The 1153433-nt window shown below is 40.1% G+C and overlaps 8 protein-coding genes, 1 long non-coding RNA gene, 4 other non-coding genes and 11 pseudogenes across 17 annotated transcripts; 17 read left to right on the top strand and 7 right to left on the bottom strand.

Annotated features, from left to right (window-relative positions):
• Window positions 1–108076: 108076 nt before the first annotated feature.
• On the bottom strand, window positions 108077–108937 carry LOC142448924 (serine/threonine-protein phosphatase 2A 55 kDa regulatory subunit B alpha isoform pseudogene; annotated as a pseudogene).
• Window positions 108938–207289: 98352 nt separating this feature from the next.
• LOC142448923 (cyclin-dependent kinases regulatory subunit 1 pseudogene) lies at window positions 207290–207514 on the top strand (annotated as a pseudogene).
• Window positions 207515–241983: 34469 nt separating this feature from the next.
• Window positions 241984–242746, bottom strand: LOC142448922 (folate receptor alpha-like; annotated as a pseudogene).
• A 21881-nt stretch (window positions 242747–264627) lies between these two features.
• LOC142449387 (U1 spliceosomal RNA) lies at window positions 264628–264787 on the top strand. The gene has a single exon (XR_012784578.1). It is a non-coding gene; the product is annotated as a U1 spliceosomal RNA (small nuclear RNA).
• A 174162-nt stretch (window positions 264788–438949) lies between these two features.
• LOC142448921 (DNA-directed RNA polymerases I and III subunit RPAC2 pseudogene) lies at window positions 438950–439408 on the top strand (annotated as a pseudogene).
• Window positions 439409–448332: 8924 nt separating this feature from the next.
• LOC142448920 (nucleosome assembly protein 1-like 1 pseudogene) lies at window positions 448333–449537 on the bottom strand (annotated as a pseudogene).
• A 19329-nt stretch (window positions 449538–468866) lies between these two features.
• LOC142448919 (mitochondrial import inner membrane translocase subunit Tim9 pseudogene) lies at window positions 468867–469543 on the top strand (annotated as a pseudogene).
• A 4648-nt stretch (window positions 469544–474191) lies between these two features.
• LOC142449236 (putative ATP-dependent RNA helicase DDX60) lies at window positions 474192–481767 on the top strand (annotated as a pseudogene).
• Window positions 481768–515352: 33585 nt separating this feature from the next.
• BICD2 (BICD cargo adaptor 2) lies at window positions 515353–599626 on the top strand. 3 transcript variants are annotated; one of them, XM_075549872.1, is made up of 8 exons: window positions 515354–515760; window positions 569535–569747; window positions 587341–587493; window positions 589483–589947; window positions 591353–592378; window positions 592952–593103; window positions 595347–595557; window positions 597475–599626. In XM_075549872.1, the coding sequence occupies exons 1-8, from the start codon at window positions 515521–515523 to the stop codon at window positions 597478–597480; spliced, it is 2466 nt and encodes an 821-aa protein (XP_075405987.1). In that variant the 5' UTR covers window positions 515354–515520; the 3' UTR covers window positions 597481–599626. The 3 variants fall into 3 exon arrangements, with proteins under 3 accessions (XP_075405988.1, XP_075405987.1, XP_075405986.1); XM_075549873.1 differs by lacking the exon at window positions 569535–569747 and having other exon boundaries at window positions 515353–515760; XM_075549871.1 differs by lacking the exon at window positions 597475–599626 and having other exon boundaries at window positions 595347–597458.
• On the top strand, window positions 529527–535378 carry LOC142448513 (L-lactate dehydrogenase A chain pseudogene; annotated as a pseudogene).
• On the top strand, window positions 567971–568134 carry LOC142449485 (U1 spliceosomal RNA). The gene has a single exon (XR_012784645.1). It is a non-coding gene; the product is annotated as a U1 spliceosomal RNA (small nuclear RNA).
• Window positions 599627–603935: 4309 nt separating the features above from the next.
• Window positions 603936–683282, bottom strand: LOC142448229 (uncharacterized). 2 transcript variants are annotated; one of them, XR_012784512.1, is made up of 5 exons: window positions 683203–683282; window positions 682918–683012; window positions 670675–670822; window positions 629750–629827; window positions 603936–606647 (listed from the first exon to the last, which is right to left on the bottom strand). It is a non-coding gene; the product is annotated as an uncharacterized LOC142448229 (long non-coding RNA). The 2 variants fall into 2 exon arrangements; XR_012784511.1 differs by lacking the exons at window positions 603936–606647; window positions 629750–629827 and adding exons at window positions 652197–654602; window positions 658854–658938.
• On the top strand, window positions 670667–670830 carry LOC142449747 (U1 spliceosomal RNA). Its single transcript, XR_012784859.1, has one exon. It is a non-coding gene; the product is annotated as a U1 spliceosomal RNA (small nuclear RNA).
• Window positions 683283–683450: 168 nt separating the features above from the next.
• Window positions 683451–764123, top strand: IPPK (inositol-pentakisphosphate 2-kinase). The gene is made up of 13 exons (XM_075549868.1): window positions 683451–683677; window positions 706917–706964; window positions 711520–711615; window positions 725943–726009; window positions 727901–728022; window positions 730632–730721; window positions 738762–738820; window positions 739342–739414; window positions 742643–742922; window positions 744747–744897; window positions 745861–745963; window positions 755642–755721; window positions 760360–764123. Exons 1-13 carry the CDS (start codon window positions 683597–683599, stop codon window positions 760586–760588), a joined length of 1479 nt encoding a protein of 492 aa, XP_075405983.1. The 5' UTR covers window positions 683451–683596; the 3' UTR covers window positions 760589–764123.
• Window positions 699510–701195, bottom strand: LOC142448512 (pyruvate dehydrogenase [acetyl-transferring]-phosphatase 1, mitochondrial-like; annotated as a pseudogene).
• CENPP (centromere protein P) lies at window positions 763995–1102482 on the bottom strand. The gene is made up of 8 exons (XM_075549870.1): window positions 1102079–1102482; window positions 1092356–1092537; window positions 1075541–1075629; window positions 1061282–1061370; window positions 1049635–1049731; window positions 793248–793327; window positions 792785–792876; window positions 763995–764302 (listed from the first exon to the last, which is right to left on the bottom strand). The coding sequence occupies exons 1-8, from the start codon at window positions 1102180–1102182 to the stop codon at window positions 764172–764174; spliced, it is 864 nt and encodes a 287-aa protein (XP_075405985.1). The 5' UTR covers window positions 1102183–1102482; the 3' UTR covers window positions 763995–764171.
• Window positions 879913–922809, top strand: ECM2 (extracellular matrix protein 2). Its single transcript, XM_075550497.1, is given in 10 exon segments — window positions 879913–880205; window positions 884354–884525; window positions 886054–886070; window positions 886610–887100; window positions 889727–889842; window positions 891943–892078; window positions 901914–902071; window positions 911212–911351; window positions 914299–914625; window positions 922641–922809. Coding segments are annotated over 10 exon segments (2019 nt in total).
• LOC142448918 (large ribosomal subunit protein eL21 pseudogene) lies at window positions 942709–943231 on the top strand (annotated as a pseudogene).
• ASPN (asporin) lies at window positions 958324–983753 on the top strand. 2 transcript variants are annotated; one of them, XM_075550723.1, is made up of 7 exons: window positions 958324–958588; window positions 967139–967251; window positions 971797–972010; window positions 973987–974097; window positions 979093–979186; window positions 979906–980044; window positions 983138–983753. In XM_075550723.1, exons 1-7 carry the CDS (start codon window positions 958330–958332, stop codon window positions 983333–983335), a joined length of 1128 nt encoding a protein of 375 aa, XP_075406838.1. In that variant the 5' UTR covers window positions 958324–958329; the 3' UTR covers window positions 983336–983753. The 2 variants fall into 2 exon arrangements, with proteins under 2 accessions (XP_075406838.1, XP_075406839.1); XM_075550724.1 differs by lacking the exons at window positions 979093–979186; window positions 979906–980044 and having other exon boundaries at window positions 983138–983157.
• Window positions 997542–999577, top strand: OMD (osteomodulin). The gene is made up of 2 exons (XM_075550722.1): window positions 997542–998481; window positions 999184–999577. The coding sequence occupies exons 1-2, from the start codon at window positions 997542–997544 to the stop codon at window positions 999516–999518; spliced, it is 1275 nt and encodes a 424-aa protein (XP_075406837.1). The 3' UTR covers window positions 999519–999577.
• On the top strand, window positions 1002427–1003475 carry LOC142448510 (E3 ubiquitin-protein ligase KCMF1 pseudogene; annotated as a pseudogene).
• Window positions 1013840–1031584, top strand: OGN (osteoglycin). The gene is made up of 7 exons (XM_075549866.1): window positions 1013840–1013966; window positions 1014995–1015235; window positions 1019023–1019110; window positions 1022635–1022793; window positions 1024041–1024243; window positions 1028976–1029071; window positions 1030028–1031584. Exons 2-7 carry the CDS (start codon window positions 1015062–1015064, stop codon window positions 1030196–1030198), a joined length of 891 nt encoding a protein of 296 aa, XP_075405981.1. The 5' UTR covers window positions 1013840–1013966; window positions 1014995–1015061; the 3' UTR covers window positions 1030199–1031584.
• A 42-nt stretch (window positions 1102483–1102524) lies between the features above and the next one.
• Window positions 1102525–1139518, top strand: NOL8 (nucleolar protein 8). The gene is made up of 18 exons (XM_075549867.1): window positions 1102525–1102784; window positions 1104429–1104589; window positions 1106081–1106143; window positions 1107515–1107593; window positions 1110032–1110167; window positions 1115145–1115215; window positions 1117577–1117764; window positions 1118378–1119261; window positions 1121026–1121139; window positions 1121548–1121670; window positions 1121910–1122000; window positions 1125070–1125208; window positions 1128733–1128810; window positions 1133805–1134076; window positions 1136263–1136389; window positions 1137248–1137318; window positions 1138669–1138748; window positions 1139239–1139518. Exons 2-18 carry the CDS (start codon window positions 1104469–1104471, stop codon window positions 1139287–1139289), a joined length of 2688 nt encoding a protein of 895 aa, XP_075405982.1. The 5' UTR covers window positions 1102525–1102784; window positions 1104429–1104468; the 3' UTR covers window positions 1139290–1139518.
• Window positions 1139353–1139464, bottom strand: LOC142449523 (U6 spliceosomal RNA). The gene has a single exon (XR_012784676.1). It is a non-coding gene; the product is annotated as a U6 spliceosomal RNA (small nuclear RNA).
• Window positions 1139519–1153433: the final 13915 nt, after the last annotated feature.

Below are 1153433 nucleotides of genomic sequence, written 5' to 3'. Positions count from 1 at the left end.
TTGCTGCAAAGTATATGTTGAGAGGAGACTGGGGCCTGCAGGGTGTTCACTGTGAGGATCTGCCTAGAAAAGCAGCTACTGTAAGAGCTGGAACTTTCATCGGTGGTCAGGGTTGACCCTGTAAATAAGATAGTACACAGAGGAGCTGTGAGATATAAGCAGCAAAAGAGAGGTTGAAAGAGCCTTGAGTGCCCGTAGCAGGAATCTGCACTCATTCTCGCATGCTCACATTCTGGGGACTGCAAAGTCTTCGCTTCTGATTTCAAGCACGTCAACCCTCCCCCTCAGAAGGCCCTCCTCCTCTAAGTTCAGGTGCTCATGTCCCATGCATTCAAAACATTCTTCTAACTCCAGTTTCTTCAAGGACTACTCCAAAGTCATTGCAGCCTGAAATTTCTTTGAATTTCTAGAACGCTTAGAACTAGTACCACTAGCATGGTACTGGTCAAAGTAGTTAGCATGTATGTATGTGCAACTTGGAAACACATTTCAGATTTAATGTGTATGCTGCAAGCCCATAGGGAGGGCATGGAAAGAGAAATTGGAGATGACTGTCACAGAGGGTTAAGTGCACGCTCAGTGGCTTGAAGCCACCAGTCCTGAGAGTGATAGGTGAGGCTCTCTGCTCCTGCTCAGATTTACAGTCTCAGAAACCCCAAGAGCAGTTTCATTCTGTCCTATGGTGTTGCTATGAGTCAAAATCAACTCAATGGCAGTGAGTAGTGATCAAGTGGACAAGATGTAGACTAAGGCCTGTCTGCCCCAAGCCAAGGTATTTTCAATTGCCTCACATGCATGTGAAAGTTGGACATTGAATCAAGAAGACCGAAGAAGAATCAATGCATTTGACTTGTTGGAGACGAATATTGAAAGTCCTAAAGAACAAACCAATCTGTCTTGAAAGCAGCGCAGCCAGTGTTCCTTGAGGACAAAATGGCAAGACTTTGTCTTACATGTGTTAGACGTGTTATCAGGAGAAATGAGTCCCTGGAGAAGAACATCATGCTTTATAAAGTCAAGGGGCATGGAAAACAGAGGAAGGCCCTTAAGGAAATGGACCAGACTTTGGCTTTAACAATGGGCGGAAGTATAGGAACAATTGAGAGGATGACACAGGACCGGGCAAAGAATCCTTCTGTTTTGCATAAGGTCACTATGGGTTGGAACCAACTTGATAGCACCTAACGACAACAGCAACAAAGAAAGGACAATGATGTTGAACACTGTAATACTCTACATGTCTGTAGAGGGAATCTTGAAGAAAGAACACTCACTGTATGCCAGTGGTCTGAGCTTTTAGGTTTTTAATGCCGTGGAGTTCCCACGACAGGGCCTTTACCTTATGCAAAGCTGGGGGTACAATGCTACAGGGGGCCCTGTAGTGATAATATTAAGAAGAAAGCTACCCATGCTCCTGTTAGGAACCCAATAGGTCAGCCTATAGGAGACCAGTGTCTATGAAACTGTTCTTATCAGATAGTCCCTTGGAAGCACTGCCAACCAGAAACACTTGGACAAAGCAACTGCCAGGGATGTTATTAAAAGCTATGGTGATATTCTTTATTTGGAGTTTCCTTTGCTAACAACAACCAGATTTTCCCTAGAAAGCCTGCCAGGGAAGCATTTATCCATCAGAGACTCAGCCTCTCACCATATGATATATGTTCAAAGCAGAGACTCTGGACTGGCAGACTTGGGTTTGATAAGTTGTTCTGCCCTTCGCTGTTGTGTGACCTTGAGGAATCCTCCAAACCACTCTAGTTTCCTGTTTTACTAATCCTGTTGTTATTGGTGGTGCTGCAGAGTCCATTCCTGCTCAGAACAGTGACCCCATGTACAGCAAAATGAAATGAGACTTGGTCCTGAAGCCGTCCTCAGAATTGTCCTGATGTTTGAGCCCATCAGTGCAGCCACCGTGTCCACCCTTCTTGTTGCAGACCTTCTTTTTCACTACCCGCTCCCAAGTACGATCTCCTTCTCTAGGGACTGGTGTCTCCTCATCCTATGTGCAAAGATGGGAGATGACTCTTACCATCCTTTCCTCTAAGGAGCATCCTAGCTGTTGTTGTTTTTAGGTACTTCATGATACGTTCAGAATTATTCATTAGTACCACAATTCAGACTCATTAATGCTTGGGTCTTCCTTATTCAGTGCCCAGCTTTCACAGGCATATGAGGCAATTGAAAATATTATGGATCGGGTTAAGTGTACCTTGGTGCTCACTGTAACATCTTTGCTTTTCAACACTTTCAGGAGGTCATGTGCAGCAGAAATACCCAATAAATGCATCATTTGATCTCTTGACTACAGCTTTCAGGAGCACTGACTGAGAATCCAAGCAAGACACCATCCTTAACAAATTCAAACTTTTACCCATTTTCATGATATTATGAAGATTTTGGTCTTCTTTATATTGAGTCATAATCCATATTGAAGGCTGAAATCTTTGAATTTCATCCAGCAATTCCTTCAAGTCCTTTTCCTTTTCAGCAAGCAAGTTTGTGTCATCTGCATATCATGCAGGTGATAAACCTTCCTGCAATCATGATGCCAAATCTAGCTTCTATAATTATTTGCTCAGCATGCAAATTGGTTAAGCATGGTAACAGAATATAATCCTACACTTTTCCTGATTTTAAACCATGTAGTATTTCTTCTGTTGGCAAAACTGCCCCTTAATCCATGAGCACATGAGCACAATGTAGTGCTCTGGGATTCCCATTCTTCTCAAGTTTTGCCATCGTTTGTTATGATCCACAGAGTCAGATGCCTTGGCATAATCAATAAAACACCATAAGTTAATATCTTTACAGTATTGCTCTTTGAGCCAAGATCCAGCTGACAGCAGCAATGATATCCTTTGTTCTAGATTCTCTTCTGCATTCAGCCTGAAATTCTGGCAGAGTGATAACATGCCAACAGAGAGAAAACTACATACAATTGTTTTCCCCTAAATCAGTGGGAGAGTGGTTTGAGAACTCCTTAGAGACAACATGGTATGCTAAAGATGTTCTACACATCCATTCTGACCCAATGACTATTCCAAGCACAAACTCAGGGCTTCAGCTTTTTAATGGGAAAAACATTCTATGTATTATTGATGAGAACAGTTAAACAGATAAATAATAAAGTTTCCTGCCACTTCAAAGAAAAGTGAAGAAAATGTTAGTAAATAGAAAATCAATTCATCAGATATCCTTGAATTTGCATCAGATATCTTTGAATTTGCATCTGTTAGAGTCAGAACAGCTCTCCAAAGATCATTTCACTTTATCCCCTGGCTTTATGTCGACAAGGTATTTTTATTGCCATATGAGAGGTCCAAAAGATTAAGGAGCAGGCCTACTAACACACAGCATGAAGAAGGAACAGGAAATTAGATGTCAGTTTCCAGTATCCTGGTAGCCTCTTCCCACTGTGCCAAGCTACTTCTCTGATGAAATGTACCCCTTTTTTTGAGCATTGGTGGTCTTCCTTATATTCATTCTACATGTTGTGAGCACAACCCGTAGATAGTATACTAATTATATGAATACAAAATGTGCACATATTCAACACGTTAAGACTTCACAATTCAACAAGAAAAATACAACATAAACAATGAGCTATATAGTAACTACATAACGAAATGAACAAAGTCGCAAGGGACCATGGAAGAAGGAGCAATAAATTTTGCCTGGAAGGCAAAGAGGTGGTTTCACAGAGACGCAAAGCCTCAATGGACGAGTAAGAGGCATCTCAGGCAGAGGCAGCCCTGAGAGTAAAGGCATGGATGTGTCTGTCATGTTTGAGTACAGCAAACATAAAGCACGAAGGATATTTTCCATTAAAAAACAGAAAGTCTTTGTTGTTTTACACAAATCTAAGACAAGAAAGCATCTTCCCAGTTGTGCACATGTAAGGCATCTTTCCATTCCACAGTGATGTTTGTCTTGAACGGCATCACTGTGTTCTCCTTGCTGCCCCCGTGCAGGACAGCCCTTGCTCTTGTTCTCTATGTGAGCTCCCACTGTCCTTCCTGATGGGTTTCTAGCATGGCCACTTCTCCTACCCCTCGGGAGTGCTCAGTATCCTGTTCCTTGTGCTCCTGTAACGATTTAAAATAATGCTTTTTAGAGAGCATTTAATTATTTGCTTACACACATGCTTGTCTCCACGTCTGTGAAGATCAGGAGGCCTTTAGATACTTCTACTGTACGGAATTATATGGTAGACTATTATATTGTTTGATAGCTTCATAAGTTGGATAAGCATTAATGAGTGAATGAATGAATAACCTTTTATGTGGAAAATAACCCACAAAGGGTGGTGAAGAGATAATGTACACATTGCGATTCCTAAAGGGAAATAGACATGTGGATAACTCATAAGTGGAAGCATACCATAATAGAATTCAGAATTGCAACCCCCAGGGAACCATTTACACTCAAATGAAGTCCTAACAATGACCCAAAGATTTTCACACACAACTGCTTGGCTATTCATTCAAAACTCCACCTAGACAGACTGACCTCAAATCCTCTCCCTGTTATATTCTTAGAGTTCAAAGGGGTACTCTGAAAAAGATCTTTAGACATGATTTAGTCACATTAGCCAGGAGCACAAGGGAAAGAAAATGACTGTCTGGCCTTTCCTTCATTACTGGGTTTGCAATCCATTATAAAGGTGTTCAACTCATCACTAAGTGTGAAAATGAGAGGAAATGAATCATCTGACAAAAATGCAATGAGACAGCAAACTAAAATTAATGCTTCTCCGATCTTCAGCATCTCATCCTTATTTTTTCAGTTTGTTATTCTCTTGGATTATCACAGTGAAGCAAAACTATCCCTAAAAATAGAGATTTTTTACTAAACTTTATTATGCATAAAGGTGGCTGAAATTAATGATTCTTCTTTGACCTCATGAGCTACTTCAAACTACTCAATCTGAGTGTTACATAAATATCTCATCAGCGATACCTGATGTTAGCAGATGTGTTATGATAATGACTGCCGCTCAAACTTCAATACAGATAAATACCGAGGCCACCCAACCCTAATGTCACTGTTTTTCTTTGCAATATAACAGCAGAAACTGTAGTGATTGGAGTATTTATTAATAATTCCAAGTTCTCAGTCATTTCTGGAATGCCTTTGAGTTAATGAGAAAGAAGCTATCATCCTCCAGGTGTAGCGATAGATGATAGATAGATGAATGATAGATAGATTACAGATCGATAGATATATGATAGAATCCATACATTCTAGAGAGGTAGCACTAGGGTCAGCCTTAACACTGAAAAAAGCAAGTCAGGTTAAAAAAGGGAAAGGTGTTTAAAAAGCTCAATGCTGCTTCAAAATCACACACACAACATATGCAACAGTGCCATAAATTCCACATAAATCCAACGTTCAACAAACTTCATTGAGCAAATAACTTTGTAGCCAACACTGAGCTCAAACCCTGGCTGAAGATGCTTACTTTTTCATAAGGAAGAAACAAGCTATATGCTGAAATTATGGATGTAGATAAATTTTGTTAAATCTATGTATTTTATATTATCTTTGAGAGTAAAATGGCATTACCAAGGAGCTCTTAAAGAGGTGATGTATGTCGGGTTTGAGATATCACTGTTAGCCTTTGTCCAGAAAAAAACAAAAATTCATAATAAATCTGACACACCCTTACAGCTATATCAGCTCCTATAGTCCTGGTCCCTACAAGACATTGAGACATTGCTTTGCCACCGTTTTCCCAGCATGCCTTGTAGCCAAGTTTGAAACCCAAGTTACAAAGGCCAAACAAAATCCTAAAATTCATTATTGTAATTCAATCCTAAAATTTGTAGCTCAAAAAAAATTTGTAGCTCACAATGTAAAAGCTAGTCTTAGCAATGAGAACATAAAGAAGAGATTATTAATTATTGTTCAAATTACATTTTAATAATGTTTCAACACATTGAGTTTCTGAGAAGCTTGGCTGTATAAACTCTGTCACTCAGGTGGGATAAAGTTACAAAAGCAGATAAGATATGAGGAAAAATATTGAAGAGCAAAATGAAATGTGTAATATACAAATATGAAGTGTGTAAATATTATACAAATGGGTAAACAGCACATTTGATTAAGGTGGCTTGATTGACATGTAAACATTGTCTTTCACTGTAAGTCAACATAGTCCACGTCTTTAGACCTATTATGTACAAATGTATGGGTACATGCGCAAATGTTCCCAGGAGGAGACATACTGGAAAACAACTGTGCTGTCCTCTACTCCGGAAAGAGTAGCAAGCATGCAAATGGCAGGCTGATGTACTACTATTTAAGGTCCATCCTGGACTTGTATGAGCCATTCATTTTACAGATGAGGAAATGGAGGCCCAATGCATTAAAGGTTTCATCACAGCATAGAATGAGAGCTGAGTCAAAATCCAAGCATCTTGTACTCTGGAAAAGTAGATGGAAGTCCTCCAAACCTACAAGACCTGTTGCTGTTGTCAGGTGCCATCGAGTTGACTCTGACCCGTGGTGACCCCGTGCACAGTAGAAGGAAACATTGCCTGGTCTGGCACCATCCTCACAAGTGTTGCTATGCCTGAGCCCACTGAGGAAGCCACTGGGTCAATCCATCTTCTTGAGGGCTTTCCTCTTTTTCCATATCTTCAACTTCACTAAACATGATATCCTTCCCCAGGGATCAGTCTCTCCTGGAAAGATGTCTGAAGTATGTAAGAAAAGTCTTGCCATCCTTCTTTGTAATTGACACTGTGTCCTTATTTCTCCCAACACAGATTGGTTTGTTCTTTTAGCAGTCCATGTGTGTTAGTCTGGGCTGACTAGAGAAACAAATTCATAGACATTTATTTATGTATAAGAAAGAACTTTATATACAAGAATGATTAAGTATTGAGCAAACATCCCAGCCCAGTCCAGATCAAGCCCATAAGTCCGATCTATGTCCAATACCAATCTATAAAGCCCTCTTCAGACTCACGAAACATATGCAATGACACCAACTGCAGGAAGATCACAGGCCAGTGGGTGGGAAGTCTTGTGGATCCAGTGGCATTGCAAGCATCTCAGTGCTGGCAGGGATCACCACCTGGCTCTTCAGCTCCTGGTCTCTAGCGTAGCTCCATGTGTCTTCATGACAGGGATGCCTCACAGGGACTGAGTCTGTCTCTTGCCTCCAGGGAGCGATTTACCTCCGTAGTGACTCCAAATGAAGTCATCAAGCTGCGACCTGATTAACAGGCTAAACTCCAATCATTCACTCTTAAATACTCCAACCCTTTACTCTTAATTCTCAAATTGACAACAGATTATGTAACTACCACACCATGATACTTTCAATATTCTTCTCCTGTATCACAATTTAAATGCATTGATTCTTCTTGATAGGGAAATTCCAGAAGTTCAGGTCAGATTCAGAAGATGATGTGGGGCAAGCAATATCATTGCTGATGTCATACAGATCTTGGGTCAAGGCAGGGAATATCAGAAAGGTGTTAACTTGTGTGTCATTAACTATGAAAAGGCAATCGATTGTGTGGACCAAGAACTGTACTCAAGGAATTCTAGTCCAAACTCAGAAAGTAAAATTGATATTCATTCTCAATGCAGCTTTCAGGTAGTTCTTTACTGACACCAGTGTGTTTTATGAACTTTGTGAGAGGTAGGGATGAAGCTTTTTCAGTTCACAATCAATCTTTTTAATGATTTGTTTATAGGAAAATAGATATTTTCATCCTAGAGTTATTTCTATAGTGACTTATTGACTTTCTGTAGGAAGCATGCTATTGACATGGCCTCCTGTTTTCATGGTGGAGAGTAAATTACTTTCTGCGTTTTTCAGTCTATCTGCAACCAAAGGCATGTAAAACCCAAATCGCAAAATTACCAGAACAAGATAAATAAATGATTCATGTGAGTTGGTTCTGCATGAGTAAGTGATTAATCCTCTCTTTCAAACTTGTTAGGCGAGGATGCAGAATTAATGTCATTCTATGCAAATAGAAGCCCACATTTCTGAATTCTGACCCAATTATTGGTTATTTGAGAGGCAAAATATATGTGGCACATCTTGCTGGTTTGTTCCTCCACCACCACACCCACACCAATCTGATCATACTGGTACTGGCAATCCAGAAGCAAACCTCTCTTTATAAACACTAACTGCAGATGCACACAGATGAAATCTCAATCCCCTACAGGTTCTTTCATATTTAACATATTATAGATGTATGATATTAGTGTGCAAAATGGGCCTTACCATAGCTTACTTACCAAGTGGTCCTGGACTTGGTTAAAACCACAGCCTCATGGCAACCTTAGTGGCCTGAACAGATCACAGTCTAAGAAGCAAGTCCTCTGGGACACAAGTGTCTCTACATAATGAGAGATAAGTGGGCCAATATACATCCACAGTACACCCAAGAAACCAAGCTAACATCAGCCACATGAAATTCCCTGAACTTGTGGGCAGAAAAGCGCAGTTGCATCTCTCAAGAGGACGTCCAGCGAGGCGAGGCTCTGTGCTAGAGGCTGCAGGTCTAAGATCTTTCTAGGATCGTTCAGCTGTATTGGGGACTCTAATCATGAACTCAGACCAATCAAGTAATTTCATATAAGACTCAAAATAGGAACTCTATCCATATGACCATCAGCAGAAGAATGGATAAACAAAATGTGGTATATACCCAGTGTGGAAAATAATTTAGCCAAAAAAATGGAACACTGTTCTGATAGAAGCTAAGCCAAGCCATGGACCAGCCTTGAAAATATGCTCAGCAAATAAGCCCACACCAAAAGGAAGAAATTATACGTCCTTATTTCTAAGTACATGGAATATCTAGGACAGGCAAATACCATAAAACCAAAAGTGTGTTAGTGATCAGCAGGCACTGTAAATAGACAGCAATGAAGAGTTATTGCTAAAGAGCATTGAGTTTCTATTTGGAGTGATGAAAAGGTTTTAAAAATGGAGAGTGGTGGTAACAAACACATAATTAGCTTTGAGTGTACACTTACAAATGGTTAAAATAGCAAGTGCTTTGTTATATACACTTACCACAATAAAATTCAAACTTGAGAAGAGACCCTGGAGCATTAGTAAGATTTGAATAGGCATAAATGGGAAATTGTGGTAATTAACATTTAATGAGGATTGACTATGTGCTCTAAATACCAAACCCTTTATACAAACAATCTCATTTCATCTTTGCTGCTATCCACTGGATACATTTTCTGAGATCCTTCTCCTGAATGAGAAAATGGAGGTTAAGCAACTTGCCCAGAGTCATAGAATTAGGAGCAATGATTCTAGAGCTCCTGAGTTTGGTAATTACGCCATCCCCATTCCTGGCACAAAGACCCAAGTCACATAGCAAGAGGGTGGCGAAGGTACAGACAGGAAGATCGTGAAAGGGCTGGGAAACCAGCATGTAAGTAAGTTCACGCTGCCAGTCCTGGTAGGATAAGACATGAGAACTGAACCTCACTGGAGAAGGTGCCAATGAATTCAGGTGACACTGACCTGAGAGGCAGGGGAGGCAGTGACCACCAGAACACTAAATGCTCTTCATCCGACCCTAGATTAGCAAAGAGACTACATTCTCAAACGTTATCAGCACAGAGCCAAGCTCTGGTCATGCTGTTGAGAGAGAGAGAGAGAGAGAGAGAGAGAGAGAGAGAGAGAGAGAGAGAGAGAGAGAGAAAGGAAATAAAAATTTTGTCATCTCTCTCAAACAACAAATTTGTATTTTCTATCTCCCAGGCCCCAACTGGAGATAAAATGATCAAAGGGAGGCTAAAAGGCAAATGTAAGTAGAAAAAAGAAAAAAAATAGAGCTTGGAGAAGGGAGAGGAGGGAGAAGAGGACTCAGGGAAAGACTGAAGGAGGTTGATGAGTTTATGAACACATAAAAATGACCCTATTTACCACTTTGAAAGGTTAAGTGATTTCATCAAATATTGGAGATCTAGGAAGAACCGTGCATGTCTCACCACAGAAAGTTCACCTTCCTGGACAGGGTCCTGAGATGTGCAGCATTGCTTATATATGAAAACCACGTGGGACAGAGAACAGCCACTCCAATATCCTTACTGGAAACTCAAGGTCAAGAATACAAGTTTTAGGATGAGCCAGGCTTTTATTTCAAGCCCTACTCTTCCACCCATTTAATGTGTGATCACAGAGAAGTTATTATCCACTTTGACATAAATATAAATAAGTTCTCTGCTTTCCAAGAACTTCAGTAAATCTGACCCAGGTAGGTAACAAGGTCAACAAGAGGAGCCAATGTTTAATCCCTCAACTTCCTGCCCAGGACCAGGTTCACATGTAACAAAAACTCTAAAAAACTCATTGCTATGGAGTCAATTCTGACTAATAATCTCCCGATACAACAGAGCACAAGTGCCCCTGGGGGATTCTGAGGCTGTACATCTTTATAGGATCAGAAAGTCTCATATTTCTCCCTAGGAACAGCAGGTAGTTTTGAACTGATGATCTGTGGTTAGCAGTCCAGATCTACAACTAAGATGGTGAGATGTAACTCTTCAATAAGAGATAGACTCTTCTCATCCCCACAAATGCTGTGTGGTTTGATAGTTTGTAAAAGAGGTCGGAAAATTGGAACAATAGTTTCAATACATGGCAATATTCATTGCTCACTTACTTAGAGTTGTACACTATGTTTAGGACTTTATATTTAATATTTCATTCAAGCCCTCAATAATCCTGTGGATTATTTTCTCAGTTTTACAGATAAAAAGAAATGGAGCTTCAGAAAGTTTCCACTGGAATTGGCACCTGACTTTGAGGCGCTGGCATAAAAGGACGTTGTCTTGTGAGCAACTGTGCTGCTGCTGCCGTCTCAGAGCACTGGCCGAGCCTGAACTCAGGACTCTCTACTGTCCCACGAACATGATTCCACTCCAAGTTATCATCTCCATTTCCTATGGAGCAGAGTTTGGTGACGCCAGTTCAATACATACTTAGTGCATCCAAACACAAAGTGATATGATGATTACAGGGAAAAAGAAACACCCATTCTTGTCTCAAGGAGTATGTAGTTTAGCATGAAGGTGACAAGTGATGAGCTCATGGTGACTTAAGGTATCTTATGTGGAGATATGTTTGCACAGCACAGATGTACAATAAAGTAAAGAAGGAAGGAGAGAGAGAGAGAGGGACGAAGAGGTCTTGGTGCATTTACTGTGTGATGTCACTATGATGTTATATAAAACCTTTCCATGGTAACCCTGTTCTAAATCCACCAGGGATGTTCATCACTCTCGGAATGGAATCCCATGGCCTTGCATGATGGGTCTCCTACCTCCCTCTTTGTCTGTGTCCCACTACTCTGCCCCTTCACCAAGCCACGACCATACCTACCTCAGGGGTTGATGTCCCCTCTATCCAGAATGCTGTCCCCTTCTCCTCATTCTAACCTCGGCTCAATGGGGCTTCCACAGGAAGGTGTTCCCTGACTCCACTAATAACCTGTCTCCCACATTACTCTCTATCCTTCAGTCTGTTTTATTTTTCTTCTCAGAATTTATCATACCTAGCCTTGCATATTTACTTGTTTATTTTGCATCATTCCCTAGACAGGGGTTTTCAACCTATGGGTCACAACCCCTTTGGGGGTCTAATGACCCTTTCTCAGGGGTCACTTAAGTCCATCAGTGTGGTATGAGTATTGGGGGGAGCCAGCCCCCCACCACAAATCATGAGTTCAGTAAGCACAATTGTATGGTTGAGATATATAAATATTATATTAAAGTCATTGAGAGCATGAGCTATAGAAGAGACATTACAAAAATGCAGGCAGACACATTTCATGGTAGCATTGCTCACCTCAGACCTGCTTGGTGGTCCACGTGGAGAGAGGGGGAAGGGAAGGAGGGCAAGGGGAAAGGGAAACGGGAGGAGAGGGAGCTGAGGAGAGAGCAGGGAGAGACCAGTGAGAGGGAGAGAGATCTCTATTGCTAACACAGGCCTATATACCTGTTGGGGGAGTGCAAGCCCACTAATTACACGTAGACAGGCATCACAGGAAGGGGATGCACTATAGGTAATACAGCAATGAGAAGGGGTGGCCTAGGGACATACACACAATAGGAAGAGGAGGAATGGGGGGTATACATGTGACAAGAGGGGCGGATTCTAGATTTGGAATGGCATCTTAATTTTGACCTGTTCTCTGGATCTCCATAGGAACCATTATCAGTAGGGTGTAAACCCCACCTACAGGAACCAAATAGATGACTGCAGGTGTCCATTGTCCTTAACAGCAGGGAGTGGGGCCTACTGCAGTCTGGCAACTGATTGCCCTCAGGGAGGATGCCTGTGAGCATCTGACCTTCCCCCACAAGTCCCCCTTTTGTTTTATGTATAAAATGCAAAAGCCACATGGATGAAATGGTTATTTTCTATACATTAAAAGCTGTTAAGGCAAAACTTCATCATACAATTAATATAGCCAAAAAATCAGGCTTACAGCAAACATTTTGAATTCAGGCATGAGGGATAAAGTCTCCCTATGCCCATCTGCTATTGGTGGAATGTATGAGAGAGATTGGATACCTCGGTGGAAGAATTAGGGCCAAATAGGAATGTCTGCTCCTATAGTCAAAGCTTCTGGCCACACAGCAACCAGCTATGTGCTTATAAGAGACAACCTCAGATCAGCACCATGTAGGAGGGTAAAGTGAGGAACAATGTCATGAGAATGTGATTAGGACTTACCCACAACTCACAAGGGTAGGGGTCCCCCTCCACCACTAGAAACCTAGCCTCCCAGGCTCCTTTACGAGAGAATGAAGGATTCATCCTTAAACATCCTCTTCCCTCTTCCCGTTCTCTGCTCCTCACGGTATTTGCCTTATGCATGAACGTCAAAAGTGCCAGGGAGGCCGTATGACTCTCCTCCATATACCTTAACTTTCTATAAGCAACACGTGATCGCCAGGACAAAAATTGTGATAATGAGCAGCACTGACTGTTAGGCTGGAATCCAGGCTATGAGAAATACTTTGAACCCAAGCACGAGGGTCCAATCCTTCCATGCCATTCACCAATTGCTTAATTATATCAGAGCCAAGAGATGCCTCAAGTCTGTCTTTGAATGTATGGAAAATATCCTTATTAACTTCTGATCAACATCTAATGAAATATTTCCCTTAAACCCTTGCAAATGTTTCTTAGTCAAATCGCAACCATGCAATGTTACATTATATAGGTAATGAGTTACACAGAATATCAGTTACATTCCAATCACATATAGCATTAATTACAAGTCTAAAATCTTGATCTTTCAGCAAAAACAACGGTTTGTAGTAATAGCCCATTCATTATTGTATAAAATGTTCAGCTTTGATAGAATTCCAGAGGGTCCCTTAGACAGCGTCAGCTATGGAAGAAATATTTCAGCAGTCAGCAATCACCACTCTCAGGAACCTGAGAGGTCTTCTTGACGTTTTGAATAACTTCAGTAACAGGACAGGGGGGTCAGGTCACACATCAGCTCCCCTGCTTTATTCTGGACCTTGCTGGCTAAAGAGAAATCCACCTATTTCCTTTGCCTGTGAAAATACAAACAAATAGCCCCTCTCTTCGGGGTGTCAGTAACCTGAAAAAGGAATCATGATTAAGCTTTTGCGGTTGCTTCGTGTCCTTTTTGTCAATCTTTCTCCAAACATGGTTGTGTCCTTTTAAAGGGAATCCATCCGCTTTATTCTGCAGAAACATAAATGTATCGGCCTTTCTCCAGGTGAATGGACCTGGATCCCAAACACGATTTCCATCATCTTGGGATTTCCTAGGCTCAAATTTCTCTGTAGAAGTGAAAACGTGTTTATCTGCCCTAATTTTGTTACAAGCTTTTAGTAAGAAGGAAATTCTTTTTTGGGTTAAAATGACTAAATCAACTTTGTCACATAAGGTTCCTTTTCTCCCCTTCTGTTTTAACAATGCAGCCTTTAAAGCATTGCTGGCTATCTCAGTTACCTTGCTTGGTCTTGAACCAGCAAAACTATTAGTTAACCTTCATTGTTATGTTAATACTAGCTCCCAGCCCTCAGAGAATTAAGAGAGCTAACTAATTGGGAGAACTTATCTTACTTTGAAAGAATGAAAAAATTCTTGATAAATTTGGTCAGCTGTTTTTTAAGTAACTTACCAAGCAGACATTTTTTTCTCCAAGCTTACCAATAAGGTTATAGACTCAATTAAGCCATTTTGCCTTTCAGGCTTCTTAAACTGTATGATTTTACAATCTTGCCATTGTCTCTCTTGGTCAACTTCACTCATTCTTACCAAGCTGGACTTAGGGGAATTTAATGGGAGGGTTTTAGGCCCTGCTGAATGCCCTAAAGAAATGACCCTACATCCAAAGTTTAAAAACCTTTTTCCTTCAATTTTTAATTCCATGTGGGGGCGCTGTTGTATCCCCACAACAGCATTCCAAAAGACTCCTTTATTTAAAGAGTGGTCAAACTTTTCAAGTACTCTTTCCAGCCAGGCATAACTTTTAACTCTAGAAATGCAAGGAAGCAAAAATTGGCTTAAGCAATCTTCCTTCTTTATAAACCATGGTATATCAGAACTCATCACTGCCTTAATTTCTTCATGACCCTGATCAATAATTCCAGCAACACCATGAGGATTTAGGTTGGACTTTCCTAATAGCCATCCTATACTTCTTTTAGCTAGTGCACCCCAATTACTGCTCTTAATAATTTCTCATTTAATCATAGCTTTTGGCTTTTCCTCACAACTCTAGTATCAATCTTTAATTCCTTGAGTACTTAGATTAAATCTTTTTGATAAAACTGTATTACTCTTTCAATAAAAGGTTCCTGCCTTTTAGAAATAAACTGCTGTGAGAGCTTCTGAGCCATCTCTTGGTTAATTGTAAGACAAGAAAGAAAAATGAATTACTCTAAGGTAGGCTATACCTCGTAAGGCAGGCCTAAGTTTTGTTTCTCTGACAAAGTCACCCTCTTCCCCGAAATGATGCTGACCACACCTGGAACAGTCCCGAGTGACCGCACCTGGAGAGTCTCGAGTGACCGCACTTGAAAAGTCCTAAGTTACCGCACCTGGAAAGTTCTGAGAATGGACCCAGTCAACCAAAGACCTACATGACCAATTGTCTCCAGATGAAGTCATTGAACAAAGGGAGGGGGCGGGGGATGGTTTACCTAGCTTATGTAACCTGTAAAGAGTAAAAAAGCTTGCCTTGTGCCCCAGGCCGGGGGCCTTGTTTTTGGTGGCCACTGTGTTGGTACCTTGGGACTTGGGCCCTTGCTCAAGCTAGTCAATAAACTCCTTTGTTGTTTGCAGCCTCGGTGACTCTGCCTCTCTGTTCCTGGGACCAATGGATAGCCGGCAGTAACATAGTCAATCTAACTGCAGAGGGACCAGAGGCTAGGGTTTTGCAAATTTGGCTAGGTCTGAGCTCCTGCTGTGAAATTGGAGATACCTGCGATTTCTGCCATTTAAGGATTCTCTCGCTGGCTTAGGCAGAGGCCTTGCCTTCTGAGCTCTGTTAGGTGGGATTTGGATCAAGCTCCTTCCTCTATTTTCCCGCCAGGAAGCCTTTGCTAATGGCAACCCTTCACTGTTGAAATTTCAGCGACATTGACTCACCCAATGAGTTCCTTTCCTACAGCGGGGGCAGAGTTAAGGGCCTTTTAAACCCGAACTCAGTAGCCCTGGCCCATGCTCTCTCTACACTGTCTTTGAAGATGATCTGTCTTTTGGCAACTAAAGCACTTTCATCTAGGTCTGATATAATTTGCCAATGCAGCTGCCATGAGGTTGGCTTTGTATTCCTCTGTCTCTACATTCCTACATATCCTGAGATAATGTGTAATAGTGTGCCCTTTTCCCTGTAGGGACGCAAGGCATATTTACAGTGTTTATTAGAGAAATCATAAGATAGCTTATGCATTAGGTCTCTTACTGCCTGGACATTCTTTACACACGTGGAAACAGCATCTTCCAGTTGGGACACAAAGTCAGCATACGGCTCATCATTCTGTTGTCTTATAGCCGTGTAACTTGGCTTTCACTTTTCTGATGGAATTATCTTTTCCCAGGCACTTAAGCAAACCTCACGTATCTGTCCTAGTGTCTGTTCAATAAACTGTAGTTGAGACTCAACTGTGATATAATTCTCATGAAAGATAAGAGATATTGCAATAATGGAGTCAGACAGATTTCATGGTAGCATGGTCACCTCAGCCCCACTTGATGGTCCACGTGGAGAGAGGGAGAAGGGAAGGAGGGCAAGGGAACAAGGGAGCCAGGATGGCAGAGGAGAGGAGGAGCCAAGAGAGTGAGGGTGCAAGAAAGGAGAGCCTTTCTCTTGCTAACCCAGGACTATATGCCTTTGGGGGTGTGCCAGCCCACTAATTACAAGTAAAGACATACATCACAGGAAGAGGTTGCACAATATGTTATATAGCAGTGAGAAGGGGTGGTCTAGGGATGTACACACAATAGGAAGAGGAGAGATTGGGGGTATGCATGTGACAAGATAGGCGGATCCTAGATTTAGGATTCTAGATCCATAGAAACCATTATCAATAGGGTGTAAACCCCACCTACAGGAACCAAATAGATGACTGCAGGCCTGTCCATTTTTCCCAGCAACAGGGAGCAGGCCCACCCCTTGGTTTGGTGACTGTCTGTCTTCAGGTAGGATGTCTGTAAGCACCTGACCTCCCCCACATGTTGCTACCCTAATAATTCAGATTTAAAATTCTACATTCCAAGACAGAGACTCTCTCTCCTAGAATCTGGGGTCCCATTCTGCCAGAAGATTGTACCCAAAATCTGATGGATCAAGAGAAAGCCAAAAAAACTCCCATGTTAGAGTAATAAACCATTTGAAGTTAAAAGAGCAGCACTTACCCAAGGACAAAGTTCAGAGGGATAAGAAAAGAGGAGCAGACATGGAAGCGGGAAGGAAGCGGGAAAAGTGATGATACATTCAAGAGACTGCACTGGAGGAGTGGTTCTGTACATATTCACCCACCTCACAATAAAAAGCTTAGGGTTTCTTGTTTTGTTTTGTATTTAATGGGGATGAAGCTGAAAATATGCTTCTTTGTGCCTACATGCATTTCCTCCCAGGACTACTATGTATGCAGATCCATGGACCTGGCTTCCACAACACCTCTGTCAATTAACACATAGTGGTGGAGATAAAACCTCGTGGTAGCCATGTGGTTATCAAAAGGAGAAAAAGCTCTATTTCTGGAGATTTGGGGGCTCTGTGGTGAAGGTCTCAGGTCTGTCTACACAGACGGCATCTTGGGATGTCCTTAAAGCTGAATGGTGCTTCAGACATTCCTTTGGGGGCTCCCAAGAGCAGGAAGACTACAGACTGAACTTGCCTACAGGAGAATTTCTGATAGTAGCAGCAACACCTCCGGGGGCTTTCCTGAGTTTAATGGGATCCTTACAAAAGAGTCCATGAGCTTTAGGTCTCGAACCACCATAAACCCTCAGAGGTAGGCAGGTTCTACATATAGATGGTCAGTTCTTCCCAGGTATTAAAATGATCTGGGCTATCCTTTGCTCAGCTTCTTGTGCGTGCACACACACACACACACACACACACACACACACACACACACTTCCTGCAGTGGATTCCATCAAAATATTAGTTTTGCTGTCACAAGCCCATTATCAGGAAAAGCTAGAGCAATGCCTGGTGTAGTCCACAAACACAAATTTTGACTCTATTCCTTACTTGGAATAGACTCCACTACACTTACTTGTAAGAAGCCCTGTTGATGCAGTGGTTGAAGGTTTTGACTGTTAACTAAAAGATTAGCAGTTCAGACTCATCCATTGCTCAGATATGGCAGTCTATTCTCATAAAGATTTACGAACCTAGGGAATTTATGGGACAGGTCTACAATGAGTCAGAATTGACTCAATGGCAGTAAATTTGGTGTGAGTTTGTATCTTCTCCAATTGTCTGAAGCCCTGTGCTCCATTCAGGCTTAGTCGGAGTTGCTACCAAAGGTGGCTAACTATGCAGTTCTCTGTGCTTCTTTCTAATCCAGACAAGACTGAAACAAGCACAGCTGCACTCGAAACGAATTCTGCTTTGTTCCAAACCCCACATGCTTTCCCTTGAAGAAGGCCTAGACTTTCCGCGTATCTGTTAGGAAAGTAGAGAGTTTTCAAAATGGTACTGCAAGTCCATGAGTGGTCATTTCAGCTCTCCTAGTTTCACAGTGCTCAATTCTAGAGACTCGTGTACCCACTGTCACCATGAAGTACATCCTCATGAACTGTGCCCACTCTGCAAAACTTCATGTGATGTCCTCAACAATATCCTATCATAGACGGAGTTGAACAGGTCAGGTCAATGATAATCCAGTCAATAACTGTTACACACAGATTTGTGCTATAAATTTAGTCATATTGCCCCTCCCCTCAAATTACAGTGTGCAAAAGAACTATGATGTTAGGGAGACACAATTGGGTTTGCCGTAGTACTTTAAAAGAGATAACTTTAGTCATGAATTATGGACCACAATGTGCAAATGGTTAACATGCTTAGCTACTAATCATGAAATTGGAGAGGAGTTCACCATAATGAACCTTGGAAGAAAGGACTGGCACTCTGCTCTAAGCAAAATCAGCCTCTGAAAGCCCAAGGGAGTATAGTTCTACTCAGACACACATAAGGTCATCATGGATTAGAATCAACTGAATAACACTTGGGAAACAGTGTTGTTATTAGGTGCCTTTAAGTCATTCCCCACCCATAGCAACCCTATGTATAATAAGCCAAAGCAGGTCCCACTCCTGTGCCATCCTCACAATCACTGATATGTTTGAACCCATTGTTCCTGCCACAATCACTGTCTCAGTCGATCTCTTTTTTGCTAACCAACTACTTTACCAAAAATAAAGTTATTTCCCAGGTACTGATCCCTCCTGATAACTGGCATATGGGCCATGATCTATACGTGGTTGTACCCCCAATGGAATTTTTTTCAAAGCTATGTATTTATTTTTATTTATTTATTTTTACAAAATAACTTTACCGCCTTCAAAGTACTCTCCTGTACACTCAATACATTGGTCAAATCTGCGATTCCACTCTTAGAAACATTTTTCAAAGTCATCCATTTAGATGGCTGATAGCACCTCCCTGATATTTTTTCTTCACTCTTGTACATTGTCAAATCACTGTCCTTTCATGTACCTCTGCATTCTCAGAAATCGCCTTGAGTGAGGTCAGGTGAGTTGGGTGCATGGGGCAAGAGAGGCATGTTGTTTTTGCCAAAAAACTGGCCTGCTGAGATGGCTGCATAAGCAAGTGCATTGTTGTGAAGGCAAAACCAGTCCCCCGTCTACCATATATCAGGCCTTTTCTTCTTTTTTTTTTTTTTTGTCACGCACTGTCATACTATCTTTTCAGAACCTCTAAATAGAAAGTTTGATTAACAGTCTGACCTGGTGGAACAAACTCCAAATGCTCTATGAGTAGACATTTTCATGCATTCAGGAAGTTGAAGGATGTCCAGAACAAGGTTTTTCATCAATCAGCATTTCACTTCTTTTGAAATGAGAAAATTACTTGTACACTTGAGTTCTATCCATAGTGCTGTCCTTGTAAGCTGTGTTCAATATCACAACAATTGCTGTGCCATTTTTCCTAAACAGGAAACAAGAATTCACACCACACGCTGTTCTCTTAAATCGCCCATCACAAGAAACAAGGTTTGGGCAAGAACCTTCCCACGTGATGCCACTGGTGCACTAACTCAGAGAGAGTTGCTCAATGTTTGCCTAATTGGAAAAGTGCATACTACAAAATGTGTGGAAGCACAACCTATAAAACTAGAGAGTTCATTTGTGATATCAGGAAGCACACTAAAATGTGATCTGGGAAAATAATTTTAGTGTCTTAGGAAGACTTATGATCCCATTTTCTTCTATTAATATGCAAGAATCGGTTCTTGCGATGAGAAATTATGAACAAGGTGAGCAGAAGCAGGAGTTGGTGATTCCAGGTATACTCAGACATACGTTTACCCAGGATGTACCATCATTTTGCTAATAGCAGGATTCAGATAGCCTAATAATTAAAAACATTGCCAAAGTGAATAGGCTTCCGCCACTAGCACTCCTGGAACAGGATTTGTTCAACTGAAGACTGGCTTAATCTACCCACTTTTAATAAATGCTTGTTAAACAGTAAATAATGTCTTGGTGTTAGGAAATATAAAGTCTTAATCATATCAGTATTATTCTCAAAGAGTTCAAATTTTAGTAGAAGAAATAAAATAGAAACTCCAATAAAGTGCAGAAAATTATTAGTATCACTAAAAGAGAACAGTTATACGGACACAGAAGTTCAATGGAGTCCAGGAAGAGGCAGATTGTAGACGGGATGACATTTGAGCTGCAGTTTGAAAGACGAACATTGCAAGCAGGCAGAAAACAGCATAAGCAAGTCAGAGAAGAGAGGTGTAAGATTAAATGAAGCAGAGGTGTGTTTAGGGTGCCGGAAATATGGCTAGACAGGTCATTTGTGTCTCAGGGTTGGAGGGTTTTATACACTAGGCTAGAAGTTACAGATTTTATTCTGAAGATCATTCAGAGACACTCCGAGATGCTGAGCCGACACAAGTGTTGCTGGAGCTATTTCAGAAACAAGAAGCTGCCCTACCAGAGGGCTCTTTCTCATAGATCATCCGTGTTTATTAATTTGAATAAGAAATAGGAAGTCACTGCTACTGACGGTAACCGCCCCGACTGAGATTTGACTCAGATTTGAGGACATTGCTAAATGTCTTCTGCAACAGTGGCTCCATTTACAGAGAGTAAAGTTGAAGCAACTCCAGAGAATACAAAACCCAAGCCTTGAGGGACTCTTATTTTCCTGGGGTCCCGTGGATGAAAAAGAAGTTCAGCGAGAGCATCGATTTACTTTCTCATAAACAATATTATTTTCTCCATCCTTATCTCATCCTTTGACACAGAAGTGAGTGAAGTAATCCCACTCAATACCTGATGATCTCCTTTAAAATAAAACACTGAAAGGAAAATAGCTATTACAGACTGGAAGGGATAGCTGAAACGATAGAAGTCTTTGATCTAATTAGATTGACAGTGAACTTTCCCCAAGTGAAGCAACTGTTTACAGAGAAACTAGAAGAAAAAAAAAACTTGTAGGATTCACTGAACTGGAATTCGTGCACTAAGCTGCTTCTATGAAATTCTCATATAAATCTCTAAAGATTTACCAAAAAGGGATTTGTATGTTCCTTGGCCTTATATTTTAACTCATCATCAATCTGAAATCTACAGCCTTTACTCCTACAATTAGAAGCCCCAAGAGGATAACTGCATTTATCTGCATGTACAATTTTGAGTCTCAGATTCTCTGCTCCACTTCAAGTGTGTATCATGAGGAAACAATAAATATACATAGATGCATGCAGAAAATATTCATTGTGTCTTTGTCTACAGTGGAAAGGAACTGACACAACACAAATATTTAACAGGAGAGGACTGTTTAAGTGACGAATAGTGACACAATAAACTGATATAAGGAGGGGCCACAGGTGGCCTATGTGTCCATGCAATATTACTAAGCAAAGGAAATAAAGCATAAGTAGTACATACAATATCATCTATTTTTCAAAGCTATACCAATATGCAGAAAAGAGGGTGAACGGCCTAAAGCATCATGAACCAGGCTACCCATGACAGTTTCCAATAGGAGTGGGGATTATGGTCAATCTTCCAGTGCTTACTCTGTTTATTTTTGAATTGTTGTCATTTGTTTAAATGAGCAAGTATTGCTTGGTCATCAGAAAAACAATGTCATTTCCATCAGAGAAGGAAGATAGAAAAAGAGACACTCATGCTTCATAGTTTTTGAACTTTGAATGTTAATTATATCAGGGACAATTTCAAGATCTTCCTAAATGTGATGAAATTAACCATCAAGTCAAAACAAACTCAAGGAAATAACAATGTTGGATACAACAATTCTCTTGGAATAACAGAAAGAGTCCAAGTGTGCTGAGATGAGTCCCAGTTCTCTACCTACAAAAGTCATTTCCCTTCTCTAAGCTTCAGATTTGTTCATATATAAAATGAGCTGATTTCCAAAGCCCTTTCCAAGTACTAAAATTTCATTATTCAAAATGAAAACAAACATCCCCCAAATTCAATCTTCCCTTTATTAGTAAGGCCTGTAAAGTGCTAGAGTAGGAAAACAGATGGGACTGATCCCTGTGAGCTTTTGGAGCAACTGGGTTACACAGTGGAACAGGTTTTCCACCACAGAACCCAAAGCAAAAGCACTTTCTAATTTCCTAAGCAAAGACTGTAAGGGAAAAGAAAATGCTTCTTCTTCTTTTTAAAAAGTATAGAGTCTCAGTCAGAAGTTCTACCAACAGTTGTACAACTGTATATTTAAATCTTTAAATCCCCCCAAACACATGTGCACACATGTTTATTAGAGAGGAAAATGAAGCCAGAAGTGAAGGGCCTGCACAAATCTAACAGCTAATGAGTAGAAGAATCAGTCTGAATATTTAATAATATCCAGACACAGAATGACATTCTGTAGACCTTGCAGACTTACTAAATATATATTGATACAAGTTCCAAATAATGTATCAAATACCCCTGTTCTCAACCTGCAAGATCTCTTTATGATGCCTCTCACAGCTTGGTCCATTTCTTTGAAATGATATCCCAGTAAAACGAGAAGTTTCTCTAAAAATATGATTCCTATCTTCCTTTTCTGCCCTCATGCAGGTGGCTTTGTGCCTGTTCTCTACTTGGAGGCCGTAACTACACTCAGTATGGATTAAGTTCCTTCAGTCAGCTGGAAGGAGCAAAATAAATAAGAACTTTAAGGCAGAAAATAAATAAATAAGGGTTAGCTTAGAACTATAGAGCCCAGGATGAGGCCGCTGTGGCTTACCGAGCCAGCACAAAATTGGAAACTAGAACACCTGAGTTCAAGCACTACCTCTGCTATTTCATTGCAGTAGGATCTCAGTCAAGCTACTTAAGATTTCTAGGCCTTGGTTTGCAAATATATAACAGAGAAACTACTCACTTATTTATTTAATAAGTATTTTGGTGCCTACCAGATGACACGCATATGCCTATTATAGGCTGTCTAATGTTGAATTGAAATCAACACTAGTGACCCTTTGCGCTCATAATATTTACTACCTAGAGGGAGGGCGAAGGAATCCTTGGTGGTGTAGTGGTTATGAATAGAGTAGCTTGACCAGGTCAGCAGGTCAAAACGACATGGAAGAATGATGAGGCTTCCTCCTCCCGTGGAGTTACAGCCTCAGAAACCCACATGGGAGTTCTACCCTGTACTGTAGGGTTTCTAGGAGTCAGAATCAAGTGGGTGGCAGTGAGATGTGTTTTTGTTTATTTGTTTTGCAGAGGAAGAGAGGTAATCATTAAATAAATAATCAAACCTAAATGAATGAAGATTCTAAGACACATAACTTGTTTTTTTGAGAGCATGCAATAAGAGCACCTGACCTAGTTCTGAACAGCTGATGCTTACCTGGAGTTTAATCCAGCCATTAACTAGATGAAAGGAGGAAGGCTCAAAGATAGGAGAATACTAGGAAGGTGGATCATATTCTTAGACCCTGAAGTATCAGGAATCATAGGAGGTTTTAAGAACTGAAAGAAGGCTAGTGTAACTGGCCATTCCATGGTTTTAAACATGGGGTAAATCTTATAGTATAGTTGGGAGATAATATAAAGTAGAGCATAGAACATTGCTTTGACCAATTAAAGCATGAGATAAAATAGGGTACTAATAACGTTCCTACCAAGACAAAGCTATAATCAAAATACTACCTGGCATTGTTCAAAGCCACTAAATTACTGTTACCAGAGGCAGGAACAGAATATTATAGCACCACAGTGACTTTTTTCAAGTTGAGAATCTTTCTGCAGAAAGAGTAAAAATTACAGTAATCAAACTTTTTTTTGAGACCCACCTTTAGGGGAATCAGATGAAAGAATCTGTTAGAAATCCCCATTGCAGAACCAGCTATGGATGCTGCCCAAGTTTGACAAGGCACCGGTGAAATGCCAAGTAGCAGACACTTAGAGTTCAATTAAAGTTGCTGATTAGAACAATTCAAAATGCAGACATCTAACTGCCTGAACTCCTGGGTCTACCTCCAACCATACAAATTATAGGCAGGATTTGTTCCAACTAAAATTTCTCCAACAAAGCAGATATTTTATTTTTAATTTCCATTAATTTAACAGAAATGTATCTACCAATTTAGTGAGACATTTTTTTCTTCCTTAAAAAAATCCTGCAGGAGAATTTACTCAAAAATGAGGGTAATAGAATGTCAGTTCTGATAAGGATACTAATTAAATGAAAATTGTTGATATTTTTGCAAGTTTAAGCTAGTAGAGCAAACCCAAACTCAAAGGAAGGGAGAAGGTCAATGTGATATTCGACACACCAGATGTGAGTGACAAGTTTCTCAACAAGCTCAGACCTGTGGACTTTCATGTTTACATATATGTAATCTAAAATAGAATCAACTGAAACTTAATTGTTAAAAAGCAAACTTTTTCCTCCTTCCTTCATCCTTCCTCCATCATGAACCCTTGATAATTTATAAATTTTTTTTTTCTTACACTGACTGATGTATCCATGTCTCCCTTCACCCACTTTTCTGTTGTTCATCTCTCTGGAGGGGGTTATAGATAGATCATTATCATCAATTTCCCCCCTTAAGCCCCCAACCTTCCCATTACCCCCTGGTATCACTACTCTAAAATATTTGTCCTGAGGAGTTTGTCTATCCTGGATTGCCTGTGTTGTGAGCTCTTATCTGTACCAGTGTACATGCTCTGGTCTAGCCTGATTTGTAAGGTATCATGGGGGTCATGATAGTTGTAGGGAGGAAGCATTAAAGAACTAAAGGAAAGTTGTATGTTTCGTCGGTGCTATACTGCACCTTGACTGGTTTGTCTCTTTCTTGTGAGGGGATGTCCAATTGTCTACTGATGGACTTTGGGTCTCCACTCTGCACTCCCCCTCATTCACATTGATATGATTTTTTGTTCTGGGTCTTTGATGTCTGATACCTGATCCCATCAACAGCTCGTGATCACACAGTTTGGTGTGCTTCTTTCAAGTGGGCTTTGTTGCTTCTCAGCTAGATGGCCACTTGTTTGTCTTCAAACCTTTAAGACCCCAGATGGATGCTATATCTTTTGATAGTGGGAACCATCAGCTTTGTTCACCACATTGCTTATGTACGCATTTTGTCTTCAGCAATTGTGTTGGAAAGGGGAGCATCACAGAATGTGGAGTATTAGAAGGAAGAGTTCTTGCATTGAGGCAGTACTTGAGTAGAGACCCAATGTCTGCCTGATACTTTAATACTTTACATATGAATATATGTATATCGATCTATTTCCCTATCATTATATGTAAATATATTCACATATGTACATGCCTGTATTTAGACCTCTGTAAGCACCCCTTGCCTTCTAGGTCTTTCCTCTATTTTCTTTCACTTTCCTCTTGTCCCACTATCATGTTTGGCCTTCATTCAGGTTCCAGTAATTCCTCTCAGCCACATTTCCCTTGAGCCTCATCAGGCATTCTGTACCCTCCTCGCCATCAATTTTAGATCACTTATCTCTCCCTTGTCCCTGGGTTTGATGACACCCCTCTTCCTTTCTCCCTGGGTTCACCTCCCCCTTTGGTGTCTCCCCGTGAACTGTCCGTCCAGCTGTTTTCTCCTCCAGATGGTTTATCCCACCCATCTTATCTAGATAGACATTCAGAGACAATAATAAGCACAAAACCAAAGGCTCAAGTAGAAAGTGTTTTGAAAATGATGATGGCAACACATGTACAAATGTGCTTGACACAATGGATGGATGTATGGATTGTGATAAGAGCTGTACAAGACCCCAATAAAATGATTAAAAACAAACAAACAAAAAAGTAAGCAGGGAAAAAAGTTTATTATTGATTTCAATCGCAGGCTAATGTATGATGATTATTGTTATAAGCCACTTAAATACAGTGTTTCATGGATTATATGAATATGACCAAAATTGTTTTATAAAATATTTATACATTAAATTATCTTGTTGCATGCAATAAAAAACAAACAACCATTCAGAGAAAATACATGTTATTTTATGACAGAACTTTCAATGCCATGATCAGTCATATCCATAATACTCTACTGGCCACATGGGCCCCCTCTGTGCAACGTGTAAGGTGAGTCCTCCGGAACGTCAGTGTTATAAGGCCACTGCTGTTGTTAGGTGCCATGGAATCTGTTCCAACCCACAGTGACCCTTACTTACAACAAAAGGAAACCCTGCTTGATTCTGTTGCATCCTAACAATTGTTCTTGTGTTTGAGTCCATTGTCACAGCACTGTGTCCATCAATCTTGCTCAGGGTCTTCCTCTTTGTCACTAACTCTCTACTTTGTCAACCATGATATCCTTTTCCAAGGACTGGTCTCTCCTGATAACATGGCCAAAGGATGTTAGATGAAGTTTCACCATCATTGCTTCCTAGGAGCCTCTTGACTGTACACGTTTCAAGACACACTGGTTTATTTGTCTGGCAGTTCACAACACTTTCAGTATTCTTCACTAGCACCATAATCCACATGCCCTGTTTCTACTAAGATTGTCTACTAATTATGTTAATTCTTTCCTTTATTCAAAAATATTTATTGAGCACTGTCATGTGCCATTCAGAACAACCAGCTCGGAACAGTGTACCTCACAGTCAAAAAGAACTCTAGCAATAGTCATAGATTTCAAAACTGACTAAGACTGTGAAATTCATCTTGCTGGTTAGGAATCTCTCTTCTTCATCTCAGAGGCATCTAGACATCACTTTGCCAATGGGTAGCGCAGAATTTTGTCTAATTGGAGAGCTATCCATTCATGACAAAATACCTCTATGTGCTTGACAACTAATTGAAAGCTTGGCAGTTCAAACTCACTTTGGAGCACCACCCAGAAGACAGGTCTGGCCATCTGTTTCTAACAGACTACAGCCTCAAAAAATCGCACAGAGCTGTTCTACTCTGCTTGAAGAGTCAATTCTGAGTTGCCAGCAACTGATTTGGTTCAGTACTAGCAAGTCAACAAATATTTAAAGAGTATCAGTTGGTGTCAGATAGAGTACTAACTCTGGGGAAACATACATTGTCCTCATAGGAGAAAGAGTAAACAAGCAAACAAATAAATAAACTCAGTATACAGTTTCCTATAAGTGATGTGAAGACAATAAACAGAAGACTGTGATAGAAAATTGTAAAAAAGATAAGGGAATGAGGCTACTGGGACTCACTGAGGTAAGGTTAAGCTGAAACCCAGTGAAGCCAGTCATCTGTACAGCTTAAAAACATTCCAAATCCACAATGTGGCGAACACAAAGGCAATTTTGTATCACCACTTGCATCACCGGTCCTGATGGGATCATCCGCCCTGGATTCCCTGTGTTTCTGGTTCCTATCTGTCCAAGTGAACATCCTCTGGTCTAGCCAGATTTGTAAACTAGAATTGGGTTCATGATAGTCGGGGTGGGAGGAGGAAGCATTTAGGAACTAGAGGAAAGTTGTATTTTTCATCATTGCTACATCACATCTTAATTGGCTCATCTTCTCCCCTAGAGCCCTCTGCAAAAGGATGTCCAGTGGCCGTCAAAAGGGCTTTGGGTCTCCACTCTGCACTGCCTGCCCCCGCTTCATTCACCATGGTAAGATTTTTTTTTGTTCTGATGATGCCTTATACCTGATCCCTTCGACACCTCGTGATTGCACAGGCTGGTGTGCTTCTTCCATGTGGGCTTTGTTGCTTCTGAGCTAGATGGCCGCTTCTTTACCTTCAAGCCTTTAAGACCCCAGATGCTATACCTTTGGATAGCCGGACACCATCAGCTTTCTTCACCACATTTGCTTCTACACCCATCTGTCTTCAGTCATCGTATCATGGTGGTGAGCACACAATGATATGATTTTTGTTCTTTGATGCCTGATAACTGATCCCTCGGCACCTCGTGATCACACAGATGAACAATCTGGAGGAGAAAACAATAGGACTGACAGTTCTGGGGGGACATGGGAGTGGGGGAGGTGGGGGGATGGAAGTGGTGTTAACAAACCCAGGAACAAGGAAACAACAAGTGATCCAAATCAGTGGTTAGGAGGGTGTAGGAGGCTTGATAGGCCGTGACCAACGGTAACGTAACCAAGGGGAATTACTGAAACCCAAATGAAGACTGAGCATGATAGTGGGACAAGAGGAAAGTCAAAAGAATTAGAGGAAAGAGCTAGGAGGCAAAGGACACTGTGAACTGTTAAAGGGAAAAGGGCAATTTTCAAAAATTAAACTATCTCTTCACTTTCCTTAGACTAACTTTTCCAAGACCATCAGAGGTCCGTGTCCTCGGTGATTATTTCTCTAATTAATTCAACCACACAGTCTATCCCCAATATATGACATTATATGTGGCCTCTGGTATAAAGCCAGTTGCAAGCAGCATTTGTGGTACTTGATTTCCTCCTGCCATAATCCCCTGTCCCAATAAGAGAGACAAGAATTGAGTATAAGGGGTATAGGAGCAGGTAACAGAGAAGTGGGCAAAACAATATAGGGTGCTGGTACAATTTATCCTAAACCCACTGGAATCTTAGTACCTCATTCTATATTAAAACTCTAAGCTGATCCTTGCCATATGGGTTGGAAATTGTCCTGCAGGGGCATTAACTCCTTCACACTTCCTGGCTTCCCTGCAAGTGAGCTAAGAGAGCTCCAAAGCTTCCAAAGAAGCCCTAAAGCAGAAAAGCAGAGAGATGGAGGCGCTTGAGGAGGGACACTGCCTTCTTTTGCTGAGATCAGTGCTGGATTCAGAGAAAGTACTTTGCTAAAGATAACATTGAAGGTGTAAAATCAATCATTTCTCCTGGTGCTGTAGAGAGATTCGTTGATTAACTGACTGACTGAGAATTGGCCGGCAATTATTCACTGGGCATCAACTGAGACCATTAACTGACCTGAACCATACAAGGCAATAGAGAAGTTAAAAACAAGGCTCCTAGAGATACAAGAAAATGACATATATCTAAAGTCACATATTCTCCAGAGTAACCAATAGCTTGTATTGAAGGCCTCACCTCTTACCCAAATCACTGCCTAGCCAGGCTAGAATGAGGATTCTCCAAATCAGTTTATACCAGCACCATAAGGGTGTCTCTCAGAATGAGCATGACCTTCACAGGTATGCACCCTACTCATGTACAAAAATACTTCTAGGTTACATTTGCAGAACTTATCATAGATCACTGAGTACTCAAAAGTTCACGGAATCACGTGATCCTCACAGCAACCCTTTGTACTGTGAGTGATCCTATATTTCACAAAGCAAAAAATTGAGAGCGGGAAAGTTTAAGCATTCTGTTTAGTTCTACCCTAGGCTGCAAAAGATCTCAAACTGAGATCTGAGTCACGTGGTTCCATTTCCAGGGCATTTTCCATTCCTGTGTGCAGTCTCTCAGGAAGACATCCCTTCCCATATGGAAAACAGTGACAACAGGAAACAATTTGTCCTCAGAGTTCAAGAGGGATTGTATGTGCACAAATCAGAATCTTCCAGTCAAGACCTGGTGACTGTGACTCTCTCACACAAAGCAGTCAGGGTGTGAAATACTTTATGAACATGGAACCTACTTCATGAACAGACCAATTAGTTTCACTGCCTGGAAACTAATTGGAGGGAAGCGGAGTTGCTAAGAACTTTGCACTAACACTAATACAGAGGTACAATGTTAACAATAAAATTGTAACTGCTGAAAACTAGTTTCTGTGGAGAAAAGACAGCCCTACTCCCTTGGAGACAAAAACAGCATTAAATAATTCCAGGAGAGACTATATCACTTCTTTTTTTTGGACAATATCATTTCTATATACGTGGTCTTAAAACAGTGAATAGAAAGAATGATTTCACCCTTAGAGATAACTTTTGGCTGTTTGATAGTAGAACAAAGGAACCACATGTACAATTCTAAAGTACTTAAAGTTCTATTAAAGAGATGGTAAGATTCTCGAATAACATATCGACAAAACAAAACAAGTTAAGATTTATTTCCAAGGGCTGGTGCCATGAAATATCACAATGTGGGTGTCTCTAAGTAATAGACAGTTATTGACTCACAGTTCTGGAGGCTAATGATCTCACGCATTGACATTGACAGGGACATGCTCTCTCTCTCCACTTCAGGGAAAAATACTCAACTCCTCTGGATTCTGGAATCCCAACATTCCTTGGTTTGGTGATGCATCTCCATATGGCGGTCACTCCCTTATTTGTCTTTCTATACCTGTTGTCTTTATTCATAAGGATATTACTCAGATTAGGAATGCCCTACTTCTGGTATGATCCTATGCTAACTTAATTAATAACATCTTCAAAGACCCTATTTATAGGTACCAAAGGGTTATGACTTCAACTGGAAGAGGGACATACTATGTAACCCATAGCAGCAGGCCTGACCAGAGACCAGATGAACATAGAGCCTGCTGCATCCATACTTGCACGTGCATTGTCTTGTACTACAACAGGATACCAGGAGGATTTGTGATTTTAAGCAGAAATGGACTAGCAAAACGTCCTCTCCCTTTGTTACTTTCCCTGGGCACTAGTTGGTGAAGCAAGGATGCCCAGCTCTCCCAACTAGGGTGGCTGACCAGCCAGGCTGCAGGGACAGAGCTCTGAATGACCAATATGCTTGGATCTAGGCCTAAGCCAAGGGAGCACCAGTCTGATCCCCTCACAACCTACCTTCTTAGTGGCAGGGTTAGCACAGTATGGGGGTGACTCTACAGATCAGCCTGAAGCGGATGTAAATAGTGAATAGACTCATTCTCCACACAGGCTAGGGGAGCTCCAGCACACTCAACAAAGCTAGTCCCTCTATTCCTGAGTTACAGCTCTGCACCATCCCCTATCTTGAGGCATGGAAATTCTTGTGTGTGTGTGTTTTCAAAAATCATAGTATTCTTTAATTAAGGAGTTTGTTTATTTATTTATTAGTCTTTTAAAATAGTATTGTTAATTGGCACCTAATACATATATGATCTCATAGTTCAATGATGTCAAGCAGAATTGTACAATTGCTACTTCAATTAGTTTCCAAAATGTGGCCTTTTTAATTTTGTTTTTCTCCCCTCCACCTAAGCACAACCTAACCCCCCCCCAAAAAAAAATCAAACTCACTACCATCGAGTCAATTCCAATTCATAGCAACCCTATAGGGCAGGATAGAACTGCCTCTATAGGTTTCTGAGAATGAAACTTTTTATGAGAGTAGGAAGCTTCACCTTTCCCTTTGGAGCCCTGGGTGGTTTCAAACGGCTGACTTTGTGGTTAGCTGGCAAACATGTAGCCCACTACAGCAAGAAGGCTTCTCTTAAGAGTAGCATAATAAGATCCATTTAGAATACTGAATCATTACATCCTCGGGAGGGTGGACAATAACCTGCAGATAATGCCAATTTCTCAAAGAAATTCTTAAGAAAGCACTCTATTCTTCATCCACATGGTACCAAATCTTTCATATTATCTAATAAATTAAACCTTTATTTACAAAGTAAACAATGAAATTGGAGGTGAATTGGCGCTCTGAGTCCCCTATTATAATAGTGGGAAGAGACTATAAAATTTATAAATTTACTTCTGCAGAAGGAGGAAGTGCCAATAGTCACTGTCATGGAGTTGCTTCTAACTCATACTCAAAATTTCAAAGTCACTACTGACTCCATCCCAACTCATAGCAGGCAGGGTAAAACTGTCCCTGTGAGTTTCCTTTCTTTTTCTTTTTAACAGTGTTATTGGCACTTTATCCCTATATCATACAATTTAATAGTACAAGCTTATCAAAAGGAATTGTACAAACATTACCATAATCAATTTAGAACATTTCTTCTTCGTTTTACTCATTATTATTCCTGTAATTTTCCCCAAATAATAGTTTTATTGGCATACCTTACTCCTTCCAATATCTCCCTTCCCTTCCCATACTGTTCTGTTGTTCAATCCTATTGGGTAGGGCTGTGCAATCATTAATGATATCAACTCCCCTCTAGCGTCTTCCCCCACTCACTTCTGGTACCCGCAGGGAACCTTTACTCCTGTCAGTGTCTCTGAGGGTTATCTATTTTGTCTGCCATGTACCAAGTGATCTGCAATGTACAAATGAACATATGCAAATCTAACATCAATGAGGCATATCACGTACAGACCATACTTGTAAGGGGAGGAAATCTTAAGAACTAGAGGACAGTTATGTGGTTCATCAGTGCCACACCACACCCAGGATTTATCCCCCATTCCGTGAGGCCGTTCTAGGAGGGATCGTCCAATTGTCTTGCTAGTGGACTTTGGATCTCCACCACATCCACTCCTCTTCATATCAATTTGAATGTGTGTATTTCATTTTCTGATATCTCTTCCCATCAATACGTCCTGAGCACACCGCTTGGTATGCTTCTTCCATATGGTTTATGTTGCTTCCTTGAGAGATGGCCGCTTGTTTACCTCCAAGCCTTTAAGATCCCACACAAAAGAGCTTTTGATAGTCGGCCACCATCAGCTTTCTTCTCCACATTTTCTGATGCACCTATTTTGTCTTCAGCGATTGTGTCTGGGAGGTGGGTATCATACAGTGCCACATTATTAGAACAAACCATTCTTGTACAGAGATAAGCTTTAAGTAGAGGTCCAAAGTCCATCTGCTTCCTTGTTGCATATATATATATATATATATATATATATATATATATATATATATATATATATATATATATACACACACACATACACACAGATATCTATGTATATCTATCTCTAGATATACATAGATATAGGTATAGACAAAGACAGAGACAGACACAGAGATAGAGATAGATTGGGTTTTATATTTTTGATTTTTCCTTCTACCCCACTATTATGTCCTCCTGTTGTTTACCTCTCAATAATTCCTCTCAGATATAATTTGGTTGATCAAACTTGTGCAGAATAGCTTCACCCACCTCATGGCGAGAACTTTCATGATTCCCCTGTACCAGTCATTATTGCCTCCCCACTCACCTCTCCTCCTCATCCCTCTTCTTGTTTTTCTATTTTTTAGCTCCTTTAGTCAGCAGATACCACAAACTTGCCTGGTCCATTGCGTTAGCATAGCAATACAATTAGAACTAGCAACAGTGGTTGTACAAACATGGCAGATGGTTTGGGCATGAGACGAAAAGCCTTAGGGCCCAGGAGCCCACATGTCCAGCTACTCACCGGTTGTCTGATAACTCCAGGCCCCGGTTAGCACCCCAAGTTGCTCAGATAAGCACCTGCCTTCATACCATGCTGTTGCTTCATTCCACCTTTCCAGACCACCTAGGGAGGTGGCAGGTATAAACCAAAATCCCCCACCTTCGCTTGGTCAAGAGCAAACTTTATGACCGATTTATGAGAAGTCCATTTACTTAAGGAAATTAACCTAATTCATAAGAATACAGGAGACTCAGCCATACCAGATAACAAAATCATTCCCCTCGCCTTAATTTCAATCCTACCGTGACATCCTAAAAGATGGGAAGATTGTAAAACAACATGATACCTGACACTGTCCCAACTGCTCAAAGACTTCTACTCCAAGCAGTCTTGATATTCCACCAGGACAAGTCTAGACCCCAGCCGTTTTATTGTTGATGTTGTTCTATCATTCCAATACCATCCCCCTATTTAAAACAAAGTTGTGAACCATTCTTATAATCCATCCTTATTCAGGTCTTCCCCATCTATTAGTATATGTAAAGACAGAAAAGAAATTTATTATTTTACAGTTTTGCTTTAAAATTTTTCAATCCCTCAACACATCACCCACATCAGAGACAAGGCTTCTGGACATAGGTTATACACCAAATCAAAAGCTTATAGTCCACAAAAATCTTATAGTCCACAGATCTTGTGCTTCATGCTCTAAGTTTTTTCAATTTTTTATCTTCAATACTTAAAGACAAAGAACCTACGTCTTATAGGAATTTCAGAAGAGACAGAAACCAAAAACAAGACTACAAAAATTTTTTCTTAAAAACTCAATGAAATACTATGGCCAAAAAATCAACAGCAGTAACACAGAAACCTGTTACCAGCATACAAGAGATTTCCTCATAAAATAACAAACACAGAGCAATATCCAAAGCAATGAAGTAATACAGTGATAACAAAGAAACTAAACATAACACGCACACATGCACAAATATAAAGCCACAGGACAGTATCAAAACATAAATATCAATAAGCTAACTGAATGTTCAGGGACTAAATGCAACAGTAAAGAGACAGTAGGTGACAGAATGGATAAGAAAATAAAATTCACCATCAATGCACTGCATTAAAAATGTGACAAGCACAAACACAAACTGACTAAAAATCAGAGACTGGACAAAAGCATACAGCATATAGCAAGCACAGAGTAACCAAAACAAAGTAATGAAGCTATATGAATCTCTCAGAAAATAGACTTCAGTGCAAACAACATAAAAAGAGACAACAATTAACCCAGTATAATGGTCAAGGGAACAATTGCCACAGAAGACATAACTATAATAAACATATATGCACCCAATCATCACACAAATCCTTTCAGAATTAAAAAAGTATCTAGACATCTCAACAATAATAAAATGAGACTTCAATATGCCACATGCAAGGAAAGACAGAACATGAAGTATAAAACTCATTAAAGACTCAAAAAAGCTCTACAACACAATAAAAAATTGACCTCATAGATATGTATGGAATGATCCAGCCAACAAAAATACAAAATACACATTTCTCCAACACACATGGAACATTCTCAAGAATAGATCACATACTAAGCCACAAAGCATGCCTAAGCAAATTCCAAAAAAAGTTGCAATCCTAAAACCTGTCTTCTCAGACCTCACATTAGAAATCAACAATAAAACAAATAGAACCATAAATACAAACACATACAGCCTGAACAATATAATACTAAAAAGAATTGTATGGTAAAGCATTTAAATGAGGAAATAATAAGTTCCTTGAGACAAATGAGAACAAGAACACTCTATATTATCAAAAACTTTGGGACACAGCAAAAGCAGCAATCAGAGGTCAATTTATAGCCATTAACCACACACAAAAAAAGTGTAAAAATCCAAAATGAACATCCTAATACAATACCTTCAAACACTGGAACCAGGACAACACAAACACTCCAATAAAAGAGGGAAAGAAATCTTAAGGATCAAAGCTCAGATAAACAATATGGAAGACAAGAATCCAATGTGAAAAATTCAACAGAACAAAAAGCTGGATCTTTGGAAGAATGAGCAAAAGGGCCACTGGCAAACTTAACAAAGGGATAAAGGAAAGATGCAAATATGCAGAATGAGAGAAGAAAAGGGTAACACATATTCAAGTGAAATTAAAAGAATAATAAAACACTACTATGAAAAACTACGTAAGCAAATTCAACAATCTAGAAGAAATTAACAGATTCCTAGAAATATATCACTCACTCAAATTAATGTAGACAGATATAACAAATTCAAAATACCAATAGCAAAAGAAGAAATAGAGCAAGCCATTAAGAAACTACCAACCAAGAAAAGCCTAAGACCATAGGGCTTCACAGGGGAATTCTAGCAAGTATTAAGTAAAAATCATACCCCATAAAATCATACTACATAAGCTATTCCAGAACATAGAAAGAGACAACAAATTCCCAAACTCATTCTCTGAACACTGGTACTCAAACCAGGAAAATACCCCCAAAAGATAGAAAATTATAGACCTATAGCCCCCATGATTATAAACATTAAAATCATCAACAAAATTCTGGCCAAGAATCCAACATCATATAAAAACAAAAGTTCACCACAACCAAGTGGGATCATTCCAGGGATGCAAGGATAGTTCAGTATTTGAAAAACAATCAACTTACTCTAACACATAGACAAGGCAAAGAATTAAAAACACATGATCACATCAATGGATGTTTTAAAGGCACTTGGCAATATCCAACACCCATTTTTGATCAAGACATTCAACAAAAAATAATAGAAGGGACATTCCTGCACAAATAAAAGCCATATATGATAAACCAACAACCAAAAGCAGGTTCAATGGGGAAAAGCCAGAAACACTTCCACTGTAAACAGGAAGCACACAAGGATGTTCCCTATGACCACTCTTATTCAACATAATGCTGAAAGTCTTAGACAGCAGATAACAAAAAGAAATCAAGGAAAACAAAGAGGAAAAGAAATGGAACTTGCTATATATATAGAAAAATCCAAAAGTCTCCACAAAAAGCCAACTGAAAGCAATTGAGGGATTTTACAATGTAGTAGGACACAAAAATGGATCAGAACAGAAACCCCAGCCATAAATGTATCAGCCTACAGACAACTAATCTATGACAAAGGGCCTACATATATCCAATGGGTCAAAGACAGCCTCTTCAACAAAAACTAAACAAAATCACAAAAAAATGCAAGCTACAAACAGTAGAGCAAAATCCATATAACAAAGAAGTGCATCAATGTCAATCACCCCCTGCGATATATATTGATTGTACTATTATCATCATCAATTTTCCCAAAGACCCTACATTCCAAACACTTACAGTATGAGAAGTCCCTGTGAGTACAGTTTCACCTTGAGCCAGTAACCACAAGTTTTTGTCCTACACAGTTCCATCTCTCATTCAGCTGGGCTCTGTTGACCCTAAGTATGGGGGTTAATGCCAGTGCAGGTCTTCCTGGGTCAACTCCCGCAAGTACAGATCTCTGTTCAATGCATCCCAACCTTTTGAGTCACTGTAGGGTAGGTACTGAAGCACTACATGTGGTGGCACTTAGATCTCCTTCCACCAGACACCCACCAAGCAAGGGGTTCCCCTCAAGGTCCAACAACTGCCACTCCCACAATTCTGTGGCAGCCACTCTGCTTTCTCTCCCATTCAAGTACCCCAGCCCTCAGTCAATGGTTGAAGGCCGCTTCGAGGTAGTGTTCAATTAATTGAGAGGAACCTCTATGCTAAGTCCTTCTGGTGTAGCCCTGTGTTGTGCCCTGCTACCTCCCAGGTTGACTTCCATGTCTATGCTGGTGCTTAGTCCATGGTGTGGCTCACCGAGGTTTGTGTAGAAAGGAGTTCATACTGTTTACAGGTACCTAAAATCTGTGCCCAACACCCCCCCCCAGGTTGCCTATACTCATTGTTTAGCATCCCTTCCCAAAATGTGGTTAGATCTTCCCAATCACCCACCATACTCACCAACAGAAGTAGCAATATCTTCTCTACAAAAGGTCCCCTCTCATGGTCTTGGTATGAATTTCCCAAAAGCTTCTCCTTCCATTCCTGTAGGGGCATAATGTTTTCCCCCAGCCTTGTGTTGATGTTGGATAGCATCAAGAGATGGTCATTTCCCAATTCCCCCATCTTGAAGGAGTGACCCCAAATAATATGGGGTCTCCTCCTTCATGTTGGTTCTTGTAATGTGCACAAAGGGCAATGATGTGTGGTCCATGGCCAATAGACAGCCTTCTCTCCTTTTGTTCAGGAATTGGGTCCTAAGATTTGTTAAGTTGGTGTTTCTTCTTATAATAGTGCATTCATAAAATACTTGTCTTTTTGTGATTAACTTACTTCACTCAGCAAAGTGGTTTGCAAGTCCTTCCATGTTGTCTAGTGTTTCGTGCTTCGTCCTTGTTTTTAGGAATGCATAGCATTCCATTGTGTGTATGTATGTACCATAGCTTTTTTATCCATTCTTCTACTCTTGGGCATCTGGGCTTCTTCAGTTTCTTGCTATTGTGAATTGTGCTTCTATGAACATGGGGGAGCACACATCTACTTGTGTTCTGTCTCTTATTACTTTAGGGTACAAGCCTAATAGTGGTATTGCTGGATCATATGGGATTTCAATTTCCTGTTGCTTTAAGTATCACTGTATAATTTCCCACAGTGATTTATGTATTTACAAATCTACCAGCAGTGTATATGAATTCTAATCTCTCCACTTCCTCTCTAGCATCTGTTGTTTTCTGTTTGTGTGTTTATTGTTATTATTTTTAATTTGGGCTAGCATTGTAGGTGTAACATGATAGCTCATTGTGGCTTTAATTTGCATCTCCCTGATGGCTAGTGATCATGAGTTTTTTTTTCCTATGTTGGTATCACCTCCTCCTTTTATTCCCTTGCTCCCCCTTCCCACCTTATAAACCATTGATAGATTATAAATTATCTTTATTTTCATGTCTTACATAGTCTGCTGTCTTCCTTCACCCCATTTTCTTTCATTCTTCCCCCCTGAGGAGGGTGGGGTATATGTCGATCATTGCAATCAGTTACCCCTTTCTTCCCCCACCTTACCCACCTACCCTCCTGGTATCACTACTCTCATTATTAGTCCGAGGGGGTTGTCTGTCCTGTATTCCCTGTGTTGCAAGCTCTTATCTGTACCAGTGTACATGCTCTGGTCTAGCTGGAGTTTTAAGGTAGAATTGGGGTTATGATAGTAGAGGGGAGGAAGCATTAAAGTACTAATGGAAAGTTGTACATTTCATCAGTTTCTATACTGCACCCTGGCTGGCTTGTCTCTTCCTGTGACCCTTCTGTAAGGGTCTGCAGATGTATATAATGTAGACACTTGTCTACAGATGGCCTTTGGGTCTCCGCTCTGTCCTCCCACCCATTCACATCAATATGATGTTTTTGTTCTGGGTCTATGATGCCTGATACCTGATGCCATCGATACTTCATGGTTACACAGGATGGTGTGCTTCTTCCATGTGGGTTTAGTTATTTCTCAGTTATATGGCCACTTTTGTATCTTCAAGCCTTTAAGACCCAGACACCATATCTTTTGATGGCTGAGCACCATCTGCTTTCTTCATCACATTTGCTTTTGTAACCTGTGTTAGTCTGGGTAAAGTAGGGAAATGAATCCATAGAAACCCATATGTACAAGAGACAGTGTTATATAAAAGATAAGAAAGCCTTTAGTACATTAAGTACATTAAGAAAGACTCCCAACCCAGTGTTGTCCAAGCCCATAAGTCCAACATTAGCCCATATGTCTGATACCAATCTACAAAGTCCTTCTCAATCTCACAAAACACAAGCAATGCCACTGACTGCAGGAGGAAAGCTGAATCAGTGAGCTTGTAAACATCTCAGTGCTGTCAGGGGTCTGCACACAGCTGCTCCAGCACCCAGGGCTGCATCAGAGTAGGTCCATGCAGCGTCTCCTCAGGGATGTCTTGCAGGAAGTAAGCCTTGTCAGCTGAAGGAGGTAACTGTCTAAGGTAGCTGTACCCTGGTCCAACCATGAGAAAGCACGAAACCAAAGAACTAGCAAGGCGAGGCTCACCGAGCCATTTATCTCTCTACCCTTCAGTTAATCCCACATGTGTTTATCAGTCAGGTTGGCACAATGAACCTTAACTATCCCACACCCATTTTGTCTTCAGTGATCAAGTCAGGGTAGGTAACATTAAATATTGCTGGGTTATTAGAACAAAGTGTTCTTGCATTGAGGGAGGACTTGAGTAGAGGCCCAATGTCCGTCTGCTGCCTTAACACTTAACGTATAAGTGTATGCACAAAGATCTATGTCTGTATCGTTATATGTAAATGTATTTACTTATGTACATGCCTGTATTTAGACCTCTGTAAATGCTCTTTACCTTTGAGTTCCTCTATTTCCTTTTACTTGCCTCATGCCCCACTATCATGTTCAGTCTTCAATTGAGTTTCCGTAACTCCTCTCAGCTACATTGTCCTTGCCATCAATTTTAGATCACTTATTGTTCCCTTCTTGCCATCAATTTTAGATCACTTATTGTTCCCTTGTCCCTGGGTTTGTTGAAATCCCCTTTTCTTTCTCCTGCCCGCCCCCTCTCCAGTATCCCCAGCAGAACCGTCAATCCATTGTTTTCTGCTTCGGATAGTTTATCCCGCCTACCTTATCTAGATAGACATGCAGAGACAGTATTAAGCACAAAAACAGGACAAAGCAAAACTAAACAACAAAAGAAAACAAACATTAAAACAACAAAAAACCAACGACAGAAAAAAAAGAAAAGCCTATAAATAGTTCTATGTCTGTTTATTGACCTATAGTAGTGTTTTCCAGTTGACCCCAATGGGGTGCCACACCCCAGACCCAAAGTCTAATTTTGGTATTCCCCAGGGGCTTCAATGCTTTGCTCCCCCTGCCCTGTGTGGTGTGGTCAGATCAGGCACAGTTCTCACACTGTCTCCAATGTTGTCAACCATAGCACTATGGGTCACAGAGGGATGTCATATCTCATGCTGTGGCCATGCCTGTGGTCCTCTCTGTGTATTGGTTGCTCTGACCATAAATATTGTCAGTGGCGCTTGATTGGCCAGAATGTGTTTCTACACTGCACCCTGGCTGGCTTGTCTCTTCCTGTGACCCTTCTGTATTTTTAAGCTTACCTCATGTTGTTCTTGTACTTTTTGTTTGGCTTACTTCACTTAGCATAATTACCTCCAATTCTTCCCATGCAGTGATGTGCTTCATGCATTCATCATTGCATTTGAGGGATGCATAGTACTCCATTGTATGTATGTACTACAGTTTTCCAATCCATTCATCGGTTGATGGAAATTTAGTTTGTTTCTAGCTCTTTCCAATTGTGAATTACACCGCAATGACCATTGGAGCACACATGTCTGGCCATAGTTTGTTTCTTGCATCTTCTGGGTATATGCCCAGTAGGGGGATTGCTGGGTCATATGGTATCTCGATTTCCATCTGTTTTAGATATCACCAAATCGATTTCCATGATGGCTGTACATAACTGCAAGTCAACCAGCAGAGGACGAGAGTTCCTATTTCACCACAGCCCGTCCAACACATGTTACTTTCTGATTTTTTGAACTGGGCTATCTTTGAGGGTGTTAGGTGGTATCTCACAGTTGTTTACATTTGCATTTCTCTTATTGCTAATGGTCACAAAGCCTTTTTTTATAGGAATATTGGCCATTCGGATTTCTGTCCTGTGAAACTTCTGTTCAGGTCCTTTGCCCACCACCTCAGTGGGCAATTACATATTTTCTTTTTGTAAGCTAATAGAGTACTATAGATTTTAGTGATTAGGCCTTGGATGTGTCATTATGAAAGATGTTTTCCTAGTCCATGTGCTCTCTTATTACTCTTTAGGTGTATTCTTTTGATGTACACAGGTGGTTTATCTTCAGTATATCCCACTTGTCAATTTGTGCCTCATCTGTATTTGTGTCCTTCCCTATTTCTGATAGCCTATGTATTCCCTGTCCCAAAGTTTGATAATAATACATGCATTCTCAGGTTTTCTCTAATTCCCTCATTTCTGCCACTAATATTTTGGGGTTTTCCATATATAAAATCATATTATCTGCTCTAGTTGCTGTAAGTTTTCTGTTAACATATCAATCTGAGTTTTTTCTTGTCTGGGAAGACTCTGACTTCTCTATCTTGTTAAATAATTTGTCTGGATAGAGTATTCTTGGGTTTGTGTTAATTTTCTTCAATTTTTGGAATATATTACTCCACTATCTCCTCTTCTACATAGTGCCCACTGATAGGTATGAGTGTATTCTTATTTGGACACTCTTAAAAGTTCCGGCCCCCCCAGCTGCTTTTATGATTTTTCCTTTTCCTCAAAGTTGGATAGTTTAACTACTTTATGCCTTGGTGACTTATTTGGATTCATTCTAACTGGTGTTCTTTTGACCTCCTGAATGATTACCTTGTTCTCATTCATTAAGCTGGAGAAGTTTTCCAAGAATTCCCTCACTATTTTTGCTGTTGACGTCTTTGCTGTGTCTTGTTCAGTAGTCCAATTATTCTAATGTTGTACCTCTTCGTAGCATCAGACATGGCTCTCAGGTTTTCTTCAGCTTCTATGATTATCATATTGGACTGGCTTTACCACTTGTAAAGTCTGCATGGTTATCCTCTAGATCACTGGTGCCATTCTCTTCCTCCTGAAGTCTGTGGTGAAGTCTGTGAAATTGCTACTGGCTTTTCTTATCTTACATAACCCTTAGGTCTTGCATTTCCTTTTGGTGTGTGGTCTTTATCTTCTGTATCATTTCATCCTTTTTCTGTATTACTTCCCTCAGATCCTGTATGACTTCAAGCAGCATTCTGAAGATTTGCTTCTTCTATGCCCGTCGTTAGATTCAAGACTTCTTCCATCATTGCCTTTTTTTGTCTCCTGTGTTTTCGTTGAGGTTGTTGGGCTAGTGGCTGTTTGCATGTCATTTTAGAGGAACCTGGTGCCATTTTCCAGAGAATCAAACATCACTGGGCTCTCTTTCTTGGAAACTCATAGAAATGCTTCTTCAAACTGCCTGCATCTAACTCTGCTGGGTGTGGTGGTGAGGAGGCAGGCTACTGTTTTATCCTCCTGTGATTTCACTCTGTCCCAAGGAACCCCATATTCTGCTATTTAAAAGGCATGTTGGATGTCCCTCTCAGAGGATGCTGTTTGGATGGTTGAGGGTGTGAAATTGGCACTGTGCTGGATGATCTCACAGGAAGCCATGGTGGTGTGGCCCAAGGCAGCTTGGAGCACCTCAGAAGAGGTGCAGTGGTGCCTGCTGCAATGGGAGTATTGGGTGGGTGTGTCTGCTCTGTGTAGAGCACCGAAGATGGCGTGCAGAATTGCTCTAGTTTGCAAGATCACCAAGGAGTTGGGGCGGTGGTTCTCTCAGCAGCATGGAGCTCTGTGGAGAGCTTGGAGGGCGGTGGTGGAGGTGGGTGGGAGTTCCCCCAGCTTGGTGCAGGACTGGGGAAATTGCCCTAGGTGAAGGGGAGTGTCCTACAGGATGTCAGTGGTGTGTGAAAGGGGGAAAAAAAGAGGGCAGGGAAATGAGGCCACCCCAACTGGAGGGAAAGAGGAAAGAGAGATAGAACAAAGTAAAGAAATTGATGAACCGCGACTGCCTGATTGTGTGCTGGAGAGGTTTAAACCCTGCCCCAAGGGGCAGCAGCTGTGGGTGTGTGGAAGTAAATCCCTTGGGCCAGCTAGAGTAGCCCTGCACCATCCTAGACTTTGGTGGGGTAAAGCTAAGCCCCAGCTGGCCTCCGCAGTGGTAAGCCAAAAGTCCACATCTCTTGAAATTCTAGTGTATCTGAGTCTATTTATCTTTATGATGTTCCTCCTGTGACTTGGAAGAGTAGAGTTTCCCTGTCAGTGGCTCTCATTTACAGATTTCTGAAGTCCCTCTGGGATATGTTACTCAGTTGCCATCTTGCTGGAACTCCCTCAGCTTGTTTTTTAAGTTGTTTATTCCTAAATATGTCATCTTTTGTTGGTCATTATATGTGTATTATTGTCTTAATATCTTTTTGTAGCTCTCTTCATTGGCATACAGGATTCAAATGATTTCTTGCTATTAAATTTGTATCCTGGTACTTTGCTAAATTCCTTGATTATTTCTTTCGGGTTTTTAATGGAGAATTTTGGGTTTTCTATTTAGAGGATCAAATTTGCAAATAGGCAGAGTTTCATTTCCTCTACCTATTTCGATTCGCTTGGTTTCTTTTCATCGTCTGATAGCTCTAGCTAAAATGTCAAGCACAAAGTTGAATAAGAGTGGTGCTAGGGGCATCCTTGCCTGCTTCCTGTTTCAGTGGGAATGTTTCAAACTTTTCCCCATTAAGCATGATGTTGGCCATTGGTTTATTGTATATGGCTTTTATTATATTGAGGAATTTACCTTATTTTTCTATTTGTTCAGTGATTTCAATAGAAATGGGTGTTGAGTATTGTCAAATTCTTTTTCTGCTACTATTAATATGATCATATGATTCTTATTTTGTACCTTGTTTATGTGTTGGATTAAATTGACTGTTTTTTGAATGTTGAACCACCATTGCATACCTGGAATGGACTCTATTTGGTCATGGTGATTTTTTTTGATATGATGCTGTATTCTATTGGCCAGGAATTTGTTGAGGATTTTGGTGTCTATGTTCATGAGGGATATTGGTCTATAAATTTTCAATTTTCTTGGGCCATTGACTGGTTTGTGAATCAGTGTTAGGCTGGCTGTATAGAATGAATTTGGAAGTTTGTTAACTTTTTCTATGTTCTGGAAGAGTTTGTGTAGTATTGGCGTCAGATCTTTGAATATTTGGTGGAATTCTCTTGTGACTCCATCTGGTCCTGGGTTCTTTTGGGGTGGCAGTTTTTTTCATGACCTATTCTTTTGTTATGGGTCTGTCATATTTCTATTAATTTGAATATGTGATTTGTTTCTAGGTATCTGTCCATTTTTTCTAGCTTGCTGAATTTGCTTGAGTGTCATTTTTCATATTAGTGTGTTATTATTCTTTTTATTTTGCTAAACTCTGTTATAATTTCACTGTTCTCATTAATTTCACGGTTTTCATTTCTTATGGATATTTTCAACTTTTCTTTTTTTTTTCTTTGTTAGGTTTTTCAGTGGTCTATTTTGCTGATTTTACCAAAAAACTAGCTTTTTGTCTTGTTGATTTTCCCTTTTTTTGCTATTGTTGTTTTGTTTTCCATATCATTTATTTATGCTCTGATCCTTATCATTTCTTTCCTTCCTTTGTTGGAGATATTGTGGTTGTGTTCTTTGCCCAGTTCTTGTATGCGTTGTGTTACAATTTCGAGTTTAGCTTTCTCCTCTTTTTGTATGTGTGTGTTGATAGCTATAAATTATTCTCTGATTACTGCTTTCTCTGTGTCCGAAAGGTTTGGATATATTGTCTTATCATTATCATTAATTTTAAGAGTATTTTTAAAATTTCCTCCTTTGTTTAATTCCCAGTCAATTTTTAGTGTTATGTGTGTGTGTGTTTGTCTATTTTATTATTAATTTCTTATTTTATGGCTTTGTGGCATGAGAAGATTGATTGTAGGATCTCAATATTTTTTAAATTTCTTGAGCCATGATTTGTGGCCTCGTATTTAGCCTATTCATGAGAATGTTTCATGTGTGTTGGAGAAGAATGCATATTGTTGTTTTGTTGGCTGAAACATTCTGTATATGTCCATGAGATCAATTTTATTGTGTTATTGAGCTTTTTTCTTGACATTCTGTCTTTCCTGAATGTGTTGTCTACAGTGTCCTGTTATTATTGTAGATGTGACTATATCTTTTATCATTTCTGTGAGAATTAGATTGATGAATTTCAAAGGTGTTTTATTGAGGGATATATGCTTATTATAGTTGTAGATTCCTGAGCTATTGTACTCTTTAACCTTATGTAATGATCATTCCTATCTCTTATTATTTGTTTTACTTGAAGTCTATCTTCTCAGAGATTAATATTGCTACCCCTACTTTCTTTTGGTTACTGTTGTCTTGGTATGCTTTTGTGCAACTACTGATTTTTAATCTGCTCACATCTTTGCTTGAGAGGTGTGTTTCTTGTAGGAAGCATATTGATGGATTTTATTTTCTTATTCATTCTACTACTCTCTGTCTCTTTACTTGTGCAGTCAGTTCATTAACATTCGGTGGTGTTATTGATATGTATGTACTTGTTACAACTATTTTGTTTTATATGTGTGTTTGTATGTATATTTTGTTTAGTTTCTTTGTTCTTCCTGTGTTAATTCCTTGCTTTGGGTGTTGGTCTCTGTGTGTTGGGTTTTGTGAGGAATTGTAATGTATGTTAGTTTGGGGTTTGACTGTTGTTGCTGTTGGCTTTTTGGCCATAGTATTTCATTGAATATTTTTTTGTTGTGGTGGCCTTGTTTTTCTGAATTCTTAGTGTATCTTTGTCTTGGAATATTCTTATTGCTTCATCATTTTTGATTGATTACTTTGCTGGATACAACATTCTAGTAGGACAATTTTTTTACACTAGTACTCTTTATTAGTACTCTTTATTCATCATTCCATTGTCTTCCTGCCTGCATGTTTTTTTTTGCTGGAAAATCTGAGTTTATTTTAATTGCTTACACTTTGTATGTAATTGTTATTTTTTTCTATGGTTGCTCTTAGAATCCTTTCCTTGTTGGTGTTATAAATCTTGACTACAATATACCAGTGGATTTTCCTTTTGGGGTTATCTTGGCTTCCTGAATAACTGTATTTCCCTTGTTTAGACATTGAGGAAATTTCTCTTGCAGGAGCTCTTGGACTATTCTCTGGATGGTAGTTACATAATCTGGTATCAATTTGGGACTTGGTACGACGATGAATGAAGGGGTAGCATCTAGTCAGTCAATCAAATATTAGCCAATGAGGCCTATCCAGGGTCATGGCTTTCTCCTGAGAATTCTGGGAAATCTCCTTGGAGGCAGAAGAGACTCTCTCTGTTCACTCCCTGAGATAATGCTCTACTAACAAGAACTAACAAGACACATGGCACTACAGTGATAGACCCCATACCCTGGGAACTGGAGAAGCCAAGTGGAAACTCCTGCCAGCCCTAGATCCAAAGACTTTCTACCCACTGGCCTGTGATCATCTTGTATTCAGCATCATTGCACGTGTTTTGTGAGTCTGCAGAGAACTTCATAGATTGGCATTGACAGATGGGCTAATATCAGACTTATGGTCTTGGACTGAACTGGGTTGGGATGCTTTCCTATTGTACAATTACCCTTTATATGAAACTCTTTCTTATACACATATGAGTTTCTATGGATTTGTTTCTCTAGTCTACCTGGACTAACACACTCTGTGTGGATTTATTTGCTTCTTCCTCTTCTGGTATAAGACACAGGCTATTCCTCTTAATTGCGTCTTACAATGTTCTCATGTTCTCAGTCGCCTTTGCATTTAAAAAAAATCTGTTCTTCTTTTAAGTTGGAGTCTATAAATTTGTCTTCTAGGTCACTAATTCATGTTTGCATCTCTTTAATTCTGTTTCTCTTTTCCTTCATAGTGTTGTTTAATTAATTCTGCTATTGTAGAGTTTGATTTTTCTGTTTCTGTTTGGCGTTTTCCTTCCACACCATGTAGTGAGGTTACTGGCTTTTCTATTGTTCCACTTTTTCTCTCAGACTCTTCCTTCAGCTGTTGCATGAATGCCATCATAATTCTTTTAAATTATTTTTCTGATAAATCCACAGCCTGTTCAATTTTAGGCATTATATTGAAGTCTGATTGATATTCAGTTATTTGTTTCACTCTCTCTCCCTGCATATGTGTGTGTGCATGTGGGTGTGCGCGTGTGTTCACGTGTGTATGCTCCCATATGATCTATTGTTTCCTTAGACATTTGAGCATTGCTATTAGATGTGTTAGATAGTTGGTATTATGTGGGTATAATTAACTCTGTTAGGCAGTGTTGTAGAGAAATTATCAATAATTTGTATTAAGTGTCTGATGGAGTGAGTGTTGGATTAGGTATTAGGAGAGTGCTCAGAGAGTGGGAGAGTAAAGTTTGAGGAGGGGAGTGAAAGGAGCAGGAGGTAAGATAAAAACATGGGAGAGATTGAGTCGTGTAATTTGGTATGTTAAAGGAAGAGATCATATACCCCCAAAATGCCTGCTTGCAGTGCTGAAGGAATGGGTATATTTGATAGCAGAAGGAGTTTTTTATTGCAGAGTTATCGTCAGCTTTTGATTTTATGAGGGTGGGAAGGACAGCACAGGATAGTATTTAATGTATGTTTGTTTGGGCTCTAAATTTAACCAAGGACTTGGTCTCTGTGATGTCTGCTAACCACTGGTTGGACCATGAGTTGAGGGACTAGAAAGTATACAAGTTAATTTGGAAGACAAATGGTAAAGTAAAATCTATCTATCTATCTTATCCCCTGTTTTATGTGTACCCACAATGGTTAAGTCCTGCTTGAAGAAGACTTTTAGGAATACTGAGAAGCTTTGTAAAAGGGTGGGTGCAGTGGGTGGATAGGGTAGTGTTAAAACATGTTGCAACAATGCCAGTACAAAGAGCCACTGCATCCCACCCCTTGTCCTTTTTTGGGGGGTGGGTTGGGGGTGGGCTTTAGGTGCAGCAGGACTGTTTGGAGCGGAGGCCTCTTGTGCAGTTGGGAACAGAGTTTGGTGGTATGTTGTTTTACTAATTTGTGCTTTTGTAGGGTGTTGGGGTGGGGTCGAGATTCAGATTAGGGGAATGATTTGGGTGTCTGGTATGGCTGCGTGAGCTGTATTATTGTGAGTTGTGTTAATTATCTTGGGGGAATGTACCTCTGGTTAATCAGGTCTTAGTGGATGGGTTTTGCTCTTTTCAGATGGCAGGGGTGACCAAGTGGGGATGGGGAATGGGGTCTATTCCTGTCACCTACTTAGACAGCCTAGGAGTGCAGAGTACAATAATGACCTACTCTGTGATCAGTGTCTTATGTGAAAGGCTTGGTTTATTGAGGTGCTATATATTGGGGGTTTGAGCAGTCTCTTTGTTGGACCAGACCTGTCAAACCTATTTCGTGTAGAAGCTGCTGGTTGTAAACCCTGGTGGTTTTTCCTTGCTTTGTTATGTTAAAATTTTGTTTTTTGTTTTTTTTTTCAAAGCTTTGTGGTTTGTTTGTTTGTTTGTTTTTTTAACAATTTATTGGGGCTGATACAATTCTTTTCACAGTTCATACATATACATACATCAATTGTATAAAGCATATCTGTACAGTCTTTGCCCTAATCATTTTTTTCTCTTTTCTTCTTTTACATTTTATTAGGGACTCCAACAACTCTTACCACAATCCATACATATACATACATCAATTGTATAAAGCACACCCATACATTCCCTGACCCAATCATTCTCAAGGCATTTGCTCTCCACTTAAGCCCCTTGCATCAGGTCCTCTTTTTTTTCCCCCCCTCCCTCCCGTTTCCCCCCTCCCTCATATGCCCTTGGTAATTTATACCTCGTTAATTTTGTCATATCTTGCCCTATTCGGGGTCTCCCTTCCCCCCTTCTCTGCTGTCCCTCTCCCAGGGAAGAGGTCACATGTGGCTCCTTGTAATCAGTTCCCCCTTTCCAACCCACTCACCCTCCACTCTCCCAGCATCGTCCCTCACGCCCTTGGTCCTGGAGGTATCATCCACCCTGGATTCCCTGTATCTCCAACCCTCATATGTACCAGTGTACAGCCTCTGTCCTATCCAGCCCTGCAAGGTAGAATTCGGATCATGGTAGTTGGGGGGAGGAAGCATCCAGGATCTGGGGGAAAGCTGTGTTCTTCATCGATACTACCTCACACCCTAATTAACCCATCTCCTCTCCTAAGCTCCTCTATGAGGGGATCTCCATTGGCCGACACTTGGGCCTTGGGTCTCCACTCTGCACTTCCCCCTTCATTTAATATAATATATATATACACATACATATATACATATATACATATACACATACATACACACACTTATATCTTTTTTTTTTTTTTGCATGATGCCTTATATCTGGTCCCTTGGGCACCTCGTGATCGCACTGGCCGGTGTGCTTCTTCCATGTGGGCTTATTTGTTTCTGAGCGAGATGGCCGCTTGTTCACCTTCAAGCCTTTAAGACCCCAGACACTATCTCTTTTGATAGCCGGGCACCATCAGCTTTCTTCACCACATTTGCTTGTGCACCCATTTGTCTTCAGCGATCCTATCATGGAGGTGTGCAGTCAATGATATGATTTTTTGTTCTTTGATGCCTGGTAACTGATCCCTTTGGGACCACTCGATCACACAGGCTGGTGTGTTCTTCCATGTGGACTTTGTTGCTTCTGAGCTAGATGGCCGCTTGTTTATCTTCAAGCCTTTAAGACCCCAGTCACTATCTCTTTTGATAGCCGGGCACCATCAGCTTTCTTCACCACATTTACTTGTTCACCCACTTTGGCTCCAGCCGTTGTGTCGGGAGAGTGAGTATCATAGAGTTCCAATTTAATAAAAGAAGGTATTCATGCATAGAGGGGGTGTTTGAGTAGAGGCCCAAGGTCCTTCCGCCACCTTAATACTTGACCTATAAATATCGACACAAAGATCTATTTCCCCAACCTCCTATATATATTTGCATGTACATGTCTTTGTCTAGACCTCCATGAATGCCCTTTGACTTCTAGCTCTTTCCTCCATCTCCCTTGACCTTCCTCCTGCCCTACTACCATGCTTCATCGCCACCTGGGCTAGAGTATACCTCTTCTCTAAGCAACCTTACCCTTGATCATTTCCCACCAGGCCTGCCACTCCCCCTTCTCTACCCTTTGGGGTCCCATGTTTACCCAAGGGGAGGGTATGGTTTATATCTCCACAGGGAAAGTGGGACCAGACTTCAACCCAGTGTCGCAAGGTGTGAATGCAATATCCCGGCGTGGAGGACGGAACCGGTGGAGAGGTCTGGGAGGCTGGCCCCAGCACCATAAATTAAGTGGATTCCTGCCCCTCCCCCGAAAAGAACTAGTTCCAAAGGACGACATTGACCCTGCAGCTATGGGAGAAGGACATATTTGATCAGAGCACACGGGAGCAGATGAAGGGGCAGGAGGAGAGAGTGGAGCACAGCCTGGCCCACCAGGCCATGAGGATGATGTTCCTGAGTAGAGCAGCCAGTCCACAGAGAGAACAACATGGCTGGCCCTACTATGAGACATGATGCCCCTCAGTGACTAAGGGCGATACAGGGGACAGCACTGGAGACACAGTGTGGGAATTGCACCTGACCTGATCCCACCACACCGAGGCAAAGCACTGGGGGAGTGCAGCGGAACAGCAAGGGAATGGAGTGGCAAGGTCCCCAGGGAATGCTGAAAGTGGACTTTGGGGCCAGGGCGTGGTGCCCCAACAGACTGGACTGGAAAACGCTCCTAAGGGCCAGCAAAGATCCCTGAACTAACTACAAGCTTTTCTCTTGTGAACTGTTTTGTTCTGTTCTTTTTCAGTGGTTTGTTTTGGTTGTTTTGTTGTCTGGTTGTATACTGTTGCTTTGTGTTCCTCTGTCTAGTTTTCGTGTATGTTAGTGACTCCACAGGTCTGTCTGAATAGGACAGGCTGGATTAACTATCTGGATGAAAAACAACGGGACCGACAGTTCCGGGGGGACTTGGGGTGGGGGGTAGGGGGGGGTAAGGAAGTGGTGTTAAAATTTTGTTAATGGACCAGGTGTGTGCTGGCTAGAATCCAGGGGCTGGAGATGCAAAGAAGAGAATTCCCCAGAGTACATTTTTAAGGTTTTAGAAGGGCGTTTAGAGTGTCCTGGAATTGGGAGCTACACTGCCCTCTCCCCCTGAAAGTGGGTTTAGATCCTCCCCTGAAAGTGGGTTTAGATTCAGAGAGTGGGACTAGGGCTCACTGCGTCTGTGTTCTCTACTACGCCTGCTCTCTACTGCCCTGTCAACACTCTTGTGTAGCTCAGTAGGCTGTGTTCCGGGATATGCATTATGCTGTGGGGAGATGACCCAGGGTTTCTAATATGCAGATGGCCCTGCTCTTTGAATATGGTAAATTTGTGTCTACTTATCTTTAAGTACACCACACTGTGGTTGATTGCAGAACTGGGGTGAAGGGCAGGTAGTGTGGCCAACAACATTTCTCTGTTCCTGGCAGTGAAGGGAAGGGATAAAGCCCTAGAATGGGCAAAAAGACAGGGGAGGTCTGATATGGGTTCTCCGAGCTGACTTTCAGTTGCTCTCCCTGGATCAGGGGATTTTGACCCACTCTTGGTCAGCAGTCTGGGGAAATTACAGCATGCTGGTGGGCCAAGGATCTATGATGAAGGCTGGTGGCAGACGATATCTCTCTTGTCCTGGTGGGGGATGGGGAAACACATGAGCAGTCATAGTGAAATTAAAGCTCCACTCTGAGCTCTGGAATCACTCCCTAGGTGGAAATCATAAGTGGAGATCTGAATCACAATCCTTAGGATACTGGGAATATTTTTCTAGTATCGGTTTCCCCAAGATTGGCTTCCTTACCTCCTGATTTTCGGGTCTAACAATGGGTGCACAGAGCATGTGATTCTACATGGACACCATATTCCCAGTAGTCCAGTTAGTTCTTGTATAACATGGACCTGCTCATTACTCACCTCCACAAAATGCTCAATGAAGACAAGGGCGCTACAGCAAAGAGTGGTGAAGAAAGCAGATGGTGCCCACCTATTAATCAGAATATTGTCTGGCCTTGTATTCAAGCTTAAAGACTTGTATTCAAACAAGCAGCCATCTGAGTAAGGTGTCAACTAAGTCCACATGGAAGAAGCATACTACCCTGTATGGTCTAAAAACGACAGTAACAAAACCCAAATATGATGAATGGAAAAGTATCAGAACTAAATTTGTGAACCAAAATTGTAGAAGGTTATGGAGGGCAGTGGGAACCCCAAATCCATCTGCACATTATCTTTTCAGGTTCAGCCTCTGGCAGATCCCCTCACATGTGAGGGACTGGAACCGATTTATTATCAGACAGGCATTATTGCAAACTTGATTATGGTGGTAGAATCATGGTATAATATGATACTTGGTTAGTTGACTCCTTTATTGACCCAACCTGAAGTTGCTCTGTGCTCCTATGGCTTTTTAAATATTTTTGGTGGTCTGTTCTTTCTTGCTTTTAATTTTTATATTATTATAATTATTTTTGTTGTTCTTTCTGTTTTATTTTGGTTTTGTTTTTATTGTACCTGCTAGGTTTTCCAGTTTAAGAAGCTCAGAAAGAGTAGGTGCATAGAGATAAAAACTTTCGCAATGGTTTATGGAGAAGAGGGAGGTGGGTGAGGGAAATTAGGGGGCAATAAATAAATGTGAGGGGAGAGGGATCATTAAACCTGATTGTGATTATGTGTATACAACTCTTTTTAAAAGTGATTTAACTGTGGAAGTGTATGATATTTATGATATCTGAAAGTTATATCAAGGAAACTACTTTAAAAATCCACTAAAAATAAATCAAACTTGACCTATAGTTACCAAGGGTGAAGGAGGAACAGTTTTTCCTGTGGGGCATTGAGTTCATTTTTGTGCTGGTAGAACGATTCGGAGAGGGGTTTCAATAATTGCTTTAGAACATGAAGAGTAGAACCACAGCACTGAATTTTACATCTAGAAGTCGATGAATTGGAGAATGGTTTATTGTGCATATTTTTCCAAAATTGAAAAGAAATGACATGAATAACAGTGAGTAAAAGGAAATCTTCTAAAATTGATTGTGGTAAAAATTGTACAGTTCTTCTTGATATGATTGTGGATGAAGTGCCAATGAAACTTTGGGGAAAAAAACAAAAACAAAAATCAAGAGTAGAGCTACAATAAAAATATGTATACTATTTTACTGAGTTAGCTACATATTGCATGAACCCGTGTTAGAAAATATTTAAGGCATGAACCAAAGTTATACATGGGAAATAAATATCATATTCCCTGTTTAATAAAGTTGTCACTTAACAAGCAGTAGAGGCTGTATTTAATTTTTGAGAAATAAAAAACAATTAGAAACAACAACACAACAAAATCTACATGGTACAAATTTCAAAAGCCAGGTAAATAAAATCACACCAGCATTAGTCACCTTAGGATTATGAAGCATATAACCTGAAGACGAAGGGAGGGATGATTGTCAGAGCTTAAAGTCTGAGAATCTGGTTTGCAGAAGGCTGTGGACGACAGTGGGAGCCCAACATTCATTGGTGGAACTCTAGAGGAAATAAACCTCCGGTGAACTCCCTCTGTCCACAATGGAGGGCTAGGGGAAAGTGGCTACTAAGTGGAGTGTGTTGAACACTGGAATACAGAAGATCAAAGGCATAAGCCAGACTTGAACAGTGAAAACATATCAGCAAATTCCCCCTATGTGCATGCTGTTCCTGATCATGCTTCCATAGTTTTATGTATTATTGGGTTGTATTTTTTTTAAATCATTTTATTGGGACCTCATACAACTCATCACAATCCATACATACCTCAGTTGTGTCAAGCACATTTGTAAATTCGTTGCTCTCATCATTCTCAAAATATTTGCTCTACACTTATTAGCTCTTCTTTCCCCCCTCCCTCCCTGTTCCTCCATCTCTCATAAACCCTTGATAACTTATAAATGATTATTCATCATGTCTTACACTGTCCAATGTCTCCCTCCCGCAGGTAAGAGTTTATATGTAGATCCTTGTAATCGGTTCCCCCTTTGCACCCCACCCTCCCTCCACTCTCCCTGTACTGCACTCTCAGCATTGGTCCTGAAGGGATCATCTGTCCTGGATTCCCTGTGTTTCCGGTTCTTTTCTGTACCAGTGTACACCCTCTGGTCTCCCTGGATTGTTGTTTTGTTTGTTATTTTATTGTACATATTACGGAGGAGCTTAGAAGTGCTATGTCATTGGGGTCACCCTCTTGAAGCTGTAGTATATGTTTTTCTGTTTTCCTTTTTGAGTGTAGGAAACCAGGACCGATGAACCTGTAGAGTCGGCAAGTGGAATAAGGGTTTTGGTGGGAGGGGTGCACACAAGTGGGGGGATGGGGAAGGGGTGACAATGTCAAGAGGTCCAAATTGAAAAGGAATGCTTGAAAACTGATTGCTCTAGCAGATGTAAAATTCTGCTGGACATGATTGAACTATGGAATGATTTAATATATGTATTAATCCCCATCAATAAAAATAAAAACTATGATATCCTTTCTCTAATTTGCTTTCAGGAAACCCACTCACAAGGTACAAAAGTCTAGATATGAATGTGTTCAATTTTATCCAGTTAGATGATTTGAATGGTAGTATAAAAGCATACTTATTTTTGAATTGTGACTTCCTATCACCATATCCAAAGGTTTTATTATTAAGCAGTTCAGGAAATAAGATTTCTGCAGGATTCTTAAGTCCTCAATAAAGCCCTCATAGACTAGTGGATTACTTCTTAGACTGTTACCCTGAAGATCAGCAATTTGAACGTACTCACTGCTCCAAAGGATAAAGAGGAGGCTTTCTACTCCCAGAATTATTTGCAGTCTTGGAAACACACAATGGCAGTTTTACTTTGTGGTATAAAGTAAGAGTCAACTCAATGGCAGTGTTTTGAGAGTAGCCCTCAAATAACTAAGCTGAAGTGGTTGATCAACAGTGCTGTATAATGGAAACCCTGGTCCTGAAACACAGAGCCTGGGCTTGACTCTGCACCAAAATAGCTTTCTGGTACCCTAATGTGTTAGTCCTGGTAGGCTAGAGAAACAAAATTACAGGCACTCATATGGGTATAACAAAGAGCTTTATATACAAGAGCAATTGAATATTGAGAAAACATCCCAGTCCAGATCAAGTTCATAAGTCTGATATTAGCCCATATGTCTGATACAAATCTATAAAGTCCTCTTCAGACTCATAAAACACATGCAATGATACAGAATGCAGAAAGATGACAGGCCAGTGGGTGCAAAGTCTTGTGGATCCAGTGGTGTTGCAAGCATCTCAGGGCTGGCAGGGGTCTCTCCACATGGCTCCTCCATTCCCAGAGCTCCGGGTCTATCAGTGTGGTGCCATGTGTCTTGTCAGTAGAGCATCTCTCAGGGAGAGAACATAGAGAGAGTGTGCCCCTCCTGCCTCCAAGTAGGAAAAATAAGAGTTCCCAGATTATTCAGGGTAAGGCCAAGCCCACACAGAGGCCCCATTGGTTATATCTTGATTGGCAGGCCAAACTCCACCCCCCCTTCACTCTTAATCTTCCCAAATTGACACCAGAATATGTAACTACCACATATGAGCTCTGAGGACCCCTCTGTAAAGACAGAGTTTGAAGCATTCTGGACAAGTGACTTGAAGAACTAGTTCCTACTTGAACTTTTCTCAATTCCTGATTTTTTTTTTCTTTCCTGTTCCTCTTTGAGAGATAAGTTCATGAATCTGGCTGACCTTTGTTTTCACAGCTGGGCCAAGCAGTTTTGGAACAGGCTCCCCTCTTTAGTGGCTTTTGCACCTGTGGTTTTCTTGAGCTGGCTTGAGCTTTGTGTTTTCTCCTTGCCATGGCAATAGGATGGAAGTGAGCGCTGTTGCCTTTGGTGTTGTGTGGGCCTCACATCCCTAATGATTGAATCCCTAATGATTGAATCAAGGGATACTTAAGTGTGGGGGTAAAGTTGTTTGGTCCTTAGGCAAATGGGATAGGACCACCACCTTCCACAGTTCAAGGCCCTTGGGACATGCTAATGGCTCAACTGAGGGAGCCGATGATGCTGTGTTTGGCCTGTCACTTCTCCTGAGATAAGGTTGACACTTTCCCTCCTGTTCCCTGGCAAAGCTGCTGAAATGCAGCAGTCTGAAAAATATCATTACTCCCTGTTCTTTACTTTACCTTCCCTTCTTGCCTGTGAACAGCTTGGCTAATGTATTAATGTTTCTTTGTGTGCCCTAAAATAATTGTCAACTGTCCCTTTGTGTAGAAATCTGTTATTAGTTGCAGGCTACATGATAGGGAGTATATAGAACCTTCCTTGAATGAAGTTCCAGACCCTGGACTGTCTATGCTTCAGGATCCCCATGCTCTATAAGTTTGCTCATTGCAAGTCATGTCCCGCTCAAACAAACCCATTTAATTTGTCAGATGGGATCACTGATCTTACATGTAAGAGGCCTCTAACCAGCTGGGGCTTTCGCTTTCTCCTTGGCACAACACAGAGTTCTGGGAATGGCTTTAGCTGGGTCTAGACAAAGTTCAGCCTTCTCAAATGAAAGTTGACCTTTTATTAAACACTCACCCCAAGACAGGAAGAATAAAGTGATCTCATCAGAATTTGTCCATATTAATAGAGCACCAAAATTTGGACATGAGATCATAAAACAATGTTATAGAAATAACATTGATTGAACACTTCCTACAGGCTTGATAATGATTAAACAGTAGATAAATTTCTCATCTAATCTACCTAACAAGCCTCAACACAATAAATACCTTTCTTATGACCATGAAAGCTGATTTTTGTAGATATAAAGTAATTTTCTGATAGCCTGATATCTACTAAGCTACAGAAGGTGCCATTTGGAGATAACTAGGTCTGTTTGATTCTAGAGATCATACATGCATGTTTTTATTAATTAGGATGGTTTCAAGGGAAGTAATTTTATTTCTAAAATTCATGTTTAGCATGTTTTTCTTGATCATTTCTTTTCTGTTTGAGAGGCCCCCCAAAATCTCTTCATTGCTCAGCAGCAAAACCCACCATACCCAGCAAAGGGCTGTTGCGAATTAGTTTAAGTCTACTAAGAAGCAAGTTAGACACGCAAGAGATGTACTAGGGGAGGGAAGGAAATGGAAATAGGCAGGGAAAACTTTCAGTCCACAATGTAGATCTCATTCCCATGATCATGGAGCAGAAGGACGAGGATTAGACAAGATGGGTCTCAGGCTGTGAGGCAGTTTCAAGAAATCTTGCCTAAGTAGACAGGATCCTCCTAAACTACACTTCCCATTGGATAAGCCTTTGAGAATGAAGCTTCCTGAGTCCTTCTTTCTATTCGGTCTTTGTGCAGGAGCATCCCAAGACAATCTGGGTAAGAGGGGAACAGCCGGGGGTTGCCAGTCCCGATTGCTCTTCCAGCAGCATATCTCAGAGTGTGGCACATCTTCACAGCTATCATTGCTTGGCATGCCTTTCTATGTTATTCCTGGCTTAGTTTAAATGTTACTACTTATGAAACCTACTTAAATTGACTACCCCACCAGAGAAAATGTGTCTTATTTTATATTTGAGTCTGTACATATTTGATTGTCCTCACCCTCATCCAGACTATGAAAATCTCAAAGTCAAGTTGCTCTTATTCTTAATAAAAGAAGCCTGGTTGCATAGTGGATTCAATGTTGGCCTGATAAAAGTTAGAAGTTCAAACCTATCAGTCACTCCTCAGGATAAAGACGAGGTTGTCTGTTCCCATATCACTGTGAGCCGGACGTAACTTCTTGGCAATAAGAATGATTCAAACTTCATAGTAGACCCCTAATCTCTGATAAATTAATGAAAAAATATGTGAATTAATTATTTTCTTCAGAGTGGGTGATATTTAATGTTCTGTGAGGAAGGTTAATCGAGTAGTTCCTATGACATAAAACTACTGCATGGATGTGTTGGCTCCTAGAGGATAACCACATATCTAGCAGAATGCCTGGCACACAGTTGTCACTTGAACACAAGTTGAAAAATCAAACAAACAACCCAAAATGGAATAAAAGCCTCCAATCCCAGGCTGCCGCTTCATATAACCAGTCATTTCCCGTGGCAACTGTGATAGGATTCTGAAAAGTCTTACATTAGTATATTCTTTCCTTATGGCATCTAAATGTGTTTTAACTAGGAAAAACAACGGCCATATTCTCATGTTCTAATTTGTCAAATAACGCTAGTATCCCAAGAAAAGAGCAGGCTTTTAAAGATGTCTCAGAATGGGAAGGTTGCTACCGAAAGGAGTAACTTGGGTGAGATGGACCCGCCTGTCACCACTATGACACCAATGGAGAGACCTACTTGGTCATGGAGCTACCAAAGCCACAGGAATTCAAGGGATGTAGGAAGAAGAACAAGAAGCCACCCGAAGACCACGCCGCACAATTTCCCATTTGTTTCTACACTGGCGCGTAGGTGTGAAGGAGACATAGGCTCACAAAGTAAAGAAGATGGACAAGAGGTAGGAAGGTAGTGAAGAACTGCAACGATTGTGTTGAAATGAAAGTTCTTGCAGTTTTATATGAGGGCATTCTATTTTTAATGCTACACACCGCAAGAAGTAGATAAATAGCCTGTTGTAGCTAAGTTAAATTAGATGTCTTTTGTTTTTATGAATGTAAAATATCATTTAAACACATACTAGTTTCTAAATTTCCCAACTACCAAGGCTGGACATTATTCATCTATACATCACCATGACTCACACATATTAAAAATAGGTGTTTATCAAATATTTGCTGTTAAAAGCCCTTGTTTGCATCTACTCATTGAGAATTCTCAAAAATGAAACCCAAGGAGACAAAGGATAAAAAATATGTACAAAATAAGGGGGCAGCCTAGGAGATTTACCTGGAATTAGGAGTCAAGAATGAAACCTTCCTCCTAGCTCCTAGTAGGATGACAATTCTCTCTCCCTCTCTCTCCATGAAATTAAAAAGTATTGATAATGTAAAAAAGATTGAAATCCATCACCATTAATAGTGAAAATGTAAAATGATACAGCCATTGTGAAAAAAAACAACTTGGCAGTTCTTCATTAAAATAAATATATAATTACTAATGTTTTCTCTTAGATGTTATCAAGTGCACTTCAATTCACAGTGATCCTATGTGAAAGAGTAGAAATTCCATAGAATTTTCTTGGCTCTAATTTTTATGCAAGTAGACCACCAGCTCTTTCTCCTCCAGAACTGCTGAGTGGGCTCAGACCACAACACTTTCAGTTAGCAACTCAGCTGTTAAACACTGTGCCATGTAAATTCCTAGCCTCCTAAAACAACCTACAAAAGCAGATGGGTGCTGGCCCCTGCCTACTTCTAGAATATCTCTTCTTGTCATGATTTCTCTCTACTCACCAATCCGGCTATAGTGGTCTTTTTCAGGGAAAACTCAACAAAACAAAAACTAAGATCCTCAAAGAGATAGAGTGGCACAGAGGCTACAACCACGGGCTCAAATATAATAATGATGGAAAGATGGTGCAGGACCTGGTAGTTTCTCATTCTGCTGCGCTTGGCTCACTATGAGGAAGCAACAATTCCATGGCACCTAACAATAATAATAATCACAATCTCTTGTATGCCTTATCAAAAACAAAACTCTGCCATCAAATCTATGCTGACTCATAGAAACCCCACTGTGGGTTTCTCAGGCTGTAACAGCTCATGAGAGTAGAAAGTTCAGACTTTCTCCTGTGGAGTTGCAGGTAGTTTTGAACTGCAGACCATGTGGATCACAGCTCAACTCACAACCGCTACTCCACCAGGGCTCCTTTACATATTCTATTTCTCAGTTTACCACAGACTTCCCTCTGCTCTCCAAGTTCAGACTCCTGCTTACCCTTCAAGTCTCAAAGTGCATGTCACTCTCTCAAAGAAACCTAACTGAACTGCTTCATCTGAGTTAAAATTTTATTATATCTTATATGTCACTTCTTTTTATTAAATCTTTAAAAAATCATTTTATTAGGGGCTCATACTACTCTTATCACAATCCATACATACATAATTGTGTAAAGCACATTTGTACATTCATTGCCCTCATAATTCTCAAAACATTAGCTCTCCACTTAAGCCCCTGGCATCAGCTCCTCATTTCCCCCTCCCTTCATCTCCCCCTCCCTCATGAACTCTTGATACCTTATAAATTATTATTTTGTCATATCTTGCACTGTCTGACATCTCCCTTTAGCTTATAATATCTCTCTCCCATCTAATTTTACTCTGTGTAAAGCAGAAATAATGTGTGCTTTTTCTCACCGTATGGTCTCAGGCCTATTGCAGTTCCTGGCACATAGAGGCACTCCATATGTATTTACAGAGTGAATGAATAAGCAAGACAGCAGAAACTTCCAATCTCTGCAATGGGAATGGTCTGGTGTCAATAGAAGAACAATGGAGTATTGGAAAACAGTTGTTCCAATTGTTGTGCAGCCTCGGGCAAGTCACATTCCCTCTCTGGCTTCAGTGCTTTCTCTAGATGAATTGGAGTCCCTTTATAGTGCAAACAGTTAAGCACCCAGCTGCTAAGTGACACTCTCCCAGAGATGCAATCAAAAGACCCAGAACTCTACTTCCAACAGCCACGCCTTGAAAACCTTGCAGAGCACACATCCCCTCTGACACAAATAGGGTCACCAGGAGTCAGAGCTGACTGGGCAACAAGGGGTCTAAGCTTCCTTCCAGGCCTGATATTTGGTTTTCTCTTTTACATAGGGAAATCACTGGCAGAAAAAGGCCTACACCAAACTAAGCAGGTAACAGGCAATTCACAAATTTCCACATTTCAACCTCCAGGACTGTAAAACATTAGGACTTCACTATTGAGTTAGTCTGGGTAAACTAGGGAAACAAATCCACAGGAATTCATATGTATAAGAGAAGGGTTTTATATAAAGGGTGAGTATATATTAAGAAAGCACCCCAACCCAGTGCTGCCCAAGTCCATGAGTTCAACATTAACCCATATGTTCAATACCAATCTACAAAGTCCTCCTCCATCTCACAAAGCACACACAATGACACCGACTGCAGGAGGAAAGTTGGATCAGTGAATGTGTAAGCATCTCAGCGCTGGCAGGGGTCTCCACATAGCTGCTCTAGCACTCATGGGCTGCATCAGGGTAAGTCCATCTGGCTTTTCCTTAGGGATGTCTTACAGGAAGTGAGCCTTGACAGCTGTAGCAGGGTACAGGCTAAGGCAGCTGCACCCTGGTCTGACAATCAGAAAGCAAGAGACCCAGAACTCGCAAAGTAAGGCTCACAGAGCCAATTATCACTCCACCCTTCAATTAACCCCACATGTGTTTATAAGCCAGGTTGGCGCAATATACTTCAACAATCTCAATTCACCCCTTGACAACTTGTCACCTGTACACAATTCTTTAGCCTCACAATTACAGTGAAATGACACCTACACCTCAATCCTATAATCCTATGAATATATTCCCCCACCAATGAAAGTTTATAAGCCAACCACTTCATACCTTTATCCCTCCAATTTTTGGTATCCAATTCTATACTTCCCACACATATCAACCCAGTGTTCTGAGGAGACAATCATTTTTCAACGTGAAGAATCTTCATTCCATTTGGAACCTTTGAATTCTGCCTCCATAAGCAAAGTCAAATCAGGACAAGCCATCCATAAAGTCTGCAACAATATGCACCAGTTCACAGGCTCAAAAATGTCTTTACCTGGTTGGGTTCTGGTCAACTCAATGTGGCTGTTTTACTCAGCCTCCACATGGGTGCCCATTGGTCACCTTGTCTTTAGATCATGGGTTTTCACTAATAATCAATAAGCATAGCCCCTCATGCTATACCATTAACTTTAGACCAGTCAACCTGCTCTAGTCTTCTCCTTTTTTCCCTTACAAACCAAGTACACAGGTGTCAATAGAAAACTCAATCTATCATTTCTCCAACTTCCACTCAACAAGTCGATCCAGGTGGTCACTCACCAAGCATCTCAGCCTGCCCACAGACTCTCTTTAATGTTCAGTCCCGGAGAGGAGTTTTCTTCATGGTTCCAGAATTTTTCCAGCTTCTGACAAAGATTAGTGGTTCCTGAGTACTCCAAAGCACTGGGAGGGGCATATATTTTCAAATCTTTATTTGCAGGCATGCCCTAAACCCATCTAAAGATCAAATTTTAATGGCTGAAAGCAAGTGGGCTTACAAATGTCCTATTTTCATACTTCCCATATTTTCCCCAGGAAACAACCGAGTAAACAGTGTGGCTTTATCGGACCTCTGGCTAGACCAAGAAGAAAAACTACCATGAGGGAGAGGTCAAATAAGCATCTACTCTCCATCTTATGATTTGATTCTCCAGGATCCCAAGGTACCATAATGTGTTAGTCTGGGTGCTTTAGAGAATCAAATCCACAGAAACTCATATGTGTAAGAGATAGTTTTATATAAAGGGTAAGGAAACATCAAGCAAACAACCCAACACAGTGCTGCCCAAGCCCATGAGTCCAACATTAGCCCATATGTCCGACACTAATCTACAACGTCTTCCTCCATCCCACAAAACACACGCAATGACGTCGACTGCAGGAGGAAAGCCGAATCAGTGAATGTGTAAGCATCCCAGCGCTGGCAGGGGTCTCCACACAGCTGCTCCAGCACCCAAGGCTGCATCAGGGTAGGTCCTTGTGGCTTCTCTTTAGGGATGTCTTGCAGGAAGTGAGCCTTGCAAGTTGAAGCAGGGAACTGGCTAAGGCAGCTGCACTGTCGTCCAACCTTCAGAAAGCAAGAGCCCCGAGAACTACCAAGGTGAGGCTCACGGAGCTATTTATTGCTCCACCCTTCAATTAACCCCACACGTGTTTATCAGTCAGGTTAACACAATAAACTTTAACTATTTCATCTACATCTGGCAGTGAATATCTCCTTGGAAGGACATGTGAGACTAGGAAATTTCTGTATTTTTGCTCATCTGCTTATTTTCATACCCCTGATTCATTCAATACTTGCCATTCTTTTCGTAAGTGATTCAGATCACATCATAGTACCATGGACCATTAGTCATTCTGAAAACAATTCTGTTCTGGAGGTATATCAGTGTTTGCTCAGAAGCTCAATATTTAAAAAAATACCTACCATTGAATAAACAGATAAGCAATTGTACTCCAATAGGTATAAATTGTCACAGAGAACAAATTTCAGCATTTCCTCAACACTTCCATATCTTGGCTTTCTACAATAACCTTTGGAATCTCAGCTTTCAGTCAGGAACTTATATAAGCAGCAGAAGAGATAACAAACAATCCTATTTACCAGCAGTTCACCTAGGGGAATAGTTAAAGGAGGGAATGAATTTTATTAGTAAGCCTCAACCCTCAGATCTGATTATTTGACACCTGCCAGTTAACCAGAAGCTTGCTGGACATCCTGCCCTCATCTGCTGCGTCACCAGATCAAGGTGGACACATCTCTGAGCCCCTCGTCTCCAACTACCACTGACTTATTAGGCGGGGTCTGCAAACAGCCTGTGTGTCTAGTTTTGTTTTGTTTTGTTTTGTTTTTTTTAAGACTAGAGAGCACTCAGACAATTTCTTTCATTCTTTGAAATTTCACTAGGTCCCAAAACTTACTAGAGCTGGGCCATCATTTAGGGAGGTCACTGGTGTAGTGGAAGGAACATGAACAACTGCTAGTTACTTACCATATTATGTGCATTAGCAACAGTTTCCTGATAACCTTAGAAAGAGGTATGACGATCCCTATTTCAGAGCTGAGCAAATTGAAAATGAGAGTGTACCACAGTTCATCACAGGCCACACCACTTATTGCATTCTGGAGTCATAGCAGATATTGGACCCTTCCTATTGCCTTGTAACTTTGGTGTATCATTATTGGCTTCAAATAGAAGTCAAAATACTTGATTCCTAGAACCACCACTAATTGGCTAGTGAGCTTTGACAAACATTAATTAATTGCATCCTGAGTCTTAATTTGTTCAAATGAAAAACAGAATACTGCATGAGCAATATAAGTGGAACAGGGACTCAATAACCCATGGATGGCTTGGCAGACGGAGAAAGGCCACAGGTCAAACATGCAGGAATCCACTAGAAACTAGCATTGTCTCAGCAGACACATTGTCCAGCTTGAAACTCAGATCCATTTTTACTCAATTCTTGCTTCATTTACTCCATTTTAGCTGGATGATCTCAGAGAAGTAAGTTAACCTTCTCGCAAAAATGAGGATAATTGTACAGTCTCCCACTTACAATTCTATCATAAATCAGTCAGTATCTTTATGTCTGTTTTTCACTATTTTGCCATTTATTTCAGTATATTTATAAATCTGGCCATGGTTTGAAATGCCAGCAATAGAATTCAACATCTGAGAGTAAGTGTCTGAGAATGAGAACATCAGCAAATTACATGCTGTGATGTATCACTAACAATAATTAACATCTAACCAGCTCCACAGGGTTGTCTAGGTTATAATTTTATGGGATCAGTGGCCAGGTCATTTATTTTGTGGAGAGTTTGAATCACCAATTTTTTTGAACCACTGATCTTTTGGTGAGTAGTTGAGTACTTAACCATTGTACCACCTGGGTCCCTTAAATGTAGCACAAGAAAACACAAATACCCATTGCTGTTAGGTCTATTCCAATTCCTAGTGACCTTATAAGGCAGAGTAAAATTCTTCTGTAGGGCTTCTGATACTGCAAATCTTAATAAAAACAGCCTCATTTGTCTCCAGAGGAGCAGCAGACAACTCCAAAATTGTAAACATTGCAGTGGTTAGCTGTCCAGCCTTTAATTCACTGAGCTAGGAGGGCTCCTATGTGTAGCATGCACACATCTGTTGCCATGGTGTCCATTTCAACTCATAGCAACCCTGTAGGATAGAGTGGAACTCTTCATTTGGCTTTCTGAGGTTGAGGGATAACACAGTAAATGTTAAGTAATTAATAAAGATAACCACACAAGCTCTACTACATCTTTTCTAAGATACCGTACTGCCTCTAACAATGCTACAAGGCTGAAATTGGGATAAAACTGTGAAATAAACTATAAGAAAGTGTTTTGCCCTATGCTAGTAACACCCAATCAGAAATATATATCTTTGAGACAGACTTGAGTCACTTAAGAATCTAGTCTATAATAAAGGGAGAGTACAGCCAATCAATGTCACCGTGTTTACAGCAGAGGACCCTTATCTTGGTGGCACATCACTTCCCTGTTCTCAGTGAGGGAATGTGGTGGAGCAGTATCTGAATTCTGCACTATCTGCCCTCCACACCAGGGTGCCAGGGTGGAAATAGGCTAAAGGAATGGAAACCCAGGTGAAGGAGGACACGTAATAAGTCCCAGCACCAAAGAGTCGCTGAGCTGGGGGAGCAGGAGATGCTGAGACTTACTGAAATACCAGTATGTGTTTTCCAGTGCAAAAAGAGATTTTTTGTTTTGTTTTTACAGAAGGAAAAAGGAAAACATATATATGTATATTCTTGACGCACCCACAGTTGAGGTTGCATGTCTCGATAACAGGGGTAGGATCCCTACCTATTACACTGAGTGAGATTGGTTGTATTAACTGTGAGTTTCTATCAGGAGGCCATTGGAGCTGAACTCCTGCAAGGAGGGTGAGGGTGGATTGGGTGATAGCATGGAAATCTGGAGATCTGCTCTGTCCGCCACAAACTCTGGTCCCCATGCAGGAATCCCAGGGGTCAGAGTGGAATGGGGGATGGGGGAACCAGGTGAAATGGGAGTTCTAGTTTAGGGGTGATAAGAAAGGAGAATTTCCCTCACACTGTTATATTGTTCTCTGAGGGCTGAAAAGGAGGAGAAAAATCCAAACTATTCTTGTCATACAAAGAATTCCAGTCACACGTCTTAATTCTCAAAATTCAAGTCCCTGTCTGTTGGTCTCTGGCTTGGGCAGGGAGAGTTCTGGGCAGAAGATTCTATCTGGGTGCCATCTTCTAAGGGTCCCTGATTTGTTTCTTGCATTCTTTTAGTTTCAGATATGCTGAGAATATTCTTCCTTTGCTTCTCTGACTCCAGGTTTGTGCACATTTCATTATAATACTTTACTTTGTCTTCTCAAACTGCCCTTTAAATTTTTCTATTCTGCTCTTTAACTTCATCAGTTCATCTATTTGCCTTAGCTACTCTACAATCAAGAGCAAGTTGCAGAATCTCTTCTGACATCCACTTTGATCTTTTCTGTGCTTCTTGTATTTTTAATGACCTTTTGTTTTCTTCATTTATGATGTTCTTGATGTCCATCCAGAGCTCATCAGGTCACTACCCTTAGTGTTCAAGGTGTAACATATTTTCTTGTAATTCAGATGGGATACACTGAAGATCATATTTTGGCTCTTGTGAATTTGTTTAAATTTTCTTCAGTTTCAACCTGAATTTACATATGAGAAATTGATGGTTTGTCCCACAGTCAGCCCCTGGCCTGGTTTTAGCTGCTGAGATTGATCTTTTCTGTTGTCTCTTCCCCCAACTCTAGTCAGTTTTATTTCTGTGAATTCCATCTGGAGAAATCCATGTGTAGATTCACCATTTGAGTTGCTGGAAAAGGTATTTGCTATGAACAAGCTGTTGCTTTTGCAAAATTCTGCCACGTGACCTCCACCTTAAGACCATTTCCATCAATAAGACCATGTTTTCCAACTAATTTTCCTTTCTCCTTTTTCTATACTTATTGTTATGCCATTGTCTTTAGCTGCCATGAAGTCACTCTTGATCCATAATAACCTCACATGACAGTGTAGAATGTACCCTTTCTGTTTTGTAGGCTCTAATACTCACAGGAGTAGATCACCACACAGTTCTTTAGTGGATTTCTGAGTGGTTTTGAACCACTATCCTTTCAGTTATTGCCAGGACATTTAATCATTGCCCCACCAGGGTACAATTTTTGAAGACAGGCATACTTTGGTTTCATACCCTGATTTGCTACTACTTGGTTTGGTGAGAGGGAACAAGTATGTAAAATGTGGATAGTAAATAATAAATGCTCGTGTCATGTGAAATATGTTAGAGGCTATTTAGGCATAAGGGCAAAGAATTGAAAATCAAATGTCCTGTTGCCGTTCTTAGTTCTATCTATAATGTCCTGGCAAACTATTTCAAGAATTGAATGAAAGGAGTGACAATGTTAGGATGGAGAGTAAAGGACCAACTAAGAGATTATTTAAAAACCCAGTGGCTATGTTACTTTTGCTGTAGGGATTTCCTCATTGAAAATGAGCATGATACATCATGAAAATTCATGGTCATCTAGTTGAATCTAACTCATGAAAATCTGTATTTTTGAGATAGTACTGTGTTCTATTAAATGGCTGTTTGTTCCCCCAAAGTAGATCTCCAGGCTTTTCTTCTGAGGTGTTGTTGGATGCCCTCAAATTTACAACCTTTTATATAGCAGGTAAGTGTATTAAACCTTTACACCACCCAGGAATGCCGGACTATCCTGGCATTTCCTTATTCTGCCCCAATCATGTCATCATTCTTAGAATATTTATAGGGGAATAGTCTAATTTGAATATAACTTGAACTTACTTGTGTTCCCTTTTTGGATGATATTTCCATCTTGGAGGTTTTAATCTGTCTTTATTTAGGAACCCCATTGGAGCCTTCATACTCTGAAGAAAACCCCCCGCCCCCCGAGCTTTCAGAACAGCGTAACTCTCTCTGAACAGAGTGACCAGGAGCTTGTACCATGTTCTTTCTGGTGATTGATTTTAAGGGGCATTCCTTCCCTTTTTTGAGGTAGAGACAGAACCTACCAGAGTGGGTTATTACATTGACTTCTGCTCATAAATTGGGGCTCTTCTAGTCTCTCTAATTTAAGCATGTCCTGGTGGATCAGCAGCTCTGCCTGTCAGTGACTCAGACCCATGACCCCAACAAAGGTCTTCCTCTCCTAGCCAAGAGCCTGCTTCTCTTCCCCTCCTCCAAAAGTCACTAGGAGATGCTTGACTACACTTAACTTGACAATCTGGCCATTTGGCGGGGTAGTCTTCTTGCCAGGGCAAAGCCACAAGGTAATAAGTAATCTGACTGACACTTTGTGGAGGACACAAATGGAGTGCTTTATTTAAATTCTAACTCAAAATCTCTAGAGGTCACTCAAAATGAAATTTAATTCTCTCCAGGAGCTCTTTACAACTTATTTTTCTAGGCCTATTGCTACTAACTCATCCATTTTACAAAATAGAATGACTACTCTCTAATTTATTCTTCCTTGAATCTCCCAACTTTGCTCATTCACAGTTCAAATATGCATCTGACAGTATTTTTCTCAAGTATTGTGCAATACATTTCTCATGATGTTGATGAATATATAGAAAATGCATTTACTAAATATGCAGTGGATATTTTTGTTGTAATGGACAATCAAATTAAAATTACAAAACTGGGATCCACAAATTGTAATGACAATCTAAAGCCAATCTAAATAAAATGAAACTGAACAGGAATATAAATTCAAGATTGGGTATGAAATCCTATAGAAGTGCAGATAGTCTGAGCTTCAATTTTTCAGCTCAATGCATATGAAAATAACAACGTGTGAACTTGTTCTGTTAGATACGAAACTCAACATGATTCAAAGGTGTATGATGTTGCTATTGAGAAACAGATGATTCTATCTATGGACTGGTTACATGTTTGGCTACTAACCTCAAGGTCATTATTCAAAACCACCAGCCTGTCCATGGGAGCTTTCTATGTCCATCAAGAGTTACAGTTTCAAAAATCCACAAAGACAATTCTACCCTGTCCTATAGGCTCACTAAAAGTTAGAATCAACTAGACGGCAATGAGTTTGGATTTAAGTTTTAGAGTAGTAAAGAATTAAATTTAGAGAGGTTATCCATTTTGCTTTCAGTTTGTGAGGAAATGAAAGGTAAGAAGATTAGGGATCAAGGGGGATGTCTCCACCAAATGTCTACCCAAAAGTAAAATTAGCTGGCCATGCCACAATAAAGGGGTTTAAAAGAAATCAGGAACACATTAGATACTTATGGGTGCAATCCCAAGCTGGGCATGCTCAGACCAAGGTCACCTAGGCAGAGGTGAAGGTCAGCCTGGACACGCACAGTAAGCACTAGCAGCAATATGTCACAAATGTTACTAAACTCAGCCACTAAGATTGGCCAATACCCTCAACCACCCCCGCCCCCATACACACAACTTCAAGTGGGGAGAAGAGGGAATAAACAGCAAAGATTGAGGGCAGGCCTCTCTCTCTTTTAGGTCATGGGGCAGGGTCTCTCCTGTGGCCTCAGTGTACACGCACTCACCCTCCCAAGGCTCACACACTCTTCTTTTTTTTCCATTCCGGAACCCCTATATTTGGGCCTGTGGACTCCCAAGTTCTGACCATTTTTCACACTCCCATGAAGCCACCAGTTTTGTTCTCACACTCTCCCTGGCTCCAGCCACGCAGCCTTGCATGCTTTCCAGAGATAGCATGTACCATCGGAGACTGTATTACCCAAAACTCCTCTTTCCATCATAAAAGTTACTTAGATTGCAAAAGTGCTTTTGCTGCATGGATTCTTTCAGTGCTGAGAAGCAAGAACCGAGGAAAACCACCCCAGGAACCTAACAGGTGGATTCTATTTAATTTATGGGCTCGCATTGGCCGGTTATTTTCACATACCCCGAAGTGTTCAAACGGAGCTATATTTATGATTGTGAGCACATCAATTTAAACATTGCAAAAATAACATTAGACTAAGTGTCTCTGTCGTCTGAGGCTGTTGGCAGTGTCAAAGACACCACCCTACCTGTAACAGAACAGTTCCTTATCAGAACATATTGGCTGACTTTTGTATTAAATTCAAAACATAACACTGTTTTTGTATATGAAATAACCAATCCTCGAAGAGCTCGAGCTCTCAAATTGATCTGGCTAGTATGGAAGCTGACTAAGGAAAGGAAGTAGTCTAAAAGCAACAGATGATACAATCCCCCTAATGTGGCATGCAAATTAAGCATTTGCTTTTGTTTTATACACTTAAATCATTCACGGGCAAGTGATATATGCATCCAAGAAGGAAAAACCAACAAAACAAGGCAACAAAACACCAACGTGTTTTGTAAGGCCTGGATAGCCAGAGAAGGCAATTCTCCTTTGCTGCTATGCTGCTCATCTGAACAGCACACTGTCATTTTCTTTATTTTTAATTTTTGCAAAGAGAGAAGACGGAGCAGTCCTTTATGGGACTAGGTGGTCCCACAAGGAGGGCCTTTCCCACTCTCTCTTCCAAAAAGCATGTTCAGAAAAGAAAGATGTACGGAATCTTGAACCCTGATATGCCAAACAATAAGACACGTATGGTCTCAGATTCTTAATCTAGAACATTTAAACCTTTTGCTCTTTTACAACTCCCTAAAGTGCTCGCCTAGCATCAAACATGTAGTACGAGGAAATAGCAGGTAAGCGGAGTCACAATCTCTATTATCCCGTGACCTCTGGGAAGGCCCTTTACTTCTCTCAGCAGTTGCTGCTGTGACATGGGACTCTTAAAGCCTGTCTCCATAGCCCTACAGCTAGTGTTGAGAAGCAAATGAAGTGAGAGACATGAGGAATGGTTGGAACTGGTTGAAAGATGGACACCTAGATATTCCTGTTCGAGCCACTCTGGCTAGTGCCGGTACCTCTGCCTGTTCAACGTTCCCTCTGGTGCCAAAGTTCCTGCCGCCATAAACGGATTTGTCATGTCTGTAAACATAACCCTGCCTTCTGCATGTGTAACATGGATACTAGCTGTGCGCACTTCTTGCTGTGGTTCAAATCTTAGAGCGCACGTTCGCCTGTGTGTTAGTCTGGGTAGACTCGAGAGACAAATCCATAGGCACTCGTGTGTGTAAGAAGGAGCTTAATATACAAGAGCAGCTGAATATCGAGAAAACTTCCCAGCCCAGTCCAGATCAAGTACACAAGTCCAATATTAGCCCATATGTCTGATACTAATCTATAAAGTCCTCTTCAGACTCAGGAAACATATGCAATGACGCCAAATACAGGAAGATAGCAGTGGGTGGGAAGTATTGTGGACCAGGAGGCATTGTAAGCATCTCAGCACCGGCAGGGGTCTGCGCGTGGCTTCTCAGGCTCCAGAAGTCTGATTCCATCAGCCTATCTCTATGTGTCTTCTCCACAGGGATGTCTCACAGGGAGTGAGCATGTGTCTCACTTCCAGGGAGCTATTTATCTCTTTAGCATCCCCAAATGAGGTCATCAAGCTACTACCTGATTGACAGGCTAGACTCCACCCCTTTCCTCTGAATCTTCAAATTGACACCAGATTATGTAACTACCACAGTCTGGCTCTTTCAGTCTCTCAGAGTGCCGCTTGGTCATACCCATGTCAGAATATTGCTGTAACAATTAAGTACAATGTAAATATAAATTAATGTAATAAGGTAGACATGTTATATCAGTTAATTTTTCAAAAAAAGGTAGAAAATGAGCAAAAATTACTGTTTCCATTTATTGACAAATGAGAGACACATAAGAGGTTAAAAGGTTTGGTTGAAATCGGTCAGTAAATTAAAATCCAAGCCAAGAACGTTCTTCCTGCCCATCTCCAGGTTGGTTCTCCATGTATGCTGGTTATTTTCTGTTGACAGATTCCCCAGCCCCATTCTCTGTCCTCTCTGCATCATGTGCACTACTGTCTCCTCTGACCTCTAGGTGGGTCGGACCATAGAAAGATCAGAAGGTTTTAGGGGAGAGTAGTTAGGGTACTTTGTTCTTGCCTTCTCCCTTCCACAGAACTGTGAAGGAACCCAGGACGCTGCCAGCTTTCATCTAGACTCTAGATTCCAGAGCATACGTCCACATAGATGGGTCTCATGCGATCCCATTGAGTGACCATGCTCACTCCTTATTCTTTACACCTGGACATTACTATTCCTGTTGCTGCTAAAGTCCGGGTGAATCTTTCTGTGGAATCACAAAGTTTTGTGTCAATGTGGCTGGGACAGAATTCTCAGGAATTTGGCAGATAGTACTTACTAATCCTTCATGAGGTAGTCTCCTTTACTATGTGTCCTTTTCCTAATGTAGGTGGATGCTATGGAAAACGTGATTGCTTTTGGATTAGTCTGAATCCTGCATCTGACTTGTTGACCTCCAGGTTTTCAGACTTGAGCTAGCAGCCTGCTGTACTGCCAGTTGATCCTGGGAGTGGTCAAGTCTGGCATCTTGCTGCTGAGCTTAAGTTCATTCACCTTTCATTCACTGAAAGCCTTCCATTTAACCCTCTGATCTGGGGTTCATCAGCCCTTACACCTACTTGAGTCAGAAGTGTCCAGCCGGACATCTGACCCACAAATTTGGAACTTTCCTGCCTTTATGAGAGTGTGAGCCATTTTCTTGATAGAAACCTCTATCTATTTATACATGTATACACTTCACTGGCTTTGCTTCTCTCAAGAACTTAGCCTGGGTATGTCAATCCACAAGCACTCCAGTCAAAACAATAAAAACAGCTGGATTCTAAATAATTCTGACTCCTGGCAACTACATATATGTCAGAATAGAACTGTGCTCCACAGAGCTTCAGTAGCTGATTTGCAGGGGAAAATAACGAGGACTTTCTCCTAAGGTGTTTCTGGATGGACATGAACCACCAGCCTTGCAGTTAACGGTTTGCACGCCAAGGACTCCCAAAGCTATCTCCACATTTATAAATATTCCTCTCTTACTATTCTCTTCCAAACTGCCATTGAATGTGCCCTCTGACTTTTGCTGGATTTCAGGCTGACAACACCCTTTTCCAAACTACTGGGTCACACACCATCAAGAAAACATGTATCACTTTATCTCCAATTCCTTACTCATTGCCCACCTTGTTGCTTACTATCCCCACTCTCTCTCTTTACACTATCTTGTATTTGGCTTTCCCACAGTGCAGGATTTAGATTGTTGACCTGCCTGTTATATAATTTGGGTTAAGAAAAAGCACTAAGGCACTCTTTAAATGCCTCACAGGAAACACATGCTATTAAAACCAAATGCTTCTCTCAACTTAAAATCTGTAAATAACCTCCTCCAAAAAGAGAGAGCAGGAGTGAAAGGGTTTACTCTGTTAGATGGGGGTCGGGGAGGGGGGGGCCTGGAAACCTTATTAGTTTTGCCCAGAAGGTTGTAAAGACTGTACTAGCAGTATAATCAATTCAATCTTCTTTTAGATCAGATAACAGTTGTTACTGATAATTGGGCTGCTAATTATCTCCAAGGCTACAATAAATCAGTGGTCCAATACTCTATTCCACCATCAAAATTTATGGCACAAACAGGCACACTAGTCATTTTGTCCTCTCGGGTACCTACTCACTAAAGATCAGGAGTTTGGTGCTTAGACATAGCATATAAAACAGCAGTGTCTTCCTAGAATGGAATTCGAGGGAATAAATAAATACAAATTCCCATCTCATGTTAGGATACACAACCAACAGCAGCCAAGACCTGAAATTTAGTTCAGCGTTTCTGGGCTTGCTCCTCCTCTCTTTGCTGTTAACAAGAATGAATTGTTGATCTCCAATTGTCACTCAAACTGTGTGCCTAGGAAGCCAGCACCTGTCTCCTCATGGGCCTCCTCTTCCCTAAGGGTACTGACTGCCACGAAAGGGAGATGGCATTTGCTGTGACACTTTCCTAACCATGTTAGTCACAAAGTGCTGACAATAATTACCAACAAATCGGACTGCTTGCCCCAAACGATGACTTGTCCAAGCCTACCAAATAACTGGTATTTTTACTAAAATTCAAGAGTAAGAGACTTCATAAGTGTTTTTATGACATTTCAGTTACTGATCATAGGTACAAACTATCCATGACCAATTAAAGAAAGATGAAATTTCAGCTTCCTGTAATTAAATCAGGGCTGGAAATTAGCCTTCGGGATTTGTGTTTCTTGAAGTACTGAATAAAAATTAAGGAAGAAAACTTTATTGCCAACAACCTTGTTTTTTGTCAGTACTATTGCTTCTGTTACTCTGCATCTTTTTTTCTTTACTGAAAGGATTTGCAATACTTTCTTGTCTCTAGGGCTTTCCTTCCCACAGTTAATCACCTTTTCTTCCACACTTTCTCTCCAAGTGATTATTATTCCCCCACGCCTTTCAGCACACTTACACAGCTAGATCCTCACAGCGTTCAAATCATCGTCTTGTCCTTGCTTAGTCTCACCAGCCACTCCCCTGTATCCTCTTTAAAACGGTTCATACAAATAGGTTTGCATCATCTTTCTGACAGAGGGGCCAACAGCTAATCAGAAAACGTCTTTGTGATACAAATAAGCTTCCTCACTTTTATCAAACTTTAAAGTTCAAAGTTCTATGTATTTGACTCTCTCTGACAAGGAGGAAAGTAGCCGGCTCAGTTTAAACATTTGGAAGACAGTACTTGGATCCTAAGACTTTACCCTTCATCCTCCTGAGTCTGGAATTTCTGTTCTTGATCATCTGAACCAAGCCAGAAACTGTGGAAGTCTCCACCAGCTCCACCACCACCTCTGCGGGCAGAGAACGCGTTCAAAACACGTCATTCACCTTCTCATGTAAAGGCAGCCTATGCTTACATCCTTTTAAAGCACCATTAAATATTGCAGCTCAAGACTTCAATCATATGAGGTAAGCGCTTCGATTTAGAGGCAAAAGGGGCAAGCAAAGGAACCCCTTTCTTATATTTGTCATTACTATTTTCAATAAAAAGGCGATTTGATTACATCAGAGTGTGAAGCTGCCATTCGTCTAGCATCCTTTAGAACGCCGCCGCCTAGTGCATGGAATTGAGCCGCTCTTAGCCAGACGGGGTTTAAGGAGAAAGTCTCCCACGCCTGCAGTGACAGTGACAGACGAGTTCCCAGACGTCCTTACGCAGACTGTCAAACTTTCATGTTTACTCAGTTTAAACACTGAAGGGAGAGAGAGGGTGGCACACGATGCAAAGTCGGGTCTGTTTCTTAAGAAGGATGGATGTCCGGGCGGATCCAGACGCTCAGCTGTACAGGGCAGAGGCGCGTCTTCCCCTGCTGTCTTCACTGGGGGAGGGGATGGACATCGCTGGACCCTTGTCCTCAAGACTTGGGCACTGGGGGAGGGGCGGCTCTCTGATAGTAGCAGGCATTTGCACCCCCCAAAAAACTGCAGGCGATTTTGACTTCAATGATTCCAGTGGCGGGAGCTTAGGAGGGACTCGCTAGGAGAGGGCGGTTTGCGGGTCCCAATCTTAGCGCCCCCGCAAGGGCGGTGGAGGGGGTGGCCGACCCCCAGTCTGAGCCCGGGAGCCCCGTCTTCCCCAACTATAAAACCCCAACCTCCCCAGCTCTCCAGGCGGGCTCGCCCCACGGCTGGCGGAGACGCCCACTCCGCTGGGCCCTGGCGCGGCGGCACAGCCGCCGTGAGGCCGAGCCTGGGACTGTCGCTTGGCGGCGGCTCCGCGCTCCTCTCCGCGCAGCCCTGGCCGCCACCGCGCCAGACCCGAGCTAGGGGATTTTCTCCCGTTTCCTCCCGCTTTCCCGCGCTCGCTCCTTTCCAACAACTTAAAAGAAAAATCTAAATTAAGAACAAGGCTTTATCCATACAGTAAATATTTCATGATGCGACTCTTAACCAAAGAAAAAATAACTCATTCTCACACTCTGGGTTTCCTTGAAGTTAATGACTTCCATCACTGTTATGTTTTTTAACATTGCATTAGTGAGAACATCTGGAGTTATCAGCTAGTCTCTATACTTCCTGCTACATACACATGCAAGCCTAAAGACTGGGGGGAACCTACGTGTATGTTTCAGCATGCTGGAGGAAGACTGAATATCCAGCTTTAAAACCTACTACTTTACAACTCTCATATCTGAAAACTGGGGTAAGGGTAAGTTTTAACGTTATACACAAACCAGAACAAATAAAAACTCCATTGCTGGCTGGCGGATTCTGACTCAGAACTATATACGACATAGAGGACTGCTCCATAGGATTTCCAAGACTAATATATTTTTAAATTATTTTATTGGGGGCTTGTACAACCCTTATCACAATCCATAGTATCAAGCACATTTGTACACTTGTTACTATCATCATTCTCAAAATATTTTCTTTCTACTTGAGCCTTTGGTATCAGCTCCTCATTTCCCCCCTCCCTCCCCCCTCCCTCATGAACCCTTGATAATTTATAAATTATTTGTTTTTTCATGTCTTACACTGTCTGATGTCTCCCTTCACCCACTTTTCTGTTGTTCATCTGCGAGGGAGGGGGTTATATGTAGACTATTGTGATTGGTTCCCCATTTCTTCCCCACCTTCCTCCTGCCCTCCTGGTATCACTACTCTCATTATTGGTCCAGAAGGGTTTATCTGTCCTGGATTCCCTGAAGGGTTTATCTGTCCTATGTTTATGTCGCAGGGAGGAAACAAGCCAGTCAGGGTATAGTATAGCACCGATGAAACATACAACCTTCTTCTATCATGATCTCAATTCTACCTTGCAAATCTGGCTAGACTAGAGGATGTGCAACCATACAGGACTGTAATCTTTTTGGAAGCAGACAATCTCATCTTTCTCCAATGGAGTAGTTGGTGGGTTCAAATCATAACTACTTTGCTACCAGGGCTTCTAGACTAGCTTAAAGTACCCAGTTATTCAAACAAATGTTAATTTAGGTGTTTCTGTAAAGGTTTTGTTTTTATTTTCTGCATATGGTTAACATCAACAATCAAGTGATTTTAGATAAGATAGATTATCCAAGATCATCTGAGTAGGCATGATTCAATCGAGTGAAAGGCCTTATCTTCAAAAGCAAAGGCTTCTATAAACTTCCTCTTGTGGCCTTTGGTCTCAGCTAACAGTATCTAACCTAATTTTGTTAACAGTCTGCCCACAGGCATAACAATTGCCTGCCCAGTCCTCACAATTAGCTAAGCCAATTTCTTGTATTACTTCTCCTACTATAAATCTGGATATCATTGCTGATGTCAGATGGCTATTGGCTAAAAATAGAGAATACAAGAAAGATGTTTACTTGTGTTCTACTGGTTATGTCAAAACATTCAATTATGTGGATCAAAATACTTTGGAAAACCTTGAGAAGATTGGGAATTCCAGAACGCTTCATTGTGTTCCTGAGGAACTTGTCTATGGATCAAGAGGCAGTTGTGCAAACTTAACAAGGGAATACTGCATGGTTTAAAATCAGGAAAGGTGTGTGACAGGGTTGTATCCTCTTATTCAATCTGTATGCTTAGCAAAACATAAGAGAACCTGGCTTATATGTAAAAAGAAGTTGGCTTCAGGATTGGAGGAAGTGTTATTAGCAACCTGTGATATACAGATTGTATAACCTTTTTTTTAAACATTTTATTAGGGGCTCATACAAATCTTATCATAATCCATGCATATACATACATCAATTGTATAAAGCACATCCGTACATTCTTTGCCCTAATCACTCTCAAAGCATTTGCTCTCCACTTAAGCCCTCTGCATCAGGTCCTCTTTTTTTCCCCCCTCCCTCCCCGCTCCCCCCTCCCTCATGAGCCCTTGATAATCCAAAGATTGTTATTTTGTCATATCTTGCCCTATCCAGAGTCTCCCTTCCCCCCTTCTCTGCCGTCCATCTCCCAGGGAGGAGGTCAAATGTGGATCCTTGTAATCAGTTCCCCCTTTCCAACCCACTCACCCTCCACTCTCCCAGCCTCGCCCCTCACACCCCTGGTCCTGAAGGTATCGTCCACCCTGGATTCCCTGTGCCTCCAGCTCCCATATGCACCAGTGTACACTCTGTATAACCTTTCTTATTGAGAGTGAGGAGTACCTGAGAACTTGATGAAGTTCAAAGATTGCAGCCTTGCAGAATTGCAATTCATTGTAAAGAAGACCTAAACCCTCACAACTGGACCAATAGAAAACATCATGACAAATGAAAAAAAGGTTGAACTTGTCAAGGTCTTCATCTTGCTTGGATCCACAATCAATACTCAGAGAAGCAGTGTCAAAGAGATCAAAGGACACATTGCATTAAGTAAATCTGCTGCACAAGACTTCCAAGACAGTATTCAAAAGAGAGGATGTTACTTTGAGGACTAAGATGTGCCAGCCCCAAACCATGGTATTTTCAATTTCCTCATATGCATGTGAAAGTTGGCCATTGAATAACAAAGACTTAAGAAGAATCAATGTAGTTGAATTGTGGTTCTGGTGCAGAATGTGCAAAGTACCATGGACTGTCAGAAGAACAAGCAAATCTGCCTTAGACCTAGTATAGATGCAAAGATGATGAGACTTTGTCTTACATCATTTGCACATGTTGCCAGGAGAGACCAGTCCCTCAGGAAAGCCATGCTCTGTACAGTGGAGGGGCGGTGCAAAGGAGGAAGGCCCTTAAGAGGTGGACTGACACCAAGACTGCAACAAGAGCCTCTAACATAAGAATACTAGTGAGAATGGAGTTGGAGGACCAAGCAGTGTTTCATCACTTATGGGTTGGAACCAACTTGATGGTACTTCACAGTAACAACAACAACAACAACAACAGACATCTGGTTCTGTTTCTCTGGTTGAACCCTAATAAATGGGTATAAAATTCTTATCCTGAGGGAGTTTAATTAAAGAATAAAATAATGTTCTCCACAGAAAAACTATTGTAAAACAAAATAAATGTTAGGAAATATGTGTAATATTACTGTTTCATTTGACTAAGCCCAATCCAGCTAGTAACTCCATCCGTATAAACACCATTCTTATTCGAATGAGAAGCCCTAGTAGCATAGTAGTTACATGGTGGGCTGCTAACTGCAAGATAAGCTGTTTGAAACCACCAGCCACTCCATGGGGGAAAAGCGGGTTTTCTCCTCTTAAGTAAAGAGCTAGTCTTGGAAACTCACAGGGGTCGGTCTACTCTATCTCATAAGGTCACACCGAGTTGGCAACGACTTGATGGAAGTGAGTTCTTATTCTAAAAGTTCTAACCAAGCCAATATTTTCTACATATGATAAATTATCTTACATAACAATACAATGCCACCAGATTCTGCTCTCCAGGATTGAAGAATTAAAAAAAAAAAATCATAGCCACAAGCTTCCAGCTGTAATAGTCTTCATAAGAAATTGATAATAAACTTGAAACAAAGATCGAGGGATGGGAATCAGAGGTTACAGTCTAAAATATAGGTGGGAAAGAAGGCTTCAAATAAAAAGCTGGACACATGTGAGTTAAAGATTCCTTTGAGTCAATGCCAGTGAATCAAACGTTAACTGAGTAAACCCAGAACTAGCATAAGAAACCCTGGTGGCTCTTCTGGGGAAGCGCTGGGCTCCTAGTGGCGAGCTCAGCACATCAAACCCACCAGCGGCTCCGCAGAAGGAAGATGAGACTTTCTGCTCCAGTAAAGATCTCCAGTCTCTGAAACCCTACCTGGGGCCACTATGGGTCAGAATCAACTCTATAATGGTGCTTTGATTTATTTGTGTGTGGGGGAGGGGGGAGTGTTGCAGTATGGGGTAACCCGATAATCCAATTTCACTCTTAGGTAGGTACCCAAAAGAAATGAAAGCAGTGAATGTAATACATCCATGCATACCAATGTTCACTGCAGCACTACTCACAACAACAAAGTTGTCAACAACCTAAGTGCCTTCAACAGCTGAATGGTTTAACAAAATGCGGTGTAGAGTGAGTGGCTACAGACAAGTTCTCTCGGCCATATATACTCTTTTCTTTGTCTCCTTAGGTTGTCTTCAAATACACAGTCCAATGAAAACGTCTCATAGGCATCTGTTGGGTCAGTTCACTCAAGGCAACGATGAGCCCAGAAAGGTCAGGTGATCATTTTTTTGGTGTTTCAAAGGGGCAATCACAATATTTTCTCAAAGGACACAGGATAATCACAAGGGTTTACTATGAAGAAGTTTTAATAAAATTGAAAACTGCATCGGTAAGGAAAGGGTCAGGAAATTTGAATCAAGGAATTTGTTTGTCCTTAATGACAGTGTACCAGTTCATTCTTCGAGTATAGCAAGGGCTATCTTATCAGGATTTCTCTGGGGGAAAACCTAGCCTGATCTTTAGACTTCTTCTTCTTCCCCAGGATCAAAGAATTTTTAAAAGAGACATAATTTGAATTCCTTAAGGATGTCAAGACAGTTGCTTTGATGCGGTGCAAATAATACAAAAAAAATTGTTTAAAAGCACAGAATTCTTCAGGGATTGGTGAGAGAGTTTCAAATACCACGTTCAGAATTTTGTAGACCAAAATGGAGGATACGTTGAGAAGCAGTAGCTCCATATCTTGATATTTTTGTTCAATAAAAGTATCAATGATTGCTGAGATAGTTTAGTGTGCCAGCCTGGTCAAAACACAAGTGGGATTAATTGAAGGGTGGAGAGATAAATCACTCAGTGAGCCTCTCCTTTCTTGTCTCTCACTCTTTGATCATCAGACCAATGTGCGGCTGCCTTGCTTGTTCTGTGTCTCAATTTATAGGCTACGCTACCTTTGGGACACCTAGCCTGTGGATTGTGTCGCTGTAAGTTGAGGTCCCTTTAAGAACACAGGATTGGAATTTACATCTCTTGAGCTGGGGACTGACTGTTGGTGAGCTGGCTGACAGTTGGTGACCTGCCTTGCTGTTTGCTGCCTGTGCTGAGATGTAAAAATTATTGAAAAATATAATTAATATTACATGCAAGTAAATTTTTTCTGAAGACTTTCTAAAAATGATTGCAGCAGTACATTAACAGGGAGCTTCTTAAAAGAGGATGTGTGCGTTAGTCTGGGTTGATTGGATAAACAAATTCATAAACACGCATATGTGTTTAAGAAAGTGATTTATATACAAGAGCAATTGAACATTGAGAAAACATCCTAGCCCAGTCCAGATCAAGTCCATAGTCTGATATTAGCCCATATGTTCAATACCAATCTATAAAGTCCTCTTCAGATTCATGAAACACATGCAATGACACTGAATGCAGGAAGATCACAGGCCAGTGGGTAGGAAGTCTTGTGGATCCAGTGGCGTTGTGAGCATCTTAATGCTGGCAGGGGTCTCCACATGGCTTCTCCAGCTCCAGGCACTAGTGTAGTTCCATGAGCCTTGTCAGCTCCAACATGTCCCAGGGAGTGATCAGAAAGAGAGAGTATCTCCCACCTTCAAGGAGGAAATACAGGAGTTCCCAGAATCCTCAGGAGAAGGCCATGTCCACACAGAGGCCTTATTGGCTATGATCTGGATTGACAGGCTAGCCTCCACCCCTATACTCTTAATCCTCAAATTGACAAATGATTATTTAAATAGCACAAGGTGGAACAAAGACTACCATTGCTGATATCAAATAGATCTTGGTTGAAAGCATAGAAAACCATAAACATGCCTCCTTTTGTTTTATTGATAATGTGAGGCATGTTATTGGTAGATAATTTAAAATACTGGATAAAATTGTGAAGAACTGAAGTTTCAGGATAGTTTATTGTGGTCACGAGAAGCCTGCACATGGCCCGAGAGGCAGTTGTATGGCCAGAGCAAAGGCTGCTGAGTGCTTGAAAACCAGGGAAGCCGTGCGTGAGGCTTGCAGCCTTGCACCAAGCTTATTCAAGCCATGGGCTTGACATCTGAGAAGCTGGCCGGTATGAAGAAGATTCAAGAATCGGGTTTGGAGGAAGGCTTGTATACAAACTGCAATATGCAGATGTCACAATTTTACTTGGTGAAAGTGAGCAGAACTGGAAGCTCTTGCTGATGAAAATTACCCTCCCCATCATCCACCCTTAGCCCCTGGATTCCCTATAACCCCTTGTCTCAGTTATTCTCATTACACAACCTTTCCTCCTGTGCCTCACATCTGGAAGACCCAACCCAAAACAAAATGTGCTGAGGTGGTCAGGATAAAGACATAACAATATACAGACAAAGATGCAAATGATGCGTAAGAAGGGACAGATCCTCCACAATATTCAAAAAGCCAGGGAAGGAATTTCTGTCATGGAACCAGCAAGAGATACTTGCCCCCAGAAATGTTCATAGGGTGGTCATCTGGCCAAGTATCAAGGTCAATCCAGCATAGTCAAGATTACAGCGGTCTCTGTCTGTTAGTAAGGCTGTTTGAGACTTTGCCTGTGACTACAGCTTATCTGCCAGTGACTCAGCCTGACGAGACACTCTGCAGATGGGTTTTGGGCTCCCACCAGCCCCCATAGCCCTCCACAAATTGGATGTTCATAATTTTTGCTCTGCTACTTTTCTCCTCACCATATTTGAATTTTGTAATTGCCGTCTCTGGAACACACAAGCTGGTGTACTTCTTCCGGGTAGACTTAGTTGATACCTTGCTTAGAAGGCTGCTTATTTAATACAAGCCTTTAGAACCCCAGACAATATTCTAATTGATAGCCGGGCACGAGCTGGTTTCTTAACCATACTTTGCTGTAGCACTCTTATCTTAAGTGATCATGAAGGTGAACATGTCCAGGGCCATGATGCAAGAACTAAATGTTCGTAAGTTGGAGCTAGGATTCAGTGCAAGTCCAAAACCCATTTCTGGATCGATGCCATATATATAATTTACTATAACTTGGGGGCTGATACATGTCATATCATTCCATAAATCCATCATGTCAAACATAATTGAGCAATTTCTTCCATAATTATGTTTTCCAAAGCATATTTTTCCTTCCTGGGCTTCTTGACATCAATTCCCTCTTATCTCTCCACACTTTTCTAGCCCCCTCCCCCAAACCCATGTAGGCTCAACATCCCTGGGTTTTATTTACTAAAAAATAAGGCAACAAATAACACATGCTTTAAGAGGGTGATCCCAGTGGCAATGCACCTTTGAGGTACACACTAATATAAACGAGCATAAGCAGAGCACAGCAGAATGGACGTCGCAGGATTGCTAGGATAATGGGTATCGTAATACAGTGCACAGAGTATTGATATTGCTAGGATAATGGGTATCGTAATACAGTGCACAGAGTATTGATATTGCTAGGATAATGGGTATCGTAACACAGTGCACAGAGCATTGATATTGCTAGGATAATGGGTATCGTAACACAGTGCACAGAGCATTGATATTGCTAGGATAATGGGTATCGTAATACAGTGCACAAAGCATTGATATTGCTAGGATAATGGGTATCGTAATACAGTGCACAGAGCATTGATATTGCTAGGATAATGGGTATCGTAATACAGTGCACAGAGCATTGATATTGCTAGGATAATGGGTATCGTAATACAGTGCACAGAGCATTGATATTGCTAGGATAATGGGTATCGTAATACAGTGCACAGAGCATTGATATTGCTAGGATAATGGGTATCGTAATACAGTGCACAGAGCATTGATATTGCTAGGATAATGGGTATCATAATACAGTGCACAGATATTGCTAGGATAATGGGTATCGTAATACAGTGCACAGAGCATTGATATTCCAAGACCTTGTTTGTTCACCAACCAACAGGACACCGCTCTTGGTAAAGCTGTCTTTTACTTCAGACACCATGTTTTCCAGCTTAAGTCCTCAGGTTTCAAGTGTATCTGGGATAGAGTCCAGTTCACCCAGTGGAGTTCTCTGTTGGGGTCTAACCGATGCAGCCTCTGTAGCAAGATGTGCACCCTGAAGAGACATGACTCAGTGTCCCAGTGTTCTGCAGCTTCCCACCTGTACTTTGGATGTTTTATCAGGAGGGACCATTCTTCAGAAAAGGATATCCTACTTCTCCACACGATGGATTGACACAGTGGCTACTACCAGGGACTCAAGCATAACAATTGTGAGTATGGTGCAGGACCAGACAGTGCTTTTTACATAGAGTAACTATGAGCTGGAATGGACTAAATGGCACCTAACAACAATAGCGTTTGACGTACTCTCCATAGACAACGGCAGTACGTTTTCCCATAAAGGTAAATTAAGTCATGATTCACGCCATATCATTGAATCTTGAAAATATTACAGTCAGTGAAATAAATCTAACATAAACATAAATATTTCATTACTCCATCTTTATGAAATATGTAGAATAGGTAATTCTATCCAGAGAAAAGAAAGAGTGGCTAGGGAGGAAAGGCAAATGGTGAGGGCAGAGGTGATGTTAATCAAAATCAGTAGTATAGAAAAGTCTGCTCCTAATTCAAGGTCAGGTCTTAACTGAATGTGGAAAGTTCCGCTTCCCAGTGGTTGAATGAGGTAATGAGCTGTAAAGGGAGGGATCCCTGGCCCAAATAGTGAGCGAAATGACTTTGAGGCCCAGGAACTCTGAAAGTTAAGAATCAGGTCACCTGTGGCTTCTGGAAGATAATCACCAAATTATTTTCCTCCTCTTTCAGGTTGTATTCCCCGGGCTCCCTTGCAGATAGATATAGTGTGACTATAGTGTGACTGAGTCTTAGCCAGTGGGATGAGGATGGAAGCGATTTTCTCACTTTCAGACCCTTCCCATAAATACTTCCCATGCATGTCCCTTCTGGCTTGCTGGAGTGCCACCAACTCTGGTTTCCAAGGGAACCTTAAGAGCCAAATATTGAAGATCAAAAGGTCACAGGATGGGAAGAATCTGAATTTCAGAGTTACTGCTTGGAAGGCAGTCACCTGACTAGAAACACCTGCCTCATTTATGTTAGAAAAAGAATAGCTAGGGAGAACCCACTTCCTCTGACTGAGAAGGTGCAGCCCGAGTGTCCCACGCGGCTTGCAGATTGTGTATCACCAGCAGCGGCGTACAGGAAGGAGGAAGAAGTTCCTGATTTTGGTATTATTATTTCTGGGATGTCCTCATAAGAGATTGAAATTTGTGAACATCTTTAGAGCTGATCCAGATAAGACAAACATAGAGTATCCCAGTTGCTGGCAGTGTTCTAAGGACCGAAGAAAATGACCAAGGCCCAGGAATCACTGACATTCAACGATGTGGCTGTAAAGTTCACCTGGGAGGAATGGCAGCTCCTGAACCCTGCTCAGAAGACCCTGTATCAGGATGTGATGTTGGAGAACTATCGCAACCTGGTTTCCATGGCTAAGAAATAACATGGAGGAGAAGGTTTCATCCCAGAACCCATGGCGTGCCTGTTTGAAAATCTTAATGCATGGATGGTGACCCCTGTTTCAGGAAGGTACTTCCATCGGTCTGGCAAGCTGCCCTGGCTGGAGGCCTGGAATGCATCTGGGCCAAGAGGGAAGCATTTGTTCCAACACCTGGATCTCTCCTTTGGACTCAGCTCACAGCATTGTGCGTAGGTGAATGTTGAAATGGAAATAAACTGACATTTAAATTTAAAAAAGAAAAAGAATAGCTAGGATGTGTTGAGCCACTGAAATTTGGGGGGTTATGTGCTCTATCAGTCAGCTAAAAGACACAGAAATTGTTACTAAATAGCAATGATTTAAGCAAAAAAAAAAAAAAAATCCAAAGACTCAGCACGGGCTTAGGCAAGTGGTGAGAAAACTGGAAATGGAATCTGAGAAGATGGAATCCCAGGCAATGGAGTGAAAAAAGCCACACGGCACTGAAAGACACTTTAGAAATAATCTACAAGCATCATTAAGTCAAAACAATAATATGACTATTACTTTAATCCCTTCTTCAGTTTCGCTCTCCAACGTGTCAGATTCTCCTCGTTGCTGTCTACATCCCTTCTCCTTTCAACCTTTGAATTAGGAGTGGGACTCACCCACTTTGCATCAGTTGGGCAGAACCTAATTTTTTGTTGAGCTCAGAAAATCAGGTGTTAAACGGCACTTGTAATAAGAGTTCTCCCTCAGGAAGGCGGCTGGGCAGCTGCCCTAGGTGGAAATTACAAATTTACATGCCTTACTCTTTTTTTAACTTTCATCTGAGCAAGTATAGTCTAAGAGCCCATAGGAATGTTCATTCTCTCCATAAGTATTAAAATTTAGACACAAGTATGGTTGCAATATTTATTCATTTTACAAAGCTCATTCTGATTAAATACTACATTTTCATTGCTTTGTATTTATCACTTTTGTAAACAAACATGTAATAAAAGAGAGAAGTGCCCACTCAGTGTGGCACTCTGCCAATTGTTTCAGTTTTATGTTATGCCCCCAATTCCCAGGAGATATTATGAGTGAACGATGCAATTCCCGAATATGTTCAAAGAGCTAAAAATATTGTAAGAAAAATTGTGGAAATTCATTACAAGCAGAAAGGGATTTTTTTCAAAGGTGAACATAATATGTTCAGAGAAGTCACCTAGCTCTTTGTAATATATCAATTGTCTTACTGGGCTACCTCTAAAGAAATGGGATCCTACTCATAATAGTGAAAGATGGTTAAGGATAAACCACACAACATATAATGTTCAGATTAAAGTGAAGAATAGTGCAAGTGAGGATGCTAATCAAAAAGTAATATGGAAATATCTCAAATAAGTTTTTTTCAGGTATTATTTAATATTTTTCATCAGTATTTTAAAACTCTTTCTGTTAACGAAATTTAATTTTGTGTACCCTTTTGTTATTATTTATTAACTGATGAAATAATCAACTATATATATATACATACATACTTAAAACAGTCACTAAGGCAGTGAACCTGTTGTTAAATTATTTGAACCCCACCACCGCCTTTAATCATACAAATTATTCCACACATTGCCTCCCTTGTCCCTTTCCCACCCAAGACTCATTCTTTCTTTGGACTAGAGTAAGCCTCACCTCTCCATATCACTTTCAAAAGCACTTCGACCCATGGTAACCCTACCCTCCTCTAAATCTTTTTTTTTTTTTGCTTCTTTAATCATATACTGTCCTACATTAGCCACTGCTTTTCCTTTTAGGATGTGCTGGTGAGACCATAAAGTTTCATTGGGAAAGCTGAAATAAAATTTTATCCGACCTGGTATCTTAAAAGAACAGAGTGGGTTCTTATGTGTTGAAAAGTAATTGGATTTCACTTACTCGATTTTTTACAATAAAACAAATAGTAAACTGAAAGGCTGAGGAAGAACAGATGCTTCCATAAACACAGCAGGGTGTTAAATAGGTTTCTTCTTACATATCAACACAAAGGAAGCAACGATGTGACCGCCTGAAGGAAGCACTGTGATGAGAAAGGCCCCAAGGACATGTTTGCTGCAGGAACAATCCATTAGCAATGTCTGCATTGCTTGGGTACAGAGTGGCAACATGAATTCTGGTATTTGGTTAGAATGCTGAAGGCTATAGAGCCAATTTCCCACTTCATTGAACCACTTGAATATCTCTTTGGCCCCTCACACTTATATTATCTAATAGTAAACTCTTAATCATATGCACCATGTTTTCTCTTCTTTAAGCTACCTTCATCTCAGTAATGGAATCACCATATACCCAGTATTTACGGCAAGAAGTCAAGGATGAATCATCCATTTTTAAAATTAACTTTTGATTGTGAATTGCGTGAAGGGCAGATCCGTTTTCCACTCAACAATTGAAAGATATTTAATTTCTTGTCCTTGCGTTCAGTCTCCACAAAGTAGCATCACTTATCCCACTTCTTCCCTGTGTTTCTTCTTTTCGTTCCTTCTTCTTTGCTAACCCTCCTGAACTTTGTCCTTGAGTAAGTGCTGCCCCTTTGATCTCAGATGGTTGGTGAGTCTAAGGTGTGCTTCCTAAGTGTTAATGCTCACCATGAAAACCTGTCTATCGTTTGGCTGAAAATTGAGCCATTTTCAGGAAGTTTGTTTTCAGATTTGCAGTGTGACCAAAGCCTGAGGTTTGACCGTCTCTATCTGAACAGTAAGCCTGGTCTCTTTAGTGCTTTTTAGTTTTGTTCCACCATTTTTTATTCCATTGTATGCAGAACCTTCTAATATGATCCTTTTTAGAGCAGTTCGTAATGATAGTTGGACATCACCTAGTTCTTCTGGTCTTAGGGTCCTGGAAACTGATATGCAGAAGTTTCATTAGTCTGGTGGACTAATTGTTTCCCCGGTTCTTTTATTTTCTTCACACTGTTTCCCCTCCATACAGGGAGAAACCAACAATTTCACCTTAGGTGGGCACCAGTTTCCTATGCACCAAAATAAAGTGTAGTGCATTGTCTTTTCTAATTGTTATGACAACTGACCTTGGTCTTCCCAACATCATAGCCCTATAACCTCAGGTCAATAACTCTTAGCCTCAAAATGTGTGGTTATGTCTATGTAGTTTTTATACCTTGGCCCCCACTACACTCCACTACATTCATGGATATATTTCCAGCAAAGATATCCAGATATCACCTGTCAAACTTATACATACTTGCAGTTACATGCTCATTCTGCCTCCCAAAGGGATTCAGCCTGTGTCTATTCACACATTACCATTTTTCAGAATTATGTCTGTAACTATATACATATACATACATATATATATGTTGCCTTTGACTCTTGCACATCCCTCAGTGTCCTCCCCTGCATCCATCATTTTTGACTTATCTCTTATTATGCATTGCCTTCTCCTCCACCCAAATTAACATACGTTAACTTCTAGCCAGCCCCTATCCTCTCGCTTCTGAAAATCCTTAAAGAATGTTTCTTGTAGTGTAAAAAATCTTTCTTGACAGCTTACAAAGGGAGGATGGTAACTTTCTGATCACCGGGCACCAATGTGATTGTTAATGGTGTCCTAGGGCAAGATGATTATCAGACCTAGTTCCTGATTAAACCCTGCTAACAAATTTGAAATACTCAGGCTTTGTCAGACCAGCTGAAAATTCACCTGATCATTTTTCTTCAGATTCTTCTAGTTGGTACTCAATCCACTTTTCCATCCTTTCTTCTGAAGTTCAGAGTTCTAGGGTTAACTAGATATCTTTCCTTTGATCTCATGTGCACTTTTTTTTGTAGTGGATCTGGGTAGCATGTATCTGCTTACCACCATGGCAGAAATTCTCATGAATAATTTTTTACTATTCCTTTGACTCATTTTCTCCCACCACTCAATTCACTGCTCTTGTCAATTCTATATCGAAAAGATTTCTCCAGTTTGTCCATTTCCCTTTCTCTTCTCTCATCTATTGCCTTAATCAATTCCCGAACTTTCTCTCATCTAGATTATTAAAATACACTCCTAACTAGTCCCCTGGCTTCTGTTCCTATCCTCTTAAGTCCTATTCTGCACACAAGAGTAGAATTGTCATTTAATTAAATAGTCAAGGATGTTACTCTCCTGCTTTAAATTTTATAGTAAGTTTCCTTCCTTTCGTACTTGCCAACAAATATGAAGGCCTTAAAATCACCTGTTCTTATTGTTTCTGTTGTTGAAACAATTTGGCTCATAGTGAACTTGATGGCAGAGTAGACTGCCCTATCGAGTTTTCTGGACTATAATCTTTACAGGAGCGGGTCGCCAGTTCTTTTCCTATGGTTCTGTTGAGTAGGCTCAAACCACCAGCCTTTTACTTAGCAGCGAAGTACTAAGCCACTGCACCACCAAGGCTCCTTACACACTGCCTAAAACATTATGTATTTTTGCTTGCCCACTTCTCCTACCACATCTCATCTCAGAATCACCCTCTCTCATTGGACTTCTCACATGAGTAACTTCAAACCAATCGAGCTTATTGCTTTGAAAAATGAGGGAGGGGGTAGTGGGGAAGGAGGGGGAAAAAATCGAGGACCTGATGCAAAGGGCTTAAGTGGAGAGCAAATGCTTTGAAAATGATTAGGGCAAAGAATGTACAGATGTGCTTTATACAATTGATGTATGTATATGTATGGACTGTGATAAGAGTTGTATGAGCCCCTAATAAAATGGGGGGGAAAGGAAAAGAAAAATTTGAGCATTAATTCTTTCTGCTTGCCTCATATCTTCTCAAGGCAGGTGCCTATATATATTTCAAGTCTCAGTTTGAAATGTCAGTTTTTCAGAGAGACCTCCCCTGACTACCTATTATAAAACATGCTTTAGGTCCGACATCCCTTGGTGGCACAAGTAATTAAGAACTCAACTACTAGCAGAGGGTTGGCAGTTCTAACTCACCCACAGTTACTTTGAACGAAAAGACTGTCAATCTGCTTCATTATATTGAAAAACTCCATGGAGAAATTCTGTTCTACACATTTAGGGTTGCCATGGGTTGAGATCAACTCTACAGCAATGAACAACAGATTCACTATCTTTTTTGCCCCCATTGTATTCTATATACTTCTGGAATAATTTGTTGTATTGTGGGGGGGGGCAGGGAACATCTTCAAAAGGTTCTTTAAAACATGGAATTTTAAAATAATGGCATTTTTACACACAATTTTTGAAGCCCCCTCTTATTTTATCTATCTCTCTCGCTAAGTTGTTAACTTCATACGGAGTATTGCCTTTCACGTCTGTATCATATTGGTGTTTGTTAACTTAGTCCCTTTTAGTTCTTATTTTCTCCATTTAAAAGATAAGGATTTGGGATTATTTAGTCACTGGAGAACAGAGCTAACGCCATTTATATCTATTGTTGCAAGGAACATTTAGAACTCAAGGTTTCCCAGACATGGACATTTCTAAAAGCATTTTAAAAATGAAGTCAACCCCCTCAGCCAGTCCAGTAAGGAGGTCATGGACAGCCAAGAGGAAGGGAGTCTGGTGAGCTGAATTGCACCATTCCTTTGCTATGCCACTACACCCATACCCGGGAGATGCAGCTCATTGGGTATTAAATGTTTAGTGACTGTCACCACTAATTGGTGGGTATTAATACTCTAAGGAAAGAATGCATCTCACACTGGACTCAATGACATCAGGTCCTTGCAACCAGACAAAGCACTAAGTTTGTGAATCTAAGATATTGCACACACAAAAAGAGATAAAGATTACCTGTTCCCTCTTTTAAAGACAGCTATTAACTAATTTTTATTAAACATGCCCTTAGTTACCAGTAAAATATGTTTTGTATCATTTAATCTTTACCACCATTTTTCAGAATAAGTATAAATATCATTCTCCCTTTTGTCCATGGCAAGATTTCCATGCATCAAGAAGAAGCTCAAGGTAGCAGAGCTAAAGTGTAGGGGATCCTATATTTGAGTGAGAATTTCTTTGATACTGACACATGCAACCTTAACTACTTAGCAGGCTCTCTCTTCCTCATAAAGATGATGTCACCATAATGATGTCAATCACTTTTATTGAAGCCTTTTCCATTCTTCAAGTTCGAGCACATTTCCATTTCTTCCAGAATACTTTCTTTTATTCTTAGATAGATACTCCACCTCACCTTTCCCTGACCTTAGTTATTTTTCCAACTGTTTTCATCCGTTATATAGGAGCAAACATACAGGGGAGAGATGGTCAGTAATTAGCATCTATTGTTGTTAGGTACTGTTGAGTCATTTGCAATTCATAAGGATAATATGTACAACAGAACAAAACACCCGGTCCAGCACCATTCTCACAATTATTCCTACAGTGGAACCCAGTTGGAGCCATTGTCTCAATCCATCTAGTTGAAGTTCTTCCTCGTTTTTGCAGGTCCTCTATTTTACCAAGAATGAAGTCTTTCTTCAGGCACTGGTCTCTCCTGATAACATGTGAAAAATATGTGCGACCACATCTTGCTGTCCTTGCCTTTAAGGAGAATTTTGTTTGGACTTTTTCTAAGGCAGATTTGCTTGTTCTCACAGTCCATGGTACTTTCAATATTCTTTGACATTGGTGATGTCAATTCTGCTGTTTAAGAGTGGTGTAAGTCAAAAAGCACAGAAGTCTTTAGATGGGTTCAAGAGATAGAATCACCAATTTGCAAAGTGTTTAGATCTAGATGGAGGATATGTGGAGAAACAATAACTTCATATTTTGTTGTTCTTGCTTACTAAGGATTTTTTTTTCTTATTTATTTTTTAACCATTATATTACCCTATGTGATTGAAACTCTAAAATTATTATTTTTTTATGAGCAGCTCATACAACTCTTATCAGAGTCCATACATATATCAATTGTGTAAAGCACATCTATGCATTCATTGCCTTCATCATTCTCAAAACACTTGCTCTCCATTTAAGCCCCTGGCATCAGGTCCTCATTTTTCCCCTCCCTCCCCACTAACACCTCCCTCAGGAACCCTTGATGATTTATAAATTATTGTTTTGTGATATCTTGCCCTGTCCGACGTCTCCCTTCACCTACTTTTCTGTTGTCTGTCCCCCAGGGAGGAGGTCACATGCAGATCCTTGTAATCAGTTCCCCCTTTCCATTCAACCCTCCCTCTACCCTCCCAGTATCGCCACTCACACTGCTGGTCCTGAAAGGATCATCTGCCCTGGATTCCCTGTGTTTCCAGTTCCTATCTGTACCAATGTACATCCTCTGGTCTAGCCAGGCTTCCAAGGTAGAATTGGGATCATGATCGTGGGGCTGGGGGTGGGGGAGGGTAAGTATTTAGGAACTAGATGAAAGTAGTATTTTTCATTGTTGCTACATCGCACCCTGACTGGCTCATTTCCTCCCCAAGACCGTTCTGTAAGGGGGTGTCCAGTGCCCACTAATGGTCTTTGGATCTCCATTCCTCACTCCCCCCTCATTCACTATGGTAAGATTTTTGTTCTGATGATGCCTGATACCTGATCTCTTTGACACCTCGTGATCACAGTGGCTGGTGTACATCTTCCATGTGGGCTTTGTTGCTTCTGAGCTAGATGGTTGCTTGTTTGCCTTCAAGCCTTTAAGACCCCAGACGTTATATCTTTTGATAGCCAGGCACCATCAGCTTTCTTCGCCACATTTGCTTATGCACCCATTTGTCTTCAGCGATCGTATCATGGAGATAAGCACAGAATGATATGGTTTTTTTCCTTTGATGCCTGATAAATGATCTCTTCGGCACCTCATGATCACATAGGGTGGTATGCCTCTTCCATGTGGACTTTGTTGCTTCTGAGCTAGATGGCCGCTTGTTTACCTTGAAGCCTTTAAGACCTCAGATGCTATCTCTTTTGATAGCCGGGCACCATCAGCTTTCTTCACCACATTTGCATATTCACTCGCTTTGTCTTCAGCAGTCGTGTTGGGAAGGTGAGTATCATAGAATGCCAAATTAATAAAAGAAAATATTCTTGCATTGAGGGAGTACTTGAGTGGAGGCCCAATGTCCTTCTGCTACCTTAATACTAAACCTATAAATATATGCACATAGATCTATTTCCCAATCCTAATATATAAATATATTTACATATGTACATGCCTTTATCTAGGCCTCTATAAATGCCCTTTGCCTTCCAGCTCTTTCCTCTATTTCCTTTGACTTTCCTCCTATCATGCTCAGTCACCACTAAGGTTTCAGCAGATCCTCTTGGTTACATTACCCTTGATCATGCCTCCCACACCCTCCTCACCACTGATTAGGGTCACTTGTTGTTCCCACTACCTTTCCCCCCACCTCCTTCTCTTCCATGTCCCCCCAGAACTGTCAGTCCCATAGTTTTCTCCTCCAGATTGTTCATCCAGCCTATCTTATTTAGACAGACCTGTGGAGATAATAACATAAAAATAAGACAGAGCAAAACCAAGTAACAATATACAAAACAACAACAAACAAATGTCAAAAAACAAAACAAAGCACAACAAAAAAGAAAAGCTTGTAGTTAGTTCAAGGATTGTTTGTTGGATTTTAGGAATGTTTTCCAGTCCAGTCTGTTGGGGCACCACATCCTGGCCCCAAAGTTCACCTTCAGCATTCCCAGGGGACCTCACTGCTCCATTCCCTTGCTGTTCTGTTGCACCCCCTTAGTGTTTTGCCTCGGTGTGACGGCATCAGATCGGGTGTAAGTCCCACACTGTGTCTCTGGTGTTGTCCCTGTAGGTCTATGCGTCAGTAAGTGGTGTCATGTCTCCTAGTGGGGTCGGAAATGTGGGCCTCTAAGTCGACTGGCTGCTCTAATTGGGAACATTGTCCTCAAGCGTGATAGGCCAGGATGTACTCCACTCTCTCCTCCTCCCCCTTCATCTGCTCCCGTGTGATCTGATCAGATATGTCCCTCTCCTGGAGCTGCAGATTCAATGCCATCCTTTGAAATAAATTCTTCTGGGGGGAGGGGCAGATGTCCACTTAGTGGTTGGGATTGAGGGCAGCCCCCAGCCCTGTCCACTGGTTCCCTACCCCACCCCGGCATGTTGCATTCCCATCTTGGAGCACTGGCTTGAAGTCTGGTCCCTCTTTGCCTGTGGATATATAAACAATACCCTCCCCTAGGGTGGGTTGTTACCCTGTGCCCCCACTACCCATATTATTTTCCTTTACCCACCTCCTTTTTACTTGTCTACCATGCGTATCCCTGTATTTGGTCTGGTCCCTGCCATATTACCTGGTCCTCACCCCAGGAATGTTTGTATACAGTAGCTTTTACTCTATGCCCCTTTTGCATTTTTTTAAAGTGTACCTCGCCAGACTCATGTTGTACATGTCCTTTTGTGCTTGGATTACTTCACTTAGCATGATTTCCTCCAGTTCTTCCCATGCCGCTATGTGCTTCATACGTTCACCACTGCTTTTTAGCGATACGTAGTCCTCCATTGTATGTATATACCACAGCTTTTAAATCCAATCATCAGTTGATGGAAATTTGATTGTTTCCAACTCCTTGCAATTGTGAGCTGTGCCGCAATGAACACTGGAGCATAGATGTCTGGCCTTGGTTTGTTTCTTGCCTCTTTTGGGTGTATGCCCAGTAGGGGGATTTCTGGGTCATATGTTAACTCTATTTCCATCTGTTTTAGATATCACCAGATTGATTTCCATAGTGGCTGTACATTCTTACAGGTCCACCAGCAGTGGATGAGAGTTCTTGTCTCCCCACAGCCCCTCCAACACTTGCTGCTTTCTGATTTTTTGAATTGGGCTTCCTTTGAGGGTGTTAGGTGGTACCTCATTGTTGTTTTAATTTACATTTCTCTCATGGCTAAAGATTGGGAACATTTTCTCATATGTTTGTTGGCCATTCGGATTTCTGCCCCTGTGAAACTACTGTTCAGATCCTTTGCCCACCTTGTCAGAGGGAAATTAGTGGGTTTTTTTGTTCTTTTTGGAAGCTAGCAGAGTATTGTAGATTTGAGAAATAAGGCTTTTGTCTGATGTGTCATTGCTAAAGATGTTTTCCTAGTCCGTGGACTCTCTTATTACTCTCTTGGTGAATTCTTTCGATGTACACAGGTGTTTTATCTTCAGTATATCCCATTTGTCAATTTGTGCCTCCTCTGTGTTTGTGTACTTCCCTATTTCTGATAGCCTATGTATTCCCTGAGCCAAAGTTCTCAAGTTGGTCCCAGTTCCCTCATTGATGGCCCTAATAGTTTGGGGTTTAACTTCAAGGTCTGTGATCCACCTTGAGTTCATTCTTGTGCATGGAGTGAGATAAGGGTCTTGCTTCATTTTTCTGCATATAAATATCCATTTTTTTCCAGCACCGCTTGTTAAAGAGGACATCTGCATCCTATTGGATACTTTTGGAGCCCTTATCAAAGATCGGTTGTCTGTATGCTGATGATTTTATATCTGGGTTTTCAGTTCTTTTCCATTAGTCAGAGTATCTGTCATTGTACCTATACCATACATTTTGGACAACTGTGGCTGTATAGTATGTGCTAAAGTCAGGTAATTTAAGCTCTCTCACTGTGTCCTTCTTGAGGAGTTCTCTGCTAATTCTGGGTTTCTTCCATTTCCTTATGAAGTTGGTAATCAGTTTTTCCATTTCCTTGAAGAAAGATGAGGGTAATTGTATCAGGATTACATTAAAATTTATATAGTGCCTTTGGCAGAACTGACATCTTGACTACATTGAGTCTTCCAATCCATGAGCATGGGATATTCTTTCATTTGTTGAGGTCATTCTTGATTTCGTGTAATAGTGTTATGTAGTTTTCCCCATATAGATTTTTTGTTCTTTTAGTCAGGTATATCCCTAGATATTTCAATTTGTGCTTGGCTATTGTGAAGGGTATCACCTTTTTGATCTCCTCTTCTGTGGTCTTATCCGATGTGTATAACAGTCTGATGGACTTCTGTTTGTTGATCTTGTATCATGCCACTCTGCCAAACTTTTCTATTGCTTCCAGTATTTCCCTTGTGGAGCTTTCTGGGATTTTCTATATATAAAATCATATCATCTGCAAATAACGATAGTTTCACTCTTCCTTCCCCAAATGAATACCTTTGATGTCTTTTCTTTGCCTTATGCTGTTAGCTAAATCCTCCAGCATGACATTAAATAAGAGTGGGGACAAGGGACACTCTTCTGTGGTACCCTTTTTCAGTGGGATTGTGTTAGTCTTTTTTCCATTGACTACCATTTTGGCTGTTGGTTTTTCATATATAGCTTGTATTGTCTTGAGGAATTTTCCTTCCATTCTTATCTTCTCAAGTGTCTTAAACAGGAATTGGTGTTGAATGTTGTCGAATGCTTTTTCTGCATCTATCAATATTATCTGTGGTTCTTATAGTTTTTCATGTCAATGTGATGAATAATACTCATGGTCTTTCATATATTTAACCATCCCTGCATCTGTGGTATGAATCCCACTTAGTCATGGTGAATTCTTTGTTTTATATACTTTTGTATTCTGTTGGCTTGTATTTTGTTAAGGAATTTTGCATCGATATTCATTAGGGAAATTGGTCTGTGGTTCTCAATTCTTGTGGGATCCTTGCCCAGTTTGGGTATCAGAGTTAAACTACTTTCATAGAAGGAGTTTGGGAGCTTGCTGTCTTTTTCTATGTTCTGGAAGTGTTTGTGTAGGGTTGGTGTTAGTTCTTCCCTAAATGCTTGGTAGAATTCTCCAGTGAAGCCCTTTGGTTCAGGGGATATTTTGATGTTCCCTCTTTCATCCCTCATTCTTATTATTGAAAAATTTCCCCTCCTTTCTATGGCTAGGTTTGCCAGTGTTTTTTCAATTCTGTTTATTCTTTCAAAGAATCAACTTTTAGCAGCATTAATTTTTCCCATAGTTTTCTTATTCTCTCTCTCCTGAATCTCAGCCCTGATTTTTATAATTTCTTTTCTTTTGCTATTAGTAGGATTGTCCTGCTGACTCTGCTCTAGTTGTTGTAATTTTTTGTGCCAGCATATCAATCATGAGCCTCTCTTCCTTTCTCAGGTGTGCATATATTGCTATGCAACTTCCTCTAATAACTGCCTTTGCTGTATTCCCATAAATTTTGGTACGCTGTGTGCTCATTCTCATTGGTTTCTAGAAATTTTCTAATTTTGTTTTGATCTGTGCTGGTACGCACTCCTTTTGAAGTAGAGACTTATACATCCTCCAATTGTTTGCTTTTGGTTTCTTCATCTTCCTTTTGTTGATTTCCAGCCTTATGGGACAGTGGTCAGAGAGCAAGGTCTATGTGATAGCAATGTGCTTAAATTTTTGTAGATTCGCTTTGTGCCCCAGCATGTGGTCTATCTTCGAATATGTGCCATGTGAAATTGAGAAGAATGTGAATATTTTTGTATTTGGATGAAATATTCTGTAAATATCAGGTCAAACTGTCTAATTGTAGTGTTTAGATTTCTAGCCTCCTTTTGACTTTCTTTTCCTGTCATCTATCTTTCTCAGAGAGTGGTGTAATGAAGTCACCAACTATAATTGTTGAGGCTGTGATTTCTTTTTTCATCTTTTGGAATGTTTGGTTGACATATTCAGCGGGTCTCTCATTCGGGGAATATATGTTTACAATGCTTAGTGGTTCTTTGTCCACCATTCCATTGAGCATTGTATAGTGTCCCTCCTTATTTCTTTACATGGTATGCACTTTGAGGTCAATTTTATCTGAGATTAGGATTGCAACCCCTGCTTATTTTGAATTGTTGTTTGCTTGATATACCTTTCTCCAGCCTTTGATTCTCATCCATTTTTGTCTGTAGCCTTGAGGTGTGTCTCCTGTAGGCAGCAGATTGATGGTTTGTGTTTTCTAAGTCAGTCTGCTACTCTCAGTCTTTTAATGCCTGAGTTCAGGCCATTGATACTCAGACTATTATCTCCATCTACAGACTCAGTGATGTTATCTTATGCTTTTTGTGTTGGGTGTTTTCCTACTTTACTTTCTCATTAGTGTTTTGTGCACGTGTGTGTATCATTCTTGACTTCGTTCCATCCTTAAGCCAATGCTATCTTGGGATCTTTTTTTCCTCTTTATTGCCCTCTGGTTGAGGTTGTTCTATATTGGCTCTCTCTTATTTACGCTTGGTGAGTGTTGTTCTTCTGCCCATGATTGGGTCAGCAAGGATCTTTTGTAGGGCTGCATTTCTTTTAACATATTTTTTTAGTTTTTCCTTGTCTGGGAAGACTCTTACTTCTCCATCTACCTTGATCAATAATTTGACTGGGTAGAGTATTCTTGGGTTTGCATTGTTTTCCTTTAATTTTTTTGAATTATTACTCCACTCTCTCCTTTTCTGCTGATAGGTCTGAGCATATTCTTATTTGGGAATCTTTATATGCGATTTCTTATTTTTCCCTAGCTGCTCTCATGATTTTCTCCTTTTACTCTCAGTTGGATAATTTAACTATTATGTGCCATGGTGACTTCTTCTTGGGATTCAGTCTAGCTGGTGTACTTTCAGCCTCCTGAATAGTTGCCTGGTTTTCATTCATTAAGCTGAGGAAGTTTTCCTCAAAGAATTCTCTCACTATTGTTGCAGATGACTTCTTTGTTGTGTCTTTCTCCGGTAACTCAATAATTCTAATGTTGTTCCACTTCATAGTATCAGACATATCTCTTAAGTTTTCTTAAGCTTCTCTGATGATCTTATTAACATTTTGTCTGTGTTTGTTAAGGTCTGCTTGGCTGTTCTCCAAGTCACTGATGCAGTTCTCTGCTTCCTCCAATCTATTCTCCAGATCTATGTTTCTGCTACTGGTTTGTGTTATCTCTTACCTAAGCTCCTGTATTTCCCTTTGGTGTATGGCCTTTATCTCCTCTATCATTTCATCCTTTTCTGTATTGTTTCCCTCATATGCTGTTTGATTCCAAGCAGCATACTGAAAATTTCTTTCTGTGGCAGCTCAATGTCTGCTTCTTCTATGCATGTCATTATGTTTATGACATCTTCTGCCATTGCCTTTTGTTTCTCCTGTGTTTTTTTGTGTGTGTGTTGAAGTCATTGAGGCTGATGGCTTTTTCCATTGCATTGTTTTAGAGGAGAAAGGTGCTGTTTTTCAGGGAGTTGAAGAGCACTGGTTCTCTCTGGGAGACTTGTAGGAATGCTTCTCCGAACTGCCTATAGCTAATTTCACTAGGGAATTAAACTACCATTTTTTCCTCATGTGGCTTCTCTCTCAGAGGAGTGCCCCAGAAAGCTAGTGGGTTACCTGTTTTGGTGTTATGGAGGTTGGGCAGAGGTTCATGCAGCAGCTTGGAATGTTGACATGGATTGGCTGAGCTGCCTTAAAGCCCCAGGCACACATTCAGGAATTCCCTGGTAAGAAGTTGGGCAGAGTATCCCTGGTGAAGGCCAGCAGGGCTTTCGCCAGCCTTGGTCTATCTACACAGGGTGGAGCTCACCCAGCTCAGTGTAGTGCAGGTGTAAATGCCCTAGGCTAAGGGGAGTGGTCTGGAGGTCAGCAGTGGTGTGTGAGAGACCCAGAAAATGACAAAGAGGAGAAAATAAAATTAAAAAGTAAGCCCGCTGAGCCTGTGCAGGAATAGTGAAGAGAGGGAAACAAAAGCAACAATTTAGTTGAGTCCTGATCTCCCAGGCAGCAGCAGCAAGCTATGACTATGTTGAGAAAAAGCCCCCATGCAGCCCTCCAAGACCATGGGAAGACAGAGAAAAGAGATGGAAACAAAAGAAAAAAAATGTCCCTGAACCCTGATCCCTGCCCATGGAGCCGCAAGCGTCCAGTCCCCTGCCCAGAGGGAGGTGGCGGCAAACCATGATTGTGCAGAGACCAAACCCCCACCATGGGCTCCAAATAATCCCGGCTCCGGCAGAGACAGTGACGGGGCCAAGGTCAAGCCCCAGGGGGCCTCCACTGAGGTAAGGCAAAAGCCCCCAGCCCCTCAAAACCCCATGGGTTTGTGCCTCCTTATCTTTATGATGCTCCTCCTGCATTCCAGCAGCGTTCAATTTCCCTCTAAGCAACTCTCCTGGGCCTAATTCTGAAGAGTCCCTCTGGTATTTGTCACTCTGTCGCCATCTTCCCGGAAGTTGTCCCACTTAATAAGGATTTCTGTGATTTTCTAGCAATACCTTTTTATTTCACTTCATATTAAGCTCCTAAGGCTATCAGAGTGAAGATCAAACACTGGGTGGTTTATAAAGCAGAAATTTACTATTGCACAGTACTAGAAGATGGGAGTCAAAATCACTCTAGATCTCTGCCTACAGATTCCCATGACTGTCTTTCCTCTACACCTGTTCTCTTTAATAAGAACATATTGTAAATGTCAGGCCTACCACTGACAAAGCCGAAGTTTCATTTCACACACATAAAAGCCTGTGCAATATTCACTGATATCTGTTCTGGAAGTGAATACATATGCTCAATCAATGTTAGTTTCTGCTCATTCAGATTGAATCAGTATCCTCACCATCCCACTATGACCTCATGTTAACTAATAGTATCTTCAAAGATATTATTTTCAAACAAGATCACATTCACAGGTACCAGAAGTTTGGACTTCAACCTATCTTTCTAGGGACACAAAGCATCCATAACAGCTCCTCAGTCAGTATTGGATAAAATCACAAAGTAGGAAGATCATATAATTCCTGCACAGAAGTTTATAACCTAACAGATACTGGTGTGGAAAAACAGGGACAAATAATTTAAAAGTAAAAAATTAGCTGCACATCTGTTTCAAGATAGGTTAACCTATACTGCATTGAGAAACACCTGACAATCTAAAGAAAATGTCTGATCTTTACTTGCACTATATCATGACAGCTTGGCTGAGGGCACAATTCTACATCATCTAACTTTAGAACCCAAGTAAACAGAGCCTCACTGGTCGTCGTGGCAGAAGGAAAGTGAGAGAAAGATGGATCATGAACTACCTCATAAGAATTCTCCCTGAGAGTAACACCACATCGCTGTTCCTTGTACATCACTGAGTACAGCTATCTTCAAGAAGGGGAGAAATTCTTTCCTATATCATACCACAGGAAGGAAAACACTACATTTGGTAGGTGATACTAATGATTGCTAGAATAACAGTCTGCTGGTGGGAGTACCTTCAGAAAGTCTCTGTTTAGAACCAGATAGACTATCCAGAAATAATAATTGTGAGCATATTCTAAAACCACTCTCTCTTTACTAAGCTACTGAAATTTATAGAACTTTTTTTTCTGCTCTGGAGCAGCTACTCAAGTAAACAGTAAACATCTATAAAATTAGGGGGAAAATAATTTCAGGGAGGCGTTGAAAACTATAACAATCTCTGGAAAAGCATTCATCATAGGGCCTGGCACACACATTTAATCAGTAAATATTGGTCTTTTAGACAACACAACCCCCAGATCCAAATATTGTCTCTTAAATGTAGGAAAAAGTAATACCTCCAGATCCAAGTGATATAAAAGTATCCACTCATTCTCTGAGCTACACAATTTTTTGCAGATATTGTTGGCTATCTTCCTGTCAAAATAACTTGCTGCACACAATTACCCATACTTCCTTACAGCACTGATACTCAAATAACTTGAAAAAGACAAAATTGACCACATCCTATGGTAAAAGAAGATTGAGAAAAGAACAGGAGAAGAAAGGTATTAATTAGAAACTGCCTGTTCTGCCTATGCAGAGCAAAACCACCTCCAACCAACAGACGATACAACTCACCATGATTGCCCAATCATTCTGCTTTTCTCATATCTTCTCATACCTCATCTCCTTAGGGCATAGAATAAGAGCACTATGTTGCACACTCGCTAGCTTTTTCTTGGAACTGAAAGACTAAAACCAACAAGAAATGGGCATTTCCAGTGGACAGCATTACTGGCCATACTCACCCAATTGTGTGATTATTAAGAGGACTAAAGGACATATATTCCCAAATCGAGTATTATTATCTCAAACTCCTTCTTAGAGCACTACACAAGTGTTCTCATCATGTGGGAATAACACCTGTTAAAGTCACGATGCTTCTAAACAGAGGCACTAAGTCAATACCTGCTCTGCTTTGAACCGTGTCCTTCAGAATGATAAGCGAAAGTCCAAACTTCTGTATATGTGAATGTGACCTTGTTTGGAAATAAGATGTTATCGGTTATAAATACTCTACTAAAATAAGATGAATCCCGATTCTTTCAGAAACAGAAACAGAGACACAAAAGAAAGATGCCATCTGAAGAAGCATCTAACAGAACCAAGGAATGTTGGAAATGCCCAGAGATGCCTTAAGGTAGAAAAAGCAGTAGAAATTTTACTCTAACCTGACAGATGCCATGTGACCCTGGCAACGACTTGAATTTAAATTTCTCATTGAGAAACAATAATTTATTTTCCTTAAAGCCACTTACTTTGTGGTATTTTCTAATGGCAGCTCTAGGAAACTTATGGAAAATCTAAGAAAAAGAAGCTTCCACTTTGTTCTCCCTCCTACCTTCATTGAGTTGCAATCTGAAAGGTTAGTAGTTAAAAATCACCAGTCACTCCATGTGAGAAAGATGGGGATTTCTACTTCAGTAAATAGTTATAGTCTCTGAAACTCATGGGGAAGATCTACTTTGTTCTATCGGGTCACCACGTGTCGGCATTGACCCGATGACAGAGCATTTAGTTTGATATGGGCATTCAGTGATAAAGATCCCTGGTGATACAGGAATTATATGTTGGGCTGCTCCCACCAAGGCCTGTGACTCAAACCCTCCAGCCTTGCTGAGGGTTTAAGTATTTGCAGTCTCAGAAACCCTAAAGCTCTTTCCTCCAGAGTTGAAATACATTTGATGACAGTGGGTGAATTTTAACTTCATAGATACTCCTCAAGGAAAAGACAGATTCCAGACACTGGTTCATGTTTTCTAATAATGGAGGGGCCACAGGGAAAAAGACCATCAGTGCTCACAAGCTTCCTTTTGTTTTCGCTCCCTCATGCTTCTGAAATAATATAGTGGCCTTGATCTCTGCAGCATAAGTGATAAACTTGTCCAGAACAAGGTCAATATTTCACTTAGAATCACAAAAACATAAAACATGAGACTATCAACTACGTCATGTAACATTTTAATTTTCAAATAGAGTTTGGGATCTTCTAACTCAACCTAATGAATATACTTTTCAGGGGATATTGTCAATAGGTTGAGAGAACTCATATGAAATTTATGACTCAAATAGTTTAATCTCTTCATTCTATTCATAAGAAAACTGACTCCGAAAAATAAAATGGTCTGCACAGTGTCACATGGCTCGAAATGACAGATGTAAGGGTGATAGAATTGGGGTGGAGTGAGTAATCTGGTTTGATGAAGGTAACCTCACTGATCCCCTTTGCTGATGCAGTGGATTTGGCAGGCTAGATAGCTATAACCAGTTGATGCCTAGTTAATTCCAATGCATGTTGACCCCACGTGTGCTGTACAGGGCTTAGAGTAACTCACTTTCTAGAAGAGGCTCACCAGACCTCTCTTCTAATGCATCTTTGGGTACTCATACCTCTAACCTTCTGGTTAGCAGCCAAACACATTAACCATTTGTACCTCCCAAGCATGCTCAGTAGGTAAAAACTCCCCATATCTCCTTTGCAAGTGACATGTTTGATGAAAGCGGTGGAATGTCTAAAATAAGGACAAGTCCATACATTTGGGACTCAAAGGAAATGACCCTTCCTTCCTGGAACGGACTCAAGACTAGATGTGGGGGTAGCCCACTATGTGTTTCCCAGGGAAGTCACAAGTCATGCAGACTTCTAGTGGCACTCAGGACCAAACAACTTGCCAAGAAATCAACACATCCCCACTCAAATGAACTTTCCCTGTCTAGGTGCTGACTTGGGACTACTACTTAACAGCCTACGATTTTCATTATGTTTTCAGTCCAGATTTTACACACAAAATCTGCTTTTCATTATACCCCCGAGAATTGCAGAGAAATTAGTACTTGAAAAATAAAAAGACAAGGAATTAAAAGAGCTAAGAGATGGAATCAGGTATCAGGCATCTAAAACTCAGAATAAACAATACCCAAGATGAATGGGGCGAGGGGACATGGAGTGGAGACCTAATGTGCATCTGTAGATACTTGGAAATCCCCTCACAGAGGGGTCACAGGGAAAAGATAAGTCAGTCAGGGTGAAGAGCCAGTCAGCATAGCTCCGATGAAACACAGCTTTCCTCTAGTTCTTTAGTACTTCCTTCACCCACTATCAAGACCTCAATTCTACCTTACAAATAGGATTAGACCAGAGCATGCACATTGCAACAAATAAGAGCCGGCAACATGGGGAATCTGGGATAGATCAATCCCTCAGGGCCAACAAGGAGAGTAGAGATACCAGGATGATTAGGGGAGGGTGGGGGCGGGGAGAAAAGGGGAATCAATCACAAGGATCAACCTAGACATCCCCTTCCAGGGAGACAAATAACAGAAAAGTGGGTGAGGAGTGATGGAGGGCAATGTAAGATATGGAAAAAATAATCTACAACTTATCAAGGGTTCACCAGGGAGGGCATGTGGGGAAGGGAGGGGAAGAAATGGGAAGCTGATATCAGGTGGGAAGAGAATACTCTGAAAATGATGATGGCGGCATATGTGCAAATGTCCTTGACACATTGAAGGAATGTATGGATTGTGATAAGAGATGTAAGAGCCCCCAATAAAAGCATTAAAAAAAACCCAACAGAATCAAATGCTTCCTCCCCCCACTATCATGATCCCAATTGTACCTTACAAATCTGGCTAGACCAGAGGATGTGCACTGGTACAGATAGCAACTGGAAACACAGGGAATCCAGGACAGATGATTCCTCCAGGACCAGTGATGAGAGTGGCGATGCCTGGAGGATGGAGAGAATGTAGGGTAGAAAGGGGGAACTGATTACAGGAATCTACATATAGCCTCCTCCCTGAGTGAGGGACAGCAGAGAAGAGGGTGGGGGAAGATGTCAGACAGTGTAATATATGACAAAATAATAATAGTAATATATGAATGATGAAGGATTCATGAGGCAAGGGGCAGTTGGGAGGGAGGGGGAAAATGAGCAGCAGATATTAAGGGCACAAGTAGAAGGCAAATGTTTTGAGAATGATGATGGCAACAAATGTACATATGTTCTTGATACAATGGATGTATGTATGGATTGTGATAAGAATTATACGAGCCCCCAATAAAATGATTTTTAAAAAAGAATCAAATGGAAAGCACCTAACAAAAACAACAGTGACGACGTGTTTGCAAATCTACAGTGCACCCTGCACTGTTAGGTAATTAATGTGCATACATTTGTTTACTAGCTCAATAAGCCATATATGAAGGACATCAGTAAATCTTGGTAACTACGGTTTGTTTGTTTTTTAAGTTTTTCAAGAACTGAAGTATTTTCAGTCAGAGAGCATAGCCCTCTGTGTAAACATATCATTGCACCAGTTGCTGTATGTAGTTTACTTATGAAAGAACGTTACATGTTAAAAAAAAACAGGCTAAGAGAAATGTACAAGTTTATAGCATAATTTCAAGCATAGATTCTTCTCTCCCAATCTAAAGTCTACATTGCCCACCCCTATTCTTTTCAATTTGACCTTTGAGACCAGGGAAAGGGACAAAGGCATAGGAATTCAGAATTGGAAGCAAATTAATCTTATGAAGTAGTCTAAAAGAGTAAAAGACAAGCAATTCCTAAGATAGTACCTAAAACATCCAATACCTGCCATTGCCTCCATGTGGTCCGTGCCCATTAATAGATTCACCTTTCCAGTAAGTGATGTATAAAATATGGATAAACTTAAGAAAGAATATAACACTCCTAAAGTCATTCCAGTGAAAATAAAATCTCTACCAGAACCACTGACTCTGAAATAATTTTCAAGTCCCACAGTCTCCTTTTCTGTGGGTTAAAATCTGCCATCCTCCACAAAGATGTCTCAATCAAATCTATTTCCAAAACAATCAATAATAACAAACTCATAATAGAAGGTCTAAGAAATAATAAAGACTGACAAAACTAATTACACCAGAGAAAACTCAAGCATGACTTTTGCAGCAATACATTTTTGTAGCTGACATTCTGTAAGATAAATAATTTTTAAGTAAATGAATGCAGGCCAATGATGATAAAACAAAACTACATGAGCTTAATTCCAACATAGATTGCTAACGTGGTTTTCAAAGCAACTAGGCCTTCACTCAAAACAACCTAACCTCAATTTAAGCAATTCATCACATGAATGATAAAATCTTTTGAAATGTTATTGTTGGGCTCAGAAATCAACAAAGAAATGTAAGACTAGCAGAAACTGAGCAACTTGCTGACTGTAGCAAAAATGCCATGACAACGCACCCCCTTGTCAAATTCTATTTCTTTAATGGACTCTCTGCTGTCAATCTCCCATCCTTTGAAATCTATCCAGAAACTGTAGAAAACGGTTAAATAATTTATTCATGTGTATGTTTATTTTATTGCTTTTAAAGACATCTTTCCCTCTGCCCTCCATTTATCTGTCACAGCTTATTAGCATCAAGAGCATGCCTGTCTCCACTCCTATGCAGTATTTATGAGACACTCAGCGTCCCCAATGCAGATAACATACCAAGGATCTGTCACCTCTCTACAGAATCCCTATGAAAGAGTAGGAACAGATAAATAAACAAGAACAACAACAATAATAACATATTTTGAGCTTCTGCTTTGTGGTAGGCACTATGCTAAGGATTTATGTGCATAAGCTTATTTCAGCTGCACAACAAATGTGTGATACAGGTATTATGAAAAATGTGTGATACAGGTATTATGAAAAAATGTGTGATACAGGTATTATGAAAAAATGTGTGATACATGTATTATGAAAAAATGTGTGATACAGGTATTATGAAAAAATGTGTTATGATCCATTTGAATTTGTTCTTGTTTTTAATATATTTTCCTCTTTTTAATTGAGGTGTTTATCTGTTTTACTTTGTTATTCTTGTTAGTTGTTCCTTTAAAAAATTTTCTGTATATTAAATCCAGGATTGGTAAATCTCTAGAGACGGTAATTGGATTAATAGTTTCTTTGGGGAATGGCAGGGGAGGTTTTAGGTGAATGGGAACAAATAATAATGAGTACAAGAATGAAGAATATATTCATTTTTTTATTCTTTGTCACTTTTACTCAGTAGTTTCCGCCCCCCCTCCCCCACCCTTATTTTCAGTTCCAGTCATGGCAAGGTGTGATTACAACCAATTGCTATTTAAAACATTTGTTCACAACATATACCCCCTTTACCACTGACCCCAAACTGGCTCATTGTGTGTGTTTCATTCGTTCTTTTTTATGCACCACCACCGAGACTGTGTGGAGGGGGCAAGGTAAGAAAGATGAGAGGGAGGAGTCCAGTAGGCCAGGAGAGGAGCCACAGTAAGAATGAACTGTATTTAATTTAAAAAGTGGGGAGTGAGTGTACCCCACCAATGATACAGTGTGAGGATACACAATTAAATCCCATAGCATGACTGAAGGCTTTCCCTGTATTTGACGTCATCACAATGGAAAGCATAAAAAGTGGAGTAAATCAATGTTGTTACACTCCAATCTAGTCCTTTGGGCAAGATGGTTCAAGAAGTCATTTAAATTAAAAGTGCCCTATCTTAACCTACATGGCTAGCAGACGGAGAAGAACACAGTGAGAAATAAACAGAGCTTTCTCCACATAACTACAAAAATGTGTTGTCAAATGGCACATTGCTAAACACTGGAAAGGGATGCCACAGTGGGCCTCTCTCTTACAGCTCCGAATGCTCTTCAGCTAGGAATGTCAACCCTAATTCACTTTGTCTTGAAATACATACAGATTGCTTGTAGTGGCTACAGCAATGATATTTTCCTTGGGGTGCCAGACTGTATGAAGTATTTTCTTGCTGAAGTCTAGGCTGTCAACACTTATTTCATCTTTCTTTCACTTGCCGCTTGCACAGACTTTGCAGGGCTTCAGAATAGTGAGAGGTTTCCCTCTCCCGTGATGCTTCTCAGGTTATGTCTCACTTTGTGTTCCTGTCGGACATGCTGAAGAAGTTATTGTGAGATCCAGTGATGACAACACTGTCAGATCCATTCCAACACCATTCAAATTGGTCAAATATGCAGCCATTTTCATATAGCGAACAACGTTTACTTCTGAGGTATTCATGTACCTGATATGTTTCCAGAGGCCTGTTTTCCATATTTAAGTTGCAAAATTTGACTGACAAATAGTTGCTAGTCATCAAACACCTACTACTATGGATGAATTTTACATCAGAAATTGGAGTTGATTTCAGAAAAAAATGACCTGTTACTGGGATCTTCAGCTTCTTCAAACAATGTAGAATGTCAGTCACAGAGGGTGGATGCCCCCATGTCACATAACTGACTGGTTCCTGTACTACTGCTGTTTACAAATGTGCTACAGCTGTATAGACGGAACTCAGCTGCTGGTATCACCTTGGTGAGCTCTTCCATACTGGCAGGCTTAATGTCCACAATATTAAAACTCCTGTCTGTAATTTCCAGATGCCAAAGATTAATCCCCAAATCACCTGCAGATAAATGTTTCATAATCACTATGAATAGAGATAGAGTTGATGTGACATATACGAGCATTGGCAAATATTCTTCGTGGACTGGCCTCAACCACTGGATCCATGGGCCTACGGCCTGGTACATGTAGTGTAGTGACTGTAGCAGGGTCTCTATACCTTCCATCTTCTTTCAAGTGATACTCTTCTGATCTTTTGTCCCTTTCACTCATTTTCCATAATTTTATGGCTTTATCATTGATACACAATAAAAATGAAGCAGCAATTTTCTGGGAAACCACCTAATTTTGTTGATCTTTTCTTCTATTTCTAAACTTTTCAAGTAGTCAGACTCTTGGTTGATGGCTCTGGAAGTTGCTGTAAACATTATATGCTCTTCTGCTATGAGAATGGATTTTGTTCTCTGCTCTTATTGAAAGATGATGACTCTACCACCTTTATCTCCTGTCACTAATAATTCTCTAGGATGATTAAATTCTGCAGCAGAAATTATATCCGATTGTAATGTTGCCATGAGAGTCAGGGTCCATAGGGTAATTTCCAGAGATGTGTTCTGGAACCAGTCTCCCTTCTTTTTAACTTGTTCCTGGATAATCTGATATCATGTTTGGACAAAGTGGAAGGGAACCACACCCTCCTTCTGCTACATCATCATCTACGGCTCTTTTTACCTGAGAAAAACACCACTGAATATCATTCCCTCCTCCAGCTCCTGCCAGGTTACGCTGCAAATGGAGATTCTGCTGGGCTCCTCAGGATCTCTGCTCCTGAGCTTACCCCCCTCACCTGGGGATGTGGGGTGGGGTGGGGTAGAGAGTGGAGAATATGTGATATGTGAATTATATGCCAACAAAAATATTGGGGGAAAATCCCAGCTCATAGGTTTCCAAGATAATACACCTTTTTGTACCTCACCTCTTACTCCCAAGGGCAGCTGGTGGTTTTGATTCTTCTACCTTCAGTTATCAGCCCAATGCTTAGTCCACAGCACCACCAGAGCACCTTCAGAGTGTGGTATACCCACGGCCATTTTACACAGAAGAAGAGTGAAACTCCGAAAGGTTAGGCAGGTCACAAAGCTAAGGTCATTCACGTCGGGAACTTCAGTGTAAGGACTTACACTCCCCTGCTCACTGTGTGGTTTCATGGGAAGCACTTCTCATCTCCTCGTAGAGAAATAGAGACCACAAAGGAGTGACAATACCAATTCCGTGTGCAGTATATTGTTGATATTCCTCTGTCCAAGGGATTTACTGTACTCATCAACTAAAAGTTGGAGAGAGATGGGGAGAGAAAAAAATCTATGTCACTAGAATAAATGAAATGAAAAATATGGCCAGGAAGAAAAGCAGATTGTTAAGCAGTAAAGGCCAAGAGCAAAGTGATGTGAGTTAGCATGTAATGTTTATTGTATGATATCTACTTTTCCAAGTTATTTTATGCATCAGTGACAGCTCTTTTTATTTATACATGCTAGTTATATTCATTTTCTATGGTTGCTGTCATAAATTATCAAAACCTTAGTGGTTTAAAGCAACATAATTTTATTATTTTATTGGATGATGCCTTGTGAATGTATGTGTTACAGGGAAGCCTGTAGTTGTACCTGCTGATGCTACCTGTCTGGAGAAAAAATCTGGATAATTCTCCCTCCCCCTCCAAAAAAAAATTCTTATTTTACTGCTCCTTAATTCAGAAATCTGTAATAGGGCTCACGTGGGCTAAAATCAAAGTGTTGACAGGGATTTTTTTTCTTTCTAGCAGGTCTAAGGGAGCCTCCATTTCCTTGCTCTTCGCAGCATCCACACTACATCTACACTTGGGGGTTGGCCACTGCTCTGTCTTCAAACCTAGCAATGGCAGACCGTGACTTTTTACTCGCTGTCTCTCTGGTGCTGACTCCCACTACCTCTTCCATTTTGGGGACCACATTGACTATATTAGACCCCCTAATTAATCTATTGCCATCAAGTTAATTCCAACTCGTAGTGACCCTATAGGACTTTGTAGAACGGTCCTAGAGTGATTTCAGGGATGTAAATCTTTACAGAAGCCAGCTGCCTCAGCTTTCTCCACAGATGAGTTGGTAGGTTCAACCTACCATCCTTTAAATTAGCCGTGGAGCCCTGACCCATGACACTCAATGCAGAGTAATCTTTCTAGTTTATGTTCAACTAAATAACAACATCAGTTCTATCTGTCATCTCTGTCATATTGATCTACCTAACATATTCACAAGTTCTCCAGATTATGAGTCACTATTGACATTGTTTGATGGGAAGGAGGAAACATTATGCTGCCTAACACAATCTTCATCCTGACTCCAAAACTTTATACCTCTCCAATATATTTACCACATTCAAAGCATTAAAAAAAAATTCAAGTCATTACACCAAGTAACTCTCACTGTCTGAACTTTCTCTATTGGAAGTCTGCTATCAAAACTCAGAAGCCAAGTGATTATTTCATCAGTACATACACAAAATCTCAGAAGCAAAATAGATTCAGTTACTGAGAAATAAAGCAGAAGGCTAAAATCTTTTTAAATAATGTTTATTTATTAGTAGGGGAATTATGAAGACTTTTTGCTTATTTCTTTTCAGAGGTTCTGTTTTGCTAATAAATGAGCATGAATAGATTTTATAATCAGAAAAAATATTTAAAATAAATTGTGTTAAAATGAATGCTGTCTGTGTTTATTAATACTACTGTAACCAAATAGTACAAATCAAGTGGCTTTTGTGAAACAAAAAAAAGATTGTCTGACAGTACTAGAGGCTAACAGTCCAAATCAACATGACTGTTCTTGTCAGGTACCATGGTGTTGAGTCAGACTCACAGTGACTCTATGGACAACAGAAGAGAATAACCCGGCATCATCTTCATGGCTTTTGTTATGTTTGAGTCAATTATTGCAGCCACTGTGTTAATTCACCTTCTCAAGGATCTTCCTCTTTTTCATTGTCCCTCTACTTTCCCGAACAAGATTTCCTTTCCAGGGACAGGTCTCTCCTGATAACAAGGTCAAAGTATGTAACACAAAGTCTTTACATATTTGTGTTCAAGGAGCATCCTGGCTGTGCTTCTTTCAAGACAGATTTGTTTGTTCTTCTGGCCTTTTCAATATTTTCAATATTCTTCACCAGCACCATAATGCAAATGGATCGATCTTTCTTTGGTCTTCCTTATATAGTATCCTGTTTAGAGTGTTTAAAAACAAGGACTTATGTATGTGTATATATATATTATATTAAATGAAGGGGGAAGTGCAGAATGGAGACCCAAGGCCCAAGTGTCGGCCAATGGAGATCCCCTCATAGAGGGGCTTAGGAGAGGAGATGGGTTAATTAGGGTGTGAGGTAGTTTCGATGAAGAACACAGCTTTCCCCCAGATCCTGGATGCTTCCTCCCCCCAACTACCATGATCCGAATTCTACCTTGCAGGGCTGGATAGGACAGAGGCTGTACACTGGTACATAAGAGGGTTGGAGGTACGGGGAATCCAGGGTGGATGATACCTTCAGGACCAAGGGCGTGAGGGACGATGCTGGGAGAGTGGAGGGTGAGTGGGTTGGAGGGGGGGAACTGATTACAAGGACCCACATGTGACCTCTTCCCTGGGAGAGGGACAGCAGAGAAGGGGGGAAGGGAGACCACGAATAGGGCAAGATATGACAAAATAACGAGGTATAAATTACCAAGGGCATATGAGGGAGGGGGGAAAGGGGAGGGGGGGGGGAAAGAGGACCTGATGCAAGGGGCTTAAGTGGAGAGCAAATGCCTTGAGAATGATTGGGGCAGGGAATGTATGGATGTGCTTTATACAATTGATGTATGTATATGTATGGATTGTGGTAAGAGTTGTTGGAGTCCCTAATAAAATGTAAAAGAAGAAAAGAGAAAAAAATGATTAGGGCAAAGACTGTACAGATGTGCTTTATACAATTGATGTATGTATATGTATGAACTGTGAAAAGAATTGTATCAGCCCCAATAAATTGTTAAAAAAAATAAAAAATAAAAAAAAATAAAAACAAGGACTTTACTTTGAGGACTAACGTGTGCCTGAGCTAAGATATGGCATTTTCACTTGCCTCATGTGCACATGAAAGTTGAGTCAACATGGCAGAGGGCTATAATCTCTCCCAAGTGTCTAAAGAAAGATTCTTTTTTCTTATAGTCTAACTTCTGTAACTCTAGGCACGCCCTGTCTTGTACATGCAGTTTTTCATGATTGTTCTTCATCTGTCTCTTTATTTTTATTCACCTTTTATAAGGGCACCATGGCTTCATGTTAACTGAAAACAGTTCTAAGAACTTATTTCCAGACGTACCCCCAAAATAAACCCATTTCCATGGAGTCAGTTCTGACTCATAGCAACCCTGTAGGACAAGGTAGATAGAACTGTCCTTGTGGATTTCCAAAACTGTAACTCTTTACAGGAGTAGAAAGTATTATCTTTCTCCCATGGAGTGGCAGGTGGTTTTGAAATACTGACCTAGTAGTTGGAAACCCAATGCATAATGCAGGGCTCATTGGTTTATAGCTATAAGGGGTTAAGTTTTTAAACTTTCTTCAGAAATGAAACAATTTAATTAATATACAGTGCTGATAGAAGGAAGTGCAGAATTATGGAGCAACTAGCTTAATGATACCAGGTGGAAAGAGATGGAGAGAAAGTTAAAAGCAAGAATAGAGAAGGAGACTGAGTCTACCCAGCAGATGATTGAGTGGACAAAGAGTCTTCCAAGTGAAACTATACATAATAATTGAACTGAAGAGATAAATTCAAAGTTTGGAGGTGTTACTCATAAATAGTCTCACCTCACCATTTACTGCATCAAACATGAAGGACATTACCTCATGATGGGGAGTTTAAATTTGATGGAAATAACAGGGAGATATAAGAAATTCCAACTAGAAGTTGGAATTGACTCATTATCAATTTGTTTTGACTCTCTCACTGTGTGGAAACTACAGCTCTGTGACCTAATCAAGCCCGATTTAACAAAGTAGAAATTGTTTTATATATATATATATATATATATATATATATATATATATATATATAGAGAGAGAGAGAGAGAGAGAGAGAGAGAGAGAGAGAGAGAGAGAGAGAGAGAGAGATAGAGAGAGATAGATAGAATCACTTGGAAGGCTTTGTCTTTTAGCATAACATTTGTGTTTTATTCTAGTTTTATTAAAACTGGAATTGTTGAATCTGCCTAGTAAATAATATGTGCTCAAAATTGCATTTGTATTTCCAAGTTTTTTATTTTCTTTTTAAGAAGGATGAGGAACACATTACAAGTTCTTGCTCCTTTCTAAATTCCTAATCCTAATACAAATGAAAATTAATGGACCAAAAGAGACTGTTGGGATCGTGAAGATTATGGCCCTTAGTCACCCTTCAGGTATGGAAATGATTCACCTCCATGTTATAATAATCAGTCATTTAATATGAAAAGGGAGCATTTATGCACGGAAAAAATACAGAGGGTTAGGAAAGAAGGAATATAAATAGGAGACATGGGATGGAAGTCAAATAAATAATGATATGTTGAGGGAATTACAATGGATGAGCAAAAATATGTATGAATTGTTAAATGTAAAAATGATAATCTGCTCTGTAGACCTTCATTTAATTCACAATAAAAAGTTTTTAAAAAAGAAAATGGTAATGCTCCTCTTAGTACTGAGTAGGTTCCAATCCATAGCAATGTACCTCAGAATAAAACTCATCCTCACAGCTATTGATGTGTTTGAATCTATATAATATGTTGTTGCCATTGTGTCAGTTCATCATTTTTCAGAGCATTTGTATGCTTTATTAGGCATGATGTCCTTTTGGGGACTGATCTCCTCCAGTGAACATGAAATGAAATTTCACCATTTCTCATTTAAAAGCATCTTACCATACTTGTCTGAAACAAAACTTTTGTTCTTCTGGAAGTCCATGGTTCTGTCAATATTCTTCATCAACAATATAATTCAAATAATTCGATCCTTTTCCAATCTTTCGCTTTCCAACTTTCTTATGCACACAAGGCTGTTGAATATATCAGAAGCAACTTCACAGCAGTGAGTTAGAGTTTGAGGTTTTTCCAATTGCTTTCTTCATGTTTGATATTTTGATGTCATCCCACAACCTATGTAGTCTTCAGTTATAAGTGTTCAATTAGTCGAATCTTTTCTTGAGAATACCTCCAATTTTTGGATGGTCATATGACTTTCGTGAACATGTTTTAATTTTTCTTCAGCTTACAAGTGTGCAATTGATAGTCTGGTTGACAGTTTGGTGACCTTGAGGCATATTTTCTTGGTTTGATTCCTGTGTATTCCATCTATTAAGGTTCATATAGCCATGTTATATTGTTGACAAAGATATTTTCAATGAAGATTTTATGTTGTTGTTTGGTGTCATCAAGTCAGTTCTGACTCATATTGACACTAAACACAGCAGAATGAGACCCTGCCAAGTCCTGTGCCATGCTCACAATTGTTCCTGTGCTTGAGTCCATTGTTTTAGCGACGGTGTCAGTCCACCTCTCTTTCATTACCCCTCCACTTTACTGAGCATGATATCTTTCTCCCTTGACTGGTCTCTCCTGACATGTCCAAAGTATATGTAAGATCAAGTCTTGCCATTCTTACTTCCAAGGAAAATATTTTCCAAGACAAATTTGTTCTTTTTTGTAGTCCATGGTATTTTGATATTCTTAAATAAATAATAATTTACTCAATAAATAAGTAACTACTTATTTCTTGTCATAAAACAGCATTCAATAATATTTAGGGTTTTTTGGGGGGGGCTGAAGGAAATAGATCCATCAAAAACTAGACTTGTAAATATACGTTCAACAGAGCATAGAATACAGAAAAGCAAGTCCAAGTTCCATTTCCATGACTTATAGTTGTCCCAATTTGGGCCAGTTTAGACATCTCTCTGCTACATATCCATAAAAGAGAAATAAGAATAATGGCCATGTGCTTCACACATTGTAACCAAAATTGAATTATTAAATGAATGGGAAAATACTCTTCACTCTGTCTTCCTGTGAATGGGAGGGGCAACCAGTGGTCACTAAAGCAGCTATAAATTGGCCTATCCAGGTGAAGCAGGGAAGTAACAGGTAGGTGCAAGGTAGCCTGGCTTTTGCATAAATTCATGAGAATCTATGTTTTTTAAGGCAATGAATACTTAGCATCTCAATGGCTGTTCAAGTTACACATCAATAAATAGTGTGGTTTGAACTAGGCCTTTCATTCCAAATTCTGCACTTTTTCCCTCAGCCAATATCACATCATCAAAAGGTTCATGGAAAAATGAAATTAAAAAGTAATGGAATTTTTCCACAAAACTTTCAATTCCATCCATGCCCTCCCTGCCTCCCAGAAGTCCCTTTAAGTTTGTGAAACCAGAGAGTTTTGAAGCCTTTGAAAAGTGACAGGGCTGCAAGTGGAGTACAGAATGACCAATAATTTTAGAGTTTTCCCTGTACCAGCCAGCATTATAAACATTTTGTATATGGTAAGTTAACAAATTCTTTCAATCGCTAGGCGAGGTCATTGTCTCCATTGTTTTCATGAGAAAACTGAGGCATCAAGAAGTAAAATAATATCCATAATCACTATAAGAGTAGATAGACAAGCCAAGATATTAATTCTGCTGGATGGTACTGGATTCCGTATGCACACCCACTTAGCTACACTGTTCCCAAGCAGCTGTGCAGAGACACGCAACCAAAATGCCCTGCTGTCTCTTAACGCATTGTCCACAGCACCCAAGCCCATTATAGACAAAGCTTGCTTAAACATGCTTTAAATATTGCCTAACTTCAGAGAAGACCTTGGAATGCTGAAATATTCAGAAACTTGATAAGGAGTTGCTCCACAGGAGAAAGATGGGATGTTTTACTCCTGTACCTGAAGAACTACAGTTTTAGAGAACTACCCGGGGCAGTTTCACCCTGTCCTATAAGGTTGCTATGAATAAGAATCAATTCCAGGGTAATAAGTTTGCTTTTGGGTTGATTAGGTATGAGGATAATGAACTTGAGAGGACTTTCCAAACAAAGTAACCAACCAATTGTCATCAACTCAGTTACACTTTCTCATGATCCTAATATGTCAGAGTACAACCATGCCCATAGGATTTTCAGTGGCTGATTTTTTCTTTTTAATCATTTTATTAGGGGCTCATACAACTCTTATCACAATCCATATATGCATCAATTGTGTAAAGCACATTTGTACATTCATTGACCTCATCATTCTCAAAACATTTGCTCTCCACTTAAGTCCCTGACATCAGCTCCTCATTTTCCCCCTCCCTCCCTACTCACCCCTTCCTCATGAACTCTTGATAATTTTTATCTTGTCATATCTTATACCGTCTGAGGTCTCCCTTCACCTACTTTTCTGTTGTCGATCCCCAAGTGAGGAGGTTATATGTAGATCCTTGTAATAGGTTCCCCCTTTCCAACCCACCTTCCCTCCACCCTCTCGGTATTGCCACTCACACTACTGGTCCTGAAGGGAACATTTGCCCTGGATTCCCTGTTTCCAGTTCCTATCTGTACCAGTGTACATCCTCTGGTCTAGCCAGATTTGTAAGGTAGATTTGGGGTCATGATAGTCTGGGGGGGGGGGGCGGTGGGCAGGGGAAGCATTTAGGAAAGTTGTATGCTACATCGTTGCTACATTGTGCCCTGACTGGCTCGTCTCCTCCCTGAAATCCTTCTGTAAGGGGATGTCCAATTGCCTACAGATGGGCTTTGGGTCTCCACTCTGCACTCTCCCTCATTCACAATGATATGATTTTTTTGTTCTGATGATACCTGATCTCTTCGACTCCTTGTGATCACACAGGCTGGTGTGCTTCTGAACTAGATGGCTGCTTGTTTACCTTCAAGCCTTTAAGATCCCAGAGCCTGTATCATTTGATAGCTGGGCACCATCACCTTTCTTCACCACATTTGCTTATACACCCATTTGTCTTCAGCGATCATATCAAGGAGCACACAATGATATGATTTTTTTGTTCTTTGATCCCTTCAGCACCTTGTGATCACACAGGCTGGTGTGCTTCTTCCATGTGGGCTTTGTAACTTCTGAGCAAGATGGCCGCTTGTTTACCTTCAAGCCTTTAAGACCCCAGATGCTATCTCTTTTGATAGCTGGGCACCGTCAGGTTTCTTCACCACATTTGCTTATTCACCCACTTTGTCTTCAGCGATTGTGTTTGGAATGTGAGCCTCATAGAATGCCAGTTTAATAGAACAACACATTCTTGCATTGAGGGAGTACTTGAATGGAGGCCCAATATTCATCTGCTACCCTAAATGTAACTGATAGGAATTATTGAAACCCAGATGAAGATTGAGCATGATAGTGGGACAAGAGAAAAGTCAAAGGAAGTAAAGAGCTAGGAGGCAAAGGGCATTTATAGAGGTCTAAATAAAGGCATGTACATATATAAATATATTTATATATGAGGTTGGATAAATAGACCTACCTGCATATATTTATAGATTTAGTATTAAGGAAGTGGTGGATGATTTTTTTCAAAGTAAATTGTTGACCTTTTGAGGAATTTCTGGGTGGGCTTGTAACTTCAATCTTTCAGTTAATCACTAAATATGGTAACCATTTGTACCATTCAGAACTCCAAACCAAGTAGGGAAATGGTTTATTTTAAAGAGGAAGAAATATGTGGGAAGGAAGTCTACTGAAACAGAGCTGGGCGAAAAGGGAAATAGTGAATTTGATCTTCATATATGCGATAGTTCCTCAAGATGCTATGTTAATCTTACATCTCTAATTATACGAAAGGAAATATGGTTGTTAGAAATAAACTAGAATGAGAATGAGTCCTTGAAAGATATTCCACGAGGAGAAAAATAATTAATCTTGGACAAAAGGCAAGTAAAACAACAACAACCAATAATTCTAATGCCCCTTTACCAGGGAGATGGGTTAAGTTAATAGCTTTTATACTGAATCTAATTTTCAATTTGTGAATTGTCAATTTGGGAGACTTGTTGGAAGCTACTGAGTTGAGGTTACACTAACAATTACCCCCAAATAATGGATTACTGTGTTTGACAAACCTGTAAATAGAAAATACTTTTCTTTTCATTAGAGGGAGTGAGCTGTAGAGAAAAGAGGGTACTTGTGACAACATATTGGAAAAGCTGATCACTCCAAAAATATAGTGAGCTTTTATGGGACAGGTTGTGAGAGGCCTACAGAACAATCCTACAAATATACTTGTGTTAAATATTAAAGTTACTAAGCAGCACTATATCCTCCAAAGAACCATCTTGCTGAATGAACCATAAGGCTTCTTGTTGCTCTGACAGTCTTATTCAGTGTGAGGTTAATACCCATGCACTCAATACAACCTGGTCTGCTCTTCATTTCCAAAGAAACAGTATATCCTCTACTCTTGTCAATTTCAACTGTCCCTTCTATGTCAGTGAAGGAGCTCTGGTGTCACAGTAGTTAAAATGAGCTCAATTGTACAACAAAACATCTGCCAGTTGATCGATGGGAGAAAGATGTGACAGTCTGCTTCTATAAAAATTACAGTCTCGGAAACCTAACAGGGCAATTCTACCCTGCTTTAAGAGTCATTATGTGTCAGAATCAATGCAACAAACATTCATTTTTATTTTTTGTATCAGTAGGAGAAGGTAAAAAGAGATCTTGGCCATGATGCGGGAAAAAAATTTCCATCCAGTCATTACTGTCTTTTGTTAAATAATAATACTTTTAGTGTGTTTTAATAATGATTTATACTGTAGTTTGGTTCCCCATTCAATTTCTACACTATTTGTTCAGTGAGATTGGTTACGATTTTACATTTTGAAAAAAATTCTCATTTCCATTCTGGTTGTTCTGTTTCCATTAAAATAGTTTCCCGATTCCCTTGCTTTATTTTTGTTTGAAAGTAATTGTTGACCATTTGGTTTCAATAGATGATTTTTCAAAGGAGTACCATCCTTTTGAGTAATAGCCCTTATTTTAGGAGCCAATCTATTATTTAGCTAAAAGGTAACCATCAGGGGTTAGTTTTGGTTCAAGGTTTAAAAATTATGTCGGGCAATAGTCTCAGGGAATATATCAGTCTTAATCAGTCCAGCAAATTTGGAATAAATTTAATTAATTTCTCCCTTTCTATCATGATCATCTATTGTGGCCCTTATCACCCTGGTTGATAGTGGCAGCTAAGCATCATTTAACTTTGGTCTCAGCTTAGATGAACCCATGGTTAATGTAGACTATTAGTCTTATAGACTTATTTCTTCTTTTAGTCCTTGACTTCCTTCTTTATCACTTGATCAAGTATAGACCAGTAGTTGTATCTTAGAAGTATATTCTTTTAAGAATCCAGAAGTTATTTACCAAATTAAGATGTAGAACAAAAACTCGATGAACTGTATTATGCCAGCTGTCCAAGTTGTTCCAGAACACTATGGTCTCCAGCCTTCAAACCTCCCCACATCAATCCTGTGAGGTATTTGATTTTGTCTAAGAAATATCTATATGGATTCTGGGCTTCCACTTAATTCTAGCCTCAATCCAATAACAGTTAGTTCGTATGGCCCTGCTCAATACTTGCCTTCATGAAGAGCTCACTGAAAATAAGGGTGCTACAGCAAAGTGTGCTAAAGAAAGCAGATGGTGCCCAGCTATCAATTGGAAAGATGTCTGGGATTTTAAGGACTTGTATTCAAACAAGCAGCTTTCTAAGGTATTGACTAAGTTCACACTGAAGAAGCACACCAATTTGTGCGATCCAACGATGATGATATCAAAATTCAAATACGATTAAGTTAAGCATCAGACCTTAACTTGTAAATACCCAATTTGCAGAAGGCTACGGGTTCCAATAGGAACATGAAATCCATCTGCAGAATGTGTAGTCAAAATTAGCCTCTGGGAGTTCCCGTCTATCCACAGACAAGGGACTCAAACAGCTTTATTATCAGATTATTATAAAGTTGATTAGTGTCATTGGAACCATGATATAATATGATACTTAGGGGTTTTGTGTTTTTGTTTTAACCCCTATATTCATCCAACCTGAATTTTCTCTAGGCTCAAATATTTCTCTCTTGTTCCATGACAGTTTCTTGGTTGACCTTTTAATATTGATGGTGGTCTTTTCTTTCTTACTCTTTATCTTTACTTTTTATATTTTATTGTTTTATTACTATTTTATTGCTGTTTTGCTTTGTTTTTATTTTCTACTGTTTTAATTGGGTTTCCAAGTTTGTGAAGCACAGGAGTGAAAGCACTGATGCAATGGCGTATTGGGGACATTGGGATGGGGAGGGAGTGGGGTTTTGGGGGAGCAAAGAATGAATATAGGAGTTGGGGAGCAGCATTAGAACTGATTGTGATAATGTATACACAGCTCATTTAAAAAGGTAATTTAACTAGGGAAGTGTATGATGTGCGAATATTATATTTAAAAAACTACTTAAAAAAACACCAAAATACAAAAGAAACCAAACTTGACCAATGGGAATCACATATATATTTTTTGTTTGCTGTTGCTATTGCTGAAACAACATAAATATGCAATAGCAATTACCCAAAGGTTCTTTTTACTCATGTGCTTCATAGTGACACTGTGTACCTTGATCAAGTTATGCATACTACACCTCATTCATAGTTTCTCTGCCCTTTCCATCATTAAAACAATCAATTGTGTGATATCTACAGAGTGAATTCCCCCCTCTCTCCTCTTTATCCCTGACAATCAATAATAAGCATGATTTTGTATATCTCCCTTTTCACGTCAATTCATTTTTTCAAGAAGGATCCTTAGTGGTGATCTGAGTTAGTAATGGATTGTTAACACAAAGCTGACAGTTCAAACTCACCAATTCAAATCCCATCATAGAAATTTCCAGCTTTGAAAACCATAAATACGGTCACTTTGAGTAGGATTTGATTCAATGGCATAGGGCTTTTGTTTCCGTGATTTCTTGAAAGTGGGAACATGCTCGTATACTTTCTATTTTGTATTTGTTTTATTATGCTAAACATAATGATCTCTAGGTTTATCCATGTTGTAAGTTGCTTGGGGAACTCAGTTTTCTTTACTGCTAAGTAGTATTTCATTGTATATATGTACCACATTGCACTTATACATCATCTATTGATGGATACTTAGGCTGTTTCCATCTTTTTGATATTGTGAATTATGCTGCAATGAACAAGTGTGGAGTCATACATTTTCAATTTTAAAAAATTCATGCTATTTCGTGGGAAGAGCTGGAAGGAATTATGTTAAGCGAGGTAAGCCAGACTCAAAAGGACAGGTATAACATGAGTCCCCTGAGGTAAGTACAATCAGCATGTCAGGAATAGAAGAATAAACATCTATCTCGCAATAAATGGGTGGAAGCATAGATAGTTGGAGGGAGCGCAGGCCACAACTAGGGAGGCACATGAGAGGCCAGCATAAAGAAGGGGAAGTGGGGCAGGTGGAGGGAGAAGCGGGGTGGGGAGAACCCGAGTGGATGGCATGGGAGAACAGGGCACTAACCCACCCGGGGAAGATTATTGGTTGTGTCCCCACAGAACTGGAAAATGCATATGGACCTCACCATGACACGCCAAACTAGGAGGGCAATGTAAAGTGTGGAGGAATCCACAAAGAGACTGGACCATACGCCAGCCCCAACCAGAATTAGCCCGACCCCCATAATCGAAGGGAGTACTACAGAAAATGAAAATAGATAGTCTGGTGTGGGAAAGGAACTGACCTACCACACCACACCCAGAAGGAAGCTGAAGCAAAGGAAGGAGGAAGAACGGAGTGGAGCACACCTGGGCCCACCAAGCTCAGAGGACGATAACCCGGTTCGAAGGGCCCAATGTACAGAGAGGACCATACAGTCAGCCCCACGACGAGATGCAACATCCTGCACTGACCCATGGCCCTACACAGGACAGCACCTAAGACACAGTGGGGGATGTGAGACTGAGCTGACCCCACCACGCTGAGGCAAAACACTGGGGGCGTGCAATGGAGCAGTGGGAGAAGCAGAGCAAGGAGGTCCTGAGGGAGTATAAAGGATGGACTTTGGAGCCAGGACATGGCACTCCATCAGACTGGTCCAGAAAAGGTCTACAAACAGACCTTGAACTACTACAGGTTTGTTTTGTTTTTGCTGTCTTTTGTTTGTTTGTTTGTTTTTTTCTCTCCTTTTAAATTTTGTATGTCAGTGGCTTTTTTGTTTGTTAGCGTGTTGGTGTTGCTGCTGTCGACTCCATGTTCTTATGTGCCACTTTGGTGCTGTCAAAGCCATCCACATTTTTATGTACATATTACTATATCTGCAGGTATACCTAGATAAGACAGGCTGGACAAACAACGTGAGAAGAAAATAACGGGACCATTGGTCCCAGAGGGACATGAGGGTGTGAGAGGTAGGCGAAGGGAGGAGGTTTTGGCCAACCCAGGGACAAGGGAACAACAAGTGGTTCAAAACCAGTGGAGGGAGGGGATGGGAGGACTTGTAGGGAGTGACCAAGGACAAGGTAACTGAGAGGAATTACTGAAACCAGAATGAAGGCTGAACATGGTAGTGGGACAGGAGGAAAGTGTAAGGAAATAGAGGAAAGGAGTAGGAGGCAAAGGGCATACATAGAAGCCTAAATACAGACATGTCCATATGTAAATATATTTATGATTATGGGGAAATAGACCTATGAGCATGAATGTATAGGTTCAGTAGTAGAGTAGCAGATGGGCATTGGGCCTCCTCACGTGCACTCCCTTAATACAATAGCACCTTGCTCAGCTAAACGGTCATTCCATGATACCCACGTTCCCGACATGATCGCTGAAAACAGATGAGTGCATAAGCAAACATGGCGAAGAAAGCTGATGGTACCCGGCTATCAAAAAGATATAGCATCTGGGGTCTTAAAGGCAAACAAGTGGCCATCTAGCTCAGAAGCAACAAAGCCCACAGAGAAGAAGCACACAAGCCTAAATGAACATGAGGTGTTGAAGGGATCAGGTAGCAGACACCAAAAAACAAAAACCATCATGTGTGATCACCTTCCCACATAAACGCTGAAGACGAATGTGTGCATAAGTAAGTGTGGTGATAAAGGCTGATGGTGCCAGGCTATTGAGAGATTTAGCATCTGGGGACTTAAAGGCTTGAAAGTAAATAAGCAGCCATCTAGCCCAGAAGCAAAAAAGCCCACATGGAAGCAGCACACCAACATGTGTGATTATGAAGGGCCGAGGGGACCAGGTTTTGAGAAACAGAGGCAGGTGAAAAAAATCATATCATCATGAATGAGGGGAGTGCATGATGGGGACCCAATCCCCATCTGTAGACAACTGGACATCTTTGCAGAGGAGTAGCGGGGAGGAGATAAGTCACTCAGGATTCAGTGTAGCAATAATGAAACTCACAACCTTCCTCTAGTTCTTAAACACTTCCTCCCCCCACCCCCCACCAACTATCATGATCCCAATTCTACCTTGCAAACCTCGTTATACCAGAGGATGCACAGCGGTACAGTTGGGATCTGGAAACACGGGGAATCTAGGACAGATGAACCCCTTAGGACCAACGGTAAGAGTGGCAATAATGGGAGGGAAGGTGGGGTAGCAAGGGGGAACTGATCTCGGGGATCTACATATAGCATCCTCTCTGGGGGACGGGCAACAGGTAAGTGGGTGAAGGGAGACACCGGGCACTGTAAGATAAGATAAAATAATAATTTATAAATCATTAAGGGTTCACGAGGGAGTGGGGAGTGGGGATGGAGGGGGAAAAATGAGGACCTGATGCCAGGGGCTTAGGTGGAGAGCAAACGTTTTGAGAATGATGAGGGCAATGGATGTATAAATGTGCTTTACACAATAGATGCATGTGTGGATTTTGATAAGAGTTGTATGAGCCCATAATAAAACGATTTTTTAAAAAAAAGAACTTACTCTACTCACTGCATATATACTACAAGACATTCCAGACAAATGATTTCAAGACTGTTGGAATGATTACTGTATATACTTGTGTATAAGCTCATCCAAATATCACCAAGGCACCTAATTTTACCACAAACTGCATTAAAAATGTGCTGAGAGTGGAAGGTGAATTATGAGAATGACGAGTGCAACGAATGTATAAGGGTGCTTTGCTCAATTGATGTATGTACAGATTGTGATAAGAGCTTTATGAGCCCCAATAAAAAGATTTTTTAATGTGCTGAAAAAAACTTGGATTATACACATGTATATATGGTACTTCTGTTATCATTTTAATTTCCTTTGTTTTGCAGATAAGGAAAATGAAGTTCAGCAAAGGGTGTAGTTACTTGTCTGAAGAAGAATGCATTGAGCTGGCATGTATTCATCTTCAAGGGCATGACACTGAATCTCTCACAAACAGCACCCCAAGCCCAGAGAAGAATGCTACTTAGTAGCACAAGAAGTCAATTTTCCTGAACCTAGGACCAATGCTTTCCCCGGCCAGTTTTCTTTCCACCTCACTTGGTATAGACACATGGATGAGTAGCATTTTACTGTCTGATTCTATAGAGCTTGGCACAGTTGAAACATAATATCTATGGCATTGATTTAATTTGCAGCTCTTCACATTATACCTTTAAGGTCTTTCAGACATTGCAAATAAGTTGACAGGCAGTTATTTAGTTCTTACTGTGACAGTTTAGTGGCTCAAAGAAAAGGTTCTGGAGCTGGACTGTATGAATTCAAATTGTTCCTCTGCTAGCTTCTTAACTTCAGTTTTTTCAACTTTTAAATGGTTGATGATAACACTCTGTCACAAGGTTATGTGTAATTAATTAGATAATATATTTAGAGAACTTACCTATACTATAACACTATCAGTGTCATTGGTTATTCATTGATTTAACAAGTAGTAAAGACCTTTAACACAATTGTGAGTGTAATGATATATATATACAGATCACTCTCTCTCTCTCTCTCTCTCTCTGTAGCTATAGCTAAAAAGATAGATACACAGAGACAGTGATAGAGTGTGTGTGTTTGTTGCTACTATTCTTCTTCAGGGACTATAACTTCAAATTATTGTCAAATACATCTGCACAAAAATTGTATATTGATAGGGACATAAATACATAATGATAAAACAAATGTTAACATTTGGGGAAACTGAAGGATATATGGCAATTATTACATTATTATTTCAATTTTTAATTTCTGAAGTCATTTAAAACACTTTTTAAAAATAGATTTAATTTAATTATTTCTAAAATATTTACTCTAGCAACATCTAAGCAAGAACTTGCTGATGTGAAATGAACAAGATTAGTCTAAAAATACCTATTTTAGACATTTCACAATTTAGTAAACAGTTGGATTATTCATTTTAATGGTTTAATATCATTCTGTTAACTAAATGAATAAAAGATTCAAGAGATGGAGCAGAAGAGAGAAACTATATGGTATTGGGGGGTATTGTGGAGAAAATGGGTATGTTTTCACTAAAGGAAAGGAAATCTGGGAAAAGTGGGCCTCTAAGGCCTTAGAAACAGATCAGGTTCGACTATCTTATTTCAGATGATGAAATCTGTGAGTATGTCAACCCTTTTCCATGAAACAAATGTCCAGCATATGAATGACTAGATTGTTGCACTGTCTAGCTGCTAAGAAAAGAGTAGTAGATCTCTAATACAATTACTGTTATAGAAATATCTAGATAGATAAATAGATAGATGTATACATATAGACAGCTAGATTCATTGTTGTCCCAGAAATTCCAACTTATCAACCTTTAGGACAGAGTAGCACTGTCCCACATGGTTAGCAAGGCTGTGATTTTTATGAAAAAACACACTGCCTTTTGGCAAGACACACGTAACTAAAAATCACTAATCTGCAGCACATGTTCAGTAATGAAAGCCCGAATCCTAATTGGACAGAGTAATGTGCATTGTGAAGAGTACCATTTACCCTTTACAAGGATGCAGTCACAGAGTACAGTTTGTCACCAGGGCACTCAGCTATATCTCTCATGGCTATGAAACACAGGAGAAACAGAGAGAACTCAATATGTATGGTTATTTCATCTACTTCTACCAATCTTTTGTGATCACTCTCTTCAATTTGAAATCTTCCCTGAGGAGAGCACATTCCAGAACAATTTAACATCTTAAAGTATACGTTATTTCTCTTCTATATGTTTTTTAAACATTCTTTGAAAGTCAACCAAATATGTACTGCTCTGTTAGCACTGTACAAAGCTATATAAGACACCATCTCTACCCTTGGAAAGTTTTTGTAATCTAGAGGAGACAAGTATGATGTCATCTTCAGAGAATACTACACCCAACAAAAAATAAGCCAAACACGTTATGGTCAAGTCAATTATTTTTTAAAATAATTTTACTGGGGGCACATACAACTATTATCACAATCCATACATATATCCATTGTGTCGATTTGTGCATTTGTTGCATTTGTTGCCATTTGTGCATTTGTTGCCATTATCATTCTCAAAACATTTGCTTTCTACTTGAGCCCTTAATATCAGCTCCTCATTTTCCCCTCCCTCTCTCCTCCACCCTCTCTCATGAACCCTTGATAATTTATAAATTATTATCATTTTGACATATCTTACACTGTCCAATGTCTCCTTTCACACACTTTCCTGTTGTCCACCCCCTAGGGAGGAGGCTATATGTAGATCCTTGTAATCAGTTCCCCCTTTCCACCCCACCCTCCCTCCACCCTCCCAGTATTGCCACTCTCAGCACTGATCCTGAAGGGATCATCTGCCCTGGATTCCCTGTTTCCAGTTCCTTTCTGCACCAGTGTACATCCTCTGGTCTAGCCAGATTTGTAAGGTAGAATGGGGATTATGATAGTTCAGGGAGTGGGTGGGTGCGAGGAAGAATTTAGGAACTAGAGGAAAGTTGTATGTTTTATTGTTGCTACACTGCACCCTGACTGACTCATCTCCCTTCCTTGACCCTTCTGTAAGGGGATGTCCACTTGTCTACAGATGGGCCTTGGGTCCCCAATCTGTACTCCCCCTCATTCACAGTGATTTGATTTTTTTCTTTTGTTCTTTGATGCCTGATAACTGATCCCTTTGGCACCTTGTGGTCACACAGACTGGTGTGCTTCTACCATGTGGGCTTTGTTGCTTCTGAGCTAGATGGCCGCTTCAAGCTTTTAAGACCCAAGATACCACATCTTGTGATAGCCGGACACTATCAGCTTTCTTCACCACTTTTGCTTATGCACCCCTTTGTCTTCAGTGATCATATCGGGAAGGTGAACACACAATGGTATGATTTTTTGTTCTTTGATATCTGTTACTTGATCCCTTCAAGACCCTCTGGGAAAGACTTAGAACTATTCTCTAGTCTTTATGTAAGCAGATAACTTCATCATTCTTCCTCAGGGTGACTGGTGTGTTTGAAGTACTGATCTTGCAATTGGGAGCACGAAGTATAAATCACCACAAATACTAGGGCTCAGGGATTTCCCAAGTGCTGGAATGTTCACCAAAATGTTAATTTATTATCATACAATGAAGGAGTTATACTCTTGGAAACTCATAAGAGCAGTTCTACCCTGTCCTACAGAGTCGCTATGAATCAGAATTGACTTCATATTGGTGAGTTTGCTTTTTGATTTGTATTTTATTTAAATTTTTATGGTAATTATGAAATTTTTTATAAAGATAAAAAACGTATTTTGGAATGAGTAATGGCTTAATGAGACTTTCTCCTGTGTAGCTTCCTCTTTATTTAATCTGTTGAGTGTAGTGGTTTGAAGAGACCATTGCCTTTTATGCTACTTGGATTTTCTTGAACATTTTTGATAGAAAAATTTATACCCATGATCATGAAGAAGGTGACTTTCTTTTCTGGTATTCAAAGGAAATAAAATAAGCTCATGAGGGAGTGGGGAGCAGGGAGGGAGGGGAGAGAAAGGAGGAGCTGATACCAAGGGCTTAAGAGAATGATGAAGGCAATGAATGTACAAATGTGCTTGACACAATTGATGTATATATGGATTGCAATAAGAGTTGTATGAGCCCACAATAAAAATGGTTTAAAAAATGTTACTTCAGTGAAGGAATAAATATTGTCTCAGTGAGCTGCGAATTTTGCCTGGTGGATCATGCAAGGAAAGGGGTTCAGAACACTCTTTTGGCCAATTTTCTAAGGTCAAGTTGAGTTCATGGCATCAAACATAGAAGACTGTCCCTATCATAATATGAGCAATTAAAGGTATACATAGGATGAAACTGGTGCAGGTTTGAGGAAAGACACAAAGGAAGGAAATTGTAGAACCTTAGAGAAAATCTTCACCTAATAATAAGTTTGTGGCTACCTGGGCCCCTATCTTCTCCACAGCACCAAAGTATGTCCCTTGTCTTATCAGTATTCCACCTGTCATCATCCATCTCCCTTAGACCATAGTTGTGCATAAGGAGACTTGTGTTATATATTCTTAGAATTCAATAGGCATATGTGGTAGTCACCTAATCTGGTGTCAATTTAAGGATTAAGCATGTATGGGTGGAGGCTCTGCTGTCAATCTGGAGATTGCAGTCTTTGGTTCTCATCACCAGTAAATGCTTCAAGTATTCCTTGTTTTTAGACATCAAAATCGTGTGATATGCATATTGCAGGTTAAGTCTCTCTTCAATCCTGATGTGAATTATTATACATAAATTACAGCTTCTCAGATTATTTGCTTAGCATATCTTTCCTGATTTAAAACCATGCAATATCCTCTGGTTCTATTGGAATTACTGCTTCTTAATCTATGGACAATTGTTCTCTATGAGAACAATTAAATTTTCTGGAGTTCCAATTATTAACGATGTTATCCAGAGGTTTTTTTTTATGATTCACAGTTGAGTGGTCAATAAAATGCAAGCAAATGTCTTTCTGGCATTTTCTGTTTTCAACCATATTTGTATGCTATCCTTTGTCCAATGTCTTCTTCTGAATCTTAGTTTGGTAAACTGACCAAACTAAGGTAATAAACTTTATAAAAGAAGACTGCCACATCTTTTCCAATATTTTCAAACTGCTAATCTTCCAGTTCAGAACTGAACACTTAACCACAGTGCCACCAGAATGCCTTCTATTTATTATTATCTAAACGCACCCCCTTCTATTTGATTCCAACTCAGAGCATCCCTTTAAGATTTCCAAAGCTGTAACTTTTCTGGAAGCAGTTTGCTGCATCATTGTCCAGCAGAGAAGCTAGTGGGTTCAAATTGCTGATTTGAAATGAACTACTTTAAACATTATGCCACCAGGAAATAATAATATTACTCTAGTTGATTGTAAGGTCATAGATTTACTTCTGGGTATCGAATTCCACAAGGGGAATAAAAATAAAAACATGTCAACAAAAGAAGCACCATGATGTAAGCTAATTCTAAATGATGTAATATCTATCTCACCCTACAGTCCAACTTTAAGGAAAAAGTTTATGGATCCCGTGTTCTACAGAGCACACTTCAAGAAACATGGGCTTTCTGACCAATTGCAAGTGGTGTAATGGGAAGAAGATCAAATATTGGATGGAGAGGGAATATTGATAACTAGCAAGAAATTTAGAAATATGAGAGTGCAGGTGGTCCAAACCTACAAGTTATTCTGTGAGACAAAATGTCTGGTGATTTGCTTTTATACATATTACAACCATATGATTTGACTATTAAATTGTATTATATGTTAATTATAACTTAATAAAACTATTTTTTAATGAAACTACTTTTTAAAATTATAGCCAAGGAAACCCTATGGAACCATTTTACAGTGCTGTATAGGGATATGATGAGTTGGAATTGACTTTACGGCACAAAATAAGACAATTCTGTGTCACCTACAGTATAATTTGAAAATATTTTCACAGGACAAATATTTTTTAAATACAAGTTGCTTAACAATTTCTAAGTGGTTTGTGCACTAGGCTGCTGACAATATCAATCGTTCGAAGGCAACAACCACTGCACAGGTGGGAGGGGAGACCAACTGTTCCTGTGAAGATTTATTCTGTGAAACCCAAAGGGGACTTTCTCCTCTCTCCTATAGGGTCACTATGAGTCAGAAAAAAGTCGATGTCGATGGCTTGGTTTTGTGTTCAGAGAAGTCGTTATGAAATTAAAATACAGATCACTTAGTACAGGCTAAAACCTAAAGTCTAGGTTTTAAGCTCTAAAATGATTTTTTAAATTCCAACAAGATTCCCCATAAAGTACAAGAAAAAATATATCTTGCTTCTTTGTTGAAAAGGACTGCGGTGTAAGCCATCTCTATGAATGTACATGCCAGAAATCTTCACGACTGCAGAAAATCTAGTTTTATTTTGAAAGCTCCAAAGAATGAGATTGATGATAGAATTCCTAATGTTCTTTCTTTTTTAATAATCTACACCACAGAAGATCTAAGAGATAAGTCAGAAAACATCAAACGACTTGTTGAGAATTGTTCAAGGAGAAACGCTGGTTTTTTTGTTGTTGTTGTTGTTTTTGCTGGAGCAGCAGCGTGGAGACCCCTGCCAGCGCTGAGATGCTTACGCATTCACTGACTCGCCTTTCCTCCTGCAGTCGGCATCATAGTGTGTGTTTGTGAGATGGAGGAGGATTTTGTGGATTGGTGTTGGACATATGGGTTAATGGGTTACTGTTGTACTTGTGGGCTTGGGCAGCAGTGGGTTGGGATGTTTTTTTGATGTGCACTTAACCTTTATATAAAACTTTTTCTTATACATAAGTTTCTGTGGATTTGTTTCTCTAAAGTACTCCAAATAACATAGATGAGACACATTAAAAATTTTATGAAAGGTAAAAGGAGATATGACCAGCGGTGTGTCTGCTACAGTATGCTGTTACACCAACTACCATAAACAGATCAATATAAAATAAATTCATATTCCTGTCTAGAAGGGAAAACAGATCTCCCATAGCAGCACAGTGCATGAAATAAAAACGATGTTAGAGAATAATGAATATAAAACTGGGCCCCATTGGCCTCCAAGCCTATAAAAATCAAACGCATTTTAATATAACTTTAATATTTCTTATTTGGCTACAGAAGTACATGACTCTAGTAGTCATTGAACAAAGGATAGCAAAGAATTCTTTTGTCATTTTAGGATAGCAAAGAATTCTTTTGTCATTTTAAGGCCTTATTTGGGCAAGAAATTGCATTTTGTTATAACTGAATTTTCTCTTGTTGTTTTTTAAATGGAAACGAACTACCATCAATTAATACAAGTTCAAAGGACTTAATACAATGTCAATAATTTAAATGAATTGTGGATTTTATGAGCCACAGTGCAAAAAGAATTTAAGATTAAGCACTTTGGGATTTAATATAAAGGTATGTCCAATATTTAGAATAATTTTATGATCTTCTAAGTCTTTCGTTTGCATTATTCCATTTGAATTTTTCATTAAGCTTATCAGAAAGTCAAGGCAGGTGATACAATGCCCAAATCAGATAAAGAAGCTACGCATAACCAATCTAGTCATAATTCCTTCAGCGTCACCATTACAATCCAAGTACTCTGACTTCCTGCAGCTAAGAAGCAATAGAATATTATATATGCTTTCCACTATACAATTTGCCCCATCCTCCAATCTCATTAAGTTCTAAAATGAATGATGAAAACATAAATGTTACCATCACTCAAAAGGCACATGAAAAGTTTTTGTAGGTCTCTGATATGAAGGAAGCAAACACCAATTTATAAGTTGAATTTTGTATACCCATTGTACAGAGTAAATTGTCTCTGTAGAGTTAAAATCGGTAGCACCCAGTCCTCATTTAGCAACCACCTTGAAATTTAACATTTCACATTCAGAAACATAGTACCAAATCTACTATTTTCCACACTAATGATGCATGTATGGTAGCTATAAATACTCAGGTCCTAGGCAAGAGTAACACTGGTCAAGGTTAATTATATCAACTGGGCTAAAGATGATTTTTCCATGGTTTGGCAGCTATGCATATTCAATGATATGATTTGGCAGTTATGCACTGATATAATTTGGCAGTTATGTGATGATGTAGCCATCCTCCATTTTTGCATAATGTCAATTTTCATATAATGACTTGGTCTTTGGAACTAATCATATGGGTGAGTGAGGAGTGGCTGAAGTAAGGACTAGTCCTTTAGAATGAAAAGCATCTAAATCTCTTTAGATTGCCATGATAACCTGGTCCTCAGGGGAAAAAAATATGACTGAAATGAGGAGGAGGAATGAACGCAAGACCTCAAGAAAAGCCCCAGTGGCATCTTGGCTGAAGCACAGGTTCCAAAATAAAATATCTACAGACCTGGCAGGAAACATAAATGAGTGAAGTGAGTTGGATTGGGACAGAATGAATTGGGAGCATATTGTCTAAGAGAGCAGCATTATTTACTCTGGTCTTGTTGTCTTCATTATCTAGTGCTGGTCTAACAAAAACACAAGTCAATGACCTTACCAAACAGAATTTTATTTCCTAGCAGTTTGGAATCTGAAAGTCCAAATTCAGAAGGGGGGGGGGGGGGCTGTAGGAGAAAGCTTTCTTTCGTTGTCAGCTCTAGCGGAATGTCTTTTTGTCTTTTGAGTTTCTGTTCCTGGACAATCTCTCTTTGGCATCTCTCTTCCTCCATATGTGCTGTCTTACATGCTAATTGAATCTCTTTTATATCTCAAAAGGAATTGTTTTAAGAAAGACTCTACACCAACATTGTCTCATTAACCTAAAAAATAAAACTCACTCCCAAATAAGATTGTAGCCACTATAGAGGTTAGGATTTACAGCATAGATTTTGGAGGGCAGAATTCAATTTATAATACTCATGTTTCTTTGCATGAGTCTGGCATAATTGTTGGTAAATTTTCCTTTTTGAAAATTTCAAGAGAAAGTAAATTTCTATGAGAACTGTATTTATAAATGCTACCAATTAACTGGAAGCAATGATCATAATACATATCCAACTAATTATATCTTTCAATTAAATTAGGTCTGCGTGTGAGGTTCTGTCTGTGAATAAATAGTTTTCAACTTCTGGTTTAAGCACAGCAGGTCTTTTATTCCTTCTGGTTCATTACAGATTAGATTGAATTGCTCAAAAACATCCATCAAAGAACCATTAAAAGCTAACTAGAATTTTCATATGTTCAATGTCATGCGGCTGGGAAAAGAAGCTTGGATCAACCTACTCAAAATTTATTATTAATTTAAAATTTTGGTTTTTATCTTTAAAATCCCCACAAAATGTATCCTCTGTTTTGTAACTCATCAGTCTTGTTTCTTTTAATATTAAAACAATGGTTTTCATCTCAAAATTTCTGGCAAAATTGACCCTCAGAAAAATGTGCCACTTTTACCTTACAAATTCCAAACCTTGGCATACCTTGTTCCTGAAACATCACCTGCCACCTCCAGCTGTCCTTGCATCTCAAGCGTTAGCCCCAGCTATCCATCAGACTGAAAACAGCCAAGGGCCATTGCTGATGATGCATACACAGAAGGGAATGTGATTTCAAGATTTTTCGAAGTTTGCTCAGAATGCAGCCTGATGGTCTTCTTAGTCCAATCAACACCCCATATCCTGGCAGAAACAATGGCCATAATTTCTCAGACTTTCTCTGCTTTCTTGGCTTTCAAAACAATGCCTCTGTCAAAGAAGCTAGAAGGATAACATCTTCTGCTCGGGGTCCAGACTACAAAGCTCCCTCTCACCACGGTTGCTTTGCACCACTGTCAACAGTAGTGCTGAGGTGGACTATGGAATCTCTAGGTGAGCGAGCATCTGATGAAAACGGAAGTTCCCAGAGTACCTTTGCTCAACTGCAGACATAGCTCAGAGGAGCAGCAAACTCAGGAAACACAATACTGTGAAGCACGCTTGCTTCTGAGTTTGTTAACATCCCTAGTAAGGTAGATTAAAGAACTGTTTTCAGATCTATTCAAGGACATAGACACATAGAGGGGCACATTATATGAGGGACTTCAAAATGTTTGTGGAAACATGTATTATCTTACAATTCCATGAATTTTTGAAGGACCCTTATATATGAAAATGTAAAAAAGGACCATTTGTGTGTGCCATCTAACTTTTATTTTTTAATTTATTTAATTAATTTTTTCCCAATCATTTTATTGGGGGCTCATACAACTCTTATCACAATCTATATATACATCCATGTATCAAGCACATCTGTACATTTGTTGCCATCATCGTTCTCAAAACATTTACTTTCTACTTGAGCCCTTGGTATCAGCTCCTCATTTTTTAAAATTTATTTTATTAGGGGCTCATACAACTCTTATCAAAATCCACACATACATCAATTTTGTAAAGCACATTTGTTCATTCATTGCCCTCATCATTCTCAAAACTTTTGCTTTCCACTCAAGCCCATGGCATCAGGTCCTCATTTTTCTGCCTCCCTCCCACCTCCCCCTCCCTCAGGAACCCTTGAGAATTTATAAATTATTATTTTGTCATATCTTTCCCTGTCTGATGTCTCCTTTTATCCACTTTTCTGCTGCCCGTTCCCCAGGGAGGAGGTCACATGTAGATCCTTGTAATCGGTTCCCCCTTTCCAACCCACTCTCCATCTACCCTCCCAGGATCATCACTCACACCACTGGTCTTAAAGGGATCATCCACCCTGGATTCCCTGTTTCCAGTGCCTATCTGTATCAGTGTACATCCTCTGGTTTAGCCAGACTTGCAAGGTAGAATTTGGATCATGATAGTGGGGGTGGGGGGAGGTAGCATTTAGGAACTAGAGGAAAGTTGTATGTTTCATCATTGCTACATCGCACCCTGACTGGCTCATCCCTTCCCCGAGACCCTTCTGTAAGGGGATGTCCAGTGGCCCACAAATGGGCTTTGGGTCTCCACTTCACACTCCCCTGCTCATTCACTATGGTAAGATTTTTTGTTCTGATGATGCCTGCTACCTAATCCCTTAACACCTTGTGATCGCACAGGCTGGTGTGCTTCTTCCATGTGGGCTTTGTTGCTTCTGAGCTAGAAGGCTGCTTGTTTACCTTCAAGCCTTTAAGACCCCAGACACTGTATCTTTTGATAGCCGGGCACCATCAACATTCTTCGCCACATTTGCTTATGCACCCATTTGTCTTCAGCAGTTGTATAAGGGAGGTGAACACAAAATGATATTGCTTTTTTTGTTGTTGTTCTTTGATGACTGATAACTGATACCTTCAGCACCTCCTGGTCACACAGGCTGGTGTGCTTCTGCCATGTGGGCTTTATTGCTTCTGAGCCAGATGGCTGCTTGTTTACCTTCAAGCTTTTAAGACCCCAGACACAATCTCTTTAGATAGCCAGGCACCATCAGCTTTCTTCACCACATTTAGTTGTTCACCCACTTTGTCTTCAGCGGTTGTGTCGGGAAGATGAGCATCATAGAATGCAAATTTAATAGAAGAAAGTGTTCTTGCATTGAGGGAGTACTTGAGTGGAGGTCCATTGTCCCTCTGCTACGTTAATACTAACCTTATAAGTATACACACATAGATCTATTTCCCCATCCTCATATATAAATATATTCACATATGTACATGTCTTTATCTAGACCTCCATAAATGCCCTCTGCCTCCCAGCTCTTTCCTGTTTCCTTTGACTTCCCTCCTATCCCACTATCATGCTCAGTCCCCACCAGGGTTTCAGCAATACCTCTTCATTACATTACCCTTAATCATGCCCAAGCAGGCCTCTCACACCCTCCTCACCTCCGATTTGGATCACGTGTTGTTCCCTTGTCCCTTGGTTTATTAACACCACTACCTTGTCCCCACGGAACTATTGGTCCCATTGTTTTCTCCTGCAATTGTTCATCCAGCCTATCTTACGTAGACAGACCTGCGGAGATAATAACATGCACAAAAACAAGACAGAGCACAACCAAGCAACAATATACAACAAAATAACAACAAACCAATGACAAAAACAAGACAAAACCATACAAAACAAAACACAACAAGAAAGAAAAGCTTGTAGTTAGTTCCAGGATTGTTTGTTGGCCTTAAGGAGTGTTTTCCAGTCCAGTCTGTTTGGGCACCACGCCCTGGCCCCAAAGTACACCTTCAGCATTCCCTGGGGACCTCGCCGCTCCATTCCCTTGCTGTTCTGTTGCACCCCCATAATGTTTTGCCTCAGTGTGGTGGATCTAATCGGGTGCAATTCCCTCCTCGTGTCTCCAGTGTTGTCACTTGTAGAGCTATGGGTCAGTGAGGGACGTCATGTCTCATAGTGGGGCTGGCCATGTGGTCATCTCTGTCGACTGGCTGTTCTAATTAGGAACATCGACCTCCTGGCCTGGTGGGCCATGATGTGCTCTACTCTCTCCTCCTCCCCCTTCATCTGCTCCTGTGTGCCCCGATAAGATATGTCCCTCTTCCAGAGCTGTAGATTCAGGGCCGTCCTTTGATATAAATTCTTCTGAGGGGAGGGACAGATGTCCCCTTAGTAGTTGGGGTTGGGGCCGGCCCCCTAGACCTCTCCACTGTTTCCCTACTCCACGCCGGCATGTTGCAGTCACATGTTGGAGCATTGGGTTGAGGTCTGGTCCCTCTTTCCCTGTGGAGACACAAATAATATCCTCCCCTTGGGTGGGTTAGGGCCCTGTGCCCTGCTACCTCTTTTTTTATTATTATTTTTCCGTTCCCCACCTTTTTAGTTGGCTACCATGTGTATCCTAACTTTTATTTTTCTATCCCCAGTTTCATTTTAAATGGGACTCTAAAATGCAGTTCTCTTGTGTTCTTCTGTTTCCAGGTATCCGAATTGTCCTTTGCGCAGCAATGATAGTGACTCTCGAGGCAAAGGAAGATGTCCCCTTAGGAAGGGTTCTGGGCTCAGATGTTCACCATTTCCCTGTGATAAATATCCCATATTTGCATGCCCAGTGTTTTCTTCCTGGCCGTCGCATAGTCATGTTGGCTAAATGTTGGTGCAGACCTTCACTTTGAGACCTTCAAGATGTTTTCACAGCCTGCCACTGGCATTCAGTAGATAATTCAATATTCATGATTTCAAAAAAACAAACAAACAGTAAAGATTAAAACTGCCAGAGAACCATAAAGTTAACTTCCTTCTATTGACAGGCCTGAGAGGGAGCCTCAAAAGAATTTTTTACAATTGTAATTTGTCTTAAATAGGCCAAAATACTGCTTACATTGGAGACTCGTTGAGCAGATTTGTAGCAGTTACTTCACATCCCATATAGTACAGACCAAGAAAGTAAAACATTTTTAATCCACTGGTGTCTGTCAATCTAGCTTTGGCAGTCCTTCCCCAAATAAAATCAAAGCTCCCTTTGAAAACTTACTAGGTGCTATCGATAAAAATTAAAATTAAAACAAAATAAAACTCATTGCCATTGAGTCAGTTTTGACACATAGCAACCCTCTAGGGCAAGGTAGGTCTCTGTGACTGTAATTGTTTATAGGAGTAGAAAGCCTCATCTTTGTGCTGTAGAGCAGCTGCTGATTTTGAACTGCTGACCTTGAGGTTAACAACCCAACAAGTTACCAAGGGGGATCTTCCAGGGAATATTAAAATTCACTTGATAGAGTGACCAATTAATAGAGACTAATTTTGCTGTTAAATCAAATTGCAGTTATATGATAACAAATAAAGAAACTTCCTGACTGCTCCCTTTTCCTAACTCTCCCTCCAAAAGTATATTTCAAAAGATAGTCCTGAGAATATGTTTCTACCCAAACCTTGGTGAACCATGCCATGGACTAAGCACTATGGTGACTTTAGAGTCTGGCCCCTTAAGGATCACACATGAAAGACTCAACTTGGAAGCTCAATTTAACAAACTGAGCCCTACCACAGAACTATCTGTACCCCTAGATTTTGGACTGGCATACTCTAATATGAGATGAAGCAAAGGATGGTCACTCCAAGATTGTGGAAATGGCAGTCACTGGACTGCCCCTTAGTGGTGTCAAAAGCAAGGGGACCCAGAACCACCATTTGTTAGTGTCTTAATGCTGCCTCTGCATTAATATGCTAGGTTTTAATCTGATTGGCAAGGATCTGCACTTTTAAGAACTGAGACAGGAAATTTTTCCCTAGCACCAATCCCCATGCTCAATATAAACAGAGCTCAATCAATTAAGAACGCAATCTGTACAAAGCAACAACTCATGGGTTGCAGCTCACACTTAAACTATACTCACATAAACTCTTCATATCAACACTATTTTAAATTCTGTCATTGGATAAATAATTGATATTATCAATGCATTGTCTTATACTACAGGGGCGGTGATTTACAATATTTTTCTGTTGTTTCTTTGGTTTTCTGTCTTTTCTTTGTTTTTTGTTTTGTTGTTGCTTTTGGTTCTTGTTTTTGTTTTTGACATAGTATGACCACCAAAGTCAGTGGTTCTCAACCTTCCTAATGCTGCGACCCTTTAATACAGTTCCTCACCCCAACCATAAAATTATTTTCATTGCTACTTCATAACTGTAATTTTGCTATGGTTATGAATTGGGAAGCCCCTTTGAAATGGTCATTAGACCCCCAAAAGGGTCAGGACCCACAGATTGAGAACCGCTGACCAATGTGAACCAGAGTGGTTCATAACCCATAGACAAGCAGATGGATTCTGAGCTCCAACATTAGTTCTTATAAAATGGCCCTGCTTGATACTTGCCTTCATGAAGAGATAACTAAAGCTATGGGTACTACAGCCAATGTGGTGAAGAAAGAAAATGATGCCTAGCTATTCATTGGAAGGTCTTAGGCTTGTATTCAAACAAGTAACCATCTAGGTGAGGCCTCAACTAAGTCTACATGTCAACTGAGTGATCCAAAGATGATGATGAAAAGATCCAAATATAATGAGGGGAAAAGTAGCAGAGCTTAAAGTGTGAACATATAATGGTAGAAGGCTGGGGAGGACAGGGGGAACCCAAAATCTATCTGCAGAGTGTCTAGTCAGACTAGGCCTCTGGCAGATCCCCTCTGGCCGCAGGCCAGCAACCTGAACAGCAGCTTTACTATCAGACAGATGATTATAAACTTGATTACCGTGGATTCAAACATGGTATAATATGGTACTTGGTTTTTTGACCTCCTTTGTGACCAAATCTGAATTTGCTCTAGGCTCAAACATTTCTTTCTATACCAAGACAGAAATTTCTTCTTTAGCTTTTTAAATATTATTGGTGGTCTTCTCTTTCTTATTCTTTATTTTTATATTATTATTATTTTCTTCTTGATGTATCATTTTTTATTGTTTCTATTGAGTTTCCTGGTTTGTGAAGCACAGAAGAGTGGATGAATAGGGAAAACAACTGATGCAATGGTTTATTGGGATGTGTAGTGGGAGTTGGGGAAAAAAGGGTAAGGGGATTTGGGGAGCAGATAATGAATGCAGAGGGGGAGGGAGTATTAGAACTGATTATGTTGAATTATACGCAGCTATCTCTTTTGTCCTAGTAATTTTTAGGACAAACTTTATTTTACCTCTTGAGCTAAGCATAATGAATATGTAAATAATCAAGATTATGTTCCATTTATAATATATACTGATATGTATATAAAGCTTATAGCTAATGCTGATGTAAGATTTCCATTTTGAGCGATTGTCCCAAGTGATTTAGACATGTAATGCATTTGTTCCTCTAAAAAAAATATCTCTTGTTGCTACAATGTTTTTTGTTTTACAGGTGATAAAAACAACCACTCAAACACCAGAAGTTAAGTAATTGTTTCATGGTCCCACAGGTAAAAACTCCTAGCATTTGGCTTCAAGCCCTCGTAGAGTTGCTCCAGACTTTGCACTCTCAACTGGTGTGTGCAGAATCTCGCCCAGTGGGTGGGTCTTGGCCTGAGGGAGATGTTGTCCTTTATCCCATAACATTCACTGTGCATCTAGTTCAAACTACCTTCTGAATTCTGAAATCATTATTCTCTATCATGTTTCTTTGCTTTAAAAAATTAATTGGGATTATACATCTATCAAATTATTCCCCAGTTCTATCATGTCCAGCAGAATTGTACATTTACTATCACAATCAGTTTCCAAACATTCTTTATCTATATGGACACTTTGGCGTCATTGCCCTTTCACCCCCCCCCCCCACCATCTCTGTGCCTCCCTCCCCCTAAAACCCTTACTCCACTTGCTGACTCTATAGGTTCATCAGTTCTGGTTCTTATAAACCCAAAATGAAAACCAATTATCGCAACTTCAAGAGGATGACCCCCAATGACACAACACTCCTGACATACCTCCTAATATGTACAACCAAAATCAAAACAAAACAATACAATCCCAAAATGCGTAAGATGCTGGATACCAAATCGGGTCCAGCACGCATCATAGGTGGACACTACTGACACGTCCTAAGTGTTTAGGCAGGCTTTCTGCCTTTGACCTTCTATACTCAACTCACCGATGCACTCCATTTAGTGGTCTATTTCCTCTATCCCTCAATTGAGGATAGAGGAAGTTCACTAGAGGTTTATTTCCTGTGTAGTTCCACCAATGAGTCTCAGGCTCCCACTGTCAGCCATAGCCTTTTGCAGAGCCGCAGTCTTTAGGCTCTGATACTAATCCATCCTCCGACTTCAGATTATATGCTTAACAATCCTTCGGTGCCAGATGATGGTATGCTTCTTCCATGTGGATTTGGTTAACCTTTCTCTTAGATGGCTGCTTATTCGGAGACAAGCCTTTAAGACTTCACACACTATTTTATCTGATAGCTGGGCACCATCTAATGTCTTCATCTCATTTTGTCTATAGCATTTGTCTCCTTTGTGTTTCTTTCCTAAGTATCAAATATCGAGTATCGAGTGGGGCCATGATGTATGAACAAATTTTTCTTAAATTGGAGCTGGGATTTAGTGTGAGCCCCCACACCATTCCAGATCTATGTTTGTTGGTTTGTTTGGGGAACTGTTTATGTTTTGTTGTGGTTGTTGTTTTTAGCCGATTATGGAATCAATGGTATAATTCTGCTTGATGAGAATGAAGGATGCAATAGTTTAATTCCCAAGGAAGAATAAATTGAAAGACCAAAAAAGAAATCTGACTCTTTCTCCTTTAGTGATTTAACTACGAAAGAGTATGATATGTAAATATTTTATCAATAAAATGAGTTTAAAAAAGAAACTAAACTTGAACACTGCAATAGTTAGGTTTTTTTGTGACAACATAGCACCTGTAAAGTATATAGCTGGAGTTTAGCCTGTCAATTAGGTTGCAGCTGGACGACCTCCTTTGGAAGTGAGACCAAGATAAACGGCTCGCTGGAGACTGGGCCCCCTTTGCTATCTGCAAAGGGCTTAAGTGGAGAGCAAATGCTTTGAAAATTATTAGGGCAAAGAATGTACAGATGTGTTTTATACAATTGATGTATGTATATGTATGGATTGTGATAAGAGTTGTATGAGCCCCTAATAAAATGTTTTTTAAAAAAATATGAAAATAAAGATAATTTATAATTGATCAAGGGTTCAAGAGGAGGGGAGGGAGGGGGAAAAGAGGGACTGATTTCAAGGGCTCAAGTAGAAAGAAAATGTTTTGGAAATGTTGAAGGCAACATATGTACAAGAGTGTTTAATACAATTGAATGATGGTTTTGTTATAAGATTTGTAAGAGCCCCCAAAGAAAATGATTAATAAAATTAAAAAAATATATCTGAAAAAATATATCTGTTTTCCTTTCCCCACCTCCTCCACCATTTAGGAAGAAAAGGGTAGTGGGGTCATGGGGCATTAATCCACCCAAGAGGAGGGTATTGTTTATATCTCCACAGGGAAAGTGGGACCAGACTTCAACCCAGTGTCGCAAGGTGTGAATGCAATATCCCGGCGTGGAGGAGGGAACCGGTGGAGAGGTCTGGGAGGCTGGCCCCAGCACCATAAATTAAGTGGATTCCTGCCCCTCCCCCGAAAAGAATTTGTTCCAAAGGACGACATTGACTCTGCAGCTCTGGGAGATGGACATATTTGATCAGAGCACACGGGAGCAGATGAAGGGGCAGGAGGAGAGAGTGGAGCACAGCCTGGCCCACCAGGCCGTGAGGATGATGTTCCTGAGTAGAGCAGCCAGTCCACAGAGAGAACAACATGGCTGGCCCCACTACGAGACATGATGCCCCTCAGTAACTAAGGGCGATACAGGGGACAGCACCGGAGACACAGTGTGGGAATTGCACCTGACCTGATCCCACCACACCGAGGCAAAGCACTGGGGGAGTGCAGTGGAACAGCAAGGGAATGGAGTGGCAAGGTCCCCAGGGAATGCTGAAAGTGGACTTTGGGGCCAGGGCGTGGTGCCCCAACAGACTGGACTGGAAAACGCTCCTAAGGGCCAGCAAACGATCCCTGAACTAACTACAAGCTTTTCTCTTGTGAACTGTTTTGTTCTGTTCTTTGTCAGTGGTTTGTTTTTGTTGTTTTGTTGTCTGGTTGTATACTGTTGCTTTGTTTTCCTCTGTCTTGTTTTCGTGCATGTTAGTGTCTCCACAGGTCTGTCTGAACAGGACAGGCTGGATGAACTATCTGGAGGAAAAACAACGGGACCGACAGTTCCGGGGGGACTTGGGGTGGGGGGTAGGGGGGGTAAGGAAGAGGTGTTAACAAACCCAGGGACAAGGGAAAAACATGGGACCCCAAATGGTAGAGAAGGGGGAGTGGCAGGCCTGGTGGGAAATGATCAAGGGTAAGGTTGCTTAGAGAAGAGGTATACTCTAGCCCAGGTGGCGACGAAGCATGGTAGTAGGGCAGGAGGAAAGTCAAGGGAGATGGAGGAAAGAGCTAGGAGTCAAAGGGCATTCATGGAGTTCTAGACAAAGACATGTACATGCAAATATATATGGGAGGATGGGGAAATAGAGCTATGTGTCTATATTTATAGGTCAAGTATTAAAGTGGCGGAAGGACCTTGGGCCTCTACTCAAACACTCCCTCAATGCATGAATACCTTCTTTTATTAAATTGGAACTCTATGATGCTCACTCTACCGACACAACGGCTGGAGCCAAAGTGGGTGAACAAGTAAATGAGGTGAAGAAAGCTGATGGTGCCCGGCCATCAAAAGAGATAGTGACTGGGGGCTTAAAGGCTTGAAGATAAACAAGCGGCCATCTAGCTCAGAAGCAACAAAGTCCACATGGAAGAACACACCAGCCTGTGTGATCGAGTGGTCCCAAAGGGATCAGTTACCAGGCATCAAAGAACAAAAAATCATATCATTGACTGCACACCTCCATGATAGGATCGCTGAAGACAAATGGGTGCATAAGCAAATGTGGTGAAGAAAGCTGATGGTGCCCGGCTATCAAAAGAGATAGTGTCTTGGGTCTTAAAGGCTTGAAGGTGAACAAGCGGCCATCTAGCTCAGAAGCAAATAAGCCCACATGGAAGAAGCACACCGGCCAGTGCGATCACGAGTTGCCCAAGGGACCAGGTATAAGGCATCATGCAAAAAAAAAAAAAGATATAAGTGTGAGGCTGTATGTGTATATGTATATATGTACGTGTATATATGTGTATATATATATATCATATTAAATGAAGGGGGAAGTGCAGAGTGGAGACCCAAGGCCCAAGTGTCGACCAATGGAGATCCCCTCATAGAGGGGTTTAGGAGAGGAGATGGGTTAATTAGGGTCTGAGGTAGTATCGATGAAGAACACAGCTTTCCCCCAGATCCTGGATGCTTCCTCCCCCCAACTACCATGATCCGAATTCTACCTTGCAGGGCTGGATAGGACACAGGCTGTACACTGGTGCATATGAGGGTTGGAGGTACAGGGAATCCAGGGTGGATGATACCTTCAGGACCAAGGGTGTGAGGGACGATGCTGGGAGAGTGGAGGGTGAGTGGGTTGGAAAGGGGGAACTGATTACAAGGATACACAAGTGACCTCTTCCCTGGGAGAGGGACAGCAGAGAAGGGGGGGAAGGGAGACTCCGGATAGGGCAAGATATGACAAAATAACGATGTATAAATTACCAAGGGCATATGAGGGAGGGGGGAATGGGGAGGGAGGGGGGAAAAAAGAGGACCTGATGCAAGGGGCTTAAGTGGAGAGCAAATGCCTTGAGAATGATTGGGGCAGGGAATGTATGGATGTGCTTTATACAATTGATGTATGTATATGTATGGATTGTGGTAAGAGTTGTATGAGTCCCTAATAAAATATAAAAGAAGAAAAGAGAAAAAATGATTAGGGCAAAGACTGTACAGATGTGCTTTATACAATTGATGTATATATATGTATGAACTGTGAAAAGAATTGTATGAGCCCCAATAAATTGTTAAAATAAATAAATTAAAAAAAAAAGAATTGCAAAAAAAAAAGAGAGGGAATAGGTTGAGGAAAGGAAGTGGATTTCCAAGGGAATCATTCATCTTAAAGACTTAATCCAGGCATGAGCATTGGAGTGAGGAACCATGGCAACCATGTCCAAAAGGATGAGCAGACTTTGAGCAAACTAAAGCTCTGCCGCTCCGATTATTGTCTGATTCATGCTCAACTTGAAGATGGGGTCAGTCCTAAGAAAGCAAACCCAAGAGGTAGATCCTGGCGGCATCACACAGGACCTGCTTCCAGCTACACTGACAATAAATGTACTCCTGCATTCTTCAGGTGTGAGCCAAATATATATATATATATATATATCTGATATCTGACATCAGCAATTACATGCTTTGTTCACACTTTTCTCTGAATCCAACTTGAATTTCTGGTAGATCTCTGTCAATGTACTACTACAATCATTGTTAAATGATTTCAGCACAATTTAACCTGCATGATATATCAGTGCTATTGTTTTATAATTTAAACATTCTGTTGGGTCAACTTTCTTAGGAATAGGTACAGTTGGCTAAGTGGCTGCCTCCCACATTTCTTGGCATAGGTGAGTGCATGCCTCATCAGCTTGGTGAAAAGTTTCCATTAATATTCAATCAATCTGGGGCTTTTCTTTTCACCAATGCCTTCAGTGCAGCTCAGACTTCTTCCTTGATTATTATTATTTCTTGATAATATGCTACCTTTTAAAGTGATTGAATCTCAAACAGTTCTTTTTGATACAGGCCTCTGTGTATTCCTTCTGTCTTCTTTTGGACAGGTAGGGATCAATTCTGGAAATGCATGACTTTTTAAGACCTTTCACTTCTCACCAAAGTAGGATTTAAAACATTGTTTGTGAAATATACTATACCAATTGATCTTGGTATCCCATAAGACTATGGATTTGATCCCCAGGACCTAGGTTCCTAACTTCCGAGTATTTGGCTTTCCATAATACCTTTTCATTTCTTTGGTTCTTTTAGATGCCTTTAGACAATAGGGTTTCTAAAGTCCTTGCTGGATAATCTACTCTGTAAGATATTCAATTGGATTTATGAGTTCTGCAACGCCTTTCTTCAGCAAAGGGTTTCCTTGGCACATTGTTGGTCCTTTCTCCAGAGTAAGATTATAATATTCAAACATGTATATTAATATAATGCATGCAAGTCAGGTGCAGAGAGGTCAGAGAACAAGAGATATCAATGTCATCAGCACGATCTTGGCTGAAAACAGAGAATACCAGATGTTTACTTGTGTTTTATTTTACCACTTTATTAAATATAGATGGATGTGTAGATAGGTGAAGGTCCTCTTAAATTAATAAGTGCTGGTTGATTTTTGATTAATAATTTCTCATTGAATTTATCTCATTTCTCTCACAAGAGAAACCAGCCACATCTTCAATTTTTTTGTTTGAAAATGTCCTAAGTTTGCTATGCAAATTCATCACTTACAGGTTCTGCTTTCCATCCATGTGTAGAAATACAATCCAGCAAGTATTTCGGCTATTTTACAAACAAGTATTGCTTTTCATCTAATTTATAATATTCTGTAAGCCACTTACTTCTGAGACTTCATCAGAAGCACCTTTAACATCTATATTTCTAGCAACATTTTCTTTGTGGTGATATTATTAAGGAGGATAAAAGTCATCTCTATCATTCTTTTCACTTCCTTCTTTGCCCTCAGAAGAATTAACCTTTATCATTTATAGTAATATTCAAAATATTATGTTTAGTTTTAATCAACCAACTGTTGAAGGCAATATAAACTTTTTCCATCAAGAACCTCAATTCTAACAGTGTCTATCCATGAACAAATTCCAAAGCTGCTTCTAAGATTTTCGATATTTGTTACAGTAGCACCCTGCTTGCTGTTCTTGTCCTTGTATGACATCTATTGCTTCCAATATATAGTGACCCTATGAACAATAGAACGAAACGCTGAAAAGTCCCTGCACCATCTTCACAATTGTTCCTATGCATAAGACCATTGAGGTAGCCACTGTCCCATCTCCTTGAAGGTCTTCCTCTTTTTCACTACCCCTTGACTTTACTAAGCATGGTGCTCTTCTCCAGGGACTGGTATATCCTGACAATATGCCCAAAGTCTGTAAAACAAAGTCTTGTCATCTTTGTTTCTAAGGTGCTCGCTGGCCACACTTCTTCCAAGACAGATTGGTTTGTCCTTTTACAGTCTATGGTATTTTCAATATTCTTCCCCTGGAAAACAATTCAAATGCATCTATTCTTCTTTGGTTTTCCTTATTCCATGTCCAACTTTCACGTGTATGTGAGATATGTGATCCATTCATAAGCTCTGCATGAACAACTAAGTGTTCCAGAATTCCCATTATTCTCATCGCTATCCAGTTTGTTTTGATCCACACAGTTGAATGCCTTAGCATCATCAAGTAGAAAGCAAATGTTTTGAGAAAGCTGAAGGCAATAAATGAGCAAATGTACTTGACCCAATGGATGGATGTATGGATTGTGGTAAGAGTTGTACGAGCCCCCCATAAAATTATTTAAAAAAATAAAATACAAATAAAATATTTCTGATGTTTTCTACTTTAATCTGCGATCCATCTAACATAAGCAATGATATTCCTTGTTCCACAAAAGATCTGAATCTGGCCTAAATCTCTGGTAGCTATCTGTCAATGTACTCTTGCAACCTTTGTTGGATGGTCTTCAAAATTTTACTTGCATATGATATCAGTGATATTGTTCTCTATTTTTAGCATTTTGTTGGGTCATCTTTCTGGGAATGGGGAAAAATATTAATCTCTTCTAGTTACTTGCCCAAATAACAGTCTTCTAAATTTCCTGGCACAGATGAAGAAGTGCTTCCAGTGCTTCATCAGCTTCTTGAAACATATCTATTGGTATTCCGTCTATTCCTGGTGCTTTGTTTTTGGCTAATGTTTTCAATGTAACTAGAGCTTCTTCCTTCAGCAACATTGGTTCTTGCTCAGATTCTACCTCATGAAATGGTGGAATGTCGACTAGTTCTTTTAGGTACAGTGACTGTGTATTCTTTCCATCTTATTTGGATGTTTCCTGCATCATTCAATATACTGTCCATAGAATCATTCAATATTGCAACTTGAGGCTTGAATCTTTTCCTTAGTTCTTTCATTTTAAGTTATGCTGAACATGTTCTCCCTTTTTGCTTTTCCAACTCTAAGTCTTTGCACATTTCATTGTGAAATTTTACTGTCTTCTTGAGCTACCCTTTGAAATTCTCTTTTCATCTCTTTGACTTCATCATTGCTTCCATTTTTTATCATTTTATTTAGTCGTTTATTTTTTAAAAATATTTTGGGGGCTCTTACATCTCTTATCACAATTATTCTGTTTGTTTTAGCTACTGTACCATGAAAAGCAAACTTCAAAGTCTCTTCAGACACCCACTTTGATCTTTTATTTCTTGCATTTTTAATGACCTGGTTTTAACTACTGATATAGATCTTCTTCATTGTCTCTTTCTACAGATGTAGCCAATTTGATATCTATGTATTCTATCTGAACAAGACCATGTTTTTTTTAATCGGTATTCCCTCTATTCCTGTAAAATTGCGTTTTTTAATATAAAGGTATTTGCTATGAACGAGTTGTTGGTATTGTAAAATTATATCATGTGATTTCCAGCTTCATTTCTCTTACCAAGATCATATTTCCCAACTACTGTCCCTTCCACTTTATCTCCACCTTTTGAATTCCAAGTATCAGTAATTATCATTGCATCTTGATGGCATGTTTGATCACTTTCAGATTGAAGACATTGGTAGAATTCACCAATTTGTTCATCACTAGCTGTTAGTGCATACATTTGAATGTTTTTGTATTGACTAGGTTTCTTTGAAGACGGAGAGATATAATCTATCACAGACAGCATTGTACTTCAAGATGTCCTTTGATGATGAATGCAATGCCAATGCTCTTCATTGTGCCATTGCTAGCAAAGTAAAGTTTATGGTTTTTTGATTCAAAATGGCCAATTCCAATTTTTTTCAGCTCACTAAAGCCTAGGATCTTTATATATTCTACTTCATTTCTGACAACTTCCAATTTCCTAGATTCATACATGCCAAGTTCTGATTATTAATATATTTTTGCTGCTGTTTATTCTTACTTTGAATTGTGCCCCATCAGCAAATGAAGATCCCAAGGCTCCACTACCACAGGTGTCCCTCCACTCTCTTTGCCAAGGTCACTCTACCATGAGAAAGCAACTCCTCCTCAGACATACCTCCAGTGTCTTCTGACCTGAGGGGCTCATCTGCACCACTGGCTCTGACCAATCTCTGCTTCCATTCATTAGGCCTTTAGTACCTGGTGTTTTAAAGCTGTGTGTATGGTTTTCAGTGGCTGCTTTCACCAAAGTGGACAACAAATTCCTTTTTGTAGTCTGTTTTTAATCTGGTAACTCCACTGAAACCTGTTCACTTTGAGTGACTTTGCTGGCATTTGAAATACCATTGATATAGCTTCTAGCACCACAGCAACTTACAAGCCACCAGTACAACAAATTGACAGAGCAGTGTGGATACCCCACATGCTAGTACCAAAATTGATATTAGCTGGTAGGGCTATCACAAAGTGGACACCTGCAAACAACAGATTGTTTATTCTCACACAGTTCTTAATACATCAAGCATTAAGATGTGGGCAGGGCTAGGCACCATGCACCCTCCAAAGGCCCTAGGGGAGAATTCTTTCTTGCTAGTTTTTTTCCAAGTCTTGGAAGTTTAAACAGTTTTTTGGCTTTCTCGCACCATAATTCTGATCCCTACATTCATCTTCACATGACTTTCTTCTATATGCTTCATTCCTTCTCTCTATAAGGACATGTGTTACTGGATTTAGTCCATGATATTTCAATATACTTCACTAACACCATAATTAATATACACCAACTGGTCTCTGGTCTTTCTAATTAATTGTCCAACTTTCAAATGTACAGGAAGTCATGGAAAATCCCATGACTTGGATCAGGTTCACTTCAGTCCCCAGAATAGCATCTGTCTTCTTCAATACTTCAAATAAATATTTTGTAGCAGTTATGCCCAATGCAATGCCACATTTGATTTCTTGACTACTGTTTCCATGAGTGGTGATTGTATTCACTGCAGATCCAAGTAAAATTAAAATCTTATGACATCAATACTTTTTCCATTTATCATGATGTTGTCTATTGGTCCAGTTGTGACACATATATTTTATCCTAATTAAATGACATTTTAATAATAATATAATTATAAAATGCTATATTTAATAGAAAATAACTTGCTATTATTTTATAATTTGGCACCACCACCTATATGTCAGTTTATCATACTGTGGAGGCTTTTGTGTTCAACCATTTCAAAAGGTGGCATATAATCAAAAAAACAATAGTACTGAAGTAAGAAGCACAAGTTTCACATAATGAATTGGCAAAATATCAGATTCCAAGAATTGATCACATTACCAAGTGAGGGGCTTCAACAAACTAATACAGTGCTCAGAGCACCCACTTGTTTATGCCAAGAAAATTGAAATATAGCTACCTGACTAACCAACTTGAAGAGATCCATATTTGTGATCAATCCAAGAAAAATGACTCAACAGAATGCAAAAATTATCAAACAATATCATCTACACACTGGAGATCATTCAATAATGATTGCAGCGCTACAAACTTGATTCAGAAAAAATGTGGAATAAGATATCATTAAGAATATCACATGGATCTTGGTTAAAAGCAGGGAATATCACAAAGCTGTTTCCTGTATTTTATTTATTATAAAGGCATAATTAATTATGAGAAACATCGCAAAAAATAGGAATTCCAGAATCCTCATGCAGAACCAAGAGTCAGTCATAGAAACAGAACAAGTGGATATTTTGTGGTTTAAAATAAGAACAGGTGTATATATGTATATTCAATCTGCAAGGAATCTTGGTGGCACTGTCAGGTAGGTACTGTTCTGCTAAACACAGTCTGTGGTTCAAACCCACCAGGCATTCCTCAGGCGTAAGATGAGGCTTTTGTTCTCATAAAGATTTACAATGGCTCCAAAGTCCCGTATACAGGGCTGCTGTGAGTTGGAATTTACTCCATGGCAGCGGGTAGGCACTGGGTAATCATTCTATATGTTGAGCACATGATCTGAGAAACCACACTATATGAAGAAGAATATCACATCAGGATTGGAGGAAGACTCGTGAACAACCTGTGATATATAGAAAACACAATTTTGCTTTCTGAATGGGAAGGGGACTTTAAGCACTTATTGATGAAGATGAATGACTACATGCAGTTTAGTATGGATTATATCTCAACACAGAGAACACAAAATCTTCACAGACAAATAAGCAGAATGATAACAAGTGGAGAAATTGTTGAAGAATTTTGTTTTATTTGGATAAACAATCAACACTCATGGAAGAATTCAAATGATGTACATATTGAATGGGGCAAAAGACCTCTAAGAGCAAAGACTTAACTTTGAAGACTAAGATGTACTGATCCAAACCATGGTCTTTTCAACGTGCATGCCAAAAAGACGGGTTGATGCAAGGGCCCAAACAATAAGCTCAGGCATAAAAATGAGTTGAGGATGTACTGGACAGGCAATATTTCACTCTTTTGTATATATGGTTGATATGAAGAAAAACTGACTTGACATCACCTAATAATGAATATATAATATACTAAACAGAGATTATTATTCAGTGTTACATTTTTAGGCACATTCATTCTACATATATAGATTTCCTTTATCTTCACAATTGTACAACAATTGTGTACCATATTTTCTCTATCTGTTCCTTTTTTCTTTTCTTTTTGGTTGTGTTAATACATTTTAGCTGCAACAAACAATTATTCAGAGAATTCCTTTGTATAAGTCTCCTTGAGAAAATTACTCTAGAGTTCTTATGGCATTTCTGGGCCAACAGGAACAAAATTAATTTAGATATATTGGTTTTGAGGGGCTATTGGGTGACAAAATGTAACTGCACAATAACTGTTTCTTAAATATGACTGGAAAGCCCAGGTAAAAGAGAATACGAAGAGAAGACACACATGTTTTTGTTTGCAGTATGCCCCTGTTTTTACTACTAGGGGATGAAAATAGTGTTATAATTCCAGGCCTTGCACTCAGCACCTTACAAACTTGATCTCATTTAATCTTCATACCTCCCCTTTAAGAATAACTGACAGAAACTGGTTGTGACAGCTATGTTTGTTTCAATTTGGCACAACTAGGATTCTCCATTATTTGGCCTTTAGGTCTCATATTCCCCATGATGTTACCTAACACAATAAAATCAACTCAATAATGGAATTTATTGTAAGTAACCAATCAATTATAAGAAGATTAGGATGGACTGCAACTGCTCTATTGGGATCACAGGCTGATGATAGGAGTGTGGCCTACTTTGCATATAAGTAGACGCTGCAGGGACTTTCCTGGCTTCTCGCTGGATCTGACTTCTGTATCTGGTTCCTGGACCTCTGGTTTTGGACTTAAGGCAACAGCCCACATAGCCTGCCAACCCTGAGTGCATCAGTGATGTCCCGTTTGTCCTACTGACCATGCATTCATTGGACTCTGCTGCCACAAGACGACCCGTTGAACTTGAATTGATCTGCCTTTGCATCAAGCAGGTTAAGATCTCCCTAATTCATCTTCCTGCTTCCCTGGCTGGTCTGTCTTCCTACTGCCTGTATAATTAGCCATTACCATTGGGTGAGTCAGGAGAAGCCTCCAACTTAAGGAGACTTGATCTGTACTAAACTTACCCGCCCCTATAATCATACAAGCCATTTTCTAAATATAACTCAATTCCTGTTATATGTATATACATACCATGCATACACACACACACACACATACCTATACGTGTCATTTAGAATATTAGGAATAAAGAAGAAATGGAAACAGAAAACACAGGACAGAAGTGCAATAACCAATGGCAAATTAGTTGAAACAAAATGTGCATGAATTGGTAATATAAAATGAATTATCTGCTCTATAAACCTTCACTCAAATCACAATAAAAGTGGTATTTTTCCCCAAACCCTTTTATTGGTAGCTAATACTGATATCATATTGTTTTATGATTCAGTCACACCAAGCAGTGTTGTACAATTGCTACCATACTCCATTTCAGCGTATTCTCTTCTTCAACTTCTTGATATCAGACCCCTTTATCCCTCCTCCTTCATTGTATCCCAGGAACTCTTATTCTAGTTGATGTCTCTATAGGTTCATCAATTATGGGCTAAAATTTTTTTAAGAAAACTGAATTCCATTAACATTCTATATTAGGCAATCTTTCTTATCTTCCCTTCAGTTATAAATTTTTTATCAGAAGAAATGAGCAAATAGTAGCTTACAACTGTACTCAATATATAATCTTTGTAAATTGTTTTTCCAGAATAAACAAGCAGCAAGTAACTTTCAGGATGTGATAAAAACAGAAGTTGGATAACCTACCAACTAGTCAGCCCCAAGAGAAATCAGGAATTGACTCAACTTAGACAATTAAAATTAAATTTTAGACAATTAAACTTAGACAATTAAAATTTGCTCTCCCAATTTGTTGTAAACAAATCTATTCTTCAACTAACTGTAGATGTCAAACTTGCCTCACACACCCTCAGTAACTCCAGAAGATAAAATAACAGAATTAACCTTAGGTAGCCATAGACAATGGGTTGGACAGGGTTCTCTACAGAAACAAAACCAGAATGCTAATAATTATATATATGTATATATATGTACATATGTGTATATACATATATTATATGTATATATACAGATAGATATATAATATAATAAACAGTTAATAAAATTACAAAGCAGTACAAATGGCTCACTCAGTGCAACTCACTCCTGTGAGACAGTTGTGAGACACTGGCAGTCCTTCAAGTCTTGAGGGACACCAGGTCACCCTCTGTAGAGCAATTCAGGGTATCCAGGCACAGGTAGCAAACAGTAAGGCAGGTCACCAACAATCAGCCAGATGACAGGGTCCAAAAATCCCCAGCTCAAGATATGTAAATTCCAATGGTGTGGCGAAGCAGGTCTTGAAGGAACCTGAAATTACAGCGACACAGTCCAGGGGTTAGGTGTCCCACAGGTAGTGTAGCTTGCACAGAACAAGCAAGGCAGCCACACACTGGTCTGATGAACAAAAAGCAAGAGAAAAGAAAGGCACAGCTCACCGAGACATTTGTCTCTCCATCCTTCAATTAACCCCACATGTGTTTATTGGCCAGGTTGGCACAATAAACTACCTCACACCACATTTATTAGAATAATAACAATAAAACTACACTATTAGGTAATAAATAGATTATATATTCCAGAACTTGACAGTTTTAGGGAAAGGAAAAATATGGGAAAGATAAAAAATCGGACGTCTCTCCAACATATCTGAAAGGAAGGTCTAAATTATACAGATGCTCGGTGGGTTTCCTTTATTTCTGTTGTCTAGTTTAATGTTACTGTAAGAGCGATCAATAAATACCTCAATAGGAGGAAAAGGAACTCCAGGGAGAAGCAGTAGAAATTAGTGTCTCTCAAGAATTTAGTGTCACTAAGGTCTGAGTGGCTCCTTGCCCTCAGTCTATAAACATGGAATACTCTGTGAAGAAACTATGATTTGCATAGAATCTAACCCTGTCTTTTTTTCTAGTTCTTTTTACGTAATCATTTTATTGGGGCTCATACAATTCGTATCACAATCCATACATACATCAATTGTGTAAATCACATCTGTACATTCATTGCCCTCATCATTCTCAAAACATGTGCTCTCTACTGAAGCCCCTGGCATCAGGACCTCATTTTTTCCCCTCCCTCTCCACTCCCCCGTCCCTCATGAGCCCTTGGTAATTTATAAATTATCATTTTGTCATATATTTCCCTGTCGACATCTCCCTTCACCCACTTTTCTGTTGTCCATCCCCCAGAGAGGTCAATGTAGATCCTTGTAATCAGTTCCCTCTTTCCAACCCACTCTCCCTCTACCCTCCCAGTATCGCCACTCACACCGCTGGTCCTGAAGGGATCATCCGCCCTGGATTCCCTGTGTTTCCAGTTCCTATCTGTACCAGTGTACATCCTCTGGTCTAGCCAGGCTTCCAAGGTAGAATTTGGATCATGATGGGAGGGGGGAAACATTTAGGAACTAGAGGAAAGTTGCATTTTTCATCATTGCTACATTGCACCTTGACTGGCTCATCTCCTCCCCTAGACCCCTCTGCAAGGGGATCTCCAGTGACCCACAAATAGGCTTTGGGTCTGCACTCTACACTCCCCTCCTCATTCACTATGGTAAGATTTGGTTGTTGTTAGGTCATGCAAAGTGGTTCTGACTCATAGGAGGCCTGTGTGCAATAGAAAACAAACAAAACTGCCCAGTCCTGAACTATCCTTGCAATTATTGATTTGTTTCAGCCACGTGGAAATCTATATTGTTTAGGAATTTCCTTTTCTTTGTTTCTTTCTCTTTTTTCCGATGACCCAGTGATTCCCCCTAATAACATGTCCAATGTGAGACCAAACTTGCCATCCTTCTGGAAATTCAGGGTATATCCAATATTCCTTGCCAACCATAGTTCAAATGAATTAATTCTGTGGAAATCTTCCTCATTCATTTCCCAGCTTTCACATGTGTATGAAAATAATGAACATATCATGGATTAGGTCAGGCATACCATAGTCCTCAATGTAACGCCTTCCTTTTTTAATATTTTAAAGAGGTCCTTTGCAGCAGATTTGCCCAATGCAATATCCCATTTGATTTCCTATCTCTTCATTGATTATGGATCCAAGTAAAATTAAATCCTTGACAACATCAGTCTTTTCTTATCATAATGTTGTCAATTGGTCAAATTGTGAGGAATTTTGTTTTCTTATGTTGTGATATAATCTATCCTGAAGGTTGTACCCACAAATCCTTGAAGTCTCCTTCACTTTCAGCAAATGAGATTGTTTCATATGAATATTACAGGTTGTCAACAATTTTTTTCAAATACTAATACTGAGTTCTGGATATAGTTCACCTTCTTGAATTGTTTCACAGTATTAAGATTGAATAGATATCATGAAAGAATACAACACTGATGCACACCTTTCCATATTTTAACCATGCTGTATCTCATCCTGTTGAAATAACTGTCCTTTAATCAATGTATAATTAAGTGCCCTGGCATTCTCATTATTTCCAATGTTATCCATAATTTGCTCTGATCCACACAGTTGAATGCTTCTGTGTAGTCAATAAAACACAAGTAAATATATTTATAGTATTCTCTGCTTTGAGTCAAGATCAATCTGACATTAGCAGTGATATGCCCCTTTCCATGTTCTCTTCTATCCTGACTTGAATTTGTGGAAGTTCCTGTTGACATGTATTGCTTCAACCCTTTTAAAATTAACTTCACCAGAATTTTCCTTCCATATGATATTAATGATATTTTCAATAATTTCTGCATTATATTGTATCACCTTTCTTTTGAATATGCAGAACTGTAGATCTCTTACAATTGGTTGTCCAGGAAGCTCTCTTTCAAATTTCTTGGAATAGATAAGCGAGCACTTCCAGCATTGCTTCAATTTGCTGAGACATCTCAATTAAAAAAACACACAGATAGCATTAAAAGAAAATGCAAGCGATACACAGAGTCACTTACTAAAAATAATTGGCTGGCATTCCACCATTTCAGAAGATAATACATGATCAAGAACCAAAAGAAGAAATCCAAGCCACACTAAAGACTTTGGAGAAAAGAAACAATGCCTAGCTCAAAATAGGTGTTTAGTGTATATTTGTGAATAATGATCTTTCTATATTGTATATAACAGAGCCCTGATAACACAATGATTGAACACCAGTCTGCTAATGAAAATATCAGTGTGGTTTAACTCACCAGCTGCTTCACAGGAGAAGGTTGTGACAGTTTATTTATGTAAAGATTCAGTCTTAGAAACTGTGGGGGATTTCTGGTCTACCCTATAGGTTCACTGTGAGTCAGAATCCACTCGACATAAATGGTTTGATTTGGTATGATGTACACTTACATATTTTCTTATCCCCTCTTTCTCAGAATTGTCTGCAACTCAACAATTAGGCTTTCAGTCCTCTAGGGGAAGAAATCATTATCTATTAAAGTATAAATGTAAATAACCTATTTTTAGAAAGTTTATTTGTCCTAGAAGACTCTCTCTTTGAAATAATTCAGCAAGAGCTAACTACTAAGTACATGAACTGTCTGGAGCAATGTGTTCTTTTGATAACCAAAAGGAAAGGAGAGAAATATGGCAAGATGAGACAAGAGGCAAGATTAGACAAGAAAGTGATGGACTCTTACGGAAACACTCCAAGTGCTAAACAATAGATTGATAAACTGTGATACATAAAGGGCTAGAAAAGTGTTTTTCAAACCATCTGCTGCAGTCCGTAGGTAGGAGGATGCAATTTTAGGTAGTCAAAGCCAGTAGGATTCTGAAAAAGAAAGTATTTGACAGAATACAATACAATAGAAAACATTAGAGTGTAACAATCCTAGTGCGGATAAGAATTTGCTCAGGAAACCTTTGTTTCCATGTAAATATCCTGTACCAATGTGTGTGTATGTGTGCATGTACACATACGAAGCATGTTGTAAAACATGTTTCTTAATGTGGGGCAAAGACTAAATCAATTTGAAATGCTGTTTTCAACTTTTTGAAATTTGAAAGATTATTATTCTATTAAAATTGACTCATAAGATATCTCAGAGACTGTTTATAATAATGTTAAAGAAAAATAGGTCACAAAATGGTACAGCTACTATTAAGGCAATTCTATACAATATATTAGATAGATGTGATAGTTATACAATTTCATATCAACTTCATAAAGAAGGGGTCTAGCCTGTCAATCATATCACGGTCTGAGTGATCCCACCTTGTGAGTGTGGCCTTTTCATGAGGATTCTGGGAATTCTCTCTCTCTCTCTCTATGCTACACCTTCCTGGTGAGAAACCACATGGAACCATGCTAATGGCAGCTAGAGCCATGAAAAATGAGCCACTGCCATTGGATCCATAGGACTTTCCACCCCCCGGCCTGTGATCAACCTGCATTCGGCATCATTGTGTGTGCTGAGTGAGTCTAAAGAGGAAGTCATGGGCTAATCTTGAACTTATGGACTTGATCTGGACTGAGCTGGGAGATTTTATTGATGCATAATTACTTCTTGATGTAAAGTTTTCTCTTACATATGTGAGTGTCTCTGTATTTGTTTCTCTAGTCAATGTGGCCCAGCACAATGAGTACATGTAGCTAAATGACAGGGAAAGCATAAGCAAAAAAATAAAACAGCAGCTATTCTGGAGAAAGGTACATGATTATGAACCCTCATTTGAGACAACCGGATCTATCCTACAATTAACTGTAAGTCAAACATGTCTTATAAACTGTCAATAATTCTAAGAAAAAAAGTTAAAAATACATATCTCAGCAAGCCAAAACTAATCAAGAAAAGTAATTTACAAATAGAACTCAAATACCAGATACATCAGATGTATCCGATGGCAGGAACAAAATAATTCTAGTACAGCAAGAACATCTTGGTTTGTTTGTTTTCACACATGCAAATGCAGGGGAAACATCAACTAAACCATTCTACTACTATTCATTACACAGCAATGGTCAGTGTTTGTTTTGATCTATTAAGGACACCTTAGCATTAGCTAGCATACATGCTCTTTTTTCCAATAGTAGTGTTCACATTGGTCAAGAAAAGATAAAACTGCTTACTCACTGCCATCTAGTCAATTTTGACTCATAATGGCCCTGTAGAATAGGGTAGACCGTCCTGTGGATTTCTGAGAATAAAGCTTTATGGAAGTAGAAAGTCTCATCTCTCTGCCTCATATAAAATTGATGATGGATACTAAAGAAGGTGAAAATAACGAACCGACAAATATTGTATGATACCACTACTATTCGAAATCAAGGAAAAAGCTTTCTTGTAGAGAGAAATTTTCTTTGGTGGTCACCAGGGGTGGGAGGGTAAAAGATGGTAAATTACTAACTAGAGGGTAGCCACATATCAATTTGGGAGAAGGGGACAGGCAATGTACAATGAATGAAAGATCAGCACAAAATGATTAAAGCTAAGGAAGACCGTGGGAGGAGCACAAGAGTTAAAGAAAGGGGGATAAATCCCATTAGATATATGATACTGCCAAACAGTAATAGCAATAATCTATGAGTGATTTTGTGGATAGACAAACAAATCAGATAAATGTGAGAAATCAAATGGGAGTCTATGCCTGAATATATACAGGTTTGACAGAGGGTATGTCTACATGTGCATTTATCTGTGCTGTCTATGTATCAATGACTTTAGTAGAACATACAGGAAGCTTTGGTGAGGAGCAAGTGGGGTCTTAAAAGCTCCTACGTTGTACTACAGTACAACTATTGATCTCTCCCCATTGAAAGCACAGAAAAATGAAGAAAAAATAGAGAAAGAAAGAACCATAGAAGCAATTTGTCCAAATGTTTAATGGACCACAAAAACCTCAGCCTCCATAGCCCTGACTACCAGCTTCTCTGAAAGAGAACAAAAATTATTTATTAGGGTTGTTGCAGAACTATTTATGTAACAGTATTTACTCTTGTCTATTGACTATTGAAAGAACCTATTGGCACAGGGGTAATATATTTGATTGCTATGTAACCGCAAGTTTGGCAACTCCAACCCACCAGCCACTCTGCAGAAGAGAAGCTGAACTGCTCCCTTAAAGACTTATAGTCTTGGAAAACCTTAGGGACAGTTCCACTTTTCCCTGGAGAGTCACTATTAATCAGAATTTATGCTAGGCAAATTTTTATTATTTTATTATTGACTTCTGGGGAAATTGTATAAGGTAATTTATTGGGTGAGGACTAGAGATGCCCCACATTAAACTGATATGCTAATGCCTAAATTCAAGATCATACCCCTTACAACACTTGGTGTTTTCATCTAGGACAGACATTTTCAGTGAATGAAAGAAAATTTCTCATATTGCAGAAGAACATTCAGTCTTTTGGGTGACCAAGGGCCCATGCAGAGCTTTCCATGGCTGTACCGAGACTCATATTCTCATTCTAATACATCCCTGCGTTGTCTACAGAACAACATCTAGGACAAAAAAAGGAGAAAACGATACTCAATTTTCATAAAATGGAAGTATCATTCATTTCTAAATACAATTTCTCGAAATTAAGGAAAAGCTTTAGAAAAATCTAGGCTTTCTTGAAGGTGAAAATGTGAAAATATTCACATAATTTCAGAGTTTAATAGACTACCTTCATTGATCAAGAGACAGATAGGTACTTGTAAATTTAAATTATTGCTTTCATTTCTAGATTAAAAGTTCATGATATAATGGTATTTAGTAAAGCAGCTTCCAAATAAGGTTCTAGTCTGAAAAATTACAACTTTCAAGAATGTCGAAGCTGAAAGCATCACTGAACCTATTTATCTAGGTGAACTGGACACATAGAGAAAGAGAGAGTACAAAGCTCAGTTCACAACAAATACATCCAGTAATTCTTTACAATTCTTCCCCTTATTTTAAATATGCAGCCTTTTTATAGGGGAGAAATAATATAGTTCTAAGACTAACTAATCAGGTTATTAATTTCCTTTTTGCTTTTTGTTTGTTTGGTGTTTTGCTTTATTTGTTCCAGCTAACTACATTCTTTCTTTGTTTACATTGATTTTTGAATTACATAGTCTGATGTTTTAGTCTATCTACTGTCGCGCGCTCAGTCTTGCCAGCAAGAAGGACGCGCCACAACAGGATTCTTCCACAGGCGTTTAATGCGGGTTCGATTTGCAGATGCAGAAAAAGACCCCGAAGCCCCAAACTACTGCTGCTTATATGCGCTCTATGGGGACGTGCTGTGCATTGATTGGTGCGTTCGCCAGAACCCTTATTAGCATACTCCAGGGTGGAGTTATGACTACGTCATCTAAGCAGTGCACATGCTCTAAGTGGTTGTTTACCACTTAACTGGGCCACCGCCCTGACTGCCCGGCGCCATCTTGTAATGGCGGCGAGAGCTGCGGCTTCCCACAATCTACCTTGATGCTAGCATATTCTAGGCATGAAATTATATTTCTAAATATGTATTACTAAAGATAAACCTTGTTAACAAATGACAATTAGCTGTGGACAAACTTCCTATTTGAACTCAAAAAGGTTCTACTATGGAGCGCTAGCAAGAAACCAAGTCTGATCTTGAGTACAGGAAAACCAGCCATTAATTAGAACACATATAAAGTAAAAATAATGTTATTTTCTTTGCTCCACTCCTCCAGCCCATCTGCAGAGCTTTAACTGATTTGAAGTATCTACAAATTTATTTTTGTAGACATTTTTGTTATTTATTTTGTAGATATCTTGTCATTTGATCGGCACAATTTGTCAATGAGGTAGAACAATAGAAGGCTAACATCATCCCCAAATCACAGATAAGAATACTAAACTTATAGATAAGAATACTGAGAGTCAAAGAGATTAAATCACCTCTTTGACAAGGTCACACTGAAAATTACTGTGGAGTAGGGGCCAGGTCTCCTGGTTGATAATTCAATTTGTTTTCTACCACATCCCTTCCTTTTCCCAACTCCTTTTAAATGTCTTCAAGAAACTCACATAAGAACACTCATCATTTCACTGATTCATGTCTATGCTTGGAATAAGGAATATCCAAGCACTATTACATATTGTGGTTTTCCTGCCAATTTCCTGTTAAATCAAAAAAACTCACTGGTATCAAATCCATTCCACCTCAAAATAGCCAGTTGCACAGAGTAGAACTGCTCCTTTGAGTTTCTAGTACTTTAAATTCTTATGGGAGTGAGCCGCCTCATGTTTCTTAAAATACATACCCTGAAATTACCCATTACTTTGTGAAGGTATACAGAAGCCTTAGGTTTTGCCTTTCCCTACTCCACTCTGATCTATTAAATTTTGAGCTCAGTACTTTTCTGGAGGTGTTTAAGATTCTATACTCAACTCAAATTTCTCAAGGGTCAGTGAGTCAAATTCATTTACACATTATCCCTTTCTTCCCTTTTTATTCCCTCTTGTATATGAAAACCAATGAAGCAGTGACCCTTGCTTTTCACACAGAGCCTCCTTGGTCTGTAAGTTAATCATTTCTTATCTGGTATCTTCACTGTAGGGTATCATGTTGAAAATAAGTACTACACACTATTTCTCACTGAATAATACCAGTAATTTCTATCAGGTCAGTTCCATCCCTAGTGAGATTTGCAGTTATAAAATCACAAGTACAAATGCTCTACCCTTTAGAATTCAAATATGGTCATGGCCATGGGATTGCAAAAACAAAGCAAATCTATTTGGGATTTTACACAAACGAACATTTGTCAGGAGCCAGTGATTCCAAGAGAATGGAAGCATTAAAGTGTAATGTGGAAGATTAAAATAGCAAAGATTAAGCTAGCCATAACGTTCCCTTTCTTATCTTTTGAATATATATATATATATACATGTATATATGGTTACAAAATTAAAAAGGAAAAGGGGCAAAATATTACATAAGACTAAATGGCAAACAACTCTGGGGAAATTTTAAAATAATGATACAGTCTGAACTCATGCTGTTAGACCTCATAGAGGGAATGATGGCCCCTGATAACAAGAACATTCTCAAGAAATTAAAAGAGGTAAGCTGGAAGTTGTGACAACTTCTTTCTCATCACTTCTGCAACTCTTTTTCTTGGTTCCTTCCATTTTTTGGTTGGGTGGGGTGAATTAAGTCTAGTTACGTTATAAAAATACGAAGGCAGTGGTTACCCTACTAGTCTCTCCTATTAAATGAATAACATTCATTACTCTTTGAGTTTCAGTTTCCTTGTCAAGAAATGAATCATACCATCTGGAGTTCAGCAAAAGGGCTGCTGAAGTCTCTTGTAACAAGAGCACTGTGAATTAGGTGAGAGTTCACAGAACAACTTACCGATGTTCCCTTCTCTCGTACCAAAAGGAATTGATTTCCATGCATTTGAATGAAAAGGAAATGTACATTTCAAAAGAAAATTTGGACACAACTAATGATAGACCCATAGAAAAGTAGTCAAAGGAAAATCCAATTGTTAACGCATGGAGTAATAAAATGTCCTGTAGGAAAAGAAATGTAATCAGCACAATACATGGAATGACTATGAATGCACTTACATCATATCATAATGTAAACAATATATATCAGACTAACCAAAAATTGTTTGAGAAGCACATCGGATGGATGAGGAGAGAACAGATGCAATGGAAAGGCTAAAGGGTGTTTGCTGTTGTTGTTGTTTTAAGCTGTCTTTTAATCTGCTAATGTATGAAGTCAATAAATATCTAAAAAATTTAAAAGAAAGAAATAATGTCAATAATTATTAGTAAAGTGAGAATTCTCTAAGAAAACATGTGTGAAATGTTGAAGCATAGAGTGAGAACTCAATAAATTTAACATGCACAAGAATCTGTCTCTGATTTTCACTTTGATTCTCTGCTCTGTCTGAAAGAAATAGATCTATTAAGTCATCAAGTTCTTAGTTCTTAGTTGGACGGGCCTCTTGGTCCTAAAATGGAATTCAAGTTTGGATACAACAATAGCTATGCCTTTCCAATCTTTCCACTGTGTCACAACAGACAACATTACTACCTACAATGTGGGACTGGCTAGATTGTTCTCAAATGGAGCATGAATGTATATCATTATAGCAGGCTTCCTGGCTTGAACTAAACTGTGTGTATCTGTAATCTTCAACCATATTAGCACCAGTATGATTGCACTGATGGTGTGGGCCCCTGAGAACTCCTTTTGCATGGTGAAAAGTACCCTCCTTGCCTAATCATGCACAGATGTGTTCTTCATGCATCTTTATTGAACATCTTTATCTCTAGTTTTGTTCCTCCTTTCTCTGATCTATACGCATATATCATAATAGAAGAACAGCTATTAAAAAGGAGCTATCAGAAATCAAAAGGAGCCCTATATATTTAAATTGTGATAATATACATTACAAACACTCTCCAGGAATTTTGTGATTTAGTCAAGGGATGTTCCAAAATGTAGAATAAAAATGGAAAGAAATGTAAATTTAAAATGAAATATTTAGGAATAAATCCATGAAATCCAACATCTAGTGTGATTTTTAGAAAGTGACTTTCTTTGTTTTCCTAATTAATTTATTCATTGAATTTTCAAAAATGTGTACTTGTATTTCCTTGCTAAAATCAAATTAACTAAAGGATTATTAATATTTGTTGTATCCATTCTGTCCCTTCAAATGTACTCCTTCAGTACCCTACACTATCTAGACTCATATAAGTCATCATTCCCTTCCTAAGTGTCCATTCTAATGAGCTACTTTCAACACTCATCTTACTTAACAATTTTGTGGCATTTGATTACTTCCTCAATGTTCCCTTAATTACAAGGAAGCATTCTCTTTTAGTTCCCTTACACCTCGTTCAGCATTCGCTGCTGTTGAGTTTTCTTCCATATCACATGAAATTTCCATGTATTTTAGATTTCTGCGCTTAATTATCTTCTTACTATGAGTGCTTTTGCTAGCTGACCTTATTCCCAAATTTCAATTGATACGCTATAAGGCAACTTCACCTGATGTCCCAAAGATAGCATGTGAATTGAATTCATTTTTACATCTTCCTTTCACCCCCCAAATCCACATGTACTCAGTCTGCTACATTGTTCCCTCCAGGTTATTGATTTTACCAAGTTAGAGACCATTCAGCACTTTACAACCCTCCAGCAACCTCCAGTGTAATGTGCCTTAGTGCAGATCCACTATAAGGAATTTCACCACTCCAGGACCAGCCATGAGTGTTATACCATAATGCATTTTACATCCTTTATTTTTTCACTTCTTGACCATGGCCTATACTTTTATTATAAATATATGAGCAAAAGTAACGTTTTTTAAATGAGACTGAATGAGACCAAAATGCATGCCTGGAAACATCGCAAGACATGTGCAGTATATGCGTGGGTGACTATAAGGTCCAAACATTTAAATAAGTTCATAATTTATGCTTATTATATGTGTGTGCACATTGCTTAGGTGGCTGTGCTATCTGTGGAAAAAGTATGATGAGTTTCCAATATATTTAGCAGAAGTTGAGAGAAGTGGCCAGAGCATAACAGCTTAGGCAGATTCTCTATTGTTCCTTGCTTCCCCAAGGCTGTGTAGCTGCCTCTGACATGCTTATCTAGGTCAAGTACAGTCATACTTGAAAAAGGCACTGAAATTTTGATACACCACCAATTTTTATAGGTGGGTATATAATCACAATTCAAGAAGAATTTCTATTAATCCACTTCTATTTCAGGAAATATTAACAAGCAATAAGCTATCCTGATTTTTACACTAAACTCAACGGCAGCACGACCAAATCCTCACTTAGGAGAAAATACTGCATTGGTGCACAATATCCCTGAATAATGTCTTTACCTACAGATGCCTCATCACAGAGAGTCCACCTCCCCACACCGCTAATATAGGATAGTGGTCAGCTATATATTATAATTTATGTATTGATGTCTGTCTCTCACTCAGAGCAAACTTTCTGAAATCATAAGCCATACAACATGCACATCTGTGAGCAAAATGACCAGGCCAGCATTGGGGACCTCTTGGGTCCTCATTCAATTTTGTTAAGTGAGCAAACCTTTCAAACACAGGCTTTCTTTGGGGCAGAAAGAGGAGTCTGTCAGGCTTCATAGTCTCTGTAATTACAGGTTTCTATAATTTGGGGAAGGACATACACTTTATGGGGAAAAAAGTATTTCAAACAGTTAATCTTCAGCAGCTAAAATTACAGGATATTCATGATGGTCTTGCACAACTCTGACCTGGAATACCTTCTGTGTCTACCCTGTGGGGAAAATAATCATAATATGTCTTGGCTGTCTGGAGTCATAATTATATCTGTGGGGAATTTCAAGCCAATTGACAGGTCCCAAGAAAGAAAAAAAGAAACAAAGGGTTCCCCCCGCTTCTGTAGATTTCAGGTGTGGGGACATAAAGGAAGGATTTCCAGAAGACTATAAGGAGGATGTTTTGACAAGTAAGTTCGAACTGGAGCTGGCTGCATTTCTGAATCTACACACAATTTCTCCTCTCAGTAATGACTCCTACTGCAGTATCCAGAAGTTTATAATTTGATGTCCGACACACACAGATTATCATTTTGGTTCTACCATTTACTAACTGTATAATATTAAGTGTACTACCAGAAAGTCATGAACTTATCTTTCTTCTCTGGTTACATGTAGGGTTATTGTGAGGATATGTCCTGATAAATACTTAGATTTGTGTAGGTAATAATTTACTGAGAGCAAATATCAAAATATAATTAATTTAAGTAGAAGGAGAACTTGCTGTAGGTATGGAAAAAACACTGGGCCAGACTTTAGGCTATGTCTCAGCAAAAACATTGTAACCCTGGGCTAGTCATATCATCATTCAGAGATATAGACTCTTTAACTACAACTTCCGAGCAGTGGACTTGACCATTAAGATGTACTCTATTCAACAGTAACTCTCTGGATTCCATCCATCTGGGTTTTGTTTCCAGGCCTATAACTTCATTAAAGATGTCAGTTTTAACAATACAAAAACTGATGACAGAATGATTAAAATACCCCTTCAAGATCAAGTAGTTAAGAGATAGGGAATAGCATATCTTACTGCTTAGTAAACACTAGATTGCAGCAATACATTGACAAGGAACTACCAGAAGTTCAGACTGGATACAGAAGAGGATGCGGAGCAATGGATACCTTTGCTGATGTCAGACGGACCTTGGTTCAATACACAGAATACAAGAAAGATGTTTACTTGTGTTTCCTTGACTATGCAAAACGTTTTCAACTGTGTGGATCATAATAAATGGTGTATAACCTTGAGAAGAATGAGAATTCCAAAACACTTCATTGTGCTCACTCAGAACTTGTACATGGATCAGGAGGCAGTTGTGGGAACAGAACAAGGGAATACTGCATGGTTTAAAATCAGGAAAGGTGTGCCAGGGCTGTATCCTCTCACCATACTTGTTCAATCTATCTATAGAGCAAATCATCAGAGAAGCTGGATGACACGAAGAAGAGTGCAGCACCAGGCTTGGAGGAAGGCTTATTAAACCATGCCGTACACAAATGACACAATAATCTTTCTTACCTAAACTGAGGAGAGGGCCCTGCTGGTGCAGGGGTAATGTGTTGGTCTGCTGACTGCAAGGTCGGCAGTTCACATCCACCAGCCACTCTGCAGGGGAGAAATGAGGCTTTTCACTCCTGTAAAGATGTATAGCCTCTGAAACCCACAGGAGTAGTTCTATCTATCCTGTTAATTCTGGGCCAGAATTAACTCGATGGCAGTGATGTTAAAAATCATTTTTAAATGACATTTTTTAAAATCTGAGGAGGAAGACTTGAAGCACTTGCAGATGAAGATCAAGCATCACAGCCTTCAGTTTGGATCATAATTCAATGTAAAGAAGACCAAAATCCCCACAAGTGGGCCAATACGTAGCATCATGATAAATGGAGAAAAAAGCTTGATGTTGTCAAAGATTTTGTCTTCTTTGGATCAACAATCAATGCTAATGGAAGCAGCAGTCAAGAGATCAAAAGATGTTCTGCATTAGGTACATCTGCTCTTTAAAGAGCAAGGATGCTACTTTGAGAACTAAGGTTCACCTGAACCAAGCTATAGTATTTTCAATTGCCTCGTATGCATTCTTGGACATTGAATGAAAGGTGGACATTGAATAAGAAGGACCGTAAAAAAATAGATGCATTTGAATTGTGGTGCTAGAAAAGAATGTTGAAATTACCATGGACTGCTAAAAGGACAAACCTATCTGTATTGGAAGAGTGCTCCTTAGAGACAAGGATGGCAAGATTTTGAACATATTGTCAAGAGAGACCAGTCCCTGGAGAAGGACATCATGCTTGGTAAAACAAGGCTCCAGGAACTGAGGAATTGCAAATTAATATGTCCAACAAATCAATAACGTATGGGAAGCACTTACTCATGTGTGCCAGAAAATTTAGAAGACAATTTCTTGGTCAACTAACTAGAAGAGATCCATATTTGTACCCATTCCAAAGAGAGGTGACTCAATAGAATGCTCATGTTTTAGAACAATATCATTGATAAAATATACAACAAGTAAAATTGCATTAGAGATCATCCAACAATGGTTGCAGCAGTACATTGACAGGATGCTGCCAGAAATTGAGGCTGGATTCAGAAGAGGATGTGGAACAAGGGATATCATTGATGGATCTTGGCTCAAAGCAGAAAATGCTAGCAAGATGCTTATTTATGTTTTATTGACTATGCCAAAGCATTTGACTATATGAATCATAACAAACTATGGATAGCCTTGAAAAGGAATAGTAATTTCAGAACATTTCATTGTGCTCACTTGAAATTTGTACATGGATCAGGAGGTAGTTGTGGGAACAGGATACTACATGGTTTAAAATCATGAAAGGCGTGGGTCAGGGTTGTATCCTCCCACCACACATAAATCTCCTCTGTCGTGGTTAGTAATTATTAAATCCATGCTGCTCCTTCTCTTCTGGTCTCTGGTGCTCTGGGAGCAGCAGGCATCGGTGCAGACATGGCCAAGTCCAAGAACCACACGACACACAAAAAATTCCCAAAATGGTACAGAAATGGCATAAAGAAACCCCAGTCATGATGATATAAATCTCCTAAAGGAGTGGACCCAAGTTCCTGTGGAACATGCACTTTGCCAAGAGGCACAAGAAGGGCCTGAAGAAAATGCAGGCCAATGCTAAGGCCATGGATGCTCATGCTGAGGCTATCAAGGTTCTTGTGAAGCCCACGGAAGGTAAGGCTAAGATCCCAATGAGGGTCAATTGCAATCTCAGTCATCTAGCTCACACTACCCACCACAAAATTGGCAATCAGGCTCAGGCACGTATGGCCAAGGGTCTGAGGCTCTGCTGGCCCAAGGTCAAAGTTAAGGCTAAAAGTAAGGCTGACTCCAGATCAAGCTCCTAAAAGTGCCCAGGGCTCAGGTCAAGCTCCCAAAGGTATCCAGGCTCCCACAAAGAGGAGTTCTCCATCTGAGGATCAGAGGGATGTGTGTGGTCCGTGGGCTTCCGTCTCCTGTGCTATTTGTACAATTCAACCTAAGGCCGGCACTGCTATCAGTCTATGTGTCTGGGAACAACAACAACAACCCCATTCCAGTTCTCCGTGCCACCTCCCTTCCTAAGCGTGCACAGTCCATCCCTATAGGAACATTTTCTCCAGTGTCACCCGCAGTCCTGCTGACCATTGCTTAGATCTATCTGCTTTCGATCAAAACACTCAGAAACAAACAAACAAAACCCGGGGGAAATAGAAGGCCCACACTTGGCCAGTGGTGATCGCAGGTGAAGGGGAAAGGGTTGTTACATAGAGGGCATTGAGTTTAGGTCAAAGGTGGTGGGATAATTTGGAAAAGGATATCAATAATGGTTGTACAACAGGAAAAGTATGATCATGACACTGAATTACACAAGAAGAAGTTGTGATATTGGAGAATGTTCTGTTGTGCATATTTATGCAACAATTTGAAAAAATAATTACATGAATAATAATGACTATGAAGTAGAAGAGAATATTCTAGAATTGAGTATGATGACAATTATACAACTCTTCTTAATGTGATTAAATTATTGAATTGCATGTGGCATGTAAAGTGCTAACAAAACTGTTTAAAACATTCAGAACCATAGATGCTTTCTACCATTTTTCATGTCTCTTGTCTACGACTCCTCAAAAAGTAACTCAATGAAAATAGTACCCCTCAGCTGTTCTGTAGCTTCAGCTCTTCTGTGCATTCAGACTGATCTCTAACATTTTCCTTTCTAGTTAATTGGAGTTTAAATTCTGGACACTACGTTTGCAGAAGGCTGTGAATAACAGTGAAAGTCCCAACTCCCCTTCGGAGTCTACACATGAATTAATCCCCCACTGAGTTCCTCCTGACCATCAACCAGCAACAGGAACAAGCTTGCTTTCAGGAATGGTATGTTAGAAAGTGGATTAGTACCACTTTCTTATCTAGTCCAGTAAGGAAGGACTAGCCCTTAGGTATTTGCTGAGTATGTTCTTAAGGAACAAAGGTATGCCAGCCTTCATGGACCTTAATGGAACTTGCAAGTACTACAATTGAGTCACATGCTGACTGCTTTTGTTAGGAAAACATGAACTTTTTTTGCTATTTCTTTTTTTTTTAAGGATTAGGATGACCATTATTAACCATCTGTATTTTAAAATTTTGTAAAGGGCTATTAAATTTTAGGGATATTAGCTGACTAACACATGGTGCCAAGCTAGAAGAACTTAAAACTATGCACCATAACAGAAAATCTCTCAAGGCTTTACTATTAAGAACAGTGATTTTCCAAACACTTCAAAACATCTTTAATTGAGACACTCATAGCTATGAATCAACTCTTTTGTAAACTTTTCTGTCTAGCTTAATGTATGTAACCCAATCATGAATTACCATTCTTGATTTTTAGTCCCATCTGCCACTTCATTGTATTGATCTGTGCCAATCATGCTTTTGTGGCAGTGGTCCTCTGCTCTCTTATGTCCTATGTTAGCTACCAGTTCTCTGAAAATCCCTGGATACCATTATGACCTCAGGCTAATGGTCCTCTCATCTGGATGATGTGTCTTGGTCTTGTCTTTGTTCTGTTTGAGACTTAATAAATGTTCTCTATAAATTATATTTGATATTTGATGCTCTTTTGTTCCATATAACACTAGAAAGAACCAACACTTATAATTAATTCATTGTCTTTGAGGGAAGTGAAAAATAACAATGGGTTTAGAAATATATCATTATCAAAAGTAGTGAGCATTTCCAAGAATTATAGATGACAAATGACTCAATTTAAGAAGTCACTTATTAACTACATTATATTAGTTTAGGGGAAAAAATATTCAATTGAAACATGCAGAATTTCTAAAAGGCTTTGTTGTTAATTGACCTTACATAGAGTCTGATTCATGACAACCCCATATGTATGGAATTGAACTATTCCATAGGTTTTCAAGGAAATATTCGTGAGCCATTAATTACGCAAATAGTACAAACTTATATTGATTCAACACTGTGGATACAAAAACTGCTGAATTTTTACTTATTTTAATAAGTAAAATAATACATATGGATATTTATTCTTATATTAAGCATTTGTTTACAAAATATACGTCTATGCCATTTTTCTTCTATCAGCAGAAAAGAATTAATTAACTCAAATGAGGAAAATGGCACCAGAAAAAATAGTATGAGAAGGACTAATTAATATTACTCATTGTTATAACCAGGTAGAAGGACTGTTATATAGTTAATTAGCCTAGCTACAATAGTGCAGTGATAATTACTTGTGAACACATATAAATTACTTTCATAATAATTAAATAGAAATTAAAGGAAAGGGGGAGAAAAGTCAAAAGGGGTTACTAATAATGTTGAACCAAGAATATTGTAAGTCAGTGTAGAAAGATTTTACAAGAGATTTTGCTGTTACTGGTCATTTAATCTAAGAAATAACTACATTTACGCAATGCACAACTCTATTTAGTATGCATATTCGATGACTAAAGTTAATAATACACATTACTAAGTGTTCTGTATGGTCTGGCACAGCAGGAGGTTCATGGGAGTGAGTTTGACACCATAGGGAGCACCAGCCACAATGACCCCACTGTAACTGACCTCTCATTTCTTGATCCAAGCTCAGACCACTTCACTAAAATCCCAAATGCTGTTTTCAATGCAGTGAAATGATTTCAATGTATGAAAATATCTTATATCTATGTCAGACACATCTGAAAGCCTTTCAAAGACGAAGTTTTCTTAAATATTCTGCATTTTTAGCATAATGTTAAGAGGGATTTAGAAAACTACTCCTTATCTGTTCAGAAATTTCATGCTATACCAAGCCAGAATGCCATCATTTATTTATTTCAATTTTCAAAGTAGACTTTAGCATTCTGTAAAGTATAGCAAAGCAGGGCACTTTTGAGATATCTGTTTCATGCTTTTTCCCTACTAGAATAAAGAGCAAACATTTATTCCTAATGAAGTTCATAAACTGTTTCTTATTTTTCTATCCCTATACACCTTGTGCTTGTGATCTCTATATTTATACTATTTTTTGACTTCCATGTGTATTAGTACTATTTAGTTTTATTTTCCTCTCAGAAAAAGCATAGGGTGTTTTCATATTATACTGATGCCCTTAGAAAAGAAAAGAAAAAAGATTTAAAAAGTTTAAAAAATAAATAATAAATATTGTTTCATTTCATTTAAGAGAGTAAAGATTTCCCAAAACAGATTATTGGTGATTTATAAATATTAAGGTCAACAAAATCATAGGAATAGGGGACAAATAAAAACCAAAAATGCCTAGAAAATAGAAAATATTTTTATTTAGTGGATTCTCCCCTCATAATCAAGTAAAGCCCAAACCAAACCCACTGCCATTGAGTCAATTCTGATTCATAGTGACTGTATAGGACAGAACTTCCCCTGTGAGTTTCTGAGACTGTATTTCTTACAAGCTTAAAAAGGGTCTCTTTCTCCCATGGAGTGACTGGTGGATTTTTATTGCTAACCTTGAGGTTAGCAATCCACTGCATAACCTGCTATGCCACCAAGAAAAGTAAAGACCTTCATTTGTTAACCTTTAAATGCATCCATCCCCATGTAAGACTTAGAAGTACACAATGAAGGGGTTGCTGATAGTAATAATCCCCCTTGAAGGGAACGAATAACAGAATTGTAGGTGGACAGATATATTGGATGGCGTAAGACATGGATAACAATAATAACAAAAATAACAATATTAATAATAAATAACATAACAATAAGGGCTTTTGAAGGGTAGGGTGGGCGAGGGAGGGGAGAAACGGGAGCAGATAGCAACGAGTTCAAGAAGAAATCAAATGTTTTGAAACTGATGGTGGCAACAATTGTATAATTATTCTTGCCCTAATTGAATTGTGAATTATTACAAATCTATAATAGTTCCCAATAAAATGATTAATAATAATAAAAGAAATACACAATGAAGTTAGTACTTAGAAACTTAAAATAGGTCAAATTAGTCACAGCATGTTTTCATTTTGGTTAACTCTATTTGCTGCCTTCCATTCTGCAAGGTAATATGTAGTCATGCCAAGGAAAAGTAGCAATAAAAATGCTGCTTAGAAGATCCCCCTTCATCTGAAAGTAACTCTCATTAAGCATGTGCATGCTGAAGTAAGGCATGTGTGTAAAGAGAAGTTCTGTTGGAATGGCCAAGAGAAAAAAGATGTTGAAATTCATAGAACCTAAATTTTAAGACTCGCCAGAAATGTAAAATGGGTCCAGACCCAACTACATCCAATGGGTGGCTTGACTAGTAATGAAAAGACAGAATATGTTTAAAATCAGACTCATTCATCAAAGATAGCTTAATTATCATCTCCTTCAGAAAGCAAACAATGACAATGGTAGCTGAAATGATCTCACAATTATTAGGGTACTTAATCCATAGACACTGATGGACTAAAAGGTTGGGCAAATGAACAACATTCCAGGCCCAATGATCCATAAGCAGTGATTCAGGACGGGTCTATTGGGAACTTCTGAAACCGAGCTTCTCTGGCACAAAAGGAAGATTTGTGAACATTCCCATTCACCCAAACGATTCAGTTGCTCTAGATGGAACCCTGGGACTCCATAAGGTTTTTGGTTTTTTGACACTCCCCTAAACACCAGGGAGTAAACAGTGGTGGAGCAAGGACTGTTGTTTTTCATTATTATTCTTGACTAGCATTTGATATTTTTAAGTGTGTGAATGTGTTAATTTGCTGTTAAAAAATAAAAGCTCTCTAGCAAAACTCTGTACAGATTAGTACGCCCTTTTGATGGATGTGGTGTTTCTCCTAGGTGAGGTACTCCTAGCTCCTCCTGAGACTTTTCCAAGGAGTGGAGTTTGTCTGTTTTTATTTCCTCTCGATGAGAAATATGGTTCTTGCACTGTTGCAGGATAAATGGGATTGTCACTTATATAGTTCAATTCACATAGTTGGTTCAATGTACTTTTTACAGGTCTATCATATGCTCTACAGTTCCTCTGGGACTTTGGGGAATGCATGCCACTCTGATATCTGCTACATATTGCTGTCTAGTAATTATAATCCACAGTTCTTTGATAAATGAGTAATAAATCACAAGATATAGGAAGGCAAAGATGATGCATTGCATCCCTTTGTACACTCTACAGTATCTACTGAAACAAGTTGATTGTTTCTTTAAAAACTCACTGCCTTCAAGTCAATTCCAAGTTATACCATGTTTATAAAACAAAGCAGGATTTACAATTGACAGAAGGATTCACAGAAGCAGACGACCTTATTTTTCTCGTGTAGGGCAGCTGATGAGTTAGAACCACTGGTCTTTGAGCTAAAATCCTAATGCTTAACCCACTGTGTCATCAGGGCCACTTATTTGGTTAAAAATTATAAAATACAAGTCAATACAAATCTTTATTTTACATGTTTGAAAAGACAGTATTTCGGAAATTAGGGCATCTTGTTTGGACCAAAGGTTAAAACTATATAAATTATAAACTCTGTAGAACTTAATGAATGTTATAGCCTCACTTCATTGCCTCTGTGGTAGTTACATAATCTGGTGTCAACTTAGACTATTAAGAGTGAAGGGATGGAGGTTAGCCTGTCAATCAGGTCACAGCTTGATGACCTCATGTGGAGGCACTACAGAGATAAATAGCTCACTAGAGGTCAGACTCACACAGACTCTGCTTGTCTCCCTGCGAGACATTCCTCTTGACTAGCCACATGGAGCTATGCTAATGGCAGCCAGAGGCTTGGAGCTGGAGGAGCCATGTGGAGACCCACACCAGCGCTAATATGCTTCCACCACCACAAGATCCACAAGACTTTCCACTCATTGGCCTGTCATCTCCCAGCACTCAGTACCATTGCATGTGTTGCGTGAGTTTGAAGAGGAATTTACATACGGGTATCAGACTAATATCGGACTTATAAACTTCATCTGCACTGGGCTGGGATGTTTTCTTAATATAAAATTACTCTTTCATAGAAGTTCTTTCTTATATACATATTAGTCTCCCTGGATTTGTTTCTCTAGTCTACCCAGACTAACACAGCCTCATGCCCTCTATACATGTTGAGGGATTTTGCAAATTATTCCACTCCATCTCATAAAGAAATCATCATTGGACTCAACTCAACTCATCTGAGAGAACTAGTAGTACAAAGATAAATGATCCCAATACTTGTCAATATCAAGTCCCAAATAGACCTCTGAGAATTAACCAATAAACATGAAAGACAGTCAACTTGTGGGCTGCTCTGAAAAAGCTTTGGACTCTGTGGGGGTAAGTGTCTCTCTGCAAAGATGTTATTTATGTCCCAAGCCTAGATCAGCTCTTTATGCAAGGCTGATAGATGGGGAACATGTTTGCCTCAGGAGTTTATTGCAGGCAAATGATCCCTGGAAAATACTTCTGGGGAAAGTGCTGATGAAACCATATCTATATTTACACTGCCAGAAATTCATTAAAGCAGAAAATACCCACTAAATTTAGAGAGATGCTAAGTGCCAGATTCAAGAACAGACCAATGCAGAAAATTTCACTCAATCTTGCCCCCAGACTGTGCAAGAGGTAAGCCAGACCCCACAGCAGTAACTCTTCCTAGGTGACCCTGACTTCTACATCATCACTTTTATAGTTTAGATTTTATTCCCCTATGGAATATAATGAGACGTTCAGGTGGTTTGATTTCAAGCAAGAACAAAAACAACTGTATATGAACAGGGCATCACTCTGGATATTATAATGGATAAATATATAATAAAATATATCATAGGGTAATCTTTCAGTAGGCTACATTCCCCATTATTGTGTCATAAAATATGGCCAAAGGACCTTTGCATGACCTCTGTGTGATATTGAAAGAGGCTTTTCTCATATTTTGTTAGTTGTCATGGCTCTGTGTCATGGAGACCTTGAATATAACAAACCAAAATGTTGTTTCTTTCTTTGCATCCTCGTGATTATTGGTATTTACTTTCAATGTTCTCTGCTGGCACTATACTTCAAATGCATTTATTTTCCTTGAATATTCCTTTATTCAATGTTCACCTTTCACGTGCATATGAGGCCTTTGAAATTATCATGGCTTAGATCAGAAACATTGGAGACCTCAAAGTAACATCTTTGCTCTCCATACTTTTAAGTTTTGTGCTGCAGATTTACCCAATGCAATCAATCATTTGATCCTTTGATGACTGCCTCCACGATCGTTGATCGTAGATCCAAGCAAGATGAAAGATTTGACAATCTCAATATTTCCCCCACTTCCCATGGTGTTACCTATTGTGTATTCTGAATACAAAGTAATTGAAAAAGTGTGTTGTACTGTGATGTCTTCTGTGTTGCTATTATGTCACTAGGTCACTGGTATTTCAAATGACAGCAAGGTCCCCCGAAATGAGCAGGCTTCAACAGAGCTTACAGACCAAGAACAGACAATGAAGAAGGAATCAGTTCCCCACTTAAGAGGAAGGAGTTGCTGAAAACCTGAAACATTGTTATGAAATATTGTCAAATACTGAAGGCCTAATGAATGGAAGCAGAACACTGTCAGAGATAATGCCATCGGATGGGTGCCGTAGGCATTCAAAATGTGATTGAAAAGGAACTGCTTTCTCACAGGAGTTGTCCATGGTGACGTGAGTGGAGTAAAGTCTGGGAGAGTGGAGCTTTTGGGTTACTCATTTGCTGATAATACAAGACTCGGTGTAAGAAGAAATAGCTGCAAAACATGTGCAAAGTATGAATCTAGGAAAATTGGAAGTCTTCAAAAATGAAATGGCATGCATATAAATCTATGTCTTAGGCATTAGTGATCTGGCCATTTTGAATTAGCAAATCGTGTGGTTAACTATACAGGGAGTTACACAATCATTGCATAACATTAGATCTATCTGCTTTAAAGGAAATCCAATCAATACAAGTATTATTCAAATTTATGCATGAACCATGAAGAATTCTACCAATGTCTTCAATCAGAAATTGAGCAAACATGCATTCAGGATGGTGGTAGTTACATAATCTGTTGTCAATCTGAGACTTAAGAGCGAAGGGGTGGAGTTTAGCGTGTTAATCAGGCCACAGCTTGATGACCTCATTTGGAGGCACTAAGGAGATAAATAGCTAGTTGGAGGTCACACACACACACACACACACACACACACACACACTACTTGCAAGACATTCCTATTGAGAGGATACATGGAGCTATGCTAGAGCCCTGGAGCTGAAGGAGCCACTAAGATGCTTCCATTACCACTGGATCCACAAGACTTTCTACCAACTGACCTGTGATCTTCCTGCATTTGGCATCATTGCATGTGCTGTGCGAGTCTGAAGAGGTATTTATATATTATGTAGGAAATATGGGCTAATATCAGACTTATGGGTTTGATCTGGATTGGGGTGGAATGTTTTCTCAATATTCAATTGCTCTTTTATGTAATGCTCTTTCTTATGCACATATGAGTGTCTGTGAATTTGTTTCTCTAGTCGACCTAGACTAACACAAGGGTGCATTACAGTAATTATTGGCAATTGGAATTCAAAAATTGGAAATAAAGAGGAAGCAGCAGTACTTTGAAAATATAAACTTAGTGACAGAAATTAAGTTGGAGATTGAATGATAGAATTTTGCAAATAAATGACTTGTTCATACCAAATACTTTTTATTCAACAACAGAAAAGGATACTTTTCATAACTATATATGTGGGAAGAGACACTGAATAAACTCAATATTAGCAGCTAAACCCAGACCAAGGGCTGCATGTGGAACACACTATCAATTACTCATACGTAAGTTCAAGTTGAAGATGAGGAAAATTAAACCAATCCACAACAGCTAAAATACAACCTTAAAGCCATCTCACCATAGTAGAGCATCCGGAAAGCATCTCAAAACCAGATCTGACACATCTAACACTAATGAAAGAAGACCTAATGAGCTGTGGGAGGATATCAAGGACATCATTCATGAAGCAAAAGGTCATAAAAATAAGGAAAAGATCAAAACAGATGTCAGAAGAGATTCTGAAAATTGCTCTCAATCATAGAGTAGCTATAGGAAAAAAGGAAGAAATTATGAAGTCAAAGAGATGAAAAGAAACTTTCAAAGGCGGCTTGAGATGAAAAAGTAAAATGTCATGTTGAAACATGCAAAGACCTAGAATTATAAAACCAAAAGGAAAACATGCTCAGCACATCTTAAAATGAAAGAGCTAAAGAAGCACTTAAGCCTCAAGTTGCAATATTGAAAGAGTCTATGGAAAAATATTGAATGATTCAGGAAGCATCCAAAGAAGGTGGAAAGAGTCCACAGTCGCTGCACCACAAAGACCAAGTCAGCATTCGGCCAGGATTCAAGAAGCAACATATGCGCAAGAACAAATGCTGAAGGAAAAGTTTAAAGATTCACGGAAAGCTTTAGCCCAAAACAAGTTTTGCTAATTGACGGAATGCCAATTGAAATGTCTCAACAAACTGATGAAGCACTGGAAGCACTCACTGGTCAATGCTAGAAACTTTACAAGAGTTATTTGGGCAAGTTACTAGAAGAGTTTCATATTCGTAACAATTCAAAAGAAAGGTGACCCAACAAAAAATCCAAATTATAGAACAATCTAATTGATATCACATGTAAGTAAGATCTTGCTGAAAATCATCCAACAAAAGTTGCAGTAGTACATTGACAGGAAGCTGCTAGAAATTATAGCCAAAATCACAAAAAGACAGGAATATCACTGCTGGTGCCAGTTGAATCTTAGCCCAAAGCAGAGAAGACCAGAAAGATGTTTACTTGTGCTTTATTGACTTTGCCAAGCCATTCAACTGTGTCTATCATAACAAGCTATGGATAGCTTTGAGAAGAATGGCAATCTCAGAACTTTTCATTGTGTTCGTGTAGAATTTTTACATGGATCAAGAGGCAGTTGTGGAAACAGAACAAAGGAATATGGCATGGCTTAGAATCAAGAAAGGCATGCAACATGGTTGTATGCTCTAATCATACTTTTAAAATCTGTAAATCATGAGAGAAGCCAGATTATTTGAAGCAGAAGGTGACATCGGGATTGGAGGGAGGATTATTAGCAACTTGTGATATGCATGAAACAATCTTGCTGAAAGTAAGGAAGAGGACTTCAAGCACTTGTGATGACGACTGAAGATTGCAGCCTTCTGTATGGATCATGTCTCAATGTAAAGAAGACAAAATCCCTCCCAAATCGGCCAATAGGTAACATCATGAAAAATGGAGAAAAGATTGAGGTTGTCAAGAATTTCATCTACCTTGAATCCACAATCAATGCTCATAGAAGGAGCAGTCAAGTGCATGAAAGATGATAAATCTGTTTCACAAGGCTTTTTTAAAGTATTGAAAAGCAAGGATGTTACTTTGAGGACTAAGTGTGCCTGACCCATCCATGGTATTTTCAATTGATTCATGTTTTTGAAGGTTGGATATTCAAGAAGGAAGACTAAAGGAGATTTGATGCATTTGGATTGTGATGCTGGAGAAGAAAGCATCATGGACTACTGAAAGGATAAACTTATCTGTCTTGGAAGAAGTATGGCCAGAAGGCTCCATAGAGGCAAAAATATAGAGACTTGATTTCACATACACAGGACATGTTGTCAGGAGAGACCAGTCCCTAGAGAAGGACATCATGCCAAAAAAAGGTGGGGGGACATCATGCTTAGTATAGTAGCTGGAAAATAAAAAGGAGGAATGCCCTCAAGAAGATGGATTGGCAAAATGGCTGCAACCATAGGCTCAAGCATGGGAACAATTGAAAGGGTGATGCAGGACCAGGCAGTACTTCATTCTGTTGTTGACGCCATCCACTTGTGGTATTTCTCTTATTAAGTGCTAGTACTAAGAGACTAAGAGTTTACTATAATTATTTGCTGAATTAACACATAAATTCTTCTAAATTCTCTTGATCTGGGAGCCCATAGCCCTCATTACTTTGTGAGAAAGATGTGGCTAGTGGGCATTATTTCCTTATTCCTTGACAAACGGCCTTATTGTGACTCATAGCCAACCAGCCTGCTCTTGGAAGCGCAAATCTGTTTTCCCTCTACATTACCACCCTTCAGCTAAAGAATTACAATCCTGGCAAATGCACAACTAAATTATTTTGGGATTAAATTTTTCCCTGTGTACAACGCAGGTTGGACATGTGACAGATTTGAGATTCGTGGTGCAATTTCATTAGTCTTCTTTCTCTACCACCTTCATGAGTGCCTAAAGCCCTAGTATTATAATGAATAATTATATACATTATATATTTAAATCCCCAAACAGGAGTTCTGGGGATTCCAGGATGAATGATTTCTAGCTGTTTTATACACATGATAATGGAGTTAGAAGGTAAGCATGAGGAGAAAGGTATTTTAACATACTTTTTTAAGTTAGATCAATGTCATTCACCTCTTCTCCTTCCCTTTCAACTGCTTCATGTGCAGTTACCAAGAATCTTACTGGATCCAGTTCCCTAAGTTCATTTTAGGAACACTTACTATGATTAATTCCATCACAGGCTAGCAAGAGGGAAAAGGCACTGGTTTTTCTGTTGTATCAACTTGATCTCTTACTGAAATCCCATTTATTCCAGCGACAGGAACTTGATCCCATAGCCTCCTAAGCACTTCAGCATAGCTAAGAGAAAACTGAATCAGAAGTGCGGTCTGGCAAAGATTCCAAACAAAACTATGAGAAGGAAAAGAAAATGGCATGGAAGGTATGCACAGGTAAAAATGTACAGAAATAAATAAATACGGAAAGAATGAAAAGGGGAGCAAAAGGAAGCTTTCAAGAGCAGGAGGAGGTTACCCAATAAGCAAGAAAGCACGGACTTTCTTGTTCTTACTTACTAATCTGTAGTGAACGATTGCGTAATAATTACACCGCATTTTTTAATGTGGTGCAAAACATGTCAGACTGTTCCCTACAGATTGGTCAATATGGACAAGTAAGAAGTAAGTTACCCCTTAACTTGTTTATCATTTATGCCAGGAACTATGAATTTGAAAAGAGGCTTTGACAGTGTAGAAAGGTATTATGGGGTGGTGACAGTCACACTTCGAAGCAGAGTCGGATGTGGTGAATAGATATGTGAAAATGCTGACTACCAATTAGTAACATACAAATAAACCTGGGCTTACCTTCCTTATTGGGTAACCTGACACTGGTTATAACTAAGAAGCAGATAAAGGAAAGAAAGAGATAGAAAACCACAGTCTAATAAAATATGGTATTGTGGATTGAAATGTATCCCTAAAAAGATGGTGTCTGTCCTCAGTAACTTTGAATATGATCTTGTTTAGATATAGAGTCTTGGAAGATGTCATCAATTAACATGCAGTCATAATGGAGCTAGTGCATCCTGATCCAATATAACTGGTGTCCTTATAAAAAAGAAGAGCTCAGTCCTCAAAGATGGTGGACAAAGCAAACATGCTAATATAGACCTGGTACAATAAGGACATGAGAGATCAAGTAAAACATATGAATGATAATCCTGGAACCCTGAGATTCAAATGAAAGGATAGAGAAGCAGATTGAATATTGACAAGGAGAAGAAGCTGAACAAAAGCAGTGAGTAAGGAAACAGAGCAGATGAAGTGACTCTTACCTAACACGTATTAACTTTAGAAAGCAACATTCAACTGGGACTAAAATCAAACCAAACCTATGGAAATATAGTGACCTGATAATCAACTCCACTGACCCAGGACCATATACACCATTGGCTGGTGGCCAGAAAGCAACTCAGATGCATACAACCCACTCATACCTCCTGTAGTTCTACCCTAGGTCCAAGGACCACTACCTGCTCCTGTGCAGAGGGATCAACAAGAGAGGCGGCCAACTCAAGCCAACTGCACAAAGATTGAGAGAGAGCTGTGCCCCCAAGAGATAAGCGGTATATGCCTAAGAACACATCAATATACAATGGCAGAGGAGCACAAAATAGGAAATATTTCTGAAGAAGAAATATCATTAGAACTCCTTGATAAGGAATTCAAGAGAATGATATTTAGATGCCTACAACAGACTAAAGGAAATTTTGAGAAAGCTGAAGACTGATGAAAAACAGCAAAAACATTAGAATTCAGTAACACAAAAGCAAACTGACCAAATAAATTAAAAATTAGAGCAGCAAATAGAAATCAAAATATTAAAATAAAGGTATCAGAAAGTGACAACACACTGAAAGGGAAAGGGAATATAATTGAATCATTGGAAAGCAGAATTATCAAGATTAAAAGGAAATTTCTCCATATTAATCTGCTAGAGGAACAAGCATAAGGGAAGAAAAAGAAAATATCTCATATGGGACACCAACAAGAGAAATAACTTTCATGAGATCAAAATTCTAAACCAGGAAGAAATAGAGAAGGGGAAAAAGCCAAAATCACCAGACAATATTGGAAAAGTATTGGAAAAACATGCCTATATCATGAAAGATGAAAAGATATACATTCGAGACCTGAACAAACCTCAGTTAGAAGAGACACTGAGAGAAAATAACAGATATATTATTCTAAAACTTGCCAAACTTGCAAATAACTATTCATAAAAGCAGCTCAAGAAAAATGAAAAGATTATCTACAAAAGAGAGCCATTAAGACTAAAATCTGATTTCTCAGAATAAATCACGAAACCAAGAAGACAAAGAAATGACATTTTTAAATTTCTGAGGGAAAAAAAATCACCAAGCAAGCATTGTGTATTCAGGAAATAGTGTTCCCAAAATACCATGGCACAATTAAGACACTTATAACTTAACAGAGATATACAAATAATTTGTAAAAACTAGATCAACTTTACAAGAAATACTAAAGAGTATTCTCTGGACAGATAGCCAACAATAGAAAACATCCTGAGAGTCGCATACATAACAATACACCCAGAAGTTAACTCTACTATTGAAAGATCTAAAGCCATGCAAAACTGCAAGACTAAATATGGAACCAGATGTATCTATTTGCAAATAAAGTCCATTAAAAAGAGGATATAAATAGTGGTTACAGAATTTACAAATGGTGAAGAATAGTTGATTTAAAGAAGTAAATCAACATCTTAACCCAGAATTTCCAACAAGACCAGAAAAATTAGTCTACAACCCAAAGAATGAAAGAAATGATAAATTAGAGCAGGAATAAATGAAACAAAAAAAATAGAACACATCGGAAAGAATCAACAAGTCTAGAAGTCAATTCTTTAAAAAGATTAATAAAATCAACTAATGATAAACTTAGCAAAGGAAAAGGAGAAGATGCAAACAATATAAAAAGAAGTAAAATGGGAAATATCTCAACAGAACCAACTGAAATGAAAAAGATATTAACAGAATACTATCAAGAACCGTATTCCCAAGACATTTGAAAATCTAGAGAAAAAATTTTTAAATACTAGAAACACTACTTACCTAACAAGCACAGTCTGAAGTAGATTATTTGAACAGACCCAAAATAAAACAAAACTACATCAGGTCACTAAAAACCTCCCATCCAAACAACAGTCAGGGAACAAATGGTCCCACTGAAGAATTTTACCAAACATTCAGAGAAGAGCTGATCCCAATTCTACTCAAGCAATTTTAAAGTCTAGAAAAGGATACAATATTCCCAAATTCATGTTATGAAGCAAGCATATCCCTCATCTCAAAGCAGCCAAAGATACCACTAAAACAGAAAACTACCGACCAATAAGGGACCCTGGTTACCCATTGGGCTGCTAAGCATAAGATCAGCAGTTCAAAACCACCAACGTCTCTACCGGTAAAAACTGGGGCTTTCTACTCCAGTAAAGAGTTATAGTCTTAGAAACTCAGGGGGCAGTTCTGTTGGTATGAGTTGGTTTCAGTAGATGACAGTGAGTTTGGTTTTGGTTTAATAAACAAATGTCTCTCATGAACACTGTTGCAGGTATCATAGAGTCATTTCCCTCCCATAGTGACCCTATGAACAACAGAACACCATCCTCACAATTGTTCTCATGCTTAAGCCCAGGACCCTCTTCTTTTTCACTGCCCCTCCACTTTACCAAGCATGATGTCCTTTGCCAGGGACGGATCTCTCCTGATAACATGCCCTAAGTATGTAAGAGGAAGTCTTGCCAGCCCTGCAGCTAAGGAGCACTCTGGGAGTACATCCTCTGAGACAAATTTGATTTTCCTATTGGCAGTCCAAAATTCTTTGCCACCACAGTTCAAAGACATCAAGTCCTTTTTCAGTCATCTTTAATCAGTGCCCAATACCTTCACAAGCATATGCGGCATTTGAAAATGTTATGGCTAGGGTCAGGTGAACCTGAAACCTCAAAGTAACATCATTTTTCAATATTTTAAAGATGGATTGTGCAGCAGATTTACCCAATGCAATACATCATTTGATCTCTTGACTGCTGCTTCTGTGAACATTCCTTGTGGATCCAAGCAAAAAGAAATCCTTAACAACTTCAACTTTTTCTGCATGTACCGTGATGTTACTTCTTTGTCTAGTTGTAAGGATTTTGGTCTTTATATTGAGTTGTAATCCTTACTGAAGTTGAAATTCTTGATCTACATCAGCAAATACTTCAAGTCCTCCTCACTTTCAGGAGACAAGATTGTTCCTTCTGTATTGCACAGACTATTAACAAGCTTTCCTCCAAAAGTAAAAGGAAATAGAGGAAAGAACTAGGAGGCAAAGGGCATTTATAGAGGTCTAAATAAAGGCATATACATATGTAAATATATTTATATATGAGGATGTGGAAATAGATATATGTGCATATATGTATAGGTTTAGTATTAAGGTAACAGATGGACATTGGGCCTCATCTCAATTACTCCCTCAATGTAAGAATACTTTGTTCTATTAAACTGGATTTCTATGATGCTCACCTTCCTGACAGAATTGCTGAAGACAAAGTGGGTGCATAAGCAAATGTGGTGAAGAAAGGTGATGGAGCCTGGCTATCAAAAGATATAACGTCTAGGGACTTGAAGGTAAACAAGTGGCCATCTAGCTCAGAAGTAACAGAGCCCAAATGGAAGAAGCATACCAGCCTGAGTGATCATGAGGCATTATCAAAGGGATCAGGTACCAGACATCAAAGAACGAAAAATCAAATCATTGAGAATGAGGGGGAGTGCAGATTGGGGACCTAAGACCCATCTTTAGGCAACTGGACATCCCCTTACAGAAGGGTCTCAGGGAGGAGAAGAGCCAATCAGGATGCAGTATAGCAACGATGAGACATACAACTTTCCTCCAGTTCCTAAATGCTACCTGCCCCCACCTCCACTATCATGACCCCACTTCTACCTTCCAAACCTGGCTAGACAAGAGGATGTACACCGGTACAGATAGGAACTGGAAACACCAGGAATCCAGGAGAGATGATCCCTTCAGGACCAGTGCTGAGAGTGGTGATACTGGGAGGGGGGAGGAAGGGTTGGGTGGAAAGGGGGAACCAATTACAAGGAACTACATATAACCTCCTTCCACGGGGATAGACAATGGAAAAGTGGGTGAAGGGAGACATGGGACAGTGTAAGATATGACAAAATAATAATAATTTATAAATTATCAAGGGTTCATGAGGGAGTGGAGAAAGGGGAGGGAGGGGAGAAATGAGGAGCTGATATCAAGGGCTCAATAGAAAGCAAATATTTTGAAAATGATGATGGCAACAAATGTACAAATGTGCTTGACACAATGCATGTACCATTTCCCTGAAAGTAAGGCATCCCTCAAAAGTAAGACCTACTTAAAGTTTTGTCTCTCGCTGAAATATAAGACAACCCCAGGGAAAAAAACTCCCCCAAAATAAGGCCCCCCACAGCTACCATAACTCTGGACTCTGGACCGTAGCAGTGGGCACCACCACGCAGCTCACTGTTGGCGGCAGCGCAGCTGGAGCAGACAGAAAGTGAAAGGTCACTTTTAATGAAACAATAAACAATAAATGTGCACCATATTCTTTGTGGAAAAATAAGATATTACCTGAAAATAAGAACCAGCGCATCTTTGGGAGCAAAAATTAATATCAGATACTGTCTTATTTTCGGGGAAACAGGATATGTATGGATTGTGACAGAGTTGTATGAACCCCCAATAAAATGATTAAATTTTTTTAACTAAATAAATAAATAAGCCTTCCATCTTACTGCTGCATTCTTCTTCATGTAATCCAGTTTTTCTGATGATTTGCTCAACATATAGATTGAATAATTATGGTAAGGAATACAACTCTGCTGCCTACTTTTCCCTATGACTACTTCTTGATCCACAGGAAAAGTTCTGAATAAACACAATGAAGTGTACTGGAACTCCCATTCTTCTCAAAGACACCCGTAGTTTGTTACAATCTACAAACTCCAAGTCTTAGCAAAGCCAATAAAACACAAACAAGCATCTTTCTGCTGAATTCTGCTTTGATCCAGGACTCATCTCACCTCAGCATTAATAGCAAAGTTGAGAACAAAAACAAATGTTGGCAAAGGTGTGGAGCGATTGGAGCTGTCAGGCACTACTTTCTGGACTACGAAGTCATGCAAACAATTTGGAAAATGATATGGTGCTTCCTTAAAAAAATATAAGGAGAAATACCCATATTCACAGCTTAGAATTATCAACCATTTTAGATAAAGGTGGCTGCATTTACTCACAAAGCGTGAAAGCTTGAGAGGGAAAGGAAAAATGGAAATTAAAAAACACAGAGGAAAATAGGATAGATGATATCATATTGTGGAAATTTATATCAATTACATGAAACAAAAATGTCTATAATTTTTTAATAAAAGTTTGATTCTCTCTGTAAACTTACACCATTTCAAAAAAAAATTTTTTTAGAAGAGATGCAAAGGGGAGTTGACCATGTGAAGATAGAACCAGAGACTGGAGAGATGTAGCTACAAGTCAATAATTGCCAAAGATTATTAGCCAGCTCCACAGTCCAGGAAAGATGTATGAGACCAATTTTTTCTCTGAGCCCACAGTAGAAATCAAGATGGTTTGACACTGATATAAAACTTCTAACCTCTAGAACTGTGAGACCATATTTTTCTTGTATTGTGTTTATCACCCACCTAATTTGAGGTGTTTTGATACAGCAGGGCTAAGAAACTAATATAGATAGAAAACAATGAAGACTCCCTTAGAGAGGGCAGGGTAAAAGTTGAAAGGAAGGGTCTGCATCATTTCTCAGCCTTCTCCACATCCTCATCCCTGTCAAAATAGTAAAAGGTGGAAGGGGAAAGTTGGTAATCATCAACAGCACCAACACTCTTGGGAGATCAGAAATCAAAACCAAAATCCAATGTCATCCAGTCAAATCTGACTCATAGTGACCCTTGAAGGGGGAGAACAACTTTCCATTAAACTTTACTTTATCCATTACCATAACAAGGCTTTAAATCATCGTGGAAGTCAACTACCATAACTTTCTCCTGCAGAGCAGCTGGTGGGTTCACATCTTTTAATTAGGAGTCAACCTGCTCAATACTCCCCCTCAGGAAGGGAACACAGTGTGGTCAGTAAATTAGACGGTGCCCAGCCATCAGATAAAATAGTGTCTGGGATCTTTAGAGGCTTGTCTCTAAACAAGCAGCTATCTAAGGGAGATGTCAACTAAGTTCACATAGAAGAAGCACGCCAACACTAGTGATCAGTGGACTGTAAATTATATAATATGAAGCCAAAGGAGGGAATAGTATCAGCGCATAAATTGTGAGATTCTAGTGTGAAGAAGACTGGATGCTAGTGTGTGTGGGAAAAGCTGCTTACTCCGTAGGCGAACTGGATGGGACCACTAGCTTCTAAGGTTCATGGCCCATGGAAAAATGCTGATGGCTCAGCAGTAGGAGCTTATGAAGCAATGGCTGGCCAGTGTCTCCACCTGAGATAAATTAATGCTTGCCTCCTGTTCCCTAACAAAGCTGCGGAAGACAGCAGTCAGCAAACTTATCAGTTACTTCGTGTTCCCAGCCTCATCTTCCGCAGTGAATGACTTGAAGTGCTTAATGCTCCTTTGTATACTCTTAAAGAATTGTAAAGTGTCCTGTGCACGCACACCTGTCGCGTGCTGCAGGCTGTGTGCAGGGAATGTAATTACGCTTTCTCCTAATAAAGCTCTAGACCCTGCAGTGTCTTTCTGCAGGCTCCCCACGCCCTAACTTTGTCTCTTTTGTATATAAATCTTCTCCTTGAAGACCATACCCTCGCGAACCTGTTTGATTTGTAAGATAAGATCTGGTCTTGGCGCCCGTGCATGGGGTGAGATGTCTCCTAAGTTTACATGGGAAAAATAATTGTCCAGAGGAAATGGAAACTAGAGGCAGGAAAACTTTTTTAAAAATCCATGCTGTCTTCAACCCCTAGGGAGGATCTGGGTGGGTTAGAAATCAGGAGCATTGTGGGGGCCTGTCTCGGCTTACGGGCAGTAACCAGACAGCAGCCAATGGCACTTCTTGTTCTCTCTTGATTAGAAAAAGCGGCATGGCAGTGTGGAGAAATGACTTTCTTTCGGTCCCTTCCAGGAGGGACCGTAGAGTGAAGAATCTTAGAAGACTGCTTTAGCTCCCAAGGTAGGGAAGAGTAGATTTAGTAAGTTGCTAAGATAAGGAAGAAGTTTCTCTGCCTGAGAGCTGTAACTAAGGAGTGTGTACACAGAAAATGCTGGTTAACAGGTGCTATGGTGTCTGAATACTGGTGGTAGAACAGTTCATTCTTTAAAGTTTTTGTTTTTACTTATATAAGCAGAAAGCATTTTTTTTCTCACAGGGAAACTGCATATTTTGTGTCTTGTGACCCTTAGTTTTTAAAAGCTTTAGTTAAGAAATCTTAAAGTAGAAGCAGAAAAGTGTGAAGTTAAATTTGTGCATAATTCAGTACAATAGACACTGCAGCATTATGAATTAAGTGACAGCACTTTTTAGGAAGATAAGGACAAAACTGTCTCTTAAAGGGGGGCACCCCTAGAGATTGTTTTTCTCTTCTGTCAAAAGCAGATAGACTTTGTTTTGGAAGTCATCCATATAGAAAAATTTAACCTTGAGTCTTACAAGCTAGACATGCCATGCAGTGGGAAAGCGATATTAGAGAGGCATTTTGTATAGAAATAGGTTTTACAGCCAAACTGGAAAAAAAAAGTGGTATCTAAAGTAGAACAACGAATTCTTGTTAAAGAAGTTTCCGAAACTTGTCTTCTGTGCCTTGCAACTGTTATTAACCATTTACCTGATGTGAATAATCCTCAAGGTATGAGGAAAGTTAGGCATAATAGTATTTCTTTTAAATTGCTGATAAATGTGAAGCAGGTAGTAATTGGTGGGGAATTCCATGTTTCTGTGTATCAATCGTAATAGAATCCTGTGCTGAAAGGGAATGCTTTATTTTGTCCAATGGGACGGCATTGAAGACTCGACTTTCACCCTCCAATTATCGATAGCATGAGCTGGGTGGAAAATAAGGGGGTTTGATATGTAGGCAGAAAGAGAAATTAAAACATGGAGTTTCCATGAATTTGCAGAGGGCTGTCCTGACAGTGGCTGTTACAATGAAGTCCAAGTACCAATTTGATTCACACATTTGTTTACTTGTTTGATGTTATTAAAATGGCATTAGTAAATATAGCCTCAGAGAAAATTTAGACTACGAACCTTATCAATATTTAGGGGGATTAGAGTTAAGAAAGGATGATTTGTGTATTTTAATGGTTTTGAAGTTCTTTATGAATATTAACTGTGTAAGTTCATATCTAGGCTTTACTACAACAGGATATCAAAATTTTTCACGACATTGCTGGGAGATAATTAACTTCTTAATTGTTTGTTTTTTCTTTTTCTAATTCTCTATTTCTGGTTTTTAAAAATCATTTTATTGGGGGCTCTTCCAGCTCTTATCACAATCCATACATACATCCATGTGTTAAGCACATTTGTACATTTTCAAAACATTTTCTTTCTACTGGAGCCCTTAGTATCACCTCATTTTATTTCCCTCCCTTCCCCACCCTCCCTCCCTCCCTCATGAACCCTAGATAATTTATAAAGTATTATTTTTTCCTGTCTTACACTGACTGCTGTCTCCCTTCACCCACTTTTCTGTTGTCAGTCCCCATGGAAAGGGGTTGTATGAATATCATGGCAATCGGTTCCCCTTTCTCCTGCCACTTTCCCTTTCCCCTCCTGGTATCGCTACCCTCATTATAAGTCCTGAGGGATTTATCCGTCCTGGGTTCCCTGTTTCCAACTCTTATCTGTGCCGAAAAGCATTTTTTCCCTCTCGTCATACATCTTTGAGACTTATTGAGGTGTGGTGGAAAAATATGGTGGAAATTAAATATCAGGACCTTTGCTCATTCACAGGAAGAGTTGTGCTTACCTTTCAACAGATAATGGAAAGAATGTATGGATTTTTTGCTTTTTGGTGTGTCTGTTCACAGGACAGTGTTCCTGCGGTCAGCAGTTTATGTCCAGAGGTTCCTGCAAGGACTGTCTCAGTCACAGACCTAATGATGTCTCACGCACATATGTTTTTGGTCATATTGACAGTGCTTGTTATTTCAAAGAAGTGCATATCACTTATTGAGCTTAAATTCTTTATCCACCATTACTACAAATTGCTGAATGGCAGTCTCCGAGGACCTGTGGTTTTCACCAATAACACTCAGTGGACTCCAGGGCCATGGGGAAAAGGAAGAATCTTTTTCCCAATGAGGATGTGTCGTGGATGTTACTTTGGATTGTCATTCTTAGCCATGGTGTATGGGATCTACAAAAGGTTGTCTGAAAGCTAAAAATGCAAGTGTAGATGCCTTGGCTATCTGTTAATTGGACCAATTGTATATTTTTCTCCTCAGAGGTAATGACTTTGGCTGAATTTGAAAATAATACTATACAACTTGGCAAGGGAGATATTGAACTTTGTGAAGTTTTCACTTATAGAACTATACAAAAGGAGTGGCATTCGTTATACTTTAAACAGCCACATGGGAAAATTATTATTAATAATTCTGTCACTATTGTTGATGGTGGTCCCTATGGTAACTTTCTGACAAACTGTTCTGAGAATGTAAATGTAACCTTTTGTGTTTGTATACACAATGCTATTTGGAATCATACAGGGTCTTCTTATTGGGGTCACATTAACAAATTGACCGCGTGTCGTGCGGGTGGCCTACACCTCCTCAAGCTCATCTTTTAGCGCCATCTATCGTACCTGCGCACCGGGACTTGTGGAAATTGCCGCGAGCTGCACAATCTCTGGCTTCTTACATAGGATAGCTTGGAAGTTAGTCACCCACCTTCCAGTTATATCTTTCCTCTTAATGAAACTTGTTATGCAACCTCTTCTGTAGGACTGCCTTGTAGGACTGCTATTGGAAATTGAATTATTCACTTGTCAATGAGAGCAGTAACTTGCAGAAATTGTAAATTGTGTACTTCTGTTAACGCTTCTATGTCGGTGATATTTAACAAAGAAAGTGGTATCATATTGAAGTCCCGTCTGGGATTGTGGCTACCAGTGCAGATGTCTGGACCTTGGGGAAAAGATCCCATCATGAATGTGTTAATTAAGGTATTGCGGGAACTGCTAAAAAAAAAGGTTTATTGAAATGTTCATTGTTGCTGTGATAGGGTTAATAGCCGTCAGCACTACTGCAGCCATAGCAGGAGCTTCACTGCAAGAATTCATAAAAACTGAGCATTTTGTGCAGATGGCAAAAGGATTCTCACGTAATGTGGACTACTCAAGCCAGAGCAGACAATGAAGTAAATGGAAAAGTTGCTGAGCAACCACAAACTCTGAGATGACCAGCAGACCAACTGATTGTTTTACAGACAAATGTCATTGAAATGTGATCGGAATGTTTCTGAATATTGTATTACACCATAGCCATACAATTAAAGCAAACATGATTGGAACTTGATTAGAGATCATTTGAATAATGTTAATAATAATGTAACATTGGACATTGAGTCAGTCTGAAAAAGAAATCTTTGAATCTTTTAGTTTAACTCTTATGAATAATCCTTTGAATCTATAAGTCTAACTCTTATAAATGATCTTGATTTCACAGATTACTGAGGAATTATCTGGTCTGCACCCACATGGCTTGTGGCAGAGGCTTGTGCAAAGCATAGATTCATTTGCAATTACATTAATAATTGTATTCTTTATTGCTTTCCCAGAAGTTCAAGGCCCCCAGAAGAGATTAAGTCATGTAGAGGCTAAAATAACAGTTTATATCAATTTAACTTTTTAAAGAAAAGAATATACTGGAGAGAAACTAATGTAATTTTAGTTTTCTGTTGACAACATCATGGTTAATGAATTGCATTTAATGTTACTTATTTGGATTATTGATTATATACACACTTTATCTGTACCTTATGTGTAAACTTTTATGAAGATAGTATTCTTATTTTGAACATGCATATCCCACAATTAAGCATATGGACTCTGTCTGGGTTCCTACTTTGTTCTAGCCTCAATACAAGAATGGTTTGTTCTGATAATATGGGCATACATTATACTCACCTTCTTGAATTGATCACTGAAGATAAGTAAGGATACATAAGCAAAAGTGAAGAAATGGATGGTGCCCAGCTATCAATCAGAATAGTGTCTCCACTATTCTTAAAGGCTTGTATTCAAATGAGCAGCCATTAGCAATGAATCTACTAAGTCCACATGGAAGAAGTAACCAAGCATGTGTGATCTGAATGTCAAAGGAAAAATGTATCAAAGTTAAAATTATAAACACCCAGTTGTGAAAGTCTGTAGAGTACAGTAGAAACCCAAAACTCACCTGCAAGATAATTAGTCAGGATGGCCAAATTAAATTGAAAATATTTCTTGTTTAACATTTTGAATTTGGTTGATGATTCTTTTTATGTTTTCTTATTATTTACATCTTTATTGAAATGTGTTTGAAGTGTTTTTGACTGTTGTATTGTGCAATCAAATAACTATAACCTCTATCAATTTGACTCTGTTGGGAAGTTATCGGGAAAAGATGTTTACTCCTTAGGAAAACAGGAAGGGGTCACCATTTCCATGGATCTGGCCCATGAGAAAATGCTTATGGCTCAGCCATGGGAGTTTCAGAAGCAATGGCTAGCCTGTCTCTTTCTCTGCCTGAAATAAATGGACTCTTGCCTCCTCTTTAGTGACTAAAGAGGCAGTAGGCAGCAGTCTGCAAATTTATCAGTTTCCTATCACCCCTTCCCATCTATGAATAACTTGGTTGAATTGTTGTTAACACTCCTTTGCATATTCTTAAAGAACTGTAAACTGTCCTTCCGTGTAAATCTGATATATGTTGCAGGCTGTGTGCAGGGATTGTATTTAAGCTTGCTCCTAATAAAGCTCTGGGCCCTGTAGTGTCTTACTTCAGAGACTCCCATGACCCAACTTTTGTCTCTTTTGTGTATGTTTTCTTCTTGCAAACCCTACCATCTTGAATCCACTCAATTTGTGATGTAAGAGCCAGTCTCTACATTATCTTACAACATAAATAAATAAATAAATCTGTGGGATTTACACAAGTAATAAGCCTCCAGTGAATAATCTCTGTCCATAAGAGAGGGATGTGAAGAAACCAGTTAGCAAAGAGAGTGCACTGGAGCGATGACTCTAAGAGATCAAAATGCTAAGCGTGACTTGAACAGTTAAAACCTTGTCAGTTGATTTCCCTTCGAATGCATGTTGGGTCTGATCAGGTTTTAATTTTCCTTGATTTGGGGGGGGGGGTTGTTGTTGTTTTCATATTGAAGTTTATCTCAGATGTATTTTATCATTGGGGATAATATTCTTGAATTTTTGTTATATAGTTTTCAGTATATGAAACCCAGGATTGATGAACCTATAGATACAGCAAGTAGAATAAGGGTTCATGGTGGGTACATTGGAGGAAGAGAGGCTAAAGGGAGCTGATATGAAGCAATTCAAGAAGGAAGAGAATGTTTTGACACTGATTGGGGGAGCAATTATAAAATACTGCTTGATGTGATTAAACTATGGGAAGATACATCTGTATTCGCACCCCAAAAATTATCTTGAAAAAAAGAAAATTAGCAACCAAAGACTTAACCAATTAGCCAGCAGGTCACCTTATCAGAAATAAAGACACACATAAAACACCAGTTATCACCTTCATTTTATAGATGATGAATCTGAGATTTAGGAAAGTGGAGAAGTGACGATTCTTGATTTAGCAAGCATATGCTTAGTAACAGAGCTAGGGTCATGAATACTTCACCAAATAATTTGCTGTCGACAGTATTTATGGTCTTTTCCAGTCATTTTGAAAATGACAAAAGCTATGTGCTATGTCTACATAAAAGTTGTTTTGTATAGTGACTGACTGACTTCTGTATGAATCAGACCCTTCTTCTTTACAGCCACAATCAAGGGTGTGGGTTAAAAGAACCGCCACCACTACTTCCTTTCCCTGTGTTCCTAATGACTGCAAGGAACAAAGACCAAAGCAGATGTGAAAACAGTCCTCCAATAAGCACCGTCTGCCCTTCCCTGATCTTAAGTTAGCCGACAACGTATTCAACCTTTAAATATGATGCCACCGTAGGCATCAGCTAATATAACACTTCCCACCACCTCCACCTCAAGATAAACCACTCTGCACTCTGCTAGAGATTGTACTTGCCTTCCTTCAGGGAAATTGAAGTCCGATGAAAGATAATGTTCCTTTGGCACATTAAAAGGAAAAAAAAGACTAATTTTTTTAACTAACTTAATCACAATATTTAATGTCTACATTTCCACACAGAGAGATAGAGCCTACCCGCTCCTCTGAACAAAAATAGACTTTAATCTAATATGACATCTTCCTATGTAGAATTCAATCTCACCCCAGCTAATCAGGGAGAGAAGTCTCCTGTTCAGACAAGAGATAAGATAAATATCTTCTCTTCAGCCATACTCATTTGTAGAATTGCTCACCCAGGAGATGGGGTTGATTATTTTTTGGTGGCAGTTTTGACAGAATTAAAAGTAATATTTCCTGGGTTGCTTTGATAAACATTCTGTGCTTCAGTTTAATGACTGGAAAAATAAACATTTGTAAACTCAGCCAAATTCCAGATGAGAAATATCTAGAAAACCCCTACCTCACAAGGAGTGATTCTATACACATGAATAAGTACATGTGTGTTTACATATACACAAAAAATATAAATAAAGAAGAAAGGCTGGCTGAAGCAAGAATGAATAAATTTGCTCCAAAAAGGATCAGATAATAAACTAGGTATTGTGGAACTACTTAACTCACACTAGTGCCAAACTCCCACAAACAATATAGAAGTTAACATATGTGGGTGTGTTCCTATAAAACTGTACAAGAACATTTAACTGACTAAATTTGGCTAGGCACAAAGCCGACAGTCTTACAATTTACTGAGTTTTGTGATAAATCATCTATATGTAAATGGCACTGAATTTAGAACTTGAAATTGCCAGTTTGGAACATCACAGGTGAAGAAGGGAAATTGATAGATCAGAATGTTGTAGGGTTTGGAGGGGAAATAAATGATGAAGAAGAAAGAAATAATGAGAAAGAGCAAAGAGAGAGATTGCCAAGGAAATTTTATAGTGAAAGGATTAGCGGGAATTTTTTGGAAGGGTGGATAGTATGTAAAAGTTTATATAAGAAAGTAGTTTTCAATCAATAATTCATACCTAGATCATTCCATGTCATTGATTGCAATCCCTGCAGTGTGTCAGCACTCTACCCATTTCTTCTCTGCGTTTCCATTTGTCTAGTTTCTCTGTCCCTTGTAACTTCTTATCTTTGATTTCAGGGAAAATGTTGCATTTTGATTTGCTTTAAGAAGCAAATTCTTCACAGAAGTTACTAATTCTTAGGCCTGTAATTTGACTGAAAGTGACCTACAGGAGTGTTTTCAGCCATAAGTTAGAAAGCTATTTCTGGGCTATAGTCTCAGGTTCCGGAAGTCTTCTTTTGTTGTTGTTTTTCCTCATTTCCCCCCGTTCTTCCAGGGTCTTATTATTGTGATCCCAGTCAGAGTGATTAATAGTCATAACTGGGAATTATCTGGTTCTTCTGGTCTCAAAGAATGTTGTGACTCATGTGGGGCATTAGTCTTTTGGACTAATTGCTCTCTTGAGTCTTCAATTTTCTTCACTGTCTTTTCTCTGAGCAAACAGTTGCTTCTTAAATGGGCACATGTAAGCTATTAAGACCTCTGGATGCCATTCACCAGGTTAGGATGTAGAATATTGTTTCTATAAACAATAAAACAATGTCATTTATAGTTTTGATTTGCATCTCTCTAATGGGGTTAGACATTGAGATGTTAATCACAGGTCAGTGTTTCAAACCCACTATCTGCTCTTCAGAAGAAAGATGAAGCTGTCCATTTCCGTACAGATTTACAGTCTTGGAAAATTATAAAGGGTCACTGTGAGACATGATCAATTCAATAGTAGTGAATTTGGGTTTGAGTAATAGCAAATAACTGCTAACCAATAGACTGGTAGTTCAAACTCACCATCCACTCTGTGGAAGAAAGACGAGGCTACTGCTCCCATAAAATTTACATCTTGGAATCACTCATGGATGACAGTGAGTTTGGGTAGGTAATGATTGTGAGCACTTTTTTCTGTGTTTATGAGCTGCCTGCATGTCTTCTTTGGTGAAGTGCCTGTTCATACGCTGTGGCTATTCTTAAATTGGATGGTAGTCTTTCTGTTGTTGAGGTGTTGAAGGTTTCCATAAATTTTAGAGATTAAATCCTTGTCACATTTGTTGTGGTTTATTCATTTTTCAAATCATTTTACTGGGGCCTCATACAACTCTTATCACAATCCATACATACATCCATTCTGTGTCAAGCACATTTGTACATTTGTTGCCCTCATCATTTTCAAAACATTTGCTTTCTACTTGAGCCCTTGGTATCAGCTCCTCATTTTCCCCTCTCCCTCCCCACTAACCTCTCTCTCATAAACCCTTGATAATTTATAAATTATTATTTTGTCATATCTTCCACTGTCCGAGGTCTCCCTTCACCCACTTTTTTGTTGTCCATCCCCCAGAGAGGGGGTTATATGTAAATCCTTGTAATCAGTTCCCCTCTTCTACCTGACCTTCCTTCCACTCTCCCAGTATCACCACTGGACCTGAAGGGATCATCTGACCTGAATTCCCTGTTTCAAGTTCCTATCTGTACCAATGTACATTCTCTGATCTAGCCGGATTTGTAAGGTAGCATTGGGGTCACCATTGCTACACTGCACCTGAACTGGCTGATCTCCTTCCTATAGCCTTTCTGTAAGGCAATGTCCTGTTGCTTAAAGATGGGCTTTGGGTTCCCAATCTGCACTCCCCCTCATTCACAATGACGTGGTTTTTTGTTCTTTGGTGCCTGATACCTGATCCCTTTGACACCTCGTAATCACACAGGCTGGTGTGCTTCTTCTATGTGGGCTTGGTTAGTTCTGAGCTAGATAGCCACTTGTTTACCTTCAAGCCTTTAAGCCCCCAGATGCTATGTCTTTTGATTGCCATGTTTATTCATTTTTTACAAAGATGCAAAGGCAAAATAAAACAGAATTACATTCTCAAAACAATGGTGCTGAAACCGTTAAGTATCCATTTGCTATCCATTAGCAAAAATCAAACTTAAACCCATGCCTCATACCATACACACAAAGGAGAATAACAAGTTTTTATTCATGATTTATAGGAAAGATAAACCCACAAATATGTTACGTCAAACACTGGTGCACAGAATACACCTAAATATAGTTAAAATACCAGTGCCATCTGGTCAATTCCAACTCATAATGACCCACAGAGTTTCCAAGGCTGTAATCTCTGCAGGACCAAACCACTAGGTCTTTTCTTCCATGGAACCACTCGTGTGTGTGCTCATAAAGTGCGTTAGCTACTGCAGTGCTAGCGTGTTTTAAAAAGGGAATTGTGAACAGAATTTGAACAGTGTGATCATGTGGTGCTCTGTGCCATTCACCCAACCTTATCATTAGCATCAGGTGAAGACTGCTGAGACTGTATCTCAGAAACTGTCGCCAGGCTGACCAAAACTCATAGTAATCTTGTGCATGTCAGAGTAGAACTATAATTTTTAGAAAATACAGAGAAAGGAATTGCTGAACAAAATTAATAAGTGGTATTTTTAAAGATGAAATTAAAACCTTGAATGAATGAACAAAGCAGTGATAAGTGTCTCATTCCTTAACTTCTCCACCATGCTGTCCCTAAGGTGAAACAAAAATAAAGATGTGAAAATAGAATATTAACTTCAAATTCGCACTTCAGCTAAAAGAATTATTCAAATTACCTTAAGGACTAAAAGGAGTTTATATTCAAGTATTGCTGAATGTACACCTTGCTCCATGTGACCCACTTTCCTGCTCACCATGTAGAATTTTGCAAATTATAAAGCTTTTGCAAGCATCAGCATCAAGAAGCATTCACAGATGCTCTGTAATCTATTCTGGGATTCTCTAATACACAGGGATATATCTTTATCACTCTTTCAACAAAATGTTCATCAGCACACAGTCATTGGTAAGAGGTGGGCTCACAAAGAGAATATAAAACTGAAAGTAATGAGTAAATTGACTTATGGTGTTGGTTGGTTCACAGTTAGGCTTGGGTTTTATAGACATTTCTACATATGGGTCAAACATAGCCAAGACTCATCTGAACAATAAAGGCAATATGCTTTATTAAATCTGATAACTATATCAAAAATAAACTGACATTGCTAGTTGCTTATAATCTTACTTTCATTGTGCCCCCATAAGCACACACACACAAATATACAAGGTGCGTAGCTTTAAATAACAGCAATTTGGCAAACTGAACCAAAGAAAGGAAGGGAAAATTTTTCAGTAGTCTGGCTGAGGATGAAACAGAGGACATGACAATGGACCCTAATGAAATTACAAAGCTAATTGCATAATGTTACAAAGATTTGTACTCCATTGAATTCAACAACATGGAAGAGATAGACAAATACTTAAGAACCTCAACATATTCATAATAGAAGAAATAGACACGGTTATCAAGGGACTATCAACAACAACAAAAATCCCCCAGGACAGACAGCTGCTCAGGAAAATTCTACCAAGCTTTCAGGAAGAACTGACACCAATCCTGCAAACTCTTATAGAACATGGAAAATGACGGCAAACTCATGAACACTTTCTGTGAAGTTAGTATAACACTAAGTTTATACTAACCTACATTGGGCAAGGATCCCAAAAGAATTGAGAACTACAGACAAATATCTCTAATGAATATCGATACAAAAGTTCTCAACAAAATATTGGCCAATAGAATACAAAAGTATGTAAAATGAATAATTCACCATGACCAAGTGGGATTCATTCCAGGGATGCAGGGATGGTTCGACAGCTGAAAGTCCATGAGCATTATTCACTAAATGAATATTAAAAAGGATAAGAACCACATGATATTGATAAATTCAGAAAAAGCATTCTACAACACCCAATACCCATTCCTATTTAAGACACTCAAAAAGATAAGAATGGAAGGAAAATTCCTCAATATGATACAAGTTATGTATGAAAACCCAACAGTCAACGTGGTAGTCAATGAGAAAAGACTAAAACAATCCCACTGAAAAGGGAGACCATACAAGGATGCCCCTTGTCCTCACTTTTATTTAACATTGTACTGGGGGTCCTCGCAAACAACATATGACAAAAGAAAGACATCAAAGTAATCGTCTGGGGGAAAGAAGAAGTGAAACTATAGTTATTCTCAGATGATAAGATTTTATATATGGAAAACCCTAAAAGCTCCTCAAGAGGAGTGCTGGAAGTGATACAGGAATATGGCAGAGTGACAGGTTACATGATCAACAAAGAGAAGTCTATTGTACTGCTATACAAATCAGATGAGACCATGGAAGAGGAGATCAAAGAGGTAGTCCCCCTTCACAATACCCAAGCGCAAATTGAAGTATCTAGGAATATACCAATTAAAAAAACCCAAAATATTGGAATGAGGAAACCTACAGAACACTACTACTGGAAATCAAGAGTCACCTCCACAAATGGAAGGACATCCCATGTTCATGGATCAGAAGACTTAATACAGTAAACATGCCAGTCCTGTTCAAGGCACTATACAAGTTTAATGCTATCCCATACAAATACTAACATCTTTCTTCAAAGAATTGGAAAAACTGACTACCAACTTCACATGGAGAAGGAAGAAGCCCAGAATTAGCACAAAAAAAATCTCCTCAAGAAGGAGAACATTGAAGGGCTTGCTTTGCCTTGCTTTAGAATCTATTATACAGTCACAGTGGTCAAAACAGTGTTGGACCAGGATAATGATAGACATTCAGACCAATGAAAAATAACTGAAAACCCAGAAATGAAATCATCAGCATACAGACAACTGATCTTTGATAAGGGCCCAAAAAATATAAAAGGGGAAGTGGATCCCCTCTTCAACAAGTGGTGCTGAAAAAAAAATGGATATCTACCTGCAGAAAAATGAAACACCCTTACGTCACTCCATGCACTAGAATAAACTCAAGGTGAATCACAGACCTGGGTGTAAAACTCTAAAGTCTTAGGACTATTAATGAGTGAATTGTGACAAACCTAAGAAATTTGGTGCAGGGAAAACATAGGCTACCAGAAATAGGGAAGGACACAAACACAGAGGAGGCACAAATTGGCAAGTGGGATATACTGAAGCTAAAATGTCTGTGTACATGGACAGAATTTGCCAAGAGAGTAATAAGAGAGCCCACAGGCTGGAAAGACATCTTCAGCAATGACACATCAGACAAATGCCAACATCAGAAAAAGGGCTTATTAATAAAATCTACAGTACTCTGCTAGCTTATAATAAGAAAAAACAAATAACCCATTGAGGAGGTGAGCAACGGACCTGAACAGAAGTTTCACAGGGACAGAAATCCGAATGGCCAATAAACATGTGAGAAAATGTTCCCAATCATTAGCCATAAGGGAAATACAAATTAAAACAACTATGAGATACCACTTAACACCCTCAAAGATAGTTCAATTCAAAAATTCAGAAAGTAGGCAGTATTAGAGAATTATGGTGATATAGGAACTAACTCTCATTCACTGCTGATGGACTTGCAGGAATGTGCAGCCTTTATGGAAATCAATTTGGTGATACCTAAAACAAATAGAAATAGAGTTACCATATGACCCAGCAATCCCCCTACTGGGCATATACCCAGAAGAGATAAGAAACAGACCACAGCCAGACATCTGTGCTCAAATGTTCATCGTGGCACAGTTCACAATCACGAGTAGGAAACGACCTAAACTGCCATCAATGGACAAAAGGATTACAAAACTCTGTACAGACATACAATGCAGTACCAAGCATCCCTAAAAAGCAGTGATGAAAACGTGAAGCACATCGTCACATGGGTAAAGTTGGAGGACATTATGCTAAGCGAAATAAGCCAAGCAGTAAAGGACAAGTACAAGAGGAGGCCACTGAGGTAAGCTTAAAAGCACAAGGGACATAGGGGGAGAGCCACCAAGTGCATGAATTCCTGGGGCGAGACCCAACCAGGCCCAACGCAGGGATGCACATGGCAGTCAACTGAAAAGGACAGGAAAAGGAACAACAAAAAAGGAAGTGGGTACTGGGGAAAGAGAACACCAATGCCCCCCATCCCACTCTGAGGCTGTTTGTGTCTCCACAGGAGAGGAGAGAGGGACAAGACCTCAACCTGGTGTGCCAACTTTGAGGACAACATACAGGCATGAAGCAGCAAACTAATAGAAAAGACTGCAGGGTCAGCTACATTGATCCCCTCCCCAAAAGACTGAACTACAGAGGACAGCACTGACGATACAGCCCAGGGCAAGCAGCAGGTCTGCCCAGATCGAAAGAGACAGGCAGACAGACAGACAGACAAATAGAGAACCGCACCTGGTCCATCAAGCTCCTAGGATGACACTCCTGTTTGGAACAGACAAGGCGTAGAGGGAATTTTGCCCTGTCTAAACCCCTGCACTCTAGGGCAAAACACAAAGAGAGAGAGGGTTATAGAGCAGTAAGGGGAGCAAAGCAATGAAGTGCCCAAGAAATCCAGAAAACAGATTTCAGACTCAGAGGGCAGGGCTTGGAATCTCATCGGATCAGAAAATATACATAAGGGTCAGCAGACAGACCTGGAACTATTTACAGGCCTTTCTTTTTTATTCCTTTTTTTTTCTCTTTTCTTTTTTTTCATGTCTATCTATATGTTATCATGTTAGGCAACATAAACCATCTTGAGGAGAAAACAACAGGACCAATAGTTCTGGGGGAAAGGGGAGAAGAGGAGGTGGGGGAAAGGGAGCAGATAGCCAACAAACCCAGGGACAGCGGAACAATAAGAGATCTAAATCTATAGCAAGGAAGCTGTAGAATGTCTGATGTGGTTTGATCAAGTGCGATGTAGCTTAGAGGAATTACCGAGAGCCAAATGAAGATGGAACATAATGGGACAGGAGGAAAGTAAAAGTAAATAGAGAAAAGAACTAGGAGGCAATATGTAATTATTTAATATTTAAATATATTATTATATAATGATAGGGATATAGGTCTATGTCCATATAGATAGCAGATGAACATTGGACCTCTACTCAAGTCTTCTTGCAATGCCACTTTGTTCGATGCCCTCCACTTTGTTCTAATGACCTAGCATTCTGTGATGCTCACCTTCTAGACACAATTGCTGAAGACAAGATGGGTGCATAAGCAAATGTGGTGAAGATGTGGTGAAGCTGATGGTGCCTGGATATTAGAAGATATAGCTTCTGGGATCTCAAAGGCTTGAAGATAAACAAGTGACCATCTAGCAGAGAAGCAACACAGCCCACATGAAAAAAGCACACAAGCCTGTGTGGTCACGAGGTGTTGACGGGATCAGATATCAGGAATCAGAAGACCCCAAACAAACACACATATTGATATGAATGAGGTGGATCGGAATGGAGACCCAAAGTCCATCTGTAGACAATTGGACATCCCCTCCAAGAAGGGTCACAAGGAAGGGACAAGCCAGTCAGGTTGCGGTACATCACCAATAAAACACACAACATTCCTCTAGTTATTTAGTGCTTCCCCCCACCCCCAATTCCACTATCATGACCCCAGTTCTACCTTACAAATCTATTTAGACCAGAGCATGTACACTGGCACAGATAAGCGTTCTCAACACACTGAATCCAGGAGAGAAAAACCCCAGGAATAATAATGGAAGTAGCGATACCATGAGGGTAGGAGGAAGAGGGGGGAGAAAGAGGGAAAAGGGTCAACGCATAACACATACACCCCACGAGGATGAACAACAGAAACGTGGGTGAAGGGAGACAGCTGACAGTGTAAGATCTGAAAATAAAAATAATTTACAATTTATCAAGGGCTCACGAGGGTGGGGGGAAGGGGTAGGGAAAGAAAAAAGAGGAGCTGATATCAAGGACTCGAGTAGAAAGAAAATGTTTTGAAAATGATCATGGCAACATGTACAAATATGCTTGATACAGTTGATGTATGGATTGTTATAAGAGCTGTAAGAGACCCCAATAAAATGATTTTTAACAAAAAAAAAATTTAAGTCAACAGAAATGTATTGTCTCCGAGTTCCTGAGTCTTGAGCTACAAATGAGGCTATCTGCCATGTTGAATTCTTCTGAGACTTCTGAGAGAAAAACTGTGATACCTCTCTTCTAGCTTCCAGTGGCTCCCAGCGGTCCCTGACATTCCTTGACTTGTACAGGCTGCCTCGCACGGTGTCCTCCCTATGTCAGTATCTGTTTCCATTCTCTCTTAAACCCTCACTTGAAAGGAGAGAGTACCTTTCTCCATCTTTAAAGGACTTATTTCCAAATAAGGCCACTTTCACAGGTATCACGGGCAACTCAACATACTTTGGGAGGAACACAATTCAATCCACAACACTCACCTATATATTGAAATACAATGTGGTCTATTTTCCAATGGCCTGAAGCCAGCTTCCAGAGACACAGTTCCTTGGAAAAGTGTGACTATGCAAGCTTAAGAGTCAGCATGTGTTTGTGTGAAGTACTCAGGGTACTGAGTGAACTTAGGGCTAGTAGGGTACAGTCATTGACTGTTAGCACATTCTGGCACAGAACTCTGAGGAGTCCCAACCCTGGCCCTCCAAGTCATTATAAAGTATGTTTGCTATATAATTCCACATCATATATAATTAGATATATAATTTACAAAGAGTGAGAACAAATTTTTTTTTTACATTTTATTAGGGGCTCATACAACTCTTATCACAATCCATACATATACATATACATACATCAATTGTACAAAGCACATCCGTACATTCTTTGCACTAATCATTTTCTTTCTTTCTTTCTTTTTTAATCTTTTTATTGGGGCTCATAAGGCTCTTATCACAATCTGTGCATACATCAAATGAGCAAAGCACCCTCTTATACATTCGTTGCACTCGTCACTCTCATAATTCACCTTCGACTTGGGTTCCCGGAATCAGCTCGGTTTCCCTTTTTTTTCCCCCATCCCCCTCCCTCCCCGATCCCACCTCTGGTCCCTTGATAGTTTATAAATAATTATTATATCTTATCTTACACTCCCCGGCATCTCCCCTCACCCGCCTCCCCCTTGACAATCTCCCAGAGAGGAGGTTACACATAGATCTCCGAGATCAGTTCTCCCTTTCTACATGCCCTTCCCTCCTGGTGTCGCCTCTCCCACCGCTGGTGTTGAAGGATTCATCTGTCCTAGATTCCCTGTGCCTCCAGATCCCCACTGCACCGCTGTACATCCTCTGGTACAACCAGACCCGCAAGGCAAGGTAGGATTGGGGTCATGATGATTGGGAGGGGAGGAAGCGTTCAGGAACTAGAGGAAGGTTTTGAGTTTCATTGTTGTTGCACTGAACCCTGTGTGGCCCATCTCCTCCTCACTACCCCTCTGGAAGGGGTGTTCCACACTCTACAGGTGGGCATTGGGTCCCCATCATGCACTCCCCCTCTTTCACGGTGATGTGATTCTCACCACCACCGCACCTTTGATGTTGGAGATCTGGTCTCCTCTGTCCTTCATGGTCACCTATGTTGGTGTGCTGCTTCCGTGTGGGCTCGGTTGCTTCTGGGTTAGATGGCCGCTTGTTTGCTTTCAAGCCTTTAAGTCCCCAGACGCTATATCTCTCAGTAGCCAGGCACCATCCGCCTTCTCCACCACACTTACTTATGCACACTTTCGTCTTCAGCAATTATGTGAGGAAGGTGATCACACAATGATTGTTTTTGTTCCTTTGTATCTGCTACATGGTCCATTCAACACCTTGTGTTCGCTTAGGCCGTGTGCTTCTTCTCTGTGGGCTTTGTTGCTTCTGAGCTAGATGGCCGCTTATTTGCCTTCAAGTCTTTAAGACCCCAGACGCTATATCTTTTTTTGATAGCCTATCAAAAAGAGTGAGAACAAATTTAAGAGTTTATTAGCTTGATTAGTAGTGTCCTACAAACTAGATATCGTAAATATTTAGACATATAGCCAGTGAGCCTCCACTTGTATGTATCCCTAGGCCCTGCAAATTTTAAAGGCTGATTCACATGCAAGAATCTAGCTCTTCAGAGTTCTATATTCTTCTGTTAATTTAATACACACTGTAAATAGTAATGTGGAGGTGGAGGTGAGCATGCATGAATAGTTGTGTGTACATTAATTCAGAGCCTCAAAATAGGTCACTATTTTTACTTTGAAAATAAAATATTATGCTTATTTGTACATGCTTAAAGGTCCCTTGGCTATTCTATCAGTGTTTATGGGACACTGTAACTCAGTTGTCTGTGTGCTGTAAATCTATCTAATTTCCACATAAGTTTCATTAATAAAATGTTGAAAAGTGAGAATGTAGTTTTTTCCTTCCTTTTGTCGTAGAACAAAAAGAACGTGTTAGATGTGGGGCTCCAGACATGCTTCCCAAGAAGCTAATATGAATGCAATAGGGTGTTCTGTTATGCAGAACCGTGTAGTGGCTCCACTGTTCACGTGCACGATCATACGCTCTTTCGTTGGCTCCTGGTCTCACTTTCACAGTCTTTTCATGCCTGAGACATCGGGTTTCGCTTTGAAGAGCCTTGACACTGCTGCTGGGCCCACACATCCCAGCCTGGCCTGTGAACCCACTAGCTACTCAAGGTTCCTCACTTCTTACATCTCACGAATATTCTGCCTCCCTTTCTTTCTAACACTTTTCCCCCACTTTTTCTATTTTCTCTTTCACTTTGTTTTCTCTGGTCTGTCGCCTATTTCCTATAAACTTTAGCTTTCCAGTATTAATAATATTATATGTTAAAATGTTAGTGGTTGGTAAGGCTTACTCACCCTATCAGGAACATTGATGTGTGCGGTGCCTTAATTAGAAGGTGTTCACTGTAATATGCCTCAATGTCACTGCGGGAGCTTGTTAAAATAAAGATGCTTGAGATTCTGGTTCTCTAAGCCACGAGTGAGGCCCATAAGTCTATGTGTTCTAAAAATCACCTGACGTGGTCTACAGGTGGCACTTTTAGAAACAGTAGCTTATTTCAAGAAATGGTTTTATATTGATAGCATAAATATCAGGCAGGTCAACAGGAAGACATTTTGGGGCATCAGCAATATTTGCAGAGAACTTAAGTTTATCATAAAATCCTATAACCGAGTCAGGCCAAAGAGGGTGGGAGCGCGTGCTGCTGGGAGTTGTTTGGAGGTTGGCGGCGAGGGACCGAAGTCCCTCAGAATGAGCATGTTGCACAAGCAAATTTACTATTCGGACAAATACGACGACGAGGAATTCGAGTACAGGCACGTCATGTTGCCCACGGATATAGCCAAGCTGGTCCCGAAAACCCATTTGATGTCTGAATCTGTATGGAGGAATCTTGGCGTCCAGCAGAGTCAGGGATGGGTCCATTATATGATCCATGAACCAGAACCTCACATCTTGCTGCCCAAGAAGCCAAAGAAATGAAGCTAGCCAGCCACTTTGCAGCCTCAAGCTGTTCCAGCCTTCCTTTCTTGCTAACATCTTTTAAGAATGTTGCCTTCTCTGCCATTTCTCACTCTGATATTTAAAGGGTGTTCCCTGCACTGTTTGAAGGTGCCGGTGCGCGCTGTGCCGCGTGTGCGGAGCCACACCGCCCTGCCAGCTGTGCTCTGTGGGCCCGGTCTCAGCTGCCCTTGGCCCCAGCAGAGCACCCCTGGCAGGCAGAGAAAGCACCTGAGAAGATCACAGGGCTCAGTTTACAGGCATTGTGTAAACTTGCCGCTGTTGGTGTTTGTGTTTCTATTTTTCATTTTCCCTGTTGAGTACCGTGTGTATGGCGACTGCTGATGTGTGTTTTGATGTATTGGAAACTTTCCATTTTATTTAAGAAATCGGTTCCGTGTTTAACAAAAAGCCCTTGATTAAAGCAGACATTTTTGTATATAAAAAAATCCTATAACCATTGAGTTAACTCCTATGTAGTATTTCTAAGACTATAAATTTTCCTTTAGTCATAAAACAATTAATTAAAATTAATTATAAATTGGTAACTCTAAGACTACAAATCTTCACCGAAGCAGCCAGCCTCATCTTTTTCTGGTGGAGGACTTGAGCTGCTGACCTTGAGGGAAACAGCCCAACTCCTAATGCACAGGGCCACCAGAACTCCTTTAGGTTACCCTGTCTACTGCCATCAAGCCCATCACAACTCATAGAGACTCTAAATAGAGTTTCTGAAGCTGTAAGGCTTTCTCCTGAGAAGCAATTTAATAGGTTTGAATTGCAGATCGCAGGTTGAATTTTAACATGAGGTTGTTACCAGTCCCTCGTGTTATCCATTATGCCATGGTTCTTAGGTTAGACCAAGATTCTAGTTATAATCATGGTCTAGGTTTGTAGCATACTTCTAAGTTAGGAAAACAATTCCTCATACTGAATCGGATACACTTCTCACAAGTCCACAGGTAGATAGTACGCCAGTTACCTCCACTTTACATATGAGAACTATGAGTTTCAGGAAGGATGCCCCAGCCGGGGACGAGTGCCCCAGCCCGGGTACAAGAATCTGGGTGCCTCAGCCCAGTTGACAAGGCTGCCAATGCTCCTGCCTCAGGTAGATCCAACTCGTAGGCTTATCTCGAGGGAAAGGGCTCAGGGAACAATGGACATTTGCTTCAGGGTTTCCTTCAGTCAAAAAGGGTTAAGAGAGTGAAATTGGCCTGGCATTCCATTGGCCTAAACTGCCTTATGAAAAGTTTCCATTCCAGGTACTAAAAGTAATTGTGCTTGCACATAAGAAACATATTAGAAACTGGAAGTTGGGTGTCAGAGGCAAGGACATAATAGTTACTATATCCCCATGGTATGAAATTAAAGATGCTTAGTAACATTGGTGCTGTTTTGAAATCAACACATCCAGACTAAAATACAGCAGTAATATAGCTAAAACAAAAGTAGGTTCATTAAAACCTAATCATGTCCTTCTCCTTTATGTATGAACGAACACTGGACGCTGTGAGTGATGTCTTTAATTATAGTACTGATGTGGCTGTTGCTGAGTAGTTTATTTAAATTGACAGTATCATTTTCTTATTACATAATTACTGCTACTGAATTTGCAATGTAAACAAATAGGAGACTAATGACTTTTTTACATAAGTAAAATTGATAGCACTCACCAGATAATAATCTTAATCTATTTTTGCATACTGCTGATTCAAACCTAATTAAACTTGATAGATCACTAATTAGAGGGAATATCATTTGCAGCTCCCTTTTGTGACAGAATCTGCACCTACTGAACTCATGGTATTAAAAACAAAGAAAGACTCATGGAAAAAAACTGTTTTCACACTGAAAAATGTTCAGTGTCAGGATTATTTCTCTGTACACTTTTAGCCTACCTATGTGGCGTTAGCTATCCAAGACCAACGGAATGGAGTTAAACTGGAATAAGAACCTCATTCATAAAAGCTGTGAAACTTACCCTCAAGGTAATGGACCACCTTATGAGCAGTGAATATCCTAACTAAAGAGGCATTTGAGATTAAAAATTAAGAAAGCAGGTTCTTACATACAGTTTGAGGCTGATCCAGATGATATTGACTATCACTTTAAAATTCTATCATATCATATTCAATGTTGAATTAGATCCTGTTCACTTTATAGACACTTATAAATACAATTTGCCATGGCTTTAAAATATGCTAGCATTTTTCCATGTCATTTTTTAAATAATTTTATTGGGGGCTCATATAACTCTTATCACAATCCATACATACATCCATTGTGTCAAGCACATTTGTATATGTGTTGCCCTCATCATTCTCAAAACATTTGCTTTCTACTTGAGCCATTGGTATCAGCTCCTCATTTTCCTCTCCCTCCCCACCCTCCTTTCATGAACCCTTGATAATTTATAAATTATTATTATTTTGTAATATCATACACTGTCAGACATTTCCCTTCACCCAGTTTTCTGCTTTCCATCTCCCAAGAAGGGGGTTAGATGTAGCTCCTTGTAATTGGTTCCTCTTTTCTACCACACCTTCCCTGCACCCTCCCAGTATTACCACTCTCAGTACTGGTCCTGAAGGGACCATCTCTCCTGGATTCCCTGTGTTTCCAGTTCCTATCCATGCCACTGTACATGCTCTGGTCTAGACAGATTTGCAAGGTAGAATTGGGATCATTATAGTGGGAGGGGAGGAAGCATTTAGGAACTAGAGGAAAGTTGTTTGTTTCATCGTTGCTACCCTGCCCCCTAACTGGCTCATCTCCTCCTGGAGAGCCTTCTATAAGGGGATGTCCAGTTGCCTACAGATGGGCTTTGGGTCCCCAATCTGCAATCCCCCTCATTCACAATGATATGATTTTTTGTTCTTTGATGCCTGGTACCTGATCCTTTTGACACCTCATGATCACACAGGCTGGTGTGCTTCTTCCATGTGGCTTTTGTTGCTTCTGAGCTAGATGTCCTTTTTATAACATGTTGCTGGCTGTCAAGAAGCAAAATATTTTTAAAAAGAGAAGTTGAAAATACTCAGTGAGAACAACAAATTTTGGAGAGTGTGTGCTGAGACTGAAACTCTTATCCACTGCTGATGGTCTATGTACAAGGCTATATGGCGATACCTAACACAGATGACAATTGAAATACCACATGATCCAGCAAAACCATTACTGGGAATATACCCAAAGGAAATCAGAAACAGATCACAAACAGATGTTTGCACCGCATGTTCATCACAGTGCTGTTCACTATAGCAAGAACCTGGAAACAACCTAAATTTCCATCCGTAGGTGATTGGATAAAGAAACTCTGTTACTTACACACAGTGGATTAGAACAGTACACATTCCTAAAAATAGTGATGAATCCAAGAAATACCTCAACACATGGAGGGAGCTGGAAGCCATTATGCTGAGTGAACTTAGTCAAGCACAAAAGGACAAGTTCTGTATGAGTCCCCTGCTGTTGAATTAAGCAGTAAAATGGGCACAAACCCAGGCTTGTAGAGCATCCAAGCTATTGGTTGGTTTGGGGGGAGACAGCCTAGCAGAGAACCTGACCAAAGAACCATGTACCACCTCCTCCAGGCCAGGTGTCATGGTACATTATGACACTGAACACTGGATCTTCAAAGTGCACAGCATGCTCCAGAGGCTACACCAATGAGATTCCATGTGGGAATTCCACTGGGTGAATTGGACGCTACCTCAGACTTTAGGACTTAATCCAGAAAATGCAAGGTGTCTGAGGAAGCAGAAGACAGCTGTACCAAATTTGGAGAGCTGTTGGTAGGTGGACAAATAAGGTCTTGCTACATCAGTGCCCTCTATGTCATGAGATTGTTCAATCTCATCAAACAGAATTATACCATTGCTTCCATGATAAGTTCCCAAGCATCCTATTACTTCCTGGGTACCTTGACATCATCTCCCTTTTATCACCCCCCTCTCCTGCCCCCCTCCGTGATCCCATTGTTCGACTTGATAACCCTATAGGTTCATCAATCCTGGATTTCATTTACTGAAAAACAGAACAACTTATTTCACAACTTCAAGAGGGTACTCTCCCATGCCATAGCACCTGTGAGGTCCACCTTGATAAGAACAAACAGAACCCAAATATATCAGAATGATCTTAAAAGTTAATGCTTGGAGCCAAGAACAACGATAATAACAAAGGGCACCACAGTTAATAACTACAATAATGATTAAAATAATTATAAATTAACAGATAGATTAAAATAAATGACAGTATCAAGTGAGACCACAACTTGATAAATATAAAAACAAAAATAACCTCATTGTCATCGAGTCAATTCTGACTTATGGTGAATTGACTGCTCCTGTGGGTTTCCCAGACCGTAACTCATTTACAGGAGTAGAAAGCCCCTTGTTTCTCACCAGGAGCTCCTGGTGGTTTCAAACTGCAAACCTTTGGAATTACAGCCAAACACATAATCACTATGCAACCACCAGAGGCCACACCTTTAAAGTAAGGGATTTGTAAGAAAAACAGATGAAAAAGGTATTCTTATATGCATAAAATAGATTAAATATATAAGTGATATTTATGCCTGAATGGCCAGGGTTATTGATTATGCTGCCTTGAACAAGCATTTCCCTGTTTTTACTTATCCAGGAGTGTTGTCCCCGGTAAAAGAGTTTATAGTAGGTGAGACTAAAACATGAATTATAAAATTCAATGAGGATAGAGTCGAATTAGAACCATCACAACTTTCCCGCCCTCCATACCCCTTCCTGGAATAATGGTCTTTCGTGAGATAGTCCAACCCATCTTGGTCTTAGATCTTTTGGCCTTTCTTTTCCCCTAGTGATACTTTTAAGATGACTAAATTCCAGGGGTGGATTACCAGTAATAACTGTAAGCAAACAACAACAAAAACAAGTTGATTTGACTCATAAAAACACTTTATAGGATGTCCTCTTATAAGATTAAATGGCCTCAACTCTCTGCTGAAGAACGGCTGGTGAGCTTGAACCACCGCCCCTGAGTTAGTAGCCCAGTCACTAGCTAGTCCAGTCCACAGAGACCCACGGGAGCCAGCGTCATTTAAACAGGATCTCCCTTTAGCTCTTAGGCTAGGTGAAAGGATGTGAAGAAACTGTGATGAGGAAGCTATGAAGAAACAATCAGAAAACTTAAAATGTGTGTACATTTTATTCTTACCACCTTAGTTTTTTATGGTTTCTGTTAGGTCTCCCAGCTGTGAAGCAAAGGAGGAGTGGATGCATAACGATAATAACTGATACAAGGGGATACAGAAAATACAGGGATGGAGGGAAAGGGGGTTTGGGGAGCAATAATGAAAGCAGGAGTGGGGAGGAAGCTCTGGAATGGACTGTGATTACACACCTCGTTTTAAAGGCCATTTTGCCAGGGGGCGAGGGGATGCTGTAGATTTGATTGTACAATTCTCCTTGATATGATTGAATGATTGAACTATTGAATTGTGCGATATGTAAATTATGTGCCAATTAAACAGAGAAAAGAAGCAGGGTAAGAGGGACTAGGGCTCTGGATTAAAGGCTCAGAGTATTTAAGCAATGAAATGAGAGATAACACTAACAATAAACCATCCAGGCTTCCATAAGCAAGCTCCATATGCCATTTCTAGTCCTGTACCCACTTTGGATCCGTGATAGCACCTTCAAACTTTTCTGCCGCCTCACCAGGCTCCCTCCTATTCTTTGATCTTAAATCACACTTCCTCCAAGCTGAGATTCTCTCAGGCTGCCTTTTCCTGCCTAACATAGAGTGACTGAACATTTTTATCTAAACATCTGCAAAATCAATTTTCCTCGCTACTCATTTGGAAGGCATTTTTAAATATAACTCCAATAGCTGATGTGCTTTTAAGCATTGGTATCTATAGAGTCAGTCTCTCTTTTAAAAAAAAATGTATCAAATGTGTGTTTATATGTGTTTCTTTTAATAAGAAACAAAAACATTCTAAATAGTTTTTAAATGAACTGAGACTTCTTATTGTGAGTCTTTGTAATGAACTGAACACAAGAATTAACACAGAAGAGTTGGGTGCTAATCATTTGACTAGGGAAAACTATATTGCATGGCTAATGGAAACCCCTGGGAAGCACAGGGGAAATAAGAACTACAGGCTAGCAACAGCAAAGCATCTGTAGGCAGCTCCAAGTGACCATGCAGACTTGCTTTACCGTAAATAATGCAGAAGCAAGAGTTAGTCTAACAGTTCTCAAACCTCTTAAGATGTTACTGTACGAAGCATCTCAGTCCTATTAAGGCTAGTAAGGAGTATTTGGGGCATTACTGAGAAAACCACTGTTAATAACACTCCATTGGCATATTCAATAGAAAAGCAAGCAACCATAACAATAACAATCTCCTATATAGAGAGAGAGAGACTGTGGGTTCAAGGGTAGAATTCTAACTTCCATGTGGGAGACCTGGGTTTGATATTCAACCAAGACATCTCACACCCAACTACCACTTAGCTGCCAGCTGAAGCAGGTGTGTTGTTCTGATGCCAAAAAGGTTTCGGTGGAACTTCCAGACCAAGACTGGCCTGGTGATCCACCTCCCAAAATCGATTCATTAATGACTATGAGTCACAATGGTCAGATCTGAAACCAATTGTGGGGATGAGATAGAACCAGTCAGAGTTTTCTTCCATTGTACATGGAGGGATTACCCTGTTAGGGTTTGACTCAATTGCAGTTGACAACAATATTTATAGAAGAGTTTAGCCATTGTTCTTGAATCTTCCCAATAACCATTAAAAATGTAAATTATAAGTGAGTTCAAAGAGGTTAAAAAACTTCCACAAGGGCGAGGGAGTAACACTTACCAGAGGGACTCCGCAGAATCCAGCCCAGGAGAGTTGCTCAGAGGGAAATTCAACGCCACTGGATCACAGGAGGCGCATCATAAAGATAAGTAGGCTCAGATCCATGGGGTATTGAGGGGCTGGGGGCTTTTGGCTTACCTCAGTGGAAGCCGGCTGGGGCTCAAACCAAGCCTAGCCACTGTGTCTGCCTAAGCCGGGACCATTTGGAGCCTGTAGCAGGGCTTGACCTCGGCCCAGCCACAGTTTTCCCCTGCCTGCCTCAGGGCAGGGACAGGGCCCTTGAGGCTCCACCGGCAGGGATTGGTGTTCAGCTGCATTGTTGCTTCTGTTTGCCTCTCTGCTCTATATTCCCACGCAGCCTTGGAGTGCTGCGCAGGGGCTTTTTCGGGGCACAGCCACAGCTTGCCGCGCCGCGTGGGCGGAGCAGGGACTGAACCCAAACCCCCACAGCTCCATAGGCAGGGATCAAGCTTCAGCTACACTGCGGTGCCGGTTAACATCTCTGCTCTCTGTACCCCCACTTCTCTGGGGGCTGCTCAGCAGCTTTCTTGTGACTCTTCTTGGGGCTCAGCTGCGGGTTGCCGCTGGGGCTTGGGGCAGGGAGTGGGCCCTTGCAGGTCCACAGGCAGGGAGTGGGACTCAGCTGCAGAGTTGCTTTTCCTTCCCTCGCTTCCCTGTACCCCGGCACAGTCCGGTCTCACTGTTTAATTTTGCTCCCCCTCTTGTTCCTGAACTGCTCTCTCACACTCCATTGCAGACTTACAGGACACTCCCATTGGCCTAGGGCATTTGCGCCTGGGCCACACCCAGCTAGGGGTGAGCTCCACCCTGCATAGATAGCCCAAAGCTAGGGAAAGGCCTGCTTGCTCTCCAGGGGATACTCCTCTGACTTCTCACCAGGGAGTTCCTGCCTGTGTACCTGGGGACATAAGGCAGCTCAGCCAACACTTATCAATATTCAAACCAATAGCAGGAACTTCAACCCAGCCCCTGCAACACTGGGGCAGGCAGCCGACCTGCCATCAGGGGCACTCCCCTGATAGGGAACCCACAGGAAGATAAAGTGGTCGGTTAATAACCTAGCAAAATCAGCTGTAGGCAGATCGAAGAAGAATTCCTATAAGTCTTCCAGAGAGAGACTAGAAAATGGCACCTGGTCCCTCAAAAACAACTCAACGCAAACAGCAATCACCCCCAACGACCTCAACGAAAAAACAGGAGAAACAAAAGACAAAGGCAGAAGATTTGCTGAACATAGCAACATACATAGAAGAAGCAGACATTGAGAAGCCATACAAAAAAGAAACTCTCAGAATGCTGCTTGGAGTCATGCAGGATATGAAGGAAACAATACAGAAAAGGGATGAAACGATAGAGGAGATAAAAGCCATACACCAAAGGGAAACACAGGAGCTTAGGGAGGAAATAACGAAAAACAATAGCAAAATCATGTTCCTTGAGAATCGACTGGAGGAATCAGAGAACCACATCAGTGTCTTGGAGGACAACCAAGCAGACTTTAATAAACGTGAACAAAAATCTAATAAGAGCATCAGAGAAGCCGAAGAAAACCTAAGAGCTATGCCTGATGCTATGAAGGGGAACAACATTAGAATTATTGGTCTACCGGAGGAAGACACAACAAAGAAGTCATCTGCAACAGTAGCGAGAGAATTCTTGGAGGAAAACTTCCCCAGCCTAATGAATGAAAACCAAGCAACCATCCAGGAGGCTGAAAGAACACCACCACGACGGGACCCCAAGAAAAAAACACAAAGGCACATAATAGTTAAACTATCCAACTTTGCGGAAAAGGAGAAAATCATGAGAGCAGCTAGGGCAAAAAAAGCAATCACATATAAAGGTCACCACATAAGGATATGTTCAGACCTATCAGCAGAAACTATGAAAAAAAGGAGAGAGTGGAGTAACATATTCAAAAAGTTGAAGGAAAACAACGCAAATCCAAGAATACTCTACCCAGTCAAATTATCAATCAAGATCGATGGAGAAGTAAAAGTCTTCCCAGACAAGGAAAAACTCAAAAAATACGTTACAACAAACCCAGCCTTACAAAAGATCCTCGCCGACTCAGTATGGGCAGAAGAACAACACTCACCAAGCACAAATAAGAGACCAACACATAGAACAACTTCACCCAGACCACAACAAAGAGAAAACAGGCCCCAAGATAGCAATGGCTTAAGGATGGAAAGAAGTCAAGAATGAAACACACACAAAACACATACTAATGATAAAAGAAAGTAGGAAAACTCCCAACACAAAAGGTATAAAATGGCATCACAGAGTCCGCACATTGAGATAATAACCCTGAATATCAATGGCCTGAACTCAGGCATTAAAAGACTGAGACTAGCAGAATGGCTTAGAAAACACAACCCATCAATTTGCTGCCTACAGGAGACACATCTCAAGGCTACAGACAAAAATAGGCTGAGAATCAAAGGCTGGAGAAGGACCTACCAAGCAAACAGCAATACAAAAAAAGCAGGGGTTGCAATCCTTATCTCGGATAAAATTGACCTCAAAGTGCAAACCATAAAAAGAGATAAGGAGGGACACTATATAATGCTCAAGGGAATCATAGACAATGAACCACTAAGCATTGTAAACATATATTCCCCAAATGAGAGACCAGCTCAATACGTCAACCAAACACTCCAAAAGATTAAGAAAGAAATCACAGGCTCGACAATTGTAGTGGGCGACTTCGACACACCACTCACTGAGAAAGATAGATCACAGGGAAAGAAACTCAACAAGGAGACTAGGGAGCTAATCTCCACAATTAGACAATTTGGCATAATAGATATTTACAGAGCTTTTCATCCAAATAAAAAGAATTTCACATTCTTTTCAAGTCCCCATGGCACATGTTCGAAGATAGACCACATGCTGGGGCATAAGGCAAATCTACATAAATTTAAGCACATTGAAATAATACAGACCTCTCTCTCTGACCACTGTGCCATAAGACTGGAAATCAACAAAAAGAAGACAAAGAAAATAAGAGCAAATAATTGGAGAATGAATAACTCTCTACTGCAAAAGGAGTGCATACTGGTGCAGATCAGAGATAAAATCAGGAAATTCCTAGAAACCAACGAAAATGAGCACACGACGTACCAAAACTTATGGGACACAGCAAAGGCAGTCATCAGAGGAAGGTTCATAGCAATACACGCACACCTAAGAAAGGAAGAGAGAATCATGATGGATACGCTGACACAAAATTTACAAAAACTAGAGCTGAGTCAGCAGGACAACCCTACTAATAGCAAGAGAAAAGAAATTATAAAAATCAGGGCTTAGATTCAGGAGAGGGAAAATAAAAAAACTATGGAAAAAATTAATATTGCTAAAAGTTGGTTCTTTGAAAGGATAAACAGGATCGATAGACCACTGGCAAACCTAACCAAAGAAAGGAGGGAACAAATCTCAATAGCAAGAATAAGGGATGAAAGAGGGGTCATTACAACAGACCCTAATGAAATCAAAAGGATAGTTACACAGTACTATGAAGGATTGTACTCCAATGAATTCAACAATTTGGAAGACATGGACAAATTCCTGGAAAAACAATCCCTCCCTAGACTACCCTCGGTGGACATCAAGAATCTCAACAGACCCATAGCAATAGAAGAAATAGAAAAGGTTATCAAGGGATTACCAACAAAAAAATCCCCTGGACCAGATGGATACACTGGAGAATTCTACCAAGCATTCAGGGAAGAACTAATACCAATCCTACACAAATTTTTCCAGAACATAGAAAAAGATTACAAACTCCCAAACTCCTTCTATGAAGCTAGTATAACTCTGATACCCAAACCGGGCAAGGATCCCACAAGAATTGAGAACTACAGACCAATATCCCTAATGAACATTGATGCAAAAATCCTTAACAAAATATTAGCCAACTGAATACAAAAGTATATAAAACAAATAATTCACCATGACCAAGTGGGATTCATACCAGGGATGCAGGGATGGTTCAACATACGAAAGACCATTAGTATTATTCATCACATTGACATGAAAAAGTATTAAGAATCACATGATTATATCAATAGACGCAGAAAAAGCACTCGACAACATCCAACACCAATTCCTGTTAAAGACACTAGCAAAGATAGGAATGGAAGGAAAGTTCCTCAAGACAATACAAGCCATATATGAAAAACCAACAGCCAAAGTCATAGTCAATGGAGAAATGACTAACACAATCCCACTGAAAAAGGGGACCAGACAAGGATGCCCCTTGTCTCCACTGCTATTTAATATCGTGCTGGAGGTTTTAGCTAACAGCATAAGGCAAAGAAGTGACATCAAAGGTATACGTCTGGGGAAGGAAGAGGTGAAACTATCATTATTTGCAGATGATAGGATTCTATATATGGAAAATCCCAAAAGTTCCACAAGGGGATTACTGGAAGCAATAGAGGAGTTTGGCAGAGTGGCAGGATACAAGATCAACAAACAGAAGTCCATCGGACTGTTATACACATCAGATAAGACCACAGAAGAAGAGATCAAAAAGGTGGTACCCTTCACAATAGCCAAACACAAACTGAAATATCTAGGGATACACCTGACTGAAAAAACAAAAGATCTATATAGGGAAAACTATACAACACTATTACAAGAAACCAAGAGCGACCTCAACAAATGGAAGAATATTCCATGCTCTTGGATTGGGAGACTTAATATAGTTAAGATGTCAGTTCTGCCAAAAGCACTATATATGTTTAATGCCATCCCGATGCAATTACCGTCATCTTTCTTCAAAGAAATGGAAAAACCTATTACCAACTTCATATGGAGAGGGAAGAAACCCAGAATTAGCAGAGAACTCCTCAAGAAGAAGGACACCGTGGGAGGGCTTGCTTTACCTGACTTTGGCACATACTATGCAGCCACAGTTCCCAAAACTGCATGGTATTGGTACAATGACAGATACTCAGACCAATGGAAGAGACCTGAAAACCCAGAAATAAAAGCATCAGCATACACACAGCTGATCTTTGATAAGGGCCCCAAATATATCAAATGGGAAGCCAATGCTCTCTTTAACAAGTGGTGCTGGAAAAAATGGATATCCACATGCAGAAAAATGAAGCAAGACCCTTATCTCACTCCATGCACAAGAATAAACTCAAGGTGGATCACAGGCCTTGAAGTTAAACCCCAAACTATTAGGGCCATCAATGAGGGAATTGGGACCAACTTGAGAACGTTGGTGCAGGGAATACACAGGCTATCAGAAATAGGGAAGGACACAAACACAGAGGAGGCACAAATCGACAAATGGGGTATAATGAAGATAAAACACTTGTGTACATATAAAGAATTCACCAAGAGAGTAATACGAGAGTCCACAGACTGGGAAAACATCTTTAGCAATGACACATCAGACAAAGGCCTTATTACTAAAATCTACAATACTCTGCTAGCTTCCAAAAAGAAAAAAACCAATAGCCCACTTGAAAGGTGGGCAAAGGACTTGAACAGAAGTTTCACAGGCACAGAAATCCGAATGGCCAACAAACATATGAGAAAATGTTCCCGATCTTTAGCCATAAGAGAAATGTAAATTAAAACAACAATGAGGTACCACCTGACACCCTCAAAGGTAGCCCAATTCAAAAAATCAGAAAGCAACAAGTGTTGGAGGGGCTGTGGGGAGACAGGAACTCTCATCCACTGCTGGTGGGCCTGTAAGTATGTACAGCCACTATGGAAATCAATCTGGCGATACCTAAAACAGATGGAAATAGAGTTACCATATGACCCAGCAATTCCCCTACTGGGCATATACCCAGAAGAGGCAAGGAACAAACCAAGACCAGACATCTGTGCTCCAATGTTCATTGCGGCACAGTTCACAATTGCAAGGAGTTGGAAGCAACCCAAATTTCCATCAACTGACGGCTGTATTAAAGAACTGTGGTATATACATACAATGGAGTACTACGTATCACTAAAAAGCAGTGATGAACGTATGAGGCACATAGCGGCATGGGAAGAACTGGAGGAAATCATGCTAAGCGAAGTAAGTCAGGCACAAAAGGAAAAGTACAACATGAGCCTGCTGAGGTAAGTATTAAAAAAAATTTTTAATTAAAAAAAAAATTTTTAATGCAAAAGTGGCATAGGGGAAAAAGCTACTGCATACAAACATTTCTGGGGTGAAGACTGTGTAGTATGGCAGAGACCAGATCAAAACCAGGGATGCACATGGTAGACAACAGTGGAGGAGGTCGGGAAAGGAAAATAAAAGGATGAATATAAGGAAGAAAAGGGAAGTGGGGGCATGGGGCACTAATCCACCCAAGGGGAGGGTATTGTTTACATCTCCACAGGGAAAGTGGGACCAGACTTCAACCCAGTGCCACAAGGTGTGAATGCAATATCCCGGCATGGAGTAGGGCCCAGCACCAAAAATTAAGTGGATTCCTGCCCCTCCCCCGAAAAGAATTTGTTTCAAAGGATGACATTGATTCTGCAGCTCCGGGAGATGGACATATCTGATCAGAGCACACGGGAGCAGAGGAAGGGGCAGGAGGAGACAGTGGAACACAGCCTGGCCCACGAGGCCGTGAGGATGATGTTCCTGAGTAGAGCAGCCAGTCCACAGAGAGAACAACATGGCTGGCCCTACTATGAGACATGATGCCCCTCAGTGACTAAGGGCAATACAGGGGACAGCACCGGAGACACAGTGTGGGAATTGCACCTGACCTGATCCCACCACACCGAGGCAAAGGACTGGGGGAGTGCAGTGGAACAGCAAGGGAATGGAGTGGCAAGGTCCCCAGGGAATGCTGAAAGTGGACTTTGGGGCCAGGGCGTGGTGCCCCAACAGACTGGACAGGAAAACGCTCCTAAGGGCCAGCAAACGATCCTTGAATGAACTACAAGCCTTTCTTTCGTGAAGTGTTTTGTTTTGTTCTTTGTCAGTGGTTTGTTTTTGTTGTTTTATTGTCTGGTTGTATACTGTTGCTTTGTTTTCCTCTGTCTTGTTTTCGTGCATGTTAGTGTCTCCACAGGTCTGTCTGAATAGGACAGGCTGGATGAACTATCTGGAGGAAAAACAATAGGGCAGACAGTTCCGGTGGGACAGACAGATCCGGGTGGGGGACGGGGGGTAGGGTAAGGAAGTGGTGTTAATAAACGCAGGGACAAGGGAACAACATGGGACCCAAAATTTTAGTGAGTGGGTGTGACAGGCCTGATGGGGAACGATCAAGGGTAAGGTTGCGTAGAGAAGAGGTATAGCTGTAGCCCAGGTGAGGACGGAGCATGGTGGTGGGGCATGAGGAAAGTCAAGGGAGAGGGAGGAAGGATCTGGGAGTCAAGGGGCATTTATGGAGGTCTAGACAAAGACATGTACATGCAAACATATACATGAGGATGGGGAAATAGATCTAATTGTCTACATTTCTAGGTTTAATATTAAGGTGGCGGAAGGACCTTGGGCCTCTACTCAAGCACTCCCTCAATGCATGAATACTTTCGTTTATTAAATTGGTACTCTATGATGCTCACTCTCCCGACACAACTGCTGAAGCCAAAGTGGGTGAACAAGTAAATGTGGTGAAGAAAGCTGATGGTGCCCGGCTATCAAAAGAGATAGTGACTGGGGTCTTCAAGGCTTGAAGATAAACAAGTGGCCATCTAGCTCAGAAGCAACAAAGCCCACATGGAAGAACACACCAGCCTGAGTGAGCGAGTGATCCCAAAGGGATCAGTTATCAGGCATCAAAGAACAAAAAATCATCATATCATTGGCTGCACACCTCCATGACAGGATCGCTGAAGACAAATGGGTGCATAAGCAAATGTGGCGAAGAAAGCGGATGGTGCCCGGCTATCGAAAGAGATAGTGTCTGGGGTCTTAAAGGCTTGAAGATAAACAAGCGGCCATCTAGCTCAGAAGCAAAAAAGCCCACATGGAAGAAGCACACCAGCCAGTGCGATCATGAGGTGCCAAAGGGACCAGGTATAAGGCATCATGCAAAAAAAAAAAAAGAATATGTTTGGGTATATATATATATATATATATATATATATATATATATACCACATTGAATGAAGGGGGAAGGGCAGAGTGGAGACCCAAGGCCCAAGTGTTGGCCACTGGAGATCCCCTCATAGAGGGGTTTAGGAGAGGAGATGGGTCAGTCAGGGTGCATGGTAGTACCGACGAAGAGCACAGCTTTCCCCCAGATCCTGGATGCTTCCTCCCCCCAACTACCATGATCCGAATTCTACCTTGCAGGGCTGGATAGGGCAGAGGTTGTACACTGGTACATATGAGGGCTGGAGGCACATGGAATCCAGGGTGGATGATACCTTTAGGACGAAGGGTGTGAGGGGCGATGCTGGGAGAGTGGAGGGTGAGTGGGTTGGAAAAGGGGAACTGATTATAGGGATCCACATGTGACCTCCTCCCTGGGAGAGGGACGGCAGAGAAGGGGGGAAGGGAGACTCCGGATAGAGCAAGATATGACAAAATAACGATGTATAAATTACAAAGGGCACATGAGGGAGGGGGGAGCGGGGAGGGAGGGGAAAATAAGAGGACCTGATGCAAAGGGCTTAAGTGGAGAGCAAATGCTTTGAGAATGATTGGGGCAGGGAATGTATGGATGTGCTTTATACAATTGATGTATGTATATGTATGGATTGTGATAAGAGTTGTATGAGTCCCTAATAAAATGTAAAAAAAGAAAAGGGGGAAAAAAAGAAAGAAAGAAAAGAAAATGATTAGGGCAAAGAATGTACAGATGTGCTTTATACAATTGATGTATGTATATGTATGGACTGTGATAAGAGTTGTATGAGCCCCTAATAAAACGTTTAAAAAAAAAAACTTCCACAAGATGATACTGATAGTAAATGAGATAGGCCAAATTTTATTCATTATTACTCAGTGAACTTTTGGTGATTTTTCACCCTGAACAGCTCTGTATGATAAACACTGGAGATACCAGAAAATACATCACAGTACCTGCCCTCAGGAAGTTCACAGCCTCCTGTAGGTGGTAAAGGGGCATTCATTCATTCCGTGTCAGTGTACTACGTGACTGCTCTGGTGAAGATGTGGGTCAGGCATTGAACTGATAACTGCAAGTCAGCAGTAATAACCCACCAGCCACTCTGGCAGAGAAAGATGAGGCTGTCTCCATAAGAGCTGTCCTTAGAAACCCTGCATGGGTTGCTACTATTCTGAATCCACTTGGTGGCAGAGGATTTAGGTTTTGGTTTTCAGATGTACATGGTACTATAAGGAGACTGGGAAATAAGCAATGCCCCAAACAAACAAGGGGATGTCATGGAGCATGCAGTCATGGAGCATGCAGTCTTATGAGGCCAGGCAATGAACAGATAAATAAACAAACAAATACAATCACTAATTATGAGTATTACATTTTAAAAGGAGCTCTCTGGTCAACTCAATAAATTTAAGAGGGGCGCTCTGGTGGCATAGTGGGTTACACCTTGGGCTGCTAACCGCAAAACCATCAGTTCAAAACCACCTCAGAAGAAAGATGAGACTTTCTACACTCCTAAAGAGTCATAGTCAAAACCCCAGAGGGGTAATTCTTCTCTACAGGGTCACTACGAGTCAGAGTCAACTCAGTGGCAATGAGTTGGGTTGGGTTTGGTCATTGTAGAGCTTGGAGTGGAGTGGGGGGTGAGGATATTCTATAATTTATCAAAACTCTTCTGAAGTTATGAAACTTTAAGAATGCTTGAGAAAATTCAAGCCACTAAAAGTTATTGGCAACAATTAGGTTGAATGAACAAACCAGAAAATGTCTTGAGCTGCATTTGTATAGCAAGCCAACTGGCTATACTTAGACTAAGGTTTATTTGGAGTGGTTTGGAGAGAAGCTAATGGAGAATATGGAAGTGGGATGAAAGCCAACCTTCTTCCTCTCCAACATACTCACACAAGCCACAGCATGGTAATGGTTGAGAAAGAAAGAAATATTATGTGGTTGGAGAACAAATAAATTTAGAAAGACTAGAGCCCAGTGGACCAAGAAGTCTGGTACAACACAATAAAAGCTACCTCATGAAGGTCCTTGACAGCTATGATACTGAAGCCAACAGAGGACATTCAGTCAGAAGTAATGTGATCTGTTTAACATTTTGAAAGGAGAACTGATCCCTGTAATGAAAATGAATTAAACGAAAGAATGGAAGCAGGTAGACCAGTGAGGAAGTCAGGGACAAATACCTCACTGGGAAGTACTTCGCCTCTGGAACCAAATTACTTGCTGTTACTTGGAGGTGCAAGATGAAGACAAGAGGGAAATCAAAGTGACTTCTCAGGATTTTGACTGAGCAGCTAAGTCACTGATAATGCTATTTCTCAGGATTTGGAGACAAAGAGAGATATAGGTTTATTGGCAACAAGGGTAAAATCAAGATTCTGCTAAGATGTGAGATGTCTATTAGACCTGTGGAAGAAGAATTACAATGTAATATAATAATAACGGCTAAGGAAATATGGACATATTCTAAATAAAGTCAAGCACACAGTTAAACCCAGGGCCATCAAGTCACTTCTAACTCATAGATCTAGAATCTCATAACACTATATGTAGTGTTCTCCTTCCCTACATATATATATTTATATAGACATAGAAATATATGAAATGAAATATATAATGTTCACATGCTATCTGCTATTAATACATTTAGGAGCCCTGGTGACAGAGTAGTTACAAGTTGGGTTATGATCCACAAGGTTAGCAGTTCAATACCACTAGCCTCTCCAAGGGAGAACGAGGGGTCTTTATTCTCCTATAAAGAATAATTGTCTCGATATGCCCCGGGAGTCCAGGAAGATGGCCGACAGGGACACCCGCATACTCTGAGAGCTCCTCCAAACAAAGCGGGATTGGCGACCAGGTAGCTGAATCGTAAGAGTCTGGTGAGTGAAATATCCCCCTGGGACAGCACCCCAGTCCCACCCCACGTATTTGTCCTGAGCAGGGGGCTAGGTGAAAGAGGACCGGACTCGTGGGACATCTCTGGTCACTAAGCTGCCGTGAGCTCACTGGCAACCGGCCTAGGCTCCATCCCCAAACCGGACCCCAGCCCAGAGCCGCTTGCCTGCCCTGCCTACACAGGCACAGCAGGTCACGCTCCCCTACACCAGCTGCCCACTCGAGGATCCCCACTGGGAGAGAAGCTTTCCTCTCCCGTGGTTCCCCTCTCCCCTCAGGGCAGCGATCTGCCCTCGGGCCCACGTCCCTCCCTCCATTCATCCAAGCTCAGGGGAGCGGACCCACGGGTTGTCTGGCGACCCCCACGGGGGACCATCCACCCGCACCGCTGCCGCGGACCTCTCCACCTGCCCTCCGTGCGCCAGCCTCCCACCCCTGCCCGCCCCCGCCCGTCCCTGGCAGCCTAGCGCCAGCTCCACTCTTGGCTGGGACCCTGCGCTGAGCACTTCCCGCCGACGGGAGCCATAGCCCAACCCGCGCCTGTCCCGGACCCTGAGCTTCCGCGGAGCGCCGCAGCCCGCGCTGCTGAGTCTGCCCGCCAAAGGCCCCTCCCTGCGCAAGGCACAAGAGTAGGTGCCCTCCGCAGGGTGCTGCGGGGACCCCGGCGGTCACGACTCTGAGCCTGAGCGGAGGAAGGGCGCCATTGCCCCCTGCAGTTTTGCGCCAAGCCTCCTTTGCCGGCGCCATTACGCCCTGCGGTTTCGCGCCAAGCCACTACGGTCCGCGGGGTTCTGAGCTCAGAGCAGGGCGGAGGGCGAATACCATTGTTCCCTGCAGTGTCGCGCCGCTGTCTGCGCAGCTGTCCGAGGGGCCTCCCCGCGCCCACTCACAGCCTGGGCAGATCAAACATTCCACCTGCAGTGGAGCCTGGGTCTCGGCTTTGCAGTCCCTGAGGAGCCGTAAGTGAGCTCCAGCCAGCTCTCACCACCTGGGGGCCCTGTGGGGTCCCCAGTGCCAGCCCTAAGCCTGCCGCAGCCCGCCCCAGCCACCCCAGGAGACGGCACAGTGGCCTGAGCCTCCACACAATAAGGTTACTCTGTCTCCCAGAAGCATAGGGCCTATGAAAGGATCAAGGAAAAATCAACAGACCACATCACTCCCAACAAAAAAATCAGAGAAACGAGGCACTTTAACAGACCTAACATCACTCATAGAAGAAACAGATATAGATCAGCCACAAAAGGAAATCTTCAGAACTCTGCTTGCAGTAATACAGGAGCTTAGAGAAGCAAACCAAAATAAGCATGCAATGATAGAGGGGATGAAATGCACAATAGAGGGGATGAAGTCCACAATAGAGGGGATGAATACTATCCACCAAAAGGAACTGCAGAAACTAACAGAGGAGGTAGCAGAGGCCACACAAAAGGTCACAGAAGCTATATCTAGGCTTGAGGAGGCTGAGAACCGTATCAGTGAACTCGAGGATGCTCAAACCAAACGAAGCAAGCGAGAAAAACAATCAGATAGGAAAATTAAAGAAACAGAAGACAGCCTGAGATCAATGACAGATGCTATGAAGAGGAATAATATTCGAATAATCGGTCTACCGAAACACAACATAACACACAAATCGACTGCCAAGATAGCAAAGGAATTTCTGGAAGAAAATTTCCCCAACCTAACAAAGGAGAATCCGACTCTCATACAGGAAGCAGAGAGGACGCCGGCTAAGCTAAACACCAAGAAGAACACGCCAAGACATATAATTATAAAATTATCCAACTTAGAGGAAAAAGAGAAAATTCTATGAGCATCAAGAGAAAGGAAGACAGTCACATACAAAGGAGCGCAGGTAAGAATATGCTCAGACTTATCAGCAGAAACCATGAAGAGGAGGAGAGAATGGAGCAACATCTTCCAAAAACTGAAAGATAAAAATGCCTCCCCCAGAATCCTATACCCTGCCAAGTTATCCATTAAGATAGAGGGTAAGATAAGGGTCTTCCAGGACAAGGAAGAACTCAAAAAATATACTGCAAGTCACCCGACCCTGCAGAACATACTGGCTGACTCACTATGGCCAGAAGATCAAGCTCCAACTAGAACCACCAGGAGACCACCATATAGCCCATCTCCATCTAGAAGCCAACATGCTAGCAACACGTACCAGGACAACACGGTCTCAGATGGAAAAGAGGACAGGATAGAAACCCTCCACTCAAACGCAGTACACTGATATGAAGGAAGATAGGCAAAGACCCAAAACACAAAACAGAATATGGCAACCATGAAGCCAGAGATTGTAATAATCACTCTGAATACAAATGGGCTCAACTCATATGTTAAAAGAAAGAGGCTGGAGGATTGGATTAGAAAACATAACCCATCAATCTGCTGCCTGCAAGAGACACACCTTAAACCAGCAGACAAGCATATGCTGAGAATAAAGGGCTGGCAGAAAGTTTACGAAGCAAATGGTAACTCCAAGAAGGCAGGAGTGGCTATCTTAATCTCCGACAAAATGGATCTCAAGATCCAAAACATAAAAAGAGACAAAGAGGGACATTACATAATGCTCAAAGGCTCAGTAAACCAGGAAGCACTTAGCATACTGAATATTTACGCACCTAATAATGGCGCGGCAAATTTCGTCAAACAAACTATTAAAAAAATGACAGAAGAAATCACGGAAACAACAATAATAGTGGGGGACTTCAACACTCCACTATCAGAGAAAGACAGGTCACAGGGAAAGAAGCTCAGCAAAGAGGCCAGAGAGCTAAACAATGTAATTAGGCAACAGGGCCTGATAGACATCTATAGAGCCTTTCATCCAAAAGCAAAAGGTTTCACATTCTTCTCCAATCCACACAGATCTTTCTCAAGAATAGATCACATGCTGGGGCACAAGGCCAGCCTGAGTAAATTCAAACACATAGATATTATCCAGACGTCTTTCTCAGACCACCATACCATAAAGCTGGAGATTAATAGGAGGGCACCCAGAAAAGCAAGGGCCACCAATTGGAGAATAAACAACGATCTCCTGCGACATGAATGGGTTAAGGTCCAGATCAGAGGGGATATCAGGAAGTTTCTAGAAACTAATGAGAACGAGCATACAACATATCAAAACTTATGGGACACTGCAAACGCAGTTATCAGAGGTAGCTTGATATCACTGAATGCATACATGAAAAAAGAAGAAAGGCGTATGACAGATATGTTAACACAAAACCTCCAACAACTAGAACAGAGTCAACAGAACTACCCCTCCAATAGCAAGAGAAAAGAAATAATAAAAATCAGGGCGGAGTTAAACCAGTGGGAAGACAAAAGAACAATGCAAAGGATTAACGCAACTAGAAGCTGGTTTTATGAACGAATTAATAAAATTGACACTCCCCTGGCAAAGCTTACCAAAGATAGAAAGGAGCAATCATCAATAGCCAGGATGAGGGATGAATCGGGGGCAATAACAACAGACCCCAATGAGATAAAAAGGATAATCACAAAGTACTATGAAGGTTTGTATTCTAATGAATTCAGAAACCTGGAAGACATGGATAAATATTTAGAAAAACAATCTATCCCTAGATTATCTGAGACAGAGATCAAGAACCTCAACAAACCCATAGCGAAGGAAGAAATAGAGAGTGTCATCAAAAACCTACCAAGGAAAAAGGCCCCAGGGCCAGATGGCTACACAGCAGAATTTTACCAAACATTCAGGGAAGAGCTGACACCGATCCTCCACAAAGTATTCCAGAACATAGAAAAGAACGGTAAGCTCCCAAACTCATTTTACGAAGCCAGCATTACTTTGATACCCAAACAGGGAAAAGACCCCACAGGTGTAGAGAATTATAGACCAATATCTCTAATGAACATAGATGCAAAAATCCTTAACAAAATATTGGCCAATAGAATACAAAGGAACATCAAACATATCATTCACCACGACCAAGTAGGATTCATCCCAGCGATGCAGGGATGGTTTAACATCCGAAAATCCATCAATATCATACACCACATCGAGAAGAAAAAGGATAAAAACCATATGATAATATCCATAGATGCAGAAAAAGCATTTGACAACATCCAGCACCCATTCCTAATCAAAACACTCATGAAGACAGGATTGGAAGGTAAGTTCCTCAAGCTCATACAAGCTATCTATGAAAGACCAACAGCCAACATCATAGTCAATGGAGAAAAGACAAGAACAATCCCACTGAAAAAGGGTACAAGACAAGGATGCCCCCTGTCCCCTCTTCTATTCAATATCGTTTTGGAGGTTCTGGCTAACAACATAAGACAGCGGAAGGACATCAAAGGGATCCAGTTGGGAGAGGAGGAGGTGAAACTATCATTATTTGCAGATGACATGATCCTATACATTGAAGACCCCCAAAACTCCACAGTTGGAATACTTACAGCAATAGAGGAATACGGAAGAGTAGCAGGATACAAGATCAATAAACAGAAGTCGGTAGGGTTTCTATACACATCGGACAGGGCCAGGGAAGAGGCGATTAAGAGGGAAGTACCCTTCACAGTAGCCAAGAACAAACTGAAATACCTAGGAATATATTTAACAAAAAAATACTAAAGACCTTTATAAGCATAATTATAAAACCCTATTACAGGAAACCAAAAGTGACCTTCACAAATGGATGACCCTCCCCTGCTCATGGTTAGGTAGGCTGAACATAGTAAAGATGACAGTTCTTCCTAAAGCACTCTACAAGTTCAATGCTATACCAATCCAATTACCATCAACCTTCTTCAAAGAATTGGAAAAACTGACCACCAACTTCATATGGAGAGGGAAGAAACCCAGAATTAGCAGAGAACTCCTCAAGAAGAAGGACATAATTGGAGGACTCGCCCTACCTGATTTTAATGCCTTCTACACAGCTACAGTGGTCAAAACAGCATGGTACTGGCACAATGATAGACACTCAGACCAGTGGAAAAGAATAGAAAGCCCAGGAGTAAAATCATTAGCATATAGACAACTGATCTTCGACAAGGGTCCCAAAAACGTCAAGTGGGAAGCAGATGCCCTCTTTAATAAGTGGTGCTGGAAACAATGGATATCCACATGTAGAAAGTTGAAACAAGACGTCTACCTCACCCCATGCACAAGAATACATTCAAGATGGATCACAGATCTAGAAGTCAAACCCCAAACCATCAGGACCATTAAGGAGGGAATCGGGACTAATCTCAGAGCACTGGCCCAGGGAGCACATAGGCTCACTGCAACAGGGAAGGGGACACACACAGGTGATCTGGAAATCGACAAATGGGATCTAATAAGAATAAAACACCTGTGCACCTCGAAAGACTTTGCCAAGAGGGTGACAAGGCAACCCACAGACTGGGAGAAGATTTTTAGTAATGACACGTCAGACAAAGGGCTCATTACTAAAATCTACAACACCATCATGACCTGCAAAAAGAGGAAAACAGTTAACCCCCTAAGGAAGTGGGCAAAAGAAATGAGAAGAACTTTCACTAGAGAGGAGATCAATATGGCCAATAAATATATGAGAAAGTGCTCGAAGTCCCTTGCCATAAGAGAAATGCAAATCAAAACAACCATGAGATACCACCTAACACCCCTGAGGCTAGCCCAGATCAGTAAATCAGAGAGCAACAAGTGTTGGAGGGGCTGTGGTGAAGTAGGAACCCTCCTCCACTGCTGGTGGTCGTGCAGATTTGTACAGACACTGTGGAAAGCAATCTGGCGATACCTAAAGAAAATGGAAATTGATCTACCTTACGACCCAGCCATCCCTTTACTGGGCATATACCCGGTTGAAGCAGCAAATAAAACACGACCAGTCATATGTGCTCCAATGTTTATTGCGGCACAATTCACAATAGCAAAGACTTGGAAACAGCCTAAGTTTCCATCGATAGACGAGTGGATTAGCAAACTTTGGCACATACACACAATGGAGTATTATGCAGCACTGAAAAGCACCGATGAGCACATGAAACACGTTATTTCATGGGAAGAGCTGGAAGGAATTATGTTAAGCGAGGTAAGCCAGACCCAAAGGGACAGATACAACATGAGTCCCCTGAGGTAAGTACAATCAGCATGACAGAAATAGAAGAATAAACATCCATACCACAATAAACGGGAGGAAGCATAGATAGTTGGAGGGAGGACAGGCCACACCTAGGGAGGTACATGAGAGCCCAGCATAAAGAAGTAGTGGGGTAGAGAGAGGGAGAACCGAGAGGGGGAGAATCTGAATGGATGGTATGGGGGGGGCAGGGTACTAACCCACCTGGGGGAGAGTATCGGTTGTGTCCCCACAGATCTGGAACATGCATACGGACCCCAACACGACACACCAAACAAGGAGAGCAATGCAAAGTACAGAGGTGTACACAAAGAGGCTGGATGACAAGCCGGCCCAAACCAGAATTAGGCCGACCCCCACACCCGAAGGGAATACCACAGAAAACAAAAATAGATCGTCTGGAGTGGGAAAGGAACTGACCCACCACTCCACATCCAGAAGGAAGCTGAAACAAAAGAAGGAGAAAGGACGTAGTGGAGTACACCTGGGTCCACCAAGCCCAAAGTCGATAGACCAGCTAGAAGGGCCCGTCATACAGAGAGGACCATTCAGCTGACCACACTACGAGATACGACATCCTGCACCAACACATGGCCTTACATGGGACAGCACCTGAGACACAATGGGGGATGGGCGACTGAGCTGACCCCGCCACACTGAGGCAAACACTGGGGGCGTGCAATGGAGCAGCGGAGGAAGCAGAGCAAAGGGAGCCCGAGGGAGTAGAAAGGATGGTCTACAGGCCAACAAAAGGACCTTGAACTACTAGCAATTTTTCTTTTAATATTTGCTATCTTTTTGCTTAGTCTTTTTTAATTTGTTTTGTTTTTTACCTTGTAAATTTGGTATGTTAGTGGCTTTTCTGCTTATCAGCGTGTCGATGTTGCTTCTGTCAAAGCCATGTTCTTATGGACCACTTGGGTACAGTCAAAGTCATATCCATTTGTATGCACATATTACTATGTCAGCAGGTCCACCTAGACAAGATAGGCTGGACAAATAATGAGAGAAGAAAACAACAGGACCAACGGTCCTGGAGGGACATGAGAGCGTGGGAGGTAGGGGAAGGGAGGAGGTGTCGCCCAACACAGAAACAAGGGAACAGTGAATGGTTCTAAACCAGAGGAGGGAGGGGAGGGGAGGACTGGAAGGGAGTGACCAAGAGCAAGGTAACTGAGAGGAACTACTGAATCCAGAATGAAGGCTAAACATGGTAATGGGTCGGGAGGAAAGTGAAAGGAAATAGAGGAAAGGAGTAGGAGGCAAAGTGCATACAGAGAAGCCTAAATACAGACATGTACATATGTAAATATTTATGTTTATGGGGGCAATAGATTTATATGCATATATTTATAGGTTCAGTAGTAGGGTGGCAGATGGACATTGGGCCTCCTCATGCATAATCCCCCAATACAATAGCACCTCGCCCTGCTAAGCAGCCATTGCAGGATACCCATCTTCCCGACATGATCACTGAAGACAGCCGTGTGTATAAGCAAATGTGGTGAAGAAAGCTGATGGTGCCCGGCTATCAAAAAAAGATATAGCGTCTGGGGTCTTAAAGGCTTGAAGGCAAATAAGCGGCCATCTAGCTCAGAAGCAACAAAGCCCACAGAGAAGAAGCACACGGCCTAAGCGAACACAAGGTGTTGAATGGACCATGTAGCAGATACAAAGGAACAAAAACAATCATTGTGTGATCACCTTCCTCACATAATGGCTGAAGACGAAAGTGTGCATAAGCAAGTGTGGTGAAGAAGGCGGATGGTGCCCGGCTACTGAGAGATATAGCATCTGGGGACTTAAAGGCTTGAAAGCAAACAAGCGGCCATCTAGCCCAGAAGCAACCGAGCCCACACGGAAGCAGCACACCAACATAGGTGACCATGAAGGACAGAGGAGACCAGGTCTCCAACATCAAAGGTGCGGTGGTGGTGAGAATCACATCACCGTGAAAGAGGGGGAGTGCATAATGGGGACCCAATGCCCACCTGTAGAGAGCGGAATACCCCTTCCAGAGGGGTAGTGAGGAGGAGATGGGCCACACAGGGTTCAGTGCAACAACAATGAAACTCAAAACCTTCCTCTAGTTCCTGAACGCTTCCTCCCCTCCCAATCATCATGACCCCAATCCTACCTTGCCTTGCGGGTCTGGTTGTACCAGAGGATATATAGTGGTGCAGTGGGGATCTGGAGGCACGGGGAATCTAGGAAAGACGAACCCTTCAACACCAGCGGTGGGAGAGGCGACACCAGGAGGGAAGGGCATGTAGAAAGGGAGAACTGATCTCGGAGATCTATGTGTAACCTCCTCTCTGGGAGATTGTCAAGGGGGAGGCGGGTGAGGGGAGACACCGGGGAGTGTAAAATAAGATATAATAATTATTTATAAACTATCAAGGGACCAGGGGTGGGATCGGGGAGGGAGGGGGATGGGGAAAAAAAAGGGAAACCGAGCTGATTCCAGGAACCCAAGTGGAAGGTGAATTATGAGAGTGACGAGTGCAACGAATGTATAAGGGTGCTTTGCTCATTTGATGTATGCACAGATTGTGATAAGAGCCTTATGAGCCCCAATAAAAAGATTAAAAAAAAGAAAGAAAATGATTAGGGCAAAGAATGTACGGATGTGCTTTATACGATTGATGTATGTTTATGTATATGTATGGATTGTGATAAGAGTTGTATGAGCCCCTAATAAAATGTAAAAAAATAAATAAATAAATTTTAAAAAAAAAGAATAATTGTCTCATAAATTTACAGAAATGGTTCTACCTTATCCTATAAGGTTATTAAAAATTGGCATTGACTCAGTACAGTTGGAGTTATTAATATATGTTATATATTATACACACACACACATAAACTAACAGAATTTATCCTCCTCATTTCTAAAAGGATTTGAGTCTACTTACAAAACTACATAACAGAAATTTACTTTATTAAGTAAATAAACAGCTATTGCACAAAGAACAGGTATATGAAAATATGATGATGAAAGCAATGCAGTTACAACTCATAGCCTGAGAATGAATTGAAATTTGCATAGATATTTAAAGGCAGCGAATTAAATGCAAAGGTATTGAGAGGCAGTGGAGATGAAGAGCACAGATTCGAACTAAACACGATTCAAATTCTGCCTCCGCTACTCACCATCCAGGTGACCATAAACCAATCACTTAACCTCATTGACATACTTACTTATGTCATAGAGATAGTAAATATGCCTACTTTGTGGAAATGTTGAAAAAAATTAAATGAGCTAACTCATATAACATGTTTCAAATAGGGCCTGACACCCAGTATGCTTGTCTAAGTATGTATGTATAGTAAAATAGTCAAATTGCCTCAATGCATGTCATGGAAGCATGTCCAAACTCAATTTAATGAAAGTAACTATCATTCAAGAGATGAAATATAGATATGAACCTCTCCAATAGTGTGGTCCAGCACTGACCAATACAATTTTCTCTAAGATCACAATATTCTCTGTGTTTTCAATGTCCAGTATGGCAGCGACTGCTCACAACTTGAAATGTACAAGTTACTAGTGTGTTTGAAGAACCGAATTTTATTAATGTTTTCATAATTTAAATTTAAATAACTAAATGAGGGTAATGCATTGGCCCTTTGATTTGGCACTTCAGAACACCAGGACCACATATAAGTGTACTGGCCACATGCCCTGTGGGTGCTCTTTCATGAGCATTACTCCTCAAAGCCAAATTTCTGACAAACGAGGCAGACAAGACTTCATATCCAATTAATTCTAAGGTACGAGTTCAAAACAGACAGAGGCCCTGACTAGTACAAACAATGTGTTCAGCTGCCAAGCAAAAGGTAAGAGGTTCAAGTCCACACAGAAATGCCTTATAAGAAAGATCAGGCACCTGCTTTTGAAAATTCAGCCACTGAAAACTCCATCGAGTACAGTTCTACTCTGATATACACAGGGTCACCATAAGTCAGAGTCAACTCCACACCTACCAGTGCAGGTTCTGTAGTTATGTTGTAGTGAGAGGAAGAATTATGTTCTCAAGTACATCAAAGCAAAGAGTAGAGTTAGTACTTTTTGTGTAATTCAAAAAGTCTACCCAATAAGAAATAACTATATGAAAACTCACCAACTTCCACATAGAGATGGATCAAGGTGATATTTCAGATGCTGTTAGGTCCCATGGAATCAGTTCTGAATCATAGAGACTCTATGTGAAACAGAATAAAGCAGTCCCTGGCCTTGTACTAGCCTCACAAGTAATTTTATGTTTGAGCCCATTGTTGCAGTCACTGTGTCAATTTATCTCCTAGAGAGTCTGCCTGTTTTTTTTCTGTTTTTTTTTAAAATAATTTTATTGGGGGCTCATACAACTCATCACAATCCATACATCCATCCATGTGTCAAGCACGTTTGTACATTTGTTTCCCTCATCATTCTTAAAATATTTGCTTTCTACTTGAGCCCTTGGTATCAGCACCTCATGTTTTAGCCTCCCTCCCCACTCCCTCCTCCCCCAAGAACTCTTGATAATTTATAAATTATTATTTTGTCATCTTACACTGTCCGATGTTACCCTTCACCCACTTCTCCACTGTCCATCTCCCAGGGAGGAGGTTATATGTAGATCCTTGTACTCTGTTCCCCCTTTCTCCCTCACTTTCCCTCCACCCTCCTGGTATCACCACTCTCAACACTGGTCCTACGGGTTTCATCTGTCCTGGATTCCCTGTATTTCTAGTTCCTATCTGTACCAGTGTACATCTTCCAGTCCAGCCAGATTTGTAAGGTGGAATTTGGATCATGATAGTTGGGGGAAGGAAGCATTCAAGAACTAGAAGAAAATTTTATGCTTCATTATTGCTACACTGCACCCTGACTGGCTCATCTCCTACCCGCAGCCCTTCTGCAAGGGGATACCTTGACCCACGCTGTACCAAGTATGTTATCCTTTTTCATGGACTGGTCCCTGATGACAACATATCCAAATTACACAAAGTCTAGCCATCCTCACTTCCACTGAGCATTCTGGCTGTACTTCCTCCAAAATGGATTTGTTTCTTCCTCTGGCAGGCCAAGGCACTTCTAATATTCTTCTCTAACAATATGATTCAAATTCATCAATTCTTCCATATTCCTTATTCACTGTCTGGCTTTAATAATTTCAGAATGCACTCATATTTTCCTTTAAAAAACATTATTTGCTCCAACTTGTAATAAGTAGAAACTCCAAGGTTTTGTGTACTTTACCAAATTGTGGTGGAAAATCAAAAAATACAAGCAATTTCTTGGCACAGTAAATATTCAATAAATTATACCTCTTGTTATCATGAGATTATTATCTTAATTAATATACCTGTTATAACTGGAACCTGAAACATATTTCTAAGGATATATTAATAATCTCAATGAAGGCCTCTATCATATCAAATTTTATATTTTATTTACTGAGAAACCTTTAAGATAAGCTATTGGTAAAATATAAGCTATCAGTAATAAATGAGCTGACTTTTATGGAGAGGATTTTTATATCTTTCCTGAATAATGCTTGAAGACCTCAGTCAAAATTGATGACTTAGATTTTGAAGTGACTAATTTAAAGTAATCTTATTAGGGTCACTGTGGGGCTAATCTAAATTTGAAAAGGTTAATTTGCACCATCCACATTTAGACAATTTTATATCGGTCTGTTATCGATAGCAGGGAAGCACGCCTTTGGATCACTCAAAAATAATATAAATACATTAAGATGCACATTGAAGAGGTAAATCTGAAACACAGTATTTTGTCTCACTTGAAATTATTTATTTCTCATTACCTGGTTGGGGCTGGGATGTTAGAAAACAAATTAAAAGTTTTATGTAAGAATGAATAGTCAGGAGTCAGATAAGTCTGGGGCATAACCAACTACAGGCAGTTTCCAGGTATAAAGGCCTCACTTACGAGCCACTCCTATTTGCCTTTTAATGGGATGTAACTTTGCCTCCATTTTGAGAGGACTCAATCAACCACTGTGAGATATTACTGTTATGTGTTATTGAGGGAAATATTACTGCTCTGTGTAAAGGCCACACATAATTCAAAGGTATCGAATCTTTTGTGATCTTCTAGATTGATTTTTTTCAGCTTTCACAGGCATATGTTGATGTTGTTTTTTGGTGTCATTGATGCACTTCTGACTCATAATGACCCTATGAACAATAGAACAAAATACCTCCAGGTCTTGTACGATCCTTACAATTATCTACTGTTGCATCAACTGGATCAATCTAGCTCAAGGAGGGGCTCCCTCTTTTTCATTGCCCCTCTACTGAACCAAGCTTGATGTCCTTCTTCAGAACATGGTCTCTCCTGATAGCATGTCCAAAACATATAAGCTATAGTATCACTATCCTTGCAGCCAAAGAGCAGTCTAGCCATTCTTCCTCTAAGACAGATTTATTTCTCCTCTGGGAAGTCCATGGTATGTTCCATATTCTTTTCTAACACCGCAATTCAAGTGCATCATTTTTTCTGCAGTCTTCTCTATTCAATATCCAACATTCACATGCATATGAAGAAACTGAAAATACCATGGCTTAAGTCAGACACAGCTTAATCCTCAAAGTAACATCCCTGCTTTCCAATACTCTAAAGAGGTCTTCTACACAGATTTTTGATCTCTTGACTGTTTTTCCCATAAGCATTGATTATAGATCCAAACTAGATGAAACCCTTGGCAACTTTAATCTTTTCTCCAGTTATCATGATTTTACCTGTCAGTTCAGTTGTGAGGATTTTTACTGAAGGCTATAATCCTTGATCTTTACAAGTAAATGTTTCAAGTCCTCCTTGCTGTCAGCAAGCAAAGTTGTGCCATCTACATGTCACAGGTAATTAATCCATTCAATTCTGATACCATATTCGTCTTCATTTATTCCAGCTTCTTTGATGATGTGCTCAGCATACAGAGTGAATAAATATAGTGAGAGGAGATAACCCTGATGCACACCTTTTCTAATTTTAAAACAACCATATTCCCTCATTTTCATAAAATTACCTCTTCATCTGTATCAACTGCCTCTTGATCCATACAAGTTCCACTGGGCACAGTGAAGTGTTCTGGAATTCCTCTTCTTTTAAGGCTAGTCATAGTTTGCCAGGGTCACACATTGAAATTAATGCCTTAGCACACAAAATATGATAAAGGAAGATCTATCTTCTCAAAGTAGAACTCACTTGGATGGACTAAAGTCTGCAATCGTAAAGCCTTGCAGGCGTTCAGTTACTGGTGGACTTGACTATAAATGGGAACAAACAGCTGCAAACATCAATTAGTCATCAGAACTTGAAATTTACAAGTATGAATTTAATAGAATTGGAAGTGATCAAAAATGAAATGGAACACATCAAGATTGATACTGTAGGTGTTCATTGAAATGCATTGGTATTGGCTATTTTGAATAAAAAATATCATATAGATTACTATGCTGGGACTCACACAATGAAACAGAACGTCATTACATTCATTGTCAAAAAGGTTATTTCAAGATCTACATTGAAATATGTCAGGGGAAACCAGCCCCTAACAAATATCACTGGTCTGTGGGTGCAATTGCATAGTTATAATATATAAAGTGTATGGTAAAGTCTTAGAGAATAAAAGAAATAGAAGAGATAATAAAATAAAGGAGCCAAACATATTTCATAGTAGCACGCTCACCTCAGCCCCTCTTGGTGGTCCATGTGGGATGGAAGGTGAGAGGAGGAGAGAGAGGGAGAGAGCAATTTATTTCTAACCAAAGATTATATATCTTTTGGGGCATGCAAGCCCCCTGACTACATGTAATGACCTACATCACAGGAAGGAGCTGTACCATAGGCAATAGAGCATGAAGAGGAGGGATTAGGGGTACACATATGACAAGATGGACGAATCCTAGATTCATGATGGCAGCCTAACTTTGATTGTCCTTGAGATGGTGGTTTTATTTATTCTGAGCCTTCCAGAGAAATCAACCCACTGTCCTTAACAGCAGGGAGTGAGCCCCACCTACAGTGGACTAGAAAGTAGTCTGATTGCTCTGGGTGGCCGATGCCTTCAGGGAGATAAGTTAACAATCATTTGCCATTAGTTGCAAGCAGTGTTCTAGATCTGACATATATATGGAGGAGACAAACTGGAGAAAGGCTTTTTTATATCCCACAGAAATGCAATACTGTGACAAGATATTATCTATCTGTATACAAGGAAATACAACCAATAAAACAATTATTTAAATTTATGCACCAACTACTAAAGCTAGTGATGTTGAACTGAAGAACTCAACCAACATCTTAAATCTGAAATTAATCAAATATGCACTCAAGATATATTGATAATTATTGGTGATTGAAATGCAAAAATTGAAAATAAAGAGGAAGGAACAGTAGTCGAAAAATATGGTCTTGGCAATAAAAATGAAACTGGAGATCTCATGACAGAATTTAGCAGATTAAATTACTTCTTCACCAAAATTTCTTTTTCCAACAACACAAATGGCAACTATACATGTGGACCTCTCAAGATGGATTGCACAGAAATAAAATTGACTACATCTGTGGGAAGAGACAATGGAGGTGGTCAATGCCAACAGCTAAAACAAGGCCAGGGTTTGGCTGTGGAACAATTGCTTTTATGTAAGTTCAGGTTGAAGCTGAAGATAATTAAACCAAAATCACTAAACTCACTCAAACTACAACCTTGATTACATTCCACCTGAATTTCAAGAAAAGATTTGACACATTGATCACTAATGAGTGAAGACAAGATGAGCTGTGAGATGACATCAAGATAATCATACATGAAGATAGAAAACTGTCATTAAAAAGGCAGGAACGATGGATGTCAAAGAGACTCTGAATTTTGCTCTGAATCATAAAATATCTAAAGTAAATGGAAGAAATGGTGAAGTCAAGAGATAAACAAAAATTTTCAAACTACAGCTCTAAAAGACAAAATGCAACATTTTAATGAAATGTGCATAACCCTAGAGTTAGAAAAGCAACCAAAAAGAAAGTGTGCAGCAGACTTGAAACTGCTCAAGAAAAAACTTAAATCTTGAGTTGAGACATTGAAAGTCTGTGGACAAAATATTAAATGACACAGAAAGCATTCAAAGAAGGTGTAAAAAAATACACAGTCACCATACCAAAAATAACTAATTGACATTCCACTATTTCACGAGATAGCATATGAGCAAGAACCAATAGCACTGAAAGAGGAAATTCAAGCTGCACTGAATGGATTAGCTGAAAACAAGGCTCACAAATTGATAGACTACCAATAGAAATGGTTCAACAAGCTGATAAAGAACTGAAAATACTAACTCATCTAGGCCAGGAAATTTGGAAGACACTACTTGGTCAACTGACTAGAAGAGATCCATATTTGTAATAATTCCAAAGAAAGGAGATCCAACAGAATACTCAAATTGTGGAACACTATCATTATACTACATGCAAGAAAAAGTTTTCTGAAGATCATCCAAAAATGATTGTACATTGACAGTACATTGGAAACTGCCAGAGGTTCAGGCTGGATTCACAAGACGATATGGCACAAGGAATATCATTGCTGATGTCAGCTAGTCCTTGACTGAAAGCAGAGAATACCAGAAAGATGTTTAATTTTGCTTATTGGCTTTGTAAAGGCATTCAACTTTGTGGATCATAACAAACTATGGATAGCCTTAAGAAGAATGGTAATTCCAGAATTCTTCATTGTGCTCATGCAAAACCTGTACATGGATCAAGAGACAGTTGTTCAAACAGAACAAAGGAATACTGCATAGTTTAAAATCACATAAGATGTGGTTTACAGAAGGTTATAGATGACAGTAGAAGCCTAAAATCCATTTGCAGGGTCAAAACATTAATTAAACCTCCAGCGAATTCCTGTTGATCATGATTGAGGGATGTTACTAGCCTTGCTATCAAACAGAGAGCATTGTAAAGTCAATTGTGGCAGATGTAAAACAGCACAATTGGGTTAAAATGTAATGTTATCATTTGATCTCTCTTTTGACCCATTATAAAGTTCTTTTTTTGAACCAAAAGGTGAACAGAAGATACATGTGGGTGAGACTCCTCTGACCACAGCCCAGAGATGTGACTCGCCTGGCACCAGTCATGATGCATTGGAAATTTAACACATCATTTGCTCTCCCTTTTGATCCATTTGAAATTTGTTTGGGGTTTAATATTTTCTGATTTCTTTTCAATTCAGGTTTTATCATTTTTACTTCGTTGTTGTTGTTAAATTTTGTTGATGGTTTTGCCGGTTTGTTTTTCTATATGTGAAATCCAGGATAAGTAAAACTATAGAACCAGGAAGTAGATTAATGGTTCTTTTCTTTTTTTTTTTTTGGGGGGGGGTGACTATTTATTTAACCTGGCTTTCAGAGGGCCCTGCTACAGAGCACAAACGGAGTTACTGAGAGCGGGGGCCAGGCCAGACCTGTGCTGTGTGGGTACCGGCAGGGAGCAGGCCATCAGCCCAACACCCAGAGCTGCAGGACTGGGCTGAGCAGGAGAGCACGGGTTGGGGCCCAGGGGGCTGCCGCCGCCCTCATGGCCTCAGCATAGAACTTGGCCACCTCCTCGTTGGGGTTGCCTGAGCTGGGTCGAACCACATCTACATGCAGCGGCCGCTCCCTCGTCGGTAGCTGCTAAACTCACAGGAGTGGCTCCAGATGTCCTCACACAGGGCCGCAGGCGTGGGGAAGTAGAAATCCATGCGACGGCAAGTAGTTCCTGCTGGGCACTGGTTATACCCCGAAGTCCAGTTCCAGCCCTTGTGCCAGTTGGTCTTGCAGGTATAAGACACGCGGCAGTCCTCCCACCACATCTGACAGTCCTCTTGAAACCGGGGCACATTCAGCACCAGCTCTGGTCCACCTGTTGGATCCAGGGCCCCAAGTTGGGGGAGCACTCATAGAAGCAGGTGTCCTGGATGAAGTGGCGCTTGCAGGTAGGCTGCATCTTCCCGCAGTGGTCCCAGTTGAATCTGTACAGGTAGGACACGTCCTTGTGGGCCTCCTGGCTGGTGTTGACCGAGCAGCAGGCGTTCTTCTTCCAGGGGCTGCACTGGTCATGCAGCTTGTCCTCAGGGCCTGGCTTTTCCTTGTGGTGCTTGGCGTCCATGCAGATGTTGAGGAGCTCTGTCCTGGCCGGGGTAGTCTGGTTCATGATATCCCATCCGCCAGCCACCAACAGCAAGAGGAACAGCAGCTGCATTGTCTCCTGTCCTGCCATGTTGGTCTCTCAGATTAATGGTTCTTTAAGGGTATGGCAGGATTGTTTAGGGGGAAATGAGGAATTAATAATGATGAATGCAAAAACAGAGAAAATGTTCTAAAATTGATCATGGTGATGCCTGTTCAACATTTTTACATAATTGAACAATTGAATGGTATGCTTTGTGAATTATATGCCAAAAAACTGTAAAAATAACTAAATAAAAGTAAATAAATAAAATCATGTGCTGTATGCATGAGGGTTGAATTCCCTCACCATATTTATTCAATATGTAAGCTGAGTAAATCATCAGAAAAGCTGCAATATATGAAGAAAAATGTAGGATCAAGATTGGAGGAAGACATTTAAACCACCTTTGATTTACTGATGACATAATCTTCCTTGCTGAAAGTACTTGCTGATGAAGATCAAGAATTGCAGACTTCAGTATGGATTGCAACTCAGTGTAAAACAAAAATCCTTGCGACTGGATCAATGGGTAACATCATCATAAATGGAGAAAAGATTAAAATTAATCAATGCTCATGTAAGCAAAGTCAAGCAGTCAAATGACACATTGCATTAAGTAAATCTACTTCAAAAAACTTCTTAAAATGTTGAAAATGTTACATTTTGGACTAAAGTATGTCTGACTCAAGCCATGGGATTTTCAATTGCCTCATATGCATATGAAAGTTGGACATTGAATAAGGGAGACCCAAGAAGAATCAATGCCTTTGAATTGTGGACTGCCAAAGAACAAATAAATCTGTCTTAGAAAAAGTCCAACCACAATGTTCTTTAGAAGTAAAGATGGCAAGACGTTGTCACCACCTACTTTGGAGATATTATTGGGGGAGATCAGCCCCTGGTGAAGGATAGCATGCTTGGTAAAGTAGAGGAACAGCAACCAAAAAAAAAAAAAAAAAAAGCAAGGCCCTCAACAAACTGGATTGACATGGTAGCTGCAGCAATGTGCTCAATCATAAGAACAATTGTGAGGATGGAGCATGACTGGACAGTATTTTTTTCTGTTGTACACAGAATCCCTATGGGTCAAAACTGACTTGACAGTACCGAGAACAACATATAATTGGATGCCTTTGTATAGTTAATAATACACCAAACCCCAAACAAAACTCATAATCATCTTGTCAATATTGACTCACAGTGACTCTATAGAACAAGAAAGAAATGCGCCTGTGAGTTTCCAAGACTCTGTTTAAGAAAATGGAAAGCCTGCCTTTCTTCTGAAGAGCAGCCGGTGGTTTCTATCTACTTTACAAATCACAGCCAAGCTTGGAACCACTATGTCACTCATTTCCTTTAACAAGACAGAGGCAAATGAAAACCTTTATGGTGCCCTTTACTATAATTCAATATCAGTTTTACTTCAGCAATAACATTCTCTCATCCCACTTCCTCCTCTGAATCCATTTAGAATTTATGGTAGCTCCCTGTTGATATACTAGAACAGTTTTTGAATTATCTTCAGCAAAATTGTACTTGCATATGCTATTATTGTAGAAGAAAAATGGGGCTTTCTAATCCTGTAAACAGAGTCACCATAGGTTCTATTTCATAGCAGTACACAAGTAACATATTAGGACAAAATGACAGATGAGAGATGAGAACCAGCCATACTCAGAACAAATTTTTAATCACAAACACCTTCATTTGATGCGTGTACAACTTTTAAATCACTGGAAAAACTTCACGTCTTTTCTTGCATTAAAACTTTCACTGCCATCAAATTGATTCTCACACAAGACAGAGGTTGGCAAACTCTTGATATGGAAGAGCCAATACTGTCCCTCACAAGAGCCATAAATATATTTTTACCAAAAAAATATGAAATCATCATTACCTGAATTATATCCTTTATGTGAAACTAGGGTAGCTTTATTTTCAGTTTCAGTTTTACTTCAGAGTCACACACAAACCTAGAGAGATACATATGGCTCATGGGCTGCAGTTTGCCAACCCCTCCTATAAGACAGAATAGAACCATCCTCATAAGATTTCCAAGGATTGAAATCTTTATGGGAACAGACTGCTATGTTTTTCTCCCATGGAGCATCTGGTAGATTTGAATGATCAACCTTTAGGTTAACAGAAGAGCACTTCAAACACTGTGCCATGAAGGCCCCTTCTTACACCAACCCACTGTTGTCACGTCAATTTCAACTTGTAGTGACCTTATAGGACAGAGCAGTATTGCCTTGTAGGATTTCTGAGGCTGAAAATCTTTACATAAGTAGGCTGCTTTGTCTTTTTCCCTTGGAACAGCTCATGGGCTTAAACAACCAACCTTCTGATAGTAAGTCAGTAATTATAATCCACTACACCTCCAGAGCATCTTTCTTACATTACAGTAATGTTAAACATGAACTGAATACACGTGTTTGGACTTACATACAAATTCTTAAAGACATACTTGGAAGAGATTTCATTTGTAAAGTGGGAATGACTATACCGTACATACAGCTAAAGAAAGACCAATCAACGAAATCAATTTCAAAGTTTTCAAAAGACTTATTGAAAACTTATGAAGTTGATAAACAATATTCTTAAAGTCTAGTTGCTATTTCTGCAAATTATTGTCTTGAGAAACTCACACTTGCAATTTATCTGAAGGAGATGGCCTATATTTAATTGTAGTTATAAGAGGTAGTAGATGTATTTTTAATAGATTCATCTAGGTATAATTCTAGTTATTGTTTACTGCTAATTAATAGAAGTAATAGGCAGGATATAAGCATAACATGGGAAGTCTCAAATCCAAGTCCAAGATCATCCAGTCAATTCTAACCCATAGTGACCCGATGGGACAGAGTACAACTGCGCTTTTGAGTTTATGAAGCTGTAATTCTTCATAGGAGCATAAAGCCTCATCTTTCTCTAATGGCATCAGAGTAGATTCTAAACTCCAAAAGTTGTGTTAAGAAGCCCAACTTGTAACTTACTATGCACAAAGACTCCTTATACCATGTAAGAAGTGCTAAATTTCCAAAGGCAAGTCATCTTCACCTGGTGCTGTATTTATCAGAATCTATTACTCATCCAGAGACTAACTTTTTCAAGTCTAAGAATATTATTGACCATAGTTTTGAAAGGTGAGAGTTTTTCTCAGCATCACTCTTGTCAGATCACTAACAAATAAACTAAGAATCCTATGGTCCTCTTCTCTGTTATCTTTAACTACAAAAAAAATTTTTAATTGGTATTTTAATTTTCTGTTGGTTGCTGTTGAGCCAGCTCTGACTTATGGCAGCCTCATGTGTGCCAAAACAAAATGCTGCCTGATCTTATTGCATTTATGATATTTAATAAGTTTGAGCCCAAACATGATGTCTTTTTACAGTGACTGCTATTTTTCCTGATAATGTGTCCAAAGTAAATAAGTCAAAGTGTCACCATTCACATGTCTGAGATTCAGATTGTTTAAAGTATGTTTATTATCAATTTAATTGCAATGATATTACAGGAAAATAATATAGTGGCACAGGATGGCTGAGATCTGAGTCATGGAACCTGTTACCTTATTAGCTACTACTGAGTGAACATGAGAAAGAGGTTGATCAACCAACCATCGGGGCCTGTCATAATTTGAAAATTACTTCCATCAGGAAAACTGTGGGCTAAGGATTCAGAAAAGAAGTATGGGCTGAGCAGCAAAGACATAATTTCATAGAGGAGATTACACCTTAAAGATGATAAGCTTTGGAGATGAGAACCATGAGAGACTGAGTAAATAGACTAGGGAATGGATTTGAACAAGACATATCCTTCTAGGGAAGAGAAAAGATGACCCTGCTCTCTGGAGAAGAATAGAAGAAAGACTATTTGGGCTCAGAAAATAGAGCAGTTGTCCTCCAATGAGCTCAGTGATTATTCTATTTATGATAATCTTTAGCAAGAAGGGAGACAACACTGGAGACACAGTGCAGAAGTTGTGCCCACTGTGACCCCGTCACACTGGGGTGAAACATGAAGGGTACACAACACAGCAGCACGGGAAACAATCTGATGAAATCCCCAGGGAACACCAAAAATAGACCTTGGAGACAGAGTGTGGCACCCCATCAGACTCTACGGGAAAAGACTCATAAAGACCAACAAACAGACTGAAATATTTATACGCTTTTCCACTTTTGTCAGGGGCTTTCTGTTTGTTGTTGTTATTTTGGTTTGGGTTTTTTTAGTTGTTGTTATTTTTTTTTACTTCCTTTGTTGTTTGGTTTTGCCTGGTTTTGTGCTTATTAAAGTCTATCTATATAAGATAGGCGAGATAAAAATTTGGAAATGAAAAGAACAGGACCATGTTTCGAGTGGGTACAGGAGAAGGGGAGGTGGAAGAAAGGAAGTGGGGACAGAGACGAACCAACCCAGGGATTAGTGGGGCTTAATCAAGAGCAACGTACCAGCAAGGAATTACTAAACCCAAATGAAGGCTCAAAATGATGGTGGGAGAAGAGGAAAGTAAAGGAAATAGAACAAAGAACCAGAAGGAAAAGGACATTTATAGAGGTCTAAATATAAGCATGTGCATATGTAAATACATTCATATATAATGAGAGGGCAATAGATCTATGTACTTATATCTATATGTTAAGAATTAAGGAATAGGGAGATCAGAAATAATGACTAGTTAAGACTCACCCATCAGGAGCTTCTGCTGCCAGACCAGAAAAATGGGAGGTAAGGTGAAGGAAACTGGGAGGTGGAGTCCTGATATTAGAATTAAGGTACTAGGGTCTCTTCTGAACCCCTTTTTTGGGGGATTTCCACTCACAAAGCAAATCAAGAATGCTCTAAATCGCTCTAGGTTTGGAGAGCTGGGCTCGAGGGCTGCTGCTTTAAAGCTCCTCCCGCCCTTGTGCTGGAAGTAGCAATTTCTCCAGGCGACGCCCTAAAGGGGACATAATCCCAGACATGAGGGGAACCCCATGCCAGAGCTCTCCACGCTCTTAGCTGCCTTGAGCTCATAGCTAAGGGGAGTAGGGATGGCAGATGGTCATAATTTGGAATAGAAGAAAAACCAAAACTTTACCTGAGGCAGATCATGGTGTGGGAGAAAATAGGTGGATAGTCAGAGTTCAGAGGGTGAATTCAGTTTCAATTGCCCAAGAAGGAAACAAACCCCTGACAAGCTGGATCTCCCACTCTCGGAGTCAGTGTGACAGCCCCCAAATCAGGGCTCCTCACAAGTATAATATAAAAGAGTGAAATATATATTATTGGTAAAAACTCAAACCCCAGTCTTGTTGCTTAGCTCCAAGGAGTACACAGAAGGGGTCCCTTAACATAAATCAGCAGAAGAAGCCAAAACTAAGGAATGCCAGAATTTAGCTGGGCCAGGCTTTTTGCATAACAAAGACTCTCTGAAGCAAGTCTAAGCTTCTAACAGAACATGGAGCTAGAACTCAGAGCCAGGGAGACAATTTAAATTGATTCTATTCTAGCTGGCAGGGAGGGGGGTGATAAAAAAATAATATCCTCTGATCTAGTAGGGTACCAGCAGTCTAGATAAGACACTAAGCCTAACTTTCCTCTCAGTGATTCTACACACAGCAACGGAGGTTCTGCCTGTCCTAGTGACCTATGTGGGGCTATGGGAACACTCCTCCCTCCACCCCTGCTATACTGCTACATACAGCACAAGGCAGGTATACCAGTGAACTCCAGCTCCAGTACCGCAGTGGGAACTGACACTTCACCACTGTTGTGATCTTGCTTTCAAGAGTAATGCCACCTTGCATCTGTGGAAGTCTACATCAAGTGGGCACACCACCCTGCTACTTTGAGGAAGAGTGAAGCTCCTCTAGTCCCACGGACAGGTGAGCAAGTCTGTTATATCCTTACTTACCACTCTATTTCTTCTTACTTTATTCGCTTGCCCTTCAATATTTCCCACTGCAGTTGGTCTCAACGAGCTCAGGTTTGTTTTGAATTGTTTTTATCTCTTTCTGCTTATTTTTCCGCCCTTTCCCATTTTTTGTATTTTTCCCTCTTTCTCTAATCCTATCCTTCTCTTTCCTATCATACACCACTACTGGCTTCCAGGCCACTACCCTCTGCCTAGGACAAATCAACCCAAATAGCAGGGGGAACTTCAGCCTATCCTCTTTGTGGTTCTGCACATCACAAGATGCAGCTCTTGACAGCCATCTACAGAGCTCTGCACTACTGAGGAAATCTCCGTCAGATCTTTAAGGTGATATCACCCACTAGGGAAATTCTGTCCAGTATAACTTGATCCCTGTATTGAAAGAGCACAGCAACCTGCCGTTGGGACAGGATTTAAACCCTTCTGGGACAATCAGGGATCAAATGTATATTTGCTCTTTATTTCCTCCTTCTCTCTTTCTTCCCTCTTTACCATCACAGCCAATCTTAGTGAGCACAGTTGAGTTTTTCCCTTTCTTTCACTTTCTTCTCTTTTTCATTCTTTCTTCTCTCTCTATTTGTTTTCTTCTCCTTTATCTCTGCTCTTATAATTCTCTCCTCTCCCACTCGTTCCTTCCATATGCCACTGCTAGTTTCCAGACCTCTCCCCTCTGCCTAGGGCAACTCTGCCCACCCAGTGGGGAGAACTACAGCCTTCTCCCTATGACAGTGCTGCACACAGCACAAGACAGTGCTACACATGGCACAGCATGGGGTTCAGCTATCTCTTTATCTATTTTTTTAATTTTCTCTCCTTTGCTTTCTTTTTGTCTTCTTTTTCTTTCTTTCTTTCTTTCTTTTTGTTCTTCTTTCACCTTTTCTTCTTTTCTCCTCTTCTATCTTTTCTCTCTTTCCTGCCACAGTCTCAGCAGATTCGGTTCTCCTATTTTGTTGTTTTCGTTTTACTGTTTTCACTTTTGTTTAGTCTGTGCATTTTGTTTGTGTGTCTGTGAGTGGGTGTTCATTTCCTTGAAATTGTTGCTCCAGTCTTTGTTTTCTCTTTCTGTGTTAATTCTCCTCTACATCTCTTTCCTTTCACAAGACATTAGCAGCTTCCAGGGCACTTCCCTCCACCTAGGGCAACTGTGGAGGCCCAACTGGGGGACCTTCAACGAACATTTATTGGCATTACCACAGCTGGGGAAATCATGTCGCTCCTCTTCCTTAAACCAAGCAGCAGGGGGGTATCCAATTAAAACAGTGGGGTGGAGAACTTGATGCAAAGGGCTCAAGTGGAGAGCAAATGCTTTGAAAATGGTTAGGGCAAAGAATGTACAGATGTGCTTTATACAATTGATGTATGTATATGTATGGATCGTGGTGAGAGTTGTATGAGTTCCTAATAAAACGTTTTTTAAAAACAGTGGGGTGAACTCCAGCATAAACCTTGAGGCCTTACAAATGGCTGGAGGACACTGCTGGCCAAAACTGTTGGGGCTCCACACTATATGGGAACATCCACCCAACCTAAAAGGTGATCTCTCTAACTACAGTAATTACCCCTTCCAGCTATAGTGCTCTACACCAAGGAGGGTACACCCACACACTCTCTTCAACACTCCACTTGCAGAGGGAAACACCACAGGCCACCCGAGGTGCTCCAAGGACCATGAGGCCTACTTAGAGATCAGCCAGTGAAGCAACACCCTCGTGGGACCACAACCCGACCAGCATCACATGAAAGGACTATCCAACTCACATTTCAAATAATGGAATACTGGTCAGCTAGGGTAAGAGTAAAGCCACAGGAAGATATAGAGATTTCCTGGCCCCTGAGTACAGCTACCATCCGGTAGTTTGTAGAAGCACTCATACATGTCCCTGAAGGGAGAGACCAGTGCTCTTCGACTCTGGAAGAGGGCCCCAGGCCCCTCTAAAGCCACACATAAGCAGCAAGTCCTAACTGTCTCAATGAAAAAGCAGGAGAAACAGAAGACAAAGCCAGAAGTCATGAACCTCGCGATGTACACTGAAGCAGATAGTGATCTGCCAGACAAAAAAAATTTCAGAATGCTGCTTAGATTCATATAGGATATGAGGGAAGCAATGCAGAGAAAAGATTAAATTATAGAGGAGATAAAGGCAATGCACCAAAGGGAAATACAAGACTTAAGGGATGAAAAATCCAGTGGCAAATTGACAGACTTTTCCAACAGACTTAAGGGGGCAGAGAATCACACGAGTGACCTAGATGATAACCAAGCAGACATCAGCAAATGGGAAAAGCAGTCAAATAAGATATCAGGAAGGCTGAAGAAAAATTGAGAGCCATGTCTGATGCTATGAAGAGGCACAATATTAAAATAATTGGACTACCAGAACAAGATACAACAAGGAAGTCAACAGCAAAAATAGCGAGGGAATTCTTAGAGGAAAACTTCCCCAGCTTAATAAATGGAAATCAGGCAACCATTCAGGAGTCTGAAAGAACACCAGCCAGAATGAAGGCCAAGAAGAACTCACCAAGACACATAACTGTCAAGTTATTCAACTATGAGACAAATAAGAAACCATCACTTAGAACAACTCCACCTATAGGGCGACAAAGATAAAACAGCCCCCAGGATAGCATTATCTATCCTGGAAGACAAATATGAACCACACACACCACACAAATGGAACCACCCAACACAAAGAGTACAATATTTCAGAGTCCACAGGTGGATGTAATAACACTGAATATCAATGGCCTGAACTCAAGCATTAAAAGGCAGAATCTAACAGACTGACTCAGAAAAAAAAACCATCGATCTGCTGCCTACAGGAGACACATTTGAAACTTACAGACAAAAACAAGGTGAGAATAAAAGACTGGAGAAAACTGTATCAAGAAAATGGCGATGCAAAAACGCAGGGGTAGTTATCTTAATATCTGACAAAATTGGCCTCAATATACAGACAATAACAAGAGACAAGGAGGGGAGCTATAGAATGCTCAAAGGAACAGCATACCAAGAATCAGTGAGCATAATAAATAGATAAACACTCAACAATAGATCCATGAAATTCGTAAATCAAACACTCCAAAAGATGAGAAAACAATTACAGTTGGTGACTTTATTACACCACTCTCTGAAAAAGACAGATAACTGGGAAAGAAATTCAACAGGGATGCTACAGATATAAACAGCAAAATTGGATGACTTGACTTAATATTTTCAGATCTTTCCACCAACATGAAAAAAATTAACATTCTTTTAAAATCCACATGACACATTTGAAAATAGACATGTGGGACACAAGTCCAACATGAGTAAACTCAAACACATAGAGATTATACAGACATCTCTTTCTAATCACTATACCATAAGGCTAGATATCAACAGGACAGTGTAGAAAACAAGGTCAAGCAATTGGAGGATTAATAATTCTCTATTGAAAAAGGAGTGGAATTTGATCCATATCAGAAATGAAATCAGGAACTTTCTAGAAACCAAAGAGAATGAAAAAATGACATGCCAAAACCTTTGGGATACAGCAAAGCCATTTGTCAGAGGAAGGCTGATAGCAATAAATGCACAGATGAAAAAAGAAGACAGACTCATGGAAAAGATGCTGGCACAAAATTACACCAATTATAGAAGAGTCAACAGAACAACCCTACTAATAGCAAGAGAATAGATATAATAAATATCAGAGCTGAGATACAGGAGAGGCAAAACAAGAAAACTATGGGAAAAAATTAATGCAGCTAAAAAAAGTTGATTCTTTGAAAGAATTAACAGAATTGATAGACTGTTGGCAAATCTAACCAAAGAAAGGAAGGAAGAAATGACAACTGCAAGGATGAGGAAAGAAACATGGGACATAACAACAGACCCTAATGAAAACAAAAGGATAATTACACAGAACTATGAAAGCCTATAGTCTAATGAATTCAACAACTTGGAAGACACAGACAAATATTTGGAAACACAACCCCTTCCTAGACTATCCCAGATGGATGTTAAGAACCTCAACAGACCCATAGAAATGGAAGAAATAAACAAGGCTATTAAGGGATGACCAACCAAAAAATCTCCTGGGTCAGATGGCTTCCCAGGAAAATTCTACCAAGTATTCAGGGAAGAACTGATACCAATCCTACACAAACTCTTCCAGAATATAGAAAAATATGGAAAACTCCCAAGCTCTTTCTATGAAGCTAATATAATTCTGATCTCTAAAGCAAGCAAAGATCCCACAAGTATTGAGAATTACAGACTGTTATCCCTAATAAATATCAATGTAAAAATCCTTAACAAAATACTGGCCAATGGAATATATAAACTTATTAAAAAATAATTCACCCTGGCCAAGGGGGAGTCATACCAGGGATGCAGGTATGGTTCAATATACGAAAGACCATCAGTATTATTCTCCACATTGGAAGGAAAAACGATAAGGACCACATGATAACATCGATAGATACGGAAAAACATTTGACAACATCCAACATGCATTCCTGTTTAAGACACTCAAGAAGATAAGATAGGATGGAAATTCCTAAGTATTATACAAGCTATATATGAAAAACCTACAGCCAAAGTGGGAGTTAATGGAGAAGACTAAAAGAATTCCACTGAAAAAAAATAAAATAAAAATGTAAAAAAAAGAATTCCACTGAAAAAGGGGGCAGACAAAGATGCCCTTTTTCCCCACTCGTATTTCACATAGTACTGGAGTTCCTAGCTAACAACATAAGACAAAGAAAACATATGAAAGGTATTCATCTGGGGAAGGAAGAGGCGAAATTACCATTATTAGCAGATATGATTCTGTACATCGAAGATCCCCTAAACTCCACAAGTGGATTGTTGAAAGCAATAGAGGAATATGGCAGAGTGAAAGGATACAAGATCAACAAACAGAAGTCTATCAGACTGTTCTACACATCAGACTAGTTCACAGAAGAGACGATTAAAAAGGTAGTACCCTTTACAATAGCCCAGCACAAATTGGAATATCTAGGGATATATCTAATAAAAATTAAAGATTTGTATAAGGAAAATTATAAAATACTACTACAAAAAAAACAAGAGCGACCTCAACAAATGGAAGAGCACCCAATGCTCATGTATTGGCAGACTCCATATAGTAAATATGTCAGTTCTGCCCGTAACTATATAAGTTCAATGCTATCTCGATAGGAATACCACCATTCTTCAAAGAATTGGGAAAAAAAACTTATTACCAACTCCATATGGAGAGGGAAGAAGCCTAGAATGAGCAGAGAACTCCTCAAGAAGAAGGACACAGTGGGAGGGCTTGCTTTACCTGGCTTTAGCACATATTATACTGGCACAGTGGTCAAAACAGTGTGGCACTGGTACAAGGACAGATATTCAGACCAATGCAAAAGAGCTGAAATAAAAACATCAGCATACAGGCAACTCATCTTTGATAAGGGCCCAAAAAATATCAAATGGGAAGTAGATGCCCTCTTCAATAAATGCGGCTGGAAAAAATGGGTATCTGCCAACAGAAAAAGAAGCAAGACTCTTACCTCACTCCTTGCGCAAGATGGATCACAGACTTTGAGATAAACTACTCCCCAAAATGGGACCATTAACCAGGATTTGGGAAAAACCTGACAACCATAAGCTATCAGAAATAGGGAAGGACACAAATACAGAGGAGTCACAAATAGACTAGCAGGACATACTGAACATAAGTCACCTGTGCATATCAAAAGAATTAACCAAGAGATTAATAAGAGAGCCCACCTACTGGGAAAGCATCTTTAGCAATCACACAGCAGACAAAGGGCTTATTACAAAAATCCACAATACTTTGCAAGCTTACAATAAGAGAAAAACTAACTGCCTGATCAGGAGGTGGGCAAAGGACCTGAACAGAAGTTACACAGAGTCTGAAATTCAAATGGCCAATAAACATATGGGAAAATGTTCCCGATAATTAGCCATAAGAGAAATGCAAATTAAAACAATTATGAGATAACACCTAACACTCTTAAAGATAGCCCAATTCAAAAAATCAGAAAGCAACAAGTCTTGGAGCATCCGTAGTGAGATAGGAACTCTCATCCGCTGCTGGTGGACCTGTACGTATGTACAGCCACTATGGAAATCATTTTGACGATTTCTAAAACAGATGGAAATTGAGCTACCATAGGAGAGACAAGAAACAAACCACAGCCAGATATCTGTGCTCCAATGTTCATTGCAGCACAGTTCACAATTGCAAGCAGTTAGAAACAAGTCAAATTCCCATCAACAGATGAATGGATTGAAAAACTGTGGTACATACATACAATGGAGTACTACACATGGCAAAAAATCAGTGAAGACATATGAAACATATCAACACATGGGAAGAACTGGAGAACATTATGCTAAGTGAAGTAAGCCACACACAAAAGGACAAGTATAACATGAGTTCGCTGAGGTAAATTTATTTTTTTTTAAAAGCAAAAGGGGCACAGGATAAAATCTACTGTATACAAACACTCCAAGGGTGAGGTCCAGGTAGTATGGCAGGGGCCAGACCAAATCCAAGGGTACATATGGTAGCCAACTGAAAAGGAGGGGTTGGGGGAGGAAAGGGAAAACAAGAGAGATGTGTGATGGGGTAATAGGGCACTGACCCACCCAAGGAGAGGATATTGTTTGTGTTTCCACAGGGGAAAAGGGACCAGATTTCAATCCGGTGTTCTGGGATGTGAATGCAGCATGATGGCACGGACAGGGGAGCCAGTGGAGGGGTCTTAGGGTTCCATCCCAATACCAGCTACATGGACAATGCCCCTCCCCACAGAAAAAAATATTTTGGAGAACAGGAATGAAGCTGTAGATAGGGGAGAAAGACATGTCTGATGAGAGCACATTGGAGCAAATGAAGGAGGAGGAAGGGAGAGTAAAGCACATTCTGGTCACCAAACCTGGAGGATGATATCCCCGCTCTGAACAGCCAATGCCCAGAGTGCCCATACTCCTGATCTCACAATGAGACATGACGTCCCTCGCTGAATGAAGTCACGACGTCCTTCACTGACTCTTAATCCCACAGGGGATAACACTGGCCTGGTCTGACCCCACAACATGAGAGTTAAAACACTAAAGGCTTGTGGCAGAGCAATGGGAGGAGCAGAGCAGGGAGCTCCCGAGGGAGTGCAAAGGATAGACTTTGGGCCCAGCACATGGCACCCCATCAGACCTGACTGGAGGACATGCCTAGAGGTTAAAAAAAAAACAGACCTTGATCTATTTACAGGTTTTTCTTTCTATTTAAAATTTTTTTCTTTTCGTTTTTTTTAAATTAATTTATTCTTCTCTAGGTCATTGGTTTTCTTTTGTGTTGTCATCATTGTGTTTTCTTTTGTCACTTTGTCTTGCTATGCCTTGTTTTTTGGTGCACATTATTATTTATGCAGATCTATCTAGATAAGATGGGCTGGATGAACAGTCTGGAAGAAAAAGCAAGGGGACCGATGGTTCCAGGGGAACATGGGAGAAGGGGACATGGGAGAAGGGGGAAAGGTGTTGAACAACTCAGGTAAAAGGGAACAATGAGTGATCCAAAATTAGTGGCAAGGAGGGTGTGAGAGGCCTGGTTAGGAATTCAGCAAGGGCAATGTAACCGAGATAAATTACTGAAACCAAAATGAAGGCTGAGCATGATAGTTGGACAAGAGGAGAGTAAAAGGAAATAGAGGAAAGAACTAGGAGGCAATGGGTATTTATAGGGGTCTAAATACAGCCATGTACATATGTAAATATATTCATGTAGGATCCTGAGGAATAGATCTATGTACATATATTTATAGTTTTAGTATTGAGGCAGCAGATGGACATTGGACTTCCACTCTAGTACTTACTCAATGCAAGAATACTTTGTTCTATTAAATTGGCATTGCATGATGCACACCTTCCCAAAACAATCGCTGAAGACAAATGTGTGCATAAGTCAATGTGGTGAAGTTAGCTGATGGTGTCTGGCTATCAAAAGATATAGTGTCTGGGGTCTTAAAGGCTTTCAGGTAAACAAGCAGCCATCTAGCTCAGAAGCAACAAAGCCCACATGGAAGAAGCACACCAGCCTTAATGACCATGAGGTGTCAAAGGGATCTTGTATCAAGTATCAAAGAACAAAACATCCTATCATTGTAAATGAGGGTGAGTGCAGAGTGGAGACCCAAAGGCTATCTGGCGGCAATTGGACACCCTCTCACAGAAGAGTCGTGGGGAGGAGATGAGCCAGTCAGGGTGAAGGTTATCCACGATATAACATAAAACTTTCCTCTAGTTCTTAAATGCTTCCTCCCCCCACTATCATGATCCCAATTCTACCTTACAAATCTACCTAGACCAGAGGATGTACATTGGTACATATAGGAACTGGAAACACAGGGAATCCAGGACAGATGATGCCTTCATGACCAGTGGTGAGAGTGTCAATAACTGAAGGGTGCAGGGAAGGTGGGAAAGAAAGGGGGAACCAGTTACAAGGATCTACATGTGACCTCCTCCCTGGGGAATGGACAACAGAAAAGTGGGTGACGGGGGACATCTTACAGTGAAAGATTTGACAAAATAATAATTTATGAATTATTAGGGGGTCGTGAGGGAGGGGGGGCAGGGGAGGAGGGAGGAAATGAGGAGCTGATATCAAGGACTCAAGTAGTAAAAAAATGTTTTGAGAATTATTATGGCAACAAATGTTCAAATGTGCTTGATACAATGGATGTATGTATAGATTGTGATAAGAATTGTACGAGCCCCCAATGAAATGATTTTTTAAAAGAGAGAATTAAGGTTGCAGATGGACATTGCCCTTAACTCAAGTACTCCCTCAACACAAGAACACTTTGTTCTAATAATTCAGCATTCTGTGGTGCTCACCTTCCCAATATGATTGCTGAAGACAAATTGGGTGCATAAGTAAATGTGGTGAAGAAAGCTGATGGTGCCCAGCTATCAAAAGATATAGCGTCTGGGTCTTAAAGGCTTGAAGATAAACAAACAGCCATCTAGCTGAGAAGCAACAAAGCCCACATGGAAGAAGCACACCAGCCTGTGTGATCATAAGGTGTCAATGGATTCAGGTAACAGGCATGTAAGACCCAGAACAAAATCATACCCTATGTGAATGGGTAGGGGGTGTGTGAAGTGGAGACCTAAAGCCCATCTGTAGACAATTTGACATCACCTCACAGAGGGTGACATGGACTATATGAGCCAGTCAGGATTTAGTATATCACCAATGAAGCATACAACTTTCCTCTAGTTCTTTAATGCTTCCCTCCCCCCACCCCCACTCTCATGACATCAATTCTATCTTATAAGCCAGATTAAACCAGAACATGCACACTTCTACAGATAAGAGCCCACAACACAGGGAATCCAGGATAGACAAGACCCCTAAGGACCAATAATGAAAATAAAGATACCCGGAGGATTAGGAAAGGTGGGGGGAGAAAGGGAGAATTGATCACAGGGATCAACATATAGCCCCCTCCCAGGGGGACAAACAACAGAAAAGTGAGTGAAGGGCAATGGCAGACAATGTAAGATATGAAAATAACAATCTATAGCTTATCAAGGATTAATTAGGGAGGGTGGTTAGGGGAGGGAGGGGGATAATGAGGAGCTGATATCAAGAGCTCAAGTGGAAAGAGAATGTTTTGGAAATGATGGCAGCATACGTGCAAATGTGCTTGACACATGCATGATATATGGATTGTGATAAGAGATGTAAGAGCCCCAATAAAAATATTTATTTAAAAAATCTTTAGCAAGTAAACCAGGGCAGTACTATAAAAGATACATTACTGTCTATTCAAACACATTAGTAAACATTCATACCAAAAAGTAGCCTTAACACATACAGATTACATTTCACAGAAAAACAAATTAAAACTGCCTTCTACAATAAAATAAAAAAAAGTCACTATTTCTGTTTTAACTCCCTCTGAGATCCACAGGGTATCCATTGATGAAACAAAAGCAGCATGTGGCCCTGCAAATATGTCTCTGATCTTACAATGGACAGAGTAATCATTAAACTAGAACATTGACTCTGAAATGCTTCTGAATACCCATGAGTTTACATTGTTGATTTCTTTCTATTTGGTTTAAAGTTTTGGGAGCGGGTGTTGGGAAGGCATTGATCAAGTGGAAAATGTATTCAATATCTGTTGGATAAGATTGAAGCGAAATCTCTATATTCTCTTCCAGTCATGTTCCCTCTGATTGTTCTATTATTACTTTTATTAACCAGCAGTGAAAATCAAAACAAAGAATAGAAATAAAACCAGTGAGTAGGATTCTTTCATGTCCCTGTTTTACCTCCCAAGAAGTAACAGGCAGTTAGATGCCAGAAAGCTCAAGGATCAAGGTCTTTGTCATCATGTCCAAGGCTCCCCACAAGCGGGGAATCTGCAGGTTTCATTCTGAAGGTGAAGTCTAACGTGAAGCTCTCCTCTACCAAGATCATTCCCAATAGACTCACTGAAAGCAGATTCTGTTTCTTATCTGACCCCAACTGTCAATTAGATATCCTTGCTTATTAATCAAAATGACTTTGTGAAAATTAAAATGCAGGTCATTAGGCAATCATGCTGGAGACAGAAGCAAATAAAAAAGTGCAAACTCACAAATGTAACTTCCTAAAGGTGGGTAGACTGACAATGGCCCAACAACAACAAAAACATTTTGATTAATATGCTTACCTGTGGTTCTGCTTATTTTCATGTGTGCTCAGTTGGAGTAATTAGAGGAAAATCTGAGGGGACCCTGTCTTAGAAGCATCACTCTCCATTGACAGCTCTCGCCATTGAGGAAGAGACTCGGGAAGAGCTTTACTGTGCATCTGCTCTGGGGACTCCTCCTTCCCCCAAACCACCAGGAAGTATCTTGTTCAAAAGGAGAGAGAAAATATCCTACTTAGCGAACAGATAAGAAATTGAAACACAGGGAATCCAGGACAGATAAACTCCAGGACCAATAATGAAAGTAGTAAAGCAGGAGAGGAAGGGGAAGATGGAGACAGTGGAACGATCACAATGATCGACATATAAACCCCTTGCAGGGGACAGACAACAGAAAAGGCAGTGAAGGGAGAAAGCAGTCAGTGTAAGACATGAAAAAAAAATAAGCTATCAAAGGTTCGTAAGGGAGGGAGGGTAGAAAAATTAGCTGATATGAAGGGCTCAAGGAGAAAGAAAATGTTTTGAAAATGATGATGGAACATATGTACAAATGTGCTTGACACAGATGGATGGATGGATGGATGGATGGATGGATGGATGGATGGATGGATGGATGGATGGATGGATAGATTGTGATAAGAACTGTAAGAGCACCCAATAAAATGATTTTTTTAAAGAGTAACTGAATTTTAATACCAATTGAATTCTCAAACTCAAATGATATGTAAAGTTAAAGTCAGGACATTGAGATTACCCTCAAGTGTGTCTGTTTTTGGAGAGAGATGAAGTTATCTACTTCCCTGAAGTTAGCCCAGTATCAGAGACCCTGAGAGGCAGTCCTACCCTTTCCTATAGGGTCACTTGGAGTCAGAATTGACTCAATGGAAGTAAATTTGAGTGAGTGAGTGAGTGAGTGAGTGAGTGAGTGAGTGAGTGAGTGAGTGAGTGAGTGTTTCAGGGATTTCATGGGAAAGTGCCCAGGGCATTACTTGGGTATCACCTGAGTCATATGCCTTGTTAGACATTGCTAAAAGTCCCATGGATCTATCTTCACCACCAATTTTTGTTTCTGTACCTATAACTAGACTTAAGTCCCAGTGATTCCTAAGAGGTGAAGAAAATGTCTGATCCAAGGGGAATTACTTTACACTCAAAAAACAAGCAGACAGACTGATTTTCCTAATAAAAACCTAGGAAATATATGTGATTACACTATTAAGGTTGTGGGATAACGGTGCAGGGAACATTAGATCAGTCTGAATTTATTAATATGAGTCCACTCACCAGAGATTCATCATTCAAAGTTCTATTTAACTTAAGAGGTCAGAAAAGGATCTAATATCTTATTTGGTTAGTTGATAAAATGTGAACCAAGACGTAATCTACATTCAAGAAAGTTAAAATACAGAAAGGCTTTGTTCTACTATAGAAGTAGGTATCCAAAAGCTTAGAGAAATTGTAACTTTAAAGTGAATTTATAATGTTACACTCACCCCCACCCAGATAGTTCCAAGAGGATTCAACTTTTGCCATATCTGTGAGGAATAAATTTGTGAAAGGAGCCAAGCATTTTTGAAGACCACTGTGATTGCCCTTCTACATAGTTCAGATATTACTATAAGAATGTCTTGAACGGAATTAAGATCCCTAACTATAATGGTGGTGATTAGGTCATGAGGTGGCAGGGGCCAAGCTGTTGCACTTAATCACCAAAGATAAAGCTAGTATAACTGCCCCCAATGGACAACAGTCAAAGCAGCAATCAGAATAATCTGATTCACATGTACTCATGGAGTCTATCAGAGTTAAATATATGAAAAGCCATCAACGTTTTACTGATCTATATAAGCAGAACTCTAAGTCAAGTAGTGACATTCTAAGTTGAATTGCCAATAATGAGTGATGGTCACTCAACTCATTCTGACTTGAACCAGTTTACAAACTCACAACCTCTTGAATGAAGGAGAGGCCAGTTACCCTCAAAGAAGGACCCCACTACACTGACAAACATTTACCAATGATGTTTCCCCATAGGGGTCTACAATATTTTATGAGAGGTGGAAAAAGAAATAGACCTTTAGGGAATTGTAGTGGTACCTCAGTTGTGTAACTAAATTTGTTCCAAAATTGTATTCAAACACTGAAATGTTTTAGAACTGAGCATATTTTCCCATAATAATTAATGGAAAACCAAATTATTGGTTCTAAGACCTCAAAATAACACTTATAAATTAATTTTTCTGGGACTTTAAATCAATATGGAAGTTTTTAGCCTTCTCACATATCACTATCTCAGATACACTATTGTCATTGAGTAGTTTCTGTTTTATTGAAATTCACAGTAATTTTGGTGGTCTTTTAATTTCTGATTAATGATTTCACACCTTTTGCTACATTACGTACTTTCATCAATTTTTTTTCAAAAAATGTTGATAATGTTGACTTAGACATGTTGCATTCAGCCGCCAAATTCACATTTCACAATGCTTTCCTTCTTTAACTGTATTGTGGTTATCAGTTTTCCTCTTAGCTTTACTGCTGGTGTTATAGTTACATAATCTGTTGTCAATTTAAGGCTTAGGAATTATGGGGTGGAGTTTCGCCTGTCAATCAGGTCGCAGCTTTATGACCTTATTTGGAGGCGCTCAGGAGATAAGTAGCTTTCTGGAGATGGGACACATGCTCATTCCCTGCAAGACAGTCCTGCAGACAAGACACATGGATCTGAGAGCCCTGTAAATATTATGAGAAGTAAAAGTTTTAATTATTTTGTTTGGTTGTTGTCTTTGGCTATTTCTGTTTGAGATGATAAAAATGAATGTCGTTAATGTATATTTTGAGCTCAGGAGAGCCTTGAATTTCTCAAAAAACATACGCTTTGACAGAAATGGTTGACAGAAAGCTTGGCTCTTGCTTGATGCTGTCAGTGGCCTAATCCCATACTTTGTACCAATGGAAGAGTTTAGATAAGGATTAAGGTAATCTATATAAGGATTGAACTTGACTGTTTTAAGAATTGAGATATCTGGGTTCTGCTTTGTTTCTACTGATTTCTTCTCATTATTATTTATATGATGATTGATAGAAATCATTACTGGAGAGTACAAAAATAGTTTATAAGCCCACTTTACTTCAGCCATTAATTTGAAATTTTAAATGAGTTTAGGACACACCTCCAAAGAAGGCTCTGAAAAGATAAGCCCCACCCAGTGTTTTAGAATACTCAGGATATTTCCATTCTGAAAGATTTGCCTAGGGAGCTATTGATAGATTAAAGAAAAAGGAACTTTGTGGCTTTTTAAATCTTGAACTAGTGGTTTTTGTCACAAGCTGGAAAAAATCTGAAGCCGTGAAGAAACTGCTCTAGGACTGAACTGTTAAAGGGAACCTGTGGACAAGCTGAAATGCTTGCTAGGTGACCACCTGGATCCACTTGTTGAGTAGAAGTGAGTGAACTGCAGCAATAAAGAGACAGGTTGAGTCTAGCCACTGACTCCCATGGATCTAGTTCATAGGGACTAGAGGAAGAGATGAGTGCAGGTTTCCTTGTCTGAAGTTCATGACCCAACACAAGGTTGCTAGGGTTGTTGAGAATTTGTAAGGAACCCATGGTCCAAAGGTGAGGTGACCAATGGACAGCCTGGTGAGGTTAAGTGAGACATCCCACACTGAGTTGAGCAGAACCTGAGTAGATGAACAGAAGATATTTGAGCCTGTGGATATGGCTGCTGACTTTGTGGATGGTCTGTCCTGATTTGATCTTGCTTATAGATACCGACTTCATAAGAATCCAACTGGAATGAAGATTTTTCACATCAAAGAATATGATTGTCTCCTCAGAGCACTGGGTTGACATAACTGGGCAGTATTGGATACAGAAATTGCATACCCAAAATGGGAAGGATAAAGGCATGAAGTGGTTGCCTTAGAAGCTTTCCTAGGTACTAGAATATATTCATAGGATTATAGGATTAAGGTGTAAGTGTGACTTAACTGCAATTGTTAGCATAGGATATTTTTGTTTTGTTCACTATAGAATGTTATGTTTAAATCAGGGTGTCATGTATTGAATTGTATGCATTTTAGTTTTATCTGTACCTGGTAGGTACAAATATGTTCTTATTATTGTTTGAAAATTACATATGGCTATAGAGTTATGTGAAACTGTCAAATTGACAAGTGGTGGTCTGTGGTAGTTACATAATCTGTTGTCAATTTGAGACTTAAGAGTGACGGGGTGGAGTTTAACCTGTCGATCAGGTCACAGCATTATGACCACATTTGGAGGCGCTGAGGAGATAAATAGCACATTGAAGGGAGGACACATGCTCACTGCCTGCAAGACATTTCTGTGGACAAGACATACGGAACTACCCTAGATCCCTGGAACTGAAGGAGTCATGTGCAGACCACTGCCAGCACTGAAATTCCTTTACTGCCACTGGATTCACATACTTTCCACCCACTGACCTGTGATCTTCCTGCATTTGGAGTCATTGCATATGTTTTATGAGTCTGAAGTGGAATTTATCGACTGGTATCAGATATATGGGCTAATATCAGACTTATGGACTTGATTTGTACTGGGCAAGTATGTTTTCTGAATATTCTACTGCTCTTGTATATAAAGCTATTTATTATACACTTTTGAGTGTCTATGAATTTGTTTCTCTAGGCTAGCCAGACTAACACAGCTGGTACCATCAATTCTTTTTGGAACTATGGTTACAATATTTTACTCAGATAAAGTACACACACATAATAAAATGCAAAATGATGAATATTTTAATGCATTAATATAAGCATCTGTGTTGTCTGAGAGCAGCCCTTGGACTGAAGTGTGTCCAAGGCTAAAATCGACATACGACCACTCTTGGCCAGTACAGGTTTTTCAAGTCAGATTTTCATTCTACTATCGAGAAGTTACAAGCACTGAGCAGATGTTTTCAGACTTTGTAATTCATGTAGTGGAAAGTTTGAGCATGAAGCCATTCAACAACCAAGTTATCACCGTACTAGACGCAGGCTCTGGAGTGACACTAATTCCCAGAGACCCAAAACACTACTATGCCCCACCAGACAGAGTAGGCATATATGGAAGTGAAGTTATGAACTATTAACTCAGTTCCAACTCACAGTGGTGTCTAGTGTGGGTCCTCAAAATTCTGCAGTAATTTCCCCAGTTCTAGAATGCATAAACTAGTAAAACTCCCACATTGAATCCCTGACATAAAGGTTATTATAGTACTAAAGACCAAGTGGAAGAAATTAGAACTATACTTACCAATGAAAAGAGTAAACTATATTTACCTGACAGGGGAGATATCATGGTCAGGAAGGTTAATATCCAAGCTGAGGCTTATCCATTGTACTCTGGATGTGCTGACCACTGCAATTTCCCAAACATGGTAAACTCAACTGCATAATTTGTGGTACTGGGGGACTCCATTCACATTCTTCCATTAAAAAATTAAGTTGAAAAATGAAAGAGTAAACCAAAAGCAAAACTTACTTTTCTGGAGGTGTGATAGATATTGGTACAACTAGTAGCTTTTCCAGATGTATCTCCTGATACCTGGTATGTAGCTTTTAATAGGGCAACTGCCTTTTTTGCAATACCTGGTTATAAATACTATCAAACGCAAGGCAAGTAATGCAACTTTACTGTCTTACCTCAAAGCTATCAACTCTCTAGATCTATGCCATAATTTAGTCCACAGGAGTCTTGTTACCTTTCTGTTACACAAAATGACACACAGGTCCATAACACCGATGATGCTTATTGGACCTAGTAAGAAATAAGTATCTATGACTCTAAACTTATTGGTAAAGTATCTATAAGGTAGAGGATGTAGAATTAAATAAACAGCAATGCAGGCCCCCTTCCACTGAGGTAAAATATCTAGAGGTTCAGTCATGCGTGGGACATGTTGAGATATTCCTACTTATGTGATGTAAATTATTGCATCTAGCCCCTCCCAAAACTAAAAAGGAGGCACAACACCTGAGAGGGGCATCTTTGGATTTTAGAAGTAACATATTCCTCATTTGAATATGCTACCCTGTCCTATTTATCAAGTGATTCAACTAACTAATGGCTTTGGGAGATAAAAGAAACACACAAAAGGGAAAAGCAAGACTTAAAGGATGAAATAACAAAATCCAATGCCAAGTTGACAGACTTTGTCAACAGACATAGGTGGCAGAGAATCACTCCAGTGACCTACAGAATGACCAAGAAGACCTCAACAAATGGGAAAAGAAGTCAATACAATCAGGGAAGCTGAAGAAAACCTGAGTGCCATGTCTGATACTATGAACAGGAACAATATTAGAATAATTGGACTACTGGAACAAGACACAACAAAGAAGTCAACACTGAAAATAGAGAGGGAATTCTTACAGGAAAACTTCCCCCACGTAACAAATGAAAATCAGGCAACTATTAAGGAGGCTGAAAGAACCCCAACCAGACTGAATTCCAAGAAGTCACCAAGTCACATAAAAGTTAAATTATCCAACTCTGAGGAAAAGAAGATCATAAAAGCTGCTAGGGAAAAGTAAATACTCAGGAATAAAGGTTCCTCAATAAGAGTATGTTCAAACCTATCAGCAGACATGATGAAGAGGAGGTACTGGACTAACCTATTCAAAAAAAGGAAGGAAATCAACACAAACCTGGCTAAATTATCCTATTAAAATAAATGGAGAATTAAGAGTCTCACAAGACAATGAAAACCTCAAAGAATACATAAGAAGAAACCCAGACCTACAAAAGATCCTTGCTGACCCAGTATAGGCAGAAGATCAAAACTCACGGAGTGCAAATAAGAGACTATCACATAGAACAACTCCACACAGAGGGTGACAAAGTGACAACATCCCCCAAGAACGATTGGCTCAATAGTGGAAAGAAGGCAAAAATGAACCACACAATCACAACATAAGCAGATAAGGTAGGTAGGTAGAAAAAATGCCCAACACAAAAGGTACAAGATGACATAACAGAATCCACAGATGGATTTAATCACACTGAATATCCATGGTCTAAAAACAGGCATTAAAAGGCAGACGCTGACAGACTGGCTCAGAAAACATAACCCATTGATGTCTTGCCTGTAGGACACACATCTCAAGCTTGCAGACAAAAAAAGGTCGAGAATTAAAAGGTGGAGAAAAATATACCATGCAAATAACAATGCAATAAAAGCAGGGGTAGCGATCTTAATGTCTGAAAAAATTGTTCTCAAGGTACAGGTAATAACAAAAGGATAAGAATCACATGACAATACCGATAGTTGTGGAAAAAGCATTCAACAACATCCAACATGCATTCCTGTTTAAGACACTCAAGAAGATAGAAATAGAAAGAAAATTTGTCAATATTATATAAGCTATATAATGAAATACAACAAGCAATGTGGTAATCAAAGGAGAAAAGACTAAAATAATTCCACTGAAAAAGGAGACCAGACAAGGATTCTCCTTGTGCTCACTCCTATTTAAAATCTTACTGCAGGTCCCAGTTAACAACATAAGACACAGAAAAGACATCAAAGGTATTCACCAGGAGAAGGAAGAGACGAAATTATCATTATTCACAGACGCTATAATTCTACATCAAAAATTATCTAAACTCCACAAGTGGAATGTTGGAAGCAGTAGGATATGAAATATGGAAGAGTGGCAGTATTCAAGATCAACAAACAGAAGTCTCCATAACAGACAATGTCACAGAAGAGACTATTAAAAAGGTAGTACCCTTTACCATACCCAAGCACAAATTGAAATATCTAGGGATATACCTGACTAAAATTACCAAAAGATTTGTGCAATGAAAATTATAAAAGAAACCAAGAGTGACATCAACAAATGGAAGAACATCCCATGCTCGTGGATTGTAAGACTCAATATAGTAAAGATATCAATTCTGTCCAAGGCACTATATAAGTTCAATGCTATCCTGATACAAATACCACCATCCTTCTTCAAAGAATTGGAAACTCTAATCACCAACTTCATATGGAGAGGGAAGAAGCCTAGACTTAGCAGAGAACTCCTCAAGTAGAATGACAAAGTGGGGGTGGGAGGCTTGCGCTACCTGACTTTAGAAAGTATTATAAGTCCACAGTAGTGAAAACAGTGTGGTACTAGTATAATGACAGATATTCAGACCAATGGAAAAGAGCTGAAGACCCAGATATAAAAACATCAGCATACAGGCAACTGAGCTTTGATAAGGGGCCAAAAAATATCAAATGGGAAGCAGATGCCCTCTTCAATAAATGGTTCTGGGAAAAAATGGATATATACCTTTAGAAAAATGAAGCAAACCCTTCATCACTGGATGCACAAGAATAAACTCAAGGTGGATCTCAGACATTGAGATAAAACCACAAACAATTAGTGTCATTAATGAGGGAATTGGGACAAACCTGAGAAACTTGGCACAGGAATACATAGGCTATCCGAAAAAGGGAAGGATACAAATACAGAGAAGACACAAATAAACAAGTGGGATATAATGAAGATAAGACACCTGTGTACATCGAAAGAATTCACCAAGAGAGTAATAAGAGAGCCCACGGAGTGGGTAAACATCTTTAGCAATGACACACCAAACAAAGATTTTATTACTAAAATCTACAATACTTTGCAAGCTTACAATAAGAGAAAAACTAACTGCCAACTCAGGAGGTGGGCAAAAGACCTGAACAGAAGTTTCACAGAGGCAGAAATCTGAATGGCCAGTAAACATATGGGAAAATGTTCCTGGTCATTAGTGATAAGAGAACTGCAAATTAAAACAACTATGAGAGACCACCTAACACCCTCAAAGACAAAAATCAGAAAGCAACAAATGTTAGAGGGGCTGTGGTAAGATAGAAACTCTCATCCACTGCTGCTAGACCTGTAGGTATGTACAGCCACTATGGAAATCGATTTGGCGATTTCTAAAACAGATGCAAATAGAGCTACCATATGACCCAGCAATCCCCCTACTGGGCATATACCCAGAAGAGACAAGAAACAAACCACAGCCAGACATCTGTGTTCCAATGTTCATCGAAGCCCAGTTCACAATCGCAAGGAATTGGAAACAACCCAAATTTCCATCGACAGACGAATGGATTAAAAAACTGTGGTACATATATACAATTGAGTACTATGCATCGCTAAAAAGCAGTGATGGATGCATGAAGCATATCACTGTATGGGAAGAACTGGAGGAAATAATGCTAAGTGAAGTAAGCCACACACAAAAGGACAAGTACAACATGAATCTGCCGAGGTAAGCTTATTTTAAAAAAAGAAAAGAAAAATTAAAATGGGGCATAGGGAAAAAGCTACTGTATACAAACACTCCAGGGGTGAGGGCCAGGTAGTATGGCAGGTGCCAGACCAAATCCAGGGGGACATATGGTTGCCAACCAAAAAGAAGGACAGACAGGAAAGGAAATAAACAAAGGATAAAAATGTGTAGTGGGGAACAGGGCACTAACCCACCTAAGGGGAGGTTATTGTTTATATCTCCACAGGGAAAGAGGGAACAGACTTAAATCCAGTGTTCTGGGATGTGAAGGGAGGGCTCCGAATGAAGAAGGGAGCCAATGGAGGTGTCTGAGAGCACAGCCCCAACCCCAGCTAGGTGGACAAATGCCCTTCCCCCCAGAAGAATTTACTTTAGAGGACAGCACTGAAGCTGCAGCTAGGGGGGAGGGACATGACTGATCAGAGCACACCGGAACAAATGAAGGGGGAGGAAGAGAGACTGGAGCACAACCTGGCCCACCAAGCCTGGAGGATGATATCCCTGCTCAGAACAGCCAATGCACAGAGTGGACCATATGGCTCATCCCACTATGAGACATGATTTCCCTCGCTGAACCATGGTCCTACCGGGGACAACACTTGAGACTCAGTGTCAGGATTGGCCAGCTCTGACACCACCACACCGAGGCAAAACACTAAATGTGTGCAGCAGAGCAGCTGTGGGAGCAGAGTAGGGAGGTTCTGAGGGAGTGCAAAGGATAGACTTTGGGGCCAGAGCATGGTACCCCATCAGACTTGACTGGAGTACATTCATAGAATTCAACAAACAGACCTTGAACTATTTACAGGGCTTTCTTTTTTTTCTTATTTATTTATTTGGTCATTGGTGTTCTTAGTTGTTGTCATCATTGTGTTCTCTTTTATCACTTTATCTTGCTATGCCTTGTTTTTGGTGCATATTATTATCTCTTTAGGTCTATCAAGATAAGATAGACTGGGTGAACTGTCTATAAGAGAAAACAATGGGACCAATGGATCCGGGGGGGACATGGGAGATGAGGATGCGGAGTAAGGAGGTGGTGTTGACCCACCCAGGGCCAAGGGAACAACAAGTGATCCAAAATTCGAGTCAAGGAGGGTGTGAGAGGCCTAGTAGGGATTCATCAAGGACAATTTAACTGAGAGAGATTACGGAAACCCAAATGAAGGCTGAGCATGATAGTGGGACAAGAAATAGAGGAAATAAGTAGGAGTCAAAAGGCATTTATAGAGGTTTAAATACAGGCATGTACATATGTAAATGTGTTTATATAGGATGATGGGGAAATAGATCCATGTGCATATATTTATAGGTTTAGTATTAAGGAAGAAGATGGACATTGGACCTCCACTCAAGTACTTCCTCAATGCAAGAAACCTTTGTTCTATTAGATTGGCATTCCATTATGCACACCTTCCTGACACAATCGCTGAAGACAAGCGTGTGCATAAGCAAATGTGGTGAAGAAAGCTAGTGGTGCTCGGCTATCAAAAGATATAGCGTCTGGCATTTTAAAGGCTTGAAGGTAAATAAGCGGCCATCTAGCTCAGAAGCAACAAAGCCCACATGGAAAAAGCACACCAGTCAGTGTGACCCTGAGATGTTGAAGGGATCAGGCATCAAAGAACAAAAAATCATATCATTGTAAATGAGGGGGAGTGCAGATTGGGGACCCAAAGTCCATCTGTAGGTAATGGGGACATCCCCTTACAGAAGGGTTGCAGGGTGGAGGTCAGCCATTCAGGGTGCAAGTAACAATGATGAAGCATATTACTTAACTCTAATTCTTAAATGCTTCCTCCCCCCACTATCATGGTCCCAATTTTACCTTACAAATCTGGCTAAACCAGAGGATGTACACTGGTACAGATAGGAACCAGAAACACAGGGAATCTAGGAGAGATGATCCCTTCAGGACCAGTGGTGAGAGTGGTGATACATGAGGGTGGAAGGAAGGTGGGATAAAAGGGGGAACCAATTAAAAGGATCTGCATAGAACCTCCTCCCTGGGGGATGGACAACAGAAAAGTGGGTGAAGGGAGGGAGAAGTCAGACAGTGTAAGACATGACAAAACAATAATAGTTTATAAATTATCAAGAGTTCATGAGGGAAGAGGGAGTGGGGAGGGGGAAATTAGGCGCTGATATCAAGGGCTTAAGTGGAGAGCAAATATTTTGAGAATGGTCAGGGCAACAAATGTACAAATGTGCTTGACACAATGGATGCACTTAAAGATTGTGATAAGAGTTGGATAAGCCCCCAATAAAACAAAATAGAGAACTACAGGCTGATATTTCTAATGAACATTGATGCAAAAGTCCTTAACAAAATCTTGACCACTAGATTATGAAATTCATCATAACTAAGTGGGATTCATATCAAGGATTCAGGGATGGTTCACCATTCCAAAGTCTGTTAACATTATCCATCAAATTGACAAGAAAAATTACAAGAACCACATGATAATATCAATAGATACAGGAAAATATTTGACAACATTCAACACCCATTCCTAATTAAGACATTCAAGAAGATAGGACTGGAAGAAAAGTATCTCAGTATAATAAAAGTTATATATGAAAAAACAACAGCCAATGTTACAAACAATGGGGAGAAGCCGAAAATAATCTCCCACTGAAAATTTTTATTCAAATCCTCCAGGAGTTCCTAGCGAATAATATAAGGTAATGGAAGGCTATAAAAGTCTGTGGAAAGTAGTGAAATTATCATTATTTTTAGGTGATATGATTTTATATATTGAGAACACTATAAGTTTCAAAATAGGTGAACTGGAAGTGATAGAGGAATATGGTAGGGTGGCAGGATACAAGATCAACAAGCAGGAATCAATTGGATTGCTATATACAACTGATGGGATTACAGTAAAAGAAATCAGGTAAGTAGTGCCCTTCGCAACACCCAAGCATAAATAAAAATATCTAGGGATATACCTAACCCAAAAAAAACCCACTCCATACCCAAGGAAAAATTCAAGGTGGATCACAAACCTTGAGGTTATACTCCAAACTATCAGGATCATAAATGAGAAAATTGGGACAAAGCTAAGAACCTTAGCACAGGGAATACATGGGTTATCAGAAACAAGGAAGACAAAATAGATGAGTGGGACATACTAAAGATAACACACTTGTGTACATCGAAAGACTTCATAAAGAGACTGATTAAGAGAGCCCACAGACTGGGGAAAAATATTCAGTGATAACATATCAGACAAAGGGTTTATTACTAAAATCTACAGAACCCTGCAACCTTACAAGAAAAAAAATATCAATATCCCACTAAGAGATAGGTAAAAGACCTGAACAGAAGATTCACAAAGGAGGAACCCTGAATAGCCAGTAATCATATAAGACAATGTTCTCAGTCATTAGTCATCTAGGAAATGCAAATGAAAACAACTGTGAACATATCATCTAATATCCACAAAGATAGCCCAATTCAAAATAAACAGAAAACAACAAATGTTGGAGGGGTTGTGGTGAGATTGGAACTCTCATTCACTGCTAGTGGTCTTTTAGATACCCACACCACTGTGGAAAGAAATTTTGTGATTCCTAAAATTGATGAAAATTGAATTACTGTATGACCCAGCAATTCAACTACTAGACTTGTATACTCAGGAGAAATAAGAACTAGAACATGGCCAAACATCTCCTCTCCAATGTTTGTCTCCGAGCAGTTCACAATCACAAAAAAATTGGAAACAGCCTAAATTTCCATCAATAAATAAATGGATTAATAAGCTCTGGTATATACACACATTGTATATACACACTATACATCCCTTAAAAATAGTGATGAAAATATGAAAAACCTTATGTCATGGAAAGAGTTGGAAGAGATTATGCTGAGTGAAGTTAGTCAAGCACAAAAGGTCAAATTCTACATGCGTCCACTGATCTAAGTTCAAATAGCAGAACGGGCATGAGGGAAAATGCATACAGCCCACAATTCCTGGGCTGATACTTGTCTGGCATGAGTTAGACAAAACCCTATCATTCAAATGTCATCAAAAACAGACACAGACAGCACCTGTGCTGAAAGGCATCGTTCTCTACCCTCTTATATACCTTTAAAGCCCACAGAGGGGTGAGGAAAGAAAAATGATGGCAATGGGGGTTCAGGGCACTAACCCACCCAAGAGGAAGGTATTGTTTATATCTCCATAGGCAAGGGATAGCAAGAATAGACCTCATTCCTGTGTGCCAATCCTTGAGGGTGATGTTCCTGTTCAGAGCAGCTCGTTTGCAGATGACTGTAGAGCTTGCCTCAGCACAGGATGTGACATCCTCTCCCTTGATGACAGCACTACAGAGACAGCTCTGAAGTTCTGGAATAGTGATCGGTCTGACCTGCCCACATGGAGGCAAACAAAGAGGGAGGGGAGTACAATAGACCAGTGATGGGAGTGAAGCCATGAATCCCGATTGTAGCCTTTTTTCTTGGGGCCCAGAACTTAACACCCCATATGAACAAGGAGGGCACACTGAAAGTTTATAGGCATAATGGGGAAGTGGGGGGGGGGGGGCTCTAGACCACTCTTTCTCTGACTGTAAGAATGGCAATGGGGACTTTTAGGATGCATGCCTTTCAGACACAAATGCTGAAGACCAAATGGGTGTATGTTTTGTTAGGTAAATGGAACCTGGGATATGGAACCCTGAAAGAAAAGAACTGTTGGATTATAATATGTCCTTTTCTCAATTTAAGAGAGAAATAGTCATCTGATTTGTGTCAGGATCCCTGATAGACTTGTGAATACTTGTAGGTTCTCTCTCTCTCTCTCTCTCTCTCTCTCTCTCTCTGTGTGTGTGTGTGTGTGTGTGTGTGTGTGTGTGTGTGTGTGTTTATCTATATACGATAGGCAGGATAGGCAATCCTATGGAGACAGCGACTGGACCAAAGGTTCCTGGGGGCATAAGAGGGAAGGAGGAGTGGGGAGGAGAGTGGTGAGCCAATAATGATAGATACAGAGGAATAGTAAGCATTCTGAAATTGATGGCAAGGAGGATGTAGCTTTTCTGGTCAAGGATGTAGATTTTCTGGTCTTGTTTGATCAGTAGAACTGTATCTGAGAGGTCTTATTGACAGGTGAATGATGGATAAATGTGTTTCCGGGGCAGTATGAAATAAAAAAGAAAAAGAGGAAAGAAGAAGAAAGAAAATAGATAGATGGATGTGTAAATATTTAAATATAGATATATTTGTTTATATGTAGATAAATGCAAATGCAACAAGGAAGCAGGTGGACTTTGGGCTTCTATATAAATCTTACCTTAGTACAAGAACTTTTTTTATATATAATAATATGGCATTGTATGATACTCAACTTCCTGACATGATCGCTGAAGACAAACTGGGTGCATAAGCAAATGTGATGAAGTAAGCTGATGGTGCCACTTATTAAAAGATATAGTGTCTGGGCTCTTAAAAACGTGTAAGGTCAAACAAGTGGCTATCAAGCAGGGAAGCAACAAAGCCCACATGAAAGAATCATACCAACTTGTGTGATTAGGAGGTGTCAACAGGAAAAGGTATCAGAAGTTCAAAGACAATCAACCAAATTGATGTGAAGGGGTGGGGATGTAGTAGAGGCCCAAAACCCACCTGAAAGATAATTGGACAGTCCCTCTCAGAAGGACCACATGGAAGGGATGATAAATACAGGGTGCGCTATAGTACTGATGAAACACAAAACTGTCTTTACTATGTCTTCCCCTTACTACTATGGTTTTTATTTGTTTTACCTAATTATTCATGTTAGATTTGTTTGTGTATGTTCATTTGTATACTTAAGATCCTTCAATACATTAAAGCCAAGATAGATAACCCATCAGAAATAGTAACAGGAGTAAGGAGTCTTTGAGGGAATGGGAATTGAGGGAGCAGGAGGGGAAGGGGGGTAGCATTGATAGCATTGATGACTGCATAACCCTACTCAAGGGGAGAAAACAAAATAATTGTATTAAATAGACACTTGGATGATGTAGGATGCAGCAAAAATAATTAAATGAAGGGTCCTGGGGAGAGATAGGGGATAAAGGGGGGCTGACATCAAGGAGTTCAAGAAGAAAGATGTTTTGAAACTGACTATAGTAGCAACTGTACAATACTACTTGATGTGATTGAACTATGGAATGTTATGATATTTGTAAGAGCTTCCAGTAAAATTATATATATATATAATTTATATGTTTATATATATGGTTGAAACATAAAAAATTTTAAATATGAGGAAGAAGAACATGCCTATGTACCACTATGTACTTGTGTATGCATATGGAGATAACCAGATTATGTTATTAATTAGAAAAATTATATAAGAAAATAAATACAAAATACAGTGTTTTGAATATTTTAGAAAGTTGGAAGAGGAGATATGAAGGCATTGATGTTACTAATCATATTTGTTAACAAGATAACAAGAAAAAGGATGGAGAACAGGGTGAGTAAAGCCAGGATGAGAACTTTCTAAACATACATACAGCTTGGGAATATTTTTATTTTTCAATTGTAAAATATCTTGTCTGTTTTAAAAAAACATGAAAATTTGAGGGTTATGCCAAAGTATACTTATTATATACTAAGTATAACTATATGTATGGTGATTTGTGGGAAAGCTGAGAAATTATTTACAAGAGAAAAGTTTAATCTGTTTTGAAAGATGCAAAAGATCTGATTTTGAGCATCTACGTTGAGATTTCCACAGGGAGCTAGGTAGTCACTTTGAAATCAAGCTTTGGTCAAAATGGTCACTTAAGTAAACTGTTACTCGTTTAATTCAAGTTGATAGTCACTTCTGGAAAGAGAAAGGTGACAAAAAGAATGAATGGATGGAGAGGAGCGTATAGTGTTTTGAATAGTTATATGTTACTTCTTTTAAAATAATGCAATATGATCAAATACATGAGCAATTATGGCAAAATATTAAGATCTGGCAAAGCTGGGTGGTAGAAAAAAAGCAAGTACATCTATGTCTTTATTGAAGACCTTAGAGGTCTTTGAAAAGAACAATAGATCTATTTCAGACAAAACATTTCATTGTTTTCCATACGGGCAAGCAATACAAGAAATAATAAATATATTTGAAACAAAAGCAAACCCACAGTATATTTAAAAGGTTAGGGCTCATCAAGAAGTCACAGTAAAACCACCTAATTTTGTCAAACTGTGAATGGCATCCTTGCTTGGATTCTGTGCTGCTAAGAGCGGGCTGAGACCAGGGTGTCAAATGTCAACCCCCTGTGCTGGCATACAGTTATAAACAAACCAGGGGCCTATTTATTGTTGCTGAAAATCCTGTAAACTGTGAGCATAGTTTCCAGGCTTAAAAGTAGACCCTTACTCTGAAGCCTGCAGAGACAATATGATGTCCTTTTTCATGCTTTCTTTTTAAGGAAATGCACAAGGTAATAATTTCACAAACTGTTTATTCTCCTCATCAGCCTTTGGAGTTTCAGCATGTGTGGGCTTTCCTAAGTTTTTCTAACTATTGAACTCAACCAAGTTCACACAGAAGAAGTCAGATGCAGCATGCAACTTTAAGCATATCTCCTAGCTATGCAAATCCATAAGGTAATAAAAAACATTCTTTTGGGGCCATATGATTATTTTACCCCCTTTCCTCCTGCAAACCATGGTAGCAGCATTAATATCAATTCACAAGTCACTTTGCCCTAAGTATAGCCATTTTGTTCTAAGCTGAAAACCCAACCCGCCCCCACCACAGACTGCTGCAAGCGATATGCCGCTGTGACAACAGCCTTCCTTTGCTAACGTCAGAGCCGCAATCCTGCCTTCACCGACGCCCACCTGGCCTTGCCTGGGTAAACACGTTGAGATAACCAGCAGCTGCTACAACTCCCCTTGAACTGTACAGTATAAAACCCTTTGTAGAATAGCATTTAGGGGTCAGACTGGATTAGGCAATAGCTGACACGCTAAATGCCAGCATAATAAAGAAACTTCATCCTCCTTGATAAATCTCACTGAACCCACGTTCCTTTTTGCCACTAGGCAAAGGTGAAAAGAACAGAGGGTGAAAGGAACAGACCGCTAAGAAGAATAAATATAGAGCATCTTGTATTGTTCAACTCCTGGAAGTTTTCAAAGAACTCCACAGATTTGTTTCTTCTCATTCAAACAGATTGGTTGGCAGTTTTCATTATTCCTGTTTTATAGAGGAGTGATGCTGAGGCTCCTTGAAGTTGAGCAATGAGTCCAAAGTTACAAAGCTCACAAGTGACTACAACTGACGCTCGCCTTTCTTGACCCTCCTTCAGAGTGTTTGAAACATTTCTGGATAGTTCAAGCCAACAAACTGTTGACAACGTTTTTCAAGTGCCTTTCCATATATTATAAGGAAATTCCCCCACAGTCATGATTGCCCCTTGTATCTAATAGAAACAGTTGTTTTGGAAACCAATCGTTCCCCAGATCTCTCTTCCCGGCCTTTCAGCCTGCTGTGCATCTAACTTTCCCACCATGAACAGTCACTCCTCTGGCTGACGAGCCAGTCTTGAACACAGCAGCCTTTTTCTCCACGATGACCCTGAGGTCCCTGCATCAGAAATACAGTTGGAACATGTTAAAAGTATAAATTCCTGGATGTGGTAGTCACCTAATCTGGTGGCAATTTAAGGATGAAGAGTGTAGGGGTGGAGTCTAAACTGTCGATCTGGAGATAGCCAATGAGATTTCTGTATTGGCATGGCCTTCTCCTGAGAATTCTGGGAAATCTGGTACTTTCTCCTGGGAGATGGAAGACACCTCTCTATCTCTCTGCTACTGCTGAGAGATATTGCAGAAGATAAGCCACGTGGATGCAACCAGACCTCTGAAGCTGGAGAAGCTCCAGAGAGACCCCTGCCAGCACTGAGATGCTTACAACGCCACTGAACCCAAAGACTTTCTACCCACTGGTTTGTGATTGCCTTGTATTTGGCTTCATTGTATGTGTTTCATGAGTCTGAAGAAGACTTTATAGATTGGTATGGGACATATGGGCTAATATCAGACTTAAGGCCTTGGACTAGACTGGGTTGGGATGTTTTCTCAATGTTCAATTCCTCTTGTATATAAAACTCTTTCTTATACACATATGTATGACCATGGATTTGTTTCACTAGTCTACCCAGACTAACACACTGGGTATCATCCTAGATCTATAGAATTAGATTCTCATGAAATTCACAGGAAATCTCATAGTTAACCTCTTGCTCTGTGTATTTGTTACTAACTTAAAAATGAAAAAAAAATGCTTTTAGCAATGAAACACTGCAGATGGTTTTCACCAGAGACTAGAATCATCAAAGGGTTGTTTTAAGGTCATTATCTTGGCAGCCATGTTTAGGATGGGTGGGCATGGAAAGAAACTAGGAAGAATGGCCAAGTTTGGTGCAGTAGCCCAGCTTGAGAAGCAGAATTGGAGAAATCGGTAAACCTTTCATAAAAACAGATGAAAACACAAGGCAACATTACAAATTTATTTTTAATTTTTGTTCTCTTCCAAAATGCCTATGCATCCTGTGCATACGGGTTGTTTTCCCCTTCCATTTCCCCTGGGATTTTCAGGCACCAAAGAGGCCGAGTTAACTGTATGAGCACATTCTGTCGGTGCCAAAGTTCAGCACCTTTTCCTGTGTGTACTTTGCTCCTCACACAGGAGCTTTAGTCATGGTTCATGCACAACAGCTTAATTAGTCTCCTGGGACTAAAATTGAGTTTCTCTACTAAATTCATTTAGATTAGAAGAAGAGAACTGCCAATACCGATGTCCAAAGCATTTCAAATTCATTTCTAAAGCTACAACTCTCCAGGCTTTTATTGTGTGTTGGAGAAGTCGTGTGACCATAGCTTTCCTAATCATTCAGTGTGACTCACAATTTTGTTCCCTAAGAATTGAAACCACAGAACACGTTACTTTTGAAGGTTCTCTTTTGCATTTGTTTTCTTTGTCCTTATCCTAGCCTCTTCCTCCCCCTCCTCTTCTTCGTTCCCTCTTCTTCCTCAATAGAAAACGTTTTCAAAAGGTGGTTAATTGTCATTCGGGGATGTTCTACATTTCTATCACACAGCAGATGGCCAACAATTACATCAGACTTGAAATCAATGCCTGAGATCCAGTTTTGCCACTCACCTGATATAAGACATTGAGAAATTCAATTCTCCTTTGTGGACTTCAATACTATTAAATTAGCTGGTATCCAAGGGCCCCACCAAATCAAAGCATCAACAATTCTAAGTTGACTTCTAGTAAAATGGAAGTCTAAAATCTCCAGATCCAAATTACAATTTAGCTCATTTGAGTTAAGAGTATTTTAAAAGTCTCCAAGATTGTGCCCTGGCGACTGATGCTATAGCAGTGGGGCTGTAAGAAAGTTGGTTTAGATACTGTCTGCCCTCGCATCTTTCTCACAACTACATTGGTTGTGTCTAGTGAAACAAGATGAGGGCGAGAAAATGTTAATGAAAGGCGCAGTCATTTTAGCATCTGGCCACATCGGTACCGTGCTACATGTCTTTTATTTAACACAGGGCCTCTCAGTGGATCATTTTCCATCACCTTCGACTTTACACCATCATATAGACATGTGCTGATGTCAAGGATACATAGGGCATTTCATTAGCAGTCCTAAGATGAAAAAGACATGTTCCTTGCCGGCCTAGAACGAGTTAAAAAGATGGAGTAAGTGATAGATGAAGCTGACATACTTGCCATGAGTCTCAGGAGTCAAAATACAGCAAAACTATTGCTCAGACAGTTAAACAGAATTAGTATATTATCCAGGAATTTCATGCCAATATATATTCATATGTCCAGTAGAATTGAAATAGGAATGCAAACAGTTACTTGTATACCCATGTTCATTGCAGCACTACTTACAATAGTCAAAAGTTACTAGTCTAAATGTCCATCAACAGATGAATGACTAATAAAATGTAGTACATACGTACAATGGAATATTAACCTCAGCCATAAAGAGAAATTCTGATGCATGTCTCAACATGAATGAATCTTGAAAACATTATTCTTCATGAAATAAGTCAGTCACAAAGGGACAAAATTACATAATTCCAGTTGTATGAAACAACTAGAATAAGTAAATATATAGAGAATAGAGTTTGTTAATCATTGCATAGTACCAAAAGAAGGCATTGGGGAATAAGGATTCACTGCTTAGTGGACACTGAGCTTTGCTTAAAGTGAAGGGAAATTTGAAGAACAGATACAGGTGATCATTGAACAACATGATGAACATAAATTAATGTCCCTGAAATTTATATGTAAAAGATGTTGAAATGGCAAATATTTTGCTACATATATATTTACAATTTTTAAAAATGTGTCCAGCGGTGTAACTTTTCATTGAATCAAACACAGAAAATGGTTTTGGTTTGGGTTGGGGATTTTTGCTTTGCCATATCAAAAATTTGTTTAAAAGAGTAAAAACGCTGATGCTAAACATGCTGTACAAGATAGCTTTAGCCAGGTGTGCGTAGTTCTAGAAGCCATTTTCAGAACTCCTGCAGCATGGACCTACAATCCTCTCATTCATTTATATAAGAAATACTTTCTAAGGGCTTACTGTGTGTGAGATACCGGGCAAAGAGATGTGAGGAATATTGGTAAATAGGAACAGGACTAGTCTCTACCTACATGATGTTTAAAATCTGTGGGCACAGAGCAAAACCCATTTCATTGTGTCTATTTTGATTCACCACAGCCATATTTAAGCTGTAAATTTATGTGGGAGCAGATAGCCTCGTCTTTCACCTACAGAAGAACAACAGCGGGTTTGACTCACCAACCTTTCAACTAGCAGTTCAATGCTTACCCCAAAAGCACTACCAGGACTCCCACAGAGAGTAGGTGAGATTTATTAATAAGGTAGCCACAAGAACAAAATGTAATATACTATTCATATATATATATTTTTAAAATCATTGTGTTTTATGTGTAAATTTATGCAACAAATTTGTTTCCAATTCAACAATTAATACATCATATGTTTTGCAGCATAGGTTGCTATCCCCAAGATGTGTCAGCACACTCTCCATTTCCATCCCTCCAGTTCCCCAACCCCTTCCTGAATTCTCTTCGTTGCTTTGGGGAAATTGTTGCCTGTTTGGTCACAAGTAGTTGATTGTTCTAGAGAGCACATTCCTCAAAGGTATTATCATTTATTTATATATCAATCTATTATTTTGCTGAAAAGTTACCTCCAAGAGTGGCTTCAGTTACATGCTCAAAGGGGATCTCAGAAAGCAACAAAGCACACATGGAAGAAGCACATCAGCCTGTGTGACCACAAGGTGTTGGGGACCCAAGACCCATCTGTCAGTAACTGGAAATCCCTTACAGAAGGATCACAGGGAGGAGATGAGCCAGTCAGGTTGCAGGGTAGCATCGATGAAACATACAACTTTCCTCTAGTTCCTAAATGCTTCCTCCCTGCACCCCTCGCCCCCAACTATCATGATCCCAATTCTACCTTACAAATCTAGCTAGACCAGAGGATATACTCTGGTACAGATAGGAACTTGAAACACAGAGAATCCAGAAAAGATGATCCCTTCAAGACTAGTGCTGAGAGAGGCAATACTGGGAAGATGGAGGAGGGAGGATGGGGTGGAAAGGGGAACTGATTACAAGGATTTACATATAACCTCCTCCCTGGAGGATGTACAACAAAAAAGTGAGTGAAAGGAGACGTCGGACAGTGTAAGATATGAAAAAAATAATAATTTATAAATTATCAAGGGTTCATGAGGGAGGGGGAGCAGGGAGGGAGGGGAAAATGAGGAACTGATACAAGGGCTCAAGTAGAAAGCAAATGTTTTGAAGAATGATGATGGCAATAAATGTATAAATGTGCTTGACACATAGATGGATGTATGGATTGTGTTAAGAATTGTACGAGCCCCCAATAAAAGGATTAAATTTTAAAAATAATTTAAAAAAAGAAAGCAGCCTTAGTAGCAATCACTATCAGACTGACAAGTCTAGCAATTTTTATGAATTTCTACTTTTTTCTACATTTTTCTCCCATTCTAACAAGGACCTTCTAACATATCCTGCATCAAAGTTTCATTGGTGGTATCTGGTCATCATCTAGTTCTTCCGGTCTTAGGCTAGAAAAGGCTGTTGGTTTGTTGGGATCTTGCATCTGATTAATCATCATATCACTTCCAGTTCTTGGAATTTGGTTGCCTTGACAACCTGAGCCAGTGCTATGTACGTGAATGTAAATATAGCACATGCATTTATTCTTTGGAATCCTTCATTCTCCTTTTCTCCAGATAGAAGAAACCAATAATTATATCTGAAATGACCAGTCTCACATTTTAAGACCACAGATGCTATTTATCAAACTAGGATATAGAACACTGTCTTTATGAACTGTTATATCAGTTGATCCCAATGTTCCTGAGACTGTGTCCTTAGCCTCCAAAGGTAGTATCTCACTCTAATGAAGGGTTTGGATAGGTCTAAGAAGTTTACCTAACTGTGTTCTCTGTGTGTCCCGTTATGGATGTGAATATATATCCACATGTATATAGATGGCATATATATGATGATATATTGCATGTATTATTACATCCAATGCATACAAATATTCATATAGAAATGTTCCACAGCTTAACCTACATGTACACATGCATATTCTCCCATATGCCCTTTCAGATCTATGTAGCTGGCATAGTTACCTATTTTTGCTTGCTATTCCTGTTACTGTATTAGTATATTCTAGCATTAATATGTATTGATATCTAGCATAATTAGCCTTCATTCTTTCATACCTCTCAATGTCTTATAACCTTGGCTACATTGTATTGGCTTCCCCCATATTGAGCATTGCTTTTTCCTTCACCAGAATTCACGCATATATGTTTGTTATCTAGGAAATGATTTTACTTCCCTCAACTTCTATTCCTGATAACTATGGAAGCATGTGTATAAATTTATTCTTGATGTTTTATTAAATTGTATCAATATTTGTCCTTTTGTAATTGAGCTATTTCACTCAGCAAAACATCCTCCTGATTCATCCATGTTGTTAAATGTTTGTCATTTTTCTTTGTCTGAATTCATTATTATTCTTTACTCATTTTATGTGAGCCATATTTTATTTGTCCATTCATCCATTTATGGACACTTAGGTGTTTCCATCTTTTCACTTTTGTGAAGAATGCTGCAATAAACATGGATGAGCATGTATCTATCCAGATCACTTCTCTTCTTTCTCTAGGATATAGATATATAGATGCATATAGTTAAGAATTTGTGTCAATTTGGCTGGGCCATTATTCTCAGTGGTTTGGCAGTAATATATTTATGTAATTTGGAAGTTTTCTAATGATGTGGTCAGTCATTCAGTGGTAAAAGGAGTTTCCGTATGGGCATGGTTTTAATCATTCATATATGTATGTGAAAGTGTACATATTCTGGACAAGCTCGTTTGCTATGTACCTTGCATCTGGTTTATCATCATATCACCTCAAGTTCTTGGAATTTGTTTGCCTCCACAGCCTGAGCCAGCAGCCTGCCATCTGACCTGCTAATTATTTGATTCATTAGCCCATTCTGCTACATGTCAGTCTCCAGTTTGACACCCGGACATAGGACTTCAGACTTAGATATGAACATGTGACCTGTCAACCTATGTCAGCCATTCAAAATCTAAATTCAAATCCAAATTATCTATCTACCTATCTATTAAAAACCGAATACCACTGAATCTATACTAGCTCATTGAGACCTTAGAGGACAGGATAGAACTGACTGTGAGTTTCTGACATTATGACTCTTTATGGGAGTAGAAAGACTCATCTTTCTCCTGTAGAGTGGCTTACGGTTTCAAACTGCCAATTTAAAAAAATCATTGTATTGGGGGCTCATACAACTCTTATCACAATCCATACAGACATCAATTGTATAACACACATTTGTGCATTCGTTACCCTCATCATTTTCAAAACATTTGCTCTCCACAGAAGCCCCTGGCATCAGCTCCTCATTTTTCTCCCTCCCTTCCATCTCTCGCCTCCTTCATGAACCCTTGATCATTTATAAATTATTATTTTGTAATATGTTATACTGTCCGTCTCTCTTCACCCACTTTTCTGTTGTCTGCCTCCAGGGAGGAGGTTATAGGTAGATCCTTATCATCAGTTCCCCCTCTCTACCCCACCCTCCCTCCCTCCACCCTCCGGGTATTGCCACTCTCACCATTGGTCCTGAAGTGATCATCCATCCTGGATTTCTTGTGTTTCCAATTCCTATCTGTACCACAAACTGCCAATTTTGTATTAACTGGCCAAAACAGGTCCTATCTACCTATCAATGGGACTTCAAAAATTCCAGGAGAAAATTCCATTATTTCCATTCAATTTTTTCCCACAAACTTTCCCCCCCAAGTTTTATTAGCACATAATCCACATCCTACAATCATGTCAAAAATTGTAAAATCAATACCAAAATCAATTTCAGAGCATTTTCTATCACACTCAGTTCTAGTGCTCCCTGTCCTTCCTGCCTTTACTGTTTACTCCACAAATCCCCTCACCCTCCTTCACCCTCCATCCTACAACCCCTGCAAATCCTTGCATCAGTTATTATATCTAGGCATCCGCTCCTTCTGTTCTCCATAAACTGGCAAACCCATCAGAAACAATAAAGAAGAAAACCAAAATGAAGTGGTAAGGATAAAACAATAGTAATATCAAGATAAAAAATACCACAATGAGCAGGAAAGAACAGACCTCCATCAATATTCAAAAAAGTCAGGAACAAGCAAGAGATCCTTGCACCTAGAACAAATTCAGGTTGGGTCTAGAGGGAGGTCAACTGACCAAGTATCCATTTTTACCCAGTATAATCATTGTTACAATGATCTGTGTTTGATAGTAAGGCTGTTCCAGACCTTTGCCTGTGACTAGACGGGATCTGCCAGCGGCTTCATATGACTAGATATTCTGAATTGGGTTTGGGGCTCCTATCATCCTCCACAGCCTACCACAAATTAGGTGCTCACAATTTAAGTTCTGATATTTTTACCTTCATCATATTTGAAATTTGTACTTGTCATCTTTGGATCACACAAGCTGGTGTGCTTTGTCCCTGTAGACTTAGTTGACTTCTCAATTTTTTTAAGCGTCCTCATATATATACATGTCACTGAATGTGCTTCTCTAGAAAATTTAACTAGGAGTGAGATTTCTAGATCACATAGCATTTCCATTTTTAGATTTTTTTGTAGGAGTATCATATTGTTTTTCATGGTGACTATACCATTTTATAGTTCCACCAGAAGTGTATTAGAAATAAAATCTCTCCACAATCTCACCAGTATTTATTGTTTTCTATATTTTTCAATCATTGCTATTTTTTCAGGGGTGTCAAAGTATCTCCTTGCAGTTTTGATTCTCACCTCTCTATACATATATAGTTAACATATGAGATGACTTCAAAAATTTCATGAAAAAAATGAATTATCTTTTAATTCCATGTTTTTCACTCTTTGAATCCCCATTATACATACAAACATACTTGGGGCATGGAGGGGATCTCAAAGCATATATATCAAAAAATGCTAAAAGAGCACATCTTTGCTGGGATTATAGATCATTTCCATGATTATTTTATATCACCCAAGTATGTGTTAAGTTTTTAATTATCCTTAAAAATCTCATCCTCCATGGGAAGTTTGACCTGATGATCATCTTTCTGACACTATACAATCTCCCTCTGAAGAAACAAGCAAGGAAAAAAATTAAAAATAAACTCCCTGCCATTGAGTGGATTCCAATTTTTAGGGACTGCGTAAGACAAATTAGAGCTGCCCCTTTGAAGTCCCAAGACATTAAATCTTTATAAAAGGAGATGGTTTCTTCTTTCTCCTGCAAAGCATCTGGTGAGTTCAAACTACTGACCTTGTGGTTAGCAGCTCAGTGACTCGGCTGTTAGATGCATCACCAGTTTATTACTCCACAAGGTAGTGTTCTTCATAGGTGTTATTTGTTTTTCTCATAAACTCTGTGAGGGAGATGCCAGGGATTTGATTTCTTTCAGCCACACTAGAATTTGCTCATGGGCAATAATTAGCAGTATCTTCCCTGATCTCCCTCAAATCCTGCCACAGCAGACCTTGGCTAGCGTCAGAATTGGATTGTGAGTTATGTAGGCAGCACACTGCCCCCCAGAAATTCTGTACCCTCTCCCAGCTTTCTCCCAGAATGTCTGTCATCATCTTCTGGTGCAGAGTGCATCTCGGTAGGGTAGGAGCTCATTTACAATCTGAGAGCTTTTTTCTGCCTCAGCCCATCACTGTTCACTGCGGAAAGGGGAGCCAGCAGATGGAACAGAACGAAAAGGGCTCATTATTATAGAACATAATTTATTACCCACAGGATTCCTGAGTTACAGCTGCTGGACAAGAAGTCTCAGGTCACAGAGAACTGAGCCTGGAAGCAAAGTGAAGCACAACCAGACATTACTAAAAAGAAACTCAGTGCATAGATAGTAAGTGATATGCTCTGGGCCCCTCATCAACTTAGTGGCACAGTTACTTTTCCCGCTGTAGCATCTGGAGAGAGAAAAATAAAAAACCTAGTGAACTGCACAGGACACTTTCCTAGTTGGCTCTCATTGAGTCTGTATTATTGAATCTTATACTAAACCACTGGAGAATACACGTGAATTGATCATTAATGTTCAAAAATAATAAAGATAAACCTAAAAAGTTGCAGTAAAAGAGTAATTTTTTATAAATATAAATTCTGACAAATAGAGCAGATTTTGCTATTGGCTGTTCTGTGGACACATTTCTGGGGGTGTTTATTTGGCTTCAGATCAACATCATGCAGCACTCTGCATCCCAGATGCAAGTCATGTGGTTAAGGGACCGAACTTTGGGAGACCATAGATTAAAATGTTAAGGCAAACTTTGCTTCTTTGCTGTGTGCTTTGGGAAAGTTCATTAATGAATAGAGTACGCAAAATGGAGTGAGCATGGACAACAAAATGCCCACCAAGAATAAAGATGTGAACAACAAAATGGCTGATAAGAAGGAAACCCAAAGTGGCCAGAATCCTAGATGATTTTGGCTTAACACTTGGGGTTGCACCTCCTCGCAAACCGAGTCCCAGTGACCACACCTATGGTCACACCCACAAAATTGTATAAAGTCCAGTTAAGAGGCCAGAGAGGTGGGGCTTCCTGACCTTTGCGGTGGAAAGGAGCTCTCACCCTCTCTCCCTTTCGCTGTAAGTTTGGCCCGTTTTTCTTGGCTTGCTATTGATATGCGTGAATGCCCACTGGAATAATTTGGTTAAAAGACTATTTGGCTCATAATGTGTGTTATACTCGTGAAAGAACCTGACCTAGTCACTGTGAGAAGCTTAGATACTGAAAGGTCGCTGCCTTGATGCATAAAATGACTGATTCCTAAGCCACATATTAGGGAACACAGCTTAGAAGTGGAAAGGCCACTGCCCTAGTGGATGAGTTGACTGATTTCCTAAACTCTGTTGTTGGAATTGTCTTAAAGTGATCAAGACAGATTGGCATATCATGCAGTCGAGTGTTCACACATGAGCTATTGTCAAAAGGTGGACAGGAGCTGCTGAGCCTACTAGGAAAACCTAGTGTGGCACCTTGGACTCACATGACACTGCATGCCGTTGCCAAAGGGAGAACTGCAACTGTGGAGTCTAAGAAAATATATTGCAGAATTTCTCACTCACGTGGGACTTGGTGTTACAGCACCTTTTTCTATTCCTCTGGGGGCTTTATAAGCCAGGTACTATAGTGTTATCATGTAGGTGACCGTCAGTCATCCCTCTTTGTTACAATTTCTCTGGGGGGGTTGTACCCAGGCACTTTATACACGTAATGACTTTAACACATGATATGATAGGAAAAGTTAGGAACTTACAATTGTGAGACTACAGTCCATTTAAAGAAGACGTGGAAAAATTCAAAGTCTGCGTGAGTACTGTGAAAAAGGTCAACACTCCAGCATAAAGGTGAAATAATTACAGAAATGTCAGAATTTTCTGGACAAGAATGTATAAATCTTAGGCAAGACTTAGAACAAGGTAATTTATCAGATGTAGACTGTCTAGTAAAAATACATATGAGGGCTGGAGGCACAGGGAATCCAGGGTGGATGATACCTTCAGGACCAAGGGTGTGAGGGGCGATGCTGGGAGAGTGGAGGGTGAGTGGGTTGGAAAGGGGGAACAGATTACAAGGATCAACATGTGACCTCCTCCCTGGGAGAGGGACGGCAGAGAAGGGGGGAAGGAAGACTCCGGATAGGGCAAGATATGACAAAATAACGATGTATAAATTACCAAGGGCACATGAGGGAGGGGGGAGCGGGGATGGAGGGGGGAAAAAAAGAGGACCTGGTGCAAAGGGCTTAAGTGGAGAGCAAATGCTTTGAGAATGATTGGGGCAGGGAATGTATGGATGTGCTTTATACAATTGATGTATGTATATGTATGGATTGTGATAAGAGTTGTATGAGTCCCTAATAAAATGTAAAAAAAGAAAAAATATGGGATAAAGGTGCCAATACTATTAATTTATCTGCAAAAGAAATGGTATAATTAGTTTAAATTATGTAAAATCCTGAAGTACAGGATACAATTAAAAACAAATAATACACTGGTATTATGTGAAGAAAATAATACACTGGTCACTAGTTTGTGGAATTGGATTATACAAGCCTGGATAATGGTAGAACCATTTATAGATGTTTCTTGATATGTGGATGAACTGAAGTGGTTCAATAAAAAGTGAGAATCTAAAGTTTTGTGCAAGTTGGCTATTTTAAAATTGTTATACCATGTTGTGTTACGCAGGGTTTCCTAGAGAAACAAAACCAGATAGATAGATAGATAGATAGATAGATAGATAGATAGATAGATAGATAGATAGATAGATAGATAAATTATGAGTGACACCTGCATATCATACAAAACCATCAGTAGACCAAGCATGGATTTTCTGTCCCTCAGTAAACTTATCGTAAGGAGCTCCCCAGGAGGCCCGTAGGTGCAGACGGGGAGAAGAAAGGTGCTGTGACCGGAGTGGAGACTGTGGACACACCACGTCTTCATGCAGCTTACTTGTACCTCCAGGTCCTGTTCTAGTCTAATCTTACATATACCACTTCCATTTAACAATGGAGTATTGCTGTGCACATCCAAATATATGATTCTGTGGGTCAGACAATATTCAGTTTGTGATAGACAGCTCAGGCCTCATGGTGACTTGATGGCTCATAGTGAAGTATTCGGTCTCCAGTAAGGCCCAGTAACAGGCCAAGAGCTGTTTTTCAAAAGGGGAAGAGTTATCTGCAGAGCATGGGAAGAACTTTGTTCTAAAATCCCAAGAGTCTATGCTGTGATTTCCAATAAGGGCCTGCCAAAGACTCCACAGTGACACTTCTAGCACCTGGGTCAGCTGGATCATATGGTCCCAGTGGCAAAGCAGCTTGCACAGCAGTTTAAACCAGTTACAGAACCTTTTCTTGTTCTGGATCCCACTCAAAATTGGCGGCCTTTCATGTCACTTGATAAATAGGTCAGCGTAGCATACCCAGATGAGGGATATGTTGCTTCCAAATTCCAAAGAAGCCCACTAAGTGGTGGTGGTGGGCGGGGGGCAGATGCAATAGCTTATCCTTCACTTTAGTAGGAAGGTCTCTACATGCCCCACACCACTGGACTCCTAGAAATTTTACTAAGGTAGAGGCTGCCTGAATCTTCGTTGAGTTGATTTCCAAACCTCCTGCATGCAGATGTTGTACCAAGGAATCTGGTGTCTTTGATACATCTTCCGTAGTGAATCCAATCAGCATACTGTCACCAATATAATGGATTAGTGTGACATTTTGTGCAAGAGACTGGCTAAATTATGGCACAGGGTAGAATAGTTGATGTTCCCCTGGGGGAGAGTTGTGAAACTGTATTGTTTGCCTTGCCAGCTGAAGGCAAACTGCTTCTGGTGGTCTTTTGAGACTGGTATTGAGAAGAATACATTGGCCAGATCAATAGCTAGAGATTTATTAATTTTCTCAAGCAGTGAAATCACATCTGGGACAGCAACTACAACTGGAGTTACCACCTGGTTAAGTTTACAATAATCCACTGTCATTCTCCAAGATCCATCTGATTTTTTTACAGGCCATCTAGGCGAGTTAGACAGGGATGTGATAGGAATTCCCACCCCTTCATCCTTCAAGTCTTTGATGGTGGCACTGATCTCTGCAATCCCTCTAGGAATGCGGTATTGCTTTTGGTTTCCTATTTTCCTCGGCAATGGCAGTTCCACTGGTGTCCATATGGCCTTTCCTACCATAATAACCCTTATTCCATATTTCAGGGATCTAATATGGGGTTCTGCCAGTTACTAACTGTGTCTATTCCAATGATACATTATGGAGCTGGGGAAATAATGACAGAATGGGCTTGGGGGCCCACTGGACCTACTGTGAGGTCTACCTGAGCTAAACTCCATTGATAACTTGACCTCCATAAGCCCCCACTGAGACTGGTGGGCCTTTGAAACACTTTGGGTCTCCTAGAACTAGTGTCAGTTCTGAGCCAGTGTCCAGTAATCCCCAAAAAGTTTGATTATCTCCTTTCCCCCAATGAACAGCCACTCTTGTGAAAGGCTGCAGGTCCCTTTGGGGAAGGCTAGAAGAAAGACTAACAGTATAGACCTTCTGCGATTTAGCAGGGTCCTTCTTCAAAGGGACCTGGCCTTCTCCTCACTCAGGTCTACGAACTGACTGAGGAGTCATGATTCTCTGTTCTGGTTATCTGAGTTGAGCTGCTGTTCACTTGATCTAGCATTCTTCTGCCTGTATAGATCACATAAATATTTAGTAGGTTTCCCAAGTGTTTCACTCCTAAGGACACTGTGACTAAGTAACCAATACCATAAGTCTACATGAGACAGGTTGCTCTGATTACCATGGAAAACTTGCTGTCCATTATGATAACCACTCCCATCCAGTCTCTGTTGATTCAGTGTTAAGACCTGCCCCCTACCACCATGGGGCCCAATCAGCCCCATTGTAAGCTAATTTCAGAGTTCACTTAGGCAGTTCCCACTGTTAATCCTGGTGTACATAAAATAGCAATCACAAGAGTCTTCAGAGATGCTGGGGCCCACTTCACAAACTTGTTCGTTATGGTGGTAGTGAAATGTGTGTCCTCGGGGCACTCCTTTATTGGGTCTATGGGATGATTCTGATAGATCCATTCCAACATACCAGTTTCCCTAAACTTTTGAGCCTAGCTCAGGTACCTCAAGTTGCTCTAGTGTAGGCCATCTGGCAGTCCATGTATCAGTGAAACAAAATAAACTATTAGATCCTCTCTTAGCCTCTCTTGTTGAGACATTGAAAGAAGAATCTTTTCTTGAGGGTCCCATATCAAGGAACTCAGTCTGGTCTAATGTTGCATCCCTTGCACCAGCATCCCACACCCTTAGTATCCATTCTCATGGATTTTCCCCAGGTTTCATCTTGTACGTATTAGAAAACTTGAGCAGATCTTTAGCAATATAGTGCACTTTTTCCTGAGTCATCACCTTTAGAAATTTCCGGAGACTTAATTCTAGTTCAAGGTCTAGAGGAATTGATAGGTGGTGGGAGTGTTTCCTGGGAGCTCTCAGCAATATCTTGTAAGACATCCCCCCCAGGCAATGCTCCAGATGCAGCTCCACGTGGCCTGTCAGCTTGAGCAGTGTGGTCAATCTGCTCAGGTGTGAGTTATTTTACTGATAGTGGATTAATCCCATCAGGTGAGAGGGGTGGAACTATTGACTTGGGGTGGCTCAATTGTTGATAGGGGCTCAATAACCTCATCTTCTGGATCATCAACTCATATGTTTCAGGGTCCCATTTCTTTCTGATTAATGTGCTTACTTTAATATCAGAGATTGTTCTACACCTACAAACCAGCTGATGCTGTAATTCAGCTACTCTACTTGCATGATGAGACTCTGGACCTGGTTCTCAGCAATGTCAGCTCTATTACTAGAGGAGAGAAGGCTCTCCTTTGTAGCACATGCAAACACTTTGGGGTCTATTATTCGGCACTTGAGACATGCTTCTGAGGTTCTGAGATTATCCCTTTCCTTAATCACATTTTCTGTTGTAAGGAGGACCAGCCAACCAAATTCCCACTTCTCATTATGACTAAATTGCCGGAAAATGTGAAAGACACAATCATCTAGAGCCTTTCCTTTCACTAGCACTTCATCTATTGGTGGTGATATTGTGAATATTAGCTTTTCTACTTCACACCATGAACTAACACCACCCTATCTAGTAATAGTGGCAGGTTTATCCATGCCTTTAGGGGTAGAGGCAGCATTCTTGGTGTTGTTAGGTCTCATCAGGCTGGAGAACCAATTTGAGCAGTCCATATTTATTATCTTGTTTCTCTAGAACAGCGTTTCTCAACCTGTGGGTCTCGACCCCTTTGGAGGTCGAATGACCCTTTCACAGGGGTAGCCTAAGACCACTGGAAAACACATATTTCTGTTGGCCTTAGGAACTGCGACACCGCTTCTCTATCCATCTCCAGGTGAGTCCACATGCAGATACGTCCACAAATGAGTACTCAGCATGAAAACTGTTACCCATGCTACACCATGCTTCAAGAGAAAATTTCAATTATTTGTAATTAGAAAGAAATATTTCACAATATATAATTATATATTGTTTTTGTGATTAATCACTATGCTTTCAATTATGTGCAACTTGTAACAATGAAAATACATCCTGCATATCAGATATTTACATTATGATTCATAACAGTAGAAAAAGTATAGTTATGAAGTAGCAACAAAAATAATTGTATGGTTGGGGATTACCACAACATGAGGAACTATATTAAAGATCACGGCATTAGGAAGGTTGAGAATCACTGCTCTAGAACAACTCTAGTACCAATTATGTTAGGCAGGGTTCTCTAGAGAAACAAAATCAGGACACTTATGATTATATATAAATATTAGAGAATGGGTTTTTACAGCAAGAAGGACTATAACAAGTAATTAGTTCACACGGCAGCACAGAGAGCTCAGTTCAATTTACTTTTGTGGAAGAGTTGATATACTGGAAGTCCTTCAACTCATGTGGGCTACCAGGTTCAACGTCAAGGAAGCAGCCAGAGAGTCTTCCTTAAGGCAAGGCAGAAAAAGTCTGCCCACAGGCAGCAGGCTGCAGGGTGGATGGGATATAGAACTCAAACAATGCAAGGCCAAGGAAACAGGATCTGCCAGCCTTGTGAACACAAGAATCATGGTGAAACAGGTCTCTAAGGAGCCTCAAACTCTAGCAACACAATCCACGATCCATGATCCATGGATTGGCTTGGCCCATGGGTGGTGTAGCACATAGGTTGAAGCAGAGAACGAACAAAATAAACTAATTAGGCACAATAAAACTAACTATAAGACATGTGGATTTACATAATACCTCCACTGCAGTCAGCATTGATGAAGAAATGAAAAGGCCTTTTATCTTAAAAGTTCCAGATAATATGAGAATGTTCCATGACTTAATGTGTTAGTCCTCATAGACTAGAGAAACAAATCTAGGGAGACACTCACATGTTTGTAATAGAGAATTGTATATCAAAGAGAAACTGTTTATTAAGAAAACATCCCAGCCCAGTCCAGATCAAGTCCTTAAGTTCAATATCAGCACATATGTCTGATACCAGTCTATAAATTCCTCTTCCAATTCACACAATACATGCCATGATGCCAAATACAGGAAGATTACAGGCCAGTGGGTAGAAAGTCTGGTGGATCCAATGGCACTAAAAACATATCAGCACTAGTGTGTGTCTCCACATGGGGCCTCCAGCTCCAGGGCTCTGGCTCCATCAGCCTAGTTCCATGTAGTTTGTCATCAGGAATATGAAACAGAGTGGCTAGCCTCCAGTAAGTAATTTATGTCTCTTATGCCTCCAAATGAGGTCATGAAGCTGCAATCTGATCGACAGGCTAGACTCCACCCTTTCTTCAAGTTGACAGCAGATTATGTAACTGCCACAGATCAACTTGACACTTTTACAAAACTCTTTAGCCACACAGAGTTTTAAAACAAAACAATAATAAAATAACATCTGTACCTAACAGAATAAAACTAAAATGCATACAATTCTTTTTTTAACAATTTATTAGGGGCTCATACAACTCTTATCACAGTTCATATATATACGTACATCAATTATATAAAGCACATCTGTACATTCTTTGCCCTAATCATTTTTTTCTCCTCTTTTCTTTTTTTACATTTTATTAGGGACTCATACAACTCTTATCACAATCCATACATACACATACGTACATACACATACATTCCCTGCCCCAATCATTCTCAAAGCATTTGCTCTCCACTTAAGCCCTTTGCATCGGGTCCTCTTTTTTTTTTCCCTACCTCCCCTCTCCCCCCTCCCTCATGTGCCCTTGGTTATTTATACATCGTTATTTTGTCATATCTTGCCCTATCCGGAGTCTCCCCTCCCCCCCTTCTCTGCTGTCCCTCTCCCAGGGAAGAGGTCACATGTGGATCCTTGTAATCAGTTCCCCCTTTCCAACCCACTCACCCTCCACTCTCCCAGCATCGCCCCTCACACCCCTGGTCCTGAAGGTATCGTCCACCCTGGATTCCCTGTGCCTCCAGCCCTCATATGTACCAGTGTACAGCCTCTGCCCTATCCAGTCCTGCAAGGTAGAATTCAGATCATGGTAGTTGGGGGGAGGAAGCATCCAGGATCTGAGGGAAAGCGTGTTCTTCATCGGTACTACCTCGCACCCTAATTAATAATTTTATTGGGGGCTTATACAGCTGTAATCACAATTCATATGTACATCCATTGTGTCCAGCACATTTTTACATTTGTTGCCATCAACGTTTTCAAAACATTTTCTTTCTACTTGAGCCCTTGGTATCAGCTCCTCATTTTTTCCCTCTCTATCCCACCCACCTCCCTCACGAACCCTTGACTATTTATAAATTATTATTATTTTGTAATGTCTTACCCTGACCAATATCTCCCTTTACCCATTTTTCTGTTGTCCCATCCCCTAAGAAGGGGGATATAGATCATTATGATTGGTTTCTCCTTTCTCCCGTCCCCCCACTTTTCTTTTGCCCTCCTGATATTGCTACTCTAATTATTAGTCCTGAGGGATTTATCTGTCCTGGATTCCCTCTCTTTCGAGATCTTATCAGTACCCATATACATATTCTGGTTTAGCTAGATTTGTCAGGTAGAATTGGGATCATAATTTGGAGGCGGGGGAGAAGCATTAAAAAACTAGAGGAAAGTTTTATCTACAGATGAGCTTGGGGTCTCCACTCTGCACTCCACCTCATTCACATCGATATGATTATTTGTCTTGGTTTTTGATGCCTGATACCTTCTCCTATCGATACCTCATGATCACACAGGCTGGTGTGCTTTTTCCACGTGGACGTTGTTGCTTCTCAGCTAGATGGCTGCTTTTTTATCTTAAATGCATAGAATTCTATGGGCTAAAGCCTCATTTAAACATAACATTCTATAAGTGAATAACACAATAATATTCCATGACTATAGGTGCAGTTAAGTAACACCTATACCTTAATGCTACGAATATATACCCCTGCCTATAAAAGTTTATAAGGCTATTGCTTCTCGGCCTTTTGGCTAAGATCAAGTTTGTAAGCCTGCCACTTCATGCCTTTAACCACCCCATTTGGGGTATCCAATTTCTATACTGCTCACTTACATCAACCCAGTGCTCTGAGGAGACAAACATGTTCTTTGATGTGAAGAACCTTTATTCAAGTTAGAACCTTAGGAAGTCTTTATCCACAAGCAATGTCAAATCAGGATAAGCCATCCACAACGTCAGCAGCAATATTCACCCATTCACAGGTTCAAATCTCTTCATCTGGCCGGATTCTGTTCAACTCACGGTGTGCTGTATCACTTAGCTTCACCAGAGTGCCCATTGGTCAACTCACCTTTAGACCATGGGCACTGTCACAAATTTTCAATAACACTAGCCCCCTTGTGCTTGGTCATGAAGTTCAAACCAGTCAACCCCATCTCATCTTCTCCTCTAGTTCCTGTGAACCAGATCCATGGGGTGTCAGTGGCCAGACTCAACCCGTCTCTTTATTGCTGTGTTTCTCTCACTTCCACTAAATAAGTGGATCCAGGTGTTCACCTAGAAAGCATTTCAGCCTGCTCACAGGTTCCCTTTAACGTTCAGTTCTAGAGAGGAGTCTCTTCAGGGTTCCCAATGTTTTGCCAGCTTCTGGAACAAACCACTAGTTCAAAATTCAAAAATCAAAAGAGTTCCTTTTTTTTTTTCACTTCAACCCATCAATAATCCCCTAGACATGCCTCTTCACCTTCAAATATCCTGAGCACTCAAGAGACTGTGTGGGGCTTATCTTTTCAGAACCTTCTTTGTAGATATGTCCTAAACCAATTTAAAGAATCAAATTAATGGCTGAAGGCAAGTGGGCTTACAAGCTCTCTATTTTTATACTCTCCAATAATCATTTCTATCAATCATTACATCAATAACAATAAGCAGAAGAAATCAGTATAAGCATAGTAGAATCTGAAACTAATCTCAATTCTTAAGAGTCAAGTTCAATCCTTATCTATCTTATCTTAATCCTTTCTTACTTATTCCACTGATACAAAATATTGCTTTAGGCATCAAGCTAGGGCCTTCAGTCCTCCATTTGACCTTCAGTCGGCCATTTTCATTAGGCAGCATGATCTCTGAGAAACTCCAAGGATGATTTCTTTTGCGTAAGCTCAAGATATACATTAACACCATTCATTTTCATCATTTCAAACAGAAATAAATAAAGTCAACAACCAAGGGAAAGAATCAAAACTTTAATTCCCCATGTTCTTTCCAGAAAATAACCCAGTAAACTGCATGGCCATATTTGACCTCTGGCCATGAGGCAGAGGTCAAACTATCATCCACTCTCCATTTTCATGATTTGTTTCTCTAGTACCCCACTCCCAAAGTACCATAATGTGTAAGTATGGGTTGACTAGAGAAACAAAACCAGAGACACTCATATGTGTGTAAGACAGAACTTTGTATCAAAGAGCAATTGTGATAGGTAGGTTTATTGTGCCAACCTGGCCAACAAACACGTGGATTAATAAGGTTGCAATTTAATAAACGGGTAAAGAGATAAATGACTTGGCAAGCCTTGCCTTTCTGTCTCTTGCTCTCTAAAGATCGGACCAGTGTCAGGTTGACTTAGCTAGTGCTCTGCCTCAACTTGCGAGCTACACTACCTGTGGGACACCCAACCCATAGAACATGTCACTATAGTTTGAGGTTCCTTCTAGACCTGGTTCTCCACACTGCTGGTGTTTACATCACTTGAGCTGGGGATTGTCAGACTCTGTCATCTGGCTGACTATTGATTACCTGCCCTGCTGTTTGCTGCTTATAGCTGGACTGCCTGTATTGCTCTACAGAAGACTCAGCTGTCTGCTTCCTTGACTTGCACCCAGCAGCCCTCAAAGGTTGAAGGACTGCCAGTATATTAACTGTCTCACGGAAGTGAGTTGAACTGAGCTCTCTGTGCTGCTCTGTGGACTAATTAGCTGGTTATTTACACACACACACACACACACACACACACCTACATAAGTGTCCTGGTTTTTGTTTCTGTATAGAACCATGTTGAACACAGTTGGTACCAAGAAGGTTCTAGAGAAACAAGATCATAAATATGGGCTTCTCAAATTGACTTTCCAGTTTAATAAGGCTTAACAACACTGATAATGCTATCTCTAACCCTAAAGGCATGGATAAGTCTGCCACTCTTACTAATCCATAGTGTGAAGTAGCAAAGCCAATATCCACAGTATCATCACCAATAGATGAAGTTCTGGTTACAGGAGAGGCTCTGGGTGACTGTGTGTTTGATATTTTCCAACAGTTTTGTCAGGATGACAAGTATAGAGAAGATGGTTGGCTGGTCCTCCTTACAATATAAAATGTGAAGCACATCTCAAGTGCTGAATAACAGACCTAAAAACTTCTGCATATGCTACAAAGGAGAGCCTTCTCTCCTCTAGTAACAGAGCTGACATTGCTGAAAACCAAATCCAGAGTCTCATCATATGAGTAGCTGAATTACAATGTCAGCTGAATTGCAAGTGTAGAACAGTGTCTGAAATTAAAGGAAGAGTGTTAATAGGAAAGAATGGGGACCCTGAAACATGGAATGGGAACATATGGGCTGATGATCCTGCAGGATATTGATCCCCTAGAAATGACTGAACCACCCCACTGCTAGTATCAATTGTGGTTTGCCGCAAGGTTATTGCAGTAGCGCTGTAATTGCACATACAACCCTAGAAGCCCAATTGCTACTATTACTTAACAAATCTAAACTCTTTCGCAATATAGATTGTGTATTATGTCTTACGGAAAAATGTTGACTCAGGACTTAAAACTGGTTATAGAACATCTAGTAACCAAGGGGTGGATAATAAACAGAAACAAGGCCATTCAAGCAACTACAATTGTAAAGTTATTAGACATTATATGGAACCCAGTGGGCTGACATGTCCCCAAAACAATTTTTAAACAAAATCAACATGATACTGATTCCAGAAATCAAGAAAAAAGAGGCACAAAGGCTTATAGGAATTTGGAAATTAAAAAGCACATATTCCATTTTTGTGATGGCTGTTGAAGTGACCAGAAAATCTTAAGACTTTAAACTGTGGGGGATACAAAAAATGCACTCACACTCCTTAAACAATATATACAAGAATATCATACATTGTTTACACAAAACCTGATGATACATTTAGTTTGAATATAGTGTGCCTTGATAATTATGATTGCTGGCCACTAAATGCCAAAATGCCAGCCAATACCTTATTTTTGGCCTTGTGGATTTTATACCCAAATTTTCCCATATTCTATGGCCAAGTATACATTTCCCAACCAGATGCTATGGATACTGTTCATAGCTCTTCAACACAATGAACCATTAAGTAGTGATAAACCAATAATCATGAGATCAAATGAACTGGTGCTGTAACTGGTTAGACTAAGTCAGGACCAACAGAAAGGTCTAAAACTGGACCCAAAGTAAGACTCATGGAGGTGCTACATTGAACAAGAGGATGCTATAAAAGGCATTCTGTGTCCCTTGATCAAGAACAGGCTTAGATTAAAGTAGAGCCCCTGAAAAAGGTAGGGATGCTCAAACCAATCCAGCCTGTTGTAGGGAAATGGGGTCTGAACTTTGCTCCTGATCTACCACATTGCAAGTTCATTGATGAATATGCTCACTCTTCCAATGGAAAGCTGGGGCAATTCAAGCTCCAGATCCTAACTCTGATAAAAACCAGGAAGTCCAAATTAGCACAGCACATGGAACTAATAGCTGCATGATTGGCCATGAGATAGTCCCTAAAACAAACACATACACACCAATAAATACATATATTTGTTGATTCATGGGTTGTGGAAAATGGCATAGCACTATGGTCTGGGAAATGGTTAGCCAATGATTACAGAATAAATGGCCCAAAATTATGGTCTTGGTAATTGTGGTAGTTGCATAATCTGGTGTAAATTTGGAACTTGAGAGGATTAAGAGTGAAGGAGTGTAGTCTAGTGTATCATTTGGATCATAATCAATGAGGCCTCTGTGAGCATGGCCTTCTCCTGAGAATTCCTATATTTTCCTCATTGGAAAGGGAGACACTCTTTCTCTTTGCTCACTCTCTGAGAGACAATCTACTGACAAGACACATGGTGCTATGCCCTGAGAGCTGGAAGCCACATGGTCCCACCCTGATGCAACCAGACTTCTGGGTCCAGAGAAGCCACATAGAGACCCCTGCCAGTTCTGGGATGCTTACAACACCACTGGATCCACAAGACTTCCAAACCACTGGCCTGTGATCCTCCTGCATTCGGCATCATTGCATGTATGTCATGAGTCTGAACAGGACTTCATATATTGGTATCAGATATATGGGCTAGTATTGGACTTATGGACTTGATCTGGACTGGGCTGGTACGTTTTCTCAATATTCAATTGCTCTTGCACATAAACCTCTTTCTTATATACATATGACTATCTATGAATTTGTTTCTCCAGTCTACCCAGACTAACACAGCAATATTTAGCAAAAGTATCTAAATCAATTAATATTTTACTACCCATGTATTGGCACATCAAAGGCTAAGCATACAAGAGGCTTACAACAACGACTTGGCATATAAGGTAGCTCAAGTAAGCATAACTACTAGAGTAAAGAAATACAAATATTCAAATGAGCAAAAGCCCACACCCATTAGAACAAAATCACATCATTATGATACTACCAATAAAGGAGGAGAGCATAGAAGCAATATATGATCCAAACAAAAGGGTGAAGTAAACACCTTAACTAAACCTCAACATTATTGAGATACATGCCAACCTTGGAAATCAAGGGCCACATGCAACAGGCATTGTTCAGGAAACACAACATAAAGGTCATTTGGCACCAGGTGAGGCAGGTATTTTCTAGCTGTAAACTTTGCAGCATAAAACCAAAAATTTTTAAACATAAAGACACAATAAAAATTCAGGATGCCACAATATTAATGAAACATTACAAATAGTTAATATAGGACCATAACATGAGTGCTGTACATGTACTATAATAGATAAATATACCACACTCTAGCTTTTGCAACTAAAAACCCCACAGGTACACACACCGCACTTGCATTAGATACCTGAGTCATAAGATTTGGTGCATCAATTATGATACAATCAGATCAAGGCTCACATTTTAAAAACTCAAAGGTTAGATGATGGACAATGACACATGATGTCCAATGGACATTGAATTTCACTTATAATCCCACAGCAGCCAGATTGGTAGAAAGTGTTAATGACATAATAAAGCTAGGATTGCAAATGAACCAAATAAAGGCACCCTCTATGAAGGAATTCCAACAAATGTTACTGGAAGTGTGTATAAAACTAAACAATAAACCTAGACCAAATCGTCCTTCACCAAAGGACGTGGATTTTGCCAAGCTCCAGGTCTCACAAATTATCTCAGTAAAAACAATACATATTGAGTAGTAAGTTCTGGTTTTTTTTAAAAATGGAAAACCAAGAAGGCCACACCACAGGAAATATTAGCACAAAAGGAAGGCATATTAGAATTACATAAAATAGGACAATTAGCATCTAGAGGGTAGTATACCCAGACTCTAAGGCTTGCACCAATGCATCATTTTCTCTTCTCCACTCCCTTGTAGGATATTAATGTACCTCAATCTATGCTTAATATAAAGAAGCCTATTTTTAACTATCTTGGACATCTCAACTTTTATTTGGCTTGGTGTACAGGCTCACTATAATAATTAGTTCTGCGTTTGCTGTTTTTCATGCTGTTTGACAGTCCGTGTTATGCTCCTCTTCCTCACGCTGCTAAGCTCACTCTTTATGAAGTGCCATACACAAATCTGTACATCACCAACCACAGCAACAACCTAACCCACTTGCTTAGAAGTGCTTCATTAGCCCTACTATCTGTCTCATAGATGCCATGATAGGCTGATGTAGGACATCTTCCCACCTCCATATGAAAAGACCCTGGAACTGGCAAGATCCTGGTTCAACTTCCAAGAAGTGCCTTCGCTATTATCTCTGTCCTGTGTAGTTACCTGCCAAAGGATGACACGCCATTCACCGAGGCACCTGGAGAAAACTACAGCCTCTGTGAGCTTCTTGTAGTGATCCACATCATACACTACCTGGTTACTTACAGTGTCTTCTTTTCATTTTGATTATTAAGTAGGCCACCTGCTTCATCACCTTGCTGCATATACTCTCCTTAAAAGGCCGGATAGGGCAAGATATGACAAAATAATAATCTATAAATTATCAAGGGCTCATGAGGGAGGGGGGGCAGGGAGGGAGGGGGGAAAAAGAGGACCTGATGCAAAGGGCTTAAGTGGAGAGCAAATGCTTTGAAAATGATTAGGGCAAAGAATGTACAGATGTGCTTTATACAATTGATGTATGTATATGTATGGATTGTGATAAGAGTTGTATGAGCCCCTAATAAAATGCTTTTTAAAAAGGCCAAATTTCTTACCAATTAATGCTACTGTGGTGGCTCCACAACATGCAGCTTCCATGGAACCTCTCACACATCATCTCAACTTACTACAAAGAGATTTAAGGCAAGCAGGGTACATTGTCACTGTATTCCCCCTTCCATGAAATCCAACACCAAGCCCAGATGAACTTGACCCACATGTGGTCCTGAAAGTGAGGAGGAAGAAATTGAAGCAAGATCTGACTCAAAAACACCAGAACTCCCCAAACTTAAGGACATTTCTTATCTATTCTCTGATCCAGAATGAGACAGTGACTAAGAAGAATTGTTTGATTACCTGGAACCCCCTACTCATCTCCTCCAGTTTAGATGAAGAAGATGCATTGAATGATATTTATCCTCATCCTAAATGCTGGCATCATGACAACAAACTTAACTGGTGTGGTCAGGACCAGGATGACTAAGGACTCCACCTCCCCTGCACCTACAACCACAAGAAATGGAACTATAATAGAAACTATTACTACTACAAAGCCAACCTTGTGATTAGGACCTAGAAATCACACATTTAGTTCCTGGAATTCCATACCAAGTAACCCACAACAAGGGCAATGGCACAAGATAAATAAATTGAGGCTAGCAGATGCAGAGATAGATCCCACAGCTGACAATTATTATTTGGAAAGATTCTGTTCTGGGAACTGTAACACAACCTGACCAATAAGTGTAATAATGAAACTTATAGTGATGAATTCATAGCTTACAACTTCTTGTCAAATAAACGACAGTGCATGGAAGACATACTATGATGGAAAATGGGAAGATGGCATAATTATAAACATACTGCCAACTATTCCAGTGAAAGATGTCATCACACTATGTCAGAATGCCAAATCCCCTATTCATGTCCAATTAACTTCTTCTTCCAAAGATTATCATATGAACAGTCCACATACTTAATTCATAAGTACCTTACCAGCTTCATAAAGAATACCACCAACAGAATATTTTTCACAACAAAACCCCAAACGTGTGTGGACTACTTACTATAGACCAAGTATAACTTGTTCCCCAAAAGTTATAAATGGTGGGGAAGAGATAATATACCAATATGTTTTGACAAAGAAGAGGAAGAAAAGAAAGAAGAGTAAGAAGAAAAGGAGGAAGAAGAGAAAAATAATCCTCCATAATGGCAGTAACTCCAACATTAACCCCAAATTTTAACTTCAAATTTTGCTCCATCATAATTCAATCCTTCTCCAGCAGTGGGGAGACTACCAGGAAGAACATGGCATCACTGAGCAAAAAGGTTCTGTAATCTATTATAAGAATAGACTAACAAAATTCCAAAATTTTATAACATATGGCAATTTTGCATTGGTCCTTAAAACTATTATACAAGCTAACAGCATAAGGCAAAGAAAATACATAAAAGGTATTTGCCTGGGGAAGGAAGAAGTGATACTCTCATTATTAACAGATGATATGATTTTATACATGGAAATTCTCAGAACTCCCCAAGGGGAGCACTGGAAACAAGGGAAGAACACGGCACAGTAGCAGGATACAAGATCACCAAACAGAAGTCTACCAGACTGTTATACACATCAGACAAGATCACAGAAGAGGCTATTTCAAAGGTAGTGCCCTTCACAATAGCCAAGCACAAATTGAAATATCTAGGGATATACTTCACTAAAAAACCCAAAAGATTTCTGCAAGAAAAACTACAGAACACTTTTACAAGAAGCCAAGAGTGACTTCAACAAATGGAAGACTATACCATGTCCGTGTAAAAGAAGACTCAATATAGTAAAGATTTCAGTTCTGCCCAAGGCACTATGTAAGTGTACTTGCTATTCTGATGCAAATACTATGATCTTTCTTTAAAGAATTGGAAAAACTGATTACCAACTTCATACAGAGAGGGAAGATGCCCAAATTTAGCACAGAACTCCTGAAGAAGAAGGACAGTGTGGGAGGGCTTGCTTTACCTGACTTTAGCACATATTATCCAGCCACAGTGGTCAAAACAGTGTGGTATTGCTTTAATGACCAAGACTCAGTCCAATGGAAAATAACTGAAAACCAAGAAATAAAATCATCAGCATATAGATAACTGATCTTCAACAAGGGTCCAAAAAGTATCAAATGGGAAGCAGATGTCCTCTTCAACAAGTGGTGCTAGAAAAAATGGATACCTATGTGGAGAAAATTGAACCAAGCCTTACCTTACTCCATGCACCAGAATAAACTCAAGGTGGATCATAGACCTTAAGGTAAAACCCAAACTATTAGGACCATCAATGAGAGAATTGGGAGAAATCTTAGAACTTTGGCACATGGAATACTTTGGCTCTCAGAAATAGGGAAGGACATAAACACAGAGGAGACACAAATTGACAAGTGGGACATACTCAAGGTAAAACATCTGTGTCCATTGAAAGAATTGACCAAGAGAGTAATAAGAGAGACCACGGACTGGGAAAACATATTTTGCAATGACAAGGCAGACAAAGGCATTATCACCAAAATCTACAGTACTCTGCTAGCTTCCAAAAAGAAAAAAAACTAATTGCCCACTGAGGTGGTGGGCAAAAGTCATAAACAGAAGTTTTAGAGGGACATAAATCTGAATGGCAAATAAACATATGAGAAAATGTTCCCTATCATTAGCCATAAGAGAAATACAAATTAAAAAATTATGACATACCCCTAACACCTTCAAAGAAAGCCCAGTTCAAAAAATCAGAAAGTAATAAGTGTTGGAGGGGCTGTAGTGAGACAGGAACTCTCATGCACTGCTGGTGGCCCTGTAGGAATGTTCAGCCACTATAGAAATTGATTTGGCAATATCTAAAATAGATGGAAATCGAGCTACCATATGACCCAGAAGTTCCCCTACTGGGCATATACCCAGAAGAGGCAAGAAACAAACCATGGCCAGTCATCTGTGCTCCAATGTTTATTGCAGCACATTTCAACAACCAAAATTTCCATCAATGACCGATGGTTTAAAAAACTGGTATTTACATACAATGGAGTACTATGCATCCCTGAAAAGCAATGATGAATGTGTGAAGCACAATGCTGTATGGATAAAGCTGGAGGAACAGGTATAAAGGAACAACAAGTGATCTAAAATCCATAGTGAGAAGGGTGTAGGATTCCTGGTGGGGCTTGATCAAGGGCTATGTAACGAGGGATTACAGAAACCTGAATGAAGGCTGAATATGATAGTGGGACAAGAGGAAAATAAAAGGAAATAGAGGAAAAAACTTATAGAAGTTTAATACAGGCATTTGCATATGTAAATATATTTATATATAACAATAGGAAAATAGATTTATATATATATATATGTTAAGTATTAAAGCAGCAGACAGACATCGGGCCTCTACTCAAGTACTCTGTTAACACAGAACACTTTGTTCTAATAACTTGGCATTCCATGATGCTCAGCTTCCTGATGTGAATGCTAAAGTCAAAATGGGTGCATAAGCAAATGTGGTGTAGAAAACTGATGGGGCCCAGCCATCAAAAGATATAGCATCTGGGGTCTTAAAGGCTTGAAGATAAACAAGCAACCATCTCGCTGAGAAGCACCAAAGTCCACATGGAAGAAGCACACCAGCCCATGAGGTGTCGATGGGATCAGGTATCAGGTATCAAAAACCCAGAACAAATAATCATATCAATGTGAATGAGGGGGTGGATAGAGTGGAGACCCAAAAACTATCTGTGGACCATTGAACATCCTCTTACAGACAAGGAAGAGACGAGCCAGTCAGGGTACAGTATAGCACCAAAGAAACATACAACTATCCTCTAGTTCTTTAATGCTTCCTTCTCCACACGATCATGACCCCAATTCTACCTTACAAATCTGACTAGACTAGAGCATGTACATGGGTACAGATAAGCCCCTCAGGACCAATAATTAGAGTAGCAATATCAGGAGGGTAAGGGAAAGATTGGGGGAGAAAGAGGGCACCGATCACAATCTACTTATAATTGTCTCCCAGGCATGGACAACAGAAAAGTGGGTGAAGGGAGACATGGGCTAGTATAAGACATGAAAAAATAATAACAATTTATAAATAGTCATGAGTTCAAGAGGGAGGGGTGGGGGAGGGACAGGGAAAAGGGAGGAGCTGATATCAAGGGCTCAAGTAGAAAGAAAATGTTTTGAAAATGTTGATGGCAACAAATGTACACATGTGTTCGACACAATGGATGTACATATGAATTGTTATAATAGCTGTATGAGTCCCCACTAAAATGATTTTTTTAAGAATTGTATTCATTTTAGTTTTATCCTGTTAGGTACAGATGTGATTTTTTTATTGTTTTGTTTTAAAACTCTGTTTGGCTAAAGAGTTTTATAAAAGTGTCAAGTTGACAAGGGATGATCTGTGGCAGTTACATAATCTGCTGTCAACTTGAAGAAGGGGTGGAGTCTAACCTATCAATCTTTTTTTTAAAAAAAACAAGAAGAAAAGTACATCCTCTCAATATGTTAAGATGCACGTAAAGGACCTAATTTTGACACGATGCATATTTACAATGAAGACAGAATATATAATGCGAGCGACAAATCTACATACTGGTGGTCAACATTGGGGACAAATTCTCATTTGATATGTTGGCTCTTGGATATATCCTGTGTTAGTCTGGGTACTTTAGAGAAACAAATCCACAGAAACTCATGTATAAGAGAAAGTTTTCTATAAAAGGTAAGTGCACATCAAGAAAACATCCCAAGCCAGTGCTGCCCAACCCCACAAGTCCAACATTAACCCATTAACCTATATGTCCAACACCAATCCACAAAGTCCTCCTCCACCTCACTATGATGCCAACTACAGGAGGAAAGCCAAATCAGTGAATGTGCAAGCATCTCAGCACTGGCAGGGCTCTCCACATGGCTGTTCCAGCACCCAGGGCTGCATCAGAGTATGTCCATGTGACTTCAGGAAGTCAGCCTTGCCAGTTGAAGCTAAGGCAGTTTCACCCTGGTCCAACCATCACAAATCAAGAGACCCGAGAACTAGAAAGGTGAGGCTCACCAACCCATTTATCTCTCTACCCTTCAATTAACTCCACATGTGTTTATTGGTCGGGTTGGCACAATAAACTTTAACTATATCATACCCAGAATAATAACCCTTTTTCATTTTATGATAATGTGATAGATAAATGGAAAAGAGGATCCTGGACTTTCCAATATCTTGAACATCCCTTATGCAATGCCACTAAATTGTATAAAAATCACCTTGCATGTTTATCGCCCATGACATGGAAATCACACCCTTGTAGCTTCAAACTCCCCTGGATCATGTGTCATTAACACAGGCTGTTTCAATGAAACAGTGTGTCTCCCTACCAAACATTTCAAATAAGTTTCTATATTAGGACACACTAGACCTGCACCACTGATAAGCAAGGTACCAGTGTACATGGCCTCACATAACCAACCACTGCTGCTGCACCACCACCCAAAGAGTCTTAAGATTTCATTAACCTTTAATACGGCTGTTTGATGTTAGAACTATTGCACATAACTGTGAAATACTTACATTTTAGAGTCAACATTTCTACCATATACACCACCCATAGTTACTAACCCTTTAAGAAAACCTTTACTTGGCAAACCATTTTTATGGGATGTTTGGTGAGAGCTTTAAATACAAGAAGTAAAATCAGACTAACACAAGTTAAAACAGGGCTGTGTAAAATTGACAAATTAAGAATGCAAGTTCATGAATTTGCGGGAACTGTAACATGCAACCTGGATGAAACCTCAAAATAATAGAAAATTTACAAGCCCAAAATCACTATAATTGCACAAGGAATTAAGGACCAAGATGGAAAAAGTAAAGTTTTTGCAGAATGCATTTAATACATTTGAATTAAGTATTAAATCTAGAGAATCGCAGCAGCAATTAACCAGGTCATGGGAAGACTTAAAAATGCGTATTGTTTCATCATACCAAGTATATACCATCTGGAACTATGAGAACTTAAATTGATACCACTGCCCCAAATGGATGCAGTAAACTGGGTGATTGAATGATATTAATGTTGGCAACTTACCAATCTGAATGTCATAGGATACAAAGCCACACCTATACCGCAACAGTTTGGTAGCAAACACATTGTTCTCCACCAAGATATTGGGAAATTTGGCGATATCTCCATCCTGCAGTCACTATATAAATGGGATGACAAAAGCTAAATTTTTAAAAATTGATTTCAATTGGATTCTGTGCAGTGCTACACAATTCATATGAAAGTATCAAATTTTCGTATTATAATCATGCAAACAAAGCAAACTCTAAGAGAACCTTTGAAGGTTCACACAATTACAAAACATTACAGACATTACTGTAAGTGACAAAACCTATTTGTCATGGGTTCCTTCTGAAGTTGTTATATCAGAAGGTAACTTTGCCTTACTTCTACATTGTTGTCTGAAGTTACATGGTTTGATAAGCAAGCAGACCTGACAAAATCCCAATTTAATGCTTTGGCTTTATTGCAAAAAATTACATAAATTTACAAAAGATTTCACATACCTTAAACATACCTTACTATGTGAATAATGATGTCAACCTACATATCCATTATACAATATAGGGGACATGAGGCCACCAGATTGGTAAAGATGAGAGTTTCTATAGAAAACAGGTAATGTTGGCACCAGTTTGAAAAGGAGAGAGCAGGGCAAGAACTCAGTCTTACCCTTGTCAAGTCTGCTTAGCTGGGCAGCTGAGTTAAGAGCTGCGTACTTGGGAACTATTTTTAATGAGTTTATTGACAGGGTGCTTGGGGCATACTTGTCGGCAATTGTCTTTGGCTCCCTAGCAATTTCCCCCATTGCTTATTCCAATAACCAGCCATGCCACGTGCACCACTAGTCCCACCCTAGGCTCAGAGAAAGAAAGCCAGGGAAACAGAAATTCACATAAACATGGATCCCCCTGGGACAATCTATCTGAGTGCCCCATTTCCTGGAATGTTATTCAGAGTACTTCCCAACCAGTACACCAAGGGCATTAACAGGATGAAAATCTGCCATATACCACCAGAATAGCTATCCTGGCACACCCTTGCTGGAGGCCAGCTTGACCACCACTGCCCTAGACAAAAGATGAGCCCAGTAGTGGACTCACAGCAAGGAAGCCCATTAGGATTCTTCTGTGGCAATGATCAATGGACTTTAAGTATAAGAAGCAACACTTTGTACAATAGGATAGTCAAAACAAGAAGCCAAAGGTAAGAGAAAAGAAAGAAAATGAAGCTACCCTGGAATGAGAGGCAGGCAGAGGAAACCCTGGTACCACTGTGTCCTGGTTCTGGAATCCCTGGGGCCTGCAGTCCTCCCTTGACTTCCACAGTCTGACCCATTATCCCTCACTGCTCCTGGAGCCAGTCAATTTTTTCTTAAGCTTCCTCAAATGGGCTTGTCACATACAATCAAGCTTCCTGACTAAAGCTCCTGCTCTCCCTGGAGAAACCATAACTGTGCCCATGAAATGAAAAGGTATAAAAATCCTTACAGTAGCCTGGAGGAGCCACTGGCAGGGGAAGAAGGAAAAGCTCTGCATGTAGAGACTGACATTAGATGAGCTCACCCCACACCCACAATTCACCCTGGAAACAGCCCTGCTGTCAACACAAACATCGGCTGGGAACTGAGCTCAAAACTGTCAGAGCGACCTTGTTTTGCACTGACTTCCCTTCAGGACACAGGTGTTCAGCTAGTATCCAGTTAAAACACCCTTCTGTGCGGTGTGACCATAGCACCAGTTTGTGTCGAGTCTAAAAATGCCACTTGGGCAAGGAATGACTGTATTGCTTCCAGGACTGGTAGCTCGGGACCTGGCACACAGTGAACACCCAACAGACGCCATGTTGAAACAGAAACTCCATACCACAACACAGAGCTAGCCCACTTCCTGTATGCTCAGTGACAGGGGCTAGCTGATACACATGCAGGCCAACAGCACTGCCTAATAACCCCAACCCCGGGTGACCAGAGGCCACATGACCATGACTATGGGTTGACCAGATCCATATCTTGGTCACACTGATCATGAACAGTGGGTAGGGAAAGAACAGAAGAAATGTAAAATATATCAATTTATAAGCAGTAGTAGTAAGCATTCAATAAATTAGTTGTGCACCAGGCACCTTATTGGCAGTAAGAAAGTTAACACATGGACACAATGTCATTTTTTCCAACATTTTTATTGGCCTATAATTCATATATCATACAATTCGATAATTCAATCACATCAAGAAGAGTTATGCAATCCTCACATCAGATTTCAAACAATTTCTTCATTCTTGTACTCATTGTTATTAGCTCTACAATTACCCCCAACCTCTCCTTGCCTATTCTGGATTTCATATACAGAAAAATATTGTTCAAACAAACAAAGCTAACAAGGAAAACAAAATAAGGTTCATCTACGGCATGAAAGAAAGATAATATTCAAGTTCAAGCTCACATGGGAAGGACTCTGCAGAGACCAGCACAAAGGGACCACAGAGAGGGATAGCCAGCCTACCCTTCCAGCCTACAGAATTCTCAGCATAAACATAAGTAGACATAAATTTACACAAATCAAAGAAGAGCAGCATCTGTCGATAGACTCTTCTTTGTCAGCACCCCTTACACTAACCAGCCGAGTGTGGATTCCCAAAACTCTTATTTTTCCAGTCCACGTGGCTGACTGGCCAAGCTACAGGGACATCGCTCTATGGGACCAGGCTGGAGCTGATAAAGGCGCAAATTGGCTTGGCTTTCAGCCTAAGACAAGAGAGGTCTAGGCTGATACCTTGCAACCTTATCTCCTCAATAATGGGAGAGCACAACCTACTGAGCCCAGTGGGAATAACTCTACAGGGCAGCCTGGAGCTAGCTTAGTGTGTAGTCTAACTCCCCACACCAGATTGGGAAGCTCTAGCTCTACTCAGCAAAACAAATCCCCCTTCCCTGAGGTGCAGCTCTGCACAGCCCTTAAGACATTCAAGAAGACCAAAATGCATAGATATTCACAGGCTTTTTAAAATAAAAACTTCTTTGGTTAGCAGTTAACACACACCTGGTCTTGATGTATGTAATGATGTATTAGCATAACAATACAAGTAGAAGCTACAACAGTGGTTTTACAAAGCACAGGCAGGAAGTTTGGTTGTGAGACAAAGACTAAAGTCTTATGGCTGAGAAGCCAATCCAGCTCACATTCCTAGCTATTCACCAGTTGTCCCATGGCTTCAGCCCCTGATCAGCACCCCAAGCTGCTCAAATAAACAACCTGTCTTCAAAGTAGGTTACTGCTTCATTCCTCCCTGCTAAACCACCTGCATACATGATCACACTCCACTTGGTCTCGTTCATCATCTGAAAAGAGCAAACGCCATCCCTCTGATTCATCTAAATCATAAAGTGTATACAGGACTCAGCCATACCAGACACCAAAATAAGTCCCCTACCTTAATTTCAACCCTAATTGTAAGGTGTAAAGAAAAGACTCAATTCATTCATGAGGTCAGATGGGTGGCAAACAACAAAGTTAATTTCTTGACTGGATCCAGAAAGGCTGAGGCTCTATACCATGTGTCAGTCCTGAGCTCAGGCACTAGTGCCCTTGTGAACTATATTCAGAAATGAGAGAAGGGCTTGGTCCCTTTGGATTGGAAAATACAGGCAGGTGTCTTCTTGATATATCAGCGTCATGAGAGTTACACATATCAGTTACTATAATTTGTGGCTCACTAATTCCTTTTGGTCATCACGGTCCTTGGTTCCCTGGTTTCAGACAAAGGTTCATTCTTTCCTGTGTGTGAAGAACTTTTTACAGGGCAGCGTTGGAGGAGAACTTTATAGGAAGAACTCATGGAGGAAACCTGGAACAATTTTGGTTCTTAACAGTCTCTATTAAGTTTTACATTCCAGATTATTTTCTTTATGTATAGGATAAGGCAGTGGTTCTTAACCTCCCTAATGCCACAACCCTTTAACACAGTTCCTCATGTTGGGGTGACCCCCGAATCATAAAATTATTTTTATTGATATTTCATAACTAATTTTGCTACTGTTATGAATTGGGTGACCCCGGTGAAAGGGTCATTCAACCCCCAAAGGGGTCGTAACCCACAGGTTGAGAACTGCTGGGATGAGGGGTGATGTCTTAGGAAGAGACTTCAAGCTGGCTAGGGGTGATATGGTTCCCCTGGGATAGAACATTCCTATGAGTCTGCAAAGGAGTATATTGACCCAGAGCTTTGTTGGCTAAAATTTTGACTATGTCTTGGATTGCCTGTATGCACTTTTTAATTAGAACTGGTGTAAAGGTGATGAGTAAGAGCAGGAGTGGGATCAGGGATGGCTTGATGTGTTACCAGATTGTTTTGGACCAACTTGAAACAAATGACAGTCTTTTGCGTAAAGCTAGCTATTGTTAATAATCAAGGTGGCCAGGAGGTTAAGGTTTGGGGAGCAAAGTAGTGTTGGGAGAGCTGAGTTAAAAAATTAGTCTCTTAAAGTCAGGTGTACAGGGTGCAAATTGTTCAGGATGCTGACAGGATAAAAAGAGATGTTGACTTTGCCATATATGATAATGATAAATAAGAGTAAGAAAGTGTAGAACTGCAATTCTTCCATAGTAAATAGTTGAAAGGAGCATTACAGAGTAAACATTGGTAGCTCCATGGTGTGTGAGTTTCAGACTGTCCAGGGTTAGGAAGGCTGTGATGGCCATTGCCCTTGGGCAAGCTGACCATCCCTGTACAGTGAGGCAGGGGGGAGTAGGGTCTAGTTGCCTAGATAACTATTGACAACTCTCAGAAATGGCCCATGTATCTTCCCTAGGAATTTCACATCTTCCTCACCTTTCATCAGAATACAGCATGAAAGGTTTACAAAAATGTAGTAGCGTAAGGATTGGGGCCCACATGAGGGATAAATGAAGGGTTTGGAAAGGGACTTGGACAGAACATTCAGAATCAAGAGGTTCCTGAAATGGACATTTGACTGCCTGGCATAAAGGCTAAGCTAAGAGAGCAAAATTAGGTACCTATAGGTGAGAGAATCTAACAAGATCAAGAAAGGAAAGGAGAGCTTGATTGTTATTGGGGACCGGGAGATTTGCTCTGAGAGTTAGCCACTTCAAGGTGATGCTGTGCTTATTCTGGGTCAGGGAAATGCCTAGGTATGTGACAGTAGGGCTGACTAGGTAAGCTTTAGCTCTGTACACTCTATAGCCCTTTGAAGCCAAAAGGTTTAGCAATTGCACAGTGTGTTCAATGAACAGTTGTAGGGAAGGGCTACATAACAGCAAAACAAACATATTGTAATGAAACAGAAAAGTTGAGATTTAACTGTTGGCAATCTGAGACAAGCGCTTGTCTAAAAAGATGAGTGCTATCTCAGAACCCCTGGTGAAAGACAGACCAGGTTAACTGGAAGGAGCAATGATTATCTGGGTTGGTCCAAATGAAGGCAAATATGTCCTGGGAGTAAAGGTAGCGGGGAACAGTGAAGAAATCATATTTGAAGTCAAGAACTGAGAACTGGGTTGTCATAGAGTGTATAAAAGAAAGTAAAGTGTAAGTATTAAGGATAACAGGATGCAGAGGTTGGACAGTTTGGTTGATAAGATGCAAGTTCTGTCTGAACAAGGCAATGTTTTTTTGCAGGTATACATAATAGGACATAGTGGGCAGCAACAGAGTGTGTGTTAGTGTCCCAAACAATGGAATTTACAGCATAGAAAGGGAAATGTGAGTGAAAAGACATGCTTGAGTCCTCTGGATAATTACGGAGCATAAGGATGGAGGGGGTACGACCTTGGACAGCGGATTCAGCATGGGAGTCTGGAAGGATGAGGGCAGCAGAAGTGTGGAATTTAGAAAGGATGTCTCCACATAGCAGTGAGGTAGAAAAGGAGTGGACTACCAAAAAGGACTGAGTGAAAATATAATTACAAACTTGGCATTGTAATACACAGGGATGAGAAACAATCCCATCAATCCCACAATGGAGACCTGTGAGCATTGTAGAGTGTCTTTATATTCAGATAAGGTCAAATAAGTCACCCCTGTATCCAGGAGGAATAATAATGGCCTACCTGCTACCAAAGGTTACCAGAGGATCAGCAATGGTGACAATGGCCTGAGAGGTTGTTCTCAGGCACCTCCAGTGTTTTGTAGCTAGATCTAAGAACTCTGTGGGCTCTTCTTGAAGAGATAGAACCCTGCCATGGGAGGCTTGGTTACATTCTTATTTCCAATGTGGGTCTCTGCAAGATGAGCAGAACTTAGTTGGGGACTGAGTTCATTACTTTATTGTGCCAGTGTGGCTGATAAACACATGTGGGGTTAATTGAAGGGCAGAGAGATAAATGGCTCGGTGAACCTCGCCTTTCTAGTTCTCGGGTCTCTTGCTTTGTGATGGTCGCACCAGGGTGCAGCTGCCTTAACAGTTCCCTGCTTCAGCTTGCAAGGCTGACTTCCTGCAAGACATCCCCAAGGAGAAGCCACATGGACCTACCCCAAAGCAGCCCTGGGTGCTGGAGCACCCCTGTGGAGACCCCTGCTAGTGCTGAGATGCTTACACATTCACTGATTCGGCTTTCCTCCTGCAGTCGGCATCATTGTGTCTGTTTTGTGAGATGGAGGAGGACTTTGTAGACTGGTGTTGAACTTATGGGTTAATGGGTTAATGTTGGTGGACTTGTGGGTTTGGGCAGCACTGAATTGGGATGTTTTCTTGATATGCACTTAACTTTTATATAAAACTCTCTTATACATGAGTTTCTGTGGATTTGTTTCTCTAAAGTACCCAGACTAATACAGGACCCATGTGATTACATACCAGATGACCCTGTGCCTACTCTGTCCCCCCTGAAACAAGCTTCTGGTATGAGGGGGGTGAGTCTGGGGAACATGAGGAGTCACGATTTTGCTTTAGTATCTACAATGGAGCAGCTAACATTTGATATTTAGCCTCATCTCTCAGGGCTTTGGGGGCTTTCACCTCTTCCTCTCTGCTCTCAAAACTTTAAAGGCAACATTCAACAAGTCTATTTGTGGGATTCAAGGACCTGCATCTAGTTTTTGTAAATTTTTTCTCATGTCTGGGCCTGATTGCAAACTGAATGTCATGTTTTGGACTAGTTGGCCTTCTGGACTGACTGGATCTAGAACATTAAATCATTGTATAATCTGTTGTTTAAAACAGAAAGATGGAAGCATTTTCAGTGAATTCCTATGTTATTACTTTGAGCTTGCCATAATTTACGGCTTTGTGGGCAGCTTTTATAAGGCCTGACACAGGGCAAATAATCATATGATCTTGGTTTCTCTGATCATGCCCATCACTTTAATAGCTTCAATTGGGCCTTCTCTGGGGACTTCCAACTGTCCATTTGGATGTGCTGGTGTCTGCCTATGGATCTCATTAGCATGGGCCTCAGTATTTTGCAAACTAGGTTTTTCTCCTCGGTGGTTAAAGTAGAGTAAAAAATAACATATAGGTCATGCCAATTTAATTCATAAGACTGAATAATGTACTCAAATTCTTTGATGTATCAGGTACAGTTGCCTGAGAAAAGGCCTAACTTTTTATGTATGAAAAAAATAAACAGAAGTTTTTCCCCCAAAGTTATACATTTAATTTTTTTTACAAAACAACCTTATCACCGTCTAAGTACTCTCCATTACACTTAACGCATTTGTCAAATCTGTGATTCCATTCTTAGAAACATTTTCTAAACTCATCAGTTTGGATGGCGGACAGCACCTCTCTCATTTATTTCTTCACCTCTTCTACATCCTCAAATTGCTGTCCTTTCATGTCCCTCTTCACTCATGGAAATAAAAAGCAGTTGCACAGAGTTAGGAAAGGTACGTGGGGCAAGAGAGGCATGCTGCTTTTTGCCAAAAACTGTGATGCCTGCATCAGCAGGTGCATTATTGTGGTCGCAAAACTAGTTCCCTGTCTGGCACAAATCAGGCCTTTGTTGTTGCACACTGTTACACAATCTTTTCAGAACCTCTAGACAGCTTGATTAATGGCCTGCCATGGTGGAATGAACTCCAAATGCACTGTTCCCTCAATTAAAAAATTTAAAAAAGCATTGTCTTGACCTTTGATTTCCCTTACGAGCTTTTTTTTGATGAGGTAATGATGGTGTCATCCACTGGTTTGATTCATATTTGCTTTCTGGCTCATAAGAGTACCACCATGCCTCATCGCCAGCAATGACCTTGGAAAAAATATCTGGGTCACTTTGGAACTATTCTTTCAAAACACAGCATGTTTCTACTCTGCGCTCCTTTTCCTGGTCAGTCAACACGAGGTACAAATATTCTGTTAAAATTCACTGAACCAAGCTCCAATATAGAACAGATAACTTACCCATCTCTTCAATGGTCATCTAGAGTGAAGTGTGTCATCAATTGATATTTCACCTTTTGTGAAACAAGAAAATCACTTGTATACTTGAATTGTTCCTTAGCACTGTCTTTGTAAGCTGTGTTCCACATCTCAAGAGTTCCTGTGGCATTTTTCTTGCGCAGGAAACAAAATTTCACAACTGCACCCTGCTTGCTTAAATCAGGCATCAAAAAATGAAGCTTGAGTAAAGCTGCTTTTATGAGAAAATTCACTGTGATCAGAGAGAACCTTCCCAGGTGATGCCACTGGGTGCACTCATTCAGAGAGTATTGCTTGATGCTTGCCTGGCAGGAAAAATGTGTACTATGAAAGCTCCACTGAGTGAAGTTTTTCTGTGCTTTTTGTTGTTGTTGTTTTGGGGGGAGGCGCTACCTTTTTATATGTGAAAGGTCTCTCTGTAAGACAGAAAGGGGCATGGACTCAAATAGGGCAAGGTTGTTGGGAGGCAACTGAGGGGAGAATTTCAGGCAGGCTTTGATTGGGGGATTCCCATGGTGAGCAGGAGATGTCCCAAAATTGCCAGGCAAGGCAAAGAAGTGCCCCTGTTTGTCTTACCCTGTTCAGGAGGAGACACAATGACCCAAGCACACTGGAATCAGAAGTCTGTGGAAATGATTCTGCCAACCAAGTGTGGATTTTGAAAACTACCAGTGTAGATGGAGTCACCACTGAGTGATGGGATATTCCAACAGGAGATTTTGGCAGAGTTGGGACAAAGTCTATTCACAAAGAGAATCTTGTGGACAAAACTGAAAACTGTAAATCTAAAGGAGAAAGCATATAGAGAGATTCTTACCTAGTGGTCGTGGTGGTCTGTGTGCTGGGATAAAGACAGATCTGAGGGTCCAGTGTCCAGAACAAATTGAGTCTCAGAAGAAGAGGGAGAGTGGAGCCCCAAAAGGGACAATGCCCAAGTACCTCTCCTGGTTTGGGTACAAAACATAAAGTCCAGAAAAGAGATTCAATTCAGTCACAAGACCAGGTAGGTTACCAACAGCACACCTAGGTGTAGACAGGCTGAAGCAGAACAATGCACCAGCCTGTACTGAGGCTATACCATGGATCAGTCCTGAACTCAGGCACTAGTACTGTATAGAAATGCGGAATGCGCTTGGCCCCTCTGGGATGGAAAACACAGGCTGGAGTCTTCTTGATCAATCAGCATCATGGAAGCTCCAGATAGCCATTTTCAGGCATCATCATTGGAAGTTTGCTGATCCCTTCATGGTCGTCACTGTCCTTGTTTCATTGGTTTCTGACAAAGGCATATTCTATCCTTTGTGTGCAGAACTTTTTACAGGTCAGGTTCGGGAAGAACTTTATAGGGTGAGCTTGGGGGAAAGCATGGAGGAACTTTGGTTCTTTTTGTTTAAACAATTTATTAGGGACTCATACAACTCTTATCACAATCCATACATATGCGTACATCAATTTTATAAAGCACATCTGTACATTCTTTGCCCTCATCATTTTCAAAGCATTTGCTCTCCACTTAAGCCCTTTGCATCAAGTCCTCTTTTTCCCCTCCATCCCCGCTCCACTGTCCCTCATGAGCCCTTGATTATTTATAAATTATTATTTTGTCATATCTTGCCTTATCCTGGGTTTCACTTCACCCCCTTTTCTGTTGTCCGTCCCCTACAGAGGAGGTCACATGTAGATCCTTGTAATTAGGCCCCCTTCCAACCCACTCACCCTCTACCCACCCAGTATCACCCCTCACACTCCTGGTCCTGAAGGTATCATCTGCCCTGGATTCCCTATGCATCTAGCTCCTATCTAGACCAGTGTACAACCTCTGCTCTATCCAGATTTACAAGGTAGAATTCAGATCATGATAGTGCGGGGGTGGGAGGAAGCATTTAGGAACTGGAGGAAAGCTGTATTCTTCATCGGTGCTACATCGCACCCTGACTGACTCTTCTCCTCCTCTAGACCCCTCTGGGAGGGAATGTCCATTGGCCGACAAATGGGCTTTGGGTCTCCACTCTGCACTTCCCTCTTCATTCACCATGGTAAGATTTTTTTTTTTTGATGCCTTATACCTGATCCCTTCGACACCTCGTGATCGCACAGGCTGGTGTGTTTCTTCCATGTGGGCTTTGTTGCTTCTGAGCTAGATGGCCGCTTGTTCACCTTCAAGCCTTTAAGACCCCAGACACTATCTCTTTTGATATCCATGCACCATCAGCTTTCTTTGCCAAATTTGCTTATGCACCCGTTTGTCCTTGGCGATAATATCATGGAGGTGTGCACCCAATGATATGATTTTTTGTTCTTTGATGCCTGATAACTGATCCCTTCGGAACCACGTGATCACACAGGCTGGTGTGTTCTTCCATGTGGGCTTTGTTGCATCTGAGCTAGATGGCCGCTTGTTTATCTTCAAGCCTTTAAGACCCCAGACGCTGTCTCTTTTGATAGCCGGGCACCATCAGCTTTCTTCACCACATTTGCTTGCTGACCTGCTTTGGCTTCAGCGGTTGTGTTGGGAGGGTGAGCATCATAGAATGTCAATTTAATAGAAGAAAGTATTCATGCATTGAGGGAGTGCTTGAGTAGAGGCCCAAGGTCCTTCCGCCACCTTAATACTAAACCTATAAATATAGGCACATCGATCTATTTCCCCATATATATATTTACATGTACATGTCTTTGTCTAGACCTCAATAAATGCTCTTTGCCTCCTAGCTCTTTCCTCTATTTCCCTTGACCTTCCTCCTGTTCCACTAGCATGCTCCATCCCCACCTGGGTTACAGCTGTACCTCTTCATTACCTTACCCTTGATCATTCCCTACCAGGCCTGCCACTCCCCCCTCTCCACCAATTTGGATTCCATGTTGTTCCCTTGTCCCTGGGTTTGTTAACACCACTCCCTCACCCCCCAGTTCCCCCTATCCCAAGTCCCCCCAGAACTGTTGGTCCCGTTGTTTTTCCTCCAGATAGTTCATCCAGCCTATCTTATTTAGACAGACCTGTGGAGATAATAACATGCACAAAAACAAGACAGAACAAAACAAAGCAACGGTATACAACTAGACAACAAAAACAAACCACTGACAAAGAACAAAACAAAACACATCAAGAAAGAAGAGCTTGTAGTTAGTTCAAGGATTGTTTGTTGGCCCTTAGGAGTGTTTTCCAGTCCAATCTGTTGGGGCACCATGCCCTATCCCCCAAAGTCCACTTTCAGCATTCTGCTCCATTCCCTTGCTGTTCCAGTGCACTCCCCCAGTGCTTTGCCTCGGTGTGGTGGGATCAGGTCGGGCGCAATTCCCACACTGTGTCTCCAGTGCTGTCCCCTGCAGGGCTATGGGTCAGTGAGAGGTGTCATGTCTCATAGTGGTGTCAGCCATGTGATCCTTTCTGTGAACTGGCTGCTCTAATCAGGTACATCATCCTCACGACCTGGTGGACCAGGATTTGCTCCACTCGCTCCTCCTCCCCCTTCATCTGCTCCTGTGTGCTCCAGTTAGATATGTCCCTCTCCTGGAACTGCAGATGCAATGTCATCCTTTGAAACAAATTCTTATTGGGGGAGAGGAATATCCTTTGTTTTTAATCTAAGAAATAATACTACCCAATCCCTCCATTTTTTTCACTTACTTTTTCTTTCTTTCTCCTTCCTCCAACATTTCTTATTCTACTTTTTAAATTCCACCATTACATTTAATCTAACACTGTTCCTCAGATACTTAATCTAAAGTGTCTAAAACCCCTCTACTGCACCACTTGTCAGAGTTAACTATTACATAACCCCACCTCCTTAATTCTCCTAATAGCTACACCAAGATGTGATGTAAACAACAGATGATATTGGTTCTCATTCTCTCTGTCTCTCTGTCTCTGTCTCTCTCTCTCTCTCTCTTTCTCTCTCTCTCTCTTACACACACACACACACACACACACACACACTCAAAACAAAAAAAAAACAGGAAAAGAATTTAAAAGAATAATGACACCTCTCATACAACAGATGAAGGGAGAGTCCGAGAGGAAAGTGAAACAATAGAAAAGCCAATGTCCCCACTCCAAACAGAAACATGAGTGTCAAACACTACAATAGCAGAATTATACAAGACTATAAAAGAACAGAGAGGCAGAAGAAGAAATTAAAAATATAAAAAACCTCAATCAAACAAGGCAGAAAATATTAAAAATGGAAATTATAGGGTGTTAAATTTTAACCTACCTGCATCTGCAACAATCCACTTTCCAATACTTTCTACATGTTAGCACGGCTATTCATATCCCTGGTCCATGATCAGAGGGCATTCACCATGGACCAAAAATCCATGTACATTCCTCCCTCACTTTTTTTTTAAATTGGAACAGTTTTAAAATGTATCAAAAGGATATCAAATGACATTCCATTTTGACCTAATGACTCTGCCCTAATCAATGTTGCAGTGCTCTCTGTCTGATAGCCGGGCTATTCACATGCCTCAACTATGATCAGAGGGCGTTCACTGGAGGCTTAATCCATGTGTGGATCCTGCACATGGATTTTTGGGTTTTCACTGTTATCCATAACCTTCTGAAAACCTTCTGCATCACAATTTTAAGCTCGGACGCCATTCCCACCTTTGCACTGGGATTATAATTTTACAGTCATTGGTCACACATGCTGGCATTCTTCTTCCCAGTAGAATTAAGTGATGTAACTTGTCCCTCAGATAGATGTTTTCTTGAAAACAAGCGTATAAGACCCTAGATGTTATTCTTTCTGATAGCCAATACCATCTAATTTCTTAACCATACTTTTCTATAGCATCCATCTCTTCAACGATCTCTTTATGGGACTGAGCATCAATCAGGGCCATGTCATAAGAAATCATTGTTCTTGGATTGGTGCTAGAATTAAGTGCAAGCCCAAAATCCATTCTTAAATCTATGATTTATATATGTCTTTGGTTCACTTTATAGACATTGTTGTCGTTTTGTGGTATATATAGATCATTATTAATCATCCCCCTGGGGCACCCTAAGACACGTTGCCCTTGTTAATCATCACAGAACTTTTATAAAATAGGTATTACTTGTTATGGTTCTTTTGTACATTAGGAATTAGAGGCTGAAAGCATGGGTTATTGTCCAAGGCCACTCAGTAAGCAGTGGGGCCACAATTCTGAACCAGGAAACCAGCTCAAGAACTTTTAACCAATTTGCTCTGCTGACTCCTATTATCCCCAAACCTCCTTCCAAAACAGGGAACATTTTCTGACAGTAATTGCGATATGAGATAATTATGTAAGATCATACTTCTATCTCCTCCCCATCACCTACCCTCGTGGTTCTCAAACCTTACCATGAATCAGAATCAGCTGGAGGGCTTTTTAGAACTCAGATTGTTAGTCCCTAGAGACTCTGATTAAAGAGTCTGAATGGAGCCTGAGAATCTCATTTCTAGCAAATCCCCTGGGGATGCTAATGATCTCGGCACCATACTTTGAGAACCACATCTTTACCAATCATGAAAACATTTCCCTGAGAAGCGAACTAGAGCTTCTGAGGTGTAAGACTAGCCATATCTCTCCTCACTCACTCTGATTTCCTTGAACATTTAATTCATTTTTACATGTAATTACCCAGTTCCTCCTTTGTGTCAGCCAAGGACCCCAGGAATACAGCATTGAACACTACAGAAGAGAATTCTAACCTGGGGTAAAGTTCAATATATGATAACCAAATGAACATATAAAACACACAAAATTTCAAACCCTAACAAGTGCTATGAATAAAAACATTTAGAACATCACCAGGCAGGCTATATATAACAGATATCTGTTGTTGTTGTTTTATATATCTAGTCTCCATTCCTCCTTATTTTTCCTCTGAAATCACACATACATATAATCTCCACACTATCAGTGAAGTATGACTTCAAACACAGGCCTCAAGCCTCACATTTAACCAGGCCCAGAAAAGGAAAGAGTGAAGTCATCTCCTCTTTGCCCCGACATGTGGTGGAAATCAGGCCCATGGTAGGGATAAAACCAAAACCACGCTTCTGTTTTTCAAGTCAATTCTGACTCATAGGACCTTATAGGACAGAGTAGAACTGCCCTTGTGGGTTTTCCAGGCTGTAAGTCCTTATGGAAGCAGAATATCTCATCTTAGTTTTGAACTAAAGACCCTTTGGTTAATTACCAAATGCTTACTCCAGTCACCACCACAGCTCCTTACAAAAAACAAACACATGACTATCAAGTCAATTCTGACTCAGAGTGACCATATAGGAGAGGGTAGAACTGTCCCTGTGGATTTCCAAGACTATAACTATTTACTGTTTCTACAGGAGTAGAAAACCCCATCTTTTTTCTGAGGAGCATGTTGAAGGCCATTAAGACTCAGCCTTGAAATGGCTGAGAATTCTCATGACCTATGTGTCAGTGTTTGCTGATTTCTTCTGTGACTTAACATTTTGATTAGACTATCAAAAACAAGAAAGTATGCAAGGTCTTAGAAAAGCAGGTTGTTTAATTTTCTCAAGGATGTCTGGCTTGGCAGAAGATAGAGTTGCTATGTGTATCAAATTTGCTTGCTTAACAATGAGATAATTAACCCCGGGTTGTTTCTGCATGGATATAAGGAATATGTTTTTTTGTGTGTGTGTCATTTTGGAAATTTTTTTTCCTTTTATTATCGTGTTAACTGCAATGTCTTCAAACCATTCTGGCATGAATTACAGCACAAGTTCATTTGAACAGCCTTGAGATGAATCGAGTTCGTGGAGTTACCCCCCTCTGCAACATCTGAAGGATTGGCAGCCAATGACAGGTAAGAGGATTGAGTTCAGATGCATCAACCTAAGACAGGACACTGTTTTTAAGTAACAGTAGACCCAATGATGGGTAAGATCATCAGAACCTATCCCAACCTAAGACAGACGCAGTCCCGCTTTGCTCATTTTTAGTAAATAAAGAAGGGGGAGATGTAGGAAGCGGTTGGGGGTCCAGGTGTTTCCTGGTATGTGACTACTCAGTCCCCTGTGCCTCTGCTGACATTGCAGCTAAATACATTATGAGATAACTCAGTTCTTTATGACCTTCTTATGATTCTTTTGAACCTTGCGTGTCCTTGTGCTTATCTTAGAATGTAGTGTTTTTATAATTCAAGTGTTTAGACAGTGCGCCTAGTTAAGAAATGTTTGCATAGATCAGATGTTCACAATGTTTTATAGAGCAAGTGCTTTAACCTTTGTTTTGTAACCATTCCCTTGTATGAATAGTATGTAAACCAAGCTTTGAATATATTCGAGGCTTCAGTCCATCAGACTATTGTCCTCCCAATCCCATACTTTGTACTTGTCTCTTTTTTCCTTTCATCTGCACGCCTCATTTCAGATGCAGCTTGGTGTGAGATAGCTGGTCTATCTCCTGCAGGAGCAGCTGGTGGTTTTGAACTTGTGATACACCTGATAGATGGAAGGAATAGACCCAAGCCCGTCCTAGGAAACTTTGCTTGTGAGTTCCTACATCAGTCGTGCTCAAGACCAACCATCCAGGGTTCTGTTCCAGAAGCCAATGAATTCCTTCTCATTTTCATTATTTTACCTGAAATAATGTTTTTTAAAATATAGGAACCTAATTTATATATGAGAGTAGTACTTCACTAAAGAATAACTGAGTGGAGACCTAAAGAATGAATAGGAGTAGTGAACGAATAGGAGTAGTATCCAGGGTCAAGGCGGGTGATGGGGAGAAGGGAGGGTAGAAGGTAAAGGTTCCAGGCAGTGAAAACAGGATACACCTAGCCCTGAGGTGAAAACCAAAAGCCAGAGTGGCAGGTGGAACCAGTGAAGTTGAGGAAGTGAGTAGAAGTTAGACTCGGGTAGCTGTCTAGAGGATTTTTCAGCTCATTTACTTTTGCATATTATTCATAACTATAAATCTATACTTCATTGCATGATTTGAACTAAAATGCTTTTACTACATTAATTTTCCTAGATAGCTGCTCTAACTCAAAACACACTATTCCCACACCAAGCTAGTCTACCATATCGCCCTATTCCTTTCAATAGACACAGTCCCTGCTACCCAAATCCCCCTTGGGGCCAAGTCCCCTTCATCTACAACTGGAACAAAGCTTATCTCCTCCAGTAGCAGATGGCAGGGGACAGAATACTCTGGGTAACACTTCTGTTTCAATAACTCGCTTTATGGAAAGTGTCCCCCCCAGGGCCCGTTAGAACCAATGTCCAAGTCTAAATAATAGTGGTAACTGTGCACTCTCATTTTTCCTCACCTTTACACAGCTCTGCTTCACAGCCTGCCTAGATCAGCTGTAAAAAGAACTTAAAATGCTGGGAAATGTGGTTTCTGGGAAGTTCAAACACCTCCCTCCTATAAAGAAAAAACATTCAATATTCTTTCTTCCAGCTTCCTACGGTTTTAAACCCTAAAAGTCACATTATAAATTTATAGAACCCTGGAATAACAATTATTTTCTGTGAACAACTTCAGTTAAAAACAGAAGTACCAGTAGCTGTAGTAGTAGTTGGTAGCAGCAGCTTAGTCGTAGCTGCCTCATACCGTCCTAAGCGCACCATCCATCCATCAGTTTGCCATGCTGAGGTGCCTGGAGGGTTCCTATGATGCTGGAAGCTATGCTGCCACTATTTCAAAAAGAAAAATGGATGCCCATCAGGGATGGTGTTTCAGTGGCATTTACAAACTTAGACAGACTAGGAAGAAAGGTAAGGTACTTCCAGGAGTTCATCAATTAAAGCCCTGTTGATCGCAATAGAATCGTGTCTGATATACGGCTGGAAGATGAGTCCTCTAAGTTGGAAGGCAGTCAAAATGGACAGTGGCCACAAAAATGGGCTGGAGCACAGCGATGACCATGAAAATGGAACAGAGAACTGAGAAATGCTTTATTCTGTGTGCCTGGTCTTGGCAAAAGGGACTCCATTTTGAATCCGGTGCCTCCAGCTTGGCTCTCAGAATTCAGCTCTCATAGACCTCCTTTTTACTGACCTCCCTCTCTCACTGATCTCCCCTTCCCCTGCTCAACCTTCAAATTCCTGGAGCCGGCTCCACCCGGAGCCAGAATGTTTTCTGAAGATATGCACACTCCACTCTAGCCGTCCTTGGCATATAGATAAGGTCAAAGACCTTCTCCTTTCTGAAGCACCAGTGTGCACAGATTCTCCCCAGCTTGGACCCTTCCCAGCTGTGCCTGCCAGCAGGGGTATAAAAACCGCAGCCTAAATTTCCCAAAGCGTGGTTTCAATAGCTCAATTCCTGAGTTGCTGAATCCGCCCGCAAGCCTCCCAATAAAGCCTGTTTCTAAATTTTGCCGATTGGATCTTTGGTTCTGTTTTGCACCCCAAAATTCCTTACACTGTGGACCTGGGGTCAGCATGATAGTACCTTCCTTTATATTCCTCACTGGATAATAGGTTTTAATATCCATTGCTATGGCTACACAGCATTGGCAGATAAAAGTCATGACAAGTGGGATTATAAAGAAGGTAACAAGTTGTAATTCCAGTGATCAATGCTCAGGTTGAGTTATCAGGACATGTTACAAAGTTCTTTCATGTCTGCTAATAAATGCCCAAAGGGGCATACTGTGGGGAACGGGTGTGCAATTGCTAGAATCAGCAGAGTGAAAGTTAAAACAATCAGTATGAAAGCCGGGGTTTAAGGTAGCCCTAGGTTTCGGTTTCAGTTTCGGTTTCAGTTTCCTGGTCATTGATGCAACATATCACCTGATCCACCTAACCAATGGGACACATCACCTGATGACGCCTTAGCCAATAGAGTTCGAGTGACAGCCCACGGGTGACCAACAAATCAGGAAAGCACGTGCAAACCTACTTACCAATCACCGCTGGACAATGCTGGCGCCAGAAGTTTTCTCCAATGAGTTTAAAGAACAACAACCCTGGATTGCCCCCTTGCCCCTGGCCCTATAAAAGCCCGGGAAGAAAGCGCGCCAGGCTGATTCCCTTTTGGACGCTGGGTACCCCCTGCGCTGGGCAGCGGAGGAAGGAAGCCCTTGCTCAGGCTAGCAAGTAAACTCCTTTTGCTGTTTTTGCATCACAACTGGTCGTGATTATTCCATGTGTCCCAGGTAAGCTCGCCTTCCTTCCCCAAATCTAACAATACCACTCCACTGAAGTCTCAACCCGAAGTTACCCTGCTTTACTTGCTCCATGGTTTGGGAAGTCCATCAGGTTTCCCCATGCTCTGGCTCCTGTTTCAGCTGCCACTCCTCCAATAACATAGCTGTCTTCTGGATCCAGGATGTTCACTACACAAGGATCTCAGGTCCAGATGATATGCTCTACGCCTGGATCTGGGTAGTAATGAGATCCCTCCTGTTCCTTGATTTAGGATTTATTTTATATACCGCGGGATGGCCCTCCAGGGAATCCTATTCACAATTACTCACAGGTGAAACCAGTGCTGAGATTCAGCCAGTTTGTACTGGTTTGACAGAACCAATTCCTAATTCTTTGAGGAATTTGGTGAACCAGGTGTTAAAATGGTACTTGTGATCAGGGTTCTCTGTAAGGTGGGCAACTGGGCAACAGCCCAATGTGGAAATCACTAATTTATATTCTTTACCCTTTTTTTAACATTCTTCCGTGCAGAAGTCTGTTCTAAGCACCATGGTATTATTCATTCCATCCATAGGTATAAAAATTAGATGGAACTATGCTTGTATTATTCATTTAATAAAACTAATGATAGCTTTCAATGAAATGCTACAGTTTTATTGCCTTGAGCTTGTTACTTCAGTAAACAAACATAAAGAGAAAATTGACGAACAACAGCCAGAGTTGGCAACCAAACAGAGTTGTCATTCATTTCAGCTTTGTATTACTCCCCCAATTCCATGAGATATTAGCATGAATTGTGCAATTCCTGAAAGTGTTCAGAGAGCTAGATGCTTTCAAAACAATTGCTATAAGTTCAGTAGAAGCAGAACAGGGTTTTTCAAATATGAACATAATATGTTCTGAGAAGAGAAGTCACCTGTTTCTCATACATCAAGCACAGTGACTGCTGTCTAACTGATCTACTTCTAAAGGAGTGGGACGCTACCCAACTGCAGAAAAGATGGTTTAGGATAGATCAGTGGTGCTCAGATAAAAGTGAAGAATATTAAAAGTGACATATCTTAAAGTAACAGTTTTATTGTTTTTGTCAGGTATTTTTAATACTTTTATTAATATTTTAAAACTTTCTTATAAAAATCTTGTTTGTGTACTTCTGTTATTTTTTCATTTAAGTATTAACTATATGAAATAATAAACTACCTCTTAGTATATCATTTTTTAATACTTAAAATAGTGATCCATTGCAAAACCATTTGAATCCCACCACTGGGTGAATCCTATCAATATCTTCCCCCACCTTCTTACCAGACCCATGCAGTCTGGCTGGTCATTTGGTAGGAGTTAGAGACTTTGGCCAGACAAGCCACATGAAGTAATTCACTAACTCTGTAATCATGAGTTGGAAGTCTCTAGGCAAAAACTAACAACAATTTAGTCATCACAAGGTGTCAGGCACTGACTGGAGCCCTTTGATCCATTGTCTCACAAGCCTATGAGATGGGCTGTCTCAGTTACTTTTTGTTAATTTAAAAGAACTATCAGAAGTAGGTGGCTTTAAGGAACAGAAATTTATTTTCTCACAGTTTAGTAGGTTGTTGTTGCTTGTTACCATTGAATCAGCTCTGAATCATAAACAAACCCATGTTCAATATTACAAAACACTGACATGTGCCTCACAATCATTGCTATGTTTGAGCAAATTAGAAGGCTAGCAGTCTGAATTCAAGGCTCTGACTCTAGGGAAAGGAGTTGCCCTCCAAGTATATAGTCAGTGACCAGTGTTTGCAAACAGCACCTTAAATTTGGCATTATTAAGGGGGGCCATGGTGGGGAATAACTTTTACTTAGGAGAATGTTAGTGGTATGCAACGCCAGCCCATGAACATGAACGTTTTCTCCATGGGAGCTTTGGCCTCCCAGACTCCTTTAATTTTGAGTGTTTATTCGAATAATCTTCCCAGTACTGTTTCCCACAAACAAACAAGAAGTACATGCACCTAGATCAATTTCAGATTGGGTCCAGAGGAGGTCAAGTTACCATGTATAAATTCTGATCCAGAATAGTCAAGCTTACAATTATCCCTATCTGATAGCAAAACTGTTCCAGACTGTTGCCTGGGGCTAAAGAGGATCTGTCTGCAGCTTTTTTCTGACTACGTACTCTACAGTTGGGTTTTGGGCTCCCACTGTCCTCCATAGCCTTCTACAAATTGTGGGTTCACAATTTAGGCTCTGATGCTTATACTTTTGTTATTTTTGAATTTTGTTATTGTTGTCGTAGGATCACCCAACCTGGTGTGCTTCTTCCATGTAGACTTAGCAGACTCCTTGCTTAGTTGGCTGCTTGTTTGAATACAAACCTTTAAGACCCCAGGCATTATTCTGAGTGACCCATCTACACATATTGGCACAAATGTTGGCCAAATTTCCACAGAAGGCCTACGCATTGATTTACAGAGGGTATACTGCTTCAGAACACACCTGGTATCTGAGAATGAGACTTCCTAAGTCCAGATCATTTTTCTTTGTTTCATTATTGAAAACCTGGCTTATGAAAGGGTACCAGTATTTATTTTACTTAATCCCATAGGCATTTGTGGATGGACACTGCACATATGAAGTATCGCGATTCAAAAAGTAGGGCTTCTGCTGAGATCAAGGAGTATCACGTGGCCCAGTTAATGCTTCTTCCTACTTACTGAAGAGATGGAGGTAAGAGGAGAAAGCCCTTCTCTGTCATTGCAAAGCTCTGCTCTCACATGCATGGTTAGATGAAGGAGGAAAGAACAACTCTGAGACTCTGAGGTTATTTTTTTCCCCAGATTCTGGGGTTATTTTTTCCAGAAACCAAATTATTTGGACATCGTTGTTTTGAGTATAGGCATAGTATCCACTTAAAAATTCCTTTCATTTTGAATGCACAATGGTTTAAGACATCTAAGGTGGCAAGTTGGTATTAGAGAATATGCATGGTAGAGATTGTCTGAACTTGTCTTCGTTCTCTTGGAAAGTTTTAAAAACTGATAAAAACTCACTACCATCAAGTGGATGTTGACTTATAGTGACTCTCTAGGAGAGAGTGAGAATTGCCCCTGTGGGTTTCCAGGACAGTAAGTCTTTGTTTTTTTTAAAACAGTTTTATCGGAACTCATCCACATATCATACAATTCAATAATTCAATCATATTAAGAAGAGTTATATAATCTTGACCACTATCAATTTTAGAATATTTTCTTCTCCTGCATTCCTTGTTATTTTTTATTTCAAATTTGGCAAAAAATATGCACACCAAAACATTTTCCAATTCAACAATTTCTGCATGTATAATTCAGTGCTGATCATGATTATACACTTCATGTTATACAACTATATTGATAATCCTCTCCAAATTGTTCAACCACCACTAAAATAAACTCAGTGCCCCTAAGCATAAATTCTTCTTCCTTCAGCTGTGGTAACCATAGGGAAAGGTCTATTTGTTTCTTTCTTTAGTAGTTTTCTTGATCTAACATTCACATATCATAGTTAAATTCATTTTTTAAAGAGTTGTATATTCATAATTACAATAAGTTCTAATGCTCCTCCCCCCTCCCTAGTTTATTGTTTGCTTCCCAAATCCCCTCAACCTCCCCCATCCCATCCTCAATAAACCATTGCATTAGTTATTTACGCATCCACCCCTTTACGCATCCACCCCTTCCTGTCTTTACACATCCACCCCTTCCTGTGCTTCATAAACTGGAAAAACTAACAGAAACCATAAAAAAACAAAATTTAAATGAAACAAAGAATAAAACAACATTAATACAAAGATAAAAATGAAAAATAAAGAGTAAGAAATAAAAGACCACCAACAATATTTTTTAAAGCCAGAGAAGTAATTTCTCTCATGGAACAAGAAATATTTGAGCCTAGAGCAAATTCAGGTTGGGTCAAAAGAGAGGTCAACTGACACGGTATCATTTTATAGCATGGTTTGATTCATCATCATCAAGTCTACAACAATCTCTGTCTGATAATAAAGCTATTTGAGTCTCTCACCTGTGACTAGAGGGGATCTGCCAGAGGCTTAACTGACTCTCCAGATGGATTTTGGGTTCTCACTGTGCTCCATAGCCTTCTAAAAATTGGCTGTTTACAATTTAAATGGGACAGTAACTCTTTATGGGAGTAAAAAACCTAATTTTTCTCCTATGGGTTGAATTATGTCCCAAAATATGTGTTGTAAATCCTAACAGCTATGGTTATGGTTGAATCTCATTTAGGATTTTCCCATTTTATGTTGACAAGTTAGAATTGGTGTAGGTGTGCCTTCAATAAATCTCTTGAGACAGGAAGAGAGATTAAACAGACATAGGCTAAAAGAGATGCCAGGACCTATAGGAATTTCCAAAGAAGCTGAAGAGACAAAGCCTTCCTCTAGAACCAAAAAAGAAAGTCTTCCCCTGGACTCAATTCTCTGAATTCAGAATTCTAGCTTTCTAAACTGTGAGAAAATACATTTCTATTTAGTAAACAAGTTAAGTGAATCATAAAAGAAACCAACAAAAAACACACAACTCTGCTTATAACACACACCTTAGTTAGTTAGTTAGTTAGTTAGTTAGTTAGTTAGTTAGTTAGTTAGTTAGTTAGTTAGTAAGTAAGTAATAAGCAAGAAGCCCTGGTGGCTACAGGTTACTGTGGGGCTGCTAACCAAAAGATTAGCAGTTTGCAACGACAGCTGATACGTGGGAGAAAGGAAGCTATCTGCTCTCTTAGAGAGTTACAGTCTTGGAAACTCACAGGAGCAGTTCTCTCCTGCCTCATAGGGTTGCTATGAGTTAGAAATCCTTGATGCCAGTGAGTTGTGTTTCCTTTTGGTTTGGTTACAAGCAAGTACACATCATTCTGAGGACTCTTTCATGTCCTTTGGGCAAACTGCCTTTCCCCATTTGTGTAGTATTACTGGGGGTGGGGGGTAAATTTCCCATTACCTGTCTCCCTCAGAGGATATTTTCATAGGATAAATCTTCCTGCTCCATTACAAAGGGAGCTTAGGGGCTGATGTTTGACTTAGACCTGGCAATCAAATTCTCTCTCTCTGTCAGGACTTTCAGTTTTGAGCAGGCGAGTTTAGGGGAGTGGCTGAAGTTGTATCCTGGTCTGACTGTCTGCTTGATAAACTTTCTCCATTTCCCTTGTGTCAGGGTACCCATCCCCTAACACATCATCATGGGTCTGGTAGGTGCAATTGTATAGCGATAACAAAAATTATAGTAAAGTCATAGCATGAGAGATAGAAGAGAGATTGAACTAATGGAGTCAGACACATTTCATAGTAGCATGCTCACCTCAGGCCTACTTGGTGGTTCACGTGGAGAGAAAGAGAGAAATATTTATTGCTAACCAAGGCTTTTATATTCTCTGGGGCTGTGCAAGACCCCTAATTACAGGTGAAGGCATACATCACAGGAAAGGGTTGTGCTATAGGTAATACAGTAATGGGAGGGGGTGATCCAGCAATAGGAAGAGGAGGCATTGGGGGTATACATGTGACAAGATGGGCAGATCCTAGATTCAGGATGGCAGCCTAACTATGGATGTCACTGAGCTGGTTTGACCTGTTCTCTGGCTCACTATAGAAACCATTATCAGTAGGGTGTAAAAAACCCACCCTACAGGGACCAAACTGATGACAAAAGCCTTTAGGTAGAAGTAGCCCTTTGTCCTTAACAGCAGGGAGTGGCCCCTCTCTTGTGGTGGGACCAGACAGTTGTCTGGCAACTGACTGCCTTCAGGCAGGTAACTTGACAATCATTTACCATTAGCTGCAGTGTCCTAAATCTAACATATATTTGGGAGAGATGACTTGGGAGAAATCTTGCTGTTTCCCACACCCTTGGTGCCTGTGTGATACTAAAGCTGCCTCTCCAGGCTCCTGCTGGTTCTCACCTGTAAACATGTGTATTCTTTGCCACTTGACTAATTAAGAAATCAATATTACCCTATAGCTAATAAAATAGATAGTGAGTTCCGTTGAAAATGAGATAATTCTAAATGTAAATACATTTTTATGACCAATGCATAAATTCATGGTAGTTTTTATATCTGAGATTTTCATGTAGCATATGCATTTACTTCCCATTGCTAGGATTCTCCCTGGTCAGGGGAGCAGCATGTTGCTATTCACATACACCTCAGAAAAATACTGTGATTTCCCAGTATAAAGGGTTACAGATCATCAAGATACAGTGGCTACTTAAGAGAAGGTCACTATCCTTTCCGCTGAATTCTTAGTAGACACTCTCTTTCTTTGCATGGACAAGCTGGAGAGGGTATGACTGGAACCACCAGGAAGGCAAAAACACCTCTGTGACCTGCTCCTCTCCTCAAAACCAGCAGTTCAAGTTTCATTTCTCATTGATTAAAAGCTTACCTGGTTTGGGTAATAAAAAGAGGTAGCCTGCATTTGGAATGGGGTGTTATTTGATTCAGGCTTTCCCTAAGCAATGGAAGTCCCTCAGGGATCATTGCATTTGGAAGTCAAAAGAACTGGAGAAGTTATCTGCATCCACTTACTTCCTCAAGAAACATGAACTCTATAAAGGTTCTTGCAACCTGGCTAAGTTTACACACTTGCCTATGCCACACTGTTCTTCCTCAAGTTCGTGTAACAAACCCACTTCTCAAAGCTGGGTGATGCTCTGCTATTTACAGGTCAGCTCTGTAACTGGTCTCCAGGAAAGAGGTTTTATTTCCAGTCCTTCTGATATATGGAGAATTATTTGGGAATATGTGTTATCTAGTTTGATATGTTAGCTGATTTAATTTCTAAATGAGCAGCTCTTTTTGGTAGTATTTTTTTTCTTCTAGAAATCACTTGCTACATAGGGTTCCTCAGCCCTATAATTCACAATTTCTTTCCCTTGCACTACCAAAAAAACCAAACTCATTGTCATTGAGTTCATTATGATTTATAGTGATGCTATAGGACAGGTAAGAACTGCCCTTGGTGTTTCCAAAATAGTAACTCTTTATGGGAGTATAAAGCTTCATCTTTCTCCTGAGAAAGTAGTTAGTGGTTTAGAACTGCTGACCTTGTGGTTAACAGCCCAACACATAACCACCATGACACCAGGGTGCCTCTCCTTACACTACAGACTCTTTTGAAAGTTATGTTAACTTCATTTTTTTGGTTCTTGAAACAAGTTTGTAATGTTGAGGGGAGTTTACTATTCTTAAAAAAAAAACAAAGAGAAAAAAAGTCCTATAGTAAGCACTCATAAAATAAAGATTCTTTTGCTAATAGTATTTAATTTATTTACCTGTTTAGAAATTCTGATTTTTCTACACTGCATTTTCTTGGAGCAGATCATATACAATTATGTGGCCAATAATAACTAGAATTTATTAAAAGTGTACTCTGACAGGCATTATGCCAAATATTGCACATATATTTTTTCACATAACCTTTGCTATGAATACCTAGAAGTGGTACCTAGTCCAGGTTTCTATAATCAAGAAAGGACTCATAGAGAAGAAATATCTAAGCCAAAATGAGAATCAGTCATCAATTACAGAGGAGTATAGGAAGTGCTTTTGGCAGATGGAGTAATGTGTGTGATGATCCAGAAGCAAAAGGGAACATGACAGTCAAGGATGCAATTCTTGTAGTGAGAAATGAGGCTAATGGGGTGTTCAGACACATGTCATCCAGGGCATGCACGCACACACGCACACACAATATTACAATACTGAGGTCTATGCAGAAGAGCAGCATTGACCTAATTTTCATTGTAGAAAGATAGCTCTGGCTCCAGTGCAGTGAATGAATTTAAAAGGTATTACTGGATGCAGAGAAACCAGGTGAAAGCTGCTGTCATAATCTGATTTAGACAAGTTAGTGCCCTGGGCAAGAACAATAGCAGTGGAAAAGAACATTGGTGTGAATAAGAAAAGTTACAGCAAGGAAGAAATGTCACTAAGATTTGACAAGTGACTAGATGGAGCAGGGGCAGGTAAAGGAAAAGGAAGAAGTCATGACTGTCAACCAATTTTATCACTTACTAATTGTTTAAGGGTGGTAGTATTCATAGGAATGTGGAAAATTAAGTTCTAGAGGGAAAGTATAAGTACAGTGTTGAACTTGGCAAGTTGAAGGTACCTGTTAAAATAGTACTACTGAATTACTCTAGATATTCAGATTCAGGAGTCATGAGCACATTGAAGGTAAGTTAGGTCAGGGTTTGCTAAGAAAAAAGAAAATAGAGTCTAAAAGAGCAAATCTGAGGCAACCAATCGGTAAATGACTAAATAAGCTATTATACAACTTTATACAAAGCATGTAAATATTGACTAATTATACTTAGGAAAATGCATTATGATATTCTTTTGCATTAAGAGGTATAAAATTGAATGTTGCAATGTATCCTCACTTTGTAAGTACAGAGATCTTTCAGACCCTTTTTAAAGCATTCTTACAGTATTTGATGCCCTCGTGTTCCTTTTATTTCTAACAATTTGTCATTGTAATTTAGTTGGGTATATATTTTAGATCACCAACTTTGTATTCAAGAGTTTCAACTACCAATCAAACCCTCCAATAGTTCATCTTTCATCCACCCCTTGATTTCTCTTTGCCTTCTAATGACAAAGTTTCTTTGCCTGCAGTCTTCCATTTCCTCCAAGTTAACACCCATCAACAATCTAGCCCAGGGGTTCAAACTGTGGTTTTCCACCCATTATGTAGCTCTTCTGCTCATACATATGGATCTGAAGTAAAATTGAAAAAAATTAAAAGATATTATTTAGATAATGGTGATTTCATTTGTTCTAGTGTGTTTTGGGTTGCTTGGTTTTAAGGTTTAGAATTCAAAGCCATGGCTTTGTGGGACGTGCCAGTTAATTGCCTGATCCTGTGCTCAGCGCTTCTTTTCTGCCTCTTAGTTCATTGCATAGAGCCTTGGCTCTTAAAAGCTTTCAAGTAGCCATCCAAGATACAAACATGAAGGAAAGTCAGAAATAGGAGGCAATGTAATCTGGCTAACTGCTTTCCATGAACAACTTATTCCTTTGCCATGAGACCAGAAGAACTGGAACGATGCCTTGACACACTAATGAACCTTCTGACCATACAATAAGATTCCTTAGAGTAATCTGATCAAAAAGGAGGAAATATAGGTCAGGTTTTCTAATTTTCATGGAATTCATATTTTATGGATCCATGGAGACTGGATAAAATTCTGAGACTATTGCCCTAAGATAAGCCTTAAATCTTAAGATAAAAATATCTCTTGAAATCTTCTCAAAACAAAATAATGCTTTAGATTAGTAAAAAATGTATGCTTGAGCACGGCCAAAATCTACCCTAAATATTTCCAGATCTATCTATATGGGATAAATTGATCATAGTAACTCAAAAGATTATGTGGATACCTTAGTGGACAGTGAGTTCGTTGATGAAGGAAGAATAACAGACAAGATGGGTGTAAACAGTTACACAGCTAGAAGAACATAATCGATGTCACCATACTGTTCAATAGAAACTGTTGAATTGGATTGTGTCTTGCTGTGTCAATTTTCAACAACAACAAAAATAAAATCAATTGTAATTTTTTAATTACAAGTAAACTAATGGGGAAAGCGTACATCTATCAAAAATTGACAGGGAATGATAAAGGAAAGTAAAATTCCTCATCATGCTTCACAAAGCATCACTGTAAACTCTACAAAGGGGAGAGACCAAGAACTACATATACAAGCCGATTATAAATGGGATAAGGAAAGGGAAACCGTGCTTTTATTGAATCCTTTGGCATTATTTTATTTTCCTTCAAGTGGCTATTTTACTTCTACAAGAATGATGATTTTCTAATGAATACTATAAATCTGATTATTCAACTTCTAACAAATTGTCCTAAGAAAATATACATACTTAAAAAAAAGTCATTCAACACTGTGATAACATGGTATTGAAAGCAACTTAAATATAAAAAATTGCAAGAATAGTTCAAGTATATTCTTCCCATGCAATAGAATTTTACAAAATGCTTTTAAAATAATATTTTAAATGATTTTTTATTTTGCTGAGAGGAATTATGGCTATTATGTTCATTGGAATATGGACTATAGGTTCTTTTTTTCCTTTATACTCTTCTATAACATGTATAAACCTCTCTTTTTTTATTTTATTGGGGACTCATACAACTCTTAAAACAATCCATACAGGATTGTGATAAGAGTTGTATGAGTCCCCAATAAAATGTAAAAAAAGAAAAGAGGAGAAAAAAAAGAAAATTATTAGGACAAAGAATGTACAGATGTGCTTTATACAATTGATGTATGTATATGTATGGACTGTGATAAGAGTTGTATGAGCCCCTAATAAAATGTTTTAAAAAAATAAAAATAAACCCTTTAATCATAAAAAAACAATCCATACATACATCAATGTGTCAAGCACATTTGTACGTTCATTTTCTTCATCATCCTCAAAATATTTGCTCTCCACTTAAGCTCTTGGTATCAGCTCCTCTTTTTCCCCCTCCCTTCCCGCTCCCCTCTCCCTCATGAACCCTTGAAAGTTTATAAATTATTATTATTTAGTCATGTATTACACTGTCTGACATCTCCCTTCACCCACTTTTCAGTTGTCCATCCCCCAGAGAGGAGGTTATATGTAGATCCTTATAATCAGTTCCTCCAGTGTGCTCTGATCAGACATGTCCCTCTCCCCTAGCTGCAGCTTCAGTGCTGTCCTCTAAAGTAAATTCTTCTGCGGGGAGGGGCATTTGTCCACCAAGCTGGGATTGGGCTGCGCTCTCAGACACCTCCACTGGCTCCCCTCTCCATGCAGAGCCCTGCATTTGTATCCCAGAACACCAGATTTGAGTCTGGTCCCTCTTTCCCTGTTGAGATACAAACAATACCCTCCTCTTGGGTGGGTTAGTGCCCTGTCCCCCTGCTACACATTTCTGTCCTTTTGTTTTATTACCTTTCCTGTCCCTGCCCTCCTTTTTAGTTGGCTACCATATGTACCCATGGTTTGGTCTGGCCCTTGCCATACTACCTGGACCTCACCCCAGGAAATTGTACATACAGTAGCTTTTTCTCTATGTTCCTTTTGCCTTTTTCTTAACTCAGTGGACTCATGTTGTGCTTGTCCTTTTGTTCTTGGCTTTCTTCACTTAGCATACTTTCCTGCAGTTCTTCCCATGCAGCGATATGCTTCATGCGTTCATCACTGGTTTTTAGGGATGCATAGTACTCCGTTGTATGTATGTACCACAGTTTTTTAATCCATTCATCTGTTGATGGAAATTTGGGTTGTTTTTAACTGCTTGCAATTGTGAACTGTGACACAGTGAACATTGGAGCAGATGTCTGGCAGTGGTTTGTTTCTTGCCTCTTCTGGGTATATGCCCAGTAGGGGCATTGCTGGGTCGTATGGTAGCTCAACATCTATCTGTTTTAGAAATCGCCAAATCGATTTCCATAGTGGCTGTATATACGCACAGGTCCACCAGCAGTAGATGAGAGTATCTATCTCGCCACAGCCCTTCCAACACTTGTTGCTTTCTGACTTTTTGAATTGAAATATCTTTGAGGGTGTTAGGTGGTATCTCATAGTTGTTTTAACTTTCATTTCTCTTATGGCTAATGATCGGGAACATTTTCTCATATGTTTATCGGCCATTTAGATTTCTGGTTCTGTGAAACTTCTATTGAGGTCCTTTGCCCACCTCCTCAGTGGGTATTAGTTGTTCTCTAATTGTAAGCTTGCAAAGTATTATAGATTTTAGTAATAAGGCCTTTGTCTGATGTGTCATTGCTAAAGATGTGGGCTCTTGTATTACTCTCTTGGTGAATTATTTTGATGTACACAGGTGACTTATCTTCAGTATATCCCACTTATCTATCTGTTTGTGACTCCTCTGTATTTGTATCCATCCCTATTTCAGATAGCCTACGTATTCCCTGTGGCAAAGATCTCAGGTTTGTCACAATTCCCTCATTAATGGCCCTAATTGTTTGGGGGTTTACCTCAAGGTCTGTGATCCACCTTAAGTTTATTCTTGTGCATGATGTGAGTTATTGAAGAGGGCATCCTCTTCCCATTTGATATTTTTTGAGTCCTTATCAAAAATCAGTTGCCTGTATGCTGATGTTTTTATTTCTGGGTCTTCAGCTCTTTTCCGTTGGTCTGATTATCTGTTGTTATATCACTACGACATTGTTTTGACTACTGTGATAATATATAATACATGCTAAAGTCAGGTGGAGCAAGCCCTCCCACTTTTTTCTTATTCTTGAGGAGTTCTCTGCTAATTCTGTTCTCTATGCCCCTCCATATGAAGTTGGTAATCAATTTTTCCAATTCTCTGAAGAAGGATGATGGTATTCTTATCGGGATAACATTGAACTTATATAGTGCCTTGGGCAGAACTGATATCTTTATTGTATTGAGTCTTCCAATCCACAAGCATTGGATGTTTTTCCATTTGTTGAGGTCACTCTTGGTTTCCTGTAATAGTGTTTTATAATTTTCCTCATACAAATCTTTTGGTTTTTCAGTCAGGTATATCCCTAGATATTTCAATTTGTGCTTGGCTAGTGTAAAGGGTACTATCTTTCTGTCTCTTCTGTGATCTTGTCTGATGTGTTTCCCAGACCAATAGACTTCTGTTTATTGATCTTCTTTCCTGCCACTCTGCCATTTTCCTCTATTCCTTCCAACACACCACTCGTGGAGTTTAGGGGATTTTCAATGTATAGAATCATATCATCTGCAAATAATAATTTTGTCTCTTCCTTTCCCAGATGAATACCTTTAATGTCTTTTCTTTGTCTTACGTTGTTAGCTGAAACCTCCATTACGATGTTAACTAAGTGTAGGCACAAGGGGAATCCTTGTCTGGTCCCCTTTTTCAGTGGAATTGTTTTAGTCTTTTCTCCATTGACTACCACGTTGGCTGTTGTATTTTAATATATAGCTGTATGATATTGAGGAATTTTACTTCTTTTCATATCTTGTTAAGTGTCTTAAGCAGGAATGCGTGTTGGCTGTTGTCGAATGCTTTTTCCGCATCTACCGATATTGTCATGTGCTTCTTACCCTTTTTCCTCCCAATGTGGTGAATAATACTGATGGTCTTTCATATGTTTAACCATCCCTGCATCTCTGGTATGAATCCCACTTGGTCACAGTGAATTATTTTTTTGATATGCTTTTGTATTCTATTGGCCAGTATTTTGTTAAGGATTTTTGCATCAATGTTCATTAGGGATATTGGTTTTAGTTCTTAATTCTTGTGGGATCTTTGCCCGCTTTAGGTAGCAGAGTTACACTAGCTTCATAGAAAGACTTGGGAGTTTCTATCTTTTTCTATGTTCTGGAAGAGTTCTTCTCTGCACACGGTAGAATTCTCCTGGGAAGCCATCTGACCCAAGGGATTTTCTTGCTGGTAATCCCTTAATAACCTTGTCTATTTCTTCCATTGCTCTAGGTCTGTTGAGGTTCTTGACATCCACCTGGGATAGTCTATGGAGGCATTGTGTTTCCAAGTATTTGTCCATGGCTTCCAAGCTATTGAATTTGTTAGAGTATAGGCCTTTATAGTACAGTGTAATTATCCTTTTGATTTCATTAGGTCCGTTGTAATATCCCCTTGCAATTGACATTTGTTCATTCGGCTTTCCTCCTGCAGTCGGCATCATAATATGTGTTTTGTGAGATGGAGAAGAACTTTGTGAATTGGTGTCAGACATATGGGTTAATTTTGGAATTGTGGGCTTGGGCAGCACTGAATTGGGATATTTTCTTGATGTGCACTTAACCTTTATATTAACCTCTCTCTTGCACATGAGTTTCTGTGGATTTAGTTCTCTAAAGTACCCAGATTATCACATTATGGCACCAGGAGTGAGGTACAAACCCACGTGGACATATGACCATTAGGTTTCACAGCGGTCTGTCAATTCTGTTAATTCTTTCAAAGAACCAACTTTGAGCTGCATTAAATTTTTCCCGAGTTTTCTTGTTTCCCTCTCCTGTGTCTCAGCTCTGGTTTCTAGTATTCCTTTCCTTTTGCTATTGGTAGTATTGTTGTGTTGACTCTGCTCTAATTGGTGTAAACTTTGTGCCAGCATATCAACCATGATTCTCTCTTCTTTTTTCCCCTGTGCATTTATTTCTATCAGCCTTCCTCTGATAAATGCCTTTGCTGTATCCCAAAGGTTTTGGTACATCATGTTTTTGTTCTCATTGGTTTCTAGAAATGTCCTTACTTCATCTCTGATCTGAGCCAATACTCACTCCTTTTGCAATAGAGAATTATTCAGCCTCCAATTGTTTTCCCTTGTTTTCTTCACTGTCCTGTTGATTTCCAGCCTTACGGCAAAGTGATCAGAGAAAAATGTCTGTATAAGCTCTATGTGCTTTAATTTACTCAAGTTCAACTTGTATCCCAGCGTGTGGTCTCTCTTTCTATATGTGCCATTTGGGCTTGAAATGAATGTGATTTCTTGTTTTGCATTTGGGTGGAAAGCTCTGAAAATATATATCAGGTCAAGTCATCCAATTGTGCTATTTAGATCTATAGCCTCCTTGTTGAGCTTCTTTCCCAGTGATCTGTCTTTTTTAGAGAGTTCTTTATTAAAGTCACTAACTATAATTGTTGGGCCTGTGATTTCTTTTTTCATCTTTTGGAGTGTTTGATTTCCAAATTTCGTGGGGTTTTCATTGGGCACTTATATATTTATTGTGCTCACTTGTTCTTGGTATACTGTTTCCTTGAGCATTATATAGTGCTCTTGTTATGGCTTGTACCTTGAGATCAATTTTGTCAGCTATTAAGATCGCTACCCCACCTTTTTTGCATTGCCATGTGCTTGTTATATTTTTCTCCAGCCTTTAATTCTCAACCTGTTTTGTCTCCAAGCATGAAATGTGTCTCCTGTAGGCAACAGACTGATGGGTTATGTTTTCTGCGCCAGTCTGTTAGCCTCTGCCTTTTAATGCCTGAGTTCAGCCCTTTGAGATTCAGTGTTATTACATCCATCTGGGGACTCTGTGATGTCATCTTGTACATTTGTGCTGGGTATTTTCCTACCTACCTACCTTATTGCTTCTGTTGTGTGTGTGTGTGTGTTTCATTTTTACCTTCTTTCCACTTTTGAGCCAATGCTATCTTACGGGCTATTTTCTCTTTGTCACCCTATGGATGGTGTTGTTCAATGTAATGGTCTCTTATTTGCACTCAGTGAGTGTTGATCTTCTTCCCATACTGGATCAGAAAGGATCTTTGGTAGGGCTTGGTTTCTTTTTATACATTATTTGAGTTTTTCCTTGTCTTAGAAGACTTTTACTTCTCTATGTATCTTAATAATTTGGCCATGTATAGTATTCTTGGGATTGTGTTATTTTCCTTCAATTTTTGAAATAATTAACTCCATTCCCTCCTCTTCTTCATCATGTCCGGTGATAGATCTGAACATACTCTTATCAGGGTACCTTTATACATGACTATTTGCTTTTCCCTAGCTGCTGTTATGATCCTCTCCTTTTCCTCAGAGTTGGATAATTTGACTATTATGTGTCTTGGTGAGTTCTTCTTGGGATTCATTCTGGCTGGTGTTCTTTCAGCCTCCTGAATGGTTGCCTGATATTCATTTATTAAGCTAGGGAAGTTTTCCTCTAAGAATTCCCTTGCTATTTTCACTATTGACTTCTTTGTTGTATCTTGTTCTGGAATTCCATTTATTCTATTGTTGTTCCTCTACATAGCATCAGACATGGCTCTCAGGTTTTCTTCAGCTTCTCTGATTATCTTATTTGGCTGCTTTTCCCATTTGTTGAGGTCTGCTTGGTTATCTTCTAGGTCACTGGTGCGATTCTCTGTCTCCTCAAGTCTGTGAGCAGTCTGTCAATTTGCCACTGGATTTTGTTATTTCATCCCTTAAGTCTTGTATTTCTCTTCAGCGTGTTGCCATTATGTCCTCTAACTTATCATTCTTTTTTCTGTATTGCTTCCCTCATAGCCTGTATGACTCCAAGCAGCATTCTCAAAATTTCTTCCTGTGGCAGGTCAGTATCTGCTTCTATGCAAATCGTTAGGTTCATGACTTCTTCTGGCATTGTCTTACATTTCTCCTGCTCTTTCGTTGAGGCTGTTAAGGCTGGTTGCTGTTTACGTGTTGTTTTAGAGCATCCTGGAGCATCTTCCAGAGTCAAAGAGTGCTGGGCTCTCTCTTGGGGGACTCATACTAACTACCTTCTACTAACTACCTGCAGGTAGCTCTACTGAGGGGTTGGGCTAATGCTGTATCTTCCCGTGGTTTCACACTTAACTTAGCAGACCAGTATTCTGTTATTTGGAATATGAGTTGGATAGTCCTCTCGTGTGATACTGGTTGGGTTTTTTGTGACCATAAAGGTGTCGTTTCACTGGCTGATCTCTAAGTAAGTGATGGTGGTTTGTCTTGCGGTGCCTGGAGCACCTAGGGTGGCATGTGGTGCTTCCCTCTCCAACTGGAGTGCTATTGATGTAGAGCACCGTAGCTGGCAAGGGGAATTAAACTGGTCAGAGAGATCACCTTAGAGTTTGGGTGGATGTTCGACTTTGGTGGCAAAGGTAGAAGGATGAGAGAATAAAGAAAGACTAAATAGAGTGGTAAGTAAGGAGATAACTGAGATTTGATCACCTGACCATGGGGCTGGAGGAGTTCCAACTCTTCCTCAATGTAGCAGGGTGGTGTGCCTGCTTGATGAAGGGTTCCACAGATGCTGGGTGGGATTAATCTCAAAGGCAAGATCACAACAGTGCCCAGGCATCAGTTCCCACTGCAGTACTGATCACTGGAGTTCACTGGTATACCAGCTATGTGCTCTATATTCCACTACAGCATTAGGGGGGACAGGGTGTTCTCTCAGCCCCATGTAGGGCCCCAGGACAGGCAGGACCTCCACAGCTTGTGTAGAATCACTGAGAAGGAAGCTGGTCTTATTGTCCTATCTAGACTGCTGGTGTCCTACTAGATCAGAGGATTTTTGAAGTTTTTCCCTCCTGGCCAGCTAAAAGAGAGTTAAATTAAATGGTCTCCCTGACTTTTTGCTCTATCTCTATGCTCTGTTAGAAGCTTAGACTTGCTTCAGTGGGTCTTTGTTAGGCAGAAAGCCTCCAGGCCCTGTAGCTAATTCTGGAATTTCTTATATGGGTTCCTTCCTTTTTATGCTTATTTATGTTAAGTGACCCCTTCTATGTGCTTTCTTGAAGCTGAACAAAGAGCCTGGGATTCGCAGTTTTTACCAAGAATTTATATCTTCACTCTTTTTTATATTATGCTCATGAGGTGCTGTGATTTGGGGCTGTCACACTGACCCCCAGAGGGGGATATCCAGCTTATCAGGGGGTTTGTTTCCTTCTCAGCCCACTGGAATTGAATTCGCTCCCTGAACTATGACTATCCACCTGTTTTCTCCCACACCTGGATCTGCCTCAGGTACATTTCTGCTTTTTCTTCTACTCCAAAATATGGCTATCCAGTCCCCACGCCCCAGGCTCTGAGCTCGAGGCAGTTAACATCACAGAGCACTCTGGGTGGAATTCTCCTAGTGTCTGAGTAGTTTTTCAGCTATAGCCTGGAAACCAGCTCGCAGAACCTAGAGAAATTTAGTGTGTTCTTGGTTCACTTTGTGAGTGGAAATCACAAATAAAAGGGGTTCAGGACAGACCCTAGTACCCTAGTTATAATTTCAGGACTCTACCTCCCAGTTTCTTTTACTTTAACTCCCAATTTTCTGGTCTGGCAGCAGGAACTCTGAGTAGGTGAGGCTTAACTAAACACCATCTTTCCAACAATCTCATATAATCCTCTTATGATAAGAAAAAATAAAATATTTTTGGTAATGAATTAAGTATCAGGTGACACTTCATAAAAGCCTTTTCAAATTTTGAGAATGATGAGGGAAATGAATGTATAAGGGTGCTTTACTCAATTGATGTATTTATGAATTGTGATAAGAGTTGTATGAGCCCCAATAAAATGATTTATTAAAACAAAGTTGGAAAAAGAGTAGAGAGCAGATGTTTTGAAAATGATGAGGGCAAAGAATGTACAAATGTGCTTTACGCAATTGATATATGTATGGATTGCGATAAGAATTGTATGTGCCCCTAATAAAATGATTTTTCAAAAAAAGTCTTTTCAATAGAATTTCAGTGATAAATGACATATTTTTCAGGACACTGAAACAAAAAATAAACAATGTTTTTTTCCATCATTATCATGAAGTTGATTCAAACATACAAAACAGACATAAAACTCTGCAGTGAACAGTAATTAATAGTGGTTTGTTTACTATGGAGAGATTTTAGACAATTAGAAGGAAAATTTGAGAGTTGAGAACTTAATTGGGGGGATCAATAAAAGAATTAAAGTCAGGAGCCAGAAAAAGCTCTTCAAATATCTATATAATTTATCATCTCAACAGAGAGCAAAGGATCTTTGACTTCTAAAGTCCTGTGTTACAAACCATTACTCCATTCTGTTAACTTTATTTCTGTTATCTTCATCCTGAAGCAAGAAGCTACCAAATGAAAGTCTGCTGACCTTTGTAAATATTTTGCTACTTATTCAGAAGCAGCCTAGTTTTGGTGATAAAAGTCCTGGGTTGATTTCTCAAGCTCAAGGTTGAATTCACAGCTCAACTGCTTCCTTAGATGGTTTTCTCATTTGTTAATGGTATCAGCTCAATCTGTATTACAGAGTTGTCACAGCGATCAAATAGACCATATATATGAGAGCTAAGAAGTGCTTAACAAATAGAATGTATTTTAAAAATACATTCATCCTATTAACTGTTAATTAATTGGCTTCAAGCAGCAATTCAGGAAAATAAAAAAGATACACTTATAAGTGAGAGACAAGAAGATTGACTACTCTGACTGTCTACATAGACAACCATTTTTCCTCCTAGTTACTCCAAGCACAGCCCTCTAGAAACTGTGTCTTCAATGGTGGGTGACCTTCTTGGGTAGATGAAGGCATTCAGTGACTGAAGTAGCTATGCCTCCAAGTGGAAACTATACCATTAAATGCACCACTAGCTATTGTTAGATTGTATTGAGTTATCTGCTCATTTGTTTATCTGCTGAGAGCAGATTATGTGGAAGCACTAGAAATAGACAATAAGGGAAAGAAATAGACAAAAACCAAAATGAGGAAGCAAATATTAATCCCAGAACCATACAGATAAATGTTGAAAACTGAGTCAATGAAAAGGAAGATTCGGGTGCTAATAGGAATATTTTACTGGAGGGGATAACCTGGATGGAAGCATTCCTAGAAGTCTGAGACTAGGTCAAATGAGTGGAAAGAGAAGGGTACAAAAATCTAACAGAGGAATCTTCATGGGGAAACTTTCTTTGGCACAAAAGAGTGTTATTCAAGAAAATTAGAAGAGAATACTTTATCCAGGCAATGTAAAGAAGAATGAAGGGTAAGATGTGTATAAAAGGGTTAAGAACTTCTGTCTTTACCCTGTGAGCAATGAGAGTTGTTAAAGTATCTGAGCAGAGAAGTGATATGATCCCTTTTGCATTTTGCAAAAAAATCACTCTGGCTATGTTTTGGTAGGTGCCATTGAGTAAGTTCCAACACAACGATGCCTTATACAGAACAGAGCAAAACACTGCCCGGTTCTGCGCTATCCTCACAATTGTTCCTGCGCTTGAAATCATTGCTAAAGCCAAAGTGTCTATTCATATCCTTGAGGGCCTTCCTCTTTTTTGGTGTCCCTCTACTTTACCAAACATGATGTTATTCTCCAGAGACTATTCTCTCCTGATGACATGTCCAAAGTATTTGAGACAAAGTCCCTCTGTCCTTACCTCTAGGGAATACTCTGGCTGTATTTCTTCCAAGACAGATAGGTTTGTCCTTTTAACAGTTCATGGTACTTTTAATATTCATTTGATAATCTTATCTTCCCCAGCACTCTAATCATAATGTATCACAATGTCAGATCCCACCGAGTTCTACTTAAAATAATATTTATTAAATATTCCAATAGTTGAAATCCACTATCTATGCTCATGGAAGTAGCAGTCCAGAAATCAAAAGACATATTGCATTGGGCAAATCTCTTGCATTAGACCTCTTTAAAATGTTAAAGCAGAAAGACGTCACGTTGAAGACTAAGGAGCACCTACACCAAGCCATGGTATTTTCAATTGTTTCCTATGCATTCGAGAGCTGGATAGTGAATAAAGATGATAGAAAAACTGATGCATTTGAATTTGAATTGATGGCAAAAAAATGTAGAAAGTAGCATGCACTACCAGAAGAACAAACATCTGTTTGGAGGTCGTACAGTCATAATGCTTCTTATTAGTGAGGCTGAACAGACTTACTCTCATGTACTTTGGACATGTTTGTAGGAGGATTCAAAATCTTGAAAAGGATTGCATGCTTTGTAAAACAGAGGGTTAGAAAAACAGGTAAAAGGCCCTCAATTAGATGGCTTAACAGTGGCTGCAGGGATCAAACATAACAATCAGTAATTTTCATTCTTTTGTACAGAGTGTCATGAGGCATTAAAACCAACGTGACAGTACCAAACAACCACAGTGTGGTTAAAAAAACTTTCTACTAAAGTTTTAACTTCAAAGACTTTCTTCCTTTCCTTGACCCAATTTCTACAAGACAGAAGTACAGCAAGAGACTTGATGAATCCAAACCTAATCAATACTTCTTGGGAGGAATTAACAATATATAATTGGCTTGGGGGCTCATTTTTCTCATCATTTTCCAACATAGCATACCAGCAGGTTTTACCTAATGAAAAGGACATGATAAATTAAAAGTGGTAAGGGCTAGAGTTCACAAAAACTAGAAAATGCTAGCAAACACTGGATTTAAACACTGACATCAAGAGTGGAGTTCTTACCCACAGTCTGAAGATACACTGATGCCTTGATGACAGAAGTAACTGAATTCTAAAAATAGAAAAAGTACGGAAGTGTTGAAGTTAGTGAACAACTGATCTCATTGTACATATTCCTACTATAATGTCATAGTCACCCAAGTCCATTCAGAAATGTTTTCTAGAATGAAAGGGAAATTATGCAGTGACAGCCACGTCAATGGATTTCATTAAAGGTCTTAGCACTAGGATGCTGAGTGCACACAACCCATAGTCTATCTGTCATATGTGCGTTAAAGTCTTCATGGCCCTCTCCTCCAATTTGTAATTGAAACAATTTTTTTAATGTTTGTACTACATGTGACCTAAAGGTTTTCTTTTTCTTCTTTACTTTTTCTCTGGTCCAGGCATAAGTATTTAATAATGGAAAAACAAATTAAGATGTGGTAGGTACATAATCTCAGCATATGAGTAAAAATTATAATAAAAACATTTCTTCAAATGGTGGCACAACTACAATCTCTAAATCAAAGATGCTATAGTAGTACAAGTGAACTTTCCAGTAAAGTTAGGCACATGAATAATACACTGAAAATCTTAGGATCATAAACCTTGTAATAGCAGTACAATAAAGCAGCATAAGCCTATTCTTCAGTGGTAAATATTTTACTGATTTATTACCTGGTAGCAAGGAACACCTTCTTCTAAAGTTAGGATAAAATTCAGCTTAAATGTGTGAACTGATTGTCCCTTATAAATTATAATATTATAATATTTTGATTTTAAAACCATTACTGATCTGTCAACATATCTATTAATGAATGCCATACCAAAAGAATAAAAATCATTGATGTTGTTTACTGACATGCTTTGGAATTTATCAAAATTTGGGTGCACTTATGGAAAGATGTCATGTATGGGGAAACACCTGTATCATGAGAGGAAAAGTCAGTGAATGGATGTCTAGGGGGCTCAGCAAGGTAAAGTGAAGCAGGAAATCAAGATGAAAAGATCAGGAGATTGGCAGCAGCAAGGAACAAGTAAGCATCAAAGGGCCAGAGTCGGTGTGGGTAGTATAAGCATGTAGGTTCAAGGGACTAGGAGCCAAAACACGAGTTAGATCACAGGGAACACAGATACAGTGGCCCTGGCCCCGACGTCAGGAGGAACATGGACCAGAATACAGGCACAAAGCTGGTAGCAAGAGCCGAGGTCACATTTGAAAAGTGCGGAATACAGGGTTTCAGCAGGGCTTGTGAATGACAGGCAGAGGTTGAATGAACTGGCAGGAGAGTGTGATGAACCTGCCTTCAGGCTTGGTGGTATGCTCAGGGGTCAGTGCAGTGGACAAAGTTATATCCTGCTAGTCATTGAGAACCCAGATTTCTTGGGACCTCATCAGAAACAGAGTTCAACTTTCTAAGGAAATCTTGCATAGACACTCAAGAAAAGCCCAGGGAGTCCTATGGACAGCAGAGCACTCACTGGGAAATAGTCACTCTATGAGATGTTTCAGATAAAGGGATGAGAACATGCACCTGGGTTCAAGTCCTCCCTTGCTTCTTCCCAACAGTTTGAATTTAAGTGAGTCAGTCTCTGTGTGTCTTGCTAATAGTACTTGGAAAAGGTAAATGGGACCAATAATTGCCAGTCTTCAAAGCTATTAAGAAACTTAAATGAAAAAGACGTGAAAAAACATGGATCTTGGCAAAACAAGTGTTCAATTCTATATCCTTTTCCCATGTCTTCTTAAATTGACCTAAAAGATCAAAGTAACTAATTGGCTCTAGGAGTCATTTATACCCAAGCTCCTGTTGAAAATAAATGAGAGGCAAAAGAAGCAACTGCTATGCCAACGCCAAGTCCTGCTGTTTCTGAAATAAAAACCATCACTATGCTTTCACTTTGTAAAAATGGATTCAACTGCCGATAAGCGTAATGTATTGGTAACTTCAGGTGACTGATGGCATTGTTGGAAGTATAAGACTCAAAAAGACTTAGAGATGAGGGTTTTTTAAAAAAATGAAAATCAGAAAGTCCATTGTAGAAGTTACTTAGTGCTACCATAATAATGACCTCTTCCCTGGGAGAGGGACAGCAGAGAAGGGGGGAAGGGAGACCCCGGGTAGGGCAAGATATGACAAAATAACGAGGTATAAATTACCAAGGGCATATGAGGGAGGGGGGAAAGGAGAGGGAGGGGGGAAAAAAAAGAGGACCTGATGCAAGGAGCTTAAGTGGAGAGCAAATCCCTTGAGAATGATTGGGGCAGGGAATGTATGGATGTGCTTTATACAATTGATGTATGTATATGTATGGATTGTGGTAAGAGTTGTTTGAGTCCCTAATAAAATGTAAAAGAAGAAAAGAGAAAAAAAATGATTAGGGCAAAGACTGTACAGATGTGCTTTATACAATTGATGTATGTATATGTATGAACTGTGAAAAGAATTGTATCAGCCCCAATAAATTGTTAAAATAAAAAAAAAATGAAAATCAGAAAGTCCATTGTAGAAGTTACTTAGTGCTACCATAATAAATGTTATAAGTAGGTAGCTTTAAAGAACAACAGAAGAATTATATTCTCACAGTTCTGAAGGCTGAAAGTCCAGATTAAGGTGTCGGCCATGTTCATCTCTTCTATGGACCGCTCTCCTAATTTCTGTAGACGTCCACCAATCCGTGAGACTCCTTGGTATTCTTTGATGGCTGTCTTCTCTCTGTGTATGTCTGCCATTCTGCTCTGTTTTATACCTGAGAACTAATTGGGGTTAGGACCCAATTTATTTTGGTATCACTACTTATCTGTCAGCCTGTCATACTGTGTTAGGCCAGGTTGAATAGAAAAACAATTCCAGTGTCACTCATATATGTGTAAAAGAGAGCTTTATATTAAAAAGTAATTATACATCAAGCAAACATCCCACCTGAGTCCAACTCAAGTCAATAAGTCTAGTACTGCTCCGTAAGTCCTATATTAGTCCGTAAAGACTATTAGTCCATATGAGTCTATATTAAACTCATAAAGCCAAACACAAAGATGCAGAATGCAGGAAAATTACAGGCCAGTGGGTGAAAATCCTTGTCGATCCAATGGCAGTGTACTCATGTCTAGAGCTCTGGGTGCCATTAGGATGACTCGAAATGGCTCATCAAAAGAGGTGAAGTGTGTGTGGGGGGGGGATATCCCCAGGACCCTCCTTATGAGGAGGTCATACCCACAAGGAGGAACCATCAGTCTGTGACCTGATTGACAGACTGGACTCCACCCATACACTTCAAGTTTAGCCTGAAATTCTGTAACTACCACACATAGTGTGATGACTTATGTGTTGACATGATGCGCGCAGCTATGTCACTGATATTTCAAATGCCAGCATGGACACTCAAAGTGAAAAGGTTTCAGCAGAGCTTGCAGGCTGACAACAGGCAACAAAGAAGGATTCAGCTCCCACACATAACTTTGAAACACTATCAAGATACTGAAGGCCAAAAGAATGGATCAAAAGACATGTTACATTAGATAAATCTACTGCACAAGACCTCTTTGGAGTTTTGAAAAGCAAGAATGTTACTTTGAGATGTGCCTGACCAGGCCATGGTATTTCTCATTGCCTCATATGCATATGAAAGTTGGACATAGAATAAGGAAGACTAAAGAAGACCTGATGCATTTAAATTGAGGTCCTGGAAAATGTTGAAGTATGACCAGAGTGCTCCTTAGTGGCACGGATGACAGCTTCATTTTACATGCTTTGGAAATGTAAGAGGACAGTCCCTGGAGAAGGCAGGGAAATGGATTGACACCATGGTTGCAACAATGGGCTCAGGCAGAAGGACAATTGTGAGGATGGCTCAGGACTGTGCAGTGTTTCATTCTGTTATGCATACGGTCACTATGGGCTGGTAGCTACTGGATGGCACCTAACAAAAACAAATGCTTTGGTATGGCCTCATTAGCATAACACAAGGGTTCTAAACAGGATCACACTCACAAGTAACAGAGGCTAGAACTACAGAATATAGTTCATAAGGATAAAGAAACCAATTCATAATAACTTGTTTTTAGTAGTAAACCCATCCCTTTTCCCACAGCTGCTGGGTGGGATATATCACACCCTAAAATCACCTCTGAAGCCTCCATCACCTAAATTAGTTTTCTCCCTAAGCCTAGCCAGTCAACAAGCAATCATCAGAAGCATAAAACCATGAAAGGCATTAAAGCACTATAATCCCCATACTTATATTGTAATTATTAATTGATTCAGTCATCCATTCAACTTAACAAATGCAGAAACATAGAGTTTAAAGATGAATATCAGAAAGTGCAGTGTTCAAAAGAATCTAACTATTTAAAATTATTTTGAATAGTTTTTGGCATATAATTAACATAACATATAATTTAATCATTCAATCATATTAAGAAAAGTTGTGTAATCACCACCACAATCAATTTCAGAACATTATCTTCTTATACTCATTGTCATTAGCTCCCCATTTTTCTCCCAACTTCCCCTGCCATGTCTCTAGGTAATTATTAATCTAGTTATTATCCCTGTAGATTACCTATCCTGGGTTTCCTATACAGAAAATCATAAAAGACACAAACATAAGAGGTCAAAATTAAGCAGAGGAAACTCTTCAATAAAAAAATCAGAAATCATTCAACATTAAATGGAAACATCTTTAAAATGGGTCCAAAGAGAGATCAAATGATAAGGTGTTAAATTTTAACCAAACTACGTCTGCTATGAGAAGCCCTAGTGGCACAGTGGTTCCACGTTGAGCTAGGATGCACAAGGTTAGCAGTTTGAAGCCAACAGTTACTCCAAGGGAGGAAGACTGGGCTTTTACTCCTGTTAACAGAGTCTCAGCAACTTGCAAAGGCAGTTCTACCCTATCCTATAAGGTTGCTATGACTCGATGACAGTAAGTTTGACTTTACAAAGCTCGCTGTCTGACAGCAAAACAATTCACACCCATGGACTATGGTCAGAGGAAATCCACCAGAGGTTTCATCAGTATGGGACTCTGAAAATAGATTTTGGGCTTCCACTGTCATCCATAGCCTTTTTCAAACCAGGTGCTGAGAACTGAAGCTCTGTTAACTAACTAAATAGCAGTGTCTGTCTTTCTCATCCACAGTCTATTTCAATTCCTCATTACAAACAAGTATTAAATGATTCTAAGAATTAATACACTAAGATATTGATCTTATGCTCTTATTTTGAATTGCTTCATGTGTGGGATAAACATTGGACTACTAATCGTAAGATTGACCATTCAAGCCCACCAGCCTCAGGAGACTCCCATAAAGAGAGACAACTCTGATATTCTATGTAGAGTTAGGAGGAATCAGAATCAACTCCATAGCCATGGCTTTGGTTTTGGGATATGTAATAAAGTGAAAATACTGGGTATGACCCTTCTATCCATAGTCTTTATACTTCCCACCACATAACAGAGTTGGAACAGGCAAATAGTGTACATGAGCCTAACCTTGGGGGATTGATCAGTTTTTCCATTCCACTGCACATAAAGTAAGCCGTCTAAAAGCAGAAACAGAGGATTCCAGGAACAGCATAAGGATGAGCCATTGCTTATTGAGATTGCTGCATGGAGAAGCAGCAGCACAGAGACCACAAAGAAGGAGCTGTGGTGGCAGCAGAGACCATGAGAGAGAGAGGCAGGCTCCCCAGGCCATAGAACACGTAACGTTGGGTGCCTTCAGAGAAGGGTGCCCTTTGGGCATTTATCAGCAGTAATGGATCTTTGTAACACTTCCCCAAGTTGGGAAGAGAACAAGGACTATGTTGTTGAGAGAGATGAGCATGACTGAGAAGAAGTGCTGCAGACAAAAGTACTAAAGTCTTACAAGATTTTCTGATCCTTGTCTGTGGTGACCGGTTCATATATGGTCACTGAACTGGATTACTAAACCCAGCATAGAAGTAAAGTGCTTTGGTAGGAACAGTTAATGTCAGAATAGGGTGAACGTGCTTGGAGGATGGAGGTATGTCTGGCCTCTGCCTCTTAGAAGCCTGCCTCAGGTGAGTGTGGAGTCAGATTTTCTTCCTTCCTTGTGTAGTTGGAGTAGATGAGATATGCCCTGCACATCATTTCTTCAGGATGATAGGGTTATTCTGAGTTTAAATCAACTAGAATGTAAGAGGCTTGACTTGGGCATGTATAATTTGTTTTAAAGCATATCCATGAGTTTACTTCATGCTTTAACTATTTCCTTTTTGCTTGGTGAATGGATTGTATGCAAATAATAAGAGTATGAAATATGATAGTGCATGGTAAAGAGAACATATACTCTGCACTGCCCCACTTTAGAGATAGTGAAGCTGTGGGACTTAAGTCCAGGCCAACTATTCAGTGTGCAACTTCCATGGCATGAAAGATAGTCATTCTCAAAAATATGTGCTCACTTTTCACATTTGTACTCCTTGATAATATGTCCTTGCTATTCCACTGACTGGCAAAAGTCATTAATTCTCCTCTTCAGTGCTATGCTAAACTAAAATAAATAGGCCCCAAAACATCACCAAAGACTTCTCTATATGTGAAGTGGTAGGTTTAACTATTCACTCTATTTCATTTAGAAAATTATGGTACAATGTCTGATTACCATCTACTACAGTCAACAGGTAGAAACAGGGATAGGATACCCCAGCACAGCTGGAGAGTTGGGATACTAGCTGGGGCAGGTGGCTGGCTTAAATTTAGTGGAGATTAAGCAACGCATGAATTGGAACACGCAGCTGACCTTCAGACAAAAATTAGAGGAGAAATATTTAACAGGAAATCTGTCAAGAACTGAAGTAAAAAGTAGTGGCTCACTAAGTCTGCCAGAGCTTTGAGCAGAAGACTCAAGTCACCAAGACACGTTTCTATAGGATTCATTGATCTAGAAGCCAAGATGTTGATTAGGTGCAAAGACTACTTGGAATTAGAATGATTCAATACCAGTCTAAAATCTAAAACCTTGATGTCTCATAAGTTTGGAGAGTGCCTTTATTTCTCTGGCTCTTACACCCCTCATCTACCAAATGGGATGAAAAAGCAAATTTGCAAAGTTGTGGAATGAATAGCGTATTTCATCAGAAAATGGTTTGTAAAATGTAGGGTCTTATGTAAAGTCATCATGGTAGCATTGTGGCTTCTGATATTATCTGTGTAATGGAATAACATTTTGAATATTGTCTGACACAGTTTCTATTCTGTAGAACTCTAGTTGCCCCTGTGATCCACCAGCCACTTATGCTGCAACATCCATTGTTTCGGACAGAAGGCAGGACTACCATGAAAACAAAGAAGTAATTTCTTTTCCTCAATTTTCAAAACTGACTTTTTTTGTTTGTTTGTTATAAATCATTTTATTTGGGGCTCGTACAAAACCTATCACAATCCATACATACATCCATTGTGTCAAGCACATTTGTACATTTGTTGCCATCATCAATCTCAAAACATTTGCTTTCTACTCCAGCCCTTGGCATCAGTTCCTCATTTCCCCTCCCTCCCTGTTCCCCACTCCCTCATGAACCCTGGATAATTTATAAGTTATTACTATTTTGTCATATCTTACACTGTCCGACGTCTCCTTTGCACACACTTTTATGTTGTCCATCCTCCAGAGTGGAAGTTATATGTAGAACCTTGTAATCGGTTCCCCCTTTCTATCCCACCTTCGCTCAACCCTCCTGGTATTGCAATTCTCACCACTTGTCCTGAAGGGATCATCTGTCACGGATTCCCTGTTTCCAGTTCCAGTACCGTGTAGACTCTTGTCTAGCTGGATTTGTAAAGTAGAATTGGGATCATGATAGTTGGGGGAGAGAAAGCTTTTAAGAACTAGAGGAAAGTAGTATGTTTTATCATTGCTCCACTGCATCCTGACCGGCTCATTTCCTCCTCATAGCCCTTCTGTAAGGAGATGTCCAAAAATGGACTTTAGGTCCCACTCTGCACACCCCCTCATTCAAAATGATGTGATTTTTGTTCCTTGATGCTTGATACCTGATCCCTTCAACACCTCGTGATCACACAGGCTGGTGTGCGTCTTGTATGTGGGTTTTGTTGCTTCTCAGCTAGATGGCCACTTGTTTAGCTTCAAGCCTTTAAAATCCAGGTGCTTTATCCTTTGATAGCTAGGCACCATCTCCCCTACGTTTGCTTCTGCACCCATTTGTCTTCAGTGATTGTATCGGAAAGGTGAGCATCATTGAATGCCAGTTTATTATAACAACATGTTCTTGCATTGAGGGAGGACTTGAGTGGAGGACCAACGACCATCTGCTACCTTAGTACTAAGCCTATAAATATATGCACACAAATGTATTTCTTCATCATCATAAATAAATATATTTAAGTAATAAAAAATCACCATCATGATAGCAAAAATCCTCAACTACAAAAGCCATGCACTTAAAGAAAATAATTGTAATCCAGGAGCTTCCTTTTGTATAAAAAAAGTGTCCTCAAATTCCTTCTAAAAAAAATTAACAATCGGCTAATTTTAGGCCTCTGCCATGTCCTCCTCATACATCCTCCCATGCCTGAGTTTCTTCACTAAAATAGGAGAATAGGTACCAGAAACATGACTCCTTTGAAATACACTTTGAGGATCCAAGAGTAGATGGGGCTTTTTCCTGTTTCTATCTGGAATGCTGAGATTATGCTGTCTTTCAGAGAATATTCAACCAACATAGGGTAGAAGGAAGTAGAGAATGAATGCAGTTGTTATAGACAGAGGCCAAGATGATCTCGGCAGGAGAAGGGACTGTGAGAGTAAATGTTAGAGAGCTGAAAAGCGGTGCACAGAACTGAACATTCCCAACTGGCCCTGGAAGGCTACAGAGTGCTGAGGGGATTAACAGACTCAACTGGCTTACACAGCATCGAGAGGAACACAGAGACAGGGTAGAACTGCCCCAGTGAGTTTCTGTGACCATAACTTTTGTGGGAGTAGGTAGCCCCAACTTTCTCCCAAGGAGTGGCTAGTGGTTCCGTAACCACTGTGTCACCAAGGCTCCTCAGGAGCAGAGTGGATGAATCTAACCCTCTCACCTTGCTGTTAGCAGCCCAACACACATCCTCAAACACCATAAGGACTCCTTGTGGCTTCTAATGGAATTTATGTATTTCAAAAATGCAGCATTAGAGACTGTGAGGCATAAAACAATATGATCATTCCACACAGTAGGAAAACTTCAGATGTGGACTACTTACATGTTTCTCCCTGTTCAATAAAGGTATTGATTTTGTTAAATGGTTATGTGGTAGTTTGGGATTATGATTTGCTTTTTATTTTATTGGTATTTATCAATAAATCTATCACTTCGTCTTTAGAGTTATAACCATCCCTGAACAATCTAAGAGTGGAATTGCAAGTCTTAAACTGCAAACAAAGAGTAATTTTCCATCCAACTCTTTTTTCATCCGACCCTTTTTGCCTAGAGCTTTGTAGTAGCAGCTCCGAGTCCAGTAGCAAAAGGATGTTTTTGAAAGAAATAACTTCCTTTTTTTTCAATTGCACCACTTGCTCTTAAGAGAGTTGAAAATTCCTTTTAATAAAGAATGCTATAAGTGTACTCCCTAAAAGCAGTCACTTTTTTTCCTTGTTATTGAACAGAGGGAGGCAAATCTTACTATAAAACTCAACGAAGAGGGATGCTTGGGAGATGGAACAGAGCTGTGTTCAGTCAGATTTTTCCAAGTGTTATAATGTACGTATTGTTCTTAATCCAGGAAAAAGTCTGACAGAGATAAAGCACAGTAGCTTTTTTTTCTGACAGAGATAAAGCACAGTGCATTTTGCTCACTGATGAATGAATACAGCATATTTAATGACTCAGGAACTTGCGGCACGTCTTGGTCATCAGAATAAAGATCAATTTTTATGGTCGAGCTTAAGTCACAATAGAGAAAAAATTGAAACCCTGAAAACCCACTGCTGTCACTGGGTTTCTGACTCATAGTAACCCACTAGCACAGAACAGACTTGCTTCATAAGATTTCCAAGGCTATAATCCTGATGGAAGCATAATGCTTCATCTTTCTCTTGCAGTGTGTCTGGTGGGTCTGAACCACTGACCATTTAGTTTGTAGTCCAACAATCAACCCACTAAACCACCAGTACCATGCTTAAAAATGCAAATGCTTGCACAGGGCTGAAGTAGCTAAAATACAGATTTTTTAAAAATCACTATTATCCAGTCTATTCTGACTCATAGGACAGGGTAGAATTATCCCTGTGAGTTTCTGAGACTATAACTATGGGAATAGAAATCCTCACCTTTCTCCCTAGGAACAGCTGATGATTTAGAACTGCTGACCTTGTGGTCATAACCATTATGCCCTACCAGTAAATCGCCTCTGACTCATAGCAACTTTACAAGTATATACAAAGCATTACTCAGTCCCACATAACTGGTAAGTTTGGCTCCATCATTTTAGTTACTATCTGTCCATCCCATTGAGGGTCTACCTCACCCATGCTGGCCCTCAACCTCACCATACATGTTGCCCTCCTCCAGTGATTGATTTCTCCTGATGGTGTGTCTAAAGATAGGGAGTGGGAAAACATTCTTCTGAGACCCAGTATTCACTGGCTAATATTTGAAAGCAAATCACCAAGCCTCTCTTCCCCATTTGTGTTCATCTAAAAATGACCCTGCTGGTATGTGAACTGTTGGCGGCCTAGTTCCCAGCTTCACAGCAACACACATATCGCCACAGTAGGACAGAATGGTGGTCGATGATATTAATAAACAAGCACAAATGTGCATGTAGAAGACAACCATTAGGAACTACTCAGTTTAGACAATTGCTACTATGCAAAACAAGAAAGGCAAGAAATTATCTGTCCCTCCCTTGTATATTGGCCTAAAACTTTTCTTTTTTTCTTAAAAAAAGGAAAATATTAGAGACGTATAAGAGACTGGTAAGTTCTACCCAGAAGAAAGGTGACCATGGATGGGAGTAGGGAGAAGCCTTTTCACAATATACTCATTGAAGTTGGAATCATGTAAATGTATATTACCTATTAAAACAAATTGTTTTTAAACTACCAACTTAAACAATGACTTTTGGCCACAGGACAAAGCCTCAGCTCTTCTGCTCAGTTCACAGGCCTGCCTCACCCTCTTCCTCCGGGTTTCCTAAGAGATTTCAGCACCCTCAAGTTTCTGGTGAGTTTTTCATGTCCTGTGTTGTTCACCCATATCCAGACCTTGGTCCATATGCCTGGTGTGGCTGAAACCACTTTACTGTGTCTTGGCCTCACTAACCTTGTGCTACCAACATCAGTGAAAACTTTCTCCTAAGGTTTCTCAGCCTAAGCACTATTAACATTCTAGTGCAGATCCCTCTCTGTCATGGGGGAATTCTCAACATTGTAGAATGTTGACCAGCATCCTGGCTTCTACCCACTAAATGCAAGGAGCATTTTAAACAGCTTGAGCACTGAAAATGTCATTGGGCCTCCACTCAAGCATTTACTCAATGCAAGAACATGTTGTTCTATTAAATTGGCATTCCAAAATGCATACCTTCTCGACATGATTGCTGGAGAAAAATGTGCGCATAAGCAAATGTGGTGAAGAAAGCTGATGGTGCCCAGCTATCAAAAGATACAGTGTCTGTGGTCTTAAAGGCTTAAAGATAAACAAGTGGCCATCTAGCTGAGAAGCATCAGAGCCCATATGGAAGAAGGTGTAGAAAGGACCAGTTACCACACATCAAAGAACTAAAAATCATATCAATGGGTGCCCACCTTCCTGATACAATCAATGAAGACAAACATGTGCATAAGCAAATGTGAAGAAAGCTTATGGTGCCTGTCTATCAAAAGATATAGCATCTGGGGTCTTAAAGACTCAAAAATAAACAAGTGGCCATCTAGTTCAGGAGCAACAAAGCCCACATGGAAGAAACACACCAGTCTGTGTGACCACGAGCTGTCGAAGGGATCAGATATCAAGCATCAAGGAACAAAAAATCATATCACTGTAAATGTGGGTGAGTGCAGAGGGGAGACTCAAAGCCCATCAGTAGCCAACCAGACACCCCCTTACTGAAGGGTTGTGGGGAGGAGATGATCCAGTCAGGGTTCAGGGTAGCAAAGGTGAAATATATATCTTTCCTCTAGCTCTTAAATGTTCCTCCCCATACACACACTATCATGATCCCAATTCTACCTTACAAATCTGGCTAGAGCAAAGGATGTACATTGGTACAGATAGCAACTGAAAACACTTGGAATCCAGGACAGATGACTCCTTCAGGACCAGTGGTGAGAGTGGCAATGCCTGGACGGTGGAGGGAATGTGGGGTAGAAAGGGGAAATTGATTACAAGAATATACGTATAGCCTCCTCCCTGTGTGATGGACAGCAGAGAAGAGGGTGGAGTGGGGGAGATGTCGGACAGTGTAACATATGACAAAATAATAATAATTTATGAATTATGAAGGGTTCATGAGGTAGGGGGAGTGGGGAGGAAGGGGGGAAATGAGCAGCCGATATTAAGGGCTAAAGTAGAGCCAAATGTTTTGAGAATGATGATGGCAACAAATGTACATATGTGCTTGATACAATGGATGTATGTATGGATTGTGATAAGAATTGTACAAGCCCCCAATAAAATGATTTTTTTTAAAGGAAAATGTCTCCAGACCTTGCCAAATTCTCCTTTCATGTCCTCCCCACCTCCATGGGTCCACAGGGCTTTGTACCACCTGTCATACTCTCATCCTTGGTCCCAGACTGCCTGGGTTTGATTCCTCATACCAAATGCACAGGCCTGGGCAAGTGACTTAAACTTCCAGATAAGTATTGTCTAATCTATAAAATGACAGCCCTGTCCTCATAGGGAGGCTGTGACTATCCAAAGAGATAACACAAGTAGTGTACATAGTATGTGTCCAATAAATTGACTATCATGTTAGCTATAAATTGACTAAATAATTGTTGTTGTTGCTGTTAGGTGCCATCAAGTCTGTCCCAACTCATAGCAACCTTATGAACAACAGAACAAAACATTGTTGGGCCCTGTCCCATCCTCATAATTGTTCTTATGCTTGAGCCCATTGTTGCAGCCAAAGTATCAGCACAGCTCCTTAAGGGGATTCCTCTTTGGCACTGCCCCTATACTGTACCAAACGTGACGGCCTTCTCCAGGTACCAGTCTCTCCCACATCATGTCCAAAGTATGTGAGACAAAGGTTTACCATCCTGATCCTTGCCTCATAGGAGCACTCTGGCTGTACTTCTTCCAATTAGGCTAGTGTAATTATGACATTTTTAAATGGACTCTGGTGTCATTTGTGTGTTTTTGTTTCTCCATTTCAATTTGAGCCCTTGGGGAACTGGAATCTAAGAGTCATGATTGTGTCCACAGCAACTGGCTGAGGGCTTGGCATGGAAAAGGCACTCAAGACTATTGAGCGCTGGTCATCATTAACCCATGTAGACCCCCACTGGCTGGCCTCGCTCCAAGTCTGCTTTCCCAGGAGGGCGTCACCCAGCCCTGCTCCTCCATCTTGAATCAAGCCCCTCCCTCCAGGTCATAGTCATCAGATTTAGGGCTGCCACCTGTCTACAAGTCTACCGAGGCCCCACCCAAACACCAGGATCCAGCTTTTAAGGGAACCAAGGGAGTGAGAATCATGCAAGGCCCTTTATGGAATCTTCTGGTTAATTCTTTGAGTGATAAAGTCACTTCACAGTTGGGGGTATGCATTCTTAAAGTATATTTTCCCAGTCTACATGTGTGATAAAGTGTTCTATAACTACACAAATGTGTGGAGTTGATGCTGGTTTCCAAATTCTGCTATTGCAGTGTGGGTGTAGCAATGTATTCGTTAGGGAAATGGGCTAAAGGATAGCAAATGGGACATCTTGGTGCTAGTTTTACAATGTCCTATAATTATCACAAATGCAAAGATTTTTTACATATATTTTATACTGCAGGCCTGAATATTCCCTCTAAATAAATTTTAAACCTGAAAAAAGAAGTCAAAAACTGCATTTTTATGTCATCACCTAAAACAGAATTTTTAATTAAACAGAATTTTTTAAAACATATAGGACAATGGACATAACAGTGAGATAATTGCCTGATGGTTACCACTTTACACTCCCTGGTTATCTGACTTTGAGTTGAATTTGGGTCAGACATAGACAGTATTCCTGATTTCTCAGACAATGCTGAGTATACAATAAGCATCCACAAACAGAATGCTGTCTTGATAGAGACTTTGTAAGTCACTGACTGATAGACATAGTTCCCCTAAAATTTCCACAGAAACTACAAGTATGTAATTGTATGTGACAAAAGGGAGTTACGGATATGATTGAAGCAGAGAGATTACCTGAGATTTCCCGAGATCATCCTGATGGGTCCAGTCAAATAACATGAACACTTCAAAGTGAAAGAGGAAGGCAGGAGAGACACAGCATAAGACAGACTAGATCTGCCATTGCTGACTTTGTAAGTGAAGATGGGACCATGAGCCAAGGAATGCAGAGACCGCTAGATGCTGGAGAAGACCAAGGTAGCAAATTCTGACCTAGAACTTCTAGAAAAGAAGGTAGTACTAGTGACACCTAGCTTCTAGCCCATTGAAACTGACTTCAGACTTTTGACCTCTGGTTTTTAAGGTAATAAATTTGTATTTTGTAAATCATTAAATTTCTGACAAATTGTTACAACACTAATGACACACTAATAAATTGACCTTCATCTCTCATTTAACAGATTAGAGAACTAAGGTCCAAAGAGTGTCTATAGAAAACTAACAGGAAAATATGTCTCCTTATTTCAATCTGATAATATTTTCACTAGCTCATTCAACTATCAATTTACCTTCCTTTAATTTCCTCATAAAGACAGCATGAATAGATTTTATTAAAAGGAGAACTTTATGCTTAACTAGGATATATTGCAGGAATAATGCTTGGTTGGGAATTCAGAAGTAGAAAAGAGGACAAGTGAAAGGAAAAATAGATTTATTAAGTTTTAAAAGTCAAAGTTATTCTTTAAAAGTCAACTTATTCTTGACTGTTACTTAAATGTTTGCCTCTGACCTTCCTACCATCTAGCAGGTTGGGAATTTACAGAAATAAGAACAGTTTAGTCATGCGTTTCCTGCCCTGGTGTCTCTGGAATATTTGTCAAAATCTGCTATCCCATTGTTTCTGCATCTTTTTGGGTGGCTTTGGTGTCAACCATCTGCAGTCTAACTGGAGCTGGGATGTGCCCACTGAGATCATTATAATCACTGTTCAACAGCAACAACAATGCCAGACCAACAGCATGGATGACATCAGCCTGGGTGGAAAATCTGTCCACTTCCACATTTGCTTCCCTGCCTGGTGTACAGTAGAACAGTCTTGATACCACACAGAGACCTCTTCCCAGAGTCCTACAATTAGGACTGAGGACTCCGGGGCCTGTGTGGTAAGTCCCTTTATACTAACATAGAGACATTGCCAGGGGCAGGAGATGACTCTGCTTTGTGATCATCAAAGTTCACAGCAAGTATTTCATGCCTTGATGTTCATTTGAGACAAATTGCACCATGAAAAAATATCCTGGGAGGAGCAAGAGAAAGGAGAAATTCAGACCTGTGGTAAGATCTGTCCCTTACCTCCTCAAAGTGGCCAGAATTGACCTCATGGCCAATTCCTCTATGTACTCTGTGCTGGGAAAACAGTAGTAAACTAATGTGGCCGCTCCCCACTCAAGAAGTGACCTGCGAACAACTGAAAGTGCCATTTCCTTGATCCAAGTAGGGTAAGCACACTGTTCAGCACAACACAGGATCCGACGAAAAGAGCTCATCTTAGTATTTAAAAGCCATCCTAGCCCTCTTGGCTCATTGTAATCACCATCGGTAACTTGATGATTTCTCATACACTTTTAGCCTCTAGTAATGACTTTCTTCCTTTGAGTTGACATACCAACTTCAAGAATGTGCATTAGTTTTTCCCTTGTCCCTGTTTTTGTTAACACCACTTCCTTACCCCCCCTACCAAGGGAAAAACATGGGACCCCAAATGGTAGAGAGGGGGGAGTGGCAGGCCTGGTGGGAAATGATCAAGCGTAAGGTTGCTTAGAGAAGAGGTATACTCTAGCCCAGGTGGCGATGAAGCATGGTAGTAGGGCAGGAGGAAAGTCAAGGGAGATGGAGGAAAGAACTAGGTGTCAAAGGGCATTTATGGAGGTCTAGACAAAGACATGTACATGCAAATATATATAGGAGGATGGGGAAATAGATCTATATGTCTATATTTATAGGTTAAGTACTAAGGTGGCAGAAGAACCTTGGGCCTCTACTCAAACACTCCCTCAATGCATGAATACCTTCTTTTATTAAATTGGAACTCTATGATGCTCACTCTCCAGACACAATGGCTGGAGCCACAGTGGGTGAACAAGTAAATGTGGTGAAGAAAGCTGATGGTGCCCGGCTATCAAAAGAGATAGTGTCTGGGATCTTAAAGGCTTGAAGGTGAACAAGCAGCCATCTAGCTCAGAAGCAAAAAAGGCCACATGGAAGAAGCACACCGGCCAGTGCGATCACAAGGTGCCCAAGGGACCAGGTATAAGGCATCATGCAAAAAAAAAAAAAGATATAAGTGTGTGTATGTATGTGTATATGTGTGTATATATATATGTATATGTATATATATATACCATATTAAATGAAGGGGGAAGTGCAGAGTGGAGACCCAAGGCCCAAGTGTCAGCCAATGGAGATCTCCTCATAGAGGGGTTTAGGAGAGGAGATGGGTGAATTAGGGTGTGAGGTAGTACCGATGAAGAACACAGCTTTCCCCCGGATCCTGGATGCTTCCTCCCCCCAACTACCATGATCTGAATTCTACCTTGCAGGGCTGGATAGGACAGAGGCTGTACACTGGTACATATGAGGGCTGGAGGTACAGGGAATCCAGGGTGGATGATAACTTCAGGACCAAGGGTGTGAGGGACGATGCTGGGAGAGTGGAGGGTGTGTGGGTTGGAAAGGGGGAACTGATTACAAGGATCCACATGTGACCTCTTCCCTGGGAGAGGTTACAGCAGAGAAGGGGGGGGAAGGGAGACTCCGGATAGGGCAAGATATGACAAAATAACGATGTATAAATTACCAAGGGCACATGAGGGAGGGGGAAAGGGGAGGGAGGGGGAAAAAAAAGAGGACCTGATGCAAAGGGCTTAAGTGGAGAGCAAATGCTTTGAGAATGATTGGGGCAGGGAATGTATGGATGTGCTTTATACAATTGATGTATGTATATGTATGGATTGTGATAAGAGTTGTATGAGTCCCTAATAAAATGTAAAAAAATAAAAGAGAAAAAAATGATTAGGGCAAAGACTCTATAGATGTGCTTTATACAACTGATGTATGTATATGTATGAACTGTGGTAAGAATTGTATGAACCCCAATAAATTGTTTAAAAAAAAGAATGTGTATTAGTTGGTCGGTAACAGGTGTGTTCCCAAAGTACAGAGAGGGAGAGGGAGAGGGAGGGAGAGAAAGAGTGAGGAGAGAGAGAATACTGATAAGATAGAGCTAACAAAACAACCATAAGGTCAACTTCCAAACAAAGTCATCAAATCTCTCTCTCTCTCTCTCTCTCTCTCTCTCTCTCTCTCTCTCTCTCTCTCTCTCTCTCTCTCTCTCTCTCTCTCTCTCTCTCTCTCTCTCCTGGTTCTGTTTTCATTCCAGTTGGAGCTATTTTGATCCAAGTGTAGCAAGGTATCCCAGCAGATTTAGGCTTCTATCCTATTTCCTCAGCAAGCTCAGAGAAAAAATATGTCCCTTATCTTAATGTTCCAATGAAAATCAAAGAATCAAGTCTCTGACTCTGAACAGCCTATCTTGACCACTTTCCATTCCTAAACCAATCACTATAGCGAAGCCTAATTCCTCCTAGATGTAGCATTAGCAAAAGTTCCACTCATTGAAAAACAACTCTTCCTAATGAGCCGTCTCTTCATTAAAATGTATTTGTTCTGGAACCAAAAGCATGACTCCAAAATAAACCAAGGAAAAAAGTGTGGTTCTTATTGCTGTTGTCAGATGCCTCAGTGGTAGGCACATAAATATGAATAAATTATTCTAACTGATCTTCCTTCTAGGCATATAGATATTATCCTTTTATAGACAGCGTTGTACTTCAAGATAGGTATGAACTATTTTTTTTTTTTAGTAAAGTGACACCATTTTCTTAAATTTGGCATTCCCAGCATACGGAGCCATAGGATTCAAACCAAACTTGCTGCTATTGATGGAATTCCAGCTCATAGCAGTCTAGTGCATGACCCACTACTCCATCCGAGCTGCTAAACCAGTTTATGGCGCAACTTCCAGCATCACAGCAACACAAAAGCCACCACAATACAACCAACTAGTGAATTAATGGAGAACGAAAGGCAAGTGATGAGAAACAGAATCTATTTCCATGGGTTCTAAACTCAAAAGGATTCTTCTAGTACCATAAAGCTCCTTCGCTAGCAGACTCAAGACCCCCTTGATCCAGTCCCAATTTTCTCTCTACCATGTACTCCACACCCATCAACACTGGTCCATTTGCCATTCCAGCAACACAACAAGCAGTCTCATGACTCCTATCTTCTGCCCCCCCCCACCATTTATCAATGGTGAAATGATTCTCTGCCTAGTCTTTGTCTATAAAACCCTTATCATCTTTAAAAGTTCAATGCAAAGACCTCATTTTCCAGAAAGCATTTATTCCTGGATCCTCTTGTTAGGTTCAATGTGATTTTCAAAACATATTTATGAGTAATCTTGTCTGACTCATTTCATTTTGCCTTACTATACAGTTATATGCTCTTTGTGAGTATATATTCAAAGGTTATATGTTCACAACCTTCTCCTTACCCTGAAGATCTCAATTTAATTGATAATTTGATGACCTACATATTATCTTTTTCATGAATCAATAAAAGACCCAAAGATAAGAGCTATTCTTGAAAAATCTACAGACTGGACAATATATGGCAAGTATTTAACATTATTTACCTAAAAATTTTCCAGATAAATTTATCACTTTATTTCCTTGATGACAAAAATGAAAAAGAGAAATTACTATGAATCCTACCAAATTGAAAATATATTTGTATTGAAGAATGAAACCCAAGCTCTCTTCACTATAACTTGGCTCTAAAAAATCATATGAAATAGGAATGGAGTTAAAAAATAAAGCTTTCACCCAAAGACAGCCAAGATATAAGCCTGTGGTACTGAGTCAGCATCTTTCCAGAGACACTTACTGGGCAGTTAAGTGCAGCTATATGCCGTTTGTGCTCTGGTTGAGAGTCTGAAAATGGATAGGGAGTCTCTGGAAAGGAACAGTGGGACTTCTGATAAAACTGTAGCATTAGTATTTTGTTTCTACAGAGTGCAGAGGTTCTTTTTTGCCATTGTTATCACCATACAAATGAACATTGGAAATGGAATTTGAGGTGATGAAAATTCTGTGAGTCACTGGATGTTTGTTTAACCTGATGCATCAGGTAACTTACTTAAAAAGACAAATCAGTCGAGAAAAAGGCATCTACTCTATTACACCTAGTAAATCTGTAACTCAACTGCCTTTTGACTACCTTTAAAGTGATTTTCTTACAAAAGAAATAACATCCCATTTTGGCTTGCCATTAAGTTTGATTAGTGATGTTATAAGATGAATCCTTTTAAAAAGTACATCATAGGAAAGTCAGCTCATTGTAAGCGGTTAGGATATGTTAGGGAAGGAGAGCCTTGCTAATTGTCTAGGATTAGAAAAATGATACCAATTAGCTAACATCAGACATCATTACAGCAGAAATTTCTAGCAAGTCTGCCCCTCCTGTCAACTAGTACATGTCCTCCACATCTAGCTGGAGCAGGGAGAGCTGGAACTATGCTAATGTTTTTATTGCTTTTGAATTCCTGCTCAGGTTTTCACAGACTCTCAAGGATGAATTGAATCTTAAAGATAACCTAGACCAAACTCTAGCCTTGTACACACTTGTGGGCCACATCCTTACTCCTTTAAAGAAGCTGCTGGATAAACGTGTGACTGCTCACCATCAGTTCCAAGAAAGGCTGTCTGCCCCCATGAGCATTTATGGGCTCAGAATCCCTATTCAGGGGCCACTTTGAGTCAGAATCATCTTGGTCAACAGCAGGTGAATGTTTTGTTTGAAAGACTTGATGATTATTTGAAACTATATTTCAACTATAATTCATCAAAATTTGGAGTAACAATGTTTATAATTCCTCTTTTGTAAATAACATTTTATAGTTTATGAAATGTGCTTTCATGTGTTGTATTATTTAAATTATCACCATATCTCTGCCAATTTGCCTCAAGTTCACTTAACTCACCTAAATCCTCCAAATTATAGTAGCATTTCATGAAAATACAAAAATACTGTAAATGCTCTCAATTTATTTATAAGTAACAACAGATTTTTGTTTCTCTTAAAGACTGGAAACAGCTATAAACCATATTTCAGAAATCTTCAACAAGCACTTACCAACCTATCATGTATTATAAGTACGGCATTCCAGATGTCCAAGCCTTAAATATAGAAGTGTAATTGTAATCTAGAGTTAGTATGTGTCATAGTTAAAGGGTGCTTAACAGGCACATTAAATATAGAGTAATCATTATAAGAGCATCGTATTTAAAACTAGTTTGTGTATAGCAAAAGATAGGGCAGCAATAGTGGAGCTAGAGGGAGAATTAATAAAAGTAAAAGGGAGAAGGAAGGTTTTAGTCGTCCTGATGATTAAAAATTATTTTCCAAGGCTTATAAGTCATACCCAAGGGTAAATTCCTTATATGGGATAATGTTGATAGTCCTTAAAACACTAACAAAGATGTCCCCATTGGATCCTTCCCTCCTATGGGTTAATTCATCAGACTTCCTTAAAATATTCAGGAGTAAGGATATCGCATTGAGGATTATGGTGTACCTAATCCCAAACATGGTATTTTCTTTTTTTTTTTAATTTTAACAATTTATTGGGGCTCATACAATTCTTTTCACAGTTCATGCATATACATATATCAATTGTATAAAGCACATCTGTACAGTCTTTGCCCTAATCATTTTTTTCTCGTTTCTTCTTTTACATTTTATTAGGGACTCATACAACTCTTACCACAATCCATACATATACATACATCAATTATATAAAGCACATCCATACATTCCCTGCCCCAATCATTCTCAAGGCATTTGCTCTCCACTTAAGCCCCTTGCATCAGGTCCTCTTTTTTTTTCCCCTCCCTCCCCATTCCCCCCTCCCTCATATGCCCTTGGTAATTTATACATCGTTGTTTTGTCATATCTTGCCCTATCCGGAGTCTCCCTTCCCCCCTTCTCTGCTGTCCCTCTCCCAGGGAAGAGGTCACATGTGGATCCTTGTAATCAGTTCCCCCTTTCCAACCCACTCACCCTCCACTCTCCCAGCATCGTCCCTCACACCCTTGGTCCTGAAGGTATCATCCACCCTGGATTCCCTGTACCTCCAACCCTCATATGTACCAGTGTACAGCCTCTGTCCTATCCAGCCCTGCAAGGTAGAATTCGGATCATGGTAGTTTGGGGGAGGAAGCATCCAGGATCCGGGGGAAAGCTGTGTTCTTCATCGATACTACCTCACACCCTAATTAACCCATCTCCTCTCCTAAGCCCCTCTATGAGGGGATCTCCATTGGTCGACACTTGGGCCTTGGGTCTCCACTCTGCACTTCCCCCTTCATTTAATATGATATATATACATATATATACATAGATATATACATATACACATACATACACACACTTATATCTTTTTTTTTTGCATGATGCCTTATACCTGGTCCCTTGGGCACCTCGTGATCGCACTGGCCGGTGTGCTTCTTCCATGTGGGCTTATTTGCTTCTGAGCTAGATGGCCGCTTGTTCACCTTCAAGCCTTTAAGACCCCAGACACTATCTCTTTTGATATCCGGGCACCATCAGCTTTCTTCACCACATTTGCTTATGCACCCATTTGTCTTCAGCGATCCTATCATGGAGGTGTGCAGTCAATGATATGATTTTTTGTTCTTTGATGCCTGGTAACTGATCCCTTTGGGACCACTCGATCACACAGGCTGGTGTGTTCTTCCATGTGGACTTTGTTGCTTCTGAGCTAGATGGCCGCTTGTTCACCTTCAAGCCTTTAAGACCCCAGTCACTATCTCTTTTGATAGCCGGGCACCATCAGCTTTCTTCACCACATTTACTTGTTCACCCACTTTGGCTCCAGCCGTTGTGTCGGGAGAGTGGGCATCATAGAGTTCCAATTTAATAAAAGAAGGTATTCATGCATTGAGGGAGTGTTTGAGTAGAGGCCCAAGGTCCTTCCGCCACCTTAATACTTGACCTATAAATATAGACACATAGATCTATTTCCCCATCCTCCTATATATATTTGCATGTACATGTCTTTGTCTAGACCTCCATGAATGCCCTTTGACTCCTAGCTCTTTCCTCCATCTCCCTTGACTTTCCTCCTGCCCTACTACCATGCTTCATCGCCACCTGGGCTAGAGTATACCTCTTCTCTAAGCAACCTTACCCTTGATCATTTCCCACCAGGCCTGCCACTCCCCCTTCTCTACCATTTGGGGTCCCATGTTTTTCCCTCGTCCCTGGGTTTGTTAACACCACTTCCTTACTCCCCCTAACCCCCCCACCCCAAGTCCCCCCAGAACTGTCGGTCCCGTTGTTTTTCCTCCAGATAGTTCATCCAGCCTGTCCTATTCAGACAGACCTGTGGAGTCACTAACATGCACGAAAACTAGACAGAGGAAAACAAAGCAACAGTATACAACCAGACAACAAAACAACAAAAACAAACCACTGACAAAGAACAGAATAAAACAGTTCACAAGAGAAAAGCTTGTAGTTAGTTCAGGGATCGTTTGCTGGCCCTTAGGAGCGTTTTCCAGTCCAGTCTGTTGGGACACCACGTCCTGGCCCCAAAGTCCACTTTCAGCATTCCCTGGGGACCTTGCCACTCCATTCCCTTGCTGTTCCACTGCACTCCCCCAGTGATTTGCCTCGGTGTGGTGGGATCAGGTCAGGTGCAATTCCCACACTGTGTCTCCGGTGCTGTCCCTGTATCGCCCTTAGTCACTGAGGGGCATCACAGACATGGTATTTTCAATCACCTCATATGCATGTGAAAGTTAGACAATGAAATGCAGCAGATCAAAAAATAATGTGTTTGAAGTATGATTTGGGAGTATGATACGAAACTACCAGAGGTTGCCAGAAATAAAAGAACAAATCTCTCTTGAAAGAAGTATAGTCCAAATGCTCCTTAAAATTGATGATGGTAGGACTAGGTTTCTAGTGCTTAAATATGTTATCCCGGGAAAGTAGTCCCTGGATAGGGACATCATGCATGTTATATAGAGAGCCAGCAAAACAAAACAAAAACACAAAAAACCAAGGAAGACCCTGAGGGAGATGAATTGAAACAATAGCTGCCACAGTGGGCTCAAGAGAACAATCCTGAGGATGACATAAAACTAGATTGTGTTTCATTCTATTGTACATGGGATTGCTAAGAGTTGGAGCCAACTCGATGTCACCTAACCACAACAATAGGACTGCTGTTTCATACTGGTTTTGTATGGCACTCCCAATGTCTCCAGAACCTTGTTAGCATGTCATTTTATGTCTTACTGAATTTTCCTATGATTGATGGAGTGAGAAGGAATCTCATTTTGATTTATAGGGCTATAATGATTAATGATTGTAAGCATTTTTTCATGTGTTGTTTAGCCACATGATTGTCTTTTATGGTGATGTGGCTGTTCATGTCTTCTACCTAAATTTTAATTGAATAACTTATATTTTTCTTGGTTGGGTACTGAAGTTTTCTATAAATTTTATATATTAATCATTTGTCAGATATGTCATTGCCAAATATTTTCCTATAACATATCAGCTCCTTTTAATTTCAGAGAATTCTTTCAATGCACAAAACTTTAATTTTTAGGAGGTCTTAGGTATCTAGATTATCTTCTGCTGTTTGAGCACTACAAGTTATGTTTGATAATGTATTTATGCCACAAATTAAACTCCTAAGTTGGCCCTTATTTATTCTTTGATGGCCTTTATACGTTTATGTTTTTAATTTAGTTCTTTGATCTATCTTGCATTGGATTTTTTTAGATGGAGTGAGGTATAGATCTTGGTTCATTGTTCTGCAAATAGATATCCTATGTTGACAGCAAAATTTATTAGACTATTTCTGCCCTATTTAATAAAGTGCAGTCCTTTGTTGAAGATAAGCTGCCCAGAAATGAATGGATTTATTTCTAGATTCTCAATTCTGTTCTGTTGGTCTATCTTTCCATCACTGATAGAACTCCTACTTTGTCTTTCTTTTTCAGTAATGTTTTTCTTGTCCAGGGTTCATTTATTTTCAACATAAAGTTGATGATCTGTTAATTTAGAATTTTTTTCCTTTTCTTTAAAGAATGATGAAATCTGGGTTAGGATTTAAATATATTTTTGGGTAATATTGACATTTTCACAATGTTAAATTTTCTTGTCCATAAGCCTAGTATGAGTTTTCCATTTATATTATTCTGTGTTGGTTTCTTGCAGTAATGTGTGTAGTTTTCCTCATATACATCTCTTCTCTCTCTGATTAGATTTATTACTAAACATGTTATCTTATGGTAAGCATGGTGAATGATATTTTTTTCTGAGGTAGTTAATTTATTGTGCCAACCTGGCCAATAAACACATGTGGGGTTAATTGAAGGGCGGAGGGATAAATGACTCGGTGAGCCTTGCCTTTCTACTTTTCTGGTCTCTTACTTTCTGATGGTTGGACCAGGGTGCAACTGCCTTAGTCAGATCCCTACTTGAGATGACAAGGTTCACTTCCTGCAAGCAAGACATCCCTGAGGAAAAGCTGCATGGGCCTACTCTACTGCAGCCCTGGGTACTGGAGCAGCGGTGTGGAGACCCCTGCCAGCACTGAGATGCTTACACATTCACTGACTCGGCTTTCCTCTTGCAGTCAGCATCATTGCTTCTGTTTTGTGAGATGGAGGAGGACTTTGTGGATTTGGTGTTGGACATATGGGTTAATGTTGGACTTGCGGGCTTGGGCAGCACTGGGTTGCGATGTTTTTCTGATGTGCACTTAACCTTTATATAAAACTGTCTCCTATGTACATGAGTTTCTGTAGATTTGTTTCTTCAAAGTACAAAGACTAATACACTTTCCTTATTTTCTTTACAGAGTTTTCATTGTTGATATCAATCACATATTCCCAAATTTATTTGGCCTACCATCTGCTTTTCAGGAAAAATAATTACTCTGCAAAAATCAGCCACTGGATATCCAATGATGCACAGTTTTATGCAGGTACACTGGGTTTCCATAAATGCAGGTACACTGGGTTTCCATAAATGCACAGTTTTATGCAGGTACACTGGGTACACATAAATATGTACCATCTAGGCTAGTACTACTCAAAATGTGGTCTGTGGACCACTGTTGTTTATATAAAGTGTTACAGGCTCCTAAGCATATCTTTTATAATATGATAATAAATACATATAAGCATCCGTATCAATTTGATATTGCTATAATATCCAAGCATGAGATTAGTGAATGCCTTGATAAATAAGGTATAAAAATTCTGGAGTGTCATTGAATTCAAGGAGAGTCACATAGGGCACAAGCTGAATATATGCTAAGCATATTTTATCATGTTATATTTCAGAATATTTTGTCATCCATAATAAGTAAGTAAATAAGTGAATAAAAATTTTGAATTTTTACCATCTATTTACTTTAAAACCTATCATTTTGTAATCATTTTCAATTTAGGTCAAGCTTGATTTTTTATTTAAAGCTCAATATTATAAGCTAAATTAAGGAAATAATTATTTTATTTTTAATTCTAATTTACACATGCCAAGATAGCATTCATTGGAACTTTTTTGTTTAAAAATAGTCACACATTTTTTAATGCAACAACATTAGTAAATTGAACATTGACAATGACAGTTACTACAACTAAATGAAGACCAAAAGAGTTTGGACTAATTCTAATCAGAAATATGATACTTCATATGTGGACTTCACTTTTGATTATTATAGGTGAAATATTATAACATTATTTGTTATATGATGTAATATACTGACTAATCAAAACTTAAACAGATCATATGTAATTACATAAACTATAAGTTCAAAATAGAAGAATTCTTTAAAGAAAGGAAATTGAATAAAAAATCTAAAAGAAGCAATGCTCAATATCTCATATGTAAATATTAGTGCTTCTCATGCTTTTTAAATGTAGTATGTTGGGTTGCTAAAATGGAAAAATTATTTTAGAATGGTTGTACTATCACACATAATCCAGGATAAAGTGAAAGAATCTGCTTTTTCAGATACTAGATCATTCCAACACCCTTGAAGGGACAGTATCATCAACTTTGGGAAGCACTGCTAGTGATGAGTCTGCCTGATTTTTGTTGATTTTTTACCCTGCCACTTTGCTCAATCTGTTAGTTTTCTTTCTGAGTCTATAGGGATTTCTCTATATAAAATCATATCATCTGCAAATAGAGTACTTTTTCTTTTTTCATATCAATTTGGATGCCTTATTTTCCTTTATAGGCATATTGCTCTGGCTATGTCTTCCATACAATATTGAATAGGAGTGGCAATAGAGAGTGTCCTTGTCCGGTACTCATTCACAAGGGGACTGATTTCAGTCTCTCTCCAATGGCGGTTCTTTAGGGTGTTGGTTTTGTGTGCATTCCCTTAATTATGTTGCACAATTTTTCTACTATTCATTTTCACTGAGACTTATCAGAAATAAATTTTATCAAATGCATTTCTTGCATTGATTGACATAATAACATGGTCACTTTTTGTATAATGTATTATACTAATTGTTTTTCTAGTGTTGTACTACTGCATATTTGGTATGAATCCCATTTGATCAAAATATATTACCTTTGTTATGATGTTGTATTTTATTACCTACAATGTTATTGAGGATTTTTAAATCTATGTTCATGACGAATTAGCCTCTCATTTTCTTTTTAGTGATATCTTAGCCTGGCTGTGATAGCAGGATTATGCTTGCTTTAGAAAATGAATTTAGGAGTATTCAAACTTTTTCCATGTTTAGAATTGTTTTGATTGAATTGTGTCAGCTCTTCTGTGAATGTTTGGTAAAATGATCCAGTGAAGCCGTCTGTGTCAGGACTTTTTGTTGTTGTTGGGAGAAGTTTTTATGATCTGTTCCATTTCTTTTATTATGGATCTATTCAAAACTTCTAAGTCTTGGTTAGTTTAGGTAAATTACGTGTTTCAAGAGAGACAGAGAAATTCTTCCAGGCTTTAACTTTTTGGGAGTACAGTTTCTCATTATACTTGCGATTTCTGTTGGTTCTTTGGGACTGTCACCCATTGCATTTCTTATGCATGTTATTTGCATCCTTTCTTTCTTAACCTTTGTTAAATTTGGTGGTGGCTTATCCACTTTGCTTATTGCTTTTCTCTTTAATTTATCTGCTCTAGTCTTTATCATTTCCTTTCTACTGGAGACTAGGGGATGTTTCATTTTTGCTGCTCTTTCATACTTGGAATTGTTGAATTTTGTTCTTTCTTCTTTTGGGTGTTTCTTCTTTGTGTGTGTGTTTATTTTCATAAATTGTCTTCTGAGTACTAATTTTGCTTTGTCTAAAGGTTTAATTCATGTTATGTTTTCATTCTCATTTTTATTCTAGGGATTTCTTTATTTAGATTTTTATTTATTCTGTGACCCAGTAGTTTTTAATCAGAGTATTCAGTATCCATGTATTTGATTTCCCCCCTGATTTTCCAGTTATTTTCTTCCTGTTTATTTCTAATTGTATATTATTGTGATCCAAGAAGAGGCTTTATATAATTTTAATATTTATAAACTTATTGAAGGTTGTATGATCTGATCTTAATAATGATCCTTGAGCACGGGAAAAATGTATGTGCATTCCAAGAAAGTGGTGTGTTGAAGTGTCCTTGTCCTGCTATTTTATCATAAAATAATACTGCCTGTCCTCTTTATTTTTTAGGTGGGGGGGGGATTTTTTTATATATGTTTTCCCTGTGCTTTGATTTTTTTAAATAATTAAGTCATCTTATTGGGACCTTGTACAACTCATCACAATCCACACATACACCCATTGTGTTAAGCACTTTTGTACATTTGTTTCCCTCATCATTCTTAAAATATTTGCTTTCTACTTGAGCCCTTGGTATCAGCTCCTCATTTTCCCCCTCCTTCACTCCGCCCCCATGAACCCTTGATAATTTATAAATTATTATTATTTTGTCATATCTTACACCATCCAACATTGCCCTTCACCCACTTTTCTGCTGTCTATCCCCCAGGGAGGAGGTTATATGTAGATCTTTATAATCTGTTCTCCCTTTCTCCCTCACCTTCCTTCCACCCTCCCAATATTGCCACTCTCACCACTGGTCCTGAGGGGTTTATCTGTCCTGAATTCCCTGTATTTCCAGTTCCTATCTGTACCAGTGTACATCCTCAGATCCAGCCGAATTTGCCAGGTAGAATTGGGATCATGATAATGGGGGAGTGGAAGCATTCAAGAACTAGAGGAAAATTGTATGTTTCATCATTGCTACACTGCACCCTGACTGGCTCATCTCCTCCCTGAGATCCTTCTGCAAGGAGATATTCAATTGTCCACAGATGAACCCTGGGCCCCTACTTTGCACTCCCCCTCACTCACAATGCTATGATTTTTTTGGTCTTTGATGCCTGATACCTTATCTCATCGATGCCTCATGATCTCAAAAACTGTTGTTTCTTCCATGTGGGCTTTGTTGTTTCTCAGTTGGATGACCCCTTGTTTATCTTCCAGCCTTTATGACCCTAGAGTCTATATCTTTTGATAGCCGAGCACCATCAGCTTTATTCGTCACATTTGCTTGTGCACACATTGTCTTCAAGGATCATGCCAGGAAGGTGAGCATCTCACACTGCCAAATTGTTAGAACAAAATGTTCTGTGTTGAAGGAGTACTTGAGTAGGGGCCCACTGTCCATCTGTTTTCTTAATACTAAACCTATTAATATATGTACATAGATCTATTTCCCCCTTGTCGTATATAAATATACTTACATCTGTATAATCCCTTATTTTGATTTTTATAAATACCTTTTGCCTTCTAGTCCTTTCCTCTATTTCCTTGTACTTTCTTTTTGTCCCACTATCATGTTGAGCCTTCATTTGGGTTTCAGGAATTCCTTTTGGTTACATTGTCCTTGATCCAGCCCTGCCAGACCTCCTACACCTTCTTTGCCACTGATTTTGAATCACTTGTTGTTCTCTTGTCCCTGGGTTTGTTAACACCCACTTCCTTTCCCCCACCTGTTCCCCTGAACCTGTCATCCCATTGTTCTCTCTTCTGGTTTATTTATCCCGCCTATCCTTTCCAGGCAGACATGCAGCAACAACAATATACACCAATACAAGATCAAGTACAATGAAGCAACAATAGAAAATAAAGCAATAGCGACAGCAACAACAAAAAGGCAACAACAAAAATCCCTATAACTAGTTCAAGGTCTATTTGTTGTCCTCTATGAGTGCCTTCCAATTGAGTCTGATGGGGTGCCATACCCTGGCCCCACATCTATCCCTGGCATTCCCTGGGAACTTCATTGCTCTGCTACCCCCACTGCTGTGCTGCATGCCCCCAGTGGCTGGCATCAGCGTAGTGGGCTCAGGGAGGGCATAATTCCCACCGTGTGTCTCTAGTGTCCACTGTGGTGCTATGGGTCAGTGAGGAATGCTGTGTCCCATGGTGTGGCCGGCCCTGTGGTCATTTCTGTGCATTGGCTGCTCAGAGCTTGGTGGCCCAAGATGTGCTTCACTCTTTTTTTTTCCTTCCCCCCCTCATTGGCTCCTATGTGCTCTGATTAGACAAGTCCCTCTCCTTGAGCTGTAGCTTCAGTGCTGTCTTCTGAAGTGAATTATTCTGCTGCGGGGGCGGGGGGGAGGGGAGAGGTGCTCTCCATTTAGTTGGTAATGGAGTCGGTCCTTCAGGCCTCTCTTATCAGTTCCCTGCTTCATGTCAGTGTGTTGCATTCTTGTCTTGGAGCACTGGGTTGAAGTCTGGTCCCTCTTTTCCTGTGGAGACACAAGCAGCACCCTCCCCCTGTGTGGGCTAGTGCCAGATACCCATGTGTTTTCCCCCCTCCTTTTTAGTGGACTACCATATGTATCCCTGAGTTTGGTCTGGCCCCTACCATATTACCTGGACCTCAACCCAGGGACATATGTATACAGTAGCTTCTTCCCTGTGGCCCTTTTGGAATTTTTGAGCTTACCTCAGCGGACTCATGTAGTACTTGTCCTTTTGTGCTTGGCTTACTTCACTTAGCATAATGTCCTCCAGTTCTCCTCATGCAGCAATTTGTTTCATGCATTTAGCAATGAGTTTTAGGGTTGTATAATTCTCCATTGTATGTATGACCACAGTTTTTTAATCCTTTCTTCTGTTGATGGAAATTTGGGCTGTTTCCAACAGCTTGCAATTTTGAACTGTGCCTTGATGAACATTGGGGCACAGATGTCTGGCCCTCGTTTGTTTCTTGTCTTTTCTGGGTATATGCCCAGTAGGGGGATTCCTGGATCATATGGTAGCTCAATTTCCAACTGCTTTAGAAATCACCAAATCAATAACCATAATGGCTGTACATACCTACAGCTACACTAGCAGTGGACAAGAGTCCTATCTCTCCATCCCTTCCAACACTTGTTACTCTCTGATTTCTTGAATTGGGCTATCTTCGAAGGTGTTAGGTGGTATCTCACAGTTGATTTAATATGTATTTCTCTTATGGCTACAGATCTGGAACATTTTCTCCTATATCTATTGGTCATTTGGATTTCTGCCCTTAAGAAACTCCTGCTCAGGTCTTTTGCCCACCTCCTGAGTGGACAATTGATTTTTTTTTCTTGTTGTAAGTTAGCAGAGTATTATAGATTTTAGTAATAAGGCCTTTGTCTGATGTGTCATTGCTAAAGATGTTTTCCCATTCTGTGGTCTCTCTTATTACACTCTTGGTGAATTCTTTTGATGTACACAAGTGTTTTATCTTTAGTGTATCCCACTGGTCAATTTGTACATCCTCTGTGTTTGTGTCCTTCCCTCTTTCTGATCATCTACATATTCCCTGTGCCAAAATTCTCAGGTTTGTCCTATTTCCCTCATTGATGGCCCTAGTAGTTTGGAGTTTTACCTCAAGGTCTGTGATCCACCTTAAGTTTATTCTTGTGCATGGGGTGAGGTAAGGGTCTCACTTAATTTTTCTGCAGCAATTTATCCATTTTTTCCAGTACCACTTTTTGAAGAGGGCATCTGATTCCCAATTGATATTTTTTGGGCCCTTATCAAAGATCAGTTGTCTGTATGCTGATGATTTTATTTCTGGGTTTTCAATCCTTTTCCATTGGTCTGAAGATCTATCATTATACCAGTACCATGCTATTTTTGACCACTGTGGCAGTAAAATAGGTGCTAAAGTCGGATAAAGCGAGCCCTCCAACTTTGTCCTTCTTCTTGAGGAGTTCTCTGCTAATTCTCGGTTTCTTCCATCTCCATATGAGGTTGGTAATCTGTTTTACCAATTATTTGAAGAAGGATGCTGGAGTTTGGATTGGGATATCATTGAACTTATATAGTGCACTGGGTAGAACTGACATCTTTACAATATTGAGTCTACGGATCCATGAGTATGGCATGTCCTTCCATTTGTTGAGGTCACCCTTCATTTCTTTTCGTCATACAGATCTTATGGTTTTTTTAGTCAGGTATATCCCTAGATATTTCAATTTGGGTTTAACTAATGTGAAGGGTATCCCCTTTTTTGATCCTCTCTTTTGTGGCCTTGTCCAATGTGTACAGTAGCGTGATAGACTTCTGTTTGTTGATCTTGTAACCTGCCACTCTGCCATATTCCTCTATTGCTTCTGGTACTCCTCTCATGGAACTTTTAGGATTTTCCATGTATAATATCATATCACTTGTGGGTAGCGATAGTTTCACTTCTTCCTTCCTGAGATGAATACCTTTGATGTCGTTTCTTTGCCTCATATTGTAAACTGGAACCTCTAGTATGATGTTAAATGGGAGTGGGGATAAGGGACATCCGTGTCTAATCCCATTGTTCAGAAGAATTGATCTCATCTTTTCTCCATTAACTACCACATTGGCTGTTGGTTTTTCATATATAGCTTATATTATCTTGAGGAATTTTTCTCCCATTCCTGTCTTCTTGAGTGTCTTAAACATGAATTGGTGTTGGATGTTGTCGAATGCTTTTTCCACATTTATCGATATTATCATGTGGTTCTTACACTTTTTCATTTCAATGTGGTGATTAATGCTGATGGTCTTTCGCATGTTGAACCATCTCTGCATCCCTGGAATGAATCCCACTTGGTCATGGTGTATTATTTGTTTTATATACTTTTGTATTCTGTTGGATAGTATTTTGTTAAGATTTTGCATTGAAATTAATTAGGGAAATTGGTCTGTAGTTCTCAGTTCTTGTGGGATACTTGCCTGGTTTAGGTATTAGAGTTATACTAGCATTATAGAAAGAATTTTGGGGTTTGCCATATTTTCCTATGTTCTGGAAGAGTTTGTGTAAAATTGGTGTCAGTTCTTCCCTGAATGCTTGATAGAATTCCCCTGTCAACCCATCTGGTCCACGTTCATTTTTTTGGTTGGTAATCCCTTTATAACCATGTCTATTTCTTCTATTGATATGGGTCTGTTGAGGTTCTTGACGGCCATTGGGGATAGTCTAGGAAGGTATTGTTTTTCCAAGAATTTGACCACATCCTGCAAGTTTTGGAATTCTTTGGAGTACAATCCTTCATAGTAATGTGTAAATATCCTTTTTATTTCACTAGGGTCCATTGTAATATTCCCTCATTCATCCCTTATCCTTGCTATTGAAATGTGTTCCTTCCTTTCTTTAGTTAAATTCACGAAAGATTTGTCTATTTGATTTATCCTTTTAAAAAAAACAACTTTTAGCTTCATTGATTTTTTTTCCAGTTTTCTTATCTTCCGTCTCCTTAATCTCAGGTCTAATTTTTATTATTTCTTTTCTTATGCTACTAGTTGGATTGTCTTGGTGACACTGCTCTAGTTGCTGTGAATTTTGTGCCAGTGTATCAATCATAAGTCTCTTTTTTTAATGTGTGCATGTAATTCTATGAGACTTCCTCTGATGACAGCCTTTGCTGTGTCCCATAAGTTTTGCTATGTCATGTTCTCATTCTTGTTGGTTTCTAGAAATATCCTAATTTCATCTCTGATCTGAACCAGTACACGCTCCTTTTGCAATAGAGTTATTCATCCTCCAATTGTTTACCTTTAATATCTTTATTTTGTTGATATCCAATCTATGGCACGGTGGTCAGAAAGAGAGGTCTGTATGATATCAATGTGCTTAAATTTATGTAGATTCAACTTATGCCCTAGCATGTGGTCTATCTTCAAATATGTGTCATGTGGGCTTGAAAAGAATGTGAGATTTTTATATTTGGGTGGAGAGTTCTGTAGATATCTATCAGGTCAAACTATCTAATTGTAGCATTTAGAACTTTAGCCTCCTTGTTGAGTTTCTTTCACAGTGATCTATCTTTCTCAGAGTGTGGTATATTAAAGTCACGTACTATAACTGTGGAGGCTGTGATTTCTTTTTTCATCTTTTGGAGTATTTGATTGACATATTCAGCTGAATGCTTGTTCGACAAGTAAATGTTTAGAATGCCTAGTGATTCTTTGTGTACTGTTCCCTTGAGCATAATATAGTGTCACTCCTTATCTCCTATTGTTTTCACTTTTAGATCAATTTTATCCAAGATTAGGATTACGACCCCTGCTTTTTTTGAAGTGCTGTTTGCTTGGTATGTTTTTCACCAGCCTTTGATTCTCGGCCTATTTTTGTGTGTAATCTTGAGATGTGTATATTGTAGGCAGCTGATCAAGAGGTTGTGTTTCTTAAGCCAGTCTGTCAGTCTCTGTCTTTTCAGGCCTGAGTTCAATCCATTGATATTCAGGGTTATTACTGTTCTGTGTGGCGGTCTCTTGTATGTGCTTGGTGAGTGTTGTTCTTCTTCCCATACTGGGTCAGCGAAGATCTTTTGTAGTGCTGGGTTCCTTTTAACATATTCTTTGAGACTTTCCTTGTCCCGGAAGACTCTCACTTCCCCATCAATGTTTGATAGATAATTTGGCTGGATAGAGTATTCTTGGGTTTGTGTTATATTCCTGAAATTTTCAGAATATGCTGTTCCACTGTCTCCTCTTCTTCATAGTGTCTGCTGATAGGTCTAAGCATATCCTTATCTGCTTGCCTTTATATGTGGTTGCCAGTTTTTCCCTAGCTGCTCTCATAATTTTCTCTTTTTCCTCATAGCTGGATAGCTTAACAATTATATGTCTTGGTGATGTCTTCTTGGGATTCAGTCTAGTTGACGTTCTTTCAGCCTCCTGGATAGTTGCTTGGTTTTCATTCATTAAGCTAGCGAAGTTTTCATCCAAGCATTCCATCACTAATTTGGATGTTGGTTTCCTTGATGTGCATTCCTCCGGCAGGCCGATAATTCTGATGTTCCTTCTCATGGCGTCAGACATAGCTGTGAGGTTTTCTTCAGCTTCTCTGATGGACTTGTTAGACTTTTTAATCACGTTTATTAATTTCTGCTTACGAATCCTCTAGGTCACTGGTTCATCCATTCTCTGGATGAAGTCCAGAGTTTGTTATTCGTTTTTGTTATTTCACCCCTTAACTCCTGTATTTCCCTGTGGTGCATGGCCTTTATTTTCTCTATCATTTCATCCTTTTTCTGTAATGCTTTTGTCATGTCCTATATGACTCCAAGCAGCATTCTGAAGATTTCTTTCTGTGGGAGGTCAACCTCTGCCTTTTCTATGACTGCCATTATATCCAGCTGGTCTGCTGGCATTGGATATTGTTTCTCTTTTCTTGTTGAAACTCTGAAAGCAACTTGCTGTTTTTTGGTTAATTTATTGGAACTAGGTGCTGTTTTCCTGGGTGTCTCAGAGTCCTGGGCTCTTTCTTTGGGAGGTTGGTGTTGGTGTTTCAGTAGGCTGCCTTTAGCCAACTGCCTTGAGGAGTTGTGTTTCACCTTTGTCCTTCTGGGGTTTCCCGCTTGCGTTGGCCTATGCTTTGTGCTCCAGCCAACTTCAGGTCTCCTTAGGAGCTGTTTGCAGGTGTGCATGCTGCGGTCTGATAGAAAATGTTGACCCCAGTGCAGTGGCCCATATTTAGGGCATGGGTTGGGGATTGGGTGATCTGTTTCTGGCTAGGGACACTTCCCACAAGTAGGCGGGTAGAAGGGGGCCACCACTGATGTGCAGATCCACTGCTTGAAGCACAGAGGGTGGGGCCAATTGAGCAGAGAGAAGAAAGACTGCACTAGTCATGTCCCAAAAGCTTGGGTCCCTATGCCATGCTGCAGAAGCTTCTGCCAGACTTGTGTCTGCTGTCTGGCAGGCCTGAAGTGATATGGCAGGATGGGAACCTCTGCCTGAGTGTGGAGGGGGGGAGGTGGCTGCCTGGTGGATCTGTGAGTTGCACAGAGATGTGGCAGGAACTTCTGGGTTGAGATCTCTGAGTATGGGGGCAGGTCTGGTTGTTGGGTTTGTGTAGAGCTCAAAGGCAGAGCAGAAGCCTTTGCTGTGTGCCTGGCTGCCTTGTGGAACCTGGGCACGAGCCTCTTAGCGGGGAGGGGCTGTCTATCAGGACTATGAGGAGCACCCAGAAAGTACACGAACCTCTGGGGATGGAGGGCGCTGACCAGAAGGACTGCAGAGAGCGCTGAGTCAGGGCAGAAGCCTCTTCTGTCTGCCTGGTTGTGCTGTGGCACTGGGATGCACACCTCCCGGGAGGAGAGGGGGTGGGTCTGGCCAGCTGGTCCAAGAGGGGCTCTCAGATGAAGCATGATTCTCTCCTGGGGAGGGGGACGGGGGGTATGCCGGCACCCACATGGAACCCTCAGCACCTTGGGGCAGGGTTGGAGAGTACTGGTTGACAATTCTATGTGGGGCGCGACAGGCAGGATAAAGCCTCCACAGTACACCTGGCTGCCCTTTGGTGCCAGTCATGGCAAAGCAGCCATCCTGAGCACCGCAAAATAGACCACAGGTGTCCACAGGGAGTGCTGGCGATAGGCTGGAAGTCAGCTTCTGGTTCAAAGAAGTGCTCTTTTTTTGTCTTGGGAATTGACAGACTGACTTGATACCCCTACTCGGTCCCCAACTCTCCCCACTCACCAGTTTCCATGGAGCTATGGGCATGAGTTACCTATCTGCCCACCATCTTCCCCCAACTCACAGTACTTAATTTATTTTTATCTTTGTGTCTAAGGCGAATCTCTTGTTGGCAGTAGATTAATGAGTCCTGTTTCTTTTCCACTCTATCATTCATGACCAGTGTATTTGACTCATTTACATTCAGTGTAATAATTGATAGGTATAAATTTTGTACTGGCATTCTGCTGTGGTTTTCATTGTGGTCTTCAATTCTTGGTTCATATGTTTTTCTTTGTTGAGTTCATTTTGCTCTCAGATGTTCATTTCATTTTCTTCTTTGCTGTTGTTGATTTTGTGCCTACTGTGTCATCATTTTATTTTTCTAATTTTAATGGAAAGGTTTTTTAATTTTCTTTGAGATTACCCTGTGTGGTAGTTACATAATCTGGTGTCAGTCTGAGGACTCAGAGTGAAGGGGTGGAGTTTATGCTGTCAATAAGGTCACATCTTGATGGCCTCATTTGGAGGTGCTAAGGAGATAAATAGCTCAATAGAGGAGGGATACGTGCTCACTCCCTGTGACGCATCCTGAGAGAGATGACACATGGAGAGAGGCTGATGGAGCCAGACCTCTGGAGCTGGAAAAGTCTTGTGGAAACCCCTGCCAGTGCTCAGATGCTTACAATGGGATCTACAAGACTTCCCACCCACTGGCCTGTGATCTTCCTGCATTCAGCATCATTGCATGTGTTTCATGAGTCTGAAGAGGTCTTTATACATTGGGCCAATTTTGAACTAATGGACTTAATCTGGGCTGATCTGGGGTGTTTTCCTAATGTTCAATTACTCTTTATATGAAGCTCTTTAACATACCATGTAATCTATTTTCTTTCCCTAAAGTTAAATCACTTTATCTTTCTAATAATAGTAAAGTTTTCTGTTAAGCAAATCTTGGGAAATTCTCTCATTGTTTTATCTTTCGTTTGTTTTTGCCTCCTCCTATTCTGGAGTTCAGATCACACATAAATTTTCCACTTGATAAAGGAATATATTTCCCTCTGTTTTTCTGATTATTTTTCTCCTACAAATTGGTGTCAAGGTTTTTTACTCTTATTTGTGACTGGCTTGCAGTCCTCTCCATTCATGGGCTGCTCCGTGCAATCTCAAGGGTGACATACCTGTGTGGAGCAGTGCATTAATGGAAAGGACTGCAAACCTGACCCCAGTTCTAGTTCTGACATACTCCTCTCTAGAGTAAAGTACTAAAGATATCGTTTGGGGAGAGTGACTGGCCTGTCACTCTCTGAAGAAACCAAGGGGGGAAGAGCGAGAGAGAGTAGGACCTGATTCTGGTGCATCAAGCCCTGAGCATGATGTTCCTGTTCAAAGCACATATTTCAGAGATGATTGCACCTAGAGTCATGATGTCTCCTCCCTAGATCATAGAACTATAGAGGTCAGCACTGTAGACGCAGTGTGCATAGTGCGACTGGTCTGAGCTCCCCACAGGAAGGCAAACTAATAGGGGAGTAAAACAGATCAGCAATGGGAACAAAGCTATGAAGTCTCAAAGGAATCCCCAAAGTAGACTCCTGACTCTGGGGGTAGCATTTGGCACCTCGTCTGAATTGCTTGGGAGATGATCACAAAGGTCTTAAGGTAAACCTGGAACTATTTATGTGTTGTTCTTGTTTTAAATTTGATGATGATGTCTATTTACATAAGATATACAGGACAAACAATGTCAAGGAAACAACTGGATTGACAGTTCCTGGGTTGGGGAGGGGGAGATGAGGGACTGGGGTGGAGGCAGCAGTGAGCTAACACATCAGGAGCAATGAAATAGCAAGGGATCTACAACTGACATTACAGAGGGTGTAGTGTCCATGGTGATGCTTGATCAATTGAGATGCACCCGAAAGGCAAATGATAGAAGAACATGATAGTGGGGCAGGAGAAAGGGGAAAAAGAAATAGAGGAAGCAACTAGGAAGCAAAAATTATGTATATGTATAAATATAGATATGTATATATGTAAAGATATAAATATATAAAGATAAGTTTATTTATCTATGAATGTATATATAAGTAAATAGAGTAAGTAAGCAGACGGACTTTGGGACTCCACTTAAATCCTACCTCATTACAAGAGTAATTTGTTCTAATAAAGTGGCAATGTATAATACTCATCTTCCCAACACAATTGCTGGAGACAAAATGTGTGAATAAGAAAATGTAGTAAAGAAAGTTGATAGTGCCCAGCTATTAAAAGATATAGTATCTGGGGTCTGAAAGGCGTGAAGTTAAACAAGCAGCCATCTAGCTGGGAAGCAACAAAGCCCACATGGAAGAAGCACCTCTGCCTGTGTGATCATGAGGTGTTGATGGGACTAGATCATGAGGTGTTGATGGGACTAGATACTAGAAGTTCAAAAACCTGTAATCAAATGGAAGTGAAGGAACATAGGCAAGGTGGAGACCCAAAGCCCACCTATACAGTAATGCGACTGTCCCTCACAGAAGGGCCATAAGGAAAGGATGAAATAAATATGCAGGGTGCAGTAGAGCACTGATGAAACTCACAACTATCCTCTAGTTCTTTAAAATTTCATCACCAATCTTGCTAGACCTGTGTTTATACATGGGTACAACCAAAACCATTCAATGCATGAAATTCAAGATAGATAAGCCCCTCAGAAACAGTAAGAGGAGTAATGACTCTGAGGATATTGGAAGAGAGGAGGAGGGAGGGTTAAGGGGAAACTGACAGCAATGATGACTGTATAAACCAACTCAAAAAGAATGAACATCAAAATTTGGGGTGATTGGATAAATGAGATGGTGGAAATTATAGCAAAAATAATAATAGTAATATATAATCAGTGATCAGGGGTTGTAGGATGAGGGAGGGAGTGAATAAAGGAAAGCTGCTATCAAGGAGTTCAAGAAGAAAAGAAAATGTATTTAAAATGATAATAGCAGCAAGTGTACAATTATACTTGATCTAATGGAACTAAGGATTATAATAATATCTGTAAGAGCTCCCAATAAAATGTTTTTTAATAAAAAGATTATAGGTTGGCAGTTTCTTTTCTTTATTTTCTTCTTGCCTGCATAGTTTCTTTTGAGAATTCCAAACTTATCTTTATCAATTTTTCTTTATACACAACTGTTCTTTTTTTCTCCAGCTGCCCTCAGGAGTCTCTCCTTTTCCTTGAAATTAGATAGCTTGACTAAAATATATCATAGTATTTTACTTAGCGGTTCTGTCCTACCTGGGGTCCTCTCAAATTCTTGAAAAGTTATTTCCTCTTCCACTGTGATGTTGAGGACATTTTCTTCCATGATTTCTTATACTATTTTATCTGTAGATTTATGTTTGTTTCTCCAGAACCACACTAAGACATAAGTTGTTTCTCTTGGCAGTATCCCAAATAATTCTCAGGATTTGTTCAGACTCCTTTGCTATTTGTGTTTATTGTTTCTCTCAATTGGAGTCATAATTATCTTTGAGCTAACTGATTCCATTTTCTTTCTTCCATTCTATTCCTCAGGTCTCTTACTACATTGCCTAATTCTGTTTTCTATTTTTTATCTTCTGGAGTCCTTTTTGTTTGAGAATTTCAGTTTATCAATTTCTTCCATTTTTCTTGTGAGTATTCCCCAAATTTCTTGAAGGGACCTAAACACCATTCTTCTGAATTCTTTTTCTGAGAGTTCCAGGGCCTCTTTTTCAGAGAGCTTCATTGGGATTGGGTTGTTTTTGGTTGGTTGTATTTATATTCTTGATTTTTTTTTAATTTACTGTCACTGGTGGCCATTTCCTTGGTATCATGGTAGCTATTAATGGTGTGTCAGCTGGGCTAAGTAGGGGTAATTGGTTCTGTCTAATTAAGTAGAGGTAATCTAATAGGTGTCAAAAACAAAGTTGTGAAATGGTGAAAAGAAGAGAAAGATAGGTAAGTTGAGGGGGAAATAAGCTAAAAGTAATTATGGTAATAAGTTGTATGAATAGGACAGTACTTTATGTGTAAAAATAATGGGAAAATATATTTTAAGATGGCTAGTCAGAATTGAAATTTTCATGGATATATATATTTGAAGAGGAAAATAGTAGAAAGGGATCATGGGTTCAATATTAAAAGAGTGTAAACAAATATTCAAATGTGAATAAGGATTTATGTAGTGTGTGTATATACATTTATATGCAATATAAATACAGAAGAGGTGAGGAAAAGGAGAGAAGGGAAAGAAGGCAAATTAAGAAAAAGAAAAGAGACAGAAGGGGGGAAAAAAGCAAATGATAAGTTGGCAAGGAAGGACAAAAATGTTGGATGAGCAGGAAAGAGAACAACAACACAAACCTCAATGCAACTGAGTCACTTCTGGCTCATGGCAACCCTATAGGACAGGCTAGAAATGCCCCCTGTGCATTTTGAGACAATAACTGTTTATGGGAGTAGAATGCCCCTCTTTCTTCTGGGTGTGGCTAATCATCTGGATCTGTTGACCTCAAGGTTAGCAACTAATTGCATAATCACTATGCCACCATGGCTTTGAAGAAAAGAGGAGAGAGAAAAGACTGGGGTGTGGCTTTCATGTGGAAGCAAGAGTTCTGTTGCCATGGCAGTATGAATGTGAGTGGGACTGTAAACTCAGAGGAAAAAGAAGTAAAAATGCCTTTGTTTGGGTGGCTGTGCTCACCTCTTTTTTTTTTAACTTTATTTTAAACGTTTTATTAGGGGCTCATACAACTCTTATCACAATACATACATACATCAATTGTGTAAAGAACATCTGTACATTCTTTGCCCTCTTCATTTTCAAAGCATTTGCTCTCCACTTAAGTCATTTGCATCTGGTCCTTTTTTTTTTCCGCCCTCCCTGCTCCTCCCTTCCCTCATGAGCACTTGATAATTTATAAATTATTATTTTCTCATATCTTTCCCTGTCTGACATCTCCCTTAACTCCTTTTGCTGTTGTCCATCCCGCAGGGAGGAGGTCACATGTAGATCCTTGCAATCAGTTCCCTCTTTCCAACCCACTCTCTCTCTACCCTCCCAGTATCACCACTCACACCCCTGGTCCTGAAGGTATCATCTGCCCTGGATTCCCTGTGCCTCCAGCTCCTATCTGCACCAGTGTACATCCTCTGTTCTATCCAGACTTGCAAGGTAGAATTCGGATCATGATAGTGGGCTTTGGGGGGCTGTATGGATAGCAGACTGTGTGGGCAATTTGGTGCCGACATTCTCAGTAAGCAAGCTACACTTTCCCCCATTATTTCCCTACCTCCTAGTTTCCTGCTTTGTTACCCACCACCTTCCCCCACCAATGTACCTTTCCCTTCTCCACAAGGCACATGAGTACACATAATAACATCACCAAAGGAGGACAAATGCCCATTCACAAGGCAGTTTTAGTTTTTATTTTATTTTGTATTTTTCTTTTGTTATAATATTTTAAAATTAAATCTTCCACTTCCTGGTGAAACCCCAATCTCCTCATAATATTCATTTCAGCCAGGCAAAACAGGCCTGTAGAGGTGGGCACAGCCCAGAAGGACATTGGGCCTCTACTCAAGTACTCCCTCAATGCAAGAATACTTTCTTCTATTAAATTGGGATTCTATGATGCTCACCTTCCTGACACAAGCGCTGAAGCCAAAGCGGGTGAATAAGCAAATGTGGTGAAAAAAGCTAATGGTGCCTGACTATCAATAGATAATAGCATCTGGGGTCTTAAAGGCTTGAAGATAAACAAGCGGCCATCTAGCTCAGAAGCAACAAAGCCCACATGGAAGAACACATCAGCCTGTGTGATCATGTGGTTCTGAGGGATCAGTTATCAGGCATCAAAGAACAAAAATCATATCATTGGGTGCACACCTCCGTGATACGATCGCTGAGGACAAATGGGTGCATAAGCAAATGTGGCAATGAAAGCTGATGGTGCTCGGCTATCAAAAGAGATAGCGTCTGGGGTCTTAAAAGCTTGAAGTTAAACAAGCGGCCATCAAACTCAGAAGCAACAAATCCCACATGGAAGAAGCACAGCAGCCTGTGCGATCACAAGGTGTCGAAGGGATCAGGTATAAGGCATCATCAGAACAAAAAATCTCACCATAGTGAATGAAGGGGAAAGTACAGAGTGGAGACCCAAAGCCCATTTGTCAGCCACTGGAGATCCCCTTGCAGAGGGGTCTAGGGGAGGAGATGAGTCAGTCAGGGTGAGATGTAGCACCGATGAAGAATACAGCTTTCCTCTAGTTCCTAAATGCTTCCTCCCGCTCCAACCCCCTGCCCTCCCCCCCACTATCATGATCTGAATTCTACCTTGCAAGTCTGGATAGAGCAAAGGATGTACACTGGTGCAGATAGGAACTGGAGGCACAGGTGCAGAGAATTCAGATAATGCACCTGTCAGAAGATATGGATGGAGGTTAGCCTGTCAATTAGGTCACTGCTTGATGACCTTCTTTAGAGGTATAGCCAAGATAACTGTCTCACTGAAGCACCCCTTCTCCCACCTTCACTTTCCTGTTGACGAGCCACACCTGTGTAAGTCTTGTGGGATACCACCATTGGACCCACAAGACTTTGGACACCACCAGCCTGTTATCTTCCTGCATTCTGCAGCATTGCATGTGACTAAATGAGTCCAAAAGAGATTTATGGACTAGTATTGGACTGATAGACTTGATCTGGGCTGGGATGGGATGTTTGCTTTATATGCAATTACTTCTTGATATAAAGCTCTTTCTTACACATATATGTGTGTGTCACTAGATTTGTTTCTCTAGTTGAACCAGCATAACTCAGCTAGGTTGCTCAGGGCTGGGAACATCTACTATGGCAAGAAAGAAAGATCTTACAGAAAAGGCTCATGGTGCTAGTCAGTGGTAAAGAGGGATCTATCCTCAGGCATTGATCTTCTCCCATTTTAAGAAACTTTAGTCTACTTAGCTTTTAAGATTTCTAGATGCTAAGATGAGGATATTCCTCCTAGTAGAACCTTCCCTGTTCTTGAGAATATCTTCCCATGCTTGTTATCTAGTGGCCATGCTCCTCATCTCTCCATTTTGGTGTTATTGTATCTATTTACTGATTATGTATTGAATTTTCTACTTGCTATTTTATTTGAGTTTGGTTTTTGTTTGGGATTCTTGATACATGCTATAACATAGATGGAACTTACAGAATTATGCAAAAGTAAGTCAGTCACACAAGGACGAACATTGTATGACTTATATGAAAAGACAAATGTGTAGAGATAAAAATGTATTAATAAAAACAAAAAAAGAAAAAATGTATTAATAATTACAAGGGGTTGAAGGGGTGGAAGGGAGAAGGATATATGGTGATGGGAAATCTCATTGATTAAAGGTAGGGTTTTGTGTTAGTTAAGGTTCTTTAGAGAAACAAAACCAGGACACCTATGAATGTGTGTGTGTGTGTGTGTGTGTGTGTGTGTAGATCGATAGATGGTGATGATAATTAGATAGATTTATACGGCATAAATGAATATAACCACTAATTAGTAAACACAGCAGTACAAAGGCCTTGGTTCAAATCATTTCTGTGGAACAGCTAATATACTGGAAGTCCTTCAACTCACAAGGGTTCTGGGTCCAAGGTCAAGGAAGCAGACAGCTGAGTCTTCCCTGGAGCAATGCAGGCAGAGTCCACCAACAGGCAGCAAACAGCAGGTGCAACATCAGCAGTCAGCAGCAGATTGGGAGCTTGGCAAAGCAGGCCCAAGTGGGATATCGAACTCAAGCAATGCAAGACTACAGGATACACCAACATCAAGCTCAAGTAATATGCACACTAGCAGCGTGACAAAGTAGGTCTCGACAGAACCTCAATATCTAATGACACATTCCATGAGTTGGCTGTCCCACAGATAGTGCAGATCACAAGTTGAGACAGAGAACTAGCTAAAGCAGCTGGGCACTAGTCAGATCACCAGAAAGCAAGAGAAAGAGAGGGGTGGGCCTTCCCAAGCCATTTATCTCTTTGCCCTCCAATCAAACTTTGAGCTGATTAATCCCACATGTTCCTATTGGATAGGGTGGCACAATAAATCTACCCACCATAGGTTACAAAACAGTTATTATAATTGCTGTCAATAAATCATGCACCTGTAAAGAGTTGACTTGACAAAAATTGTGTAATACATATACTCATATTTACAATGACTAAAATAAAGAAGAATAAAGTTGCTGCTGAAGCTACTTGTGTAGAACTAAAGACCTCATGGAATTTGATTCCAAGAAGGTGATATGGAAGTGCTAATTTGATCACTAGTTGAGAAACCTCACTCACTGCCTCCTGATTCATAGTGACCTTATTGGACAGGGTACAATTTCTTTGTAGGTTTCTGAAACTACACAATTGTACACAATTAGAAAGCCCTCCTTCTCCCATGGAGAAGTTAGTGGTTTCAAACTACTGAGCTTGCAGTTATCAGGCCAACACATAACCACTACGTCACCAGAGTTTCTACTAGTTTAGAGTCAGTGGGGTATTCTCCACCTGTCTGCACAAGAGTGGCAACAAGGGTGATAGTATGGACATGAGTCTTTTTTCTAAAAAGCTGCAAGTGGAAAGAGTAGGTATTGTTCACTGTCTGGAGAGTGAATGGTACATGTAATAGGCTTGTCTAACTAAAGGGAACATGATATCTTACTTTCCAACAGTGGGGCAAGTTAAAAGAGGTATCAGTGGGAAATAAATTTTAAATGAAGAAGAATATGTGCTAAAAAATGAATTTAAAAAGAAGAGAGAAAAGGTGATATAACAACAGTTGTCTGCACTGTAAAGCAGCAGGAACACAATACATTATCTGCAGAGATATGCACTGCCAGTCATGGTGGTGGAAATCATGTGTTGCACAAAACCCATGAGCACACATACTTAACCACAGAAGCAGCAGGTATCTGATGCACAACAGGTATGATGTACAACAGAGACAGCATGCATGCTGAGTATGATCCAAATGAATGTGAAACCCCAACAACAGAGGCTTCAGGCACCCAGCACTCCCAAATCCCTGTTTACCATGATCGAGGGTAGGAAGGGTATCTAGGAACTGTACAGGATGGGGCAGTAGGGGGCATCAGTGGCCACTAGATTGGTGGGGCCAAGCGGTGACCTCATCCCTGATCCACCAAGAAGGTGTAGAGGGGAAGCAGGATAACACAATCTCTCGTTGCTGTTCAATAATATGGGCTGGTAACTTATCCAGTTCCTGCTCCAAACAAGTTCCAACTCATCCCCAGCTACCACCTCACAAGCCTTTGCATCTGTGTGGGACCCCAACCCAAACAGCTAAGAGTCACTACTAATGAATGGTTTTATTCCTATTTACTGGCTTCCTCCCTGTTCTATGGTAGTCTATGTTATTAAAGTTCTTGTCTGTTTCTCTGAACTTTCCTCTCGTAGAACTAAGCATGTATTTTTCTCACCTTAATCGCTTCACATTTGTCTGCACTGTCTCTGTCTTATTGGAGATTTCATAAAGCTAGTTCTCCTCACCCACTTATGTTGCTGTCCTGTGTCAGATCCCCACTTCATCTCTTCCTTTGATTGTTCTTATTGTTTGTTTTCCAACTCGTATTGAATCTAGTTCTTTGCCTTTTCATTTGATGCTCAGAGCTCCCAGATTATCATGTGTATCTAGTCCATGTACTTTCTTCAATCTTGGCTGCAGAGCACTGAGCACTATGTGCCACCAGGATGGCATGTTGTTTCCTTCCATGAGTTAGCTATTCTTAATCACATTCTTATATATAAGAATATAAATAAGGCACAGAAATTTTACATCATTTACTTGACTTTCAAAGGAAATAAATGAAGAAGTTGGGATATTATGGAGTTAGAGCTGGACCATTGCAATTCAATGGTTACTTACTTAATTGATTAATTAATTTAAAAATAAACAAATAGATTGGTAGATAGGTGGGTAGATAATGTCAGTGTTCAAGGAATTAGGTCTTGAATCATGATCAACTTATAGGTGAAAAATTGTCCCCAGACCTGATCTGAAATAAAACAGGCAGAATCTGATACAAAACAGATCTATCCTTCACCTGTCCTCTCCTTCCCTTTCTTTCCTCTATCGCTTCTTACTCCTCCCTCTCCCCCTCCTCTTCTCCCTTCCACCCACATACATACACCAAAAACTGACAACCAAACCTTCTGCCATGAAGTCAATTCCAACTATAGCAAACCTATTGAGTCAAACCTATTAGTGACCGTGTAGGACACAATTAAACTGTCTTTGTGGGTTTCTGAGATTATAACTCTTAACAGGAGTAGGAAGCCTCACTCACTTTTCTCTCAAAGAGAAACTGGGAGTTTCAAACTGCTAACCTTGTGGTTAGCAGCCCAATGCATAACCTCTACGCCCCCAGAACTCCCACCTAAATGCAAAGCACATTGATTTAGAGCACCCACTAAGTAGTACAATTATAATTATACTTCCTAATTCTCTAGGATTCTGCCATGGCAAGGGTACATATTTACAGAGACAAAGGGAGTTAGCTGAAAGAGAATATTATTGCATGTAAGAAGGTCATCCAAAAAATAGCTGGACTGAACTTTGCCTCACATTTGAACAAAGGACACCAACATATGGCAAATTCCTTTAAAATATCAATATTAAAAAGTTCATCAGAATGCAACCAGTATAGCCTAACATCAAGCAAAGAGGTTAGATCATTTAATACTATGTTATCAAACATGAAGAGAATGGTCATTTGATTTTCACTTTTTTAAGTACTCTCCTTGAGAATTTTAACTTCTTAAAGAATAGCTCTTTATGTAGCACAAGTTATGGAGACCACAAAATGAAACCAAATCATGAAAAACAAAAACCAGTCAGCGAGCTCAGACTACATGAATTGTGTGAATGATCAAAACAGAAAAGAAAAACAAATGCTTTAAAATCTAAATAGCTGCACAATTCAAAAGTGTTGATAGCAGTCCTATTAAAAGTCCTGCTTTGTCTTTTTTGTGTTCATAGTATTATCTCTGCAGGTCTGTCTAGATAAGATAGGCTGGATGAACAGTCTGGAAGAGAAAACAATGGGACCAATGGTTTGAGGTGGGGAGACTTGGGAAGAGGGGAGAGTGGGGGAAAGGAGGTGGTGTTGACCAACCCAGGGACAAAGGAACAACAAGTGGTCCAAAATTAGAGTCAAGGGGGATGTGAGAGGCCTGGTAGGGATTCAGCAATGTAACTGAGAGAGATTACTGAAACCCAAATTAAGGCTGAGCATGATAGTGAGACAAAAGGAAAGTAAAAGGAAATAGAGGAAATAACTAGGAGGCAAAGAGCATTTATAGAGGTCTAAATACAGGCATGTATATATGTTAATATATTTATATAGGATGATGGGTAAATAGATCTACATGCATATATTTATAGGTTGAGTATTAAGGCAACATATAGACATTAGACCTCCACTCAAGTACTTCCTCAATGCAAGAACACTTTGTTCTATTAAATGGGCATTCCATGATGTACACCTTGCTGACACGATCACGGAAGACAAATGTGTGCATAAGCAAATGTGAAGAAAGCTGATGGTGCTCACCTATCAAAAGATATAGCATCTGGGGTCTTAAAGGCTTGAAGGTAAACAAGCAGCCATCTAGCTCAGAAGCAACAAAGCCCACATGAAAGAAGCACACCAGGTGGTGTGACCATGAGATGTCAAAGGGATCAGGTATCAGGCATCAAAGAACAAAAATCATATCATTGTAAATGAGGAGGAATGCAGATTTGGGACCCAAAACCCATCTGTAGATAACAGGACACCCCTTACAGAAGGGTGGAGGGGAGGAGATGAGCCAGTCAGGGTGCAGCATAACAACAATGAAACATACAACTTTCCTCTAATTCTTAAATGCCTCCTTCCACCCACTATCATGATCTCAATTCTACCTTACAAATCCTGCTAGCCCAGAGGATGTACACTGATACAGATAGGAACTGGAAACACAGGGAATCCAGGACAGATGATCCATTCAGGACCAATAGTGAGAGTGGCAATATGGAGGGTGGAGGGAAGATGGGGTAGAAAGGGGGGAACCGATTATAAGAATCTACATATAACCTCTTACCTGGGGAAGGACAATAGAAAAGTGGGTGACGGGAGGGAGACGTCGGACAGTATAAGACATGACAAAATAATAATTTATAAATTATCAAAGATCCATGAGGGAGTGGGGAGGGAGAGGGGAAAATGAGCTGATACCAAGGGCTTAAGTGGAGAGCAAATATTTTGAGAATGATGAGGGTAACGAATATACAAATGTGTTTAACACAATGGATGGATGTATGGATTGTGATTAAAAAAAAATGTGTGAGCCCCCAATAAAATGATTTTTTTTAAATAACTGGAAATGCAGGGGGGGAAAAACAACAGTTCTGGAGGAAGTCGGACGAAACATGTGACAGCCTAACCAGACAATGCTAATACCCAACTCCCATCACGTTACATGACCATTTGTGAAGTGTTTTTCTTCATGAACTAAAATAATAACTCCTTGGAAAAACTCTTATATATAAAGTCTTATAATACAAGGAGAGCAAGGTTTGGTGAGAAAAAATATCAACCAAAATTTAGCTCTTTGGTGCTCTTGAACTATATCCCACCCCACCTCAACACACTACCACCATGCATTTCTACCTGTAAAGTGATATGATTGCAATAGATAAGCTCTGGAATCTAACATTCTCTGACATTATGAGTCATTCTTGACTCAATTTTTAAAATCCGTAGTATCCAAGTACTCCTATATCACAAATTTAAACATGAGTTTTAAAAAAATAAGTCAGTGTCTACTCAGAAGTGTCCCTAGAAAATATTTCCCAGAATCCGAATTTTCTTCAAGCACACTAAGTGAAGTGTATCCCTGCAGATCCTAATTATCCCTGGTTGATATAAGAAAAGCCAACACAAAAAGTTTTGTTTTTGTTTTGCCAAAGAACAAAGTGCTGGGACTTTCTGTGATAATTAAATTCTACTTTTTCTCACCAAATGGTTGGTAGTAAACCAAGCATTTCACTGCCCTCTCTTGGTAGATACTGACATGACAAGCTGATTTCATTATGTTGTTTTGTACCATTGAATGTCAATTTCAACTCATAGGAACCCTACACACACACACACACACACACACACACACACACACTGCTATTGAGTTGATCTGACTCATAGTGACCCTATGAAACAGAGTAAAACGATCCATAATTTTCTGGAATCTGTAACTTCATAGGAGCAGTTGGCCTAATCTACCTCCCATCGCTGATGGATTCCAACTGCTTGCCTTGCCTAGGAGCCCTGTTAACATAGTGCATGGTCAGCAGTTTGAAACCACCAGCAGCTCCACAGAAGCCTAGACTTTCTATTCCCATAAAGAGTTACAGTCTTGGGATTCCACAAGGGGTTACAGGGGTCGCCATGAGTCATCATTGACTTGATGTCAGTGAAGGAGTTGATCTTACACTTAGAAGCCCAACGTGCAAGCCAGTACATCACCAGGGCTTCTCATGGATCAAACAGATGGTCATCAAGTCAATTCTGACACTCATGATCCCCCTAGGACAAAATAAATTGCTTCATAGGGTTTCCTGGCTGTAATCTTTTTTTAAATCATTTTAATGGGGGCTCGTACAATTCTTATCACAATCCATACTTACTTCCATTGTATCAAGCACATATGTACATTTGTTGCCATCATCATTCTCAAAACATTTGCCTTCTACTTGAGCCCTTAATCTCAGCTGCTAATTTCCCCCCTCCCTCCCCACTCCCCCCACCTCATGAACCCTTCATAATTCATGAATTATTATTTTGTCATATGTTACACTGTTCAATGTCTCACCCCTCCCTCTTCTCTGCTGTCCATCTCGGCTGTAATCTTTATAGGAACAGATGGACAGGTGTTTTTCTTGCATGGAGGCATGGTTCCAAGGCAAGTATTTAATCACTGCACTACTATGGTACCTTGAATTTTATGTAAGTATAGGATTTGTCTCCAGACTTCAAGAAACATGCTATGATTCATCCCAGTAGGTGGATGTATTTAATAAATCAAGGGTTAAAGTAATTTGTAATGTTTAAAGGGTAGCATTTTTTGCAGGTTGGCTTAATTGAAGATCAGATTCAGAGAAAATAACAAATTTTCCTAGATTCATGCCTGCACATTCCAGGTTCCAATCATTAGTGGAATTTTACATCTGTTTCTTCTTACCTTCAGTCATGCCCCTAAGCAAAGGAAGATCCTGACGTCTCCACTCCTACAGGCTTTACTCCATTCATATCACCATGGTTGACTCTTTTCTCCATCACATTTGAGTGTCCTTCGACCCAAGGTACCCATCCTCCAGCACTATCTCTGACAATGTTCTGCTTTCACTCATTACACCTTCAGTATATGACAATGTTTCCAAGCTATGCATAAGGTGTTCAGTGGCAACTTTTTCCTAAGTGGGCAGCCATTGTCTGTTCTTAGTCTGGAAGCTCTGCTGAAATCTATTCACTTTGCGTAAACCTACTGGCATTTGAAATATCAGTGACAGCTTCCAGCATCATAGCAACACACATGCCACAACAGACAACCAACACAGAAAGTAACAGATATGTGGTGGGGTGGCAATTTATAGTGCCAAAAATGTAAGACTTCATGGAAATTTTTACAAATATTTTGTATCCTCTGCTTTCAGTCAAGATCCATCTGACATCAGCAGTGATATCCCTTGTTCCTCATTCTTTTCTGAATCTGGCCTGAACCTTTGCCAACCTCCCTGTAAATGTACTAGTGCAATCATTGTTGGATGATCTTCAGCAAAATTTTACTTTATGTGATATCAATGATATTGTTCTATAAATTTAGAGTTCTGTTTGGTCACTTTTCTTTGTACTAGAACAAATATGAATTTTTTCAGTCAGTTTACCAAGCAACAGGTTTCCAAGTTTCTGGGCATAGATGAATGAGTGCTTCCAATGCTTCATCAACGTGAGAAACATTTCGATTGGTGGTCCATCAATTCCTGAAGCCTTGTTTTCAGCTAACACTCTAATTACACCTTGAGTGTCTTCCTTCAGTACCATTACCTTTTGATCCTATGCTTAAAAGCCAAACAAAAATGTTGGAGTAATTTATCTTAAAGATTCTGGAGGCCATATTCCTAGGCTAATGTCCCACCTCCAACTGACAAAGCCTTGGGAATTTACTGAATTCTGAGTCTCATTTTTCATATTTATTAATTGAGAGTAATAATACTGTCAATATCTTATTGGATTGTAGTGAGGATTAATGGGATAAAACATGTAAATTCCTTGCCAAAGATCCTGGTAAACAAAGCAACTCAATTTATGCTAGCTGTCATGACTATGGAACTCCCAGGTAGGGCACCTAATTAGTGGTTAGAGGTTTGAGTCCCCCTAGAGAAACTTCAGAAGGAAGGCCTTATTATCTACAAGGGGGCTTCCAAAAGTTCATTTAAAAAACTCCATTATCTTTTCATTCTTGTTGTGAAGTTAAATTTCTTAATATGAATGACTCTTCTATGCATACCTTTTGTAGGTGGGTGAGTACAAATAAGGTGTATAGGACTGTAGCTCAGGAACTGCTCAGTGTTGCCACTCCACTGAGTATAAAGTCAGCCATCTCAGAAGCAGGGAGAAAGAGAAACCCGTGGTCATCAAGAAATAGCCACATGAAAGCTGTGCATCATTAGGTTTCCACTGGCTGAGATTTTAGAGGTACAAAGGTACTTCAAAATTATGCAGAAAAATGGAATTGAGGAAATGGCATAGGGGTCCATATATGACCTTCTCTGGCTGGACAAAGGAGAAGGAATATCTAACTCCACGCCAGTCCAAAATCAACTGTGACAAGGCATAAATCAGACATGCTTCCATCCTCCATTCTTCTTTATCCTACTTTGACACCAACCATTCCTCCCAAGACACTCTTCTTTTCTGCTGGGTTTGATAATTTGTTAGAATGGCCAGAAGATAGAGCTCACAACAATACTTATGAATATGGGGTCTACTAGGGTAGTTAACAGATTATAAAATATTTTAAAATTAATATTAATAATTACTTAACCTACATATATGATTCCTCATTATATTATTCTTGTAAGTTTTTGGTAAGTTTGAAATTTTTCCAAAAAATTTTGCTAGACAAAGTGTGATGAAAAAAGGTGTCGAAGTGATGAGGTATCAGGCATCAAAGAACAAAACATTGTATGATTGTGAATGAGGGGGAGAGCAGAGTGGGGACCCAAAGCCCATCTGTAGGCAACTGGACATCCCCTTACAGAAGAGTTTCGGGGAGAAGACTCAGGGTGCAGTGTAGCAATGATGAAACATACAACTTTCCTCTAGTTCCTAAATGCTTTTCCCCCTCCCCCAACCCACTATCATGATCCCAATTCTACCTTAAAAATCTGGCTAGACCAGAGGATGTACACTGGTACAGATAGGAAATGAAAATACAGGGAATCCAGGACAGATAATACCTTCAGGACCAGTGGTAAGAATGGCGACACCAGGAGGGCACTGGGAGGGTAGGGTAGAAAGGGGGAACCCATTACAGGGATCTACATATAACCTCCTCCCTGGGGATGGACAACAGAAAAGTGGACGAAGGGAAACGTCGGACAGTGTAAGATATGACAAAATAACAATTTATAAATTATCAAGTGGTCATGAGAGAGGAGGGAGTGAAGGGAGGGGGGGGATGAGGAGCTGATGCCAGGGGCTTAAGTAGAGAGAAAATGTTTTGAGAATTATGAGGGTAACTAATGTAAAAATGTGCTTTATACAATTGATATATGTATGGATTGTGATAAAAGTTGTATGAACCCCCAAAATATGATTTTTTTTAAAAAGAAAAAAGCAGATGGTGCCTAGCTATCAATCAGAATAGTGTCTGGATTCTTAAAGCCTTGTATCAAACAAGTAGCCATCTAAGCAAGGAGTCAACTAAGTCCAAATGGAAGAAGCACACCAGCTTTTGTGATCCAAAAATTACCATTACAAAACTTGAATATGGTGAGGAGAAAACATCAGAGTTAAAATTATGAACACACAATTTGTGCAGGATGAAAGAGGATTGTGAAAACGCAAAATCCATCTGCATCACACTGAGCCACTTGCAGTTCCACTCTAGCCATGGGCAAGAGTCGCAATCACCCTTACTATCAGGCAGAGACCATTGTTTTCTTGACTGTTGGATCAAACTCAACACTTGGTCACTTGACCACCTTACAGACCCAACCTAAATTTGTTCTGCTGCAAGTATCTCTTACTTGTTCCATTATAGAAATTTCTCCCCTGGCACTTTGAATATTTGGGGGTGGGGAGGGGAGCTTTTCCTTCTTATGCATTATTAGTATTTTTGTCTGTATACTATTGCATTAGTACCCTTACCATCTTAGCACCACTTTGTTTTTTATTGCTTTCTGTTGGGTCTCCCAGCTTTGAAGCACAGGAAGAGTGGCTGCATAATGATAACAGATTCAATGGAATATAGGGAATACAGGCTTGGGGGAGGGACTATAGGGTGAGAAAGGGGATTTCAGAAGTAACTAATGAAGATGGGAGGGAGAGGGAGCTCTAGAAAGAAATGAGGGAGGAAAAACTAGAAACAAGTAAAGAATATTCTTTCAAGAAACGTTGTAAAGGAAGGATTCAACTAAGGTAATCATGGGCTAGGTGTTGTGATCAAGAAAGGAATTTTTCAAGGAATTTTTGAGAGGGTTGTTTCTTTTGCTAATTCTCCAACATACAAAATTAAGGAAAAAATAATGTAATGGGAGATTGTCAAGGGGGAGGTGGGTGAGGGGAGACGCTGGGGAGTGTAAGATAAGATATAATAATTATAAACTATCAAGGGACCAGGGGTGGGATCGGGGAGGGAGGGGGATGCGGGGAAAAAAAGGGAAAACGAGCTGATTCCAGGAACCCAAGTGGAAGGTGAACTATGAGAGTGACGAGTGCAACGAATGTATAAGGGTGCTTTGCTCATGTGATGTATGTACAGATTGTGATAAGAGCCTTATGAGCCCCAATAAAAAGATTAAAAAAAAGAAAGAAAGAAAATGATTAGGGCAAAGCATGTACGGATGTGCTTTATACAATTGATGTATGTATATGTTTATGTATGGATTGTGATAAGAGTTGTATGAGCCCCTAATAAAATGTAAATAAATAAAAATAAATTAATTAATTAAAAAAAAATCTCCAACCTTTAGAAAAACCAGCTCAACAAATTAGGAATAGAAGAGAACTTCTGCAACCTGACAAATAGCATCTGTGAAAAATTCACATCTAACATATTGCACAGTGAAAGCTTTTCTCCAAGATTAGGAGCAAGACAAATATATCTTCTCTCACCGCTTCTCATTCAACATTCATTTTAGGGGTTCTGGTCATATCACTTAGACATTAAAATACAAGGTGCCAAAATCAAAAAAAGAAGGCTTAGGGCTGTTTCTATTTGTAGCTGCTATGTCTTGCATAGAGAAAAATCCTAAAGAATCTATATAACAATTTTTAATCTATTTGATTAGCTAATAAAATAGTTCACCAAGAAGGAAAAGTTATTGTTAAATGCAATCAAATCAGTTGAAAATCATAGTGACCCCACATACAGCAAACAAAACAATACCTCGCCTTCTATTTTTAGTCCTTTGTTGCAGCCATTGTTGTATCAATCCATATCATTTAAAGTTTTCGACTTTTCATGATGAACGTCTACTTCCCCAGGTATGATGTCCTTTTCCAAAGATTCTTTCCTTCTGCTGGCATACAAGGTATAAGATGCAAAAATCAATTGTAATTCTAACACTGCCAATGAACAACCCAAAGGGAAACTAAGACAATCATCCCAATTATAATAGCACTGAGAAGAGAAACTACTTAGGAATACATTTACCAAAAGAAGTACCCTGAAACGAGCAGCAAGAAAAGGTAGGCAGCTCACACTTGGAGCTCCATGGTGATCGGTGAGTGGGGAGAGTTGAGGATCAGGTAGGTGTTCTGAAGCTGTTGGTTAACTCCCGTGATAGCTCAGGTGCTTCTCTCAACCAGAAGGTGACTTCCATCCCATCTGCACATATCCTGGAGTCTCAGGGACCAGGGCTGTTATAGGAACTACTCCATCTGGCCTGCACACCCTGCACTGTTGCAATCCTCACTTCAGCGCTCGCATGTCCTCTGCTCTCTGAACTGCAGAGCACCGTGCTAAGCAGGCACATGCAGATGGGACCTACTTCCTGCCCTTCTGCCTGTCTACAGTGACACTATCCAGGAACAGATCATTCCTACCCCCTCCATGACTAACACCTGGGTTGTTCACCAGGGCCCCAGCTGCAGCACCTCAGCTGCCATGCCCCAAGCTCTTCAGCAGCCCAGTAGAGGTTCCTACTGCAACAGTTTGAAAAAAGGAAAAGAAAAAATTTTACATTCACAAATACTTTCGATTCAAGGCTGTGGTCCTCTATGTAACTTTGAATGTAAGCCTCATCCATTAGTATCCTTACACATAACAAGATAGGCAGAGGCAATCTTCAGAGCACAGCCTAGGTTTTTTAACATAACAAAACAGGAAAGGTTAATGGGCCTTTCATTTTCTGAAAGACTGCAAATTGGGGCCTGACAGCCAACACCAGACCACAGCCAAGCAGAAACCCTGACCGATCTTGCCCCAGAGGCAAACTTACAGTCATCAGCCTGACATGTCTCTGAGGCCCTCCACCACTACTGGCCAATGAGTTGCTGCAGCACCCTGCTTACACAGCAATCTGACCCACAACAATAATAGGCCACAGGCAGTCCTTGAAAACACTTTTACAAGTCACACAGCAAAAGAACCCAGGGTCCCTTGGGCTACCAGAAAAATGGCACCAGTTGTTTCAAAAAGACAAACAGCAAAATACCACAACACCCTCAACAAGAAAACAAGAAAGACAAAACACAACAGAGGAGCTAATGACACCCATTGAAGAAGTAGACATGGATCTGCCACAAAAAGAAATCTTCACAAAGCTACTTGGAATAATACAAGAGACAAGGGAAGCAACACAGAATAAAGATGCAATGATAGAGGAGATGAAGTTCACACACCAAAGGGAAATATAAAGCTAATGGATAAGAGAACAGAAACAAAGTACAAGATCACGGATCTCATGAACAGACTAGAAGAGGCAGAGAACTGTACCAAAGATTTCAATGACAATCAGGCAGACTTCAGCAAATGGAAAAAACAGTCAAACAAGACAATCAAAGAGGCAGAAGAAATGTGAGATCAATGATAGATCCTATGAAGATGGACAGCTTTTGAATACCTGGTCTACCAAAACAAGACACAACAAAGAAATCAACAGCTAAATTAGTGAGGGATTTTCTGGAAGCAAACTTCCCCATCTTAATGAATGAAAATCAGACACCAATACAGGAAGCACAGAGAACACCAACTATATTAAACCCCAGGAAGAACTCACCAAGGCATACAAATAGTCAAATTATCTAATTTCTATGAAAAAGAGAAAATTTAAAGAGCAGCACATGAAATAAAGGCAGTCACATACAATGGTGCTCAGGTAAGAATATGCTCGGGCCTATCAGCAAAAATTGAGAAGAGGAGGAGAGAGTAGAGTAACATCTTCTGAAAGCTGAAAGAAAAAAATGCCTGCCCGAGAATTCTCTACTGTGTCAAACTATCTATTAAAATAGACATTGAGGTAAGTCTTCCAGGACAAGGAAAATCTCAAAGAGTATCCCATAAAACACCCAACCCTGCTGAAAATTCTTTGCCAACTCAGTATGGTCAGAAGACAAATATTCACCAAATATAAGCAGGAGACTACCATATAGCCCAACTCTACCAAGAGACCAACATGCCAATAACAACTACAATATAATATGGCCTCAGAGGGAAAAGATGGCCGGAATGAAGACCCCATATAAACACAGCACAATGATATAAAGGAAGATAGGAAAACACCTAACACAAAAGGTATGAGATAACAGCAATTTGTCCACAGATCATGTCAATAACTCTGAATGTCAATGGCTTCAATTCATCCATTAAAAGACAAAGACTAGCAGATTGGCTCAGAAAACATAACCTATCAACTGGTTGCCAGGAAGAGACATATCTTAAGCTCACAGACAAAAATAGGCTAAGACTAAAAGGCTGGGAGTGAGGGGATATATCAGGTATAAAGCAACTTATAAAAAGCAGGGCTTGCAATCCTAACCTTGACAAAATTGACTTCCAGGTGCAAACCATAACAAGAGATATGGACGGGCACTATATAATGTTAAAAGGATAAGTAAATCAGGACCCAGTGAACATAATAAATATAAACACACCTAACAAGATTCTGGCAAAACACCAAACTATTCAAAAGATGAAAAAGAAACAACAGAATCAAAATCATAGTAGGTGACTTTAATACACCGTCAAGCCTGAGTAAATTTAAACACATACAGATTACTCAGATGTCCTTATCAGAAAACCATGTAATAAAGCTGGAGATCAATTAAAGGATGACCAGAAAAACAAGGGGAAACAATTGAAGGATAAATAATTATCTTCTGTGACACAAATGGATACTGGCCCAGACTAGAAATGAACTTGGGAAGTTTCTAGAAACTAATGAGAATTAGAACATATCAAAACCTATGGGATACTGAAAAAGCAGTTACCAGAGGTATCTTGATATCAATAAATGTATATATCAAAAATGAAGAACTTATGACAGATATGCTATCACAAAACCTCCTGCAATTAGAACATAGTCAACAGAACAACCCCCTCCAATAGCAAAAGAAAAGAAATAATAAAGATTAGGGCAGTGTTAAAGGAATAGGAAGAAAAGAGAACAATGAAAAAAATCTGCAGCAAAAAGCTGGTTCTTTGAAAGAATCAACAGAATTGACATACAGCTGACAAGCCTAACCAAGGAAAGGAAGGATGAGGGCTAAAACAGGAGAAATCACAACAGAACCCAATGAGATTAAAATGAAATCCAAAAATTCTATTAAAGTTTATAATCTAATGAATTCAACAACGTGGAAGACATGGACAAATACCTGGAAAAATAATCCCTCACTAGATTACCCCAGATAGGGGTGCCAACCCTACAAAGACCAAGAGCAAAAGTAGAAATAGATATGGTTACCAAGGAAATCCCAACCAAAAAAGCTCCCAGGCCAGACAGCTTCAGAAGAGAATTCTGCCAAGTATTTAAGGAAGAGCTGACACAGATCTTCCACAAATTATTCCAGAGCATAGAAAAGAATGGCAAGCTTCGAAACTCATTCTACAAAACCAGAATATCTTTGAGATCCAAACAGGGCAAGTATCCCACAGGGAGAGAGAACTACAAACTGATATCTCTAATGAACATAGAGGCAAAAATCCTTAACAAGATATTGACCAATAGAATACAAAAGTATAAAAAGCATATCATCTAGCAGGTTCAGTTAGGATTCAACCCTGGGATGCAGGGATGTTTTAACATTAAAAAAAACATTGACATTATACACCAAGTTGAGAAGAAAACTGTAAGAATCACATAATAATATCGATAGATGCAGAAAAGGCATTAGACAACACCCAATACCCATTCCTAATTAAGACACTCAAGAAGATAGGAATGGAAGGAAAATCCTTCAAATTCTTCAAACTATCTATGAAAATCCAACAGCCAGCATCATAGTCAATGGGGAAAAGATGAACAATTCCACTGAAAATGGGAGCAGAAAAGGATGCCCCTTGTCCCCACTTCTATTCAACATTGTACTTGAGGCCCTAGCTAACAACATAAGAAAGCAGAAGGACATTAAAGATATCCAACTGGGAGAGAAGGAGAAGAAACTATTGCTATTTGCAGATGACATGATTCTGTACATTAAAAAAAATTTTAATCCACAAAAGGAGTACTGGCAGCAATAGAGGAATATGGAAGAGAGTGGCAGGGTACAAGATCAACAAACAGAAGTATATTGGTTTGCTATATACATCAGATAAAACTATGGAAGATGAGATCAAGAAGGCAGTAGCCTTCACAATAGCCAAGAACAAATGGAAATAACTAGGATATATTTAAACAAAACCCCAATAGACCTATACAAGGAAAACTATAGGTTCCTATTACAGGAAACCAAATGCTACCTCCACATGTGGAATAATATCCTATGCTTGTGGATCGAAAGACTTAATGTAGTAAAGATGTCATACCCAAGTCACTGTATAAATTTAGTACTATCCTGATTCAAATACTAACAACCTTCTTCAAAGAATTGGAAAAGCTGACCACCAATTACATTTGGAGAAGGAAGAAGCCAAGAATTAGCAGAGAACTCCTCAAGTAGAAAGACGAAGTCACAGGGCTCTCTTTACCTGTCTTTAACACCTACTACACAACCACAGTGGTCAAAACAACATGATACTGGCATAATGACAGATACTCAGTCCAATGGAAACTAACAGGAAATGCAGAAATAAAACCATCAACATATAGTCAACTGATCTATGACCAGGGCCCAAAAGAATCAAGTGGTAGGTAGATGCTCTCTTTAACAAGTTATGCTGGAAGCAATGGATATCTGCCTGTAGAAAATTGAACCAAGATGTGTTCCTCACCCTATTCACAAGAACAAACTTAAGGTAGTTCACAGACCTATAAGTAAAGCCCCAAACTATCAGCATCATTAATGAAGAGATCAGGACAAACCTAAGAACCTTGGTTCAGGAAATGCATAGGCTAGCTGCAGTAGGGAAGAGTAAACACAGGTGAACTTGAAATCAACAAGTGGAATAAAACACCTGTGTAGGTTGAAAGACTTCACCAAGAAAGTAGCAAAAGAACTCACAGACTGGGAGAGGATTTTTAGCAATGACACAATAGAAAGAGGGCTTATTACTAAAATCTACAATATCCTCCTAAACTTAGAAAAGAGGAAAACAGTTTACTCCCTGAGGAAGTGAGCAAAAGACCTGAATAGACGTTTCACAGGGAAGAGATCAGAATGGCCAATAAACATGAGAAAATGCTCCTGATCATTAGCCAACAGAGAACTGCAAATTAAAACAACCATGAGATACCATCTAATACCCTTGGAGATATGCCAACTCAGAATATCAGAGAGCAACAAATGTCAGAGGGGTTGTAGTGTGATAGGAACTCTCCTCCATCACTGGTGGTATTGTAAATACATACAGCCTCTGTGGAAATCAATCTTGCGATATTTAAAGCAAATGGAAATTGAGCTACCTTATGAACCAGCTTTCCCTCTACTGGGCATACACCCAGAAGAGGCAAGAAATAAATCATGACCAGTCATCTAGGTTCCAGTGTTTGTTGCGATGCAATTCACGATCTCAAAGAATTGGAAACAACCTAAAATTTCATGGATAAACGAGTGGATTAGTAAATTCTGGCACATACACACAATGGAGTACTACGCTACGCATCACTAAAAATCATTAATGATCACATGAAACATCATTTTATGGGAAGAGTTGGAGGAAATTACGCTAAGCAAAGTTAGCCAATCACAAAAGCCAATTAGCACAGTATGTATAGAGAAGGAAAGCCATTTATCTCATACTATATGGATTGCGATATAGTCGGTTGGGTGGAGGTTGAACCACAGGCAAGGAGGTACATGTTATTCCAACACAAAGAAGGGTGAAGGGTGTAAGGGAAGGAATAAGAGAGGGTGAGGAATAATGGCACAGGGGAAGCAGGGCACTAAACCACCCAGGGGGAGCGTATTGTCTATGTCTCCATGGAATTGGGAGTGTGCATGTAGACCCCACCACTGCACACGAAACCCTGTGGGCAACATAAGCACGTGGGAAAATTCATGAAAAGATTGGGCGGCAGGGCCAGCCTCAATCAGAGCAAAACTGAACCCCTCCCTAGAAGTGCTACAGAGAACACTAAACCTACAGGTTGGGGAGAATGGTCAGAATGCCACACCCATATGATTAAGAAACCAGGAAGGAAAAGAGAAAGGAGTAGTCTAGACCCCATATAAGCACACCAAGCCCAGAGGATGATGTCCCTCCACAGAGCTACTAAGCACAGAGAGGACTGTAGGGCTGGCAACAGCTCAAAACATGTTGTCCCCTCATTGGAGCATACTATGACAGAGGACAATGCTGGTGATACCTGGCGGGGAGTTAGTCCAGTCTGAACTCCCCACAGTGGGGTGAACCAGGAAGGGAGCATAATAGATCAGCAATGGGAGCAGGCTAGGAGGAGCTGCTCCACGGAATTCCCCCAGGACCAGTGGGGAAACTGTCATAAAGGTCAGCAGACAGACCTAGAATTATGCATGTTCTTGGTTTGTTTGTTTCGTTGTTGCCTTTCAATCTTTTGTTTTCTTTTTGTTTGGTCTCTGTTATTGTTTGGTTGCTTACTTATATAAGATAGGCATAGGAAGAAAGCTTGAAGAAAAAGAAAAGGGACTGACAGTTGCAGAGGGACTGGGACAAGGGGAAAAGGTGGGGAAAGAGAAGTAGCAAGCAAACAAAGCCAAAGACAGGGAACAACTAGGGAATTAAAATCAACAAGGAGGATGTAGAGATCCTGGGGTTGTGGGAGCAACGGCAATCTACCTCAAAGAAATTACTAAGAAGTGGAAGTAGGGCAAGTGTGATGGTGAGGTAGGAAGAATGTAAAAGGGATCAAGAATTATCTAGGAAGCAAAGCTATGAATGAAGGTATAAGCATAGTTGTGTACATGTTGTAAAAACATTGATTCATAAAAATTGGCCCACGTAACTATATTTATATGGCAATTCTCTGCAGTTGTGGACAAACTTCAGGCATCTGTTCATGCCCTTCCTCAATGCAAAAACTCTTTGTTCTAACAACCTGCCATTCTGTGATGCTCACTCTCCCACACAACCAATGAAGACAAAATGGGTGCATAAGCAAATGGGGAGAAGAAAGCTAATGGTGCCTGGCTATTCAAAAGATATAGCGTCTGGGATCTCAAAGGCTGGAAGTCAAACAAGCAGCCATCTAGAAGAGAATAAACAAGCCCACATGGAAGAAGCATACTTGCATGTGGGATCATGAGGTGTTGCCAGGACTGGGTAACAGACATCAGAAAACACAAAACAAACAAACAAATAAAATTCATATTACTGAGAATGAGGGGGGTCAGAGCAGAGACCCAAATCCCATCAGTAGACAGTGGGACATCAGAGAGGGGTCACAGGGAAGGGATGAGTCCATCAGAGTGCAATAAAACATACATGAAACACACAATACTCCTCTGGTTACATCAAGGCTTCCTCACCACCAACTACCATGACCTCAGTACTGCCTTTCACTGAGGGCTAGAATGAAGCATGTGCACAGGTACAGATAAGACATAAGAGCTCACGACACACAGAATCCAGGAACAGGAATGGGAGTAGCAATGTAAGGAGGGTAGGGGGAAAGTGGCAAGATGAGGGGAGGAAAGGGGACTCAATCACAATGATCGATACATAACTGCCACCCTTTCCTAAGGGGGTTGAACAGCAGAAACTGAGGGGGAAGGGAGACAATGGTCAATGTAAGATGTGAAAATAATAATTGGAGATGGAAATGGCATCCAGTTAGATTTACCTGCCTAGAACTCCTGCTGCTAGAACAGAAAATTGGGAGGTAAGGTGAAGGAGACTGAGAAACGGGGTCCTGAAATTAGAATCAGGGTACTAGGGTCTGTCCTGAACCCCACTTTTTCAATTTTTCACTTACAAAGCAAACCGAGTTGCACTAAATTTCGCTAGTCTCAGTATGCTGGGATCATAGACTCCAGCTGAGCTACTACCAGTGCCCCAGTTCAGCGGTGAGCAGCAATTTCCCCAGGCTGATAACCAAGGGGACATAATCCCAGGCTCAAGGCGAACCTCTGAAAACTACTCACAGGACCCCATAGCCTTGGGGTCTGGATCAGCAGGTAGCCATAAATTTGGAGCAATTGAAAAGAGGTACGGAAATTTACCTGACATAGTCCAAGGGACTAATTCAGTTCTAGTGGGCCGAGAAGAAAACAACCTCTCCAATGAGCTAGATCTCCTTCTCTGGGGGTCAGCACGACAGCCCCAAATCAGGTCATCCCATCACCCAATATAAATAGAGAAAAAAAAATCTGTTAAAACTGAAAATCCCAAGCAAATTGTTTAACTACAAGACAAATGGCAGAACGAGTCCTTTAATATACATTAGCATGATAAGGGAGCCAGAAACTAAAGAAGGCCAGAAGTTAGCTATAGACTTTGTCAACAGATGTTAGGAGGCAGAGAATCTCAACAGTGACATAGAGACCAAGCAGGCCTCAACAAACAGGAAAAACAGTCAAATAAGACAATCAGAGAGGCTGAAGGAAACCTGAGAGCCATGTCTCATGCTATGAAGAAGAACAATATTAGAATAAGTGGACTACTGGAACAAGACACAACAAAGAAAAATAGCAAGGGAATTCTTAGAGGAAAATTTCCCAGCTTAATAAATGAAAAGCAGGGGTAGCAATCTTAATATTTGACCAAATTGACCTCAAGATACAGGCCCTAACAAAAGACAAGGAGGGGCACTATATAATGCTCAAGGGAACAGTATGCCAAGAACCAGTGAGCATAATAAATATATATGCACCTAATGAGAGACCTGTGAAATTTGTAAATCAAACACTCCAAAAGATGAAAAAAGAAATCACAGGCTCAACAAAAGGATGGTGAAGAAAACAAGGGCAAACAATGGGAGGATGAATAAGTTGCTATTGCAAAAGGAGTGGGTATTGGCTCAGATCAGTGTTGAAATCAGGAAGATTCCAGAAACAATTAGAGTGAAAATACAATGTACAAAAATCTTCGGGACATAGCAAAGGCAATTATCAGAGAAAGGCTGATAGGAATACATCGACACATGGAAAAGGAAGAGAAACTTATGGTTGATAGGCTGGCACAAAATTTACACCAATTAGAACAGAGTCGATGGACAATCCTACTAATAGTCAAATAAAAATCAGATCTGAAATACAGGAGAGGGAAAAAAGAAAACTATGGAAATATTAAAGCAGCTAAAAGTTTTTTTTTTGTTTTTTTTTTAAAGGATTAACAGAATTTGATACACTGCTGGCAAACCTAACCAAAGAAATAAAGGAACATTTTTAAGCAGGGATGAGGGATGAAACAGGAGACATTAAAACGGGCCCTAATGAAATCAAAAGGATAATTACACAGCACTATGAAGGCATGTACTCTAACAGATTCAACAACTTGGAAGACATGGACAAATAGATGGAAAAACAATCCCTCCCTAGACTATCCCAGATGGACATCAAGAACCTCAACAGACCCATAGCCATAGAAGAAATAGACAAGTTTATCAAGGGTTAAACAAAACAAAAAAATCCCCCAGGCAAGATGGTTTTCCAGGAGAATCCTACCAAGCATTCAGGGAGAATTGTCACCAATCCTACACAAAATCTTCTAGAACATACAAAAAGATGGAAAACTTCCAAATTCGTTCTTTGAAGCTAGTATAACTCTGATACCTAAAGTGGGCAAGGATCCCACAAGAATTGAGAACTACAGACCAATATCCCTAAAGAACATCATTGCAAAAATCCTTAACAGAATGCTGGCCAACAGACTACAAAAGTATACTTAAAAAATAATTCACCAGGACCAAGTGGGATTCATACCAGGGATCATGTAAAATATGAAAGACCATTAGTATTATTTGCCATATTGACATGAAAAATTATAAGAAACATGATAATATCAATAGATACGGGAAAGCATTCAACAACATCCAAAACAAATTCCCGTTTAAGACACTCAAGAAGATGGGAATGGAAGGAAAATTCCTCAAAATAATACTAGCTATATATGAAAGACCAACAGCCAACATGGTAGTTGATGAAGAAAAGACGAAAACAATCCCACTGAAAAAGGGGACAAGACAAGGATGCCCACTGTCCCCTCTCCTATTTAGCATTGTACTGGAGATACTAGCTAACAACATAAGACAAAGGAAAGACATCAAAGGTATTTGTCTGAGGGAAGAAGAGGAGAAACTATCATTATTCGCAGATGATAAGATTTTATATATTGAAAATCACCAAAACTCCACAAGTGGAATGTTGGAAGCAATAGAGGAAAATGGCTGCATGGCAGGATACAAGATCAACAAACAGAAGTGTATTGGTCTGGTATACACATCAGACAAGATCACAGAAGAGGCCATTTAAAGGGTAGTACCCTTTACCATTGCCAGGTACAAATTAAATATCTAGCGATATACCTCACTAAAAGAACAAAAGATTTGTATGAAGAAAATTACAGAACACTATTACAAGAAACCAAGAGTCACCTCAACAAATATAAGAATATCCCATGCTCGTGGATTTGAAGACTCAATATGGTAAAGATGTCATTTCTGCCCAAGGCAATATATAAGTCTTATCCTGATACGAATACCATCATCCTTCTTTTAATGCTATCCCAATACAAATACCATTATCCTTCTTCCAAGAATTGGAAAAATGGATTGCAAACTTTATATGAAGAGGGAGGAAGCCCAGAATTGGCAGAGAACTCCTCAAGAAGGGACAAAGTGGGAGGGCTTGCTCTACTTGACATTAACACGTATGATACAGCAAGTGGTCAAAACAGTGTGGTACTGGTATAAAACATATTCAGAATATCTGTCATTATATCAAGTGCCATGCTGTTTTGATAGGTAACGCAACTTTGTCCTTCTTCTTGAGTTCTCTGGTAATTCTGGACTTCTTCCCTCTCTCTATGAAGTTGATAGTTTCCAATTCTTTGATGAAGAGCGTTATTTTTTATTGGGATAACATTAAACTTATATAGTGCCTTGGGCATGACTGATGTTTTTACTATATTCAGTCTTCTGTTCTATGAGCATGGGATATCCTTCCATTTATGGAGGTCACTCTTGGTTTCTTGTAATAGTGTTTGGTAGTTCTTTGAGTACAAATCTTTTCATTTTTGGTTAGGTATATCCCTAGATATTTCAATTTGTGCTTGGCTACACTGAAATATACTACCTTTATGATCTCCTCTTCTGTGGACTTTTACGATGTATATCACAGTAATATAGATTTCTGTTTGTTGATCTTGTATCCTGCGATTCTGCCATAGTCCTCTCTCACTTCCAGTACTTCTCTTGTGGAGCTTTTGGGATTTTCCATATATAAAATTATCTGATAATTTCACCTCTTCTTCCCCCAGACAAATACCTTTAATGTCTTTTCTTGCCTTATTTTGTAAGCTAGCACCACAAGTACAATGTTAAATAGTCGGGACTAAGGGAATCCTTGTCTGATCCCCTTTTTCAGTAGGATTGTTTTCATCTTTTCCCCATTGACTACCACATTGGCTGTTGGCTTTTCATATATAGCTTGTATTATATTAAGGAATTTTCCTTCCATTCCTATTTTCTTTAGTGTCTTAAACAGGAATGGGTGCCGGATGTTGTCAAATGTTTTTTTTTTGCATGTATTTATATTATGATGTGGTCTTTACTCTTTTTCTTATCAATGTGATGAGTAATGCTGATGAACTACCAGATGTTGAACCATCTCTGCATTCCTGAAATGAATCCCACTTGGTAGTGGTGAATTATTCATTTTATAGACTTTTGTAGTCTATTGGCCAGTATTTTGTTTAGGAGCTTTGCATTGGTGTTCATTAGATTCAGTCTGTAGCTCTCAATTCTTGTGGGAACCTTGCCCACTTTCAGTATCAGTTTTATGCTAGCTTTGTAGGAAGTGTTTGGGAGTTTGCTGTCTTCATGTACTTTACTTTAGAGACATTTCAAGGACCTTTTAAATGTAACTTTTACTATATTCTAAAGCTAATATAAAAGAATCCATAAAGCCTTATTCCCAAAAAGGATGTAATTGAACTATAGTAAAAATGTATACATAATAGATGACACTAGTTAAAAAGAGGAAGACCTTAAAAAATAATAGTTCACACAATGACTGCTACAGTTGACTCAAATATAACAGTTATTAACATTGCTCAGGACTAGGAAATGGGTCACTTTGAGTCAGAACTAACTTACTATATCTAACAACTTGAGTTTTCATTTTTAGTTCTTGTAAATGTACTGCCTTTTAAAAGCATAGAAAAAAAGCATTTAAGTTTTTATAAAGAAGAAAGAGTTCAATATAATAGAAAAATCAAGTCAGAATGCAGAAGATTAAATAGGTACTGAGAAGTTTGCTGTAACCTATTGCTAAAAACCCACAATCTTAATTTAGTTTACTTTATATGCCAGATTTGTCATTATCATTATATCTTATTTAATGCTTTTTAGAATAACGATAAGAATGTTTAAAGACTGCACTGGGTTAAAAATACAGATAAATCCAAAAGCACTGCAGAAAAATAATAGAACCTGTAATCCAGTGGTTCTCAACCTGTGTGTCACCACCCCTTCAGGGGTCAAACGACCCTTTCACAGGGGTCACCTAATTCATAACAGTAGCAAGATTACAGTTATGAAGTAGCATCTAAAATAATTTATAGTTGGGGGATCACCAAAACATGAGGAGCTGTATTAAATGGTCACAGCATTAGGACGGTTGAGAACCACTGCTGTAATCCCTATTATTATTTGTTAAGCCTGTGATCTCTACCAAACATAAAATCAATAGACTTAACTAGCCCTAGGTAGAAAAAAGAGAGAAAGCATTATTATATATAAAAAAGATGTTGTTGTATATTGTTGCTTTGTTTCCCTCTGTCTTGTTTTTGTGCATGTTATTATCTCCACAGGTCTGTCTAAAAAAGATAGGCTGAATGAACTATCTGTAGGAAAAACAATGGAACCGACAGTTGCGAGGGGACTTGGGATAGGGGGATGTGGGGGGTAAGGAAGTGGTGTTAACTAACCCAGGAACAAGGGAATAACATGGGATCCAAATTGGTGATGAGGTGGGAGTGGCAGGCCTGGTTGAGAATGATCAAGGGTAAGGTAACGTAAAGAAGAGGTATAGCTGTAACCCAGGTGGGGATGGAGCATGATAGTGGGGCAGGAGGAAAGTCAAGGGAAATAGAGGAAAGAGCTAGGAGGCCTATGTGCCTATATTTATAAGTTTAATATTAAGGTGGCGGAAGGACCTTGGAACTCTACTCAAGCACTCCCTCAATGCATGAATACTTTCTTCTATTAAATTGGCATTCTATGATGCTCACCCTCCTGACACAACTGCTGAAGCCAAAGCAGGTGAACAAGTAAATGCGGTGAAGAAAGCTGATGGTGCCCAACTATCAAAAGAGATAGTGTCTGGGGTCTTAAAGGCTTGAAGATAAACAAGCAGCCATCTAGCTCAGATGCAACAAAGCCCACATGGAAGAACACATCAGCCTGTGTGATCACGTGGTTCTGAAGGGATCAGTTATCAGGCATCAAAGAACAAAACATCATATCATTGGGTGCACACCTCCATGATATGATCGTTGAGAACAAACAGGTGCATAAGCAAATGTGGTGAAGAAAGCTGATGGTGCCCGGCTATCAAAAGAGATAGTGTCTGGGGTCTTAAAGGCTTGAAGGTGAACAAGAGGCCATTTAGCTCAGAAGCAACAAAGCCCACTTGGAAGAAGCACACCAGCCTGTGCAATCACATGGTGTCTAAGGGATCAGGTATAAGGCATCATCAGGGAAAAAAATCTTGTCATAGTGAATGAAGGGGGAAGTGCAGAGTGGCGACCCAAAGCCCATTTGTCGGTCACTGGAGATCCCCTCACAGAGGGGTCTAGAGGAGGAGATGAGTCAGTCAGGGTGTGGTGTAGCACTGATGAAGAATACAGTTTTCCTCCAGTTCCTAAATGCTTCCTCCCCCACCATGATCCGAATTCTACCATGCAAGTCTCGATAGAGCAGAGGTTGTACACTGGTACAGATAGGAGCTGGAGGCACAGGGAATCCAGGGTGGATGATACCTTCAGGACCAGGAGTGTGAGGGGCGATACTGGGAGGGTAGAGGGTGAGTGGGTTGGAAAGGGGGAACTGATTACAAGGATCTACATGTGACCTCCACCCTGGGGGGTGGACAACAGAAAAGGGGGTGAAGGGAGACGCCGGATAGGGCAAGATATGATAAAATAATAATTTATAAATTATCAAGGGCTCATGAGGGAGGGGGGAGCAGAGAGGGAGGGGAAAAAGAGGACTTGATGCAAAGGGCTTAAGTGGAGAGCAAATGCTTTGAAAATGATTAGGGCAAAGAATGTACAGATGTGCTTTGTACATTTGATGCATGCATATGTATGGATTGTGATAAGAATTGTATTAGTCCCTAATAAAATATTTTTTTAAGTTTTACCTGATGTAATTCCTGGCTACTAATATGATACAGTGCTAGAATTTAGGTGTTGTTTGTTTGTCTTTTGAAGTTCAGAAATGAATAGGTGGGAAGTGTATAACATTAACATGGCACTGTTCCTACTTAATTGATTTACACAGACCTCCTAGTCCCCCACAATTCTCCCTTTAGAGAATAAAAAAATAGAACAACTTGCAAAAAGTTTTATGGCAACATTAATAGTTCATAGACTGCTGTTATTATAATTTCAGCCCTTTTATGCCAAATATCACTTTCAGTGAAGATCATGCTACCAGCCTGAAAATGGAAAATGGGAGAAGTGTTACTCAGGCAATAGTGTGTGACTCAGTAAGTGTGCCCTACTGGAAAAAGATATAGAAAGAAAATCTTGTTTTGACACTTAAAAGTCGTAAAACACTGCTCTTAAAATAAGTGTCTGGCTTTTGCTCTGCACCTGTCTGATGTATCCTTAGAAGATACAACATCTCCACACATACAGCATTTCCAAACAAGAATTACAATATCTTTATTGATTGGAGACTTCATTGAATGAAGAATTACTTTTTCATTGGAAATGGCTGTCAGCGCTATATTTTATTACTTGGCTAAAGGCTCAGTCTGTAATCATGTACTACACTTCTCTGCTCTGAGAGCAAAATAAAACAGATGAATCTCTTTTTCAGATTACATGTTACTCCGTTTCAGAAGCTCAGACAATGGATCTGAATGGAATTGATGTTTTGCATTTGATACCTTTCCTGTAAGGTTCTTTAAACTCTTACAAGTAGAGAAATGGCTTAGGTAAATGTGTTCTTGGAAGCTTAAACCTCATCAGGAAAATGAGACCCTATCATCTTCACCCTAGTTCAAAGTTCGGAGGTTAAAAAAGAAGCATATAAAACCTAAGGAAAAGTAATTTCCTAATGCTTGTTTGCATTAAGACAGACTCACATGCATGGCAACAATTGCTTTAAAACTAAGATGGGATGATAAGGGGGCAGCAAAACCAGACCATGGAAACAAGTCAAACAAAAGCATAAGAACGGTGGAGACTGTAACCAATGTCACTGACAACTTGTGTAGAAATTGCTGAATGGGAGTCTGAAACTGCTGTGTAAACCTTCACCAATAGCACAATAAAATTTGGTTTCATAAATAAAAGTGAACTAGTCCCCGTGGCTCAGTTTTCAGCCAGACAGCAGAGGGTAACATTAACACTCATGAAGTGGGCACACCTTAGAAGAATCATGAAATGTTTTCGTGTACAAAAGAGACCTGAACTCTCAAATATAATTTAAGGAGAACATTTATTGTCTTAAACAGGACAAACGCCAAGAGTCATGATCCACATAAGGAAGATCATTAGCATGAGATCACAATGGCATCCAAGGGTTTGCTGAGATTCACAGCCCTACAAAGGACCTGACTGGCAGCAGGTCAATGCATAACAGCTAAAGGGCTACTGTGCATATTATGTTAGAAAGAGAGCTGACAAGATTGGTCCAGGGCCTTCAGATCAAGGCTGTCAGGTCATGACTCATGAAGATAGGACCTCAGTTAGCAGTTTACATCAAGGACACACCCAGCAAGCCCCTTGGGAAGACTGCCCTTCCCTGAGCTGGTCAAGAGGGTGGAGGTAATACACTATGCCGGAGGGGAAGACAATTCCTGTCCCTAAGCAGTAGTCCAAAGGAAGTCAGTGGAGGCTGAATCAATGTAAGGACTTGGCTCATGGGCTTGTGCTTTCACTGCTACTCTTAGTTTTCTGTGAATTGTGTGCTCAAAATTTAAGCTCTAGTTCAGCTATGAATAATCAAGGTAGAATTGCCCCCATAGGGTTTCCTAGACTGTAAACCGTTATGCAAGCAGACTGCCATATCTTTCCACAGAGCACTTGGTGGGGTTAAACTGCCAGCTTTTCAGTCAGGAGATGGCTATTTAACCACGTACCACTGGGCTACATTGGGACTGGATAGAGCTTATTAAGTCTCACAATAAAAATACATTATTGGAATAAGAAATGTGTAGTTTACTTTAATCTTTAACCATGAAATTTCCCAAACAAAGCTCCTTGGAGGCAAATAACATACTATTCAAAAATTGTTTCCCCTGGTATTTAGCACTAAAGATGGAGTTACAGTCTTGGAAACTCACAAAGGCAGTTCGATTCTGCCCTATAGGGTCACTATGAGTCAGCATTGACTCACTGGCAAGGAGTTTTCTGTATCTTCCAACCCCAAGTGCAGAATGTGTTCTTAAGCATTTTTTGTGGTTTAAATTTTTTTTAATTTTTACAAGTATAAGACTTTATAATAAGATATTAAAGGTATCATATAAAAATAATATTTTATAGATTATTAACCCTCTAAGAACATTGCCAAAAAGTCCCCAGGTAGCACTAGCAGTTTGTAATTAGTTTTCCATTTGCAGTCAGGTTGTCATCTAGCCTTTTCATTGACGCCATAGAAGAAGGCCTAGCAATCTTTCTGTAAAGATTGTAACTCAGAAAACCCTCCTGAGCAGTTCTAGTCCATAATACGTGGAGTCACCATCAGTCAGAACCAACTGAAAGGTAGTGTGTTTGCTTGTTTATAATTGAAGAACACATTCTGCACCTTGGAGGTTTGTACCTGTATGTTCCTACAGTGGCTTGTTGTCTTACACTTGGATTAGGAATCAGTAGCTGTTTGAGAAATGAATGAAATGACACTTCTGAGAATGCAAAGCCAGAGGTAATATGTCACATTATTGTGAAAGTCTTGAGCTACACCCATACTTACTCAGCATAAAAATAAAATAACTGAAAATATAAATAAACTAATTCAAAACTGAAGATGTGAAAATCAGTCCCAAATAGGTCCTCCTTCTAGGTGGAGAAATATTTGCAGGCATTCCCACAAGTTTGGCCCACATCACAGTATGCAGATTGATGTGCCAAGAATGTGACAGACTGCGCCATCTTTGCATGCAGCCTCAAGAGTCTGTAATGATTCCCAAATATACAGACACTTCCATTTCAAAATTGCTTCATTTTTCTCCTTTGGGTTTATATCCAGTGCATTGGAATTCTTATGTAAGTAATAAATGTTCAGTTTCTTGTGTTTTTTAATATTTATAAGTGTAAGATGTTATAGTAAAATATTTTTTAAAACAAATACTTAATAAAACGACAATAAAGGATGCATTTACTGTTATATTCGAATATTATAAACCTGATTTGTGTGAATCTATAGGAAAATAAAGCTGAAATCACATTAATAATGAGCCAAGGTTGGGAACATCTCCTCGACCTGTAGAAAATGAACATAGAACAAATGTTATTCCTGGAATGAAAAACAACTCATTTCATCAAAAAGCTATAATAACTAAATATTGCATACAAATTATGCTACATGTTTTATTGTTTCAGGTTCATTATCATCAAAACAGCCATCATGCTCTGTTGAAGCTCATTCTTGACTTCAAAAAATAATAATGCAATGATCAACGAGAAAGGTAAACAATAATGTTACAAATAAGTTTCACACATTAAAGCATTTCAAATAATGATTCAAAAGGCAATCTCTTTATCTGTGTCAATAAAGCAAGCTAAAAGCATTTTAAAAGATTCATTACTGCACTATAATAATACATCATAAGAAAAAATAGGTGTTTATAACCCTGTGAGCTCTAGGTTATTCAAACAGAACAAGAGAATGCTGTATGACTTCAAATCAGGAAAGGCGTTTTTCAGGGTTGTAGCTTTTCATCATATTCATGTAATCTCTGTACAGAGCAAATAATACAGGATGCTGGTCGACATGATGAAGAACATAGAATCTGGATTCTAGAAAGTCTTGTGAACAATGCAAATGACACCACTTTGCCAAAAGTAAGGTGAACTTGAAGTACTTACTGATTAAGATCAATGACTGTAGCCTTCAGAATGGATTGTAAATCAGTTTAAAAATCACTAGACCAATGGACATCATCACATTAAATGGAGAAAAGATTGAAGTTGTCAAGGTTTCGTTTTACTTGAATCCACAATCCACACTCAGGAAAGCAGCAGTCAAAATATCAAACAATGCCTGGCATTGAGCGTGTGTACCACACAAGACCTCTTTAAAGTGGTGAAGAGCAGAGACGTCCGTCTGAGAATTAGTATGGGCCTCCCATATCATGGTATTTTCAATGGTCTCATAATCATGTGAAAACTGGAAATTAATGAAAGAATTTATGTGTTTCAATTATGATGTTGGTATAGAATATTGAAAGTACCATAGAATTGCAGAAAAACAAATAAATCTGATTTGAAAGAAGTACTACCAGAATGTCCATTACAAGTGAGGACATGTACAATCCCCAGAAGGGAACAGACCCTGGAAAAGGCCTCCATAGAGAGTCAGTGAAACAAGGAAGACCATCAAGGAGATGGATTGACACAGTCACTGACACAATGGGTTTAAATAGGACAACAATGACGAGGATATCACAGGACCAGGTAGTGTTTTGTTGTGCATTGTTTTGTTGTGCAGGTAGTGTTTCACTGTGCGTCAGAACTAAGTCAATTATACCTACCAGTAACAACAGGAGATCTGGTGGTGCTGTGGGTTTGAGGTGGAGCTGTTAATTCATTACTTATCAATATATATAACTCCTCTTTGAGATACTGTAAACATTTTAAGAGCACAAGGGTACCTTGACACCAAAAACTGAATAATCGAATAAAATGAAAAAGTAGCTTTTACCAATCAAGACATTAATAACAAAGCCTCTGATGTTCTGGATTGCAATACTTTAATATTTTACATATAGTACGATATCCAAAAGTTTTGAACATAGTTTAATGTTCTCACTGGGTTTTTTTTAAGCTGGGAGGAATAGTATCCAAAAGGATACATAAAAATTATTTAGTGAATGTTTGAGAAATAACTGGCTTAGAGGAGAATGATTCAGGGAAAATTATATTTACATAAATATCATACTGGATTTTCTCAAACAATACTATCAGCCAATACCATACTGGAGCTTCAGCCAAAATTCTAAAAGGGTTTCCAATTTTTTTTTTTTGGGGAGATTATCCATATGTCACCATGTTCAATTATCTCTGAATAATTCAATAAATTAAAAAAACATTTACATTAATTTAGCTCTGGCTTATTGTGATCTTATTGGAAACTGTAGAATGTGCTTAGAGTTTCCAAGGCTGTAAATCTTCATAGGAGTAGACAGAAATAAACAGTACCACAGACTTCCATTGAAAGTCTTTACTTACACTATAAATTGGTTCTGTTTCTTGGAAATCAAGCTGGTACCATAAATTTAAATTCTAAACGTGCAATGTTGTTGTTGCATGCCAATGACTTGATTCTGACCTAAGGAAACACTCTACACAACAGAACAAAACGCTTCACTGTGCTGTGCCGTTCTCGCAATTATCGCTATATCTGACGCCATTGTTGAAGCCACTGTGTCAGTCCATCTTCTTGAAGGTCGTTTTTGTGTGTGATGAGCTCTTTCTGACTTTACCAACCATAATGTCCTTCCCCAGGGAATAGATTCCATATCCAAAGTCTTAAAGCCAACTCTCCTCCTTCTGAATTCTAAGGAATATTTTGGCTGGACTTCCTCAAAGAGAGGTCTAGAACAGCTAGGGGTCCAAAGCCCCGGGGTTTTAGTTAGCAACCAAGCATTTAAGCACTGCATCCCCAGGGCTCCACTGCTGAGGGACAGCCAAACTGTCTCCACAACAACTGAGCCAGCAATGGACAAAAGTTCCAGTTTCTCCACCTCCTTCCCAACACTTGTTATTTTACTTTTTCCCATCATAATAGCTATCCTACTGGGTGTGAAAAAGCATCTCATTGAAGTTTGATATTTTTCTATGAAACAACATAAATGTACATGTGCATCATTCACTAAGACATTTTCTACATACTTAGGGGAAATATTAATAATAGTAATATTGATAATCAATTAATTATTGGTAATATTAATAATTGTTGGTGTTGATAATTATTACCCTGGGGAAAGGAGCAGAATTATGCATGCTCTTAATTCTTCCTATTTGCATATCAGTATGTTTTTTAAAGGAACCCTGCCAGCATAGTGAATTATGAGTTGGGCTGCTACCCAGAAGGACAGTAGTTCCAACCCCTCTCCCTTCATTTGCTCTGCAGGAGAAATACAAGACTTTCTGCACCAGTAAAGAGTTATAGCCTCAGAAACCCAAAGGAACAGTTCTCATCAGACATTATGAGTCAGAATTGACTCCTTGGCAGTGGGTTAGTGAGTCTTCAAAAATTTCCAACAATATACATGGAATACTTATAAAATTAGAAATTACTAAATTTATTAAATGAACAAATTATGGCTTTCTAAGGCATCTTGACCAAAAAAGCAAGCAGTAAGATGATTTCATTTTAATAGAGTAGTGAACCCCCAACCATGCATATTTGAATCTATTAATGTCAATATCCATCTTATAGAATCATATTCTTCAAAATATTCAAGAAAGATACTACACTGTTAATGTGATATCTGATGGGGGTGCGTGTAGAAAGGAGACACAGGGGCAAACTAGCAGAAACAGAAAAGACCCTTTCCATAAAAAGTACAGTAATACCTCAGTTGACTAAAGGCTCTAAGCTAGAACTTTCCACTACCCCAACAGCAAAATCAAAAAAAAAAATAGGCTCGGTGTTCATAAATTTTCTCATAATCAAACAAAAGATCAGACTTTAAGAAACTTGTAGGGCTAAGAGTGAGTCGTGTGTTGTGTCTTGCGGCAGACACAGAGGGGTGATAAGCCCCACTCTCACTCAAACAATACGCACTGCTTGTGTGAGTGCATTAGAACATTCATCACTGCGCTTCTTTGAGTAAAATATCACAACCATGTCTCCAAAGAAAGTGAGTGATACTAAAATAAAATAAACTTAATGATACCAGCAGTAAAGCTAGGAGAAAAACTGTGAGAAACAAGACAGAATTAAAGAAAGAAGTCATTGCAAACTTTGAATCAGATCACTGCTTGCCTGATTTGGCAGCTGAATACAAACAACATGGCTAAGTCAACATTAAAAAACATGTGATTAAAGCAGCTAATGTAGCAAAAGGTGTGATATAGCTAACCACGAAACAAAGAACCCAGACTCGGGAAGAGGTGAGAAAAGGGGCAAAAGACCCCCGAAGTGTCCTGCCAGCAGTTGTACTGGAAGGAGGCCCTCCTTCTCCAATTTGTCTCTAGCCCCCTGTATTGTGCTTTGAGGAGCCCTGGTGGTATAGTGGCCACATGTTGGGCTGCTATCCTCATGGTCGGCAGTTCAAAACCATCAGCAGCTCCACAGGAGAAATACTGGGTTCTCTCCTGGTAAACAGTTACAGTCTTGGAAACAGACTCAGCAGCAATGAATTTGGTTTATTTTTTATTGTATTTTAATACTTAATGTATTGTGCTTATTGTGTTTAGATGTTTTTGAGGGTATTTCTGCAACCTACAGCTGTTAACATTGTGTTAATATCCTAGAAAAATTAAATGATAAGTACAATTCTTAGGCCGTAGAACCAATTATTTGATTTTCCATTATTTCTTATGGAAAAGTATGTTCAGTTCTCGAAGTTTTCAGTGTTCCAATATGAATATGAAATTAATTACATTTGATAACCATTATGTCATTGCATATAAATAGATTTATACATTTCAGTAAAATACTGTGTTGGGCTGGACTGAATAGAGAAAAAAATCCAGTGACACTCATATTTATGTAAGAAAAGACATTATATCCAGAAGTAATGTATCAATAAAAATCACAGCCCAGTCTTACTCAAGTCCATAAGTCTGATACTACTTGTAGTCCATAAGTCCCTCTTCAGAGTCACATAGCCATATGCTATGATACAGAATTCAGAAAGATCACCAGCCAGTGGGTGCAAAGTCTTGTGGATCCAATGGCAGTGGATGCATCTCCAGGGCTTTACTAGCAACCAGGATCAGCCAGCAGGAAGGTGAAGTCAAAGAGAGAAGGGGAGGTTCCCAAGGCCCTCCTTATGAGAAGGTCATGCCTCCAAGGAGACATCATCAGGCTGTGACCTGATGGACAGGCTAAACTCCACCCCTACACTTTTATGTATCTTCAAGTTGACGTGAATCATGTAATGACCACAAATATTAACAAAGAAAATAGTCACAAAATGATTTTGCGGAATTATTTAAATAATGGATGAATCTGCCAGATATTGTCACTTCGTGGTACAATTAGTGTCTAGCTGTTTCATGACATTCCTAGGTCAAGAGAAGTACCAAAAAGCTGTGTTCTTAAGTAGTTAAGGCCAAACAACTTAACACATATTTATATAAAAAAACACTTAATAGTCACTTGAAAGAGTAAATCATATACATATTATGCATGTATGTGTGTATACATATAGTCTATGTAATGCATATTTCACTGCAAGTTCCAAATATTATTGGATGATCGCAGTTCTTTATCATTTTGAGTCAAGTACCAACAGCAAATAAAGGTCCAGAAAGTGTTACTTCATCCACATCATTAAAGTCTACTCTATTTTGAGGAGGCAAATTTTCCTTAGTAGTATTTTCAGTACCTTCCAAACTCGTCTCCCAGTACTCCGTCTGAAAATGTTTCCCTGCGATCCATAAGCTTTTCAGTGGCTAATCCTTCAGGACAGTCTGTTCCTTCAAAGGGTGTTCTTCGTCTAGAAACTCTTCTGAAACCTTGGGTGGCCTGGTGGTATTTGAAATGGAGGTGGCATAGCTTCCAGTATCCCAGCATAGGGTGGCAAACTGATAGATGAGTGGTCGATATATATACCTTAAATAACCACATTTATTTATTTGTGCCTAGTGACCACTGCCTACCTTCTTTGAACTCAGAATCGGACTGCAAGCTCCCCCTCACTTCCTGTCCCGCACTGGATTTCCCTGCTGCTTGTTTGTGTCACAGCCTTCAGCCAAACTCCAGCTTTGCAATGATCAGCTCCCATTGGAAGCACTAACTTCCTTCTGCTGCTGCTCTTCCTCCTCCTTGCTCACCAGCTGGAGCCATGAGAATGTCACGGAGAAGAAAGAGGAGGGAGGTTCCTGCTCTTCCAGAGGTTCCTGTTGCTCCCTTAATGGAATTTGTCAGAACTAAAGATCAAGCACCTAAGAAAGATATTTATCCCAAATATACTACAAAAAAGGAGAAAGCTTATCTATGTAAAAAGCTAGGCACAATCACAAGGAAGGAGCTCTGGTGGCATTGGGCTGCGAAGCACTAGATCAGCCATTTGAAATCTCAGAAGCTCCCCAGGAGAAAGATGAGGCTTTCTACTCCTGTTAAGAGTTAGTCTCAAAAATCAACAGGGACAGTCTAACCTGTCCTACAGGGTCACTATGGGTCAGCATCAACTTGATGGCAATGAGTTTCAATTTTTAGTTTATCACAAGGACTATAGGCAGATGTATACAAATAATATTTGAATGTCTAGGTTGGCAAGAAAACCTGGCATCTTCTATGTACCCAGAGAACCCATACTGATATTTGTTATGATCAGAGGTATCAATAGTATGAGCCCAAAACTTCCAAAAGTGTTGTAGCTTCTTCACCTGATCCAGATCTTCAATACCACCTTTGTTAAGCTTAGCAAAGCTTCAGTTAATATGCTGGGTATTGTGAAACCACATAGTGCACTATCCCACCAGGACTCTTAAATGTTACACATGCGTCCTCAAATCTGAAGTCAATGAATGAACTGAACTAAAAGAATGTTGTTGTTGTTGTTTTAATTGTTTATGTTGTTGTTGCTGTTGCATCAGTTCACACTCATAACAACCCTGTGTCCAACAAAACAAAACACTGTCCCATCCTCACCTTGTTCTTATGTCTAAGCTCATTGTTGCAGCCACTTTATTAATCCATCTGGTCGAGGGCCTTCCTCTTTCTTGCTGCCCTTCTACTTAACCAAGAAAGATGCTCTTCTCCGGGGACTGATTTCTCCTGAGAATATGTCGAAAGTATGTGAGATGAAATCTTACCACATGGAGGAGGTCACATGTGACCTCCTCCCTGGGAGATGGACGGCAGAGAAGGGGAGGAAGGGAGACTCCGGATAGGGCAAAATATGACAAAATAACGATGTATAAATTACCAAGGGCACATGAGGGAGGGGGGAGCGGGAAGGGAGGGGGAAAAAAAGAGGACCTGATGCAAAGGGCTTAAGTGGAGAGCAAATGCTTTGAGAAAGATTGGGGCAGGGAATGTGCGGATGTGCTTTATACAATTGATGTGTGTAATGTATGGATTGTGATAAGAGTTGTATGAGCCCCTAATAAAGTGTTTAAAATAGAAAACAACAAGAAAGAAAGAAATCTTGCCATCCTTGCCTCTAAGGATCACTTAGACTGTATTACAAGTATGGTTATGGCAAAGCCAACAAGAAGAGAATTTCCCTGACAGATAACACTTTTATTCAAAGATCTCTTGGTAATATGGCATCATCCCCATGGAGGATCAGATTCATGAGATCTACACTGTTGAGAAATGTTTCAAAGAAGCAAATAATTTCCCAGGACCTTCGAATGATCTTCCCTACAAGGTGAAATGAAGAAAAAGACCACTCACTTCAAAAAGTGGAGGTGCTGGCAATATGAAAGACCAGGATTATTAGAAGGACAAACTAAGTTGTCTACCATGATTATTTTGTACTCTGGTCAGCTAATAAAACTAACTGCTTTCAAATTGAAAAAGAAAAAAAGAACAGAAAAGAAGATATATTTTTCTCGATCTAATGTTGAATCTGTGCGCTACGTAGATTGCTAAATTTATTTGGCCTGGTATTCACTTTTTAGGGAAAAAATAATAATGGCTCCCTGGCAAATAAAAACTTTTGTACTATAGCCCACAATCGAAGATAAAATGTTGGTATTTGCTTTTGCAGCCCCCATGAGTCATTCAAATGTCCCTAGAGAGCAGTATCGTCCACTTTGGGAAACACTGAACTAGAGCTCGTAGTTTGTGCAGTGCTTGGCAGATGTTGAACATCCTTTGAATATTTAAAACTTCCTGCAGTTTCCCTGAGTTCTTTTCAGAGCCTGAGGGTACCTCGGTGCACACTTTAGGAACCACAGATTGAAAGCAAGGACTACTTTTCCTTGGCACCTTGCTTAGTTCTGCCACTCGCTGGTGCTCAGAAAATTCTCATTCGTATCATCAATTCAGAATTGTTGAGAGCAAATTAACAAATCTCCCAGAATGGGGACAGGGGTTTTCTGAAGCCTTTGTGATGATACAGGGGTTTGTATAATTCATTCTACAGCTCGGGCTTCTTTTTCTCCCCATCTTCTGAGCTCACTCACCCAGTTCTGCAGCTCCATGAAAGCTAGAGTGATGCCAACATGTAAAAGTGGGTGCGGATATGAGGATCCTGAATGCATTATTATGATTGACCTCCATCCCCAAACAGCTCGTGATTCCCAGAGGACTAGCATCTGAGTTAATCCTCTAACTTAACTTTTTATCTTCACCTCACTCAAACACTAGAAGTCACAGAGTCCTGTATTTCGGGTGTTGGGGGGGGGGGGATGCAATTCCCACCTATCAGATGAAGCCGACTTCAGAACGTAGCAGAGGAACAGGGTGTATTCCTGTCCTATTTATTGTTCATGTGTGAGAGTCGAGAAGCATCTCTGTTCTAAAAGCATTGTGCTTCTCTCCACCCTTTCTGCTTCAGTACTTTCTCTGCTATGGCACAGAGCAGCCTGCTTCTTGTAGGCTGCAGTGGTCCCCACATCCTGAGGACAATTTTAAACCCAAAGGTGTCCTCAGGAACACCAGAGCTGAACTGAATTCAATACACAACTCTGAGGGCTGAATGTGGAGGAGGATAGCATTAGGACGGAAGCTTGTGACATTCAAACTCATGGCAAACCTGCAGCATCTAGGTCAGCCCAAGCTCTTGCGAGGTTTCAGGTAGGGATCCACACATCTATTTCCCATCTTAGCAGTTAGAGAACAGTTCCCAGTTTCCAAACCCTTTCCATTCCCTGGTTTGTTATATATAACTCGAGGCCAGTCTTATGGTACCGATGCTATTATTAACTCCATTATATGTGGGAGCAAACAGAAAAAAGTCCAAAAATGGGTCACTGTGGCATAAAGGAGCCCTGGTAGCATAGTGGGTTATGACTTGGGCTGCTAACTGCAAGGTCAGGAGTTCTAAACCACTAGCTATTCCTTGGGAGAAAGATGAGGCTTTCTACTCCCATACAGAGTTACAGGCTGGAGAACCCATGGGAGAAGTTCTATTCTGTCCTATAGGGCCACTGTGAGCCAAAAGCAAGTGGATGACAGTGAGTTGAGTCAGTGGCATACCTGCAGTATTGTGTGGGCATGGTCTCGTATGACCGCTTTGCTGTTTAGAAAGCTAAGACTCGAGGACTCAGAAAGAATCCAAGGATTCGTGCCTTCAAGTACATCTTTATTATATTGGTTCTGTTCTTGAAGCTCTTCCAGAAGCATGCCCTCTATATACAACGCTTTCCTCACCCATTTTAGTAGTTCACCCCCATTGTTCCTTCTCTTAATGTAGACCCATTTTCTTTGTTGCTATAATCCACCTGGGGTAAAAGGCCTTGTTGTGTAGCTTCTAGTTGGAGCACCCTATGAACTAAATGACCATTTCAAATCACACCTAGCACAGTGGCCGGCATGCGGTCAAGGTAAAAAACAAACAAGTAAACTTACTGCCACTGAGTGGATGCCGACTCATAACAACCCTATAGGACATAGCAGACCTGACCCTTTGTGTGTCTGAGACTGTCAAGTCTTTACAGGAGTAGAAAGCCTTGTTTTTCTCCCACAGATTGGCTGCTGGTTTCAAACTGCTGACCTTTTGGTTATCAGCCCAAAATATAGCCTCTATACCACCAGGATTCCTTTCAGCATACACCAGGTGCTCATAACCAAATGAACAAACGCTTAAAAGAAACATGTCTTGTTATAAATGACTGCAGCTTGAAATCAATTGTTGATAAAAATATGTTTTAAAATGTGTTCTATAATAAGTTCAGCTGCAACTACTTTTGCAACTCTTGGAAGATCTAAATATAATGAGATCCAGATAAAAAGCATAGTAAATAGGCAGACCATATACCGTCATGACTAACACTCTATGGTCACTTACATCTGGTGAATGAATTAAATTATGGTGTTTGTTGTATTTTCATTACAGTGAAACACAATGACAAACTCGATCCTTAGCTCACAGACAAATAAACGTGCTACCAAATTTGGAATCTCTGGACAGTATTTTATACCTATGTCAAATGTATTCACCCAGTCACGTTGAGATTTCACATCTATTCACACTATACCATGGATGTAAATCTTTCTTTGCTGTTCTTGCCAGTAGGTTCCATTGGTCATTTCTGATTCATAGTTACTCTGTGTACAACAGCACCTCATCCTACACCATCCTCCCAACCGCACATATATTTGAGGCCGTTGCTGCAGCCATGTGTCAATTCACCTGGACGAGAGTGTTTCTCTTTCTCGCCGACCCTCTACTTTCCAAGCCATGATGTCCTTCTCCAAAAAGTGGTCCAACAAAACAGTATGCCCAAAGTACATGAGACAAAGTCTTACCATCCCGTATTTCTTTCCATACAGATGTGTTCATTCTTCTGGCTGTCCATGGTACATACTTCTTCTCCAACACCAGAGTTCAACGGCATCCATTTGACTTTGGCCTTGCTTGTTGTGCAGATTTGCCATGCACATGATGTGAACAAAAGGTCACAGCTCAGGTCGGTCGTACTTTAGTCCTCAAGGTGACTTCAGCTTTTTGACACTTGAAAATGCATCACAACAAAAGAAAGAATTTCCCTGACATTTTTCCTCAAAATTATTACAGGCATTACCAAAGTCCTTTTTTTCTTCATTTTTCAACAGAGAAAATGCACCATCCTGTTTATGTAAAATGGATATGCTATCATTTTGATGTGGAAAGGGATAGAGTTAGCCTACCACCTTGTGGATCATTGGAGTATTACCGCTTCAGTGGCAAAGCTTTTTTATTTCATTTTTTATTGTTTGTTTTTCATTTTATTTTTTGTTTCTTCTATATTTAAATTGTGAATTAAATTTCAGATCACCAATTTGTATTCAACAGTTTGAACTACTTATTAAACCCTCCCGTTAACTTACCTTACCCTCTCCTTTGATTTCTCTATCTTTCCTTTCCCTGTGACATGGATGGACCTGGAGAACAGTATGCTGAGTGAAATTAGTTAATCACAAAAGAAAAAAATGTGCATCGATCGCTATGACAAAGAAAATAAATGACATGGAGAATGTTTTTGTGTATATCTTTGTCACAATTAAAAAATAATTACACGAGCGACAACTACAAAGAAGGAAACTGTTCTAAAATTGCTTGTACAACTCTTCTTGATATGATTGAACTGTTGAATTGTAGGATCTGTGGATGAAGTGCAAATAAAACTGTTTGAAAGTAAAAGAAAACAAGACAAAGGCTTTCATAACAAAGGGAACAGATTTTGGAGGAACTAATGAAGGGAAGATGAAACCATAGATGAGAGAGTTGACAAGTCATATTTAATGGGCGAGGAGATGAAGAAGATTGAACTATGCTTCCTGTGCTTTTCCCATTATCTGGAATTCCCTCAAGCTCTCACATCATATTCATTCCCAACCACACAGTTTAAATGCCCCCATTATAGAAACTTCTCAAAAGGACGAAAAGAAAAGAACGCCTCTCATCATTTCTCAGCCTTTTGGCTAAGACCAAGTGGAGAAAAGAGCACCTCTCTGCTCCAGGTATCCACAACATGTTATTTGGTTCCTTTTATCTTCTGCTTCATATTATATTGTCTTCTCATAGACTGCAAGCAATTTTTCAAGCATGTGAACAAATACAGTGGAGTGCTGAAACGACCTTCTACAACACTTGTTTAATCCTCATAAATGTTTGAAAATCAGTTGTTAAACTGCATTAGTTCCTATCAGCCATGTTGCATGTGTTTATGTGATGGAAATCAGCAAATGCCACAAATTGGGAGAATTTTCTTTATATTTATTAACTTTAACTTCCCCACATCTCATTTTCTCTACATGTAACTTCCCCACATCTCATTTTCTCTACATGTAACTTCCCCACATCTCATTTTCTCTACATTGTTGGCGGGGGGGGAGGGGGGGGTTCTTGCCCACCTAGCAAGATGAACATAAGGATTAAAGATAACCCACATCAAAGCTTTGTCTCACGTGTTGCATACAGTATGTGCTTATTACCATAATTTCCCCATCACTCTTAACACAATGACTTGCCAGTAGTAAATCCTCAATATATATTCACCTATTAAATGGTAAGTAAAATCTAGTGTTCCAACAAGAAATGGTAAGGTATGTTAAAATGGAAGATAACAATGGGCTAACACATCACAAGAACAAGCTCTTTACTTTCTGATAGCGAGACTATTTCCCTGCCCGCCCTTTATGCTCGAATGCCATCTCTCTCTCCCTCTTTCTTCCGTCTCTCGCATTTTCACTCAACATGTCTTCCTCGCTTCCTTAATACGTTGTTTCATAAAGCAAAATAAATAATGCATGCCTGTCTTAGTTCCAGAAAGGGTTTGTAGTGAATAATAGATAACATGCTCTCATATTTAGTGAGTAGACTTTTTCTATTTCTTTAAGGAAAGAAAATCATGTTGCTTTCTACCTCCTATTTCTACCACCAGTGGGCTGCCTCTGGCCATTGATCAGCAGAGGAAATGGAGCACTGTAATTCTTGACAGGACCAAGCAGGAGGACAGGAGACATTGGAGCCTGGGGGTGCCTATAGGCATGGCTGAGAAGATATTGTCCTGATTAAAGAACTTATATATCAGAATTATAACTTGTTATTTCCATAATAAACCCCATAATTGTGACTCTGGTCCCTGAGTTCTGGCTAGACATTTCACAAATTATTAATTCAAGCAGAAAAGGAGAGAGTACTGTGGTGTGGCAATTGGTGTCAAATTGATTAAAAGGTGTGAAAGTGGTGGCATGTGTGCCCTCTACCTCATAGGAATCAATATTGGCTGTTGGTATTCGTTCTACTTCCCTGGTGTGATGATGGAGGAGACCAGACACTGCCTTTGTGTTAGTCTGTGTAGACTAAAGAAACAAATTCATAAACACTCATATGTGTATAAGAAAAGGGAGGGGGTAGAGGGAAGGTGGAACTGATTACAAGGGTCTACATAGAACCTCCTCCCTGGGGGATAGACAACAGAAAGTGGGTGAAGGAAATGTTGGACAGTGTAAGATATGAAAAAATAATAATAAATGTATAAATTATCAAGGGTTCATGAGGGAGGGAGGAGCGGGGAGGGAGGCGGAAAATGAGGAGCTGATGTCAAGAGCTCAAGTAGAAAGCAAATGTTTTGAAAATGACAAATGTGCAAATGTGCTTGACACAATGGATGGTTGTATAGATTGTGATAAGAGCTGTACAAGCCCCCAATAAAATGATTTAAAAAGAAAAGAAAGATTTTTATATAAAGAGTAATTGGGATGTTAAGAAAACATCCCAACCCAGTCCAGATCAATTCCATAAGTCTATTAATAGCTCTTATGTCCAATACCAATATATAAATTCCTATTCAGACTCATGAAACACATGCAACAATGCCAAATGTAGGAAGATCACAGGCTAGTGGGAAAAAATTCTGTGGATCCAGTGGCAGTGGAAGCATCTCAGCTCTGGCAGGGGTCTCCATGTGGCTTCTCCAGCTCAGCGCACTAGTGTAGCTCCATGTGTCTTGTCAGCTGCAATATCTCCCAGGGAGTGAGCCTGCATCCTGCCTCCAGCAAGATATTTAACTCTTTAGTGCCTCTAAATGAGGTCATCAAGCTACAACCTGATTGACAGGCTAAACTCCACCCCTTTACTCTTAATCCTCTCATATTAACAATAGATTATATAACTGCCACACCTACCATGCTGTTTTCTTAGCTATAAGGTTGTCTCCAATTGCTAACTGCATTGAAGGATCTGTCAAATAGTTACATTTATATTTTTAAAAACATAAAACCCAAAATCAACAGAACTAAATAGTCACAAAAATAAGCTTGGAACATGATTTAACCCAGATGGTTTGAAATAAAAATAAAATTCTAATTGTTAAAAAGTAAATTTTATGCATCTCAAATAAAATGTTTCTTAGTTGTCTTATTAATTAGCACAGAGATTTTTCTTTTAACAGAGGGAAAAGAAATATTGGCTTAATATCTCCAAGATTAATATTTTCCCTAGACTATACAAATGCTGTCCATTATTACTTCTGGTTTTAAAATTTGGAGACAGGTTACATGTCTACAAATATCTTGTTGAGCAGAATGACTGATAAAGGAGGTGAAAGAGTTAGTGTGTTAGGATGGTTGACTAGAGAAGCAAATCCAGTGACACGCATATATATGTAACAAAGAGCTTTATATCAAGAGGTAATTAAGCATCAATACAACATGCCAGCCCAGTCCAAACCCTAACCCTCAGAAGGATCTTCTTCCATGAATCTGAAATGAGTGGATGTGTCAGAAATCAAAATATCCAACTAAACTACAATGTTGGTTAGGTTAGGATATGTGGCAGTTACATAATTTCGTGTCAACTTTAAATGTAGGGGTGGAATCTAGCCTGTCAATCGGGTCACAGACTGATGGTGCCTCCTTGGGGACATGACCTCCTCATAAGGAGGGTCCTAGGAACCTCGCCTACTCTTTCTGAATTCACCTTCCTGTTGACACCACATGGAGACCTGTATGAGTCCTGAAGATGCATCCACTGCCATTGGATCCACAAGACTTGACACCCACTGGCCGTGATCTTCTTGCATTCTGTGCCATTGCAAGTGGCCTCCTGTGTCTGAAAAGGGCCCTATGGACTTGAGTTGGACTAGGCTGGGTTGTTTTATTGATGTATAAATAAAACATTGATGCATAATTACTTCTCTTTTACATAAAACTCTCTTACACATATGAGTATCACTGGATTTGTTTCTCTAGTCAATCTGGCCTAACACAGGTAGTAAGGAAATAGTGCAATAGGGGATAAAAGTCCTTATTCTAACACTAATCCTAGCCCTAATCCTTATGCTAATGTTAACACTAACACTAACCCTAACTCTAATCCTAACCCTAGCCATAGCTTTATCCCTTCACTTACCCCTAAACCTAATCTTAGCCCAAACTCTTACCCCAACCTTAACCCTTAACCTAATCTTCAACCCGAACCCAACTAGAATTCTAACCCTAATCCTTACCTAGATCCTGACCTAACCATAACCCTAAACCCAAACCATAACCCTACCCCTAATCCTGCCTCGAACCTGAATTCTGATCCTAACCATAGTCCTATTCTGAAACTTACCCCTAACCCTAAACTTAATCTTAGCTCTACACTTACCCCTAAATAAATCTAATTTAACCCTAACCCTAGTTGTAGTACTAGTCCTACAGTTACCCTTCCTAGGGCCCTAGATGCTGGGGAGGGGCAGCCCTGTGGATCTTAAAGGGTTCCAAGGCTCTAGGGGTCCTGCAGGTTGTGGTAGGTGTCCAATGGGCCCTGGTGGGGGGGAGGGGAGGAACTAGGGAGGGTCCTAGGAGGAATCCTATGAGTCCTACTGATGCACACCTTGGGATCCGCTATGGCTGCCTAGTTCCAGATGTGGGGAGTCAACCTTCACACCAGCGGAGCCCCCACAGCTGCCTGCTCCCAGATGAGGTGGGAACACTGGAGGTCCCTCCAGGGTGAAATTGGCCTGCTCCCCAGGGTGCAACCAGACCTGCCTGGTCCCAGAGAGGCGAAGGTGGTGTGCCCCTCCTGGGGGGCGCTGGGGCTCCCCCATGACGGAAGCTAGCATACCCCTGAAGGGGACAGCCAGATCTGCCTCGTCCCAGATGGGGTTCGTCAACAAGACCCCTGGCTGCCATAGCTGCCTGCTCTCACTTGCAGGGAACCGAAGCGCACACCTGGGGAGTTGCGGTGATTGCGCAGTTCCGGATGAGGACAGCCAATGGTGCCTTGGCTGCCTGCTCCCAGATGGGGGAAGCCAGCACAACCCTCCCCCTACTCCCACCCACAGGAAGCCAGCCTGCACTGGTATGCACACCTAGGCAGCCGCTCTTGCCTGCCTGGTTCCAGATGGGGAGACGGAGGCGAGAAGCCTGTGTGCACACCTAGGGAGCAGACATAGCTGCCTGGTCCCTGATGGGAGTAGTCAGCACTCACACCAGGGAAGGCGCCTGGCTGCCTTGTCCCAGAGAGGGGTTCAGGCGCTCCTCCCAGGACACTGCCAGGGCTCCCTTTTGATCAGGAGCACCCTCCAAAGGGGTCTGGGATTCAGACACCACCCCCCAGCAGTTGTGCCACCCTGAGTGAGAGCTGACCTCCCAGGGGGCCTCCAAGGCTGCTTAGTCTGAGGTGGTGACAGCCGGCGTGCATACCTGGGAGCCCCCATGGCTGCCTGGGTCCACGGGAAGGGAGTTAGGGTCCACACTTTGGAGCCTCCGTCTCTGCCTAGTCCAAGATGGGGGAAGCCTTGGTGCACCCTCTTTGGGCAGCTGGGACTCTCCCACCAGAGGAGCTAGCACCCTGCCCCCAGGAACCAGTTGTGTTAGGTTTCTGGATTGGGGTTACCTCGGTCCTTTGCTTCAGGGCACTGAAAGAAGTCACACAGAAGAAGCACTTTATAATCCAAGTGAGTCTTTATGAAGGAAAGGGAGTTTCAGGTTATTTCAGTCTCAAAAAGGTATTTGCAATTTCTGCAAAGCAGGCCAGGCTGTGAGGAAGCCATTCTGGGTCCACAACTGGACGCAAAAAAACACGTGGAAAGAATACAGGAATTGGGAGCATTGAAACCCACACACGTGGAAGGGGGCAATCCCTGGAGGCCAACAGGGGGTGCAGGGCTCCAGGGGGCCCACAGGCTCTTACACGCCAAGCACATGGGACTTCCGCCTGCAGCATGTACCTGAGCTAGAGCTGAGTAAAAGAGGCCGGCGGCCAAGAGGGAGTACAGAGCTGTGCTCCCTGCCTTGATTCTGTCCTGTCCACTGGCTGGAACAGGCGCGGTTGAGGGAGTTGACTGACTTTATTGGCTGAGTAAAGCGCACCTGGGTGATGTCAGGTGTCTAGGTTGTAGACCTAGGCTTCTGTTTCACCTGCGCTAGGGGGCTTAGTTTGCACATGCTCAGTTCTGGGTTTTCCCATAGGTGTCCCATGGATACCTGATTTCTCTGAAACCCCTCTGCTGTGACTCCATGCAGGCGTTAGGGAGATAACCCTCTTTTTCATCCCAATAGTTGAGTGTCCTCCAATCAGATCCAGCGTGCCCCAAGAGAGCTGCCAGAGCTGCCTGGTCCCAGATGGGGTGAGCCAGTGCTCCAGTGGGAGCAGACCTACCACTCAACGAAGCCTCCAGGGCTACCCGGTGTGAGAGACAGCAGGCCCCATCACAGGAGTGCCTGGGGGCTCCCCTTCAGTTGGGAGCTGGTTCGACCCCTGGGGAACTACTGGGTGCCCCATCCTTCCCGCCTCAAGGGGCTGCCAGAGCTTCCTGGTTTCAGATTGTGGTAGCCAGTGCAAAGACCTGGCAAGCCGCCATTGCTTCCTGGTTCCTGATTGGGGGTGCTGACACACACACCCAGGGAGCTGCTGGACTGCCTAGACCCAAATGGGGAAGCTGGTGCGCCCCCACCCGGGGAAGATGCCAGGGCTCCTCACCCCAAGAGGAAGCCAGCTTGCCCCTCAGGGGGACACGGGGCTCACCCTCAGGTGGGAGCGGGAATGAGCCCCGGAGGCTGCCAGGTTACACCGCCCTGTGGGAGCTGGCACGACCCCAAGGGGTCCGCTGGGTCTCTCCTGGGCAGGAGACAGCATCCCCTGGTCCCAGATGAGGGTAGCGGAAGAGCACAGCTAGGCAGCCAAAGGTTGCCTGCTTCCAACGACATGCGGTGAGCCACATGGGAAGCCGCAGCGGCTGCCTAGTCTCAGATAGGGGGAACCAGCTTGTACATGTGGGGAGTTGCTTTGGCTCACTGATCCCAGTTGTGGAGAACCTGCACACATCTGGGGAGTTTCTGGTTGCCTTAATACAGATGGTGTGAATCCGTGCGCCTTTCCTGGGGGACCATGGGGCTCTTCCCTCCCCCAGGGAGAAGCAGTCCTGCCTCCCAAAGGAGCCGCTGGGGCTGCCCAGTTCCAGACGGGGCAGCCAGTTTGTACACCTGGATAGCCGCTTGGCTGCCTGGTCCCAGATAGCAGGAGGCTGTGTGCCTCTTCGCTGGAGGGGCCAGGGCTCCCCAGCCCCAGGGGCTTGAGCAGGTATGCCTAAATGGGGAAGCCGGGGATGCCTGGTCCCGGATGGGGGCCGTCACCTCGCACAAAGGAGGAGTTGCCATGGCTGACTGGTCCCAGAGAATCTGCACACCTCCCAGGGGTTGTTAGGGCTCCCCCCTGAGCGATATATGGGTGCGGGCCCCTCAAAAGGGATTCCATGGTACTCTCGGATGAGAGCCAGAGCACCCCTGCAGAGGGTCCGCCTGAAGTGCCTGATCCCAGGTGGGGTAGTCAGAGTGCACACCTGGGGAGCCTCCATGGCTACCTAGTTCCACAAGGGGGAATCCATCCAGTGCTCATAGCTGGGAGCAGCCCTGGCTGCCTGGTGTGGAGGGAAAGGTATTTGTCCCTTAGGGAAACCGGTAGGAGGGACGGTCCAGTGAAGAAACTTAAAAAGAAGTTTTGGGGCTCCTTGCGTCTCTCCTTGCTCCTTCCTGCTGTGCCCGCACGTTCCGCGAGATGCGCGCCTCGGGCACTTTTTGAGGACCCCGGAGCCCACCACCGCGATGGAGGAGGACCAGGAGCTGGAGAGAAAAATGCATGGATTGAAGACCTCCATGGCGGAAGGTGAGCGGAAGACTGCCCTGGAAATGGCCCAGGCAGCGGGATCAGAGGCATTGGGTGACCTTTGTCTTGCACGAAGAGGACCATACCCTGGGGAACTCTCTCCGGTACATGATCATGAAGAACCCCGAAGTGGACTTTTGTGGCTACACGACAACCCACCCTTCAAAGAGCAAGATTAACCTGCGCATCCAAACTCGAGGGGGTCTTCCAGCCGTGGAGCCCTTCCAGAGAGGCCTCAGCGAGCTCATGAATGTGTGCCAGCATGTGCTGGACAAGTTCGAGGCCAGCATAAAGGACTATAAGGAACAGAGGGCAAGCCGAAGTGAATCGGCATTCTAGTGTCCCGCCGCCCTTTTCAGGGTGTGTGGAGGCTATTCTAGAACATTTTCTTCATGAAGTAGGACTGCTGGAGGGGCACGTGCTCTAGCCTTAAGAAAGCTGTTGACCCATGGCGGCTGCAGGGTTCCCTGCACACATCTTGTCACATTCTGCCAATAAATGCCCTCCTTCATTGAAAAAAAAAAAAGACAAAGAAGAAGTTTTTGAGTTCCTGGGGTAAGGAATCGTAGATTCAATAACTTAGTAAAGAAGTAAAAAGTTGTAAAAAGATATTCTGGTTGTGAACCATTGCAAAGATATGCGTATAGATAAGTAGAATTAACAAGTGCTGTGTGTCTGAATAATTGTGGGAGAACTAACTTTTTTTAAGTCTTTTGAATTGTCAATGCAGAGAGCAGTTTTCTCTTGAAAACAGGATGTATCACTGTTAAAAAAAGCAAATATTTTCTAATGTTTGATTTATTAAGTGGTAATTAAAGTAACTTCAGAGTTGCTGTACATAGAAGTAAAGGAAACGTGAAGACAACATTTTGTATGATTTGGAAATGAATTAAATTTAAAATTTTTGAAAAGCTAAGAGTAAAGATCTCCAAGGAGAATGCTCCTGAAAACTTATTTTCCTTTCATCAATAGCCATTTTAATACCCTAATTTAGGGGTGGGGGGAGAGGGGACAAAATTAAAGAAATTTATTTTTTAAAGCTTCCAAGTTAAATGTTTGTTTGCCAGAGAAGAGGCAAATTTTTTTCTGTTACTTGGCAGAAAAAAATCTTATCAGAAGTTACATTCCATGCTAGAAAATTAGCATTACACCCAGACTAACAAACAAACAAACAAACAAACAAACAAGCAAGATATATATATATATATATATATATATATATATATATATATATATATATATATATATATATATATATATATATATATATATATATATATATATATATAAAGAGGTCTTGGAAATTTGCCTTATGTGTTTTTGGCTGTCTTCACCATTTACTTGCTGTAAATAATCTTGAGGGAATGAGAAGAGTCAGACTTAATACTTTTTCTTTTAAATTGTTGATGGATTTTGAAACAGGTTCATTATGGCATTATCTTTTCCCTTGTATTGATTGTGATAGAGTCGTTAGCTGAAGAAAAGCAGTTTGTTTCTGCTAATTGGGTGGCTTTGACTAACGCACAGCACTATGCCTGGCAGATGAAAGGACGGACCAACACGTAGAGTTTAGAAGCAACGCTAAAAACATGTAGTACAGAAAGCTGTCCTCACAGCCATTGCTAGGACATGCTTAGTCCAATTTGATTTATCAGCAGCCATCTTGGTTCATTTGTTTGATTTTATTCAAGTAGCAGAATTAAACATAGCCTCAGAGAAAATTCAAACCACAGGACCTCATCAATATTTAGGGAATTTGGAGTTAAGAAATGATGATTTGTGTACTTTTAATGATTTTCAGCAGTGCTATATGGAATTAATATCTAGGCATTCCTAGACCCAGGTTGTCAGATTTCTTTTGCCACTTTGCAGGGAGATTTTACTTTAAGCAACTCTGGAGTTTTAACCTTTGCTGATCATCCAGAACTAGAATTCATTAGACAAGGAATTCGTCAAAGATTGATTTTCCAGATAGACCTTCAGAAGCCATTTGATTTGCTTCTTTTTATTTTTCCTGATTCTTACACAGAAATGCTAGTGCAAGGGAAAATGTCTTTGGTGTGGATTTCTTTTAAAGAAAAGTTTTTCTCCTAGATGTATAAAAGTTTATCCTAACCAGAAAGCAGAGTTAATTATACAAGGCAGGACTCAATTTATATATTTAATTGTACTAGTCTTACAGGAAATGAGCCTTGCCAGCTAAAGCAGGGAATTGGCTAAGGCAGCTTCACCCTGGTCTGACCATCAGAAAGCAAGAGACCTGAGGACCAGAAAGGCGAGGCTCACCGAGTCATTTATCTTTCTGCCCTTCAATTAACCGCACATGTGTTTATTAGCCAGTTTGGCACAATAAACTTTAACTCGATCAGTTATGATGCTGTTTAAAAAGTTTTTTTCTCTTATGCCATTACAAGTTAACACTTTGTTGGCACAATCTTTTAAATGGCTATTTTTTTAAGATATATTGAACAATTAGATTGCTATTATTTTTCAAGAAAGCTTTGTCACAAGTTAAGTTATATTTTACAGAAGTCACCCATGTATTTGATTTTGGGAAACAAGCCTTTGTGCCTGTCTTTATTAACAGTTTTTCTGGATTTATTTGGGCTACACCTCATACAAATGAGAGTATAAGAGATGTCAATGTTTAACTTTTGGCTTAGTTTTTTTTTTTTTATGAGACTTCCTCAAACCATTGAAATAAATGATGAACTAGCTTATTTTAGTAAGAGATTTTTTTTCACTTTGCAGTGATTGTAGAATACACCATGTTGCTTCAATTTGTTATAAGCCATAAAGAGAAGCCTTTTTTGAAAGTACAGTCTCAGTCAGAGATCTCATGATTTCTCGTAAGACTCCTGAACATATGCTTTTGGCCAAGTTGGCAGTGTTCGTTATTTCACCTGAATTAACTGCAGATCATTCTTATTGGGCTCACACTCCTCATCGACCATTACTACAAATTGCTCAATGGCATTTCCCAGGACCTATGGTTTTCACCAATTAAACTCAGTGAGTTCCAGGACCATGGTGAGATGGGGAAAGTAGATTTCCCAATAAGAAAAGATATGCCTGGAAGTTTGCTTTGGGTTATGACTCTTATGTGTATGGGAGCTGCAGAAGATTGTCTTAAAGCTAAAATACAAGTGTGGATGGCTTGGTTATCTGTTAATCCAATTGATCATATATTTTTCTCCTTTGCAGAAATAACTTGCTGAATATGAAAATACTACTACACAACTTGGCAAGGGGGATAATGAATTTTGTGAAGTTTACACTTATAGCAAAATTGTACAAAAGGAGTGATGTTGGCTACTCTGTCAAGAGCCACATGGGAAAATTACTGCCAATAATTCTGTCACTATTGGTGATTGGGGTCCCTGTGGTAAATTTCTGACAAATTATTCTGAGGATATAAATGCAACTTTTAGTGATTATGTAACTAATGCTATTTGGGATCTTACAGGATCTTCTTATTGGGATCACACTAAGTAATTAATGATATGGCATGAGAGTCAACTAGTCCCTCCTCGACCTTGTGTGTATGACTACCTGATGTGATTGCTATTGGAAATTTAAATATTAACTTGTTAATGAGAACAGTAACTTGCAGTGATTGTAAATTATATACTTGTATTAATGCTTCTATGTTGGTAAAATTAAACAAACAAAGTCTCATCATATTGAAGTCCAGTCTGGGAGTGTGGCTGACCGTGCAGATGTCTGGACTTTGGGAAGAAGGAGCCATTACTAATGTGTTAGCTAAGATAGGGCAACACTGCTGAAAGGACATAAAAGGTTTATTGGAATGCTAATTTTTACAATTTTAGGGTTAATAGTCATACCACTGCTGCAGCCATAGCAGGAACTGCACTGTGAGAATACATCTAAACTGAACATTTTGTGCAAAAAAATGACAAAAAGATTTGCATGTAATGTGGAATACTCAAGCTAGAGTAAACAATAAACTAAATGAAAAAGATGCTAAGACACAACAGGCCATGAAATGAATAGGAGACTGTGTTGGACAGGGTTCTCTAGAGACACAAACCAGATTGCTAGTAATTATATATAAATATATTTTTAAATATATATATAATATAAGAAATGAACCATTAAATTATATACAGGTAGATAATACAAGAAATTAGCAGTTAAATTATAAAGCAGTGAGACACTAGAAGTCCTTTAAGGCTTGAGAGCCGCCAGTTGCCAGTCCCTTTCTGTAGAGAGAGCTGGGCTATATATACCCAGGCAGCAAACAGCAAGGCAAGTCACCAACTGTCGGTCCCCAGCTCCAGAGATGAACATTCCATTACTGTGGGATTAAAGGGACCTCAATTTACAGCGACACAGTCCACAGGCTAGGCATCCTACAGGTAGTGTACCCCTTTAAATTGAGGCACAGAACAAGCAAGGAGAGGCTCACTGAGCCATTTATCCCTCCACCCTTCAATTAATCCTACTTGTGTTTGTCGGCCAGGCTGGCACAATAAACTATCGCAATCCACCCCTTGCCAACCTGGCACCTGTACACAATTCTTTACCCATAGATACTTATATAATTTCCAGATATTAATGAAATCACATTTATACTTATCATCAATCATCTATCATACATATAAATGAAAACACACTGAGTCAAATTATATCTGATATATCATACTTGAACAAAGGAAAATATGCAATAATCACATACAAAGAAAATACATTGACAATTACAAGCCTCGCTTTTGTAATTGATAGGTAGAACTACCTTCTGCTACTCATTCTGTATTACCTTTGCCCTCAGCAAGCACCTCCGCTGGCTGTGGTTTTTGGCCTGGTGGGGTGGCCCAGACCTTCATTCCTGAGGGATCTGGGTCATTATAAGTCCTGTCAGGATTGGGTTGCTGTAACTTACCATTTACTTTAATAACAGGGCATGGTAACACTAACAGTCGGCCTATGGGATCTCCTGGATTCCAGACATATTCTTCTTTACCTCCATTATGTAGTACCAGTCCAATTTCTCCTTGGTAGTCAGGATCAATAACCCCACTCAGTACAGTGACACTCTTCCTGACCTGTTGATCCAAAGGCATGAAAAGTCCAAAGTGCCCAGGGGGCATTCTCAGCTGCCAGTTCAGTGGAATCCGTGCTGTGTTTCCAGGTGGGAGAGTTCCTTTCTTCGAGACCAGGACCTCCAAGCCTGAGGAACACAGGGTTGCTGGGACAGGAAGCAAAAATGCTGCAAGTGGATCACTAGGAGTAATAGTGAGTGGTGCCACTCCAGCTTTCACCCCTTGGTTCCTGGACCCATGAATTCTGGCTATTGGAGACACAGCACCATATATTGGCCGCTGGTTTAGAGCATATACAGCTTCCTGGAGAACATTGCCCCAGCCCCGCAAGTTGTTGCCACCTAGTTGGCGCCGTAATTGTGTCTTTAGGAGCCCATTCCATTGTCCTATCAAGCCGGCAGCTTCAGGATAATGAGGAACATGATACGACCAGTGGATTCCATGGGAATGGGCCCATTGGTGCACTGCATTTGCTGTGAAGTGAGTTCCTTGATCTGAAGCAATGCTATGTGGGATGCCATGCTGGTGGATGAGACATTCTGTAAGTCCACGAATAGTAGTTTTGGCAGAAGCATCACATGCAGGGAATGACCCAGAGCCCTCAGGAATGAAGGTCTGGGTCAAAGAGCAACTTATTGATTTACAAAAACAAATGTCATTGAAATGTGATTGGAATGTTTCTGATTGTTTTATTAAACTATACCCATACAACCAACATAGATATGAATTAAACTTGATTAGAGATAATTTGAATAATGTAAACAATAATGTAACATTGGACATTGGGTTATTTTAGAAGAAAGCTTTGAATCTGTTAAGGAAACTCTTAAGAATGATTCTCCTGATAATTTGATTTCAAAAATCACTGAGGATGTATCTGGTCTGGGCCCACCTGGTGGGTGGCAGAGGCAAGTGTAAAGAATAGGTCAATCTGTAAGACATAATTTTATCATTTTTCTAGTAGTTTAGGCCCTCCAAAAGAGATTAAGTAATGTGGCCAGGGCTAGGGCTAGGACATTAAGTAATGTGGCCAAAAACATTGCTTATATTAATTTAACTTTATTTAAGGTTAGGGTTAGAGTTAAGGTTAGGTTTAGGGTTAGGTTTAGGGTTAGAGCTAGGGCTAGGGATATGGTTAAAGTTAAGGCTAGGGGAGGATGGAGGGAGATGACCAACCAGTTGCTGCCATACAACATTGTTCTAAGGTCACTCCAAATCAATAGATGCTCCTATGGGAGTGATTAGCAAATCATCCTGGAAACACAAGTCAAGACATGAGAGGGAGATGGGTCTGTCTTGGAGAAGGCAATTACACTTTCATTGATGGGTAAACTGGGTAGAGCAACATGCCATCTTGGGAAAAGCATGTTTAACAGTACTTAATAGGAAAGAATGCACCTGGTATTATGTTCCTAAGTGGACACTTTTGACCTAGTTTCTATACAGTCCTTGGTGATCCAGACTGGATGCTGTAGTCATCTAGGATTTTAGGCTGTCCTTTCAAGGCTCACAACATCCTTCATAGGCCACCTCAGAAGGATCTGGTTTGGAAAGCCACTAATGAGCTGATAAGGTAAAGCCCACTAAACATTATCAGCTCCTTAGTGGCTTTCCAAATCAGAGGGATTTACCTTAAACTCATCTGAAGCAGGTTTAAGAAACTGCTTTAAAACATGCTCCCTTGGACTTAAGGCAAACTACCCTAGTGTGAGATGATGCAGATGACTGACTGCTATCCTAATATTCTGGAATTGGTGTTGGCTGGATTTTGATTTGAATCTCTTGCTTTGAGGGTACCCTGTGAATGGTGTCCCAGAACTATCATATATTTACTAGTTTTATGCTCTCTTTGCTTTTTTGTGACATATGTTAATCTGAGAAAGTATTTTTCTGCCTTTGTGAATGAGTGTTATTGAAAATGTATCCTATCCCCAGTGTTTGTGTAGTGACCAGTCACTTAAACTGTTAATCTGTTCATGTCAACATCTGAAAAGCTGAGCTATGCATGTACAATTTCTTTTTCTCAACAGTGTTTTAATTGCTAAGCCCATTAGCTAAATTAATGATATCAATAGAATTACCTTATCCCCCATGGGGATGATTTATAAAATTCTATACTATATAAAATGATAGTGATGCTTCTAAAATGAAACATATATGTTTATATATACCATAACTATATAAATAGATTTTAAGTTCACACTTAATAACAGCTCAATCTAAAAACAATTAATTCTTATGACATGGCCCTACTCTATACTCGCCCTCATGAAGAGATCACTGAAGATATGGGTGCTATAGCAAGTGTGGTAAATAAACAAATGGTGCTTAATGATAAAAAAGTATTGTGTCTGGAATCTTAAGGGCTTGTCTTCAAACAAGCAGCCATCTGAAATTGATTGTGATTACGATTGCACAACTTTTCTTAAAATGATCACACTATTAAACTATATGAATGTGAATTATATGCCAATACAATTTTAAAAATTAGAAAAATATATTTTAACTACATAACTAAGCAAAATAAGAAATTCACAACTACAGAGGGAGATTTTATCATTTGTTTTTTGATAATTAGTAGAACAAATTCAGTAAAGACCAATCACTATGAGCCAACTTTTCAAAACTTATGTTTACATAACATTCTTTTGAACCACAAAAGTATATATATTTTTCAAGTGCACATGGCATATTCACCAAGATACAAGTCTCAATAAATTTTAAAAATTATAACATATTATGCACATTCTGTGACCACAATAAACAAATTAGAATCCAGTATAAAAATATATATCTGTTCATAGTGATATGTTTGGAAAATTATGAAAATAAAAACAAGAGAAAAAAATAAAATACAGCTTAAGCAGTCCACAGAGGGAATTGTCTAGCTGTAAGTGATTATTTAGAAAGAATATTTTTTTAAAAGCTTATACTTTAAGGAGCTAGTAAAAGAAAGTAAATTCAACTGAACAAAATAGAAAAAAATAAATAAGAAGGAAAAGAGAAGAAATAAAGGAATCAAAAACAAATTTTTAAATGCTAGTTCTTTTTTAAAAGACATTAAATTGATAAAAACTCTCACAGAAATTAAAAGAAAAAAGACTAACTTCATGACACTAACGTTATCAATTTAGATTAACTACACAAATTTCTTAAAAGACATGAATCAACAAAAAATGTTTCAAGAAAAGAGAATATAAACATAGCCTTATTGTTTAAAGTCGATTATATTCAAAAATTAAAGCCCTGCTACAAAGAAGATTCCAAGGTAAATGACTTCATAGGTAAATTATATTAAATATTTGTAGAAGTAATAATCTTTCATAATCTCTGCCAGAAAATAATCATTTGTGTTTTTTTAATTATATGACATTTTTATTTTAGACTGCAAAAACAAAAGCAAGCAAACAAATAAACAACAACAACAAAAAACACTTGAAATAGGCTTGTCAAATGATGGAAATGTCATCCTTTCCAGGGAAGCAGAAGGTTGACCCTACCACAAAGAAAAGATGCTTAGTTAATGGAGATTAAATTTAAATGTATAGTTAAATAAGTATGGGATTAACTACTAGGTTTTATTTCATTCATTCCTTGGGCAAACAATACCCATTCTATGAATTAGCATCTTTATAGTTAATTGTCACTAAAGTCCAAAAATCTAAACAATCTGATAGTTATTAAATGAGGTCTTACTGGAAATTCTTAACCATATAACTTGACATATACTTTAAAAAACTACTAAGTTATCTCTTTTAGTATAAGTCACTGCATTTCCTTAACAAAGTAATGAAAGGCACAGCTACTGCAAGCAGACTTAAACTCATTCACCTGCTGGCTGCAAAAATACTTTGGTTCTTCAGGAAAATAAATTTGCAAAGGAAGAAATCTGTTTCATTTGCCAGTTCTGTTAAATTCCATTAACTGCAATCTGTTAGTTACATAATAAAAATAGTCAACAAGAACCAAACTATGTAGCAATGAACATGCTTGAGAGAATCTATACACGCAATATATCTTACAGAAAAATTATAGTTAAAATGATAGGTAGAGCAAATGTGTCTTTAAAATCAGTTCCTTTCCTTTAAAAAAAAATTACGGAGGCTACAAAGAAAATACAAAACATCGGGCTGTGAGTAAATAATAGTTGTGCTTAGGCTATTACAGTGCAGGTTACCCTCAAGGCCACATACTTCTACTTCACTCTTGCTTGCACTCTGCAGGGCTTTGATCCTTCTTCACATCATAATCTGGATCATTTTCCTCATCTCCCTCTTCTTCCCCTTTCTCATCTGCTTCTTCACCTTCCTCACCATCATCTTCAATAGCTTCTCCAGTAAAGTATAACACTGATCTTGGGATTAGACGCTCACGTAAAAAGTGACCAGTTTCAAAGTCTGCAGCAAGGATAGCTTCGGCATCGTCATCCAAATCCCCACTCTCAGGAACTTCAGGTGGGGCAAAGAAATTAAAGAAAGAGTCATTGGAAACCGGTTTAGTCACGGTAGGAACTGTTCCACGCCCCTTGTGTTTTTGCTTCTTCTTAATGATTTTTAATGTGACATTTTCCCCTTTTTTCCAATCTATCTGGCACCCCGTACAACCCATGATTTCTGGTCCATCAAAAGAAAAGGGATCAGAACCATCTGGTTCCGATCGCATCCGGTATGTCTTTGTCAACACCTCATTTGTGAAATACTCATTGGATTCAAAGTGAAACTCTAAGACAAAACTCATAGGCTGGCCAGCATCTGAGAACTTCACTTTAATATCTTTCAAGTGCTTCAGAATAGGTGCATCGTGTTCCTGAACCATATCACTGAGTAAATCAACATTCTTAAAAACCGTCGACCAAAATTCAGGAATTCCTTTGGGGTCTTCTTTTTCTTCATCCTTCTCATCCTCAACCTTGGCCTTTTCTTCCAGCTCCTCTGCAATTTCCTCCTCTTCATCAGGTTTCCACTCACATTCTTCTTCCGTAGGTTCATAAATCGCGTTGATGATCTCAAAATGCTTATCAAATAGAGGCTGATAGAGAACAGCATATTTTCGTTCAAGATCACGAACCTCCTCATAGAATTTGGCTTCTATCTGGGCACATTTAACTTGAAGATTTTTAAGAGCATTCACTCGTCTCTTAACTACCTTGGGCAAGCTTCCAATGTATTCTGTTGGTGTTTGGACCAGACCATGAAGTCTTTCTTGAAGGGCTGCAGGGAGCTGAGGATTTTGCATCATCTGAACAGTCAGCTGATGTGCTTTGATTTTTGTTTCTTCACCAATTCCTTCTTCTTCTACTTCTTCAACATCATCCAAATCTTGATCAAGTTCAGACTGTTCTTTGTTGTCAATGTCTGCCATGTTGTAAGAATTCCAAATTATCGGCGGCCAGCACGCGGAACCCGGTGCTCTTGGAGCTGCACGGGCAGTGAGTGACTCAGGGCAGCGGGAGGAGCAGGAGGCGGCGCCGAGGGCAGATGACGCTAAAAAATCTCGTTTGTGTTTTTCATAATTCTCTAGAAAACTAAAACCACTGCTTTATACAAGGGAACTTTCAAAGTTCATGGAAAAATGGAATTGAAAGATACAAGAATTTTTCCACAGACTCTTTGAAACCTCGTTGAATACATCATTGCATTTAGTGAGGTATGTGTGTAGAGGTGTGTGTATTACATACACACCTACACCTCATCCTCACTCACTCTGTTGTCATCTAATATTATTGATACAATATATATATAACTATATAATAAAATGTAATATATCTACTCAATCATGTAGACCAGTGGTTCTCAACCTTCCTAAGGCCACGACCCTTTCATACAGTTCCTCGGGTTGTTGTGACCCCAAACCATAAAATTATTTTTGTTGCTACTTCATAACTGTAATTTTGCTACTGTTATGAATCATAATATAATTATCTCATATGCAGGATGTATTTTCATTGTTAAAAATTGAACATAATTAAAGCATAGTAATTCATCACCAAATAATATGTAATTATACCTTGTGAAGTAATTATTTCTAATGACAAATAAATGAAATTTTGTCTTATAGCATGGTGTAGCATGGGTAACAGTCTTCACGCTGGGTACTCATAGGTGGGCGTATCTGCATGTGGGAAGACCGGCCTGGAGATGGATAAAGGAGCAGTGTCTTGGTTCCTAAGACCATGGGAAATATGTGTTTTCCGATGGTCTTAGGTAACCCCTGTAAAAGGGTCATTGGATGCCCCCAAAGGGGTCACGGCCCACAGGTTGAGAAACGCTGATGTCAACCAATATAATGATGAACTGGTTTGTTTGTTTTTGCAAAAGTCCAAAGAGAATTTAGTGAGAGGAAGAATAGTCTTATTACCAAACCTTGCCACACCAACTGGATACACACGGGGGGAAATTACTTTGGCCCATACTTTATCCCACACACAACACTGGAACATAGACCTAAACCGTGGCCGTTGCTGTTAGGTGCCTTTGAGCTAGTTCCTACTCACAGCAAAACTGGGTTCAACAGACAGAACACTGCCCTCTCCTGAGCCATCCTCCCAAAGGTTATTTGGAGCCTGCTGTTGCAGCCACTGTGTCAATCAATCTATTTCAAGGAGGCTCTCATTAGCTCTAGATATAAAAGCTAAAATTACAAATCTTCTAGAAGAAAGCACTGGAGGATGTTTTCCTGATCCTGTCCTTAATGGAAAGCTAAGTGTGTACTCCAAGAAGAAATTTTAATTAAATTAGATTTCATCAAAATGTTAAAGTTTCTTTTCCTTGATGGTAGTCATTAAGAAAGGGGAAAGATAAGACACAGACTAGACAATTATTCACAGTTCATATTTCTACATCCCAAATTGAAGAGTAATAATAATTAACCCATTTTCAATTCCAACTTCATCCAGATATATGATTGAGAAACGTGTTGGCCTGCAATCTGCATAGTGGGTGATTGGGCTCTCTCCTCCCATAAACAGTTACAGACTCAGAAACCCACAAGGGATCCCTATGAGATGAAGATTCCTTCAAAAATCTCTGCCATAAGCATATGCTATTTTGATGAAACAAAAATAAACATACAAAAGCTAGAATTAAAAAATCAGAAGGAAGGTTTAGATCAGGAGACAGAAAGCTGTTTCCATAAGATATTCAATAGTGAGACATGATGCCCCTCAGGGACTAAGGGCGATACAGGGGACAGCACCGGAGACACAGTGTGGAAATTGCACCTGACCTGATCCCACCACACCGAGGCAAAGCACTGGGGGAGTGCAGTGAAACAGCAAGGGAATGGAGTGGCAAGGTTCCCAGGGAATGCTGAAAGTGGACTTTGGGGCCAGGGCGTGGTGCCCCAACAGACTGGACTGGAAAACGCTCCTAAGGGCCAGCAAACGATCCTTGAACTAACTACAAGCCTTTCTTTTGTGAAGTGTTTTGTTTGTTCTTTGTCAAAAAAGATATTCAATAGTTTCTGCCTTGAATTGGTCAAAACACTCAGCTCTAATATTGCCAGGCCAAAACAGCCAAATGATATTGAAAATGTGTCTACTGGGTTCCAAGAGGATCTTATTTACAAAAGCAGGCAATGGGCTGAGTTTAATCCAGCAGTGGTAGTTTGCTGTTTCTGGATTCGGCTATTCTTGATATCCTTTTGGACCTGAAATTCTCTTCTATCCAGTTTTTTTTTTATTTTGTTGCCACAGACACTGAATGTGTCATAGAGTTGGTTCACTCTATGCTCAAAGTAATCATGGGGTCTGTGAAACTAAAATTTATTATTAGTAAGGGAGTATAGTGATAAAAGGCAATTACAACAAGTCAAACAAATACACACAAAAAAGTGTGTCTTTACAAGGTGACTGTGTGTACTTTCTCTGATCAGATCCTGCAACCGCTGCCATTTAGTAGGTTTCCCTGATAGACAGAAACCCCATAGGGCTCCTAGTCAGTCAAAGCAGATCACTAAGTCTTTCTCCTGCAGAGCCGCTGGGTGGGTTCAAACCATCCACTTGTCCATTAGCAGCAGAAAACTTGACCATTCCATCACCAAGACTGTGTACATTGGGCATTTCAGTACCCAGAACACTGATGGTCGAACATCACGTGAGCTGTGGCAGGACATAAGAGTCTGATGCATAAAGAAAGCAAATGCTCATGAAAAATGAAAGAAAACAACAAAGTGAATATCAGAAGAGACTGTGAAACTTGCTCTTGAAGTAGAGTCATTAAACCGAATGGAAGAAATGATGAAGTCAAAGAGCTGAACAGAAAATGTCAAAAGGCAAAATGAAATGTGCAAAGACCTGCAACTAGAAAACCGAAAGAGATGAACCTGCACAGCACACCTCAAGCTGAAAGAGTTAAAGGAAAATGAAAACCTTGTGTTTCAATATAGAAATATTCTTTGGGCAAAATGTTGAATGATGCAGGATGTATTTTTTTTAATGGAAAGGATATGCAGAGTTATGTTATCAAAAGAATAGGTTGACATTCAATCATCTCCAGAGGTAGCATAAGACCAAGAACTTGTGCCCAATCTGACCCCACCACACCGGGGAAAACACTAAGGGCGTGCAACAGAACAGCAAGGGAAGCAGAGTGAGGAAGTCCCCAGGGAATACCAAAAACAGACTTTGGGCCAGGGCATGGCACCCCATCAGATTTGACCAGAAAACACTCCTAAAGGTCAACAAACAAACCTTGAACTATTTACAGGCTTTTCTCTTCTTATTTTGGTCATTGTCTTTGTTGTTTTGTTTTGTTGCTTTGTTTTTATCTGTCTTGTTTTTGTGCATATTATTAACTCTGCAGGTCTATCTAGATAAGATAGGCTAGATAAACTATCCGGAGGAGAAAACAACGGGACCAAAGGTTTCGGGGCGACATGGGAGAGGGGGAGGTGGGGAAAAGGAAGTGGGTATTAACAAATCCAGGGACAAGGGAAAAACAAGTGATCCAAAATTGGTAGTGAGGAGGGCGTAAGGGGCCTACTAAGGATTGATGAAGGGTAATGTAACCAAGAGGAATTACTAAAACCCAAATGAAGGCTGAGCACAATAGTGGGATGGGGAAAGTAAAAGGAAATATAGGAAAGAACTAGGAGGTAAAGGGCATATATAGAGGTCTAAATACAGGTGTGTACGTATGTAAACATATTTATAGATGACAATGGGGAAATAGGTCTATGTGCATATAGTTATAGGTTTAGTATTAGTATAGCAGATGGACATTGGGTTTCCACTCAAGTACTCCCTCAATGTAAGAACATTTTGTTCTGTTAAATAGGCAGTCCATGATGCTCACCTTCCTGAAATGATCACTGAAGACAAATGTGTGCATAAACAAACATGGTGAAGAAAGCTGATGGTGCTTGGCTATCAAAAGATATAGCATCTGCCCACCTGACCATGAGGATGATGTTCCTGATTAGAGTAGCCAGTCCACAGAGAGGACAACATGGCTGGCCCCACTATAAGACATGATGCCCCTCACTGACCCATGGCACTACAGGGGACAGCACCGGAGACACAGTGTGGGAATTGCGCCTGACCTGATCCCACCACACCGAGGCAAAGCACTGGGGGAGTGCAGCGGAACAGCAAGAGAATGGAGCCGCAAGGTCCCCAGGGAATTCTGAAAGTGGACTTTGGGGCCAGGGCATGGTGCCCCAACAGACTGGACTGGAAAACACTCCTAAAGGCCAACAAATGATCCTTGAACTAACTACAAGAAAAAAAAAGATATAGCATCTGAATTCTTAAAGGCTTGAAGGTAAACAAGCAGCCATCTAGCTCAGAAGCAACAAAGTCCACATGGAAAAAGCATACCAGCCTGTGTGATCATGAGGTGTTGAAGGGATCAGGTTTCAGGCATCAAAGAATGAAAAACCAAATTATTGTAAATGAGGGGGAGTGCAGATTGGGCACCCAAAGCCCATCTGTAGGTAGCTGGACATCCCCTTACAGAAGGGTCATGGGGAGATGAGCCAGTCAAGGTGCAACGTAGCAATGATGAAACATACAACTTTCCTCTAGTTTTCTTAAATGCTTCCTCCCCTACCCCACTCCCACTATCATGATCCCAATTCTACCTTACAAATCCAGCTAGACCTAGAGGATATACACTGGTACAGATAAGAACTGGAAACACAGGGAATCCAGGACACATGATCCCTTCAGGGCCAGTGGTGAGAGTGGCAATACTGGGAGGGTAGAAGGAAGATGGGGTAGGAAGGGGGAACTGATTATAAGAATCTACATATAACCCTCTCCCTGGGGGATGGACAACAGAAAAATGGGTGAAGGGAGATTTCAGACAGTGAAAGACATGACAAAATAATAATATAAATTATCAAGGGTATATGAGGGAGGGGGTGGTGGGACGGAGGGAAAAATAAGTAGCTATACCAAGGGCTCAGTAGAAAGAAAATGATGTGAGAATGATGATGGCAACAAATGTACAAGTGTGCTTGACACAATAGATTTATGTATGGACTGTGATGAGAGTTTTAGGAGCCCCCAATAATATGATTTAATTAAATAAAGATGAAAAGATTACACAGAGTTATGGTATCAAAAAATAGGTTGACATTCAACCATTTCCAGAAGTAGCATAGGACCAAGAACCAATAGTACTGAAGGAAGAAGGCCAACGTGCACTAAAGGCACTAGAGAAAAACAAGGCTCTGGGAATTAACAAAATACTGGAAGCACTCACCAAGAAATTTGGAAGACAGCTGCCTGGTCAACCCACTGGAAGAGATCCAGATTTATGCCCATTCCAAAAAAGGTGATGCGATGCAACAGAATGGAAATTATAAAATTATCACTGATAACACATGCAGGTAAAGTTTTAATAAAATATTTCAAAAATGGTTACAACAGGACATCAACAGTGAACTGCCAGAAATCCCAGCTGGATTCAGAAGCACATATGAAACAAACGGAATGCTTGCTGACATGAGATAGATGGTGGGTGAAACTATACAATGGCAGAGAGATGCTAATTTGTGTTTTACTGACTCGGCAAAAGCACCAGAAAATAGAGTCCCTAACAATGTGCTTGTTCTCAAATAATCCTCAGCAAGTACAGAAGAATTCACCACATTCTGGGTGATTTGCTCAAGCAGAGAGCTTTTCTGCAGTTGATTGTTGGTCTGTTTCTGAGACCATCGTTGCTAATATTTCTTTATATGTTGTAATATGATACTACCTAGTTTGGGTGTATTGAGCCACAGGAACCACCAAAACACATACATAACACAAAGCAAAACTAGCCTGCTGGAGCTTTTATGTAACCTGGACTAAACAAGCAACAACAGCAGCAGGGAATGGTCAGATAAAGGGTAGAGAAGGCTTTAAAAGTGAAAACATGGCATGATTAAGAAAGCATTGGTATTATACAGCAATACATGGAAGTGACCACTTTGGGGCAATAACGGAGATGCAAGAAGAACACTGTGGTCATTCTGGGAGATCTGCTGTGAAGCTCCAGATAACCAGCACGTGAAGATGATCCAGCCTTTTATTGCTTTCCCACCACAGAAGAGGAAGCAGCAAGAACGAGGGAGGGAGGCAGAACCCTTGGCAAATAGCAGTTAGTAAAACGATAAGAAGTGAAGCCATACAGAATTTCAGTGGTGTGGAGTGGATCAACACTGGGAACAAGGTAGCGTGTGTATTGGAGCTTGTGCCAGGACGCTGGGCTCATCGTCACATGAGTGGAATGTGGGGGTACAGTTGTGGATATTACAGATCTGAGCTTGGAAACTATTAGATCCAGTAGCTGGGAGCTAGAAATAATAAACTCCAAGGAAATGAAGTAATCAATGACACCACTCATAAATTGAGTAAATACACAAATGATGGGCTCAAAAACAAGCCTCGGGAGAAAGGAAAATATAATTCTGAACGTGGAAGAGGAAAGGTTGATGAGAAACAAAAGATCCCATGGAGTACTCATTCTCCTAGAGAATGAATGACCGGGTATCCTAAAGAGAGCCTTCACTAAGAATAATGCCAGCAATTTTACTGACTAAGATAAACTTGAGAGATTTTATCCACCCCATTGCCACTAAGTTCAATCCAATGCCCAACAGCCTTATAGGACAGAGAAAAGCTGCGCCACGGGACTGTACTCTTTATGGAAGCAGAGTGCCATAGATTCAAACTACCGACCTTTCATTTAGCCCCAAATACTTTACTTACTGTGCCATCAAGTGTCATTAGCAATATAACCAAAAGCAAAACTCACTTCCATTGAGTTGATGCTATATTAGACTAAAAATTGTCATCTCTGAAAACCATCTTGATGTGCCTACAATTTAGGATAATATTTTGAAATACTGTAAAGCTTGGATGTCCCTTTCTCTTAAAAGTAGCCACTTTCTAAATCATGTATAAGTAGTACTTTCAGTGGGCACTGAGTACAATAAACACTCAGCGCTCTGGTTCAGAATTCTAGTCAAGCAAAATGTTACAGTAGCTGATGAAACTCGATGCTTACCTAATCATTTGTCTGGGTTTCAGCATGGGTCCCCACTTCCCATGCCTTTCACCCCACTTGTCCTCAAAGCTTGTGTCCTGCCCTGAACCTAACTTGCTTTTGTCAGCTCTCATAACCCCCCTGGGTATCCAAGCTCACTGCCTATTTCCTATCTTCACCAGCCATTGTAGAATAATGTCACTAATGTGGAGTCTTCTAGAATCATAGCACAGCTCCAGCTCATGCTATATTGCTACACGCTGTCTGGAATTTTCAGCTGTCATACACCACCTCCTAGACTGGACATCCATGTTTTCATTCTTACTAGAGGTAGACCTCAGTGTGCCATGCCCCTGGAGCATCATGTACTGCACAGTCATGCTTGGTGGAATGGCCTCTTAGTGTTACTATCTAATCTCTACCCTAGACCTTGGAAAATGAAGCAAGACCCTTATCTCACCCCATGTACAAGAATAAACTCAAGGTGGATCACAGACCTTGACGTTAAATTCCAAACTACTAGGGCCATCAGTGAGGGAATTGGTACCAACTTGAGAACTTTGACACAGGGAATACATAAGCTATCAGAAATAGGGAAGGATGCAAACACAAATGAGGCACAAATTTACAAATGGGATATACTGAAGATAAAACACCTCTATACAGTGAAAGAATTCACCAAGAGAGTAATAAGAGAGTCCACAGACTGGGAAAACATCTTTAGCAATGACACATCAGACAAAGGCCTTATTTCTAAAATCTACAATACTCTGCTAGCTTCTAAAAAGAAAAAAGTAATTGCCCACTGAGGAGTTGGGCAAAGGACCTGAACAGAAGTTTCATAGGGGCAGAAATCCAAATGGCCAACATATGAGAAAATGTTCCCAATCTTTAGCCATGAGAGAAATGCACATTAAAACAACAATGAGGTATCACCTAGCACCCTCAAAGATAACCCAATTAAAAAAAATCAGAAAGCAACAAGTGTTGGAGGGGTTGTGGGGATGCAGGAACTCTTACCCATGGCTGGTGGACCTGTAAGTATGTACAGCCACTATGGAAATCTATCTGGCAATATCTAAAACAGATGGAAATCGAGTTAGAATATGACCCAGCAATCCCCCTACTGGACATATACCCAGAAGAGGCAAGAAACAAATCAAGGCCAAACATCTGTGCTCCAATGTTCATTGCGGCACAGTTCACAATTGCAAGGAGTTGGAAACAACCCAAATTTCCATCAACTGACAAGTGGATTAAAAAACTGTGGTGTAGACATACAATGGAGTACTACGCATCACTAAAAAGCAGTGATGAACGTATAAAGCACACCGCTGCATGGGAAGAAGTGGAGGAAATCATGCTAAGCAAAGTACGTCAAGCACAAAAGGACAAGTACAGCATGAGTCCGCTGAGGTAAGCTTTAAAAAACATGCAAAATGGGCATAGGGAAAAAGCTACTGTATACAAACATTCCTGGGGTGAGAACTAGGTGATATGGCAGCGACCAGACCAAATACAGGGATACATATGGTAGGCAACTAAAGAGGAGGTGGGGAAAGGGAAAATAATAATAATAATAATAAAGAAATGGGTAGCGAGGGCACAGGGCACTAACCCACCCAAGGGGAGGGGGTTGTCTATTTCTCCACAGGGAAAGAGGGACCAGACCTCAACCCAGTGTTCCAAGATGTGAATGCAACTTGCAAGCATGGAGTAGGGCACCAGTGGAGAGGTCTGGAGAGCCAGCCCCAATGCCAACTACTACGTAGACACGAGCCCCTCCCCCAAGAAGAATTTATTTCAAAGGATGGCATTGAATCTGCAGGTCCAGGAGAGGGACATATCTGATTGGAGCACATGGGAGCAGGTGAAGGGGGAGGAGGAGAAAGTAGAGCACATCCTGGCCCACCAGGCCTTGAGGACAATGTTCCTGATTAGAGCAGCCAGTCCACAGAGAGGACCACATGGCCGGCCCCACAATGAGGCATGATGTCCCTCACTGACCCATAACCATACAGGGGACAACACCGGAGCCACAGTGTGGGAATTGTGCCCAATCTGATCCTGCCACTCCAAGGCAAAACACTAAGGGGGTTCAACAGAACAGCAAGAGAACCGAGCTGCGAGGTTCCCAGGGAATGCTGAAGGTGAACTTTGGGGTCAGGACATGTTGCCCTAACAGACTGGGCTGGAAAACACTTCTAAAGGCCAACAAGCAATCCTTGAACTGACTACAAGCTTTTCTTTCTTGTTGTGTCTTGTTTTGGTTTTTTTTTAATCATTGATTTGTTGTTGTTTTGTTGTATATTGTTGCTTGGTTCTGCTCTGTCCTGTTTTTGTGCATGTTATTATCTCTGCAGGTCTGTCTAAATAAGATAGGCTGGATGAACAATCTGGAGAAGAAAACAACAGGACCGACAGTTACGGGGGAACTTGGGAGAGGGGGCTGTGGGGAGAAAGGTACTGGTGTTAACAAACCAGGGATAAGGGAATAACAAGTGATCCAAATCAGTGGTGAGGAGGGTATGGGAGGTCTGGTAGGGCGCAATCAGTGTTTGTAGCCAAGAGGAATTGCTGAAACCCAGGTTGGGAATGAGCATGATAGTGGGACAGGAGGAAAGTCAAAGGAAATAGAGGAAAGAGCTGGGAGGCAAAGGGCATTTATAGAGGTCTAGTAAAGGCATGTACATATGCAAATATATTTATATATGAGGATGGGTAAATAGATCTATGTGCATATATTTATAGTTTAGTATTAGGGTAGTAGAAGGACATCGGGCCTCCGTTCAAGTACTCCCTCAATGCCAGGATATTTTCTTCTATTAAATTGGCATTCTATGATTGCTCACCTTCCTAACACAACAGCTGAAGACAAAGCGGGTAAATAAGCAAATGTAGTGAAGAAAGCTGATGGTGCCTGGCTATCAAAAGATGTAGCATCTGGGGTCTTAAAGGCTTGAAGGTAAACAAGCTGCCATCTAGCTCAGAAGCAACAAAGCCCACATGGAAGAAGCAAACCCACCTGTGTGATCACGAGGTGTCCAAAGGATCAGGTATCAGGCATCATCAGAACAACAACAAAAAATTATCCCAGTGAATGAGGCGGGGAGTGCGGAGTAGAGACCCAAAGCCCATTTGTAGGCCACTGGGCATCCCCTTACAAAAGGGTCTCCGGGAGGAGAAGAGCCAGTCAGGGTCTAATGTAGCAATGATGAAACATACAACTTTCCTCTTTAGACCATAGACAAAAAGTAAGTAGCAACGATGAGAGAAGAAACAGTGGAGAACAGGCACACTAGAAAACCTTTCAACTGATTCATGCTTTTTTCAACAAACCTTTGAGAACCTACGGCTCTGGTCAGAGAAACGTGAAACAACAACCAAAAATCCTTGTCTTCTAAAATTTTAAATTCTAGTGGGAACTCAAGAGCAATTCTATTATAATTTTTTTAATTGATGAGATGGTTTAATAAACCTAAAGTAATCACTTAAACTACAGAGAAAACATCTTTATGATGATTTTATTTTGCCTAGAAAGTTTTAGCAGAAAGTACATAATTCATTCAGTTATTCAAATTATCACTATAGAATGACTACAGATGTCATTTAAAAAATGTGACCAAATGACATGCATCAAAGTCATCTGTATACCTAAGTTTATATTGTTCCAATAGCATAAGAATTTTCATGAGATGAGTTCTAAAACAAACCTGGACACATTTTTCTCAAACATACTCAGATCTCTTCACCAATTTTCAAGGGTAGGCTATTTAGCCTGTTGTGCATAGGGTTGCTATGAGCTGAAACTGACTCAGCCCCTCATCATAACAACATACCACACTGAATCCTACAGTAATGGAAATCTAATTGTGATAAACAGTGCCACTTTCTAGTTCTATTTCTTTTTCAATTTTCATATTTTTCTTCACTGGGGTATACTAAGAAATCAAGAAACATCTAAATTATACTCAATTATACGTTTTATGTTTTCTGTGTGTTGAAATTTTATTTCATAAGATTAGAAAGTATAATACATCATTCAATAAGGGGTTTCATGTCATTAGAACACTATGATTCAAAATTGTAAGTAACATAAACATTTTTGTTTCTCAAATTCTGTAGAAAATATGTATTATCACCCTAAAGTTTCTTTTTCTTCCCTCTGATTTCTTAATATTTGTGTGTTCGAGATAAACCAGCCTATTTTGCATACAGGTTATATAGTGCAATTCATGTAAGTACAACCCATATGTATTTTTTTTGCACAAAATTCTCTAATTGCCTTATGAGGGACTAATTTAATAAGTTTAGGGGTTGATGAGCCAATGTGAGTAAATTTCTATTTCTTTTTAAAGCAAAAGAGGATCAATAGCTACTAAGTCCGGGTTTAATCCCCAAATGCCACTGAATTGGCTTCAACCAGGTGGAACCATTTTTCTGTTTAAATTTTAAACTGTGGAATACTGGTAAACTTTTACGGTTCCGTATTAGCGTTTTGAGGTCAAACCCGTATTGGCGTTTTTTCATCCTCCCAGGTAGAAGCTCAAGTTCCCTCACGTCGTAATACCCTTGCAAGGACTAAAGAACTGAAGAATTAAGAGTTTCTTAGCCTAGTTCCCCATACCACACGTGCCTCCACTTGACCAGGCAGCTCCAAAATGCTGCTGATTACCCAACGGAAAATGACTACACCGAAGCCTGTCATCTGTATTTAAATCCCATTTAAAAAGCATGCAATAAAAGCATTTGTCACCCAGGGTGCCACAGTAACATAACTTACAAAAGCGGTTAACTTGGACTTACACTTTTTCCAACTCAATTCCCTTTTCGTGGGAAGCGCCCCCAAAGGGGTTGGCGTTCACGGATGTGCCCAATGGGCCTTTTTGTACTGTTTCTCAAGGCGTTTCTGGTCCCCAGTGGCTGCGGAGCTTCTTAGAAGGACGGAGACCTGGGCACTTGCCTAACATTCCAAAGGAATCCCCTGAAAAGCACTTCCTGGAGCTTTGATGACAGGCAAACTGGCTCAGCTGTAAACCACGGAGGGTGTGGGCTGTGGCCTGAACCTGGGCTTGTGGGGGCAGCCTCTGAAGCATCGGAGCAAGCGCCCTACTGACACCCTTTCCCGAAGGAAGGAGGCCCCAGGAAAGTGCGCCCGAACTGGGTCGCTGGCCTGGTGCACCTGGGTTCTGGAGGCGTCCTGAGGCCTCGAGAAGGTACTTTCTGGGCTCCCTCCCCGAGACCGTCCCGAGGTGTCCTCCTCCCACTCTCTGCTCCTGCGACCTGGGGCCTGGCGTGCGCGCCGGGGACCCAGAGACAGAGAGCCCCGTATGGATTTTTAATGCCTCCAGAAATTGTGTTCATTGTTCCACAATGTTATTTTCATTTTTATAAACTGGATTGAGATTTTTGGTCTTGGACATCAGTATGTAATAGAGTCCTGATGGTGTACTGGTTCCGAGTTTGTCTGTGATCAGAAAGGGCAGGAGTTCGAAATTACTAGCACCTACCCTGAAGAAAGACAGGGCTTTCTATTCCCGTAAAGATTCAGTTGCAGCCTCAAAAACCCTCGGGGCAGTTCTACCCTGGCCTACAGGATCGCTGTGAGTCCGAAACGACTCGTTGTTTTGTGTTTAATATACACATGCACACGTCCAAATTAGAAATGCTTATACACAAAAAGGAGACCCGTCAACTAAAGGAAATGCTGTGCCCTCTGTCTCAAATGCAGGGATCTAAGGAGTCTGGGGAGCTCTAGGGATGTGGTGTGTTACTCACTGGCTCGCCAATCACAAGATCAGCAATGATGAGGCTTTCTCTTTCCATAAAGAGCTGTAGTCCCTGAAGCCAACAGGGACAATTCTACCCTGTGCTATAGGGTCCCTGTGAATTGGAATAGAACTAAGGACAGTGAGTTTGTTTTTTTAGATTTTTTTTTCATTAGTGAACAAAAGTTTTATTCATATTAGAGAAGCACACTTCTTTTTCTTTATTTTTCTTTTTTTTTACATTTTATTAAGGGCTCATACAACTCTTATCACAATCCATACATATACATACATCAATTGTTTAAAGCACATCCGTACATTCTTTGCCCTAATCACTCTCAAAGCATTTGCTCTCCACTTAAGCCCTTTGCATCAGGTCCTCTTTTTTCCCCTCCTTCCCTGCTCCCCCTCTCCCTCATGAGCCCTTGATAATTTACAGATTGTTATTTTGTCATATCTTGCCCTATCCGGAGCCTCCCTTCCCCCCTTCTCTGACATCCATCTCCCAGGGAGGAGGTCACATGTGGATCCTTGTAATCAGTTCCCCCTTTCCAACCCATTCACCCTCCACTCTCCCAGCATCGCCCCTCACACCCCTGGTCCTGAAGGTATTGTCCACCCTGGATTTCCTGTGCCTCCAGCTCCCATACGCACCAGTATACAACCTCTGCCCTATCCAGTCCTGCAAGGTAGAATTCAGATCATGGTAGTTGTGGGGAGGAAGCATCCAGGATCTGGGGGAAAGCTGTGCTCTTCATCGGTACTACATCACACCCTAACTGACCTATCTCCTCTCCTAAATCCCTCTATGAGGGGATCTCCAGTGGCGGACACATGGGCCTTGCGTCTCCACTCTGCACTTCCTCCTTCATTCACTATGGTATATATATATATATACCCCTGTCTGCATCTTCAGCATCAATTAACACTCAAATCTATGTCCATTTTCAGATTGGTAAATCCAGATGCTTTCATATATTTCTAAAGATTCCAACACCACATAATACTGCAGGGACCCCTTTTGTGTACTGGATTATGCATGGGATTGGTCATTTCAAGGTCAGTAGTTTGAACCCACAAGCCATTCCAAATGAAAAAAAGCTATATTTGTAATTAAATGGGATTTTTGGGGGGTTTTATATTTTAGTGTACTTTTCAATCACACATCATTTGGTGTATTACTTTTTAAAGGGAAAAAATCACAACTTTTCTATAGTGTTTAAAGCATATTTGAAAAAGGAAATATTATTATGCTAGTTCAAAAACAATGATTTTAAACCTCCAATAACAGTAGTTATAATAAACAGTGTTTTAGCCCCAGAATTATTTCTACAGAAGGATTTTTTAGTCAGTTTGTATGAAACTATGTGAATCAGTGTAAATATTATTATATATCTATGTAAAATATATTCTTAAGTGTACACACAAGAAGAGTCTAAGTAACCTTGCAGCTTCTCTTCTTGTCTTATATCCTGTATCCCAGCAGAAAGGGATTGATTGATTGATGTGTGTGTGTGTGTGTGTGTGTGTGTGTGTGTGTGTTTGTGTGTGTGTGTGTGTGTGTGTGTTCTTGTTCTTGTGAGTCACTTCTGGTCATTATGACCCTATGAAAAAGTAACAGAACGTTGCCTGATCTTACGTCATCTTCAAAATTGTTATATTTGGGCTCATCTCTACACCATACTGTCAGTCCATTTCCTGTGTGGTTTTCCTATATTTCTCTGATGACCTATTTTACAAAACATGATTACCTTTTACACAGATAGGTCTCTCCTGATAGCATGCCTGAAGCATGTGGTTGAAATCTCACCATCGTCACTTCGAGAGAGCATCCTAGGGGCATGTTTTCCCAGACAGATTTGTTGGTCTGCTGGCATCCACAGCACTTTCAATAGTCTTCGCCAGTGCCATGATTCAAAGGCATGAATTCTTCATTTTTGTGTGTATTTTCAACTTTCACATGAATATCATGTGATGTTGAAGATATCATCGCTTGGATTAGACACGCCTTAGTTTTCAAAGTGAAATTTTTGCTCTTCAATCCTTTAAAGAGGTCTTGTGCAGAAGATTGCCCAATGCAATGTGATTTGATTTCCTGACTATCGCTTTCATGAGCACTAATTGTGAATCCAAGAATTGTGAAAATTTGGCAACTTCAATCTTTTCTCTGTTTATCATGGTGTTGCCTCTTGGCCCACTTGTGAGAACTTTGGTTTCCTTTACATTGAATTATAATCCATACTGAGATCTACAGTTTTTGATCTTCATCTGCAAGTGCTTCAAGTCCTCCTCACTTTCAACAAGCAAAGCTGTGTCATCTGCATATCAAATGTTGAAAAGCCTTGTTCCAATCCCAATGCTGTATTCTACATGTAATCTAGTTTCTCTGTTTATTTGTTCAGCACACAGATTGAATAAATATTGCAAGAGGACAAAACCTTAATGCACATATTTTCTGATTTTAAAATATGTAGTGTTCCCTTGTTCAACCTGTACAACTGCCTCTTGGTCCATATATAGGCTCTGTATAAACACAATCAAGGATTCTATAATTCTTTCTTCTCAATAATATCCATCATTCCTTATTTACACAGTTAAAAGTATTTGCATAGTCAATAAGCACAAGTAAACATATTTCTGGTATTCTCTGCTTTCAGTCAGATCCCTTTGACTTCAACAATGATGCCCCTCGTTTCCAATCCTCTTATGAATCCAGTTTGAATTTCTGCCAGTTCCCTGTCAATGTACAGTTGTTGAATGATCCTCAGGAGTATTTCACATGATTTTGCTATTAATGGTATTGCTTTATAATCTCTTAGGTCACATTTCTTGAGAGTCGGCACAACTGTGTCTCTTCCGATTGATTCACTAGGTAGATTGCCTTCAAACTTCTTGGCAGAGGAGAGAGAGTGCTTCCAGTGCTTCATCAGCTTTCAGTGCTACCGGGCTTCTTCCTCCAGTTTCCTTGGTTCTTGGTCATTTGCTGCCTTTTAAATGGTCGGTTTTGGGGACAGTGATTCTGGGTATTCTTAAATGGTCTTTTGATGCTTCTGGCATCATTCAATATTTCAACTTTAGATTTAATTTTTTCTTCAGTTCTTTCATGCTGTGTGTTTTCTTCCTTTGGGACTTTCAAACTCCAGGCCTTTCATATTTCATATTTCAAACTGCAGGCCTTTCATATTTCTGGTTGCCCTTTGAAACTTTCTGTTCAGCAACTTCACGTCATGATTTCTTCGATTTGCTTTAGCTATTAGATGATCAAGAGCAAGTTTCAGAATGGCTTCTGACATCCACTTTGACCTTTTCCTTATTTCCTGTCTTTGTAAAGGCCTTTTTCTTTCTTCATGTTTGGCATCATTTATGTTATCCCTCAGCTTGTCATTTTGGCAGCCATTATTGTTCAGTGAGTCCAATCTGGTTTTGAGCTGTTCTCAAAATTCTGGTAAAATATAGTCAAGATTATATGTTGCCTCTTGTGTACTTGTTTTAACTTTTTTCAAATTTAACCTAATCTCATAGAGGAGAAATTGGTGATCTGTCTAGTCTCTGGCCTTGTTTTGGCTACCTATATCAAGCTTCTCCACTGTCTCTTCCTTCAAATGTAGTCAGTTTGATTTCTGTGCCTTCCCTTAGGCAAAGTCCATATGTACAGTTGCTATTTATTTTGTTGAAAATGAAGAAAAGAAGATGAACATATTTGATCAGAGCACACGGGAGCAGATGAAGGGGCAGGAGGAGAGAGTGGAGCACAGCCTGGCCCACCAGGCTGTGATGATGATGTTCCTGAGTAGAGCAGCCAGTCCACAGAGAGAACAACATGGCTGGCCCCACTATGAGAAATGATGCCCCTCAGTGGCTAAGGGCGATACAGGGGACTGCACCGGAGACACAGTGTGGGAATTGCACCTGACCTGATCCCACCACACCGAGGCAAAGCACTGGGGGAGTGCAGCGGAAGAGCAAGGGAATGGAGTGGCAAGGTCCCCAGGGAATGCTGAAAGTGGACTTTGGGGCCAGGGTGTGGTGCCCCAACAGACTGGACTGGAAAACGCTCCTAAGGGCCAGCAAACAATCCCTGAACTAACTATAAGCTTTTCTCTTGTGAAAAAAAAATGAAGAAAACATTTGCAATGAGGAAGTTGCTGATCTTATAAATGCTATCAAGTTATATTCACCTTCATTTCTATCATCAAGATTAATTTTCCAACTACTATTTATTCTTAGTCTGGAAATTGCTGAGAACTGTTCAATTTGAGTGACTCTAGAGGGATTTAAAATATCGGTGACATAAACTCCAGAATCACAGCAACAAGACAGCCTCCACAGTATCACAAATTGTTGGACACATAATAAAGGGGTGTGGTGTGTGTGTGTTTGTGTGAACATATATTTAAATTTTCATTGGCCAATGCCAGGGGATGCTTGAACCATTTTCCTTCTTCCAGGAACTAGCCACTAGGATAGTTGAATAAAATTTCAGTCACAAGTAAGGATGAAAATCCAATTACCTGGATTTCAATTGTGCCTAAATCTGAGGCTAGTTCTAATAATAACTGTAAATTATTCCCTAGTTATGTAACTGTTGCAAAGAAGATGCTTAGAAATAAAAGATCAGGATGCAAGTGGTCAAAATTTTCATATAGGAAGTCTTTGAGTATAAACTTCTATAAAACAAAAACTCTTTTCATTCTTCTTAACTGAATCATATAATCTTACAAGCATCATCCTCCACCTTCTTTTACCCAAACCTAATCGGGAAAAGAGAAAATATGCCCAGTTCTCACAGTGCTGCATATTCCTTTGGTGAGGTACAAGGACTATGGCCATAAGAATCATATAAAATAATTCACTACATGCATTCATACCTCAAATTATGAGAAAGGTGTTAGCAGGTATACAATGAAAACATTGACATAGAAAATGTTGTTATGTTTCCTGGCCACTAGATGTCACGGTTAAGCCATTTGTTAAAAACAGTACAAAGCTGCTCAATCAATTTTAAATGGTATCAAGTCTGGGTGTAATAAACAGAAATTGATATTGTACTTTTTGGTAGTTGAGTTTAAATATTTCAAATACATGTAATTCTCATTTTATAGTTTTCAATAATAAATAGAATATAAAATGTTTATGTAATTGCTGTCTTACTATGAAGCATTTCTCTAGGAAGGTATTCAAGGATCCCCACTCCCATCCCAAGGAGATTTTTTTAACCTAGGATAAACAAATGATCAAATAGATATTTTATAATTCATTGTTAAGGAAGCAGTGTGAGGAGACTATTGCAAAATCTGAGTGTGAAATGACAAAGACTAGAGTGACATTGGAAATGGAGATGACAGGAAAATTGAAGAAACGAAATCAATACAGGAGAATACCATTGTATATGCAAAGTAAGAGACAGAGTTCTAAGGAGAGAGGTGCCTTTATATGAGAACTACAGAATAAGGAGTAAATCACTGCAGGAAAAGGAAAAAGAGAAGACATGACTGCTATACAGAAAGCTCCATGTGTCAGAGAACTGTGCTCCGTGACTAATTCTTTGCATGTAGATCACCAGGTACATCTAGTTAGACTGGAACCACCAAATTTTGAGTTACAAGCAAAGTTCTTAATTCCTTCATTGTACTACCCAAGGACTCTCACTACTATTTTCTCTCTCCCTTCCCAACATCCCTTTTCTATATCCTTTAGGAATTTAGTTTCCATAATAAAACCGTAATCAGGATTCTCATTGCCAGAAGTGAAATATACCTAATGACCATAAGAAAATGATACAATCCCTGTTTCATGATATCAAGGTGAATCTCTTGCAAGCGATTTACTTAGACACAAAAATAAGATATTCTTTGAAAATAAGACAAAAACTTTCATTTCAGTAGCTTTATACTAGAATCTTAAAAGGTAAGTTTTCTAACAGGAAAGCCTAGTACTTCAGGCAATCATTAGCATATCAACAGGTAGTACCTCAGAAACCTCTTTTAACTTAGTGACAACACCGCATGAATGCGTTTTAAACAAAAGCATTGATGTACTTATATAAAATACTCAGCCTCCACAATTGTGCTTTAGAGGTTTAATCTTATAGTATCAGGATATATAGGAAGCAGTCTTTAGGAAAAAAATACAATTTTTATATGAGACAATACTAATTGTGAAGAGGCTCTTAAAGCAGCTCAGCCCACCTCTCACACCCCAGTAGAAGGCAGGTCAACCAGGTAAAATTCATAACAATTAATTTAGAGGACTCTAGAACTGCAAGTAAAATAGAATTTTATCTTTAGTCTTTGAAATGCAAAGAAGGGTGACTCAGAAGTAAACAGCTAATTTCTACGCACTGATACCTCTAAGCTCTTCCTAAAGTTTTGATAAAATCTAGAGAGGGGGCAAACGACCTCAAACTAGTGGTTCGAGGTGTGGTAACGAATCAGCGTCCGAAGGACTGCCTGCCATTTGCCAACGCCGTTCCCACGTGTTCTCGCCTCTCCTGCGACCGCCGCGCGTACCGTGACTCTGCTCCTCGCCTGCCCACTAACGACTGGCAGCGAAGCGCCCCCAGACTCTTTTGGTATCGCATGCAGGAACCTGTGCGTAAGACCTCAGACTTCGAATCACTCAAGAAAAGGTTGAGCAACTGTTATGCCCAAACAGAAAGGAAACTCATGCATCAGAAAAGGTGACTCCAGCATACCAAAAGAATATGGCTGCGCAAATACCAGAATCCGATCAGATAAAACAGTTTAAGGAATTTCTTGGAACCTACAATAAACTTACAGAAACCTGCTTTTTGGACTGGGTTAAAGACTGCACAACAAGAGAGGTGAAACCTGAAGAGACTACATGTTCAGAGCATTGCTTACAGAAATATTTAAAAATGACGCAAAGAATATCCATGAGATTTCAGGAATATCATATTCAGCAGAATGAAGCTCTAGCAGCCAAAGCAGGGCTCCTTGGCCAACCCCGCTAGAGACGGCTGGACTGGCGAGTGGTGTTGGCCTGGAATGAGGATTCGCGTGACAGAATGCCCGAGAGCCAAAGCCCCGGTGCCCCGCGGTCTGGCACATGGACCCGCTGGAGAGCCAACCGCTGTGGAGCAGGCGTCATCAAACGGAAGGCTGTGCAATGCAAATAGGAACACGCAACACTGGTTGAGGCCTGAAGACTCGCAGCTTGGTCACTTGACTAGAAAAAATAAACTATCGTTTCTTCTGTTGTGACTTAATTTTAAATCAAAATATGTGTCCAATCATGTAAGAGACAAAAAAAAAATTTATTACTAAAAACAAATGGAAGCAACACTGAAAAAAAATCTAGAGAGGAACTTTCAGATTATATGGCATAACTATATCATTTTTTCCAACACTTGTATTGATACATAATTTATATACCATATAATGTAATCATTCAGTCATATCAAGGAGAATTGTACACTCATCACCACATCAATTTTAGAGCAATGTCCCCACCCTCTCCCTGGTTAAATTACCTTTATAATGAGTTGTACCATCACATTCAGTTCCAGTCCTCCCTCTCCACTCTCCAAACCCCCTCCATTATGTGCTCCTGAAATCCCCTGTCCCTCCTTACCACCCACCCAAACCCGTGTTCCCTACATTTCCTTGTATCGGTTATTATCATTATGTATCCATTCCTCCTGTACTTCACAGCTGGAAACAATAAAACACAGAAAACAATAAAAACAAAATTGCACTAAGGTGGTAAGGATAAAATCATAATAGTATAAAGACAAAAATACAAATAATGCGTAAGAAGGGAAAGACCCCCATCCTGGATTCAAAAAGCCCCGGGAGAGATTTCTGTCCTGGACAAGTAAGAGATACTTGCCCCCAGAACAATTTCAAGTCGTGTCTATAGGGTGGTCAACTGACCAAGTATTGAGTTCAATCCAGCATAATCAAGATTACAGTGGTCTCTACCTGATAGGGAGGCTGTTTAAGACTCTTGCCTGTGGCTGGAACGGATCGCCCAGTGGCTCAGTCTGACCAGACACTCTGCAGTTGGGTTTGGCCTCCCACTGTCTCCCCAGCCAGTTCCTGTAGAAGGACAAAGTGTGTGTTCATACGTTTAGCTCTGACGCTTTTCTCTTCATCAGTTTTTTGAGGTCAAGAGAAAAATGAAAATGCTTGGTCTCTGGTTCAAAATAGTTGAAAGAATGTCATGATATAGGCAGCCCAGCAATACATCGAGAGGTTTGACCCCACAGTGAGCTCCACAGGAGAAAGGGAGGCTGGCTCTTCCTGTAAAGGTGGACAGTCTCAGAAGCCCTGTCTAGAGATTGCTGAGTCAGAATCCGCTTGATGGCACTGGGTTTGGTTTGGGTAGATATAAATTGGAATTAACAATGGCAGTGTTTTCATTTTTTGCCATGAGAGACCAGTTCCCAGGGTAGAAGGCCATCATGCCTGGTAGAGGGGCATTGAGAAAGAGGGAGGCCATCCTCTCAAGGAGTGATTGGTAGATTTGAACCACCTATGTGTCAGTTAGTGTTTTAACCACTGCTTCACCAGGGACGCTTTTAAAACTTTACTGGTGATACAATCTTTCCATTGAATTATATGTCATAACTTATTTCTAGATAAAATCATGCTTGTGTATGTACTACGATTAATAACAACTACTTCACAGCATTCTAAAATGTACAAATATTTAATGCAATTGTACTATGTGCATATAAAGCAGTGAATAATTAATAACTTTTGTAAGAGGTATTGTGTGACTATTGGTTTATAATAAGGGTAGGTTTTTGTGTTTTTTTTGGAAGATTTTCCTAATTTTATTTTGTTGAGAGCATACACGGTAAAAGATTTTACATTTACAATTTGGTGATCGTGCTTGTTTTTGCAGCTGTACACCATTTGCCCCTTTTTCGTGAACAAACTCATTACCCCATAAAGTCTCCAATTTTTAAGTATGTATTGTAAATTTGGTTCCAAATAGACTGGTGTTAAAATAGCATAATGCTCAGGAGGTGGGTTAACTTTTAAGATGACTTCAGGGTATATTTTTGAATATAGAAGATTTTAATAACTGGGTATAACTCTGATATAACACCCAAACTCAACAAATAGTAGTTTTACCAATACATTTTTATATTATTACATTAAAATCAATTGGACTCATTCACTTATAGAGTTTTTAGTAACATCTGGAAGATGTTGGTTCACCAAGTAGTGTGATACACATTACTTCTGATGCTTGCATACTATTACTCAAAAGTTCATAAATTAATGTCACCATCTATCTCAACAGAAGAGACGCTGGTGGCAAGAAAGTGTTATCCACAATCTTTTCTGCGTAGTAATTTACATTTTGTCATGGCAATGATCACTGCCAATTGCTTATTTGAAGTAACAGGCAGTTTGAGAGCATCCCTGCCAAGTGATTATGTTTAAATAGTCACCACCTGTCTGCTCATTCTTTCCACAGAATGGTCTGTGCATCAAGTCAGCCAGCACACAGCTCAATCCCAAAAGTGTTTTCTGCAATTAAATCATCATATTTGGGTCTGCAGCAAAGCACATTAAATAGCCTTCCAAATCTGTCACATAAGCTACTAAAATGACGTGTACTATAGGATCAAGACTCAATAACTTAAGTAATAAATTTCACCTTTGACTACATTCTCATTTTTAAAAATATGATTCTATGTATTACTTTTGGTTTCATTGATAACTCAATGGATTTTTAACTTTAATAGTGTTTTAGTTTCCATAAATTTATTTAGCTTCCCTTATTGACTTGTAGCTTTTCTATTATGATCAGATTAGACACTTTTAAGTTTGAATTTTTTAAGGCTTATGTAAATTTACCGTGTCTAAAAATAGTCTACACCAAACACATGTACAATGGAGTGGAGTGTGTACTGTGCTACTGTCAAGTGGTGTGCTTTATATCTGTTAAGTCAAAATGGCTAATCTTATGCAAGTCTTCTGGTTCTTTATTCCCTTTTAAAACTGTTCCATCCACCATCAAAAGGTGGTACATATGTCCTTCTATCTTATAATAAATTTCACTTATAACTTGTCATATTTTAGCATCACCACTGTTTGCTTTGTATTGCTGCTTACGTGTTATAGTCAAGTATCTCCACCCCCACATTAAGCTATTTATGCACCTGTGCTTAAGGTGTGCCCCTTGTCATATACATGTGTCGTATTTTCAGTCCAGTCTACCACTGTTTCTTCACTAAAATATCTAATCCATTTATGTTCACTGCAATTAATTATCAATAGAGAATTATGTCAAACATTTTATTAAACATCCCTTCCCCCTCAAAGTGGAGTTCTTTTTAGGAATTATTTTTTTCATTTGTTATTATTTATTTGGATAATTATCACCAAACCACTTATATTCCCTTATAACACTTGAAAGTTATCTTATCTATACCAGCCATCTCCATTTTATTTTTAGGTTTTCAATTACAATTGTGTAATCCAGATCCCCATCTCACTGTAAATGTATTATATATATTCATGTGGTTATTTAGTGTCAACACCTTGGATTATTGGACCGGAATCATGTTTTCTTTCTAGAGAACTCCCTTTAACACTTATTGTACAGCTATTGTGGTGGTTTAAAATTCCCTTAATTTCTGTTTTTCTGGGAAAATCCTAATTTCACCCTCACTTTTAAAAGATAATTTTGTTGGGTAAATTATTCTGGTTGATAGTTATTTTCTTTCAAGATTTTGTAAATGTCACACCATTCATTGTCTTCTTGCCTGCATAATTACTGGTGTAAAATTGGCACCTAGTCTTATTGATGCTCCTTTGTAAGTGGCATTTCCCTTATTTTGTGCTGCTCTCAAAAGACTTTCTTTATCCTTGTATCTGGTAAGTTTGGGGTGTTTCTCAGGGTTTAACCTATATGGATCTCATCGAGCATCTTGGATAATCATCTCATGTTCCAGATTTGGGAAATTTTCTATGATTATTTCTTCAAAAATATCTTCCTGACTTCATTTCCCCTCTTCTTTTTCTGGAATTCTTATTATGTGTATATTATTTATCATCATGTAGTCCCACCGAACGCTTATGTCCTGTTCATTTTTTCTACTTGGTCTTCAAGCTGAGTAATCTCAGAATCGTCTTCTAGTTCATTGATTCTTCCATGGTTTCCATTCTACTTCGCTTTCTTCTAAGATGCTTTTTATTTCTGTTAGTTCATTATTAAGCTTTGGAAAGTCTACTTGCTTTTTATTTAAGGTTTCTAGCTCCTTACTAAATCCCTTGTTTTGTTCTTCTATTAGTTTGTTTTCTTTTAATTCTTCTAAAAATGTTCCCTTGTTTTCCTTTATCCCATCAAGAAAACTTAAGATGTCCAAAAACTAAGTCTTTGTCGAGAATTTCATAGCAGTAAGTGCCTGAAATATTAGATTTATGTTTCATTGGTGAACAGACAGAAAACAGAGAACTTCCACTGCCCTGAAGATTCACAAACTTCCATATCTTTTACAATTCCTTCCAAAGTTTCTCTTCATCTTTCTGCTGACCAGCGCTAAGTTCTGAGAGACTTCCTCCCTGCTGGTACTGCTGACTGATTCTCCAAAATGAAAATAACCTGCTGATGACTTCTCTTGATCTTTGGCGCAGATTTGGGGAAACTAGCTGGCTGGAAGACACCTGAGTGCCTCTGGTTGGAGGCATCTCATCCGCTCTGTTACTACCTGAGGGTTGTCGCTGACATTGGTGATGTCCCTTGTCCCTCGCCCATCCCCCTGGCTCCAAGATGTTCGTTCCAGCACCTGTCTCCAAAGCGGCACTGGCCTTAAAGGAAGAATTGACAAATAGCCATGGACTCAGAGCAATCTTCACCAAGAGCTGGAGACCAATGCCAAGCCAAGCAACCGAAGGTGCGAGGGCCACTCTGTAACCAAGGGTAAGTTTTATAGTTACATTCATTTATTGTTTTTATAATTTTAGAATCTTTAGGCACTATAACCTGCCTTCCACAACCCCCTTTGCAGTCCATTTGATTGAACTTTCTGTTAGCTGTCAAGAGCTTTAACCATTGCAAAACTAGAGTTCCACTTTAGAAAACTGTACAAGACCACAGAGAAGAAAAGAACAGCTGTTCTAGTTATTTACCACAGATAACTACCAATAACATATTGTTTTATGTTTCTTTCAGTCAACTATACAGGTATACGCACACATATATATATTCAAACATTTCACGTAAATTTTCCATTACTGTTTAATACCATTTTTCCGAGAACTTTTTGAACTCTCAAACTCTTAAGGAATCCTGGTGGCAGAGTGGATTGCACATGGGATCAGCAGTTTGAAACCACCCTAGGAAAAAAAGATGAGGATTTCTGCTTCCATAAAGACTCACAGCTTCGGAAACCCTATGAGACAGCTCTACTCTGTTCTGCAGGTTTGCTATGAGACAGAATTAACTCAATGGGCATGAGCTTCTTTTTAAATTTTTTTATCTGTCTGTCTGTCTACCACTGAGTCTTCACAACTAATAGTGACCCTGTGGTGCAGAGTGCAACTCCTCTGCAGACGTCAGTGCTGTACGTTTTCATGGAGGCAAAGCCACCTCTTCCTCCTGTAATGGTGCTTTCAAACCATCAACCTGGCCTTCAGCAGCCCAATACCACTATGCGACTAGGACACACTCTCCTATCATGAAGGGAGATGTCTCATTAGGCCAGGATTCTGATTATGTGAACTGGAAAGTGCATAACTTATTCTATATTAGTATATATTTAGCTTGATTTTCATTTTTGTCACTAAGTTATAAAGTATATATTATTTAGAATAAATATTTGTGAAAATCAGTAATTGATGATTACATCACTATATATTTCTTAAAGTAGAATCACTGCACTGATGAGTATAATTTGAGATTTATTTTTTTGTAATTTGAGATTTATTTTTACATTAGCTCTCTAGAGGGATCTACACTTATAATAATATTACGGCACTTAATACTACAGTTGAGATTCAATCCAATGTCAATTTATTCTTCTAATAAATACATATTAATGGTCAATCAACTTCATTTAACGTACAATATAAACAATATTAACTATAAACATGATATCATTTTCCACTGACTTCCATTGGGAATAGTTTTCAGGATGCTTTAAATAAAAAAGTAAATAGAGGTAAATTTGGAAAAGTCCATGGATCTTTCAAACTGAATTTCATAGAAATTAAATTTCTCTTTGAGAAGCACTATGACATATTTCAAACATGTAATTTTTTTCTTTTCAGAATTTTAGTTCAGAGCACTATGAGAAAGCAACGCTTGCCATCTGTGCTAGTGACGTTGATGATTACTAAAATCCAGAGGATTTAGAGAACCACACACTTCTCTTTATGGAAAATCAGTTGTGTAAAACTACCTCTCACAGGACCATAATAAAATTATAGAATCATATTTTCTTAAAATTAATTACCAATAATTTAAATTTAACCCATTAATTCTGACAAGAATGTTCTCAAAGAAGTTCCAAAGCATGTCTTGGGAGATCAAGCAAATTATGGTATTTGACCAGCATCTTTAGATGAAATTTCAAGACTTCCGTGCAAATAAACAAAACACCTGTGGTAGTTATATAATCGTTCGTCAATTTAAGAATTAAGAGGGTAGGGGTGGAGTCTGACCTGTCAATCAGATCATAGCCAATGAGGCCTCTGTAGGGGCATGGCCTTCTCCTGAGCATTCTGGGAAAGCCTGTATTGCTTCCTTGGAGATAGGAGATCTCTCCTCTCCTCTCCTCTCCTCTCCTCTCTCTCTTTCTCTCTCTCTCTCACCTATGAAGCCTGAGAAGTCATGTAGAGGCTCCTGCCAGCACTGACAAGCTTACAGTGGTACTGGTTTCAAAGACTTTCTACCCACTGGCATCCACCGTCCTGCATTTCGCATCACTGCATGTGTTTTGTAAGTCTGAAGAGGACGTTATAGATTGATATCAGACATATGGGTTAATATACGATTTATAAGTTTGGACTGGACTGGGTTGAGATCTTTCCTAATGTACAATTATCCTTTATATAAAACTCTTTCTTATACACCTATGAGTGTCTATGAATTTGTTTCTCTGGTCTACCTGGACTAACACAACACTTAAAACAGCTTTTAAAGGAAAAGAACCTTAGAGAAATGCAGCTTGATGCATACTTTGTAGCAATATATATACAAGAGACTTCAATGTAAAAATAAGTGAGTGCACCACACTTGTCTGGGTTTGCGCGTTTGTCTGTGAATTGATTCGTGTGTTTGACAACCATGCTAGTAAAGGAGATTTATTCTAATATTGTTTTATTTTGTTTTTCCAATCAATGCCTAATTAAATCATCTGCCCAAGCAATCTCAGCAGTTATTTCTCCTTGTTTTTATGTTTTAGAATACGCAGTAAAGTATTGAGGTTACTATGCTTTTTGTATTCAGTAGAGCCCAGGCCCTTCTATCTTTCAAGATTCAGCAAGTTGAGGCCAATTAAAGAACAAATACTGAAGTCAAATATTGGATGGAAGCTACATCTAGTCACAACCTAGCCAAATATGAAAGAGCTGTCAGGGAAGAGCAAGTCTCCAACAGGGAACTTCCAACTAAAGCAAGATTGCAGACAGTAATACAAATGAAGTCAGGCAAGATAAATAGAGATGCATATAGAAGAGTTATAGAAAACATGGTAAAGCTGATAGAAGTGGTTTATTCTATATGCACCATCTTACACAAGCTATGGAACTGATTCCTGTGGGTCTATCCCTATTGATCTTAAGGAAAATGAAAAGCACACTCAAAACCTAGTGCCTGACAGCACATGAATGAATCGGAATGTTTAGGAAAAAGTAGACATGTCATAAAATATTTAGAAACAACTATATTTGTGCAACCACATTCAAGATTCATTACATGACTTCTATAGTGTATGATGTTATGATATAGTGTATGATGGTTTGATGACTTCTATAGTGTATGATGGTTTGAGTTTAAATTGTACAATTCTGCTAATATGAAAATGAACTATGAAATGTTATGATATCTGTAAGAGCTCCCAATAAATTATTAAAATTTTATTTATTTATTTATTTTACATTTTATTAGGGGCTCATACAATTCTTATCACAACCCATACATATACATACATCAATTGTATAAAGCACATCCATACATTCCCTGCCCCAATCATTTCAAGGCATTTGCTCTCCACTTAAGCCCTTTGCATCAGGTCCTCTTTTTTTTTTCCCTCCCTCCCCGCTCCCCCCTCCCTCATGTGCCCTTGGTAATTTATACATCGTTATTTTGTCATATCTTGCCCTATCCGGAGTCTCCCTCCCCCCCCTTCTCTGCCGTCCCTCTCCCAGGGAGGAGGTCACATGTGGATCCTTGTAATCAGTTCCCGATTATTAAAATTTTTAAAAGCAAGACATTGTTTCTAATATCTAGCTCGAAATTCAAATTATTTGGAACAATTAGCATGGATGTTATTTTGTCAGCTCAAATTTTTCATGCAAAAGAAGTGTTCTTAGAATAGCTGTTGAGAATAAGGTTAAGTAAAAACTCTCCTCTCCTCAGTAGAAGGTCTTTTTATAAGTAGCCCAATAAATTGTGAAATCTATGTTTTAGCTGGATAATATATTTTATTTTTCTGATGGCAAGGTGTTCTCAAATGAAAAAATGCCTAGACTTAAGGACACATTTTATTTGAAAACATAATTGCAAACGGAGGGTGGTGTTCTTGCAACAGGATGAGGTCGTAATTGCAGTTGTGTAAACAACAGGTAGAACAACAGGTAGGACCTTAGTGACCCTTCATGGGCAGGAGTAAACAAGGCTAGAAAGAACCAAGAGGAGTAGAATGAGCAGGTGGTATGATGGGGCAGCTGACTCAGGCAGTTGATAATAGAATGTCTTTCTTTGTGATCAGTCTCCTTGGTAAGGTTGTTAAGAAGGAGCTACTCCTCATAAATGGATGACTATTGGAGAATAGGTACATTTTCATTAGCTTGTGGAGAAGTTAGAAGTTTGACAAAGATGCGTATTTTGTCCATATTGGTAATCAAGCACAAAGAACATAATGTGTATTAAATTGTTTATAGGGTATACTACCAGACCACAGTAAAAATTAATTACATGTACACACAGAGATAGAGGCTAGAATAGGAAAGGTTCATACCAGTTATCCAAAGGCAGGGCTAACAAGGAACCGTGTTTATAGTGTTTTATCATATTTATTCAACTGAAGGAAAGGAATGTCTTTTACATTCACACTAATTGTTTGAAACGTATCCTAAAAAAGGCAGATGTTCAATTATTAGCACTTTTTTGAGGTGTGCCTAAATCTATTATAAAATTTGATTGACGTGCTTAATTAATGACATCCAGCTAAACCAAAAAACCAAAGCAAAGTTTTAAACAAAACACTGCCAAATGTTCGAAAATACATTATATATTTCTTCAAACTTTAATACAAATATTTCAACAAAATCAATAAAACTCAAAAGTCAAATTTTTAGGTATAGAATCAATCAAATTATTAGCATTTATGGTGAATATTCATTTGAATAAACTTAGAAATATATTGTAAATATTTTATAGATTCATTTTCCTGTAAGGATATTCCAGAGTCTATAACATATTGGCATATCTATGCATAATACTGTTTATTCTTTCCTTTCCCATGCACTCTATTTATCTTTTATTTTACTACCTTTAGAATTATGGTTGTTAGTTTTTGCTACGTGCTCTGGAGTCTGTTCTGACTTAAAGTGACTTTTTATACAAAAGATTGAAACACTGTCTAGTCTGTTGTCATCCATCTTTAGGATGTCCTTCAGAAGAGAAGTATTTTAAATTTTGCAAATAGTTGGATACCAGTCATAATAACTAAACTTAAAGCAGCCTATTTCCTGCCAAAATACTACAAAATGCTAGGGAAAAGCTGTTGGGTGCCAGGTAGACGTGGGATCTCATTTCTCCCAACCCTTCATGTGCAGCAGTTTGTGTGTAACTTCACGTGAGACTGTGAAATTAACCTGTGGTGCATATCTAGTGAGGTGCTCAGGACTGGGTTTTTGGTTCTCTCTTCTGATGATGCTCTGTGTCTTTCCCCAAACAAGTTAATGATTGCAAAGACTTCAATTGCTAATAATCAGTTGGTAATAATAAACAATTCAGATTTTGCCCAGAACTTGTGTTTGACTTTTAGACCTATAGAGTCAACTTTGCTCCTACCTTCACCTTAGGCAGAGTGGGCTTTTAAACGCAAAGCTAATTATAAGATTTCCTGACTAGAACCCATCAATTACTTATTTTGTTTGTTTTACTTATGGAGAAAAAATTCTATACTGTACTCTTAAATACCAAGTATGATATTTTATTTCCTTTATGCTCCTCTTAAACAGTTAGTGACTCCCTTCCCTCTCTTTACTGTAGCCACACTGACTTCTTTGTGAAACTTGGAATCATCCATTCTCCTTTATCATATAGAAGGTTTACACATTGCTAATTCCTTTGCCTGCAATATTACTTTTATCCTTTTTATTAATCAATTTTAATCGCATCTTTTAGAAATCAGTCCAAGCATTATTTGTTTAGGGAAGTACCTCTGGCCTCTTTAACTTAACCACATGTGCAATTTTCTTTTGTGTCTTAAAGTGATCTTAATAATATTAGTATTTTCTGAAAGATTATGAATTTCTAAAAGTTTATAAACCTAACATCGTATTGATACCATTTGCTCTAGTATTCCATATTTAGTGCATTTAGTTTGTACTTTTCTAACCCTAATGATTGGCAGTTTAAATCCACCCAGGGATACCAGGGAGGAAAAGACCTGGTGGTTTGCTTCCATTAAAATTTACAGCCAAGATAGCCTGATGATGCAGTTCAAATGTGGATTCAGCAACTAACAGAAACAACATTTTTGCTTAGTATATTCGTGATCATTAAATATACATGTGTTGGAGGAACCATTTTTTTCTATCTTTCATTACAGGCTTTCCATTTTTGTTAATAACTGACATTTTAAGGTACCAAAGTAAAGGGAATTTGCTATATTTAGTAGTTACCAATTCTGGTTAAAGAAGCAGATAGCAGCAAGAATGGGTAATTTTCGTTTTTATAATTTTTTGTAGATTGAAAAACAATTATTCTGTTAGTTACACAGATTTAATGGAATTAAAACAATTATAGTCACATTTCTACTTCTTTCCCAAATAATTACCAAGTTATAGTTTCATTAAAGTTTTTAATTGGGAAGTAATCTATTTCATTTCTCTTTTATGCTTAGAAAACTACAAAATGTTTATAAAGGAAATGTCAGTTCATTTTGGAAGAATTACCAAGAGCTGGTGAGTAGCGATAAGTAATTAATAGAGTTGTGAAAGAACAGTCCCTATAAATCTATTTGACCTTAAAAACATATTTCATTTCTAAGCATAGCTGGTTTTGAGCTGATCAGTGGTGATGGAAATCTTTTTGTTTGTTTTTTTCCCTTGCTTCATTTTCCCATGACTGTCAGTAAACATAATGCTTTATAAGGGAATAACACTGACTATATATGAAGGTAATGCAATACCTGTGTATTCAGAGTAAATCCATGAGTGTAGCTAATGGTTAACATGCTCAGCTGCAAAGTGAAATTTGAAGATGCACGCCTACTCAAAATACATGGGAAGGAAGGTCTAATGATCTACTATTGAAAAAACAGCCACTGAAAGTTGATTTTACATGCAGACACATGGGTTTCTCATGAGTTCTAATCAACTCACAACAATTGTTTCCTAGTTTTGTATTCACAACAGAAATTAAGTCAGACATTTCCTGAGCACTTGGTGGCATAATCAGGTAGACATTAGATTGCAAGATTATTGGTTCAAACCCAGCAGTAGCTTCATGGGAGAAAAATGAAGCTATCTGATAGGTTGCTAAGAGTCATCATTGACTCAGTGGTACTGGGGTTTGGTATTCCTGAGTACAATCCAAACTCTGCCATGTAGTCCTGCATAATTTGCTGTATTTCTCTGATCCTAAATTTACTTGTGCCCAAATGTAATAAGCCTGCATTCTTCCTGTGAAGGATAATTGTGATATGAATTTGAAAAGCCTTAGCATAGAGCTTGCCACAGCTAATTATTTAACAACTTCAGTCATCTATAATCATAAGACTGGAATAGCAACAATAATGCTGCTATTTTATTTGGGTTACTTAATCTAAATGTGACTGTTGTCTTTCATTTTAGATATTCCAGTTTATTCAATGATTTTGTTGAATCAGAATTTTTTGGATTGATGGAGATTCATTACTTATCACATGCCTTTGTGAGAAATCATTACTCCTGCAGCGGAATCTCCACTTCTTCTATCTGGTTGAATGTTATCTTATAGATATTATGAGAAAATGAAGACTTAGGGTTTGGGTTGGGGCTAGCAGGAGGGTTAGGGTAAGGGTTGGTGTTAGACTTAGGTTCTGGTTTAGAGTTAGTGCTGCTGGTACATTTAAGTTTAGGGGTATGCCTAGTGTTAGGGTTGGTGTTAGACTTAGTGTTAGTGATAGTCGTAAATTTAGAGTTAGGGTAGATGTTAGAATTAGGGCTAGGGTTTGTGTTAGACTAGGATTAGACTTAAAGTTAGTGTTAGGGTGAACATAAGGGTTAGCATTAAGCTTGGTATTAGGTTTAGGGTTAGGGGAGAATTGGGGTTAGGGTTGGGTTGGTGTTAGACTTACTGTTTGGTTTAGGATTAGGCTTAGTGTTGCTGGTAGACATAAGTTTAGAGACAGGGTTTGGTAGGTTTGGGTTTCTACTTGGTGTTTGACTTAGGGTTAGGGTTGGGCTTGAGTTAGACATATGGATACATTTAGGGTTAAGGTTGGGATTGGGCTATGTTTAGAATCAGTGTTGGCATTAGACTTAACGTTAGGGTTATGGTTAAGCTAAGGTTTGAAACCTAATCCTACCCTTATGTCCAACTTCAACCCTAAACCCAACACAAATTTTAACATAAACCTTAAGCCTAAGCCTCAAGTCTTATATCAACCCTGAAATTGACCCTAAGTCTCACATCAACCCTAACACTAACTCTGAGTCTAACACTAACACTAATCCTAACACTAAACACAAACCTAATCTAAACATAACCCTAACCCTAAGCCTAAACCAAATTCTAACACTAATCCTAAGTCTTACCCTAAACCAAACCCTCTGTCTAACACTACCTCTAACCTAACACTAACCCTAAAACAAAACCCAAACCTAACACCAATCTTAGCCTTAACCCTAAACCTAACCCCAACCCAAGCCTTAATCCAAACCCTAACCCTAATGCTAACCCCAACCATCACCCATGTCTAACCCTAAACCTAACCCTAACCATCACCAAATGTCCAATCTTAACTCTAACCATCAGTCGAACCCTATCCCTAACCCTAATCTTAACCCTAAACATCATCACCCTATAGCTAACTCTAACCATAACCATAACTCAAGCCATAACCCTAACCCTAAACCTAACTCTAGCACCATTCCAAACAGTAACTCCAAACCTAACCTTAAACCGACCCTATGTATAACCCTACCTCAAACCTAATCCTAAAACCAAACCTAAGCCTTACCTGAACGCTACCCGAATGCTAACCGTAACCCTAATGCTAGGCCAAATTCTAACCCTACCCTGAAGTCTAAACCTAACACTAAACCTTAATCTAACCCTAATCCCAACTCTAACCCTAACAAAAACTCTAAGTCTAAATGTAACACTAGCGGTAATCATAAGCCCCACCACCTCCTATCCCTCAATGACACCTTTAACCTAAGCCCAAAGTTACCCTAATCCTAACACAATCATCAAACTTAACCCTAACCCTACAACCAAACCTAACTCTAACCCTAATCCTTAGTCTAACCCTAACCCTAATATTAACTCTAACCCTAATTTTAAACCTAACCCTAAAACCTACCATAACCCTAAGCCTAAATCTAACACCAACCCTAATATTAACCCTACCCCTAATCATAAGTCTATTCCTAATCATAAGTCTAAACCTAACCCTAATTCTACACCTAACCATAACCATAACCCAAACACAAACACTAATCCTAAACCTAACCCTAAATCTCAAACAAACCATACCCTAAACCTAAGCTTAAACATAACCCTAGGTCTAACCTATACCAACCGTAAGTCTAACCCTCACCTTAACACTAACCCTAACCATAAACCTAACCCTAATCCTAACCTTGCACTGTGAAGTTTCTTTATTCTCATGAAAACGTTTTCATAGAAGTTCAGGTGGTGCACCACAAAGTCTCAGAGGTTAAGGAGCCTTTGCTCAATGGTTTCTTTTCTCTTTGATACCCTTTAACCCCTGGAGATTCTGGAGACTAAGGAAAACCATCAATGGTGCAGGTTCACTCTCTATTGTGGGAGTTCAGAAGTCACAGAACCAACTGAACTAAGGAGATGGATGATTCCATGAAAACTGCACTTCAGGGTCTTTGGCGAAGGCTCCCTAAAAGGCTGAACCCTGGCACTTCTAGCGCCGGAGGGCAACTGAGCTCCTGCTGCAACATAGTTCTCAGGTCAGCGTGCCCCCAGCCGTTTCTTATTTCTCAGAACAATATTGCCCACGAAATTCTGAAAACTCAGAGTATTGTGAAAACTCTTTTTCTTGGAAATTCAGTTGTTTCACAAAATTTTCCTATTGGAGGTTCACAAATTTCTATACCCATGCTTCCTTCTTGCAGTTCCATTTTCTCTTGGCTCAACCTTACCTTCTGTAGATTCATTGCTTATCGCATAAGGTGAATTGTTCATCTTAGTGAGAGATCAGCCAGTGAAACACACTTCATGGCCCCACAACCACACATCCAGCATACTGTGAGAATTTAATCCAACTCACATTCCAAATAATGGAATACTGGTCAGCTAGAGTAAGAGTGAAACCACGGGAAAATACAGCAGTAGCCTGACCACCCAGTACAGCTACCTGCAGGTAGTTTGTAGAAGCACTCATACAAGTCCCCCAATAGAGAACCCAGTGCTCTTCGACTCTGGAAGATGGTGCTGAGCTCCTCTAAAACAACACATAAACAGCAACCAGCCTCAACACCCTCACCGAAAAGCAAGAGAAGCAGAACACAACGCCAAAAGAAGTCATAAACCTAACAAGTCATAAACCTAATAACCTGCCCCAGAAAGAAATGTTCAGAATGCTGTTTGGAGACATACAGAATATGAGAGAAGCAATGCAGTAAAAGAATGAAATGATAGAGGAGATAAAGGCAACATACCAAAGGGGAATACAAAATTTAAGGGATGAAATAACAAAATTCAGTAGCAAATAAACAGACTTTGCCAACAGAATTGAGGAGGCATGGGATTGCACCAGTGACCTAGAGAATAACCAACCAGAAGATTTCAACAAACAGGAAAAGAGGTCAAATAAGACCATCAGAGAAGCTAAAGAAAACCTTAGAGCCAGGTCTGAAGCTATAAAGAGGAACAATATTGGAATAATTGGATTACCAGAACAAGACACAACAAAGAAATCAACAGAGAAAATAGTGAGGGAATTCTTAGAGGAAAACTTCCCAAGCTTAATAAGTGAAAATTAGGCAACCATTCAAGAAGCCTAAAGAACACAAGCCAGACTGAATCCCAAGATACGTAATAGTCACCAAGATACATAATAGTTAAATTATCAACTATGTGGAAAAGGAGAAAATCATGAGAGCAGCTAGGGATAAACAAATGGTGAATTATAAAGGTACCCAAATAAGAATATGTTCAGACCTATCAGTGGGCACAATGAAAAAGAGGAGGGGATGAAGTAACATTCCAAAAATTAAAGGGAAAATAGCACAAACCCAAGAAGACTATATCCAGTCAAATTATCTATTAAGATAGATGGAGAAGTAAAAGTCTTCCCAGAGAAGGAAAAACTCAAATAATACATAAAAAGAATCCCATCCCTATAAAAGATCCTTGTCGACCCAGTATGGGCAGAAGATCAACACTCACCAAGGGCAAATAAGAGATCATCACATAGAAAAGTCTGCCCAGAGGATGACAAAGAGAAAACAGCCTCCAAGATAGATTTAGCTCAATAGTGGGAAAAAGACAAGAATCACACACACACACACACACTCAACAGACTGATAATATAGGTAGGTAGGAAAACATTCAACACAACAGGTACAATGACATCACAGAGTCCACAGATGGATGTAATAACACTGAATATCAATGGACTGAACTCAGGCATTAAAAGGGAGAGGCTAACAGATTTGCTCAGAAAGATAACCCGTCAATCTGCTGCCTACAGGAGACACGTCTGAAGCTTACAGACAAAAACAAGTTGAGAATTAAAGGCTGGAGAAAAATATACCAAGCAAATGGCAATGCAAAAAGGCATAGGTAGCAATCTTAATCTCTGACAAAATTGATTTCAAGGTACATGCCATAACAAGAGACGAGGAGAGGCACTATATAATGATCAATGGAACAGTACACCAAGAACCAGTGAACATAATAAATATATATGGGCCAATAGAGACCTGCAAAATTCATAAATAAAACACTCCAAAGGATGAAAAAAGGAATCACAGGCTCAACCATTATAGTTGGTGACTTTAATACACCACTCTCTCAAAAAGACAGATCATAGGGAAAGAAACAGAACAAGGAAGCTACAGATCTAAACAGCACAATTGGATGACTTGACCTGATAGATATCTTCAGAGCTTTCCACCAAAATGAAAATAAATTCAAATTCTTTTCAAGCCCACATGGCACATACTTGAAAATAGACCACATGCAGGCACAAAAGTCGAACTTGCGTAAATTCAAGCACGTAGAGAATATACAGAGTTCTCTCTCTGACCACTGTGTAATAAGGCTGGAAATCAACAAAAGGACAATGAAGAAAACAAGGGCAAACAATTGGAGGATGAATAACTATTGCAAAAAGAGTGCGTATTGGCCCAAATCAGAGATGAAATCAGGAAGTTTCTAGAAACCAATGAGAATGAAAATACAATATACCAAAATATTTGGGATACAGCAAAGGCATTTATCAGAAGAAGGCTGACAGCAATACATGCACATATGAAAATGAAATAGAGACTTGTGGTTGATATGCTGGCACAAAACCTACACCAATTAGAGCAGAGTAAACAGAACAATCCTACTAATAGCAAAAGAAAGGAAAGAATAAATATCAGAGTGGAGACACAGGTGAGGGAAAACAAGAAAACTATGGAAAAAATAATGCAGCTAAAAGTTGTTTCTTTGAAATGATTACCAGAAGTGATACACCACTGGCAACCCTAATCAAAGAAAGGAGGAACAAATTTCACTAGGAAAGATGAGGGATGAAACAGGGGTTATTACAACAGATGCTAATGAAATCAAAAGGATAATTGCACTGAACAATGAAGGCCTGTACTCTAACGAATTCAACAAATTGTAAAACACGGACAAATAATACTTGGAAAAACAATCCCTCCCTAGACTATCCCAAATGGACGTCAAGAACCTCAACAAACCTATAGCAATTGAAGAAAAATACAAAGTTATCAAGGGATTACCAACGAAAATCCCCCAGGCCAGAAGACTTCCCAGGAGAATTCTACCAAGCATTCAGGGTAGAACAGACACCAATCCTACACACCTCTTCCAGAACATAGAAAAAGACAGAAAACTCCCAAACTCTTTCTATGAAGCTAGTATAAGTCTTGATACCTAATATGGGCAAGGATCACACAAGAATTGAGAACTACAGACCAATATCCATAATGAACATCAATGCAAAACTCCTTAACAAAGTACTGACCAATAGCGTATAAAAAAAGAATTCACCATGACCAATTGGGATTCATACCAGGGATGCAGGGATGGTTCAACATATGAAAGACCATTAGCATTATTCACTACATTGATAGGAAAAGTTATAAGAACCACATGATAATATTGATGGATGTGGAAAAAGCATCTGATAGCATCCAACACACATTCCTGTTTAAGACACTCGAGAAGATAGGAATAGAAGGAAAATTCCTCAGTATTATACAAGCTATATATGAAAAACCAACAGCCAACGTGGTAATCAATGGAGAAAAGATTAAAACAATTCCACTGAAAAAGGGGACCAGACAAGGATGCCCTGTGTCCCCACTCCTATTTAACATAGTACTGGAGGTCCTAGCTAACAACCTAAGACAAAGAATAGACATCAAAGGTATTCGTCTGCAGTAGGGAGAGGCAAAACTACCATTATTCGCAGATGACATGATTTTATAAATCAAAAATCCCTGAAATTCTACAAGTGGAGTGTTGGAAGTGATAGAGAATATGGCAGACTGGCAGGATACAAGATCAACAAACAGAAGTCTATCAGACTGCTATACACATCAGACAAGATCACACAGAGGCAATGTAAACATAGTACCCTTTACAATAGCCAAGCACAAATTGAAATATCTAGGGTTATACATGACTTTAAAAAGCAAAAGATTTGTATGAGGAAAACTACAGAACAATAGTAGAAGCAACCAAGAGTGACCTCAAAAAACAGAAGAATATCCCATGCTCATGGATTGGAAGACTCAATATAGTAATGATGTCAGTTCTGCCCAGGGCACTATGTAAGTTTAATGCTATCCCAATACGAATACCATCATCCTTCTTCAAAGAATTGGAAAAAAATGATAACCCACTTCATATGGAGAGTGAAGAAGCCCAGCAGAGAACTCTTCAAGAAGAAGGCAAAGTGGGAGGGTTTGCTCTACCTGACTTTAGCACGTATTATACAGCCACAGTGGTCAAAACAATGTGGTACTGGTATAATGACAGATATTCAGACCAATGAAAAAGAGCTGAAGACCCAAAAATAAAAACATGACCACATGGGCCACTGATTTTTGATAAGGACCCCAAGAATATCAAATGGTAAGCAGATGCCCTTCTCAATAAATGATGCTGGAAAAAATGGATATCTACCTGCAGAAAAGTGAAGCAAGACTCTGACCTCACTCCACGCACAAGAATAAACCCAAGGTGGAGCACAGGCATTGAGGTAAAACCCCAAACTAGTAGGACCATTAATACGGGAATTGGGACAAACCTGAGAATCTTGGCACAGGGATTACACAAGTTATCAAAAATAGGAAAGGATACAAAGACAGAGGAATCATAAATTGATAAGTGGGATATAGTGAAGATAAATCACCTGTGTACATCTAAAGAATTCCCCAAGAGAGTAATAAGAGAGCCCACCGACTGAGAAAATGTCTTTAGCAATGACATATCAGACAAAGGCCTTCTTACTGAAATCTACAATACTAGAAAGCTTACAATAAGAAAAATACTAACTGCACACTGAGGAGGCGGGCAAAGGCCCTGAACAGAAGTGTTGCAGGGGTAGTAATCCGAATGGCCAAAAAACATATGGTAAAATGTTCCCAGATAATTAGCCATAAGAGAAATGCAAATTAAAACAACTATGAGATACCACCTAACACCCTGAAAGATAGCTCAATTCAGAAAATCAGAAAGTAACAAATCTTGGAGGATCTATGGGGAGATAGGAACTCTTGTCCACTGCTCGTGGACCTGTAGCTAGGTTCAGCCATTATGGAAACCAATTTAGCGATATCTAAAACAGATTGAGCTACCACACGACCCAGCAATCACCCTATTGGGCATATACCCAGAAGAGGCAAGAAACAAACCAAGGTCAGGCATCTGTGCTCCAATGTTCATCACGACACAGTTCACAATTGCTAGAGTGGGAAACATCCCAAATATCCATCATCCCAACTCTCCCTTACAAATCTGGCTAGACCAGACGATGTACAATGGTACAGATAAGAACTGGAAACACAAGGGATTCAGGACAGGTAAACTCCTCAGAACCAATAATGAGAGTAGCAATAACAGGAGGGGAAGGAGAAGGTGGGGATGAAAGGGGGAACCAATCACAAGGATCTACATATAGCCCCTCCCTGGGGGATGGAGAACAGAAAAGTAGATTAAGGGAGATGTCGGACAGTGTCAGATATGACAAAATAATAATAATTTATAAATGACCAAGGGTTCATGAGGGAAGGGGGTGGGGAGGGAGGGGGAAAATGAGGAGCTCATAGCAAAAGCTCAAATAGAAAGAAAATGTTTTGAGAATGATGATGGCAACAGATATACAAAAGTGATTGACACAATGAATGTATGTATAGATTGTGATAAGAGATGTACAAGTTCCCAATAAAATGATTTTTTAAGGAAAAAGAAAAAACTGTTCTAAATTTGATTATTGTGATGATGGTACAACTGTTTTAATATAATTGAACTACTGAATTGCATGATATGTGAAACTATATGAAAATAAAGATTGCAATGAAAATAAACCTAACACTAGCCCTAACTGTAATCCTAAATTTAACACTATTCCTAACCCTAACACTAATCTTAACCCGAACCCGAAACCTAACTCTAACATTAACCCTAGTCCTAACCCTAGGTCTAATCCTGAACCCTAGCCCTAGCCCTAGCCCTAGCCCTGACCCTAGTCTTAACTCTAATTCTATCCTTTAGCTCTTAATCCTTAACCCAGGTGTGACCACTTAAAGCCTATCCTGACTCTAACACTAACCCTAACCATAAACCTTCATATAACCCTAAACCTAGCATTAGCCCTAACCCTCAACTTAATCCTAAACCTAGCTCTAACTCCAGCCTATCCCTATCTCTAACCCTACCCCTAAGCCTACCCTAACCCTAAACGTAACCCTAGTCCTAACCTTAACACTAGCCCTATATCTAACACTAACCCTAATCCTAACCCGAACACTAGCCCTAACTATAACCATAAACTTAACTCTAACTTTAACCTGAACCCGAACCTTAACCCTAAACCTAACTCTAACCTACACCCTCGCCCCAAACCTAACCGTTGACCTAACACTAACCCTAACAATAGCCCTAGCCCTAACTCTACCATTAACTGAAGTCCTATCCTAAACCTAGCTCTAAATATGTCCAGAACCTTAACCCTAGCTCTACCCCTTACCTTAACTCTACCCCTAACTCTATCCTTAACCATAAGCCTAACCTGAACCCTAACCCTAACCCTAGCAGAGCCCTAGCCCTAACTCTAGCTCTATCCTTTAACTCTTAATCTTTTACCCAGGGGTTATCACTTAAGGCATAACCTAGCATTAAGCCTAACCCTAACTCAAGCCCTATCCCTAAACCAATCCTAACCCTAACTCTAACCCGAACCTCAGTCCTACCTTGAACCCTAATCCTAACACTAGCTCTAGTACTAGCCCTAGCCCCAGTCCTAACCCTAAAACTAGCTCTAACTCTAATCCTAACCATAACCCTAACACTGGCCCTAATTCTAACACTGAATCTAATTCTAACACACTCACCCTAGCCCTAACTCTATCCCTTAACTCTTAATCCTTAACCCAATTGCTAGTACTTAAGGCCTAACCAGTCATTACACCAAACTTAACCCTAGGCCTAAGACTAACACTTGCCAGCCCTAATCATAGCCCTAGTCTTATCCCTAGCCCTAGCCCTAGCCCTAAATGTAGCCCTAGTCTTAATCTTAGCCCTAATCCTAACCTTAACTTGAATCCTAGCCCTAGCTTTAACCCTAATCCTAACACTAGCTCTAGCACAAGCTATAGCCCTAATCCTTACCCTTACCCTTACCCAGACCCTAATGCTAACCCTAGTCTTACCCCTAACCCTAACCCTAGCCCTAACCCTAAATCTAGCTCTACCGCTACACCTAATCCTAAACTTAGTCCTAAACTTAATCCTATCTCTAACCGTAACACTAACCCTAGCTCTAACCCTAACCTTAACTAACATCAAACCTAGCTCTAACCCGAAGCTTAAACCGAAGCTTAACCCTAACCATAACACTAACCCTAACTCTAGCTCTAACCCTAACCTTACCACTAATCCTACATCTAACACTTTACCTAACCCTGACATTAACCTTAACACTAGTCCTAACCCTAACCCAAACATTAACACTAGCCACAATCCTAACCTTAACCATAGCTCTAACTTCAAACCACCTCTAGCCTTAACCCTAATACTAACTCTCACCCTAACCCTAACCTAAGACCAATAATAGCCCTAATCATAAACCTAAACTTATAACTAACCCTAACCCTAATAAAAAACCTAACCTTAGAACTAACCTAGCCCAAACCTAAACCTAACCCAAAAACTGACCCTAAATTTAACCATAAACTTAACCCTAACACTAAACCTAATCCTAGCTCTAAACCTAACCCTATTCCTAACTATAACACAAATGCTAACCCAGACCCAAACCTAATCGTAAGCCTAGGCCTTACTCTAAACTTAACCCTAGCTCTAATCCTAACCATAACCCTAACACTAATACCAACACTAAAACTAACCCTCTCCCTATGCTTAGCCCTAACCCTAGCTCTAACTCGAACCCTATCTTTAACCCTATCCCTAACCCTAATCCTAACCCTAGCTTTTGCCCTAAACCTCACACTAGCATTAACACTAACCATAATGCTAGCCCCAGCCCAAACCCTAACCCTAACCCTAAACCTTACCCTAACTCTAACCCTAACCCTAACCCCACCCCTAGCTCTAATCCTAAACCTAACCCTAGCTCTCACTGTAACGCTACCCCTAACCCTAGCTTTAAACCTAGCGCTAACTCTAGCCCTAACCCTAAACCTAGCTCTAACCTGAACCCTAACCATAGCCTTACTCCTAACCCAACCCCTAGCATGAACCCTAATCCTTATCCTAACCCTAACCCTAGCTCAAGCCCTAAACCTACCCTAACACAAACTCTAAGTCTATCCCGTAACTCTTAATCATTAACCCAGGTATTATCACATAAGGTCTAGCCTGGCTTCGAACGAAGCCTCATTTTAGCCCTCAGCCAAGCCATAGCCCTTGGCCAAGCCCATTCCTAGCTCTAGCTCAGCTCTAACCCCGTATCCCTAACCCTAACTCTAAACCTAGCCCTAACCCAAACTCTAACCCTAAACCAAACCCCAAACCTACACCTAACCCTAGCCCTAAACCTAAACCAAACTCTAACCCTAACCCTAGGGCTATTTCAAATCCTAACCCTACACCAAACCCTAACCCTAGGCCAAACCCTAACCCAACAAAACCCTAACCCTAACCTTAATCCTGGCCCTACACTTAACCCTACCCCAACCCTAAACCTAACCTCAGCCAAAATCCTATCCTAGCTCTAATCCTAAACCCAACCCTAATTGTAGCCATAACCCTAACCTTAACACAGATGCTAACCCTAACCCTAGCTCTAACCCTAACCCTAGCCCTAGCTCTAACACTAAACTAAATCTTAACCCTAACCCTACCCTTAACCCTAGCCTTGGCCCAAACCTAACCCCAACCCAAGTCTAATCCTATCACTATCCCTTACCATAACCCCAGATCTAACCCTAATGCTTACCTTATCCCTAAGCCCAGCCCTAAACCTAACCCTAACGCAACCTCTAACCCTGTCTCTATCCCTAAATATAAGCCTAACCCTAGCCCTAGCCCTAGCCCTAAATGTAACCCTAGCATGTTCTCTAACCCTAATAGTAACCCTAACCGTAACCCAGTCATAACCAACACCCTAACCCCAACCCTAAACTTGCACTAACACTAACCCTAACCCTATGCTTCACCCAAACCCTAACGCTACCACTAACCCTAAACCTAATCCTAAACGTAAGCCTAACCTGAACCCTAGTTCTAACCCTAACCCTAGCCCAAGCCCAAGCCCTAAAACTAACCCTAACCCTAGCTCTAAGTCAAATCCTAACCCTAACCCTAACCCCAGCCATAACCCCAAAACCCTAACTTTAACCCTAAATGTGCACGAACCCTAAACCTATCCCAAAGCCTAACTCTAGCCTTGACCCTAGCACTAACCCTAATACTAGCTCTAATACTAACCCTAGCCCTAACCATACCCTAGCTCAAACCCTAATGCTAACCTTAGCCCTAAACCTAACCCTATTTCTAACATGAACCCTAACCCTAGTTCTACCCCTAGCCCTAACCAGAGCTCTAACTCTAACCCTAGTCCGAACCCTAACCCTAAACATAACCCTAACCATAGTGCTCACCCTAAACCTAATCCTAATCAGAGCACTAACTCTAACCCTAGGTCTAACTCTAACCCTGACACTAGCCTGAACCCTAACCCTAAACCTAAACCTAGCCCTAATTCTAACCCTAACCCTAGCTCTAATATTATTCCTAACCCTAAACTTAAATCTAACACTAAACTTGACCCTAACCCTAGCTCTAACCCTAACCCTAATCCTATCTCTTACCCTAACCCTAGCCCTAGCTCTAACTCTAACCTGAACCCAAAACCAAAACCTAGGTCTAACCCTAACCCTAACCATAATCATAACCCTAAACCTTATGCTAACCATAACCATAACACAAGCTGTAGGTTTAACCCTAACCCTAACTCTACCTCCAACCCCAAGTCTAGCCCTAGCTCGAACCCTAAGCTGAACCATAACTCTAACACCACTTCTGTTAGCACTAAACCTATCCCTAACCCTACAACTAAGCCTAACCCTAGCCCTAATGCTAGCCCTAGCTCTAACCCTAACCCTAACATTAATCCTAAACCTAGCCCTAACACTAACCCAAACCCTAGCTCTAACCTTAACCCTAGCCCTAGCCCTATCTCTAGGACTAACTAACTCTATCCCTTAACTCTTAATTCTTAACCCACGTGTTTTCACTTAACCTGGTTTTAAACCTAACCCTAACCTTACCCCTAACTATAAACCTAACCCAAACCCTAAACGTGCGCTAACCCTAAAGCTAACCCTACCCCTAACCCTAATCCTAACCATAACCCTAGCCCTGACTCTAATTTAACACTAACCCTAGCCCTAACCTTAACCCTAAACCTAGCTTAACCCTAACCCTAATCTTAAACCTAGCTCTAACCCCAACCCTAAATTTAGCACTAACTCTAACCCTAACCCAGGCTCCAACACTAACCCTATCCCTAAACCTAACCCTAACACAAATCCTAGGCCTAAGCCTAATGCTAAACCTATCTCCAGCTCTAACCCCAACCCTAATGCTAGTTCTACCCTAGCTTACCCTAGCCCCAAAGCTAACCCTAACCCTAGCTCTAACCCTAAGACTAACCATAGACCTAAACCTAGCTCTAACTCTAACCTTACCCAAAATCCTATCCCTATCCCTAATGGTAGACCTAACTCTAACTCTATCCCATTAACATAATCCTTAACTCAGGTATTGTTATTATTTAAGGCTCAACCTGGCATTAAACCTAATCCTAGACCTACATCAAGCCCTAAACCTAATCCCAGCTCTAACCCTAAAACAAACCCTAACCCTAAACCTAACTCTAATCCCAACCTAGCCCTAACCCTATAGCTAACCCTAACTACATTCCTAACCAACACCCTAAACCTAATCTTAGCTCTGACCCTAACACTAACCCTAACCTTAGATCTAACCTTAATTCTAGCCCTAGTCCTACACCTAACCCTAACTTAGTTGTAACCCTAACCCTAAATTAACCTTAACCCTAATCCTAAACCATGCTCTAACCCTAACACTAACCCTAACCATAAATTAACCGTAGCTCTAAGCCTAACCCTGCCTCCAACCCTAACACTAACCCTATTCTAAACCTAATCCTAACATTAACACTAGCCCTAAACCTAACATTAAACCTATCCCTAGGTCTAACTCCAACCCTAACACTAACCCTAATGTTAACCCTGACCCTGGCCCTACCTCTAGCCCTAGCCCTAGCCTGGCCCTAAACCTAACCTTAACCCTAACCCTAGTTCTTACTCTAACCCTAACCCTAACCTGAAGCCTAACCCTAGCCCTAACCCTTGCTCTAACTCTAACCCAAACTCAAATCATAGCCCTAACCCTAGTCCTAAATCTAACTCTGTCCCATAACTCATAATCCTTAACCCAGGTGTTATTATTTATGGCCTAACCTGGCATTAAACCTAACCCTAGCCCTAGCTCTAGCCCTAGACCGAGTTCTAACCCTAGTCCTAACCCTAATCCTAACCCAAACCCTAGCCCTAGCCCTAACCCAAACACTAGCCCTAGTCCTAACCCTAACCTTAACCCTAACCCTAGTCCTAGCCCTAGTCCTAGTCCTAGTCCTAGTCCTAACTCTAACTCTAACTCTATCCCTTAACTCTTAATCCATAAACAGGTGCTATTGCTTTAGGCCTAGCCTGGATTTCAACCTAACCCAACCCCTAGCCAGCCCTAAACCTAACCCTAACCCTATCCTTAGCACTAGCCTTACGCCTAGCCTTACTTCTATCCCCAAAACTAACCCTATCCTGAAACCTAACCCCAACCCTCGGCCCCAAACTAGACTTTACTGTAACTCTAACCCTAACCCTAACCCTAACCCTAACCCTAACCCTAGCTCTCACCTTAACCATAGCATTAAATCAAGCCCTAAACCTGTTCCTAATAAGTTTAACCCTAACCCTCACCCCAGCGCTAAACATAACCTTAGCTCTAGCTCTAAACCTAACCCTAACACTAACCCTAAACTAAATCCCAACCTTACCACTAACCCTAAATTAATCCTAGCCCTAACCCAAACCCTAAACTTAACCTTAACTCGAGCTCTAACATTAACACTAACTCTAGCCAAAACCTGAACCGTTACCCTAGCCTAGACCTAACCCTAACCCTAGTCCTAGCCCTAACCACAATCCTTACTCTAACTCTATCCCTTAATGCATACTCCTTAACCCAGGTGTTCTTATTTAAGGCTTAACCTGGCATTTAGCCAAACCCTAGCCCTAGACGGAGCCTAACCCTTGTCCTAGCCCTAGGCCAAGCCATAACCCTTATTTTAACCCTAACTCCAAACCTAACCCTAAACCTAGCCCTAACCCTCAACCTAACCCCTTACCCTTAGCCTAACCCTAGCTTTAATCATAACACTAACCTAATATTAAATGTAACTCTAACCCAAGCACTAAAACTAGCCCCAGCCCTAACCCTAAACCTATATTTAGCTCTAATTCCAACCCTAATCCTAACCCTGACTCTAAAGTTAAGCATAACCTGAACTACAGCCCTAACCTCAACCTTAACCTGAGCTGTAACCCTAACCCTATCCTGAATAGTAACCCTAACCCTAACTCTAACCCTCACTGCAATCCTAGCACTAATCCTAACCTTAACCCTAGCCCTATCTCAAAATGTAACCCTAGTGGTAACCCTAACTGTAACCCTAGTCCTCAATCTAACCCTGAACCTAGCACTAATCTGCACCCTAAAACTAACCCTAGCCGTGAACTTAACTCTAACCTTAACTTTAACCCTAAACCTAACCCCAACCCTAACCCTGACCCATCCTTACTGCAATTCTAATCAATAACTCCTAAAGCTATAAACAGGAGTTGTCACTTAATCTCAAAGCTAACCCTAAACTTAACTGTAACCCTGATCCTTGCTCTAAATTGTCCTTAATCTAGCCCTAACCCAAACCATATCCTAGCCCTAACCCTAAAACCACCTCTAGCCCAAGCCCTACTGTAACCCTAAAATTAACCCTAATACCAGCCCTAACCCTATCCTTAACCTAACGCTAACCCTAGCCCTAAACCTAGCCCTAAGCCTTCCCCATCCCTAGCACTAAACCTAACCCTAGACCTTATCCTAACCCTAACACTAACCCTAGCCCTAACCCTAACCTAGCTCTAACCCTAAACCTAACCATAGCCCTTACCCTAACCCTAGTTCGAGCACTAACCTTAACCTTAGCACTAACCCCAACCCTAACACCTGACACTAGCACTAAACTTAACTCCAACCCTAATCCTAGCCCTAAGCCTAAAGCTAATCCTAAACCTAAAACTAGCACTAACCTTAACCCTAATCCTAGCCTAACCCTAACCTAACCCTAGCTCTAACCCTAACTGTAACCCTAGCCCTAACCCTAGTCGTAACCCTAACCCTAACCCTAGATAAAAGCATAAGCCTAACCTACAGTTCAATCCTAGCCCTGCAACTAAGCCAAACCTAACTCTAGCTCTAACATGAAACCTAATCCTAGCCTTAACCCTAACCCTAGCTCTAACACTAACTTTAATCCTAGAACTAAGCCTAAAGCTAAACCTAATTCTAAATATAGCCCTAACCCTACCCTAGCTCTCTCCTTAAACCTAGCCCTAAGCCTAACCCTAAACCTAACCCTAACCCTACCCATATCCCTAAACCTAAACCTAGCCCTAACCCTAATTCTAACAAAAATCATAACCCTGGCCCTAGCCCTAACCCTAAGCCTATGCCAAACACTAATTCTAACCCGAATCCTAAACCTAAACCAAAACCCATCACTAACTCTAACTGTAAACCAATGCTGAGCACTACACCTAACCTTAAACCTAACCCTAAAATGAATCCTATCCCTAACTATAACTCCAACCCTACCTCTAACCCTAATATTAACCTTAGTCCTAAACCTAACCCTAGCTCTAACCCTAATATTAACCCTAGTCCTAAACCTAACCCTAACTCTAACCCTAACCTAATTCTAACCTTAACCCTACCTTAACCCTAACCATGCCACTAGTTAATACTCTAACCCTAACACTAGCCCTAATCTAAGACCTAGCCCAAACCCAAAGCCAAACCCTAAACTTAACCCTAGCACTAACCCTAGCCGTACCTAATCTGAACCCTACAACAAATCCTAGCCCTAACCATAAACCTAACCCTAGCCCTAAGCCTGTCCCTAACCCTAGCTCTAATCCTAGCCCGAACCCTACACCAACACTAACACTACCTCTAGCCCTAGCCCTAACCCTAACACTTCCCCTAATCGAGCTCTAACTGTAATCCCACTCCTAACCCTAACCATAAGTGTAACACTAATCCAAGCACTGCCCCTATTCCTACTCCTAACCCTAAGCTTAACCCTAGCCCTATGCCTAGCCCTAAGCCTAGCCCAGCACTAACCCTAATCCTAGAGCTAACCCTAGCACTAACCCAAATTAAAAACAGAACCTTAACTCAACATTTAATGCAAGCCCTAGCCCTAAGCCTAATCCTAACCCTAACCTAACACTAACATTAACTCTAGCCTTAAACATGACACAAATCCTAGCCTTACCTCTAACCTTAGTTCTAACCTTAACCCTAACACTAATTAACACAAACCCTAAACTTAGTCTTAACACTAGACCTAAATCTAAACCTAATACAAATCATAGCCTTAACCCTAACCCTAATTAACACAGAGCCTAAACTTAGTCTTAATCCTAGCCCTAAACCTAACCCTAGTACTAGCCCTAACCCTAAGCCTAACCCTAGCTCTAACTCTAATCCTAACTCTAATTCTAACCCGAACCCTAAACCTAACCCTAACCCTAGCTCTAACCCTAATCTTAAGCCTCATCTTAGTGCTAAATCAACCCTAACTCTAACCCCAGGCCTAACCCTAACCATAACCCTAGCTAAATCCCTTTCCCTAATCCAAGTCTTAGCCCTAAACCTAACCCTAACCCTGACCCTAATCCTAAACTACCCTAGCTCTAAATTAGAACCCTAGCCTCGACCCTAACACTAAACCTAGCTCTAACCCTAACCTTAAACCTAACCCTAACCCTAACCCTAGGTAAAATCCTAACCATAACCCAAGTCCTAACCCTAACCCTAAGGGTAACACTAATGTTAGCCTTACTCCAACCTTAACCCAAGCTCTATACCTAACCTTAACCCTAACAATAACCTTAACTCTACCACTATCACTAACCTAATGCTAACCCTAGCACTAACCCTAACTCTAACCCATATCCTAATCCTAGCCCTAATCCTAACTCTAACCCTAAACCTACCCTGAGCCCTAGTCCTAACCCTAAACCTGGCACTATTCCTAAACTTAACCCTAACACTAAGCCTAACCCAAACATAATCCTAACCCTAGACCTAACCCTAATTTAACCCAACCATAGCCCTAAACCTAACCCTAACTTTGGCACTAAACCTAGTCCTAAACCTAGCTCTAACCCTATGTCCCTAATCCAAGTCCAAGTATGAACCCTAGCTCTGACCCAAACTCTAATCCTAGCCCTAAACCTAACCCTAAGGCTAATTCTTTTACCTGAACCCTAAAACTAACTCTATCTCTAACCCTAGCACAAAACCTAGTACTAGCTCTAACCCTAACCCTAGTACTAACTCTAAACATAAATCCAGCCCTAACCCTAAACATAACCCTAACTATAATCCTAACCCTAGGCCAACACTAGCACTAACCCTAACCCTAATTCTAACAAAATACATAACCCTAATCCTAGTTCTAACCCTAACTCTAACCCTCACCCTAGCCCTAACTCTAACTTTAGCTCTAGCCCTAACCCTAACACTACGCCTAATCCTAAACCTAACACAATCCTTATCCATGAACCTATCCCTAGCTCAACCCCTAACCGTAGCTCTAGTTCTAACCCTAGCCCTAGCCCTACAACAACCATAAACCTAGCACTAACCCTAAACCTAGCCCTAACCCTAACTCTAACTCTAACTCTATCCCTAACCTAACCCGAACTCTAGCTCTACACAAATAATAAACCTAGTTAATACACTAACCCTAAACTTAGCCCTAATCCTAGATGGAGCACTAACCCTAACTCTAACCTTAAACCTAACCCTAGCCTTAACCCTAAACCTAACCCTAGCCCTAATCCTAACTCTAACCCTAATCCTAACTCTAACCCTAACCCTAACTCTAACCCTAATTCTAACCCAAACCCTAAATTTACCCTGACCCTAACCCTAGCCCTAACCCAAACCCTAAAACTAACCCTAAACCTAGCACTAACCAAACCCTAGCACTAACCCTAACCCTTATCCTAAACCTAACCCTAACCCTAGCCCTATACAGACAATAACTCTAGTTAATACACTAACTCTAAACTTAGCTCTAATCCTAGTTGGAGCCCTAACACTAACCCTAACCTTAGACCTAATCCTAAACCTAAAACTAGCCCTAACTCCAAGCGTAACCCAAACCATCACATTAGCCCTAATCCTAACCATAAACCTAAACCTACACCTAACCCAAACCCACACCCCAAACCTAAACCTAACCCAAAACCTGCCCTAACCCTAACCCTATGCATTGCCCTAACTCTTACCCTAACCCTAGCATTAAACTATCCGTAACCCTAACACTAGTACTATCCCTACGCCGAAGCCTAACACTAGCCTAACCCTAAACCTTACCCTAACCCTAGTCGTAACACAAACCCTAACTCTACACTTGGCCCTAACCCTAATCCTAGCTCTAACTTTAACTCCATCCCTAGCCCTAACCCAAACCTTAGCCCTAACACTAGCTCTCAACCAAACACTAGCCCTAGACTTAAACCTAACCCTAACCCTAAATCTAACAAAAGGTGTAACCTTAACCAAGCTCTAACCCTAACCCTAGCCTTAAACCTAACCATAGCACTAACCCAGGCCCTAGCCCTAAACCTAAGCCTAACCTTAAACCTAGCTCTAACACTAAGCCTAAACCTAAACCTAACCCTAGTCTCAACTGTAAACCTAGCCCTAACCTGAGAACTTTCCCAAGACCTAACCCAACCTCTAACCTAACCCTAATTCTAGCACTAACCCTAGCTCTAACCCAACCCTAACACTAGCCCTAGCCCTAACCCTAACCCTAACCCTCACCCTCACCCTAGCATTAACCTATCCCTAACCCTAACCCTAGCACTATCTCTAAACATGACCCTAACTCTAAACCTTACCCTAACCCTAGTCATAATAATAACCCTAACCCTAAACTTGGCACTAACCCTAACCCTAGCTCTAACTTTAACCCTAGCCCTAGATCTAACCGAAACCTTAGCCCTAACACTAGCTCTGACCCAAATGCTAACCCTAGCCCTAAACCTAACCTTAAACCGAACCCTAATCATAACCCTAATCCTAAACCTGAACCTAGTCCTCACCCTGGCCATAACCCTAACTCTATATCTAATCTGAACCCTCAACGTAACCCAAACACTAAACCTAGCTCTAACCCCAAGCTTAACCATAGCCCTAACCCTAACCCTGCCCCTGCCTCTAACCCTAGTGATTACCCTAACCCTAACCCAAGCACTAACCATAATCTTAACCCTAGCTCTAACCCTAACCCTAGCACTAAATTTAGCCAGAGCCCTGTACCAATCCTAAACCTAGCACTAATCCTAATCCTAAACCTAGCACTAATCCTAATCCTAAATTTAGCACTAACCCTAGCACTAAACCTAACCCTAAATCTAGCCCAACCTTGACCATAACCCTCATTAAAACACGAATCCTAACTCTAGCCCTAATCCTAGTCCTAGCCCTTACCCTACCTTAACCCTGGCAATAAGCCTAACCCTAACCCCAGCCCTACCTAAACATTCACCCTAAGCCTAGCCCTAAAACTAATCCTAACCCTATTTGTAACAAAAGATGTAATACTAACCATAACCCTAAGCCTAACTCTAAACAAAGCCCTATCCCTGACTCTATCCATATAATCCTACTGCTAATCTTAACTTTAGCCCTAACCCTAACACTGTCACTAATGCAGACCCTAGCCCAAAACTTAACCCTAACCTTAACCCTATACTAACCATATGCTATCCTTAATCCTAACCCAAACCCTAGCTCTAGCCCTAACCCTAACCCTAACCCTAGCCCTAACCCAAACTCAACTCTAACCTTAAACCTAGTCCTAACCCTAAACCTAAGGATAACACTAATCCTAGCCCTACCCCAACCATAACTCTAACACTAACCCTATCCCTAACCTAATACAAGCCCTACCCCTAGCACTAACCCTACCCATAAACCTACCTCTAAACCTAACCCTAGCCCTAACCCTAACCCTTACCCTGACTCTAGCTCTAGTCCTAGAACTAACCCTAACCCTAATACTAATTCTAACCTGAACCCTAAACCTAATAGTACTAATTCTAACCTGAGCCCTAACCCTAGCACTAACCCTAAACCGAGGCCACACTTAACCCTAAACCTATCCCTAAGACTAACCTTACACTCTATCCTAGCAATTACCTTAAACCTAATCCTAGCCCTAACCATAGCTCTAACCCAAAGCATAACCTTAACCTTAAACATTGCTCTAACCCTAATTCTAACAAAAGACATAATGCTACTCCTAGCTCTAACCCTAACCCTATGCCTAACCCTAGTCCTAATCCTAACACTAAAACTAACGCTAAGCCTAGCACAAATTCTAACCATTACCCTAGCAATAACCTAACCCTAATCCTATCCCTAGCCCTAACCCTAAGCCTAACCCTAGTACTATCCCTAACAATAACCTTAGACGTCACCATAGCACTCACACTAACCCTAACCCTTACCGTAACCCAAGACATAACCCTTACTCTAGTGCTAGTGATTACCTTAACCCTAATCCTAACGCTAACCATAACCATAGCATAACCCTAGTTAAAACCATAGACATAAGCATAACTAAGGTGACCAGACATCCTGTTTTTTACGGGACAGTCCCAATTTTTAACAATTTTTCCCATGTCCTGAGGCATTTTTTAAAAGCCCTGATTTTTTAAAAGGATGCATGATAAACATATGGTTTTCAGCTGCCATGGTGTTATTTCACCTGGATATGAGTTTTATCAATGGTGTCCCGCTGGTGTCCCACTTTTCCGATGTTAAAATTTGGTCACCTTAATCAAACCTTAATCCTAGCCTTAGTCATAACCCTAACCCTAACTGTAGGCATAACCATAGCCATAGCCCTAAACCTAACCCTAGCTCTACTCCTAACACTAACCCTAGACCTAGACCTAAACCTAACACTAACGGTAGCCCTAACCCTAACTGTAACCATAGCCCTATCCCTAAACCTAACCCCAGCTCTAATCCTAAACCTAATCCTAACTCCAACCCTAACCCTAGCAATAACCTACCCCTAACCCTAACCCTAGTTCTATCCCTAATCCTAGCCTAACCCTAGACCTAACCCTAACCTAACCCTAGATCTAACCTTAGATCAAACCCCTAGACCTAACCCTAACACTAACCCTAACCCTAGTACTATCTCTAACCCTAACCTAACCCTAGATCTAACCCTAACACTAACCCTAAACCTAACCCTAAAACTAACACTAACCCTAACACTAAACCTAGCCCAAACCTAAACCTAACCCTAACCCTAGCCTTATCCCTACCCCTAATCCTTACCCAAACCCTAATCGAGCCATAAACCTAATTATAACCATCACACTAGTTAAAATACTAACCCTAACCCTAACCCTAACTCTAGCTATAACCCTAACCCTAGATTTCCCGTAAACCTAACCCTAATTCTAACAAAATATGTAAGCCTAATCCTAGTTCTAACCCTAACCCTAGGCCTAACCCTAACCCTAGCCCACCCAAACCATAGCCATAAGCCTAACCTTAACCCTAGTTCTAATCCTAACTCTAACCATAACACTAGATTTAAACCTAACCATAACTGTAGTTAAAATACTAACCCTAACCCAAATCCTAGTGCCAGTTCTAACCCTTATCCTAACCCTAACCCTTTCCCGAATCCTAACCCTACCTTCATCTAAATTCTAACAAAATACATAGCCTTAACCCTAAACCTACGCCTACCCCAAACTCTAACCCTAACCCTAGTCAAAACTTAGCCCTAGCCCTAACCCTAACCCAACCTGAACCCTAGCCCTAACTGTAGCCGTAACCCTAACCATACACCTAACCCTAACCCTATACCTAATCCTAGCCCTAAAACTAACCATAACCCTAGCTTTAATCCTAACCATAACCCTAGCTTTAACCCTAAACTAGCTTCACACCAACCATAACACAGAACAAACCATAACCCTAATCCTAACCCTATCCCTATCCCTAACCCTACCCTTACTCTAAATCTAAACCTAGCCCTAATTTATACCCCTAATTCTAGCCCTAACCCAAACACTAACCCTAATTTTAACAAAAAACGTAAACCTAAACTTAGCTCAAACCTGAACCCTAACCCAAGCCATAACCTTAAAACTAGCCTTAATCCCAGTCCTAGCCCTAACACTAACACTCACCTATCCCTAACACTAACCCTAGCTCTAAACCTAAACTTAACCTTAAACCTAGCCATAGACCTAAACCTAACACTAAGCCTAGCCCTAACGCTAACCCTAACCCTAATGATAGCACCAAACCTAACCCTAGCTCTTACCATAACACTAAAAATAACCATAACCACAGTCTTAACCCTACCCTAAACCCCAAACCTAATGTTAACCATAACCCTAGCTAAAACCTGAACCTTAATCCTAGCCCTAGTCTGAAACCTAACCCTAATCCTAGCCCTAAATCTACTTTAACTAGCACTAACCCTAACCCTAGCCCTAACTCTCATCTTAATCCTAACCATAACCCTAACACAAAACCTAATCCTAACCCTGACTTTAGCCTTAACCTTAATTCTAGCCCAAACCCTAATCCTAACACTAACCCTAACTCTAATGCCAGCACTAACCCTAACCATAGTTCTAACCCTAAACCTAACAATAACCCTAGCCCCAACCCTACTCTAATCCTAACCCAAACCCCAGGCCTAATATTAACTATAATCCTAACTAAAACCCAAACCCTAATCCTAGCCCTAGCCTGAAACCTAAGCCTAATCGAAACCCTACCCTAGCTATAAATCAACCCTAAACCTGACCGTAAACTTAATCCTAAACCTAGCTCTTACCATAAACCTAACTCTAGCCCTAACATGAACCCTAACACTAGCCTGAAACCTAACCCTAATTCTAGCACTAACTCTAACCTTACCTCTATCCCCAACCCAAACCAGAACCCTAGCCGTACCCCTACCCCTACTCCTCATCCTAATCCTAACTCTAACCCTAGCCCAAACCTTACCCATAGCCCTAGCTCTATCTCTAACCCTAATCCTAATCCTATCCCTAATGCTAGCACTAACCTTAGCTCTAACCCAACCCTAACCCTAGTCCTCATGCTAACCCTAGCCCTATGTCGAACCCTAACCCTAGCAATAACCTAAACCCAATCCTAACCCTAGCCTTAAGTCTAACCCTCACCCTAGCACTAACCTTAACCTAACCCTAGCCCTAGCCCTAACACTAACCCTAACCCTAATACTATCCCTAACCCTACCCTTAACCCTAGTCCGAACCCTAACCTAGCCCTAACACTAACTTAACACTAAACCTAATCCTAACGGTAGCCCTAACCCTAACCTTAACTGCTATCCTAACCCTAAACATAATTATAACCCTAAACCTACCCCTATCCCTTACCATAACCATAACCGTAGCTCTAATTTTATCCTACCCATAGCTCTAACACAAGCCCTAGTCCTAACCCTAGCTCTGATTCTAACCCTAGCCCTAAACCTAACCCCAGCTCTAGCCTTAACCTGAACCGTAAACCTAGGCTTGCGCTATCCAGAATCCTAACTCTAACCCTAACCCCAATACAAACACTATTGCCAACCCTAGCCTGAACCCCAACTCTAGCACTAGTCCTAACCGTAACACAAACACTATTGCCAACCCTAACCCCAACACTAATCCTAACATAATACCGAACACTAAAATAAAACCTAGCCCTAACCCTAACCATGATGCTAACCCTAGCACTAACCCTAACACAAACACTAACCCTAACCCTAAGCCTATCCCTAACACTAACCCTAACCTTAAAGCTGACCCTAAACCTAACCTTAACACAAACCCTAACCCTAAATCTAACATCCACCCTAACCCTAAGTCTAACACCAACTGTAACAATAACCATAACACAAACCCTAAATCTAAACCTTACCTTTACCTTAACAAAAATCCTAATCATAACCCTACCACTAACACAAATCCTAACACTAATGCGAACCCTCTCCCTAACTGTAATCCTAACACTATGTCTCAACCTAACTCTAACCCTAAAACAAACCATAACCATAAACCTATATCTAGCCCTAACCCTAACACCAACCCTTGCCTAACCCTAACTCTAGACCTAACTCTAACTCTAACCCTAACCCTAATAACCCTAACACTAACCCTAACCCTGTACCGAGCCTGAATTCTAAGCATAAACCTAATCCTAATCCTAACCCTTCTTTAACCCCAACCAAACCATAACCATAACCCTAAAACTAAATTTAACCTAACCCTAACCCTCATCCTAATCTTAACCCTAACCCTAATTCTAACCATACCACTAACCCTAATACAAACAGTAGCCTTAACCTAAGCCTATCCCTAACACTAAACCTAAGCCTAAAACTAATCCTCATGCTGACACTAACATTAACACACACCCTAACACTAAAGCTAACACTAACACAATCCCTAAACCTAACCCGATTCCTAATCCTAACCCTAACCCTTACCGTAACTGTAAATCTACCCTAACCATAATTCTAACCGTGCACTAATTGCAACCCAAAGTCAACCCTAAACCTAACCGTAAGAGTAACCCTAATCTGTCACAAAACCTAAATCTAACCCAAACCCAAAACCTAAACGTAACCCTAACACAAACCATTATCCTAACCCTAACACTACCCTTAATTCTAACTCTTACCTTAAACCTAATTCTAACTCTTACCCTATTCATCATCATAACCGTAACAGAATCATAACCATAACCCTGAGCCTAACCCAAACCTAAACCTAACACTAACAGAAACCATAAACCTATCTCTAAACTTAACTGTAAACCCAAGCCTAATTCTAACACAAGACCTAGCTCTAACCCTAATCCACGCACTAACCCTAAACTTAATCCACAGCATAATCCTAAAACTAATCCTAACCCTAACTCTAATTCTAACCCTAACCCTAAAACAAACCTTATCCCAAACTCTAACCCTAACACTAACCCTAAACCTAACCCTATGCCTATGCCTAACCCTAACTCTAAACCAATCCTAACCCTAACCTTATCCTAAAACAAACACTTGCCCTAACCCTAATTCTAACCCTAGCCCAACCCCTAAAACAAACAATAACCCTAACCCCGAACCCTAAACCTAATCCTAATCCTAACCCTAACCCTAATCTTACTCCTAACGAACTCTCACCCTAAGCATAATCCTAATACTAACTATAAACCTAACCCTAACAGTAGTTCTAGCCTTAAACTTAACCCTAAACTGAACCCTAAACGTAAAACTAACCCTAGCCATAAACCTAGCAAAAACCCTAACCCTAACTTTCACCAGAACAATAATCCAAACCCTAGGTTTAAACCTAGCCCTAACCTAATACCTAACTCTAACCCAATCCCTAATACAAACCCTAACCCTATCCCTAACACTAACAGAAACTCTAATCCTAACCCTTCCTCTAACCATAACCACAACAAAAACTCTACCCATAACCATAGCACTAACACTAACCTTAACACAAACCCTAACCCTAGACCTAACCCTCTCCCTAACCCTAACCTTACCCCTAACCATAACCTTAAGACATGTCCTAACCCAACCCTTATCATTAATCCTAATCCTGACCCTATATCTAAACTTCAAACTAACAAAACCCTAACCATAACGGTAAACCCAACCCTAACACAAAAACCAACCCAATCCTAACCCTAACACAAACCTTAACAATAACACTAACACAAACCCTAACCATAAGCCTAAATGTAATCTTAATCATAACTCCAACCCTAACCCTAAACCAAAGCCTAACCTATAAACCTAATCCTAATTCTAATCCTAACCATATCCCTTACCCGAACCCTAAACCTAATCCTAAACCTAATTGTAGCCATAAAATTAACCATAACTCAAAATTTAAACCTAAACCTAACCATAACCCTGTCATAAAACTTAACCCTAATGCAAACCCAAAACCTAACTTTAATATAAACCAAAACCTAATCCCAACCCTAAATGCTAACCTAACCCTAATTCTAACCATAACCATAACACAAACCTTAAATCTAACTCTAACACTATCCATAAATCTAAGGCAAACCTAACAGAAGCCCTAGCCCTAACCATAACCATAATCCTAAAACTAACCCTAAACCTAAACTTGACACAAAATATAACCTAAGTCTAACTCTAAACCTAACCTTATCCTTAGCCCTACTCCTAACTTTAACCCTATATCTAACCCTAAACCTAACCCTAAACCTAATTCTAACTGTAACACCATAAGCCAAACCCTAAACCTAACCCTGTCACATAACTTATACCTAACCCTAATCCTAAAACAAACCATAAACCTAACCATAACCCTAATTTTACCCTTAACCAAATTCTAACCATAACTATAACCATAACCTTAACAACCCTAACCCTAGTCCTAACACACAATTTAATGCTAACCCTAAGCCTGACACAAACCCAAACTTAAACCTAAACCTAACCCTAACAAAAACCTTAAGCCTAACTCTTACCCTAACCATAAGCCTAGGCCAAACACTAACCCTAACACAAGCTTAACACTAGCCCTAACCCTAACCTAACTAACAAGCTAACCATAATCCTTAGCCCAACCCTAGCCTTACCATAATCCTAAAGTGAACGCTAACCCTTATCATGACTTTAAACCTAAGCTTGACACAAAACCTAACCCTGACCATGATTCTAACCCTAATCTAACCCGAACCCAAGCCCCTAAGCCTAACTCTAACCTTAACCTTAACCCTAGCCCTAGTTCTAATCCTAAACTTAATTCTAACCCTAACTGTAGCCGTAACCCAACCTAGACTGAGCCATGACCCAAAACCTAAGCCGAACCTTCACCCTATGCCTAACCCTAATGCTAGCCCTGGTCTGAATATGCACCTTACCCATAACCCTAACACAACCCTAATCATAAGCCTAGCCCTGTATATAAACCTAACCCTAGCCTTAACCCTCATTCTAACTGTGGCCTATACCTAGCCTTTATATAACCGTAATCCTGCTTCTAATACTAAACCTAACCCAATCAAAAACACTATCCCTAACCCTAACTTTAACCCTAACTCTAGCACTAGCCCTAACATTAACTTAACCCTATGCCTATCCCTAACTCTAATGCTAACCCTAACCTTAAAAAAAACACCTTGCCCTAATCCTAATTCTAGCCCTAGCACTAACCCTAACAGAAACATAAACCCTAACCCTAAGCCTAAACTTAACACTGACGCTAACCCTAACAAAACCCTAATCCTAACCCTAACCCTAAACCTAGCCTAACTCTAACCCTAATCCTAACCCCAACTCTCACCTAACCATAATGCTAACACTGTCACCCTACCCCTAAATATAACCCTACCCAAATCATAACCCTAAACGTAACCCTTTGCCTACCCCAAACCATGATCCTAGCCCTACATCTAGCCCTATCCCTAACCCTAACTCAAACCCTAGCATATCCCTAACACTAGACCTAGCCCTACACCTAACACAAAGTCAAACTCTAACCCTAACTCTAACCCTTGCCCTAGCCTAAACAAAAACCCTAACCCTAAACCTTATCCTAATGCTAACCCTAAACCTAACACTAATCCTGAAGCTACCCCTAAACCAAATGCTAAGCCTAACCCTAATGCTGATCTTAACCCTAACCATAACCATAACACAAACACAAACCCTAACCATAACCCTATCCCTGACCCTAAACCCAACAAAAACTTTAAACATAACCCTTACTCTAACCCTAAGTCTAGCAATATCCCTAACTCTAAGCCTGACACATACTGTAACCCTAAACCTAACCCTAACACTAATCCTAACCCTAGACATAACCTAACCCTAACCCTAACCAAAACCTAAAATCTAACCCTAAACCTAACCCCAACTCTAACCCCAACAAAAACCCTAACCCTAACAAAAACTCTAACCCTAAAAATAACCCTAACACAAACCTTAACCTTAACCCTAAACCTCACCCTAAAACTAAGCACAAACAATAACCATAACCGTAGCCTTAAACTTAGCCGTTACCTAAGCACTTACTCTCATCCTAACCCTAACCCTAACACAAACATTATTCCTAACCCAAACTCTAGCACTAAACCTAACCTTAAACCGAAATCTGACCCTATGGTTATCCCAAACCCTAACAAAAAATCTAACACAAATTCTAATTCTAACTCTAAACCTAACCCTAATTCTAACCCTAGTACTAACCCTAACATGAACACTAACCCTAAGCATAAACCTAACGCTGACCCTAACACAGGCCTAAACCCTAATGCTAACCCCAGCACAAACCCTAACTCTAACACTAACCTTAACTCTTACTCTAACCCTGACAAAACCCTAACCATAACCCTAAAATAAACCTAATCCTAACCATAACTCTAAACCTAGCCTTAATCCTAGCCTTAAACCTAGCTGCTCCAACATTCTTGCTCTTGTGAACTGTGTTGCTATAAACATGGGACAGCATGCATCCACTCATGTTGTGTCTCATTTCTTTGGGGGTATATGTCAAATAGTGGTATTGTTATATCAGGGGTTTCAATTCCTAATTGCTTTAAATATCACCAGAACATTTTTGATAGTGGTTTTATATATTTACAAATCCATCAATAGTGTATACAAGTCCATATATCTCCACATCTTCTGCATTGGTTGTTTTCTGTTTGTTTTTAAATTGGACTAGTATTATAGGTGAAAGTTGTAGCTCATTGTGGTTTTAATTTGCATCTTCCTAATGGCTAGTGATCATGAGTATTTTTTCATGTGTTTGTTAGCCATTTGTACTTCATTTTTGGAGAACGGTCTGTTCATGTGTTTTTCCCACTTCTTAATTGGTTTGTTTTTCATTTTCTTATTGAGCAGCTGTAGAGTTATATATATATATTGTGGTAATTAGACCCTTGTCCAATGTGTCATTGATAAAAATTTTCCCCAGACTGTGGGCACTCATTTCACTCTCTTGATGAGGCCTTTTGATGTGTGTAAGTGATGTAACGTCACCATGCCCCAATTGTCTATCTTTTCCCCCACTGTTTGCCTCCTTTATTATACTTGGTAGTTTATGCAATAGGGTCCTGAGGTTTGTTCCAGCTTTCTCACTAATGATCCTGATAGCTCTGGGGTTTACATTTAGGTCTTTAATGCATCTTGAGATTTTTTGTGTGTATATGTGCATGGTGAGAGATATAGGTTTTTTTTTTCATTTTTCTGCATATGGAAATCCAGATTGTCCAACACTATTTGTTGAAGAGGCTGTCTTTGTGCTATTGGATATTTCTAGTTAATTTGTCGAAGATTGGTTGTCTGTAAGCTGATGCATTTATGACTGAGTTTTCTGTTCTGATCCATTAATCTATTTATCTCTTGTACCAGTACTAGGCTGTTTTGACTACTGTAGTTATGTAGTAGGTTTTTAGGTCAGGCCTCCTACTTATTTTTTGTTTTTAAGAAGTTCTTTGCTTATCCTAGGTCTTTTGCCTACTCATATGAAATTGGTAATTAGTTTTTTTCATGTCTTTAAAGAATGAGACATAGCAGCTGATCAGACACATGGACCCACCCTGATGCAGCCCTGGAAGCTGGAGAAGCCATGAAGAGACCCCTATCAGCGCTGAGACGTTTCTAATGCCACTGAATCCAAAGACTTTCTATCTGCTGACCTGTGATCTTCTACATTCAGCGTCATTGCATGTGGTGTGTGAGTCTGAAGAGGACTTTATAGATTAGTATTTGACATCTAGGCTAATATCGGCTTTATGGACTTGATCTGGACGGGGTTGGGATGTTTTCTCAATGTTCAATTGCTCTTGTATATAAATCTATTTCTTTTTTTTTAAACATTTCATTAGGGGCTCATACAACTCTTATCACAATCCATACATATACATACATCAATTGTATAAAGCACACCCGTACATTCTTTGCCCTAATCATTTTCAAAGCATTTGCTCTCCACTTAAGCCCTTTGCATCAGGTCCTCTTTTTTTTGGCCCCTTCCTTCCCCCTCCCCCTCCCTCATGAGCCCTTGATAATTTATAGATTGAGCCCACATGGAAGAAGCACACAGCCTGTGTGATCACGAGGAGCCAAAGGGACCAGGTATAAGGCATCATGCAAAAAAAAAAAATGTGTATATATATATATATATTTTTTTTTGAATGAAGGGGGAAGTGCAGAGTGGAGACCCAAGGCCCAAGTGTCGGCCAATGGAGATCCCCTCATAGAGGGGTTTAGGAGAGGAGATGGGTCAATCAGGGTGCGAGGTAGTACCGATGAAGAACACAGTTTTCCCCCATATCCTGGATGCTTCCTCCCCCCAACTACCATGATCCGAATTCTACCTTGCAGGGCTGGATAGGGCAGAGGTTGTACACTGGTGCATTTGGGGGCTGGAGGCACAGGGAATCCAGGGTGGATGATACCTTCAGGACCAAGGGTGTGAGGGGCGATGCTGGGAGAGTGGAGGGTGAGTGGGTTGGAAATGGGGAACTGATTACAAGGATCCACATGTGACCTCCTCCCTGGGAGATGGATGGCAGGGAAGGGGGGGGGAAGGGAGATTCCGGATAGGGCAAGATATGACAAAATAATGATGTATAAATTACAAAGGGCACATGAGGGAGGGGGGAGTGGGGAGGGAGGGGAAAAAAAAAAGAGGACCTGATGCAAAGGGCTTAAGTGGAGAGCAAATGCTTTGAGAATGATTGGGGCAGGGAATGTATGGATGTGCTTTATACAATTGATGTATGTATATGTATGGATTGTGATAAGAGTTGTATGAGTCCCTAATAAAATGTAAAAAAAGAGGAAAAAAATGATTAGGGTAAAGAATGTACAGATGTGCTTTATACAATTGATGTATGTATACGTATAAGAGTTGTGTGAGCCCCTAATAAAATGTTTTAAAAAAAATAAAGTGCTCATTGGATCTAAAAAAAAAATGTAACCAAATCATCACATTCAGCCCTGGGTTTATAATACAAGAATAAAATGCAACTTCATTTCTATATTATTTTTCATCTTATTTTATTATTAAATAAAAAACAAACTGAAAATGTGTTTTATTTATAAAATATAATACAAATTTTGTTTATACTTTCGTGTGAAATTGAACAAAACAATTTTTCTTTTGTGATACAAAGATGAACTTTGCATTTGCTGCAGAAAAAATACTGGTGTACTCTTGCAATTTACATTTTGCATCTTCCTCTGTTTGTGACCTCAGGGTAATGGTGAAGACCATCCAAACGGGCATCTGTTCCAGGGATACTTTTGGTGGCAGGACCTCTTCTCTTTTTGTAAGCAAACTCAACATCAGTAAAGCTAGTAGAAGGTCTGCCTCTTTTTGTTGGTGTATCACTTTTTCCTTCAAGAAGAGCTTCAGCAATGCTCATTTTGAACTCTTGTAGATTTTGGGAATTTGTGAATTATCATTGAAGCAAATCTTGGACTTCATATCTTCCCATCTATCTCTACTTATCACTTCTGATACAATAGGACAGTTTAGTTTGCTCTTCCAATATAAACGTGGATTTGAGAGCTTCACTATCAACATAGCAAGCAGTGTATCCCAAAATTGCTCAAGTTCCTGGCTACTCAGTGCAAGAGGTTTATTGGGATTTTGCTGGATTACATAAAGATTTGATTGGTCGACAATATGAGTAATGATATCCTTTGAGAAAAAATGCCTAAAATTTTCAACAGGATATTTTACTACCCCAGAAGAATCTATTTTTCCTAACCATTCAGGCATAGGTCTAGCTGTACCGTCTCCAGAAATGTACGGCCAAAGAGGAAGTCTTCGATTTCTTGATGTAGATGGCTTTAAACTTGTAGTTATTGGAATTGATTCTTCAACTTCAACAACTGAAGTTTCTAACTCATCTTCACTAGTATTATCATTACTAACTACGAGGGCTTCTAATTCATCCAAATCAGAATAATCGGGCGTATATTCACTTCCTATCATGGGAAAAATTAAAATTGTTATCAAAATAGTTTGAATAGCAATAGAATTAAAATTTTATATGGCAAGATAAGATTTTTTTAATATAATAAACTTTTATTTACCAATTTCATCCATATTAGCATCTGGTTCCTTGTCTGAGTCTGTACCGTTTCCATCTAGGTCATAAATTCACCGTTTTCTATAAAACAAATCACAATCCATGCTATGGTAATTTTTGTCGCCATCCATTTAAAAGACGAATGTAACGAATACGTTGTTTTGAAAAAGCGGAAATATGTTTTTTATGAGTGTTACACCTTTGACATAAAAACTAGTTTTATGAACATATACTAAAACTTCACTAGATTGAAAATTATCGTAAAACGTATTGAACGCCAACGACCACTTAACCTCAAACGCACAATCGGTCAAAACATGCGCCACTATTCAAGCATTTTGCCGCTAAAATGCGTGACTAGCGGTATGCATTTGTACTCGTAAAGTGCGACGATTTCGTCGACATCGTCGTCGGCTCCAAAAGCTTTATAATTTCGGTACCAGATACGTTCACTAAATGTTACGAAAACGTTGCGCAAGGCGTTATAGGGTTAAGAACCCGGCCAGGCTGCTTTAGAAGCGCCACAGCCCAGATTGGCGAATCTGAACTCGGGGCAGGTTAGTCATCATCAGGCGACTCTAGACTCCACCCCTGGGCGAGGGAAGGTGGGGGTGGGCGGGGAGGGCGCTGGAAACGTCACGGTCCCCAGAGATATGAATCACCAGGCCATCGCCCTCCACTTTGGGAGCTCTCAGCGGCTGCAGATACCCGTCCCGCCGCCTCGGCGCAAGGCGGAAAGCAAACGACACCCCGCCTGGCAGGGCATGTCTAGGAACTAGTCAGCCGAAGCGAGGGCTCGTCGGCTCCGCCTCCGTGACGTCACTGCGCAGGCTGCCCACGACTGGTGGCGGGGCAGCGCGGTGTATTGTGGGCCTTGTGCGCGCGCCGGTGGAGACTTCAGTCCCCACAATCCTCCGCGCGGAGAGAAGCTTGCCGGGGTGCGTCCGCCGCCCGGAACGGCTTTCTGGGATGGGCGGCTGTGACTGGTGAGCGTCGTGACCAGAGCGAAGACCCCGGCCTGTGCCCGTGCTCGTGCGTGCTGTAGCCTGTGCGCAATCATGTCGGCTCCCTCTGAAGAGGAGGAGTACGTGCGGCTGGTGATGGAGGCACAGCCCGAGTGGCTCCGCGCGGAGGTGAAGCGGCTGTCCCACGAGCTGGCCGAGACGACGCGTGAGAAGATCCAGGCGGCCGAGTACGGTCTGGCAGTGCTCGAGGAGAAGCACCAGCTCAAGCTGCAGTTCGAGGAGCTCGAGGTGGACTATGAGGCCATTCGTGGCGAGATGGAGCAGCTCAAAGAGGTGAGCGGCCGGGCGCAACTGCCACGCCTTCTCTTCCCCACGCCGGGCAGGCCGTGACCGAAACCCCTTCCCAACCCGCCACTCAGGGAGCGGGGGCTCAAGTGGGCCAGGCCCCTCTGGGATGGAGGGGACATTGACGCCAAGAGAGAGACGGCCGGCGCGCAAGGTCATCCTTGTAGGATGGGTTGTAGGAGATGGGTCTGGGGGATGCTGTTTGTGGAAAGGGGGCCCAGAGGCTCCACCCAAGATCCTCCTTCCCTCAATCGTTTTGGACTCTGAGGGTGAACCCGCCGCAATGGCAGCTGGACCCAGAGGCCGCAGGTTCTCAGTGCAGCGTCTGGTATCTGGGCTTCTGCCGCTGCTTGCAGCTGGCCCACTCTCAGAAGGATTCAGCCCAGTAACTTCCTGGAAGCTAGGCAGGCCTCAGGATGCCTTAGACTGGTTATGTGGGCGTGGTCTTAGCCAAAGCAAGCTTAGGCTAGGGCAGTGACCACCAAAGCTGTGTTCTGGTGCTGAACAAACGTGAAACCCACCTTTCCTCCTGTTGGCAGGCCAGTGGGCAGCACAGGTGGAGTTCGATTTTGTATTGTGGGGTAATATTCTGTAATGTTTTACAGAATGCTCTCTGTGTGTGTGTATGGCGAGGCTGGCAGATGCAGCTGATCCCTTGGGACAGGTATGGCCTAAGCCTTTGTTGGTTCCTGCTGTTACTGTGGCACTTTTTGGCAAATCACTCTCCATTTTTGGGTCTTCTTTTGGCGAGGTTTCTGTTTTTCCCTTGAATGCTGTCAGACGTGAAAATGCCCTGAATACAGACCTGGGGAAATCAATGACTCTTAATTTGTATATGTAGGGTTGCTGTGAGTCAGAATTGTTTTTATCACTGTTAACACTGTTGACCCAATGCCGCCCCCCTTCCCAGGCACCACTCTCTAACCAGGGCATGCTTTCCTTACTGCCTAGTTATTTCTTTTACCAGTGCTTCACCGACAACTTACTGTCTTATACCTCATCCCAGGACCTTCCTTGTGCCACCTGGAAAGCCTCTCTGTAGACATCTTGAAAATCTCTGGGTGCTTGATGGTACTATGGCCATCATGGACAAATCTCTGTTTCCTATTTAATTTCCATTCTAAGGATTAGGAGATTAGATCTTCTTGGTGACCTGAGTAGTGAGGTAGGGGGGAAGCACCAGGGGCTTCTGGGATAGCACCAGGGGCTTCTGGGATAGTACACCAGGGGCTTCTGGGAATGTGGCACCCTGCCACATTCAGGAGCTTTGGGGACACAGTGGTTAAGCACTGAGCTACAATCCAAAAGCTTGACAGTTCAAACCCACCAAGGACTCTGACGGGGAAAGATACGACAGCCTACTACTTTAAAATTTATAGCCTTGGGAACCCTATAGAGCAGTTTTACTCTGACAAATCTGAATAGTTGTTATGGCAATGAGATTTTTTTTTTAAATCCCATCCCACTCTGACACCCAAACCCTATATTGTGTGGTTGAAGAGAAGTTTTTCTGCAGGGATACACTTGGGTTTGGACCATATCCCTAGCCTTTGCTGCTGATGTGACTGAAGTCAAGGATATTCCCTGAGCCTTTTTTTCCCCCTCTCTCCCTGTCAAATGAGGGTGCAAATTGTGAACCTCTTGCCACCAGATGGGTTATTCTGAAGATCATGTATTGAACAAACCTGGCGTGATGGTTGGTGTGTAGTAGGCAACTATGTAGCCTTTGGTTCCTTTGACAATGTGTACTCTCCTTCCCCACCAACTCTGGTTGACCACATGGGCTCTTGGCTGCTGACTGGGTCTTGAGGATATACTGTGTTTGTGTGTTCCTTTCCTGACATCTGTGTGCATTCTCACCCACCAACCTTGGTCCTTTCAAGCTTATACTGCCTTCTTGGGAAACCCTCTGACTCAGTAGAGAGAAGTAAATTAATTAGTCCAAGTGTATAAAGCAAGACCTGAGCTGAAGAGGTGCCAATTGGCACTAGTAAATAACTATCCAAGTGTAGGTTGAAGGCTGGTTAGTTTGATCTGCGGTCCTGGTGTTCCACTTCACAGGTAGTAGTAGAGCCTCCTCAGAGGCAGGCTTGACTGGCAATGAATCTATAGGGCTGAAATGAGGTCCATCCTGTAACATCTCTAGTTTGATAGAAGGAAACACAGTGCTCTTCTTCTCCTCCCCAGTTGGTGGGTAAGAGAACTGGATGGGCACTTATTGTTGTTATGTGGTGTTGAGTTGGTTCCAACTCTTAGCAACCCTGTGTACAACAGAGGGAACCTGCCTGGTCTTACACCATGGCCACAATTGTTCCCATGTCTGAGCTCATTGTTACAGCCACTATTTCATTCCATCTTGTTGAGGGCCATTCTCTTTTACACTGTTCCTCTACTTTACCAAGCATGATGTCATTGTCCAGGGACTGATCTCTTCTGGTAACATGTCCAAAGTATTGAATATGAAGTCTTGCCATCCTGCTTCTAAGGAGCACTCTTGCCATACTTCTTCCAAGACAGATTTGGATACTGGTGGCCCACTGGTAAATGCTAGTCCTGTCTTGAGTGGCCATGCGACTTCAGGCCAGGTATAGTAACTAACCCTGTTGTGTTGCCTGCAGCTTCTAAAGAGACAGATGTATTGAGGCTTCCTTCTAGCTCCTATGCACCAGTAGCCCAGCGGGTGTTGTGTATGTGAGTATGGAGGGTGAGATAGAGGGTGGGGGTGAGTAGGAGAGTGTGGTAGGGACCTTTGTGTGAACCAAGCCAAGCACTGTAACTGGATCAGATCAGAGGACCAGGCTTTGTGGATTGGGAATGTGCACCTCTCCTGACCTGCCCTGTCTGCTACAAGCAGGGCTCAGATACAGTCTCAGATTCAAACCTGCTCTCTGAGAGCTGAAGGAGGCAGGTTTGGACCTGGGTGTCTTCACTGCTTTTCTGTGTCACCTTAAGCTGTGGCTAAATTCATTTCTGAAATGAGTGAGGTGGTGCCTCCTGGGATGACTGTGGGAGGAGTTAGGTAAACTCTGGTGTGTCATAGCTAGTGCAGGGCCTGGCACAATGTGTTTAATAAATCCTTTACTGCTTTAGTGTTATCATTCTGTTGTTTAGTTCTCATAAGGCTTTTATTTACTCATTGTTTTGGTCTCTCTCCATTTGTCACCACACCATTCTTTGTCCCTGCTGCCTGCCTTTAGAAGGTCCTAATGTCTTAACTTAATACGTAGGGCTGCTATTCTGGCTTGGGCCTACATATTTTACTTCCTGTTCTGTTTCCTTCATTTATAAATCCTTAAGGTAGTCAGAATTAAATTAATCACCTGTATGTTAGTCTGGGTAAACCAGGGAAACAAATCTACAGCAACTCATGTATAGAGAGAATTTTATATAAAAGATAAGTCTACATTAAGAAAGCATCAAAACCCAGTGCTGTCCAAGCCCATAAGTCCGACACCAATCTACAAAGTCCTCCTCAATCTCACAAACCATACAAAATGACGTCAACTTCAGGAGGAAAGCCGAATGATTGAGCGTGTAAGCATCTCAGCGCTGGCAGGGGTCTCCACATGGCTGCTCCAGCACCCAGGGCTGCATCAGGGTAGGTCCATGTGGCTTCTCCTCATGGTTTTCTTGCAGGAAGTAAGCCTTGACCGCTAAAGCAGGGAACAGGCTAAGGCAGCTGCACCCTGGTCCGACCAGCAGAAAGCAAGAGACCCAAGAACTAGAAAGGAGAGGCTCACTGAGCATTTATCTCTCTGCCCTTCAGTCAATCCCACACATGTTTATCGGCCAGGTTGCACAATAAACTTTAACTATCTCAACCTGTTTCTCTACCTGTTCTCCACTAGTGTGTTCTTTTGCCCTTCAGGGCTTCAAATGAGCATTTATACTTTGTGAAACATCCCCTTTTCTGCCTTCTATACTTAGCTGAGCCCTTTCCAACATCTGGAAACCTCTCCTGTTTTGTACCCATAAATGCACCTTGGTCTGCTAGGAGGCTGCCAGAGCATCAGTGAGTCTTATTGTCTTGGCATTTTCAGCTCTATTTTGCTTATGGTGTGTCTAGACACAGGTGCAGCAGCTGCACAAAGTGCTCCATTCCTTTCTGGGATAGCCTTGAGGGACTGGGACACAAACTGGTGGAAGCAGCTATTTTATTCCCATAAAGCCCTCCCTACCTGTCTTGCACGTGCTCTGGTCCTAGAGCAACATCCCCGCTTTTCTCCTGTACTTTTATACAACATTGGGGCAAGAAGGATTAAGATCTTCCTCTAGTGGATGGTAAAATTGAGGTGGGGTAGGTATCACATAATGAAAGCCTTATAGCTCCAATCAGTGTGGGAGAGAGTGTTGGCACCAGGCACCTCATCGAAATCCTTTGGACAAAAATCTGACTGAAAAGTTGATTTGATCCCATATGTGATGATGTCACATTGATAGACAGGTGATGACTGCTGTTTGGGGACCTGCCACAGACTGTGGCAGGCGTGTAGGGCCAGGGTCTCCAGAGACCTCTGTGGATGAGGTGCCTAATAAGGACCCTGTGTACATTAGTTGCTTCCATCATAAGCTCACCATGCCCCCTTCACTCCAGCAGTTTTCACACTAGCCCTAGGAGGTCACCATTCTGTTTATAGCCATCTTACATGTGGACAGACTGAGGCAAAGAGATGAGTTGGTTAAGCCTGTGAACTCAGATAGGTGGGCTCCAGTGTATATATATATATATATATTTTTTTTTTAATTTGTTTTATTTATTTTTTTCTATTTAATTTTTTTCTAACCCTAACCCCCAGTGTAGATTCTTAACTCCTGATGTACCCACTCCTTCAGAGGCTAGTCAGTTGCTGTGTGGAAGGATAGGAGACAGGATGACTGTACTGAACTCTTAGTACTCACTGCTTACTCCTTAAAAAGTTGACAGGTGCGGCCTAGCCACTCTATGTCTTTGATTTGGGGCACAAGAAGCCACAATACTGGTTGAAACAGGTAGAGGATTTCTCCTCTTTTTTTTTTTCTTTCTCCTCTCCTGTTTCTTTGATACCACCCTAGGACCTTCTTGCATCCAGAGTAGGGGTCACCCAAAGTAACCAAACTGCTTCTTTAGTAGAAAGCTATTGTGGGGTGGAGCTAGCAAAGCTGTGGAAGACTTGAGGATTCAGGGGTCTGGGCTGGGATGCTGATCTGCTATAGTCATGAAGACAGCTGACCGATGAAAGCCAAGGTACAGGAATCTTTGTAGCATGAAAGGCAGTCCATGTCCCTAGGGAACCTGTGATCAAGGAGAGGCATGTGCTCTCCATTCTTTTCACTAAACTGCTGGTGGTTTACCTCTCCTGTAAGCCCCACTTCTCCCACCTATAAAATGTGTGTGGGTCAGGGGAGGAAGTCATTAAGGACTCTTAAAGGGCATTCCCGCCTTTCCGTATCTGAGAAGACAAGTTAGCAGTGATGCTGTTTCCTCCTGTAGAAGCTAGGAGTGGCACTTGCACATCATAAAGGACTGCTGGACCTGGCTGTGGGATCTGCACAGCAGCCAGATACATCCAGATAGTTCTAGGTGAGGCCTGTCAATACATGGAGGAGGGGCCTTGGCCACCTTCCCTGGACACAGGACTGGCTTCTCCAGGATGAAGCTGGCTCATTGCTAGGGAATGCCAAGCACACTTTAAAACTTAGCACTTAGCCATAGGAAAGCATAGAATCAGTAGTAAAAGCCTGCCCTGTCATGATGTAGGCCTTAGGGGAGAGCAGCCTGTCACCGTGAAAAGGTTGACAATCCCTGAGCAGGGCATAGGGGTAACAGAGGGAAGATGGTGGGCAATGGAATGGGAGGCCAGGGAGTTCATCTAAGTCCCTGGTTTCCAAGTTCTATACTCAGCCAGAAGGGAGACTTAATTCTGCTTCTTTGTCTCAGATTCTTTTTCTGTAAAATTGTTCTAATAATGGGAACAAATATGTTACCCTGGTACCTGACATCCTGGGATCACTTGTTCCCTTTGGGCATCAGGTTTGGAAGGATTTCAGTCTGTAAGTAACCGTCTATGGTCGGAACTTTGATGATTCCTTCTGAAACCCTCTGTCATCTTTCTTATGCACCCCCCGCCCTTCTTGGAAGAAGAAGCTCAAATTCTCCCTTGTCACTTTGAGGCAGTAATCCCTTGAATCAGACAAACATGAGCCAAATGCAGAGCTCCTGTGAATATTATTGTAAACAGGTTTTGTTTTCTCTCAGAGAATGCGCAAAGCATTTGAGAGGAAGCAGTTGTTGTGCTGGGCCTTTTAGGATTAGATAGTTTTGTTAACTGTTGTTCTCCTGCTGTTACTTATACCCAGTACTGACTTTGAACAGTGGCAACTGAGTGCAGCTCTTGGTTCCATTGCTGTGGCAGATTCAGCGTAGGACTCCTTGAGTGGACACTAGGAACAAAAGAGAGCCCCATTTGCTTGCCAGCTGACTGTTCTCAGTGTCAACTCCAACTGTTGCTACCTAGCCTCTTCTCTTCCTGTCCATATTCTATGAGAAGTTAACCATGAACTGTTAGCTGCAGGCCAGGGGAGGGGGCCACTTAACACGCTTGCAGTGGTCAGGCTGAGTGAGCATAGTGGAGCACAGAGGGGGCCAAGACCATTTAGGCTCAGGCAGGTGATGGGCAGAGCTTATTTCTTTGGCTTTTTAGAACTTAATGTGCTTTCAAATTATACATTCATTTTAGAAACATCAGAAATTGTAAATGGTCACTATTTCCTACATAATTGAGGCTGCACCTTAGCATAAATCTGGATAACAATTTAGTATTTCCACTTAATTTCTATATCTTCTTGTATTTGAGTTATGAAAATACGAGTTATAAAAGATTCCATGAAAAACAAAATTTTTGTGCAATTTTCTTTAAAAAGATACAGAATCTAGTGTTACTCATTGAGTTTTATGCCTGTGGAAATTCCAAATGTCTATTAGTTCATTTCTAATTCTTGATCTTTATAAAACATAATTGCCAGGGATTATATTTTATATATATGGATTATACATACAGAGGATTGTATTAAGGAGAATGCGGTATCAGGATTGGCAGAAGGTCTATTAACATCCTTCAGTGTACAGGTGATACAACCTCGCTTGCTGAAACTGAGGAGGACTTAAAGCACTTGCTAAGGAAGATCAAGGGGTTCAGCCTTTGGTATTACAACTTCAGTATTACAATTCAGTGTAAAGAAAACAAAAATCTTCACAACGGAACTAATAGATAACATCATGACAATGGGAGAAGAGATTGAAGTTGTCCATCTTTTGTCTTGTTTGGATCCACAGTCATTACTCATGGAAGGAGCAGTCAAGAAATTAACACATTGTATTAAGTAAGATGCTGTATAAGACCTCTTTAAAGTGTTGAAAAGCAAAAATGTTGCTTTTTGGCCCTAGCCATGGTATTTTCAATTGCTTCATGAGCATGTTGGACCTTGAATAAGGAAGACTGAAGAAAAATTGGTGCATTTGAACTATGGTGTCTGTGATGAATACTGAAAGGACTATGACTTGCTGAAAGGACAAACAAAGCCTGTCTTGGAAAAAGTACAGCCAGAAATTTCCTCAGAGGCAAGGATGGTGAGACTTTGTCTTGTATTTTGGACATGTTATCAACAGAGAGCAGTCCCTGGAAAGGGACACCATGCCAGGTAAATTGGAAGGGCAGTGAAAAACAGGACGGTCCTCGAGAGATGCACTGGTTGAAACAGCGGGCTCAAAGAATAGTTATGTGGATGTCGCGGGCCTGGGCAGTGTTTCATCCTGTTGTACATGGGTCACTATGAGTCAGAAACTACTTAAAAAGCACTTAAGAACAACATATTTTATGTATTTGCTTTTTACAGGAGTAGAAAACCTCATCTTTGTCCTGCAGAGCAGCTGATGATTTTGAACTGCTGGCCTTGTGGTTAACAGCCTAGTGCTTAACCCACTACTCTGCCAGTGCTCCTAGCTTTCTTAAAGACTTTTTTTTTAAGACTACTATTTTACAAAAGCATGTTCTTATAGGAGGTTTTAAACATAACCCACAGAAGAGGCAAAAATCTAGTTGAGTCCACATATTCCCATTGCTCATCTTGGCCACTTGTCACTTTGTGGTCACCTTGATTTGACTGTCTAGAGTTAGAAGAAATAAAGACTATACTGTAATGTTTTTTAGAGGACCACGATTGAATTTTCACACCTAAGAAACATGTGAATTCTCTAATATCAGACCTCTCCAGTATTTCTCACGAACAGCACCTTAACAATTCCTTCTTTAGGGGCTCGGGGTGGGCTCAGGCAAGGTCCACATAAAATACTTGGTTGAAGATCTGATCATTAAAAAAATGGAGCCTCCAATGTTTCTGTTTTAAGGCTGCCCTCCTCATTGGAACCCAGAGTTGGGATTAGTCCTAGGCTGCTTTTCTCTTCCACAGAAGACCAAGGCTTTCTGAACTTTGGAGGGACGAAGATGGTAGGCAAAGAAGCCCTCAGCATATTTTCCAGACCCTCGGCTCTTCTGTTTTACTTTTCCTTTCTTTATAAATAGTTGGGTAACTTATTCAGGTGTTGCCACACTTGGCTGTGTTGGCCAGATGGTGAGTGGGTGTTCATCCCCAGCTCATTATTAAGTCAGTGGTCCCTATTTCTGTGCCTACAGAAGTATCATTGTCACCTATCCAGTGAGTTCTGTTGGACAGAGTGCCACTCTCTAAACCAGAAGAAGGAGCTGAGTGCCCCTGCTGCTCACTCAAACTCCAGAAAACCAAATTCACTTACAAATCATAGCGACCCTATAGGACAGGTTAGAACTGCCCGTGTTCGTTTCCAAGAGTGCAACTTTCTGCAGCAGTAGAAATCCTCATCTTTCTCTTGCAGAGCAAATTGCTGACCTTGTGGTTAGCAGCCCAATGCGTCACCACTACTAGTAAGTGACAACAGCTGACTTGACAACTTTGGGTGTGGCTTACTGTATGATCCAGAACAGGTTCCTTCACCCTGAATATGGCCTCATTTGCCTTCTTTTATCTTAAAAAAAAAAAAAGATTAAGGTAGAGGGGAGAGGAAATAAAACAACTAAACTATTGATAGATGTTAACTTGGGTGAAATGGAAGTCAGTAGACCATAAGAAGAGAAATCAAGGAGTGAATGAAGGGTAAACTATTGAGGAGTATGATTAGTAGTGTAAACTGTTGAATACAAAGTTGATATTCTGAAATGTAAATCCCCACTTAATTAACAACAAACAATTGTTATTAAAAGTATACTTTGTTTTAATTTCAGGAAAATTTTTTTTGTTTTTATTCTTTACTTTCCTAGTTATACATATATAACAACCAAAATATATTAAACATATAACTCTTTAAAAAATGTAACCAAATTGACACATTTGTCCATAGATTTATAATAAATGTTATAATTAAATGTTATTAAAACATCAACAACAAAAAAGAGAAAGTGAGTTAGTTGTACTGCTGTGTGCGCTAATTAAAAAAAAAGTATACTTTGTAGAATGTCCTCCCATTGAGATTTTTCTGCAAAGACCCATTTTTTTTCTAGGAGTAGAATCCCTCAGTTGGGGTATTTTTCTCATAATAAGAATGGAGTTATTGGGCTATTGGCAAGAAAATCACTGAGTTAATCTGCTGTTCTCATCACATCATGTTAAAGGTTGTTGTGTTTGGTGCCTTCAGTTAATTCCAACTCACAGCGACCTTAGCACAGCAGACAGAAACACTGTCTAATCCCGCCCCATTGCTATATTTGAGCATATTAGTGCAGTCACTGTGCCACTCGCTCTCCCTGAAAGTGGTCTTTTGGCTGACCCTCTATTCTACCAAGCATGATGTCCTTCTCCAAGGACTGGCCCCTCCTAATGACATGTCTAAAGTAAATGGGACAAAGTCTTGCCATCCTCACTTTTAAGGAGCATTCTAGCTGTAGTTACTCCAAGAAAGATTTATTTGTTCTTTTGACAGTACATGGTATATTCAATATTCTTCACTGATTTTATAATTCAAAGATATCAATTCTTCTTTGGTCTTTCTTATTCATTATTAAACCTTTACATGCTTAGGTGATTGAAAATACCATGGCTTGAGTCAGACTCACCTGTCTTCAGCATTAAATCTTTGCTTTTAAATCACAGACATCAAAAAACTTGTTGAAAATGAAATGAAAAGATAAAAAAATTTTAAATGTGAACTTTATTTCTCAATATAAGCCCCAACACTTTTAAAGCAAATATGCCAGTTAATTAGTCCATCCCTAAAGTCTTTTTATATTATTAACTAAAGAAAAATGGATAATGCAAAAACATTGAAATCCATTCTTAGTTTTTAATAGTACACATTTTTCCATTAACTTTATTTTATTGGGAATTAATACATATATCGTTCCATACTTCAGTCACATTGTACAATTGCTGCTGCAGTTTCAAAACATTCTTTTCCTTCCTGGACCCCTTGACAATGGTCCCTTTTACCTGCCTTAGAGACCAAGACACTGATTCTTGCCGTCCCTATGGATTCAACAATCCTGGGTTTTATATACTGAAAAACATGTAACACAAATTCAAGAGGGTGACCCCAATTACAGAACATCTGAGATAAACCCCAATATGAACAAACAAAAAAATACAGAAAATGTTGAAAAACAGAGTAGGCCTAATGTGCATCAGGGGCGGGGGGTATCAACTGAGAGATTTTAACCGTTCAAGTCAGGTTTATCCTTGTGATCTTCTGTAGTCACCTCTCTAGCGCACTGTTTAGTAATCACTTTCGTCTCATCCAGAAGGTTATTTCCAATGTAGTTCCCACAAATGTATCTTGGGATCCCATTTTCATCCATAGCCCTCTGCAAACTGGATTCGCACAATTTAGGCTTTTTGAAGATCTCTTATATGAATGCACCACAGTTTGTTTACTCATTCATCTAGTGAAGGACATCTTGGTTTCTTGGAGTTAGTTTTTTTTTTTTCTTTTTGATTTCATTTCTTTTTTTTTAAAACATTTTATTAGGGGCTCATGCAACTCTTATCACAATTCATACATATACATACATCAATTGTATAAAACATATCTGCACATTCCCTGCCCCTGGAGTTAGTTTTTGTGTAGACCTGCTTTCATATCATTTGGGTAAATACCTAAGAATAAAAATGATGCCTTGTATGGTCAAACTATGTTTAAGAAATTGCCAGAACATCTTCCAAAATGGCTATTCCACTTTCGTTCCCAATAGCAATGAATGAGAGTTTTGCTAGCATTACTGGCAATGTGTTCAATTCCCTTTGTGAGATGTTGTTGTTGTTAGGTACCATCAAGTTGGTTCTGACCCATAGCAACAACAGAACAAAACACTACCCAGTCCTGCACCATCCTCACAGTTGTTACTGTGCTTGAGTTTATTGAGCCACTGTGTCAACCCATCTCCTTGAAGGTCTTCCTCTTTTGCATTATTTTACCAGGCATGATGTCCTCCAAGGACTGGGGTTCCCTGACAACATATCCAAAATATGTACAAGGAAGTCTCACCATTTTTCCTCTAAGGAACACTCTGACTCTACTTCTTCCAAGGCAGATAAATTTGTCCTGTTAGCAGTTCACGGTTCTTTCAATATTCTTACCCAGTACCACAATTCAAATGCATTGATTGCTCTTGGGTTGTTGTCTTTTTTCAATGTCCAACTTTCTTTTTATAAATTTTAAATCTATTGGCGGTTCATACAGCTTTTTTCACAATCCATACACACATACATTTTTGTCAAGCACATTTGTACATTTGTTGCCATCATTCTCAACATTTTCTTTCTACTTGATCCCTTGGTATCAGCACCTTATTTTCCCCTCCCTCATGAACTTTTGGTAATTTATAAATTATTATTTTTTCATGTCTTACAGTGACCGATATCTCCTTTACACACTTTTCTGTTGTCTGTCCCCCAGGGAGGGGGTTATATGTAGATCATTATGATCAGTTCCCCCCTTTAGCCCCCACCTTCCCCTTAACCCTCCTGGTATTTCTCCTCTCATTATTGGTCCTGAGGGGTTTAACTGTCCTGGATTCCTTCTGTTTCCAGCTCTTAATCTATAACCATGTACATGGTCTGGTCTAGCTGGGTTTGTAAGGCAGAACTGGGGTCATGATAGTGGGGGGAGGAAGCATTAAAGAACCAGAGGAGAGTTGTATGTTCCATCGGTGTCATTGTTCAACTTTCACATGCATGTGAGGCAATGGAAATGCTATGACTTCAGTCAGGCACACCTTAGTTCAAAAAGTATCATCCTGCTTTTCAATACTCTAAAGAAGTCTTGTGCAGCACACTTACCTAATGCAACTTCTCTTGATTTCTTGACTGCTGTTTCAATGAGCGTTGATTGTGAATCCAAGCAATACAAATTCCTTGAAAATGTCACCTTTTTCTCTGTTAATCATGATGTTATCTGTTGGTTCAGTTGTGAGGATTTGGGCATTTACATGGAGTTGTAATCCATGGTGAAGGCTACTTTTCTTGATCTTCATCACCAAGTATTTCAAGACTCGCCTTACTTTCGGTAACCAAGGCTGTGCCATCTGTATATTGCAGGTTGTTAATAAACCTCCCTTCAATCTGGATGCCACACTCTTATTATAAGCCAACTTCTCTGATTATTTGGTCGACATACAGATTGAGTAGTATGGTGAAAGGATACAACCTTAACACTCTTTCCTGTTTAGTTTTTTAAACATTTTATTAGGGACTCATACAACTCTTATCACAGTCCATACATACATCAGTTGTGTAAAGCACATCTGTACATTCTTTGCCCTCATCATTTTCAAAGCATTTGCTCTCCACTTAAGCCTTTTGCATCAGGTCCTCTTTTTTTCCCCTCCGTCCCAGCTCCCTCTTCCCTCATGAGCCCTTGGTAATTTATAAATTATTATTTTGTCATATCTTTCCCTGTCTGACATCTCCCTTCACCCCCTTTTCTGTTGTCTGTCACATGTAGATCCTTGTAATCGGTTCCCTCTTTCCAACCCACTCACCCTCTACTCTTCCAGTATCGCCCCTCACACCCCTGGTCCTGAAGGTATCATCTGCCCTGGATTCCCTGTGCCTCCAGCTCCCATTTGCACCAGTGTACATCCTCTGCTCTATCCAGACTTGGCAAGGTAGAATTCGGATCATGGTAGCTGGGGGGGAGGAAGCATTTAGGAACTGGAGGAAAACTGTATTCTTCATCGGTGCTACATCACACCCTGATGGACTCATCTCCTCCTTTAGACCCCTCTGCAAGGGGATCTCCAGTGGCCGACAAATGGGCTTTGGGTCTCCACTCTGCACTTCCCCTTTCATTCACTATGGTAAGATTTTTTTTTCTGATGATGCCTTATACCTGATCCCTCAGACACCTCGTGCTCGCACAGGTTGGTGTGCTTCTTCCATGTGGGCTTTGTTGCTTCTTAGCTAGATGGCTGCTTGTTTACCTTCAAGCCTTTAAGACCCCAGACACTATCTCTTTTGGTAGCCGGGCACCATCAGCTTTCTTTGCCACATTTGCTTATGCACTCGTTTGTCCTCGGCGATCTTATCGTGGAGGTGTGCACCAATGATGTGATTTTTTGTTCTTTGATGCCTGATAACTGATCCCTTCGGAACCACATCATCACACAGGCTGGTGTGTTCTTCCATGTGGGCTTTGTTGCTTCTGAGCTAGATGGCTGCTTGTTTATCTTCAAACCTTTAAGACCCCAGACATTATGTCTTTTGATAGCCAGCACCATCAGCTTTCTTCACCACATTTGCTTGTTGTTTCTAATCCAGTGGATATCCTTACCTATTTGGTTTGGAAGATAAGTGGCTCCCCGAAACCATGTTATTGGAAATGGTTGCAATGTGAATTCAGTGCAGTTTTGTTACATAATTGGGGATAGGCTGGGCGTCCACCCACTAAGTTGTCATGGATGGGTCCTTGGGGAACATGGAGACTCTGGTGTACCAGTTTGGAGTGGAGTGTATGTTGCTGGTGTCTCCCTGAAAAACCTGCACCCTACTTTAGGCATCGATGGAGATAAGGAACAATGGAAAGAGTTCCACAAAGAGGTGGTCCATGGTGCTTCTGAGGTGGTCAAACTGAAAGACTCTCTTCCCAGTGCCATTGGGCTGTCTGTAGCAGACTTGCCAGAAAGTATGATGAAAAATTAAATTTCTACCCTAATTAGGGACTTTCTGGAACACAATGTGTTCCTCAGTGTCTCATGCATCTTGGGACAAAACACTTCATTGTGCTTATGCAGAGCATGCCCATCTATCAAGAGGCAGTTGTTCAAACACAGCAAGGGTTTATACTTCTCATTATACTTATATTCAATCTGTAGACTGAGCAGATCATCAGAGAAGCTGGATTATATGAAGAAGAAAGTAGCATCCAGATTAGAGGAAGTCTTATTAACAGCCTACAATATGCAGACAGCATAACCTTGCTTGCTGAAAGTGAGGAAGACTTGAAGTACTTGCTGATGAAAATTAAGGATTACAGCCTTCAGTTAACTCAAAAATGCTCACAACTGGATCAAATAGGTAACATCATGATAAATGGAAGAAAGATTGAAGTTGTCAAGAATTTTGTCTTGCTTAGATTTTCAATCAGTACTTTGGGAAATAGCAATTAAGAGATGGAACAACACATTGCATTGAGTAAATCAAGGATGATTTACCATATGATTATATGATTCAAAATGGCAAATATCATTCCCTTTCAGCTCACTGATGCCTAGGAAATCACTCGATGAGTTCCATTTAATTTTTGATGGCTTCCAATTTTCCTACATTCATACTTTTTGCATTCCACCCTCTTAATGGGCATTTACAACTTCTAATGTTGCGTCATGCACCATCAGCAACTTTGCTCCATTCACATCATTAAGACTGTCTCTACCTTGAGGAGGCAGCTCTTCCTCAGTTGTATTTTGAGTGCTTTCTAACCTGAGGGCCTCATTTTCCAGCACAACATCAGATAATGTTAATGCTATTCATAGTTTTCAATGGCTCATCCCTCAAAAGTGGAGTACCTATATTTTCTTCCTGGTCTTTTCTTAGTTAGAGTCACTACTGAAATAGATTCACCCTACGTGACACTTTTGGTATCACAATGCAGCAAAATGACAGGCAAGTGAGAATTAGAAACCTTAGTGGCAGTAATTTTTTTAAAATCATTTTATTGGGGGCTCGTACAATTCTTATCACAATCCATACAGACATCCATTGTGTCATGCACATTTGTACATTTGTTGCCATCATCATTCTCAAAACATTTGCTTTCTACTTGAGCCCTTGGTATCAGCTTCTCATTTTCCCCCATTCCTCCCCCCTCCCCTCTCCATCATGAACCCTTGATAATTTATTATTATTATTTTGTTATATCTTACATTGTCCGACTTCTCCCTTCACCCACTTTTCTGTTGTCGTCCCCCAGGGAGGAGGTTATATGTAGATAATTATAATCAGTTCCCCGTTTCTACCCCACCGTCCCTCCACCCTGCTGGTATCACTACTCTCACCACTGGTCCTGAAGGGATCATCTGTTCTGGATTCCCTGTGTTTCCAGTTCCTATCTGTACCAATGTACATCCTCTGGTCTAGCCAGGTTTGTAAGGTAGAATTGGGATCATGATAGTGGAAGGGAGAAACATTTAAGAAATAAAGTTGTTTCATCAGTGGCAGTAAATTTATATTAACATAGGAACAACTCAGAAAAGTAATGAAGGATTGATTTTATCATTTGAAGTATCTAGTCACTATCACTGAATTGTTAGTTGTTTGTGTTTGAATGTAGGCAGGGTTTCTCAAGTAAGATGTTAGTTTATCCAGGTTCAGAACCTACTGAGGAGTTAATAACTGTTTCTCTAGGTCAAGTCACCAAACCTTCTGTCTTGTTCCTACTATAAAGTAGGCTGACTGTACCAGTGACCTCCTAGATTGTGGTTGGAAGTAGTAAGATGCCTCAGTTAGACAGTGGTTGTTTCCGTAAGGCTGTAGTGGAGCTTATAAGAAATGGGGCTCTGGTGCTTGATTAACACACCTGCAGGTGAGGGTGACTGATAAGGGCACTCATCTCAAAGTATAAAAGTGGCCTTTGTGGGTTTCCAAATACCTCCACTGTCATTTCAATTTTATCTTTCCATTTTTCTGGCTTAGTTATCTACTAAATCCTTCCCTAATCAAGTACCTTATTCCTTCTGCCCCTCTATATTTCCTGAGGGTAGTCTCCATTTTAAAGATACCTACCCACCACTTCTTACAATACCTGTTACTTCAGTGTGTAACACACACACACACACACACACGAATTTGGTCTGGATGATGTGCTAAATCTAGGCCAGGGTGGCTTTGGGATCTCTCTTGGCCCGTGTCCTGACCCAGTACCTTAGTCTGAACCACAGTTGGTTCTCCCAGGCCTCACCTACCTCCATAGTGTCAGCTTTTTCTCTGTTTCCTCTTGGGGTTGTCATGAGAGGGGCGGTTTCTCAGCTTCCATCTCTATAAATCGTTACACTTTGGCACTCAAATCCTGGCCATCACAATCCTCACACCCCTCACTACTTTTTCTTTGGAACTCTCATACTGTCTGAGAAGCCTATCATTCTCCTGGATTATAGTCACTTTTGCCTGACTTTGTACCCTTCTATGTAGGCTCACTCTATTTGACACTCCATACATTACCCCCAGGCTGCTTGTTGTGAGGGAACTGCAGTGGACTTAAGCCACTTAAGTGTCCACAGTGGCCAGGCGTTGGGGCACAGTCCTTACTTGCAACTTGGGTATGGGTTCCTTTGCTACTGAAGCTCATGTGGTGGTTATTAGAGTTTCATAGCTTCTCAGGATGATTTCTGAAGTCATGTGATTTCTGACCCCATGTGCCTTGTCACTGCTTGACAGGATTGGCTGTATGTGGAAGGAGCAGCAAATCTCTGCACTTCACCCGAACCCTGCCCAAGGCATCATGTATTCTGTAGATAGCGCAGGGTGATTGATGGTTCAAGGAACCAGGCTACATAAAAAGACAATATTTCCAACTCACAGTGTTTATCAGAGCCTATATACATCATTTTAGGCCAAGCTGTTCTTTTTCCCTTACCGTATGTGAGGCATGGAAAGTGTAATTATGTGTATACTATGAGTGGAATGCAAGTTAAGATTACTACTATCCTTTGTACAACTGACCCAGATGATGGTAGTCATTCAAATAAATCTGGTGCCTGGAAGGGTGTTACAGTGTGTTGCCATGTGGCCGTATTGTCTAATCCTGTGTACACCCTGTTCTTTGTATTTATTTATTTAAGAAGTGTTGACCTCCAGTGGATGGATGTATGGATTGTGATAAGAGTTGTATGAGCTCCCAATAAAATGATTAAAATTTTAAAAATAAATAAATAAAAATTTAAAAAGAAGAAGTGTTGACCTCTACACAGACTCCACCTTACCAAGTTAGTTAAAAGTACAAAGTTATTCTTGTGCAGAGTAAAGGTTTCTGGAGCAGGGGGAGCATTGGGGGTAGGGGTCGGGGGAGGAGTAAACGAGTATAAGAATCACTGTTGCATCCCCTCCCCTCAGTAACTTCTTTTGGTATTTGTCCCATGGTGATGGATAAATTTCTCAAAGACTGTTGAAATTCGACTATACTGTAACATGAGATTAAAGCTCTCAGAAAAGTGACTGTCCCCAACCCGAGTGTTAGCCTAAGGGTTCCTTCTGATTCTCATTTTATAACGTGATATTTTGACTTTAATCTTTATTGGCATCTTCACTATGAATATCTAAAAGTAACTTAGAGTTCCCAAAGTATGCTGTATGTACATTCAACAAGAGAGTACTCATGTAAATCTGCTGTCAATAAAAGTGAAATCACTTAAACTGATGTAGTGGGATTGACTACACAGGAATACCTACTCATAAGGGTCAAGTAAAACTTGACAACCAAGTTTCTATTTGGGGATTATCACAAATAGACAGTCTCCCCAACTGCAGTTCTATATTCTGAGGTCATTCTCGCATTCATTATTATTATCAACATAAGTTACAGGGAACAGATTATGGGTTATAGTTTCAACTAGTGAGCCTTAGTGCATTCTTAATCCAAGCATCTGTCCCCCTAAAAAGCAGAAGGTAACTAGGAAATCAATTAATATAATTTTAGATTGTATTCTATCAATAAGATTAACTGAAAAATAAAAACAAGGGCAAATTTTGGAATAATTAAATTGTACTTACAGGTGAGTCTTTCATCAATGGGGTAGCTGATCAGGTTAGGAGTGTCCCTGAATTTCAGGCTTAGTTCTCCAGCCAGTTTGACCACCAAATCAGGAACTTTGGATATCTTTAACTGAGAAAGATGTACTTATAATTTTATGCCCTGTAATTTATAACATATAAGTCTTTTTTGCACTCATTCACTATGACAAGTCTATAGGATCTTGGACAGAAAATAATAACCAAAGAATGACAATATATGCCAAATGTTTGATAGACCTAAGCTGCCAATTATTAGGTACCCGTGGCAGCAGTGGAAAACAAAGCAAAATGCAATGACTTCAGAGCCTGTGATTTTAGAATACAGTATCCTTTTTCTGCCTGTAGTAGATGTTTCAGCTTTAAATTTAAAGAAGTATTTCAAACCTGAGGACTTAAGTAGGAAAATACGAGGTGTCTGAGGAAGCAGAGGATAGTGTACCTAGATTGTTGAGCTGTTGTTAGGCAAACAAACATGGTCTTGCTACATTGATTTCCTACGTGTTCCACTAAGAAATGTATGATTCCGGCAAATCTGTGACTGGCATTCTCAGTGATCATTATTGTAAATTTCCCTGACAATTAACCCACATTATTTGTGTAAATAGTGTTGAGCCATGAAAGGACTGATTCCGTACAAGTGAATAATTCAGGTACACTGACCTGATCTGGTTTTCAACATTATCTGTATTTTTGTTTTGTTTTGGTTGTTCATATTAGAGTTTATCTCAGAAGTGTCATATCATTTTTGGTGCTCACCTTCTTGAAAGTGTATAATATGTTTTTCTGGTTTTCAGTATATGAAACCCAAGATTGATGAACCTTTAGGGGCAGCTAGTAGAATAAGGGTTTCGGGGGACGGGGGCTGGGGTGGGTAATAGTCGGGAGTGGGAAGTGGGGAGTAAAAGGGAAACAATAACAAGGAGTCCAGAAAGGAAAATAATGTTTGGAAACTGATTGTGATAGCAATTGTATAATACTGCTTGATGGGATTCAACTAAGGTTCAATATATATGATATATGTATTAACTCGCAATAATGCAATTAAATACATTTCTCAAAAAAACAAACAGAAGTATTTTAGCTCCTTTAATTTACTAGGGCAGATTCAATGCTTAACAGGCAAAGTTCTATTAAGCTTCTTTCCTGTAGTCAGAACACGCCCCCATTTTTAAAATATTTATTAGAGAGATATAATATCGCTAGGCCCATCCCAAACTTTCACAATTTCTTCCTGATGTGTGGATCAGATTAAGTTATAAATTTATCTTTTGACACTCTTTCCCATAGGATTCTTAAGATCCAGGACAATACAAGGTGTTAACCCCCCCCCACCCCCCAAAAAAGAACCACACACACAAACAGAACTTTCATAATACTCATTTTTCCCGCTGGGCACGCACAAGCAGCTCACTCTCAGTGCACCCAGTGGTGTCGCCTGGGAAGGTTCTCTGGTCACAGTGAATTTTTTCCTAAAAGCAGTTTTACTCTAATCTTGTTTTTTGTATCATTTTATTGGGGGCTTGTACAACTCTTAGCACAATCTATCCATCTAATCATTGTGTCGAGCACATTTGTACATTTGTTGCTATCATCATTCTCAAAACATATTTTTCTACTTGAGCCCTTGGTATCAGCTCCTCATTTTTTCCCCTTCCTCCCCCACTTTCCCTTCCTCACAAACCCTTGATAATTTATAAATTGTTGTTTTTTCATGTCTTACACTGTCCGATGTCTCCCTTCACCCACTTTTCTTTTGTCCCTCCCCCAGGGAGGGGGTTATATGTAGCCCATTGTGATCGGGCCAGTGGGGGTGCCTAAAACCTTGAGTCCCCTCACAACAGCAGTATCCTAGGGATAACAACTTTCATTCGGCCTGAATATAGATCAAATTATAACAAACCTTTTCTAACTAAATTTAATATCAACAAATTCCTTAGACATCTTGATTCTAAAGTTGTTTTATATAACTTTACATATATGTCATTTCATTTGCTCTTTATAATATTAAAACTTTCATGTTTTAAATCAGAGTTGAAGTTCTAAAGAAATATAATATATCAATTTACATTTAATATAATTAATATCTTACAGAGGAAAAAATTATACCTTTATCAGCATTTTTTGTTTTTTTTAGAAGGGCTGTCTTATAAAGTATGAAAAGTGATTTGATAAAAGAGGAAGAAAGAACAAAACCCGAATAGGATGTTTCTAAAGTCGGAAGAGATTTCTAAAATGGAGACTTAATACCTTAATGGTGAACCAAAGTGTAACCTCTAGGTGGGCACCATCTTTCTTTTTATAAGCTTGGCCCCTCATGTCACTCCAGGTGAATGCCCTGTTGGATGAAGAGCAAACTTACAGTTTTACAAGTTAAACCGACCACACTCTCTGCCTGCATTTCTCTGTGTCTATCAACTCAGTTAAATTATTTTTTTAAGTACCCAAGTTTAATGTTCTCTTTATTGCAGACTCACAACATTCTCAATACACAGCAAAAGAATAGAAAGACTACAGATTCCAAAGAATACCAGCCTCACAGCCACACACAAAATAATTTCATCCTAATTAGGCTTTCTAGAGGCCTGCCAGGGGAAGAACCTAAGTTTCAGAAAAACTGAAGTCCTATAGAATCCCTCACTGTCATTTTCTAGATGGAAAATGCACCTCCTGCCCCTTATACGGCCTTACATAAGCTTTAAAGTGCTACCACATGAAACAGATGGAGCAAAAGCAGACAAAAAGGGAAAGGAGAGAGAGTGTCCTTCCTTTCTCCTGGCTTGGCTCATTAGGTATATTAAAGGCATTAGATACTTGTCTTTTACTGACTCACTGGAAGAGATCCATATTTTTACCCATTCCTAAGGTATCCCAGCAGAATGCTCAAACTATGGAACAATATCACTGATATCACATGCAAGTACAGTTTTGCTGAAGTTCATCCAGCAATGTTGCAGCAGTACATTGACAGGGAATAATTACCAGATGTTCAGGCTGGATTCAGAAGAGGACATGGAACAAGGGATATCATTACTGATATCAAATGGATCTTGGATGAAAGCAGAGAATGGTATACCAGTAAGGTGTTTACTTGTGTTTTATTGATTATGCAAAAGTATTCAACTCTGTAAACCTTAATACACGTGTATAACCTTGAGACTAATGGGAATTCCAAAGTACTTCATTGTGCTTTTGAGGAACTTGTACATGCACCAAAAGGCAGTTGTGCAAATAGAACAAAGAAAATACTGCACGGAAAGGTATGTGTCAGGGTTGACTACACCAGGAAAGGGGTGTGTCAGGGTTGAATCCTCTCATACTTATTCATTCTGTATGCTGAGCGAATAATCAAGGAAGCTGGATTATACGAAGAAGAATATGGCATCCCTACTTGTAAATGAGGAGCCTTGAAGCACTTGCTAATGAAGATAAAGGATTGCAGCCTTCTGTATGGCTTACAACTCAATCTAAAGAAGGCCAAATCTTCACCACTGTACCAGTAGGTAATATAAATGGAGAAAAGGTTGAAGTTGCCAAGAATTTTGTCTTGTTTGGGTCCATAGTCAATGCTCATGGAAACAGCAATCAAGAGATCAAAACACATTGCAGTAGGTAAACCTACTGTATAAGACCTTTTTTTAGTATTGAAAATCTAGGATGTTACTTTTTGAGGACTATAGTGTTCCTGACCCAAGCCATGGTATTTTCCATTGCTTCATATGCATGAATATTGAATAAGGAAGACTGACAAAGAATTGATACATTTGGATTGTGGTACTAGAGAAGAATGTTGAAATATCATGGACTAATAAAAGGACAAACCAATCTCTTTTGCTATCCTTAACACAAGAATGAATGCTAAGACTTAGTCTTACATACTTTGAACATGTTGTTAGGAGAGAACCAGCCCTGGAAAAGGACATCATGCTTGGTAAAATGGAGTGGCAGCGAAAAAGAAGTAGGTCCTCAAGGTGGTGGATTGACATAGTGGCTGTAACAATGGACTCAAACTTAGGAACAGTTGTGAGGATGGAGCAGTACTGTGCAGTGTTTCTTTCTGTTGTGCATAGGGTTGCTATGGGTCAGAAACAACTCAATGACACCTAACAACAAGAGGAGAAGGAAGCCACACAACTAGCATGACTTGCTCCACCTGCATATGCATGCCAAAGCTTTTTAAGTGTTCCCACAGCTATACAAGATTCCAGGAACTTCGCTCCAATGTACTTTGTTCCTACTAGATAATATTAGTGTAAGGAGTCGAGGAACTGTGTCTTGAGGGTGCAGTGTAGTTTACAAGATGGTGCTGGTTCTTGGTCTCCAAAGCAATTATCTGAGTAAAATAAAGATTTCATTAAGAGAAACTCTGATTCTAGAGGACGTCTCTGAGCTCTTGTCTCACGAAGAAGCCATTCTTGCCTCTGTTTGTGGTCCAGGTCTTTACATTTGCCCCCCATGCCCAGTCTTGGTCCTACTCAGCATGGGTCTGGGGTAGCTGCTGTAATCAGTGGTCAACTCCTGTAGCTGTTTCACCCACCGTAGCTGTGGAGGAGATGGAAGTTATCGCTGCTCTCATAGAGTCTGGTGAGGCACAGTTTCAAAGGGAACAGACTAGCCAAAGACCCAAGGTTCCCACACCCAAGGGATGCAGACAGTGTTTATTAAGACAGAGTTCCTCTTTACTACCACAGCCTTCAATAGTCAAATGTGGCCACTGCTCTTGGTAGGGGCAGGGAACCAAGTACTTTTCACTGGCTCCTCATTCCCAGCAACTTGTGTAGTCTCCCTCCCCGACTCTCCCCCAAATCTGGATCACTGGATATGCCTAATTTTGAAATGGGGCCTAGTGGGAATCCAATAAGAATTTCCAGAGCTATTTTCTCCTATCCAAAAGGCTCTTTGTGGTTGTGGGAGTTTGGAGTAAGAACATGGTCCTGGTTATTTGCTCTTTAGAACCTTTGTGGGCTTTGACTTTCATGGAGGTTCTGAAAACTGTTCTTACTGACCTGTTGACTGCCTGGAGACCTAGTCCAGGGCTGGACTACATTTTTTAGGGTAACCTCTAGCCTTGAGGAGTGGACATTTCTGGAGTAATTCTGGCCACAACTCAAATAATTGTGTATTGTAACTAGCCCTCATTTTAAAATTTGAGTATAATTAGCATACACTAAAATATACATGATAATTCATAAACAGTTGTAGCAGTATATCAATAGGAATCTGCCAGAAATTCAAGCCAGATTAGGTGAGGATATGGATATGATATTATTGCTACTGTCAGATGAATCTTACTTGAAAGTCCAAAATACCAGAAAGATGTTTGTTGTTATTAGGTACCATTGAGTCATTTCCAACTCCAAGTGACCCTTTGTTCAGCAGTCCTGCACCTCTCAATTGTTATGCTTGAGTCCATTGTTGCAGCCACCATGTCAGTCCATTTCAGCAAAGGTCTTCCTCTTTTTCACTGACATTCTAAATTATCAAGGATGATGTCCTTTTCCAGATGTTTACAGTATGTTTTATTGACTACAAAGGCTTTTAACTGTGCGAATCATAACAAACTGTGGATAACATTGCCAAGAATGGAAATTCCAGAAAACTTACTTGTGCTCATGTAGAACCTGTACATAGACCAAGAGGCAACAAGGCTATACAGAATAAGAAAGTACTGCCTGATTTCAAATCAGGAAAGATGTGCATCAGTGTTGTATCTTTTCAACATACTTATTCAGTCTGTATGCCGAGCAGTTTATCTAAGAAGTTCCACTACATGTAGAAGAATGCAGCAGCTGAATTGGAAGAAGACTCATTAACAGCTTTTGATATGCAAATGACACAGTCTTACTTGCTGAAGTTGAGGACTTGAAGCACTTGCTGAAAGATTACAGCCTGAGTGGATTGCAACTAAACTTAATGAAAACCAGACTTCTCACATCTTGACTAATGGGCAATATCATGATAATTGGAGAAAAGATTGAGGTTTTTAAGGTTTTCATTTTATTTTGATTCAAATTCAGTGCTGATGGAAGCAGCAGTCAAAAAATCAAATGACATATTGCATTGGGCACATCTGCTAAAAACGACCTCTTTAATATATTAAAGAAAAAAATGTCACTTTGAGGATTAACGGTCACCTTACTTAAACCATGGAATTTTCTTTTTTTTTCTTTTTACATTTTATTAGGGACTCATACAACTCTTACCACCATCCATACATATACATACATCAATTGTATAAAGCACATCCATACATTCCCTGCCCCAATCATTCTCAAGGCATTTGCTCTCCACTTAAGCCCCTTGCATCAGGTCCTCTTTTTTTTCCCCCTCCCTCCCCTTTCTCCCCTCCCTCATGTGCCCTTGGTAATTTATACCTCGTTATTTTGTCATATCTTGCCCTATCCGGAGTCTCCCTTCCCCCCTTCTCTGCTGTCCCTCTCCCAGGGAAGAGGTCACATGTGGATCCTTGTAATCAGTTCCCCCTTTCCAACCCACTCACCCTCCACTCTCCCAGCATCGTCCCTCACACCCTTGGTCCTGAAGGTATCATCCACCCTGGATTCCCTGTACCTCCAGCCCTCATATGTACCAGTGTACAGCCTCTGTCCTATCCAGGCCTGCAAGGTAGAATTCGGCTCATGGTAGTTGGGGGGAGGAAGCATCCAGGATCTGGGGGAAAGCTGTGTTCTTCATCGGTACTACCTCGCACCCTAATTAACCCATCTCCTCTCCTAAACGCCTCTATGAGGGGATCTCCATTGGCCAACACTTGGGCCTTGGGTCTCCACTCTGCACTTCCCCCTTCATTTAATATGGTATATATATACATATACATATACACATATATACACATACATACACACACTTATATCGTTGTTTTTTTTTTTTTTGCATGATGCCTTATACCTGGTCCCTTGGCACCTCGTGATCGCACTGGCCAGTGTGCTTCTTCCATGTGGGCTTTTTTGCTTCTGAGCTAGATGGCTGCTTGTTCACCTTCAAGCCTTTAAGACCCCAGACACTTTCTCTTTTGCTTATGCACCCATTTGTCTTCAGCGATCCTATCATAAACCATGGAATTTTCAATCATCTCTTATGCGTGGGAAAGCTCTGGACAACAAATAAAAAAGACCAAAGAAGAACGGATGCATTTAAATTATGGTGTTGACTCTGAATATTGAAAGTACCACATACCAGAAAAACAAGCCTGTCTTGAAAGAAGTAAAGACTGAATGCCCCTTGGAATCAAGAATGGTAAGACGATGTCTCACATACTTTGGATATGTTGAAGGCCAGTGAAAAAGAGAAGACCCTCATCGAGATGAAATGCTACAGTGTTTTCAAGAAGGGGCTCAAACATAACAATTATGAGGAAGGTGTAGGGCCAGGCAGTAGGGTAGCTATGAGTCAGAAGCGATGTGACGGCTTCTAATAACAGAAAAGTGTACACTTGGTAGTTACTGCTCTGGCAAAGACATGGCGTTTTTATTCCTCTGCAGTGTTCATTGGAACACTGCTAGTCTGTGTCCACCCACATCTGAGCTATGTTTGCTGCTGGAGATTAAATGTCTAGAGATTCATATACATGGAATTTTGCTGTAAGTAAAATTTGTGATGCTCTTCTGTTGCTTAGTGTGAATATATTGGGTCTTCATTGCTTCATTTTCAGCAGTCTGGTTCTTTTCACTGTTGTATACGTTTCTGTTGTATAGGGTTCCTTTGTATCAGTCTACCAAGATATGTTCATTTAAGGCAGGGGGCCTCAATCTTTTTAAACGGGGCCAGTTCACTGTCCCTCAGACCCATTGGAGGGCTGGACTACAGTTAAAAAATATATGAACAAAGTCCTATGCACACTGCACATATCTTATTTTAAAGTAAAAAACAAAACAGGGCAAAAACACCCGCGAGCCAGATAAATGTCCTTTGCAGGCCGCAGTTTGAGGACGTCTGATTTAAGGGTTAGTGGGTTGTGACCCATTGTTTAATGTCGGGAACATAGCTGTTGTGAACATCTATGTTCAAGGTTTTGTGTGGCTATATTCTTGTGAGATTTCCAGATGCCAAGAGGCTGAGGGAAACACAGATCTCAGCCTCCATGGTGGCTACCTTCCTCTTTTGGGAAAAGCCAGTTTCTGTGCTCAATTCTCTGATTTCTCTGGTTGAGCTTATGAGGATGGAAGGACATTCATTTCCCGTACTCTGAAATAGGCTCAGAAGCAATGTGTCTGCTGCTCAGTGGATCTGGTGATTGATATGCACTTGCCAAAGTAAGTCTGAACAGTTAGATGCTAAGTCTCAGATCTGGCAGGCAGGTAACTGTGTACAGACAGGGAATGACAATTTCCAGTTTTACAGGTGATTCTTATTTAAGTGCAGACAAGTTGAGAAGTGGAAGCCCCCATCAGTGTCCAGAGTAATTTAGCCTACTTCCTACTTTAAAGGGAAAATTGTTTTTTCTGTACTTTCCTGCCTATTAAAAACTAGCCTTCTACCCTACAGCAACCCCCAAGGGGGCAATATCACTTACTTTGGGAAACAATAGGTTAGACGCTGATTCTGCCCTTTAAGTAGTGCTGCTGCTTCCTCTCTTCTTTTTCTGCCTGGTGCACTTAGGAAACATTTGTGGAGTCACTGGTTCTAAGAGTCCAGTTTCCTTTCCTGTAAAATGAAAATAATACCTACCTGTGAGAGAAGCTAATGAGTTATGTTGGAGTGAAGCTTTCGGAGAGTGCCCATCATCCTCTGGGGCACTTGGAGTCTTCTTGCTTTTTTTGAAACAACTTTTTAAATCTTCGTGTCAAATCCTTCATCAAAACTTAAAAGTGCTAATGACTTTGTTGCACATGAACATGAATCTTTGTGGAGGAAGACGAACTCTCTGGGACAGTCCCAGATTTGTTGGATGCATGTCTGGTTCACATATAGTTTTGTTTGTTTCGTCTTTATGGATGTTGAGTAAATGGTACAGTATTTCATCGGCAGTATAAGACTATGTGCTGTCTGCAGAATACCATATGTATTAGCAATAGATCTAAAAGCTCTGTCAAAAAGCAGACACGATATAACTGAATAAAACCAGCCAGCCAGGGACAGAAGTGTGTTTGGAAAATAGGCATTAGTATACTTGAAGTACAGATTGTTAATGAAAGGAAGGTTACTAGTTATAAATCTAAAATAATCTAGGCACCAGGCCCAAGCCGAGCTATGTTGACCCCCACCCCGAAGAAGCTAATACAGAGGACAGCACAGAAGATACAGTCAATATAGCCTGGAGAGAGACGTAGGTCTGTCCAAACCACACTGAAGCGAACTCGGGGAGGGGGCGTGGAGACAAAGAGAGAACACGAACCTCACTATGGCCCACCAAGCCCTGGGATGGCATCCCTGCTTGGGGCCAGCCCCACCAGGAGACGCACCATTCCCTCGCTGACCCATAGAGCTGTGGGGACAGCACTGAAGACTGTGTGTGGAAAGTGTGGCCCATGCAGAGCAGGGTGAAACACTGAAGGGAGTGCAACAGGGCTGCAAGGCGGGAGCAAAGTAACCAAGTCCCCGACGAATTCTGAAAATATATTTCTGACTCAGGGACAGGCTTTGGCACGCATCAGACTTGATTGGAAAGCATACATAAGGGTCAGCAGACAGACCTCAAACTATCTATTGCAGTGGTTCTCAACCTTCAAATGCCGTGACTATTTCAGACAGTTCCTCATGTGGTGGTGACCTCCAACCATGAAATTATTTTCGTTGCTTCTTCATAACTGTAATTTTGCTACTCTTATGAATCATAATGTAAATATCTGATATGCAGGATATATTTTCATTTTTACAAATTGAACATAATTAAACATAGTGATTAATTGCAAAAACTATGTAATTATATATTGTGAAATATTTATTTCTGTTTACAAATAAATGAAATTTTGTCTTGAAGCATGGTGTAGCATGGTTAACAGTCTTAATGTAACAACAGTAAACTGCATTGCTACATTTTGCAACAGTATGTGTAAAAAGCTAACATCCATGTAAAGGTTGAGGTAGCGTTTTTGTTTTTTTTAACCACATCAGAAATTCTCTGGCAGTCTTTGCAAGAGCACAATGAAAATCATCTTCTATAACAAGTCTACTTATGTATTTAGACTTGATAACCAACAAGCTAAAAAACCCTATTTCACAAAGGTATGTTAGAAATGGAAGAAGGCACCACACAGTCTCAGACAGAACAGGGTATGACTGCAAACACTTGATCCAGAATTTTAACTGCCATGGTAAAGAAATCAGTTCTCGCTGCATCGCTGTTAATAAGTTTGATGAACTCCTCTTGTGCTGTCTCAGGAACATCTTCAACTTTGACTGTGAATGGGCTTATGGCAAGTGCAAATGGGGTGTCAGGTAGATTTGGAAAGTATAATGAAATTTCGTCTGCAAGCATGTGCAAGTGTTCTTTCACAGAAATTATCATCGTAATTCTTTGGTCTGGTTCAATGTCATCTTTCTCAAAGAAAACAGATAAGATAGGCAACATGTACATTTTATTTTCCGATGGTCTTAGGCGACCCCTGTGAAAGGGTTATTCAACTCTCAAAGGGGTCGGTACCCACAAGTTGAGAACCACTGATCTATTGGGTTTTTTCTTTTGTTAATTTGTTTTTCTTTTCCTTTTGCCCTATGTCTGTCTATATAAGATAGGCAGGATTAACAATATTGAGGAGAAAATAACAGGACCAGCGGTTCCAGGGGGACATGGGAGAGGAGGGGGCTGGGAGTGGACGTGGGGAGCCAATAAAATCAGGTATTTGGCAAAAACAAGAGATCTAAAGTTGATGGGGAGGAGGGCATATACTGCCTGATGGGGTCTGATCAAGTACAATGTATCCGAGAGGAATTACTGAGAACCAAATGGAGGGTGAGCATGATAGTGGGATAGGAGGAAAGTGAAAGAAAATAGACCAAAGAAGTAGGCAAAAGCTATTTAAAGCGATATAGCTCTAGGGGTGTGTGTGTGTGTGTGTGTGTGTGTGTGTGTGTGTGTGTGTGTGTGTGTGTGTGTGTGTGTATGTATCCAGGGACCAGAAATGTATCCCAGCTGCTTAGCAGGTATTGAAGCATGTAGCTCATGGGACTTGGAAACTTCCTGAATGCCTCAAATGACAGGCATTACAGAGATGCCACCACCTTTCGGGTATAAAATACCATTCAGGGATAGAATGGGTGAGAATGCTGATTTTGTCCAGGAATTTCATTAAAGGCAAGCAAGTTAAATGACTGGCAGTTGCATAATCTCCTGTCAACTTGTGAAGGGGTGGAGTCTAGCCTGTCAATCAGGTCTCAGCTTGATGACCTCATTTTGGAGGCGTGAAGGAGACAAATAGCTCACTGGAGGCCAGGTACTCTTGGCTTCATTTTCCTACTGATAAGCCACATGGAGCTACACTGATGCAACCAGAGCCCTGGAACTGGAGGAGCCATATGGAGACCCATGCCAGTGCTGAGATGCTTCCACCGCCATTGGATCCATAAGACTTTCCACCCACTGGCCTGTGATCTTCCCACATTCAGCATCATTGCATGGCTGCGTGTGTCTAAAAAGCAGTGGTTCTCAACCTGTGGATCGTGACCCCTTTGGGGATCGAACAATCCTTTCACAGGGGTCACCTAAGACCATCAGAAAACACATACTTCCAATGGTCTTAGGAACCGAGATACCGCTTCTCTATCCATCTCCAGGCGAGTCCGCCCACATGGAGATAAATAGGAGTACCCAAAGACTATTACCCATGCTACATCGTGCTTCAAGGCAAAATTTCATTTATTTGTAATTAGAAATAAATATTTCACAATATATAATTACATACTGTTTTTGTGATTTATCACTGTGCTTTAATTATGTTCAATTTGTAATAATGAAAATATATCTTGTATATCAGATATTTGCATTATGAATCATAACAATAACAAAGTTACAGTTATGAAGTAGCAATGAAAATAATTTCATAGCTGGGGGTCACTACAACATGAGGAACCATATGAAAGGGTTGCGGTATTAGTAAGGTTGAGAACCACTGCTAAAGAGTTTATGGACTAGTATTGACATATGGAGTAATATTGAACTTATGGACTTGATCTAGACTGGACAAGGGATATTTTTATAATGTACAATTCCTCTTTGATAGTGGATGAAGGGAGACAGTGGTCAGTTTACGACATGAAAAAATAATAATTGATAAATTATCAAGGGCTCATGGGGGTGAGGGATGAGCTGATACCAAGGGCTCAAGTAGAAAGAAAATGTTTTTTAAATGATGACGGTAACATGTACAAATGTTGCTTCAAACAATGAATGGATCTATTGAGCTGTAAGAGCCCGGAATAAAATGATTTTTAATTGCTCTTTATTATAAAGTTCTCTCTTACACACAGATAAGAGTCTCTGGAGTTGTTTTTCTAGTCAACCCGGGCTAACACAATGACCCAGTTTCATTATGGAACTTGATTCTAGGAACCATGTCTACTGCATTGAAATGTGCAGGTCTGCTTCTCATAGCTCTGCATGTGCTTGTCGCAGCAAATGACCAAACTAGCTTAGGAAGAAACGACATTCCTGTACAGCCTTGCCTAGAGACCTACCTGGTTCCAGAGGCTATTTCTACCCTGTTTGTATGGAGCTTTCTGGAATATGGGATACTTGTTTTAGCCTTTGTCTAAAAGGTCAGCAAGGTGGGCTTTCTGAAGTCTCCCCAACAGAGGCTTGTGGCCAGGTCTTGAATGGGTGTATCTAGTGCATGCTTGTGGTATGTTCTTTTGAACTTATTTGTGATGACTAGTATTCATGATAGTTGTTTAGGAAAGAAAATATATATTCTGTAGACTGTTCCCTTAATGGAAAGGAGTACGCTGATTCTTTCTGGAGAATTCTCCTTTTGTGGATTTAGGTGGTTGTCTCAGAACCAGCTGGCTCCTTGGGCTGAGTTAAGAGCAGACCATTACCCACTGTGGGCAGACTGCCCTTGGTGGGACTGGTAGAAGGAAGCTTTGCCAACCTTTCTTCACTGTCCTTTCACAGCCTATAAATGGGCCATGTGAAATGATTGTGTCTATGGTGCCCTAGCCATGCTAGCAGGTGACATCCACATAGTACCTGTGGTATGCAAACACCACTCACCTTGTCCATGACCACACTTTCTGGCCTCTGTTAAACAGCCCACAGGTGACAGCTTGGAGCTGCATCCAGGTAGGGTGGCTCCAGAGGTGTCTTACTATTCTTTGCACCAAAACGTACTTGAGGAGAACAAGGGCTCCAGCACAATGGGTGCTTCCATTCTGCTGGAGGTTTCAGAGGTTTGGTATTACGGCCAAACCCATGATCTGTTAGGCCCCACATGAACATGTGCCTCTCTATTCTTGCTTACATGGTTTCCTCCCTAGAGACTTCCTCATCCTTATACTATTATTTTTCTCTTTCTCTGTACTGGTTAGGTGAGGTGGATGGAGGCAAGAGTTCTGAAAGTGGGTGTCAAGAGCTCACCATCTACCCAACATGAGTATTCACCTACTAGGGCAGGCTCAGAGAAGCCCCTGCCCTGCCTGTGAGGGCTCAGGGGAGTTCTGACTTGCTGCTCCCTGGCCCTGTTGGGACTAGACTGATCTAACCATGAGGGGAGAAGACATGGTTCTTAAACCCAATGTTTGAGTGGGGCTAGACAGGCCTCCAGAAAACCCTTGATGGACCTCCATTCTATGCCAGGCACCTTGCTAAGCACCCAGCGACAGGAGCCCGGACTTAAAGGGGCAGAGCAAATTGGCTGGCCCCAGCCTGTTTACTTAGGGGCTGGCCCCAGCTATAAAAACCTCTAGATGTACATAGAACTCCTTGGAGTCTCTCCCTATTGGACTATGGTAGCCTCACCCTCATGTGTGCCCAGGGCTTCTAAGGTTCTTCAAGAAAGTAGAAACCCTAACTAGAGGGGTTGCTTGGACCAATGGGAACTTCCTATCCTTAAAGAGGGCAAGGAAAACCCAGTCCATGGCTCAATACAGCTTACCAAGTTATGTGAACAAACCTTGTGCTCTCCCCTTTGGGGAAGTTGCAGGAAAACTTATGGTCCCTGCTCTGGGTTTGGTGGAGCAGGCAGTGGCCTCACGGAGACTGTCTCAGATCTTGCACACATGAACTCTAGGCACTTGATTGCGACATCAGTCTTGCCTATTCAACTCTGTCTAGAGCAGTGGTTCTCAACCTGTGGGTCATGACCCCTTTTGGGGGTGGAGCAACCCTTTTACAGGGGTCTCCTGATTCATAACAGTAGCAAAATTACAGTTACAAAGTAGCAATGAAAATAACTTTATGGTTGGGGGGTTACCATAACATGAGGAACTGTATTAAAGGGCTGCAGGCATTAGGAAAGTTGAGAACCACTGGTCTAGAGTATCTGGATATCAAGCTACAAAAGGTGTCTAGAAAATTCCTGGTTTTAAACACCAGGTTGCCACCATTGTTAATCTTAAAGCCCTTACTCTGTGCCAGCAACTGGATTCTGCTTCATTTTATCTTGGTGACTATGGGGACAGTGGGGGTGCATCCCGTGGAGAACTGACTGAGGCTTCTTGCAATTCTGGTCTGGGCATCCGGAGGGCTACCTGCCTATACATCCGTCATATCTCCATGTGTTTAAACAGCCCATGAGCAAGAGCAGATGACCAGTGCTGGTGTGCCCAACATGTTAATGTCATTAAAAAGTACTAAGTTGGTTCCATCCTCTCAGCAGGCAAGGAATGATGTTTTACGTGGAAGGAAAGTGGCCTGACCATGGGGCAGTATGGCATAAGTGTCATAATATAGAAACGACATGTCCTTTGGCCTTCTCTATATCTTCCTTGCTGTCAGACTCTTGTGAATGCCCTGCTCGTACAGTCCATGTCCTGGCCCACCAGCCCAGCCAGTCCTAAGCCTCTCGGAATCTTTGGCAAAAATCTGCTCTGACTCCTTTCCATAAGTACCAGGCTGATCTGAAAGGGTCATGTCAACTGAGGGACTATGTATTGGGAGCTTGTCCCTGACTGGACTTGACAGGGACTTATAGAGCTCCCAGCTCTCTTGCCTGCAAAGAATAAGACCCATCTGTGTAATACCCTGACACTGCTGGTTTTCCTGGCAGAACAGAAATGGAATCCCTCTTCCCGTGCCCCATATCACAGATTGCTCTGTCCTGAGTACATGCCACCCTCTACATCTTGTCCTTGTCCTGGCAGCATACTGGTGAGACCACTTTGTTACTATGCCTTGTCATCTTCCTAGAGGCTCCTCCTTTTATTCATTGTCAATTTCCCAGCATCTTTTTCTGCAATCTCAGTTCCAACAGGCTAGTCTCCTTTTTGTCAGGTTGTACCAGGCATTGCTGTGGAGTTAGCAAGATGGGCCAGTCTCTTGGTCTCTCCTGTCCAGATCTTGCCAGACTTAGTAATGGCAACCCTCCCCCCACCCCGTCCACCACTCCTCCCATGTGCCTTAGGTTGACATGCAGGGCCCTGAATGTGATTTCAGTCCAGTGTATACAGATGAAGTGTTCCATGTACCAGGAACCAGGGTTGGTCATGAGGCTGTCTATTGAGTGGGTTGGGCAAGTTTGTGAACACTGGTTGCCCCAAATGCTGAGTGTCTGTGTGAGGTTGTATGGGGAAACAGACACACTTGTGGGGTGAGGTTAGGGGTGCACACATTAAGTAGGGTGTGAAGGATTTAACCAGCACAAAAAAGGGAGGGGGATGGACTAGAAGAAAAGGCATCTAAGGAAAAGAGTAGGAACTAAGATCCAGAAGCAGAGATGCTGCAATGCATTTTGGGTGGTGAAGGTATGGGGAGGACTGAGACTGAGCCTTGGAAACCAACATCCTAATGACAGTGGGACATCCCCTTGAGTTTAGAGCAGGGAATGACTCCATTGAATTTGTATTTTATAGACTCACTTTATTGAGAATGCTGATTAGAGGTGGGTGGGGATGGGGAAGTCTGAGATTTTATTATTAGGAAGTTGTCATAGCCATCCTCCTGGTACCTAGCTCTAACAAGCAAGTTGTCTTGACTTATAACCTTATAACCATGTCCTGAGTTTAGTGACATCATTACTCTGTTTCAGAGGAAGGAATTGATGCACATTAGGATTGGTAGCTACCCAGTTGTACTGACACTATGGGGAGGAAGTCAGGGAGTCATGTAAGACGTATGCCAACTGAGTCAGAAAGATATTATCAGCTACCCTTCACTGAGATGGGAGGAGATTGGTCAAGTGTGCGGAAGAAGGGGATAAGTTGCATGTGTCTTTGCTTCCATGGCCCTCTCTTTCCTGAAATAGGACCCCTGGGCTCATCTTTCCCATTATGCTACCATACATTGCTTTTGTAAATACTGTTGTCTATCGCAAGACTCTCTTCCTCAGAACTGATGTGGATCTAGCCCTCACTTTAATCTGACATAGCATAAGCCTCTCACTTGATTGTGTTTCAGTTTTCCCATTTTCAAACTGCAAAAATCATGGTGTGCCCCCCTCATAGAGCTGGTAGAATAGAGAAGCACACAACTTAGTCCTCACGAAGTGTTGCTAACCAGCAATGCCATTACCTCATAGTCACTGGCTGATAATGAGCACTTTAACTGACTTTCTTTACCAACAATTTTACCTTACCTGTGTATCTACACCCACATATGAGTGAGGAAGGACATTTCCAGAGTCTTGAGTAGACACTCCCCGGGTGTTTAGCCTGGACTAAGATATCAAAGCCCTATGGCCCTTCCCCACATCATGCCTCCTGAGCTCTGGCCATGTTCTCAGAACTCAAGACCTGAATGATGAGAGTCAGTGAAACTGTTCTTCACTCCACAGAGCTTGCTGTGTACTCAGCCCTATCCTCGCGAAAGGTCCCCGACGAGGAAAAGGAACCCACAGAAATGAAGTAGCAAAGGTTACACAGGTCACCAAGCCATGACCTCTATACCTGCCATACCGCAAGGCTCTCCCATCCCACCCCTCCTACACCTCCATTCCACTCTGCCGTTATTTGACCCTTTACCTGTTCCCAGGTTTAACTCCAACTTCTTTTCCTTCCTAAGCCCTCTTCAACCTTCTGGAATTCCCATTCACTCTCAAAAACAACTCTTGGAGTTTCTCAGAGGTAATCCAATTCTCTTACCTTAGAGGTGTTTCCTCAACTGATACCCTCTTCATTTGATTGTGAAATCCTGATCTCATTGCCCTCTGATCCCACTCATGGCCAGAAGCTTTTCCACCACCAATTGGCAAAGTCAGCCGGTCTCATAATACCTTTGGAGGCTGCCCCAAAGGGAGGGACTTGCATCCCCAGCTGTGTCTAACCCTTGGCTTCTAGTATTCTAGTAGACATAGTTGTTTGTAGTATCCACAGGTATTCAAGTAAACTTAAAGCAAGCCATGGAAAAGGGATATTGGCCAAGAACAATCACAGACTAAAACCCTTACCTGAGCCACCTACCTGTGATCTCATCCCTGGCCTCAGCATGCCATGTCAGAGCTTGTCTGGCCCAGGCAGCTTTTAAGCCTGTGTCAAGAGCAATGTCAGCATCAACAGAAGCTAGGTCATCCCCCAAGGCCAAATCATCAAGATACATCAAGATACCTACAAGAATCTTGTAGGTTTGAAGAGTAGGAGCTTGACCTTTCCCTTCCTCTCCCAGTTCTCCTTTCAGACTACAATTGGGGTCATCTTAGAGCAGATCTAGACAGCAGGTTAGACAGAGAGTCTGACCTGAACCAGTTCAACAAGTGAGGCAGAGAAAAATGCAAAGACAGGCCAGCCCACAGCAGGAATCCCTGAGGCCAGATGAGGAATACACTCTGGATCAGGTCTGAGCATTGCCTCATGGGGATTGCTAACCTTTGGAGAAGGGAGTGGCAGAGGTTGAGATGGACTTGGAAATCTGCGTTGGCTTGTTTAAAATGGGACAAGGATACTTTGTTGTTAAATACCCTTGAGTCGGTTCTGACTCATAGTGCCTCTATGTACAACAGAAAAAAACACTGCCCAGCCCTACCAGATCCTCACAATTGCCCCTATTGTTGCAGCCCATGTGACAGTACATCTCATTGAGGGCCTTCCTTTCTTACGCTTCTTTCTTAAGAGGATGCTTTGGATGGGAAAATTCAAACAGGTGGACTAAGTAATCAGGGGTGTATTAGTCTGAATACTTTAGAGAAACAAATCCACAGAAACTCATGTATACAAGAGAGTTTTATATAAAGGTTAAGTGCACATCAAGAAACCATCCCAACCCAGTGTTGCCCAAGCCCACAGTCCATTAACCCATTAACCCATATGTCCGGCACTAATCCATAAAGTCCTCCTCCATCTCACAAAACACACACAATGACGCCGACTGCAGGAGGAAAGCCAAATCAGTGAAAGTGTAAGCATCTCAGTGCTGTCAGGGATCGCCACACTGCTGCTCCAGCACCCAAGGCTGCATCTGGGTAGGTCCATGCTGCTTCTCCTCAGGGATGTCTTACAGGAAGTGAGCCTTGCCAGCCTGAAGCAGGAAACTGGCTAAGGCAGCTGCACCTTGGTCCGACCATCACAAAGCAAGAGACCTAAGAACCCTCTGCCCTTCAATTAACCCCACGTGTTTTTCAGCCAGGTTGGCACAATAAACTACCTCAATGGGCATGTCTTCACCTCTCTAATCTTTAGCCTGCTGGTTTTTAAGCTGAGCATAAATGCCTATAATGTTTCCCATCGTGTAGGTTGAGGATAAGATAAATACTTCAATAGTATCTTAATTGTTTTCTTTACCCATTGAATAGATATCCAATAATTTACACTTACTAACATGTGGAACTTTGATAATCTTTTACCTATAAAGTCAAAAGCATCTTCATTGTCGCCAAAAGAGAAAACACCCACAGACAGGTGAAATGAAAGGGAATAATTTCTAAAATTTGAATAATTTCTGATTAAGAAAAAGACAATTAAATTTAAAAATGGGGAGAACACATGAACAGTTACTTTCCCAAAGAACACATTCAGGTGGCCAACAAACATGAAGAAATGCTGATTATCATTAGCCACTTGGGAGATCTGAATCAAGACAGCAATTAGGTATCACCTTACACCAGCATTAATTGCAAATTAAAACAAAAACAGAAAGCAACAAATGCTAGCAATGGTATGGAACAACCACTGTGGAAGAGCAAAGAATTCTAGTTGGTATATAGCTGAGAAAATAAGAGTTGGAACACAAACAGATACATGCACACACGTGTTCATTACATCACTGTTCAAAATAACAAAAGATGCAAGTAATTTAGATGACTACCAATGGAAGAGTGGATAAACAAACTTTGGTACATACACACAATGGAATAGTGTACAACATTAAAAATAATGATAAATCTGCAAGGTACAGAGTACATGGATTTTCTTCAAAGGTTATCATATAATATATGAATAAATACATATTTATTTACAATTTAGATGTCTTTTATTTTATCTTAATGCCTTATCTCACTGCAGGCTGAGAACACCCGTATAGTATTAAATAGAAGTGATGAGATTCATTATTTTTCTCATTAAGTTATTTTAGCTGTTAAGATTTTTAGAAGATGTTTTTTACCAAGTTGAAGATGTTCCCTTCTGTTTTGCTGAGAATTTTTATCAAGAATGAAATTGAGTTTTGTCCTACATTTTCCTGCATCTTTTGAGAGAATCATATTGGTTTTCTTTTTTATCTTTCATAATATGAAAAAATAGTTTTACTAGGAAAAAAGTCATTATATTGCCTATTATGAATATATATCAAAGTTTATTCTCCACTGATGATCATTTAGGTTGTTTGCATCTTTTTGCTAATTGTGAACAATACTGTGATAAACATGTGTGCATTTATCTGTTACTTGACTTTTACTCTTTCAAGTCAAAATCTGGAGGTCAATGAGGCAGACACAGAATCCAGACCAAGCAAAAAGAAAACAAGTTTTCCCATAGCGTCCATTTATATAAGAAGTAGGCCAAGGAAACTTCCTTTAAGTTGCATCATGACTGTGACCTGAGGAAGGGAATTGTATTCCACCTTAATCTTATTACAACTGATTGGCTGTTTATAGCAAATCCCATTATGGAATTGATTACATTGTGTTAAATCTCATCATGGGACCTCCCGTTCCCCCCAGAAGAATTTATTTCAAAGGACAGCACTGAATCTGCAGCTTTGGGGTGAGAGGGAAATATCTGATTGGAGCACACAGGATTAGATGAAGGGGGAGGCGGAGAGAGTGGAGCACATCCTGGCCTGCCAGGCCTTGAGGATGATGTTCCCACTTAGAGAAGCCAGTCCACAGAGAGAACCACATGACCGGCCCCACTATGAGACATGATGTCCACTGACCCATAGCCCTACAGGGGACAACACTGGAGTCCTAGTGTGGGAATTGAGCCCGATCTGATCCTGCCACATTGAGGCAAAACACTAAGGGGGTGCAATAGAACAGTAAGGGAACGGAGTGACAAGGTCCCCAGGAAATGTGAAGGTGGACTTTGGGGCCAGAGCTTGGTGCTCCAACAAACTGGACTGGAAAACACTCCTAAAGGCTAACAAACAGCCCTTGAGCTAGCTACAAGCTTTTCTTTCTTGTTTTTTTGCTATTGGTTTGTTATTGTTGGTTTGTACATTGTTGCTTGGTTTTGCTCTGTCTTGTTTTTGTACATGTTATTATCTCCATGGGTCTGTCTAAATAAGATAGGCTGGATGAACAATCTGGAGGAGAAAACAATGGGACGACAGTTCCGGGGGGACATGTGAGAGTGGGAGGTGGGGGGAAAGGTAGTGGGGTGTTAACAAGCCCAGGGACAAGGGAACAACAAGTGATCTAAATTCGGTGGTGAGGAGGGTGTAGAAGGCCTGGTAGGAGTGATCAAGGGTAATGTAACCAAGAGGAATTACTGAAACCCAAATGAAGACTGAGCATGATAGTGGGACAAGAAGGGTGTCAAAAGAAATAGAGGAAAGAGCTAGGAGGCAAAGAGCATTTATAGAGGTCTAAATATAGGCATGTACATATGTAAATATACTTATATATGAGGATGGAGAAATAGATCTATGTGCATATATTTATAGGTTTAGTATTAAGGTAACAGAAGGACATTGCATCTCCACTCAAGTACTCCCTCATTGCAAGAATACTTTCTTCTATTAAATTGGCATTCTATGTTGCTCTCCTTCCCGACAACAATCGTTGAAGACAAAGTGGGTGAATAAGCAAATGTGGTGAAGAAAGCTGATGGTGCCTGGCTATCAAAAGAGCTAGTGTCTGGGGTCTTAAAGGCTTGAAGGGTAAACAAGTGGCCATCTAGCTCAGAAGCAACAAAGCCCACATGGAAGAAGTACACCAGCCTGTGGGATCACGAGGTGTTGAAGGGATCGGGTATCGGGCATCATCAGAACAAAAAATCATATTGTGAATGAGGTGGGGAGTGTGGAGTGGAGACCAACCCAAAGCCTACTTGTAGGCCACTGGACATCCCCTTAAGAAGGGTCTCGGGGAGGAGAGGAGCCAGTCAGGGTGCGATGTAGCAAGGATGAAAAATACAACTTGCCTTTAGTTCCTAAATGCTTCCCCCTCCACCACCACCCCCATTATCATGATCCCAATTCTACCTTACAAATCTGGCTAGACCAGAGGTTGTACACTTGTACAGATAGGAACTGGAAATACAGGGAATCCAGGGCGGATGTTCCCTTCAGGATCAGTTGTGTGAGTGGAGATACTGGGAGGGTGGAGGGAAGGTGGGTTGGAAAGGGAGAACCAATTACAGGGATCTACATATAACCTCCTCCCTGGGGGACAGACAGCAGAAAAGTGGGTGAAGGAGCTATAGGTCAATTGATGTATGTATGGAATGTGATAAGAGTTGTATGAGCCCTTAATAAAATGATTATAAATAAATAAATAACACCCCCCCCCCCAAAAAAAAGAAAGAAAATGAAAACAAGCTCACAGAAGCCAAAGTATGACTGATTGGAGAGAGGGAGGGGAAAAAAGAGCTGATTCCTAGGGCTCAGTGGAAAGTAAACGTCTAGAAAAGAACAATGGAATATATGTAGGAATGTGTCAGACCCAATTGATGTATGGACTGTATCAAGATTTGTAAGAGACCCCCCACCCCCCAGTAAAATGATTTTAAAAATACCATCATGGGAGATTATTAAACCATAACTGCCAAACTGCTAATAATCCTGGCCCAGCCAAATTGACACAAAGTCCAGCTTCACTATTATTTTTTTTTCACTATTATTTTCTGAAGTCATTTTATTGGGGGCTTATACTACTCACCACAATACATCCACTGTGTCAAGCACATTTGTACATTTGTGGCCATCATCATTTTCAAAACATTTTCTTTCTACTTGAGCCCTTGATAACAGCTCCTTTCCCCCCTTCCTCATGATCCCTTGATAATTTGTAATTTTTTTTTCATTTCTTACACAAACCACAGTCTCCCTTTACCCACTTTCCTGTTGTCCACCCCGCTGTGTGGGGCTGTGGATATGTCAAATATTGTGATCTGTTCCCCCCTCCCCTTCTGGCCAACTTACCTTTACCCTCCTGGTATTACTACTCTAATTAATGGTCCTGAGGGGTTTATCTCTCCTGAATTCCTCTTATCTGTACCACTGTACATGCTCTGATCTAGCCAGATTTGTGAGGCAGAATTGGGGTCATAACAATGGTGGGGAAGAAGCATTAAAGAACTAGAGGAAAAGTTGTATGTTTTATCGGTGCTAAACTGCACCCTGACGGACTCTTCTCTTCCTTGTGACCCTTCTGTAAAGGGATGTCCAATGGTTTTTGGATGGGCTTTGGGTCTCCACTGGGCATTCCCCCTCATTCATGTTGATATGATTTTTTGTTCTGGATGTTTGATGCCTGATACCTGATCCCATTGACACTTCATGATCACACAGGCTGGTGTGCTTCTTCCATGTGGATTTTGTTGTTTCTCAGCTAAATGGCCATTTGTTTATGCACCCTTTTTGTCTTCAGCTATTATGTCAGGAAGGTGAGCATCATGGAATGCCAGGTTATTAGAACAAAGTGTTCTTGCATTGAGGGTGTACTTGAGTAGAGGCCCAATGTCCCATCTGCTACCTTATTACTCAATATATAAATATGTGTATATGGCTGTATTTAGACCTCTATAAATGCCCTTTGCCTCCTACTTCTTTCCTCCATTTCCTTTTACTTTCCTCTTGTCCCACTATCATGTTCGACCTTCATTGGCTCTCAGTAATTCCTTCTGACTACATCACCATTGATCAAGCCCCACCAGGCATCCTATGCCTGCCTTACCATCCATTTTAGATCACTTGCTCCCTTGTCCCTGGATTTGTTGCCTCCTGCCCCTTCCTTTCCCAGCCTCCTCCTCTCCTGTGTCACCCAGAACTATCGTCCCATTGTTTTCTCTGGATTGTTTATCCCATCCCACCTGTCTTATCTAGATAAACATGCAGCGACAATAATGAGCACAAAAACAAATCAGTGCAAAGCACAACAAAAGAAAACAAAGAACAAAACGACTACAATAACAACAACAAAAACCAAACAGCAAAGAAAGAAAAGCCTATAAATAGTCCCAGGTCTGTCTGTTGACCTTAATGAGTATTTTCCAGTCAAGTCTGATGGGTTGCCATGTCCCGACCCTATTCCTCAGGGTCTTTGTTGCTTTGCTCTCTTTGTTGCCCTGTTGCACACCTTTAGTGTTTCGCCCTGGTGTGGTAGGATCGGATTGGGCACAGTTCCCACAGTGTCTCCTGTGTTGTCCCCCGTAGGGCTATGGGTCACTGAGGGTTGTTGTGTCTCATGGTGGGGCTAGCCCTTTGGCCTTCTCTGTGCATTGGCTACTCCAAGGTGGAATATCAACCTCAGGGCCAGGTAATGTTCCACTTTTGCATGTAGATTCAATTTTCCCATAATTATTTTTTAATATATGGATATATATTTATGTTTATTTCTAGATACTTAATTCTATCCCTTTGGTTTACATGTTGACCTTATGACACTTGGTACTTACTGTTTTGATTACTATAGCTTTATAGTAAAATTTGAGATCAGTAAGTTGAGTCTTCCAACCTTGTTCTTTTCAATATTGAGCATTCAAGGCACCTTGAAATTCCATATGAATTTGAAGATCAATTTACCATTTCTACAAAAAAAAGTGGAAATTTGTTAAGGGTCACATTAAATAAATAATAAGAAAACCTAGGTTCTTTTATTTACTCACATCGTTGTCCATTTATCTGTTAATCAGTTTTCTTCTTCCTGGAAGATTTCATTTAACATATCTCATAGTAGTGAATTCTTTTTCCTTTTTTATATCTTTATTTCAACTTTTTTGGAGGCCTTTATTAACCATTTTTGTTTGTTGTTTTTGTTGTTGTTTGGTTCCCATGTGTTGTAACCTTTTAACTTTGCTTCTCCAGAATTGATGTGTTCTCTGACCACTTTTAGGATTTTCTCTGCATTACTGGTTTTAAGTAATTTTATGATTGGTGTTCGTGTATATAGTTTAGCTGTTTTTGTTTTCAGCATCTTTGGGGGGAAAATAACCATTATTTCTTCAAATATTTTTTTCTGAATCTTCCTCTTTCCTTCTCGTTTGGTAGTCTAATTAACCATGTTTTAGGCTTCTTAAAATTTTTCCACACCTCACAGGTGTTTTCTTGTGTGGACACACGTATGTGCGTGTGCTCACGATCACATGTTTTGTATAGTTATATTGATGTGCCTTCAAGTTCATTAATTTTATATATGATGTAATGTGCTGTTAGTCCCATCCAGTGTATTTTTCTTGTTACATATTGGATCTTGAACTCTAGAAGTGTGATTTGAGTTTTTATTTTTGTAAAATCATCTATGTCTCTGCATAACATACTCATTCTGTTCTATTTTCTTGAACAAGTGGAATTTTATTATAGCTGGTTTAATCTCCATGTCTGCAAATCCTGTCACTGTCATTTTAAACTCTCGATTGACTTTTTTTCTCTTCATTATAGTGTTTTTTCAATTTTTTTATATGTTGGCTACTTAGTGGTTAAATATTGAATTTTATGGAGTTTGCCTTGTTTGCAGGCAGGTGTTTTGTATTTCTTTCTGAGCCCTGTTCTGGCATGTGATTAAGTTACTTGGCAGAAGTCAGATCCTTTCTAGTTGACTTTAAGCTTTGCTAGAAGGGACCAGCACAGCATTTAATGGAGGCCTAATTTTGTCAAACTTCTGAGTACTGTGCCTGCTGCTTTGTGAACTGTTAGTTTCTTCCTTCCACCGAGAGAAATAGCGCTGTTTGATGGTCGCTGTGTATGACTGATGGGGATTGTTCCCGAGTTCCTTCTGGGTGATTTCTATGCAAGTCTGCACTGGCTGTCCCCAGCTGCCCTCTATCTGTAGGTCTCAGGCTTTGTCTTCCATGTTCTTCCAGGCTCTGTCTTTGCTTCCCCTTTCTGCACTGTGGCAGGCAGTTCTTTCAGGGACAAATGAGAGCTCTCATGGAGCTTCCCTATTTCCTACCTCTCAGGTTCACTGTTTTTATTACCTGGTGTACAGTGACATAAAATCCATTGCCTTAATCATAGAACTTTTCTAGGTTTTTGTTTTGTTCATTTCACACAGGTGGTAAATTCAGTCCCTGTTACTATTACATCTTGACTGGAAGCAGAAGTCTTTTCTTCCATTGTTTTTGAAAAACCATCTAAGATACTGTTATGAGGGCTGAGGCAAAGATTCTGGGTAGAAGCAGACAAGCCTAGACAGGAACTGTACCTTACAGCATATAGATGACTAACCTTCTATAACTCATTATTTGTTTACATGTGAAATCTCTTTTCAGCTCCTCATGAGATTTGGGTTTTTTTTGTTTTGTTTTGAGTGTTCATGTTAGCCTTTGCTGGCTGGGATGTGTAATCTTTGAGAGTGAAGCATACCCCAGCACGTGCTCTCCAGAAGCACTGGATAGTGGGCAACAGTGTCTTCTTGCCTGCTTACTTACCATGGCATGAGGGACTTGCAACCAAGTTTGAGCAGCCTTGCTGCTCAGGGCCAAGGGTTTTGAGTCATGATAGACTCAGCACTGGGCTTGCCCTCACCTGCCTGGGCAGGCTTGCCCACAATAATGAAGATGTTATGTGGGCTTGACAATTTGTAATTTGGTGTTCCCATTGGAACCAGTTTGAAAGAGGAGAAAACAATAGAAATCATAGATTTGGGCTGATTTGGTTTGAAATGAATGTCAAAAGCCGAAGTTTTCTACTAAATTTTACAGAGAAAGAGCTATTTTTAAATCAGTTTTAATTCATATATGATTCAATAGTTCAGTCACATAAAGAAAAGCTAACAACCACCAGCCTGTGTGGTCATGAGGTGTTAACGGGATCAGATATCAGGCATCAGAAGACCCAAATCAAACAATTATATCGATGTGAACAAGAAGGGTTGGAGTGGATCTGTAGACAATTGGACATCCCCTCACAGAAGGGTCACAAGGAAGGAGTGAGTCAGCCAGGGTGCAGCCTAGCACCGACAAAACACACAACATCCCGCTAGTGTTTACTGCTTCCCTTCCTCCCCCCACCCCACCCCCACTGTCATCAACCAGTTCTTCCTTAAAAATTTGGCTAGACCTGAGCATGTACATTGGTATAGCTAAGAGCCCTTGACACGTAGAATCCAGGACAGATAAACCCCTCAGGAACAGTTTTGAGTGTTGCTACCATGAGGGTAGTAGAGGGAAGGTGTGGGGAGAAGAGAGAAAAAGGCGGGACAGATTGCAATGATCATCGTATACCCCCGCAACCCCCCACTGCCAGAGGGATGAACACCAGAAATGTGGGTGAAGGGAGACAGTGGATGGTGTAGGATATGAAAATAACAATTTATAATTTGTCATAGGTTCATAAAGGTGGGAGGAGGGGAAAAAAGAGGAGCTGACACCAAGGGCTTAAGTAGAAAAAAAATGCTTTGAAAATGATGATGGCAACATATGCACAAATGTGCTTGATACAATTGATGTATGGATTGTTATAAAAGCTATAAGAGCCCTCAATGAAATGATTGTTAAAAACTAACAATAATGTAAAACAAAAAAACCTCAATAGAAAAGAAAGTAGGAAATATTAAAAACTAGATTCAAATTATAAGGTGTTAAATCATTTTATTGGGGGCTCTTACATATATTATAGTAATCCATACATCCATTATATCATGCAGAAGGTGCTAAATTTCAACCAGCTGCCTCTGCAGTAATCTACTTTGCAATGCATTCTGCAGATCGCAAGGCTGTTTACACCCCTGGTCTGTGGTCAAAGGGGATTCACCTCTGAGGCTTAATGTACATGTTCCCCTCCTCACTGCTTTTAGAACCAAGGCAACTTTAAAATGAGTCAAAGGGGGGATGCAGTGATCAAATACTACATTTAATTTAGCCGTGTCTTATATAATCAACTTTTAATGCTCTCTGTCTGATAACAAAGCTATTCACATCCCTCAACTATGGTCAGAGGGCATTCACTAGAGCCTGCAAATAGAGTTTTGGCTTCTACTGTCTGTCATCTCTAGCCTTCTGAAAATCAGGTATCCACAATTTAAGCTTTCATACTATTCCCTCCTTTGAATTTGGATTTTATTGTGTGCAATCTTTGGATCACATGGACTGGTATGCTTCTTCCATGTGGACTTAGTTGACACCTACTTAAATGGCTACTTGTTTGAAGACAAACCTTTAAGATGCCAGACACTATTACTTCTGATAGCTGAGCAACATCTAGTTTCTTCACCACACCACACGTTGCTACATTCATATCTTAAATGATCTCTTCATGAGGTGGGAGGAGGGACATCAAGCAGGGTCATATCATAAGAGCTAATTTCTCTTAGATTGGGGCTAGAATTAAGTGCAAGATCAAAATTCATTCATATATATATATATATATATGGTTTATATATGCCTAGTTCACCTTAAAGATATCATTGTCATTTTATGTTTCTGTATATTATCAATCATCCTGCTGGGGCATAAGGTAATTCTCTTGACAGTGTCATTAATTTAGCCAATGGTATAGAATTTAAAACACAGCTGAGAAAAGGAAATTATACAAGTGTAGGTCAGCTATGAATGGTAATATATTAATTATTTACTTGTACAGATTAAAACTCTTACATGACTTAACACTATTTATACACACAATGGGAGTTGGTGAGAGGGCAAAACTTTAAATAATATTCATTCACAAGGGCAGAGCCACACCTACCAGATTAATGCATGTCATAATGAAGTCAGGAGGACATTATGATAGTAAGTATAAATTGAATTGTCGTTTGGGTCCACCATTCATTTGGTACCCTCAAAGGAAGAGATTTGAACCAACATCTAACCCCTGCCAGTTCTATGTCCTTGGGATAGCACTTATCTGCTTTTTGCGCAGGACAATTTCAGCCTTAAGTCCCGTGGCTATACTTGAGTTTGAGGTAAAGCTCAGTTCATTTAGTGGGGTTTCTAAATCAAGTCCTTCTGGTGTAACCTCTATAGGATATTTTGTGCCTTGTAAAGTGTAACATTCCAGTAGTCTAGCACACAGCCTGAGTTACCCAAAACTGCATAGAAACTAGGTCAGAAGTATTCAATTAGGAACCAGGTATATTCCCTCCATGAGTTCTATCTAAGTATTGTTAAGCATTTTTCCCAGTGGGAGGTTGGACCTCCTTTTTTCCTACCAACAGATATGTAATTATCTTCTCTGAGATATACATGTCCCCTTCTCCCATCTTGACTTGAATTTCCAGTAAGGTTTACTTATCACTCTAGTAGAAGTTTCTATTGGTTTGGAGTGGCCTCTTCTTCTTACCACATCTTGAAAAGCTGACCCCACTGAGGTGAAGTCTCCTCTGCCAAAGTGGTTTTTAATGTACACACACACACACATATACATACATACACACACAGGGGGGTTATATATGATTCATGGATGCTAGACAGGCTCTCTACTGAGTTTCTTGGCAGACCAAATTAGAAGATTACGTGCCCTGAGAGAAGGAACCTACCTTCATCTTGATGGTTACGTTATAGTAATGGACTTATACTGTAGTTGTCTTTTGTCATTCACTTAACTTCACTCACTACCCACTTGTCTGTCAGTTTATCACGATGCTGGAAGGTATGTCACTAGCAGGGTCACTCAGAGTGCCAGCAGGGTCACTCAGAGTGAACAGGTTTCAGTGGAGCTTCCAGACGAAGAATAGACAATGAAGGACTGGGCTTCCCACTTTGGAGGAAGGAGCTGCTGAAAACCTTACACATAGCTTTGGGATACTGTCAGGTACTAAAGGCCTAAAGATTGGAAGTAGATCATTGTCACGAATAGTGCCGGAGGATGGGCCCTTCAGATCCCAGAGTACTCAAAATGTGACTGAAGAGGAGCTGATTTCTCCGCGTGGAGTTGGGTAAAGCATGTCGGAGTGGAGCCTTCAGGATCTTCATTTGCTGATGGAGCATGCAAAGGTAAGGAGAAGCAACTGCACAAATCTGCCAACGAGTGGAACTTAGAATATGCAAATTATGAATGTAGGATAATTGGAAGTCCTCAAAAATGCATGATTATTGGTATCCTAGGCATTCGTAAGCTGTACTGGCCATTTTGAATCAGAAAATTAATCATATGATTTATTATACCAGGAATAACCCAATGAAGAAGAATGGCGTAACATTCATTGTTCAAAGGGACATTTCAAGGTCTGTCTTGAAGTCTGTGCTTCAGTGCTGTCTGTGATGGGTTTATATCTACTCACCTTCAAGGAAAGCCGATCAATACAACTATTATTCAAATTTATGCACCAACCAGAAAAGCTACTGATAAGAAACTGAAGAATCCTGCCAAGGACTTCAGTCAGAAATCTGTCAAACATGCAGTCAAGATGCATTGACATTGGAAATTGGAATGTGAAAGTTGGAAACAAAAAGAAAGGAACATTCGCTGGAAAAATAAGGTCTTTGGGATAGAAATTAAGCTGAAAATCGCGTGATAGAACTTTGCAAGACCAATAACTTGTTCATAGCAAATACCTTGTATTCAATAACATAGTACACATAGACTTCGCCACATGGAAGACACCAAAATCAAATGGACCTCAGCTGTGGGAAGAGACAAAGGAAAAGCTCAGTGTGAGCAGCTAAAAGCAGGCCAGGGGAGCAGACCATTAATTACTCATATGAGCTTGTGTGTAAGTTCAAGTTGAAGAAGAAGAAAGGAAAACGAGTCTTTAAGTCAAAATTTAACCTTGAATTTCCCACCTGATTTTCAAGAGCATATTTGATGCATTGAACACTAATGACAGAAGACTTGATGAGCTAGGGGAGAACATCATTCATGAAGAAAGCATTGAAATACAGGTCATTACTTGGTTAGACCAGAGGATGCACAACGGGTGCAGTAGGGATCTGGAAACACAGGGAATCTAGGCCAGATGAACCCCTCAGGACCACCGGTGAGAGTGGCGACACCGGGAGGGCAGGGGGTGTAGAAAGGGGAAACCGATCCCGGGGATCTACATGTAACCTCCTCTCTGGGGGATGGGCAACAGGAAAGTGGGTGAGGGGAGATGCCGGGCAGTGTAAGATAGGATAGAGTAATAATTTATAAGTTATTAAGGATTTGTGAGGGAGTGGGAAGCTCCGGGAAGGGGAAAAAGGAAAATGAGCTGATTCCAGGAACCCAAGTGGAAGGCGAATTTTGAGAATGATGAGTGCAACGAATGTATAAGGGTGCTTTACTCAATTGATGTATGTATGGATTGTGATAAGAGTTTATGAGTCCCAATAAAATGACATATATAAAAAGAAAGAAATACAGGTCATTAAATGAGGAAAGAAAGAAAATATTAAAGTGAATGTCAGAAAAAACTGTGGAACTTGCTCTTAATTTTAAAGTACTTAAAGCAAATGGAATGTTGAAGTAAAAGAGGATAATGGAAAATTTCAAAAGGCAGATTAGGAATCTAAAGTCAAATATTATAATGAAATGTGCAAAGATCTAGAGTTAGAAAACCAAAAAAGAATATACTCAGCATATCTTAAACTGAAAGAACTCAAGAAAAAACTCAAGCCGCAAGTTGTAATATTGAAAGATTGTATGGGAAAATATTGAATGATGCAGGAAACATCAAAACAATATGGAAAGAATATAGTCATTGTACCAAAAAGAACTAGTCAGGAGGTATGATCAAGAACCAGTAGTACTAACAGAAGAACTTCAGGCTGCATTGAAAACATTAGCCCAGCAACGATGAAACATACACCTTTCCTCTAGTTCCTAAATGCCGCCTACTATCAGGATCCCAATTCTACCTTACAAATCTGGCTAGACCAGAGGATGCACACTGGTACCGATAGGAACTGGAAACACAGGGAATCCAGACGGATGATCCCTTCGGGACCATGCTGAGAGTTGCGATACAGGGAGGGTGGAGGGAGGATAGGGTAGAAAGAGGGAACAGATTACAGGGATATACGTATGACCTATAACCTCCTCCCTAGGGGATGGACAACAGAAAAGTGGGAGAAGGGAGATATCAGACAGTGTAAGATATGACAGAATAATAATTTATAAATTATCAAGGGTTCATGAGGGAGAGGGGAGGAGGGAGGGAGAGGGGAAAATGAGCTGATGCCAGGGACTTAGGTGGAGAGCAAATGTTTTGAGAATGATGAGGGCAATGAATGTACAAATGTGCTTTACACAATTGATGTATGTATGGATTGTGATAAAAGAATTGTATGAGCCCCTAATAAAATGATTTTAAAAAGAAGGAAAATGATGATGGCAACATGTACAGATGTGCTTGACACGATGGATGGATTATGAGAAGAGCTGTAAGAGCCCCCAATAAAATGATTTAAAAAAAACATTAGCCCAAAACAAGGCTCCAAGAATTGATAGAATACTGTTTGAAATGAAGCAATTATTTGATTATGCCAGGAAATTTGGAGTATGGCTACTTGACCAACTTATTGGAAGAATCTATATTTGTACTCATTTCAAAGAAAGGTGACCCAACAGAATACTCAAATTATAAAACAATATCATTGATATCATGTGCAAGTAAAATTTTGCTAAAGATCATCCAACAACAGTTGCAGCAGTACATTGACAGGGAGCTCCCAGAAGTTCAGGCTGAATTCAGAAGAGGATGGAACTGATGTCATATGGATATTGGCTCAAAGCAGAAAATACTAGAAAGATGTTTACTTGAATTTTGTTGACTGAGACAGGTTTGGAGGAAGGCTTATTAGCAGTCTAAGAGATGCAGATGACACACCTTACTTGCTCAAAGTGAGGACAACTTGAAGCACTTGCTGATGAAGGTCCAGGATTCCAGCTTTCAGTACAGATTACAACTCAGTGTAGAGAAGACCAATTCCTCACAACTTCAATAGGTAACAACATCATGACAAATGGAGAAAAGGTTGAAGTTGTCAAAGATTCTTTCCTTGTTTGGATTCATAGTGTTTATGGAAGCAGCTGTCAAGAGATCAAAAGACATATTGCATTAGGTAAATCTGCTGCACAGACCGCTTTAGAGTATTGAAAAGAAAGGATGTTACCTTGAGGACTATGGTGTGCCTGGCCCAAGCCACGGTGTTTTCAATTGCCTTGTGCATGTGGAAAGTTGGACATTGAATAAAGAGGACCAACAAAGAATGGGTGCATTTGGATTGTGGTGCTGGCAAAGAATATTGAAAGTGCCATGGACTGTTCAAAGGGGAAACCAATCCATCTTGGTAGAAGTGCATCCAGAATGCTCCTTAGAGGGAAGGATGGCAAAGCTTCATCTTACATGTTTTGTTTGGACATGTCACCAGGACAGACCAGTCCCTGGAAAAGACATCATTCTTAGTACAGTGGAGGGGCAGAGAAAAAAAAGGAAGGTCCACAGGAGATTGAGTGACACAATGTCTTCCACAATGGGCTCAGGTATAGGAACAAGTGTGAGGATGGCCCAGGTAATGCTTTGTTCCGTTGTGCATAAGGTTGCTATAGTTCAGAACTGATTTAATGGTACATATCAACAACAACAACAGTATTCTGTTTTGTGTACCAGTTTCTGTATCCATTCTTCTACTGATGGATCTTTGGCCAATTTCTAGCTTCTCAGAGCAAGAGTTCTATTGGTTAGGGAATCCTCAACTTCAAGTGCAGTCAGCACTGTGAAAGCACTGGTGTTCCTTATAATGCCAGTGTAGACCTTAGGTTCACAAATATATTGGCCTTCGTCCTCTTTTCAATGACCCTCACCCCTGGCAATGAAAAATTTTATTACTTCAGTGCACAAGCCAAAAACCAAACTCACTACCATCAAGTCAATTCTGACTCATGATGACCCTCCAGGACTTGGTAGAACTGTCCTTGTGAGTTTCTGAGACTATAAATTTTTACAGGAATAGAAGGTCTCGTGTTTTCTCCCAGTTAATGGTGGTTTTAAACTGCCAAACGCATAACCCACTACACCACCAGGGTTCCAGATAAAGTGTAGGTATCTGCTTTTGCATCCTCCCCTGGATCGTTCAACCATTCCCCAGAGGGCAATGTCACCCACTTTGGGAACTATGGAGTCAGTCTTATATTGTCCAACTGCTTTTGTTCAAGGATGGAGCCATAGTGATGTGGTGGGTATGCATTGGGCCATTAACCACAGGGCAGCAGTTTGAAACTACCATGCCATCAGCAGAAGATAAGACTTTCAACTCCTATAACCCTGGAAACCCACAGGTACTGTTCCTTTCGGTAGGCATGCAATGGCAGTGGGTTTTGTTTTCTTTGCAGACCTTTTTCTCCATTAAGACTATTGCACACATACTTACCTGGCAGGGGAGATACCATGATCACGAAGGTGGTTTTCCCAGGGCAAGGCTCACCCATTGCACTCCGGGTGTGCTGACCCCTGCGATTTCCCCAAATGTGGGAAACTCGACTGCATAATTTGTGGTAGTGGGGGACTGCGTTCACGCTATCCCCTGAAAAAAAAAAAAGACTATTGCACACATGTGTACTGTTTGAAGTGGGATACCACACGTGTTATGTAAAATCTATTTGCCTCTTCATATGTTCTACCCAGTTAGCACCTGAGCCCTTTAGCAGCTGCATGGGATTCTATTGTTTAGACAAGACTGTGGTAGAAAAATTAGTTGTTTTTCTTTTGTTTGATAAAATAAACGGTCCTGCTCAGTAAACATCCTTGTAACCACTTTTGGATTCTCACCCGTCCTACTATTTTCTTGGACTAGATTCCTAAACTTAACATTAAAGAGTAAATCAATGAAATTGTTTCTGGTTTTCTCAAGAAAAAAGAAAAGACATTCATTTTCTTTATTCTTCAGGAGCCTTCTTTTGGCTTTATTTTCCTTCTGTGAATTAGGACCTTGTTAAAAGTCCCTAGACTGTAAGGTTAGAGCAAGGCAGATTCCTCTACACCTGACTGGAGTAGTCATGGTGGGCTGAGGGACTGTCTGAGCCTGTGTTCCCACTAATGGAATGGGAGAATTTTTCAAAGCTACAGCCTCCTCAGAGAAAAGATGATGTCCTCTTTCACTCAGTACCTATCTTGAGGCTTTAGGGTTGGTAAGGGATTGTAGACAATAGCCACAGGCAATTTTACAGATCACTCTAGATGAAAACTAGGACAAAAGAGTTGAGAGCAAAAGTTTCTTAAGGCAGAAGACCCTTAGCTGCAGAGATCTAGGGCAGAGCAGGGCATGAGCCTCAAATTCAAGGTGACACATAAGCCTGGAGCAGTGGAAACTGGCTGCCATGCTTGGCTGTGCATGACCAGGCCTATCGTGTCAGCCACTGGATTACTACCTATGTTCAGTAGTATTACAGACAGGCTTGGTTAATATGAATACATGAATAAGGTAGGAATGAGCCCACATCAGCACTGTGGGGTGGGCCACCAGCAGCCTCTGTTGTCACTCTGTATTGACTCCTCAGGTGATCATCTCAAAGAGCACAAGAAGTAGATGGAACCTGTTAGGCTAAGGCCCAGTCAGTACTCATTCCTGTGGCCAAAAAGGTTGCTGCTCAGATTCTGTTGTAGTATTTTAGGTTTATTTTTATTACAGTTAAGCAAACTAATGTCATATCCAGCTTAGGGAAGTTTACATACCCCATAATCACCTCCAATCTGTTAGGACCCTCTTCCCTATTCCTATGTAAGCCTTCTCCCCTTTCCCTCCCACTCCCAGGTAACTGCAGTATGATTTCCTTGTGGCTTTGGGGGATCATGCAGTGGGGCAACATTAGCTTGTGCCTTTGTGACGGCTCTTCTAGCTCATTGTATCTGAGGGTAAATGTCAGGAATTTTCAGTTTGGAGCTTGCCTGCACTGTGGCTCTTTCTCATGTCTGTATCTCTCAACCTAGGCATTTGGACAGGCTCACACAAATCACAAGAAGGTGGCAGCAGATGGTGAGAGCCGGGAAGAGAGTTTGATCCAGGAGTCAGCCTCTAAGGAACAGTACTACATGAGGAAAGTACTGGAGCTACAAACAGAGCTGAAGCAGCTACGCAACATCCTTACCAACACTCAATCGGAGAATGAGCGGCTTGCCTCAGTGGCACAAGAACTGAAGGAGGTGAGAGGAAGGAAGCAAAGAGATGGGTCAATGATTTGTTGCCATAGTATTGTTGTATAACCCACCAGCTTGTTCATTGTACCTGAAAACAACAATATTTGTGATTTCCCAGATGTACGGGGCAGGGAGCAACTCTGGACCAGGCCAGGTCATGTGTATAGAATCGCATGTTCTCTAGGGTGGTCAACTGGAACATTTTCTATGTTCCATATGTTTTTTCCTCCCCTACCTAGTCTCACTTTGATGGGAACAAAGGACTAAGAAGGAAAGACACATGGCATTTCCAAACCTCTGCTTACATTTATTTCTTAGACAACAGTGTAGTCAGTTCTTCCAGAGGCCAGCCTGCTGCTTACAGACTTATTTCAGGGCAGTAGTCACACACTTTCATTCAAACACTTCTTTGCCTGTAAAATGTCTTCTTTCACTTCTGATGCATCCACCCCTATAGGGCCTAATTATGTGTAAGAAAAAAAAGAAACAACCCGGGTGCTCAATGGAATTAGGGTAAAATAAATGAGTTTGAGAGTACTTTAAAAGATAGATTTATGTGGGTGGGGGGAGATGTCAGACAGTGTAAGACATGACAAAATAATAATTTATAAATTATCAAGGGTTCATGAGGGAGGGGACACAGTGAGGTAGGTGGGAAATGAGCTGACACCAAGGACTCAGGTAGAAAGCAAATGTTGACAATGATGATGGCAACAAATGTACAAATGTGCTTGACACAATGGATGGATGGATGGATTGCGATGAGTTGTACAAGCCCCCAATAAAATTATTTTTTTAATTAAAAATAAATAAAAGAAAAGATCTATGGGGAGTTTCACCTCCCCCCCACCAGTTGTCACAGCTTGTGTTAAATAAACAAGTTGTTTAAAGAAATAAGTCCAGTGACACTCATATGTAGAAGAAGGAACAACAGATATATCAACAAATAATCTTATATCAAAAGAAGGCATCCCAGCCCAGTCCAACTCAACTACATAACTCTGATGTTAGTAAGTCCTTTTTCGGTAGCTGCAAACTGGTTCACAGTAAAGTGAACCAGAAAGCAGGAAAAACACAAGAGTGGTGGGTACAGAATCATGCAGCTCCAAAATTGGTGGAAACATGGCAGGGTGCTGACAGCTTTCAGGGATGGGTGACCCACATGGGACTTCCCCTGGAGACAGGCAAGTTCCAGCAGGCAGGAAGGCAGAGAGAAAGAGAAATTCTCAGCTTCTTATAAGAAGGCCACACACCCAAGGAGGCATCATCAGACTGTGACCTGATTGACATGTTGAAGTCCACCCCTACACTTTCATAAAAATTCAAGTTGACGTAAAATGATGTACCACACAACTGATCATACTTCAGATGTACCTGTCAGAGCAAAGTAAGGTGGTCATCCTGCTCAGTGAGACCTGTACCATATGCCCTGGCCCAAGAAGCTGAACTTCTAGTGGGGATCAAGGGAAACAGTGCAATAGTGAGCCCATAGGGACCGTGTGGGGAGAATGGACAGTGACAGCCTGAGTGTGCCTGGGGTGTGCTGCTAGCATCATGAGCATATCACAGCAGATGATGTGCTCAACCGGCGTAGTCATAAACTCCAGCAGAACCATGGAAGGTCTTGGAGGATAAGTATGAGAGCTTTGCACAGGTCATGGACCGTCTGCCACATGGGAAATGGGCTGTGGGGACTACCATGGAGGCAGAGAGGCCAGAGAATATGTAGTCCCCACCTCTCTCATCCTGACAGAGACAGTAGAAGCGGATAGTTGACAGGGGCTGAGCAGCTGAAGGGTAAAGCCATCACCAGTGTGGGCCAGGACAGCCATAGGGCAGGAAGCTGGGAGATCCAGGTGTGCCCATATGGGTGCACTCATCTCACCCCTCTTCTATGACTCTAAGCCCCTGATTCTCCTTGGTAAGAATATTGTATCTCATCTATCTGCAGGGCTTCCAACCAAACTAACCATGCTGTGGGTGTGGAGCAGCTCATGCGGGAGGGTGGGAGGTATGGCCTTTCCTTGGACAGATGTCCCTTCCATTATGACCACTCTGTGTGTGTTGTCACTGCACCTCTCCTAGGTTCAACTGGTATGGTTAGACTCCTGGTAAGATGTAGAAATGAAGCCTGGACAAAGCATCATTTAGCCTCAGTTTCCTTATCTCTAAAACAATGATCCTAGAGTCTTCTTGTAGGGAGAACACTGTAGTTCATTACCTTGTGTCCCATTCCCTGACCCCATTGAGGGTGGTTCTGAGCAGGGACTAGGGCCTTGAGGCCAATGAAAAAAGGGCAGGAGATTGGGTATGGGTGTCCCCAGGAGGTCAAGGGAGCTTTTCCCTGAACAAGGAGGGTTTGGATTGAATTCCATATGGGCAAGATGCTATAAGAGGCTTCCATGAAGGCATGGCATAATCTCACTTCCATCTGACATAGAGTATAGGAGCAAGGGGACTCAGCTGCCTGGAGGACTGGTTCCCTGACTGAAAGCTAGGAGAGAGCTGAGTGGTAGACTTGCTATAATAAGTTCAGCTAGTCCCATGAGTAATTAAATTTCAGTAGTGTTTTACTTTAGGTACACATGTTGGGCATTGCTGCTGGGAGCCAGTGAAGAGGAAGCCCTTCACTTCAATACTTTTGACCCTCCCCTCACTGATACTCACTTCTTTTGTTGATCTCCATGCTTGGAAGAGTGGGAACCATAGTAGTTCTCTGTCCCCAGAAACCCACCTGAGATGTGTTCACTGACCACAGAAAGGGGGTCTGGGTTACCAGGACTATGACATCCTGTATCTATGGATCCCTGGGACCTGTCAGCCCTTATTATTAACCCCATGCTCTTTAGGGAGATCTCAGTGTCCACTAGGGTGTGGGCAGTAACCTCTTGGCCCAGCATGTCTTTTCTTTTCTGCGAACAGTGGATGCTGGCTCCAGTCGTCCCATCTTTATAATTTTAGAGCCTTATTTTCCAAAGTATTTTTATATGTTAGAGTCATGTTTTCCAGCACTGAAATGATCAGTATGTATGTTGGGTGGTAGGTACTAAAAACAGATACTATGTTGTATTCTTGATTGCAGGAGCCTGGTGGTGTGTAGAGGTTACTAATTGGGCTATAATCTGTGTGGTCGGCAGTTCAAAACCACCAGCAGCTCTGGCAAGAGAAAAACTGGACTTTCTACTCTTATAAACAATTACAGTCTCGGAAACACACAGCAGGTCACTCTGGGTCAGCATTGACTCAATGGCAGCGAGTTTATCCTTTATTATGGTACAAAAGTTTTTTGTTTTTAACTCCTTTTATTGGGGACTCATACAATTCTTATCACAATCCATGCATACATCTATTGTGTCAAGCACATTTGTAAATTTGTTGCCCTCATCATTCTCAAAACATTTGCTCTCCACTTAAACCCTTGGTATCAGCTCATTTTTCTCCTCCCTCCCCGCTAACCCCTCCCTTATGAGCCCTTGATAATTTATAAATTAGTATTATTTTGTCATGTCTTACCCTGTTCAATAGCTCCCTCCCTTCACAAACTTTTCTATTGTCTGTCCCCCAGGGAGAAGGTTATATGTAGATCCTTATCATCGGTTTCCCCTTTCTACCCCACCTTCACACCACCCTCCAGTATTGCCACTCTCACCACTAGTCCTGAAGGAATCATCTGTCCTGGATTCCCTATGTTTCAGGTTCCTTTCTGTACCAGTGTATATCCTCTAGTCTAGCTGGATTTGTAAAGTAGAATTGGGATCATGATCGTGTAGTTGGTGGGGGAAGCATTTAAGGATTAGAGGAAAGTTGAATATTTCATTTTTGCTATACTGTACCCTGACCGGCTCATCTCTTCCCTAGAACGCTTCTCTAAGGGGTTGTCCCATTACCTACAGATGGGCTTTGGGACCCTAATCTGCACTCCCCGCCCCTCCCCGCCATTTACAACGATATGAAATTTTGTTCTTTGATGCCTGATCCCTTTGACAACTCGTGGTCACACAGGCTGGTGTGCTTCTTCCACATGGGCTTTGTTGCTTCTGAGTTAGATGGCCATTTGTTTACCTTCAAGCCTTTTAAGACCCCAGAAGCTATATCTTTGATAGCCGGGTCCCATCAGCTTTCTTTACCATATTTTCTTATGTACACATTCATTTTCAGTGATTGTGTCGGGAAGGGGTGCATCATGGAATGCTAATTTAATAGAACAAAGTGTTCTTGCATTGAGGAAGTACTTGAGTGGAGGCCCAATGTCCATCTGCTGCCTTAATACTAAGCCTATAAATTAATGCATGGAGATCTATTTTCCCATCTTCATATATAAATATATTTACATATGTACATGCCTATATTTAGACTTCTATAAATGCTCTTTGCTTCCTACTTTTTTCCTCTCTTTCATTTTACTTTCCTCTTGTACCACTATCATGCTCAGCCTTCATTTGACTTTCAGTAATTTCTCTTGGTTAGATTGCCCTGATCACCAGGCCTCATACTCACTCCTTGCCACTAATTGTGAATCAATTATTGTTCCCTTGTCCTTCGGTTGGTCAACACCACCTCCTTTCTCCCACTTCCCCTCTTTCGTGTCCCCTGGAACCATTAGTCCCATTGTTTTTTCCTCCAGAATGTTGATCCAGCCTATCTTATCTAGGTAGATCTGCAAGATAGTAATGTGCACACAAAAAAAATAAGACATAGCAAGACAAAGCAACAAAAGAAAACACAATGATGACAACAATAAAAAACAAAAATAAACAAAATTTTAAAAAGGGAAAAACTGGTAAATAGTTTAAGGTCTCTTTGTTGACCTCTAGGAATGTCCTCCAGTCAAGTCCAATCGGGTGCCACACCCTTGCCTCAAAGTCTATCCTTTGCACTCCCTCAGGAACTCCCTGCTCTGCCACACGCCCTTAGTGTTTTTCTTCGGAGCTGTGCAGTCAGACCAGGCCAATCCCAACACTGAGTGTCCAGTGTTGTCCTCCGTAGAGCCATGGGTCAGCAAGTGTCTCATAGTGGGACTACCCATATGACCATTCTGTGCATTGGCTGTTCTGAGCGGGGATATTGTCCTCCAGGCTTGGTTGGCCAGGATGTGCTCTACTCTCTCTTCCTCCCCCTTCATTTGCTCCTGTGTACTTTGATCAGACATGTCCCTCTCCCTGAGCTGCAGCTTCAGTGCTGTCCTCTAAAGTAAATTCTTCTGGGGGTAGGGGTGGTGGTTGTCCACATAGTTGGGATTGCGGCCAGGCCCTTAGACCACTCCACTGGCTTATCGCTCCATGCCAGCACACTACATTCACATTCCTGAACACTGAGTTTAAGTCTGGTACCTCTTTCCCTGTGGAAATATAAACAATCCCCTCCCCTTTGGTGGGTTAGTGCCCTGTTCCCCCTTACACTTCTCTATTTTTACCAGCCCCCTCCATTTTAGTTGGCTACCATATATATGTACTCCTGGATATTGTCTAGCCCCTGCTATACTACCTGGACCTTACCCCAGGAATATTTGTATACAGTAGTTTTTCCCTATGCCCCTTTTGCATTTTTTTTTAGCTTACCTCAGCAGACTCATGTTGTACTTGTCCTTTTGCCGTTGACTTACTTCACTTAGCATAATTTCCTCCAGTTCTTCCCATGCGGCAATATGTTTCATGCGTTCATCACTACTTTTTAGCAATGCATAGTACTCCATTGTAAGTATGTACCACAGTTTTTTTAAATGCATTCATCTGTTGATGGAAATTTGGGTTGTTTCCAACTCCTTGCAATTGTGAACTGTGCCGCAATGAACATTGGAGCACGGATGTCTGGCCTTAGTTTGCTTCTTGCCTCTTTGGGTATATGTCCAGTAGGGGGATTGCTGGGTTGTATGGTAACTCAATTCTCGTCTGTTTTAGAAATTGCCAAGTCAATGTCCATAGTGGCTGTACATAGCTACAGGTCCACCAGCAGTGGATGAGAGTCCCTGTCTCTCCACAGCCCCTCCAACACTTGCTGCTTTCTGATTTTTTGAATTGGGCTATCTTTGAGGGTGTTAGGTGGTACCTTAGTTGTTTTAATTTGCATTTCTCCTATGGATAATGATTGGGAACATTTTCCCATTCGGATTTCTGCCCCTGTGAAACTTCTGTTCAGGTCTTTTGTCCAACTCCTTAGTAGGCAGTCAGTTTTTCTCTTATTGTAAGCTTGCAGAGTATTGTAGATTTTAGTAATAAGGCCTTTGTCTGATGTGTCATTGCTAAAGACCTTTTCCCAGCCCCTGGGGTCTCTTATTACTTACTCTCTTGGTGAATTCTTTCGATGCACATGGGTGATTTATCTTCAATATATCCTACTTGTCTATTTGTGACTCCTCTGTATTTGTCTCCTTCCCTATTTCCGAAACCCTATGTATTCCCTGTACCAAGGTTTGTCCCAATTCCCTCTATCATGGCCCTAATTGTTTGGGGTTTTAACGAGTTTATTCTTGTGTGGTAAGGGACTTGCTTCATTTTTCTGCAGGTAGATAACCATTTCTTCCAGCACCATTTATTGAAGAGGGCATCCGCTTCCAATTTGATATTTTTTGGGGGGCCCTTATCAGAAACCAGTTGCTTTTACGCTGATGTTTTTATTTCTGGGTCTTCAGCTCTTTTCCATTGGTCTGAATATCTGTCGTTATACCAGTACCACACTTTGGGCTACTGTGGCCATATAATACATGTAATTCTGGGCTTCTTCCCTCTCCATATGAAGTTGGTAACCAGCTTTTCCAATTCTTTGAAGAAGGATGGTAGTATTCGTATTGGGATAGCATTGAACTTATATAGTGCCTTGCGCATAACCAATATCTTTATTATATTGAGTCTTCCAATTCATGAGCATGGGATAGTCTTCCATTTTTTTTAGGTCACTCTTGGTTTCTTGTAATAGTATTCTTTAATTTTCCTCGTATAAGTCTTTCATTTTTCTTAGTCAGGTATATCCCTAGATATTTCAGTTTGTGCTTGGCTATTGTAAAGGGTACTACCTTTGTAATTGCCTCTTCTGTGATCTTGTCTGATGTGATAGACTTCTGTTTGTTGATCTTGTATCTTGCCACTCTCCTATATTCCTCTGTTGCTTCCAACACTCCATTTGTGGAGTTTAGGTGATTTTCGATGTATAGAATCATACCATCTGCAAATAATGATAATTTCGCCTCTTCCTTGCCCAGATGAATGCCTTTGATGTCTTCTTTCTCTTATGTTGTTAGCTAGGACCTATAGTACAATGTTAAATAGGAGTGGGGACAAGGGACATCCTTGTCTGGACCCCCTTTTCAGTGGAATTGTTTTCATCTTTTCTCCATTGATTACCACGTTGTCTGTTGGTTTTTCATATAAAGCTTGTATAATATTGAGGAATTTTCCTTCTGTTCGTATCTTCTCTAGTGTCTTAAACAGGAATGCGTGTTGGATGTTGTCAAATGCTTTTTCTGCATTTATTGATATTATCATGTGGTTCTTATCAGTTTTCCTGCCAATATTGCGAATAATACTGAGGGTCTTTCGTATCTTGAACCACCCTGTATCCCTGATATGAATCCCACTTGGTCACGGTGAATTATTTACTTTATATGCTTTAGTATTCTATAGGCCAGTATTTTGTTAAGGATTTTTGCATCAATGTTCTTTAGGGATATCGGTCTGTAATTCTCAATTCTTTTGGGATCCTTTCAGCATTAGGCATTGGAGTTATACTAGCTTTATAGAAAGAATTTGGGAGTTTTCTGTCTTTCTATGTTCTGGAAGAGTTTGTGTAGGATTGGTGTCAGTTCTTTTAATGCTTGGTAGAATTCTCCTGTGAAACCATCTGGCCCAGAGGATTTTTTGTTGATAATTCCTTAATAACCTTGTCCATTTCTTCTGTTGCAATGGGTCTGTTGAGGTTTTTTAAAAATCATTTTATTGGGGGCTTGTACAACTCTTATCACAATCCATACATACATCCATTGTGTCCAGCACATCTGTACATTTGTTGCCATCATCACTCTCAAAACATTCACTTTCTTCTTGAGCCTTTGATATCAGCTCCTCATTTTTCCCCTTTCCCCTCTTCCGGCTCCCTCATGAATACTTGATTTATAAATTATCAATTTGTCATATATTACACTGTCCAACATCTCCCTTCACCCACTTTTCTGTTGTCCATCCCCAAAGGAGGAGGTTATATGTAGAGTCTTGTAATTGGTTCCTCCTTTCTACCCCACCCTCCCAGTATCACCACTCTCAGCACTGGTCTTGAGGAGTTCATCTGTCCTGGATTCCCTGTATTTCCAGTTCCTAACTACCATTGTACATCCTCTGGTCTAGCCAGATTTTTAAGGAAGAATTGGGGTCATGATAGTGGGGGATAGGGAGCATTTAGAAACTAGAAGAAAGTTGTATGTTTCATCATTGCTACAATGCAAGCTGACTGGTTCTTCTCCCCGTGGCCCTTCTGTAAGGGGATGTCCAGTTGCCTACAGATTGGTCTTGGGTCCCCAATCTGCACCACCCTTTATTAACAATGATTTGTATTTTTGTTCTTTGATGCCTAATACCTGATCCCTTCAACACCCCCTGATCACGCAGACTATGTGCTTCTTCCATGTGGGCTTTGTTGCTTCTGAGCTATGACCACTTATTTACCTTCAAGCCTTTAAGACCGGAGATGCTGTATCTTTTGATAGCTGGTTCCATCAGCTTTCTTCACCATATTTGTTGCTGAGGTTCTTGACATCCATCTGGGATAGTCTGGGGGAGAGATGGTGTTTCTAAATATTTATCCATGTCTTCCAAGTTGTTGAGTTTGTTAGAGTACTGTGTAATTATCCTTTTGATTTCATTTGAGTCCAATGTAATATCCCCTGTTTCATCCCTCATCCTTGCAATTAATGTATGTTCCTTCCTTTCTTCGGTTATATTTGCCAGTGGTATATCAATTCTATAAATCCTTTCGAAGAACCAAGTTTTAGCTGCATTAATTTTTCCAGAGTTTTCTTGTTTTCCTTCTCCTGTGTTCTCAGCTCTGATTTTTATTACTGCTATGCTCTTGCTATTAGTAGGATTGTTCTGTGGACTCTGCTCCAATTGATGTAAGTTTTGTGCTGTATATTTGGTACATTGTATTTTCATTCTCATTGGTTTCTAGAAACTTCCTGATTTCATCTCTTACCCACTCCTTTTGCAGTAGAAAATTATTCATCCTCCAATTGTTTGCCCTTGTTTTCTTCACCATCCTTCTGTTCATTTCCAGCCTTACCAGCACAGTGACCAGAGAGACATATCTATAATCTCTATGTGCTTGAATTCACTCAATTTCAACTTGTGTCTCAACATGTGTTCCATCTTCAAATACGTGCCATGTTGACTTGAAAAGAGCGTGAATTTTTTGCATTTGGTTGGAACGCTCTGAAAATATCAAGTTGTGCAATTGTGCTGTTTAGATCTGTAGCCTCCTTGTTGAGTTTCTTTTCCAGTGATCTCTCTTTTTCAGAGAGTGGTGTCTTAAGTCACCAGCTATAATTGTTGAGACTGTAATTTCTTTTTTCATCTTTTGGAGTGTTTGATTTATAAATTTCGCCAGTCTCATTGGGTGTGTATATATTTATTATGCTCACTGGTTCTTGGTCTACTGTTCCCTTGAGCATTATACAGTGTCCCTCCTTGTGTCTTGTTATGCTCTATACCTTGAAATCAAATTTGTCAGATATTAAGATCGGTACCCTTGCTCTTTTTACATTGCCATTTGCCTTTAATTCTCACCTGTTTTTGTCTGCAAGCTTGGGATGTGTCTTCTGTAGGCAGCAGATTGATGGCTTATATTTTCTGAGCCAGTCCATTAGCTTTTCCCTTTTAATGCCTGGTTTCAGGCCATTGATATTCAGTGTTATTACATCCATCTGTGGACTCTGATGTCATCTTATACCTTTGTGTTGGGTGTTTTTGTATTGGGTATTTGGGTGTTTTCCTACCTACCTATCTTATCCACTACTGTTATGTGTTTATGTGTTTCATTTTTTTCCTTTCCACTATTCACCCAATGTTATCTTTGGGGCTGTTTTCTCTTTGTTGCCCTATGGATGGACTTGTTCAATATGATGGTCTCTTATTTGCACTCGGTGAGTGTTGATCTTCTGCCCATACTGAATCGGGCAAGGATCTTTTGTAGGGCTGCGTTCCTTTTTGTGTATTCTTTGAGTTTTTCCTTGTCTGGGAAGACTCTTCTCTATCTCAATAGATAATTTGACTGGGTATAGTGCTCTTTGGTTTGTGTTGTTTTCCTTCAATTTTTGGAAGAAAATTCCTTCATCGTATCTGCTGATAGGTCTGAACATACTCTTAATGGGGTACCTTTATATGCGACTATTTGCTTTTCCATAACTGCTCTTTTGATCTCCTTTTCCTCATAGTTGTATAATTTAATTATTACGTGTCTTGGTCACTCCTTCTTGGGATTCAGTCTGGCTGTTGTTCTTTCGGACCTCCTGAATGGTTGCCTGATTTTCATTTATTAAGCTGGGGAAGTTTTCCTCACTATTTTCACTGTGACTTCTTTGTTATGTCTTGTTCTGGTAGTCCAATTATTCTGATATTTTTTCCTCTTTCTAACATCAGACATGGCTCCCACTTTTTTTTTTCAGTTTCTCTGATTGTTTTATTTGACTACTTTTCATATTTGCTGAGGTCAGCTTAGTTATCCTCTAGGTCACTTGTGCAATTCTCTGCCTCCTCGAGTCTGTTGTCAAAGTCTGTCAATTTGCTACTGTGTTTTGTTATTTCTTTGGTGGTTTGCCTTTATCTCCTCTATCATTTCATTATTTTTCTGTATTGCTTCCCTCTTATCCTGTATGACTCCAAGCAGCATTCTGAACATTTATTTCTGTATCAGATCAATGTCTACTTCTTCTAAGCACATTGTTAGATTCATGACTTTTTCCGGCATTGTCTTCTGTTTATCCTGCTTTCTTGTTGAGGCTTTTGGGGCTGGGTGTTGTTTTAGAGGATCCTGGAGCCATCTTCCAGAGTCGAAGAACACAGGACTTTCTCTTGGGGTACTGGTATGAGTGCTTCTACGAACTACCTCCAGGTAGCTGGACTGGATGGTCATGCTACCACTGTATCTTCCTGTGGTTTGACTCTTACCCTAGCCATCCAGTATTCTGTTATTTTGAATGTGCATTGTGCATTGGGTAGTCCTCTCATGTGATGCTTGTTGGGTTGTTGTGGGCTCATGAGGGTGTCGCTTCACTGGCTGGTCTATAAGTAAGCCAGAGTGGTTTGTCTTATGGTGCTTGTAGCACCTCGGGTGGCGTGTGGTGTTTCCCTCCGCAACTGGAATTCTGAGAAGGGCATGCGGGTGTACCCTTTGGTGTAGAGCACCATAGCTTGCAGGCAGAATTACCCTAGTCAGAGAGATCACCATGGAGGTTGGGCAGATTTTCCCGTGGCAGCATGGAGGCCCACTGGTGGTGGGCAGGAGTTCCCTAGTCACTTGTAGGACTCTGGGTTTAGGCTGTAGGTCCCCAAGCCGTTTGAAGGGGAGAACCCCCAGCCGCTTGGTCTATGGAGGACTAGCATGATTTCCCCAGCTGCATGTAAAACCAACAAATGTGGACAAGAGCTCCCCCAAGGGGGCCTTCAGAGTTCCAGAGGGGAGTTTCCTGGAGGTCGATAGTGGCTTGTGGAAGGAAAGTGAGGGAGAGGAAAAGAAAAAGAGAGAAAGAATAAAACAAAGTTGGGAGCCAAAATGCCATGCAAACTAAAACCCACTCATTTAAAAAATTTCAAAGACTAAGCAATTATAAAAACAACAAAAAACGAAAACTGAATCTGCTGAGACTGTGGCAAGAATAAGAAAAGAAATAAAAGAGGAGAAAAGAAAAAGTGGAAGAACAAGAAGAAAGGTAAAAACAGCAAAGGAGAGAAAAACTTTGGGTAAAGAGGTAAATGAACCCTGTGCCGTGTGTAGCACTGCCTCGTCCAGTGTGCAGCACTATCACAGGCGCCAGGCTGTAGCTCTCCCCACTGCGTGGGCGGAGTTGCTGCAGGTAGAAGGTAGTGGTCTCTAAACCAGCAGTGGCAGGTGGAAGGAAAGAAGAGAAACACAAAAGCAGAAAGAGAGGAGAAGAGAACAGAGAGAGAGAAGTAAGAAAGAAAAAGGAAAGAGAAAGAAGGGAAAAAACAACTGTGCTCACTAAAGATTAGCTGTGATGGCATGAAGAGAGGAGGAAGTAAGAATAAAGAGATAGCTGATCCCTGATTGCCTGAATGTGGGGCCAGTGGGGTTTAAACTCTGCTCCAACATGGCAGGTTGATGTGCCCTTTTAATGCAGGGACCCAGTGGTGCTGGGCAGAATTGTCCTACTTGGCAAGATCACCTTAGGAGGTCCAACAGAGGTTTCCTCAGCAGCACGCAGCACTGTGCAGAGTTGTCACAGGTGCCTTGTGCGCTGTGCAGCACTCCCACAGAAGGCAAACTAGAGCCCCTGCTATTTGGATTAAATTGCCCTTAGCAGAGGGTAGTTGCTTGGGCCCCAGCAGTGGTGTATGATAGGAAAGAGAGGGAGAGATGAGGAAAAAGATGAAAAATGAGAGAGAGAAGGGGGAAAAATAAAACAAACCTGAGTCTGTTGAGACCAACTATGGTGGGAAAGCTAGAAATGCAAGAGAATAAAGAAAGAAGAAATAGAGTGGTAAATTAAGGAGATAACTGAGGCTTGATCACCTGATCGTGGGGCTGGAGGAGTTTCAACTCTGCCTCAAGGTAGTGGGGTGGTTTGCCCATTTGATGTAGCATTCCACAGATGCCGGATCAGATTACCCTAAAAGGCAAGATCAAAAGAGTGGCCAGGCTCAGTTCCCACCATGGTATTTAGTACTAAAGTTTTTACTTGCCCAAGTAAACTTAGGCCAAACAAGTTTAGGGACCTAGGCTTTACTAGCAGCCCCTTAGGGGTGCATGACAGTTGGCATCTGCCACATCTAATGGTAAGACCCTAGGAGGCCTTATCAGACCTGACTTAGGATGAATTCCCAGTACTCCTCCCTCCTGGACCTAAGCTGCAGGCCATGCCTTGAGACATTTCTTAGTTGTAGGCTGGATTTTGTGAGAATGTGTTTGCTGACTGACCTTATCGACATTGTAGCCCGGGTAAGAAGCCTGATTAGCAAGTGATGGCTCATTGAAGAGTAGGTAACTGTCCCCTGGGGACAGAAGTAACTATGGTGAGAACATTAAATTACTAAATTCTTACTTTGAAATCTGATTGGTAGCTTGAGAGACCCTTGGAATCTGCAGTTGTAGATTACACCCTGCTCCTATTTATGTGTTTGCCACTGTGTCCCATGAAGACCTGTGAGCTTTATGTTCTCTCCTTAATTTGAAGTTATGTGTTGAATTTTATGAGGAATTTCCAGCTTCACCTCAGATAGATGAACACAAGTTATAATATTGTCTTACTTACTCACCCACATAGATTTACTTGTTTACTTGTTTTCACCCATTTAAATGGAATTTTGTCAGAAATTGATCATATGCGCAATCAGGATACATTGATCATTATTGGTGATTGGAATGCAAAAGTTGGAAACAAAGAAGGAGGAACAGTAGTTGGATATAGGGAGTTGGTGATAGAAACAAACATGAAGATCACATGATAGAATTTTGCAACACCAGCAACTGTCATAGCAAGTACTTTTGTTTCAACAACAACAAAAAGGTGACTAAACACATGGACTTCTTCTGCATATGAAATAAACAGAAATAAATTAACTACATCTGTGGCCAGGGACAACTGTGGAACAGACCATCAGTTGCTCATATATAAGTTCGGGTTAAAGCTGAAGAAAATGAAAACAAGTCCACAAGAGCCAAAATACAACCTGGAGCCTATCACACCTGGATTTCAAGAACATCTTAAGAACAAATTTGATGCATTGAACCCTAATGACAGAAAACCAGAAGCGCTGTGCGAGGACCTCCAGATTATCATTAATAATGAAAGCAAAAAGTAATTAAAAGACAGGAAGGGGGGGAAGATCAATGTGGATGTTAGAAGGCACGCTTAGTTTTAATTTTAGACTAGATAAAGCAAGTGGAAGGAATAATGAAGTCAAAGAGCTGAATAGAAAATTTCTAAGGGCTGCTCAAGATTCCAAAGCCAAATATTATAATGAAATGTGCAAAGACCTAGAGTTTGCCCACCATACTCGCCAACAGAAATAGCAGTGTCTCATCTAAAATGTAAATGTTCCTCTCCCTTGGTCTTAACTTGATTTTCTGGTTAGATTCTTCTCTCATTCCTGTGGAGAACCTGTAGATTTGTCACAATGTTGTATAGAATCAAGTGGATGACAAGATTTCTTTAGTGTTGAAAAGCAAAAATTTTGAGGACTAAGGTGTACCTGACCCAAGCCATGGTATTTTCAGTTGCTTCATAAGTTTGTGGATGTTGGACATTGAATAAGGAAGAACAGAAAATTGATACATTTAAATCGTGGTGCCAACGAAGAATGTTGCAAGTACCCTGGCCTGCAGTGAAAGAAAGGAAGGCCCTCAACAACATGGGTTGATGACACCATGGCTGCAACAAGCACAGGAACAATTGTGAGGATGATGCAAGACCATGTAATGTTTAGTTCTACTTTATGTATCATCACTATGGATTGGAATTGACTTCATGGCATGTAACGACAACAACAATGGGAGTTTTTATTTCTTGATAAGTCTTGCTTTTTTCCAATTAGTTACTTGGTCTCTCTGCCTCTTATGGTATAGGCTCTCTTGGTCAAAAAGAGAGTGAAAAGCATCGTCTGCTATATTCCCTCTGTTCCTTTTAAAATAATTTTTGTCCTATTTTTATCTATCGGCATTACTATTTGTTGTATATTTGCATGTACTTTGGGAATCTTGTCTCCTACTACTCACATGAAGACATAAGATATAATCCTGAGTAACTCTAGTGCCCTGGGAAATGACAGCGCAGTTTGTGAGACCTAGAGGACAGGTGTGTGTGTGTGTGTGTAATCATTATATGTAATTATAAATCTTTTTATATATTTATATAATATATAATACATCTATTTATATATAAATCATTATTTTGTATGTATAATCATTTTACTGGTGGCTTATACAATGCTTATCACCATCCATCCATCCATCTATTGTGTCATGCACATTTGTACATTTGTTGCCATCATCATTCTCAAAACATTTGCTTTCTACTTGAGCCCTTGGTATCAGCTCCTCATTTCCCCCCTCCCTCCCTACCCTCCCTTTCTCCCTCACACTTGATAATTTATAAATTATTATTATTAATAATAAATTATTATTATTATTCTGTCATGTCTTACCCTGTCCTACATCTCCCTTCATCCACTTTTCTTTTGTCCACCCCTCCAGGGAGGGGGGTTATATGTAGATCATTGTGATCAGTTCCCCCTTTCCTCCCCACCTTCCCCTTCATTACCCTCAGTATTGGCCCTGAGAGGGTTTTCCTGAATTCTCTGTGTTTCCAGCTCTTTTCTGTACCAGAGTACATCCTTTAGTCTAGCCAAATTTGTAAGAGAATTGGGATCATGATAGTGCAGGGGAACGGGGGGAGAGGAAGCATTTAGGAACTAAAGGAAAGTTGTATGTTTCATTATTGCTACATCGCACCCTGACTGGCTCCTCTCCTTCCGAGACCCTTCTTAAGGGGATGTCCAGTGGCCTATAAATAGGCTTTGGGTCTCCACTCCACACTACCCACCTCATTCACAATGATATGATTTTTTGATCTAATGGTGCCCGATACCCGATCCCTTCAACACCTCATGATTGCACAGGCTGGTGTACTTCTTCCATGTAGGCGTTGTTGCTTCTGAGCTAGATGGCCACTTGTTTACCCTTCAAGCCTTTAAGACCCCAGATGCTAGCTCTTTTGATAGCCAGACACCATCAGCTTTCTTCACCATATTTGCTTATTCACCTGCTTTGTCTTCAACGATTGTGTCAGGAAGGAGAGCATCATAGAATGCCAATTTAATAGAAGAAAGTATTCTTGCATTGAGGGAGTACTTAAGTGGAGACGCAATGTCCTCTGTTACCTTAATACTAAGCCTATAAATCTATGCACATAGCTCTATTGCCCCTTCATCATATATAAATATGTTTAGGTATGTACATGCCTATATTTAGACCTCTATAAATGCCCTTTGCCTCCTACTTTTTCTCTCTATTTCCTTTTACTTGCTTCTTGTCCTACTATCATGCTCTCCCTTCATTTGGATTTCAGTAATTCCTCTTGGTTACATTGCCCTTGATCAAGTGCCCCTATGCCGTCCTTGCCATCAATGTTGGATTACTTCTTCCCTTTTCCTTGGATTTAACACCCACTTCCTTTTTTCCCTTCTCCCCTCTCCCATGTCCCCCTGGAACTGTCGATCCTGCAGTTTTCTCCCCCAGATTTTTTATCTAGCCTATCTTATATAGATAGATCTGCAGAGATAGTAGTATGCACAAAAAACAAGATAGAGCAAAACAAAACAACAACGACCAAAAAAAAAAAGAAAAGCCTGTAAATAGTTCAAGGTCTGTTTGTTGATCTTTAAGAGTGCTTTCCGATTGAGTCTGATGGGGTCCCACACCCTGGCCCCACAGTCTATTTTTGGAATCCCTGGGGACTTCATTACTCTCTTCCCCTTGTGATTCCATTGCACAGTCTTAGTGTTTCACCTCAGTGTGGTGGGGTCAGATTGGGCACATTTCCTGCACTGTGTCTCCAGTGTTGTCCCCCATAGGACTATGGGTCAGTGAGGGACATTGTGTCTCGTAGTGGGGCCGGACCTATGGTCCTCTCTGTGCATTGGCTGATCTGAGCAGGAAGGCTTGGTGGGCCAGGATGTGTTCCACTCTCTCTTCCTCCCCCGTTATTTGTTCCTGTGTGCTCCCGATCAGACATGTCCCTCTCCCTGACCTGGAACTTCAGTGCTGTCCTCTGAAGTGAATTCTTCTAAGGGGAGGGGATGCTGTCCACGTAGTTAGGATTGGGGCCAGCCCCACACACCTCTCTATTGGTTCCCTGCTTCATGCCGGTATGACTAAACAATACTCTTAGTTTCTCTATCCCACATTGTCTTTAGGCTTTCATTCATTGATGGACATTTGCCTCATTTCTTATTTTAGACTATACTGAATGCTGCTGGGAACCTCTGTTTACAGATTTTTGTGCAAATGTGCTTTTGATTTTTTTTTCAACTTATATCTGAGTGGAATTGCTAAGCCATATGGAAATTTTTAATTTCACTTTTTAAGAACTGGAAAAAAAGATTTCTACAACATCTGTACCATTTTACATTCCTAACCAGAGTGCATTTTTAATTTTCTTTTACATTCTATTTTATAGTTAATAAAACAGAGTCTTGAATCGATGTCTTTAAAGCAGTCTTGAGACACTTGTTGAAGGTTCCAAATTGCCAAGCGACTGATTGAGAAGTTGGACCTAAGTCTCCAGGCTCTGCTGCTTACTCCCAGATGCCTGGCTACTCAGGGCCCTACCTTACTCTGTGCTAGGTGACAGATGCTCATTTTCATCTGTATCTCTTGCATATAGATCAACCAGAATGTCGAGATCCAGCGCAGCCGTCTGCGGGATGACATCAAAGAGTACAAGTTCCGGGAGGCTCGCTTACTGCAGGACTACTCAGAGCTGGAAGAAGAGAACATCTGCCTGCAAAAGCAGGTGTCTGTGCTCAGGCAGAACCAGGCAAGTCTGGGGCCTGAGGGTGGGTGGTGAACGGAGGAACTCATCTCCTCACCTGTTCCTCCCTTCATGTGCTGGGAAGGTATGTGCTCCTGGGTAGTGGGCTCTCGGTGGCCAGGTCCCAGCCCCCAGATCCCCTGCAGGGCAAGAGCTCAGGCAGTTGTGTCACTCATCTATCCTGAGGCTACTGTCCCATCAAATCATAAAAGATTACACTAAACACCTCAGAACCTCCAGGTTCTCTTCCCATCTTCATTGCTGATTTTAAGTTCTTTATGGAGGCACCCACATGTCCTTGTGGAAGTGTTCCTTAGTCCCTTCCTCCCCGTGTGCTGATTTTGGGACAGATGATGTGAGCTCCCCCCAGCTCTATCCTTCTACCTGTGGGCACTCATGCTGTTTCTCTGAATCTAATATAACCTCCCATAAAGATTTATGGCCTCTGAAACCCACATGGAATTCCACTCTTTGCTATGAGTCTAGATCAACTTGATGACAGTGAATTTGGTTTTAGTATAGAATCAAGGGAGTGGGAGTGAGTGGAGGAATTGGATAGACCTTGACAATCCATGTGTGGTTATTTGTTCCTTGCTTTGGGGGTTGTTGCAGGCCAAATCCCAGGGACCTGCCAAAAAAGATGAAATGCCCTCTCATCGTAACCTAGGATCTAGTTTGTACTAGGTTTTTGTCAGTGGCTGTCAAATCACCCCATGCACAATGGTTGGAAACAGCCCTGCCTTGTCCTGTGCCCCCGTCATGATTGGTTACCAGGGGTCCTCAAACTACAGCCCGCGGGCCACATGCGTCCTACTGAGAACATTTACCTGGCCCACTGGGTGTTTTTGCCCCATTTGTTTTTTACTTCAATATAAGATAGGTGCAATGTGCATAGGAATTTATTCATAGTTTTTTTTTTTTTAACTATAGTCCGGCCCTCCAACGGGTCTGAGGGACAGTGAACTGGCCCCTGTTTAAAAAGTTTGAGGACCCCTGGATCAGACCATTGTGATTTCTAGGGTTTTTCATTGACTGATTTTCTGAAGTAAACCACCAAGCTTTTCTTCCTAATCTGACCCCTCTATACCTTCCTAATATCTGCAGGTCCATTCAGTATTGCTTTTTAGTAGGTATTTTTTATTTTACTAAATATTACAAAATAATAGCCAATTTTTTTATGCTCAGTGTTTTTTAAATGTTTCCACAAACCCTGACTTAACATGCACACACACCCTGCCAATCTAAAGCATTCATCCTCATATTTTCTTTTCTGTTTCTTGAACACTTGAGTATATAATTTCATATATATAAAATCTTGGATTCTGCTGTTGACCCCTTATCACTAGCACTTCTGGGGTCTTTGTATTGTATTGTGTTGTGTTGTGTTGTATTGTATTGTGTTGTATTGTGTTGTGTTGTATTGTACACTGGTTGTAAATAGAGGTGAGTGCCTTCTGTTGTCCTGTGTTCACTGCAACTTTCTTGATGAGTCTCGTTTCCTTTTAATTTGAAATATAGTTAAAATAATCAATGAACATATGAATATGTTTTGAAATACTCAAATAGCTTAATGTCAATTAAATAATTGAATATTACTTTACATGATTAATTTTTATTAATATTTTAAAGTTAAAATGGCATGTATTTTAAAGCATAGACACATGTCCTGTTTGCTAAGGCCATTCCACGGCCTGGATCTGCACAGATTCAGGTTTGGTTGTCTGGCACTTTTGTGTTGCTCCTGGTGCATATATACGCTTCCGTCCTCCCCCAACCCTCAGCAGAATCCCTCCCAGCTTCCTCCTGTGATGATGGGTACACTCTCACCATTACAACCTGCCACTGCACCCCACAGCACAGCCATACACATTCCAGCAGGGCTGGGTGTGGCCTTCTACTGCCCAGAAATGGGACTGAGTGCTTTGAAAATTTTACTACTTTATTCCCCATAAAGTGGTTGCCTGGCTTATGAGTTCTTTAAATCCTCTTCCCCAGGTGGAATTTGAGGGCCTCAAGCATGAAATTAAGCGACTGGAGGAAGAGACGGAATATCTAAACAGCCAATTAGAGGATGCTATCCGGCTCAAAGAAATCTCAGAGCGGCAGCTAGAAGAGGTACTGGAGACACTCAAGACAGAGAGGGAACAGAAGAACAGTCTGCGAAAGGAGCTATCACACTACATGAGCATCAATGACTCCCTCTACACTAGCCATCTGCATGTCTCCCTAGATGGCCTCAAGTTCAGTGATGATGCTGCTGCTGCTACCACAGAACCAAACAATGATGCTGAGGCCCTGGCCAATGGTCTGGAGCATGGTCTGGCCAAGTTGCCACTTGACAACAAGACCTCCATGCCCAGAAAAGATGGGATCCCACCGCCCTCACCTAGCCTGGTCTCTGACCTGCTCAGTGAGCTCAACATCTCTGAGATCCAGAAGCTAAAGCAGCAACTGATGCAGGTGAGATTGTGGCCATGGTGGGGTTGACCATGATGGGGGCCTTTGCCACAGAGTCCTAGAACATGAAAGATTCTGATTTAGTTTCTCCACTTTCAGCGCTTACCATATCTATACCTCTGTAAACAGTATGCATCTAACACTTTATACTGACTTACTGTCTTCTACTTAAATTTGTTTTAAATTCTATATTGGTTCCATAAGGTATAGTACATCCTAATCCAGATGTAAGATAATTAAAGAAGTAAAGCTCTGATTACTAGATTGAGGTTTTCTCATGTACTGCCATGACATTTATGTCATGACAGTGGGATATGAGTTGTGTCAGGACTTTGTACTTAAAGTCCCCCTGGTATGTCCCCATAGGAACACTGGTGGCATAATGATTACTTGTAGAGCTGTGATCCACAAAGTCAGCAGTTCGAAACCACCAGCTGCTCCTTGGGAGAAAGATGGGACTTGTATCCCTGTGAAGAGTTACCGTCTTGGAAACTCACAGGGGCAGTTCTACCCGTCATATAGGGTCACTTTGAGTCAGCATCCACTTGGTGGCAATGAGTTTGGTTTGGGTTTGTGGTGTCTCCCCACTGGACTTCTCCGAGCTTCTAGTCTTCTACAGGAGCTGCAGGTTCTGAAGGGTGCATACCGAGGCAGGACTCGCCAACCTTGTTGAGCATGAAGACTTAAGGGAGAGAGCCCACTTGTGAAATGATAAAAAGTTAGTCCTATATTCAACACCCTCATACAGACACTTTATGGAGAAGGACTCGGGCCAAAGCAAGTGACCCATCTTTATCACCTTGTCTCTTGGAAGACAGAACGTCTTTCATTTTATGTTGAATCTATAAATGTCTACTGCATGTCTCCAGGGCACTGGGGACAAAGACAGTGACTTCCCTCAGGAAGCTGAGTGCTGGGCCTAAGTTCTACCAGTACCCTGTAATCCTGGGCCTTAGCCTTCCCTGCCCAGTACCCCAGGGCTCTGACTATGGGCCCATTGGGGAGGGGAGATGGCACAAGAGACATGGGCTCCTCAGAGTGGTGTTCCTCACATTAACTTCAAGCAGGTACATGACCAGGCTCTGAATCCCAGCCCCCTAGTTTTTGCTCACATGACTTTGGACAGGTCACCCAGGATCTCAGCCTCAGGTACCCCCACCTGCCAAATGGTGGTAAGGGCAGCAGCACCTTTCTGCATAACTGTGAAGGTTTGCACTGGTATAAGAGGGTTTTGAGGGTTCACATGAGTCATACCATTCACATTCCATTTCACTGACAGCAAACAAACCCAAGTGGTTACAGGACCCCAGAGGCCATAGTTGATACATGGAATCAGGCAGGATGGTGTTAATTGTGCCAAGGTGGGCCCTTTGTAAACAGCTGACGTCTCCGTGCCTGTGCATTGTAGATGGATCGGGAGAAAGTGAGCCTGCTTGCAAACCTTCAGGACACACAGAGGCAGCTGGAACAGTCACACCGGGCCCTGTCGGAGCAGCAGGAAAAAGTTAGTCAGCTCACAGAGAACCTGAGTGCCCTTCGGCGCCTACACGCCAGCAAGGAGCGACAGACAGCCCTGGACAATGAGAAGGACCGGGACAGCCATGAAGATGGCGACTACTATGAGGTGGACATCAATGGTCCTGAAATCCTGGCCTGCAAGTACCATGTGGCTGTGGCCGAGGCAGGTGAGCTCCGGGAGCAGCTGAAGGCACTACGTAGTATTCACGAGGCCTGTGAAGCCCAACATGCTGAAGAGAAAAGCCGCCATGAAGCTGAAGGCCAGGCACTTACTGAAAAGCTCACCCTACTAGAGAAGGCCAGCCGCCAAGACCGAGACCTGCTGTCTCGGCTAGAGAAGGAACTCAAGAATGTGAGTGATGTGGCTGGTGAAACACAGGGCAGCCTGAGTGTGGCCCAAGATGAACTGGTGAGCTTCAGTGAGGAGCTGGCCAACCTCTACCACCATGTATGCATGTGTAACAATGAAACACCAAATCGTGTTATGCTAGACTACTACCGTGAGGGGCATGGTGGAGGCAACCATGCCAACCCTGAGGGTTGTGGCCACCGGTCTCCCATCCTCCTGCCCAAGGGGCTACTGGCTGTGGAGCTGGGCAGAGCAGAGAGCGGGAATGGGGAAAGCAACCCTTCAACCAGCTCCTCGCTACCATCACCCCTGAGCGATCCACACCGCGAGCCCATGAACATCTACAACTTGATTGCCATTATTCGAGACCAGATCAAGCACCTACAAATAGCCGTGGACCGCACCACTGAACTGTCTCGACAGCGTATCACCTCACAGGAGCTGGGCCCTGTTGTGGACAAAGACAAGGAGGCATTGATGGAGGAGATCTTGAAGCTCAAGTCACTCCTCAGCACCAAGCGTGAGCAAATCACTACATTGCGGACCGTGCTCAAGGCCAACAAACAAGTGAGTCACTGGGCTAGGCATGGAGTCTGGGTAACTGGATGTGTATGAGGCAAGCTTCAGGACCTGGGAAATCATTAGGGATGCATGGGTGAGGACTAGGGGCCCATAGTGCCCAGGAAGAGCCACTCTTCAGAGCTCTGTGAGGCTTCTAAGAGTTTGACTGTAATTATCAGGGAACCGTTTGGTCTGGACCCTGGAAGGCTGCTGGTCTGAATGGGCATTTCCCTTTCAACTCTGACCTCCTCTAACCCTCAGGAGGCGCTCAGGACCTCTAGTTAAGAAGGCTGGGGTACCGCTGAGGTGGCAAGCTTTGACAGGTTCTCCTCATAACTAGAGCAGCATTGTTAAATGGTTATCCTGTTCTAGGGTTCTGTAGCGGAACTGCCTACTATTTGGCCTTAATGCTTTTGAGAGAGTTACTGAGTGTTGTTAAAGCGAGGTGGCTGAGAGGCTGCACTGGAGAAGGATGCTTCTGAAGCTGTGTTCACATTCAAATGGTTCCCACCATGGGTGTTCATGGGAGACATTGTGTGGTGGATGTGCTCTTACCCCACCCACTTGCTATCCTTATAGACAGCCGAGGTAGCCCTGGCCAACCTGAAGAGCAAGTATGAAAATGAGAAGGCAATGGTGACCGAGACCATGATGAAGCTGCGCAACGAGCTCAAAGCACTCAAGGAGGATGCTGCTACCTTCTCATCATTGCGTGCCATGTTTGCCACCAGGTGAGCAGTCGGGAGAAATTTGCACCCGCCACCCTGAGTGTGACTGCTTGGCTGGTCAAGGACCAGGGGCAGCACTCCCAGTGGAACTGCAGCTGACTGTATCCTGCATGCTGCTGCTTCCCAGCCCCTGGGAAGGATTACAGAGCAGCTATTCAATGATCATGATGGCTAAGATAAGGGGGAAACTTTCTGCTTTTTCCTTTGTGATTTCAGTCAGCATCTCCTTGTGACCAATTGCTGACGTCCTTACTTGAAAAGACCTTGTTCTCTAACATGGAGCATGTAGTAATGGTCAAGGGTGGCTGTGAGTAGGCACATAACCCAGTGCGGAGTGGAGCTTCTCCCACATGGTGGGGGAGTTCAGTAGCAAGGTCCAGGATGGGCTAAAAGCAGCCCCATCCTCACCCCATACATACAATTCTAGCTAGATAGATGGAGGACTTGCGTTTTCTCAGAGACTTAGAGGTGTGACACAACATTCCTTCCTACAAAAGGTTGGGACAAAAGGCTGGACAGTGAGAATAGAGGTTCCTAGATGTTAAAGGCTGCACTAGGGGCCCCTTCATGGGCGAGATCAAGTTTAGGGTATTTTGTCAGGCAACCCTGCCTTCTCCTGCTGATCAGGAGTGAGTGATCCTTTCACTGTGGTTCCAGGAGGTGGTCTAGATTCTATAGTTTCCCTTTGTACATGAGGAAACAAAACCATGAGATTAGATAGGATTGTAGCCTGAGCTTCATGTCCTGAGTCCCCTCACACTCAGAGCTGGGCATACTTGTTTTTCACTGTCCCTGCCAGGACCAAATAGAGACCGGCTGAAATGAATCCTAAACTAGAGACATGGGAGAAGAAAGGGAAAGAAAGCTTCAGCCTTTGTCTAGAAGCTTCCTCCTCTTCCTGAAGCATACACAAGCCCTCAAGAAAAGAGTACACAATTCCTTGGCATTAATACCTAATCCTCCGCTTCCTTGAACGTATTTTATTTAAAGACATACAGCCCTTAACTTTTCAGATGACACAAATATCTCAAGTATGTCCACATCCTGCTCAGCCCTACCCCCCGTTTGTGCATGAAAGGAAGTTCTTCAGGAGGGCGCTGGGTCGGAGGAATGTGCTTAGATACTGCACACTCAGAAGAACCAGGTCCACAGTGTGAGAAGCAGCTGTTGAGTCAGCTAAGCTCTGAGCTCACAGCACTTGGGTGTTTGGAGCTTCTGGGGAACTTCTGACTCTGTATGTTACCTTTGGTGGCAGACCACCTTGCCTGGCTGTGCCCTCTCATGAGTCGATATTAATCTTCAGCATAGTTAAGAAGATGACAAGACAAGATGTGTGAAAAGTCACTCAAGGCCAGACGGGACAGAGCAGGGACTTAGGAACCATTCCTGTTTACCTCACTCCACCCACATACACCTCTGCCTGGCTTGGGTAGTACACTCAGCACAGATTGACCAAGCTCCTACTGTATGCAAGTACCATGCCCAACACCAATAAAGCCAAAACCAGATCCCAGCCCAGCTTCCTGGAGTCTACATCGAAATCTTGAAAGTCATGTGATACCCTAGTACCCGTGTCACAGTTACGATGGCACCAGCATCTCCATTGGCTGCCAATATCACAAGGAAGTCTAGAAGCACAGTCCCCACTCCCCTTTGAGAACACATGCTGCAAAGATCCCCTCCCAGAGAAAGCCAAATCAATCAGGAGAAAACAGCTGCTTCATTGAAAACCCTATTAAAAGAGCAAAGCAGACTGAATCAAATGTATGCCCTACCTCCAATTGAAAACAAAACTAATTAATCCTTTCATTCTGTGCTGTCTGCCCTCTGAGCATCCTTCCTGACTAGCTGTGATCAGGGGCCTTTGTGCAAAGCTTTCATGAGGATCCTACCACAGGGGAGAAGGCTTAGTGATGAGGTCCAGAGTAGGCTGTGGCCAGGCCCCTCCCCCCCCACATAAACCCCACAACAGATAGTTGGAGGACTGGATCTGCTTAATCAGGCACATACAGCCTTTACTAAAAGAAGTTGGAACATTGGCCTTTTCTCCTCCCCGCTACCCTCACCCCACCTACTGTCCGTAGCCTCCCACATGGGAGATGGCTTCACTACTACTGTTTCTCCTATATGTCTGAGGCAGACCCACTGCACCACCATCATCCCCTGGACTCTAGTTTCCTTGTTCCAGGAAACAACTTTACCCTACCTACCCATGCCTCGTCATGAGTTCTCACATTGTCTTTCAGGTGTGACGAGTACATTACACAGCTGGATGAAATGCAGCGGCAGCTGGCAGCTGCTGAGGATGAGAAGAAGACCCTCAACTCACTACTGCGCATGGCCATTCAGCAGAAATTGGCCCTAACCCAGCGTCTGGAGCTGCTTGAGCTGGACCATGAGCAGGCCCGGCGTGGCCGCGCCAAGACCGCCCCCAAGTCCAAGCCCAGTGCCCCGAGTGTAAGTCACACCTGTGCCAGTGCCAGTGACAGGGCTGAGGGCGCTGGGCTCTCCACTCAGGTGTTCTGTCGTGAAAAGTATAACATTTACTGTGACTAAGGCTGTGGACACTGCATGCTGCAGCTAACACTGAGCATCACCTATTCGCTTCATCCCCACTAACTCACATCTACGTGGGTGCAGCACACTGGCCTTCTGGACTCTTGGGCCTGTTTTGTGTCTGTTCATCTTTTTGTTACTTTTAGGATGCTATCTACCCTTTTTGGTAGGGGTTAGAAGAGGGGACAGAGTCATAAAAAATACACGAGGAAGGGGTTTCCTGGTGATGTGGGCCAAGGAGCAAACTCTTAGTCAAGGAAGTCCTGCTCTGGCGTCCTTGTTCAGCACCTGCAGGGAGGTTCAGGATCCTGGTTGGAAACTCGTGCCCTGGCACATGTGCCATGGATTTGTCTTGCCCTTCTGCCGTGGCTCCCATCCTCCCTGTGGAAGTGATTGTTGCAGACAACCCTGCATACAGCTTGGTCCAGGAATTGCTTTGTAGCCTGTGCCACATTTCACTGCAAACCCCATTCAGGACAGAAGTGCATAATTACACCACCAATGTGGTATAGAGCTTCCCCAAGCTTTCTGCATTCCTTCAGACCAAGACAACATGTCACTTGGGAACCTAAGCATATGTCAGCCCAAGTGCAGCTGATCTAGCCCAGTTCACCTGACATAGCCACTGATTCCCTTCTGAGGTCTGTACCTGTCTTGCCCTGCAAGTGGTTAGGAAGGTAGCTGTCAGGGACCACAGTTCCAATGAAAATAACTTTCCAAGTGCCTAGCCAGGGTCTTTGTGTCCAGTACGAAGCCCTGGTCTTTTGTATGGCAGTGGTTTTTCTCCTGCTGCCCACCTTTCCCTGCAGGGTAGCGGGTAGGGCTGCAGTACCCTACTATACCCACTTACCTACTCACAGTGTATCACTTCCTCCGAGATGACATCACACCCTAAGAAGAAGGACTTTGAATCCACATCCTGAAATCTGAGCATCCTGAGCTCAGCTAAGTTGAAAGCTCCTCACAGTTGTTGGCAGGGATCCAGCTCGGCAGTGTGGGGGATGAATGGGCATTAGGTCATGGGAGTTAGTCAACATGGAACCCCATGGCCCTTCCATTAGTTAGTGGGGACAACGTCTGTACCGCATCAGACATCCTGAGTTTACACTTCCTGGCGCAGCACATCTCTCAGTATTTCTCTTCCTAATCACCCTCTGGGGTCAGCTGGACAAGAAGCTGTGTTGTCTTCATCTCATTGCTCCTCACCTATCAGAAGACAGAGGGCACCTTTCTACAGAAGGCGATTCACATTATCTGATGAAAACCTGCTTTGCCCTCTCTCCCAAAGGTGTTTACCTTTGTTTCTTTTACTCTTTCACATGGTACTTGAGACTATCTCGGTCCTCAACAAACTCCGAATGCTGCGGGCAGCTTGTGCTTTAGCTTGGGGCTACAGCCACTTGCCATGGCAGAGAGAGTCCTGCAGGTGTTCTTTGGGGTTGGTATCTTGGGCTCAGTGGGCCTTGAAGTGCCTCTCCTTGAGAAAGGTGGCCCTTTCCTCCCCTGCTTTGGCGAACAGGACGTATTGGAGGAGTGACTTAACTCTCAGCCTGCCTTGCATGTGTCACTTCCTACGTGTCTGCAGCCTCAACTTTGCCTGCCACCGCAGCAGCTTTTCTCAGTACTTGTAAGGACCTTTGTGTGTCATTGGGAACACCCTCACTGCAGAATACAGCCACAGCTAACACACTGAAGTTTCTGCTCTGCCAACTAACTCCTCTCCCCCATGGTCACAGCACCACCGAGACTGAGGTGTGGGTTGAGCTGGCATGATGAGTGACTATTTTCTAATGGCATCTTGTTTTCTCCCATTTCCAGTTGTAGAGTAGTTGCTGAGGACTCGGCCGCCTGGCCCTGTCGCCTTGCAGCTCCTCTCCTCCCTTCGTGGTTGTGGTTGGAGGAATACAGGCTGTCCACATGGAGGAAGGAAAGGCAACATAAACTCCACTTAGAAATGCCTTTGGATATGCCACTGCTTCCCCCCCTTCCCCCCGAAAAAAAAACAAAACACAGCATTCCCTGGGTTTGTAATGGGAAGAATGAGAGCTTTAATGATGAAAATACGGCAAGCTACTGCTTGAAAGACTTTTACAAGTACTGAGGAATCTGCTCCAAAACATGACCACCGTGGTTCATTGTGAACCCACTAGAGACACCATGGGGAGTCCCTCTTCCTACATACACCCCTTTTTTAACCGATAAACCTGTGCACTTTTGTTACATTGGTATTATAGCTGTTTCCTCACTCCTTATGTAGAGATAATTCTCAGATGATGTGTGTGTTCAAGATCACATAGCTCTCCATCTTAGCTGTCAACCTTTTGACTGGATGTCAGCACATTGCAAACGTGCACTTCCTTTACTGTGTAGCTCTGTACTGTTTAGGCAAGGACTTGGACCCAGCAAGGAGCTTAGCTGATGGAGCCACCCTATGGGTCAGCAGCCTGTTAGATTATACAGCATTATATGATTCATCTTTGAAATTATGGATTTAAATGCCATGTTCATTAAGAAATTCAGGGTATTCGGATTCTAGAGTTTTTCATATTGTCTTATTATTATTCTTAGGAATAGCTCAATGTAACAAGAAGAAAACTTGACCGTTGCTCTGGTTAAAACAGTAGTAAGCACTTGAAAAAAAGCATAATAAATTATTGAATGAGAGTATTACTTGCAAATTCCAGAATTTTCTGGATCTTAAGACATTATGAAGCATGACTGATTAGCAGGATTTTGTACAACTGTACCAATGAAATTCCAAATTGGAATGGTTTTGTTACTCTGATGGTTGTGCCAAATTGTGGTACACTTAAAAATGCTACATTCGTCAATTTTTAGGGTGTTCTATTTCAACACCTCTTTGTTAGTAATCCTTGCCAGTAGTGCCTTCATCATTTAAGGTAGATGTCCCAGAGTGAGTTATTCTCTAAAGTGAACAGGTGATCATTTCCTCAGCCAGTGTGAAGCAATAAGTGTAAGGTGAGTATGTGCTTTCACATCTTTACCTGGGCATCTCCATCAAAAGAAAGAGAACAGCAATTGGATAAAATTTTGTTAATCAGTGATTCTTTACTCTGCAGATCCTTGCAAATTCGGGGGCTTAGAAAATGAAAACAGACACAAAGCGTTTAGTGTGCTTTGAAAAGCAAATGGATTTTCTGGAACAAACTAAGCCAGCTGTATTAATAGCATGTTTGTGGAAAACCAAGAATGTGTTATAAGTGCTAGTACTGTTTCTATGCTTCACACAATAGTGGACAAGGGTTAAACTTAGTATTCTTTGCAAATGAGACATTAATATCTTCCATTGCTTGACGTGACTAGCCACTTAATTTTCAGGAAACAGAAATCACTAATACTCCTTAGTAAGCTGAGTCAGCTGGTCTTCCTCCCCACCCTGTTTGCTGAGTTCATATGAACGATTAAGTTGATACTTATGGAGGAAGAAAAAGAACCTCTCCTTCCCTCCTCCAAATTGGAAAAAAAAAATGTATAAATTATAACCATATAAGTGGCAAGAATAAAAGAATTCTGTTTTCTGGAAAAACATTTCTTAGTTGTAGGGACTCCTATTTTTAACTTTTGTTACAGTATTGATTTATACAAAATATTGTTACATTTGAGATAGTTACAGGTATATTGGGGTATTTATTTGCAGTGCTGTCTGAGTACTGTATTTCTCTGTGCATTGCCCTGGGGTCAGAATGTTGGTCTTTATTTTAAGGTCATGTGCATGTTCTCCTGCCAAGGAACCTTTACACGGACCTAAACAAATAATAATAATAAGCAAAGGCCTTTAATTTTGAGAAAATTAGGCAGAGCATGGAAAAGAATAGGAAGAAATGAATTGAAATTCTTGGAACACGAAGGTATGACTTAAACGTTTCAAAGCCAGTGTGCATAGGAACAGTGGGCCTGTGTAAAGAGTCACATTGGTAGAACAAATAAAAATAATAATAAAAAGACAAAAGGCATGTCTTATTTCTCTGTAGCTACTTGGATGTTGTGCTCCAGCTGACTGGTTCCAGCAGTGCCCAGTGATGGCAGTACTTTTAAGTAAAACACAACAGTGGGATTGGTCGGGTCTCTGTTGGTGAGGGGTGGGGGGGCGGAAGGGCCGGGCTCCCCTAAAAGCGAGCCCACTCGCCACCCTCTCAGGGGCTCCGGGGCTTCCTGTGGACCGCTGTTCCAGAACCTGCCACCCGCCCGCATCCCCTCCCCGAGTCTGGTGCAGTGCCCGGACACAGCGTTTTCCCGCAGAGGCCGCCAAGTCACAGCAGTGACTCCCACTCGCGACCTGCGGTCCCCGGCCTCTGGGTGGACCCCTCTCTCTGCTCACAAATTAGCGCTGCTAGGTAGACACTGATTGAAATTCAAAGTGACCCCTGTCCTGCTGCTGAAGGGTGGGGGCCGGCTGGGCCATTTGGCTCTCAGATGGGAACCCAGGAGTTGAAGTGCTGGGGACAGTCCCCCGGGCAAGGCTAGGGACGGTTGCCCCAAAGGGCTTCCCTGTCATCTGCTGCAGAGTCCCCGCCTCCAGCCCTGGGAGCCAGTGGAACCAGCTGGGGGAGTCCTGGGGACTGGAGTTGCTTAAGAGTCTCCTTTCTGGGATTAACCTGCAAATAAAGGGGACACATTGGGCAGACATACTCCGGGATGGGGAGGTGGGGGTGAAGCCAGATCGCAGAACCTAAGCTGGAATGCCTCAAATCTTCTCTCCCTTTTAACTGATAAAGGCGAAGCCTATGACTTCCTTCGGGACCCCAAACCCCCACTAGGGTCTCTTGGAAGAGGCTGAGGGCTTCAGGAAACGGGACATCCGCCAACTGTGGGCAAAATGTTTGCTTCTGCAGGGGGCGAGTTTTCCTCAGGTTGGGGGCGGGGGGCGCAGAGGGTGGATCCCTGGTCCCTAGCAGATGAAAAATGCCTGCAGCAGGGGCTAATGGAATGTCTCGGGGCATGCAATCCCCGGCCTGGCTGCAGCGCGGACGTGAGCTTTAGATGGCAGAAGTTACGCGTCCAAACTTGGCAGAGTTTGGACCACTTTATTTGTTCATTGTTGAGATTGTCCCTTGCTCCGCTCACCCTCCACCTGCCTTGTCCCACAACTGGGAAGCACCCACCCGCCGCCCTGACTGGGAGTCCCCTACCTTTGCTCAGTGTAATGCCTCTGTTGTGACAGAGCTCTTCCCGCGGTTTCTCTGGTCTCTTGTGCGGATCCCTCCAGCCTGGAGACGCCTCCTGGGCGTCTAGGCTGCATGTCTATGTGGGCAACATCAGAGGGCTAGAGACCTTGGTGATAAGTCTGTGTTTCTTTTTCTCCTCTTTCTCTTCTCCGGCATGGCCTCCCGTTGCCAGCACTGGAAAGTCCTGTTTGATCAGGTATGTGAGCAGTTAAATAGCCCCCTGCCTTCCAGCCCTCCCCACAGCCAGTCTCCCTGCTTGCGTGGGCTTCCCTAAGCTCTGCGCTCCTTCCTGAGATGGTGACGTGAGTTGGGGGTGTGGCTTAGCGCCTCAGACTGAATGCCAACCCCAGACGACTCCGCTGCATCATGTGGTCTTGAAAAGAAAGGAAGAAAAACAACAGCAAAGGAAACTAAAAAAGGATGGGTAATGGTGATGGGAGCTAGAGTCATCACTGGGGCATGGGGTGGGGAAACACAGGAGTGTCTTCTGGATGCTGTTCTAAGACAGGCTTTCTCATTGTCCTGTGCCCCCTGCCCCACATAGAACCCTGCAGGTCTGCCTCGTCTCAGGCTCTTAGAGTCCCATCACTTCCCCCACATTAACCCTGAAGACTCCCTCCCTCTCTAGTAGGGTCTTCCAAGTTAGGGTCTCCCATAGCTGGTATGACTTTGAACCTTCTTTCTAGAAGAGGTATTTGTTTAAAAAAAGAGGTATTTGTTTTTCTAACTCATTAACTAGAAGTAATTTCCCTGCTGCTGATCCATGTTGTCTCAACAGACCTCTCACCTGGCTCATCTGAGTGGAGACTAGAAGGAACCCTGAAAGGATGGCAGAGCGTGTGGGGCTCCTCATGATGTCAGACAACACTCCCAAGCCTTCCTTTGGCTTGTCAACCCCACCTTGAGTGTTGAAGGTGTCAAGACATGAAAGGAACCATTTGGGCCCAGCCTGAGATAGGCAGCTAGGCCTAGAAGGAAAGAGGGAGAGACAGGAGGAGGAATCCTCAAGATAGACTTGTGCAGAAGTAGGTAGATGAGGCTCCACCCTAGAGGGAATTGTCAGTGTGGCCCCCTTGTTGTGTGCAGATGAGATAACCAGGGAAGGCAGCAGGGAGAATGCTAACCTCACCGGGTAGATAAAGTAGTCAGTCAGTCGTTCTAATTATCTTAGGGCACCAAATGTGCATGCAACACTTCTGCGGACCCGAACTGCACAACCAGATGAGACCTCACAAGCTAATGGCACAGAGTCCTCCACACTGTCAACTGTACCCAGAACTTTCGATGCCAGCCACCCCATCACCCCTGCCACCCTCGCAAGTCCCTACTCATTTCTGCCCTACTAGCCCCCACTACTCCCTTGGGTTCAGTAATAACTAGAACAACTAATAGAACTCATGGAAAAATCTAAACTTAAAGGTTTATTCTAGGAAAACACACAAATGATAGCTACATAGGTTGAATTAAAGGAGTCTCTGGGAAATTTCAAGGGTTTAGAGATTATCTGTCAGGAGACCAGGACAAAATTCAGATGAAGTTCTTTGTAAACCCACAGCTGGGAGAACTGAAGGAGGGCATGAGTTGGTGGTATACCCAAAGGCACTCAACCAGACCTGAGCTGGGTAGAGTGCTTGGGCTGGGTAGGGACATGAGCACACATGGGTCCCAGAAAAGGCCCTAAGATACGATGGAAGAAGCAAGATGCTGGGCAGCAGGCATACCTGGAGACATCGAGGAAGTTACCTCACCCAGATAGTGAGCAGAACATCTTGGTGTTCAAGTAGGTGGGAGAGCACATTGGAGGAAAGAACTTACACCCTGGGTACAGGCCTACACCACAAGGTGCTGGAAAGGACAGGCTCATCATGCCCACCTGACCTGTAATTACTCACTCACAGATGGACTTATCTCTGAAATTGTGGGGTATTGGACTGTTGGAGTTCAGACCCCTCCCTGAGTTTGGTCTAGGCCACCTTCTCAAAAGTAAAGTGCTCTACATCTTGAGTTCTAGGTTCTTCTGACCCAACAGCCCCCAGTTTCTTCCTTGTCTCCATATCAACGTGAATGTCCGCTGTTCTCCCAGCCATCCTATTTCTTTTCCAGCCCTCTTATTCTATCCCATCCATGACTCCATCTATCCTTACCAACCTCTTGGGTGGGCTGTGGCCTTGTCCTGGAACACTTGTCTCCCTGGTGATCATTCTTGGTAACCCCTACTGCTATCAGGGAGCAGTACAGACTCATGTCACCTAGGGAGGTGCCGGCCCAGACTTTTCCCCATATATCTGGCCCTGGATTAGCCCAGCCTACACTGTGCCTCTACCACCTCCTCACCTCCAACATGCGGATTGCTACAGCCATCTGTGTTGCTATGGGACAGGGGGCCTTCCTGAGCATAGGTCTCAATGCTCACAGCTGCTTCTGTCACAGACACCCGTGCTTGGCATAGAATTGGATCGACTGGCCATCTGGTAAGCCATTCTGATGACCCCCGACTCACCAAAGTAGACTGCATTCACTTTGGACTCCCTGACTGGGGGAGGGCGGGTAGGAAAACGGCTAGAAACTTCTTTTGTTGTGGAACTAACTTTAGTGCTACCTGGCACTGCCCAGCACCCCTGAGGGTATGCAGGGGCATCAGTCAGATACCTAGATTCATTGCCTCACTTCCTGAATTTTCTGTAGAAGTGGTATTGCCTCCACTCAAGCTGAAAAAAAAAGCTGTGCTCAAGAGGAACTTATTGGGTAGGGCTGTGTACTAGCTTGGTGGAAGCCTACTGAACACAGGCACGGGTGGGCTAGACACCTGACCCGGAGGGGGAAAGAGCTAGTCGGCGAAATGAAATCCTGCTAGCATGTGAGAAATTGTTTCTCAGTCTGTGAAGTAGCGCCACCAACCCGGGAAAGAAGATTAAATGGAGCCAGGAGGTGTACTCCAGGCAGTTTGACTTCAGAGACAGAACTGTGCTCATATTGAACCTGGAACTGCCAGAGTGTTATCCTCTGTGGACATTCCTGGCCTCTTGCTCTACTTCTCCCCAAGGAAACAGTCAGTGGCCCAACTGCAGAAGAAAAATATTACACAGGCACAGGTCTCACTAAGCCAACCCTTTATTTCAAAACCAGAGCACATTACAAAGGAGCAACAAATTGCAACACCTACCCAAAACACTGACTTTGGAAGGCATACCACGTACTGTGGAGTATTTGGAAAGTTGTGGCTACTTGTCAACACCTTCACCAGTTACAGAATATTTACAGGACAGGATAAGACTGAGGAATTTTTCACAGAGAAAGTTGAAAAACCAAAGGGTAGACTCACTGAAAAATTACAAGAAGTCAAAGAAAAGGCTTTTAAGAACATTGGCAATAGGGTACATTTTATAATAGGGTGTGTTAGCCTGGGTTGACTAGAGAAGCAAATTCACACACATGTGTAAGAAAGAGCTTTATAACAGAGTCATTGTATATTAAGATAGCATTGCAGCCCTGTCCAGATCAAGTCTATGAGTGCCCTATTAGTCCCTAAGTCCCATTCTAGTCCATAAATTCCTTCAGATTCACACAGCACATGCAATGATGCCAAATGCAGAAAGATTACAGGCGGTGGGTGATAGTGGATCCAGTGTCAGTGGAAGCATCTCAGCACTGGCATAGGTCTTCACGTGGCTCCTCCCGCTCACTTAAGTGTCTTATCAGCAGGTAAGTGAAGCAGAGAGAGAGGCCTGCCTCTTCTGATGGCTGAATCGAGAGGAAGTTCCCAGAATTCTCATGAGAAGGCCATGCCAATGACAGGCTCTAAATATCCTCAAGTTGACACGAGATTATATAACTACCACACAGGGCATAGAAAATTCATGTACTTTAACCTTTTGGAGACTATGAAACAGTACATTTCACCTGATTTGGTGGGGAGGTAGTGGTGGTATGGGGGTGTTGGTTTATTTATTCATTTTGAACTTTTAGGGATTTTTATTTTGTTACAGACAAAATGTCAATATCCTTCTAGCATGACTTCTTAATAATCACGAAATAAAATGAAAAGTTACTGACTTTATATATAAGGCATAGGAAAAGATCATGATTGTCCAAGAGGGAACTTGAATTCCCAATTAAAATTTTAAAATTTCCCAAAATAATCAAACTTGTTTTTACAGATATTTTTTTACTGGCAAAAGGAATAAAAAAGAAAAGGTTTATTTGTTTATAACTTCACATTAAACAGGCGAAAGAACTGTTGGCAGGGATAGAAAGTTAAAAACATCTTAACAAACTAAGTTCTTCAAATAAATATTTTACGCAAATTTTTGTCTTCAAAAAATAGATCAAATGCAATATTGCTGCAGACAATATGCTACAAATTGTCCCTTGGTACTGGGGGGAAGGGGGGAGGCGGCCTTGTTCTCAGACAGCCCCTGTCCCTGAGCCTTGATTATAAAATGGTATTATATTTGCATATAGCCTACACCCATCTTACCATATGCTTTACATTGCCTTTAGATGACTTACCCAACCAATATCTAATTCAACATAATTGCTTGTTGGGAAACATTTTTCTACAGAAAACAAACAAACAATAGGGCCAAGCAACCAATGCTCAAGTGGCAAAGGGCTGTGATCTTTGAAGTGGTGGGAGGTTGAAGCCAGGTATGCCTATCATTGTCTGTAGGGATTCAGCTCTCCCCACAACAATATATTCAAGATTTACTTTCTGGATCCTGCCCCTCTGATGTTTTTTATCTACAGTTAGTTGGCCCCACTGATTTTGAATCAGGGCAACTGGTGGGCCAACTGTACGCATGTATCACTTGAGTATGGGGGTGGGGCGTACACGTGAAACTGCTAACACTGATGTACATGTAACTTCCAAAGGAATAATCTGACATATCCTGCATGACAAGGAAGCAATGGGAATACTGTGGACTATGGTACACATTTCCATCTTTAAAAATTAAAATATAATGCTTTGAGTCTTGAACAGGAGATAAAAGTCAAGATCAATTGCAAAATATCTGAATAAAACAGTCATTCTCATTCCTGGCGATCCTGGAGGGGAGAGTAGAACTGCTGCTGGTTTTCAAGACACGTTCTTTGCGGAGTGGAAACCCTCATCTCTCTTCCTGGAAGGAGTCGGTGGTTTTCGACTGCTGACTTTACAGTCAGCAACCCTGCATGAACCTCCACCGCCAGGGCTCCTAAATATCAGTCACTATATTATTTTTTTTCTTTTAAAGACAGTAAAATCAGATAGACCTTTCTGTAGCCATTCTACTTTTTTAAGACCCGTTTGATTTTTATTGTATTGGACCTTTCAATTAGCACTATGCTAAAAAATGACTGTGTTACGACTTTGTTGACAACATTCAAATATTGTTATTGTTAAAATACTCCAAAAATGAATCCAGTAAATACCATTTCCAATTATGTAACTGAGATATGAATCGAACTGTTTTCATTAATTACAACTTAGCAGGGCTGAGAAAAAAATCTAAGACACTGACACTTTCCAGCCGGAGTAGAAAAAAGCATCCAAAGTAAGAAGACCCGCAAGCCTGATCAAGCAGCCAGTCCGAACTCCCTTCTCTGTTATTGCAGCTAATGTTTGCTTGAAGCTTGAAGTTTCCACCAATATTATTGATAGCTTTTAGAGTCACAGCTTCAATGTCAAATGTGACAGTAGATCCAGAAGTGATTGCGGGTAGCTGATTAGTTATTTCTTTTCCATTTATAAAAACTGCACTATTTATACTAATGCACGATGTTTGGTCCCGCTGCGGAGAATCATGTCTCTTCTGTCTGATTGTCCTGTAAGATAATACAGAGTTAACTCTTACCAATTGAATGGGTTCAAGAGGGTATGATCTGCAATGAGAAAACTTTTGAGGCAGGTTTAAATACCTTTCCTGCTCTTAGCCTGCAGCTCGTGATAGGCTTATGCAAAGGGACAGGTCACAGTTCTTTGAAGGAATAGACAGAGGAGGACAAATTTTGGAACATGAATTAACTGGTAAGTATGCATTGATCTCAGGTGGCGAGACAGGCCAGCTGCTGCTGCTTCAGCGCCCATGGCTGAGCCGTCAGTGTTTCCCACCGGCTTTGAGTCATGAGAGGTGGTGGTCCTTTTAATCAGTCAAATTGACATGGGTCATATTAGCTTTCACAGTACAATATCATAGTTTTAAAAACACTTCAATCGCTTTTTAATAAGGACACAAATTTTCATCAAAACTCAAAACATCAAGATATATTTTCAGTCATAAATTGGGCAAACATAATATTTTGCAGATGAGTTTTGGGTTTCCACTTTACTCCATAACCTTTCACATTTGGGTGTTTCACAATTTAAGCTTTGATACCTTTTCCTTTCAACGCATCCGGGTCACGCATGCTGACGTACTTCTTCTATATGTGGACTTAGTCGATTCCTTGCTAAATGGCCGCTTGTTTGAATACAAACCTTTGAAACCCCAGACACTATACCACTTGGTAGCTGGGCACCATCTGCTGTCGTCACCACAATTGCTTATGCACCCTTATCTTTAGTGATTATTTCAAGCAGATGCGTATCAAGCAAGGCCATATTATCACAACAACCATTCTTGTATTGAGCTAGTGTTAAGTAGGAGCCCAAAGTCCACCTGCTTATCTATGAAATATGCATATCCAAAATAAGAATACTGTATAAGAGTTTACGCACAAAGTACGGTTAAGACTATACAGAGATAAAATGCGATGTCATTTACCATAATGTTTTTAATAAATCAAAATTAGACTTGTTCCCCTCTGAAATATACTTTTCTAATTAAAGTTAAATTTATTTGAGACTTTTGTTTGGCTTACACATGATTTAATATCTTCCAGAGGGTCTGAACTCCTACGAAAATAATAAACAATACAATTATTAATGCAATTGCAAATGAACTTATGCTTTGCAGCAGGCTTTGCTACCAGCCATGAGGGTCAAGACCAGATTACTTTTGAGCAGTCTGTGAAATCAAATTATCAGCAGGATCTTTCTTTAAGAGTTTCACTAAAAGATTCAAAGATTTCTTAATGACTCAATGTTCTAGTGCTACTTGATTTTTTACATTATTTAAATGATGTCTGATCAAATTCCATTCATATTTGCTTTGATTATATTGATATGGTGTAGTACAATAATCAGAAATATTCCCGTCACATTTCAATGACATTTGTTTTTGTAAATAAGTGGATCTCCCAGCCATGTCACTGCTTGTAGCTCAGCAACTTTTCCATTTAGTTCATCGTTGTCTTTACCCTAAATAGCCAACATTACAAAGGCAATTTCCACGGGTCCCACTGCTCAGGGCCAATACAGATGGAAACAAAAGAAGAGGCAGAGAACTGGCTAACCCACCCTCAAGCCATGCCATCAATTTCTTAGTGTGCGCCCAGTAAGAAGATCCTGTATGATTCCAAATACAAACAGTTGCATTTACATCCTCAGAGAAGTTTGTAAAAAAATTTTTATGAAGACCTCAATCAACAACAGTACCAGAATTATTAACAGTAATTTTCCCATGTGGTTTTTGTCAACATAACCAACATCACTCCTTTTGTACAATTTTACAATAAGTGAAAATTTTTTTTTAATTTTAACAATTTATTAGGGGCTCATACAATTCTTATCACAGTTCATACATATACATACATCAATTGTATAAAGCACATCTGTACAGTCTTTGCCCTAATCATTTTTTTCTCCTCTTTTCTTTTTTTACATTTTATTAGGGACTCATACAACTCTTATCACCACCCATACATATACATACATCAAATGTATAAAGCACATCCATACATTCCCTGTCCCAATCATTCTCAAGGCATTTGCTCTCCACTTAAGCCCCTTGCATCAGGTCCTCTTTTTTTTTCCCCTCCCTCCCCTTTCCCCCATCCCTCATGTGCCCTTGGTAATTTATACCTCGTTATTTTGTCATATCTTGCCCTATTCGGAGTCTCCCTTCCCCCCTTCTCTGCTGTCCCTCTCCCAGGGAAGAGGTCACATGTGGATCCTTGTAATCAGTTCCCCCTTTCCAACCCACTCACCCTCCACTCTCCCAGCATCGTCCCTCACACCCTTGGTCCTGAAGGTATCATCCACCCTGGATTCCCTGTACCTCCAGCCCTCATATGTACCAGTGTACAGCCTCTGTCCTATCCAGCCCTGCAAGGTAGAATTCGGATCATGGTAGTTGGGGGGAGGAAGCATCCAGGATCTGGGGGAAAGCTGTGTTCTTCATCGGTACTACCTCGCACCCTAATTAACCCATCTCCTCTCCTAAACGCCTCTATGAGGGGATCTCCATTGGCCAACACTTGGGCCTTGGGTCTCCACTCTGCACTTCCCCCTTCATTTAATATGGTGTATATATATACATATACACATATATACACATACATACACACACTCAATAAGTGAAAATTTTACAAAATTCATTCTCTCCCTTGCCAAGTTGTGTAGTGTTATTTTCATATTCAGCAAAAGCCATCCCCACTAAGGAGAAAAATCTATGATCAGTCCAATTAACAGATGGACAAGACATCCACATTTGCATTTAACTTTAAGACAACCTTTTGCAGATCCCAAACAATGGATAAGAGTCATACCAAAAATAAAGTTCAAAGCATGCCCTTCCTCATTGGGAAAACAACTTTTCCCATCTCTCCATGGTGCTGAATGTCCATGAAGGTCATTAGTGAAAACCACAGCCTGGCGAATGCCATTCAGAATTTGTAGTAACGGGGGATGAGCAGTGTACGCCCAGTAAGGATGATCCATATTTACTTCAGATGAAATAACAAGCACTGCCAACCTGGCCAAAAACATACATTCAGGAGTCACAGGAGGAATCATGAAGCCTCTGACTGAGCCTGACCCTGCAGGAACCTCTTGAAACAAACGGCTCGGGGCAGGAACACTGTCCTTGTGGTCAGACACGCCAAAAAGTGTCCATAGGTGTTTTGTTTTGTTTTTTTCCATTATCTGTTGAAAAACAAGCAAAACTCTTCCCTTGGACAAGCAAAGATCCTGATATTTAATTGCCATCATAATTTTCCATCTCAAGTAAGTTTTGAAGATGTATGAAGAGAGGAAGAAAAGTTCCTTTCAGCATAAGTGCTATGTGAGTCTTTTGCCAAATAAAAATTTTAAAAAGGTAAGATTAATAATAAGAATTCTCTTAGTGCAGAGACTGCCTTTCCCTCCCTTTTTATTTTTTGTAGTTGCATCTTTAGCGTGCCATGAACTCGTTAAGAATAATAATAAAAAAGGTTCTTATCTTCCAATCATTGCAAAAGAAAGAACATTTTTACCAGTGTAAGCTGGTCCATTATCTATTATTATGAATTGTGAAATGCCCATAAGAGAAAAATAAGTAAAAAATTAAAAATTACATCTTTTACAGTCTCATTTGTATGGGTTTGACCCAAATAAATCCAGAATAAGTGTCAATGGGGTCATGCACAAAGACTTGTTTCTGAAAACTAAGTATATAGGTGATATCTGTAAAATACTGTTTAGCTTGTGATAAAGCTTTCTGTGCCAAAATCTAAGAAGTAATCTTTAAAATTTCTCAAAATTTGTTTGAAAATAATAGTAATCTAATTGACCAGAATATCCTGTAAAAGTAATCAGCCAATTAAAAGTTTGTGCCAACAAAGTGTTAATTTGAGATGGCATAAGAGGGGGGAAAAAACATTTTAATAGGATCATGAGCACTTAAATGTATATATTGAGTTCTGCGTTGCATAATTAATTCTATCTGTTCAGGAATCTAGGAAAATAGCTATTTAAAGAAACCCATTCTAAAGCCACTTCTTGTGTTAACATTTTTTGTGCAAGAAACAGTAAAAGAGGGGGCGGGGATCAATTGGCTTCTGAGTGTCTATACAGAAAATAAATTCCTGATTAATCCTTTGTTCCATAAATCCTAGCTTGACGACGAACAGGGGTTAAAATTTGACTCCTGCTTAAAGCAGAATCTCCCTGCAAAATGGCAACAAAATAAAAACCTTACAACCTACTTATAGGAAAACATAGATATGAACTTACACAATATCCATAAAAAACTTTTGGAAAAAAACCTTTGAACATCATTGAATGCACACAAAGCATCCTTGCTCAACTCTAGTTTGCCTAAATATTGATAAGGCTCAATAATTTGAATTTTCTCTGAGGCTACATTTAATTCTGCTGTTTGAATACTATCAAACAAATGAACAAAGGTAGTGTCGATGAATCAAATCGGCGCCTGCATTTCTTAGTAATGGCTGCTTCCAGGAAGGCTCCCTGTGACAAATGCAATTCCATGGAAACTCCATGCTCTAAATTACTTTCTGCTGCCTCTGTCTCTGCCTCCCTGCCCACAGAGTACAGTCTCGGGTAGTCAAAAGGAGAGAGAAAGTTTCTGATTAATGCTATCCAATCGGAAGAAACAAATCGTTCCTTTCACCTAAGGATTCTATTACAGTTAATACAAAGAGAAGTGTAACTCCTAAATTAACTACTGCCTATTTCATATAAGATAGATAGATAGATAGATAGATAGATAGATAGATAGATAGATAATCTAACTTCCCTTATTCCTAAAGGATCATATACATCAGGTAAATGGTTAGTAACAGTAACAGGATGCACAGAACACGTTTCTGAGACCTCTTCAACAAAAATTCTTTGTTCTAGTTTAGATGACACTTTTTTCTGGCATGGCTGTAAATCTATTTTTGCATAGAATGTGCTTCTGATACCTCTTTCTTACGACCTCACAGTGTCTAGCTTGTGTAGCCTGTAAGATTCAAGGTTAAATTTTCAATTTGGACATCTTTCAAAAATGGAACTAAAGCCACTTTTGATGGAGAAAAATTCTCCAGTAATGTCCTCATTAGAAGAAATTCTTGTCCTTAATTCCAGCCTTCTCAAAAGTATTTTCCTGTAATTAAGAATGACCTAGTGACGTGTATGGAATCATGCGCACATTTTCTTTCACTCTTCCCTTTTCTACATGCAGTGGCCCTTTACTTTGTCTCATATCTCGAATTCACCCCTCAATTACACAGTCACCCCCTTGGGCCCATCGATTGTTGAGGCTGGTCCCCCACACTTCTCAAAGCTATTCATAGTTTGTTATAGTCGACACTTTGAGTGTTTTACATCGTTAACAAAACACAAGCATCTTTCTGGTATTCTCTCCTTTGCGCCAAAATCCTTCTGACATCAGCATTGATATCCCTTCTGATATTACTTCCTCTTCTGAATCTGACCTGAACCTCTGGCAGCTCCCTGTTAATGAACTGCTGCAACTGATGTTGCATGAACTACAGAAAAAATTTACTTGCATGTGATATCAGTGATATTGGTCTAGAATTTGAGTATTTTATTAGGTCACCTTTCTTTGCAATAGGTACAAATAAGATTCTCTTCCAGTCAGTTGGTTAAGTAGCTGTCTTCCAAATGTCTTGGCATAGATGGGTGAGCATTTCCCATGCTTCGTGAGCCTGTTGGAACATTCCAGTTAGTGTTCCCTCACTTCTTAACGCCTTGTTTTTGGATAATGCCTTCAGTGCAGCTTGACCTTCTTCCTTCAGCACCAGTGGTTCTTGCTCATGTGCCACCTCTTGAAACCATTTAATGTCGACTGGTTTTATTTGATACAGTGACTCTGTATTTTTCCATCTTTCTTTTGATGCTTCTGCATCATTCAACATTTCACCCACAGAATCTTTCAAGATTGCAAGTCAAGGATTGAGTTTTTTCTTTAGTTCTTTCAGTTTAAGATAAGTTGAATGTGTTCTCTTTTTGGGGCTTATTCACTCTGGATCTATGCACATATTGTTATAATATTTACTTTATAATATTTACTTTACAGGTATCATTCATCTTCAGTTGGATTTCTATGTATTCCATCTGGAGAAGTCCACACATATAATCACCTTTTTGTTATTCAAAAAAAGCATTTATAATGAAGAAGCTTTGGTCTTGTAAAATTCTATAATGTGATCTCTAGCTTTGTTTCTGCCACAAGGCCATATTTTCCAAATATAGTTCTTTCCTCTTTCCAACTTTTGCATTCCAATCGTCAATATTTATCTATACATCCTGATTTCATGTTTGATTAATTTTGATATGTCTTGTTTTCTGTGCATATTATTATCTCTGCAAGTCTATCTAGATAAGGCAGGCAGGATAAACAATCTGGAGGGCAAACAATGGGACTGACAGTTCCAGGGGAACATGGGAGAGGGGAAGGCAGGGAAAAGGAAGTGGGTGTTAACAAACCCATGTACAAGGGAACAACAATTGACCCAAAATCAATGGCGAGGAGGGTGTTGGAGGCCTGGTAGGGCTTCATCAAGGGCAATGTAACTGAGAGGAATTACCCAAATGAAGGCTGAACATGATAGTTGGACAAGAGGAAAGTAAAAGGAAATAGAGGAAAGAACTAGGAGGCAAAGGGTATTTATAGAGGTCTAAATTTAGGCATGGACATATGTAAATATGTTTATATATAATGATGGGGAAATAAATCTATGTGCACATATTTATAAGCTTACTATTGAGGTAGCAGACAAACACTGGGCCTCTATTCAAGTACTACCTCAATGCAAGAACACTTTGTTCTATTAAACTGGCATTCCATGATGCTCATCTTTCCAACACAATCACCAAAGACAAAGTGGGTACATAAGCAAATGTGATGAAGAAAGCTGATGGTGCCTGACTATCGCGTCTGGGGTCTTAAAGGCTGGAAGATAAACAAGTGGCCATCTAGCTGAGAAGAAACAAAGCCCACATGAAAGAAGCACATCAGCCTCTGTGATCACGTTGGTGTCGATAGGAGCAGGTATCATTCATAAAAAAAAAATCCTGTCATTGTGAATGAGGGCGGGTGCAGAGTGGGGACCCAAAGGCCATCTGTAAGCAACTGGACATCCTCTTACAGAGGGGTCATGGGGAGGAGACGGGCCAGTCAGAGTGCAATGTAGCAATGATGAAACATACATTTTTCCTCTAGTTCTTGAATGCTTCCTCCCTAACCACTATCATGATCCCATTTCTACCTTATAAATCCAGTTTGACCAGTGGATGTACACTGGTACAGATAGGAACTGGAAGCGCAGGGAATCCAGGACAGATGAACCCCTCAGGACCAATGGTGAGAATGGAAATACCTGGAAGGTGGAGAGAAGGTGAGGGAGAAGGGGGAACAGATTACAAGGATCTACATATAACCTCCTCCCTGAGGGTGGGCAGCAGAGAAGTGGGTGAAGGGCGACGTTGGACGATGTAAGATAGGACAAATTAATAATAATATATTATCAAGGTTTCATGGGGGAGGGGGGAGGGAGGGGAAAATGAGGAGCTGATACCAAGGGCTCAAGTAGAAAGCAAATGTTCTGAGAATGATGAGGGAAACAAATGTACCGGAGTGCTTGACATAATGGATGTATGTGTGGATTTTGATAAGAGTTGTACGAGCCCCCAATAAAATTATTTAATAAAAATCTATATATCTGGGACACTGCAAAGGCTGTAACTCAGAGTATGCACATGAAAACGGAATAAAGAACTAAAATACAAAACCTTAACAATCAAGTAAAATAATTAATGCAAGACTAGCAAAGGAAAGCCTCAGATACCAAAAGAAAGTAAAAAATAAACATTAGAGCAGACATAAATCAGAAGACAAAAACAATAGAAAATATCATCAAGAGAAGAAGTTGATTCTTCAAAATGATTAATAAAATTGATAAATCTCTTACAAGTCTAACCAACGAAAAGGAGAAAAAGTAATGAAATGGGTGACACAACATCACACCAGCCACAATATTATGGGGGGGGGGGAATGCATTCCAACAAACTAGAAAACCTAGAAGGACACATTTATTTCTATAAACAGGTTACCTACCTAAATTAACACAGACTTATATAGAAACCCTAAACAGACAGAAATAGTCATTTTAAAAACTCCCAATATGAAACATGTCAAGGACCAGAAGATTATACTGGAACTTCTACAAAGAATTTAGAGAAGAGTTAACACCAATTCTACATGAACTATGTTAAAATATGAAAAGCTATAATAATATATTATGAAGCAAGTATAACATACCTAACCTATGCAAAGACCACAAGAATTGAAAAGTAGCTCTCCTGCTCTCTCCCCTGCCCTCTTGGCCCATGCTGGGACTGAAACTGGCTGTTGAGATCATGGCGATCCAGGAGGTGAGCATCCTGCTATGAAATGTGTCTGACTATTTTATTCTCTCTCCTATCTTGTTCTCTATGACTTTGTGATAACATTTATATATCTCAACTGTACAATTGCGCTACTGAACCCGTGATTAGCTGTGGGAGGCTGGCTTCCGCCACAAATGTCACCCATCACGTGGCAGTAGGAAAAGAACTCTTTTGAGTTATACCCCGTGTAACAATTGTACGGCCTCACCGGATTGCGGAGTGAATCAGAAAACTGTGAAGTAAGCATCCGGTGTGGGGATTAGCAGATAAGTGCTGGAAATAGAGAATGCGTATTTTAAAGAGGACAATGCGGCGAGGTGAAAACAAACCTGAAACTTACGGCACTGCACTCATCCACTTACTGAAAAGACGGTGTAAAAATAAGGAAGAAAAAGATGCAATGTTTTCTAAAAGTAGTAAAAAAAAAACAAAAAAAAGGGCTCAATCCATGGTTCCCAGAGGAAGGAATTTTTGATCTAGAGACCTGGGAGGAAGTCATTGTAAACTTAAAGAAAGCTTATAGAGATGGGGAGGATGTCCCTGTGGAGACATGGTCTCTGTGGGCTCAAGTTAACATGGTTTTAGAACCTTTGCAGGAGGAAGAGAAATAAGATTATCAATCTAGTGAGAAGTCTTGTGTCTATGCAAATCAAGAAAAGCCAGCTAAAATCTCTGTGAATAAGTATGAATTAAGTGATGAAACTTTAGGAAAAAACTGAATCAGGGATTGATTTGTTATCTAAGGCCTCCAATTAAAAATGAAACCTCATGGCTAAAGGTTATATGCCCTCGGGGGACTGCAGCCTCCGAAGGTTAAAAGGTGATAAAGCACTAGAGGAAGCAAATTCCAAGATCCAAAAAACGAGGCTATTAAACAATCCCAGGAAGCTCCCTTGCTTTCAAAAGTAGAGAAAGTGAAGAAAGAGAACCAGCAGAGTAGTGAGAAGCCTCTGAGATACCCAAATTTAAATCTGGTGAGAGCCAGGCAGAATGAGTATCAGGCTGATGAGAAGATTTTAGACAGAACTGAGAAAACCAAGTCTGAATCAGAAGGAGACATCAGATTAGAAGCATCTGCCTCGCTGCCAGAATATAGTGTAAAAAAGACGATATTGTAAAACAATTAATCAAGCCAGTGTTGGAGGTAGAGAGATTTGCTCCAAAGAAATGTAAAACTGAGAGAGCTAACACAGAGATAAAGTTTAGGAAGCGAAGTTAACAGATATATCAGTCCAGAAAATCAGCTCAGAAAATAGAAGCAAAGAGACAAAGTACAGAAAAGGACCTTTACTTTAAGGATAGAAAGAAGGATTGCAGAAGGAGTTTAGAATGCCTTATCCTATGAGTTATTTAAAGACAGCCTTGCAGGAAACACCCACAAGGAATTCACAGTGCCTTCCCCTTTGGGTTGCTAAAAGATCTCAAGCTGGCAGTCAATGACTATGGCCCAGACTCTCATTTTGTAATTAGCAAGATAAGATCTTTTGCTATATATAAATACTGGATCCCTTCTAACTGGAGAGCCCTGGGAAAAGTATGCATTTATCCTTCAGAATTTTTACAATATTGTGTATGGCAGGATTTTACAGCCCATTCGCCAGCTCATAAGAATGCTGATGATGGGATAGATATTGGAATTCATCAATTGCTAGGAGATGAGAATTATATCACAGTTGAGCCACAACTACAGTTTACTGAACAGGCAATAGCACAGATATGTGAGGTTTGCCTAAGGGCCTGGGAAAAGATAATTCCATCAGGACGTGGCCCATTTACATAGCTATAAAAACAGCGGAATGATAAATCTTATGCTGACTTTGTGTCCCAATTGGAAAACTGTCTCCAAATGTATAAAAAATGTGCAGGCAGTAAAACAATTAGTTCATAAGCTATCTTTTGCTTTCTCTAATAAAAACTGTAAAAATCCTTTGCCATCCCTACAGGGAACAAGGCACTCTGTCAGATTATTTTAGAATATGCAGGAATGTAGGGACAGATGAATTCAAGGTCAACCTCATGGCAGCTGCCTTGGAAAATTACACCAGACCGAAAGGGAAATGCTTTAGTTGCTGAAAGATAGGTCATCTTCAAAGAGAATGCAGACAGCACACGCCAATCGCCTGGATGCAAAAAGTAAGCTGAGGCTTGTGCCAGAGCATGGGCCAGGACCACTACTTTGAGTTTAAAAGTACCTGGACCTTGCCCCCGCTGAAGGAAAGGAACTCATTGGATGAGTCGATGTCACTCAAGATTGAACAGTAAAGGATTGCCATTAGTAAAGGCTTCCTGGAAGGGAAATAGAGAAAGGAGTTTGATCCCAGCCCCGCCCTACAAAGCAGAGAAGGCAAAGCCTCTGCCTAACCTAGCAAAAAAGTCTTCAAATAACAGCAATCACGGGTATCCCCCAACCTCACAGCAGGAGACCAAACCTAACCAATCTTGCAAAAGCCCAGCCTCTTCTCGCTGCAGTAAGTTTGACTAACCAAATAAAGGCTCAGAAGTCCTCACAACTGTTTGTTGATTCCAAAAAGCAGGAGCCTCTGCTTGAAAGAGTAATACAGTTTTTATCTGGAACATTTAGCCTAAGTAATCAAGGAATTCAAATTGATACTGGAGTTATTCAAAGTTGTGAAGAAAAACTAAAAGCTGTAATCAAACCAGAAATTATCGAGAGCAGTCCACCTCTCAAAGAACTATAGGACGTTTATTAGGAAAGTCCAACCTAAATTCTCAAAGTGTTCAGATTGTTGCTGGAATTATTGACCCAGATTATGAAGAAATTAGAGCAGTAATTAAGTCTGATATACCATGGGTGATAAAGGAAGATCGCTTAAACCAATTTTTGGTTCCTTGCATTTCTAGAATAAAAATGTATACCTATCAGGAAAAAGTACTCGAGAAATCTGACCACCCACATGGAATTAGAAATTGGAGGAAAAAAGTTTTTAAACTGGATATGGGATTATTTCCTTAGGGCATTCAGGAGGGCCTAAGACCCACCCACTAACTTCCTCTAAATTCAGTTTGGAAGGAAAGAGAGAAATTAACCAGGACACAATATTGCAAGATTGTAAAATCCTATAATATAAAAAGCCTAAAGGGCAATGAGGCTTAATTGAACCTATAACCCTATTGGTAAAAAAAAAATAAAAATAATGTGTCTGGTAAGTTACTTCAAGAATAGCTGAACAAATTTATTAAGAATTTTTTTTCAGTCTTTCAAACCATCCTGAGTGTGGTAAGAAATTCTCACAATTAATCAGCTCTCCAGAGTCTCTGAGAGCTGGGAGCCAACATTTACATAACAGCAAAGTCTATCTAAGGAGTAGTTTTACTGGTCCAAAACCCAGCAAGTTAACGGAGATTGCTAGCTGTGCTTTAACGTCTCCATTGTTAAAACAGAAGGGGGAGAAGAGAAATCTTATGTGTGGCAAAGTTCATTTAGACATTTTAACTAAAAATGTTTCTCCTTCCTAAAAGTTTGTAACAAAATTCGGGCAGATAAACACATTTTCACTTCTACAGAGAAAGCTGATCCGAAGAAATCCCAAGAAGATAGGAATCGTGTTTGGGATCCAGGTCTATTGATCACCTGGAGAAAGGGCCACACATTTATGTTTTTGCAGAATAAAACTGATGGACTCCCTTTAGAAGGGCACAACCACGTTTGGAGAAAGATGAAGGACACATAAGAGATGGAGAAACCACCCAATCTTAACCATGATTCTGTTTCTAGTTTGCTGATGCCCCGAAGGGAGGGCCTATTTTTTTATGTTTTCACAGGCAAAGGAGATAGGTGGATTTCTTTTCAGCCAGCAAGGCCCAGAAGAAAGGAGGGAAGCTGTGCCCCGAGAGTTAAGGGAATAGCCAGACACCCCAATGAGGAAGGCAAAGATTATAATTTCACTCAAGGTTTTGAAACTCTGACTTTATGTGTGGGTGCCAGCCCTAGCTGTTCAGCTGTAAATTCTCAAGCATGGAATAACTGGCTGGTCTTTAATGATATCAGCTGTGGTTTCTATATGATAGTGGGTGAAGCATTTGCAGACTATGAAAACTCCACTACTGTGGAGGGGAGAGGACATATAGGAACCTGTAAAATTATGAGTCACCAGCTTATTGCTGACAGACTCACAAGGTTCAAATGCCGGGGACCACATGGAAAGGTGTAAAGAAATAGCACTGTAACTCTTACTGATGGGCCCACGGAAAATGTCTAACTGCTCAAAGGAACCCAACAGCACCTCATGTGATATGTCAGTAATTGTGAGTGGCAAAAGACCCCCAATGGCATTGCCACTCCCAGGTCAGAGCTGATGGCCTGGCATGAAGGAGGCCTTGCACCTTCCCGCCCCAGGTTACTGAAGCCTGAGACAGGACCCGAACATTGGGGCCTGTGGAAATTACCGCTTGCCACTAAGCCATTAACAGGCTATACAGGAGGCTTTTCTAGCACCAGTCATTCTGGCTATACTTGTGCTTTTCACAAGAATGAGGCTCGATACATAATTTCATGTTTAAAGCTCCCTTATGTACTTGCTGTAGGAAACATTATAAATGAAACTGCTCGCAGTGACACTCACCATAATTGTAAATTGTTCACTTGCATTAACCATGCTCTGCTTGTAAACCTTTCTGAAGACAGCATCCTCATCCTAAAGAGCAGGATGGGGGTGTGGATCCTAGTGGAGATGAAGCGCAGATGGGAGAGGACTCCAGAATCGTCCTTCATAATGCAAGTGATGTCGGAGATGCTGAAAAGACCATAATCAGTCTTACAGCTACGGCCACCACTGCTGCTGTCGCTGGGCAGCACTACAAGAGTCTATCAAAGTGGAACGTTTACCCTCATATATGGTGCTGACTTACAGTCATCTTTACAAGCACATAGCTGATTGTTGTGTGGCAGCAGCTTCAACTGTAGAAGCAAACGTTCCTATTGGCTCTATTTCTTCCCGCCGCAGCATCCAAACCCTCTCATACCTTCCCCCAATAGCAGATGTGTTTAGGAAGATTTTATTTCTTGTTTCCTGAATTCAAAATGTTTGCCATGAGCCTGAATTTTTGGCGATATGAATTTGGTTATTAAATTTGCCTTGACACCTTTCAATGTATAGAAAATAGCCATATAGCCACTGTAGCTCTTTTGAATTTTATATATAAAACAAAAGGGGTAATTGTGGGAAACAGAAAGATTTCTCCCAAGTTGTCAGTTCCAGCTCATAGCAACCTTATGTACAATAGATTAAATTCTGCTCAGTGGTGTACTATCCTCAAAATTGTTATGTTTGAGCTCACTGTTGCAGCCACTGTGTCAATCCATCTCCTTGAGTGTCTTCCTCTTGTTGCTTCTTGGCCTTTTGGCTAACATCAAGTGTACCGTGTCTTCCTCTCTTTTGCTGCCCCTCCACCTTACCAAGCATGATGTCCTTCTCCAGGGATATGTCTCTTCTAATAACAAGTCCAAATTACATAAAGCAAAGTTTCATCATCCTTGCTCCAAGAAGCTCCCTGGCTAACCTCCTCCAAGGCAGATCTTTTCATTCTCCTGGCAGTTCAGGGTATTTTTGACACTCTCTCCCAGCACCATAATTGAAGTTCACTAATTCTTCTTTGATTTTCCTTATTCAATGTCTAAATTTCACATACATATGAGATTAGAGCAGAAATAAATGGATCAGAAAACAGAAAAAGATACAAGACATTGGTTCGCTGAAATGATTGATAAAAGTGGCAAATCTGATGAAGGAAATGAAAATATCATTAATAAGAAACTGAATGAGCTATATTACAACAGAATTAACTGAAATCAGTAAGAAAATAACACAATGCTAGTAAAGACTATACCAGGAATTTGGAAACCTAGGAGAAATGGAAAGTTTCTCTATACCTAAACAAACAGAGACTGATGTAGTAGTAGTAGTAGTAGTAGTAGTAGTAGTAGTAGTAGTAGTAGTAGTAGTAGTAGTAGTAGTCGTAGTGGTAGTCGTAGTCGTAGTCGTAGTCATAGTAATAGACCCATAACAACAATAAATTGATCTGGACATTTTAAAACTCCCAGCAAAAAGAAGTCTAAGGACAGAAGATAGCTTCAGTGGGGAATTCTATCCTAAATTCAGAGAAGAGCTGACACTAATTCTACTCAAAGTATTCCAGAATATAGAAGAGGATGGCAATGTCCAAAATTCATTTTTCTTCTTCTTTTTTTTTTATTTTAACAATTTATTGGGGCTCATACAATTCTTTTCACAGTTCATACATATACATACATCAATTGTATAAAGCACATCTGTACAGTCTTTGCCCTAATCATTTTTTTCTCTTTTCTTCTTTTACATTTTATTAGGGACTCATACAACTCTTACCACAATCCATACATATACATACATCAATTGTATAAAGCACATCCATACATTCCCTGCCCCAATCATTCTCAAGGCATTTGCTCTCCACTTAAGCCCCTTGCATCAGGTCCTCTTTTTTTTTTCCCCCTCCCTCCCCATTCCCCCCTCCCTCATATGCCCTTGGTAATTTATACATCGTTATTTTGTCATAGCTTGCCCTATCCGGAGTCTCCCTTCCCCCCTTCTCTGCTGTCCCTCTCCCAGGGAAGAGGTCACATGTGGATCCTTGTAATCAGTTCCCCCTTTCCAACCCACTCACCCTCCACTCTCCCAGCATCGTCCCTCACACCCTTGGTCCTGAAGGTATCATCCACCCTGGATTCCCTGTACCTCCAACCCTCATATGCACCAGTGTACAGCCTCTGTCCTATCCAGCCCTGCAAGGTAGAATTCGAATCATGGTAGTTGGGGGGAGGAAGCATCCAGGATCTGGGGGAAAGCTGTGTTCTTCATCGATACTACCTCAGACCCTAATTAACCCATCTCCACTCCTAAACCCCTCTATGAGGGGATCTCCATTGGTCGACACTTGGGCCTTGGGTCTCCACTCTGCACTTCCCCCTTCATTTAATATGATATATATATATATATATATACATACACATACATATATACATATACACATACATACACACACTTATATATTTTTTTTTCTTGCATGATGCCTTATACCTGGTCCCTTGGGCACCTCGTGATCGCACTGGCCGGTGTGCTTCTTCCATGTGGGCTTATTTGCTTCTGAGCTAGATGGCCGCTTGTTCACCTTCAAGCCTTTAAGACCCCAGACACTATCTCTTTTGATATCCGGGCACCATCAGCTTTCTTCACCACATTTGCTTATGCACCCATTTGTCTTCAGCGATCCTATCATGGAGGTGTGCAGTCAATGATATGATTTTTTGTTCTTTGATGCCTGGTAACTGATCCCTTTGGGACCACTCGATCACACAGGCTGGTGTGTTCTTCCATGTGGACTTTGTTGCTTCTGAGCTAGATGGCCGCTTGTTTATCTTCAAGCCTTTAAGACCCCAGTCACTATCTCTTTTGATAGCCAGGCACCATCAGCTTTCTTCACCACATTTCCTTGTACACCCACTCCAGCCGTTGTGTCGGGAGAGTGAGCATCATAGAGTTCCAATTTAATAAAAGAAGGTATTCATGCATTGAGGGAGTGTTTGAGTAGAGGCCCAAGGTCCTTCCGCCACCTTAATACTTGACCTATAAATATAGACACATAGATCTATTTCCCCATCCTCCTATATATATTTGCATGTACATGTCTTTGTCTAGACCTCCATGAATGCCCTTTGACTCCTAGCTCTTTCCTCCATCTCCCTTGACTTTCCTCCTGCCCTACTACCATGCTTCATCGCCACCTGGGCTAGAGTATACCTCTTCTCTAAGCAACCTTACCCTGATCATTTCCCACCAGGCCTGCCACTCCCCCTTCTCTACCATTTGGGGTCCCATGTTTTTCCCTTGTCCCTGGGTTTGTTAACACCACTTCCTTACCCCCCCTACTCCCCCCACCCCAAGTCCCCCCAGAACTGTCGGTCCTGTTGTTTTTCCTCCAGATAGTTCATCCAGCCTGTCCTATTCAGACAGACCCAAAATTCATTTTATGAACGAAGCATAACCCTAATACCAAAACCAGGCAAAGATAACACCAGTATAAAAAAATTTTAAACCAAAAATTTTCAATAAAATTCAACAAAATATCAAAAACAAAAACATTTATGACCAAGTAGGGTTTATCCCAAGTATTCAAGAATGGTTCAACATTAAAATAAAATAAAAACAATCAATGCAGTATAGCTGTTTTCTTGATATAAATTTCTTCCTTGACAACTAAAAAGAGCACGTGTCATGCTGTCCCCTTACTGGAGCAGATTGTGACAGAAGACATTTCTAGGGTCACGTGGTGGGTAGGCAGTGTGGTCTGAACCCCCCAAAATGGAACAAACCAAGAAGGGAGCATATCAGATCAGCAGCTGGAGCAAGGCAGCACTACAAAGCCCTGAGGAGCCCCCAAGGGGGCTCTCCAGGCCAGGAGGGGAAGCTCCTGGATAGTCTTGAAGGCCAGCGAACAGACCCAGGATCTTTTTTTATATTTCTTCTCTCTTTTTATTTTATTTTTTCTTATTCATTTAATATTTTCACTTTTTCCCAATCATTTTGGGCTATTTCATAGTTGGTGTACCTACCTATATAGGATAGGCACGGGAAACATGCCCAAGGGAGAGCAGCGGGACCAACAGTCCCGAGATCCTGGGAGGTGAGGGTGGTGGAGGAAGGTGCAGTGAGCAGGCTGCACCATGGACAGGGGAACAGCTGGGGTGTTGGGATCGATAACAAGGAGGAGATAGGGATCCAAGGCAGGGGGTAGGGAGTGGTGATGTCTGAGTAACAGAAAAGTATATAAGAGGAGGTATTAAGAGGCAGAAATAAGGGGAAAGTGACAGTGGAGTAGGAGGAAGATAAAAGGAAACAGAAGAAGGGCCAAGGAAGCAAAGCAATGGATAGAGGTATAAACATAGCAGTGTATGTATGTAAATATATTAATCCACAAAAATAGAGATATTGGCCATGTACATATATTTATACGGAAATACACTGAGGTAGGGGATGGACTTTGGGCTTCTGCTCATACCCTCCCTCAATACAAGAACACTTTGTTCTAACCAATTGGCAGTCTGAGATGTTCACACTCCCAACATAATCACTGAAGACAGAATGGGTGCATAAGCAAATGTGGTGAAGAAGACAGATGGTGCCCAGCTATTAAAAGATATAGTGTCTGGGGTCTTAAAGCCTTGAAGTTACACAAGCCGCCATTTAGCAGTGAAGCAACAAGTCCACATGGAAGAAGCACACTGCCAGTGTGATCATGAGGAGTCATAGGGATCGAGTAAAAGGAATCAGCAGACACATAACAAACAAAAATATATTGTTGAGAATGAGGGGGGCTGGAGCGGAGATCCAAAGCCCATCTGTGGACAGTGGAACAATCTCCCCACAGAGGGGCCACAGTGAAGGTATGAGTCACCAGGGTGCAGTAAAACACACTATATTCCTCTGGTTACTTGAGGCCTCCTCACCCCCCTCTACCATGACCCCAGTGTGGCTTCTCAATTCAGACTAGATCAGAACATGTACACAGGTATAGAAAGGGATAGGAGCTCATGACACACAGAATCCAGGAACAGGAGTGGGAATATGATACCAGAGGGTAACAGGATGAGGGGGAGTGGAAGGGAGCAAGGGGGAACCGATCGCAATGATCAACACATAACCATGCACCCTTCTACAGGGGGAAGAGCAACAGAAAACATGGGGGGAGACAGTGTTTGGTGTGAGAATTGAAAATAATAACAATGTACAATCTATCAGGGGGTTATGAAGGTGGGGGGGAGGGAGGAGGGAAGAAAAATTGTTGATATCAAGGGCTCAATAGAAAGTAAATGTCTAGAAGAGAATGAGGGCAACTTATGTACGAGCGTGCCTGATTCAATTGATGTATGGATTGTGATAAGAGTTTTATGAGTCCCAATAAAATAATTTTTAAATATTTCTTTGTTATACATTTAAGAGTACTACTCATTTGCTTCTCTAGAAAATCCAGCCTAATCGCTTCTTGGTCTTTTGGCTAAGATCAAGTGTAGAAAATCCAGCCTAACATACCCAACTGTATAATTGTCTTGTGTACAGTTTAGGGAGATGTGCACTGCTGCCAAGTTGACACTGTTGCTCAGATCAGAGCCCTAATGCAGTAAATTGGAAGGAAGTTTCTTTGGGGGTATGGTCTGCTCTCCGGAGCCCTGTATGATGGTACACATTGTGCTGTGATCCCCATGGTCAGTAGTTAAAAACCACCAGCAGTTCCAAGGGAGAAAAGCTGGGATTTTTACTCCCATAAATCATTATAGTCTTGGAAACCCACAATGAGTCACCATTGACTTGATGGTAACAAGTATGGCCTGTTTCCAGTATAACTTTAGGCTGTGGGAAAGCTTGCTTGCATTTTGTTGGGTCTGGATCCTGTATCTGACTCTGTCCTTGTGTCAAAGAGATGCAATATTGCCTGCCAACCCTGGAAGTTCTCAATGGCCTGCCAATTGACCTGCTTTGGATTCATTCATCCTACAGTCACAAGCCTAAGCTCTTCCTGCTTATTTTGGGCTTGCCATCCCCACAGTTACTCGAGTCAGGAGAAACCTCCAAGCTAACATCTGACCCTTGGATTGAATCTAGCCTGCACTTTTGCTTGCTCCCTTCTACAACTGTGTGACATATATAGGACATCAATGTTCTACACCCTACTTTGGAGAGTAGTGACAGGGGTTCTAAAGGTTTGTCAAAAGCATATAAGGTGCAACCACTGTTGTTTCCCATTCAGAGAAAAAGAGTGAAGAAACTTGAAGATGTGGAAAAAATTATTTCAATGGAGTGATTGATTACACAAACTTCACAGTGGTGAGAAAAGAACTAGCGGGTGCCCAGCTGCCACTATCAGTTTCTCTAAAAGGAATCACATCAGAAGGCACTGGATAGAGTGAATGAAAAATGTGGAACAAAACTCAAAATCAGATAACATTCAGGCTTTCTGGTCAGATAGAGACTGTTGAAAACACTCACAGAAGGATCTTTCCTTGCCCTTTAGGTTCAGAACTACTATAACCCTCATGGAATAATTTTCCATCAAACAATATAAAGGGAACAATAACACTAGGGAAGCATGCAGCTCTTAGAATAATCAAGCATTTGAAATTAAAGGACAATACATACCTACAGACACAGTTTAGAAGGATTAGGAAATAAGGAGGAACGGAAATGGTAAACACAAGGAGGAAGTGGGATTAATGGTTTTACATTGTGTGGATTGGAAACAGAGTTATGAATTGTTTAATGTCAGATTAATTTTTGTACACCTTAACTCAATTTACAGTAAAACATTTACACAATAAAATAAATCATCACAATCAGCTATTTGAGAGGTATACATAGAAGCAACCAGACATCATCTCATGCCAGCATTAATAGAAAAGGTAAAAAAACAGAAAACAACAAATTCTGATGAGGAAGTGGAAATACTGGGACTCTCATAGATACTGCTGATGGAATTGTAAGATGGTACAAGTAAAATAAAAAGCAGTATAACTCTTCCTTTAAAATTTGGAAATAAAAAAATTGGAAATATAAACACCACATGAACCTACAGCTGGGTTATTAGTTATATTAATTGAGAAGTAAGAGCCATAACCTAAATATATCATGCATATCCAGGCTTATTATAGCATTATTTACAATATCAAAAGATAGAAATAACTTAAACACTCATTAACAAATGAACGACTAAATCAACTGTGGTACATGCACACAATTGAATATGGTGCAACATTAAGAATAAGGATCTTTATTCTTTAATTTTGAAACACCTTATAATTTGCAGTGAAGTTAGTCGGTTATAAGAGAAAATGTATGACAACACTTATTTGAAATTCATTCATATGTTTCACACATGCACATAAAAATATTCTTCAATCATTAGCAGGGATGGTGGGGGAAGGGTAAATCGCTAATGAGAAGGCAGACATATATTAACTTGGAAGAAGGAGAAGTCAACATATGATAAGGTAGGTCAGCAAAAAGAAAGGAAATATGATCAAGACATAAAAACACTAGGAAGAGTACAAGAGCTAAAGGCAACACAATTCTGCAATAATACAAATAGCAATAATTTTTCAATGAAGCAGCAGAAGAAAGGGAAATAAAAGTCGACCTAACTGGTTGGAAATAAGTCAAACTGTTCCTATTTGCCACCACTCATCTCTCAGTTTGACATACCATGGTGACTAGCAGGTTTCTGTGATATAGGAAACTATGTTATGAATATTTTGAATACCATAAAGCTAAATATGTATAGTGAACAGGTTTCAACAGGGTTTATAGACTAATAAAAGAGTAGAAAGAAGGAACAAACTGCCCACTTCTAGAGACTAAGCCACCAAAAACCTCATAAATGGCAATAAAGTGTTGTCTAAGATAGTACCAGAGAATCAGCCTGTTGGGTTGGAAAACACTATAAATGCAACCGTGGAAGAGCTGCCTCTTCTAAATAGTCAACCTGAATGATGTGGGTGAAATAAAGCTTTGGGGACTTTCATTTAATGATGGGATATGATGCACAATTAGAAGAAACTGTTGCAATTATCCATTAATAGTCAGAATGTTTAAGGTGCAAAGCATAAATCTAGGAAAAACTGAAGACATCAAAAATGAAATAGAGAGACAGGTCTATGGCCACACGATAGCAAGCATGAGAGAGATCTCCGCATCAGCTACCAGAGAGCTTCCGCTGGGAGGGATTTCCTAGTGACTATTGCTGGCAGCAAGAACATCAACTTAAAAGCTAAGTAGACCAAAGTTTCTTAAAGTAGGAGAACAGCAACACTTGCTGAAAGACTTTCCTTTATCAGTGACCAGTAGCACGAGCTTCTTCTGTGAGTTCCACTCCTCTTCAGCACAGACACTTATACCAGGACCCTGAGTCAATCTCAGTCCCTAAACTATGCTTTTTGCCATTTCCCCCCTTTTTCTTTCCTGCATTGTGCTCCAGTGCCCTTCCCTCCAGATGCTCCCCCTCCCTCCGCCAGACATCACACACATATTCAAAATCACACTACCAAAGGATCAGGAATCTCCACCCACAAGACAGTTTTATTTTTTTATTTACTTTTTCAAGAGATTTATTGGCACATAATTCACATATCAGACAATTAAACAGTTCAATTACATCAAGGGGAGCTGTGCAATCACCACCACATCTATCGTACAGCTTTCCCCCTTCCTGTCCCCACCCCCATGGTCACATGGCCGTAAAACTGAGCTGTGCAGTCACTATCAGTTCTCGTGCTCCATCCCCTCCCTCCCTCACTGTTCACTCCCCAAACCCCCTTTCACTCCCCATCGAACATCCCACGCCCCTGCATTCCTTAAAACACCTTATATCAACTATTATCACCATACATCCATTCCTGCTGTGCTTCACAGCTGGAAAACCCAAAAGAAAACATTGCAAGACAAATCACACTAAGGTAGTAAGAATAAGATCATATTAGTATAAAGGCAAAAATACAAATGATGCATAAGAGGGAGAAAACCCCCATCAATGTTCAAAAAACCAGGGAAGATATTTGTCATGGGATATCTAAGAAATACTTTGACCCAGATCCTAATTCAGATCCTGTCTATAGGGAATACAACTGGCCTGGTACGGAATTCAATCCCGCATAATCAGGATTACAATGGTCTCTGCCTAACAGTAAGTCTGTTTGGACTCTTGCCTTTGGCTAGAGCAGATTTCCCACTGTTCTCCATAGCTTTCTCCAAATTAAGTGTTCATTTTTTAGCTCTGATACTTTTCACCATATTTGAATTTTGTAATTGTCGTCTTTGGATCACACAAGCTGGTATGCTTTTCCTGTGTGAACTCAATTGGATACTACCTTAGATGGATTCTTGAATACAAGCCTTTGAGACCCCAGACACAATTTTGATTGATAACCAGGCACCATCTCCTTTCTTTGTCTTATTTTCAGTGATCATTTCATGAAGTTGAGTATTGAGCAAGACCATGATATAAGAACTAAATATTCTTAAATTGGAGTTAGAATTTAGTACAAGTCCTGAACTCATTCATTCCTGGATCTATGCTTTATTATTATTTTTATTTGCAGTCACATGGAAATTAATACACATGTCATATCATTTCATAGTTCAATAATGTCAAACATAATTGTACAATTTTTTTCTATAATCCCAGACATACTTTTTCCTTCCTGAACTTCTTGTCATCATTTCCCTCTTATCTCCCACACCCCTCCAATTGAGCTCCCTCCCTAACCCCCCCCCCCCGCCAACCAAACCCTTATGTTTTCTTGTCCTATAGGCTCAACATCTCTGGGTTTCATTTACTGAAAAACAGAGAAGCAAATAACACAGCTTTAAGAAGGTGTGTTGGACAGGGTTCTCTAGAGACACAAGACCAGATTGCTAGGAATTATATATAAATATATTTATAAAGATAGATATGTAATACAAGAAATGAACCATTAAATTATATACAGATAGATAATACAAGAAATTAACAGTTAAATTATAAAGCAGTGAAACACTAGCAGTCCTTTAAGGCTTGAGAGCCACCAGTTGCCAGTCCCCTTCTGTAGAGAGAGCTGGGCTATACATACCCAGGCAGCAAACAGCAAGGCAGGTCCCCAACTGTCACCAACTGGCGGTCCCCAGCTCCAGAGACAAACATTGCAATCCTGTGGGATTAAAGGGACCTCAATTTACAGCGACACAGTCCACAGGCTAGGCATCCCACAGGTAGTGTACCCCTTTAAATTGAGGCACAGAACAAGCAAGGCGAGGCTCACTGAGCCATTTATGCCTCCGCCCTTCAATTAATGCTACTTGTGTTTATTGGCCAGGCTGGCACAATAAACTATCGCAATACACCCCTTGCCAACCTGGAACCTGTACACAATTCTTTACCCATACATACTTATATAATTTCCAGATATTAATGAAATCACACTTATACTTATCATCAATCATCTATCATACATATAAATGAAAACACATGGAGTCAAACTATATCTGATATATCATACTTGAACAAAGGAAATATATGCAATAATCACATACAAAGAAAATACATTGACAATTAAAAGCCTCGCTTTTGCACTTGATCACGTGGTCGTAATTGATAGGTAGAACTTCCTTCTACTGCTACCCATTCTGTATTACCTTTGCCCTCAGCAAGCACCTCCGCTGGCTGTGGTTTTTGGCCTGGCGGGGTGACCCAGACCTTCATTCCTGAGGGGTCTGGGTCATTATAAATCCTGTCAGGATTGGGTTGCTGTAACTTACCATTTACTTTAATAACAGGGCATGGTAACACTAAGAGTCGGCCTATGGGATCTCCTGGATTCCAGACATATTCTTCTTTACCTCCATTATGTAACACCAGTCCAATTTCTCCTTGGTAATCAGGATCAATCACACCACTTAGTACAGTGACACTCTTCCTGACCTGTTGATCCAAAGGCATGAGAAGTCCAAAGTGCCCAGGGGGCATTCTCAGCTGCCAGTTCAGTGGAATCCGTGCTGTGTTTCCAGGTGGGAGAGTTCCTTCCTTCGGGACCAGGACCTCCAGGCCTGAGGAACACAGGGTTGCTGGGACAGGAAGCAAAAATGCTGCAAGTGGATCACTAGGAGTAATAGTGAGTGGTGCCACTCCAGCTTCCACCCTTGGTTCCTGGACCCATGAATTCTGGCTATTGGAGACACAGCACCATATATTGGCCGCTGGTTTAGAGCATATACAGCTTCCTGGAGAACATTGCCCCAGCCCCGCAAGTTGTTGCCACCTAGTTGGCACCGTAATTGTGTCTTTAGGAGCCCATTCCATCGTTCTATCAAGCCGACAGCTTCAGGATGATGAGGAACATGATACGAACAGTGGATTCCATGGGAATGGGCCCATTGCCGCACTGCCTTTGCTGTGAAGTGAGTTCCTTAATCTGAAGCAATGTTATGTGGGATGCCATGCCGGTGGATGAGGCATTCTGTAAGCCCACGAATAGTAGTTTTGGCAGAAGCATCACGTGCAGGGAAGGCAAATCCATATCCAGAGTAGGTGTCTATTCCAGTAAGAACAAAACGCTGTCCCCTCCATGATGGAAGTGGTCCTATGTAATCAACCTGCCATCAAGTTGCTGGTTGATCTCTCCGAGGAATGGTCCCATATCTTGGACTTAATGTTGGTTTCTGTTGCTGCCAAATGGGACACTCAGCAGTGGCAGTGGCCAAGTCAGCCTTGGTGAGTGGAAGTCCATGTTGCTGTGCCCATCCATAACCTCCATCCCTGCTGCCATGTCCACTTTGTTCCTGTGCCCATTGGGCGATAACAGGGGTGGCAGAGGAAAGAGGAGGACCAGTCTCCATAGCGCGTGTCATCTTATCCACTTGATTGTTAAAGTCCTCCTCTTCAGAGGAAATCCTTTGGTGAGCGTTCACGTGAGATACAATTTACTTTCTTGGTCCGTTCAGAGAGGTCTATCCACATACCTCTTCCCCACACCTCCTTGTCACCAATTTTCCAATCATGGTCCTTCCAATTCCCTGACCATCCAACCAAGCCATATAGTCTCACATCTGGCCATTTTTGCTTATATGCAAACTGAACGGCCAGGTGCACTGCTCGAAGTTCTCCCCACTGGGAAGATTTCCCTTCACCACTGTCCTGAAGGGAGATCCCAGAAAGGGATCTGCTGTCCACTTACAAGTGCTGCTGCTGTCCACTTACGAGTGGCACCTGCATATCGTGCAGAGCCCTCCATAAACCAAGCATGACTTTTGTGGTCTTCACTTAAAGTATGGTAAGGAACTCCCCAGGAGGCCATAGGTGCATTTCCTGATGTGCATCACGGGTAGACTAAAGTCAGGCAGGCAAAACGCCATTAATTATGCCAAGGTGACAGTGATTCACCAGGGACCTACCGAGTCTCCTGTAAGTTTCATAGGCTAAAAGAAGCCCTAAAGAATCATGCTGCTGTAGATATTGATTCCTATGAGGGGCAAGTCTTGCTCAAGGGCAAATTCCTCAAACAGGCTGCACAGGACATTTGCAAGAAAGTCCAAAAATTAGTGCAAAAGCCTGAAGAAGCTACCCTGGAGGAGATGGTTGCTTGTGCCAACACAGCTGTTTACAATTGTGAGCAGGAGAGCGAGGCTCGAGCTCGGGAGAAGGAGGAAAGAAAGGACATTAGGCATGCCCAGATATTAGCTGCACTCAATAGCAGATGCCCGTCGAATGCCTCCCAGGTTTCCCAGACTTTTAAACCAGGTACCAAGTGCTACATTTGCCGGCGACCAGGTCATTGGGCTAGGAACTGTCCTGACCGGAACAAACCTCCTCAGATGCCATGCGTCCATTGCAAGCAGACTGGCCACTGGGCTGGCCTCTGTCCTAAGGCCCAAAACCTGGAGGGGAGGAGCCCACAGGCCAGCTGGCAACAGAGGAGGAGGACTGAAGGCGCCTGGTCCGGACGGCCCAGCAGCAAGAGGTAACTGTTACTGGTCTGAAACCTAGGGTGGGCATCGACATGGCAGGAAGGTCAGTGAGCTTCCTTGAAATACTGGAACCACTTCTGTCCTTATTTCCTTCCTGGACCCCTGGCACCCCGCACCTGCTCCATCCTGAAAGTGTCAGGAAAGCCTGTAGTTAAATGTTTTATTGAGCCTCTCAGATGTATTTGGAATAACTTCTATTTTTCTCATAGCTTCCTAGTGATACCTGAAGGTCCAGCTCCTCTCATCGGCCGAGACCTGATGTCCAAACTGCACACCTGCATAGTCATCGGGCCTCATCCAGGTCCCTCTACAGCTTCCAGTTGTTCCTCAGAGTGGGGGAACCTCAGATTCCCCCACAGGAACCATGGAAACAAGCCATAACTCCTGAGGTTTGGGACACAAAAGTCCCCGGCAGAGCTAAGTATGCTACCCCTGTAAAGATTTTCCTCAAAGATCCTACCCCGGGGAAGACTGGCAAATAGATTTTACTCAGGTTCCTGCTGCCCAGGGATTTAAATATCTTCTGGTGTTTATAGACACTTTTACCCGCACTGAAAAGGCTCATGAAGTGGCTAAGAAACTACTTCAGGAAATAATTCCTTGATTTGGGCTCCCCAAATCACTGCAGAGTGATAATGGGCCTGCTTTTATCTCCCAAATCACTCAAACAGTCTCCCAACACTTGGGGATAACTTATCGTCTCCACTGTGCCAGGAGACCCCAGTCTTCAGGGCAGGTGGAGAGAATTAATCAACACCTGAAGTTAAACCTCAGAAAGCTGATGCAAGAAACTCAGATGAGCTGGAAAGACGCCCTACCCATAGCTCTGTCGCATCTTAGGATTGCCCACGGCAACCTACGTGTTTGAGCCCCTATGAAGTTTCATATGGGCAGCCGTTTCTTGTAACAGAGCCAGCGATAGACTCTGAGGGAGCCTTAATACAGCAATACGCCACCCAAGTAGCCCAGTGTCAGGAGGCATTCCATCAGTTTGGGCTCACTCAGGCACAAGGGGAGGAAAAGTTACCACCCTTGTGCCAGCCAGGAGATCTAATTCTTATAAAAACTTGGAAGGATGGGTCCCCTAATTCCCAGCTCCAGCCAGTCTAGAAGGGACCTTTGCCAGTAATTCTCTCTGCTCCCACTGCTGTCAGAGTCCCAGGGCAGAGTGCTTGGATCCACCATACCCGGGTGAAACCCTGGAAACCCTCACCATCTGACCCCTCCAAGACAGAGGCGGCAGACCAATACTCCTGTGAGCCACTGGATGGTCTGAGGATGATATTTCATCGCTACCCCAGGACAGATAAGTCTACCTCAAACCCCTCACAGCCTTTAGGTCAGTGAATACCTTTCCTCCGTTCCTGTGTTTACAATGACCAAAGTCTGTGACACTAACCTAACTTCAAGGGCACTGCCACCTTACAATCTTACCAAGTCTCACTTAAGCTGTTCACCTGTTGTTTGTTTTCCAGTTCTCAGGTTACCAAGGCCTCTAAACCAAGTGTGCCAGCTCCAGGACCACCACCTCCTAAACCCACCTCGACCTTATTTGTCTATCCTGGGCTCTTAATGGACAACCCCTTATAACAGAGTAGGAAGGGTATGGAGCCAAAACCCCAGTACGCCCCTTTGTCAGCAGGAAGCAGCTAGAGATGTCGTCGTCCAGTACCCCAAAGATTTGGGTCCATATCTCTTCAGGGGGTAATGTTAGGCAGCTTAGCTTAGGGAATTGGGAAGTCCATTTATGCATGCCCAGGAGAGCCAGTATAGGACAAAGCTGGATTTTCCCACCAGTGGGCTCGGAGGGGTGTTACACCTGGAGCAGCCCACCTGGGCCAGGTGATTGCAATTCAGCCAATGGGAGCAACCTGGGGACGTTCACCACGCCTCCCCCGGGAATCCTTGAAAAGTCAGGAACCGAGAGGGAGAGGGGCTTTTTGTCTAGTCTTGTCTTGTCTGGTCGTCTTCGTGGGAGGAAACTTGGGAGAGAGATCCTTGCGGGACCCTGAGCAGTCTTCTGCCAGGCCACAAGGTCAAAAGGAATCCTAGGGGTGCCGCATAAAACCTGAAGCTTCTTTTAACTCTCATTAAATTCACTTGTATCACGAGCCCGGCTTCGGCGTGAACTCTTTCTCGTGCGGAGCCAAGGACTGAGGTTGAAATCTAGCCCAGAGAGAGAGAGACCTTACAATATCAAGTTCAAGAAAGAAGAAATTTATTTGAAACTGATTGTGGTAGTGCTTGTACAACACTGCTTGATATGATTGAACTGTGGAATGATATAGTGTCTGGATTAGCTCCAGATAATATAATTTTGGGGAGAAAAACTTAAAAGATACCCCTCCCCCCAAAAAAGAGGATATATGTGTTACACTCTCAGAAACCTGCAGGGACAGTTCTCCCCTCTCTTATAGGGTCGTAGCTAAAGTAAATGGAAGAAACGATGAAGTCAAAGAGCTGAATAGAACATTTCAAAGAGTAGATAAAAAAGATAAAGTCAAATATTATAATAAAATGTGTAAAGACATAGAATTAGAAAAGCAAAAGGGAAGAACACACTCTATGCCTGAAGCGGAAAGAAATCAAGAAAAACGGCAAGCCCCATTTGCAATCTTGAAAGATTCTATGGGCAAAATATTGAATGATACATGAAGCATAAAGAAAAGATGGAAAGAATACATTGTACCAAAAACTTAGTTTCCATTTCACCATTTCAGGAGGTAGTGCTGAAGAAAGAAGTTCAATAGTGCTGAAGGAAGAAGTTCAAGCTGTAATGAATACATTAGCTAAAAATAAGTCTCCAGGAATTGATGGAATACCAATTGGAATGTTCAGCAAGTTGATGAAGCAATGGAAGCACTCACTCTTCTGTGCCAGGAAAATTGGAAGACAGTTACTTGGTCAAAGAAAAGTGATTCAAAAGAGTGCTCAAACTATAGAACGATATCACATGCAAGTAAAATTAGGCTGACGATCATCCAACAAAGATTGCAGTAGTACATTTACAGGGAACTTTCAGAAATTCAGGCTGGATTCAGAAGACATAAAATAAGGAATATCATTGCTGATGTCAGATGGATCAAAGCAGAGAACACCAAAAGGATGTTTACTTATTATGCAAATGCATTTGACTGTGTGGACCATAATAAACTATGGATAACCTTGAGAAGAATGAGAATTCCAGAAGGCTTCATTGTGCTCATGAGAAACTTGTACATGGACCGAGAGGTAGTTGTACAAAAAGAACAAGGTAATACTGCATGGTTCAAAATTAGGAAAGGTGTGTCATGGTTGTATTCTCTCACCATACTTGCTCAATCTGTATGCTGAACAAATCATCAGACAAGCTGACTTACATGATGAAGAATGTGGCATCAGGATTGCAGGAAGGCTTATTAACAACCTGCAATACATAGATGATACAATCTTTCTTGCTGAAAGTGAAGAGAACATCAAGTATGTGCTGTTGAAGATGAAGGGTTATGGCATTCAGCATGGATAAGAACTCAATGCAAAGAATATCAAAATCCTCACAACTGGACCAAGAGGTAACATCATGGTAAATGGAGAAACGGTAGACGTTGTAAAGAAGTTGGTCTTGCTTGGATGCACAATCAGTGTTCGTGGAAAGAGCTATCAAGAGATCAAAAGATGTGTTGCATTAGGTAAATCTGCTGCACAAGACTTCTTTAGAATATTGAAAAACAGCGATGTTAACTTTGAGGACTAAGGTGCACCTGACCCAAATGGAGATGGTACTCTCCAATCCCTCATGTGCCTGTGAAAGGTGGGCACTGAGTAAAGAGGACTGAAGAAAATGTGATGCATTGAATTGTGGTGCTGCGAAAAGGACAAACCAATCTCTTTTGGAAGAAGTAAGGCTAGATTGCTTTTTAGAAGCAAGGATAGCAAGACTTCGTCTTATATAGTTTGAATTTATTGTCAAGAGAGACCAATCCCTGGAGAAGCATATGGTGGTAAAGTGGTGGGGCAGCGAAAAAGAGAAAGGTCCTTCCTTGCACACAGTGGCTGCACCGATGGATTCAGACATAGGAATTTTGGTAAGATGGCACAAGACTCTGCAATGTTTCATTCTGTGGTGCCTACTGTCACTATGGGTCATAACCGATTCAATGGTACTTCACAACAACAAGCCAGAGCCAGCACTTAATGAGCACCTTCAAACAAAATATCTGAATCAAAAACCAGCACCAATTCCATAACTCTGCTTCTCCTCACACAAAGGTATTTATGTAGTCTTTTGGTCGTAAGGGAGTATGTGGTTCATTAAATCTGCTACAGAGGGGTTTGAGGTAAAACCCAGTTTACTTAGTGGGGTTTCCACGTTGAATCCTTCTGTTGTGGCCTATGAAGGATGTTGTGTGCCTCAAAAAAACAGACTCTAAAGTCCTGTGTCACCAAGGGCTGGACAGAAACTAGGTCCAAGCGTCCAATTAAGAATATAGTACTGGGTGAATCTTCCTCTGGGATTCTACATAAGTATTGTTAAAGGTTCCCACCTCCAACCCCCATGGAAGGTTATTCCATACAATTCACCCACTAAAAGCAATATAATTGCCTTTGTCTAAACATATCTGCCCCCATCCCCTCATAATGACTTGAATTTCCAGTACATTTTGCTTACCACTCTTATAGAAGTGTCTGTTGTTTTGGGATGACCTTAGCATAGTGTTGTAGGGCAGCAACAGAGTGGTCTTCTCCTACATCTTGAAAAACTGAACCCAGCTGAGGTGAGATCTCTGCTGTTGAAGTGGTTTTTATTTTGTACATATAAAAGAAGTGATATGCTCAAGTACTCCCTCAATGCAAGAATACTTTCTTCTATTAAATTTGCATTCTATGATGCTCACCTTCCCAACACAACCACTGAAGACAAAGTGGGTGAATAAGCAAATGTGGCAAAGAAAGCTGATGGTGCCCGGCTACCAAAAGCTATAGCGTCTGGGGTCTTAAAGACTTGAAGGTAAACAAGCAACCATCTAGCTCAGACGCAACAAAGCCCACATGGAAGAAGTATGCTAGCTTGTGTGATCACGAGGTGCCGAAGAGATCAGTTATCAGGCATCAAAGAACAAAAATCCATATCATTGTGTGCTCACCTCTATGATATGATTGCTGAAGACAAATGGGTGCATAAGCAAATGTGGAAAAGAAATCTGATGGTGCCCGGCTAACAAAAGATATAGCATCTGGGGTCTTAAAGGCTTGAAGGTAAACAAGCGACCATCTAGCTCAGAAGCAACAAAGCCCACATGGAAGAAGCACACCAGTTTGAGCAATCACGAAGTGTTGAAAGGCTCAGGTATCAGGCATCATCAGAACAAAAAATCTTACCATAGTGAATGAGGGGGGGATTGCGGAGTGGAGACCCAAAGCCCATTTGTAGGCCATTAGAGATCCCTTTCCATAGGGGTCTTGGGGAGGAGATGAGCCAGACAGGGTGCAATGGAGCAACGATGAAAAATACAACTTTCCTCTAGTTCCTAAATGCTCCCTCCCCCGCGTCCCCACCAGCACTATCATGATCTGAATTCTATCTTGCAAGTCTGGCTAGACCAGAGGATGTACACTGGTCAGATAGGAACCAGAAACACAGGGAATCCAGGGTGGATGATCCCTTTAGAACCAGTGGTGTGAGGGGCGATACTGGGATCGTAGAGGGAGGGAGGGTTGGAAAGGGGGACCCGATTACAAGGATCTACATGTGACCTCCTCCCTGGGGGATGGACAACCGAAAAGTGGGTGAAGGGAGACGTCGGACAGGGCAAGATATGACAAAATAATAATTTATAAATTATCAAGGGTTCATGAGGAAGAGGGTAGCGGGAAAATGAGGACCTGATGCCAGGGGCTTAAGTGGAGAGCCAATGTTTTGAGAATGATGATGGCAATGAATATAAAAATGTGCTTTACACAATTTATGTATGTATGGATTGTGGTAAGAGTTTTTTGAGCCCCTAATAAAATGATTAATTTTTAAGAAAGGAGTGATATGTGGTTTATGAGCCTTCTCTGCCTTGTTCCTTGGGAGAGTGAATTGGAAAATTACATGACCAGAAAACAGAAGCCTGCCTTTATCCTGGTATTTATTCTTATAGCAGTGTACACATATAGTAGCTGTCCTTGTGATTGACTTCACTCAGCATAATGACTTCTAGGGCCATTCCTTCATTATACATTCTTCTACTGTTTCCAGCTTCTTGCTAATGTGAACTGTGCTGCAATGAACATAGGAGAGCACATGACTTCATATTGTCTTATTTGGGGGGGAGGTATTTGGTCGGCAAATGTATTGCCAGGATATATGGCATGGTCTATTACCAATTGTTTTAGGTTTCATCATATCGTTCTTCACAATGGTTGCACATATTTGCAAACCCACCAGAAGTGTAAAAACGTTCCAATCTCTTCACACCCTCTCCAGCATTCTTTTGTTTGTTTGAGTTGGGCCATCATTGTAGGTGCAAGTTAATATATCATTGTTTTGATTTGCATTTTCCGGATGGATCATGATCCTGATCATTTCCTCTTGTGTTTGTTACCCAGTCAAGTATCATCCTTTGTGAATAAATCATGTCATGTTCTCATCTTTTAATTATACTTTTTTTTTTCTTATTGAGGTGTTGCAGAATTCTGTAGATTTTAGTAATTAGTCCCTTGCCCATTGTGGCATTGCTAAAGATTTTTCTCCCCATTGAGTATGCTTTGTTTTACTCTTCTGATGAAATCTTTTAATCTGCATAAGTGCTTTCTTTTTAATAGATACCAGTTATCTATTTTGTCTTCTCTTATGTGTGCTTCATTATATTTGGTAGTCGTGTATGTTGTGCAATAGGACCATTAAGCAATTTTCTCATTGATGATCCTTATAGCTCTAGGGTTTACAGTTAGGTCTTTAATGAACCTTTTTATTTTTTATTAATCATTTTATTGGGAGCTCTTTCAAAATTATAACAATCCATAATTCAATTAGATCAAGCTGTATAATTGTGCCACCATCAGTTTCAACACATTTTATTTCTTCTTGAGCTCCTTGATATCAGCTTCCATTTATCCCCTCCCTCCCCTGGTCTTTAATGTATCTTGAGTTGGTTTCTGTGCATGCATTGAAGTGTGTGCCCTGTTTCATTCTTCTGGAGATGAAGTTCCAATATTTTCAGCACCATTTGTTGAAGTGAGTCCCTTTCCCTTTTAATTTTTTCTTGTCTTTGCTGAAAATCAGTTGCCTGTAAGGAGATGCTCTTATTTCTGGGTTTTCTATCCTCTTCCTTTGAACTATGTATCTCCCATTGTACCAGTACAAGATTGTTTTGGCTACTATGACTGTGTAGTGAGTTTTGAGGTCAGGTAGTGTGGGATACAGAAGGATTTCTCCCAAGCTGTCCCCCCCAAATATATGCCAGATAGCTGCTTGGGAATGACTATACTTGGAGGTCATAAGAAGTAGGTCAGGGGTTATTCTCTCTGAGAGCTATCAGCCATCTAGAGCAAGTAGTTACCACTGTTTGTCCACAACAAATAGGGCCCACTCCCTTCTGATAAGGATAGTAGTTGTCTGTTTCCTTGTAGGAGACCCCTGAGAGGTCAAACCTGTCCAAGGATGATCAAAGTTAGGTCGCCATCTTGAATCTAGGGTCCGCCCATCTTGTCACATGTATACCCCCAGTCCCTCTTCCTATTGCATGTATGTCCCTAGACCACCCCTTCTGATTACTGTATTACCTCTAGTACAGCCCCTTCCTGTGACGTATGTCCTCACCTGTAATTAGGGGGCTTGCATGTCCCCAGAGAATATAAAAGGGGCCGGGGCTACCATTAAACTCTCTCTCTTTCTCTCCCTTCACGTGGACCATCATGAGGGGCAGAGGTGAGCATGCTACCATGAAACGTGTCTGACTCCCATTTATTTAAATACTTCTATCTCTCATGCTCTCAGTAACTCTACTATGATCTTTACTTATTATCGCTGTACAATGGCGCCTACCGGACCCATAATAATGTGTTAGGGGCTGACTTCCCCTGACAAGGTAGTACAAGGCCTCCTATTTTGTTCTTGTGTCTGAGAGGTTCTTTGCTTCTCCTGAGCCTATCTATCCCTTTTCTTTATAGGTTGATAATTATTTTTTCCATTTCTTTGAAGAATGAACTTGGAATTTGAATCAGAATTGTGCTATAGTTGCAATTGTGACACTGTGCCCTGTAACAATAACAGGCAGCTCACCCCCCTGCCTGGTCAGAAATGGGTGCCCTGTAACAGTAACAGGCAGGTCACCCCCCCCCCCCCCCGGTCAGAAATGGAAATATTTTTAAATTGCAGCCTGAAACAGGTATAGCCCAGCCCAGGATGTTTATGCTCCAAGAAGCAGCCTAGCCTACCTACAGTATCGTTTGGCAGACCACTGGGGACAAACTGACCTTAAATGTAGAACTTACTTTGTTAGACTTAAAAACTATTTTGTTTCACTTTTCTGAGAATGCTTTGCCAGTTTCACACAAGAACTTGCCTCTCCCCTCCCCTTACTTGGCAAGACGCCCCACAAGGATGTATAATAACTTCCCTTTGAAGCTGTTCGGGGCTCTCACCTTACAGACTGAGCCTGCCTCAGTTGCTGGTGAGAGCCTAGATTCGAATCTGTCTGAATAAAGCTTTACTGTTTCCATCTCTGTTTCAGTGAGTGGTCTTGGTGAGGGTCTCGCTCGCTAACAGCAATATTGATACTTTTCATAACAGTAAGTCTTCCTATCTATGAACATGGGATAGTCTTCCATTGGTGTAGGTTTAGTTTGACTTCTTGTAACAATGTTCTATAGTTTTATTTGTACAGGTCTTTTTCTTTGCTTAAGTTTATTTTTTGGGATTCCATGTTTTGTATGGCTATTATAAATGGTATCATTTTCTTAGTGTCTTTTGCAGCGCTCTCTTCACTGAAATATATTATAGGAGTCCAATTTATTTCTGCTTGTTACTCATGTATTCTGCTACTTAACTAAATTCCTTTAGTGTTTCTAACAATCCAATGTTTGAGACCTTGGGGTTCTATATATATAAAATTATGTCATCTGCAAATAGGAAGAGTTTCAGCTCTTTGCCCAATTATACTCCCTTAGTTTCTTTGTGTTGTCTTATGGTTCTGGCAAGAAGTTTCAGCACAATGTTAAATAAGAGTGGTGATAAGGGGCATCCTTGTTGGGTTCCAGTTTTCAATGAGAATGTTTTCAGTTTTCCCCCAGTGAGTATGATATTGGCCATTAGTTTTTCATATATGGCCTTTATTGTGTTGAATAATTTCCCTTGTATTTCTATAGTATTCAGTTTTTTTATTAGGAGTGTATGTTGAATGTTGTCAAATGTGTTTTTTCATCAATGGATATATATGGTTCTTATTATTTATCTTGTTTATGTAGTGGATTACATTTATTCCTTTTGAAATGTTGAACCACTCTTGCATCCTCAATATGAATCCCATTTGGTTCTTGTGCATCATTTTTAAAATATGTTGTGTGGGTAGCATGAATGGGGATAGGAGCATGAAAGTAGGTATTAATAATAAGTGGTTCTCTTTTCCTTAATGTGTGCATTGATTGCTATAAATTTCCCTCTGGTACCTACTTTTGCTATCAGCAAAAGAATACCCAGAGGTTTGGATGTCGTTCTCATTTGTTGTGAGGAATTTCATAATTTTATCCCTTACTTCTCATCTTACACATTCATTCTTTCCACTGTTGATTGGGCAAATTTGATTCACAAGAATTCTTTAACCTGTTAAAGAGCAAAGGTGTCACTTTGAGGAAAATATATTCTGCTTCCCAGAGAACTGAAATGGAAAGGTCATAATTGGCTTTAAAAAAGAATGGCTAAGTAGCACTACTGGAGAATGTTAAGGAGCCTGGGTGGCACAAGCGGTTTGCCGTTGGCTGCTAACCTTAAGGTGGGCAGGTCAAACACTCCCAGAGGCTCTGTGGAGCAAAGACCTGACCACCTACCTCCACACAGGTAACAGCCAAGAAAACCCTACAAAGAAGAGCCCTACTTTGTACCCATGGGTTTGGTAGCTAGCAACATAGGTGGCATGGATGAAAAAGCATTTCAGACAGAAGAGACGTTTGCATGAGGTAATGATGTAAAATGAGGCAGAGTGCCATTTCTGGGAGGCTGGCATTACACTTTTTTCATCCTAAAATGGCCTGGTCCTTCATCTTCATCTTCTACAGTTATGTTTAAAATAATCCGTTACACAACAATAATAAAATATAATCATAAGGGTTCCTGGAGGGAGGGTAGGAGAGGGAGGGGATAAAGGGGAGCTAACATCATGGAATTCAAGAAGAAAGAAATGTTTTGGAAAACAAAAGAAATGTTTTGGAAAAGATCGTGGCTGCAATTGTATAATTATGCTTGATCTAATTGAAATATGGACTGTTACAATATTTGTAAGAGCCCCCAATAAAATGATTTAATTGTTTTAAGTATATGGGGAAATCTGTGAAGCAGGCCATTGAGGAGCAGGTTATAAGAGACTTTGAGTTTAAGGGATGAATAAAAAAAGATATGAATGGTTGAAAGAAGGGTGTTCTAGAAGAAAAGGCTCCAGCCATTGATAAGCATAGGAAGAAAAGGTCTTCCATAGGAACCATTCAAGAGGATGGCGTGGGGTGGGGGTGGGGGGGCAGAGTGTGGGGTGGGGGTGAAGTACAGAATATGCTGGCAAGATTTGGAGATATTAACAGGCTCTTCTTGCAAAGAAAAATGTGCAGCCATGGCAGAGGAGGATGGGGAGGAATGGGTTGCTAACAAAGGGTACAAGAACATGTTCTGTCAGTGATTACCATGATAATGGCATCAATCTTAATATGATTGAACAATTAAATTATATGCTATGTAAAGTATAATCCAATAAAACTATATTGCACACACAAAAAATGTATAGCAAGGCATCTCAAAAGTAGTAACTAGAAAATTGAGAATATTTGGAAAACACAAATATAGCTAAGGAAGAAGTTTAACCAAGAATATCAGCAGTTTCTGACTTTGTTTCAGCAATGGGATATGGATGTGCAGAAAACTGAGGAACAAAAAGAAAAACTAACTAGTGTGCTTTGACAGGAACAAAAGGTCTTTTCAACAATGTAGAACTGTAGAGCAAGAGACAAAAAAAATTAAACACTTATATGAACAATGCATAAAAAATTGGAGAACTTGGAAAAGAATCATGACAGTCTGCTTAATGATGCACAAAATGAACTCAGAAAAGGCTATGTTGCAGGAAAACTTAAAATGGATACTCAGCAGCAAAAGATGGCAAGAGTTTGAATGTCTTTTCAATTCATGTTATTCTGATGACTCTTTAAAGAAAGAATTTGAACGTAAGTAATAGGATACAATTATAACATTAGCTAAGGGGCATGAAAGTCTCTACAGTGGTTAAAAATTCTATTATTTTAGATTATTAGATCCTGCTGTTATTCATTAGCTGGTTTGTTAAGTGCATGACTCCTTGTCTGTTTGTTGTATTTTTAATTAAATACTTTTATTTGGGGCTCTTACAACTCTTTTCACAATCCATACATTCATCTGTTGTGTCAAGCACATTTATTCATATGTTGCCATCATCATTTTCTAGGCATTTTCTTTCTACTTGAGCCCTTTATATCAGCTCCTCATTTTCCCCTCCCTCCCTCCCTCCCGGCCTCCTTCCCTCCCTCATGAACTCCTGATAAATTATAAATTATTATTTTCATATCTTACATTGTCTGCAGTCTCCCTTCACCCTTCACCCACTTTTCTATTATTCATCTCCCTGGGAGGCAGTTATATGTCAATCCTTGTGATTGACTCTCCTTTTCTTCCCCCACCTGATATTTCTATTCTCATTATTGGTCCTGAGAGGTTTATTTGTCCTGGATTCCCTGTGTTGTGAGCTCTTATCTGTACCAGTGTACAAATTCTGGTACAGTCAGATTTGTACGATAGAATTGAGGTCATAATAGTGGGGGGGGGGGGCGCGGAGGAAGTATTAAAGAACTAGAGGAGAGTTGTATGTTTCATTGGTGCAATACTGCACCCTCACTGGCTTGTCTCTTTCTTGTGACCCTTATGTAAAGGGATGTCAATTGTCTACAAACGGGCTTTGGGTCTCCACTCTGTACTCACCATCATTTACAATGATATGATTTTTTGGACTTTGATGCCTGATACCTGATCCCTTTGACACCTTGAGGTCACTCAGACTGGTGTCCTTATTTCATATAGGATTTGTTGCTTTTGAGCTAGAAGGCCGCTTGTTAATCTTCAAGCCTATAAGACCCAAGACGTTATATCTTTTGATAACCAGGCACCATCAGCTTTCTTCACCACATTTGCTTATGCACACATTTGTTTTCAGTGATCATATCGGGAACCCACTGATATTTTTTGTTCTTTGATGCTTGATATCTGATCCCTTCTATACCTCGTGATAATACGTGATCCCTTCTATACCTCTATACCTCTTGGTGTGCTTCTGTTAGGTAGCTTAGCCTAGGGAATTGGGAAGTCCATTTACGCATGCCCTGGAGAGCCAGCAAAGGACAAAGCTGGATTTTCCCGCCAGTGGGTGGAGATGGGCTTTACACCTGGAGCAGCCAACATGGGCCAGGTGACTGTAATTCAGCCAATGGGATCGACCTGGGGTCGTTCACTACGCCTCCCCCAGGAACCCTTAAGAAGGCAGGAACCAAGAGGGAGAGGGTCTTGCTTGGGCGGTCTGGTCGTCTTCGTGGGAGGGGAGAGATCCTTGCGTGTCCCGGAGCAGTCTCTGCCAGGCCGCATGGTCAAAGGAATCCTATGGGTGCCGCGTAAAACCTGATGCTTCTTTGAACTTTCATTAAATTCACTTGGATTACGAGCCCGGCTTCAGCGTGAAACCTTTCTCGCGCGGAGCCAAGAACTGAGGATGAGATTTAGGCCGGAGAGAGGAACCTAACACTTCTTCCATGTGGACTTTGTTGCTTCTGAGTTAGATGGCTGCTTATTTACCTGCAAGCCTTTAAGACCCCAGATAATATATCTTTTGATAGCCGGGCACCATCAGCTTTCTTCACATTTTTTTTTCTTTTTTTACATTTTATTAGGGGCTCATACAACTCTCATCACAATCCATACATATACATACATCAATTGTATAAAGCACATCCGCTAAATCCCTGCCCCAATCATTCTCAAAGCATTTGCTCTCCACTTAAACCCTTTGCATCAGGTCCTCTTTTTTTCCCCCTCCCTCCCCGCTCCCCCCTCCCTCATGTGCCCTCGGTAATTTATACATTGTTATTTTGTCACATCTTGCCCTATCCGGAGTCCCCCTTCCCCCCCTTCTCTGCCGTCCATCTCCCAGGGAGGAGGTCACATGTGGATCCTTGTAATCAGTTCCCCATTTCCAACCCACTCACCATCCACTCTCCCAGCATCGCCCCTCACACCCTTGGCCCTGAAGGTATCTTCCACCCTGGATTCCCTGTGCCTCCAGCCCCCATATGCACCAGTGTACAACCTCTGCCCTATCCAGTCCTGAAAGGTAGAATTCAGATCATGGTAGTTGGGGGTGTTACGGAGTTGCGCCCAACATAGACCACTGACCCACAAGCAGTTGTAAAGTAACCAAGCAAAACTTTATTACAGAAAGACAAAAAGCAAACCCGGGTTTGGGCTACAGCATGGCCACGCAGGGTCCAACACTGCACTCCGAGTCAAATTTTTCTTTTCTTTTTATAATCGAAGCTAGTGCGGCGGGGAAGGGTTGAGCAAGGAACGGGAAAGGGGGTTTTCACAAGATAACAGAATGCGGTTAGGTCGACATGTCCTGCTCAACTTGTCCTGGACCAGATGTTCTTGGCAAAACCCTTTTGCTGACGTTCCAAGCGGTTAGCGGGAGTGGGTCACAGTGATGTTTCTTTAAAATAACATGCTTTTCTAAAAATGGCTCTTAGGTTTCTCAAAATGGAGTCGCTTTAGGCAATTTATTTAGTCTATTAACCCTTAACAGGGGGGAGGAAGCATCCAGGATCTAGGGGAAAGCTGTGTTCTTCATCGGTACTACCTCACACCCTGACTGACCCATGTCCTCTCCTAAACCCCTCTATGAGGGAATCTCCAGTGGCCGACACTTGAGCCTTGGGTCTCCACTCTGCTCTTCCCCCGTCATTCAATATGGTATATATATATACATACACACACACACACACCACACACACACATATCTTTTTTTTTTTTTTGCATCATGCCTTATACCTGGTCCCTTTGGCACCTCGTGATCGCACTGGCTGGTGTGCTTCTTCCATGTGGGTTTTTTGCTTCTGAGCTAGATGGCCACTTGTTCACCTTCAAGACCCCAGACACTCTCTTTTGATAGCCGGGCACCATCAGCTTTCTTCGCCACATTTGCTTTTGCACCCATTTGTCTTCAGCGATCCTATCATAGAGGTGTGCAGCCAATGATATGATGATTTTTTGTTCTTTGATGCCTGATAACTGATCCCTTCGGGACCACCCGATCACACAGGCTGGTGTGTTCTTCCATGTGGGCTTTGTTGCTTCTGAGCTAGATGGCCGCTTGTTTATCTTCAAGCCTTTAAGACCCCAGTCACTATCTGTTTTGATAGCCCGGCACCATTAGCTTTCTTCGCCATATTTACTTGTTCACCCGCTTTGGCTTCAGCAGTTGTGTCGGGAGAGTGAGCATCATAAAGTGCCAATTTAATAAAAGAAAGTATTCATGCATTGAGGGAGTGCTTGAGTAGAAGCCCAAGGTCCTTCTGCCACCTTAATACTAAACCTATAAATGTAGACACTTAGATCTATTTCCCCATCCTCATATATATGTTTGCATGTACATGTCTTTGTCTAGACCTCCATAAATGCCCCTTGATTCCCAGCTCCTTCCTCCATCTCCCTTGACTTTCCTCCTGCCCCACTACCATGCTCCGTCCCCACCTGGGCTACAGCTATACCTCTTCTTTACGCAACCTTATCCTTGATCATTCCCCACCAGGCCTGCCACTCCCCCCTCACTAACATTTTGGGTCCCATGTTGTTCCCTTGTCCCTGTGTTTGTTAACACCACTTCCTTACCCCCCTCCCCCACCACAAGTCCCCCCGAAACTGTCTGTCCCATTGTTTTCCCTCCAGATAGTTCATCCAGCCTGTTCTATTCAGACAGACCTGTGGAGACACTAACATGCACGAAAACAAGACAGAGGAAAACAAAGCAACAGTATACAACCAGACAACAAAACAACAAAAACAAACCACTGACAAAGAACAAAACAAAACACTTCACAAAAGAAAAGCTTGTAGTTCGTTCAAGGATCATTTGCTGGCCCTTAGGAGCGTTTTCCAGTCCAGTCTGTTGGGGCACCACGCCCTGGCCCCAAAGTCCACTTTCAGCATTCCCTGGGGACCTTGCTACTCCATTCCCTTGCTGTTCCACTGCACTCCCCCAGTGCTTTGCCTCGGTGTGGTCAGATCAGGTCAGGTGCAATTCCCACACTGTGTCTCCGGTGCTGTCCCCTGTATCGCCCTTAGTCACTGAGGGGCATCATGTCTCATAGTAGGGCCAGTCATGTTCTCTCTGTGGACAGGCTGCTCTACTCAGGAACATCATCCTCACGGCCTGGTGGGCTAGGCTGTGCTCCACTCTCTCCTCCTGCCCCTTCATCTGTTCCCGTGTGCTCTGATCAGATATGTCCATCTCCCGGAGCTGCAGAATCAATGTCGTCCTTTGAAACAAATTCTTTTCGGGGGAGGGGCAGGAATCCACTTAATTTTTGGTGCTGGGGCAGCCTCCCAGACCTCTCCACTGGTTCCCTCCTCCACGCCGGGATATTGCATTCACACCTTGTGGCACTGGGTTGAAGTCTGGTCCCACTTTCCCTGTGGAGATATAAACAATACCCTCCCCTTGGGTTCACCACATTTTCTTATGCACGCATTTGTCTTCAGCGATCGTGTCAGCAAGGTGTGCATCATGGAATGCCAATTTAATAGAAAAAAGTGTTCTTGCAGAGTAAGCACTTGAGTGGAGGTCCAATGTCCATCTGCTGCCTTAATACTAAACCTATAAATATATCAACGTAGATCTCTTTCTCCACCAGCCTATATAAATATATTTACATATGCACATACTTGTCTTTAGACCTCTATAAATGCCCTTTGCCTCCCAGTTCTTTCCTCTATTTCCTTTTACTTTCCTCTTATCCCACTATCATGCTTAGCCTTCATTTGGGTTTCAGTAATTTCTCTCGGATACACTGCCCTTGCTGAATTGCTACCAGGCCTCTCACATCCTCCTTGCCACTAATTATGTATCACTTGGTGCTTTTTTGTCTCTGGGTTGGTCAACACCACCTCCTTTCCTCCACTTTCTCTTCTCCCATGTCCCCCTGGAACCTTTGGTCCCATTGTTTTCCCCTCCAGACTATTCATCCAGCCTATCTTATCTAGACAGATCTGCAGAGATAATAACATGAACCAAAAAACAAGGCATAGGAAGACAAAGTGACAAAAGAGAGCACAACGATTAAAACAAACGAAAACCAGCGACCCAGAAAATTATAAATTAATTTTAAAAAGAAAAACGAAAAAAGAAAACTTTTGAAAAAGAAATAAAAACCTGTAAATAGATCAAGGTCTGATTTTTTACCTCTAGGAGTGTCATCCAGTCAAGTTCAATGGGGTGCCATGCTCTGGCCCCAAAGTCTATTCTTTGTACTCCCTCAGGAGCTCCCTGCTCTGCTCCCCCAGTTGCTCTGTCTCACTGCTTTAGAGTTTTTCCTCTGGGTTGTGGGGTCAGACTGGGCCAATCCTGACACTGAGAGTCCAGTGTTGATCTCCATAGGGCCATGGGTCAGTGAGGGACATCATGTCTCATAATGGGATCAGCCATATGGTCCATTCTCTGCATTGGCTGTTCAGAGCGGGGGGTTCGTCTTTCAGGCCTATCCTCCAGGATATTGTGGGCCAGAATGTGCTCCACTCTCTCTTCCTCCCCATTCATTTGCTCCCATGTGCTCTGATCAGATATGCCCCTCTCCCCTAGCTGCAACATCAGTGCCCTTGTCTAAAGTAAATTCTTCTGGGGGTAAGGGCAATTGTCCACGTAGCTGGTATTGTGGCTGAGCCCTCAGGTCGCTCCACTGCTCCCCTCTCCATGCCAGCACATTGCATTTGCATCCTGGAACATTGGATTTAAGTCTGGTCCCTATTTCCCCATGGAGACTCAAACAACACCCACCCCTTGGGTGGGTCAGTGCCCTATTATCCTGCCATACTTGCCTCTCTTTTTTTCCCTTTCCTCCTCCACCCTCCTTTTTAGTTGGCTACCATATGTACCCCTGGATTTTGTCTGGCCCCTGCCATACTACCTGGACCTCACCCAGGAGTGTTTGTATACAGTAGCTTTTTCCCTGTGGCCCCGTCTGCATTTTTCTTTTATAAACTTACTTCATCGGACTCGGGTGTACTTGTCCCTTTGTGCTTCACTTACTTCACTTGGCATAATTTCCTCCAGTTCATCCCCTGCTGTGCTATATGCTTCATGTGTTCATCACTGCTTTTCAGCGATGCATAGCACTCCATTGTATGTATGTACCATAGTTTTTTAATCCATTTGTCTGTTAGTGGAAATTTGGGTTGTTTCCAACTTCTTGCAATTGTAAACTGTGCCACAGTGAACAATGGAGCACAGATGTCTGGCCGTGGTTTTTTTCTTGCCTCTTCTGGTTCTATGCCCAGAAGTGGGATTGCTGGATCATATGGTAGCTTACTCTTCATCTGTTTTAGATATCACCAAATTGATTTCCATAACGACTGTACATACCTACAGGTCCACCAGCAGTGGATGAGAGTTCCTATCTCACCACAGCCCCTCCAAAACTTGTTGCTTTCTGATTTTTTGAACTGGGCTATCTTTGAGGGTGTTAGGTGGTATCTCATAGTTGTTTTAATTTGCATCTCTCTTATGACTAATGATCAGGAACATTTTCTCATAACTGGCCATTTGGATTTCAAACTGTGAAACTTCTGTTCAGGTCCTCAGTGGGCGGTTAGTTTTTCTCTTACTATAAACTTGCAAAGTTTTGGAGATTTTAGCAATAAGGCCTTTGTCTGATGTGGCATTGCTAAAGATGCTTTCCCAGTCGGTGGGCTCTCTTCTTACTCTCTTGGTGAATTCTTTCTATGTACACATGTGACTTATCTTTAGTATATCCCACTTGTCCCTTTGTGACTCTTCTGTATTTGTATCCTTCCCTATTTCTGATAGCGTATGTATTCCCTGTGCCAAGACTCTGATTTGTCCCAATTCCCTCTTTCATGGCCCTAATTGTTTGGGGTTTTATCATAAGGTCTGTCATCCACCCACCTTGAATTTATTCTTGTGCATGGAGTGAGGTAAGAGTCTTGCTTGACACAATGGATACATGTGTGGATTGTGATCAGAATTGTACAAGCCTCCAATAAAATCTTTTAAAAAATGAAACAAAATAGATTTTGAATGGAAAATTCATCTGCTCCATAAACCTCCACCCAATTCATAATAAAAGTTTGGTTTGAGGTTGAGAAAAAAAGAAAATACATCCTGCATATCAGATATTTACATTATGATTCATAACAGTAGCAAAATTACAGTTATGAAATGGCAATGAAAATAATTTTGTGGTTGGATGTCACCACAACATGAGGAATTGCATGAAAGGGTCGTGGCATTAGGAAGGTTGACAACCACTGATCTAAAGTCTTCCAACAACAAAAAAGCCCAGGACCAGATGACTTCACTGGGGAATTTTACAAAACATTCAGAGAAGAGTTAACAATTCTACACAAACTATTCCAAAATACAGAAAAGGAGGAAGTGAGCATAGCCTTGATACTAAAGGCCAGGCAAAGATATTATGAGGATAAAAAATTACAAATCCATGTCCCTTATGATTAACAGAGATGCAAAAATTTGCAACAAACTCATGGCCAATATATATACACATATACACTCGAGTATAAGCCGAGTTTTCATCACATTTTAAATTCAGTTTTGTCATAAAATTAGGTGCCTCGGCTAATAAGAGTTGGCTTATACTCAAGAATATATGATATATATCTTCCATCAAGTGGGATTCATATCAAGTATTCAAGAAAGGTTCAATATTAATTTTAAAACCAATCAGCATAGTCCATCACATAAATAAAACAAAAAGTAAGAACTACTTGAATATATAATTAATGCATAAAATATTTTTGACAAAATTCAACAGCTATTCTTTCCCCCAAAAAAAACATTTTATGGGGAGCGAATACAGATATATTATTTCATAATTCAATCACATCACGGAGTATTGTAAAATTACTACCACAATCAGTTTCAAACCATTCTCTTCCATCTTTAACTCCTTGACATCAACTCTCTTTTACCCCTCCCCCAATGTACCCCCTAGAAACCCTATTGTACATGCTATCTCTATAAGTTTATTGAAAAAACGTGTAACAAAAATTCAAGAGGATTACTCCCAATGACAAAACACATCTGATATAAACCCTAATATGAACAACAACAAAAGAAACACAGAAAATGTTGAAAACCAGATCAGGCCCAAAGTGCATCACGGGTGTGTCAAATAACAAGGTTTTAACCATTCAAGTCAGTTTTATTATTTTGCTCTCCTACAGTTATCTATCCAAAGCACTCTGTTTGGTAACCAATTTCTACCAATCCCTTTATTCTGGATCAAGTGAAATCACCAGAGACTTATTTCCCATGTATATCTCAAAAATGTGTCTCAGGCTCCCACTGTCATCCATAGCCTTCTGCAAACCAAAATCTCATAATTTAGGCTCTGATACTATTCCCTAAACATTTAGTAAAATAAGACTAGGAGGGAGCAATCTCAATATAATAAAGAATATAGACACAAAACAAATAGCCAACATATTCAGGAGAGAGAAACTGAACTCATTCCCTTTGTGAGTGAGAACTATATACTCAATGTCATAGAGTGATGTGAAGTAATCCTATAGGACAGGGTAGAACTTCCTCTGGGAGTTTCCCAAACCAACTTTTTGTAGGAATGGAGAGCCTCATCTCTCTCCCAAGGAGCAGCTGGTTAATCTACACCACAAAGGGAATCAGACAAGAATGCCCTTTATCACCACCCTTAATAAACATTTTACTGGATGGCTTAGAGCTTTTGACTATAAAACAAAATCATTGGTGTTGCAGGCCATTAAGACTCAGCCTTGCAACGGCTGAGAAGTCTCATGACCTATGTGTCAGTGTTTGCGGATGTCTTCTGTCACTTTGCGTTTTGAACAGACTGTCAAGGAAAAGAAAGTATGCAAGGTCTGGGAAAAACAGGTTGTTTAATTTTCTCAAGGAAGTCTGGCTTGGCAGAAGATAGAGTTGCTATGTATATCAAATGCGCTTGCTTAACAATGAGATAATTAACCCCGGGTTGTTTCTGCATGCCTATAAGGAGTGTGTAGAATAAACTCAGGTGCTTCAGTCCATCAGACTGTTGCCCTCCCAACATTTTCTGTCTCTCTTTTTTGCCTTAATCCTCATTCCCCCTTTCAGGACTGTTTGACTCGTTGGCTGACTCCAACACATTGGTATCCAGATTGGTAAAGAAAAAACAGAATTTTATTTATTTGCAGATGATGTATACATAAAACTATAAAGTTATGAAACCAATCAAAAGATTCAGCAACAAGAAAACATACAAAAATCAGTCAAATTCCTGTGTATGCTGAAAAAGGATCAAGAAAGTAATACTGTTTATAATAGCTACACAAAGATTAAATATTTTGTAATAAATCCAACAAGTGAGAAAAAAGACTTGTACAAAGAAAACTGAAATACATAACTACCATGAGCCTACATATATGGGAAAATATTCCAGGTTCATGGATTCCTATGAAGGCTTAACTTTGTGAAAATGTCAATACTAACCAAAATAATCTATAAATACAATGAATATCAATCCAGATTCCAACTCCACTCTATAATTAAATGGAAAAAACAACAAAAAAGCTAATTATAAACTGTATACCAAAAAAGAAGAGACCCAGGATAAGTAAAGAACTCTTTAAGAAGATCACAATAGGAGGCCTCTCATTTCCCAACCATGAAATCTTGTATTATACAGCCACAATAATCCAAAGAGAACAGAATAGAGAACCAAGAAATAAACATCCACCTCTAAGAAACTAAACATTAAATGGGGAAGAGATAATGTGTTCACCAAATGGTATTGGAAAACGGAGTCTCCATCACAGAAATAAGTATCTTCCTGATATTCTCTGCTTCGTCAAGAGTCATCTGATGTCAGCAACGATATCCCTTGTTCCATGTACTCTTCTGAATCCATGAACCTCTGTACTGCTGCAACCATTGTTGTATGATTTTCAGAAAAATTTTAATCACACATGATGTAAATTATATTGTTCTATAATGTCCACATTCTGGTGGGTTATCTTTCTTTGGAATGAGTATGAATATGGACCTCTTCTAGTCAGTTGGCCGAGTAGCTGTCTTCAAAATATCCTGGCATACATGGATGAGTACTTCCACTGCTTCATCAGCTTGTTGTACTATTTCAATTGGTATTCCATCAGTTCCTGGAGGCTTGTTCTTGTCTAATGTCAACTACTTCTTTTTGGTATAGTGACTCTGTATATTCTTTCTATCTTTTGATGCTTCCTGCATCATTCAACATTGATGAACCTTTTAACATTGCAACTTGATACTCAAATTTTTTCTTGAGTTCTTTCAGTTTAAGATGCTGAGTGTGTTCTTCCTTTTTGGTTTTCTAAGTCTAGGTCTTTGCACATTTCATTATAAAATTTTACATAGTGCTTGATACAGTAGAGAGGCAGCAAACAAAAAGGAAGGCCCCCAACAAGATGGATTGACATAGTTTCTGCAATGAGTTCAAACACAAGAATAATTATGAGGATAGTGTACAGGTAGATGGTGTTTTTTCTTCTGTTGTACATCAAGTCATCATGAATCGGAACCAACTCAATACCACCTAGCAACAACAACAATCGGCAAAAGAATGAAACCCCATTACAAAAACTTACCTCACCACATTATGAAGAAAATGAAATCAAGATGAACTAAAGACCTAACTGTAAACTCCAGAACTATTAAGATTGTCCTTGAGAAAATATGGACAAAGTATAATACACTCACTGTAAACACAAGAAAAAAACTACTAAAAATAAGACTTCAAAAGACTTAATCAAAAGATATCAGAGACAAAGGAATAATAATAAAAAATAACATACAGACTGGAGAAAAGGTTTGGCAACAATTCCTTGGATAAGGGATTGATCTCTAAAATGTATAGAAAACTGCAACACCTCAATAAGAAAAACACAAATACGCCCAATCTGATCCCACCACACCAAGGCAAAACACTAAGGGTGTGGAACAGAACAGCAACGTGAATAGAGCAATGAAGTCCCCAGGGAGTACCCAAAATAGACTCTGGGTCCAGGGCGTGGCACCCCAACAGACTTGACTGGAAAATACTACTAAAGGCCAACAAACAGTCCTTGAACTACAAGCTTTTCTTTCTTGTTGTGTTTTGTTTTGTTGCTTGGTTTTTCTGTCTTGTTTTTGTGCATGCTATTATCTCTGCAGGTCTGTATAAATAACAGGCTGCATCAACAATCTGGAGGAGAAAACAATGGGACCGACAGTTCCAGGAGGACATGGGAGAGGGGGAAGTGGGGGAAAAGGAAGTACTGCTAACAAACCCAGGGACAAGGAAACAACAAATGATCCAACTCAGTGGTGAGGAGGGTGTAGGAAGCCTGGTAGGGCTTGACCAAGGGCAATGTAACCGAGAGGAATTACTAAACCAGGAATTACTAAAACATAGTGGGACAAGAGAAAAGTAAAAAGAAATGGAGGAAAGAGCTAGGAGGCAAAGGGCACTTATAAAAGTCTAAATAAAGGCATGTACATATGTAAGTATATTTATATATGAGGATGTGGAAATAGATCTATGTGTATATATGTATAGGTCTAGTATTAAGGTAGCAGACTGACACTGGACCTCAACTCAAGTACTCCCTCAATGCAAGAATACTTTGTCCTATTAAACTGACATTTCATGATGCTCACCTTCCCAACACAATTGGTGACGACAATTTGGGTGCATACGCAAATGTGGTGAAGAAAGTTGATGGTGCCCAGCTATCAAAAGATATAGCATCTGGAGTCCTAAAGGCTTGAAGGTAAACAAGCGGCCATCTAGTTCAGAAGTAACAAAGCCCACATGGAAGAAGCACACCAGTCTGTGTGATCATGAAGTGCCGAAGGGATCCGTAATCAGGCATCATCAGAAAAAAATCATATCATTGTGAATGAGGGAGAGTGCAGAGTGGAGACCCAAAGCCCATCTGTAGACAATTGGACATCCACTTACAGAAGGGTCATGGGAGGAGATGAGCCAGTCAAGGTACAGTGTATCAACAATTAAACATACAACTTTCCTCTAATTCCTAAATGTTTCCTCCCCCCACCAACCCCCCACACCACACACAATCATGGTTCCAATTCTACCTTACAAATCTGGCTAGACTAGAGGATATACACTGGTACAGACAGGAACAGGAAACAGGGAATCCAGAGTGGACGATCCCTTCAGGACTAGTGGTGTGAGTGGCAATACTGGGAGGGTGGGGGGAGGGTGGGGTGGAAAGGGGGAGACTGATTACAAGGATCTACATATAACCTCATCCCTGGGGGGGTGGACAACAGAAAAGTGGGTGAAGGGAAATGTCAGACAGGGCAAGATATGACAAAATAATACTTAATAAATTATCAGTGGTTCATGAGGGACGGGGAAGAGGGGATGGAGGAGGAAAAATGAGTTGATGCCAGAGTTTTGAGACTGATCAGGGCAATGGATGTACAAATGTACTTTACACAATTGATGTATGTATGGATTGTGATGAGTTGTGTAAGCTAATAAAATGATTTTTTAAAAGAAGGAAAAATAAAAATAATCTAATTTTTAAATGGGCAAATGATATGAATAGGCAGCTCACCAAAGAAGGCATCCAAGCAGCCAACAAGCATCTTTTACCAAGAGTTAGGATTTTGAAGAAATGTTCATGATCATTAGCCATCTGAGATATGAAAATGCAAACAAGGATGGAATACTACCTCACACAAGCATTAACAGCAAAATTAAAATGAAAGGAAAACAACAAATACTAGACAGGGTGTGGAGAGACAGCCACTATGGCTAATGATACGGTGCTACTTCCAACAAATGGAGGGGAAATCTCCTGTGTCTCAGCAATTCCTCTGTTGGGTAAATAGCCCAAAGAAGTAAGAACTATAACACCAATACACAACTTCACACTTATGTTCATTGCAGCATTGTTAATAGCAGCAAGAAGATGGAAACAACCCAAATACAAATGAGCAGAATGAATCACCTTTGATACACAATAGAATACTATGCATCGTGCACATGGTAGACAACTGGGGAGAAGGTGGGGAAAGGGGAAAAATTGATGAAAATATGGAAGAAATGGGTAGCGGGGACACAGGGCACTAACCCACCCAAGGGGAAGGTATTGTTTATATCTCCACAGGGAAAGAGGGACCAGACTTCATCCCAGTGTCCCAAGGTGTGAAAGCAACATTCCGGCATGGAGTAGGGAAACAGTGGAGAGGTCTGGAGGGCTGGCCCCCGTCTCAAATATTAAGTGGAGGCCTGCCCCTCCCCCCAGAAGAATATATTTCAAAGGATGGCATCAAATTTGCAGATCCGGGAGAGGGACATACCTGATCAGAGCACACGGGAGCAGATGAAGGGGCAGGAAGAAAGAGTGGAACACAGCCTGGCCCACCAGGCCTTGAGGATGATGACCCAAATTAGAGCAGCCAGTCCACAGAGAAGGCCACATGGCCGGCCCCACTATGAGACATGACGCCCCTCACTGATCCATGGCCCTACGGGGGACAGCATTGGAGACACAGCGTGGGAATTGTGCCCGATCTGATCCCGCCACACCGAGGCAAAGCACTGGGGGAGTGCAGCAGAAGAGCAAGGGAATGGAGTGGCAAGGTCCCCAAGGAATGCTGCAGGTGGACTTTGGAGCCAGGGAGTGGTGCCCCAACAGACTGGGCTGGAAAACACTCCTAAAGGCCAACAAACAATCCTTGAACTAACTACAAGCTTTTCTTTCTTGTTGTGTTATGTTTTGTTCTTTGTCAGTCATTTGTTGTTGTTTCGTTGTATATTGTTGCTTGGTTTTGCTCTGTCTTGTTTTTGTGCATGTTATTATCTCTGCAGGTCTGTCTAAATAAGATAGGCTGGATGAACAATCTGGAGGAGAAAACAACGGGACGGACAGTTCGGGGGGACAGGGGATAGGTGGAGGTGGGGGAAAAGGAAGTGGTATTAACAAACCCAGGGACAAGGGAACAACAAGGGATCCAAATTGGTGGTGAGGTGGGTGTGGGAGGCCTGGTAAGGCATGATCAAGGGTAATGTAACCAAGAGGATTGCTGAAACCCAGGTGGGGACGGAGCATGATAGTGGGACAGAAGGAAAGTCAAGGGAAATAGAGGAAAGAGCTAGGAGGCAAAGGGCATTTATAGAGGTCTAGATAAAGACATGTACATATGCAAATATATTTATATATGAAGATGGGGAAATAGATCTATGTGCCTATATTTATAGGTTTAGTATTCAGGTAGCAGAAGGGCATTGGGCCTCCACTCAAGTACTCCCTCAATGCAAGAATACTTTCTTCCCTTAAATTGGCATTCTATGATGCTCACCTTCCTTACACAAAAAAGCTGAAGACAAAGCGGGTGAATAAGCAAATGTGGTGAAGCCTGTGTGATCACGAGGTGACAAAGGTTATCAGGCATCAAAGAACATAAAATCATATCATTGGGTGCACCTCCATGATATGATTGCTGAAAACAAATGGGTGCATAAGCAAATGTGGCAAAGAAAGCTGATGGTGCCCAGCTTTCAAAAGGTCTAGCATCTGGGGTCTTAAAGGCTTGAAGGTAAACAAGCGGCCATCTAGCTCAGAAGAAACAAAGCCCACATGGAAGAAGCACACCAGCCTGTGCGATCACAAGGTTTTGAAGGGATCAGGTATAAGGCATCAGAACAAAGAGATCTTACCATAGTGAATGGGTGGGTTGGGGGAGTGCGGATTGGAGACCCAAAGCCCATTTGTCGGCCACTGGAGATCCCCTTGCAGAGGGGTCTAGGGAAAGAGACGAGTCAGTCAAGGTGCGTTGTAGCACTGATGAAAAATACAACTTTCCTCTAGTTCATAAATGCTTCCTCCACCTCGCCTCTCACTAACATGATCCGAATTCTACCTTGAAAATCTGGCTAGACCAGAGGACGTACACTGGTACAGACAGGAACCAGAAACACAGGGAATCCAGGGCAAATGATCCCTTCAGGACCAGTGGTGTGAGTGGTGATACTGGGAGGGTAGGGGAGAGTGGGTTGGAAAGAGGAACTGATTACAAGGATCTACATTGACCTCCTCCCTGGGGGATGGACAACAGAAAAGGGGGTGAAGGGAGACGTCGGACAGGGCAAGATATGACAAAATAATAATTTATAAACTATGAAGGAGGGGGGAGCGGGGGTGAAGGGGAAAAATTGAGCTGATGCCAGGGGCTTAAGTGGAGAGCAAATGTTTTTAGAATGATGGCAATGAATGTGCAGATGTGCTTTACACAATTGATGTATGTATGGATTGTGATAAGAGTTGTATGAACCCCTAATAAAATGATTTTCAAAATACTATGTATTGCTAAAAAATAGATAGATAACGATGAAACCACAAAGAAACTCATGGTATGAATAAAGCTGGAGAACAATGATGAGTAAAACTATTCAATCATGAAGGCACAGATACTGTATGAGACTGCTATCATGAAGAAAAATTAAGACAAAGGTCTTCATACCTAAAGAAACGTTGAAAGTACTGATGCCGTATTGAGGATTAAGGTGTACCTGACCCATGCTATGGTTTATATGTCCATATATACTTTCCTCTTCAATTAACTTTAATCACATTTTCAACATGCACTAAAGAATGAAGCTTTGATAGTAAGTCATATTTACATAGGCAAGCACTTTCAATTTCTGTCTTGGCAACACTGAGACAACACAAAAAAGTTGGATACTTACTTTCTTGCCTTTCTTTAGAAGAAAAAATAGATTTCTCAATATAATTGGATTTATTGCCTTTAACTTTGCTTAGTTTATGGCAAAAAGACATAGTTCTTTAATTAGACTGCTAAATGTAGACAGAATTGATACATTTCACTATAATACACCTGGATATGAGAACCAACGTTAACACTAAAAAGGAAGTATGTTTAATATGTATCATTTTCCATATGGGGAAACACTTCTGGTTTATTCAGAGCCCAAATCCTTGCGTAGTTCCAGAGAGACCCTGAACAGACTTGATGATTACTCCTGAAACAGTTGAAATACAAACATTACTGAACTTGTAAAACTAACCATAACAAAACAGATACAATCATGAGATAATTAATGAGCAAACTTATGGTGCTTAGAAAGGCTAAAAGTCAAAACATTTCTTATAAGCTTTTTCCTTCCAAGTGTACTTAAGAGGTGAAAAAATATTAAGGGCTGGAAGGTCACAAAACTTAGCAAATATGTCTTTCTGTCATTTAGTAAGACCACACTTGTTTCCAGAAGTGAAGGCGTTTACAGTATCTATTCATTTTCCTACACTGAGGGGATTATTGGAAGCCTAGTAGTAATGCATTGGGCTAAGATCAGCAAGGTCTGCAGTGTGAAACCACCAGTTTCTCCTTGTGAGAAAGGCGGAGCTTTCAATTCCTTAAGTAATCTGAAATGCACAGGGCAGTTCTACCCTTTATTATAGGGTCTTGATGGCCATGGCTTTTTAGTTTAAGGAAATTCACTCTTATTGGTATCGAGTTGATGCTGACTCACAGCGACCCTATAGAACAGGGTAGAGCTGCCACTGTGAGTGTGCAGGAATAGAAAGCCCCATCTTTTTCCTGAGGTGTGACTGGTTTGAATTGCTGATCTTGCATATCACAGCCCAATGAGTAACCATTATATCACCAGAGCTCCTCCTTAAGGGGCTAGTGCATATCCATCCAAATTCAACCATGCCCTCCCACCCTCAAGTGGTGATAGGAGGGATTAAATAGCATAGACTGAGGGTAGACCCTTTTCTTTCAGGTTGGAGGGCAGGATTTCTCCCATGTGCTCATTGGACACTCACAGGCCCTTTCAGGGCTGGCGCCTTCTCTGTTCCTTTTTCTGGTCTGGGACTCCTCTTTTGGTTCCATGGAGTTCACTTGCTGGCCATTTTTCCACATGGTTTTTCATGCTCCTCTGAGGCATCCATTTTCAGTCTCGAACTCTCCCATGGCCCCTGCCAAGTGGCCTTGCACGCATTCCATGGATAGCATGTACTATCTGAGACTCTATTACCTGAAACTTTCCTGACCCTCATAAAAGTTACTTAGATTACAAAAGTGCTTCTGCTGTGTGAATTCTTTCAGTGTTGAGAAGCAAGAACTGGGAAAACCATTCCAGAAACCTAACATGACTACTCCATTCCAGAGGATTAGGGCTGCCATTCAGATTGCCCAAAAGAACGGTGTTACTTCCCAAAGCTGAAGAGGTGGGGCAGTCATTTTAAAAGGCCAAGAAGATGAGGTCTTTGCTAAAGTTGAGGGGGCAGGACTGATATGCCTTAGAGCAGTGTTTCTCAACCTGTGGGTTATAACCTCTTTGGGGGTCAAATGACCCTTTTACTGGGGTCACCTGATTCATAACACTAGCAAAATTACATTTATGAAGTAGCAACGAAAATAATTTTATGGTTGGGAGTCACCACAACATGAGGAACTGTATTAAAGGGTCAGCATTACGAAGGTTGAGAACTATTGCCTTAGAGACTTGCCTCAGCATGCCCTTAATGGAAATTGGTGTGCTAAGTTCACATGGTCATGAAGCACATCCTGATTGCCTTGGTCAGGACTCTAAATCAATCTTGAAAACTCTTCTTCAATGGCCAAAACATGAGTACCAAGTAGCAGGCTATATTGGGAAGTGAAGTTTACCAGGCTACAAAATAGTGAGTAGCACCAAAATAGTGAGTAGCACCAACATAAAGAAGGCATGCTCTCGAGGGTGGAGTCTGGTGTATAGGGGTGGGAAAGCACCGTGTAGCTTCCTGATTGGCAAGTTTGGATGAGGCAGGTGATGTGGCTTTTGGCATGTGGGAAGGTGTTGGGGTGGAGAGGTTGAGAGGGAAGCATGGAAGTGAGCTGCTTGAATTGGCCAGGCGCCATCTTACATTCAGTCAGACCAATTCCTGCCTTTTGGTAACAGGGAACAGGGCCGGAGGTCTCATCCTCAGCAACTGATTCCTGCTGGACAGAGATGGTGAACAATTTGTAGCTGTTCTGTCTCGGCAGGATCACGTGAGTGCTTTAGGGGTTGATAGAACCCAGCTATATACAGCTCCGTGTAGGTTTGATTGGTGAAGGCATGCATGCATTCCTGCAAAAAATTTTGAAAACATGGCCCAGAGCAAAGTTCTACATATTAAATTGCCTACATCTCCTAACTTCTTTAGTCAGTGTTGGATTCATTTCTGTAGGTTTTACCTTTTGCGTATCTATGCCTAATTAATTAACAAAGTAATAACATTGTTCTCCTAGAAAAAGACAGGTTCCCCCCCTTTCTGCAGTGAGAAAATCCAGGGATTGCCTATTTTAAAGTGCCATGCCTGTTAGAGAATTAATTTGGGTTTGCAGCATTAAAAGAGTGTCACCTATTTTTTCCTTATCAATGGTATGGTCTCTTGATAGTTTGCAGTAAAATGAATAGCAGTTCCAATTTCTCCAATTCCAGTTCCCAGAGCTGCCGCTATGCTAGTTCCCATGGGGATAGAGGCCAGAACTGCTCTTTTGTGTGTATAGGAATTTGGGGGAGGTGACTCAGGGTTGTATTTTTGCATGGTGTTTTTCCATTCTTATTCATCTAGGAAAGTTATGTTTTCAGTTATTAAGATTGGGATACATATTCCTGTTCAGTTATCCCATAGATATGTGTAGACAAATGTGTCACATAGGAAAAATATTCCAGGTATTTGACTTCAGTATTTGACCAAAGGAGGATTTGACTATAAGAGGCATTAGACATTGCCTATAGGTTGTAACCCCATAGGAGCCAGGAGGCAACGTCTTGATTGGAAGAAAGAAGTACTTTGGTGGATGGTAGGGGATGCTTTGATTGTCTTGGCAAGGTTGGATGTTCCTCATGAAGATGAAATAGGAAATGCTAGATATCTCTTTGTTGGAGGGAGAGGCATAACCAACACTGTGTGGTGAACATTGGTCAAGAAGTTGATGAGTGGTGTTAAGGAGAGATGAAATTGATGCCTGGGAGTCAGTTTGTTGTGCTATTGTCTGAGAGTCTGACTAATGTTAAGGCTTGAGTCATAGTGATTAGCGCTGCCTTTGAAGAGCTTATTGGGGAGTGGGTGTGCCTCAGCTGTACTTGAGGAGATGACAACAGCATAGCCAGCTTGATATCCCCCCTTGGGGATGAGTGTTGAGCTGCCATCTATAGTTTATGCGTAGTCTGGGTTGAGTCAGGGTGAGGCAGAGATGTGAGGTAGTGGATTGGCAAAGAGATCAAGGGTTTCAGTACGGGAGTATTGGAGTGGAGATGAAATGGAAATTAGCATAGCTGGATTTAGTGGTGAGCAGGGTTGGAATGTAAAATTTGAGTTTTCAATGAAGGTGAGAGGAAATAGCTGTAGATGAGAGGGTGTAAGGGTTGATATAGCACTGTGTGTGACTAGGTCATGTAAATGATGAGGGAACCTAATGTAGGTGTGTTGGCCAAAGGTAATTTTCAAACTTTCTTGTGCCAGGACAGCAGCTGATAGTTGGATCTAGCTGTTTAGCTAGATAGGCTACAGGCGCAAAGGAGGGTCCTAGTTCCTGGCCTAGAAACTTTCACAGCCATACCACATGTGTCAGTCACATACAGAGTAAAGGGAAGGGTTAGACTGGGGAGGAAAACTGGAGCTGAGAGTAAGGCAGATTGAAGTGTTTTATACGCATTTTCAATAGATGTTTCTGAGTCTAGAAGCTCAATGAGATCCCATTTTGCAGCTTCATAGAGGGGGTTATCTAACATGCTAAAATTGGAAATCCACAGTCTGAGATAGTTCACGAGGCCTAGCAAATAGAGTATCTCGGCTTATGTAAAGGGAGTTGGAAGTTGAGCAAGAAGCTCTGTTCTGACTACTGTGATCTCTCTGGAGTATTTTGTGAGTTGGACCCTCAAGGAGATGACAGAGGAGAAGGAAAGTTCGAGTTTGGTGGGGGATACTCGGTACCCTCTATCGGCTAGGAAGTTTAGAAGAATGTTGGTGCTTTGAGAGTGTGGGTCTAACAGGCCTGCCTTAGGGAGTTTTGAGATTATGGGTTTAAGGCCCTTTAGGTGTTGTCAGGCTATAAGGTATTGAGGAACAGTGGGAAATTTCAAGGGGTCTATAATCTGATATAAATAGGTTGGTGGTGCATAGTAACGGAGGGTTGGGTGACATTCCAAACACATGGGTTAACTAGGGCAGGTGATAAAGAAGGGGAATTGGTGTGTGTGTGGTATCAGGACACTAGAGTTATTTGGGGGTGTTAGGGTCTCGTCCAGCGAGACCCTCATGCAGTGACCCGGAGGGGCAACGACCCTGGATGGGAAAAAGAAAGAGAGACATGGGGCAAGACAAGTGCTGATTAAGCCCGTTTATTTTGCCAAAACTCTGGGTATACATTCACAACAGAGAAGGAAGTGGGAGGCACATATTCCAATGAAGCACACTGTGTAACAACCGCATACTGTACAATAACCAATCAGCCACATGTTCCCAATAAGGTACAAAGGGTGCGCAACAGTACTCAAGGACATCATGGTGACGGACGGGTGAACTTATCACTATGTTCCTAATATGGTATATCTGCAGTTCAATGGGTGCTCAGTACTTTGACTAATGGCAACAAGGTCAGTTATCGGAACTGCTCATGCTACAGTAGCTTGGAATGTGGGGGCAAAGTTGGGCAGGAAACAAAGCCTTGCTGTTGGAAAGCGGCCAAGTTTCTGCTACGTGTCTGAGGCCAGGGTCTTAATGGCTATCGGCTCCCAACACGGGGGGGAAGATGGAGGCAAGGAGAATGTCTGCTGCAGCTTATAAGAGAACCAACAAGTTTGGAGCCCAGAGAGGACCACTGTACATAAAAAATTAATACTATTTTGAACTTAGTAAGAATTACCTCTGCCCAATAGGGGGACAGGGCATTGTGGGATGAGTATAAATTGGCATGAGAATTGTACATTATAAAGATGAGTGACCTCAGTGCCACTTTGCAATCTAGACGGGATTGGTGCATGTACATAGGTATAGGCAAGAGATAAAACTCCCAACACATGGAACCCAGAACTGGGATGGGAATAGAGATACCAAAAGGGTAAGGGTAAGGGGGGGGGAGGGAAAGGAGGGGGCACTGATCACAATGAATGGCAGATAACCACACACCCCCAGCCAGGGGGAAGAACATCAGAAACCAGAGGGGAAGGGAGACAGCTGTTGGTGTGAGATTTGAAAATAATTAATAACCTACAATCTATCAAGGGGCCACAAGGGTTGGAGGGGGGTAAGGAGGGGGAAAAGGGGGGAGCTGATCCCAAGGGCTCAGTGGAAAGTAAATGTCTAGAAAAGAATGATGGAATACATGAATGAATATGTCGGATACAATTGATGTATGGTTTGTAACATGAGTTGCAAAAGTCCCCAATAAAATGATTTTTTAAAAAAGAAGAGTGTTACAAGGATCCACATGTGACCTCCTCCCTGGGAGATGGACGGCAAAGAAGGGGGGGAAGGGAGACTCTGGATAGGACAAGATATGACAAAATAACAATGTATAAATTACCACGGGCACATGAGGGAGGGGGGAGCGGGGAGGGAGGGGAAAAAAAGAGGACCTGATGCAAAGGGCTTAAGTGGAGAGCAAATGCTTTGAAAATGATTGGGGCAGGGAATGTGCGGATGTGCTTTATACAATTGATGTATGTATATGTATGGATTGTGATAAGAGTTGTATGAGCCCCTAATAAAATGTTAAAAAAAAAAAAAGAAGAGTGGCCATGTAATGAGAGGTTGTGAGAGCATATCTGAGATGCCTACAATAGTGGTGGGGGCTAGAAGTCTGTCCTGAATATTCAGGCAGTGTTGAATAAGTGGCCCGTGTCCACAAGGAAAGGAAGAGGATTACCTGAGATGAGGATCCTGGGCTCATGATGGGTGATCTCCATTGGAGCCATTGACGTTGGGCATCGTCAATCCTGTGACCAAGCCTATTAGCTTGGGAGGTACCTTAAGCCGGTCATTCCACTGGTGTTATGGGAGGGACTACCATGTATGCCCTCTGGCAGAAAGGGCAATCAATTACCCTAGTGTCCATATTTGAAGTGTGGGCATGGCTTCAGCTGGGGACAAGGTTTGGGGCATTCATATGCCCAATGTCCCATCTGGGAACATTTGAAGCAGGGTCCACGTGGCTTGCCTGTATGTGGTCCATTGGTTAGTGGTTTGGATATACTCATTTTGCCCTGAAGGGTGTTAGCCAGCATCTGATATTTAGTTTTGTCCCTTTCTAGTTTATCTACTTTTTCTGGTTCTTCCTTATTATTGATAAGGTCTTGTTGTGGAGTTTGAGGACCTTCCTCAAGTTTTTAAAACTTTTTCTTAATGTCAAGAATTGACTGCAAGATAAAGTGTGAATGAAGTCAAATGGTGGCAGCTAGTGTTGAGGAATCAACACTGGTGAACTTGTAGAAAATCTCCAAAGAGGCAGGATAAAAATTGGGCTGAATTTTCTTTTGATTGTTGAAGGATTTCTCTAATCTTATCATAATTGACCATTTTATTTGCCATCTTTAGTAGGGCCTCAATAAGATGCAAAACCATGTCATCTTGGAGTGTGGTTCCCATGACCAAGTTGGAAATTCCAGGTAGGGTCTCATCTGGGAACTGAAGGTGGAATTTTCAAATATATAGGCTTTTGAGCAGGGAAGGGCTGAGCGCTAAGGGTTGTGGGGTGAAGAATTTGGCGGCAAAACGGAGGGGGCTAGATAACATAGAAGATGGAGGTGGCAGGAGAGAAGATGGTGGCAAAGGAGGAGGGGAAGGGGAGAGTGGAGGAGAAAATGGTGGGTAAGCAGAGTGGAAGGAGCTGGAGGGGTCAAGGAGGAGAATGGAAGAGAATTATAAGGAGGAGGAGGGGAGAGATCTGGAGCTGATGGAGGAAGCACAGATGTGGGTGGAGGGGCATGATCAGATGGATTCATTGTCTGGGAGCAGGGGCTTCTTCTGAGCCAGCAGGAGTTGGGAAGTGGGACAGTTTGGGCACAGAGAAGGATGAAGGCGGAGGTGGAAAAAGTCTGTACAGAGGTAACTTCTAAATACTTGCCATTAAATTGACAAAAATTATCAAGGTCTTGAAGGATGTTAAAATCAAAAGAGCCGTTTTCTAGCCATTTTGAGTCACTGTCTAGTTTGTATTGAGGCCAAACCTTATTGCAAAAAAAAAAATGATTAAGCATTCAGGCTTAGTATCGGGGTATACACCCAGACGTTTAAGATTAGCAAGTAGACATCGCAGAGGTGAAGTTTGGAGCAACCTGGATTAAGTACCTTTCATAGTTTGAGGGTGAGTGAAATTCGTGCTCCTGAGGAGAAAGACGGCCCAAGGAGCGTTCCCTCATTGAGCCCGTCATAATCCGGGTCCTTAGGGAGCAAAGGAAGGGAAGCAGGTCAGGCAGCGTCCCCACCCTGAATGTGACCCGAGCCCCCAAGGCAGAGTCCGCCAACCCGGTACCAGGATTTTGGAATGGAGGCCTTTCTGAAAGGCCGTGAAAAATGGCTCCAGGAAGGGAACCCAAATAAACACTCACCCACAATCAGCCAGTATGCGGATGCAGTCTGTAATGGCAATTGAGGAGGGTCCCTGGAAGATACCCACTTTGGCAGGTCTAGGAGGGGCCAGGAAGCCAATTGACCCAAGAGAAGGCCACTGTGGTCCCGGCACTCAATCCTCCCAGGTTTCAGCATCAAATGAACGAAAAACGGGCCAAAACATGGGAATGAATTAAGAGGCTACTCCAAAATGGCCAGTAGCACCAAGACAAAGGCGGCACAAAGAGATACACTCTCGGGAGTGGAGACTGGTGGCTAGTGTGGGAGAGTACCATGTAGCATCCTGATGGTTAACTTTGTATGAGGCAGGGTGACGTGACTTGGCATGTGTGCGAAGATGGGGGGGGGGAGGCGGCGGCGGGGAAAGGGTGTGCAAGAAGCATGGAAATGAGCTGCTGGAATTAGCCAGGCACCACCTTCCATTCAAACAGACCTATTACTTCTGTCTAGCATAATTCATCCCAATCAGCTTCTGTAGCCCTACCTATGATGAATTAATCTGCTGCCAATCATTCGTTAGTTTCCTTTGCCATCTCATGGCCTTTTTGTCTTCAAATCTCTACAAACCCTTGATCATCATTGTGATCTTGTTCTAGTGGTCCCTCTCATCCAAGTGATTTCTCTGTCTTGTTTTGGTGCGATCAGGGGTCTCTTTTTGTATCGGAAATCAAATGGTGTAGTTGACAGGGTTCCAAACCTATCTTTCCTGTGGGATCTCCAACCTGAGGTAACTGGTACCAGGAAAAGGGTGTTTTACCCCACATATCCATGGGCTCTCAGAGCCCCTACAAGTGTGTACTCCTGGACTTAGAAACCCATGTGTTGAGGGCTTTCAGAAACTTCATTAAATCTTGTGTCTTTCTCACCTATGAATTGTTAAAAGCATATTCATTTTCTGCTCTGCCCAGTTTCAGCTGTCTTCTCTGCAATTTGTTCCAGGACTCTGGTTCTGTATGACTAGGTTTTATGTTGCTCAGAGAAATGTCTGAAAATTGCTGTTTCATTTTGGCATTTATCAGAAGTAATTCCTATTTTCAGGGAGCTGTGAGTTTATGCTGTTTTGTGCATGTTTAGTGGGATGCAAATATATATATATATATTTATATTTATAATAGGAGCTCTGGTAACAGTGGAAATGTGGAGAACAAGTATACATGATTATAATGGCACAGTATACATAATTATAGTTTGATAAAGGTCAACTGGGTTGGGGCTAAAATAGATTGGAGAAAACCAGAGTTTGAGGTGGGCCTAAGTTTTGGTCTCTTGAAGGAGGCCTAAGTTTCAGTTTCAGGTTCCTGAAACAGACGTGACCCACTGCCTGATGTGGCCTGACCCGAGCTGACCAATGGGACACAGTGTCCAACAGCCCTTCAGCCAACGGAACTTTGGTGACCGCCTGCCGCCGGCAGGTCAATCGGCAGGACACACGTGACCCTACTGGCCAGTCACTGCTGGACAGGACTGGCACCAGAAATATTCTCCAATAAATTTAAAGAATAACAACCCTGGACTGTCCCTTGCCCCCTAACCTTATAAAAGCCCGGGGAACAAAGAGCTCAGGGCTGATTCCCTTTTGGACGCTGGGTCCCCGCTGCGCCAGGCAGCGGAGGGAAGAAGCCCTAGCTCAAGCTAGAAAATAAACTCCTTTTGCCGCTTTTTGCATCTCAACTGGTCGTAATTCTTCCGTGCGCCCAAGGTGAGCTCGTGTTCCCTTCCCCAATCCAACAGAAACACACTTTGGGTTGTTGTCCTTTGGTATAGAATATGTCAGAATGAATTCAATGTCCGTGAGATTTTGGAATTTATATATATACAAACACTTGCATTTAGGGTGAATTTACCCAGAATGGGGGAAGGCATTGAACCCTTTTTGTTTTGAACATTTCTTAATCCCTTTGTAAGATACAATTCATGCTTTCTTTCTACTCATGCAGTAAAAATGGAATTATCAGTGGTGTCCATTGAAGAATATTTTCAGTAATTTTTAAATGGGTAAATCTAACTAAGGCAATTGAAATTGTGCAGCTATTTTAGATTGTTGGTGCTGTTTTGATAAGGCTGTGCAGTTAATTTTTGTAACATGAAATATTACAAGGGAAAACACAGGCAGCAAATGACCTTATAGCCTAGTAGAGAGTATTTGGCCTTCACAAAAAATAGCGTCTACTTAGATGAAAGCAGCTTATGGGCCAGCTAGGGATAGTGGATGAGAATCCACCTTAAGAACATCCTGTTTTGAATTTTGTTTTCTCCTCTCCATTAACAAACTGCCTTTTGAGATTTTTTGATTAGCTAATCCTATTAAGTTTTTGATTGGTATAAGAAAGCCTTTCTCTTTTTAAAGATCATTTTATTAGGGGCTCATACAACTCTTATCACAATTCATGCATACATCAATTGTGTAAAGCACATTTGTACATTCATTGCCCTCATCATTCTCAAAACATTTGCTCTCCACTTAAGCCCCTGGCATCAACTCCTCAATTTTCCCCTTCCCTCCCTGCTCCCATCTCCCTCATAAACCCTTGATAATTTATAAATTATTATATCATATCTTGCCCTTTCCAACGTCACCCTTCACCTACTTTTCTGTTGTCCGTCCCCTAGGGAGGAGGCTATATGTAGATCCTTAAAGTCTTTCTAAAGCAAAATATCTATCAAAGTATATGTTTTACCTATAGATGATATTATTAGGTAAAATATATGTATACATTTTTATTTTTCAAGTGTTAAGTTTTGATTTCATGATATCTTTATTGATTAGATTGTTTTCATATGAAAAGTTAATGAAATGATTCATTTTGAAAGATTTTTATATATGTATCTATCATTTTAGAATGTAGAACTTTATAAGTAACTTGAATTAGATATTACAGAATGTGTTTCATTGAGACTATATGATTTTATACTTACCTAGCAGGGGAGATACCATGATCATGAAGGTGGTTTTCCCAGGGCGAGGCTTATCCATTGCACTCCGGATGTGCTAACCCCTGCGATTTCCTCAAATGTGGGAAACTCGACTGCAGAATTTGTGGTAGTGGGGGACTGCGTTCGCGCTCTACAGTTTAAAAAAAATAGTAAAGGAAAAAAAACTATATGATTTAAAAACTAAAACTAGTTCTAGGTTAGTCAGCAGCTCACCTTTTAGATTTAATTCTAGTGTTTTCATAATAGCCTAAATTTAAAAAGCTACTAATCAGAAAGTCAGAAGTTCTAGCCCAACAGCCACTGGGGGGAATGAGAGATGGGAGGGTGGGAATCATTCAGTCTTTAAATAATTGGCTTCCAGGATAAGAATGCTTTAGGTTCATCAAACCTTACAGTATTGAAAAAAGGTGGATACTTTAGTGTTATTTCTCAGATTCCAATTTGGCCAACACATGTTTTGGTACCTCATACATATAACTTGTTTCTGGGTATATTTGACCTGCTGATTCAAAAATGGCAGGGTTTTCCCCCTTCAGCTCTCATTTTTGAGATACAGAACATATGCCATATGCCATTCTTCACTGTTCACCCACCAAAAAATCAGGACATTTTAATGTAGTGTTAGCTAGCTTAAGTTAAGAGGACATGTACACTGGTTTTATTTAAAGTAGTTTGTGTTCTACTAAATATTTAGGTCATTATACTTCACATGGTATCCTTTGATCCAAAGATGTATTTAAACAGCAAATATTACATAAACTCTAAACATTATTTCACCTTTATTAGGAACTGAATAGCAAGCAGTTATAATTTGTTATCTTTTTTTCTTTTCTTTTTTTATTGTTTTATTAGGGGCTCATACAACTCTTTTCACAATCCATACATACATTTTTACCTTCATTGCCCTCATCATTCTCAAAACATTTGCTCTCCACCTAAGCCCCTGACATCAGCTCCTCATTTCCCCCCTCCCTCTCCACTCCCCCTCCCTCATGAACCCTTGATAATTTATCAATTATTTTGTCATATCTTTCCATGCCCAACGTCTCCCTTCTCCCACTTTTTTGTTGTCTGTCCCCCAAGGAGGAGGTCACATGTAGATCCTTGTAATTGGTTCCCCACTGTCCCTCCACCCTCCCTGTATAGCCACTCTTGCTACTGGTCCTGAAGGGATCCTTCCTGGATTCCCTGTGTTCCCAGTTCCTATCTATACCAGTGTACATCCTCTGGTCTAGCCAGATTTGTAAGGTAGAATTGGGATTATGATAGTGGGGAAGGAGCAGGCATTTAGGAACTAGAGGAAAGTTGTATGTTTCATCGTTGCTACATCACGCCCTGACTGGTTCGTCTTCTCCCTGAGACCCTTCTGTAAGGGGATGTCCAGTGGCCTACAAATGGGCTTTGGGTTTCCACTCCACACTCCCCCCACTAATTCACGATGATAAGATTTTTTGTTCTAATGATACCTGATACCTGATCCCTTTGACACCTGGTGTGCTTCTTTCATGTGGGCTTTATTGCTTCTGAGCTAGGTGGCCACTTGTTTACCTTCAAGCCTTTAAAACCCCAGACGCTATACCTTTTGATAGTTGGGCAACATCAGCTTTCTTTGCCACATTTGCTTATGCACCCATTTGTCTTCAGTAATCATATCATGGAGGTGAGCACACAATAATATGATTTTTTTTGTTCTTTGATGCCTGATAACTGATCCCTTTGTCACCTTGTGATCACACAGGCTGGTGTGTTCTTCCATGTGGACTTTGTTGCTTCTGAGCTAAATGGCCACTTGTTTACCTTCAAGCCTTTAAGACTCCAGACACTGTATCTTTTGATAGCCGGGCACCATCAGCTTTCTTCACATTTGCCTATTCACCCACTTTGTCTTCAGCGGTTGTGTCAGGAAGGTGAGCATCATAGAATGCCAATTTAAGAGAAGAAAGTATTCTTGCATTGAGGGAGTACTTGAGTGGAGGCCCAATGTCCTTCTGCTACCTTAATACTAAACCTATAAATATATGCACATAGATCTATTTCCCCATCCTCATATATAAATATATTTGCATATGCACATGCCTTTCTTTGGACCTCTATAAATGCCCTTTGCCTCCTAGTTCCTTCCTCAATTTCCTTTTACTTTCCTCTTGTCGCACTATCATGCTCAGTCTTCATTTGGGTTTCAGTAATTCCTCTTGGTTACATTACCCCTGATCACATACTACCAAGCCTCCAACACCCTCCTCACCACCGATTTGGATCACTTGTTGTTCCCTTGACCCTGGGTTTGTTAACACCACTACCTTTCCCCTCACCTTCCCCTCTTCCATGTCCCCCCAGAACTGTTGGTACCCTTGTTTTCTCCTCCAGATTGTTCATCCAGCCTATCTTATTTAGACAGACCTGCAGAGATAATACCATGCACAAAAACAACACAGAGCAGAACCAAGCAACAATATACAACAAAACATCAAAACAACAAACCAATGGCAAAAAAACAAAACAAAATGGACCAAGAAAGAAAAGCTTATAGTTAGTTCAAGGACTGTTTGTTGGCCCTTAGGAGTGTTTTCCAGTTCAGTCTTTTGGGGCCACCTTCAGCATTCCCTTGCTACTCTGTTGCATCCCCTTAGTGTTTTGCCTGGATGTGGCAGGATTAGATCAGGCACAATTCCCATACTATGTCTCCGGTGTTGTCCCCTGTAGGGCTATGGGTCAGTGACAATTTGTTATCTTATAGAGGGGCCAGAAATAAGAGTTACTGAATAATAAATAAGGAACCCTGAGAGCATAGTGGGTTATGTGTTTGACTGCTAACCATAAGGTCAGCTATTCAAGCCTACCAGCCACTTTACAAAGGGAAAGATGAGATTTTCTGTCCTATAAAGATTTATAGCCTCAGAGGTACACTGGTATAGATAGGAACTGTGAAAACAGGGAATCCAGGAGAGATGATATGATCCCTTTGGGACCAGTGGTGAGAGTGGCAATACCAGGAGGGTGGAGGGAGGATAGGGTGGAAAGGGGGAACCGATTACAAGGATCTACATATAACCTCCTCTCTGGGGGATGGACAACAGAAAAGTGGTGAAGGGTGACATCAGACAGTATAAGATATGACATAATAATAATTTATAAATTATCAAGGGTTCGTGAGGGAGGGGGAGCAGGGAGGGAGCAGGGAAAATGAGGAGCTGATGCCAGGGGCTTAAGTGGAGAGCAAATGTTTTGAGAACAATGAGGGCAATGAATGTACAAATGTGCTTTACACAATTGATGCATGTATGCATGGATTGTGATGAGTTGTATGAGCCCCTAATAAAATGATTAAAAAAAAAAGATTTACAGCCTCAGAAATCCAGAGAAATTCCACTCTGTCTGATAGGGTTGCTATGAGTCATAATTGACTGACTGATAGTGCAGCCAATATTTAGTATTTAGTATAATAAATAGAGAGTCAAATGTAAGAGGTTAAATGCCAGGGTGTTAGAGTTCAAATACCTTTACTGAAATCAGAATGTTCCAATATTGTTATACAATGACACAACTACCCATTCTGCACACAGAAACTCTTAAAAGTTAGAATTTTTCTTATAAAGAAGCTTAGAGTCAACCTCTCCTTTGAGACATTTAACATGAATCAGCCATTGCCTTGTTAAATATTAAAATATGTTCTAAAATGTGCCGTGTATAATTTGAAAATTTTTTAAATTTAAAAATATTTATGAAAATTTCTATGAAGTCATATTTTAAAAATTCTAAATTGCCCTCACACCTTCCATATATGTGCCCTTTCTTTTTATTATCATTACTTTCCATTCTTCTCAAGTTGTATGAAGTCTCCAACTTGTAATCTCTGTATATATTGCACAGCTTCACATACCAAAAAGAAAAGTGATCATACAGGACAGAGAAGAACTGCTCTTTTGGGTTTCCAAATCTTTAAATCTTTGAAAGGCTACATCGTGACTGTTGGGTTGGAACCACTGATCATATGTTTAGAGCTAGCCACCACTAGCCATAGATAGCTTGCCTTGGAAATCTCCTAACACCTCATTCTCCTTCAAATACTTCTTACCTTTTTGGGGGTCTTATCCTATAATTTGGGGGTCTGAATTCTTCACATATTTAAAAGTTGGATGATAAATTAATAAATTACTATAGCTCAATAGCTGAAAACCTACTAGAACTGATGTGATCTCTCCAATGCAATTTTCTGAGTACCAAATAACCCCAGGAACAGGACTAGAAACCAAGACATTAATAAAAATGTTTTTTTGTTGTTAGGCTGTGTTATTATATATTATACATTCCTACCCATCTAAAACTTCATACAACTAAGACTTACTTTCTAATATCTACTTCCTTGTTCCAAGTTCTTTGGAATTAAAAAAATACTTTCTGTATTATTCAAGAACAGACATGGTGTGTGATCCTCTAGATGATACGACCTGGGGGGCTAATTGGAATACTCTGTCCACAGGGCCATTACATAGCCAAAAAAAAAATTGCTTGGGTATAATAGATATAATTCTTGTTTTGTCTGAAGGCTATATTAGTAGACATTTACATCTTGTGACTCATTTTTACTTAGTAAGTTATTTTAATTGCTACTATTGTTTATTTTGAATCTATCTGTTTACCTATAGGCTTACTAAATATTTACTTTGGAACTAACTTCACAGCAGTGAGTTTGAAGGTTTTTAAATTTGTTTTTAACTTTGATACATTTTCCAATTGACAAGTTTGTTTGCTTTTAAAACTCATTTTATTGGGAGCTCTTACATCTTTTGTCACATTCTATACATCCATCCATTGTGTCAAGCACATTTGTATATATGTTGCCATCATGATTTTCAAAACATTTTCTAAATGAGCCCTTGATAATAACTTATTCCCGCCATTCCCTGCCCTCCCTCCCTCATGAGTCTTTGATAATTTATAATTATTTTTTTCATGTCTTACACCGACCAATGTCTCCCTTCACCCACTATTCTCTTGTCCATCCTCTAGAGAGGGGGTTAAATATAGATTATTGTAATTCGTTCTCCCATTCTCTCTACAACTTCCCCTTACCCTACTGGTATCACTACTCTCATTGTTGATCCTGAGAGATTTATCTGTCCTGCATTTCCTGTGCTTTCAGCTCTAATCTGTACATGTGTACATGCTCTGGTCTAGCCAGATTTGTAAGGTACAATTGGGATCATGATAGTGGGGGATGAAGAGGAACCATTAAAGAACTAGAGAAAAGTTGTAAGTTTCATCGGTGCTATACTGCACCCTAACTGGCTTATCTCTTCCCCAAGGCTCTTCTGTAAGAGAATGTCCAATTGTCTACAAATGGGTTCCTGGTATCCAATCTGGGTTCCCCTTCATTCACATTTATATGATATTTTGTTCTGGGTTTAAGATGCCTGATACCCGATCCCATTGATCCATGATCACGCAGGCTGGTGTGCTTCTTCAGTGTGAGCTTTGTTGCTTCTCAGCTCGATGGCTACTTGTTTACCTTGAAGAGCACAGACAATATATCTTTTGATAGCCAGGCACCTTCAGTTTTCTTCACATTTACTCATGCACCTATTTTGTCTTCAGCGATTGTGTTGGAAAGGTGAGGATCACAGGATGCTGGGTTATAAGAACAAAGTGTCCTTGCATTGAGGGAGTACTTGAGTCAAGGTCCAATGTCTGTCTGCTACCTTAATACTTAAGATAAAAAGTTGTACATAGATCTATTTCCCTACCATTATATATACAACGTATACATTTGTGTATAAGCTTTTTTGTTTCAATAATTTTATTAGGGGCTCACACAACTCTTATCACAATCCACACATACATCAATTGTGTCAAGCACATTTGTACATTCATTGCCCTCATCATTCTCAAAACATTTGCTCTCCACCTAAGCCCCTGGCATCGGCTTATTTTTCCCCTCCCTTTTTGCTCCTCCCTCCCTCGTGAACCCTTGATAATTTATAATTATAAATTATTTTGTCATATCTTGAACTGTCTGATGCCTCCCTTCACCCACTTTTCTGTTGTCTGTCCCCAGGGAGGAGGTCACATGTAGATCCTTGTAATGGGTTCCCCCTTTCTACCCCACCGTCCCTCCACCCTCCCTGTATCACCACACTCGCCACTAGTCCTGAAGGGATCCATCTGGATTCCTTGTGTTTACAGTTCCTATCTGTACCAGTCTAGCCAGATTTGTAAGGTAGAATTGGGATCAATTCTGGGGGAGTGCTGGGGGAAGAAGCATTTAGGAACTAGAGGAAAGTTGTTTCATCATTGTTACATCGTGCCCTGACTGGCTTGTCTCCTCCCTGAGACCCTTCTGTAAGGGGATGTCCAGTGGCCTATAAATGAGCTTTGGGTCTTTACTCCACATGCCCCCCTCATTCACAAGGATCTGATTTTTTGTTCTGATACCTGATAACAGATCCCTTTGACACCTCGTGATCGCACAGGTAGGTGTGCTTCTTTCATGTGGGTTTTGTTGCTTCTGAGCTAGATGGCCGCTTATTTACCTTCAAGCCTTTAAGACCCCAGATGCTATATCTTTTGATAGTCAGGCACCATTAGCTTTCTTCACATTTGCTTATGCACCCATTTGTCTTCAGTGATCACATCAGGGAGGTGAGTGTAAGGTAGTTGGGAGGCGCCAGAAACCAAATCAGCTGATTTAGAGCAAACAGGCCTTATTGGGGAGAAAAACCTAGCCTGGGTGAAGTCCCACAGTCCACAGTATCTAGGCCGAGGGAGTTGTACCCCAGGCTATAGGAGCAACCTTTTTATTACTGGGAGACATTCAACCTTTTTATTACTGGGCTGGCCCTGGGCCTGTATTTAGTAAGGTGGTCAGGGATTGGAAGGCACAGGCATGCCCAGTTTCCTGACTAGGCAGAGGTGTCTGCCAGGGATTGGTGGAGCAGGCACGCCTAAGTCCCTGGCCAGACAAAGGTGCCTGTCCAGGATTGGTGGGTACAGGCACATCCAAGCCCCTATCTAGGTAAGGAAGGCTGCTGGTGATTGGTGGACGTGGGCACATCCATGTCCCTAGTCAGGTAAGGAAGGCTGCTGGTGATTGATTGACGCAGGCACGTCTGCACCCCTAGCTAGGTAAGGGAGTACTTCCTAGTTCCAGGTAGAGCGCAAGGTCCGGAGAGAATTGTATCAGCCAACTCTGATCAGCTCTGCATGGGATGGGGGTTTATTGATTTGGTCAGTGAGCACACAATGATATGATTTTTTGTTCTCTGATGCCTGTTAACTGATCCCTTCGGCACCTCATGATTACGCAGGCTGCTGTGCTTCTTCAATGTGGGTTTTGTTGCTTCTGAGTTAGATGGCTGCTTGTTTACCTTCAAGCCTTTAAGACTCCAGAAGGTATATCTTTTGATAGACGGGCACCATCGAAGCTGACTTTTTCAGCACATTTTTAATGCAGTCTTTTCAGCACATTTTTAATTAGGTGCTTTGACTGATATTTAGGTTGGCTTATACTTGAGTATATACAGTAAATATATTTATGTGGTTGGATGAGGTGCCAGCCCCCCACCACTAATCACAGGTTCAGTAAGCACAATTGTATGGTTGAGATATATAAATATTATATTAAAGTCATAGAGAGCATGAGAGATAGAAGAGTCAAATAATGGAGTCAGATACATTTCATGGTAGCATGTTTACCTCCTGGATGGCCATGATCTTACTGGCCACGTCCGTGGGCAGGGATCTGGCAGGATGCTCCAGAACCGGCAGGAGGCTGGAGGACCCAGTTTATTACTAACCAAAGATTATATCTACTTCAGGGGGCATGAACCACACATCACAGGTAACCACACATCACAGGAAGGGGCAGTATAATAAGCATACACATAGGAAGAAGATATACAATGGGCATAGGCATAACAGGAAGGGGATGAGCTAGGGGTATGCACATAGAAATGGGAGGGACTAGAGGTATACAAGTAACAAGATGGGCGGACCCTAGATTCATGATGGCAGCCTAACCTTGGCTACCCTTGGGTAGGCTTGATCTCTCTGGGGTCTCCTACAAGGAAACAACTACTATCCTTATCATAAGGGAGTGTGCCCCACTTGTGGGATAAACAGTGGTGACTGCTTATTCTAGATGGCTGATAACCCTTAGGGAGAATACCCCTGATCTACTTCTGATGACCTCAAAGTGTATAGTTATTCACAAGCAGCTAAGTTTGGCATATATTTTTGGGAGATGACATGGGAGAAATCCTTCTGTTTCCCACATATTTACATATGTACATGCCTATATATAGACCTCTATAAATGTCCTTTGCCTCCTATTCATTCCTCTATTTCCTTTTACTTTCCTCTTGTCTCACTATCATGTTCGGGCTTTATTCAGGTTTCAGTAATTCCTTTCTCGGCTGCATTGCCCTTCATCAGGTCCCACCAGGAATCTTACGCCCTCCTCACCATTGATTTTAGATCACTTGTTCCCTTGTCTATGGGTTTGTTGACACCCCTTTTCCTTTCCCCTGCCTCCCCTTCTCCAGCCTCCCCTCACCCCGAACCATCTGCCCCTCCTCTGTTTTCTCCTCTGTATTGTTTATCCTGCCTATCTTATCTAGATAGACATGCAAACACAGTAATAAGCACAAAAACAAGACAAAGCAAAAATAAAAATGAAAGAAAAAGGAAAGCCTATAAGTAGTCCCAGGTCCATTTGTTGACCTTTAGGAGTGTTTTCCAGTCGAGTTTGATGGGGTGTCATGCTGTGGTAGTTACAAAATCTGTTGTTGATTTGAGACTTAAGAGTGAAGAGGTGGAGTTTAGCCTGTCATTCAGGTTGCAGCTTGATGACTTCATTTGGAAGTGGTAAGGAGATAAATAGTTTGCTGGAGGCAGGACACATACCCACTCCCTGGGAGACATTTCCATTGACCAGACACATGGAGCTACGCTAGAGCTCTGGAGTCAGAGGAACCATTTGGAGACTCCTGCCAGGGCTCAGATGTTTACACTGCCACTGGATCCACAAGATCTTCCATCCACTGGCCTGTGATCTTCCTGTATTCTGCGTCATTGCATGTGTTTCATAAGTCTAAAGAGGACTTTATAGATTGGTATTGGACATATGGGCTAATACTGGACTTATGGACTTGATTTGGACTAGGTTGGGTTTTTTTTCTCAATAATCAACTGCTCTTGTATATAAAACTCTTTCTTATACACCAGTGTCTATGCATTTGTTTCCCTAGTTGATTCCCTAGTTGACCCAGACTAACACACGCCCTGGCCTCAAAGTCTATTTTTGTTATTCCCTGGCGACTTCATTGCTTTGTTCCCTTACTGCTCTGTTAATATGCCCTTAGTGTTTCACCCCAATGTGATGGGGTCAGATCAGGTACAATTCCCACACTATGTCTCCAATGTCATCCCCTGTAGTGCTATGGGTCAGTGAGGGACATTGTGTCTGTGTCTCATGGTGGGGCCAGCCCTATGGACCTCTATGTGCATTGTCAGCTCTCAGCAGGAATATTGTCCTCGGGGCTTGGTGGGCTAGGATGTGTTCCACTCTCTTTCCTTCCCTCTTCATTTGCTTCTGTGTGCTCTGATCAGACATGCCCCTCTCCCAAGCTGTAGTGACAATGCTGTACTCTGAAGTACATTCATTGTGTTTTAAAATATTTTTGTCTAACATTCCTTTGACTTTAAATTAACTTTGCTTAACTTTGCATTGGTCACAAAATTCCCATTAGGATATGTATAATAACAATAGTATATGTATAATAACAATAACAATAGCATATGTATATTATGTATAATAACCATAGCAATATCAATTTAAAAATGTTTTTATTGACAAATAATTCACATTTCAAGAGTTCGATCATATCCAAAAGAGTTGCATAATCATTACTACAATCAGTTTTAGGATATTAATACTTCCTTGTATTCACTGTTGTTAGGTCCCCATTATCCACTGATCTCCCTGCCATGCTCCTAGGAAACTATTAATCCAGTTACTGTCTCTATAGATTTTATCTATCTATAGAAAAACATACAACACCCCCCCAAAAAAACTCAGTAACAATGACAGACTGAAACAAAGAAACCCTCAATAGAAAAGAAAATTTAAAAATATTAAAAACTGGAACAAATATACATCGGATAAAAAGGGTGAATTGACAAGGTGTCACATATTAGCCTAACTATGACTGCAGTACTCCACTCTACAATGCACTGTCTGGTAACAAGGCTATTCCCATTCCTGCTCCATTGTCATTTAATAGGGATTTAATCTACATGGGGGACCCTGCAAGTGGGTTTTGGGCTTTCACTATCATCCATGTCCTTCTGCAAACTGAGTGTTCAGAACTTAAGTTCTAATACAGTTCCCTCCAATGGATTTAGATTTTATTATTTACAAACCTTGGATCACATAGGCTTGTGTGCTTACTCCCTATGGACTTAGCTAAAGTCTCGTTTAGATGGCTACTTATTTTTGGACAAGCCTTTAAGATTCTGGACCTTATTCTTTTTGGTAGCTGGGTACCTGCTTTCTTCACCACATTTTGATATCATACCCATATTTTCAGTAATCTCTCCATGAGTGCAAGTATTAAGCAGGGTCATCTCATGAGAACTAATTGATCATAGATTAGGACTATGATTAAATGCTATCTCCAAATCCATTCATATATCTATGGTTTATATATGTCTCTGGTTCACTTTAAACCAAAACCAAATTCACTGCCATGGAGTTGATACCCCTATAGGACAATGGAAAACTACCTTGGTGGGCTTCTGAGATGGTTACGTCTTAACAGAAGTAGAAAGCCCATAATTATTTTTTGAAACATAATTATTATTTGTTAGAGAATATTATGAATTGTTCCCATGGAGCTTATGGTAGTTCTATTGATAGTATCATTAATTTAGCCAATGGTATAGAATTTAAGACACTGTTGAGAAAAGGAAAATATACATGTATAGGATAGTTTTTTAGACCAAAATACATGGATTGTTGACTTGTACAGTTATCAACCTAGTGGGTGGATTCTATATACAAAAAGTGAAGGTTGGAGATAGGGGAAAACTTCCTATAATTTTAATTCACAAAGGCAGAACCATGCCTACTGGACTAAAATGTCATAAAAAGGCAATAAGAGTGGCTTATATATGGTAGCTTTGAGTTGTTATTTATTGAGTACCCTCAAAGAAAGAAGTTTGAACTAAAATTCAATGACTTCTACCTTCATAGCCTTAGGATAGCAGTCTTGTTACATTAGGGTGTTTCAGCCTTACGCCTAAGGGAGCATTTTAGTTCCTTTCATGTTACAGGTGTGTTTAAGGTAGAGTCCAGTTCTCTTAGTAGAAGTTCCAAGTCGGATGCTTCTTATGTAGCCCATGGGCACCCCAAATGTGCAGTTTAAGTCCCAGTTGTCTACAGTTCTCAGCCTGGGCCACCACCAAGGACTGAATGAAAAGTGCCCAGTTAGGAACATGACAATCTCCCATTGGGCACAGCTTATTCACCCACTGGAGGCTCTGTATACTTGATGTTGTGCATTTTTCCTCATGACAGGCTGCCCCATGTGGTTTACCCACCAGAAGAAGTGTAATTGCCTTCGCTGAGACAGACATGCCCTTCTCTTGATTTCTATTTTCAATAAGGCACACTAAGCATTCTTGTAGCAATAGCTATTACTACAAGTAAGTAACACACTGCAACAGTGGACATAGTACACATTATGGATAAGTTGGCATAAGACCAACAGTGTTTCTTTGTGTTGTACATGAGTTGGCTGAGTCAGAACCAACTCTATGGGCACCTAACAACAACATGAATAAGATGTACTTGAAGGGGAAAAAAAGCGGTAAGTTTTAAATGTTGTTAGGTGCTGTGGAGTAGGTTCTAAAGAAACACTGACTGGTCCTGTGCCATCGTCAAAATTCGTATGATTGATACCATTGTTGAGGACTACCACTTCTTCCAAGGGAGATTTGTTGGTTACATGTGGTTAGTTCTAACCATAAAACAGTTGTAATGAGAATACAACGTAAATTGGGGACGATCTGTGCTTACCCCCAGAAGTAGACTGTTTTTTGCCTATACTTCACCTGGGTTTAAAAACTGACTGTTGTGTACAAAGTCTGTCCCTAAAGGTCGATGAGGCCTACTTTACTGGCAAAGCAGCATGCATTCTGCTCTGTTTTCTGCAGCCTGGCACTTACCTCTCTGAACCAGTTTCCTCATTTGTAAACTGTGATGACTATATTCTCTCCTCATCACAAGATACCAAGTTAATTCTGCGTCAGGTGCAGCGAGTCTGCAAATGGTGAGTGTAAAATGAATCACCCTCTCCGCACTCCCAACCACCCCCACCCCTCCTCCCAAAATTTGATGCATAAGAAAGCAGAGGCTCAGAGACGCCAAGTATCTAAATCACGTGACTGAACAGTCAGGCATCTACAAGAGCCTTCCCTCAGCATTTATCCCGCCGCGCAACACGGCCCTACCTGGCACGGCCACTCCCAGCTGCTACTGGTCCGCAGCAACCAGTTGCCCCCAGTTGCCCCGACACGAAGCTTTCCTTCCTGTTTCCCAAGACTACGCACCGGAAATGATTCACAGTGCCAGTACCCAAGATGGCCGCCAGGCTCTTCCGCTGCGTTTTCAGGGAGAGGGAAGTGGGCGGGAACGCGGAAGCTGCCCTCTTAGCCCCAGCCGCCTATAGGGGGCGTGGCTTCCGGCGTCCGAAGGCTGTGAATCCAGGCCATTGGCCTAGTGGAGGTGGCAGTTGACAGGCGCTCCTCCCCCGAAACCGGAGATTGCTATTGAGCGAGGCCGGCTGCCGTAAGCTCGTGACCCCACGCTCCCTGTTCCTTGCTAGCGAAGCGCTGGGCGCTAGGTATGGACGAGGGGAAGATGGACGAAAATGAATGGGGATACCACGGCGAAGGCAACAAGAGTCTGGTAGTGGCCCACGTTCAGGTAAAGCTGCGAACGCTCAGCGCGGTGTGGGGACCTCTCGTCCATACGACTCTGGGCTCGTTGCGACTCCCTTTCGATCGGCGAGTCTCTTGTCTCCCCATTACCTACCCTGAGCCAATCCCCTGCCCTCCATTACACACCTCTCAGGTCAGTTTCTCGTCCCTGTAGTGCCTCCCAACCTGCGTTAGATTCTGGTTTCTTCCAGCATCACCCCTTACTTAGCCCAGCTCTGTCGTCCCTTGTAATTACCTCCATCCCCCACGTCAATCACCTATTCCCCCAGTATCACCTCCTGGTCGGTTCTGATGAACCCCATAATCACACCCTTCCTTGTTGGGTGAATTCAGTGTCCTACCAGCATCATTCTCCAGTCATCGCGATGTCGCACTACCCCCACCCTTCTGTGTACTTCTGTCTGTGTAACGTTTAGCCTCATGTAGTGCCCTGTGGCCTCGTGGGACTGCAGAGGGCAGTGGGGAGAGGCTGTATTGAGATGGAGCACTGGAACAGGTCGAAGCGGAGAAAGCCAAGTTCCTGGGATAGCCTTTCTTCCCCACCAGGGAGGGAAATCTCGGAATTGCTGTTCTTGCTGTTGTTTAATAATACAATATTAAGAAAAGCTAAAGAAACAGTGTCCTGTGACCTTAGTAATAATGATTCCCTAGGAGGTGAATCGAGGAAGAGAAGATTAAGGATTTTTGTGACCACCTGTATTTTTTTGACATCACTTGCTTTGATACAACCTTGCAGGAATGTGGATTCTTCAGGGGGGCTAGAATAGTCACTATGTAGAGGTTAAGAGCAAGTGATTTAGAGGCAAGAAACCTATGGGTTAGTACTACTCTGATCTATATGGTCAATATGTGTTGGAAGTGACAGATTGGCAGGGGTGTGTTATACAGAGCTGGGGCGAGGAATTCTTGAGTGATGCAAATGGTTAAGCTGCCCTACTATTAGTGAAAGGTTTGCATTTGGAACCCACCCAGAGACGCCTGGGCATCTAGGCCTGGTGATCTTCTAAAAGGTCACAACCTTGAAAACCTTTTAGAGCAGTTCTGTACTTATGAGGTCACCAGAGCTTGTCAGAAACCTGATTACACCTTTATTTGGTTGAGTCATAGTTTCTGCATTTGTAAAGTAGGAATGGAATCTTTTGGTGGAATGTCTGGAGTTTAACAACGCAGTCCAATGATGGATACCTGTTATCCTGTTAGACTGACATAGAAAGCAGAGCGTAGAGAATTTAAGGCTCCTGACCCAAATAGTCTTCAAGTCCAGTTCTTCTTGACCTCTGTTGTTACTGTGCTGTTGGAGCCAGATGGGCTGTAGTGAAGCTGCTATTATTCAAATGGCACCTTATATTCTGCCTTTGCATTTTGGTATTCCTGAGCACAGTTGAGGAGCCTTGGTGGTGAAGTGGATTTCTCATTGGGCTGCTAAACACATGGTCAGCAGTTTGAACCCACCAGCTGCTCTGAGGGAAAAAAATGAGGCTTTATGTTCTCGTAAAAATTTACAGCCTTGGAAATTCTCTGGGCAGTCCTACACTGCCTGTCAGGGTTGCTCTGGGTAATGGCAGTGAGTTTGGTTTGAGTTTTTAGCATAGTTGAAATATGTGCTTTGCTCAAGATCTTTAATTGAATTAGAACTTGGTTTAACTGAAACTGCTCTTCTCTGTTTTGTCTGCTTGGTCCTGTTGTTTTTCAAGATCTACTACAATGACTATTATTCCAGTGTGATTCCCTTTTGTGGTCAGGTTGGTGAAATAATTCCTGAATTCTTTCATTATAAACAAACAAACTCATCTTTGGATTTCTTAATAAGGTTGAATGGGGCATCTCTATTTTCTGCAAAACCAAAGTGTCTTTTAAAGAAGTCCTCATGGCGTATTAGTTACACATTGGTCTGCAATTCTCAAGGTCAGCAGTTCAAAACCATGAGCTGCTTCATGGGAATAAGATGAGGTTTTTATTTCTTGGAAACCACAGGGGCAGTTTATCCCTGTCCTGTGTGGTATAAGTTAGAATTAGTTGTCCTATGAATTAGAATCAACTTGATGGTAGTGAGTTTTTTTAATATGCTAAGTAGGTAGTGGTTATAAGTTGGACTGCAATCCACAAGGTCAGCAGTTTGAAACCACTGTCTCTTCTGTGGGAGAAAGATGGAGCTTTCTACTCCTGTTAACAATCTCAGAATCTCACAGGGAAAGTTCTTCCCTGTCCTATAGGGTCACAATGAGTGGACATCGACTTGATGGAAGTAAGTGTGTGAGTGAGTAAGTAAATTTCAAGAATACAGATAATGAGGAAAGTTCAAGACTCAGAATAGAAAGACACCCAGGATTGGAACAGGTAGAGTCTGCTATGTACCGCCATCATAGGCACTTTCCCTGTATTGATGAGTGTGAGTTCAAACTTTGCCAGTATAGATGTTTCCAGTATGCCAATCACATCTCTTCTTGCATGACACCAATTGTTTGGAGGCATTTCTTTCTTTTTAAAAAAACCTCTATAGTAGTTAGGTTATTATGGACTAAATGTTATTCATTCTTTATTTTAAATCTAAATTTATTTATGCTCATTACTGTATGAATTGTTGGTATTAGTTCATCACTTGAGGTTGAAGATGATATCATTAACAGTATTATAAGTAAACATTTCCTACTAAGTAAAGGCCTTAAGCTAAGATACAGATTGTGCCTGTACCTGATGTAGCTAAGTTTAATTGTGCTCCTTGAATGTGAGCACCTCTCCTGCTGCTTTTGCTTTGATTAGTGAATTTGCTCTGAGAAAAGGAGGTTAGGGCTCTGAAGAAAGGTTTTTGGTGCTGTTAGGATTTTGTGTCCCAAGAGGGATAATATGTGTGGGTGGGACAGAGGAAGGTGATAAGTTCTTACTCATGATTGTTCTTAGAAAAATCTCTTCTGGTAGATGCTGCAAGCTAAACAGCCTTAGGCCTGAGCCCCTTCCCCCTTCAACTGTGGTGGTATCTAGGTAACCTTCCATCTTGGGCTATTTATTTTATGTTTTCAGTTCTGCCATATGTGGGATATATACCTGATGTTCTGTAGCACTCCTTAGATCCTATCTCATTCATCCAAGGTAGTAGGAGGGCCTTCAGCCAAATTTCTCCCAAGTACGAAGAGAGTGGGTTGCTTTCTACTCAGAACTGACAAGTCCTTAATGCAGATACATATCTTGTCCTCTTTTCTTTCCTTGGGGATGTGGGCCTGTGGAAAATGGATTGGAGCTAGGAGGAGGAGCACAAGCCACAAGAAATGCACAGTGGTGGGAGGCACTAAAACGGGCTGTGATCGCACTATTCTTGTTAAAGGTGATTTAACCGTGGGGTGGGGGCGCATTATTGCTCTAAAATTGTTGTGTTAATGATTTTACAATTCTCCTTAATATGATTGAACTATTGAACTGTATGAAATGTAAATTATGTGTCCATAAAACTGATGGGAGGAAAAAGAGAAATGCATAGTGTCGTGGAACAGACTAGCGGGTGGACAGTAAGAGAAAACCCATGTTAACTACGGGCCAGCCCAGGGAGATTGGTTCTTAAGAGTGTGAACTTGGAGTTTTTACCAGCAGCTCTGGAAGACTGTTGTCAGGTGTGTACTTTCCTGCACTTTGCCGTCACTGGACAGTCTGATCTTTGCATTCCAAGTTTGCTGATTGTCTGGGTTCTGTCTTTGCTTGCCATTGACCTCTTTATTGTTCCAACGTCCTTTGGGCTTTGGAATTGCTGATGTACTTTCTCAGGCTCTTGCCTTAGACAAAGATGTTGCTCAGACAGCATTTTGGTAGGTGCCAGAAATGGCAAGTCATAATCCTATGGTGGCAGTTTTTGGGGAAGGGAGCAGCAGGAGGTCTAGGGTAAGGGTATTCCCCTTTGGGGCAAAATTTGGGGCAAATTGCTTTTCTTACTACAACCTGAAGGAACTTGCACTTTTTTGTTGTTGTTTTATTTTGTTTTTAGCTACCCACATGACACTTTTGTGTAAACTGAGCGTGTAGAACTACTATAAGGCCAGGCTGGACTTCTTTCTTGTGTAGATATCATTGCTCTTACATTCATGACCTCCTTCTAGTTGGGTTTGGCCCATGGTACTGTCCTGTAAAGAACACTCTAAATTTAAAATTTTGTCATTTGATCTCTTCAATGCCTTTTCCAGATCAGTATTCATTGCTTTCAGGGATGTGAACTGGATACTCAAAGAAGACTCAGGCAGACAATGCTATCTCTGATGCAGAACAAGGTTTGCTAAGTTGTCCTCAGCCTTTTGGACACACTGGACTAGCTGTTGCCACTCCTGTCATACTACAGTGTGACTTCTTCCTTATTGACAGATATAACATGAAAAGTTTTTATCAAGTGACTGACAGACACATCAAAGATAAGAATGAGGTTGCCAACTCTAGTACTCCCTCAACACAAGAACACTTTGTTCTAACAATCCCGCATTCTGTGATGCTCACCTTCCTGACAGGATCACTAACGACAAAAAGGGTGCATAAGCAAATGTGGTGAAGAAAGCTGATGGTGCCCGGCTATCAAAAGATATGGCATCTGGGGTCTTAAAGGCTTGAAGATAAACAAGCTGCCATCTAGCTGAGAATCAAAAAAGGCCACATGGAAGAAGCACACCAGCCTGTGTGATCATGAGGTGTTGATGGGATCAGGTATCAGGCATCTAAGACCCAGAACAAAAAAGTATATCAACGTAAATGAGGGGGAGTGTGGAGTGCAGACCCAAAGCCCATCTGTAGGTAATTGGGCATCCTCTTACCGAGGGGTCACAGCGAAGAGATGAGCCAATCAGGGTGCATGAAACACACAGCTTTCCTCTAGTTCTTTAGTACTTCCTTCCCCTCATTATCATGACCTCAATCTACCTTGCAAATTGGATTAGACCGGAACCTGACACTGCTACAGATAAGAACCCATAACACAGGGAATCCAGGATAGATAAACCCCTCAGGGCCAACAATGAGAGTAGAGACACCAGGAGGATTAGAGGAGGGTTGGGCGAGAAAGGGGGAATCTATCACAAGGATCATCCCCTTCCAGGGGGATGAATAATGAAAAAGTGGGTGAGGGCCATTGCAGGAGGATGTAAGATATAGAAATAATAATCTATAACTTATCAAGGATTCATAAGGGGGTTGGAGGCGGAAGATATGTAAGAGCCCCCAATAAAGTTATGGGGCGGGGAAGGAAACTGCATAGAACATGTACACCTTTAAAGATACTCACTTGGAAAAAATGTAGAAAACAATTTATTGGTCTAAATAAAATTTAAAATGGTAAAATTAAAAAGAATGAGGTCGTTCAGTTTCCCATCATTTGGGTTTAAGACCTTTCTTAGACTCTGACTAGTGCTTCAGATTTTGTTGACGATTGCTTTGGTGCCCTGGATGTAATTATCTCGTTTGAGACTAGAAGGTTTGAAATTCAAGCTGACAGACAGCGTTACTATCTCTTACCATTTGGGGCTTTAGAATTTCTGGTTTGCTTAGAAGCAAAGTAAGGGTTATTTATGGTTCTTTATGTTTGTTTACAGGCATATGGCATATTCCCAAGCTATGGGCCATTCTCTCTCCCTTTTGTCATTTTTCATTTTTGCCTAAACTGCTTTGAAAACCTTACTGTGTATTTGTGATTTTTATTTGTATCCTGACAGGTCGACTTCTAATATAAATTCTTTCATGGTAATGCTCTTCTTCTAAAATCTGAGCTCATCAGAGAATTTGTATGTATGTACCCTCCTCCTTTAAAAATGAAACCGTTTTATTGGCATATAATTCACATATCATACACTTTAATAGTTCATTCTCTTTCTGAGAGCTGGGCACCATCTAGTTTCTTCACATTTTGCTATAGAACTCATATATCATCAGTGATCTTTTTATGAATTAGAGCAGGGCCATGTCATTAGACCTAATTGTTCTTAGATTGGCACTAGAATTAAATGCAAGCTGCAAATTATTCACATATATATTATTTATATATGTCTCTTTTTCTCCGTAGCGACGGCATTGTCATTTTATGTTAGAGATCAATGTCATTCAGCCTCTGGGGCATTACTGCTATCTTGTCAAAGCTGACTCATAGAAAATAGAGACCCTGTAAGAAGGGTAGAATGGCTTCTGTGAGAACCTGAGAATCTTCACAGGAGTAGAAATCTCATCCTTCCCCCAAGGAGCTGGCTAGTTGTTGCAAACTGCTGACCTTGTGGTTAGCAGTCCAATGCATAACCACTACACGTTGATAATGTCATTAGTTTAGCCAGTGGTAGAAAATTTGAAACACTTTGGAGAAAAGGAAATTTTACGAGTATAGGCCCGCTTTGTACCACGGTACGTGAATCGTTGCTTTATACAGATGAAAGCCTTAAGTGACTAGACAGTATCTAGTGTTGTTGATAGGGCAAAAATACTCATTTACAACAGCAGAGCCTTGCCTACCAGATTAATCCATGTATTAATACCTATTAATATATTAATAATGAATCAAGGACATTAAAATAGTAAGCGTATGGTAGTACTGAGCCACCATTCAAGGCAAGAGATTCTAATCTAAGTCCAATGTCCACCAGTTCTGTACCCATGAGCTAGCAGTCATCTGCTTCTCACACTAGACAGTTGCAGCCTTAAGTTCCAGGACTACAGGCAAAAAATATATTTTTTTAATCATTTTATTGGGGGCTCATATAGCTCTTATCACAATCCATCCATCCATTGTGCCAAGCACATTTGTACATATGTTGCCATCATCATTTTCAAAATATTTTCTTTCTACTTGAGCCCTTGGTATCAGCTCCTCATTTTTTCCCCTTCCGTCCTTCCCCTCCCTCCCTCATGAACCCTTGATAATTTATATATTTTTCCCCATGCCTTATACTGACCAATGTCTCCCTTCACCCAGTTTTTTGTTGTCCATCCCCTTGGGGAGTGGGTTATATGTAGATTATTGTGATCCCTTTCTCCCCTCACCTTCCCATTCCCCTCCTGGTATTGGTACTCTCATTTTTGTCTCTGAGGGATTTATCTGTCCTGAATTCCCTGTGTTTCCAGCTCTTATCCCTACAGGTGAATTTGAGGTAAAACTCAGTTCACTTAGTGGGATTTCCACATTATGTCCTATGAAGGATGTTGTGTACCTCAAAAGAACAGAGTCTAAAATCTCAGTTGTCTGTAGCTCTAGGACTGGGTTACCAAGGGCTCCATAGAAACTTAGTTAAAAGTGTCCAATTAGGAACTTAGTACCAGGCCCCTCCTTTTTTTTTTAGTTATGCTGCCTTAGTTTCCCAGGTTTGACTCTTTGTATTCCTATAACAAAATACCACAAAATAGATAGCTTTAAAGAACAGACTTAAAAAAAATTCCTTTACATTTTCTTTCTTTCTTTTGACTTGAGTCTGTATTTCATTTATTTTTTATTAGTTGAGATTTAATGCATATTTACATATTCCACATTTCAATCAAACCAAGTAGAATTGTACAGTTGCTACCACAATCAGTTTCCAAACATGGACTCCTTCACATCGTCTTCCTTTTACCCCACCACCATCTCTGTACCCCTCTTCCCCCGAGCCCTTATTCTGCTTGCTGTCCTTAGGGGTTCATCAATCTTGGGTTTCATATACCGAAAAATGGAAAAGCATATAACACAACTTCAGGAGAGTACCCTCCATTGACACTTACTCTGTGAATGAACAAAACAGAACAGTACAAACCAAAAATGCAGAAAATTTTGGAAACCAGATCAGGTCAGGTATGCATCATTGGGGGATCTACTGACAAAATTTTAACTGTCAGGTCAGATTTATGCCTTTAATCTTCTATACTTCTCTCCCAAGCACCCTGTTTAATGATCACTTTCCTCTTATTCCTCAATTTTAGGTAAAGGGAGTTCTCCAGCGGCCTATTTACTATGTAGTTCCACCAGTGAATCTTGGGCTCCCACTGTCGTCTGTCACTTTCTACATACTAGATTCTTGCAATTTAGGCTCTGATACTGATCCCTTCTTTGATTTCAGATTATATTCCTAGCTGAGGTAGTTAGTTTATTGTGCCAACCTGGCCTATAAACACATGTGGGATTAATTGAAGGACGGCGAGGCTTGCATTTTTTTGGTCTCTTACTCTTTGATCATCAGACCAGTGTACAGCTGCTTTGCTTGTTCTTTGCCTCAGTTTGCAAGCTACATTACCTGTGGGACACCTAACCCATGGACTGTGTCACAGTAATTTGAAGTTCCTTCAAGACCTGCTTCGCCACACCATTGGAATTTACATCTCTTTAGCTGGGGACTGTCGGACCCTGTCATCTGGCTGACTGTTGGTGACCTGCCTCTGGCTGACTGTTGGTGACCTGCCTTGCTGTTTGCTGCCTGTGCCTGGATAGCCTGAATTGCTCTACGGAGGACTACCTGGCGGCCCTCAAAGACTTGAAGGACTGTCAGTGTCTCACGGGAGTTGCACTGAGCCATTTGTACTGCTTTATAACTAACTGGTTTATTTCTTATGTTATATAGCCATCTATCTGTGTGTGTGTGTGTGTGTGTGTGTGTGTGTGTGTGTGTGTGTGTGTATATATATATATATATATATATATATATATATAATTATTAACATTCTGGTTTTGTTTCTCTAGAGAACCCTGTCTAACACACTATCCTTCGTTAACTGATTGTGCTGTGCTTCTTCCATGTGGACTTAGTTGACATCTCACTTAGATGGCTGCTTATTTGGGGACAAGCCTTTAAGACACCTATTTTATCTGATAGCTGGGCACCATCTAGATTTTCTCCCACATTTTGCTATAGCACCCATATCATCTTTGTTCCCTTCCAGAGGGCGAGTATCAAGTAGGCCCATGATGTAACAACTAATTGTACTTGAATTAGATCCATTTCTGGATCTAAGTTGTTGGTTTTTGTTTTTTTGTTATTTTGCTGTAACTTGGGAGTTAATACCTATGCTGTATCAACTCTTACTTTTTTTTTATTTCTAGGATTATTTGCAGTTGCATTGGTTGGGCTTTTTAAAATTTCCTAACTCATTTACTATCAGGAGAGCAAGCTGAGGTTCAGGGAAGTAAGTAGCTAGTCCCTACATCTGCTTGACTTGTTCATTTTAACCTGCATAGTACCAATTATTCTTTAGAGCTGCTAATTCATTTATATCTTCCTTATCCGTGGTGTCCAGTTTGAAGAGGTGTGAATTCTTGAAATGAAGCCAAGTGGCTTCATTTGGAGTGGCTTCTGTCAGGGACTAGTACTGCTACTTCCATTTTCATTTAAGAACTTCAATACCAATAACGAATCTGCTCTTGTCCATCTCTTTATTCAACTGCAGCTTCCAGGCATTGCATTTCTGGTGTATCAATAGAGGTGGCTCACTTGAATTCAATGGGATCGGTGCTCAGCAGTATTTTACCACATCAAGAAGAATATTCCCAGATGCTCATTCAGTCTGCCCCTTTGCTAGTCCTGAGGCAGACGTCATCATATTCAGTAGTAGCAGAGCAAGACCAGGGTCCTGGTGGGTGTTAATAGCAAGGGGTGACTTCTGGAAGAAGGTAACATTTGAGCAGTCCTTTTGGCTACATAAGAGAAGGGTTCTTCCTACTGCTCTTGCCTGTGAATTGTCGTTAGGCTTTGGGAAGTAAGGCTGATCACTTTGTTGGTTCCTTTGAAAATTCCTTGATCATAGCTTCCTTGCAGCCTTTTTCTGTCGAGCATCCTCCATACTTCCCCTAATGGATGAACTGAACACCAATCCCCAGGTCTTTTCATGGGAAGCCTCCACCCTGGTACTACCATGTTCATGCCCCTGCGCATAGAAGCATGAGTGGCTCTGTTCCCCAGAGGAGCACTTTCTCTAATGGTCTTTATAGAGCATCCTCTTAAGTCAGCGGTTCTCAGCCTGTGAGTCCCGACCCCTTGGGGGTTGAATGACACTTTCATGAGGGTTGCCCAATTCATAACAGTAGCAAAATTACAGTTATGAAGTAGCAATTAAAATAATTTGATGGTTGGGGAGTTACCCCAACATGAGGAACTATATTAAAGGGTCACTGCATTAGGAAGGTTGAAAACCACTTCTCTAAACTCTTCTCAGAAGAGCTTTTCTTTTTGTTAATACTTTGCTACAATTCCTTCTAGTGTTTTCTAATTATATGGTTTTATGGGATACTTAAGGATACTATGTGTCAGCGTTGTTTCCAACATTTTTAAGTAAAATAAGTACCTTTCAGGGTAGCTATGGACAACATCCTTCAGGCACCTCTTTAGACTGCCAGGGTCTCCTCATTTTTGTATTGCTGACCATTCACATTGTACTCCCCCCCCCCTATATTGTGAAATATTTATTTCTTTTTTAAATTAATAAATCTTTTTATTGGGGCTCATACAACTCTTATCACAATCCATACATTCATCAATTGAGCAAAGCACCCTTATACATTCATTGCCCTTGTCATTAAAACCAAACTCTGCTTTGCTGAGTATCTTGGTACATAAGGCTTCATTCATATTTCTGAGAATTTGGGCTGGACATTCAAAAGTGAATGAAAGGGCACATCTTTCATGTCCTGTTGGCATACATTGTCAGACTGCTTAACATATAAGGGTGCGACTTCATATTCTAAGACCATGGTACCATGGTCTTGCTGATCACTCACTGCATGTTTACAGTATATGCAGTTTTTGTTAGTTTTTTAAGTTACAGATTGTGTTTCTTTACATTTTGAAGTTACTAAGTATTTGTATTGTCTTCTTTCTGTTCATTATTTGCTTTTCAAACTTGTTTAAATAATTGAATTCTTATCATTTTCTAAAATATAAGTGAGCATTCCATGTTTTTCTGTTGTCAGAGAGATGAAAAATGTGACTTAGGCCATGATTATATGTCCTGCTGCTGATAAGTAAACTTTTGCTCTAACTTATGAATAATGTACTAAAACATTAACCCCCACTTTTCTTCTTTTTAAAGTAGTTTTATTGGCATATAGTTCACATATCATACAATTTTATCATTAAGAAGAGTTGTGCAGTCATTCAGCACAATCTATTTCAGAATATTTTTCTCTCATACTTTTTAGTTCTCTATTTTCCCCAAGTTCCCTTGCCATGCCCTTAGGTAAAATTAATCAAATTACTGCCTCTAGATTTTCCTTCCTGGATTTCATATACAGAAAAGCATACAAAACACAACTCTCCTCCCTCCCCCCTCCCCCAAAAAAAGACAGCAACAATGACAAAACAAAACAGAAATACCTCAATTACAAAGAAAACAGAACAACAACCCCCAAAAAACCCAAACATTTTTATTGGCACTTTATCCACGTCTTACATTTAATAGTTCAGTCATATCAAAAAGAGTTGTACAATTGATTGTAGAAGATTTTCTTCTTCCTTGTACTTATTGTTATTTGTGTAATTATATATTTTTTAATTGTGGCAAAGATACACAACAAAACATTTAACAACTTTTACATGTATAATTCTATGCCACTGATTATACTCTTCTTTCTGTAAAACATTATTGATATCCTTTTTCAAATTATTCCATGATCATTGACATAAACTTTATACCTCCTAAATAAAAAAATCTTCCTCCTTTGCCCAGGGTAACCATAGGCCAAGTTTGGTTTCTTTCTTTTTTTTTTTAAGTTGTTTTCTTGATACAATATTCACATATTATACACTTCCATAGTTAAATCACTTTTTTAAAGTTGTATATACAGAAAAGAAAATATTAAAAACTGAAAGAACTAAAATGATTCAAAAGGGAGATCAAATGATAAGGCGTTACATCTTCACCAAACTATATCTGCCATCATCGACTTTACAGTGTCCTCTGATAGATAGCAAGGTTCTTCAGCTCTTTGGACTATGGTCACAGGGGATTCACTGGGGACTTAATCCACGGACTGTCATTCATAACCTCCTGGAAACTGTGTGTTCAGAATTTAAGTTCTGATACTCTTCCCTCTGGATTTTGTTTGTATTATTTGTAATCCTTGCATAACACAAGTTGGTTTACGTCATCCATGCGGACTTAGTTGATGCTTTATTTAGATGGCTGCTTGTTTGAAGACAAGCCTTGAAACCCCCTTACACCCTATTCTTCCTGATAGCTGGGCACATCTGATTTCTTCACCATTCTTTGCTATAGAACCCATATCTTCAGTGATCTCTTCAAGAGGGCAAGTATCAAGTAGGGCATGTCATAAAAACTAATTGTTCTTAGATGTTAGCCCCATCCTTATTACTTTTATTTCTTCTCTGGACAAATTTGAGCATTTACTCTAGAAAAATATGTGTTTTAAGCAACTGCTTTCACATATTCGTAATTTAAAGGGAAAAGAAATTCTGTTAAAATGTTAACTAACATCAGTCCTGGAGCTTTCCAGGTTAAGCATCAGTTGCTAACTGGTCATTGTACATGAATTCTCTCCTTTGTGGGAATCCTGGAGTTTTTGATTGTGCTGACTGGCAGACTGTCTTTAATGAGAGCTGATACAGTGTTGCTCCTTTTTCAGAGAGACAACCCCCCGCCTCATATACAAACATTACATGATGTTCTGAGCTGCAATCTTCCTGAGTATATTTTCAAATTGGAACAAATTTATCAGTCAGTAATGTACTGCCTTCAATATCTACAGCCTATAGGGAGCCCTTAAACTCATAATCCACCAAAACTCTGAAAGCTCAGCATACTGTCATTAATTACATAATGAAAAATTGATGTTTTTTATTAGAATCTATATATCAGTCTTTCTTAAGTAGTGATGCTAGAATAAGCAAAGAAAATATTTGCATAACTGTACACAGATCACCATTGAACACATGAAAAAATTGCCATTTGTTTCATAACAAATAAGCTCCCCCAAAGCAATTAGAATATATTTATCTTTATTTACTTTGATACAGCATCTAGAAAAGATTTCATATAGTTAGGGAGACTGCTGGAGATACCACTTGATGCTATTAAGTTAGTGTTCTGTTTAAGCATCAGTCATGCACAATAGTTACCTTTTAAATTTTCTCACATATTTTATATTCCTGCACATACGCTACAATATGGTTAGCAATTTTTTTTAAACGTTTTATTAGGGGCTCATACAACTCTTATCACAGTCCATACATATACATACATCAATTGTGTAAAGCACATCTGTACATTCTTTGCCCTAATCATTTTCTTTTCTTTCTTTCTTTTTTTCCCTTTTCTTTTTTTACATTTTATTTTATTTATTTTTTTAATATTAACAATTTATTGGGGCTCATACAATTCTTATCACAGTTCATACATATACATACATCAATTGTATAAAGCACATCTGTACGGTCTTTGCCCTAATCAGTTTTTTCTCCTCTTTTCTTTTTTTACATTTTATTAGGGACTCATACAACTCTTGATGGTTAGCAATTTTAAATCAAATTGACCTAGGGGCGAAATTAAAATTTCTTCCCTGTTTATCAATACTCAATGGTAATATTAAATCTTAAACTTCCAAATGATATTTGAACATAGTGTGTGTGTGTGTGTGTTTTGTTTGGGCTGGGTCCTGACCATGCAGCCACCTCCCCTAGCTCTTCCGAAAAATAGCCTGCTGGACTCTGTGGGCCCTTCCCCCTGACTCTCAAGGCCAGAGCTGGACTATGCAGTCCCTGCCTCCAACATTCCAAGGAGCTTATCTTTCCAGGCTGGGTCTGTACATCCCCTTCCCTCAGTAGTGTTCCAGGATAATTTACTCACAGACCACATCCTGACTCAGATCCTGCAACTGCAGCACCAGAAGGCCTTCCTTCCCCATATCAGTACACATCCTTGGTGCAAGCCCTATATATGTCCCGCTGCCTCACTGCCAGGCGTGATTTCCCTGACCTAACTTGTTGGGTTTTGGAAACTGCCCAGGGGTGCAAGATGCCCCTGTCCCTTTTTCTGCCCTCCCTACCCTTCCAGGAGTTCTTTCCCTGCCTCAATAAAATATTTCTCAACTTCACTTTCTTGGCTAAATTCTATCTCTGTTCCGTGTCTCCAACCTCTCATCTTGGTGCCGAAAGACCCAGGACCGACAGGAGGGGCCTCTGTGCCACCCGGCCTTCCTCTGTCCTCCATCTCCCACCTCTCCTGTGTATCATCCTTAAAATTCCAGAAGGGGTGAAAATTGTTATTACTAATAAATTACAATATATTTTCCAATAGCAGTCTACCTACATCACATACATGTATGAGAAGCCATTGGGGATTGCATGGTAAAAGAAATATGTTAGTGACTACTGATAGCAATAATGGAATATACCAATCTCCCTTTTTTACTCTGCATCTTTTCATTTCAAACTTAATAAAGTTTTTCATCAATACAAACAAATTCTCTTTATTTAACATCGATAGAAGAGTTGATAAAATTAAAATCTTTGTTTTCAAGTGTGTGAGAAAAACGAAAATGTTTAAATACCTTAGGAAAACAGCAGTGGGGAAAGGAGCAAGAATTGTTCTTCCATGTAAGAAGCATTTCATTGAGATCACCACAAAAACTTCCACATTCAGACTGCTTGGTTTTTGGTCATTTATGGCTTAAGTATTGGATTAGAAACCCGTTTCAGGCTAAAACAAATTTGGATGGACAGTATATAAATTGCATATCTAGGAAGTCAGGCAATAAGTACATGCCATCTTATACATTCAACTCTCAGTGAAGAAAAGGGTCTGCAAGTGTGAGTAGTGTGATTTTTCTTCTCCTTTACCATGCAAGTATATGCTCAGTAAGACACGAGCTTTTTTTTTTTAGCATCATTCGTTTGTTTATTTTTCAATACCATTTTATTGAGAGTTAATACAGTAGTGTACCATCCCATTGTTCTACCACATCAAGCGTTATTGTACAATTGCTACTACAACGAGTTTCAATACATTCTCTTCCTTCTTGAACTCTTTGATATCAGCTCCCCTTTACCCTCTCCTCCCCACCAACCCCCTACAAGAACCCTTATTCTCCCTGTTGTCTCCAAGATGCTCAACTATCTCAGGTTTCATATACTGAAAACAACAGTAGAACATGTAACAAAAATTCAAGAGGGCCACTCCAAATTACAAAACACAGCTGAGTTAAACCCCAATGTGAACAACAACACAAACACAGAAGATGTTGAAAACCAGATCAGGCCCAATGTGTATCAGAGCAGGGATCAAGTGACAAGGTTTTAACCGTTAAAGTCCGGTTTCTCATTTTGATCTTCTATAGTATAGTTGTCTGTGTAATACACTGTTTTGTAATCAGTTTACTCATATCCCTCCATTGTGGATAGAGGGAAATCACTGAAGGCTTATTTCCTATGTTGATCTCACAAATGTATCTTGGGCTTCCACTGTCATCCATGGCCTTCCGAAAGTCAGAATCTCACAATTTAGCTTTGATACTATTCCCTCCTTTGGCCTTAGATTATGTGATTTAAAACCCTTTGGTCACTGGTATTGTTTGTAAGCAAGCCTTTAAGACCCCAGACCTATTTAGACCTATTCAAAGTCTTGGTCATCCTGACTTTCTCAGATTGGTAAAAGTCAAATGCTTTGAGATGCCCACAAAAATGAGTACCTTATTCACAAAATGAGTATGTTCATAAACAGGTGCTGAGAGGTTTGACTTTGACCAGAATTAGATGATATTTTACCCTGCTGCAAAGTCAGTTTGGAGGACTAGACAGTCTAGAGTATGAAATGGACAAATACTTAGAAAGATCCACTAGTGGTGTTTATGATAATTTCTTTCACTCTGCCCATTTATTTTGAGATTTTGGGGGTCAAACACACTAGTCTTGGTTTTGATGTGTACCCATGATGTGAGAATTGAACGGAACAATTATGATTATAATGTCATCTTTGCACATCTACATCCAAGCAAACTCTTCAGGAAACCATTTTGGAGTGATGTTCATGGTCTACTATTCCAAACTCGTTGCCCACAGCATGGCGAATGAAATGGGTTGCTACAAGCTGATCCTTGGATATTGATGACATCTTGGCTCTCCTTTCTGTTACAAGGCCATGCATCTCTCCCAGAGTTAGCTGATATCAGTCGATGGTGCATGCCTGTTAGGTACTCTCCCATAATTCTAACCACATCCTGCCTATGCATAGTCTCCCACAACCCATCAGAAACGTATCCTAGGGCCCTGAACTGTGATAAGTTACCTCTGGCTCTACAGTAAGATAAGGAGGCGAGTAATAATTAGGAGAGAGAAACTTTTTTGTCATTCATCTGGTCTGGGTGAAATTCTATCACTCTTTTTTAAAGGTCAGCGTTCTATTTGAGCTCCTCCAAAAGCCCTAAAAGGCATCAGTAAGCCAAACAACAGATACTGTTTTACTACACTCTTGATCTCATTGTTTGGGTGTTTGAATCTCAGCCATTCCAGTTTGCTTTGATTCTGAGCATTGTGGTCATTACAGAGTGTGACTACTGACCAAGACCCAGCCTGTTCTTGTACGACCAGCATGGCTCTGCTATCACCTCTTTGGCCATACAAAGGTCGACACCATCCACATGGCCACACATGCAGTAGCCACCAAAAAGTCCACTTGAAAATACCAGGTAGTTGAGGAAAGAATTGGGATTAAAAACAAACAAAACAGAATTGGGATTCCTGATATGGATCTCCAAGGATATGTCATTATCAAGCCTCTTGAATACATTAATTAAGCCCTCCTCAACATCAGTGTCAGCTAATCCTCCTGTTAAGTTCTATACACTCTTGCCACTAAGCCCTGCATCTGTTGAAGTACAATTTGGAGGCCTCCTTAATGAAGTAATTGTTAGGGTGCTTATGCCACTAGAGGATGGGCAACAGAGCTTGCCTACTCTCCACTGCATTTCCAATCTCTAGGAAGGTCTCATGGGGCCACAAAGATAAGGTGATATAAGAAAAGAATCTTCCACTGACTGGGAACAAGCACAGCCAGCATGGCCATTGAAACCCCCAAAGTATCTCTTTGGTCTGCGGGCCGTTTGCTGCACTTCACTGGTCCTCAATGGGAGCATTTGCAAGTAGCTGGTTGTTGTCAAAGCCAAGGACAGTACTGTTTTACCATCAAATTCTGGCATGTTGAAACTGTATTCATTATCTTTAAGGATGTGTTGACTGGGAAGGTATGAGGTAGAATTTCTGTGTCATGATAGCATATCTCCTCCCTTGGATGCACTGAGCCCAGTTCTCTCAGCCTGCAAAGGTTGCAAATACTGGGTACGGTATTACATATCTCAGGCAGCTCTGAGGAGCGTGGGGTAATGAGCAACAAAAGAGCTTGTGGTAGCAGTTACAGTGCCATAGACCCTGCTCAGGTCACACTTCCAGAGCAGCGGGGACCAGTGGAGTTAGCGCTGGCATTGTATCAGTAAACAGAGGCAGGCCGGAACGTCTGACTGGGATTCCAGGTTTGGAAGGGAGCATGTAGCTTCTTTTAGGTGAGGTGGTGACTGCAGCAGCAGCACCAGGCATTTAGTTCAAGCAATCCCACTTGGGTCCCCAGTGTTTGACCCCTCACCCACGGCGGGCCCCCTCCATACCCCTGTCCCACTACCGCCTGAATTTTTATTTTTTAGAAAAAAAAGGTTTTATACTATAAGGCTTTACTATAAGGCTTTATGCTATAAGCTCTTTATAATATTAGGCTTTATACTATAAACCTTATTTATTTTTTAGAAAAATGGCTTTATATTTGTGTTAGACAAGCAAGGCAGCCGCACACTGGTCCGATGATCAAAGAGCGAGAGACAAGAAAGGCGAAGCTCACTGAGCCATTTATCTCTCTGCCCTTCAATTAATCTCACTTGTGTTTATCGGCCAGGCTGGCACAATAAACTGTCTCAATACTATAAACCTTGTTTATGCTATAAGCCTTGTTCTGTCACTTTTCATCAGTTGATAACATATTATTATAGTACAAATCTTCCATATTATGTTCTTTTAAGTTTTTCTACAAAGTATTCCATTTGTGCCCATTCTAAAGAAAGGTGACCCAACAGAATGCTCAAAGCATAGAACAATATATATGCAAGTAAAATTTTACTTAGGATCATTCAATAGTGGTTGCAACAGCATGAAGTTCAGGCAGGATTAAGAGGAGGCCATGGAATAAGGGATATCATTGCTAATATCAGGTGGATCTTGACTCCAAAGCAGAGAATACCAAAAAGATGTTTATTTGTGTTTCATTGTGCAAAGGCATTTGACTGTGTGGCTCATAATAAACTATATAACCTTAAGAAGAGTGGGAATCCAGAACATTTCATTGTACGCATTCAGAACTTGTCCAGAGACCAAGAGGCACTGTGCAAACAGGACAAGGGAATACCACATGGTTTTAAATTGGGAAAGGTGTGCAACAGGGTTGTATCTTCTCATCATATTTATTCAATCTATAAGCTGAGCAAATCATCAGAGAAGTTGGATTATATGATAAGTGCGACATCAGGGTTAGAAGAAGGCTTATTGACCTGTGATATACAGATGACACAATCTTGCTTGCTGAAAGTGAGGATTTGAAACACTTGCTGATGAAGACCAAGGATTGTAGCCTGTGTAGATTACGACTCAATGTAAGGAAGACCAAAATCCCCGTAACTTGACCCATAAGTAATATCATAATAAATGGAGAAAAGGTTGAAGTTGCCAAGGATTTTATCTTTCAAGGATCTACAATCAATGCTCATGGAAGCAGTAGTCAAGAGATCAAAAGTCATTGCATTGGTTAAATATGCTGCACCAGACCTCTTGTGCATTGAAGAGCAAGGATGTTACTTTGAGCACTAAGTTGCTCCTGACTCAAGCCATAGTATTCTCCATTGGATCATATGCATGTGAAAGTTGGACGTTGAATAAAGAAGACTGTAGAAGAATAGATGCATTTGAATTGTGATCAAGAAGAATATTGAGGGCTCCAATAGGAAGTAAATGTTTGGAAACTGATGATAACAACATATGTATAAATATGTTTGACACAATTTAAGTATAGATTGTTATAAGAGCTGTAAGAGCCCCCAATAAAATGTTCTTTAAAGAAATAAAATTATTTTTATATTTGCTGCAAAAAAAAAAGGAAGAATATTGAAAGCACCATGAACTGCTAAAAGGACAAACACATCTATATTGGAAAAAGTACATCCAGAGTGCTCCTTAGAGACAAGGATGAGAAGACTGTCTTACATACTTTGGGCATTTTGTCAGGAGAGATTGGTACCTAGAGAAGGACATCATGTTTGGTAATGTGGAGGGGTGCCAAAAAACAGGAAGGGTTAATGGGTTAATGGGCTCAGGCATAGGAACAATCAGTTGTGAGGATGGCTCAAGACTCAAGAGTATACACCCCCCCCCCCCCAAAAAAAAAGGCTCCAGGGTATTTCATTCTGTTAAGCAAAGGGTCACTATGGGTTGAAGCCAACTCGATGGCACCTAACAACGTATGTTCTTTTAAATTATTTTACAAGGTATTCCATTGCCTATAGGGATCACCACATTCTTAACCCTTACTATTCTTGTTTTAGACATTAGGGAATCTCCATTTCTTTTTCTTTTTTGGAAGCAGACCAAGATTTTGTAATAAGCAAAGTACACTTCAATCAGGAAGCAGGCCACCTCATGATTTGAGGAAGATGACAATGTCTAGGGGTACAACATTGAATTTTATAGGGGTTGGGTTGCAGGACCCCATTGGCTCACCTCAGCCCCTATCCTGCTTTCCCATTGGCCATTATTCTTGCATCTTCATTGGTCCTTGTTCCAACATAATGGTTGGCCTCACAATCCACAGCCAGTGAACCTCATTATCATATGTTGCTGTGTTAGTTGATAGGTTATGTGCCCATGACCTCTGGAATGGATCATGTAAGGCAATTTGGGATAGATCATCTAGGCCTCTAGCTGACCCTAACACTACCCCACCCCCACCAAGAGAACAGGACTCAGACTCTGAATTCATTCAGGATATAGTGTGATGACCAGTCTGACTACTTTCAACTGAGATGGGATTCAGGGAATATAAATATATTTCAGAATCCACTTTCTTCATTTATCCTAAACCTATGAGTTGCCTGGTCCACCATCTGGAATGGGATGGGACTTGTCACCACCATTCTTATATGGCATTGCTGCAATCATGAAGAGGCAAACATGATAACAGGTTAAAGCTACATGGGCTGAACAATAAAAGACGGATAGCTTGTTTTTGGCTCTGGGAGGTAGGAAGCCAGATTTTTTGACAGACATGCTACTATTGTGGTTCAGGTCTAAAAAACTTGATCAGAACTCTTACTGCCATCTTGGTCTTTTTCTGACACACATTGGGAAAATGTGAACTGATGCCAAAAGCTCAAGTAAAAAGAAAATGTTGACGGCAACATATGTACAAATGTGCTCGACACATCTATGTGTGTAGGGATTGTGATAAGAGCTGTAAGAGCCCCCAATAAAATAATTTTTTCAAAAAGTAATTTGGGTGGTACTAAAAAAAAAGAATTTAAAGAAACTTAATATGTTCAGTGACTGATTTCTATTTTGGGATTACTGTATACACTTAAGTATAAGCCGAGTTTTGGTTTTTTTTAAAGAAGAGTCTTAATTTGGTTATCACAGGGTGCTAGAATCTAAAGGTTGCAGTCCTGATTGGACATTTCAGTCCATCTTTATTTTTAAATCATTTTATTGGGGGCTTATACAACTCATCACAATCCATACATACATCTATTGTAACAGGCACATTTGTACATTTGTTGCCATCATCATTCTCAAAACATTTGCTTTCTGCTTGAGCTCTTGGTATCAGCTCCTCATTTTCCCTGCTCTCCCTGCTCCCCCCTCCCTCATGAACACTTGATAATTTATAAATTATTATTTTGTCTTAGCTTACATTGTCTGATGTCCCTTTTCACCTACTTTTCTGTTGTCCATCCCCCAGGGAGGAGGTTATATGTAGATCCTTGTAAGTGGTTCCCCCTTCCCACCCCACCTTCCCTTCACCCTCCCAGTATCACCACTCGCAGCACTGGTCCTGAAGGGATCATCTGTCCTGGATTCCCTGTGTTTCCAGTTCTTATCTGTACCAGTGTGCATCCTCTGGTCTAGCCAGATTTGTAAGGTAGAATTGGGATCATGATAGTGGGGGTGGGGGTTAGGGTGTGGGGGAGGAAACATTTGGGAACTAGAGGAAAGTTGTTTGTATCATCATTGCTACTTTGTACCCTGACTGGCTCCTCTCCTCCCTGCGACCTTTCTGTAAGGGATGTCCAGTTGCCTACAGATGGCTTTTGGGTCTCCAATCTACACTCCCCCTCATTCACAATGATTTGATTTTTTTGTTCTTTTATCCCTGATACCTGATCCCTTTGACATCTCATGATCACACAGTCTGGTGTGACTCTTGCATGTGGGCTTTGTTGCTTCTGAGCTAGAGGGCTGCTTGTCCGAGCTAGATGGGTCTTCAAGTCTTAGGACTCCAGACGCTATATCTTTTGATAGCCAGGCACCATCCTTCTTCACCACATCTGCTTATGCACCTGCTTTGTTTTCAGCAATAGTGTTGGGGAGGTGAGCATCATGGAATGCCAGATTAATAAAACAAAATATTCTTTCATTGAAGGAGTACTTAAGTGGAAGCCCAATGTCTTTCTGCTACCTTAATACTAAACCTATAACTATGTGCACATAATCTGTTTCCCCATCCTCTTATATAAATATATTTACATATGTACATGCCTTTATTTAGACTTATATTAGTTCTTTCCTTTTGCTTTCCTCTTGTCCCACTATCATGCTCAGCCTTCCTTTGGGTTTTACTAATTCCTCTTGGTTACATTACCCTCGATCAGACCCTACCAGGTCGCCTACACCCTCTTCACCATAAGTGATTTGGATCACTTGTTCCCTTGTCCCTAGCTTTGTTAACACCACTTCCTTTCACCCCCACCTCCCCCTCTCCCTCTGCAACCCCCTCCTCCCAGAACCGGTGGTCCCATTGTTTTCTCCTCCAGATTGTTCATCCAGCCTATTTTATTTAGATAGACCTGCGGAGATAATAACATGCACAAAAACAAGACAGAGGAAAAACACATCAGCAAAAGAAAACAAAACATCATCAACAACAAAAAGCCAATGACAAAAAAGAAAACAACAACAACCATAAAGAAGAACCTGTAGTTAGTTCAAGGACTATTTGTTGGCCTTTAGGAGTATTTCCCCGTCAAGTCTGACGGGGTGCCAAACCCTGGCCCAGAAGTCTATTTTTTGTATTCCCTGCGGCCCTCATTGCTCTGTTCCCCTTGCTGTTCTGTTGCACACTATTAGTGTTTTGCTTTGGTGTAGTGGGATCAGATTCCACACTGTGTCTCCAGTGTTGTCCCCCTGAAGGGCTATATGGGTCAGTGAGGGATGTCGTGTCTCATAGTGGGGCCAGCCATGTGGTCTTCTCTGTGGATTGGCTGCTCTGAGAGGGAATATTGTCCTTAAGGCTTGGTGGGCTAGGGTGTGCTCCACTCTCTCTTCCTCCCTCTTCATTTGCTCCCGTGTGTTCTGATCAGACATGTCTCTTTCCCTGAGCTGCAGCTTCAATGCTGTCCTCTGAAATAAATTCTTCTGAGAGGAGGGGCAGGTGTCCACGTAGTTGGGATTGGGGCCAGCCCCTCAAAACCAAGTTTTCAGCACATTTTTATGCCGTTTTTGTGGTAAAATTAGGTGCCTCAGTGGATATTCTGCTCGGCTCATACTCGAGTATATACGGTAGATGTAATTCACAAGCCCCATGACTCTTCAGAGTTCTAGAACTTTGATTTGATTTGATGGGCTCCAAGTTCAGGATATTAGTTCTCTTTGGAAGTCTAATATAAATATTTTTGTAGAAAATTTTTGGTTAAATGTCTTATTAGGGATCTCTAGTTCTTTTGGAATTATAAATAGTGCTTTTATGTATAGTAGCTTATCCTTCATTATCTCTTGGGAGTGGACCAGTGGGTCAGAGACTCTGTCCATCCTTGTGACTCTTCTAGCATGGGACTGAAGGTTTTATGCCTTCTCGGGGTCATGGGCAGCTATCCTCTGGAATTAGTGGTGTCTTGTGGCTTCACAGTTTCCTTTCTGTGGGAACTCACATGGGAGGCCTGGGCCTTAGTTCTTTGAGCCACTAGACTCTAAGCAGAGTACTCATTTGAATTTTGTTTTATTTTCCAATAGCGTTGTGTGGTACTGCGTTTTCTGAAGTTTCATCCAACTAGAAATAAGGTAAGATTGGGATGTGGGGCATTGCTACCCAAATATAAAATAAAAATTTTAAGAAAAAATGTTTTGGCCTGATATATAAGTATTAATGATAGTTATAAAAACTTATGTTTGGCAGAGAACGATTTGTCCACCATTTCTTATTTAAAATACCCACTTCAGAAGTCTGCTCCTTTGGACTTGGAGAGTGAGGTGGCTGTCAGTGATACAACCATTAACCATCCTCAGAAAGCTGCTGCTACAGCTGTTTAGAAAAAATGACCTGCCTCCCATCTATCCTGAAATGTAGCATGGGTGAAGTCTAACCATTTCACCCAGCATGTGACTATGTTGTTTGTGCCTATATCTCAATTGTAGCAATGGTAGATACCATGTATTGAATATATTTCTTTGCCTAAGGCTATGAGCTGAGCCCTTTAGATAAAAAAACTTGTGGAAAAATTAATAGAAAGAAATAGAATTTTCCTATGACCCTTTTAAAGCCCCCTGTCACAATTCTTTAAGGAAAATCAAACTTTTTTTTTTTATTGCACAGTTGAACAAAAAGAAGGCTCAGAGAGTCCAGGAAACTTGCCCTCGTTTGTCCTTCCAATTAATGACTGCACTAGGATTTGAGCCCAGATAAGGCAGATTCTAAAATCATTAAAAAAAAAAAAAAACAACTACCAGAGCAAAAGCAGGAAATGGTCACATCTTTAAACAGTGAATTTTAACACTGTGATAAGGTGGCAAAGTGTGTCTTGCTTAAAGAGGTTGGTTACTTGGTAGAATGGCAAATCAGTTTATAATAAGTGCAGTAGGAAGCATGATTAATTTGACTTATAAAATAAGCAAAGATGTGTGAAGCATCAGAGGCTAGAAAAAAATGTTAAGGTACAACAGAAATGGTAGGCAAACCCAGGGATTTATGTCACAGAGAAATAGGGGATTCTGGGAGAGAGTTGGTGGTTGTGTCTAGTATGAGTTGAAGTGAAGGAATTGGCAGAATACTCAATCTAGAGAAATGGAATGAACAGCTCTATCTATTGCAGTGATTCTCAACCTTCCTAATGCCACGACCCTTTCATGCAGTTCCTCATGTGGTGGTGACCCCCCCAACCATAAAATTATTTTCGTTGCTACTTCATAACTGTATTTTTGATACTGTTATGAATCGGGTGATCTCTGTGAAAGGCTTGTTCAACCCCCACAGGTTGAGAACCGCTGGTCTAGAAGACTAGAGGAAGAGATGGTGGTTGCCATGGAAGATTATATGAAGTTTCATTTCTCAGTTCTACTTCTACTGAACTACATCAAGTTGGAAACTAGAAGTGTTTTGTGGCCTCCTCCAACCACGTCTCTCTTTTTGGCTTGTATTTCTTTTCCCCAGTTGGTGACAGCAATTCCCAATCCAACCAAAATCAAACCTCTGCTCAATTAAAAATTCAGTATTTGGTTGTTCCCGCCATTACTTTTTCGATTTAGATTTAGTATAGGCTTTTAAGGTACCGATTTGCTTTTGTTTGTATTTAAACAATACATTGTGACACCAACTATACATTCTCTTGGGGAAATTGCGTATGGTAATTCTTTTATTGAGAAGAAGGTGCCATTTGTTTTTATCAGAACCTTCACTCCCATGGCTGTCTGGCACCACAAGGCATGTTCGAGAGCACCTTACTTGGCTTAATTCTGATCTGATAGCATTGCATATGCCATAGTCCGAGGTAGGGCTTCGGGGGACATATGCGGAGGCATGCCAGAAATGGGGTGGGGAGCTATCCGGTAGTGTGTATTACCACATGGTCAGCTCGGCTTTGGGATTTACTGCATGAAGGCGATGCAACAGACTTTCAGGCCCCGGGGCCCAGAGGGAGGAGGTGAACATTATACCCATGTAGCTTCTCCTCAGCCCCTGGTTGAAGACCTGCTTTCTCCTTGGGAGGACTACACACAGCGGCCCTTGGACTGCTCCCCCTTGGGCACCTTTGGGGAAAGTTAAGTAACACTACGATGATTTTCTGTCTCACTAAACAGCTTATCGACTATTTAAGAATCTCTGGCTGGAAAGAAAAGAATTTATTCTGAATTTAATATCAATGTACCTAGTAACTTATTAGGGGAAAAGTCATATTCCAGGACTGCTGTTAGGTGCAGGATAGGTTACTTCTGAGGGAGGGCAGGGCTCATTCCAGTTTTTCCATTGTATACCTGGCCAGGAGCAGGAGTGGTTCTCAAATGGAGATGTTTTGAGAGTTATATGGGGACCTGCTTCAAAGCACTATCCGGCCCTGTGGAGTAGTTGGGTTGGGGCAGATAAGGGCTTTGATTTTAAAGTGTTTGGGCTTGGGCTCAGGCACAGGTGTTTTTCATGAGGCAAGTCTTCCCTCCCTAGAATCTGAGGATTCTAAATGAGAGGAATCAAAAGGTGTATGGAAAAAAATCGATGAAAAGATCATGGAATTTTTAAGTTTTATTGGCATGTAATCCACATCATACAATTCAGTAGTTCAATAATATTAAAAGAGTTGTATAATCACTACAATCAATTTTAAAACACTTTCTTGTACTCACTGTTATTGGCTCTCCATCTCCCCTCAGCCTCCCCTGCCATACCCCCAAGAAACCATTAATCCAGTTGCTCTATAGTTTTACCTATCTTGGGTTTCATATACAGAAAAAAACGTACCAAAAATTAAAAACTCCCAACAACAATAACAAAAGAAAAAAACTTCAGTTGAAAAGAAAGCAAAAATATGAGAAATTGGAACAAGTTTAAAATGAGTCCCAAGGGAGATCAAATGGTAAGGTAGTAAATTTTACCCTAACTTCATCTGTAATAATCCAATTTCTAGTATATTCTTTGTGATATCAAGGCTAGTCACATCCCTGGTCTATGGGCAGAGGGAATTCACTGGATCTTAATCCATGTGTGGACCCTACAAATGGATTTTGGGTTTTCACTTTAATCTATAGCCTTCTGTAAACTGAGTATTCATAATTTAAGCTCTGAGACCATTCCCTCCCTCAGATTTGGATTTTATTATTTACAATCCTTGGATCACACAGGCTGGTGTGCTTTTTCAATGTATACTTAGTTGACACCTCACTTAGATGGCTGCTTACTTGAAGGCAAGCCTGTAAGACCCCAGGGGTTATTCTTTCGGATAGCCAGACACCATCTAGTTTCTTCTCCATACTTTGCTAGCACACTCATATCTTCAGTGATCTCTGTGTGAAGGTGAACATCAAGTGGAGTCATGTCATACGAACTAGTTGTTCTTAAATTGGGACTAGAATTTTGAGCACAAAATGCATTCACATTATCGTTTATATAAATGTCTCTGGTTCAATTTAGAGATAGCATTTTATGATAGAGAATATTATCAATCATCCCCCTGAGGTATAAGATAATTTTATTGATAGTATCATTAATTTAGCTGGTGGTATGGAATTTAAAATATTTTTGAGTAAATTAAATTATACAAATTCAGGCCAGCTATAAACTCCAATACATGAATTATTGATGTGTACAGGTTAAACTCATAAGTGTCTAGACAGTATTTACACAAACAGTGGGCATTGGTGATAGGCCAAAACTTTCCATAACATTCATTCACAAAGGCAGAACCATGCCTTTCAGACTGATACATGTCATAATAAAGCAAGGATGTCATTAGAATAGAAAATATGGTAGTCCTGAGCCACTGTTCATTGGGCATCCTCAAGGCAAGAGACCCAAACCAAATTCCAGCAACCGCCAATTCCATAACCTTGGGATATTTGTCATCTGCTGCTTCTCCCACCAGGAATTTTCAGCTTTAAATCCAGGGGCTACAGGCGAGTGAGGTAAAGCCCAGTTCACTTCGTGGCTTTCTTGTGTGGCCTGTGCAGGATGTTGTGTGCCTCCATAGAACAGAGTCCAAAGTCCCAGCAGTCTATACCACAGGGTCTGGCTGGGTCATCAAGGGCTAGATCAATGGTTCTCAGCCTGGGGGTCGCGACCCCTGTGGGAGTTGAACAACCCTTTCACAGGGGTCACCCAATTCATAAGAGCAAAATTACAGTTATGAAGTAGCAATGAAATCATTTTAATGTTGGAAGTCACCACAACATGAGAAACTGTATTAAATGGTCGCAGCATTAGGAAGGACTGGACTAGATAGAAAATAGGTCAGAAGTGTCTAATTAAGAACATAATATCCGGCATATTCTCCAGATCAGGGAATTTTCCCATGAACTCTTTGAAACACCCTTGTATGTCTGCAGAGGAGTCCTGGTGGTATTGTGATTATGTGTTGGGCTGTGACCTACAAGGTCAGCATTTCAAAACCACCAGCCACGCTGTAGGAGAAAGAGGAGCCTTTTTATCCCCATAAAGAGTTACAACCTCAGAAACTCATAGGGGCAGTTCTACCTTGTCCTATAGGGTTGCCAGGAGTCAGGATCAACTTAATAGCAGTGAGTTTGTTGGTTGCTTGGTTTTGTAGGATCATTGTTGTTTTCCCAAGTGTTAGTGCACTGATGGGGACTTTGTCAAAGGGTCTTGATGCCTACGGTGTTGCTGTGTTTTCTGCAGGCTTCAGAAGAAATATTTCAGCACCTGCAGAACATAGTGGATTTTAGCAAAAATGTCATGAAGGAGTTATTTGGGGAGAACTGTGTTCACTCTGGGGTAAGTGAGTCTTATTTATATTGTCTACATCCAGGGACAAATTTCATGTCAATAGTGTCAACAAAGGAACTATATTTTGGAACTTAGTGCTAAATAATAGTCACTTGACTTGCAGTAGTTATAGGTGCTTTTCTTTCTGTATGGTGAGGTAGGTAAAGCAAACCTTATTTCCATTTTTTAAGAGAGTGCCTTATGTTCAGAAGGGCTTTGTGAGGACCAGCAAGAGCCTCTGGCTGATTCCATGACCCTTTAGAGACATTTTGCAGGTGCAGGCTTTTGATAGGGTGGTCTAGTCAACCAGAACTTAGCTCTTGACCTTGCCTCTTTTGAACACCTTCAGAAAAGCTTGTGGAGAAAAACGTGGGCTTCACACTAGTTTGGAAATAAGCAGCCTCCTCTTCCACTTCCTACATCTCTTAGCTCATAGTCTGATAGGAGAGCTCCTTCAGGGCATTAGTATCCAAGAGCAGCACCTACTATGGGTGAGAGTCATTGTTAGGACACACGGGGAAGGGAGGCAGCTTAGGAAGCGGCAGTGGCTCCTGCAAAAGAGGTGGCACTGGTGTCTGCCCTGGAGATGGCTGTGGTCCGCACTACTTTTCTGCTTTGCCAGCTCGGCTACTGATCATAGATCAAATTCTCAACAGGCTTATTCGTGGATGGTCATTTTGAATAGATGAAGCACAATCTCCCCTGTGTAAATGCTGTACCTCAGGATGCATATGAGAGAAACAATACTTAGATGCTAAAGTAAAAATGTCTTTGAAGCAAAGATTACCAGGGAATATATTATTAAACAGCCCTGGCAGCAAAATATCCTTCAAGAATTATCCTATAGCATAAGATGTCCTGTGAGTGGACATTGGCGTAACTGAAGAGAATTCCCATTTGACCCCACCACTTGCAGCCTGAGTAGGATGAGGCTATGCCAGTATGAGGCCACCTCATTATCTGAAGGACAATGGAAGGGTTTCCAAACTTAGTGACTTAAATGACATTACACACTACTTAACGATGGGAATACCATAGTTACGACTTGCTCAGGTATTTGTTAAGACCATCTGCATGCCACTGTGATGGAGCCCCTTTTATGTATCCTCACAGTATGGCAAGTGAGCCAGGGGAGAGCCTGACAGGAAGGAATTACAGTGTTTTAGATGCCCCTACCCTATGTTGTGACTGTCGGTGTGATTTCCACAGTATTCTATTGAACACACAGCACTTTGAGTTGAGGGACGTAGGCACAAAGAGGGGAGGGCTACTGGGGCCACTATGGCAGCTGACTCCGAGACCCAATAGATCTTCCGAATTTATATTTAAACCATTTATATTTAAACACTGTTGTTGAGGAAAGAAGATTGAAATTCTGTGGCTGTAAGAGCCCTACGGAAGTACTCTTCTGATCCTGTTGCTTGACTCTAATTCTGAAGCCATAGGGTATGCTCAGTCTAGTGCTGTGTGGACAACAGAGCAACCCTACTAAGGGCTTCTTCTCCCGGGCAAGTTACTGGGGTGGGACAGCTCCCCTGCAGCCTTCTCTCCTGTCCCCTCCTTACTACACACATCAACATCCACAGATGCTTAGGAGACGTACTCTTCACTCAGCATGACTAAAGCACCCTGGTGAGGATGTAGGATGCTTCGAGGGCTCATAATCTCCCAAATTCCTCTATTGGACTTGCCCCCTGGATAGTGTCTTCTGCTGTGAGAGTAGTTGTTCCTGATGTGCAGTTTTCTTCATCGACAGAGACGCTCTTCTCATAGGTATTGTCGGCTGGACATTTTGACCCAGGCCAGGCTGTTGACCATAGTGACCATATGCAAACTTGTCTCTATCTTCTAACAGCCAAGGGCTTTTGAGATCCTCTGCCTCGAGTGGAAGGAGGGATCAACTTTTGAACAAGGCTGGAGCTGGCACTTGGTGGCAGGAGGAGTTTGTTAAACAGGTTAAGTGTGTTTACTGCTCTGAGGGAAAAGGAGGTAGTATTAGAAATGTCATCCAAAAGGGCTCAACCAGTAGTTTTTTGACTCCAGAATGGTTCCCTTTGCCCTTGGAGCAGAGAGGATAAAAATGAATGACGTATTGTACTGTGTCCTGAGGGTGTATGGTGGACACCTGTATGTGCAGTTCAGCGGATACTAGACTCCATTGATTTGTCTCCTCTGGATTCAGACACTTGCCATAGTGAAACAGCCTGCTTTCACCTTTTAGGAAGGACATTTTATCCTGAGGGGTCCGAGGTTCGACATGATTGAAATGCTGCTTACACAGAGTCCCTCACTCTTTGGTACATGTGGAGAATATAGATAGGGCACTTATAAAAGCAACAGCACAACAAACTGTAATAACACTCTTTTACACTACAAGCCTTTCTTCCCAAAGGAAAAGAAGAGGCTGACCTGAGCCAGATAAAACAAAGCAGAACCTTATGAAAGCACTTCTGTCCCCTGTGTTCCTGGACTATCTTGTCTTAGGAAAAGACAAAATCTACTCCCGTGATGAGAATTTTAAACAGAGACAGATTGATCTGGGTATGTCTCAAACCAGAAGACACACGGGCCTGTGAGTTGGGAAGCGGTGCCCTATTTCTCAGGTTGTTGCTTCTGAAGTACCAGGTGAAGGTGAGCACTGGTGTGATTTTAGGAATATAAATTCATTTTGGTAGGCTACATGCTCTTGTGTTTGCACCCACAAAATAGGCCTTAACTCTGCACTGGAACTCCCCATGATCTGATACTGCTGGGACTGGTAGTGGTGGTTTGAAGGAAGGTTCTTCTTTCCACCAAGCGGCTTTTATAAGCAGTGCCAACCTGCCTGTCACTTGCCCAGCCCCCTTCAGAAGTGAGTGGAACCACATCTCCACTGAAAGCTATGTTTACAAAAAGGAAGTGGTACAGGTTTGCCTTTTATTCAACTCAAACTAGGTCCTCTTCTGTGGATGCTTGCTGTATGCTTGGTGCTGTCGGCTTCCATTGGCGGGATTATGTGACTCACAATGGTTAAGTTATAGGTAACTTAACAGGCCAGGGCAGATCCGACACAGGATTTCCAAAGCTGCACATCTTTACAAACTAGCGCATTGTTTTCTTCAATGGCTCCTGAGTCTCACAGAGGTTGGGAAACAAAGATAGTCAAACATTGGAAAGGATCAATGCCATAAGCATTTTATTAGACTGAAAATACAAATATGGCTAATTTATATAATTAGCAGTGTAAAGCTGTTTAGAAGAAATATACTACTCCTAAGTGTAACCTTATTGGCTGTTGGCGTTGATTAGCCATTTTGGTAGACATCTGTCAAGAGTAACCCAGTTACCACTGGTTCAGGATTGGCTCTGTCTCTTCTTTATATATCTGTTACGGCACCCATGACTTCTGCATCAGCCACAGCTTCATTTCCCAGAAGTGCATGGGATCCCTGGTGACCAGTCCGTGAGGAGGCTCATCACTGTGATCTCATAGCCTTGTACTTGCTGGGTGGGTCTTTCCTTTGAGGGAGGCTTTAATTGTAGTCCTTTATCTTTTTTACAAACATAACATCCATAATTGACCATCTGTGTGCTTTGAGTTTTGGGAGACACTCTTAAGGTTAGAATTTTCTACTTTTTATAATCATTCCTCTTTGCCATTGTTTCATCTTAACTATTTAATAATATTTTTAAATAGCAGTCCATTTAAAAATCTTTATGTCCAAAGCATTCAAGTTAGTTGTTATATAATAGTGTTTTTTTTTCTGTTTATAACATATTTAGGTAAAGGACAAAATCACAAGTTAAGCTGGCATAAACAGGCTGGGAACAAGCACAACTGACCAGCTGGACAGTGGCGGCAGAAGTGTGCAGGTGTCATAGGCCAGCCACAGCTGTCCAGGCACGTGGGGAGCCATGGGCAACAGGCGGGGGGCAGGGAGGGAGTGTGTGTGTGTGTGTGTGTGTGTGTGTGTGTGTGTTGGGGGGGTGAGGCCAAGGCAAAGTCTACTGTGTGCTCCTGTCCTGTGTCCCAGGAAGGTGCTTTTAGCTGCAACTGTGAACAGAAAATCTAGCCTAGATGAGCGTAAGCCTAAAGATATCCATGGAGGGGGCTTCTGTTTTGTTAACTTAAGTCCCAACAAAGGCATCCAGGTCCCACACGTCTGCATTCCAACTCAGGCCCTTGCCGTTCCTATCAATCCACAAGTAGACACAGATTGTCCTTCTGATGTTGTCTGCAAAGCAAGACAACAACCACCCCCACTCCACCCCCATTCCCTACTCTTAACAAAGCCCCTCACATCAGCTCGGTCAGAACTAGACCATGTGTTCACCCAGCAAACCAGTCCATTGATCAGGATTTTCCATCAGGCAGAAGGCTGGCTGCCCTCCTGAAATAGGGCTTATGGAATCCAGGAAGGAATGAAATGTGTGGTGTCACTCAAGGGAGGTTTTGAAATCGGTGAAGCGTAAAATGGTAATAATATTAGTGCCATCAGAACGTGTCTTAACTTCAAAGTTGATTTCTGTGAATGGGAGGTCCACTGTGTTTCCACTCTCCAACCATTTTACAAATTTTGATACTAGCTATCCTGCCAATGGAATTCTCTGCTTCTCTTTTCAGTTTCAATAGTCCGATGTAATGGCCACCCAGAACTGTAGACCAGACATAGAGTTATATTGTTTATTTAATAAGTAATAGGATCCAACTTGGGATCTGGATCAACAGGCTATAAGTCAGGATCAGGAAGGACCAAGAAGTATGTAGGCAAACTCTCCCTTCTTTAGTGGAGGGCAGTTTTCCCAATTCCTCTCTAAATGAGTCCTTCTTTCTGCCATGCATTCCCTCTCTTGCCGCCTGAGGATGTCTGCCTTGTTGCCCCTCATGGCAGGCTCCTTTTGACCCAGTTGTCTGAACCACCAGCTTTGCCTTGAGATCCTTTCTGGACTTTGGTTTCATTGACTCTGATGGTGTGCCCCTTGTGGGCCTCTCTCCACCTTCAGTGTTAAAGACCTTGACCCATGTTATAGCTTTTTAAAAAAGATTCCTTGCCCCTCCTCTCTCGGCTTATTTTTCTTTTCTTTTTTTTCATCTGCTTCCGTCTAGTTTTATTTTTCTAAAAAACCTCCGTGGGCCTGACTTCATGAAAACCTAAACTCTGTCCGTTTTTTGTTTGTTTGTTCGAACTGTCAGTTGTAAGGCATGGCATTTCCACTGGGCTTCTGAACTGTCCGGTTCTCTCTTGGTAGGCCCAGATCCCATCATGTGTGTGGTAGGGTGCAACTCAACTCATAGTCTATTGATCAATCAGTACAAATCACAGGGCAGGCTGCTGCAGCAGCATCACACAAAAAGTATCAAAACAGGTTGTTTACCTAGGAAATATCAATCAACCTGGACAAAAACCCTCCATGGTAGGAAACTAGGGTAAAAATAATTCCTTCAGAGTCTAGGAAGGAAAAGTCTGTAATGATTTTTCCAAAGAACCAAGGTAAAAGACCTCACAAAGGAATTTATTTCGCAAGTCTACTCTCTGGCCTTTTCCCTTTCATAAACTTTTTACCATTCCAAACCAGTCATTAACAATTAGTTCATCCACAAGATAAAAACTCTCAAGGTGAGGTCACTTAGGGACCAGCCATTCAGGTATCCATCTGGTCTATAAGGTTCTCCAAAAGGTGGTCTTAACTTTATCCTGTCTGCTGTCTATCAAAATTTTTTTTTTTTTAAATTTTAACAATTTATTGGGGCTCATACAATTCTTTTCACAGTTCATATATATACATACATCAATTGTATAAAGCACATCTGTACAGTCTTTGCCCTAATCATTTTTTTCTCTTTTCTTCTTTTACATTTTATTAGGGACTCATACAACTCTTACCACAATCCACACATATACACACATCAACTGTACAAAGCACATCCATACATTCCCCGCCCCAATCATTCTCAAGGCATCCGCTCTCCACCCAAGCCCCCTGCATCAGGTCCTCGTTTTTTTCCCCTCCTCCCTCCCCCTCCCCCCCTCCCTCATATGCCCTTGGTAATTTATACATCGTTGTTTTGTCATATCTTGCCCTATCCGGAGTCTCCCTTCCCCCTTCTCTGCTGTCCCTCTCCCAGGGAAGAGGTCACATGTGGATCCTTGTAATCAGTTCCCCCTTTCCAACCCACTCGCCCTCCACTCTCCCAGCATCGTCCCTCACACCTTGGTCCTGAAGGTATCATCCACCCTGGATTCCCTGTACCTCCAACCCTCATATGCACCAGTGTACAGCCTCTGTCCTATCCAGCCCTGCAAGGTAGAATTCGGATCATGGTAGTTGGGGGGAGGAAGCATCCAGGATCCGGGGGAAAGCTGTGTTCTTCATCGATACTACCTCACACCCTAATTAACCCATCTCCTCTCCTAATGTCTATCAAAATTTAACTAAGAGAAATATTCCCATGCTCTTAGCCTTGCTCGAAATATTAGCATAGTAAAACTTTGAAGGGACCATAGGTTTGGTTTCTGTACTTTAGTACATTAGTGCTTCTCCCTTCAAACTGCTATCAAATTGATTCCATAGCAATTTTATAGGATAGAGTAGAACTTCCCCTGTGGGTTTCTGAGACTATTACTCTTTACCTCCTCTTTCTCTTGTAGAGTGGCTGGTGGTTTCAATATGCCGACCTCAAGGTTAGAAGCCCAATACATAACCCACTTTGCCACCAGGGCCCCTTTGTTGTTGTTGCTAGGTACCATCGAGTTTTTTCCTAGTCAGAGTAACCCTGTGCACAACAGAATGAAACACTGCCTGGGCCTGCACCACCCTCACAATTATGCCAGTGCTTGAGTTCATTACTATAGCCATAGTGTCCAGCCATCTTGACTGGGCCTTCATCTTTTTCACTGCACTCTATTTTACCAACCATGATCCTTCCTCAGGGACTAGTCTTTCCTGACAACATGTCCAGGAAAGAAGTATGTGAGACAAAGTTTCTTCACCTGCTTCTAAGAAGCATTCTGGCTGTACTTCTTCCAGGACAGATTTGTTTATCCCTTTGATAGTCCGTGGTACTTTAAATATTCTTAAGAAGTACTACAATTCAAATGCATTGATTTTTCTTCGGTCTTCCTTATACAGTGTCTAAGTTTGACATGGATATGAGGCAATTCAAAATATTATTTCTTGGGCCAGGTACACCTTAAAGTAACCTGCTTTTTAACATTCTAAGGAGGTCTTACCCAATGCAACATGTCCTTTGATCTCTTGACTGCTGCTTGTATGAGCACTGATTGTGAATCCTAGTGAGACAAAATCCTTGAAAACTTCCATCTTTTCTCCACTTAGCATGATGTTACCTATTGGTACAGTTGTGAGAATTTTGATCTTCTTTACATTGAATTGTAATCCATACGGAATGCTCCACTCCTTGATCTTTACTTTCAACAAATAAGGTTATGTCTTTTGCATATTGCACGTTGTTAATAAGCCTTCCTTTAGAAATAGAGGAAAGACCTAGGTGGCAAAGGACATTTATAAAGGTTTAAATATAGGCATGTACATATATAAATATATTTATATATGAAATAGGGAAATAGATCTATGTACTTAATGTATATGTTAAGAATTAAGGTAGCAGATGGACATTGGGCCGTGACTCAAGTACTCCCTCAACATAAGAACACTTTGTTCTAATAATCCAGAATTCTGTGATGCTCACCTTCCCAACACGATCGCTGAAGACAAAATGGGTGCATAAGCAAATGTGAAGAAAGCTGATGGTACCCAGCTATCAAAAGATGTAGAGTCTTAGGTCTCAAAAGGCTTGAAGATAAACAAGTGGCCATCTAGCTGAGAAGCAACAAAGCCCACGTGGGAAAAGCACACCAGCCTGTGATCATGAGGTGTCAATGGGAAAAGGTTATCAGGCATTTAAAACCCAGAACAAAATCATACCCGATGTGAATGGGCATGTGTGTGTGTGTGTGTAGTAGATACCCAAATCCCATCTGTAGGCAACAGGACAACCCCTTATAGAAGGGTCTCCGAGAGGAGATGAGCCCGTCAGGGTGTAGTATAGCACCAATGAAACATACAACTTTCTTCTAGTTTTTTAATGCTCCCCCTCCATTCCCCCACTATCATGACCTCAATTCTGCCTTACAAATTGAATTAGAGCAGGACATGCTCACTGCTACAGATAAGAGCCCACAACACAGGGAATCCAGGATAGATAAACCCTTCAGGGCCAACAATGAGAGTAGAGATAACAGGAGGATAAGGGGAAGGTGGGGGGAGAAAGGGGAAATCGATCACAAGGATCAACATATAACCACTTCCCAGGTGGACGAACAACAGAAAAGTGGGTGATGGGTGACAGAGGATGATGTAAGATATTAAAATAATAATCTATAATTTGTCAAAGGTTCATGGTGGGGGAGAGGGGGAAAATGAGCTGATAGCAAGGGCTCATGTAGAAAGAAAATGCTTTGAAAATGATGATGGCATAAGTACAAATGTGCTTGATACAATGGCTGAATGTATGGATTGTGATAAGAGATGTAAGAGCCCCCAATAAAAGTATTTAATAAGAAATATTTTTAAAAGCCTTCCTTTAATCTTGATGCCACATTCTTTTTCATATAGTACAGCTTCTCTGATTATTTGCTTAGCATACAGATTGGATAAGTATGATGGAATATACAAGGGGTACCCCAAAACAATTGGAATTTCACTAGGGGGATGGAGCTTTTGTAGTATGAATTTTTCCTGCTTGGTCAGCATCGAGCAACTCGCTTTAAATTAATGCACCCAGTGACGTCGCCTAGGAAGGTTCTCTCTGGTCACTGAATCTTTTCATAAAAGCAGTTTCACTTGGACCTTGTTTTTTTGTGATGGCCAATTTAAGAGAACAGGATGTGGCTGTGAAATTTTGTTTCCTGCTCAGAAACTGTTGTGATGTTGAACACAGTGACAATGCTATGTAAAAACTCAAGTGTGCAAGTGGTTTTCTTCTTTCAAAAAGGGTGAAATGTCGATTAATCACAACCCTCGTTCTGGACGTCCATCTCCTTCATAATCATCAACTCTTAATGCATTTGGAGTTTGTTTCATCAGGTCAGACTGTTAATCATACTTTCTATTTAGAAGTTCTGAAAAGATTGTGTAACAGTGTGCAACAAAAAATGCCTGATTTGTGGCAGATGAGGGACAACTGGTTTTGTCACCACAACAATGCACTTACCAACACAGCCATCTCTGTGTGCCAGTTTTTGGTAAAAAAGAGCATGCCTCTCTTGTCTCATGCACCTTACTCACCTGACCTTGCTCTGTGCAACTTCTGTTTTTTCTGCGAATGAAGACTGTCATGAAAGGACAGCGATTTGACGATGTAGAAGAGGTGAAGAAAATATTGAAGGAGGTGCTTCAGCTATCTAAACAGATGAGTTTTTAAAATATTTCCAAGAATGGAAACGCCGATTTCACAAATGTATTAAGTGTAATTCAGAGTACTTTGAATGTGATAATAAGTTTTTGTAAAAATTTTTAAATATATAGCTTTGGAAAAAATCCTGTTTGCGGGAGGTACCCCGTGATACAAACCTAATTTTAAACCATGCAGTATCCTTGTTCTGTTCCTACAACTGCCTTTTGATCCATGTATAGGTTCTGCATGAGCACAATGAAGTGTTCTGGAATTCCCATTCTTATCAAGGTTATACATAATTTGTTATGATCCACAGAGTAGAATATCTTGGCATAGGCAATAAAACACAAGCAAACATCTTTCTGGCATTCTTGGCTTTCAATCAAGATCCATCTGATATCAGCAACAATATCCTTAGTTCTACATCATCTTCTGAATCAGACCTATGGCTGTTCCTTATCAATGTACTGCAGCTATCAGTTTTGGATAATCTTCAGCAAAATTTTACTTTCATGTGATATCAATGATATCTATAATTTGAGCATTCTGTTGGGTCACCTTTCTCTAGAGGGGCTACAAATATGAATCTCTTCTAATCAGTTAGCCAAGAAGCTGTCTTCCAAATTTCCTGACCGGTAAGTGCTTCTGGTACTTCATCAGCTTTTTGAAACATTTCAATTCCTGGAGCCTAATTTTGGCTAATACATTCAGTGCAGCTTGAACCTCTTCCTTAAGTACCATTAATTCTTGCTCATATTACTACCTCCTGAAACAACAGAATGTTAACTAGTTATTTTTGGTACTGTGACTCTTTATTTTTACTATCTTGATATTTCCTGTATCATTAAATATTTTGCCTATTGATTCTTTCAATGTTGCAACTTGAGGATGGAATTTTTTTCTTGAGCTCCTTTCATTTAAGATATACTGAGCATGCTCTTAATTTTTTATTTTGTGTATAAGAAAGAGGCTTATCAAAGTAGGTGAACAAGTAAATGTGGTGAAGAAAGCTGATAGTGCCCGGCTATCAAAAGAGATAGTGACTGGGGTCTTAAAGGCTTGAAGATAAACAATCGGCCATCTAGCTCAGAAGCAACAAAGCCCACATGGAAAAACACACCAACCTGTGTGATCGCGTGGTCCCAAAGGGAGTTATCAGGCATCAAAGAACAAAAAATCCTATCATTGGCTGCACACCTCCATGATAGGATCGCCGAAGACAAACGGGTGCATAAGCAAATGTGGCGAAGAAAGCTGATGGTGCCCGGCTATCGAAAGAGATAGTGTCTTGGGTCTTAAAGGCTTGAAGGTGAACAAGCGGCCATCTAGCTCAGAAGCAATAAAGCCCACATGGAAGAAGCACACAAGCTGGTGCGATCACAAGGTGCCAAAGGGACCAGGTATAAGGCATCATGCAAAAAAAAAAAAGAATGAATATATATATATATATATCTGTATACCATAATGAATGAAGGGGGAAGTGCAGTGTGGAGACCTGAGGCCCAAATGTCGACCACTGGAGATCCCCTCATAGAGGGGTTTAGGAGAGGAGATGGGTCAGTCAGGGTGTGATGTAGTACCAATGAAGAACACAGCTTTCCCCCAGATCCTGGATGCTTCTTCCCCCCAACTACCATGATCCGAATTCTACCTTGCAGGACTGGATAGGGCAGAGGTTGTACACTGGTGCATATGGGAGCTGGAGGCACAGGGAATCCAGGGTGGACGATACCTTCAGGACCAGGGGTGTGAGGGGCGATGCTGGGAGAGTGGAGGGTGAGTGGGTTGGAAAGGGGGAACTGATTACAAGGATCCACATGTGACCTCCTCCCAGGGAGATGGACGGCAGAGAAGGGGGGGAAGGGAGACTCCAGATAGGGCAAGATATGACAAAATAACAATCTGTGGATTATCAATGGCTCATGAGGGAGAGGGGAGCGGGGAGGGAGGGAGAAAAAAAAGAGGACCTGATGCGGAGGGCTTAAGTGGAGAGCAAATGCTTTGAGAGTGATTAGGGCAAAGAATGTAAGGATGTGCTTTATACAATTGATGTATGTATATGTGTGGATTGTGATAAGAGTTGTATGAGCCCCTAATAAAATGTAAACAAAAGAAAAAAAAAGAAAGTGATTAGGGCAAAGAATGTACAGATGTGCCTCATACAATTGATGTATGCATATGTATGGATTGTGATAAGAGTTGTATGAGCCCCTAATAAAATGTTTTTTTAAAAAAGAAAGAGGCTTATAAAGAAATAAGAAAAAAAAGCAAGAGGTTTATATACAAGAGCAATTGAATATTGAGAAAATGCCCCATTCCAGTCTAAGCCCATAAGTCCGGTATTAGCCCATATGTCCAATTCCAGTCTGTAAATTCCTCTTCAGACTCACATAACACATGCTATGACATGGAATGCAGGAAGATCACACGCCAGTGGGTTGGAAGTCTTGTGGATCCAGTGGCATTGTAAACACTCAGCACTGGTAGGGGTCTCTAAGTGGCTTATCTCGCTCCAGAGGCCCGGTTGCATCAGGATAGGTCCATGTGACTTCTCCAGCTCCCAGGGCATCTCAGGGAGTGAGCTGAAAGAGAGAAAGAGAAAGAATTCTTGATTTTCTAACTCTAGCTATTTGCACATTTTATTATCATATTTTACTTAGTGCTTTTTTACTTTGTGTTCTTGTGTTGCCCTTTGAATTACTCTGTTCAGCTCTTAGACTTCATCATTTCTTCTATTTGCTTTAACTACTCTATGATTAAGAGCAAACCTCAGAATCTATTCTAATATACATTTTGATCTTTACTTTCTTTCCTGTCTTTAATGATCTTTAGCTTTTTCATAAATGATGTTCTTGATGTCCTCCTACAGCTCACCCAGTCTTTTGACATTAGTGCTCAACGTATCAAATCTGTTCTTGAAATTCAGGTGGGATGACTCCAGGTCATAATTTGAGTCTTGTGAGCTTTATTGCATCTACTGGAACTTACATATTAGCAATTGATGGTCTGTTTCTCAGACAGCTCCTGGCCCTGTTTTAGCTGCTGATGTTGAACTTTTCCATCATCTCATCCCACAGGTGTAGTCAGTGATTTATTTGTATTCTCTCTGGAGAAGCCCACGTGTTGTGTTGTTGAAAAAGTTATTTGCTTTGAGTAAGTCATTGGTCTTGCAAAAATCTCAGCCTTCATCTCTTGTCATCAAGGCCATGTTTTCTAACCACTGTTCCTTCTTTGTTTCCAATTTTTGAATTCCAATCACCAGTAATTACCAATGCATCTTGATCAGTTTCTGACCGAAGACATTTGTAGAATTCTCCCAATTTCAATACTAGTTTTTGTGGTTGGTGCATAAATTTGAATAATAGTTGTACTTATTGGGTTTCTATGGGTTCAGATAGATAAAATCTTACAACAGACTGCATTGTACTTCCAGATAGACCTTGAAATATCCTTTTGACCATGAATGAAATGCCATTTCTCTTGATTGTTTCATTATATCCTTTGGCACTATCTCTGACAATGTTCTTCTTTTCATGAGGTTTTCAGTATCTGATATTTTAATCTGTCCATAATGTGTTTTCTCTGACTAATTCCTCAGCAGTGGGAAGCCTCTTCCTTTGTGATAGTCTTCCATTCATTAGGCCGTCCGTATTTGACAGTGTTTCGATTCTATGCATAAGGTTTTCAGCGGCTACCTTCTCCAAAGTGGAGAGCCGATTCCTTCTTTGCATTCTATTCTTAGTCTGGAAACTGCTGTAACCTGTTCACTTTAGGTTATTACCCTGATGGTATGTGCAATACCAATGGCATTGCTTCCAGCATCATAGCCACACACAAGCCACCACAGTACGACAACCAGACAAGAAGTAGCCAGGCTTCCTTAGGGGTGCTACACTAGCATGGCTCCTACTGCCTCCCCTCAGTCTTCTCTCTCTGGACAGCTTCAGCCAGGATAGTTTTGACAATCACAGTTAGCCCTTTCCGCCATCAACACTGAACTCTAGCATCTGTATCAGCGTTTACCGCTACTCTCTCTTCCCCTGACCCAAGGGGAAAGGAAGACCCTTCTTTATTGGGGTCCCTCTCATATTCCCCCCACCTTTTGAAATTAAACGTATTCATGAATGCATGTAAACCAGCCATTTCATTGCCTTTATCTCCCTATATTTTAGATAATTCAATTTCTAACATGCTTATCCATATCAAATCATTACTCTGAGGGGATTAAGCGTGTTTCTTGGTCTAAAGAATCTTTGGTTGTTGTAATTCTGAGCATCAGCTTCCATATGCTAAGTCCAGTCTAGTCCAGGAGAAGCTATCAAATTGCTGCAGTCTACACCAACTCCTGGTGTCAGACATCTCTCTCTTCCACTTCTCTCTGGAGTCAGTTCATCTCATCCTCATTCAGTTGAGGTTAACTCTAACTCATCTTTATCTCCATTCACTCAGGGTCAGTTAATCCATAAGCAATCTAAGCTAAGTGGGTACCAGCCATAGACAAAAACTACCTAAACCAAATTGTTTATAACTCGCCCAGGAAATGTCACTCAGCCTGGACAAGAGTAACAAAATAAGGTGAAGAATGCTAACACAATCCCCGCTGTGGATCAGCAGGAAGCCAGAGAAGCCCGTGGTATTCTTCTCAGAGTTTGGCTTCTCTAAGAATGTCCTTGGTGCTAGGGGAGAAGAGACACTGCTCATTGTTGGGAAGATACATGAGTAGCTACATAAGCATTTTGTGTCGGTGAGACCATGTGAATTAAGTTGGGTGCTGCCAGCGACCTGCACGTGCACAGATAGGAGTGCACCAGGAAGGAGAGCCTGTTACTTTTAATTATGTAAACCTTAGCTTTGCTTTACCTGTATATGACCTTTAAATCATAAAGTGACTTTTCTTCCCCTAATCCACACACTGAATATTACATACTTGTTCTTACAGGAAGTTGTTCGGCTGCCTTTAGATTTTGTGAAACAGCTTTGTTTAAAGATACAGACTGAAAGACCAGGTAAGGGTTTTTGAACCTTAAATCTGTTAACAATTTAAAATATGTTACCTGAAAAGTGATGTTATCACCATGTCAAGTAGAGGTGGTTTTCATCCATTCTGTTGCCATGAGGATGCTTTCCAGAGATGCATTTAAGGCATCAAACTTCATCACCAGGGGTAGAAGTTTAGGAAACTCATAAATACAGTTTTGGGAATCACATAACCAGATTAGAGCATAGAACGGATGACCAAGCATTAACTGATACAATTTCGATTGTTGTGCATGTGAGAGAGAAAGAATGAGCTGAAGGAATTGGGAAGGCAAAGTAAAGCAGTGACTTGGAAGGGTCAAAGGAAGTTATTGTGGTCAACCTGAGCCATAACAGGTAGGCCCGGTGTGAGAAGTTGGCAGGAGTCTGCCTCCAGAAGCAGGATTCTTTGCTTGCCTGCATATCCCTCTGGAGGAAGCCAGGGAGGTGGATGAGCCTCTGTAGTGATTACCTTGCTGTTATCACCAAATACAGCCTTCCCACCATACCTAAATATGTCTTTTCCCCAGTGGGGAATGTGTTCATCCTGTGTACTTGCTGGTGCCTGAAATATTGGGAACCAGGTGAAAGACTTTACTGTTAGAAACTGAAATCTTAACATGGAGGCCTTATTTAGGATGGAAATAATGTTTTAGAAAAGGACAAACCATTAATCAGGTTGTATAAATGGCCAATATAACATTCATTCCTGATTTGGTTTGGGGACCCTGGGATCCTCAGGTTGGAAAGAGCCCTGTGAAGCAGGCCATCCTTGTTGAAAGGGTCCAGGCAGTGGGAGGAGGTTGCTGCCCACAGCCAAACCAGGGAAGTGCTGTGGTTCTGCTTTTCACATCTGGATGAGGACATGATGCAGATGTACTCTTGGGCTCTCCGATCAATCAGCACGTGCTACCCTCCACCCTCATTTTCTTGTGTTGTTATTAGTTGCCATCAATTTTATTCTGATTCATGGCAACCCAAAGTGTACAGAGTAGAACTGTTCCATAGGATTTTCAAGGCTGGGAATTTTGAAAGCAAATTGCCAGACCTATCTTCTGCAGTACCCTTTTGGCTAGTAGACTACTTAGCAGGGACAAGAGTGGCTGTAATAATGAATTGTAACAAACCTACTGTGTGAAAAAGGAGGGCATCTGACTTGTCCATAGTGCATTTTCTACCTGGGAATGTTGGTGTTGGATATTTGGAAGGAACCTTGTTTAAGAGGAAAGTACAGACATTTTCTGAGTGTCTTGTTAGACTGACGGTGTCCTGAACTATAGCCTCCTTCCTCTCCATGCTTCCTTCATTAAGGATGTTGCAGGTTGGAGTCAGTCCCCAAGGCGGTCCTGACTTTTGACAACTTTTGATAAGTTTAGTTATCTATAAGAATATATGCCTTCAGGATTAATAAGTGGCTAGAAGGACTCAACAGAACTCATTGAAAGCCATTATACTCATGAATATGGTTTATGGCAGTTTAAAGACACGGATTAAGATCAGCCAAGGCATGAAGAAGGGCAAGGTCCAGAAGAGGTACCTATGTGGAGCTCCCAGTGTCTTCTCCCTGTGGAGCACTGACTACTCTGAGAACTGGCTTGGGACATAAAACATCACTCAGCGGGAATGCTCTTCAAGTCCTATCATGTGAATTTGGCTACCTGTTCATGCAACCAACCTCATCAGCTAATACCATGTGGCCCAAAGCCTGGGTAAACAAAGACACTCCTTTCAGACAAGGAATTTCCAGGCCTTGGCCATCACCCTACAGAAGCCAGAGCCAAGGCCAGCACCTCTGTATGCTAGGTTGGTACTTTAGATGGCAGCAGAATTCCATTTTGTCTCCTGCACTGATCATCAGGTGGTCCCTGCACTTTTTTCCAGAATCTCGCTGTGACAAGGACCTGGACACACTCAGTGGTTATGCTATGTGCCTTCCTAACTTAACCAGACTTCAGACCTACCACTTTGTGGAGCACCGACCGATCCTCTGTGTAGAGATTAAGGTGACTTTGGTGAAGTGGGAAATAATGTGGGTAAAGAGGAAGAAGAGAGGTCCTTGCTTATAAGCAGATTTTCTTTTAACAGTCTTTGCTTCTCAGCTTAGTTTATGTTTTCCTCTAGAAACTATTCTGCATGGTGTCCTGGCCTTTCTTCACTGGATCCAACAGCCTTCTCTCGGGGCTAGATGACCCTTAGCTTCCAGATATTTACCCCTGTCACCTTCCCCTTGCAAGTGCGTTCCCTCTGTAAGAAAGAACTCAGCAAGCGAGCTACACCATCCTCAGGCATGGCAAACTAGACGAAAACTTTCCTAGATCATGTCCTCTGCATTTTCCCTAGGGGTCAAATCACCAGTTTCCCGTCCTGATCCTCCTTCTGTATGACGTCTTTCTGCTGTGTTCCCTTTGCCAGCAGGTGATGCTGCATGTTTTGGTCCGAAAGCTTAGTTTGTGAGTCAGTCTATTAAACTAGGCAACAATCAATTCCTTTGTGTCTTGCTTAGAAGAGATTTCTGCAGAGGCACAAAAGTGTTTTTAACCCTTAGAGGTTCTAGTTTGTCATGGCTAGGAGTCTTGAAATGGGGATGACAACTACCATTTAGTTCTACTCAATTGTGAGGGTAGGGAGGATTTGTCAAAGTCAGGGGCTCCCATGCTTGCTTTAGCTCTCTATTGTCACAAGTTGAAGGTGGCAGCTCAGGTATTCCCAGGACACTCTCCGCCTGCCCCCCTCCCCATCAGATGTCCCAGGTCACTGCTTATCTATTTCACACTTCTGGGGCACCCATTTGCGAGTCACCCCGGGTCCTGAGCACGCACACTTATGATACTCTTGTGCAAACCGATGCTCACCTTTCCCACCAAGAAGTCAAATGACTCAGTGTGCCAACACCAAGGCAACCTTTGGCCTAGAACTTAATATGTGTTTCATGGTAAGACTAACTTTTAAAAGGCAGTTCTGTGATGCTCTGGAAGCATGGCAATTATCAGATTGGCACCTTCCAATTTTATGTATCACTTGTCAAAGGGTACAATGACCTGCTTGGAGCTCTGAGCAAATTCCCACTGTTGAGGGAGCAGTGACCAGCTTCTGGAAACCAGGAAGTCTGGCTGGAATCACATTGCTTCCAGATTTTCAGGTTACATTCTTTCATGGAGAGACAAAGCTCCTCTGTGTTTTACCTTTGCCAAGCAAACAGCAGCACTATGTACCCCCCACCACCCCCCTCCACTTCTACCCGGAAGTAAAAGTTCTGGTCATGTAGTCTTTAGCTGGAGAAAAGCTGTCTGTCTGTGTGACTTGAAGAGAAATGCTTCAGTTTCCTATAGAAGTTTATCAAGCTTTGGGGGACATTTATACCTAATGCTTGCCCACTTTCTGCTTTGCATTTCTTTATCTCCTAGCTTGTTGTATGTGTTTTGAAAGGTAAGTGATATATTCCCATCTTAGTTATCTGTGCTACTATGCAAATACTACAAGGGGGTGACTTTAGCAGACAAATAAGTTTTCTCACAGTTTAGGAGATTAGAAGTCATATTACACAGGCAAAAGAGATTCTTTCATGCCCATCAGAGATAAAAATCTCATGCACATCAGACAGGCAAAATCAAAAAGTCTGACTATCCAATGCTGGAGAGGAACTGAGCATTGGTTCTCTCCTTTTCTTTTGGAAAGGGCTACAAATTGGTACAACCACTTGGAAAGCAATTTGGTAGTAAGTAGTGAAAAGTAAAGCTTCCCTGTGTCCTAGAAATTTCTCCTCTAAGTATGTACTCTAAAGTACTCAATGCAATAGGGGGACATGTCTATCAATAGAGAAATGGATGAAAGAGTTGCCGTAAAGTTCTATGCCACGACAGCTAAATTAAATGCACTTGATCATGATTTATCAACATGGATAAGTCTCAAAAGCATACGGCTGAGTGAAAAAAGTTGCAGAAGAATTCATATAAATGCAAAATTATCTTAATTTTTTTGTGCTCCAAAAGAAGTATGTGACTTAAATAGAAATTTATTTTCTCACAGTGTAAAAGGCTAGAAGTCTGAACACAAGACTGGCTTTAGGAGAAGGCTTTTCCTCTCTGCTCTAAAGGAAAATCCTGTCTCTTTTGAACTTCCCCTCTTGGACAGTCTTCATGTGGTTTGGTAGCTCTCTTCTCTTCCCCTGTCTCTGTCTGCTCGCTTGCTTGTTTCATCTCTTTAGTATCTTAAAAAAGTTTGGCTTAAGACATAACCTATACTAACACTGCTGTATTTCCATAATGAAAGAACCCAGTCCCAAATGAGATTATCACCACAAGTGTAACTCAGACAAATGTACTGTCAGTGAGTCGTTTCTGCCTTCTACTGACTGTGGACAGAATCGGCCTGCTCCTGTGAGTTGCTGAGACTGCAACTAGCTCTTTACTGGAGTAGCAAACTCCGTCTTTCCCCCACAGAGTGGCTGCTGGTTAAGACTGTCCTTGCAGCTCTAACCGCTACGCCACTGGGATGCCCACCACAGACACTGGGGTTAGCATTTACAGTACATGTTCCGTGGGAGGTAGGGGATGGTACACTATTCAATCTGCAACATTCTCTAATTAGTTTTTCTTATTTGTTTACTTTGTAGCCAAAATGTGGATTTATTCCGTTCTCCAGTGATGTCACACATGAGATGAAGCATAAAGTGTGTCGTTACTGCATGCATCAGCACCTCAAGGTATGTGTGGAGCAGAGCCACCCTGAAGGGGCTTTTGAAAGCTCTTCAGTCTACATGAATGAGTTCCTTAGGGTACTGGGTTTGAAGCGTAAAACAAAATGTATTTATCTATTACTTAGTTTTTATTTCACAAACAGTTTATGTTCCCTTTTATTATTATTTTATAGCTCTTATAGCTCTTATCAGCATCCATACATAGATACATTGTGTCAAGCACATCTGTACATACGTTGTCATCATCTTTTTCAAAACGTTTTCTTTCTACTTGAGTCCTTGGTATCAGCTCATTTCCCCCCCCTCCCCCATTCTCCCACCCTCATGAACCCTTGATAATTTATAAATTATTTTCATGTGTTACACTGACCACTGTCCCCCTTCACCCACTTTTCTGTTGTTCATCCCCCTGTAGGGGATTATATATTGATCATTGTGATTAGTTCTCCCTTTGTCCTCCCACCTTCCCCTTCCCCTCCTGGTATCGCTACTTTCATTATTGGCCCTGAGGGCTTTATCTGTCCTGGATTCCCTGTGTTGCGATCTCTTATCTGTATCAGTGTACATGCTCTGGTCTAGCCAGGTTTATAAGGTAGAATTGAGGTCTTGCTAGTGGGGTGGGGGAGGAAGCATTAAAGAATTAGAAGCAAGTTGTATGTTTCATCAGTACTGTACTGCACCCTGACTGGCTCATTTCTTCCTTGTGACCTTCTGTGAGGGGATGTCCAATTGTTTACAGATGGGCTTTGGGTCTCCACTCTGCACTCCCCCTGATTCACATCAAGATGATTTTTTTTGTTCTGGGTCTTTGGTGCCCATTGGCACCTCATGATAACACAGCAGGTGTACTTCTTCCATGTGGACTTTGTTGCTTCTCAACTAAATGGTTGTTTGTTTATCTTCAAGCCTTTAAGACACCAGATGCTGTATCTTTTGATAGCTGGGCACCATTAGCTTTTTTCACCACATTTGCTTGTGCACCCGTTTTGTCTTCGGCGACTGCGTCGGGAAAGTGAGCATTATAGATGCCAGGTTACTAGAATAAAGTGTTCGGATTTTAGCATTTTCATAAGGTATGCAAACAATGCTCTATCATGTTACCAACCCAACTCTTGTTTGGTGCGGCTTTAGAAACGAAGACAGAGACTGGATGAAGATGGAGAGGGAAAGTTTTACTGTGGTTGATCAAGCAAGGAGCAAGCCAGGACTAGAGCCATCAAGGCAAGCTCCCCCAGAAAGGAGGTTTTCAGTTTTATGTGCATATGCTGGGAGCCCTAGTGGCACAGTGGTTGTGTTTGGCTCCGGTCCACATGGTGAGAAGTGGGAAACCACCAGCATCTCCTCGGGAGAAAGGCTGGACTTTCTCCTCCCATAAACACTTACAGTCTCAGAATCCCATAGCTGGTCACTATGAGTCAGCGTTGACTCAATGGCAGTGAGTTTGGCATTCATACCAGAAGTAAATTGAAGGAATTGTGAATATGTAACAGATTCACAAAGTCATGAATATGGATTGATGTGAAGGATTATGATTGTTGCCCTGGAAATGGCTTGTCAGACTTATTGACTTTACATATTGTCTAGATTGCTCTGGTGACTTCTTTCCAGAGACTTTTTGTCCTTGACCAAAGTTAGTTTATTGTAGGGTCCGCTGTTGGTTGTCTTTGTCCCTTCTATACATATTCAGCAGGCTAGATCTGGTTATAATACTGACTTGCTATGGTGAGATACTTAGCTGGGAGGAAAGAGCTCAAAAGAAATCGATTATCAGGGAAGACAAAACAAACAAACAAAAACTCTGCCATCAAGTGGATGCTGGCTCATAGCTACCATGTAGGGCAGGGTAGAACTGCCCCTGTGAGTTTCCAGTACTGTAATTGTTGACGGGAATAGAAAGCCCCATCTTTCTCCCAAAGAGCAGCTGGTAGTTTCAAACTGCCGACCTTGTGAATCACACTCCAACTCGTAACCACTATACTACCAGGACTTCTTTTACCCAGAAGGCAAGAATGGGCTAATTATGGGAAATACCTGAGGTACATATATATTTCAACATCTTTGTATCTTTAGGTTATGTTCATTGGACAAGTGATAGAACTTACTGCAATACACCAGGATGGTAAGGTTGGAAGTGGTCTTAATCCAATCCTAAAAATTTTTATCACTCAAAAAAGAAAACCCCTAATCCATTTATTGTCCCTTTCCATCAGTCCCTGATAATCACTAATGTACTTTTTGTCTCTGTGGATTTGCTTATTCTTGGCATTTTATATAAATGGAATCAGATAACAATGTCTGGTTTCTTTCATTTAGCATAATGTTTTCAAGTTCCATCGATGTTGTATCATGTATGGGATTTCATTCTTTTTATGCCAAATAATTTTTTTCTTTCTTTTGCCAAATAATATTTTATTGTAAAGATATATCACATTCTTTTTATCTATTCATCCATTGGTGGACATTTAGGTGTTTTGCACCTTTGGGCTATTACAAATAATGCTGATATGAATATTTATGTGCAGGTTTTTGCATGGACGTTTCTTTTAGAAGATAAAAGACATAAATTACTTTCCTCTGGATATATACCTGTCCATGAAATTGCTTGGTCATATAGTAACTCTGGGGTTAACAGCTGAAAAAAACTGTCAAACTGTTTTCCAGGGATTATACTATATTCCCACTAGCAATTTATGAGGGTTTCAGTGTATCTGCATTCTTGCCAACACGTATTTCCCATTTTCAAAGTGATAGCCACTCTATTTGAGGCTTGCTACTCCCATCAAGTGTTCCAGTCTTGGAAACCCACAGGGGCAGTTCTACCCTGGCCCTTGTAGGGTCCCTATGAGTTGGGGTCTACTCGATGGCAATGAGTGAGTGAATGAGTAGTTGTGAAGTGATATCTCATGGCTTTAGTTTGCATTTTCCTAATGGTTAGTGATATTGCATACCTGCTCATGTCTTTGTTGTCCTTTTGTATGAGGAGGCTTCAAAAAGTTCATAGGAAAATTTCACTATCCTTTAATAGTGATAGTTTCTTTGGAGAAGGGACTATTCAGGTCTTTTGCCCCTCTTTAAATTAGGTTGTTTGTGTTTTGCTGTTGAGTTGTAAGTCTTCTTTATATAATCTGGATGGAAAAACGAAAGCACAAAACTCAGTTGCTGTTGAGTAGATTTCAACTCATGGTGACTCCGTGTGTGTCAGAGTAGAATTGTTCTCCGGGGAATTTTCAGTGGCTTATTTTTCAGAAGTAGATCACCAGGTCTTGCTCTTTAGCTGTCTTAGGTATCTAGTGCTACTATAACAGAAATACCACAAACAAATCTATTTTCTTACACTTCAGGAATATAGAAGTCTGAATTTAGGCTCTAACACAAGGTTTTCTCTCTCTACAGAGGAAATTTTTTGTCTGTTTTTAAGCTTCTGCCTCTTGGCAATCTTCATATGACTTGACATTTCTCTTCCCGCATCTATGTTTTCTCATTGCATTCTTAATCTCTTTTCATTTTTACTCTACTTATTTAATGTATGTACTGAACAAATAAGCCAGGCTTATTTATTTCGTGTATATGCTGAGCAAATAAAAAAGAACATGGCATCAGGATTGGAGGAAAGCTCGTTAACAACCTGCGATATGTAGGTAACAAGCCCTTCTTGCCCAAATTGAAGCTGATTTGAAGCACTTTCTAGTGAAGGTCGAAGACTACAGCCTGCTATTACACTGGAACATGAGAAGAGCAAGTATTCTCATCATTAGATTGATAAGCAGCATCATGGTAAACAGAGGAAAAATGAAGTTGTCAATCAATTCATTCTATTTTGAATCAATAATCAGTGCCCATAAGGCAGAAGTTAAGGAATCAAAACAATGCATTGCATTGGGAAAATCTTCGGCAAAACACTTCTTTCAAGTTTTAAAAACTGAAGATGTTGCATTCATGCTAAGGTGTACCTAACGTGGTTGCACCTGACAGTGTCCTATTCAGTCACTTTACGTGCATGTGAAATCTGGATAGTGCTGTAACTGATGTAGTCAGATAGTGATGCTCTGGAGAGGATTTACCATACTGCCTGGAGAACAAGTACAGCAATCTTAGAAGAAACACAATCTGAATACTCCTAAGAAAGCGAGGCTAGAAAAACTTGCTTTGGACATACCATCTGGAACGATCGCCCTCTTGAAAAGGACAGACAGCATGTTGAGTTAAACAGTGGGTCGACGACAAAGATGAATTGACCCAATGGACCGGAACATGCCAATGATTGTAAAGATGGCACAGGAAGCGTTTTGTTCTGCTATACGTAATGTCGCCATTAGTTGGAGTTAACAACTATAGCAAGCAATAACACCTTGTCATTGAAGTATCTCTTTGTTTCTAGTTGTCGTGACATGGTTCTCCTGATTCTTTCCGTTCATTTGTTCGTTTATGCATCCATTCAATCATATGTGGTGTCCTGTACCTCCTCACATGTGTTTTAAATGGTTGATTTAAGGTGTTCAATAAACCCTGCTGCACAGTATGTTGGTTGCCCTTTTGTGCTCCCTATGTGCACGTCTTCAGTTTTTAAAAGATCATTTTATTGGATGTTCATACAACTCATAACATTCCATACATCAATTGTATCAAGCTTATTTGTACATATGTCGCCATCATCATTTTCTAAACCTTTATTTTCTATTTGAGCCTTTGGTATCAGCTCTTCTTTTTTCCTTCCCTCCCCTGTCTTTTCATTTTTTTTTGGTTGAAAAGGGCATAGAGTCTACTTGGTTTGGGTGTTTTGGGTTCTTGCTCATATTAGCTGTTGGCCATTACCTCAGGCAGTCATAAAATGAGGTTAAATGGGTCCTTTAATTTTTTCAACAGATATTTCCATGATAAGATCTTTTGAATTGGGTGAGCTGTAAACAAGTTCAATAAAGACAGACTTGCAAGTGAGATCTTGCACAGAAATACCAGAAAGTAGAGTAATGCTGTTTTTTCTAGGCTTTGAAGACATTCCGATGCTGTTCTGCTTCTTCAGTTGACTGCCAAGCTCTGTGTTTTAGCTGTTACACAGGACGTTGGTTTATATGGCTACTGTGGTACTAGAGAGTGGGGATGACATCGGAAAATAGAATGTGATGAAGCCTGCTGTTTCACTTGGATTTGCCTGTTTTTCTTGAATAGATGCTTTCCAGATTGGTATAAACCTTTGGTTAATTCCCAGAGTTGTAAAAATGTCTATTTCTTATCGCTTTAAATGTAGGAGAGATTTTTCGAGGCCTTACTTCATTATTTCACTGTGGTCTTTTGTTTTTGATTGAGTAGCTTTACAGACAATTAGAGAAAAGGAGGTATGTTTGAGCCATTTTTAAACTTTTTTTGTGAATTGTCTTAGGTTTACAGAACAGATCATTTTTCAATTCATACACATTTTGTTTCATGTTACTGATTACAATCCTCTGAACTTTCTCCTTGGGTAAATATTGCCCATCTTTGATCTCAAGTGGTTGATTATTCTAAGGTGTATGTACCTCCCTAGAATTATTGTACCTTTGTCGACCTGCCTAGGATAAGGAGAGTGAGTTCCATTCAGACCTGAAAGAGAATAAGGCTTTTAGTCTCAAGGACTATTGCACCATTTTCTTTAAATAGTGGTTTTATCATTACTATTTACTGTATCTGCTCATATGATGGATAAAAAGAACGAATTAATTGAATATTGAATACTATAAAATTGGATGTTTTATGGATAGAAACAAGAAATACACGAAGCAACTTGCGTTCCCATAGGAAGCATGAGCATATTGACAGCTTACATATCCTTCTAGACCAGTGGTTCTCAACTTGGGCTCGAACGACCCTTTCGCAGGGATCACCTGATTTATAACAGTAGAAAATTACAGTTATGAAGTAGCAATGAAATAATTTTATGGTTGGGTGTCACCAAAACATAAGGGACTGTATTAAAGGGTTGCGCATTAGGAAGGTTGAGAACCACTGCTCTAGACCCTTTTGGAATTAAAAATATATGTAGTATTTAACTGGAAATGAGGTGACATTATGTTTGTCCCTGGCTCATTCCTGCTATGGTGGCCTCTGCTTGGTAATGTATATGGTGCTACCTGAGACTTTGTTATCAGTCATCACTGTGTGTTTCCTGGATGTTTTTAGGGACAGATAGACGATTGATTAGACTCCCGTGTATACTACCTGTAAGTAGCCCTCAAGGCATAGTAGGTATGTGTTGGCCTGCTAATCACAAGGTCAGCAGTTTAGCACCATCAGCCACTCTGGGGGAGAAAAATGGGGCTTTCTATTCCTGTCAAGAGTTACAGTCTCAGAAGTTGGAATCAACTCAATGGCAGTGAGTTGTTGTTGTTTTAAAAGCAGGGCTACTTGTACCTGCCTAATAGGACCCGTGTAGTGCGCTCACCAGCTGTGTACTCAGTGTAGTGGTGAGCAGGGCCTAAGTGCTGCTTTACTGCAGTGGAGCACTGTGGTCAGAGACATGTAGCCTATTTAAGGTCCCTTACTGACTCCAGGAAGGTCTCCTTAAGGAGGTAACGTTGTCAAAGCCTTGAGGGAAAGGAACGGAATCGTCCCTTTCAGGTGTACCAAGAAGTTGTGGGAGAGCCCCAGTCAAGCCGTCATTTGACAGTGGGTCATTGTGAGTCTAGCAGAGACAGACCTGTAGAGGACTCAGGGACAGGAGCACTCTCTGAAGCTTCTTTTCCTTGTTTCTTAAAAAAAAAGTATAGATTTTACAAATTAATAACATACTAACATAAATGATGTAAAACTGAACACCTGTGTCTCCAACATTGTACACCTGTAGAGGAACTGTTGCTCGGTTGTGCTTTCTTAGAAATTTTAGCGTACACATTGTAATAGGTGCTTGCACAGTTTTTAAGCTAATATGGGATCATACTGTACGTGATTGGTCTGCTACTTTCTTTATGCACTGAACAACCCCTGAAGATTGTTCTTCAGGAATTCTCTCTGCGTATTAGGACATGTGGATGTTGGGCTGCTAACCACAAGGTCAGCAGTTTGAAACTACCAGCTGCTCTGTGAGAGAAAGACGGCGCTTTCTACTCTATTAAAGAGTGACAGTCTTGGAAACCCACAGGAACAGTTCTGCTCTGTCTTTGAAGGTCACCATGAGCTGGAATCGACTTCATGGCAATGAGTTTGGATAGACACACTAAAAGTGGTATACTATTGCATTATTCTACTGATTGTTTTTTGATATAATAAATCTTAGAGACTTTTAGCTGCATCTCTGTGGGTTAGTAACCGCATTCACTCAGTAACTCAGCACCATTCTCACTGTTTTCTAGACCCTGAAGTGTAGGGGCTGTGGTTTACCAAAGCAAGTCTCTGCTGACCAGTGAGGGCCCAAGTTTTTCCTGTTACAAGTAAGGTTGTAATAGTTATCCTTGACTCTGAACCTTTTTCTTGTGCCGTGTTCCTACATTACTCATAGATTGGCCCCATCAGAGATACTCATGTTTCACATTTTGATGGGTACCACAACACTGCCTTTCGAAGGGTTTTGCCAAACTACAATCTCACCAGGAACATGAAAACTCTTGTTGACACACTTGCTCCATAACAAAACAAAACCAAAACTCACTGCTGTCAAGCCGATGCTGACTCATAGCAACCCTCCCCGTGGGTTTCCGAGACTAGCTCTTTCTGGAAGTGGAAAGCCCAGTGTTTCTCTCGAGTGGTTGGTGGTTCTGAACACCTGACCTTTCGGATTGAAGCCCAACTCATAACCACTATATCACTGGGTTTCCTTTACAGGATGGTATCAATTTAATAATTTTTGTTAATCGCCATACCTTTAACCCTGTCAGTTGCTTGCCCTGTTCATGTGTCAGGCCGAGATGCTATCCTGAGAAAGGGATGGGGATCTAGTTGTTTTCCTTCCCACCTCCTACCTTGAGTGTGTATCTGGAAGCTTGGTGGGCTGTTGGGATTTTTATGTCCCAGGGCTTGTGTGATCCCTTATGACATCTTGTCCTGTCTTCTCTCATGCTACATGTTCATTTTTCATAGGTAGCAACTGGAAAGTGGAAGCAGATAAGTAAATACTGCCCCCTCGATCTCTACTCAGGGTAAGGAAATGTTCCTTGTCTAACTCCTTGTGCAAGGCTTTGTAGTGATGTGGGTGTCATTGTGTGAAGGCCCCATGCTGGTATTCCGATCAGTGTTTCAGGTATGGTGGGCCTGCCTTTGTGCTCACAGGCTGTTGGTAACTTGCTGGTTTTCTTCTTGGAATTCAAATCAGGACTGGATTTGTCTTCCACTAAGGTAAAAAGCTAATTGTTCCTAAGCCCTTGCCCTCTGCCATCTGCAACATCAAAATTCAAGTGGTTAAGCCGTTGATCTCTCATACCTCTGGAGATGTGACAATACCTTTAGTTTCTATTGCAAGTAAGTCTTCCTTTCCAGGGCAAGTGTGTCTCTTCAGGCTTATGCTCAACAGCCCATGTCCAGTGGCTGAGCAAAGTCCCAGAGACCCATGAGCAGAACTCCCTGACGTCCTTAGTGCGCTTCCTGTAAAAACGTACCAGAAATGTTCAAAGGACGATTTCAACTGCTTTTGAATTATATCAATAATACTTTCCCCTTTTAGAAATAAACAAAGAATGCACTTTGCCTTGAAAAGTTTGTTACAGGAGGCACAGAACAACTTAAAGATATTCAAGGTAAGAGTTGCTTCTATTTTATGGTAGTTTCTTGGGGGTGGAGGCCAGTGGATCCCTTTGACTTTTTGCCAAATGTGGGCCTGTCCAGGCCCCTGCTCCTTAAGCCTTATAAGGGTCCTGTTGCCTTGAACATGAGCAGGTGGATGGGACTGTCTCAGCAATGGCTAAGAGTGCTTGCAACTTCAACACAGTGGCTCTGGTGCCCTGTCAGGCCTTCTAGTGATAGTTAGTTCAGGGCTTTATATTCGTATCCTGAACATCTCTGTTCCTAGAGCCCTTTTTCAGGTTGCATTTCACTGGGGCAAGCTTCCTGGTATGCACAGGACTTTCTGTCCCTGGGGCCTGTGCACAAACCTGGTATCTTGGCCTGAGGTTTTTGGTGAAACCTCATCATGGTCTTCAATTCATCAAGGAAATCTTTCTGGGGCTCTTCTACATGGACAAAGAGCAGCCTGACCCCATCCTGCTAGATCCAGGCTGTCCTCAACTTTCTTTTGTCTATCTTCCCGGTTATTGTAGTTGAAGTGAGCAGCATCAGGGCCTCTTGGAAAAAGTCAAAAGGGGGGAGCAGAGGGAGACAAAGCATCTAAGGTGGGAATTGGGACATCAACCCCTGAGAAAGGGTAAGAGATGAAGGAGAAAGGATGGAGAGTGAGAAGGTCAGAGATGAGGGATGAAAGAGTGAGGACGAAAAAAAAAAGATCGACTAAGGAGGTTTAGGGGGTAAGGAGGTGAGAGAGCGATTAAGGGGTAAAGTTGTAAAAGTGAGCAGGTGAGAGGGTGAAGAGGTAGAGGGGAATAAGTGTGAGAGGTGTTGGAAGCTCCACAGGTCCTGGAGAAGACTGTAGCTCTTCCGCAGCCTAGGGGCCACCGTATTAAGGGTATGCTCTCTCGGCTTGTCATTTCCTTGCCTGCTCTCCATTAGCTTCACACATACCCACCTCCTCCACTTAGGTCTATATTGAAATGAAGCATAAATGGCCATTTGTGAAGAACCTGGGCTTCTTCCAGGAGTGGTGGTGCTCACAGATAAACTTGTATGCTGGAGGTGAATGAGCAAAGGTCCACACCTGTCACTACCGTGGCCCCAGGACCATCACATGGGTTCCATCAATTAAAGCCTCTGTTTGAACGTGCAGTGCTTATTGTAGAAGAGACTTTTTCCTTTCTCCTATGTTTGAAAGGTTAATGGTAAGGGTGTGGAAGTTGGCCACTGACTGCCTTCCCTCTCACCTGTCTCAGAAACCCTTGGTCCTGGACCTGGTCTTGGGTTAGCTGGGGACCTGGGCAGTCTGGGGTGCTACTTACATCTCCCCTGGTTCTGGTCATGGGGGAGTGGCCATTTTAATAGGGTCCCTGCTAGTCCTGCTTGCAAAACTCCAAGATGATCAGAGCCCAGGTGGCATGGCTCTCTCTGGTTGTTTGTTTTAAAAATCCTAACATGAACACTAGCACAGTTTCCTCCTTGTGCGTTGTACTATGACCATACCCCGAGAACATGGCTAGTGTGGTTGCCTTCCCCATAATCCAGAGAAAGGATATATTTTAAATAAAAATTGAGTTTAATTTTTAATTCTTCAAAAGACAATGATTTTATAATGAAATCTGAAGATACATTCTCCTCCACTTGGAATTGCTACCTTGGCTTGGGTCTTCTGTGCCCTCACATTACTTTGATAATGACTGTACTCTGACTTGTCTGGCTTCAAGGCTCCTGTACAACCCATGACTTAGCCTGATCCTGCTTCAGACATGAGATCTGTGTTGCTTCTACCAAATCAACCTGGGAAAATATCCAAGGGATTAGGTTGTTGTTTTAAAGATATGAATTAAGAGAAGTGATATGGTGTCATTGTCCTGATGGGATGTTCATCTCACCCCTAGACCCCAAAACATAGCACAACAGAAACACCCAGAGCCTTACCTTGATTCTGGCTTAGTGTTCTCTGTTATATCACTGAACTGCTGCACATTAAAATCTATTTTGTCTACCTTCTGTGAATCCACCCAGTAATGGTGCTCCCCACCCTAATGCAGTGAGGGCTGAGGCTGGAGGGGCTGTGGGTAGCCATCATCGAAAGGACACCATTCTTCTCTATGTGAAAACATCACTGGGGTCCAATTATGGACTTAGGATATATTTTAGCCCCAATGTCAGCCTTGCATTGTCTCTGTCTGCCAAACCCCGCTCCCTCAGCTACTAAGTATGCTCTTCATTCCCCATTGAGCTTGACTGCCAAAGTACAGAGCCAGAGCCAGCCAGAGGCTGGGTTCACACCTGTGAGGCACACTTTGTTGTGAACCCAGGCCCTCCTGTGCTTGGTGGCTGCTGTGCCCACTGCCCCACAGCCTCAGCTCTGCCCCCATGGTCCTGGCTTTGCCACACTGCTGTCACAGGTGCTCTGCATCAGGAACACGTGCTTTTCTTTTGTTTGCTAGAAACCCTCCCCGGGCTTTTCTTGATGGTCCCCTGACCCAAGTGTGGCCAATGCTTGTCATAGAAGAATGCAGCCAACATGGAGCCACAATCTTGTGACATGGCATTCCGTGTGTGTGCTGTTGGTCGCATAGATAGTCTGGTGCCGCCATGTAGAGTGGCTAACAGGGGTGACAAGTAGCCCCCCCCCCCCGTGGATTCTGAGCTCTGGACCACTGCAGCACGATTTGACTGAGGCGGATGTGGGGGGTAGCGAGAGCCCTTCCTGTGGAGTGAAGGCACTGGCATGGGCACAAGTATGGCATTGAGTCTGAAGTCTGAAGACACTTCAACTATGGCCATGGCGACAACATGCCCAGATGGGGGGGAAAGAGAGTCTTCTCAGGATGGGAAATGCCCTCCTTTGTCCTTGGCCAAACTGTATGTCACCTGTGCTGTTAGATAAGTAGGTTCCCTGCTCTGTGTGATTATATTGCCTGTGTGCTTTGAGGGTCTGCTTACCACTTCAGAAACGTTGCAAGTGTATTGCAGGCCAGGGCACTCTCTTCACATCGTGAAACTGTTTTCCTTGTGCACATCCTACCAGAACTTGTTTCTTGGCCAGTGGCCTTGCGACTCCATGCTCATGGATAATTCTCCCCACAGAGGCTGTCATGTGGGGGGAAGCTCTATACAGGGGACATAGTATAATGTCAGTCACTATGGATCGCACCTGCTGCAGCAGGGATGATGGTGTCGCTTGTTGTCTTTTGGTGCTGATATTTCCCTTTTCTCTTTTCCCCCAACTGAAGAATGGTGAATTAATTTATGGAGGCAAGGAGGCTCAAGACTCGGTGGCTAACTGGAGTGAGCTTGCACACCACCTGAAGCCCTTCTTCTTTCCTTCCAATGGCCTGGCCAGTGGGCCACACTGCACCAGGGCTGTGATTCGAGAGCTGGTTCATGTCCTCACTCAGGTGCTACTGAGTGGCACTGATAAGAGCCGACCAAGTTCTTGGAGAGCTGTGCCTGCCCCACTGGGCCCTCAAACCTGTGAAGCCAGCCCTTTCAGCAGGCAGCTGAGTTGTCAAGGTAGGCCCCATCCTGAGTGAGGGCTGTAGGGTGGCAGCGGTGAGAGCAGAGTTGAACACACAGATTATGGGAGTTGGGGGTGGGTTCTGACCCACAGTACCAGTGACTCTCTGTGGTCCCTGCTTAGAGTCGGCTTTCTGTAGAGTATCTCACTGCCTTTCATACATACACTTGAAGATTCCATGCTTCCTGTCTATGATAAGGGTTTATAAAATGCATATATATGCACTTCTTTGTGATTTAGATTATCACATCCTCATTGTAACTCTTAAGGATAGGATTTGCAGATGGAGGACCTTGTCCCATGGTTTAAAAGTTTCTGGAATTTGACTTAACAGACGGTGGTCTGTAAGCATTGCTGATGGTGAAGTGCATTGGCCCCTTATTTGTTCTTTTTATCATCTAGTACGCGCCACAACTTAATATTTGGGATGAGAGAGTAATAGCCACTGACTTAATATTTTAGGCCATGTAGTAAGACTCGTTACTCAGTTTTTATATTACAGATGCCTGTGGTCTTAACCCTTCTCTGAGAAGATGGTTGTCTGAAGTTGAGTAAGCAGCCCTCTCATGTGATTCACCAGTAACCATACTATCTATCCTCTATGGCCACTCCTACCCGGGGAGTGTCTGGTGCCTTCCCTCCTCACAGATGTCCTGCTTGCTTCTCTTGGCTGTGCCCCTACCTCATGCCAATTTATTCATGATCATTTTTTCAAAAATTGATACAGTCATACTCATATTCTAAGAACATGAAATTTTTAATGAAAAGTATATCTCTAGAGGGGCATATAAGACCCTGGTCACTGATGCCAAGGGCTCAAGTAGAAAGCAAATGTTTTGAGGATGATGGCAACAAATGTACAAATGTGCTTGACACGATGGATGGATGGATGGTGATAAGCGTTGTATAAGCCCCCAAAAATGATTTAAAAAAAAAAGACCCTGGTCACTACAGAGGTCTTAAGGTGGTGTTCTTTTCCGTTAGCATGTTGTACCCACCCAGGGCAACTCAGTTTCCCCAGGCTCCCACCGCCCAGGTGAATGAGCCCTGGAGGCCGTGCGTGGAGGCGCCTTACAGCCCTCATCTGTGCCGCCAGCTTAGACTGGAGTGTTTGCCCTTGTTTGTTTCTTTAGAGAGATGGCTGAGTCTCTCGAAAGTCTCAGACAGAGGCATTCACGATGTGCTTGAGGCGCAGTTGTTTCGATTTTGCAATATGAGGACAGGTCCTTGGTGAGGTTTAATGTCGGGGACGATGACTTCACCAGAGCATTACACTAGTGACTGCCTGGTGCCTCGCGACACCAGCTTGGGTTCATGCTCTGGATTCAGCTTGTTTGGTGTAAAGGGCGGTGGTATTTGCAAATTCGGGGTGTTAATATAGTCATGTGAAACCCTGTGCATTGACTGATGTGGTTTGAATCATTTCTTTATAAACAGAAATCGCAAGTGTGATGAAATAGAAAGGCTAGGCTAAGTAGGACAGGCTTATAGAGAGCAGACAGGGCTGCTGGCCTTTCATCTCATAGTCCTCTCTTTCTCACACCTGGGGGACGACTTCAACCCTCAGTGCCAGGCAGGCAGGGTCATGTGTCTTAGGGTGCTCAGGTGATACCTGCAGTGAGTACTGAAGGGTAGTTTGACCCTTCCTTTAAAGTGAGACCAGCTCCCTCACCTGTCTAGGGTATCCAGTACTGATCCTAGATGAGGGTTGAACCTAGGCCTCCATTGATTCACTGCTGCTTCCTTTTGGAGCTCATGTCTTTACTCTTTGATTTAAAAACAAAAAAAAAAACCTTTGTTTTTTCCTATGTTCTTGGTAGGAAAAAACACCGCAGAGCAATCAGGATTGCCGAAGGACTGTCTTCTGTACCAAACCCTTCAGGTGCAGATGTTGGACATGCTAGATATTGAGGGCCTCTACCCTCTGTACAGCCGGGTGGAGCGGTACCTACAGGAGTTTCCTGAGCAGAGGTAAGCAGTAGGCCATGATGTCTTGCTTGTCACCAAACAGTCCTGAGGGTGGTGCTACAGGAGTACTGCCCAGGTCAGACGGAGCCAACTTCCACATCAAATGTCAGTAGAGAAGAAATAGCACCTCTCAGGACACGTTCCCTCTGCTCTTCCCTTCAAACACCCCCACCGTAGATTTGGGCCTGGGTCTGGTCCAGGGGGAACAAGTATCATCACCACATTATTTGTTACTTTGCGGTTTCTAGAAAAGACAGCATGTTCTGTGAATGGCAGGATCTTCTTTTCCTTCCCGCGATATCTCCAGCCACCTATAGAGGGCAGTGTTGCTCCACGTATGAGAGCTTCCTCAGCTGTGCTCTACAGTGACTTGTCAGTGGGATTATGGCACACCCTCTAGAGTTGCGCTTTTGGTCTCCAGACGTGTCTTGAATTGGATGTCATTGAGATGTAAACAGGCCTGAAACTAAACTCTCCTGTACCCCCAAGCCAGTACTTATGGACATTTCTAACTTCATACATCATTAGTCATAAACAGGAAAGAGCTCAACTTCTAGACCTACTGACATTCTGGCTTTGCTAGGTTATATCTAAGAATTTTATGCTTTACAGAACGAATTTTACTTTCAGGAAGAAACAGTACATTGTTGTTTGATATAGAGTCAGTTCCTAGTTATAGCAACTCCATAGCTCAGAGAACTGCCCCTGTGTTTTCTAGGTTGTAATCTCTATGGAAGCAAACTGTCACATTATTATCCCCCAAAGTGATCGGTGGGTTTGAATTGCCAATCTTTTAGTAAGTGGGTGAAAGCTTAATCACTGTAGCACCAGGATTCTTTGATGACACAATAGGTGTTCTTTAAAATTAAATGTGTATATTTAAAATTAAACTTGTTTTAACAGTTTGAAAAACTCTTTCAGGTATCTTTGTTACCTTGTGTTTATGTGTGTGCTTTCCCCCTTCAGAAAAGCATTACAAATAGATGGACCTTACAATGAAGCATTTTACCAGAAATTGCTTGATTGCTCTACTGAAGATGATGGGACACTGGACTACGCATTAACAAAGGTAGCGCAGGTGCTATTTCTGGACCAGCTTCGGCCCTGGGCACCTTAAACTCTGAACACGAACTTGGTGGAGGTTTTTTCATGAGTACTGTTGTTTCTCACTGCCTGCTCATTGTAAAAGTAGAAAATTAGGATGATTAAAAGATAAAAAAGTTTACAAAAGCCATATACCGTATTCCAATAATATGACATTCTGGACAAAGTAAAACATTAGGAAGATAGTGAAGAGATCAGTGATTGTCATGGGTTTGGACAGAGGGAATTGAATGCAATGAATAGGAGCACAGGAGATTTCTTAGGGCAGTGAAACTATTCTGTATGAAGCTGGTAGACAATTGACATTTGTCAAAGCCTACAGGATGTACAAGACAAAGAGTGAGACCTAAAGTTAACTATGGACATTAGTTCACAATCATGTGTCAGTTATGAATGAGCTCTCTACTTTCTGTTTAACTTTTCTTTAAACCAAAAATAGTTCTAATACTGTGGAATGTTATACCTGAAAGAGCTTCCCCCAAAAATGATTTTTAAAAAGTTCTAATAAATAAAATATTTTTTAAAAAGAGTGACTAAATAATACGGGTAGGTTTTTCTAGAGCCAGGTGATAATATAAATTTTAAAGAGAATTTCTCTGAGTTTCTTCTATCCCAGCCCTCTTAGGGCCTAGCCCTCTTCCTCATAGCCATGTACCCTAATTTTTCAGCCTGTGAGAAGCTTTGGCACTCACCCCTGTTCTAACTGGAACCCCGAAGTTTGCTAAACTGCACTTCATTTCAGCAGGTTCAGAATGGAGTCAGCATCAACCATCCCTTTCTTGGTTCCCGTACTCAGGTGACCTGGACCCCATCGCCCTACCCATGGCTGAGTAGTTATTTCTTCTAGAATTCAAGCCTAGAGCTATCCTGAGGAAGCCTTATTATTTTTGATCCTCTGGAGGAAATCCATGGACCCTATGAACTTGGATAGGAAAAACAATTTTTCATTTGTACTTTTAGTAACCTTTGGGAGAGACAAGGCTTTCTACTTCTATAAAGAGTTATAGTCTCTTTGATCATGAGGTTCATTGGGACCAGGTAGCAAGCATCAGAAGACCCTTAATGATCAAACAAAACCATATGGTTGAGAATGAGGGAGTCAGAGCAGAGACCCAAAGCTCATCTGTAAACATTGGAACATCCCCCGAGGGGTCACAGGGAGGGGATGAGTCAGCCAGGGTGCAGTAAAGCACGATGAAACACACAATATTCCTCTGGTTCTTGGAGACTTCCTCATCCTCCCCCTCCCCCCACCACCATGACCCCAGTGATGCCTCTCACTTAGGACTAGAGGGAGCATGTACATAGGTGGAGATAAGAGTAAAGAACTCATGACACATGCAATGCAGGAGCAGGAATGGGAAGAGAGATACCAAATGGGAAGTGTCGGGGACCAATCACAATGACTGACACACAACCACACACACCCTTCCAAGGGGAAGAACAACTGAAAACATGGGGGAAGGGAGACAGTGATCAATGAGATATGAAAATCCTAATAATTTATAATCCATGGAGGGGTCACGGTGGGTGGGGAAGAGTAACTGATACCAAGATCTTAATAGAAAGTAACTGTCTAGAAAAGAATGATGGCAACATATGTATGCTTGATACAATTGATATATGGAGTGCAATAAGCATTGTAAAAGCCCTCCAATAAAATATAAAGCAAAAGAAAACAAGCAAAAAGGAGTTATAGTCTTAGAAACTCACAGGGGCTCTACCCTGTCCTATAAGATTGCTTTGAGTCAGAATTGACTGGGTGGTAGCGAGTTTGTTTTTTTTAGTAACCTCTAATTGAATTTTGTACTACCTTACATTACAAAAGTAGGCAACCCTCCCCTCCAGCATCAGTAGTACCCAGACCCTTCCCCAGGAGAAATCTCCTTTCTTGTTTCACATTGTATTGTGTGAGTTCTCCAACTTAATTCTTCCTTTTAAGATTTTAGCTCTTCTTGGTCCCATAAATTTTTATATGGGTTTTAGAATCAGCTTGTCTATTTCTCCAAAGAAACTAGCAACTATTTGTGACTTTGATAGAGATTGCATTGAATCTATAGATTAATTTGGGCAATGTTACTATCTTACAATATTACGTTATATGATAAATGAACTTGGGATGTTTTCATTTTATTTAGGTTTTAATTTCTTTTGATGATATTTTATAATATTTAGAACCACATGCGGCCCATTGAGGACATTTATCCAGCCTGCCAGGTGTTTTTGTCCCTATTGTTTTTTTACTTCAAAATAAGATGTGTGCAGTGTGCATAGGAATTTGTTCATAGTTGTTTTTTTTAACTATAGTCTGGCCCTCAAACGGGTCTGAGGGACAGGGAACTGGTTCCTGTTTTAAAAGTTTGAGGACCCCTGATTTAGAGAATATGTTTTATACTTTCGTCAATTTCTAAATATTTCATCCTTTTTGGTGCTATTGTATGTGTACAATGTGTATTTATTGTATGTGTAAAAATATAATTGTTTTTTGTTTCTTGATCATGTATTTTCAGCCTTGCTAAAATGGTTTGCTAGTTTTAGTATTAGTTAGTGGATTTCTTAGAATTCTTTCTCTATAAAATCTTGTTATCTACAAATAGAGAATTTTACTTTTTTTTTTCTAATTTGTATGCCTTATTATTGCCTAACTGCAATAGTTAGAAGCTCTAGTGACAAGAATAGATATCTCTGTCTTGTTTTTGTGTTTACATCTAGTCTTTTACCATTCATAGCTATGGGTTTTTAAAATACCGGTGATGATCTACTTTTTACAAATTCCTTTAATTTTTCCATGTCTGAGAATATTTATTTTTCCCTCATCGTTATGATGATCCTGTTGGCTATAAGATTCACTGGTTGAGAACGTTTTCCTTTCACTACTTTAGTATGTCACTCCATTGTCTTCTGTTTGTATGGTTTCTGCTGGAAAATATCCGAACTTATTCTAATTGTTGCCACTGTGAATGTGACTGTTCTTTTTTTCTGCTTTCAGAATTCTTTCCTTTTGTTTGATATTGGAGAGTTCAACTCCAATATGTCATGCTGTTTTTCTTTTTAGGGTCCATCCTACTTGATCGTCTCTCAACTTCCTGGATAGTTAGTTGTGGTTTTTTAAAATCATTTTATTGGGGGCTCATATAACTCGTATCACAATCCATACATTGATCCATTGTGTCAAGTACTTTTGTACATTTGTTTCCGTCATCATTCTGAAAACATTTGCTTTCTACTTGAGCCCTTGGTATCATCTCCTCATTTTTCCCCTTCCTCCCCACACCCCCTCCCCCATGAACCCTTGATAACTTATAAATTATTATTTTGTCATATCTTACAATGGCCGACATCGCCCTTCACCCACTTCTCTGCTGTCCATCCCCCAGGGAGGAGGTTATATGTAGATCCTTGTAATTGGTTCCTCCTTTCTCCCTCATCTTCTCGCCACCCTCCTGGTATCACCACTCTTACCACTGGTCCGAAGGGATCTTCTGTCCTGGATTCCCTGTGTTTCCATTTCCTATCTGTAGCAGTGTACATTCTCCAGTCCAGCTGGATTTGTAAGGTAGATTTGGGATCATGACTGTGTGTGTGGGGGGCGGGGGGTTAGCGGCGAAGCATTCAAAAACTAGAGGAAAATTGTGTTTCATCATGCTACACTACACCCTGACTGACTCGTCTCCTCTCCACGGCCCTTCTGCAAGGGTATGTCCAATTTCCCACAGTTGGGCCTGGGGCCCCACTCCATACTCCCCCTCATTCACAATGCTATGATTTGTTTTGGTCTTTGATATCTGGTACCTGATCCCTTCAATGCCTTGTGATCTCACAGGTTGTTGTGCTTCTTCCATGTGGGTTTTGTTGTTTCTCAATTAGATGGATACTTGTTTATCTTCCAGTCTATAGTACCCTAGACTATATCTTTTGATAGCTGGGCACCATCAGCTTTCTTCACCATATTTGCTTATGTACCTGCTTTGTCTTCAGTGATCGTGTCGGAACAGGCTGGTGTGTTTCTTCCATGTGGGCTTTGTTGTTTCTCAGCTTGATGGCCGCTTGTTTATCTTCAAACTTTTAAGACCCCAGATGCTATATCTTTTGATAGCCAGGCACCATCAGCTTTCTTCACCACATTTGCTTGTGCACCCATTGTCTTCAGCGATTGTGCCAGGAAGGTGCTGAATTGTTAGAACAAAGTGTTCTTGTGTTGAGAGAGTACTTGAGTAGGGGCCCACTGACCATCTGTTTCCTTAATACTAAACCTATAAATATATGTACATAGATCTATTTCTCCCCTCATCATATATAAACATATTTATATCTGTATGTGCCTGTATTTATATCTCTATAACTGCCCTTTGGCTCCTAGTTCTTTCCTCTATTTCTTTGTACTTTCCTCTTGTTCCACTGTCATGTTCAGCCTTCATTTGGGTTTCAGGAATTTCTCTTGGCTACATTGTCCTAGATCAGCCTTTCCAGACCTCCTAAACCCTCCTTGCCACTGATTTTGGATCATTTGTTGTTTCCTTGAGGAAGTGGGTCTGTCTACACCCACTTCCTTTCTGCTGCCTCCCTTTCTCCTATGTCCACCCAGAACTATCATCCCTTTGTTCTCTCTTCTGGCTTGTTTATCCTACCTCTCCCTTCCAGGTAGACATGCAGTGACAACAATATTCATCATCATAAGACTGAGTACAATGAAATAGACAATAAAACAGTAGCTACAAGAAGAATAACAAACCCTGTAAATAATTCATGGTCTATTTGTTGTCCTTTGCGAGTGCTTTCCAGTTGAGTCTGATGGGGTGCCATGCCATGGTCCCACATCTATCTTTGGGGACTTCATTGCTTTGCTCCCCCCACTGCTCTGCTGTATACCCCCAGTGGCTGGCTTCGGTGTAGTAGGCTCAGGGTGGCATAGTGGGCTCAGGGCGGTCCCAATTCCCACCATGTGTCTCTAGTGTTGACCCCAATGGTGCTATGGGTCAGTGAGGAACACTGTGTCCTGTGGTGAGGCTGGCCCTGTGGTGGTCTCTGTGCGTTGCTGCTCTGAGCCAGAAACATTGTCCTCAGTGCTTGGTGAGCCAGGATGTGCTTCACTCTCCCCCCCTCCCACTTCCCCCCTCATTGGCCCCTGTGTGGTCAGATCAGACAGGTCCCTCTCCTTGACCTGTAGCTTCAGTGCTGTCCTCTGAAGTGAATTCTTCTTGGGGGGATGGTGGTGGATAGTTAGTTTTTATCTTGTGTGCAGTTAGAGACTTTTTCTTCCAGGAGTTCTTGCACTATTTTCTCAATCATGAGTCTCTCTTCCTTTCTCAGGTGTGCATGTATTGCTATGAAACTTCCTCTGATTATTGCCTTGCTGTGTTCCATAAGTTTTGGTACATCACGTTCTCATTCTCGTTGGTTTCTAGAAATTTCCTAATTTCATCTCCTATCTGTGCCAGTACGTACTCCTTTTGCAGTAGAGAGTTATTCATCCTCCAATTGTTTGCTCTTGTTTTCTTCATCTTCCTTTTGTTGATTTCCAGCCTTATGGCACAGTGGTTAGAGAGAGAGGTCTGTATGATATCCATGTAATAAATTTATGTAGATTCAGCTTATGCCCCAGCATGTCTTTTGTCCCACATATCTTCAAATATGTGCCATGCGGGCTTGAAGAGAATGTGAATTTTTTTTTGTAGTTGTATGAAAAGCTCTGTAAATATCTATCAGGTCAAATTGTCTAATTGAAGTGTTTAGATATCTAGCCTCCTTGTTGTTTCTTTCCCTGTGATCTATCTTTCTCAGAGAGTGTATTGAAGTCACCCACTACAATTGTTGAGGCTGTGATTTCTTTTTTCATTTTTTGGAGTGTTTGGTTGATGTATTCAGCGGTCTCTCATTCAGGGAATATATGTTCACAATGCTTAGTGGTTCTTTGTCTACCATTCCCTTGAGCATTATATAGTGTCCCTCTTTTTTTTTTTTGTGTGGTTTGCACTTTGAGGTCAATTTTATCTGAGATTAGGATTGCGACCCCTGCTTTTTTTAATTGCTGTTTGATTGGTATGCCTTTCTCCAGCTTTCGATACTCAGGCTATTTTTGTAGCCTTGAGATGCATCTCCTGTATGCAGCAGATTGATAGGTTGTGTTTTCTGCATCAGATAGGTTGTGTTTTCTAAGCCAGTCTGCTAGTCTCAGTCTTTTAATGCCTGAGTTCAGGCCATTGATAATCAGGGTTATTATCTCCATCTGCAGACTCTGTGATGTCATCTTATACCTTTTGTGTTGGGTGTTTTCCTACGTTCCTTTCTTATTATATTGTTGTGCATGTGTGTGTTTGTATGCTTCATTTTTGACATCTTTCCATCCTTAAGCCAATGCTATCTTGGGGTCTGTTTTCTCTTTGTTGCCCTCTGGGTGAGGTTTTTCTATGTGGCAGTCTCTTATTTATGCTTGGCGAGTGTTGTTCTTCTGCCCTTACTGAGTCGGCAAGGATCTTTTGTAGGGCTAGGTTTCTTCTAAGACATTCTTTGAGTTTTTCCTTGTCTGGGAAAACTCTTCCTTCTCCATCTATCTTGATCGATAATTTGGCTGGGTAGAGTATTCTTGAGTTTGCATTGTTCTTCAGTTTTTGGAATATGTTACTCTACTCTCACCCATCATAGTTTCTGCTGAAAGGTCTGAGCATATTTTTATTTGGGAACCTTTATATGTGATTGCTTGTTTTTCCCTAGTTGCTCTCATGATTTTCTCCTTTTCCTCAAAGTTGGATAGTTTAACTATTATGTGCCTCAGTGACTTCTTGGGATTCAGTTTAGCTAGTGTTATTTCAGCCTCCTGAATGGTTGCCTGGTTTTCATTCATTAAGCTGGGGAAGTTTTCCTCCAAGAATTCACTCACTATTGGTTTGCGTTTGTTAAAGTCTCCTCGGCTGTCCTCCAAGTCACTGATGCAGTTCTCTGCTTCCTCCAAACGATTCTCGAGGTCTATGTGTCTGCTATTGGTATTTGTTATCTCTTCACTAAGCATTTGTATTTCTCTTTGGTGTATGGATTTTATCTTCTGTATCATTTCATCCTTTTTCTGTATTGTTTCCTTCGTATCCTGTAAGACTCCAAGCAGCATTCTGAAAAATTTTCTGTGGCAGCTCAATGTCTACTTCTTCTATGCATATTGTTATGTTCAGGACATCTTCTGCCATTGCCTTTTGTTTCTCCTGTTTTTTCATTGAGGTCGTTGAGGCTGTTTGCGTTGCATTGTTTTAGAGGAGCCAGGTGCCATTTCCAGGGAGTCGAAGAGCACTGGCTCTCTCTGGGAGACTTGAGGGATGCTTCATTGAACTGCCTACAGCTAATTTCACTATGGCATTAACCTACCTCTTTATACTCCTGTGGCTTCCCTCTCCGGGGAGTGCCCCAGAGAAGGATGGTGGGTTGACTGCTTTTGGGTTGCAGAGGTTGGGCAGAGGTTCCTGCAGCAGCAGAGGTTCCTGAAGCAGCTTGGAATGTTGCTTGGAATGTTGACGAGTGTTGGCCGAGCTGCCTTAGCCCCGGCAGGAATTCCCTGGTAAGACATTGGGTTGAGCAGGACTTTCCCCAACCTCCTGCTAGCTGCACAGTGGAGCTCACCTAGCTGGGTGTGGTGCAGGCGTAAATGCCCTAGGCTAAGGGGGGTTGTCTGGAGGTCAGCAGTGGAGTGTGAGAGAACAGGAAAGAGACAAAGAGGAGAAAAAAATTAAAAAGTAAGCCCGCTAAGACTGTGCTTGGGGATAGAGAGAAGAGAGGGAAACAGAAGTAACAATGTAGCTTAGCCCCATCCCTGCCTGTGGAGCAGCAAGCTGTGACTGTGTTGAGAAAAAGCCCCTGAGCATCCCTCCAAGACTGTGGGGGGATAGAAGAGAGGGAAACAAAAGTAACAATGTAGTTGAACCCGATCCCAGCTCTGGTGATGGAAGGGTTTAGTCCCTGCCCCGAGGCAGGTGGTGGCAAATTGGGGCTGTGTTGATATTAAGCCCCTGCATGGGCCCAAATGGTCCCACCTCCGGCAGAGACAATGGCGGGGCTAAAGTTAAGCTCTAGCTGGCCTCCACTGAGGTAAGCTAAAAGCCCCAGCCCCTCAAAACCTTGTGTGTCTATGCCTACTTATCTTCATGATGCTCTGCCTGCAATCCAGCAGTGTTGTATTACCCTCTAAGCAACTCTCCTGGACTGTTTTCTGTGGAGTCCCTCTGGTCTGTGTTACTCCATCACAATCTTCCTGGAAGTTCCCGACATTTTTCATATGAGTGTTTGCTGAGTTAAACTTGACTAGACGGTATCTAATAACAGCCACAATTGTTGGGAAATATTTTAATGCTTTAATTTGCATTTCCTTTATCAGTAGTGTGATTGAGCAACTTTTCGTGTATATTTTTTGTCAATTTATTTGGTCTACTTATTTTTTATGTGAGATATATGTATAATGATTTTTACAGGTTCTTAATACTGATCTTTTTATATATTACAAACATTTTCTCCTAGTCTCTCACTTGTCTTTTACTCTCCATCCGTGGTGCTGTGTGGTTTATGTCTTGCTTACAAAGGCCTTCCTTCCCTGTGTTAAAGACATAATAAATATTCTCCTATACTTTTTTTTTATATATTTACAAAGAATTCCTTCTGGACTGGATGATTTTGTGTATTAATGAAATGGCTGGTTTCTTGCAATTAAATGGGATTGTAAACACAGGACTTCCTATCGTAAAGGTTATTCCAGCCCCACTCAGAACCATCAGGTACAACAGCGGGTCTGAAAAATACTCACTGTTTGGGTTCTGCCCACTTATTCCCCTAGTGTCCTACATTTGTAAAGGGACAGTTTGGGTGCATTTGCTAAAGACAGGTGTTCCTAGTTGTATGAAATCGAGGGAATGGGCAAAAGGGAGATGAGAGGCTTTGTATGATCTCATCAGTACAAATGTTGAGGCTAATGATACATACATAAAGCCCAGTTCCTTTTTTGTAATTAATTAATTTTTTTAATGAAAGCTCTTTAACTTAAATAAAATTGAACAGATTTAGGAAAGTTCAAAGGGGAGATAGAGTATGAGGGAGATGCCCAGTGCCTATCCCAAAAGATACTATTAAGGACAGTGTTTGTATCTTTGTGCATAAGCAAGGGCTCAGTGTGGGGGCATAGATTTCTAGCCTGACTACTGGTGGTTGATTCCCAACTGTCCCTTTCCAATGAGTGGGTGCTGGAGTTGTCTGTCTAGAAAATGGAATTAGTAACAGTACTTAATGCCTCCTTTGTTGGGTTGCATGAGGAGTGAATGAATTAATATATGTATAGCATGTGAAATGGTAGAATTTTAATACTTTGGAATTATAAAGCTGCATGTTTCTTACATGGATAAAATGAAAGAGCAGGGTTGGCCTTTGTAAGCAGCCTGCTGAAGCAGTGCTGGTTGGGTTGGGTGTAAGTGAAGGGATTTTTTTTCCTTCCTCTTGCCCCTGCCCTACCTGCTCAGCATTGACCACATTCTTTATTCCTTGAAAGCTGTGTTCTTTAAAAGAAAACAATTCTTGGCCTTCGCAGGGGTGAAAGGAGGAGAGAAAATTTTCGTGCGGTCCTATGGTGGTGGCATTGAGGTATGTCACCTGTACCTGACCTCTTCTTCTTTTGTAGGTGCAGCAGTACCGTGTTGCCATGACCGCTAAGGACTGCTCTATCATGATTGCCCTCTCCCCTTGCTTGCAGGATGAAAGGTGAGGATGCCAATGAGGTCATGTGGCTTGGGAAGGGCCCTCTGAGGGCACATCATCCACAATGACTGACTGATCTCAGGGGCTGTCTGAGCAGGTTGGACCTAAGAAATGCTTTGTTAACTTGTCGGCAGTTGACAAATGACTGGTTGAGAATAGCTTCAAGGAATTGTTACATTAAACTGAAAATTACTATCATTGTCTAAGTGCTTAGAAGTAGATCACTAGTCTGTTATTCTGAGAGACTTTTAGGTTGGCTTGAATGTCCAATTTTCTGCACCACCCAGGGGCCCAGAGATGTCAAATTCTACACAAAGTTTTTTTCTAAATCATTTTATTTGGGGGCTTATGCAGCTCTTATCACAATCCATCCATCCATCGTGTCAAGCACATTTTTACATTTGTTGTCATCATCATTTTCAAAACATTTTCTTTCTACTTGAGCCCTTGGTATCGGCTCCTCATTTTTCTCCCTCCCTTTCCCACCCACCCTCTCTCATGAACCCTTGATAAGTTATAAATGATTATTATTTTTTTCATGTCTTAAACTGACCGATGTCTCCTTTCACCCACCTTTCTGTTGTCTGACACCCTGGGAACAAAGTATGTGTGAAATCTTTTACATTTCTCATAGTGATTCATCTTAAATGTTTTTCTGAGTCAGGATGACCGTTGTTGGCTGTTGCCGTCCACTTTACTTATGCTTTAGAACTTGGCAGTTCCCAGGTTGTTCTGTTCTGTCAGGTCCAAAAGTTTCTACTTTATGATTTGAGACATTGAGAAACAGAGGACAGAATTGAACTTTTAAAAAAGAACGTTCTCTTAGTTGAAAACTTCAATTAAGTGCCTATCCCTCGGTGCCTATCCCCAGAGATTCTATTACGTACAGTGTGTTTGTATCTTTGTGCATAAGCAGGGGCTCGGGGGGTGGGGGTGGGCATAGGTTTCTAGCCTGGTTGGTTCCCAACTGTTTGGGATCCCACATACATAGCTATGAGTAATTAGTCAACTGGATTGAGTTCATATTGTGAGATAATGCCCAAAGACATTTGTTTTCAGCATTCTTACAGAATCAGACACAATTAGGAAAGGGAGCTCAGATTACCAAAAAAGATCAGGCAGAGGGATCTAGACCAGTCATGTATGTAGTCTTGCCACCCTCAGTGTAGGGCTCAGGTTCTCACTGCACCTTTACTGACTGTTCAACAGCAACCAACATGAGGGCAGAAGAGCAGGGAGTGCAGGTGGAGAAGGATTCTGGTACAGGGGCCTTTGACTGAGGGTGGGAGCACAGGGAAGATGACTCTTAGGGTACTGTTTCAGACCACTCGTTGACACAGAATATCTTGAGCTTACTTCAAAAATATGGGGGAGACAGAGAAGTAGCCTCCAAATGTCAGAACCAAGGTCAAATGTGATGAGCAAGGACACATAAAGGCCTACCCTACTTCTTAGACACAACAGACTTCCTTTGCTTTTGCCAAGTTGGCAAATATTCAAAAAGAAAATGTGTACCCCTTCCAGTGTGAAAAAAAGATGAGACCCAAGGAAGTGCCCACCCTGTTTCCTGGGGACTCCACTTCTAGAAATCATGCCCTGTGCCATTGGAGGCCCTTGTGTTCCCAGAGCTGGTTAAGCACTGCTCTGATCTGAAATTCTGAAAACAAGATAAATGTCCATAAGAAGGAAATGGTTAAATTATGATGCGCTATTTACTTATTTATTTATAACTTTGTATCATGTTTTTGCCACTTGATACTTTATCATAAAAACTTCTCCAAGACTTTAGAAGTATACTTAGTAAGTGCAGCAAGCTGATCTGTCAGCAGAAAGTTCCAGGGTACCCAGAGAAAAGATGATGTGACAGAAAGCATTCACAATAGATAGACATTGATTTGTGCTTGTTTTCATTTTGAAATGTAAAAAAAAACATGGACTATAAAAGCTGTGTGGGAGAAAACTTTTGCCAGTCACAATTGGGGCAAATTAGTACTATAAAAAATTTGGATCTTATGACCAAGTTGTAAAGTTGCCATAATTTTGCAAGACTCTGAAGAAGAAAATGAGAAAAAACTTGTCCTCATAAAGCCTCTCTGCTGCATGGCTGTGTCTGTGAACACATGTGGTTACAAATAAACAGGCTTGTGGAGGGGTGACAGTGACCAAGATCACCTGTGACCACATTATAGAAAGTGATACCTGGAAAGTGTGAAGGGAGGCACAGAGATATGGAGGAGGTGGGGGTGGTGGGGTGGCGGTAGGGACTGGTTCCCTGCCTAGAGGTAGGTGCTATAATGTGGACGGTAGCAGAGTACAGAAATCCTACCTCAGATACTCTCTCTGTTACCCACACGCATCTCAAGAGGATGTGAGACAACGGTGTCATGTCAGATCCACCCAGGGGTCCTCTGAGAGAAGACATATTGATGTTGCACTTGCTCATTGAAGCATCCCGTGGGCTAGGACTTCAGCTCAGTGTGATGTGAAGGACCTAGGTAAATATTCTGCTTCCTCCTCATGTTAAGGTTCTGTGATTCTAAAGCCCCCACTCCTACAACAAAGAAGAATGTCCCCCATTGCAGAAAAACCAGACATCACCAGTCACTGACAGGTGTCATCTCACTGATCTCTTAGATTAAATTTACATCTATAATCATTAATCTGAAGCTAACTAACAATTTTAATAGTTATACATACTCATTACACCATCTGAAACAAGCATGTCTGCAGTCTGCTTTGTTCTTTCTGCCCTGTTGCTAAAAGAACATCTTCGGCTGCATTTCCTCTTCATGGCACAAGCAACCAGAGTAGCCTTTGTTCCCTGATTCTTAACTGTTTCTCTTGATTTTCTTTTCTGAACCCATCTGGGCCAGGCTTGGTTTCCTCAGTCTTCCATAAAGCTGCTGTTTCCAGACAGCTTCATCTCCTAGGCCCTCCCATTTAGTCAGTAGCCTAGAAGAGACAAGTTAGACACAGGCAAGTTAGACAAAGACCTTTCCAACACTGAGGCTGAAAGAAGAGGGTCAGCCTGGGTCCTCAATATTATTATGTCCTGGGACTGTCCCTTCAGTCCTCTGAACCTCGGTTGATGAGTACCAGGGAGGGACTTAGCACCGTCACTGTTAGGGCTGTGTGCTGGGACTCTAGCTCCTAAGGCGTTTATGGTCACCCGGATTGTAAACTTCCCTACTGCTAACACCAGAAACGGACTGTTTCTTAAATATACCCCCCTATCTAGATAAATATCATCTTGTTAGGTGATAGCTTTAACACACATTGAGGGTCCCTTAAAAATCTGAACTCTTGTCAAAAGCTGGCAACATGTATAGTTGGTTGCCTGGAGCTACAAGTCTCTATCCTTAACTGAAAGAGCAGAGGTCTGAGTTCACTATTTGGAGGGCCCTGTGAGCTTTGAAATGTACTTTTTTTCTCCATTCTTTGGGAAAAAGTAGCTAAGCCCTTGATTTTGTTTTTTTTTTTCTATAAATAGGATTGTGGAGCAGGAATTTGCTAAAGACCATTTACACTGACATTCTGGGCCTTTGATTAGTGTCATTAAAACATGGAATTTTAGGGGATGGACAATGGAGAAGTGGGTGAAGGGAGACATCGGACAGTGTTAAGACATGACAGAATAATAATAATTTATAAATTATCAGGGTTTCATGAGGAAGGGGGGTGGCAGGGAGGGAGGGGAAAATGAACTAATACCAAGGGCTCAAGCAGAAAGCAAATGTTGTGAGAATGATGATGGCAACAAATGTAAAAAATGTGCTTGACACAATGGATGGATGGATGGATGGATGGATGGATGGATGGATGCATGGTGATAAGAGTTGTACGAGTCCCCAATAAAATGATTAAAAAACAAACAAACAATGGAATTTTAGTGAACTCCTCCCACTCCCAGGCAGAATTTTTTTTAAATAGTGGTTTTGTGTTTTTTAATGTTTTCTAAATATAAAAGCATTAATAGTACAGAGAAGTTAAGACCACAGAATACTTCTCATGGCTAATCTGAGTATATGTATTTTCTTTTACCATTCATTTGAATGCTTACAATGTGCAAGAAACTCAGAGAGGAGAGCAACCTTAGTGCACGATTCAGTATTCGGAAAATAGTTTTAAGGATGTTAATTGTTATTATACGTTTTAAATATTTGGATATTTAAAAAATGTAAACATCCTAAGAAACAAAACACAAAGCATTATAGGTATGATTTAAGAAATAAAACATGAAACCAAATTTTCTTCAAATGTAAAAAGGAACTTGTTTCTTCCAAGAGATGGAAAAGGAACATAAAAGTCTGTTGTCCTTTTCTAGGCTGTTGATTGGTCACTTACATCTTCCATGTTCTTTTTTCTGTGTAGTAACTAGCTTGGCGCTTGGTTATACCACCAAACATGGGGAATATCAAACATATATCCTATATAACTGCTTTTCCATTTTTGTTAGTTTGTTAACCCTCTCTCATTAGTCTATGTCTGCTGGCCTGTCATAGTGGGTGCTAGCAAAACTTTTTTCACATGCGCCCCACTGCCAGCTGAAACAATGTTGTGCCCACCGTTGCTGTTCCTGTGAGTTGGGTTACAGGTTGTAGAGGGTGTGCATAGTCTCAACATTGTATTTTATTTTTCCAGCCTTGGTCAAAAACCTGTTGTCCCTTCATCAAAATCCCGCCTTACCTTCTCAGTGTCTGTACTGGACCTTGACCTCAAGCCCTATGAGAGTATTCCTCACCAATATACACTGGATGGCAAAATCGTCAACTACTACTCGAAGGCTGTGCATGCCAAGGATGCTGTCGCTGCCACACCACCCAGATTCAAGGGAAATGAGGATTGTACACTCCTTCTCCACAAAGTCTAACTTTTCTCCTGCAGTGTATTTGGAACTCAAATGTAGACTGGGAAGACTAACCATAGAGCATTTTCTGTTGTGTTGGGTGACTTTTGGTTATGATTTTTTTTTTTGGCTTTAACCTTTTTTGTCTGCCTCTCATAGACATGGAATTGAAGAGCCAGAAACATCTCCCAGGAGAAGGAAATATTGACAAAAGCCCAGCAATGTACTGTTCCCCAGGAAGGGTTTTTATGTTCTTAAAACAGAAGTTTTGGGGAATCCCTGTAAAGATATTCTGGGTAGTTTCTCACTCTCAAACAGAGCTCACGTCTAACTCTCTAATACAAAAAGCCTTAGTATGGGTCTCCTACCACCATATTCCTAACAGAAAACTTGAGTCGTCATGTACATCTTATAGTTTGTGGATACTACTGGAATTTCTCAACCAAGCCATGTGGTGCTTTTTAAGTGTGAGCCACGCATTACTACAGAGTGTGGGTGCATCGGAACAGTGATTGTTTGACTGGCGTAGACTCGGTCCCTGTGGATGTGGAGTCAGAGTCCACATGGTGGCTTCCTGCGACAGCAGGGAATGCAAGGATTCCATTGAAAGGCACTCTTTTCTCAAGAAATTGCTTTCTTTGGGGGAGGAACTGAGTAATTTAATCTTTAACATTAGGAATTGCTTAGTCTTTCCCACCTGAAATGGCTGCTGTAGAAGACAGAAGTAGCTAAAGCTGCTGCAGGCTGGCTGCCCTGCTCGGCCAATATATGAGGGTGGGCCCCTGACATGTTTGTCCTTTCTGGACATTACAATGTTCCCCTTTTTTTCTTCTGGTTTGTTTGTAAGCCCGACTGCCCACTGGGCCTGTTAGAATGAGAATGCCTGCCAGCACTCAGAAGCCCTGCTTGTAGTCACCAGTGTTTGTTCAGTTGCTATGAAACCCTGCTAGAGTCTTAGAGGCAGTTTTTTGTTTTACTTTGTTTTAATTTAATATATATATATATATATATATATATATATATATTTGAAGGCTTAGAGCCATGGTTGTGTGGCCTGTTGACCACAAGGTCAGCAGTTTGAATCCACCAGCCTCTCTGGAAGAGAAAGATGAGGCTTTGAGACTTTCTGCTCCTGTCTTTTGGACAGGAATCTTGGAAACCCACACAGTTCTATTCTGTCATATAGGAATCAACTTGATAGTTGTGAGTTTGTTTTTGATGAAGATTTATTGTAACAAATGTTAGTGAAATCATGGGATTGTATGAAAAGTGCTACACAAAAAATGAGCAAAATATTTTGGCGACAGTAACATTTTTATGGGAAATTTTGTGATAACTTGAGAATTATACTTATTTGAACCAAGTCAACTCTTCTAGAATTTTTCAATTCTGCTCCAATACTTCTTTCTTCATTCTACTTTCTGAAGCAGTTTCTTTGACTGCGCTCTCCCTCTGTCTCACATCACAAGTGGATGTGGTATACATTTGGAAGGCATACTCCCCTAAGGGGTAGAGAGCACATGGGTCTCTGTAGACCCCATGGGAGGAACAGTGTGCTTAGACTGAGCGCGCTTCATAATTCTGGAGATAATGGAATGCAATAGGTGTTATGTGTCAATTTGATTTTATAGACAGTAGACTGGGTGCTCTTTCATATTAATATGTAATCACTTTCCATTAAATTATCTAAGTGATGAACCAATCTGTTGGCGAAAAAGGAAATATCTGAGGGTGTTGTCTGTCAGTAGCATATAAGTAGATGCGCGGGAAAAGTTTAAGCTCGTTCTCAGTCCTATATTCTTGTCACCCACCTGACCTCTAGTCCATGGGAAGTCCACAGGAGTAGTCATCCTAGTGCCTGATCTGCAGATTGGGGATTTGCCAGCCCCTGTAACTCATTGAGCAAATACAAGTGTCTAGTCTGCTTTCAGACCTGCAGATTTTATGTTTATCATTCCCTGCAACCTCATGAGCCAGCAGAGGTCTCCAGCCTATCACCTGACTCATGTACTTAGAACTTACTAGCATTCACAATTATGTGTCAATTCCTTGAAGTGTGTGTGTGTGTGTATATATATATATATATATATATATATATATATATATATATATATATATATTCAAGAGGTTTTGTCCTAGAGAACCTGGACTAAGGCATGGGGAAAATGGCTACAGGTGCATAGGAAAGAGCCTTTGCATCACGTTGCATTTGTGTTTGTTGACCTGGGATTTCAAGCCGCGAAGAGGACCTGTGAGAGATGGTATGGTGAACCCTCAGGTTCAGGGTTGTTCCCATGTCCTCCTAGTCTCCTCTAGTATTCAAACATTCCCCTTTTAGGGTTAAAAAGAGAAACTAAAACAGCCAGCCCACTCCCACCCCAACCCACACATACCCTCTGCCCCAAAGGCTGCCTTTGCCTTATCTTTGACTGCCTAGCTGTTTCTTGTATGGGGGCCTAAGGCCATCCTGGAACAAAGGCCACACTCCTGTCCAGTAGGCAGAGGGTGGGACAGCCTCAATTGTGTCCTAAGGGCTGTATGTCCTGTTTCAGGTAAGACCCTGTTGCCAATAGCACTTCCCTGCCTGTGATGTTTATATGTTTGTAACAGTACATTTTTATTGGCTCTAATAACATTTTAAATAGGTAATGATAATGAGCTGCTCACCACAGACACTATTACTGTAGCACTTTCCAAACTGTTGGTGACAGTAGCAACACTAGGTCCTATGAAGTAGGAGCAGGTCCCCTTGGTGTTGGAGCAGCTCGAGCGAGTAAACAATGTTCTTTTGTCAGCAGAGCTGGTGGTGTAGTGGGTTAGGCTACTAACCATAAGGTCAGCAGTTTTAAACTATCAGCCATTCTAAAGGAGAAAGATGGGGCTTTTTACTCCCATAAAAAGTTACAGTCTCAGAAACCCACTGGGGCAGTTCTATTCTTTCTGTCTTAAAGGGTCAGTATGAGTTAGAATCAACTTAGTGGCAGGGGTTTCGGATATTTTGATTTTCTGCCTTACTGTGCTCTTTCAAAGCTTGCATAGCGGTCGGTGCCACATTGAGCGAAGAGCACGGAGAGCGAATGTCGTAGGATTTCCTGAGGGGCCCGTGACTGCCCCGAATGCCCTTGCCCGACTGATGGAATGGTGCAGGGGAGTATAGGTCAGGCTCTGTGGTGGTGTCCCAGAATCTAAAATGCCAGTGTTTCACCTCAGGAAGCAGAGAAATGTTTTAAAAATGAAGCTAGGCCAGTATGTTGATTCTATGAGTTACACCAGAAACCTGGTACCACCACAACTCCCAAGATTTGTGCTCACAAAATCTCTTTCCAGGTGACTGTAAGAATGTACAATTACTCTTGGTACATTGACTCAAATATCAAGCTTATTTAAAAAAAAACAACACACTATACATGCCACTTGTATGACATTTTGTATTTAAATAGTTGTATTTATTTTTCATGTCATGACAGTTTATATATGTGCCATATTGCATTAATAGCATGTTTTAAAGGTATGATTTCTAAATGGACAATAGCAAATGTTTATATTCAATAAAATAATGAATTGCCTAGTGCAGAATCTTATTTCATCAGTGTTCCGTTTTCGTGTACTAGTCATTCTTTTGCGTTGAAAATAATTTTATCAGGTTTTCTAGAGAAGCTTCAATTCCAAGCACTCCTAGCAGGGTGCGGAAGTTGAGAGGTGCACTTTCTGTAACTTTCTTCCTGTCCAGTTCTAGAGCTGAAAGAAAACATAAACCATCTAAGAAATTTCAAAGTGACCAGCTAGTTTATATACACAGCAAAAGTACAAATACAAACATCCTCTGTCAAACCTGTGCTATACTTCCACCTTCCCTCCCAGGCTACATGTCTGTCTAGGCATCTCCTTGTACATTCCCACTATTGCAAGATTTGGCATTAACTCTTGTAAACACAATACACAATAAGAGAGAATAGAAAAAATGTTGGAGATAGGCCCAGCACCATACTTTTTGAGTGATTGTCAATATAAAATATTTCAAGTGATAGAAATATTTCAAAATATGTATAAATGAAAATTTAAACTTTTGGTTTTTGCCATGTAAAACTAGATAAAAGAAGTCAGAGGCTAACTGCCCTGCTTGAGGTTAGGGCACACTGTGTGGATTAGAGCACGTAGTGTCGGATGTGTAACTTGTCCCTTGCCATCCCTGGGCAGGCAAGAATTCCTCCCAGAAATAGCTACCCCACCCAGCAACCCTCTGGGTCTGGAAGAGCTCCGTCTGGGCTAAGTATACTCTGACCTCTTTGGTTGGCCTGCTCCAAGTACTTTTCTCCTTTCTAGGTCCTGCTCCCTATTCCCCTGTTTCCTCTTCCTTTTCTTTCTCTTCCCTTGATTCTTCCTTTCCCTTCTTTCCCCTTTTTCATCTTTACTATTTTCTCTTTTCTTTTATTGTGGGTTCCCACTTTATTTTTATTTTCCTTTTTTTCCTTGCTGTAGTTTGTCTACTTATTTTTCCCCTTACTCTTTTTTACCTCACCCCCACCACTGTGACCCTGGTGGTATAGTGGTTACACATAGGACTGTTAACTGCAAGGTCAGTAGTTCTAAACCAGCAGCTGCTCTGTGGAAGAAAGACAAAGCTTTCTACTCACGTTAAGAGTTACAGTCTCAGAAACCCACAGGGATAACTACCCTGTCTTACAGAGTTGATAGGAGTCAAAATGGATTCAATGGCAGTGATTCTGCCCCCTCACTACCTTGTTCCACCTAGCAGGAGATAACAGTGCTCACGTGGTCCAGCTACACCCAGACCTCACTGGAGGGGGGGGCAGGACTCATTCCTGTACCACTTGATTAACTAGAGAATCGCCAATGCCAATCAAACTCACTACACAAGTACTGAACAAAACTGCATACATACTCCTATTTCCTATCACATTCACCAATACACAGGCTGTATTATAACCAACATATAGCCACTGATTTATAATATAACACAACCACAATGTCTTGGAGAAAACACAATTTCAGTTTAAGAAACAAGACCTAGTGGTTCAAGTGACAAGAATTACAGAGCAAGAAATTCTTCCTGCGGAAGAAATGGCATTGGAAGTACCTGTTAAGGAAATCAAAAGAATTATTGTTTAAGTATTTTCAAAGGCTTGGAAGAAATATTGAAAAAAATGAAGATGAAATAAAGGAAAAAAATTAAGAAAGTTTAGAAAAACAGTTAAGAATAAAAAACTTAAAGCCATACAGAAAAAGCAAATAAAAATCCAGAAGGTTAATATTAAGATTTCAGAAATAGAGGATGTGCCTTGAAAGGGAAAAGAAGTAAAAGTGAGTCAATGGAAAACAGAATTAGCAAGATTGAAAACAGATCTCAATATTAGTGGCTAGAGCAGTAGTCAGCAAATTGAGGCTCTGGAGCCTTATGTTCACGTGCTCTGGAGTAAAACTGAAAAATTCTAAATGATATTCAGATAATGGTGATTTCATTGATTTGTAAAGATATATGTATGGGTCTCGAATAATTTTTAAATTTTTGTGAGGGACAGAATTGGCTCTTCTGTCTCTAAAGTTTGCCACAATCCTGGGCCAGAGGGAATAAAGAACAAAAAAATGAGGTAAGCTAAAGTTATGTGAGAAGCCCTCAAGAAACTCTTATCAAGAGTAATAACTTATGAGTGATCAGATTCCAGAACAGGAAGAGACTGAAAAGAGAAAAAAACAGAGATTTTCAGAGTTGGGAGAATTTCCCACATATCATGAAAGTCAATAAATAGGTATTCCAGAAGCTGAACAGACTACAAATAATTTAGACCACTAAATTAAAAAATCACAAAGACATCATAAACTTTATAAGATCAAAGACAATAAAGAATCAAAAGCAGTTTAGGAGAAACAAAGGAGAACCACTAAGACTAAGCTTTTCAGATCACCAGGTCTTTTCCCTCAGGGAGCAACTGGTGGGCTTGAACCATTAACCTTTCAGATAGTAGCTGAGTGCTAACCATTAACAATTCAAGGCTTCAAGCATAATTCATGCTAAGGAGTCAACAGTAGCCCTGCTAACAGGTCAAGCCTCTTGTCCACTTTGTATCTTCACTGAGAAATTCAAATTCCCAACTGCTTGCTTCTCAGTAATGTAAAAGGTGCTGATGCCCATTAGGAAGAAGTGACTACTAGGTGGGTATTGTGAGCTGAAATTGTATACCCCTAAAATGTGTCAACTTTACTAGCCCATGATTCTCTGAATTTATCATGTAATTATATTCAATATGTGATCTGGTAAGTATGCAATATGTTGTATATCAATCTTAGAAGGCAGAAATTATCAATTATGTTAATGAGGCAGGATGTAATCTATAGGATTAGATTGTATCTTGAGTCCATCTCTTGAGATATAAAAGAGGTGGAAAAACAAGCAGAGATTATTGACCAGGAGCAATGATCCTTTGGACCTAGTGTCACCGTGCTGAAACTAGACCAAGGGAAGATTGATGCCTAAACACATGAGTATCTCCAAGGAATGCTGGAACCACAGATGTTCAATATAGATCAAGACTTTCCTCTAGAGCTGTCAGAGTTAGTTCCCTGAATTCTGACTTCTAGATTCCTAAACTGCGAGGTAATAAAATTCTGTTAAAGCTCAAAATACCAGACAACAAACTGATTTCTTTTGCAGAAACCATGCAGGCAATAATACAATGGCATATATAAAATTCTGAAAGAAAAAGAAATGCCATCCTTGGATTAGTAATAATAATATTAGAAATTCCAAATGTCTTATGGAGGTTACTTATATTATTTCTCAACAAGCTGATAATGCTGTCTCTATGTATGCCAAGGATATATAAGCTTTACATATACTGATGCATTTTTGAGCTCACACTTAATCATAAACCCTAATTTAAGAACAATTAGTTCTTACAGTGGGGTTTGCCCAATACTTGCCCTCATGAAGGGATCACTGAAGATACATAGTATATGGGTGCTATAGAAAAGTATGGTGAAGAAATCAGATGGTGCCTAACTATCAGACTAGCATCTGGAGTCTTAAAGGCTTGTCTTAAAACAAGCAGCCATTTAAGTTAGGTGTCACCTAAATTCCACATGGAAGGAGCACATCAACCCGTACAACCCAAAGATTGTAAATAACAAGATCCAAGATCAGAGTAGAGAATTGTATTACAGTTTAAATTATGAGCACCTGGTTTGCAGAATGCTATAGATAACTGAAAGCCCATAATCTATTTGCAGAGTGCCAGCACAGATTAAGCCTTCATTGAATTCCCTTGAGCTACTGACCAAGGATGTGAATGGATTTGCCCTCAGACAGAGTGCATTGGAAAAGAGATTACTGCAAAAGTATATATAAAGGTTAAAATTTAATATATTATCATTTGTTTTCCCTTTGACCCATTTTTATTTTTTCTATTTTTGAATATCTTATGCTTTCTTTTAGATTGAGGTTTTTCTGTTTTGTTATTGAGGCTTTTTTTAAATTTTATATAAAATCTAGGACAGGTACATCCCTAGGCAGTCAATAGAATAATAGTTCTCTGGGGTTATGACAGGGGAGGTTGAGAAAAAAGGGGATCTATTAATAATGTACAAGAATGAAGAAAATGTTCTAATTCATGCTGATTCTTGCACAACTCTTTAATATATTTAGACCATTGAATTGTATGGTATGTGAATTATATGTCGAAACCTTTTTTTAATTGCCAACCCCAAATTAAAGGAATTTGTAAGAACTAGACAAACCTTACAAGAAATACTGAGGAAAGTTCTTCAGAAAACCAACAACAGCATGCAACAACCTGAGATTAACATACATGATAGCAACACCCAAAAGACAACACCGATATAGAGTCTCCAAAGTATAACAATTTATAAGACTAAAAACAGAAAATCAAATATACTGAAGACAAGTAAAAAAGTAGAAAAAATGGTATAGTTACAGAAATTTTGAATGGATAGCAAGTAAATTTCAATATAATAAAGACTTTTAAACTTGGGAAGCAATTTTTTTCACTTTTTTTCAAGTTTTGTCAGCATATAATTCACATATAGAATAAAATAATTCAGTCACATCATGAAAAATTGTACAATCATCCCATAATCAGTTTTGGAGTCGTTTCTTCATTCTTGTACTCGTTGTTATTATCTCCCCATTCCCCGCCCCCCTCAACTTCCTTTGCCGTACCCACAAGGAACCATTAATCCAGGTACTGCCTCTATACTATATATTTACCCAACCTGGAATTTATATAGAGAAAAACATTTAAAACAAAAATAACAAAGTAAAACAGATAAAAACTTCAATAGAAAAGAAAATATATTAAGAACTAGAGTAGATTTAAATGGATCATAGGGGAGATCAAATGATAGGGTGCTAAATTTTTACCTAACTGCATCTTCATAGATGGCACTTTGCATTCTGCATGATAACAAAGCTAATCACATCCCTGATCTATGACCAGAGGGAATTCACCAGGAGCTTAATCCACATGCATTTCTCTTTACCTTTTAAAAAAAATACCAAAACAGCTTTAAAATGGGTCAAAAGAGAGATCAAATGATGAGATCACCTTTAACATAACTACATCTGCCCATAATTGACTGCAGTGCTGCCTGATAACAGGGCTATTCACACCCTCGAATATGATCAGAGGGGATTCATCAGAGGATTCTTAATACATGTGGATTTGGGGCTTCCCTGTAATCTGTAACCTACAAACCAGATGTTCACAATTTAAACGCTGATGATATCATTCTGTCCTTTGGATTTGGATTATAGTATTTACTTACAATCCTTGGATCACACATGCGAGTGTGCTTCTTCCAATGTGGACTTAAGTTGATGGCTACTTGTTTGAAGAGAAGACTTTATGACATTGGACACCATTCTTTCAGATAGCCAGACACTCTAGTTTCTTCACCACACTTTGCTGTAGCACCCCTATCTTCAGCGACCTCTTCATGAGGGCATCAAACAGGGTAATGTCATAAGAACTAATTGTTCTAAGATTGGGGGTTAGAATTAAGCACCAACCCAAAAATCCATCCATGCATCTATAGTTATATATATCTATGGCATCACTTCCTCTGCTGACAAAGTGTCCCTATAGGGCAGAGTGGAACTGCCCTTATGAGTCTGTAAGTTTGCAAATCTTTATAAGAATAGAGCCTCGTCGTTCCCCTATAGAGCTGCCTGGTGGTTTCAAATTGCTGACCTTGTGTTTAGTAGCCCAATGTGTAACCACTACACATTGATAGCATCATTAGTTTAGCCAGTGGTATAAAATTTAAAACACTGGACACACTCAGATGCTGAGGGAAACCTAACTGCAGCCATGAACAGCAATGAATGCTTCCAAGTGTGGATGATATGGCTATTGGGCTTGGGAATTTCATACTGAAGGAGGCCATGGTCGTGGAATGCAAATCTGTGGCAGAGGTTTCCAGTTTCCTGATTTCTTCCAGATAGCTCATCATTATGGTGAGTCTGGTCATCTTGTCAAGCATTGTGATCCTCAGGATGATGCCTGCTCCAACTGTGGTAGAGCTGGTCACACTGGCAAAGGACTGCAAGGAGCCCAAGAGAGAAAAAGCATAGTGTGCTACAACTGGGGCAAACCAGGTCATCTGGCTTGTGACTGAGACCACACTGAGAAACAGAAGTGCTATTGTGGAGAACTTAGACACATTACAAAAAAGACTGCACGAAAGTGAAGTGCTACAGCTGTGGTGAAACTGGTCATGTAGCCATCAACTGCAGCATGAGACAAGTGAAGTCAACTGCTACTGCCATGGTGAATCAGGGCACGTTGCACAGGAATACACAATTGAGGCTACAGCTTAATTATTTTCCTTTGTTATCCCTCCTTTTTCTGATTGACGATTGCATTATTTTCTCTGAATCCTCTTCACTGACCAAAGGGTTGGCAAACAGAGGCTACTCCCAGGCCAATGAGCTTTACCTGACATGTAAAAGGAGGAAAGAAATGGGGGGGAAATACTTTCTGCATTGAACTACAAAAAAACCAAAACCTAAACAGTTTGTTAGCGGTGTTAGGTATAGCTCTTTGTTAAAGAAACCCCTTTCCATGCTACTGGTGAATAAGGAATTAATGAAGGGGGAAGAATCAGACTATTAGGCCCATTCTCTGTGTTTCTTGAGATGTTTCCAAGTATGAGATAAAATCACTTTTGGAAGTGGCTCTGAACTTCTGTAAGTAACTTTAGTTTTAGCATAATGACAGCCTTGGATTGCCTGGCCTCAGTTACTATAACATCAAGTAACATCTGTATAAGATTCTACCTAGAACATACAGTTGAGTGGGAGTAAAACAAAGAAAAACATGCTTGTTCATGATTGCAAGAGAGAAACCAGGATTCCAGTTTAAACAGGAACAACCTTTCAACGCAGAGTTGATGCTGAATAATATATATAGTGATGGCAAAGGTTTAGAACACAACTTTCCCCTCAAAGATTGAAATATAAAACCCAGAGTAAACAACAATGCTCAGAGCTAGCATAATTTGGAGCTTGTTCGAGAATTGCAAAGAAATGTATTTTCACAGAAATCAAAATGTTATTTGTATTACTATATCACTTAGACTTTATTTCATTTACTGTAATCAGTTTTTTCAAGACAGATGGAAAAAGCAACTGAAGTCCTAGAAAACAGAAATGTAATTTTAAACTATCCAATAAAGCTAAAGAATGAAAGGGAGTTTGATTAAAAAAAATTTTTTTAAACACTGTTGAGACAAGAAATTGAGTATAGGCCAACTATGAACCAAAATACATGAATCATTGACTTGTACAGATTAAATTCTTAAGTGACTAGACACTCTTCACATCCCAATCCAATATACACTCCCATCAGAGTGATAAGGAAACCTTACTGGAAATTCAAGTCAAGATGGGGGAGGGGGGGACATGTATGTTTCCAGGTAGGCAATTTCGGCTCTATTGGTAAGAAAATGTGGAGGAACAACCACTCATTTGGAAAAATGCTTAATAATCCTTATGTGGAATCCAAGGGAAAAAGATGCCTCGTCCCAAGTTCCTAATTGAACATTTTTTACTTAGTGTCTATGCAGCCCTATGTGTTATAGACCACTGGGATGTTAAACTCTGTCCTTTTGAGGCATACAACATCTTTTATAGGCCACACCAGAAGGACTTAATGTGGAAACCCCACTAAATGAACTTGTCTTTACCTCAAACTCACTTGTAGCCCCTGAACTTTATATTGGAATGCCCTAGCATGAGAAGAAACAGATGACTGCTAGCCCAAGAGCTATGTGATGAAGAACTTTGATGGTGCCTGATTATCAGATATAATAGCATCTGGAGCTTTAAAGGCTTATTTTTCCAAGATTGATGAACCTACAGAGACACAAGTAGAAAAAGGAGATAGGGTGAAGGAGGTGGGGGTAAAAAGGAGCTGATATTAAGAAGTTCAAGCAGGAAGAAAATGTTTTGAAACTTCATTGTGGTAACAACTGTACAACACTTGTTGATGTGCTCAAAACTATAGAAAGGAAAGATATTTGTATTTTCTCCAAATAAAATAGTTATTTAAAAACCCATCATATATGAAGGAAGCAAAAGGTCTTTAAAAAGTCAGGAAAGAAAGAAAAGAACAAAGTTAATATCCAAAGGGAATCTGATTGAAGAGTAGCTAAAGAAAAAAACCAGCGGCTCCCAACACCTTGGGAACAATATGGTGACTAAGTAGCAAACATGGGAGGGGCTCTGCTGAGACCAATGCATGGAAGACACAGTGATGTCCTACAATTCCAGGGCACAAGGTTTTAAGTGTAAAGATCAGTAGTCAAAATTTTAGTAAAATAAATGAGCAGCAATGTCTGCTGATAGACTCCCCACCCCCCCGCCCCCCCCACAGGAGCCAGTTAGGGTGGCTGAACGGCTGAGCTGCAGTGACATAGCTCTAAATGACCAGCCTGATGCAGAAATAAGCACAAAAGGCCTTGGATCTCAGGCCCAAGCTAAGGGAACTCCGATCTGATACCCTCATAGCCCAAATCCCCAGTAGCAGGGATAGCGTAGTCTACCAAGCCACATACAGAAATAAAAGTATTCTGAGACAAGGAGAAAATAAAGAAATTCACAGAAACAAGGTCATCACTACAAACAAAACAAAATAAAAAGGATGTTTTTCAACATTTTCTGTATTTTTGTTTTGTATCTCAGAGGTGTTAGGTCATTGGAGGTCATCCTCATGAAATTGTGTTATAGTTGTCTTGTGTTTCATTAGATGAAACCCAGGATTGATGAACTGATAGGCTCAGCAAGTAGAATAAGGGTTGGGGAGATGATGTCAAGAAGTCCAGGAAGGAAAATAACGTTGGAAACTAGTAGCAGTTGTATGATTCTGCTTGATGTGATTGAACTATGGCATGATATGATATATGTATTTACTCACAATTAATACGTTTTAAAATAAAATATTCAATGAACTACTGTGGCCAAAAAATCAACAACACACAGACCTGAAACCAACATACATAACAATTCCTAACCAAAATGAACACACACACACAGCAATCCCCAAAACAAGGAAATAACACAAGAACAAAGAAACTAAACAGAATACACGTAAACACACAACACAGACATATATATAAAACAAAATGACAACAAATACATATCAATAATCTCACTGGAGGCTAATGGACTAAATGCACCAGTAAAGATAGAGTAGCAGAATGGATAGAAAAACAAAATCCATCAATACGTTGCCTACAAGAAACAACTCTCACAGGAGCAGACTAAAAATTAGAGGCTGGGCAAAAGCAAACTAAGTAAACACCAACCAAAAGAAAGCAAGGGTAACAATATTAACCTGTGAGAAAATAGACTTCAAGGAAAACAATGTTATAGGATACAACCACAGACACTATATAGTGGCCAAGAAAACAATAGCCCAGAACACATAACTATAACAAACATACATCCAGTGAAAGACCATTGAGATACATTGATCAAATCCTTACAGAATTGAAAAGAATATAGAAATCTCAACAATAAAAACAGGAGACTTCAATACACCTATCTCAAGGAAAGACAAAACCTCAAGAACAAAACTCAATAAAGACAGTAAAAAGCTCAATAACACAATTAATAAAATTAACTCCATCTACATATGCAGAGGATTCCATCCAACAAAACCAGAGTATTGTTTTCTTCTCCAACACAAATGTAATATTCTCAAGGATAAGCCACAAAGCATGACAACAAATTTTAAAAATTGAGATCCTATAACCTATCTTTTCAGATTGCAATGATATAAAATTACAAATCAATAGTAAAACACAAAGAAACGTAAAGACAAACAGATACAACAGCATAAAACTAAGAAATGATTAGGTAATAAAGTAAATAAAGGAAGAAATAAAAAAATTGTGAGACAAATGAGACTAATGACATATCAAAAGATTTGGGACACAGCAAAAGCAGTAATCAGAGGAAAATGTATAGCAATTGAGGCACATATGAAAAAAAGAAATCTAAAATCAACCCTAACAGCATTTTAAAAAACAACATTGAAGGAAAACAACAAACTCTCCAAAAAAAAGAAGGAAAGAAATACAGATCAAAGCAGAAATAAACGATACGTAAAAAAATTGGAAAAAAATTAACAAGAAGCTGGTTCTTCACAAGTATTAACTAAATAGACCACTGGAAAACTTAACAAAAGGGAAACAAGAAAAAATGCATATCCCCAGAATAACAGATGACAAGGGTGACAATACAACATATCTAAATGAAATTAACACACTGCTATCAACAACTGTATAAAAAAATCAAAAATCTTGAAAAAATGGATAAAATTACATCACACACTCAAATTAGTGCAGACAGACACATGAAAAAAGAACTTGGGACTTCCAGGAAGATGGCGACTGAGTAACATACCAGAGGGACTCCACAGAAATCAGCCCAGGAGATGTAATAAGAGGAAATTCAAAGTGCTAGATGGCAGTAGCATCATAAAGTAGGCACAGACCCACAAGGTTGTGAGCGGCTGAGGGCTTTTGGCTTACCACAGTGGAGGCCAGCTAGGGTTTGACCTTAGCCCCACCACTGTCTCAGCCAGAGCCCGGACCATTTGGAGCTGGTGCAGGGGCTTATGTTCAACAGAGAAGGGCAGGGATTAAACCCTTGCAGCTCCGTGGGCAGGGATTGGGGCTCAACTATATTGTTACTTTTCTTTCTTCCCTCTCTTCTCTCTATGCCTTCCCCCTCCACCCACACCCCCCGCCCCGGAGTCTAGCGGGCTTAATTTTTTGTTTTTTTTCCCCTCTTTGTCTCTTCCCTGTTCTCGCATACACAACTGCCAACCTCAAGACCACTACCCTTAACCTAGGGCATTCACGCCTGACACCCACCCACTTTGGTGAGCTCCACCCTGTGCAGCATAGCCCGAGGCTGGGGAAAACCCAGCCAACCTCGACCAGCGGATATTCCACCCAACTTCTAACTGGGGTATTCCTGCTTGTGTGGCTGGGGTAGCTCCTAATTTTCCTCTGTTGTCCCATGTGACTGAGGGACACCTTCCCTCCTACCTTGGTGCGTCACACGGCCTAAGGCAGCTCGGCTAACATTTGCCAATATTCCAAGCTGTTGCAGGAAGCTCTACCCAACCTCCACAGTGATCTACCTGGCCAGGGCAATTCCGCCAACCATTTACAGTGCTCTACACCAAAGCAGTCAACACAACAGCCTTCTGGGGAACTACCCTTGAGAGTGAAGCCAGAGGAGGATACAGTGGTAGGCTAATTTCACAGTGAAATTGGATGTAAGCAGTTTGAAGAAGCATTCCTATGAGTCTCCCAGAGAGAGCCAGTGCTCTTTGACTCTCTAGAAAATGGAATCGAGCTCTTCTAAAACAACGCAATGCAAAGATAAATTAGCCCCAACGACCTCAATTAAAAAATAGGAGAAACAAAAAGCAGTGGTAGAAGATGTCCTCAACCTAACGACATGCAAAATAGAAGGAGACATGGTGCTGCCACAGAAAGAAATTTTCAGAATGCTACTTGGAGTCATACAGGATATGAAGGAAACAATAGAGGAAAGTGATGAAATGATAGAGAAGATAAAGTCCATATACCAAAGGGAAATACAGAGCTTAAGGAGGAGATAAACAAACAGTAGCCGACTCATGGACCTCGAGAATTGACTGGAGAAAGCAGAGAACGGCACCAGTGACTTGGATGACAGCCAAACAGACTTTAATAAACATGAACAAAAATCTAATAAGATCATCAGAGAAGCTGAAGAAAACCTAAGAGCAATGTCTGATGCTATGAAGAGGACTAACAGCAGAATAATTGGATTACCAGAGGAAGACACATCAAATAAGTCATCTGCAACATTTGTGAGAGAATTTGGGGAGGAAAACGTCCCCAGCTTAATTACTGAAAAGCAGGCAATTATTCAGGAGGCTGAAAGAATATCAGCTAGACTGAATCCCAAGAAGACACCAAGGCACATAATAGTTAAACTATCCAACTTTGACCGAGAGGGTGGAGGGAGGGTGGATTAGAGAGGGGGTACCAATTACAAGGATCTACATATAACCTCCTCCCTGGGGGACGGACAACAGAAAAGTGGGTGAAGGGAGACGTTAGACAGTACAAGATATGACAAAATAATAATTTATAAATTATCAAGGGTTCATGAGGGAGGGAGGGGAAAATGAGGAGCTGATGCCAGCAGGTTAAGTGGAGAGCAAATGTTTTGAGAACAATGAGGGCAATGAATGTACAGATGTGCTTTACACAATTGATGTATGTATGGATTGTGATAAGAGTTGTATGAGTCCCTAATTTAAAAAGTGCTTGGGAAAAAAACTATCCAATTTTGAGGAAAGGAAAAAATCATTAGAGCAGCTAGGGAAAAACACATAATCACATATAAAGGATATGTTCAGACCTATCAGCAGAAACTATGAAGGGGAGATAGTGGAATAACATATTCCCAAAATTGAAGAAAAACAACACAAACCCAAGAATACTCTACCCAGCCAAATTATCGATCAAGATAGATGGAGAAGTCTTTTCAGACAAGGAAAACTCAAAAAATACGTTAGAAGAAACCATGCCCTACAAAAGATCCTTGCCGACCCAATATGGGCAGAAGAACAATACTCATCAAGCATAAATAAGAGATCACCACATAGAACAACCTTATCCAGAGGGCAACAAAGAAAACACAGACCCCAAGATAGTATTGACTTAGGGATGGAAAGAAGTAAAGAATCACACACACACACACACACACACACACACACAACACATGAATAAGAAAGGAAGGTAGGAAAACACCCAACACTAAAGGTATGACATTACAGAGTCTACAAATTGAGGTATAACCCTTAATATCAATGGCATGAACTCGGTTATTAAAAGATTAAGGCTAGCAGACTGGCTTAGAAAACACAACCCATCAGTCTGCTACCTACAGGAGACACATCTCAAGGCTACAGACAAAATAGGTTTAGAATCTAAGGCTGGAGAAGGACCTTCCAAGCAAACAGCAATACAAAAAAAGCAGGGGTTGCAATCCTAATCTCCGTTAAAATTGACCTAAAAGTGCAAACCATAAAAAGAGATAAGAAGGGACACTATAAAATGCAAGGGAATGATAGACAAAGAACCACTAACATTATAACATATTCCCCATTGAGAGACCCACTCAATTCGTCAACCAAACACTCCAAAAGATGAAAAAAGAAATCACAGCCTCAACAATTATAGTGGGTGATTTCAATACACCACTCTCTAAGAAAGACAGATCACAGGGAAAGAAACTCAACAATGAGGGTAGAGATCTAAACACTACAAATACACCTGATAGATATTTACATAGCTTTTCCTCCAAAAAAAAAATTCACATTCTTTTCCAGCCTGCATGGCACATATTCAAAGATAAACCACATGCTGGGGCATAAGGTTAATCTACATAAATTTAAGCACATTGATATTATAAAGACCTCTCTCTGACCACTGTGCCATAAGGCAGGAAATCAACAAAAGGAAGATGAAGAAAACAAGAGCAAACAATTGAAGGGTGAATAACTCTCTACTGCAAAAGGAGTGTGTACTGACACAGATCGGAGATGAAATTAGGTAATATCTAGAAACCAACAAGAAAGAGAACATGACGTACCAAAATTTATGGGATGCAGCAAAGGCAGTTATCAGAGGACATTTCATAGCAATACATGCACACCAGAAAAAGGACGAGAGGCTTATGATTGATACACTGGCACAAAATTTACAACAACCAGAGACAAGAGTCAGCAGGAGAATCCTATTAATAGCAAAAGAAAAGAAATAATAAAAATCAGGGCTGAGATTCAGGAGAGGGAAAATAAAACTATGGAAAAATTAATGCTGCTAAAAGTTGGTTCTTTGAAAGGATAAACAGAATCTACAGAATGCTGGCAAATCTAACTAAAGAAAGGAGGGTACATATTTTAAAAGCAAGAATGAGGGGTGAAAGAGGGATCATTACAACACACACTAATGAAATAAAAAAGATAATTAAACAGTACTATGAAGGATTATACTCCAATGAATTCAACAACTTGGAAGACGTGGGCAAATTCTTGGAAAAACAATCCCTCTGTAGACTATCCTCTATGAACATCAAGAATCTCAACAGACTCATATCAATAGAAGAAATAGACAAGGTTATCCAGGTATTACCAACAAAAAATTCCTCTGGACCAGATGACTTCACTGGAGAATTCTTCCAAGCATTTAAGGAAGAACTAACACCAACCCTACACAAACTCTTCCAGAACATTGAAAAACATGGCATGCTCCCGAACTCCTTCTATGAAGATAGTATAACTGTGATACCAAAACTGGAAAAGGATCCCACAAGAATTGAGAACTAGAGACCAATATCCCTAATGAACACTGAGACATAAAATCCTAAACAAAATATTGGCCAATAGAATACAAAAGTATATTAAAAAATAATTCACCATGACAAAGGGATGCAGGGATGGTTCAACATACAAAACACCATTAATATCATTTGCCACATTGACTCAAAAAACTATAAGAACCACATGATACTATTGATAGATGCAGAAAAAGCATTGGACAACATTCAACACCAATTCCTGCTTAAGACACTTGAGAAGATAGGAATGGAAGGAAAATTCCTCAAGACAACACAAGCTATATATGAAAAACTAACAGCCAACGTGGTAGTCAATGGAGAAAAGACAAACACAATGTCACTGAAAAAGGGGACCCGATAAGGATGCCCCTTATCCCCACTCTTATTTAACATCATACTGGAGGTTTTAGCTAACATAATAAGGCAAATAAAAGACATCAAAGGCATCCGTCTGGGGAAGGAAGAGATGATATGATTTTTGCAGATGATACTCCACAAGGGGAGCACTGGAAGCAATAGAAGAGCTTGGCAGTTTGAGGAGCTGAGGTCAGGGGCTTAAGTGGAGAGCAAATGTTTTGAAAATGATGAGAGTAAAAAATGTACAAATGTGTTTTATACAATTGATGTATGTGGGTGGATTGTGATAAGAGTAGTATGAGCCCCCAATAAAATGATTATTAAAAAAAAAGAAATTGAATATGTCATTAAGAAACTATCACTCAAGAAAAGCCTAGGACCAGATGGTTTCATAGAGGAATTCTCCCATGCATTCAGAGAAGATCTGACACAAATACTACATAAACTATTCCAGAACACAGAAAAAGACAACAAAGTCCCAAACCCATTCTATGACACCAACATAACACCCAAACCAAGGAAAGACCCCACAAAGATAGCAAATTATAGACCAATATCCTCATGAACATAGATGCTCAAATCCTCAACAAAATTCTGACCAACAAAATCCAAGAACATATAAAAAAATAATTCACATGATTCTGTGGGATTCATTTCAGGGATGCAGGGATGGTACAATATTAAAAAATCAATCCACCAAAAAAAAAGGCAAAGAATAAAAATCACATAATCATATCATAGATGCAGAAAAGGCATTTGACAATATCCAACACTCATTTTTTTTATTAAAGCACTCAACAAAATAGGAATAGAGGGAAAATTCCTCAACATAATAAAAGCCATAAATGAAAACCAACATCACTCTCAGTGGAGAAAAGCTGGAAACATTTCCACTAAAAACAGACACTAGAAAACGATGTGCCCTATCATCACTCTTATTCAACATCATGCTGGAATTTTTATCTAGAGCCATTAGACAATGAAAAGAAATCAAGGGAATACAAATAGGCAAAGAAGAAGTTAAATTCTTTCTATTTGCAGATAATATTATCCTCTATATAGGAAACCCAAAAATTCTCCATAATTGAGGGAATCGGCAAGGTAGGAAGATACAAAATTAATAACCAGAAATTAATAGGATTCCTGTATAGCAGCAAACAGAGCTACCAAAAAAGTCACATGGATAGGTAGACTTTCTATTGTTAGAATGTCAATACTACCTAAAACATTCTACAAATACAATGCAATACAAAATTACCAATTTCATATGGGTAGGTGAAAGACCCAAAACAAGCAAAGAACTTCTTACAAAGAAATACCAACTAGGAGGCCTAGCACTATCAGACCTAAAAACTTACCACATAGCTACAGTATTCATAAAATGTAAAATAGTGGTAAAATGAAAGCGATATACCAATAATCAGAACAGAAAAGTGGACATAAATGCATCAGCTCACAGGCAACTAATCTTTAACAAAAGACCTAAAAGTATCCAATGGGACACAGATAGCCTCCTCAAGAAACTGGATTTCCATATGCAGAAGAATGAAATAAAACTCTTATCTCTTATCATGCACAAACATGAACTCAAGATGGACTAAAGAGCTAAATATAAATCCCAGAGCTATCAGCATCATCAATGGGAAGACTGAACAAATTTAATTGCCTCCTGCAGGGCATACACAGACTACTAAATATAAGGAAGGAGGTACACACATGGGAAAACATCATAGATGATTGAGATATACTGAGATCACATCACTTATGTACATCAAAATACTTCATAAGGAGAATAAAACAAGAGACCACAGACTGGGAAAATTTTTGTTACCCATAACACATTGCACTAGGGTCTACTTACCAAAAAATACAGAATTTTACAACTGCTTAATAAGAAAATAACAAACGACCCAATTAAAAAGCAGGGCAAAGACATGAACAGATAATTTACCCAAACTGAAGTACAAATGGCTAACACATGAAAAAATGCCAACGATCACTAACCATCAGGGAGATGTAATTAAAACCACAATGAGATACTCCTTTCACTTACAATGCTAGTGCAGTTCAAAATAACAAAATAAGAGTTGTATGAGCCCCTAATAAAATGATTAAAACAAACAAACAAACAAAAAGGAAAGATAAACAAGTGAGAGAACCAAAAAAGAACCTCCTCAAAAAAAAAACAAACCCAAAATACCTCAAAAGGGGAGACCTCACAGTGGCTGGGGTCACTCCTTCAAGAAGAGGGAAAAGGGGAGAAAACCATTCACTAGATGGTATACAACATTGAGACAAAGTGGTGAAAATCAACAGATCGACCACAGGAATGAGGGGAGAACCTAGCTGGAAAATCGAGTGAAAGTCAGGGGAGGGGAGCCCTTATATTTCAGAGGAGGCACTGATAGTTCTCTGGGTGGCTATGGCGGGTAAATGGGGAAGAGCTACAGGGAAGGATGCTAAACAATAATCCTCCTAAGGGGAGAAGAAATCCAGTTCTATGGTCCTGAACATATGGGATATATTTTTACCCAACCCTCAGCGAATCACAATATGCACTAAACACTATGATGAACTTATACGCTGGCCTTTACAGAGACCGAGAACAGGCCATCCCCAAAGGACTACACCAGAAGGTCTCAAGGCAGAAGCCTGACTGAATGAACTGGGCCCTACCTCAAAACCACCTGTATCCTCAGAACCACCATATATTTAGCATTTCCAAACTCACCTTGCATTGATATGACAGGTTTTAATCTGAGAGAGAAGGATCTGCCTTAGTAAGAAATGCTACAGGAAAAATTTCCTTAGCACCAACCCCTATGCTCAATGTAAACCAATCTCTACAAAGCAACAACTCATGTTTTGCAGCTTGCAGTTGGGCTATACTCACATATACCATTAGATATATTCACTTTATACCTTAGGGGGATGAAAAAAATTTTTTAATCATTTTATTGGGGGCTCTTACAGCTCTTATCACTATCCATTGTGCCAAGCACATTTGTCCATATGTTGATATCATTTTCAAAACAATGTCTTTATACTTGAGCCTTTGGTATGAGCCCATTTCCGCCCCCCTCACCTCACCCTCCCTCCCTCATGATTTATAATTTTTTTTTCATGTCTTACATCAACCATTGTCTCCCTTCACCCACTTTTCTGTTGTCCGTCCCCCTGGGAGGGAGTGACACATCAATCATTGTGATCAGTTCTCCTTTTCTCCCCCAACTTCCTCATATTGCTACTCTCATTATTGGTCCCAAGGTTTTTATCTGTCCTGGATTTCCTGTTGCGAGCTCTTATCTATACCAGTGTACATGCTCTGGTCTAGCTACATTTGTAAGGCAGAATTCGGGTCATGATTGTGGAGGGGGATGAATCATTAAAGAACTAGAATTTTCTTGTTTTTCTGCCTTTTTTTATTTTTTGTTTTTGTTTTTGGTGCTTTTGGTCATTCTATGACCACCAAAGTCATTCATAACTTGGAGACAAGCAGATGGATTCTGGGCTACGAGGTAATTCTATACCACAATCCAAGAACAGTTATTTCTTGTAACATGGCCCTGCTAGATACTCCCCTACATGAAAAGATCACTTAAGTGAGAGAGTTACTACAGAGTGTGGTGAAGAAAGCACATGGTGCTTAGCTATAAACTAGAATACTTTCTAGGGTCTTAAAGTCTTGTAGTCAAACAAACAGCCATCTAAGTGAGGTAGCAACTAAGTCCACAGGAATGAAGCACAGCAGCCTGTGTGATCCAAAGATGACAATAAAAAACTACAAATATGACAGGGAAAAGTAACAGAACTTAAATTGTGAACACCCAATTTACAGAAAGCTATGAAGACAGTGGGGACCCAAATCCATTTATAGCAGCAGGTCTCAACCTGTGGTCACGAACCCTTTGGGGGTGAAACAACCCTTTCACAGGGGCTGCCTAAGACTATCTGAAAATACAAATATTTCACAATATATAGTTACATAATCTTTTTTGACTAATCACTATGCTTTAATTATGTTTAATTAAAGTCAAATTTATAACAATGAAAATACATCCTGCATATCAGATATTTACATGATGATCATAACAGCAGCAAAATTACAGATATGAAGTAGCAATGCAAGTAATTTTATGGTTAGACATCACCACAACATGAGGAACTGTATTATAGGGTACCGACATTAGGATGGCTGAGAACCACTGACCTAAAGAGTATCTTGTCAGAGTAAGGTTCTGGCAAATCTACTCTAACCACAGGGGAAAGACTCAAACAGCTTTACTATCAAACAGAAATTATTGTAAACTTGATTATGGTGGGTCAAACTATGGCATAATATAATATTTGGTCAATTTGATCTCCCTCTGGACCCAACCTGAATTTACTCTAGGGCTCAAGTATTTCTCGCTTGTTCCATGAGAGAAATTTCTTCTCTGACTTTTCAAATATTGTTGGAGGCCTTTTCTTTTCTACTTATTCTTTTCTTATTTATGCTTCATTTTGCTTTTTATTGTTTCTGTTTGGCTTCTCAGTTTATGAAACACAGAACGAATAGATGTATAGAGATAATAAATGATGCAATGTTTTATTGGGAATGGGGATGGGTAGGTGAGGGAACTGGTGAGAAACCAATGAGTATGGAAAGGGGTAGGGAGCATTAGAACGGATTATAATGATGTGTATACAACTCTTTTAGAAAGCTATTTAGCTTCCAGGAAGATGGTGCTGAGTTAAGGGTATCCACATGGGGAGCTCTGAAGCAATTGCTGGGTTTGGGGACTGAGAGGTTGAGTGTGTGGTGGGGGTGGGGGTCCATGGACATGCAGTCAGACCTCTCAGCAGCCAGCAGTCTCTGCTCCAGCAAGGGGGTTGACACTTCCCTGCGGTGCTGGTCTCCCTGGCCACCCCACATATGCACCAAAGAGCTGAAGTAGCCTGAGGCTTGGTGCCCAGGCCACTCCAGCCTGCAGGGGCCATGCATTACACATTTCTGTGCGATCTGCCTGCCAAGCAACATCCTCACCACACACAACCCCCTTGTCCTCTCTACCTGAGAGGGCTACCTGAGTTACCCTCCACATAGACAACTCCAGCTATCTAGGGAGAGAGTAAACCCAAGTGAGATAGAAACACAATGCAATCATGCAGCACTGTTTGCTTCAGGTAGTCCTTAGATTTAATCTTACTAGCCTCTGGGAGAGAAAACACAAGACTCCTGGAATCCTGGGTAAATCGTGCCAACCACCACCAAAATGACACGCAGACAATAACTCACATCAGCAACCACTATAGGGCAGCAAGAAAAATAAAACACAATGGCCAGGGATTATCTTAACCTAGCAACATATATAGAAGAAGCAGACTTTGAACTGCCACAGACAGAAATCTTCAGAACCCTACTTAGAGTCATGCAGGATGGGGGGGGAATCAATACAGGAAAGGATGAACTAATAAAGAGGATAGAGTCCACATAGCAAAGGGAAATACAAGAGTTAAGGGACAAGGCTACAGAACGAAAGCACATGGTGAGAGAACTCAGCAGCAGGCTACATGAAGCAGAAAACCTTATCAGTGACCTCGAAGATAGTCAAGCAGAATCCAACAAACAGGAAAGGCAATCTAACAAGATAATCAAAGAACCTACAGAAAACCTGACACAAGGAGCGGTGCTATGAGGAGGTACAATATTCAAATAATTGGGACACCAGAACAAGATATAACAAAGAATTCAAAAGCCAAAATAGTGAGAGAATTCCTGGAAGAAAACTTCCCTCATTTAGTGAATGAGAATCAGATAATCATGCAGGAAGCAGAGAGGACACCAATTAGACTGAACCCCAAGAAAAACACACCAAAGCATAGTCAAGTTATCCAACTTTGAGCAAAAGGAGAAAGTCATAAGAGAATCTAGAGAAAAACATAAGGGGAATTAGATAAGAACATGCTCAGACTTATCAGCAGAAACCATGAAGAATAGGAGCGAATGGAGCCGCATCTTCGGAAAGTTGAAGGAGAATAATGGTAGTCCAGGAATACCCTATCCTGCCAAACTATCCATCAAAATAGAGAGGTAAGAGACAAGAAAAAAATTAGATAATGTGTTAAAAAAAACCGGCACTATAAAAAATTCTTTCCACTCACTTTGGACAGAAGAACAATATCCACAGAGCACAAACATGAGACCACGGCATGGTGTAACACTATCCAGAAGTCAATGCACTGAAACAACACCCAAGACATCATTGACACAACACTGCAAAGAAGGCAAGAATGAATCCCCACACACATACACAACACACTGCGCAGAACGATGGTGGGAAAATATCTAACACAAAAGTTATGAGGTGACAGCAAAGAAAACAGTTGGATGCAATAACTGAAAATCTATGATCTGAATCCACTCATTAAAAGGCAAAAGGCTAGCAGACTAGATTAGGAATTCAAATCCATTAATCTGTTGTGTACAAAAGACAAATCTTAAGTTCACACACAAAAACATGTTGAGGATCAAATGCTGGCAAAAAGTATATCAAGCTAAGGGCAATTTAAAAAAAAACAGGAGATGCAATGCTAATCTCTGACAAAATCTACAGGACATAAGAAGAGATTAGGATGGGCACTACATAATTAATGCTTAATGAATTGGTAACTCAAGATTCAGTGATCGTAAAAAACATATCCATGCCCAATGAGAAATGGGTAAAATTTGTAAATCAAATCCTTTGAAAGATTGAAAAAAGAAATCACAGGATCAACATTAATAGTAGAAGACTTCAATATACTGCACTCTGAGAAAGACATATCAGTGGAAAGAAGCTCAACAAGGAGGGTACAGAACTAAACTCTACAATTAGACAACTTGCCATGGTAGAAATATTCAGAGCTTTCCACCCAATTGCAAAAAATTCACATACTTTTCAAGGGCACATATTAAAAAATAGACCACATGCTGGGTCACAAATCAAGTTTGAGTAAATTCAAACACATAGAAGTCACTCAGACTTCCTTCTCTGACCACTAGGCCACAAAGTTGGAAATCAACAAGAGAAAGATAAAAAACGCAAGGGCAAATACTTGAAGGATGAATAAATTTCTTCAAAATGAGTACTGGCACAAACCAGAGATGAAATTAGGAAGGTTCTAGAGACTAATAAGAATGAGAACACAACACCCCAGAACCTATGGGATACAGCAGCAAAGACACTTATCAAAGGATGCCTGATAGCGAAAAAATGCACATAATGAAGACCAGGGCAGAAATAAACAAGTTGGGAAAATAAGAAAAGAATATAAAAAAAATCAATGCAGTAAAAAGATGGTTCTTCAAAAGAATTAACAGAATCGACAAACCATTGGCAAATCTAACAAAAGCAGGATGGAGCAGACAGACATTACTTTCTAGGATGAGGGACGAAACGGGAAATTACAAAGGACCCTAATGAAATGAAAAGACTAATTACACAGTACTGCAAAGATGTGTACTTCAATGAATATCATAACTTGGAAGACATGGAAAAATACTTGGAAAAACCACCTCCCCAACCCCATATTATCTCATATAGACGTCACGAACATGAACAGATCCATAGCAAAAGAATAAATAGATAGGGTTATAAAGGAACTACCAATTTAAAAAGTCCTGGCTCAGATGGCTTCTGAGAATTCTGCCAAGCATTAAGGGAAGAGCTGACATCAATTCTACACAAGTTCTTCCAAAGCATAGAAAAGGACAGTAAACTCCCAAGCACAGCCTGTTAAATTAGATGAACACTGATACCAATACCAGGTAAGGATCTCATAGGAAAAGACAACTACAGTCCGATATCACTAATGAATATCGATGCAAAAATTCTTAAGAACATTTTGATGAATCGAATACAAAATTAGATCAAATGAATAATTCATCATGATCAAGTGCGATTCATACCAGAGATGCAGGAGTGATTCAACATCTGAAACTCCATAACATCTACCACATTAACAAGAAAAAGGACAAGAACCATATAATATCAATAGATGCAGCAAAGGCATTTGACAACATTGAGCACCTATTCCCAATTAAGACAATCAAGAAGATAGGATTGGAAGTAAATACAAGCTATATATGAAAAGCCAACAGCCAGCATTACAATCGGTAGAGAACAGACGAAAATATTCCTAATGCTGGAGGGTTCAAGCCAAGAACGCCCTTGTTCCCACTGTATTCAATCTCTTCCTGCAGGTCCTAGCTAATAGCATACGGCGATGGAAGGACATCAAAGGTCTTCATCTGGGTAAAGAAGTGAAACTATCATTATTTGAAGATGATATGATTCTATAGATTGAGAACCCTAGAGGCTCCACAGTAGGCGTATTGGAAGTGATAGACGAAAAGGGCAGAGTGGTAGGATACAAGATCAACAAGCATAAGTCCATTGGATTGCTAAATACAACTGATGGGATTACAGAAAAAGAGATCGAGAAGGTAGTACCCTTCACAATAGCCAAAAATAAATTGAAATCTCCAGGGATATACTTCACAAACAAAAAAAGTTCTGTATGAGGAAAACTACAGAACATTATTACAGGAAAACAAAAGAGACCCTCAAAAATGGAAAAAATTCTCATGCCCATGGATCGGTAGACTCAATATTTTAAAGACATCAATCCTACCTAAGGCACTATATAGATTCAATGCAACCCTGATATAAATACCAGTGTCATTTTTTAAAGAAATGGAAAAAATGACTACCAACTTCATATGGAAAGGGAAGAAGCCAAGAATTGGCAAAGAACTCCTCAAGAAGAAGAAATGGGTGGGCATCCATTACCTGACATAATGTATACAGCCACAATTGTCAAAACAGCATGATGCTGGTATAATGAGAGATAATCGGACCAATGGATAATAACAGAAAATTCAGAGATAAAGACAGCAGAATACACACAACTGATCTTTGGTAAGAGAAAAGAATAAAATGTGAAGCAGATGCCCTTGTAAACAAATGTTGCTGGAAAAACTGGATATCAACCTGCAGAAGAATGAAGACCCTTACCTCACCTCATACACAAGGGCAAATTCAAGGTTGTTCCCAGATCTGGAGGTAAAATCCCAAACTACCAGGAACATCAATGAAAAAGTGAAACAAAGTCAAGAACCTTAAGAGTTCAGGGAATGCATGGGCTATCAGGAATAATAAGGGATACCCACCCAGAGGAAGATAAAATAGACATGTGGACATACTAAAGATAAACACTGTGTACATCAAGAGACTTCATCAAGAGAATAATAAGAGAGCCCACAGACTGGGAATAGGTATTTAGTAATGACATATCAGACAGAGGTCTTATTATTAAAATCGACAGGATCCTGCAACCTTACCACAAGAAAAAAATGAACTGCCCACTGAGAAGGTAGGCAAAAGGTTTGCACAGAAGATTCACAAAGGCGGAAACCTGAAAGGCCAATAAACATATGAGAAAATGTTCCTGACCATTGGCCAAGCAGAAAATTTCAAATCAAAACAACTATGAGATACCACCTAAAGTCAGCCCAATTAAAAAAACCAGAAAGCAACAAGTATTGGAGGGGGTGTGGTAAGAGAGGAACTCTCATCCATTGCTGGTGGTCCTGTAGGTATGTGCAGCCATTATGGAAATCAACTTGGCAATACCTAAAACAAAAAGAAATTGAACTACCATATGACCCAGCTATCTCTCTACTGGGCATATACCCAGAAAAAAGTAAGAAACAGACCACGGCCAGACATCTGCATCCCAATGTTCATCGCAGCACAGTTCACAATTTCAAAGAGTTGGAAATAACCTAAATTAAAAAAACTCTGGTACATACATACAATGGAGTACTACGCATCCCTAAAAAGCAGTGATGAACACATGAAGCACATCATCACATGGGAAGAGTTTCAAGAAATTATGCTAAGCAAAGTAAGCCAAGCACAAAAGGACAAGTACAACATGAGTCCACTGAGGTAAATTCAAACAGCAGAATGGGCACAGGGGAAGTAGTGTACATGTCACAGTTCCCAGGATGAGGACTAGATATTCTGGCAAGAGCCAGAGCAAACCCAATGATGCATGTCATCCACAAAAAAAGAAAAAAGATGCAGACAGCACTGGTGCTGGAAGACATCCCCACCCCCATAGGCCTTTTCTGTCCACAGAAAGGTGGGAGAAGAAAAAAGACGGCAATGGGGAACCAGGGTACTAATCCACCCAAGGGGAGGGCATTGTTTATGTCTCCACAGGACAGGCAGAGAGAGAGTAGACCTCATTCCAGTGTGCCATGTCTTGAGGGAAATGTTCCTGCTCAGAGCAGCTCGTTCACAGACTGCAGGGCCAGCCTCAGTTCAAGACATGATGTCCCCTCCCCAGATGACAGTGCTACAGAGGACAGCAATGAAGATACAATTTGGGGAGTGCGGCCAGTCTGACCTGCCTACCTGGGGGCAAATTAAGAGCGGAGAGCAGCACATCAGCAATAAGAGCAAAGCCATGAAATCCCTGAGCAATCCCCATTGGCAAAGGGGGTGGGCAGCACTACACTGCTCTATCTAACTGCAGGAAGAGCAGTGGGGTCTTGTAGAAGGTGCACCCCTCAGTCATGAATTCTGAAGATTAAAATGGTATAAGTGCTGTTAGGTAAATGGATCCTGGGATATGGAACCCTGAAAGAAAGGGGAGTTAGACCAATGGATTATAACAGGGCCTGCTCACTGTTTAACAGAGAGATACTCATCTATTCTAGGTTGGAATAATAGACTTGGAACTATTTACGGTCTCCTCCCCACTCCCTCTCTTCTTTTGGTGTCTACCTATATAAGATAGGCAAGATAATAATACCAAGGAGACAGCAATGGGACTGCCAGTTCTAGGAGGGAGCATGGGAGAGGAGGATTTTGGGGGAAGGGAGCAGTGAGCCAATAACAACAGGGACAGTGGAAGAGCAAGGGGTCTGAAATTGATGGCAAGGAGGTTGTAGTGTTCCTGGTCAAGTTTGGTCAACTGAAACATATCCAAGAGGAATTACTGAAAGGCGAATGATGGGTAAACATGATAGTGGGGCAGAAGAAAAGAAAAAGAGGAAAGAATAATGAAGTAAAAATTATATATATATATAGTATCAATATGGCTATGTATATATGTAAATATATAAATATATAAAGATAGGTATATTTGTCTATATTTATGTAAATACAAGAAAGAATCAGAAGGACTTTGGGCCTCTACTTAAATCTTACCCCAGTATAAGAATGGTTTATTCTAGTAATATGTCAATGTATGCTATTCACTTTCCTGATACAATCGCTAAAGACAAAATGAATAAGCAAATGTGAAGAAATCTCATTGCGCCCACCTATTAGAAGACACAACATCTGGGGTCTTAAAGGATTAGAGATAAATAAGCAGTCATCTAGCAGGGAAGCAACAAAGCCCACATGGAAGAAGTACACCAGCCTGTGTGATCATGAGGTATCAGAAAGTATAATATGGCTATGTATATATGAAAATATATACAGATAGGTGTATTTGTCTATGTATGAGCAATCATACATTATGAGCAATCAAATTGACATGAAGAAGCGTAGACAAATTGGACACCCCAAACCCACCTGTAAGATAATTGGACAGTCCCTTACAGAAAGGCCACACGCATGGGATGATACATGCAGGGTGCAGCATAGCACTGATGAAACACATACTGTCCCTTAGTTCTTTAATATGTCTCCCCTACTATTATGGTCATGGTTTTACCTCATTAATCTTGTTATACTTGAGTATGTTCATTTGTATAATTAAAATAGTTTGATGCATGAAATCCAAGATAGATAAACCCTTCAGAAACGGGAAGGGGAGTAATGATTTCCTAAAGGTATGGGACAAGAGGGAGGAAATAGGAGGAAGGGGGAACTGATAGCAATGGTGACTGCATGGCCCACTCAAGGGGAACGAATACATTGGATGGTGTAAGATGACAAAATAATAATAATGTATAGTCTAATATAATAATAAGAGTTCCTGGAGGATAGGCTGGGGGAGGGAGGGATAAAGGGAAGTTGATATCAAAGAGTTCAAGAAAGAAAATGTTTTGAAACTGATGGTGGTAAAAATTGTACAATTATACTTGATCTAATTGAATTATGGATTGTTAATAAATGTAAGCGCTCCCAATAAAATGATCTTTAAAGTGATTTATGTATGGAAATGTATGATATGTGAATATTGTATCAAGAAAACTACTAAGAAATAAAAAGAAACCAAAGTTGCCCAATGGTTACCATGGTTGAAGGAGGAAGCGTTTTTGCTTAGGGGATATTGACTTTATTTTAATGACAGTGGAACAATTTGGAAAGGAGTATCAATAATGGTTGTACAACACAAAGAGTATAACCACTGCAGTGAATTATACATGTAAAAGTTGTTGGTGGTTGAATGGGACAATGTTTTGTTTGGCACAATTGAAAAAAATTACATGAATAACAAGGAGTAGGAAGAAGAAAATGTTCTAAAATTGATTGTAGTAATGATTGTACAGTTCTTCTTGGTCTGATGGAACGACTAAATTTTATGTGGATGAAGTGCCAATAAAACGGCTTTAAAAAAAAAGAAAAAGAAAGTAGTTGAAATGATGACGTCAAAGAGCTGAACAGAACATTTCAAAGGGCAACTCGAAAAGACAAACTAAAGTATTATGATAAAATGTGTACAAACCCAGAGTTAGAGAACCAAGAGGGAAGAACATATTCAGCATAGCTAAGATGGAAAAAACGTAAGAAAAAATTCGAGCCTAAAGATGCAATATTGAAAGATTCTACGGGCAAAATATTGAATGCTCCAAGAAGCTTCTAAAGGAGCTAGAACGAATACACAGAGTCACTGTACCAAATAGAACTAGTTGACCGTCAACCATTTCAGTGGTACCATGTGATTACGAAACAATGATACTGAGGGCAAAAAGCTGCAGTGAAGGCAACGGCAAAAACCAAGGTTTCAGGAATTGATGGAATACCAATTGAAATATTTCAACATATTTACGAAGCACTGGAAGCCCTCCCTCACTTACGCCAATAAGTTAGGAGGACAATTATCTTCCCAACTGACTAGAAGAGACCTAAATTTATACCCATTCATAAGAAAGATGACTCAACAGAACGCAGACATTTTCTAACAATACCACTGATATCACAGGGTAGAAAAATTTGGGTAAAGGTCATTCAAGAACAGTTGCAGCATTACATCAACAGAGTTGCCACAAATTAAAGCTGGATCCAGAAGAGGTTATAGAACAAAGGACAGCATTACTGGCATGAGATGGGTCTTGGCTGAAAGCGGAGGATACGAGAAAAATGTTTACTTGTGCTTTATTGACTATGTAAACACATTCAACTGTGTGGTAAATAAGTATGAAAAATAAAATAAAAAGAACAGACTATGGCTAGCATTGAGAATGGGCATCCCAGAACTTGATGGTGCACACGCAGGGATTGATGGAACCCGTGAGACACGGCCCTAGGGTACGCTTCAGGTCTGGAATCAAACTTACCTCTGGGTATGAATTTTATCCAGATAATAGACAGGTAAATAGAAGGGAACAATAACATTATTTTTAAAAAAAATCAAAGATTTTAAATCAAAGGGGCAGCATTTACTCAAGAACAAAGTTTAGAAGAGTTACGGAGAAGAAGTGGAAACAGGAAACAGAGAAGAATAAACAATGTTACATTATGGAGATTACAGTCAATGAGATGAAACAAAACATGATTTGTTAAATGGAACACTGATATGCTCTGGAACCGTTCATCTAATTCACAATAAAAAGTTGAGGGGAAATGATACACAATTTTTTATCTAGCATGATCAGACATTATCTCAGAATATCAGTATCAGGAGTCTTAGATATAATTTCAGATTACCTTGTTGTGGAATTTTGGTTAAGAGATCCAGCACTGGCAAAACTTTCCCTTTGTCGTCTATTTGTAGCCTCCAAACAATTATTAATTCAAGTCTGCATGAGGTAAAATACATTTTGAAATGCATCTTGAAATATGACAAAAAAGATCAAACTGTGCATCTTATCTATCTCTGATAGGGGAAGATAGAAGATACCCACCACTCTCCTTCCTCCCTCACACCCTAACATCAGGATGGCTTCTTCTCACCCTTCCTGCTCAGACCTATATCCTGACATAGCCTGCATTTTGAGTAGAACAATTTAGCAAGCATGGGAGCCAGAGGAGGGTACAGAGAAGAGGGTGCAATTGGTCTGCAACAGATGCCTAGGGTCAATCAGTTGGAGGAGCCAAACTCATTCTGGTATCTGAGCTCAGGAGTGATATACCCTCATGGCTTCCCTGAGCCTCCCTGCCATGGACTTACCCAGCATGGCTGGCACTCTGGATCCCCATGTAGTTAGAGGTGGCGCCTTCTGGGAGTTGCACGATAGTTGGATATTTTTCCTACATGGGAAGAAGAAAAGGTTACACAGAACGCCTGCAGGAAAGGACATGAAAGTGAAGTGGTAGCTGTGGGACTTGAGTTACTCAGCTGCGGTCATATCCTGGGTAAGAAGCCCAGGGCTTGCCAGGGAGGAACACTGCCCACTGTGAATTAGGAATTTTGGTTATCATCCGTATATGGGCATCTTGGTACTACTCAGGAAGGCTCTCCACCGACACTGCCTGCCATCTCTACCCCGCCATGCTTCTGACAGCCTCGCCAGTGCTTCCTGCTACTGTCTATGGCCTCATGCCACCCTATTTTAAATTTTATTTCTACTACAATAATAGTCTACTTACAACAGCCATGGGACTTTATTTTTGTAAATAAAAATTTATATGGAACAATTCTACTTTACAGAGAAGTTGCAAAGATAGTACCGAATTGGTACCCATTACCCAGTTCCCTCTGATGTTAACATCTCACAGAACTGATACATTTGCTAATGACTGTAAATTTTACTTCACTTTCTTTGGATTCCTACTAGTATGCCATGGAAGGATCCAGTGCCCTTCCAGGTGTCCATGCTGTAGTTGATTTGCTGTCTCTTTAGTCTCCTCTAGTCTGAAAGTTCTTCAGTCTCTCCTTATTTTCCATGACCTTGACAGTTTTGAGGAATCCTGCTCAGGGATTTTGTAGCATGTCCTTTAATTTGAGTTTTTCTGATAGTTTCTCATGGCTGGGGATAGATAAGTTGTCTTCTCCTTAGTGTTAGGTCACCCGGTATTGACCTGACTATAATCATTTAACCTCACAAGTCTTCTAATGGATCCTCTGTGAAGACTTTTGGGCTCTTTTAGCCACTATGGATGCTGGCCATGCTCACATGTCTGACGAATGCCACAAGGAGGCCACCTACCTTCTAGTGACCTGGTCAGAGTGAGACTTTTGGGTTGAGCTTACATTTGCACTTTGTGGCAAAGTGCCTGGTTTGGGGGAACTCGATATGATTTAATTTTGATTGGTGAATAACATGGTTTCAGGGAACATTTGTCTAAAAACTCCATGCTTTTGAAAAGATGACTGAAAATATGGGTGCTTGAACAAAGGGTTATGAAAAAATCAGATGGTGGCCAGCTATCAGAAGAATATCACCTGGGGGTCTTAAAGGCTGAAGCCATCTAAGTGGAATGTCAACTAAAACTACCCCTAAGAAGCACATCAGCCTGTGTGATCCAATGACTGTAAATAATTAAACCCCAAACTGGAGGAGGCAACTGATTTAAAGATTAAATTCTGAACACCTGGCTTACAGATGGTTTACAGGATGACCTTGAAGGCCCCAAATCCATTTATAGAGTCCCCATTTAGCCTCTGCTAAATTCCCTCTGACCATTGACCAGGGATAGGATTAGAGTGTATTTTAAAGTGAATTAACACAGGTGTAGTTAAATTAAGGTTTTCAATTGCCTCATCCTCTGAAGAGGGGAGCTGAGCCCTGCTTCATTGTCTAATTCCAGGTCATTTGTGCAAGGACCTAAAATTAGAAAACCAAAAGGGAAGAAAATACTCAGCATGTCTGAAACTGAAGGAACTCAAGAAAAAAATTCAAGCCTCAAACTGCAATTTTGAAAGATTCTATAGACAAAATGCTGAATGATGCAGGGAGCATCCAGAAAAGAAGAAAGTACACAGATTCACTGTACTAGAATGAACTAGCAAACATTCCACCATTCCAGCAGGTAGCATATGAGCAAGAACCAACGGTGCCGAAGGAAAGAAGCTCAGGATGCACTGAATGCAGTAGCCAAAAACAAGGGTCCAGGAATATGACAGAATACACAGTGAAATGTTTCAAAAAGCTGAAGAAGCACTGGAAGCACTTACTTGTCTAAGCCAAATTTAGAAGACCTGACTACTGACTGGAAGAGATCCATATTTTTGTCCATTCCAAAGAAAGGACCCAACAGAATATTCAAACTATAGAACAATATCATTAATATTGCATACAAGTAAAATTTTACTTAAGATCATCCAACAACGTTGTAACAGCACATTGGCAGGAAACTGCCAGAAGTTCAGGCCAGATTCAGAAGAGGACACGGAACAAGTGATATTATTGCTAATGTCAGATGGATCTTGACTCAAAGCAGAGAACATCAGAAAGATGTTTACTTGTGTTTCATTGAATGCAAAGGCATTCCATTGTGTGGACCATAATAACATTGGATAACCTTGAGAATAATGGGAATTCAAGAACACTTCATTGTGCTCATTCTGAACTAGTATATGGATCAAGAGGCAGTTGTTTGAACAGAACAAGGGAATATTGCAGGGTTTTAAATTAGGAAAGGTGTGTATCAGGGTTGTATCCTCTCAGCATACTTGTTATATATGTGCTGAGCAAATCATCAGAGAAACTAAATTATATGAAGAAGAATGTGGTATCAGGATTGGAGGAATACTTATTAACAACCTGAGATATGCAGATGACACAACCTTGCTTGCTAAAAGTGAGGAGGAATTGAAGCATTTGCTGATGAAGATCAAGGATTGTAGCCTTCAGTATAGATTACAACTTAATGTAAGGAAGACCAAAATCTTCACAACTGGACCCATCAGTAGCATCATGATAAATGGAAAAAAGATTGAGGTTGTCAAGGATTTTGTCTTACTTGGACCCACAATCAATGCTCATGGAAGTAGCAGTCAAAAGATCAAAAGACATTGCATGAGGCAAATCTACACAAGACTTCTTTAGACTATTTAAGAGCAAGGATGTTACTTTGAAGACTAAGGTGTACCTGACTCAAGTCATGGTATTCTCCATTGTATCATGTGCAATGGAAATGAAAGTTGGACATTGACGAAAGCAGACGGTAGAACAATACATGCTCTTGAGTTGTGATATTCAAGAAGAATATTGAAAGGACCATGGACTGCTAAAAGGACAGAAAGGTCTGTTTTAGAAAAAATAAGGCCAGTGTGCCCCTTGGAGGCAATATGGCAAGACTTCGTCTAACCAATTTTGGACATATTATCGAGAGAGACCAGTCCCAGAAGTGCATCATATCTGGTAAAATGGAAGGGTGTGAAAAAGAGGAAGACTCTTAATGAAATGGATTAATCCAGGGGCTCAGGCAGAGGAACAACTGTGATGCTGGCTCAGGACTGTGCAGTGTCATGTCTGGATCAAAGCTGACCCCATGGCACCTGACATGTTAGCTTAACATTTCACACTTTATCATTGTTCTCCTTTTTGACCCATTTTAAAGTCCTAAAAACAGTTTTATTGGCATGTAATTCATTTAGCACATAATGCATCAGTTCAATCACATCAAGGAGAGTTATACAATCATCACTACAATTGATTTTAAAACATTTTATTCTTGTATTCATTGTTATTAGCTTCCTATTGTCCCCCAAATGGGTTTCATATACAGAAAAAAAACTTGTTCTAGTTTTTATTATTTTCTGCTTTCTTTTTGGTTTGAGGTTTTTTGTTTGTTTTACTTTGTATTGTTGTTGGATTTGTTTTTTTTAAACGTTTTTATTTATATGAAATCCAGGAGAGGTAAATCTGAGACAGTAACTGAATTAATAGTCAGCATTCTGGCAAGGGAGGTTACGGGGAAATGTGAAGTAATAATAATGATTACAAGAACGAACAAAATGTTCTATAATTGATTATGATGGTGATTTCACAAGTCTTTTTAATAGGCTTAAACTATTGAATTGTATGATATGTGAATTATGTTAGTAAGACTATTAAAATTACCCAAAAAATGTAGACTCCATTGCTTTGATGATAATAATCAACTTCCAGATGCGATCTCAAAAGCATTTGCTTAAAACACTGGAAAATGAAATTAAATTTCACAATTTCCTTGGAGTTCAACAAAATGCCTGTTTGTTTCTATTATTTCCTGCAGGTCCTACCTAAGGACATCTAGCAAACCTGAACTGATATTAAGTTAAGCTCAGCTGTGAGGTCATAACACCAATGACAACAACAGCACTTGGAATCTGAACAAAGAACATGCAATCATACGAAGAAGAAATAAGAGCCTAAGAATCCTCTCAAATCTTACAAAAAATTCTTTTTTGAAACTCTTGTAAAGACAGATTGTAGGGCCACTGCAGAGAAAGTCTAAGCACCTTTGGGGCATGCTTTGAGATGTGCACTTTCTTTTTTTGCCTAGTGGAGAGATGGAAAACCTGGAAGGGATATTTCAGTTAAACCAAAGTCCCATGCCATCATCACACCCACTTCGGACAGAATTATAACCATTTCTGCCCCACAACCCTGCTTTTGAACTCTGCAGATGGAAGTGCTATGTGCTCAAAGGCCTGAGGCTTGTGCAAAAGGACAGTAGATGCTTTGTCTACAAACATTTCCAGTCTGATGGCCACTCAGCATCCCATAGGCAGGGGTAACAGGCTAACTGTAAGGGACTACAGAGCGTAGTAGGTATTTAGGAGGAAGGTCTTCTTGAGGACTGCAAATGTTTGCTGGATTGAAACAAATTGAGTTCCTATCAGATGAGGTCTTGTGGGGACAAAAACATTGCTGTTGGTCCAACACCAGCCTTACAGAGTGGTTAGTACATTCCTCAAGTGAGGTCACCGCTTCCATTCCACTGAGAAAAAGAGAGGTTTGGATGGAACAAAATATATCCAAACACAAAAGCAATCCAAACCAAACACTTTAGCTAGTACTTACAGAGAAATGGAATTACTAATTCAGCAAAACAAATTTTGTGAGAAAATGTATATGTACGTGTTTTAAATGGAAAGAGCTGGTATAATTTTAAACCTCAAATACCTCTAAATTAATAGCAGAAAGCATGTGATGAGGGAACACCATGAGAACGTGGCAGTTGGGCTTACTAGCCCTATGTGCCTTTCCAGAAGTGTTCAGTAGCCACATGGTGCGTAGCCCAGACAGCCTGGAACCTGTGGGCCACAGGGAGTTGAGAGGATGTGGTGCCTCAGGCTGCCCTCTAAGCAATGAGTAAGGATTTGTGGCATCTCTAGGCCCTTTCTTCATGAGCAAAGGAAAGGTTTAGACAATTTACTTTCATGAAAAATTAAAAGTGTAATCTTTATTTTCATTAAAAAAATAATGGTAAAAAATAAAAATGCACACACGAGAAGACACCAGGCATTCAGTGCGTGCTTCTGGAGAACTTCTTGGATAGTGTGATAAACATCCTTTTGTATGTCAGCTCACGCTGATGAGACAAGAATATACATAATATATTTTAGAATAGTTTCTATGAGAAAGTAAGACACATGAAGTAGGTTAATGGGAAAATTATAAACCTGTTGTGGAAAATACCTTTGACATTTCATGTTTTTGCTACTAATATACTCAGGCCCAGAGAAAACTAAGTGCCTTTGCTTGGTTCTCAGGGGCATGATAGCTGGGTCCCAGGGCTCAACACTTTGTCCACACAAGCTGGAGAATGATTCAGGACTAAGATCATTCATTACACCACAGAGCCCTTCTAGCAGAAGCACTATTGGTTTATAAAACACACACACACACACACACACACACACACACACACACACACACAACTGCTAACATAGTACCCACTCTTCTCAATGTTTTTGTGAGTTAGAGGGGCTTGCCTGGGTCCCTTTCTGTACACAGAGTTGTCACTCCCTGGAAGTTACTTTCTACTGGAAGCCTGATTTAAGTTCAGCTACAAGAATGCTGGGGCAGTGATTCAAAATGGGTGTTTATGCAGCTGCTTGCCATATGGAGAGTCCACATCAGGAAATCTCCGGGTATTTGGTAGAAAAACAGAGGCTGTTAGCAATTCAACATCAACCTCATTTATATCAAAGTCTCATTTTACTGTTGGAATGGCTGCTGGATACTAGCCTAACAAAGTATGTAGTTTTTCAGAGAGCTTTTCAGAAAATCACCTTCGTGTTATACATCAGACACATAAGCAAAGGTCAAGGAAGAATTAGAGGCAGGCAGCCCTCCCTGCTGCCCCCACCCCACCCCATTTGCAGTCCATTGAACCAATGGTAAGTCTGGAGTCCTGGATTTAGATATACCCTTGGATGACCACAGACAGGAACATCACCAGCTGGTGTGTGCAAACTCCCATGAACCCTATGGAGGTGGATGTATCTCCAGGGCTCTTTCAGGTCTCCATGTGGTGTCAACAGGGAGATGAAGGCAGAGAGAGGGGAAGCTCCCAGGATCATCCTCATGAGGCCATGCCCACAGGAGGCACCTGATTGGGAGGCTAGACTGCACCTATATTTTCTTGGGTGCCATGTTGGCACAAAAAACCAAACTATCGCAATGAGTGTTTGGATTTTTTCTACTTTTTGGTTATTAATTAATACTGATATGAACATTCTAGTCTTCAGACATCTGTGTTTGTAAATCACTTTGCTATAAGAATCCTTGCCCCCTTTTTTCCTCAATAGGGCTTCAGTCTCCCAAAGTTCCTGTTGTCTCATCCCCACCTCATATTCCTTCCACAGGCATTCTCTTTCCCTTCAACACCCATTTCTCCTAAGGCTGCTGGGCACATCAACACTGATAGGAAGATGAAGAAAGACCCTATCTTTAAAAAAATTCTGTTTAAAAATTGTGTACAATATCTAGCTTACCTAGCACTGGACGTAATTTGGAATACATGCCAGACTGTAGCCATTCTCTTGACACTGAAGTGATTTTATGAGACAAACACTTTCTTTTGTGAATTTCTCCTTTGTATCAGTAATGGCACCTAACCCTCTTGCAGTAGATATATCAAAGGACTATAGAGATGTGGCTATGTCAGGAAGGTCTCCTAGAATAATGCTGTTGTTATTGTTAGGTGCCATCATGTCACTTGTGACCCATAGCAACCCTGTGCACAACAGAATGAAACAAGGCACGGTCCTGTGTCATCCTCACAATTTTTCCTTCGCCTATGAAAATTATTGCAGCCATGATGTCAATCCTTGAGGGCCTTCCTCTCCTTTGTTGTCCCTTTATTTTATCAAATATAATGTTTTCTCCAGGGACCTGTCTCTCCTGACAATATGTCCAAAGTATGTAAGACAAAATCTCTTCATCCTTGCCTCTAAGGAACACTGTGTTAGTCCGGGTAGAATAAAGAAAGAAATCCAGGGAGACTCATATGTATAACAGAGAACTTTATGGGGTGATTTTGTACCCCAAGTTCCAAATGTACATTAACAAATTCATTTTCATAATTTCAAATTCATTTTCATAATTTCAAACAGGAATAGCCAAAGACAACAACCAAGGAAAAGAATCAAAACTTTAACTTCCCATATTCTTTCTAGAAAACAATCCAGTAAACTGCACTGACATATCTGATCTCCAGCTAAGAAAGCTTACACTCTCCGTCCTTATGATTTGTTTCTCTAGTACCCCACTCCCAAGGTACCATAATGATTTGTTTCTCTAGTCTGCCCAGACTAGCACATTATATATACAAGAGCAATTGAATATTGTTATGTTGTTTGCTTATAGAATATTATGGTTAAATGAGGCTTTGACATATTGAATTATATGCATTTTAGTTTTATCCTGTTAGGTACAGATATGATTTTATTATTTTGTTTAAAAACTGTATATGGCTAAAGAGTTGTGTAAAAGTGTCAGGTTGACAAGGGGTGGTCTGTGGCAGTTACTTAATCTCCTGTCTATTCGAGAAAGGGTGGAGGTTAGCAATCAGGTTGCAGCTTGATGACCTAATTTGGAGGTGTGAAGGAGATAAAGAACTCACTGGAGTCGGTATACTCAGACTCTCTCTGCTTGTCTCACTATGAGACATTCCTATTGACAAGCCACATGGAGACCCCTGTTGGAACAAGAGCCCTGGAGCTGGAGGAGCCCTGGAACTGGAGACCCACACCAGAGCTGACATGCTTCCACCGCCACTGTATCCACAAGACTTTCCACCCACTGGCCTGTGATCTTCCTGCATTTGGCATCATTGCATGTGTTGTGTGTGTCTGACGAGGAAATTATAGACTGGTATTGGACATATGATATGGGCTAATATCAGACTTATGGCCGTGATCTGGACTGGGTTCTTTTCTTCATATACAATTACTCTTTGATATAAAGTTCTCTTTTACACACATATGAGTTTCCCTGGATTTGTTTCTCTTGTCTACCCAGCCTAACACAACCACTCCACCCATACTTCTTCCAAGACAGATTTGTCTTTTTAGCAGTTCATAGTACTTCAAATTCTTCTTTAGCATCAAAATTCAAATGCATCAATTATTCTTCAGTCTTCTTTATTCAATATCCAACTTTCAAATGAATATGAAGCAACTGAAAATATCATGGATTGAGTCAGGCACAACAAAGTAACATCCTTACTTTTCACTACTCTAAAGAGGTCTTATAAAGCAGATTTGCCTTGTGATCTCTTCACTGCTGCTTCCATGAACATTGAATGTGAATCCATGTCAGACAAAATCCTGACTTCAGTATTTTCTCCATTTATCATGCATGATGTTACCTATTGGTCCAGTTCTGATGATTTTGGTTTTCTTTAAATTGAATTGTAATCCAAACTGAAGGGCTGTAATCCTTATCTTCATCAGCAAGTGCTTCAAGTCCTCTTCACTTTGTGCCAGCAAGGTTATGTCAACTGCATATTGCTGGTTGGAAATAAAGCTTCCTCCAATCCAATCTTCATGTAAACCAGCTTGTCTGTTTACTTGCTCAGCATAGATTGAATAAGGATACAACCCTGTCGTCCATCTTTTCTGATTTTAAAGAATGAAGCATTCCATTGTTCAGTTCACCACTGCTTTTGATCCATGTACAAGTTTTGCCTGAACACAATGAAGTGTTCTAGAATCCCATGATTCTCAAGGTTATCCATAGTTTGTTAGGATGCACACAGTTGAATGCCTGGGCATACTCAATGAAACACAAGTAGGCATTTTCCTGACATTCTGTTTTCAGCCAGATCCACCTGATATCAGTAATGTTCCACATCCTCTTCTGAATCTGTCCTGAACCTCTGGCAACTTCTTAGGCAGTTGGATCAGTGCAATTGTTGTTGAATGATCTTCAGCAAAATTTAATTGGCATGTAAATGAGATCAGTGATATTGCTCTGTAGCTGGAGACTTCTGTTGGGTTACCGTTCTTTTGAATGCGTATACTTGTGAATCTCTTCTAGTCAGCTGGTCAAGTCTTCCAAAATTCCTGGCCCAGAGAAGCGAGTACTTCCAGTGCTTCATAAGCTTGTGGACGGATTTCTGTAGGTATTTTATCAATTAATGGAACCTTGTTCTTGGCGAATGCTTTCAGGACAGCTTGAATTTCTTCCTTCGGTGCCGCTGATTCTTGTTTATATGTTACCTCCTGAAATGGTTGAATGTTAACTAGTTCTTTTTGGTCCAGTGACTCTTATTATTATTTCCATCTTCTTTTTAAAAAATAAATACTTTTTTGGGGTCTCTTACACATATTATAACAATCCATACATCCATTATAACAAGAGGATATGTACACTTGTTGGTGCCAACAATTTCTAAACATTATCTTTCTTCTTAAGTCCTTTGATATATCTTTTTCCCCCTCCTTCTCTCAGCCTGTCACCCCCACAAATCCTTAATATAGTATTTATTGTTAATATTATTTGTACATATCTTACACTGCCCATTCTAGCCTTTCACCTACTATCCTGGTAGTTATCCCCCTCAAGGGGCTATTCTGCCATCACTGCTATCTGGTCCTCCTTCCCCTCCCCTACTCTTCTGGAATCATTACTCCCATTACTGGTTCGGCAGGTGGGGGTTGACTTTCCTGAATTCCTTATATTGAAAGCTCTCATCTGTGCCACAGTATGTACCCCAGTCTAGTGGGATTTGCAAGGTAGGACTGAGATAATAATCGTGGGGGGAGGAAGGATTAAAGAATCAGAGGAGTGTTGTGTGTTTTGTAGGTGCTAACCTGTCCTCTGAATGCATTTTCTCCTCCATGTCCATCTTCTCTTGATGCTTCCTGTATCACTCAATATTTTGTCCATAGAATCTTTCAATATTGCAATTTGAAGCTTTAATTTTTTTCTTGAGTTCTTTTAATTTAAAATATGCTGAGCATGTTCTTCTGTTTTGGTTTTCTAACTCAAGGTCTGCACATTTCATTGTAATATTTGGCTTTGTGATCTTCAGCTGCCTTTTGAAATTATTGATCTCTTTGACTTCATCATTTTTTCCATTTGCTTTTGGTACTTTATGATTAAGAGCAAGTTTCAGAGTCTCTTCTGACATCCAGTTTGATCTTTTCTTTCCTGTGTTTTTAATGACCTTTTGATTTCTTCATAAATGTTCTAATGCCCTTCCACAGCTCATCAGGTCTTCTGTCATTAGTGTTCAATGCGTCAACTATGTTCTTGAGAGGTTCTTGAAATTCAGGTGGGATAGACTAAAGGTCATATTTTGGGTTTCATGTATTTGTTTTAATTTTCTTCAGCTTTACCCTGATCTTACATATGATCAATTAGTGGTCTGTTCCACAGTCAGTCCCTGGCCTAGTTTTAATTGCTGATATTGAACTTCCCCATCCTGTCTTCCCATAGATGTAGTCAATTTAATTTCTGTGTACTCAATCTGGAGAAGTCCATGTATATTGTTGCCTTTTGTTTTGCTGAAAAAAGGTATTTGCTGATTTACAGTTAGTGCAAGAAGGCAACTGCGCGTAGCACACATTGGAGGGACTCTGCAGAGAACAGCACAAAAGAGCTACTGAGAGGGATGTCTTACACATCCAGACCACAGATTATAAGCATAAAGACAAGCAGCCACAAATTAATTAAAATTAAAGAGCAGCAACATCTGCGCATAAGACTCTCCTTTGTTATTGTCCCATGGCACTCACAGCTGAGTGTATAAGCAGCCAGGCTTCGGGGATGTAATACTATGGGATTAGCCTACAGCAGATAAAAGTATAAAGAGCTTTGGCTCTCTGCCCAGGTCAAGAACTCCGGTAGATACTCCTGTAGCCCTAACTCCCTAATAGAAGGCTGTGTTTCCACAGCTTACCAAGCCGCATGGAGATAAATCTATAGGGCAGCCTGGAACTGGCATAAATAGTGAACACAAGCTCAGGGAGCTCCATCCCCACTGAGCAAAACTAAACCCCCTTCCCAGAGGTATAGACACCCCAAAAGCCCAAACAGCTTAAAATACACAGCCATTCAAAGGCTTTTTTTTTTTTAAACTTCTCTAGGTAGCAGCCAACACCTGCTCCAATAACAAAGTATGAGCATAGCAATACAAATAGAAACTGGGACAGCAACCTGGCCTGAGTAGGCTTTGTTCCTCTCCCCTAGCCCACCTAGGTAGGTGGAAGGTATAAACCCCATTCCTGCAGTCCCATCATCCAAAAAGAGTGAATCTCATGTGGATAACTACAAGGCAGCTTGGAGCAGGCATAGTGAACAGACCAACTCTTCCCACAAATCCAGGGAGCTTCAGCCAAACCTGGCAAAACTAACCCACTTTTCCTGAGATACAGTTCCTTTGAAGGGTTTCTTAAAGAACAAACAAACAACAAACCCACCAAAAAACCTTTCTTTCGCTTTTTAAACTACCTTTAATGGCAGCGAACACACACCTGGTTCATTAACAAAGTATTAGCATAATAAAACGAGTAGAAACTGTGTGGGGATTGGGGGGGATGGCGGAGGGGTGTTTTACCAAGCACTCCAAGCAATGAGTTTAGGCTTGAGACAGAGGCTGGAATCTTAGGGGCCCAGGGGTCACTCATGGTGAACATACCTAGCTATCCTAAGGTGGTCTGTGACTCCAACCCTTAGTCAGTACCACAAGCTTCTCACACAAGTCATGTGCTCTCTGAGCTGATCCTTGCTTTATCCTGCCATACTAGGCCACCTAGGTAGGTGGTAAGTATAGACCACATTTCCCACTCTCACTCGGTCAACCCACAATCCAGAAAGAGCAAATCCCAACCCCTCGGGCCTGACTCACCAGGGGTCTAATTCTCTCAAGATATTTAATTTAAGTCACAAGAATACAGAATTTACAGCCATACCAGACACCAAAATCCTTCCACTAAACCTTAGTCTCAACCCTACTCTGACATGCTACAAGATCACAAGGTAGCGAAACATACTACCAGATACTGACCCCAACTGCTTAAAAGTCCTCTGCTCCACACAGTCCTGACTCCCCATCATGGCAAAGTGTGGTACCCGCTGCTCTTTTTGCTGGTATTGTTGTTGCTCCGTTTTCTGTCATTCCTATACCCTCCCCATCTTTAAAAAAAAAATTGTGCACTATTCTTATAATTCATCCTCAATTAGGATTTCCCCATTTGTAGGTATACATAAGGACAGCGGGGGGAATATCTCTCTCTATATATACCCTTACTTTTAAACATAGATTATATAATGTTAAAATATAATATTATATATTATATGTATATATATTCCTTTACTTTTTAACATTCAATTTAATTTGCTTGTTTTCTAGTCCCTTAACATACTGTCAACTGAGAAGTTAGCACAACAGAGACGAAACTTCTGGGAAAAGCTTAGATCCCAAACAAACCTACATTAATAGCTGTCCAGCATGTTCAGCATTTTTTCTTCTATGAGTATTATTTTTAAACTTTCATCTCTTACCCTTTCCTTTAGTTATCCTTTCTTTAATCTAAATATCTAAAGTTTTATTTCACAGCACTACTAACCTATCTCTGCATTTCCCTTTTCTTCTCTTCAAACATTGTCTTCCCTTTTCTTCCTTCATAAACCCTAAAGCTGACATAACTCTTACATTAAAATCTTTTCCCCCTCCCCCCCTTAAAATCTTTTTTGTATCAAATACTAGTACCCATTCCTCCATCATTGCAGATATTTTTATATATAATTTCCCTTTTTTAACCTCCTGCCTAACACTATCCGATCCCTCTCTCTTTTGCCATTGTTCCTTCCTCTCTCTATCCACTAGCACTTTCTCTCCCACTCTCTGATAACCTCCCTAACACCTAATCTAACACTACCCCCCAGATATTTAACAAAAACTGTCCATCACCCCACTACAGCATCACTGAACAGACTTAATCAATCCCACATAATACCACCTCCCTAAAACCCCCTAATAGTGACTCCAGGATGTCAAGGAAATAACAGAAGATATTGGTACACACACAAAAAACATGAGAAGTAGAAATAAATAACTGAATACTAACCAGACCTAAATGTAATGCCTGAAATTGAACAGGCTATAGATTTATCAGGAAATGAATTCAAAAGAATGATGAATGCACTCATGCAAAAATTGAAGGAAGAGTCTGACAGAAAAAGTGAAACAATAAAAGAGCTAGTAACCTTGCTAGAAAAACTCCAAACAGAAACACACATGCAAAAACACTACAATAGCAGAATTAAACAACATTATAAAGGAGCAACACAGCATTATAAAATAATAGAGAAACAGAACTGAAGAGATGGAAACCTGATTTTGTGAACTAGAAGACAAATCTAAGGATCCCACCTAAAAGAAGAACAAATAACAAAAATGCAAAGGAGACCAAGAAAAGCTTGAGAGCAATGTGGGCTGAAATTAAGAAGAACAACCTACATCTTATAGGAATTCCAGGAGAGAAAGGAGCAAAGAAATCCACACAGAGAATAGTGCAAGAACTCCTGCAAGAAAATGTTCCTCAATGTCTACATGAGGAAATTATTCAGGAAACTGAAAGAAGCCCAGCCAGGAGAGATTTCAAAATGAAAACTCCCTAGTATATTGTTTAACAACAAAGACAAGGAAAAAATTCTAAGAACAGCCAGAGAGAAGTATCAATTACATATAAAGCTTTGCAATTAGAATAACCTCAGATTTCTCAGCAGAAACCATGTACGCAAGAAGATAATGGAGTGATGTAGACAGAGTACTGGAGGAAAAAATTGTCAACCTAGAATCCTATATCCAGCAAAATTATCAATCAAGTAAGATGGAGAAATAAAAGTATTGCAAAAATAAACTTAAAGACTTCACAAAAACAAGAACACAACTACAAAAAAAAATACTCAATGAATTACTATGGCCAAAAATCCAACAGCAACAACACACAAATATGAAACCAGCATACAAGGCAATTCTTCACAAAAACCAACACACAGCAACACACAAAGCAATGTAATAACACAGAAAGAACAAAGAAACTAAACACAACACATATACAAACACACAACACAAACATATAAAACAAAATGACAGTAACAAATAACATACATATCAATAATTTCATTGAATGTTAAAGGACTATATGCACCAGTAAAGAGACAGAGCAGAATGGATAAGAAAACACAATCCATCAATATGCTGCCTACAAGAAACACCTTCACAAATACAGACAAGAATAAACTAAAAATCAGAGGCTGGACAAAAGCATATCAAGTAAACACCAATCAAAAGAAAGCAAGGGTAGCAATAGTAATCTGTGTGAAAATAGACTTCAAGACAAACAACCTAATAAGAGATAAGAATGCACACTACATAATAATCAAGGAAGCCCATAACTACAATAAACATATATGCACCCAATGAAAGTCACTTTAAATACACCAATCAAATCCTTACAGATTTGAAAAGGGATAGACACATCAACAATAACAGGAAATTTTAATGCACCACTCTCAAGGAAACATAGACCATCAAGAAAAAATTCAATAAAGACACAAAAAAGCTCAATAACACAATCAATAAAAATGACATTGTAGTCATATACAAAATTCTCCAAAGAACAAAAACACAGTATAGGTTCTCCTCCAACACAAATGGAACATTCTCAAGAATAGACCAATTACTAGGCCAAAATCATGCCTCAACAAATCCCCCCATACCCCAGAGGATAATTTTATTAAAAGATCATTTTAAATTTATTTTTATTAAAGGATCATTTTATTGGGGGCGCTTACAGCTCCTATAACATTCTATATATCAATTGTATCAAGAATATTTGTACATATGTTGCCATCATCATTTCCAAAACATTTTCTACTTGAGTCCGTGGTATAAGTCCCTCTTTTTTCCCCTCCCTCCCCACCCTCCACCCTCATAATTTTGTGATCATTTATATATTGTTATTATTATTTCATATCTTACACTGTCCATTATCTCCCTTCACCCACATTTCTGTTACTCATCCCCTTTGGGGTGGGGACCAATCTTGTGATGGGTTCCCCACTTCTTACCCTTCCCCCTCCCTGATCATCCCCCTCCCCTCATATTGCTACACCCACTACTGTTCCTGAGGGGTTTATCTTTCCTGAATTCTATGGGTCTAGAGCTCTCATCTGTACCAACATGTGTTCTTCCTGTTTGCATCCATGTAGTTGTTTGTTTTGAATCTTTTGATACCTAATACCTGATCCGGTTGACACCTCATAATCACACAGGCTAGTGTGCTTCATCCACCTAAGCTTATTTACTTCTGGGCTAGATGGACACTTGTTTGACTTCAAGCCTTTAAGACCCCAGATGCTATATCTTTTGATAGTCGGACACCATCCACTCTCTTCACCACATTTGCCTATGCACCCATTTTGTTTTGAGCAATTATGTTGGGAAGGTGAGTATCAGAGAGTACCAAGTTATCAGAACAAAGTGTTCTTATGTTAAGGGAAGCCAAAAGTCTGCTATCTTAATACTCAACATATAAATATATGAACATTGGTCTCTATCCCTTTCAATATAAATTAATATATTTACATACTTACATGACTATAGGTATACTTCTTTTTTTAACTTTTATTTTTATAATTTTATTAGGGGCTCATAAACTCCTCATAATCTATACATACATCAATTGTGTCAAGCACATTTGTACATATGTTGCCATCATCATTCTCAAAAGAATTGTTTTCTACTTGAGCCCTTGGTATCAGCTCCTCATTTTTTCCCTTCCCTCCCCGCTACCCCCTCCTCCTGAACCCTTGAAAATTTATAAATTATTGTTATTTTGTCATATCTTACACCATCTGACATCTCCCTCACCCAGTTCTCCGCTGTCCGTCCCCCAGGGATGAGGTTATATGTAGTCCTGGTAATCTGTTCCCCCTTTCTCTTTCACCTTCCCTCCACCCTTCCGATATCGCCATTCTCACCACTGGTCTTGAGGGGTTCATCTGTCCTGGATTCCTGTGTTTCCAGTTCCTGTCTGTGCCAGTGTACATCCTCCAGTCCAGCCTGATATGTAAGGTAGGATTGGGATCATGATAGTGGGGGGTGGGGGGGGAACATTCAAGAACTAGAGGAAAATTGTATATTTCATCGTTGCTACATTGCACCCTGACTGGCTAGTCTCCTCCCCACAGTCCTTCTGCAAGGGGATGTCCAATTTCCCAGAGATGCGTCCTGGGTCCCCACTCTGCACTCCCACTCATTCACAATGCTATGATTTTTTTTTCTTTGATGCCTGATACCTGATCCCTTTGATGGCTTGTGATCTCACAGCTGGTGTGCTTTGTTGTTTGTCAGTTAGATGGCTCCTTGTTTATCTTCCAGCCTATGGGACCCCAGATTCTACATATTTTTGACAACTGGTCCCCATCAGCTTTCTTCACTGCATTTACCTATGCACCCGCTTTGTCTTCAGCGTTCCTGTCGGGTAGGCTGGTGTGCTTCTTCCGTGTTGGCTTTGTTGTTTCTTAGCTATATGGCTGCCTAATTGTCTTCAAGTCTTCAAGACCCTAGATGCTATATCATTTGATAGCCGGGCACCATTAGCTTTCTTCACAACTTTTGCTTATGCACCCACTTTGTCCTCAGCGATCGAGTTGGGACAGGTCGGTGTGCTTCTTCCATGTGGGTTTTGTTGTTTCTCGGCTAGATGACTGCTTGTTTATCTTCAGGTCTTTAAGACTTCAGGTGTTATATCTTTTGGTAGCTGGGCACTATCAGCTTTCTTAACCACTTTTGTTTGTGTATCTATTGTCTTTAGTGACTTCAGGTGCTATATCTTTTGGTAGCCAGGCACCATCAGCTTTCTTCACCACATTTGCTTGTGCACCCATTGTCATCAATGATCGTGCCAGGCAGGTGAGCATCTCAGACTGCCGAATTGTTAGAACAATGTGTTCTTGTGTTGAGGGAGTACTTGAGCAGGGGCCCACTGTCCATCTGTTTCCTTAATACTAAACCTATGAATATATGTACATAGATCTATTTCCCCCTTGTATATAAATATATTTACATCTGTATATGCCTGTATTTAAATATCTATGACTACCCTTTGCCTCCTATTTTTTTCGCTCTGTTTCTTTGTACTTTCCTCTTGTCCCACTATGATGTTCTGCCTTCATTTGGGTGTTGGGAATTCCTTTCAGTTACGCTGCCCTTGATCGAAACCTGCCATACCTCCCACACTCTCCTTGACACTGATTTTGGATCACTTGTTATTCCTTGTCCCTGGGCTTGTTAACACCCTCCTCATGCCAGAACAAAGTTAGTTAAGATTCAAATCTAAAATCTAGGAGGCTATGGATCCACCCTTTGAAACTGAGAAATTCCTTCTTCCTGTGTTTCTTCCAACATTTCTGCTGTGTCTCCAAACTACTTAAAATACTTGTTATAGTGAATTGGGTAATGGTTTACAGAGTAGATCCGTTTTTCATTCAACACGTCATATACATTTTGTCTCGTTATTGATGACAATCCCCATAATGGGGTAAATGCTGTTCTTTTGCTCTCAAATGCTTGATTATTCTACGGAGTGTATATATATCCCTGGTGTTGTTATCCTTATAAACCTTTTTTTTTCAATTTGGCTGAAAATTGAGCCATATGGTTGTTTGGTTCTAGACCTGAAGGGTCTGTCACTATCATCTGACCAGTAAGTCTGATCTTTTTAAAGTTATTATGAGTCTTGTTTCACATTTTTCCTCATACTCTGTCCAGGACCTTCTAATATGGTCCCTTTCAGAGCAGTTGGTAGTGGATTCCGGTATTAGCTAGTTCTCATCTTTAGGCTTGTAGAGAATGATGTTTTCTTGGTCCTTTAATGTGTTGCACTAAAGGTTTTATGGAATCTTTGGTTTATTTTACTTTGCTCTGATTATCTTCTCAGCACCTTAACTGACCACTCTCAAGTTTTTAAGACCCCAGACACTATTTTCCAATGTAGGATGGTCTTTGTGTATTGCCAATTGACATTGGTGACCCTGGGAATTTTCTTTTCTTGAAATTCTCTGCCTGTAAAATTCCAAGAGAAAAGCAGTGTTCTTTTCTGGTCCCTTTCAGTTAATACTGATGAGTTTTCTGTTGCAGTAGTTGGTTAGACCAACCAATCATAAGTTTGCCCCTTAACAGAAGACTGCAGCAATGTCTTAGGTGAACACGCTAGACCACATGTCCTTCATTCATGCAACAGAATTTTCCAAATACTTTTGCTCTATTTTTATTTTGCATATTTCACTTTTTAATTCCATCACTTTATGCTCATAAGAATGAATAAGCAGGTTTTTGTGCATGTTATTATCCCTGCAGGTCTGTCTAAATAAGATAGGCTGGATGAACAATCGGAGGGGAAAACAATGGGATCAACAGTTCTGGGAGGACTTGGGAGAGGGAATGATAGGGGGAAAGGAAGTGGTGTTAAACCCAGCGACAAGGGAACAACAACGGATCCAAATCGGTGGTGAGGAGGGTGTAGGAGGTCTGGTAGAGTATGATCAAGGGTAATATAACCAAGAGGAATTTCTGAAACCCAAATGAAGGCTGAGCATGATAGTGGGACAAGAGGAAATTAAAAAGAAATACAGGAAAGAACTAGGAGGCAAAGGGCATTTATAGAAGTCTAAATACAGGCATGTACGTATGTAAATAAGATTATATATGAGGATGGGGAAATAGATCTATGTGCACATATTTATAGGTTTACTATTAAGGTAGCAGATGGGCATAAGGCCTATACCCAATACTCCCACAGTGCAAAAATACCTTGTTCCATTCAACTGGCATTCCATGATGCTCACCTTCCTGACATGATCCCTGAAGGCAAAGCAGGTGCATAAGCAAATGTGGTAAAGAAAGCTGATGGTGCCGGCTATCAAAAGATATAACATCTAGGGTCTTAAAGACTTGAAGGTAAATAAGCGGCCATCTAGCTCAGAAGCAACAAAGCCCACATGGAAAAAGCACACAAGCCTGTTTGATCCTGAGGTGTCAAAGGGATCAGGTATCAGGCATCGAAGAACAAAAAATCAAATCATTGTGAATGAGGGGGAGTGCAGAGTGGGGACCCAGGACCCATCTGTAGGCAACATGGCATCCCTTACAGAAGGGTTGTGGGGTGCAGTGTAGCAATGATGAAACATATAACTTTCCTCTAGTTCCTAAAGGCTTCCCCCTCCTCCCAAACTATCATGGTCCCAATTCTACCTTACAAATCTGAGTAGACCAGAGGATATACAGTGGTACACATAGGAACTGGAAACACAGGGAATCCAGGGAAGATGATCCCTTCAGGACCAGTGGTGAGAGTGGTGATACTGGGAACGTAGACGGAGGGTGGGGTGGAAAGAGGTAACTGATTACAAGTATCTACATCTAACCTCCTCTCTGGGGGATGGACAACAGAAAAGTGGGTGAAGGAAGATGTCAGACACTGTAAGATATTACAGAATAATAATTTAGAAATTATCAAAGGTTCATGAGGGAGGAGGAAGCGGGGAGGGAGGGGAAAAATGAGGAGCTGATGCTTAAATGGAGAGCAAATATTTTGAGAATGATGAGGGAAATGAATGTACAAATGTGCTTTACACAATTGATGTATATATAGATTGTGATAATAGTTGTATGAGCCCCTAATAAAATGACTCAAAAATATATTATGATGAAACCACGAAGCACCTCATGGCAGGGATAGACTCGGGGGACAATCAAAAGAGGACAAATAATGTATGAGACTAGTGGTATAAAGAAAAATCAAAACCAAGATTTTCATACTAAAGAAAACAGACTTTGATGGTTACCATCAAATAGAAGAACATGGAAGAGAAGATGAAGATGAAGCAGTAGGCTAAAAGGTGTACAGGTGTTAACTTGAGTGAAAGGGTAGATAGCATTCCACAAGCCGGAGAAAAGAAATCAAAGGGAATGGATAGGGCAAGATATTGGGGTAGGGTTGAAAAGTAGCTTAATTTGTTGAATACAAAATTGATTATAATTGGGGTCAAGTAAAGCAGTCAAATATGAAAGGAGTGAGGAACAAATTGTATCACCAGTTCACAGATACTTTGCAAGGGTTTACAGCTATCAACATTGCTGAAGCCATGGCTGATACTGGCAATCAACTACAGCTCGGTATCAGTGAAAAAGATGTTACAGTTATTCAACTTCTACACTGAAGAACTAACAGATGAAGACCTTACAGGACCAGACCTTAAGATGACAGTGTTTGAGGGAAAAATGACCCTAGAGACCTAAAAATTACAGAACTGAAAAAGTTTTTGACAAATGGGTTAGGTGAAGTGTTTCATCTCATTGAAACTAGGATGGCAGCCAGAGGAGCAAGATCTTTTTGTTTGGTTTTGTGATTTTTAAAATCATTTTATTAGGAGCTCATACAACTCTTTTCACAATCCATACATACATCAATTGTGTAAAGCACATTTGTGCATTCATTGCCCTCATCATTCTCAAAACATTTGCTCTCCACTTAAGCCCCTGGCATCAGCTCCTCATTTCCCCAGTCCTTCCCCTCTTTCCCTCCCTCATCAACCCTTGATAATTTATAAATCATTATTTTGTCATATCTTACACTGCCCGGCATCTCTCTTCACCCACTTTTCTGTTGTCCATTCCCCAGGGAAGAGGTTATATGTAGATCCTTGTAATTGGTTACCCCTTTCCAACACACTCTCCCTCCACCCTTCCAGTATCACCACTCTCACCACGGGTCCTTAAGGGATCATCTGCTTTGGATTCCCTGTGTTTCCAGTTCCTATCTGTACCAGTGTATATCCTATGGTCTAGCCAGATCTGTAAAGTAGAATTAGGACCATGATAGTGGGGGTGAGGAAGCATTTAGGAACTGGAGGAAAGTTGTATGTTTCATCGTTTCTACACTGTACCGTGACTGGCCCGTCTCCTCCCAGCAACCCTTCTGTATGGGATGTCCAATTGCCTACAGATGGGCTTTGGGTCTCCACTCTGCACTTCCCCTCATTCACAATGATATGATTTTTTGTTCTTTGTTATCTGATACCTGATCCCTTCGACACCTCCTGGTCACACAGGCTGGTGTGCTTCTTCCATGTGGACTTTGTTGCTTCTCAGCTAGATGGCTTCTTGTTTATCTTCAAGCCTTTAAGACCCCAGATACTATATCTTTTGATAACCGGGCACCATCAGCTTTCTTCACCACTTTTGCTTATGCACCCGCTTTGTCTTCAACAATCATATCCAGAAGGTGAGCATCACGGAATGCCTGTTTAATATAACAAAGTGTTTTGCATTGAGGGAGTACTTGAGTAGAGGCCCAATGTCCATATGCTACTTTAATACTTAATCCATCTGCATGTCCATGGGATATGCATGACTCAGGTTTACTTTGGTGGCCATTATATGACAACATCAAAACCCCATAAGACCAAGTACATCAACAACAGCAACAAACTAACCAGCGGGGGGGGGGGGGGGGGGAACAGAAAAGAACAACGCAAACTAAAGGCAAGAATTAAAATCTTGTAGAAACAAAAAATTTCAACATTGTCAATCATTCCTCTGGGATAGAAGGCAAATGATTGCATTGATAAAAGCATCAATTTTCCCAATGAAACAGCCCTCTGGATACTGTCAGTATTCGGAGTCTCTGCAAGTACATTGCCACCTGTGAGCTGCAACCCACGAGTTGTTGCCCTACACAGTTTAATCTCCCATTCGATAATGCTCTGTTTGCGTTAAGTATGGGGACTGGTTCCAGAGGGGACCTTCCTGGATCAATTTTTCTGAGTGCAGATCCCTGCCCAGCAGATCAAAACCTGTTATTTCACCGCAAGGTGGTCATCAAGGTACTAAATGTACGGTTATTCTGGGTCCCTTTCCAGTGGACACTACTGTATTTTTAGGTAGTAATGTGCCAGTCACCTCCCACCAGGTATCCTCCTAAGGGCACTATACTTTTTTGAACAGCAACTTGTAAAACAATAGCATATCACATTAAAAAAATGTGTTGGGGGAGGCTGTGGAGAATATATATGTATGTATATATAACAAACATTATTTTCATAAAAATAAGGAGGTATGGCTTTGAGGATTTCACTGTTACTAATAAAATTTTCAATGGCTAATCCCTCAGAAGTCGACAACTTATTTTTTCTTCCTTGTCTGGGTGCTCCACTGAAGCCTGTCCATTACGGATGACTCTGCTGGTAATTGAGATAACATATCACAGCAACACGTAAGCCACCAAGTACAACCTGACAGATGAGTGGTGCTATATTGAAAGAGTCTATGGGCAAAATATTGAATAATTAAGAAAGCATTGAAAGAAGATAGAATGAATACATAGTCATTGTTTTGTTTTTTTTTACAAAAAAAGTCAACATTCAACCATTTCAAAAGGTAACATGATCAAGAAGCAATGAACGATATTGAAGGAAGAAGTTGAAGTTTCACTAAAGGCATTGGAGAAAAGCAAGGGTTCAGGAATTGGTGGAATACCAATAGAAATATTTCAAAAAATTGAAGTAGCATTGAAGTACTCCCTTGCCTATGGCAAAAAAATTGGAAGACGCTACTGGGTAAACTGACTGGAAGAAATCCATATTTGTGCCCCTTCCAAAGAGACCTCATCAGAATTCAGAAATTATCAAATAATATAATATGCAAATAAAGTTTTTCTGAAGATAATTAAATTTTTTTACATAAACAGGGAGCTACCAGACACTCAAGGCATATTCAAAAGAGAATGTGAAACAAGGGTTGTCATTGCTGATATCAGACAGATCTTGGCTGAAAGCAGAGAAAACCAGAAATGTTTATTGTGGTTTATACATTATGCAAAGACATTTGATTATGATCATCATAAGAAACTATGAACAACATTGTGAAGAATGGGCATTCCAGAAACGTTATTTGTCCTCATGCAGAACCTGTACACAGACCAAGAGGCAGCAGTCATTCTAGCAGAACAAGAGACACTGCATGGTTTCAGATCAGGAAAGGCCTGTGTCAGGAGTGTGTCCTTTCACCATATTTATTCAGTCTGTCCGCTGAGGAAATAATGAGACCCTGGACCTTATAAAGAATGGGGCACCAGGGTTGGATGATGATTCATTAACAGGCTTTCATATGCAGATTACACCACTCTGATTGTGTAGCGTGAAGAGCGTTTCCAGCACTGAGCTGATGAAGATCAAAGACCATAGCCTTCAGTACCGATTACAACTTAATGTTAAGAAAACAAAAACCCTCACAGCTAGACTACTAGACAACATCATGAAAAATAAAGAAAATAATTGGATTTTACTCGGATGCAAAATCAATCCTCATAAAAGCAGGAGTCATGAAATCAAATGACATATTGTATTTGGGTTAAGCTACTCCACAAGAACTTTTTAAAATATTTAAGACCCAAGATATCACTTGGAGGACTAAAGCGCACCTAACCTAAGCCAGAGTATTTTAAATCACCTCATATGCATGTGAAAGCTAAACAATGAATAAGGAAGACTAAGAAAAATTAGTGCATTTAAATTATGGTGTTGGTGAAAAATATTAAAAGTACTATGGGCTTCAAGAAGAATAAACAAATCTGTGTTGGAGGAAGTACAACCAGACTGCTTCTTAACGGTGATGGAAAGTACAGCATGCTTGGAAAAGTTGAGGGTCAGCAAAAGGGGTTGGGGTGGGGGCCTTCAGTGAAGTGTATTGTCAACAGCTGTAACAGTGGGCTCAAGCACTTGTGGAATGGTGCAGGATGGACCTTGTTTTGTTCTCTTTTGCCTAGTGTGCTTTGTGTTAGAATTGGCTTGATAGCTTCTCACCCCACCACTCAGGATAAATGAGTTAATGCATGAGTAAAGTGCATTTCTCACTGTCATTGAGTCAATTCTGATGGACAGTGACCTTATAGAAGAGGAACACAACTGCCCCTGTAGGTTTCTGAAACTGTAACTATTTATGGGAGTAGAAAGTCTTGTCTTTCTCCAGAGGAGTGTATGGTGGTTTTGAACTGTGGTGTAACGTATTATGCCTCCAGGGTTCATGGGTCTGCATATATTGAGAAGTTAATAAAAATACAGACTCATGATGAGCCATATGTACATAGTAGAATATTCCAGAGAGTTTTCATGACATGTTACTTTTCTTTTGAATTCAAATCACTAACTGTTCAAGTTAATAATTAATTAAGAATTGTTTGGGATTTTATATTAAGGAGTGAGGAACCATTAAATTATATGTGTTTATATGTTATTGAAAAAGAACTACAAGACCTTCAAAGCTCCTATTAATTTCTCTGTGTGATTCCATAAGGATATTTGCATAAGTTAACCAGTTTCAATGTTTTTATACAGCATTACTTTGAGATTTATTAAGTGAAATAGTTTGAACCTTAACAATGGTATAATTTTCAGTGACTCTCTAGAATATTATTTTTATTATCTGTTACAGATGAAATATTAAGAACAGCTGCTTAAAGGGAAATGTTTTAGAAATAAGTTTACATACCCACCTCTCCCTCCAGAAGAATTTACTTTCGAGGACAGCACTGAAGCTGCAGCTCTGGGAGAGGGAAATGTCTGATCAGAGCACACAGGGGCAAATGAAGGGGTCGGAAGAGAAGATAGCACATCCTGGCCCACCCAGCCTGGAGGCCGATATCCCACTCAGAACAGCCAATGCACAGAGTGCACCATATGGCTGGCCCCACTATGAGACACGACATCTCTCGCTGACCCATGGCCCTACGGGGGACAACACTGGGGACACAGTGTCGGGATTGGTCTGTTCTGACCCCACCGCACCGAGGCAAAACAGTAAGGGCAGTGTGGCAGAGCAGCATGGGGAGCAGAGCAGGGAGGTCCTGAGGGAGTGCCAAGGATAGACTTAGGGGCCTGGGTGTGGCACCCCATCGGATTCAACTGGAGGACACTCCTGGAGGTCAACAAACAGATCTTGAACTATTTTTCTCTTTTTTAAAATTTTAATCTATTTCTTTACTTTTTGTCATTGGTTTTTGTTGTCATTGTTTTGTTTTCTTTTGTCACTTTGTTTTTCAATGTCTGATTTTTGTGTGCATATTATTATCTCTGCAGGTCTACCTAGATAAGATGGGCTTGATGAACAGTCTGGAGGAGAAAGCAACAATGGGACCGATGGTTCTGGGGGGACATGTAAGAGGGGGAGGTGGAGGAAAGGAGGTGGTGTTGACTAACCCAGGGACCAGAGCACAAGTGATCCAATATCAGTGGCAAGGAGGGTGTGAGAGGGCTGGTAGGGATTGATTAAGGGCAATGTACCTGAGAGAAATTACTGAAACCCAAATGAAGGCTTAGCATGACAGTGGGAAAAGAGGAAAGTATAAGGAAATAGAGGAAAGAAAAAGGAGGCAAAGGACATTCATAGAGGTCTAAATACAGGCATGTACATATGTAGATATATTTATATATGATGATGGAGAAATAGATCTATGTAAATGTATTTGTAGATTTAGTATTAAGGCAGCAGATGGACATTGGGCCTCCACTCAAGGACTTCCTCAATGCAAGAATATTTTGTTCTATTAAATTGGCATTCCAGGATGATCACCTTCCCGACACGATCGCTGAAGACAAACAGGTGCATAAGCAAATGTGGTGAAGAAAGCTGATGGTGTCTGGCTATCAAAAGATTTAGCGCCTGGGGTCTTAAAGGCTTAAAGGTAAACAAGTGGCCATGTAGCTCAGAAGCAACAAAGCCCACATGGAAGAAGCACACCAGCCTGTGTGACCAGGAGGTGTCAAAGGGATAAGGGATCAGGCATCAAAGAACAAAAAATCATATCATTGTAAACGAGGGGGAGTGCAGATTAGGGACCCAAAGCCCATCTGTAGGCAAGTGGACATCCCCTTACAGAAGGGTCATGGGGAGGAGATGAGCCCAGTCAGGGTGCAATGTAGCAACAATAAAACATACAACCATCCTCTAGTTCTTGAATACTTCCTCCCCACTACAATCATGATCCCAATTCTACCTTACAAATCTGGCTAGACCAGAGGATATACACTGGTACAGATAAGAACTGGAAACACAGGGATTCCAGGACAGATAATCCCTTTAGGACCAGTGGTGAGAGTGGCGATACCGGAGGGTGGAGGAAAGGTAAGGTAGAGAGGGGGAACCAATTATAAGGATGTACATATAACCTCCTCTCTGGGGGACAGACAACAAGGAAGTGGATGAAGGGTGACATCGGACAGTGTAAGATATGACAAAATAATAATAATTTATACATTATCAAGGTTTCTTGAGGGAGGGGAAAGCGGGGAGGGAGGGGGAAATGAGAAGCTGATACCAAGGACTTAAGCAGAAAGCAAGTGTTTTGAGAATGATGGGCAACAAATATACAAATGTACTTCACATACAATGGATCGATATATGGATTGTGATAAGAGTTGTATGAGTCCCCAATAAAGTGATTTTTTTTAAATAAAGAAGTTTACATAAATCTCTAACTTTTGTTTTCTTAAAACAAAGAACCCTATTTAGCTCACCTTTTAATATTAACAGTCTAGGAGGGAACAGAATGTCTTTATAAGGCATACAATTGCTCTAAGGGTAGTTTAATAGGACAGTCCCAGAGATTGAATTATTGTTAGGCTTCATTATCCATCCTATAGTGGAATGTATTTTCTCTATTCATCTACTTGGGAACTTGGCTCTTTTTAGGGCACATCATCTTCAGATTAAGTATAAGATGTATTTCTTGGCTGTGTATTACTGATTGTGAGTACACAATATTTCCCTTTCCGTCCAAAAAATTGGGAAGATGGAGAAACCTTGATTATATTTGTTATCTTTACTTAATTCCAGTTTCACAAATCCCTGTAATCTTTCAATTTTTTTTTAAGTGTTTATGGCAATACCTTCAAGTTGCAATCTCTTCTACTAACAATTCCTTGTTTCTTCAAATGTGCTACTTGGCTTGAAGGGTTCTTTTAAACTGGTTTGAGATGAAGGATATGGGGATTAGGAGAATTGAGTCTTGAGTTTGTAGGATGCAGGGCCCTGTCGCTCAGAAGAGCTCCTTGGACAATCTAGGTAAGCCCTAAAAAAGCCAGAGCACTTTCCAGTGAGAACACTTTCTCTCGACAGTCCCCTTGTGGGGTGGAAATGTGAAGAAATGGCAGAAGAGAGAAATAAAATGAGAAGTAGCTTTTCTTGATTTTTTCAAAATTGATATGGATTTTGTTGTTCTATATAAACTGGAAGAGGCAATATGGGGGCTACCCCTTTGCTGTGTTAGCTAAGGTTCACTAGAAATAATGTCAGACAACAGGGTATCTCATTTCTGTAAACATGTCTACTCAGAATATTCTCAACCAGTGTTTACTGTCTCCAAGACAGAAACTATAGCTATACCAAATATAAGCAAAAGATAAAATATAAGCAATTCAATTTTAATGTAATTAACTGAATAGTTTTCTGAAGAATTTTTTCCCACCTCAATAGAATTAAAGTGAGTTATGTAAAATGTGACAAAAATTATAAGGAAGTAGAAAGGAACATGATTACAGAAATAAATGGGTGGGGGAGAAATAAAGGAATTTCAGTTGGAAGGAATAAGGACTAATTTTGTAACCTCTGATTAATTCAGAAAATAGCATTTTAACTAGGTCTCTTTGGGTGGTCTTTGAGTTAAGACATTTCAGAAATGAAGAATAATGTAAAAAAGAAAAGAGGAGACAAAGAAAAAGCACGTTGCAGTCAAATAAGCTAAAAGATATGTTATCCTAAGTGAGATGAAAAAGTTTAAGGTAAAAGTGTGTTACTGAGCTGAGAAATTCTATCCCTGTGTTTTGATTTGTCTCCTCAGAGCCACACAGAACATATGAAACACACTTGTGAGTGGCCCATCCAGGATCTCCCCCATGTTCCATCATTACAAATACCCCTGAGCAAATGTTTACTGTCTATGATGTAGGTGGTGGGTTTTTGTTTTTATTTTTTATTTCTTTACTTAAGTCTCCTAGTATCACTTCCTAAAAGAAAATAGCCAGAATCTTCATGTGATTCCTTACAGACTTCGCTCCATACCTGCGACATGGACTGATTCCTTTATCTTGCTTGGTGGCCATCCTCTCACCACTCTGGTGGCCTTTCTTTGTCTTTCCAAGCTATCTAGAGCTACTGCTGCCCTCCAGGCTAGAGCTAAGTACAGGACTCCCACCTCCCATGTCAGGTTAAGTGTGGCAAGTATCTTCTGTAAAGAACCATTTTTATGTTTTCAGGTAGAACCACTGCCTGCTATGAAAGCACATAAGCAGCCATATACTATATAAATGAATTATCATGGTTATTTTCTAATAAAACTTTATTTATGAACACTGGTTTTTAGATTTTATTTCATTTTCATTAGTCACAGAATATTGATCTTCTTTTGATTAAAAAAAGCATTTATAGATATAACAACCATTTTTAGTTTGCAGACTGAATCTGACCCATGGACTACAGTTTCCTGTGTCTATTTCAGATGGTTCCTCTTTCTATGAGCTTCTGTAAGCTGTTAAGTGTTGCTTATATTGCTGTTTATTCATGTAGAAATTTTTGTTAGTAAATTTCTCCTTGTTTTTTTAAAGATCATTTTATTGGGGGCTCTTACAGCTCTTATAACAATCTATAGATCAATTTTATCAAGCATATTTGTAATTATGTTGCCATCATTAGTTTCTAAACATTTACTTTCTATTTCTAAGGACTTGGCATCAGCTCCTCTTTTTCTCCTTCCTCCCCCACCCTACCTCCCACCCTCATGACCCCTTGATAAATTGTAAATGATTATTTACATATCTTACACTGACCACTGTCTTCCTTCCCTACAGGTTCTTCCCCCTCCTCTCTCCATCTTCCCCCTCCCCTCCCCTCCTGGTAGCATTACTCCCATTTCTGTACCTGGGGGGTTTATCTGACCTGGATTCCATGTGCCGTGAGCTCTTATTTATACCTGTGTGCATGCTCCGGCCTAGCCCACAGTGAAAAGCAGGATTGGGGTCTTGATAGTAGCATGTGAGGAAGGTTCAAGAAACCAGGGGAATATTATGTGTTTCATCAGTCCTATACTTCATCCTGGTTGACTCATCCCGTCCTGTGACCCTTCTGTGAGGGGATGTCCCATTGTCTACAGATGGGTGTTGGGTGTTTGCTCTGACCCTCCTCATTCTCACCAACATGTTTTTTTAATTTTTTGGGGGGTCTTCTGATGCCTGTTAACTGATCTCATTGACACCTCGTGATTGCACAGGCTGGTGTGCTTCTTCCATGTGGGCTTGTTGCTTCTTTGCTAGATGGCCCCTTATTTAACTTCAAGTCTTTAAGACCTCAGATGCTTTATCTTTTAATAGCCAGGAACCTTCCAATTTGTGCACCACATTTGCTTATGTACCCATTTTGTCTTCAGTGATTGTGCCAGGAGGATGAACATCACAGAATGCCAGTTTGTTAGAACAAAGTGTTCTTGCATTGAGGGAGGGTATGAACAGAGGTCCGAAATACATCTACAACCTCAGTGTATTGCCATATAAATATATGTACACAAGCCAATACCTCTATTTTAATGAATTAATGTATTTATATATGTACACACCTATGATAATACATCTATCCATAGTTTTACTTCCTAGATCATTTATCTGCTTCCTTTGACCTTCCTCCTGCCCCACAAACATGCTCACCCTACTTCCGCCTCTTAGTAATTCCTCTCAGCTAGATTGCTGTTGGTCCAATACCCCCAGGATCTCTATGTTCTCCTTGTTGTTGATTTTAATCCCCTAGTTGTTCCCCTGTCTATGGCATTGTTTGCTCACTGCTCCTTTACCTTACCTCCTTATCCCCAGCCCCTTAAGTCCCTCCAGGACTGTTGGTCACATTGATTTCTCCTCGAGCTGGCTTCCCATGCCTATTTTATATAAGTAAGCGAACCAACATAACACAGACCAAACAAAAGATTTTTTTTTAAAGGAGAAAAAACATACATAATTCTAGGTCTGTCCACTGCCCTTTATGACTGTCTCTTCTCTGGGCCTAGGGGAATTCTGGGAGCTGCCCTTCTTAGCCTGAAGTCTATTTGCGGGGCTCTTGAGGGGCTTTGTGGCTTGCTTTGCTTCTGTTGCTGATTTCTTATGTTCCCTTCTTGATTCACTCTGCAGGGGTTCAAACCAGACGAACTCACTGCCGTGGGTCCCCAGTGTTGTCCTCTATCACGGTATATGCCCTTGGACATCATGTCTTGAGCTATTGTCAGCCCTACAGTCCTCTCTGTACCTTAGCAGCTCCGTGCAGGGACAATATCCTCCAGGCTCAGTGTGCTGACATGGGGTCTAGACTGTCCCTTTCTCTTTTTCCTTCTTGGTTTGCTTCTGTGTGGGCGTGGTATGCAGTTCCCTCTCCCCGACCTGCAGGTTTAGTGTTGTTCTCTGTCACATATACGTCTAGGGAGGGGTCAGTTGGCTCTGCTTGGGGCTGGCCCTGAAGTCCATCTTTTCATGCATTTTTCTGTGTGGTTACATTGCCCTCAAGGTTTAATGCGTCTACCTGATGTTGGTATCCTAAGAAGTCCTGTACTTGAGAGAAGTAATGAACACTGACCTTATCCCACTGCCAGGAAATTACTGCCCTGCCCACACTAGATGAAGTAATGAGAATGTGATACTGCTTAGCCATCGCTAATGTTCTCCCCTTCCTCTTTTCTGAATCAACCAGACAACTCTTGAATGAAACCACTAGTGCAAGAAGGGCATTGCTGTGTGTCTTGACATCATCCTCCTAGGACCACATCTAGGAAAGTGAGGGTAATTTGGTTTATAGGAGGTAATATATTAACACAGGAGGTACTTCGTTCAGTTCTGTTTATATTACTTCATGTAAAGTTTAGTTTAGAAACATAAATAGAGTGTGTTAAGAATGGTTAAAATAATAGTTCCAAGTAACAGTAGACTCTGGAAATATGTAGTCTTTCTATGTTGTAAGTAATCAAATATTTCAAAGTAAGTCACTGTTTATTCTGCCTTTCTAGATTAGCAATTTCTATTATGATTTTAGTTTGTGTGTTGGTGAATTTACTTTCTTTAATTGAAACACTTTCATTTTTTCTAGTTGTTATGCTAATTAGAAAATTTCCAATTAGAGCCTGCTGATAGTTGTTTTCATTATAGACAGTCCTTGGGTTATAAATGAAATCAATTCCAAATCTATCTAAATTGAATTTGTAGATAAGTCACCAGTCAAATGTATATACTCATGACATAGAGTGTATATTTTACCTTTCCACATATATAAAACACGTAGGAAACACTTCAAAACACACAGAAGCATCTAAACCATAGATAATCAAAGTCACTATGTGTGGTACTATACTTAAGAGAGAATCTGTGTGTATGTGTATACAATACTGTTTGGAAAATGAATAAATAGTTATTAAATCAGTTTAAATAGAAAAAGAAGATCATGATTAAAGGCTAGCACATTTGTTCCACGAATGTCTTGAATATCAGAAGGAGCACTCATAAGGTAACAAGAATTGGATGTTGCTGGAGAAGATGATAGAGATGACTAGTATTGAAGATGATGGGCCTGCTGATAAGAGTGTGGAACTGGTGGTGGAGAGTCGGGGTGTGTTTTTTCTGCTGCAGCTTTGTAGAATGAGTCAATTTCTTGCTGAATCAAGGGAGGTTTGTACAGAGCTTTTATTTTTCTCTTCATAAATGCCCTGTATAAGCTAAGGCCCTCTGACACTGTCCAGTAAACTTTAGTGAATTTCTCTGTATTAAGATAGTACTCCTCTAAATGTGGTGAAGAAACTGGCTTTCAAAAGATATAGCGTGATCACGAGATGTCAATAGGGTCAGGTATATCAGGTATCAAAGAACAAATAATCATATAATTGTGAATGAGAGGGAGTGCGGAGTGGAAACCCAAAGCCCATCTGTAGGCAACTTGACATCCCTTACAGAAGAGAGCAATGAATGTACAAATGTGCAATACACAATTGATGTATGTATGGATTGTGATAAGATTTGTATGAGCCCCTAATAAAATGATTTAAAAAAATAATAAAAGAATTCTTTGAAGTGCTGAAGAGCAAGGATCTCACTTTAAGGTACACCTGACCCAAGCCATAGTATTTTTTTTAACATGTATTACATTTAATTCTATATAGATGTTGCTGTTTAGTGCCATCAAGTTGGCTATGACCCATAGCAACCCAATGCACCACAGAATGAAACACCACACGGTCCCTCATCCTTACAATTGTCCCTACTCCCGAGCCCATTGATGTAACAACCACTGTGTCACTCCATCATCTCTTGTTTTTCGCCACCCTCTCCATTTGGCAAGTACGATGTCCTTCTCCAGGGTCTGGTCCAAGCCATGGTATTTTCAACCACCTCATAAGCATGTGAAAGTTGGACAATGAATAAGGAAGATCAAAGAACTGATGCATCTGATTATATATTCCCATATGGTAACATAGTATGCATTGGCAAAAGATATTGAAAGTAGCAGGGACTGCCAAAGTGCCATGGACAAATAAAGCTGTCTTTGAAGAAATACAGGCAGAAATGCTCCTAAGAATTGAGGATGGCGATCCTTCATCTTATGTACTTTGTACATGTCAGGAAGAGAGACCAGTCCCTGGAGAAGGATATCATTTTTGGTTAAGTAGGAAGACAGCAAAAGAATAGGAAAACCCTCAAAGAGATGGTGTGTTAGTCTGGGTAGACTAGAGAAACAAATTGATGGACATACATATGTGTATAAGAAAGAGTTTTATAAAAAGAGGAATTGAACATTGAGAAAACATCCCAACCCAGTCTAGTCCAAGGCTATAAGTCTGATATTAGCCCATATGACTGATACCAATCTATAAAGCCCTCTTCAGACTCAGGAACACATGCAATGTAGCCAAATGCAGGAAGATCACAAGTCAGTGGGTAGCAAGTCTTTGGGTCCAGTGATGTTATAAGCATCTCAGGGCTGACAAGGGTCTCTCTGTAGCTTCTCTGGCTTCCAAGATCTGGTTGCGTCCATGTGGCTTGTCTTCTGCAATGTCTCCCAGGGAGTAGTAGAGAGAGTGTGTCTCTCCTGCCTCCAAGAAGGAATGACTAGATTTCCCAGAATTCTCGGAGAATGTCATGTCCACACAGAAGTCTCATTGGCTATCATCTCAAGATTGACACACTACACTCCACCCCTACACTCTTAATCTTTAAATTTACACCAGAGTAGGTGACTACCACAGATGGATTAGCCCAATGGCCACAATCAAATACAGCTGAAACAACAATTGGGAGGATGACCCAGAAATGGGCAGAATTTCATTCTGTTGTACATGGCATCGTTGAGTTGAAACTGATTCAACAGTACCTGACAACAAAAGCTTTGACCAGGAATATAAAATATGCCTATTTGGAAAATCAGAAAATGAAGCCTTAAGACATATGCATGACTAACAACCCTGTACCCTAACCGAACTAAGCCAGGTAGAGTCCCGGCCTCCTGATTATGATGTCTTTCTTGAAACAAATTTTGGTTAACTCACAATTTAGCTGAATTACAGGGAGAACAGAGGAAGGTCAGGGCTGGAATTACCTTGATAGAAATAAAGTATAAGTTTTAGCAATCGTGCCTTGTACAGGCTACTTCCAAGGTCTTGTATCTATTTTTTATTTTAAATTAACTGTCTTCTAGAATAATTTCATATTTACAGAAAAATTCTGAAGAGAGCCTAGTGTTATTAATGTTTTATACCAGGCTGGCACATTTATTTCAGTTAATGAATCAATGCATTATTATTATTATTATTATTTAAGTCCACATAAATCCTAATTTTCTCAGGAGACTCCATCAAATATTGGTTCTGATATGAGTCATTATTATCTCCTTTTGTTATTGGTATCTTTGACCATAAATCTGATCTTTGAATATCTCTGAGTAAACATCTGAAAATGAGAATATCAGCAAATGGCCTGATCCAACATTGTAGGTAGTTCACACAAGCTTATTACTTACACTGTGATATATGAAACAAAATATTGTCCTAAGTGCTATTCATTGTAACTTAAATATGTTATAAATCAGGGATTGAGACTCAACAAATCAGAAGAGAGGTCTGAATTTCCATTCCCACTCCATCTTTTCATAGTGAAAGAGGTCCAACTAATAAAAAACACAAGCATTAGGCTAAGTGCTGGGTATATGTTAGTAAGACAAACAAACAAATATAACAGTGGGCAACAAAGCAAGGTAAATTAAACTCAATGATATACCACTGCCTAGTCACCCGAAGGGCTAAAAAGACCAGTGAACTAGTCCATTCATGTGAAACAGGTGGTACTCTCATGTGCTGCTGGAGAGGATATGAATTTGTACAACTGGCAAACTGTTTGGGCAGATTTATCTTTTTAACATAAACTGGTTAACATGTTCATAGTGGTCCCATCATAAATGCACAGAAAGTACAATAGGTAAATACTTGTGGTATAGTTAAACATGGAATATTATAGAGCAATGAGATGAATGATTACAACTCTACAAAAGGTAGGTAACTCTCTCAAACATAATGATGAGTGAGAGATGTCACACCCAAAATATTATTTACAATATGCTTCTAGTTCTATTGGGGGAGAAAGACAAGGTTTTCTATATGTTGGCAAATAGTTACAGTCTTGTCAACCCACAAGGGAAGTTCTGCCCTGTCTTATGGAGTCACTACCAAGTCAGAATACACTCAATGGCAGTAAGTTTGAGTTTCCTATTTGTGTCTATTCTATAGTCATCAAATTTAGTTTTCACTGCCCTTGGTATTAACTAGAAGGGAGGCCAGAGAGGTGAGAAGGGCAAGGATGGAAGGAAAAGGATGGAAGTACCGTTCATGTTCTGTTTTGTTATCTAAGTGCTAGGTACACAAGCTTATTTTTAGAGAAGTTAGACAGTATTAAAAAAAAGTTTTTTTTTTAAAAAAAGGAAGATAACATCCCTGACGCAATGAAGCACATAATCGGGTAAATAAAACAGACCACGAAAGAGTAAATAAACAACAAAATTACATTGTAATCAAAGCTTAATCTCATCTTTGCATTTAGCATTCCAAGTGGAAGAATGCACTTTTGGTTTTTTACTTACAAGTCCCATGGCCCTCTTGATGGTTTCACTAGAGGTCTTTGAATCATCGCCAGGTCTGTCATGCCACAAGAGCACTGGCCATCAAGACCCAGAACTGCAAGTACAGATTCTGTAGAACTTGATACACAGACAATGCTGCATGACCGAGTTTGCTTCTCATGATCTATAAACATTTCTTAATGTGATGATGTTCTGCAGTGCTGTTTTGGGGAGGAGTTAATGTGTCTTTTCTTGGGTTATGAAAAGGGCAAATCTTTCAATAAGTGGTTTTTCGTTTTGTTTGTTTGCTTTTCTCTCTAAAAGGCTTAGGCATAATTTTGTATGTGCCTTGAAAATTAATTTCAGTGCACTCCCTTCCTCTTAGTATTTCAGCATGTGGAAGGACTTTTTAAAAAAAAGTCGTTTTATTGGGGGTTCTTATAACATTCCATACATGAATTGTATCAAGCATATTAGTATATATGTTGCCATCATCATTACCAAGACATTTTCTATTTGACCTCTTAGTATAAGCTCCTTTCTCCCCCTCCCTCCTCCACATTCCCATCTGTGTGAATCCTTGATCAATTACATATTGTTATTTTTCAGTATCTTACACTGTCCGTTGTTCCCCCTCACTCACATTTCTGTTATTCATCCCCTTCCGGGATTGGGGGGGGGCGCTATATATCCAACCTTGTGATGGGTTTCCCCTTTCCAGATCATTTTCCTACTCTCATGACATCGCTACTCCCACTACTGTTCTTGAGGGGTTTATCTGCCCTGAATTTCATGTGCCAAGAGCTCATATATGAACCAATGTGTGCTCTCCCGCTTAACCAGATTTGTAAAGTAGAACTGGGACATGGTGGTGGGGAGGAGGAAGCACTCAAGAACTAGAGGAATGGTGTATGAGTCATTGGTGCTGTACTGCACCTTGGCCGAATCACCCGTTCCTTATTAGCCTTTTTTGGGGAAGGCTTTTTGTTACTTGAAGATGTGGAGATTCCTCTGTGGAATCCCTCTTGGGTCACTTCTATAAAGGTTCAAGGGCCTAACATGTCTCTATTATGAAAATAGGGTTCAAATGACTGTGTTCACCTAGGATTAATTGCATCAAGTTTGCAATTAGCAAGTCAAAAGTTGTAGTTTAGAAATATTTGTTATGTAAATAATTTAGTTATAAAGACATTTGTTTTAATGTTTCTGTGTTTTGTTTACTGAGTTTCATTATCTTCTAAGGTATCAGTACTACACAAAACAATTTATACATTTAACACATATTTATACTATTAAAGTAATCAAAGCAGGCTGGTATAGGTATAATAATAGACACATAGACTAACAGAATAGAGTCCAGAAATAAATCCGTATATCTGTGATAACTGATTTTTCAAAGGACGCTAAGTTCATTCAATGGGTAAAGGAAAAGTATCTTGAATAAATGGTGTTGGGAAAAACTAGATTTCCACATGTGGAAAAAATGAAACAGGATCTATGCCTCACACTATACACAAAAACAAATTAAAAATGAATTAAGAACCAAAACGTGCATTCTAAAACCATAAAATTCTTTTTTTTTAAACCATAAAATTCTTAGAAGAAAATTCAAGGGTAACATTGTTGGGTCTGATTCTTAACAATGGACTATCTAATATAGTAACAAAAACATAAACAGCAAAAGATTAAATAAATAAATTAAATCTCATAAAAATTTAAAGCTTTTTTTTTCATAAAAAAGACTTTACCAAAGAAGTAAGAAAATAAGCTACTGGTGGGAAATATCTTCAGAAGTCAATATATCTAATTAAATACACACACACTGCCATTGAGCTGAGCTGATTCTTATTCATAGTGACCCCATAAGACAGGGTAGAACTGCCCCTGCGAGTTTCCAAGACTTGTATAACTGCTATGCCAATAGGGCTCCCATGTAATAAATAAATGAATACAAACAAATAACTTTGCCAACGTAACAAAAATGCAAATAACCCAATAAAAAATTAATAAAAGGCTTGAATAGACATTTCACCAAAGAGAACATTCAAATGGCCATGAAAGACATGAAAAGATGCTCAATATCATTAGCCATCAAAGAAAAAGAAATTCAAAATTGCAAGGAGGTATCATTTCACTTCTACTAGGATGACTAATATAGAAAGCAAAACAAAACACAGAAAATAACAATATTTATAGAGAATATGGTAAAATTGGCAATCTTGTCCATTGATAGCAAGAATGCAAATGGTGTTGCAAAAGTCTTGTATTTCCTCAAAAAACTAAAAATAGTATTATCATATGACCCAGTAATTCTGCCCCTATGTGTGTGTGTGTATACATATATATATTAGAAAAACTTGAATGTACATATTCAAAGAGTTGTCCATTGCAACACTATTCTCAACAGTCAAAATGAGCAAGTAACCTAAATGAACAGATAATAAAATATGATACATATCTACAACGAAATACTCAGCCAGTAGGAGAAATGATTGTTGATAAAAGCTACAGTGTAGGTGGAGCATGAAGACACTGTGCTGAACAAAATAAGTCAATCACAAAATAAGTATTATCTGACCTCATTTTTTGTAAGAAGGACAAGAAAAGGGCAGGGTGATGGAAGATATCAGAAAGCTTGTAAGTTTAAATAATACTTGAAGAAACATTAATTTACAGAGGTCAAGGCCAATCAAAGAAATGAAAAAAAAGTATTAACAAATTCTTAGCTTTATTTGAAAACCAAAGATGTGTGCTTAAGTGCTGGAGAGGGATGTGGCCCAAGACCCAAGAGATTTGAATAAATCGGTGTAATTTTGATTATGCGCCCAGAGAAGATGGGAAATAGAAACAAAGAGGGGAGCCAAGACAACCAAGCAGTCCACATTATAAGGCAAAACGGCCAGAACCAATTCCAATTTCCTATAAATCGTACATCATTTCCCGAAAAAAAAAAAAAAAAAAGCAAAGTCCATGCTATCGTCCAAATCAATCATCTTTTCACACAGTCCTTAAACATATGTAGCAAAACCGTCAGTCTTTTTAGAAGTGACAGAACCACTGACTATTTACTATACATAAAATATATATATCCTTCTTGAAGTATTCTTCATTTATTTTTCTGCCTCTTATGAAATAAGAAAATATACTGAGAACCAAAATTAGAGTATGAAAATAATCTTGGAACAAGTAGTTAACAATTTGCCATATTAATAAATTAGGGAAGCGGATTTTGTTGACACATTCCATATCACTCAGTGTTAATGAACTTCCTCAATCAGAGAAGTCAGGTTGTTTCCACAGGCACTTACTTGCAAGTCTTTTTAGGCCTTTTCTCTTACAAAACTTCAGTGTATAAATACCACCAAAATGTTCTCATCAATTTCACATTCCAAAATGACTTGAGGTAACGCCCTGACACTTGCAGTCATGTTCTTGGAATTCCCAGATCTTTCCAATTAAAGGCAGATATACTTACAGATTTGTGAAATGTTTAACTGAAACATGCCTTTTCTGATCAACCAATAGTTAAATTCTTAAATGGATGAAATAATCAGTTTTCTGAAGGGATGGGAAGAAATATATGTAGTTTTCATTTATCAGCCAAACATACTATTTTAAACAAACATTAAAACCCTCATAATTAAAGATTAAACACTGAATCAGGAAGAAGGAAAAAAAAACTGGATCAGGAAATGTGAAAAAGATATTCTTGACCCAAATTAGAACTAGATCTTGTAAAACACAAAGTAGTTTAGAAAGTAATTCGGAAACAATTTGAACAGAAAAATTCAAAACAAGGAAAAAAAAATTCAAAACAAGGAGTACATAAAAATAGACTTACAAGATGCTTAGTTTGAAATCTGTCTTAAAGCAGTCAGAATCACACTCATTAGGACAGCTATACCCATAAAAACAGGCAACTGAAAAACAGCAACAACAAAAACCAGACAAGTAACCAGAATACTGTTAGGGAGAATGTGAAAGGGTGAGAATGTGAATAGTTAGCAGTTTCTTTCTCCTTCTTTCTGTCCCTATAAATTCTGAAATGATACATTCATGTTTTATGTGAAATTATAATTGTTTACGTTTCCTAGAGATGCACATATTTTACTTATTCATGACATACACTCAGTCTTCATGGGAGTCTTAGAATAAGCATAGTAAAACAGCCCCAGAATAAAGGGACTTGCCATAAGAGAGGTGCGGGCCAGAACTCAAAACAAGATGACTGAAGGTAAGAAAGAGACTCCCAAGGATGCAATTATTCTTGAGAAGAATGCTCCCAGACTTAGTTCAGGAAGCTTGTGATCAAAATACTTGGTTCAAACATACAAAGAGTGCTTTCGCTAGCTCATTTTTAGAAGATGAGTAGGTCTATTTTCACAAAGTCATCTGTATAGGTAGGCACCAGGAAATCTTAGGACAACTGTAGTACAGAAACTTCTTCACAGATCGTTAGGAATCTGCAGCACGTGAGGCCTGCGGGGCTCAACAGGATGAAACATGGCTGCTTTAACTGGATGCAAAGCTCTATCGAACCAAACCTCACAAAGTCATCTCTTCTGGTTTCCTAATACAGCCTGGGACTTACGAGTAATTTCATATGAAAATTTACCAACTCTCAGCTAACAGTACAGAGGGGACAAGGATGGAAAATATGAAAAAAATCAAGAAATGTTTATGTGGAAATGTGTCTTAGGATTGTCTATGGAAAATGTTTGCTCAGCATGCCCAAGAAGAATGCATATGTAGGTATTTCAGAAAATAACTTCCGAGGCTAACTCCAGGACATCTATGTTAGAAAATACATTAGTTAAGTAACTCTATAAGTCTTGACTTGCTATTGATTTATAATTATGCAAAATCCATAACTCTCATAATGGTAGTTACATATGCCATTCCCCACTTTTCTATAAATAGATTGCCTTTCCCACAGGATATAAACCACTTCATTTCAAATTTATTTTATTTTATTATTGTTGATAGTAAAAGCAATCAAACATACACTGATTTAACAGTTTCTGGCTCAATTCAGTGACATTGACTATACTGAATTATGCAACCACATGCCTCCTTTTCTGACTTGTTCCGCCCTCATTGACATGAACCAACTGAAAACTCCCCCCCCTTCAAGCTTCCCATCTAAGTTTTTGAGTTGCTGCTCTCAGTTTCTTCCCATATAAAGAGTTCTTCAAAGGACATAAAGCGCAAGACAGACCTTTTTGACTAGTAGAGCTAAAATACTCTTTCACGAAAAGAAGACTGGCTGTTAGGTGCTGTTGAGTTGGGTCTGAGCCCGCCAAACCCTACCTGACCTATGCCATCCTTCTACCTGCAGCCGCTCTGACGTCTGAGCCCTCCAAACCCTACCTGACCTATGCCATCCTTCTACCTGCAGCCGCTCTGACGTCTGAGCCCGCCAAACCCTACCTGACCTATGCCATCCTTCTACCTGCAGCCGCTCTGACGTCTGAGCCCTCCAAACCCTACCTGACCTATGCCATCCTTCTACCTGCAGCCGCTCTGACGTCTGAGCCCGCCAAACCCTACCTGACCTATGCCATCCTTCTACCTGCAGCCGCTCTGACGCCTGAGCCCATCGTTGCAGTCCCTGCCTAGCTCAGAGTCGGTCTGGCCCTGTCAAAGCAACTGCGGGCCAGATTCAAATTCAATAAATCGAGGAGCTTTTCTCACAGCAACATAAATGTATGTTAAGTGAATCACAATAGTAATGTAAATTTTGAGATACAAGGAATGTCCATTAAGATAGGACACATATCAGTACGTGATAGGATGGACAGGTATGCTTTTTGTAGACTGCCTGTGGCCCGTCTGACTGAATTGTCAGATGGAGATTAAAGACATTACAGTATACAGAAAAGACCGCAATAGTTATGAAACCAATACTGGATACATACAAATCTAACATTCAGGATTCAAACACTGTTCAAAGGAAAAGAATTATGTCTCTGGGAAGACACATTCTGCACAGTTATTGAAACTTACGGGGTATGTAGTCACAAACGGTGACTAAAAAGAAAAGCTGATGCAGAATATCAATTCTTCCAAAAGAAATGATTGGTTTTTTGTTGTTGAAGTCAAAGGCAAACCTGTGTGCCTAGTTTGCGACAATGCTGCAGCAGGAATGCAAACTTCCACGTGGAGCGTTACAGCTCACAGTATGCAACACTCAGTTAATTGGGGGGTCCAAATGCACCTGGTTAAAATGAATGCTCTTCAGCAGAGCTTGTAATCCCACTAAACAGCTTTCCCTAGGCTTTGTTGTGATAAAGACAATGTTATTCAGATGAGTTATGTAGTGAGCAACTTAACTGCAAAGAAGCGGAGAGCTCATATAGCCGGAGTATTTGTGAGAGAGTAACACAATGTCTGCTGTGGACCTGTCAGCACCAGATAAAGTAAAATTGGTCGAGGGTGTCAGATAGTATTACTGACTTGGCACAAGGTACTGGGGGAGGCGGGAGGCATCACTGAAGCATTCTGCAGGAGATATCCAAGAGTCCTACTGTCCTGTGACGAGACAATGAACCCAAGAAATACTGCCTCACTGGTAACGTGAGTGGGAAAACTGCAGAGCTCGACACCTGAGAGGAACTGCTGTCATTGGAAACCACACATGGTGCTACATGAAGCGGGGACTTGTTTGAAAGACTTACTTTATCAATCAAAAAGCTTCAGCTAACATTTGCCTTCTCTGGCAAGGGCATAAATAAACCCTCACAACTCTCCCTCAGATTTATATCAGGTCTCTAGTACTATGCCATAATTTAGGCCACAGGGCTCTTGATTACTTTTGCCATCCACAAAATGTCACACTGGCCGATTGACTGATTGGACCTAGTGAGAAACATCAACAACTTTATACTTATTGGTAAAAACATCTGTGTATTACAGGGTGAGAAATTAACCCAACAAAAAGTCAAGATCCTTCAACCTCAGTGAAATTTCATGGGTCCAGTGGTGTGGGGCATGTCAAGACATCTCTTCTAATACGAAGAACATATTACTGTATCTGGCCCTTCCCAAATCCGAAAATAAGGCACAAGGAGGGCTGGAGAGCCTCTATGAACTTGGAAAGCAACATGTGCTCCTTTGGGAGGGCTAATCTGGTCTATTTATCAAGTAACTTGAAAAGCTGGCCGTTTTGAGTGGGGCTCGAAATGAGAGAAGGCTTGATAACAGGATCAAGCTGCCTTGCAAGTCACTCCTGTCACTTGAACCATATGACACAGCTTATCCAATGGTGCTTGAGGTGTCAGTAGCAAATAGAGATATAGTTTGGTATTAGGGCCATCAATGAGGGAATTGGGACAAACCAGATAACTTTGGCGCAGGGAATACATAGGCTATCCAAAACAGGGAAGGACACAAACACAGATGAGGCACAAATTGACAAGTGGAATATACTGAAGATGAAACACCTGTGTACATCAGGTAACTGTAAAACAAAACAAAACATACCTGTGGACATCAAAAGAATTCACCAAGCGAGTAATAAGAGAGCCCACGGACTGGGAAAACACCTTTAGCAATGACACATCAGGCAAACACTTTATTACTATAATCTATAGTCTCTGCTAGCTTACAAAAAGGAAAAACCGAATTGTCCACTGAGGAGGTAGACAAAGGACTTGAACAGAAGTTTTACAGAAGATATCTGAATGACCAATATTCATATGAGAAAAGATTCCGAATCATTAGCCATAAGTGAAATGCAAATTAAAACTATGAGATACCACCTAACACCCTCAAAGTTAGCCCAATTCAAAAATGTATGAAAGCAATAGGTGTTGGAGGGGCTGTGGTGTGATAGGAACTCTATCTATTGCTGGTGGGCAGCCATTATGGAAATCAATTTGGCGATACTTAAAATAGATGGAAATTGAGCTACCATAGGACCCAACAATTCCCTTACTAGGCATATATGTTGAAGAGACAAGAAACAAACCACGGCCAGACATCTGTGCTCCAATGTTCATCGCAGCACAGTTCACAATTGCAAGGAGTTGGAAGCAACCCAAATTTTGTTCAACAGATGAATGGATTAAAAAAATGTGGTACATACATACAATGGAGTACTACGCACCCCTAAAAAGCAACAATGAACGTATGGAGCACATTGCCACATGGGAAAAACTGGAGGAAATTATGCTAAGTGAAGTAAGCCAAGTACAAAAGGACAAGTATAATATGAGTCCACTCGGATAAGCTTAAAAATGCAAATGGTGCATAGGGGAAAAACTGCTATATACATACATTCCTGGGGTGAGGTCCAGGTACTATCGCAGGGGCCAGACTCAATCCAGGGGTACATATGGTAGCCAACTAATAAGGAAGGGAAAAAGAAAAAAAAAGGACATGGGTAATAGGGGAACAGCGCACTAATCTACCCAAGGGGAGGGTGTTGTTATCTCCACAGAAGAGGGAGAGAGGGACCAGACTCCAACCCGATGCGCCAAAACTTGAATGCAAGATACTGGCATGAAGCAGGGAACAAATAGAGAGGTCTATGTAGACAACACCCCCTCTCCTCCCAGAAGAATGCCCTACAGAGAACAACACTGAAGCTATAGCTTAGGGAGAGGAACACAACTGATCAGAGCACACAGGAGCAAATGATGAGAGGAGGAGAAAGTGGCAACATCCTGGCCCACCAAGCCCCGAGGACGATATTCCTGCTCAGAGCACCCAATGTACAGAGAGATCCACAGGGCTGGCCCCACCATGAGACAAGATGTCCCTCATTGACCCATAGCACTAAGAGGGATAGGACTGGAGGCACAGTATGGGAATTGTGCCCGTTCCGACCCCACCACATTGGGGAAAAACGCTAAGGGTGTACAACAGACAAGCAAGAGGAGCAAAGCAATGAAATCCCCAAGGAATACCAGAATAGGCTTTGGGACCCGGCCAGTGCATGGCACCACATCAGACTTGACCGGAAAACACGACTAAAGGTCAACAAACAGACCTGGAGCTACTTATAGGCTTTTCTTTTTTTGTCGTTTTTTTTTTTTAGCTTTCTTTTGTTGTTTTGTTTTTCTATGCCCTTTTTGTGCTTATTATTGTCTCTGCATGTCTATCTAGATAAAATAGGTGGGATAAATATGGAGGAGAAAACATTGGGACCAATGGTCCTAGGGGACATGGGAGAAGGGAGGCGGGGAAAGGAAGTGGGTGTTAACAAAGTCAGGGACAAGGGAACAAATGATCTAAAATCGATGACAAGGGGGGCTTTGGCTGCCTGATAGGGCAACATAGCCAAAAGGAATTCCTGAAACCCAAACAAAGGCTGAACATGACAGTGGGACAAGAGGCAAGTAAAAGAAAATAAACAACTAGGAGGCAAAAGGAACTTACAATAGTCTGACTACTACAGGCATATACATATGTAAATATATTTATATATAATGGAGAGGGAAATAGATCCATGCAATTATATCTACATGCTAAGTGTCAAAGTAGCAGATGAACATTGGGCCTCAACTTAAGTACTCCCTCAACTCAAGAATACTTTGTTCCCGAAACCTGGCATTCCATGATGCTTACCTTTCCGACACGATCCCTAGAGACAAAATGGATGCATAGCAAACAGTGAAGAAAGCTGATGGTACCTGGTTATCAAAAGATATAGCAACTGGGGTCTTAAAGGCTCAAAGAAAAACAAGCAGCCATCTAACTGAGAAGTAACAAAGTCCAAATGGATGAAGCCTGTGTGATCATGAGGTGTTGATGGGATCAGATATCAGGCATCAAAGAACCAAAAATGATATTGAATGAGTGAGAGTACGGGCCCAAAGCCCATCTGTAGCCAATTGGACATTCCCTTACAGAAGGGTCATAAGGAAGAGATGAGCCAGTCAGGGTGCAGTATAGCATGGATGAAACATACAGCTTTCCACTAGTTCTTTCATACTTCCCTACCCCACTATCATGACCCCAATGCTACCTTACAAATCCTGCTAGACCAGAGCATGCACACAGGTATAGGTCAGAGCTGGAAACACAGGGAATCCAGGACAGATAGACCCCTCAGGACCAATGATGAGAGCAGTGATAGCAGGAGGGGAAGGGGAAGCTGGGGGGAGAAAAGGGGAACCGATTACAATGATCTACATATAACCCCTTCCCCAGGGGACAGACAACAGAAAAGTGGGTGAAGGGAGACAATGGTCAGTGGAAGACATGAAAAAATAATAATAATTTTATAAATTATCAAGGGGGGGAGAGAGGGGAAAATGAGAAGCTGATACCAAGGGCTCAAGTAGAAAGTATTTTGAAAATGATTATGACAACAAATGTACAAATGTGCTTGACACATAGATGTATGTATGTATTGTGATAAGATCTGTATGAGCCACCAATAAAATCACTTTAAAAAAGAGAGAGATGCTTTTTAATTTGGCATAGGCCCTTATTGGTGAGTCACAGTTCAGAATCCTGTGATTTGGGACAAAGTTCTGCCATCCGCTCCAGAAAACTACTCCCTTTTGGAAAAAAGAGTTTTAGGTCTATGAGGGAGTAACTCCCCAAAGCCGGAATTTCCTGTCCCCAAAGCTATGTGTGTATATATATATAAAACAAAACAACCTATCTCCATTACCGGAATTTCCTGCCCCCAAAGCTATGTATGTATTTATATATATATATAAAACACAAAACAACCTATCTCCATTACACTTCTTCCAAATCTGTGATTCCAGTTTTGGAAACATTTTTCAAATTCATCTGTTTGGAGGGCTTATAGCACCACCCTCGTTCTTTTCTTCCCCTCATCTACATTGTCAAATAGTTGTCCTTTCATATTCCTCTGCATTTTAAGAAACAAAAAAGAAGTTGCACAGAGCAAAGTCAGGTGAGTAAGGTACATGGTGCAAGAAAAGCATGCTGGGTTGCGAAAGTTTATTGTGCCAGCCTGGCCGATAAACACAAGTAGGATTAACTGAAGGGCAGAGAGATAAATGGCTCGGTGAGGCTCGCCGTGCTTGTCTCTTGTTCTTTAATCATTGGACCTGCATGTGCTGCCTTGCTTGTTCTGTGCCTCAATTTAAAGGGTACACTACCTGTCGGATCCCTAGCCTGTGGACTGTGTCGCTGTAAGTTGAGGTCCCTTTAAGCCCACATGATTGGAATGTTCGTCTCTGGAGCTGGGGACCGACAGTTGGTGACAGTTGGTGACCTGCCTTGCTGTTTGCTGCCTGGGTGTATATAGCCCAGCTCTCTCTACAGAAAAGGGACTGGCGGCTCTCAAGACTTAAAGGACTGCTGGTGTCTCACTGCTTTATAATTTATAATTTAACTGTTAATTTCTTGTATTATCTATCTGTGTATAATTTAACGGTTCATTTCTTTTGTTATATATCTATCTTTATAAATATATTTATATATAATCACTAGCAATCTGGTTTTATCTCTCTAGAGAACCCTGTCCAACATATTTTGGTACCAGGAATGCTTCTAGAGAAATAACCATAAATATGGGTTTTTTAAATTGGCTTTCCAAAAACCTGATTAGTCTTAGGAGCACTTCAACACCCCAAAACTTGGATACGTCTACTTCAACACCTGCAAATGTGGATACATCTGCTACTCTTACTAATCCATGGTGTGAAATAGCAAAGATAATACCTAAAGTAGCACCACCGATAGATGAGATGCTGGTTAAAGGAGAGGCTCTGAGTGATCTTATGTTTGATATTTTCCAGGAGTTTTGTAATGATGACAAGTATAGGGAAGCTGGTTGGCTGGTCCTTCTTACAATGGAAAGTGTGATTAAGGAGAGGGATGATCTCAGAGCCTCACAAGCGCGTCTCAGGTGCAGACTAACAGATTTGAAAACTTCCATCTGTGCTACAAAGGCGAGCCTTCTCTCCTCTAGTAAAAGAGCTGACATTGCTGAGAACCAGGTCCAGAGTCTCATTATACGAGTGGCTAATTTACAATGGCAGCTGAATTGCAGATCTAGAGTAGTGTCTGAAACAAAAGTAATGGCATTAATTGGGAAAAGTTAGGACCCTGAAACATGGGATGGGAACATATGGGCTGATGATCCAGAAGAGGAGGATATTGAGCCCTGAGAAACATCCAAGCAGATTAGCCAAACTATTCAAGTTGATATGCCAGGTGGGGCTGCATCAGTAGCATTACCTGAGGAAGATGCCTCGCAAGATATTGCTGAGAGCACCCAGGAAACACCCTCACCACCCATTATTTCCGCTAGACCTGTCACTAAAATTAAGTCTCAGAAACCTCCTAAAGGTGAGGTTGAGATGATTATCCAAGAAGAAGTGCGCTACACACATAAAGACCTGCTCGAGTTCTCAAATACGTACAAGCAAAAGCCTGGAGAATACCCCTGGGAATGGTTACTAAGGGTGTGGGATACTGGTGCACGAAATGTAATATTAGACTTGTCTGAATTTCTGGATATGGGACCCCTAAGCACAGACTCTTCTTTCAATGTCTCTGCGAGACAGGCCAAAAAAGGATCTAAGTCTTTATTTGGTTGGTTCAATGTAGCATGGACTGCCAGATGGCCTAGATTAGACCAACTTGAAGTACCTGACCTACCTTGGTACACTGTAGAGGAAGGCATCCAAAAGCTTGGAGAAATTGGTATGTTAGAATGGATCTATCAGGATATTCCCATAGACCCAAAAAGGGGGTGTCCTGAGGACAGACCCTTTACCACAACCATAGGGACAAGTTTGTGAAGTGGAAGTGGGCCCCAGCATCTCTTAAGACTCCTGTATTTGCTATTTTATGTGCACCAGGATTAACAGTGGGCACTGCCCTAAGCGAACTCCGACATTTGTCCACAATGGGGCTGATTGGTCCCCGTGATGGTAGAGGGCAGGTGTCAGCACTGAATCAACAGAGACAGGGTGGGTGTGGTTAAAATAGTTGGTGAATGAAGTTTGTCATCAATCAACATTTCACCTCTTTTGAAATGAGAAAACCACTCATACACTTGAGTTTTCCCCATAGCACTCTCCTTGTAAGGTGTCCCCAACCTCACAGCAGTTTCTGTGGCATTTTTCCCAAGCAGGAAACAAAATTTCACAGCTGCATGCTGTTCTCTTAAAGTGGCCATCACAAAAAATGAGGTTTGAGCAAAACTGCTTTTACGAAAAAATTCACTGTGACCAGAGAGAACCTTCCCAGGTGACACCACTGGGTGCACTAACTCAGAGCAAGTTGTTCGGTGCTTGCCAAGTGGAAAAAATGCATGCTATGAAAGCTCTGTTCCACCCAGCACAATTCCATTTGCAGGGAGGGGGTAACCCCTCCTATTACTGGGCCATGGAGGAGACTGAATGCCTCATCATGGGCCACCAAATCACCATACAGCTTGAACTGCCCATCATGAACTAGGTGTTTTCTAACCCAGAGTGTTATCAATATACAGCAGTACTTCATCATAAATGGAAGTGATGTATATGAGATCAAGCTAGAGCAGGACCTGAAAGTTTAAGTAATCCACATGAATAAGTGACCCAAGTCTCTATGATCACCATTCCTGAGGAGCTCTTTATGATCAGTTGACTGAGAAAGACACAACTTGTGCTTGGTTTATTGATGGTTCTCCACTCATTAGTGGCCAACAACAACACAACACCTTCCTGGGACATCCCTGAAAGACCATGGTGAAAAGAAATTCTCCCAATGGGTAGAGCTTTGAGTAATTTATCTAGCAGTTGTTCAGTTTGCTTAGAAGGAGAAATGACCAAATATGTGACTGTATATTGATTCATGGGCTGTGGTCAATGGTTTGGCTGGATAATCAGAAATTAGAAGAAGCCTCGTGGAAATAAATTGGTGACAACGAAGTGTAGAAAAGAGGTATGTGGATAGATCTTTCTGAATGGGCTAGAAAAGTGTAGCTATTTGTGTCTCATGTGAACATGCACCAGAGGGTTAGCTCTGTAAAAGATTTTAGCAATCAAGTGCATAGGAAAACATGTTCTATGGAAACAATTCATATTCTTTCCCTAGCGACTCCTATCATTTCCTAAGGGGGATAGCAACAAAGTGACCGTGGTAGCAGGGATGGAAGTTATGTGTGGGCTCAGCAACTTGGACTTTCATCATCAAGCCTGACATTCTTACTGCACTGCTGAGTGGCCAATGTGCTAGAGCAGATACCAACACTGAGTCCAAGGTATTGTACCATTCCTCGAGGAGACCAACCAGCCACCTGATGGTAAGTTGATTACATAAGAGCACTTCTATTATGTAAAGTACAATATTTTATTCTTACTGGAATAGGCACACTGGATACAAACTTGTATTCCCTACATGCAATTTTTCTCACCAAACTACCATTTGTGCATGTATAGAATGTCTCATCCACCAACATGGTATCTTGAACAGCATTATCTTAGATCAAGGGACACACTATAAAGCAAATGAAGCACAGCAAAGGGCCCATACTATGGAATCCACTGCTCTAAGCATGAAGCCTATTATCTTGAAACAGCTGGCTTAATAGAATGATGGAATGGACTTGTAAAGACATAATCACGGAACCAACAAAGTGGTTGGTACTGTGCATGGCTGGGGCAATATATGGTGCTGTTTCTATAATAGCCAGGAATCATGAGTCCAGGATCAAGGGGTGGAATAGGAGTCGTACCACTCAGCATTACTCATAATGGCCCATTTGTAACATTTTTGCTTCTTGTTCCTGCAGCCCTGTACTTTTCAGATCTGGAGGGCTACTCCCATCTGGAGACACAGCCCTAATTCCATTGAAATGAAAGTTAAGGATGCCTCCTGGGCATTCTGGACTCTTCATGCCTCTGGATCAACAAGTGTTACTGCATTGGGTGATGTGATTAATCTTGATTACCAAGGTACAATTGCATTAGTATTACATAATACCTCATTTCAAAAGAAGGTAAAGAAGAATATGTCTGGAATTCAGGATATTATTAGGTTGTCTCTTACTATTAAATGTCCAGTGATTAAAGTTAATGCTAAACTACAGCAACTAACTGTAGTTAGCTGACATAACTACTAATGGAAGACACTTCATCAAAGAACGGAGATAAGCCAAAGCACTTGCTTAAAGCACAGAGAATATAGAATGGGAGAGGATACTTTTAATACTAGCTATGGCTATATAATCAGCTGCAGAAATGAGGGTGGTAATTTTAATGAATATTTCCTCTTTGTATGTGTGCAAATATTTTGTTCACTTATACCATGAAAAATGCAAATGTGGTTAGTGCATTTTCAGTTATACAAATATTAGTGTTATGTTAGATGCAAGAATGTTTGTTATTGTCTTTCTTTGGAGACTATGTGTGACTTAAGTACATATGTACAAATGCCAAGGGGTAGACTGCGGTGGACAGTGATAGACTGTGATAGTTGACGATTATGTCCACTTGTATTATTAAAAAAAAACTATGGATAGCCTTGAGAAGAATGAGAATTCAAGAACACTCAACTATGCTTATGCATCCACTTGTACATGGATCAAGAGACAGTTTTGTGAACACAGGGAAGTCTGCACAATTTAAAATTAGGAGAGGTGTGTATCAGGGTTGTATCCTCTCACCATACTTGCGAATTGCATGTTCAAATTACTTGCACTGATAGTGGGACAAGAAGAAAGTAAAAGGAAATAGGCAAAAGAGAGAGGAGATAAAAGGGCATTTATAGAGGTCTAAATAAAGGCATGTACATATGTAAATATATTTATATATAAGGATGGGGAAATAGATTTATGTCATATATTTATAGGTTTAGTATTAAGGTAGCAGAAGGAAATTGGGCCTCCACTCAAGTACTCCCTAAATACAAGAATACTTTGTTCTATTAAACTGACAGTCCATGATGCTCACCTTCCCGATATGATCGCTGAAGACAAAGGGGGTACATAAGCAAATGTGGTGAAGAAAGCTGATGGAGCCCGACTATCAAAAGATATAGCATCTGGGATCTTAAAGGTTTGAAGGTAAACAAGAGGCCTTCTAGCTCAGAAGCAACAAAGCCCACATGGAAGAAGCACACCAGCCTGTGTGATCGCAAGGTGTCGAAGGGATCAGGTATCAGGCATCAAAGAACAAAAAAAATCATATCATTGTGAATGAGGGGGAGTACGTAGTGGGGATCCAAAGCCCATCTGTAGGCAACTTGACATCCTCTTACAGGAGTCACAAGGCGGAGATGAGCCAGTCAGGGTGCAGTGTAGCAATGATGAAACACAGAACTTTCCTCTAGTTCCTAAATGCTTCCTCCCCACCGTCATGATTCCTTTTCTACCTTACAAATCTGGCTAGACCAGAGGATGTACACTGGTACAGATAGGAACTGGAAACACAGGGAATCCAGGACAGATGATCCCTTCAGGACCAGCACTAAGAGTGGCAATACTGGGAGGTTGGAAGGAGGGTGGGATGGAAAGGGGGAACCGATTATAAGGATCTACATATAACTTCCTTCCTGGGTGGACAGACAACTGAAAAGTAGGTGAAGGGAGGCGTCATACAGTGTAAGATATGAAAAAATAATAATTTATAAATTATCAAGATTTCATGAGGGAGGTGGGAGCGGGAAGGGAGGGGAGAAAATGAGGAGCTGATGCCAGGGGCTTAAGTGTAAAGCAAATGTTTTGAGAGTGATGAGTGTAACGAATGTACAAATGTGTTTTACAAAACTGAAGTATGTACGGATTGTGATAAGAGTTGTATGAGCCCCCAATAAAATGAAACATGGCCCATACTTTGAGACTGATGAGGATCTGGATCTGTGGACATGGATGTGGAGAGGAGGGATGGAGAGAGAGTCATTATGTGGAAGTGGACTTCCTTTCCACAAAATCAACTGGTAGCTGCCTTTCAGGAGTTGTTTTTCCCCCTTCTTTGCCTTTTTTCACTAGAACCTGGCTGGCTTTCTCATTTTCCGCTCCCTCCTTGCACCCCCCTCCCTCATGAACCCTTGATCATTTATAAATTATGACCTACACTGTTAAATGTCTCCCTTCACCTCCTTTTCTGCTCTCCATGCCCCAGGGAGGAGGTTATATGTAGATCCTTATAATAAGTTCCCCCTTACTACCCTACCTTCCTTCCCTCCACCCTCCTGGTATCTTGACTCTCAGCACTGATCCTGAAGGGATCATCTGTCCTGGATTCCCTGTGTTTCCAGTTCCTCTCTGTATCAGTGTATATTCTCTGGTCTGTCCGGATTTGTAAGGTAGAATTGCAATCATGATAATGGGGTGGAGAAGGGGAGAGGAAGCACTAAAGAACTAGAGGAAAATTGTATGCTTCATCGTTGCTACACAGCACCGATTGGCTCGTTTCCTCCCCATGACCCTTCTGTCAGAGGATGTCCAGTTGCCTACAGATGGGTCTTGGAACCCCAATCTGCACCCCACCTCATTCACAGTGATTTGTTTTTTTGTTCTTTGATGCCTGATAACTGATCCCTCAAACACCTCGTGGTCTCACAGGGTGGTGTGCTTCTTCCATGTGGACTTTGTTGCTTCTGAGCTAGATGGCCACTTGTTCACCTTCAAGCCTTTAAGCCCCCAGATGCTATGTCTTTTGATATATGGGCACCACTCAACATTCTTAGTTAAGGACAGAAGACCTAGAAAGGAATTCAACAAAATCATAACACAAACACCAACTTGACCTCACAGATATATATACAGAACACTCTACCTAGCAACAGCATGAGAGAGAGAACACATTCCTTGCAAATGGGAACAAACAACCACTTCTTAATAGTCCTATTCAATGTCATTCTGGAAGTCCTACCCAGAGCAATAAAGCAAGGAAGGCGGAAAAAAGACATTCCCACTTACAAAGTAGAATAGAAACGATCTCTAAATGCAAATGATATGGCCCTATATATTTTAAAATGGCCTTAATTCCACATAGACAATTATGAATAGGAAATCAATACCATTTGTAATACTCATGAATAAATATAATCAGAGATACAAAAGACTTTTTCAAAGAAAACTAGAAAATCCTACTATAAGAAGTCAAAAGAAAACTACATAAATGGATGTGTGTTCTAGCTCCATGGACAGGAAGACTTAACATTGTGAAAATACCAAGACTCTCCAAGTGGAACTAAAGATACAAATGGAATCCCGATCCAGATTTCAGCTCTTTAGAGAGATGGAAAACTAATTATTAGCTTTATATGGGCAGGAAAGAGACCTTGGATAAGCAAAGCACTGCCAAAGAAGAAAAAAGTAGGTGGCCTCACACTGATAAAATTATAATAGCCTGGTATCGGTACAACTATAGATACATTGACCAATGGAACAGAGTACCCAGAAGTAAATCCGCCCATGTATAGATGCTGATCTTTGACAAAGGAGGTGTCAATGGGATCAGGTATCAGGCATCAAAGACCCAGAGCAAAAAAATCATAATGTGAATGAGGTGGGGAGTGCGGAGTGGAGGCCCAAAGCCAATCTGTAAGCAATTAGACATCTCCTTACAGAAGGGTCGTGGGGAGAAGATGAGCCAGTCAGGGTGCAGTATAACACCGATGAAACATACAGCTTTCCTCTGGTTCTTTTATGCTTCCTCCCCACTATCATGACCCTAATTCTACCTTACAAATGTGGCTAGACCAGAGCATGTACATGGGTACAGATATGATCTGGAAACACATGGAATCCAGGACAGATACTCTTCAGGTCCAATATTGACAGTAGCCATACCAGGAGTGTAAGGGGAAGGTGTGGGGAGAAAAGGGGAACCAATCACAATGACCTACCTATAACCCCCTCCCCAGGGGATGGACAACAGACAAGGGGTAAAGGGAGAAATCGGACAGTGCAAGACATGAAAAAATAATAATAATTTATAAATTATCAAGGGTTCATGAGAGAGCAAGGGAGAGGGAGGTGGGGAGAGTGAGGAGCTGATACCAAGGACTCAAGTAGAAAGAAAATGCTTTGAAAACGATGATGGCAACACATGTACAAATGTGCTTGACACAATGGATGTATGTATGGATTATGACAAGAGTTGTATGAGCCCCCAACATATGATTTTAAAAAAATATTTTACTGTTCAATAACAGAAGTGGTCCATAAGATTCAACAAATACTGAGTAACTTCATCTAAACATTTATATTTCTAATTGATTGTAGAAAGGCTAATATATAGATTTTTACGTGTATTTTTCACTGTGCTACAAATCTATCCTATACTGTTTGTAACTTAATATTTATATTATAAAGTAAACTGTACTGCCATATAAAAGAGTTGTATAGCCCCCAATAAAATGATTTTAAAAAATGAAACAAGGATCCATATCTCACATTATAAAAACAAAACAAAACAAAAAACTCAAGATGGACCAAAGACCTAAATAAAAAATCTGAAATTGTAAAAGTCATCAAAGAAAAAACTGGGACAAACTTAGTGTCACTAATAAAAGAGTCAGTTAAAAGATATTGCTATCAAAGCATAGAAAACTTTATTAAGCAAAAATACTAAAGTGTGAAGCTATAGTTTATTGATGTATCCTCCACTTGGGGCTGCATTTCTGAAAGAAGTGTTTCCATCTTTTTGAATTGTGGAGTGGGTGAATATTGAAAGTACCATGGATTGTCAAAAGAACCAACAAATCTGTCTTGGAAGATGTACAGCCAGAAGCAAGGATGGTGAGACTTTGCCTTACATATTTTGGACATGTATCAGGAAAAACCAGTCCCTGGCAAAGGATTTCATGTTTGGTACAGTGGAGTGTCAGCAAAAGAGTCCTTTGACAAGATGGACTGACACAGTGGCTGCCACAATGAACTCAAACATAACAGCGATCATGACTACGGCACAGGACTGGGCTGCGTTTCATTCTATTACGCACGGGGTTGCTATGAGTTAGATGTACTCAATGGCACCCAACAATGACAGACAGTCAAAGAATTGCAGTCTTTGCTTTACATTATGAAAATAGTAGTTTTGGTGTCCTCAAGGGAGTAAATTGTGTTCCTTTACAATGTTCTTTGTTTTAGGTAACAAAAGAAATCTGACAAGGAAAAAGCAGGGCTGTAGTTCTCAGAGGCAATCAGTCCTTTCTACCTACAAAGACTGGTGCATCATCTGATGAAAAAACATTTCTTAGTGTAACTCACTAAGACCATTTCTCATTTCCTAAAATTCCTTCATAAGTCCCATGGTACCGCAAGAGCATATTTTTTCTCATTCACAGAATGAGAAGAAGAAAGTGAGCTGTGGGTGAGTTGACAATTATGCCCTTTCCTATCTTTTATCAGGAATTGTCACTAAACATTCAAATTAGGCAGAACATGGATCAGTGGTGTTGATATCTATAAAGAGGCACAACATAGAATTAAACAGACAATAGACTGTTTAGAGGCTGACAGAGTGGCACCAACCTTATGTTCCACACTAATTTGAAGAAATATAAAGCATTGCCTGATGGTGTCAAGTGCATTCCAATCCATAGCAGCACTCCAGGACAGAGGAAAGTGCCCACTAGGGCTTCCAAGGCTATACATCTTGCTGGGAGCAGACTGCCACATCGTCCCCTGTAGAGCTACTGCTGGGTTCTATTAGTGCTGTCGAAACTATAGAATTTGTGATCTAAGCCGAATCTATGATAGCACAGCAATCCCTGTAACTGTTGGCATTCTATGGCTGAATATTCACAAAAACACACAGCCTCATCTTTCTCCTGGGAGAGTGATGGGTTTGTTCACACTGCCAATCTTTTGGTTAGCAGTCTAATGTTTACTACACTGTTCCATCAAGCTCCATTTTGTCCACCATAGTTCTAGTCCTATCTGTTCATTGCCCACCATAGAAAGAGTAAATTATGGGTCTCCCTGCCTAGAAAACTTATAATAGAAAAGTTCAGTATAGAAAATCTAATTTCAGTCCTCAAAGAGCATTATATCAAAGCCACATTTTCTAAAGTATTTAGTATTATTATTTTGACCACTGAATTATGGAGTAAAACATAAGTAAAGATGGGAAAAGGTAAGTTTGTTCCATGCATTTATTTATTTGGCATATTAGCTGAAATGAAAGAGATGAGGGGCCTAGGCTAGATCCACTATGAGTCTAGAACAAGGAAGAAACATTGGAAATTTCTCCTCATTAAAAATATTGCTTGAATTGCCTACTAATTAAATACTTAATTGGCTTAAGATGGTCTTATTATTTGTTTTTTTATTTAAAAAAACTTTATTGGTAAATATATATACAAGATTAAATAAATGTGTATTGTTTAAAAACTAATAATAAAACAAACACTACCTTTATATTTTAAATCTCTTGATAACTTACATTTAAATAAAGGCATTTGCTAATTTAAAATGTTAATTAATAAAAAGGTACAAGGTATTTCCATATAAAATACTTCACAACCTTCCCAACACTTTTATGTGTGTGGATAGGTGTTGTTTGATCAAAATTAAGATCATCAGATATACCATTATTGTAAGACACACACAAACTACTAATAAAGAATAAATACTGACAATGTATGACTCAATGATTTTTAAATTGTAAATTACTACACCCCTAAAAGTTTACCCTTCATCTCCTTGATTACTCTTCTCCCTCTTGTGTGTAGTCCATTGCACTAAAGTTAAAACCCATCTCATCTAGTCTGTTATTTTTTCTTCCTTCCCCTACTGTTCTTGGAAGTCTCCAAAGTCGACTCCCTTTGGTAAGGATGTCTTTTTCTGGGTTTTGGTATATTTTTTCACTTATACTTATGATATTTGCATTTGGTGATTGAGTAATTTCATTCAGTATACTTTCCAGGTCCTTTCTTGTCATGAGGTGTTTTGTGATTTCGTCATTGCTCTTTTGTGATACGGAGTATTCCATTGGGTGCATGTATCAGAGTTTCTTCATACACTCTTCTACTCAGGCATTTATGTGTTTCTACGTTCTTGCTATTGTGAAAAGTACTGCATATGTCTGTTTGGGTTATGTCTTTTACTTCATTAGCTGAGGACCTGCTGGAACTCGATGATTTTTAATTCTTAAGATTTTATGATCATACAGAAAACTCCTTTGGGCCCAAACACGTGGATTTCAGATATATGAAAATGTGAAGAAGATATAGTCTTAGATTTGATGAAATCTCTTACTTTATTTCACAGAAAAATTCACTGAAATGTGTGGAAGACAGCAGTGTCCCCAGAGCGGCCTGTGTTGTTAGTACTCTGCTTAGTCAATCATGCTGTGATTAGATGTTGCTGGGAGTTCCTGCTGGGAGTCATTAGAGGGAATGCAAGAAAAGCCATGAAGCACTTGAAGTAAGATAAATAACTTTCCTTCTGAGAATTAATCAAACTTTCTGAAAGAGAAAAATTGGCAAGTACGTCCATAAATCAATAATACATTGGTAATCTGGGAAATCAAGGGGGGGCTAACATTGTTTGTTTGTTTTAACTTTTATTATACAATAAAACCTCCTTTTTTCAGAGTATAGAACATACAAAGTAATGATACTGTGCCTTTTCCCATACAATAATGTGCTTCACGAAGTAGGCATCCCTCTTGTGGGGCAAATGTTTATGTGCTTGGCTGCTATTTGAAAGGTATGTCGTTCAAGTCCGCCCAAATGAAACATGGGAGAAAGGTCTAGTTGGTCTGCTTGTGAAAAATCAGCCATTGGAAACGCTATGGAGTACAATTCTACTGTGACGTACATGGAGGCACTGTAGGTCAGAAATAACAACAAACAATAAGCTACAAACTGCATGATCTTATTTGCCACTTATAAATATTCTGGAAAAGATAAACCTGTGGTTTCCAGAGGTTAGGGCTGTAGCTAGAGGGGGCAGGTGTGACTGTGAGAGCGTAATCCCAATAAGTTGTAATCGACTTGATGGCTGTAAGTGGGTTTTGCTTTTTTTTTGTTTTGAAGATACTCTAAGGAGACAATGACACATGTATTACTGCAACCATCCACGTGATTGCACAGGCATGTTTAAACGTGTTTTGTTTGGCATAAACTCATGCATGTATGACCAAGAAACCTTGTAGTTATGCCGTTTTACTTACCGTCACATATAAATTTACAAAGATAAACTTTTTTGTAATAGCTTATTTACTCTGGAATAGTTTCAGAATATGTGGTGATACCAATTTTTTCAATCATCATACTGATGAGCTGAGGTTTCTATTTCCCTATATCAGTAGTTCTCAACCTTCCAAATGTTGCGACTCTTTAATACAGTTCCTTATGTTGTGGTGACCCCGAATCAAAAAATTATTTGTGTTGCTACTTCATGACTGTAATTTTGCTACTGTTATGAATCAGGGGACCCCTGTGAAAGGGTCATTCGACCCCCAAAGGGGTTGCGACCGACAGGTTGAGAATCACTGCCCTCTATCTATCTTACTAGCAATTTTATTAGTTTTATATCAAAATAAATAAACACAAGTTTTGGCTTTGTTGTTCTAGTCTGTTACACATGTGTTTTCTATTTCATTAATATAACTGTTTTTTACTATTTTTTTTCAAATATCCTCAGAGTTCCTCAATATCATTTGAGTTCCAGGTACTCAGATCTGTACTACTGATTACTCATTGTATTCTTACTTCATTGATAAAATTAAGATGATTTATATGTGATCTAGGGTTTTAAAATCATCTTCTATAAAAAGGTTGTATTTGAAAAGTTTGTAGAATCATTAAATCTACTAATATTGAATGTAGAAAACTGGAAAGTTAAACTACTAACTTTAAAATTTTACTCCACTTGTAATGCACTACCTCCAAAAAAGTACAAAAATAATTTAAACAGTTAATTGCATCGGAAATGTCCATGTTACTTCTCATGGGAATAAACATAATAATACAACATTACCAGAAAATAATCTGTAAATACACACCAAACCCCAAACATTTCTATTTGAAAGAGAAAATAATCCAAATGTGTACCAATAGGGAACTGCCTTAAGAAAAAAAAAGGTGTGTGTATATTTGTACAGTATTGTTTCTTCAAATGTAAATACTCGATTAGGAAAATAAATTCAACATATGTACATGCAACTACCATCACACTGCAGTATGAATTAGGTTGGTAGGTCTTTAAACTAAAGGGAGAATAAATCCTAGAACAAGCCTAAAACCCTAGAAGCATTAGATAAGATCTCTGTTTCAGAGAAAGGTCCATGTGAGAATTTCTAAAATTGAGCTTCATCTACATAGCAAGAGCTATGAAACTGTCATGGTAAGAAACGGCACTTAAAGGAAAATGGACCCTCATGGGTGCTCCAGAACAGAGGTCAAAATTCTGAAAAGGTGACTTTATTTAAAACACATGACATGTCGAGAACATTTTCAAAAGTACAAATTCAGTTCATTGGCATGCAGAAATCTTGTGGCAATGGGTAACACTGATTTTGTTCATTTCCTATTTGGGTAACCAACAACATATTTTGCCATCAAGAGTCGACTTTCAGGACATAATTATGTTTAAAATAATAAAAGGAGTAGGGAAAATGTAATGCCAGCATTTTCCATGTACTACTGTGGTTAAAAGAGTTTCTGCAAAACTACTCAGTAAACCATATCATTTCAGAACGGAATGTTCTTTCTCTCTCTCTGTATAAACCATTATATGTAAAATGGTTTATAAATTATATATAGTTTCTCTAAAACCATGTCTATCATAGCATAGCATCCTATTGCTCGTATTTTTTATCCTGATATTTATGGAAGTATTTCTTTTACAGAATGTTTTTATTCCTTTAAAAAGTGTTTATTTTACCGATCTGATTACCAAAGGTGAAAATGTTATAGAAGTAAAGAACTACATGCTAACAGTACTCTCTCAATTGTGTCAGTTGGAGATATCACCTACTAATGATGTGCTGGTTATTCTTTCCAGTTGATAGAAAACTTATGCTTTCTAGTTATTGATAATAACAGTACATGATAATATGAATTAACCAAAATTTACGCCTGACCTGATCCCACTACACCGAGGCAAAGCCCTGGGGGAGTGCAGCGGAACAGCCAGGGAATGGAGCGGCAAGGTCCCCAGGGAATGCTGAAGGAGGACTTTGGGACCAGGGCATGGTGCCCCAACAGACTGGACTGGAAAACACTCCTAAAGGCCAACAAACGATCCTTGAGCTAACTATAAGCTTTTCTTTCTTGATGTGTTTTGTTTTGTATTTTGTCATTGGTTTATTGTTGTTTTGGTGTATATTATTGTTGGTTTTGCTCGGTCTTGTTTTTGTGCATGTTATTATCTCCACAGGTCTGTCTAAATAAGATAGGCTGGATGAAATTTCTGGAGGGAAAACAATGGGACTGACAGTTCCGGGGGGACATGGGATAGGGGAAGGTGGGGGGAAAGGGAATGGTGTTAATAAGCCCAGGGATAAGGGAAAAACAAGCGATCCAAATTGGTGGTGAGGTGGGTGTGGCAGACATGGTAGGGCATGATCAAGGGTTATGTAACCAAGAGGAATTGCTGAAACCCAGGTGGGGACCGAGCATGATAGTGGGACAGGAGGAAAGTCAAGGGAAATCGAGGAAAGAGCTGAGAGGCAAAGGGCATTTATAGAGGTCTAGATAAAGAAATGTACACATGCAAATAAATTTATATATGAGGATGGGGAAATAGATCTATGTGCCTATATTTATAAGTTTAATATTAAGGTAGCAGAAGGACATTGGGCCTCCACTCAAGTACGCCCTCAGTGCAAGAATACTTTCTTCTATTGAATTGGCATTATATGATGTTCACCATTCCGACACAACTGAAGACAAAGCAGGTGAAAAAGCAAATATGGTGAAGAAAGCTGTTGGTGCCTGGCTATCAAAAGATATAGTGCCATCTAACTCAGAAGCAACAAAGCTCGCATGGAAAAACACACCAGCCTGTGTGATCATGAGGTGCTGAAGGGATCAGTTATCAGGCATCAAAGAACAAAAAATCATATCACTGGGTGCACATCTCCATGATACGATCGCTGAGGATAAATGGGTGCATAAGCAAATGAGGCGAAGAAAGCTGATGGTGCCTGGCTATCAAAAGGTATAGCGTCTGGGGTCTTAAAGGCTTGAAGGTAAACAAGCAGCCATCTAGCTCGGAAGGAACAAAGCCCACATGGTAGAATCACACCAGCCTGTGTGATCACGAGGTGTCGAAGGCATCAGGTATAAGACACCATCAGAACAAAAAAATCTTACCATAGTGAATGAAGGGGGGAGTGCAGAGTGGAAACTCAAAGCCCATTTGTCAGCAACTGGAGATCCCCTTGCAGAGGGGTCTAGGGGAGGAGAGAACCCAGTCAAGGTGTGATGTAGCACTGATGAAGAATACAGCTTTCCTCTAATTCCTACACGCTTCCCCCACCGCTATCCCACTATCATGATCCGAATTCTACCTTGCAAGTCTGGCTAGACCAGAGGATGTACACTGGTTCAGATAGGAACTGGGAACACGGGGAATTCAGGGTGGATGATCCCTTCAGGACCAGGGGTACGAGTGGCGACACTGGGTGGGTAGAGGGAGAGTGGGTTGGAAAGAGGGAACCGATTACAAGGATCTACATGTGACCTCCTCTCTGGGGGACAGACAACAGAATAGTGGGTGAAGGGAGACGTCAGGGAAAGATATGACAAAATAATAATTCATAAATTATCAAGGGCTCATGAGCGAGGGAGAGAAGGGAGGGAGGGGAAAAAATGAGGACCTGATGCCAAGGGCTTAAGTGGAAAGCAAATGTTTTGAGAATGATGAGGGCAATGGATGTACAGATGTGCTTTACACAATTGATGTATGTATGGATTGTGATAAGAGTTGCATGAACCCCTAATGAAATGATTTTAAAATAAATTAGAAATCAGCAACAGAAAAATCCAGCCAGAAATTATATGGAAATTGGTAAAAACTGGGTAAAAGAAGAAATAAAAGATAAAGCAATTCTTTGAATCAAATGAGAATAAAAACACAATATATCAAAAACTTTGGGACACAGCAAAAACAGTGCCTAGAGGGAAATTTATAGTAATAAATAAACCTATCAATAAAGGACAAAAATCAACACATTAACCCAACATCTCCAATAATTAGAAAAAGAGCAACAAAATAAACCTAGAGTCATCTAAGTAGTAGAAATAAAAGAATCAGGAAAAAATAGAAAGGATAGAAAATTAAAAGTTGCTTCTTTAGAAGGATTAATAAATTTCACAAAACATTGACAAATTCCCCCCCACCCCCCTCAGAAGAAGGCACTTCAGAGGACAGCAATGGGGCTACAGCTTGGGGAGAGGGGCGTCGGATTACAGCACACTGGAGAAATAAAAAGGAATGGAGAGGGAGGAGAGGACATTCTAGCCCCTTAAGTCCCAAGAAGATATTTCTGCTCAGAGCAGACAAAGCACAGAGAGGGCCACAGGGCCAGCCCCACCACGAGACATGACGTCCCTGACTACACCATAGCGCTGTGGGAGACAACACTGGAGACACAGTGCAGTACTAGTGTACACTCTGACTCCATCATGCTGGGGAGAAACACTAAGAGAATGCAACAGAGCAGCAAGGGGAGCAAAGTGATGAAATCCTAGGGGAATACCAAAAATAGACTTTAGAGACAGAGTGTGGCACCCCTTCAGACTCGATTGGAAAACACCCGTAAAGGCCAACAGACCTTGAACTATTTATACATTTTTCCATTTTTGTCAGTGGCTTTCTTTTTGTTATTGTTTTTTTTGTGTGTGATTATTATTTTGTTGGTTTTGACTTACTTTGTTGTTTTATTTGGCTTTTACCACTTATTAATGTACCTGCATGTCTATCGAGATAAAATATGCAGGATAACTAATTTGGAGCTGAAAAGAACAGGACCAATGGTTCCAGGGAGGAGAAGGGAGAAGGTGGGATGGGAGAAAGAAAGGTTGGGGGTGGGGAGGGAAACCAAGCCAGGGACAAGGGAACAACAAGTGAACTAAAATCAATGGAAAGAAGGGCGTGGGAGGCCTAGTGAGGCTCAATCAAGGGCAGTGTAGCAGCGAGGAATTACTAAACCCAGAGAAAGCTGAACATGATGGTGGGACAAGAGGAGAGTAAACGGAAATAGAGGAAAAAACCAGGAGGCAAAGGACATTTGTAGAGCTCTAAATACAGGCATGTACATATGTAAATATATTTATATATAAGGAGAAGGGAATAGAACTATGTACTCATATCTGTATGTTATGAATTAAGGTTACAGATGAACATTGGGCCTCAACTCAAGTACTCCCTCAGCACAAGAACACTTTGTTCTAACAATCAAGCATTCTGTGATGCTCACCTTACCGACACGATCACTGAAGACAAAATTAGTGCATAAACAAATGTGGTGAAGAAAGCTGATGGTGCTCAGCTATCAAAAGATATAGTATCTGGAGTCTTAAAGGCTTGAAGATAAACAAGCGGCCATCTAGCTCAGAAGTAACAAAGTCCACATGGAAGAAGCACACCAGTCTGTGTGACCATGCGGTGTTAATGGGATCAGGTATCAGGTAAGGCCCGGAACAAAATCATACCCAGTGTGAATGGAGGGGAGGGTATAGAGTGGAGGTTCAATGCCCATCTGTAGACAATTTGACTCCTCACAGAGGGTTCACAGGGAAGAGATAAGCCCATGGTGCAGTATAGCCCCGATGAAACAAACAACTTTCCTCTAGTTCTTTGGTGCTTTCTTCCCCCCACTATCAAGACCTCAGTTGTACCTTACAAAGTTGATTAGACCAGAACCTAACACTGCTACAGATAAGAGCCCACAACACAGGGAATCCAGGATAGATAAACCCCTCAGGGCCAACAAGAAGAGTAAAGATACCAGGAGGATTAAGGGAGGGTTGGGGGAAAAAGGAGAAATCAATCACAAGGATTATCCTAGAATCCCCTCCCAGGGAGATGAATAATAGAAAAGTGGGTGAGGGGCTATGGAAGACAATGTATGATATGAAAATAATAATCTGGCACAGTTCACAATTGCAAGGAATTGGAAACAACCCAAATTTCCATCAACGGATGAATGGATTAAAGAACTGTGATACATACATACAATGGAGTACTACACAGCACTAACAAGCAGTTCTGAATGTATGAAGCACATGGCTGCATGGGAAGAACTGGAGGAAATTATGCTAAGAGAAGTCAGACAAGCACAAAAGATCAAGTACAACATTAGTCCACTGAGGTAAGCTTAAAAAAAATGAAAATGGGGCATAGGGAAAAAGCTACTGTATACAAACATTCCTGGGGTGAGGACCAGGTAGTATGGTAGGGGCCAGACCAAATCCAGAGATGCAAATGGTAGCCAACTAAAAAGGAGCGAGAAAAAGGCAAAAAAGAGAAACGGGTAGCGGGGTAACAGGGCACTAACCCACCCAAGGGGAGAGTATTGTTTATATCACCACAGGAAAAGAGGGATCAGACTTCAACTTGGTGCTCCAAGATGTGAATGCAACGTGCCGGCATATAGTAGGGAACCAGTGGAGAGTTCGGAGAGACCGGCCCCAATCCCAACTACATGGACACCTACCACTCACCCCAGAAGAATTCATTTCAGAGGACAGCACTGGGAGAGGGGCATGTCTGATCAGAGCACACAGATCAAATGAAGGGGGAGGAAGAGAGAGTGGAGCACATCCTGGCCCACCAAGCCTTGAGGATGATATTCATGCTCAGAGCAGCCAATCCACAGAGAAAAACATATGGCTAGCCCCACTATGAGACAAGACATCCCTCACTGACCCATAGCCCTACAGGGGACAATACTGGAGACTCAGTGTAGGAATTCCACCCAATCTGATCCCACTACACCGAGGCAAAACACTAAGAGCATGCAACAGAACAGCAAGGGGAACAAAGCAATACAGTCCCCAGGGAATAAGAAAAATAGACTTTGGGGCCAGCCCTTGGCACCCCATCAAACTCAACCAGAAAACACTCCCAAGGCCAAGGCCAACTACCAGTCCTTGAACTAACTGCAGGCTTGTCTTTTTTTTGGCCTTTAAAAAAAAATCATTGCTTTTTGTTGTTGTTCTTGTTGTTTTTTCTTTTGTTGCTTAGTTTTGTTCCATCTTGTTTTTGTGCATGTTATTATCTGCGCAGGTTTGTCTAAATAAGATAGGATGAATGAACACTCTGGAGGAGAAAACATCAGGACAGATGGTTCTGGGGGGACATGGAGGGAGAGGGGGAACTTGAGGGAAAGGAAGTGGTGTTAACAAACCGAGGGGCAAGGGAAAAACAAGTGATCCAAATCAGTAGTGAGGACAGTATAGGAGGCCAGGTAGGGCGTGATCAAGGGTAATATAACCGAGAGGAATTATTGAAACCCAAATGAAGGCTGAACATGATAGTGGGACAGGAGGAAAGTAAAGGGAAATAGAGGTAAGAGCCAGGAGGCAAAGGGCATTTATCGAGGTCTAAAAAAGGGCATGCACATATTTAAATATATTTATATTTGAGAATGGAGATATAATCTATGTGTATATATTTATAGGTTTAGTATTAAGGTAGCAGATGGACACTGGGCCTCCATTCAAGTACTCCCTCAATGCAAGAGCACTTTGTCCTATTAAACTGGCATTTCAAGATGCTCATTTCCTGACACAATCACTGAAGACAAATGGGTGCATAATCAAAAATGGTGAAGAAAGCTTATGGTGCCTGGCTGTCAAAAGAGATCGCGTCTAGGGTCTTTAAGGCTTAAAGGTAAACAAGCGGCCATCTAGCTAAGAATCAACAAAGCACATGGAAGAAGCACACCAGGCTGCGTAATTACAAGGTGTCGAAAGGATGAGGTATCAGGCATCAAAGAATAAAAAATCAAATCATTGTGAATGAGAAGGGGTGCAGATTGGGGTCCCAAGACCCAGCTGTCGGCAACTGGACATCCCCCTACAGAAGAGTCGTGGGGAGGAGACGAGCCAGTCAAGTTGCAGTGTAGCAACAATGAAACATACAACCTTCTTCTAGTTCCTAAATGCTTCCTGCACCACGTCCCCATCATGATCCCAACTCCACCTTACAAATCCGGCTAGACCAGAGGATGTACACTGGTACAGAGAGCAACTGGAAACACAGGGAATTCAGGACAGATGATCCCTTCAGGACCAGTGCTGAGAGTGACAATACCAGGAGGGTGGAGGGGAAAGGGGGAACAGATTACAAGGATCTACATATAACTTCCTTGTCAAGATGTCAAGGGCTTAAGTGGAGAGCAAATGCTTTGAGAATGATGAGGGCAATGGATGTACAGATGTGCCTTACACAATTGATATATGTATGAAGTTGTGATGAGTTGTATGAACCTCCAATAAAATGACTTCAAAAAAAGAAAAGAATAATCTGTAAGTTATCAAGGTTTTGTAAGGGAAGATGGGCAGGGAAGGGAGGGGAAAGAAATGGGGAGCTGATATCAAGGGCTTAAGTGGGAAGAGAATGATTTGAAAATGATGATGACAGCATATGTGGAAATATGCTTGACACACTGGATGAATGTGTGGATTGTTATAAGAGATGTAACAGCAGGAACCCAAGTGGAAGGAGAATTTTGAGAACGATGAGGGCAACGAATGTATAAGGGTGCTTTACTCACTTGATGTATGTATGGATTGTGATAAAAGTTGTATGAGCCCCAATAAAATGTTTTATTAAAAAAAGAGATGTAACAGCCCCCAATATACGTAATAAACAAAAAATAAATATCATTATTTAAAAATTGACTAATGTAACAAAGGAAAGGATAAAAATAATAGGAACAAGAAATGAAAACATGTTATCCCAACTGAAACAACAGAAATAAATGAGTATAGTAGCATAATACTATGAAGAGTGGAACAAAGTTGATATCATAATGGAAATGGAGAAATTTTTAGAAACAAAATTCTACTTAAACTAACACGGGTAAAGGTAGAAATCTGAACAGAATTATCACAAAAGAAAATTACACAGCATGTCATTTAAAGTTTGCTACTAAAAATTATTACTAAAAAAGCTATCAGGGCCCAAATGGCTTCATTGGAAATTAAAGCAAACATTCAATGAAGAACCAACACTACTTCTACTGAGATTAGTTCATAGTACAGAAAAGGATGGAATGCTCCCAAAATATTTTATTAAGGTAGTATAACCCTAATACCAAAATTAGCCCAATCCACCACTTAAAAAATTATAAAACAATACCCCTTATGAGCAAAGATTTACATATGCTCAACAAAGTACTAGACAATACAATCCATGAATACACACACATATACAGATATACATTTATAGATATACAAAATCAAAGAATGCATCATGACCAAGTAGGATTCACACCAGATTTATAAAGATGGATCAATTTTAGAAAAATATCAATGTAATCTACCACATAAATAAAACAAAGGAAACACATGAAGAAACACACAAGACTCCTAGGCAAGATGGCAACCAAGTGACACAAACAAGAGAGACTCCTACACTTCCAAACTGAAAGACTCTGAGCAAAAAGATAAGTAGACACAATTTATAAGAGAGCATCAACGCCTGCTGGTAAGTTTCCCCTTTGTCATCAGCCCTTGGCTCAAGCAGGTAAAGATCCCCAACTCACCTGAGCTAATTTTCCTGGTCAAGGATGGGTAAAAGACACGAACAGCTAGGTTACCAAAAATGAAGTTCAAATGACTAATGAACACAGGAAAAAAATGCTCACAATCTCAAACCATCAGGGAGAAATTCAGATTAAACCACAATGAGATATCACTTTACACCCACAATGCTAGCCCAATTCAAAATGACAGAAAACACATACTAGATAAGATGTGGAAACACTGGAACTCGTATACACTGTTGGTGGACTTTTAAATATATACAGCCACTGTGGAAAACGACATGATGATACTTAAAGCAACTGGCAATTGAAATCCCGTACACCCAACAATACCACAATAAGGCACATACCCTGAAGAAATAAGAGACATAATATGAGTGGATATATATTTTCCCATGTTCATAGTAACACAGTTCATAATAACAAGAAATTGGAAGCAGTCCAAATGCCTAAAAGTGGCAGAATGGATAAAGAAACTATGGTAAATACACATAATGGAATATTAGTACCCTCAAAAAACAGTGATGTGTGAAAAACTGAAACCGGGAACACTGTATGTGGACAAATTCTCTACATTCATATTTAAGGAGTCTGGGAGGCAGATTCTAGTGGATGCAGGCCTTTAGGTTCATGGGTTGGAGATGCACCCCAGTCACATTCTCCTAAGTTATTCCCCAGGATGTACCCCCATAATAATGCCAATTTTAAGGTGCTGTTTGCAAGCACGTAGTTGCTTATTCTAATCTTGGGGGTTATCTGATTGAGGGCTATCTTCCTGAAGGTGATCTGCCATCAAAAGCAATCAGACCATCTCACCCTCAGTATGACACACTCCCTTTTGATAAGGGTCACGACAGTTCACCTGGAGCAGAGCTTAAGGACATCTAAGGTCAAGTCAGCTCAGAGACGAGATATGCCAGGTTAGGATGCCATCTTAATTCTAGAACCTGTCCATTTTGTTACATATGTATGAGAGGGCACCCCCCCCTACCAAAAAAAATGGAAAAAAGCTCTGCTGGGCAGAGAATTTATAGGACACATTTCCCCCCACTAGGTGAGTACCTGGCTCTGAGTTAGTGCACGCAGTAGCGTCACCTGGGAAGGTTCTCTGTGGTCACAGTAATTTTTTTTCGTAAAAGCAGTTTCACTCCAACTTTGACTTTTGTGATGGCTGATTTAAGAGGACAGTGTAAACTTTTGTTTCCTGCTCCAGAAAAATGCAGCAGAAACTGTTATGGCGTCGAGCACAGCTTAAAAGGACAGCATTATGGGAAAAACTCAAGTGTACAGGTGGTTTTCTTATTTCAAAAAAGGTGAAATGTTGATTAACGACAAACTTCACTCTGGACATCTGCCAACTTCTCAAATGGGTGAAAATGTCAACTTGTGCACTTGGAGTTCATTCTATCAGGTCAGACTATTAGTCAAGCTTTCTATTTAGAGGTTCTGAAAAGTTAGTTTAACAGGGTGAGCCCCAAAAGGCCTGATTTGTGGCAGACGGGGAACTGGTTTTGCCACCACAACAACGCACCTGTTCACACAGCCATCTCAGTGTGCCCATTTTTGGGGGCAAAAAACATCATGTCTCTTGCCCAAAACACTTTACTCACCTGACCTTGCTCCCTGTGACTTCTTTTTGTTTCTGCTAATGAAAAAGGAAATGAAAGGACATAATTTGATGATGTAGAAGAGGTAAAGAAAACAAGAGAGGTGCTGTCAGTCATCCAATCAGATGAGTTGGAAAAATGTTTCCAAGAACGGAATTGCAAATTTGACAAATGTATTAAGTGTAATGAAGAGTACTTTGACAGTGATACGGTTGTTTTGTAAAACAATAATATAAAAACATAGCTTTGGTGGGGGATGGATTCTGGTATTGGGGGGATGATCTTAGTACCTCCCATTCTTATTGCATGCACACCCCTAGCTTGTCCCCCTCTTGTTACATGTGTGCCTCTAATACAACCCCTTCCTGTTACATATATGTATTACATGGCTTACATGTCTGAGATGATATAAGCTTGTAAGAGAATACATTTGCCCCTCACTCTGGTCCCAGTTGCCATGGGCGAGATGAGCACTTCCATGTCTTGCCTGCTGTTTCTTTTATTTACCCCTCAATTACACAACCACCTCCTAGCACCCATTCAGATGTTGGAGGCTGGTCCCTTACAGTGATGAAAGCATGAAATACTGCATGACTTGGAAGGACCTGGAAATCATTATACTGAGTAAAGTTAGTCAATCACCAAGGAAAAATATTGTATGAGTCCACTACTATCAGGAAAAACACCAATTAAAGAAATCTTGGAGATTAATTCCCATACAAAGGGGTAGAAAATCTGCCTACAGGCCAAGAATAATACATTACCCCTTTATGTGCACTTCATAAGAACCACCTCAAAAGAGGAGACCTCACATTGCCTGGGGTAACTCCTTTAAGAACGGGGAAATGGGAGAAGAACACCCACTTGATTGAAATAAGGCTACAACAAATCAACAGGCCCTTCATAGGAATGAAAGGAGAACCTTATTGGAAAAGCAAGTTAAGACTAGAGAGGGGGTGGTGGTGGTGGTGATGGGGTGTGTGTGTGTATGTGTGTGTGTACCAGGGAGGGGGTGTATCTATGTTTCAAAGGAGGCACTGATAATTCTGTTAGAGAGGGTGTGTGTGTGTGTGTGTGTGTGTGTGTGTGTACCAGGGAAGGGGAACATCTACGTTTCAAAGGAGGCACTGATAATTCTGTTCCTGGCTAAATTGGGAGGAGCAACCTCACATCTGAAAGGAATGCTAAACAGTAACTGTAGGGAAACTAAGGGGAGAATAAACACATTTCTATTGTCCTGGTTAGAAGCATCAAATATATTTACACCTAACTCATGGTGTTCCACCCTACGATGAGCTTCGATGCTGGCCTTACAGGGAACTTGACTCCCCCACTGCCACACCAGAATCAAGGTGGAAGCCCAGCATGTACTGGGCCCCACTTCAAAACTACTGTATCCTTGGACTTATGGCTGAAATACTCTGATAAAGCAAAGATTGGCTCTTGTGGAAATACTTTTTGTTGGACCTTGGGTGAGACCCTTGGCTTAGTGGGTGTCCAAAGAAAGAGCACCGAGAACCACCACATAGTTAGTACAATGTTCCCCTTGCATTAATATGGCAGGTACTGTTAGGTAGCTAGAGCAGGGACCAGGGGTGTCTAGTGAGCATGCTCCAAATTCAGGCCCTTGAGCCAGGAAGGCGGTGCACCTGGGTGGGCCTAAACTAGGGAAGGGTTTAATTCAGCCTATGGGTCAACCAGTACTGTCAACCACACCTACCAGCCGAAGGCCCCAAAAGCCAGAACCTGGAGACCACTGCACTCTTTACAGCTTCTCCTGCACATCCTGCTCGGCCAGACTGCAGTCTAGCTCACCCCAGGCCACCACACGTGGGTGTGCAGTCTTATGAGGTTGCCGTGTTCTGTAACTCTAAAACTCGAAATTTATTCTGTCCTTTAGAAAAACCCACTTGGATCACAAGCCAAGCTTCGGCGTGAATTCTTTCTCGTGTGAAGCCAAGAACAGGTATTTCCCACCCAAGAAAGTATTAATCTGATTGGCAAGAATCTATCTGCCCTTGTAATAAGTGCTCCAGGTAATTTTCACTTAGCACTAAATCCCATGCTCAATGTAAACTGGAACATTGTAAATTTGATTATACTGGACCAAACTTGATACTTATTCAGTTGACTTGCCACTTGAACCAATCTGAAATTGTTCTAGGCTTGTTCCATGACAAAAATTTCTTCCCAGGCTTTTAAAATATTGATGGTGGTCTTTTCTTTCTTACTCATTATTTGTTTATTTATCTTTATATTATTATTTTATCTTTACCACTTTATTTCATTTTATTTTTTATTGTTTCGATTGCATGTCCCATTTTGTGAAACACAGAAGGCGTAGATGCATAGAGATAATATCTGATGCAAGGGTTTGTAAGGGATTTGGGGGTGGGGGGTGGTAGAGGGTGGGAGAGATTTGGGAAGTAAACAATTGTTTGGGCAAGGTCTGGACCAAGGCAGCCCCTTGTACCAGCTTCTCGAGAAGACAAATGACCTGGCTAAATTTCAAAGCACCTGCCTCAAGCATTTCACAAAGTTTAACTACCCAGACAGAACAGAGCCCCTCCCTCCTCCTCCACCCGGCTTCCTAGCATTGTTTCCTAGGACAACACGATTTACTAGCATAACGTCACCTGGCTCGAAACTTGCAACAGCAGCACAAAGAACCTCCCCTCCCCTGACCAGCTCATATGCCTTTAAGCTCATGCCCTATATATGCCCTGCCACCCCAGTACCAGGTGCGACTTCCCTGACCTAACTCCTTGGGTCGAGGAACCCAGCTCAAGATGCCCCCGGCCCTTTCCCTGCCCTCCATTCGCTCCTGTGGGTTCTTTTCCTGCCTCAATAAAATCTCAACTTCACATTCCTGGCTACATTCTATCTGTTCCGTGCCTTCGTCTCCAACCTTTCACAATGAATGTGGGAGACGAGAGGGAACACCAGAATTGATTGAGTTGATACAACTCATTCTATTTAATTTATCTATTTCATACAATTCATTATAAAAGCAATTTAACCATGAAAGTATAGGATATATGAATATAGGATACCAGATATATCCTATAAAGGACACCGGATAGATCCCATATAGGATATATACCCTTTATAGGACACACATGTTCTATCTAGGGCACACACACGCATAGGTTATAGAATATGTAAATATAGCATACCAAGAAAACCACAAACACACAAAAAAGAAACCAAATTTGACTAGTGGCTACCATAGGTGAAGGGGAAAGAGTTGTTACATAGGGGTCATTGAGTTTGTCAATGATGGTAGAATAATTTGGAAAAGGATATCAATAGTGTCTGTACAGCACAAAGAGTATAATCAAAGACACTGATTTACACAAGTAGAAGTAGAATTGGAGAAAATCACTCCTTAGAAAAACCACTCAAGTTCTAACTTTGCTTGAAATGCCTCTCAAACGTGATGGCTCTCCATAGGCAATGAGTAGTAGTAAAATATCTTGACTCCGAGGGGTGTGCTACCTACACTGTATTTTGAGAGGAAAGAGACCCTGGATAAGAAATCAGTACTGAAAGCAGACTGGAGCCTAGGACTCCATCAATTCAAGATCATGGTATTTGAGGCTGCAGGGCCAATGCCCTTGGGCCCCTCTGGCCCTTGGGGCAGTCCTTCTTCCAATGGTTGAACTTTTGGCACAGGGGCATGGCTCTTGGGAATGTCTTACCCCAGGCCATTCTTGCTTCCAGTGTCTGGGCTTCCCACAGGTTCTGAGTGGCAGTGTCCATTTGGAGTGCCTCTGAGTGTTCCCGTCAGTTAGCTTTGGGGCCTTCAACCTGTAGGGCAGCCAGCTGGGAACTGAGCCTGCCTTTTCTCACGTTTCTCTTTTTTCACAGCCCTCTCCTCTTCCTCTGCGTCACTACTCTAGAACACCAAGGAGGCTATTTTTAATATGTTATTCCTACCTTTCAAAATTTCTTTCTGATATCTGGGACTGATTGAGTTATAAATTGATCTTTGAACATTGCCCTGCTGGATACTCAGCATACTCTAAATCTGTATGTTTAGTTATTGCCCCTCCTGAAGCCCTTGTTTAATGGTTTCTAGTTTCTCATAATTAATCAGGTTCTGCTGAGAATCTTTCATTTCTTGTAAAAGACAAAAGAGCATGTAGTCTCTTGATCACTTCTCTTCTATTGAATCATTACCCAATGGGGATTAATATTAGATATGGCTTCTCTCCCTGGTGGATAATTTTTGAATATGCACATAATTGGCATCTGACTAGGCCTTCCTGCTAATACCTTCACTCTCAGAGGTGGCTAAAGCTTCTTGAAATATTAGATTAACATCTTCCCAAGACAAGCCAAAGGTTAGACTTATCTTTCTACATTCCTTAAGAAATTTGCTAGGGTCACCTATAAATTTCCTAATTTATATTTAATGTTTATTAATTCCTGTATGATGAAAATAACTTGACCCTGAACTATACCACCTGGCCTAGGGATTTCCTGTAAAGCAGCGGTTCTCAACCTGTGGGTCTTGAACCCTTTGGGGGGGGTGTCAAACGACCCTTTCACAGGGGTCACCCGATTCACAACAGTAGCAAAATGACAGTTATAAAGTAGCAGCAAATGGTGGTAATAAATGTACAAATGTACTTGACACAATGGATGGATGTATGGATTATGATAAGAGTTGTATGAGCCCCCAATAAAATGACTTTTTTTAAAAGCAGCAACGAAAATAATTTTATGGCGGGTCACTGCAACATGAAGAACTGTATTAAACGGTTGCAGCAGTAGGAAGGCTGAGCCCACTGCTGTAATGGAAAAGCTGAGAGTACTAAGCTTGGGACCTCAGTTTAGCCCGGATCTGCCACGGCACCTTGCTTTCCCTAGGACTGGAAGGTTCTGGATTAGACAGTGTCAGCTCTGGAGCTGAAGGATTCCTTGGCACCTGAGATCCCCCATGGCGAAACTGGGAACAGGCTTCTGAACTCTGAGGTTCTGAGTTGTTTTTCCCAAAAGTTTGCAAGAAGGCAGAGTCAACTTCCCAATTCTTGCACAGTTGGGGAGCATTGCACAGAATCATGAAAGCTTTCATATAAAGGACCTCTGTCTATTTTTCCTTTCCTTTTGCAAGTCAAGCTGTAACATGAAATCATAATTTAGACTACCATTTTCAGACCAGATTTCTCCACTGTCTACTTTATAATAGGCCAAGCTATGTTGTAAAAAAATATAAGCCTGCTTCTCTTTAGGGTCTGAGGATCAAGCTTGTCCCAAAAGGTGGACAATGTACAGTAAAAAGACTGCAGAAGACTTGATGACTTTAGTGTAGCTGAAGAATATTAAACATGCCATCGACTACCAGAAACAAACAGTCCTGGTGGCGTAGTGGTTTCTAAATTAGGCTGCTAAATGCAAGGTCAGCTGTTCGAAACCGGTTAGTGGCAGCTGCTCCACAGAGAAAATACAGCTTTCTGCCCCCATATATTTACAGCTTCAAAAATGCACAGAGACCATTCTATTTTTACTATAGGGTCATTTTTATGAGTCAACATCGATTTAATGGAAGTGTGTTTTTGTTTGCTTGTTTTAGCCAGAAGAATGAACAAATCTGCCTTGCAGTAAGTGCTCCTTACAAGTGCGAACACTGTGCCTCTTGTCTCACATATTATATACATGTCATCAGAAGGGATGGATCCCTGGAGAAGAACAGCATGAATGGAAAGTAGAAGGTTAGCAAGAAAGAAAGAGATTATTGAGATGCATTGACAGAGTAGCTATAACAATGGGCTCAGACATAGTTTGTTGACCTTTAGAGCTTTCCAGTTGAGTCTGATGGGGTGTCATGCCCTGGCCCCAAAGTCTATTTTTGGTATTCCCTTTGAAGGGGACTTCATTACTCTGTTCTCCTTGACGTTTTGTTGCACACCCTTAGTGTTTCACCTCAGTGTGGTGGGGTCAGATTGGGTGCAATTCCTGCACTGTGTCTCCTGTGTTGTCCCCCTAGGTGCTATGGGTCAGCGAGGGATGTAGTGTCTTGTGTGGGGCTGGCCCTATGGTCTGTGCTTTGGCTGCTCTGAGCGGGACTATCGTCCGTAAGGTTTGGTGCAGCACTAACTTGACAGCAGTGAGTGCGAGTGTGTGATCTGACTGGAGAATGTTGCTTTCTAGGCCAAGTGCACTTTGCCATTCTCTTGGATTGAATTTTCTGTTTCCTGGACCTTATGTTTTTCTCTTTTAGTTTTTGTTGGAATATACACTCTCAATGTTTCATCATTAAGAGTATGCTTCAATAGTGGAGACCATTATGCCAGTAGCTGCCTACATGTTGTTCCTCAGTGTTACCTTCTCCAGTCTGATGGTTGCCCCAACACTGATGTGCTCTGACCATCCCAGTAATGCATCTCATTTTTCTGTCATCCAGGGTACTATCTTCCTATTTGGGATATCTCCTATTTGAGAGTGCTATGGGCTGCTAAAAAGACAAATGGATCTGTCTTAGAAGAAGGATGGCCAAAATGCTCATCAGAGGGCAAGGATGGCAAGATTTCATCTCACATACTGGGGACATATTCTCAAGTGATGCCAGTTTCTAGAGAAGGACCTCATGCTTGGTAAAGTGGAGGGGCAGCAAAAAAGAGGAAGGCCCTCAACAAGATGGATTGACACAGGCGCAGCAACCATGGGCTTAAACACAGGAACAATTGTGAGGATGGCACAGGACCATGCAGTGTTTCATTCATTGTGCATGGGGTCTCTCTGCATCAAAACCAACTCGATGGCATCTAACAACAACGTGTCTTCTAAAAAATTGGTTTAGTTCCTTTATTTTTTAAAATTTTATTATTTTAAAATAATTTTATTGGGGGCTTATAAAACTCATCACAATCCATACATACATCCATCGTGTCAAGCACATTTGTACATTTCTTGCCATCATCATTTTCAAAACATTTTCTTTCTAATTGAGTCCTTGGTTTCAGCTTCTCATTTTTCCCCTCCCTCTCCCATGAACCCTTGATAATCTATAAATTATTATTTTTTCATGTCTTACACGGATACATGTTTCTCTTCACCCATTTTTCTATTGTCCATCATATGTAGATCATTATGATCAGTTCCCTCTACGTCCCCCTACCTTCCCCTTTCCCTCCCAGTATTCCTACTCTCAATATTGGTCCTGAGGGGTTTATCTGTCCTGGGTTCCCTGTATTTTCAGCTCTTATCTGTAGTTCCTTTATTTTTATGAGGTGCATTTTCTACTACATTCCTTAGAAATTGTATATAGGAGTCTGTTAGAGTGAGTTGTCTAAAGCAGTGGTTCTCAACCTTCCTAATGCCGCAACTCTTTCATATAGTTCCTCATGTAGTGACCCCCCCAACCATAAAATTATTTTCATTGCTACTTCATAACTATAATTTTGCTAGTTATGAAATCATAATGTAAATATCTGATATTCAGGATGTATTTTCATTGAGCATAATTAAAGCAGAGTGATTAATCACAAAAGCAATATGTAATAATATATTGTGAAATACTTATTTCTAATGACAAATAAATTTAATTTTGTCTTGAAGCATGGTGTAGCATAGGTGACAGTCTTCATGCCGAGTACTCAAATGTGGGTGTATCTGCATGTGGGCGGACCTGCCTGGAGACGGAGAGAGGAGCAGTGTCTCGGTTCCTAAGACCACCAGAAATATGTGTTTTCTGATGGTCTTAAGCAACCCGTGAAAGGGTCATTCAACCCCAAAGGGGTCGCAGACCCACAGGTTCAGAACCACTGGTCTGGAGGAACAAACTAATGGCATTCATCTATATACAAGGAAGAACTTTATATCAAGAAGCAGCTTTACATTAGAAAGGCGCCCCCGCCCAGTCCGACTCAAATCCATAGGTTCAACACCAGTTGGGGCCCTTTTTAAACTCATAGCTTCAAGCCAATGATGATGAAAGGTGAAGCGGAAAGCAGGGAGATCACAGGCTGGTGAGTGCAGTCATGTGTATCCTAGGTCAATGGAAGCATGGCAGGGCAAAGAGAGTTCACAGTCAGATGGCCAGCCCTGGAGGTAGACACTGAGTCTTGGTGAAGTCCAAGTGAGGAAGAAGGTAAAGTAGAGAGAAATCATCTTTGTTTGATCTTGCTTTTAGAAAAAGGCCATGCTTCTAAGGAGGTATCATTAAGCTACCACTTGATTGACGGGTATATCTCTATCCCTTGCCAGGAGTGTATAGTGGATATAATCCTTAACCATCACAGGGAGGAAAGTAGTTTGAAATCTTCCACATATAAAAATATTTTTGTCAAAACACAAAAACAACACTTTTAGGTAAATGCCTCCCCAAATTGACAACATAGTCACAGAAATACTGGATCAAATATTCATCAACGAATGAAAGGAAAAACAAAATATGGTATGCCCATACAAATGAAATGTTATTTGACTTAAAGGGAATAAAGTGAAAGAAGTCAGTCACCAAAATGAAATTGAAAGAAAATGGAATTTTTCCATGAACACTTAAAACCCTTTCATGTGCATTTTTCCATTTATATGAAATGTCAAAATTAGGGAAATGTGTAAAGACAAATTAAGGATTTCCTAGAATAAGTGTGGGAAAGCGCATGCTGATGGGCATAGGGTTTTTTATGGATTGATGAAATATTCTAAAATTGTGGGATGTTTGCATAACCCTGAAGTATATGGTCGGCAAATCAGATCTAAATAAAGGTGTTATATTTCTTGAAAAATTTTCCCTACATAGTTGGATATAGGATTATAGATTGGAAATAAATCCAATATGTTAAAGGTATTTCTTCACTGTTGCTTCTAAAGTTGCTATTGAGACGTCTGAATCTATTCCTACCCTTTATTCTATCATTTATTTTGCCACCGATATTTTACAGAATCATCTATTTATCTCTGGTACTATTAAATTTCAAATGTACCAGCCTTGATATTAGTCTGATTTCATCTCTCTGACTGAACTTCCAAGTAGATTCTTCCATGTTGAAAATACCTTTCAATTCCTGGATATTTTCTTGAATTGTCACTTGATTGCTTTACTAACTTTTCTGTTTTATCTTTCTGGTATTCCTTGAATGTTGAACTTACTCATCTGGTCTGTTACTTTTATCTTGTTATCTTCTGAAAACTTTCTATCTTTTGGCTCCGTTTTCTAGTTTTATCTCACAACTTGACTATCAAGTTTCTAATTAAGTTATCAAGTTCTTAATCTTTAAAAGTAATTTTTATTCTGACTTTATATATATACTGAGGTGTGGGCTCCTATCTCTAATGTTATAATTTCCCTAAATCCTTAGCAATCCCAGGCTGCATATGATTAAGAGTATATGATTGAAATATTGGTCAAAACCTCTGAGTACGTGGGTCACTGACTTCCGCTTACTTTCATCAAGTCAAGGCCAGCTCATAGCAATCCTACAGGACAGGGTGGGACTCCCCATGAGTTGCCAAGACTGCAGCTGTTAACAGCAGTAGAAACCCCGTCTTTCTCCCTCAGAGAGGCTGGTGGTTTTGAACGGCTGATCTTACAGATAGTAGCTCAACATGTAACCATAATGCCACCAGCGCTCCTGAGCATATGGATGAAACTTGTCAATTCTGTATATTTAGCTGGATTGTATTAATAATGCTAATTTGGATTCTGAGCATAGGTCTTCCCTATTCCACAATCTACACAGATCCCTGTCAAGTTAATTTAGGGTAAATAGATTAGTGCATACATTTTACTCTGATAAAATATTGGATATTTAGAAGAAATCATGGAGCCATCAGAAGAATAGGAGTCATCTGCCATTCTATGTGTAATTTCTTAAACAATATCAATAGTCCTAGAATCTGTCATTTCTAAATATAGAATATCAACAGAATTGCTGTCACCATTCCAAGCAACCCTCTCCATACTTGTATTGGACAACCTTATCTTCCATTTGATGTACTCTATCATTTCTCTCCATTAATATAACTTTATACTTAAAGCTTACTAGCTAATCTTTCAAGTTGTGGTCAATTTTATCCTTTAGATATAATGGATACTTAAGGATTATAATCAGTAATATGAAACCAAATGTGTACGAACTATTAAATGGAAACTGATTTGCTTTGCAAACCAAATTAATAATAAAAAGTTTTAAAAACAAACGCATTTTGTTGTTTTAGGAATTTGGGTGACCTCTGTGATTAGTCAGTCTCTGATCTTGATTTAATCTATCTAGATTATTTTAAGGTTGGGGGGAAAAGAAAATGTACCTCTAAATTGAATAATTTAGATCCCTAGAGTATAATATGAGGATTAAAATTTTAGTTATATTATTACAAAGTATGATAGATCCTGAGAAAGATACTGTAAATGTTACTTGGTTTACCTTCACAAAATTCTGAAAGGTATGTTTTATTATCGAACTTTAAAATTTTAGTCAGAAGCATTAGGTAACTTGCTCCAAGTTTCCCAATAAGCAGCAATGTTGAACAGGGAACCCTGACTATTCTCAAACTAGCTTATTTGCTGATGAAGAAACTGAGATCAAAATAGACAAATAATTTTCCAGAATTTAATTATAACTCCCACAGTTAAAAAAAAATCATTTTATTGGGGGCTTGTAGAACTCTGATCACAATCCATACATCCATACATTGTATCAAGCACATTTGTACATTTGTTGCCCTCATCATTCCCAAAACATTTGCCTTCTACTTGAGCCCCTGGTGTCAGCTTCTCATTTTTACCCCTCCCTCCCTGCTCCCCCACCCTCATGAATCCTTGATAATTTACAAATATTATTATTTTGTCATACCTTACAATGTCTCATGTCTCCCTTCACCCATTTTTTTTGTTGTCTGTCCCCCAGCGAGGAGGTTATATGTAGATTCTTGTAATAGGTTCCCCCTTTCTACCACACCTTCCCCTCCACCCTCCTGGTATGGCTACTCTCAGCAATAGTCCTGAAGGGATCATCTGTCCTGGATTCCCTGTGTTTCCAGTTCTTATCTGTGCCAATGTACATCCTCTGGTCTAGCTGAATTTGTAAGGTAGAATTGGGATTATGATAGTGGAGTGGGGGGAAGGGAAGAAAGCATTTAAGAACTGGAGGAAAGTTGTATGTGTATCTTTTCTACACTGCACCCTGACCGGCTCATCTGCTCCCCATGACCCTTTTGTAAGGGATGTCCAGTTGCCTATAGATGGGTCTTGGGTCCCCAATCTGCAGTCCTCCTCATTCACAATGATTTGATTTCCCATAGCTCTTTTGAATATTTTTTCCTACTTTGTATTTAGAAGTTATACAATTTCAAATTTAATATAGAAGTTCTTTTTACTTTGGTTAAAAAATGCAATGGAGAAGTTCTTTTTCCTTTTGTTAAAAAAAATCACACTGCGTATGTAATTGGGGTGGGCAGGCAGAGAAGAGTTAAACATTTTTTTAAGTATTCTAAGTATAGCCAGACTTTCTATTGGATACATACATCATCAAGAGAGCCACATTAGGTGTGAATGTCTAGAGTATTTTTTACCTTATAATTTATTTTGGTTGTTGTTAAGAATAAATACAGCAAAACATATACCAATTAACAGTTTCAACATGTACCATTTGGTAAAATATACTACAATCTTCAAGTTGTGTAACCATTCTCACTTTTCATTTCTGAATTTTTCTGAACGCATCATATCTAACCTTTCAAGCTATTGTCAATGTGATCCCATAATTATAATTTAAAAAAAGTAGAATGCCCAACACATTTCTATTAAACTAAATTATGTTTCACTTTGTGATAATTAGGGGGAATAGTTTTAGATAAAAATTTAATTGCAGGGGTTTATTTAACATCCAGGACTCCAGGAAGTATGGATTCCATTAGAATTTCACATTTTGTTCTGCATTTTTTCCCTTTTGTTTAAGGTTCCTCAATAAATCTTAGAATGTTCAAAAATGTAGTCAGTAAGCTTTTATCTACTTTCTCACTAGCCATACAATCTGTATCTTCTGCCTGTTCCTGGCCTATCTTCCCTCTGTTGCTCTGGGTGAACAGAGGCAATCGTGCCTTGGATGGCTGCTTGAGAGTTGGTTGTTGTTTTAATCCTTTCATTAGGGGCTCACACAACTCACCACAATCCATACATACTTCAATTGTGTAAAGCACATTTGTATATTCATTGCCCTCATCATTCTCAAAACATTTGCTTTCCACTGAATCCCTTGGTATTAGCTCCTCATTTCTCCCCTCCCTCCCTGTTCCCTCCTCCCTCATGAACCCTTGATAATTTATAAATTATTATTTTGTCATAACTTACACTGTTTCACATCTCCTTTCACCTATTTTTCTGTTGTCTGTACCCCAGGGAGGAGGTTATATGTAGATCCATCTAATCTGTTCCCCCTTTCCACCCCACCCTCCCAGTATCACCACTCTCAGCACTGGTCCTGACGGGATCATCTTTCCTGGATTCCCTGTGTTTCCAGCTCCTATCTGTACCAGTGTACATTCTCTGGTCTAGCCAGATGTGTAAGGAAGAATTGGGATAATGATAGTGTGTATGTATGTGGGGGGGTAGCATTTAGGAATTAGAAGAAAGTTATGTTTCTTGTTCACATCGCACCCTGACTGACTTGTCTCCTCCCCGCGACACCTTCTGTAAGGGGATGTCCAGTTGTCAACAGATGGGTCTTGGGTCCCCAATCTGCACTCCCCCTCATTCACAATAATTTGATTTTTTTGTTCTGATGATGCCTGATAACTGATCCCTTCAACACCTCATGAACACAGGCTGGTGTGACTCTTCCATGTGGGCTTTGTCGTTTTTCAGCTAGATGACCACTTGTTTACCTTCAGGCCTTTAAGACCCCAGTCACTATATCTTTTGATAGCCAGGCACCATCAGCTTTCCTCACCACTTTTGCTTATGCTCCCATTTGTCTTCTGCAATCGTATTGGGAAGGTGAGCGCACAATGACATGATTTTTTGTTGTTGTTTGATGCCTGATAACTGATCCCTTCGGCACCTCGTGATCACACAGGCTGGTGCATTTCTTCCATGTGGGCTTTGTTGCTTCTGAGCTAGATGGCCGCTTATTTACCTTCAAGTCTTTAAGATCCTAGATCCTATATCTTTGATAGCCGGGTGCCATCAGCTTTCTTCACCACATTTACTTATGCACCTGCTTTTATCTTCAGTGATCGTGTCGAGAAGGTGAGCATCATGGAATGACAGTTTAATAGAACAAAATATTCTTGCATTGAATGGAGGCCCAATGCCCATCTGCTACCTTAATACCATATATATATATATATAAATGCACATAGATCTATTTTCTCATCCTCATATATATAGTTACATATGTGCATGTCTTTATTTAGCCCTCTCTAAATGCCCTTTGCCTCTGAGCTCTTTCCTCTATTTCCTTTCACTTTCCTCTTGTCCCACTCTCATGCTCAGCTTCATTTGGGTTTCAGTAATTCCTCTCGGTTACATTACCCTTGATCATGCCCTACCTGGCCTCCTACACCATCTTCACCACCGATGTGGATCACTTGTTGTTCCCTTGTCCCTGGGTTTATTAACACCATTTCCTTACCCTCCATTTCCCTCTCTCTCATGTCCCCCCAGAACCATCGGTCCTGTTGTTTTCTCCTCCAGATTGTTCATCCAGTCTAACTTATTTAGACAGACTTGTGGAGATAATAACATGCACGAAAACAAGACAGAGCAAAACAAAGCAACAAAAGAAAACAACAACAAGAACAACAAAAACCAATGACTAAAACAACAACAACAAAGGCAAGCCTGTAGTTAGCTCAAGGACTGTTTATTGGACTTTAGGAGTGTTTTCCAGTCGAGTTTGATGGGGTACCAAGCCCTGGCCCCAAAGTCTATTTTTCTTATTCCCTGGGGACATTGTTGCTCTGTTCCCCTTGGTGTTCTGTTGCATGCCCTAGTGTTTTGCCTCTGTGTGGTGGGATTACACTGGGCACAATTCCCACACTGTGTTTCCAGTGTTGTCCTCTGTAGGGCTATGGGTAGTGCTTGAGAGATTTTAAGACCATAGGCACTACATATTACATTAGGAGGTAGAACAGAAACATTGAGTAAGTTATTTGAATAATTAACTGGGATAATTATTCCTATAAAAGCTAGGGCCTAAACTGCCAAAGCAAGCAACTACATCTCAAGATGTTTTGCTATGTACATAAAGCAACTTCAGGAGCTACTTTATTTTTTAAAGTTTTTATAAATATGTCTATCACACAATGTTTGCCAATTCAGTTTTTTACAGGTATACAATTTATTGACAACAATTACAATAATGAATTGCATGACCCCACCATTAACCACCATTAACCAACCACTCTTTTTCCCACCCACTTTTCTTCTTGCATCTCATAACCACTGACAAATTTTGTCCTCTGTACATTTGCCATTTTATATAAAAGAAACCATATACAGTAATTGCCCTTTCATGCTAATTTATTTCACACAGCATAATTTTGCACAGCTTTATAGGGATTGCAACATATATCATGACTTCATTTTTTTTACTGTATGTACATGTACCAAATTTTATTTCTCTCCCAATCCATTGATGGGCACTTATTTTGTTTCTATTTTTGGGCTATTTTGAATACTGCTGTCATGACCAAGTACCTGTGGAGCCTGGACTTTCGAGTCTTTGGGGATATACCTAGGAGCTCTGTTTCCAGTCTTCTGAGGAGTCACCCTAGTGCTTATTCCAACAGGTATCCCATGGTGATTTCCACGAGCGTTTCCCCATAACCTTACCAACATTTTTTTTCTTTTATTCGAGTGGGAGTGAAACAGTAGCTCCTGTGGTTTTAATGTTTTCATAGCTAATAACATTGAATATATTTTTCATTCAACAACGATATTTGTTGAATATCTTTTCATTACCAGTTAACAATTTTATAGGCTATTTGAATATCCTTTTTAGTGAAATATCTATTCAAGCCCTTTAACTGTTTTATAATTATTTGACTTTCTGTTGTATAGTGGTTAGAATTTTACATATATTTTTGTTAATATATTCTTGTGGGACATAGGTCTTTTGATGAAATAAAGTTTTTGTTTCAATTTTGAGACTTTAAAAGTGCAAATAAAAGAATTCTTACTCAAGTTAAATTTTGTGTTTCAAAGCCTGTAGACTACTTTGCTGTCGCTGCTTTGCGCGTTTACTGGGACTTTTAAAAACATTTCCCTCTAGTAACCAAAATTTTCCTGCTTACTTTCTTGGCTGATATTTACACAGAGAACTGAATGGCATCAATCCCCAAGGGAAGTGTTATTTTCGATTTTAATAAGAAGTCAGTTACAATTTTCAACATTCCTTTCTGTTGCTGTCTTTGCTTCAAAGAAAGCTCTGAATTTCATTTTCAGCTGAACTTAAATGGCACCAAGGAAAACCTACTTAGTTTAGATTTCCAGGTAAAAAATTTTAAATGTTTAAGTTTCTAATTTAAAGCATGTGGAATGGTTTTAATTTTGAGATCTTTTATGCTGCAAATATGTTTCGCATTTTGACAAACTCTCTACTAATAGATTTTTAAAGTTTAAATGACAAATTATTGTGTTTACTGTATTTTAGAATATTTCTCAACATTTCAAACTGTGCAAATTGAAATTAAAGATATTTTTATATGCTAGATATAATCAAGTTCTCAATAGAAGTACCAATTGTTTTGAAAATCGTACTCTTTATTTTTAACTCTTAAAAGAATGTATCTTTTCATTTAAAATCTGTTGAGTAAGCAGAAAGTCCTAATATAGCTGTGAATACATGTTTAAATTTCTAAATTTAGCAGTTTTAAAGTTTACCAAAAAGACAGACAATGATAATTTTCAAATGGAGAAAGAGTACAAATTATGAAAGCTAAAAATGAGATTTAATGCTGAGAGTAACACAGTACCAGAAGAAAAAGAGGTACTTGATCAAAATGATAACCTACAATAGAGTGCTATAAAAGAGCATATAAAAGAATATGCTCTAGAGACATATTCAGATAAGGTATCTTTTAAAAGTTCATATTGAATATAAACAAAAGACTGTAAACCACTTAAAATAATGAAGTGAAAGCATCTTATAGAATTTTAATATACAGGTCATTAAAACAATTATTTAAATATTTAAATGAGACTATTTAGCTCTTGCTTTTTTTAAATTTAAGGGTAAGTCTAAGTAGGCCCATTTGAGGTGGAAGTGGTGAGAGAGAAAGTAAGATTAAGGGAAATGGTTCCTAGGATGTAGATAAAAGAAGAAAGAAGTATCTAGCTATCCTTAGTTTAGTAACACTAGCACTCTCATTCTTATCCACTCCATCAGACATGACAAGTAAGTATAGAGATAGGCCTGGGGCCCAAAGCATGCCTGAAGTCCTCAGGGCGTTTAGACCAAGAGACCTGGTCCAAGGCCTGACTCCTCACAACACTAATACCAGAGTTATGAGCCTGTACTTACAATTCTCAGACATTGAAATGATAACTTAAAAATACTAAAAGAATGCAAGTGTTAATATATAATTCTATAGCCAACAAACATATCATTAAAAAAAAAGAGGCGAAATATAAGCATTTTCATGTACCATAGCCATAGAATTAGTAACTAATAGACCCACAAAAAAAGAATGTGAGGATGGTGCTGGGCCAGATGGTATTTCAGTCTTTTGTGGACAAGGGCATTGAAGTTCTGAACCAACTTGATGGCGGCAACAACAACCACAAGGAAATGCCTAAAATGGGTTTTTCAACCAAAGATAAATTATTTAGGTAGAAGGTTAGAGATGCAAAAAGGATTGAGGAGAAAGAGCAGAGGTGAATATTTGGGTACATCTAAATCAGTGGCTATCAAACTCAAATTTGATAGTATTACTATAGCATATGCTTCATCCATCATATATACTTTATTTCTCAAAGACTTGTCGATTGAGTCATAGAAGCAATCAGAAGTCAATTTCAGAGGTAAATTGTTAGTTATCCTTAACTACAAAATGTTCTTGTTTTATTCTTATTCTAGAAATTGTTTGGTGAAGATTAAACATGAAGTTGGCAGCTTTGTTATCTTTCCTACTGCTTGTAACTTTTCAAATAGACTTTGGACAAAATAGAGCAACTATTAGGAAACAAAGAAGAAAGTTATCTTACAGAAGATTAAAGGAAAATCCCTCATGCAACCATAGGTCCAATAAAGAGTTTGGGGTACAGCAAACAGCTACTATTACACCAGCAGCAAGATTTCCTATTGTTAACTTTGGTTATAATGCGGAGCAAAGAGCTGAATCATTTTTAAGTCTTCTTGGAGAAGAATCAAGTTACAGCGTGGTACCAGGTAAGAAAACTGTCTGAGAGCATGTGCGAGGAGAAGGAAAGAGACCATCTATGGACATAATAAAACCCTTACAAATACAAATTTTAGATTATAACAATTTTTTCCTTCTAGAAAGGTTTCTTTCAAAGTAATTTAAAGGACCATTTTTATAACAGTACAAATAATAGAAAACTTCTGGAAAAAGAAATGCTTATCCTATGAAACCACTGTGGTTTACTAATTATATAACTCAAACTCACTTCCAGTGAGTCATTCCAATGATCCTTTAGGACATGGTAGAACTGCTCCTGTGGGTTTCTAAAGCTGTAATTCTCATCTTTCTCCCACAGAGCAGCGAGTGATTTCAAAAGGCTGACCTTGCAGTTGGCAGCCTAATGGGTAACCACTACTCCACCAGGGCTCTCTAATTACAATATAAAGTACATATAATTTTAAAACCTGCTTTCTCATTCATAGGAACTCTGGTGGTAGAGTGGCTATGCATTGGGCTGTGAGCAGTTGGAAACCATCAGCTGCTGCACAGGAGAAAGATGGGGATTTCTGTTCCCATTAAGTTACAACCTCACAAACTCACAGGGGCAGTTCTACTCAGTCCTATAGGGTCGCTATGAGTTGGCATCTGCTTGATGGCAGTCAGGTTTTCTAAAAAAAATATTATTTATAATTACAGATCTAGAGAGAGAAATTATTTGTGGGGGAGGAACAAAATGAGGAGCTGATATCGAGAGCTCAAATAGGAAGAAAATGTTTTGAGAAGAATGATGGCAACATATGTATAAATGTGCTTTACACATTGGATGTATGGATTGTTAGAAGAACTGTAAGAGCCCTCCCCCCCAATAAATTGATTTTTAAAAATTATTTTATAAGATTCCAAGGAGCTAAGGTGGTTGGCAGTGTGTTGTGCTGCTGCTAGTCTCAAGGTTCAAAAACACCAGCCATTTAAGAGAGAAAAACGAAGTTAACTTCAGTAAAGATTTAAAGCAGTGTTGTCTAAAGTGGGATACTGTTGCCCCTAGGGAGTGCTGGAAATATCCAGGGGCTGGATTATGGACCATAGCACAAATGTTTTATTTGACTGTGTTGTGCTCAGAATTTTCTTTCTGAAAAGGAAGGAGGCTGCAGGTCAAATAAATTTGGGAAAAAGTCTAGAAAAACCCATATTGGGTCACTATGAATCAGATTCATGTCAATGACAATGGGGTTGGTTTAGTTTTAAGAGCACGTGGCTGTTAAGCACAACCTTTCACTTAAACTATCCTTGTAGTTTTCCCCCACCTTTCTTCTCCCCTCTTGTGGCCTATTCTCTCTATTTCCAATTTACCTACTGCTCTTTTAATTTTCTTTTCCCTTTTCTATGACTTATTTTCTCCTGAAAGTCTTTCTTTTGCTATATTAAGGCACCAGATGCATGAACTTGAGAGTTTTGCTATTTCCAAGAAAGTTACAGAACACAAAAACTTTAATCCTAAATTTAATATAGTGAAAGAATAGGCGAGGATGAGTTGGAGACTCAATGCAAAAAGCTGAAAAATTTTAAGTACGTTTAGATTTTATTCCATTACTTTAATTAATTCCTATACTTTAAATTCTCATTTTTACATTCTTATTATAGTATTATTGTATACATTTGGGTATATTATTAAATTATAAAAAATCTTTTTGGTTATATTATTAAATAGTAAATTTATATATAACTTTGTTTCAGTTAATCAAAAATTAATAAACAACTATGCCATATCTGGCATTTTGCATTTATGCCCATAGTGAAATATCTATTATCTATTTTGTGTATTAACAACATATGTCTGGCAGTAAGGAATATCAAGGTAAGAGGCAAGAGCAAAACCATGATAATTAAAACTATGTCAACTTGGCTGGGCCATGACTCTCTGTGGCTTGGCAGTTATATAATGTGGCAATTACTTAACGATGTAAGCCTCCTCTGTTTTGCGATCTGATATGGTTATTATCTATTTGTTCAAACTGTTGATTTTTGCCTGATCTTTGGAAACTAACCATGTTGATAAGTGAGAAATGAACATATATGTATATAGATCATATATAGGAAAATATTGCTTCAGTTCAACAGAGATCTGCTTAACCTTTATACTCTGGTTTCTCTTCAGATCGTATAAATCTTTTGCCTTTTTCTAACCTTTGACTTTATTTCTTATTCATACTATAGAAATCAGACAACTTTATGACCAAAAATAGCATTAAAAGCAATTACCTTATTTTATATAGGATAAGCTACAGATAGTTCTTTATTTATGACAGCGTTCTTGTGAAAGAAATGAAAAATGTGGAGGTGGTAACTGACCTTCCATGGTGAAAGGAAAATAAAATTCCACACCATGGTCTATTTCTATGAGGCTGGGACCAGAGATACCTCCAATCTCCAACATCCCTAAATCTTAACATCGAATATCTGAAAGTAAACATCTGAGAATGAGAAACCAAAAGAAAACAAAACAAACCCAGTTTTCTAGCTAATTCTTAATGGTCCCAAAGGACTAAAACAGTTCCATATGGTTCTTGAGACTGTCAAATTGAGGCAGGTGGTGTGGAAGTAAATAGTCTCATCTTTCTCCCATGGAGTGGCTGATGCATACTGCCAGAGAATGACGACATTACTAAATTATCTAATGCACTAGTTATAGCATAAAGGACACATTACTAACAATTATATGTAACAAACAAAACAAAAACCAGACAGCTGCAAGTATGGTTCCTTAAAAACAAACAACCAAAAAAGAAAGTATGGGTCCTTGTAACTTGAATACATTATAAATCAGAGACCACAGGCACTGAATTTCCAAAGAGTCTGTCAAAAGTTTTAACTTGGCATTGTATTAAAAAGTAGTATTTAATGGTCCACGTGTTTCCAATTTTGACAGAAATTTATATTATAAACATGCTACCATTAAGCATAATTTTTAACATGGACGGCTTCATCTTTCTTCTACATATTAGCTAATGCCAACCTTTCAATGATCAGTCCAATGCCTTAAAAGATAAAAGAAGGTATCACTGTAAAATATTATTACTAGTATTAATTTATACTATAATTATTAAATAGCATAATTTAATATTTATAAAAATAAAATACCATAGTATAATAACTAACATTTTCTCAATAACCAATGTCCTCTAAATAATGTGACTTCCACTAAAAACAAAACGAATGTGGACTACATCCTCATTACTACTTCTGTAAGTAGCATGGCAGTTTGCTTTGAGATGAAGGCTGTTTGCAGAGTCCCTGAGTGATTACAGTGAATAGAGCTTCTGTATTCCCATCTTGGATATGAAGTGTGAATGAGAAATGAAATGAGCTTTAGGGGCTGTTTGTTGTATAACTTGTCTATCTTGAGCTATATAAGCAGTCAGTGAAATTCAGAGTCTAGATACCCTGAGGAGGTGAATCTTGCAGCCTAAGTGTGAGAAGAAACATTCCAGAGGGTTACACGGTGCTAGGCTGGGTTCTCTAGAGGAGGAAAACCAGTAACATATATATTTACATAAATAATTTATATCAAGAAAGCGATTCACACAGATGTAAAAGCGGTTAAATCTAGTCTGATTCAAGTCCATGGGTCAGATGTTCAGCTGCAGGTTTCCCCTGACTCACATAGCTGCCAGGACTGATGAACCAGGAAGCAGAAAAACAAACTAGAAAGCAAGAAGACTTGCTAAGGTTAGCAAGTCAGGCTCAAGGCTGCAGAGTCTGGTAAGTCTAAGGTAGGCAGGCAATATGGTAGGTTGCTATCAATTCCCATGGCCGAAGAGCCAGATATACGATCTGGATCAGAAAGAAAGGGAGAAGGCCTCTCAGAGAGCCTACTTAAGGCAGTTACCAGATTCAAGGGGTAGCACTCCACCTTAAGCTTCCTGCAACTGCTTGGCTGTTTACGGGAAGCTCCCATTCTGGAGTTGTTAGATCACATCATGGAAGAGGCCTCAAGGGCCGAACTACTGAAAATGCTAGCTGCCTCAGATGGACGGAACTAACTATGAACATGGAGAGCGCGCTGCTGTTGCATTGTTATAGCCACTAGATTTCATACTGTGCTCATTTTGATACACACTTGCTGAAGCCCATAGAATGTCCTTCATAGATAATATCTGTGTTAGTTGTACTCTTCTGGGAAAAGGGCACTGCTTAGTCAAGGGGATAATCATGTTCAACAAAGCTGTATGATCTCCCCAGCCTTGTACTGTCTGCAGCTGCTTGAAAGGAAGAATGGCTTCTTTGTAAGAAACCATGTGGCGCCCTGCTATGTGCCCCCAAACATCTACTCCTGAAGGAGAATGCTGTCCAGTCCACTGAGATACTGGCACAGAGACCCACCTTAAACAAAACACCACACGCAATAGCCTTTAATTTATACCCTTCCCCACCCATCTTCACACTATCATAAGATTTAAATTTTGATACACTAGTGCAGGACAATACTTCTTGCTACAATACGGAAAAACACATAAAACATCTCAAAAAGCGTATGGTAAGGGATAATGCTCTAGCTCTGTCAGACTCAGTGAACTTGGATCAGATTACATTTCAGATTGTACCCTGTGGAGTAATATAGTATGTGCCAACTTTAAACATGCAGTAATAGCACTGTTTGTACAGCTAACGTTGTTGCTGTGTACTGTTGAGTAGATTCAGACTCATAGTGAACAACCATATATCCCAGAACAGAACTGCATCGTTTGGGTTTCCTATGCTGTAATATTTATGAGAATTTGCAAGGTCTGTTCTCCCATAGAACCACTGTTAGATTTGAACCCCTGATTTTATGCTGAGGGGGTGGGTTAGCTGCTGACTTTATGAGAGGGGGGTAGCGGCTGAGTACTTAACCACTAAGCCACCGGGGCTTCTATGTACATTCACAACTATTGATACTTAAACATATATAAATAACATTGCTAAATTCTTATATGTGTTAGAATCTCTGCTTAGTGCTTTACAGGGATTATCTCAATTAACCCAGCTCTATGTGTGAACAATCATTTTCTTCAATTTAGATACGTAGAATTCATGGGGAACAGGTCGGAGTGATTTCCATGCAATGAGAAATAAACCTGGTGTGTCCCTAGCCACACGGGCAATTAAGGGTCATTACTTCTTGGATTATCTAAGCATAAGAAAGAAGCACGGTCCTGGGGCAGGGGTCTTGTGTCGTGCTGTGCACAAGAAGGTCATATCCTGCTGGTTTGTTGGTTATTCTCTCATCCGTATCAAATGATTACATGGAGCTAGGTCTACATTTTACAGACATCTAGGGATTTTCCGAGAAAACACTAATCTATGTCTTGTGAAAATAAACAAATATTTGTTAAATCATTAATGATGGTAAATTATTCTACACACAATATGGTTACAGGGTAGTTAGCTAGTTACAAAAAAAAAATTTTAATATTTAGTAATTGTATTATAGATATTATTTCACCTAGGTATTATGTTTTTTTAAATGTTAGAAAATACAAATATTTAATAAAATTGATTCTATGACATAAACAAAGTATGTAAGAAAATGTTCTGAAATACTTAGGATATGGAATATCCTAAAACGACATTTATGAACAAGAAGCTTGGATGCATAGGAAGACTTCTAAATGTCTGAATATGATAATACTAGTTTTCTTTGACTATTTTTCTTGCTTATTCTGATAGATACATGAAACTATAACCGCCATATTTTTTCTACTAATCTCAAGAAATGTCTTCAAATAATTCTAATTTCTTTGGTGGACTATTTGATGTATAGTCTTAATTGAAAGCTGAGAAATGGTAAAATAAATATGTAAATTTTAACTTATATAACTGTGAACTCAAATATCACTAGAATTTCTCATTTGAAGGGTGAGTTTTAATTCCAATCTTTATCATGTCTAACCTACTTCCTGCCCAAAACAATGGCTAAACATATAAAGCAGACTAACTCTCCACTGCTATCTATTCTGCTCCTCTATCAGAGAATGATTAAAAAAGCACTCCTGTGCTTATACCTGAAATAAAACTCCACCACTAAGTTCACTAAATCTAAAGATAATCACTTTATCAATAATTCTTATTAAACAGTATCTATTATAAATAAATACTTGCTTATATTATGATTTCATAATAAGTTTGATCACCATTTTAACTTGTGGCAATATCATTCTCACTTTGGTCATTCCTATTAGTAAAAATAAGTATTCAGACTCAGAAGCCAAAATTAAAAAAAAATCTATAAGAGATGCCAAAAATATAAATAAAGATACTATTAAAACTTCAAGCAAAAGTTTCAAGACTTACTTCTGTTTTAAATTTTACTCAAATGCTCAGAGGGAACCATATTCACTTATGTTGTTTTCATTAATTTCCCTTTTATTAATATCTTGTTACCTCCTTTTGTACAGTGATACAGCATTAAATAATATAATTGAATTTTCTGGTAACTCTTTAGAACAAAGAGAACCTATCATTTTACCTCATAAGCAACTACCATCTACTCATGTGGAAATGGATGAAGACTTAAGAAAAGAAGTGTCCCAATCTGAGGAAGAGGAGTATAAATTAATTAAAGAAGATGAGATGGAGAAAAAAAATAAAAACTCTGGATCTCAAGATCAAGAGAAAGTGCAAATGGAGGAAGGGAGCAGAGAGAAAGAGCAACATCAGACATCCCAAGAGGAGGAAGAGGTAAGATACTGGGAGGAGACGGAAGACACCGCCAGAGAAAAGGCTTACAGGAGGCCTTCTCCACTGCCACCAGCTGCTCCTCCCAGAGATACAAGGTCATTGCCGCGCAGGTGCTTTCTCTCGTACAAGACCGTAAGCTGCATAAATGCGGAGCTCACACAAATACCGCCAATAGTAGCATCAGGAATAACAAGTCTGGAGCTTGCTGGTAAGAAATACTGACTTCTGTCTTATAAAAGTAAATGATATCTGATGGTCCTAAGAAAATTAAATTTTAATTTCCTAATAATTAAAAAAACCCCAAAGACTAATTCAATGCTTTTAAAGCATATGTGTTATTCAGAAGAAATGATAGGAATGTAACACATAATACAAAAAAACCCCACCAAAATACTGCCATACAAGATTTCTGAGGCTTTGCAAATCTTTATGGATGAAAGCAGACAGACTCTTCTTTCTCCCATGGACTGGCTAGTGAGTTTGAACAGTCAACCTTGTGGTTAGCAATCAAACACTTGCCTGACTGTGGCTCTTATAATACAGAATAGTTGGGCATAAAATAAATTGCTCTTAAAAAACAAATAAATAAATAACTCCTAATCAAAGCATCGGACTGTTGATGGTTTGAACCCACAGTTGCACCGGGGAGTAAAAGAGTACTGTCAGTCAGAATCTACTTAATGTCAGTGGGTATGGCTTAGCTTTTGGTTTAGTGAAGTATAGTTTGCATAGTAAAACTCATTTTTAGTTAAATGAATTTTGAAAAATACATACAGTCATGGACCTACCACTATAACAACAAAATGAGTATTTCCCCACCATCCCAAATTCCTTCACATTCTTCACTAAAAACCTCTCACTTGTTTACTGTTGCTAGATTTGCTTTTTCCAAAATGTTATCACATAGGCAATACCTGTTCAGTTTGTGCTTCTTTTATTAGTATAGTGAGTTGGACACGTGCCCATGTTGTGTGTTCTCTTTTACTTCTGACTAGTGATCCCATTGTGTGGGAACATTGGGTTGTGTCCAAGTTGGGCAAGATTCTATAGAACATTCTTATAAACATTCAAGTCCAGATGCTGGTGTTGACCCAGGTTTTTACTTCTTTAGGAATGGGATTATTGGATCATATGGTGAATGTTAAGTTTAACTATATAAAGAAACTGCCAGGCACCTCTCTAAAATGGCTATACCTTCCTACCAGCCAGGTTTCTGCTATCCCATACCTTGGTCAACAGTTGGTATTATTACTGATTTTCTCTTCATTATTAGCCATTCTCATGGGTATACACTGGCTCAAACCTTTTGTCCATAATCTAACAAAGTCAATTGGAGGGTTCTGAGTGGAGAAATGTCAAGGTCAGATGTGTGCCCTAGGCTGGCTGGAGGGAAGGTTGGTCTCAATTGGATGAGCCAGGGCATTCATCTGGGTCGCAGGGGCAATACTAAGTGGCTTGAGAATGTCTAAATGGGTTTTTCAGGAGGCAGATGATCCCTTTGCTGTTGAGCTCATCATAATTTTGGGGGAGCAAACTAAAAGATTAGAATTTAGGTCCAAGGACTTATAAATAAAATGGTATAGGAATGGGTCCCATTTACGTTTTCAACTCTAAAATATATTACCAGTGAGACAAATACTCATTAGATAAGGCTCAACATAAACAGCCTATTTGTGGGTACTCCCAGTCTCAAATTGGATTTAATGTCCTTTCTTTTTTGGGGGGGGGGATTATCTGGGTTTTTTTATTTTTGTTTTTTATCTTTTTAAAATCATTTTATTGAGCCAGTCAGGGTGCAGTGTAGCAACGATGAAACAAACAACTTTCCTCTAGTTCCTAAATGCTTTCTCCCACCCCACTATCATGATCCCAATTCTACCTTACAAATTGGGCTAGACCAGAGGATGTACACTGGTACAGATAGGAACCGGAAACACAAGGAATCCAGGACAGATGATCCCTTCAGGACCAGTGTTGAGTGTGACAATACTGGGAAGGTGGAGGGAGGGTTCGGTGGAAAGGGGGAATCGATTATAAGGATTTACATATAATCTCCTCTCTGGGAGACGGACAACAGAAAAGTGAGTATAGGGGGACGTCGGACAGTGTAAGACATGACAAAATAATAATTTATAAATTATCAAGGGTTCGTGAGGGAGGGTCATGGGGGGGGATGAGGAGCTGATACCAAGGGCTCAAGCAGAAAGCAAATGTTTTGAGAATGAGGATGGCAACAATTGTACAAATGTGCTCGACACAATGGATGTGTGTATGGATTGTGAGAAGAGTTGTACAATCCCCCAATAAAATGATTTTAAAAAATAGCATCAGGTTTCTAGCCCATGATCTATGAAATGTAAATGGGGAAATATGGAGCACGATAAAAATCAATTCTAGAGGAGCTGACATCGAGGGTGCAAGTAGAAAGAAAATGTATTGAAAATGATGATGGTTACGTATGTACAAATGTGCCTGACACAATGGATGGATTGTGTTAAGAGCTGTAAGAGCCCCCAATAATTTTTTTAAATTAGCACATATTTGCTGTACAATACATATTTCTAATGGACCCCATACTGCTTTAAGCAGGAGGCTTTATCTAAAGTCTAAAACATGTTATGCCAGAACACAGCAAGTCTTAGGGAGAAAATTGACTATGTATACCAATCTTGTCCCAGTTTATTGGTTTTTTTTAACATGCAATTTTTTTATAATCCATATTCTAAGTTTTAAGTATTGTCTTCTCCTCCAACCGAAGCTGTGATTTTATATTTACGCACAAATGAGTGTAAGTATTTGTGCATGTACTTAGAAAAAATTATTGCTTGTCCTAGGGAATTCTATCACTTCCATTCCTAATGAAGCATTTAATGGATTGCCTAATTTGGAAAGGCTGGATCTGAGCAAAAATATTATCACCTCTTCAGGCATAGGTCCCAAAGCATTCAAGGTAAAAACATTATGATCTGATTTGTGAATAACAATAGATTCTACCCGCTTTCCTTTCTTTCTTATGTTGGCCATAGATGGAGGTGGAAGAAAACATATACCCTAAACTATATGTAAGTTTTACCTTGAATATAGTTTGTAATTCTACATGTTTGTAGCAGTTTTTCTTCGCCTCATTCATAGCGTATCCACAATAGCATCAGTGGCATATGTAATATTTTCAATGTGCGCAGTCGCTTCTCTCCGTGTAAGTGAGAACCTGTGGAAATAGGATTCCGTAACGCATAGCACAGTGCCCGGGAAGCAGGAAGCATATCTGAAACCGCTATCAGCATTTCAAGTCAGCAAGACAGCGCGTCTTTATTTCTTGTGAAACAGGCAAAATTTGATGCAAAATACTTTGCCTGGAAGGGGTTCTGGAAAATCAAATGGACCCAGATGAAAATTAGCATGAAGCTAAATCAGGGGAGAAGGAAACAGAATAGAACAAATCGTTGAAAGAAATAGATTTGGCTAAAAACAAACACAAAAAAAGAAAGGAAAGAAATTTCAGAGTAACAACGGCAGAAATGTGAAGCAGTTTGTGTGTACACAAGTACACATACATGTATGAAGCCACAAACAAAATACAACTAAGTCAAATTTTTATTTCCTTGAACAACCTTCTGGGTTTTTTGCCCACTCTTTGGATGAATTTTCCCCCCCCCTTATTTATCTTCGTTACTTTCTCTCTTTTTAATGTTCAAAACACATTTATTTACTAAATAACTTTGAGGCTGACAGTGCATATATTGATTTCAATAAATAATATGTATAATCAAAAATTGGTATGCAACGTACTTGCCTTTAGAATCTTATTGCCATCACCCTTTAATACAGTTCCTCATGTGTGGTGACCCCCTCAATCATAAAATTATTTTTCTTGCTACTTCATAACTGTCATTTTGCTACTGTTATAAATTGGGCGACCCCTGTGAAAGGGTCATCCGATCCCCCAAAGGGGTCGCAACTCACAGGTTGAGAATCGCTGCTTTGGAAAAAAGGTAAGTTGTATTCACAAGTTGAGGAACAAAGATGTTTCTCATTAAATGTAGGGGCTTTAGAGGTACATTTCTCTCTCTTTAATTTTCTTCTCCAAATTCTACAGTAGTGAGCTCCAGACACTTGAAGTGTCTGCATGGCTGCCACAGATCATAATATATTCTGCAAATTGCTTACCCACCGTCCCATGGTATGACACGTTTTCTGTATTGGACAAAGAGGAAGCTGTTGTAGCAACGTCCTCCTTTCTTCTTTTGGTATTTCTATAGTAGGATAAGAGCGCTGGTAGTAGAGCGGTCTGTGTTGGGCTGCTAACCTTAAGGTTGGTGGCTAACACACAACAGCAGCTCCCTAAGCAAAGAGAGCTCTAGCCTGTCCTATGGGGATGCTTTGAGTGAAAGTGACTCCACAGCAGTGGGTTTTGGAGGGCTTGGATCCCATTACAAAATAGTTTAAGCTTCAGTAAGAGCATCCAACAGGAAACCCTCCACAGGGCTTCCTAACACTGCCCAACTGCAGCTTTCCACTTTGCTGGTACAGGCGAGGCGCTGTGAGAGGCTGGTACACTTTACTCCCAACAATCATGACCATTTAAAACAGTTTGCAGTATTCATTGTACTTCACTTTATAGTTTCCCACAATAATTAGTGCTGTTTATGACATCATTCCTAGTTAATATAGGCAGGAAGCTGATATTTACAAATAATTTGAAAGGATTAAAAGACTGCTTAATTGCTAGCATTGATGTCAGGTTATGATATGATTTAATTAACATTATATTTGTTGATAGGTGTTAAGGTGAGAATGTAAGATCTAGCATGACTGATCTACTGGCTAAAGGAAGTTCCTCTTGCTAGTCATAAAATGTAGTCATATTCTAGCCCATTCTACCTAGGAGTATAAGTATGGAGACGGTTCATGTGGCCCCAACATTATGGTCTAAATTTACATAAGTCAAAGCAGGTTTGTGAAACTTATTATTCCAAACTAACCTTTAAATAAGATTTGCTTGTGAAGATTTGTGATCAGATAAGAGTAATTGAAATTTGATTTTTTTAAGTGTCTGAAGAAGTTAATGCACCTGAATATAGATGGAAACAATCTGACACAGATTCCTTCAGAATTGCCATCTACATTAGAAGAACTTAAAATTAATGCAAACAATCTCCAGGGTATCGGTGAAAACAGTTTATCAGGTATTTCACATTTGAGTTTTCATTATAAGTTTCCATGTAACCTTCCTTCTACAGTTGTGTGGAAATTTTATGTATAATATTGTAAAAATCTATAAATGAATAGCTAGTAAATATTTTATGCCATTTTATCATTAAAGTCGATAAAGCTTATTTTAACTGTTTACTATTAGAACGTCTTAAAATAAAGACTGCTTGTTGTCTTAAAAAGAACCCTTGCCAAAATACATAAAACTCTCAAAATATTTTGGGTCATTACCATCTAAATATAATAACTGTATTATTAGCATGATATCCCAATAGTTACATTAAACAGTCCCTAAATAACCATGTGTTTAAATGTTGTATCTGTATTTATATGTGCTGGTTTTGCGTTGTTGTTTTCCCTTATGTGGTAACTAAGATAGTATCTTGATCATAAAAGGCACTTATTAAAATTAGTTGATTAAATATCTTTTATCACTCTTAGCTATACCTACAATTACCATGATACTTTCAAATATTTTGTTGTTCCAATCGTTCAAAAGTTGAAGCCTAAAACCAAGCACATGCGAATTACTTATAAAATGTGAGCATACAGGCATTAATACACAAGAGGCTGAGATGCTATCCTATAACAAAATGACATAAACTTAATGTGTAAATATTATATCCGTAGCACTGACTTGAATGTTTTCTTTGAGAGGATTAATTTTCTGGTATTCTAGAACTCTTCACCCTCTGTCATTGGGTCAATTCCAATTCACAGAGACTCTATAGGACAGGGTAGAACTGCACCTGTGGGTTTCTAAGATTTTATGGGAATAGAAAGCCTTGTCTCTCTCCCACGGAGTGGCTAGTGGTTTAGAACTGCTGACCTTATGGTTAGCAACCCAATGTTTAACCATCTATATATAATAACTGTGCCAATCTTATCCCAGTGAAAAAACACACACTGTGTGTGCCAAGTATAAACAGATACGTTTATCTGTTCTACTATTACCATTGCCTGGCTGTCTGAGTAAAGAGACTCTAGTGAAAGTGCATTCATGTTCTGTACATTTGATATTGCTGTATTTGTTTCTTTTTAACGCTTGTTTCTTGTTCATGTTTTTCACTTATTTCTAGCTAATGTCTTTGATTATATAGATTTCTTTAAGACAAAGACTGGCTCTTTTTATTTTTTTTAACCGTCCTAAAAATCTAACACAAGAAGCCCTGGTAGCACTGAGTTTGGCACTGGATTGCTAACCACATGGTTGGTAGTTCTCCATCAGAAGTTCTGGGGGAGAAAGATGATGCTGTCTGTTCCCATAAAGATATACATGATCAGAGACCCAATAAGGTCCCAATGAGGTGCAATCAACTCAGTGGCAATGGGTTTGGTTTTGGGTAACAGTGTAGCATAACTCAGGGAATACAGTGTTCCACATTTTTTTGTTTACTTGATTTGATATTTATTCATTTTACTAATATGATAAATCATGGCTTTTAAGAAATAAAACAACTCCATTATGTTCTTCTACTCCCCTGCCCCCAAATTCTAAAGGAATAAATCACTACTGGGATGGTAAAGAAGAGAAATAATGAAACTTGCTAAATCTGAGAATCACATAGTTATGGAAATACTCAAATTCCAGATGGTTTTCAGAATACACACAAATTTTGGAGAGCTTTGTCTTATGGGAAAAAACATTAGAAAATTCATTTTCTATATGCTAGGTTAAACAAAAATGAAAAGGAAAAATTTTAAACTACACTACTGAGTTAAATATGAAGTTCACAGTCCTAGGTATATTACTAAAATAATCATAATAAAATATGAATATCTTACTTTGAAGGTACACCTGGAAGTCCATCAACTGCCTCTTTATCCTCTCCTCAGTCCACTTTTCTCCTACGTGCACAGACTCCCAACTGAGCCTCCATTTCCTTCCCACTCCTCCTATCTTCAAATGTCAAGTATCACAGAGACTTCCACACTGCCCAGTTCAGATGCCAGAAAGAAGGCTCTATATTGTCATCTAGCCTAAAAGCTCCCTTCTGTCAGGTGGAGAGTTTTGTTTGGGGTCCTCAGTCCTGCTTAAGTGCTGGATTCTTAGTCCTTCTTTAATGATGGTCTCTGAGGTGCCAGATTCTTAGTTTTGCCCTGGCCTCTGACAAGTGAAAGCCAGCAGTCAGTATAGAGGGCCAGCCCAATCACAGATCACCACTCAGGGCAGCATCTCTGTCCTCTTTCTATATAGAAAGTCTTGGGTTAGCCTTTGTTGGTTATACAGTTCCTCTTTGGTCTCTCATGTCAACTTGTTTACTTAAGCCCTTTCAGATTTGTGATAGAGATATGAAGAAGAGGCACATTCCAAGTAGGAAAAAAGCTACATATACAAACAAGTGAAAATGCTGAGGTGGAGGACAGTTAAGAGAGGGTATGAAAGGACAGGAACCAGATGAGGACGGACTTTTTGTGCTGTACTAAAGGGAACCTATCCAGTAGGGGATGCAGAGGCCACCAAAGACCTTTAGGCGAGAGAGAAATTGCATGAGATTTGCATATCTAGTGAGGAAAAAAGGGCACAAAATGTAGAAGTGAGGGAAAACAGAGAAAACTGAACAAGCTTCAAATGTAATGCCTTCACTAAAGGCTGATACAATAAAAAGGCAAGTCTCTCTAGCAATGATTGTCTGTTGCTGTCCAGTAAGAGTATAGGTATGTGTCTGCATAATAGCAAAAGTTAAATACATTTATGCCCATAGGGTGAGGAAGCGGAGCTTTCCTGGAGAGGTACTAGGAAGGGGGAAGGGGGTTGGTGTTACGTTCGTGGCACTAACTTATGCAGAGCTCTGCTTCAGCAGCTGCTGTAGAAGGCTGGTGCCACTCTCCAAGTACCTTGCAAAGCAGCCGGATGAGTTGGCATAAGCAGAGACCCTGGGCTTTGTTAGGTGCCACTGAGTCCGTTCTAACTCTTATCAACCCTATAAACAACCGAACAAAACAATGCCTGGTTGCACCATTCTCACATTTGTTCTTTGGTTAGAGCCCATTGATATAGCTACTGTGTCGATCCAGCTTGGTGAGAGTCTTACTCTTTTTCCCTGGCCTTCTATTTTACCAAGCATCAAGTCCTTCTCCAGGGACCATCTCTCTAATTACGTCTAAAGTATGTGAGATGAAGTCTCAGCAGCCTGGCTTCGATGGATCACTCTGGCTGTACGTCTCTTCTTTTTTTTTTTTTTCAGGTTGTGTCTAGCTTTTATTACCACAAACAATATTGAAATCCTTGTCACGCATCATTGTTCATTCACATGCTCAAATTCCTGGCATTTCTTCCTTAGCCTAAGGATATGTGCATAAATTGTATAGATATTTATGGATATTTAGAAGGCAATCCAGAATGCCCTTTTTAAAATTGTTTTATTAGGGGCTTATACAACTCTTACCACAATCCATACATACATCAATTGTGTAAAGCACATTTGTACATTCATTGCCCTCATCATTCTCAAAACATTTGCTCTCCACTTAATTCCCTGGCATCAGGTCTTCATTTTCCCCCTCTTTACCCGCTCCCCCCTTCCCTCATGAACCCTTCGTAATTTATATGTCATATCTTGCCCTGTCCAACATCTCCCTTCACTCACTTTTCTGTTGTCCGTCCCCCAGGGAGGAGGCCACATGTAGATCCTTGTAATCGGTTCCCCCTTTTGGTATTTCACAGAACTTTGAATATTCTTCACCAACATCATAATTACAATGCATTAATTTTTCTTCAGTCTTCCTTATTCAATATCCAATTTTCACATGCATATGAGGCAAAGGGAAATACCATGGCTCGAGTCAGAAGTCAGCACTGACTCAATGGAAGCAAGTCTGGTTTTGGTTTGAGTCCTCATAGTGTTATCCTTGCTCTCAGCCACTTAAAAAAATCATTTTATCGGGGCCTCTTATAGCTTTTATCACAATCCATACATAGAAACATTGTGTGACGCACATTTGTACATGTTGCCATCATCATTTTCAAAACATTTTCTTCCTACTTGAGCCCTTGTGTCAGCTCATTTACCCCCGTCCCCTACCTCCATCAGGAATCCTTGATAATTTACACTTTTTTTCATGTCTTACACCAACCGCTGTCTCCCTTCACCCACTTTTCTGTTGTTCATCTCACTGGGAGGGGGTTCTATGTAAATCATTGTGATCAGTTCCCTCTTTCTCCCCTACTTTCCCCTCCACTCCTGGTACCACTGCTCTCATGACTGGTCCTGAGAGGGTTACCTGTCCTGGCTTCCCTGTGTTGTGAGCTCTGATCTGTACCAGTGCACATACTTTGGTCTAGCTGGATCTGTAAGGTAGAATTAGGGTGATGACAGTGGGAGTGAGGAGGAAGCATTCAAGACCCAGAGGAAAGCTGTGTGTTTCATCGGTGCTATACTGCACCCTGACTGGCTCATCTCTTCCTTATGACTCTTCTGTAAGGGGATGTCCAATTGTCTACAGATGGGCTTTGGGTCTCCACTCTGCATTCCCTCTCATTCACATTGATACATTTTTTTGTTCTGGGTCTTTGATGCCTAACACCTGACCCTACTGACACCTCATGATCACACATGCTAATGTGCTTCTTCCATGTGTGCTTTGTTTTTTCCCCCAGCTAGATGGTTGTTTGTTTATCGTTAAGCCTTTAAGACCCCAAATGCTATATCTTTTGATAATTGGGCATCATCAGCTTTCTTCACCACATTTGCTTATGAACCCATTTTGTGGGGAAGGTGAGCATCACAGAATGCTGGGTTTTTAGTTGCATCGAGGGAATACTTGAGTAGAGGCCCAATGTCCATATGCTACCTTAATACCTAACATATAAATATAAGTACATAGACTTATTTCCCTAGCGTTATATATATTTACATATGTACATGCCTGTATTTAGACCTCTTTGAATGCCCTTTGCCTCCTAGTTGTTTCCTCTATTTCTCTTCACTTTCCTCTTGTCCCACTATCATGTTCAGCCTTCATTTGGGTTTCAGTAATTCCTCTCAGCTACATTGCTCTTGATCAAGCTCTACCAGGCATCCTAAACCCTGCTCTCCACTGATTTTAGATCACTTGTTGTTCCCTTGTCCCTGGGTGTGTTGACACCCCTCTTCCTTTCCCTTGCCTCCCCCACTCCCTTGTCCCCCTAGAACCATCAGTTGCATTGTTTTCTGCTCTGGATTGTTCCTCCCACCTATCTTATCTAGATAGGCATGCAGACATAATCAGCACAAAAGCAAGATGAAGCAAAACAAAACAACAACAACAAGAAAAAAAATGACAAAAAAGAAAAGTCTATAGATAGTTCCAGGTCTATTTGTTGACCTTTAGGAGTGTTTTCCAGTCGAGACTGATGGGATACCACACCCTGGCCCCAAAGTTTATTTTTGGTATTCCCCAGGGACTTGTTTTGCTCCCCTTGCTGTTCTGTTGCACACCCTTAGTGTTTCGCCCTGGTGTGGTGGAGTCAGATTGGGCACAATTCCCATACTGTATCTCCAGTGATGTCCCTGTATTGCTATGGGTCAGCAAGGGATGTGTCTCGTGGTGGGGCTGGCTCTATGATCTTCTCTGTGTATTGGCTGCTCAGAACAGAAATATTGTCCTTGGGGCTTGGTGGACCAGGATGCTTTCCACTCTCTCTTTCTCTCTCCTTCCCTCTTCATTTGCTCCTGTGAGCTCTGATCAGATGAACCCCTCTCACTGAGCTGTAGCTTCAGTGCTGTCCTTTGTAGTGCATCCTTCAGGGGCGGAGGGGGCGGGGGGCAGTGTCCATGTAGTTGGAATTGGGGCCAGCCCCGCAGTATTAGTTCACTGCTTCATGCTAGTATGTTACATTCACGTCTTGGCGCACCAGGTTGAAGTCTGGTCCCTCTCTCCCTCTCCTGTGGAGATATAAACAATATCCTCCCCTTGGGTGGGATAGTGCCCTGTTCCCATGCTTTTTTTTTTCTCTTTCTTTTCCTTTCCTTTTTAGTATGTACCCCTGGATTGGGTCTGGCCCCTGCCATAGTACCTGGACCTCACTCCTATGCCCCTTTTGTATTTTAAACTTACCTCAGCGGACTCATGTTGTATTTGTCCTTTTGTGCTGTCCTTACTTCGCTTAGCATAATTTCCTCTAATTCTTCCCATGCAGCCATGTGCTTCATTCGTTCATCACTGCTTTTTAGGAATGTGTAGTATTACTCCATTGTATGTATGTACCAAAGTTTTTTAATCGATTCATCCTTTGATGGAAATTTGGATTGATTCCAACTCTTGGGATTGTGAACTGTGCTACAATGAACATTGGAGCACAGATGTCTGGCTGTGGTTTGTTTCTTGCCTCTTCTGGGTATATGTCCAGTAGGGAGATTGCTGGGAAGTATGGTAGCTAGATTTCCATCTGTTTTAGATATCGCTAAATCGATTTCCATAATGGCTGTACATACCTTCCTTTATTTATTTTTCTCAATAAATTTTATTTTACTGGCACATGCTGTACAATTAAATAGTTTAAATATATTAAAAAGAATTGTTTTGTCATCACCACAATCAACATTAAACCATTTTTTCAATCTTGTACCAATTATTACTAACTCCCCGTTACCCTCCATTTCCCCTTGCCATAACCCTAAGGAACAATTAATATAGTTGCTGTCTCTATGGATTTACTTAGCCTGGATTTCATATAAAGAAAATCATACCAAAAAGCAAACAAACTCAACAACAACAAATACAAAGAAACATCAAGCCAAGAGAAAGCCGAAATTAAGAGAAACTAGATCAAATTAAAATGGTCAAAAGGGAAAACAAATGATAATACACCAAGTCTTAACGTGACTCATCTGCAGTTAGCCACTTTCGAATGCACCCCACATTGCACTCTGAGGTTTGGACTTTCCCTTCAGTGCTTTGCTGCTTGAGTTATGCTGAGTGTGCTCTTCCTTTTTAGTTTCCTACCTCCAGGTCTTTGCACATTTCAAGCTGCCCTTTGACTTTTATCACTTTGGGCTTCCTATTCTGACCAAGCATCCTAAGGTCTGCTCAGAGGGTGCTGAATACCTTGTCAGACAATTGCAGGTGCAAGTTTGAAAACCCTGAAGATCTGAGTACTAACAGAGAGCCAGAGTAGCTAGCAATGGGTTACTTTGATAAACATTACTGAACATATGCAAACATATGAACTATATATAATATGGTGTTCAGAAACATCCAGATCTTATTATGTCCTATTTCAAAGAATGCATTGTGAATAACGAGCAAAGCACATGTTTATATGATTAGAGTTCTTATACTTGTCTATCAAGCCTCCCAAAGTTATTCATGCTATTCCCTACCCCCCACAAATGAAATGACCTCCTGCCTATTTCCTGCTAATGGATCATTCTTTCAACATGTACCTCTCGTCTACCCTACAAGAAACTTGCTCTCACACCACACTAGTTTCTGTTACCTTATGTTGTCTACACATATTAATTCCAGAGAATAATTGTGAAGTTACATAATATCATGAATTTGTATTATGTGTTTTTTCATTCTTTTGAGGTCTTGTAATGATGATTAATCCTCCTATCTGTTTTTCAATGGAAAGTTCTATTACAATTCAACACTTCTACTTATATATAAGTATATTGGATTCTCAATACTTTCAATTTGGAAACATAGAAGAATATAAAGAAAATAGAGGCACCTACATGAGTTTTCAAGCTGACCTCCCTCTTTCCTATCTTTTAATCCTAAATTCCACTACCAGATTTATCTTTTTAAAATTTATCTTTGGCCATATCACTTGCCTACTCAAACTTTCAGAAATCACTTGGACTACCTAGAGATAGAAGTCAAACTCGGATGCCGAGAGTACAATAGGGCTTCACAGTTCATTTCTAAGAACCCAAACTGCTCTCTAGGGTTCATCTCTTTTCTCCCTGCTGAGCACAACCATGTGGGCTTGCTCTTAACCTTCATGTGTTCATTTTGCTCTTTCGGTCTTGAATTTCCTTTCACTTTTGTCTAAACCTATCCTTGAGGGCATAGTTCCAGTCCCACTTCCACTACTTTTTCTCCAACTACTCAAATCGACACTGCTATCTCCTCTTGGAATCTTTCAGCATTATGCTCTTGCTTCTCTCATTGGACTCTAATGAGAAGTTCAGTTGCACATAGTGCAATTTCTGTAACTTTCACTTAGATACAAAAACATTGCCTATCCTCGTGTGTTAGACAGGGTTCTCTAGAGAGACAAACCCAGATTGCTAGCAATTATATATAAATATATTTATAAAGATAGATATATAACACAAGAAATGAACCGTTAAATTATAAATTATAAAGCAGTGAGACACTACCAGTCCTTTAAGTCTTGAGAGCCGCCAGTCCCTTTTGGGGAAGGTTAGAAGAAAGACTAACACTATAAACCTTCGGTGATGTAGCAGGGTCCTCTTTCCAAAGGACCTGGCCTCCCCCTCATTCAAGGGGTTGTGGGTCTGTAAACTGGCTCAGGTCTGGGAATTGATTGAGCGATCGTGACTGTCTATTCTGCTGTTCACCTGATCTACCATTCTTTCACCTGTACAGATCACGTAAATATTTAGTAGGTTTTCCATCTATTTCATTCTTAGGGACACCGTGGCTAAGTAGCCAATGTCATAATTCCACACAAGACAGGTTGCTTTGATTACTATCGAAAAGTTATTGTCTATTATAACCACGTCCACCCTTTCTCTGTTGATTCAGTGCTGACACCTGCCCTCTACCATCACGGGGACCAATCGGCCCCATTGTGGACAAATGTCGGAGTTCGCTTAGGGCAGTGCCCACAGTTAATCCTGGTGCACATAAAATAGCAATTACAGGAGTCTTAAGAGATGCTGGGGCCCACTTCACAAACTTGTTCCTTATGGTTGTGGTAAAGGGTCTGTCCTCAGGACACCCCCTTTTTGGGTCTATGGGAATATCCTGATAGATCTATTCTAACATACCAATTTCTCCAAGCTTTTGGATGCCTTCCTCTACAGTGTACCAAGGTAGGTCAGGTACTTCAAGTTGGTCTAATCTAGGCCATCTGGCAGTCCATGCTTCATTGAACCAACCAAATAAAGAATTAGATCCTCTCTTAGCCTCTCTCGCAGAGACTGAAAGAAGAGTCTGTGCTTAGGGGTCCCATATCCAGAAACTCAGACCGGTCTAATCACAATCACGGAGTAAGACACAAAGTCATATCCTGAAAGATATGAATTAGATGTCTCTGTATATCATCACTGCTAGACTGTTCATTTTTGCTTGAGCTTTCAATTAATCTGGGACTTAGCATTCCTGAGGCCAATAGACAATTCAAAATGTTTATACAAAATGCCTTTCTTAGTAGCTCAGCTACATGTATGGAAAATTTCTAATTATCTTCCTTTCAAAACTTTCATTTGGCTGTCCTCTATGCTGATACAATAATAACTGCAATAAGAATTTATTGTTCTGCTTTATTTTTCAGGCACTTCTTCTTGTCTCTCTCCTAACTTTATATGACCCAAATTCAAAGATATCTACATATAGTTATATTCTCTATCTTGTTTCTGCTCTTTATGTATACTTTATCACTACGGTTATTCCTTTACAGATCAGCCTTTCCACCGCCCATTCAGCCCTAGTTCACTGTCTATAAGATGTACAAAATGCTTGGAAAAAGCACTCTGGAACGCTTGGAAAAAATCCCTCTCTGTAGCGGAATACTAAGAAGAGACAATATCTGCCTTCTATATAAGCTGAATATTTATAATGGCACTTTGAAAAGTTATAGCAATTGCTTGTTAATTCAATTATCCTAATATTGCAATAATTTTATTTTTATAGACTTAAGTCATTTGATCACCTTAGAATTGGAAGAAAACAGTCTCAGTGAAACCAGTGTCCATCCTTTAGCTTTCAAGCATTTGAAGAGCCTATCCTACCTGCGCCTAGGAAAAAATAAATTTAGAATTATACCACAGTACCTTCCTGCTTCTATTGAGGTATCTCATTTTTCTTGTGTTTTGTACTTTAAATCAGTATAGTAGAATAATATAAAATATATATTTTAAAAGACTATTATGATACATATAAAATCCATAGTATATTAGTGGTGACATCAGAATGTACTATAATCTGAGAATTATTTCCTCTTCAAACAATACAGTTAATAAACCTTATGAGACTAGTGGCATGGGGTAGGATTGGGGTGCAGGGGAGTTCTGCTGACAGCTCTTAGGGAGAATGGGAAAGGAGAACCGAGAATTAAAAAAGAAATTACAATTTATAAAAAGCACCCTGACTTGCAAGACAGTTACTAAACTGTACCACAGTACACTTATGGTTTTCATCACTAACTAGGATTACATTTTAAAAAAATACTAGTTTGTCCAGAAGAGCCCTGGTGGTGTAGTGGGTTATGCATTAGGCTGCCAACAGCAAGGTTATCAGATTGACCCCTAGCCACTCTGTAGGAGAAAGAGGAGACTTTCTACTCTCTTACAGAGTTTTAGTTCTGAAAATCCACTTAGGCAGTTATACTCCATCCTGTAGAGTAAGAGTCAGAATCAACTCGATGGTAGGAAGTTTGGTTTTTTTCAGTTTGTGCCGGCCTATATGATGCAATGTAAAACTCAGACAAATTGATTACACAGAAACAATGGAATGCACGTCTAAAAACAAGCACAGTAGTTGGTAGGTGGCAACACCTTGCGGGGTTGCGACTATGTTCTCCAGAATGCTGAATATGCTTTAAGTCAGCATTAAATATATAATGCTGTTTCTTCAATAGCAAGGTTTTACGGATCCAGGAATAAAGGACGGGAAAATGGGAGGGGCACCACTCATTATTATTCCTAATGATCCACTCCCAACATCATTACTTCCTGTCCCTACATCCTATGCTCTCACAGTTTGGAGGTCTAAGTTAAAACTGGCCATTTTGGATACCTCATGCCCCAGAATCCCAACACTTATCAGTTTGTTGTACTGTGGTGGCTTTTGTGTTGCTGTGATGCTGGAAGCTCTGTCACTGGTATTTCAAATGCCAGCAGGGTCACTCAAAGTGAACAGGTTTCAGTGGAGCATACACACTAACTCAGTCTACAGGGACGAAATCAGCTGCCCACTTTGGAGGAAGAAGCTCTGGAAAGCCTTATGCATCGTATAGAACCGTGTCTGATACTGAAAGCCTAATGCATGGAAGCAAAACACTGTCTGAAATAGTGCCAGTGGATGGGCTCCTGGAGTCAGAAGGCATTCAAAATGTGACTGATGACGAGCTGCATTCTCAAAGTAGAATTGACCATGGTGACTCGCATCGAGTGGAACCTTAGGAAACTTCATTAGCTGATGGGCACAGCTCAAGGTAAGAAGAAACAGCTACAAAAACATACTAATAATAGAAACTTGGATAGCAGAAAATATGTATTTAGGAAAATTGGAAGTCATGAAAAAGGAAATAGAATACATAAAGACAGATATCCTAGGCATTAATGACCTGAAATGGACAGTTATTGGCCATTCTGAATTACAAGTTCTATGGTTTATTATATTGGGGATGACACAATCAAGAAGAATGGTGGTGTATTGATTTTCAAAAAGGACATTTCAAGATCTATTTGTGATAGAATTATATAGATCCAAATTCAAGGTCATCCAATAAATACAACTATTCAAATTTATGCACCAATGACAAACACGAGTGATGAAGAAACTAAAGAATTCTACCAATATCTTCAGTAGGCAATTGATTAAGCATGCAATCAAGATACACTGGTTATTGGAACGTAAAAGTTGGAAACAAAGAGGAAAGAATTGGAAAATATGGTCTTGGTGACAGAAAACGAAACTGGAGACCACATGATAGAATTTTGTAAATCCAACAACTTGTTCATAGCAAATACCCTTTCCAACACAAATGGCAACGATATGCCTGGACTTCTCCAGACGGAATACACAGGCTACACATTTGGGAAGAGATGCTGGAGAAGCGCACATCAGCAGTTAAAACCAGGCCACGGGATGACTGTGGCACAGTCCATTAGCTTCCCATGTGTAACTTCAGGAGAAAGCTGAAGAAATCAAGACAAGTCCTTGAGAGCCAAAATATGACCCTGGGTCGATCCCACCTGAATTTAAGAACATGTCAGGAACTGATGTAATGCATTTAACACTAATGACAGAAGACTTGATGTGCTGTGGGAGGGCGTCAAGAACACCATTCATTAAGAGGCTGTTAAAAAGACTAGAAAGAAAGCAAAGGGCAACAGTGGATGACAGAAGAGACTAAAATTCGCTCCTAACCCTAGAGTAGCTATGGTAAATAGAAGAAATAATGAAGTTAGAGAGCTGGATAGAAAATTTCTACCCCGAACAAAAATCCTATCACTGTGAATGAGGAGCCATGCAGAATGGAGACCCCAAGCCCATCTGTATATGATTAGAAATCCCCTTACAGAAGGGTCACAAGGAAAAGACCAGCAAGTCAGGGGGCAGTATAGTACAGATGAAACATACAACTTCCCTCTAGTTCTTAAATGCTTCCTCTCCCCACTATCAAGATCCCAATTCTACCTTACAAATTGGGCTAGACCACAGGATATACACTGGTACAGACAGGAACCGGAAACACAGGGAATCCAAGACAGATGAACCCCTAAGGACCAGTGGTGTGAGTGGCTATACTGGGAGGGTGAAGGAAGGGTGGGTTGGAAAGGGAGAACCGACTACAAGAATCTACATATAACCTCCTCCATGGGGGATGGCCAACAGGAAATTGGGTGAAGGTAGATGTTGGACAGTGTAAGATATGACAAAATACTAATTTATAAATTATCAAGGGTTCATGAGGGAGGAGGGAGCAGGGAAGGAGGGAAAAACTGAGGAGCGGATACCAAGGGCTCAAGTAGAAAGCAAGTGGTTTGAGAATGATGAGGGCCATAAATGTACAAATGTGTTTGACACAATGGATGTATGCATGGATTGTGATAAGAGTTGTACGGGCCCCCAATAAAATGAATACATTTTTAAAAAACCAAGAACTTTCCTCTAGTTCCTTAATCCTCCCCCCCTCCCACCACCACTATTATGATCCCAATCTACCTTACAAATCTGGCTAGACCAGAGCATGTACACAGGTACAGATAATAGCTCACAACAGGGAATCCAGGACAGATAAACCTCTCAGAACCAACAATGAGAATAGTTATACCAAGAGGGGAAGAGGAAGGTGGGGCAATAAAGGGGGAAACAATATAACCCCTTCCCTGGGGGATGGACAATAGAAGAGTGGGTGAAGGGAGACATTGGTAAGCGTAAGACATGAAAAAAAATTGATAAATTACCAAGGGTTTGTAAGGCAGGGAGAGGGAGGGATGGAAGGGAAAAATGAGCTAATACCAAGGGCTCAAGTAGAAAGAAAATATTCTGAAAATGATGATGGCAACAGATATACAAATATGATTGACACAATGGATAGATGGATGGGTTGTGATCAGAGCTGTATGAGCTCCCAATAAAGTGATTAAAAAAATAAAGAAAGAAATTTTCAAAGGTCAGCTTGAGGAGAGAAAGTAAAATATTATAATGAGATGTACAAAGACTTAGTTAGAAAACCAAAAATGTAGAATACACTCAGCATATCTTAAACTGAAAATTAACCAATAAAATTCAAGTCTTAAGGAAGATTCTATGGAAAAGGGTGTAGGATGCCTAGTGGGGCTTAATCAAGGGCAATGTAGCAGTGGCAAATTACTCAACCCGAATGAAGGCCAAACATGATGGTGGAACAAGAGGAAAGTTAAAGGAAACAGAGAAAAGAACCAGGACGCAAAGGACATTTATAGAGCTCTAAACACAGGCATGTACATATGTAAATATATTTATATATAACGAGAGGGAAATAGAACTGTGTACTCATATCTATATATTAGGAATTAAGGTTGCAGATGGACATTGAGCCTCAACTCCAGTACTCTCTAAACAAAAGAACACTTTGTTCTAACAATCCGGCATTCTGTGATGCTCACCTTATCAGACACGATCGCTAAAGACAAAATGGGTGCATAAGTAAATGTGGTGAAGAAAGTTGATGGCACCCGACTATTGAAAGATATAGCATCTGGGGTTTTAAAGGCTTGAAGATAAACAAGCAGCATCTAGCTGAGAAGCAACGAAGTCCACATGGAAGAAGCACAACAGTCTTTGTGATCATGAGGTGTTGGTGGGATCAGGTACCAGGCATCTTTAAGACCCAGAAAAAAAATCATATTCAAGGTGAATGGGGGGCGGAGGCAATGGAGTGGATACCCAGTGCCATCTGTAGACAATTGGACATCCCCCTACAGAGGGTCACGGGAAGAAATGAGCCAGTCATGGTGAAGTATAACACTGATGAAACACAACTTTCCTCAAATTCTTTGGTGCTTCCTTCCATCCACTATCATGACCTCAATTCTACCTTACAAATCAGATAAGACCAGAACAGGCATACTGGTACAGACAAGAGCACGCCACACAGGAAATCCTGGATATATCAATTCCCCAAAGCCAACAGTGAGAGTAGAGATACCAGAAGGATTAGGGGAGGGTGGGGGAAGAAAGGGGGAAATCCATCACAAGGATCAACCTATAACCCCCTCTTAGGGGGACAAACAAGTGGGTGAGGGGCAATGGAAGACTATTTGAGATGTGAAAATAATAATCTGAAACTTATCAAGGGTTCATGAGGGAGGGTGATGGGAGAGGGAGGGGGAAGAAATGGGGAACTGATATCAGGAGCTCCAAGTGGGAAGAGAATGCTTTGAAAATGATGATGGCAGCCTATGTGTAAATGTGCTCGACACACTGGATGAATGTATGGATTGTGATAAGAGATGTAAGAGCTCCCAATAAAAGTATTTAATAATAAAACAAAAAGATTCTATGGGCAAAATATTGAATGATGCGGGAAGCATCCAAAGAAGATTTAAAAAATATAGTCACTATACCAAAAAAAGTTAATGGACATTCAACCATATAAGGAGGTAGCATATGAGAAAGAACCAATGGCGATGAAGAAAGAAATCCAAGTGGCACTAAAACATTAGCCAGAATACCAATGGAAAATGTTTCAGAAAGTTGATGAAGGGCTGGAAGCACTTACTAATCTCTGCCAGGAAATCTGGAAGTCAGTTACTTGGCTAACTGCCTGGAAGAGATCTATATTTGTGCCTATTCCACAGAAAGGTAATCCAACATAATGCTTAGATTATACAATAATATGATTGATATCACATGCAAGTAAAATTTTGCTGAAAATCATCCAACAAGGATTTCAGCACTACATTGAAAAGAAGCTGCAAGGGGTTCATGCTGGATTCAGAAGAGTACATAGGGGAAAATAAAGAGTACATAGAACAAAAAATATCATTGCTGATGTCAGGTGGATCTTGGCTGAAGCAGAGAATACCAAAAAGATATTTACTTGTGTTTTATTGGCTATGACAAGGCATTATACTGTGTGGATCATAACAAACTATGGATAGTCTTGAGAAGAAAAGAAAATCCAGAACACTTCACTGTGCCCATGGAGAACTTGTACGTGGATCATGAGGCAGTTGTGCAAACAAAATAAAGGCATACTGCATGATTTGAAATCAGGAAAGGCACGCGTCATGGTTGTATTCCCTCACCATACTTCTTTCATTTGTATGCTGATAAAGTGATTAGAGAAACTACACTTTATGAAGAATGTAGCATCAGGATTGGAAGAAGGCATATTAACAACATTTGATATGCAGACAACACAACTTTGCTTGAGAGTGAGGGGAACTTGAAGCGTTTGCTGATGAAGATCAAAGGTTAAAGCCTTCAGTATAGCTCATATGACTCAATGTAAAGAAAACCAAAATCCTTACAACTAGACCAATAGGTAACATCATAAGTGGGAAAGACTAAAGTTGTCGAGGATTTTGTCTTCCTTGGCTGCACAATCAATGCTCATGGAAGTTTCAGTCAAGAGATCAAGATGAGTTGCACTGAGTAAATCTGCTAATAAGAACTTGTTAGAATATTGGAAAGTAAGGATATTACTTTGAGAACTAAGGTGTCTCTGACCCAAGTATTTTCAATGGCTTCGATGCATGTGAAAGTTGGACATTGAATAAGGAAGTTCAAAGAAGAATTGATACACTTGAATTGTGGTGTTAGACAAGAATATTTGTCCTTCTAAAAGGACAAAAATATCTGTCTTGGAAGTACAGCCAAGTTTCTCCTTAGAGGAATGGACAGCAAGACTTCAGTCTCACATACTTCAGACATATTGTCAGGAGAGATGAGTCTCCAGAAGGACTTGATGCTTGGTAAAGTACAGGGGCAGCAAAAGAGAGGAAGGTCCTCAAGACACAGTGACTGCAACACTGCATAAGGAACAATTGAGAGGATGGTGCAGGACTGGGCAATATTTCTTTCTGTTGTGCCTAGAATTACTATGAGTTGGAACCGAATCAAGGGTATCTAACAACAATATCAATATGCCCCTGAATCAACAAGCAAAGAAAGGTGCTACTATAATGAGCGTCATGACTGTGCCTGATTACCAAGGAGAAATTGGAATATATTGCATAATTGAGATAAAGAAGAACATATCTGAAACCCCAGAGATTCCTTAGGTCATCACTTTAGTATGACTATGTCCTGTGATTAAAATCAATGATACACTACAGCATTCACACTCTGACATGACGAATGGCCCAACTCTTCAGGAATGAAGCTTTGACTCATCCCACCAAGCAAAGAACCGCAACCAGCTGAGGTTCTTACTGAAAGTGAAAGGAATATGGACTGGGCAGCAAAAGAAGGTAGTTCAAAATACCATTTACGGTTATGGTGACCAACTGTGGAAAGAGGATTGTAGTTGTCATGAACATTTTCTCTTTGTATGTATATATGAAATATTTTTGTTTTATTCATTTATAAAATACAAAATGTCAATGGTGCTAGTGCATTTTTTGGTTGTACATGTATTAGTTGCATCACATTAGGTGCAACTATGACTTTATTACTGTCTTTGTTTGTAGAATAAGTGTGGTCTAAGGAGATGTGTACAATTGCCAAGTTGATAGAGGTGGACTGGCATAGTTAGGTTTTATATCAACTTAGGTGAGCCAGGATTCTCCCATGATATGATAATGGGATCTTTTGTGAAGCAACCAGGCAATTGTAGGGAGAATAGATACCCTTATCTGGTCACAGACTTGACAGGATTGTGAGGAGGTTTCATTCAGTGTGGCCAACTCCTAATATAAATTGACTGCGTAGAAGCTAGTGGACTTCTGCTGTTAGATTTGGGCCCTGCATCTGGTTCATTGACCTCCTATTATATCATCTGCCAATCCCAGAAGCCTTTAGTGGGCTGCTGACTTTCGATCCATCTGGCTGATGTTGGATTCATTCAGCTCAGCATCCATCAGGCTGTGGTCTTTCTGTTTCCAGTTCATCAGCCCTTGCACCTACAGGAGTCAGGAGAAGCCTTCAGCTTGCATATGACCCATAGACTTGAACTGGAGTGAATTTACCCACTTCTACCACAGTGTTAGTCAATTTTTGATATAAATCTCTTTGTATCTACATACACATACATATATGTGTGTCACTACTTTTGCTTCTTCAGAGAACCCAGACTAACACAGTTACCCATGGTATGAGATCTCCTTTGCTGTAGCAAATAATAAGCTTGATTTAAGTAATACTGTGCTTCCCAGTAGTACTTGGCTGATGTATGTTAACAATCCTCATTTTAGTCATTTAGAAAACTGAGGGCCAAAGAGTCTATAAATATTGGCAAAATCCAACTAGAATCCAAGTTTCTTATCTCAATTGTTTTCTTCCATTATATGGTCAGAGGAAATGTAGTTTCTCATGTAAGTGAGTGCGACAAGACCTTATCTTTTGATCTTATGCTACTGCCACAGTTGTGCACTTTCATCTTTTTCCTATTCGTAAATTTAAAGACAGAATTTATCAAAATCCTAAATGGTTCCAATACATGGCTTATATCAGAATTGTTTGAGTTAAGACATATAGAATCCTTGAATTTATTGCAGACATGCTAAAGCAGATTCCTTGGGGAATGAAGGCCAAAAATGTTTAATATACTTTAAAATGTAAATAATGAATATATATGGTAACACACACTTCTTGAATATTACAAAAGCAATACCTCTCTCTAATTTGAACTTCCTATCTTTGGTTTTTTCTCCAAAGGACACACTCTTAATAACTTGGCATTATCAATACATAGTAACCACCCCATCCCTATCTCCACAAACACACACATGAACAAGTGTATACATTATATATCCTTTTTTAATGTCACTGCTTCAATTTAGAGGCAAAGCCAAGGACAAGAAGTGGCTCCTCTATCACCAAGCTGAATCATCTGGTCAAGGACATGAAGATCAAGTCCCTGAGAGAGATATATCTGTTCTCTCTGCCCATCAAGGAGTCTACGATCATTGGCTTCTTTCTGGGGATGTCCCTCAAGGTTGAAATCTTAAAGATCATGCCTGTGCAGAAGCTGGCTCATGCCCGCCAGTAGACCAGGTTCAAGGCCTTTTTTGACATCAGAAATGACACCTGCTATGATGGCCTGGGAATCAAGTCCTCCAAGGAAGTCACTACCGTCATCTATGGGGCCATCATCTTGACAAAGCTGTCCATTGTCTCTGTGTGGTGAGAATACAAGGGGCACAAGATTGGCAAGCCCCACCCAGTTCTCTGCAAGGTGACCGGCCTCTGTGCTGATGCGCCTCATCTCTGGTTCCAGGGGCACCAAGCAGTTTTTTCAGCGCCCCCCCCCCCCCCCCCCGCCCAAGACGCTGATGATGGCTGGGATTGATGACTGCTATGCCTCAACCAGGGGCTTCACGGCCACCCTAGGCAACTTTGCCAAGGTCATCTTTGATGCTATCTCTAAGACCTACCTATAGGGTCATGTGGCTTGGAATCGACTCAGTGCTATGTGTTTTCACTTCAAGGGGTAGTTAATGAAATTGTAGATAATACTGAGAGTAGTCACTTTACCTATTTTAGTTTCTGTGAAGTTGAATACATTTATTAACCTAAAAGGAGGAAAAACAATGGTTCTTTCTCTTAATTATAGGAATTATACTTGGAAAATAACCAAATTGAACAAATTACTGAAGTTTGTTTCAATCATACCAGAATGATAAATGTCATTGTACTTCGTTATAATAAAATTGAAGAAAATAGGATTGCTCCTTTAGCCTGGATAAATCAAGAGTAAGTATCTGCTACAATCAGATTGAGTTTAGCCTAATTCTTCCTTTTGTTGATATTAAACAGAGTATACAAATTGGCAAGGTAAGTTAAGATGACAGTGGTTTACGAGGAAGCTCTGAGATAGTTCTTTCCTATTTAACTCCCACCCCTTCTATTTAATCAACCGCTTCATGGAACTTCTAAACTGTTCATTATATTGTTAGTGCTACAATTAGTTTCGTTACAACTATTACTGTCACATATACCAAGTACTGTGCCAGTCAAAACTGAAACCCTACCAAACTGATACTGGAGGCCAGGTTGCAGTGGTAAATGCTTGAATTTTACCAGTGATAAAATGCTAGCTTATGTCCAACTAACAGATAATTTCGATGAGCTCTCCCTTGCATGTAATGAGCACGTAAACTGCTATCCGTGGCGCATCATCCTAGTCTTTGGCAGTCACATCAGGTTTCATTTTTTTCTCCTATAGCACACAACCTCAATTTTTCCAAATTATTTCAGAGGTTTAAAAAACAAAATGAAAGACTGGATATTGCCTTTGAAAATGGAAGGTAGACTCCCTTGTTCTGGACAGGAATCCATAGTGCTAGGCTGCCATTCTTTTTAGTTTTCCTTGTTAACATTTGATTTATTTTTAAAAAATCATTTTATTGGGGGGCTCTTACAGCTCTTATCACAATCCACCCATTCATCCACTGTGTCAAGCACATTTGTTTGTATGTATGTTGCCTCTATAAGCGGCCACTCTTAATGAAAGGATTGGGTTATGAAGACGTTTGTTAAAGGAGGCGGAAAGGAGAGGGATACAGCAACTCTGTCCACTTGTCCTTGGAGAGGTTCTGGAACCACATGTGTGCTCGTGTGAATAATGTGATCATCCTCTGAACAGCACAGCCTGGGACACGTGTTTTCCAGCAGTAAGATGGAGAGAGATGAAAAGTGCATTAGGACAACTGGATTCAGGAGAGGTAGGGATGATTGAATCCCATGTGCAAAGACGAACGTATTCTCTGTCAAGTAAAAGGAAGGAATCGAGTGACAGTCTTAGGAGATTCAGAGTGAGGCCCCTGAACCAAAGAAGGACATTCTCCACATTTCCCAAACTATCTGGTCAATTAGCAACATTTTCTGGATCCCGCTAGTTTTATCCCAGGCCATAGGTATGTCAAGTCACTAAAGCAAATGTTGAATCAAAACTAAACAGACAATAACAAACAAAAATAATTCTTTCTGAACGGGAGACAAGTTTAGAGATGGGTGATGTGTAGTCAGATCAAACCAAACTGCTGATGCAGAGTGACCCTACAGAGTCCCTCAGGCTGTAAATCTTTATGGAAGCCGACACTTGCATCCTTCTCTGGAGGAGTGGCTGGGTCTAAATCGATGAGGTTCTTTAATTTCATTTCTCATTCAACCATTACTTTAAGAGGTATTTCTGGGACCTCTCTGATATCAAAGGAGACCTACTGGTATTACCAAATGTTGGACTGCTAAGCACAAGCTCGGTAGTTCAAACCCACCAGTCTCTCTGCAGGAGAAAAAAAAGTTTGTCTGCTCCCATAATGATTTATAGCCTCAGAAACCCTACATAGAGTAGTTACGATCCAGAATCAACTTGATGGCAGTGGGTTTTAGTTTTGTACTTCACTGATTTAAGAGATCTTCTCCTGAAAAATCTTTTTAGTTCTCACTAATAGAATTCAGAGACAAAGAGGTAGTAGATCACATTGGTAAAAACATGAACTTACAGTCAGAAGACCCAAGATTGTCAAAAATCCTAGCTTGTACTAGGGACCCTTAAAAAATTTCATGGGAAAATGTCATTATCTTTAAATTCAACTTTTTAAAAAAAATTCCATTTTCTATGAGCTTTTTTGAAGCTTCATATTTAGGATCAACACTATAAATTAAGTGCTTTTAATGAAATGAACTAGCATCAAGACTGGTCTTGTCCATTGGGTCTCTACTCCAATACCCCTTCAATGCAAGAACACTTTGTTCTAATAACCTGGTATTCGGTGATGCTCACTTTCCCAACATGATTGCTGACGTAAAAATGGGTACATAGACAAATGTGGTGAAGAAACTGATGGTGTCTGGCTGAAGTTAAACAAGTGTCAATCTAGAAGAGAAGCAACAAGCCCATATGGAAGAAGCACACCAGCCTGTGGGATCATGAGGTGTCAACGAGATCAGGTAACAGGGACCAGAGGACCCAAAACAAATATATTGAAGAAAATGATGGGGGTCAGAGAGGAGACCCAAAGCTCATCTGTAGACAATTGTACCTTTCCTCACAGAAGGGTTACAAGGAAAGAATAAATCAGCCAGGGTGTAGCACCAATAGAACAGAGAACATTCCTCTAGTTCTTTAATGCCCCACCCCCATCATGACCACAGTTCTGCCTTACAAATCCGGCTAGACTGGAACATGTACACTAGTACAGATAAGAGCTCTCAACACACGGAATCCAGTACAGATAAACCCCTCAGGAACCGTAATGGGAGTAGTAATACCATGAGTGTGGGGGGAAGGTGGGAGGAAACTGTCTATAATGATCGATTTATAACCCACACCCCAGGGGGACAAACAACAGAAGTGTTGGTGAAGGGAGACATTGGACAGTGTAAGATATGAAAATAATAATTTTTAATATATCAGGGGCCCAGTAAGGTCGGGGAGGCAGGAAAAAAAGAGGAGCTAATACGAAGGGCTGAAGTAGAAAGAAAATGTTTTGAAAATGCTGATGGCAATATATATATATAAATGAGTTGATACAATTGATGTATGGATTGTTAAAAGAGCTGTAAGAGTCCCCAATAAAATTATTTACTAATTAAAAATATGTGCATGGAAACAAAAGACTAGCCTTGTCAAAATTTAGAGCTTATGCTAAAATTTAGAACGTTATGCTAATGTTCTCTACTTTTTTCTTTATGACAGAAATCTAGAATCCATTGATCTCTCTTACAACAAGCTCTATCACGTTCCCTCCTATTTACCAAAGTCGTTGCTGCACCTGGTGTTAATTGGGAATCAAATTGAACGAATTCCTGGATATGTGTTTGCTCACATGGAGCCTGGACTGGAATACTTGTACCTGTCATTTAACAAACTTGGGGAAACTGGAGTAGACCCTGTCTCTTTCCATGGAGCATATCGTTCTCTGAGAGAGTTATTTCTGGATCACAATGACTTCAAATGTATCCCACCCGGGATACAGGCAATGGAAGCACTCTATTACCTGAGGCTGAACAACAACAAGATACGGTAAATTTTCGGTTTTTCCAAGTACAAATTTAAGTTTTGGGGCTTATATAATATATAATTGAGTACTCATGACATGATATCTGGAATTGACTTTTAAACAGCAAGGGAAAACGTGATAAATATATGATTAAACAAGATTGGCAAAATGTTATTAATTGAACCTAGGTTATATATACATATGTGATGATACGTTATAACCTTTTCTAATTTTATGTTTGCTACTTTCCATAATAAAAAAGACCATAATGACATAGTACTCGGAACACTTAGAGACAGGTTTGAATGAAGTTTAAAACACCAAAAACATGGCACTAACCCAATCTTAATACATAATTTTAAAAGAATAAATCTGTAAAATTTAAACCTAAATATATACTAAAAATAAACTTACTTCTAATCGACAGTTTTCTGAGAACATAATTCTTAAAAATATATTGAGTCTCAACTTTTTTCATTTGGGGAGATTCATTTTTCTGATGAATATATTCTGAATATCTGGATGGAATACTTTGTGACTGCAGTCTTTATCACGGCCAAAGGGATACAGTTAGAAAACAACACCAAGAGATTTTTTGTTCTGTCACTGAGGTTTACATGTATTATTCTTTTCCCACTTCTAAAATTCCAAATACTTTTAAATTCTTAAAAAGAAGAAGAGCTAGTAAAAGGGCTGGGAGAAGAAGTAGAGGTGGAAAATGAGAGGAAATAGAGTAGTATTTATACAAGGGGGCACCCCCCCCAAAAAAGAATATTTTAAAAAAATCTATATATTTAAAAGTTTTTACAACACAATCTTTTCACTTTCAAATTATTCTCCATTACACTTAATACATTTGTCAAATCTGCTATTCCATACTTGGAAACATTTTCAAACTCATCTGTTTGGATGGTTGACAGCACCTTCATCATTTTTTTCTTCTCCTCAATATCATCAAATCACTGTCTTTTTATGTCCCTCTTAATTCAGAAACCAAAAAGAAGTCGCACTGAGTGAGAGCACATGAGTAAGGTGTGTAGGGCAAGAGAGGCATGCTGTTTTTTGCCCAAAACTTGCACACTGAGAAGGCTGGGTGAGCAGGTGCATTGTCCTGGTGGCAAAACAAGTCCCCGATTGCCACAATTCAGACCTTTTTTTGTCACACACTGTTACGCAATCTTTTTAGAACCTCTAAATAGAAAGCTCGATTAACAGTCTGGCCTGGTGGAATGAACTCCAAATACACTACTAGTAGACCTTTTTGTCCATTAGGGAAGTTGACAGACATCCAGAACAAGGTTTGTCATCAATCAACATTTCACCTTTTTGAAACAAAAAAACCCGCTCATACATTTGTGTTTTTCCCATAGTGCTGTCCTTGTAAGCTGTGTTCAGCATCAAAACAGTTTCTGCTGCACTTTTCCTGAGCAGGAAACAAAATTCATAGCCACACGCTGTTTTCTTAAATCAACTATCACACAGAAAAATGGTTCAAGCGAAACTGTTTTCATGAAAAAATTCACTGTGATCACAGAGAACCTTTCCATCGGAGAGATCACTGTGATCAGAGAGAACCTCTGATGAGGCCACTGGGTGCACTAACTCAGACAGTAGCTTGATTCTCGCCTAGAAGGACATATACGCACAACAAAAGCTCTATGCGGTGGCGCTTTATTTCATTATTTTGGGGGGTATCCCCTTGTTTGTTGTTGTTAGGTGCTGTCAAGTTGGAACCAACTCATAGTCATGCTATGTACAATAGAACAAAACACCACCTAGTCCCACACCATCCTCACAACTGTATGTTTGAGCCCACTGATGCAACCACTATGGCAATTCAACTTGTGGAGGATCTTCCTCTTTTTCGCTGTCCCTTCACTTTACAAGCATCATGTACTTCTGCAGGAACTGGTCTCTACTGATAACATTTCTAAAGTTCATGAGATCAAGTCTCACCATCCTGGCTTCCAAAGAGCATTCTGACTATACTTCTGCCAAGACAGATTGTATATTCTTTTGGAAGTCCATAGTATTTTCAATATCTTTTGCCAGCACCATAATTCAAATGCATCAATTCACCTTCAATCTTCTTTATTCAATATCCAATTTTCACATGCATATATGAGTCCATTGACAATACCATGGCTCAGATCAGGCACACTTTAATCCTTAAAGAAACATCCTTCTTTTTCAATACTTTAAAGAGGTCTTGTCCAGCAGATTTGCCCAATGCAATCTGTCTTTTCATCTCTTAACTGCTTCTTCATGAGCATGATGGTGGAGTCAAGCAAGACAAAAATCTTTTGACACCTTCAATCTTTTCTTCGTTTATCATGATGCTACCCATTGTCTACTTGTAAAGATTTTGCTTTTTTAAAAATTATATTAGGAGTTAATACAGATATCCTATCATTCCATAGTTCAATCACTTCAAGCGGTATTGTACAGTTGCTACCACAATCCATTTCAAAACATTATATTCTTCCTGAACTCCTTGACATCAGCTCCCTTTTACTCCACCCCACACTACCACTGTCCCCAGAAACCCTTATTCTACTTCCTGTCCCTAGAGCTTCATCAACCCTGGGTTTCAACTTTACATTAAGTTTGAATCCATTTTGAAGGCTGCAATTCTTGATTGTCATCAGCAAATGCCTCCAGTCCTCTTCACTTTCAGCAAGCAAGGTTGCTGAAGGTTCTATCTATCAAAGGTTAATACACCTTCCTCTAATCCTAATGCCACCTTCTTCATATAGCACAGTTTTCCAGGTTATTTGCTCAGCACGCAGATTGAATAAATATGGTGAAAGGATACAATACTAACATATTTTTTTCTGATTTAAAGCCATGCACCACTCCTTTGTTCTGCTCATACAATTGCCTCTTGATCCATGCGCGAGTCATGAATGAGCACAGGAAAGTGTTCTGGAGTCCTCTCTTCCTTCTCAGTAGAAGGCCTTTATTTAATCAATAAAATATGCACATATGTATAGTAGATCTACATTAATGTTTTCTCATAATAGCTGTTTGTTTTACTTGAGCCACTCACTGTCATCGAGTAGATTCTGACTCAGACCAATTTTATATGACAGGATAGAACTGCCCCTGTGGGATTACGAGACTGTAACTCTTTGTGGGAGTAGAGAGTCTCATCTTTCTCCCATGGAGAAGCTGGTGGATCAGAACTATTGACTTTATAGTTAACAGTTCAATGCATAACCCACTATGCCAACAGGGGTCCTTTGTGGCAAGATAGTCTACTTTTATATCTAGTAACCTACATGCTGTTGATTGGATTCTGACTCACAGCTACCCTATAGAACAGCATAGAACTTGATGCTTTGGGATTTTGAGACTGTAAACCTTTAGAAGAGTAAACAGCCTATCATTCTCCCAAAATTGTTATCTGTGGGTTCTACAAATGGAGTGTAAATACTAGTAATTACTAACACATACATTCTTTTGTGACAGAAAATTTTTAATGCTAAATTTCAAATAAGTTATTTAAGGAAGTAATACTAGAATATGGACTCTAACTGAAGTCATTTTAAAGGTTCTCAAGGTTATAAAATTTCTTTATTGATCCTGAACCCCAACCCCAACCTGTTAAAACCCCAAACCAAACCCATTCCTGTTTAGTCCATTTCAACTTAAGTGACCCTTTAGGGCAGAGTGGAACTGCCTCCCTAAATTGTCTAGGGCTGTAAAGAGAAGCCAGTTTTGTTGCCACCAGGGCTCTTATTTTGAAAAGAGGTAGGGGTCAATAACTGCTCTAGATTAAATAGGTTAAAATGGCAAACGTCTCCTATTTGGATGCTGATTTAAACAAACCAACTAAATAAAAATATTTTTGAGCCAAATTGGAAAATTGGAATATGGAGAATACTTAGAGGGCACAAAGGAATTCATTTTCTTTTTTTAGGCTGTGATTGTATCACAAAATAACCTAACTTTTAATGAATTCATATTATAGTAAATAGGGCAACACTAACATATCTAATGTTTGCTTCAACAAATTTTTTTAAAATTTTGGTGAACATATGCACAGCAGAACATAAACCCACATTCATCAATTTCTACATGTATAGTCTAGTAACATTGGTGAATGTCTTCATATTGTATCCCCTTTCTCCATAGTCTTTCCCCATAATTCATTTATGCTTTAGAGTTACTGTTGACATTTGCTTTTATGTAATTCTTTTAAAAGTGCAGTGCTTTTGATGAATATTCTGTACTAATTTAGCTCAACAATTATTTAGTTTAAAGATAATTTCAGTGTAGGATTTGAGATTTCCTCAGAGAGACAGATTTGGGGGTTATTCCAGTCTCAATTGGTAAAGTCTGGATTCTGTAAGAATTTGAATTTCTATTCCACACTATCTGTTTTAGTCAGAATTCCTCTAATGATTCCTTGGTCAAATTTTCAATCCTTGCTTCATTTCTTTTTATGTTTTAATGATTGTACTATGCATATGTTTTTAAATGAATTTTTAATTGTGAATTAGGTGGATTTACTTTAAAAAATCATTTTATTCAATCCTTGGTTCATAAAGGTTGGTGTGCTTCTTCCGTATAAACTTAGCTAAATTCTCACTTAGGTGGTTGCTTATTTTGAGACATATCTTTAAAACCCCAGATGATAGTGGGCTACCATCCAATTTCTTCAACAGACCTTGCTTGGCACCCATGACTTCAGTGATCTCCTCATGAGGGCAAGTACCAGAAATGGTCGTGTCATGAGAACTAATTGTTCTATCTCATGCCCTGTTACACCACACAAAACCAAGCAGATGCCAACTCATAGCGACCCTATAGGGAAGGGTAGAACTGCTCTTGTGAAAATATGAGACTGTAACCCTTTATGGGAGTACAAAGCTCCATCTTTCTCCTGCACCCCCTTGTTAAAATACCTTCAAAATCACCTTAACAGAGGTGGCCAGTTTCCCATGTGGCAGCTAAGGAATTCTATCAGTGACTGCAGTGGGGAATTTATCCAACATGCAATCAAGATGCTTTGAAAATTACTGGCAATTGGAATGCAAAAGTTGAAAGCAAAAAGGAAGGAACCGTAGTTGGAATATATGCACTGAGAGACAGAAACAACGCTGGAGATTGTATGATAGAATTTTGCAAGACCCATGACTTGTTCATAGCAAATGCCTTTTTTCAACAAAACAAATAGATTTCTTCAGATGGAATATACAGAAATCAAATTGACTACATCTGTGAAAAGAGGCAATGGAGAAGCTCAATATCAGCAGCTAAAACCAAGCCAGGGGTTGACTGTGCAAAGGCCACCGAATGCTCAAATGTAAGTTCAGGATAAAGCTGAAGAAAACTCAAACAAGTCACAAGCCAAAATATGACCTTCAGTCTACCCCATCTGAATTTCAAGAACATCTCAAGAACAAGAACAGATTCGATGCTGTGAACAATCATGACAGAAAACATGACAAGTTGTTTGAGCACATTAAGACCATCATTCATGAAGAAAACAAAAGGTTAAAAAAAAGACAGAAAAGGATCAAATTGGATGATAGAAGAAATTCTGAAACTTGTTCTTACCCAGAGAGTAGCTAAAGCAAATGGAAGAAAGGAAGACGTCAAAGAACTGAATAGAAAATTTCAAATGGAAGCTAAAGACAAAGCCAAATATTATGAGGACATGCGCAAAGATCTAGAATTAGAAAACCAAAAAGGAAGAGCAAGCTCAGCATATCTTCTCATCTTTCATGATGTGAGGGAATTTCTCTGTGGGTTTTATTGGTTTCTTCCTGTTCTGGAATTCGAGTCACACATGTTATTCCTCTTAATGGTGACCTTTAAAATAATTAGGCTTTCATCAGATTTTTTGCTCATTTAAAACATACATTATTTTATTGTTCTCATAGATTATCATCAGTGGGATTTATCGTAAAGCTCAGTAAGTTAGCCTTCCACTGATTTAATTTTACTCCTTAACTCTTCAATGCATTATCCATTTCTGAAATCTTATTATTCTTTGAATTTCTATTTGCTGCTTTTGCTTGGTTTCTCATTTTTAATTTATTTGGTCAGTTTGTACTAGTAGTATAATGCTTTCTTGAATTATTCTAATGTTCTTCCATGTTTTTCTTGCTCTCATCAATCTTTCTTTCAACCCACTAAAGGAATATTTTTTCAATTAAAAATAGTTTTAAAAAATTTCCTACCAGGTACCTCCAATGTCTTTTCTTCCTGAGAAAGGCCTTCCTGCACTTCAGACTGGTCACTTATTTGAGCCACTCTGTCTTATTTCTTTGTGTTGAAATTGCTTATTGTCTCCAAGAAATTCTGCTGCCTATATTTAATTGCAGATTTTATGTCAGTGAGATCTCAGCCCCTCACCTCTTGTCTCCTGGTAAGTGTGATAGAGAGTGCAAGTAGGTGAGTTGTTCTGTGCGTTCTCTGTGTAGCGTAGTTAAAAGCTGGTGTTTTGATTCTCAGGACTCGGGCGGCACAGGGGTAGGGATGGGCCCTTAGCCGGTAGATATGGCTAGACGAGGGCAGATGTAAACGGGCCATGTGCGAGTAGTTGCTGCCTTCCCACGAAAAAAGGAAAAAAGATAAAAACCCTAAGTAAACAATAAAAAACCAAACAAACACTCTTTGAAACCAAGCAGGGAAAGGAGGTAAACAGAAGCAAGGAAAAAAGAATTCATAACTAAGAAGGATAAACAAAAGTAGAGAAAAAGAATAAACAAAGACAGAAATACAATAAACAAATTTAGGGCAAGGAAAAAAAGGAAAGAGAAAAGCGAAGAAAAAGGAGAAACAAAAAGAACAAAAATTATAACAGGAAAAAGGAAAGAAAAGGATAAACAAGAGAAAATTAGGGTGTGTGTGTGTGTGTGTGTGTGTGTGTGTGTGTGTGTGTGTGTGTGTGTGTGTATGCGCGCGCGCACACTCAGTATGGTTTGGTTCCCTTTTTACTAATAAGTTCATCGAGTAGGAAAGGATAAAGTAGAACGCCAGTTCTAAATGGAGGTCCTACAGGCTTGTATTGTTATTTGGGATCAGAGCACCTGATCCAGTAGTCCATACTGGATCGAATGATGGATGATGTCAGGGTGATTGTTCATGGAAGGAATTATTTTGGGCAGAGACTGCATCAGGGTGCAGGGTGATTATTTATGAAAAGAGGTCCTCTTTTTCCCAGGTTTGGCCAGGGTCCCAGCACTGAGAGTTCTGCAGTCCAATGAAGGGAAGTTCAAGCACTCAAAGATGGAGCACAGTGGTCCACTGGTGCCTGATTCATGAGGGTGACTTCAGGCGGAGCAAGAGTTTGGGGTGGGTGGTAGCATTAGTGGCTAGAAAGATGAGGGTGGAATAGCTGACCACACTTCTGGTTACTGGGAGAGTGAGCAGAACAAGGAAGAAATCCACTTTTCTTGTCACTAATCCCCAGTGTGCCAGGCCACTGTTTGGAAGGAATGCTGCTTACAAAAGTTCAAGATGGCCACGCTGCTTAATGTAGCCAAAATTCACCATTTTGTCTCCTCTTTCGCCACTTGTGCTTAGCTTCTCCAGTCAATATTCAATCCTTTTCTCTAGGCCTTCCTCTGAAGCTCAGGGTTCCAGGATTGTCATCTATATTTGTTTCACTGGATCTCTTATGATCGTTTCGAGGGTCTACATAGCATGGCTGCCTCATCTACCATCTTATCAGAAGTCTCCCTCCTAAATTTTTAGGAGTATATTAGCTATCTGTACTACAATCTATACTTTCTTGCAGGGTAGCATTTGTCTTTTAACTTTGAATATACATTTTTACCCACAATCGATTTAATTTATTTTGTTTAGTGCTTCAGAGTTATGCCTTATTCTAGTACTCTTATGGTTTTATAGTTCACATTTTGATTACTGAAATACTTGGAATTGAGTTGATATATAACCTGAGAAAAAATTCAAATATATCTAAGAATTAAAGCTTTTATTTAAAACATATAAAATTTAACTTTTAAATTATAAAGGCAAATTATTATTTGGACCATTGGTGACCTTGTATATTTTTCCTTAGGAATATCCTCCCAGGACAAATTTGCAAAGCTGAAGAAGATGGTGATTCAACTCTGGAGCATCTTCATTTTGAAAACAATTACATTAAAATAAGAGAAATATCACCCTCTGTATTTTCATGCATAAGATCATTTTCAAGTATTATTCTTAAACCACAAAATATCAAGTAATTAAAATGTTCTGTTTTCATTTATAAAATATATTCATGCTTATAGCATTTATCATGAATAGAAGAGTTATAATTCTCATGTTACATTCAGTATTATTATTATTCTTACTATACATTAACTGCCTTTGAGTCCATTCTGACTCATAGTAACCCTAGAGTATAGGCTAGGACTGCCCCTGTGGGTTTCTGAGACTGTAACTCTTGATGGGACTAGAACACCGCACCTTACTCCTGTGGAAGGGTTGGTGGTTTTGAACTGATATTTCGGTTAGCAGCCCAGTGTGTAACCTACCATGCCAACAAGCTCCTTAAATAAAGTATATATCATCCCAATTAATCTTATTTACCAACCCAAGGATACCAAACTAGAAATACACTAAAAAGGTGTGTTAGTGAAGGTGAAAACATTTGCTAGAAAGAAGCTATTAAGTTGCCAAGTTTTTCTTATGAAAACAGTAATGTCATGCATAGCTGAGCTAGACAAGGAGAAACGGGAACAAAATACATACACCCTTTATAATTAATCTGATTACCTTTACTAGGAGTATTTCATAAGTTCCTTCCAAATTAAGTATGTATACTATACTTCAAGACCAAGAAGTGTATTGGAAGGAAAATATAAATGGAACTTATAAATTATGTTTTTTATTATTCTACTGTTTAAACAATAATTTGTTTTCAGTAAGACCCTATTATATAATTACTGATAAGTACATGGAAGTATTGGCTTAGCTTTACTTGGTTTCTTCTACTAATTACAAGTGTGAAATCAATACTACTATAAAGCTCATTTCCGGGTTTTGATCATTGAATTTTAGTCATATAAGGTACTAACACCAGGAGAAGCCAGAAAAAGGATATACGCATTTCTGTAAATCTGTAAAGCATACTTTTTAAGCAGCTCAATTTAGCAATAAAGTCATTAGCATTTACTACGCACTAGGCACAATCAATGGGAGAAAAACTAGGCTTTCTCCGCCTCTAGAGTTAGAATCTCAGAAACCTACATGAGCAGTTCTACCCTGTATAGGAGAAGTTCTCAATCTGTGGGTGGTGGCACCTTTGGGTGGTCGGACGACCTGTTCACAGGGGTTGCCTGATTCATAACAGTAGAAAAATTACAGTTATGAAGTAGCAACGAAAACAATTTTATGGTTGGGCGGGGGTCACCACACATGAAGAACTGTATTAAAGGGTCACGGCATCAGGAAGATTGATATAGGGTATAAGGTACAAGGTCACTATGAGTTGGAACTGACTTGATGGTAGTGAGCAAATGAGTGAAAACCTAACCAATCCATATATTTCCATTTTTATTACGTAATAATCTTTCATCATAGCTTGCTAAATAAATGATAAAATACGTATAAACCATGGAGACTTTTTTTTTAGTGTATTGTGTCTTCATAAAACACAGATTCCAGTCTTGCCCCTTCTATCAGTTAGACCTTAGGCAGATTACTCTAATTTTTGTAAGTTTAGTTATTCAGTCTTTAGCAGTTCTTTCAACACTCTGGAATAATTCAGCCTAACTTTATAGGATTGTTATGAGAATCAGAGAAGAATGCAAATAATTTTTAAAAATATGGTGTACATAATGCATGCAGCTATTATGATGAAAACATCATATATACAATAAAAAGAAGAAAGTATAACCAACTAAAGTTCACTATTCCATGATTAACTTTGCAAATATGAACATGTGATATACTCCTTTCAATCTAGCATTATTTCTAAGCATTTATTTCTAAATTTCTTCTCGATATATAGGAAGAGCTCGGATCAAGACAGCATCGTGCCATTGTTTCTCTTTAACCTGGATTCTTTTGAAAGACTGCCTCATGGGTTTGCAGCCTTCTCCAGTGCTGCTCAGCCTTGTTGGGCAGGTGGGTAGGTTGAGATGCTGAGGAAGAGAGGGAGACTGACAAATCTGAGGTGGTTGCATAAGATAAAGGATGCAAATGCACTGCGCTCAGCTTGGAACCAGATGAAGGAGATAATTCCCCCTGAAGATTCCAACCTTTTGGGTGAAAAATATATGGAGGAAAATTTCACCTTCATTGTACCCTGCCCCTCTTTCTTTTTCTTCCCCCGCCCCCCTTCCTCTCTGATTCAGAAACCGAACCAGAAATGCTGCAATACCATTTAAAAAATGCTGCTTCTGGTGTTATCGGTACCTGTTGAACACAAGTGAAGTATCTGGAATACCCGAGAAAATAACTGTTCTCGCTGTTCTGCATCTATTTTGCTGATAAGGAGCGCTAGATTGGGGATCAGAGAATTATCATAGAGGGAGAGGCTGGGAAGGGGTGGGGGTGGGGCGATGGTTTAGGCCCATAGCTGAGCCCCTCCAGCAGTCTTCCTTATGGGTCCCACTGCCTCCATATCTCAGACCCCAGCATTCAAACAGAGCTGCTGCTAGTTCTCCGAGGTCACACAGACAAACTGACATGTGCTCGGGAAGCTTGATTTCCCCAGAAAAAAACTGGGATCCGTTTCTCATGTACAGTTGTGGACCATTTCTTCCTTTAGTTTTCTCAGCAGTCAAAACCTCTCAGTCAGGACTTCAGGAGCCAGGTTCGCTTGGAGGATAAATACAATCTTAGAGAACACCAAGTTGAATCTAAGAACGTATGAACATTAATTTAAATTGGGTCATCGAAAAGAGGAAGATAGGTGACACATGGTTTCAACAAGGGGCTTAAACACATCAACAATTGTGAGGATGGTGCAGGACTGAGTGACATTTCATACTCTTGTTCATAAATTTGCTATGTGCATGAACACAGTCAACAACACAGCAAAGAGGCAACAAGCAAGTAATCAGAGCCAATTAAACAGACAAGTGGATATTTATAGTCAATTAAAGAGTGTATAAATATGATGAAGTAGGCCAGAGTTCTGAGTCTCTTTTCCTGGTCTTTGGGGGTACTCCTTCTTTAAGTCTTTGGGGGTACTCCTACACATTAACTTTCAACAACAACAAAGACTAATAAATAAGTCCCAGTAAAGACAAAGCCAGACACAACAGTCTTGTAATGGTACTAAGAGACATAGGTCCTGAGCATTGAAATTGTTCAGCTTTGAAATTTCATCATGTCTTGGACAGTTAATTTTCATCCCATAGACAAGTTAGTGATAAATGTGCTTTAAGAAACATTATCCATGACATACTATTATAAAAAGCAGATGTCTGGTTGGCTTCAGAAATATGTTATAATTACTAACACATATATACAGAAAGAAAATCCTGGCCTAGACACTAGATGGAAATAAGAGTGTGCCATCTTTCCACATATGTATGGGAAAATATGAGAAATCTAGAAACTGTGTAAGGCAGAAACCTGGCAAAGAAGAAACACAAAATTTTCCACTAAAACAAGTGACAGAAAATGGTAAGATTTCATCCTGTCAAAGGTAGAAAACTTGTAAGACCAAGAAAAATAAGGCAGCCTATCAAATCTTAGATGTCAAAATTTCAGTGTAAAAGAAACATTAGTTATATTTTTATTTTCAGACGTAGCTTACGGTAGCGTATTTCAAATTAGAGTGTGGATTTTGGCAAAACACTGAATACTGTATGTACTCGTGAATAAACCGAGTTTTTCAGCACATATTTTATGCAGTTTGGGTGGTAAAATTAGGTACCTCGGCTGATATTCGGGTGACTTATTCTCGAGTATATACGGTATATGATACGGTAAAAGACATCCAGCCAGGTATAATAAGGAAATCAGTATATCAAGAATAAGGAGCCCTGGATGCCTACCTTGGTCTTACACGATCAACTAAGCGTTTTACTCATTTTTTATTCATTTTATTTCTTATAAAATAGTTTGTTATGGTCTATTTTTTATAAGTAAATAAAATAGGGACCAACTTGGCAGCAGCTAATGACATAATGAAAAATGTAGTAAAATACTAAATAAGGGATGAATCTCATGAGAGTAAAAATTTTAAAAAGGAAAAAGAACCAACAATTGCAATAATCGACAAAGAATATTCATAAAGCTAAATGGACATGACAAAAGAAACAAATGTAAGAGGAACCAATACAAGAGAGATTTTATTTTATTTTAAAATCATTTTATTGGGGGTTCATATAACTTTTTTTTTCAAAACCAGGACAGTCCAAACAACTCTTATCACAATCCATACATCCATCCATTGTGTCCAGCACATTTGTACTTTTGCTGCCATCATCATTCTCAAAACATTTGCTTTCTATTTGAGCCCTTGGTATCAGCTCCTCATTTCCCCCTCCCTTACCCACCCTCCCTCCCTCATGAACCCTTGATAATTTAGGAATTTTTTTTTCATGGCTTACACTGTCCGATGTCTCCCTTCACCCACTTTTCTGTTGTCTGTCACCGAGGCAGGGGGTAACATGTACATCATTGTGATCAGTTCCTCCTTTCTCCCCCACCTTCCCCTTACCCTCTTGGTATCTCGCCTCTCATTATTGGTGGTGAGGAGGTTATCTGTCCTGGATTCCCTGTTTCCAGCTCTGATCTGTACCAGTGTACATACTCTGGTCTAGACAATGGGGAGGGAGGAAGCACTAAAGAACTAGAGGAAAGTTGTATGTTTCATAGGTGCTATACTATACCCCACTGGCTCGTCTCCTCCCTGCAACCCTTCTGTAAGGGGATGTACAGTTTCCTACAGATGGGCTTTGGGTTTCCATTCCGCACTTCTCCTCATTCACAATGATATGATTTTTTGTTCTTTGATGTCTGATAGCTGATCCCATTGACACTTCATGATCACACAGGCTGGTGTACTTCTTCCTTGTGGGTTTTGTTGTTTCTCAGCTAGATGGCCACTTATTTATCTTCAAGTCTTTAAGACCCCAGACGCTATGACAGCTGGGCACCATCAGCTTTCTTTGCCACATTTGCTTATGCGTCCACTTTGTTTTCAGCAATCATGTTGGGTGTGAGCAATTATGTTGGGTGTGACCATTTTAAGTGTTCTTGCATTGAGGGAGTACTTGAATAGAGGACCAATGTCCATCTGCTACCTTAATACTAAAACTATAAATATATGCACATACATCTATTTTCCCATTGTCATATATAAATCTATTTACATATGTACATGCCTGTAGTTAGTCCTCTATAAATTGCCTTTGCCTCCTAGTTCTTTCCTCTATTTCCTTTTACTTTCCTCTTGTCCCACTATCATGTTCAGCCTTCTATTGGGTTTCAGTAATTTCTCTTGGTTACACGGACCTTGATCAAACCCTACCAGGCCTCCTACACTCTCGTCATCGATTTTCGATCACTTATTGTTCCCTTGTGCCTGGGGTTGTTAACACCCACTTCCTTTCCCCAGCCTCGCCCCCCACCCCACCAGAACCTTCGGTCCCATTGCTTTCTCCTCCAGATTGTTTATCCTGCATAACTTATCTAGATAGACCTGCAGAGATAATAATATGCAGAAAAATAAGACAGAGCAAAACAAAGCAACAGAAGGAAACAAGAACAATAACAAAAAAACCCCAAAAAACAACACCCTGTAAATAGTTCAAGGTCTGTTTGTTGACTTTTGGGAGTGTTTTCTGGTTGAGTCTGATGGGGTGTCACACCCTAGACCGACTGTCTATTTTTGGTATTCCCTGGGGACTTCATTACTCTGTTCCCCTTGCTATTTTGTTGCACACCTTTAGTGTTTCGCTTCAGTATGGTAGGGTCAGATCAGGCGCAATTCCCGCACTGTGTCTCCAGTGTTGTCCTCAGTAGCACTATGGGTCAGTGAGGGGAAATATTTTAAAGGAACAATCAATAAAAATTTACTGATATCTATGATTTGCACTAGGCTTTGTTTTCCTTAGAGAGAGATTGATCATCAGGTGTTTGTTTCTTGGTGGTCTTAGCCTGGAAGTTCTGGTGAAACTAGAGCTCTGGTAGAAACCCTACTGGCACCTGTAATTCTAGTAGCATAGTAGTACAACAACATGCAAGCCACCACAGTATGGCAAAATGACTGACAAGAGGAAATTATTAGAAAACAATACAGGGATACGGCCAGGTTTGAAATGAAGAAAAATATAGATCAGGGTTGTAGCCTTTCACCAAACTCATTTAGTCTATATGCTGAACAAATAATCTGAGAAATCAGATTAGATGGGAAAAGTGGCATTGGTAGTAGAGTAAGATTTATTAACGAGCTGTGATATACAGTCTGTCATATAACAGTTTTAAGCTCACCTAAAATCAACAGACACATATAGGGTGCTCAGTGAACCTTAGTAGAAATTCAAGTCCAGAAGGGGTGTGGGGCTGGGAATGGGAAATGGAGGGGAAGACATACAACGTGTCTGTCTCAGAGAAGGAGGTTTCACTTCTGTTGCTGGGTAAACCAAATTTGACAAAAGTCATGGAAATTTCTATCTCCTCATATGTTTATGAATACTGGACAACAAATAAGGAAGACTGAAAAAGAACTGATGCTTTTGAATTTTGGTGATGGCAAAAAATATTAAAACTACTATGAAAAAAAACAAAACAATACCATGGTATGTTAGTCTGGGAAGACTAAAGGAACAAGTTCATGGACACGCATATGTGTATAAGAAAGAGTTTTATATACAAGAACAATTGTACATTAAGGAAACATCCCAGACCAGTCCAGGTCAAGTCCATAAATTCGATATTAGCCCACATGCCTGATACCAATCCATAAATTCCTCGTCAGACTCACGCCACACATGCAATGATATCAAATGAAGGACGATCACAGGCCAGTGGGTAGAAAAGTCTTGTGGATCCTGTGGTGGTATAAGCATCTCAGTGCTGGCAGGGTCTCCTCATGGCTCTTGCAGCTCCAGAACTCTAGTGTAGTTCCATGTGGCTTGTCAACTGGAATGTCTTGCAGGGAATGTCTGTGTCCCACACCCAGTGAGCTATTTATCTCTGTAGAGCCTCCAAATGAGGTCATCAAGCAGTGACCCGATTAACAGGCTAAACTCCACCCCTTCACTTTAAAAAATCATTTTATTGGGGGCTAGTACAATTCTTATCACATCCATTGTGTCAAGCACATTTGTACATATGTTGCCATCTCAAAACATTCTCAAAACATTTGCTTTCTACTTGAGCCCTTGTTATCAGCTCGTTTCCCCTCCCTCCCCCTGCTCCCCTCTCCGCCATGAACCCTTGATAATTTATAAATTATTATTATTTTGTCATGTCTTACACTATCTGACATCTCCCTTCAATGATCCCCCAGGGATGAGGTTTTATGTAGATCCCTGTAATCCGTTCCCCCTTTCTCTTTCACCTTCCCTCCACCCTCCCGGTATTGCCACTCTCAACCCTGGTCCTGAGGGGTTCATCTGTTCTGGATTCCCTGTATTTCCAGTTCTTATCTGTACCAGTGTACATCCTCCGGTCTAGCCGGATTTGTAAGGTAGAATTGGAATCATAATAGTGGGGGGGAGGTAACATTCAAGAACTAGAGGAAAATTGTATGTTTCATTATTGCTACACTGCACCCTGACTGGCTCATCTCCTCCCTGCAGCCCTTCTGCAAGGAGATGTCCAATTTCCCACAGATGGGCCCTGGGTCCCCACTCCTCCTCATTCACAATGCTTTGATTTTTTTTTTTTTTGGCTTTGATACTTCGTGATCACACAGGTTGGTGTGCTTCTTCCATGTGGGCTTTGTTGTTTCTCAATTAGATGGCCCCTTGTTTACTTTCCAGCCTATAGGACCCTAGATTCTATATCTTTTGAAAGCCAGGCACCATCAGCTTTCTTCACCACTTTTGCTTATGCACCCAGTTTGTTCTCAGTGATCAAGTTGGGACAGTCTGGTGTGCTTCCTCCATGTGGGTTTTGTTGTTTCTCAGCTAGATGGCCGCTTGTTTATCTTCAGGCCTTTAAGACTTCAGATGCTATATCTTTTGGTAGCCAGGCATGGATCATATAACACATGGATTGCCTAAAGGACCAAATAAATCTATCTAGGAAGAAGTACAGCCAGAATGTTTCTTAATTTCCCTGGCGGTCTAATTATGTCAGTAATTTTGTACCCAAAGTGGTCCATTTTTTTTTGCTAATATTTGTTTTATATTATAGGCCTGTAATTCTTAAGAAATTACTCATTTTAATCTCTCTAGTAGACATTCCAGGTGTGATAAACTTTAATACACAAAATAATAAATTATAATATAAAATAATTTTTCAAAAATATAATCAAATAAAGAACACTGCAATTTTTTCAAAAGGGGTGCAACATCAAGGGTGCATTCAATAAAAATCCTGGTGTGAAAACTTTTGAAACATGGGACTGCACAAAGTCTGACGTCACAATCAGGACAATGGAACCTGGTTTCCTCTCGTATTCGCTTTCCATCGCCATCTTGCTTTGAGCAACAAACCACCCACATCCTTGTAGGTGCTGACTGTTTTTCAGTTGGTGGGATTTAGTCCATGAAGTGACAACCAGTCAGACGTTCTGGGTTGACAACGTCAACAGCGTGACGTCCAGGTCTATTCACAGCCATTGATGGTGTTTGGTGGTTCACAAAGATCCGTTCAGCAACTTTCCAAATGAAGTCAGAATGAACTGAAGGCTTGTAACTCTTTGCTCCGTGCAAAATGTAGGCATTGCACAAGCATTGCTGGAGAAGCTACCTGCAGATCTTCTTGTGGTATTTCTTTGGCTGTTTCCGCATTGCTGGGTAGAGTGTAAGTGCTTGGTTGGTTCTGTCGACACCTCCCATGGTTTGATTGTAGTCTGTCACTCCTTGTGGCTTCATGGCTTCTTTCCCACCTTCCGTGCGCACCACAGCAGTTGAGCGATTATGAACTGTACTCATTAGACACACATCTTTCTTGTCACGCCATCGCAGGGCCATCATCTTTCCTTTCTGCCAGGCAACCATTTCTCCAGTTTTTAGCTGCTTCTTAACAAACATTGTTGGCATCGGTTTTGTTTTTTATAAGAAACTCATAAAGTTCAGGGGATGTATAAAAGTCGTCAAGTTGTAATTCAAAGCCCTGATTTAGCAATGGCTCAATGAGTGTTAGAACAGAAGATGTTGCCATTCCATAGTCACTGTACTTTGGATTGAATTTTGTGCCTTTTCCAGTGTATATGTCCAAATTCCAAATGTAGCCAGTTGACGATTCACAGAGCATATAGGATTTTATGCCAAATCGTGCTTTCTTTGATGCAATGTGTTGTATCCGGCTGAGCTGTCCCTTATAGGCCATTAGACTTTCATCTCTGCTCATGTCTCTTTCTGGTACGTAGTTCTGCTGGACATTCTTTACAATCATTTGAGATACTTCCCAAATTTTCTTTAGTCTTGGTGCACGATGAGTAGTTTCAAATTCTTCATTGTTTATGAAGTGAAAAAATTTCTCAATCAGGGAGTATTGTGACATGATGGTGCCAAAAAATGGAGTTGCAAGTAATTTATTGGTGGTCTAATAGCATTTCTTCAGGGGTTTCCCACCTTAACCTGAAGTATGACTAGGCCCAGAAATTTCCAAATGTCATCTTTGGTCATTGGTTCTCACTTTCTGCTTCTGGAACACTTATGAAACAGAGCAGCGATTGTTGCTCTTTGTACCGGTTTGTCTCCGTAACAATTTTTTTCAATGACCTCATTGGTCAGAAATAATTGTAGGTACGTCAGATGGTTGTTGTGGTCAACATCTACTTTCTTACCAGGTGCACCAGTAAACGGGAATCTTGGGGAAGCTGCCTGATCTGAACAAGAGACAATAGAGCCCCAAGTTCGCACATGGCTGAGATCAGGTGCAGAATCGTCACTGTCGCTTAGCTGATCAGTGTCAGTGTTGGATGATGAATTTCCCCCACGAACCACTATCGCTCAATTCTGCGGGTAATTCTAAGTCACTGTCGCTGTCATTTATCTGGTCTAAAGCTCCTTTTGTGCTAAAGTGACACTTTTTTGATGCCATGGACAAAAAATTTCTAGGCAAAAATTTTTTCAAATGACAGTAAAAGGGCAGGCAGGGCACTGGAGACTGATCTTGGGACAAATCTGAGGTGATTTGCTTCGATATAATGTCATCCTCACAGGTTACACTGTATCACTGTTTGTGTGTGTATGTCTTTTTTAGACCAGCAGTTTTGAATTTCCCTGTGCTGCGACACTGCACGCAGAGAACAAGGAAGTTGGATCGCTCTGCGATCACATCACAGCGGAGGACCTGGGAGCAGATAAGGGACTTCTCTGCAGTGTAATCCCGAGGTTACTGCTTCTAACAGTTAACATTTACCCGAGCCACACTCGGGATTACCGCCAGGGAAGTTAACAGCGAGGCTGGTGAGACCTCATCTCACATACTTTGGACATTTGCGTGGAGGGACCAATCTGTGGAGGATGCCATACGTGGCAAACCAGAGGGCTAAGGAAAAAAGAAAGACACTCAATGAAATGGACTGACATGATAAAAAGGATGGTGCAGGACCTGACTATTTTATTCTGTTGTATGTAGAGTTGTTATGAGTTGAGACAAACTTGACGGCACCTAACAAAATCTGTAAATAGTTGTCTGAAAAGATAAGGGATATAAAAAAAGAGGAATGAGTCAGACAGGAAAATTCCTTTGAACCTGTGTTAAGGGCATCTGAAAGAAAGAAACAGCTTTCTAGAAAATTTGCTGAACTTGGGGACGCAGAGGAATTCAGGCAAGAGCCTGGAAGGAGGGGTACAGATTTGAAAGCACGGAGGTTATAGCTGAACCTACAATCAAGGATGGACACCTGAGGGCACAGGGCATATAAAGAAAACAGTTGAGTCGAATCTAATTAACTACACTTTCAAGGTAGGAGTTAAAAAGTCATGTTCACTGCAATGATATCGCCTCCCTACTCGACTATCCTCCTCTGGTCTGACCTCTTAGAGCAGCAGGTCTCAACCTGGGGTTGCAACCCCCTTGGGGGTCGAACAACCCTTTCACAGGGGTTGCCTAATTCATAACTATAGCAAAATTACAGTTATGAAAGAGCAACAAAAATAATTTTAGGGTTGGGGGGTGTCACCACAACATGGAGAACTGTATTAAAAGGTTGCAGCATTAGGAAGATTGAGAACCACTGTCTTAGAGGCCACTTTTCGAAGGGCAGGAAGCATAAAAGCCTAGCTCCTTCAGGATTATCCCATCATTTAGTAGCACTTGGTGTCAATGTCACAAACCTTATAATGTATCAATTAGATTTTGTGTTACTATTTTTGCACTGTGGGTATACTGCATGGTAGTTGGGTAGTGTACCTTAGTTCTCCAAAGATTGTAAAGCCTAGGAGAACAGGAACAATTCTTTCAAATAGGTGTTAAAATGACAGGTGACCAAATGTCAAAGCCCTACTTCTTTGATAACCTAGTCTACAAACAAAATCAGTCTATAAACTGTCCAAAGTAACTATTAACATTATTTCTAAGTAAAACAGGGATATGTAAAACCTAATTATTTTAAAATAAAAATGTATACAGGGCTATAAATTAATATGGAATGATCATTATTAATATTTCTTGACATGGGAATCAGAAATTGCAGACTGTGTTTTTTAAACAATTAAGTCATAAGCATGACTTGTTAACTATTAAACCTAGTAATCTGATTTTTGTGCACAAGACACACTGACTATGTTTTTCAAGGCCACTGTTTAAACATATTGTGAATTACTATATTCATAAGATGGTAACCTAGAGGAAGAAAATACTAAAATTCTACTCCTTAAGAGAAACCTCACACCAGAAGCCTCAATGACATCTAGTCCATATTTTTTTCCTATTTAGGAGAAGTATTTACAGAGTGACAGATGACTAAACTATGTATCTGTTCAAAACTGAATTCAGATTCCTGATCAATTTTAAAAGCTTTAAAAGAATGCATGAAAATAGCGAGAAGTATCGGGCCAGTTCTAACTTAATCTGAGATTACTTTTGTCATTTTTCTTCATTGCTGCCCATTTGAACAGAGCAGTACAACTGCTCTATAGAGTTTTCTTGGCTGTCACCTGAATGGAAGCAGGCTGTCAGGCCTCTCTTCTGCAGCACGGGCTCAAATTGTCGATCTTTTGATTACCAGGGGAGTGCAACCTGCCTGTTCCACCAATGGACCTGCATGACCATTGTTGCTGTTGTTAGGTGCCTATGATGGCCTATGATTCACCTATGTGAAGATATGGGTAGAACCCGACCTCTATATTAGGACCCAGCCTAATTAAATTTCCTTAGAGGGGTGGTTTTTTTAATTAGATTCTGTGAAGAACTTTTCTCTCTTGGCCCTCTCCTTGATACTTGACTAAATCCTATGTCTCAAATCTAGGGCTAATAGCCCTGAGATATGCCAGTACCATGACATGTTTCTGCAGACCATGGATGCATGCGACTCTACACGAACAGGCCTGCGATCATCCAGCTTCCCACTTTGCCTTCCTGCTTCAAGAGGCCCTCCAGCTAAGATCTGACCCTCGGACTTAAGTTTGACGAGGTTGGGCCACTTTCTGGATCTAACATTCTTATTTGATAGAAAGTTCTTTCTTAAACAACATGAGTGTTTCTCTTGAATCCATTTCCAACCAAAATGACAGAGTGGAATGGACCTGCAGGCTTTGCTTGGCTATAATATCCACAAAAGCAGGTCTCCAAGTCTGTCTGCCAGGGATGACTAAGTGAGTTCAAGCTACCAACCTTTTAGTGAACCAGATTTACTGTTGGGTCACTCACACTCGTAAATCCTGAAGTTTATGAAACAGAGACCCTTCTCTTGTAGTTAACAAATAGAATGGAAAATGATGATAATGGATGGATGAATGGATTGTGATGGAGCAGCATGGCTCTGAAGTTGAATGCCTACAAGATGTTGCCTAAGCCAAGCTGTTTAGACTGAGTTCTAATACAATATAGTCCTAGTACAATATTTCTCATCCATAAAACTAGGAAAAACAACTTCACAAGATCGGTATGAAGATTAAATGAGGCCGTGGTCTTACAAGTACTCAAGGCAGACATGTTAAAAGGTGATTTCCAATAGCTTCATTTAGAGCCATCAGGACTGTTAAGTGAGTTGGTACAGAGGACTGTTAAGTGACTTGCTCAAGGCTGTCAGATTATCTAATATTAGATAGTTAATTATTTGAAGTGATTAATTCCTTAGATTGTTGTGAAATATAATGAGAAAAACAAAGTGGGACTATTAACACTAGATCAGGGATAGAAAAGCTCTTTCTGTAAACAACTAAATAGTAGGATTTTGGACTTCATAGTAGGATTTTGCAACTCTGCTGCTGTAACTGCAGATAGCACACAAGGATGAGTGTTTTCATTGGCCAAGGCTGTGGCTGTCGAAGATGTTGTCCTTGTTCATTGCATTTAAGCATTAACTTCCCAAACTTCAAGGTGTCGGGTGGAAGAAGACCCGCATTAAAAAGACTTTTATCATGGACATGAGAGTAGCTTGAAAGTTGATCTGAAAAACGCAAATCATGACCACAGGATACAAAAGTAGACGTGACCAGCATATATGATTCACTGTGATTATTTAAAACATTTGTTAAAAGGGACTGAGTGAGGGAATCTATCATTCTGCTAAATTCTTATTTCAGAAGTAACCTATGAGTAACCTTATATAGTACACTTTGGATACATGATTCTGGGAAAGTTTAAGTATTTCATTATTGCCCATAAGAAATTCAGCTTCATACTACTTTCCTCTAGTTCTTTAGTGCTTCTTACCCCCCACTATCATGATCCCAATTCTACCTTACAAATCCAGCTAGACCAGATCATGTACATGGGTACACATAAGAGCTAGAAACATAGCGATCCAGGACAGATAAACCCCTCAGAACCAATAATGAGAGTAGCGATACCAGAAGGGGAAGGGGAAGGTAGAAGGAGAAAGGAGAAATTGATCACAATGGTCTACATATAACCCCCTCGCTGGGCGACAGACAATAGAAAAGTGGGTGAAGGGAGACATCAGTCAATTTAAGACATGAAAAAATGATAATTTATAAATTATCAAGGGTTCATGAGGGAGGGGGAAAGTGAGGAGCTGATACCAAAGGCTCAAGTAGAAAGAAAATGTTTTGAAAATGATGATGGCAACAAATGTACAAATGTGTTCGACACAGTGTGTATGTATGGATTGTGATAAGAGTTGTATGAGCCCCTAATCAAATGATTTAAAATTAAAAAAATTTTAAACGATGATGGCAACAAATGAACAAATGTGCTTGACACAATGGATGTATGCATGGATTGTGATAAGAGTGGTATGAGCGCCCAATAAAATGATTTAAAAAAAAGAAATTCAGCTTCAGTTGAACCTAATCCACTGGAACAAGAAGCAATTGTAAAAGTTGTATAGAAATTCAAATCTACACAGGTTGGCACATGTTTGATTTTATACATCTTAAACAATACTTACACATTTTTAAACATATTATCTGCTATTTGCTGCAACTTGCTGAACAACAATAAAAGAGAGTGTGAGCCTTGGATGGAATTTAGCTTGCCACAGAATTGTATTTCAAAGGGGATAAATGCTTCTAAGAATAAAGAGTTCAGCAAAAATATAATTAAAACATAGAAGATTGACTACGTGTGAGATTATGCTTCCTTTTCTACATGAAAATGGATAAAATAAAAACATACAGTCCAGATTATTTTTCCCTTTGCATAAAACGTGAAGAATGTGAACTGAGACATGAAAAAGCAGGATTTTATTAAAAATAACATCTGATTATACTAAACACATACTCGTTGGAAAAGAAAAGGAATACATCATGGTATTAAAATGTTCTGGTGTGTTTCTAAGTAACAGAATCCCTGTGATCAAATAAACATACATTGAACTATCAACAATCTTTTTATAAACATGCAAATCTTTTTATAGACTAGAATCTGTTGAAGGTTTGTTTTGCATAAATTGGAAATTATATTAAAATGATCAAATTGACATGCATATCTTCTGAAAAGTAATTTAACTAGAATTTAAGACACTCAAAAGAAAGAATATACTGTAAATTATATATGCATTATTTATTTGAACAACGGAACCCTATGGGAATATGATTTAAAAAAAGGATGGAACCTGGTGGTACAGTGGGTAAGAGCCAGGCTGCTAACGGAAAGGTTGGTGTTCCAAGCCACCTGACGTTGTGCAGAAGAAAGACGCAACTGTCTGCTTCTGAAAAGATGACAGCCTTGGCCCCGAGAAGAATTTGTTGCAAAGGACAACATTGATTCTGCAGCTCCGGGAGAGGGACATATCTGATCAGAGCACACGGGAGCAGATGAAGGGGCAGGAGGAGAGAGTGGAGCACAGCCTGGCCCACCAGGCCATGAGGATGATGTTCCTGACTAGAGCAACCAGTCCACAGAGAGAACAACATGGCTGGCCCCACTATAAGACATGATGCCCCCCAGTGACCGAGGGTGATACAGGGGACAGCACCGGAGACACAGTCTACGAATTGCACCTGACCTCATCCCACCACACCGAGGCAAAGCACTGGGAGAGAGCAGCGGAACAGCAAGGGAATGGAGTGGCAAGGTTCCCAGGGAATGCTGAAAGTGGACTTTGGGGTCAGGGCGTGGTGCCCCAACAGACTGGACTGGAAAACACTCCTAAGGGCCAACAAACGATCCTTGAAATAACTATAAGCTCTTCTTTCTTGATGTGTTTTGTTTTGTTCTTTGTCAGTGGTTTGTTGTTGTTGTTTTGTTGTCTGGTTGTATACTGTTGCTTTGTTTTCCTCTGTCTTGTTTTTGTGCATGTTATTGCCTCCACAGGTCTGTCTAAATAAGACAGGCTGGATGAACTATCTGGAGGAAAAACAACGGGAACGACAGTTCTGGGGGGACTTGGGATAGGGGGATGTGGGGGGTGTAAGGAAGTGGTGTTAACAAACACAGGGACAAGGGAACAACAATGGGACCCAAATTGGTGGTGAGGGGGGAGTGGCAGGCCTGGTAGGGAATGATCAAGGGTAAGGTTACGTAAAGAAGAGGTATAGCTGTAACCCAGGTGAGAACGGAGCATGGTAGTGGGGCAGGAAGAAAGTCAAGGGAGATGGAGGAAAGAACTAGGTGTCAAAGGGCATTTATAGAGGTCTAGACAAAGACATGTACACGCAAATACATATATGAAGATGGGGAAATAGATCTATGTGACTATATTTATAGGTTTAGTATTAAGGTGGCGGAAGGACCTTGGGCCTCTAATCAAGTACTCCCTCAATGTATGAATACTTTCTTTTATTAAATTGGCACTCTACGATGCTCACCCTCCCGACACAACTGCTGAAGCCAAAGCGGGTGAACAAGTAAATGTGGTGAAGAAAGCTGATGGTGCCCGGCTATCAAAAGAGATAGTGTCTGGGGTATTAAAGGCTTGAAGGTGAACAAGCGACCACCTAGCTCAGAAGCAACAAAGTCCACATGGAAGAAGCACACCAGCCTATATATATATATACCATAGTGAATGAAGGGGGAAGTGCAGAGTGGAGACCCAAAGCCCATTTGTTGGCCACTGGAGTTCGGCCTCATAGAGGGGTTTAGGAGAGGAGATGGGTCAGTCAGGGTACGATGTAGTACCGATGAAGAACACAGCTTTCCCCCAGATCCTGGATGCTTCCGCCACCCAACTACCATGATCTGAATTCTACCTTGCAGGACTGGATAGAGCAGAGGTTGTACACTGGTGCATATGGGAGCTGGAGGCACAGGGAATCCAGGGTGGATGATACCTTCAGTATCAGGGGTGTGAGGGGCGATACTGGGAGAGTAGAGGGTGAGTGGGTTGGAAAGGGGGAACCGATTACAAGGATCCACATGTAACCTCCTCCCTGGGAGATGGACGGCAGAGAAGGGGGGAAGGGAGACTCCGGATAGGGCAAGATATGACAAAATCACAATCTATAAATTATCAAGGGCTCATGAGGGAGAGGGGATCGGGGAGGGAGGGGAAAAAAAAAGAGAACCTGATGCAAAGGGCTTAAGTGGAGAGCAAATGCTTTGAAAATGATTAGGGCAAAGAATGTACGGATGTGCTTTATACAATTGATGTATGTATATGTATGGATTGTGTTAAGAGTTGTATGAGCCCCTAATAAAATGTAAAAAAAAAAAAGATGACAGCCTTGGAAGCCCTTTGGGTCAGGTCTACTCTGTCCTCTAGGGTCACTATATAATATTCACAGGAAAAAAATTGTAGATAATGCTCAAAGATTCATAAAAGCACTCCACAAATCCTCAAGAGATTTGTGCATCCAAGGGAAGAATGTATGTTTAACATAACTCCATAGTTAAAGCAAATTTTATCTGTAAATATTTCAATAGAGTGAAGGATAAACTACGAAAAGGGTTAAAATTAAGATAAATTGCTTTATTTCTCATATTTATTTAGAAGGACCTCTGGTGATGTGTTGGGTTGTACTTTCAAGGCCATTAAACAGGTAAAAGTATAATACAATGAACATCCATATACCTTTTATTTACAGTTTCAATTATAATATTTTAATATTATAATCTTTTAGCATATGATTTTTCTCTTTCCATTTCATATCTTCATCCATCATATCTATCTACCTACCTACCTATCTATCTATCTGGGCCATTGAACATAAGTTACAGCACTCTCAGCACATCATTACAAAACTTCATTAACAATCTCCTAAGCCTTTTTATTAACGAAGAGCCAATTATCGAGTTATTTCACATTATCAAATCCTAGAAATTCAAAATTGAGCACAATTATCTAATTTACAGTACATATTCAGATCACTTTAGATGTCAGAACAGTTTTTTTCAATGCTCTGTGTGTGACTTGTGTGTGTGACACTGTTTCGGGGGAAAGAATGTGGAGGAAACACAGATATAAAATTCATTTTTGACAGACGGTCTCTTTAGAATGTTTTTGTTCAGTGGTTCTCAATCTTCCTAATGACGCAACCCCCAACCATGTTGTAGTGAACCCCCAACCATAAAATCATTTTCGTTGCTACTTCAGAATTGTAATTTTGCTACTGTTATGAATCATGTGACCCCTAAGAAAGGGTCGTTCAACTCCCAAAGGGTGACCTACAGGTTAAGAACCTCTGTAATTTACATGAGAAGTTCTTTGCCTTTTGTGTCTTTTATAACTGACACTTGTTAGGAGAAATGTATCTTGATGAATGTGCTACAAACTGGACTTATCTGATATTTTCTTCACAATTAGATTTAAATTATTTGGGGCACGAATTCTACACATGCAATGCCTTCTATTTTATTTTGTATCAGACCCACTACTATTTAGTTGTTTACACTTCAGTGACCCTACAGGGCAGAGAACCACTCCATAGGGTCACTGAGGCTATAAATCCCTTAGGAGGCCGGCTGAATCAACCATCCACTAGGGAGAAGAGGGTAGCTAATTCTATTATTCCTTTGGTATTCATCAATTGCCATTCTTCTAAAAGCAAAACCTTTCATATTTTAATCATGTCTTGTTATTATAGGTATTTTTTATTGAACACGTTATAATCCGTTTTTTTGAGGTGTTCAAATTATCCTTAGAGGCGGGATTTTTTCCATGTCGTCAGTAATCTCTGAGACACTCATGTTTTGGCACAATGATTAGGGAAGTGCTTTATGTTTTCCTTGGCACAGACATGCAATCGGCTAGTTCTCAAAGAAGTCCTAGTTCCAGCTAGTAGAAAATGATATTTAGAAACATAGATCTGGATGCTAGATATATTCATTATCACTGAGGTTTCAGGTCCTTTCAGTATAAATAACTAGGAAATTTATTTAAAACAAAATGTTTACTTTGTACCCATTCCACAAAGCACGTTAACTTTTGAGACACCCCATAAAAATGCTTAACTCCCAACATAATTAAGAAAGATTTTTCACAAATTCCACTGAATTTAAATGAAAAGACAATAATAAAAAATTTTAGATTTAGAATCTTCAAATATTGGGACAATAAAGAGCCTGGTAACCTTGGATATGCTGTAAACTTGAACTTTGAAATGAATATTCCCAAAGTATATCCATAAGCTGAACACTGCCCACGACCCATAATTATGAGCTATACCAACTCTCAAACTCACTGCCATAGAGTTGATGTCAATTCATAGCAACTCATAGTAAAACTGTCCCTGTGGGTTTCTGAGACTGTAACGCTTTACGGAAGAGCAGCTGGTGGTTTCAAACTACTGGCCTTGCAGTTGGCAGTTCAAACAACTGCTACACCACCAGGGCTCCCTTATGAACTATAGTGTAAGGTAAATTCATTATACCCATAGAACCTAGTCCACTATGAAGGAAGCTAGAATATTCAAAACAACCCCTGATATCTTAATCGCTCATTCATTAACATAATTTCTTTTGAGTGCCTTCTATATACAAAGCTGTATGCTACATATCATGAGTATACATTATCCACATCCTAGGATTCAGTGACCTAGAACAGTCTTCAATTAGACATTTGTGTTCTTCCTCACATCACATTTGTGAATGTCACTTCAGTAGTGAAGGTCACCTCAGACTTTTCTGACAACCCCACCACACCCCCACACACAAAAATGACAAGCTCAGCTGCTTTGGGGTGTTTTGCTCCACAGCAGTGTCACAGATTATGGAATACTAGGATGGGTGAAAGGTCTTTCCTGCAGCTACTACTCCAAGAGAAGGTTGCATATGCTATTATGGACTTAGGTGAGAGGTGAAAGGGAAGCAAACACAAGAATAAAAATTCAAATCATCTTAGGGATTATCAGAAGTTAGAAAATGCATTACTTCTGGCCCTCACAGTCCATTCTCAATTCGCCATCCTCCCTGCCATTGCAAATTCTTTATTATTTCACTTCACTGATCGAATTACTAATTTGCATCAAATTATATACAAGGTCCTTTTCGCTTTTCGGCCGGAACCGCCATCTTGCAGTGACCTGCCAAAATGACGAACACCAAGGGAAAGAGGAGGGGCACCCGCTACATGTTCTCCAGGCCCTTCAGGAAGCATGGTGTCGTTCCCCTGGCCATGTACATGCGAATCTACAAGAAAGGTGACATTGTGGACATCAAGGGCATGGGCACTGTTCAGAAGGGGATGCCACACAAATGCTACCACGGCAAAACCAGACGCGTCTACAACGTGACCCAGCACGCTGTCGGCATTATTGTGAACAAGCAAGTCAAGGGCAAGATCCTCGCCAAGAGAATCAACGTGCGCATTGAGCACATTAAGCACTCGAAGAGCCGGGACAGCTTCCTGAAGCGCGTGAAGGAGAACGACCAGAAGAAGAAGGAGGCCAAGGAGAAGGGCACCTGGGTGCAGCTGAAGCGCCAGCCTGCCCCTCCACGAGAGGCCCACTTTGTGCGGACCAATGGGAAGGAGCCCGAGCTGCTGGAGCCCATCCCTATGAGTTCATGGCCTAGTCTGAGATAAAGCTGTCCAGGAAAAAAAAAAAAAAGGTCCTTTTCTTTCATGCTGTAGTTACTTTAAAAAAAAACATTTTATTGGGGACTCGTACAACTCATCCCAATCCATAATACATCCATTGTGTCAAGCACATTTATACATTTGTTGCCATCATCATTCTCAAAACATTTTCTTTCTACTTGAGCCCTTGGTATCAGTTTCTCATTTTTCTCCCTCTCTCCCTGCCTCCCTCATGAACCCTTGATAATTTACAAATTATTATTATTTTGTCATATCTTACACTGTCTGACATCTCCCTTCACCCGTTTTTCTGTTTTCCATCCCCCAGGGAAGAGGATTGGTAGACTTGTGATTGGTTCCCCCTTTCCAACCCACCCTTCTAAGGTCCTTTCTGATTTAAAATGTCATTTGTTGTTATCTCTGGCTACATTTTAATTTACTACTTCCCATTTATAGTCTAAGAGAAGAACTGAAAATATCTCAGCTTGGTTTAAAAAATTTTTTTTTCACAAGGATCAGAGTATATCTAGCAATGCAAGAATATACATTGTTTCTTTTATAGCATGAATGCCTTTATTCATAAAATGTCAGTACAGATAATACTACTTTTCCAGTTTTATAATTTAGCTTATTTGCAAAATAATAATATATAGATTACTCATGATTCCTGAAGATACTATATGACATAGTTAATCTAGTTTTCTTATTTTTTTCCTCTGCCCTATCCAGCCCTGCAAGGTAGTTAATCTAGTTTTTTAAGAGTTAAACTAAAGAATGAGGTAGCAAAACCCAAACAACAACAACAAAAAACACGTAGAAGAGAATTACGTTCCTCAAATTACCATTCTTCCCATCTCTCACTGCCACTGGGTCAGTGTAGACTCATGAAGAGCCTACAGAACTCGAAAAAAAAAGAACTGAACAGAACTGCACTACTTGCAGGTTTCTGAGACTACCTCTTTACAGGAGTAAAGAGTCTCACCTTTCTCTTTCGGAGGACTTGGGGGTTTCAAACTGCTGACCTTGTAGTCGAGGCTAATGTATACTCCACTCAAAATGGAAGATTTTCCTTTTATGATTTAGGAAAAAGGAGGTATGCTTTTCTGTTTAGAAAACAATCTGGAAAAAGTGTGGAGAAAAAAACTACTTTCCAAATGATGTATCTGACCACATTTCTTTCTGTGATCCAGTCTCTGGGGTTGTGAGGTTAAGGAATTCATCCAGGCAGCCCCAAGATTATGGAAGATCTGAGCACTGGACTATGTATTTAGTCATGTCACCTGCAGATTGGGTAACTGACTATACCATTCAACTGCAAGGCCTAATTCTTTCTTCAAACCCTTTAACCAAAGATCAAATCAAGATGCTGAAAGAAGAGCAGTTCATCACTCACCATTGAAGAGAAAAGAGAGTAACTATAATGTACTTTATTTGAAATTTTAGAAGTAGAGATCTTGTGATTTTTCCATAAAGCATTCCCAGTTCTAAGTATAAAGTAAAAAAGCATATATAGGAATCTCAAGATAGATTCATATATGTTCAGCGCAGAGCTCTAAATAGGAATAAACCCAGCAGAATATATAAATAATGTAGCATATTCATACACTAAAATAATATGCAGCAATGTGGATGAACAAACTATTGCCAAAAACAATTACATAAGTGGATCTCACAAATAAAATATCAAAATTTTTAAAACCCAGGTGAAAGAGGGAATGCTATATGAGTCTACATTGCATGAACTCAGAAAACAACCCACGTCATTAAAAGTATCGATAGCAGTTCTTTTTTCAGATGAGAGAGTGACTGATGATAAGGGGCATGAACGAGGCTTTTAGAGTATTGGTAATTTCTTGACTGGAATTCAGCTTGTAAACATTTATTGAGCTGTTATGTACTAACATGATTTCCTTATTTTTTAGTTAAAAAAATTTCACTAAAATGTTATCAAGCCCAGTGCATACATTCATTATGTTCCATAGATTCACTTACAACTAAAACACAATTGAATACATGTGAATAAAAGCATTTTAACTAAAACAGGAAGACTGTTATTCCCTTTCGGTACTGTGTTTGATAATTACATGTTACTGAATTCAGTGACTATCCAACGAAGACGATTTTGCTTAAGGGAGTAGAGAATGATCAGGTTTCTCGTATTTTCGGCACAAGCCGTTAGTTGACACTATGCTTATGATTGCCTTGCTTGTCAATCCCTGGAACATGAGAACAAAGGTAAGCCAGATTCTTTAGGAAGAAAGGATTCTAACTCCTAGAGCTGTTTGCAAATAGCCTGCCCCCAAATCTATTGAACCATCACGTTCTGTTGGGGGTTACACAGTCCTGGATAAGCTTTTTCACTGGAGTTAGAAGAGCCTCTCTCGAAGGACTGTATTTTAGTTGATGTGCACATTGGCATTCTATTAGAGGTAAAGTGGGAAAGGGGATACTCAGAGATTTTCTTTTTAGACAACTGAGCGCCAACTTCCCTTAAGTCCGTGGTTCTCAACCTGTGGGTCGCGACCCCCTTGGGGGATCAAATGGCCCTTTCACAGTGGTCCTGATTCATAACAGTAGCAAAATTACAGTTAGGAAGGCGCAATGAAAATAATTTATGGTCACTACAACATGAGGAACTGTATTAAAGGGGCATGGCATTAGGAATGTTCAGAACCACTGCCTTAAGTCTTCTCTAAAATCAAATGTGGAGAAAGCTGATTTTCTCTTGAAAAGGGAAAATCATAGTATCCCCCAAAGACTGTCACTTAGCATAGGTTAAGGTAGAAGCATTGGTGGCATAGTGGGCTACACATTGGGCTGCTAACCACAAGGTCAGCAGTTAAAATCCATCAGCCATTCTGTAGGAGAAAGATGAGGCTTTCTGCTCTCATAAAGATCCAAAGCCTCAGAAACGAAGTCAGCAGCTCTATTCTGTCCCACAGGGCTGCTGTGCGTCAAAACTGAGTTGGTGTAGACCTGGTTGAATTTGTTCTAAGTGCCAGTATCTCTGGCCTGTTCCCTGACAAAAATTTCTTCCCAGGCACTTAAATTACTGATGGTGTTTTTACTCATTGTGTATATTTTAATCTTTATATTACCACTGTTTTATCATTACCATGTTAGTTCAGTTTTGTTGTTTACGATTCTGTTAGGTTTACCAGTTTGTGAAGCACAGAAGGAAGGGATACACAAAGATAAGAACTGATGCAGGGGGTTGTAGGGGATGGGGTGGGGAAGATGGAAAGAGAAGGGGAGAGTGAGGAGATTTGGGGAGTAAACAATGCAGGTTGAAGGAGAGGGAGCACTAAAACTGAATGTGATTACACACCTCATTTTAAAAATAGTATAAATAAATAATTTTACTGGAGTTTCTCATAGCTCCTACAACAATCCACACATCAACTGTATCAAGCACATCTGTACATGTTGCCCCCATCACCTTCCAAACATTTTCCCTCTGCTTGAGCCCCTGGCCAACCCCTCCCTTGTTTCCTCTCTCCCCCACCACAACTCATTTTAAAGACAATTTAATCGGGGAGGGGGAGGGGGGAGAAAATGTTCTAAAATTGATTGTAGTAATGGCTGTACAATTCTTGATATGATTGAACAATTTAATTATATGATATGTGGATTATGTGCTAATATAACAGTTAAAAAACCATGATGCTCACCTTCCCGACATGATTGCTTTAAACAAATTGGGCATAAGCAAATGTGGCGAAGACAAAATGGGCATAAGCTAATGTGACAAAAAAAGCTGATGGTGGCCGGCTACCAAAAGATATAGCATCTGGGGTCTTAAAGGCTTGAGATAAACAAGTGGCCATCTAACTCAGAAGCAACAAAGACCACATAGAAGAAGCAAGCCAGCCTGTGGATCACGAGGTGTCAATAGGATCAGGTATCAGGCATCAAAGAACAAAAAAAATCTTATTGTGAATGAGGGGGAGTGTGAAGTAGAGACCCAAAGCTCATCTGTAGGCAACATGACACAGTAAGAGATGAGTCAGTCAGGGTGCAGCATAGCACCGAAGAAACATACCACTTTCCTGTGGGTCTTTAATGCTTCCTCCCGGCCACTATCATGGTCCCAATTCAACCTTACAAATCCAGTAAGACCAGAGGATGTACACACAAGGAATCCAGGACAGACAAACCCCTCAGAGAGGAGCGACAAGAGGATGGGAAGGGGGAGGTGGGGTGAGAAAGGGGAAACTGATCACAATGATCTACCTATAACCCACTCCCTGGGTGACAGACAACAGAAAAGTGGGTGAAGGGAGACATTGGACAGTGTAAGACATGAAAAAATAATAATTTATAAATTATCAAAGGTTCGTGAAGGAGGGAGCAAGGGTAGGGGAGAGGGGTGGAAATGAGGAGCTCACACCAAGGGCTCAAGTAGAAAGAAAATGTCTTGAAAATGAGGATGGTAACAAATGTACAAATGTGCTTGACACAGTGGGTGGATGGATGGATTGTGATAAGAGTTGTACGGGTCCCCAATAAAATGATTTTTAAAAATTAGTCTCCTAAATCCACATGGGAAGTTCTACCAGGTCCTAGCGTCACTATGAGTCAGAATTGACTCAGTGGCAATTAGCTTTACTTTGTTTAGCTCTTCTGGTGATAAGCTTTCATCTCTGTTTCCAATGTTTCCATTTCTATCACCAGTACTTAACAGTACATCTTGATCGAATGTTTGATGAATTTCAGATTGCAGAAGTTGGTAAAAAATCTTCAATTTCTTAAAAAAAAAAAGACTCTTTAAATATTAAAGTGAGGGATATTTCTTAGAACCTGGCCTGAAATTCTCCTGACACGACTACCAAACAGTTAAAAATTTTATAAGGAAGCGAAGATATACTTTATTGTAAAGTATATCTTGAAAAATATACTTTAGTCAGTAGAATATAAAAGGTTAGCTCCTTTTTTAGGTACAATTGGAATTTTGGCTTATAGTTCTACAATGTTAGTATTATTTATGAAGATTGAGAAGTATTTTAATAGTCTATAAGTAATTTTTAAATTAGAATTTGTATGCATTAATTCACTTCAGAATTTTCTAAGTAAAAAAAGAAAAGAATTTGCTGTTATTTTTCAAATCAAGTATTTCTTTAATGATCTGATGCACTCTCAGTGGTCTACTGCCAGGTATCATTAACATTCTCCTTCTCTCCAGAAACTTGCAGTAGACGTCTAGTGTTTAGTTAGCAGTCCTGGCTATGATACAAACCGTGATGGAAAACATATGAGCAGGAACAAGTTTTCATCTTGCTCCTCAGTACAAAAATGGACTAATCTGTTGAAGTAGTTTATTCAAGATCACCCAGAGTGCCAAATCACATAAGGAGACTATTGTGAAGGTTGGTTTTTTTTGGTTGCTGTTTGCTTGTTTATCTTAATAAATATAATACCTTCTAATCTTTTCTTCTTAAATAGTACTGACAGTATTTCAACATTTACATTATATTTACTTTTGTAGACAAACACACGGTGGATTAGTTCTATTTTCAAGAAGACTACTTTCTTCTTCTAAGGTATGTTGTGGTGTTTTACATGTTCCCATGGCTAATTGTTTTAGTCAATACTAAAGGAATGTTCATGTTACTAACATCAATACTTCTAAGTAATACAATAAGGTTTAAGTTTATTTATATAATGACAACTCCTTTAAAGTAAGCATTTAAATACCTACCACCCTGAGAGTATCCTTCTGTTTTATATATGAATTTATTTTCAATATAATGATGTGACTTTTTTCACTACTAAATGTCACCAGTGTTGATTTTTAAAGTCATATAAGCAAACATCTGGAAAAGAAGTTATTTTAGGAAATAAAATTACCTAATAATTAATGATAATAAAGTATTGGGAAATCACAAATATATTAAACAAAGCAGTAATTATTTCTTTCAAACTATGAAACTATGCTACTTTATAATTTTTTTAAATGAGAATTGTTTAAATGCCATTTTTATTTACACAATTGAGTATTAATAGTTTTCCTTGATAATATTCCTGATTCTTATTAAATAAAATAGCATAATTAAAATGAAAATCTGCTTATTTCTAAGAAAAATATTTATCACAATTCAACTAGCTTTATATTCAATATAAAACTATATTGAATTATTAGTAGATATTAGATACCTCTCTTCACAAAGTCTGTAGTCAGAATTTAACAGATTTCTTTTTATCATTTCTCAGAGCAAATATTTCTTTAATTCTCAGATTAAAAAATAAAGTATATAAAATAATTCCTTAATAAGATATAAAAAGCATAGCTTTTCAAAATATTGATTTCACATTTAATCAATTTCAGACTCGAGTTAAAATGTTCCATTTGTTCATTCTTGCCAATAGTAATTGGTGTGCAAATCTGAATAATAGTCTATTAGTTGGTCTTACTTTTAGGTGTATGGCTATTTTTTTAATATAATTTTATTGGGGGTTCAAACAAGTCTTATCACAATCCATACATCCATTGTGTCAAGTACATTTGTACATTCGTTGCCCTCATCATTCTCAAAACATTTGCTCTCCACTTAGCCCTTGGTATCAACTCCTCATTTTTTCCCCTCCCTTCTCGCTCCTCCCTCATTCATGTACCCTTGATAATTTATAAATTATTATTATTTTGTCATGCCTTACACTGCCTGATGTCTCCCTCCCTTCACCCACTTTTCTGTTGTCCGTCTCCATAGCATTCTTTCTTGCTAATCCGTGTAGAGATATGGCAGCCATGAGATAGTGGCCAAATAAAGTAAGCAAGTATTAAATCATAAAGAAATCTGAGAGTTCTGGATCTCTCCAAGTAAAAAGAAAAATCAATTAAGAAAATCACAAGACAACACATACTATAAAAACATTTTGATATTTTAAGTTTGCCTTTAGCAGTGAATAATATGGTGCAGTAGTGGAAAGAACCAAAGATACACAGTTGTCTGTTAGCAACTAAATGCTGTGACAAAAATGATGACTTCATACACCTAATCTGAGGTTTGGAACATGACAGATGAACTTTATAGTCTTAAGACTATACTAACAGGAAAATGAAGAGGTGGGATTTTTTTAAATACATCAATTAGATAGATCAAAAACTTGATGAAGGGCAGATTTATAAAAAGGAAAAGTAAACAGTAAGATCTTTAATGAGCATAATACTTAGGCTTCTAAAATAATTATCTCATTAATTTCATCAATGAACAAGTAACACTGTGAATAAATTGTAACGTGTGTGTTTGAGCTTTTACTTGTTAGCTTATTTACTCTGAATTGATTATTCTTGAATTTAAACCAAGTAGAAAAGCTGCCAAGTGGATCTTTAAGTTTATTAACCAAAAGTAGTATGAGAATAACAATTTCACTTAGATAAAGTTTCTATTCTAAAGTCTGCAGATCAGTTAAGTAGAAAATAGGATGCTTAAGCAAACTGTGAAAGACTATTTGCTGTATTTCCAATTCTGTGCTTAACCCCTTGCTGAGACTTGCCAATTTTGACCCTAGGCATTTTCAGAGTACAGGTCAGCTTAGTGTCTGGAAATAATTTCAAGGTTGAAATTTAGTTTCAGATGATGCTGTGAAATACAATTGAAATTTTAATCAAAGAGCTGTGGGAAGCTCTGTGCCTGCATTTCTTCCTCTGTCAAAGGAGAGACTAGAAGTCAGGAAAGACTAGAAGGTTTCTCTTAAAGTGCAAAAACAATGCAGCAGCATTGAAATGCTGCCCGATGCCACTGTGATTAAAAAAAAAGTTCTGGGCTGCTAAGCACAATGTCAGTGTTTCAAACACATCAGCTGCTCTGCTGTAGAAAGATTCCTCTTGAATAGTAGAAAAACACTGTTATGCATGCAGTGTGCCTTTCTAGATGGATATTCCAATACATTCATATTAATTTTTAAAATAGGGGAATTATTTGGAACTTACAATCACTTAAGACAATAGCAGAAAATCTGCTATCCAACTATTTCATGCATGAGCAAGATCTGTCTGGTTGTAACCAATGCTAATATATGAGGTGGGAGCAACGCTGGCTGTGATGGTCCAGCTATGTATCAACTTGACAAGGCCAGGATTGGTTTGGTAGTTATATTATAATACAATTTGGCAGCTACGCAATGAAGTACATTGGTGGTAACGTAACTGCAAAATTACCTTCCATGCTGTGATCTGATGTTGTCTTCATCTATTTCCACATAATATCAATTTTTCTTGTAATGACCTGGTCTTTGGAATCTAAGCATATTGATAGGTGAAAGTAAAAGCAGTGGATTCCTCAGGGAATCAGGTTGATTTGACATTTTTTCCCTCTCAAGTAACCTCAATAAGAGGATGCAAAAAATAATTCAATTAATTATTAAAAACCACCGAGAGAAGAATGCCCCTGAGGCATTTTTGGTCTTTATATAAATAATTTTCTCAGCAAAAGACAAACAACAGTGGAGCAAGATGCTTCTTGAGAGAGTGTACTTCCTACAGCTCCTTTCAAGGGAATTATTACAATAGAGGTTGAATAAACTATCTGGCCTCCATTTCTCACTAATAAGAGGTCAACTATTATGTTAGTGCATGGCTTCCTTTAGCAATCAGCAATTGGAGTGTTTTGCAACTCTAACTACTATAGACAACTCTAACTACCATAGCCAGCAGTGGAAAGTCAATTTCACATGTACATTTTCCTCTAGTTTTGACTAAAGTCAGGAAGGATCTCTTGTAACTGATCAGTCCAATAAAGAGAAGGAACCTGGCTGGTGCCTCTTCTCACCCGATAGTAGGCAGCACTGAAGGAGGGAATGTAGAAGACAAACAGGTCCTGCCAACATGTTGCTTTTGCTGTTCCTTATCTCACTATTCCTTTTGTTGCACTTACTTTTTAAGTTCCATGGCTTTATGATTTCTATGTTTCAGACATATGTTAAAGTTTAGGCTAAGAAAGAAAAGCCTATATATCTCAAAATTTCTTTGAGAAACCACTTAAGTTAAATAAAACCAAAGTACTAAAACCTCTTCATTAAAACTTTCACATTCCATGAACCAAAGTAAATGGGTTCAGAAAATAAGCTGTCGAATAAAGTCAATTTCACATACAGGAATTTTAAGTTCACTTGGTGGATCAGCATAGCATGATAAGATAATTTTAATTGTAGTAATATCAGTCTAAGGAACCCTGGGATGCGGGGTTAATAGGCTACACGTTTCACTGCTAACCCGTAGATCAGCAGTTCTAACCTACCAGCCGCTCTGTAGAGAAAAGATAAGACTTTTCGCTCCCACAAAGAACAACATCCTCAGAAAGCTACAGGGACAGTTCTGCTCTGTCCATAGAGTCTCTCTGTGTCAGAACTGACTTGATAGCAGTGAGTTTGAATATCAGTCTATATACAGAAGTGGTATAAAAGGATAAAAATATAATTAGGAACTAAGTAAAAGAAACTAATGGCAAGTTGATATTTAAAATATTTGCAAAGCAACACGGTAATGAAAAAATTCTGTATCATAAAGGAAAAATGCCCCCATTAATGATCCCACTATCCCCTCATATCAGCAGCCCTTGCGGCACAGTGGTTACACAATGGGCCCTTGGTTACACAATGGGCTGCTAACCACAAAGTTAAGTGCTAAAAACCACCAGCTTTCCTAGGAGAGAAAGATGAACCTTTCTATATGCGCTTAAAGAGGACAGCCCCTGCAACCTTGTGGAGTCCTATTAAGGTCACTATGAGTCAGAATTGACTTGATGACAGTGATTTGGGGTTAAAGAGGGTTACCAAAAGACCCTCAAAGAGATCAACTGACAGAGTAGCTATAACAATGGGCTCAAATTGTATGGATGGCACAGGACCAGGCAGTGCTTTGTTCTGTTGTACACAGGGTTGCTCTGAGTCAGAATTGCCTTGAATTACCTAATAGATAATTTATAAATACAAATAAATAAGTATATGAGGAGCCCTAGTATATTGAACTGAAAATTGAGCTGCTAACTGCAATGTGAGTGGTTCAAACACCCTATCAGAGGTTCTCAATCTGTGGGTCGTGACCCCTTTGGGAATCGAATGATCCTTTTCACAGGGGCTGCCCAATTCATAACAGTAGTAAAGTTACAGTTATGAAGTAGCAATCAAGATAATTTTATGGTTAGGGGGTCACCACAACATAAGGAACTTTATTAAAGGGTCACGGCATTAGGAAGATTGAGAACCACTGCACTAGATGCTCGATGGTTGAAAGATGAGGTTATCTGCTCTTAAAAAGATTTACATTAAGCTACTAGCACATCCCTCTAGCCACAGCAAAGGTCTAGAACAGCTTTACTATCAAACAGATCTCTGTAGTCCTGATTAGGCTGGATGAAACTCGAAAAGCTTGGCCAGTTGACCTCCCTGCAGACCCACCCTCAGTTTGTGCTACGGACAAGGATCTTTTGCTTGATCTGCCTTCTTGGATATTGATGGAGGTCTTTTTGCTCTTGCTCACTGTGGTAGTTTTATGATTACATTGTCATTGTGTTTTCCTTACCACTGCATTTCATGTTTGTTCTTTTGTTCATGTTGTTTAACAGTTTGTTTTGTTTGTGTTGAGTTTAACAGTTTATGAAGCACAGAAGAAGTGGATACATAGAGATAATAACTGATGTAAGGATTTAGAGGGGGTTTGGGTGAGAAGGGGGAAGATGGGGAGCGGGAGGGGAGCTTGGGATTAAACAGGGAAGTGGGAGGGGAAGGAGCACTAGAACTGAATGTGAATACACAGCTCATTTTGAAGGTGATTTAGTCATGGGGGGTAGGTGGGTAGAAAATGTTCTGAATTTGATTGTGGCTATAATTGTACAATTCTTCTTGACATGACTGAATGATTGAACTGTAAGATATGGATTATGTGCCAATAAAACTGAAAAATAAAGTCTGTGGAAAAACAGAATTAAAAGATATTAAAATGTTTCCAAGAGGGGGGGGAAAGATGTATAGTTTTGGAAATTCTAAGGAGCAATTCTACTCTGTCAATAAGCATCAAAGTCAACTTGCAGCAGTAGAATTGGTTTTGGTTATATGACATAATATAGTATATATTTATATATTCTTTCCATCTTTCTATGTACAAATATGTTATAGATGTCTTTATGATTATTGATTTTAAATAGTAAATTGAGTGTAATGAGGAACTGATAGACATATGGAGAATAATTTTTACCTAAAAATATCTGAGAATCATATATGTAGAAATTATTTTAAACTATTTGAGGTCCAGGGTAGCATACTCAAGAATATACCCTATCTATTTGCACTTCATTTATTAATATAGACATTTATTTTTTTTGATTTGATTACCAAAATTTAATTTTGTTATGTGAAAACATAGGTTTGAATTGTGGCAGTGAATTTATGTTAATTTAGCAGGATTGATTATTGGAAAATCATATACAAATGTCATTTTTGTCTGTAAGGAATGTCTTTATCTTGAAACTTAAGCTGGCTTAATGTTAACTTTTGGAAGGTTATTATTGACAGAATTAACCATGTCTCCTAGTAAACAGATTGAACACCTTCAATGGGTGACATTTACTTTTTTAATCATTTTATTTAATCATATATCGTACAACTCTTATCACAATCAAAACATGCATACATTATATGTCAAGCACATTTGTACACTTGTTGCCCTCATCATTCCCAAAACATTGGCTTTCTACTTGAGCCCAGGTATCAGCTCCTCATTTTTTCCCTTCCTTCCCCATTACCCCTCCCTCATGAATTAGAAATTATTATTTTTTGATGATTTATAAATCATTATTATTTTGTCATATCTAACACTGTCCGATGTCTCCCTTCATCCTCTTTTCTGTTGTCCATCCCCCACGGAGGAAGTTATATGTAGATCCTTATAATCTGTTTATTTTTTTTTAACTAACAAATCTAACTTTATACATATTTGGGAGTAGATGCTTAGATCCCTCCCCCACGCAAAAAAAAAAATGGAGAAGTGTAGAAGAGAAGTAGATAAGCAAGGGAGTCACATTTGTGTCTAACAGTGCCTATCTCACTAATTCAGCACCCTGACACAGCTTGGCACACAGTAGGTACTTGAAAAATGTCCACTGATTAACTCCAGCAAATCAAACAAAGCCAGAGACAAGAGTCCCAAAGAACATTTCTAATTCAATAAATTCTCCTTGAACAAGTGAGAGAAGGCACAACCAGTCAAGCAGCTGTGGACTTAGAAGGTAAAAAGCTAAAATGTGAGGGGTGGGGAGTAGGGGGAGGAATTCAAGAGTAAATTGGTATCAGGGTCAAGCTTTGATTTAGGTAAAGAGTCATTTGCCTCAAAATGAGTGTTTTTGTGGCCAACAATGGTCAAGGCAAAACTAGGAACAAAGGACAGGTACTAAACAAGAACTATACAGAAGCCAAAAGTCCAGACACAATGGATCAAAGTTAGGCAGACAGCCAGGAAACAGAAATAATGTTCCAGAGACCAAAGTGATACTGAAAAATGAAGCCTAATCTACTGGAACCTAGAGTATCTTATTACTGCAGCAGAGGTTGCTGCCAGGGGTTCTCAGCTTCTCTTGGAAGATTATCTGCATAAATTGGGATAGACAGCACTAATTTAAACGATTGACTCCGAGACAGCATTTTCTAAGGTAGTATGCCTAAAGTGGTAGTGCTTCACTAGGGCTGTCTAATTAAATACAATACAGCCACTGTCCCTGTATTATCAATACAACTTTTCACTCTGTGGACTATATAGATTTGACCATAAAATCATTCCTACTCAACTGTCTCTTGGACTAAGCTTAAGGGGGTGATCGGCTTTCAGGCAGACCATCCCCCAAAAGCACTGCGTAGGCCCGAAGAAACAGCCCTCTGGTGAGTCTCTGAGACTCTCCCCTGGAATGACAGTTGTCTCTTGACAGTCACCGAAGTCCCAGGAGTTTTTGTACAAATGTATACAGAACAGAAATTTGTGGGCTGGTCAGACAAGAAGAGATGCCAAAACTGGTAACAAAGTTTGGTGGGGCAATGGTTGAGCATTTGGCTGTTAACTGAAAGGCCAGCAATTTAAACCCACTAACTGCTCTGTAGGAAAAAGATGCAGCAACTTTTCCCATAAATAAGACCATCTTGGAAACCCAATGAGGCAGTTGAACTCTGTTCTATAGGATCATTATGAGTTAGAATTAACTTGACAACACACAATGATAATGAGTGATGAAAGACTTTCTGATTTTTCCCTGGCGATTAGAGAAGATATTCTATATGTAAATGACTGTCTTAATTAATGAAAATTAGTTTGAGTCTTCTTCTGTTTTGTTTTAAATCATTTTATGGGGGGCTCTTACAGCTTCTATAACAATTCATCCATCCATTGTGTCAAGCACATTTGTTTTGCCAACATCTTTTTCAAAACATTTTCTTTCTACTGAGCCTTTAGTGTCAGCTCCTCATTTTTGTCCCTCCCATCCCGTGTCTTCTAAATCCAGGAAAAAGACAAACTTTTGGAAAGATATTAAAGTGGATTTTGGACTCTGGAGAAATTGTAGTCAGCCGATATGGTTCCAGGATTTGGGAGGCTATGTTTTCTGTGGCCAGACCAACTTTGATGACTTTAAGTCTTTCACAAGCTAAGTTTGACTGGTTCTCAGGCTATGGCAGAGTGGCAGATTGTTAACTGGATGTGGTCTAAGGGGTGTGGATGTATTCCTGTGCCAAGAAGGGGTGTTATGGGTATGGAATCAGTTTCACCAATGAAAATCTCTGTGTAAAGAAACTTTATGTTCCAAGGGAAGGGAAGGATATATCTGTTCTGGGTGTTATCATGATGTTTAAAATTTTTGAAATAGCCTAAGTAAATACATATTTCTTATGTGATAATTTAAAGCAATACTATATAATACACTTGTGGGAATTTCAACCACTGAATGGCAATGAAAGTGTGCTTCAAAAACAAACCAAGGGTTTACGGGACTAAATCCTTGTAGGAACACACAGTTTCTTCTTTCTCTAGCAAGTAGCTGGTGGGTTCAAAATACAGACCGAATAGTCAGCATCCCAAAAATAACCCACGACAATAGGGATCTCGAATCTGTGCTTAAAAGGATCAATTTATACATTCCAGGCTTATGTATCTTTTTTAAATTACAAATTAAATCCAACCACCACTTTTAGCTCTGCCAATGAAAAATCAAAATACCGTGGAAAGATGAGTAAGAAAGAATAGTATGGACATCAGATGCTTTGGATCAGGTATTAGACAGTGGAACAGATTACAAAGAAAAATCTCCAAATGACACTGTGGAAAAAGTGACCAAGAATAAAAGTGACATTGGGGAGGGCGACGGAAGAGAAACATAATTAAAAATAACTTCCAGATGTGTACTAAGCAGTACTAAGCACTGAGGACTTTACTCAGTGGAAGTATTTTCGGAATAGAGGGTCAGGTTTAATAATCTAATTTGTCTTTGTCTTAAAAATATTTATGCATTTTCTAATTATAAAATTAACACTTGCTCATTGTTAAAAGACTCAAAAAGAAAACTCTCAGTAAATATCATCTATTAGGAACATTCATTTCAGTTTTTTAGTGGTTTTATGGTGGATTTTTTGTTTTGCTGCTTTTAAAATGTGTGGATTTTCATTTTTGCTATATTTAATTAAAAATAATGTTCCATATTTTTAAACATTTTGCATCTTTCAAAATATCTTGTGAAGTAAATAAGCCCTATTTGGTTTTATCATTCCCTTTTTTAAATGATTGGAATTATTTTTAAAGTTTTTAACTATTAGAATTAACTTAAAATTTTTTATTATAAATAATTCTGTGGTGAACAGCTTTTTGTTCATTAGAATTAATTCCTGAGACAAAATTCTAAAATGTAGAATCATTGGGTGAAATATAAGAATATTTTTAAAGTTTTCAATATATTGCTGAATTGCTTTCCAAAACATTTTAAAAATTCATTCTCATACAAACAATGAATAAGAATCCATTTCATTGTAGTCTTGCTATCTGTAAGTAATGTATAGTTTCAGGAATATTTTTTAAACTTTGACTATTTAATGTCTATTTGGCCCTAGATCGATCCTCTCAGATAACATGAAGGAATACGTGCTCCTATTGTGCTTGGCTCTGTGCTCTGCCAAGCCCTTCTCTAGCCCTTCACAGATGACATTAAAGAATATGATGCTGGAAGACATGGAAGATTCAGATGACGACGACGATGATGATAACGACGATGATAACACTCTTTTCCCAACAAGAACACCCTTGAACCCTTTTTTCCCATTTGATATGCTTCCAACATGTCCCTTTGGATGTCAATGCTACTCAAGAGTTGTTCACTGTTCTGATCTCGGTAAGAATACAATAAACCAACTTTACTTTGAAATATAGTATTATACTAACAAAATTTAAAAGACTAGGAAAATCCTCTGAAATTTTAAACATTATCTCATTGATTGAAATATATTTTTTCATTTGGATTTTTAGGTGGAAAATAGAATAAAAGCTAAAGTACATCCAAGTTTATTTACAAATCCAGAAAATCGGTGACAAGAATGAGAATTATACATATGGAATATTTCCTTCTCTTCCTCAATTGACTCAAAGAACATAATGTCAATTGCCTGCAGAGAAAATGGCCCTCCTGCTTAGGGTCAGAGAAGATGGAGATTTGTAGATTTATAGTAGAGTCATAGAATTTCAAGCAAAATTCTACTATAACACCATAAGTTGCATGTGCAGAACAATGAAATAGGTCACAAAGTTTTTGCCTCAAATCTAAAAATGTTAAAGATAATCCGCTATTTGTTCTGAATTATTTAGGCTTAAAACAGCCACGAAAAGTGGCTGAATTAAATCAATTTCCAAGACCTCTTTATTGATTTATAATTTTAATAAATCATTTTATGGGAGCTCTTAAAGCTCTTATAACAATCCATACATCTATTTTGTCAAGCACATTTGTATATATGTTGCCATCATTTCCAAAACATTTTCTTTCTAATTGAGGTCTTGGTATCAGCTCCCCTTTTCCCCTCCCTCCCATCCTTGTGAACTCTTGATAATTTATAAATTATTTTAATTTTCTTTTGTACAGCTCCGCTGTCTCCCTTCACCCACATTTCTGTTCTTCATCCCCCTGACAGGGCTGCATGTCTCTCCTTGAGATTGCTTCTCCTTGAGATTGCTTCTTCTTTCACCCCTCTCCTCCAACCTTCCCCCTACCCTCATGGTATCACTATTCTCATTATTGGTCTTGAGGGGTTTATCTGTCCTGGATTCTGTGTGTCCAGGGCTCTTATCTGTACCCATGTATAAGATAAAACAATCTGGTCTAGCCAGATTTGTAAAACAGAACTGGGGCCATGATAGTGGCTGGCATGGGTGGGGTGGCGGGGTGGGGTGGGGGGAGAGGAAGCATTAAAGAATGAGAGCAATGTTGTGCTTCCGCAGAGCTCTACTGCACCCTGGCTGGGCCATCCCTTCCTTATGACCCTTCTGTGAGGGGATGTCCAATTTTCTACAGAGGGGCTTTGGATCTCCACTAAGACTTCTTCAAAATTCATATATCTGCTTTTTACGTTTATTCTTATAGGAGTAAACAACAGAGTTGACTAATTCTTTAAAAATGGGAGCCATTGATTTTATCTTTTCAATAGTTCCGTTAAAACATGCACAGAACAATGCTCTCCTCAGGAAGGGGATGTAACAGGAATGTATATCAGGAGGGACTGTACTCAGTTATTTTCAAGAGAGGAAAGGTGGAGACATAGAAGACAATGTCTGATAAATACACTCTCGAAAATTTCCCATTCTCTCATTCTTGAAACTGATTACCTCTCCGAGGTGTTTCCTGCAGCCACATATACAGGAGGGGACTCGGAAAGATCTCAGACTAGGTTTTTGTGCGGTATTTGTTTGTGGCACAGCATTAACAGCAAGTCAGAAGTTTGCTACAATCAAGAGACGTGAACAAAGTGTGCAATTGTGTAAAAAAAACAAATGCGATTTTATTATTTAATCCAGAAAATCCACCTACTGCCGTCAAGTTGATTACAATTCATAGACATCCTATAGGAAAGATTATAAATATGCTTTAGAAACCCCATCATTTTTCTCCAGAGTAGCTTGAGAAAATGTTTGAAACATTAATCTTATGGTAGCAGCTCAATGTTTAATCCACAGTACCACCAAGGTATTTCATTGAGAAACGAAGGTTGTCCAAGTTAGAATCCCTGGGAAAGTTTTCATGGTATGGATAAGACACACACACACATGCGCGAGCGTGCGCGTGCGCTTTTTCACAGTTGATACTAAGTGGCTATCTATATATAATTCATATGTAAACATATATCTATTGTATATAACTACCTATATACGGTTTTATACAGGATTGCTCTGGTTGGGGCTGTGAGAAGGAGCTATGTATCCTTAGTTTAAACTAGTCTCTCGTGCTGGTTATCATAATTTGTTGCTCACAGCAAAGACTTCTGTTACTCACTTTAAGCCACTAGACCAGTGGCTCTCAACCTTCCTAAAACAGTTCCTCATGTTGTGGTGACCCCCAAGCATAAAATTATTTTTGTGGCCACTTTATAATTTTAATTTTCCTACTGTTATGAATTGTAATGTAAATATTTGACATGCAGGATGTATTTTCATAGTTACAAATTGAACATAATTAAAGAAAATTAAAGCAAAGTGATAAATCACAAAACAATATGTAATTATACATTACTAAATATTTATGGGTTTTCCGATGTTATAGGCGACCCCTGTGAAAGAGTTGTTTGACCCCCACGGAGGCCCCAATCCACAGTTGAGATCCACTGTACTAGAGTACACATTGCACAGCATGGCTCCAGTATGCAACTGTCACCCCGAAACAGAACAACCAAACTGCCTCACAACAGCCTCTTCTGCTTAGTTTAGAAAAAAAGACTAAATGAAAATCGTTAACAAAATCGGTGATAGTATGATATGCAAAACAACACATTGCTATCAATGGCCTTGCCCGCTAATGGTGAAAGTAAGCATTACGAGGCTCTGGGCACTTTTCAAACATGTTCCTTCGGTAAATTAGGCTCTTTCCACAGCTTCGGATTTTAATGTGGGGTAGGGTATGGGTAGGCTTGTCAAATTCTGTATCAATAGAAGATTCCTTTCTGCAGGATCCTAAGCTTCCAACAAGATCTCCTACGTTATTTTCTATTACCAAAATAATCTTCCAGGCTTATTAAGATGGAAAAATTAGCCTAGTCTCAAAAAACAAACAAAACTGTCCCTCCACCTTGTAACTTACAATGTTACCCCTTTTCTTTCTTTCTTTTTTTTTTTTTGTGGCTTTACAAAGAGAACTTTATTCTGTCTTCCTTGAGGTACAGGACAAAGAAATGTAGACGTGGCTGTTTAAAAAAATAAGGTTCTCAACAGGTTGGCTATAGAAAGTACTGGTCTCTTTTCAACATCTGAGGTGCCTGCATTCCTCAGAGATCTCCGTGTCTGGGCATTCATGTTTTACTGAGTCAAGAATGTTTCCAGGGCAGGAATCTTGGCTTCAAAGGAAATGATTGTCTCCCAGGAGCCTGGTGGCGTAGTGGTTATGAATTGGGTGAAATCTGCATGGCGGGCAGTTTGAAACCAGCAGCAGCTCCACACGAGAAAGACTGGGCTTTTTACTCCCTTAAACAGTCTCAGAAATTGCTAAGAGCAATGGCAGTGAATTTGGGTTCCTTGTTTGCTGATGAGAGTCAGCATCCTCTCTGCCTGCTGGCTTTGCTCTCCTTTGATGTCTTGTAGAGGAGAGAAGGGAAGCAAGCAGGGGTTCCCCTTTTCTTTCTTCATGAGCAAATTTCTATGGTGTCAATTTTTAAATATTATGGCTATAGAGTAGAAGATTGATAGTTAAAATATTTACAGAATCCTTTAATGCTGTTACTGTTAGGTGCTGTCAAGTCAGTGCTGACATACAGCAACTCTGTGAACTATGAACAAAACACAGCAATGTTCTGCTCATCCTCCCAATTGTTCCTGTGCGTGACCCCATTGTTGCAGCCACTGTGTCAGTCCATCTGGTTGAGGGCCTTCATCTTTTCACTGTCCCTCTACTTTACCAAGAATGATTTTTCCTTTTGGGTCTGGTCTCAATCCTGATAACATGTCTAAAATATGTGAGATGAAGTCCCATCATCCGTGACTCTAAAGAGAATTCTGGCTGTACTTCTTCCAAGATAAATCTGTTTGTTCTTCTGGCACTCCAGCGTATTTTCCACTCTTCACCAGCACCGCAATTCAAATGGATTCTCCTTCGGTCTTCCTTATTCAATGTCCAACTTTCACATGCATATAAAGCCATAGAAAATATATCAGCTTGGGGTGGGAGGGGAGAGGAAAACAAAATGCCAACTTAGGGCAGGGGCAGCTTAGTTCTCAAAGTAACATTCTTGCACTAAAGAGGTCTTGTGCAGCAGATTTACACAATGCAACACATCTTTTAATCTGATTATTGCTTCCACAAGTCTTGATTGTGGATCCAAGCAAGACACAATCCTTGACAACCAACCTTTTCTTCACTTATCGTGATGTTACCTACTGGCCCAGTTGTGAAGACTTTGGTCTTCTTTATATGAGTTTTAATCCATACTGAAGGCTGCAGTCCTTGATCACTACCAGCAGGTGCTTCCAGTCCTCGCTTTCATTAATCAAGGTTGTGTCCTCTGCAGACCACTGGTTGCAAATAAGTCTTACTCCAGTTCTGATGCTGTTGCTTCTATATATTATCCAGCTGCTCTGATTATTTGCTCAGACAGTGCATGATAGTATACAAAATAGTGATAATAGAAAATAGGTGATTGAAATATGGATTTTAAATGTGGCATTCTCTGGTTTGTTTACACATTTTGAAAATAAAATATTGGGTGGGGGTTGCAATGAGAAGGTCCTATGCTCACCAAGTCTAACTTTGTATGGCATGACTAATTGTTATATATTTAACCCAAATACTATTTATATAAAGCAAGAAGTACATATGTCCATACAGCTCCTGGCTAATTTTCAGTAATTAAAAAAACAATCTAAGCAGGGGGCACATGTAAATCTTAAGTATTTACACAAAGAAGCTGTAACTCACTCTCAGACTACAGAAAAAAAAATAACCCACTGCCATTAACCAACTCATAACAAGCCTATAAGACAGAGTTGAATTACCCAATCTTTGTACAGTGGGGAAACTGGTGGTTTCAAATCATTGGCCTTTCTGCTAACAGCCAAGAACTTTTCATCACTGTGCCAGGAAGGGCCCTCAATGACAGAAAAGATCACTATTATAACTGTACCTGCAAAGAGAAATGATGATTAACTAAAGGATAGGTAGGCTGATAGAAACCTAAACTATGGTGCACAGCTGGAAAGGAGTTTAATACAAGTCACTTTACTTTTACTGATGATGTAGATGTTTGGAAACATAAATTAATGTTAGGTATAATTAAGTCTTATAAATTAAATAATTTATAACTAATTAGAGCTGCTCACTACTGGAAAAACATAGATAATATAATTTCTTATAATGTTGTTAAAAATTAGTTTTTCTATTTTCTACCCCAAACACTTTAAAATGTTCAAGACCCACTTACTCCAATTTGGCACTGCAACAGCATAATGACTGAAAAGAAATTTGCTATTCCATAGACACATGTCAATCACTAGAAGTGGTGCCTCAGCTGTCAGCACCCTCATAGTGACAGTGCTCACCCACTACCATCATGTTGGATGCTGCCGCACAGCAACCCCATAGAGGGTATCAGAGGGTGTAATTAAAAAAATCATTTTATTGGGGGCTTGTACAATTCTTATCACAATCCATACATGCATCCATTGTGTCAAGCACATTTGTACATTTGTTGCCACCATCATTCTCACATCATTTGCTTTCTACTTGAGTCCTTATTATCAGCTCCTCATTTTCCCCCTCCCTCATGAACCCTTGATAATTTATAAATTATTATAATTTTGTCATAGCTTACATTGTCGACATCTCCCTTCACCTACTTTTCTGTTGTCCATCCCCCAAGGAAGAGGGTATATGGAGATCTTTGTAATCAGTTCCCCCTTTTCCACCCCACCCTCCCTCCACCCTTTCAGTCTCACCACTCTCACCACTGGTCCTGAAGGGGTCATCTGTCCTGGATTCCCTGTGTTTCCAGTTTCTATCTGTACCAATGTAAATCCTCTGGTCTAGCTGGATTTGTAAGGTAGAATTGGGATCACGATAGTGGGGGGGGGGAGGAAGCATTTAAGAACTAGAGGAAAGTTTTATGTTTCATCGTTGCTACCCTGCACCCTGACTGGCTCGTCTCCTCCCTGTGACCCTTCAGTAAGGGGGTGTCCAGTTGCCTACAGATGGGCTTTGTCCACTCTGCATTCATCCTCATTTATATTGATATATTTTTCTCTTTGATGCCTGATACCTGATCCCTTCGACACCTCGTGGTCACACAGGCTGGTGTGCTTCTTCCATGTGGGCTTTGTTGCTTCTGAGCTAGATGGCCGCTTATTTATCTTCAAGCCTTTAAGACCCTAGACTATATCTTTTGATAGCTGGGCACCTTCAACTTTCTTCACCACATTTGCTTATGCACACATTTGTCTTCAGTGATCGTATCATGGAGGTGAGCACACAATGATATGATTTTTTGTTCTTTGATGTCTGATACCTGTTCCTTTCTACACCTCCTGGTCACACAGGCTGGTGTGCTTCTTCCATGTGGGCTTTGATGCTTCTGAGCTAGATGGCTGCTTGTTTATCTGCAAGCCTTTAAGACCCCAGACACTATAGCTTTTGGTGTAATTTTTTATGGGAGCAGGTAGCCTCATCTTTCTCCTAAGAAGCGGCTTGTAAGTTTGAATCGTCCTTGTGGTTAGCAGTTCAACGACATGTGACAGTGCTCCCAGGCCTCTGGTAACAGGCCCAATTTATCACTGAAAATTTTACCACAGGATCCCAGTCAAGTGCTAATCTTATTTGCTAATTCAACCCCATTCAGCAGCTCCATGAGAGAGAACCATGGCAATTTTCTCTGGAAAATGTTATACATCACTATCGAGTCAATTCCAACTCATGGAGATAGATTTCTGATATTATCTTTTGAAAAAAATCATTTTGTCAGGGCTCTTAAAGCTCTTATAACATTCCATACATCAATTGTTTCAAGCATATTTGTACATATGTTCATCATCATTTTCTAAACATTTACTTCCTACTTGAGCCCTTAATATCAAGGTTTTCCTCCTCACCCATGACCACTAAATAAATTATAAATTATTATTTTCATATCTTACATTGACCACTGTCTCTCTTCACCCACATTTCTGTTGTTCATCTCTCTGAGGGGGAGGTGTTATGCATCGATCATTGAAATCGGTTCCTCTTTCCTCCCCTCACTGCCCCCTCTTTCCCCCTACCTTCGTGGTATCGTTAATCCCAATTCTGTTACTGGGGTTTATCTGACCTGATTCCGTGTGTCAAGAGCTTTTAACTGTTCCAGTGTACATGCTCCAGTCTAGCCAGAACTGAAAGGCAGGACTGGGGTCATGATAGTGGGGGGTGAGGAAGCCTCAAAGAACCGAGAAATATTGTGTGCTTCATCGGTGCTATACTGCGCCCTAGTTGACTCATCCCTTCCTTGTGACCCTTCTGTGAGGGGATTTGCAACTGTCTACAGATGGGCTCTGGGTCTCTACTCTACCCTTCCCCTCATTCACATTGATATTATTTTTTGCTCTGGGTCTTTGATGCCTGATACCTGATCCTATCGATAACCTCACGATCACACAGGCTGGTGTGCTTCTTCCATGAGGGCTCAGCTACTTGGCCACTTGTTTATCTTCAAGCCTTTAAGACCCCAGAAGCTCTATCTTTTAATAACCGGGCACCATTGGCTTTCTTCACCATATTTGCTTATGTACCCATTTTGTCTTCAGTGATTGTGTTGGGAGGGTGAGCATCACAGAGGCCAGGTTGTTAGAAGAACGTATTCTTGCATTGAGAGATGGTTTCACTTCCTCAATGATGTATTTTTTTATCTTTAGAGGGGCCAAGAGCCTCAACTACTTCCTAAGGAGTATCTAGCTTGTTTGCAGTCCTACCTATATCTCACTCACAGTTTCCCAGAGCTACTGGTAAAGGTTACAGACTAGAAATCTCTACAGGGCATTTCTTCTGTTACATAGAGTAATTCTCTTAATTATTTAGTGCTGCTATAACAGAAATTCCACAAGCAGATGGCTTTAACCAACAGAAAATTACTTTCTCACAGATTTGAAATTCAAAACCAGGGTACTAACTATAAGGAAAGGCTTTCTTTTTTGATAACACTGGAGGAAATCTGTTTCTTTTAGGTCACTGCTCCTGGTGATCTTCATGTGGCTTGGCATCTTTCTTCCCACCTATACTTACTAACTTTTTTTTAGTATTTTTATATCTCAAGAGACTGATTGGTGATACTCCTGACCATAACCCTGTCTCATTAACCCTGTCTCACACCAAAGACAATCCATTCCCAATAGGATTATAACCACAGGCACAGATGACTTACAACACATATTTTTTAGGAATAATCCGTAACATCGTTAACAGTTTCTAAATAACTCAATGGCACCTAACAATAACAGTTTCAATTTGGAGCAGATGAGTATTGATATGTAGACACAGCTAGACAAAGGAGCAGATAGCTCACTCTTGTAAAAACCATTAGGTTACTTGAAAAAATCTTATCGCCTTTCGAAATGAATGTTTTATTATCAGTTGGAATGTTAAGTTCATGATTTTTTTGAAAAGTATATTTTAATCATATTAGTAATCTCATCTTTGTTTTCCAGTATATGATACATGTTTTTTATTTCTCAGGTTTGACCTCAGTTCCAAGAAACATTCCACTTGATACGCGAATGGTAGACCTTCAAAACAATAAAATCAAGGAAATAAAAGAAAATGATTTTAAAGGGCTCACTTCACTTTATGTAAGAAAATTACCTTCTTATTTTCAAATGTTTAGTGAATAGTCTATATCACTGCTGAAATGATTGTTTCATTTTAGTGGAAACAATTCTTACGTTTACATGAGTGCAGAATGAGGAGGCCACTATTATTCAACAGTTTCCCACTCAATAAAAATTATAGATTTAACATTATATTTTATTACTAAGCATAGTAAAATATACTTTTCTTACTATGTAATATCAGTTAGGAGCACATTATACTTTCTTTTTGTTATACTGAAAAATAAAGGGAAAGAGGAAGCTTAGCAGCTTGGTGGATCACAAAAATAGTTATGAATCTTCATGTTATAGCAGAAACTATTACTATTATTTAATTTATAAGGAAATGAGCACAATTAAGAACAGTAACTTGCCATCAGTTCCCTGGCATCAGATTATACAGCCTAGTTGCCATTAAGTCTTTGCTTTGTCCTTTTATAAATTGTATTATGAAATAGGGCAAGCACATAAAAAGCAATAAAGCACAGACAATCCGTGAATAGCTATAAAGAATATACTGTTTCAACAATCACCCACTAAAGCACAGACCACTGCTGAGATTCCACCACTGTGACCGGAGTGAATTGCCAGCTTTTAGGATATCAAGTCCCTTGTTTCCTTTATAGCTTTCCCAGACATTTGCATTTCCTTTAAAAACACAGATTCCTTTGCCTGCTTTAGAAATGATTACAAAACACAGGAAGTACAGGAAAGATATCCCCCTCAGGACCAATAATGAGAGTAACGATATCAGGAGTGTAAGGGGAAGGAGAGGTAGAAAGGGGGAAGATATAACAAGGATCAACATATAACCCCCTCCCTGGGGGACGGACAACAGAAAAGTGGGTGAAGGCACATGTCAGACAGTGGAAGACATTACAAAATAATAATAATTTACAATTATCAAGGGTTTGTGATGGAAGGGGGGCGGGTAGGGTCTGGAAAAAATGAGGAGCAGATATCATGAGCTCAAGTAGAAAGAAAATGTTTTGAGAATGATGATGGCAACAAATGTACTTGACACAATGGATGTATGTATGGATTGGATAAGAGTTGTATGAGCCCCCAATAAAATGTTTTTAAAAAGAAATGGTTACAAATTAAAATTGTACTGAATGCATACTTTTGCTATACCATTTTTAGACAAAATTTATAGGTAGTCCATCCAGTTGTGTTTCTGTATTATATTCCATTGTACATACCACATAACTGAACTACTCTTCTATGGATTGACTTGTTTTGACTCTGACTTTGAATAGTCAGAGTCAAAACTGAATGCAGCCATGAAAAGCTTTGGCTTTGCGCATGTGTTCTTTGTTTGTATCAGGCTTCCCTGTCTGACCTCTAAGTATGACTCAGTAGATTCAATCATAATGAGTATGGTTTTTAGTTTTATTCTTTTTTCCTCTGAATGAGACATGATATTGTTGGAGCTGCATAAAAGAAAGAATAAGTAATACAAAGTAAAGGGAAAGTTTTATTTAGCACTATTAAATGTTGCCCTGGGTTGACATTGTCTCCAGTTAAACCATATTTTCAGTGTAGGCTTTCATGTGAAAAATCACAAAACTGGGAGTCATAGGTTTCCAAATTGGTCATTAGCAAACAATGTGGCTTTATGTAAAGAGGGAAGATGAGGAAATTATAGCCTTTCAAAAGTAGGACAAGAAGTCTCCGTAATGAATGTGGCTATAATAGTGGGTTTGAACTGAGCATACTTGCTGGTGTGTGTGTGGCTTTTAAATGATCTGACTCGTTCTCTAATACCTTATTATCTATTGTTGTAAGAACCAGAAGGCCATACGAGAAGCTAAAATTTAATATAGAGAATTTATAGGCTATCTGAAAAGCATTTTTTTCTTTTTAAAACCAAGTACTTTATATGGTGATATTTTCTCGAATCATGGTAATATTATAACTAAATAGATGTCTGAAAATTACCTAATATGAACACAATACAAGCAAGTATAAAGCATATGGTTTTAAAAGTGCTAAAAATTAGAACCTTATAATTCAGTTGGCTAACACTAAGCTGATGGTAACAACAGTTAACAGTTTAGTATCTGCCTTTTTTTATTAATCATTTTATTAGGGACCCATACAACCCTTATCACAATCCATACATGCATAAATTGTGTAAAGTACATTTGTACATTAATTGCCCTCATCATTCTCTAAACATGTATTCTCCATTTAAGCCCCTGGCATCAGCTCTTCATTTTTTTTCCCCCTCTCTCACCACTCACACTCTCCCCTCCCTCATGAACCCATGATGTTATAAATTATTATATTGTCACATCTTGCACTGTCTGATCTCTCCCCTCACCCACTTTTCTGTTATCCGTCCCCCAGGGAGAAGGTTATATGTAGATCCTTGTAATCGATCCCCCCTTTCTACCCCACCGTCCCTCCACCCTCCCTGTATCACCACTGGTCATGAATGGATCATCTGCCCTGGATTCCCTGTGTTTCCAGTTCCTATCTGTACCAGTGTACATCCTCTGGTCTAGCCAGATTTGTAAGGTAGAATTGGGATCATGATAGTGGTGGAGGGAGGGATGGGGGGGGGGCACGAAGGAAACATTTAGGAACCAGAGGTAAGTTGTGTGTTTCATCGTTGCTACACCGCACGCTGACAGGCTCGTTCCGTCTCTGCGACCCTTCCATAAGGGGATGTCCAATTGCCTATAGATGGGCAAGGTCACCACTCTGCACTCACCCTCTTTCACAATGATATGATATTTTGTTGTGATGCTGCCTGATACCTGATCCCTTCGACACCTCATGATCACTCAGGCTGGTGTGCTTCTTCCATGTGGGCTTTGTTGCTTCTGAGCTAGATGGCCACTTGTTTACCTTCAAGCCTTTAAGACCACAGATGCTATATCTTCTTATAGCTGGGCACCTGCAGCTTTCTTCACCACATTTGCTGATGCACCCATTTGTCTTCAGCGATCATATCAGGGAGGTGAGCCCAAAATGATATGATTTTTTGTTCTTTCATGTCTGATAACTAATCCCTTCGGCACCTCGTGATCACGCAGGCTGGTGTGCTTCTTCCATGTGGGCTTTGTTGCTCCTGAGCTAGATGGCCGCTTGTTTACCTTCAAGTCCTTAACACCCTAGATGCTATATCTTTTGATAGCCGGGCACCATCAGCTTTCTTCACCACATTTGCTTATGCACCCACTTTGTCTTCAGCGATTGTCGGGAATGTGAGCATCATGTAATGCCAGTTTAATAAAACAAAGTATTCTTGCATTGAGGGAGTACATGTGTATAAGTATTTGCCTCTTTTTATTGTATACATATTAGTTTATGAATCTTAATAACCACTCTAAGAATTAGATTGTATGACATTGATTTTAAAGATGCAGGGAGTGAGGTTTAGCTCTTTTTTCAGTCTTACTATGCATGTGGTGGAGCCAAGAACTGACTTCAAGTCTGCCTACCTTCAAATTTTAATGAAATAATATATGATCATTTCAATTTAAAATACCACTAGTTATTATTCTTATGGTTATATAAGCTGAATATGAATTGAAGAAGTAGTTGAAGTAGTTATAGGCCATATTTCCATTGTCTGATGGTACAAAAATGGCAAAACCTTCTCCAAAAGTTTCTCGGCTCTAAAATTAAAGAGTGAACCAGTTGGAATACATTTTATTATTGTTGATTATCTTAATATTTAAGTGATGACTTAGTTATAAAATAAATATATTCTCTTCCATATATATTTCAAAGCTATACATAAAATATACACATATATATCATCTCAAAGCTGTATTTATGAGGATTCTTACCAAATAAGAGTGGTCTAGATATACGTTTAAAAAGAACAAGTATGGTCCCCCATGGACCTGAAAACACAGTGGGAAAAATATGGCTCTGCTCTTTGTCATGTACATTTATGAGGATTAAGCAAGAAAACAAAAGTGAAGAGTATCTTTCACTCTTCCTAGAACATAGTTAGCTCTCAATAAGCATTAATGCCTTTACTAGAACTCAGTAGTTACTTTCCCCTACCTGCTTAGAAGGGTAACAGAAGGGGATGAACTAGCACTTCAAAATTACACGTCTATATAGGCAAGATGAGGCTTAATTTGGTTTGATTATTTACTACCTTCTCCACTCAGTGTTGTAATTTGGTTGTGATTATTTACTACCGTCTCCTCTTAGTATTGCAATTTAAATGGAAATGGCAGGTTTAATCTTTGTTTTCTCTAACTTAGAATGTAGAACAAATATAGAAGAGACATAATGGCTTACACCCCAGTCCAATACAGAAAAGAAGCATCTCAAAGATTAGCTAAATTGAACAAGATGAGATTTTATATAAACGAAAGGTATAAAAAAAGCAACTAAACCTTTGCACACTGTTCCAACACAGTAGAAATTTTGTTTTAACTTAGATTGGATTGTAAATTTATTTACATGGTCAATTTATTTTCATGATTGTCTAATCATATATTATAGAGGAATCAAATATTCTTCCTGTTATTGCTTAACTTTCTATGTTCTATCTAGGGTCTGATTCTAAACAACAACAAATTAACAAAGATTCACCCAAAAGCCTTTCTAACCACAAAGAAGCTACGAAGGCTGTATTTGACCCATAATCAACTTAGTGAAATACCACTTAATCTTCCCAAGTCATTAGCAGAACTTAGAATTCATGATAATAAAGTTAAGAAAATACACAAGGACACATTCAAAGGAATGGATGCTTTACATGTTCTGGGTAAGTTTTCAAATGAATGAATATTTTGAAATTATAAGCAATATGCAAATATAAAGAAATGCATCATTATTAACAAATATTACAACTGATAATTTCCAAAATATATTTTTGAATCTTATAATCCTTACTTAGCGTAGTCATTTAAAACACAACTTCAATTATCAAGCAAAATTTATAGCACTTAAAAAGTATGACTTTGCAATCTCCTTTGAAATACCTAAAATACCAGTGTGGTTTCTAGACCTCACTTGAAAACATCTATATTATTCTTATTAATTCAAAGGTAGTTTTTTTTTAATAGAGTAAAACTGCTCCATGGACTTTATTGGATATGACATTTATGGAAGCACATTTCAAATTTTTAAGGAAATATTAATAGATGTTGCATCACATCAGAAAACATAATAACTAAATTAACATTAGTGATTCTAAGAATGACCATTGGATTAGGTGCTATTAGATCTCTCCAATGTATAGTTTTCTCCTTAAAATTTAAAGTTTCTAAAAAAATTTTAATCACTTTATCGGGGGCTCATACAACTTTTTTATTTTTGCTCATACAACTCTTATCACAATCTATACATGTGTCAAGCACATTTGTATATTCATTGCCCTCATCATTCTCAAAACATTTGCTCTCCATTTAAGCCTTTGGCATCAGCTCATTTTCCTGCCTCCGTCATGAACCCTTGATAATTTATAAATAATAAATATTTTGTCATGTCGTGCACTGTCCAATGTCTTCCTTCACCCCCTTTTCTGTTGTCCGTTCCCCAGGGAGGAGGCTACATGTAGATCCTCGTAATCGGTTCCCCCTTTCTACCCTGCCCTCCCTCCACCTTACCTGTATCACCACTTTCATTACTGGTCCTGAAGGGATCATCTGCCCTGGATTCCCTATGTCTCTGTCTGTACCAGTGTACATCCTTTGGTCTAGCCAAATTTGTAAGGTAGAATTGGGATCATGATAGTGGGGGGTAGGTAGCAGTTCAGAACTAAAGGAAAGTTGTATGTTTTATTGTTGCTACACTGCACGCTGACTGGCTTATCTCCTCCACATAAACATAGTTTGTAAAATGGATTCTATAAACTACTCAAGTTAACATACCAAATTAGTTGAGTTATTACTTAAAATATAAACTAGATTTTGATTAGATTTTAAATATCTTTTTTGGTTAGATTTAAGATAGCTTTTAGATTGCTGATAGAAGAAATGTTTGTGCTATATTTTAAAATTCTATCCTATTTTACTTCTACCACAATCACATATCTACAGTATTTAGCTTACATTGTTTCTTCAAAATTCCCAAATAATACTTCCATTGCTCAAATTCCCAAGTAATACTTCAATTGCTCCATTCAAACAAACAAATACCTGGTATTTATCAAATAGCCACAGTTACCAAAAATTACCCAATGTTATATTTCTTCTAATTAAAAAACAATTTCCAAGTGACTTACATTTTATTTTAAGTTTAGTATTGTTCTTGTCATTCTTATATGTTATTAAGTCAAATCTAACTCATAGCAAACCTTTAGATGAGTAGAACTGCCTTAAAAAAAAGTAGAGTTGCTTCATCAAACTTCCTTTAGGTACTGAGTAAATGTACACTAGAAAAAATTTAAATAAAATGTACACTAGCAAACAGAAATACTTTAAGTTAAATAAAGAATTATCTTTTTCTGATGTAATGCTACTATAATAAAACCTTTATCATGTCCATGGTTGGAGGAGGGTAGCAGCAAGCTATGGATTTACTCATTCAAAGCAAAATAATGAGCATGTTCTATATTCCAACTTATGTCATTTTCTGAGGCAGAGAGGAGAGAATATAGATATAGAAACAGATATATGGAGTTAAAAATGAGCTAAATCATGAAGTGCACATGAATCAAAACTGGGATGTGTATCATTGCGTTGTAAATTTCTGTCATATACAGTATGTGCATGCTAAACTATATAATTTCCCCCACAGAAATGAGTGCAAATCCTCTTGATAATAATGGGATAGAGTCAGGAGCATTTGAAGGAATGACAGTATTTCATATCAGAATTGCTGAAGCAAAACTAACTTCAATTCCTAAAGGTTTGTATTTACTTTCTAATATAGAAAATATTGAAACATTGATATAATTTTAAGGGCATTAAATGTTATTGTAAACTGTACAAATAGAAACATGGTCGAAACTAAACTGTTATTAGAAATCTTTTTTAGTAGTATACATGGCCAGTACAGTATGAAATTTAGCATTTTTCAAAGATAAGCTAAGTGCTTTATTTTTTAAAGTTTTGAGGCAAAATTTTTGTTTCTCTAGAATGAACAAATGTTAAGAAGAAATTAAGTTTCTTTTCATTCCTTTTGCTCATATTTATTTATCTATACTTGCTATTCTATGAAGTATCTGTCAATCGAATCCAAACTCTCTGTCTCAAGTCAATTTTTGGCTCATAATGACTCAATATGACAGAGTAGAACAGCCCCTAGACTTCAAATCTTTATGAGAGCAGACAGCCTAATCTTTTTCCTTCAGAGCACCTGGGGACAGAGGGGTGTTCAAACAGCTGGTCTTTCAGTCAGCAGAACAATATACAGCCAAATATACAAGGAAGGACTCCTTAAAGTGTTTGTCAGATGTGGTCAATTTCCTAAAGAAGAAAGGAGAGAAGATGAAAACCAACTACACCAGCAGAGGAGCAGTGGTTAGGTGGGAAGCCTGGAAGGGACACTCATATCAAACAATTGGGAAAATCCTAAAACCAAGCACTTGCACTGCATGGTGCTTGCCCTATAGAACAAAGACCACAGCAGGACCAGTTAGAGGGACACTCATATCCATCGCAGTACTACTCATAACAGCAAGAACATGGAAACACATGCAATGCCCATCAAGGGAAGGTATACATACTCTCAATGGAATACTACCCATCATTAAAAAATGATGATGAAACTGTGAGGCACCTCATGACATGGTGGATTTGGAGGGCATCGTGCTAAGTGAAATTAATTGAACCAAAAGAAACAGACTTTAATGGTTACCAAGGGTGAGAGAGGAATGGAGGGAATGGGAAGCAACATGCTTGAAGGCAGACAGGTGTTAGTTTAGATGAAGAGGATGATATATACTACTAGAAGGAAGTGGTGGAGGGGATGGGAACAGCATATGTCACTGGAAGGTTTGCTAAATTGTTGAATGCAAACAACTATCTGTTATGTAAGCCTAATTCCAAATAAAAAGTTTGAAGGGAAAAAAGTAGTATATGGGATTAAAATTACACGGGCAATTAGAGTACGGACAGCGAGTTTATACTAATGAGAAGGAACCACTCCGAGAAGGAAGGGGATAACAACGGCACAACTTGAAGTAATCAACATCACTAGATTGTACTTGCAGACCGTGGGATTGGTGTATATCTTACTGTATATCTTTTCAACAACTACAGAATAAATACATTTTAAAAGAAAAAAAACAACTTAAGTCAAGTTTGCCACCAGCTATACTAGAATGGGCAATTTGCTGGCTCTTGTGGATATATGAATTGCTAGTTCTCTCTGTGAGGCAAATGCAGATCAGTGGTAAAATGCTTCCATGGGAAACCTATGTTTAATGCCTTGTGAATACACCTCATGTGCAGCCACTACCGATCGGTCATGTTGAGTAGGTTTCAGGAAAACTTCTAGATTAAGGCAGTCAAGGAAAAAAGGCCTGGTGATTACTTCCAAAAATCAGGTTAAGAGAGCCCCATGGATCTTAGTAGTCCGTCCACTATGTGCGAGGCTGCCATGAGTCAAAGGTCAACAAGGAGGCATTGGTAGAAATTATGCTGAAGATCATATAACAGAAGTTCAGTGACCAATGATTCACTCACAAGTCAGTTTTTTCAACAGCCAAAACTGACTACACACATGAACCTTGCTAGATGGAATAGACAATACTCAAATAAACTATATCTGTAGCAAAACATGCTGAAAAAGTTCAATATCATCTGTCAAAGCAAGGCCATGGCTGGTTGCAGAACAGACCATCACTTGCTCATATGCAAGTTCAAGTTCAAGGTAAAAGAAAGTTTTAAAAGTCCACAAAAGCTGAATAATGAGTATATGTCATCTCAAGCTGAGATGAGTATATGAATATATCTCAATCTGACCTTGAGTATATCTCCTCTAACTTTATAGACCACCTCAAGAATAAATTTGAGGCATTGAAAACTAATAACCGTTTTCCATATAACCATGGTGGCTGATACTACTAGCAACCCATTGCAACTGCCATCTCTGGAGCTTGAATATAAATGTATAGGCTCAAGAATTCGCAATATAATGCAGAATGACTTATATTGGGGGGATGACTTTTTCAACATGATATTGTATGTCACTGAATTTGAAATCACACCAAAACGGAGAAGGATTACTAAATTAGATAAGATTTTGCTAAATGGAAATAACACAACAATGCTGGTTTTGGAGAAGGACCTGAGTATGAATAGATTTTCTTGACTTATGCTTGCTTCTATTTTGTTTTATAAAGGCAACAAGATGGTTTCTTAAAAACTTTTTAATTTTGAGATTCTATGATGCTTAGTTTCTTGTTAAAGGGAAATACTTTGGTAAATGCCAATTTTTGTGTTAGGTAATTATGATTACCTTGGGAGGAAAAAAGTAAATAGTCTGTTGTTTGAAGAGGAAAATAAAGGTATTTTTTTGTAAAGAACAAAAGAAAAAAATGAGTAGCTAAAGACAATAGGGTCTGTGGAATGACATCAAGGACAAGATAAATGAAGAAAGAGTGTCTGGGGTCTTAAAGCCTTAAAGTGAAACAAGCGGTCATCTAGCAGGAAAGCAACAAAGCCCGCATGGAAGAAGTACACCCGCCTGTGTGATCTTGAGGTATCAACTGGATCAGGTTTTAGGCATCAGAGGACCCAAAACAATCGTATGGATGTGCCCGAAGGAGGGGTCAGAATGGAGACCTATAGACAATTGGACCTCCCCTCACAGAGGGTCACAAGGAAGGACAAGTCAGCCAGGGTGCAGTATAGCACCAAGGAAACACACAAAATTCCTCTAGTTCTTTAAAGCTCCCCCCTCCTCACTTATCATGACCCCAGTTATACCTTAAAAATCGAGCTAGACCAGAACATATACACTGGTATAGATAAGAGTTCATGACACAGAATGTAAGCTAGATAAACCCCACAGGAACAGTAATGCGAGTAGTGATTACTATGATGGTAGGGGAAGTTGGCGGTGGGGGGGGGGTGTAGGGGAATAAGAAGGAACGGATTGCAATGATTGACATATAACCCCTCCCTCCAGGGGGACAAACAACAGAAACCTGGGTGAAGGGAACCAGCTGACAGTGTAAGATATGAAAATAATAATTTATAATTTATCAAGGGTTTACAGGATGAGGGAGAGGGGGGAAGAGGAGCTGACATTAAGGGCTCAAGTAGAAAGAAAAAGTTTTGAAAATGATGATGGCAAAATATGCACAAATGTGTTTGATACAAGTGATGTATGGATGATTATAAGAGCTGGAAGAGCCCCAATAAAATAATTTATAAAAAGATAAATAAAGCAATCTCTGTGTAAGACCCCTCCTCTACACTTCTCAAATAAAAAAAGAAAGAAAAGATAAAGTAAAAAAGTTGTTGAAAATACAGGGAAGAAAGAAAAGACAAAAATCAATGTCAGGAACATTTTTGAAACTTGCTCTTGCACAGAGTAGTGAAAATGAATGGAAGAAATTCTTTAGCAAATGAGCTGAACAGAAGATTTCAAAAGCTCAAGTAGACAAAGTAAAGCACAGTAACAAACTGTGAAAAGACCAAGAGTCAGAAAGTTAAAAGGGAAGAACACACTTGGCAGTTTTCAAGCTGAAAAAACTGAAGGAAATATTAAGCCTCAAGTTACAATACTGAATAATTCTATTAGATCCCTGGTGGCACTGTTGGGTAAGACTGGCAGTTCAAGTCCATCAATCACTGTGAGGAGAAAGATGAGACGAGGCTATCAGCTCTCATACATATTTACAGATTTGACTTAAAAGCTCATCCAAGTGGCCATCTAAGGCGCAACTATTGGTCTCTCTCCCTATCTAGAGGAAGGAAACAGTGAAGAATGTTAAAAACTAGAAACAAGAAGCCCGGTGAATACAGTACACAAACATCAGTCTTCATGACCCTGAGACTGAAAGAACTAGATTATGTCTGATTACCACTATTAGGTGCTCTGAAAAGGATCATACTAGAAGGTCCAATATAGTATGGGAGAAAATTCTAGAATAAAACTCAAAACCATAAAAAAATACCAGGCTTACAGCTCAGATAGAGACTGGGAAATCCCAAAGACAATGGCCTATAATTCGTTACCCTTCAAATTTATAAATGATCTCATCTCATGGTCAATTTTCTGCCAAGCAATAGCTTTCTTTCTTTCTTTTTCTTTTTTTGCAATAGCTTTCTTAAGGAAATTATAACATTATGGAAATAGAAGTACATTCTCATTAGAGCGACAAACCATTTGAGATATATTATATATATCAATCATCATTTACATAAGGGTAAAGTTCAAAAGGATTAGCAGAGAAGAAGGAATAGAAATATAGATATGGAAAACACAAGGAAAATTAGACTAAGTAATGAAATATTATGAGGATTGCAATCAATAACATGAAACAAAATATGTATGAATTGAATGGGAAACTGTATAAGCATTCTATAAACGTTCACCCAATTCACAGTAAGAAGTTTAAAGCTCTATAAACTTTCACTCAATTCACAGTAAGAAGTTTAAAACACACACACACAAAATGCAAAAAGATTGAATAGAAGACAAAATAAGCTATTGTACAAAAGAACCTATCTGCAGAAATTTGTAATTTATATGCATTTCCCATTAACAAATGGTTCAGCTAGTGAAAGTAAATTAATTCTGTATCTGTGCAAGCATTCAATATTGTAGCTTACCCATTTAAACTGGAAATGGAGCCAAATATTTTATCTGTTTAGAATAATAAGTATTAAAAAAGCAATGGGCTTTTCCCAATTGATGTAACATGTCATTTTTTTCCGTTATCAATAGACTTACCATCAACTTTATTGGAACTTCATTTAGATTATAATAAAATTTCAAATGTGGAGCAAGAGGATTTTAAGCGATATAAAGATCTACAAAGGTAAAAGTCACCACAATCTAAACATGGAAGTGGCAGTATTTATGATCATATCACCAAAACCTTCTGAAGAACTGCATTCAGGACTCCAGTGAAGATAATCATCTCCCGAACTCTACAGGACAGAGTAACTGCCCCTTTGGGTTCCAAGACGTTACATTTCACACAAGTAGACAGCCTTGTGTTTCTAAACTGGATCACCTGGTTGGTTCAAATCGCTGACCTTGTTACCACTAAGATACCAGAGCTCCGTCTAGGGTCACCACAAGGTCACTATGAGCTGGAATCAACTCAGTAGCAGTGAGTTTAGTTTTGAGTACAGATTCTCTTTACTGCTGCTGGAGAGTATGAAGGAAAGGCGAAAGCGTCACCATTCTTGCTGCTGCTGCTACAAGGCTGATTTGCAGCCTTGGAAAGTCACCACAAGGTCATTGTGAGTAGGAATCAACACCAGAGGAGTGGGTTTGGATCTGCTAATAAAAGAGAGAAACAAAGTACGCAGAAAAGGGATACTTTCAATTTTTCCCTTTTGCTTTAAGATTAAATTATTTTCTGATAGTGAGTCTTTAGAGGGTGCCATATAATTAACTAGGTTATTAAAAATCATGAAATATAGTACAAGCTTATCTTTCTAATCAAGTTGTGTCTTGGTTTAATTTAGGTTACAGTACTTTATACCTACCCATCTGCTTAAGAGTTTATACATTTTAATTCATTTTTAGGCTGGGCCTAGGAAATAACAGAATCGCCGATATTGAAAATGGAAGTCTTTCAAGTATACCGCGCATAAGAGAAATCCATTTAGAAAACAATAAACTTAAAAAAATCCCTTCAGGATTACAGGAATTGAAATACCTCCAGGTAAAACAATCTATTTGTATTTGGTATATGTGAGTACACTTAAAAAAATAAAATATATCAACATCTTCCAAAAGTAGATTCCAGGTCTTTATACACTCAATACAGAGTGATATTCTAAATTAGTATAATTTGTTTTATTCAAAAAAGAATATACAATTAAAAGAATGTTAGTAATTAGAGATTACAGAGTTCACAATTTATCGTTTCTTATTCATTACTGAACATATTTTCCATCCAATCTAATAATTCTTAACTAGGTAAGAGAGGTCACAGATTCTTTTTGAGATCCTGATGAAGTCCCCCAGGAAATATTAAAGATAAGATTTCAACGTTAGGCGTGTCCCATCTATTAACCTTAGGTAAAATCTGTACAGACTCCCATTTTCACCTTAATATGTTTTAGGGGGTGCTGTATGCGTGAACAGAACTGGGACCGGAGCCATTTTGCTTTTTCTAATTTTCTTTTGGGTTATCTTTAAACAATTTTAATTATTGCATTTCTTTGAAAGCTTAGTCATCAAAACAGATGTGCTATGAGCAGATTTGGCCTCAACCTTTGGACCTCTGGCTTTGAGTTGTTCAGATGCTGTCTTTGTCTATATGACTAAAAAAGCATCAATTGTCTCCTTTCTCACTCAAACTATCCCATCTCAGGTCTCATTTTTGCTTACTTTACTCCACAACTCTGTTTCCAGCTTCTGGTCTCTTTCAAATCTAGAATTGCTAGCATTTTTAATTTTTATTTTCAATGAAGAGAATCATAACACAGAAAAAACACAAATCATAAGTATACCATCCAATGAATTATCACAAAGTAAACATAGCATATCCAATAATTTCCACTCCCAGTAAGGTCAGTGCTGTGGGCTGTGTATTAATATTGAGCTACCGGGGAAACGTGCCAGAACCAAATACAACATTTGCCACAAAATCTCTGAGACAAATGCAAGACACAGGGGTACCTGATATCAAAACTAAAGGTTTTTCACAATGCTTAGATTTCATGCCATGGCTCAAATCTATCATAGCAAGATATAAAAGCAAAATCTAGAAGTAACAATGACCAGAAGCTTAAATCCCAGCTTTGGGGGGAAAAGGTTCCTAAATTTTTACATGCCAAAGTGCTGTGAATTAATTAGATTGATTTGACTTCCCCAAAATTTCCCAGTTGCCACAAAAGGTGAAATAAGGGATTTCAAGGGCTGTTACGACTCTATAGTTGCTACAGGGTCTGCAGGGTTGTTATTAACTCAACATTCACTCAATGGCAGTGAGTTTAGAACTTAGGGGGCTGAAGGAAAGTTCCTATACTCACCACTAATGTACAGGTAAAATTTTAATTTAAAGAGACATGTGCATACGGTCTCTGCACACTGTTGGACTGGCAACAAGAGTAGCTCTGAAGGGCACAGGTCAGATGGCAAGCAGGAGCTAGAAGCAGATGGAGAAGGAAGAAGCCCACAGAACAGCTCTACTCGGTCTTATCAGGAGGGTCCTGTGAGTGAGAACCAACTAGGTAGCGGTGAGTTTGATTTGAGTAAGTGCAGGGGTACATGCAGGGGAGCAGCCAAGAAAAGGCACATCTACTGATGAGGGATGAGGTTATTTTACATTAGTCAATGGATCTCAGCTGATGGTACCATGGAGGCAGGTGTTTGGAAGCTAACATTCTTCACTAACTTACTGGAAGCCAAATTCCTGGAGCATTAACTTTCATTCTGCTCACTTCCAATATTTTAAATATGTCTCTAAAATTACATCTTTTCTCTCTGTTTCTCTTGGTTATATCTCTCTCAAAATATACAAGGGAGCTCCCAAAAGTCCATGGAAAAAATCCATTCTTGCCCTTCTACTTTTCCATGAACTATTTCAACCCTTTCACATATATACACATACAGGAGGGCTTCAAAAAGTTCATGGAAATATTTCTTTTGAAGTATTCTCTGGATGACTTAATGGTTTTTGCGATTTATTTTTCATTGAAATTGTGTATTTGGTTTTGGTCAGCAGGGAAAAAATCCTTTGGTTTATATGTAAATAGGCTATTCTAACACAAAATAAAACTTCAGCTGCTAAAAAAAAAAAGGGAATCCAATTTTGTATATCTTGCTCTATGCATATTTGCAAACACACGTCTCTCATTCTCTATGTGTATATGTAGATGTCTACAAATATATAGATATCTACCTATATGTGTACATACACAGGAGACACATACATATGTTTATGTATGATAGCAAAAATAAATAAGATCAAGTTAATTCTACCTATTACTGACCCTAAATAGGATAAAGTATAAGTAGTGAAGTGGTAAATCTTGACAGAAGTAGACGACCTCAATTTATTCCTGCAAGGCAGTTGATGGGTTTGAACAGTCAACTTCAAGGTTATCAGCTGAATGCTTAACCCATAGTACCATCTAGGTTCCATGTAGGTGTGCATGTGTGCACATACATCTCTTTGTAGGTCTAATGGCACTTTAGGCTAAGGGACAGCTGTTAACTGAAAGGTTGGTGTTTCAAATCTACCAACTGCTCCACAGGAAAAAGATGAAACTGTCTGCACCCACAAAGATTTAGCCTTAGAACTTTAAGAACCGTTCTGCTCTGTCCTGTAGGGTCACTGTGAATTGGGATTCAATTTATGGAAGAAGGTTTGACTTTGGGTTTAGATAGTACAAATGATTAAGCATTAGACTACAAGTGGAAAAGTTGGTCGTTTGAACTCACCTAGCAATCTGCTTAGGAAAGGTCAATCTTGGAAACCCACATGTGGATGCCATCAGTTAGGAACAACTCAACAGTATATAAAGATAGATAGAAAAGGAGCCAATATGGAGAGAAAGAGGAAAAAGAATTTTAAAAAAAGAAAAGGAACTTAATTTGTGAGCTTTGATTATGGCACATCCAAAATATGGAGTACTTTTTCTTGTAGCACATGAGTTTGAGACATTATTACAGATATTTAATATATATTAAAATATACTTATTTTGGTGGAAATACTTATAAACAAAGATAAAAATAAACAGAAGACTGAATCGTTTTACATGCACTACATATTAATAACCCACTGTTCTTTTCCTACTACAACAGATAATCTTCCTTCATTCTAATTCGATTACAAAAGTGGGAGTGAACGACTTCTGTCCAACAGTGCCCAAGATGAAGAAATCCTTATACAGTGCAATAAGCTTATTCAACAACCCAGTGAAGTACTGGGAAGTACAACCCGCAACATTCCGCTGTATTTTGAGCAGAATGAGTATTCAGCTTGGAAACTTCAGAAAGTAAAACTGGTAATTAGTAATACTCATTTAATATATAATTAAAAATAATTACATTGAGAATAGGTAAACTCAATTAACAGTGGTGGCACTACATACATATGCAAAAAACTATTCCCAAATATTACAGTTATGAATTACATACCTAATAAGGGAAATCTGACTTAGTTTATGAAAAAAATAATTATATCAGAATTTTGCAAAATTATTGATACCTCAGGATTAAGAGGATTACTGAAAGTTTCCTTTTCATACAGATTATATTGAATAAATCTCAAGATTCAATATTTCTTTCTCAGTAATAAAAATTTCAGCCAGTAGGTTCCAAGCACTTTGCTATCCAATGTAATTTGAAAAGACTGTACTGTAAATGAAGTGCATGACTTAGCAGAACTTAGGTACTCTCATTGGTTGGAAAATCATATGAAGAGCCCACATTATTTTGGATTTGTTTTTGTTTTTCTTTAATAACTTGAGTGCTGTTGCCGAGTCTACGTATAGCAGAATGAAGCACCGCTCAGTCCTGCACCCTCCTCACAGTTGTTAGGCTTGAGCCTATGGTCGCAGCCTGTGTGTCAATCCATCTTGTCAAGGGCATTCCTCTATGTCACTGCCCCTCTATTTTACCAAGCACGATGTCCATTTCTAAGGCTAGTATATTGGGATAACATGTTAACGTACAAGAGGAAAAGATGCACCATCATTGCCTCTAAGGAGCATTCTGGCTGTACTTATTCCAAAACGGATTTGTTTGTTTTCATGGCAGTCCTTAGTACTTTCAATATTCTTTTCCAGCACCATAATTCAACTGTATTGATTCTTCTTCAGTCTTTCTTATTCAATGTCCAACTTTCACAAATATATGAGGCTACTAAAAAATACTGTGGCTTGGAATAACTTGGGTAGTACTCCAATGTTTCTAAGAATGTTGCGAATTGTTTGATATAATCAAATTCAAATTCTCACATCTTAGTGCCTTACTAGCTTTACCTTAAAAATAATTTCCTATAGTAATGCCTTCAGTATGTGTTTATTAGCAACTCAAGAGATACTATTCATAAGAGCTAGTTTTGGGACTATGATAGATGCTTTTCTTTTATAATTATCATCTAATTATAAACCTGTAAAAATCTGTAATAAGTATTTATATAACATTTGTAATGTTTTAATCATCATAGTTATTCTAAGCTTATGTGTTGAATTGTATAACATTGTATTCAATGCTACAGGGTATTTTTGAAATATCCCATTTGGAATGCCTTCGTCAGAAGAATACAGATATTATTAATTTTACACCAACTTTTCTCTTCAAAGAAGCACAGACTGATTAATTCTAAAAAAACATACCCAGTAAAACTAATTGTCAAAGTACTAAATAAAATAGAAAAAATGGAAAATTTTGTTTAGGATATGTTATGTATTTTATTGGCATTCAAAATAAAATAAAGTTGAAAACAAAAAATTGTTAAAATAATTGTATGAGAGTAAATGTTTGTGCTGTAGCTTAATATTTTCTTCTCTCCTATAAAACATGGTGTGAGGAGGCCTGGCCCCCCTCTTACTTCACAAAAGGGGAAAGAAGGAGAATTACCATAACCATCAACTATTGGCCAATTCCTATGAAGTGGAGGTTGTACCCTCTGTCTCTAGCCTTCTTTACAGAGTCTGATATCAGTACCTCCCATCGCACTTTGTGCGTCTCTACTAGGTTCATTAATTCACTGCAATGTCCACACAGAATTCACACACAACACTCACAATTAGGAGGTTTACTAAAGAAGTTAATAGGTTACAGTTTAGGATGAGAAATGTTTTGGATATGGTTCTCCCAGTCAGGGCAGCCTCTTCTCAGCCAGACCTCCACCTCTCATTTGTAAGCTGGGCTTCCAACTTGATCAGTCAAGTATTCCAGAGCTCCGTCAACAATGTCAATAAGTGCCCAAAGAGCACTCCACTCAGATATAAGCCTCAGCCTGGAAGATTCTCAGCTTCAGCTCCCCGAGTCAGCAAACCTAACTTCTCTGACTCTCTGAAGCACCTCAGTCCACAAGCAAGCCTTCTGCTGGAAGGCACTCAGCTGTCCTTGTTCCAAGGACAGGGACGTGTCTGCCACTATGCTGTCTCTGCTATGTGTTCTTAGTTCTGTTCCCTTTGCTGTTACCACAGTTCCTGCACTTCACTTCACCTTTACCACTACTTCTCTACTATCACAACTCTCTGCTTTGTGGCTTACCCTCCTTTTAATATATTCAAACCATTAAATTTTATCCCATGTGAATAATTTGCCAATAAAACTTTTAAAAAGCCCAGATATACAAGTATCCACAGTAAAACAAATTTACAAGACTAAAAATTGAGAACCAAAAGATACCAACTTGTAATGCAGACATTTACAAAGTAAAAAGAGGTGATTGTGTAGTTATAAAAGTTCCAAATGGAGAAGGTAAGTTGATTTCAAGATAGATCATTTTAAATTTAGAGAGCCATTGATATCTTACACGATAGCCTCAAATAATATTAATAGCCTTCTCATCAAGTAAAAGAGGGAACAAATTGAACTATGTGGTTAAACACTAACCCAACAGCAATGAAAAAAAAACATGATTGAAATTTTCACATACAAAATGAACTCAGCACAGAAAAACATGTTGAACCAAGAAATGAGCAGCACAAACAATATTCAATAAAATGACAGCAATAAATTCATATCAATCAGTAAATAGACTGAATGTAAAGTCATTAAATACACCAGTCAAAATACATAATAAGAAAACAAGATCCATCAATGTTACCTACAATAGTCTACTTTACACAGAAAAATAACAATAGATTAACAACTGAAGGATGAAAGAAAATTTGTCAAGCTATGACAATCAGAAAACAGCAGGTGTGCCAATATTAATTTATGATAAAATAGAATTTAAGATAAAAATCAGCAGAAAAGGCAAGGCAAGTCTTATATAATTAATGACTGAAGGCTAACTGAACAAAAAGAAATAGCCATAATATATATGAAAGGGCCTCAAAATACATAAATCAAACTCTAAAGGAACTTAAAAGATAAATACACAACTGTGTAAAACTAGTAAGAAATTTTAATGTCACCTTTGCTGAAAGACAGAACTAAAAGGAAATTTAGTAGAGAAAAAGAAAAACTAAATATAATCACCCAATTTGACCTCATGGATATATACAGAACACTTCACCGAACAATAAAACCATCTTGTTGGGTGCCATTGAATAATCACCAGAATACATCTTATGTTAGACACCAAACTCAGCTAATGGTACATTTTAAAACACAGAAATAGTACTAGGCATGTTCTCAGATCACAATGCTATGAAATGAGAAATCAGAGATAAGAATGTAAACTAAATACAAAATATATAGATATTGAATAACATCCTGCTCAAATACAACTAGGTAATAGAAGAAATAAAAGGTGAAATTAAAAAATAGCAAAACTGGATATCCATTTTCAGAAAAATAAAACAAGATGTGTATCCTATATTCTACAGGACCTAGAACTATATAGATCATCAAGGAAAACATAGGGACAAACTCAGGGTACCTAATGGCATAAATACATTATCAAACATAAAAAATTACACAGAAGACAAACTAGATGACTAGAACCATCTAGAAATTAGACATTTAGGTAAATTAAAATATTTCACTTAAAGAGTATAAAGAGAATCCACAGTTGGTGTGTTGGGTCGGGTTGACCAAAGAAACATATCCAGTGATACTCATAAGTGTGTAAGAGTGAGCTTTATATCAAGAAATAATTATATATCAAGGAAACATCCTAGATAAGTCCAGATCAAGTCCAATTATACTAGTCCATAATCCAATACTAGTCCTTAAATCCCTTTTTAGACCGATGCAGCCACATACAGTGATACAGAATGCAGGAAGATCACAGGCCATTGGGTATAAAGTTTTGGGGATCCAATGGTTGGCAGAAGCATCACAGGGATCTAGCAAGTTCCGCGTGGTTGGCCAACAGAGAGAGAGCGAGAGCGAGAGCGAGAGCGAGAGAGAGAGAGAAGGTTCTCAGCACCAGCCTAATCAGAAGGTCAAGCCCACAAGAAGACACCATCACGCTGTGACCTAATTAACAGGCTAGACTCCACTCCTACACTTTTAAATCTTCAAGTTGACAGAAAAAAATTACAACAGTTGGGGAAGTAAATTTTGATTAATACATGTCGATCAAGGGATTCATTTCTAGAAAATTCCAACACTGTAACTAAAAAGAGACAAGCAATCCAATTTAAAACTGGGCAAAGTGTATGACTCAGCAACCTCTCTACTTGGTATTTACCCTAAAGAAGTAAGAGTGGAAGCATGAACAGATACTTGCCTATCTGTGCTCATTGCAACACTATACAAATTAGTAAGAAGATGAAAATCAACTAAATGTCCATCAGAAAATATGGATAAATAATATTTGTACATGCACAACAATGGAACATTACACATTGCTAAAGAATACTGAAGAAACTGAAACATTTCATGGCATGAATTAATTTAGAGGATACTTGAGTAGGAACTGATTTGATAGCACTAAGTTTTGGTTGTGGTTTGGCTTGATGCTGAGTGAAATCATTCAATCACAAAAGGAAAGATAATGTATGAGACTCCAGTTACAAAAGAAAATAGCAAGATAAAACTTGGCCCTTAATGCCTCTAAACTCACTTCATGGCTCAAATTTGAGCTAAACAATAGACAGGCCTCTAAGGGAAACATTAACAGTAAGGAGAGAGCCACACTTTAGAATAAAAAAAAAAAAAAAAAGAAGAATCAACCATTTGAGATTGAAAGGGCAGCACCTACCCAAGGGCAAATTTCAAAAGGGTTAGTAAAGAAGGAGGAATAGGAACAGGGGGGAGGTGGGATAAGTAATGTTACATTGTAGGGTTTGCAATCGATGAGATGGAACAAAATGATTATGAACTGTTGAATGGAAAAAATGACAAGCTCTGTAAACCTTCACCTGAATTAAAAACAAAATTAATTGCAAGTAGAAACTTTAACTGCTATAAACCCAGCAGCTAACATTGTCTTGCTGAATAAATATTAGTTTAGTGACTGGCAAAGCCATATACTTCTTACCTTAATTAAGAAGCTCTCAGTATAAAGCAATTTCCTTGCAGCACAAGTTACTTGGCTTTGAGATATTGCATCACTGTCATTCAATCTATGACCATAGGATAACTTATGATTTTGACCTAACTCAATGAGCTCTCCAATTATTGAAATTATGGGAACCTAACTATAATAGTGATCTATCATAAACTATCGTTTACAACACTTAATTTTCCTTTAAGGTCAACTAACCTCCAAAAATACCTAAACCAAATGCACAGTTGATGCCAACTCATAGCGAATCTGTTGAACAAGATAGTACTGTCCTAGTGACTTGGGGTGTTTTAAATCATTTTTGGGGGGGTTCATACAACTCTTATCACAATCCATACATATATCAATTGTGTAAAGCACATTTGTACATTCATTGCCCTCATCATTCTTAAAACATTTGCTCTCCACTTAAGCCCCTTGCATCACCTCCTCATTTTCCCCCTCCCTCCCCGCTGCCCCTCCCTTATGAATGCTTGGTAATTTATAAAGTATTATTTTGTCACATTTTACATAGTCAATGTCTCCCTTCACCCACTTTTCTGCTGTCCATCTCGCGAGGAGGTTACATGTAGATCGTTGTAATCGGTTCCCCCTTTCCACCCCACTCTCCCTCCACCCTCCCGGTATTGCCTCTCTTAGCACTGGTCCTGAGGGGATCATCCACCCTGTCCCCTGTGTTTCCAGTTCCTATTTGTGTCAGTGTACATCCTCTGGCTAGACAGATTTGTAAGGTAAAATTGGGATCATGATAGTGGGTGAGGATGAAGCATTTAGGAACTAGAGGAAAGTTGTATGTTTCACTGTTGCTACACTGTACCCTGATTGGCTCATCTCCTCACCACAATCCTTCCCTAAGATGGGCTTTGGGTTTCCACTCTGCACTCCCCTTCATTCACAGTGATATGATTTTTTGTTCTGATGCTGCTTAATACATGATCCCTTCGACAGCTTGTGATCAGATCACACAGGCTGGTATGCTTCTTCCATGTGGGCTTTGTTGCTTCTGAGCTAGATAGCCACTTGTTTACCGTCAAGCCTTTAAGACCACAGACACTATAGCTTTTGATAGCTGGGCACCTTCAGCTTTCTTCACATTTGCTTATGCACCGAATTTATCTTCAGCGATCATATTGGGAAGGGAAGCATCATGAAATGCCTGTTTAATAGAATAAAGTATTCTTGCATTGGGGGAGTACTTGAGTGGAGGCCCATTGTCTATCTGTTACCTTAATACAAACCTATAAATATATGCACACTGATCTATTTCCCCATCCTTATATATAAATATATTTACATATGTACATGCCTTTATTTAGACCTCTATAAATGCCCTTTGAATCCTAACTCTTTCCTCTATTTCCTTATACTTTCCTCTTGTCCCAATATCATGTTCAACCTTCATTTGGGTTTCAGTAATTCTCTTGGTTATTTTGCCCTTGGTCACATCCTACCAGGCCTCCTACACCGTCCTCACCACCGATTTGGATCACTTTTAGTTCCCTTGTCTCTGGGTTTGTTAACACCACTCCCTTTCTCCCAACCTCCCTTTCTCCCATGTCCCCCTGGAACTGGTGATCCCGTGGTTTTCTCCTCCAGATAATAACATGCACAAAAACAAACAGAGCAAACCCAAGCAACAAAATGAAACAAAACAACATCACCACCACCAACAAGCCAATGAGAAAAAGCAAAACAAAACACAACAACAAGAAAGAAAAGCTTGTAGTTAGTTCAAGGACTATTTGTTGGCCTTTTAGGAGTGTTTACCGGTCAAGTCTGATGGGTCGCCAAGCCCTGGCCCCAAAGTCTATTTTTGGTATTCCCTGGGACTTCGTTGCTCTGTTCCCCATGCTGTTGCACATCCTTAGTGTTTTGCCTCTCGGTGGTGGGATCAGATTGGGCCCAATTCCCACACCGTGTCTCCAGTGCTGTCCCCTGTAGGGCTCTTGGTCAGTGAGGGATGGTGTATCTCATAGTGGGGATGGGCATATGGTCTTCTCTGTGGATTGGCTACTCTGAATGGGAACATTATCTTCAAGGCTTGGCCGTCCAGGATGTGCTCCACTTTCTCTTCCTCCCCCTTCATTTGCTGCTGTCTGCTCTGATCAGGTATGTCCCTCTCCCAGACCTGCAGATTCAGTGCTGTCCTCTGAAATAAGTTCTTCTGGGGGAGGGGCAGGTATCCACATGGTTGCAATTGAAGCTGGGCCCCTCAGACCTCTCCACTGGTTCCCTACTCCAAACCGGCATGTTGCATTCACATCTTGGAGCACTAGGTGAACTTCCACCCTTATGAGTTTTACAGCAGTAGAAAGCTCCATCTTTCTCCTTCAAAGTAGATGGTGATTTCAAACTGCTGATCTTATAGTTAGAAGCCCAACGGGTTACCACTATGACACCATGGATCCTCTTATTTCCAAACTTGCCAAAATGACCTTTCCAGACACTAAGAACCCTGTACACAAATTTCGAGACATATTTTATTCTGTATGTTCTAGTTCTCTATTAATAGTTACCTTGTTTTTTGTTGTGGTTTTATGCATTTGTTAGAAACATGAACATAATCATTATTTAAAATTCAAATCAGAGTTAAATGAGCATTGAAGTGAAAATTATGATGTTGATTTTAAATTATAAAGAATTGCTAGCAGGAGTAAAATGACTTTTGGGAAAAAAACACAGATTTATCCTTTTTCTCTGGCGAGGACCTTGAGGTTTTAGAAAAAACTAATAGAGAACATATGGAAAAGATCAGTAACAAGATGAAATCACGGCCAGATGTATTCTGCCAAGTATCACATACCGATGCTTTGTGTAACATCCCAGATTTTTTAACAATATTGTCAGTGCATTATTTGATACTCTCAATACTTCTTAAAAATCTGTATTATAAACTAAATCTTGTGAGCATTTTATAAAAACAATGTTTTTGAGGAAACAAAACAAAATCTAGGATTTACATTATCTTATCATTATGAAAAGGGTTGAAACCCCTCTTAAAGAATGAACTCAAAGTCTAGTGCCAGGAGACACAGAGTAACTGTTTAAAACATGAAAAAAATAGTATAAAAATTAGTTTTTAACTCTTCAGAAAAGACAGTTCAAAGGAATAAGGAAATTTTCTGCATCCACAAAATAAAGGCCAAAAATTATTGGTCAATTGAAGCATCCAATTTTATTTTTTTCTACAACATAGAATTATTTTATGAGCTACTAAAAATGCAAACAAACCCTGTTGCTGTTGATCCTGACTCACAGAAATGCCATATCTCCACAGTGGTTTCTTGGCTATAATTTTTATATAAACAGATAATCAGGCTTTTCTATCACAGTGCAACTCGGTGGGTTCAAACTGACAACCTTTAGGTTAATACTCAACTGAAAACTGTTGGTCACTCTCAGGGATTAATAATAAGCAAAGTCAAAGAGATATCTTGTTACTACATCAGTGAATTCCATATCCAAGCGATTAATTTTATTTTGGAGGTTATTAAATTATTCTAAAGGATATATGTGAAAGGGAGGTGAGAAAAAGGACAGCAGAAAAAAAAAGTCTTTCTCTGGGAAAAAGTACAGTATATATTTCATCTGTATAATCAGTGACAATCTATCTCATTTAAAAAGTAAACTAAACATGTAATAAATACTGTTTCTAACCGTCAATCTTAGTTTTAATAAAGGCAAGCAAGCATCAGTGTGCACATAAAGTGCCTGACAGTGGACTTAAAGCAACCGAGTTCCACTTTAAATTGCTAAAACACTGAGTTCCAAATAACAGGCCGTAATCTGAGGAATCTTCAGCATGAAAATAGCAACAGTAATCAGTGCACAGTGGTTCATTTGGCTTTGTTTCCCCTTCATATTTGAGGAAACTCTTGCCACACCTCAAACCAAAATGAAAGGGGAAAAGGAAAAAATAAGCCACAGAAATCTGAAAAAACAAACAAACATTTTCATTTGAAGCCACAAAGTTTTGTATAATGAAAAGAAATGAATAATTGAAAGTCATCGCAAGTGTTTTTGAAGTAGATTATACTTGCTTAAATTACTAGAGTAACTCAAGGGATAGCCCTTTCTAGACACACAGTTACTGTGGATTTTAAACAGATATAGTTGTGTTTAGGGATTTCTGATTCATTTAAAGGAGTTCATATCATCAAACTATGAAAACTAAAGCAAATTCAACAGGTATGATAGTAAAATATTTTTCTATTTTAAAAAGTATTCCTACTGTTAAAAATGCTTAAGTATGTTTGATAATTTTTTAATATTAAAAAGATTGTTGCTACTATAAAAGAACAATTTGGAAACAAAATCTGTTAAAAGTTACATTAAATTTTTGATTACCTAAGACATTCAGGGAAGGAAGTACATTTAATTTTCTACTATATTTATGATTTACCAAATAAACAAATCTTTGTTTCAATTTTTTACTTTGAAAGGAAAATTATCAGGTTGTAAGAATCACTCTCAATCTAACCAATTTTTCTATGGGACTGTCTCATTTTTAAATGAAAAAAAAAATACCCCAAATGTTTTCTTGATCCTATGTCTATGTCAGTGGTTCTCAACCTTCCTAATGCCGCAACCCTTTAATACAGTTCCTCGTGTTGTGGTGATGCCCCTAACCATAAGATGATTTTTGTTGCTACTTCATAACTGTAATTTTGCTGTTATGAATGGATCGACCCCTGTGAAAGAGTCGTTCAACACCCTCAAAGGGGTCGTGACCCACAGGCCGAGAATCACTGGTCTAAGTCGTGCAAGTAATTCTGGTTTATTAGAAGATGAGCACTGGTACAGGATTCATTGAAAATTTTCTTAAAGTTTTTTTACTAAACAGATCCTTGATACAGGTACTTATTGTCATTTGTCTTAAAGGAAATATGTAAGTACTCAATCTAGTCTACTGAAGGATTGATTTGCAATGCTTTCTATTAATTAAGCTTCTAAAATTATAATATGAAATTTCCTATTACTACATTATGGCTAAAAATAATTGTAGGCCTTTCATATTTGTATTAATGAAAAAGTCTAACTTCTTGAGTCATTTACTACTATGAACTCTGATTTTACATAGATAAAATTTATCTTGAAAAAAATAAGAATTATATATTAATGCATTGATACATTATTATGAATTATTGAACTTTCATTATTTCTTAAATACTGGTTTCTCTATCAATAAAATAGTTAAATCTTAAAATAATGAAATGCTTTAACACTTCCTGAATATTTGAAACTTTCTAGAACAAACTAAATCCTATCTCATTTTTATTAATAAATTCAGTTAGAACCTTCCTTGATAAAAGCATGGATGATTTTTGTCCAAGTAAGAGAAATATTATGATTTAAAACTCTAATAATATGAAATTTTCATATGAATGTATTATTAATAACACTGGTCGTGCATATTTTAGTCTGTTTTCTTTTCCACATTAAAGTCATGAGACTGGGTGGGATCACCAAGGGAGTGTGAAAAAGTCCAAGGATGTGTCTTGAATATTCCCATACTAAGAATTTAGGGAAGTGAAGAGGAGCCAGTAGAGAAGATGGAGAAAGAATGCCCACGCGAAAGAAGGAAAGATTTTGTGCTAGAGATTAAATGAGTAAAGTATTTAAAGGAAGGCATCGTTAGCTATGTCCAAGGCAGCAGAAAACTCAGCTGGAACCCAAAATGGCCATCATCTTCAGCAACGGGCTGGTGATCCTGTCAAACGTGGGGAAAGTGGTAGAGATAAGAGACTAGTGGAAGTGGGTCCAAAAGGAAAGGACTGTAGAGCATGAGAGAGAGAAACAAAACAAGCCCATTTTGATGAGTTTTTCAATGAAGAGAAGAGTTGGTGACTTTTAAGTTTAGCAAATTAAAAGAATTTTTGTTTTGTTTTTCAATAATGGAAAAATTTACCATAAGTTTGTGCGTTCTTGAGAAAGATGCAGGAGAAAAGGAAAACCCCACAATGTAGGGCTCACGGGACCATCCTCTTTGAAGTAGGCAAGAAAAGGTGGCATAACTGTCTTGGTCAAGAGAACAGTACATTCACCTAAGAGAAGAAAGGCAGCACAAAGGGGCTCCAATGCAAACATGGAGGGAACAGCAGGACTGAGACTTTGCCTAACTCTCTTTTGATTGTTTGATTTCATTTCCTGAAATTATTACAGTTGAGGTATTAAACTAGAGCAAGTTTAAAAAAAATAAGTGGGTCAGAGTGTAAGATGTTCGAAATTGAGAGTATAAAGGGTTTGCAGTTTCTGGTGAAGAGCGTGTCACGGATGGGAGTACTTGAGGTGATTTATAATGGAGCTAAATGTCACAGAGGGAAAGAGAACATAAACGGGTCTCTAACCACTTGAATAACTACTTCAAATTCGAAATGCATTCTATTATTTTTTAGTTTCTGACAAGAAAAGAGGAAATCGAGGTATTAGAATCTAGTGCAGCTACTCTTCAATGGAGGAAAAATTGTTTAAATAAAAATTGTTTAAATAATAATTCTCTTAGTTATTCCAATGAGTTATCTCATCACATTCAATTATGCACATGGGCTTAATTCTAGAATGCCGGATGTGAATGTCAGAATGAAAGTGGATTCTTTAATATACTTATTCTATTGTCAACATTTTTATATGCACATATCATATGATCTCAGCAACAACTACATGAGATAGCACATGCGTCATTGTGACTCTCTTTTCATTGGTGAGGAAATGCCAAGTTTACTAAATAACTGGACCACCTTAAGCTACTGAACTAAAAGAAAGCTTTTCATCCAAGGCATAATCTGCTATCTACTACAACTTCAAATTGTAATTCTATGTACCACTGTCCTGCTTATGCTAGATAATCCTTCTTTCACAATCTTACTCTGTCCTGAGACATACTGAATTGTAGTGTATGTAACTCTGATTCTCACCTAGATGTTAAGTTCCTTGAGGCAGGATGGTGTAATTTTAATCTTTGTATATTTAGGACTCTATTAAAAATATTACCTATATACTCGAGTATGAACCGAGCTTTTCAGCACATTTTAAAGGCAGTTTTTGTGGTAAAATTAGGTGCCTCAGTTCATATTCAGATCGGCTTATGTTCGAGTATATACGGGAACGAAAGAAGAAACCTAAGAAGGTACAAAGAAAAATATATAGAATAATCTATTGGAAATAGATTTAGTGATTTATTTTTAGTGGTCTACTCCCCAACATTTTTTAAAAAAGAAAAAGCAACCATTTTAAATTCCTATGAAAGACCATTTTACTCTAACACACATGGGTCACAATGAGTCAGAATTAATTCAGTGGCTACTGGTTTTAATTTAGTGTATTTTGTGACTAGGAGAATGCTTATATAAATAACATGTACCACACATGTAACTTGAGGAAATTCTGAAATTATTTAAAATATCTTATATACACACCTTTATCTCATCTTTCCAAAAGTGAATTTCAATTTCATTCATTCACTCTTATTCAATAGTCCAAAAATGTTACTATTGATGATATTAGTGTAAGGAAAATGTAAAGCATGGCCTGAATTTGGTGGTACACTGGTAATCAGATAATGAACAACTGAAATTGTGCATTTGATGCAGAGCAATTCGTGGCCAGGACTGAGAGTGGTGGAGTTTCTGATAGTCAGTCTGTACCCAGATATGCAGCGCTGGAAACAGAGTGTAGGGCAGTGTGCTAAACACGGTGCTGTCACAGCCTGAGCATCGGATGGTCATGTCGTGGTAGAGACCACTGCCAGTGCACACTCAGGTCCTGCTATGCAAGCTCCTATCCAAGAAACTGGGAAAATTATGTGTTACTGCACTGTAGAAAGCAGTTTGCAGAGCAGGAAAGGGAAGGATGAATCCTGTCAGGAGACAGAGTGCTTTAGAAACATGAGGGTATATCAAGGGCTCAAGTAGAAAGAAAAATTTTTGAGAATGATGATGGCAACATATGTACAAGTATGCTTGATAGCTGTTCTTACAATAAAATTACATATAAAGAAGGAAAAGAAACATGAGGGTAAGTTGATGTAAGTTTGCCCCTAGGAACTAAACCTCCATGTCAGCAGGCACCATAAAAAAAAAAACTTAACCTTGTTTAAATCCATTATACAAAAGAGGGGCAGGTTTGAGAAGGGGACAAAATTGAAGTCAGCAACATGCAAAAGCAACATTGTTATAGCAAGTTTATGAAAATAATGTGCAGACTGTGCACAACAGGCAAAAATATGTGGCACGCACTATTTGTGTAAAATATGATAAAAGTCAGAGACAAAATATTTGGATGCTGTAAACTGTTACACATGAGAAAAATTTGACTTAGGCTAGGGCAGAAAACACTAAGAGGAAACAACTGTTTTTAGATACCAGAACTTATCACATAGAAGGGCGTGTCTCATGCTCTTCCAAAAAGGACGGGGGTGGAGAGGGGGTGGAGAGGATCAGTAAATAAAAGCTATATGGTAGCAGATTTTAATGTTAAAAAATCTTTAAGGTAATATCTTTAACTAAAATGATAGGATCTCTTTTCTCATAAACCCATTGCCATTGAGTCAATTCTGACTCAAACAGGACAGAGTAGAACTAAGTTTTCCAAGGCTGTAATTTTTACGTCTTTCTCCCATAGAATGTCTGGTGGGCTTGACCAACCGACTTATGGTTAGAAAACAGGTGCTTAACCACTGTGCCACCAGGGCTCTCTTTTCATAGAGTCCCTTAAAAGGATGAAATAATCAATAACACCAATGACTTACAGTAGAAAGAGCAATGGCTTTGTAGTTGAGAGCGAGCTATCATGCTACAGCAATAAATCTATAGTCTATTAAGCACGATAAATTTATACTTTTGAGTGGGGTTCAATGCAATATGTAACTTTAAAAAATATCCCCTCATTGATAGTTAAATACTAATTTTGGTTTGAACACTGCCCATTCTTTTTGGATATTATTTTACAACTTCCTGTATTGTGATAGGTTTATCTTATATAGCTTATATATTTATGAACTATTCCAAGTTTACTCACTTTTCCCCATCATAAATTCCCTTTCTATTTGCAGTAAAACAAAAGAAGACCATGGGATTTTCAAGTCAAGTATGTGTCCTCCTTTTCTTTTTCGGAGGCAAGGTGCATTGCCAATATGAAACTTACCAGTGGGATGAAGACTATGTTCAAGAGCCGGATGATGCCTATCAACCAGAATTCCAATTTCATCAAAATGCAGACTACAGAATTCCTTTTCACCAGAATACTTTAATCTGTGCCAATGAATGCTTTTGTCCACCTAATTTTCTATCATCAATGTACTGTGATAATCGCAAACTCAAGATTATCCCAAGTATTCCGATGCACATTCAGCAACTCTACCTTCAGTTCAATGAAATTGAAGCTGTGACTGAAAACTCATTCATTAATGCAACTCATCTTAAAGAAATTAATCTTAGTCACAACAAAATTAAATCTCAGGAGATTGATTATGGTGTATTTGCTAAGTTTTCAAATCTACTACAGCTTCATCTAGAACATAATAATCTAGAAGAATTTCCATTCCCTCTTCCTAAATCATTGGAAAGACTCCTTCTTGGTCATAATGAGATCTTTAGACTGAAGACAAATGCCATGGATGGGTTAATAAACTTGACCATGCTTGATCTTTGTCATAATCATTTGCATGATTCTATGTTCAAAGAAAATATCCTTTGCAAAATGGAAAAACTAATGCAGCTCAACCTATGTAGTAACAGATTAGAATCAATGCCTCCAAGTTTACCTTCTTCACTTATGTATCTGTCTTTAGAAAACAACTCAATTTCTTCTATACCAGAAAATTACTTCAAGAAACTTCCAGAACTTCGTGCTCTACGAATGTCACGGAACAAACTATATGATATTCCGTATAATATATTTAATATTTCCAACCTTAAAGAGCTCAATGTTGGACACAACAAACTGAAGCAAGTATTCTATATTCCAAGAAATTTGGAACACTTATACATAGAAAATAATGAAATTGAAAGTATGTAAAATTTTTATTACTTTTAACAAAAGAAAGTGGTATTTTCACCTTTTAAAAATCAGATCTTTAATATTCTGTGCTTTACACATTGCTAAAAATGTTGCCTGGTGATGGTGCGTTAAATATAGGGTTGCCAGCTGTAAGGTTGGTGCTTCAAACTCTCCATCTACCTTGAGAGAGAAGAATGAAGCTGTCGAAAGCCCGAAGGATCAGTTCTACTCTGTCCTCTAGGGTCACCATGAGTCAAAAGCAACTTGATGGCAATGGGTTTAGTTTTGTTTTGGGAGCTGGCTAGGGAAATGGCAGAAATTGGCCTCAGAGAAAGATGTGCTAGAAACGCTTAAGTCTTCTCTATTAAATTTTACCACTTTGAGCATTGAGAAATGGTATTGGCGCATGCTATTATTGCTACAAAGTAATATTAACATTTTGAGTAGTAGTTTTCAGGTAATTTTTATCTCTTTTAAAGATTGTTTTAGTAATAATGTATTACTTAGATGCTCAGAAAAGTCAAGGAAGCCGTATTTATTTTGATCATGTAAAACTAATTTATATTTATATCATTTGATTAATGTGAAAATAATTAAATCTAATTCTACCAACAATTTTTAACAAAACTACATCAACTTTATAGCATTTTAATAAAATATATGTTCGATATTAAATGGAGTGAAGATTTAACTATCAATTTATATTTTTCAGATATCAATGCTACAGTGATATGTCCAACTCTTGACCCACTACAGTACTACCATTTAACATACATTCGTGTGGACCAAAATAGGCTAAAAGAGCCAATAAGCTCATACATTTTATCTTGTTTCCCTCATATGCACAGTATTTATTATGGTGAACAAAGAAACACTAATGGTCAAACAATACAACTGAAGACCCAAGTTTTCCGAAGATATCAGGATGATGACAGTGATGAACATGATGATCAACAAAATAATTATGAAAGCCAAGAGCAAGAAGGAACAGAAGAAAATTCTGATCTTCATTATTATGAGATTCAAGAATGGCAGGAAAATATTTAGGTATACATTCTGAGGATACCAACACTTATACTTTAATAACTTAATGTTTATCTACCTAAATAGTGAATTTAAAATACTGATAAAACTTGCATCTTTGAGATTAAAACTTACACAAATTGATATAAATATTTGGAAATATGTATTATAGTGAAAAGTGGAAATCAAAATTTAAACTTTAATTCTTTCTAACACTTAAAATGTAAAAATACTATGTTGGGAGAAAAGTAAGTATGATGTCTCTATTAATTAATTTTCCTAAGATTAGTGAAAATAATAGTTTTAGAAGCTAAGAAGTAGAAACCATGCTGTTCTGTTTATCACAAGGTCAGTCGTTTGAAACCAACAGACATTGTTCAGGACAAAGAAAGATGCGCCTTTTTACTCCCATCTTTAGTCTCAAACCCACAGAGAAGTTCAACTTTGTCCTTTAGGGTCCCTATGCGTTGGAATCAACTCAACGGCAAGAACGTTAGTTTCTATTCTTTAATATCATTTTGGAAAAAGATGCTGACGTGTTGTACAAGGAGTAATATCTAACTGCTGTGATAAAATCTTGATATATCAGGCTGATATTTCAAAGAATTCACCAGATAAAGGATATATAAAAATCTGGGGATGCCTATAAAGGGAATTCAAAGAACAAAGGGCACCTATTTACGCATCACACAACCAGACAAATAATACAAGAGGACTTTAAAATTTGTGGGAAAATTCCAATAGCTTTTAAGTATATTCTTTTATGAACCTTTTTAAGCTCCATTGTACTATACTTTCGATGTAGTGTTCAAGTAGTTAGTATTTCTTTCCTGGAGATGTTTGTTGAAAAGAAAGCCTCCAGTGTTTTTGTTTATTTTTTAATCTTTTAGTACATTAGTAATATATTAGAACTAGAACACCCACCTGTCTCCAGGGAGAATATCACCAATCCAGAACAAACATGAACAAAACTCCATGCATTCATGTAATCAACATTTATCAAGTCATGGCTTAGCAAATGAAAGATCATAAAACAAAAGAACATATGTGACTATGACACTATAAATATACAAGTCTGAGAGTTAATAAAAGTACTATACTAGTGATATAGACAAAGCACCATTTCAACCAAAAAAGAGAGGAAGAGGGAACCCTTCTTTTTGTTTTCAAAAGTTTTATAAATTCAAATGTTCATTCTGAGTTATAATGTGTTTCAGGAAGTAGAGTGAAATAAGGTCATTATGAACTGTTGCTGTTAGTGGCCTATTGAGTTGATTTCATCTCATGGCTCCCTCATGTGTATCAGATGAGAACAGCTCCATAGGGTTGTCGAGATCCCTAAGTCTGTCTTATGAAGCACTTCTAGCTAAGTTTGAACCACCAACTTTCAAGCTAATAGTTGAGTGTGTAACTGCTGTACCACTCAGGGATCCATGTGTAAAAAACAGGGATTAAAAATATAATAAAGGACATGCAAATAAAAACCACAATAAAATTCCAACTCACACCTATAAGGATGGCTATAATAAAAGGCCTTAAGGTGTATCCTCAAGGATGTAGAGAAGTTGGAACACTCATTTAACTTCTCCCAAAGTTACAAAGAAATTCTACTCTTAGAGTCACACCCAAGAATATGGAACATATCTGCTTACACTGAAAGGAGTCCTGGTTGCACAAAGTGTTTAACCTTGGACCGCTGAAAAGTGGCCCACTTCGAAAAACTGAAAATTTTTGTGGTGGCAAAACCAGTCCCCCATCTGCCACAAATCAGGCCTTTTTGTTCCACATTGTTATGCAATCTTTTCAGAACCTCTAAATAGAAAGCTTGGTTAACAGTCTGACCTAGAGGAATGAACTCCAAATGCCTTTAAGTCAAAATTTGTGTTCGTTAGGAAATTTGACAGATGCCCAAAATGAGATTTGTAGTCAATCGACATTTCACCACTTTGGAATGAGAAAACCACTCATATAGGTGCATTTTTCCCATAACGCTCTCCTGATAAGGTGTGCTCAACATCACAACAGCTTATGCGGCATTTTTCCCAAGCAGGAAACAAATTTCACAGCCACACACTGTTCTCTTACATCGACCATCACAAAAAGTGAGGTTCGAGCGAAACTGCCTTTAAGAAAAAATTCACTGTGTCCAGAGAGTAACTTAAGAAATGACACCACTGGGTGCACAAACTCAGAGCAAGTTGCCCTCAATGCTCACATAGCAGGAAAAAATGCATACTGTGAAAACTCTGCTCTGCCCAGTACAATTTCAGTTTTTGGGGGGTAACCCCTCATAAGTTTACAATGGAATATTTGATCATAAAAAAAATGAAGTTCAGATCTATGCTGGGGCACAGACAGTTGAACCATGAAAGGCTATGCTAAGTTTAAAAGGCAGTGCACAAAATACTACATATTGTATGACTATTTATAAGAAATGTCCAGATCGGCAAATTTATAGAGGAAAATAAACTGACATCCCAGAGCTAGTAGGGGCTAGGAATTAGGAAAAGTGAAAGTGACTCATATGGACATGAAATTTCCTTGTGGAATTATGAAAAATGTTCTAAAATTAACTGTGGAGATGGATGCATAGCTCTTTGAAAAGACTAAAAACTATGGAACTGTACCATGTAAATTTTAATGTTAAATTTTTTACTTTGTCTGTTTGCAATGAATAAAGCATATGCTATATAAATTACATCTCCAAGTATCTACTTTAAACTTTAGCTAGCTGGAGGGTATGCACTATCATGGGTTGGGGGGGGGGAGGAGTGGGCGTTGGGGCTGCTACCTGCGGGAGTCCAACCCTCAGGACTTATACCAGACAGCTGGCTGCCTGCAGACCAGCAGGTCAACCTAGAGCTACCTCCTTCCAGTAAGGGTCCAGCACACTTGCAGAGCTGGGTGTGGCAGGCCCTGCAAAGGTGTCAGCTGGGATGCATGTTTAAAAGAAAATTTTCAAGGTCGGAAACACAAGTATTTCATTTGCTACAATTACAATCTTTAGGCATCATGTTATAAAACTTGTGCAACAACAAGGAGGCATACAACTAACTGCCCACTCAATGCTGTGCATATTAACGATGGTAGATTTTGATTTGTACTATGAGGAAACCTCTGTAGAGCAGCCAGTTTTCACTTGTCCCTATTGTGGGAAACAGGGCTATACAGAGACATTGCTTCAAGAACACATTATTTCTGAACATCCAGAAACATCAACAGAAGTGATTTGTCCAATATTGTCCAGTATTACCTAATATCATCATGGATGACTCTGCAGCTCATCTTACACTTGAACAGAGTCCCCTAGAAGAGGTTTAGATGAATCGAGTGATGCGCGACATGTATGTAGAATGGTTCACCCTGGTCCTCGCTCTCGTAGAACAAACACGCACGTTCTTGGCAGTTTGACTGGTGTACCTTTTCTTCTTCTGAGAGTTCATATTCTCCAAGCAATAGGCAATCCATGGATCCTATAGCCGAGCTTTTATCTCAGCTCTCAGCAGCGAGACGCTCTGCAGGAGGAAAGCTTAATTTTTCTGGCCCTTCCGTTTCTCAGTGACACCAACTGCAGCTGCAGCTGCAACTAGAACAGCAGCATGACCACACAGCGAGGCAGCAACTGGAGACCGCATGCAACGCAACCCAGCATCCTACACCCAAGTGTGACTACTACAATCACATAATACACAGCAACAACCAACACAGCTAGTACAGAAAGTAGTCAGCAATGATCCAAAATTCCCAACTTCTTTGAAGGTCGAATGATCCTTAAGTGTCTGAGACAGTCCAATCCATGGAAAATATGCAAACAGATCACAACCTGTTCGTCCAGGAGCTCCTTCTATCATTTTGTGTGAATAGAGCAAGTCCTCAATGAGGATGAATCGGGGGAAGATGGCAGATTTGTGTGCTATGGGCTGTGTAGATATTATGGCACTAGATGATGTTTTAGAGTATGTGTTAACCGGAGCTGTTTAACGTTAGAGAGCATTTTTTCTTACTTACTCAGTAAGCAGCACACTCTTTGCTATAATGATTGATAAGTTTCCTTTTTACATTTTTATTGGGAGTTCTTAGAGTAATTGAGATGTTTCATATACATTTTAATTTTTATAAAACTGTCAATGTTCACCTTGGCATATTGTTTGGCACGATAAGTGTCCAAATGTTTAATTACAAATTTTGTTTGTATTTAATGTGCATTAAAGCTAAACTGCAATATCAATAAAGTCAACAATTTTTCTTAAACATAACAATTGAAAGTATACTTACTACATGACACTCTACTTCTTTTATCTCCAAACCACAGATTTCTGTTACAAACTCTCCAGTCATTCTACGGACAAAAAGCTCCTTTTCTAAGACTTCTGAGAGTGGTATAAACCAGGACAATCCTACATAGATTTCAACAACAGTCTGCTATCATGTGTATATAACATCATCCTTGTTATCTGGTTTCCACTCTTTTTATGTGTTGGTGAAACCTGGCACTCTGCTCTTCATTTAAGTCACCAAGGATCCCTGAGAAGCAATCTAAATTATTTTGCACATAATGAACTTTAACACTTACTTTACAGTCAAGCCTATTGAAATAAAAAAAGCACACTCTACTAAGTCTGTGTAATTCTCTGCCTTCATGTTGTTAAGAAAGTTTTTCACAACAAAAATGAAGACCAGGCACATGATTCTATTTCATTCATAGATGCAATGAAATGTGGCTCATTTAAGTCATCTGATCTGTGGATCATCAAAAGTTTCTGCCTTCAATCTTTCCATGGTAAATCCAGGCAAGTTATGCACTATGGATTCAATGACTGTCGTTATTCAAAACCTTTACAAATTGTTTCATCAGGCCTAGTCATTTCTGTTTAATGGCAACATGATTCTATCTCATGCTACCAAGGGATCATTGACTACAATTTTGTCCTCCAAACAGTATATATTCTCTGTGAGGCCTATCTTTTCTTGGCCAATGTTCATGTTTGGCTCTACTGTCTCAAAGGTATAAAAAGCAAGGATGCTTTGCTGAACAAAAAAGAAGAAGAAGAAACATCTGCAAGCCTATACAAACCACCTATTGATATGCTTGGTAATTTATCTTTTCCAAGACTAAAGAGATAGCCTTGTTCTCTCCTTTCATCCTGGTGACCAATTAGAATAGAACCATATTTGTTGCTGCTATTAAAAAAACATATGTCATACTATGTTTTGAAGTGTCGATACGAAGCTGCCATTCACTTGGGTTGTATTCTTAAAGACCACTTTTCTTCAGAAGGTTTCCAATGTCATTGCAGAATCCTAACTTGTTGTCTCTGGTAAAGAGCGGAAGTAAACCCTTTCCCTACCCTTGATAAAAAATGTAATTTTTGGTTGGGGCTGAAGTACATTCTTTTCCTTTAGTTAGGAGACAAGCAATTCAGAAGACTCCTTGTAAAGATTTAGATCCCTGATCAGATGACTCAATTCATTCTGGTAAAACATTCACAGCATGAAGTTTTTGGAAGTCACTGTGACTGTCCCTCCTTTCTTTACCTTGTGTGGTATCACACATGCAAGATTCATCCTCAGAGAGCTGTGGCAGTTCACAGAAAGATGACTCGGTACAAGATCTGCGTGTGGAATAGTGTACATGATAGGAAGGAAAGTAGACAAATAGTTGTGAAACAAATGTCATTATACATTTTTAAGTGGGTTATTTAAATACATTCTGATTCTGCAGAGTTTTTAAATAGTAGATTGAAATTTTATAAATTCAACAATATCTAAGAAATTAGAACTGATGTGGATATCCAATGCAATTTTAAGAATCAGTGTCCCAAATAACCCTAGGAAATGGTCTCAAAACCAAGAGAGAGAGAAAACAAAATGATTGGGTTTTGGTTCCTGACAGCTGCAGCTCTCTCTCCTCTCTCCAGTCCTCCCTGGGATGTGCCCCAGTTACCTGAGCTTACGGCATTAGTGCTGTAAACAACGTACAGTTGCACTGGTAACTTAAAAGCTTTAGGAATCAGCCTTGAGAAAAACCAGAGGCACCGACACAAACAAGAACTATAGATTGTATTCCAGGGTGTAAAGGCCATAAACATTAGGGGGGAAAGTGTAACAGAGTAATATTCTCATTCCCAGACAAGTATAGTTCCAACTGTATGAGAGAAGGGTAGACAAACTTAAAGAATTATCCTGCTGTCCTTCCAAAACTATTCATAAAATGTATGTTCTCAACTTGCCTCTGTGATGGCTACAGCAGGTGGAACAGAACCTTTAATTGTTTCACTTCTAGAAAGAAGAGATGCCTAGAATAAACAGGAATCCATTTGGTGGAAAATGGAGAAAACAAGCTCCTGAGATTGTAATTAATCCCACAGGTATGATTTCTGTTTCAACTTTTGCAGATCAAAGCAAGAAAACAAACCAAAATCCCTCCAATTTTCAGAATTCCTGAGATGTAAATAACATTGTAATTATCAAAGACCATATTTGGCTAAAAATAATACTGTATTACTTTACACTTCTTAGCTAGTTGTTCTTGAATAAATTACTTAGATTCTCTGTGCTGTTCTCATTTTTATATAGTAGACAGTTGTTACAGTATTATAAGGATAAACAAAAATTATTAAAAGAAATTTGAATAAGGGAAAAACATATCTAAAATTGATGGTGAGGAAGGTGTATAATGCTGGGTGGGGTTTGATCAAGAGCAATGTGTGAGAGGAAATACTGATAGCACAATGGAGGGTAAGCATGATAGTGGGATAGGAGGAAGGTGAAAGGAAAAAGAAGAAATAGGAAGCAAAAGCTATTTATAGAGGTATAGCTACAGGCATGCATATATGTAAACACATGAATTTATAATGAAAGGAATAGAGGCCAATGCACATATATTTATATGCTAAGTATTAAGACAGCAGATGAACTTTAGGCCTCTACTCCAGGCCTCCCTTAACACAAGAACACTTGTTCTGCTAACCTGGCACTCTTTGATACTCACCTTCACAACATAATTGCTGAAGACAAAATGGGTGCATAAGCAAATGTGGTGAAGAGCTGATGGTGCCCGGCTATCAAAAGATATAGCATCTGGGGTCTTAAAGGTTTGAAATCAAACAAGCGGCCATCTAGCAGGGAAGCAAATAAGCCCACATGGAAAAAACACACCAGCCTGTGTGATCATTAGGTGTCAAAAGGATCAGGTATCAAAAGGTCCAAAACAAACTATATTGATGTGAATGAGGGGGGTTGGAGTGGAGACCCAAAGTCCATCTGTAGAAAATTGGATAATCCCCCACAGAAGGGAATAAGGAAGGGATGATTCAACTAAGGTGTAGTATACCACCAATGAATCACATATCATTCATACCTCTAGTTCCTGAATACTCCCCACACCCCGCCATAACCCAGTTCTACTTTACAAATCTGGCTAGACTAGACAACACACATTGGTACAGATAAGAGCTCTCAACAAGCTAGGTCAGTGTATCTCAATCTTCCTAAAGCCGAGACCCTTTAATACAGTTCCTCATGTTGTAGTGACCCCCCAAACCATAAAATTATTTTCTTTCTTTTTTTTTTAAGTTCAAGGATCATTTGTTGACCTTTAGGAGTGTTTTCCAGTCCAATCTGTTGGGGCACCACACCCTGGCCCCAAAGTCCACCTTCAGCATTCCCTGGGGACCTTGCCGCTCCATTCCCTTGCTGTTCCACTGCACTCCCCCAGTGCTTTGCCTCGGTGTGGTGGGATCAAGTCAGGCACAATTCCCACACAGCGTCTCTGCTGCTGCCCCCCGCAGGGCCATGGGTCAGTGAGGGACATCATGTTTCATAGTGGGAATGGCCGTGTTGTCCTCTCTATAGACTGGCTTCTCTAATTGGGGTCATCGTCCTCAAGACTTGGTGGGCCAGGTTGTGCTCCACTCTCTCCTACTCCCCCTTCATTTGCTCCAGTGTGCTGCGATCAGATATGTCCCTCTCCCGGAGCTGCAGATTCAATGCCGTCCTTTGAAACAAATTCTTCTGGGGGGAAGGGCAGACATCCACTTAGTATTTGGTACTGGGGCTAGCCCCACACAGGAACATAAAATTATTTTTGTTGCTACTTCATAACTGTAATTTTGATACTGCTATGAATCAGATGACACCTGTGAAAGAGTCGTTCAACCCCTAAAGGAGTCACAACCCACAGATTGAGAACCACTGAGTTAGGGGGATAGTCGGGGAGAGCAAGGATGAGAAAGGGGAACCCATCGCAAGGTTGGATATATAGCACCCCCTAAAAGGGATGAATAACAGAAATGTGGATGAAGGGAGACATCGGGCAGTGTAAGATATGAAATAATAATAACAATATATAATTGATCAAGGATTCACAAGGGTGGGAGGCATGGGGAGGGAGGAGGTAACAAGAGGAGCTTATACCAAGGGCTCAAATAGAAAATGTTTTGGAAATGATAATGGCAACATATGTACAAATATGCTTGATATAATTGATGTATGGAAAAGCTGTAAGAACCTCCAATAAAATGATTTAGAAAAAAAGGGGGGAATCAATAAAAATAAAACAAAGGTTAAAAAAATAAAAACAAAGGTCACAGTGTAGTTATGTAATAACTTTTTTTCCCAGCTCCTCTAGGCTAACTGACAACTAAATACTGAGTCACTTAGGTGTTGATATTGCTGGTTGCAATCAAGTTGGAACCATCCAACTCATAGTGACCCATGCACAACAGAACAAAACACTGCCTAGTCCTGCACCAGCCTTACGGGTGTTACGTTTGGGCCCATCATTTCAGCCATTGTGTCAATCATCTTCTTGAGCATCTTCTTGTTTTCTCTTTTGATGACCCTCTACTTTACTTAGCATGATGTCTTTTTCCAGGGACTGTTGTCTCCTTGCAACATGTCCAAAGAAAATGAGTTCAGCCTCGTCATCCCCACTTCTCAAGAGCATTTTGGCTGTAATTCTTCCAAGACTGATTTGTTTGTACTTCTGGAAGTCCACACTACTTTCGACGAACACCATAATTCAAATGCACCCATTCTACTCTAATTTCTCATTCAGTTCTTCCTTATTTATTGTCCCCCTTTACATGCATATGAAGTCACTGGAAAATACTACAGCTTAAATTAGGAGAATTTGGGATCAATATTAAATGAACAATAATTAACAACTTTTGATAACGCAGATAACACAGTTTTATTTGCTGAATACCAAGAGTACTTGAGGCACTTATAATATGAAGATTAAAGTATGGATTGCAACTTGATGTAAAGCAAACCAAAATCCTCACAAGTGGGTAAACAGACAACATCAATTCAAATGTTTAAAGTATTGAAATTTTCAAGAATTTCATTTGACGTGGATCCATAATCAATGCTCATGAAAGAAGCATTCAAGAGAGTAAAGGACACATTGCATTTGGAAAATGTGCCCCACAGCACCTCTGAAAGAGCAAAGATGTCACTTTGAGGCTGATATTGGTTAGCCTTTGTTTAAGGAGTATCCGAAATGCTATGCATTTTTGCTTAAACCACAAGCTACACAGGTAGAAAGACAAAATAGCAAAGTTTGTTTCTTCTATAAACTTTTCCTATTGCAAAGAATTCATATAACCCCAAGCACAAAACTAAAACCCCATTTTCCTGATTTGAAATCTGTATTTAAATCCTGGGGAAAAATAGATACCTACAGCTGGAAAGTAAATGAAACTATAACTGCTAAAAGTCTAAAGTTGCTTATATGCTTGAACTACCAAACCACCTATGTTTAAGAAATATGTATTATACAAATCACAAACACATATAATCATTTTACTGCTTGAGATTTTATCTATAATGAAATTTATATATTACTCAAAAAAGGGTAAATCCACAAAGATACATTTTTTATCATGACCTTTTCCTTATAATAAGCTATGATTATCTCCTTCAATTTCACCCATTACCCTGGGAAGTAAATTAGCTTATTTGAATGACTAAATGACTGTGGTACAAACATAAGCAAACTATTTATGATACAGAGTCAAGCCATAGAGTTTGCATGAAATTATAGGCTTTCCAAGTTGCCTTTTTATGAGTCTAGAAAAATTCTGTGGTTCTTAACTTGGAGACAAGTTTGCCCTGTAAGGAACATTTGTCAATTCTTTAAAATATTTTTGGTTGTCAAAACTGGGAATGGAGTAATATTGGAACCTAGTGTGCAGAGACCAGGAATGTTGCTGAACCCACAACATTATCAAACCCAAATGGCAACAGGGCCAAGGTTAAGAAATTATACTAATTATTTCTAAAAAATGGATAAAGATATGGAAGCACAAAAGTTAAGCAACTTTCATAGGAGATTTAATTATAGAGGCAGAACTAGAAATGTAAGTGTCCTCTTAAACCACACTATTTCCTACACAATTCGAGTATGAAGATGAAAGGTGACCTACAAGTCTTCCTTTTTGTAGTTTTTCCTGAGTAGCCAATCCAGTCAGTTGTCATACAATAATCAGTAGAACAATTAAGCCAATTCCAGAGAATATGCCCTTCAGAACATTCTCCTTCCTATAATTCATTTTCAGTCTACAGCTGAGAAACAATTATGAAATAGAGCAAGCAGACGAATGGGAATGGACTTGTTTGAAGGCAAAAAATCTCTTGAAAGACACCAAGAATAAAGCGATAATGGAGTCACTCAAGAGAACTCTGTAGAGAAAACATAATTTTTTGAAAAATTCTTGCTCTTCAATATTAGATACCAGAGCACCTAAATATGAGCTTCTATAGTGGTTAAATGTTATCGCATGGGTTTTGACTCATAATGACCCTGCGTATAATACAACGAAACAACACCAGGCCTTGCGCTGCTCTGAATGTGTATCACTTTCCATAGTCTTACAATAATCCCAACTCATGTATCAGACTCCTATACTTCCCCCAAGTTTCCTATTCCAAGGCTTCAACCGCTACTTTTCCTGTTCCAGTTATTATTTTGCATTGTCGAAACTTTTAGAATATTGAGTCTGCTGATTTAGTTGCATGTTCATAAATAAACTGATTCATATACATACATATACATACATCTCAATCCACACACAACTCTTATCTATGTGTGGATTGAGATAAGAGTTGTATGAAACCCTAATAAAATATAAAAAAAGAAAGAAAATTAGGGCAAAGAATGTACAGATATGCTTTATACAATTGATGTATGTAAATGCATGGATTGTGATAAGAGTTGTATGAGCCCCTAACAAAACGTTTAAATAAATAAATAAATAAATAAATAAATAAATAAATAAATAAATAAATAAACTGACTCAAGTTCACAGCTGTAATTTAAATCATTTGTAATGTGGTCTCTCCCGTAGAATCAGTATAATTTCCTTAAGTTTCCTCACTTGGAGAAACTGAGATTTACTCAAATGTGTATCAACCAGATTTGGCACAGAAATGGTGCATGGTACTTTTATGAAATAAATATCAATAAAATTGTAATCCCTGGTAAAGGCTTTTCTATAAAATGTTACCATAAACCATGAATCTCTAAATCTTGACATTTTAATACACATCCAATTCACTCCTCAACTCCATATAATGCAAAAATCCTGACTATTTTTAAGGACTCAAAAGTAAATTTTAAAAAGGAAAATGTATTCCTTCATCTATTTTTAATATAGTATTTATACATATTTCTTAAATTTTAGATAAGAGAAAAATTTCTAATAATAAAAGTAAAATTTTAAAGATGTCTTCTAATTTATTTAAACTACCACTTCAACATTTTGAAAACAAATTTAATATTAAAATATTTTTTATCGGTTATTTTTTTAAACATTTTATTAGGGGCTCATACAACTCGTATCACAAATCCATACATATACATACATCAATTGTGTAAAGCACATCCGTACGTTCTTTGCCCTAATCATTTTCTTTTTTTTAACATTTTATTAGGGGCTCATACAACTCGTATCACAAATCCATACATATACATACATCAATTGTGTAAAGCACATCTGTACGTTCTTTGCCCTCATCTTTTCCAAAGCATTTGCTCTCCACTTAAGCCCTGTGCATCAGGTCCTCTTTTATTCCTCTTCCCTCCCCGTTACATGAACCCTTGATAATTTATAAATTATTATTTTGTCATATCTTGCCCTGTCCGACGTCTCCCTTCACCCTCTTTTCTGTTGTCTGTCCCCAAGGAGGAGGGAACTCGTAGATTCTTGTAATCGGTTCCCTCTTTCCAACCCCCTCTCCCTCTACCCTCCCAGTATCACCACTCACACCCCTGGTCCTGAAGGTATGATCCGCCCTGGATTCCCTGTGCCTCCAGCTCCTATCTGCACCACTGTACATCCTCTGCTCTATCCAGACTTGCTTGCAAGGCAGAATTCGGATGATAGTTGGGTGTGTGTAAAGAAGCATTTAGGAACTGGAGGAAAGGTGTATTCTTCATTGGTGCTACATCGTACTCTGACCGACTCATCTCCTCCCCTAGACCCCTCCGCAAGGGGATCTCCAGTGGCCAACAAATGGGCTTTGGGTCTCCACTCTGCACTTCCCCCTTCATTCCTTCTGGTAACATATTTTTTGTTCTGATGATGCCTTATACCTGATCCCATCGACACCTCGTGATTGCACAGGCTGATGTGCTTCTTCCATGTGGGCTTTGTTGCTTCTGAGCTAGATGGCCGCTTGTTTACCTTCAAGCTTTTAAGACCCCAGACGCTCTCTCTTTTGATAGCCGGGCACCATCAGCTTTCTTCGCCACATTTGCTTATGCACCCATTTGTCTTCAGCGATCGTAACCTGGAGGTGTGCACCCAATGATATGGTTTTTTTGTTCTTTGATTCCTGATAACTGATCCCTTCAGAACGTGATCACACAGGATGGCGTGCTCTTCCATTTGGGCTTTGTTGCTTCTGAGTTAGATGGCCGCTTGTTTACCTTCAAGCCTTTAAGACCCTAGATGCTACATCTTTTGATAGCCGGGCACCATCAGCTTTCTTCACCACATTTGCTTATTCACCGACTGTCTTCAGCGGTTGTGTCAGGACAGTGAGCATCATAGAATGCCAATTTAATAGAAGAAAGTATTCTTACATTGAGGGAGTACTTGAGTGGAGGCCCAATGTCCTTCTACCACATTAATACTAAACCTATAAATATAGGCACATAGATCCATTTCCCCAACCTCATATAATTATTTGCATATGTACATGTCTTTGTCCAGACCTCTATAAATGCCCTTTGCCTCCCAGCACTTTCCTCTATTTCCCTTGACTTTCCTCCTGCCCCACTATCATGCTCCATCTCCCCTGAGTTTCAGCTATACCTCCTAGTTACATTACCATTGATCATGCCCTACCATGCCTGCCACACTCACCTCACCACCAATTTGGATCACTTGTTCCCTTGTCCCTGAGCTTATTAACACTATTTCCTTTCCCCCTACCTTCCCCTATCCCATGTCCCCCCCGGAACTGTCAGTCCCGTTGTTTTTCCTCCAGATAGTTCATCCAGCCTATCTTATTTAGACAGACCTGCGGAGATAATAACATGCACAAAAACAAGACAGAGAAAAACCAAGCAACAATATACAATAAAACCACAACAACAAACCACTGACAAAGAACAAAACAAAACACAGCAAGAAAGAAAAACTTGTAGTTAGTTCAAGGATCATTTGTTAGCCTTTAGGAGTGTTTTCTAGTCCAGTCTGTTGGGGTACAACACCCTGGCCCCAAAGTCCACTTTTGACATTCCCTGGGGACCTTGCTGCTCCATTCCCTTGCTGTGCTGCTGCATATTAAAATATTTTATACAATTTTCTTCATTCAGCTAACAAAATTTTTTCTATCAATCCCCAAATTTCAAATTCATTTTGTCCTTAAAATGATTTTTTACATTTAGGATTTTGTTATATGTAACTAGAGTAAAGAGGAGAAGCTCCCAAATGATCAAAACACAAAATGATTATGCTAAAATTAATTTTAACACTGGAATGTTTCTGGATATACTAAAACAATATTTTTATACATCATAAAATTAAGACTGCAGGCTATGGCTTGGTATACTATTTCATTTTAAAAATCTAATCTTAAGAAAGCATTAAAATGAAAAAGAAGATCAAAATTATTTCCTTCTCATAAATTAATATTCACTAAAACATTAGCATTTCTTATGCAAAGTTTAAAATCTAAAATGGAAGTACAGTAAAGAGAAGCACAAAATACAGCACTTACAAATATTTTAAAAACAGAGCTCTAGTACAATATAGTACATTTCATCCCAGAGAAAGAATGTTGGCAAAGATCTCTACCACATGGAAACAACTTTTAAAGCTTTGGGTCCTAAACTTTTATTCAGCAGTTGAAATCAATCCACAGCTTTCCTCATTCACCCTCCCACTTAGAGCAAAAGCGCAGACATGAACATTTATTGAAGAAAACCACACACAAAAAATCTTCAAAACAGCTAAAAAGGTAGGCTCTTTATTCACAAATTATTTTTAATGTTGTTATTTAAAGTATGACTCATCTAGTATTATATATAAATGTAACATTCATCTCTTTAGTCTTTTTAAGTTGCAGCTGCCTTCAAAATCGTTTTAATAACTTTCGTATGAAGAGTTCTTAAATACTTTTAGATAAGTTAAAGAACAATTTGACAAAAATAGGGTGCTGCAAGCCATAAAACCTTTTTATTCTTAATATTTAACCACTAGATGTTTCACAAATTGGCATCTAGAATGCTACATCAGCAACCCAAAGCAATTCTGCCTGAAGTTACTCTTTTAAAAGCCAAAAATGTGCACCAACCAAATAAAATCCAGTAGTAAACCTAAAAGAATATTTCCCATTACTTCATAGTTCCTGAAGCAAAGCTCTATTTCCCGTAGTACACAATTCTGTCTTTTTTGCATTTTTCCAACTTAAACTTTTAAATATACTAACTTAAAATAATATAGTGAAACTTATTAAAATTATAAAACTGAAAATGATTAAGACTTAGATTTTCTTTTATTCTATATAGCCTAAAAAATAAGTGTAAATGACAACCTATCCTAATATTAAAGTTGACATTTAAGTTTTGAAACTATTCTTAAAACTTATTTCTGCTTACATCCATGTGAATTAAGAATTCTTATAAAATAACAAAGTTGAAATATGATATCTAACTCACATGAGACAGGACCTTGAGTCTCCACTTTTAACTATTTATATTACAGGTATCCTAAGAAGATTCTCATTGCAAATATGATATCTCTTTACTGAAGTTAATTATGAAGAAAACAGCAATTATATATGTTATTGAAATTTTCATTACAGAAGAAATACAACTATTTTCTGAAACTATATTTTATAATATTCACTGATAAATAAAAATGCTAGCCTCTAATTAAAGATAACCAAGAGTTAAATAGTTGGTCTCTGGCTCCTCATGCTAAAATCCTGCCAAAAGTCCTGTAAGCTTTCAGTATTGTTTCGATGGTCTGCATTTTTATTTCCAGGGACAAAGAGAATATTTACCCACAGGTCACTAGTTACTAACGTCCAGTCACCTAGACATTTGCTAAAATGAAGACTCTGCTGTCTACATTACTTCTGTTACTGTTTGTGCCTCGGATAAAGCCAGCACCACAAACTCCGCAAGACTTACACATTAGCTATGACTATGGAACAGGCAACTTCGAAGAAACCATACTGAGCCATGATAATGACGATAAATACCCGGATGGGAAAAATGCTAAGGTACTTTATTTCTCTCTAAATACAACTTTTAAAATAGTAGTTAAATGTATGTTTTTGCTTTTCTTAAAGTGTGCGTGTAATAAAGGTGATAAAGATGTATTTTAACTTATTCATAACTAATTGTTCCTATAATTATACTTATGTAAGTATGCATGCCTCCCAAATTAAAAAACAACATCTATGGTAGCCAAACAGAATACAGAGTAGCAAGAACAACAAAATAGCACTTTAGGAAATCTAGACTTATTTTCCCTGGCCCATTAAGATTTATGTGCTAAACCGAGTTACAAAGTGCCATATACTTGCGTATTACATTGCCTCAAAAATAAATTAGGGGAAATACAGATGGGTTATGAGTTTAAGGTGTATTATTTTAGTTAAAAAAGAACTCAAGAAAATAAATAGAAGAGTACTGGTTGTTGTGGTTCCTGTAGGACTTCATAAGAATTTACAAATGCCAATTACACACAGTGCCAAAAAAGGAAAAACCATTTAATAATGCATTTTCTTTAAAAATCACTTTCAAACATTTAAAGCCTTTATCACTCTGTACCAAGTAATTGTCATCAAGTTAACACTCTGTAAGACAGTGGTTCTCAACCTTCCTAATGTGACCCTTTCATACAGTTCCTCATGTGTGGTGACCCTCCAACCACAAAATTATTTTCATTGCTACTTCATCACTGTAATTTTGCTACTGTTATGAATCGGGCAACCTCTGTGAAAGGGTCATGCGACCCCAAAAAGGGTCATGCGACCCCAAAAAGGGTCGTGATCCATGGGTTGAGAACCGCTGCTGTAAGATAACTTTTATACCATATTAATCACGCTACTCCTTTGTGGATTAAGTAGTTATTGAGACTTTTTTGGCACATGGATATTAAGGCTGGGTAGGAGAAGCTGATGTGTCTACTCAACTACATACACAATTAACAGAAAATGAGAAATGCAGCAAATATAATGCGTTGGTTCAAAACATTTGTGGGAAAACAGTTAAGAAATAAAGGATATTTCTACAAATTTTTGAAGCCCCTTTGTGTAACAATGTTGATTGCTTCAACAGTTCTTCACTATTTGCTTTTTTCTTCTTTTTTAATCATTTTATAGAGGGCTCTTACAGCTCTTATAATATTCCATACATCAATTGTTTCAAGCATATTTGTACATATGTTGCCATTATCATTTTCTAAACATTTACTTTCTATTGAGCCCTTGGTATCAGCTCCTCTTTTTTTCGCTGTGCCCCTGTCCTGGACCCCTTGATAACTTATAAATTATTATTGCTTTCATGTCTTACACCGATCACTGTCTCCCTTCTGTTGTTAATCTCCTGGATGGTGGTGGTGGGGATTATATGTCAATCATTGCAATTGGTTTGCTTTTTTCTTTTCTATTAAGTATACAATGAACAAATATTAACAGCAGTTTCTTTCAATGGCGTTACTTGACATGCTAGTATCATTTTTACCCATTATCCAAAACCCACTAGAAAACAAAATATTGTTGCATTGGTTCAAAGTCACAGCAAGCCTAGAGGATGAAACTAGAACAGCTCTCTGGGGTTTCTGAAAATCTAAATCTTTAAGGAAACAGACAACCTGACTTTCTTTCCAGGAATGACTAATGGGTGTGAATCAACGACACTGTAAGCCACTAGGCCACCAGAGCTCTAGATATACTAGTTATAGCTTCAAATTAAAAAAAATAAATAAAAATACAAGCTATTGTAAACAAGATTTGATCTCTTAACCAATTACAAAGACACTTAAATAATCATCTGGTCTCTAAAATGTAGTAAGCACAGACATGATTTATTCAGCTTTTTTTTTCTTTTCAAAGGGTATTAGAAATTTCTTTATTCGGATCTAAATATAGATTAAGGTATTTTTAAGTGAAGTCGTGCCACCAGCCACCTGGTATAATGATCAAGTGAAGTAGCAGCCTAGGAGATTTTATATACAAATGAAGAGTGGAAGAAGATATGTTCAATTAGAACATATGTGGAACAATGAGGGTTAAGGGCAGTGTCAAAACTTGTTAATAAAAGGGGAGATATGCTTATAAAAGAGAGAAATAACAAACACCACCCAATAAACTTTCATATCATGGCAGAAAATGTTCTTTTCTAGAATAGCAAAGGGTGAAGGTAAAGATTAAGGGCTTCAATTCCTCAGCATTAATAGCATAGGCTAATCACTGGTGTGAAGCAGTTAGCGATCACATTGGTATGGACAGGAACTGGAAACACAGGGAATCCAGGACAGTCGACACCTTCAGGACCAGTAGTGAGAGTGGCGATAATGGGAGGGTGAGGGAAGGTGGGGCACAAAAGGGGGAACCGATTACAAGAATCTACATATAGCCCCCTCCCCGGGGGACGGACAACAGAAAAGTGGGTGAAGGGAGACGTTGGACAGTGTAAGATATGACAAAATATCAGTTTATGAATTATGAAGGGTTCATGAGGGATGGGGAGTGGGAGGGAGGGGGGAAATGAGCTGATGTTAAGGGCTCAAGTAGAAAGCAAATGCTTTGAGAATGATGATGCAACAAATGTACAAATGTGCTTGACACAATGGATGTATGCATGGATTATATGAGCCCCCAATAAAATGATTTTTAAAAGAAGAGCTCCAAAGAATGGAACAAGCAGAATGGAATATGAAGAATATTCACCAATTGGGAAGAATACAACCAACTGAATATTGTTCTCTTGTGTAGAAATAGTTAAATGGGACTCCACTCTTGGCAGCACACCGTCACTGAAAACATCATATTATTTAAAAAGAATTCCCAAAAATAAAAGGAACTTAAGACATAATGGAGGCAACCAGGCAATTCAAAGTCACCAGAAGAGATCAAAAGATTTTTCAATTCATTGCAAGTCGTATTTTAACTGATCCTACATAAAATGGTAGAATCGGTGACAAGAATTTCGTTTCAGACAATAGCCAATAGAAAAAGTTAAAAGAGCTACTTATACAAAGATAGGATCTAATTTCACATGTTCAACTTTCAATTCTTTAGAATAGCCTCCTACATCATTTTCACTTTCAATATGTTCCATGCTTACTAAACAGTGAGTTCAGCTATTAGAGATTTAATTGAAACAAAACAAAATTGTTCTTAAATATTCAAATGATTGATTAAATAAAGTTATTTATGTAGTCCTATAAGAATCTACAATAAATACCACTAGTGACCCTGAGACAATAAATGCAATCCCTGTGGCATTGTATGATACTCTCCTTTCCTACATGACCACTGAAGAAAAAATAGGTGCATAAGCAAATGTCGTGAAGAAAGTTGATGGTGTCTGGCTATTAAAAAATATAGCTCTGGTGTCTTAAAGGCTTGTAGTTAAACAAGCAGCCATCAAGCAGGGAAGCAACAAAGCCCACATGGATAAAGCACACCAACCTGTGTGATCACGAGGTACAAATGGGAATGGGTATCAGAAGTTCAAAAACAAGCAATCAAATTGATGTGAAGGAGAGTGAACAAAGTGGAGACCCAAAACCCACCTGTAAGATAATTGGACAGGCCCTCACAGAGTGACCAGGGTTGGGGGAAGGTGGGGGGGGAGGGGAAAGAGAGGGATGAGGAATTCAGGGTGTGGTATAGCACTGATGAAACACATAACTAGCCTTTGGTTCTTTAATATTTTCTCCCCTTACATTAAGGCTTATGCTTCATGTGTATAATTTAATACAAGAATGTCAGGATGGATGACCCTTCAGAAACAGCAACTTATCTCACTTGGTAATAAACTTTTATTTCCCAATAGGAAAAAGAATCTGTAATACCTGATATGCAAAGATTTCAATTACAAAAAGATGAGAGTGCAACTTTAACCCCTAAAAAAGAAAGTGAAGGTAAGTATTAATACTCTAAAAATCATTTCTCCTCTAAAGAAACTTTATAATAAATACTTATACTAATCAAAGGAATCCACGGTGGTGCAAACAGTAAAGCACTAGACTTCTAATTGGTTGTTTGAACCCGCTGCCTCAGAAAGCAGGCTTGACTGTAAATATTTCTGAAAGATCACGGCCTTGAAAGTCCTGAGGAGCAGTTCTGCTCTATGTACGAAGGGTCCCCAGGAGTAGGGGTCATTTCTGCAGCAACTACAGCAAACAGAAGTATTAAATATTGCCGCAGGAGATAACTTTATGCAAACAGTGGGATTTCACGTGCCATGATAAAATCAAACATATATTGGGAGTCTGTATCATTTGCCATCCACATTATGATTAAGGACAATCAAAGCTTAGTCCATGCATCACTTCCACATGTCTATGTCTCTATATGTCTATATAAAATCAACTGAAAAAATACTTATTAAATACCAAATACTTATTAAATAAGTATACTGAATAAATACTAATTAAAATATTATTTACCAGGTAATACATAAACCATAGGGATCAGGAAAATAAAACATAATTATTTCCTCAAGAAACAAGAGAGGGATATGTACATATATAATTGTAATGTATATTTAGATTTTTTAAAACTTATAAACAAATTATAACTCCTACTTAATAGAAGGAAATCATGCTTGCTAAAGTATCAAGGCTCTAAAAATAGGAAAACCTTTGACAAAATTGAATGACACAGTGGCTGCATCAATAATCTCACAGATAAGAACAACTGATAGGATGGCCCAGGATCCGGAAGTGTTTCATTCTGTTGTACACAGGGTCTCTATGAGTTGGAAATGATTCAAAGGCACCTATTAGAAATTATGATGAGTCCTACAATTGAAAAGTATCACAGACTTGAACAAAGGAAGACATCTCTTGTCCTTGGACTGGATGATTCAATAGCCAAATAACTCTAAACTTATAAATTATCCCAATAAAACTATTAAACTTATTTGTAGAACTAAACAAATTAAAGTTAAAACAGAAAAAAACCTGACAGATTATTTTTAAAAATTGAAAACTGGCAGTTTAAAGTAGAGATAACCACACTTAAAAAGTTATGACAAAGCCTCTACACTTAAAAAAAAAAAAAGCGGATGGGTTAAGGATTGGCCTATTTTCAGTCAGTGGTTCAAACCTATTTACAGCTCTTCAAGAGAAACATGAGGTTGACTGGAAAATCCTATGTAGCAGTTCTATTTTGTCCTGTAGTGTTGCTATTAGTCAGAATTACCTCAAAGATAGTAGGTTTGGGATATTTTAAAATATGTTTTAAAAAATGTGAAACAGACATAAGAAAAGACAAAAGAGCAATGGGATAGAATATAAAATATAGCAATAGAAAGAAACACACTTAAATATTTTATATGTTAAAGGCAGTGTCTTGGGCTGCATTCTGTACAGAAGCAAAACCAGTTAAACTTAAATATGTATATGAAGAATTAAATTTATATCAAGAAAATGCCTCACATATCTGTAGAAGCAGGCAAATTCAAGTCTGGACAGATTCCAAGTCCCTAGGTCAGGAGTTGGGCTAGAGGCTTCTCCTGACTGAAGCTGTGGGGACTAATGAACCCAAGATCAGCCGGAAGACAACAGACTTGTGGATGTCGAGGGTATTGAAGCCAAGGTTGCTAGATCAAATGGAAGGCCAATGACAACTCCCAGGATTGGCAGACAAGATGGTGGGCCATTGATTCAAGTGCAAAGAAACAGGTCAATAAGCCAGATGTGGGTAGCAGACCCAGCAGAAAGCAAGCAAATTATTGCCATTGTTCATTTATACTGGGAGGAGGTCACACCCTTGAGAAAACTTGCCTTAGAGCTGTGATCTGTATAAGGTATTATATCCCAATCTCCTCACAGCCGATCTCATTAAGGGCTTAAATTATACTGTGTTAGGTTATGCCATGGCAGATTACTAGGTAATAAACTTTTATTTCCCAACAAGAAAAAGAAGCTATAATACTAAATCACTGAAAATTAAGACTAAACTTAATTATCTCAAATTACTAAAGCAAAAGTTCTGTTTGTTTGTTTTTTTAATAAATAATGCTGGGAGAATTACATACATTTCAAAACAAGACCAGAAGCCAACTGGGGAGCAGACCATCATTTGTACATATGAAAACTCAAATTGAAGGTAAAGAAAATTAAGACAAAAACCACAAGAGCCAAAATTCTGTCTTGAAATGATCGCAACTGCATTTCGAGACATGTGGGATAATATCAAAGACATCATCAGACATGAAGACAGCAAAAGATCATAAAAGTTAGAAATGGAACAAAATAGCATAAAAGAAGTCAGAAGAGACTCTAAAACTTGTTCCAATACACAGAGAAGCTAAAATTAAATGGAAGGATGGAATAAAGAGTTGAAAACTTGAGAAAACAAAGTATTATATGTAAAGATAAAAACAAAAGAGGGAAAAAACAAGTCCAACATTTCTTAAGCTTAAAGAATTTAAGAAAAGAATCAACATTGAAGGATTCTAGAAACAAAATACTGAATGAATCAAAAGCATCAAAGAAAATAGAAGGTATACACAGTACTGTACCAAAATATATAGTCACCTGATCCAAACCTAAATATTTTCAATTACTTTATATGCAAATAAAAGCTGTAAAATGAACAAGGCACATGGAAGACGGATGTGTGCCTTTGAATTATGGGGCTGTGGAAGAATACTAAATAAATGGAATGCACTTAAGGAACAAACCTGTCTTGGAATAAGTAAAGCCAGGATGCTCTTTAAAAGTAAGGATGATAAAAAAAAGAGGACCTGATGCAAAGGGCTTAAGTGGAGAGCAAATGCTTTGAGAATGATTAGGGCGGGGAATGTATGGATGTGCTTTATACAATTGATGTGTGTATGTGTATGGATTGTGATAAGAGTTGTATGAGTCCCTAATAAAATGTAAAAAAAGAAAAGGGAAAAAAAAGAAAGAAAAGAAAATGATTAGGGCAAAGAATGTACAGATGTGCTTTATACAATTGATGTATGTATATGTATGGGCTGTGATAAGAGTTGTATGAGCCCCTAATAAAACGTTTACAACAAACAAAAAAAAAGTAAGGATGATAAGATTCCATCTCATATATTTTGGATATGATATCAGGAGGGATATGAGAAGCACATTAAGTTTGGCAGAGTGTTATCCAAATAAAGAAAAAGGAAGACCCTCAATCAGATGGATTGTCCCATTGGCTGTAACAACTCAAACCCAGTGCACATTGTTTCCTTCCGTTGTCCACAGTGTTGCTACTGGTAAAAACAGTAAACAGTACTTCACAGTAATAACATCAGGTAAGACATGGGTTATTACAACCATCATCACTATCACCTATGATTCTGTAAAACATCATTTCAAACAGGAAGATGCATTCGTGATGATAGCAAAAAATTAATCACAAGGGACCAAATACTTTTACATTTCTTTTTACCTTTTTATAATGATGCTTCCTGATTTAGAAATGCCCACGTGCCTGCTATGTGTTTGTCTACTTGGCTCTGTATACTGTGAAGAAGTTGACATTGATGTTGTACCACCATTGCCAAAGGAATCAGCGTACCTGTATGCACGATTCAACAAAATTAAAAAGTTGACTGCTAAAGATTTTGCAGACATACGTAAGTTAATTTTAAATGATGTATTACCATTTAACTAATGTTGGCACAAAGTGTTGCCATCTGGTATCTCTGGCCTTTTAAATCTTGGGATGACGCTGTACGAGTATTTAAGCATGAATTATAATCCAGAAAAATAAATTGGCTTCTTGGTGATTTGTTTCCTTTCTATTCTTATATTCTTGTTCTCTTCCTTAACTAGGGCGTCATCTATGTCTATGTTGATAGCCCCTACATCACTATAGATAAACAATCCTTTAGATTCATTATGTCAGTCTGTCAAGATCACTGACACATACGATGCTTCTTTAATCACGATGTTTTACTTTCTATGTTCACCATAAATTCAGAGACACACCTTTTCCTTAAATTAGCTCATAGCTCTTAACCCCGGTTGCATATTTAAGATATCTAGAGAAGCACTTTTAAAATACTGAGACCATGTCCTATTCTTTAGTATGCCGGTCCAAGTTGAGAATGAGTTTACAATCAACCACTCAGATGATTCAAATGTGGAACTGGGGTCGAGAAGAGCAGTTACCATATATACTCGAGAATAAGCCAGGTTTTTCAACACATTTTTAATGCCGTTTTTGTGGGAAAATTAGGTTGCTTTGATGGATATTCAGGTTGGCTTATACTTGAGTATATAGGTATTATTACTCCTCCCAATTCTCCCAGCTCATTAATGCTGTTGGAATTCCAGACACATCGTTGGCTGCCAGGCTAAACACCGCCCCTTCACTAAAGTATTTCTGAAAATCACACACACAACCCATAAAGGTGTTGGACCCACTTTAGATCAATGAGATACAGCATAAATGAACTCATGCAGCTATGGATAGATAGTTTCAATTACTATCTATAGTATTTTATTATCATATCAGACAAAAGCAAAACAAATACAAGTATACACAGAGACACTAAATTTCTCTATTTCTCAATCTATTTTACTTTAACAAATAGAGATATTTTTGCATTTGTTACTGTTATACACTTCTATCATTTTTAAGATTCTTTCCAAACCTGGTATTCTCTGATTTCAGTTAATAGGTGATACATGACAACCCCAGAATGATCAGAATTCAATCAACAAAAATGTACTGAGCTAATAACTGGAAATATTCTATTGGGCACTAAAAATAAAGGATGTTTGAGAGGTCTGTTAAGCAAACGCTTTTTCTGATAAATTTGCTAAATAATTAAAATGATCATTTAACTTTTATATTTTTGCCTATTTTCTTCTCAAGCTAACTTAAGACGACTCGATTTTACGGGAAATCTGATCAAAGATATAGAAGATAGTACTTTTTCAAAACTTTCTCTATTAGAAGAACTTTCACTTGCTGAAAATCAACTATTGAAACTTCCAGTTCTTCCTTCCAAGCTTACTTTATTTAATGCAAAATACAACAAAATCACGAGTGAAGGGATCAAAGCAAACACATTCAAAGTAAGTATGATTAAATATAAAATCTAGTTTATAGAACCAATGATAATATGACAAATAAACGAACCTTTGGTATAGAATTCTGTTTTGATTATAAATTTTGTTTTTTAATTATATTTTTAAATAACTAAGAGATTTTAAAACAATTTTAATTTGATAATGAAACCAATTTTAACATAATAAATAACCATGCTATAAAGTTAGTACAATCTCTACCTCATGCCTCCAAATTAAATACAAAGGTAAGTCAGAAAGTATTGCTACCAGAGGTCCAATCTTACACAGGTTCATTCCAAACAAAACATATTTACACATATTTTGGATTGATTAAGGCTTAAAACATGTTCTCTCACTAATACATGTGTGTTCTTTTCTAAAACATGTGTCTTAATATCATTAGAGTGCTTAAAATATATATCCAAAGGGATCTGATGCAGTAGTTAAATTTATGTCACAGAGCTGGTTATGGTGACTGTGTTTTTGGATTCCAAAGCAGTAATCTTAATAGATTTTCTTGAATGACGAAGATGACCAGAGGGGATTACTAAAAATTGGAAACTACATCAGTGAAAAATCCAGGAAAGTTGTGCTGAGGGATCTTTTTTCCATCATGGCAATGCACCCGCTCAGTATTCATGCATATAGAGGCTTTCCTATAAGAATTTCACTGGTCTATGTAGAAAAAGAATGATTGGGAACTGACTGTGGTAGCAATTTTTCAATTCTACTTGACTGATTAAAATATGGAATATGATATGTATTAAATCAACTTAAAAGAATTTCATTAAGATACCTTATGCCATTAACCTGATTTTGTCCTTTCAGACTTTATTTTAATTAAATCATTTTATTGGGGACTCTTACATCTCTTTAACAATCCATATAACAATTGTATCAAGCCCATGTGTACATACATATGTTGCCATAAGCATTTTCAAAACCTTGTCTTTCTACTTGAACCCTTGGTATCAGCGCCTCTTTTTTCCCTTCCTTCCCCACCCTCCCACCCTCATGAACCATTGATATATTATACATTATTTTATGTTCATATCTTATATCTCTTATATGTTGATCATTTTGATCAGTTCCCTTTTTCTCCCCACACCTTCTCCCTACTCTCATGGTATCGCTACTCCTGTTATTATTCCTGAGGGGTTTATCTGTCCTGGATTCCGTGTGTCAGGAGGTCTTATTTGGACCAGTGTACATGCTCAGGTCTAGCTGGATTTCTAAGATAGAACTGAGATCTCAAGAGTGGGGTGTTCTTCCACGTTAAAGAATTGTGAAAAAGAACACAATTTGAGTTCTACTAGAAAACCAAAAATCAGCCATTTTAACCTGGTGGTAAACATTGAAAATTCACCTTCAGAAATGTATAATTAGATAGAAGATACATCAAGAAATAACAGCTTTATATTTTGATAATTTTAACAAATATTGCTTTGATTTTATAACAATACTTTTGACTTAACCTCATACAAAATAACCTCTATCTTGTTCCATGAAAGTAGTCCAAAATTTGTATCCCAATTTTCAAGTTGTTCACAGTGAAATAATTATTTATATGGAAGTAGTTAGAATCCTCAAGGGACTTACAATCTAGTAAAAACCTCAAATGGGATATTTTTCTATTTTCATTATCTTAAAAAATTAGCAACTGACCAAAAAATTACTTTTAAATTTTGAAAGCAGAATTTTCTTTTGAGTCCTATAATGGCATCTAATACAAATTCTATATGTAGTAAGTAATCAATGCATTTAATTTAACAATTCAAGATATTATATAAAGAAAAAGATGAAATTGAATAGCCAATTATCTCAAAATACATGACTTCAGGAAAGTGATTACCTCAGTGTAAAAGGTCACTGCTCTAATAATTTCGTCTTGGAAACTAACCCGAAATAGAGGTTAGAGGATCATGCAAGTGTTGTGAAACATAACTTCCCCTATAAGACAAGGTTTGAAACTTCCCCGATAGTGTAGTGGTTGCACATTGAGCTGTGATCCACATGGTCTGCAGTTCAAAACCACCAGCAGGTCTGCAGGAAAAAGATGGCTTGCTACTCTCGTGAAGAGCTATAATCTCAGACACTCACAGGGATAGTTCTACCCTATCCTATAGGGTTGCTGAGTTAGCAGCTATGGCTGTGGAGAGTACATGAATGGTAACTTCTTACAGAGCCCAGAAGATGTAGTGGGGTTATACATTGGGCTGTTAACCACAAGGTGGACAGTTTGAAATCACCAACTGCTTCACAAAAGGAGTATGAGGAAGCTTGCTATTGTAAGGAATTGTAGCCTGGAAAACCATTCTTCTATTCTGTCCTATAAGGTTTCTATGTGTCAAATCCATTTGATGGCAGTGGGCTAATGATAACTCATATAGGAACACCTAAAATGATCAAATGAATATTCTTTCCATATTATAGTTTGTTGTTGGTTGCTATCTATTTGGTCTTGCTTATGATAACCTTATCTATGAGAACAAAACGCAGCCTGGTCCTGTGATATTTTCATGATTGTTGGCACATTTGAGTCTGTTGTTTTGACTATTACATCAATCTGTCTCATGAAGAGGTTCTGTTTTCTCTGACCGCCTATTTTATCAACCATGGTGTCCTTTTTGTAGAGGTTGTATTTTTTCTAAAGTAGAAATCTCCACAAATGTACACCCCATCAGAAAATGCCCAAATACATACCCCTGGTTTTTAAAAAAAAAATTCAAGGTATTCTTTTCAACTTAAAGAACATTCTAAAAACATCAGAATTTCTCTAAGTTTGGGGATAAACGGATTCTTGAGTTAAGGAGCTTTTAAAATAGAATTCTCTGTAAAAAAGCAAATCAAAAACCTTTTAATTTGAAGACATGTAATTGAGAGACAACAAATCTTTACAAATGGGCATGTTTAAGAGTTACAATATCTGATCACATTTCACAGAAAGGAATATTTTCATATGTTTGAATTTTAGATAACTATTACAAATAAATATTAAATGACAAATTAGCATGTAATTTATAAACCTAGCAATCTTGTAATTTAGCCTAATCCCTTAAACTGTAACAGTAACTGGCACAATTGGATTATGCTAATACATGTTAGATGAATTCCAACTGGGAAAAACAGAAGGTGTGGTAGCCCAATGAAAGAATATAATGCTTAAGAGATTTTAAAAAAAAGACTCCTTATTTAGATAGACCAGCAGAGATAATAACATGCATAAAAACAAGAGGGGTCTAGGAGAGGAGATGAGTCAGTCAGGGTGCAATGTAGCACCGATGAAGAATACAGCTTTCCTCCAGTTCCTAAATGCTTCCTCCCACCCACCCCCAACTATCATGATCCGAATTCTACCTTGCAAGTCTGGATAGAGCAGAGGATGTACACTGGTGCAGATAGGAGCTGAAGGCACAGGGAATCCAGGGTGGATGATACCTTCAGGACCAGGGATATGAGGGGCGATACTGGGAGGGTAGAGGGTGAGAGGGTAGAAAAGAGGGAATTGATTACAAGGATCTACAAGTGACCTCCTCCCTGGGGGACAGACAACAGAAAAGGGGATAAAGGGAGACGTTGGACAGGGCAAGATATTACAAAATAAAAATTTATAAATTATGAAGGGCTCATGAGGGAGGGGGGAGCGTGTATGGATTGTGATAAGAGTTGTATGCATCCCTAATAAAATGTTAAAAAAAGAAATCCTAAAAGAAAAAAAATACTCCTATCTTAGGCAGAAAAATCAAAACCAAACTAAACTCATTGCTACTGAGTAGATGCCAACTCATAGTGACCGTATAGGACAGGGTAGAACTGTCCCTAGGAGTTTCTGAGACTAACTCTTTAAGGAAGTAGAAAGCCCATCTTTCTCCCAAGGAGGAACTGGTGGTATCAAACTGCTGACCTTGTGGACTGCAACTGAACACAGACCCACTACGCCACCAGGAATCCTCTATGCAGAAAAGAGTTAGGAAAATTGACAGGGGATGCTTATCAAAGCAAAGTAAAAGATCAATATCTGGTGAAACGATATCTTAAAATCATATTATAAATTTACATATAAGATCATGAATAGTAATCCAACATATTTCCCTTAGAGAAAAAAATACGAAGAGTTCAATGTTTAATAAATTTCCCGGGAAAAATGTCTCACTTAATGCATCTATCCCTTAGTATAATTTATTCGAAAAATTTTAAGAGCTCGGTTAAACGGGAAATTTTGGCAGTTCAGGAAGAGGTTATGGCAGCACCATTTTCCAAACTCAATCTTGTGTAGAAACTAACCTCATTAGCTGCTCTACAACTCAATTCCAAAGGCCAGCAATGCTGAAGGCCTATCTCTTCCAAGATCCGATGACCAGAAATGAGAGAAGTAGTAAAGCTCATAAAGAGCTTCATAAAGGCCCTAAATACACTCATTTTGAAACTATAAAAGAAAGCAAAAAACAGAACTACCCTGCCAGGAATCAGTACTATTGATATGCATACGTACGTGTGTATACATATAGGAATCTGGTGGCCCAATGGCTAAGCACTTGGACTCTGACCCAAAGGTCAGTGGTTCAAATACATTAGTTACTCCAAAGGAGAAAAGACCTAGCATTCTTGTCCATGTCAAATAATGATTACTGCCTAGGTAATCCAAGAGTAATTTCTACTGTCCTATGGGGTAGCTGTGAATCAAAACCACCCCAACAGAACACAACAACAATCAAGCAAAAGTATCTTTTCTTTGCAGAAACTGAGTAACCTCACTTTCCTCTACCTGGACCACAATGCCCTGGAATCTGTACCTCGTAATTTACCAGAAAGTCTACGCATAATTCATCTTCAGGTATGACTGCTCCTTTCATAATAGAAATTAATTGGGAAACCTGCTCATTCGCATGTAAATTTTCATGAGATTGCTATGGAACTGTCATTGATGTAAGCTGCATTGGAGCAACCTTGACTCATGGCAATCACATGTAAAACAGGATTGTATCACTGGGCTTTCATTGGCTGATTTTGGAAGTAAATCACTATGCCTTTCTTCCTAGTCTGTCTTAGAGGCTCTAATATAACACACGACTGATGGATAGTGGCTGAGTAGAATGTGCACAGACCAGGACTCAAACCTAGGTCTCCTACAAAGAAGGAAAGAATTCCACTCTGAATCATCATTACCCCATAGTAATACAATAGCTGAAAAAATATAAAATAATTAATATTTTGCCAAATGAAATATCCCATAAAAAAGCTCAGTTCTATTTAGATCTTCACAAATGATCAGTAATAGCCAAGTGGGAGTTCTGGGCTTTTCCCTGTATGTTCTTTTCTAGGTATGCAATTAGTATTTTCTTCTTTTCTTAGTTCAACATATGAATTTGAAGTCAAAAGCACTAAAACCTCTCATTTGTAATTCTTTCTCCACCAAACATTTGTTTTTAGGTAGTTTTCAATTGACTTTTGGGTACCAATCTAAGGTTATAAAATGTGAATGAAAATATATTAAAATTGGTCTCTCATCACAAGAATTCTATGTTGCTTTTACTTTTTCAAAGAAAATATATGGGAACTATACCCATTTTGAGTTAGAACTCTAAAATAGCATACTATCTCGAACTATTCTAATTATGGTTAAAACAACAACAACAAAAACCGATAGCACAGAAGGTTTTATGGTTCAAAGAAAATATATATGTACAGCATTTTAAAATAATTTTAGATTAAATACTCTATATGATCTTACTACATATCTTAAAAGAAGTTGAATTCCGATTTCTAAATATTATCCCATTTGTTTTACAGTTTAACAACATAACTTCAATTACCGATGATACATTCTGTAAAGCTAATGACACTCGCTATATCCGGGATCATATTGAGGAGATACGTCTGGAAGGCAATCCGATCATCTTGGGAAAGTATCCAAATAGTTTTATCTGTTTAAAGAGATTGCCTATCGGATCATATATTTAACCTATCTGTAGCACATGAGTGGAAATACAGATATCATTATACATTTCTTAACAATACTTAAAGGAACAGTGCAAAACATATAACAAGTAAAAGTAAGCTTGAATCAATAAGTTCAATAATATGAAAATATTTAAACAACATTATCAAAACCTTAGTTTATAACAGTGTTTGGCATTTCAAAGCTATTTTCTTAAGTTAAAACTCAAGTTTGAAGGGAATTGTTTTCATTATTAATGAAATGAGGATGAATTGATAAAGCGTGTCTTTCTTCTCTCACCATTTTTGTATTCCTAATGCACTTGAGACATTTCAAAATTTTTGAGAATGATCTTATACTTTTCCTTTAAGATTCATATATTACTAAAAAAAAGGCATTGCTTTCTATCAAGTAGATACATAATCACATTTTTACTGAGCATGACAAATAGAGTATGTCTCATACCTAGGCAAAACTTTCTAAATAAAGCATGTTTTCTAATAAACTGTGAAAATAGTCATTCTAAACCATTATTCTTTTTACATTCATATAGTAAAAGCTATTAGAAAAATAGTATAAAAAGTATTTTTCTAAGTAGGTATGAAGAATCTTAAAAGGACAACCAAGCTAAAACCAGGATTCTTGTAACTGAAAATCCCAGTTTTCGAATACTACGCAAAAAGTCCTCAAGTAAAGGCGTTCCTATGTTATACTGCAAAATGTTTTACAACAAGAAAATAGTTAACTACACAAACTTAAGATGTGAGAATAAAATTCTTACCACAAATCCATATCCATCAAAAAATTACTTATCCACAATATAACTGTGACTAATATTTCTTAAATATCTATGGTGAACTAATGTTCAATAGTGAGAATTCAACTCTAATATATGGTGACTTATGGTAACACAATTAAGGCTGTCCAATTAAAGTTCCTAAAGTAACATTTCAATTACCCCTGCGGCAAAGAACAAAATTTTAAATTCCTAAATAACATGAATTTGGCCAAGCTCAATGTATACAAAATTCCTTGCACTATTTCCAGGACAAAATATAAACTAGAATCAAGTTGATCTCTTTATACTATTCCAAGGACCCATACTTATTCTGGTTTTAAACACTTGTTTCATGTTTTTCTATACCTAGAATGATCTCATTCATTTTCCAATTTCAAGGTCAAGACCAAATTGAATTATTTTCATTAAGTCATCTGTAATCTTTCATGATCACAAAAGTTACCTCAGCAACACTGATTAATTCTTTTGCTTGTTTTATTTTTGTAACCAGTAATCCTGTTTTATTTTTTCTCATTATTTTTGTGCTTGCCTTATTTCACTGTGATTAAAAGCACATTCAAAGCATGAAACATGTCTAATATAAAATTTCTATTTCAAAGTACTAGAATAATGGTGAGCATATTTGAATTGAATGTATAATAAATATTAAAAATATATCTAAATAGAAGTGTTTTGCTTCATGTATAAAACTTTAATCTTTAAACAATCATAATCTGAATAAACTATAACTTTATCTGAAAAAATCTACCTATACAGAATTGACTGATAGGAAAAGGATCAGGGATTAGAGAATTCAAGCATGTGTCTAGTTGGAGAAGAATACAGTCATATTTATTAACTTGCTTTATGGTTCAAAGGCAAGATCACTATTAAAAAATCATTGTCATACAAGATTGGAAGATGACCACATCAGATACAAAATGGAAAGCTACACTTATATTAACTGCTAAATTATAGTATTATACTACATATGTGCCAAATTACTAAGAATCAGGACCCAGCCAAGTTGACATATAACCTTCCATCCAGCATTACTCTTACCTCACAACTTGTCATTCATTAATAACTACTAGATATTAATGCACAAAACAGGTTGGATTTTTTAAACTCAGCATAAGAGTAATAGGTCAGACAAGGTATTTGATAAGTGAGAAATAGGTGTAATGCATTTCTATATTTTATATATAATTAAAATGTAACGAGTAAAAAAACCCATAATGTACATGTCAAATTATTGACATTTTAAAAGCCAACGATCTACATTTAACTAGAGGAGAAAGCATGAACAAAATAGTCTGAACTGTAGAACTATCTTTAAAAACTTAAAAAAAAATTTTAGCTAAGATATGAAGATGAGTAATTAACAGTATACTCCCTTAAATTAAGATTTAAAAAAAAAGAAAGGAAAAGAAAATTCCACAAGATATCTCTAAGAGCCAGGAAGTATGTGTGTGTGTGTTGCTGGTGCCAACTAATAATGACCTTATAGAACTTCCCCAGAGTTCCTCAGGAAGGAATCTTTATGTGCGCAGACCTCCAGGTCTTCCCTGTCACAGAGCAGATGCTAGGTTTGAACTGTAGACTGATCAGGTAGCAGCTGGATGCTTAATCGTTGTGTCACCAAGACACTATCTAAAAAGTCCCAAACCTCAAACCACTGCCCTCAAGTCAATTCTGAACCCTAGTGCCCCTAGAGGACAGCCTAGAACTGCCCCTGTGGGTTTCCAAGGCTGCGGGAGTAGAAAGGGGCTGGTGGTTTCAAATGGCTGACCTGTTGGAAGCTACAAGGGCTCCAGGGAAATAATGAAAGAACAGAAAAGTAAACAATGAGAAAGGCGAATAAATAAATGTTTCATTATAGACACTAACAATTAGAGAAATAAACTAAAAAAACAAACCATCTCTTTGAGTTAATTCTATTCAGAGTGACCCTATGCAGAATTCCAGAAACTTGTAAATCTTTACCAGCCCATTCAGCCTCATCTTTCTGTGGCAACAAGCCTCGTGGAGGTGAACCACCTATGCTGTAGTCAACAGCCCCATGGATAGCCCTCTGGATCACTAGGGTTCCTCAAAGAAATCGTCTGAAATTTAGTAGTTTATTTGTTGACCTTCTCCGGGCACCTAAGGTACACCCAGCCATGGTCAAGGGAGAAACAAAACAGAAACAGATCCCTATTCTCAGGAAGATTATCTATACTACTAAGTAAAAAAGGTAATCAACAGGATCAGCAGGTAAAGGCAAATAGAAAGCATATTAAATGATCATAAGCACTTTGGTTAAAAACGTTTGTGTGTTGAGGTAGGAGTTTGAACATGTCTGAGGGATGACAGCTCAAAGTAATTCCTCAAAAGAACTTGTAGGTAAAGACCTAAAGGAAATGATGAAGGGAGAATTAAAATTATAATTAAAATGCACAACCGCCTTCCAAATTCATGAAGGGATGTGAGAGCTAAGAAAAAATATTGTGGAACCCTGGGAAGATGAAGCCAGATAGAGTCCTTTGCCTAGAACTCCCCATGCATGGCCTAGATGTTTACAGGTAAGGTGGCCAAGTTTTTGCAGCTCAGCTAGCTGCTAGTCCCTTTCCTCTAGCTCAGTGGGTCAGCAGGGAGGTGGTAGCAGCCCTCTCCCCTCTCCTCTAGCTGGATGGGTCAGGACACAGCTCACCTGGATTTATGACCCACCAGAGTGGGAGAATATCCCGTGTCATACTGCCCCTCAAGTGGTGCTCCCATTTTCCTGGAGCCCCCGGGCCCCTTCCTCAAGGACCCGTGGGATCCCAAGGAGGCTGGAGCTCACAGCAGCAGAACTGAGTCTTCACAGATTTACTCCCTTACCTCATCCCCTTACCCTCTCCTCGCAAGAACTCAGCTCTAACGGCTGCCAGATAGAAACTCCCAGTTCCTGGAAAGACAGGACCACAACTTGAACTCTCTGTGTCTTTCATGAGTATCTTAAGAGTTTTCCCTATTTTCTTTTGAAAAAAACCCACAAAACTCTTTTCCCACCCAAGGAACAAATTACACTATGACTTAGAGCAGTGGTTCTCAAGCATCCTAATGCTGCGACCCTTTAATACAGTTCCTCATGTGTGGTGACCCCCAACCATAAAATGATTTTTGTTGCTACTTCATAACTGTAATTTTGCTAGTTATGAATAGTAATGTAAATATCTGATACACAGAATGTATTTTCATTGTTACAAATTGAACATAAGTAAAGCATAGTGATGATTCACAGAAACAATATGTAATTATATATTGTGAAATATTTATTTCTAATTACAAATAAATGAAATTTTGTCTTGAAGCATGGTAGAGCATGGGTAACAGTCTTCATGCCAGGTACTCATATGTGGGCATACCTGCATGAGGACGGACCCACATGGAGATGGATAGAGGAGCAGTGTCTCGGTTCCTAAGACCATCAGAAGTAATGCTTCCCGAAGGTCTTAGGCAACCCCTGTGAAAAGGTAGTTTGATCCTGCTGACTTAGAGGTTCCCAATCCCTAAGCTAGGGGGTTGACACTGGGACTTACTGTCCTTAGCAGGGCTTTCTACTGATTGGAAATACCACCACCACCCCCCACCTTGGGCCTCCACTGCAATAACCTATTTCTACCCCGTGTCCCCAGCATGAGGGGCGGACAGTACACAGTGATGCAGAAACTCAATACTGATCCACAATATAACACAGGACTTTCTCTCCCTGAGAACAGAGAAACTGTGTGCAGCTGAAATAAGGGCCTTCTGCTTTAAACACAGTAACAGACTGGGTACACTCTTCATTTATTATATATGGGATTGATGTGACCCTGGTAGATTTCTTAACATACCCCGCATCCACCCCAACCACAATTACCTCAAGACTTGGCTCCCCCCACCTCAGTGAGCCACACTCTCTCATAATCTACCAAGTAATAACACACCACTTATAATCCCATCTTCCAATTGATCAAAAATTACTGTATTTGACAGGAAGTCTTCGTATGTTTAATACCATCGCTATAAACCTATCCTTGAGCAACTATCTCCTATTCATCCTTCCCACCCAACTATCGCTCCTTCTTCATATCCACACAGTAAGACTTACAGTTCCTCTTCCTAGCCAACCACACCCCTTACACAATTCAGAATTCTACGAATGATCTTCAGCTGGGCCACTATGCTAGGCAAACAACAGCCATCAAGAACTACCACAAAAAAAATCAAGAGAAAGCAAAAGTCAACAACTAAAGCCAATGGCATACACAGAAAAAGAAGCCCTTGAACTGCATTAAGGAGAATGATGTATATGGACATATAAGAGATCTGGGATTAATGATGAAAACAAAAGAATCAATTGAGAAACTAAAAACCGCATACCCAAAGTAAATTAAGAAACGAACTACCCGAATTAAAAAACACGGTGTAAGAACTGAGCGACAGAATGGAAGACAAGAGAAATAGGATCCGTGAACTAAAAGACAAGCACGTAGACTTCAGCAAATGAGAGAAACAGGCAAAAAAGTAAAAGAATCTGAAGAGAGCCTAAGAATGATTTGGAACCCCAGAAAGAGAAATAATAAAAGGCTCTTTGGTATTCCAGAGCAGGAAGAAACGAACAAGTCTACAGATAAAAATGTAAGAGAATTCATGGAAGAAAATTTCCCCAATATCGTAAAGGAAGTGATGATAACCATGCAGGAAGCAGAGAAAACACTAAATAGATTAACCCCCCCAAAAAAACAAATCAAGACATATCAAATTATCCAATATAAGGAAAAGGAGAGAATCCAGAGAGGAGTTCGAGAGAAAGGTCACATACAAAGGTATACAGATAAGAATGAGCTCAGAAGCAAAGGGCATTTATACAGGTCTAAATAAAGGTATGTACATATGCAAATATATTTATATATGAGGATGGGGAAATAGATCTATGTGCATATATTTATAGGTTTAGTATTAAGGTAGCAGAAGGACATTGGGCCTCCACTCAAGTACTCCCTCAATGCAAGAATACTTTCTTCTATTAAATTGGCATTCTATGATGCTCTCCTTCCCAACATAACCGCTGAAGAAAAGGTGGGTGAATAAGCAAATGTGGTGAAGATGGTGCTCATCTGGGGTCTTAAAGGCTTGAAGGTAAACAAGCGGCCATGTAGCTCACAGCAACAAAGTCCACATGGAAGAAGCACACCAGCCTATGAGATCACGAGGTGTCGAGGAGTTCAGGGATCAGGCATCATCAGAACAAAAATCTTATCATAGTGAATGAGGGGGGAGTGAGGAGTGGAGACTCAAAGCCCAATTGTAGACCATTGGAGATCCCCTTACAGAAGGGTCTTGAGGAAGAGACGAGCCAGTCACAGTGTGATGTATCAATGATGAAACATACAACTTTCCTCTAGTTCCTAAATGCTTCCTCCTCCCCAACTATCATGATCCCAATTCTACCTTACAAATATGGCTAGACCAGAGGATTTACACTGGTACAGATAGGAACTGGAAACAGAGAATCCAGGGCAAATGATCCCGTCAGGACCAGTGGTGAGAGTGGTGATACTGGGAGGGGAGGGTGGGTTGGAAAGGGGGAACTGATTACAAGGATGTACATGTGACTTCCTCCCTGGGGCACAGACAACAGAAAAGCAGGTGAAGGGAGACTTCGGACAGGGCAAGATATGACAAAATAATAATAATTTCTAAGTTATCAAGGGTTCATGAGGAAGGAGGGAGTGGGGAGGGAGGGAAAAAAATGGGGAGCTGATGCCAGGGGCTTAAGTAGAGAACAAATGTTTTGAGAATGATGAGGGCAATGAATGTACAAATGTGCTTGACACAATGGATGTATGGATTGTGATGAGAGTTGTATGAGCCCCTAATAAAATGATTTAAAAAAAGAATGACCTCAGACCTCTCCACAGAAACCATGTAGAAAAGAAAAAAAAGGAGCAAAATATTCTAAAAGAGGAACAGCAAAAATTGCCAACCACGAATCCTATATCCAACATACCTAGCCATCAAATTGCAGGAGAAATAAAAGTATTCAAAAGCCAGAAAATATTTAGAAAATTTGTTTAAAACAAACAAACAAACAAACCCCAGTGTTATTAGAAAAAAAACATCATCCAGTTCTTTATGGTCAGAAAATCAACTACTCAGCATTCAAACATGAAAGCACCACAGGGGTAATACCATCCAGAAATCAACACACTGAAAACAGTACCCAAAATAATACAGATATGCCGTATATACTCATGTATAAGTCAAGTTTTTCAGCACATTTTTAATGCACTTTTTTGGGGTAAAATTAGGTGGCTAGGCTGATATTCGGGTCGGCTTATACTTGAACATATACAGTAGTGGGGAAACAAAGACAAAAATAAACCACACACACACCACAAAAAAGGAGGGAGGAAAATATGAAGTAAAAATAATACAAAATGACAGCAACTAATCTACATTTAGAATTAATAACACAATTTCAATAGGTTAAATACACCAATCAAAAGACAAAGTGTAACAGACTAGATTAGGAAACAAGATTCATCCATCTGCTGCCTTCAATAGACACACCTCAAACTCACAGACAAAAATAGGTTGCAAGGCAAGGGATGACAAAAAAATTATGAAGTTAATTGCAATAAAAAAAGAACAGGAAGTGGGTGAACAAGTAAATGTGGTGAAGAAAGCAGACGGTGCCCGGCTATCAAAAGAGATAGTGATTGGGGTCTTAAAGGGTTGAAGATAATAAACAAGCGGCCATCTAGCTCAGAAGCAACAAAGCCCACATGGAAGAAAACACCAACCTGTGTGATCGCGTGGTCCCGAAGGGATCAGTTATCAGGCATCAAAGAACAAAAAATCATATCATTGGCTGCACACCTCCATGATAGGATCGCTGAAGACAAACGGGTGCATAAGCAAATGTGGTGAAGACAGCTGATGGTGCCCGGCTATCGAAAGAGCTAGTGTCTGGGGTCTGAAAGGCTTGAAGATGAACAGGCAGCCATCTAGCTCAGAAGCAATAAAGCCCACATGGAAGAAGCACACCAGCCGGTGCGATCACAAGGTGCCAAAGGGACCAGGTATAAGGCACCATGCCAAAAAAAAAAAGAATATATATCTATTCACTGTGGTATATATATATATACCATAGTGAATGAAGGGGGAAGTGCAGAGTGGAGACCCGAGGCCCAAGTGTCGACCACTGGAGATCCCCTCATAGAGGGGTTTAGGAGAGGAGATGGGTCAGTCAGGGTGCGATGTAGTACCGATTAAGAACAGCTTTCCCCCAGATCCTGGATGCTTCCTCCCCACAACTACCATGATCTGAATTCTACCTTGCAGGACTGGATAGGGCAGAGGTTGTACACTGGTGCATATGTGAGCTGGAGGCACAGGGAATCCAGGGTGGACGATACCTTCAGGACCAGGGGGGTGAGGGGCGATGCTGGGAGAGTGGAGGGTGAGTGGGTTGGAAAGGGGGAACTGATTACAAGGATCCACATGTAACCTCCTCCCTGGGAGATGGAAGGCAGAGAAGGGGGGAAGGGAGACTCCGGATAGGGCAAGATATGACAAAATAACAATGTAAAAATTATCAAGGGCTCACGAGGGAAGGGGGAGCGGGGAGGGAGGGGAAAAAAAAGAGGACCTGATGCAAAGGGCTTAAGTGGAGAACAAATGCCTTGAGAATGATTGGGGCAGGGAATGTATGGATGTGCTTTATACAGTTGATGTATGTATATGTATGGATTGTGATAAGAGTGGTATGAGCCCCTAATAAAATGTCAAAAAAGAAAAGAACAGGAGTGACAATATTAATCTCTGACAAAATAGGCTACAAAGTGACCAGAATGGGCACTACATAATGCTCAAGAGATCAATAAACAAAGAACACTTAACAATAATAAACATATGTGCTAGATGAAAGACCCTCAAAATTCTCCAACCAAATCCTCAAAGAGATGAAAACAGATATCACCAGATCAACAATAATTATAGGAGACTTCAATACACTCAATACTCAAGGAAAGATAGACTAACAGGTTAGAAACTCAATAAATAAACTGAAGAGCTAAACAGCACAATTGAACAACTCGACATTTTACATAGTTCTCCAACCAACAGCAAAAAAATATATATTCTTCTCATATGCTGAAACAGACCACATGCTAAGCCATGAAACCTTAACAATACATAGAAATCATTTGAACCATCTTCTCACACCACAATGCATGCCATAAAACTAGAAATCAACAATAGAAATAATTAAAAAAACAAAGACAAACACTTGGAAGCTAAACAACACACTATTCAAATATGACTGAGGATTAGCCCAAATAAGAGATGAAATTAGGAAGTGCATAGAAACAAATAGGAAGGATAAAACAACATACTGAAACCAACGGGACACAGCAAAAGCAGTTACCAGAGGTTAATTTATAGCAATTAAGGCACACATGTAAAAAGATGAAAAAATCATGTTCAGCACCTTAACACAACACCTCCAATAACTAAAACAGAGTCAACTGCATAAACCCTCCAACAGCAAAAGAAAAGAAATCCTAAACATTAGAGCAGAAACAAATGAGCTGGAAAACAGAAAAACAATGGAAAAAGTCAACAAAGCAAGAAAGTGGGTCTTTGAAAAATCAACAAACTGCTAGCAAACTTAACAAAGGAAAAGAAAGAGCAGATGGCAACATCTAGAATTAGGGATGAAACAGGTGGCATCACAACTGATCCAAATGAAATAAAAAGTATAATAACACAGTATTATGAAAGGCTGGATTCCAATAAATTTGATGATTAAGATGATATGGACAAAGACATAGAAAAACACTCTCTTCCAAAATTAATGGAGATGGGCATTAAAAACTTGAACAGACCCTTACCAATAAATAAATAAATAGTCAAAGTCATCAAGAAAGTCCCAACCACAAAAAGCCAGATGGTTTCACAGGAGAATAAAACCAAGTATTCACCAAAGTGCTGATACCAATTTTACACAAACTATTCCAGAAAATAGGGAGAGTGTGTTAGTCTGGGTTAACTAAAGAAACAGATTCATAGCCACTCATATGTGTATAAGAAAGAGCTCTATGTAAAGAGTAATTGTACATTAAGAAAGCATCTCAGCCCAGTCCAGATCAAATCTGTAAGTCCGACATCAGCCCATATGTTGGATACCAGTCCGTAAATTCCTCTTCAGATTCACGCACACATGCAATAATGCTGAGTCCACTAAGATCACAGGACAGTAGTGGAAAGTCTTGTAGGTTCAGTCGCAGTGGAAGAATCTTAGTGCTGGCATGAGTCTCCACGTGGCTCCTCCAGCTCCAAGGCTCTGGCTGCATCAGCATAGCTTCCTGTAGCTTGTCAATAGGAATGTCTTGAAGTGGAACAAGCAGCCTCTGTATGTCCCACCTCCAGCATGGAATACTGGAGTTCCCAGAATCCTCAGGAAAAAGCCATGCCCACACAGAGGTTTCATTGGCTATAGCCTGATTGGCAGGCTAGACTCCATCCCTTTGCAAGTAAACAGGACATTATGTAACTGTCACAGACAGGAAATTCTCAAATTCATTCTATAAAGCCAGCATAACTCTGATACCAAAACCAGGCAAAGACCCCACAAAGACAGAGAACTACAGTCCGATAACTCTTATGAACAAAGATGTAAAAATGCTCAACAAAATTCTAGCCAATAGAATCAAACAACATATCAAAAAAAAAGTCACAGATCATGACCAAGTGGGATTCATACCATGGATGCAAGGATGGTTCATTATTAGAAAAGCAATTATTGTAATACACTACATAAATAAGAACAAGAATAAAAACCACATAGTCATATCAATTGATAAAGAAAAAGCATTTGACAATATCCAACATGCATTCCTAATAAAAGCTCTCAAAAGATAGGTAAAGAAGGGAAAATTCTCAACACAATAAAATGCATATATAAAAATCAATCTTACAGTCAGTGGAGAAAAGTTGAAAACATTTCCACTGAATAAGGGAACCAACAAAGACATTCCTCATCCAAACTCTTATTCAACATTGTGCTGGAAGTCCTAAGTAGAACCATAAGACAACAGTAAGAAATCAAGGGAGCATACTTGAGCAAAGAAGTAAAACTTTTACATCCTGGGGATCTTCAGAATGCACAACATGATCCAAGGGCTGCAAAAAAAGGAGATGTGATGCTGAAACTCCACTAGGCAAACTGGACTTTATTCAAGTACTCTTGTAAACAGAGGACTTAAGAGTTAAAAGTCATTGTGAAAAGACATTATGCTGAGTGGAGTGAGTCAAGCACAAAAGGGCAAACACTGTCTGAGTCCACTGTGGTAAGAGCAAGCAGCAGAATGGGCACAAGCTCAAACTGGAAGGCCATCCAGTCCTCTGGGCGGGACCAGACTGCCTGGGAAAGGGGAGGACCAGTATTGACGAATTAGACACCATCTGCTCAAGGCAAATCACTTGGCTGGTTATTTGGCCACAGGGCCCCTCACAACAGCTTGGATCCAATGGACAGGGGAGAGGTGGGGAGGAAACTGTCTCTTGAGTGGTAGCCATGTAAATCTGGGGTGAGAGCCCCTGGAGAAGGAGGCAGTTATTGATGGGAGGGACAGCACGGAAGTGAAGAGAGGGAATGGTCAAGTTGGGGGCAACATAGATGTATGTCTGTTGAGGGGAAGGGAGGAGAGGAAGAGGTGACCTCTGAAGATGCTCTTGGGAACAGTAGCTGTAAGGGTCTTTAGTGGCATGCAACAGGTGGGCAGGACTGACCTTGGATACCTGGGGGGGATCCTGGGAACGCAAGTGAGGAGCCATAAAACACTGGGCTGCTGAATCCTGCATCTTTGGGTCCCACAGCATACTCTAGAAGCTGCATCAGTGAACCACATTGGGCGAGCTGGGCTCTACCTCAGACATACTTGTAGCATGAGGACTTAAGTCGAAAAACACATGGTGTCTAAGGAAGCAGAAGACAACTATACCAAGAGTGGTGTACTGATGGTTGGCGGTCAAACAAGATCTTGCTACATCAACGCCCTGTATGCCACATTAAGCGACATACTATTCTGGCAATCCTGTGACAGGCACCCTGTTATGTTTTATTCTTATATATATCAGGGTGTATTTCAGAGGTGCACCACGACTGAGGGTCACCCTCTTGAAGTGACACTATTTGTTTCTTTGTTTCTTGGAAAATGCAACACAGGGACATTAAGCCTATAGAAAAAGAACTCATAACAACAGGCTGTGGGGATAAGCGATGTAGAGGGGTAGGAGAGATAAGAAGGAAATGACATCAAGGAGCTCAGGAAGGAAAAGGATGTTTGGAAACTGATTATAGAAGGAATTTTACAATTATTTACAATTATGTTTGAGCTTTTGAATGTTGATGGGGTCTTCTCCCACTGACACATTGTTTGTATTTTTGTCTTTGTACTAATAGAATCTTATCCCTACCAACTTAGTACAATTTGTTTTTCATTGTTTTCTGTGGGGTTTCCCAGCTATGAAGCACAAGAGGATTGGATGATAATAACTGATACAAAGTATTATAGGGAATGCAGGGGTGAGGGGTGGGTGACAGGGAGGGAAAGGGGGTTTCAGGAGTCAATAATAAAGGCGAGAAGGGTAAGGGAGCACTGGAACTGATCGTTATTGCACAACTCATTTCAAAGATGGTTGAACCATGGGAAAGGGAATGCTCTTAGATAGATGTGGTGGTGATTGTACAGTTCCACCTGACAAGATTGAACGATTGAACTATTCAATTATATGATATGGCAATCATGTGCCAATAAAACTGTTGGAAAAATAAAATGAAGAATATTAAATATTAAAATAAAATAAAAATAGCGTCCTTTCCCCACTATCATGACCCCAGTTGTACTTTACAAATCGGGCTAGACCCGAGCATGTACACTGGTATAGGGAAGAGCTTATGACACATAGAATCCAGGACAGATAAAACCCTCATGAACAATAATGGGAGTAGCAATACCATGAGGGTAGGAGAAAGGTGAGCAGAGAAACAGGGAACCGATGGCAATGATCCACATAAAACTCGCACCCCTCCCCCATACAGGGTGATGAACAACAGAATCATGGGTGAAGAGAGACACAGTGTAAAGTATGAAAATAATAATAATTTATCATTTATTAAAGGCTCCTGAGGTGGGAGGGTGGGGGAAGAAGGAAAAGAAAATGAAGAGTTGATATCAAGGGCTCAAGTAGAAAGAAAATGTTCTGAAAATGATTGTGGCAACATATATACAAATATCCTTGACACAATGAATGTATGGATTGTTAAAGGAGCTGTAAGAACTCCCAATAAAATGATTAAAAATAGTCATTTTTAAAAGAAATGAAAAAATAAGCAATTTCCCCTTTAAAATGTTTATTTTTCACATTTTATTAGCATATAATTTACATATCATTCAATAGTTCAATCATATTAAAGAGGTGTACAATCATCACCACAATCAATTTAAAACACTTTGTTCTATTTATTATTATTAGCTTCCCATTTCCCCAAGCCTTCTCTGAAACCCACAAGGAACCATTAATCCAGCTACTGTCTCTATAGATTAACCTGTCCTGGATTTCATCTACAGGAAAACATACCCCCCAAAATACCAACAATAACAAAACAGATAAAAACCTCATCAAAATAAAGCAGAGAATATTAAATACTAGAACAAATGTAAAATGGGTCAAAATGGGAGAGCAAATGATAAAGTGGTAAATTTTAACCTATCTACATTCTACAATAATCTACTTTCCAACTCACTCTGCATGATAGCGAGACTATTCATAGTACTACTCTATGATCAGATGGTATTCACCAGAGGCTTAAGCCAAATGTATTTCCCCTTCACTTAAAAACCACCACAACAAAACACCTTTAAAATTAGTCAAAAGGGAGATCGAATGATAAAATATTACATTTTAACCTAATTACTACATCTACCATCATCAACTTTACAATGCTCTGATGACAAGGCTTTTTACATCCCTCCCCTATGATCAGAGGATTCAATGGAAATTTAATTCATGTGTGACACTGAAAATGGATTTTGAGCTTCCTCTGCAGAATCCATACCATCTGCAAATAAGGTGTTCACAACTTAAGCCCTAACCCCATTCCCTCCTTTGGTTTTAGATTTTATTATTTACTATCCTTGGATCACATAGGCTGGTGTGCTTTTTCTATGTGGACTTAGTTGATGCCTCACTTAAATGGTTACTTGTTTGAAGACAAGCCTTTCAGAGACCAGATACCATTCTAGCTGATATCATCTAGTTTCTTTGTCTTTCTCCCATGGAGCAGCTGTTGGGTTTAAATTGCTGACTTTGCAGTTAGCAGCCCAACATGGGCTCTTTAACAGGGTCTTGAACCCTGGGCACTCAGATTAAAAATCTGATCCTCTACTGACTGAGTTATGCAGGCCTTTTCAATCAGGATAGCAACCTGACAAATGGGTCTGGTTACCCAGTTTTGCATGTTAGAAGTCATGTGGATGCCGTCCAGACAATGCACAACAGTCACTTTACTGGGCATCCATACAGCTTCTAACAGCTGCAAAATTTCTCCTTTATTTTTCATTTCAGTCCCTTCCGATGTCAGCAAACTTCTTTCCTTATCTTTAAAGGAGACAGGGCACTGATGGATAGCTGCTGGGCTTGCTCCGGGTTTTAGCTGAACCACAACTGGAGGCATGCGGCTGCAAACCCAAGGGGGTTATATTCTGCCCAAACTCCTGGGAATGCAGTGAATAGTCTTCCCTCATTTGCTCGAGAGAAAGGCTCAGTGACTGTCAAGAGATAACTGTCATTCAAGGGGAGAGTCTCAGAGACTCACCAGAGGGCTGCTGCTTCCGGCCCATCCAGTGCTTTTTGGGGATGGTCTGCCTGAAAGCTGATCACCCCCTAAGTTTAGTCCAAGAGACAGTTTCTAATTTGCCTGTTGCTCCTTGAATGGTAGTCTTCTTTTTACTGATGGGGCCTGCTGCTTCCTTGAGGACCGAGTGGGTTGCCCCTGTGTCTACAAAGTACGTGACAGGCCTGTCCCCTACTTTATGGGTTATCATGGGCTCCAGGAACAGAGGTGCTCCGATCTCCTCATTCCAGTTCTAAGACTGGAATGGTGGAGTCTCTGCCCAGAGGGACTGATTTCTGTGCTGAGGTCATTTTTTGGCAGTTAGACTTTGCAATAGGCACACTGGTTCTTATCTAGTGGTTTGCGTGTATTCTGTCTGTTCTGCATGCCAGGCCCAGGATGGGGTTCTGGTCTCCCTGTGGTCACGGCAAGGATTCTGGTCATTGCTTTGGCTTGCTTCTCTTCTAGTGGGTCTCTATTGTTATGTCTTCTCTGCTATTTCTAATAATTAGCTAGTATTTTTTCCTGCAAACCCTTCTAGTTCTGTAACATTTTCCTGATGTCTGGTGTGGCCTGGGACACAAAAGCTACATTAATGGCCTTTGGATCATCAGTCCACTGGCCACTCTGTTTCTTCAAGTCGCCACTCACTGGAGGTCCATATTGCTGGATGGTAACACCCAGGAACACATAAATACCCACACCACTTGCTCATGAGCAATAGAGTACAATCCTCTCCTTGTTCTATGCACCTTGCTGGTAACTAGCTGTGTTGCCAGCTCTCCTCATCCATTCAGCAGCAAGTGACACTGCCCTTTCCCTTCTGAATAGACCCTGCTCTATCTGAGGTCAGAGGTGAGTCCTCATTAACCAGGCACCAGTTGAATACTCTACAATTCATTTAAGCAGAAAGCAGCTACAGAAGTTGAGATTTCCATCCCTGACTCCATACAGAAATATGTATATGAAATCTCTCAGGTGGGGAATGAGACTGGGCAGGGGAACAAAAGTGGACAGGTACAGAGGTGGCACTTGTTCGACCATGTGGATTGTACCTTCCCTTCTAGGCTACATTTCTCCCAAAGCCCTTGATACCCAACATCATCTAATGAGAATTGAGCGTGGATGGATTGAAGTCCCAAGTCTTGAATGCCAGCGACAGCACTTAAGAAGCCAAGACAGGCATGCACAAGTAGAAAAGTTGATATCTTGGCTAAACCAGTAAAACAGCTACCTAATAAAATGCTCAGGTATTGCCTTTATGTCTCCCAGGAAAACTTCCTTTTATTAAGATAAGAACCTAATGACAGTGACAGTATTAACACAGAAAATGTAATAAAGTACACTCAGAATGCTCATTAGAAGTAAGTATGGTGAGACTTTGTCTCGCTTATTTTGGACACTGACACAACTTTAGGTAGAACCAATGGCTGAAAAAGAAAAAAAAAGAACCAATGGACGAAAAAGGACATCATATTTGGTAAAGTTGAGGGTCTTAGAAAAATATGAAAACCCTCAATTAGATGTACACAATAGCCCCAAGAATACAAACTAAAATATCAATAACTATGAGGATTGTGTAGGACTAGGCAACATTTCATTCTATTATTCATAATAGAATATATCATAGAATTTGTCAGACTAGAATTTGCTAAATGTAGGTGAACTAGAAAAATAATCAGAACAGGAAAAAGTATAAAACTATGCCCTGCTAAATACTTAGCTTCTCTCATAGAAAATAAGGAAAGTGTGTACCCTTGAAAACTAAGCAAATCTTTTCATTAGGAGAATTGGAAACAACAATTGACCTGCTCAATGATAGCACCATTTTAAATGTGTGTCACCCACAATCATTCTGATAATAATCTAATCTCCTATGAAAGCCTCATTAAAGGTTCATGATGCCTCTTCCTAGTTTACCATTCCAGGGCCTCAACTCATATTTTCTTCTGTTACAATTACCAATCGGCTTCACTCACAATTTTAAAATTCATGTCTATTTTGACTTCTATTCCTTGACCATGACTACTCTGAAGCAATAGTTTTTATAAACTCAACCAAATACGATGTTGAAATCCAAAGCAAAGGAGACACAGTGTCTCTTCGTGTGCGTGCTTCTCTAGTACAAGAACTATAAACCTAGCTGTGCGCCAACCGCAAATGGAGCCCTTCGTGCTCTGACCCTCACACCAAAGCCACATCTCTTTGTTTGGGTTTGTTTTTTAAATTAAAGGGCATGGTCTTCTCAACTGTCAAATTTTCCCAAGACTTCAGAGGCTAGCCACAAGACTGGGGGTTCTTATGATAATCTCACTTCTACCTGCTCTCTACAGATTCAAAAGTTTCCTCTCAGGATAGTAATCGTAAATTCAGGAACCTTTATGTTCCCCTTCACTTCTGACTAGCTACAAATTAGGATTTCCAATATATCCTGGGGTTTGATCAGAACAACTTACAGATCTCAGTAAAGTGGACTATTATATAGTTTAGCACAACACAAAAGGGTAAATAAAATAAACACCTAGGCAAGTACCCAAAAGAGAGTTTTCACATCTGCAAAACATTGAGATGTTACTCACTTCAGCATTGATTTATTTTGTTAACCAATAATCTTAAGAACTCTAGTGATTACAAGTTGGGCTGTTAATTATAAGGTCAGCAGTTCAAAACCACCAGCCTCTCTGAGGGAGAAAGAAGGGGCTTTCTACTTCCATAAAGAATTATGGTCTCAGCTGAAGACAACAGGTGCACAAGCAAATGTGGTGAAGAAAGCTGATAGTGGCCAGCTATCAAAAGATATAGCGTCTGGGGTCTTAAAGGCCTGTAGATAAACAAGCGACCATCTAGCTGAGAAACAACAAAACCCACATGGAAGAAGCGCACCAGTCTGTCCCGACTTGATTGTTAAGGACAAATTGGGTGCATAAGCAAATGTGATGAAGAAAGCTGATGGTGCCCAGCTATCAAAAGATATAGAATTTGGGGTCCTACAGGCTGAAAGATAAACAAGTGGCCATCTAACTGAGATACAACAAAGGTCACATGGAAGAAGCACACCAACCTGTGAGATCACAAGGCATCGAAGGGATCAGGTACCAGACATCAAAGACCAAAAAAAATCACAGCATTGTGAATGAGGAGTTGTGCAGAGTGGGGACCCAGGGCCTATTGGTGGGAAATTGGACATCCCCTTGCAGAAGATCTGCGGGGAGGAGATGAGCCAGTCAGGGTGCAGTGTAGCAATGATGAAACGTATAATTTTCCTCTAGTTCTTTTTTTTTTTTCCTCTAGTTCTTGAATGCATCCTCCCCTCCACTATCATGATCCTAATTCTACCTTACAAATCCGGCTGGATCAGAGGATGTACATCGGTAGATAGGAACTGGAAACACAAGAAATCCAGGACAGATGAATCCCTCAGGTCCAGTTGTGAGAGGGGCGATACCATGAGGGTGGAGGGAATGTAAGGGAGAAAGGGGGAATAGATTACAAGGATTTACATATAACCTCCTCCCTAGGGGGTGGACAGCGGAGAAGTAGGTAAAGGGAGACGTCGGATGGTTTAAGATATGACAAAATATTAACATTTTATAAATTATCAAGGATTCATGGGGGAGGAGGAGAGGGGAGATAGGGGCAAAAGTGAGGAGCTGATACCAAGGGCTCAAGTAGAAAGCAAATGTTTTGAGAATGATGAGGGAAACAAATGTACAAAAGTGCTTGACACAATAGATGGATGTATGGATTGTGATGAGTTGGACGAGCCCCCAATAAAATAATTTTTAAAATAAATACATAATTACAGTCTCAGAAACTCAAAGGGCAGTTCTATTTTCCTCAACAGGGTCCTTATAAATCATACATATGGCTAGTTTGTGTTCAGAACTTTTACTGTAGTTTCAGTACGTAGGTACGCTTGACTGATTGCAGTCCTCCCTTTTCCCTAAGCTCAGGCTAATATTTTTCTGACAATGGCCAGCCAAGAATGAACATGAATTAGTCATCAGCACAACCTGGTGCCTGCCTCTCAAAACTGCAACCCACTACCTCACTCCAGTACAAATTTAAAAGACCCCAATCATTGTAGAAATTATAAGGTTTTAAAGGTTATCTCCCAGGAAACAGAAGCAGTGACCACATCTGTTAGTTAAAATAAATTCTAAAAACAATTCTAAAGACAACAGCCACAATTTGGGGAGGTTTTTTGAGAGAACATGAGTGATTATTTATGGTTACTCTTTTAGAACTGTTTTTGTGTCAGCTATTTGATGCTACTCAATTGAGTAAGTAGTACCCAGGGGATTAAATGCAGGCAAACATAAAGAGGTCTTTAAAAGAATTCGTCTCAAATTAAGATGCATTACTTCACAATAATCACTTGTAAACATTTAAACTTAGAATGTTCTAGTAATGAAGACACTCAAAAGAAAGCCTACTTCAAAAAATTAAGATTATACTGCTATGTGATAAATTTAGTATAACTCTTATCTCCATTCATTTTTATCATTTTACTTTAAATACCTCTGACATATTGATTTATCAAAACATAATTTTAAAATTAATACTTATTTAGCTGTTCTTCCAAAATATTCCATGATGTAAACACCAAAGAATTTATACAGAAGCACTCCCTTCTCTATTTATTTCAAATAACTGCAGAAGTCCTGGAAAACGTTTTCTACTTTTCAAAAGCGTTAAGAATGTTATGACAACATCCTCAAATTAATAATAGTTTTATTTATAACGTATGATTAAATTCAAGACTCTACCTTGAAATGCTTGAATGTGCACTTGCGATATTCACACCACTCCACAAAATAGTGTAGGCTTCTGAAAAACATGAAAAGATCTCTTCTTTCTTCTACTCTGTAGGATTAAAAGTTTCCATGATTAATGAGTATCATTAAACGATAGCAGGTAAGAAGCAGAAAACAATCTGGCCTTATATTCTGGTTTCCTAAGAGGCTCAGGCGCCCTCATGATGCAGTGGGTTATGTATTGGGATGCTAACTGAAAGGTCAGTAGTTTGAAACTTCTCAGGAGAAAAATGAGGCTTTCTACTCCCATAAAGAGGTTTTGTCTCAGAAACCCAAAAGGGCACTCTATATACCCTGTCCTATAGGTTTGCTATGAGTCGGAATTGAAATCTATGGCAGTGAGAAGAGACACAAGGCCAGAGTCAAGGACCGGGAACCCAATACTGATTCAACTTCAAGTAGTACGCCGCTACTAACGTTGTGCAGTAAAAAAAAAAAAAGGCAACACGCTATTTTCTCTCTCTACAACTAAGAAACCAAAAATGATGGACAGAGGAGAGACTTAGATGCTGGATTCTAAGGAAAGGGTGGCTGAGTGGGTCAAACATACCATGGGGAAATCGGGATCAGAAGCTACTTCTGGCCACCAGTGAACTCTCGATTTGCAAAACACACATGCTTTGACTTAGCACTCAGTAAGCTCTCACCCAAAAGCCAAACGCACGGCCTTCAAGTCAATTACGCTTATAGCAACCCTGCGTAGCAGAGTTGAACTGCTCCTTTGTGACTCAGAGGTACTGTACATCCTCGAGTATAAGCCGACCCTAGCATCACCCGAGGCACCTAATTTTACAGTAAAAACTGCATTAAAAATGTGCTGGAAAATGTGTTTACACATAAGTATATATCTGGTGACTTTTAATGGGAGCTCAATCTTTCTCCCAACAAACAGCTGGGGTATCGAACTGTTAACCTTGCAGTTAACAGTCCAACTCAGACAAAACCAAAACTAAACTCATGGCCATCCAGTCAATGTGGACTCATAGCAACCCTACAGGAAAGGTAGAACTGACCCCACTTCCCATGGGTTTCCAAGACTACAATTGCTCACAGGAATAGAAAGCCCTAGATTTCTCTCAAGGAGAAAACCACTGACCTTGTAGTTAGAGGCCCAATGCATAATCACTACACCACAAGGGCTCCTACTAACCAAACAGGACAAGTAAGATTTATCCCCTGCTCAACTACCAGCAGAACATCTCCCACAATGAAAAGTCAATGAGAGGTGAGCACTACACCCTGCGCCAGCTCCCTAAACCCCACCCCTTAGCAAACAGAGCGGTAACTGGACCATACCCAGTATATCCAGTAGCTGATTGTGCCCCTCCTTTCACATACACAGGCAGCAAGGGTAGTCTGACAAAGATGATGGCCGTAGTAATGCCACACAGCACAGGATACATGGGAAAAATAATAAAGGGAAACTGAAATAGTATGGGTTCTCCATGTCAGCTTCCTCATGCCCAGAGAGTTTTAGTAAACTGGGGTGCTTTAGTAAACCACCCCAGAGAAAACTTCACTAATACTATAATAGAGGAGAAAATAACCATTTAAGAAACTGAAAGAAGACCAAACAGGACAGATTCCCAAAGAAATTACAATGACATATATCAGTCAAATGTTCCAATATCAAGGACAAGAAAAGAATACTAATCGCAGGCCCCCACCTCCCTCAAAAAAGTTACTTACAAAGGGAAACCAATTAATAACAACTACCTCACATTCTTCAGCAGAAATCATTCAGGCAAAAAAGCAATGAAGTGGCACATATAAAACTCTGAAATAAAAACATATGTACATAAAACCTAAGAATCTCACATTCAAACAAATGATCCTCCATGCATGAGGGATATGTAAAGGCATGGCACGATAAGGAAAAATTAAAGGAACTAGTAAAAATAAGATCAACTTTACAAAAGGCACTGAGGGATGCTCTTCAGACAGATAATCAGCAACAATACCACCAGAAATCAACACACCTAAAGCAGTATTCAAATAGAACAAACTTAGAGACACACTGAAAGCTAGAGAAATTTCTTAATATGGCTCTTCTATCCATGTCTGTAATTCCCACCAAATGAGTGGGTGGGACTATGCAAATGAGGCATGTGCAACACTAATAGAGGAGATTGGTTTTAGTTGCTACTCCCCTTGCTATAAAGACGAGTCTCAGCCAGAAGAGAAAAATCTCAGGACCATTGGAAGAATCCCTAGTACATCATGTTCAAAGTCTCTGCCCTGAAGGGCCACCAGAGAGTGAGGCAAGTACACCTTGAGAAAGAACAAAGGATCAGTGCTGAGATATGGAAGCACAGCAGGCTGGCTTCCTGGTCCGCAGAGGCTGAGGGACCACATGGCTGAGTGGCTGAGAGGCTGAGGAACAGAGAGAGAACTGGCTACTGGCAAAGAAGTGTTACTGTTAACCAATGGCTATATCCTTTCTGTTTACTATTCCTGGCTTATGGCAACCTATTATTTATTCTCACAAGGCTCTTTCATTATGAGTATTATTTATTGAATGAAGTGATCTGTATATGAAAGTGTACCAAAAACCCACGTAAAAAACTGCTCCACTGGGTGAATGATCGCAGTACTCATTTTTCTCGCTAGGTGAGCATTGAGCAGCTCTTTCTGAGTCAGTGCACCCAGTGGCATTTCCAGGGACATTTTACTCTGGTCACAGTGAATTTTTTCATGAAAGCAATTTCACTTGAACCTTTTTTATTTGTGACAGCCAATTTAAGAGAACAGAGCGTGGCTATGAAATTTTGTTTCCTCCTTGGGAAAAATGCCGCAGAAACTGTTGCAATGTTGAACACAGCTTACAAAGATAGTGGTGTGGACAAAATTCAAGTGTACCAGTGTTTTTTTCGTCCCAAAAGAGGCGAAATGTGATTGATGACAAATCTTGTTCTGGACGTCTGTCAACTTTCTGAACAGACAAAAATGTCAATTTGTAGTGCATTTGGAGTTGATTTCTTTGTAGATGTGTCTGGCACACTCAGCTACCTTTTCTTCAGAGACCCAGTGTGTTAGTCCAGGTGGAATAGAGAAACAAATCCAGAGACACTCATAAGAAAGAGCTTTATATAAAGAGAAATTATACATTAAGATAATATTCCAGCTGGTCCAGAACAAGTCCTTAAATCCGATATTAGCCCATATGTCCAATATCAATCTATAAAGTCCTCTTCAGACTCATGAAACACATGTAGTGACAGGAGGGTCACAGGCCCCTGGGTGGGAAACCTTGTGGATCTAGTGGTATTATAAGCATCTCCGCGCTGCTCAATGCTCACCTAGCGAGAAAAATTAGTACTACGATCATTCGCCCAGTGGAGCAGTTTTTTGCGGGTTTGTTTTTCTTTTGTACACTTTCATATACAGATCACTTCATTCAACAAAACAACAGTATATGTTTTTCTCCAACACGTATGGAACAACCCCATACAAATCATGCCTCAAAAAAGTTTTTTAAAAAAGAGATCCTACATTCTATCTTGTCAGACCAGAAAACTATAAAATTAGATATCAACAATAAAACAAGCAGAAACACAAAAACAAATGCATGGAGATTGAACATAATACTTAAAAATGACTGGGTAATAAAGCAAATAAAGAAGGAAATATAAAAAAAACCATGATAAAAATAATAACAATAGCACAACATATCAAAACCTTTGAGACACAGAGAAAGCAGTAATCAGAAGCCAATTTATAGCCATCAATGCACACATGCAAAAAAGGAGAAATCTAAAATCAAAACCCTACCCAATACCTCTAAGAACTAGAACAAGGACAACAAAATCCCTCCAATAAAGCAAGGAAAGAAATCATAAGAATCAAAGGAAAAATAAATGATAAGGAAAAAATGGAAAAAAATGAACAAGTTAAGAAGCTGGTTATTGAAAAGATTAATGGAACACACTGGCAAACTTAACAAAGGAGATAAATAAAAGGTGCAAATAGCCAGAATAAGAGATGAAAACGGTAAGGATACAATGGATCCAAATGAAATAAAAAGAATAATAACATACTACTATGTAAAAACGTACTCAAACAATTTGACAATCTAGAAGAAATGGACAGATACCTAGACACACCTCACCAACTCAAATTAATGCAGATACTGAAAAACTCAACAGACCCATAAAAAAGAAGAAGAAATAGATTTAGAAACTACCAACCAAGAAAAGCCCAGGTACAGATGGTTTCACAGGTAGAGTATGTTTGGATTAAGCTGCAGCAGGTCAGGGCCCTGCTTCCCTGCACGCCCCCCACCCCCAAGGTCAGCAGCTGCCCCCCCCCCAAGGAAAGAGGGGACTGGAATGCCAGACTCTCTGACAACCAGTCAGCCTGCCTGCAGGAGCGCATAAATGACAGCCATAATCATAAACCCTGCTTTCCTTTAAAAATCCTGGGTCCCAGATAAAGTCCGGAGTTTCCCTGGTTTACTGGCTAGGCCAGGGGAAGTCACCTAGGAGCGGGCACTCGCCTCTCTCTCTCTCTCTCTCTCTCTCGTTGCTACAATAAAGCTATCTCTGATATCACCTATTTCGTCCTGACTTTGTTCTTGTCCTGTGCCTCAGTTTATCTCTCAGAATATTCTAACAAATATTCAAAGAAGATCTGACACCAATATTACACAAACCATTCCAGAACATAGAAAAAGATAACAATCTCCCAAACATATTCTATGAAGCCAGCATAACACTGGTACCAAAACCAGGAAAGAAACCCACAAAGATTAAAAATTATAGAGCAATATCCCCCATGAACATAGATGCCAAAATCCTAAACAAAATTCTAGTTAATGGAATACAGTAGTGGATTAAATAAAATTCACCATGACTAAGTGGGATTCATTCCAGTTATGCAGGGATGGTTCAACATTTGAAAAAAAAAAGAAAGCAATGTAATTCACCACATAAACAAAGCAAGAAAGAAAAATCACATGATCTTATCAATAGATGCAGAAAAGGCATTTGACAATATTCAGCACACATTTCTGTTCAAAATACTCAACAAAATAGGAATAGAGGAAAATTCCTCAACATAATAAAAGCCATATAACAAACCAAAAGCCAAATCATGCTCAATGGGGAAAAGCTAGAAACATTCCCACTGAAAACAGGGACCATAGAAGGATGAACCCTATCACCATTCTTATTCAACATCATGCAAGAAGTTTTAGCTAAAGCCATCAGACAACAATAAGAAATCAGGGGAATACAGATAGGAAAAGAAATGAAACTCTCACTATTTGCGATGATTCAATCCTATAAATAGAAAACCCAAAAGTCTCCACAAAAAGCCTGCTGGACACAATTGAGGAATTCGGCAACGTAGCAGGATACAAAGTTAATAACTAGAAATCAGAGGGATTTCTGCATACCAGTGAAGAGCTATGAAAAAGACATTCAGATATTAATATTATTTATAGTAACTATACAAAAGATGAAATATATGGGAATAAACTGAACTAAAGAAACAAAAGAACTATAGAGAAAACTACAGAACACTACTACAGGAAATTAAAAAGGACCTACATAAATGGAAAAATGTGCCATGCTCATGGACAGTCAATATTGTGAAAATGATATTATCTAAAACAATCTACAGATACTATGTAATACCAATTCAAATCCCAAATAAATTCTTTAAAGAAATGGAATAACTAATTACCAATTTCATATGAGCAGGCAAAAGACCCAGGATAAGAAATTTACAAAAAGAACCAAGGAAGCCTTGCACTGCCGGACCTAAAATCTACTACATAGCCACAGTAGTCAAAACAGCCTGGTACTGGTACAATTTAAGATACATAGACCAATGGATCAGAACAGAAATCCCAGATGTAAATGCATCAGCCCACAGAGACTTAATTTTTGACAAAGAACCTAGGAGAAAGCCTCTTCAACAAATAGGCTTGGCTCTCAGGCCAAGCCAAGGGACTTCAAGTCTAACTCACAGCCCAAAGTGCCCAATAGCAGGGATAGCACAGTTGAGTTAGTTTATTGTGCCAACCCAGCTGATAAACACATGTGGGGTTAATTGAAGGGTGGAGGGATAAATAGCTCAATGAACCTCGCCTTTCGAGTTCTCAGGTCTCTTGCTTTGTGATGGTCGAACCAGGGTGCAGCTGCCTTAGCAGTTCCCTGCTTCAGCTTCCAAGGCTGACTTCCTGCAAGACATCCCCGAGGAGAAGCCACATGGACCTATCCCTATGCAGCCCTGGGTGTTGGAGCAGCCGTGTGGAGACCCCTGCCAGTGCTGAATGAGGAGGAGTACAGAGTGGGGACCCAGAGACCATCTATAGGCCACTGGACAACCCCTTATGAAAGGGTGGGGAGAGGAGATGAGCCAGTCAAGGTGCAGTGTAGCAACGATGAAACATACAACTTTCACAAAAAAAAAACAAACAAAAAAAAACATACAACTTTCCTCTAGTTCCTAAATTCTTCCTCCCCACAACTATCATGATCCCAATTCTACCCTTCAAATCTGGCTAGACCAGAGGATGTACCCTGATACAAATAGGAACTGTAAACACAGGGAATCCAGGACAGATGATCCCTTCAGGACCAGTGATGAGAGTGGCAATACTGGAGGGTGGATGGAGGGTGGGGGTAGAAAGGGGGAACTGATTATAAGGATCTACATATAACAACAGAGAAGTGGGTGAACGGATACATCAGACAGTGTAAGCTATGACAAAATCATAATTTATAAATTATCAAGGGTTCATGATGGAGGGGGGAACAAAGAGGAAGGGGGGAAATGAGCTGATACTAAGGGCTTAAGTAGAAAGCAAATGTTTTGAGAATGATGAGGGCAACAAATGTACAAATGTGCTGAACATACAATGGATGGATGTATGGCTTGTGATAAGCGCTGCATGAGCCCCCAATAAAATGATTTAAAATGAAAAACAGGTAGGAGATAACACACCTGGCCCATTAGCAAGGTGCTAGCATAAAAATACAAGCAGAAACTACAATGGCAGTTTTACAAAGCACAGGCAGAGTTTGGGCATAAGACCAAAAGCCTCAGGGCCCAGAAACCCCTACCAGTTAACATAGTTTAGACCTAACTATTCAGCAACTGTCCCTGGATACCAGCTCCTGGTCAGCACCACAAGCCACTTGATAAACAACCTACCCTGAGTAGGTTATTAATTCCTCCCTCTTAGACCATCTTGGTAGGTGGCAAGTATAGATCTCATTCCCCTACCCCAACTTGGTCATCTCCATCATCCAAAAAGAGTGAGCCCCATCTTCTCTGTCCTCATCTACCAGAGGCCTAGTCTTTCCAGAGATTTAACCTAAATCATAAGAATACCGGACTCTCAGCTATACCAGATACCAAAATCATTCCCCAAGCTTTAACATAAACCTGACCCTGGCATCCCAAAAGCCCACAACTGTGGGATATAGAAAGATTATTCTCCTGGTTTGTCTCCCCTTATCATATGCCAAGTCTAAGATGCTGCTTGCTAACACTTGGTCAATGACTGTCCACTTGGAGGTCAACTCCTTCGAGGTTACCTGCTTGAGGGTTGTCAGCAATCTAGAGCAATCAGACCCTATTGCCTGTCCAAAAATAGGTGTTGCCCACTCCCTTCTGATAAGGATATTGGATTATTCCCCTGAAGGACAGCCCAAAGACAAGGTCAAGCCAACTCAAGGAGGATCAAGGTTAGGCTGCCATCTAGACTTTAGAATCTGCCCATCTTGTCACATGTGTACCCCTAGTGCTTCCCCTTCCTACTGCATGCATACCCCTAGCTTGTCCCCTTCCTGTCATGCATATGCCTATTGTATATCCCCTTCCTGTTATGTATGTGGTTACCTGTAATCAGGGGGGCATGCACATCCCCTAAAGGTACATAAGCCGTGAATGGAAATATATTCGGGCTCCCTGGGCAGACCTGGCTGCTGAGATCATGGCCATCCGAGAGGTGAGCAATTGCTCATCTTGTCTGATGTCTCTTTAATTTTACCCAACCACCCCTTGGACCCGTTCGAATGTGGGACTGGTACCCCCCACACAAGGTAAAACAACATACTACCGGACACTGTCCCCAATGGCTTAAAAGACCTCTGGCTCCACAGTCCTGATGCCAAGACAAGGTCTAGGCTCCACAGAGATGTTCTTTTGTTGGTATTCTTGTTGCTATGTGTTCTATCATTCCCTACCCCCTTTAAACCAAAATTGTGCACTGTTCTTATAACTTATCCCTAATTCTCCATTGGTATACAAAAGGACGGGGGGGGGGGGGAGGGGGAAATGTTGTTACTTTACTTTTTTGCTTTCAATTTAACTTGCATGTTTTCTAGTCCCTCAACACAATATGAATACCCATTCCTTCGGAAAGATGAAACAGGCATATTTTTGGCCTAATTTCCTTTATTTTAACCTACCAATTAACACTACCTGATCGCTTCCATTTTTGTTTACTTTTTCCTTCAACACTTCCTCCAACACTCCTCTACTACACCACTTACCAGAGGTAACTGCTCCCACATAGCCTCAACTCCCTAACACCCCTAAAAGCTACCCAAAGTTGTCAAGAAAGCAGAAGATATTGGTGTACACACACACACATACACAGACACAAATAACTGACTACCAACCAGACCTAAATGATTTGCATGAAATTGAACAGGCTATGGAATTACCAAAACAGAATGTGAAAGAATGATGCACTTATACAACAAGTGGAGGAAGACTCTGGGAGGAAAAGTAAAAAAAGTAGAAAAGCTAGAACCCTCACTAATTGCTGTACAGACAGAAACAAAACAATTCAACATTACAACAGCAGTATTACACAGTAATATAAACGAACATAGAAACAGGATTGAAGAGATGGAAGCTCAAAGGAGTGGGCTTGCAGACTCTAATCTAAAAAAAAAACCAATTTTAAAAATGGAGATGATAATGAGAAAGCTTTGAGAACTATGTGGAACACAATCAAGAGGAACAATCTACATCTAACAAGACTACAGAAGAGGAAGAAACAAACGAACAAAGAATCCACAGAGAATAGTCTAAGAAATTCTGCAAGAAAACATTCCTCAGTGCCCAAAGAGTGGAAAAATAATTATTCAGGAAGCTGAAAGATCCCCATCAGAGCAATCCCAAAAGGAACATACTCTGACAATTGTAGTCAAGATGTCTAACATCAACAACATGGAAAACGTTCTAAGAACAGCCAGGGGAAAAAGAACAATTACATATAAAGAGTTAGCAATTAGAATGACTTCACATATCTCAGCAGAAACCATGCAGGCAAGTAAACCGTGGAGTGACATATACAGGGTCCTGAAGGGGGGAGGGGGGCTGTCAACCTAGAATCTTGTACTCAGCAAAAATATCACTCAAATATGATAGAGAAATGAAAGCATTCTAAGACAAGGAGAAATTAAAACCAGCACTACAAAAAACACTCAGTGAAGTACTATGGCCAAAAAAAATCAACAACAGCAACACACGAACTTGAAACCAATATTTGTTTAGGGGGCAGGAGTTTATGTTAATCGTGGAATAATTTGGAAAAGGCTATCAACGATTATTGTACAGCATGAAGAGTATAATCAATGACAGTGAATTATACATGTAGAGGTTGTTGATTTGGAAACTGTTTTGCTGTGTGTAGTTTTGCCAAAAAATTTTTAAATTACACAAATAAAAATGAGTACAGGAAGAATCTATTCTAATATTGATTGCTGTAATGATTATACAACTCTTCTTGATATGACTGAATTATTGAATTGTATGACATATTGGATGAAGTGTCAATAGAACTGTTAAAAAAAATCAAGTACACAGAAACTGAAGACTATACTGCCTAAGAACTACTAGGTAATTGATGAAATAAGGAATGAAAAGAGAGTGTTGACCTTGATGTAATGGGAAATTGTGATCCACAGAAGCTGAGATCTGAGAAGGGAAATAAAGGAGCAGTAGATGGCTAAGTTGTTGGAGGATTTGATTAGTATTTCAGAGTGTAGAATACAAAGTTGATGATCTGGAATGTAAACACTCAAATTATAAACTAAAATTGTTTTAATTATTTCAGGAAAAAAAGTTTATGATTACCTCTCTAAGGTTCAACTATTGGTCTCACTTTGTGTAGAGAAAAGAAGAATGAAGAAAAGTAAAGATACTTGGAAACAATTAGTTCAATCAACTACATGAGTCTGATTTCAGACTGTTTCTGACTGCTAGTTGTTTCCCTGCTGCTCAAAACAGATCATTTTAGAGGATCCCAGATAAAATGGGGAGAAAAATGTGGAACAAAGTTCAAAATCATAAAACAAGACCAGGCTGACTAATCAGATAAAGAATAGTAGTTACCCTCATAGATCAATTTTCCACCAAACATTAGACAGATTTATAAGGGAAACAATAACACTATGGGGACAGACACACGTTAGAATCATCAATCAATTTAGATGAAAAGGGCAGTATTTACTCCAGGAAAAGTTCAAAAAGTTTAGAGAAGTATAGAAACAGGAAATATACGGAAGTAGTAAGAATATTATAAAGTTATATTGTATAGATTTTAACCAAAGACAAGATATAAAATGTGTATGATAGTTAAATGGAAATAATCACTTGCTCTATAAATCTTTACCCAATCAGTACACAATACAAAGTTTGATTTTAAAAAGATGAGCTGATGATTATACCATTCTTCCTAAGATGACTGAACTACTAAACAGCATGATTTGTGAATTATATACTAATAAACCTGTTACATTTAAAAACTAGTAACTACAGAAATAGCTCAGCTATTAGGCACCAGCAACAGTGTGCTTGTGAGTTTTCTTTCCCTCTCATGTCCTTGGTAAAGCTCTTTATATCAGCAAACCCTTGGACACCATTATGACATCATGCCAACGGTTTACCTTGTCCTTGTCCTAGTAAAGATTTAATAAATGATCTCTTTTTTGAAAAAGATCTCAGGACAAAACATTATAAAGTAATGAGAAACAAAACACAGGAGTTTACAAGTATAATAATCAGGAATATTAGCATCAAAAAATTAAAAGGGAGCAGAACCAATGGAAGGGCTAGTGGAGACTGAAAAGGAAAAGATAGCATGTGAGCTGAGAAAGAAGACTTAGTTTCAGATGTCAGCCTAACCATCGGGGCTATGGTGATGGTGGCAGAGGGATAGCACTGGTATCCATGTAATTAGCTCAAATTCTCAAGAAGAAAACTTTGTAGCTTATGCACAAACGAGTCCCTCTATCTAGGATATTTTTGCTAGTTTATGCTGTTTTTCAGATTATCATCTCAAGCTTCAGAAAATCTTTACATGTTCTCCTGAAATTTCCAATAGTTTCAAATAACTGTCATTTGTAGTATTTAACAATTGTAGATTATTTCTGTGATTATTTTATTAATATGCAAATAACCTACATGGCTTTAAATTCCATAAGGTTCAAGGATCATTTCTGTTTTGCTCAAACATTAACTATAATCCCCAGTTCAGGCGAGAATTATATAATTTAAACTAAAAGGAAAATTTAAACACTTAAAAGATACATGTAAAATAAAACGAAAGCAGATAATTTGTAAAATAGCTTACCTACAAACAAATTCACTTAACTCTGCATAATCTGTAGGTTCCACTACTATATTCAGGTCGGTAATAACAGAAGAAACATTCTCCTCAATCTAAACAAAGAAAAAAATAATGTTTCTGTATAAGCTAGCAATACATTTCTTTAAATAAAAATATCACAACATGCAAAATTAAATTTCACCAAGGTACAGAAAAGGGATGGCCTTAAACTTAAAATGTTCTCTTTTTAAATAATAGAAGCAGATACTTTTATATTATTAACTTCATTTGCTACTTCGATTACCGAAATTTTGTCACCTTCAGTAAGTTTTATAGCATTTAAAAAAATTCTTTTGACAGCTGGCAAAAGAGCTAACCAGCATGTTTTACTGTATCCAAGTATTTTCTGATATTCGACTTCTGCAGTTTCACAAAATTCTTTAAGCATTTCAACACGCAGTGTATATATAGAAATAAGAATATATTTTAATAACAATATTTTCCACATCTACGGGCAACAAATCAGCAGCTATTTGAATGAAGTTATGTATTATGTACATTCCCTTCCTGTTCTCCCACCGTTCCCTAGCTCATCATGCATTCTTTCCAAAAACTGGGACTTTTTAAAAACGCCGCGGGACGAATTATTAAAAATCAGGACTGTCCCGCTTTTGGAGGACCGTCTGGTCACCTTACATATGGTACTACCTCTTCCTGTGATAGATGTCGTTACCTGTAACATGGGGCTTTCACAGCCCCCAAATATATATAAGCCTTGGTTCAAAATAAATCTCGGGCCATGAATGTACAGATGTGCTTTACACAATTGATGTATGTATGGATTGTGATAAGAGTTGTATGAGCCCCTAATAAAACGTTTTGTTTATTTTTTTAAAAGAAAGAAAGCTCTCTCTTCTACTCCCCTGTAATCCACCCACACTCTGCGCGGACCTGGTTGCTGAGATCATGGCCGTCCAGGAGGTTAGCATGTGTCTGACTCCTTTATTTTACTCTCTCCTATTCTCTATGACTTTACTATACTTTTTATTTATTACGGTGGTATAGTTGAGACTACAGACCGGTGATATTGTTACGGCCTGGTCTCCCCTGACAGTGGGGTTTGATCAAGTTCAATGCAGCCTAGAGGAATTACTGAGTGCGGAATGAAGGTCAAACATGATAGTAGGACAAGAGAAAAGATCAAGGAAATAGAGGAAAGAATCAGGAGGCAAAGAACATTCATTGAGGTGTAAATATATTAATATATAACAATAGGGAAATAGATCTGGGTACATTTATTTATTTGTTAAGTATTAAGGTAGCAAACAAACATTGGACCTCTACTCAAGTATGCCTTCAACGGAAAACACTTTGTTCCAACAAACTGGCATTCTGTGATGCTCACCTTCCCTGACACAATCTCTGAAGACAAAATGGCTGCATAAGCAAATGTGAAGAAAGCTGATGGTGTCTAGCTATTAAAAGATATAGCATCTGGGGTCTTAAAGGTGTTAAGGTAAACAAGCAGCCATCTAGCTGGGAAGCAAGAAAGCCCAAATAAAAGAAGAACACCAGCCTATGTGATCACAAGGTGTTGATTGGATCAGGTATCCACAACATAAAATCATATAATTATGAATGAGGGGGAGTGAGGAGTGGGGACCCAAAGCCTATCTGTAGGCAACAGAACAACCCCTTACAGAAGGGTCGAGGAGAGGAGACGAGCCAGTCAGGGTGCAGTGTAGCAACGATGAAACATACAACTTTCCTCTAGTTTTTAAATGTTTCCTCCACTCCACTATCATAATCCCAATTCTACCTTACAAATCTGGCTAAACCAGAAGATGTACACTGGTACAGATAAGAACCGGAAACAGAGGGAATCCAGGGCAGATGAAACCTTCAGGAGCATGGTGAGAGTGGCGATACCAGGAGGGTGGAAGGAGAGTGGGCTAGAAAAGGGTGCACCGATTACAAGGATCTACATATAACCCCCTCCCAGGGGGATGGACAACAGAATAGTGGGTGAAGGGAGATGTCAGACAGTGTAAGACATGACAAAATAATTTATAAATTATTAAGGGTTCATGAAGGAGGGGGGCAGGGAGGGAGGGGAAAAATGAGGAGCGGATACCAAGGGATCAAGCAGAAAGCAAATGTTTGAGAATGATGATGGCAACAACTGTACAAATGTGCTTGACAAAAATGGATGTATGTATGGATTGTGGTAAGTCGTATGAGCCCCCCAATAAAATGATTTTTAGAGAGGGGGCTTCTTTGGCATATTAATTATGTAATATGGAGTGGGGTTGGTTCTAAATCTAAGCAATTCTGAGTCATAAAAATAAAAAATTAAACATGGAGACACACTCTCTGGGGAAAGAAGATCACCAAAGATCCAAGGCACAACACCTGGGGTTGCAGATAAGGAAGGAGTCAGAATGGCTGAGCCTCAGGTGTGCTGTTTTAGCCTTTACTACTGGAAAAAGTAAATTTCTTCGTTATTGTTGCTGAATTTTTATATGTTTTTCTTTATACAAAATCCAGGACAGGAAACTCTATAGAGACAGTAATTGGATTAATGATTACTTGGGGTCATAGCAGGGAAGGTTAGGGGAAATGGGGAGCTAATAACAGTAAGTACAAGAAAGAAAAACAATGCTCTAAAATTGACTTTGGTGACTGTTCAGTTCTTAATATGATAGAACTATTGAATTGTATACGAATTGTGTACCAATAATATTGTTACAAGAAAAATTTGTGGGTGTGAATGTGGTGTTGGGGTGTAGTAACTCTAGGAAAAGCTTAAACAGCCTTGACAAGAGAGAAGCCACTTTGAGCTGACAGGAGCCATTATGAACTATAAATGAACTAGCTATGAACTGTCAATGAACTAGCTGCTATTAGGGAGGCAGGCTGTGCAGACGTCGAGCAACGGAGTGTACCAAAGGAAGTGTATATTCAGAAGGCTTGCGAGAACGACCAGGGCAGGTGTTGTTCAACTAAGAATGGCTAACCGCAATGCCCCGATTCTCTACTCTGCCTGCTTGCACACCTGCACATTACAAACGTATAAAAACCTTTGGAATATTAGACTGGGGACTGCTCAGTCTCCTCGCAAGGGGACTGAGGATCCCCACACCAGTAATGCAGCTTTTTCTTTTGAACTTGCTGGTGGTCTGGGTTGTTTTCTTTCTGGGAATGGACAGTAGGCTACAACATTTGGAGGTTCCACAGAGATCCTACTGCCACTGTCCGAGCCTGATTAGAAAGGAGACCCCCTTTATAGGAGTGCTCTCCCCAGAACTAGGGGATTCCCAAAGAGACGTGCCTTCACCCCAGCTCATTTGACTTGAGCAACCGCCTTTGGTGAGTGACTTGAACAGTGCACCTTTGAGGGCAAATTTCAACGGCACGCGGCATATGACAGTTACCTGAGGTCCCAGCAAGGCGTCCTGTTGAACTCTTGTATCTTGAAAGGGGCAGGGCCCCCCTTGGTTCCCCATGGCTATTCAAGGGTGTTGGCATTCTTGTTGTTTGCTTGCTACTTTTTGTGCTGCTTTCGCTTTTGTATCTGTATTGTCGCTTTAAGCATCTATTTTACCCTTTTAAAAGGTTCCTCAGAGGCAGAAGGGAATCCAGAGAGTTCCACAATGGGACAGAAGCCTTCGACACCACTTGACTGTCTTTTGGCTAACTTTCCTGATTTCTCTAGGCGCTCACAAAGAGCATATGTTAACCCTAATGACTGGAGACTCAGCAATTTGTGTAACGGTGAGTGGGCAGGAGTCCCTGACTGGCCCCCGCAAGGCTCGTCTTCCCTTCCCCTATAGAGTTCACAGTTATGTTTATGGGGAGCGGGACATCCCGATCAGACCCTTATACTGATGTGTGGATTGACATGGCCACTGAGAAGCCAGTATGTATAACAGATTTGTTTCCAAGACTTCAGGAAACGCGGTGGGAGCGGAGAAAACACTGGTCCAAGTCCCTAAAACCACCAGGGCAGAGCCCACCTCCCCCTCCGTCGGCTTTATCCCATTTTGCCGGAGGACTCGAGGCGGGAGAGCGGCTTCCGACCCTTTGTGCCGCCACCACCCTATCGGGTTCCCAGTAGCTGAAGAGAGCCCCCCCCCACACACACACACACTAGGACTGGCACGTCTTACGAATGGCGGTAGCCATTCTCCACTTAAGACAAGCAGCCCCAACACCTGCGGAAGAACCCCGAGTCCCTTGTTTGTATGTGTGCCCTTTTCCTCCAGTGATTTGTATAATTGGAAGCAACAAAATCCCTCCTTTTCTGACAAACCACAAGGTCTGATTTCTTTGCTGGAAACTGTTTTCCAGACACATCAGCCCAACTGGGACGATTGCCAGCAACTTTTCCAGGTGCCATTCATATCAGAGGAACAGGAGCGCACGCAGAGAGAGGCCCAGCAGGCAGTCATTGGACCTGATGGGCAGCCAGTGGGCACTCCCCACTTGAGAGAAACTTTTTTCCCCACTGCGCAACCAGTGTGGGATCCAAACTCCTCTCAAGGCCAGGAGGCCTTTGAACCAGGAATCGCCAGTTTCTGTTGCAGGACCTCCATGGAGCGGCCAGGAAACCTACGAATTTATCTAAGGTCAGTGAGACTTTACAGGCTCTTACAGGAGAATCTCCGGCTGCCTTTTTAGAGCGCTTGATGGAAGCTTACAGCCTTTATACCCCTATAGACTCGGAGGTCCCCGAGAACAGGAGGGCAATAAATATTGCCTTTGTAACTCAGTCAGCCCAGACATTAGAAATAAATTGCAGAAGTTGGAAGGGTTTGAAGGGGAAAATCTTACTAAATTGGTAGAAGTGGCTCAGCGGGTGTGTAACAACAGAGAAATTGTGGCCCACTCATGAAGAGGCCGACCCGTGGGCACCACAGACCCCTGGGGAAGGAAAATCCCAGGAGAGGCGGACAACCCACCACTAGAGAGGATGGGCCTCATCCTCGCCTAGAAAAACCCAAGCGAGAGACAATAATTCTTGAAGAAGCTGAATGAAAGGGTCAGGGCTCTGTTTCACTTCGCACCCAAGAGCCCAGGCTAACTCTCCAAGTTGGTGGCCAGCCAGTAAATTTCTTGGTGGACACAGGGGACTACCTTCTTGGTTTTGAAAAAAAACTACAGGCACATTGTCAAAAGAAAAGACTTTAATTACAGGGGTCACAGGGGAGACCCAAGCATACCCACTGACAACGGCTAGAATAACAGATTTAGCACAAGGAACAGTTACACACTCCTTCCTGGTAATGCCTGAGTATCCCTATCCCGTAATTGGTCAGGACTTATTACCGAAACTGGGGACAATTACTTTCCCGCCTGCTGAGACTACTTTAACCCTTGAACCCGAACATGCCCTGGTTGTGCTCACTGTTCCGTTGTCAGAGGAATATGTGTTTTATCAAGGAGCAGAAGAGACCTCATCAAAGGAACTTCTTCATAAATGGCTAAAAGATAATCCTTTTGTTTGGGCAGAGAACAACCTGCCAGGCCTTGCCAAGCATCAGGCGCCTGTCATAGTACAACTTCTGCGCTCAGCTACACCAGTGAGAGTCAAACAATACCCTCTTCCACGGAAAGTAAAGGTGGATATTGCTGTTCACATATGCAGACTAAAAAGGACGGGCATTTTGGGGCCCTGCAAGCCCGCATGAAATGCTCCCCTGCTGCCCGTGCAGAAGTCGGGAACTGAGGACTTCGGACCGGTGCAGGATCTCAAAGAGGTAAATGCGAGGGTAAAGACTGTTCACCCCACGGTACCAAACCCTTGTACCCTCCTGAGTACTATTCCGCCAAACCGAGTTTGCTATACTGTTTTGGACTTAAAGGATGCTTTCTTCTCCATACCTTGTCCCCTGTAAGTCAACCTAGTAAAGACGTACAGGAATACAAGAAGGAACACCCCAAAACCCCCTTGCTCCAGTATGCAGATGATCTCCTCCTAGCCTCTGAAACCGTGGAGGAATGCAAAAGGGCTGCCAAGGACCTGTTAATAGTCCTCAGTAAGTTGGGGTACAGGGAATCTACAAGAAAGGTTCAACTGTGTGTCAATAAAGCTGTATACCTAGGCTACCAACTGGAGGAGGGAAAAAGAACCTTGTCTCACAGCCACATTGAGGCACTCCTCAAAATCCCAGTACCCAAGACTAAAAGGCAAGTGGCGAGAGTTCCTAGGAGCTGTGGGATACTGCTGATTGTGGATTTTGGGATTTGCGGAAATAGCCAACCCCCTATATGCAAGTACCGGGGGAAAATCATAAGAACTTAAATGGACTGAAGTAGAACAGCAAGCTTTTAAAGCCTTAAAAAAGAAGCTCAGATGGGCACCCGCTCTTGTCCTTCTGGCCATAGAAAAGCCTTTCCAAGTGTTCATACATGAGGCCAGAGGCCATGGAAGCAACCTGTGGCCGATCTTTCAATGACACTAGACTCTGTAACTGCAGGATGGCCGAGCTGCATGCGAGCTGAGGCTGCCAAGGCCATCCTAGTTATAGAAGCTAGGAAGCTTACACTGGGGCAGGATATTGCTGTGCTAAGGGGACAAATGTAGTTGACACAATGGATGTATGTATGGATTGTGATAAGTTGTACAAGCCTCCAATAAAATGATTTATTAAAATAATAATGATTTTATCTTCCAGACTCTGGGTAACAACTATACTCTGAATTCTAAGACCTCTCAACTCTGCCTTCAAATTTAAAGCCCACAAGGACATTAACCCCACTCTTCTGATTTTGAGTACCCCTATTATGCTTGTCCACTTGAGTGGAAACCTAACACCATCGACACCTGGAAGCCCTGGAGCTTAAATTAAGTGGACCAGCTTTCAACGGGAAGTTCTATTCTACCTAACATGGCAGCTCTGTCCCTTCAACTTTTGGCAGTAGCCCCATTGTCTGATCACACTTGAAGGGCATCCCCATACTCTAGAACTAATTATATATCAGGGATACATGTATATTATATATATATATTCATATATATATATATGATGAATTGATGAATCCCAGATGATAAATTGATAAACCAATAGAATAGTTATTGGCTACAGAAAGAAAGGGAAAAAAGAGAAAGGAAAAAAGCAGTAATAAATTCTTTTTAAAATCATTTTATTAGGGGTTCATACAATTCTTATCACAATCCATACATACATCAATTGTGTAAAGCACATCTGTACATTCATTGCCCTCATCATTCGCAAAATATTTGCTCTCCACTTAAGCCCCTGGCATCAGGTCCAATAGTAATAAATTCTATAAAATGGATGAACCTTGAGACTAAGAAGCCAGCAATACAAGACTGAATATTTTGATAAAAATGGCGTAATTCCACTTATAAGAAATATCCAGGATAATCAAACTTATAGACACAGAGAATAGTTGTTGCGTAGGGCTGGGTTAAAAGGTTTAAGGGGCTAAAGAGTATATGGGATCTTAAACTTCGATAGTTTTTTTTATCTTCTTTCAATTAATAAATCCTATATTATGTGAATTATAATCATACCTTGTTTTATTGAACTTGGGAGATACTGTATCTCTTACAAATTGAAGGTTTGTGGCACTTGTGCATCAAGTAAATCTGTCAGTGCCAGTTTCACACAGCATGTGCTCACTTCGTGTTTCTATGTTAACTTTTGGGAATTCATACAATATTTCAGATGTTTCATAATGTTATTATACACTTAATAAATGACCCCAAAACTCCACTGCCATTGAGTAAACTAGCTCATAGCAACCCTATGTAGGGTTTTCAAGGCTTTGTGAGGGCAAACAGCATCATTAACTTTCTTCTGCAGAGTGACTTTCAATGGCTGAACTTGCAGCTAGCAGTGCCACCAGAATTATTTAATAGGCTTTTCAAAAATCCAAATAAACTCACTGCCAAAGAGTAGAACTCCTATTCATAGCAACCCCACAGAGCAGAGTAGAACTGCCCCCTGGGAATTTCAAAAATTGTGAATATGGGAGTAGAAAGCCTCATCTTTCTCCCAAAGGAGTAGCTGCTGGTATCAAACTGCTGACCTTGCAGTTAGCAGCCCAACACATAGCCCAGTCACCAGGGCACCTTCTAAAGACCACAGGACTATAGTATAATGTCAATAAAACGTTTATATGCATTGTGCAACTAAAATATTGTGTGATTATGTTGCAATTGCAATAATCACTTAGAGCAATGATATGGAAGCACACACTCAATGTTATCAATAGGGTCTGTTGATAGATCTCAATAATAGAGTTGGTACCCTAAAAAAGATGAAATGAAGGGAGAGAAGGAAGGAAAAAGGAGGGGGGAAAGAAAGGAAGCAGACAGGAAAGGCAGAAGAGGAAATACTACCGGAGGGGATGAGGGAGAAAACAACATCATGGTTCCTAAATAGTTTCAAGTAGAATTTTCTTCATTCTACCCGGCCACTCAATTTAAGCACCTGTTCTTATTCTTCTCTGCCTCTTAAGAGACTTTGAGGAAAAGGATCTTCCTAACTACAAACGCTATGTACTGCTCAGGAAGCATCTATAACAACTTTGTCTTTTCCTTTACTTTGTTTCCAATTTAATTGTGTTCAGTGACAACTTATGAATCTCTTTTAATATGGATTAGCATTATCATTTTAAATTCTTCCCATTTTTAAAATCGTTTTTTCCATTACAATGGATTTCAGGGAGAGAATTTATGTGAATGAAATCTGTCACTTTCCACAGAAATTCGTACCCAATCAATTTTTTATGCTGCCTGAACTACTGAATGATGATAAATGTTTATTCTGATATTCTTGCAGCTCCTCAACTAGTGTGCACACTAACAAATGTGGAAAACAGTGGTTACATGTTTGGTTAATAACTGAAAGATCAGCAGTTAAAAATCATCAGCCACTCTGCAGGCGAAAGGCAAGGCGTTCTGCTCCCATGAAGAGCTACTGTCCAAAAGGGGGGGGGGGGCTCCTAGAACTGACTGTGATTACACACCTCATTCTAAAGGAGGTTTAACCAGGGAGAAGGGGCAGAAAAGCTCTCAAATTGATTGTGGTAATGACTGCACAAGTCTTCAAATGAACTAGTGAATTCCATGATATGTGGATTAAGTGCCAATAAAAATGTTAAAAAAAAAAAGAGTTACTGCGTCAGAATCCCACAGGGCCAGTTCTACTTTGTCCTGTAGGGCACTACAAGCTCCCTTCACCTCCAAAGCAGGAAATGTGGTTTAATTTGGTCTGGTGGAAAGCAGCAAAGGCCGTGCAAGCCTATGCAGTCATCCAGACTCTGAGTGTAACAGGGTGACCTACATCATCTACAAGACAGCTTTTAACATGACATTCGATTAATGGTTTATTATAATGTTCTATACATTTCATTATATTTAAAATCTTATCAGATTTGCTTTAAAATTTCTGACAGCTAAATGTCTCCCTCTAGTGAAAATTTTGTTCAAAAACATTTTAGAACACATAATTGTGGTATTTTCACTATTACTATTTTCTATAAGCCATAATTACATAATTTCCCTCATTATGGAAAATGGTAAACCATCTTACAGACAACAGGTGCTATAAATAAGAATTCATATGTATATCTACTTTACATCAAAACTCTAGGTAACTACATCAAAATAAAGGCAGCAAGAAAGTCTTGGAATTTCACACATGCCTAATTCTTAAAACCTTCATGATTCAAGAGTTATTTTGATTCAACATCATGTTTACCTGTCTGGTTCACAGAATAATCACAGGATTAGAATGGTCTAGAAAAATATAAGTGTTTTTAATAGAGCCAAAGCAACACACTGTTTCTATACTAAATTTTAACTAAAACTGAGCATTTCCAAAATACTTAATACTTTAAAATGTTAACAATGACAACTCATATCTATTGAGAGATTCAACACTTCCTGTGTTATGTCTCTAAAAGTTTGTCAGCAGTTCTCTCAGATTTTTTCCATGCATGTGTGTCAGAACTGCCATTCTCAATATTTGTACTCCTGCTTTGTCCCAGTTCTTCACTGGGTACCTGACCATGTATGATGAAGGCTTAATTTTCCAGTCTCACTTACACTGTGATGGCCAACAGAACATAATGTAATATAATGCAATATAATACAAAGACTTGAGAATGTAATCTTCAGAGGAATATGTGGGTCTTGTGGATCCAGTGGTGTAAGCATCTCAGCACTGGCAGAGGTCTCCACATGGCTTCTCCAGCTCCGGGCTCTGGCTGCCATCAGCCTGTCTCCATTTGGCTTGTCAACAAGAATTTCTCACAGGGACTACAAGCTATTTATCTCCTTAGCACCTCCAAATGAGATAATCAAGCTGTGACCTGATTGACAGGTAAATTCCACCCATTCACTCATAAGTCTCAAACTGACAACAGATAATTTAACTACCACACTTTGTTTTGGGTCTTCTGATGCCTGTTACCTGATCACATTGACACCTCATGACCACACAGGCTGGTGTGCTTCTTCCATGTGGGCTTTGTTGCTTCTCAGCTAGATGGCTACTTGTTTAACCACACCCTTTATCTTTTAATAGCCAGGCACCATCAGCTTTCTTTACCACATTTGTTTATGGCTTCAGTGATCATGTCAGGAAAGTGAATATCATACAATGCTTTGTTATTAGAACAAACCTTTCTTGTACTGACGTAAAATTTAAGTAGAGATACAAAGTCCACATGCCTCCTTGTTGCAATCGCATAGACACGTACATAAACAAGTATACATCTGTTGATAGATATACATATATTTGTTTCTCCTTTCCTTTCCTTCCTGCCCCTCTATCATGCTTACCCATCATTCACCTCTCAGTAATTTCTCTCAGAAACAACTCAATTGATCAAAACACAAGCAGAAAAGCTACACTCTCCTCACTACCAATTTGAGAACACTTACTATTCCCTTGTACCCATCAATGTTGACTCCTTGCTCACTTCCCCTCCTCTCCCATTTTCCCACCTCTCCTCCCATGTCTCCCAGAAACTGTCACATAAGTCGCTGTCTGCATAAGATTGCCTATCCTGCCTAGCTTGTATAAACATCAAAAACACATAAAGATGGTCACAAGACTAACAGGGATCCTGACATAGAGCAGATGAATATCTCTCAGTTAAGTAGAGAGGGTATGTAATAAGCCACCAATCAAGTCCCCCTTTCTTCCAGAGCTGCATACCCCAGGTCTTGCTTGCCTAGCAACTCAGACACCCTTTTAGTCTCCAGAGTTCATGTCCAAAAGGCAAGTACCCCAAACATCCCCATTGCTATTCCTACAGTCAGGGATCCCACCCCCAACCAACCCAGTTATGCCTTTAGGCAATCCGTTTGACCCACTTGAGTGTAATCCCCAACCAGTTCAGATGGGGTGCCAAGGCAATTGACGTATATAACTTAAATAAACTAATGGTAAAATATTAAAATCTGTTTATCTCCCAGACCAGAGGTCCACTGGAATCTACAACTCTACTGAACAGACTTTATCTCAACTTTAAAGAGTGGTTTTTCTACTTTCAGATAAATTTGTAGACCAAATTTTCCAAATATAAAGAAAAAATTTCTCATAGCCTCGGTTCTCTCCAAATAATCTATGGAGCAACTGCAGATGTACAACTACAGGGAAAAAGCCCTGCAAATCACCACAGCTCCTTCGTTGCCGAGTAATTTCCTGGGCGATATGTACACTGAAAATGCAAATGTTCTTGGCAATGAAATGGAACCCTAAGCTTAGGTCTCTGCCAACATGCCCCAAATTGCAGGTATTTGAGCACTCAGTGTATCAAGAACACATTAATTACAAAGAAAGAAAATTCAAAAGGCTAGACTCTGCTGCCTTCCACATAAGTGACCCAACAAATATCCAGGACAAACTATGGCACAGTGTGGGGGATCGGCCTCCACAACCGAATGGGTCCTAGGGGACGTAGTGTAATTATGGGGTAAATTAAAGAAACAATGGGCAAGACTTGCAAGGGCTCATCTCTTCCAATGGCAAGATCAGGAGAGAGGGGGAATGCATTCCCTCACAGGCTTATATAATCTCAGGCATGCAGCCCACATCATACACATACGTAACAGAGTTACAGGAAGGGGATGTGCTAGGGACACACACGTATCAGGAAGGTACAAATGTAACAAGATGGTGAGCTCTAGAATTAAGATGGCGGTTTACCCTTGGTCCTCTCTGACCTATCTGTCCCAGAGCTCTTCTGCAGGGAACAGTCTATGATCCTTATCTGAAGCGGGTGGGGTTGTCTGAATGCTTTTAATGGCAGCTAACCGTTAGCCTTCATGCATGCAGTAGCAAGCATGTTCTTGTAAGCACCACCATAAAAATGGCATTATTACCATGGCCAGGGAATATCATAGGACACAGCTTTAGTGAGGACAATGTGACTGGGATACATCTCCAACAAGCACTAAGGCTTCCCTCCACAAGAGTCTCTGCCTTCCAGACTCCTTAAAACATGAGCGTAGAGAATTTGTCTGCATACACTCTCTTCCCGATGCTCAGTTTCCCACAGCACACGGTGGCCTCTCCAAATGGCACCAACCTATTTGACTCCATGCTCTGTTTCAGTTTCCTTCAGATGAACTTTGACATCATCCAGAACAACATAATTATCATGGTGTCCCTGCACGGTTCCCTAGGCTAGTACCAACTGTTAGGTAGTTAGAACAGGAAAGAGGATGTCCACTATGCATGCTCAGATATTTGAGCTCCAGGCCAGGAAGGGTGGTAGATCTAGGTGGGCGGTACATCTGGATAGGCCCCATCTAGGCCAGTGAATTTCATTCAGCTGATGGGGTCAACCAGGATTGTCAACCATGCTTCCCAGCAGAGGACCTGAAAAGCCTGAATCCAGAGCCTTGTGGCCCTTTCTGCTTCTCAAGCTGCTTCTCAGAGGCCTTGCAGTGATCCCTTCTAGCCTCAGGACTCTGTGTGTGTGCAGGTGTGAAGTTCCCTGAGGTGCCTGTGTAACCTGAAACTTCTCTCCTTTATAAAACTCACTTTGATCACAACCCAGGTTTCTGAGTGAATTCCTTCTTGCATGAAGCCAAGGGCAGAGGCATTTCTCCCACAAAAGAGATGTAACAACGATCTTTGATAATGGTGTAATTCACCCAGGGAGATTCATTGCAAACATGCTGTGCTATTCTGGGTACTTCAGAAAAACAAATCCACAGAAACTCATGTATAAGAGAGTTTTATATAAAGGTTAAGTGCACATCAAAGAAAACATCCCAACCCAGTGCTGCCCAAACCCACATGTCCAACATTAGCCCATATGTGACACCAATCCACAAAATCCTCCTCCATCTCACAAAACAGACACAAAGATGCCGAATGCAGGAGGAAAACCGAGTCAGTGAACGTGTAAGCATCTCAGCGCTGGCAGGGGTCTCCAAGAGGCTGCTCCAGCACCCAAGGCTGCATCGGGATAGGTCCATGTGGCTTCTCCTCAGGGATGTCTTGCAAAAACTGAGCTTTGCCAGTAGAAGCAGGAACTGGCTAAGGCAGCTGCACCCTGATCTGACCATCAGAAAACAAGAGACCCGAGAACTAGAAAGGTGAGGCTCACCGAGCCATTTATCCCTCTGCCCTTCAATTAATCCCACATGTATTTATCGGCCAGGTTGGCACAATAAACTAACTAACTCACGTGCCAAACACATATGAAAAGGCTCAACTATGTGTCATACATATCCTGTTCAAGACTTTGGCAATGCCACACTGTGGATTTTATTGATCACTTGGGAATCACAGTGCCATTCTGATGTAGGGTACAAGCTGGCAACTGTCATTAAATGAGGGACCTACAGATCCCTCTGTCGTCCCCAGCTAGCCAGACCCAGTGGTGGGAGTCTGAACTGTGAAAAGGAGAAGTACAAATTCTAAGTTCAGATACCTGGATTAAGTGTTCTAGGATTCTCAGGCAGTAGCTGTTTGATACATATGGAAAATAGATACTAACATCAACTTATACCAATACAGAAAAAACAACTTCAGACAGGCTCTGTGCTGAGGACACAGGTATTTACCACAAGGATGGAAAATACTGCCTTGAGCCTCATATCCACATCTAGACCTTGCCCTGCATGTAAGCAAGCACCATGTCCACAGTTATGACAATTGCTCCACATCCACTTCAGTTATTTGACGAGCTGATTGAGGACAGTCCAGTGGAATGGCTGAAGAGGAGCTCATAAGTTCATAGCAGAAACAAACATCACTGTTATCACCATATATCCTTTTCATTTACCTGAGTTTCCAGAATCTGAAATTCCAGTTGAAATGTAACCATGCGACAATTTCCTGATAATCTGTATCTTTGCCGAATTTTCGTTATATCTGTAAATCAAATAAGGAAAACCTATCATTACAAATAGTAATTTCCTTCAAATACTTCCTATGTAATTTTGTGTGACTATTTCAAATTCAATTGGGTATATGCATGATAATGTATGAAAATTAAAACTAAACCAGCAATGCACAGGAGTAAGCCGCATTATGCAGCAGAATAAGAAAAAACACATTTTGAGTTGGTAGCACCAAGTACCTCTAATATATTGAGATCAAAATATGAATATTCCTTAAAGATCTGCTTAGGGAAAAGGTATTTTTCTATTTTATTAATCACTCAGAGTGGGACAAACTAACATCTGATAAAATGGAGCTTCATAAAGTCACATTTATATGATTTTCCTGCTGAAAATGCCAGGGGGGGTGGGGAAGTGAAGTGCATTCTATGAAGCACTAACCTTCAAAGAAGTTAACATTTGTTTTTACAGAGAAGGGCTGACCAGATTAAACATGACTGAAAATACATGACAACTAAATGCAAGGCTCAAAACTGGACATCATTAGGTGTCATTATTTCCAATCCATAGTGACCCGATGGATGACAGAAAAAAACCCTACCTGATTATGAACCATCCTCACAATCTTGAGCCCTCATTGCAGGCACTATCAACCCATCTTTTGAGGGAATCCCCTCTTTTTCACTGCCCCTCCACTTTACCAATCATGATGTCCTTTCCAGGTATCACTCTCTGCTGACAATATGTCCAAAGTACATGAGATGAATTCAAGCCAACCTGGCTTCAAAGAAGCATTCTGACTGTTACCTCTTCCAAGGCAGCTTTCTTTGTTCTTTGGAAGTCCATGGTACTTCAGTATTCTGCTGTTCAAGTGCATTCATTCATCTTTGTCTTCCCTGTTCGATGTCTGACTTTCACATGCATGTGAGGCAACTGGATATACCATGACTTGAATCAGGCGCACCTTAGTCCTCAAAGTAACAGCCTTGCTTTTCTGTTGGGGAGACCAGCCCCCAAAAACTAATTGTGGGTTTGATAAGCATAACTGTATGATTATGATATATAAAGACTATAATAAAATCATAGAGTCTATTAGGAGAGAGAGTAAAATGAAGGAGTCTGACACACTTCATGGTAGCATGCTCACCTCCTGGATGGTCATGATCTCATCAACCAGGTCCGCTCACAGCTCGGGCTGAGAGGGCAGGAGGAGTCTCTTTATTTGTGGCCAAGACCCCTTATATACTTAGAGGTTGTGATTACAGGTAACGACACACACCACAGGAAGGGGCTGTACAATAGGCATACGTGTGACAGGAAGGGGATAAGCTAGTGGGTACACATAATAGGAAACGTGTGGCAAGATGGGGGAACCCTAGATTCATGATGGCAGCCTAACCTTGGTCACCCTTGAGTGGGCTTGACCTCCCTGGGCTCTCCTTTAGGAAAACAATCTACTACTATCCTTTTCATAAGGGTGTGGGCTCTACTTAGGATGGGACAGACTATAAAGTCAGATTGCTTTAGATGACTGAAACCCATAGGGAGAATAACCCTTGACCTACTTTCGTTGACCTCCAAGTGTATAGTTTGCCATGTGTAGCAAGCAGCTAGGTTTGTCATATATTTGGGGGAGACAACGGGAGAAATCTTTCTTCCCTGAATATTTGCTCAATATATAGATTGAATAAATATGGTGAGAGGATACAACTTAGACACACACCTTTCCTGAGTTGAAACCAGGAAAACTTCAGTTTGTACAACTGCCTGTTGAACAATGTATAAATTCTACATGAGAAGTCATTCTTCTCAAGCCTACCCATATTTGTTATGATCCACATAGTCAAATGTCTTTGCATAGGTAATAAGACACTATGTCATTTCTGGCACAGTGAATCATACACTTCTCTGATTCAAAATGGCCAATATCACTCCATTTCAGCTCAATAATCTCTAACTCTAATTTTATGTGCTCTATTTCATTTTCTATGACTTCCAAGTTTCCTCATTCACACTAGCAAGTACATTCCAAATGCTAGTTATCAATTGATGTGTACAGCTGTTTGTTCTCATTTTGAATTATGTCCCATCAGCAAACAAAGGTCCCCAAAGCTTTACTCATGAAGGCTTTATTCCATTTATGTCATTAAGATTGATCCTAATAGAGAAGGCAACTCTTCTTCAGATTTTGAGTGCCTGGATAGGACTGTCTATTAAAAAAAAATAGCTATAAAAGAGGCAATTAGAAAAATTTGAATATGGACTATATAAATCTTTTAAGAACATCAAATTTTTTGTGTAAACCATAACTGTTTTGTAAATCCATCCACTACAAATAGTTGATCTATAATGGGCTTGGTTTAAGGTGAATAAGATACAAAGTGTTTAAAATAAGAAAGTAGAAGCAGCAAATGTCAGCAAGCATATGGAGAAACTGAACCCTAACACATTGCTGGTGAGAATTATGGGAAAACAAGTGGCAGTTCATCAAAAAACTAAAAATGTAACTGCCAGCATATCACTGCCATCAAGTCCATCCTGACTCAACCGTCCAAACACATTGTCAATGAATTAATCAATTCACTCATAGAAACTCTTTACGACAGAGTAGAAATGCCCATCTGAATGGCCAAGGCTAGAATTCTTCACGTGCTCTCGTGGAACAGCTGGTGCTTTGTAATCCTCTACCATAAAACTCAACTCACTGTTACCATACCAATTCTGACTCCCAGTGACCCTACAGGGTAGAGTAAAATTTCTTCAGGTTTCCAAGACTGTAAATCTTTACAGGAGTTGGAAGCTCCATCTTTCTCCCTCAGAGGAGGTAGTGGTTTTGAACTGTTCACCTTGTGGTTGCCCAACACATAATTCACTATATAACCAGGGTTCTTTCACTGTGACAGATTTTATGTCAACTTGGCTGGTCTAGAATTCTCCCTTGATATAATCTAACATAATGTAATCAATTCCATGATTTGATTACAATAACTTCAGTTAGCAACTAAGCAATTGTAGGAAGAACAGAGTGAAGTGCTACTTTATCAGGTCACAGTTCTGTTACAATTAAAGAGTTTCATAGGGAAAAATGGCCTATTCTTAATATAAATGGACATTTTGGGAAAGGTAGCTCATTTACTCCGCATTTGGTTTATCCTTTTCCTGCCATGGTGCTTGTTGACCGCAGGAGCCATCAGCAGACTGCCAACCTTGGATTCATTCTACTCTGTATCTACCAGCCCATCGTTTTCCTGCTTATCTTTCTGCTCCTTGGTTCTTCAGACACGAGAAACATGAGTCAGGAGAAGTCTATACAGATTTGAACTTGACTGGACTTAGCCTACTTCTACAACTGTGTAAGCCATTTCTTGTTATAAATTTCTTTCTATATAAAGATTTAAGCATCACTTGTTTTGCTTCTCTAAAAAACCCAGGTGAGCACACTCCCTATGCCACCAGGGCTCCAGCCAGCATATCATAATGAAATTTAAATAGATACAGTATTAATGATCTCCTGATGTTATATTTGCCACAAATAATATTAAGTTTTATTGGCATATAATTTACAATCAGTTTACTTGGTATATACCTTAAAGAAATAAGAGCCATAGCACAAACAGATAAATGCCTACCCACGTTCATTGCAGCACTATTCACAGTAGCAAGAAAGAAACAATCTACATTCCCATCAGTGAAAGAATGGATTAATAAACTTTGGTAAAGACAATGATGAAGCTATAAACAATTTCATGACATATATGAATTTGGAGGATTTTATGTTGAATAAAGTTAGTCAATCACAAAAAGTCAAATATTGTATGTGATCATTCTTATAAAAAATCAAGATAAAGGTTTTCAAAACCAAAAGAAATGGATTTTCATGGTGTGGTAGTTATATGATTTTATGATAACTATATAATGTTGACTAGGGGTGGAGTCAATCAGATCACAACCTGATGCTATCTGATGTGATCTTCCCCTGTCTGTATCCATTCACTTTCCTACTTGCTGGCCACCCTGAGAACTGCCAATGCCCTGCCATGTTCCACTGACCTTGGAACCACATGACTCTGCACCCATCAGTGATCTTGCTGCAATGTGCATCGTTGCATGTGGCTGTGTGAGTCTGAAGAGGGACTTATGTATTTGAGTTGGACTGGGAAAAAATGCTTTCTTGATATCTCATTACTTCTTGCTTTAAAGCAAAGGCATTTATCAAAGGCTGATACGTGCACACATGAAAAAGAAGAGAGACTGCTATAGTTTATTGTGCCAGCCTGGCCGATAAACACAAGCAGGATGAACTGAAGGGCAGAGGGATAAATGGCTCGGTGAGCCTCACCTTGGTTGTTCTGTGCCTCAGTTTAAAGGGGTACACTACCTGTGGGATGCCTAGCCTGTGGACTGTGTCGCTGTAAATTGAGGTCCCTTTAAGCCCACACAACTGGAATGTTCGTCTCTGGAGCTGGGGACTGACAGTTGATGACAGTTGGGGACCTGCCTTGCTGTTTGCTGCCTGGGTATTTATAGCCCAGCTCTCTCTACAGAAGGGGACTGGCACCTGACAGCTCTCAAAACTTGAAGGACTGCTAGTGTCTCACTGCTTTATAATTGACCTGTTAATTTATTGTATTATCTATCTGTATATTATTTAACGGTTTATTTCTTGAATTATATATTTTCTTTATAAGTATATTTATATATAATTACTAGCAATCTGGTTTGTCTCTAGAGAACCCTGTCCCATACAGAGACTTGTGGTTGATATGCTGGCACAAACTTACACCAATTAGAGCAAGTCAACAGAACAATCCTACTAAAATCAAAAGGAAATAAATAAATAAAAATTAGCTGAGATGCAGGAGAGGAAAAATAAAAAAACTATAGAAAAAATTAATGCTGCTAAAAGTTGGTTCTTAGAAAGGATAAATAAAAATCAACAGACCACTGGCAAACCTAACCAAAAAAAGATAGGAACAATTGTCAATAGCAAGGATGAAGGATGAAAGAGAGGACATTACAACAGGCCCTAATAAAATCAAAAGGACAATTACACAATGCTACGAAGGACTGTACTCCAATGAATTCAACAACTTGGAAGACATGGCCAAATACTTGGAAAAACAAAATCCCTCCCTAGACTATCCCAGATGGATGTCAAGAACCTCAAAAGACCCATAGCAATAGAAGAAATAGACAAGGTGACCAAGGGATTACCAACCAAAAAATTCCCCGGGCCACAAAGCTTCACAGGAGAATTCTATCAAGCATTCAGAGAAGAACGAACACCAACCTACACAAACTCTTCCAGAACATAGAAAAAGACAGAAAACTCTCAAACGCTTTCTATGAAGCTAGCATAACTGATACCTAAAGCAGGCAAGGATTTCACAAGAATTGAGAATTACAGCCCAATATTCCTAATGAACATCAATGCAAAAATCCTTAACACAATACTGGCTGATACAATACAAAAGCATAGAAAACAAATAATTCACCATGACCAAGTGGGATTCATACCTGGGATGCAGGGATGGTTCAACATATGAAAGACCATTAGTATTATTTTCCACATTGACAGGAAAAATTATAAGAAACACATTTACCGATGGATGCAGAAAAAGCATTCAATGATATCCAACACCCATTCCTGTTTAAGACACTTACAAACATAAGAATAGAAGGAAAATTCCTCAGTATTATATAAGCTATATATGAAAAACCAACAGCCAACGTGGTAATCAATGGAGAAAAGATTAAAATAATTCCACTGAAAAAGGGGACCAGACAAAGATGCCTTGTGTCCATATTCCTATCTCACATTGTACTGGAGGTCCTAGCTAACAACATAAGACAAAGAAAAGACATCAAATGTATTCGTCTGGGGAAGGAAGAGGTGAAATTATCATTATTCACAGACTATTTGATTTTATACATCGAAAATACCCTATACTCCACAAGTGGAGTGTCGGAAGTGATAGAGGAAAATGACAGAGTGGCAGGATACAAGATCAACAAACTGAAGTCCATCAGACTGTTATACACATCGGATAAGGCCACAGAAGAAGAGATCAAAAAGGTGGTACCCTTCACAATAGCCAAATACAAATTGGAATATCTAGGAATATACCTGACTAAAGAAACAAAAGATCTATATGGGGAAAACTATAGAACACTATTACAGTAAACCAAGAGTGACCTCAACAAATGGAAGAATATCCCATACTCATGGATTGGAAGACTCAATATAGTAAAGATGTCAATTCTGCCCAAGGCACTATATAAGTTTAATGCTATCTTGATGTGAATATCATCCTCCTTCTTCAAAGAATTGGAAAAACTGATTACCAACTTAATATGGAGGGAAGATGCCCAGAATTAGCAAAGAATTGCTGCAGAAGGACAAAGTGGGAGGGCATGCTCTACCTGACTGTAGCACGTATTCCATAGCCACAGTGGTCAAAACAGTGTGGTACTATTATAACAACAGATATTCAGACCAATGGCAGAGAGCTGAAAACCCAGAAATAAAAACATCAGCATACAGATAACGGATTTTTGATTAGGGCCCAAAAAATATCAAATGGAAAAAATGGATATCTACCTCCAGAAAAATGAAGCAAGACTCTTACCTCACTCCATGCACAAGAATAAACTCAAGGTGGATCACAGACCTTGAGGTAAAACCCCAAACTATTAGGGCCATCAATGAGGCAACTGGGATAAACCTGAGAACATTGACACAGGGAATAGATAGGCTATCAGAAATAGGGAAGGATACAAACACAGGAGTCACAAGTTGACAAATGGGACACACTGAATATAAAACACCTGTGTACATTGATAAAAGAGCCCAGACTGGGAAAACATCTTTAGCAATGACACATCAGAAAAAGGCCTTAGTATAACATCTACAATACTTTGTTGGCTTACAATGAGAAGAAAAAAAAACCTAACTGCCCACTAAGGAGGTAAGCAGAAGACCTGAACAGAAGTTTCACAAGGGCAGAAATCCAAGTGGCCAATAAACATATGAGAAAATGTTTCCAATCATTAGCTATAAGAGAAATGCAAATGGAAACAACTATGAGATGCCACCTAACACCCAATTCAAAGAGAGCCCAATTCAAAAAATCTGAAAATAACGACTGTTGGAGGGGCTGTGGGAGATAGGAATGCTAGCCCACTGCTGGTGGCCCTGTAGGTATGTACAGACATTATGGAAATTGATTTGAACCTATCTAAAACAAATGAAGATTGAGCTACCATACAACCCAACAATCTCCCTACTGGGCATCTACCCAGAAGAGGCAAGAAACAAACCACTGCCAGATATCTGTGCTCCAATGTACATCGCGACACAGTGCACAATTGAAAGGAGTTGGAACCCACTCAAATATCCGTCAACAGACAAATGGATCAAAAGACTGTGGTACATCCGTACATACAATGGAGTACTACGCATCCTTAAAATGCAGCAATGAACGCATGAAGCATATCGCCGCAAGGGAAGAACTGGAGGAAATCATGCTAAGTGAAGTAAGTCAAACACAAAAGGACATGGGTCCACTGAGGTAAGCTTAAAAAAAAAAAACAGGGAATAGGCGTTAAAGGTGAGGTAGAAAGGGGGAACTGATGAAAAGGATTTACATATAACCTCCTCCCTGGGGGATGGACAACAGAAAAGTGGGGACTGAGCATGATTGTGGGACAGGAGGAAAGTCAAGGGAAATCGAGGAAAGAGCTGGGAGGCAAAGGGCATTTGTAGAGGTCTAGATAAAGACATGTACATATACAAATATATTTATATATGAGGATGGGAAAATAGATCTATGGGCCTATATTTATAGGTTTAGCATTAAGGTAGCAGATGGACATTGGGCCCCCACTCAAGTACTCCCTCAATGCAATAATAATTTCTTCTATTAAATTGGCATTCTATGATGCTCACCTTCCCGACACATCCACTGGGAACACAAAGGGTGAATAAGCAAATGTGGTGAAGAAAGCTGATGGTGCCCAGCTATCAAAAGATATAGGATCTGGGGTCTTAAAAGCTTCAGGGTAAACAAGCAGCAGCCATCTAGCTCAGAAGCAACAAAGCCCACATGGAAGAACACACCATCCTGTGTGATCACGTGGTTATGAAGGGATCGGTTATCAGGCATTAAAGAACAAAAAAATCTTATCATTGGGTGCACACCTCCATGATACGATCGCTGAAGACAAATGGGTGCATAAACAAATGTGGCGAAGAAAGCTGATGGTGCCCGGCTATCAAAAGGTATAATGTCTGGGATCTTAAAGACTAGAAGGTAAACAAGTGGCCAGTAGCTCAGAAGCAACAAAGCCCACATGGAAGAATCACACCAGTCTGTGAGATCACGAGGTGTCAAAGGGATCAGGTATAAGGCATCATCAGAACAAAAAAAATCTTACCATACTGAATGAGGGGTGGAGTTAAGAGTGGAGACCCAAAGCCCATCTGATGGCCACTGGAGATCCTCTTGCAGAGGGATCTAGGGGAGGAGATGAGCCTGTCAAGGTGCGATGTAGCACCGATGAAGAATACAGATTTCCTCTAGTTCCTAAATGCTTCCCCCACCGCTACCCCCACTATCATAATCTGAATTCTACCTTGCAAGTCTGGCTAGACCAGAGGATGTACACTGGTACAGCTAGGAACTGGAAACACAGGGGATCCAGGGTGGATGTTCTCTTCAGGACCAGTGGTGTGAGTGGCGATACTGGGAGGGTAGAGGGAGAGTGGGCTGGAAAGAGGGAACCGATTACAAGGATCTATATGTGACCTCCTCCCTGGGGGAAGGACAACAGGAAAGTGGGTGGAGGGAGACGTCGGACAGGGCAAGATATGACAAAATAATAATTTATAAATTATCAAGGGCTCATGAGGGAAGGGGGAACGGGGAGGGAGGGGGAAAAAATGAGGACCTGATGCCAGGGGCTTAGGTGGAGAGCAAATGTTTTAAGAATGATGAGCGCAATGAATGTACAAATGTGCTTTACACAATTGATGTATGGATGGATTGTGATAAGAGTTGTATGAGTCCCTAATAAAACTATTAAAAATATATATCAAGGAAAAAACCAATAGCCCACTTGAAAGGTGGGCAAAGGACTTGAACAGAAGTTTCACAGGCGCAGAAATCCGAATGGCCAACAAACATATGAGAAAATGTTCCCGATCTTTAGCCATAAGAGAAATGCAAATTAAAACAACAATGAGGTACCACCTGACACCCTCAAAGGTAGCCCAATTCAAAAAATCAGAAAGCAACAAGTGTTGGAGGGGCTGTGGGGAGACAGGAACTCTCATCCACTGCTGGTGGGACTGTAAGTACGTACAGCCACTATGGAAATCAATTTGGCGATACCTAAAACAGATGGAAATAGAGTTACCATATGACCCAGCAATCCCCCTACTGGGCATATACCCAGAAGAGGCAAGAAACAAACCAAGACCAGACATCTGTGCTCCAATGTTCATTGCGGCACAGTTCACAATTGCAAGGAGTTGCAAGCAACCCAAATTTCCATCAACTGACGATTGGAATAAAAACTGTGGAATATACATACAATGGAGTACTACGCATCACTAAAAAGCAGTGATGAACGTATGAGGCACATAGCGGCATGGGAAGAACTGGAGGAAATCATGCTAAGCGAGGTAAGTCAGGCACAAAAGGACAAGTACAACATGAGCCCGCTGAGGTAAAAATTTTTTAAAAAGCAAAAGTGGCATAGGGAAAAAAGCTACTGTATACAAACATTTTAGGGGTGAAGACTGTGTAGTATGAAAGAGACCAGACCAAAACCAGGGATGTACATGGTAGACAATGGTGGAGTAGGTGGGGAAAGGAAAACAAAAGGATGAATACAAGGAAGAAAAGGGTAGTGGGGTCATGGGGCATTAATCCACCCAAGGGGAGGGTATTGTTTACATCTCCACAAGGAAAGTGGGACCAGAATTCAACCCAGTGTCGCAAGGTGTGAATGCAATATCCCGGCGTGGAGTAGGGAACCAGTGGAGAGGTCTGGGAGGCTGGCCCCAGCACCAAAAATTAAGTGGATTCCTGCCCCTCCCCCGAAAAGAATTTGTTCCAAAGGACGACATTGACTCTGCAGCTCCGGGAGATGAACATATCTGATCAGAGCACACGGGAGCAGATGAAGGGGCAGGAGGAGAGAGTGGAGCACAACCTGGCCCACCAGGCCGTGATGATGATGTTCCTGAGTAGAGCAGCCAGTCCACAGAGAGAACAACATGGCTGGCCCCACTATGAGAAATGATGCCAATCAGTGACTAAGGGCGATACAGGGGACAGCACCGGAGACACAGTGTGGGAATTGCACCTGACCTGATCCCACCACACCGAAGCAAAACACTGGGGGAGTGCAGCAGAACAGCAAGGGAATGGAGTGGCAAGGTCCCCAGGGAATGCTGAAAGTGGACTTTGGGGCCAGGGTGTGGTGCCCCAACAGACTGGTCTGGAAAACGCTCCTAAGGGCCAGCAAACGATCCCTGAACTAACTACAAGCTTTTCTCTTGTGAACTGTTTTGTTCTGTTCTTTGTCAGTGGTTTGTTTTTGTTGTTTTGTTGTCTGGTTGTATACTGTTGCTTTGTTTTCCTCTGTCTTGTTTTCGTGCATGTTAGTGTCTCCACAGGTCTGTCTGAATAGGGCAGGCTGGATGAACTATCTGGAGGAAAAACAACAGGACCGACAGTTCCGGGGGGACTTGGGGTGGGGGGGTAGGTGGGGTAAGGAAGTGGTGTTAACAAACCCAGGGACAAGGGAAAAACATGGGACCCCAAATGGTAGAGAAGGAGGAGTGGCAGGCCTGGTGGGAAATGATCAAGGGTAAGGTTGCTTAGAGAAGAGGTATACTCTAGCCCAGGTGGCGACGAAGCATGGTAGTAGGGCAGGAGGAAAGTCAAGGGAGATGGAGGAAAGAGCTAGGAGTCAAAGGGCATTCATGGAGGTCTAGACAAAGACATGTACATGCAAATATATATGGGAGGATGGGGAAATAGATTATGTGTCTATATTTATAGGTCAAGTATTAAGGTGGCGGAAGGACCTTGGGCCTCTACTCAAACACTCCCTCAATGCATGAATACCTTCTTTTATTAAATTGGTACTCTATGATGCTCACTCTCCCGACACAACGGCTGGAGCCAAAGTGGGTGAACAAGTAAATGTGGTGAAGAAAGCTGATGGTGCCCGGATATCAAAAGAGATAGTGACTGGGGTCTTAAAGGCTTGAAGATAAACAAGCGGCCATCTAGCTCAGAAGCAACAAAGTCCACATGGAAGAAAACACCAGCCTGTGTGATCAAGTGGTCCAGAAGGGATCAGTTACCAGGCATCAAAGAACAAAAAATCATATCACTGACTGCACACCTCCATGATAGGATCGCTGAAGACAAATGGGTGCATAAGCAAATGTGGTGAAGAAAGCTGATGGTGCCCGGCTATCAAAAGAGATAGTGTCTGGGGTCTTAAAGGCTTGAAGGTGAACAAGCGGCCATCTAGCTCAGAAGCAAAAAAGCCCACATGGAAGAAGCACACCGGCCAGTGCGATCACAAGGTGCCAAGGGACCAGGTATAAGACATCATGCAAAAAAAAAAAAGATATAAGTGTGTGTATGTATGTGTATATGTGTGTATATGTATATACGTATATGTATATATGTATATATATATACCATATTAAATGAAGGGGGAAGTGCAGAGTGGAGACCCAAGGCCCAAGTGTCGGCCAATGGAGATCCCCTCATAGAGGGGTTTAGGAGAGGAGATGGGTTAATTAGGGTGCGAAGTAGAAACGATGAAGAACACAGCTTTCCCCCAGATCCTGGATGCTTCCTCCCCCCAACTACCATGATCCGAATTCTACCTTGCAGGGCTGGATAGGACAGAGGCTGTACACTGGTACATATGAGGGCTGGAGGTACAGGGAATCCAGGGTGGATGATACCTCAGGACCAAGGGTGTGAGGGACGATGCTGGGAGAGTGGAGGGTGAGTGGGTTGGAAAGGGGGAACTGATTACAAGGATCCACATGTGCCCTCTTCCCTGGGAGAGGGACAGCAGAAACGGGGGAAGGGAGACTCTGGATAGAGCAAGATATGACAAAATAACGATGTATAAATTACCAAGGGCACATGAGGGAGGGGGGAAAGGGGAAGGAGGGAAAAAAAAAAAAAGAGGACCTGATGCAAGGGGCTTAAGTGGAGAGCAGATGCCTTGAGAATGATTGGGGCAGGGAATGTATGGATGTGCTTTATACAATTGATGTATGTATATGTATGGATTGTCATAAGAGTTGTATGAGTCCCTAATAAAATGTAAAAAAAGAAAAGAGGAGAAAAAAAATGATTAGGGCAAAGACTGTACAGATGTATGTATATGTATGAACTGTGATAAGAATTGTATGAGCCCCAATAAATTGTTAAAATATATATATATATATATATATATCAAGGGTTCATGTGGGAGGGGCCAGTGGGGAGGGAGGGGGGAAATGAGCTCATATTAAGGGGTAAAGTAGAAAGCAAATAATTTGAGAATGATGATGGCAACAAATGTACAAATGTGCTTGACACAGTGGATGGATGTATGATTGTGATAAGAACTATACGAGCTCCCAATAAAATGATTTTTTTTAAATCTACTATATATATATACATCTGTGGAGTGAGGTTCAGCAACTATGATAGAGGCCAAACCCAGTTCAGGGATACATATGGCAGTTATCTAAATAAGAGGGGGAAAGAAAGAGGGAGGAAAAAAAAGAGCCATGGGTAAGGGGCGGAGGAGCAGGGCACTAACCCACCCAAGGGGAGGATACTGTTTATATCTCCACTTGAGAGGGAGAGACAAACCAGGCTTCAACCCGATGCACCAACATATGAATACAACCTACTGGCAGGCACCAAGGAACCAATAGAGAGGTCTGTGGGGCCAGCTCCAATCCCAACTATGTGGATACCCTTTTTCCCCATCAGGAGAATGCACTTCAGAGGAGAGCTCTAAGGCTACAGCTTGAGGAGAGGGACACCTCGGATTAGAGCACATGGGAGAAACACAAAGGGATGGAGAGGGAGGAGAGGGCATCTTGGCCCACCAAACCCCAATAACGAAATTCCTGCTCCGAGCAGACAATGCACAGGGAGGGCTGTAGGGCTAGTCCCACCATGGGACACGGTGTCCCGCACTGAACCATGATGCTGCAGGGGACAGCACTGGAGACAAAGTGTGGGAACAGTGCATGATCTGGCCCCACCACATTGGGGCAAGGCACTGAGGGTGTGCAGCAGATCAGCAGGGGGAGCAGACTGATGAAACCCCAGGGAATACCAAAAGTAGACTTGGAAGACAGAGTGTGGCACCCCATCAGACTCGACTGGAAAACACTAGTAAAGGCCAACAAACAGACCTGAAACTATTTATAAGCTTTTCCATTTTGTCAGTGGCTTTCTTTTTGTTATTGTTATTTTGTTTGTTTTTTGCTGTTGCTATTGTTTTGTTGGTTTTGACTTCCTTTATTGTTTTACTTGACTTTGGCAGATTTTTGCACTTATTAATGTATCTGCATGTCTATCTAGATAAGATAGGTGGGATAAATAATTCGGAGATTAAAAGAAGAGGACCAATGGTTCCAGGGGGATACGGGAGTATGGGAAGTGGGGGAAAGAAAGGGGAGGGGGACCAACCCAGGGACAAGGGGACAAAGAGTGAACTGAAATCAATGGAGAGAAGGGCATAGGATGCCCAGTGGGGTTTAATCAAGGACAATGTAGCAGCGAGGAATTACTAAACCCAAATGAAAGCCAAACATGTGGTGGAAGGAAAGTAAAAGGAAATAAAGGAAAAAACCAGGAGGCAAAGAACATTTATAAAAGTCTAAATACAGGCATAACCACATGTAAATATATATATAATGAAAGGGGAATAGAACTATGTACTCATATGTGTATGTTAAGAATTTAGGTTACAGAAGGACATTGGCCCTCAACTTAAGTACTCCCTTAACACAAGAACACTTTGTTCTAACAATCCAGCATGCTGTGATGTTCACCTTCCCGACACAATTGCTGAAGACAAAATGGGTATATAAGCAGTGTGATACAGAAGGCTGACGGCGCCTGGCTATCAAAAGATATAGCATCTAGGGTCTTAAAGGCTTGAAGTTAAACAAATGGCCATCTACCTGAGAAGCAACAAAGCCCATATGGAAGAAGCGCACCAGTCTGTGTGATCATGAGGTGTCGATGGGATCAGGTATCAGACATCTAAGACCCAGAATAAAACCATACCCAAGGTGAATGGGGAAGGGCATAGAGTGGAGACCCAATGTCCACCTGTAGACAATTGAAAATCCTCTCAGAAGGGTCACAGGGAAGAGATGAGCCAGTCAGGGTGCAGTATAGCACCAAGGAAACATACAACTTTCCTCTAGTTCTTTGGTGCTTCCTTAATTCCACTATCATGACTACAATTTTACCTTACAAATTGGATTAGACCACAACATGCACACTACTACAGATAAGAGCCTGAAACATAGGGAATCCAGAATGGATAAACCCCTCATGGTCAACAAGGAAAGTAGAGATACTAGGAGGATTAGGGTGGGAAGAGAGAGGGGGAACCAATCACAAGGAACCTAGAACTCCATCCCAGGGGGACAAATAACAGATAAGTGGGTGAGGGGCAACAGAGGACAATGCAAGATATGGAAAAAATAATCTATAACTTATCAAGGGTTCATGAGGGAGGGAGGGGGGAAATGGAGAGCAGATATCAGGGGCTCAAGTGGGAAGAGAATGCTTTGAAAATGATGATTGTGACATATATGCAAATGTGCTTGACACACTGGAGGAATGTGTGGATTCTGATAAGAGATGTAAGAGCCCCAATTAAAGTATTTTTTAAAAGATGATAATGGAATATTTTCATGAACATTTTAAGCTGCTTACAGCTTTTTAAAATATTGCCTGGCCTATTGTTGCAGCCATTTTGTCAGTCTATCTCCTTGGACTTCATCGTCTTCAGAATTCTTTGTTAAAAAAGTATGATATCCTACACCATACCTTGGTATGTTAAGGAGGCAGGATTAACGTAGGCTATATCTTGAGTCAGAGCCTTACAAGAGGGGGTAACTCAAACCTCACACTTACTCAAGATACATCCTGGCTTGAGTCACACTCTTTATCTTAGCAGAGAGAGAAGAGAGCACGAACATCACCAAAAAAGTTGAGAGCACCAGGTTCTACACTGAGAACCTCCTACACCTAGGGGATGATTGCTGCCAAGTTACCAAAGAACGGTAAGCCCACAGATGTTTAAAAGAGACAAGGATCTCTCCTTAGGGCCAACAGAAATAGGGATGGCCTTCCCCTAGAGCGGGCACGCTGAATTCAGATTGCTAGCCTCTTAAACTATGAGACAGTAAAGTATAATGCAGTTATCCAGTTATGGTATTTCTGTTCTAATTAGTAGTCCTAGAAAATAAGAAAATTCATTTGGAAGTTTAAGGTCATGGTTTTATAGAATGTCTAAGTTATGAGGTCTAATAATGTGCTTACTGCTTCTGTTCTATCTCCTAGTTCTCTCCACAGTTTGGATCTTAAAAGCTTACAAGAGGTCATCCAAGGCAAACTTCTTTCCTATTCACCTGGATAATAGAGGAAAGAGAGTCAGGAAGAGATGGAGGGAAAGGAAAGTATGACTAACTGTCTCCAAAAACTGCTATCTCCTTTGACAGGAAACCAGAAAACTGAAGGGTATTTGGCTACCATTAAAGAATATATTAATCAAAGATACCACCGAAGACACATGATCAAAGTGGGCAGGGGAGAAATGAGCTAACACAGTGGCGGGAACAATGAATTCAAACACAATTATGAAGAAGGCGCAGGACCAGGCAATGTTTTGATCTGTTGTACATAATGACATTATGAATTGGAATCATGACTGTAGTCTGAGTTCTGTGAAAGATTACAGTGAATTATCAAAGCCAACCCAAAAAGAGTGGGAGGAGCACGTGGAGTCAGAAAGAATGAAGAAAAAAGAAAGGGGGGCTATACTTCACCCCTGCCTCATAAGAACCAACTTTATCCTGATTATGATTTTCAAAATTATCCTTTCAGTCTCACAGTATTCTTCCAGTGGACAAAATCAGGAACCACGTTCACAAGTAATTCCTGCCACAGAGAAGGACACCCTTGTTCAACGTTTTCAACATTCAGTTCCACAGCTGAATTAGCTTTATCTTACCTGTGAAGAGTAGTAGCACAGAGATTTGAAATAAAAATCACAAGAACTAAAAATTATTCTTCTGGCAAAAAGTTCAGTACTAAAACACTGGCCTTGGCCAACGGCCAAGATAATTAGGAGTAGAGAATTGTACGTAGATGAACAGGTAGACAGTTTTTATCATAGTGATGAACAACTTGTAGAATTTATCACTTAATAGTAGCACTGTTTTCACAATCATTTACATCTAATATATGACTACTAACGTGTCATAATAGAAACTGTTTCTCTTCTGTAACATCTGTGCCTCAAACCGCTTTACAAGAGCAGTACAGACAGACAGCAAAGTTCAAAAGACACCTGGCTAACCAACCAGCTTTATCACAATCACACTTTCAGTTAATTACCTTAGAGAATTTTAATTCATCATTATGACAACCAAATATTCAAAATAATGTAAGCTTCAATAAAGTGCCTACTTCTTTCTGTCATCTCCGTGCGTGTTAGGTCCTCTGTTTCCTTGGAGTACTTCCTTATGCTGATGCCAATGAGGGCGCTGAGAAATGAAAGTTCTAATTCTAAACGTCCACGCGGTCTTCTCAACTGTGTTGCAGACTCCCATCCTTCAGACTTTGGTTGATATATATTTTTTAATGATTTTCTAAAAATAAAATACAATTATTTCATTTAATACACTAAATTTTTTCAAACCATTCTAGTTTTGTCCCATTTATTCTCTTCCCAATTAAAAATATGAGAAGAAATATCTAAAAATATCAATGTGCATACCGACAGAGTAAAACTTAATACAAATGTAACTACTAAATTGTTCTAATGTCTTTACATATAGGAAACATCTTTAAAATAAATACCAGAATATTTTGCTAAATTAATGTGTCAACTCTAATCCAGATATTTCAAATCTAATGTGTGATATATCAAAATAACTCACATATTGAAAAATATTTTAAAATTAAAAACTAAACCTAACTAGGTAACTTTTATTTCTAAAACAAATAAATATCATTGTGTAGTGGTTACATGTTGGGCTGCGATCCAAATAGTCAGCAGTTTGAGACCACCAGCAATTCCAAGACTACTCCTGTAAACAGTTCATATTTCGGGCCCATGTGGTGGGGCCAGGGGGAGGAGCACCCATGAGTCAGCATTGACTCAAAGCTCAAAGGCAGTGAGTATATATAGTAGGAGTAGGAAAAACAGTCACCATATCTCAAGCTGAAAGAATTGAAGAATGTCAAATTCTGACTTGCCATTCTGAAGGATCTCATAGGCAAAATATTGAATGATGAAGGAAGCATCAAAAAAAAAGATAGAAAAAAATTTTAAAGTCACTGTACCAAGAAGAACTGGTAGACATCAAGAGGTACCATATCAAGTGGCGGAATAATGATTGAGAGCAAACAGAATTAAAGGAAGAATTCCAAGCAGCACTGAAGGTATTAGCAAAAAAACCCCAAAAACTCCAGGAACTGATAAAATACAAATTGAACTATTTCAATACAGCACTTGAAGCACTCACTGATTTATGCCAGTATTATTAATATGCCACGCAATAAAAGTCTACTGAAAATAATTCAAACACGCTTAAAGTTCTCCATTGACAGCTGGAAGAAATTCAAACAAGATTTAAAACAGGATGTGGTGTGAGGGATATCAATGCTGAAGTCAAATGGATACCAGCAGAACATACCAGAAAGATGTTTACTTGTATTTTATTGGCCATGCAAAGGCATTTATTTGTGTAAATGATAACAAACTCTGGATAACATTGAGAAGAATGAGAATTCCAGAACATTTCATTGTGTTCTGGAAATCAAGGTGGAACCTGTACATGGCCTACGAGGCAACTGTTCCAACTGAACAAAGCAGTACTGCATGATTTAAATCAGGAAAAGTGTGCATCAGGGTTGTAACCAAAAGTTCTTTTTCAGTTCCCATATGTATTGAAACTGTATTCTGAGCAAATAACCCAAGAAATTGGACTATATGAAAGAGTAATTGCATCAGGATTGGGGAAAAGCTTATGAACAAACTTCAATAAACAACCATGCTTGCTGCAAATCTAGGAGGACGTGAAGCAGTTGCTAATGGAAATCAAAGACTGCAATCTTCTGTATGGATTGCAATTGAAGGTCAAGTAAACAGACCTAGAACTATTTATAGCCTCCTCCCCTCTTTCTTTCTTCTTTTTTTTTTTTGTTCATGTCTATCTATATAAGATAGACAAGAGAAGCAATCTCAAGGAAAAACAACAAGACTGACAGTTCTGGGTGGACATCGTCTGAGAGATCGAGGGGTAGCTAACAAACCCAAGGACAAGGGAACAACAAGAAATCTAAAATCGATGTCTAGGAGGGTGTAGAACGCCTGGTGGGGTTTGATCAAGTGCAATGTAGCTGAGAGGAATTAAGGTCAAACATGTAGTAGGACAGGAGGAAAGTAAAAGGAATAGAGAAAAGAACTAGGAAACAAAAGACATTTATAGAAGTATAAATATAGGCATGTATAAATATAAATATATTAATATGTAACAATAGGGATATAGGTCTCTGTACCTATATTTATATGCTATGTATTAAGGTAGCAGACGGACACTGGGCCTCTACTCAAATCCTCCCTCAACACAAGAACACCTGGCATTCTGTGATGCTCACCTTCCCAACAAGATCATTAAGTCAAAATGGGAGCATAAGCAAATATGGTGAATAAAGTGGATGGTGTCTGGTTATTACAAGATATAGTGTCTAGGAGGTCTTAAAGGCTTGACATTGAACAAGAGGCCATCTAGCAGGGAAGCAACAAAGCCTAGATGAAAGCAAACCAGCCTGTGTGATTGCAAGGCATTGATGGGATCAGGCATCAGAAGACCCAAAACAAACAATCATATTGATGCGGAGGAGGGGGGTCAGAGTGGAGACCAAAGCATATCTGTAGACACTTGGATATCCCCTCACAGAAGGGTCACAAGGAAGGAATGAGCCAGCACCAAAGAAACACACAACATTCCTCTAGTTCTGGAATGCTCCCCACCCCACGCTATTATGACGCCAGTTCTATCTTACAAATGCAACTAGACCAGAGCATGTACACTGGGACACATAAGAACTCAACACATGGAATCTAGGATAGATAAACCCCTAAGGAACAATAATGAGTAGTCATACCATGAGGGTAGGGGAAAGGTGTGGGGAAAAGGGGGAAAAAAGGGGAACCGATGATGACAATGATTGATACATACCCTCCTCAGGGGGTGGGTGAAGGGAAACAGCAGTGTAAAATATGAAAATAATAATTTATAATTTTTCAAGGATTCATGAGGGGGATGGGGGAAAGGAAAAAGAGGAGCAGATACCAAGGGCTCAAGCAGAAAGAAAATGTTTTGAAAATGATGATGGCAACATAGGTACAAATGTGCTTGATACAACTGATGTATGGATTGTTATAAGAGCTGTAAGAGCCCCAAATAAAATGATTTATAAAAAATTAAAACAACAACAAAATTTCTCCATTGGATTATGCTACATAACCTGATTCCCCTTATACATCATGGGTCCTCTATTGTCTATGAGTTGCCTCCAATCTTAGATAAAAATCCTAATATTCTGATCTCTATTGTCCTGATGACATGGAATGCAATAAGTCATAGCTCCTCTATGCAATAACTTCCTAAAACCCCCTAAAATATACTTCTAATCATGTGTCTTCTTCCTGCAAGGTTATTGTTACTTGTCATCAAATTAGCCCCCAAACGATAGTGACCCTAGTTTCAGTTCCACAACATCCCCATGATTGGTTACAGATCAGACAACTATAATTTACATTGGCTATTTGAAAGGCCTTCCTTCCTATTCTTAGTAAAGCATATCTGCTGCTCTTCTACTGTGATGGCTCAGCCTCAGAGTAACATGGAAACTATCACTGACAGAGAGGTATTGGCTACACAAGATATATTGCCTGGGAATCAAACATGGGTCTTACATATGAAAGGCAAGAATTCCAACATTGAGTCATGAATATCTAACAAGTTACTATAATAGAATCAATCCCAATTTATAGTACACTTGTAGAATTTTAGTACACGGAACTACCTCATAGGGACTCCACAATTTTACTCTTAACAGATCAGATTCCTTAATCTTTCTCCCACAGAGAAAGTGGGTTTGAACTGCCCACCTTCTGGTTAGCAACTGAGCACTTAGCCACTGCGTCACCAGGGCTCCTTCCCAATATAGAGGGGAATGACACACTATCCAGGCCTGGCCCATCCTCACAGTACTTACTATGTTTAACCACACTGTTGCAGTCAATCCATCTCATTGTGGGTCTATTTTTCTGTTCACTCTACCAAGAATGTTGTTAACCTTTTTCAAGAACAAATCCCTCATAATAACATGTTCAAAATACATGAAAGGAATTTCACCATCCTCAATTCTAAGGCGCATCCTGACTGTACTTCTTCCAAGACAAATTTTTTGGCAGGGGCCAGACCAAATCCAGGGATACATATGGTAGCCAACTAAAACAGGGTTGGAGGGAGGAAAGGGGAAAGAAAAAAAAAAAGATGTGTGATGGGGGAATAGGGCACTGATCCACCCAAGGGGAGGGTATTGTTTGCGTCTCCACAGGGAAAGAGGGACCAGATATAAAGGCAGTGCCAGATGAATGCAGTGTGCCGGCAAGGAGTGGGGAGCCAGTGGAGGGGCCTGGGGGCTCGACCCCCATACTAGCTATGTGGACAATTTCCCCTCACCCCAGAGGAATTTACTTGAGAGGACGGCACTGAAGCTGCAGCTAGGAGAGAGGGGCAAGTTCGATCAGAGCAAATGACAGCAAAGAAGGGGGAGGAAGAGAGAGTGGAGCACATCCTGGCCCATCAGGCCTGGAGGACAATATCCCCGCTCTGAACAGCCAATGGACAGAGTGGACAATATGGCTGATCCCACTAGGAGACACACCGTCCCTTGATGGCCCAGGGCCCTAAGGGGGACAACACTGGAGACTCAGGGCCGGGACTGGCCCAGACTGACCCTGTGACACTGAGGCAAATCACTAAAATTGTGCAGCAGAGCAACCATGGGCACAGAGCAGGGAGCCCCCGAGGTAGTACAAAGGACAGACTCTGGGCCCAGAGCGTGGTACCCCATTGGACCTGACTGAAGGACATGCCTACAGATCAAAAATCAGAACTTGATCTATTTACAGGTTTTTCTTTCTTTTCAAAATTTTTTTCTTTTAATTAATTTATTCTTCTATGGGTAATTGGTTTCCTTTTTTGTTGTCATAGCTGTGTTCTCACTCATCGCCTATCTTGCTATGACTTGACCTTTGGTGCATATTATTCTCTCTACAGATCTATCTAGATAAGATAGACTGGATGAATAGTTTGGAAGAGAAAACAAAGGGACCAATGGTTCTGGGGGGGGAGCAGAGGAGAGCGGGAGGAGGGGCAAGGAGGTGGTGCTGACCAACCCAGGGAAAGATGAGCAATAAGTCATCCAAAATCAGTAGCAAGGAGGGTGTGAGAGGCCTGGTAGGGATTCAGCAAGGGCAAGGTAACAGAGAGAAATCACTGAAACCCAAATAAAGGCTGAGCATGATAGTGGGACAAGAGGAAAGTAAAAGGAAATAGAGGAAAGAACTAGGTGACAAAGGGTATTTATAGAGGTCCAGAGACTGGAATGTACATATGTAAATATATTTATATGAGTGTAGGGAAACAGATCTATGTGTATATATTTATAGGATAAGTACTAGGCAGCAGATGGACATTGGGCCTCCACTCAAGCACTTACTCAATTCAAGAACACTTTGTTCTATTAAATTGGCATTCCAGGATGCACACCTTCCCGACACAATTGCTGAAGAAAAATGTGTGCATAAGCAAATGTGGTGAAGAAAGCTGACAGTGCCCGGCTATCAAATGATATAGCGTCTCGGGTCTTAAAGGCTTGAAGATAAACAATCAGCCATCTAGCTGAGAAGCATCAAAGCCCACATGGAAGAAGCACACCAGCTTGGCTGACCATGAGGTGTAGAAGGGACCAATTAGACATCAAAGAACTAAAAATCACATCAATGGGTGGCCACCTTCCTGATACAATCACTGAAGACAAACGTGTGCATAAGCAAATGTGGTGAAGAAAGCTAATGGTGCCCGGCTATCAAAAGATATAGCGTCTGGGGTCTTAAAGGCTTGAAGATAAACAAGTGGTCAGCTAGCTGAGAAGCATCAAAGGCCACATGGAAGAAGCACACCAGCCTGTCTGACCACAAGGTACAGAAGGGATCAGTCGTCAGACATGAAAGAACTAAAATCATATCAATGGGTGCCCCCCTCCCTGATACGATCAATGAAAACAAATGTGAGCACAAGCAAATGTGGTGAAGAAAGCTGATGGTGCCCAGAGCTGTCGAAGGGATCAGTTATCAAGCATCAAGGAACAAAAAAATCCTATCATTGACAATGTGGGTGAGTGCAGAGTGGAAACTCAAAGCCCATTGGCAGCCAACCGGACATCCCTTACTGAAGGGTTGTGGGGAAGAGATGAACCAGGCAGGGCGCAGGGAAGCAATGATGGAACATATAACTTTCCTCTAGTTCTTAAATGTTTCCTCCCTACCCCGCCCCCCCACCCCCACACTATCATGATCCCAATTCTACCTTACAAATCTGGCTAGACCAGAGGATGTACATAGGTACAGAGAGCAACTGGAAACACAGGGAATCCAGGACAGATGACTCCTTCAGGACCAGTGGTGAAAGTGGCGATGCCTGGAGGGTGGAGAGAATGTGGGGTGGAAAGGGGGAACTGATTACAAGAATCTACGTATAGCCTCCTCCCTGGAGGAGGGACAGCAGAGAAGAAGGCAGGGGGAGACGTCAGACAGTGTAATATATGACAAAATAATAGTAATTTATGAATTATAAAGGGTTCATGAAGTAGGGGGCAGTGGGGAGGGGCGGGGGAAATGAGCAGTAGATATTAAGGGCTCTAGTAGAAGACAAATGCCTTGAGAATGATGATTGCAACAAATAACATATGTTCTTGACAGAATGGATGGATGGATGGATTGTGATAAGAGTTGTATGAGCCCAAATAAAATGATTAAATATGATATGGTTCAATAACTCCTGTATTCCGTTGGGTCCCTTTCTTTGGAATGAGCACAAATATGGGTCTCTTCTAGTTGTTGGGCCAAGTAACTTTCAAGGCTCATTGACAAATGTTGCCAGCACTGTATCAGTTTGCTCAAACATTTCAGTCGGTATCCGATCAATTCCTACAGTCTTGTTTTTCACTAATACTTTCAGTGAAAGTTAGACTTGTTCCTTCAAAATCATTGGTTCCTAATCATATGGACATTGAAAATTTATTTTTTGTAACAATAATTGTGTATTCTTTCTATTTTCTTTCGATGCTTCTTGCATTGTCAAATATTTTGTCCTACACATCTTTCAACATTGCAACTCAAGAATTGGATTTTTCTTCAGCTCTTTCATTTTAAGAAATGATAAATGTTTCTTTTCAAACCTAGATCTTTGCACATTCCAAAATAATACTTTACTGTGTCTGCTTGAGCTGTCCTTTGAATTTTTCTGTACAGCTCTTTTATTTTAAGATTTCTTCCATTTCCCGTTCATATTTGCTTTCTCTTTCTCATCTTTTTAATGACCTTTGCTTTCTCTATTTATGATGCCCTAGATGTTTAACAACAACGCTTACTTTAGTCGTTAGTGTTCAATGTGTCTAAATTCAGGCTCTAAAATCCGATGAGATAGACTCAAGGTCTCATTTTGGCTCTCATGGACTTGTTTTCATTTTTTTCAGCTTCAACCTGAACAATATGAGCAACTGATGGTCTGTTCCTCAGTCATCATGGCCTTGTTAAGCTATTGCTATTGAACTTCTCAATCATCTCTTACCATAGACATTGTCAATTAATTCCATTTGGTGACATTCATGTATATAAGCATCTGTTACATTGCTGAAAAAGTTAGTTGTAAAGAAGTCAATGGGCGTATAAAATTCTGTCATTTGACCTCCAGAACCACAGCACTAGGGGCATCACCACAGCTTCTATCACCCAGTGTGACAGCTCACGGCATCGCCCCTGTGGGCCTCCTCCAGTACCAGACCATATGAATCCTCCGTAACGTGTATTATCAACTTTCATAATAAAACGACAAGATAATGTTGTAAACTCCTTAAACTTAATAGTGCTTACATTTCATGAATACTAACAATAAAGTTATGTTTTCAATCTTTCTACATTGAAGTACAGTATTGTTAATTACATTAATAGTAACTGAGCAGAAAACTTTTACTTTTTTTCTTTCAAACTATTTTATTAGGACCGAATCACACCATTTAATCGTTCAGTCATATCAAGCAATTTTTTTTTGCAACTGCTACAACAATCAGTTTCAAAAAGCCTTTTAAAATCTTTGTTTTTGCTCTAATCGCTACTTCGTTCTCACAGAAGTTATTAATAGTTTCACAAATATTATTTACTACAATATTAAAATGCAGAAATTTTGAAAAATTCAGTGACTATAAAAACAGTAATGATAACACTACATGCTCTAGTTACTAACACATGCAGTGGAAACCAGAAGCATCAATGAAATTGCACAATAATCACAGCTCTAACCAGAGCACATTAGAAGGTTTAAAAAGGTAAATTAGCACAGTTTTGCCTTTTAGGTATATTAATACATGTAAGGGGCTAAAGAAAAAGGGTTTTGTTGTTATATCTAACCACAGATATTTTTATTAAAAAAATACATTTCTACTGAGACACTGTACAGAGGTTTTCTGCTGTCACTTAGGTATCACTCCTCTGAGTGTCATCTAGTGTGTCTGCAAGTCGCTAATGATGCTATTGGTGGGGCTGAAGGAATTCTGTATTCCTTAACTTCTGATGATCTTGATAACTTCCAATCTATAGAGCTCCCTTACCGTAGAAAGGTACAATTACTCTTTAACTTGTGTGATACTTATGCCCCATTCACTTCTTTTACCCTCCTTTGTACCAATTACAACTTATACCCATGATTCCTTCTCATGAACACGCAAACATTTCCTTTATAAATCCCTGTCCAACTTTCTGCTAACTCTTGCACGGTTAACTAAGGAAAATCTACACCTATGTCAAAAAGTAGTTTCTGGTTTCAAGCAGTTTGCTGGTTAGAGATGATACATTTATAATCTTATAGACCTGTAGAAGTCCTAGTAGCGTATTGATATTGCGTTAGGCTGTGAAGCACAAGATTGGCAGTTCGAAATTACCAGCCAGCAGTTTCGAGACAGAAAGCTGGGGCTTTCTACTTACAGTCTCTTAAAGTTACAGTTCTATGCTGGCTTACAGGATCGCTCTGTTAGCATCCACTCCTCAGGTCTACTAAACCCACAGGATCAGTTCTACCCTGGGGTCAGTTCTACCCTAGCCTCTAAGGGTTTCTATGCATTGGCTCGATAGCACTGGTTTGATTTGGTATTAGAGACCTGTAGGAGCCCTGGTGGAATAATGGTGTGTTGCTCTTGTTGACTGTAAGAGTCAGCAGTTAAAAACCACCGGCAGCTCCTCAGGAGAATGGGCAGGAGTCAAGGATAGTTCTACTCTGACGGTCACTGGCAGTGGCAGTGAGTTCGGTTTTTGGTTCCTGTAAAACAGGCCACCTTCATTAACCAATGAGTTTCTGGTGGTCTTTCAACTTCTGTTGACAAAATCCTACTAGCGTTCTAATTATATAAACCAATCAGAAGTAAGTTTCTTTGCTTCCCCATTTTTCTTAATACAATGCCAATTACTGCTGATCCTTGTCCCTCTGCCTAAATAAATTCTATCAAATAGCTCAGTTTTATTATTGACTCGGTTTCTTTTGACAGTGTAATGCTCAAAATTCTCAGTAACTGGCTCCTCGATGGCAGTGAGCTTGGCCATTATTATGAAAGAACAAACGTACTGTAAGAGCGCACTTTGAGACGCCCTGTAACATTCTGCACATTGCCAGCTTGAATTGGGTGCTCGGGAAATGGTGTGGAAAGGTATTAAGAGAGAAAGGAAATAGTCCCTTACGAATGGGGCGCCGGTCACCTAGGAGGCGGCTATGGGCGGGACGAAGCGGTAGGGAGGCCAGAGCTTGTAGGGGGCTGGGCTCAAGGAAGGCAGTCACGTACTTGGTTCTACAAGTCTTTCTCCGGCGGGCCGACGGCGCTTCGCAGACACGCCTCAGCGCGGCGATCTCGGCCTCCAGGGCGCGCACATCCTGCTGGACGTCCATGCTGCCGCGCTGACGGGAAGCGGCTCCAGGGAGGTCCGGGAGGACTTCAGCCTTCAAGGTTCCCGCGCTCGCGCAGCGCGGACCAATTCTCCAACTCCGGAGGGGGGAGCCGGGGGAGCGCGTGCTCCGGACACAGAGACACGAGTTCACGCAGTGTCCCAGGGAGCGGACGTCCCTGCGGACATGCCCACAGCTGTCAACAAGACGCCTTCACGCGTGCCAGAGTCGGTTCGTTACAACCTCAACGCCAAGGGTTGCCGGTGCCGACCCGCCACTGGGAACGCTGGGAGAAACCCTGGTGCATACGTCACGACGCCGGAAGTACCCGGTCACGTGAGCGACGGTTGCGCTTCCGGTTTTCCTTCACTTCCGCTGACTAAATCGCCGCCCGGTACGCCGCGCAAGTCAACAACGTGCTTCAGAAATGCTCGCCTTGGGATTGTTTGCGGATGCTGAGAGGGAAAGGGCGGAAGCATCCCGGTAGCATCGCCCTCGTGAACTGGCCGTAGCAAGGGGACTGAGGAGGACAGAAGAGAGTGGTGGGGCCTGCTTGGGCCTGTGATTCGAAGCTGAGGTCTTTGCGGCGCTGACAGTTATAAAAGGTCTGGTAGGGAGGGGATTGGGACATGGAAGATGCTAGAGCCTACACTTTCTCGGAGGAAGAAGGGTGGATTGGGTAAATTAGGCTTGGGGAGGCACAAGGCTGTATAGCTCACGTCCTGAACCCCAAGCCCTGCTTGAACTTGTGGGCGTGGGTTGCGTGTCTCCCTAGGAATGACTCCCTAGGTAGAGCGGTTACGCTTTGGGCTGTGATCCCCTTGATCGGCAGTTCGAAACCGCCAGCCACTCCGTGGGAGAGAGACTGGGGTTTGTGCTCTTGTCAACAGCCTTGGAAACCCACAAAGGAGTCGCAGTGAGTCGGCCTCGGCTGGGTGGCAGTGAGTTTCGGGGGTGGATGGGGGGAGTGTTTGTTTAATGATTGGTCCACCCGCGCGGAGACCGGGTGCGCGTTGAGTGTGTACTGCCTGATGCTAAACAGGATGAAAGATTCGTGATAGACCTCAAATGTCAGCACCTCTGCTGAACTTTATTGAGTCTCCTCGCCATCAACCTTTGGATGGATTTGTTTTGTTTTAATACGATGTACTATGTTAAGAGTGCTGTTTTGAGGTAAGACCTGATTTATAGTCCAGCCTCCACCACTAATTTTCTGTGTAGCATTGAGAAGAGACTTACTCCTTTTGAATTTAAATGTGTTCATCTGAAAAATGGAAATACAGAGTAAGCACAGTGCTGGCAAAAAGCAAATCTTTTGTTGTCACTTGCTATTAAATCACTTCCAATTGATGGTGATACTATGTGCAACAGTAGTGAGTACACAGTCCTGATCCTGTACATCGCTCACAGTCGTTGGCTCGCTCTGAGCTCATGGTTGGAGCTGCTATGCCAGGCCACCTTGTTGACGGTTTTCCTGTTTTTAGCTAATCCTCTTCATTACCTAGCATGATTTTCTTCTGCGGAGATGGAACTCTCCTTATTGGGATGTCCAAAGTACAGGCACTAAAGCTTTGCCATCTTGCTTCTAAGGAACATTCCAGCTGTTTTCAGTTGTAATTATTAATTGATCTTTACTCTCAAACTGTTTTGCAGACCCTGCTGTTGTGACAAAGAAACCCTGGTGGTGCTGTGGGCATAACTGCTAACCACAGCTAGCCCCAAATAAGATGTTCTGTGGGGAAAGATGAGGCTACCTGCTCCCTTAAAGATTTAGAGTCTCAGAAATGAAACGCTGTGCAGGATTGTTAGGAGTCAGTGGTTTGATGAGTTTCTATTCTACTGATTAATTTATTTGCTTCTCTATGACTAATGTGCTCCAGAATGGAGACCAGTCTTTTCTTCTTCCAGTGCTATTTCTGTCAGTGGTTGTTAAAATGAATAACTGAATGTAAGAATGGATGAAGAAAAAACACATGAATAAGTAAATGAGGTGTGGATATAATAGTGTAGTTAGAGGGAAAACATCTGCCTTATATGTCTATGTATGTGTGTAGAGGTGCTCATTGAAAACCCATTCATGAAGAATGTAGATATGGAACTTAAATAAAATCTGCAGGAATAAAGTTTGGAAGCAATATAGTAGGATATGAAACGTGCCCAAAGGGCCAATTGACATAGATGTTTCAGGAGGAGTCACTTTTTTGTTAGATTAAGAATTGAAAGAACATTTTTTTCCCCTGTGCTTACAGAAAAGTGTTTTCTCACTGGAACACATGAAAGCCGACAGAAATGAAGCGCCTTTTTGTGGGTGGCCTTAGCCAAGCTATTTCTCAGGCTGACCTACAAAATCAGTTCAGCAAATTTGGAGCAGTTTCTGATGTAGAGATAATCACACGGAAAGATGAGCAAGGTAAATATATAGTCCTTCATTGTGTTGCTAATAGCAGACATGATAAGGTCAAATATCTCTTAATCTACAGAGATAAATGTTAGCTCTAAAAACTGTAAGTAGTATGTTTGATTACAAGATTATTCCATACCTCTACGCTCACTATTAATACTACCACATCCATTCCTGGAGGTGTTATATGTGATGTGGAGCTAGCCCAAAACTGTATTAATAAAACTTAAAACTTTGACATTTCAGAACACCTGATTTCTGAAACATCTAGCTTTGTTTTCAGAATTAGCATTTAAAATTTACTGTGTGCTAGCCCTAACGTAGACTCACGGTGTGTCCTTAAATGAGTACTGTGGTAGTTAAATGATCTTATGTCAACTTGAATCTTTAAGAAAGTATAGGGCTCGAGTCCAACTTGTCAATCAGATCATAGCCTGACGCTTTCTTGGGGGTGTGGCTTTCTCAAAGGAACAAACTGAAAACTTCCTCTCTTCTCTGTGCCCTTAGAACCCACCTTTTACCAAAACCATAAGGAACAAATTTGAGAAGGGGTTCTGTCATCTCTGAATTACAGTAATTATTCCAGTAATTATTATTTTTTGTATACCAGGTTTGACAGTGGTAACTGCCCTAATTGAATTAAGACAATTGCCTACAGTAGGGTTGATTGTGCCCTGTGGTGATCAGATGAAAGTGTCAGCACATAATCATCCGAGCTGAAGGGGAAGTGGTTATCATAACAGATAGCAGTCTAAGAGGTAATTACATTGGCCTGACTGGTGTGGGCATAATGGCACTGGCTACTTACCCATGGTGTCCCTAGGATCGAAATACATAGGAAACCTACTAAATATTTACTTGATTTTTGTAAGTGGAAGAATTATAGATCAAGTGAACATTAATTCAGCTGAACACAAGTCTAATGCAAGCCAAGGCCTATTGTATGCAAGAGTCTTAATTAAATTAAACATAAAATAGCAATTGCAGAAATGCTGGGGCCCCACACACAAATTCGTACCTTTTAGTTTTTATAAAATATATGTCTTTGGGGAAGATGGGGAGGTAGGTTTTCATTTTCTTCCTTTAAGAAAGCCACACCCCCAAAGACATAGCATCAGGCTGACCTGACTAAAAGGCTGGACTCCACCCTCACACTTTCCTAAAAGTTCACATTGACATAAACCCATCAGACTGTCACAGATTTTGAGTTGGACTGGGCAAGGATGTCTTCTTAATATAGGATTGTTTGCTGATATAAAACTCTTTCTCATATATAAATATCACTGAATTCGTTTTTATAGACAACTCGGCCTAACACAGTTACTTCTTTTTTCTTATGTAGTTTCTTTGGTAATATTTTGAAACTCATGCTTAGAAAAATGAAGAGAAATCCAGTGAAAATAAATAAGATTTTTCTTTGAAACTGTACATTTCCAAGAGATCATTTTCTTTTTCAATTCTTTTCATCAGAGCTTAAATAAGTTGGTCTTCTCTTTTTAGGAAACCCACAGAAAATATTTGCATATATCAACATCAGCATATCAGAAGCAGACCTAAAAAAATGTAAGATTGTCATACATTTTCTCTGTCATTTGCCACTGGCTATCATTAAATAACTTGAAATGACTTTAGTTCTAAATTTAAACTTAAGCAGCTATTTCTAAGTCACTCGTGATCAAGAATACAATGATATTCTATAATTCAGTAGATTTGGGTCCATCCCACTTTATTTCAGCTAACATGTAAGTTAGTGTAACTTAGATCTATTGAAAAGCATGTGCCACTTCTCATCCCCACTGTACTCGTTTCTTAGGTAGCTACTCATCATTAAGTGTTTTTTAATACCATATTAAACAAACAGAAAACGTCCCTGCCTTGGAGTCAATGCCGACTTCTAGTGACCCTGTAAGACAAGGTAGAAGTGCCTCTGTGAGTGTCTGAGACTGACTCTGCGGCACTAGAAAGCCCCATCTAGCTCCTGGAAATTGTAATAACACTAATGAAAAAGTTAGTAAAGAGTAGTGTGCAGTGGAGAAGGAAGCTATCCATACTGCCATCAATATAATAACATATCCTAAATGTTCCTGGGATTGAGAAGTCAAAAGGCATTCGAAATCTATTTAAAGAGGAAGGCCATTATCAACTTTGATCATTTTGTTTATCAAAACATTGCAATATTGTTCACATGAGGAAATACATGTAGCAAATACAAGGTTGTATTGCCTCTGCTATGTGACCTATGGCAAGTTAGTTAAGCTTCTAAGCCCAGTTTGCTTATCTGGGGCATGACAAAGATAGGGCTTACTTACCTCAATGTTACTCTAAGGAATAAACTAAGTAATATATTTATACTTAGGATAGTGTGCACATAAAAATGAAATACAATAGCAATTATTATTCAAGAGGATAATAGCAGATATTTGAAAAATCAACTGCGAGTTTGTAGCAGTTCAACCACAGGTCAGTCATTTGTAATTAGTTCATCAATCATTGGTATAAAGTGAATAATAAAAGTGAGGGGCTGCAGCATTCCAGAGTTTTGTGTGATTTACTATGAAGAACATCACATTTTTCATAGTAAAAAAAACCAGAAATGATATATTAAGTACATTCTAACTACTCGCCAGGTTTCCAATATTACTTTATAAACAAAAGACATACTATATTGTCGTTTGTATATTTGCTCATTCAAACTTTTCAATAACAGTGAGATGGATGGTAAGGAACCTGTTGCACGTATTTCTGAGAGGGGATTAAGAGACATCTCCCTGAAGATACAAAATGATTAAGATGAGATGCGAACCTACTTCTCTCACTAGATCTTACTTTCTCTTTCCTCTATGTTTCTTTGAGATAAACAACTTTGGATACTAAAATAATTAGGAAACGCACGTGCTGGAATTACTATGTTCTTGAGTAATCCTTACTTTATAGGTGTGTCTGTTTTAAATAAAACGAAATGGAAAGGTGGAACACTACAAATTCAGCAGGCGAAAGAAAGCTTTTTGCACAGGTAAGATTTGCTCTCTGAATTTAAACCCTTATTTCTTCGTATTATAAGTGGTTTTACATAATCACTTTATTGATTTGAAATTATCACACACATAATATACTATCATATTTTTGCCAGATTCATACATTTCAAGTAAAGCTGAAATCTCAGCTCTAACTCGCCTTAGACTTCACTAAGAAAGATATTTCAATAATTCAATAAGAGAATCATGTATGTGTATCCTAACATGTATCTATAATTATATTTATGTACATACCTTATATTCAGTTGTGTGTTTTTTATCACAACTTATTTGATAAACTCTTTCTTTATATTGTTTAGTGCTGTTTCAGAGAATATCCCGTATCCCGTCATTTTCTAGTGATGGACACACGTAGTATTTTCATTTCTTCGTTATCATCGATGATCTTTTCATATTCATGATAATGTACCTTTGCAATGGTTTCGCAAGAATTTATATCAGAAGATGGAATGTGCACATGGAGAATTTTAATAGAAATTACTAAAGTTCTTATGTTGATTTTGAGTGTTAATAATATTATGATACAAAGATAATTTGAAATTCCAATTTAAGAAACATCAAATTAAGTTACACAAGTGATTTAAGGACAAGACAGATTAATAATGTGTTAGTCTGGGTAAGCTAGGGAAACAAATCCACAGAAACTCATATGTATAAGAGAGAGTTTTATATAAAAGCTATGTGTACATTAAGAAAGCATCCCAACCCAGTGCTGTCCAAGCCCATAAGTCCAACATTAGCCCATATGTCCGACGCTGGTCTACAAAGTCCTCAATCTCACAAAACACATGCAATGATGCTGACTGCAGGAGGAAAGCCAAATCAGTGAGCATATAAGCATCTCAGTGCTGGCAGGGGTCTCCACACGGCTGCTCCAGCACCCACGACTGAGGCAGCTGCACCTGGTCCGACCATCAGAAAGCAAGAGACCCGAAAACTGGAAAAGCAAGGCTCACTGTGCCATTTATCTCTCTACTTTTCAATTAATCTGGCCAGGTTGGCACAATAAACTTCAACTATCTCAAATAATAATCATTAGGGAAATTCGAAATCCTTCATTTATTTTCAAGGAGACTTAGTGATACTGCGGATTAAACCACTGGATTATAGGTTGAAGCCACCAGCCACTCCACAGGAGAACAATGCTCTATACTAAAGATTTACAGTCACAGAAACCCTGGTAGCATAATGAATGAATTATACATTGGGCTGCTAAACAGGTCACCGGTTAAATACCACCAAGTGTTCCATGGGAGAAAGATGAGACTTTTTCTGCTCTCAAAGATTTACTGCCTCCGAAACCCAGTTCTACTCTGTCCTACAGGGTTGCTATGAATCAGAATTGAATTGGTGACAATGGGTTTGGGTTAAAGGTAACAGAACCGGGAGACAAAAACTGAGTTTTGGATCTTTCAAACTAGGAAACAGGAAAGGATCAGGAAAGTAGATCGGAGTGTTCTAAACTAGAGTGAGATAAGGAAAGGGAAATTGTCAGATAAACAGCAGGCAGCCCACACGAGTTATGCTGTGGGAGAGTAGGGAGGAAAGGTCAGCTCTTGGTTTTGTTCTTCAGCTGATAATCTGTGCACTTGGTAGTAATAAGACATTGGTTTATCAATATTTGGTTGGTCATTGGACTGCGAGTGAGTTCAGACCTATTGCTTTCAGGGAGGCCAAGGAATGACAACCCGAGTTGCTATTTTCAAACTCTTTGCCTTGTTGTGACTTATATTAATCTACAAGATATGGTCCTGCGTGGTAAAGGAATATCATTGAAATTATTGTCATATCTCCAACCCTCATGGCTTGCATAATTTAAGTCTAAGTTTCAAAGAGGTACTGGTTAGCACTTCATGTGTTAGAGATGAGTAAGATGTCCTACACATTATAAAATCCTTTGCACTCACCCCCCAAAAAAGAGGATGATCCCAAATGAGGTGGCTGTACACTGGCTGCAGTTCACTATAGGGATCCGAATACCTACTATTAGGATCATTCTGTTAGTACATGGGGTTCCTGTAAATCAGAACGGACTTGATGGCATCTAACAACAGCCATTAAAATGTCATTTTCAAAGACTGTAAGGATACGCTAGGGAGGATACATAACTGTGGATGTAGTATTCTACCAATTCATTTTAAAATGTGTATATTTCCTTATAAAATGAAGTTGAAATGAATACATATAAAGGAAATAATAAAATTTTTTTCACAGTTTTGTTTTCCAATTATTCAACAATGAAAATTCAGTACTAATGTGCCCAAAAGAAGTCTTAACTTCCTATAAGACTAAACTTGTTTCATTTGGGCTTTTTAATCTATAAAGTTATTTCATTTATAATGATCCTTTAGGATCACCTGAAGGGAAATAATAATTTGTTTGCTTGATTATATTTGTACATTTTTCTTTGATTTAGACTGGCCCAAGAGAGAGAAGCTGCAAAAGCAAAAGAAGAAAATTCAAGAATGGGAAATGCTGACTTTTGTAAAAAGATGGGAACAATTGATTTGAATATGAAAGCCGTCCCAGGAACAGAAGTACCAGGACATAAAGTGAGTCCTCAGGTAGCTCTGGTTAGCCCGGCTTCAGACCTACAGCAAACAAGGGACCAAGGAGGGCATGATGAAAGCTGGTTGCATTTTTCTTACTGTTTTAACAGTAAGTAAAGTGTCTTAGGATCTTCACCTTTTGAGCAGAAATTGGGATATATCAGATGTGTATGGATTTTCCAAGGTATTATGGGTGCTGAGTAGCAGTTAGGTCATCTTTGCCTTTTTTATTTAATGGCTGCAGTTTTGTGAAGCAGCCCACATGATTTCTGAGATTTGGTAGCTGCCCTAATATTCGCTTTTTTTTTCTCTATCACCCTTCTCATTGAGCGCTTTTTTGTTCTTGAACACTTTTTTTAAAATTCAGTTACAGATTTAAGAGAAAATCAGTTTTCCATTCAGCAATTCATATATATTTTGTTCTATTTCATTGATTGCCATCCCCACAGTAACATTACATAATCCTCTTCTGTGTTTCTAGTCTCTTCCTCCTTTCTTGTCCTTTCCTGCGTTCTAAACTATCCTTGGTCAAATGCTGCCCTTTTAATAGCAAATGGTTGATTATTTTAAAGTGCACATACACCAACTACTGTTATTATTGACTTTTTAGATCTGTGTATAGTGTGGCTGAAAATTAACCTTCAGTTGGTCAGTTTAGTTCCAAGCCTAATGAATGGTGACGGGTCACACTTTCAGTGATAGCACCAGTCTATTCGGTTGAGAAGCGTGATCCTTTTATAATCTTGAGTTTTGTGTCACATTTTTCTCTCACTCTGTCCGTGACCTTCTAGTGGAATCCCTTGTGGAGCAATCAGCAGTGGTAGCAGGCACTATCTAGTGCTTCTGGTCTCAGCCTTATAGAACCTGAGGGTTGTGTAGTCTGTTTCTCCATTGGGCTCATTTGTTCCATGAGCCTTCAACTTACTTCACTCTTCTTTCCTTTGGATATGGAGAGACCAATAGATACATCACAAGTGGCTGTTGGTGAGCTTTTAAGACCCAGAGTAGGATGTTAGAACATTGTCTTGGCAAACTGTTCGGCCGCCTGTTCTTGCTTGTCCTGAGCGCCCGTGCTCAATGATTCATTCCCTCAAAGTGTTTCATTATCACCAAGAAAGCTTTGGAACTTTGCCCTTGTATGAGCTACTACGTTCATGAATGTATTTGCAACATATGTAAATACCTTCTGTTAAACCTATGTACACATATGGGGTTAGTAGCATTCCCCTTCCCATACCTGTTCACATTTACATAACTATATATCTATGCATCCACTCATCGATTATTGTTATTGAGAGATTGTATGTATAATACGGTATACCTCTGTTGCCTTTAACTCTTGCACTTCTCCCAGTGGTTTCCCCTGCCTCCATCATTATTTTCCAGCTTCCTTAATGTGTATGAGCTTTGCTTTACCCAAGTTAATATGAGGGGCTACAACCCCCCCAAAAAAATTTAATTCTCCCCCCCAGCTTTGTATTTAAATTTTTTCACAAAACAACTTTATCACCTTCAAAGTAGTCTACATTACACTTAATACATTTGTCAACCTGCGATTCCATTCTTGGAAACATTTTTCAAACATCTGTTTGGATAGTTGATAGCACCTCCTTCATTTTTTTTTCTTCACCTTTTCCACATTGTCAAGTCATCCTTTCATGCTCCTCTTCACATGCAGCAAGGTCAGGTAAGTTGTGTGAGGCAAGAGAGGCATGCTGTTTTTTGCCAAAAACTTGCACACTGAATTGGCTACCTGAGCGGGTACATTGTTATGGTGGCAAAACCAGTCCCGCATCTGCCACAAATCAGGCCTTTTTGGTCACGCACTGTTAGGCAATCATTTTAGAACCTTTAAATAGAACACTTGATTCACAGTCTGAGCTGGTGGAACAAACTCCAAATGCACCTGAGTCGACATTTTCATTTGTTTGGGAAGGTGAAGGATTCTCAAAATGAGGTTTGTCATCAGTCGACATTTCACCTTTTTTGAAAGGGGAAAACCACTCGTACACTTGAGTTTTTCCCATAGTGCTGTCCTTGTAAGCTGTGTTCAACATCACAACAGTTTCTGCAACACTCATCCTGAGCAGGAAACAAAATTAGACCCGCCCGCAGTTCTCTTAAATCAGCCATCACACATACGAGGTTCGAGCAAAACTACTTTTACCAAAAAAAATCACTGGACAGAAAGAACCTACCTAAGCTATGCCACTGTGCACACTAACTCAGAGGGAGTTGCTGGTGCTCGCCTAGTGCCTTACTGTGAACGCTCCACTCCACCTCAGCCAGTGCAGCTCCTGGTTTTGCGGGTACTCCTAATGTATGTACACGTTTCTGTTTGGTGGGCATTTAGTTAGTTACTACCGCGTCATGTGTAGAGGCATTGGGAACATGAGTGTGCGTGTACCCCTGCCAGGACACGCTCTACTGTTTTCCACAGCGGTTGCATCATTTACAGCCCCACTGGCAATGGTACGGAATTCTAGTTTCTCTGTTCTTTCCAGCAGTTGTTTTATGTTTTTGAATTTTACTATTAATGTTGATGTAAGATGATACTTCATTGTTGTTTGCATTTGCTGGTGTCTTATACTTGTTGAGTGTAGACATTTCTACATTTGCTTTTGACCACCAGAAAGTCTTTCATGGTGAAGTGACTATTCATGCCCTTTGTCCATGTTTCCCATTGTATTATTGTGTTTGTGTGTGTGTGTTGAAGTATAGAAGTTTTCTATGAATTTTAGAAATTAAGCCCTTGTCTGTCAAAATGTATTCCAGTCTATGGGTTCTCTTTATTCTTGTAGTGAAATATTTTTATATCCATAGCGTGAAATATTTTTATGTGCAGATGCAATGTTTAAGAGATCTCCGTCACCTAATTTGTCTCTATTTCTTTGTTATTACTTATTTTTTGTAATGTACTAAGACCCCTAAATTTGCCCTGATTTTCTTTGATAGTCTTGATCATTTTAGATCTTTGAACCATCAGGAGTTAGTTTTTGTATGTGGTTTGAGATGTAGATAATTTCATTTTTCTTTCAAGAATGTCTCCTGCCAAAGGGGTGGATGGGGGAACTGATAGCAATGATGACTGTATAACCCCACTTGAGGCAAATGAGTAACAGAATTGTAGTTGAACAGATACATTGGATGGTATAAAATACAGCCCAAAAAAGTACTAATATCATAATAAGGGTTCCTGAGTAGGGGAGGAGGGTGGAAATAAAGGGGAACTGCTATTAAAGAGTTCAAGAAGAAAGAAAATGTTTTGAAAATGATGGTGATTGTACAATTCTATTTGATCTAATTGAATCTTTGAAAATGATTTTTTTAAATCATTTTATTGGGGGCTCATAGAACTCTTATCACAATCCACACATCCATCCATTGTGTCAAGCACATTTGTACATTTGTTGCCATCATCATTTTCAAAACATTTTCTACTTGAGCCCTTGGTTTCAGCTTCTCATTTTTCCCCTCCCTTCCTCCCTCATGAACCCTTGATAATTTATAAAGTATTATTTTCTCATGTTTTACACTGACTTCTGTCTCCCTTTACCCGTGTTTCTGTTGTCCATCCCCCTGGGAGGGGGCTACAGGTAGATCATTTTGATCATTTCCCCCTTACTTCCCCCACCTTCCCCTTCCCCTCCTGGTATGGCTACTCTCAATATTGGTTCTGAGGGGTTTATCTGTCCTGGATTGCCTGTGTTTCCAGCTCTTGTCTGTATCTGTGTACATGCTCTGATCTAGCCAGATAAAATGATTTTTTTTTAAAGAAGACTATCACCTGCCTACAGTAGGTGGATTTACTTCTGCATTCTCAATTCTGTTCTGTTGATTTATGTATCTGCCTTACACTGTGCTTATGTAGTTGGTTTTCAGATCAGAATGTGGTAGAGTTTCTTTAGTGGTGCTTTGTGTATTGGAAGCTTCTTTCTTTCCCATATACGGTTGGTTTCTTTTCAGTATCTTTAAAGAATGATGGTTCACCATACATCAGGATTGCATTCGATCTGTAAATTGCTTTGGATGGTATTGACATTATAACAGTACTAAACGTTTTCCTGTCCATTAGCATGCCATAATCCATTTTTGTAAATCTCTTTTCGTTTTTTAAAGTAATACTTTGTAGTTTTTAGGTCTTTTGTATCCTTGGTGAGATTTATTCCTAAATATTTCTTATTTGAGTGACTATTGTAAATGGTGCTGCTTTCCTGATGTCCTTTTCCGTGTTCTCGTTGTTAGTGCGATGAATCTGCCTGCTGTTTGGGTGTTGGCCTTCTACCCTGCCACCTTGCTCTTTCTAAGTTAATTCCAGTAACTTTCTCAGTGAGTTTTTAGGATTCTCTCTGTGTAGATCTTATCTGAAAATGGAGGTATTTTTACCTCGTCGATATGGATGCTTTTTATTTCACTTTATTGTGTTACTCCTCTGGCTAATGCTTGCAGTATTATACAGGAGTTAAAGAATAGGAGCAGTTCCCATTGGGAGCAGGGTATTGTATCTATCCATTGAGATTAGTGTTGGCGGTTGGTTTTGCACACATGCTCTTAATTATGTTAAACAGTTCTTCTATTCTTATTTGTTAAGCATTCTTATTAGGATTGCTTGTTAAAGTTTGTCAAATGTCTTTTGTGCTTCATCTGACTAATCATATTGTTATTCTCCTTTGTTTTAATTCTGTGGTGGATTACCGTATATAGTCGCGTTTAAGCCAAGTTTTTCAGCACATTTTTATGCAGTTTTGTGGTAAAATTGCGTGCCTCGGCTGATATTCGGGTTGGCTTATACTCAAGTATATACGGTACATTGCTTTTCTTACTGTTTAACAATCCTTGTCTTTTTGTCAGCAAGCTGCATGCATTTATAATCATGACCAATCCTGGTTCAAAATGTTTACAAGAATTATGTTTATGTATTTTGGTCATTGAAATATTTTTCATGTGTGACATACATACTGTTTTTTTTTCTTTCTATAGAATTGGGTTGTGAGTAAATTTGGAAGAATCTTACCTGTCCTTCATCTTAAGAATCAACGTAAACGAAAAATATCCTTTTTGACTAATGCTTCAGAGTTACTTATTGTTTAACATAGTAAAGAATAGTTTCCAAAGGTTACTTCATACCTTTAAAATATCTCTGCTTCTGTCAGCAAACCTTTAGGTATTTATATACTGGTTTCTATTCTGATTTTTAGATGAGATTTACCTAATTAGATAATTAGATCTTACAAAGAAGCTTTTTTATAATAAGTGCCAAATAAACGATTTAATTTATTGACTTATACATACTTCCCCCCTGTTCTGATGGATTCAAAGCCACTGTAAATGAGCTAATTTGGTATGAAGGATATTACAAACCAGTGGCGATAACTAAGGAAGGATATATGAAAGCTTTAAGACTTGAGTTGGAGCTTCAGTGAATTTAAGTATATTTTGAATGAATGAAAAATAAATAGGATGAAGTCTAAGAAAGGGGAAAAGAATAGGTGAAAATATGTACAGGCAACACGATGTGGTTGGTGCCTGTTCCCTTGAGCAAATGAGGACAGACCATTTGCCATGGACTTGTGTGCCAACGACAGTATCTGTTTGTACTCTCTGGTTAAAAATGAACCTGAGAAGCAAGCAGCTGACAGCCCTGCTGCCTGAAGATTCGTAACTGCAGCAAGCCACCACACCTGAAGCTCCCAAACTCCCAAACCGCCGTCAAGTCAGTTCTGGTTATAGTGCTCCTATAGGACCGAATGTAACTGCCCTGTGGGCTTCTGAGAGTAGCTGTTACTCGGTAGACAGCCTTGGTGGAAAGCTGCTGATCTTACAATTCGCAGTCCAATTTGAAATGAGAAGCTCACCATTTTGATTCCCTAAGGCTGCTACTCAAATCAAGGCCCAGGCAGCACGAGTTGCTGCTTTTGCCCATTGCCATTGATGCTGCAGTTAGGACAATGCCGACCTCTTTCTTCCTTTTCAGCTCTGCCGCCCACCACTACTTGCAGAGACGTAGATATAAAGGACAATGTGAAGCTGAGAGACAGTAAACACTATAGGGAGGCTTCAAAAGTTCATGGGAAGATAGAGTTAAAAGATAATGGAATTTTTCCAAAAGCTTTTTCTAGCCCACAAGGGCATTAAGAAGCGCTGGTAAAACAAAAAGAAGCAGCAGCATCCCCAGTAGTCAGTTCTACTAACCCAAAAGGTTGGCAGTTCAAATACACCCAGTGACTCTATGGTAGAAAGGCCTTACTATCTGCTTCCTTAAAGATTTCTTTTCCTCACTGCCATTGAGTCATTCCTACTCACAGTGACCCTGTAGGATAGCTCAGGGGTCCTCAAACTTTTTAAACAGTGGGCCAGTTCACTGTCCCTCAGACCCGTTGGAGGGCCGGACTATAGTTTTTAAAAAACTATGAACAAATTCCTGTGCACACTGCACATATCTTATTTTGAAGTAAAAAAAAACCCAAACAGGGCAAAAACACCCGGCGGGCCGGATAAATGTCCTCGGTGAGCTGCATGTGGCCTGCAGGCTGTAGTTTAAGGACGCCTGGGATAGGTTATAGCTGCTCCTGTGAGTTTCCAAGACTATAAATCTTTACAGGAGTAGAAAGCCTCATCTGGAACTGGTGGTTTCAAACCACTGACCTTACAGTTAGCAGCCCAAAGATTTATCATAGAAAAATCCTGTTGGGCAGCTCTGTGTTACGTGGGATGGAAATGAATTTGAAATCTATTCAAGAATACCTAACAACAAAAGTAGTTATTAAATGAACAAAGATGCTTTTCAAGAGTTACAAAAATGAGTTTCTACTTTTCCATTCATGTTTTAGAAAATAAACTTTATCACTGCATATTGTCTTTAAGTTTCTAATAGAAACCTACAAAATGTATTGCAGTGGTTGAGCAGAATGTGAAACGGACTTCATTGAGCTCCCCAGATCGGGAGAACTGGGATGGGTTTGTGTGAAGACTCGAGGAACGGCCAGCGCTAATAGAAGAAAGCATAAGCCAAGCTTTGTATAGCTTTGCCATCTTGAGTTCCCGCTATGTATGGTTTCTCATTAACAGTTCAAGGGTGGCTTTCTCTCTTTTACCAAAAACATTATTATTGGTGCTATGTACGTAGCCTGTGATCTGAATATATTCATGCTAATGTGTATATAAATCTTAAGTGATTTCTGCCCTCTTGTAATAGAGGGTCTTGGTTTTAACTCTGAACATGTGGAAATTTATCTAGGAAGAAAGTCCAATTCCAAAGACCCCGAAAGAGCACCTAGTGCAATCTTCATTTTATTTGAGTAGAACATGAGGGTAGACAAAGAAAATGCCGAACTCAGCAGTATGTCTTTTGTTTCACCAGATTGCCTAAAACTTGATACTATTGGGTTCTTTTCCTTCACTCTTCATAACATCATAAAATATGACCCATCAAAATACTGCCATAACCTGAAGAAGATAGGGGAGAATTCTGTGAACGCAATCCCTATAACAAACCTTACTTGGCATTTGGAAGAAAGGAATGATCCTATGAGTAGGAAACGACGAGGAGACTTTGCTGACTTTCACAGCTCTCCCAAGAAGTTAATTAAAGAAGAGCATGGTAAGGGTGCCATTGGACCTCTGACTGTTGGCCCAAGTCATAATTAGTTAGTGGACAGTTCACACTTAATGCTACAGCAGGCTGTGTAAAGCACACATCGATCTGTCTGAGTCTCAGAAACATAAAGATGTACCTTTTCAGACTGGTGGCTTGGAAAATGCCCGTAACAAAAATAGCATGTCTGATGATGATATTAATTATGAAGATGAATTACGTACAATGATGAGAAGAGAAAACTTACAGAGAAGTAAATGGTTCTCAGTAAAAAGAACTTTGTAGTTACAAGGGGTGGTTTCAAATCAAATGGTCACAAACTTAATTTTAACAGGTTTATATACCAAAAATAATGTCTCTGGCCAGCTTAATAATGAGAATGTTATAGAAAATGATTGTGACTATGCTTAAGAATTTATGGGTAAAATAATGAAAATAAATAGTAAGGTAAAAAGTAGTATAGAGTTTTTAAATATAAAAAAACAATATTCAAGGAAACTCTCAAAGACAGAAAAGGCAGTGAGTTTTCTGGTGATTCTATTAAAATAATTGGGATAAAGTACTTAATTCTAAATGCCTTCTAGTTCAAGTTGCAATAATGATTCTAATTCTGTTTCAGACACAGACTCGGCTGAGTCTGAAGGCGATGAAACATACAATGCTATAATGAAAAACTGTCTTCATGTCGGCCTCACTTTGGCTGATCTGGAACAGATGTGCTGCAGTGACACGGGGCCTCCACGTGAAAGCACTGATCGTGACCCCCAGCTAACCACCAGCGACCAGTTTGTCAGGGACTCCAAGAGACTCAAGACTTCTAACACTCCCTGTAGAGGCAAACCGTGCGCTCAGGCTGAGAAGACAGAGGAGAACAAGAATAGCCACAGTGAACAGAAATCAAAAGAAAACAAATTCCAGGCTTTCCGGGGAATAGGTTCTCTCTATGGAAAGGAATCAATGAAAAAATTATTGAAAGAAAGTATCTCTAACTGTTTTAATAAAGACCAGTATTTCTTGAAACTTGAGGATCCCAGTAGCATTGCCATGGAAAAGGGATCCTTGTATGCTGATAGCTCTCTAAGACAACTGACTCCATACCAACATGCAAAGAAGGCAAATAACATAAACCATACTGAGCCTCAAAACAGACAGTCCTCTTTTGAGAGCCAGGATCACAAAGTGGTGACTCCAAGCAAAGACTTTGATAAAGATGGTCACCTGGCTACCCCAGAGATAGAAGTGGATTTAGAGGAGAGAACTGATTCACACAGGTTTACATCTGACAAATCACCAAACACCTCTTCCTGGGAAGACAGGCTCAGCTGTGTGCTCAGTAAAAAGGCACAAAAATGCAAAAGTGACTTTCCACATTCTATGAGTAATTCAGATGTTGCTGAGAATAGGCATGCTCAAGATAACCAGAAGCGCTTGGAAGCGTTGGATGCAAGACAAAAAGCAAAAGAAACACAAAAGAAGCTCGTTCATCATGCCCTGGCAAATTTGGTGAGTACATTTTAAAGTCTTTATTTAATAAGAATGCTTTAGAAGTCGTTTGTTCTTTCATGCGAAGGCATCGCTCTTTAGAATTGATCATCTTAGCTTTCAGAGTTTCCTGTTTTGCACCCTTGAGTTGTGAGGTTTTGTTCCTATATGCTTGGTATATACTACCCTTTCATTTAACCCACCCTAAAGTGAGACTAAACATTATTCACTGAGAACATTTTAAGTGGTTTTTAATCTAAATGTTCTTCTTGCTCATCTTTCATTCAGAAGCTATAGCTGGGATGGGTAAGTGCTATAGTATGCCAGAATCCACAGTGGCATAGTAAGGTAGGTGTTTGGCTGCTAGCCATTAAGGTGAGCACTTTGAACCCATCAGCCTCTCCTCATGAAAAAGGTTTGTTTTATCCTGATATGTCTGAATTTTCATGCCAATTGCTTGTATAGAAACCTTACCAGGTTTTACTACAAGCAAAACCAAACCCACTGCCATTAGTCAGTTCCGATTCATAGTAACCCTATAGGTTAAAGTAGGGTTTCCAGGCCTATTTGTATGGAAGCAGATTGCTGCATCTTCCTCCCGGTGGGTTTAAACCCTGATGTTTTTTTGTCAACCAAGTGTTTTACCACTACCCACAAGAACTCTAGATTCCCTGTCTTTCACTCCCATGATGTCTATGCCAAACCATCGCGACCCTGTAAGACAGGTTAGAACTGCCCCCGTGGGTTTCTGAGACTATAACTCTATGGCAACAAAAGGCCCATCTTTCTCCCTTGGAACGGTTGGTGATTACGAATTGACCTTCTAATTAGCCCAGTGCATAACCACTTCACCACCTTGACTCCACTAGAGTATTTACTACAGAGTTGTTATTTCTTCTCTCAGACCTTGAGAGTACATGCTAGATTTACAAAAGGAATACCATGTGCTTGTTTGCTTCAGCTGTGATGGCAGACCATCACAAACCATCTTCTAGGACCAAGAATGAGTGTACTTCAGGACCATCAAGCTGTAGAGGGGACATCGAGTTACCGTGGGACACTTCTCTGTGGAGGAGATGCCTGATCAGAGTCAGCATGAAAGGATAAGTAGGAACTGGTCAGGCAGAAGGAAAAGTGGCAGAGACAGGAAAGGCATTCCAGATTGAAAGAGCAATTGAAGAATGTAAAGTATCAATAAATTTGATGAGAGGGAAAAAAAGTAGTGATGACAAGTCATGAAAAGCCCCAGAAAGTTGAACTTTATTCTTAGAAGCTGTGAAAAGGCAGTGGAGAATTATAAGCAAGAGAATCAAGAGTAAAAAGCGAGTCTTATACCACCAAGCTAATTATGACTGCTAATGACACTATAGGACAGAGCAATACTATCCTATAGGATTCCCAAAGTAGGCTGCCACATCTTTATCCCATGGAGAGGTTGGTTGAGTTCAAACTTCCAGTCTTTTTGTATGGTGTCAAACACCTTAGTGCCTGAATCAAGATTGGTTATGTATATTGTAGGGAATGGGAATCGGCAAACCACAGCTTATAAACCACCCTGCCAACTGCATATTACCCCTGCAAACTAAGAATGGTTTTACATTTTTAAAGGGTTGTAGAGAAAAACAAAAATAGGAATGAGATCGTGTGAAATCTTCAAAGCCAAAATATTTACTCTGTTCTTAACAGAAAATGTATGGCAGCCTCTGTTAGATTTCTTAAGTGGATGACAGTGTGAGTTTTAGATTGGGTTGTCTGAAGATATCCTGCTTTTGATAACCTCCCTAGGGTGATCATTCAGAGGTCAAGCGAACGCATACTTACTTCAGCTCTGACAGTGAAAGTGAAACAAAAGAGACATCCACTCAGAAACAGAGGTTTACAGGAGAGGAACTTGTAAAGGTAAGACTTTAGTCCATCCCTTTGAGCAGTTATTTATTTTTGTCTATTGCTTACTAAAGACCTCTACACAAGTACACATAATCCCCCTGGAAGCTACAGTGAGATTGACGGCACTCCAGGCCCCCATACCCTGAGGCTACAGGTGTCTTCGTTTTCTGCATGATCCTCTACTTTCCACATCAGCTGCTAAATTAATTAACCCTTAATCAAGGCTACACTGGAGACATTGTGGATAACTTATCTCTAACGCTAACTCAATATCATTAAGTTCAGAGTTTATATTCTAACCTAGCATCTATTTGTTCATGGTTGATGCATGAGTATGAGGAGACTTTAAATTATGCAGGTCAATGTTGATTACTCAGTTATTAATAAATGGTTCTCTTGTTTCCTTCATCAATGTGAAAGGAGCCCGTTTATAAAACATCTGAGAAGCTGTTTGGTACCAGTGATGATGAGGAATCTGATTCAGAAGACGACAGTAACAGGTTTAAAATCAAACCTCAGTTTGAGGGCAGATCTGGGCAGAAGGTGAGTGAGCACGAAAATCATAAAACCTCATACGCCTTCCTCTGAGTCTACATATTCTGCAACTGAAGTAGCAGACCTTAATACATACCAGTGTTGACATAAAAGTCCTCTGTGATCCATTTTGATTGACTTGTGATTAGATCACTTTATAGAAATAGAGTAATGCAATGGATGTTAAACCATGAAGAGAGATACTATGAGGGATCTGGCTCTCACTTGTCTGTGTATTTTATTTGTAGCTCATGGGTTTGCAGTCTCACTTCGGAACTGATGACAGATTTCGAATGGACTCTCGGTTTCTGGAAAGTGACAGCGAAGAGGAACAGACTGGTAAATAGCACATTACCCAAACAGTTGTAATGTCAGACCTGGTGGAATACTTAGAAAGCATGGAGTCTACCTTCTTATTGTACCAAAAAAGGGGGAAATTCTACATCCCAAGACATTGAATTGAGGAGCTTTATTTGTTTACACCTATAAAGTTGTATAAAAACATTTAGTACTTGAAAGTTCCCAGAAAGATGAGAAATAAGCAGCATCACCAGGGTTTCGTTGTGCTCAGTCTCATCCTTCGCATAAGACAGTACATCAACAAATGAGCATGTTCTGACGGCGCTCCCTAAAAGCCAGTAAGCCACTCTTGCTCTTTCGAAAGAGGACTGCTGTCTCTCCTTAGGTTGGCATGCTAGGTACAGGTTTTTTTAAAAGCCATACAATAGCAGTCTCATCCTACTGAAATTCGTTGTTATTTGAATTGATTTAATAGTAGTGATGCTAACAGAAGGATCTCAAACATCCATTTTTTGATTTCCTATAGCATGTTTCACAGCAGTGGTTCCAAATTTTCTCTTTAGACCTTGAACTCTTAGTATTTTCAAAAGAATTTAACTGGCCGAGAAGATTACCAAGCTCTCTCAAGTTCTTTTTCTTGAGCTAACCCTCATGTGCAACCTAATCCGTATCATTTGCACTTTGTTTGCTGCCTTTCTCATTCCTTTTACATATTACATATTCTGTTTTTATTTCTAAGCTTATTGAAAATGAAAAATATTTCTAAGTCACTTTTAGTGCAGATTTTAGTTCATTATTTATGTTATTGGGCACCACTCTTGATTTTATCCTCAAAAATTTTTGAGGCAGTTATACATTCCCAAGGTTTTTAATGAAACCTGTAACTTCTCCAGACCACATTGTGTTTAGAAGCTAAGACTTTAGTTCTTCTGACTCAGTTCAATGTTGAAACGCAGGAATAGCACACCCTAAGAAATAATGAACAACAAAAACAAGCATAGATCCAGGTATGGTTTGGAGGCTTGCACTAAATCCTAGCTCCATTTTAAGAAGAATTAGTTCTTACACCATGGCCCTGCTTCATACTGGCCTCCAGGAAGGAAACAGGGAGGAGATGGGTGCTATAGCAAAATGTGATAAAGAAATTCGATGGTGCCCAGCTATCAGATAAAATAGTGTTGGGGTCTTAAAGGCTTGTCTCCAAACAAGCAGCCATCTAACTCAGATGTCAACTAAGCCCACATGGAAGAAGCACACCATAATCAGTCACTGAAGGATTGTGAAGCATACACATAGGTACCCCCTCCCCCCCAAAAAAACTGTGAATTTGTTTCTTCAAAGCTATGTATTTAAATTTTTTCATAAAACAACCTTTATCACCTTCAAAGTTCTCTCCATTACTGTTAATACATTTGTCAAATCTGTGATTCCATTCTTGGAAACGTTTTTCAAACTCATCTGTCTGGATGGCTGACAGCACCTTCTTCATTTTTTTCTTTACCTCTTCTATGTCTTCAAAACGCTGTCCTTTCATGTCCCTCTTTTATGGAAACAAGTAACAAAGTGAGGTCAGTTGAGTAAGGTGCATGAGGCAGGATAGGCTTGCTGTTTTTTGCCAAAATATGGCACTCTGACATAGCTGAATGAGCAGGTGCATTGTGGAAAAACCAGTCCCTCATCTGCCAGAAATCAGGACTATTTTTTTTTTTTTTTGTCGCACAAAGTTATGCAATCATTTCAGAACCTCTAAAGCAGTGGTTCTCAACCTGTGGGTCATTTGACCTGTGGGGGGTCAAATGACCCTTTCACAGGGCTTACCAATTCTAGATACAAACTTTTCACAGTAAGTCCTTGGGAATTTCGCCCCAGTTATATGTAATATCCCCAATTTTGGATCTTTTTCGCTACTGACATTTCTGACCTCTCACCTTTTCTTTAACTTCTAAGTCCTTCAAACAGGACTTATATGTTTATAGTCATGTAAAACACAGCAAGTCTAAATTTGGGTTATTTTTCCTCCGACCCTTTCTGATTCTGATAGCAGTTATTGCACTTATAAAGTAAGGTTTATCTTTTGTTATTTTTTTTTCTTCTTGATATATTTTAAATTGCAAAGATTTCCCAGCATTTAAAGTTACAACCACGATCTTTTTTTTTTAACCCTAACCCTAACAGCCACGGTCTTCCTTGAACATTTAATCCTTTATTTCTTAAAGCTTACTTCTGCCTGATATTGATTAAGTAAGAGAAATTATTGAATGTCAGTGATTTCATGTGGTTCAACATAATACTTATATAACCTAAACTCTCTGTATTCATTTTTTTACTTCCCTATCTGGCCTCATTGCGTTTACTCATACTAGCATGTTGTTGCCTCTCCTGCCTTAAACTCTACCTAATTATAAAGCCTTTCTTGATCCAGTTAAACATGGTCCTTGGCACCCTTAAAAATCGTGGAGGCATTTCTGTAGTGGAACGAAAATCAACATTTATGTGGGTTGAGTTTTTGTTTTATGTTGCTTTATATTATGCTATTAGACTTCTCGTAGTTTTATCTAAAAATAAAATAACTGTTTTTTTTCCCGATCGTTGTTTATTTCTAGTATCTGAAATCAGCAAGTTGTACAGCTTCCTGATGCCCCATATATGTAAAAGGTGCAAAGCTCTCTGCTGAAAATATTGACTACTGAATCTAAGCCCTTGTCTTCCCAAGTGCCATATTTATTTCCAGACAACAAAATTCCCCTCTTCCTTACCTTACCTTGTTTAAAAGTGTGAATCATCCATATAATCACTTTAGTTTTGGTATCCATGTCTGACTATGTTTGCCAATATTAGATTAAAATAGTTTTATACATGTCACTGAACAAACCATTAAGTTCAGTTTTCACTGTCATAGCTACAAGTGGTTCTTTTTAGTTAGTGATGCTAGGACTTCTGGATGCCCTGGGACATGAGGGACTTGATAAGTTATGAAAATGAGACTTAACTCTTCTTCTCCTTAAATTACTAGAATTGGAGCATATTTGGTACTTGGTAATTATTTAATTACTAGGATTTTTTAAAGTTGTACTTGATATGAGCTTGCTAATTTATCTTTCCTTACAGAAGTAAATGAGAAGGAAACTGCTCAAGAAGATGACTGTGCTGCAGAAAAAAAGAAAGCCCTGCGTCTTGTGCAGCTCGTTCTGCGCAGCAAATTGAGCAGTTCTACAAGGAAAGAATCCGTAACTGCCAAGAAATTTAAGTACGGCTTATGTTTCACCCACTTCACCTTATTTTCCTTGCCACAAATAACTTCTCAAATTCTATTTGAAACTAGTTTGGTTTTAACTTTCTGAAGAAGGCATTTGTCAGTATGGATCAGAACCTAAAAAAAATTGCTGATCTTTACCCAATGATTCATTATTTAAAAAAACCCTGAAAGAAATTATTTCTATATTTATGTATTTAGATTTTTTGCGGCATTCATTTCATTAAGGAACAGTTGGAAAGTAGTCTAAATATTCAAAAATAGTGGCCTGGCAAAATAAATATAACTATATAGTGAATATTGTGTAGCTTATATTTTAAATAGACATATTACTTTTAGGCATAGGGGAAAATGTTTATGATAAATATTTATTAAAATATATGTAGCAAGAGTTAAGATGATTTTTATTTTCTTAAAATGATTTAATTATAAAATATTTAAACTATTTAATATGGAACATTTCTAACCTACATGGGAGTAAATAAAAAGAATTACTATAAAATCATAAAAACCTTTATTAAACAAAAATCTAAAAATATGAAGCTGTAGTTTCTTGACATATCCTTGATCTAGCTCTATGTACTTCTGAAAGTGGTATTTCCATCTCTAATCCTTCTCAAAGAATTCTGTACCCTTTTATTTATATGACATCAAAACAGCACTTATGTGATCTTCCGAGGACTCCAATCAATTTCCATTCTAATGTTCTTTGAGTTTGGGCATGAAAAAGAAATTTAAAAGGGCAAAATCAGCAGGGAGGGAGGGGGGGGGAAAGGTCCTGATGCAAAGTGGAGAGCAAATGCTTTGAAAATGATTAGGACAAAGAATGTACAGATGTGCTTTACACAATTGATGTATGTATGGATTGTGATAAGAGTTATATGAGCCCTGAATAAAATTATTTTTTTTAAAGAGAAAAAAAGAGCAAAATCACACATGTAGGGTAGATGTATAAGGATTTCTGTCAATTCACCTGGGTCAGCCCTGGCTTCCCTTAAAGAATGAACAAGTACATTGTTGGGAGGGGAAACTTCCTCTGCACAGTATTTCTATCCTTCTGCTCATTGATGTAGTTCTCAGTTTTTCTAAAACTTATTCATACTAAGCTCCTGTGATCATCTTGTGTCCTTTAAAAAAAGTTCATTGAAATCACCACTTTTGATATTCCCCCAAAATGCATAATTTGATCTGATATCTCTGCCTTGAATTTAAACAACCCAGCAGATCCCTTCAGAGGCCTCTGTTTTCATTGGACCTTGCTATCTAGACCTTGTTGATAAAGCCAAGACTCCTCTCTGTTACGATTCAGTCCATACAGTTGTATTCATTAGCTTCAGTTTTGCTCAAAAGACTGATAGAAAGATGTGTTCCTGGAGCTAGCTGATCTTTGCATAACATTTGGCTCATAGTGAGTTAAATGCTTACTGAAGCAAGGAGAATGTCTTAAAATGAAAGAGCCAGATGACGTGAGATCCAATTTCAGTTGCTGTTGCATCAGTGGTAGGTAGTTCTACTAGTTTCTTCTTCCAGTTCTTGATTTCAGCCACGGTGTTTTGTGTTTGGGTTTCTTTATTCAACAAAAATAACCCTTTTTTTTTTAGGACGGGGGGAACCCACCCTAACAAGACTAATACATGTATACAAGTGTACAAAAGCTCAGAGAGAAAGCAATCCCATGTTTTTCTAACTTTTTAGACATGTCTGAATAATACCAAGTTTCAGGCACTAAGAAGGATATGTAATCAGTTTAAAAAGAGCCTGTCAGACCAACATAAGCTCTGCCAGCATTAAAATAAGAAAGATCAAATTTATAGTGACACTTGAATAGAAATTTTGCAAAATCATTGATGTGTTATAATAAGTTCATGGGCACCATGCGCCCAAAGAAATCCATGTGATATAGCTAACTCATTTAAAGAAGGGAGGAGACCGTTTTGAAGAGGAAGCTTGCAATGACAGACCAACAACCACAGTTTGCTTCAAGGAAACATTGTGCCAAAATTGGAAGAGAACTGGCAGCCCAGAAACAATCTCCAACACCATAGCATGGTGGTTCACCGTGCAAATTAAAATTGGATGTACTTCATGGGCAGCAAAGCTGATGTATCCAGACCAACTGCAGACAAGATAGAACTTTCCATGGGAATTTTAAACAAGTGAGATCAAGATCCTGAAGCATTTCTTCAAACAGTTGTACAGAAAATGAAACATGGTTGTATTGATATACTCCTGAGGGCAAAGTATAATCAGTCAACGAAATTATTAGCAAGAGGTATAAGTGGACCCAGTTCAAAGGCAAAGGCCCTGGCAGTAGTTTTTGGGAATGCTTAGTGCATTTGTTTGTTGACTTCCCAAAGGGCCAATCGCTAATTACAAGAGTGCTTTCCGAAAGTTAGCCAAAGCTTAAGAGAAAAAACGTCTGGGGAAGCTACACAGAGTCCTCCAGTAGGACAGTGTCCCTTCGCATTCCTCTCTTCAAATACGGGCAATTTTTTAAGCAATTCAATGGGATATTATTGGGCATCCACATTAGTCTCAATTTGGCTCTTTCAAACTTCTTTTGATTTCCTAGCCTTTAAGATCTTAAGGTATCCATATGTCTTCTGTTAAAAATGTAAAGAAGAATACATATCAATACAACATCTGGGGCTTTGATGTAGCAAGACCTTATTTGTCTGCCTACCAGCAGCTCACCAATCATGGTGCAACTTTCTTCTGCTTCCTCAGACATGTATTTTCCGGCTTACGCCCTCAAGTTCTAGGTGTGTATGACGTTGAGTCTGATTTATCCAGTGGACTTCCACATGGGATGTCACTGGTGCAGTCTCTGGAGCATGCTGTGTGCCTTGAAGATCCATCAGTCAGTTACAGCGGAGGCTGTCTGCTGTAACAATGGACAGTCTTGGAAACAATTTATAAAGTTGTTAATGGGGGGATTGGGGCGTGGGGGGTGAATGAGTTGCTGATATCAAGGGCTCAAGTAGAAAGAAAATGTTTGGAAAATGATGATGACAACAGATGTACAAATGTGCTTGACACAGTGGATATATGTATTTATTGTGATATGAGCTGTATGAGCCCCCAGTAAAAATTTATTTAAAAATAAATAATTAAGGTTGTTATGAGTTGGAATCCACTCGATGGCAGCTGTTATTAGATGCCCAGGAGTTATTTCTGACTCATAGCAACCCTATGTACAACCAAAGTAAACATTGCCCAACACCATCCTTAACAATTGTCAGGTTCGAGCCTATTGTTGCCACCATTAGTGGGTTTGGGCATATGTATTAGTATGTTTGAAATAATTTATAAAATTTTAAAAGATGCACAGAAACTCAAGATTGGAAGTATTTCTCATGGTATCTTAATATTCTTTATATATATATATGCTTTATAAATGTATGTAATCATTTTTACTTCCAAAAATTAGCTGTTTGTAGTATTGAAACAATTTGTTATTTGTATTGTAAATTGTGTTCTGATTTATTTTTAATTTAATCAGATTTTTTTAATCATAGGGACATCATACACTATGACCCAACAAAGCATGACCATGCCACTTTTGAAAGAAAGATAGAAGATAAACCAAAAGAAAGGTAAATTTCAAACTACTGCTTTTAGTACTAGTAGACTTAGTGACATAGTGGGCTATGCATTCAACTGCTAACCATAAGGTTAGCAATTCAAATCCACCAGCCACTGCAAGAGAAAGAAGAGGTTTTCTGTTCCAGTAAAGTTGTACTCTGTCCTAACCGGGTCACTATGAGTCTGAGTCAATTCATTTGCAGTGGGAAAAGCATATGAACTAATTTAAATCAGACAATGAGAAGAAGAATAGTTATTAACCAATAGGCTAGCAGTAAGTCCCCCATTGTATTTAGTTTAAGACCAGCAGCGTGAAAGGTTAGGAACAATTGTTGTGAAGGATAAGGTGAGGCAGATGGGGGAGCCTTCCCTCTTGACAAAGGAATCCCAGTGACTCTGGTAGATGGCTCCCTACTTTCTTTAGTTTGCTGAAATTGCTGCAAAAAAAACCAAGTTACTCCAGACTGTCTGGCTTAAAAGAAGTTAATGATTTTGCAGTTGCGGAGACTAAAAGTCCACAATCAAAGTTAGAAGAGCCACACTCCCTCTAGGGGGGTGAGGGATGCATAGCTCCCTCTTTGGCAATCCTTGTTCTCGCTTGCCTGGTGACCACAGGATTTACTCTTTGCATCTATCTTCACATAGCCTCCTGTTCCTCCGTGCATCTCTCCTTTGTGTCACTTATAAAGACACTTGTGATTGCATTTAGTGGCCATGTGACTTATCCTGGGCGATCTTTTTATATCCAGATCCTTAACATAATTTTATCTGCAAATACCCATTTTTCAAATAAGCTAACATTCACAGGTGCCAGGCATTAGCACATCGATATTTTTTCGAGGGCTGCCTGCCATTCATCCCACTACATTATTTTGTTTCAGTCGAAGCTTCCATTGCCTATGGATGTGTAGTTAATTTGGTAAATATGCCAGCTATACGGAGCAGCGCTTAACTTTGCCTATCTTAATGCCTTCGCTTTCCTAATGTTAATAGCAAGCAAAATCACTGGAAGCATTGTAGCCAGGATTGGTTCCTGGAAAAACAGTATCAGGAGAAAATGGTGAGATCAGAATAAAGTCTTAGAATGTTAGCTTCTAGTAATGTATCAGTTGTAGTATTTTAGTTTTTACAGTTGTATTATACACATCTACTCCTTTAGCAACCTGATTGCATTCCAAAGATCCAATTGTGCAAAAATTGTCATTACATGATACTTCGACAACTTAGAACGCCACAGATTTAAGTCATTTCAGAGGTAGCCTCATGAGGCTGCTCCCTTCCTTGTGCCACTATTCAGGGCAAAAGGTTAATTTGTGCCATTTTGAGACTGTCGGGGTAGATATAGATTCTTTGCTTTTCACGGAAACACCCACCAGGACTGTCACCCACTAGCCAAAGTGCTCCAAAACAAAACCCAGTAGAAGGGTCGGAGGTGAAATGCTGACTGCACAGCCTTTTTGTGCCCTCTGCTGTTTTCTGGTCCCCTGGGCCATCAGTCTTCAGACAGCTTTACTGCGGCTGTGGGACAGCAACCAGCCTGCATAATGAGCAGTAAGGAAAGCCAGGCACTTTAGTAACCCGAGGACAAAGAGCATTCAAAGTGCACAATAATAGTCTGAGATCTGGGTGTATCCACCCTTTTTGTTGTTTTTCTCTTAATCTTATTCACATCCAATGCAAAGGAGATAGGTTGGGATGTGAGGGATAGAGCACTTAGGGCAGAAGAGGCACTTTCTCACTCAAAATACCATTCCTTACCTGGTGTGTTAGTGCTATAAGTAGACATTTTACTATTGTCAATCGGAAATGTCAGATAAAGGAGGTAGTCGATAAGTGAGGGATAGATGTGTGATGCTAAAAGTAGGGTAAATAGACACAGGCAAGTTTGGAATTTTGTAGAGTTTTTGCAACTTTTCTGTAAATCTAAAATGACTCTAAAATTAAAACTATATTTTAGAGAGAAAGGAGAGGAAAAAAATAATTATCGCTTATAAGATACTGAGTTTCAATCTACAATGACAGAAAAATTGCATTGATTAAGGGTAAGATTATATAGCATTAATACAATTATTGCTAATAAGATGTACAGTGGTTCTAAAAAGATTGAATTTTCAAAAGTAGTATGATCGATATATTTCTAACAATAACCCTGAAATAGTTTTTATTTGCCAAAGCAAAAGAGGAAGAGTCGGGGATAAGAGGAGGAAGTTGAATGTGTTACTAATTGCCTCCATGATTGCTTCCTTTGTGAATCATCAAGGGAACATTGAGGGAGGAAATAAATGAGCTGATACTAAGGACTCAGTAGAAAGAAAGTGTTTCAAAAAATATGAGAACATATGTGTTTGACACAGTGGATATATATGTATGGCTTGTGTTAAGAGTTGTAAGAGTCCCCAATAAGATACATTTTTTTTAAAAGGCAGTGGAAAACAGAATTTCAAATTCTCATGTGTTTTAGACTTAAGGAACCACAAAGAAACCGTAAAAGGATTGCCCTCCTGAGATAATCTTTAAACCTTAAATCAAAAATATCCTCTTTAGTCCACTTAAAAGTAAAAAATAATGTAACTTTGCTAGTAAGGAATGTCTGCTGTGAGCACTATATTCTTCTAAGAACTCTCCAGATGGGATCAAATCGCCAACAGCAACTAAAAAGATGGCTAACCTAAGCGAGGGCATGAACGTACTCATATCTAAGGAAGTACTTAGAGAAGAAGGATAAGAATCGTCGTTACTGAGTCTTCATGTGGAAACTATTCAGTTAGTATATTTTTTGCTGTATGTAATTTCAACAGCCTCAAAAATAAGTTATTTCAAAGAAAAATTACCTATCTTAAGAGAAAATCACATTTCAGAGCAAAGTAGAAGTAATATATTCTTTGCAGTGTAAAGTTTTTATGTTTTATCAGTTTTATTTTAAATAGAGTATTATCTATTGCTGCATAACATACTACTTAAAACAGCATCCTAAAAATCACAAACATTTATTATCTCAAATGTCAGAGCAACTTCATTAGATGATTCTGGTTCAGAGTCTCTTGTAAGCTTAGGTGTGTCTAGTGCTTCCATCTCAACGCTTTCTGGGCTTAAATGACCTGCATCCAAGATGGCTTTCTCGTGGCTGTTGCCACGGAGCTTCCGTTCCTCATTTCAGAGGTCTCCCCATGAGGTTGCCTAACTGCCCTCACAGCATGGCCTCTGCAAGAGCCCCACATAGAGAAGAGGCAGAAGTTACAAAGGATTTTATGATCTAGACTCAGGATTTATACACTGACAGATCCATATTGCTCAGATTTTAAAAGAAACCCCCTCAATCCAACTCATACTGTGATGTGTAAGTCAGCCTTCTCTTGAGGGAGTCAGGATCGCAGAATTTAGGGATAGATTTTGAAACCATCTGGCCACAGTTGTTTTCGTTCCTGCCGTATGCAGAATATGCACGTTCCCTGCAATTCTCAAAGGTCATACCCCTTTGCAGCATCAGCTCAAAATCTAGGCTGTCCTCAGATCTACATACTGTGATACCGATGCCACCTGGTGCTACAGTCTGCAGGGTGACTGGGATGGACAACTGTCCTAATCTGTTAAAAGATGCCACAAAGTCCAGCTCACACGGAAGGGCTTGTGGAATTAACCTCGGCCACTGGCAGTAAAGAGGGTCAAAAGAATTTTTGGACCCGTATAAAACCAATACTTTCTAATTCATTAATAATCCCTTGGGATTTTTTTCATAATTTTTAATTCTATAACAGATTAATAGGAGTCATATCTGTCTTAAATCTTAGCCCCTTTGCTTTACTTAGTGAAGTATTAAAACTTTCAATGTGATCTTGTCCATCAGTAAAAATGGTTATTGAGTTCACTGATTGTTAAGGACCTTTGATCTGCTTGTAGGAAAAAAGAATTTTAATATTTAACTACCTAAAACCTTGATGATGAAAATTTTATTTTAAGCTCAAATAAAACAGCATACTAAATACAATATATCTTTTGGGAAAAATTGATCCATTCCACAATAGACTAGTCTTAGTGCATTTATACTTCATTTCTAAAATTAAAGTTATAACTATAGCCTTTTATGCCCGTTTCATAAAATGCACAGAATTTTACAACTTGATGTGGTCTTTGAAGTTGCCTGGTTCAGCAAACTCAATTTATAGATGAGTGTGTTAGTCTGGGTAAACTAGGGAAACCAATCCACAGGGGAAAAAAATACATACATATATATATTGAGAATTTTATATAAAGGGTAAGTGTGCATTAAAGCATCCCAACCCAGTGCTGTCCAAGCCCATAAATCGAACAGTAGCCCATCTGTCTGATACCCATCTACAAAACCCTCCTCAATCCTACAAAACACACAGAATTACGCCAATTGCAGGAGGAAAGTCAAATCAGTAAACGTGTAAGCATCTCGGCACTGGCAGGGGCCTCCAAGGCTGCATCAGGGTAGGTCTATATAGCTTCTCCTCAGGGATGTCTTACAGGAAGTGAGCCTTGCCAGGTAAACCAGAGAACTTTCTAACACAGCTGCACCATGGTGCAACCATGAGAAAGCAACAGACTTTAGAACTAGAAAGGCGAGGCACACTGAGCCATTTATCTCTCCTCCCTTCAGTGAATCCGGCGTGTGTTTATCGGACAGATTAGCACAATAAACCTTAACTATCTCAATGAGAAAACTGAGATCCTTTGACTTTAAGTGAGTTTTCTACTCAAAGTTAGTATGTTAAGTGTATTTCCTGAAATATAAATTAGAAGTTGAGATAAATGAATATGATTCATGTTTAATATTAAAGCTATTTGAAATAATTTTGTGCCAAAACACATTGGATAGATATTATGTTTTTACTAATTGAGGTGGTTTTTTTTTTAATATGAATCCTCTTTGTTTTTGCATAAACTGAATTAAATTTATATAAAGTGTTATCCTTTCCTGGGAATTTGCCAAAAGTAACTGATTCTTTAAGTTGCCTGTGTGTATCTACATATGTCATAACAGTAAAACAAAGCGAAAGATTAAAAGGATGGAAGGTGAAAAGCTACCTGAGGTTTCAAAAACAATGTACTACCACATTGCTAAGGATTTGAAAGAAAGACTCCAAACTTCAGAAGATATCAGTGAAAGAAAAGAAAACATATCCTGGAATGAGGACTGCGGTGGAGATGAAACAGAAGTGAATGACGGCCTTACATTCCTGAAAAATGGGGATGAGAAACCATCTGGATTTACATTTTCCTTTTTTGATTCAGATGCTAAAAATATGAAGGAAGGTAATTCGTCTCTCTTGCTTTTTCACTTAGTTTGAACCTAATACATTGAGTCTATATTAAGTGTAATAATTTATCACTTTCAGAGTAAAGGGTTCTTCCTTGCAAATATATTAATATGTAAGTCGGTGTTCATTATCATAAATAGAATGTGCCTGAAGCTATGTTTAACATGAAAAGAAGTTGTTTCTGCAAGCATCTGATTTGCTGCTTTATAAAGAGAGGCTGGATAATAGGGTGTGATGTTACACCGTTTGTTGAGTAGAGATACTGATGAAGAAGTGAAGTCAGCATATATTTAAATAGGATCTCATGAACAGTCAACCTAAGTCAGAATTGACTCAAACGCAATAGGGTCTTATTTTTGCTTTCCTATAACACCATGATTTATGGACAGCCAGTGCTGCATTGGTAGGGGAAGCGAAGAAATCCATAAACATCTTAGCTTTAAACATAGATGCCAGTTGTTTTTAAAGTTTTTCCTTGGATTTGGCCAGAGCCCAAGAAAAAGAAAAAATACTAGTACCAACAATTTTGCATTCAGATTCAGGAGGGTCACTTCTAAAGAAGCCCATCAAGGACCACAGTTTAAAAAACACCTCTTTCTTACTATTCTTTTCTCATTCATAGATAATCAGAAAGAGGAACCTGATTTCACTGTCTTATGGTATATTTTAGTCTTCTCCCCTTAGCACATGTTCCAAATTTATTTTGTCCTTTTTCTAATTATATATTACACATTTACCCTTACTTTTTATATCATAGTGCTTGTATTTCTTAACAGATTATTAGGAGCAATATCAAAATATGTTAGTAGCTTATTTCAATAATTAAAAATCTGTTATTAGTAATAAAAGATTTTAATAATCAAAGATTGATCATAAAATTTATTAATAATACAAAATATTAATGATTAATATTTTCTAAATTTAGAGATGTGCGAAAATACTTTCATTATATTTGTTACACATTTCTTCACCAACTGCAGCACAGTTAGTTTAGTAAGTGTGCTGTGCTAAGTTTTTCTTGTAGCATCGTGTTAAAAATATTAGCACAGTGCACTTATGAAAATGGCCTGGGGTGCACAGGGACTGGGGTGTCCATTGCACGTGCCCAGAGGTTCGAGCTTCCAGCCAGGAAGGGTGGTATACCTAGGTGGGCGTTACACCTGGATTGGCACATCTGGGCCAGGTGAATTCAATTTAGCCAATGGAGTCAACCAGGATTGGTCCGCCACGCCGCCCAGCAGAGGAACTGAAAAGCCAGAATCCAGAGCCTTGGAGCCCCTTCTGCTTCTCAAGCTGCTCCTTGAAGGCCATGCAGATCTCCCCTGGCCTCAGGTGCGGCTGTGAAGGGCTCTGAGGGTACCTGGGTAAACTTGAAACTTTTATCTTTCATCAAACTGGCAGGTGGGGGTGGGGAAATGACCTGGAGCACAGCAGACACTAATGGCAAACAATACAAAACACCTGGTTACTGCATTAAAATGTGATAAACAACTATATTGATACTAATGAGGGGGTTTGGAGTGGAGTTCCATAGCCCATCTGTAGACAATTGGATATCCCCCACAGAAGGGTTCTAATGAAGGGATGATTCAACCAAGGTGCAGTGCAGCACTGACGAAACACATCATTCCTCTGGTTTCTGAATGCTTCCTTCCTCCCACTACCATGACCCAGTTCTAAACCTTACAAATCTGGCTGGACTGAAGAACACACATTAGTACACATAAGAGCTCTCAACACATGGAATTCAGAACAGATAAATCCCTCAGGAACAGTAGTGGGAGTAGTGATATCAGGAGGGTTTGGGGAAGGGCGAGAAAGGGGGAAACCCATCACAAAGTTGACTAGATAGCACACACTCTCAAAGGGGATGAGTAACAGGTGGGTAAAGGGAGACAATGGACAGTGTAAGATACGAAATAATGGTATATAATTGATCAAGGATTCATGGCGGGCTGTGGTAGCGAAGTGTAGCTTTTACCAAGGGCTTAAGTACAAAATGTTTCGGAAATGATGATGGTAACATTTACAAAAATACTTGATAAAATTGATGTATGGAATGTTGTAAGAGTCCCCAATAAAATTATTTTAAAATGCATACATATTTATGATAATCAAATATGTTTGTAATTACTGGATTGTTCAGTTTTAATACCATCATTTCCTTTTATGATAATATAGATACCTATAGAGTAGAAATAATGAAACCTCCAAAGATTGCCTGGCAGGAAGATCCTTATTACCAAGATAGTAGCTCAGAAGAGGAAGATACTACTGAGGAAGCAGATCACAGAAAGCCCAGTGTGGGGTAAGTATTTTGTTTCTATGTGTGTATATTTTAGGCATACTTTGGGACAGGGTCGAGAATGTCCAGCTCTCACATCATACAATGCCCAAGAAATCATCAATTGTAGCTAATACACACCTCATAAAAGAGAAGTCGTTTCAACCATTACTGTAGGAGTGAGTTATTTGACCAAACATAGCAGGCTAGTATTTAAGTTGATAATTTTGTATGACTGGCGAATGATGTTATAAATATCCAAATGGCCTTGACAGAAAAAATGAATGAGTAAGATTTTGGAAATTTAGAGGTATGTGCACATGGTGAAAGTACAGTAATTTATTTTATGTGCTAAATATTTCTTTGCTAACTGCTTTAAAGATAGTACGGAAGTATCTAAACTTATCATCACATGATAGCTTTATCTTCTCTTTAGAGCTGTTTTCTTAGCTCCCTAAGAAGGTTCTCTAACCTTTGGGCACTTGTTTCTTCTTGAAATAAGGATAGCACTGCGGGACCAAGGGAATAGGGTAAGCACAGTGATAGGGACCTTCCAGTGATGATGCTAATCTGATACATGCTTCTTCAATGAACTGTCTCCCAGCCATCTTCAAACTCTGCCAACCAGAGTGGTGGCCACTTCACAGAAACCAGCAGGAGGAAGACAGAGTTTGTACTTAACAAGTCTTGGTCATAAAATCTTCAGATGTAAAAGAATGTTGAATGCAGAAGGGGTAGGATCTTTTTCACTCAAGAAAATAATGAACAAAATCACAAAATATATATAATTCAGGAATAGTCCTTTACATTTTCAGTGTAAGCATTTTTCTTAAAGATTACAATTAAACCAACCAATATTTCTTTGCCTGTCTTTCATTTCAGAGAAGTATCAATACCTAAGGAAAATACCAGGAGATTTTTTTTTTTCTGTAAGAATGATGAACGACTTCATGGTAAGTCTTTTCCATTAAATGATACAGTAGAAAAGGTATTAGTGTAGCCACGTTTTAAAAAATGATTCATTTTTTGTAATTAAAATTGTACAGAGGAAAGCATATACCAATTTAACAGTTTCTGCATGTATAATTCAGTGACAGTGATTTTATTTTTAAAGTTATAAAATCAAGCTTACCTTTTCTGAATTATATCTCCCCATTAATTAACCTCACTGCGCCTAGCTATCTATCCTTTCAATTGCCATTATCAGTTTGATTCCATATAAATAGTTCTTAAAAGAACCAGGCAAAATGCTCAAAGCAGTTGATTTAAAGGAGATATTAGAGGATAATTCTGGTTTATGGTTTAAAGTTGATCTCAGGATTATGGTTTCAAGAGTTTAACCAGCCTCAGTGGCTTCAGGAAGTCAGGATTCCAGTAGTACAATTCTTTCCACTGCTAAGCCTTGGGTTTACCTACTTCTACCATAAGCCAATCTAAAATTGGATTTAAAATATGCTGAAACACTCGGCTTATACAGGAATATATACAGTAAAGGCTTACCACTACTCATGACTTTTTTTCCCCTTGTTTATTCATTACCAATGAGATGATTCTGACTTTGGGGTTTGTTTTATTCTAGAGACTTCTTAGGTACTAAACATACAAAACACTTAAGTTTTTATTGCCCTAAAACTCGAAGCAGACATTCCAAGTCTGTTGGAAAACTCATTTCTTGAAGCCTCGCACAAATAAACAGTTACATTCATTACTCAAAAAGTTGTTTGTTTGTTAGTCTTTAGCAATGAGCTGTCAGATCTGACAACAAAAAAGCAGTAAAAGACAAAAAGATAAATGGGATCTCACAAAAATTAAATACTTTTTATATCCAAAGACTATCAAAAGTAAATAAAACAGCATACAAATTCAGAGAAAAATTTTGGAAACTATATATCTGATAAGAATATGAAAACATTGAGTGAAATAAGTCAGTCACAAAAGGACACATACTCTTTGATCTCACTTATATGAAGTCCGCGAAAATACAGTAACAAAACGCATTATTGGTTACTAAGATTAGGAGGGAAGGAAAAAGGAAGTTATTAAGTTGCACTGAATGTTAATTGTTGAATAATTTGGAAAAGGATAGTGAAAATAGTTACACAACTTGAAGAATGTGATAAGTGTCGCTGTAAAACTGTTGCATTGTGTTTTGTTCAGTGTATTTTAAGCGGTGTTGGTTGGTTGGTTGATTTTGACAAATCGTTTTAACTAGAATTAACAAACACTATCAACCTTGATAATGACAGCACTAGTATCTTGTCTATGTTTGTATTAATTTATGCTTTATTATCTTCCCCCCATAGCTTCTGATTTATTCTGGAGAGGAGCAGAAAGTATTATGAGTGGGAATTCTTGGGAGGCCCGAACAAATGATCTGCATAGGGTGAGTAATTGTATCTCCATAATAACTGCCTTATAAAATAAATGTGGTATATCTTTGAATTTCTTTGTATTAATAGACAGCCAGGAACATGATATAAACTCCAAGAATTATAGGGCTGTGAGAGAACCTTGAAGTTAGGTTAATTTAACCCACACATAGTCAAATAAGAAAACTTGCTTCCATTCAGGATTATTGACTAACATGGAAACATACGTGTTTATTACAGTTCTCACTGTAAAAATATAAAGTCAACATAGGAAACAAAATGTGTATGACTTACTGAGTGGAAAACTGATCTACTCTGTAAGATATTAAAGTCAAATTTTGTATATTGCTTGTCATTCTCAGTAAATGCTTTCATAATATGAAGACTACCGTTAGCCTCCCCACTCTGAGACTGGATAATCTAACTTTCATTTTGTAGTTACCACCGAAAACAAATAAATATTTACATTTCTTGCTAACAAAGATTTTTGGTTTTGTTTACTAGGACTGTCGAAAGAAACATAAAGATGCAAAAAGAAAAGTGAAACCAAAATAGTAAATGCCACCATTGGTTATGCTGCTGAATGTGAACAGGATCACCTAAGAAAATTGGCATAGAAAATAATTTTAGCTGATAAAGAAGACATTCTGCATGTCATCCTTGCACCGGGGCCATGCTAATCGTCTCTGGATCATTCCAGTTTTAGTGTGCGTGCTGCCGAAGCGAGCACTAAAGAAATTTTGGAATAAAGAAATCGTCAGTCCTTTTCTTTCTTTCTCCACTAGCCCTTGAATGTAGCTGCCTTTCATCTTCAAAATATCTCTGCATAAGATAGTCAGGATCAAGAGATTACTGACCCCAGAACAAAAGCAGAATCACCCCAATGGATATGAATGAAAACTGGTATATAGGTACAACTGTAAGAGAAAACATTGAAGAAGAACCAAGCTGGGTCTAGGGGGTCACCCGTGTTAGGGCACACACCATTTATGTAGGTTCGCTAGCTTTTTTTCTTTTTTTTCCCACTAGTATTCATATACCAAGTTTAAAACACCACAATCTGATCATTGAAGCTTTATGGGCAAACAGTTGGTTTCTGTTTTGGTTTTTATGCTTCCACATTAAGAGATGTGTGAACTTTGGCTAAAATTTTTTAAAGAATACACAAATTCTGAATAAAATAATACTGTTCAGGTTGCTCCGTGAATGCTAATGTACTTCAAAACTTAACATGATAAAACAGTATATATATATATATCCGGAACAGCTTCAGTAACTTTCATCCAGGCTAGTGGTCTTATTACCAGTATATATATAAAGCTGTATATACCAGTATATATGTGTGGGTGGTTTATATATAAATAAAGATATATATTTAAAGCCTCAAAAAAATTAGACTACCATATATACTCGAATATAAGCCGACCTGAGTGTAAGCCGAAGTACCTAATTATTACCTGGGAAACCAGAAAAACTGATTGACTCAAGTATAAGCTTAGGGTGGAAAATGCAGAAGCTATTGGTGAGTTTCAGTAATCAAACAAATGAAAATAAAATTACTAAAAATGGAGACATCACTGGGGTAATGTATTTAAATATTTATTTTAAATAGAATCATTTAACATTAGTAAACTAGCACAGTATGTGGAAAATGGGTTCAACAAAAACAATAAGGTGTCAACAATGATAACCTTAAGAGTACTATTCCCAGAGCTCAATCAGCAGCCAAGCTAAAATGTAGAGTTAAAATCCTTCAAAACTGAATTCCTCATCATCCGTATTCCAGTGCAGAGCTTCAGCTGGTGTGAGGCCATCATAGACGCTGTCCTCAATGAGATCGCCGTCATCACCATCACTGCTGTCATTTTCATTCAAAGCTCAGTCTTCACTGCCATCCACAGCATTACTAATACTACATTTCTGGAAGGCACGTCGCACCATGTCTTCTGGAATGTCTTCCCATGCATCTCGAACGCACTTTGCTATTAACTATGTCAGGCTTCATGAGATTTCCTCCTTTTATTAGTCGGGCTTGACCAGATGACATCCATTCATGCCACATCCTTTGCACATGGTCTTTAAAAGGCTTATTCAAATGTACACGTCATAGGACGGCTCTGATTGGTTAGATGTGAGTAAACCGACACTCCTAGCCCAGCAGTGTCAGCGGGGTTTTGAATGAACAGAGAAATGGCAATCACCCTTGAGATAACGGATGCTTGTCCATTACCTGGGGGAGGGGGGGGGGCAGCGAGATATTACACCTCACCGGGGTACCACTGACCCGAGTATAAACCTAACCCCAGCTTTTCAGCACATGAAAAACTCGCCTTATACACAAGTATATACAGTACCTTTTCAATGAAGCCCGAGATAGATTGCCCACGACCCTGTTCAGCTTTTTGTATGGATACTCTTTGCTTTCTATCTTCAATAAGCATCTTCTGATGTAAGGTTTACATGAAATGTTTTTTAATATGTGGGTCAAAATTCTTGGGGTTTTTTTACCTCGGACGTGCCACCCAGACAACGGCCTGGCCAGAAGACTCGTGTTTTCAAGTTAAGCTCTGAAGTCTAGGTTATTTTAAATACTTATTTCTGATTTGACTAAATACAACTTACTGCCTTTTTTTTTAACGGTCTAATTACAAGTGACCTTGGACCCTAATGATTAGCTAAATGAAGTACAGGACATTTCAGACTAATACATTTGAGACAATTTCTAATGGCTAGACAATGAAGCAGAATGCAAAGTGGCTTTAAACATTCATAAAGACTAAATCAATGACACTACCAATAGAATAATCTTATGGCCAGGGGATGATTTATGATCTGTAACAATGTCTCTAAAATGAACCAAATACATAAACTATAGATATATGAATGAATTTTGGCTTCAAACTAAGGTCAATCAGTTCTAATGCAAGTTTGCCCTCCTGAAGAGATCACTGAAGATCCATCCGCATGCTGTAGCCAAGTGTGTTGAAGAAACTAGAAGGTCCCCAGCTGTTAGAAATCAAGTAGTATCTGGGATCTTAAAGGATTGTCTTTAAACAACTGAGTCCATGTGGACATCCAAGGATTATAGTAATCTAAATCTAACAGAGGGAATGATACCAGAGATTAAATTGTGAACCACTTGTTTGCAGAAGGCTGTGGTTGACAGTGGAAGCCCAGAATTCATTTGCAGGCTCCACATAATGAGTCAAGCGTTGGTGATTTCCCACTAACCGCAGTACAGGCTTGTGAACAGCCTTGCTATCAGCATTGTAAAGTCAATTATGGCAGATGTAGTTAGGTTAAAATGTGACACCTTATCATTTGACCTATTGACCCCGTTAAAAGTTGTTTGTATTTTTAATATGTTCTGCTTTCTTTTTGATTAAGGCTTTTCCATGTTTTATGTAATCATTGTTAGAGGTTTTTTGTTTGTTTCCTGTTTGTGTTCTATATGACTTTCTGCTTATGAATTGCAAGATAAGTAGATCTACAGAGACAGTAACTGGATTGATCATCGCTTACGGGCAAGCAGGGGGGATGGGGGAAATGGTGCTAACACCAATGTACAGGAAGAAAATATTCTGAAATTGTGACAATTTCACAAATCTTAATGTAATTAAACCATTACATTGTATGATATTTGGAGTATGCAAAATAAGTAAGTTCATAGAAAAATTCCGTTTTCATTCTATTTTTCCACAAACTTATACCTAGTAATTCTATCCTTTGGCCTCCATTAATTAAGCAGCAGGAGAAATTGGAAGACCAGCTCGTCAATCTCAAAAATCCTGGTTAAACCAGAAACTTATCAAATATAACAAGTCTGAAAGATCCCATAATTAGGAGTTAGGACCATAAATCCAGTTAGGGTAAGCCCAGTTAGGAAGATAGATAAAGCTTTATTAGATCTTTCTCCTGGGGAACAGCTGGTGGTTTTGAACTAAGGACCTTTAGCACAAGGCATACCTACAACACGAGGGCATATAAAATAGGTATACAAGTCAAACATTTACTGATAATAAATCTATAACAATGCTTTAGTATACATACAATTTTACCATTCATTAAAGATTAAACCACATTTGCATAAGAATTAGGAAGACCGAGTCACTGAGCCGCCGCCGAGGACTCAGCAGCCTCCCCCTCGAGCCCCCTTGCTTCCCGACGCTCTGTCCCCCCTGCCCGCCTTCTCCAGCCGCCGCCTTCCGCAGGCCATTTCCACGGAGGAAAAGGAATCGTATTGTATGTCAGCTATCCAGAACCTCCACTCTTTCGACCCCTTTGCTGATGCAAGTAAGGGTGCTGACCTGCTGCCTGCAGGGACAGAGGATTATATCCATATAAGAATTCAACAGCGCAACGGCAGGAAGACCCTGACCACTGTCTAAGGGATCGCTGATGACTACGACAAAAAGAAGCTAGTGAAGGCCTTTAAGAAGAAATTTGCCTGCAATGGTACTGTGATTGAGCATCCAGAATATGGAGAAGTGATTCAGCTCCAGGGTGACCAGCGCAAGAACATATGCCAGTTCCTTGTAGAGATTGGACTGGCTAAGGACGACCAGCTGAAGGTTCATGGGTTTTAAGTGCTTGTGGCTCACGGAAGCTTAAGTGAGGATTTCCAAGCAATGAGTAGAAAAATTCCCTCTGTCCCTTGTCACAAGTTTAAAACCTCACAGCTTGTATGATGTAACCATTTGGGGTCCACTTTTAACTTGGACTAGTGTAACTCCTTCATGCAATAAACTGAAAAGAGCCATGCTGTCTAGTCTTGAAGTCCCTCATTGAAACAGGTCGAGCAGTAGGCGCCTGGCAGTGCCCAGTCTGAAACAAAACAATAGCATGTTTCAGCCAAGCGCAGAGCCCCGAGTTCTCAGATGTCGATGTCTGGACAGAAACTCCCCTGCCCTCAGGAAATGGCATCCACCACCCGGACAGCCGGCCCCCCGTGGGAGGAAGGGATGAGGCAGCTGTACCACTAGCGGGACGCTTTGGTAGCAAGGGAAAGATCCCCTGGTGTTGCGGCCAACCAGACAAGGGGGTGGGTCTTTGGAGATCAGCCCCTTCCCTCCGGTAAGGTGATAGGGCTTTTGGCTTTGCCACCAAGGTCTTGGTTCTTTTTGACCAGACATATCCTAGCAAGGGGGTGTCCAGAGATCATTAGACTGTGAGGCCAATCTCCGATCCGCGTTAAACTTTTGACAAGGGAACACATTGCAAACGGATGTAGCTAGCTGGAGCGCTCGCAACTTCACAGCCACAGCTGCCCGATGCCACGTGAAGTAACAACTGGTTCCCCCCCCCCCCTTCAGTTTATATGTGATGTGATGTATTTAAACTTATTTAAATAAAACTTGTTTGCAGAAAAAAAAAAGAATTAGGAAGACCCTCAAGATGGATTGACAAGACAAAAATCCTTGACAACTTCAACCTTTTCTCCATGTATCATGTCACCTATCAATCCAGTTGTAAGAATTTTGGTCGTCTTTACATTGAGTCATAATCCATACTGAAGGCTACAATCCTTCATCAGCAACTGCTTCCATTTTTCTCTTTCAGCAAGGTTATGTCATCTGCGTATATCAGGTTGAGATTGTTAAAGTTTATTGTGCCAACATGGCCAATGAGCACATGAGGGATTAATTGAAGGGCGGGAGATAAATGGCTCAGTGAGCTTTGCCTCTCGTCTCTCATCATCAGACCAGTGTGCTTGTTCTGTGCCTCAATTTGCAAGCTACACTACCTGTGGGACACCTAACACGTGGACTGTGTCACTGTAATTTGAGATCCCTTCAAATCCTGCTTCGCCAACTATTGGAATTTACATCTCTTGAGTTGGGGACTGTCGGACCCTGTCACCTGGCTGACTCTTGGTGACCTACCTTGCTGTTTGCTGCCTGTACCCGGATAGCCTGAATTGTTCTACAGAGGACTACCCGGCAGCCCTCAAAACTTGAAGGACTGCCAGTGTCTCACATGAGTGAGTTGCACTGAGCCATTTGTACTGCTTTATCATTTGATTAACTTTATTTCTTAGTTATATATCTATCTGTATAAATATATATATGTTTACAATTATTAGCGTTCTGGTTTTGTTTCTCTAGAGAACCCTGTCTAACACATTTGGTACCAGGAGTGCTTCTAGAGAAATAAAATCATAAATATGGGCTTATTAAATGGACTCTCCAGCCTGATTAATCTTAACAACACTAATAATGCTATTTCTGTGCCCCAAAGCAATGTTATTCTTACTAATCCATGGTGTGAAATAGCAAAGCTATTATTTACAGTCTCACCACCAATAGATCAGGTGCTGGTTAAAGGAGAGGCTCTGAGTGATCATATCTTTGATATTTTCCAGGAGTTTTGTCAGGATTACAAGTATAGGGAAGCTGGTTGGCTGGTCCTTACAATGGAATGTGTGATTAAGGACAGAGATGGTCTCAGAGCCTCAGCGTGCCTCAGGTGCCAACTGACATATTTGAAAGCTTCTGTCTGTGCTGCAAAGGAGAGCCTTCTCTCCTCTTGCAATAGAGTTGACATTGCCGAGAACCAGGTCCAGAGTCTCATGGCTGAATTGCAGAGCTAGAGCAGTGTCTGATACCAAAGTGAGGGCATTGATTGGAAAAAGTTGGGACCCTGAAACATGGGACGGGAACATATGGGCTGATGATCCAGGAAAGGAGGATATTGAACCCCTAGAAACAATTGACCCATCCATCAGTAGATCCACCCCTCCCAGCTGAAGGTATTAATTCACTATCAATAAAATAATCCACCCCTGAGTAGATTAGCCAAACTGTTTGCATTGATGCGCTAGGTGGGGCTGCATTGGTAGTATTGCCTGAGGGAGATGCCTTACAAGATATTGCTGAGAGCACCCAGGAAACACCCTCACCACCCATTTTTTCCTCTAGACCTGTATTTAAAATTCTCAGAAAGCTCCTAAAAGTGAGGTGGAAATGACTACCCAAGAAGAAGCACATTATATTCACAAAGATCTGCTTGAGTTTTCAAATATGTACAAGCAGAAGCCTGGGGACTATCCCTGGGAATGGTTACTAAGGGTGTGGGATACTGGTGCACGAAATGTAATATTAGACCTGTCTGAGTTTCTGGATATGGGACCCCTTAAGGACAGATTCTTCTTTCAATGTCTCTGTGAGAGAGGCTAAGAGAGGATCTAATTCTTTATTTGGTTGGTTCACTGAAGAATGGACTGCCAGATGGCCTAGATTAGACCAACTTGAAGTACCTGACCTACCTTGGTACACTGTACAAGAAGGCATCCAAAAGCTTAGGGAAATTGGTATGTTGGAATGGATCTATCAGGATATTCCCATAGACCCAAAAAGGGGGTGTCCTGAGGACAGACCCTTTACCACAACCATAAGAAACAAGTTTGTGAAGTGGGCCCAGGAATCTCTTAAGACTCCTGTAATTGCTATTTTATGTGCACCAGGATTAACAGTGGGAACTGTCCTTAAGCAAACTCAGACATTTGCCCTCAATGGGGCTGATTTGTCCCCATGGTGGTAGAGGGCAGGTGTCAGCACTGAATTAACAGAGACCGGGTGGGTGTGGTTATAATAGACAACATGGTTTCCATAGTAATCAAAGCAATTTGTCTCCTGTGGAATTATGGCATTGGCAACTTAGCCACGGGGTCCCTAGGAGTGAAATAGATGGGAAACCTACTAAATATGTACATGATCTATACAAGCAGAAGAATGCTAGATCAGGTGAACAGCAGAATAGGCAGTCACAATCACTCAATCAATTCCCAGAGCTGAGCCAGTTTACAGACCCACAACCCTTTGAATGAGGGGAAGGCCGGGTCCCTTTGAAGAAGGACCCTGCTACATCACCGAAAGTTTTTACTGTTAGTCTTTCTCCTACCTTCCCCAATGGGACCTGCAGCCTTTCACAAGAGTGACTGTGCACCGAGGGAAAGGAAATAATCAAACTTTTGGGGGGGGGGGGTGAGGGGGAATTACTGGATACTGGCTCTGAACTGACACTAATTCAAGGAGACCCAAAGTGTTTTGAAGGCCCACCAATCAGAGTGAGGGCTTATGGAGGTCAAGTTTCCAATGATGTTTTAGCTCAGGTATGCCTCACTGTGGGTCCAGTTGGCCCCCGGACCCATCCTATGGTTATTTCCCCAGTTCCAGAGTGCATCATTGGAATAGACATACTTAGTAACTGGCAGAACCCCCATTTTGGATCCCTGACATATGGAATACAGGCTATCATGGTAGGAAAGGCCAAGTAGACACCATTAGAATTGCCATTACCTAGGAAAATAGTAAACCAAAAGCAGTACCGCATTCCTGGAAGAATTTCAGAGATCAGTGCCACCATCAAAGACTTGAAAGATGCAGGGTGGTGATTCCTACTACATCTCCATTTAACTCACCTATTTGGCCTGTAAGAAAGACAGATGGATCCTGGAGAATGACAGTGGATTATCATAACTTAACCAGGTGGTGACTCCAATTGCAACTGCCGTTCCAGATGTGATTTCATTGCTTGAGCAAATTAATACTTCTCTTGTTACTTGGTATGCAGCTATTGATCTGGTCAATGCCTTCTCCATACCAGTCTCAAAGGACCACCAGAAGCAATTTACTTTCAGCTGGCAAGGGCAACAATGTACTTTCACAACTCTCCCCCAAAGGTACATCACTCTTCTGCCCTGTGCCATAATTTAGTCCGAAGGGACCTTGATTGCCTGTGTATTCCTCAAAATGTCACACTGGTCCATTATATTGATGACATTATGCTGATTGGACCCACTAAGGAGGATGTATCAAAGACTCTAGATTCATTGGTAGGACTTCTGCATACAAGAGGTTAGGAAATTAACCCAACGAAGATTCAGGTACCCTCCACCTCAATAAAATTTCTAGGACTCCAGTGGTGTGGGGCATGTTGAGATATTCCTCCTAAAGTGAAGAATAAGATATTATATCAGCACCACCAACTCTAAAAAAAAAAAAAAAAACACAAGTAAACAGGAGGCACAATGTTTATTGGGTCTCTTCAGACTTTGGAGGCAACTTATTCCTCAATTGGGTGTTCTACTTTGACCTATTTATCAGGTGACACGAAAGGCCTCCAATTTTGAGTGGGGCCCAGAACAAGAAAAGGCTCTTCAACAGGTTCAGGCTGCCGTGCAAGCTGCTTTGCCACTGGGACCATATGATCCAGCTGACCCAATGGTGCTAAAGGTGTCAGTTGCAGATAAAGATGCAGTGCGGAGTCTTAGGCAGATAGCTATTGCTAAATCACAGTGTAGACCATTGGGATTTTGGAGTAAAGTCCTGCCATCCTCTGAAGAGAACTACTCCCCCTTTGAAAAACAGCTGTTGGCCTGTTACTGAGCCTCGATGGAGACTGAACGCCTCACCATGGGCCACCAAGTCACCATGAGGCCTGAATTACCTATCATGAACTGGGTATTGTCTGACACACAGAGTCATAAAGTTAGACATACACAGCAACACCCGTTTGCTAAATGGAAGTGGTATATAGGAGAACAGGCCAAACCAGGACCTGAAGGGACAAGTAAGCTACATAAAGAAGTGGCCCAAATGCCCACAGTCTCCACTCCTGTCACATTACCTTCTTTCTCCCAGTCTGCACCTATGGCCTCCGGAGGAGTTCCTCACCGTACTTTAACCGAAGACCAAAAAAGTCATGCTTGGTTTACGGATGGCTCTGCCCGATATGCAGGTGCCACTCATAAGTGGACAGCAGCAGCACTACAGCCCCTTTCTGGGATCTCCTTAAAGGACAGTGGTGAAGGGAAATCTTCCCAATGGGCAGAATTTCGAGCAGTGCACCTGGCCTTTCAGTTTGCCTGAAAGGAAAAATGGCCAGATGTAAGACTGTATACTGATTCATGGGCTGTGGTTAATGGCTTGGCTGGATGGTCAGGGAACTGGAAGGAACATGATTGGAAAATTGGTGACATGGATGTGTGAGGTAGAAGTATGTGGACGGACGTCTCTAAATTGGCCAAGAAAGTAAAGGTAATCGTGTCTCATGTGAATGCTCACCAAAGGGTTATCTCTGAAGAGGAGGACTTTAACAATCAAGTAGATAAGATGCCACGCACTGTGGAGACTGGTCCTCCTCTCTCCTCTACCACTCCTGTTATCGCCAAATGGGCACATGAACAAAGTGGACATGGCGGCAGGGATGGTGGTTATGCATGGGCACAGCAGCATGGACTTCCACTCACCAAGGCTGACTTGGCCACTGCTACTGCTGAGTGCTTCATTCCTTGGGGACCATTCCTTGGGGAGATCAACCAGCAACTTGGTGACAGGTTGATTACATCGGACCACTTCTATCATGGAGGGGACAGCATTTTGTTCTTACTGGAATAGACACCGACTCTGGAAATTGCCTTCCCTGCACGCGATGCTCCTGCCCAAACTACCATTGGTGTACTTACAGAATGCCTCATCCACTTCCATGGCATCCCACATAACATTGCTTCTGATCAAGGAACTCACTTCGCAGCAAATTGAGGGCGGTAGTGGGCCCATGCCCATGGAATTTACTGGTCGTATCATGTTCCTCATCATCCTGAAGCAGCTGGCTTGATGGAATGGGTTCCTAAAGACAAAATTATGGCCCAAACTAAGTGACAACCACTTGCAGGGTTGGGGCAATGTTCTCCAGAAAGCTGTGTATGCTCTAAGCCAGCAGCCAATATATGGTGCTGTGTCTCTAATAGCCAGAATTCATGGGTCCAGGAACCAAGGGGTAGATCACTATTACTCCTAGTCATCCACTTGCAGCATTTTTTATTCCTGTCCCAGCAACCTTATGTGCTTCAGACCTGGAGGTCCTGGTCCCAAAGGAAGGAACTCTCCCACCTGGAAACAGCATGGATTCCACTGAACTGATAGATGGGAATGCCCTCTGGCAGCTTTGGGCTTCTCATGCCTTTGGATCAACAGGTCAGGAAGGGTATCACTGTATTGAGTGGTGTGATTGATCCTGATTACAAAGGAGAAATTGGACTGCTGCTACATAGTGGGTATAAAGAAGAATATGTCTGGAATCCAGGAGATCCCATAGGCTGACTCTCAATGCTACCATACCCTGTGATTACAGTAAATAGTAAGTCACAGCAACCAATCCTGACAGGGCATCTAATGATCCAGATTCCGAAATGAAGGTCTGAGTCACCCCACCAGGCAAAAAACCACAGCCAGCTGAGGTGTTTGCCGAGGGCAAAGGTAATACAGAATGGGTAGTAGAAGAAGGCCTATCTATCAGTTACGACCTTGTGATCAATTGTAATAGTGAGATTTGTGATTGTCAGTGTATTTTCTTTACATGTACTTTGAATAACTTTTCTTTGTTCGTGTATGAGATATCTCATACAATTGGACCCAGTGTATTTTCATGTATGATTCATGTTTGATGTTAAGTATAAGTGTCCTATTAATATCTGGAAACTATATATAGCTATGGAATTGAGTACAGGTGCCAAGTTGGCAAGGGGTAGATTGAGATCGTTAAAGTTTATTGTGCTAACATAGCCAATGAACACATGTGGGATTAATTGAAGGGCAGTGAGATCAATGGCTCAGCGAGCTTCGCCTTTCTTGTCTCTTGCTCTTTGATGATCGGAGCAGTGTGTGGCTGGCTTACTTGTTCTGTGTCTCAATTTGCAAGCTACGCTACCTGTGGGACAACTACTCTGTGAAGTGTGTTCCTTCAAGACCTACTTCTCCACGCTACTGGAAGGTGCATCGCTTGAGCTGGGGACTGTCAGACCCTGTCATCCGGCTGACTGTTGGTGACCTGCCTTGCTGTTTGCTGCCTGTGGCGGGATAGTCTGAATTGCTCTACAGAGGACTACCTGGCGGCCCTCAAGACTTCTCACGGAAGTGCAAGCTGTCTCATGGAAGTGAGTTGCACTGAGCCATTTGTACTGCTTTAGAGATTAACTGTTTATTTCTTATGTTATGTATCTACCTATATAAAAATATATAAAAGTATTAGTGTCCTCCTTTTCTTTCTCCAGAACGTCCTGTCTAACATAGATGCCATCGGTCTACATAAGGGAAACCATTTCAACACAGGGTGTCCTTTCCTGGGGTGCCAGCTGATAGGAGGAGGCAGCAGGGTCCGCTAAAATAGGAAGATGAGGCGGTGAGCCTCTAGAGAAACTTCTCATGTGCTTTGTGTTCCCCTAGGACTGGAAGTGAGGGTCATCTCCCCCAAAAGAACAGCCCCTGGTGGGCCAGGAAGCAAATCACTGAACTAAACAGTCAAGGATGCCGAGGAAGATGTCCACCAAGCCTTGACCTTTATGCCTCAGTCAGGGCACCAAGTGTAGGGGGGACTGACACCTGTGGTGGAGGAGGGAAGTGGACATAGGCCCCAGAGCCTGCTGGTACGGCAGCCAGATGTTGTTTCTGGAGTCCTGATTCTGCCAAGGCAGCCTCTGGAGTGGTCGAGGCAATGAAAATCAGATTCTGGATCTCCAGAGCCTGGATCAGGGGTCTCTTGTGTACCTGATGCTAAGTAGAGGCAGAACTGAGGGTTGTCCCTATGCATGCCAATCCTCCTCCCCATCACAGAGAGTTGAAAGCTGCTTCAGGCTGGAGTTGAAAGCGCACACTTCAGGTCCTTGAGACAGGAAGGTGGTCAGCCTGGGTGGGACCCCCATCTAGGCCAGTTGGGCTTAATTCAGCCAATGGGGTCAAACAGTATCGTCAACCTTGCCTACCAACAGGGTTGGGGTAGCGGCATCCCAGCAGCTGTCATGCAGCCCAGTGTGGGTTGTCCTGTCCGCGCCCCACCTCTCCCCCCGACCCCGCGAGCATATTTGCCTCTTCTATCCTTTATAGAGTCACTTGGATCACAAACTAGGCTTCTGCGTCAATTAGTTCTTGTGTGACGCCAAGGACTGAGGTACATTTCTCTCATGAGAGAGACCTCACATAATGAAATCAGATTATAGCCTTCGGTATTAGGGTTCCAACGACTTTTGAGGGACACAACTCGATCCATTTTATCTTTTTAATTTGCTCAGCCAGATGCCTGCCCTTTGAGCTGAATTATAGCAAGGCTTATTACTCCATCAAGTGTTCCCACGCAAGCCATAAATGTTCAGTAGTCACACACAAAAAGAAGTACTACAGGGGACACAGAGGTTATTGTTAAAAATGATTAATACACAAGTGCTCCTTGTTCCCCAGAATGTGACATCTTGTGGAAAATTTGTTAGATCTCTCTCCTGGGAGAGCTATAGCTCGGCCCTTGAACAACTCTCCTGGTCATAGACGTTAAATTTCAAGCTTTTTATCCAACATTCATCAAGCTATATAAATATTAAATATACCTAAGTGTTCTTTCTGGGATAAGACCATGGCTCAGGAAAGTAAGCATTGAGGACAGAGACAACTTCAGATGTTCTACGCTTATGAAATAGGTCATGATCCAAGCAACTTGCCAAGGAAGCAGGTAATACCTAGGTGGGAGGTGGAATGAATAAGAACTTGCACTAAGATTCCATTCCATCAGGAGCAGCTGGTGAATTTGGAGGCCCAGAGCAGGCAGTGGGAGAGAGAAGACCAGAGCAGGGGAGGGATGTGATGAGCTGGAGGGTAGAGGGAGGGATTATGTGTTGTCCTGTTGTCACCTCCCACCTCACTGTGACCCTTTAGTGATGTGGGCCCAGGTTTGTGATGCAAGTGGGTTTGAAGCCAGAGGGGGCTCAGAGTGCTCAGTTGCCTGAGTGCAACTGCTGTATCCAGAAGATGGAGGAGATCCTCTTTCTGCCGGAACTTAAAAGTGCTTCCGGGCTGACCTACCAGTACCCTACCTGGTTCACGGTAATGATCTTGGGCATCCTGTATGGAGTGGGCTGCTTCTTCCTGGTCCTACCCTTCCTTCCAAATACTCCACCTGTGCGACCACCCAGAAAAAGGATAAAGGTAAGAAATTCTCAACTCAGCGATAGGAGAGATTGATTTTTCCTTGTTCTATAAATGTTTCCTTTCATAAATTAATTTCCTGATAGGGGAAAGAACAGACCGTCAGCACTTCAGGGGCAAGGTAAGCAAGGCAGAGGCTAGAGTGAGCATTAATCATCTCCTACTTGTTTCCCCACAGAAATATTTGACCCTTGCTTTGGAATGTTGATGAGGGCCGGTGCTTCCTTACACACTGTTAGGACTTTGCTCACTGCATTAGTATCATTTTATCCTTGCAGGCTTATGTTGATTTTGCTTTTCATTATTTCTGTTGGCTTTCCCTGTTTGTGAAGCACAGGAAGTGTGGATGCATCGTGATCATCATGGACACAAGGGTTGACAGAGTTGCAGGTGGAGGGATCTCATGGCAAAGAGAGGGATTGTGAGATCAGCAGTGTGGAGACCTCCCCCAACCAGGGTGCTAGGGAGCAAAGGGGGATTGATTTCAAGATGAAAAAATGAAGGAGACAATTGATGTATGTATATGTATGGATGGTGATAAGAGTTGTATGAGTCCCTAATAAAATGTAAAAAAAGAAAAGAGGAGAAAAATATGATTAGGGCAAAGACTGTACAGATGTGCTTTATATAATTGATGTATGTATATGTATGAACTGTGATAAGAATTGTATGAGCCCCAATAAATTGTTAAAATAAAAGAAAAAATGAAGGAGGCCAGAGGGGACAGAG

Source organism: Tenrec ecaudatus, chromosome 5 (assembly GCF_050624435.1).
Source record: "Tenrec ecaudatus isolate mTenEca1 chromosome 5, mTenEca1.hap1, whole genome shotgun sequence".
Classification (NCBI taxonomy): Eukaryota; Metazoa; Chordata; class Mammalia; order Afrosoricida; family Tenrecidae; genus Tenrec; species Tenrec ecaudatus.
This window is presented reverse-complemented; position numbering and strand designations above follow the sequence as displayed.

Bases quoted from the DNA above. Each gene is read 5' to 3' on its own strand.
- OMD (XM_075550722.1), top strand. From the start codon at position 997,542: ATGGGATTTTCAAGTCAAGTATGTGTCCTCCTTTTCTTTTTCGGAGGC. The intron at 998,482-999,183 runs GTATGTAAAATT...TATATTTTTCAG, and splicing joins AGAAAATAATGAAATTGAAA to ATATCAATGCTACAGTGATA.
- BICD2 (XM_075549871.1), top strand. From the start codon at position 515,521: ATGTCGGCTCCCTCTGAAGAGGAGGAGTACGTGCGGCTGGTGATGGAG. The intron at 589,948-591,352 runs GTGAGATTGTGG...TGTGCATTGTAG, and splicing joins TAAAGCAGCAACTGATGCAG to ATGGATCGGGAGAAAGTGAG. The intron at 593,104-595,346 runs GTGAGCAGTCGG...ATTGTCTTTCAG, and splicing joins CGTGCCATGTTTGCCACCAG to GTGTGACGAGTACATTACAC.
- NOL8 (XM_075549867.1), top strand. From the start codon at position 1,104,469: ATGAAGCGCCTTTTTGTGGGTGGCCTTAGCCAAGCTATTTCTCAGGCT. The intron at 1,110,168-1,115,144 runs GTGAGTCCTCAG...TTCTTTCTATAG, and splicing joins CAGAAGTACCAGGACATAAA to AATTGGGTTGTGAGTAAATT. The intron at 1,138,749-1,139,238 runs GTGAGTAATTGT...TTTGTTTACTAG, and splicing joins GAACAAATGATCTGCATAGG to GACTGTCGAAAGAAACATAA.
- ASPN (XM_075550723.1), top strand. From the start codon at position 958,330: ATGAAGGAATACGTGCTCCTATTGTGCTTGGCTCTGTGCTCTGCCAAG. The intron at 979,187-979,905 runs GTAAAAGTCACC...ATTCATTTTTAG, and splicing joins CGATATAAAGATCTACAAAG to GCTGGGCCTAGGAAATAACA. The intron at 980,045-983,137 runs GTAAAACAATCT...CTACTACAACAG, and splicing joins AGGAATTGAAATACCTCCAG to ATAATCTTCCTTCATTCTAA.
- OGN (XM_075549866.1), top strand. From the start codon at position 1,015,062: ATGAAGACTCTGCTGTCTACATTACTTCTGTTACTGTTTGTGCCTCGG. The intron at 1,022,794-1,024,040 runs GTAAGTTAATTT...TTTCTTCTCAAG, and splicing joins TAAAGATTTTGCAGACATAC to CTAACTTAAGACGACTCGAT. The intron at 1,029,072-1,030,027 runs GTATGACTGCTC...TTTGTTTTACAG, and splicing joins TACGCATAATTCATCTTCAG to TTTAACAACATAACTTCAAT.
- CENPP (XM_075549870.1), bottom strand. From the start codon at position 1,102,182: ATGGACGTCCAGCAGGATGTGCGCGCCCTGGAGGCCGAGATCGCCGCG. The intron at 1,061,371-1,075,540 runs GTAAATGAAAAG...TTCTTTGTTTAG, and splicing joins TTCAGATTCTGGAAACTCAG to ATTGAGGAGAATGTTTCTTC. The intron at 792,877-793,247 runs GTAAGTCCATGG...TACCTCATGCAG, and splicing joins CAGAGTGCCAGCCATGCTGG to ACTTGAATTAATAATTGTTT.
- IPPK (XM_075549868.1), top strand. From the start codon at position 683,597: ATGGACGAGGGGAAGATGGACGAAAATGAATGGGGATACCACGGCGAA. The intron at 728,023-730,631 runs GTGACTTTGGTG...TTTACTTTGTAG, and splicing joins TCCTCTGTGTAGAGATTAAG to CCAAAATGTGGATTTATTCC. The intron at 755,722-760,359 runs GTGAGGATGCCA...TTATTTTTCCAG, and splicing joins CCTTGCTTGCAGGATGAAAG to CCTTGGTCAAAAACCTGTTG.